Source organism: Homalodisca vitripennis, chromosome 2 (assembly GCF_021130785.1).
Source record: "Homalodisca vitripennis isolate AUS2020 chromosome 2, UT_GWSS_2.1, whole genome shotgun sequence".
NCBI lineage: Eukaryota > Metazoa > Arthropoda > Insecta > Hemiptera > Cicadellidae > Homalodisca > Homalodisca vitripennis.
This window is the reverse complement of record NC_060208.1, coordinates 234,880,114-236,033,546: the sequence shown is the minus strand read 5'-3', so window position 1 is coordinate 236,033,546 and position 1,153,433 is coordinate 234,880,114. Positions and strand designations below refer to the sequence as shown.

General features: G+C 35.2%; 6 protein-coding genes across 7 annotated transcripts; 1 reads left to right on the top strand and 5 right to left on the bottom strand.

Moving 5' to 3' along the window:
- Nucleotides 1-171,712: 171,712 nt before the first annotated feature.
- Nucleotides 171,713-172,582, bottom strand: LOC124356034. Its single transcript, XM_046807178.1, has one exon. The coding sequence runs from the start codon at nt 172,580-172,582 to the stop codon at nt 171,713-171,715; it is 870 nt and encodes a 289-aa protein (XP_046663134.1).
- A 35-nt stretch (nt 172,583-172,617) lies between these two features.
- On the bottom strand, nt 172,618-173,613 carry LOC124356033. The gene has a single exon (XM_046807177.1). It carries the CDS (start codon nt 173,611-173,613, stop codon nt 172,618-172,620), a length of 996 nt encoding a protein of 331 aa, XP_046663133.1.
- Nucleotides 173,614-486,699: 313,086 nt separating this feature from the next.
- Nucleotides 486,700-507,392, bottom strand: LOC124355515 (cyclin-dependent kinases regulatory subunit-like). Its single transcript, XM_046806678.1, has 3 exons — nt 507,060-507,392; nt 492,826-492,953; nt 486,700-486,947 (listed from the first exon to the last, which is right to left on the bottom strand). The coding sequence occupies exons 1-3, from the start codon at nt 507,116-507,118 to the stop codon at nt 486,856-486,858; spliced, it is 279 nt and encodes a 92-aa protein (XP_046662634.1). The 5' UTR covers nt 507,119-507,392; the 3' UTR covers nt 486,700-486,855.
- Nucleotides 507,393-515,011: 7,619 nt separating this feature from the next.
- On the bottom strand, nt 515,012-1,101,114 carry LOC124355514 (high affinity cAMP-specific and IBMX-insensitive 3',5'-cyclic phosphodiesterase 8). Of its 2 annotated transcripts, XM_046806676.1 has the most exons (22): nt 1,101,002-1,101,114; nt 971,315-971,358; nt 746,448-746,491; nt 710,943-711,158; nt 688,981-689,039; nt 665,700-665,858; nt 645,096-645,164; nt 636,164-636,357; nt 617,918-617,977; nt 564,782-564,839; nt 551,985-552,152; nt 541,150-541,364; nt 539,227-539,345; nt 538,646-538,782; nt 538,403-538,510; nt 538,115-538,308; nt 537,239-537,517; nt 535,474-535,601; nt 523,061-523,215; nt 521,972-522,136; nt 520,277-520,406; nt 515,012-515,326 (listed from the first exon to the last, which is right to left on the bottom strand). In XM_046806676.1, exons 4-22 carry the CDS (start codon nt 711,088-711,090, stop codon nt 515,160-515,162), a joined length of 2,712 nt encoding a protein of 903 aa, XP_046662632.1. In that variant the 5' UTR covers nt 711,091-711,158; nt 746,448-746,491; nt 971,315-971,358; nt 1,101,002-1,101,114; the 3' UTR covers nt 515,012-515,159. The 2 variants fall into 2 exon arrangements, with proteins under 2 accessions (XP_046662632.1, XP_046662633.1); XM_046806677.1 differs by lacking the exons at nt 551,985-552,152; nt 564,782-564,839; nt 617,918-617,977; ... (6 more) ...; nt 971,315-971,358; nt 1,101,002-1,101,114 and adding an exon at nt 542,978-543,130.
- LOC124356032 (keratin-associated protein 10-12-like) lies at nt 984,192-984,971 on the bottom strand. Its single transcript, XM_046807176.1, has one exon. The coding sequence runs from the start codon at nt 984,969-984,971 to the stop codon at nt 984,192-984,194; it is 780 nt and encodes a 259-aa protein (XP_046663132.1).
- An 11,578-nt stretch (nt 1,101,115-1,112,692) lies between the features above and the next one.
- LOC124355513 (Golgi phosphoprotein 3 homolog sauron-like) lies at nt 1,112,693-1,124,833 on the top strand. The gene is given in 7 exon segments (XM_046806675.1): nt 1,112,693-1,113,080; nt 1,117,324-1,117,434; nt 1,117,436-1,117,571; nt 1,121,824-1,121,912; nt 1,121,914-1,122,000; nt 1,124,584-1,124,610; nt 1,124,612-1,124,833. Coding segments are annotated over 7 exon segments (867 nt in total). The 5' UTR covers nt 1,112,693-1,112,885.
- The last annotated feature ends 28,600 nt before the right edge of the window (nt 1,124,834-1,153,433 follow it).

The following is a 1,153,433-nucleotide window of genomic DNA, read 5'->3' as shown; positions in this document are numbered from 1 at the left end:
GTTATGAATAGGTGATTGGTACAATGGTATGTACGAGGAACTAAATTAGCAATTCTTTTACTTTACAGGGGATGATTGATTCAACAAATGGACGAGTATGGTGCACTGAATTATCAACGTTCCACGTTTATGAGTAGGTGATTGGTACAGTGGTATGTACGAGGAACTAAATTAGCAATTCTTTACTTTACAGGGGATGATTGATTCAACAAATGGACGAGTATGGTGCACTGAATTATCAACTTTCCACGTTATGAGTAGGTGATTGGTACAATGGTATGTACGAGGAACTAAATTAGCAATTCTTTACTTTACAGAGGAGGATCGATTCAACAAATGGACGAGTATGGTGCACTGAATTATCAACGTTCCACTTTATGAATAGGTGATTAGCACAATGGTGTACGAGGAAAGAAATTAGCAATTCTTTACTTTACAGAGGAGGATTGATTCAACAAATGGACGAGTATGGTGCACTGAATTATCAACGTTCCACGTTATGAGTAGGTGATTAGCACAATGGTATGTACGAGGAAAGAAATTTGCAATTCTTTACTTTACAGAGGATGATTGATTCAACAAATGGACGAGTATGGTGCACTGAATTATCAACGTTCCACGTTATGAGTAGGTGATTAGCACAATGGGTGTACGAGGAAAGAAATTAGCAATTCTTTACTTTACAGAGGATGATTGATTCAACAAATGGACGAGTATGGTGCACTGAATTATCAACGTTCCACGTTATGAATAGGTGATTAGCACAATGGTGTACGAGGAAAGAAATTAGCAATTCTTTACTTTACGGAGGAGGATTGATTCAACAAATGGACGAGTATGATGCACTGAATTATCAACGTTCCACGTTATGAGTAGGTGATTGGTACAATGGTATGTACGAGGAACTAGAAATTAGCGATTCTCTATTTACAGAGGAGGATCGATTCAACAAATGGACGAGTATGGTGCACTGAATTATCAACGTTCCTCTTTATGAGTAGGTGATTGGTACAATGGTATGTACAAGTAACTAAATTAGCGATTCTCTATTTACAGAGGAGGATCGATTCAACAAATGGACGAGTATGGTGCACTGCATTATCAACGTTCCTCTTTATGAGTAGGTGATTGGTACAATGGTATGTACGAGTAACTAAATTAGCGATTCTCTATTTACAGAGGAGGATCGATTCAACAAATGGACGAGTATGGTGCACTGAATTATCAACGTTCCACGTTATGAGTAGGTGATTGGTACAATGGTATGTACGAGGAACTAGATTAGCGATTCTCTATTTACAGAGGAGGATCGATTCAACAAATGGACGAGTATGGTGCACTGAATTATCAACGTTCCACGTTTATGAGTAGGTGATTGGTACAATGGTATGTACGAGGAACTAAATTAGCGATTCTCTATTTACAGAGGAGGATCGATTCAACAAATGGACGAGTATGGTGCACTGAATTATCAACGTTCCACGTTATGAGTAGGTGATTGGTACAATGGTATGTACGAGGAACTAGATTAGCGATTCTCTATTTACAGAGGAGGATCGATTCAACAAATGGACGAGTATGGTGCACTGCATATCAACGTTCCACTTTATGAGTAGGTGATTGGTACAATGATATGTACGAGTAACTAAATTAGCGATTCTCTATTTACAGAGGAGGATCGATTCAACAAATGGACGAGTATGGTGCACTGCATATCAACGTTTCACTTTATGAGTAGGTGATTGGTACAATGGTATGTACGAGTAACTAAATTAGCGATTCTCTATTTACAGAGGAGGATCGATTCAACAAATGGACGAGTATGGTGCACTGCATATCAACGTTCCACGTTATGAGGGGGTAATTACCACAATCACGTGTATGAGGCACGGAATTGTAATAACATGAGGGAGAGCTGTATCGAAGAAAGGACGATGATAATGTATTGAATAATAAAGAAGTCCCACATTAAGAAGGGCTACTAGCAGACAGTGAATTTTGAATCCCTGAACCTACTATGTGACAGAGGTGTGGATTAATCGTACCACACTCTGGATTGGCAGTGCTGAAAGCATACAATTTATAAAAATCAAATGTTATATGTAACTTAAGAAGTCATGGAATACATAACAACATGTCGAAGCTAAAGCTTACTAACGTAATTTTGATTGTATATTATGGCATTAAAAGGAGATAAAATTATGGATTTTAAAAAATTGATACTATTTTCATATACGAATGCTACAGCCGATTCTAAATGTAATGATGTAATTTTATGATTCCTATGTCAACAATACTTGACTGTTATATCTCTGTAGTATATTTAGTATATTTCCATATTGGCTTAAGTAACAAGATTTGTAAAAGTACATTTAGATCCCTGCACAGCAAAATATCCGGTTTAGTGCAGAGTAATATTTTATGAGGATCCGGAGAGCTTATGATCTTAATAAGACAGATAAGAAACAAGAATTTACATTTTACTTAATGACGCACTTTACACTGAGGTCTCTGACCTTCTGAGGATATCATTATAACTCAATTTTAAATAACAAATGTGGCCTTCGGTTCATTCTACTGTATTGTGTTACTGTAAAATTTTAGCAGTGCAAATATACGAAACGGAAAAATTATGGCTTTGCCAAAAATTAATATGTTGACTTTTCCGCAATAACGAGTCCGCGATAGGTTGTTGAACGGAAAATCAAGATGGAAGTATGGTGGTGATTGAATGGTTGGTTGCTATAACAATTTATCGTACCATTTCATTCCTGCTATTTTTTCACTAGTCAGCGAGAAAAACCATAAATCCTAGGACACTCCGTTACTTATGTTTCCAAGGGCAAATCAGAGGCTACGTCGGTGGAGAAATTTGACACGTATTGTTCGGCCACAGCCCCTAACAGGGACAAACCTGCCTCCCTGGGGTGTGCCTGCCTGGCTATCGTTCCGAGAAACCAGTGAAAAGAAAAAAGAAAAGGCTGACAGTAAATGAATCATATTTTGACAGGGTCGGGGAAAGTACGACGACGCTGCACCCTCAGCACACGCTGATGTACCCTCAGCAGACGCTGATGTACCCTCCGCACACGCTGCGCAGCACCGCCTGCACACAATCGCCACTTTCTCCTCGACATGCGATGTTTATTAATAGTGGACCATCGGGCACCGTTTTATTAAAGCCAGGAAATTACGAGTGGTCATTCCAATTCTGAGCGGGCGGCGCTAACGACCGGCATTACAGAGCCGGTAATCGTGGAATTAACTTGTTTGTTTGGTACTCGATGGCTTTGTTCTATGCACTGTTATTTGTAACATTATTGTGTTTAGTGCCTACCTAAACAGAGCTTTTGATCGCAAAGGCCGGCAATGTTTGGGGAAATGCATTTAAAAGTGTGTTTATACGCTAAAGCGGATAGAAATACAGTAGTATAAATTACAGTTGTTTATATAAATGCATTTACGTAATTACAGAACGTTTATAGCGTTTGGTCGGTAAGTTGTCAGAATATGTTTTGCTTTTTTAATTCTAAAAATTGAATTAGAAAACAAATTTTTTTAGATTCTACACGTACATGAATCATTGACTTTGTGCACTATTTACTTGACAAAATAAGTACTCTTAAAGTCGAATTATCAGGAAACTTACATAACAGTAGAGCTCCCTTTGAAATTCATGTCTGAACAGAAAAAATGAGTTATTGGACAGTTAAACGGACTTCCATTGCACTTTTGACCTCAAAATCAATAAAAAATACTTTATAAACCAAAAATAATCCTTGTTACAAATTTTAAAACTCAAAGACCTTTCTATCAAGAGTTATTGCAAAACCGGGCAGACACGCGTAGACAGACAGTGTCCTTTGACATTTCGACCTCATAAGCAATAGCAGTCTTCCTTGAACCGACAGGAAACCATGTATCAAGTTTCAAGTTCCTAACATCTTTACGTCGAGAGTTATCGCATAACCGGGCAGACACGCGTAGACAGACAGTGTCCTTTGACATTTCGACCTCATAAGCAATAGCAGTCTTCCTTGAACCGACAGGAAACCATGTATCAAGTTTCAAGTTCCTAACATCTTTACGTCGAGAGTTATCGCATAACCGGGCAGACACGCGTAGACAGACAGTGTCCTTTGACATTTCGACCTCATAAGCAATAGCAGTCTTCCTTGAACCGACAGGAAACCATGTATCAAGTTTCAAGTTCCTAACATCTTTACGTCGAGAGTTATCGCATAACCGGGCAGACACGCGTAGACAGACAGTGTCCTTTGACATTTCGACCTCATAAGCAATAGCAGTCTTCCTTGAACCGACAGGAAACCATGTATCAAGTTTCAAGTTCCTAACATCTTTACGTCGAGAGTTATCGCAAAACCGGGCAGACACGCGTGGACAGACAGTGTCCTTTGACATTTCGACCTCATAAGCAATAGCAGTCTTCTTTGAACCGACAGGAAACCATGTATCAAGTTTCAAGTTCCTAACACCTTTACGTCGAGAGTTATCGCAAAACCGGGCAGACACGCGTAGACAGACAGTGTCCTTTGACATTTAGACCTCATAAGCAATAGCAGTCTTCCTTGAACCGACAGGGAATCCATGTATCAAGTTTCAAGTTCCTAACATCTTTACGTCGAGAGTTATCGCATAACCGGGCAGTCACGCGTAGACAGACAGTGTCCTTTGACATTTAGACCTCATAAGCAATAGCAGTCTTCCTTGAACCGACAGGAAACCATGTATCAAGTTTCAAGTTCCTAACATCTTTACGTCGAGAGTTATCGCATAACCGGGCAGACACGCGTAGACAGACAGTGTCCTTTGACATTTAGACCTCATAAGCAATAGCAGTCTTCCTTGAACCGACAGGAAACCATGTATCAAGTTTCAAGTTCCTAACAAATTTACGTCGAGAGTTATCGCATGAACGAGCGGACTTAATAAGGCCATCTTGGGTTCTTAATAATATGGAGAGTTGGTACATTTCAAAGTCGACGTAACGATTAAGGTGCAACCTCTCCGATATACTCCTCCCCGGAGTGCATTTGCCAAGGTAGGCTTTCAAATGCCTTTCAAAGACAATTATTCTTCGATGAAACGTTATCATAAGCTACGAGGAACTATGAGAACTAAGCTTATATAAATGGGTTGGAAAATAATTACTTCTGATAATTCTTAAGATTTTCAAGAGAAAATTAGTTACCGTAGTCGGAAACTGAAAAACCAGTACTTAGTCAGTGTTCAGGAACAATAAACTATGCCAATGATGAATTGGGTCGAAACAAATAAAAAAAACTATGAATGAAAAAATAATCGCACTTATGAATAAAATACATTGCATGACTACAGTCGACAAGAAAAAACAGTGGGGGAAAATATTCATAAAGGAATTTATGAAGTAAACAAATGTAGGAATGTAGTCTTCTACCTCATGGTTTATTAATAATGTCCGGTTTATCTACACCGCCCCAAAATGTAATTGTGTCGAGTCGGCTAGATCTGACGCTGACACATGTAAAGCGTGGAATACGAGTTTCCTTTATTCCAGTACTAGAAACTAGTCTCTCAGGACTCGGCTCCCAAAACTGGTGTACGTGCTCGGAATAGAGAACTAGGACCAATTTATCAGCGGGGACTGTGGAGTGAACCGTGGAGCTGAGGCTGTAGAGTGGTGCGGGGGGAGGGGGGGTACATAAACCGATGACCTTGGCGCCGGCAGTAAAGTGGTGGAATGCTATTACACCCAAATTATTTTGCCAGTATAATGTCCAACATAGGTTTTTATGTCCGCCGAGTGTACGTGCTTCCTTCGGCGCCAAAAATGTGCCTCCTTAAAGTTCGAAACAACTGGAGCTCAACAACTCTCACTGAATAACCATAACATTCTATCTCAGTTAGAAGAAAGCGTTTATCTCCCGGATTTATGCCGTCGTTCGATGTAGTTTTGCCGTCAGATAGATCATCGCTCGGCAACTTCTTCCGAACACAAGTTTTGAATGAGCCGAGTTCCTACGAATAATGGACCCTGCTATTTGTTTTACGATATTTATGTCGTCCTTCCCCTCCCCCTCCCCCTCCCCTTTCTTCACAACATACGGCTACCCAAGCGTAACAGCCCTTAGGAAAATATACTTATTTATTACAGTATTTATAAAGAGGCCGTTTGTTTATTACTAGTGTTGACTTTCTCCGAAACCGTAATATGTTAATAATGTTGATTTATATAATCGTGTAAGAATAATACCCTGACTTAAAACAGTTATTCCTTTCTGATTCTAAAATAAGCTTTGAGATACAGATACTCTCAAACCGTATTGGTCGTAGTATTGATCAGGTTTTCTGTATTGTACACGGTTTAAAAACAAATTATTAAAACATTTTTGTTTGAAAAACCATTCATTATTAAGTCTTAACAAATAGACCTTTTGTTAAATTTTCATTGTTTTATCAATTATTGCTGGATCAATTAAGCTTTGGCCGGCCGTATCTCGGTAAATTAAATTGTTACGAACAAACTCTAAGAGGCTAAATAGTCTTAAAACAACCCAATACACGTCTCTAATAGCACATTTAATAACAATTATTAAATTTTACAAACCAAGTCCCGAGATTTTCTAAGTCCAGATCAGCTATTGAAGAATCTGTCCTCCATTAGTTCTCAAAAATATGTAAGGCATAACGTTAATCGTTAAACAAATTAGAAATCTAGTAAATATTTTGGGAAAAAATGAATTATTTTACGGATTTAGTCTCCAGTGCTCTTACTCTGTACAGAGTCATGGTTAGCGCGATCGTCGCCTTGGATCCTCACATCGATTGTGAGCTATTTTAGCATATATTTTCTCAGTTTTATCCACAACTTCAGTAAGTTCATCACCACACCTGATGAAGAAGATAAATTTCCGGAATGGTGTTATCTTGTGATGCTTATCATTATTTTATGTTATTTTTGAAGCACCTTCTGTCTCTAGATCGTAGCCAAATCCCCAAGGGGAAGTGCGTTAGAATGAAGCCAGACACTCCGGGGAAGCGGTCGGTCACAATCGTGACAATTGATCTCCTACTTTAATGAGTTCACGGGCCGCTAATTCACTGTTGCTGTAGGTAACCTTTTATCGGACCATGAACAATAGTAGGCGTGTCCGTGTGGGGAACTGTCCGAGGCCCACGTCACCGACCGCCAGGCCGCCACATTAGGGCGATTTCCGCCGACCTGAACCCGCGATCCTGGCGGAGGTAATCCAGAACAGGATAATTATAGGCCAGTAGTAATTACGTCCCCGGGTATGTGCATCGGTAATGACCTGCGTATGTGTACGCCGCGCCGAACTACGCTACGCACTACTGCGCCATTAAACAATCTGTTTGCTCTCCTGTAGGCTCTAATGACCTGCGTATGTGTACGCCGCGCCGAACTACGCTACGCACTACTGCGCCATTAAATAATCTGTTTGCTCTCCTGTAGGCTCTAATGACCTGCGTATGTGTACGCCGCGCCGAACTACGCTACGCACTACTGCGCCATTAAACAATCTGTTTGCTCTCCTGTAGGCTCTAATGACCTGCGTATGTGTACGCTGCGCCGAACTACGCTACGCACTACTGCGCCATTAAACAATCTGTTTGCTCTCCTGTAGGCTTTAATGACCTGCGTATGTGTACGCCGCGCCGAACTACGCTACGCACTACTGCGCCATTAAACAATCTGTTTGCTCTCCTGTAGGCTCTAATGACCTGCGTATGTGTACGCCGCGCCGAACTACGCTACGCACTACTGCGCCATTAAAAACAATCTGTTTGCTCTCCTGTAGGCTCTAATGACCTGCGTATGTGTACGCCGTGCCGAACTACGCTACGCACTACTGCGTCAGTCGAGCAGCATTAAACAATCTGTTTGCTCTCCTGTAGGCTCTAATGACCTGCGTATGTGTACGCCGCGCCGAACTACGCTACGCACTACTGCGTCAGTCGGGCAGCATTAAACAATCTGTTTGCTCTCCTGTAGGCTCTAATGACCTGCGTATGTGTACGCCGCGCCGAACTACGCTACGCACTACTGCGTCAGTCGGCAGCATTAAACAATCTGTTTGCTCTCCTGTAGGCTCTAATGACCTGCGTATGTGTACGCCGCGCCGAACTACGCTACGCACTACTGCGTCAGTCGGGCAGCATTAAACAATCTGTTTGCTCTCCTGTAGGCTCTAATGACCTGCGTATGTGTACGCCGCGCCGAACTACGCTACGCACTACTGCGCCAGTCGGGCAGTATTAAACAATCTGTTTGCTCTCCTGTAGGCTCTAATGTCCTGCGTATGTGTACGCCGCGCCGAACTACGCTACGCACTACTGCGTCAGTCAGGCAGCATTAAACAATCTGTTTGCTCTCATGTAGGCTCTAATGACCTGCGTATGTGTACGCCGCGCCGAACTACGCTACGCACTACTGCGCCAGTCGGGCATTATGAAACAATCTGTTTGCTCTCCTGTAGGCTCTAATGACCTGCGTATGTGTACGCCGCGCCGAACTACGCTACGCACTACTGCATCAGTCAAGCAGCATTAAACAATCTGTTTGCTCTCCTGTAGGCTCTAATGACCTGCGTATGTGTACGCCGCGCCGAACTACGCTACGCACTACTGCGTCAGTCAAGCAGCATTAAACAATCTGTTTGCTCTCCTGTAGGCTCTAATGACCTGCGTATGTGTACGCCGCGCCGAACTATGCTACGCACTACTGCGTCAGTCGGGCAGCATTAAGCAATCTGTTTGCTCTCCTGTAGGCTCTAATGACCTGCGTATGTGTACGCCGCGCCGAACTACGCTACGCACTACTGCGTCAGTCGGGCAGCATTAAGCAATCTGTTTGCTCTCCTGTAGGCTCTAATGACCTGCGTATGTGTACGCCGCGCCGAACTACGCTACGCACTACTGCGCCATTAAATAATCTGTTTGCTCTCCTGTAGGCTCTAATGACCTGCGTATGTGTACGCCGCGCCGAACTACGCTACGCACTACTGCGCCAGCATTAAACAATCTGTTTGCTCTCCTGTAGGCTCTAATGACCTGCGTATGTGTACGCTGCGCCGAACTACGCTACGCACTACTGCGCCATTAAACAATCTGTTTGCTCTCCTGTAGGCTTTAATGACCTGCGTATGTGTACGCCGCGCCGAACTACGCTACGCACTACTGCGCCAAGCAGCATTAAACAATCTGTTTGCTCTCCTGTAGGCTCTAATGACCTGCGTATGTGTACGCCGCGCCGAACTACGCTACGCACTACTGCGCCAGCATTAAACAATCTGTTTGCTCTCCTGTAGGCTCTAATGACCTGCGTATGTGTACGCCGTGCCGAACTACGCTACGCACTACTGCGTCAGTCGAGCAGCATTAAACAATCTGTTTGCTCTCCTGTAGGCTCTAATGACCTGCGTATGTGTACGCCGCGCCGAACTACGCTACGCACTACTGCGTCAGTCGAGCAGCATTAAGCAATCTGTTTGCTCTCCTGTAGGCTCTAATGACCTGCGTATGTGTACGCCGCGCCGAACTACGCTACGCACTACTGCGTCAGTCGGGCAGCATTAAGCAATCTGTTTGCTCTCCTGTAGGCTCTAATGACCTGCGTATATGTACGCCGCGCCGAACTACGCTACGCACTACTGCGCCAGTCGGGCAGTATTAAACAATCTGTTTGCTCTCCTGTAGGCTCTAATGTCCTGCGTATGTGTACGCCGCGCCGAACTACGCTACGCACTACTGCGTCAGTCAGGCAGCATTAAACAATCTGTTTGCTCTCATGTAGGCTCTAATGACCTGCGTATGTGTACGCCGCGCCGAACTACGCTACGCACTACTGCGCCAGTCGGGCAGTATGAAACAATCTGTTTGCTCTCCTGTAGGCTCTAATGACCTGCGTATGTGTACGCCGCGCTGAACTACGCTACGCACTACTGCGCCAGTCGGGCAGTATTAAACAATCTGTTTGCTCTCCTGTAGGCTCTAATGTCCTGCGTATGTGTACGCCGCGCCGAACTACGCTACGCACTACTGCGTCAGTCAGGCAGCATTAAACAATCTGTTTGCTCTCATGTAGGCTCTAATGACCTGCGTATGTGTACGCCGCGCCGAACTACGCTACGCACTACTGCGCCAGTCGGGCATTATGAAACAATCTGTTTGCTCTCCTGTAGGCTCTAATGACCTGCGTATGTGTACGCCGCGCCGAACTACGCTACGCACTACTGCATCAGTCAAGCAGCATTAAACAATCTGTTTGCTCTCCTGTAGGCTCTAATGACCTGCGTATGTGTACGCCGCGCGCCGAACTACGCTACGCACTACTGCGTCAGTCAAGCAGCATTAAACAATCTGTTTGCTCTCCTGTAGGCTCTAATGACCTGCGTATGTGTACGCCGCGCCGAACTATGCTACGCACTACTGCGTCAGTCGGGCAGCATTAAACTATCTGTTTGCTCTCCTGTAGGCTCTAATGACCTGCGTATGTGTACGCCGCGCCGAACTACGCTACGCACTACTGCGCCATTAAACAATCTGTTTGCTCTCCTGTAGGCTCTAATGATCTGCGTATGTGTACGCCGCGCCGAACTACGCTACGCACTACTGCGTCAGTCAAGCAGCATTAAACAATCTGTTTGCTCTCCTGTAGGCTCTAATGACCTGCGTATGTGTACGCCGCGCCGAACTATGCTACGCACTACTGCGTCAGTCGGGCAGCATTAAACTATCTGTTTGCTCTCCTGTAGGCTCTAATGACCTGCGTATGTGTACGCCGCGCCGAACTACGCTACGCACTACTGCGCCATTAAACAATCTGTTTGCTCTCCTGTAGGCTCTAATGATCTGCGTATGTGTACGCCGCGCCGAACTACGCTACGCACTACTGCGTCAGTCAAGCAGCATTAAACAATCTGTTTGCTCTCCTGTAGGCTCTAATGACCTGCGTATGTGTACGCCGCGCCGAACTACGCTACGCACTACTGCGTCAGTCAAGCAGCATTAAACAATCTGTTTGCTCTCCTGTAGGCTCTAATGACCTGCGTATGTGTACGCCGCGCCGAACTACGCTACGCACTACTGCGCCAGTCGGGCAGCATTAAACAATCTGTTTGCTCTCCTGTAGGCGCTAATGACCTGCGTATGTGTACGCCGCGCCGAACTACGCTACGCACTACTGCGTCAGTCGGGCAGCATTAAACAATCTGTTTGCTCTCCTGTAGGCTCTAATGACCTGCGTATGCGTACGCCGCGCCGAACTACGCTGTCAGTCGGGCAGCATTAAACAAATCTGTTTGCTCTCCTGTAGGCTCTAATGACCTGCGTATGTGTACGCCGCGCCGAACTACGCTACGCACTACTGCGTCAGTCGGGCAGCATTAAACAATCTGTTTGCTCTCCTGTAGGCTCTAATGACCTGCGTATGTGTACGCCGCGCCGTACTACGCTACGCACTACTGCGTCAGTCAGGCAACATTAAACAATCTGTTTGCTCTCCTGTAGGCTTTAATGACCTGCGTACGTGTACGCCACGCCGAACTACGCTACGCACTACTGCGTCAGTCGAGCAGCATTAAACAATCTGTTTGCTCTCCTGTAGGCTCTAATGACGACGGGATGTGCGTGCGTTGACAAATAAACAGAATGTTTAAGTGGATGTGGGAATACCTGCACAAGGCAAAATCTAATCTTGTTATAACGTGTTATTGTTTTAAATTATGTTATTGAGTACAAAGATAGTTGATCAATCAATTAATTTTGTCATAAAATGTGGATTGAATCTATAATGCGATCTTCAGTTCTTCAAATACAAACTAAACTCATTTACCATCAAAGTCAGACACTAAAAAAACAAAATTTCGGAATATTTAACTGGAAGAACATCAGTCCTCTAGTTACTTACTACATGTAATACGCTATTTTGAGTTTAAAAAATGCATTTTTCAAAAATTTTTGTAGACATAATATTGTTACCCCTCAGTAATAAATTACGCACCCTTTCCGATAGCTTTGACACAATGAAAACAGGCACTTTTCGTGTAGACCTGTAGTTCGAAATTTCCAAATGAAATCTATTTAATAACTATTACTTAAAAAGTACCGATTACTACAAAATTCTTAGAGTAATAACAGGCTAGTAGGAAATTCGGTTAAATTATTCAGTTCTGTCAGGATAATGAGATAGTACCTTCCGAAAATTAGGGGTTTATTTGGTATTCATAAATAATTAGTACCTTTAGTAGGCCTGGCAATCATTTCAAGGGTAATAGCCTATACTAGATTGTGTACCAATCAGGAAAGTTAGTTATATCAAATTCAGTTCTGTTGCTTTAGAAAGAATCCGCAGTTGATAATTTTTATCTTAAAGGTACCGACCTAAACCATCTCAGATTTTAAGGTATGAATACAGTGGACTAAAATCTCACAAGGACTAAAATCCAATAATCCAAGCGTCAGCACAAACAAGAATGAGGTTCAGAGACCAAGCTTACTGAAGCAGTGCAACTCATAGAAGACATAAAAATTAATTTTGTTCCTAAATATAAAAAAGTATTACATCAGCTTTTGGCATGGAGTTTTAAGCCTAATGATAGTTCGTTCGGGAAGGATATTTGGTTGTCTTTCCCCAGAGATAAGAAGCCTCTGGTATAGATATTGACAATAAACTCAACATTACGGTATCTACAATACTAGATACAAGTAGATACAATAGTATTAGTAGGGGTCCAAGGTTCTTTACTGGAACTTCTTAAGTGTTATAAGAGTTTATTCAATCGGCCGCTCAGATTTCATGAAGATTATGCATTGATAATAACCCAATAGTTGAAGGCAGAGTTTAAATATAAAGAATTATATTTACAATTACTTCCAGGAGACAAAACTCTTACAGTTGAAGTCTACGATGTAAGAGTAATTGTTGATACTGAAAAATACGATCAGTGTAACATTGAAACTCAGATAATAAATGGAGTTCTTGCATTGATTGACTTACATGCTGTGGGGTTGTTTAAGTTTTGAGATGATTAAGTAGCTTCGACCTAAAATAACGATATCTAAGTCCTTGGTGAGTTTGGGACTTAATTGTAGAATTATAAATTCAGCAGCCAAAATATGAACTTCTTGAATAAGATCACAACCAAAACTGCGGTAGGTGCACGGAGAGGTAATTAATCAGTGCACCTTTCCCACGTGTTGGAAAGGTGATTTAAGCAGTGGTCATTACCAGCTTGTCATCTTGGAAATAACGCAAATACCTAACAGCGAATGAGCTGATGGTATTATTCTGCGAGGATAACAGAATTTCGGATATTTGTCATCGACAGGAATAAACACAGCGTTTCTAGGATTAGAATCTTCCCTCTTCGTCAGGTGAGATAGATTCCACTCCTCGAAACGTTTTATACCTTTTATAACCTATAACGATGGCAAATGTCCGATATCCTGTTCCATCGTTAATTACAAATTTAAACAACAAGAAAAAAACAAAATAATTCTGAGGTTGGAGAGGGTGGAGATCATCTTGAAGTGGAGACATGGCACATTGGCTGTGAATATATTCAACAGTTAAAGCGGAAGGAGGGACAATCGGATATATTGACAATGTCGGATATGAAGAATCAACACAGAAAAACTATAAACATCATTCCGCAAAATTAGTATGGCTTTTCGATTTGAATGTGAATATTTTGTAGCCGTACCCAGACTGTGATGGGAAGTTTGACCAAACATCATGTCTTATTTGTAGATGATGTTGAAATTGTTGTAATCATTCGGAAATGCTCACACACACAAAAATATTTTAGTACAGTCCGTACTAAAATTCGGTGGTTCCAATTAATACTTAAACAGTTCGAAAATTTTTTTTAAAACTACAGATAGTCCGAAAAGTGTAGAGCTTTTCTCTGTTGTCTAGACGAATTTGCGTCATCCACCTCTACAGTATATAAAAACTTGACAGCAATTGATTTTACAAGGCAAACTGTGCACTGTTGTGGCGCCCTTACAAATTGTTATGGACATTAATAACAGTGTAAGCTAATATGGGATAATATGCCACATTATCCACATTAGAGCGATTTTCGAAGAGCCTGATCCGCGATCGTGGTTAAGGTAATCCAGAACAGTGTAATTATAAGTCAATAATAATTATGCCGTTATGTAAGTATCAGTAATGGCATGAGTATGAATTGTTATGTATGTTTGGTGTCAGAGCTTTCGATACTGCATTTTGCATTTAGAAAAATATAATTTAAATTGATTGACGTACTCAGGGACCTTTTACAGTGACTTATTTATTACAATAATTGTAAAAATCAGTTAAAAATTGGTATATTTTTAACTTGCAATGTATTTTTACACGTGTACTAGTAAAACTCCTATATTTTCATCCTTTTTCGCTTCCTTAATTATGGAAATGCGTGGAATGAGATTTAAAATGACAGCAAAACAAATCTACAATCAATAATAATCTATCTGTATTAATAAAAAAGTACAAACAATTGCGATGTCAATTATTTTATTATGTTACGAAATACAATTGACGATACAATTAATTAAGCTATAATATTCAATTCATGTGTATTATTCACGTCATTGAAAAACATATGTTGTATTAAATTATATATTTTAAGATGTTCATTCGTTAAGTATTACATGTACAATTTTGTTTACACGGAATTAAAATAACTTTATATTTCCTAATGTGTTTTCACTATACCTTTGACTTGTGTTACGTTATAAATAAATGAAGTTGAATTAGAACTTTTTCCGACCTGATAGTTCAAAAAGCACTTGTTTAGGGAATATTACAACAGTATTAAATTTACCATTTGTGATTCTGTCCGTTGTTCTGACCACGGCTCAGGAAAGAATTTGATAATTAATTCTTCGTAGCTTTTGTGGTTGCCTAGCGTCAACAACATCCATTCTTACGCATTGTTTAAGAATATTACAACAGTATTAAATTTACCATTTGCGATTCTGTCCGTTGTTCTGACCACGTAACAAACAAGGCTCAGGAAAGAATTTGATAATTAATTCTTCGTAGCTTTTGTGGTTGCCTAGCGTCAACAACATCCATTCTCACGCATTGTTTAAGAATATTACAACAGTATTAAATTTACCATTTGCGATTCTGTCCGTTGTTCTGACCACGTAACAAACAAGGCTCAGGAAAGAATTTGATAATTAATTCTTCGTAGCTTTTGTGGTTGCCTAGCGTCAACAACATCCATTCTTACGCATTGTTTAAGAATATTACAACAGTATTAAATTTACCATTTGCGATTCTGTCCGTTGTTCTGACCACGTAACAAACAAGGCTCAGGAAAGAATTTGATAATTAATTCTTCGTAGCTTTTGTGGTTGCCTAGCGTCAACAACATCCATTCTTACGCATTGTTTAAGAATATTATAACAGTATTAAATTTACCATTTGTGATTCTGTCCGTTGTTCTGACCACGGCTCAGGAAAGAATTTGATAATTAATTCTTCGTAGCTTTTGTGGTTGCCTAGCGTCAACAACATCCATTCTTACGCATTGTTTAAGAATATTACAACAGTATTAAATTTACCATTTGTGATTCTGTCCGTTGTTCTGACCACGTAACAAACAAGGCTCAGGAAAGAATTTGATAATTAATTCTTCGTAGCTTTTGTGGTTGCCTAGCGTCAACAACATCCATTCTTACGCATTGTTTAAGAATATTACAACAGTATTAAATTTACCATTTGCGATTCTGTCCGTTGTTCTGACCACGTAACAAACAAGGCTCAGGAAAGAATTTGATAATTAATTCTTCGTAGCTTTTGTGGTTGCCTAGCGTCAACAACATCCATTCTTACGCATTGTTTAAGAATATTACAACAGTATTAAATTTACCATTTGCGATTCTGTCCGTTGTTCTGACCACGTAACAAACAAGGCTCAGGAAAGAATTTGATAATTAATTCTTCGTAGCTTTTGTGGTTGCCTAGCGTCAACAACATCCATTCTTACGCATTGTTCTTAGTGGATGATTCGGCGTTCTTGGTGGGGTTTCGGTCGAATAATCTAAACTATTGGGGAGGGTGACTCGCTAAAATAGACAGGGCAGCTTTTGGCAATCTAACTCTTGATTTGGAAAACAATGGGCTTTGCCAATTTGGTAATATGGTAATACTGTCCTATTATAGACCGGCAGAATGTGAAGGGTGTCATGGCATAGAAAACTGTTGAGTGACGGAGGAAGTATTTGTCATAGAGTAACATATTATATGTTATGTTACTCTACGTCTTTGTCCAAGCATGGCTGTTGAGTTGTTTCGTGTCAGATAATTGTCACAAGTAGGTACAGAACTGAGCCAAACCGTTAATTCGGAAACATTTCTAAGAGCTCCAGAGGAATTGTCCAAACGTGAACACGTCTCGTCCTTCGGATACCTGTCCTCTTCTTGTTTTATGGCGACAAGCCCTCTCAGCAAACAAGACGATGTCTGTCGCATCTCATAATTGAATATGTGTTCACCACGGCTATGAACAGACATCGAGCGCTTTTTCACATCTGAAACCTTCTAACAGCGCAAAATGACCGGTGTATGTTGTAATTTCGTAACATCCTTCCGCGAAATAAATACAAGCACTTCTGAGAAGGTCCGGGAACGGTGTTTTACGCCGGTCGGTCTCTGTGTACCTTTCCGGCGACGGTTCTTTTTATCGAAAACCGTATTAGCTAACGATCAATTCTCCTCGAGAACAAATTAATGCCGGCTCCGACACATTTGTAACACTTAGGGGGCATTAGAGTGATGAAAAATATGACGACATTTTAGTCTCCATGTCATATGTTGGGACATAATTAGAGTGGCAGACTCAGTTGTAAATCAAGTTTTATTGGTGTTGAGGCTCGCAGCTGCCAGTGCCCCCCCCTCGTCCCCCCCTACATCAAGACAAGCTCACGGGATTATTGCAACACAACCCTCCCTACCTTCACTTGCCTTCACAACCCCACATGTCTCGTTTTTTAGAGTAAAACAAATGTGCATACTTTCACTAGTTAATGGGTGCAGACATATGTTAAGCCTTGAAGTTATCGTCGTTTACTTGGGGTTCCTCTCAGAATGTACTACACTTGCACTTTGGGAAACTAAACAATGGAGAGGGTACAGTGGAACACTGTTTTATATGTTACAAGCATATAAATATTGTTGAAAAATAATACCAACTAAACAAAACGTTATTTTTATATTACAAGGAGTACCATTTGATTCTCTTTATTACATTGATTGAGTAACTTATTTCTACCTACCTCGCAATAAATAAACACTAGAGCGAAAGAACCTTTTATATTTTTAAAAACATTACCGAAATTTTTAATTAAGTAGTTTGGATATGCTTCATTTCTCAGCAAATGTGAGTCTGTGTTAATATTACCAGGAATGTATTCGTATGAAATACAACTGTGCTACACGCTTGGCTACAGATACATACAAACGTGAGTCTGTGTTAATATTACCAGGAATGTATTCGTATGAAATACAACTGTGCTACACGCTTGCCTACAGATACATACAAATGTGAGTCTGTGTTAATATTACCAGGAATGTATTCGAATGAAATACAACTGTGCTACACGCTTGGCTACAGATGTATACAAATGTGAGTCTGTGTTAATATTATCAGGAATATATTCGAATGAAATACAACTGTGCTACACGCTTGGCTACAGATGCATACAAATGTGAGTCTGTGTTAATATTACCAGGAATGTATTCGAATGAAATACAACTGTGCTACACGCTTGGCTACAGATGCATACAAATGTGAGTCTGTGTTAATATTACCAGGAATATATTCGAATGAAATACAACTGTGCTACACGCTTGGCTACAGATGCATACAAATGTGAGTCTGTGTTAATATTACCAGGAATGTATTCGAATGAAATACAACTGTGCTACACGCTTGGCTACAGATGCATACAAATGTGAGTCTGTGTTAATATTACCAGGAATGTATTCGTGTGAAATACAACTGTGCTACACGCTTGGCTACAGATGCATACAAATGTGAGTCTGTGTTAATATTACCAGGAATGTATTCGTGTGAAATACAACTGTGCTACACGCTTGGCTACAGATGCATACAAATGTGAGTCTGTGTTAATATTACCAGGAATGTATTCGTGTGAAATACAACTGTGCTACACGCTTGGCTACAGATACATACAAATGTGAGTCTGTGTTAATATTACCAGGAATGTATTCGTATGAATACAACTGTGCTACACGCTTGCCTACAGATACATACAAAATGAATATAACAGCATAAAACAATAATCTTGTTAATCAAGTTTTACAGGACGGTGGTTTAAATTGTGTACGCAAAATGCTTCCATTACTACAATAACTTTAGAGAAGTTAACGAATTTAGCGTTACGTACTTTTGGACTTGGATTCATAAATTACAAATTAATGTCATTATTACTAAAGTAATTTAAAACAGTTAAGTAGTTTTAACTATGATACTTTATTCATTGGATGAGCGTTAGCAAAGCCTACCACTTGAGGGACTGGGAACATTTCATTTCTGTGTTTATGTGCGATTTCTCTAGAAAACGCACTGACATAATCTTAACATTTTGCACAAAGCTTCTTTTATATATTGAGAATAATCATAGTGCATGTCACTTCATGGGATTTAACTGAAGTTAGTGAATTTTACGTTAGTCTTATGCGTAACTAAGATGGCAACGAGAAACTCTCAGTAAATACATTTGTAAAGGAACTCGGTGTGCGATTTCTCTAGAAAACGCACTGACATAATCTTAACATTTTGCACAAAGCTTCTTTTATATATTGAGAATAATCGTAGTGCATGTCACTTCATGGGATTTAACTGAAGTTAGTGAATTTTACGTTAGTCTTATGCGTAACTAAGATGGCAACGAGATACTCTCAGTAAATACATTTGTAAAGGAACTCGGTGTGCGATATCTCTAGAAAACGCACTGACATAATCTTAACATTTTGCACGAAGCTTCTTTTATATATTGAGAATAATCGTAGTGCATGTCACTTCATGGGATTTAACTGAAGTTAGTGAATTTTACGTTAGTCTTATGCGTAACTAAGATGGCAACGAGATACTCTCAGTAAATACATTTGTAAAGGAACTCGGTGTGCGATATCTCTAGAAAACGCACTGACATAATCTTAACATTTTGCACGAAGCTTCTTTTATATATTGAGAATAATCGTAGTGCATGTCACTTCATGGGATTTAACTGAAGTTAGTGAATTTTACGTTAGTCTTATGCGTAACTAAGATGGCAACGAGAAACTCTCAGTAAATACATTTGTAAAGGAACTCGGTGTGCGATATCTCTAGAAAACGCACTGACATAATCTTAACATTTTGCACGAAGCTTCTTTTATATATTGAGAATAATCGTAGTGCATGTCACTTCATGGGATTTAACTGAAGTTAGTGAATTTTTACGTTAGTCTTATGCGTAACTAAGATGGCAACGAGATACTCTCAGTAAATACATTTGTAAAGGAACTCGGCTCGGTGTGCGATATCTCTAGAAAACGCACTGACATAATCTTAACATTTTGCACGAAGCTTCTTTTATATATTGAGAATAATCGTAGTGCATGTCACTTCATGGGATTTAACTGAAGTTAGTGAATTTTACGTTAGTCTTATGCGTAACTAAGATGGCAACGAGATACTCTCAGTAAATACATTTGTAAAGGAACTCGGTGTGCGATATCTCTAGAAAACGCACTGACATAATCTTAACATTTTGCACGAAGCTTCTTTTATATATTGAGAATAATCGTAGTGCATGTCACTTCATGGGATTTAACTGAAGTTAGTGAATTTTACGTTAGTCTTATGCGTAACTAAGATGGCAACGAGATACTCTCAGTAAATACATTTGTAAAGGAACTCGGTGTGCGATATCTCTAGAAAACGCACTGACATAATCTTAACATTTTGCACGAAGCTTCTTTTATATATTGAGAATAATCGTAGTGCATGTCACTTCATGAGATTTAACTGAAGTTAGTGAATTTTACGTTAGTCTTATGCGTAACTAAGATGGCAACGAGAAACTCTCAGTAAATACATTTGTAAAGGAACTCGGTGTGCGATATCTCTAGAAAACGCACTGACATAATCTTAACATTTTGCACGAAGCTTCTTTTATATATTGAGAATAATCGTAGTGCATGTCACTTCATGGGATTTAACTGAAGTTAGTGAATTTTACGTTAGTCTTATGCGTAACTATGATGGCAACGAGAAACTCTCAGTAAATACATTTGTAAAGGAACTCGGTACAATCATACACCTTTTAACGAGTAACACAGAAAGATATGTAGCCTTGATATAGGAATTCTTCAGCGAAGCCCTTTACGGGATTTTCGATGTAGCGTACTCCTGCTTTGTTGTTGTATGTTAAACACAATTAACAGCAACACTTGAGTTTCGTTCAACTGTTGTGTAGGTATGGCCTAAAGAAGGCAGAGATAAGTCGGGCGAGGTGTATACCTAGCGAAAGTGTCGTAAAGCAGAGCCCAATAAGAGATAAGAGAAGGTTCGACGTGTGACTTGTCTGCTGGCAGGTCGATCCTAAGAGATGATAGCGACAGCGCAGTCGCATGAGATTTCAGATAGAGGGGAAAGGACAGCTGTCTCTTACTGTGAGTAAACCAAGGTTAGCAGCAGGAGGTTAAACGTGCTCCATCGATCCTGAGATCCTGATGGAGGATCCAAGAATATGATGCAAGGAAGACATTAGATACATTACTTCTTACCTTTAAACAGCAATGTCTTTGGCTGGTCATGACACACAGTAATGTTAGACTGCCATCTGGCCAAAGTAAGACTTAGGAAAGGATTTGATCTCATTATGAACATTTGATTTCATCATCATCTCTGTTTTTTTAAATGAGGAGCGGACATGTCTGCTGAAGAAGGAATTTGTCCTCCACGTTATTTATCGTGTCCTAAATATAAGGATGGTAAGCAGTCACCCAGTTTACTTCTATACTGTGAGCTCAGAAGAAGAGAAGGGAGGTATAATTTATTACTGTCTACAAGTACAATTTTCGGTTGCCTCAATTGCGTATAAACACCAGAAGAACTCATTCTGCACAATAGTTTATTTATTATTAATTATGCAAATTTTGTTTTGTTCTTCATACAATTTATAGTTGGGATTAAAAATTTAATTGCAATAATACTCTTTGTACAGTGTTAAGAGTCAAGTGCAAAAACAAGATAATGAAATGTAGTATCATCAAATTTAATTCATGCCTGGAGTAGTTTTTGAGAATGAATCTGAGAACAAATAGTTTGTTATCAAACGTGATGAAGTTGCCAAGTGTAACAAGAGCAAGAGAGCTTTTTCTTTATCTTGGAAGAAAGAAAGAAGCTAATTCCACTAATGGATTCCTTGGAATGTACCTTGATTAAGGGCTGGCGTGGGACTATCAATTGACAGCTCTGCTCAACGGTTACAGCATGTAGTAATATCTTGGAAAAATTTTATTTCACGAATGTATTAAAAAAAAAGTATTTTACACCCATACTAATCCTAAGCCGTTCTATATACAGACTTGAAAGAGAATGTAGAATGGAAATGAAAGCTGCCAGAATGTAACTCCCGATTGTCCAGCGATACTTCATATCCGACATTGTCAATATATCCGATTGTCCCTCCTTCCGCTTTACATCTAATGCAGAGTAAAGGTTTGAGTTAACCTTGTACTGTTGCTTTAAATGCGAGTTTGTCCAACAGACATTCGATGATCATTCGAAATAAAAAACACGAATTAACAATGTTCTAACACTGACCGTCTCAAGTTAACGTATTGCTAATTATTAACAGGCTCGACGAAGGCATTGTATGATTAATGCTCAAGTATCCAAATCTGGACTGAAACTGATAAGATTTCATGAGGAGCTGTTGGAGTCAAAACACCTTAAAATTAGTCAAGATCATAGAAACCCAAGCTCTAATATCAAAACAATACCTATATTACATATTATTAGAGTTTTAGGTACTAACAATACAATTGATAACAGTATTGAAAAGTGCTACGAAAATGGATGAAGTAGTGAAGAATGATTGAGTATGCAAAATTTCCAAGTCTTTGAGAAGAATCTCAACAGATCGGTCGTATTGAACGCGACCCTAATACAGTCGATCAGATCGCACTGCGAGACGGTCAGGCGAGAAAGTTAAGAGGTCTGCTGCGAAACATTTGCGAGAGCAGAAATAACGCAGAGGTAGTTTTAGCTTCGGCAACGTCCACGGAAAGGCAAGTGAAATACGAACAATAAATCTGGCGTTGTCAGCTCACGTTTTGGGCCCGAGGCGTGGCCAAACATCGAGCCGTCTAATTACGTACAGGGCTCTGACCGTCTAGACGATGCTCAAATAAAATCTGGGTCCGTGTCAGTTTTTCTAACTCGAGGTTTACGGGCTCGGTTATGGGCTCGTAATATCCGTCGGGCGTCGTAAAGCCAAGGTGTCGCCCTCCGGTACCCCGCTGTACTGTCACCCCCTCATATTTTGTACTCGATTCTCCACAGATACCCTGGAATATGTAAATTGAATTTAAAGTTTTAAAACATTTTGGACATGAATATTAAAAGAAAAGGAAAACGTTCTTACAATGCGCAATCCTTTCATTTTCTTGATTTCACGCAAACGTTTAAAATTTGTGCGTTGTAAAAATATCAATATTGATTAAAAAACTTGACTTCGGCATCCGTAGGACCCCACTGCCTTCTTACCTTCCAACAGCTTATCCTTGATGAAAGTGCTCTATAACTTTTGGCATGGACCCCAAAGTTTTAAAGCGAGAGTAAAAATTGAATACCACATTCTTCATCGGGATCATGTGGTCTTCTTTCCATTCTTTCACGTCTACTTTTTCATTCTTTACAAGTGGTCAAGAATATGAGCATCTTACAGACCTTCATCTGCGTGAATAATTCATTCAATAACAAAAAAGTGCAGGACTCCCTAACAGCCCTTAGCACGTGTTTTAACGTTACTGCTTGAAGGTTTCATATCGAATTATTAATATAAGTTATAGTTAATTATATTAGTTAAGTTGTAATAAACATTTTAAGACATAGTAATTAAGAATAAAGCACGGTTTCACAATAATTACTCCCTTACAGCCTTTAGCATGTGTTTTAACGTTAATGCTTGAAAGTTTCATATCGAATTATTAATATAAGTTATAGTTAATTATATTAGTTAAGTTGTAATAAACATTTTAAGACATAGTAATTAAGAATAAAGCACGGTTTCACAATAATTTCTCCCTTACAGCCTTTAGCATGTGTTTTAACGTTACTTCTTGAAAGTTTCATATCGAGTTATTAATATAAACGCGTATCAAATTGTAATAATGTGTGTTATTGACTAAAAAGCTAAATTTAATTTAAAGTTGGTAATAAACAATTTTAGAAATAGTAATTAAGAATAAAGCAAGGTTTCTAAATAAATTCTCATTATTAACTGTTCTGAAATGTCGTTTGTTATTTGCAATTTTTAAATAAACACATTAAGAAAATATACTCCTATGAATAAGGCCTATTAATATGGTTTTTATAAGCTTATATTTACCAGAAATAGATGTGATTGTATATTCTATTATAATTGTTGTGTATGTCACAGTATCCTATCTAATAAATATTCTTAATTATAAATGCACAATCAATTACTGATTTCTTTCTATATTTATTCTTTGCACACATCGTAACTAATTATAGAAATGCTGTGTTTCTTCTACACTCTTCTTCTACCGATGGTGACACAATAGGCCTCGACATGGTGCCACTGAGTGTTCACATTGATGCTGTTAAATTTGACGCGTAACGGCTGACGTTCATAATTCGGCCCGAAGTCGTGGGCTTTTACTGGAATTAGGTGTTGCTGAAAGCCAATCCCCAACAACATTTAATTGTTAATGGCTTTCAGACACGGTCAGCCTGTTGATGTTTTTGGTGGTGGGAAGGGGCACAATGTATCACAAATTGTCCACGCAGCATAGGCTGCAATACAATTAGATCTCGTTCGGATTTTTACTTATATTATATCGTGGTTCTATTAATATTTTTGGAAAATGTCACATAGGATAGAAAAATTGGAGGTGAACAAATTAGATCGCATTCACCAAATACTAAAATGGAAATTATTCCTCAGGTCGCAGCAAATACTAAAATGGAAATTATTCCTCAGGTCGCAGCAAATACTAAAATGGAAATTATTCCTCAGGTCGCACCAAATCCTCTTCTCAATATAGCCAACACGCTCGCTTTATGCCCAATTGTGGCAAAACAAGTTCCACTTTGTGGAGATCATGGTAGATTTATATCGTAGTACTTCAGAGAGTTGGACTTGTGAAAACACCCGTTACTAATCAAAATACTTCTTAAAAAGCAGGGGTCTATGAGTGTACACACTAAACGTTTGCTTCATACTTCAGTGTAACACTTTGTAATATGAAATATTTTATGAACGCATAAATATAAATGTTTGAAGAAAAGTCAACGCTAAAATATAAATGTTTGAAGAAAAGTCAACGCTATAATATAAATGTTTGAAGAAAAGTCAACGCTAAAATATAAATGTTTGAAGAAAAGTCAACGCTAAAATATAAATGTTTGAAGAAAAGTCAACGCTAAAATATAAATGTTTGAAGAAAAGTCAACGCTAAAATATAAATGTTTGAAGAAAAGTCAACGCTAAAATATAAATGTTTGAAGAAAAGTCAACGCTAAAATATAAATGTTTGAAGAAAAGTCAACGCTAAAATATAAATGTTTGAAGAAAAGTCAACGCTAAAATATAAATATTTGAAGAAAAGTCAACGCTAAAATATAAATGTTTGAAGAAAAGTCAACGCTAAAATATAAATGTTTGAAGAAAAGTCAACGCTAAAATATAAATGTTTGAAGAAAAGTCAACGCTAAAATATAAATATTTGAAGAAAAGTCAACGCTAAAATATAAATGTTTGAAGAAAAGTCAACGCTAAAATATAAATGTTTGAAGAAAAGTCAACGCTAAAATATAAATGTTTGAAGAAAAGTCAACGCTAAAATATAAATATTTGAAGAAAAGTCAACGCTAAAATATAAATGTTTGAAGAAAAGTCAACGCTAAAATATAAATGTTTGAAGAAAAGTCAACGCTAAAATATAAATGTTTGAAGAAAAGTCAACGCTAAAATATAAATGTTTGAAGAAAAGTCAACGCTAAAATATAAATGTTTGAAGAAAAGTCAACGCTAAAATATAAATATTTGAAGAAAAGTCAACGCTAAAAAAGGTCTAAATTTTCTAAACTGTACGTTTCAGTATATGTAGGATTGAAAGCTGTGTCGTATAAGGTTAGATGTTTTAATATTATTAATTTACCTTCAATAAACTATATAAAATGATCTAAATAAGATTACTGTTACATCCATTAGAGTTGATTACATCACAGATTATGTTTAATGTGAGACGATTTTGTACCCTTATTTACAGCACACCGCACCAGCCTCTAAATCTATAAAGTACTTTCGTCCTACAGAATTTCTGACACGAAAATAGTTGTCATCGATGTGGTCTGAGATTTCTTCTGGCAACTAAAACTGTATCGTCTCTGATGGTTAGGAGGTATCATCTCCACCTGAAGAAGAGGTTAGATTGCAGGTCTCGAAACGTGGAGTTACTGTTTTTTGTATCACAGAGTTATGAAAAATGTTTCAAAGGATCCAGTTTCTTTTACAATTGTGCTGTACGGTTGGCTTATTCCAAATAATCCTTTGAACAGAACAATATATAATCCCCATGAGTATCTATATAGATCCATGGGTTTTTAGTGTTATCCATGGATTTCCACATGAAGATGTACCAATAGTATAACTATGATGTACAATACACGTATTGTGTAGTACGGTCGATGTGGGTTGTAGCTGTCCTGCTCTCCCCTCTCTCACCCTCTAGTAGGGTAATGTTTACTCCCGTGACCTGACCCCAGTATCCGATGGATGTGACAGACCTCTATGATACTGTTTGAATAGGCCAACTGGAAGAAATCAGGCATTGTCTTACTTACAACCGCAAATGCTATTTTCTGTTTCTGAGCTTTCTACAGTACACGAAAAGGTCAACTAGAAGGTTTCCTGTTCTTCTCTAACTCACTCATTACGCATTGTACTATATACGTTGCAATGTTAAAACTCAACTACAATAACGCGTTATGGTTGGAAGGATTCACTAAATGCAAATGTTGGGTTTAGCTCCAGTTCACCTTCCTCTTACTTACACCAAATGAAGTCTGTGCACGTGATGATTGCACTAGATTCTGTAGTCTAGGCGTCTGACTATTTTTGGATCTCTTCAGACGAACACGACTCTAGATTTCAGGAGTGAAGTCTGCGACAGCTTCAGATTCCAGATGCAGCAAGAGGAAGTTGAACTGGAGCTAAACTCAACATTTGTATTAAGTGAATCCTTGTATTCAGTAGTCTAGATGTCTCTGATGGCAAACGATGCATATAATTCGTTTTGAGCTTCTTCGTTCTTCGTTGTCGACTAGTTTTGGATCCCTTCAGACGAACACGACTCTAGATTTCAGGAGTGAAGTCTGCGACAGCTTCAGATTCCAGATGCAGCAAGAGGAAGTTGAACTGGAGCTAAACTCAACATTTGTATTAAGTGAATCCTTGTATTCAGTAGTCTAGATGTCTCTGATGGCAAACGATGCATATAATTCGTTTTGAGCTTCTTCGTTCTTCGTTGTCGACTATTTTTGGGACTCCTTCAGACATGACTCCAGATTTCAGTCAAATATTGTCGCAAAAACAATGTTTGAACAAGAAAGCTGCAATAAGAAAGGTGTTGATCTTTTAAGAATGTTCTGAAATTACTTATAATAATAATAATTTAAATCTAAAACTCATGTAATCCTAGTCAACTGACCGACATACATAGATGGAAAAGATAACTGCAACATAGTATTGTCCATATTCAATCATAAATCGTAGATAAATAATTTGGTTTTATACAATTTTTACTGTTTAATTTCACCTAACGTTATGAAGCCGACCGATGCACCCTTGGCGTTAAATCTTTTTGAAAGCGTATCCATTTTATAAAAAGCATCCAAAATATTACATTTATGGAATACATCTACATTTTACAAACGAAGAACGCGTTATTGTCCATCTGCATAGTGCATAAATATTCATCGTCTTTACGACCGCATAAAATACAAGATAAAATTCTCAAGCCTTCCATTCAATTACTTACCAACATCGAATATGTTTGGAACAGACGGACTTTATGCCGTGCGAAAACACGCAATAAACAGAGCTATCCGGGCTGTTAACAATTTCACAATTGGTCTGGGGAATTCAGCAGTAACGTTGAAAGGGGCAGCCAGTCATAAAGTTGTCCATTCCGGGCTGGAGTGAGGATTGCTACTCTAAGGACGCTGTTAAATCATCTCAGAGTGCCGTACCTCTGAAAATATTAGCTAGGACGTCCCATTTGCTTTATTGGAGTCTGGTTCCTTTCAACAAAATATAACTTTTGCAAAGGAGAAGGAAACATTTTTGCTGGAAGTATCACTGACTTTTCACATTACAAAATCTTCTCCGGAAAGCTGTCTGGAAATAAGACATAATCCTGGTTTATGAGCCAAACCGACTGTACCCTAACTTATATTGTGACCTAATTGTATTAGGTCTCCGTCATTCGATAGAAATGTTAATTTCAAACTGTTAACTTATAATTTACTGAATTTTAGTTCTTTGTGAAGTATTTGTTGAATAATATGTTGTTTACAACCCTATTGTATCGCTGGTTTTGAAACACCATTACTTTTACAACAATATTACTTTTTATATTTTAGAATTAGTGATCGATCGTAATTTAGTTTCAAAATTTAAAATACAGTATTATTACCAAAACTATAAAGGCACTTTTACACTATAAATAAAAATTCAATATTTCCATAAGTACAAGCCATACGTTAAACCCAGCCTCAATGTCAAACTTTTGGGTGACTTAAAATCTTCGAACGTTTTTTCACCTAGTTCTTTAGATGGGTAATTGCGTTATATAATTTTCGCTGGGCTTTAATACTAGTTTAATATATGTTTATTAATGTAATTAAAGTAAGTCAAATTACAAGCAAAATTACGTTTGGATACCGAGCAAAAGCGTGCTAGCTTCGCTACATTATAGAATATATACATATGTATTTATTATGGAGTAATAATTCCAAAAATAGGATTTAAAAAACCATCAGAAAGACATTTTAGTACACCCAAAACTACCTGAGCACAATAAGCACGCAAAACAAGAAAACATAACATTCGAATGTTTTGTTGCAACAAACCCAGACGTTTATCATGCAACATATGCTCCACATATGCAGAACATTTACAAATAGTTCTGTACCAAATTCCTACAAGATATTTGATGACTTATCCTGAGAATACAAAAATATTATTTATAAAATTCAATGGAAGAAATGTCCTAAAGATTACATTGTTTCCACAGTTCCACAGTGGTTTCCAATTCTTTAAGAGGGATGACAGAGTATAGACATGAATATAAATATAAAGACACGCAGAGCAACCTCTAGTGCCACGTAGCTTAATACCTCATTAAAATGTTGAAGAAAATACTTAATCTAATAAGACAAAATACTATAAAGTGCAAGTACAAAAATAACCTAACAAGCCCATCAGCAAAATAAAAATTTCCAAGTGGATTTAATATCTGATGACTTAGTCAACAAACTTTATTGTAGAAAATCAAATCTTATCCAACAATAAAATCTTATGTTGACAACTCAATCAATTTACCTAATTAATTCTTAATTTTGATTTTATGATTTGATACTTTTGTTTATTATGTTCTTATAACCATATTTATTACGTTTTTTGTTTAATTTGCTGAGGACGAATTAGAACCAAAATATAGAACTTTAAACTGTTATCTTTTTAGTTCTTATTCTGAAGATTAGTATATGTATATATACACTGTATATTTAATAAATGTTAAAAGTTTGACATGTATTTGGCTTTCTGATCATATGTGAGTTTGCTTATTTAGACAAATATGTAACAGAAACGGGCAAATAAAAAATAATTGAATTTTAAAATGTAAAGACTCTGTGGTTTAGTGGTAACATGCTCGCCCAGCAAGTGAGAGACCCGGGTTCTAATCCCTGAGGGGCAAGAATTTTTTGTGATTTAATATTTAGTGAAAATTATATGTATTGTATAAAATTATTTATATTATATAAATTAATTATATATATGTATGTATATATATTTAATCAATTACATGGTAGAAAATTAGTCTTATAAACGTGTCAATGAACTTAGGTGAGCTTGGTACACCGTTTCATTCCAATATGGCGGTAGTTCAAAGATAAAAAAATCACAATTTCGTTATTTCTGATCCAAAACAAAAGTGTTCTGCACTTCTTATAGCAACAGTCAAGATAGCACATGTCCATTCCATTAGAATAAATTAATAATATATCAATTCGACACAATTTTTATTCTTCTTGCGAGTAAGCCAGAAGGAATATTTCAATTTAATGTTATTTTAAAGACTCATACCGCTTATAAAATTTTCTAAGCAGTTCTCTAGTGAGAGATTGGTCTAAGTGGAACACGCTGAAAGCTCATGTTTAGACCGGAAGACTTCATTAGCTATCATCATCACCATTATAACACATCGTGTCCCTGTCAAAGCATCGCGATACCGTGTTGGGCCTAACAGTTTGTTTACTGCTGTAGACAGCACACGTGTGTTTCGAGGACACGTGTCCGATAACACACTCTTTGTCGATAGCCTGGCTGTGATAGCTGTTATCATCTCCTCCACTATCATCCCTCTCGCTCTCTCATATCTATCGTACATCCTTTCCAAGCTGGATACTAATAGTTATAGCCACGCTTACAGTATTATTGGGGTACAGCAATTAAATGAAAATGCGCAATTACATGTACGTAGACGATATTGGATTAAACTCAAAGGTTGCGGAAAGTTTCTTTAAACAAAATGTGTTTGAGTTAAACTCTTTCAAAATGTATAATGTTAAAAAGTGTACAACAATTTGAAGGATTGGCTTTTAAATTGTATTAGTGTATTGTATACAATATAAGGAAACTCACACGATGCCGCTTTATTTATGGTAACACGTTAGCCTTGGGGTTTGATTTTAATAAGGAAGGAGTACGCCACACCATGTCTTCTGAAGCTTCGTTGAAGTTGCATACAAAATTTCAAATCTATAGCACATTTCAATCTCGAGATGACCTGAGGACAGAGAGATAAAAACATACAGAAAACATTGACACAAAATGATACTCAGCAAAATTTCATATTTGGGCATGCACAATCATAGAAGTCATTCTTGTTCATGCAATATTTAAAGTATACTGAGGAAATCCTTCTCAAGAAATATTACCACATGGTACATTCACAATTTCGTTAAATAAGTTAGGTTTCAATGCAGTTTTCAAATAATAAAATTTCCGATGTTGTGGATACTACAATGCAAAAAGTGCTTTGAAATTAAATTTTGTCAGCGAATGTTAACTCCGGTGACTTTTCACTCAATTAGTTTTTTTCTTTCAACAACATAAATCAAATAAAAATGTAACATGTTAAAATCACATATCAAAGTGTTGTATTCACTTTGTTTGCAAAGACCAGAGTAAAGATTATCACTGCAACATTTCAGACCTATGGGTCAGTTCGTTTTTAAATATCTTGTGGTTTGAGATACACGCAGACAGAGAGAGAGACACACAGAAATTAAACGTTTTTAGTTATTCGAGTGATAGGCTTCGCTAACGCTCAACCAATAAACTAATAGTTTTAAGCCATTTCATAATAATATGTTATCTTTATCAATTACAATGGTGATGTTTTGGATTTTAATTTCCTTATTGTCGTTTAAAAAGTAAGCAGGTAACATTATTGAACTTTTTAAACGGAATTATAATAACATATTTTTAAGACGCTATCATTAATTGTGTTTTTTTGATGGAAAGCCTTTTTGAAATATGGCGTCAACTTCCAATTTGTCATGTGGAATAAGATTAACATTCAATGATAAATCTAAATACAATTGTAATAGTCTAATAACATTCACATATTTGTTATTTTGTTTTTCATTACCTCAACAATACCCAGACAATATTAATTCGGCGCTCCATCTTTTCTGTAACTAAATACGGGAAATGCTCTTCACAGAATGTCCGATAGGTGTTCATCAAAAATATCTAAGACATGTAAAGTGCTCATTAGCTATTTGAATAATTAGTCCGAAAATGTCCTAAAACTATTTTTAAAATTTCTTAATACATATGGCATTGTGGTTATAGGAATTTTCTGAGATTTGTGATGTAAACATCTATGTTATTAATGATAGAATTAAATTTTTTCGATACAATACTTCATCAAGCATACCTAAATACAGAAGTGAAGAGGAGTAAACAGAAATTTTAAAGTGAGGAATCAAACGCTGCAGATACGTGCAGAAGTTGGAAGGGGGGGGCCAAAATCCTATCGGCCGACACAATGAAATGAATCGTTGTAAAAAGCATTCCATGACGTAAAGCCTCCCGCCTTCTCTGCCATCACAAAAACCATCGCTCTCCTCTTAAACAGCACTTTGCCATCTGTGCCTGTGCTACTGCCACTGCTATTGCTACTGGCTCTATCGCCCTGCTCACACTTCAGTACTACATCTCCGATCACAGTTCATCTAATGGACATCTTTCATTCCATTCAGAGAGCTTTTAATTCTATTTCCAAACCCTATCCGAATTATCAAATGTTAAAATAAAGCAATATGGAAGAGGCTTCAGCGATTGTGTCTCGGTAGATTTTGTAATGTTAAAGATTAATTTAACTGAATGACTGAGTTGACCTCTTTTAAAAACACTTCTCTATCGATGTTATTTACAATTACAGTACATAAAGTCACCTTTCAATGTATATTTTACGAAACATTTACTCAGAGACGCAATTTAAAACAGTTTCAATGGTCCAGAAAAAACTATTGAAATAATGGATTAACGGAACGTGACTATTAGGGAGGGAGAGTTTGGCCAGTGAACCGAAGAAAGTATGTGTGAGTTCAAAACTTTGAAATCGTCATATCAAGTTCACATATGCACTATCTGTGTTTACACAAAACATTTTAATTTCTAATCTAACTTAGGTATTGAATGTCGCAAATTTCTAGATTCATAACGCCTAACAGATATAATTAGGAAACAATAATTCTGATCCTGATGGTCTCAGTTTAATTATTTTAAGAGTATAATAAAATAAAATATTGAACCGCTAAATATGTTGGCTAAGCGTTAATCTCCTGAACAGCTGGACCGTTTCAATTAACACTTTTTTATTATTAGTAGAAGTTTTAGAGAAAATTTTGAAAGTGTACTGAAATATTTTAGAACTTGTTTAAATAATGATGATATTTATATAAAAGTAATGCTTATTAACTTAAAGTGAACGGATGTTGTCACTTTCAGTTCAAGTTTATCGGAGTGAAAGAGACAGAAAAATATGTTTGTATTTAAACTTTAGAGAATATTACATGTACAGTGCTTGGTCAGTAGTGTAATTCAGATCGCAAAGACGAAGTTACTATCTACTTATTATTAAAGGTGTCATCAATGACGAATTAAAATCTTGTAATGCATTGGAAATACTGTTTTTAAAAACGCTGTTAAAACCCAATATTGTGATTGGTGTAGAAAACAAAATTAATTGTAGTACCTGAGATATTGTATAATTTGAAATAGATTTTTTTAACCTAAGTTGGTTTCCGAGACTTATATAGGTATACATTTTCTTTAACGGTGCAACAACGCAAACTCACATGTGTACTCATAAATAAATTACGAACCAAGCCAGGAAAGACTTTGTTTTACCGCAGTAACATTTCAGTTCTACGTATATATATTTAATGAAATGACGTTCCAGTTGAAGACTATGACCCCTCTGTTGCAAAGATTAGGGTTAAATCCAATGACTACAACTGAAAAGTTATTGGATATATAACACTTTAAGGCTTCTATTGATGGCAAATAATATAAGCCATAAGATGGTAATGTGGAATGCGTCCAAATGAATATCACTGACTACCACAGTTTAGGGCTTCGAATGATGGCAAATAATATAAGCCATAAGATGGTAATGTGGAATGCGTCCCAATGAATATCACTGACTACCACAGTTTAGGGCTTCTATTGATGGCAAATAATATAAGCCATAAGATGGTAATGTGGAATGCGTCCCAATGAATATCACTGACTACCACAGTTTAGGGCTTCGAATGATAGCAAATAATATAAGCCATAAGATGGTAATGTGGAATGCGTCCCAATGAATGTCACTGACTACCACAGTTTAGGGCTTCGAATGATGGGAAATATTAGCCCTATGATGGTAATGTGGAATACGTCCCAATGAATGTCACTGACTACCACAGTTTAGGGCTTCGAATGATGGCAAATATTAGCCCTATGATGGTAAGGTGGAATACGTCCCAATGAATGTCACTGACTACCACAGTTTAGGGCTTCTATTGATGGCAAATAATATAAGCCATAAGATGGTAATGTGGAATACGTCCCAATGAATGTCACTGACTACCACAGTTTAGGGCTTCTATTGATGGCAAATAATATAAGCCATAAGATGGTAATGTGGAATGCGTCCTAATGAATGTCACTGACTACCACAGTTTAGGGCTTCTATTGATGGCAAATAATATAAGCCATAAGATGGTAATGTGGAATACGTCCCAATGAATGTCACTGACTACCACAGTTTAGGGCTTCGAATGATGGGAAATATTAGCCCTATGATGGTAATGTGGAATACGTCCCAATGAATGTCACTGACTACCACAGTTTAGGGCTTCTATTGATGGCAAATAATATAAGCCATAAGATGGTAATGTGGAATACGTCCCAATGAATGTCACTGACTACCACAGTTTAGGGCTTCTATTGATGGCAAATAATATAAGCCATAAGATGGTAATGTGGAATGCGTCCTAATGAATGTCACTGACTACCACAGTTTAGGGCTTCTATTGATGGCAAATAATATAAGCCATAAGATGGTAATGTGGAATACGTCCCAATGAATGTCACTGACTACCACAGTTTAGGGCTTCTATTGATGGCAAATAATATAAGCCATAAGATGGTAATGTGGAATACGTCCCAATGAATGTCACTGACTACCACAGTTTAGGGCTTCTATTGATGGCAAATAATATAAGCCATAAGATGGTAATGTGGAATACGTCCCAATGAATGTCACTGACTACCACAGTTTAGGGCTTCTATTGATGGCAAATAATATAAGCCATAAGATGGTAATGTGGAATACGTCCCAATGAATATCACTGACTACCACAGTTTAAGTAGTCGAATGATGCCATCGAACAGATTCCACAGATTTGCCATCGAATGATGGCAAATATTAGCCTTATGATGGTAATGTGGAATACGTCTCAATGAATGTCACTGACTACCACAGTTTAGGGCTTCGAATGATGGCAAATATTAGCCCTATGATGGTAATGTGGAATGCGTCCCAATGAATGTCACTGACTACCACAGTTTAGGGCTTCGAATGATGGCAAATAATATAAGCTATAAGATGGTAATGTGGAATGCGTCCCAATGAATGTCACTGACTACCACAGTTTAGGGCTTCGAATGATGGCAAATATTAGCCCTATGATGGTAATGTGGAATGCGTCCCAATGAATGTCACTGACTACCACAGTTTAGGGCTTCTATTGATGGCAAATAATATAAGCCATAAGATGGTAATGTGGAATACGTCCCAATGAATGTCACTGACTACCACAGTTTAGGGCTTCTATTGATGGCAAATAATATAAGCCATAAGATGGTAATGTGGAATACGTCCCAATGAATGTCACTGACTACCACAGTTTAGGGCTTCGAATGATGGCAAATAATATTAGCCCTATGATGGTAATGGAATACGTCCCAATGTCACTGACTACCACAGTTTAGGGCTTCGAATGGCAAATATATAGCCCTATGATGGTAATGTGGAATACGTCCCAATGAATGTCACTGACTACCACAGTTTAGGGCTTCTATTGATGGCAAATATTAGCCCTATAAGATGGTAATGTGGAATACGTCCCAATGAATGTCACTGACTACCACAGTTTAGGGCTTCTATTGATGGCAAATAATATAAGCCATAGATGGTAATGTGGAATACGTCCCAATGAATGTCACTGACTACCACAGTTTAGGGCTTCTATTGATGGCAAATATTAGCCATATGATGGTAATGTGGAATACGTCCCAATGAATGTCACTGACTACCACAGTTTAGGGCTTCTATTGATGGCAAATAATATAAGCCATAAGATGGTAATGTGGAATACGTCCCAATGAATGTCACTGACTACCACAGTTTAGGGCTTCGAATGATGGCAAATAATATAAGCCATAAGATGGTAATGTGGAATACGTCCCAATGAATGTCACTGACTACCACAGTTTAGGGCTTCTATTGATGGCTAGTCATTGATGGCAAATAATATAAGCCATAAGATGGTAATGTGGAATACGTCCCAATGAATATATATACTGCCACAGTTTAAGTAGTCGAATGATGCCATCGAACAGATTCCACAGATTTGCCATCGAATGATGGCAAATATTAGCCTTATGATGCTTATGATGGTAATGTGGAATACGTCTCAATGAATGTCACTGACTACCACAGTTTAGGGCTTCGAATGATGGCAAATATTAGCCCTATGATGGTAATGTGGAATGCGTCCCAATGAATGTCACTGACTACCACAGTTTAGGGCTTCGAATGATGGCAAATATTAGCCCTATGATGGTAATGTGGAATACGTCCCAATGAATGTCACTGACTACCACAGTTTAGGGCTTCTATTGATGGCAAATAATATAAGCCATAAGATGGTAATGTGGAATACGTCCCAATGAATGTCACTGACTACCACAGTTTAGGGCTTCTAATGATGGCAAATAATATAAGCCATAAGATGGTAATGTGGAATACGTCCCAATGAATGTCACTGACTACCACAGTTTAGGGCTTCTATTGATGGCAAATAATATAAGCCATAAGATGGTAATGTGGAATACGTCCCAATGAATATCACTGACTACCACAGTCGAATGTCAGGATACCACAGATTTGCCATCGAATATGATGGCAAATATAGCCGCCTTGATGGTAATGTGGAATACGTCCCAATGAATGTCACTGACTACCACAGTTTAGGGCTTCGAATGATGGGAAATATTAGCCCTATGATGGTAATGTGGAATACGTCCCAATGAATGTCACTGACTACCACAGTTTAGGGCTTCTATTGATGGCAAATAATATAAGCCATAAGATGGTAATGTGGAATACGTCCCAATGAATGTCACTGACTACCACAGTTTAGGGCTTCTATTGATGGCAAATAATATAAGCCATAAGATGGTAATGTGGAATACGTCCCAATGAATATCACTGACTACCACAGTTTAAGTAGTCGAATGATGCCATCGAACAGATTCCACAGATTTGCCATCGAATGATGGCAAATATTAGCCTTATGATGGTAATGTGGAATACGTCTCAATGAATGTCACTGACTACCACAGTTTAGGGCTTCGAATGATGGCAAATATTAGCCCTATGATGGTAATGTGGAATGCGTCCCAATGAATGTCACTGACTACCACAGTTTAGGGCTTCGAATGATGGCAAATATTAGCCCTTGATGGTAATGTGGAATGCTTTCCAATGAATGTCACTGACTACCACAGTTTAGGGCTTCTATTGATGGCAAATAATATAAGCCCTATGATGGTAATGTGGAATACGTCCCAATGAATGTCACTGACTACCACAGTTTAGGGCTTCTATTGATGGCAAATAATATAAGCCATAAGATGGTAATGTGGAATACGTCCCAATGAATATCACTGACTACCACAGTTTAGGGCTTCGAATGATGGCAAATATTAGCCCTATGATGGTAATGTGGAATACGTCCCTATGAATGTCACTGACTACCACAGTTTAGGGCTTCTATTGATGGCAAATACTATAAGCCATAAGATGGTAATGTGGAATACGTCCCAATGAATATCACTGACTACCACAGTTTAGGGCTTCGAATGATGGCAAATATTAGCCCTTGATGGTAATTTGGAATACGTCCCAATGAATGTCACTTACTTTTATTAGCTACTGAATATATACCATTTATGTTTCCAATGACGACAGAGATAGAGATTAATCCCAATGACTATTACTGAAAAGGTACTGAATACCTATCACAGTTTAGGACTTCCAATGATCGCAAATATTATCTCTATGATTGTAATTTAGAAATCGTCCCAATAAGTATCACTGACTTTTAATACTGAATGCATCACCATTTGTATTCCAATGACGGCAGAGATACTGATTATTCCCAATGACTACCACTGACTTACCGATACTGGACACTCATCATTATTTCTGAAGTCACAATGGCTATTGAATGTCAAATAAATGAGGTGAATGCCATCAGTTTGAAGAGGACAGTGGAATGGGAACTTGTAACGACTGATTAATTGATGTGTCCACACGGAGAAAGCTGTTCAAAGTTGTGCTGTTGACAACGAGAACAAGTACAGAGGTCATGTATAATGGTATTCGGATGCATGATTGTTATTTGCTGTACAGCAGTGGAGGTGGCGTGATGAGACATTGATGTGTCCACACGGAGAAAGCTGTTCAAAGTTGTGCTGTTGACAACGAGAACAAGTACAGAGGTCATGTATAATAGTATTCGGATGCATGATTGTTATTTGCTGTACAGCAGTGGAGGTGGCGTGATGAGACATTGATGTGTCCACACGGAGAAAGCTGTTCAAAGTTGTGCTGTTGACAACGAGAACAAGTACAGAGGTCATGTATAATGGTATTCGGATGCATGATTGTTATTTGCTGTACAGCAGTGGAGGTGGCGTGATGAGACATTGATGTGTCCACACGGAGAAAGCTGTTCAAAGTTGTGCTGTTGACAACGAGAACAAGTACAGAGGTCATGTATAATGGTATTCGGATGCATGATTGTTATTTGCTGTACAGCAGTGGAGGTGGCGTGATGAGACATTGATGTGTCCACACGGAGAAAGCTGTTCAAAGTTGTGCTGTTGACAACGAGAACAAGTACAGAGGTCATGTATAATGGTATTCGGATGCATGATTGTTATTTGCTGTACAGCAGTGGAGGTGGCGTGATGAGACATTGATGTGTCCACACGGAGAAAGCTGTTCAAAGTTGTGCTGTTGACAACGAGAACAAGTACAGAGGTCATGTATAATGGTATTCGGATGCATGATTGTTATTTGCTGTACAGCAGTGGAGGTGGCGTGATGAGACATTCCTGTACGCCTGACTCACTCGGTATTCCAGGAATTCGTCACCTGATGTGTCTTGTGTGATGAGACACTATGTACTACTAGGGAATGTGCGTGCTACACTCATACTTGTGTTTGTTTTACCTAACCTTGAGTTTGTGTAGTAAGTAGCAACATACAATGTACAGTGAAGTATGTTCTCACGTTTTCGAACGATATTGAGAACTTAGTAACTATATGTTTTTAAATCTAAAAAATACTGACTTGTTTATAAAACCATAAAACATAATTCAACTTCCACTCAAATACTTGCAATAATGCAATATTTAGAATGTATTTATGTCTTTCTCGCTTTGCTAATGATGAACAGTAAGTATTACCATTCTTAGTTTATTCTGTCCATTTCACGTGGTTTTAAGAATCATGGGATTTATTTTACAAATTTTCTGTTTTATAAAAGATTTTGTAGGTTTGCTGTTGAACCTTGAAAAAATTTTGTAGAGAACATAATTTTAATAAATAAGCTACTAATTGGAAAACTGAAAATGCCTTAATTCTTTCTATCAATAACGTGTATATAATTTCCCAAATACTAAATAAAAATAATTAACCATATACATTAAACATACATTATTTACCATATGGTAAATTATATTTTACTATGTAAAAATGATTTTCCTCTGTTACATCCACTGCAATAACTTTGGTAATTTTTTTACAAAGTTTTGTGTCTGAGATAACGAACTAAAATAATATATCTCTTTAAAGCAACACTAGCGGTTCACTCATTTTCCTGTAAAAATCTGGTCATTGTAGGCCGGATTTTCGCAGTAGGCGGTATAGATACATAATTTATGTAGCATTAAAGTGTTTGCATGAATGAAGATATATATATATATATATATATATATATATATATATATATATATATATATAATTAATTAAATTCTCGCTGTTGTAGAAACATTCATATTGTATTCAACGATTCGTTCGTTACTCTTGAGGAAGGACTGAGATCTTTGACTTGCGTTCAGCACCAAGAAATATTTTTTTTTTTACTAAAGAAAATTTCGTATTCTTTACGCTTCTGTTTTATTAAGCTGGTTACCTTGTGTTTATCTCCGAACAGTTTTAAACGTCAAACGCATTAGCTTTCTAATTTACATATACCGGTTGTCGTAAATGCCCCCCACCCATTACCATTCATATGAATAGAGATGGAGTGATTTAACTTGGGGGATGTTTATGTGACGAAGTGTTAAAGAAATCCGTTATACAGCTCTTATGTATTATTTTAAAAACACGATTAATTCATATACAAGTACGTTTGATTATACAGTAATGATTTGGTCAACAGTAGCCTATGCTTTTGCATATTAAAACGATGGAGTAAAACATTTTATGATTTACTTTAGTAACAAATAATAAGGTCAAAAAACTAAAAGGGGTATTATTTACATTTTAAAATAGAATCAGCTCCAATAATGAAACAATTCAAATCTTTGACAAGACTCCAACATAGTTTGATTCCTTTAAGCATTGAAAAATAGTTTTGGTTCGTATCATTCGTAAGCGGTTGGGACACACAGCCTATTTATTTGAATACTGAAATTAACTGATATACAGAAGTAGACACATGAATATGACATTTAGAAACCTGAATTGTATATCGCTTACGCTCAGCAAAGTTTCTTTTTTATTCACGGAAAAAGACTTGTTATTAATAAACACCCAACTACGTACTATGAATTAGAGTACTATTGTCATTCATATTTCTTCACAAAACTTCAGTTTGTTTAATATATCGTAAGGTTTTAAGGCAGTGGCAGTACCAAGTTTAGAGAAGTACAAAATAACAAGCAGCAATAAACAATCATTTACAAATATTATCTCAGTTTGACGTATTTATAACCCCTGAGGCTAACAATTAAATTTAAATAAAGGTTTCTTTATAAAGGCTATGTATGAAATAGTAAAATATTTTCAATTGATTTTTTCACCATATCAACTAGAATTTAACTGAATAAACGGCTCATTATTTATATCCACCCTAAAGTTATTTATTATTAAGTTGTTAGTATTATTTATTTATTAAGAAATTTATGACCCTAAAAAAAATATATTTTGCACAATTTTTAAAATTCATTACGTGATTACGAATATTTCAATCTTGTAAGGTATGCATTAAAGAGACATCACATTTCCAACATTATACTAACTAACCTTCGAAACATTAATTTTATATTTCAGTATGAGAACACATGACGACTACGTCTTATATCTCGGATATTGTTGTAATTACTTTAAACACATTACGTGATTACGAATATTTCAATCTTGTAAGGTATGCATTAAAGAGACATCACATTTCCAACATTATACTAACTAACCTTCGAAACATTAATTTTATATTTCAATATGAGAACACATGACGACTACGTCTTATATCTCGGATATTGTTGTAATTACTTTAAACACATTACGTGATTACGAATATTTCAATCTTGTAAGGTATGCATTAAAGAGACATCACATTTCCAACATTATACTAACTAACCTTCGAAACATTAATTTTATATTTCAATATGAGAACACATGACGACTACGTCTTATATCTCGGATATTGTTCTAATTACTTTAAACACATTACGTGATTACGAATATTTCAATCTTGTAAGGTATGCATTAAAGAGACATCACATTTCCAACATTATACTAACTAACCTTCGAAACATTAATTTTATATTTCAATATGAGAACACATGACGACTACGTCTTATATCTCGGATATTGTTCTAATTACTTTAAACACATTACGTGATTACGAATATTTCAATCTTGTAAGGTATGCATTAAAGAGACATCACATTTCCAACATTATACTAACTAACCTTCGAAACATTAATTTTATATTTCAATATGAGAACACATGACGACTACGTCTTATATCTCGGATATTGTTGTAATTACTTTAAACACATTACGTGATTACGAATATTTCAATCTTGTAAGGTATGCATTAAAGAGACATCACATTTCCAACATTATACTAACTAACCTTCGAAACAGTAATTTTATATTTCAATATGAGAACACATGACGACTACGTCTTATATCTCGGATATTGTTCTAATTACTTTAAACACATTACGTGATTACGAATATTTCAATCTTGTAAGGTATGCATTAAAGAGACATCACATTTCCAACATTATACTAACTAACCTTCGAAACAGTAATTTTATATTTCAATATGAGAACACATGACGACTACGTCTTATATCTCGGATATTGTTGTAATTACTTTAAACACATTACGTGATTACGAATATTTCAATCTTGTAAGGTATGCATTAAAGAGACATCACATTTCCAACATTATACTAACTAACCTTCGAAACATTAATTTTATATTTCAATATGAGAACACATGACGACTACGTCTTATATCTCGGATATTGTTGTAATTACTTTAAACACATTACGTGATTACGAATATTTCAATCTTGTAAGGTATGCATTAAAGAGACATCACATTTCCAACATTATACTAACTAACCTTCGAAACATTAATTTTATATTTCAATATGAGAACACATGACGACTACGTCTTATATCTCGGATATTGTTCTAATTACTTTAAACACATTACGTGATTACGAATATTTCAATCTTGTAAGGTATGCATTAAAGAGACATCACATTTCCAACATTATACTAACTAACCTTCGAAACATTAATTTTATATTTCAATATGAGAACACATGACGACTACGTCTCATATCTCGGATATTGTTGTAATTACTTTAAACACATTACGTGATTACGAATATTTCAATCTTGTAAGGTATGCATTAAAGAGACATCACATTTCCAACATTATACTAACTAACCTTCGAAACATTAATTTTATATTTCAATATGAGAACACATGACGACTACGTCTTATATCTCGGATATTGTTCTAATTACTTTAAACACATTACGAAAAATTGCAATGTTTCTATAACCTAAACAGCCTGGTGTACACAGGTTCGCTGTTCTTACGGACTGAATTGCATGAATCGAGTCCTCTCAAAGTTTGTGTTTGTATGGAACACATACAAGAGTTTGTTCAACAATGTTGAGGTTTATTCCAACTGGCCTAACACTGATACTGGAGATTAAAACTGGTCTAATTAATACTTTGATAAGAATAGCTAATTGCTTTGAATTTGATTGTGTATATTCATTTTTACCAATTAAATAATGTTATACTATGTGTAGTATCAGTTTTCTTTATCTATACAGCTACATATGGGCCGACATATTAAATTAATAGCTGTGAAAAGAAAATGTACTAAATAAATAGCTACATTAGTTGGAAAAATAAGTGTTGTATGTATTACATCCTTACAGTTTCTACATTAAATTATTTCAAAAACAATTATTCTAGAAATTGAACTTTTACCAGGAAACAAAAATTGTATTAGTATACGTATTTGAAAATTATGATAAAATATATATTAAAACTCACATTAGCATGTACGTATATCAGAATTTTTTGTTCTATATAAAAATTATATATTAGCAAAGAGATCGAATCCCAAGGAGGTTAACAAAGATTTCGTAGTGTTTGTTAATTCCTTTGAGATGTTTTCATAAAAAGTTAAGTGTAATCAATTCAAAGGAGACAAACTTAGAAAGAACCCTGCTGACAAGGACTAAAATACTGAATCCCACAAGTTTGGTCTGTTTTGTTCACAGATTTATGATACAGGTATTTCATTTTATTTCTGCAATGATTGTCATTTATTGGGTTGAGCTAAACGATATGGAAAAGTAGTTTTTCATGTTTCACAACTTATCTTCAATGTTACGTTTTAAGTTAATTCATTCCTGATGAAACACTTTACAAAAAAGTGTAAAACAAACGACAACAAAAAGATACTTGACAAAAACAACCAGCAAAGTACATTGAGCCATTTGATGAAGTACATACATTAATTATATCATGAACCAAGAGAGTCCTTTAGCTAATAGTGCAATACAGCGTCAATAGCGAACTAAGAGAATTTATTGTGTAAAGTAATGGTGTAAAATTGAGTTAAATTTATTTTTAACTTCCTTTCCCAGGGTTTCCTTTTGCGGTCCGGGATTCTAAGATTCAAGGACAACTCGCGGAGTGGCCCACTTGACATTCAGAACGAGTCCGCCCCGCCAAAGTCACCGTGGTATCAGCTCGGCAAGCGGGCCAAACGGCAAGTTCGACTAATTTTGCAACTACGTGCGCCAGATAGCATTGTGTAGCCGGTGCTTATCTGCGGATGACCCGAGGTCGCCGCGTACTACGCGCTATCCACTATCCCCTACCCGTTATCCGCCGGCATGACATATCGCCGCCGCGGCGTGCCGTACTCCTCGACAGTACGCGCCTTATCAGCTCCTCCCACAGATAACAGAGGGCCTTTGTCGTTAGTGCGCAGCTCCTTGTGTCCTTGACATTATACATTAGGAGGCTTTGATACTGATAATCGGTGTTTCGTAACGCATGCGGTTGGCCGGGTCACGTAGGCCGTCCATTTGGGATAGCGGCAATACTAACTAATCACACTACAATGTTACACACACAATCTACATTAGAAATTAGTGTTCTAATTTTTAGGAACATGACCCGGACAAATTTTCTCTGATTTTGGGATGCTTAATTTGTATTTTCAGGTGAACATGTAAACAAACATACCGTAAATTATTATTTCAGATTGTGATTTGACTTTGTTTTTTACTGTTATGAACATATAAAACTGGGGAACATCTCCTAAATATTTACTCTTTTAATATGAAATCCTCAAAGGAAAGACAGACAACATATCATACGCAACAAAATGTAAATCCCTATTTCAGACCATAACAGAAATTGTGTCTACTGGTGACTGGTAGATTCCAATAACGTTCAGCCTAGTCATATGGATGGAAATGCACCGTTGTAGAATTCATTCTTCTGCATTTAGAAGTTTCAGGCAAAATTTAAAGTCTACATTTTAGATCTTCTCGAAATATCTTACGGGCGTTGGGCTACGTATGTTAATATTCAAAATGCCATACGATAGTAATTAAGTTGTATTTGAAACTATTTATTCCGCCATGTGCCCAGGCGCTATTGAAACCCATAGGGCCAGTATGATAGTGTTCGCCAAACTGTCTAAGATTCGAGGAAAATGTCAGTCTATAGATTAGATCGTTCTCGACACATCATGTGGGCAAACAGATAGACACACAGATATGTTTCTAGGCCTTCGCTAATGCTGTGTCAATGTAGTGAACACACATTACACGATGTTCCACCCGTTCTATATACAATTACTTTTCATGTGGTCACTGTGACTATAATTTAAACTGACCTCTGATAAGGACTATTATGTAATAAGCCTCGGTATAAGACCCCAATTTCCTCAGCACTACCTCTTATCTCAGTGATGCACTCACACATCGTGACAAAGGTAAAGCACTCTAAGTCGGTGTCAAGAGGTCCAGAGATATGGCAGTGATATATCGTGCGGATGACGTGGTAATCCTGCCACAGCAGCAGCGCCTCGCCGCGGCCCGACATTTAATTAAACTTTGTCAGCTCTTATTGCCGGACAGGCTGAGGCGAGTAGAGTCGGGCAAAAAACAACAGTAGTCAGGACAATAAGAGGGATGTGGAGATGGGGCTGGGTGGCTGCATGTGTACCACCACTCCTCCAAACATGCATTTCTCCCAGTTTTATATCGTGCCAAACACACTCAAGGCTCATCTGTTCTAGTAAATACTGCTCCGAAAATAACAGAAATTAGAAAAAAGCACGAGAGATTTTTCAAGAATAGAGTAAATATTCATTCTTTTAAGGTGGTGTAAGCGGTTTTCGGTTTAAATAATGGTTTTTAAATCAAAATTCTGCTCAAAGCACTTCAATATATCTTGGCGGAAGACGGGAGAAAAGAAAAAGTTTTTATTTATTTTAATTCCAAGAACAGTTGTAAGCTTATGAGCTGGATTTAGGGACATTTTATAACGAGGCAGAAGTGTTGAAGAAATAGATTAAGAATTATATTAAAAGTGACCGAAGAGTAAGAATTTTATTAGAACATTTTATTTTTAAAATTGTGTGATTAATTTATATACTATTTAAAAATGTAACTTTACCAATCCATAAGGTAAACGGACTGTAGGTCCACGTCGTAAAACTGTCGGGGTAATTTCTTACCTGTTTCTGAAGGGGTGGACAGTGGGTCCCAGGCCGGGACCGTGGACCTACTGTCCGACTCACGGGTTTCTTTTGACGAGGGTTTGACAGGGGATCGCCGTACTCACTCTACTGCCCTTGAACGGTTGTTTCTAGATCTATACTCTATATCTGATAAATATTATTCAGTAGACTACTGTATTTTTACTACTTCTTTCTGACCCGCTACAGAAGAAGACCACCTACAGAAAGATTGAAACAAAAAGCTAAATGCATAAATGAAAGTCGGGTTTATTTTCTTAAGTGTATTGTTAAGTTTTTTTTTCTGCGCTAATCGTCATTGTATTTTTGTACGTTACTTTTTATTGCTATTATTATTATTTTATAAATTAATTTTTATATTTACATTGTATTAATAATTTCCTATCATCGTTTCTATGTGTACATGGTGTTTGAGAATAATCGTATGTTTTGCTCATTCTCATTTATTTAAATTATTTGTTGTTATTTAAATAAATTATTTAACTTTTTACTAAACCAACCAATGTATTAATAATCTTTCCAAAATTTATATAACTATATGTATGTATTTTTAATAACTGTTATATGCATTATTGTCCTTCAAAATATATCCGTTACTTTATGTTAATAAACATAAAGTTCGTTGTTAGTACAAATAATCAACAAATTTCCCTAATTGAGTTATACCTATTTTAAAAGTTTAATTTTTAATAATATCTTACCTCTTGATACTAACGATGGACCAAGATAAGGTATAATTAAAACAAACTTACTGTAGATGTTTATCATTCATTAGGATATTGCGGAAGTACTCAGATAGTAATGTAGTGATGTATGGAATTTGTTCAAATTTAATCCCAATTAGCAACCCACTTCATATGTGATACCTTGAGTTTTGGTTTAAGTAAGCTGTTGTTTATATTTACTTCCTAAGCAGTACGCTGGGCGTGTGTAGTGGAAGTACCACTCACATTCTTCCACATAATGAAGAATGAGCGCAGGTAGAAAAATTATCGCACGGCCAGGTCAGTTTTGAAAAGTAGGACAGTTAGTCCACGGCTGTCGGCGTGGACTAACTGTCCTACCCTGCAGAAAAGTGACGTCAGCCACTCTCGTCAAAACTAGGCGTGGACCTACAGTCCTACAATCAAACCATAAAGTATAAGAAAAAAGATTACGTTGCTAGTTTCGCAGACACTTCTGGAGTTGAAACCGGTTAAAACCGAACACAGTTTCTAACTCGCTTCTCAGACTTGGTCTGAATACCATAGACATTACATTACAGCACACTAACTGTGTAGTTATAATTAACCGTAGCTGTGAATGGATCATTAAAAGTGGAGCTGACTACTCAATTCAAGGTGAAGTTCTTACAATAAACTATGTTCTAATTGCATGTGCATCTAAACCTTGTGATGCAATAGACACGTTTCCTTTTTCCGTGCACACAGCTGAAGTCTATAGCTCTGAACCTCATATTTCATGTCAGAACTTGAACCATCCACTGAGAAATGAGACTTCGACATTACAATCAATGAAGGAGGTTAATTTAGTATGCCAGATTTCCGGCCCAGACCCACTGGCTTTAATGTAGTATACCAGGATCCCACTCCAGACCCTCTGGCTTTAATACAGTATACCAGGATCCCACCCCAGACCTTCTGGCTTTAATACAGTATGCCAGTATCCCACACCAGACCCTCTGGCCTTAATTTAGTATGCCAGTATTCCACCCCAGACCCTTTGGCTTTAAGCCAGTATCACACCCCAGACCCTCTGGCTTTAATTTAGTATGCCAGTATCCCACCCCAGACCCTCTGGCTTTCATACAGTATGCCAGTATCACACCCCAAACCCTCTGGCTTATTGCAGAATGCCAGGATCCCACCCCAGACCCTCTGGATTTAATACAGTATGCCTGTATCCCACCCCAGACCCTCTGGCTTTAATTTAGTATGCCAGTATCCCACCCCAGACCCTCTGGCTTTAATACAGTATGCCAGGATCCCACCCCAGACCCTCTGGCTTTCATACAGTATGCCAGTATCACACCCCAGACCCTCTGGCTTATTGCAGAATGCCAGGATCCCACCCCAGATCCTTTGGCTTTAATACAGTATGCCAGTATCCCACCCCAGACCCTCTGGCTTTAATACAGTATGCTAGTATCACACCCCAGACCCTCTGGCTTATTGCAGAATGCCAGGATCCCACCCCACCCACCGTTCCATCTGTCTACAAATCATAAATCTGCTATTATGTAATTATTCTTTGAAGTTCATAATATATGCAAGGTAGGACTTGGATTTTCTGATTGGCTAGGAAAGGTAAGTGGAGGTGGATATTGCTGAGGCTGATATTATGAGGGATTTTTTGAAAATTGATTCGCGGAGATTTCACTCCAAACAGTCTATTGTCTTTGAGTGGCATATCGTTCAATGCCATGTGATATAATTAAATGTTGTTCAATAAGATAAGAGCTGAGAAGTTTATTTAACATGTTCACGTTACTTTTCAAACATATTTGCTGAGCGTTAGCGAAGCTCATCACATAAGGAGCTGGAGAAAAATGTCATTTATGTTTGTCTGTCTGTATGTTATCTCGAGAACGAACCTACCTTTAGATTTCAAATTTCGCTTAAAGCTTCACTTTGGCCTCATGCGTAACTAATAAAGAAACGAGAACATCGCAGGGTAAATAAATTTGGTAACAAACTGAATTCAGACGTATGACATTTTGAAATGTGACATAGTAACGGATACAACTTAGGTATCAGTATAAAATTAGCTGAAATTTTACATACAATCTCAGTGTAGCCTTTTTACTCGAGTATTCTTTCTAGAATGGTGCGAAAACCATGACAATGTGGGTCATGTAAACACGAGTATATTAATTAAACACATTGTTTTAAAATAAAATATTACAAATTAAACTGCACAGAGGAATTAAACGAGGCAATTAAAGCTTCCTATCAAGATAACGCATGTACTGAAACTCTCGTTTCGAGTGAAACGAGGTGTACAAACGTATGATTTCGAGTACGCATTTACGAATGCTAATCAGTACATATTTGGAAATACATGATGTGGCTACTTCCGTTGCATCGTACGCCACTTCAGTTAGCATTTGACGTATTCGGTACATGGTGAGGTGAACTATACGCTTCTACACAGTATTTATCTCCGCTAATGACCTATCATTATTGTTTCAAGCGTTGACGTCATTATTTAGATACACAACGTCATTTCGGAGCTAATTTATACTTAAAAGAAGCAGGATAAGATAGAAAACTAATGACTGGATGAAAATGAAGCCATCTTGAATACGTAACATTTGTTGAATCGAAAAGATAGAATATAGAGTTCTCACTGAATATTGTTCACAGCGTCATTCTACGGCAAGACCTAAACACTACCGTGTTCGGATAACGCTTCATTAGCTATGTTGACTGCTTGGTCCCAGAAACTGACTTCAGTGCAACGCCTGGATTTCGATTGTCTTTGATTAAAAGGGACTCTACTTACACAAAAAGGTACACAGAGCTTTGTAGAATAAATTCATTCCGTGGAATATCTGTAAGTATTTATTCTGTAGAGGTACGTAAATAGTTTAGGATAATTTATTTTCTTCTTTATATATCTGCATGGTCGTGATCTATTTTAGATATATATTTGGGCAAGTGAGGTCCGTACTGCAGTCCCTAATTTGAAATGTGTGGAGTAGTAGACTACTAGCGTCTCTAACATACTTATTAATAGCGACTTTCACAGATTGTTACTTACGTGAATGTGACATGACAGTTGTGATTGCGTATCATCTTGTCTTACGTACAGACACTGAGCATTTGATTTTTCTTCCAGGTGTGTACTGGGTTAAACCCAATGGCTGAGCGTTAGCGATGCTTATCACTCGAGAGGATGGAAAAATTCAATTTCTGGTTTTCTATCCACACGACATCTTGAAAACTAAATATCTATAGACTTAAAATATTGCATGAAGCTAAATTTTGATATAAGCAGCACTGAGTTCGATGATGGTGCATGTCACTCATTGGGATTTAACTGAGCGTTAGCGAATATTTTTACATTGGTAACCATGACAGCAGCGGGAAAATAGCGAAATAAATAAATTTGTGAACAAAATGAGTCCAATCCTACGGGATTTTCAGATGTAACTTATTAAAACTTGTATCTAACAAACATATCAATCACATAAAATCATTTTTGGGGATTATTTGTTTACTGTTCATAGAGTAAACAAAGTAAAAATTCATTGCTAATAGTACTAGTTCTATGATGGTACATGTCAAAACATGGAATTAGGCTGAGCGTCATTGAAGCCTATCATTCGGTAGGCTGACACAATTTCTCTTGTGTCTGCCGGATGGAACTAAAAATCCCGTTCCCTGTGATTGTCCGTCTGTCTATTTTTCCGTAGAACACCTTGAGAATGAAATGAGCTATAGATCTGAAAATATGCATGCAACCTCCACTTATCTTGTTGGTTAGTGGGAAGATGGATAAGTTTAGGGGTTAGTGAAAGTCTCATATTGTACAACTTTGTGAGGACTACAATAATTTACCCGTATTTTTATATATTACCTTCTAATACAACTAAAATCACCATTAGCAACAATACAATTGTGATTATTCAACCAAACCAATATTAATTATCAAATAAGTTCGGAGACTTACATACACACAAACCCAGTGAACTGTTTGCTGTGTAACTTAATTGGATAACTTCTGGCATACAATGTAAAACTGGCCTACAACATCGCCGCTCCCGATATTGTTTGTTATATCATCTGTTTTAATGAGAATAATGCGTTATCCAGTACCTGTAATTGTCCACTAGCTCTCCAACAAACAATTCCTATTTCCAACAGATATAATGAGCTCGTTATACAAATATTTGTTGGTTTTGCAAGTTTGCAACTGCGGTCTGTTGTTTTTATCACGTGTTACTCCATGTTAGTAATTTCCACCACGGCGTGCACCGTTGAGTTTTTCCTAATATGGGGCCACAACTACAGAGCTCAGGTTTGTGAATAAAATGTGAGCACAGTACGAATATTAAATCACATTTTAGGTGGCCACTCATCCACATTTAAAGTATCGTAAGCGCTGATTGGATCTGGCGTTAATATTTCTGTGGTATCAATAAATACTGTGGTTTATTACTTGTTATATGTAGCCACTAAAATCAAATGTGGTATCTATTACTATCGACTTTACTGGAAACAGTTGTCTATTACTTTAGAGCTATAAAATCTATTAACGTGATACATTTCCTATACTATGAGTATTTTATTGTAATTACTATAGTAAACTCAAGAGTTTACTGCTTTGGTTTTAAAGATTTGAGATTCCTTTATTTAATGCCAAAATATAAATTTGTTCTATAAATATATTTTGAATTTGCACTTTTTACTACCAAACAATAAGGACCTCTTTATGACACTAATTTTACATGTAGGATGACTCATTGAGATAACATTACCTGCAGCACTTTAAAAAACATCAGTCAATCCTGCATAAAAATCAGCTCAGTCGCAGATATTAACTTGGTACATTTCTTGTACTATGATTATTTTAATATAATTACTACAGTAAACTACAACAGCAGTAAAAAGTCAGAGTAAAAACTACAGAGTTTACTTCTGTAGTTCAAGAGATTTGAAATTCCTTTACTTAAAGCCAAAATGTCAATTTGTTCTGTTCTTCTTTGTACCTTCTGCTACCAATGAAAGAGGATATCTTTATGACACTAATTCTACTATGTAGGGTGAATTATTGAGGTAATATTACCCTTCAGGACTGTAAAAAAACATCAGTAAATTCTGCACAAAAATCACCTCAGTCGCAGATATGCAGATTTGAGCCTAATATAAACCACTTGTGCAGACTTTATTGCAAGGACGGCCAAGTCTGCATCTAGTTTTAAATTAGCAATCCATAAAGCGTGGAAGCCGTATTCACACAGGCCAAGACGGAGTAATGGAAATGCTTGCTTGGCAAGAAGCCTCAAGCGATAATAAACTACGAAGAGCGGTACATCCAATCGTTTGTACCCTACTGGAAACGAAGGAGGTTGTGACACTGTAGGTCTCACGGTGGTAGTTACTTTGCCTCCCAATTACCTCACAAGTGCCGAGAAATAAATAAACCAGAATGGAACCGTTTTTCTTGAGTTAACTCTTCTGCGTCAGGCGAGAATCAAGCGCTTCGAGGAATTCATTACAGCGAATCAAGCGAGACTTATAACTCTCGTCGTGGTTGTAATGAGGCAACTGCGAAAAGACTGGACATGGCACATGAGTGGATATGGATACCTCCAAATGTCAGAGGGCATAACATTTTATGTCCAGCTTCAATTTTAAATGGTATAATTTTTCATGTGAAGCAATGCTAAATAAGTGCAAAAATTGTAAATTCAGAGTATGGATGTTTGAATAGCCACAAAACAGCATTCTGTAAAAATTATCACAATGAAAATTATACCTTGCCAAATAATTGGAATTCCAATTCAAATTTAAAGAAAGTTCATTGGTGTTTCCCTTTTCACTCATTATGTGATATCACAAAGGGTATATGTCAAAATTCGCTGTCATTGTTGTCCAAAAACTAAATATTCGTTTCCATTTCTAAGAATTGGGAATGTTATAGACATTACCATCACTATCTGAGTAAATAAATAAGAATTCTAAATCTCCAAATCCAGTCATGCTCATGAACATTCTGTGATGGAAGAGATGAGTGGATATTTCGGGCCGACCTTGTGGAACAAGAGTCGCTCTAAGAGGCTTGATAGTAACGGCTCTCCACATTATCATTGATGAACTGTTATTGCATAGGCATGACCTTCATTTCAATCCCATCCACTGGTCAGCCACTCCGCGCTACAGCGCTATCACTCGTACAGCGCCTAACAGGACTCTCGACTTCTGGTACTCTTGTGGTTGCTTATCGATTTGGCTTCTCGTCTACAATATTCCGATTATAGATTATCCGCAATCACTAGACAATCTCGTTTCTCGCCGGGAGCAAGTTGAAGACTGCAGGGTCTCCTAGTGGAAATGGAAATTATCGGCACAATATTAAAATTGCCTATGCCATTTCCTTATAGCACAAATGTATTGTGGAAGTAAGCGCAATAAACAAACCTAGAAACTAAAATCACCATCCAAGATGATTTAGATCAATAGTTTCACCGTTTTCTCTGTTTCAACTCTGGGCTCATTATTAATTTAATTAAAGCATTTTTTGGATTACGCTTTTTAATTTGGCACTAATAACAAATTACGTTTAATGATTGTAATACACCGAGAATAACGATGTATTTAATAGTGATTCTTGCACCCGAATTCCTAATCAGTACTTTTACTGCGGATCAATAAATCTACGTACTGACTTGAAACATATTACTTAAAATGTTTTTTAAAAAATCGGAAATTAAAGTTAGAGCTCTTTCTACATTTCTGTCGTACTCTTAATCTATTTTAAAATTCTGCTCATTTGTATAATAAAATTTTCTTTTTATCCTCAGACATCCTTGTTCAATATTTTTTACGGGAACATTATTTACTTAAGTCATGTTTTTTTTATATATTGTCATGAAGCTTTTTATATTATTTGTGTACATAAGCCACAAGAGGAGTCTCAATCTTTTTAAATCGTTGTGACACATTCAATGCCTCGAGACTTTTAAGTCGAAGGTCATTGTATAGCTTATGTTGCACAACAGTTAGTTGTAAGACGGACTGCTCTCATGTTTACAGATCAATGAAGTAACAACTGAGGACGTTGCGCCTGTTAACAAGAACGCAGACTCAGACATGCCAGCAGAGGTTGTTTGGCGATTGTAGGCACGAGAGTCGAGTTACGCCTGAGTTCCCAGTAAAGACAGACTGCGCGGCAACGGGACGCAGCCTCAGACATGCCAGCAGAGGTTATTTGGCGATTGTAGGCACGAGAGTCGAGTTACGCCTGAGTTCCCAGTAAAGACAGACTGCGCGGCAACGGGACGCAGCCTCAGACATGCCAGCAGAGGTTGTTTGGCGATTGTAGGCACGAGAGTCGAGTTACGCCCGAGTTCCCAGTAACGACAGACTGCGCGGCAACGGGACGCAAACTCAGACATGCCAGCAGAGGTTATTTGGCGATTGTAGGCACGAGAGTCGAGTTACGCCTGAGTTTCCAGTAAAGACAGACTGCGCGGCAACGGGACGCAGCCTCAGACATGCCAGCAGAGGTTGTTTGGCGATTGTAGGCACGAGAGTCGAGTTACGCCTGAGTTCCCAGTAAAGAGAGACTGCGCGGCAACGGGATGCAGCCTCAGACATGCCAGCAGAGGTTGTTTGGCGATTGTAGGCACGAGAGTCGAGTTACGCCTGAGTTCCCAGTAACGACAGACTGCGCGGCAACGGGACGCAAACTCAGACATACCAGCAGAGGTTATTTGGCGATTGTAGGCACGAGAGTCGAGTTACGTCTGAGTTCCCAGTAAAGACAGACTGCGCGGCAACGGGACGCAGCCTCAGACATGCCAGCAGAGGTTATTTGGCGATTGTAGGCACGAGAGTCGAGTTACGCCTGAGTTCCCAGTAACGACAGACTGCGCGGCAACGGGACGCAAACTCAGACATGCCAGCAGAGGTTATTTGGCGATTGTAGGCACGAGAGTAGAGTTACGCCTGAGTTCCCAGTAAAGACAGACTGCGCGGCAACGGGACGCAGCTGAGCAAATTTTCTTATCAGTCAAGTGTTTATCCGACCTTTGAGCAAACAGTGATTCACGCGAGATAACGACACACAATTACTTATTCATCGGAAGATAACTCCTTCCTACTTGTGTAATGCCGGGAGATTTGTGTAAGCTGCTACACCGCGTTGCGTCAAGTGTTTCACTAACACAACATTGTAATGGAAATTTCAGCTACGTAACAGAGTTACGTTTTCACAGCTTCTACATCGATTGTGTCGTACTCTATCTTACAAATTTATAAGCCTTTATTTTACAACTTCGAGCTTGAGAAAAGGAGCACCTTCTAACACTTTAAAGACAAATGCCCCAGAAACAAGTGAAAACCCCGGGATAAAACAAACCACTCTACACAAACACAAAAATCACTTTTTCTAAATGTACTAATGATGATTTAAGACTACAAAAATCACGGAATGTATAATTAGTGGTAGTTCAAATTATGTAAAGAAACTCAGTGCATTTAATGTAATGGCTAAAAATACCTTGATTGTATTGTTCCTTCTACTCAACCTTCAGGGAAATCATAAAAATTAAGTGATATAATGTTTCAGTTAGATTCCATTCAGTTTTTTTAAAGATTTTGACAATGATAGTATATTGTGAAAAGTTAAGTTTGCGCTACGCAAAAACAATTGAGAACATATAAAACTTCTAATGGACATGCAATAAATCTTTTTTAATGCGTTTAGCTATAAATTAAGTCCTATACATTATGCTGTTGCGGTAATCTCATAAATAATCTGTGTGCCTTCTGTCATTAGAAAACCACAAAGATGTTTTTAACTCAGGATTTCATACAATCATTTCATTTTTAAGAACGTATGAAATGATTGAGTTGCTACAATAGCCAAAAAAGTAACTAATAAATCGTGGTAAGAAAGTAAAAGTTTTGGAGAGAAATTTCGTGGAATGGGATAGGAATCTCATTATATTTAAACTCTTCGAAATATTTTAACGATTCATCTTTTTTCTCGGTTCCCACAATTTTTCGAGAAATGTACCGTAATATCAGAGAATATTATATATATATATATATATATATATATATATATATATATATATATAAATTCCTTCGGTGATATAAAAGTGAAATTTTTGGCATATCCCAATTCAAAATTAAGAGATAGAGATACATTTAATCTAATCAAAAGATATACTCTTATTGTGGCTCCGTGACTGAAAATAAGATAACCAACAGAGGGAACGCCCAATTTTGTTTATGTATCAGCAACAAAAACTTAATAGGGGAGACATGGATTATTATTATGAGAGGATATGTGATATTATGGGCAGATTATAGATACCACTGGTATCTTTACTAGTTGTAGGATATGTCGATGGACTGTCTGGACCCGCAAACATAGAGTAGCAATATCGTTACTCTACACCGTAAGTTTCCTAAACTCCTATGGGTCATATGGTATTTTCCATCTGACATGTCAGACCGAAGCTTGTTAAGAACCCAAAACTCCGTGACGACCAATCTCTGTGATCGCGCAAAGTTAAATGAAAATATTACTTTTGTAAACTACTTACTTTTTAGATATAACAAGCCTCGAAAATGGTTGCTTATCCCAATAATTAGACATTCCGCGAAGAAACACCACATTTTCGGTATCAAAAAATATACTGATTGCTTCTTTTGCAAACACATTGGGTTCATTGTACTTCTTACGTGTGTTTAATAACCTCACAGGCTACCAAGAAACGGCAAAGACAACCATCACCAATAGATATAGCATCATGATGCTGCGATACTTGGCAACCAGTGACGGATGACAGAACACTAGTCATCATTGTACTTCTTACGTGTGTTTAATAACCTCACAGTCTACCCAGAAACGGCAAAGACAACCATCACCAATAGATATAGCATCATGATGCTGCGACACTTGACAACCAGTGACGGATGACAGAACACTAGTCATCATTGTACTTCTTACGTGTGTTTAATAACCTCACAGGCTACCCAGAAACGGCAAAGACAACCATCACCAATAGATATAGCATCATGATGCTGCGATACTTGGCAACCAGTGACGGATGACAGAACACTAGTCATCATTGCCGTCTTCCCCTTGTAGTCCACATTCGTGTAAGGAAACAACAGGTTAAAATGTAGACATACGGAACCGGAATTCCAACCCAATCAGAGTCAACCCAACATGTTGAGACGTTTGGATTCTTCTTGAATTCAAACCCGTCCATCAGATTGTAGTTCTCTGGTCCACCATTTATCCCACAGATACTCGTGAGGAGTTGATCTCCATTTTCTCGCTAAGGGCGAATCAATTCCAGAATCCATTTCACAATTGATGTAATGACCGGGAGTGATGAATAATACCAGCTTTGCAAATAGACAAGCATCAGATCAGAAATAGTGAAAGATAGAGAGGGAACTTGAGCTCTCTCTCTCTCTCTCTCTCTCTCTCTCTCTCTCTCTCTCTCTCTCTCTCGCTCTCTCTCTCTCTCACCTCGGTATAGATACATCCAGTAACCACGTGTTTGGGCAGATAAGCTGTCGCCTAACGCAACTAAGCACATAAAGGGTGATCCAGTAACCTCAGCCTTTCTAGCATTACTCTATCAAACTTTTAAAGAGAAAAAGTAAACTGGAGAGCATATTTGATTACATATTAACATAACTAAATACAAACATATGCTACAAGAGATGACAAATCAATATTATGAATTTAAATCCTCAAGGTTTCTTTCTGGAGGAGAACACACACGCATGTCGGTGTACCTCGTCGAACATGCAGCACCTTGATGTCTTGGTGAAGCTCCGCTTGTGGTAAGGAACGTGTACCCTAGTCTTGGTGAAGCTCCGCTTGTGGTAAGGAACGTGTACCCTAGTCTTGGTGAAGCTCCGCTTGTGATAAGGAGCGTGTACCTTAGTCTTGGTGAAGCTCCGCTTGTGGTAAAGAACGTGTACCCTAGACAAAGTGAATCTCCGCTTGTGGTAAGGAGCGTGTACCTTAGTCTGGGTGAAGCTCCGCTTGTGATAAGGAACGTGTACCTTAGTCTTGGTGAAGCTCCGCTTGTGGTAAAGAACGTGTACCCTAGACTAGGTGAATCTCCGCTTGTGGTAAGGAGCGTGTACCTTAGTCTGGGTGAAGCTCCGCTTGTGATAAGGAACGTGTACCTTACTCTTGACGAAGCTCCGCTTGTGGTAAGGAACTTGTACCTTATATTAAATGCTCGTCAAAATTCTTTTCGTGCTATTCTGAACATCTTTTGAACCGCGACTGATAAATTCCAATCTGAATCGATTTTGAAGTAAAAGTACCTCGTTTACAGCTCGAAATTACATTACTTCCCCATCAATTGTATGAATGGAAAGCGAGGTTATCACCTGGCTGCGGGCGGAGTCCTGGCCAGGGCAGGTGGCGGAATCAAAGCCTGTAAGTTGGTGGACCATGTAATAACAGCGGGCGAGGGCGGACTCCACAAAGCGAGGCTCTCGTCCTCATTACCGGGTAAACCACACGGGAAGTTGTCGGCGTGTAAATAACAGTTTTTCTTCGTTTCGGAGTTTGATTCCCAGGAGAGATGTGGTTATTGACACGTGTGACGGCTGATCCTCACGACCCTCTCCTTCTACTCTTCTTTTCTGTACAAATTTCATTTAGAAACTACTCCTGTGAACCTTCCCTTATTGTATAGTATCACACTGATAACAGAAATATAGAACGAGTTAGTTAAATTAAGAAGAATACATCTTTTGGAGCGTTTAATATAAGACAGAGTATTTGTGTATTCTATAAAAAGGTTTTTAGGTTCTATTGCTTTTTTTCTATTTATCCTTTTCTAAAATATCCAAAACATGCAAAATACAATATATCGTTAGGTTCACACATGAGTATGTGGAATTGACTGTGCCTATGATAAGATAGGTTTTAGTTTATAGATTTTTAAATCAATATGTTGAAATGACGCTTGCAATGCCATTTTGGTAATTGTTTTATTGCAATATAGAATTATTATTATTATTATAGAAAGACAATTCATATTCATAAACGTCATGTATCCATCCCTCAGTTAACTTTCCATCTTTTAGATAAGTTTTCTGTTAACATGTGTTTTCAAAAGTGATCTCACATAACGCTTCCCTGAAGATAAATAATTTATTCTTAACTGATGCTACTGGTTTCGATCGTTTTATATCTATATTCTCGATCCACCTTAATTTATTTCTTCAGAATCTACGTTTTAAACCTAGTATCTAATTCTGCAAAATGGATCTAAAATTCTAAATGAAGAAATTCGCTTGCATTAAAAATGATCGTTTTGACCCTCTGAAATCGATTGGTACAATCATTTTTTGGGTTAACTCTTAAATGTGAGTACCAAAATAATAAATAGAGCAGATAATACAATTTTAGTTGGCTCATTAGTAACCATACTGGCGATAAGAAAACAAATGCGCAAATAAGAATTATATTGTGCAGTAAATTAGCAATATATACGTAATGAAGTTATATTTTGGAATCGGCATTTTCTTTGCTTTAAAAGCTTGACCATCTTAGTTAATCTTCCATTTCAATTCTGACAATCTAATGTCTACTTTTTTACTGGGGGTTGATGATTGGACATATAAACAATAGGGTGGACGATCTTGTACGGTGGATTGAAAAAATATCAAATGCCCTTGGGAAGTCGAGTATAGATGGTAGATTTGTCTGAAGAACTAATGCTCACATTGCAACAACATGGCGATGTAAGGATGTTCGCAAGTATGTCTCATGCGTCAAACATTGCTAGCAAGTTCTCCACGAAATTGGAAAAATAACTCCAAATCATCGCTTAAGTGATTTCTTTACTGTGTATTGCAAAACTCTGGCGTGACGCGTCATCCGTGTAATATCAGTACTTACCTACTACAGTGCTTTTTTTGACCGTGTCAAGGGAACTTAATCTTTCGAACATAGCTTTCCGGTTCTCCGGTACATATCTGTAATGTACATATCTGTAATGTACATATCTGTAATGTACATATCTGTAATGTACATATCTGTAATGTACATATCTGTAATGTACATATCTGTAATGTACATATCTGTAATGTGCATATCTGTAATGTACATATCTGTAATGTACATATTTGAATCTTGATAATCATGTTATATAACTGTCAATCATTCTTGAGTTATAAATACCCGATAACCATTATAGCTTATAAATGTTTCCGAGTATTAGATCATTTCTGAATGTTAATTTATTCTAATTTGATATTTAAATAATAATAACTGAATAATACCACTACGCATTCTAATTTTTGGAATTTATTTTTACTTTGCAATTTGTAATAACACTTTTTCATAAAAAATCATCAACTTTCCTCTATGAGGTTTGTTCCTACATACGATGTTTCATCAGCAGCTCTATGGAACTCCACAGAGTCTTATCAAACAGCAACGACGTAACATGTGTGTCTTTGCAATATATCATCATAAATCTTTCAATATTTTATGAAACTTCCGTAGTTCCACGTGACGGTAGTCTCTACTGTCACGTAGCTATAAAATATTGCAAAATTTATGCTAATTGTGTTTGTTTGTTTTTTATTTTATTTTTAGAATAGTTTTTATATTGAAACCATAAATACCCAGTTAAGCAGGCTGGAAAACCGGAAGGTTTTAACAGACATGTATGATGTAACTTCGAATGTCTGTGGAAAATTAGTTGAGAAGTTGATGAGTGAAGAAAATGTAGACATTACTTAATCTGTCACTAACTTCAGCATATGTATTGACAACGTGTCTGGTTTTCATCTCTTTATTGCATTTCTTCACATTTACCCAGTGTATAAACACCTTACGAACATACCATTACGCACAGTGAAACTTAGATTGACAACTTCCTTCAGCGGATTTTATGATAACAAGATTCTATCCGGTCTGTGGTGTTGAGCTAGAAATTGTCCTTGCCTTTGGTTTCATAATATTAATAATATTTCTAGTGACGAAACTCTAATGCCATAAATTGATCTACGATAGATTAAGACACAGAGTGTGAAATCTCAACTGAAATAGCAAATATAATATATAATGCTGAATCCCATTACTGCACAATTTCTAGTACAAACTAATGCATAAAATTGATCTTACGATAGATAGACACAGAGTGGTGAATTCTCAACTGTAAATAGCAAATAATCAATATTAATGCTGATCCATTTACTGAACAATTTCTGCTGTACGAAACTAAATGCAATCATAATTGAAATCTACGATAGATAGACACAGAGTGTGAAAATCTCCAACTGAATGCAAAATAATCATATAATGCTGATTCCATAATGCACAATTTCTAGTACGAACTAATGCAATTAAAATTGATCTACGATAGATAGAGCACAGAGTGATATGAAAATGCTCAACTGAATAGCAAATAATCATATTAATGGACTCGATCCATACTGCACAATCTTCTAGTACGAAAACTAATTGCATAAATTGGATCTACGATAGATCGACCACAGATGTTGTGAAACTCTCAACCGAATAGCAAATTAAAATCAATTATAATGCTGATCCCAATTACTGCACAATTTTTGTAGTACGAAATAATTGCATAAATTGATCTACGATAGATTAGACACAGAGTGTGAAATCTCAACTGAATAGCAAATATTAATTCATATAATGCCTGATCCCATTAACTGCCCACCAATTTCTAAAAGTACGAACCTAATGCATAAATTTGATCTACGATAGGATAGACCACAGATGTGTGAAGATCTCAAAATGATTCGCAAGAATAATCATAATAATGCTGATCCATACTGCACCAAGTTTCTAGTTACGAACTAATGCATAAATTGTTCTCCGATATGAATAGACACAGATGTTGTGAAATCTCAAATGAATAGCAAATTAATGCATATAATGCTGCATTCCGATTACTGCACAATTTCTAGTGCTGAACTAATGCATAAATTGATCTCCGATAGATAGAACACAGAGTGTGAAATCTCCAACTGAATAGCAAATAATCATATTAATGCTGATACCATACTGCATCAATTTCTAGTACGAATACTAATGCATAAATTGATTCTATCGATTGGATAAGACACAGCAGAGTGTGAAATCTCAATCTGAATAGCAAATAATCATATAATGCTGATCCATTACTGCCCACAATTTCTTTAATACGAACTTAAGTGCATCAAATTGTTGATCTACGATAGATAGACATCAGAGTGTGAAATATCAACTGACACATAGCAATATAATCATATAAATGCTTGAATCCATACTGCACAACATTTTCTAGTACGAAACTAATTGCATAAATAAATAGATCGACGTTTAGATAGAACACAGAGGTTGTGAAATCTCAACTGAATAGCAAAATAATTCATATAATGCTGATCCAATTACTGCATCATATTTCTAGTACGATCTTATAATGACATAAATTGATCTACGCTAGCTTAGGACACAGCGTGTGAAATCTCTCAACTGAATAGCCTAATAATCAGATAATGCAGATACATACTGCTCAATTTTCTAGTTCGAAACTAATTGCATAAATTTGATCTACGATAGATAGACCTCAGAGTGTGAAATATCAACTGAATAGCAAATAATCATATAATGGCTGATCCCAGTACTGTCCCACAATTTTCATAGTACGAAACTAAATGCAATAAATTGATCTACGATAGATAGACACAGAGTGGTGAAATTCTCAACTGAATAGCATATAATCATATAATGCACGATCACATACTGCACAATTTCTAGTACGAACTTAATGCATAAATTGATCTACGTTAGATAGACCACAGAGTGTGAAAATCTCAACTGAATAGCAAATAATCATATAATTGCTGTTCCTTACTGCAGCAATTTTCTAGTTACGGAACTAATGCATAAATTGATCTACGATAGATTGACACAGAGTGTGAAAATCTCAAAAACTGAATAGCAAATAATTCATATACATGCCTGATCCATACTGCCACAATTTCTAGTACGAACGAATGCATAAATTTGATCTACGATAGAAAGACCACAGAGTGTGAAATCTCAAGCTGAATTTGCAAATTAATCATATAATGCTTGGGAAAATTCCATTACTGCACAATTTCTAGTTCAGAAACTAATGCATAAAATTGATCTACGATAGATAGACACAGAGTGTGAAATATCAACTGTGAATAGCAAATAAATCCATTATAATTGCTGATCCTTACTGCACATATTTTCTTGTACGAACTAAATGCATAAAATTGAATCTACGATTGATAGACACAGAGTGTGAAATCTCAATCTGAAATAGCAACTAATAATCCATATAATTGCTGATTCCCATACGCACAATTTCCTAGTACGAACTAATGCATATAATTGATCTACGATAGATAGACACAGAGTGTGAAATCTCAACAACTGAATAGCAAATAATTCATTATTATGCTGAGTCCATACTGCACAATTTCCTAGTAACGAACTAATGCATAAAATTGATCTACGTATAGATAGACACAGAGTGTGAAAATCCTCAACTGAATAGCAATATAATCATATAATGCTGATCCAATACTGCATCAAATTCTATTGTACGAACTACATGCATAAATTGGGATTCTACGATAGTATAGAACACAGAGTGTGAAAATCTCAACTGAATAGCAAATAAATCATAATAATGCTGATCCATACATGCACCAATTTCTAGTAGGGGGGGGGGGGGGGGGGGGGGGGGGGGGGCGAACTAATGCATAAATTGATTATACGTTATAGATAGACACAGAGTGTGAAATTTACTCAACTGAATAGCAATATAATCATATAATGCTCCCATCCATAATGCACAATTTCTAGTACGAACGTATTTCATAAATTGATCTAACGATATATAAGGACAAGAACAGAGTGTGAAATCTCAACCTGAATAGGCAAATAATCATATTAATTGCTGATACCATACTGGAACAATTTCTAGTACGAACTAATGCATAAGATTGGAATCTACGTTAGATAGACACAGAGGTGTGTAAATCTCAACTGAATAGCAACATAATTCATATAATGCTGATTCCCATACTGCACAATTTCTAGTACGAATACTAATACATAAATTGATCTACGATAGATAGGACACAGTAGTGTGAAAGCTCTCAACTGAATAGCAAATAATCTATATAAATGCTGGATCCCATACTGCATCAATTTCTAGTACTGGAACTAAATGCATTACATATGCACTACGTATAGATAGACACAGAGTGTGATTTAAATCTCCAACTGGAATAGCAATATTAATCATATAATATGCAGCTGGATCCATACTGGCAAAATATATCTAGGTACGAACTAATGCATAAATTGATCTACGAATAGATTAGTCACAGAGTGGTGAAATCTCAACTGAATAGCAAATTATCATATAATAGCTGATCCATACTGCAACAATTTCTAGTACGAAACTAAATGCATATAATTGATCTACGATAGATAGACAACAGGTGAGTGTGAAATCTCAACTGAATAGCAAATAATCCATATAATGCTGTTCCATAGTACTAGCACAATTTCTAGTACGAACTAATGCATAAATGATATACGATGATAGAAACTCAGAGTGTGGACAATTCTCCAAACTGAATAGCAAAATAATCATATAAATGCTGATCCATCACTGCACAATTTTCTAGTACGAACTAATAGCATAAAATTGATCTACGATAGATAAGGGGACACAGAGTGTGAAATCTCAACTGATAGCAAATTAATCATATAATGCTGATCCATACTGCACAATTTCCTAGTACAGAAATAATGCATAAAATTTGATCTACGATAGATAGACACAGAGTGTGGAAATATTCAACCTGAATTAGCAAATTAATCATTTAATGCTGATCCATACTGCACAATTTCTAGTTCGAACTAATGCATAAATTGATCTACGATAGATAGACACAGAGTGTGAAATCTCAACTGAATAGCAAATAATCATATAATGCTGATCCATACTGCACAATTTCTAGTACGAACTAATGCATAAATTGATCTACGATAGATAGACACAGAGTGTGAAATCTCAACTGAATAGCAAATAATCATATAATGCTGATCCATACTGCACAATTTCTAGTACGAACTAATGCATAAATTGATCTACGATAGATAGACACAGAGTGTGAAATCTCAACTGAATAGCAAATAATCATATAATGCTGATCCCATAATAGCACAATAATGCTGATCCATACTGCACAATTTCTAGTACGAACTAATGCATAAATTGATCTACGATAGATAGACACAGAGTGTGAAATCTCAACTGAATAGCAAATAATCATATAATGCTGATCCATACTGCACAATTTCTAGTACGAACTAATGCATAAATTGATCTACGATAGATAGACACAGAGTGTGAAATCTCAACTGAATAGCAAATAATCATATAATGCTGATCCATACTGCACAATTTCTAGTACGAACTAATTCATAAATTGATCTACGATAGATAGACACAGAGTGTGAAATCTCAACTGAATAGCAAATAATCATATAATGCTGATCCATACTGCACAATTTCTAGTACGAACTAATGCATAAATTGATCTACGATAGATAGACACAGAGTGTGAAATCTCAACTGAATAGCAAATAATCATATAATGCTGATCCATACTGCACAATTTCTAGTACGAACTAATGCATAAATTGATCTACGATAGATAGACACAGAGTGTGAAATCTCAACTGAATAGCAAATAATCATATAATGCTGATCCACACTGCACAATTTCTAGTACGAACTAATGCATAAATTGATCTACGATAGATAGACACAGAGTGTGAAATCTCAACTGAATAGCAAATAATCATATAATGCTGATCCATACTGCACAATTTCTAGTACGAACTAATGCATAAATTGATCTACGATAGATAGACACAGAGTGTGAAATCTCAACTGAATAGCAAATAATCATATAATGCTGATCCATACTGCACAATTTCTAGTACGAACTAATGCATAAATTGATCTACGATAGATAGACACAGAGTGTGAAATCTCAACTGAATAGCAAATAATCATATAATGCTGATCCATACTGCACAATTTCTAGTACGAACTAATGCATAAATTGATCTACGATAGATAGACACAGAGTGTGAAATCTCAACTGAATAGCAAATAATCATATAATGCTGATCCATACTGCACAATTTCTAGTACGAACTAATGCATAAATTGATCTACGATAGATAGACACAGAGTGTGAAATCTCAACTGAATAGCAAATAATCATATAATGCTGATCCATACTGCACAATTTCTAGTACGAACTAATGCATAAATTGATCTACGATAGATAGACACAGAGTGTGAAATCTCAACTGAATAGCAAATAATCATATAATGCTGATCCATACTGCACAATTTCTAGTACGAACTAATGCATAAATTGATCTACGATAGATAGACACAGAGTGTGAAATCTCAACTGAATAGCAAATAATCATATAATGCTGATCCATACTGCACAATTTCTAGTACGAACTAATGCATAAATTGATCTACGATAGATAGACACAGAGTGTGAAATCTCAACTGAATAGCAAATAATCATATAATGCTGATCCATACTGCACAATTTCTAGTACGAAACTAATGCATAAATTGATCTACGATAGATAGACACAGAGTGTGAAATCTCAACTGAATAGCAAATAATCATATAATGCTGATCCATACTGCACAATTTCTAGTACGAACTAATGCATAAATTGATCTACGATAGATAGACACAGAGTGTGAAATCTCAACTGAATAGCAAATAATCATATAATGCTGATCCATACTGCACAATTTCTAGTACGAACTAATGCATAAATTGATCTACGATAGATAGACACAGAGTGTGAAATCTCAACTGAATAGCAAATAATCATATAATGCTGATCCATACTGCACAATTTCTAGTACGAACTAATGCATAAATTGATCTACGATAGATAGACACAGAGTGTGAAATCTCAACTGAATAGCAAATAATCATATAATGCTGATCCATACTGCACAATTTCTAGTACGAACTAATGCATAAATTGATCTACGATAGATAGACACAGAGTGTGAAATCTCAACTGAATAGCAAATAATCATATAATGCTGATCCATACTGCACAATTTCTAGTACGAACTAATGCATAAATTGATCTACGATAGATAGACACAGAGTGTGAAATCTCAACTGAATAGCAAATAATCATATAATGCTGATCCATACTGCACAATTTCTTAAACTGAAACAGTATTTTTTCAAAGAAACATTAAAATGTGTTACTCCTTAAATTCAATATTTTTATTAAATATGAGTAAAATTAAAATAATCATAAAATAAAATAATACACGAAATACATTTGCACTAAACAATTGTAGTGAATACTGTACAGTTCTCTCAATTTCTAATCAAGATAGTTACAAATGTTATGTTCATTTATGGACTTGCAAAATATATTAGTGTTAGTATAAAGTAAAGCTCGTTTCATCAATATTTTTATAGACCTTACTTATAAACAATTTAGTTATGGAATTTGTACGAAAATCATTTAAAAAGTATTAAAATGTATCAGAAAAACTACAATTGTATCAGAAATATTGGATGATTAACTTAATGCGTACCTATTCTGGTACTTTACTCCTTAATACCAAAGTAAAATAATACTTACCTCTTAAGTTTTAAAATAGGAAGTAAAAGGTAAAAACTATATCACCGAAATTTTTATAGAACATTCACGGCATGGTTGCGAAAATAACGTGATGATAAAACTAGTTTATCCTTTCCGTGGCAATAAATTAAATACTATAACGAAAATGTAATGTTATTGCTGTCGTAAAACCATATGTATATATGATAGCCCTGGACAATACAGTTACTGAAAGAATTACGTGTATATTTACAAAGAACAATTGAAATAAATATTCCATTACTGGTAAGATACCAATCCGAGTTTTAAACCACGTCCCATTAAAACACATGGAGGGGAAACGGTAGAGGTAATGGGGAAGTTTGTGTGCACATTCAGGAGCGTTGGCACGGTTGAGTGGGGGGGAGGTTATAAAGCCCCCCCAGCTCACATTAGCGTTACAACCCTGTTTACCTTTATTCGGCATGAACGTCTCAATACGGCGCGTGTCCCGAATATCTACATGTCAATTTCCGATCCCTTCCAAAGAAAATCGTGATCTCGCTGCTTACGGTTATGACATCTGCTTCTCTTGTGACGTGTAATGGATGAAACTATTCGCTTTTCTGCCCAGGTCCTTGCAAGGCATTTCTTGTGTGTTTGCTACGAAGATTGGTACAGTCCTTATATAAGGCGGGTTCTAGCTGGTCTTGGAGGAATTGCACACTTAAGTGCATAATACATGATTTACTTGTAATCAATACCAATATTTAATATAACTCATATAATAAATTCCACTGGAAGAACTTATATCCAGATCTCAGAGTTGAAACGCTTGACGAAACCGTGTAGCACAACATTGGATTATCTAAGCAATCTGATCGCTCCTGCTTGCTGTGCTTTGACAAAATATTATTTAAATTTTATATCAGATCTCAGAGTTGAAACGCTTGATGAAACCGTGTAGCCACAACATTGGATTATCTAAGCAATCTGATCGCTCCTGCTTGCTGTGCTTTGACAATATATTATTAAAATTTTATATACCAGATCTCAGAGTTGAAAACGCTTGATGAAACCGTGTAGCACAACATTGGATTATCTAAGCAATCTGATCGCTCCTGCTTGCTGTGCTTTGACAATATATTATTTAAATTTTATATCCAGATCTCAGAGTTGAAACGCTTGACGAAACCGTGTAGCACAACATTTGGATTATCTAAGCAATCTGATCGCTCCTGCTTGCTGTGCTTTGACAAAAATATTATTTAAATTTTATATCCAGATCTCAGAGTTGAAACGCTTGATGAAACCGTGTAGCACAACATTGGATTATCTAAGCAATCTGATCGCTCCTGCTTGCTGTGCTTTTGACAATATATTATTTAAAATTTTATATCCAGATCTCAGAGTTGAAACGCTTGATGAAAACCGTGTAGCACAACATTGGATTATCTAAGCAATCTGATCGCTCCTGCTTGCTGTGCTTTGACAATATATTATTAAAATTTTATATCCAGATCTCAGAGTTGAAAACGCTTGATGAAACCGTGTAGCACAACATTGGATTATCTAAGCAATCTGATCGCTCCTGCTTGCTGTGCTTTGACAATATATTATTAAAATTTTTATATCCAGATCTCAGAGTTGAAACGCTTGATGAAACCGTGTAGCACAACATTGGATTATCTAAGCAATCTGATCGCTCCTGCTTGCTGTGCTTTGACAATATATTATTAAAATTTTATATCCAGATCTTCAGAGTTGAAACGCTTGATGAAACCGTGTAGCACAACATTGGATTATCTAAGCAATCTGATCGCTCCTGCTTGCTGTGCTTTGACAATATATTATTAAAAATTTTATATCCAGATCTCAGAGTTGAAACGCTTGATGAAACCGTGTAGCACAACATTGGATTATCTAAGCAATCTGATCGCTCCTGCTTGCTGTGCTTTGACAATATATTATTTAAAATTTTATATCCAGATCTCAGAGTTGAAACGCTTGACCGAAACCGTTGTAGCACAACATTGGATTATCTAAGCAATCTGATCGCTCCTGCTTGCTGTGCTTTGACAAAATATCGTTTAAATTTTATATCCAGATCTCAGAGTTGAAACGCTTGATGAAACCGTGTAGCACAACATTGGATTATCTAAGCAATCTGATCGCTCCTGCTTGCTGTGCTTTGACAATATATTATTAAAATTTTATATCCAGATCTCAGAGTTGAAAAACGCTTGATGAAACCGTGTAGCACAACATTGGATTATCTAAGCAATCTGATCGCTCCTGCTTGCTGTGCTTTGACATATATTATTAAAATTTTATATCCAGATCTCAGAGTTGAAACGCTTGATGAAACCGTGTAGCACAACATTGGATTATCTAAGCAATCTGATCGCTCCTGCTTGCTGTGCTTTGACAAAATATATTATTAAAATTTTATATCCAGATCTCAGAGTTGAAACGCTTGATGAAACCGTGTAGCACAACATTGGATTATCTAAGCAATCTGATCGCTCCTGCTTGCTGTGCTTTGACAATATATTATTTAAATTTTATATCCAGATCTCAGAGTTGAAACGCTTGATGAAACCGTGTAGCACAAACATTGGATTATCTAAGCAATCTGATCGCTCCTCCTTTGCTGTGCTTTGACAATATATTATTTTAAATTTTATATCCAGATCTCAGAGTTTGAAACGCTTGATGAAACCGTGTAGCACAACATTGGATTATCTAAGCAATCTGATCGCTCCTGCTTGCTGTGCTTTGACAATATATTATTTAAATTTTTATATCCAGATCTCAGAGTTGAAACGCTTGATGAAACCGTGTAGCACAACATTGGATTATCTAAGCAATCTGATCGCTCCTGCTTGCTGTGCTTTGACAATATATTATTTAAATTTTGTATCCAGATCTCAGAGTTGAAAACGCTTGATGAAACCGTGTAGCACAACATTGGATTATCTAAGCAATCTGATCGCTCCTGCTTGCTGTGCTTTGACAATATATTATTTAAATTTTATATCCAGATCTCAGAGTTGAAACGCTTGATGAAACCGTGTAGCACAACATTGGATTATCTAAGCAATCTGATCGCTCCTGCTTGCTGTGCTTTGACAATATATTATTTAAATTTTATATCCAGATCTCAGAGTTGAAACGCTTGATGAAACCGTGTAGCACAACATTGGATTATCTAAGCAATCTGATCGCTCCTACCTCTTTTAAAACTTTGGGAGTAGGGTCTCAAACAAAAAAAACCCATTTCCACCGATACTTCTCGTCCTAACTGAGTTTAATGTAATTTACACTAGGTGTCTTTACCCCCTCCCAAATTTAACTTTATTATGAATAGAGATGAAGTGATTTACTTTGAGGAATGTTTATATAACCAAATTCGGAATTTGTATTGTATGCAAGATTTTGGTCCCCCCGGGAGACACAGTAACTGGACTGAATGTATCTCACATACTAACTAATAGAAGATAATGTAGCAAACCAACCATTGATATTCCCAGAATTTCCTACTGGACTTCGGTCAGACAGTACAAAACCTAATAAATGCTGTGTTATTCATGGTTGTTAGTGTAGATTCTTGTAATAAATTGTTTTATCATTTGGTGTCGTAAGTTCTCAAAATAACTAGTGCGTGAATTTGAGAACTAGGTGCTTGCCATTAGAAATAGACGATCTTACTAAGTTCATCTCTCAGTGTAATAATTCGTAGTATATATTGTAACCATACATCGCTAACACTGGTGCTCGGCATTAGAAATAGACGATCTTACTAAGTTCGTCTCTCAGTGTAATAATTCGTAGTATATATTGTAACCATACATCGCTAACACTGGTGCTCGGCATTAGGAATAGACGATCTTACTAAGTTCGTCTCTCAGTGTAATAATTTGTAGTATATATTGTAACCATACATCGCTAACACTGGTGCTCGGCATTAGGAATAGACGATCTTACTAAGTTCGTCTCTCAGTGTAATAATTTGTAGTATATATTGTAACCATACATCGCTAACACTGGTGCTCGGCATTAGGAATAGACGATCTTACTAAGTTCGTCTCTCAGTGTAATAATTTGTAGTATATATTGTAACCATACATCGCTAACACTGGTGCTCGGCATTAGGAATAGACGATCTTACTAAGTTCATCTCTCAGTGTAATAATTTGTAGTATATATTGTAACCATACATCGCTAACACTGGTGCTCGGCATTAGGAATAGTCGATCTTCATAGGTTCATCTCTCAGTGTAATAATTTGTAGTATATATTGTAACCATACATCGCTAACACTGGTGCTCGGCATTAGGAATAGTCGATCTTCATAAGTTTCATCTCTCAGTGTAATAATTTGTAGTATATATTGTAACCATACATCGCTAACACTGGTGCTCGGCATTAGGAATAGTCGATCTTCATAAGTTCATCTCTCAGTGTAATAATTTGTAGTATATATTGTAACCATACATCGCTAACACTGGTGCTCGGCATTAGGAATAGACGATCTTACTATGTTCCTCTCTCAGTGTAATAATTTGTAGTATATATTGTAACCATACATCGCTAACACTGGTGCTCGGCATTAGGAATAGACGATCTTACTAAGTTCATCTCTCAGTGTAATAATTTGTAGTATATATTGTAACCATACATCGCTAACACTGGTGCTCGGCATTAGGAATAGACGATCTTACTAAGTTCGTCTCTCAGTGTAATAATTTGTAGTATGTATTGTAACCATACATCGCTAACACTGGTGCTCGGCATTAGGAATAGACGATCTTACTAAGTTCATCTCTCAGTGTAATAATTTGTAGTATATATTGTAACCATACATCGCTAACACTGGTGCTCGGCATTAGGAATAGTCGATCTTCATAAGTTCATCTCTCAGTGTAATAATTTGTAGTATATATTGTAACCATACATCGCTAACACTGGTGCTCGGCATTAGGAATAGTCGATCTTCATAAGTTCATCTCCCAGTGTAATAATTTGTAGTATATATATTGTAACCATACATCGCTAACACTGGTGCTCGGCATTAGAAATAGACGATCTTACTAAGTTCATCTCTCAGTGTAATAATTTGTAGTATATATTGTAACCATACATCGCTAACACTGGTGCTCGGCATTAGGAATAGTCGATCTTCATAAGTTCATCTCTCAGTGTAATAATTTGTAGTATATATTGTAACCATACATCGCTAACACTGGTGCTCGGCAGTACGAAACATTTACCATAAAAGCAGAAAGACACCGAGTTGAGACAAAAGTTTCAAACAACTGTCTTGAAGCTTTCACTGTTTTAATCTTCAATATGGCGAATATTTCTCCTTGGCTGTATTTAAAGCACTCATCAAAGTAGTGAGCACTGAGGAGTGAACACCCTTGTCCCTTGTAGTCGCCCTTACGGACGGGTGCACAGCTTTGTCTCCACCCTGCCCTGTCGTTGTCTTGTCTCCATCCACGTACTGCAGTATCCATTGTCACGACCCCTGTTTCTGAGGATCTTACAGCAAGGTTATCAAAGAGCATAAATACGACTTCCCTGTTGTTGTCTTGTCTCCATCCACGTAGTGCAATGTCGACTGTCATGAACCCTATTTTTGACGATCTTACAGCAAGGATATCAAAGAGCATAAATACAACTGCTTGTCGTTGTCTTGTCTCCATCCACGTATTGCAGTATCCACTGTCACGACCCCTGTTACTGAGGATCTTACAGCAAAGTTATCAAAGAGCATAAATACAACTGCTTGTTGTTGTCTTGTCTCCATCCACGTAGTGCAATGTCGACTGTCATGAACCCTATTTTTGACGATCTTACAGCAAGGTTATCAAAGAGCATAAATACAACTGCTTGTCGTTGTCTTGTCTCCATCCACGTATTGCAATACCCACTGCCACGAATTCTGTTTCTGACGATCTTACAGCAGGTTATCAACGATCATAAATATGACTGCTCCGGACCTGTGACGGAGGTCTTAGTTAAAACTGATCTTGGATATGTCAAAGGGAGGTTTTAAAACAGTGCAATGTTTTGAAAAAATCATTAACCATTTGTCTTTTATTGCACTTCTCAAGTTGTATAAAAGCCTAGTTGTATGACTGGCTTTTATATATTATATTGTAGCCTACAAATAATATGTTTCTAATTGTTTCGCTACAATTTTTTATTTAGCAACACTAGAAATACCTAAAATTTATTGAATTATTATAAACCAATATAAGGTAATGACATAAGGAAAAAATATATTTCAAGGTGAAAAGTAATAAAAAGAAGGTTGCTAAGATGACGTAAAAGGGTTTAGGTTGAGTTTATTATTATTTAGCTCTTTAAGATAACTTCCTTTGAAAAATAAACAGAAATATATCTTGATCACTTTGAGGTTTACATACATTGCCTATTATTTATTTTTAAAGAGTTTAAAGTAGCAAATTTGTCAAATGTTTTAACCAGGTCCCAAGAAAATTGTTCGAAAATAAATATTTTATTAGATTGTACTATTATTATGCGTTAAAAAAATGTCTGAACCATCGGCTGGTACACAAAATTAGTCAGAAAATGAAACTACCCACAACACGTTGTGAGCCATAAGTGCTATAGACTATAACTCGTTGAGGGCACTTAATTTTACCTACTAGCCAACATTTTCTTTTATTTCGGTTATGGATCAAATGAAACTACCCACAACACGTTGTGAGCCATAAGTGCTCTAGACTATAACTCGTTGAGGGTACTTAATTTTACCTACTAGCCAACATTATCTTTTATTTCGGTTATGGATCAAATGAAACTACCCACAACACGTTGTGAGCCATAAGTGCTCTAGACTATAAACTCGTTGAGGGCACTTAATTTTACCTACTAGCCAACATTATCTTTTATTTCGGTTATGGATCAAATGAAACTACCCACAACACGTTGTGAGCCATAAGTGCTCTAGACTATAAACTCATTGAGGGCACTTAATTTTACCTACTAGCCAACATTATCTCTTATTTCGGTTATGGATCAAATGTAACTACCCACAACACGTTGTGAGTCATAAGTGCTCTAGACTATAAACTCATTGAGGGCACTTAATTTTACCTACTAGCCAACATTATCTCTTATTTCGGTTATGGATCAAATGTAACTACCCACAACACGTTGTGAGCCATAAGTGCTCTAGACTATAACTCATTGAGGGTACTTAATTTTACCTACTAGCCAACATTATCTTTTATTTCGGTTATGGATCAAATGAAACTACCCACAACATGTTGTGAGCCATAAGTGCTCTAGACTATAAACTCATTGAGGGTACTTAATTTTACCTACTAGCCAACATTATCTCTTATTTCGGTTATGGATCAAATGTAACTACCCACAACACGTTGTGAGTCATAAGTGCTGTAGACTATAACTCATTGAGGGTACTTAATTTTACCTACTAGCCAACATTATCTTTTATTTCGGTTATGGATCAAATGAAACTACCCACAACACGTTCTGAGTCATAAGTGCTCTAGACTATAAACTCATTGAGGGCACTTAATTTTACCTACTAGCCAACATTATCTCTTATTTCGGTTATGGATCAAATGAAACTACCCACAACACGTTGTGAGCCATAAGTGCTCTAGACTATAACTCGTTGAGGGTACTTAATTTTACCTACTAGCCAGCATTATCTTTTATTTCGGTTATGGATCAAGTGAAACTACCCACAACATGTTGTGAGCCATAAGTTCTCTAGACTATAACTCGTTGAGGGCACTTAATTTTACCTACTAGATAGCATTATCTTTTATTTCGGTTATGGATCAAATGAAACTACCCACAACACGTTGTGAGCCATAAGTGCTCTAGACTATAACTCATTGAGGGTACTTAATTTTACCTACTAGCCAACATTATCTTTTATTTCGGTTATGGATCAAATGAAACTACCCACAACACGTTGTGAGCCATAAGTGATCTACACTATAAACTCGTTGAGGGCACTTAATTTTACCTACTAGCCAACATTATCTTTTATTTCGGTTATGGATCAAATGAAACTACCCACAACACGTTGTGAGCCATAAGTGCTCTAGACTATAAACTCATTGAGGGCACTTAATTTTACCTACTAGCCAACATTATCTCTTATTTCGGTTATGGATCAAATGAAACTACCCACAACACGTTGTGAGCCATAAGTGCTCTAGACTATAACTCGTTGAGGGTACTTAATTTTACCTACTAGCCAACATTATCTTTTATTTCGGTTATGGATCAAATGAAACTACCCACAACATGTTGTGAGCCATAAGTTCTCTAGACTATAACTCGTTGAGGGCACTTAATTTTACCTACTAGATAGCATTATCTTTTATTTCGGTTATGGATCAAATGAAACTACCCACAACACGTTGTGAGCCATAAGTGCTCTAGACTATAACTCATTGAGGGTACTTAATTTTACCTACTAGCCAACATTATCTTTTATTTCGGTTATGGATCAAATGAAACTACCCACAACACGTTGTGAGCCATAAGTGATCTACACTATAAACTCGTTGAGGGCACTTAATTTTACCTACTAGCCAACATTTTCTTTTATTTCGGTTATGGATCAAATGAAACTACCCACAACACGTTGTGAGCCATAAGTGCTCTAGACTATAACTCATTGAGGGTACTTAATTTTACCTACTAGCCAACATTATCTTTTATTTCGGTTATGGATCAAATGAAACTACCCACAACACGTTGTGAGCCATAAGTGATCTACACTATAAACTCGTTGAGGGCACTTAATTTTACCTACTAGCCAACATTTTCTTTTATTTCGGTTATGGATCAAATGAAACTACCCACAACACGTTGTGAGCCATAAGTGCTCTAGACTATAACTCATTGAGGGTACTTAATTTTACCTACTAGCCAACATTATCTTTTATTTCAGTTATGGATCAAATGAAACTACCCACAACACGTTGTGAGCCATAAGTGATCTACACTATAAACTCGTTGAGGGCACTTAATTTTACCTACTAGCCAACATTATCTTTTATTTCGGTTATGGATCAAATGAAACTACCCACAACACGTTGTGAGCCATAAGTGATCTACACTATAAACTCGTTGAGGGCACTTAATTTTACCTACTAGCCAACATTTTCTTTTATTTCGGTTATGGATCAAATGAAACTACCCACAACACGTTGTGAGCCATAAGTGCTCTAGACTATAACTCATTGAGGGTACTTAATTTTACCTACTAGCCAACATTATCTTTTATTTCGGTTATGGATCAAATGAAACTACCCACAACACGTTGTGAGCCATAAGTGATCTACACTATAAACTCGTTGAGGGCACTTAATTTTACCTACTAGCCAACATTATCTTTTATTTCGGTTATGGATCAAATGCAACATCATACAACACATTGTGCTTAATTAGACTTATCCATAAAGCGTTGTGGATAGAGTTCGGATGGTGGGTGAAGTAGTCATTTGTAATTATGATATGCAACAAATAAATGATGCTATAAAATAAACGAATATATAGGGTGTAAAAAAGACCCGCACAGACATGATCAATCGCGAACGATTTCAGGCAAATGAAATAAAACTTGGTAAATCATTACTGTACCTATAAATTTACTTTTTGAAGTAACTACCATATTTTTGTTATGTCAGGGGAATGGCTCGCAAGGAGTCAGAAGGAAATCTTTAATGAGAGAATAGGTTTAATAGTACATCAAATTAAACATCTTTATTAGTAGAGTACAATGCCACGAATCCGACCTCAAAGGGTTCACTCTTGAAACAAATACGCTGATGTAAAGTTTGAAACTGATGTAAAAGTTGAAAGTCCTGTTCTAGACGATTTAAAATTCTTTTCTTGGCTCAAGTTCTTAAAGTTAAAATGGGTATATGAATACTAGACTTATGAAATAGTGTTTAAGGTAATACAGTAACAATCTCCCCGGAAAATATTGTTTTAACACGTAAACATAGTACTGTCAGTTCCTTACTTGGCCCATTATAACAAATATAACAATTTCAGAGTAAAATTTATCTAGCGTTACATAACCGCCCATTGTTCCCCCTACTTAGCCTAATTTGAGACACGGCAGTCCAGTTACAATTAATTAGCCAGGACACATAATAAGTAAATCGGTTCTTATGAGGGAACCCCCTAAACAGAGGCTCCATCCACTATCTGATCGTCCATAAATAACCGAGCCAACTCGCCGAGGCTACGTGTTCGTGGGCAGTACGCATATCGGCCGTTATTGTTATATTTAGTCCTGATATCGACCCCTGTCCACTAATTGTGGCCGCTAGTATCCTGTCTGTGTCCTTTTACGTGCAGGATAATAGCTGGTAATGGGGGAAACTGCACAGACATGGTCACTGCCAGTCATACATGGCTCGTTTCCCCTTCTCAGTGTGTCCCTGTGAACGTCTCATGTAATTATGCAAGGTGGAGGCTTACTTTTGATCGTACCTTCTTTGGCACCAGGGCCGTACACAGCTTTGGTGGGCCCCGGAAATGGTTTTCGTCATTTTCCTCCAACGCGACCTCGTCACACCGCATTACCCCCCTTCTCCCCCCTCAACCCGTTTTCCCATTGATAACATATTAAGGTTCAATATATGTTGCTAAAATTGAGTAAAAATCTTACTAATCGGACCATTTAAGCATTGTTTTAATTAATGTTGTGAATTTTAAAAATGTATAATATTTAGTCTATTAGTTTTCCAATTGAAATTATTGTTATATATTAATTATTTCGAGAAAAATCTTTAAAAGACATGCTTATTTTATTTTATTTGTGTTCTTAATTTAAGATAATTCGTATTTTGTACATAAATTCCAGTTATCATTCATCGGGTCAGGCCAGACGAAAGTTGTGTATTTTGTTGTTAGATGGCAGGAACTATCATTGACTTTTCCTCTTGAATGCATGATATAAATAAACACAATCGGTATTGTTAAATCAAAAGCAAGACTATTATTTTAAAAGTAATAGTCAAAGTTTCTTCGTTAATTGTAATAAATAATAATACAAATTTAGCCTGTAATAGTAATTAGATTGAGCTACCTCGTATGTCGAACTAGACGTGTCTCGGGGCCCGACCCGGGCCCCGGTAAAATTGTAAAAAACCAGTCTGTGTACGGGCCTGTTTGGCATACAACTTAATGAGGTACAGTTAGGAAAAAAGGCTAACTTCATGTGCAGTTATTATGTTGAAATATTTAATTGGAAATACTTGTTTTGAAGGTCGACTTGTATGATGGTGATGTCAACTCTTTTATCTTGGCATTTCGTATGAAACAATTTTCAACCCTCACAATCTAAAACCATATCGAAACTGAATATCAGCTATAAGGAAAGTAGTTTCTATAAATATACCTTCTAAAATTCTTTTCACTATATTAGGTCATAAAATATTTATAGGAATGTAAAGACCCAATATTAATCAAAACATATAAAGAACTAGTTATTATGGACCAAATTCTCAAATATTGAATAGTAGAAAATTACTAACGAATGAAAAGAACGCGAAGGACATGCTATAAAACAAGGGTTAATTGACATATTAAGGATGGCTAAGGATGGCTAAAAACTTTCTAAAAAGGATTCACCTTTTTCAGTAGAATCTCACAACCCAAAATTCTCCATTTATGTGGATGAGGAGATACTTTGTGTAGAGATCGTTGAACCATACGACCATTATTCTGCTTGTAGATAAAACAACAATAGCGTTATTGTTAGATGACAGTAAGGTAAACAAGTTCTAGTCTGCAATGTTACGCCGCACCTGCTTGATGTGATCGCGTCGACTCAAATAACAACGAGCACGTCACGTCGCTTCGCTCTGCGCAGTCGCATACATAACCTACGTGATTTGTATGTGTCCACGCCACTTAGCGCGGTCGTTTGACGCCGCCGGACCCCGAGACTGCAGCGGTGTGACTGAGTTTTCCTGCGCTTTATTTCTGCTGGATTTAGCGTCTTTTCTGCCATGGCCGTCTTTCCGCGTTTTGGACGTTTGAAAGATAATGTTAAAAGGTGTAATGGGAACAAGTATAATTTTGTCCGGTGTTATTGAACATTCAGTAAAGTAGCAAAGCATTTAGAGAATGTCTCTGTATTCTCTTCTACCTTAATAGGGATTGACTATGGAAAGCAGATTTTTCTTAGACGATTTGGCTTACATAGCATTTATCTGCGCTAAACTGTAGCAATGAATTCATTAATAACATTAACATTATTTATGCATTAACACATTTTTTACAGCAGGCAGAAGGCTTTTTGGATGATTCAGTCGAATAGTTCACGGAACAGTTATAAAGAGAGTGATTTAAGGCTCGTCCTTAACCTAAAGCTTTTATATACTGTAAATATAGAAAGAACAAACAAATGCACACGTATATAAGTATCCTACGAAGATTTTTGGTTCGTATAGGCTAACCCAGTTTCTATGCCTGCATTGTCAAGGTTTTAGAAATTAGAAAAAATCAGACAAAGAAAGGTTGGATTCATCCTATTAGATGTGAACCCCTCTTTAAATCAAATATAGGAAGGCTGTCTGACCGGAAGCGGGTCACTGGTCACCAGCGCCAGCTCTGAGTACTGTCGGGCTATTACCACGATCTCTATTGACGGGAATTAAAATATTTGGTTTAGCGTGTTTAGTATTCTGTGGTCAAACCTCGTCTATTCTACAAGGTAACTTGTAAAGTACTACTTAATAAAATCGTACTTGATTCTGATGTGATAACTAACTGTGAACATTTTTGTTCTGAAATAAGTTCAAATACGATTCGAACGATTGAAAGTGATTTGTACAAGATCTCCGTTCCATTTACCTATTTTGGCTGAACATAGCTCTCCACAACGTGTCGATCTCGTATCTCTGCAGATGACTTGCTCTAAAACTAAAATTGGAAGTCAGTCTGGTGTGTTAGATATTCTCGCGCCACTTGCTAGTTAGGCTATACACAGAGTGAGACCTAGGGGAGCAGGGGATTCTGCCGAAGGGATTCTTGCCGAAATATAAACAAATATACTGGTTGGAGTAATAGACCTGGACAAGATATCTTCCGCTCAAACTAATATTGGCACAGTGATAAAAAAAAGAAATAAGAAAAACCACCACTCCCCCCCCTCCATCGGTTGGGTCGGTCTTTTGTGAGTGATATAAAAGAAATTGTTATGTAAACTTGTATTGTCAGGATTGTTTTGATGTCATTATTAACGGGTTAGCTCTTATATTACTTAAATCTGTTGCAATGAATATAGTTTAAACTCCAAACTCCAATGCTTAATTCCATTGCCTTTATTTTACAATTAAAGTGTAAGTTTCAAGTTTCCCCTAAACGTAAACTTAATTAAAGCGAAGGGTAATTATCTCGTATTCTGGACTCATTTAAGTCCATGAACTTTTATCGGATCTCCAGGAACGTACTTTGGAGCTTTTCACGGAGAGGGCACTCAATAATATAAGTTTATAATCAATATTTTTAATCACAGAGAAAGTAAATAACAATCAAAGTACTGTTCACAAAGCGCAGATGGATTAGATATGTTTAAACTTATCAATTTCTCACAGTTTTGGTTCAAATTTACAATCATTTTTCTTCAATACAAATATTTAATAAAGATGAGTAAACCAGTGATGAGTAAGAGACGAAAGCGCCCTCTCCCCCATAAATTCAATTCCTGGATACGCCACTGGCCATACATTACCTTCAGTAGCATCGTTGCGTTAGACGCATAACCATTCTAACGGTTATTAAACTCTACTTGCGAAATGCTAACGTCACTGTTGTTCGAGAAACACATGTTGCCACGGTTACACACATGTTGTAACATTTTTATGTTCTGACTTTGTGACGGTGTGGTAGTTTAGCTAATATGGTTTAACAAGTCTAATTCGTCTACTTGAATTAACCAAAATTTAGAGTGAGATACTAAGAGTTGGGTTATTATTATGAGAAATGAAACACTCCAAATAATTGTATTTTCAAGTCAGTTTTAAGAGGTAGCATACATGTCTGATATAGTAAAATGTATCCAGTAAATCCATTAAAATTACCGCCCAATTTCAATTCTGCCAGTCTCATGTGACCGAGGGTCGACATGGAATTGTCAAATAAATAGAGTTCGTGCAAAAGTTTCCTCAGTCATTTATGTACTGAGACAACTATCCAAATACTACCCACTCAGGTGCTGATGGCAGCGTATTATGGAATAATCTACTCACAACTATCTCATGGCGTAGCTTTGGGGAGAGGTTGTACAACTATATATTTTTATGGAATGTTTATTCTTTAAAAGAAAGCCATCAGAATAATTGCAAAACTGTAACTTAGAGAGTTGCGCAGACCAGCATTAAAAAATCTGAAACTGTTGACATTGCCCTGCCTCTATATTTTAGAGACGTCAGTTTTTTTCAAGACAAATTTCAATCCTTTAAGAGGTAGCGACATACACTCTTATGAAACTAGAGGCAGGGATAAGTGCCGGACTGGGAGACACAAACCGGTAGCTTACGAATACTTGCCTTCTCAGGCAGCAGTTCAATTTGTCAACCAATTGTCAAATTTAATTAAAAATTCTGCGATTCCTAAGGCATTTAAACATCGTAAAAGCCACGTTTATTTAAAAAGCATTCTACAGCATAGACGAGTTTATGATAACCCATGTTTGGAAGACCACTTGAGTGACTGACATTGGGGCTAGGGAAGGAAAAAAAGGAAAATCGGAATGAAGTAGAATTGGGGCGAATGTAAAAATTGTATGTATATGTGAGTGTAGTGTAGTGAAAGAATGGAAAATTTTATGATATAATTCACTTTGACGCTTTATACGAAATAAAATGTATTTTTATATGGTTAAAAAATAGGTTTACAATATAAATTGAATTAACGTTTAACAAATGTAGACAGCGTATAGAGTACGTTACGAGAATTGAATTCTCTACTAAATTTACCAGTAGCAGATATGGCTCGTCATATAGTTCTTTATTCCTCTCCTCTTCACAAATGTCATCGTCATACAAAAGAACGACTCCTTTATCCCCACCCAAGAGTAAAGTGCCCTTTACGTATCGGCTTGCCCTCCTTTGAACTCCCTCTTTGATTTTTACTGCAAAGGAGTCTCTATCAGCTCTTCCGCTACCTTTCATAGGCCCGTAGCAATGGAAATAATCCTGGAGCGATGGAACGTAGTAACGCGTAAAATCTTTTGTATGCGACGCATTTATTACTCTCCCATGTCGTATCGTTCCTTTAGTTTCAATTTTGTAAAATAGAAAATGTACTAGTTCCTTTTGGAGCTTCGAATTCTTTTTTTACTTTAATGTGATTCTTTAACCTTCAATGGTTCACACTAGGACCAGAGGTTGACGACGCGAATGGCCCGATTTGGACACTTTCATATCACAAAATCCACTTAAATTGCATTTAGAAAATGGCATTTTAAAGAACAATTATATACTCATATTTTTTTATTTTTGTTACGCTATGATAATGGCAATGTTCTATACAATTCGCTTTATATACTTTGCTCGTAGAGACATGCAAAATCTTCCGTCCTACACCGTATTTTTATCTGTAAGGTTTTCTAGTCTCTTATTCTACATTGATATTTGTATTGACCTTGTACGGAAATGCACTTTCCGCATAGAGACGTATGCAGAAGCTGCTGTCCTGCACTGTTTTATCGCAGGTTGTCCGAGTCTCATATTCTATATTGATAAACGTATTGAGCTTGTGCGAAAATACAATTTACACATAGAGACGTATGCAGAAGCTGCTGTCCTGCACTGTTATATCGCAGGTTGTCCGAGTCTCATATTCTATATTGATAAACGTATTGAGCTTGTGCGAAAATACAATTTACACATAGAGACGTATGCAGAAGCTGCCGTCCTGCACTGTTATATCGCAGGTTGTCCGAGTCTCATATTCTATATTGATAAACGTATTGAGCTTGTGCGAAAATACAATTTACACATAGAGACGTATGCAGAAGCTGCCGTCCTGCACTGTTATATCGCAGGTTGTCCGAGTCTCATATTCTATATTGATAAACGTATTGAGCTTGTGCGAAAATACAATTTACACATAGAGACGTATGCAGAAGCTGCCGTCCTGCATTGTTTTATCGCAGGTTGTCCGAGTCTCATATTCTATATTGATAAACGTATTGAGCTTGTGCGAAAATACAATTTACATATAGAGACGTATGCAGAAGCTGCCGTCCTACACTGTTTTATCGCAGGTTGTCCGAGTCTCATATTCTATATTGATAAACGTATTGAGCTTGTGCGAAAATACAATTTACACATAGAGACGTATGCAGAAGCTGCTGTCCTGCACTGTTTTATCGCAGGTTGTCCGAGTCTCATATTCTATATTGATAAACGTATTGAGCTTGTGCGAAAATACAATTTACACATAGAGACGTATGCAGAAGCTGCCGTCCTACACTGTTTTATCGCAGGTTGTCCGAGTCTCATATTCTATATTGATAAACGTATTGAGCTTGTGCGAAAATACAATTTACACATAGAGACGTATGCAGAAGCTGCCGTCCTGCACTGTTATATCGCAGGTTGTCCGAGTCTCATATTCTATATTGATAAACGTATTGAGCTTGTGCGAAAATACAATTTACACATAGAGACGTATGCAGAAGCTGCTGTCCTGCACTGTTTTATCGCAGGTTGTCCGAGTCTCATATTCTATATTGATAAACGTATTGAGCTTGTGCGAAAATACAATTTACACATAGAGACGTATGCAGAAGCTGCTGTCCTGCACTGTTATATCGCAGGTTGTCCGAGTCTCATATTCTATATTGATAAACGTATTGAGCTTGTGCGAAAATACAATTTACACATAGAGACGTATGCAGAAGCTGCCGTCCTGCACTGTTTTATCGCAGGTTGTCCGAGTCTCATATTCTATATTGATAAACGTATTGAGCTTGTGCGAAAATACAATTTACACATAGAGACGTATGCAGAAGCTGCTGTCCTGCACTGTTATATCGCAGGTTGTCCGAGTCTCATATTCTATATTGATAAACGTATTGAGCTTGTGCGAAAATACAATTTACACATAGAGACGTATGCAGAAGCTGCCGTCCTGCACTGTTTTATCGCAGGTTGTCCGAGTCTCATATTCTATATTGATAAACGTATTGAGCTTGTGCGAAAATACAATTTACACATAGAGACGTATGCAGAAGCTGCCGTCCTGCACTGTTTTATCGCAGGTTGTCCGAGTCTCATATTCTATATTGATAAACGTATTGAGCTTGTGCGAAAATACAATTTACACATAGAGACGTATGCAGAAGCTGCTGTCCTGCACTGTTATATCGCAGGTTGTCCGAGTCTCATATTCTATATTGATAAACGTATTGAGCTTGTGCGAAAATACAATTTACACATAGAGACGTATGCAGAAGCTGCCGTCCTGCACTGTTTTATCGCAGGTTGTCCGAGTCTCATATTCTATATTGATAAACGTATTGAGCTTGTGCGAAAATACAATTTACACATAGAGACGTATGCAGAAGCTGCTGTCCTGCACTGTTATATCGCAGGTTGTCCGAGTCTCATATTCTATATTGATAAACGTATTGAGCTTGTGCGAAAATACAATTTACACATAGAGACGTATGCAGAAGCTGCCGTCCTGCACTGTTATATCGCAGGTTGTCCGAGTCTCATATTCTATATTGATAAACGTATTGAGCTTGTGCGAAAATACAATTTACATATAGAGACGTATGCAGAAGCTGCCGTCCTGCACTGTTTTATCGCAGGTTGTCCGAGTCTCATATTCTATATTGATAAACGTATTGAGCTTGTGCGAAAATACAATTTACACATAGAGACGTATGCAGAAGCTGCTGTCCTGCACTGTTATATCGCAGGTTGTCCGAGTCTCATATTCTATATTGATAAACGTATTGAGCTGGTGCGAAAATACAATTTACACATAGAGACGTATGCAGAAGCTGCTGTCCTGCACTGTTTTATCGCAGGTTGTCCGAGTCTCATATTCTATATTGATAAACGTATTGAGCTTGTGCGAAAATACAATTTACACATAGAGACGTATGCAGAAGCTGCTGTCCTGCACTGTTTTATCGCAGGTTGTCCGAGTCTCATATTCTATATTGATAAACGTATTGAGCTTGTGCGAAAATACAATTTACACATAGAGACGTATGCAGAAGCTGCTGTCCTGCACTGTTTTATCGCAGGTTGTCCGAGTCTCATATTCTATATTGATAAACGTATTGAGCTTGTGCGAAAATACAATTTACATATAGAGACGTATGCAGAAGCTGCTGTCCTGCACTGTTATTTCGCAGGTTGTCCGAGTCTCTCATTTTGTATTGGTGAATATATTAATTGATATGTGCGAAAGACACTTTGCTCACAGAGACATTATAAAGTCAAGCGTTGTAGTTCCTTCACTTCTCTCTGGTGTGTGGTTTGAGTAGGCTTCCAATTACCTTTTTTTATCTAAACACGCATCATATGTATGTAGACAATTGGCTTGGCCTTATTTATAGATGAGTGTTTGAAATAAAAATGGGAGAATCAACAAAGAGAACTTCTTCATTAGTAGATTTATGGGTTATTTTAGATGGTATACGGTTTTCACTATACGATTCGTATATTTTCCTTTTTATTGCCAATTGTCTGTCACACCGGAGCTTAGGACTACCGTAATATTACTTGTGGTGGATATAGTAAAATATTAATCCTGCTATAGTCGTAATGTGTGAAAAATCAATGTGGAAGGGGTATTTCCTTGATTTTCAAGTACGTAGATGGTTTAGAAAGTTGTGAAGAATGGTTGTGGACTGGAGGGCACACATGACCGGGCACACGTCAGCTGATAGGGGTCATGACGAATGCACTCATGTGTCCGCGACAGCCGTGAAACACCCGACCCATATTCCGGCGAGCTCACACTACTCACCGCCTCTGGAGACGCGTGAGACAGGAAATCTCCAAGGCTGCAGTATCCGCCCGTGCGTGCACCGAGACCATTCTTCCTCCCTGCGGTCTAGCGCCCGGCCACCGACCACCTCTACCTGCCCGCGGCGGAACTACACCTGCGGGGAAATCGTTGTGTAATTTGGAGGATGTGAGTCACTCATGTGTGCCGTGGAAGGTCGGGGTCCGCGTCATATTTCGTGATAACAATCCGCTCTCGGTCCGAACGTACTCGATACTGAACCGCGCGATCGTTCAGTTGGGCTCTCGTAGGGCGTTCCTATTCCTGACACTAACTTAGCCCTCCACCGTCTGTTTTATTGCTCAGCGGGGATAGAGTACGATAAGCGGACCCGGTTTTTTATATCGAAATTGGCAAAAGATATTACTTAATCATAACCATCGATATAATCAATCGATACTGATTAATTATTTTGAATAATTAACAAGTAATCTATATCAACTGCTGTAAACACTTTCAAATAATACTCGTAATGTAGCATTTCAATTTTATATAAGTAGCTAATATTTTATTATTAAAAATGGCAGTACCTTTGGAAACTACATGACAATTCTTTGAAAGATGATAAGACATGTTTTTCGTGAAATGTTGAACTCGTACCGAAAAACGTATGTGAAATTTGTGGGGAAAGAAATAACTGTAACTGTGAGAGAAGCAAATATGGTCGTCTTCAGTTTTCCTAATTTTGGTTATAATAATTTGTTTGATCACTGTAAATATTACATTCATATTTTAATTTAAAACATGTGATTGTTATTGAGGACTATAGATACTTTTATATCGATAGTCTAGGATTTGAGATGCGAATTAGGTATCGATGATTACATTCTTCGATATAAAAAACCGGGTCCGCTTATCGTACCCTACCCCTCAGCGGAATTTTATTTCATATAAGAGCTCCTGTACTACCGAACTTCAGGTGTAAAATACCTGAAACCATTACAGGCCTATAGAAGAAAATCGACATACTAATTCACTTGTACCACCCTGTGACCATTGCATCATACTACTCAGTCTACTTAATATCATGGTCATGTAATTCAAGATTTAACTTTAGTTTATTTCATGTTTTCAGTTTTTAATTTCGTTTCTAAGTTAGTTCAACTTATTTACCATCAAAGGAAACATTACAGTCATGTATGTATACAAGTAGAGGTGATTTAAACGACTAACTTTTCACGTAGGGCTACACTAATTCCGGAAAACCTTCCCCTGAAAGATATGGCGGTACTGCATGTTTTGTGATGTAGGCCCATTAATTCTTGGAAGCTCTTCTTTTAATTGGAGTAATATGTTTGCTTGATTCGCAATAAAAAGTATACATTTTCTTTATTATTTATTATATCTTGTACACAGTATATTACAATATTAGAACTAGCAGTTACCCGCGGCTCCGCAAGTAAGTTTTGCACTTGTATTAGCACTTCTGGTTCGACTGAATTATATTTTCGACGCCAATTTTGTGTTTGCCTTCTTACCACGATCATGGAAATATGTTAAAAAGTGTATATTTATGGTTATTTTAATTTACTGCGGTCTTAGCATTTTCTGTTCCAAAGCTGATTTCATGAGAGAGTTGTTATTGTGTGGTCTAACAGACTAGGATTTATTTATTGGCGTATAAACCCCCTCCTCCAGTCCTGTTAAAACATTTATAAAAGCATTTTTTTTATTTGTTGTTCTTTGTGGTATGAAAAATTTACAAAAGTCGTTGCTTTTTGATTCTATGTACGTATAGAATGCCTAGTAGTAGATAATGTACTGCACGGTACTATCAGAAGCGTAGCAATTCAATTACTCCTAATTGAACATTGAAAATCGATTGCTGTACTACATTTCCATAGCGAACAATAAATCCGTGAATTAATCATGAGAGCAAAAACATTATTATCGACATGAATAGAGAAGATCCAATAAGGAATCCAATGATATTTACTTGAGAAATCCAATAAACAACATCTCAGACTATTTCATTAGTGGTGTTTGCTGAATCACGTCTGAGACAATTTCGATCTCAAATTCACCCCATTACTGTTCGCAATGTAACATTGCATTGACGTCGCCCCTCAGTTAATATCGGAAACGGCGCGATTTACGAGCGACGCGACGCGGCTCTGAAACTTTACCAGTGTCTGGAAAATAACAAATAAGTCCCAGTATCGCTAAGTTGGCACCATTGTTTAATCGAGTAATGGCCAGTATCTAGCCCGGGACCGGCCGGTATCAGTTGCAAGGTGATGCGACGTAGCTCTGAATTTACCAATGCGCCCGGACATTACGAATAAGTCCTGGTACTACGAGGTTGGCACCATTGTTTAATCGAGTAATGGCCAGTATCTAGCCCGGGACCGGCCGGTAACTGATAATAAAGTAGCCGGTATAAGTTGCAAGGTGATGCGACGTAGCTCTGAATTTACCAATGCCCGGACATTACGAATAAGTCCTGGTACTACGAGGTTGGCACCATTGTTTAATCGAGTAATGGCCAGTATCTAGCCCGGGACCGGCCGGTAACTGATAATAAAGTAGCCGGTATAAGTTGCAAGGTGATGCGACGTAGCTCTGAATTTACCAGCGCCCGGACATTACGAATAAGTCCTGGTACTACGAGGTTGGCACAATTGTTTAATCGAGTAATGGCCAGTATCTAGCCCGGGACCGGCCGGTAACTGATAATAAAGTAGCCGGTATAAGTTGCAAGGTGATGCGACGTAGCTCTGAATTTACCAGCGCCCGGACATTACGAATAAGTCCTGGTACTACGAGGTTGGCACAATTGTTTAATCGAGTAATGGCCAGTATCTAGCCCGGGACCGGCCGGTAACTGATAATAAAGTAGCCGGTATAAGTTGCAAGGTGATGCGACGTAGCTCTGAATTTACCAGCGCCCGGACATTACGAATAAGTCCTAGTACCACGAGGTTGGCACCATTGTTTAATCGAGTAATGGCCAGTATCTAGCCCGGGACCGGCCGGTATAAGTTGCAAGGTGATGCGACGTAGCTCTGAATTTACCAGTGCCCGGACATTACGAATAAGTCCTAGTACCACGAGGTTGGCACAATTGTTTAATCGAGTAATGGCCAGTATCTAGCCCGGGACCGGCCGGTATAAGTTGCAAGGTGATGCGACGTAGCTCTGAATTTACCAGTGCCCGGACATTACGAATAAGTCCTAGTACCACGAGGTTGGCACAATTGTTTAATCGAGTAATGGCCGGTATCTAGCCCGGACCGGCCGGCCGGTAACTGATAATAAAGTAGCCGGTATAAGTTGCAAGGTGATGCGACGTAGCTCTGAATTTACCAATGCGCCGGACATTACAAATAAGTCCTAGTACCACGAGGTTGGCACAATTGTTTAATCGAGTAATGGCCGGTATCTAGCCCGGGACCGGCCGGTAACTGATAATAAAGTAGCCGGTATAAGTTGCAAGGTGATGCGACGTAGCTCTGAATTTACCAGTGCCCGGACATTACGAATAAGTCCTAGTACCACGAGGTTGGCACCATTGTTTAATCGAGTAATGCAGGTATCGAGCCCGAGCCCGGCCGGCAGCAGATAATAAGGCTGCCGGTGTGATGAATGGCAGAGCGACGGAAACGGCTCAGCTTTTCACGTTGAATAGCGAGTTGGGAGAATCAAAACGCTGACTCACTCGCCAGACCACACTTTCTTTTAATTATTTTTGTCTCGAAACCTCCCTTTTGTTGTTTTCTCACGTATAGCGCTCGCGGCACGTTTTGTTGCTAGCCGGATTAGGTGCAGGCAGTAATAGTGGGCTACCCACGCAATTTATAGCAGATTTAGGGACGCTCGTGTTCATTGTTTCAGGCCGCGAACACAACTTCTTTATTGTATTCGCACATCGATACTTTATTCTTCATGGCAACGTTTGGTGTTGAGGCCAATTTGTAACAAAAGCGAGGACGAAGTTAATTGGTGTTATCAAGTACTAACCTACAAAGGACGCAAAATATTTTTATTATACATGACAGTTTTTATAACACTTATATAACACAACAACTATTGAAAAAATTGAAAAATGTTACGTGTTAGGGCCAAGAAATATTATGGTGCGGAGATAAAGAATTATACCAGAAAACACCAGAATATTTTTGGATATCCAGGCCTAATATATGGTATTTTACGGGTTGCAGCCATTCTATAAACTCTGAACCCGGAAGAGCAAAAAGGCAACTTTGAGATGAAATTTATCTCGATGGCCCATACAAATATTGCAATTATTTATTATTTACTCCTTTAATAGTTCATGTGCCGAGAGCAACTTTATACTGTCTAAGTGCACATTGTGGTTCTTGGGATCAATAAAGACACTTTCTCTAAGAAAGATACTAGCGTCAGCCGCGTTGAATTTGATTAAGACTAAAATGGGAGTACCTAAAGAATTAAAATAAGGACAAATTAGATTTCTTTCTAGCTTTGATACACTTCAAACCACCCGTCAGATACATGAACAATAATTATATTATCTTCATGGATAATACTTACTTTGTTTTTCTTCAACATACTTTAGTGAAAATAAATTTATTTCGAAAAAAAGCGAGAATGTAACTAGAAAGTAATTTAGTCATGGCACAATTCAGTACCAAGGTTTATCGTGAGAATACACTGTGGTTAAATTCTTCCAGCAAAATCCCGGACCAAAGTCGATAAGGAAGCAAAAAAAGTAAGAGGGAAAAAATAAGAAAGTAAAGGATTAACATGATTACCCACAATAATGACTTTAACCAACACGTTGGATGGCTGGAAATGCTACTTGAAGAGGCTTACACAGTAAAAAGGATAGCCACATACACAGCTAGACAGATTATTGTACAGTATAGTATAACTCGGTGACTGCAGCAAACGCCATACTCTGGTAATAGTTATATTCGCCTCCTTCTTTATATTTACCGACTACAGAGCCACGTCAAGGTGTTTGGTAACTGATGGAAATCTTTACGATGTGAGCATTAGATTATGATGTGGAAATTCATACCTGCAATGCTTTCTGTGTTCTGGTGCGAGATACAGACCATGCGCTGTGCCCAGAACAGGTATAATATTTCGGCACGAATAGGAGGAGTATTTAGAGACAATATCACTTGGAATCCCTATAAATTTGTTCGATTTTAATCAAATGCAGATTTATGAAGCAGACTGGGTGCACAACTGTCGTTCTACGACGTGAATAGATGGCAGGACCATTACGGCTAACTCAAAAAGATAATGAAAGTCCAGGTCGTTTTAGACCTGTAACGGCTAACTCAAAAAGATAATGAAAGTCCAGGTCGTTTTAGACCTGTAAGAACGATACGAAATGGAAACGATACATTTTTCTTGCTAATGCGTAACAGACCAGGGTAATTTTGAGTCTCTGTTCAGGAAGACCATTTCTTGAAACGCAGATTGTAGTCATGGACATTCGGATGACAGAGCCAGTATAATAATGTTCCGGAATGCGGAGCATTACTAAGATTTTTAATGGGTGAAAGTCCCACGCACTAATGTGGATATTTCCCTGAGTCATGAGAACAGCTGTTGTCCTTACTCTTAAAATATTATTAAGGACATAACACAGGTACGTCAGAGGAAACTCATTCATTGCTATATTTATTAGGTGACTTCTGCCAAGACAAGCGCAACCCGTAAGATAGGGAAGCACACAATGTGATGTGAGCTCTGCACACAGATACGTGTACTCGGGTGGGGTGGTACACTCGGGCCACAACACGTGTTTACCGCACAATTTGTGTATACAGCTGACACCAGCCCTCTCGTCATATCCAGGCAGGCGGCAGCTGCGCGTGACAGGCCCCTGGGTATACACAAAGCGAATCTTTAATGACGCTAATTATTTATCGTGTAAGTCTCTGTCTCGTTCGCTAACAAAAACGTTCCATCGCCGCGTCTGTGCCTCAGACTGGTGTTGATTGTTACAATGAGTGACAAGTAACTGGAGTGTCTCTCGATAATTAATTCAGCAAAGGAGGAGAGCCAGACTCGCTCAAGTATAGTCCTCAGAGAAAGTTGTGTTTTATGTGAAGAAAGCTCAGTTTGTGAGATACAGGCGGGAATATTGTGTTTCACACTGGTAAGTGTTTGTTCCTTCATTATGTAAATACTCGAGGATCGTCGTCATTCAGCTCATTTAGTGAGTGTACTCCTTTAACTCTGCGTGAGAAAATTTCATGGAAATTACTATTTTGTATGTAACGGGTTTTGCATATCTTTAATACTCAGAAATGAAAGTTGTATTTAGACCCGTTTCTAATTTTTATCTTCGTGTGGTGTATTTCAACCTTGTCGTTGGGAAACTGAACAAAAATGTGTCTATACCTCATTACGAATAATAAAAAATAGTCAACAATTTTAGAACTGAAATTTTAATAATCCAGGAGTAATACTGTGTACGGGTGGTACATCGTTAATTTTTGTCTGACAGACTCTAAGAGCTTTTAAAAACTTAAGCGAGCATTCCGACCATAACATCGTAGGCCACGATTCGGTAGCAGACATTATAAGAGTGACTGAAGTGGAAAGAATGCACCACACTTGGCGGTATCAGGTGCTCAGAAGTGAGGCAACTGATAAGGTCTTGGACGGATGAGCCGGTGCCGACTTCTGAGCCCCTGCTCCATCCATTTGGCATCGCAGTTACCACATGGCCCGGGCGTGGATGGTGGAGGTCAACTCGCGACTTCCAGCTGTTTTTGTCCGCACTTTGTGGGGTCTGGATTAGCCAGATGTCTCTACTCTCGTAACCGGGCGCGGGCGCCACTCCACATCCACATCCACCTTCCTGCTCACTCTCCTGCTTTCCCCTCTTCGCCGTCCCGTGTCATTTTAGATAACGACCAGGAAACATCCTTCACCGTAACATCCTCGAAATCCGGCAAGCCGCTCGGGATATCTCCGTCACGACCTTGACCAAAAGGGACTACGCAAGTGTGGAGAAAGCGAGTGCTCCGGTATTTGCGGAGGAGACGCTCCATTAGATACACCGTGCATTAATTCTAATCCCCTGGTAGTTCTCTCTAATTGACGGGTTGAGCCGCTCCTGTTTACTGATAGTCTTAGCCTACAAAATGAGATACCTATTTGGTAGACTTTAGTCTAGACCAACACAAAAGGTTTATTTTGGAGTTGCTTTCTACTTCTGCATAATGAAGAGAAAAGTTCTATAAACTTTACGTTACCTCAAAGAGGACATCTATATCGGGTTAGGCGAAAATTACAGTTGACTGACCTTTTGAAAGGGAATTTCTAACTGAAAACGGAGTGATATATCTGGGTATAGGGTTTAAATATCCATGCAAATGTAATATTCGCCAAAAATTATGCGCATTAAATCATTTGATCCTCGAAACACGTTCCGTCAAGAGACAACAAGACTAAAACGTATAAATCGACTGCAGGAAAGCTGTTATGCTAATGAATGCTTACTTAACGCTTCTGAAAAACACAAGATTGTTCCATTTAAACGAGACAGTACGGTTTCATATTCATGGAGTTTGGCCGGGAGGGGAAAGGACGCGCTGGCAGGAGGCCTAGTATAGCCTCGTAAAGTCCACATGCAGCTCCCCAGCTGATTTACTAGGCTCGTTTTTGTGGTAAATAAATGTCACATCTCTTCACATCCCAAACGTTGTCAGCAGCATATGAACTTTTATTTTCCTTTTTATTTCTTCTTCTTTGCGTTTAAACCTATACATCAAGGCAGCTATACATTAAGACATAACGGGGACGTGTTCTGCGTTAATAGAGCAACGTGTTAAAAAGTTCTCTTCACTCACCACTCGTCTGTTCATTCGATTTTCATGGTCGAAAACATTTGATCGCGAAACTGTCTTATGTATTATAGATATAACCCATACATATTTCTAACATTTTATTCAAGTTGAAAATTTAAAAAAATAATAATAATTTTAATTTTTTCTTTTATTATTGAACAAGACGATTCTGAACAAAATGGTTACATCATTGATTTTATACTGACCCCTACTACATTATATTGCTAACCTATATTTGAGAATTAATACGTATGAGGAAAACAGTCTGAAACATGGCATTTCCGTTATAGCATGAACACATTCTAAATGCTTATTTCTTGCTACGATTTAATTAAAATAAGGTAGGAAATATTTTAAGAGTTGTATTTATTAACAGAATAGAGGTAGTATTGTTTATAATTGTAGTTTTTTTTTTTCAAATAAAAATTACCATTAAGCTTAAATTTTACTCGAATTTAGACAAAAATAATGCTTTTCGCGAAGTGACGAGAATCAAATTTAGCTTTAATATAATATTCGAAGCCTTAAGGTTGTATATGGATAGACTTTTGGACGGGAATATATGTTTTATTTATTGCCCTTTAAAATAACTCTCTTGAAGATATAAAATGTAAAAAAATTGGGATTCTCCACAAGAAAGTACAGGTACTCAAAGTAGAAAATATATATTTTGTAATTTAAAATATTTGAAGAAATTTACATTTTTTATAATTTTGTCTACTGTACCATCTTACATGATTATCCAGCATCAAATTAATTTGTATCCTTTTATATATACAATTTGTATAATGGAGTACAGAGATTATATCTTGATCTGGAACGAATATTATGAAATATTTTTTAAATTGCATATTTTTAGGAAAGTTATCGATATTAATAACAGTATTAGATAACAATAGTTTATTTGTGGTAACAAGTCACTGTTTTCAAAATTGAAGATAGTAGCACACTAAGTGTAATTTTACTTTACCTCATCGTGCTTGATCAGATTCCTTTTGGAAAGCCTTAAATTTGTAATTGTAACTTATACATATAGGATTTATGCAATTCCTACTTTATTAATTAAAGTATAAGAACATAACTCTGACAGATTGTATAAACAACCAAGGACTTCTAGTTAATACCCTCTTTACTGCTGAGCCCCTCCCATCACGGTTACCATTGGTAAGCTAATAGATTGTTTGGTAATCAGAGCTTCAATACGATTAGCATACAGAGCATCGAACACGTACAGAATATTGGTTATTTTACCCTAATTTTGAGGTTAAATTGTAGAGAAGACATTCTTTAACTCCGCTCTGAATAAGTTCTTAATCACCAATTTCATACATCACAAAATATGCTTCATTTTTATTTCAACCTCTATCACGTCTTTGATAATAACTTGAGATTCCTTTGAACATAGCATTTTTACAACACGTTTCATACCCGTCAAAGCAACGCCAATTTACAAAATCTACGATCGTTATGAAGTAGATAACAATTCTATTTATATTATTTGAACTATTATTAGTAATGTTTAAAAAAGACTTTTAAGTTCTATTAAGATTAGTTTAATTTATCGTTGTTCTAAACCCATTTTAACACATGTAGAGCAATACAGGTATATTTCATGCAAACTTTAGATCTGATAAATGCAAGTAGGCTACCAAAGCTATGCTTCCAAATATAACTCAACTGTAGCTCCAGTCAAATTCCAAATGGAATTGCACAAAACTTTTTGTTGATCTACTGTTCAGAAAGAGCTAAATAATAAAAGGAAGAGATATTGGTACGTTTTTCGTGTAATCGTAAGGAAAATATAATTGTATTTTACAGTTTTTATTATTAGAAAAAATTGTAAAAGGGTGCTGGACTTTATAGTCCGATAACTATTCAATGACAAAGGCAAGCTTTAAGAGCCATATGAAAACAACACTGTTGGTTTGAAAGGACGACGATGAAGTTACACGTAACGTGGCAGTGAAATCTTGTGAGCTTTGAGAGCCATAACACCGGTGTGTTGGAATGATGATGAACATCCACATAACGATATGATGGCAACTTGTGAGCTTTGAGAGCCATAGCAACATAACACCGGTGTGTCGGAATGACAATGAACATCCACATAACGATATGATGGCAACTTGTGAGCTTTGAGAGCCATGGCAACATAACACCGGTGTGTCGGAATGACAATGAACATCCACATAACGATATGATGGCAACTTGTGAGCTTTGAGAGCCATAGCAACATAACACCGGTGTGTCGGAATGACAATGAACATCCACATAACGATATGATGGCAACTTGTGAGCTTTGAGAGCCATAGCAACATAACACCGGTGTGTCGGAATGATGATGAACATCCACATAACGATATGATGGCAACTTGTGAGCTTTGAGAGCCATAACACCGGTGTGTTGGAATGATGATGAACATCCACATAACGATATGATGGCAACTTGTGAGCTTTGAGAGCCATAGCAACATAACACCGGTGTGTCGGAATGACAATGAACATCCACATAACGATATGATGGCAACTTGTAAGCTTTGAGAGCCATAGCAACATAACACCGGTGTGTCGGAATGACAATGAACATCCACATAACGATATGATGGCAACTTGTAAGCTTTGAGAGCCATAGCAACATAACACCGGTGTGTCGGAATGACAATGAACATCCACATAACGATATGATGGCAATTTGTGAGCTTTAAGAACCATAGCAACACAACACAAGTATGTTAATAGGATAACAATGAACTTCCATATCATTAGACAATGACAAGCTTTGAGAGCCATAACACAATAAATGTTTGTTGGCGGGACGAAGATGAACTTTCACGTAACGAGACAACAGCAACTTGAGTGTTTTAAGAGCTATAGCAACACAACACGGTGTCTTGACGGGGCGATGTGTCACGTCGCTGATTGTGTAATAAGTTGATAAACTGCGCGCGATGATGGATCCATTAAACCGTGATCTGCGCACAAAAACCACTGAGGGACGCGGAGGCACCAGAACCACGTCAGCCGATACGGCACAGTCAGGTGATCGTTACCATAGAGCGCATTAGAGCCGGTGTTGATGTGTACGCGACTAGACGCGCGAAATTACATATAATCTGGTGTGCGGTATAATTCAGGGGAATGATTAGATTAGGAGCCACCGGCCTCAGGACCGGTCGCGCCGCGCCGGCAGGATCGCTGTACCCTCCTCTGTCCAAGGACACGATAAATCTTCAGCGGCCGCCATTCGTTTTGTCCCGACCGTCCCGACATTCCGAATCGTTAAATATTACAAAAATCCCGCAGTTCACAAACACAAATCGGAATGCACTCGGGATCGGTTGGGCGACCTTCTTCATGGCCGTCATTGAGGTGAACGCCGTCGCGGTAGACGAGGACCTTGGACACGACGCTGCTGATTGAGTCGTTCCTGGCGTCCGATGGGGTTCCAGCACCGGAATTCGGTTTAGTGTCCTATCAACTAGTCCTCAGCGATGTTTAATCGTTTCTCGAATTATTTTACCAGATTAGATATCCCCATATGGATGAACAAGTTGTCGCCGGCCACCACTCCATCTCCCGCCGGGTTGCCATAACCTGTTTATGACCTTACTTTACAGGAAATTGTCAGGTTTTTACAAGAAAGTCTACGGAGCCATAAAAATTATGTCATCAACGGTTATTAGTAGTAACTAGTGCTGGTCGACCACAAGTTCTCTTACTGACTTGTCTTTTTCTTACATTAAATTTAGTAATACAAATGATAAAAACACTTTAATTACAGCTTGCTTCTGGTGTACCGAGAAAAGAATTGCAATGTACAGTATGAGAAAAGATTTTCTAACGAAGTATTACACCAGATTATTACAATCAACTAAACACACGACACCAGCTGTGCTGCTGTTAAACCATGTCTCACCAGACTGTGCCAGCCATTTAGACTTTTCCCCACAATGTTGCCCGGACCTGGGATACGCAATACAATTATCTTGATGCTCACTCTCAGCAATTTATACTCGGCGTCTGCTCTCTTCCTTCGGTCATATAGGGAATGTGTGGGTGTTTCCTCACCGTAACCAAGCTATCACTCGGCGTCTGCTCTCTTCCTTCGGTCATATAGGGAATGTGTGGGTGTTTCCTCACCGTAACCAAGCTATCACTCGGCGTCTGCTCTCTTCCTTCGGTCATATAGGGAATGTGTGGGTGTTTCCTCACCGTAACCAAGCTATCACTCGGCGTCTGCTCTCTTCCTTCGGTCATATAGGGAATGTGTGGGTGTTTCCTCACCGTAACCAAGCTATCACTCGGCGTCTGCTCTCTTCCTTCGGTCATATAGGGAATGTGTGGGTGTTTCCTCACCGTAACCAAGCTATCACTCGGCGTCTGCTCTCTTCCTTCGGTCATATAGGGAATGTGTGGGTGTTTCCTCACCGTAACCAAGCTATCACTCGGCGTCTGCTCTCTTCCTTCGGTCATATAGGGAATGTGTGGGTGTTTCCTCACCGTAACCAAGCTATCACTCGGCGTCTGCTCTCTTCCTTCGGTCATATAGGGAATGTGTGGGTGTTTCCTCACCGTAACCAAGCTATCACTCGGCGTCTGCTCTCTTCCTTCGGTCATATAGGGAATGTGTGGGTGTTTCCTCACCGTAACCAAGCTATCACTCGGCGTCTGCTCTCTTCCTTCGGTCATATAGGGAATGTGTGGGTGTTTCCTCACCGTAACCAAGCTATCACTCGGCGTCTGCTCTCTTCCTTCGGTCATATAGGGAATGTGTGGGTGTTTCCTCACCGTAACCAAGCTATCACTCGGCGTCTGCTCTCTTCCTTCGGTCATATAGGGAATGTGTGGGTGTTTCCTCACCGTAACCAAGCTATCACTCGGCGTCTGCTCTCTTCCTTCGGTCATATAGGGAATGTGTGGGTGTTTCCTCACCGTAACCAAGCTATCACTCGGCGTCTGCTCTCTTCCTTCGGTCATATAGGGAATGTGTGGGTGTTTCCTCACCGTAACCAAGCTATCACTCGGCGTCTGCTCTCTTCCTTCGGTCATATAGGGAATGTGTGGGTGTTTCCTCACCGTAACCAAGCTATCACTCGGCGTCTGCTCTCTTCCTTCGGTCATATAGGGAATGTGTGGGTGTTTCCTCACCGTAACCAAGCTATCACTCGGCGTCTGCTCTCTTCCTTCGGTCATATAGGGAATGTGTGGGTGTTTCCTCACCGTAACCAAGCTATCACTCGGCGTCTGCTCTCTTCCTTCGGTCATATAGGGAATGTGTGGGTGTTTCCTCACCGTAACCAAGCTATCACTCGGCGTCTGCTCTCTTCCTTCGGTCATATAGGGAATGTGTGGGTGTTTCCTCACCGTAACCAAGCTATCACTCGGCGTCTGCTCTCTTCCTTCGGTCATATAGGGAATGTGTGGGTGTTTCCTCACCGTAACCAAGCTATCACTCGGCGTCTGCTCTCTTCCTTCGGTCATATAGGGAATGTGTGGGTGTTTCCTCACCGTAACCAAGCTATCACTCGGCGTCTGCTCTCTTCCTTCGGTCATATAGGGAATGTGTGGGTGTTTCCTCACCGTAACCAAGCTATCACTCGGCGTCTGCTCTCTTCCTTCGGTCATATAGGGAATGTGTGGGTGTTTCCTCACCGTAACCAAGCTATCACTCGGCGTCTGCTCTCTTCCTTCGGTCATATAGGGAATGTGTGGGTGTTTCCTCACCGTAACCAAGCTATCACTCGGCAGCTGGAGAAATGTCTCTTCTGTTTCTCCGTCCTCGCTGTATTTCAAGAGTGTATTGAATTATACACTTGCAATTTTCACGAAGCTTTATTTCTAGGCAAAATTGAGTTCAATGAATTAGTGTATTAACTGTCCACAAGGTATCTCGAGAAAAAAAAATGGATATTTACTTGCAATATTCGTATTATGATATAGCAGAAAGGATTTAGCAAAATTCTTCTTCTGCTTTTCAGTTTGTTTGTCTATCCTCCTCACGATATTTCGAGGATTGAAAACTTGGAATTTGACATACTACTTCATTCCCGCAAAATATATAGAGTTTGATGGTGGTGCATGTTATTCCATTGGAATCAATTGATCACTAGCCAAGTCTAACTGTCCACAGGATCTTTCGAGAAACCATTGTAACACGTATATCAAGTTTTTCATGATTCTGTATTTCTACAAAGACAAGATAGAGTTCGATAACGATGCATACAGTTTTGATGGGATTTGGCCTAGCGATAGTGAAGCCCGACACTCAGAAGGATATCGCGAGAACAAATTGAGCTGAGGACTCAAAATGTTGCAATCTCTCAGGAGGTTGGCAAATTCCACTCTTCTTTTTGTTTCCGTAGGATATTTATACACATTTAAAATGTTCCTTGAAACTTCAAGAAAATTGGTAACACGAGGTGAATCGTAGTTATCAATTGTATGTATTGTAATGTTACAAAACCTAGAAACAAATGAGGGTATTTCTCTTACAGAGTTTTTTATTACAGAAGGAGGTGTTCCAAGTGTTATATTCAATAACAAATATGATGTATGGCACTTAAATACGAAGACTACTCTTAATAGAACATGATAAAATAATACCAATCTCACCAAGAAAATCTAAACCCCTATTCGAAATACATGTGCGTTATTCTCCAAAATGAACAATTCTCAAAAAATTTAACCTTCGTAAAAATTTTCATACACATAGCAAAAATCTCGGAAAAAGTAGAACACAGAAACCTCTCTGGAACAATGATCACATCGCGATCCGACGGTTAGACCTAGATGCTATTACAGGTGTTACATAGAGCATTGCTTGGAAATTTTGTCGACTGGCCTTAGTTACTAACCTCATCTATGATTGAATTGTGTTTGATAAAACTGCTGTAAGTTTGGAAGATAATGTAGAGAGTCAAACCATGGTTTTCTTGGAGTCAATAGTTCAGCCCGTCTTGTTCCATTCCTACGATTTTAGTGAAGAAAGTGTTTTACAAATCTATAAGAAACTTGTTGATATCAGAAGTAATAGTAAAATCTTACCCGATCAGGAGGGGTTTTCATCTTTATTTTGTACAATCATGATGTATTCCCCCCCCCTACGTAACTCAATTCAGTTCAGATTATTCACAGATTCTGGGGAGATTTTATAAATAATTTGTATTAAAACACAAGTGGAACGTGAACACAATGGAGCGGTGTGGAGCAGCACGGTGGACGTGGAGCTATCTCGGGCCGGTACATAAATTGGTCAGATATCATCTGGGAATTACATAGACCAGTGTCGTACCTAGGCCGTGGATTTACGGGCAGTACGTTAGGTTGTCACATTCGCAGCCAATTTCCTTTTCCATTTGCTCGCTTTCCATATCGAACATCGGGGCTCCAACGGTACCGAGTCCGCATGCACCTAAAATTTACCGCCGGGCCGCTGAGTAGATAAGACCAAAGACCGGGCTCCAATTAAGATCTGGGCACGTCTCAATCGCACGGGACTTGTAGGGGGCGACATCCGGGATTGCATTCGCAGTCACGCCCGGCTGTTGTGAAAGGCTTGCTAATAAAAGCCTTCAACAGCCCTCGAGGATTTTGAAAAGACCCTCTTAAATGTGTTCATTAGGGAGCCTCAATTGTCAACCAGAGTACACAAGTAAAGTCGGTTATTTTGCTGGCGCGTTCGGCTGATGGGTGGGGGGGCTCTCCGCACCTCCATTGAGATTGGAATCTGATGAGTATAAAGAATTCAAATTAAAATCTTCCACCATTTTCTTTTGTACAAACTGATGTTGAGTGTGAATATTTAATTAGTTTAATAAGTTCAAAACAAACTCAGTTTAATGTTAATAATAGTTTATATTTGACCACACTCATATGTCAGTGCTGTAACCCTGGTACTTATAAACCAACAAACTGGAACATTTCAAACCATTAATTTTGATCATGTGATCACAGTAGATAATTCCGCTCTGATTAATGTGAATATCCATATCCAGAAAATCCGGTGAATGTCTGGTATACTCCCCGTGTATGGGGGAATTTATTGCCAACTTTATCAGATAAATACCTGAATGGCTCGGAGTCTAAGATAATAAAGGTTACGTGCTATGGCTACATTACACTGGCTAAGTCATTCATAACGTCACGTTACGTTACGCAGTGTTACGTAGCAGAGTGGACGAATAGGAACGATTATGCTACTACAAACTTTTACGTTACGGAGCGTCACATCATTGAGTGGAATTGAACTGTAACACGACCCATACATACCTTCAAGTTACGCTACGAGTGTCACCTCACGTTAATGTTACGGGGCGTCATATTACAGAGCGGAGAGGATTTTCTTCACTTTACTGTCATGTCACGTCATCGAGAGGAAATTAATTGTAACACAACCCCATACGTACCTTTAAGTTACGCTACGAGTGTTACATCACGTTAATGTTACGGGGCGTCACATTACAGAGCGGAGAGGATTTTCTTCACTTTACTGTCATGTCACGTCATCGAGAGGAAATTAATTGTAACACAACCCCATACGTACCTTTAAGTTACGCTACGAGTGTTACATCACGTTAATGTCACGGTGCGTCACATTACAGAGCGGAGAGGATTTTCTTCACTTTACTGTCATGTCACGTCATCGAGAGGAAATTAATTGTAACACAACCCCATACGTACCTTTAAGTTACGCTACGAGTGTTACATCACGTTAATGTTACGGTGCGTCACATTACAGAGCGGAGAGGATTTTCTTCACTTTACTGTCATGTCACGTCATCGAGAGGAAATTAATTGTAACACAACCCCATACGTACCTTTAAGTTACGTTACGAGTGTTACATCACGTTAATGTTACGGGGCGTCACATTACAGAGCGGAGAGGATTGTCTTCACTTTACTGTCATGTCACGTCACGTCATCGAGAGGAAATTAATTGTAACACAACCCCATACGTACCTTTAAGTTACGCTACGAGTGTTACATCACGTTAATGTTACGGGGCGTCACATTACAGAGCGGAGAGGATTTTCTTCACTTTACTGTCATGTCACATCATCGAGTGGAAATTAATTGTAACACGACCCCATACGTACCTTTAAGTTACGCTACGAGTGTTACATCACGTTAATGTTACGGGGCGTCACATTACAGAGCGGAGAGGATTTTCTTCACTTTACTGTCATGTCACGTCATCGAGAGGAAATTAATTGTAACACAACCCCATACGTACCTTTAAGTTACGCTACGTGTGTTACATCACGTTAATGTCACGGTGCGTCACATTACAGAGCGGAGAGGATTGTCTTCACTTTACTGTCATGTCACGTCATCGAGAGGAAATTAATTGTAACACAACCCCATACGTACCTTTAAGTTACGTTACGAGTGTTACATCACGTTAATGTTACGGGGCGTCACATTACAGAGCGGAGAGGATTTTCTTCACTTTACTGTCATGTCACGTCATCGAGAGGAAATTAATTGTAACACAACCCCATACGTACCTTTAAGTTACGCTACGAGTGTTACCTCACGTTAATGTTACGGGGCGTCACATTACAGAGCGGAGAGGATTTTCTTCACTTTACTGTCATGTCACGTCATCGAGAGGAAATTAATTGTAACACAACCCCATACGTACCTTTAAGTTACGCTACGAGTGTTACATCACGTTAATGTTACGGGGCGTCATGGTATTGTAGTAACATGGACGTATCCGTGAATTATTATGCTTTCATTGATAAATATCCGTATTATTGTTTAGAGTAATCATGGTGCATATTATTAGCATATCCTTTTGCTTCACAAGCATTTATTCCTACCATATATCAAGGACATCATAGACATATCCTGTTTAAATTGTACACCAATCACCGCTGAGATAATTATTGTCTTTGGAAGATATTCCTATATCCTCATCCACTTTAGAACGGTTGGAGAGTGAAGCATTTTCAAAAACAACAATAAAATAATTACACAAATGACAATTTTCTACATTTAATTCCATGGCATTTGGTACAATAGCTCCAAAAGGATTTTGATAGGTTTAATAATATTTAGAATCCTTTAAAAGTTTTGAATTCTTCACTGGCGCCATATGTAGCGAATGTCAGATAATAGGCCTACAATTGTCATTGCCATTTATAGTATACTACAACGAGTAATGCTGGGAATTTCCCGTTTCCGTGGGAACTCCTGAATCTATGTACAACTTATTGTATAAAAATATGCTTTTACAGAACTACAATTTTGGGTAAAGATTTTGATCTGTAGGGCCTCTACTCTTTTACTTCTTGAGTTATACGGATACTAACATTTTGAAGCTATGAATAGGAGTATAAAAGAAAAAAAGAAGGTAATAAACTAGAATAATTATACTATGTGTAACTTTACAAATACAAGTATTTTAAATGTAAATATAACTTTCAATAAACTGTACAAATATATTGTTATACTACTACATTTACAGGAATGCTATGTTTTTAATAAATAATTCTAAAAATTTACCTAAACTATATCTATTGCTTGTAGGGTTAATTACCTGTTTATAACATAACTGTAGGCTTCAAAACGAGCTCTATCTTTGAATTATGATAGCTTTAAACATATTTAAGAATTTCTTCCGGGAATTTGCCATCTCTCACTGATACAAAAATCAGTACCACTACGTTTCGAGATCTGCAATCTGATCTCTTACTCACGTATTTTGCTATATTACGTGACGTCAAGTCTAATTATAATTTGAATAACAACATTGCATCGGCGCGTCATGTGATGTTATGTCACATTCTGTCACTCCACGGAATATAATTGAATATTTATATTATATTTAAACGTTATGTCACGTTAGATTTTTCGCGTCATGGGCACTGAATAACTACCCTACATTGATGCGTTACATGTTATGTTATGTGACGTATCACCACAGAGTAGAATTTAATATTTATATTATATTTGAACGTTATGTCACGTTAGATTTTTCGCGTCATAGGGCACTGAATAACTACCCTACATTGATGCGTTACATGTTATGTTATGTGACGTATCATCACAGAGTAGAATTTAATATTCATATTCATATTTGAACGTTATGTCACGTTACATTTTTCGCGTCATGGGCACTGAATAACTACCCTACATTGATGCGTTACATGTTATGTTATGTGACGTATCATCACAGAGTAGAATTTAATATTCATATTATATTTGAACGTTATGTCACGTTAGATTTTTCGCGTCATGGGTCACTGATGCGTTATAACCATACCACAGAAGAAAAACTAGACTCCGTATACACGTTATAATTATTCGCACGTCATGCAGTAGAAACTACCGCTACATATTTGCGTTATCATGTTAATGACCTATCATAATTTTAATATTTATATTATATTTGACGTTTAATGTCATGGCACTGATAACTACGATTATGTTATGTTTTCGCGTCATGGGTCACTCGATACGCCTAACCCTACATTGATCACTACTAATGTAGTAACTATCCGAGTACATTGATGTCACGTTTACTGATGACTGTTACCCTAGATGCGTTACATATGTCACTCATCAGAGTACATGAACGTTATGTCCACAGATGTATGGCACTGAATAACTACCCTACCATTGATTAAATATATTATATCATCACAGAGTAAATTTAATATTTGTTATGTCACCGTTAGATTTTTTTCGCGTCATGGGCAATGAATAACTACCCTACATTGATGCGCGTTACATGTTATGTTATGTGACATATCGATCCACAGAGTAGAAATTTTTAATATTCATTAAGATTTGAACGTTATGTCACGTTAGATCTTTCGCGTCGGGGCAATGGGCTTTGAATAACTACCCTACTATGATACATTACATGTTATGTTATGTAACGTATCATCACAGAGTAGAAATTTAATATTCCATTATTATATTTGAACGTTATGTCCACGTTAAATTTTTCGACAGTCATGGGCACTGGAATAACTACCCTACATTGATCTCACTACATGTATATGACATGTAAAACTGTTTCATCACAGGGTAGAAGAGATTTTAAATATTCGTATATATATTGAGTTATTAATTTAATATTCATATTATATTTGAAAACGTATGTCACGTTTAAATGAATTTCGCGTCATGGGCGTTACTGAATAACCTACCCTAGCATTGATGCACTACATTGATTGATGCGTTACATGTTATGTTTATGTGACGTATCATCACAGAGTAGAATTTAAATTCATTCATATTCATTTTGAACGTTATGTCACGTTTTAGATTTTTTCGCGTCATGGGCACTGAATAACTACCCTACATTGATGCGTTACATGTTATGTTATGTGACATATCATCACAGAGTAGAATTTAATATTCCATATTATATTTGAAACGTTAATGTCACGTTAGATTTTTCGCGTCATGGCACTGAATAACTACCCTACATTGATGCAGTTACATGTTAGTGTTATGTGACGTATCATCAATCACAGAGTAGAATTTAATATTCATATTATATTTGAACGTTATGTCACGTTAGATTTTCGGCGTCATGGGCACTGAATAACTACCACCCTACATTTGATGCGTTACATGTTATGTTATGTGACATATCAGTCACAGTAGTAGAATTTAATATTCATAATATATTTGAACGTTATGTCACGTTAGATTTTTTCGCGTCATGGGCACTGAATAACTACCCAACCAATTTGATGCGTTACCATGTTATGTGACGTATCATCACAGAGTAGAATTTAATATTCATATTATATTTTTGAACGTTATGTCACGTTAGATTTTTCGCGTCATGGGCACTGAAATAACTACCCTACATTGATGCGTTACATGTTACTGTTATGAGACAATATCATCACAGAGTAGAATTTAATATTCATATTATATTTGAACGTTATGTCCACGTTAGATTTTTCGCGTCATGGGCACTGAATAACTACCCTACATTGAATGCGTTACATGTTATGTTTTATGTGACATATCATCACAGAGTAGAATTTAATATTCATAGTTATATTTTGAACGTTATGTCACGTTAGATTTTTCGCGTTCCATGGGCACTGAATAACTACCCTACATTGATGACGTTACATGTTATGTTATGTGACGTATCATCATCAGAGTAGAATTTAATATTCATATTATATTTGAACGTTATGTCACGTTAGATTTTTCGCGTCCATGGCACTGAATAACTACCCTACATTGATGCGTTACATGTTAATGTTATGTGACATATCATCACAGAGTAGAATTTAATATTCATATTATATTTGAACGTTATAGTCACGTTAGATATTTTCGCGTCATGGGCACTGAATAACTACCCTACATTGATGGCGTTACATGTTAGTGTTATGTGACCATATCATCACAGAGTTAGAATTTAATTATTCATATTATATTGAACGTTATGTCACGTTAGATTATTCGCGTCATGGGCACTGAATAACTACCCTACATTGATACGTTACATGTTATGTTATGTATCATCACTAGAGTAGAATTCTAATATTCATATTATATTTTGAAAAACGTTATGTCACGTTAGATTTTCCGCGTCATGGGTCACTGAATAACTACCCTACAATTGATGCGTTACATGTTATGTTTATGTGACATATCATCACAGAGTAGAATTTAATATTCATCATTATATTTGAACCGTTTATGTCACGTTAGGATTTGGCGCGTCATGGGCACTGAATAACTACCCTACACTGATACGTTACATGTTATGTTATGTGACATATCATCACAGAGTAGAATTTAATTTATTCGTATTATATTTGAACGTTTATGTCACCGTTAGTGATTTTTCGCGTCATGGGCACTGAATAACTACCCTATAACATTGATACCGTTTACAATGTTATGTTATGTGATATAAATCATCACAGTGTAGAATTTAATATTTCATATTATATTTGAACGTTATGTCACGTTAGATCTTTCGCGTCATGGGCACTGAATAACTACCCTACATTGATACGTTACATGTTATAGTTATGTGACAAATCATCACAGAGTAAATGGAATTTTAATATTCATATTTATATTTGTAACGTTTTATGTCACGTTAGATTTTTCGCGTCATGGGCAACTGAATAACTACCCTACATTGATGCGTTTACATGTTATGTTATGTAGACGTAGATCATCACAGAGTAGAATTTAAATATTCATATTATATTTGAACGTTATGTCACGTTAGATTTTTCGCGTCATGGGCACTGAATAACTACCCTACATTGATTGCGGTTTTATACATGTTATTATGTATGTATCATCACAGAGGTAGAATTTAATATAAATCATATTATATTTGAACGATATGTCACGTTAGATTTTAATCGCGTCATGGGCACTGAATAACTACCCTAAAAACATTGATGACTATTACATGTTATGTTAATTGACATATCCAATCACAGAGTAGAATTTAATATTCATATTATAATTTGAACGTTATGTCACGTTTAGATTTTTCGCTGTCATGGGCACTGAATAACACTACCCCTACATTGATACGTTACATGTTATGTTATGTATCATCACAGAGTATGAATTTAATATTCATATTATATTTGTAACGTTATGTCACGTTAGATTTTTTCGCGTCATGGGCACTGAATAACTACCCTACATTGATACGTTACATGTTTTAAATTGTTATGTATCAATCACAGAGTATAAGAATTCTTAATATTCATATTACAATTTGAACGTTATGTCACGTTAGATTTTCGCGTCCATGTGCACTGAATAACTACCCTAAGCCTACATTGATGACGTTACACGTATATGTTACGTATCATCACAGAGTAGAATTTAATATTCATATTATATTTGAACGTTATTGTCACGTCTAGATTTTTCGCGTCATGGGCAGCTGAATAACTACCCTACATTGATGCGTTACATGTTAAATGGAGTTATGTGACGTATCATCATACACAGAGTAGAATTTAAATATTCATATTAATATTTTGAACGTTATGTCACGTTAGATTTTTCGCGTCATGGGCACTGAATAAACTACCCTACATTACATTAGCGTTAATCATGTTATGTGGACGTATCATCACAGAGTAGAAATTTAATATTTCATATTATATTTGAACACGTTATGTCACGTTAGATTTTTCGCGTCATGGCACTGAATAACTACCCTACATTGATGCGTTACATGTTATGTTATGTGACAGTATATCATCACAGAGTAGAATTTAATATTCATATTATATTTGAACGTTATGTCACGTTAGATCTTTTCGCGTCATGGCACTGAATAACTACCCTACATTGATACGGTTTACATGTTATGTTATGTGACATATCATCACAGAGTAGAATTTAATGATTCATATTATATTTGAACGTTATGTCACGTTTAGATTTTTCGCGTCATGGGCACTGAATAACTACCCTACATTGAGTGCGTTACATGTTATGTTATGTGAGTATCATCACAGAGTAGAATTTAATATTCATATTATATTAGAACGTTATGTCACGTTAGATTTTTCGCGTCATGGGCACTGAGGAGAACTACCCTACATTGATACATGATGATAATGTTATGTGGACATATCATCACAGAGTAGAATTTAATATTCAATTAATATTTGAACGTTATGTCACGTTAGATTTTCGCACGTCACATGGGCACTGAATAACTACCCTACATTGATGCGCTACATGTATATGGTATGACAATATCATCACAGAGTAGACTATTAATATGTCATATTATATTTGAACGTTATGTCACGTTAGATTTTTCGCGTCATGGGCACTGAATAACTACCCTACATTGAAAACGTTTTGACATGTGATAAGTTATGTTTACTCATCACAGAGTAGAATTTAATATTCATATTATATTTGAACGTTATGTCACGTTAGATTTTTCGCGTCATGGGCACTGAATAACTACCCCTACCATTGATACGTTACATGTTATGTTATGTATCATCACAGAGTAGAATTTAATATTCATATTATATTTGAACGTTATGTCACGTTTAGATTTTTCGCGTCATGGGCACTGAATAACTACCCTACATTGAGATACGTTACATGTTATGTTTTAATGTATCATCACAGAGTAGAATAATTAATAATTCATATTATATTTGAGACGTTATGTCACGTTAGATTTTTTCGCGTCATGGGCACTGAATAACTACCCTACATTGATGGCGTTTACATGTTATGTTTATGTGACGTATCATCACAGAGTAGAATTTAATATTCATATTATATTTGAACGTTATGTCACGTTAGATTTTTCGCGTCATGGGCACTGAATAAGAACTACCCTACATTGATACATTACATGTTTATGTTATATGACGTAATATCACAGGAGTAGAATTTAATATTTATATTATATTTGAACGTTATGTCCACGTTAGATTCTGTCGCGTCATGGGCACTGAATAACTACCCTACATTGAAGCGTTACATGTTACGTTATGTGGACATCATCACAGAGTAGAATTTAATATATCATATTATATTTGAAACGTTTATGTCACGTTAGATTTTTCGCGTCATGGGCACTGAATAACTACCCTACATTGAGAGCGTTATCAAGTGTTATGTAGTATGTGACATATCATCACAGAGTAGAATTTAATATTCATATTATATTTTGAACGTTATGTCCACGTTAGATTTTTCGCGTCATGGGCACTGAATAACTACCCTACATTGATACGTTACCTGTGTATGTTTATGTATCATCACAGAGTAGAATTTAATAATTCATATTATATTTGAAGACGTTATATGTCACGTTAGATTTTTCGCGTCATGGGCACTGAATAACTACCACTACATTGATACGTTACATGTTATGTTATGTATCATCACAGAGTAGAATTTAATATTCCATATTATATTTGAACGTTTATGTCACGTTAGATTTTTTCGCGTCATGGGCACTGAATAACTACCTACATTGATGCATTACATGGTTTATGTATGTGACGTTGATCATCAACAGAGTAGAATTGAATATTCATATTATATTTGAACGTTATGTCACGTTAGATCTTTCGCGTCATGGGCACTGAATAACTACCCTACATTGATACATTAACATGTTATGTTTATTCTGACATATCATCACAGAGTATAATTTTAATATTTCATATTATATTGAACGTTATGTCCACGTTAAATCTTTCGCCGCGTCATGGGCACTGAATAATAGACTACCCTACATTGATTGCGAGTTACATGTTATGTTATGTGACATTAATCATCACAGAGTAGAATTTAATATTCATTATTATATTTGAACGGTTATGGTTCACGTTAGATTTTTCGCGTCATGGGCACTGAATAACTTACCCTAGCATTGATACATTACATGTTATATGTTATGTGAACATATCATCACAGAGTAGAATTTTAATATTCATATTATATTTGAACGTTTATGTCACGTTAGATTTTTCGCGTCATGGGCACTGATAACTACCCTACATTGATAACGTTACATGTTATGTTAATGTATCATCACAGAGTAGAATTTAATATTCATAATATATTTGAACGTTTATGTCACGTTTAGATTTTTCGCGTCATGGGCACTGAATAACTACCCTACATTGAAGACGTTACATGTTATGATTATGTATCAATCACAGAGTAAAATTTAATATTCCCATATTATATTTGAAAGCGTTTATGTGTCACGATTAAGATTTTTTCGCGTCATGGGCACTGAATAACTACCCTACATTGATACGTATACATGTTATGTTAATGGTGAAATATCATCACAGAGTAGAATTATAATATTCATATTATATTTGAGAACGTTATGTCACGTTTAGATTTTTTCGCGTCATGGGCACTGAATAACTAACCCTAACCATTGATACATTACATGTTATGTTATGTGTACCGTATCATCACAGAGTAGAATTTAATATTCATATTATATTTGAACGTTGAGGGTCACGTTAGATTTTTCGCGTCATGGGCACTGAATAACTACCCTACGTTACATTGATTATGTTAGTGTGAGCATATCATCACAGAGTAGAATTTAATATTCATTATTATATTTGAACGTTATGTCACGTTAGATTTTTCGCGTCATGGGCACTGAATAACTACCCTACATTGATGCGTTACATGTTATGATGTTATGGTGACGTATCATCACAGAGTAAATTTAATATTCATATTATATTTGAACGTTATGTCACGTTAGATTTTTTCGCGTCATGGCACTGAATAACTACCCTACATTGATACGTTACATGTTATGTTATGTAGTATCATCACAGAGTAGAATTTAATATTCATTCCATTATATTATGTGAACGTTATGTCCACGTTAGATTTTTCGCGTCATGGCACTGAATAACTACCCCTACATTGATACGATTACATGTTATGTTATGTATCATCACAGAGTAGAATTTAAATATTCATATTATAGAATTTGAACGTTATGTCACGTTTAGATTTTTTCGCGTCATGGGCACTGAATAACTACCCTACATTGATACCGTTACATGTTTATGTTATGTATCATCACAGAGTAGAATTTAATATTCATATTATATTTGAACGTTATGTCACGTTAGATTTTTCAGCGTCATGGGCACTGAATAACTACCCTACATTGATGCGTTACATGTTATATGTTATGTTGACGTATCATCACAGAGTAGAATTTAAATATTCATATTATATTTGAACGTTATGTCACGTTAGATTTTTCGCGTCATGGGCACTGAATAACTACCCTACATTGATACGTTTACATGTTATGTTATGTGACGTATCATCACAGAGTAGAATTTAATATGTCGTATTATATTTTGAACGTTTTGCATGTCACGTTAGATCTTTTCTTCGCGTCATGATGGCACTGAATAACTACCCTACATTGATACGTTACATGTTATGTTATGTGACTTATCATCACAGAGTAGAATTTAATATTTTAGATTATATTTGAAACGTTTATGTCACGTTAGATCTTTCGCGTCATGGGCACTGAATAACTACCCTACATTGATACGTTACATGTTATGTTATGTGACATATCCTTCACAGAGTAGAATTTAATATTTCATATTATATTTGAACGTTATGTCACGTTAGATTTTTTCGCGTCATGGGCACTGAATAACTACCCTACATTGATATGCATTTACATGTTTATGTTATTGTGAAGTAGTCATCACAGAGTAGAATTTAATATTCATATAATTTGTACGTTATGTCACGTTAGATTTTTTTCGCGTCATGGAGCACTGAATAACTTACCTACATTACATGTTATGTTATAGTGACATATCATCACAGAGTAGAATTTAATATTCATATTATATTTGAACGTTATAGTCACGTTAGATTTTTCGCGTCATGGGCACTGAATAACTACCCTACATTTGTTGCGTATATACATGTGACTGTATGTGACCATATCATCACAGATTAGTGATTTAATATTCATATTATATTTCGAACGTTATGTCACGTTAGATTTTTCGCGTCATGGGCACTGAATAACTACCCTACATTGATATACGTTTTACATGTTAGTGTTATGGACATATCATCACAGAGTAGAATTTAAATATTCATATTATATTTGAACGTTATGTCACGTTAGATTTTTCGCGTCATGGCACTGAATAACTACCCTAAGCCGATTGATACGTTACATGTTTATGTTATGTATCATCACAGAGTAGAATTTAATATTCATATTATATTTTTTTTTTGAAAAACGTTATGTCACGTTTAGATTTATCGCGTCATGGGCACTGAATAACTAGCCCTACACTTGATACGTTACATGTTATGTTATGTATCATCACAGAGTTAGAATTAATATTCATAATATATTTGAACGTTATGTCACGTTAGATTCTTTCGCGTCATGAGGGCACTGAATAAACTACCCTACATTGATGCGTTACATGTTTATAGTTATGTGACGTATCATCACAGAGTAGAATTTAATTTATTCATATTATATTTGAAAGTTATGTCACGTTAGATTTTTCCGCGTCATGGGGCACTGAATAACTACCCTACATTGAATACATTAACATGTTATGTTATGTGACGTATCATCACAGAGTATAATTTAATATTCATATATTATATTTGAACGTTATGTCATCACGTTAGATTTTTTTTTCGCGTCATGGGCACTGAATAACTACCCTACATTGATGCGTTACATGTTATTATTATGTGACATATCATCACAGAGTAGAATTTTAATATTCATATATATTTTTTGAACGTTATGTCACGTTAGAATTTTTCGCGTCATGGGCACTGAATAACTACCCTACATTGATACGTTACATGTTAATGTTATGAGAACCATATCATCACAGAGTAGAATTTAATATTCATATTATATTTGAACGTTATGTCACACGTCTAGATTTTTCGCGTCATGGGCACTGAATAACTACCCTACATTGATACGTTACATGTTATGTTATGTATCATCACAGAGTATAATTTAATATTCATATTATATTTGAACGTTTTATGTCACGTTTAGATTTTTTCGCGTCATGTGGCACTGAATAACTACCCTACGCCATTGATAACGTTACATGTTATGTTATGTATCATCACAGAGTAGAATTTAATATTCATATTATATTTGAACGTTATGTCACGTTAGATGTTTTCGCGTCATGGGCACTGAATAACTACCCTACATTGATGCGTTACATGTTATGTTATGTGACGTATCATCACAGAGTAGAATTTAATATTCATATTATATTTGAACGTTATGTCACGTTAGATTTTTCGCGTCATGGGCACTGAATAACTACCCTACATTGATACGTTACATGTTATGTTATGTGACGTATCATCACAGAGTAGAATTTAATATTCATATTATATTTGAACGTTATGTCACGTTAGATTTTTCGCGTCATGGGCACTGAATAACTACCCTACATTGATACGTTACATGTTATGTTATGTGACGTATCATCACAGAGTAGAATTTAATATTCATATTATATTTGAACGTTATGTCACGTTAGATTTTTCGCGTCATGGGCACTGAATAACTACCCTACATTGATGCGTTACATGTTATGTTATGTGACGTATCATCACAGAGTAGAATTTAATATTCATATTATATTTGAACGTTATGTCACGTTAGATTTTTCGCGTCATGGGCACTGAATAACTACCCTACATTGATGCGTTACATGTTATGTTATGTGACGTATCATCACAGAGTAGAATTTAATATTCATATTATATTTGAACGTTATGTCACGTTAGATTTTTCGCGTCATGGGCACTGAATAACTACCCTACATTGATACGTTACATGTTATGTTATGTGACGTATCATCACAGAGTAGAATTTAATATTCATATTATATTTGAACGTTATGTCACGTTAGATTTTTCGCGTCATGGGCACTGAATAACTACCCTACATTGATGCGTTACATGTTATGTTATGTGACGTATCATCACAGAGTAGAATTTAATATTCATATTATATTTGAACGTTATGTCACGTTAGATTTTTCGCGTCATGGGCACTGAATAACTACCCTACATTGATACGTTACATGTTATGTTATGTGACGTATCATCACAGAGTAGAATTTAATATTCATATTATATTTGAACGTTATGTCACGTTAGATTTTTCGCGTCATGGGCACTGAATAACTACCCTACATTGATGCGTTACATGTTATGTTATGTGACGTATCATCACAGAGTAGAATTTAATATTCATATTATATTTGAACGTTATGTCACGTTAGATTTTTCGCGTCATGGGCACTGAATAACTACCCTACATTGATGCGTTACATGTTATGTTATGTGACGTATCATCACAGAGTAGAATTTAATATTCATATTATATTTGAACGTTATGTCACGTTAGATTTTTCGCGTCATGGGCACTGAATAACTACCCTACATTGATACGTTACATGTTATGTTATGTGACGTATCATCACAGAGTAGAATTTAATATTCATATTATATTTGAACGTTATGTCACGTTAGATTTTTCGCGTCATGGGCACTGAATAACTACCCTACATTGATGCGTTACATGTTATGTTATGTGACGTATCATCACAGAGTAGAATTTAATATTCATATTATATTTGAAGGTTATGTCACGTTAGATCTTTTCGCGTCATGGGCACTGAATAACTACCCTACATTGATACATTACATGTTATGTTATGTGACATATCATCACAGAGTAGAATTTAATATTCATATTATATTTGAACGTTATGTCACGTTAGATTTTTCGCGTCATGGGCACTGAATAACTACCCTACATTGATATGTGACGTATCATCACAGAGTAGAATTTAATATTCATATTATATTTGAACGTTATGTCACGTTAGATTTTTCGCGTCATGGGCACTGAATAACTACCCTACATTGATGCGTTACATGTTATGTTATGTGACGTATCATCACAGAGTAGAATTTAATATTCATATTATATTTGAACGTTATGTCACGTTAGATTTTTCGCGTCATGGGCACTGAATAACTACCCTACATTGATACGTTACATGTTATGTTATGTGACGTATCATCACAGAGTAGAATTTAATATTCATATTATATTTGAACGTTATGTCACGTTAGATTTTTCGCGTCATGGGCACTGAATAACTACCCTACATTGATGCGTTACATGTTATGTTATGTGACGTATCATCACAGAGTAGAATTTAATATTCATATTATATTTGAACGTTATGTCACGTTAGATTTTTCGCGTCATGGGCACTGAATAACTACCCTACATTGATACGTTACATGTTATGTTATGTGACGTATCATCACAGAGTAGAATTTAATATTCATATTATATTTGAACGTTATGTCACGTTAGATTTTTCGCGTCATGGGCACTGAATAACTACCCTACATTGATGCGTTACATGTTATGTTATGTGACGTATCATCACAGAGTAGAATTTAATATTCATATTATATTTGAAGGTTATGTCACGTTAGATCTTTCGCGTCATGGGCACTGGAGAACTACCCTACATTGATACATTACATGTTATGTTATGTGACATATTATCACAGAGTAGAATTTAATATTCATATTATATTTGAACGTTATGTCACGTTAGATTTTTCGCGTCATGGGCACTGAATAACTACCCTACATTGATATGTGACGTATCATCACAGAGTAGAATTTAATATATATATTATATTTGAACGTTATGTCACGTTAGATTTTTCGCGTCATGGGCACTGAATAACTACCCTACATTGATGCGTTACATGTTATGTTATGTGACGTATCATCACAGAGTAGAATTTAATATTCATATTATATTTGAACGTTATGTCACGTTAGATTTTTCGCGTCATGGGCACTGAATAACTACCCTACATTGATACGTTACATGTTATGTTATGTGACGTATCATCACAGAGTAGAATTTAATATTCATATTATATTTGAACGTTATGTCACGTTAGATTTTTCGCGTCATGGGCACTGAATAACTACCCTACATTGATACGTTACATGTTATGTTATGTGACGTATCATCACAGAGTAGAATTTAATATTCATATTATATTTGAACGTTATGTCACGTTAGATTTTTCGCGTCATGGGCACTGAATAACTACCCTACATTGATGCGTTACATGTTATGTTATGTGACGTATCATCACAGAGTAGAATTTAATATTCATATTATATTTGAACGTTATGTCACGTTAGATTTTTCGCGTCATGGGCACTGAATAACTACCCTACATTGATGCGTTACATGTTATGTTATGTGACGTATCATCACAGAGTAGAATTTAATATTCATATTATATTTGAACGTTATGTCACGTTAGATTTTTCGCGTCATGGGCACTGAATAACTACCCTACATTGATACATTACATGTTATGTTATGTGACGTATCATCACAGAGTAGAATTTAATATTCATATTATATTTGAACGTTATGTCACGTTAGATTTTTCGCGTCATGGGCACTGAATAACTACCCTACATTGATGCGTTACATGTTATGTTATGTGACATATCATCACAGAGTAGAATTTAATATTCATATTATATTTGAAGGTTATGTCACGTTAGATCTTTCGCGTCATGGGCACTGAATAACTACCCTACATTGATACATTACATGTTATGTTATGTGACATATCATCACAGAGTAGAATTTAATATTCATATTATATTTGAACGTTATGTCACGTTAGATTTTTCGCGTCATGGGCACTGAATAACTACCCTACATTGATATGTGACGTATCATCACAGAGTAGAATTTAATATTCATATTATATTTGAACGTTATGTCACGTTAGATTTTTCGCGTCATGGGCACTGAATAACTACCCTACATTGATGCGTTACATGTTATGTTATGTGACGTATCATCACAGAGTAGAATTTAATATTCATATTATATTTGAACGTTATGTCACGTTAGATTTTTCGCGTCATGGGCACTGAATAACTACCCTACATTGATACGTTACATGTTATGTTATGTGACGTATCATCACAGAGTAGAATTTAATATTCATATTATATTTGAACGTTATGTCACGTTAGATTTTTCGCGTCATGGGCACTGAATAACTACCCTACATTGATGCGTTACATGTTATGTTATGTGACGTATCATCACAGAGTAGAATTTAATATTCATATTATATTTGAACGTTATGTCACGTTAGATTTTTCGCGTCATGGGCACTGAATAACTACCCTACATTGATGCGTTACATGTTATGTTATGTGACGTATCATCACAGAGTAGAATTTAATATTCATATTATATTTGAACGTTATGTCACGTTAGATTTTTCGCGTCATGGGCACTGAATAACTACCCTACATTGATGCGTTACATGTTATGTTAAGTGACGTATCATCACAGAGTAGAATTTAATATTCATATTATATTTAAGTAAGTTTGTAGGAATGATTCAATTAATATTTTTTTAAACACGTATTTACCTAAATAAATTTTACGTTCGTATTTTATTTAAAAAAAAACATTAATCGTTCCTACACACACACACACACACATACACTCACATAACGTTTGAAGAAGGATAATGAAGGTCTTAATAGATGATGGTAAAGGTTACACCGAGCACACACATAATAGCTATTAGTATTTGAATTGCCATTGGTTGAATAACAATTTTAGTACCGAACATTACAGCAACTTATAGCCCTGGAAAAGGAGGCGTAATTCTCAGCGGTGAGCAAAACGCTTGCAATGCAAAACAGGAACTACAGAAATGGAAATTATAAAAAGGAAAAATAATTTCTAAACGTGCAACCGGTTTACTGACTCCATTGAAAACCAATCGGGTCTTCTATAGCGAACAAAAACTGCATTGAAAGTCAGTGGAAATGGCCTTGGGTGGCAGAGCGCTGTAGCGGCGGGGGGTTGGACATGTGGCTCCGACATTACTCCTCGCGGCAGGCATTTAACTGGGCCTCACCTTACCTATACAACTCATAGGTTCATTAAGTCGTGGAAAATAATACAATTGTTTGTGTAATGTGTATATGTTGTGTTGTAGGTATATTAAAAAAATTTGTTATAAAAATATCATTATAATCTCATAGCTTTTTCTCTTTTGATCATGGGAAGGTTACCTATAGAACCGTTTTTTGATTCATATATCATAAAAATTTACTTTCAGTTTGGACGGTAACGTAGTTAAATATTATTTAACAAATCATTAAAACAAGCTTTAAAATAACATGATCGCCAATAAATTTTAATAGTGAACATTGAATAAATATTACAACACAAACAAACGCCTAGTGTATTTACCTGTAAGCCAGCCTGCAAAAACACTCAATGAATACACCCATGTAATGTTTTACCTAGTTGCCTGGTTATGATACTGGACGTATGTAACTTTTTGCATCGCGATTGAGTATAAATAGACGATTGAGACCAGCATACGTTTTGAGAATTACATAAAATAAAATTTTAAGAACATTATTAAACCCGTCTAACGAAACATTTTACTTTGCCTTTAAGCAGCGAAACCTAACACTAGAGGGACTGTGAAAATATCATTTAGCTCTATTTTCTCCTGTCAGCCCGTACGATATATCGAGAATCAACTGATCCATAGACTTGAAAATTTGCGAAAAGTTAATTTCTGTATACACAAAATCGAGCTCGATGATGGTGCGATGGTGGTGGCCTTCATGAGATTTGGCCGAGCGTTAGCTAACGTTTTTAGATTGTTGCAATTCAATTTTACTGACTTTTACTAAAAGAATATTTAAATGACCTTTTAGAACCTACGACTGTAACTTTAATAGTATATTTATTCCAATCACTTAGATTTACATCTATCAAGAATTCCTGACCACAAGTTGGTTGAGCAGAGGCCATATAAAATGGAAAATCACCAAGCACAAATTACCAAGTTCTATTTCCAAAAGATCATTGACCGAGCATTCGAGTGGCTGGACAAATAGCATTTCTGTCTGTTCCACTGACTGTCTATCTCGAAAACTGAAGTATAGACTTGAAATTTTGTACGACTGTATAGCCAGTAATAACGAGTATGTAAGTGGTGTAGTTTTGGGTTTATTCACACGTTGTGTTGTTAAGCTGTTTTGTGTTTAGTACGTAATAACGAGTATGTAAGTGGTGTAGTTTTGGGTTTATTCACACGTTGTGTTGTTTAGCTGTGTTGTGTTTAGTACGTAATAACGAGTATGTAAGTGGTGTAGTTTTGGGCTTTATTCACACGTTGTGTTGTTAAGCTGTTTTGTGTTTAGTACGTAATAACGAGTATGTAAGTGGTGTAGTTTTGGGTTTATTCACACGTTGTGTTGTTAAGCTGTTTTGTGTTTAGCCAGTAATAACGAGTATGTAAGTGGTGTAGTTTTGGGTTTATTCACACGTTGTGTTGTTAAGCTGTGTTGTGTTTAGTACGTAATAACGAGTATGTAAGTGGTGTAGTTTTGGGTTTATTCACACGTTGTGTTGTTAAGCTGTTTTGTGTTTAGTACGTAATAACGAGTATGTAAGTGGTGTAGTTTTGGGTTTATTCACACGTTGTGTTGTTTAGCTGTGTTGTGTTTAGTACGTAATAACGAGTATGTAAGTGGTGTAGTATTGGGCTTTATTCACACGTTGTGTTGTTAAGCTGTTTTGTGTTTAGTACGTAATAACGAGTATGTAAGTGGTGTAGTTTTGGGCTTTATTCACACGTTGTGTTGTTAAGCTGTTTTGTGTTTAGTACGTAATAACGAGTATGTAAGTGATGTAGTTTTGGGTTTATTCACACGTTGTGTTGTTAAGCTGTTTTGTGTTTAGCAAGTAATAACGAGTATGTAAGTGGTGTAGTTTTGGGCTTTATTCACACGTTGTGTTGTTAAGGTGTTTTGTGTTTAGTACGTAATAACGAGTATGTAAGTGGTGTAGTTTTGGGCTTTATTCACACGTTGTGTTGTTAAGCTGTTTTGTGTTTAGTACGTAATAACGAGTATGTAAGTGGTGTAGTTTTGGGTTTATTCACACGTTGTGTTGTTAAGCTGTTTTGTGTTTAGCCAGTAATAACGAGTATGTAAGTGGTGTAGTTTTGGGTTTATTCACACGTTGTGTTGTTAAGCTGTTTTGTGTTTAGTACGTAATAACGAGTATGTAAGTGGTGTAGTTTTGGGTTTATTCACACGTTGTGTTGTTAAGCTGTTTTGTGTTTAGTACGTAATAACGAGTATGTAAGTGGTGTAGTTTTGGGTTTATTCACACGTTGTGTTGTTAAGCTGTTTTGTGTTTAGTACGTAATAACGAGTATGTAAGTGGTGTAGTTTTGGGTTTATTCACACGTTGTGTTGTTAAGCTGTTTTGTGTTTAGCCAGTAATAACGAGTATGTAAGTGGTGTAGTTTTGGGTTTATTCACACGTTGTGTTGTTAAGCTGTGTTGTGTTTAGTACGTAATAACGAGTATGTAAGTGGTGTAGTTTTGGGTTTATTCACACGTTGTGTTGTTTAGCTGTGTTGTGTTTAGCCAGTAATAACGAGTATATAAACATGACGGTCATGATACTTGGAATCGCTAACGACCACAGAAGTTAGGTGATATTTTGCGAGAACATCACCAAGATAAATTTATTTTGTTGATTCAGTTATAAAGTTGTGTCACTGTACTTATTAAAGTTAGGCAGTCGAGGAAAGAGATTTAGGATATTAGATCAAAAGTTTGGATGCTTAAAACTTTCAGAGTTTTTCTTTATCAAGTACGCATTAAGTGACTTACAATTTGTTTGTAAGAAGAACAAATAGTTTTCTACTTATTTTGTTTTCCACTTATAGTTTTGTTACTGTCGCAACAAAGTATTGACGCTATTCTGTTTATTTTTACACCCCTCCCCCCCAAACGCCCGACAGGACATGCATCTCTGACTCATTCAGGCGTTCCTTCTCCAAGTTGTTATAAATCATGAGTCTACAAAACTTAACTTCCGCCCTCCGCTTCCTCTGGGCAACTTCTTTTTAAACACACCTTTTGCGAAAATATACTTCAAACGTCTTCTTGGATTTATGAGCTTCTGTGAATAGCACATGTTGTCAATGGTAAACTAAACTTTCTAGCTATAGTTTGGGAATAGATGATAGAAAGTATACTGAAATCCTGACTATACTTATTTAACTTAAATTCTATTTCACGGAGGAATTAACATTACAAACATTCTTTGAGACATAGTAATCCTATATTCAATATTTAAAACATAAAAGATATGTTTTATAAATACAGTTTCTAAGTAAAACATAATAAACTAACAGTAACTATCAATACGTTTCTTGTATGTATAAACAGACATGACAATAACTTATTTTTAAACGTCAAGAAGCCACTTATAAATAAGATAATAAGATTGATTTAAAATCCAACTCTTTTTTGACAGAGGAATACTAAAATAATAGTCTTTACTAAATAAAAATTTTATTTTATTAAATTATTTAAATACAATATTTATATTTTTTTATATGGACTAATTATAATTTTTTCATATTATTATCCTATGAACTTTATTTTACAATATTGAAATAATTAATTAGTTACATTATTTATTAATCCAACTCTTTTTTGACAGAGGAATACCAGAATAATATCTTTACTAAATAACAATTTTATTTTACTAAATTATTTAAATACAATATTTATATTTTTTATATGCACTAATTATAATTTTTTCATATTATTATCCTATGAACTTTATTTTACAATATTGAAATAATTAATTAGTGACATTATTTATTATGGTAATGTATTTTCAAATGCACAAAAAAGATAATTGTAATTATATTTACATTCCACAATTTTGTATTTTGTATTCTTATTCCACTACTGTGTGAGAAAGACAAAGATAAAATGTAAATTTCCATGTTTAATACTTTCTCAGAATGACTGTACTGTACCTCCTATATCTTACGGTCAAGAAACTAATTTTAATAGAATCGACCATTGAGTGTAAGATATATGAAAGAGCTCCATTATTGTTCATATAACCTAAAATTATATTTAATAAGAGGCTTTTTTTTAATTCCATACTATAGTAATTTACTAAATTATTTACTGCAGCTGTTTTAAAACGTCTTTGTTTAATTACATTTTGGAGAAAAACTGCATTCTTCTAATTGTCGAAAATCCAATGTTTTTTTTAGTTTAGGAGAGATAATAAATTAACTTTAATATTTTCTCTAATGCTCAGCCAAATCTCATGGAATAATCATCGAATTCGATATTGCCTATATAGAAATGAAACTTTGTGAAAAATTTTAATTTCAAAGGTCATTTTGCTTCCGAGAGACAGACCGACATAAATGAATTTTTCCAGCCTCTCTAATGAAAGGTAATAACCACTATTTTTAAAACAAAAATTGATCTTTTTTCTAAAATAACCTCTATTTGTTATTTTCTATACAATTGTCAAAGAAGGTTTAACAGCTGAGAATGAAAGATAATATAATGGAACGAACTTTCCATCCCTAAACGCATTTGTCATCGTCATCGACAGTGCCTTTAGCCGCCCCTCTCTCTCACGATGATAGATGGAAAGGTGGGTCCGGACCCGTCATGTGTGACAGCCGGAAAACCATAAAGTAACAGTTGGTTCCGCGACGTTTGCGAGCTTTTCACACGGAGCTTTCAGGACAACACCCGACAACACCCGTAATGTAAGAGTCAGAGATAATACATATTATGAATGACTTATTGAGCGCATTATGACTGAGTACTAACGTTGGTTATAATTATATTAGTCTTTTTAGGTTACAAACAAGAATGTATCTCTGTTAACATTTTAGTACAAAAAAATATATACACTGACAACTTTGTCAGAAGTTTACGTTGCATTTTAATAACAACTGTAATTTTACTATATTTTTTTAATAACTGTATATTTTTTACATTATTTTTAATGTGTGAATTTTATATTTGAGAAATAAATTTTATTTTATTTTCTGAGTTTTTCTTAGAATACTAAATACAAAAATCATTAGCATAACGTTGAATACATCACCGAATTCTTCACTTTATTTCATACATGGTAAAAATAATTTCGAATTATAGTTTAGTTACTAAAAAGTGGTTAAAGAAGATAAAACAGTTCAAAAATGGTGTGCGTTATGTTAAATTAATGTCTAGAGGATTAATATTTTCCAATAAGTATGTATAAGATTTATAAATTAATAAAAAGGTTCGAAATTTAAACAAATTAAGGAAGGTCTGAAACTTTCAAAATATCTTGGAACTATTAAAGCTATTTAATAAGTCTTAAAATTAATGAACAAATAATGTACGTAATAATCACAAGTGAACAAAAATAATATAATTGTTGTCAGTTAACATACATGCATATCTTCAATAAAAACAGAATTACTTGAAAAAATCTCTATATTTCATCTATAAATATGAAACATTCATGGAAAAATGAAACTTATAAAATATTATCAAAATTATAACTAAGTTTTATTAATTTTAAATGTCAATATATTCAAATAATTTTGCACTTTATAGAGACATTATAATAGCTAATAAATTATTATGTTAATTAGATAACGTGATAAGTCAATTTAAAAGCTAAAGTTAAAACTTAAATTTTAACTCTATGATTACCTTTATCCTAAATTTAATCTATGAGGATGCTTAGATTTTATAACACATGATGTATATTTATATGATTCATTTTAAGCTTATGTGGATTTTGCATGTGGTTAATACATTTTAAAGCAAAACATTGCATGGGCCAAACCAGGAAGTTGTATTGTAATGATTGTACGACTGCAATTCTTCTTTATTGTAATGGTAATCGAGTTACTCTCAAACCAATGGATGGGTGGCTGCTGGGAAGTCATAGAGAAGTCTTAAGTAGTCTAGATGGCTGTGATGTCGAATCAATGGAAATAATTCGTTTTAAACTCTCTGTCGTCGACTTGTACTCCAGATTTCAGAAGTGAAATCAGTGACAATGTCAGATTTCCGCTTAGTATAAGATCTGAAGCTATACTCAACATTCACAGTGAGTTATTTATTTCAATTAAATTTAATGGATTTAAATATACGTGTAATTCCTTTTTATTGTTAGATTTGAAACGCTTGAAATTTCGCAATCTCGGTATTACTGTTGTGTATCATACTAACAAGAGTAATATGTTTCTAAATGGGGAGCTTTGAATTTCATAAAGCCTAGAGGTACAATATTTATTAACACTTAATCTCCTTTACAAACAGCTGCTATCGATTTACCATTTTCACATCATTTGTAGTTCCATTGCTAACATTGGATAATAACTGTATGTTAAAGTTTGTCAAAAACTATGGATATTTGTTGATTTTAAAATTATAATGTAAATTGAGTCCAAGAAGGATTATCAAAGGGGTCCGAAAAAATAAAACCTTAGTATATAGATTGTTATGATTTCTCTGTCAGATGGTCTCTTTCAGGCATAGTTAAACCGAAGAAGAGGTGGAAAAAAGATAGAACCCAGAAAGTGGTAACATTTCTGTGTCATAATAACCTATTCAAATTTCACATTGATTTTTAGTACTTTGATAAAAATGTGTATATTGTTAAGGCATATACTCTCTTATTGGAGTTAACACAATAACTAAATTATTTATATTTAATTAATTTTAAACCCATGTTCAGACAGGTAGGTTGTAGAACCTTACAGGTGTGTTGTGTAGCAATTTTGTCAGTAGAGAGTTAAATTTCTCAACATATTGTCAGCCGACATGAAGTCAGTTCTCGCCTGGAGTCTATTTGGACGAAAGCGATAATCAATGGTCCACTCAGCTGACTGTTTAGGTGGGGGTTGTCAATGGAATGGAGGGTGTGGAAGGGAAGGAAATGTTTTCGGGGGTGTTGCCAAGATCCATAGCCGTGAGGCGTCTAGCGATGTCAAGCATTTGTCATTCCAGAACTGAACTGGAGTCCGGGACTTAACTGGAAATAAAAGTGAATTGTTTCTTTCTACATCTCACTTGGCACCGACTAGAAAATACATTTCAGTGGTCAAACGTCAAACCGATTGTCTGTCGCTCGACAAAGCCAAGCGAGGCAGACATATCTACAAAAACAATCGCAGTCGACTTGCCTGATTTTTTCCGATGTTTACCAACTTTATTTGGAAGCCCGTTGTGACACCTCGCCAACTTGAAAATTCGAGGTGACATACTTAAAAAAATAATCGCAATCGACTTGCCCGATTTTCCCGATGTTTACCAACTTTATTTACAAGCACGTTGTGACACCTCTCCACCTTGAGAATTTGAGGTTGGCATATCTACAAAAACAATCGCAATCGACTTGCCAGATTTTCCCGATGTTTACCAACTTTATTTACAAGCACGTTGTGACACCTCTCCACCTTGAGAATGTGAGGTTGGCATATCTACAAAAACAACCGCAATAGACTTGCCAGATTTTCCCGATGTTTACCAACTTTATTTACAAGCACGTTGTGACACCTCTCCACCTTGAGAATGTGAGGTTGGCATATCTACAAAAACAATCGCAATCGACTTGCCAGATTTTCCCGATGTTTACCAACTTTATTTACAAGCACGTTGTGACACCTCTCCACCTTGAGAATGTGAGGTTGGCATATCTACAAAAACAATCGCAATAGACTTGCCAGATTTTCCCGATGTTTACCAACTTTATTTACAAGCACGTTGTGACACCTCTCCACCTTGAGAATGTGAGGTTGGCATATCTACAAAAACAATCGCAATCGACTTGCCCGATTTTCCCGATGTTTACCAACTTTATTTACAAGCACGTTGTGACACCTCTCCACCTTGAGAATGTGAGGTTGGCATATCTACAAAAACAATCGCAATCGACTTGCCAGATTTTCCCGATGTTTACCAACTTTATTTACAAGCACGTTGTGACACCTCTCCACCTTGAGAATGTGAGGTTGGCATATCTACAAAAACAATCGCAATCGACTTGCCAGATTTTCCCGATGTTTACCAACTTTATTTACAAGCACGTTGTGACACCTCTCCACCTTGAGAATTTGAGGTTGGCATATCTACAAAAAACAATCGCAATCGACTTGCCAGATTTTCCCGATGTTTACCAACTTTATTTACAAGCACGTTGTGACACCTCTCCACCTTGAGAATGTGAGGTTGGCATATCTACAAAAACAATCGCAATCGACTTGCCAGATTTTCCCGATGTTTACCAACTTTATTTACAAGCACGTTGTGACACCTCTCCACATTGAGAATATGAGGTTGGCATATCTACAAAAACAATCGCAATCGACTTGCCCGATTTTCCCGATGTTTAATAACTTCATTTACAAGCACGTTGTGACACCATGTCATCTTGAGAATGTGAAGTTAAAATATTTACAAACGCAACCACAGTCGATTTGCTCGATTTTTCGCGAAGTTTACCAACTTTATTTACAAGCACGTTGTGACACCTCTCCACCTTGAGAATGTGAGGTTGGCATATCTACAAAAACAATCGCAATCGACTTGCCAGATTTTCCCGATGTTTACCAACTTTATTTACAAGCACGTTGTGACACCTCTCCACCTTGAGAATGTGAGGTTGGCATATCTACAAAAACAATCGCAATCGACTTGCCAGATTTTCCCGATGTTTACCAACTTTATTTACAAGCACGTTGTGACACCTCTCCACCTTGAGAATGTGAGGTTGGCATATCTACAAAAACAATCGCAATCGACTTGCCAGATTTTCCCGATGTTTACCAACTTTATTTACAAGCACGTTGTGACACCTCTCCACCTTGAGAATGTGAGGTTGGCATATCTACAAAAACAATCGCAATCGACTTGCCAGATTTTCCCGATGTTTACCAACTTTATTTACAAGCACGTTGTGACACCTCTCCACCTTGAGAAGAATGTGAGGTTGGCATATCTAAACAAAAAACAATTCGCAATCGACTTGCCAGATTTTACCGATGGCATATTTACAAACGATACCACCATTTGCTCGATCAACAAACTCTACTCGAGATTCGATTGCCAGTTGCACCTCTCCATCTCCAATATCGCAATCGATTTCCCGATGTTTAATAACTTCATTTACAAGCACGTTGTGACACCATGTCATCCTTGAGAATGTGCAAGTTAAAACTATTTACAAACAACGCAAACCACAGTCGATTTGGCTAGATTTTTCGCGAAGTTTACCAAACTTTTTATTTACAAGCACGTTGTGACACCTCTCCACATTTTGAGAATGTGAGATTGGCATATCTACAAAAAAACAATCGCAATCGGACTTGCCAGATTTTCCCGATGTTTTACCAACTTTATTTTACAAGCACGTTGTGACACCATGTCTCCACCTTGAGAATGTGAAGGTTTAAAATATTTACAAACGCAAACAATCGCAATCGACTTGCTCAGATTTTTCCCGAACGAAGTTTACCAAATTATATTTAACATGCTCGTTTGTGACATTTATACTCTCCCTCCTTGAGGAATGCGAGGTTGACATAACTACACAATACAATCGCAGTCGAAACTTGCCCACGATTTTCCCGATGTTTTACCAACTTTATTTACAAGCACGTTGTGACACCTCTCCCACCTTGAGAATGGTGAGGGTTGGCATATCTACAAAAACAATCGCAATCGGCTTGCCAGATTTTCCCGATGTTTAATAAAACTTTCATTTACAAAGCACGTTGTGACACCTCTCCACCTTGAGAATGTGAAGGTTAAAATATCTTCAAAAATTACGAATGCGCAATACGCAGATCGACTTGCCAGATTTTCCCGGATGTTTACCAACTTTATTTACAAGCACGTTGTGGACACCTCTCCCTCCTTGAGAATGCGAGGTTGGGCATACTTACAAAACAATCGCAATCGACTTGCCAGATTTTCCCGATGTTTACCAACTTTATTTACAAGCACGTTGTGACACCTCTCCACAATTGAGAATGTGAGGTTGGCATATCTACAAAAACCATCGCAATCGACTTGCCCGATTTTCCCGATGTTTAACCAACTTACTTCATTTACAAGCACGTTGTGACACCTCTCCACCTTGAGAATGTGAAGTTAAAATATCTACAAAACGCATACCACAGTCGATTTGCTCGAGATTTTTCGCGAAGTTTACCAACTTTATTTACAAGCACGTTGTGACACCTCTCCACATTGAGAATGTGAGTTGGCATATCTACAAAAACAATCGCAATCGACTTGCCCCGATTTTCCCGATGGTTTATCCAACTTTATTTACAAGCACGTTGTGACACCTCTCCACCTTGAGAATGTGAGGTTGGGCAATATCTACAAAACAATCGCAATCGAGACTTGCCAGATTTTCCCGATGTTTAATAACTTCATTTACAAGCACGTTGTGACACCTCTCATCCCTTGAGAATGTGAGGTTAAAAATAATCTACAAAAACGCATCGGCAATCGACTTGCCAGATTTTTTTCGCGATGTTTACCAACTTTATTTACAAGCACGTTGTGACAACCCCCCCTCTCCCACCTTGAGAATGTGAGGTTGGCATATCTACAAAAACAATCGCAATCGACTTGCCAGATTTTCCCCGATGTTTACCAACTTTATTTACAAGCACGTTGTGACACCTCTCCACCTTGAGAATTTTGAGGTTGGCATATCTACAAAAAACAATCGCAATCGACTTGCCCCGATTTTCCCAATGTTTACCAACTTTTTTTTATTTACAAAGCACGTTTGTGACACCTCTCCACCTTGAGAATGTGAGGTTGGCATATCTACAAAAACAATCGCAAATCGACTTGCACAGATTTTTCCCCCCCGATGTTTACCAACTTTATTTACAAGCACACGTTGTGACACCTCCTCTCCACCTTGAGAATGTGAGGTTGGCATATCCTACAAAAACAATCGCAATCGACTTGCCAGATTTTCCCGATGTTTACCAAACTTTATTTACAAGCACGTTGTGACACCGTCGTTCCCACCTTGAGAATTGTGAGGTTTGGCATATCTATCTAAAAAACAATCGCAATCGACTTTGCCATCAGATTTATCCCGATGTTTACCAACTTTATCTTTACAAGCACGTTGTTGTGACACCATGTCTCCACATTGAGAAATGTGAGGTTAAAATATCTACAAAGCAAACCACAGTCGACTTTGCTCAGATTTTTCCGCGAAGTTTACCACACTTTATTTACAAGCACGTTGTGGACACCTCTCCCACCTTGAGAATGTGAGGTTGGCATATCTACAAAAACAATCGCAATCGACTTGCCCGATTTTCCCCGATGTTTACCAAACTTTATTTTACAAGCACGTTGTGGACACCTCTCCACATTGAGAATGTGAGATTGGCATATCTAACAAAAACAATCGCAATCGGCTTGCCAGATTTTCCCGATGTTTAACCAACTTTATTTACAAGGCACGTTGTGACACCATGTCATCTTGAGAATGTGAAGTTAAAATATTATTACAAACGCAACCACAGCTCGATTTGCTCGATTTTTCGCGAAGTTTACCAAATTTATTTACAATGCACTTTGTGACACCGTCTCCACCTTGAGAATGCCGGAGGTTGACATACCTCTACAAAAACAACGATCGCAATCGACTTGCACGATTTTCCCGATGTTTTACCAACTTTATTTACAAGCACGTTGTGACACCTCTCCATCCTTGAGAATGTGAGATTGGCATATCTACAAAAACAATCGCATAAATCGGACGACTTGCCAGATTTTCCCCGATGTTTACCAACTTTATTTACAAGCACGTTGTGACAAAAAACTCTGGTCCATCTTGAGAATGTGAAGGTTAAAACATATTTACAAACGCAAACCAATCGGCCCGATTTGCCAGATTTTCCCGATTGGTTACCAACTATATTTACAAGCACGTTGTGACACCTCTCCACCTTGAGAATGTGAGGTTGGCATAACTACAAAAACAACCGCAATCGAGACTTGCCAGATTTTTTCCCGATGTTATTACGAACTTTATTTACAAGCCCCACGTGTGTGACACCTCTCCACCTTGAGAATGTGAGGTTTGGCATATCCTAACAAAAACAATCGCAAATCGACTTGCCCGATTTTTCCCGATGTTTACCAACTTTATTTACAAGCACGTTGTGAACACCTCTCCCACCTTGAGAATGTGAGGTTGGCATATCTACAAAAACAATCGCAAATTCGAACTTGCCAGATTTCCCGATGTTTTTACCATCTTTATTTACAAGCACGTTGTGACACCTCTCCACCTTGAGAATGTGAGGTTGGCATATCTACAAAAACAATCGCAATCGACTTGCCAGATTTTCCCGATGTTTACCAACTTTTATTTACAAAGCACGTTGTGACAACCTCTCCACATTGAGAATGGTAGAGGTGTTGGCATTATCTACAAAACAATCGCAATCGGCTTTGCCAGATTTTTCCCGAATGTTTAAATAACTTCATTTACAAGCACGTTGTGACACCTCTCCACATTGAGAATGTGAGGTTGGCATATCTACAAAAACAAATCGCAATCGGCTGCCAGAATTTTCCCGATGTTTATAAATAAAACTTCATTTACAAGCACGTTGTGACACCTCTCCACATTGAGAATGTGAGGTTGGCATATCTACAAAAACAATCGCAATCGACTTGCCAGATTTTCCCCGATGTTTAACCAACTTTATTTACAAGCACGTTTGTGACACCGCTCTCCACATTGTGAATGTGAGTTGGCATAACTACAAAAACAATCGCTATCGGCTTGCCAGATTTTCCCGATGTTTAATAACTTCACATTTACAAGCACCTTGTGACACCATGTCATCTTGAGAATGTGAAGTTAAAATATTTACAAATACAATCGCAGTCAACTTGCACGATTGTTCCAATGTTTACCAACTTTATTTGCAAGCTCATTGTGACACCTCGCCAACTTGAGAATGCGAGGTTGACATACTTCCAAAAGCAATTGTTGCCAACTTGCCCGATCTTCCTTATGTTTACAAACTTTATTTTCAAGCTCGTTGAAACACCACGCCACTTTGGGAATGCGAGGTTGACATAGCCTAACTTCGTTCATTGAGCTCAGTCACGCCATCTTGGCCAATTAGAGGATTTTAGCTTTTACCAAAAGCGACACCCGGGCTGACTGGCAAAATGAATTACTTAATTGAGGGGAATTTCGGCTCTATTGTTCCTCAGAGTAGAAATATGCTTTCGGAACCGTACCGCAATGTTCAGTGTGGGTGTCACGCACTTTATGGGCCCTAGTGTACTATTTCAAAACCCGTAATACAAACATATTACGTAAATATATATAGTGCATTATATGAGCGTAATTTTCATATTATAATATAAGCTCTAGTACGGGTAGTTAACAATTAGTAATTAAATTACTAATGTATTAATACGGAGATGGGAAACATTGAAACTCCCCTTCTCCTGGTTTTTTAATGTAGCACTCTCTCTTTCTGTTCCCATCCTTTTCTCTCATCTCAGCTCTCGAGAGAATAGTGGAGAAGGCTTGTCCCCCTCCCCACCCTCTCTACCAACCCCCCATCGTTGTCGTGTTATCAGTTCTGATGGAATGTCCTGACTTCGATGAACATGTCCTCTATTTTCCTCTCCCCGTAAGTGATTCTTTGCTCTTGACTTCTTATTTTATTTCTGGAATTAGTTTTTCCAAAAACATATGGCAAATCAGAGTGAAACTATGTTTGCCGAGCGTAAGTGAAGCTACAAGCTCATATCACGATTAAATCGTCACTCTGAATGTTTTCTCTTCAAAATATCTCTTGAATGATTGAAGTACACTATTCACATTTAATGGTTACGCATTAATTTACCGTAAGTGAAGCTACAAGCTCAAATCACGATTAAATCGTCACTCTGAATGTTTTCTCTTCAAAATATCTCTTGAATGATTGAAGTACACTATTCACATTTAATGGTTACGCATTAATTTACCGTAAGTGAAGCTACAAGCTCAAATCACGATTAAATCGTCACTCTGAATGTTTCTCTTCAAAATATCTCTTGAATGATTGAAGTACACTATTCACATTTAATGGTTACGCATTAATTTACCGTAAGTGAAGCTACAAGCTCAAATCACGATTAAATCGTCACTCTGAATGTATTCTCTTCAAAATATCTCTTGAATGATTGAAGTACACTATTCACATTAAATTTAATGGTTACGCATTAATTTACCGTAAGTGAAGCTACAAGCTCAAATCACGATTAAATCGTCACTCTGAATGTTTTCTCTTCAAAATATCTCTTGAATGATTGAAGTACACTATTCACATTTAATGGTTACGCATTAATTTACCGTAAGTGAAGCTACAAGCTCAAATCACGATTAAATCGTCACTCTGAATGTATTCTCTTCAAAATATCTCTTGAATGATTGAAGTACACTATTCACATTAAATTTAATGGTTACGCATTAATTTACCGTAAGTGAAGCTACAAGCTCAAATCACGATTAAATCGTCACTCTGAATGTTTTCTCTTCAAAATATCTCTTGAATGATTGAAGTACACTATTCACATTTAATGGTTACGCATTAATTTACCGTAAGTGAAGCTACAAGCTCAAATCACGATTAAATCGTCACTCTGAATGTATTCTCTTCAAAATATCTCTTGAATGATTGAAGTACACTATTCACATTAAATTTAATGGTTACGCATTAATTTACCGTAAGTGAAGCTACAAGCTCAAATCACGATTAAATCGTCACTCTGAATGTTTCTCTTCAAAATATCTCTTGAATGATTGAAGTACACTATTCACATTTAATGGTTACGCATTAATTTACCGTAAGTGAAGCTACAAGCTCAAATCACGATTAAATCGTCACTCTGAATGTATTCTCTTCAAAATATCTCTTGAATGATTGAAGTACACTATTCACATTAAATTTAATGGTTACGCATTAATTTACCGTAAGTGAAGCTACAAGCTCAAATCACGATTAAATCGTCACTCTGAATGTTTTCTCTTCAAAATATCTCTTGAATGATTGAAGTACACTATTCACATTTAATGGTTACGCATTAATTTACCGTAAGTGAAGCTACAAGCTAAAATCACGATTAAATCGTCACTCTGAATGTTTTCTCTTCAAAATATCTCTTGAATGATTGAAGTACACTATTCACATTTAATGGTTACGCATTAATTTACCGTAAGTGAAGCTACAAGCTCAAATCACGATTAAATCGTCACTCTGAATGTTTCTCTTCAAAATATCTCTTGAATGATTGAAGTACACTATTCACATTTAATGGTTACGCATTAATTTACCGTAAGTGAAGCTACAAGCTCAAATCACGATTAAATCGTCACTCTGAATGTTTCTCTTCAAAATATCTCTTGAATGATTGAAGTACACTATTCACATTAAATTTAATGGTTACGCATTAATTTACCGTAAGTGAAGCTACAAGCTCAAATCACGATTAAATCGTCACTCTGAATGTTTTCTCTTCAAAATATCTCTTGAATGATTGAAGTACACTATTCACATTTAATGGTTACGCATTAATTTACCGTAAGTGAAGCTACAAGCTCAAATCACGATTAAATCGTCACTCTGAATGTATTTTTCTTCAAAATATCTCTTGAATGATTGAAGTACACTATTCACGTTTAATGGTTACGCATTAATTTACCGTAAGTGAAGCTACAAGCTCAAATCACGATTAAATCGTCACTCTGAATGTTTCTCTTCAAAATATCTCTTGAATGATTGAAGTACACTATTCACATTAAATTTAATGGTTACGCATTAATTTACCGTAAGTGAAGCTACAAGCTCAAATCACGATTAAATCGTCACTCTGAATGTATTCTCTTCAAAATATCTCTTGAATGATTGAAGTACACAATTCACGTTTAATGGTTACGCATTAATTTACCGTAAGTGAAGCTACAAGCTCAAATCACGATTAAATCGTCACTCTGAATGTTTTCTCTTCAAAATATCTCTTGAATGATTGAAGTACACTATTCACATTTAATGGTTACGCATTAATTTACCGTAAGTGAAGCTACAAGCTAAAATCACGATTAAATCGTCACTGTGAATGATTTCTCTTCAAAATATCTCTTGAATGATTGAAGTACACTATTCACATTTAATGGTTACGCATTAATTTACCGTAAGTGAAGCTACAAGCTCAAATCACGATTAAATCATCACTCTGAATGTTTTCTCTTCAAAATATCTCTTCAATGATTGAAGTGCACTATTCACATTTAATGGTTACGCATTAATTTACCGTAAGTGAAGCTACAAGCTAAAATCACGATTAAATCATCACTCTGAATGTTTTCTCTTCAAAATATCTCTTCAATGATTGAAGTGCACTATTCACATTTAATGGTTACGCATTAATTTACCGTAAGTGAAGCTACAAGCTCAAATCACGATTAAATCGTCACTCTGAATGTTTTCTCTTCAAAATATCTCTTCAATGATTGAAGTGCACTATTCACATTTAATGGTTACGCATTAATTTACCGTAAGTGAAGCTACAAGCTCATATCACGATTAAATCGTCACTCTGAATGTTTTCTCTTCAAAATATCTCTTGAATGATTGAAGTACACTATTCACATTTAATGGTTACGCATTAATTTATCGTAAGTGGCCCAGATGTATTATAGCTATAGCGACTAGTAAACTATATTTATCAGGGATTACGTATATATAACTTTAAGAGCTTAATTTAACAATGTTTAGCCATATCAATTTACTTGCTTTAGTTTGTAATTGAAAACAAATTAGCAATGGTATTCATCATTCGGTGAATCAACTCATGGGCTATGGTCTGTGTTTCACAGTATTATAGCTTATACTAGTTGTAGAAATCTTTATTATAATTGTAATAAAGTAATCTCATGTGTCTTATTCTAAAAAATGTTACCAGAATTTTTAAATATTTTTTACTCTACAGTGTTCATCTATCTTCAAAGTTTTGGAACCTATTTAACCTATAGGTTTTATAATAGTCAAACTCGCATTCAAGAATATTTTACTAAGTATATTGAAAAATCCTCATAAATACACGGGGGAAAATTTGGATTTCAACTTAGTATTACGCGACAATATATTTGTTATAACGATTCCAGATTAGACTCAAAATTGTACGTGTAACAATATTTTAGTCTTTTGTATCACATTGTGTTACATTATTACTTATTTAGTTATAATCAATTAAATCTAGCACCCACAGTAATAAAAAAGAGCAGATTATCTTTAGCTGGCTAGTCTATAAAGTGGCTTAGTCTCGCTGTATATGTGTATGGTGATCTGTGGTTTAAGCGTATCAAGCTAAGATACATATTTTCTGGGAAGAATTATCATTGACATTGATGATTTTAAGAAAACCCAGGTTGTGAGTTTGATCCAAAAAAATCTATCGTTTATCACAGTGGTATCTCTCGTTTGATACGGTATCTAGGTGCATCTGCTACCAATATAGATTTCGTCAATGAATCCGTGGACTCTTTTAAAAAAGAAGTTGATTTCAACTGGGTTTGTTGTTACACATTTAATCAATGCTATATTTTTATCTTCTTTTTGTTATATTACTGCTATTGCTGTTGCTATTCTTATTAATCTATTGCTTATGTCATTATTGTTATTGTTATTATATTATTGCAATATTATCTATTTTATTTATATTGGCAATATATACAAAACTATAAATACTTTGTATTATCGTTACTGTTATATTGCTATCTATTGCTATCCTTGAAATATTTACTTTCTTTATTGTTGAATACTTTCTATTATTGTTGTTTTCTAATATTACAACGTAGTTGTTCTGATAGCTTACTGTGACTGCCATTTTGCCTGAATGTTTATTGTTGCTTTCACTAATTTTTTATTATTTTAAGTAATTGGAGAGATAATCCTATTATCATTGCTTCTTTTTTTATGAAAACAAATTTTAATGTAAAGAAATGTAATCGGTTAAAAATAAATAAATACAATGAAAATTGGCTCTGGGCTCCTAGACATATACTATGATCCTCTAACTTTTAACGACGATCTGGGGTTTAAAAGGCCGTATTTACCATACTGTGTATGGTGGTCCAAAGTTTTAGGAAGCTACATGTTTATCACGGATTTCACATTTATGCCGAAACTATATGGCTGTGTAACTAACGCAACATGTGACTTCAGAGTCTCATTCAGAGAGTTTGATGTACACCTTGCCGCTCCCGCCGACCTTAGAAAACTATAACCGGTGTTATGGAGAGCGGTTCAGACCCCACCGCCCGCCGTATCGTTATCCTTCAGTATCTTAGCACTCAAAGCCCGGCCCGCAAGCAAGCACTATACCAACTGTTGTAAACTTAACGCATAACATGTACTTCCAGAGCTCATATCAGAGAGTTAATTGTACAAACCTTGCCGCTCCCGTCCGACCTTAGAAACTATTAAACCGGTAGCGGTTACCGGACCCACCCGCCCCCAGTTAAACTTCTCCCTTCAGTAACTTAGCTCTCAATAGAGCCCCGGCCAGCAGGCAAGCACTATACAAACTGTGTAACTAATACGCAACAAGTACTTCAGAGCTCATTCATAGAGTTGAATGTAGCACACCTTTGCCGGCTCCCAGCCGACCTTAGAAAAAACTATAAAACCGGGTCTTAAGCGGTTCAGAACCCACCGCCGTAATCTTCTCCTTCAGTACTTAGCTCTCAAAGCCCGGCCCGCAGCAAGCAACTATACAACTCAGTAACTAATGCAACATGTACTTCAGAAGCTCATTCAAGAGGTTGATTGTACACCTTGCCGCTCCCCGCTGACCTTAGAAACTAAAACCGGTAGCGGTTCAGACCCACCGCCCAGCCGTATCTTCTCCTTCAGTACTTAAGCTCTCAAAGCCCGGCCCGCAGCAAGCAATCACAATATCAACTGTGTAACTAACACAACATGTACATCAGAGCTCATTTCAGGAGAGTTGAATGTTTACACCTTGCCCCGCTCCCGCCGACCTTAGGAAACTATAACCGGTAGCGGGTTTCAGGACCCACACCGCCACCGCCGTATACTTACTACCTTCTAGTTACATATCTCTCAAAGGGCCCGGGCCCGCAGCAAGCACTATTACAACTTGTGTCAACCTAACGCAAAACATGTACTTTCAGGAGCTCATTCAGCAGGAGTTGATGTACACCTTGCCGCTCCCGCCGACCTTAGAAACTATAACCTGTAGCGGTTCAGAACCCACCCGCCACCGCCACCCGTATCTGTCTCCTTCAGTCCTTAGCTCTCAAAGCCCGGCCCGCAGCAAGCACTATACCAAAAACTCTGTAAAACTAACGCGCAACTTGTACTTCAGAGCTCATTTCATAGAGTTGATGTTACACCTTGCCGCTCCCCGACTTAGAAACTGATAATCGTTAGCGGTTCAAACCCACCGCCCTGCCGGTATCTTCTCCTTCAGTACTATAGCTTCTCAAAAGGGCCCGGCCAGCAGCAAGCACTATGTACAACCAGTGTAACTAACGCAACATGTACTTTCAGAGCTCATTCAGAAGAGTTTGATATACACCTTGCAAACCTTGCCGCTCCCGCCGGAACACCTTCGAAACTATAACCGGTTAGCGGTATTCAAGACCCAACCGCCCGCCGTATCTTGGTCCTTCAGTATCTTAGCTCTCAAAAGGCCCGGCCCGCAAGTCAAGGCACTATACAAACAACCTGTGTAACTAACGCAAAACATGTACTTCAGAGCTCAATCAGAGAGTTGATATACACCTTGCCGCTCCCGGCCGACCTTAGAAAACTATAACCGGTAACGGTTCAGACCCACCGCCCCCCGTATCTTGGGTCCTTTCAGTTACTTAGCTCTCACAAGCCACGGCCCGCAGCAAGCACATATACAACTGTGTAACTAACGCAACATGTACTTCAGAGCTCATTCAGATAGTTGATATTACACCTTGCCGGCTCCCTGCCAGACCTTTAGAAAACTATAACCGGTAGCGGTTCAGATCCCAACCGCCCGCCTGTATCTTCTCCTTCAGTACTTAGCTCTTAAAGCCCGGCCCGCATGCAGAGCACTATACAAAACTGTGTAAACTGAACGCTACACATTTACTTCAGAGCTCAATTTCAGTAGAGTTAAAGTACACCTTTGCCGCTCCCGCCGACCTTAGAAAACTTTTAGTAACCGGTAAGCGGATCAGACCCACCGCCCGCCGTTAATCTTGTCCTTTTCAGTAACCTTTAGCTCTCAAAGCCCGGTCCGCGCAGCAAGACAACTATACAAAACTGGTGTAACTAACGCACATGTACTTCCAGAGGCTCAGTCAGAGAGTTTGAATATAATACATCCTTGCCGCTCCCGCCGACCTAAGGAAACCTATAACCGGTAGGCGGTTCAGACCCTCCGCCCGCCCGTAATCTACTCCTATCAGTACTTAGCTCTCAAAGAGCCCCGGCCCCCGCAGCAAGGCACTTATACGAACTGTGTAACTAACGCAACATGGTATCTTCAGAGCTTCATTCAAGAAGAGTTGATGGTACACACTTTTGTTGCCGCTCCCGAGCCGACCTTAGGAAAACTATAATAACCCGGTTAGCGTTCAGACCCACCGCCCGCCGAATCTTGTCCCTTCAGTTACGTTAGCTCTCAAACCCGGCCCGCAGCAAAGCCCGTATACAACTGTGTAACTAGACGCAAACAGTACTTCAGAGCTCATTCAGGTTAGAGGTTGATATACACCTTGACCGCTTCCCGCCGACCTTAGAAACTATAAACCGGTAGCGGTTTCAGACCCACCGCCCGCCCGTATTCTTCTCCTTGGGAGTTACTTAGCTCTCAAAGCCCGGCCCGCAGCAAGCCACAATACAAACTGTGTGTAAACTAACGCAACATGTTACTTCAGAGCTCATTCAGGAGAGGTTGATATACACCTTGCTGCTCCCCGCCGACCTTAGAAAACTATAACCGGTAGCGGGTTACAGACACCACCGGCCCCGCCGTATCTTCTCCTTCATCCTTAGCTACTCAAATGCCCGGAGCCCGCAGCAAGCACTATAACAACGTGTAAACTATACGGCAACATGTTACTTCAGAGCTCATTCAGAGAGTTGGATGTAAACCCTTAGCCGCCGCTCACCCGCCGACCTATAGAAAACTATAAACCGGTAGCGCGTTCAGACCCACCGCCCGCCGGTTTGATCTTGTCCTTCAGTACTTTAGCTCTTCTAAAGCCCGGCCCGCGAGCATAGCACTATACAACAGAGTAACTAACGCAAAACATGTACTTCAGAGCTCATTCCAGAGAGTTGATGTACAACCTTCGCCGCTCCCCGCCCGTACCTTAGAAACTATAACCGGTTAGCGGTTCAGACCCCACCGCCGCCAGTAATCTTCTCACTTCATGTACTTAGCTCTCAAAGCCCGGGCCCGCAGCAAGCACTATACAACTCGTGTATAACTAACGCAAATACCATTTGTACTTCAGAGCTCTCATTCCAGAGTGGTTGATGTTAACACCTTGCCGCTCTCGCGCCGACCTTAGGGAAAACTTAATAACCGGTTAGCGGTTCATACCCCACCGCCCGCCGTATCTTGCTCCATCAGTACTTAGCTCTCAAAAGGCCCGGGCCCGCAGCAAGCACTATACAATGTGTTAAAAACTAACAGCAAACGTGTGTACTGCAGAGCTCCATTCAGAAGAGTTTTTGATTTACACCTATGCCGCTCCCCGCGACTCTTAGAAACTTATATACCGTGTAGCGGTTCAGATCCCCCCGCCCCGCCGTAATCTTCTCCTTCAGTAACTTAGCTCTCAAAAGCCCGGCCCGCAGCCAAAGCACTGATACAACTGTGTAAACTAACGAACATGTACTTCAGAGCTCACATTCAGCAGAGTTGAATATACACCTTGGCCGCTCCCGCCGCGACCTTAGAAACTATAAACCGGTAGCGGTTCAGGACCCACCGCCCGCCGTATCTTGTTCCTTCAGTACTTAGGCTTCTTCAAAGCCCGGCCCGCAGGCAAGCACTATACATACCTGTGTAAAACTAACGCAAACATGTACTTCATAGCTCATTCAGAGAGTATTGTATATACACCCTTGCTAGCTTCCCGACGACGACCTTAGAAACTATCACCGGTAAGCGGTTTCAGGACCCACCGCCCGCCTTAACTTCTCCTTCAGTACTCTAGGCTCTCAAAAGCCCGGCCCGCAGCAAAGCACATATACAACTGTTTAAACTAAACGCAACAAGTACATCACCTTCTGAGAGCTCATTCATGGAGAGTTGATGTACACCTTGCCGCTTCCCCCCGACCTTTAGAAACTATAAACCGGTAGCGGGTTTCAGACCCCACCGCTCCGCCCGTATTCTTCTCCTTCAGTACTTAGCTCTCAAAGCCCGGCCCGCAGCAAGCACTATACAACTGTGTAACTAACGCAACATGTACTTCAGAGCTCATTCAGAGAGTTGATGTACACCTTGCCGCTCCCGCCGACCTTAGAAACTATAACCGTAGCGGGTTCAGACCCACCGCCCGCCCGTATCTCTCCTTCAGTACTTAGCTCTCAAAGCCGCCCTGCAGCAAGCACTAATACAACTGTGTAACTACCGCAACATGTACTTCTCAGGAGCTCATCTTCAAGAGAAGTTGATGTACACCATTGCCGCACCGTCCCGCGACCTTAGAAACTATACGACCGGTATGCGGTTCTGACCCACCGCCCCGCCGGTATCTTTCTCCTTCATACTTAGCTCTCAAAGCCCGCCCGCACCAAGCAACTATACAACTGGGAACTAACGCAACATTTACTTCAAAGCTCATTCAGAGAGTTGATTTACACCTTGCCGCTCCCGCCGACCTTAGAAACTATAACCGATACGTTCAGACACACCGCCCGCCTAGCTTGTCCTTCAGTACATAGCTCTCTCAAAGCCCGCCCCCGCATCAAGCAATATACCACTGTGTAGACTAACGCATCATTACTCAGAGCTCATTCAGAGAGTTGATATACACCTTTGCCGCTCCCGCCGACCGTAGAAACTATAACCGGTAGCGGATCAGACCCACCGCCCCGCCAAAATTCTCAATAATGCAGTCCGTTCAGTACTTACTCTCAAAGCCGGCCCTCAGCAAAGCACTATACAAAAAAACTGTGTAACTAACGCAACATTTACTTCAGAGCTCATTCAGAGAGTTGATATACACCTTGCCGCTCCCGCCGACCCTTAGAAACTTTAACCTGTAGCGTTCAGACCCACCGCCCGCGTCTCTTCTCCTTCAGACTTAGCGCTTAAATCCCGGCCCGCAGCAAGCACTATACAACTGTGTAACTAAAAACGCAACATGTACTTCAGAGCTCATTCAAAGATTGATGTACCACCTTGCCGCTCCCGCCGGACCTAGAAAACTATAACCGGTACGGTTCAGGACCCACCGCCCCTGCCCGCCGAATCTTGTCCTTCAGTACGTAGCGCTCAAAGCCCGGCCCGCAGCATGCACTATACAAGCTGTGTAACTAACGCAACATGTACATCAGCAGCTCCATTCAGAGGAGTTGATATACACCCTTGCCGCTCCCGCCGACCTTAGAAACTATAACCGTAGCGGGTTCAGACCCACCGCCCGCCGTATCATAGTCCTTCAGTACTTAGACTTTCAAAGCCCGGCCCCCAGCTAGCACTATACAACTGTGTATCTAACGCAACATGTACTTCAGAGCTCATTCAGAGAGTTGATATACACCTTGCCGCTCCCGCCGACCTTAGAAACTATAGGACCGGTAGCGGTTCAGACCCTCCCGCCCGCCGTATCTCTCCTCTCAAGTACTTTACTCTCAAAGCCCGGCCCCCGCAGCAACACTATACACCTGTGTAAACTAACGCAACATGTACTTCATGAGCTCATTCAGAGAGTTGATGTACACCTTGCCGGCTCCCGCCGACCGAGAAAACTATAACCGGAGCGGTTCAGACCCACCGACCCGCGCCTTATCTTGTACTTCAGTACTTAGCTCTCAAAGCCCGGCCCGCAGCAAGCACATACCAACTGTGTAACAACCGCAACATGAACTTCAAGCCCTCATTCAGAAGTTGATATAACACCGTGCCGCTCCCGCCGACCTTAAACTATAACACACAGGTAAGCGGTTTCAGGACCCCCCGCCCGCCGTATCTACTCCTTGTGTACTAGCTCTCAAAGCCCGGCCCGCAGCAAGCAACATATTACAACTGTGTAACTAACGCAACATGTACTTCAGAGCTCATTCAGAAGTGATATAACACCTTGCCGCTCCCGTCCGACCTTAGAACTATAACCGGTAAGCAGTTCAACCCACCGCCCGCCGGTATCTTCTCCTTCAGTACTTAGCTCTCACAGCCCGGCCCGCAGCAAGCACTATACAACTGTGTAATCTAACGCAACATGTACTTCAGACTCATCAAGAGTTTGATGTACACCTTGCCGCTCCGCCCGACCTTAGAAACTATAACCGGTAGCGTTCAGACCCACCCGCCCCCGTATCTTGTCCCTTCAGTACTTAGCTCTCAAAGCCGCCAGCAGCAAGCACTATACAACTGAGTAATCCTAACGCAACATGTAACTGTCAGAGCTCATTCAGAGAGATGTATTGTACAACTTGGGCGCCCCGCCGACCTTAGAAACTTTAACCGGTAGCGGTTCAGACCCACCGCCCGCCGTATCTTCTCCTTCCAGTACTTAGCTCTCAAAGCCCCGGCCCGCAGCAAGCACTATACAACTGTGGTAACTAACGCAACATGTTACTGATCAGAGCTCAGGCTCAGAGAGTGGATTATCACCTTGCCGCTCCCGCCGACCTTAAAACTATAACCGGTAGCGGTTCAGACACACCGAGCCCGCCGTATCTTCTCCTCAGTACTTCTCTCAAAGCCCCGCCCGCAGCAAGCACTATACAACTGTGAACTAACGAACAGTACTTCAAGCTCATTCAGAGAGTTGATATCACCCTTGCCGCTCCCGCCGCCCTTAGAAACTATAAACCGTAGCGGTTCAGACCCACCGCCCGCCGTATTCTTTGTCCTCAGTACTTAGCTCTCAAAGACCCCGGGCCCGAAGCAAGCACTAAGCAACTGTGTAACTAACGCAACATGTCCTTTTGCAACTCATTCAGAGAGTTAGATATACACTTGCCGCTCCGCCGACCTAGAAACTATAACCGTAGCGGTTCAGACCCACCGCGCCCGCCGTTCTTCTCCTTCATACGTACTCTCAAAGCCCGCCGCAGCAAGCACTATACAACTGTGGTAAACTAACGCAACATGTACTCCAGAGCTCAGTCAAGAGTTTGATGTACACCTTTGCCGCTCCGCCCGCGACCTAGAAACTATAACCGGAGCGGTTCAGACCCACCGCCCGCCGTATCCTTGGCCCGTCATACTTAGCCTTAAGCCCCCCCGGCAGCAAGCACTATACAACTGTGTAACTAAACGCACATACTTCAGAGCTCATTCAGAGAGTTATATACACCTTGCCGCTCCCGCCGACCTTAGAAACTATAACCGGTATGCGGTTCAGACCCGAAACATCCGCCCGCCTGTAAATCTGTGTTGTCCATCATTACTTAGCTCTCAAAGCCCGGCCCGCAGCAAGCACGTTTACAACTGTGTAACTAACGCAACAAGTACAATCAAGCACCTTCAGAGAGTTGATATAGCACCTTGCCGCTCCCGCCGACCTTAGAAACTCTATTAACCGTAGCGGAGTTCAGACCACCGCCCGCCGGTATCTGCTCCTTCTTTTATTAGGCTCTCAAAGCCCTGCCCGCAGCAAGCAACTATACAACTGTGTAACTAACTGCAACATGACTTCTGAGCTCATTCAGAGAGTTGATGTACACCTTGCCGCCGCTCCCGCCGACCTTAGAAACTATAACCGTAGCGTTCAATTGACCCACCGCCCGCCGTATCTTGTCCTTCGTACTTAGCTCTCAAGCCCGGCCCGCAGCAAGCACTATACCAACGGTGTAACTAACGCAACCATGTACGTCAGAGCTCATTCAGAGATTGATATACACCCTTGGCCGCTCCCGCCCGGCCGACCTTAGAAACTATAACCGGTAGCGGATTCCAACCCAACCGCCCGCCGAGAATCTTCTCCTCAGTACTTAGCTCGCAAAGCCCGGCCCGCAGTCAAGCACTATAACAACTGATGTAACTAACGCAACATTGTACTTCAGAGCTCAATCAGAGAGTTGATAACACCTTGCCGCTCCCGCCTGACCTTAGAAACTATAACCACCGGTAGCGGTGTCAGACCCACCGCCCCCGTATCTTCGCCTTCAGTACTTAGCTCTCAAAGCCCGGCCCCTAGCACGCCCTATACAACTGTGTAACTAAGGAACGCAACATGTACTTCAGAGCTCATTCACAAGTTGATGTACACCAGCCGCTCCAGCCGACCTTAACAACTATAACCGGTACGGTTCAGACCCCACCCGCCCGCCGTATCTTGTCCTGTTGTAATTAGCTCTCAAAGCCCGGCCGCAGCAAGTCACTATACAACGTGTAACTAACGCAACATGTACTTCAGAGCTCATTCCGAGAGTTGATATAACACCGTGCCGCCCCGCCGACCTTAGAAACTATAACTCGGTAGCGGTCAGACCCACCGCCCCGCCCGTATCGTATCTTCTCCTTCAGTACGTAGCTCTCAAGGCCCGCCGCAGCAAGCACTATACAACTGTGTAACTAAACGCAACATGTACTTCAGAGCGCATTCAAGAGTGATATATCACCTTGCCGCCCCGGGCCGACCTTAGAAACTCATAACCGGCACGGGTTCAGACCCACCCGCCGTATCTTCTCCTTCAGTACTATAGCTCTCAAGCCGGCCCGCAGCAAGCACTAGACAACTGTGAAACTAACGCAACATGTAACTTCAGAGCTCAGTCAGAGAGTTGATTAACACCTTGCCGCTCCCGCCGACCTTAGAAACTATAACCGTAGCGGGTTCAGACCCCATCCAGCCCCCGCGTATCTTCTCCTTCAGTACTTAGCTCTCAAAGCTCGGCCCGCAGCAAGCACTATACAATCTGTGTAACTAACCGCAACAGTACTTCAGAGCTCATTTCAGCAGAGGTGAAGGTAACACCTTGCCGGCGCCGCCGACCTTAAAAACTATAACCGGTAGCGGTTCAGACCCACCGCGCGTATCTTCTCCTTCAGAACTTACTCTCAAAGCCCGGCCCGCAGCAAGCACTATACAAATTGTGTAACTAACGCAACCTAGTACTTTGTACAGCTCGTTTCTCGAATTGATTAATCCTTGCCGCACCCGCCGACCTTAGAAACTAGAACCGGTATCGGTTCAGACTCACCGCCGTATCTTCTCCTTCAGTACTTCAGCTCTCAAAGCCCGGCCCGCAGCAAGCACTATACAACTGTGTAACTAACGCAACCTGTACTTTACAGCTCGTTCTGCGAGTTGATATACACCTTGCCGCTCCCGTCGACCTTAGAAACTATAACCGGTAGCGGTTCAGACCGCCCGCCGTATCTTCTCCTTCAGTACTTAGCTCTCAAAGCCCGGCCCGCAGCAAGCACTATACAACTGTGTAACTAACGCAACCTGTACTTTACAGCTCGTTCTGCGAGTTGATGTACACCTTGCCGCTCCCGCCGACCTTAGAAACTATAACCGGTAGCGGTTCAGACTCACGCCGTATCTTCTCCTTCAGTACTTAGCTCTCAAAGCCCGGCCCGCAGCAAGCACTATACAACTGTGTAACTAACGCAACCTGTACTTTACAGCTCGTTCTGCGAGTTGATTTACACCTTGCCGCTCCCGTCGACCTTAGAAACTATAACCGGTAGCGGTTCAGACCCGCCGCCGTATCTTCTTCTCCTCTAGTTAGCGCTCCAGCCCGGGCCACAACAAACACAAAATGGAGCCATTTGTAAGACAAGGAGGAGCCCTCCATGTCGCTTATCGCACTTTGATATAGTGCACCTTAATTTTGAAGGTTATCTCAACAATCCTCAAATCTAGATCCGAGACCTGCCTGCTCCGGCTCGGTTCTTTGTTTGTAACATTCCTCCTCTTTTAATACAACGGGTCCGGATCTCCACCACCGGAAGACCCAAAAAAATATTATTATAGAACAAATTTGTTTATTTATTTCTTGCAATATTCAAAAATGTTGAAGCATTGAAGTGCCTAAAAGTCTTACATTATAGAAAGAGACAGCGCTTGCATTTAAGGTTTGTTTCTGATGATATATATTTACAGTAGTTAATACTAAATATCAAGTCTGTCTTTATTGGCAAATACATGTATTGTCACAAAAGTGTTTACATTTTTAATCGTGAGCTGTGTGTTTTGTTAAGTATCCTTAATATTTAATGCACCTTATTGATTTTGTTTTGAATTTTAGTCTTGTTTTGTTTAAAGTTTTCAACAAAACTAAAGTGAGTACCCGTACTTCGGGACCGTGTCAGACAACATCGCATGTGCCCTCAATTGTGCACCTGATGAGGCAATGAGAATACCTCTTCACCTACATGAACTGCTTTTTGAAGTCGAAAAAGGTGTCTGATGTCGAAACGATGGAAGGGGAGGGGGCGTTCGTTTTGAACTTCTTCTTTCTTCGTCGCCGACTAATTTTTGATCTCTTCAGACGAACTCCAGATTTCAGATGCTGCACGTAAGAGGAAGGAGAACTTGGAGCTAAACTCAACATTCGCATAAAGTTGAAAAAATAAAAAAGACACAGGTTATGCCGGAAAAAGGTGGAAAATAGAGTAACATCCTGTACTTGGAATTTATCTATGAACATTGAAATATGAAAGTTTAAAATGACTAGTACTTACATGTTATAAACCTATATGCTGTATGCAGTTCTCGATAGTTATTTTACAGGAGTTCAATTAGGCGTATTATATATTTCATAGTTATTGTACAGTACTCAGATTATGTGATTTTCGGTTGAATGGGTTAATTTTAACAATGCATTATTTTCCGCAATGTATGTAATGAATAGAAAACAATATAGCTAGTTATTTTACAATAGGTTAAGTACGCGTATTCTAGCTTGTCGGTTAAAGTACCCTAGTTTAACCACGTGTATAGTAAGTAGTTACTGTACCGCTCAGTTAGTGTACATACGTGTAAAGATGACGTATCCACATATTGGTTTCAGGTAGATGATATGAAAATGAGTCAGTGATGTCCAAGTTGAGATTGGCAACACTACTGCTGAATCATTCAAGGTGACGTCATATTTAGATTACCTATCCTTAAGAATGCTGCTTTATCGATGTAAATGTCAATGTCTCGTGTCAGAAGCTTCGTCATCTTTCCGTGCTCCAATTTTCGTTTAGGTTTTTGCCAAGCTGTGTTGATTCAGATCTAGATTCTTAGCAGCTAGTGAATGATTTTCAGCATGGCGATTTGTGAAAATGGTACATTTTTTCTTTATTATGGAGAGATTATTATTCGTATCTGTAATCATGCCATATGGAGAAAGTGATTCTAACTAATCTAAAGTTAATGTATACCAATTTGTAAACAGTATAAGAATTTGCACCCTTCAGGAACTGGAGTTATGATTTATTTAATTCTACCGGGTTAGTCTCATGCCAGCCTACCACCTATTACTGTCCTCATACAGCATTATTGGATTTTCTCACTTGCCGCCATTGATCTTAGGCGATCATAAGGCTATTCAGTGACAAGCCTTACGCAGTGAGTTGACGTAGGATACGTAGAATCATTTTTCAAAATCATTGGCTTAATGGATGCTTGAGGGTTCTACCGCAAGGAAGATTGAGTAGACTATAAGTAGCTTTGTTTCCAAGTAAAAAAGTGATGGACCAATCAGAAATAATTACGTTTTAAGATCGGTTTTCTTCAGGGCAAATGAACATTTTAATGCAGTCGCTTTTGGTAACTTTACTGATCAGAGTAGTTAAGTGTTGTTCTGTACACGAAATAAATTGATTTTTCTCTTGTTAATTTTGAAAATAGAGTACTTTGCCAGTGGCGTTGTAGAGGGTACAACGGTTATCACAAGATAACCAGATCAAGCAACGTCGAGCGTGGCTGCTGCTTGGACGGGTGACCGCTGAGCGATCCTGTCCATGCAAGCAGCCCGCCTGCCCGGCCGATGGTGGTGGTTCGGAAGTCACCTTTTAGCCGTTGGTCCCCAGGTTAAGTGTTAGAGAGGGCTTCTTAGTCCTTCGCCTGGTAAAATAATACATCTTTACTTTACTTTAATTTATTTGAACATAACATTTATCCTAAATAGTTTATTCCATTACCATTCCAAGACTACTATAGTCACTCGCAGAACCACTGTAACGGCACAACTGAAGTCACTTCCTTGTGCCGGACTGTACATTTTATGAGATCGCTGCACATTCAACCAGTTGGTGTGTCAGGCAATAAAACTGATTGTAAACACGCAGTTTCCCCGTCAGAACGGGAGGTGTACAGTGGCTGCGACGGGTCAAGTGCCATCGCAGCAGCACCGGCACCATACCCTGACAATGACATAAATCACGCGGGACGTGCCTCCAACAGCTGACTGGCACTGCTAGCAGCTGGTGTCTGTCTGCTGGCTTCCTCTCAAGGTCAACATCTGTGAGGTCGGATTCGCAATCGGGCACGACCTTAAAATTAGGACTCGGCCCGGCCGGTGCCCAGAACACCTACACACCTGCAATACTAATCACAACTCCGCATTACTCACACAGGTTAGCCTGCCAGAGTATTAGCGATGCACGATATTATCTATTCACGAACGTGAAGGACTGAAGGTAATCACAACTCCGCATTACTCACACAGGTTAGCCTGCCAGAGTATTAGCGATGCACGATATTATCTATTCACGAACGTGAAGGACTGAAGGTAATCACAACTCCGCATTACTCACACAGGTTAGCCTGCCAGAGTATTAGCGATGCACGATATTATCTATTCACGAACGTGAAGGACTGAAGGTAATCACAACTCCGCATTACTCACACAGGTTAGCCTGCCAGAGTATTAGCGATGCACGATATTATCTATTCACGAACGTGAAGGACTGAAGGTAATCACAACTCCGCATTACTCACACAGGTTAGCCTGCCAGAGTATTAGCGATGCACGATATTATCTATTCACGAACGTGAAGGACTGAAGTTTTCCTAGTGAGCAGTATCCGGGAAGCTTCCCGACGAAACTAATTAAACGAATTCTCATCAGCAGATAAACCATCGTTACCCTCTCCTCAGATAAGCGCAGTTCTACATTATTTAAATGGTTGTTATGCGCCATAATGTATTCTACGATATGGCTGACCTAAGTGGAATAATGTTTGGCTAATACCTAATTGGGAAACGGACAGGCGCCCCGTTTCGGTGGTCGGGTGCAATCTATTAAGGAAGAGATTTATTATGAACGTTTGCTTCCTAATTAATTGTTTTCGTAACGCCTGGCCATTAATACAGTAATATTTTAATACTGTTAATTGCTTTATTTAATAAAGCTGCATGAAATGAATATGTAAATGGCGATTATCAACGTTTTATCAGACATCCGATTCAGGATGTGGTTCCTCTTTTTGTCTGTTTCTCTAAGCTTTATTACGTCACGTTATTGGATGGAGAATCAAATTAAAATTACATGTAAGACTGACATCGAGTTGTTGCTTCCAAATGATGGACAGTACTGCAGGAAAATGTTCCTAATGCAGGAACAATAATGCCTAGCAGCTGCAATGGCGGGAATATTTAGAGCATGAAAGCTCTGAAAAGATGAGCGCTCCTTTATACCGGAGGTTTATAGAGGTAGGGATCACCTGGAGGCCGGAAATTCCCATACACAAAAAAGCAAATGTACTCGAAGTGATCTACTGTCCGGAAGTTTACAATGCCAAGTCTCTTATGAACTAAGGCGGCAAAGTATTTATACAGCATACCAAACCCACATCATTGCCATACGTTCTTCGGCATTTTGCTTCGATTTGATAAAAAAAGTCTAAACATGTTTGTAAATGTGTTGTTGCATAAGCATAAGCATATATATATATATATATATATATATATACATATATATATATATATATAAATTAAATTTTATATATATATATATATAAAATGTCACACTGAATTATAAGTATCACTTACAGGGGTTCCTGTCCACATCCATTTTCGTCGTATACTTACTAAAGTTTTCCTGAAACCGAGAAAGTAATTGATCGACAGTCACGCTAGCATTGGTGGATGTGAAAATGCTGTCGAAATGGGAGAGAAGTACGAGATTAAATACCAAATTGCACATTTTTGACATGTCATATTTTGTTTAGCGTTTACCACACTTAAAACCATCAGCCACATGTGAGAGTTACACAAGCTTCCTTTATCATATGTTAAACACGATCTAACCTGGTTTTATGGTTTGGGTGATCATTAGCTCTTCCAAAAAGTTGATACAATTATTTCACTCTTTCTACCCATTTAAAAAAAAGTCATCTGTCATAATGAGAGTGTGGTGATAAGATAACATATGTCACGATTACGCTGTTATAAGTAGCGCTAGGAGTTCCCCTCAACTCATCCAGGTATAGGCCGATGCCTCCAGTGGTACATGTGTAAAAATAAACATTCCTTTATATTTCCGATGAGTTTGTACAAACACGTGTGTTTAGATTCGGTTATGGCGGGTAATATCCACAGGCATGTTTCTCCCTTATAAGCAATAAATTTAATTACTTTTGTCAACACTGCTAAAACAAAGAAAGGAACATGAAACCAGGCGGAAACGGGAATGAAAATTGTTTCAATATATTGTTTAAATAAACGTCTCATTACAGTAATTTTGAAACATAATCAGTCTCAATACTCCAAGAAACTTTCCTGGCGTGCAAACCAGTTAACTCAGGAATCTCACACAATTCCCGATTGCCAGTAAAAAATGGTTTTTGCTATTTTGTACATCAAATCGGCTTTACGGAGTTTCTAACAAGTTTCCATCTATCTATGAAAATGTATTGGCTTATATGATTGGCTGTATTGGCTGACATGGAAACAACTCCAAAAAATTAATGTGGTTAAATAATAACACAGCCACATAGTTAATTCAAGTCAAGCCTACAGAATAATTTGGAGAGAAACCATTCATAAAATTATATGCATTTCCTGTACTTGTAAAAGTAATTTCTTAATTTTAAGTACAGTAAGTAATGGTTGAAGGGAAACGGTGGTTACATAATGTATACAAAACAAAGATTAATAATACATCAAGCCTTTCGTAACTAGTACTTGGCTTTGGGGGTGGGATGAAACTCAATTAATATCGGGATAGAGGGTTATGGGCAAAATATGAACAAGTCGAAATTGAAATAAATTATATATATTTATATATATATATATATATATATATATATATATATATATATATATATCTGTGTGTGTGTGTGTGTGTGTGTGTGTGTGTGTGTGTGTGTGTGTGTGTGTGTGTGTACACACAATTCAAAGTAAAAAATTAAAACAATTTGTTTTTCAAGGAAACTGTTGTGTTGTGTTTGTGTATCATGTCAATGTGTATTTTTGTAATATTTTTCTAAAACCTGTGAGGGGAGTTATCCCTTTACCCTTCACCCTAGACACGTCACTGGGATAAAACATACGACCTTAGGTTGGACCACGACTATCAATCAATCATAGTAACTCACTAAATAAGTGACCTAGTGTTATACTGCAATAGATCCAGTTTTGCAACACAGCAGTTCATGTCTAAACACTCAACATTTGTTTCTAAATCAAAACAGATAATAGTAAATGCTATTTTAAAACACTATAAAGACAAGAAATGTTTTCGCCGTTTTACAGTTATTCTCTAGCTCAAAACCCCTCAGAGCTCTGTTTAAAGCATCAGTGTTTTAATCTATCTTTCGTGGAGCAAAAGCCCTAATTCTACGTACAGCATAAGACTTTGATATCTTTTACAAAGTTTTAGTTATCGCAGTAATCTCACCAGCAACATGTCACCTAATCTGATAACAGATATCTTGGTAAGCCAAATTACTTAAATGCTTAAAGACATGAAGCGTCGCGGCCACAATTACGAGTCTATTACGTTAGTAGCGCTACTATAATCGCCCGGAATCCAAGAGCCAAATTGCATTGTATAATGACATAACCTAGTTTTTCGTCACACGGCAGAGGAATATCCCGGCAGACGATCTTTACCCGCTCTGCTGTTGATGGGTGTAAAGACTGGAAGCTAAGAAAAAAGTTAAACATGTTAAATAGTAAATATTTGCACAGGTCGTCTTCAATGTAAACTTGATGGACATAGAACCCATTGTCAGACTACTAATAATCATCACCGGCAACCAACATAACAGAACAATTTTATTATTTTATTTTGTAACAAAACCGATAGTGAGAAGTAGTTTTTAACGACTATTCTCTTAGTTATAATTATGTTTAACACGAAAGAGGCCCGTATAAACATAATAATTAGGCTAGAATGAGACATCTCGCTAAGTTAATGTTACAGATCTTTGGCAATGTTCCCAAACTGGAATTCCTCATCAATATCAATTCCACGTATGAAATGACCATGAATATTCTGACCAAGTTCTTAGCACTACTTCGACTTTGCGTGGGCTCATACACATGCAATGTAGTAGTGCATTTCGCTTGGAGGTTTGACGTTCAGTAATTCTTTTGAACGATCCATACTGATTTAGGCACCATGTATTGTACGGGTTTGTTTCTTTTAAGCATTATTTTTAAAACCTTCTAATGCCTATGATTTTCATGTATCCTAGTATTTAGAACACGGCATCTAGTTAAAGATTTTCTCTCCCCTCTAGGATTGCTCTACACAGTGGATTGTCAAGCACGTTGGGCAGCGCAGCCCTCGCTCACAACCATAACTGTGTAGTTCCCAGCTGATGTCGAACTGAGAATGAATAGCTGCTAACAGAAGAAGTAGTTGCTCTACACAGTGGATTGTCATGCGCGTTGGGCAGCGCAGCCCTCGCTCACAACCATAACTGTGTAGTTTCCCAGCTGATGTCGAACTGAGAATGAATAGCTGCTAACAGAAGAAGTAGTTGCTCTACACAGTGGATTGTCATGCGCGTTGGGCAGCGCAGCCCTCGCTCACAATCATAACTGTGTAGTTCCCAGCTGATGTCGAACTGAGAATGAATAGCTGCTAACAGAAGAAGTAGTTGCTCTACACACGGTGGATTGTCAAGCGCGTTGGGCAGCGCAGCCTTCGCTCACAACCATAAGTGTGTAGTTTCCAGCTGATGTCGAACTGAGAATGAATAGCTGCTAACAGAAGAAGTAGTTGCTCTACACAGTGGATTGTCATGCGCGTTGGGCAGCGCAGCCCTCGCTCACAACCATAAGTGTGTAGTTTCCAGCTGATGTCGAACTGAGAATGAATAGCTGCTAACAGAAGAAGTAGTTGCTCTATACGGTGGATTGTCAAGCGCGTTGGGCAGCGCAGCCCTCGCTCACAACCATAACTGTGTAGTTCCCAGCTGATGTCGAACTGAGAATGAATAGCTGCTAACAGAAGAAGTAGTTGCTCTACACAGTGGATTGTCATGCGCGTTGGGCAGCGCAGCCCTCGCTCACAACCATAACTGTGTAGTTCCCAGCTGATGTCGAACTGAGAATGAATAGCTGCTAACAGAAGAATTAGTTGCTCTACACAGTGGATTGTCATGCGCGTTGGGCAGCGCAGCCCTCGCTCACAACCATAACTGTGTAGTTTCCAGCTGATGTCGAATTGAGAATGAATAGCTGCTAACAGAAGAAGTAGTTGCTCTACACGGTGGATTGTCAAGCGCGTTGGGCAGCGCAGCCTTCGCTCACAACCATAAGTGTGTAGTTTCCAGCTGATGTCGAACTGAGAATGAATAGCTGCTAACAGAAGAAGTAGTTGCTCTACACAGTGGATTGTCATGCGCGTTGGGCAGCGCAGCCCTCGCTCACAACCATAAGTGTGTAGTTTCCAGCTGATGTCGAACTGAGAATGAATAGCTGCTAACAGAAGAAGTAGTTGCTCTATACGGTGGATTGTCAAGCGCGTTGGGCAGCGCAGCCCTCGCTCACAACCATAAATGTGTAGTTTCCAGCTGATGTCGAACTGAGAATGAATAGCTGCTAACAGAAGAAGTAGTTGCTCTATACGGTGGATTGTCAAGCGCGTTGGGCAGCGCAGCCCTCGCTCACAACCATAAGTGTGTAGTTTCCAGCTGATGTCGAACTGAGAATGAATAGCTGCTAACAGAAGAAGTAGTTGCTCTATACGGTGGATTGTCATGCGCGTTGGGCAGCGCAAATCCCGCTCACAACCATAAGTGTGTAGTTTTCCAGCTGATGTCGAACTGAGAATGAATAGCTGCTAACAGAAGAAGTAGTTGCTCTACACGGTGGATTGTCAAGCGCGTTGGGCAGCGCAGCCTTCGCTCACAACCATAAGTGTGTAGTTTCCAGCTGATGTCGAACTGAGAATGAATAGCTGCTAACAGAAGAAGTAGTTGCTCTACACGGTGGATTGTCAAGCGCGTTGGGCAGCGCAGCCCTCGCTCACAACCATAAGTGTGTAGTTTCCAGCTGATGTCGAACTGAGAATGAATAGCTGCTAACAGAAGAAGTAGTTGCTCTACACGGTGGATTGTCAAGCGCGTTGGGCAGCGCAGCCCTCGCTCACAACCATAAGTGTGTAGTTTCCAGCTGATGTCGAACTGAGAATGAATAGCTGCTAACAGAAGAAGTAGTTGCTCTACACGGTGGATTGTCAAGCGCGTTGGGCAGCGCAGCCCTCGCTCACAACCATAAGTGTGTAGTTTCCAGCTGATGTCGAACTGAGAATGAATAGCTGCTAACAGAAGAAGTAGTTGCTCTACACAGTGGATTGTCAAGCGCGTTGGGCAGCGCAGCCCTCGCTCACAACCATAAGTGTGTAGTTTCCAGCTGATGTCGAACTGAGAATGAATAGCTGCTAACAGAAGAAGTAGTTGCTCTACACAGTGGATTGTCAAGCGCGTTGGGCAGCGCAGCCTTCGCTCACAACCATAAGTGTGTAGTTTCCAGCTGATGTCGAACTGAGAATGAATAGCTGCTAACAGAAGAAGTAGTTGCTCTACACGGTGGATTGTCAAGCGCGTTGGGCAGCGCAGCCTTCGCTCACAACCATAAGTGTGTAGTTTCCAGCTGATGTCGAACTGAGAATGAATAGCTGCTAACAGAAGAAGTAGTTGCTCTACACGGTGGATTGTCAAGCGCGTTGGGCAGCGCAGCCCTCGCTCACAACCATAAGTGTGTAGTTTCCAGCTGATGTCGAACTGAGAATGAATAGCTGCTAACAGAAGAAGTAGTTGCTCTATACGGTGGATTGTCATGCCCGTTGGGCAGCGCAGCTCCCGCTCACAACCATAAGTGTGTAGTTTCCAGCTGATGTCGAACTGAGAATGAATAGCTGCTAACATAAGTAGTTGCTCTACACGGTGGATTGTCATGCGCGTTGGGCAGCGCAGCCCTCGCTCACAACCATTTGAGTGTAGAGTTCCCAGCTATTGTCGGCAGTGCTCGGGGTCAGTCGAGGATCCGTGGCTGCGCTTGTGCGTGACATGGGCAGCCTGACCAACCTACCGCTTAGACATCCTCGGTTTGGTCCATAACGGGCTTCCACAATGCTCATACATTTCGTCCTTGATATTAATATTTATAATTCATTATGTAAAATATTATCATCGTGTCCTTGTACTTTTTAAGGTATTGAGGTTAGTTTAGAGGTTTACTATATTTCATTCTTGTTCGTGTATAAAATACGAGTATAATATAATTCTACTGAATGTAAAACAGATATGGAGCCTTTTTGCCTGGTAGTTCATAAATTTTTATTTTGTCACGTAAACTAGTACTCAGTAATTAAAGCATTACTACCGCCAATCTGAAATGTTAATATGTGATTTCCAGGAAGGGATTTATAAATAATAAAACATCGAAGTTATACATTGATAGCAATATACTGATTATGCAACAAAATCGTCATAGTTAACTAAGTCCGTAACTGCCCACTTTTGAAGAGACTGTAAACTCTAAGGCTATAGAAAATTAGGTGGAGAGATATCTAATAACTAATTAGTTCATACAAAAACAAAAATTCAGCTTTCATTGCAGATCAATGTAATGGAATGTAAAGTGTCTAGATAGGAAAGGATAACCAGCTTGAAGTACATAAAGGATATTGCATAAACGCTGTAAAGGTTTTGTAACACCCAGGTTCAAATGTAATTGCAAGTATCGCTCTTCATAAGTCCTTCCCTTGATTTTTAACTGAGTGGGAGTCGAATTAAATCATCGCGTAAAAGCTTTTAATGAGTTTGATTGCCGTTTACGAAATCGAATCTTTTTGATCTCAGCGTTAATCAAAAGCATCAGCTGTTACATAACGATATATGGTTTCTCTAAAGGAAGTCATTAGTGAAGTGTGCGGCAGAGATAATGATGTGTTATAGGCTACACCCTTAATACGTAATGTTTGGCACTCTTTGTCTCTGATTCTCATGTATTGGATAGTTTAGTAAAATCAAATTTTATTTTACAGTGTTGAGTTTTATATTATAGGTTTTAAATTGTTTTCTGATGCCTACAACAAATACCAAAAATAGATAATTAGAATAAAATTAACCAACATTAAACTGCAAATAACGTAGTTTCCCTGAATTGGGAAGGGTTGAGTTCGAGTTCACGATGGTCTTGATGCAGCATCAGAAATCTGGAGTCATGTTCGTCTGAGAAAATCCTAAAAAAAGTCGGCGACGAAAGTCAAAACGAACTATTTTCATCTTTTCAACATTAGAAAACACCTAGACAATAAAATATAGTGTAATCTAATTTTATCTCATAGTCTCATCAGATGGATAGTTGAGTGCACTGCGATGTTCTATACACGATCCCAAAGCACGGTGTAGCAAACCACCGGATTTCTACACATAACGAGGCTGTGGTGGCAGGGGTTCACTGGACGTGGATGCCAAATTCCAGAAGTCAAGACTGTGACAGTATCAGATATCAGACGTTGAACCAAGAGGAATAACTTTTGACCTTCTTCAAATTTACAACTATTGAAAAATAGTTATAAAGACGTCTTTTTAAACAATGTGGAGTATTGTTTTACTTTTTTTATGCTCTCAATGATACCACCATCTTGATAAAAATATCGTATAAATGTAATACTCTCTATTTTTTATATTTTAAAATAGACGAAAAACACTTTATTTTGAAATTAATTTACAGTGATGTCCAACCCAAACATTTATATATTCCATCTAGCCTTATTAAAAACAATCGTCCTAGATGTCCAATATTGTAAGGACACCATAATAAACCTTACAAGATATTGAAAAACGTAAAGATTTGTTTCAATTAATGATCCTAAGTTTGATAGATATCAATTTATGACGAAAACTAACTATTTTAAATATTATATTCATAACATTGTTCAAACAAACAGAGAATATACCTTCTTCAGGCATGTGTTTTGTGTATATGCATTTTTGTACATATACGCACAGTAGAATATTTCTATGGATCACCCTAAAATTATAACAAGTGATTATTATTTCTTGGTCCAGCCGGAAACCAGTTACAGTTATAACAAAAATTGGTTGCACTTATTAATTATATTTTCAAATACACCTTGAAAACCCTAACGATAAAGTAAACTATTTTTACTATAATACGTGTAGATGAGAGGAAACAAGATTTCATTTAGATTTGAGCTGTAAAAAGTAAATGGTTTTCATGCCGAGTCTGTTTATGGTGACAAGGTTCACATTCGTTCAGTACTTTGTACCGAAAATATCAAAGGTGGAGCTGCTTCCTTTGCCCTGCACAGTTGTGAGTTGTAAAGGATTATTTAACTAATAATCCCCGCCTCACTTTGACTTTGGAGTAGTAAAGATGCGCAGAGGACTGGGATACACAAATAATGATGACACCGCGTGAAAAATAATTTTTTTAGAGTATTTATACAATTTATCCCTTAGTTCCAATTAAACAAGTTTTTTTGGGGGGTGGTTTCAAAACTGCGTTAGCTTTATGTTTCCGGCCAGGGAGAATTATTGTAATATGACCGTGAAGCAGGCAAGATAGCAGGCGTTCAAGTGACGTAGGCAGCGAGCGGGTAAGCGGGTAGCGAACAGCGCGACCCCTACGCTGTGACAGTGACGGTCAGTGATAAGACTAGGCGATAGTGATATTGAGACTAAGTGAGCCATCGCGGAAATCGTTAGCCGACACGTGCTGATAACACGGGCATTAAACTGTTATCAATAACCCAGATCCCTAATGGCCTCGGTTCCCCACACCTTTCCTCCGAGTCCTGCTCGTGTTGCGTAACCGTCACAGCCGTATCCGTGCCAGCGAGCGGGTAAGCGGGTAGCGAACAGCGCGACCCCTATGCTGTGACAGTGACGGTCAGTGATAAGACTAGGCGATAGTGATATTGAGACTAAGTGAGCCATCGCGGAAATCGTTAGCCGACACCTGCTGATAACACGGGCATTAAACTGTTATCAATAACCCAGATCCCTAATGGCCTCGGTTCCCCACACCTTTCCTCCGAGTCACAGCCGTATCCGTGCCAGCGAGCGGGTAAGCGGGTAGCGAACAGCGCGACCCCTATGCTGTGACAGTGACGGTCAGTGATAAGACTAGGCGATAGTGATATTGAGACTAAGTGAGCCATCGCGGAAATCGTTAGCCGACACCTGCTGATAACACGGGCATTAAACTGTTATCAATAACCCAGATCCCTAATGGCCTCGGTTCCCCACACCTTTCCTCCGAGTCACAGCCGTATCCGTGCCAGCGAGCGGATCACAAGTCCCGGATCGACTATAAATCTTCACATCTTCATCGTAGTTTATGTACCGCCGAGTCAGCCTCGTAAAAGTTATTTCATTAATCTGTAAATGGAACAATGTTTTGCCGGCCGAGGAACGGCGCGGTGGGGGTACAACATTGTAAATCTTCTAGTCCGACTCCAGAACTTAGTTTTATAGATAGTTACTGATGAGTTTGACAATCGTAAAGGATCTTTTAGACAAGCAGTTTGTGAAATGGCCACTCCGCCGCGTCGTCCGCTCTCAAGGCGGCGAAATATACTGACAGATTAAACTGGCAGTCGCGACTCTCGGGTTTTATAGCTGATTGTTTCCTTGGTGGCTTTTGTAAATACGATTGAAAACGTAAGTTACTGTCTTTTGTGATTTGTTCGCGGGACGTTTTAGGTACGTGTAACCTGGTTTTATGAAACAATAAATTTTTATTGAGGACAAGAATGCTACTATTTTATTCAGCGCAACATAATTGTTACCTTCAACATTATATAGTTCTTTACATATTGATAATTTAAATTGTCCACTACTGTCCTGTGAAGGTGAAGAGGTAATAGCAAAAAATCGGTTTTAATATTAATATTACTTTTACTTTGTGCAACAAATACTTAACGTTTTTAATACTTAAACAGGATATATAATAATCTCAATTATTATTTACTATGTTTAATACAAAGTGTTTGATTTCTTAACCCCGTAAAAATAGTTGTATTTGAATAATTATAACCTCATCTAGTTTGTGGTAGCCTACTAGTTGTTTTGGAATAGAACATTGTTAGCCCTATCGCGTCTAGATCATTACAACAATTAAGACGGTTCAAGACAATATCAATTGTATACGTGGAGATAAAACACTACTTTTTCCAAATTCAATATATCTGTTCCGAGGAAATTATTCTGAATAGAAATATACCCATACTCTTTTATGCAAGGTAGGGTTCTGCCATAACACGTGTCTTGTAACACACTTCGCTGAGGTTGCATGCAAAATTTCAAGTCTATAGCAAATTCCATTAGGCTTACGCTACTTGTGGTATTATCATTTTGTGCACAAATATATTTGTCCTCCGATTTTCTCGTTCTCATGATGGTGGAAAAGAAAATGTAAAATGTTCGCTAACGCTAAGCCAAATACAATGGAGTGACAGGCACCAACATTGAACTCGATTTCGCTTGCATAGGAATTAAGTTTTATGAAAAATTTCAAGTTGTCTAGACATCATGCGGATAAGCAGATAGACAATCCAGCCTATTGAGTGATAGGCTACGCTAACGCTCAGCCCAATCATTATTTTTTATTATTTGAAAGCTAATTACGTTACTCTCACTTAACAAAAGCAGATTATTATGTTTTTAGCTTACAAAAATCCTGTGCCCGAACCGAGAATCGAACCCGAGTCCCCAGGATTGAGAAGTTGAGACGGTAACCGCTCTGCTACGAGACACGGCTCTTGACAATGTATTTGATAATTGCCACTGCTTGGTGAAAAATGGACATTACGAGTAGGGCCATGGAGTGAAGCGATTTTTCTTGCTGTCACGCTGCCGGCGGCTTGATTTCCACTGGGCGTACATTAATAGAATTGCGCTACGTGACTCAGTATTTGCTTGTTATCAAAGTAAACAGTGCTTACCCATCTTACACGAAAGATTATTAAATTTTAAATATATGGAAGTATCGAGAGGAAATTTTACTTTACTAGTCCAATAAAGGAAATGATTCCTATAAACTAATCAAATGACTATTGACAGCATTGGACTTTAAAGTAATAATATTGTGTTAATTGTTTATTTTAATTGTGTATGTTTAAAATAAACAGATGTATAAGAACTTTATCTTGGAAATGTGACCGTTAAGCATGATTTAAATAAACATGATGGTATTAAGTGTAGAAATGTTATTTCTCTTTTTTATATCAATAATGGTTGTTTTAAAATCTAGGTCATATCAAGTATTGAATACACAATGAAAGTTAATTAGTCTCAATTTCCACATTGTATTCCAGAAGTACCAATAATACATAAACTATTATACTGCTCACCTTAAAGTTACGATCCGTTTGACAAGAAGGACAAGACAAATAATTGAAAGGTTGAGTGTTATAGATCCTGGTAGTGCTTCAAATAAGATTTCAATCAGTATCATATTTATCGAGAGAATTCTTTCTTCCGAACCATTAGCAGTAATTTATTCGTAGCTGTGAAACTATAGCAAGAATTGTACAATATATCCAAGCCAAAATGTGTGTATTTTTATTCGAATATTGAGATCAACTCCAAGTTCGCTCGTTTGTGTAGCGTTTGGAATCTGACGCTGTCACAGACTTGTTCGTCTGAAGAGATCCAAGAAAGTGGTGAGGATGAAGCTCAGAAGGAACTCTTTACATAGTTTTACGATACACTTTCTACAATACACTAAATTTTTTAGTCTAAGTGTCTCTGTGTCTCTTAGTAATTTATTCAGTTTTTTGAAAGTTACGTTTTAAATTGTAAAACCCCAATTTTAGAGATTAGAGTTTAAAGATTTTAACACGTTTACTGTCACATCAAATAAACGTATTCTGGAAAATCTTGTCTACAAAAAATATTACCGAATGGGTTTTCCATACCATAAATGAAGTAATGTGATCTTGTATTTTACACATACACTTTATTCAAAATATTTATGATCAATCTCAGGTTTCTTGGGACATACATACGAATCGGATATAATAAATTTAGATAACGGGTTTAAAATGTTATAAAATATATTCACAATTTATTATTGGCTTAACAGTGATTCCAGTTAACATTATAAATCAAACCAGACATTAAACCGTTCAAGCCGTAAATAAGCTTGAAATATAGTTGGCAAGTAATTCAAATGCTTCCTTGTGAACTCGTTAAAGCATGGTAAATATTGTTGTGACAAACTTAACATGCTCTATAATGAAACAACGCTAGTTAAGCTATATTATTATAAGCATTTTCGTGCGATTTGCTCTTAGTATAGAGCATACTGTTACAATTATTTTGTAAACTTTAGTATGGAAACTTATGTGAAACTGTTGTGAGCATTGAGGGAGACAGGGAACCGATAGAGTTTGGGTTTGGTGGAGTACCGGGGCGGAGGGAGCCGCGGTGGCGAAAACTGCTGTAGGCGTTGAGGGAGACAGGGAACGATGGAGTTCGGGTTTGGTGGAGTACTGGGAGTTACGGTGGCGGACACTGCTGTGGGCAGCGAGGGAGACAGGGAACGATGGAGTTAGGGTTTGGTGGAGTATCGGGGTGGAGGGAGTCGGGAGCCGCGGTGGCGGAAACTGCTGTGGGCGTGGAGTGTTCCGCTGTCTCACATACATACACACGGCCGGCACGCACTACACAAATCAATACAGACTGTCATGTACAATCGGCACGTGAGAGGACTCGAACCCTGGGAGTAAGGATCAGCTCGCAGGTCACGGACTCGGCTGTGCGACCGAGGAAGGGACCGACTGTCGTTCAACTTTGACTGTCGAACGCAGAGGATACACATTTTATCAGGCTACTTTTGGAATGCTTTAAGAAAATATATTCTAAAAATGTTCACATATTGTTTAAAATTAAAATAATTTAGACATGATTACACTCAATGGAATATAATACACCCGTTATTGTCAGTAAGATAATGAGATAAAAGAGGTATAGTCAAGTAAGAATTGCCATTCATCTATTTTCCAAAAGTAGTCGGAAGGAAGTTTCCTAATCATATCTTCGAAACATTTCGTAATTTGACACATGATATATTGCAAGTATATATACTCGTATGTGGAGTGGTATCAGACACTCGAGACCTGGTTCTAACAATATTACTGCAATCACAATCTCACATAATTTGCATTTTTCAGTGTTACTTCTATTTCAGTAAAGAGCAGGACTGTCGGTTTCCGCGGCCATTACATGAAACCGAATAAATGGGATATAAGTAAAACTAATTATCATCCATACATGAGCTCAGTTTTCATTCTGTGGCCAGATGGATGCAGAGCGTGGTTACCCGATATGCTTCCATTATAGTAATTACTGTGTGGGTGCCATAGCTTCGCTTCGATAAAGGTATAATTCATAAATCCTACATTCCAATCAAATTTTTCATTCAAATTCAGTTATATTACGTTCCAGCTTTATATAGTTCTTAGGTCATTGTGTGTGCAGGGTTGAATCTTAAAAATTTAAGTTTGATATATAATAATATGGGTTTTTAGAAACATAATAATCCCTTCATGAAATGGAAGTATATTATAATTGCAGCATTGAATAATCCATTTTCCAGTGTGTCTTCCTTTTTAATAACGTTCTATTACTCATCCAAATTCTAGGGTACACAAATTTGAAAAGAATTAAAAAAACACACACAAATCGTAAGTTTTACATTAGAAAAAAAACTCTTAGGTTTAATGTTAAACTCCAAAACAAAGTAGTAAATAATAGCGAGTATTTTCCTCCAGTTTGATATTCGAATTTTTTTATGCTATTCAAAACTTGTTGCATTAAATGCATGTGGGTTTGTCATAACAAAGTTAGTTTTCAGAAAGAGGATATACCTTCAGTTTGGTACTCCACTTGAGTAATTAAGAACATTTTTTTTTTCGTCTGCATTGGCTGAGAGTTATCGAAGCCTATCTCCAGAGGGGCTGGATTTCTGCCTGTCTGTCCGCACGATATCTCGCGTGTGAATTGGCTTCTAGAACAGTCTATAATTTTAAACGAATCATCATTTCTATAGAGGAAATATCGTGATCAATAATAATGCATGTCACTCCATAACTGAACGTTAGCGAAAATATTTACATCGGTCTTGTGAAAATCTACGAGAAAAACACTGAATAAACTACTAACATTTTCCATGCAACACAAACGAGTTTTCTATGCTGTTTCACGATACATGGGACTCTCCGTAAGATGCCTCCAGAAGGATATTATCTGTAGACAAAATTATGTATGACATAATTTCTACATAGACTAGAATGACTCCAATTTTAATATGATTGCAATCAATGGGACTTGGCTGAGCGTAATTGAAGCTATCACTGTCACAATTCATCCTTTGATTGCCCGGGCAATGTAAAAATTCTTTTTCTGTATGATTGACTGCCTTCCTGACAGTCTAGGAGGAATTTGCGTTCAGTAAGTGAATACACAAGTCTGATAAAAAACATTTAGCCTGTTAAAAATCTAGTACCACGCTCGATCTAATATCTTTCAGATTATCAAAAATACAAAAATATAATTTTGGTATTTAGACTGTTATTTACGAGTCACAAGTTTTTAACATACAACGTAAATCATACTCTGAATTATTTTTGTAGTACCAAACTCAAACTATTTTACACATTTAATTGTTTCTCACTTCGAAGAGTTTTAATTAGCATGTATCATATGGTAAATTAGCTTTATAAATATAATACTAAGTACAACACGTTTTAAAATAGAAAAGTAGTTGCTCGATTTTTTAAGTTTAGAAAACGTATGACTCGTTCATAAAGACAGAAAATGCTTACTGTTTAATAAATTAAACTGTGTAGGCTAACTGGTGAAAAACTACGTGACTCTTAAATTATTCAATACACTATCAATTGAATCTTTTCTATATTGTAACTAAACAATAAAAGATAATTATATGTTTGTTTTTTTTTTCGGCAAATGACAAATCAAACATTTGAGGCCCTTGAACAATTTTTGAGTCATTTAATATCAGACAAAGGTAGGTAGGACACAACACACAAAAATAATCAAATGGGTCAATGTAAAAAACACCGAAAATAGTTAGAGAACAAGGCTAATGATGACAATGTACACGTAATTGGAAATGTACTGGGTCAGGTGATATTACAACAATATTGCGATACGTTTTGCGGCCAATGCCACAGGCTGTCCGATAATACGATATTAGCTTTAATACTAATTGCGGGCAAACATGTAACATAGCCCAAATGATAGAGGACAGGCCATTAGGCACGTTTGTTTCTTCTCTTGAGTGGTTTGGCTCTTACATATAACAATATATGAGACACGTACAGAGTGCATATTGTATATACAGAGTGTTCTACAATGTGCTGTAATAATTGCGGGCAAACATGTAACATAGCCCAAATGATAGAGGACAGGCCATTAGGCACGTTTGTTTCTTCTCTTGAGTGGTTTGGCTCTTACATATCACAATATATGAGACACGTACAGAGTGCATATTGTATATACAGAGTGTTCTACAATGTGCTGTAATAATTGCGGGCAAACATGTAACATAGCCCAAATGATAGAGGACAGGCCATTAGGCAAGTTTGTTTCTTCTCTTGAGTGGTTTGGCTCTTACATATCACAATATATGAGACACGTACAGAGTGCATATTGTATATACAGAGTGTTCTACAATGTGCTGTAATAATTGCGGGCAAACATGTAACATAGCCCAAATGATAGAGGACAGGCCATTAGGCACGTTTGTTTCTTCTCTTGAGTGGTTTGGCTCTTACATATCACAATATATGAGACACGTACAGAGTGCATATTGTATATACAGAGTGTTCTACAATGTGCTGTAATAATTGCGGGCAAACATGTAACATAGCCCAAATGATAGAGGACAGGCCATTAGGCACGTTTGTTTCTTCTCTTGAGTGGTTTGGCTCTTACATATCACAATATATGAGACACGTACAGAGTGCATATTGTATATACAGAGTGTTCTACAATGTGCTGTAATAATTGCGGGCAAACATGTAACATAGCCCAAATGATAGAGGACAGGCCATTAGGCACGTTTGTTTCTTCTCTTGAGTGGTTTGGCTCTTACATATAACAATATATGAGACACGTACAGAGTGCATATTGTATATACAGAGTGTTCTACAATGTGCTGTAATAATTGCGGGCAAACATGTAACATAGCCCAAATGATAGAGGACAGGCCATTAGGCACGTTTGTTTCTTCTCTTGAGTGGTTTGGCTCTTACATATAACAATATATGAGACACGTACAGAGTGCATATTGTATATACAGAGTGTTCTACAATGTGCTGTAATAATTGCGGGCAAACATGTAACATAGCCCAAATGATAGAGGACAGGCCATTAGGCACGTTTGTTTCTTCTCTTGAGTGGTTTGGCTCTTACATATCACAATATATGAGACACGTACAGAGTGCATATTGTATATACAGAGTGTTCTACAATGTGCTGTAATAATTGCGGGCAAACATGTAAACATAGCCCAAATGATAGAGGACAGGCCATTAGGCACGTTTGTTTCTTCTCTTGAGTGGTTTGGCTCTTACATATAACAATATATGAGACACGTACAGAGTGCATATTGTATATACAGAGTGTTCTACAATGTGCTGTAATAATTGCGGGCAAACATGTAACATAGCCCAAATATTAATTGGGATATTTTCTGCAGTTCTCGTATCTGTTATAGTCTTTCGATGCTTCCTTACTATCATGACCAGTATTAAATTGAAGGTCAACCTCGCTTGCTTACCGCTACTACCAGGTGATCTATATATGAGAAAACAAGATTTTTTACTGCCATCAACAGAGTAAATTAAAGCATGCACTATTATGACCAGTATTAAATTGAAGGTCAACCTCGCTTGCTTACCGCTACTACCAGGTGATCTATATATGAGAAAACAAGATTTTTTACTGCCATCAACAGAGTAAATTAAAGCATGCACTATTATGACCAAAACCTCAGCGATTGGTGAAATTCGTATTTCGACCTTGAGCTTGAAGCCAACCGTACAATCATGGGTTCCAGCGGCCACTGAGAATGGTTTACCGACTCCCAGATTCTATCTCGGCCCGAGCAGCAAATAACGACCGACATAACTGTCGCGCTCAACAGCTCTGCGTCGATAATTTGAGATGGTAATACCAGGGCAGACGCGGAGTGAGCTGCTAGCCCCGATGGGCATCAGTAGATACCGCAGAGCAGTGTGAGCTATGGCTCTCGTAGCCGGGCTGGAGAACAATCTTGTTAATGACTATCTGACACCTGAGAGGCCAGGTGTAGTACTATTGGTTGGCGAGGAGGAACCTTTGGGTTCCAGCTAGCATTGGCAAAGCTATGGCTCTCGTAGCCGGGCTGGAGAACAATCTTGTTAATGACTGTCTGACACCTGAGAGGCCAGGTGTAGTACTATTGGTTGGCGAGGAGGAACCTTTGGGCTCAAGCTAGCGTTGGCAAAGTTATGGCTCTCGTAACCGGGATGGGGAACAATCTTGTTAATGACTGTCTGACACCTGAGAGGCCAGGTGTAGTACTATTGGTTGGCGAGGAGGAACCTTTGGACTCAAGGTAGTATTGGCAGAGTTATGGCTCTCGTAGCCGTGATGGGGAACAATCTTGTTAATGACTGTCTGACACCTGAGAGGCCAGGTGTAGTACTATTGGTTGGCGAGGAGGAACCTTTGGACTCAAGGTAGTATTGGCAGAGTTATGGCTCTCGTAGCCGTGATGGGGAACAATCTTGTTAATGACTGTCTGACACCTGAGAGGCCAGGTGTAGTACTATTGGTTGGCGAGGAGGAACCTTTGGGCTCAAGCTAGCGTTGGCAAAGTTATGGCTCTCGTAGCCGGGCTGGAGAACAATCTTGTTAATGACTGTCTGACACCTGAGAGGCCAGGTGTAGTACTATTGGTTGGCGAGGAGGAACCTTTGGGCTCAAGCTAGCGTTGGCAAAGTTATGGCTCTCGTAACCGGGATGGGGAACAATCTTGTTAATGACTGTCTGACACCTGAGAGGCAAGGTGTAGTACTATTGGTTGGCGAGGAGGAACCTTTGGACTCAAGCTAGCATTGGCAAAGTTATGGCTCTCGTAGTCGGGCTGGGTAACAGTCTTGTTAATGATTGGCTAACTATGATAGGGAATAGTAATGCGTGGACCACTGTAGATGTTTTATTTATCGATTGATTAATAATCATTTATCCTTTCTTATCTATGTATCTTTTTAAGACCTTGCATTTATATAGCAACAAATTTTAATCTTGAGTTGCCCGTAAAAGATCCCTAAGTTTAAAATTATCCGAATTTACAGCTGAAATTCTCTAAATTTATTATTATAGAGCTTATACAAAACAAAGTTTCTTTTATTAATTCAATATTGAGCTTTATGACTTTCCAGAATGTCGACAGAATAAAGCTTTGATTGAAAAGCAGTAAAAGAAAGATGCTTTTAAGCTGAAGTGCTCGTGTACTCAATGTTGTCGAAAATTCAGGAAAATGCATTTCGTTACATCTCACACCTATTACAAGCTTATTTTTAATTAAAGAGACAAGATTAAGACGTAAGATCATTTACAAATTTACTGCAAGCAAGAAGTATAAAACGCAATAGTGAAATGCAAAGGCACTGAAAATGCTCAGTAAGGGGCAACCAACAAGAAATATTATACCGACTTATTGTCCGCAATTTATTACAATAATATTAAATACGGGGTCAACTGGTGGATTAAAATTGTTTTCATGTAGCCTAATGAACAGTGTGTTTGTTTACGCAGCAAATGTAACGCAGTTTAATTACTAAAACTAAATGAGTTTGTGGAGGTGTAAAGAGGCATTTTATGAACCTATATTGAATACACAATTATTTCGCTGGCTAGCTGAATTTTATCAGTGTATTAAATGATTTTTTCATGTCCAAATTTCTTCAAAGTTTATTATAAAGCATATGTGTATAATATTACAAACCTTTTTTTTAATCCATGGTTGGACATGCCCCATAATTTAACTCACTGTTGGCCATGTAGAAATGAAATTCCATGCAAAAATTAAAGTTTACACATATTTTTTTAGATATATTGCCATGATATTCACATCTTTGTTCATTAACTTAAGTTTAATAGCAGTGTTCAAATAATAACTGTTCCGTTAAGCTAGGGAGGTCTTTTGCTGTAGCAAAAGAGTCCTTCTAACATAAATTTTTCACACTATTATTTTTTATTTTTTTATTCTATGCATAACAATATTACATTCTATATGGTTGTACTCAATGTGTTAACAGATTCCGCTAGTTTCTCGTTGTGATCCTAGTTACCCAAAAGAACAATGTAAAAATATTTTATAACGCTCAGCCAAATTCTATCATCGCACTCGGTGTTGCATATATAACAATGCAGGTTCTTGCAAAACTTCAAGACTATATGTCAGTTTGTTTTCGATTTATCGTGCGTATAGACAGATATCAAATATTTCCTCACTCTCGAGTGATAGGCTTCGCTAAGGCTCAGCAAAAACTACTATACTTATTGTAATACATATCCGAATAACAAGACCATTTAGTTACAAAGTTCCTACGAATAACTCAGTAGGTGAAAAGTTATATGTCGTTCTCTAGAATACAATAAAACGAAAGAAATGTTGAGAAAATACCAGCAACTGTTGTTCTTTCTTCACTAACAGCGTAAAGTTCCAAAGGCGGAGAATAAGAGTGACATTCATTGTATCAATATCGAAGTTTTCATATTCTGAAAACTTGAATTTGATTTTGTAAGCATCACTCCAATCGGATGACTTCATTCAGTTGGCTATTTAGGCACACTCATTTGTTTTAGGTTTTGGCTTCACTGCAAAGTGTGAACCTAGTTGCAGGGCCGTACTCAGGATTGGTGGTCCTAAAAAAATATTCGGCCGGGCCCCGTCATGTACTGCCATCGCACAGTCCGCCGACACAGTTCCTTCAAATAGACGAGAGGCCCGGGCCCCGTCATGTACTGCCATCGCACAGTCCGCCGACACAGTTCCTTCAAATAGACGAGAGGCCCGGGCCCCGTCATGTACTGCCATCGCACAGTCCGCCGACACAGTTCCTTCAAATAGACGAGAGGCCCGGGCCCCGTCATGTACTGCCATCGCACAGTCCGCCGACACAGTTCCTTCAAATAGACGAGAGGCCCGGGCCCCGTCATGTACTGCCATCGCACAGTCCGCCGACACAGTTCCTTCAAATAGACGAGAGGCCCGGGCCCCGTCATGTACTGCCATCGCACAGTCCGCCGACACAGTTCCTTCAAATAGACTCAGTGGAGAGTCATGTACTGCCATCGAGAGGACGAGAGGCCCGGGCCCCGTCATGTACTGCCATCGTATCCCTCATGTACTGCCATCGCACAGTCCGCCGACACAGTTCCTTCAAATAGACGAGAGGCCCGGCCCCGTCATGTACTGCCATCGCACAGTCCGCCGACACAGTTCCTTCAAATAGACGAGAGGCCCGGGCCCCGTCATGTACTGCCATCGCACAGTCCGCCGACACAGTTCCTTCAAATAGACGAGAGGCCCGGGCCCCGTCATGTACTGCCATCGCACAGTCCGCCGACACAGTTCCTTCAAATAGACCATGTACTGCCATCGCACAGTCCGCCGACACAGTTCCTTCAAATAGACGAGAGGCCCGGGCCCCGTCATGTACTGCCATCGCACAGTCCGCCGACACAGTTCCTTCAAATAGACGAGAGGCCCGGGCCCCGTCATGTACTGCCATCGCACAGTCCGCCGACACAGTTCCTTCAAATAGACGAGAGGCCCGGGCCCCGTCATGTACTGCCATCGCACAGTCCGCCGACACAGTTCCTTCAAATAGACGAGAGGCCCGGGCCCCGTCATGTACTGCCATCGCACAGTCCGCCGACACAGTTCCTTCAAATAGACGAGAGGCCCGGGCCCCGTCATGTACTGCCATCGCACAGTCCGCCGACACAGTTCCTTCAAATAGACGAGAGGCCCGGGCCCCGTCATGTACTGCCATCGCACAGTCCGCCGACACAGTTCCTTCAAATAGACGAGAGGCCCGGGCCCCGTCATGTACTGCCATCGCACAGTCCGCCGACACAGTTCCTTCAAATAGACGAGAGGCCCGGGCCCCGTCATGTACTGCCATCGCACAGTCCGCCGACACAGTTCCTTCAAATAGACGAGAGGCCCGGGCCCCGTCATGTACTGCCATCGCACAGTCCGCCGACACAGTTCCTTCAAATAGACGTGAGGCCCGGGCCCCGTCATGTACTGCCATCGCACAGTCCGCCGACACAGTTCCTTCAAATAGACGTGAGAGGCCCGGGCCCCGTCATGTACTGCCATCGCACAGTCCGCCGACACAGTTCCTTCAAATAGACGAGAGGCCCGGGCCCCGTCATGTACTGCCATCGCACAGTCCGCCGACACAGTTCCTTCAAATAGACGTGAGGCCCGGGCCCCGTCATGTACTGCCATCGCACAGTCCGCCGACACAGTTCCTTCAAATAGACGAGAGGCCCGGGCCCCGTCATGTACTGCCATCGCACAGTCCGCCGACACAGTTCCTTCAAATAGACGAGAGGCCCGGGCCCCGTCATGTACTGCCATCGCACAGTCCGCCGACACAGTTCCTTCAAATAGACGTGAGGCCCGGGCCCCGTCATGTACTGCCATCGCACAGTCCGCCGACACAGTTCCTTCAAATAGACGAGAGGCCCGGGCCCCGTCATGTACTGCCATCGCACAGTCCGCCGACACAGTTCCTTCAAATAGACGAGAGGCCCGGGCCCCGTCATGTACTGCCATCGCACAGTCCGCCGACACAGTTCCTTCAAATAGACGAGAGGCCCGGGCCCCGTCATGTACTGCCATCGCACAGTCCGCCGACACAGTTCCTTCAAATAGACGAGAGGCCCGGGCCCCGTCATGTACTGCCATCGCACAGTCCGCCGACACAGTTCCTTCAAATAGACGAGAGGCCCGGGCCCCGTCATGTACTGCCATCGCACAGTCCGCCGACACAGTTCCTTCAAATAGACGAGAGGCCCGGGCCCCGTCATGTACTGCCATCGCACAGTCCGCCGACACAGTTCCTTCAAATAGACGAGAGGCCCGGGCCCCGTCATGTACTGCCATCGCACAGTCCGCCGACACAGTTCCTTCAAATAGACGAGAGGCCCGGGCCCCGTCATGTACTGCCATCGCACAGTCCGCCGACACAGTTCCTTCAAATAGACGAGAGGCCCGGGCCCCGGTAAAATAGTCCACAAACCCAGTCTGGGTGCGGGCCTACACATACAGAGCTGCTAGGTGAACACAAAACTGTGTACCTATTCACCAACAAAGGACCCAATCCAGTTCTCACGTGAGGAATATTCCAAATGCCCAAAAGACATTTCTCATACATGCAATTGCCGGTCAGGATGATGCTGAGCTCCTCACGGCCATACGGCTGTGAAGACACGGTGTCGGGCTGGTTCTCATGTGTCTCAACTTTTGCTCACGCGATCACGGGTTTCCAGAGGACTAATGGCGGTCAAGCTGTATGTGACTGCACTATATTCCATACTGGTTGATACGTGGTGCAAGCTCAGACATAAAACTAACGAGAAATTGCTGCGCCGTAACTCCGATATGCTATGTTTAATTAAACCGAAGTTGTAGTGAAATACCTGCAGTGGTTTTCGTTCTGGGAAGATCTAACGCCGTAGCAAGAAGACTATGTATATACGTACTGTTTTGAGGTCAGTAACATTGTATTCTCATCGTATGTAAATGCATGGCACGAATGTGCCTCAAAGTTTCCTTGAGATTGTATGAAAAATATCAAGGATATACTTCGTTTCATTCTCGATGTGTTCTGCGGACAGATAGACAGACAATCATACAGATATTATTTCTTTACAAAAAAATAAATTTGTATTTCCCTCCAACGGACAAAATAGAATGACGTCAGCCTACTGAGTGTTATGCTTCAATGACTTTCCAGTCCACGATTGGCATTCATCACCTCAACTTTTCTATATAGAAATAAAGTTTCATGCAAAAGTGCATCAATGAAATTTCTCAAGTTATCTTGCCAGATGATACATTAAAATTTTGCTCATTGAGTCAATGTTTCAATAATACAGTTCCAGAAAGAACTACAACAAATTGATGAGTGCTGCATCATAATAATCCGCTAAAATCAAATGTTGTCAATTACTTTGAACATTTGAGTTCCATTCTATTATTGAGTTTTTACTTAATGGATAAGATACGTGTATTGTACAAATATATTTATTCTTTTACCTCGATAACATCCATAATACGATGTAAAAATATTTCAGCCAAATCCAATGGAGTGACAAGCACAACACTGAACTCAGTGTTGCCTATACAGAAATCAAGTTTTATGCAAAATTCCATAGGTGAGTACTTTTTCAAAATACCGTGAGGACAGTTACACAATAAATATTTCAGACAGACAGCAATAAATATTTCCTAGCCTCTTAATCGTACACTTCGCTAACGCTCAGCCAATGATATGTCGGCAAGAAAAAGATTGGAGTATTTGGTCCATATCATGTCTCTATAGCAGGCTTGGGGAATTGTGACCAGGAATCCTTGAGAGATAAGAATCTAAATGAGTGGAATAAAGATATTAGGGCCTACTTAAATCACAGGTTGCGTAGGTTCTGAAAGTTCATTCACCTATCCTTCTTGTTAAGGTCAGTAAAGTTTAAGGAATAGGGTTATTACTCAATATTATGCAAGACCCTACTTATCTATTCATACCTACTACCTTTTCACTCTGTTACATCATATTTTTAAGATTGTGTTGTTATTAATGTAGAATAAAGATTGCTAAAAAAATATAGTCTATAAAAAACATTCAGAGATATAAAATCCTGTTCAGTACCAATAAACTGGAAATTCGCACTAGCTTTGATAGGAAAATAAATAAAAAAAAGATTGGGAATATTTTTAGATAAAAAAACTAGGAAAATCTTAAATTGTAAGAGAATGTCCCATCGCTTCTCCCAAATAGTAGGGTTTCCCAAATGAAACATGAATTTTAAAACAGCGATCCATTGAAACTTGTTATAAGAAACAATGTAATCATTTAAAAGGTCTTTGCTTCAAGTTTACATAAGAAAATGCAAACTACGATTGAAAGATATGTTCAAAATAAAATACAGCATTCCAGCTCAACTCAGGATTAACAACTTATCATACATATCTTGTTATGAATGTACAACAAGACAAGAATTGTGTTACTTAGACATGACTGCTTAGACTGCTTGTACCCCTCCTACCAAAAGATATATTCCACCAAAGTGAAACAGGTAGTTACTCCAAAATTTCAGTTGAATCCCTCTCTTTGGAGGCATCTCCTAAAACTTACTAATAAAAATAACAATTAGAACGTATAAATAATATCTTCATCAGCTATAGAGTAGTGGTGTATCTTCGGAGAGAGGAGGATGAGGGAGATAAATCTCTTTCAAAAGCCCTAAAAACTAAAAAAAATATATGTATAACAATACAACTTGTTTAAAATAAAGGAATTAAATATTTTACTTTGAATTAGGCCCATCTAATTTATTTTAATATTATATTTATTAAGATTCATTCCGTATCCTCCTCACGGTGTAGTGTGCTCTTCAATAGAATTTATCGCCCCCAAAAGTTCATCCTAGTTACATCACGTTCTACTTCTACTTCTATAAGAAGTATGGCAGGACGAATAGCCGTATCATTGCTTTGCTAACGCTCTCAGCGGGGGTTAACGCTTATTAATTTTAAATTTGTTGTTCAATGCTTTAGTCAAATGGGGATTAGAACTTTAATGGTAGCTAAAATTAAGTCAATTTGAGTAAATACAAATCAGTTGGTTTGTATATTGTCATACCCCACGATTCATAAAATAAATGTTGAACACCTCTATGATAAAAGAAGACATAAATGTGCAAAAGCCTATTCTTTAAATAAACGGATGATTGTGCACCGTCGGGATTTAAAAGAGAAAACTCACTTCAATTAATTTAATCACCTTATTTAGCAAGAACGCTGTAAACGCGGGGAGGCATCCGTAATATAATTGAAAATATTTCCTCTTTCCGGGGGATTGTTTTTGAACGCTTCAGTTGCTCCGCTTGAACCGTACAGGGTTTACCTTTCATACAATTGAAAAAATATCCCTCAACACAAAACATTTCTCGATTTCCCTTTTATTTGGAGGTGGAGAAGGGTTGGGGGAGGGGGAGGGTAAACCCAACAATGTTTATCGGGCACATCGGTTAAACCATTTTCATCAACCGAGGAGCAACCAGTCACGTCGCAAGCTGGAAGAATGTATTTCATAAAACAAGCGATTTATGGAAAGCGGAAATATCGCTATTGTTTCCGGTGGCTGCGCCTCGCCTCGCCGCCCGCGCGGCTACATTTTGAGCACTTGTAAATCAGCTTTATTGTGTTTATTGTGAACGGAACTCAATGGCATGATTTCCAAAGACCTACTTTAACTGTGCCCTCATGAAAGTTAATCTCTGGGAACCGATAGGATGCATGCCGCCGGGCTCTGTGTTATATTGTCTGCATAGGAATTGCTTTTGTAAATACAAAGTTTTTGGCTTAAGGTTCAAATATTAAACTCTGTGCAATCAAGAGAGACTATTTTGAACTATAGAAAATTTTTATATGATGTTATTAAACCATTGTATTAAATTAAAAGTTGATTGTACTATATTATGTGTTACCTATGAGAATAGGGTACAGACTTATATTTTATTTTTTTCTCTTAAGACAAGAAGCTTAGAAATTACACATATTCTATAAGGACTCTTCCTCTGTTTCCGCAGACAGAATATTCTAGATGGGTAAAGTTTGGGGGTAAGGGCCGCCTCCTGTCGATATCCATGGGGAAGAATTTAGGGTACTAATATCAAGTCATGTCCCCCCAGAAGAAGAGGAAGCCAGCTCTGAACCAGTCACTCCAGTCAAAGCAGGTAGGTTGTGGCTCACCCTTATGACTAGGCTAGCAAGAACCTTTGACACTTAAGGGTCCAACTCCAACAGTCATCTCTAGCAGTAGACTACACCTAACGAATTCTCTTGCACCTCAGAATCTGGACGTTGGCGGATAGGGCTCCTGGACACCCTTCGTAGTTGCCCAGGTTTAAGTGACACATCGGGTTTTGCTGTGTCCAGTGGTAGGTTCAACTTGAAGGTATAAACCAGCCAGAAATTACCTCTACAGGGTTAGACTTACACTTACTGCCTGAAACAAATGTGGAAGTAAGGTCTATCACATCTGATCATAACCGGCTCCCAGACACAGCTTCTTTCCGCGCTCAGTGGGGAATATCTGGCGTTAGTAACACAAAACTTGACTACCACTGGTCGCTTACATGGTCGCTTCTTCTCGTGCTTTGTGATCACTATCGCAACTGCAGACGCCTTTCTGCTCTACAGAGATCATGTATTTTCCAGGAAATTTGGCACTCTTGACAAAGAATATTTTTGGGAATATTAGAAAGAATATTTGCTGAATACACACATACACGAGTTGTTAAGGCTCTTTTATGGACATCTACTTAGCCTAACCCTTTCTTCCTTCTGGTTCTATAAAATATTCTTATTTATATATATATATAAGAAACAAAGTCTGCGAAGAGTCTGCATGGTCTTAGAGTCCAACAGTGGTATAATATACCTGAGTAGTACGGTGCGGTGAATACTACTCTTAAGTACTCAATCTACTGAGTATTGCTCTATCTTAAGTACTCAATCTACTGAGTATTACTCTATCTTAAGTACTCAATCTACTGAGTATTACTCTATCTTAAGTACTCAATCTACTGAGTACTTAAGATAGACTGGCCAGCAGAGGGCGGGTATTCAGTGTGAAATGTGATTTCTCAAGTACGGCTCAACCGATATAAATCTATTTTATCAGGACTCTAAGACCATGCAGACTCTTCGCTGACTTTGTTTCTTAGCGTACTTTTTATTTATTATGTACTGGTCGATCCGATTCATTTTTTACATTTTTACTTTTGTATTCGTTGTAACCCCAAACTGTCTACAGAAAACTCGTACACATAATGTTTGGAACACATCCATTAACAAGTTACATTTAAAATTAGCATTATAGGGTTATATTTTTATAAATAATTGCTAACCGAGTTTAAATTCATATGCTAGCTGCAAATCTATGATTTCAATTAATACCAGGAAATATAGTTCCATCGTTCCTGCCAAAGACTAATACATGGAAAACTATAATCTTTCAAAAGTTGAATAATGAATTTATTTACATGTACATGTACTTAGGCTGTACCTTCTGCATATAGGATTATGTTCACATAAATATTAAAGACATCCAAGCAGACATGCACATCCAATTGAAAGTTACCTTTAACTTTATTAAGGTTTCTTAAATTTTATAGTTCTTGATCTATAATGTTGTCGACTAAATGTGGTAAATTTTATTTTATACATTAGTTTAACTAATTCAATTATCAAGCACGTTTGTGCACGTTAAAGTACAGATAATAACAGTCTCAAATGTATAAGGTCGTATTACACCTCAGCATAAATAATAAAAGACTGATGATAATGTCTGGAAAACGTAAAACGTAAAATAAGTTCAAATATCAAAACTTCCGAGTTTGTATTATAAGCTCAAAATGAAGTTTATTATTTGTGTCCTAATGAGGATATATATTATTAAGATTGCATGCCCATATTGTGTTAATTAAAAATATATCACATGGGTAACACTTTCCATAAATAATCGGAAGGGAAAGGGTTAAAACACCAAATTTCCGTTTACTAGATTTTACTTTACCCACGGAGGACTCAACATAGAAGTAAACAAGAATAAAAAGTATATATTATTCGAGGGGTTGGAGATATTATATTTCTTTCTGTCAGTCGATCTGTCTGTGTATCTGGCCGATATCTCGGGGACGAACTAACCTATAGCATTTTTATATAACCAATATCGTTGATGCATGTCACTCTACGCGATTTTGCTGAGTCTCAATGTTGGTTTTAGGGTTAACCATGATGACAACGTGAACGTCACAGAATAAATAAATTTTTAAACAAACTGAATTCAGGGGTAACTTGGTAACAGATGTGGAGTAACTAGACTAAGCTGTGGAATTAAAATTTTGCATGCAACTTCAGCGAAGCCTACAACACACATGGGGTGGCGTACTTCTATCTTGTAATTAACAATCGTAATTATTACCGAAATTATGGTAGTAGTACAGTATTACTTTTACCAAAAAGTGATTAGATGTTTCTTTTTTTAATTTTGCACAGCTGTTAGGGTAAAATTTGTGTTCAGCCTAAGGCGATTTGAGAAATAAATCTAACGTTACAAATTTTTGATAAATGGAAATTATCAAGGGTTTAATCAGTGCAGGTCGTTAGCATTGGTTTCCGCGATCAAAAGCTTTCACCCCTCGCCACCCCACCCTCTTCCATCCCTCTCCCAGCTCGCTACGCATTACTCCAATTATGCCAATTAATCACATATTTGCGCTTGTAAAGGATTGATTGATAAGGATTTGTTTGTCTCACGTGATTTTGAACTCATCCTTGACTTTTCACCAATTATAAACTAACAACGACTGCAACTTTTAGTTTTAATTCATAGTCAAGTGTCGTATATTTTATCTATTAGATAAGGTCCTCTAATTTTGTCCTTCGTTTATTTATATTCAAAACATAATTCTTTATTCCAAAATCATATGTGTGTCACAACGCTATAGTATTATTAGTTTATTTTAACCTAGATTGTCTGTTAGGCTAGTTATTTACCTGAAGAAGACATCAGATCGCAGATTTCGAAATGTAGTGTTACTGATTTTTTTGTGTTACTGAACAATGGCACGTCCTTTCATAGTCGAAGCAAACTTCAAACTAAGAATAATTCTTTCTTTACCGTCCACTACAATATTTAACATATTCTAACAGCCTAGTTTTATTACTAAGTGATTTCACGGAACTTACACGATGGATTGGTGATTATCGTTTTCAACAGTGGTTGCGTGAAATGACCGGCGTTCCACTCAAAGCCTTGTATAAATCAGCAGCACGCCCTTTGATGTAGTTGCGAAAATATTAACTCTGGGGCGAGAGGAAATCCCGTAGCTAACAAAGACGTATAAGGACCTTCAGAGGATGTGTGTCCCCATCAATTTTGCAGCGGGCGTTTAATTTGTAAACAAAACTCCGCAGCGCCGTTTTCGAGTCACGATTTTTGTCGAGCAAGACACCCCGCGTACATCATGTTAAAAGGGAAATATTTTACCATACTTAATGGGGTTTTATATGTAATACGGAAATATGGGAGTTGTTTACTGTCGCGTTTACTGGGGGCGCTATATCACATTTATTGAACGTTTCAGGGAGATGCTGCCGCCCAACAAGCGGCGGAATAGCGTGCGACGCCAGTGCTGGGTCTGTCTCTCAGGGATCATTCTGATTGGTAGTTTACACTTGCATGCATGACCAATTCTAATTATTTATGACAACAAAATCAACTTTTGTTTTGGATAATAGTTTTATATTTTAAATTCATAGCACTTTAAGACAATTTCCCAAAAGACACTTTTTTGCGAATGTTGAGTTTAGCTCCAGTTCACCTTTCTCTTGCGTACAGCATCTGAAATCTGGAGTCATGTTCGTCTGAATGGATCCAAAAATAGTCGGCGACGAAGGAGCTCAAAACAATCCCCTCCCACCAATATCGTTTCGACGTCAGAGACAGCACACTACAAAATAGTCGGCGACGAAGGAGCTCAAAACAATCCCCTCCCACCAATATCGTTTCGACGTCAGAGACAGCACACTACAAAATAGTCGGCGACGAAGGAGCTCAAAACAATCCCCTCCCACCAATATCGTTTCGACGTCAGAGACAGCACACTACAAAATAGTCGGCGACGAAGGAGCTCAAAACAATCCCCTCCCACCAATATCGTTTCGACGTCAGAGACAGCACACTACAAAATAGTCGGCGACGAAGGAGCTCAAAACAATCCCCTCCCACCAATATCGTTTCGACGTCAGAGACAGCACACTACAAAATAGTCGGCGACGAAGGAGCTCAAAACAATCCCCTCCCACCAATATCGTTTCGACGTCAGAGACAGCACACTACAAAATAGTCGGCGACGAAGGAGCTCAAAACAATCCCCTCCCACCAATATCGTTTCGACGTCAGAGACAGCACACTACAAAATAGTCGGCGACGAAGGAGCTCAAAACAATCCCCTCCCACCAATATCGTTTCGACGTCAGAGACAGCACACTACAAAATAGTCGGCGACGAAGGGGTGCGGCTTCATAGCACCTAATCTTTTAGCACCTAATCTCATACCACCTACAGAAAAAAAGTCGTCATTTTAGGTGCTGTGATATTAGGCGCTATAAGTTTAGGTACTGTAGGCAAAACGATCCACGGTTCGTTTAGGTGCCGTGAGACTGTTTCAAGTTTCAGTGTCACAGCACCTCTCGCTTTGTGTTCCAAAGGGGCCTTGGTGGGGACAGAGGGATGGAGGAGAATCCAACCTTGCCCCTCACCCCGCTCCCGACGACCCCGCCATTACTGTCCTCTACAGCAGGGCGAGCAGTCGACAGCACAAGGCGAGGCGACACGAGATAGACAATTGTCTCCTCGCACAAGAGAAGGGTCCGTGCGCATGGCGTGCGGCGGTTGTTGATTACAACTAATAATGGCACCAAAAATTATTTACCTGGAATTTGAATGAATGTTTAGGCCAAACCGCAAATCTTGCACATAATCCAATAATGTAAATTATTTGTTCATCTAATTTCATTGAGTTTTTACATTTTTATATAAGTTTTTATCGTCATTGGAATTAAATGTGTTCAAATCGTATATTTCGTGCACTGAAAAACCGGTAATAATTTGCATTCAAATGTATATAAAAATAGGCAAAGCCTTAAATCATTCATCACTTATTCATCAGCAATTTCCCTACGTCAGACAAAGTAAATATTTTATACACGTAAGTATCATGACTTGCATAAAAAGCAAATTTATTTGGATTAAAAAGTAACATCCATAGGGAATTTCAACCATTAGAAGAACTATAGTTTAGCTTTTTAACCTCCCAATGTTCTATAACAGTGAAAATTTGGACTCACGAGTTTTATACTTTCAGCCGAAAAAAATCTAGCTATTTCATGCCAAACTGCTAGATAAGTGTTATAATGAATACAAGTACTATACATATATGATGTTTTTGTGAACCAAATACGAGATTTACTGAAAATAAACCGAACGATGTTAGAAGCATTGAAAGACTCGACAGAGTGTAAAGCGCCACAGACGATTCTTTCTTTATCTTAAAATCAACAGAGTTCTTATTTTAGACCAAATAAGAGCATAATGTACCAAGTTTGAAGTCACTAGGGCCTTTATAATAAGAGTTATCGCACAGACGGACGCACAACAAACCATTTCAATAAAGCCTTTCGATTCTTCATAAAGCGTTAATAAATAGGCGGTTTCTTTACATTGCATTAAAAATATATATTTATTTTATAATTACTATATAAACTTATAAGTCAAACTGCAATTTCTATAATTCATTCCATACAATAACGAAAAACTAACCTGAGCTTTTTATAGTAAAATAATCAAAAACTGTACAAAAATGGATTATATTAGTTTTTAATATTTAACTCAATGGTGTTCTCCGTGTTATCAAGATGAGTGATTGTGCCGTTTGCGACGATCTTCTGCCTGATGTGAGTGCCTGTTTGTTCTCAATGTAAAACAAATCTACACTTCGTTTGTGCTGATATTTTAGAAAAGCACATGGAATCGCATGGGACAAGTACGTCGTGAATCATGGAAGTGTAAGAACTGCTGCTCAGGTAAGAGTAAATAGCAAAAATAAAAAATTACTAAGGACATTTTGGCCAAATTTACAAGAAGTTTTGTCAAAATGGAGGATACCGTTAAGGCTCAATTTGATAAATATGATATTACTTTTTAAGAAACAAATGGGTGAATTTAAGGAGCCCATACGATTTTTTTTATTATTGCTTATAAAATTTGTAATGCTTATAATTACATTTTTTTTCTACATATTGTTAATGCTGCTTTATTTTAAGTAATATTATAATAATCTCGTGGTATAACCATTTATTAGATTTACACTGCTTTTGGCTAGTTTATGAATTTAGTTTAAGTGAAGACAATGTTTTGGAAATATGAATTGGACAATGAACACTAAGATAATTGTAATTATGATTCAATTGAACTCCCGCACGCGCGGCTTGAGGTGCACTGGGAGGTAAATTGTATTTAATATTATGTATTTTTAGATAATAAGAAGATTAAACTTTAACTTGAACTTGAAAAATTGATTTAAGAATATTATTTTAATATTCTATTTAAAAGTGCATATTGTTGTCTATCAATGGCATGAGTATACATTTTAAAAAGGTGATGATGTCTAAAATTCTTTCAATCTGGCTTAATGGGCTTATATGAAATAATATCAATAGTACGATTACAAATTAAGACCTACATATTACACGTAAAATGAATCACAACATATTCTTATTTCGACAAAATGTTTAGTAGTCCGTTGAAATGTTAAGAAATTTTATAAGAAGAGGTGGATAAAAATAGTTGGCTTGGAATATTTAACAATTTGAAAAACTATTCTAATATTGTTTCATAATCGAATTTTAACTGAGTATTTAAAAGTTGTTGACACTCAGTTCATGTTCGTAAAACAGGCAGAAACATTTTAATACAAATTAAATTTCAGAACGGTGCTTGATCAGTAGATACATGGACAGCAAATTTTTTTTTATATATATACTTAAATAGATAATATATATATACTTATATATATATATATAAATACTTATATATACTAGCAGTTTTATATATATATTATATATATATATATATATATATATATATATATAAATATATATAATATATATATATATACTAGCAGTTACCCGCGGCTTCGCACGCAATTTTTCTGTTTGAAAAACTGTACAATAGATCTATGTATTCTTTTTCTATAACATAATAAAGAGTCTAGAGATAATCTATAGTCACTCAAAGCTATTCCAATCTCCTGATCCAATTTAGATTTAAGTTAAAGAACAGAGATTTGGGATCCTGAAGTCGTAAAGCGAAACAGTTTTTTATAAGATTAGTACTTCCCTCCCACATTCCATGATAATTTATTGACGTTCTTCGATGGCTTCAGTAACAATAAGAGTTAGCCTTTTTATCCCAATGACGGAAGTGTATCGTACAACTCAAAAATTGCTGCGGTCAATATGGGTCTGTTCCTGGTCGTTTAAATTCACCCCCCGGGTCTAATCTATTTTTAGTTCCACAATTGATTTATTTGCTGTTGCGCTAACCAAAACAATGGTCTCATATGTTGGTTTTCGGAATCTAACTTAGGTTAAATTTTGATGATTAAAGTGATTTTTGATATTTTTACCGATCGCTAAATACTATGTATTAGGGGTATATGCTTCAAGTATTACGGCAATATTATCTCCATTTGCTTTTCAATAACTACAGTAAAAAGGCCATACACAATGTTAAAGGAACTAACCAGATTAGATTACGTTATGTGCAAACATTCACAGCTTTATACAATAAGGTAGTTGTTATAACAGCGTATAAATAGCATTTCTATTGTATTAGATGGATTATTGATCATTGGCGCAATCTAAATTTAAAATTAAATAACTTCGTATTTGCAATCTACATTACACTACTGATTAAGCACTTTAAAATAATTCAATAATTTACTCAAATCTAAATGTAAACACATGTTTCTGCCTCTTTGATAAACTTCAGCTGAAAGTGTTCACAGCTACTCTAAGTGTTAATTCAGACCAAAAGCTATACCGGTTCCAAATTTCAGCACAATCCGTATAGCAGTTTCAGCGTGATTCGAGGACAAACAATCTTAACATACAAACATCCAAACATCCCAAATATCCAAACATTCAAACTTTCGCATTTATAATATTAGTGGGATATATATCTTATTACAGATTGCGCCAGTAACGCACTTATAAGAGCGTGTCTTGTTTTGGCTGTTCAAAGAAAATAACAACTTGTTATGAGTCTTTATAAAAATTATTAATCAGCCTGCTATCTCTGGATTTTGGTGTATTGGCGCGAATATCTCTCTAGTAATGATTGCATAAACAAATTTAAATTAATGTTTAAATTACATTGTCAAAGCTGAACATTCATAGATTAAAAATGAATGTATGAGACCATGTTAAACAAGTCGTGAATATTAAAAAGAGGATGAGGACTATTTGAACATTACTTGAAAAAACTGAGAACAAGTATACAGTAAGGCTTCAGAAGACACCATATAACATGACATACAGTGCAAGACGTCAACATCAAAACGTATATTAACACTTTTGTTGCTGGTAAATACTGAGTGAGATCGACTACTCTGTCAAAAGTGTGTTAATATACGTTTTGGATTGTTGTCGTCTTGCACTGTATGTACCATGTTATATGGGTCTTCTGAAGGCCTTACTGTATACTTGTAGACTGATTGTTGTTAAAATTAATCTTCCTGATTTTTGAAGATCAAAGTTATTAATTGTTTAGGACGCAATCTCAATACTTCTTAAAAATGTTCCATATGATACTATTAATAACATATCCATTTCATTGTAATCTATTTATACAGGATGTATTACATAGGAAAGAAATAAAATTTTATAACATAGAACAAAAATAGGCTTTCAATCTCGGTTTTTTATTGTATATAAAAAATTATAATTATCAGAAATAAACTCTAATTATTGCCTGGCTCACTTGCCTACATAACGGGCATTGGATATTAACCTGGCAACCATGCAGTGTGGTCTCAGCACTCAGTGCACTGGCACAAGGCACAAGGAAAGACCACATGTGTAGACCTTTGAATCAGGCACACTGCACAGTTACGAGGCACGCAGCAGGAGTGCCCCGTGAAAAATACAACAACATTGCAATTTGTTTTCTGAGTAATTATAACATGCCTATTTTGTTTTTTGTTTAATCTGCAATGCTCAATAACAATATTATATTTATTTCTGCTATTATAATTATGCAAGTTGCTAGTCAAAATTAATGATGACATGTTTTTTGTAATATACAATACTGAGTCAAAAATATATAAATTTTATAGAAGTTTCCACCAAAGCTTAATAAAAAGTGGATCACAGTGTTCTAGTGGTTGTGATTTTGTTATTATTCTGATAGCTTTGTTTTTCAGGATGATTTTCATTAATTATGGCGCTATTACCCAATAATTTTAGGCCATACCTTGTTATTGATTAAAAATAGGCATAGTATGCAGATTTAAAATATTTTTCAGTAACACAATTTTATAATACGTCTAAGTAAAAAAAATTACTCTACCAAAATATTCCTAGAAATTTAGCACAAGAAAAGAAATAATTTGGTGTGTCAATTGTAGGGGTTTGTCGTAAAGTAAACAAAATGTTTTGAGTTTTGACTTCATTTAGTAAAGATCCATTTGATCTAAACAACACTGAGGCTTTCTTAACTGATTCAATGACAAGAACTTGTAGTTTGTCAAAGTTTAAACGGATATTCTAAAGAGTTTGTGTCGTTAGCCATATAAAAGAGATTTTAACCTAACAACGGTAGGAAATTAATTTATATTTTAATAAAAACATAATAGGGCCCAGGACTGACCCTTAGGTACAACAATCCCGATCATCAAATTGTTGGACCGATTTCCATTAATAGAAACAAACTTTTCGCCTGCGGTTAGATAAATTAGTCTTTAAAGAACTCTTTAAAGCCGGATTCCCATTAATACCGTAATAGTTAAGTTTTAAGGCCCTGCTCAAGTCAAAATATGTTACCTGAGCAAAGGCTTTAATGTCAAAAGTGTTTAGGACCTCCTTAATTAGTGAATAAATTGCATCAATGGTGTATTTACCTCTTCTATTGTAATAAATTTAGATTGATGTTATTTTCCAGATACGCAAAAAGGTTCATTCATGTAAAACAGTTTCTGTTATTACAGGACAAGGTAAATTTATACTGGGCAATAGCTCTCAGGGAAACTCCTAGACCCTTTCTTAAGAATCGGGCAGATATACATATAGTTAATGGGTTCAAAAACGTATGGTAAATTCGTTAAAATATATTGTTAGATTTGTTATAAATGTCTTTGCGTTCTGAGTTTTTAACTCTTTTGACAGCTTTAATGACCTCATCAATTGAGACTTCTACAAAGATAAATGTTTTTCTTTCAAAATATGGTAATTTTCTTATTAAGTTCATTCTATTAACATGAGGCTTTTTGATACTACCCTTTATTTGGTGTTAACCGAATTGATAAAACAAAATGGTTTAAGTTACCTGGAGTGATATTTATTGATAATGTCGATTGAGATTCTAAATGTTTGTAATTTCGTTTATCTGCACCGAAAACGCCTTATATTGTCGTTAAAAACCTCTCCCCAGGCCTTATATTGGTTACTGCTATTTTATATTTTTGCGACATTGTGAGTTTCGCAATCTTCTACGGACTTTTTATAACATTTCTAGAGATTTAAATAGTTAACACGAAGCCTGTCACTAGTAGAAAGTTTTGTCGATTTCTCAAAAAAAAAAAAAAAAAAAAAAAATTCTTTAATTTGGTCCAGTTCCCCACTATACCAATAATTTTGATTTCGACCTTTAATCTCACTAACTGTGGAACGTTGTTTTTTTTCACTGTAGAGTAAAATGTTTATTTATGAACTGAAATGGAGAAATATGCAGGAACGAGTTTCTAGGTAGAGAATACTCTTCCATTACTAAGTACGACATTCCAATCATGTAAAAACAAATGGTTTGTCAGATCATCAATAGAGGATTCTTGAAAGATTAAAATAAAATGTGTCACTCTTGTACTTTTGGATTTAGCAAGGTTTTTTAGATGTTCCAGACAAAAGTATTCTTTTGACTATTTAAAATAAACCCATTACGATCCGAGAAAGAAAAATAAAGATGTTGCATGAAATAACCTGATCTAGGCAGACTAAAAAAACATTATCAAGACAATGGGCTCCCCGAGTTTTACAAAAGAAGTTTTACAAGTAAGGAAGGGAAGTTTTACAAAGCAAAACGTAGTTTTTTATAGCGGGTACTACTTCCATGAAAACGAGTAATCTAGGTTTATCTTCTTTAACATACGTTGTATAATCAATTTATATGACAAGAACCACTGTGTGTGTGTGTGAGTGTGTGTGTGTGTGTGTGTGTGTGTGTGTGTGTGTGTGTGTGTGTGAGAATTTTAAACTTTTTTTCGGATAGCGGGAAGATGAAAAATAATAATATACTTTTTCTAGGGTTTTGAAATTTTATATTTCAGTCGCTATGGTAGTTAATCTTCATAAAGACGCTATTGATTTTCTGTGAAAGTTATGAGGCATGTGTGTGCCACATTTTATTGTACATAGACATAGGGAAGGTCTTCTAAGAATTCCAAGTCCATTTCTACCCCTATGGGTGGATTATATTAATGAAAGATTTAGTTATTGCTATGCATAATACACTGTATAATTCAAAATAAATATTTAAAGCACCTATGAGCAAAAGATATAAGGCAGAAATTACAGGATGGTTTACTAGAAAGGAGTCACTTTAGTTCAGACATGAAAAAGTTGAACTTCTAGTGACAGTCAAGCTCCACGCGATTGAACTAATATGGGCTTAAATTAATTTACATATCGCAAAAATAATAAGTCGTTCACTATTAAATTCTATCACAAAATTTGTAAAGAAGCTTTGGAAAAGACCTACGCCTGATTGTTGGATGAAAGTTGTAGAGAATATAAAAATAGTTATAGATAACGCTTGAACCAATGAATGATTGCTGGGGGAGGCTGTAGAGAGACTACTAATATTTTGACTGAGGGACAGAAACTCGTCGGAAGACTGTGTCAGTGAACATGAGGTAAACAGTGAAAAATATAACACCGATAACAAAGACGATGGTGATAGGATTATAGAAGGTATTCGGCCGCTTCGCTTTGAGGAATATTAATTTCCCTCAAATTATACGTTATTGAATTTACAAATATAAGTTTAATTAAATGTTTGTTTTGGGTAAATGGATAATGTAATTTGCCTTTCCTTAAATTAATATATTTAGCAGAATCATACAAGCCTAATTTAAACATTTTCCTGTTGTGGTTTGTGTGAAAATAAAACTGTCGATATTTTATTTTGTGATTTTTGGCACACGGGGCAAGTTGGTATGTGTGTTTCATTAAGCCATAATGTATTAAGGTTCCGGCACAGTTACTGTGTACCTCGCGTGTTCTGCACCCTCACTTATAAGTAAAGACTATTAGTAATAAGCATTGCGTGATTTATAAATAAATAAAAGTCTAATGAGTTCCCCAAAAAACTTGTTACGCCTTTAATTATTAACTTAGAACTCTGAATTATCCGTATGTCGTTCTTTAAGAGACATACAACAAATGATATATTATATTTTTAACTGTAATTATTTTTGAATTAGGAGGAGTTAAATTGGAGAAAGCTTAAATTTAAAAGAAAAACTTTGTTTTTCTTCATAATTTTTGATTATCACAATCAATAAACATATCCAAAATATCTCACTTTCGCTATAATATATAGATTGATACTACCTAAGCCGTCAAACTTTTTCAGATGTAATAAAGGGGTATATTTTTAATGTGGTAGACGTTTTAAGTGAGATGTTTAGTGTGTGTGAGAGAGGTCGCCGGGATCCGGTAAAAATAACATAATATGTCATAATATAAATTCCTAAACGAAACGTCCACCGCCTTCAATTCTTCCCAGCGAGCGCGTTAATGCAACCCGCACAGCACGTGTCAATAACCAACTCAGAGCTCTCCCCTAACCACGCGACTCAACGGACGGTCGCCCACTGGCCAGTGGCCACGGACAGTGGTGGCGGCCTACCCCTCCGGCGATCCCCACCACTCCCTTTTAGGTGGTGTGATATTAGGTGCTATAAAACTCCAGCACGATCTTTTGGTGCCGTGCGACTCTCGGGCATTTCCTTAGGTGCTGTGAGATTAGGTACTATAATATTAGGTGCTATGAGAATCGGTGCTATTAGACGGTTAAATTTTAGGTGCTGTGAGATTAGGTGCTATTAGATTAGGTGCTGTGAACCCCCACGGACGAAGGAGCTCAAAACAATCCCCTCCCACCAATATCGTTTCGACGTCAGAGACAGCACACTACAAAATAGTCGGCGACGAAGGAGCTCAAAACAATCCCCTCCCACCAATATCGTTTCGACGTCAGAGACAGCACACTACAAAATAGTCGGCGACGAAGGAGCTCAAAACAATCCCCTCCCACCAATATCGTTTCGACGTCAGAGACAGCACACTACAAAATAGTCGGCGACGAAGGAGCTCAAAACAATCCCCTCCCACCAATATCGTTTCGACGTCAGAGACAGCACACTACAAAATAGTCGGCGACGAAGGAGCTCAAAACAATCCCCTCCCACCAATATCGTTTCGACGTCAGAGACAGCACACTACAAAATAGTCGGCGACGAAGGAGCTCAAAACAATCCCCTCCCACCAATATCGTTTCGACGTCAGAGACAGCACACTACAAAATAGTCGGCGACGAAGGAGCTCAAAACAATCCCCTCCCACCAATATCGTTTCGACGTCAGAGACAGCACACTACAAAATAGTCGGCGACGAAGGAGCTCAAAACAATCCCCTCCCACCAATATCGTTTCGACGTCAGAGACAGCACACTACAAAATAGTCGGCGACGAAGGAGCTCAAAACAATCCCCTCCCACCAATATCGTTTCGACGTCAGAGACAGCACACTACAAAATAGTCGGCGACGAAGGAGCTCAAAACAATCCCCTCCCACCAATATCGTTTCGACGTCAGAGACAGCACACTACAAAATAGTCGGCGACGAAGAAGCTCAAAACAATCCCCTCCCACCAATATCGTTTCGACGTCAGAGACAGCACACTACAAAATAGTCGGCGACGAAGGAGCTCAAAACAATCCCCTCCCACCAATATCGTTTCGACGTCAGAGACAGCACACTACAAAATAGTCGGCGACGAAGAAGCTCAAAACAATCCCCTCCCACCAATATCGTTTCGACGTCAGAGACAGCACACTACAAAATAGTCGGCGACGAAGGAGCTCAAAACAATCCCCTCCCACCAATATCGTTTCGACGTCAGAGACAGCACACTACAAAATAGTCGGCGACGAAGGAGCTCAAAACAATCCCCTCCCACCAATATCGTTTCGACGTCAGAGACAGCACACTACAAAATATGCAATATAGGTGAATTGGTATTCTCGTTGCCTCATCAGGTACACAATTTCGGATGCGTAGCTGCGCAAAGTGTAAAATTTTTATCTCTCCAAGAGGACTTACAGGTATTTAAAGATGAAGATTTGCACAGTTTTCTTATCTTTTCCAAATAAAATAATAAACATGTGAAAATCTTTAAGTATGTGTGTGAGTATGACCTTGAGAGAGTTACAGTTTTTTATTTATTTATAATCTAAGAAAACGAACAATATTTAAGAAAAACACATTTTTAAAATAATGTTTTTCTCTTGGAGACTGTATTATTTTATATACAAAATAATATGTCACTCCGTAAAACTATAACTTATGTGCATACTATAGAATAATTTCACACGTTTATTTCGCCTTGTTTATTTCGCCTTGTTTATTCACGCACATAGTGTTAAAATAGCATACAATTATCTTTAATCGTTTTTCTTTGGACCTGATAAAAAAGTGCTCTTACATTCTGCTTTAAATGCCTATTACTCTTAAAAGAATAATCGCAAAATTCTTGTTCTATTTTCCTGTCTTCAAAAATGTTACATTAAAGAGTTATGACCAAAATTTCCTTTATAATGGCTACAGTATAATAAAGTAAAATATATAATTTTTCATAAATGAATATCCTTTGCCCTTCTACTAGTTATGTTCTGGTTACGGTTGAAATATCTTAAAACATCCGCCTTCTTTACATAGCCTATGTTGATAGAGATAGTTAATATTTATATATTTTATTCCTTAGGCTATGCTAAGGAATGTATATGTTGCTGTTTATTTTAAGAGTAGATTTTTTTGTAAGAGATGTATCTATATTCTATAAAATTTCAATATAAAAAAATAAATAAACTGACATTTCCATAATAACTGACATTTATTCAATCCCGTAAGTGCCTTTTCAAAATTGACTAACACTAAAATAAATAAAATTTTTCCATATTATCATCTGCAATATTCAACACGCCATTTCAAATCTTAAACACTTCAATAATGCAATAATGTGTTATTTTGTTACAATTGTGCATTATTGGCGAACATTTTTTAGATTTGAAATTATTTCAAGTATGCCATTTTAGTAGACATAATACGTTATCATTACTTTAAAGTCTAGATAGTGAAGTAATACACTTGAAGTATAATGTATAAATTTAATTTTGTTCATTTTATATCTAAACAATTTATCGTTTTTATTTTGTTTTACATTGCTTGTTAATTAGATAAGATATAACCTTGCTCTACTCGAAAACTTGAAATATTCAAACATAATGAAACATAGGCATGAATAAACTATTTTAATTCATTGCAATTTTAAAATGTTTTGCTTTTGATCTATACGGTACTCAGCAATAACTAAGATAAACATTTTCCAACAAGCGGACCACTTCCATTTTGGATCTTTGTTTTACATTAGCGAGGCAAACGAGCTTATCTATTATCTAAGGCATGTGGAGGACTCACATTCCAAGAACATGAATCTGACATTACGTGACAATGTTTACAAACGTCGGCGTTTCGTACGCGGATGTAAAACACGAAACTGGATTTCTCGTGGAAGTTGTCTCAACCAACCAACCATGAAATTGTTTTTAGAATACTATCAATTGTAAAATATGTTGGGAAAATTAGATGAAGATATTCATTCGTGAACAAAATTTTGAAAATGATCTAGCCTTAGTTGATGATCTCTGTAGATACACTTTTTACACATACGTAATGGTATTATGCTACAAACCCTTTCTGTTGAATCTTTAGAATACACAATTAAATCTTTACACGATTGCAAAATCAAATCACATCCGCCTCTACTGGGGAGTACGTAGGATAAAATCGATTTTACTCTTAAAAAAAAAATATATATATATATATATATATATGTGTGTGTGTGTGTGTGTGTGTGTGTGTGTGTGTGTGTGTCAAAAAAGTTTAAAAAATTGTTTGTCCAGTTCAGTTGATAAATGTTAAACAGTGAAATAAATCTTCAACTAAACCACTACCACGGTTTTTGTTTTGATTTTGTGTCGAGATCAAATAAGAATGGAGGATTATTCGATGAAATATGGATCTCATTTTATTTTCTGCATCTGTTACACCTTTATTCGCCTGACACAAGTCACACACTTCCTATTCACCATATACCTATTATTGATGGCCGTGATCTGACCTCCTGAGAAGCACGAGTCACGGAATATCAGCCACACCCTGGGTCACGAGAGCGAAGAGGCTGAGCGGATATCTGGATACTCCGTCTCGATGACTTCGACGACAGCGCGTATCCTTGCGGAATTCCTGTAGGACCCGGTCAGGTCAGGAAGGTGCTGACAATCGATAGCGTCTGGCGGCACAGGAAGCCGTCACCAGATAGGGCCCCGAGCTTCCGGTCCTAACCTGGGAACTCATGACGGACATTCACTCGCGTAAAAACTGAGAACACATCAAAGTATTCAGCCGCCAGTGACAGGTCATCAAAACAATGAACATTATAAATATGTTAATGAAAGTTTATTACTCGACTGTAACATCAGATTTGGGATTGTGTTATGTTAAATGATACCGATTGATCCATAGCCTCTCTTTGTATTATATGTTTCATCATGAGAGTTTTTGTCGGTCCTTTGCGTTTCACTTTTTCCTCTGCCCGAATTTTCCTTGCCGGCCATTGTCTGCATTTATGAAATCTCCCTCTCAATTAGGCTGTTTCCTTTCTCAACAAATGCTTCACTGGTTCTCGCCCTGCTACAAAAACAAAACACATGTTACAACATTTCCACCCAATTGAACACAAATTGGCGATGCCTTTCAATTGAGAGGAGAGTCTCGCAAAAACTACAATTACGTTTAGAAAGTGCGTTGGTGTTTCGATCTACGTGTTTACTTGTCTAAATCATACAAGTACATTCAATTTCCCTTAAAGTTTATAAATAATACGTAATTATGATAAATACGTAATTTAATAAATTCATCTGTGTTGGTCAATACTTTAAGAGCACTTTTTGTTTTAAATCTGAAAAAATAGCAGAGTTCACTGTTAAAATTGGACCACAACTGCAAAGATATCAGTGAGTTCGGATTTACTGGGTGATAACATCAAATTGCAAAATAAATAAATACAATTTGTATACGCTTTATCCTGGATATGTTTATTACTAAGTAATAAACCACTTACACTGATAACTTGCCCCAAATACCTTTGGCTTAGAGTCCAAACAGTAATAGCCATTATGTTTTTAGTTTTCTAAACATTCAAAACAACGACCCAAGTATTTCTATTAGTCGCAATCCCTATCCTCAGTGTTTCCTTATCTAAGTAAAATTCCCCCTATATAAACACATATTGAGCCATATTGACTTAGCAATCAAATTTTGTTCACAATGCTGTTCATTTGGTAAAATCAGAAACATCCTGAACGTTGTTACAGTACTGTTACTGTCATTGTACTTTTTGTAGTTATAATAGTTTCTACAGTGTTTCCTTATCTAAGTAACATTCCTCCTATATAAACACATATTGAGCCATATTGACTTAGCAATCAAATTTTGTTCACAATGCTGTTCATTTGGTAAAATCAGAAACATCCTGAACGTTGTTACAGTACTGTTACTGTCATTGTACTTTTTGTAGTTATAATAGTTTCTACAGTGTTTCCTTATCTAAGTAACATTCCTCCTATATAAACACATATTGAGCCATATTGACTTAGCAATCAAATTTTGTTCACAATGCTGTTCATTTGATAAAATCAGAAACATCCAGAACGTTGTTACAGTACTGTTACTGTCATTGTACTTTTTGTAGTTATAATAGTTTCTACAGTTTTTCCTTATCTAAGTAAAATTCCCCCTATATAAAAACATATTGAGCCATATTGACTTAGCAATCAAATTTTGTTCACAATGCTGTTCATTTGGTAAAATCAGAAACATCCTGAACGTTGTTACAGTACTGTTACTGTCATTGTACTTTTTGTAGTTATAATAGTTTCTACAGTGTTTCCTTATCTAAGTAACATTCCTCCTATATAAACACATATTGAGCCATATTGACTTAGCAATCAAATTTTGTTCACAATGCTGTTCATTTGATAAAATCAGAAACATCCTGAACGTTGTTACAGTACTGTTACTGTCATTGTACTTTTTGTAGTTATAATAGTTTCTACAGTGTTTCCTTATCTAAGTAACATTCCTCCTATATAAACACATATTGAGCCATATTGACTTAGCAATCAAATTTTGTTCACAATGCTGTTCATTTGATAAAATCAGAAACATCCTGAACGTTGTTACAGTACTGTTACTGTCATTGTACTTTTTGTAGTTATAATAGTTTCTACAGTGTTTCCTTATCTAAGTAACATTCCTCCTATATAAACACATATTGAGCCATATTGACTTAGCAATCAAATTTTGTTCACAATGCTGTTCATTTGATAAAATCAGAAACATCCTGAACGTTGTTACAGTACTGTTACTGTCATTGTACTTTTTGTAGTTATAATAGTTTCTACAGTGTTTCCTTATCTAAGTAAAATTCCCCCTATATAAAAACATATTGAGCCATATTGACTTAGCAATAAAATTTTGTTCACAATGCTGTTCATTTGGTAAAATCAGAAACATCCTGAACGTTGTTACAGTACTGTTACTGTCATTGTACTTTTTGTAGTTATAATAGTTTCTACAGTGTTTCCTTATCTAAGTAAAATTCCCCCTATATAAACACATATTGAGCCATATTGACTTAGCAATAAAATTTTGTTCACAATGCTGTTCATTTGGTAAAATCAGAAACATCCTGAACGTTGTTACAGTACTGTTACTGTCATTGTACTTTTTGTAGTTATAATAGTTTCTACAGTGTTTCCTTATCTAAGTAAAATTCCCCCTATATAAACACATATTGAGCCATATTGATTTAGCAATCAAATTTTGTTCACAATGCTGTTCATTTGGTAAAATCAGAAACATCCTGATCGTTGTTACAGTACTGTTACTGTCATTGTACTTTTTGTAGTTATAATAGTTTATACAGTGTTTTCAAAACCAAATTTTTAAATATTCATCGGTTTTTGTATCTATTGTACCATGTTATTAAGAAAAGTAAATTAATTATTAAATTACTGCCATTCCCTGGAAGTGGCACACGCCGCATACTCAGAGCATTGGCATCGTATCGTGGCAAAATTACTCGTACATACTTAAATGTAATTTAATTTTTAAATATGTTAATTTGATCAGATTGTGATAAGATTTAAATTAAATTAAAATTAATTACTATTAAATTTTTCTCATGAAAATAAGGGGTTGTAAAGACATAGTTATCCTTTACAACAGGCCCTTGGCTACAACAGTTACGGACGTTATCGTACAACGCGTGCTTTTGTTTGTTCGAGTCAGGACGTGATTTATTTGTACGTTTTGTTGATTAATAAATAACAAATTATTACTTATATTCAATAATTAATGTGATAATAAAAATCCTCTCTCTTCAGACGGAGAACATTTCATATTAAATAAACCATTAATTTACGTAAAATTATAAATTCACGTTAAATTCTTATTTGTGAAACTAGCGTACATTACGGATTTATGTACGTGTAAGATATGTTTCCGTATATAAGTTCACACATTAAGTGATGTATAATAAAACTATACTATGTTTAAAAATTAAGTATTCAATTTTTATGATTAAAATTAAATATAATACATGACATGTACAAAGTTTACATTTTGAACGTTGTTTGGGTTGGAATAATTCTTACACACGTTTGAGCATACATGAATAATTAGTCTATAAAGAATATAATTATGCGCAGTTTAAAGACTTAAAATGTGCAAAGCTTTATTTTGAGTATTAAAAAAAACTAGGACGAGCGTATAATTATGACTCCTGCATCTTTCGTGTAAAACGTGCTGACTCAAACTTTCTTATCCTGTCATATTTTACGGTCCTCATCTGAAAGATTACCAGCTCGCAACGGCATCGTAAAATGCAATGTTCTCAAAGATTAAACATCACCAAACAGCTGAGCAAACTTTCCCAGGCCAAATGGGCCGAGAGTAATAAAATTGGCACCATGTGAGAAAAAATGCTGATGGGCCTAATATGGAGTCGGGAGTAACGTATATCGGAGGGGTCCCCCGGGTGTACAGTACTTAGGCTTTATTATCACCGTTCAAGTGTACAGCTGTCGTTGTTTATTGTGGGGGAAGTGGGGTGGTGGGGTGGGGATTATGTCGTCATCAGATTGTACGTTGGCGGCCTGCGCCGGGATACGACCGTGGGCCGAGCGTCAGCCTGTCATAACAGCCTCGACTGTCAGGTATAACTTATACAGGGTCGGGATGATAAACAACAAATGTGGGAAGGAGTAATAACCGTGCCTAGTGCCACGCTGGGGATGTGTGTGACGGTGGGTCGGACTCACGCGTTACATCTCCATACTGCGTAGTAACGTAGTGTCATAACTACGCAGAGTTAGTATATTGGGTGGTTCAATTCAGTTGTTGGGTTAATTGCTAAGCGTTGGAGTTTTTTAACATATTGATTGCGGCCAGGGCTGTACTCAGCTTTGGCGGGTCCCAAGCTTGCGACCGCACCCCGTCACACCGTTTAAAAACCCCCCCCCCCCCCGCCACTCCACCGTTATCCTCATGACAACGTCGTATTATTTTTTTAATGATAGTCAGATTCAATATATGTTACTAAACATTAGTATGGAAAAATCCTATTTATTAATCAGACCATTTCAAGCAGTTTCAAAAAGATTTAGTGAATTAAAAACATGAATAATAATTAGTCTATTACTTGACCGATTTAAATTATATTTTAAGGTATTAATGAAAAAACTCTAAAGACCTGCTTTTTCAATTTTATTGTTATTGTGAATTGAAAATAATTTGTCTTCTGTATCGATATTCCAGTTGTGATTCATCGAGTCACGAGGTACTTGTTGTTTGATCGCAGGAACTATTATTTGCTTTCAGCTTGAACGCACAATGTAAATAAACACGATAGAAATTGAATCAAAAGTAAGATTATTATTTCTAGAGTAATAGGCGCGGTTTCTTCGAAATTTTAATGCACGATATTAGAAATTATCCTTTAGCAGTGTATGAGTAAGGGCACGTATCTCGGGGCGGTGGAATCATTAAAATGCCTTTTGGCGGTGAGGACTTTTTATTTCCTGAGTCGGTATCTACTTCTTTTTAGAAATAACCCCCTCCCCCACTGGTCTCATAAATTTGGAGCATAATTGGTAAAATTTGTATGTCCACGCCTAACTTTGACGAGGGTTGCGGACGTCACGGTTTTGCGGGGTAGGACAGTGAGTCCACGTCGACACCCGAGGACTACCGATCCGATTTTCCAAAACTGACCTGGCCGTGCATTGGCGTGTCTACCTGTACGCATTCAAGTGATGCTTTCACCATATTTGCACAGAGTAGGTAGTACAACAGTTCACTTAAACTTAAACTGTTTAAATAAATCCCAAACAGCATTATATTACTATCTGAGTAATAGGGCATTATAATAATGTATCATATTCATTTAAAAAAAGTATTAATTAATAATTCCCCATACTGTTGTTTTGTTGAAATAATGCTGTATAGATAGTTTATTGTTACTTTTTATTGCTATTGCCAATAATTAAAAATCGTTTATTTCAAATGTAGTATGTCACCTTTAAGTTTGTATCAAATTAATTTTAATAGTTTAACTGTATGAAACCAATGTATTTTATTACCTAAAATAGTGGCGCTTCTTGGCCTATAAACCAAAACTTAATCGAAGCTTATATATCTAGACACATACGAAGCTTATATAAAACGTACGAGTGTATACGAGTGTTAAAATGTCTACTAGAAGATTTGTTATATTACAAAAAGTTCCAATAGCAATATAATACAATTATGGAATGTTACTAATTACTTATACTTACAAATATCCCTATGTTCAAAAATTCAGTACTAACAGTTTTTTCAAAAGGTGTTGAAAACTAATAATGATTTCATATAGGAAACTACTATTTTTTAATTAACCTACCATTCATTTTCAATTAGAGTTTATGAATGGAAGTTGAACTGTACTATAACACTAATTAACCTAACATTTAATTCATCTTTCGACTTACAATTTAAATATAACTCGGAAGAAAATGCACTTTTCTGTCGAATATTTTTATTAAACTGTATTGTAGTTCGTGCAGTTTTGTTCGTAATGTAGGCAGGTGTTCAAATTCTAGGTAGGTCAATAAATAAAACAAATAAAATTATTTAAATATTCATTTTCGTTTTTATTTTACATCTTTGTATATTTTGTTAATGTTAGTGCTAGGGATTTTAACTACACACTTAACTTAGGAACAATACGAGAATGAAAATAATGTGGCAAGATATCTCGAGAAATATTTCACCTTTAGACGGAAAATGTTGCATGAAAGTTCATTTCTACATAGACAAGAACGAGTTATATGATGGAATTTGGCTGAGCGTCATTGAAGACTATCACTCAGTAGGCTGACACAATTTCTCTTCTGTCTGTCAATACATATAAAATGTTGCATGCAACTTCAGCTAAGCCGTTATACGAAAGACGTAATCGTACCTTGTATTGAAGTAACAATAATTTAAAAATAATCTTAGCATTAATAGTTAGTAATGTTACAATTTATTTATAGAATCTTATCGATACATTAATTTTCTTTAATACAGGATATTAGCAATATACAAGTCAGAAATAGACAAGATCCACGAATACAATTTGTGGCATTTAAAAATATATTCAATGCGAATTGGTATTGTCTCAGATTAGATCATTTTTTGATGATGAATAAATTTTATATTTGTAGTATTAATTTAAGAGCCATGTAGTTTTGTGTATAAATTTGTACTATTATTAGTTTTACCAATGAATTTGTTGTAGAATGTTATCAATAATATTATCAGATTATTTTGATTCCTAATATAACACCACTTGTTCGTAACGTGAGAAGTGATTTCAATTGCATGTTTGATCGAATTACACACTTAAACTTACGTGTCATATTTACTTTCTAAACTGATAAGTGATTTGGCAGACGTACTTAACAAAGATGCGGACAAGTTTTAAGAACATTTTGAGAAAACAAAATTAAATTTCACCTTACCAAATGTTTCATTTCAAATGTAGTGATATTTTATTATAAACATACAATGTACATACTTTGGGGATTTAAAAAATTTTAATTTTAGAGAAGTTCAATTGATATGTTACACGTAATAATTACTTTTTTATGGCCCACTTATTACTACTTATTACTAAAACACGTATTTTGCTTATTACTACACTTCACGTCACCAGTAACTAATTTGCAATTTATAAAAGTCAAAGATTATCCGATCAGAATGGTAAACACCGCAAATCCAATGTTTGGGCAAAGACCCCAGATACACGGTGAAGAATGGGTCCCTACATCATCCCCACGCGCCCCACCGCGCCCCACCGTGCCCCACCGCGCCGCAGCATCCCAGTGCATACAATAAACATGATTTGCTCAGGTTGTAAAGTAACCAGCCACACATACGGTATTGTTTCTGCACCAAATCTCTAACTGGAATCTCCGCTCTCTGCTGCATTCCGTGTGTAATGTAATCCAAACTATCAACCCGACCTTTTTCCACTGCAATATTACCTCCGTACATCGTGCTGCATTTCACATATGCAATTTTCAGCAAAACTCCCTTGTTTTCTGCGCAATCATACAGAAATATCTGCATCTACGTTAACAGTGCTTATATACAAATATGCACTGTACTCATAAACGGGGTCAGGCAATGTGGACCATATTTAACTCGAACAACATTATTGTTAATGTTAATCTCATATAAACAATGCATGTTATCTTGTACACAATTATTCTGTTTTAGTAACTATTTATGTTTTTAGAATATTTTTTCTCTTGGATGAGAGGAGGTTATTGAATTGTCGGTACTAACTATTGAAAACAAACGTTATGGGAGTGCTATATAACTTTCAATTTGGCCTTTCATTCTTTTGGTACAGTATATGCTGCCTAATACTTACTTGAGTAGAAAGAAAAACATTTTAAAACGCATACAGAGGTACAACTAACTGTACCAATGCTTTTGGCACAGTACAGAATTTTGAGTTTAAGCCTCATGTTTTTTATCATTTTCCAGAATTTAAATATAGGATATTTGTTTTGGTTTTCAATATAATTTTAATAAAGTATGCGTGATCCATCTCATCTAAAATAAATTTGATATTGTTGGAAATTACTGTGTAATGCAATTTTAATTATACAAAGATTTAGATTTAACTTATTAACATAACAAGGAAACTAACGTTTACCTTATGCAGTATGTTTTGCTGAGAGTTGGAGGAACCAAGGAATCAACCTAGGGACTGGAAAATATCATCATTATATATATGTAGACTGATAAATAGATTCATTTATAGGCAGCACTTAAATTGATCACATTTCATGTCACTCTATAGGATTTGGTTGAGCGTTAGTAACTATGTTTACGTTGGTCTTTTGGGTAAACATGATGGTAACGAAAAAATCACATTAGTAAACAAACTAAATACAATCATATGGATATATAAAATGTGAGACATTAACACATGTAAGATATATCGAGAAAGATTTCATCTGTAGACATTACATTTTGCGAAGATTTTATTGTAGAAAAGAATGAGTTCTATGCTGGTGCGTGGGCTATGGCTTGGTGTCCTTGAAACTTGACACTATGTTGACTGTAAAAATTTTCCTTTTTTCTACTGGGAATAGGGGATGTAAACATGTCTTTTCTGAATGATTACCTGTATGTCCGCATCTCAAGAAGTATAACTGCGTCACATCTCTTTAGGAGTAATAACGGCTTAATATTTTGTATGTTTTTATAAAATCAAATTTATGTAATTATTGAGCTATAAACCTGAAATTTTACATGGACCCTTAGTAAAGTCTGTTTACACGACACATGGTGTGGTCTACCTTGTATTAGTGCGGCACTTAACTCCAGCCTAAGCTCTTGTAACAGACTGGCTAACCCAATATTTATAGGCACGTTCTGAATTCTTCTAAGAAAGATATGGTAAATGTTTAAAGTTGCTATTACCTCAATGATTAATTTATAGTTTTCACTGTGTCCATTGTATTTGAAGTAATTTATAATAACAAAAAATATTTATGAGCATTCATAAAAATATAAACTGCTTTTAAAGGGGTTAAGAACGAATCGTAAGTATTATTAAGTCATTGTTTATGAAGTGGACAAATAAAGCCGGTTTTGTTAATTTTACCTCTATAGAATAGTAAGCATTGTACGGTTACAATTGTTTGAAAATAAGTGGCCAATGTTTTAGAACCCCTCGCCCCTCAGGGCCCGGTAAGCCTGGTGGATGGGGCAGCAGCAGAGCCGAGCTGGACCGCTATAATCTCTGTCACTTGCGGGATCAGTGCCCCATTCTGCCCCAACAAACCGTCTCTAGTCTCCATTAGGCTAACTTCCACCCTCCATCCTCTCTTTATAATTGATGTTAATTCCGCCTGGATTTAGTCTCATTCTATACGACGTCTTGTACGGTTCATCAACTTCCATCGGTGTACACGGTAACTTATAGCACGCGTAATTGTTTATTTCTGAAACAACTTCAAAGTAAATGCTCAAGTATTATTCCTGCTAAGTTTCATCCAAGTACATAAAAATTATCGTAACAAAAATTTTGTTTCTTAAAAAAGTCGTACCACTTTTATGTAATAGATTAATAGATTAACTATTGATCTATTTTTATTTCGTTGCTGTTGAAGGATTAGACATAGAGTACATTAGAAATGGAGTACATTAGACATCGAGTACATCGAGGCAGTGTTAAGTGGATTCATGCTGCGAATATAATCAAAGTATCTGATTTAAGAACCAATAAGAATTGCTCTGCCACAGAAGTAAAATATATTTCTAGATTATATTATATATAAAATATATCAGCAAAGTGTTTTACCGTACACAATTATTTGCCATGAGATTAATTAATTCAAAGCATCTGTTTCTACCTCAGCTGCAGCTTAGGAGAATCACGCCTTGGGTACTATGTGGTAACAATGTGAAAATTAAGACTACAACTAAATCTGTGGGATCCTCAAAAGATTAAATACTACGTATGTTTACAGCAATAACGTCAGTGATACTCAGGTTATTGTATGTGAAGTGTAGTACATGGAGTATGGTTACCACTGGAGCCGCAGGGGCTGGGCTGCATATGGTCAGGTACTCCGTCTGTTTACAGCAATAACGTCTGTGATACTCAGGTTATTGTATGTGAAGTGTAGTACATGGAGTATGGTTACCACTGGAGCCGCAGGGGCTGGGCTGCATATGGTCAGGTACTCCGTCTGTTTACAGCAATAACGTCTGTGATACTCAGGTTATTGTATGTGAAGTGTAGTACGTGGAGTATGGTTACCACTGCAGCCGCAGGGGCTGCATATGGTTAGGTACTCCGTCTGTTTACAGCAATAACGTCTGTGATACTCAGGTTATTGTATGTGAAGTGTAGTACGTGGAGTATGGTTACCACTGCAGCCGCAGGGGCTGCATATGGTTAGGTACTCCGTCTGTTTACAGCAATAACGTCTGTGATACTCAGGTTATTGTATGTGAAGTGTAGTACGTGGAGTATGGTTACCACTGGAGCCGCAGGGGCTGCATATGGTCAGGTACTCCGTCTGTTTATGCCTAGGTTACTCTGGTACTTCTTGAGAAGTTTAGTAGATGCAGTAAGATTACCAAGAAAACTGCAGGACCTATGTTAAAATCGACAGGACTTTCTTAAAAGTATGTCTTCGTCTGCTTAACCATTAGCCTGTCCGTCTCTGCAACCACTCTTGGCCTAGGGTCCAAGAGACTGGAAACTTGGCACCTAGGTTTCTTTCGGTTTAAGGAAGAACTCAATTGATTATAAGGGTAAAATGTTAATGGTAGTTTGAACTTCTATCCTTCTGTCTGTTTGATGCCTGTTTCATTACGATCTGTTGGGAATTTCGAGAGACAATTGAATAAGTTTATTATTCATTTCCTCTCTTCTTTATTTATATCTTATTTGTTTGCACTGTTTCCTTAATTTGGCTATTTAAAAAATAATAAATAAATACGTAAATTAGTGTTAAGGAGTTTTTAATGTAGATCTCTGTTAATTTTTATTGGAAAGTACATTTTCCATATTGTGTTACAACACTCATTTGAGACGGAAGGAGATAAAAAGTAAAATACGACTTGACGAAGATTTACCGATCAGTCTATATAATATTACATTTATATCTGCAACTAGATCTGTAGCTGTCTGTTGTGTTGTAATCCGGATTTACCGATCAGTCTATATAATATTATTTTATATCTGCAACTAGATCTGTAGTTGTCTGTTGTGTTGTAATCCGGATTTACCGATCAGTCTATATAATATTATTTTATATCTGCAACTAGATCTGTAGCTGTCTGTTGTGTTGTAATCCGGATTTACCGATCAGTCTATATAATATTTCATTTATATCTGCAACTAGATCTGTAGCTGTCTGTTGTGTTGTAATCCGGATTTACCGATCAGTCTATATAATATTATTTTATATCTGCAACTAGATCTGTAGCTGTCTGTTGTGTTGTAATCCGGATTTACCGATCAGTCTATATAATATTATTTTATATCTGCAGCTAGATCTGTAGCTGTCTGTTGTGTTGTAATCCGGATTTACCGATCAGTCTATATAATATTATTTTATATCTGCAACTAGATCTGTAGCTGTCTGTTGTGTTGTAATCCGGATTTACCGATCAGTCTATATAATATTATTTTATATCTGCAACTAGATCTGTAGCTGTCTGTTGTGTTGTAATCCGGATTTTGATTATATATCGGACAAGCGGAAACTCGAATTGCCAAAGCGGATCTGAGAGATTATTTGTAATAATGTACTCCATTACAGAGTGCTTTCTGGCTGCTCACTTTCGCAACAATGGCAAGCCTTTAAGCCTTCGATTTGGCAATTGCTCTGTAAATGAAGGATGGTAATATTGGTACTACAGATACATAATGTCAGTTATTTCGCATACAATCGTTAATTGTACTGGTCACATTTGTTTATTTGAATGTAACAAACAACTGTTTTAGGATTTGTAACTATCTTGTCTCGTATATTAGGGATTATATTGTATTTTTTATTTATAAAATTGAATGATAAAGAAATAAAGAACATTTTACCATTTTGATATTACATTTTCTAAAACAAGTTAAAGCTACCAATCTGTAATAGGAAGATTTCTATGAAATATACCTAATAGGCTTCTAGAAGGTTTCTACGTAATCTGTAATAGAAACTTCATATTACAGATTGGGATCTTTGGTAGCTTCAATACTTATTACCTATCGTATTAATCAATACTGTACATCACACAACAAATCGACGCATAGATGAACTTACGAAAATCTCTTGATGTCACTAATTAGCCTAATATAGACATTAATTAGTAATTTAGCATAAATTCCTCTGTTTTCAGCCAGTCACTTGGAAAATTCTATAGAAGTCACTATCGGTTCATAGGGTTCTACAAATTATATAATGCATTTGTAAGAAAATAACTTACAGGACTTAATATTAATGGATTATATCATTTTTCAAGATATGTAGGCAAGAAACATACATATTATAATTAGGCATAATTCAAAAGTGTTGCCTTAAAACATACAGTTTCTAACAGAATTCAATCCTATACTATTTTCCAAGTGAGAAAATTAATTAATTATTGTGGTATGGCAGTCTTACTAATTGACTGTACAACTTAAGTCGTTTTACTTTAAACTTAATAACATCTTATGTACAATTTCTATATCACGTAGAGTTGATCTCCAAGTACAGTAGTTGTTAGGGTAACAAATCCTATCATTTAAACATTAATCATTTACAACTTGATCATTACCAATAATTTCGTAAATAATGTAATATAGTAAATTAACGACAACATGCGACTAAAATGTCGTACTAAACAAGAATATTTGTAATAAAATATAATATTTGGGCATTTGAAAATGCAGTATAGAGTCAAGTGCAGTGTCCCGTATTTGTATTGAAGGCTACTGGCCAATGAGGGTTTCAATTCAATCGTACATGTATATTGAACCAAACACTTGAAACACTCGGTTGTTGATACTCGTATTGTGTTTGTATTGAGGAGTTTGTTTTCAGAATTGCAGACGAGCGCGGTGGTTCCCCTCCATCTCCATTCCTCGTTACTTGTAGATATTGAACCAAACACTTGAAACACTCGGTTGTTGATACTCGTATTGTGTTTGTATTGAGGAGTTTGTTTTCAGAATTGCAGACGAGCGGGTGGTTCCCCTCCATCTCCATTCCTCGTTACTTGTAGATATTGAACCAAACACTTGAAACACTCGGTTGTTGATACTCGTATTGTGTTTGTATTGAGGAGTTTGTTTTCAGAATTGCAGACGAGCGGGTGGTTCCCCTCCATCTCCATTCCTCGTTACTTGTAGATATTGAACCAAACACTTGAAACACTCGGTTGTTGATACTCGTATTGTGTTTGTATTGAGGAGTTTGTTTTCAGAATTGCAGACGAGCGGGTGGTTCCCCTCCATCTCCATTCCTCGTTACTTGTAGATATTGAACCAAACACTTGAAACACTCGGTTGTTGATACTCGTATTGTGTTTGTATTGAGGAGTTTGTTTTCAGAATTGCAGACGAGCGGGTGGTTCCCCTCCATCTCCATTCCTCGTTACTTGTAGATATTGAACCAAACACTTGAAACACTCGGTTGTTGATACTCGTATTGTGTTTGTATTGAGGAGTTTGTTTTCAGAATTGCAGACGAGCGGGTGGTTCCCCTCCATCTCCATTCCTCGTTACTTGTAGATATTGAACCAAACACTTGAAACACTCGGTTGTTGATACTCGTATTGTGTTTGTATTGAGGAGTTTGTTTTCAGAATTGCAGACGAGCGCGGTGGTTCCCCTCCATCTCCATTCCTCGTTACTTGTAGATATTGAACCAAACACTTGAAACACTCGGTTGTTGATACTCGTATTGTGTTTGTATTGAGGAGTTTGTTTTCAGAATTGCAGACGAGCGGGTGGTTCCCCTCCATCTCCATTCCTCGTTACTTGTAGATATTGAACCAAACACTTGAAACACTCGGTTGTTGATACTCGTATTGTGTTTGTATTGAGGAGTTTGTTTTCAGAATTGCAGACGAGCGCGGTGGTTCCCCTCCATCTCCATTCCTCGTTACTTGTAGATATTGAACCAAACACTTGAAACACTCGGTTGTTGATACTCGTATTGTGTTTGTATTGAGGAGTTTGTTTTTCAGAATTGCAGACGAGCGCGGTGGTTCCCCTCCATCTCCATTCCTCGTTACTTGTAGATATTGAACCAAACACTTGAAACACTCGGTTGTTGATACTCGTATTGTGTTTGTATTGAGGAGTTTGTTTTCAGAATTGCAGACGAGCGGGTGGTTCCCCTCCATCTCCATTCCTCGTTACTTGTAGATATTGAACCAAACACTTGAAACACTCGGTTGTTGATACTCGTATTGTGTTTGTATTGAGGAGTTTGTTTTCAGAATTGCAGACGAGCGGGTGGTTCCCCTCCATCTCCATTCCTCGTTACTTGTAGATATTGAACCAAACACTTGAAACACTCGGTTGTTGATACTCGTATTGTGTTTGTATTGAAGGAGTTTGTTTTCAGAATTGCAGACGAGCGGGTGGTTCCCCTCCATCTCCATTCCTCGTTACTTGTAGATATTGAACCAAACACTTGAAACACTCGGTTGTTGATACTCGTATTGTGTTTGTATTGAGGAGTTTGTTTTCAGAATTGCAGACGAGCGGGTGGTTCCCCTCCATCTCCATTCCTCGTTACTTGTAGATATTGAACCAAACACTTGAAACACTCGGTTGTTGATACTCGTATTGTGTTTGTATTGAGGAGTTTGTTTTCAGAATTGCAGACGAGCGCGGTGGTTCCCCTCCATCTCCATTCCTCGTTACTTGTAGATATTGAACCAAACACTTGAAACACTCGGTTGTTGATACTCGTATTGTGTTTGTATTGAGGAGTTTGTTTTCAGAATTGCAGACGAGCGGGTGGTTCCCCTCCATCTCCATTCCTCGTTACTTGTAGATATTGAACCAAACACTTGAAACACTCGGTTGTTGATACTCGTATTGTGTTTGTATTGAGGAGTTTGTTTTCAGAATTGCAGACGAGCGGGTGGTTCCCCTCCATCTCCATTCCTCGTTACTTGTAGATATTGAACCAAACACTTGAAACACTCGGTTGTTGATACTCGTATTGTGTTTGTATTGAGGAGTTTGTTTTCAGAATTGCAGACGAGCGGGTGGTTCCCCTCCATCTCCATTCCTCGTTACTTGTAGATATTGAACCAAACACTTGAAACACTCGGTTGTTGATACTCGTATTGTGTTTGTATTGAGGAGTTTGTTTTCAGAATTGCAGACGAGCGGGTGGTTCCCCTCCATCTCCATTCCTCGTTACTTGTAGATATTGAACCAAACACTTGAAACACTCGGTTGTTGATACTCGTATTGTGTTTGTATTGAGGAGTTTGTTTTCAGAATTGCAGACGAGCGGGTGGTTCCCCTCCATCTCCATTCCTCGTTACTTGTAGATATTGAACCAAACACTTGAAACACTCGGTTGTTGATACTCGTATTGTGTTTGTATTGAGGAGTTTGTTTTCAGAATTGCAGACGAGCGCGGTGGTTCCCCTCCATCTCCATTCCTCGTTACTTGTAGATATTGAACCAAACACTTGAAACACTCGGTTGTTGATACTCGTATTGTGTTTGTATTGAGGAGTTTGTTTTCAGAATTGCAGACGAGCGGGTGGTTCCCCTCCATCTCCATTCCTCGTTACTTGTAGATATTGAACCAAACACTTGAAACACTCGGTTGTTGATACTCGTATTGTGTTTGTATTGAGGAGTTTGTTTTCAGAATTGCAGACGAGCGGGTGGTTCCCCTCCATCTCCATTCCTCGTTACTTGTAGATATTGAACCAAACACTTGAAACACTCGGTTGTTGATACTCGTATTGTGTTTGTATTGAGGAGTTTGTTTTCAGAATTGCAGACGAGCGCGGTGGTTCCCCTCCATCTCCATTCCTCGTTACTTGTAGATATTGAACCAAACACTTGAAACACTCGGTTGTTGATACTCGTATTGTGTTTGTATTGAGGAGTTTGTTTTCAGAATTGCAGACGAGCGCGGTGGTTCCCCTCCATCTCCATTCCTCGTTACTTGTAGATATTGAACCAAACACTTGAAACACTCGGTTGTTGATACTCGTATTGTGTTTGTATTGAGGAGTTTGTTTTCAGAATTGCAGACGAGCGGGTGGTTCCCCTCCATCTCCATTCCTCGTTACTTGTAGATATTGAACCAAACACTTGAAACACTCGGTTGTTGATACTCGTATTGTGTTTGTATTGAGGAGTTTGTTTTCAGAATTGCAGACGAGCGGGTGGTTCCCCTCCATCTCCATTCCTCGTTGTAGATATTGAACCAAACACTTGAAACACTCGGTTGTTGATACTAGCAGAATTGCAGACGAGCGGGTGGTTCCCCTCCATCTCCATTCCTCGTTACTTGTAGATATTGAACCAAACGCTTGAAACAATCGGTTGTTGATACTCGTATTGTGTTTGTATTAAGGAGTTTGTTTTCAGAATTGCAGACGAGCGGGTGGTTCCCCTCCATCTCCATTCCTCGTTACTTGTTACTCTCCTGTGAAGGCAGTATCGGAGGATAGGGTGTGATACTCGTATTGTGTTTGTATTGAGGAGTTTGCTTTCAGAATTGCAGACGAGCGGGTGGTTCCCCTCCATCTCCATTCCTCGTTACTTGTAGATATTGAACCAAACACTTGAAACACTCGGTTGTTGATACTCGTATTGTGTTTGTATTGAGGAGTTTGTTTTCAGAATTGCAGACGAGCGGGTGGTTCCCCTCCATCTCCATTCCTCGTTACTTGTAGATATTGAACCAAACACTTGAAACAATCGGTTGTTGATACTCGTATTGTGTTTGTATTGAGGAGTTTGTTTTCAGAATTTGCAGACGAGCGGGTGGTTCCCCTCCATCTCCATTCCTCGTTACTTGTAGATATTGAACCAAACACTTGAAACACTCGGTTGTTGATACTCGTATTGTGTTTGTATTGAGGAGTTTGTTTTCAGAATTGCAGACGAGCGGGTGGTTCCCCTCCATCTCCATTCCTCGTTACTTGTAGATATTGAACCAAACACTTGAAACACTCGGTTGTTGATACTCGTATTGTGTTTGTATTGAGGAGTTTGTTTTCAGAATTGCAGACGAGCGGGTGGTTCCCCTCCATCTCCATTCCTCGTTACTTGTAGATATTGAACCAAACACTTGAAACACTCGGTTGTTGATACTCGTATTGTGTTTGTATTGAGGAGTTTGTTTTCAGAATTGCAGACGAGCGGGTGGTTCCCCTCCATCTCCATTCCTCGTTACTTGTAGATATTGAACCAAACACTTGAAACACTCGGTTGTTGATACTCGTATTGTGTTTGTATTGAGGAGTTTGTTTTCAGAATTGCAGACGAGCGGGTGGTTCCCCTCCATCTCCATTCCTCGTTACTTGTAGATATTGAACCAAACACTTGAAACACTCGGTTGTTGATACTCGTATTGTGTTTGTATTGAGGAGTTTGTTTTCAGAATTGCAGACGAGCGGGTGGTTCCCCTCCATCTCCATTCCTCGTTACTTGTAGATATTGAACCAAACACTTGAAACACTCGGTTGTTGATACTCGTATTGTGTTTGTATTGAGGAGTTTGTTTTCAGAATTGCAGACGAGCGGGTGGTTCCCCTCCATCTCCATTCCTCGTTACTTGTAGATATTGAACCAAACACTTGAAACACTCGGTTGTTGATACTCGTATTGTGTTTGTATTGAGGAGTTTGTTTTCAGAATTGCAGACGAGCGGGTGGTTCCCCTCCATCTCCATTCCTCGTTACTTGTAGATATTGAACCAAACGCTTGAAACAATCGGTTGTTGATACTCGTATTGTGTTTGTATTAAGGAGTTTGTTTTCAGAATTGCAGACGAGCGGGTGGTTCCCCTCCATCTCCATTCCTCGTTACTTGTTACTCTCCTGTGAAGGCAGTATCGGAGGATAGGGTTGTGTATACTCGTATTGTGTTTGTATTGAGGAGTTTGCTTTCAGAATTGCAGACGAGCGGGTGGTTCCCCTCCATCTCCATTCCTCGTTACTTGTAGATATTGAACCAAACACTTGAAACACTCGGTTGTTGATACTCGTATTGTGTTTGTATTGAGGAGTTTGTTTTCAGAATTGCAGACGAGCGGGTGGTTCCCCTCCATCTCCATTCCTCGTTACTTGTAGATATTGAACCAAACACTTGAAACAATCGGTTGTTGATACTCGTATTGTGTTTGTATTGAGGAGTTTGTTTTCAGAATTTGCAGACGAGCGGGTGGTTCCCCTCCATCTCCATTCCTCGTTACTTGTAGATATTGAACCAAACACTTGAAACACTCGGTTGTTGATACTCGTATTGTGTTTGTATTGAGGAGTTTGTTTTCAGAATTGCAGACGAGCGGGTGGTTCCCCTCCATCTCCATTCCTCGTTACTTGTAGATATTGAACCAAACACTTGAAACACTCGGTTGTTGATACTCGTATTGTGTTTGTATTGAGGAGTTTGTTTTCAGAATTGCAGACGAGCGGGTGGTTCCCCTCCATCTCCATTCCTCGTTACTTGTAGATATTGAACCAAACACTTGAAACAATCGGTTGTTGATACTCGTATTGTGTTTGTATTGAGGAGTTTGTTTTCAGAATTTGCAGACGAGCGGGTGGTTCCCCTCCATCTCCATTCCTCGTTACTTGTAGATATTGAACCAAACACTTGAAACACTCGGTTGTTGATACTCGTATTGTGTTTGTATTGAGGAGTTTGTTTTCAGAATTGCAGACGAGCGGGTGGTTCCCCTCCATCTCCATTCCTCGTTACTTGTAGATATTGAACCAAACACTTGAAACACTCGGTTGTTGATACTCGTATTGTGTTTGTATTGAGGAGTTTGTTTTCAGAATTGCAGACGAGCGGGTGTTCCCCTCCATCTCCATTCCTCGTTACTTGTTACTCTCCTGTGAAGGCAGTATCGGAGGATAGGGTGTGTATACTCGTATTGTGTTTGTATTGAGGAGTTTGTTTTCAGAATTGCAGACGAGCGGGTGGTTCCCCTCCATCTCTATTCCTCGTTACTTGTTACTCTCCTGTGAAGGCAGTATCGGAGGATAGGGTGTGTATTCTGTTGTAAAACCACGTCTGCCTGTCACCATGGAGACTGACTCAGCGAGCGAACATGTACGGTAACTACGGTAACTACGTCTCGTATATCAGCGGCAGACGAACGGTAACCTGACCGATAATACTCTCCAAATAACGCTATCTCTCCGTTTATGTGGAATCGTATCTTGCGTTTGTTTTTGATTCCGCTCGTGGGAAAAGACAATAAGGGTCGATATGAATATCGAGACTCGTGCACTCGGAGTCAGTCGGATAAATGATTGCGTCCATTGTTTTATGCAAACAATAAATCTGCGCAATTCCACTTCAACACAACAATGTTTTGTTTTTGTTGCACGGTGAAAAGTGTCTCGACATCAGCTATCAACCACTATTCTACGACTAACACTTCTTGAATATTAGGAAGAAATAGTGACGCTCCCAATTCCTAAAAGTGTTGGACAACATCGTATACTTAATACTTAGTAATTTAGTAACAGAATGTCATATGCCGTCCTGATCAAAAACCAAAGTGGAAAATATTAGCTTATTAGGAGTAACAGAGTAATTGGTTAATTTTATACAATTCCACAACCGATACATCGTTACCTTTTTATGAATGACATTAATATAAATGTCGCTTTTTGTTATTTAGGTGGAAATTGTCTCTCTTATATTCGTTTAATTTTGTTATTTTATATGAAAACCGATTCGTAGGTATTTTCAGAAAGGATCGTTGTTGATACGGGAATGGATATTATTGATATGGATCGATAATGAATAATTTAAATATGCTATGCATTGTAATGCATATGATCATTCCTTCAGCGCGTCATCGTGTAAATTACGAGGACATCGTGTGGTGATGCTCATTGCTCACACAATGTTTCATCTAAAAACATAGGTTCAACGTTCTTCGGCGCCTTGGATCACATATAACAAACGCCTTGTTTATTCTAACCTCTTCAAAGGAATATTTTGTAAACCGTTGAACAAAATTCTGGTCACAGTCTAAGATATTTTTAAAAAGACAAGAGAATAGGAATACTATATTATTTCACGAGGAAAGAGGGTTAATGCACAATTTAGGGGCATCTTATAAGTAACCCTCCAAAAACCTGTTGAAAATAAAGATAGCTATGAGCTTTTACAGAATGTGTATAAAAAATGAATGGAGAAAATAGAAAGTTTTGAAATCTCTAACAAAATTTTTGCCTTTCTGAAAAAAACCGTGTAATATTCTAAAATTATATTCAATGTAATAATTGTATAATTTATTGCATATCACTACGTGGATATACATTTACCTTATATGGATACAATCAAATATTCACATTTTTATCTTAAGCAGTTTTTAATTGTGTTTTTTACAAAATTGTCTAAATCTTAACACCTGTAATTCCTCATAAAGAAATCAAAAGATTTTTCTTCTTCTTATTTTGCCTTCAGGCAAGTTATCGGCGACTTATCACAAAAAATCCGAACCAAAAACCATTTGGATCCCTTAAAGTAATACGTTTAAAAACGGAAATACACGCATGGCCGTTTGATAATTTTTAGAAATTTTCCTATTGTGTGTATGAAGAACAAAAATATGGCTGATGACAAACAGAGAGAAATGTGAAGAAAAGCTCACATTTGCGTAATTCACGAGTTCTTACACGATTGGTACGGTTCATAGCGGGTTTGGGTTTGGTTTTGTTATGTTATCTGCACCTTCCAAACGTAGAGTTTAAAAAGTCAGCACTTAAAGTTATATTATTGCCTATAGTCGGTTTTTATAGTTTTCTATAAAGTTTAGTCTTGGTAATGAACAAAGTACAAACACAATATGTCATTATAAGTGTTATCCAAAATTCTACCAAGCTACTCATGAAAAGATGTCAAGGGCGTTCACAATTCAGTTAGGTGAATTCCTGGGAGACATATTTATTCATCAAGATGTTTGCTTGTTTAACAATGGCCAACGATAGATTGAACAAAGTACAAACACAATATGTCATTATAAGTGTTATCCAAAATTCTACCAAGCTACTCATGAAAAGATGTCAAGGCGTTCACAATTCAGTTAGGTGAATTCCTGGGTGACATATTTATTCATCAAGATGTTTGCTTGTTTAACAATGGCCAACGATAGATTGAACAAAGTACAAACACAATATGTCATTATAAGTGTTATCCAAAATTCTACCAAGCTACTCATGAAAAGATGTCAAGGCGTTCACAATTCAGTTAGGTGAATTCCTGGGTGACATATTTATTCATCAAGATGTTTGCTTGTTTAACAATGGCCAACGATAGATTGAACAAAGTACAAACACAATATGTCATTATAAGTGTTATCCAAAATTCTACCAAGCTACTCATGAAAAGATGTCAAGGCGTTCACAATTCAGTTAGGTGAATTCCTGGGTGACATATTTATTCATCAAGATGTTTGCTTGTTTAACAATGGCCAACGATAGATTGAACAAAGTACAAACACAATATGTCATTATAAGTGTTATCCAAAATTCTACCAAGCTACTCATGAAAAGATGTCAAGGCGTTCACAATTCAGTTAGGTGAATTCCTGGGTGACATATTTATTCATCAAGATGTTTGCTTGTTTAACAATGGCCAACGATAGATTGAACAAAGTACAAACACAATATGTCATTATAAGTGTTATCCAAAATTCTACCAAGCTACTCATGAAAAGATGTCAAGGCGTTCACAATTCAGTTAGGTGAATTCCTGGGTGACATATTTATTCATCAAGATGTTTGCTTGTTTAACAATGGCCAACGATGGATTGAACAAAGTACAAACACAATATGTCATTATAAGTGTTATCCAAAATTCTACCAAGCTACTCATGAAAAGATGTCAAGGCGTTCATAATTCAGTTAGGTGAATTCCTGGGTGACATATTTATTCATCAAGATGTTTGCTTGTTTAACAATGGCCAACGATAGATTGACCGATAGGGTGGCTGGGCGAGGGTGAGACATTCCACGCGTCACTAAACAATCAGGACAACAGATAGCGGCTCACTACTTTGGAATGTCGTGGGGAGGGGGGGGGTGAAACGGTGCCAGGTGATTTGCTCCAGGCTCTAACCCTCCGCCTCCGTAGGGGAGATGTCTCGAAAAATTAACAACTGTTCGAAATGTTATAATATATAGTTTTGGACATAGAATGGAATTCTTACCTGGGATCCTTTCTGAAAGGGTTTTCATTATTACTGCATTATTACCGACATTGTTGACTCTGTGTACAAAATAATCCTACATAAGTATTTCACACAATTATTACGTGTGTAGGAGAGTCAATTTCCACCTTAATACCCACTAAAGAACCACATTATTATAATGGAATCTGTAAGTACACTTCTCTATTAATGTATAGGCTTTGATATGTCCTAACATTAACCATAAACTGGGTTAGATGCAATTTGAAGAACAGGATGTGCAATTAAGAATTAATCAAGGAAACTGAACGGAAAGAATTGTTATTGAACATGGCGTCAAGGGAAAGTTACTGTGTTACGTGAAAAGTTTATTCCAAATTCACATTCCCATACAAGCCATGGAACTTTAAACCTAATTTGAAAGAATTGAGCAGTTTTCTAAAACATCCTTTTTATCCACTTGAAATGTAAACAATAAAATAAAACATTTCTGGACATTTGGCTGTTTTACTACGATGTATCGTTGTGCGTCTTTTTTGTGTACGCTTTTTTACAAAGATATTTCCTAATTATTTTTCTGTAAAGTTATTTTTGGTTGTTGTTTCAATCTATGTACATATGTATGTATGTATGTATGTGTACAAGCGGAGTTTACTTTCTTTAACTTTTCCATACAATATTGAGTATTAAATAATTTTGTATATTGTTAATAATAATTATTGATAATAATAATAACCAATTATTCTATTATTCGATCAAATATTTTATATAACTAAACAAAAATAGAATTATAAATGTATAACAAATTTATATCTTTCTATATGCTTGAACATCTTTTTCTTTGTAAGACAACTCTGTAGCTAAAGCAAAAGAGCAATTACAAGCAAATATATTTTATAAAATATTACAACATTTTTAAGTCATACACTGCAAAAATGTCAATTTAAATCGGAAGGTTTTGGATATCACACGTATTCGTTGTGAACTGCCAAAGGGTGAGCAGCAATTTTCAAACTTGAGGTCTTCATTAACAGTTTGTTTCTGCTCTTAAAGATGGCTCTGGGTACTGCACACTTGTCGACCTGCCAAAGAGTTAAAATGTGAACCATGCAATCGTTGTTGTTATTGACAGGCGATTCTTTAATACATATTTCGTTTTCATTTATTTATCTCATTTACATATATACAAATATAGTGATAATAATATACACGAGAAGGTACCCACATGGGCAAAAGCCTGTGTTTGAGAACCGAGTCCATCTTCACTCGAGTTTGCAATCACAAATAGTACTAGTATACAATATAAATTTTAGAACAAAATTAAAATTGTATGATTTAAAGATAACTAAAAAGATAATTAAAAATAACTAATAGTAACATACTCTGTGTGGGTGCATATTAACTAAATTCAAGCAGTGTAAAAAGTAATAATTTAATCAGTTATGATAATGAAACTACATGACAAAGATGCAACAAATTCTATTATATGAAGTTATATGGCTATAAGATGTAAGACAACATACGGGATGAGCTTAAAGTGTGCGCAAGAAACATTATTTTAAGAGCTAAAAAAGGAAAAGAATAGAAAAAGAAAAAAGATATATGTATTCTTTATACATGTGTTACTAGCATTCGACTAAAGGGCAAACGTGAAGCCAAACTAAGCAAAACCCATTTCAAACACTAACAGATTTAGAAAAACCAAGGCAGAGCAGTTGAAACCAAAATTGAGGTAACCATAAAAAATAAAGCCTCAGTGAGAACTTTGCTAGCAATGAGCCCACAATGCAGAATATGCAGAACAGCAAAGACAACCGAAGGTTGCAGACTGCAGAGTCACACGGTGGTGGAGAATCAGCTGCACATCGGCACAGTCAAGTTATGTTCCCATTGATTACTCTCCCGGCCAGGTCGGCTTGATTAAACTTTTAATTTACGACCCCCAACCTTAATTTAAAATAACACCTAATTCATGATTCAAACAAACATTGGTTTCAAAATACTTATTTTGTTGTTGTAATTGATTCCTACTTTACAATTATATTTATAATATAATACATTCTTCACCATCTAGATATTTTTATAAAGCTTGTTCTTTTATGTATTATAATGACATTCAGTTGATTGCGATCGTTACTGCAATGGCAACTATACCAGATGTCTAAAAGTCCTCCCCCCCACCTATCAACATTCTTATGAATAGGGATGGAGTGATTTACTTTGGTGGATGATTAGATAACGAATTAAGGAGTTTCTTTATGTACGAACATTTTTTACTCCCCCTCCTCCTACAGTATATTTTTAAATAGGAACACCTAGAAAATGACACTAATTTTAAAGGTATTATGAAAAGAAGAAGAATGGAACACGCTAGAAGTCTTTAATGTTATTCTATCAAATTTAGTGGCGAATTAAAGTAAGGCAGATATAACATGCACTCACTAGTTATTTTGAGAACTTACGACACCAAATCATAAAACAAGTTATTACAATAATAAAAAACCATGATTAACATAGCATTTATTAGGATTTATTTTGTCTAACCGAAGTGTTGTAGGGTATTCTAGGAATACCAACGGTTGGTTTTGTCTTGTTATCTTTTATTGGTTACCAGTTAGTATTTGAAACACGTTCGGTCCACTGTGACACAGTAACTGGTGTAACTTTGACACATAACTTTAAAATGAAGCGTCACGTCCTAGGGGTACCTATTTAAAATTTTTGAACTACCCCGAAAATTCCCATACATAAAACTTTAAAAAGCTGCCATACATAAAAAACTTCTCATTTGGTTATAAACACATCTCCCAAAGTAAATCACTGTATTTCTATAAGAAAATTAATAGTGGTGGGTTAGTCTAGTAAGACACCGGGTACATCATCTAGAACATTTGGGAAAATGTACCCCAAATATCTCAGCTTGAAACTTTTTTCATGTAATTAGATTAAAAAGTAATGTGTAGGAGTTACGTAAAATTTGGTAATTAAAAACTTACCTCAAATGTGAAGACGCGACAAGAAACAGTACAGAAATACGTATGAATAACAAAGAACGCTATCTTTGTTGAAGTAATTAAAGACCCCCTCAGTTATACTGATCTAGCGCAAACGTAATTTTAGGGAAAATTTTATAGAATTTATATTTATTTACAAAAAGCAAATATATTTGCTCAGACAGTTAAATTTTGTAAAAGAATAAGAACAAATTAATTTAATTAGTTTTTTTTTTTCAAGATGTTGACCGGAAATCGATAGCCTGACTACACCGCGGTAACCTCATCGATAGTTGATGGCAACAATCGATAGTCACTACATTATTCCGTGCTCACTGCGGTTTGTGGAATGAATCGCCTGTGAAGGAAATAGGTTCCCTGTTGACAGTGTGTTGTCAGTCAGTTAAACTAATCTAGATGGAGGACTTATTAGTGTGGCCCACGCACAGATAGTGAATAATTTAGGGTTGATAAATAATTATTCGCTGTATTGTGAAGGGCGTTGATTGCAAATTCAGGTTTTGATTATTGCATGAGGCCAAACATCGGAGTTGTGATCAAAAATACAACACATTCTGTTGATAAATTCACACGATACGAACAGTACTTATTAGTTATTTAATTATTGTATTTAAGTCCCATGAGATGGATTACTAGTAATACACTTAAACTATTTTTTAATTTATCGATTTGTATACTTATTATAAATTGCTCATAAACATTTCATTGGAAAACATTTTATTTTTTATTTGTCATATAAAACAATTAATTAAGACAACTCCAATGACAGTTAATACTTTTAAAATAATTTGGATACATTTAAAAAAATCAAAAACCTAACTGCATATATGAATAACTTATTAATGCTTTATTAAATCACATACTCTTTTTGAAGTTGTTGGAATAAATTAAGCCTAATCTTGACGCAGCATATTTTGTATATCTCGTCACTAGTTCACAGTTATTCTCATATCATCGATTATTATTATGTGTCACTGACAACAAGATATTTATAAAAATGTAAATAAATTAAGCCTAATCTTGACGCAGCATATTTTGTATATCTCGTCACTAGTTCACAGTTATTCTCATATCATCGATTATTATTATGTGTCACTGACAACAAGATATTTATAAAAAATGTAAATAAATTAAGCCTAATCTTGACGCAGCATATTTTGTATATCTCGTCACTAGTTCACAGTTATTCTCATATCATCGATTATTATTATGTGTCACTGACAACAAGATATTTATAAAAATGTAAATAAATTAAACTAATCCAAAAAATGAATGGCAGATATTGAGGTATGTCATTGGACATGTTTAGTTCCGGAAGTTACGTAACTCACTCTTCTCTCATCTGAGGTTTCCATTGCTCTCACGTGTTATGTGAGAAAGTACTAGAAAGAATAAAGTCTAATAAATAATGCATAATTCATTTGAATCTCAAATGTACGGTAGGTCATCTGCTTTAATATTCGGGTTCAAGAACCTACAATTTAAATTGAAGATATTTACGCTATATAACGCTTCACATTTATCTTCTCTTCCCATAACTTGAAAATTGTAATAATTAGTAGGCAGTATAATCTAATTCAAATTCGAAATTATTACATTGTTTCAAATATTCGAAGTTATCCATTAGTAATGAATATGATTAACATTCTAAAACCACATGATACATTTAATCTAGTTCTGTATTTTGTCAGTTCTTCGTTTAAAGTTTGTTATTGACGATGGAAGGTTTGAAACGATAACAGGATTTCGGATTTTGCCATCGATATATGTGACAAAAGGTACATCACATTGTATCGGGGGGTTGAAATCAATCATCTTTTCAGGTAGGGGAGGTATTAATACATTAAAAAAAAAAACAGAAAGTAGAAAAGAGGAAAGATAAAGAGTTCAAACGAACCCAAAAGCTGCTTGGAGCCCAGTTCAAGCGTTATCACTGCACAATTCACGAGTACAAGAATCACAATCATACATCACACCAGCACATTCTGCAGTGGGATACTGTGCTGTATCCTGTATACTGTATTGTGCTGTGCAGTGGGATACTGTGCTGTATCCTGTATACTGTATTGTGAGGTGTTGTGGGATACTGTGCTGTATCCTGTATACTGTATTGTGCTGTGCAGTGGGATACTGTGCTGTATCCTGTATACTGTATTGTGCTGTGCAGTGGGATACTGTGCTGTATCCTGTATACTGTATTGTGAGGTGTTGTGGGATACTGTGCTGTATCCTGTATACTGTATTGTGCTGTGCAGTGGGATACTGTGATGTATCCTGTATACTGTATTGTGAGGTGTTGTGGGATACTGTGCTGTATCCTGTATACTGTATTGTGCTGTGCAGTGGGATACTGTGCTGTATCCTGTATACTGTATTGTGCTGTGCAGTGGGATACTGTGCTGTATCCTGTATACTGTATTGGCTGTGCTGTGGGATACTGTGCTGTATCCTGTATACTGTATTGTGCTGTGCTGTGGGATACTGTGATGTATCCTGTATACTGTATTGTGCTGTGCTGTGGGATACTGTGCTGTATCCTGTATACTGTATTGTGAGGTGTTGTGGGATACTGTGCTGTATCCTGTATACTGTATTGTGCTGTGCAGTGGGATACTGTGATGTATCCTGTATACTGTATTGTGAGGTGTTGTGGGATACTGTGCTGTATCCTGTATACTGTATTGTGCTGTGCAGTGGGATACTGTGATGTATCCTGTATACTGTATTGTGCTGTGCTATGGGATACTGTGCTGTATCCTGTATACTGTATTGTGCTGTGCTGTGGGATACTGTGCTGTATCCTGTATACTGCATTGTGCTGTGCTGTGGGATACTGTGATGTATCCTGTATACTGTATTGTGCTGTGCTGTGGGATACTGTGCTGTATCCTGTATACTGTATTGTGCTGTGCAGTGGGAAACTGTGTAGATACTGAGTTCATTCCACGGGTCAATGGTAGGGCAACAAGTCATTGTGATCCGTATATTTTGGTGAACGCGTAACGTCTTTTTCATATAAAAGTAGCTTTATTATTAACATTTATGTGTCAAAATACACCCGTTAATGTAGTCATTTAAAAATATTTGTGATAGATAAAAAATATGTTTACAACAACAAAAGTCCAAATCTTTGCAATGTTTAAAAATTATTTCATTTTTTAAACTAAAACTATTTATTTTATCCTTATATCCTTTGTTTTAGTATAAGAACATTATAATTTTAAATAGTAGACCTAGTATGTGTTGTAAGACGTTCACTACCATAAAAGTATAAAGGTAATGACAACATTCTAAAATTAGCAATTACATATTTAGAGATATAGTTCATATATCAATTTTCAATTCACTGATATAAATTTATAAACGTCGAAGAACGGCGCAGCATATATATACAATTGATATTATATATATATAATATCAATTGTTTGATACGATCAAAATATCCTCACGGAGGGCAATAAGAAATATCGATTCTGTGGTCGATTGTGTAAGAGCGGAGTAGAAGAGTAGAAACATTTCCCTGTGAGTGAAAGTCCAGCCTAGAGTCGCGAGTGGACAAGCAGACGAAGAGATGAAGGAGGAACGGCTCTACAGAAGAAAAGGAGAGCCAGCGCTGTTACAGTTAGGGCGACAATTCATCAGTATCAGAAGGAAGTGAGTCATCAGGAACACGGAACGTTTTAGAAAGCGGATAAGGAGACATGGACGTGAACGTGAACGATGACCCGGCCCAGTCAGGAGAGTCCCAGCTATCTTCTAATGGACATTCGGTCATCCACCTACTACATCCGCGTGTAGCTACCGTGCTGCGCGTGTCCTCCTCCTTCCCTCCCACCAACACGAGACTCTTCTGTATATTCACACAACACACGTGACTAATGGAGCTGTCCAAAGCCAAGGCTAGTCAGGAGGGTCCCAGCTATCTTCTAATAGACATTCGGTCATCCACCTACTACATCCGCGTGTAGCTACCGTGCTGCGCGTGTCCCCCTCCCTCTCTCCCACCAACACGAGACTCTTCTGTATATTCACACAACACACGTGACTAATGGAGCTGTCCAAAGCCAAGGCTAGTCAGGAGAGTCCCAGCTATCTTCTAATGGACATTCCGTCATCCACCTACTACATCCGCGTGTAGCTACCGTGCTGCGCGTGTCCTCCTCCTTCCCTCCCACCAACACGAGACTCTTCTGTATATTCACACAACACACGTGACTAATGGAGCTGTCCAAAGCCAAGGCTAGTCAGGAGGGTCCCAGCTATCTTGTAATAGACATTCGGTCATCCATCTACTACATCCGCGTGTAGCTACCGTGCTGCGCGTGTCCCCCTCCCTCTCTCCCACCAACACGAGACTCTTCTGTATATTCACACAACACACGTGACTAATGGAGCTGTCCAAAGCCAAGGCTAGTCAGGAGGGTCCCAGCTATCTTCTAATAGACATTCGGTCATCCACCTACTACATCCGCGTGTAGCTACCGTGCTGCGCGTGTCCCCCTCCCTCTCTCCCACCAACACGAGACTCTTCTGTATATTCACACAACACACGTGACTAATGGAGCTGTCCAAAGCCAAGGCTAGTCAGGAGGGTCCCAGCTATCTTCTAATAGACATTCGGTCATCCACATACTACATCCGCGTGTAGCTACCGTGCTGCGCGTGTCCCCCTCCCACCCTCCCACCCACACGAGACTCTTCTGTATATTCACACAACACACGTGACTACGGGAGCTGTCCGAAGCCAGGGCTGTATAGTGTATATACATCTCATTTAATTAGTGTCAGGCACATGATTAATGATATGTTTTAATGCAATAATCTACCATTATTTGAATATTACTTTGGAATTCTGATCTATTATTACAAATGTAGATCTATGTTTGTGGTGTTTCTAATTATGTCGCAGAGTGCAAAGAAATCCTTCCCCCACTTCGTCTCTGAATATCGCACAATTTGTAGTATAACGTGTTTACATCCGTTTGTATCGCTAGTAGTTATATCACATTGTAACATACAGACAAGTATCTGACAGTGACAAAAATGGTTTTCCAATGTACAGTTCCTGAAAATAAGCAAGTATGGCTTGGAAATTTCAAGGAAAAATTGTTCATCAACATGAAAATGTTCTCGCGTGTTCGAAAGACGACGGAGAGCGAGGCTGTTGACACAGAACCAATAAATTGCCTCGCGTTACTTACGTTATGGCTCCCGGGAGACTCCGCGATAAACATGACATTTAGAAACACAACTAATGCCACTCAGCCTTCTCCATACCTCAGAAATATTCAAGGGCACTTCCATTTGATTATACAGTAATGTAGAGCAATCACTCGGGATTATTTCCTTGGCCGAAATAAATGATTTCATCACTTTTCTGTAAAACTCAGAGAACCGTCTTTGTCATGCTTTTGTGTCGTGGTTTGAGTTTCATTAAAAAATTTATTAAAATTTAAAAATATTAAAAATTATAACGTCCTAACTTAGTTTACCTCATCTACGCTCTATTATTACGCTCCACACCAATATGTTTGCTACGCCCATTCTAGGACATATCGTACTTCACATGGATGTCTATTGAATTTCTAATAACCACCCAAGAAACTCATTACATTTAGAAATACTCTTATTTAAATTACCGAGTCATTTACTGTGCTTAATACTGAAATAAATATACATATGTTTGCTCGAGCGTTCCCCTTTGCTTAAGTGAGACATAACAGGTGTCTATACTCACACCCTACTTACTAATTACCACATACCAGTCCTGACCCTTTTCGCAAATATTTCTCTGGCGAAATATTAGCAAAATATCCATATAATGCTAATACTTAAATTACTGTATTGCATTTGGCAGAGGTTCCCCAACCCTATGACAGTCTACACGAGTTTGTCTTTATGCAATATAATTACGTTATTTAGGTTCATGTAACCATGTTATTAATTACGTTGGTGTCACATACGTAAAATTGGTTTACTTTACACTTTCACATAAAATGTAAATTCCTCGCGGGAAGGCCGAGCAGGCCGGGCCGGTTGCTGTTTGCGTATGTGCCCTGAAGCCTCTAGAGGGCAGTTAATATTTACATGACACAATATATCCGCGGGTACATGTACATGTCAGTGATCCATCCCTCAGAGGGTGTCAACACGGGCGCGCCCGTGCACCTCAGCATCCAAAGAACTACAGAATTTCGAGGTGTTTTCGGCCCACCATGTTGTATGGCTCAAATAGTTTCTGAATATCAATTTTTACAAATTAAACAAATATAAAACTAAGAAAAGTAAAACCTATCATAATGTTTATAAGGTAATTAAAAGTAATCTAAATCAAAAAGCAATGAGCCTTTCATAGTTCCATGCATATTTTAAGCATATTTATATATCTACTGATTTACCAATTAGAGTTCACCAAAATGTTCCACTTGCGAAAATGTATTATTTAACCATATTGCATTAGGACTGGATTTAAAAGCAAAATGTGTGTTACTTTTTACTCATTTTTGGTCTAGTATTATATAAAAAACAGCTCTTATTAAACATCAAGGGTCTAGATTATTTGTATATCTTTATTATTCATTACTATTTGTAATATTAAAAGAGCATGTAATGTTATATACTAACATAACTGTATTTTACGAGATCATGTTTTATTACAAATTTGATACTGCAAATTAGTAATTGATAACAGCAATAAACAATTAAAACTATTGATTGTATAAAGTTACAGTTTTTCAATATTTATGTAGGTATGAAATCCAGTCCATTTACGTGAAAAATCTAATTTAGGTTTATCTTAGAGATTATACAAGTTTTATGCAGTTTATCGACAACTTTATACAATTAAATTTATTCTGCGAATGGAACATTAATTATAATAATCAAACTATTTTAAAATAGAATAGTAAGAAGTGACGTGACTCTAAAACTATTATGGTAAGTCCGTGACACACAACCACTAACGATCTATGTATCTTCAAGCGTCTCTACCCTGAGGGAGCAATTACACAGATAATAAGAACAAATGTTCAACTCTATCCCATACTTAGTATTGCATTTAACCATATTATCTCAATCTAATATATTTTTAATCCACAGTTGTGTTGTGTTTTTATTAATTCTGTACAAAAATAGATTAGGCATATAATAGTGAAATATGTACGCTACAGAACTAATACTTTCATTTCTAAAATAATGTTATTATTACAATCTCATTAACATAACATGTTGGAGTTCCAAACAATCTTAGAATTAATAAAATAAATTAAACCGTTTACAACATAAGCTTAGGGCTAACAAAGCCTATTTTACGCGTCCTGTGCACAGTTAAAAGAAAATATTAAAAATACTTGAAGAAGGGTCTTAAATTATCTTGAGATCATTGCACCTTTAAACAAACATTCACGTAAACATCGCGCCAATTAGGGTGGTGGACTGTAAAAACTCTGTCCGCCTTCTTTCAGAATCAACAAGGAGATATTCTCGTCAGGTATCATGATTAAAGATGAACTCGACATTTGCGGTCAGTGATGTGCTACAGTTGGACATCTGTGGAGTTGCCCAGATGAAAATTACAATTACCTAGGGTTGGTTCAACTGGAAGGTCTAAACCAGCCAGAAGTGAACCCTTCTGGGAAAGTCTCATAGTGAAAGTTTCAGTTAAGAACCATCTGTTTTAAAATTATCTTGAGTTTTTCACCATAAGAACAAATTAAAGCACATGAAGCTTTATGCCCTTCCTTTGATCATACCGTTATGGAAGATGTCTCATTTTAGGACTTAATTCCTTTGCATCCAAACGCTTTTTAGTTTGGGTTGTGTTCTTTTTAATATTTAAACGATGAAGTACAACCAAACTTACGATTTTTTCTGAATAACCTATAAATGTATCATAAATTTAAATAAATAAAAGACATATCTCATAATTTCAGGATTTAAAACAAGGCCGTAAAGCTGCTTGAGGTTTAATATTGTTCATTTAGAGAAAAACTAAATTTAAGTACTATTTTAACTTTGAACATTTTCATCAACTAATTCTACTTTTTTATTTATTATTTCATATATTTAGGCGTATTAGCTAATTATAATTAAACCGTTTTATCGAAATCATAATACAAATAATTAAATTCTTAGAAGTAATCAAAAATGTATTATTACTATTGCGTTAAACAGAAAGATATTTTTATAATTACTGGCAATTTTATAAAGTTTTGTTCCTTAAATGTTAATGCTCATCATATTAATATTTATATTAAATTATATTTTAAACTCATCTAGCATATTTCATTAATAAAATGGGCTTTAGCACATTTCATGAATAATTAGGCTGATATTATCAATATACTGGACGCAGGAATGCGGAAACCAATGGAATGGGCCAATGTTTGTGCATATGGCTTATGTCTCATGGGAGCCGTTTATATTTACATAACTCAATATTTCCACTGGTTTCATAACACGTGACCAATTCACCCCTCAGAGGATGTAATGACATTCCCGTGTGAAAAATCAAAGTTGTCTTCTAGAATGCAGAAAGTATTTCTTACTCACTAGCAGTCATACAATGGTACTAACAACAAACGACTTTAGTGTTTAATTTAATTCAAAACTACGTTTATGTCTATTTGTAGCAAATAAATGTAATGATAACCAAGGTTAGATTTAAATAAAAATATGTTTTCAAACACATATCTACTATTAGTGTGAAGACGAAATTACATTTGAGAGGAATCACACCAAGACTAGAAGGGTTTTTCTGAAAAAGTTGTTTCCAGCCGAAGAAAATGTATTTTAGTAATGGAGAAACAAATAGTGAAGCAGCGTGTGATACACAACCTCTAACGACTTGTGTATCTCCTGGCGTCTCCAGGGAGCAATTACAAAGATAATAAGAACTAATGCTCAACCTTGCTCATTTCTTATATTTATATTTAGACACATTATCTCAAGCCAAATGTTCCTGGTTTACTTAACGCTTAACTTACGTTTGTAATCACTTCATACCTTTGTTTAATGTTTTTTATTGGCGATGGGTAGTTTGAAACATTATCTCAAGCCAAATGTTCCTGGTTTACTTAACGCTTAACTTACGTTTGTAATCACTTCATACCTTTGTTTAATGTTTTTTATTGGCGATGGGTAGTTTGAAATAATATAAGGTTTCGGAAATTTGCCTTCCTTACATGTTACAAAAGTTCTTCCAATTTCAGGCCATTACAATGCTTACGAGTCAAAATATTATTTGATAAATATATAAATATAAACATTGAAAATAATAAATTATAAACCATTAGTGTAGTATAGCTATATGCTGCTAGATCTATCGTGGTACTCGTAATATACTCGGAATAATAATCCGAAATTTTTTGACGAAGTTTGAGAAAATAGCCTTACTTTAATCTTGCGGACTTTTACAAAATGTTGGCTTTTTTTACCTCTTTTGGTGCAATGCTCATATTCGGTGAAGTTATGTATACTTTTCAAATGCTATCATTAGGACAATTGCGTTAGGTTGGTTTTCTATACAACAAATACCTAAAATAGGTTCACTATGAGTCTTCAATTGTTTCCCGCGAATCCCGAGTTAAGTGTGTGCTTAAATGGAAGTTCAAGGTTCCCGCTGTAGTCAAACTTCCATTCCTCCTATAATTTCACTTAATTTCATTTACAAAACTGTAATATACTTATATAATTACTACAACCAAGTGGTCTGTATGGTTGACTGATGGTTGACTACTTGTGCTACCATCATCTCCATTATTTTGTTTTACTTTCAGAGTGTTGCGCATTTTAAACGTGGTTTTACTGTAGCAGCATAGATAAATAAATATTCTAAGAGAGGTTTGTTTTTATTTATTATTTTAGTTTCTGCCTACTCGTAAAATGACCACATATAATCACGCCAAGGTAGGAATTAACATAATACAAAATTTATCTATATTCCAATTTTTTTTTTAATTAGAGAAACTTCTTCTGTTTTGATTGTAATTGCTCACTACTGACTGATGGTATTCTGTTAAGATCCTATCGAACTTTCTTAATTTGCTCTTTTTACCCATCCGTATATGAGCATAAGTTCTGCTTTATGACATGACGAGTAGACACTATTGTCTTGACATTTTCACGTTACGACAGCAAATGTTCGAAAAACCATGTTAAATTCACAAACCGTTAATCGTCAAAAATTTATTTCAAGAAAAAAATATAGTTTTTGTTGAATAAATATTCAATTCAAATGCTTTACTTGCGCTAGCACATTCCTACATTTATTTACACTATCTATTAGAAAAAACATAAGATAACCTCAATAAGCTGCTGCATAAATTCAGGATCAAATGCCGTACATGTTGGAATAGGGTCTAGCTAAAACTTTTTCTCCATTTTTTCTCCAGGTTATTTCCCTACCTGTTGTTGCTGTAAGTTTAAATACCTCATGTTACATTAAAAACTTAAAAATCAGTTCTTACATTGTTTTTAATATGTAATAATAATGTGTTCTCTAATTAAATCTATGTATAACGTACTGTGACTGAAAAAAATTTATACATTTTTACGCAGATATTTTTTGTCTTGTAGATAACACTATTTTATTTAACGCAGCTATGGTGGGAAGGGTTAATTCAATTTGAATGGTGATTTTATCCTAGATTACCCTGTATTTTGTAGTCCAGGTGTTCTGATGATGAAACTATGTAAAGAGCTCATTTTGAGCTTTAGCGTCACCAATTTTCTTCGGATCTCTTCAAACGATCATGACTGCAGATTCCAGGAGTCAAGTTTGTGTCAGTGTCAGATTCAGACGCTGCACTAAATGGAAGATTAACAGTAGCTAAACTCAACACACAAATCCACACTAACAACACAGGTTCAAGCAAACTTAAAATTAATAAATAACAATTTAAGTCCTGCAAAGGAAATGTTGAAATAGTGGTATGTTAATATTCACACTGTTGGTAATGAACTCTGTATTTAAGGATCTCCTCCCCTCTTCGAACCGTCTGATATATAATCATCTGAGAATAGAAAGCACTGTTAATAACTTTAGAATTACATCAGATTGAATATGTAGAACATTTTCACTTAATGAGTATTACATTAATAATAAGCATTAATTTCGAAGTCTAACCTGTATTAGTTACTTGCACCTCACCCAAGATGGGGATACAACTCCTACCTCTCAGCTGCACGTCGCAGTGGGATGATTCACTTGTCTATTTACGGTATTAGTTACTTGCACCTCACCCAAGATGGGATAAAACTCCTACCTCTCAGCTGCACGTCGCAGTGGGATGGTTCACTTGTCTATTTACGGTATTAGTTACTTGCACCTCACCCAAGATGGGGATAAAACTCCTACCTCTCAGCTGCACGTCGCAGTGGGATGGTTCACTTGTCTATTTACGGTATTAGTTACTTGCACCTCACCCAAGATGGGGATAAAACTCCTACCTCTCAGCTGCACGTCGCAGTGGGATGGTTCACTTGTCTATTTACGGTATTAGTTACTTGCACCTCACCCAAGATGGGGATAAAACTCCTACCTCTCAGCTGCACGTCGCAGTGGGATGATTCACTTGTCTATTTACGGTATTAGTTACTTGCACCTCACCCAAGATGGGGATAAAACTCCTACCTCTCAGCTGCACGTCGCAGTGGGATGATTCACTTGTCTATTTACGGTATTAGTTACTTGCACCTCACCCAAGATGGGGATAAAACTCCTACCTCTCAGCTGCACGTCGCAGTGGGATGGTTCACTTGTCTATTTACGGTATTAGTTACTTGCACCTCACCCAAGATGGGGATAAAACTCCTACCTCTCAGCTGCACGTCGCAGTGGGATGGTTCACTTGTCTATTTACGGTATTAGTTTACTTGCACCTCACCCAAGATGGGGATAAAACTCCTACCTCTCAGCTGCACGTCGCAGTGGGATGGTTCACTTGTCTATTTACGGTATTAGTTACTTGCACCTCACCCAAGATGGGGATAAAACTCCTACCTCTCAGCTGCACGTCGCAGTGGGATGATTCACTTGTCTATTTACGGTATTAGTTACTTGCACCTCACCCAAGATGGGGATAAAAACTCCTACCTCTCAGCTGCACGTCGCAGTGGGATGGTTCACTTGTCTATTTACGGTATTAGTTACTTGCACCTCACCCAAGATGGGGATAAAACTCCTACCTCTCAGCTGCACGTCGCAGTGGGATGATTCACTTGTCTATTTACGGTATTAGTTACTTGCACCTCACCCAAGATGGGGATAAAACTCCTACCTCTCAGCTGCACGTCGCAGTGGGATGGTTCACTTGTCTATTTACGGTATTAGTTACTTGCACCTCACCCAAGATGGGGATAAAACTCCTACCTCTCAGCTGCACGTCGCAGTGGGATGGTTCACTTGTCTATTTACGGTATTAGTTACTTGCACCTCACCCAAGATGGGGATAAAACTCCTACCTCTCAGCTGCACGTCGCAGTGGGATGGTTCACTTGTCTATTTACGGTATTAGTTACTTGCACCTCACCCAAGATGGGGATAAAACTCCTACCTCTCAGCTGCACGTCGCAGTGGGATGATTCACTTGTCTATTTACGGTATTAGTTACTTGCACCTCACCCAAGATGGGGATAAAACTCCTACCTCTCAGCTGCACGTCGCAGTGGGATGGTTCACTTGTCTATTTACGGTATTAGTTACTTGCACCTCACCCAAGATAGGGATAAAACTCCTACCTCTCAGCTGCACGTCGCAGTGGGATGATTCACTTGTCTATTTACGGTATTAGTTACTTGCACCTCACCCAAGATAGGGATAAAACTCCTACCTCTCAGCTGCACGTCGCAGTGGGATGGTTCACTTGTCTATTTACGGTATTAGTTACTTGCACCTCACCCAAGATGGGGATAAAACTCCTACCTCTCAGCTGCACGTCGCAGTGGGATGGTTCACTTGTCTATTTACGGTATTAGTTACTTGCACCTCACCCAAGATGGGGATAAAACTCCTACCTCTCAGCTGCACGTCGCAGTGGGATGATTCACTTGTCTATTTACGGTATTAGTTACTTGCACCTCACCCAAGATAGGGATAAAACTCCTACCTCTCAGCTGCACGTCGCAGTGGGATGATTCACTTGTCTATTTACGGTATTAGTTACTTGCACCTCACCCAAGATGGGGATAAAACTCCTACCTCTCAGCTGCACGTCGCAGTGGGATGGTTCACTTGTCTATTTACGGTATTAGTTACTTGCACCTCACCCAAGATGGGGATAAAACTCCTACCTCTCAGCTGCACGTCGCAGTGGGATGGTTCACTTGTCTATTTACGGTATTAGTTACTTGCACCTCACCCAAGATGGGTATAAAACTCCTACCTCTCAGCTGCACGTCGCAGTGGGATGATTCACTTGTCTATTTACGGTAATTAATTGGTAGTCGTAATTATCTGATATCAAGGGAGTCTTAATTTATATCCGTCATTCGGTTATTCGGTCAGAGCTCCCTATATTTGTGTTACAAACGTCATTTGAATCTGAATAAATATAATTAGTCATACATTTAATAGTGGGGTATTCCCTGCGAGTCCGGTTAATATTACATATATTTTAAAGTATGGTATTTTTATTGCAGTTGGAATTTTCTTGCAGTCTGGGATATTTTCAAAGAGGACCGCCACATATACAAATAACATTTCTTAATCAACCAATCACATGATGCAGATCGATAAACTGCAGGCAAAAATATATTCAATCCAAATTCCTAATTTGGTGCTTGCTGCAAATTTTACAATTTGTTTTACTTATGTTTCAAATGAATGTACTTTTATTTAAATAGTTAAAACTATCTCAAGCATTCCTGACATAAGTTATTTTTATTCTATAATATTGCAATTTTCGGGAATTTGCGTATTTTAAAATTTGACTTAACTTCCATTAATGAGGCCTATGAAATTCAGAAAGTAGCCAATGTCTTTAGATTTATATGGGTTTATAAGACTAATGAGTTTTTCGACTTCTGAAGTCGGGAAGAAAACCCTTTATTAGTGAGCACTTATGAAAAGAGACATTATTTCATGTCGTTTGTCTAGGTTCTGAAAAATCAGTAGTTACTATTGAACTTTTTTATTTACAAGAAAAACGTCATAAAATCGGAGATTACATAAATAGCTGTGCAATTTTTCATAACTTTAGTTACAGCATTTTCAGAAAGTTTAATGTGTTCTAACTCTCAAGGTTTAATATTAAATATTTCAAGGTTAAAATTAAAAATGTTTAATTCAAATTAACCATTTTTATTTTTAAAACTAAAGGCTATTAGCAACTTGCATTCATTGGAAGAACATGGGTTTGGAGAGCATATGCGGTAACATGATTGTCTATGACGATTTTGTAGTATTTCATTGAGTGGCGCTGATATTTAACCCCTATCGACATTTGCAAGACCACAGACAATAGATAACAAAAATCGCATTTGTGTATATTATCGCATTTATTATGTAATATTTAATGTTATTATGTTTAATACAATAATATATAAAATAGTATAACCCCATAGAATCATTCAATGGTCTATGAAATTAAACTGCATATCGTGTAAACACATATTATGTGGAATTCTAATACATCGTGTACCACAAATAGGCTATCACAATCCATAGACAAGTGGTGCACATAATTCATCAACTTTCCATATATTGTATTGGCGATAAAAACTTGTAACAACAAAGTCGATGTTAAAATTATAAATGTTTACACAAACTCTTAGCTTTTGCATGATAATCAAATTGATAAAAACTTGTAACAACAAAGTCGATGTTAAAATTATAAATGTTTACACAAACTCTTAGCTTTTGCATGATAATCAAATTGATAAAAACTTGTAACAACAAAGTCGATGTTAAAATTATAAATGTTTACACAAACTCTTAGCTTTTGCATGATAATCAAATTGATAAAAACTTGTAACAACAAAGTCGATGTTAAAATTATAAATGTTTACACAAACTCTTAGCTTTTGCATGATAATCAAATTGATAAAAACTTGTAACAACAAAGTCGATGTTAAAATTATAAATGTTTACACAAACTCTTAGCTTTTGCATGATGATCAAATTGATAAAAACTTGTAACAACAAAGTCGATGTTAAAATTATAAATGTTTACACAAACTCTTAGCTTTTGCATGATAATCAAATTGATAAAAACTTGTAACAACAAAGTCGATGTTAAAATTATAAATGTTTACACAAACTCTTAGCTTTTGCATGATAATCAAATTGATAAAAACTTGTAGCAACAAAGTCGATGTTAAAATTATAAATGTTTACACAAACTCTTAGCTTTTGCATGATAATCAAATTGATAAAAACTTGTAACAACAAAGTCGATGTTAAAATTATAAATGTTTACACAAACTCTTAGCTTTTGCATGATAATCAAATTGATAAAAACTTGTAGCAACAAAGTCGATGTTAAAATTATAAATGTTTACACAAACTCTTAGCTTTTGCATGATAATCAAATTGATAAAAACTTGTAGCAACAAAGTCGATGTTAAAATTATAAATGTTTACACAAACTCTTAGCTTTTGCATGATAATCAAATTGATAAAAACTTGTAACAACAAAGTCGATGTTAAAATTATAAATGTTTACACAAACTCTTAGCTTTTGCATGATAATCAAATTGATAAAAACTTGTAACAACAAAGTCGATGTTAAAATTATAAATGTTTACACAAACTCTTAGCTTTTGCATGATAATCAAATTGATAAAAACTTGTAACAACAAAGTCGATGTTAAAATTATAAATGTTTACACAAACTCTTAGCTTTTGCATGATGATCAAATTGATAAAAACTTGTAACAACAAAGTCGATGTTAAAATTATAAATGTTTACACAAACTCTTAGCTTTTGCATGATAATCAAATTGATAAAAACTTGTAACAACAAAGTCGATGTTAAAATTATAAATGTTTACACAAACTCTTAGCTTTTGCATGATAATCAAATTGATAAAAACTTGTAACAACAAAGTCGATGTTAAAATTATAAATGTTTACACAAACTCTTAGCTTTTGCATGATAATCAAATTGATAAAAACTTGTAACAACAAAGTCGATGTTAAAATTATAAATGTTTACACAAACTCTTAGCTTTTGCATGATAATCAAATTGATAAAAACTTGTAACAACAAAGTCGATGTTAAAATTATAAATGTTTACACAAACTCTTAGCTTTTGCATGATGATCAAATTGATAAAAACTTGTAACAACAAAGTCGATGTTAAAATTATAAATGTTTACACAAACTCTTAGCTTTTGCATGATAATCAAATTGATAAAAACTTGTAACAACAAAGTCGATGTTAAAATTATAAATGTTTACACAAACTCTTAGCTTTTGCATGATAATCAAATTGATAAAAACTTGTAGCAACAAAGTCGATGTTAAAATTATAAATGTTTACACAAACTCTTAGCTTTTGCATGATAATCAAATTGATAAAAACTTGTAACAACAAAGTCGATGTTAAAATTATAAATGTTTACACAAACTCTTAGCTTTTGCATGATAATCAAATTGATAAAAACTTGTAGCAACAAAGTCGATGTTAAAATTATAAATGTTTACACAAACTCTTAGCTTTTGCATGATAATCAAATTGATAAAAACTTGTAACAACAAAGTCGATGTTAAAATTATAAATGTTTACACAAACTCTTAGCTTTTGCATGATAATCAAATTGATAAAAACTTGTAGCAACAAAGTCGATGTTAAAATTATAAATGTTTACACAAACTCTTAGCTTTTGCATGATGATCAAATTGATAAAAACTTGTAGCAACAAAGTCGATGTTAAAATTATAAATGTTTACACAAACTCTTAGCTTTTGCATGATAATCAAATTGATAAAAAGCTGCTAAACGTCTTCCAAAAAAGGGCTTTCTTTAGGACCAATATATGACTGATACCATTTGGCCACATGTATCTAGAAAATAATTAAAACATTAACTTTTGATATTATTTTACAAACGTTCAGTGGGAGAACATGAAGTAGCAACTTTTAAAATAAAAGACACTATGGCATTTTCCACGGTTTTGATAGTTCTAGCTATGATTCAACAAATACTGCCAATATTGGTTTAAATAATTACTTCGTCTGTCGGTCAACTGAAGGCAATTTCCTTAACTAGGCAATTTATTCCCCAAATAGCACCGAGCATGGAATAACACAGTGTATATCGATTGTTAGCATAAATTATTGAGAAGGCGATCGAGCAGAATGTCACGGGCGTGTACCCCATACTGTGTTATAGGGAGCCCTCTACACTACAGATCAATCAACCACCTATCTCTATTATTAGAGTCTTTGTAATTAACCTTAATTTTTTAATAAAACCTTAGTTTTCCGTCTATCTTCTGTATGTGTTTTTTACAAAAAAATTATATCTTCTGAACAAGTTAATTTAAAGTTATAAAACTTGAGAATTGTAATAAATTTTGCTACACCTTTTTGATAAAAACATATTAGCAAAATCCTTTTTGACCCGTTTCAAAATGACATCTGTTTAAATTTTTAAAGTCAAATTACAAAAAACAGGTTTAATTATAAAAAATTCATAGAATGCCAACTGAAATTTTTATACAAATTCCAACGGTACCTTTTTCAAATTTGCCAACGCATAAGCGGCCTCGAATACTTTATAGGTATGCTTGCACAAGCCGGGAGCAACTAAGATTTTGTCTTTTGACAGGCATCACCTGTTTTAAATAGGTCATGCAAATTTTACAAAGTACCATCTATTTTGAATTTTTATTAAAATTCCAACGATACTTTTTCCAACGAATTCCGTAACGCATAACCAAGCACTGCCACTTTAAACATACACTTGCACAAGCCAGGAGCAACAAACAACCTCTCAACTGCGGCATGTTTGGTGGTCTGGTGGTCCCTAACTTGATGGTTAAAACTGAATTGATAATATACTTATAGGTCTGACGATTGGTGTCGGGATTCTCTCTTAAGAAAAATACCTCTATTGATCTCACATAGAATTAGTGTAGCTTAAATGTTACACTTAATTATCGCAAATATGTCGCTGGATCATGATATATTCAGGACAGTAGAGCTAGTGTCTGATCTATCTAAATGAAATGTAACTACTAAATATATAAAATTTTTTTGTTTTAATTTAACACTATCCGCGTACCACATACTCTAATCGTATGCTCAATATCAATTTGTATGAACTTCTCCAAGTGGGCGTGGAGGTTCTATCGAAGTCAAGTATAAAAGGAAGACGAAAACTAAACGGTACATGATAAATCGCACAACAATGTTGTAAAAGCAATAGTTAATACGTTTATGCCGGCAAGAACAGTTTGGTGTAAGGGCAAAGTATTATTTTGCATTATTGGTGAGTATTTTGTCATGCAGTAAATGTCTGGAAAAAGAGGATCAGATCCGAGACCTGGAGATAGACCTTAGGATTCAGGCAGTCACAAATGTTTATGTATTTATGCTAAAGATGGAGTATGCTTTTAGATCCAAGCAAGGAGGATATGCGACTAGCGACTAATACTTCTGAAAATGCATGCTAACATGACATGGTCCTCTTCGGAACCATATCATGAAGGTGGAGAATACAGGCTCTGAGGAGAGGCAGAATCTGGCTGAAATGTCTCCTCGAACTGTACAAAGCTCCTAGGGGATTATCTCTTGAGCCTAAAGGGTATGAGAGAACTAGAGACCACAAACCTAATTAGTTTTTTCAGAAGCCTCAGATTTTAGGAGTAAATACAAGAAAGGGAGGAGCAAAAGTTCTTTTGTTCTAAGTGCAAAGACCTATTACCTATTTTTATATAAGGTCTATACTAATATTATGACACTGTGTCGCATTCCTCAACACCTTGTTTTTCATCAATAAACAAAAATACCAGGGTTTGCTTGATATTATAACTATTAATTCTTATTAATTAGTCATGTTTTATTACAATTTAGAAAAATATCATCGTGAACATTTACAACAAAACAATGAAAAATTTTAAATAATGATAAAAAGAACAAATAAAATAGGAAACACTTTTGAACAACCACATATGATATACTGTAATAACTAATAGACAGTTTGCATCCACTTGTGTAGCAGGGTATGTATGTATTATATAAAGTATGTTATATTTTGTAATATGCATTTTATACACACATTTTAGGACCGGGTGTTTGAAATATTTCAATTCTGCAATAAAGGTAGTGTATTAAGCAGTTTTTTATGACACCTATCTCAAATTGTCTACTTACCAATCATGAATATCTTTGAATGACAAAAGCGGGGGTGAGGGAGTGCCGATGGCCGAGCGGTCTAAGTCGTTGGATTTTGGGCCTGAGTTAGATATAGCGCAGGTTCAAATCCTGTCTGTGACCTTTGCACTTTTTATCAGTACCACAAACCTCGTACTGTATCGACTCTCCCTCTTGTTCTGTTTGATAAGATCCTTGCACAGGCCAGTGATCCATGAGGAGTGACAGAATAAAACTTTAAAGGAGATCGGTCTCTCCTTTTTTACACAGCGGTACGGGGTTAATATGGAGAGGGGAAAAGGTTTAACCCATGTTTCAAACGTTCATTTCTTTACAAACCTTATAGAAAAATTTATGTTTCAAATTCATTTCCAGGAGCTATCACTTGAGAGGGGTTGGAAAAATTACTATATTTTTTCTAAAATAATGTTTAAAATTGTTCTGAATTAGATTACATGCGGTATTTAACATTTAAATCTTAAAAGATATCACAATAAAAATTCTAACAGCAGCATTTAAATGCTTTCATGCAACCTCAACGAAGCCTTTTAAGCGATACCAACCTTGTAATCCACAAACGTATGACAATGCAAGAAAAGTACGTTTTATTTATTATATGAATCTACGTTAAATAACAGCATCCACCATTTTTAGTGTATTTAAATGGTGTTTAAAACAGGCTATCACAGTATTTAATTACGGTGTCTTTAAACACTTTAATTCCTGACTAATATTGAAAACTTAAATCCCTTATAGAGTTTAGTTTGTATCCCACAATAAGGACTGATGGTTAACAACAATACACAATAAGACAGAAGGTGTTCAGTGTGACATCGAGACTTGAGTTAAACTGTATTTGTATCCTGCAAGTGCAACACAGTTGTATATTGGTAACGAGGGAGTGATTCTACCTCCACCACTGCTAGTGGTGTATTTGGATCCTGCAAGTGCAACACAGTTGTATATTGGTAACGAGGGAGTGATTCTACCTCCACCACTGCTCGCGGTGTATTTGTATCCTGCAAGTGTAACACAGTTGTATATTGGTAACGGGGGAGTGATTCTACCTCCACCACTGGTCGCGGTGTATTTGTATCCTGCAAGTGCAACACAGTTGTATATTGGTAACGAGGGAGTGATTCTACCTCCACCACTGCTCGCGGTGTATTTGTATCCTGTAAGTGCAACGCAGTTGTATATTGGTAACGGGGAGTGATTCTATCTCCACCACTGCTCGCGGTGTATTTGTATCCTGCAAGTGCAACACAGTTGTATATTGGTAACGAGGGAGTTATTCTACCTCCACCACTGCTCGCGGTGTATTTGTATCCTGCAAGTGCAACACAGTTGTATATTGGTAACGGGGAGTGATTCTATCTCCACCACTGCTCGCGGTGTATTTGTATCCTGCAAGTGCAACACAGTTGTATATTGGTAACGAGGGAGTTATTCTACCTCCACCACTGCTCGCGGTGTATTTGTATCCTGCAAGTGCAACACAGTTGTATATTGGTAACGAGGGAGTGATTCTACCTCCACCACTGCTCGCGGTGTATTTGTATCCTGCAAGTGCAACACAGTTGTATATTGGTAACGAGGGAGTGATTCTATCTCCACCACTGCTCGCGGTGTATTTGTATCCTGCAAGTGCAACACAGTTGTATATTGGTAACTGGGGAGTGATTCTATCTCCACCACTGCTCGCGGTGTATTTGTATCCTGCAAGTGGAACACAGTTGTATATTGGTAACGAGGGAGTGATTCTACCTCCACCACTGCTCGCGGTGTATTTGTATCCTGTAAGTGCAACACAGTTGTATATTGGTAACGAGGGAGTGATTCTACCCCCACCACTGCTCGCGGTGTATTTGTATCCTGCAAGTGCAACACAGTTGTATATTGGTAACGAGGGAGTGATTCTATCGCCACCACTGCTCGCGGTGTATTTGTATCCTGCAAGTGCAACACAGTTGTATATTGGTAACGAGGGAGTTATTCTATCTCCACCACTGCTCGGGGTGTATTTGTATCCAGCAAGTGCAACACAGTTGTATATTGGTAACGGGGGAGTGATTCTATCTCCACCACTGCTCGCGGTGTATTTGTATCCTGCAAGTGCAACACAGTTGTATATTGGTAACGAGGGAGTTATTCTACCTCCACCACTGCTCGCGGTGTATTTGTAGCCTGCAAGTGCAACACAGTTGTATATTGGTAACGAGGGAGTGATTCTACCTCCACCACTGCTCGCGGTGTATTTGTATCCTGCAAGTGCAACACAGTTTTATATTGGTAACGGGGGAGTGATTCTATCTCCACCACTGCTCGCGGTGTATTTGTATCCTGCAAGTGCAACACAGTTGTATATTGGTAACGGGGGAGTGATTCTATCTCCACCACTGCTCGCGGTGTATTTGTATCCTGCAAGTGCAACACAGTTGTATATTGGTAACGAGGGAGTGATTCTACCTCCACCACTGCTCGCGGTGTATTTGTATCCTGCAAGTGCAACACAGTTGTATATTGGTACCTGGGGAGTGATTCTATCTCCACCACTGCTCGCGGTGTATTTGTATCCTGCAAGTGCAACACAGTTGTATATTGGTAACGAGGGAGTGATTCTACCTCCACCACTGCTCGCGGTGTATTTGTATCCTGTAAGTGCAACACAGTTGTATATTGGTAACGAGGGAGTGATTCTACCCCCACCACTGCTCGCGGTGTATTTGTATCCTGCAAGTGCAACACAGTTGTATATTGGTAACGAGGGAGTTATTCTACCTCCACCACTGCTCGCGGTGTATTTGTATCCTGCAAGTGCAACACAGTTGTATATTGGTAACGAGGGAGTGATTCTACCTCCACCACTGCTCGCGGTGTATTTGTATCCTGCAAGTGCAACACAGTTGTATATTGGTAACGGGGAGTGATTCTATCTCCACCACTGCTCGCGGTGTATTTGTATCCTGCAAGTGCAACACAGTTGTATATTGGTAACGAGGGAGTTATTCTACCTCCACCACTGCTCGCGGTGTATTTGTATCCTGCAAGTGCAACACAGTTGTATATTGGTAACGAGGGAGTGATTCTACCTCCACCACTGCTCGCGGTGTATTTGTATCCTGCAAGTGCAACACAGTTGTATATTGGTAACGGGGAGTGATTCTATCTCCACCACTGCTCGCGGTGTATTTGTATCCTGCAAGTGCAACACAGTTGTATATTGGTAACGGGGGAGTGATTCTATCTCCACCACTGCTCGCGGTGTATTTGTATCCTGCAAGTGCAACACAGTTGTATATTGGTTACGGGGGAGTGATTCAATCTCCACCACTGCTCGCGGTGTATTTGTATCCTGCAAGTGCAACACAGTTGTATATTGGTAACGGGGGAGTGATTCTATCTCCACCACTGCTCGCGGTGTATTTGTATCCTGCAAGTGCAACGCAGTTGTATATTGGTAACGGGGGAGTGATTCTACCTCCACCACTGCTCGCGGTGTATTTGTATCCTGCAAGTGCAACACAGTTTTATATTGGTAACGGGGGAGTGATTCTACCTCCACCTCCACCACTGCTCGTGGTGTATTTGTATCCTGCAAGTGCAACACAGTTGTATATTGGTAACGAGGGAGTGATTCTATCTCCACCACTGCTCGCGGTGTATTTGTATCCTGCAAGTGCAACACAGTTGTATATTGGTAACTGGGGAGTGATTCTATCTCCACCACTGCTCGCGGTGTATTTGTATCCTGCAAGTGCAACACAGTTGTATATTGGTAACGAGGGAGTGATTCTATCTCCACCACTGCTCGCGGTGTATTTGTATCCTGCAAGTGCAACACAGTTGTATATTGGTAACGAGGGAGTGATTCTATCTCCACCACTGCTCGCGGTGTATTTGTATCCTGCAAGTGCAACACAGTTGTATATTGGTAACGAGGGAGTGATTCTATCTCCACCACTGCTCGCGGTGTATTTGTATCCTGCAAGTGCAACACAGTTGTATATTGGTAACGAGGGAGTGATTCTATCTCCACCACTGCTCGCGGTGTATTTGTATCCTGCAAGTGCAACACAGTTGTATATTGGTAACGAGGGAGTGATTCTATCTCCACCACTGCTCGCGGTGTATTTGTATCCTGCAAGTGCAACACAGTTGTATATTGGTAACTGGGGAGTGATTCTATCTCCACCACTGCTCGCGGTGTATTTGTATCCTGCAAGTGCAACACAGTTGTATATTGGTAACGAGGGAGTGATTCTATCTCCACCACTGCTCGCGGTGTATTTGTATCCTGCAAGTGCAACACAGTTGTATATTGGTAACTGGGGAGTGATTCTATCTCCACCACTGCTCGCGGTGTATTTGTATCCTGCAAGTGCAACACAGTTGTATATTGGTAACGGGGAGTGATTCTATCTCCACCACTGCTCGCGGTGTATTTGTATCCTGCAAGTGCAACACAGTTGTATATTGGTAACTGGGGAGTGATTCTATCTCCACCACTGCTCGCGGTGTATTTGTATCCTGCAAGTGCAACACAGTTGTATATTGGTAACGAGGGAGTGATTCTACCTCCACCACTGCTCGCGGTGTATTTGTATCCTGCAAGTGCAACACAGTTGTATATTGGTAACGAGGGAGTGATTCTATCTCCACCACTGCTCGCGGTGTATTTGTATCCAGCAAGTGCAACACAGTTGTATATTGGTAACGGGGGAGTGATTCTATCTCCACCACTGCTCGCGGTGTATTTGTATCCTGCAAGTGCAACGCAGTTGTATATTGGTAACTGGGGAGTGATTCTATCTCCACCACTGCTCGCGGTGTATTTGTATCCTGCAAGTGCAACACAGTTGTATATTGGTTAACGGGGGAGTGATTCAATCTCCACCACTGCTCGTGGTGTATTTGTATCCTGCAAGTGCAACACAGTTGTATATTGGTAACGGGGGAGTGATTCTATCTCCACCACTGCTCGCGGTGTATTTTTATCCTTGTCGCAACTGCACAATCTTACAGTGTACACCACAAAAGAATCGTACGTCGTTCTATGGTCCCACGGGCAAAGGATAAGGTAATATACGTGCTTCAATTTCATTATTAGGGCCGAAAGGTCCTTCTTAAAATCACATTTTTGTCTGTCTGTTCGCCAGTCTGGGTGATAACTGTTAATAAAAATATCTGAGAGAATTGAAGTTTCGTACATAGATTCCTCTTTTTTCAACGTAAAAACTCTGTTGATGTTAACGTCTAAAGTTCAAAGAGTAACATAGTTAAAGTCAGTTTTCTCACAACGTATGTTAGTCAGTTCATGCAAGTACCATTTCTATTCACCCTCATGATTTGTTTTGTTGCTTGTAAGGGCGCATCCTGAACACAATTACTAAGCATGAAAGAATATTTTGTGCTATGGGTTATCACAGTGTTTGAGAAACATATAATGACACTAATACTAATACATTGGCTCTAGTCCTTAAGTATCTGCTAAATCAAAATCTATGTTATGCTTCTATCACACAGTCCATTAAAACCAAAATTTTTAAAGGAAATTGGACATATCTATTGAATACTGCGGACTCCACAGAATCTTTTCTATTTGTAAAAACGGCCTGAAAACAAAAATATCGTGTATAAAATATATAACTGTAGAACGGATAAAACTAGAAAAATGTTTTATGCATATGAATTGGCTATTAAATAAGGAATATTTCACGTGATACCTCCTGTAGCTGCGTTGAGGTACTTTGTGACAGGTAGTGTTTTAGCAAATATATAGATTTTCAGCGAGACATGTTTTGAGCAATTCTCTTAGAAATGGCCTGAATCAATAATCAGCAGTTTCAGGTTTAGTTATTACTGGTCATGCGGTTTTATGCACTTTTTATGGCTAAGCACTATTTTATATTATTTATGGTTGGTTTGTAAAGTTTTGATTGATAACTTGTGGAAAACACACTAGGTGGTAACTATAAATAAAAATATAATTATATCTCTCTTTGTGTGTTTTACTCAATCACGTAAAAACTGCTGGACGGACCGATTGCACTGCAATTGTACATGAGTATTCTTAGGGTTCTTGGTTAACATATAGATCTATTAATATTTCGAAAATACCTCCGGGATACGCCCCACTGGTCTCTAATGTTGCAAAAATCCGATCTTGGTCTCTAAAGTTGCATTACAGGAAACAAATGTTATTAATTGCAATAGCCTGATAAATTACATCAACTGTTCTGCATAAACATTGTTTAATGACAGTACAACCACATGTTTAATTAATTTAACTATTTATTTACATTAATAGTCTTAACAGTATAGATAAAGCTAGTAACAACACTTGTATAACTACTGTGGATGTCTAATCTATATATATAAAAATGAATGTTTGTATGTTTTGTCCTTTATGGAATCGTGAACTATTGGACCGATCATGATGAAAATTTGTACGTATATGTATTTTTCCACGGAGAAGGTTTATAAGCTATGCCCATCCCTTTCCCGATTCAGGATTCCGCCCCACTGGTTACAGAAATACCCATAAGAAATGCATTGCAGCAAACATATGTTAACGTCTTTTCAAATTTTTAATCAGCTGTTCTTTGTAAACATATATTACACTTATAGTTTTAAAGCATAGAGTAAGCTTAAGAGAAACGACAAATTTTGTTTAAACTGTTTTTTGCAATCACTGTTAAACATAGACTTTACTATCCAGATAATACAATTCAAATTTGACGTAAAAATTCACCTTTAACTGCAATATTTATTTAATATAAATCATGCTCATGCTTGATCAGAAGAGTAATGCAGATATCATAATTACTATCTTACGTTGGCTACAAATATAAAGAATGTTATAAAATCAACCTTAGTTGTTTTTTTTGACAGAAGTATGGTTCTCAAAACTCCGTGTGTACATATTCTCTCGATCGAGACAACAAAGCAAGCTCAATCGTGGCATCGGAGATATAACTAATTTAATCTAAAATTTATTATAGTAAAAAAAAAAAATTTACTAAGTAATATAAGGACTTCGGTTCTTAAGATTTGCGTGCGAAGCCGTGGGTAACAGCTAGATAGAGGCAGGAATATGGTACATACCTTCATAATACGCCCAAGAGGCTCACGATGGAACGACTATCAATTATCTCAGCAATGTTTAGAATGTGATAGAAAAAGAATAAGTGAATATAGTGTACTGTTTTCAACGGGAAATTGCGTGCGAAGCCGCGGGCAACTTTTGCAAAAAATTATTGAAATGCGCAGCAAAGCGCGCCGGGCCCGCTAGTGATCAATAAAATTCGAATCTTATATTATCTTATCTAAATAAAAAAGTTTTAATAATAATATACTTTTAACTGTGCATTTTAGTAATTATTGAGTATGCAGTGCTTGGTCATTACTATAAAGCATAAATCAAAGACAAAGTTACTATCTACCTTCTATTACTTAAATTTAATACTGTTAGAAAACCCAGTTTATTTAGTTTCTTCAATGGGGAAACAAGGGAATATCAACTATAGCACAAAAAATACTAGCATCGGAGTAAATTACTACTATTACTTTTTAATTACACATATTATTACTATTATTACACTTATAGTAATATTATATTACAATAAAATTACTATTAAAAATGTACAATTTTTGTCATATTTTCTTGACCGTGGCAACACGCAAACTCAACAATGGGGTCGGAAATATAATTCACTCCCACCATAAGTGCTCATACACGTCCAACGCATACGAACTTGCATGCGAAGCCGCGGATTACTACTAGTGATCTATAAATACACTTAAACTGAGAGTGTACAGGTTTATTTAATATGTTTTATATTTTAAAGGCTAAACTATATCAGTTATATCAGGCACATTTTAAAATCTTCTTTTAATGTCGTTCCTTTTGACATTTGGTTGAAGAGAGGTTTATTTGTGAGCTGTAGAAGCAGGCTGAGTGGCATTAGTCTTGTTTCTAACAGCCATGTTTATCGCGGAGTCTCCCGGGACCCATAATGTGAGTAACGGCAATTTATTGGTTCTGTGTCAACAGCCTCGCTCTGCACGCTCTCGGTTGTCAAATGACAGGAGGAACATTAATAAGGTGGAGCACGATATGCATACTTACGAGCGGTTATATCAAAAACTGAGTTTGGAAATTGTTCCTGACAAATTGTAACAATGTGTCTAGAACCGCTTGCTACAAAAATTGAATCTGTCGGTTACATTTATTGAGAACCATTTCAAAATACACTTTCAGTGTATGTCTTTACCATTATTTAAAAATCATCTTGTACATTCAACGTTTCTATTAGTCAAAACACTAACATGAGAAAAGGAAATTGCTCTCTCTTTACTTCAGCTAGAGATTTATCTACTACTTCAGCTAGAGGAGTATTACTTTCCGGACTAATTTATTTACAGATTCTATATTTATCTTCTATATTTATCATGGGAAGAATACAAGTTACCATGAGTTCCAAGGCAAACTAGCCAAGGAAACCAGATGCTGATACAAAATCCGAAAGTACTCTTCGTTCATCGTTTTAAACAAGCAATCTACTATCTAAACATTAGCACATGTGAAACATTTTGAGAGGGAGCAACTTCTAAAATCTTGCAATGTGTTTTCACTTGCGTGGTCGCAGATGAAAACTTCATGGGCTATATTAAACTCCAGCAACGTTGGAAAAAATTTAAAAAAATACCGGCTTTTTATGTTTAGAATTAGCGCACCCCGAATTGCTCCAGCAAATATAGATTATTTCAAATATAGTATATTGACAACTGTGTGGATGTACAGTTTTAAACTGTGTTGTAGATATATCTATTATCATGCGCCCGGAGATTCTTATTTCGGTAAGTGAACGTGCTTATTGCAATACAAATGAGATGAGTTATAGCTCTGAAACGCTCCATTAGTCACGTGTGTTGTGTGAATATACAGAAGAGTCTCGTGTTGGTGGGAGGGAGGGAGGAGGACACGCGCAGCACGGTAGCTACACGCGGATGTAGTAGGTGGATGACGGAATGTCCATTAGAAGATAGCTGTGACTCTCCTGACTAGCCTTAGCTTTGGACAGCTCCGTTAGTCACGTGTGTTGTATGAATATACAGAAGAGTCTCGTGTTGGTGGGAGGGAGGGAGGGGGACACGCGCAGCACGGTAGCTACACGCGGATGTAGTAGGTGGATGACGGAATGTCCATTAGAAGATAGCTGTGACTCTCCTGACTAGCCTTGGCTTTGGACAGCTCCGTTAGTCACGTGTGTTGTATGAATATACAGAAGAGTCTCGTGTTGGTGGGAGGGAGGGAGGGGGACACGCGCAGCACGGTAGCTACACGCGGATGTAGTAGGTGGATGACCGAATGTCCATTAGAAGATAGCTGGGACCCTTCTGACTAGCCTTGGCTTTGGACAGCTCCGTTAGTCACGTGTATTGTATGAATATACAGAAGAGTCTCGTGTTGGTGGGAGGGAGGGAGGGGGACACGCGCAGCACGGTAGCTACACGCGGATGTAGTAGGTGGATGACCGAATGTCCATTAGAAGATAGCTGGGACTCTCCTCCTGACTGGGCCGGGTCATCGTTCACGTTCACGTCCATGTCTCCTTATCCGCTTTCTAAAACGTTCCGAGTTCCTGATGACTCACTTCCTTCTGATACTGATGAATTGTCGCCCTAACTGTAACAGCGCTGGCTCTCCTTTTCTTCTGTAGAGCCGTTCCTCCTTCATCTCTTCGTCTGCTTGTCCACTCGCGACTCTAGGCTGGACTTTCACTCACAGGGAAATGTTTCTACTCTTCTACTCCGCTCTTACACAATCGACCACAGAATCGATATTTCTTATTGCCCTCCGTGTTCTTAGCGTAACACGCGATTGATATTAGATCGTTCAGAGCCGCTTATAGACATATCAGTGAATTAAAATCGGATACAAGTCTGTATCTAAATAGCTTATTGTTAATTTTAGAATTAATTTTTATTGCGGTTACACTTTTATAAGATACTATTTGTAGGGTATTGTATAATCGTATTTTTCAATACGTACACAACTCATACTACTATTTAAAATTATAATGATATGATACTAAAAATATATATTAATAACTTTCAAAATTGTACAATTTAAAGCATGCCTCATATTTTATGTTTAGCTGCCATAATAGATTTATCCTCTATTAATTAGATTCAATTCGTTGTTTTATATTTTGTTTAGTTGGATTTTTGGAAAATATAGAATAGTTTTACTCCAAGATTAATTAAATTCATTTAGTTATATTAGGGATTACAAGGTTGTAATCGGATCGTAGAAAATAACTGAAATACAAATGATAATATTCAAGAAGTATTTATATGAATACTTCAGGAAATTACGTTTGTTAATGTTTTTATCACTTAAGGGAATTATATTATTTTTAATTAAAACACTCACTTCAATCATAGTTTTATAATCACAAATTTTCTGTGGCTTTAATACATGGGACCCCTAATATTATCATTATTACCTTTATACAAGTATATATTTATTATTTTTACTGATACAGGTTCCTTCTTCAAAAACTAACAATTTCAATAAAGTCAATTGAAAACAAATCTTTACAAGTTTTTGTTTTTTAAAAAGAACTATTTACAAGTTACATTTACTACCAAATTTGAATATCAGCCTACCAGTATAATCTCGATGTGGTATAAACAAAAAAAAGTTAGGACATTTTCTAGAGAACAATTTTGTCTAATCTGGATATCTCAAAAAGAATATTTTTTCTGTTTGCATGACCTATTAAAATATATCATTTACTAGGCCTAATTATTTGAATAAATAAAAATACAAGGACTAAGCTGAAACTGTAGGCCTATATGAACTGAATTTACATTTCGCCAAAAATTGAAGACCATTGTTAGATTAGCACTGGTTAATTCTTGGACATAAAAGAGTGGACAAATTTTAATTAATAAGTGGTTAATAAATGGTTAGATAAGTGACTTTCACACACAAATCAGGTGTAATTGCACTCTATAGTCCACAGAAAGTTCAATGCCCGTAGGGACTGTCCCACGTCATCTTCTCTTTACAATATATGCTGATAAAGTTGTTTTTCTCAGCACGTTTACCAGTATTTCTTCACCGCTTTCATGAATACTGGAATTTGATTTCGTATTCTTTAAGCTGATCAATCAACTCATTAAATCGGTAGATTTATTTATTTTATCGATTCTATGGAGTATTTATTATACAATAAGTAATGCCTTTTTAAATTAAGTTTTTGCTTGTGAAATCACTGATTGATCTGATAAACAAATCTGAGACCCAAGCAGTTACTGGGAAGTCTCAGTAAGATTGTCTATTAGGATTCCACAGAAAACCGTGAAGCTGTACAAATGCATAAAGCTATAATGTACAGAGGCCATAACACTGCTTGAGGAGAAAGAAACTTTGATGACTCCCAATATAAATGATAGCCATTTCATGGTTTTTAGTTTGGATAATTCTAATAATTCTTTGTTTGGAATGGGTTACATAAGTAACCTTAATCTGCAATTTATATAAAATGATTATTTAGTCTGCAATTTCTTCAAGGTTCTAAACGTCCAAAAAAGAGTCTCTTGTCTTGACACTCTTCTCCAATTGTCGCCAATTTACATACTGTGCTTACCTGAGTATTTTAAAATCAAAAGTCGCTTTTCTATGATCCTTGAAAAATATTTTCTTGCAGTTGGTTTTTTTTACTAAAGATAATAAGCTGAGCAACCTCTCATTTCACATAGCCCTGACATTATGTCTTAGCTAGCAATATCCTTTAACACTGGGAGCTCCTCCCACTCCAAAAGCCATCGTCCGCAGGCCGCAGTAGGCTACACCTATCAATCCACCCATGGAACACAATATCTCGACATTTGTGTTTAATTATATGCCGCTCCTGGACATCCATAGGGAAGTCCAGATACTATTAGTGACGATTCGGTTGTTGCTGCTCCCATTGCAGATTTAAATGGACGGTATAGACTAGCCAGAGGGGGGCCTTTCGTTTTAGGGTAATTTAATTACTGAATAAGAATCATGTAGGCCGATACCTGTTGCTTACAATATTCTATTACAACAGCAAAGACAATTCAAATCCCATAGTTTCACTGAGGTTAATAACTAGGATCGGTCAATAGGCTATATTGATTGTAAATGATTGTATTACTACTCACCAATACCTACGTAAAACCAATTTTCGAAGAGCTGTCGTGAGGTTGCGTCGTAGACAGTGCTCTAGAGAGGCAACTGCTTTTTATCGTTTCTGTGCTTAAGTGTAATTCCTATTAACCAACTACAATATTAAACTCGGAACTAAATATCCCTAATGCTCACTATTTCTATTTGGCGCTGAAATTGTGGTTATGCTAGTTATAATATCTCTAGGAAAGTGAGAAGATGGAGAATTACCGAAGAGTCAGTAAATGTTTTGCATATTAAAATAATAGATATACAGTGTTGGTTAAAATTATGGATACACTCTGTTTAGTCTCTTTGTCTGTTTACATTCTTTCTTTAGTCTTTGATGGGTAACTTTTTAACCACTGTTACAACTTTCCCCATTTCCCTAAAATGATCCATTAAGTGACAAGATCGCTAGATCTTGGACATAGTCAAACTGTCCTGGGAGAGCAATTTGAACTTCTGATATAAAAAACACAGGTTAGTAAGTTTTAGCAGTTTTATTCCTTAACATAACTGTAAGTGCTAGTGATACTGTAACTGTACATTAAACAAATGTTTAACCGCCCCCCAAAAAGCCCATTTTGGGGAAATGGTCCGCTTTTGTTTCCTAGAACAGTGTCCTGAGTTTCATTTTTTTTATTATTTGTCCATTGAAGGATGAGTAGGATCCATCCATGATTTTAACTTAATTAATTTTAATGGGCTGCCATTTCGTACTGGGCTGAAGTAGAACTCTAGTTCCCACTGTTCTTCTTCTTTATCAAGACCTTTCAAATGCCACTTAATGGGGTTTTACATAAACAAATTTTGAGCCGCCCCCTCAAAATCTTATTTTGGGGAAATGGGCAAAGTTGTGACAGTGACTTAAAAATTCACTTCTATTTCCTAGAAAGGTGTCCCGTGCTCCATCATTCCATCTTCATTCATATAAAAATAAACACAGTGTATCCATACTTTTAACTCACACTGTATATATGAAACAAGATATATAACAACAAAGATATAACGCTTCTTTATTTCGTGGAATTTTACAGCCACATTTCAGGAAGCAAAATAAAAATATCAAAAGAACGAGAAACGCAACAAATAAGAAGAAAATAACCAAAAATGTAAATACACAACTAAAACATTCAAAGAAACAGCTGTTTTATCATTAATAGTACAGAAGGAAGTTTGCAAAAGTTAATTTTATCTTAAATTTAAACCATTTGGGTATTTACATTTTAAAAGTAACTAATGGGCTTGTTCGAGATTTTTAAATTTTAAACTATTTAAATTTTCTTCGGGACAAGGGAAGACCTTATTAATTCCTTTAAGATCATAACACTCTTCAATTTCGTCTTGTTTGTGCTCAGCAGAACGTTTGACCAATGCCTTCTTCTTGTCTTTATGAAAAATATCAAATCTGTGCCCTGTTATTCTGTCTCTAAGGTGGTTAGATGTTTGCCCAATGCACTGATTGTTAAAACATTTACATTTAATTTGATAAATTACATTCTTAGTCGTAGTGTACATTGCTAATGACGGGATATGTTCCATCATTGACGTTACTTTTGAATTCCCTAGAGTTTATATATACAAATTGTCATTAGTTAAATGCAATGATAATTTTTGTTTTGTTTTACAGTAGTACGGAAAAAGTTACTAATATCAAATTTCGAAAACATAATTTTATTTAGTTTGCAACTGTTGGAGGTGATACCACCACACAACTCCCTGGATGCCATGCATCACCACGCAAAAACACTTGTTCCGCCAAAAGTCGACTGTAATCCCGCAGCCACTAATGTGTTTACCCCGCGGCCGGAAATCCCCGGCACGGCTTCAATGTTTTACCTGCAAACATGGATCGTCATTTCCAAATCACTGAAAATACAAGTCCCACGCGATTTCCACGGAAACACCAGTTAGCTAAGCAACAACCAGTTCGGATTTATTAAACATTATTCCCAGACTTAATTATGCGAAATGCCATCAAACTTAATTGGTTCATAATTGGTTTCGATTTAATTGATTTAGTTAAATGGCATTCTTATATATTGTAAGTGAATAGACAGTTCACCCACAGTACTGTCCCCTTAACCCCCCCCCCCCCCCCCACTCACCCGAGCCATAATAGACCTTCCTGTTCCATTTTCACGCAGTGGCCTTCATTACATGTAAATAGTGTATAATACGACACTTCTGTGTATGACATTCAAGCTGATCAATCGCGATGGCCAGAGTGTCATAATGTTGTACAGACAGTTCACCCACAGTTACTGTCCCCTTAACCCCCCCCCCCCCCCCCCACTCACCCGAGCCATAATAGACCTTCCTGTTCCATTTTCACGCAGTGGCCTTCATTACATGTAAATAGTGTATAATACGACATTTCTGTGTATGATATTCAAACTGATCAATCGCGATGGCCAGAGTGTCATAATGTTGTACAGACAGTTCACCCACACAGTACTGTCCCCTTAACCCCCCCCCCCCCCCCCCACTCACCCGAGCCATAATAGACCGTCCTGTTCCATTTTCACGCAGTGGCCTTCATTACATGTAAATGGTATATAATACGACATTTCTGTGTATGATATTCAAACTGATCAATCGCGATGGCCAGAGTGTCATAATGTTGTACAGACAGTTCACCCACAGTACTGTCCCCTTAACCCCCCCCCCCACTCACCCGAGCCATAATAGACCGTCCTGTTCCATTTTCACGCAGTGGCCTTCATTACATGTAAATGGTATATAATACGACATTTCTGTGTATGATATTCAAACTGATCAATCGCGATGGCCAGAGTGTCATAATGTTGTACAGACAGTTCACCCACAGTACTGTCCCCTTAACCCCCCCCCCCCACTCACCCGAGCCATAATAGACCGTCCTGTTCCATTTTCACGCAGTGGCCTTCATTACATGTAAATAGTGTATAATACGACACTTCTGTGTATGATATTCAAACTGATCAATCGCGATGGCCAGAGTGTCATAATGTTGTACAGACAGTTCACCCACAGTACTGTCCCCTTAACCCCCCCCCCCCCACTCACCCGAGCCATAATAGACCGTCCTGTTCCATTTTCACGCAGTGGCCTTCATTACATGTAAATAGTGTATAATACGACACTTCTGTGTATGACATTCAAGCTGATCAATCGCGATGGCCAGAGTGTCATAATGTTGTACGGCATTACAAACTTACTTAAGTAATATTGATTGAGATTATGTATAATTACTAAATGTATTGTAGACCCTTTACAATAGAGAATAACGTAAAATATAGATCTTTATAGTTAGTTGACAACCATATTTTTAAACTACTAGTTATCTAGTAATACATATTTTGTATAAAATTTATATTTATAAGTGTCAATTACCAATTGTTTCAATTCTTATTTATATAACATAAAGATGCAGTTCTCTTGTATTGAACGACATTCCACAATATGAATTTTTATGTACACAGGATTATATAAAATATTAAAAATAAAATGAAGTGCAAAAAGAAAAGTTTGTAGATCGCCGTACCTTTTTCGTAATAGAGACATAAATTAATATGATATAAATTAAAAATAGTACCATTTTGATTTGTTTGTGGTATAACTAACTCAGGCAGTGAATATTATTTGTAACGATTTGACAAATTTGTTTTATTACTTAAAAACATTCTAGCCGTTTGAATTAATCCAACAGAGATGGATATTCAGTCATACACAGTGTTTCAGAACTCATTTAATGTACTTTATCTTTGCTAAGTGCAAATCTAAATATATTGAAATCCTAAGAACATTTTTTTATCAACTTTATGGTGTGCGGCATTTGGTAACATGTTTTGTCGATGAAGGCAGATAGTCTTTAAAAGAAACTTTAAAGGAAATAAAGCAAGGTTTCTCTTAAATGTAATATTAAATTATTCGGTAGGAAATATTTGTACTGGTATTCTGCTATTGTTGTGCCTATCTATAGCTAGCTGACAATAATTTTTTTCAGTTATTGTGTATCATGTATAATAGCTGATCAAGAGTAAGTTCTCTATTTATTAGCTTGTTTGGTCAAAAAGATTTTAAGTTGTAGAATAACATTATAAATTTATCTTTTAATGAACCCGAAGAACAAAATATGTAAAGTCTAAACATTTTCTATGAGAGAAATCAGCTGGAATTTAATTCAAACAAATTGAGTGAAAACGTTTGATTTTAAAACATTTCTTAATCTCAAAAATATACAAAACAGCATGAAAACCTTTAATTTTAAGTTAGTTAGTTCCTTATTAACACAGAATCGTGAAATTTCTTTATTAGACCCATACGTCTTTTGTGCTATGTAATAGTTTAAGTAATTAGAAATATACATAAACTAATTCTACAACTGTCTGTGAAAATGTGTCTAAATTTAAATATAAGGAACGAGCAAGTTGATCATTTGTTCTTATTATCTTTGTAATTGCTCCGTGGGGGCTCAGTCGCCAGAAGATACACAAGTCGTTAGTGGTTGTGTATCACACGCTGCTTCACTACTTGTTTCTCAATTACTTGCAGTTGCTGAAAACGCAACAAGAACCAACTTTGCTGCAAAAATTTCCATCTTCTTAGATTAATGTAAGTAATTGCTCCCTGGGGGCTCAGTCGCTAGAAGATACACAAGTCGTTAGTGGTTGTGTATCACACGCTGCTTCACTACTTGTTTCTCAATTACTTGCACTTGCTGGAAACGCAACAAGAACCAACTTTGCTGCAAAAACCTCCATCTTCTTAGATTAATGTAAGTCTTCTTACTTACCACCAAACTGCACACAATATCTGGTGGTGTATTAGTTTATTTTCTTCCATTTCAATATGTTCAAAATTTGAATTATCAAGTTAAAGGGAATTATTTTTATTAGAAAATATATTTTGAGACTCTGCATTTAAATAAAGAAAGTGTCCAGGGTGCATTTATTTGTGTATAACTTCCTTTTTTCGGTATACCATGGACATACTTATAGACTTTTCGTCAACAATAGTTACTAAATATTTTTTATTTCATATTGTATTAATGAAAAAATTTTAGTGATAACGAAAAATTTGCACAATTAACAATTACATAATTTATTCATTAATTTTATTTGTAGTTCAAAATATAACTTTAAAGTACGTTACATAAAATTGTTCTTATAAATAAAGGAAATTTTCAGCAATTGGTATTCTATTTGCTCCTCCTTTCTTTTTAAACAGCAGGAATAATTGTGGAAATGAAAGGAATGTTCACTTACATTTCAAATAACTTGATACAAATGCAAATGTGCTAAAAAAATAATTTATTCAAAAAATAAAAAAAAGTTATTGATATGACGGATCCCCAATGGTTTTGTGGTAATATCATTTTAAATAGTTTATAACGCCTTACAGCTGTAAATTAAGTAATATATAAAATAATAAATTTATACACCATGCTTGTTTTATGGCACATGTGAATGCTCCTGCCATGACTCACTCTGACCTCGCGCGTTATTACTGTCGTAAGGCATACAGAGAACACAAGGCAGTGTCGTTCAGACATTTTAACGACCAATTTAACAAGGTATAAAATATGTGTGCCGCACTCTGCAAAAGTCTGCGGAATTTTGGGGACTCGCGGTCAGTCCACTCCTCTGATCAGGTCAAGTTCCAGTTTATTATCATTTTTTTTAATTGCTCATTCATTTTTTGTAGTTACCTATTATTAAGTTTATACAATGTTTTATCATTAAAATGTTGGCCAAATAACAAATGCTTGGACTAATTCAACTTTTCAGTTGGTTTACAGTTCGAACATTGTGAAGTAAATAGGATTTTTCCGGACATTTGCCATCTTTCACGAATCAATAGAAACAGAAACAATCCTGTTTCCTTCACAATCATTCCATCGTCAAAAATAAACTTCAAACAAAGAATCGAAACATTGGCCTACTCTCACACAGGTTAGATAAGATAAGGCATCTTGCCCTGTCTTGTCTTGTTGTCTGTGCGACCGTCTCTTGACATTTTCTGTTATCTAAATGTAAATAGGTACGACCACCATACTGGTTTTAAGGCGGGAAGCAAACATTTTAAAAATAGTTCGTTGCCAGCATTTCTTGTGTAAACAACATGAGCTTGGTTAGGTTTTAAAAGGGTTTTACAATAGAATCGGTTACCCCCATCTACCAATCTTTTTTCAGCTACCTTTTAAACACGTAGATTCATTACTTCCTGGTGAAATTGGCCGTATAAGAACTCTTATGCATTAAGAAAACCCCTGTAAAGACATTTACACGCAGCAAAGGACATGATGAGCGAGAAAGCGGGCAACTGAAAAGGTCAAGGTCAGCGTCATTAAAGCGCTCAGCTCGTAGGATCTTATATAAACTTACGAGACTGCAAGGACCACTTAAAACTTCTGCTTCATTATAAAAAGGTTTCCTTTTTCTTTATATTGCTTTTACTGAAAGCATGTGAAGTGGTTTGCTGAACGTGTTCATATACAAATTCTTTTTGGATAACAATAGAATATTTCATTACTAAATAACGATGATATTTATGGATGGAATGTCTGTTACGGACGTTATTATATGTTAATGTACGTGTGCTTTTGTTTCTTATGACTTCCACGTCATAAATAACAATAATGAATGTTTTATTTGTGTACGCAGCTCAGAGGCGATAACATACTATAGGGAAGTTATTAACAAACACGCACTACTTGTTACCGAGGCCTTGCACTCGTGTCTAATATTATGTTAAATGCAACCTTTTTCAATAGCATCACATACGTTCTTCGGTTACGAGACGGTATTTGGAATTTATCTCAATTACTTTACCAGTTCTAATTAATTGAATGTCTAAGTTTAGATGGCAAGCATCTTTTCTAAAATAATAGACCAAAAAATCTTTTTGTCAGTATACATATTATATGAATTTCAATTACATTCCATTAAGTAGTTCCAAGGCAGCAATAGTTATCAGTTAGGAGGAGCCTAGAATATGAGGACAATGACATTTTTTGGTGATCATCATTTAGGAGAAATATATCGGCAGAACTTTACGGTATTTATTGTAGGACTTTAGGAGATTTCTGAATTGTGTAACTGTAACCCTTAAAGCTCTCAGTAATTAGAATACTTGTACTTCCATAGGATAATTGTCTTGTTACTCAGACAAGTACAAGTACTGGAAAGTACCAGAAGAAACCCTGATATAATTGAGAGCAGACACCGTTTAAATGACTAAAATTGGAGTTTTGTTCACGCCATCCTTGACGAGGCATAGACGAGGCAAAGAATCGACTGAGATTTGTTACGCCCCGGCAGTAATAGTAGTAGTAGTAGTAGTAGTAATAAAATATGAAATATTCCCAAATTAAGAAATACCTAGTGTAGCCTTATTTAGCACGTTTTCCAAAAACCATTTCCCCGTGGGAAACTTAAAATGCAGACTGCGGGGAGAACCGGTACAGTATGAGCTGGACACCGGTATTGAAAAAGCATCCGTCTGTACAGGATTTAAAGGTTCGTTTTTACCGGAGCTGCTGCGATAATTGCTAGGCGATAATCGCAGTGCACCGCTTGTATGGTTTGTTATTGGCTCATTTTGACTGGCGCGACTGCCGCTGGAGTCGCTGGGATCGATCCCAGGTGACTGGCCCTGGAGAGCGGAGCAGACTTAATCGCAGACACTGTGTGGCTATTCTGGATTTGCAGGGTTTCAGACTAATTTATCATAGAAGTGTGCTTCACATTTGACGTAATGTCTAATTTTTTCTGCGAAGATGACGTCCTAAATAATGATTCCTTATCAACATTTTGAAGCATCCTTCTCCCTGATTTCTTACCCGTATTATTAAAATAATTTTTGTTTATTAATGGAAATTTGAGGTATCTAAAATATGTATTTTATCTAGGCCTACACATTGTAGATGTACTTCTTGTGGATTGTAAATACACCAGACTACACTAAAGGGCTCCCTGTCCCAAGGACTTCAAAAGTCACAATGTTAATTATTTGCTGTTGTAAACAGCTAGTCACTTAAACACAGACAGATATTGAGAAACCACTAACCGACTTAATATAAGTTTATTTCTTTATAAGTACTCATGATTTTATACTCTTGGTATACTCAACATCTATAAGGTCTCTTCGTCATCCAACTACTATATTTTTTTCACCACTGAACCAGAAATACTGGTTCATTCAAAAAGGACAACCATTTACTAATAATCACAAGGACCACAATCACAGTAGCACAGACTACAGTGGGATGATCGGTAGGATCGGCAGCTATGCTAGTGTGACGTGTGGTTGTGATCCTCGTACTTGTGATTTGTGCTCGGGTCGGGACTTGCACCCTGTGCAGTTTCAACGGCTGGACTGGACTCCAAGCAGCTTTTGGGCAAGTTTGAACCCTTTTCTTCCCCTTATTTACTTCTTTCTGTTCTTTATTTTTGTACGTATTAATACCTCCCCCACCTGACGAAGAGGATACAATCCAATCCTCGAAATGTTGTGTTATACCTTTTATAAGCTATAATGATATCCGAAATCGTGTTATCCTTTCAAACCTTCCATCGGCAATAACAAACTTTAAACAAGCAAAGAATTTGTGTATTGTTTTATGATTCGCTCCCAAGGCACCTCTGAGCTGGTGGACGAATTTGTTTTACAATTTTTTCCGTAAAATGTACAATATTGTGTATCTATGCGAGGTTATGAGTAATAATTCCAAAGTTTGAAAGACACTTCCTATTTGATAAGGTGTAACCTCGCTGGGGCACGAAGAGTACACGAATTCCTGTATCGCCTAGGCAGCCGTAAAGGTAACTGTTCAAGAGGTACTGTCTTGAGACTGAGTGCCATTAGTTGTGTTTCTAAAACTCATGTTTATCGCGGAGTCTCCCGGGAGCCATAACGTAAGTAACGGGACGCAATTTATTGGTTCTGTGTCAACAGCCTCGCTCTCACACGCTCTCTGTTGTCTGTCGAACATACGAGAACATTTACATACCATTCCGACCGGAATCACCACACTTCTGTCAATCTCGGATAGTTTGTTATCAGTGTATTTTTACATCCAGCGACCAGAATAAGATATCGTTTTAAAACATTGAAACTGTAAAAACTATGTCATCGTAAATAAAACAATAGAACGGTAGCTCAGCCAATCTCTAAATTTGCAATATCATGTCTAACTTAAACTATCGCATTAAATATTCTCACTTTCTGTCCAAAAATTAATTTCACCCAACTATAATAAAAATGTAATAACAACTTACTATATTAATAATCTAATGGTTCACTTCATACGATGGATTTTTTAATAGTAAAAAATTACACTCACTTTTTGTCCAAAAATTAATTTCACTCAAATATAATAACAGTGCAACATACTATATTAATAATCTAACGTTTCCCTTTATACGGCATATTTTTAATAGTAAAACATTACACTCACTTTTTGTCCAAAAATTAATTTCACCTTACTATAATAACAATATAATAAAATTTATAATATAATATTTATAATCTAATGTTTCCCTTCATACGGCATATTATTAATAGTAAATCATTAATTACATTCACCTTTAAAAACTGAATTTCACCAAGCTATATTTAAAGTATACTAACAGTGCAACATACTATATTAATAATCTAATGGTTCCCTTCATACGGCATATTATTAATAGTAAATCTTTAATTACATTCACCTTTAAAAACTTAATTTCACCAAGCTATATTTAAAGTATACTAACAGTGCAACATACTATATTAATAATCTAATGTTTCCCTTCATACGGCATATTATTAATAGTAAATCATTAATTACATTCACCTTTAAAAACTTAATTTCACCAAGCTATATTTAAAGTATACTAACAGTGCAACATACTATATTAATAATCTAATGTTTCCCTTCATACGGCATATTATTAATAGTAAATCATTAATTACATTCACTTTTAAAAACTTAATTTCACCAAGCTATATTTAAAGTATACTAACAGTGCAACATACTATATTAATAAATCTAATGGTTCCCTTCATACGACATATCTTTAGTATAATATTTTTAACAGTAAAGATAATGTATTTATTTAAAATAGTTCCCACAACACAGTGATATTTTGATTAAAAACATATATTGTGTAGTAAAATATTTAATATTCACAATTACCTGTATTTTTTAAGTCGTGAAAATGGATACAAATAAGGTAATACTTTTAAATTTCACATTACTTTTTTCATTGTTCCTTCAGAATTAATGAAAATATTTCACGCATAACTTTTGAACACGGTACAGTACTGACAGTTACACTACTTTTGACATCGGGGTAGTAACCCAACGCTGTTGTAGATAGTTAGTTAAGATGTTGGAGGCTGTGTTGTATGATGGTGGTGTATGGTGTATAGTGTAGGGGCTCTGTAGGAAGCTGCGGCCGGCTGCGGCATCCCCGGCACGCAGGACGTAGTTCACATAATTACCCCTTACCAGTCTAGCCTAACCACAGGCAGGTGGATGTGGGCACAAGTGGGCATTCATTAGTCAACTTTACCTCTGCTCGGGGAACGACTAGATTCTTTCCCATTCTACAAACATCACACTTTTGTGTTTTCACAATAATGAATTTTTGTAATCGTTTTGAGAATTTAGGAGGCCACACATTAAACCCCAAGTAAACCCCACACATTAAACCCCAAGTAAACCCCACACATTAAACCCCACAAGAATCCAATTCGACATTAGCTTTCTAAATGTGACGATTATCCAACGGCGCGGCGGTGTCTGTTTGTAGAGGTTACAGCGGTTATCGCGAGATAAGCGAGACTACCGACGTGGAGCGTGGCTGTCTCTAGGATGGATGACCGCTGAGTGACTGAGTGACTGTCCTTGGAAGGAGCCCGCCAACCCACAGTAGATCGCCATACACAAGAGGATGAGAGGATGTCGTAGTAATGAATACTGGGCATAGCAAAGTTTAATCATAAGTTTCATTATGGCATATAAAACCTACAAGCACCACTTTTAGATGTTAAAATAAAATTATTACTGTCACGTTGCTGTCAAAATAGAATAATGACTAACTACAATTGATATTGAGGGATGAGCCTGGTGGTTCCAATGTTCTTTGTAATTTTACCTACCAACTTAGTCGCTTAATAAAATTTTAAAATTACTTTCATTCACGTTGAGGACGACTCACACACCGCTGCGTCAGCATTTTGGCTCGATGTTGCAGCTGTGGTTACATAAAGCGAGATTAGAAAACTAGAAGTTTACAACATGAATACTGGAAGTACTCGAAGTTGAACAAGAACTCGCCTAAAACAAAATCGCGACGGTATTAGTCATCTATCGAGACCACTTATAATTACGACAACGTGGTCTTGTCAGAAGGATATCACCACAACTATGTCTGTGTTAATCTGGCAAATGAAACATTATCATAGGTAAGAAAATTTCCTATTTAAACATTTGCTAGATATTAAATTTAAATTGTAGTTTCGGATGAAAGAGCTAATTATTTTATGACATGAAAAATGTAAATTTTACTTACTAGTTGCTCGGCAGCAAGATCTATAGCTCCAATGTTCAAGAGAGAAAATTTACTTCGCGTGCCAGTTAAGTTAATATTCCGCCAAGAATTCAGTTCCAAAAACATCTTAGAAAAATAATACTAATCATAATGGGTTTCGAATGATTTATAAAATTTATAATAATGTCTAAAAGAAATTAGCCCATTGTTGGTCCTGTACATTTTAAACTCGGATATATATAAGGCAACTAATGCAACTGTACCGTTGTACAGTGGTTTGGAAATTACCTTGTCAGTGCTTCAGTCACCTAGTCAGATGTGGGGAGGCTTCTTTGCCCCAAATTTGCCTGATAAAATAAGGCGTTCATAAAAATTTCTACAAGTAACTAACCCACTGTTGGTATTGTACATTTTAAGCCCTGATTGTCAGTTCCAGCTACTATGAAAGCAATTGAAATAGAGTGTAACTCTGTTAATTTGGACCTACAATCTGTAATAAAAGTATGTTTGATCGATCACTACGGCAAACAGTAATCCTATATTATTGTGAATGTGAAAGTGCCATTCTTTGTTTGTTTTTCTCTCACACAATAACTATTCGACCGATTGTACTGAAATGTTATACGGACATACTTAGGGTGCCTAGGATGAGTGAGTATAGGCATATTCTAATGTCGGAAATCCCTCGGAGCCAGGCCCCACTGATCTTGAAAGCGGTAAGAAAACCCTTGGCCTCTAATAAATAGGTAAATATTGTGTTATGACAGCACGATCATATGTTTGATTAATTTAACCACTATTTTCAATTTGTTTACAATTATAGTGTGCACATTATCTAAGGAGTAACCATTAGTTTTCATGCCGTTTTTAGATTTCAGTGATTAGGTAGGTAGTATTTAGGTAAGAATTAGACCCTGAAGACTTCTTTAACAGCAGTCGGTAAGAACTAGATTACAGTTGGCTGGACTGTGCTATTGAATTTAAGTACCAATTTCAGCTCTAAATATTTAAAATATTTTCAGTTTATAAACAAACATACACGTAAATAGTTAGTGTACTTTAACTAGCAGTACAGACATAAAACACATACTAGTCTATATTTTACAATATATTTAAAGACTGCTATGAAACCTATCTTAGTTGTTTTTTAACACAAGTAGACTTCTCAGCTGTGTATTTCTTGATAGGAAAAAAGGCACAAAATGAAAAGGTGAGGTGTTGAAGAGGTTAAATGTAAGAAAGGGCCATAAGGTCCTAATTTCGCCTCAGTAAATAAATGTTTCTATTCTATTCTAAAGGCAAAATCTATTATGGAACAAAACGTTTTATGCCCGAATTTCAAATACCATAAATACCTACACTTTTTAACATATTTTCTTGAAAATGGCAAGAAAGTAATCATTGGCAACGGAAATAATATTCACTCGAACGTGCTCAAACAAATGTGAAACCTAAAAAAATGCGTGCGGCGTCGCGGGTAACTGCTAGTAGAGTATAAAACTTTAAATTTGAATTTGGTTTCAAGCAGTTTATGTTTTCTCATAAATGAAACATTACAAGGTAATTTCAACTCAGAGGTAGTATAGAGACAGATTATAAAGTGATCTATCTAGTCCAGTAGAAGAGGAAAACAAGGACATGTACAGTGGAATGGCGGGACCAGGACAGGGACGGAGGACGCGGTTACTACACTGCCATCGCTCGGCAGACCTGAACGTTCGTGAGATAACCTACCGATAAATTGCGTTACATAAATATTAATGGGCCCGAAGCGACAAGGCGAGCCACAAAACTGGACAATTTCAATGGACCAATTACCATGAGCGGGGGCCAATTGTCCGCATGACCTTATGATACCGCTCTGGGATTACGTGAATAATTGAAATTGATGTGTCGGCGGGGAGAGTCTCGGGGACATCAATAACAGAACTGGTCGAGCCGGGTCCGGGCTATCCTGCCTCAGGCGGTCACGGTGCGTCGAGACTGGCAGAGCTTCTCAGGTTGTTCTCGGGTTCAAGACAGCACTTGACGGGTTGCCTGCTACCGACACTAAGTGTATTCGGACATGGACATGGCCATCCTGCCTCAGGCGGTCACGGAGCGTCGAGACTGGCAGAGCTTCTCAGGTTGTTCTCGGGTTCAAGACAGCACTTAACGGGTTGCCTGCTACCGACACTAAGTGTATTCGGTCATGGACATGGCCATCCTGCCTCAGGCGGTCACGGAGCGTCGAGACTGGCAGAGCTTCTCAGGTTGTTCTCGGGTTCAAGACCGCACATGACGGGTTGCCTGCTACCGACACTAAGTGTATTCGGACATGGACATGGCCATCCTGCCTCAGGCGGTCACGGAGCGTCGAGACTGGCAGAGCTTCTCAGGTTGTTCTCGGGTTCAAGACCGCACATGACGGGTTGCCTGCTACCGACACTAAGTGTATTCGGACATGGACATGGCCATCCTGCCTCAGGCGGTCACGGAGCGTCGAGACTGGCAGAGCTTCTCAGGTTGTCCTCGGGTTCAAGACCGCACTTGACGGGTTGCCTGCTACCGACACTAAGTGTATTCGGACATGGACATGGCTATCCTGCCTCAGGCGGTTCACGGAGTGTCGAGACTGGCAGAGCTTCTCAGGTTGTTCTCGGGTTCAAGACCGCACTTGACGGGTTGCCTGCTACCGACACTAAGTGTATTCGGACATGGACATGGCTATCCTGCCTCAGGCGGTCACGGTGCGTCGAGACTGGCAGAGCTTCTCAGGTTGTCCTCGGGTTCAAGACCGCACTTGACGGTTTGCCTGCTACCGACACTAAGTGTATTCGGACATGGACATGGCCATCCTGCCTCCGGCGGTCACGGAGCGTCGAGACTGGCAGAGCTTCTCAGGTTGTTCTCGGGTTCAAGACCGCACATGACGGGTTGCCTGCTACCGACACTAAGTGTATTCGGACATGGACATGGCCATCCTGCCTCAGGCGGTCACGGAGCGTCGAGACTGGCAGAGCTTCTCAGGTTGTCCTCGGGTTCAAGACCGCACTTGACGGGTTGCCTGCTACCGACACTAAGTGTATTCGGACATGGACATGGCTTATCCTGCCTCAGGCGGTTCACGGAGTGTCGAGACTGGCAGAGCTTCTCAGGTTGTTCTCGGGTTCAAGACCGCACTTGACGGGTTGCCTGCTACCGACACTAAGTGTATTCGGACATGGACATGGCTATCCTGCCTCAGGGCGGGTCACGGTGCGTCGAGACTGGCAGAGCTTCTCAGGTTGTCCTCGGGATCAAGACCGCACTTGACGGGTTGCCTGCTACCGACACTAAGTGTATTCGGACATGGACATGGCCATCCTGCCTCCGGCGGTCACGGAGCGTCGAGACTGGCAGAGCTTCTCAGGTTGTTCTCGGGTTTCAAGACCGCACATGACGGGTTGCCTGCTACCGACACTAAGTGTATTCGGACATGGACATGGCCATCCTGCCTCAGGCGGTCACGGAGCGTTGAGACTGGCAGAGCTTTCTCAGGTTGTTCTCGGGTTCAAGACCGCACTTGACAGGTTGCCTGCTACTGACACTAAGTGTATTCGGACATGGACATGGCTATCCTGCCTCAGGCGGTCACGGAGCGTCGAGACTGGCAGAGCTTCTCAGGTTGTCCTCGGGTTCAAGACCGCACTTGACGGGTTGCCTGCTACCGACACTAAGTGTATTCGGACATGGACATGGCTATCCTGCCTCAGGCGGTCACGGTGCGTCGAGACTGGCAGAGCTTCTCAGGTTGTTCTCGGGGTTCAAGACAGCACTTGACGGGTTGCCTGCTACCGACACTAAGTGTATTCGGACATGGACATGGCCATCCTGCCTCAGGCGGTCACGGAGCGTCGAGACTGGCAGAGCTTCTCAGGTTGTTCTCGGGTTCAAGACAGCACTTAACGGGTTGCCTGCTACCGACACTAAGTGTATTCGGTCATGGACATGGCCATCCTGCCTCAGGCGGTCACGGAGCGTCGAGACTGGCAGAGCTTCTCAGGTTGTTCTCGGGTTCAAGACCGCACATGACGGGTTGCCTGCTACCGACACTAAGTGTATTCGGACATGGACATGGCTATCCTGCCTCAGGCGGTCACGGTGCGTCGAGACTGGCAGAGCTTCTCACGTTGTTCTCGGGTTCAAGACAGCACTTGACGGGTTGCCTGCTACCGACACTAAGTGTATTCGGACATGGACATGGCCATCCTGCCTCAGGCGGTCACGGAGCGTCGAGACTGGCAGAGCTTCTCAGGTTGTTTTCGGGTTCAAGACAGCACTTAACGGGTTGCCTGCTACCGACACTAAGTGTATTCGGTCATGGACATGGCCATCCTGCCTCAGGCGGTCACGGAGCGTCGAGACTGGCAGAGCTTCTCAGGTTGTTCTCGGGTTCAAGACCGCACATGACGGGTTGCCTGCTACCGACACTAAGTGTATTCGGACATGGACATGGCCATCCTGCCTCAGGCGGTCACGGAGCGTCGAGACTGGCAGAGCTTCTCAGGTTGTTCTCGGGTTCAAGACCGCACATGACGGGTTGCCTGCTACCGACACTAAGTGTATTCGGACATGTACATGGCCATCCTGCCTCAGGCGGTCACGGAGCGTCGAGACTGGCAGAGCTTCTCAGGTTGTCCTCGGGTTCAAGACCGCACTTGACGGGTTGCCTGCTACCGACACTAAGTGTATTCGGACATGGACATGGCTATCCTGCCTCAGGCGGTTCATGGAGTGTCGAGACTGGCAGAGCTTCTCAGGTTGTTCTCGGGTTCAAGACCGCACTTGACGGGTTGCCTGCTACCGACACTAAGTGTATGTATTCGGACATTGGACATGGCTATCCTGCCTCAGGCGGGTCACGGTGCGTCGAGACTGGCAGAGCTTCTCAGGTTGTCCTCGGGTTCAAGACAGCACTTGACGGGTTGCCTGCTACCGACACTAAGTGTATTCGGACATGGACATGGCCATCCTGCCTCCGGCGGTCACGGAGCGTCGAGACTGGCAGAGCTTCTCAGGTTGTTCTCGGGTTCAAGACCGCACATGACGGGTTGCCTGCTACCGACACTAAGTGTATTCGGACATGGACATGGCCATCCTGCCTCAGGCGGTCACGGAGCGTCGAGACTGGCAGAGCTTCTCAGGTTGTCCTCGGGTTCAAGACCGCACTTGACGGGTTGCCTGCTACCGACACTAAGTGTATTCGGACATGGACATGGCTATCCTGCCTCAGGCGGTTCACGGAGTGTCGAGACTGGCAGAGCTTCTCAGGTTGTTCTCGGGTTCAAGACCGCACTTGACGGGTTGCCTGCTACCGACACTAAGTGTATTCGGACATGGACATGGCTATCCTGCCTCAGGCGGTCACGGAGCGTCGAGACTGGCAGAGCTTCTCAGGTTGTCCTCGGGTTCAAGACCGCACTTGACGGGTTGCCTGCTACCGACACTAAGTGTATTCGGACATGGACATGGCCATCCTGCCTCCGGCGGTCACGGAGCGTCGAGACTGGCAGAGCTTCTCAGGTTGTCCTCGGGTTCAAGACCGCACTTGACAGGTTGCCTGCTACCGACACTAAGTGTATTCGGACATGGACATGGCTATCCTGCCTCAGGCGGTCACGGAGCGTCGAGACTGGCAGAGCTTCTCAGGTTGTCCTCGGGTTCAAGACCGCACTTGACGGGTTGCCTGCTACCGACACTAAGTGTATTCGGACATGGACATGGCTATCCTGCCTCAGGCGGTCACGGTGCGTCGAGACTGGCAGAGCTTCTCAGGTTGTCCTCGGGTTCAAGACCGCACTTGACGGGTTGCCTGCTACCGACACTAAGTGTATTCGGACATGGACATGGCTATCCTGCCTCAGGCGGTCACGGAGCGTCGAGACTGGCAGAGCTTCTCAGGTTGTCCTCGGGTTCAAGACCGCACTTGACAGGTTGCCTGCTACCGACACTAAGTGGATTCGGACATGGACATGGCCATCCTGCTTTGCTTGACCGTGTAAGCCGATACTCATCATTGTGCTCAGGTGCGTTCAATTCCGGTTCCGACCTCCGACCCCAGAGGACCTGAAACAGAGTTGTTTACAATTCAGAGCATAGGGACATGAGGGCAAATTGTCTTTTTCTATCTTCAGATGGAAGTAGGAAATTTTTCACTTGTGGGAGACGGTTCACTGTAGCCGAACATTTCAAGAAACATAATTTTATTGTGTTAAAAATGGATACAAAGCGGTCTGATCTGTACTTAAATGATGGTTTAGATAGTCTTCGTTGAAATCTGCCTATTCAAATCACCATCATGGCGGAATTTCCGAGTTATATATTGTTTATTTTATCCCACCATGGCCCCCAGAAACCACATCAAACGTGAAGATAACTTCAGTAATTTTTAAGAGATCAAGACCAAGCCTGGTACAGTAACAGTATATGCACAGAGCTTGGATAAGTTCTATATCCGGTATTAAGCAATAAACATTTCCAGAAGATGGCCATTTACATTTGTACAAAAGTATTTTATCTCGTTGTTTACCAAATTATAGACAAATGCTACTGTTGTACTTTTTCGATTGTAACAATTTAATGTTGGAAGGGGATGGTGGTATCTCTGTTATTATCTATAGTAAAACAAAAAGTTGTTTTAAAATTTTCATGTAATTTGAAATAACGTTCTGATGTGTTTTTATTATCTCTTTTGAGATTTCCAGATATTACCCAACTAAAGTTTTGAGAAGTACTGTATACAAAATTTAGGAAGTGGAATTTGTTTCATTTATTTATAACTTAAGGAAATTATTTTATTTTTAATTAAATACAGTAAAAAAATTAAATTTATTTTTTATAAATAAAAAATGCCATTCCCTGAACAAAAAATTTTAAGGTAAAGTAATAACCTTTAATTTTTAAAATTAGAACAAATTTTGTAAAGACTATGGCAAGTTTAAGTTGGTTGTAGCTGGTGTTATCCTGACTGGAACGGTGGACTGGGTTTCTAAGCCAATAAGAGAAAGTTTTACGTTCACCAGCGACTGTAGGACACTAATGTATATTCTTGTACACTCATACTACGACTATACTTAGACTCGTGATGACTGAAAGGGGATACAACTGGAGTGTGCGATAGTTAAAGTATAAGTGTAAATAGGCCAGGTATGTGAGTGGAGAGACCCGACACGGTCGCTGGATCTCCGCCAATCTCTGGAGCTGAAGAGGCTGTAAAGATGGTTTACAACCAGTTAGAGGTAGCCAAGTCTCTAGTAATAGGGGTATTGGGTGGAGTAGGCAGTTTTGATTTCTCTACTGAACAAGGCCAAAGTGTAAAGCTAACTGTACAGTGTACAAGTTAGGAATATGTTTCGCTTAACAGGTTTCGCCGAGGTCGCTCATTTGATTCTTGAGAAGTCCAGAGGATAGGCAGTCGTAAGGAACATAACTTATATACACATGTATTTATATCGCCAGCAGACAAAAGATAAATTGTGCCTGCTTTCTGAGTGTTACGCTTCAATAAGTGCCAATCGCTTCTGAGTGTTCGGCCAAATCGCATGGATGAACTCATTCTCGTCTATTTAGAACGTATTTTTAGATACCTTAAGGAAACAGTACATCTCTTTATTCTGCAGTTTTCTGGTTGCCATCTTGGTTACTCATAATACCTATGTTAAATTTTTCGATAACGCTCAGCCAAATTCCATGGAATAACATGCCATATCATGAAATGAAACTCGATGATGCAGAGTCGGTCTCGAGAGGTTGTGCGGACAGATAGACAGTAAGTGATAGGCCTCGCTAACGTTCTGCCAATGATTACTTCTACCATTAAATAATTGTAGCCTAGAACATAAATCTTCCCAGGGATGAATCTATAATTTGATATAACTGTTTCTTTATCACATAGAAATGGAAATATACAAAACGTTACGTTATAAAGAAGAGGCAACACATTTCAAGTTTTAAACGCAAATTGGACTAGCTTAAATGATATTTCTATTCAACACATTCATGTTTAAAGTAATATGGTTTTATAATTTTATTGCTGTCCTTATTTAACATACTACTTAATAAAAAGATTGTTAAACAAACATAAGGAATTACAAAGATCTAACTGTTAGCTTAATAATTTGTTGGTTAACACCTCCATTTAAGAAGCAATTACTTTTTACTCGAAACTTGGAATAAACCATTTTTACATTTATTCTAACTATCACGCTGAAGAACTAATTTCGTTCTTAAACAATTTCAAGCATAAAATAGATGCATTTATGAATGGGCGGTCTAATTATAATGTTTATTTTTCAATTATTATTAATAGCTGGCTATTTCAATTCAATCATGACTGTATCACCTCCTTATACTTCACAAATTGTAATTTGTGCAGAAAGAACTTTTTGTTGTTACCATACAATTTTAGTTAAGGAAGCCAAAACTGTGCAGATATTTGAGGTACAAGAACATCCGGAGTAACATTTTTGTAAAATAGATTAGTAACAGTTTAAACATATTTAATTAACGAATTCATCAAGTTTACAAGTTATCTAAACAATGTTTCGTAAACGTGTGTGTTATATTAGTCCACGCATTTTCTACAGGTAATTTGAAGTGTATTGAACGACAACTAGACCACACCCTCACCTTCCAACTGCGCCTTGGCCCTATATACACTAGACCCACTTTTGTGACAAATGTCAGCTGTCCAATAACTGTGAATAAATCTTTCTGTGGAATAAGATGTGAGTTTTATAAAGTGCTCACTCACGTCCATGTAAGCTCACATTGACTTAGGAATCTGCATGTTACCATTGGCTCCGTGCCTGCCGAGGGATAACTCCGTCGGTATGGAAATACTCTAGAGTAGCTGGTAGTTTGTTCGACTGCAAAATATTAGTAATTACGCTTACAGGCAGAACTTTCCACTTTACCTACTCCGTCGGTATGGAAATACTCTAGAGTAGCTGGTAGTTTGTTCGACTGCAAAATATTAGTAATTACGCTTACAGGCAGAACTTTCCACTTTACCTACTCCGTCGGTATGGAAATACTCTAGAGTAGCTGGTAGTTTGTTCGACTGCAAAATGTTAGTAATTACGCTTACAGGCAGAACTTTCCACTTTACCTACTCCGTCGGTATGGAAATACTCTAGAGTAGCTGGTAGTTTGTTCGACTGCAAAATGTTAGTAATTACGCTTACAGGCAGAACTTTCCACTTTACCTACTCCGTCGGTATGGAAATACTCTAGAGTAGCTGGTAGTTTGTTTGACTGCAAAATATTAGTAATTACGCTTACAGGCAGAACTTTCCACTTTACCTACTCCGTCGGTATGGAAATACTCTAGAGTAGCTGGTAGTTTGTTCGACTGCAAAATGTTAGTAATTACGCTTACAGGCAGAACTTTCCACTTTACCTACTCCGTCGGTATGGAAATACTCTAGAGTAGCTGGTAGTTTGTTCGACTGCAAAATGTTAGTAATTACGCTTACAGGCAGAACTTTCCACTTTACCTACTCCGTCGGTATGGAAATACTCTAGAGTAGCTGGTAGTTTGTTCGACTGCAAAATGTTAGTAATTACGCTTACAGGCAGAACTTTCCACTTTACCTACTCCGTCGGTATGGAAATACTCTAGAGTAGCTGGTAGTTTGTTCGACTGCAAAATATTAGTAATTACGCTTACAGGCAGAACTTTCCACTTTACCTACTCCGTCGGTATGGAAATACTCTAGAGTAGCTGGTAGTTTGTTCGACTGCAAAATGTTAGTAATTACGCTTACAGGCAGAACTTTCCACTTTACCTACTCCGTCGGTATGGAAATACTCTAGAGTAGCTGGTAGTTTGTTCGACTGCAAAATATTAGTAATTACGCTTACAGGCAGAACTTTCCACTTTACCTACTCCGTCGGTATGGAAATACTCTAGAGTAGCTGGTAGTTTGTTCGACTGCAAAATATTAGTAATTACGCTTACAGGCAGAACTTTCCACTTTACCTACTCCGTCGGTATGGAAATACTCTAGAGTAGCTGGTAGTTTGTTCGACTGCAAAATGTTAGTAATTACGCTTACAGGCAGAACTTTCCACTTTACCTACTCCGTCGGTATGGAAATACTCTAGAGTAGCTGGTAGTTTGTTCGACTGCAAAATGTTAGTAATTACGCTTACAGGCAGAACTTTCCACTTTACCTACTCCGTCGGTATGGAAATACTCTAGAGTAGCTGGTAGTTTGTTCGACTGCAAAATGTTAGTAATTACGCTTACAGGCAGAACTTTCCACTTTACCTACTCCGTCGGTATGGAAATACTCTAGAGTAGCAGGTAGTTTGTTCGACTGCAAAATGTTAGTAATTACGCTTACAGGCAGAACTTTCCACTTTACCTACTCCGTCGGTATGGAAATACTCTAGAGTAGCTGGTAGTTTGTTCGACTGCAAAATGTTAGTAATTACGCTTACAGGCAGAACTTTCCACTTTACCTACTCCGTCGGTATGGAAATACTCTAGAGTAGCAGGTAGTTTGTTCGACTGCAAAATGTTAGTAATTACGCTTACAGGCAGAACTTTCCACTTTACCTACTCCGTCGGTATGGAAATACTCTAGAGTAGCTGGTAGTTTGTTCGACTGCAAAATGTTAGTAATTACGCTTACAGGCAGAACTTTCCACTTTACCTACTCCGTCGGTATGGAAATACTCTAGAGTAGCTGGTAGTTTGTTCGACTGCAAAATGTTAGTAATTACGCTTACAGGCAGAACTTTCCACTTTACCTACTCCGTCGGTATGGAAATACTCTAGAGTAGCAGGTAGTTTGTTCGACTGCAAAATGTTAGTAATTACGCTTACAGGCAGAACTTTCCACTTTACCTACTCCGTCGGTATGGAAATACTCTAGAGTAGCTGGTAGTTTGTTCGACTGCAAAATGTTAGTAATTACGCTTACAGGCAGAACTTTCCACTTTACCTACTCCGTCGGTATGGAAATACTCTAGAGTAGCTGGTAGTTTGTTCGACTGCAAAATATTAGTAATTACGCTTACAGGCAGAACTTTCCACTTTACCTACTCCGTCGGCATGGAAATACTCTAGAGTAGCTGGTAGTTTGTTCGACTGCAAAATATTAGTAATTACGCTTACAGGCAGAACTTTCCACTTTACCTATGTCTCCTTTCAAACTCGTGAAAGGGTTATTTTCAATGGAACCGCCACGTTAACGAATATCAGTATATAAATGTAAAGAAGTACAGGATTACAGCCCTTTCACACTGATAAACGAACGCATTCTGTACAGCTCACGGAGTGGTTCTGTACAGAAGAGGCCGAGTTCTATGGGTATTCAGAGCACAGTTTTGTTCTCTACGGGCTGCACGGAAAACTATGCCCTTGTACACCGGCTCTCGACCTGAGCGTTGTCGTTTTCAATAGTTTCCATGTCAAAGAGCGAACCATAGTGAGAAGCGATCGTTCTATGAAAACCCTCAACTGGTGCTAGTTTCTCCATCCAACTTCTCGCAATCCTCTTTCCAATTAAAACTACTTTGAACTCCATAAATATGGTTCGGATGTTAATTACCCCACACTCTACAAACTAGATGTGCCATTAGGTCGTGACTGTACGAACTGGAAATGTGGTCAGGCATAATGAGTGCATGTTTTGCATGACTCCGAAAAAAAATTAGAGACCTATCCAGCATCGTAGCTGAAATTTATTTCGACTATAAATGGAATCTGGGGATACAAACACCCTGAGTTCGCATCAAAATTCTCTCAACTCTAAATATCTTATGTTACAAAAAAATAACACATCATGGTTTTAATTGTAAAATTAAGCATGAAAATGTGCTCACTTAAATTGATGACAATTAAGAAAACAATAATTGAAAATAATAGCTTTAATGATTCTTTAGGTAATTTGAAATAATTGTTAAATGTTGCGATCAGGATCATGATGTGACTTTCAAAGAGTTCTTTAATATCTTACGTTTCATCATGAAAGTGTAAAAAGGGGACTCAAGCTCCCTCTCACCTTTATATTGAAAGAAACAGTACTATTCGCTCTCCCACTTCTGGTAGGGATGGTAACTCTGGAACTCGGCGTTGATTCATTCAAAGATTTATCTATATTTTATTTTCAAATAAAAATCGATTTCTTAGAACGTATTTTTATAAAAAATGATAAAACATAACTTTTAATCTAATTATACTTTCAATTATTATTTATTGCTTCAATAGCAATTGCTAAATAGCTCAGATTCAAAATACACTTTATCAACTTTTTCCCTCACTTCCGCCATGGCTTTTGTTAGAGGTACAGTTCATCTCAAAATTGGAAAATTCATGGTCAATCCGGCATTTCTAATAATTTTACACATTGTTGTCAAAATAAATTAACATGTTGCATTCTAATTTTTTTTTTTAAAATTCCACAATTACTATTTGTTCATTTGGTAATCATTTTAATTTAAAGAGCTTAACAAGAATATTTTAAGACAGTTTATGCTCGTTATTTCTACCGTGTAATTTGGTTACAAATATGTGGTTACGGAATTTTTGTTTATCTCAAGCGTTGGCTATTCAGTAACTAACTGCATGATGGTGCTCTAGGCCTAGAAAAATGGGATGGTATATCTCAAGCGTTGGCTATTCAGTAACTAACTGCATGATGGTGCTCTAGGCCTAGAAAAATGGGATGGTATATCTCAAGCGTTGGCTATTCAGTAACTAACTGCATGATGGTGCTCTAGGCCTAGAAAAATGGGATGGTATATCTCAAGCGTTGGCTATTCAGTAACTAACTGCATGATGGTGCTCTAGGCCTAGAAAAATGGGATGGTATAACGAGCACAGATTCTAAATCAAGGCAATATTTTGCAGCAACTATTCAAATCGAATGGGTCAGAGAGGCCGTTTTGATTTGAAGATACTGAAATATAAAAATGGCTCCATCAAATTATATTACAAATGCGTTCTAGAAAAAGACTTCGGACGTCACCTCTTTTATTGCAGTAAATTAGCCTTAAGTTAAGTGTCACTAAATGATTGGAGCCATTCTATCAAATACCATGAAATTTTACAAAGCACTTCATTTTTACTTATTAAAACTGAAAACGAGTTCAAGGTCACGAAACACTTATAGTCTAATTGTTCGAAAAAGGATCAGGAGATTAGAATATCTTCTAGTGGTCATCACTTATTACAGGGTTGTTGGTTATGTCGTTTACAAAGGATTTATCTGTAATGTCCGGTAGGAAATTGCGAGTGAAGCCGCGGGTAACTGCCTGTGTACTTATAAATACTAATTGGCTCTGGACTCCTAGACTATTAAAGCTCAATTTTCAAAAGGGGTAGCAAAATACATTTATTCTACGGGCGAATGTGCTATTTCTTACAGCCACATTAACCATAAAGCAAAGTAACCAGCTAGAATGAAAAAAACTGAAATTTATCCCCTAGATCAGGTGACTTAATTGTGCACATGATGAGACAATGAGGACACCTCTTCATCTACATTACATTGGATCGTGTTGTCTAGATGTCTCTGATGTGAAGGTGAATTGGAGCTAAACCAACATTAACATTGAATCATCCCTTTCCACTTTATCTACGTTATGTGTAGATTATTACTTTTATATCTAAAATCCATTTTAAAAATGGGTAAAATTTAATACTTCATAATGTACAAGTACATAAAGCTTCTTAAAATTAAATACAAATGTCATCTTAGAGGTAGACCCTACATACAAAGTTACCATTCAATAAAGAGTTTATAGTTTTAAGTTGTGTGGTAAAGAAAATTTAGTTTAAGTTGTAATGATTTACGAAACTTAATTTTAAACGTTTTAACTCTTAAGAGCCGGTTTAGTATCATAAGTTCTAATCAATAATAATTGTTGAACACAAGAAAAAGCTTTACTCTTATACGGTAATACATATGTGCCTTATTTGTAAGTGATTTATTTCCAAAGATTATAATTGACAAAAACAAACAATAAAAATATGTTATAATTAATAATAAATCAGAAAATCACAGTTCATACGAACTATTATTATTGTGATTGTACTGTAGCTACAAAAAACAATACTATAAAACTGTCTCTTTCGCTTTGAATAAGTTTTATTGGTTGTGAATTTCAATCCTGATTCCTTCTAAGTGAACGTAATCCAGATTTACTTCATAATTAATTTAATTCAAATCTTTACTTAATCGGATTTTAAGATGGCTTTCGCAAATTTTGTATAAATATCGGCTTTTCGAAATTTTCCTCAGAGGAAATTTCTAAATAATCTCGTCTAAATAAAACTACCCCAATTCAAAAGTCTATAAATGCTATACAATGTTGCTTGTGGAAACTAAAACTGATTAATAAAAAGCCCAATAATTGGATATTTCTAAAAAACTTCATTACCTAGCTTAGTCCACTATTTCGTTTCAATACGTCAGCTGACCACGGCTGATCAAACTTTTAAAACACCGACTAAACAGAAGGACTATATCATTTTTTTAAAGAAAGATTTTCCGTGATATTTCGCGTCGTTCTCTGAACGTAACGGCGCGGCGGGCCATGACGAGGATGCGGAAGACCAGGAGTGGACTGGGACGGAGCTGTATGGTGCGACGACAGCCTCGTTACACTGATTATGTTTGCTCCCGGCACCGGCTCCGGGAGGTAATCACTCTAACCGGATTAAACCGGTCGGCTTTGGAGGGTTATTCTGTTTCCGCTTGGTGCGAGCTCTATGGACAACCTCATGCTCCTGAGTCTGTCCGGATTGTGACAGGAGCGCTTTTCTGGGAGATTCAGGACCCTGGGGATCGTCAGAGGTGTCCTCAAGTCTGAAGGTAATACGAAGAATGTACGGGACGAGTAACATAGTATTGATACCTCTAATGGTATTTATTTAATTATATTATTGTGTATTATAGTATCTATACGTACGCAACTACTACATAAGTTCAATGTACTCGAATGTCCAAGTTTGAAATAGTCTTGTTGAAAATGAGTCTTAAAAGGAAGAGTGATAATTTAACATAATTATGTTGGACATTATGGTAGTTTTTGTTGTGAACTGAAGGCTCTTGAACTAGTATCTATACGTACGCAACTACTACATAAGTTCAATGTACTAGAATGTCCAAGTTTGAAATAGTCTTGTTGAAAATGAGTCTTAAAAGGAAGACTGATAATTTAACATAATTATGTTGGACATTATGGTAGTTTTTGTTGTGAACTGAAGGCTCTTGAATATAGCATTTGAGAAATACCAAATGTGCTACAATGACGTTTGTTGACATTTTTTCCCCTTTATCAATCTTGAATAATCTTTTCGTAGTTAATTTATTATTATATCTTATATATATTTTACATATCTTTCTGCTTCGTGTAGTTTATTTATTGTTACATACACTGTTGTTAATGTTTCATATATTTATATTGCCACGTGAAAATGAATTTTACGTGTGACACGTATTATTGTTTATTAATTTCAATAATCGTATATAAATTATAATCAATACATTTCATGGTATAACCGTCCTTTTATCAATATCAAATAAAATTTAATATATTAAAAGTATCTAGTAGCATATGTAAACCTATAATATTATATTATAGCTTACTACATTATCCTAACGATACAAATAATATGTACATGTTAACTAGTTTATTAATATAGAATACAATAATGCTGTACAGGGATTATGGGCAGAATCAGGCAGTTATTTTTATTTTGTAAATTACTAAGTTTGATAAATAATTGCAAAAATACATGAGGCAAGCATGTAGGCGAATATTTTTTAAAACAAAAATATTTTAACTTGAACTTTACCATCGGATATAACATGATTGCTATATACTGAATTTTGGTTTGTTCAACATATACGTTTTGGCTGAGAAACGGTGTCACTTATCACTTAAACCTTGAAATATTGCCACGACAAAGCACTGAGAGCACTGTAAATTCTAGAATGCCACTAGTGGTAATGTAACAAGCGATTGACGAGTTCACTTGTTGGATACCGAGAGTGAACACAAACCTAGCGAATCCACAACACTCAAGAGCCGAATTGTCCACATTTCAAGGCGATCGTCCATTTGCGTTATCTCTTGTTCCGCGTGTTCGCGCCATCAGCGAGTCGGACGGTACTTAAAACGGACATCTCGCGTTTACCACCGCTTCCACGATAAATTGCATAAATCTGCCGGATCCTAATGGTTACTGCGAACCGGGCAGCGGGATGCCACAAATTCTTTGAATCAGGTCAGGAACTACGCTTTTTTGCGGAGTCGGTTCGGATCAGCTGTTTGAAAACAGGTGGTAGGACAGGCCAGCTGTTCCCAGGCCATCTGCTCCCCCCCAGCCCTCCCACCCGCCCTCACCACTCATTACCGTGGAGCTCAGAGTCCGGCTTCCAGCCTTTTAGCCGCCTATTTCGGATTCGTTTCCGACCTGAACCCTTCCATTAATGCACCATCGGTTTATAATTCTGGGCTCCGCTATTAATCTATTCCCGGAGTCCAGAATTTTCCCGAAATGAGCCACTTATGATGAGGTAACGCGTGTTTTGTCATTCGGCTTTGATGGGCGATTTGCGTGCGAGAGTTGGCACTGCCCTCGGCCCCGCCCCGCAGTGATTGTGTGCGACCTCATCAACGTAATAGCCCAGCTGTTGTCGACCTAGCATTGGGGAAACGTTCTTAAAACGGCGATCAATTTCTGTATAAATCGTTTGATGATAGGTCCAATTCTGACTACCTGACATGAACGCTTTACAGTGTTGGGCGAACTGACCGGTGCTATTTAAACCATTAATACCGGCGATCAATTTCTGTATAAATCGTTTGATGATAGGTCCAATTCTGACTACCTGACATGAACGCTTTACAGTGTTGGGCGAACTGACCGGTGCTATTTAAACCATTAATACCGGCGATCAATTTCTGTATAAATCGTTTGATGATAGGTCCAATTCTGACTACCTGACATGAACGCTTTACAGTGTTGGGCGAACTGACCGGTGCTATTTAAACCATTAATACCGGCGATCAATTTCTGTATAAATCGTTTGATGATAGGTCCAATTCTGACTACCTGACATGAACGCTTTACAGTGTTGGGCGAACTGACCGGTGCTATTTAAACCATTAATACCGGCGATCAATTTCTGTATAAATCGTTTGTTTGATGATAGGTCCAATTCTGACTACCTGACATGAACGCTTTACAGTATTGGGCGAACTGACCGGTGCTATTTAAACCATTAATACCGGCGATCAATTTCTGTATAAATCGTTTGATGATAGGTCCAATTCTGACTACCTGACATGAACGCTTTACAGTGTTGGGCGAACTGACCGGTGCTATTTAAACCATTAATATCGGCGATCAATTTCTGTATAAATCGTTTGATGATAGGTCCAATTCTGACTACCTGACATGAACGCTTTACAGTGTTGGGCGAACTGACCGGTGCTATTTAAACCATTAATACCGGCGATCAATTTCTGTATAAATCGTTTGATGATAGGTCCAATTCTGACTACCTGACATGAACGCTTTACAGTGTTGGGCGAACTGACCGGTGCTATTTAAACCATTAATACCGGCGATCAATTTCTGTATAAATCGTTTGATGATAGGTCCAATTCTGACTACCTGACATGAACGCTTTACAGTGTTGGGCGAACTGACCGGTGCTATTTAAACCATTAATACGAATTCACAATAGTTGTAAATCTAGCAACAGCCTCAAACTGTAAAGGGAGAGACGACACTGAAAAAAACTTTAATTTATCACCTGATCGCAATAGATTTCAAATTCCACAGAGATTAATATTTAATCCAATGAATTCGTGGAATGTAACATATATCCTGGCTGGTTAGATGAGGGACAAAAATAATATAGGCTACTGAATAAATGGAACGCAAAATTAAAAAATAAAAATATCACAGGAGTCAAACTTTTCAGTCAGGTCAGGTTTCAAAGTTGGTTGTTTTTCGTTCCTTTTCTTTTATGACAGTTTCACTTGAGGTAATTATTACTAGACTGCTCCAAGTACGAGTACAGAGAGAGAAATCACTAAAATTTCACTGAACTTGTTCATTGACTTTCAGAATTCTCAATTGTGTTTCAGATAAGACCAGAAAGTCGTTTGAACCACTCACCCAAGCCTGTAGTGACTCCCTAGTTTACAACACAGAATCAACTACGGGTAATGGATTCGTAATGATGAAAGTCCAGCCGGACAACCAGTTCAAAGGTGAAAGGTGAAGTAGCTTGTACTACTAGTAGTTTAGCGTGACTCCAGTAGTGACCACTGTTCCCGGTGTTACGCATTGAGACAGATTTATGGTTGTGACTCGGACACAAGATCGGTAGGTGTACCTTGACCCCTAATCAGAGGTTACAAAACACTAAGTCTTGTTTACGAGGCATTAAGACGCAACGATAAGTCAGATTAATATTGGAAAAGACCGATATCAATAGTCAGACATGTAAATTTAATGCTGTGGAACAAAGGTTCCGACAGTGTCACTGTACACTTGAGTAAAATGCAAGGCAATAATACGTTGTTCTAAAAATGAGAACAAGTTGATATAGTGTTTGAATCCTTAATCTATTTTTACAATGCAGATATTGGAAAGATGTCCACAATTTTTACACTCGTGACAAGCTCATAGGGAAAAGGCAATTTAACATTATAAGAACTGCCAATTCATATTTTACAATATTAGTATGTAAATGAAAGGAACATACGGCTTTGTATCCGATAGCAAAGTGACGCTGTACCTATACGATAGATTCTCAGTCTATCAGATAATGCTTACAACATAATCCAAAGGTAAAGGTGGAGTGGAGATATTAATTTCTGCCCAAGGCGATGTGTCAAGTACAGTGATTCAGAATTTGCGTCTTGAAGGCATCCTCTAGTTGGATCAGATAATTCCTACAGCATAACCCATAGATAGAGTTGATCAAATATGTACAGGTCGATGTTAATAAAGGTCTGTAAAGTACAGTGTTTTTTAAATTTGCGTCATGAATACAATTACGTTTGATTAGATAATTCCTTCAGCACAATCCGTAAGTAAAGGCGGAATCGAGATTCATACACCCATGAAGATTTGTCAAATATAGCCATTCAGAAATATTTGTCATGAAGACTTCCGCAGGTTTAATCAGATAATTCCTTCAGCACAATCCGTAAGTAAAGGCGGAATCGAGATTCATACACTCATGAAGATTTGTCAAATATAGCCATTCAGAAATATTTGTCATGAAGACTTCCGCAGGTTTAATCAGATAATTCCTTCAGCACAATCCGTAAGTAAAGGCGGAATCGAGATTCATAAACCCATGAAGATTTGTCAAATATAGCCATTCAGAAATATTTGTCATGAAGACTTCCGCAGGTTTAATCAGATAATTCCTTCAGCACAATCCGTAAGTAAAGGCGGAATCGAGATTCATACACCCATGAAGATTTGTCAAGTATAGCCATTCAGAAATTTTGTCATGAAGACTTCCGCAGGTTTAATCAGATAATTCCTTCAGCACAATCGTAAGTAAAGGCGGAATCGAGATTCATACACTTATGAAGATTTGTCAAGTGTCAAGCCATTCAGACATTTTCATCGTGAACACTTCGTCCGTTTGATCAGATAATTCCTACAGCACAATTCGCAAGTAAAGGCTGAATCGAGATTCATACGTCCGTGAAGATTTGTCAAGTACAACCATTGAGAAGATTGCGTCATGAAGGCCTCTGGTTGGATCAGTTATCGCGAGATAGAAGAGTCTCGGTGGAGTCAGTCAGCTGGTTCACATATCGGTCGTCAGACGAGCTGCTCGCGTGACAAGCTCCCAGCCTTACGTCTCTAGGCTGATTTATCACCAAGAGCTCTCTAGCCTCGTCCTCAGCGACTTATCTTTTTACCCAGCTGCGCGTAGTTATGACGACAACGAGTGGGAACTCAACTGTCTAGCCCTGATATATTGGGCGCCTGTTAACTGTGCGGTTGTCGGTGCCAATTAATTTGCAGTAACTAGGTTGGCTACACTGGCTAATCCGATTGTCATTGTTTATTTCCCAGTTTAACTCCTCACCCACAGAGCAGTTAGACATTTTATGTATCCTTCCAAATAAAGTAAATTGAAATCTTGTAGAAGGAAAAGTAAATAAGTGGTTTTTAAGCATATTTTAGTATACGTACATAACGGTATTTGAAGCTGAGTTTCATAATTAGTTTAAAAACTCATTAAAAAATCAGTTTCAATATTAATGATATGAAAATCACATGAAGCCTTTTTAATTGATTTAACTGTTAATAAGGTTTTGATTCATTTCATCAACATTAAAATATTTAATGCACTAAATTAATAGAAATTAATATTAAACAAATTTGTATATAATATATAAATGATATTGTATACATATTTGTTTAATTTTGTCTTTTTTATGTGCAAGATAGAATGGAATAATAAAACCTTATGCAATTAGCCGTTTAAATAAACGGTTTGCTGTGGTTATTTTTTAATCATAAAGAGACACGCTTTGAAAACATGATCCATAAGTATAAGATGTTTTTCAATTGACATATGATGCTTAACCTGATTCTTGTGCAGTTATAAGGATTTCAAGGAGAATTTTAATATGGAGATTTCTTTAAATGACGTCACGGCTGCAGATGTTTACTAGGAGTAAATTAATTTATTGTGAATGCTTACAAGGTTATTTAGAGAACTACCCCCGTTATCGTTACCAACTTTTATTCATTTTAGATCATCACAAGGTCCAGGAACAAGTTACAACAATTCGCTAGGTATGAGTTTCTTCATAACTGTCTTTGCCTCAGATATACGTGAATCACAGTATCTTAGCACACGGCATTTTTCTCATTCTTATATCACCTGGAGTTTACAGCTTATAGGACTTAATTATGCTTCTTCAGTGCAGACGATCCAGTGTAGTTATATTATAATAGTCATATTTTACTAGTTACTTTTAAAATATATAATACCACGTCTGGTGCAGTATACAGTGAAGTCACTGTTAAATCTTCTTCCTCATGGAAGAACGTTTCTGTACCGTTTTTCTTCCTTCCTCTTGTGGAAATCAAGTAGTGGGCGTTTTATTGACATAATGTTACTTATCTTTCAGTTTTCCAACTGCTCCACTAGTTTGTAGAGAGCAAACTTCTTCCAACCTCGCGTGAAGACCCAAGAGGTATGAGGTAACTACGGTACCCGGCTGAAACATTACCCAAGAAAGTACCGAATTGAGACCACCCGTGGCCCTAGGCGCCGAGCTGCCGGGGCGCCCGCCCATCTGTCGAGTCGAGGAACCCAGACAAGGCTCAGGTCACCTTACTGGCAGATCTGCGGTCCTGGCCCAGCACTATCTGGAGATAGGATCTGCACAGCAGGGTCGCCACAGTAGGCGTCAGATAATCGCTGTAGAAAGTGAGAATAGAGATTGGTGTCAGATGTGGTCTTAGATGGAATTTTCACTAGAACGTTTATAACACAATTTATTACCAGTGTTATCCAACTAATGTTGGTTTACAGAGATTTTCTGCTACAAAGATAGCAAGGCAAAGTTATGTTTGTATGACGTCCAACGATTTGCTCTAATTTTAATTACAGACCCATTGGATTCTTGTAATTGTTTTCAAATCAATAAACAACTATAGAAATAAATAAAATAAAAACGGATGAAGCCAAACATAACCTATCTATTGATAAATACTCTAAATCATGTACAATGTAAGAATAAGAAATAAGAATAAGAAATATTTTATTCCAAACTTTGTACAAATTTACAATAAATGAAATGGTGGAAATACTAGCCATCTGAACAAGTAGCGATGGCTAGTGCAAAGAAAACTGAACTACTTGTTTTACACTGACAGTCAGACTACATAACTATCTTCTTGTGTACCTGGTCGACACCACAGCACTCGCAATCTATGCTTGCTATTGCTAAAATAACTCTTTATAAAAAAATAATATATACTTTAAAAACACAATAAACGTAAAATTAAATTAAAGTATTACACCACAGAATTGTTTCATCTACCACTTCTAAGTGAAAAAAGATACTCTATTTTACATACAAATTAAAGTATGGAAAATAACTCAATCTAATGATACCTGTTTCTATCTATTCTATATCTATCTATTCTACCTGTTTTTAATTGCAGCTTACGATAAAATCATAAATAAATAACTTACGTCATCTTTAGTCAGTAACCATTTTCTAACTTTATCCAAAAATTGTTTGCAGTTTTTATTGTTTATTTTAACGAAATTTGGCATTTGATTGTAAATTTTGGGGCCCAAAAAAATGAAACTTTTTTTAAAAATCTATTTTTTTACTTTAGGATGAGTGTAGAGCCCGCGAGCCACACTTCTAGTATTGTTATAGGCTCTGTCGATGCCATAATTTGCACTTCTATTAAAAAATATTTTTAAGACTTTGTAGACAAATAAATGACAAGGGAAGAATCTTTAAGTGGTTGTATAATGGAGGAGCAGAGGCACGTTTTGGTTGGAAGGTAATTATACGCACAAAATAATTTTCCGTTACTATTAATGGATTAATGGTCACTTTGTCTGTCCCTCCCCAGTTTTCAATTCCATAGTTTAGTCTTGACTCTATATGTGAAAAATAAAGGGTCCGCATAAGATTTATATTTACAATATTTCTTACAAAATAAAATTTCCTTATGTTTTTCCTGAGGTTTATCTGTAATTGTGAAGTATGAGTTTTCCATGAAAGTTTATCGTCTATGTAAACACCAAGATATTTTAATTGATTAACTTGCTCAATTTTAACACAATCGCAAGGTTGGATGCACTCATTAACGACGTGAAAATGTAAAAAAAAAAGAAAAGAAAACGTGTTGAAAGAAAACCCTCTAAGATCAAAATTCACAATTTTGGTCTTGGAAACGTCAACTACCATTTTATTATTGTTGCACCAATTTCGAAGTGATTTGAGATCCTCAGTTATTTGTGTCCAAATGGGAGCCCAATGTTTATTTGTGTAACGAAGTGAGTCGTCGTCAGCAAAAGCACTGATTTTTCCGTACATTGGGATATTTAATAGGCTGTTTATAAACACTAAGAATAAAGAGGCAGAGAGCACGGACCCCTGAGGTACGCCTTTTGTTATTATTTTTGGTGGATTTAAATTTTGCTGAATACGTACTTGCTGTGAACGGCCAAATAGGTTGCTTCTGAACCACATCAAGGGAATGCCTGTTATCCCAGCTATTTCTTATTTTCCAAGTAAAATCTCGTGATCGTCAAGGTCGAAGGCTTTAGAGAAGTCTATAAACATCCCCGATGTTTTTTCGCTATTGTTAAAACCCTTGTATACGCCTTCAGTAAAATCCACTATTGCCAACTCGGTATTTTTCCATATTAGCAATGAGAGAATACCAGTATTGCATAACAGAATTCACTGAGGTTCAATCCAAAATGTCAAGAATTTATCTTATTTCATTATTGATAGATCGAATGACGAATAATCATGTGGCAAAGTAGTGTTTACATCTCCGGCAAACATAGTAAAAGCTGTGAGTGATGGATAGGCTTCAACGACGCAGACAAATTCCATGGTCATAGAACTGTCTTGTCTTTATAGAAATGAAGTTACAAGCGTAATTTAAAATCTATCGTTGAATTATTTCTCGATACATCTTGCCACGTGATACATTCCATTTTGTTCATTAACAAAAACACGAAACAATGATTTATTGTTTTGTTCATTAACAAAAACACGAAACAATGATTTATTGTTTTGTTTTGTAGTTGTTTTGAACTAGTTAAAAAATGAGTCTACAACGACCAGGAAACAAAACAAAAATACGGCTGTGCCTGTATCGGTCGTGGGGCTGAGGCCTAAGGCCAAGAAAACAACCTAGCACAATAAGTTCGCTCTCAAACGGGCTCTCAAATTCCAATATTCATCCTCTACTTAAAACATTATAGCCAAATGGCTAGACTAGAGATCATTCATGCTTACCTATATTCCTATATTGAGCAATTGGCTAAGTATATATTTGCAATAGTCCCATTTTAGTACACACTGGCAAGTCCATGGTGGATTGAACATCTAAAATGAAAATAAATGATTAGACTAAAAGTTATGTTAAGGTAACAATGAATTATAATCTGTAAATTTTCCAATATCACACTATTTAAGACTTAAATCGTATTACCCTATTAGGAGATTCCATTTGAAAAACATTAATTGAAGGAAACGCTAACTTAACCTCGGTTGTAAACCTCACAAGTCCCGCTGTTTTCCGCACAGTCTCATTCGTGGTACAACCTCATTTACTGTCCATTTATCGTTCATTAGGTTCGGTTGATTAAGTATTTATTAAACATCGCGGCTGGTGAACAGACAGTCATTTGGAAACTTTCGCCTAGATGTCATCATATCCTTTAAGCATGGCGCACACTGCAGACGCGCCGCGCCGCGCCGAACCGCGCCGCCTTTTGGAAAATTCTGCTGACCGTCGCACATACTGGGCGCGCTGGGCGCGCCGAACTCCTTCCCCCACCACAGCTGCAGTGCTATCAATTAGTGTGTAGTCGTATGGTTATGTTGTGTCGTTTTGTTTAATAATTTACACGATGAGCAGCTCTGAAGATGAAGATCTGTTTTTATTTTGTCTTCTTCAATCAGAGGAGGAGAAGAGACAAAAAACAATGTGGGTATCCTATAAATGAGAAAAGGAAAAAATACGGGGAATTTCACCACCTTTTCCCCGATTTATTAAAGGACAAACGTAAATTTTTCCAATATTTTAGAATGTCCCCCGAAAAGTTTTATGAGCTATTGAACATGCTTAGGCCTTTCATTGAAAAACAAGACACATATTTTAGAAGACCAGTTTCACCTGAAGAAAGGCTTGCGGTTTATTTAAGGTAAGTTATTAACTAAGTATTTACTAAATACCAAAATATGGATAAACTTACAATAAAGTCGTTTATATTAAATATATGCAAATAATGTTTTGTAAATTTTAATATTTTCTGAAACCACAATTTATTCATTAATTTTTTTTCTTCTTCGGTTAGAAAACATAACATCAAATGTGTTTTCAGCAATAAATTATTATTTAACAATGTATCGCTGGTCAGGGCTTTTTTAATAAGTAATAGGCTATTTGTTTCAAAAATGTAATGCATTTTATCTGTAAGAAAGCAAAGTTTCAAAAATAACACACAAATTATGCATACAGTACTTCCTACATATTACAATAAGTTTTATCATGTGACGTTGTATCACTTGACCTTGCTGAGTTTGAGGTGTATAAACAGTTACTGGATCCATCAGGTGAAACAGCAAACCGTCCCTCTTGTGCCCCTGGGTATTGTCCCATCTGACCAATAGGAGTTGGTAGTTACGGCATATATTGGGTAGTCTGAAAAGGAACTGGTGCTGTGGGTGTAGGATCTGAGCGTAGAAATGAATGAGCGGTGTTATATGACCCAGAAATGGCCTCTAGCTTTGCATCATGAATTATTCTGGAAATGTTAGATTTTTACGTCGACTGCTATACCTCACCGACGATGGCCGAGGTAGTACGAAGACACCCGAAGGTAACCGCGGCTAAGAAACGGTTCCGCTGCCTACGCACACTGTAGACGCGCCGCGCCGCGCCGCGCCGCCCCAGCGGAACAAATTCCGCTCGACTTCTCCCAAGAGTTCTGGCAGCGGAATTATTCCGCGGCGGACGCGGCTGCGCGGCGCGCTCTAGTGTGCGCACTCCCATTTGAACACATGCAAACTATTAAGCCGGAATTATTTCCAAAAGGCGGCGCGGTTCGGCGCGGCGCGGCGCGTCTACAGTGTGCGCCATGCTTAGTCTCTTGATAATTTGGATGAATTGGCAAATCATTGTCGTTTCTTACTAGAGTAGGCTGAAGTTCGTGACCTTCAAAAGAAACGTTGAAAGAATACCGACTTGTACAGTAATTGGAAGCATTTTCCTTGTACGCATCCCATCCTATTACACTGAACTAACTGGACCCACAAGTTCCTGACCATTTGGAATGTTTGTGACAGTTTCCGGGAAAATTCTATTTCCACATCTTATCCAGTGTTTTGCTAAGACCTAAATTTTATTGTCTCTAATAGAAAAGATACCGAGGAAAATAAATTTTAGTTAGATGAAAATGTTCACGGCGCAATCCTTCCCAAATAGATTTGAGCTTACCGATTGTTAAATTTAGATAATCTGATTAGAACCAGCAACCACCCTTCAAGTGTGCCTGGGCCGGCAGCGTCAGGCCAATAAATGTGATACAAGGAAAAATCATATGGAGTGTACAGATGATGTTAAGCAGTACTAAGGTTTGTGATTCTACTGGGTGGATTGTGACTGATGATGGACGGAACTCCTTTTTGGGATATTATATAACTTTTGCCAATTCAAGTAAAACATTATGGACTTTTCGGTAGCAAATCAACGGTGAAAATAGGTTTTCCATCAGCATTATTCATATCCTCCTTTCTTGTAACATTAATTTATGTTTGAAGGTTTAAATACATAACATGAATATCTGACAAATTGGCATTTTGTGCAGTACAAAAATGTATCAAATACATTGTTCAGGGAGAGAAAAATATGTGTCAGCCTCCTGAGTCATAACAAATTCCATAGTTGGACTTGCACCATGTTAGAACTCATTTTTTTCTATACAGAAATTAAGTTTCACTCAAAATTTAAGTCAACAGATGAAATCTTTTTTGATATATAGATATCTTACCAAATTCCTAGTTTGATCATTACGTCAGGTTTCATAGCAGCATTCGAATGATGAAAGATCCGGCAAGCTAGTGAAGTACTATACTGTTCCTAATATCACCAGTTTTTTCATGGTACAAGTAAACGTACACCATGTATTTCACACTTTTTAGTTTTACTCTAGGTAACTAATATTGGATTTACTTTACATTTTTACTCTAATGATTGGATTTAGTTTGTTTGAAAATTTATTTATTCAGCTATTTTCTTGTTGGTTCATGGTTACCCATAAGACCAAGACAATGAAAGACAATGACAAAATATTTGCTAACGCACAGCCCAATCCCATGGAGTGCTATGCACCATCATCGTACTCGATGTTAGTAATACCTAAACGAAGCTTCATGCAAAAGTTCAAGTTTAAAATCTTCGCTAAAGCTCAGCCAATCATTCCTTATAATTCTTATACACAGAGATTGTATTCTAATTTTATAGACCATTATGTTGAAAACTGTAGTTAAGTACTGTACTCAAATTAATGGGCGGAGGATAAATAGAACATTTCGTTCAAGATAATTTTAGGGGTATAGTATAGTTAAGTAACATAATCAACTAATAGGTTAGTAATGTTACATTTAATTAATTAGATACAAACTTATAACTCAGCATTTATGTTCACACAATTTTAAAGCTCAAATTGTCCTTAGTACACCCTTAAGTTAAAACTCTTTTGTATAAATAGATCGTGTTTAAGATTGATTAACCTATTTTACAACACAAATACGTTCTACGTAATCAGGCATCTTTAATGGAAGCACGATTCATTAAATATTTCAACGTAATGTTAGCAAAGAACCAATTGTTTGGATCTTTTATTGTTAAAGTGCTGGGCATTGTGAAACGTCAATCCGATTACTCAACAATAAAGCTTCTCAAAACCTTGCCTGTTCAATATTGAGAGCCTCCGCGTTTCATAAAGTTTTCTTCAAAAGTTAATAGGCCTTAATGCCGAGGGGAGGAGATCCAGCTTTGTTCTCCTTGTTAATTGCTTCCATGTTCAACTAAGTTTGGTGCACTTTTATGTCGAAATATAGGAATTACTAGTGTATTTGTATCGAAGTAATTAATATAACTTTAAATTTCTCCTTATTACGCAGATGTTTATTTATATTGGTTATAAAACTCTTAGTATAATATTATAGCAATTTACAGTATGTTCTTAAAATCTGTACTTAAAAAAAAACTGTTGTAACATATATAGTCTAATAAGTACTACATGAAATGCAAATACAATAAACTTCCGTTAATCCGGCTCGGCCAGGATTTGAGGCATGCTGGATTATTGGATATATCAGTGAAATAATGTAAATAAATAAACATACAATCACTGTAGATCATGTTTTTATTATTCCAATATGACCTTGAGATAAATGAATAAGGTATTACCTCGTTATATGCCGATCTACAAGAATTGTCTTTTTAAATAGTGTATTTACAGTGCGTAGTCCACGCACCACAATTAGGCGGAATAAGGTCAAGGTCGATAGCGCGTTATATTGATTTATCACAGCCCCGTGTACCTTACTGCCACTGCCTGCTTCTCTAGATGTCAGATATATATTTCTCTGTATATCTTAGAAGGCAGTGGCGAGATGTCAGTCGTTTAGACTCATACTTCCACCATAAAACCTGTGCTGAGCACATTTACTGTGAAATTGAACTACCATTGCTGGACTAAATTGAATTGTTATGAAAATACGAAAACGCAACTGGTTACACAGGCTGACAGCCGAAGGCCACGGACTGTCACGTGACTCGAGTCTAATCGATATCACCCGAAGTCGGCCGAATATGGTACCTAACCTCCTCTATACTCGCCTAAACGCTTTGTCCACCACGAACGGAAAAAAATGTTGCGTATTAATGTTTGATGTTTTCCGATGTTTAAGAAGATGTAACTTTTTCCAAAAGCGTGCCGGATTACCAAGCGTGCCAAACTATTGAATGCCGGTTTAATGGAATTTTACTGTAGTAAAATCGGACCATATTTCTTTCTGAAAGATCTCTAATGTTAAAAATTATCAGTCATCGTTAATGTATGGTTAAATTATTTTCACATTTGTTGAAGACATTACTACGCTTTTATTGTGTAGTTTAAGCTTTACTGAAAAAGAGGTTATTTTATCCATAACATAGGCTACTATTCACAAGACAAAGCACGGTACACAACGTAGCAGGCTTCATTGAGGTTGTATGTAAAATTGTAAGTGAATTATATCTTTATGTTTCATTATGTCACATATTAAAATCATATGATTGTACTCAGTTTCTTTATAAATTATACAGTGATTTTGATATTACCATAATTGTTACATTATCGTTGTATAAGATCAATGTTAAAATGTTCGCTAACGATATTGTAAAATGTCATGGAATGATATTGCGCAGTCATCGAACTCAAAGTTGCATAAATAAACATGAAGTTTACAGGTCAGTTAGTTCTCGAGATATTGAGCGGACAGACAGACAGAACAGAAATTACATTATCCCCATTAGCATTAGATTGTATAACATTAGATTAACACTCTCCCTTAATTCTCGAGATATTGAGCGGACAGACAGATAGAACATAAATTACATTATCCCCATTAGCATTAGATTGTATAACATTAGATGAACACTCTCCCTTAGTTCTCGAGATATTGAGCGGACAGACAGATAGAACATAAATTACATTATCCCCATTAGCATTAGATTGTATAACATTAGATTAACACTCTCCCTTAGTTCCTGAGATATTGAGCGGAGAGACAGATAGAACAGAAATTACATTATCCCCATTAGCATTAGATTGTATAACATTAAATTAACACTCTCCCTTAGTTCCTGAGATATTGAGCGGACAGACAGATAGAACAGAAATTAGATTATCCCCATTAGCATTAGATTGTATAACATTAGATTAACAATCTCCCTTTTGTAATATCTAAGATTTACGAAACACCCTGCTCTTTAATGTACAACAGCAAAGAATATACTTACAAAATTATTTGTAGACGAAATACAAATAACTTTTTAAATAAATTAGGAATGTCCTCAGTAATCAATCGGTAAGACTCAAATCTCTAACTGGAAAGATTCGTGTATATTTTCACCTAGATTTATAACCATTTGTTGACTCTATTATAATAAAAACATACAAAGAGATGTGTTTTTAAACGTACTTTAGTATTTTTAATTAAAACGCGTTTGTAAAATGTCATATCCACACGTATGTGTGAGTGGTAATTATATTTATCACAGCAAACTGGCTCTACATTAGATAATATTCATGGCACAGTTAGCCACAACTAGGTCGTAGGTTGACCATTTATTAAATGGCATAATTACGTTTCGCGGGTTTTCACAGCATTTAAAAAGTATTAACACTTTTCGTAACAAGCTACCATAGCAGTGTTGTCATGAATATTCATATATGCAGATCTTTACAAAACTATTTCCTATTTACGAGAAATAATAAATATTACTAATACAATTTGTTTAAACTTTACACAGACTATAATATTGTAATTCATATTAATTCCTCCTCAGATGATACGCATTGAAAGTTTAGGGCACATGTTTAAAACATTTGTGAGATGAGAAATCGGTTAAAATATCCTAAATAGTTTCCCACAATCTACATAAAATTTACAAACTTGGTGCATATATCAGTTTAAGACGTCAAGAACGGCAATTTTAATTAGATGAGGGAGTAATAGCAGTTAATAATAAGAGTCAAGTCAAGGCAGTCAAGTACATGTCAGGGGAGGAAAGATAATGGCGAGCTTACGACGTCAAGAAAGTCAAGTTGAGTAGAGGAGGGAGTAAAGCGGAGAACAGAACAGTAATAAGTCAAGCCAAATCAAGATAGTACATGTTAGAAGAGGAAGATAATGGCGAGCTTACGATGTCAAGAAAGGCAAGTTGAAGTAGAGGAGGGAGTAACAGCGGAGAAGAGAACAGTAAGTCAAGCCAAGTCAAGAGAGTACGTGTCAGAAGAGGAAGGGTAATGGCGAGCTTACGACGTCAAGAAAGGCAAGTTAAAGTAGAGGAGGGAGTAACAGCGGAAAACAGAACAGTAAGTCAAGCCAAGCCAAGAGAGTACGTGTCAGAGGAGGAAGGGTAATGGCGAGCTTACGACGTCAAGAAAGGCAAGTTGAAGTAGAGGAGGGAGTAACAGCGGAAAACAGAACAGTAAGTCAAGCTAAGTCAAGAGAGTACATGTCAGGGGAGGAAGGGTAATGGCGAGCTTACGACGTTAAGAAAGGCAAGTTGAAGTAGAGGAGGGAGTAACAGCGGAGAACAGAACGGTAAGTCAAGCCAAGTCAAGAGAGTACATGTCAGAGGAGGAAGGATAATGGCGAGCTTACGACGTCAAGAAAGGCAAGTTGAAGTAGAGGAGGGAGTAACAGCGGAAAACAGAACAGTAAGTCAAGCCAAGTCAAGAGAGTACATGTCAGAGGAGGAAGGATAATGGCGAGCTTACGACGTCAAGAAGGGCAAGTTGAAGTAGAGGAGGGAGTAACAGCGGAAAACAGAACAGTAAGTCAAGCCAAGTCAAGAGAGTACATGTCAGAGGAGGAAGGATAATGGCGAGCTTACGACGTCAAGAAAGGCAAGTTGAAGTAGAGGAGGGAGTAACAGCGGAAAACAGAACAGTAAGTCAAGCCAAGTCAAGAGAGTACATGTCAGAGGAGGAAGGATAATGGCGAGCTTACGACGTCAAGAAAGGCAAGTTGAAGTAGAGGAGGGAGTAACAGCGGAGAACAGAACAGTAAGTCAAGCCAAGTCAAGAGAGTACATGTCAGAGGAGGAAGGATAATGGCGAGCTTACGACGTCAAGAAAGGCAAGTTGAAGTAGAGGAGGGAGTAACAGCGGAAAACAGAACAGTAAGTCAAGCCAAGTCAAGAGAGTACATGTCAGGGGAGGAAGGATAATGGCGAGCTTACGACGTCAAGAAAGGCAAGTTGAAGTAGAGGAGGGAGTAACAGCGGAAAACAGAACAGTAAGTCAAGCCAAGTCAAGAGAGTACATGTCAGGGGAGGAAGGATAATGGCGAGCTTACGACGTCAAGAAAGGCAAGTTGAAGTAGAGGAGGGAGTAACAGCGGAGAACAGAACAGTAAGTCAAGCCAAGTCAAGACAGTACATGTCAGAGGAGGAAGGATAATGGCGAGCCTGAAGGACTCTCGGCGGCCCTTAGCCCTAAAGTAGCTCTTCACTTCTCCTTCCCTTTTAATTTAATTACAAGGGCTGGCCCTTAAAAGAATGGAATTCACCTAAGAAGGAAACGTCAGCATGTTGTTTATGGCAATTATAATTTAGTTTTATTGTAGAAAGGAATGGTTTCTTAAAAACCTTAATCTTTAGGTTTTAATGTACCTAGGCCAGTTGAATTTCCACTGTGATTTATAATAGAATTCATTATAGAACCCCATAACTCCTTCACTAATGACAAATCTAATTTACATGTGGGTGACTTGTTAGGTATAATACAATATCTAAAGAATAATTTATTCTAATTAGAATATGTTTAAAAATTAAGTATTAGAAACAGTCTAATTTTTAATAACTGTATTTTTTATTTTAAATAATCGCACTCGTACAGTTTTAGTATGCTATTTTTAACAGGTGAATTTACAATTAAAAAACATGGAAATTGTTAAAAGCTTTTAATTATTTTCAGTAAAAAAATGTAATTCTAAAAAATAGTTATTTAGCGGCACAGTCTTCCAGTTTGTCATAAACTACTGATACATTTAAGTGAACTCTTTAATTAAAAATTATTATTAAATTAATTATTTTGGCCAAACGAATAGTCAAAACGTTCAAACTACAATTACGAGTATATTACCCGACAAAATTTAATTTTTTATTAAATTCTTCTATGCCGATTAAAACAAGCAATTTTAATTACAACGCATATTATCAATATCAAACGTAATCAGACAATTAATAAGAGCTGATTAAACTGTCTTCAAATTCACCCTTTTCTAAATTCATTCTTTCAAGTCCTGAATAGTAAATTAATTTCCATTTGAATTAATTCTGAATTTTAACTCTTCCATCCTGAATGAAATCATTCCAGATTGTCAAAGGTAGGATTGAAGATCATAAGAATTAGAACCTAATAGCCCAGCAATTTGTTTAAATGAAAACTCATTTATTTGTTCATTCAATAAGAAAAGCATTTCAAGTTTAGAATGAAATCTGAACAATGCTGAGATCATCTCTAGAAATTGGAAATGTTTAAGACGTAAAAAGTAAATTTTTACCTGCAAGCGACTTATTGAGATACTCCTTACTTTTCTAAGCCTAAACATAAAAATTGTTAATATCGTCAGTAAAAAGGATCGTGAAGATATAATTTATCGTATTTGATAGTTAAGCAATCTAAAGAATATCGATGATGCAGCAGAATCGAGATTGAAAGGACGAAATAGAAAGGTTATTTGGAATGATAATAAAATGGAAGAGGCGGCCTCTATGTACACACACGTGCCTTACGGGGAGAAACTGTTTCGCAGGAAACGGACATAGCTCTTCAGTAATTAATGGAGAACGGGACCCCAAGCACGGCTCTCCTGCATTTTACATTGTTTGCTTCTTGCAGCACTTCGGTTCTTTTGCACTTTGCACTGGGTTGAAAATCACTTTCATTATTTACTTATGATCTTTCATTTCATCTCAAATCATAAGTGCCATATTTCGTTTAAAAACGGTTGAGTATATATGTGCTTATATCACCACCAGTCTGTCTTAAATTTTTATGTAAACTTGTAGTGATTGTTATAAACTAGGAATACGTAAATTATTCCCATACCAGGCTGAGCGATGTATAGGGTAGGCAGTAGGCACTGTGTTCTGTAACAGTTTGAACTTCATAACAAGTGAACAAGGTTCACACAACGTTTAGAATATAAATTTGTATGTAAACTTGTAGTGATTGTTATAAACTAGGAATACGTAAATTATTCCCATACCAGGCTGAGCGATGTATAGGGTAGGCACTGTGTTCTGTAACAGTTTGAATTTCATAACAAGTGAATAAGATTCACACAACGTTTAGAATATAAATTTTTATGTAAACTTGTAGTGATTGTTATAAACTAGGAATACGTAAATTATTCCCATACCAGGCTGAGCGATGTATAGGGTAGGCAGTAGGCACTGTGTTCTGTAACAGTTTGAATTTCATAACAAGTAAACAAGATTCACACAACGTTTAGAATATAAATTTGTATGTAAACTTGTAGTGATTGTTATAAACTAGGAATACGTAAATTATTCCCATACCAGGCTGAGCGATGTATAGGGTAGGCACTGTGTTCTGTAACAGTTTGAACTTCATAACAAGTAAACAAGATTCACACAACGTTTAGAATATAAATTTTTATGTAAACTTGTAGTGATTGTTATAAACTAGGAATACGTAAATTATTCTCATACCAGGCTGAGCGATGTATAGGGTAGGCAGTAGGCACTGTGTTCTGTAACAGTTTGAACTTCATAACAAGTAAACAAGATTCACACAACGTTTAGAATATAAATTTGTATGTAAACTTGTAGTGATTGTTATAAACTAGGAATACGTAAATTATTCCCATACCAGGCTGAGCGATGTATAGGGTAGGCACTGTGTTCTGTAACAGTTTGAACTTCATAACAAGTGAACAAGGTTCACACAACGTTTAGAATATAAATTTTTATGTAAACTTGTAGTGATTGTTATAAACTAGGAATACGTAAATTATTCCCATACCAGGCTGAGCGATGTATAGGGTATGCAGTAGGCACTGTGTTCTGTAACAGTTTGAACTTCATAACAAGTGAACAAGGTTCACACAACGTTTAGAATATAAATTTTTATGTAAACTTGTAGTGATTGTTATAAACTAGGAATACGTAAATTATTCCCATACCAGGCTGAGCGATGTATAGGGTATGCAGTAGGCACTGTGTTCTGTAACAGTTTGAACTTCATAACAAGTGAACAAGGTTCACACAACGTTTAGAATATAAATTTGTATGTAAACTTGTAGTGATTGTTATAAACTAGGAATACGTAAATTATTCCCATACCAGGCTGAGCGATGTATAGGGTATGCAGTAGGCACTGTGTTCTGTAACAGTTTGAACTTCATAACAAGTGAACAAGGTTCACACAACGTTTAGAATATAAATTTTTATGTAAACTTGTAGTGATTGTTATAAACTAGGAATACGTAAATTATTCCCATACCAGGCTGAGCGATGTATAGGGTATGCAGTAGGCACTGTGTTCTGTAACAGTTTGAACTTCATAACAAGTGAACAAGGTTCACACAACGTTTAGAATATAAATTTGTATGTAAACTTGTAGTGATTGTTATAAACTAGGAATACGTAAATTATTCCCATACCAGGCTGAGCGATGTATAGGGTAGACACTGTGTTCTGTAACAGTTTGAACTTCATAACAAGTGAACAAGGTTCACACAACGTTTAGAATATAAATTTTTATGTAAACTTGTAGTGATTGTTATAAACTAGGAATACGTAAATTATTCCCATACCAGGCTGAGCGATGTATAGGGTATGCAGTAGGCACTGTGTTCTGTAACAGTTTGAACTTCATAACAAGTAAACAAGATTCACACAACGTTTAGAATATACATTTTTATGTAAACTTGTAGTGATTGTTATAAACTAGGAATACGTAAATTATTCCCATACCAGGCTGAGCGATGTATAGGGTAGACACTGTGTTCTGTAACAGTTTGAACTTCATAACAAGTGAACAAGGTTCACACAACGTTTAGAATATAAATTTGTATGTAAACTTGTAGTGATTGTTATAAACTAGGAATACGTAAATTATTCCCATACCAGGCTGAGCGATGTATAGGGTAGTAGACACTGTGTTCTGTAACAGTTTGAACTTCATAACAAGTGAACAAGGTTCACACAACGTTTAGAATATAAATTTTTATGTAAACTTGTAGTGATTGTTATAAACTAGGAATACGTAAATTATTCCCATACCAGGCTGAGCGATGTATAGGGTATGCAGTAGGCACTGTGTTCTGTAACAGTTTGAACTTCATAACAAGTAAACAAGATTCACACAACGTTTAGAATATACATTTTTATGTAAACTTGTAGTGATTGTTATAAACTAGGAATACGTAAATTATTCCCATACCAGGCTGAGCGATGTATAGGGTAGACACTGTGTTCTGTAACAGTTTGAACTTCATAACAAGTGAACAAGGTTCACACAACGTTTAGAATATAAATTTGTATGTAAACTTGTAGTGATTGTTATAAACTAGGAATACGTAAATTATTCCCATACCAGGCTGAGCGATGTATAGGTTATGCAGTAGGCACTGTGTTCTGTAACAGTTTGAACTTCATAACAAGTGAACAAGGTTCACACAACGTTTAGAATATAAATTTGTATGTAAACTTGTAGTGATTGTTATAAACTAGGAATACGTAAATTATTCCCATACCAGGCTGAGCGATGTATAGGGTAGGCACTGTGTTCTGTAACAGTTTGAATTTCATAACAAGTGAACAAGGTTTACACAACATTTAGAATATAAATTTTGCACACGGTATACTATAGAATCTGGGGTTTTTATTCGCAATATCATGCATTGGCTGAACGTTAGCGAAGCTTGTCAATTGTGGGGCTGGAACATTTTTTTTCATTTTTTTCTCTGTCTATCTGTCCGTACATATCTCTAATACGAGCTGACCTATAGACTTGAAATTCATTGGCTGGGCGTTAGCGAAGCCTATCAGTCGTGGGGCTGGAAAAATTTCGTTTTTGTTTGTCTGTCTGTCCGCAATATTTAGAATACTTCACTTATATATTAGCAGCATTGTGTTTGATTGGGCAACCATTATGGCAACGAGAAACTAGCACAATGAATCAATTTGTAAACAAGCTGAGGTACATTCATATGAGGTCTTAACAAGTGACATATTAACAAATCTAGATTATTCATACAGTAAGAAGACAAAATAATAGTTAATAAAGTCATCGTTAACAGTTGGTTACAAGACCTGATTTCATTGCCTTCTTGCGTTGTAGTGCTCTTCCTACCAGAAATCTTTTTTTAAGCACTGCTGTTAAACCTACTAACTCAGTTATGAAAAATGTGAATGTATATTATAGCAAAACATCACGATGAAGGTTATCTACAGGCTTTACTTGTTGCATGAAACTTCATTTCTACATAGACAAGAATGAGATCTATTATAGTGCATGTCCAACTGTATAATGGCTGAGCGGCATTGAAGAATTGTTTTAGGTTGACAACTATTCATTTCTGTTTGATATATCTCGAGAAATAAAGCCGTAGAGATAAATTAATCTTGACATATTATCAAATAACAAATATGTTGTGACAAAAATGCATAAATAATTTCTTTGCCAAATAATAATTTGATGTACTATTAAGCAACATAAATTCAGTACAAAATTTAGCCATCATGGTAGTTATAACATATTAATTAAATAATTTCTTTGCCAAATAATAATTTGATGTACTATTAAGCAACATAAATTCAGTACAAAACTTAGCCATCATGGTAGTTATAACATATTAATTAAATAATTTCTTTGCCAAATAATAATTTGATGTACTATTAAGCAACATAAATTCAGTACAAAATTTAGCCATCATGGTAGTTATAACATATTAATTAAATAATTTCTTTGCCAAATAATAATTTGATGTACTATTAAGCAACATAAATTCAGTACAAAATTTAGCCATCATGGTAGTTATAACATATTAATTAAATAATTTCTTTGCCAAATAATAATTTGATGTACTATTAAGCAACATAAATTCAGTACAAAATTTAGCCATCATGGTAGTTATAACATATTAATTTAGTTAATAATTTCTTTGCCAAATAATAATTTGATGTACTATTAAGCAACATAAATTCAGTACAAAACTTAGCCATCATGGTAGTTATAACATATTAATTTAGTTAAACTATTTTTCTATTTTCATTGTATTTATCTCAACCTGGTACTAGAAGGTGAATTCTCTGAATTTTAAATGTACATAGTACAAATACAAAACGGTAAAAGTGTTATAGGTGGTTTCTACTTCTTATTTGTAACATCAACCTTTACTGTAACTCTTTGTGTGATAAGATCCTTGTACAGGCTTATGGCCCATGAAAAGGGGCATAACAATTTTTAAAAGGAGTTTTTTTTTTAAAATCATTAACATTTTTATTTGTGCACAAGGTCTAGAAGATCGGTATCACCAAGGGTAGCTCCTTCGGGCGCCTGGGCAGAGCTGTCTTCACGGATGTCCGAGCTCAATAATGAATATTTGCAAGAACCCCTGCAACATATCCTTACACCAGGGTCAGAAGCTAAGGAGTCACCCACCGGAAGGCCTATTTGATCTATATTTCCAACGCTGATTTGGAGGTCAGGGGCACTAAGGAAAACATATGCTGTGTTACGTAATTCTACGCATCGACATACATCTTGTTTGACACACTAACACACTACCATTGTAACACACATCGGAGTTTGTAAGTGAGGCAAAGTCCGTTCATAATTTTATAACAATCCGTTTGTTATAGATCAAAGGTTACAATTTTTCGTTTATAAACGTTCAATCTCTCCTTTAACTGTTAATGGATTTATACGTCTAGGATCAACAAATTGTAATATTCTCGCATCACTGATTGTGTACCTACAATTATTAATATGTCGAACATTAGGTAGAATCTCACCTGCACTCAAACTCTTGTAGGACTCAAAAGCCCTGATTTTTTAAATAAAGTAATAGTTCAAGTGTTAATTATTGTTCCAAAAGATAGTTGAGCATATTTCTTATATAAATTTTCTGTCCAAAGCAGTCAAAAAAAACTATGTGGAAGAACATTGATTTTTCCACTGAATTTGGTCCCCGACCAGGGTGACCAAGATGCACATTCCTAAAAGTAGAACGTTCGGGGGTGAAAAAGGAGGCATAAGGAAGTAAGGAAATTAAAGTAAAAAGGAGGACAGTTCAAAATTATTCAAATTAAATTCAATTATTCGAATTCAAATTATTTGAATTAATTTATTACATTATTAGTAAGCAATATTGTTACAAACATATAACAGAAAGTACCACTACCACAGAAAAATGTATAACGTATTGTACGTATTAACGTACAACAAAATTAACCTAACATTTATAATACATAAATATAAAATCAAGGGGTAGTAGTGCCAGTGCAGCTGAGCTGTAGAGACAACATTGATACAACTGAATCTAACAGCAGTTCACATGCCATGACATTACGTGTGCGCTGCAATAACATTTCATAGTATATCTTCAGGACTTTGGAAGTCGGATTTTATAGAATTTTCAAAATCAGAGAGGACAGGAGGACAACCTCCTTAATCTTGACGTCTGGTTACCCTGTCCCTGATTGCAATTGGTCGAAATGAAATATGAATGATGATGACAACGCTTTTACTGTAACGTAAAACATTCAGGTAGCGATATTTTTCTCTCTGCAGTACGAAGATTTAGTTCAAGGTTTCATGAGCTGTAGTAGGCATTAAGAGCGGAAGGGGAAACCTGATACAAAAAGTGATGCAATTACGTCTAATTAGCAGCAGAGCATCAGAACTCTTAAGAAAGGAATTCCTCAGAAAGTGGCACTCTAATGCAGGGAAGTCCTCAAAAGGTGGCAGTAACTTATATAAATACTGTGGTGTCTACCGACTTGTTTAATGTGAGCATTAATCTAAACCGGCGCTATTACAGGAATACGTAAATAACGATATTTAAGACTGAATCCAAATAATGAGGTAGAATCGCATAAGATAAAGATCTTACTAGATTATTACCTCCTGTGCGGTTTCTGAGGTAAAACGTCATGAAGGGTTGATTTAAAGTTTACCAGCCAGAGGGGACCGTGGGATACTTGAAGGTTAAGATAACGTGGTCTATTAATCGATTATACAAAGAAATCTAGCCCCACAATAATATTAAAGAATTAAGTAATATGTATATAGAAGTAAGACGGGGCAAATGTTAATTAGAGTATTGCCTCTTTCTTCAGCCTTTACTAGACGTATCAATTACTATGTGTTTCTATTGATATGTCTACCTATGCATAAACAAGAGGTTCTCAACTCCTCGAACTTTTATAAATCAAAATATACAATTGCATATGAGACAATTGTATGATTAAAATAATTAATAGTAAAAAAGTGTATAATTTGCTTTAATATTTATAAAATAGCGCCTGTGAAAAATTTGTAGTGTCAAATAAAGAAACTAGTATAGTTATAAAACATGCATAAGATACCAAATATTAGTAATTTTCATAACAATTCCAACAACTGCTTTTGCAACGAAATTCGTCAACGCATAATCGGGCACGACCACTGTAATGATATCCTTGCACACACTGGAAGCAACAAATAGCTGATACCTCTCAACTGTGACAATTATTGTTAAAGCAAATCATACCACTATTTTTATTATATTTTCCTGTTATGTATTACTACCTATGTGCGAAGGTTGATAGCAGTAGCTTTACTAGCGCTAGAGATTTTTTAATACAAAATACGAAGAAATAAAAAACCGAGACTTTTCTCGACCTATCACTTCATCAAACTCCTGTTCGTACTCCTAATTACAGGAGGTGATTTGTGGGGACCTGCAGTACGTTTACCCATCTAACAAGTAAGAGTGTGGATACGAAAAGGATGAGTATTAAGGGTACCTGCATCCGATATATTGGGGTAACATAGTTTATAGAAAAGTCTCTTTTACTGCGAATATTGACTGTTGAGTTAGATTGAGTTCTCTTAATGTAACACAGCGTTAAAGGTATTTGCAAGCCTAAACATAAACGAGTACTGTACTCTTCCTACTTTGACGGGAGAGGCTGGACCAGAGTTAGCATCCCCTTACTTTGACGGGAGAGGCTGGACCAGAGTTAGCATCCCCTTACTTTGACGGGAGAGGCTGGACCAGAGTTAGCATCCCCTTACTTTGACGGGAGAGGCTGGACCAGAGTTAGCATCCCCTTACTTTGACGGGAGAGGCTGGACCAGAGTTAGCATCCCCTTACTTCCAAGTTGACAAGACTGGGTTGTAGCGATTGCCACCTGAGGTGGTCCCTATCATAACTTACCCATCCTGTCACTCCGTAAAGTCCATTTAGAACTGAGAGCAATGGGAAAGGATAGCAGGATTTCGGACATTTGCCATCGTCGTAGATTATAAAGAGTCCGAAATCCTGTTATCCTTTCAAACCTTCCGTCGTCAATAACAACAAACTTTAAACCAAAAATGCAATGAGAAGTTTCCTCATTTTATGCCGCAATTGAACAGAACAAAACTTCTTGGAGATAACTTGTCAACTAATCCAGCTATCTCGATTGTTCCTAGTAAGACGAGAATGTTACTAGAAATTCTCTTATTCTCTTATTTTCTTTTATTTATCTTTTGTTGAAGAACATTTTTTTAACTTGCGAAGCAACTGAGCTGTCAAAATCCTACACCCGAATTATAAACACTGGCAACATATCCGTTTTAACTAAGTGTAGACCTATCGAAACTAAACAAATATTTTGCAGTTTGTGAAATACACCCTACCGATACCACCCCCTGTGAGGGCGCCAGGGCCGCCGGCGACGCGGTGGCGGAGGGTGACAACTTCGGTCCCGCACATCGAGTCGCTAAGTGGCCGGAATTGGGTTTTGTCGTGACACGGCCGTGGATTTATGTATCCTCGAGCGCGCCCGTATGTAAGCTGAGAATGCAGGTGTAACACGAGCGTCGGCGAACAGCTGGTACACGTACAGGTGGCGGTGCCGCTGCAGCCTCCTCGTATCGCGGGCTCTGCCGATATTACACAACCGTCCCTCCCCCTCCCTCTCCCCCCTTGTCTAATTAAGCGTGTACATTCCGACGATTCTGCGCTGATTCACATAAGGGTCGGTTTATTGCCGGACGAGGAAGTTTAAACTAAATTAGTCTGCTGGAATAAAGATAGCGGATGGATTTAAGGAATTGGATTATTACAAAAACGGCAAACCCAATCAATGTCCTTCCTAAAAAAAGGTTCTCAAAACGGATTGATACCTTCGGAATGTTTCATTACTCACTCGAACCAACTAATAGTCATTCAGAACTAATAGTCATAATAAAAATACATTAGTAACGCAGATAATATTGTTACTAATACCGTAGTACCATTTTGCCAGAATGCAGCGAGAAGAAGTGTTAACCAAAATGATTTAGAACGTATTAAAAGATGTATATGTCTTATATACTCACTAAGACATCAAAAATACCACCACACCACAGAGAACAAAAATACCGTTGTAAAGAAAAAAATCTCAACCCTCACTTTACATCGTATATTAAACAAGTATACATCAAACAATAAACACTTTTCACTTTGGTTTCGTTCATACCTCTTAAGAGGCGCCCTCTATGGTTTAAAATTCTTTTGATTTTCCATAAGAAATTTGTTACGTTTTAATTAATTTTACTGCGTTGTCGTAGAGAGATTTTTCAACTTTTAAAGGTCGCCAAAAATTCCGGACAATTTACATCATTTTTTAATTCTGGGAGGACAAGAGGACAAATATAGTAAACCAAGTTGGTTTGTAATTTTGTATGTAACATTTTAAACTAATCATTAGGCTCCATTTATTACTTAATTTATTTTATTGTATAGAGGAACGGAAATTTTCGTCTTTACATTTCCTGATTTAAGCACTCCGTATTTCCATAATAGACTTTTGCGTCTTTTGTAGATATAAATTTTTAAACATGTTTAAAAAAATATACAATCCCACTGAACGTGACAAAAGGGTGATGACAGTGTAAAAACATTTTCTGTTAATAATTCTCGGATGAGGGAATAAGCGTGCGAATTTCATTAATTACGGGTTTTCTATCCTGCTGTACCGTAAAGGGAGTGAGGGTTTCCCTCAAGTAATTATAATTCTCGCCAATAAATAGCTCCGAGGCGTCGAGAATGTATTGGTCCATGAATCACTGGCGACACAGCCCGCTTTACAATTAGGATTGTTGCTATGGAAACGGTTTAATACCGGTCTTGTACAATTAATAACCGGCAGGCAGGTAGTGGTTCAAGTTCACTTACTCAAGGCTGATGCACAAGAAAGGGAATGGGGTCGCTTACGTCACACGAAACATCATGAAATGCCCGTTTCGAATGGTCTAAATGTTAATTGCGTTAAGTAATACCTTTTTTTATTAAACCGTATACGCATTGTATGCATACCGTAAACATGTTTTGTGCACGTGTTGTTTCTAAGCCAACGTCTTGAAATTGGAATATTTATGTTGTATGAAAAAGCAAAGTATCTTTTGTTGTATTTCGTGTTCAGCAAATTAATAAATGCCTCTTGAACACTGTTAATAGCCAGCCTGCAGCTGTAGTGAAACGATCTCTATAAGAACTGTACCGAATGGACGAAACACATAGGGTTGAAAATCTTTGAGGTCGTAGTCATAAATACTTGGTATTGCAAAGTTTACTTATAATTTAGGTATGGCAAATACAACCTACAAACAACACCTTTGGATATAAAAAATATGACGCCATGTTGCTGCCAAAATAGAGTAATACGTAGTTAACTTAAATGATATCTCGTTGCCAAATTTCAAATCTATATGTAATTACATTCTCGAGATGTCCTGGAGACAGACCACAACCGCACAGAAAATGAATGTTTACACCACCAGGAAGATAAAGAGACATTTTGCAAGCCTACTGAGTTATATAATTTAGAAAAGGGAATATCTCACAGATATACAGACATGTGCCATTATTGAACAATTCTTGCCAAAGTAGAAATTAAGTTTATTCAAAATTTCGAGTCTTTAGCTCGGTTTTAGATATAGGCTATATTGTCCCTAGAATAATAGGCTTCGCTGACGCTCAGCCAACTACGTATGTCGTAGGGTCTGAGAAGTAACGACCAGAACAGAGAGAAATGAGTCCAAGTGGCTAGCATCACCTTGACTCATAGACCGATCACCAATCTAGCGAGCTAGTCGTGATTAGCTGCAATTTGGCCGGTTTACGTAAACAAGTAGGTTGGAGGAAATGGAACAAATTGCACAACAGGTGATAAGAGATAATGTGCATGTGTGTGTGTGTGTAGGTGACCACTGGCACGTCCTATATCGAAGTGTGTCAACACCACTGAGAGGCGGTACCGAAGGTGTCAACTCGGCAATTAGCGAGCACGAGGTCAACAATTAGAGGTGTTGTCTCGTGTTCGGGTGATTCACCTAATGGCGTGACTCGTAAGGTACCTTGGGAAATATAGGACACAGGAAGTGGCGACCAGAGAACTACCAGGGGGAGGGGTTACCCAGTCATCTCCCGGGCTGAGGTACAGTAATGTAACATGTCTCTGCTCTACGCTGCTTCACTTTAATTAGGTTTTACTCTCCCGTTTTTTACCGGAGTTCTGCCACTCGGCTGAGAGGAGCTTATTAGGGGTGGAGTAAGCCAGTCGGCTAGGGGAGTGGAGCAGAATTACGACTACTGTCAATACGGTTTTCGATATCTCCAAGTCTAAGTTTTATCGAATTGGAATGGTGATTATTGATGCAACACAACCTAAATCACTTTATTTTAACTTGGAATATTAATAATAATGCTAAAATTGTACGTATTTGTCATAAAATGTGTGATAAGATACAAAGAATCGCCCTTATAAGGAACATTGTATTGATTGTAACGAATTGTTAAACATTTTTCTATAGGCCCAATTTCTATTCCAATTTGCAAAACCAATGACTATTTTGAAAGTAACAACATTAATTGCCAATTTATAAAACAACTGGTTTTGTTTAAAACTGTTACGAATTGCAATACATTCCATGCCATGAAATGAGCATTTTTACTTCGTTCAAATATAATTTATATTTCTTCTAGAACTATTTAACATCGGAAGGTGAATCTGATTCATATGTTTCCATTTTCCTATGACTAGGCTGTAAAATAGTTCCACGCTTAAAACTCCTAATAATGTAGTCTTGCAAAACACATTCAAAAGTAGTGATATAGCCTAATTCCTCTTATCTCTCTTTGGGATGAGAGTAAGGTACATTACGATTGGCCATTCTCTGTATTAGAATTCGCCCAAAAATATTCAATAATGTTACTTTAGAAGTAAAATAATATAGTTTCTTTATATTTTGAAATGTTATGACGAGTGCCAAATTATGTGTATTATTAAGGTACTTATTTATAGATTTTTTTTATTACTAAAAATGTCTGATAAGGTAATACGATACAGATGTTTATTAATAACGAACGTTTATAAATAAATAAACTGATTCCTCTAGAGTTTACCGTGGTTCCCTCACTCATCGGCTTACACCGTAATTTTCCAGGGGAACAGCCGACTGTATGACTTCGAAAGTAATTAGGTTTGGGATTATGAAGTCCCCGTGTTCACAGACTGTTGAGTAACAACAATTTACACTGTGTTAAGCACTAGCAGTATAATTAACGTTCATCTCTTCATTATTCGACAAACTGGAAAGAATACGGGGCTATGATGAACGGTGAAATCTGAATAGCGATGGGGTTTTGGTCGGATGAATACGTGATTCCTGATACTATAGTTCAGTTACAGAAGTATCAACTGCACAAGCAATTTGTTGAACAATTAGGTATTGAAATAGTGTCAGAAAGCATTTGATATGCGTTCAATATGTTCAAGTAAGCATAAACATTTCATTTTTACACTGCATAGTTCACATCCTTTGAGGGCTGACATGGAACAAACACGTCAGTTCACACAAATTAGCCTCGTTTATTTATATTTAGAGGTATTTAGCCAAGTATTTCTAAAGTGAAATGTTGATGAGATATTGTTGATGCGTATTATTGACTTATTTAGTCACACCTTTCCTACAAAACAAATACATCTCAGTAATAATAAACATGGATTTCGTAGCCTTACCAATCAGCCTTCGGTAATTAAATATATCATGGAATTCTTCGTGCTCTATATCTCTACATTTCGGAAACATTGAACGTATAGTCTGTATGTCTGAAGCAGTGGCGTAGCAAGGAGGGCAACATTAACGATTACAAAAACAAAAAATGAATCGCTAGCACAAACATTTCTTTTTTGGGGATTCCTCCACTAGCACTAGCTCAGTTCTATGTATAATTCGAGGATTCCCGCAAAAGCCTGACGCTGTCGTTGGGGATTCCCCGTCCCACACTCGCGATCTTTGACGTTTCAGTTGCAACATTTCTCATTTGTTTCGTGAAGTGCGTTGTTGCGTGTCCGTAGCTTCATGTGAGAGGAGTTTTATTAATTTAATAAAAAACTATTTGCGGGCAATAATGACCAAACCGCGGCTTAGCAATCTTGGTATATTAGCCATCGAACACGAGGCAATGCAAAATATAAATTTCCATGAAGTTATTGCTGAGTTTGCAGCTGTCAAAGCTAGAATGAAGAAATTTTAGTTGTATAACAATTCCTTTTCTGTCTTAGTTATTATTGTTTTGCTATTTCTTCAATGTTATAAATAATAAATGATCCATGACCTTCATCATATAACATTTATTGATTTTTTATTTCGATGGGGTGACACCACCAACTTCCGCACCGGGTTCCACCCAAGGTAGCTACGCCACTGGTCTGAATGTTCCCTGATAAAAGGCGGAGACATACAGGATAATGAGACAAGATGTAGAGACAATCGCCGAACTAGAGACACAGAACTTTAGTTTATGAACATTTCTTCTCACAGGCTGGAGTCAACTTAATCAACAGATTGCCAGATGGTACAAAAATGCTCCGACGCCGAAAGCGTTTTAATTGATCTGAACATTGTTCTGGCGTAAAAGGCGTTAAGTAGACGAGTTTTATTCTGACAATTGGGAAACCATCCATTTAAAATATTGAAACTAGTGTAAGCAATGGAAACAATTGGTGAATTTACGGGCGAATGAATGCCAAAATGGTGTGTTGAAATGTATTGTGATATGAATGCCAACATTTTACATTTTACATAACTACTTTTAACATATCATACAAATGATTACCATATATACAAATTTTGTTATTTGGGTTATCATAAAAGGTATTTTATAATTATTATTTTATGTGACTTAAACTTGCATCTTCCTTTTTTAAAGTGAATATGAGTTACAAAGTCATCACAGGACTCTTACCACGATGTTTTTGCACAGAGACCGTACAAAGTCCATCTCGAGCTCTCTTAATTCTTCTTCCCTCATCTCCAGGAGAAGGATAGTGGTTAGAAAAAAAGTAAGTAAGAACACATCGAGTTCGTAGAATTTTCTATAACCTATAAATAAGTTTATTGTACTATCACTAGTACAAACAAATACAACATTTTCCAATATAATTTTTATTTTGTGCAAGGCCTTTCTGAATCAAAGATTCCATCATCAGGCAATTGCGTCAAGTGCCTGATTTGATTTAGAAAGGCCTTACACAAAATAAAAATTATATTGGAACATGTTGTATTCGTTTATACTAGTGATAGTACAATGAACCTTTTTGCCAATGCTCCAAGATGCTACGTATAAAGAAGTTTATGAGGTAATAATTTTACCTCCCCGTTTACCCGATTCCTGTTATCAATCGTTCCTCGCAAATGTTATTGGTGAACTTGATAGAAATACGACAATCATGAGGACAACTTATCTGCAAGCGGATTGCTGAAGAATGTCCATCTTTATGATCCAGGACAATAAATTACATGATATATTTAAAAAAAAACTGATAATTCAAATCTGACTAGGGCGAATCATTAGACTTTCTATCAAGTTTCCTTTAGTGAAGTAGTGACCTGAGGCCGATAAACGCTTAATACCTAATCGCTCTTTTAGTTCACGTTGCTCTTTGGATAATCATGTCAGCTCTTTATATTATAATTTGTAAACAACTAAAAATTCTGAAACGATTATAAAGATTAATAGTAATTTTTTACCCCTTATCTAGATTAAAACAATATTACATTGCTTTAAAGTATCGATTAAAAAGTCCGTGCTGAGTTTAGGTCTCGTCGTTGAGTCATCCTCATGCACGGAACGGCTCGTTGGTTTTCCAGCACTACGGAAATAACTACTGTTAAGTGTAACGGTGTACCAAATGAGGCATCAGGCAGGAGCCTAAGTAGAATCAACCGTCTTAATCCGTCATGAGTTTAAACCTCGTTGTTGAGTCATCGCTATTGCCAGAACGACTCGTTGGTTCTCCACCATCACGGAAATACCAACTGTTGAGTGTAACGGTGTACCAAATGAGGCATCAGGCAGGAGCCTAAGTAGAATCGACCGTCTTAATCCGTCATGAGTTTAAACCTCGTTGTTGAGTCATCGCTATTGCCAGAACGACTCGTTGGTTCTCCACCATCACGGAAATACCAACTGTTGAGTGTAACGGTGTACCAAATGAGGCATCAGGCAGGAGCCTAAGTTGAATCGACCGTCTTAATCCGTCATGAGTTTAAGCCTCGTCGTTGAGTCATCCTCATGCACGGAACAGCTCCTCGTTGTGTCGTCACTTCGCCAAACCCCTCTCACTCTACTAAACGTATTTCTGTGCGGTCTTGGAACGTTATGTATAATATATTTGTTCATAAAATCTAAAAAAAATATATTCAGTAACTATGTATTAGACCATACAAGCACAGGTACACTTATAACTACTTTCTAACTATTCAAAACTGAACTATAATTAGATTTATAAGTCGGTGTATTACAAAATGGTCTTTATTGATCATTATCTCCATAAATGTTAACTGTTATTAATGAAATACATGTGTTACATACGGGTAATTTTTACGCAGTTAGAAACTTAAAAGAAACTGTAACAATTTTCTTACACTTGTGTACTTTGGTAAGAAAACTGTTTATAGAAAAATATTTAATTTTTAGGGAAATTTCATAACTCAATGGAAAACATATATTTCAATGTTCAATCAATACACGCTTTTTGGTACACAAACAGTTGAATATGAATTTTCTAATCGGTAATTAACGAGGAAACCCAATTACTTACGATTAAATATCGTATTTTATTTAACAAATAATCATTTTCGAAGCAGAAATTGTATTAAAATCTTGTATAATTAACTGGCAAATATATCGCGACTTTCTCTGATTTCATTTACCGAATATCTTTACTTAGTAAGTTAGAAGATTGGAGACGAAAAGTATTACAATTTTTCCACCTCTGGGAGCACGAGGGGTGATGGTAGTGAAGAGGGGGAGGGAAGATTGTTATTGGTTCACGAGGCCCAAGGTGCTGACAGCGCTCTCTTACAGCGCTGTATGAACTTCAGCTGGTACCGGTGATCGATGCGAGTTTTTGTTCAACTCGTTGAATAAAACCTGCAAACTTTGATATCAGAAACTCACATGGGAGCGAAGCTTGCTACATATCGGCACAAATCTCGGGCCCTATATCAACGTGTGTTTCGGTTACAACATTTTCTTAACTCACCCCAACTTCGGGATCATAAACCTACTATCACTCTGGTGGAGGGTTCTGGCGATGTAATACAGTTTAATACAAACTGCGCATCAACGTGTGTTTCAGTTCCAATACTTTCTTAACTCATCCCAATTTCGGGATCTTACAACCTACAGTCTCTCTGATGGAGGGTTCTGGTGATGTAAAACAGTTTAATACAAACCTAGCTTCAACGTGTGTTTCGGTTTTAGTATTTTCTTAACACATCCTAATTTCGGGATCTTACACCTACTGTCTCTCTGGTGGAGGGTTCTGGTGGTGTAATACAGTTTAATACAAACCTAGCATCAACGTGTGTTTCGGTTTCAATACTTTCTTAACTCATTCCAGTTTCGGGATCTTACACCTACTGTCTCTCTGGTGGAGGGTTCTGGCGATGTAATACAGTTTAATACAAACTGCGCATCAACGTGTGTTTCAGTTCCAATACTTTCTTAACTCATCCCAATTTCGGGATCTTACAACCTACAGTCTCTCTGATGGAGGGTTCTGGTGATGTAAAACAGTTTAATACAAACCTAGCTTCAACGTGTGTTTCGGTTTTAGTATTTTCTTAACACATCCTAATTTCGGGATCTTACACCTACTGTCTCTCTGGTGGAGGGTTCTGGTGGTGTAATACAGTTTAATACAAACCTAGCATCAACGTGTGTTTCGGTTTCAATACTTTCTTAACTCATTCCAGTTTCGGGATCTTACACCTACTGTCTCTCTGGTGGAGGGTTCTGGCGATGTAATACAGTTTAATACAAACTGCGCATCAACGTGTGTTTCAGTTCCAATACTTTCTTAACTCATCCCAATTTCGGGATCTTACAACCTACAGTCTCTCTGATGGAGGGTTCTGGTGATGTAAAACAGTTTAATACAAACCTAGCTTCAACGTGTGTTTCGGTTTTAGTATTTTCTTAACACATCCTAATTTCGGGATCTTACACCTACTGTCTCTCTGGTGGAGGGTTCTGGTGGTGTAATACAGTTTAATACAAACCTAGCATCAACGTGTGTTTCGGTTTCAATACTTTCTTAACTCATTCCAGTTTCGGGATCTTACACCTACTGTCTCTCTGGTGGAGGGTTCTGGTGATGTAATACAGTTTAATACAAACCTAGCATCAACGTGTGTTTCGGTTTTTATATTTTCTTAACACATCCTAATTTCGGGATCTTACACCTACTGTCTCTCTGGTGGAGGGTTCTGGTGATGTAATACAGTTTAATACAAACCTAGCATCAACGTGTGTTTCGGTTTTAATATTTTCTTAACACATCCCAATTTCGGGATCTTGCACCTACTGTCTCTCTGGTGGAGGGTTCTGGTGATGTAATACAGTTTAATACAAACTGCGCATCAACGTGTGTTTCGGTTCCAATACTTTCTTAACTCATCCCAATTTCGGGATCTTACACCTACTGTCTCTCTGGTGGAGGGTTCTGGTGATGTAATACAGTTTAATACAAACTGCGCATCAACGTGTGTTTCGGTTCCAATACTTTCTTAACTCATCCCAATTTCGGGATCTTACACCTACTGTCTCTCTGGTGGAGGGTTCTGGTAATGTAATACAGTTTAATACAAACTGCGCATCAACGTGTGTTTCGGTTTTAATATTTTCTTAACACATCCCAATTTCGGGATCTTACACCTACTGTCTCTCTGGTGGAGGGTTCTGGTGATGTAATACAGTTTAATACAAACCTAGCATCAACGTGTGTTTCGGTTTTAATATTTTCTTAACACATCCCAATTTCGGGATCTTACACCTACTGTCTCTCTGGTGGAGGGTTCTGGTGATGTAATACAGTTTACTACAAACTGCCCATCAACATGTGTTTCGGTTTTAATATTTTCTTAACACATCCTAATTTCGGGATCTTACACCTACTGTCTCTCTGGTGGAGGGTTCTGGTGATGTAATACAGTTTAATACAAACCTAGCATCAACGTGTGTTTCGGATCCAATACTTTCTTAATTCATCCCAATTTCGGGATCTTACACCTACTGTCTCTCTGGTGGAGGGTTCTGGTGATGTAATACAGTTTAAGACGAACTGCGCATCAACGTGTGTTTCGGTTTCAATACTTTCTTAACTCATTCCAGTTTCGGGATCTTACACCTACTGTCTCTCTGGTGGAGGGTTCTGGTGATGTAATACAGTTTAATACAAACCTAGCATCAACGTGTGTTTCGGTTTTAATATTTTCTTAACACATCCCAATTTCGGGATCTTACACCTACTGTCTCTCTGGTGGAGGGTTCTGGTGATGTAATACAGTTTAATACAAACCTAGCATCAACGTGTGTTTCGGTTTTAATATTTTCTTAACACATCCCAATTTCGGGATCTTACACCTACTGTCTCTCTGGTGGAGGGTTCTGGTGATGTAATACAGTTTAATACAAACTGCGCATCAACGTGTGTTTCGGTTCCAATACTTTCTTAACTCATCCCAATTTCGGGATCTTACACCTACTGTCTCTCTGGTGGAGGGTTCTGGTGATGTAATACAGTTTAATACAAACTGCGCATCAACGTGTGTTTCGGTTCCAATACTTTCTTAACTCATCCCAATTTCGGGATCTTACACCTACTGTCTCTCTGGTGGAGGGTTCTGGTGATGTAATACAGTTTAATACAAACCTAGCATCAACGTGTGTTTCGGTTTTAATATTTTCTTAACACGTCCCAATTTCGGGATCTTACACCTACTGTCTCTCTGGTGGAGGGTTCTGGTGATGTAATACAGTTTAATACAAACTGCCCATCAACATGTGTTTCGGTTTTAATATTTTCTTAACACATCCCAATTTCGGGATCTTACACCTACTGTCTCTCTGGTGGAGGGTTCTGGTGTTGTAATACAGTTTAATACAAACTGCCCATCAACGTGTGTTTCGGTTTCAATACTTTCTTAACTCATTCCAATTTCGGGATCTTACACCTACTGTCTCTCTGGTGGAGGGTTCTGGTGATGTAATACAGTTTAATACAAACCTAGCATCAACGTGTGTTTCGGTTTCAATACTTTCTTAACACATCCCAATTTCGGGATCTTACACCTACTGTCTCTCTGGTGGAGGGTTCTGGTGATTGTAATACAGTTTAATACAAACTGCCCATCAACGTATGTTTCGGTTTCAATACTTTCTTAACTCATTCCAATTTCGGGATCTTACACCTACTGTCTCTCTGGTGGAGGGTTCTGGTGATGTAAAACAGTTTAATACAAACCTAGCATCAACGTGTGTTTCGGTTACAACATTTTCTTAACTCACCCCAACTTCGGGATCATAAACCTACTATCACTCTGGTGGAGGGTTCTAACGATGTAATACAGTTTAATACAAACTGCGCATCAACGTGTGTTTCGGTTCCAATACTTTCTTAACTCATCCCAATTTCGGGATCTTACAACCTACAGTCTCTCTGGTGGAGGGTTCTGGTGATGTAAAACAGTTTAATACAAACCTAGCATCAACGTGTGTTTCAGTTTTAGTATTTTCTTAACACATCCTAATTTTGGGATCTTACACCTACTGTCTCTCTGGTGGAGGGTTCTGGTGGTGCAATACAGTTTAATACAAACCTAGCATCAACGTGTGTTTCGGTTTCAATACTTTCTTAACTCATTCCAGTTTCGGGATCTTACACCTACTGTCTCTCTGGTGGAGGGTTCTGGTGATGTAATACAGTTTAATACAAACCTAGCATCAACGTGTGTTTCGGTTTCAATATTTTCTTAACACATCCCAATTTCGGGATCTTACACCTACTGTCTCTCTGGTGGAGGGTTCTGGTGATGTAATACAGTTTAATACAAACTGCCCATCAACGTGTGTTTCGGTTTTAATATTTTCTTAACACATCCCAATTTCGGGATCTTACACCTACTGTCTCTCTGGTGGAGGGTTCTGGTGTTGTAATACAGTTTAATACAAACCTAGCATCAACGTGTGTTTCGGTTTTAATATTTTCTTAACACATCCCAATTTCGGGATCTTACACCTACTGTCTCTCTGGTGGAGGGTTCTGGTGATGTAATACAGTTTAATACAAACCTAGCATCAACGTGTGTTTCGGTTTTAGTATTTTCTTAACACATCCTAATTTCGGGATCTTACACCTACTGTCTCTCTGGTGGAGGGTTCTGGTGGTGTAATACAGTTTAATACAAACCTAGCATCAACGTGTGTTTCGGTTCCAATACTTTCTTAACTCATCCCAATTTCGGGATCTTACACCTACTGTCTCTCTGGTGGAGGGTTCTGGTGATGTAATACAGTTTAATACAAACCTAGCATCAACGTGTGTTTCGGTTTTAATATTTTCTTAACACATCCCAATTTCGGGATCTTACACCTACTGTCTCTCTGGTGGAGGGTTCTGGTGATGTAATACAGTTTAATACAAACTGCCCATCAACGTGTGTTTCGGTTTTAATATTTTCTTAACACATCCCAATTTCGGGATCTTACACCTACTGTCTCTCTGGTGGAGGGTTCTGGTGTTGTAATACAGTTTAATACAAACCTAGCATCAACGTGTGTTTCGGTTTTAATATTTTCTTAACACATCCCAATTTCGGGATCTTACACCTACTGTCTCTCTGGTGGAGGGTTCTGGTGATGTAATACAGTTTAATACAAACCTAGCATCAACGTGTGTTTCGGTTTTAGTATTTTCTTAACACATCCTAATTTCGGGATCTTACACCTACTGTCTCTCTGGTGGAGGGTTCTGGTGGTGTAATACAGTTTAATACAAACCTAGCATCAACGTGTGTTTCGGTTTCAATACTTTCTTAACTCATTCCAGTTTCGGGATCTTACACCTACTGTCTCTCTGGTAGAGGGTTCTGGTGATGTAATACAGTTTAATACAAACCTAGCATCAACGTGTGTTTCGGTTTTAATATTTTCTTAACACATCCTAATTTCGGGATCTTACACCTACTGTCTCTCTGGTGGAGGGTTCTGGTGATGTAATACAGTTTAATACAAACCTAGCATCAACGTGTGTTTCGGTTTCAATACTTTCTTAACTCATTCCAATTTCGGGATCTTACACCTACTGTCTCTCTGGTGGAGGGTTCTGGTGATGTAATACAGTTTAATACAAACCTAGCATCAACGTGTGTTTCGGTTTTAATATTTTCTTAACACATCCTAATTTCGGGATCTTACACCTACTGTCTCTCTGGTGGAGGGTTCTGGTGATGTAAAACAGTTTAATACAAACCTAGCATCAACGTGTGTTTCGGTTTTAATATTTTCTTAACACATCCCAATTTCGGAATCTTACACCTACTGTCTCTCTGGTGGAGGGTTCTGGCGATGTAATACAGTTTAATACAAACCTAGCATCAACGTGTGTTTCGGTTTTAGTATTTTCTTAACACATCCTAATTTCGGGATCTTACACCTACTGTCTCTCTGGTGGAGGGTTCTGGTGATGTAATACAGTTTAATACAAACCTAGCATCAACGTGTGTTTCGGATTCAATACTTTCTTAACTCATTCCAGTTTCGGAATCTTACACCTACTGTCTCTCTGGTGGAGGGTTCTGGCGATGTAATACAGTTTAATACAAACCTAGCATCAACGTGTGTTTCGGTTTTAGTATTTTCTTAACACATCCTAATTTCGGGATCTTACACCTACTGTCTCTCTGGTGGAGGGTTCTGGTGGTGTAATACAGTTTAATACAAACCTAGCATCAACGTGTGTTTCGGTTCCAATACTTTCTTAATTCATCCCAATTTCGGGATCTTACACCTACTGTCTCTCTGGTGGAGGGTTCTGGTGATGTAATACAGTTTTAAGACGAACTGCGCATCAACGTGTGTTTCGGTTTCAATACTTTCTTAACACATCCCTATTTCGGGATCTTACACCTACTGTCTCTCTGGTGGAGGGTTCTGGTGATGTAATACAGTTTAATACAAACCTAGCATCAACGTGTGTTTCGGTTCCAATACTTTCTTAATTCATCCCAATTTCGGGATCTTACACCTACTGTCTCTCTGGTGGAGGGTTCTGGTGATGTAATACAGTTTAAGACGAACTGCGCATCAACGTGTGTTTCGGTTTCAATACTTTCTTAACTCATTCCAATTTCGGGATCTTACACCTACTGTCTCTCTGGTGGAGGGTTCTGGTGATGTAATACAGTTTAATACAAACCTAGCATCAACGTGTGTTTCGGTTCCAATACTTTCTTAACTCATCCCAAGTTCGGGATCTTAGAACTACTGTCTCTCTGGTGGAGGGTTCTGGTGATGTAATACAGTTTAATACAAACTGCGCATCAACGTGTGTTTCAGTTTTAATATTTTCTTAACGCACCCAAATTCAGGATCTTTGAACTACTGTCTCTCTGGTGGAGGGATCTGGTGTTGTAAATCAGGGATCATTCAATTGACTTTATCAAAAGTTGCGAGTAAATTTAGATCGAATTTCACGTTAGTCGAATGGTACCGATTTTATTCAGTGTTGTGATAAATTTATTTGCTTTGCGTCATCGATATTTTACTCACGGAAACCTTTACCTTGCTCACAACTTCGTCATCAATTACAGTTATTACTCTTCTCAATATTGTTAGTCTGTCAAACATGGGGAGAATAAACACACCTTCTGTCTGTGATTCGAGGGCTTCCGCAGGGTATGAAGCCCGATTTGTTTCTGTAGATAAAAGTTTTTGAATTGAGGTTATTTAACGGAATTCAGCCTATAAATCGGCAGTTGGCATCACAACCAGCTGTACAGCCGGAGCAGCTAATTTACCTGACGTTTCGTTGGCGTGCCACGGCCGTCCTCACCGCGTCGCACTAATTACAATGGTTAATTATGCTGGAGACACATAAACCAGTCGTTCTGAGCGATCTAACGGTCTGGGTACACGTCAACCTGCTTGTTCTGTCTGTCCGAGACTGCATAGTCTGGAGGTCGTTCTCGAGTTGAAAAGGTGCGGCCTATTTCGTTATTAACGAAACCTAATGTATACCATGAAAATTGTAATTAATTTTTGAGATACGATTAAACTTTATGTCACTACTTTATCAAAACATTAACTTCAATATCACGTTCCAGACATTTACTTAATTATATAATGTAAAATAACAGTTTTTTTTAACTCGTTATCCCTTTAATGTTTTTTTATTCAACAAGAAAACTAGTCTAATCCACCATGAAGTAACCCGGAATTTTAGTTCTAATGAAAGTGACAAAATTCATAAAACAAAAAATTTATAACTAATAAAACTAAAATTCGCGAAGCTGACAATGAGGAAGATACTGGACCAATTACTCTTGTACTATTATCAAATTATTATAATGTCTGTGACCACTCATATCGCACGTGTAGTGTTGCTCAGCCTCTAATCGTTAACCTCGGAAGTTTAGTGTTGCACTGTCTATAATCGCTAACCTCACAAATGAAGAGTTGCATTGTCCATAATCGTTAACCTCACAAATGTAGTGTTGCACTGTCTACAATCGTTAACCTCGAATTTGTAGTGTTGCACTGTCTACAATCGTTAACTCACAAATAAAGTGTTGCACTGCATCTAATCGTTAACCTCGCCTTTGTGGTGTTGCACTGTCTACAATCGTCAACCTCACAAATGAAGTGTTGCACTGTGTCTAATCGTTAACCTCGCACTTGTGATGGTTAGTCATAACGATGCGATGCAATGAATGTGTTCTTACTTTTCATCAATATGACTTATCCGAGTTGTGAGCCAGACCAGACACAATTTCCGCTCTCGCAGGGTGACTGGCTCACTGCCGTTCATTAGTGGCTCTCTCAATGGGAAGGTCTTTGGCTCCAGCGGTGGAATACAAAAAGCCGACAAAAAGTCTCCGGCGATTCCGACTCGGAACTCTGACGCGGGTTTTTGTTCGAGGATACCGCTCCGTTCTGAGATTGCAGTATTAGTTCTACGCGTTCCTTACAAACGCCGTGTATTTAACAACAATTCTAAGTTCAGTTCAGGATTTTCAGTATGGTAAAATATAATCAAATAAATTTGTTAAATTTGAAAAATTGTTAATTATTTGAAACTGTTAAATGATTTATATGTATGTCACAAACATATAAAATGTATTGATAATAAAGTAGTATATTTATACATCGTGATACATATGTGATATAATGTCTCATTTTTTAATTTCAGCATGTTTATGTATTATCTTACATTTATTACAATTTCTTAATGTTAAATACAATCAAGGCACGTTTTATTTGTTATTGTTGAATATATTAGAACCATTTCAGTATTATAAAACATACATTTACAAATCGGTGTGAATTTATACACGTCCACTTATTAATAATTTTGCACCACATGAAAAATCACTGGCATGACACCAAATATTCTTCCCTTATAAGACCGCCGCATTATTCGAGATGAGGTGCGCCGAGTACTCTGCACACCTGCACTCAGCTCTGTAGGTGTATTGCGCTAAAAATATTGAAGGCGCTCTACCCAATTTAGTTGTTTTACAGCATATAATCATATACTCTTATAACCATTATCCTTTCCATAAATATTTCAATGCTAAAACGAAGCGTTGCCAAATTAACATAAATACTTCAGTGATAAATTAAAGGAAGCTTAACTATAACGAAATAGTTATAAGTTATATCTCGTTTTATGGTATATTAAAGAGTATTTAGAAGTTAATATTTGCAAGCTACTTATAAATGTGTTACACAAATGTGAGCTTTGGATTAGATTTACTAAGAAGTTTAACAAATAGAATGTATACATTAGCATAAACAAACTAAACTTACGGAGGACATACTATGGATAACTTCCCATAACTGTCTTTATAAATGTGTTACACAAATGTGAGCTTTGGATTAGATTTACTAAGAAGTTTAACAAATAGAATGTATACATTAGCATAAACAAACTAAACTTACGGAGGACATACTATGGATAACTTCCCATAACTGTCTTTATAAATGTGTTACACAAATGTGAGCTTTGGATTAGATTTACTAAGAAGTTTAACAAATAGAATGTATACATTAGCATAAACAAACTAAACTTACGGAGGACATACTATGGATAACTTCCCATAACTGTCTTTATAAATGTGTTACACAAATGTGAGCTTTGGATTAGATTTACTAAGAAGTTTAACAAATAGAATGTATACATTAGCATAAACAAACTAAACTTACGGAGGACATACTATGGATAACTTCCCATAACTGTCTTTATAAATGTGTTACACAAATGTGAGCTTTGGATTAGATTTACTAAGAAGTTTAACAAATAGAATGTATACATTAGCATAAACAAACTAAACTTACGGAGGACATACTATGGATAACTTCCCATAACTGTCTTTATAAATGTGTTACACAAATGTGAGCTTTGGATTAGATTTACTAAGAAGTTTAACAAATAGAATGTATACATTAGCATAAACAAACTAAACTTACGGAGGACATATTATGGATAACTTCCCATAACTGTCTTTATAAATGTGTTACACAAATGTGAGCTTTGGATTAGATTTACTAAGAAGTTTAACAAATAGAATGTATACATTAGCATAAACAAACTAAACTTACGGAGGACATATTATGGATAACTTCCCATAACTGTCTTTATAAATGTGTTACACAAATGTGAGCTTTGGATTAGATTTACTAAGAAGTTTAACAAATAGAATGTATACATTAGCATAAACAAACTAAACTTACGGAGGACATATATGGATAACTTCCCATAACTGTCTTTATAAATGTGTTACACAAATGTGAGCTTTGGATTAGATTTACTAAGAAGTTTAACAAATAGAATGTATACATTAGCATAAACAAACTAAACTTACGGAGGACATATTATGGATAACTTCCCATAACTGTCTTTATAAATGTGTTACACAAATGTGAGCTTTGGATTAGATTTACTAAGAAGTTTAACAAATAGAATGTATACATTAGCATAAACAAACTAAACTTACGGAGGACATACTATGGATAACTTCCCATAACTGTCTTTATAAATGACTAGGATTTTATTTTGTTTGTTTTAAGTATTTGATTGGGAGAAAATTCTTTACTTTTCAAAATGTCAACATTTAAATTAACTATTCTTTGCAATCTAGTTTTGCGGCAAGTTACCGTCTTAGATTCGTAGGCGAATCATCAATTTGGCATGTTCCATTCATTGCTTTGGATGACTTCCCATAACTGTCTTTGGAAATGACTAAAATTTTATAAGTATTTGATTGAGGGGAAATTTTCTTTACTTTAAAAATTTCAACATTTAAATTCACTATTCTTTGCAATCTAGTATTTGCGGCAAGTTGCCGTCTATTTGGCACGTTTGCTTCTTATATATTCATTGCTTTCTCGGAACAGTCATTTTAAAATCTGACGGGAAAAGTTTCCATCTGCCGCCGTTCCACGGACGTGAGCCTAATTGTAGAACGGATCGTAATTTACAGGAGAGCGACGGAGCACAAAAGTCCCTTCCACGGTTAAAGTCGGCTATCGAGGGAGGGCAGTAGAGCATAGCTTACGATGGGCGTGCCGGGCCGTGCTGTGCCGTGCCGTGCCGGACTGGGCCGCCAGTACACCGTTGGCGGGGAACATCAGAAATAAAAACCTCAGCTTTTGTCAAACCATTTGTGAGAATTGGTTTTACTCATATTTTCTTTTCATGTGTTTGAGTAAATTAGGTTTTTACACAGTTCGGGACCCTCCGGAACCTAGAACTTGGCGAACCTAAGAAGTCATGATAAAATATAAATCCTACAAAAGAAAGATAATAAAATGTAAGCGACTTTCATTCTATTAGTCTAGTTCTTAAAAAATAATGTGGGCTTCGGTTTCAAAACATATTTCAATCCTATATGGAAGTACGCTATGTGCATGGACACATTATATATTCATACAAATCTGTACAGATATGAATTTAATGAGTATTCTCGAAATACACGCCTGTCTTCTAAATTTACAATTAAAACTGAAAACCTGAACAAAAAAATGGCTAGAAAACAGTTTACTTATGCAGGAATTAAAATATTTAATAATTTCATCATACAAGGCAGCGACGAGTTGTTGTTTGAAAACAAACCAATATTTAAGATGAAAGCTAAACAATATATTCGCCAAATTATAATATAATGAAATGCTCCATGATGTGATTCCTGATTATGGCTTTCCAGTTGAACAGTTTTATACATTTAATTATATTTATTGAGTTCTGTTACTGAATTTTTTTGTTTAAAGATTTATTATCCTGTTATTGAATTTAGAAGTTTATTATTTGTTATTATTGTTGATATTTATTGCTCTTATGAATTTAGATATTTATTGTTAGTTATTGTTGTTGTTCATTGTCATCATTATTGTTGATCTTTATTGTTGTTATGAATTTAGATGTTTATTGATAGTTATTGTTTGTTCATCTTGTTAATATTTATTTATTTTATTTATTTATTAATCAATAACTTATACATATGAGTGTAGATTCATGAGAGAGCTTACATGTACTGGGAGTCACTTGGAATACCTTTTAGTCAGAAAATGTATGTTTTGTTGGTGTAATTGTAATAGTGTTTATTGTGTTTTGTTGGGGTGTAGTTTTGTTTAAAATTTTGTATTTGATAGTTTTAAATTGTTATTATGGATTGTTATTGTTATTGTTATCATTATTAGTTATAAAAAGTAATTTCATTCTTGAGTAGACTTTTCCTGGGAGTATTGCACTATATAGTAGCCGTATAAAAAAGTTGTATTAAAGATGCTTGTTTTTTCAGAATCCCGCACGTGCTGTGTCAGGCACATGGGATCATGTATCAAATAAAAAAAAAACTGTTAATAAATAAACATATTTGAACTGTGTTAACTGTGAACTTCCTTGGACATCTGGAGTGATTAAATACAATCATATAATACAATCATTAAATACAATACCTGGATTTCCGTTGGGAGTGCCGATTGCTATAGTCTAAGACGTCGGACTTTGATCCTCGCACAGGCCAGCGACCCATGAGGATGGGCAGAATAAGAGGTTCAGTATCTCATTTTTTCTGAAAAAAAATAGTTAGGCCTAGAATTAGGGCAGTTAATTAATTACCTACGCGATACAATTTTACGATTTTGCAGTCTTAAATTTCTCCGATGATTAAAAAGAAACTTTGTAGTACTACGATACAAAGGACAACACAATTATCTAAATATTTTTTAACAAATACATCGAATTAAAATGCGTTTGCTAGTCAAAAAATGCACAGTAAATATTTGCACGAGTGTTTTATTAGCCGGGAAAAGCATAGAGTTTTCCCTAGATATCCCATTAAGTGTTGTGTTTGACAGTTACAGAACATTGCTGGGTCCGTTGTCAAACAGAGTGAGCAACTCCCTTGATTAAGGATATGAGATAATTTCAAAGCCTTGTTTGCCTCGCCCAAGTTAATATTTGGCCAACATTTCACAGGCTGCCCCCTCACCCCTCCTCAACCGGTGGGTCTTCACTTGTGCTCCAGCGCGGCCGTCGTTTATAATTAAACTGACGCAAGCCCACGATCGGTCAGCGGGCGTGCGGCCTGTACCAATAATGAAACTGAACAACGGAAAGGGTTGCAAATTGGGGTATTATGAGATTACATCATGGATACACTGGGGAGGGGGAATTAAAACAATATTTAATGGACGGACGGATGGAGAGAGGGAGGATTCTCTTATCAAGAAGATAAGAGGGGCTACACTTATCAAGGGGAGTCCGTGACGCCGTTATCGCGCTGGCAGATCAGACCTCGATTGCCACAAGCCTACAGCACTCACGATCTGCTGACTGCGCGGCTATAATGGAAGCGGTGAAATGTCAGTGTGCTTTTAATTTGCTACTGTTGAATTCAAATGTGGCTTTTATTACTTGAGAATTGAGTTTTAGTCCATTCAATACTTACGATGGCGATACGAAGTCATTATATTACATGATTGTCACGGTCAATAATTCCTATAACTGCTGCTTCAAACTTTGGAAAAAATTGAACTTCATTTTGAGAGCAGGCTATAGTAAAAACGACCTTGAGATACTCCTCATTATAGACATTTTTAACCTCACTTCTACTTCCTTACTTTTGATAAAATGATTATGAGAGGTCTCTCATTCTACAGATAAAATCAATACCCATCCAAAAGAGTTTTACTTTTTTAAGTGTATACTGTTTGAGTATTTAAACAATGAAGTAAGACAATGTTTAGGTTCTTTACTAAATGACTTACAATATTTACTATAAGTACTAAAAAAGATTCGGATTCATATTTATGATAACTTTAAAATTAAACATCTCCCACGATTCTACTACTAAAAATGAGGTTCAACATTGTTCTTTTGGAACTACAATCAAGATGGCCGCCTGTACAGGTCAATTTATATTTTATGATTTACGCTTTGAGAAAGAAGAAAGTTTATAGTGTTAGCAACTAGTGACTGTTTCTGAGACCCAGCACCCAGGTAGTTTTATACCAGACACACGCAGACTCAACACACACACGCGCAGGGAACCGGTTGCATTTTCACCCTATTACTTACCTAGTGCACCTTCCAAATTAAGGCCAGATTTTTCTATTTTGCAGTTTTGTCCTAAAGTGATTATATATGTAAACATTATAACAAAAATTTTTATTACAAACATATCTTACTGTTGAGTCTAAGATGTCACTGAATAACCCATGATGGAAAACGGCAAGTGAAGGGCTGGCCCTAACCCTCTGCGCTCGTGAGTGAGGGGTGCGTGCGTGCGAGGCTACTACATTGCAAGTACCTCGCCCCTCAGCCGAAACCCTAATTGCTAATACTGTAGGCTGTAATAGACATAATCACATGCACGAATGTATTGTTTTTATTGATTATAAGATGTGTTTGAATTGACATTCAAAACATTTTTATTGGTAATTCAAGTAGTACTAAAAAGGCTATTTTTACTTGATGTGCAATCTATTAATAATTGTTCTAAATGTAAAAAATTGTTGCCGTGTAATAAATTATAGATATTAACGTGTGATATGAAATTCCTTCATAGGTAAGGCTGACCCTGAATTGGTTAGAACTATCCAATCCAGGAGGTGTTCTCATATTCACGGGAGCCCGTGATTATCAAAAGTAGATCTCGCTCCGGTTGTTATTGGAGGACCAAGATCATAACAGTTTAGGGGCAATATCTGCCCCAGGCCTGCCACTCACCGGCCGCTCTGCTACTGCCATCAGCATCAAGCACCGTGCCAATCTAGCGGCACGTAACATTGCGCTGCCAGTTCGGTAGCCTCTGACCTCACACGTGCCGGGTCGCTCTGCACGCTCGTTGCTGTCCTCCGGTCCTCCGGCACGCCGCAATGTCCGCCCTCTCATCTGTCCGGGCCTGCCACTCACTGACCGCTCTGCTACTGCCATCAGCATCAAGCACTGTGCCAATCTAGCGGCACATAACATTGCGCTGCCAGTTCGGTAGCCTCTGACCTCACACGTGCCGGGTCGCTCTGCACGCTCGTTCCTCTCCTCCGGTCCTCCGGCACGCTGCAATGTCCGCCCTCTCATCTGTCCGGGCCTGCCACTCACTGACCACTCTGCTACTGCCATCAGCATCAAGCACCGTGCCAATCTAGCGGCACGTAACATTGCGCTGCCAGTTCGGTAGCCTCTGACCTCACACGTGCCGGGTCGCTCTGCACGCTCGTTCCTCTCCTCCGGTCCTCCGGCACGCCGCAATGTCCGCCCTCTCATCTGTCCGGGCCTGCCACTCACTGACCACTCTGCTACTGCCAACAGCATCAAGCACCGTGCCAATCTAGCGGCACGTAACATTGCGCTGTCAGTTCGGTAGCCTCTGACCTCACACGTGCCGGGTCGCTCTGCACGCTCGTTGCTCTCCTCCGGTCCTCCGGCTCGCCGCAGTGTCTGCCCTCTCGAGAGGCAGGTGCGCAGGTCGTCATCATACGTGTCCTAATGCAACCTTGCCTATCAGGGGAACTCAACAATTTGTTCTAGGAAATGGTGTGTATTTATATATCAACTCCGTTTAAATGAATAACGGTTGTGGTCTTGTTTTCTAAATGAGGTAATGGTTTGTGAACGATCTGATTGAATTGAACAGGATGATGTAAAGGTCGTGCTGATTAAAAGTGCTGAGGCCAGGGAAAGGATATCATGTCACCTTATCTCTAACCTAGACTTTAAAAGCAGAACGCAACCACTTGACCTACGTCTTTCCTAATCTCCGTAATATTTATCCGCATCCACTGTTGTGATTTACACATTTTACAAAGATATAAACATATGGATCAATAATTGACCCAAGTTTACTCAAGTTCAATGTAAGAATAATATCTGTGTATTGCAGGTTATCCCTCGCGAGGATGTGCAGTTTTTAATCGGTTTAGTTTTTAAATCTCTGTGCCACAATAAGAACTGTAGCAGATGGTCATTATAGTTGTAGATACTGGATGGCATTATGTATAATGTCCACCTATACTGGACATGTGCATTGACTAATTGGGAGTTGGGACTATTTAAAGACTCTATGTTAAACTAATTATTCCATAAAGGAGAGAAAAACAAAAAACAAGTTTTAGAAAGTTATTACTTGGATATAATATGATCTCATTGGAGCTCCAGCAGAAGTCGTTTCTGGAGAAGACAGTCCTCAAAATTCAGAAGAGCAAATGCAATGAACATTTTGCACCGAGAAGATAATACTGCAGTAGATATGACAGTTTTACATAGAACAACTAATTTGAGCTTGAATAATAAATGGTTAGCTTACTCTATGTAGTTTTAAGCAAATACATTTAAAAGAATGAATTTTAAAGAAATAAAACACCAAACTATATAACATTGCGTTTCGAGGATTGATATCTATCGTCTTCGTCAGGCACAATAAATTAAATGAATAAAAAAGTACTTAAAAATATATCGTGCAACTAAAAAATAAAACGTTATTATACCCGACAAAAGCTTGAAGTTAGGAGGAAATGAACCCAGGCGTTGTCTCTGCACAGAAGTCAAGATCACAACACACACGTAACACCCACACAAGCGATAGTGGATCACTGTCCTCGGATCCTCGAAACGTTGTGTTGTACTTATTGTAACATATAACGATAGCAAATGAACCCAGGCGTTGTCTCTGCACAGAAGTCAAGATCACAACACACACGTAACACCCACACAAGCGATAGTGGATCACTGTCCTCGGATCCTCGAAACGTTGTGTTGTACTTATTGTAACATATAACGATAGCAAATGAACCCAGGCGTTGTCTCTGCACAGAAGTCAAGATCACAACACACACGTAACACCCACACGAGCGATAGTGGATCACTGTCCTCGGATCCTCGAAACGTTGTGTTGTACTTATTGTAACATATAACGATAGCAAATGAACCCAGGCGTTGTCTCTGCACAGAAGTCAAGATCACAACACACACGTAACACCCACACAAGCGATAGTGGATCACTGTCCTCGGATCCTCGAAACGTTGTGTTGTACTTATTGTAACATATAACGATAGCAAATGAACCCAGGCGTTGTCTCTGCACAGAAGTCAAGATCACAACACACACGTAACACCCACACGAGCGATAGTGGATCACTGTCCTCGGATCCTCGAAACGTTGTGTTGTACTTATTGTAACATATAACGATAGCAAATGAACCCAGGCGTTGTCTCTGCACAGAAGTCAAGATCACAACACACACGTAACACCCACACAAGCGATAGTGGATCACTGTCCTCGGATCCTCGAAACGTTGTGTTGTACTTATTGTAACATATAACGATAGCAAATGAACCCAGGCGTTGTCTCTGCACAGAAGTCAAGATCACAACACACACGTAACACCCACACAAGCGAGAGTGGATCACTGTCCTCGAATCCTCGAAACGTTGTGTTGTACTTATTGTAACATATAACTATAGCAAATGAACCCAGGCGTTGTCTCTGCACAGAAGTCAAGATCACAACACACACGTAACACCCACACAAGCGATAGTGGATCACTGTCCTCGAATCCTCGAAACTTTGTGTTGTACTTATTGTAACATATAACGATAGCAAATGTTCGAAATTATATTTTCCTTCCAAACTTCCCATCGTCAGTAACAAACTTAAAGCTAATCATGTAATATTTACATGCAATAAATATGTAATTGGAGGCAAAGTAAAGAATGTAATTTTCATCCAAACGAATCGACCATAATTTTATAATTAAATTTTAAGTTTCAATTTAAGATAAGATATTGATTTATTATACATTAAATAAAACATCCAAAGAAAGTCGTGCAAACATTGAAGAGCGATTAGCAAGCAACAAAATTACTCTGAAAAGTTAATCAAGTAATTTGTAATAGTTTATAGATCTAGGATTTCTCTGATATTCGCTTGAATCGGACAATTTCTCATTAAGTTAGAATAGCTGTGTGTAATATTAATCAACAAGGAAAAATACGAGAGGGAAATTTTCTCCCGGCCCAGTATTTAGTAACAGAATATCAAATCCAAGCTGCCTGTGCCTGACAGCTTGTTTGAAACATAGCAAGGCTCTCCTCACCTCGTTGTAAGTCCATACATGTTTTTCTTTCATATTTTATTGGTGATATACGTACTTACCAGACCCTTTCTGTTAAACGAAATATATATTTACCAATTGTAGCGACGTCTCGCAGGCTTTACTGAGTTTCAATGCAAAACTCAAGTTTATATAGCTCATTTCATTCTGATAGTTAGGTTACTATGTTACTATTTCACATGTTAAAATACCATACAACTGTAGTATGTTTGTTTATTTATTATTAAAATTGTTTTGCGATTTTCGCGTTGCCATCGTGGGTAGGTACCCATATGACCAATACAAAAGTTTTCGCTAACGCTCAGCCAGACCCTAAGGCAATAACATGTACCATCGTCGAACTCTATGTTGCCTACATAGAAAATTGTAAGTGTTTCAACAAAGTGCATTATTATAGAAAAAGATGTTTAATGTAGGTATTATGTAAACTATACTACATTACGAATAATGCCTTCTTTACACCTTTTGTTTTGATCCATGCTTAAAATGTAATCTAAAATGAACTCAATATATTATTTCGTATCATATACACTTAACGTTTTTGAAACGCTTATTCAAATCCTTTTCACTGATCAGGTGATGGAAGTAATCAGAGCATTTACGCCTTGTGAAGAGTGGAATTGACATTTTAACAAACGGTAAGGTTAGAAAGGTTTATAACAGTTGTTTTTATTCGTTAATGTGTGTACTTATGTACGAATTGATTTTCTGTCCTAAGGTTTTCTGGTTGTATCAAATTTATTATCAAGTATTTCTGGTTCTTTTTGTATAAGATACATCAGATGGAACCCACTTCATCTATTTGATCTTCTGTAGTGCATACTTGTGTACCTTTTACTACGAGGAAATACAAAATAATTATTTCATATTTAACTCTGATATAAGTTTTTAAATGTCTCAAATGTCGCAATAACTTATTATGAAGTGTTATCAGACAATTTACATTTCGGTAAACGAATAAGATCAGAAGATAAACTGTTATTAAGTCTAAACTTTCCCATGCTCACTCCTATAACGTCAATAATGTTTTCGGACATACCATCTATGTACGACTTCTTTTAAATATTTTTAATCAAAGAAAGATTTTAAAGCAGAGGTCACAATCTTGCAAAAAGAGATCCATTATTCAAAAGGTAAAACCAGGAAACATACTTGTTATTAGAATTTGTTATCACACAATAGTACATAACTACGACTACTACATTTGTTATCACACAATAGTACATAACTACGACTACTACATTGTTATCACACAATAGTACATAACTACGACTACTACATTTGTTATCACACAATAGTACATAACTACGACTACTACATTTGTTATCACACAATAGTAGATAACTACGACTACTACATTTGTTATCACACAATAGTACATAACTACGACTACTACATTTGTTATCACACAATAGTACATAACTACGACTACTACATTTGTTATCACACAATAGTACATAACTACGACTACTACATTTGTTATCACACAATAGTACATAACTACGACTACTACATTTGTTATCACACAATAGTACATAACTACGACTACTACATTTCTGACAAAAATTCAATCTACTTCGGTATTTGACTCATACGATTTCGTTTTAGTTCCCACCTGACTATTATAATTTCTTCAATTTTACTTCTTACAGAAAAGTATTTGGACCGATTTCAAATTCTGCCACCCTATTTCTTATTTTATTTTATTTGGTACATTCCTGTAAGGTCTAAAGCGAAAGTTTCATATGTACGCATGCATATTTGGTTGGTACTGTATGCTCCGCCAATTCTGTAGAGAGACCTCTGTAGAATAGACTGCAGACATAGTAGTGAGGCCAGATTGTGCGCTGGCAGGATTCATGCCGGCACATGTCCGACAAAAAGAGCGCTGATTGGGAACTACGCGTAGCTGACTAATGGGCAGTGAGCAAAAACATGTCAACACCAAATAAGGGCCAGAGGCGCTGGTCTGGGCAATTAACTTCATAATGCACAGGCCGTGCGGTCATCGATATACCCACCTGCTGGCTACTTATGTAGTTATTACATGTAACAGTTAATATTTACATGTAAAAGTTTATACTGCTGTTGTTGTGTCCGGTGGATCATATTTAAATAATGGATCTTAGATATTAACAGAGTGAAAGCGACAACAACACGTATAGAATCTTTCATTCTTACAATGTTGGTTCTGAGAAGTGCAATCCACCTGCAGTCTTCTCTTAATAACAGCTCTTAATAACATAATCATGTTGTTTTAAAATTTTAAGTAGAATGGCGCATACCGAAAGCAATAAACTACTGAACTTATGAAGCGAGAACTGCGCTATCTGAGCGGCTGGACAAGGAACTAACGTATCGGCAACACTGTTGGCTTATTGCAGCAGTGGCGCCTCAAACGGCCAATGTTGGTACTAACGAAAATATCGCTATAGTAGTACCGCAGTGAGAGATCTATTGACATGTAATTGACGCTGCGGTCTGCCCATAAATGTAATGGCATGATTGAGGATTCCTGTAATGTTAATGTTAAGCTGTATAATATGTCATGTGCTGAAAGTAATTTGATACTACACTTGAGCTAGTAAACATGGGCCAAAACAACATCCAGTAAATGAACATTCAATAACAAGAATAAAAGTCAGTTTTTGTGCACTGGTTGTCACGTAAATGGATTTGTACTAAGTAGTGGGCATAATACATTATTAAAATCGCTCGAAACGATATTAAAATCCCACAAGGATATGTTTTCTGTTGTACATATGTAAAATATGTGAAGAATCATGAGTATTATTCATTTTTCTAATGAACGTAACAGTTGTAAATTCCGCGATAGTCTCACAATTAGCTACAGCTAACACACTGACATCTCCTTCAAGCTTTTAACTTCATGTGAAAACTCTATACATGATTCAGAGACATTTGCATGATGATGTATAAGAATTCTATTAAGATCATCGATATCTTCAGTAATAGTGTGTCCTTAGGAATCCCCCAACAGATTTCGATTAAACTAATTTTAATCTATATTTCATAAAACCATTATGGTTTGATGAGACGAACTAAACATCGTTCAGGAATGGAGAAGAATTTCCAATGGCAGCCTTTATAATGGATTTGAGTCATTATTTATCTAGCCGAATTACATATATAATTAATTTGCTTCTAGTGCTTTTCATGTTATAAGTGAACGACATATTGACTTGTACGAGGCAAGGCAGTATTTCAGTTTCGAGAAGAAAATACATGTGATGCGCCATTGTTTTATTAAATGTAGGTAAACATTATTAGGCTAAATATATTTATTTTGGATGTTCGGTTATTTATAATCACACAATCACATGATTCTACAAACCAAAATGATAAGAACACCTGATCAAGATTGATCGACTAGCATTAGGGTTGATCAATGTTTATATAGTTTTGGTCAGGGATTAAAAGTTTGGTTGTGCTATTTACATAACTCACAACCCGTGTGATGATTTTATGCGATTTACGGCCGGTTTTACATAGAGTTATAGCTACTGAGAATAAATTAATTGTGAAAACTACTAAAACCATTCCGGACATACATACCGGCTACTTATATTTACATAACTCACAACCCGTGTGATGATTTTATGCGATTTACGGCCGGTTTTACATAGAGTTATGGCTACTGAGAATAAATTAATTGTGAAAACTACTAAAACCATTCCGGACATACATACCGGCTACTTATATTTACATAACTCACAACCCGTGTGATGATTTTATGCGATTTACAGATGGTTTTACATAGAGTTATGGCTACTGAGAATACATTAATTGTGAAAACTACTAAAACCATTCCGGACATACATACCGGCTACTTATATTTACATAACTCACAACCCGTGTGATGATTTTATGCGATTTACGGCCGGTTTTACATAGAGTTATGGCTACTGAGAATAAATTAATTGTGAAAACTACTAAAACCATTCCGGACATACATACCGGCTACTTATATTTACATAACTCACAACCCGTGTGATGATTTTATGCGATTTACAGATGGTTTTACATAGAGTTATGGCTACTGAGAATAAATTAATTGTGAAAACTACTAAAACCATTCCGGACATACATACCGGCTACTTATATTTACATAACTCACAACCCGTGTGATGATTTTATGCGATTTACGGATGGTTTTACATAGAGTTATGGCTACTGAGAATAAATTAATTGTGAAAACTACTAAAACCATTCCGGACATACATACCGGCTACTTATATTTACATAACTCACAACCCGTGTGATGATTTTATGCGATTTACGGATGGTTTTACATAGAGTTATGGCTACTGAGAATAAATTAATTGTGAAAACTACTAAAACCATTCCGGACATACATACCGGCTACTTATATTTACATAACTCACAACCCGTGTGATGATTTTATGCGATTTACGGATGGTTTTACATAGAGTTATGGCTACTGAGAATAAATTAATTGTGAAAACTACTAAAACCATTCCGGACATACATACCGGCTACTTATATTTACATAACTCACAACCCGTGTGATGATTTTATGCGATTTACAGATGGTTTTACATAGAGTTATGGCTACTGAGAATAAATTAATTGTGAAAACTACTAAAACCATTCCGGACATACATACCGGCTACTTATATTTACATAACTCACAACCCGTGTGATGATTTTATGCGATTTACGGATGGTTTTACATAGAGTTATGGCTACTGAGAATAAATTAATTGTGAAAACTACTAAAACCATTCCGGACATACATACCGGCTACTTATATTTACATAACTCACAACCCGTGTGATGATTTTATGCGATTTACGGACGGTTTTACATAGAGTTATGGCTACTGAGAATAAATTAATTGTGAAAACTACTAAAACCATTCCGGACATACATACCGGCTACTTATATTTACATAACTCACAACACATTTGATGATTTTATGCGATTTACGGACGGTTTTACATAGAGTTATGGCTACTGAGAATAAATTAATTGTGAAAACTACTAAAACCATTCCGGACATACATACCGGCTACTTATATTTACATAACTCACAACCCATTTGATGATTTTTTGCGATTTACGGACGGTTTTACATAGAGTTATGGCTACTGAGAATACATTAATTGTAAAAACTACTAAAACCATTCCGGACATACATACCGGCTACTTATATTTACATAACTCACAACACATTTGATGATTTTATGCGATTTACAGATGGTTTTACATAGAGTTATGGCTACTGAGTATAAATTAATTGTAAAAACTACTAAAACCATTCCGGACATACATACCGGCTACTTATATTTACATAACTCACAACCCGTTTGATGATTTTTTTGCGATTTACGGACGGTTTTACATAGAGTTATGGCTACTGAGAATACATTAATTGTAAAAACTACTAAAACCATTCCGGACATACATACCGGCTACTTATATTTACATAACTCACAACCCATTTGATGATTTTTTGCGATTTACGGACGGTTTTACATAGAGTTATGGCTACTGAGAATACATTAATTGTAAAAACTACTAAAACCATTCCGGACATACATACCGGCTACTTATATTTACATAACTCACAACCCATTTGATGATTTTTTGCGATTTACGGACGGTTTTACATAGAGTTATGGCTACTGAGTATAAATTAATTGTGAAAACTACTAAAACCATTCCGGACATACATACCGGCTACTTATATTTACATAACTCACAACCCATTTGATGATTTTTTGCGATTTACGGACGGTTTTATATAGAGTTATGGCTACTGAGAATACATTAATTGTAAAAACTACTAAAACCATTCCGGACATACACACCGGCTACTTATATTTACATAACTCACAACCCATTTGATGATTTTTTGCGATTTACGGACTGTTTTACATAGAGTTATGGCTACTGAGAATAAATTAATTGTGAAAACTACTAAAACCATTCCGGACATACATACCGGCTACTTATATTTACATAACTCACAACCCGTGTGATGATCTTTTGCGATTTACGGATGGTTTTACATAAAGTTATGGCTACTGAGAATAAATTAATTGTGAAAACTACTAAAACCATTCCGGACATACACACCGGCTACTTATATTTACATAACTCACAACCCATTTGATGATTTTTTGCGATTTACGGACGGTTTTACATAGAGTTATGGCTACTGAGAATAAATTAATTGTGAAAACTACTAAAACCATTCCGGACATACATACCGGCTACTTATTTACATAACTCAAAACCCATTTGATGATTTTTTGCGATTTACGGACGGTTTTACATAGAGTTATGGCTACTGAGAATAAATTAATTGTGAAAACTACTAAAACCATTCCGGACATACATACCGGCTACTTATATTTACATAACTCACAACACATTTGATGATTTTTTGCGATTTACGGACGGTTTTACATAGAGTTATGGCTACTGAGAATACATTAATTGTGAAAACTACTAAAACCATTCCGGACATACATACCGGCTACTTATATTTACATAACTCACAACCCGTGTGATGATTTTATGCGATTTACGGACGGTTTTACATAAAGTTATGGCTACTGAGAATACATTAATTGTAAAAACTACTAAAACCATTCCGGACATACACACCGGCTACTTATATTTACATAACTCACAACCCGTGTGATGATTTTTTGCGATTTACGGACGGTTTTACATAGAGTTATGGCTACTGAGAATACATTAATTGTGAAAACTCCTAAAACCATTCCGGACATACATACCGGCTACTTATATTTACATAACTCACAACACATTTGATGATTTTTTGCGATTTACGGACGGTTTTACATAGAGTTATGGCTACTGAGAATACATTAATTGTGAAAACTACTAAAACCATTCCGGACATACATACCGGCCGGCTACTTATATTTACATAACTCACAACCCGTGTGATGATTTTTTGCGATTTACGGACGGTTTTACATAAAGTTATGGCTACTGAGAATAAATTAATTGTGAAAACTACTAAAACCATTCCGGACATACATACCGGCTACTTATATTTACATAACTCACAACACGTGAGATGATTTTATGCGATTTACGGACGGTTTTACATAGAGTTATGGCTACTGAGAATAAATTAATTGTGAAAACTACTAAAACCATTCCGGACATACATACCGGCTACTTATATTTACATAACTCACAACCCATTAGATGATTTTATGCGATTTACGGACGGTTTTACATAGAGTTATGGCTAATGAGAATACATTAATTGTAAAAACTACTAAAACCATTCCGGACATACATACCGGCTACTTATATTTACATAACTCACAACCCGTGTGATGATTTTTTGCGATTTTTGGATGGTTTTACATAGAGTTATGGCTACTGAGAATAAATTAATTGTGAAAACTACTAAAACCATTCCGGACATACATACCGGCTACTTATATTTACATAACTCACAACACATTTTATGATTTTTTGCGATTTACGGACGGTTTTACATAGAGTTATGGCTACTGAGAATAAATTAATTGTGAAAACTACTAAAACCATTCCGGACATACATACCGGCTACTTATATTTACATAACTCACTTGATGATTTTTTGCGATTTACGGACGGTTTTACATAGAGTTATGGCTACTGAGAATACATTAATTGTAAAAACTACTAAAACCATTCCGGACATACACACCGGCTACTTATTCATTGAAGCAATTTAGGAAACCAGCCAAAGCAATTGTCACGAAGGTAATAATAATGGTAGTGATTATACTTATTTTACCTACCAACTAGACACACATCTTGTATTTAGAGGATTTATCGTAAAGGACACAGAGAAATATTTCCATTGGCTCCAGAATCTTCCCACCAGAAGTCTAGAAATGTATTTAAATTACAGTTAAACATCATTCTAATTAACATAAACACAATTTGTTGAGCAAAATGAGCCCCAATAACTAGGAGGATACAGTGTCGGTTCCAAATCTCACCTGACATATCGCACCGTAACACTAACAAATCCAAATTGCCGGTAACAGCCAATTAATGTGGTTTATTTGAGCAACGTTCAACATAAACAATGCCACTAGAATAATCCGAATGTGAAAGCTGCATAAACAAGGAAATATAGACGGTTTCATTTCAGGAAGCTGGAGTCACGAGTCGCATATCAATGCGGCGATGAACCCGTGATATATTCATTATGCCGACATTACGGCTCAATTATGAATGCATTTGCATACGTTACCGTATATCTCTGCAATGGAGGGGGGAGGAGTAGCGAGCGCCCCGCGAACTCTCCGATATATTACCCCACGCTGACGTAGGAAATGATTTCCCCCCTCGGGACCGACTGAAACGATCGTGACCGTCTCTGCGCGGCGTTCGGGCACACAAACAGTCAGTGAGAGCACAATGAATTCGCCGAAATTACGAGATGCCGCAAATAAAGGGATGAAAGGATTTTAAGCCCTGACAAGGAAGGGCGCCCGAAGAAAAGAAGAAGGATGTGCATTGTCCGAGAAAGGAAGAGATTGGAGTCAGGAAAGAATACGAGTGGGGAAGCGAAGAAGTTTGACCTGCTGCCAAAGAGAATTCAGGAATAATCTTCGTGGCGACACTGTGAATGGTTTGATTCGACAAAAAGCCACGTTTAACTTGTCCTGTTCTCTGAAAGCACAGTTGGCTCCTCTTCTGTCCAGATATTATTTGTGTTTTTCAACTCCTAAGGCCAACTGAGATGATCGTCCTACTGGAATTCAATTATTTAACTCCCTTTCACCCCACTCAACTTCTTATCTATTTATATTTGATAAATAAAGTCCGAGTTTATTTGAACAAGAAGTTACAATGTACGTCTACAGAAAGTATTGTGACACAAATTTAACATCAATATATATTTATATCCTCTTGAATGTGTGGGGATGACGGTAAATGTAATTTTCTGAGAAACTGGATGAGAATCTTTAAGATAAAAAATATTCACTAGTAGAAATTTTAGGGAAAAGTGGTTTTAAAAATATATTTTTTAAACATAGTAAAAATGATAAAACGTATTGCCCATAGTATTAGTCATACCTTATAATAAATACAGTACAGTCTAATGTACTGAATTTATTGGTACTGAGATTGTTTGGATAAAAAGATTTTGTTTATTATAAATTGTATTTAAAGCCATCATTTTTATACAAAAGATCTTTTGAACATAAAGTTTGAATATCAATAACAAACAATTACATTGCATTTAATCATACGGTCGATGTTCAATAATGAAAAATTAAAAACAAAATAAATGTAATTATAATAGAATGAGTTCCGTTATTTGTAACTTGGTGATAACAACGAATGACAACATTTACATCAAAAAACAAACTCTAATATATATTCAAACTGCACATGTGAAAATCTCTGAAACCAGGTATTAGAAAGACGATTACAATATGACCCACGATCCTGTATGTAACATAGACATAACCGTAGTAACGTACAGAAAATATCGAGCTCACAGTCGTGTAGCTGGGGGCTGTTAGGTCGTGTAGCTGGGGGCTGTTAGGTCGTGTAGCTCGGGGCTGTTAGGTCGTGTAGCTCGGGGCTGTTAGGTCGCAAGCCACGTTTGCCCTTCAACGCTAGTATTATATAGTCGATTCCAATATGCCCTACGATCATGTATGTAACATAAGAACACAGCCGTAGTAACCTAGAGAAAATATCGAGCTCACAGTCGTGTAGCTGGGGGATGTTAGGTCGCAAGCCACGTTTGCCCTTCAACGCTAGTACTATATAGTCGATTCCAATATGCCCTACGATCATGTATGTAACATAGGAACACAGCCGTAGTAACCTAGAGAAAATATCGAGCTCACAGTCGTGTGCTGGAGGCTGTTAGGGTCGCAAGCCACGTTTGCCCTTCAACGCTAGTATTATATAGTCGATTCCAATATGCCCTACGATCATGTATGTAACATAGGAACACAGCCGTAGTAACCTAGAGAAAATATCGAGCTCACAGTCGTGTAGCTGGGGACTGTTAGGTCGCAAGCCACGTTTGCCCTTCAACGCTAGTACTATATAGTCGATTCCAATATGCCCTACGATCATGTATGTAACATAGGAACACAGCCGTAGTAACCTAGAGAAAATATCGAGCTCACAGTCGTGTAGCTGGAGGCTGTTAGGTCGCAAGCCACGTTTGCCCTTCAACGCTAGTACTATATAGTCGATTCCAATATGCCCTACGATCATGTATGTAACATAGGAACACAGCCGTAGTAACCTAGAGAAAATATCGAGCTCACAGTCGTGTGCTGGAGGCTGTTAGGTCGCAAGCCACGTTTGCCCTTCAACGCTAGTATTATATAGTCGATTCCAATATGCCCTACGATCATGTATGTAACATAGGAACACAGCCGTAGTAACCTAGAGAAAATATCGAGCTCACAGTCGTGTAGCTGGGGGCTGTTAGGTCGCAAGCCACGTTTGCCCTTCAACGCTAGTATTATATAGTCGATTCCAATATGCCCTACGATCATGTATGTAACATAGGAACACAGCCGTAGTAACCTAGAGAAAATATCGAGCTCACAGTCGTGTAGCTGGAGGCTGTTAGGTCGCAAGCCACGTTTGCCCTTCAACGCTAGTATTATATAGTCGATTCCAATATGCCCTACGATCATGTATGTAACATAGGAACACAGCCGTAATAACCTAGAGAAAATATCGAGCTCACATTCGTGTAGCTGGGGGCTGTTAGGTCGTGTAGCTGGAGTCTGTTAGGTCGTGTAGCTGGAGACTGTTAGGTCGTGTAGCTGGGGGCTGTTAGGTCGTGTAGCTGGAGTCTGTTAGTTCGTGTAGCTGGTGGCTGTTAGGTCGTGTAGCTGGAGACTGTTAGGTCGTGTAGCTGGAGGCTATTAGGTCGTGTAGCTGGGGGCTTAGGTCGTGTAGCTGGGGGCTGTTAGGTCGTGTAGCTGGAGTCTGTTAGGTCGTGTAGCTGGAGTCTGTTAGGTCGTGTAGCTGGGGGCTGTTAGGTCGTGTAGCTGGAGTCTGTTAGGTCGTGTAGCTGGAGTCTGTTAGGTCGTGTAGCTGGAGTCTGTTAGGTCGTGTAGCTGGGGGCTGTTAGGTCGTGTAGCTGGAGTCTGTTAGGTCGTGTAGCTGGAGTCTGTTAGGTCGTGTAGCTGGAGTCTGTTAGGTCGTGTAGCTGGGGGCTGTTAGGTCGTGTAGCTGGAGTCTGTTAGGACGTGTAGCTGGGGGCTGTTAGGTCGTGTAGCTGGAGTCTGTTAGGTCGTGTAGCTGGAGTCTGTTATGTCGTGTAGCTGGGGGCTGTTAGGTCGTGTAGCTGGAGGCTGTTAGGTCGTGTAGCTGGGGGCTTAGGTCGTGTAACTGGGGGCTGTTAGGTCGCAAGCCACGTTTGCCCTTCAACGCTAGCACGCATTTGATTTCCCGTTCTTGAATATTTAAACACTTGAGTAAATTACAAACCGGACAGCAGCCATGTTTACTCTTTAAATCGCAATCCAATTAAAACGCTGTTTCCAGCGCTGAATCATTATTTCCCAAACAAATTGCGTTAAATGTATAAAAGGAATTGAGTGCTTTTCTCGTAACGTAGTGTCGGGGCGATGTTATTATAAGCTTTAATACTTTGTTTGGCCCGAATGGAAGTGCTTACATCTTGTTTAAACATTTAGCGAGTGACTCACTGAATCGGCTTTGCGAACACAGTTCGTCCAATCCAATTATTTAATGCTTCTGTTTAAAAACAAATCCGTTCTGTTTTCTTCAATTCGGGCGCTTTTCATCGCGCTACAGTTTTACTCATTGTGTTCCCACTGCACGCACATAATCACGTGTTCGAGATGCTTTAAATGTAAATGTCTGAATGCCCGAGTTCGTGCCGCTTTTGTGTTCTGGGTACTCACCTGTACGATTCAACACAATTAAATTAGTTTGGTGTGTCGAAGCTTTCATAATACTGTACTGTTCCCTATGGAGTTTAAAGAGGACCCCCCCTGGCGCCCCAGTTCACCCTGTTGTGAATAACGGTAAATAAGTTATAAACCATTGTTTGAAATTTACATAACTTTCTGTCTTAAAGGTTCATCTGACTTCTAAATTACATCATAAACAGCAATTTAGTTTTTTCAAACATAGTAAAGCTGTATGACAGCATCATTTACATTATTCCTCTAAGAAGTAGCTAATCGGTAGTGCTGTAATGAATACCATTATCTCAAAGAATAGTCAGAAGGGGATTCAGAATTCCAAAAATTTAAGAATGTCTTCTAAATAAAGTATTGGAACCTAATGCTTTCAAATAAATAGCCATTTACTTTCTTTATAATTTAATTATTTTACTGAAATTTCTTAATAGTAGATAAATTGAATTTTCATGGAAGCAATATTTTATAGGAAAGAGCGTTTCCAGGAATCCATTCCTCTTTCCATTCGCACTTTAAACTGAGGATATCTGGATTGTAATTTATATGAATTTCAGACAATATTTATTCACTTGCTGCAGAGAAAATGTATTATACCTTGTTCTAATAGCACATAGTACTTCCCATCTTCACTATGTCCATCCCCATGCCTCTTAGGCTTGTCCTAGAATTGTATCAAGTAGAATGAGGAGAAAGTCTGCACAAAACGAGTTGAAAAGAATTTACAACAAATTCTCCATTCACAGACAGAATTTGATCGGTTTCTTTAACTTGGTATCAAAGTTCGATGCCTTAGCCGTGGTAGCAACATCCACCTTTTGTTAGTCATAAAATCTACCCTTATTCTAATATTCACCATGGTCTTTTAGAGTGAACGCAAATTGTGAATCACTTGAGGGTCGTTGAGTCGAGGAATAGTAATTACAAACGTGGTTTGTGAACGTTTAATTTATAAGTATTGTCAATTGGCATAATTTTATCTGTAATTATGAAGCAATTCCTAATATTCAGTTGTAAACTTGTAAAATCTGAACATTGGTAATTAATTACTTCTCCAATAGAAGTATTTATCAAATTATAACCAAAGTAACGTTTATCCAAATTTGATGGAAGTTCAATCTCGTGCAACTATTTAATAAAGTTATCAGACTCAATAATCAAACGATTTGATCAAGCCTGATCATTTCGATTCGTCTCAGCACACCACGAACATGATCAAGATTAATAGGCATTAAAGTTGTCCAAAGCTTATAAAGTTTTGGTACGATTTAATCAAATTAGATCAAACCTTTGCAAATTACAAGTTTGTATAGTATTAGCAAACATAGACTGTGGCTGGACCTAGGTACTCCTACACCAACACACATGGAGACCACACACACACATAGACCCTTCCGCACACACACACACAAGCACACAGACCTCACACACACACACAGGTGCAGCGGATCAGAACCTGCCCCAAATTTCTACCCTATTAGCTACCTAATGCACTTCTCAATCAAACCTAGATTTTTATCTCTTGTAATCTTATCATAAAGTGATTATTAGCCTATATATAGATTGTGAACGTCATAATAAGAAACATTATACAAAACAACGTATGATATACTGAAATTGGCCCAGGGTATGCTTAGGCTTGAATCTTGTCCCAAACATTCTGCACTTGTGCGGGCGATACGACTACCTGGTCCTTCAACCGCAATCCAATTGTTAGTACTATAGGTTGAAGAAAATCTAAGTTTACTTTTAGAAAATTACATCACATACAAATTTCACACTATTTCAAGGATATTGATTACTTATAATAACAAAAATTATACATTACCCCTCGGAAAGCATTAGATTATATTGTATTTGTTTTACAATTAATATGGTAAATTAGCTTGGTAAGCATATGATACCACAGTAAACGTTGGACACATTGAAAGCAACGCGTGACGTGCGTAGGTTCAGATCCTATATTTACAGTACTTTTTATCCGTACAACCTACTTCGTAGGGTATTGACTCTCTCATATATAGCACAGTAAGCGTTCGACGTGTTGAAAGCAACGCGTGACGTGCGTGGGTTCAAATCCTATATTTACAGTACTTTTTATCCGTACAACCTACTTCGTAGGGTATTGACTCTCTCATTTATAGCACAGTAAGCGTTCGACGCGTTGAAAGCAACGCGTGACGTGCGTAGGTTCAGATCCTATATTTACAGTACTTTTTATCCGTACAACCTACTTCGTAGGGTATTGACTCTCTCATATATAGCACAGTAAGCGTTCGACGTGTTGAAAGCAACGCGTGACGTGCGTAGGTTCAGATCCTATATTTACAGTACTTTTTATCCGTACAACCTACTTCGTAGGGTATTGACTCTCACATATATAGCACAGTAAGCGTTGTACGCGTTGAAAGCAACGCGTGACGTGCGTAGGTTTAAATCCTATTATGTACAGTACTTTTTATCCGTACAGCCGACCTCGTAGGGTATTGACTCTCTCATATATAGCACAGTAAGCGTTGGACGCGTTGAAAGCAACGCGTGACGTGCGTAGGTTCAGATCCTATATTTACAGTACTTTTTATCCGTACAACCTACTTCGTAGGGTATTGACTCTCTCATATATAGCACAGTAAGCGTTCGACGTGTTGAAAGCAACGCGTGACGTGCGTAGGTTCAGATCCTATAGTTACAGTACTTTTTATCCGTACAACCTACTTCGTAGGGTATTGACTCTCTCATATATAGCACAGTAAGCGTTCGACGTGTTGAAAGCAACGCGTGACGTGCGTAGGTTCAAATCCTATATTTACAGTACTTTTTATCCGTACAACCTACTTCGTAGGGTATTGACTCTCTCATATATAGCACAGTAAGCGTTGGACGCGTTGAAAGCAACGCGTGACGTGCGTAGGTTCAGATCCTATATTTACAGTACTTTTTATCCGTACAGCCGACCTCGTAGGGTATTGACTCTCTCATATATAGCACAGTAAGCGTTGGACGCGTTGAAAGCAACGCGTGACGTGCGTAGGTTCAAATCCTATTATGTACAGTACTTTTTATCCGTACAGCCGACCTCGTAGGGTATTGACTCTCTCATATATAGCACAGTAAGCGTTGTACGTGTTGAAAGCAACGCGTGACGTGCGTAGGTTCAAATCCTATTATGTATAGTACTTTTTATCCGTACAGCCGACCTCGTAGGGTATTGACTCTCTCATATATAGCACAGTAAGCGTTGTACGCGTTGAAAGCAACGCGTGACGTGCGTAGGTTCAAATCCTATTATGTATAGTACTTTTTATCCGTACAGCCGACCTCGTAGGGTATTGACTCTCTCATATATAGCACAGTAAGCGTTGTACGCGTTGAAAGCAACGCGTGACGTGCGTAGGTTCAAATCCTATTATGTACAGTACTTTTTATCCGTACAGCCGACCTCGTAGGGTATTGACTCTCTCATATATAGCACAGTAAGCGTTGTACGCGTTGAAAGCAACGCGTGACGTGCGTAGGTTCAAATCCTATTATGTATAGTACTTTTTATCCGTACAGCCGACCTCGTAGGGTATTGACTCTCTCATATATAGCACAGTAAGCGTTGTACGCGTTGAAAGCAACGCGTGACGTGCGTAGGTTCAAATCCTATTATGTATAGTACTTTTTATCCGTACAGCCGACCTCGTAGGGTATTGACTCTCTCATATATAGCACAGTAAGCGTTGTACGCGTTGAAAGCAACGCGTGACGTGCGTAGGTTCAAATCCTATTATGTACAGTACTTTTTATCCGTACAGCCGACCTCGTAGGGTATTGACTCTCTCATATATTCCGTTTGATAAAATCCTTCCACGATCCCGTCGCCCATGAGAACCGTTTTAGGATAACTCAAGCTTTATATTAAATATTTCAGAAAACTATGTTAAACATTTTGGTTCAACAGTTGTCATTAAAAATGTCATTAAAAACAATGTGAATATTATCCTTAATTTTGCGTTTCAGACAGGAGAGGAGGTAGAATAATATCAGTTCGCTCAGTGGTTGAAACTTCTAAGATATTATTTCATTATCGGTAAAAGACATTCTTCATACACCGCTTTCTTCCGGCCCCCCCCCCTTACCCTTCAACCTCACTGCATTTAATTACGACAACCCTTTATTGGCTTTCATTTATCGTTTTAATTAACGCCTTTTTCCACCCTGCGGCTTGATTAGAAAGAGGGCTTTCCTTTGCATTAGCAAATTTGCGTTTAACCACTGTCGCTATTGATTTAAGCCCCTTTCAAATGTTTCCTGCGCAGAATTCTTCGAACACAATCCAAAGTTGCTTCTGAATAAAGTCCGGACTGGCCGGTTATTTGAATTTCAATGCTCATTCAGAAACAGCTTCCTTTGAGATTTTTGAATTGTGTAGTTGAAATAATTATGAAGTCCCTTTCTCAAATTTAAACTTAATCTGTAGTTCTTTGCGATGTTCTCTTTCAATTCCGTTCAACTTTTCTTTTTTATTCACGTAGTTTCAGATCATAATTTATCCACTAAGCTATCTCCCTAATTAATTTACTCTCATATATAAGACGTCTAAGTCTACTAGTACTTAGCGTTGAAAATCGAGAGTTATATCACAGTTATAACTAAGTAGGTAATAAATTCAATGAATTGAAGTGCCTAAACAGTGTTATGAAACAGAGTATTCCATAAATTTGCCGGTTTTCTTTGCGATAGTACATTCAGCTCCAATTTACACTCCGCTTTGTGCAGCGTCTTAAATCTGAGGCTGTCATAGACTTGCCTCATGGAATCTTGAATCCACCAAGAACAGATGGAGCCCAATTGATCAGACAATGAGAACAATTCTCTATTTAGATTATAATTGATTTTGTAGTCCAAACGGTGAAAAGAGTTTAGAGCTTCTTCGTCAACGAGTTTTGGATCTCAGATATCAGACGCTGCACTAAGCGAAGGTAAAATGGAGCAGGACTTAATATATATGGATTATAAAAAACCCCTCTAACTGTAGCTATGTAATGTTAGCTTTCGTTCTTTGCAAACACAGTTATTTGTAACCTGTAATTTTTCCATTCGAACCCTATTGTGACCACAAAAATGTTAATAAAGCTTGTGGCCGTGTGACCCACCGGGTATGCCATACATGATTTAACTAGTTTTGTTCAGTGAATTTTGGAACAAGGAATAAAAGCCACCTTTCTAATAGAGGACCGTAGAGTAAATAGCGAAGTCAGCGTCACACAGGTCGTCGCGGTCGTCACGCCGTGCCCTGTCGCACCTGACACAGACCGTGCTCTGAGCAGTCAGAGTCAGCAGCTAGCCACACCGTGCCCTGTCGCACCTGACACAGACCGTGCTCTGAGCAGTCAGAGTCAGAAGCTAGTCACACCGTGCCCTGTCGCACCTCACACAGACCGTGCTCTGAGCAGTCAGAGTCAGAAGCTAGTCACACCGTGCCCTGTCACATCTGACACAGGCCGTGCTCTGAGCAGTCAGAGTCAGCAGCTAGCCACACCGTGCCCTGTCGCACCTGACACAGACCGTGCTCTGAGCAGTCAGAGTCAGAAGCTAGTCACACCGTGCCCCGTCACATCTGACACAGGCCGTGCTCTGAGCAGTCAGCGTCAGCAGCTAGGAACGCCACGGTCGTCACGCCGTGCCCTGTGGCATCTGACACAGACCGTGCTCTGAGCAGTCAGAGTCAGCAGCTAGTCACACACCGTGCCCCGTCACATCTGACACAGGCCGTGCTCTGAGCAGTCAGCGTCAGCAGCTAGGAACGCCACGGTCGTCGCGCCGTGCCCTGTGGCATCTGACACAGACCGTGCTTTGAGCAGTCAGAGTCAGCAGCTAGTCACACCGTGCCCCGTCAAACCTGACACAGGCCGTGCTCTGAGCAGTCAGCGTCAGCAGCTAGGAACGCCACGGTCGTCACGCCGTGCCCTGTGGCATCTGACACAGACCGTGCTCTGAGCAGTCAGAGTCAGCAGCTAGTCACACCGTGCCCCGTCAAACCTGACACAGACCGTACTCTGAGCAGTCAGCGTCAGCAGCTAGGAACGCCACGGTCGTCACGCCGTGCCCTGTGGCATCTGACACAGACCGTGCTCTGAGCAGTCAGAGTCAGCAGCTAGTCACACCGTGCCCCGTCAAACCTGACACAGGCCGTGCTCTGAGCAGTCAGCGTCAGCAGCTAGGAACGCCACGGTCGTCACGCCGCCGTGCCCCGTCGCACCTGACACATGCCGTGCTCTGAGCAGTCAGTGTTGCCGCGACTACAGCCAAATTGTAAGTGACGGCCGGGCCGGTGACGCTGACGCGGGCTAAGTGTTTTGCCGTGTAGCCCCGCTGCAAGTAAACAATGGCCAAACAAATGAATAATACATGGGCAGGTGGCCGAGCCGACACGCCTAACACGGCCTGTACGCAAGAGACTGCGCTAACGCTTGCTGTAGCCATGAGGTGACTTCTAAATATCGATCTAAATATTTACTCATCTCTCTAGATTCAAACAACTATCGATTAATTTATCTTTTTGAAGGCCATTATTACCTCTACACGCATTTTAGTTAATCAGAACCCAAGATATATTTATAATCATTGGAAGACAGGGCGTGTCCAGCTTATTCACGTTGGGTAAATGTTTGAATTTCGACGATTTGAGAAGATGCCCATTCTTCTCTTGTTGACAATAATTATTGTCTAGAAGATTTCAGGCCTTCTGTTCGCCTATAGACTTTTGTTTAGACGATAAGAGGTTCAAGAGGAATCAATTTGAACACATGAACAGAAGGTCGCAAGGCCATTCCACATGCGACACGACAGTCCCAGCCCTAGCTGGGTTGTAGCAATGCATATATTTGTCATGTGGTTTAGATGTTGCTGTATTACTAACTAGGGGCATATTAACATTACCGTGTGTGAGTGCGGGAGGGACTACAGAGTAGCAACAGGCATCTAGCTAGCGTGCCGAGTGCAAGGCCATTCCACATGCGACACGACAGTCCCAACCCTAGCTGGGTTGTAGCAATGCATATATTTGTCATGTGGTTTAGATGTTGCTGTATTACTAACTAGGGGCATATTAACATTACCGTGTGTGAGTGCGGGAGGGACTACAGAGTAGCAACAGGCATCTAGCTAGCGTGCCGAGTGCAAGGCCATTCCACATGCGACACGACAGTCCCAGCTCTACCTGGGTTGTAGCACTCACACTGTCAGTGATAACGCGATATTCTCACTAATGATTTAATAGTCTAGTCACTGTGGATATTGAGAACAATAACTGGTTTCTGTTCTCTTGGATTAAATCAGGTTTCTTTTCTTCTTAATGTTTTGTAAATGTTATTAATGTCCCTGTTTGTTTCTCATGTCCACATGCTGCTAGTGGGTTTATTTACCGGCAGATCCTGTATATCTAGTGGGATCTTTATATCAGAAAGAATTTCAAATTTATTATAGTATTCATACCTCAGTTTTCGTGTGTTATTAACTGTTATCGGATACATTAAATTAAGTGACCCATGACTTACATTGTGTACGCATTAGAAGTGAATATGCCATCCTATGTTATAATCAATAACCTAATAATATTCTCTTAATTTTTCGAAAAAAAAATGCAACAGTAAGGAAACATTTCAGATTATGCTTTACAAAGGCATCAATAAACTTCCACTACTACAATACCACAGTATACATAGTGCGACCTCTCTTTATCTCCGTGATATGGTAATGTTGAGAAGGTTGAAATACTGGATCTTTCTGTTCGTAAGGTGGCGCCTTTTTTCACAATACATTTTCCCGTATCTAGCTTACCATCCCTAGTTTGATGATTTACAGATTGAAAACCTTATGCAAGTCATCATATCTGGTTGTTATATCAGTATACCGATCTGAAAGGTTTGAGATGAGATTCACTTGAGCTGCCCAAAGATGTGGCCTGTGGGCTTTTTTACGATACCATGCCAGCTATTTGAACTTCCCACTTCTAGTTTGATGCTTTTTATATTAGAAGGTGCTCCTTCCACTCACCCTAGGGCAGAATGAAAAGAGCCAGTATGTCTGTTAAGGGTGCTTTCAATCCAGCACTGTAAAAAGTTTAAATTATTGGAAATTAAATAAATGTATGTTTTTAGATTTAAACAGGTTTTTCTTATAACGCTCAGTTGTAAATTTAAGTTGTTGCAATCATTGTTCATTAAGATAATTATATTTTAAACTTGATTTTGGTCTTATCCTTTAATCTTTTCTCTGAAGATAGGATTTTGTATCATTACATGGAGCATTGGAAGTAGAATTTAGGGGCGTCTAATAATGTGTCTCAAAGAAAAACTGTTGTTGAAGTTAAAGACTTTTTACAAAACGAAAACTGTGTATCGCTGTAGGAAATTACTTGTACCGGTTGTCATAAAAGCTTTAATGCCCTTCCAATTTTTAATAAAAAGCATGTTACTCCTTGACACTATAAACCTTATACAGGGTGTTCAAAAAAGGGTCAAAGAAATGCCTTGCTTAGCCGCCAGCCGCCATTTGTATTTTATATAAAAAATTAATGTTTAGAATTAGTAAAGCTACATATACCAAACTTCGCACACAGGTGTGCGGTAGTAATACATAAGAGGAAAATTTAAAAACAATGGGAGTTGCTTTAATGGTAATAAAATGGCGTCTGTTGAAAATGTGTTACTATTTTATTTTTAAAATGTTCTTCCAAAGGTTAATACAATACAATTCATCAGTTTCATAACTTTATCTTAACAGGACCATAAGATATATTGTTTTTGTAAACAACACATACCGACAGATAGCCGTAAAACTAAAGGTTTTTAGGACACACCTTCATAATATATGAACTTTTATGCTAATTTTTATGTGTATAAGAAAATCACAATGTATTGGAACACCTTTACTGAACACTCGTGTATGAACATATTTAATCCGCGTGCTAAATAACACAACATAGGTCCTTCGCCACTCATGCTGTCAGTCAATATCGATTGTGGTTTTATCTTCAACCACATCTGACAGAGTAATAAAATGAAATGCAATATTGTATTTTAACAATAAGGGCAACGTACTGCGTATTGCTAGTTCAGCGCATCTCTACTGCTATCTTGCGGATAAATGACGAACTCCCTACGCTTATTGCTAAACATAGAAATATCGCTCTCTGGTGCAAACGATATAGGTGAAAAAAATTGTTTCATCTTTACTGACTGGTTTTACAGAGCAATAGGAGTAAATTTTCATGTTATATAATTTGATCAGGAAAAAATGAAACAAAAATATCAAATAAACTATTATAAATAAGTGTTGTTTAGGCTAATCAACTGTAGTTTTAAATATGTATGAATGGGCTTATGCAGTATTTAGAGGGCTTTAAGCACGTTAACTAATATAATTTGTAACTAATACGACCAATCTCGATTTTGGATAGAATTTACTCGTTTTTAGTAAATTAGTTATACAACATTCAATAAGAAATGTTAAGGTGGTAACCTTTCTCATCTGTGCGTAAATGGTAATTGGACAATATATACCTTTCTCATCTGCGCGTAAATGGTAATTGGACAATATATACTAATATTAAAACGGTTTGTTACAAAACTCTTACAATTTTCTAAAATCATCATGTCTTACACTTTTTTATCATTTATTTTTTCATCATATAAGCATTTTGTGTTTTGAAACTACCTATAGAGTTAATATAGTTAAGAAACTGTTAATCATCTTGCAGAGTCTTAGAGAGTATTTTATGACAATCTATCAAATATTGTTTCTTGTTTGCTTACACTTTCTTGGCATTTATTTTTTCATCATCTAAGCCTTTTGAAGTTTTGAAACTAGCTATAGAGATAATATAGTTAAGAAACTGTTAATCATCTTGCAGAGTCTTAGAGAGTATTTTATGACAATCTATCAAATATTGTTTCTTGTTGTCTTACACTTTCTTGGCATTTATTTTTCATCATCTAAGCCTTTTGAAGTTTTGAAACTAGCTATAGAGATAATATAGTTAAGAAACTGTTAATCATCTTGCAATGTTTTAGAGATTATTTTATAACAATCTAAAAATATTGTTACTAATTTTTATTAAACCTATTACATTTTTTTGTAAACCTTTTGAAGATTGTGTGACATTCAGGGAATTGCGTTATTTTTAATTGTTTGTGACTTTTTAATTAAATATAATTTCACAAAGTATCACGTACACTACGATGGGCGGCGCAAGTTGTTACAATTACAGCTGCCCTAAAGTCGCTTAATGACTGTGTTGCAGTGAACGCGTTAAATATCAATGGAAATGAAATTTCATTTCATGAAATTTATTTTTTTTTTTTTTTAAGTAAAAATATAACTACCCTTCAAACATATTTTATGAAATGCCTACAACTCTTCGTAGAATATTGGAAAACAAATTTTCCTTTTCTGTTTTCAAGAAAATGGTCTTACACAGTTAAAACTAAAAGTGATATGTATATTTTCTAATTATCCGAACGAACCCCTATGCACCATCTAAAGAACTCTGCTTCCTTAGAAAAATTAACTATTGGCATATTGCTGTAACGTAGTCATGGTTTATTTAATCTATAAGATACTAACACGAGATCTACCTTAACATTGTTGTTGTAAGTAACACTACTCCAAGTGGCAGTTTGTACGATGTCCCACTACGGAATTGGAGTATAATAATGTCTATGAATTTTGGGTTATGGACCATTGTACACGGACTACACGAGATCTACCTTAACATTGTTGTTGTAAGTAACACTACTCCAATTGGCAGTTTGTACGATGCCCCACTACGGGATTGGAGTATAATAATGTCTATGAATTTTGGGTTATGGACCATTGTACACGGACTACACGAGATCTACCTTAACATTGTTGTTGTAAGTAACACTACTCCAATTGGCAGTTTGTACGATGCCCCACTACGGGATTGGAGTATAATAATGTCTATGAATTTTGGGTTATGGACCATTGTACACGGACTACACGAGATCTACCTTAACATTGTTGTTGTAAGTAACACTACTCCAAGTGGCAGTTTGTACGATGTCCCACTACGGGATTGGAGTATAATAATGTCTATGAATTTTGGGTTATGGACCATTGTACACGGACTACACGAGATCTACCTTAACATTGTTGTTGTAAGTAACACTACTCCAAGTGGCAGTTTGTACGATGTCCCACTACGGGATTGGAGTATAATAATGTCTATGAATTTTGGGTTATGGACCATTGTACACGGACTACACGAGATCTACCTTAACATTGTTGTTGTAAGTAACACTACTCCAAGTGGCAGTTTGTACGATGTCCCACTACGGGATTGGAGTATAATAATGTCTATGAATTTTGGGTTATGGACCATTGTACACGGACTACACGAGATCTACCTTAACATTGTTGTTGTAAGTAACACTACTCCAAGTGGCAGTTTGTACGATGTCCCACTACGGGATTGGAGTATAATAATGTCTATGAATTTTGGGTTATGGACCATTGTACACGGACTACACGAGATCTACCTTAACATTGTTGTTGTAAGTAACACTACTCCAAGTGGCAGTTTGTACGATGTCCCACTACGGGATTGGAGTATAATAATGTCTATGAATTTTGCGTTATGGACCATTGTACACGGACTACACGAGATCTACCTTAACATTGTTGTTGTAAGTAACACTACTACTCCAAGTGGCAGTTTTGTACGATGTCCCACTACGGGATTGGAGTATAATAATGTGCATGGATTTTGCGTTATGGACCATTGTACACGGACTACACGAGATCTACCTTAACATTGTTGTTGTAAGTAACACTACTCCAAGTGGCAGTTTGTACGATGTCCCACTACGGGATTGGAGTATAATAATGTCTATGAATTTTGGGTTATGGACCATTGTACACGGACTACACGAGATCTACCTTAACATTGTTGTTGTAAGTAACACTACTCCAAGTGGCAGTTTGTACGATGTCCCACTACGGGATTGGAGTATAATAATGTCTATGAATTTTGGGTTATGGACCATTGTACACGGACTACACGAGATCTACCTTAACATTGTTGTTGTAAGTAACACTACTCCAAGTGGCAGTTTGTACGATGTCCCACTACGGGATTGGAGTATAATAATGTCTATGAATTTTGCGTTATGGACCATTGTACACGGACTACACGAGATCTACCTTAACATTGTTGTTGTAAGTAACACTACTCCAAGTGGCAGTTTGTACGATGTCCCACTACGGGATTGGAGTATAATAATGTGCATGGATTTTGCGTTATGGACCATTGTACACGGACTACACGAGATCTACCTTAACATTGTTGTTGTAAGTAACACTACTCCAAGTGGCAGTTTGTACGATGTCCCACTACGGGATTGGAGTATAATAATGTGCATGGATTTTGCGTTATGGACCATTGTACACGGACTACACGAGATCTACCTTAACATTGTTGTTGTAAGTAACACTACTCCAAGTGGCAGTTTGTACGATGTCCCACTACGGGATTGGAGTATATTAATGTGCATGAATTTTGCGTTATGGACCATTGTACACGGACTACACGAGATCTACCTTAACATTGTTGTTGTAAGTAACACTACTCCAAGTGGCAGTTTGTACGATGTCCCACTACGGGATTGGAGTATAATAATGTGCATGAATTTACACGGACTATCTGCGAGGCAGCGAGATTTAACTGCTACCAATCAGGTGATTTGAAAGGGTTGAAGGGAGAAGGGATGACTGACAGGTTGAACTTTTATCTCGCTTGCTTCGATGCGCTGGGATTCACTCTTTTATTTGAAAACCCTCTGTTATCTTTCATTCCAGCATCATACGCAAACACAAACAGATGATAGAGAGAGAGAGAGAGAGTGAATTGCAAAGTTTGGTATCACTGCTAGTAGAGCACAAAAGCTTTATAAATTTTTTAAACATGTCAAGCCCCCTGAATTCTGCACACCTCTGCCCGCTCATATTCGTACAGTTCACCTGGATTTGTAGTTATTTACTTTCAAATAGAATTCGAATGAGTATTTAATTTGTGTCTGATTAAGAAACACAGATATCTTACAGTTTCCAATCCTATCTCTAACTAAAAACGTGCAGAGCAAGCGTTTTGCCCTTCAGTTAATCACAACATCTAACGTTACCGACCAGTACTAAACTTGCTATGATGACTATTCTCAATTATTTTAGATGGTGTGATAGCTCTAAAATACAAAATAATTTAAAAAATGTATACTAACGGTTTACACATGTTCAATTTATACTTCACTTATAACCCAACATAGAGTAGATATTAAAAACAATTTGTTTGAATACAAGTTTATAAATTGTACTTGCAGTATTATCACAATATTATTTATTAAATGCAGAAGAATAGGTGTCTTCGTACACTAGTTTTAACTGAGTAGCTTGGAGAAAGTTCAAAACATAATTAATACAAATGAATATGTAATTCCTCTACAGCAAACGTATATAAAATTTCTACCTTTATCGAAACGAGAAATGATCGGAACACGGTCACAGAATTAACGTGCTTTTAATCTTTTTATTACGACATAAATCGGTAGTTAACTTAATTTTTCTATATTTTTTTGACGTAGAATATGTATAAAGGAAACTTAGTAGAAGGACAACGTACATTTCGGATTCGAAGAATCCATCTTCAGGTGCAAAAAAGTCACCTATTACAACTTTAGAACATTTTGAAATTTACAAATTTGCCAAAATTAATCCTAATTTATTATTAAGTGACAAGGATTTCGTAACAAAAAATGTATTTTTTGATAGACTGTTAAACGATATAAATTAATAACGTATATAAATTAAATACCAAATTTAGTCACCAAGGTGGTTAAACATATGTAACTTTCATATAGTTATTTATTTACTTCATTTATTTGCCTAAACCTCTACCTGAAGATGAATTCTTCGAATTCGAAATGTATATTGTAGCAATAAAAATGCAAACGTATTCAAAGGTGTATTCTTATTAGTAATATTAAACACTTTTTGAGGACACGTTTCTAATACAGTACAATGCATTTTTTTTAGAGAAAGGAAAATATTTATTGTGACAAACTTAGCTAAACTGGATTTGATTTTAGATCCTGTAATTTCCTTCAAACGGAAAATTGAATTCTCTTTCAGTATTCGAAGGCAAGTGTTATGTTAAGGAAGCCACTGTCAGAAACAATGAATACTTTATAAGAACGATGTCTGAATACTCTGTAAAAGTATTGTGAGGTTTCCCCGGGAGGAGAGAGAACCTCCGTATGATGGATGTCTCCCAGGGGGGTTTGTAAAAACGTAGACGTCTGGACAAATATCTGGAAAAGCCAATATTTGTCGTAAATACCGTTTTTACTATTATATTTTGACTACAAAGTTCTATTAAGGCCTAAAATGAAAAACAAATCTTACGTTAAATAACCATAAAAACATGGATTTGATATGTTAATGAAATGACGAACGCATGGTTATTGTTAGTCCTTGCTCGTAAAATTGAAACTGGGCTTGAAATAATTACATCTAGACTACTCGATTAAACAAAGTGACAGTAATTATCTTATCGAAGCAAAACAGTTTTATAAAATTATTCAGTAAATTTGATCCAGAATGATAAGCCAAAGTGCACTCAGTCAGTGACCGGCTAGGGGCATGCACCCGAGCTACGTCACGGCATCACGCCATGCCCTCATACACACGGCATATGCTGTGTCCTCCGCACATTACACTGCTGTTGCGCTTAATCTTTGAATCCAATAATTGAAAGTTTATGGCTACGAAATAAGACATTAGCAGAGGGAGTTATGATTTGATTTAATATTGTTTCCAGAGTGCACCTAGTTCTAGAATGACAGATAATTTAGTGTAAGCACTATAGAGCAACTTACGGAAGTTCAGTGTGCTTCCACTTACTTTTCATTCCGGTACATCTACAGTTTAGTATGAGGTTGGTATCAGCGACACTGCAACACAGTGTTGGACGTCCTTGTGTCTTATCGCGGGTTCGTGCGACCTATGAACTCCCTTTAGTCACAAATTTCGCTTGCTTTCTCTTACGACAATTTTTAAATTTCTTAAGTCATTAATATGACATAATTAAGTCAACTTTAATTTTAATAAATATGTAGAAATAGTTTTAAGAGGATGATTATGGATATTTTCAAAACTTAAATACAACATAAACCTATAGCCGTTACCTATATTTCAAATCCATTACTTGTCTGACCAACAATATTTTTCAATATTCATAATCAGAATGTTCTCTGTAATATCCATATTATTAATTATACTTTAAATCAGTTTCGAACAAAAATTTATTTTATTACAACAATTTTATACAAACCCACAACTATAAAACTACCTCATCAGATATATCATCATCATCTTAAAATCGCTTCCGATATCTTCAAAAGTTTCTGCGATGGTTCCATTCAGCAGGCATTATCAATGCCGTATTACAAATCTTCTGCTTTCTTTTCATCACTTCACATAACTGCTGACCAACACTGAGCCCGTCAGTTACAAATTTGTACTAATCAAAAGCAATCAAGGAATGTAGGAGCAATGCCATAAACCCCCTGTAACACACTCTAAACTAGTTTAAAAAATTTCTCTCTTGTACCAACACTGAGCCCGTCAATTACAAATTTGTACTAATCAAAAGCAATCAAGGAATGTAGGAGCAATGCCATAAACCCCCTGTAACACACTCTAAACTAGTTTAAAAAATGTCTCTCTGGTACCAACACTGAGCCCGTCAATTATAAATTTGTCTTAATCAAAAGCAATCAAGGAATGTAGGAGCAATGCCATAAACCCCCTGTAACACACTCTAAACTAGTTTAAAAAAATTTCTCTCTGGTACCAACACTGAGCCCGTCAGTTACAAATTTGTACTAATCAAAAGCAATCAAGGAATGTAGGAGCAATGCCATAAACCCCCTGTAACACACTCTAAACTAGTTTAAAAAATGTCTCTCTGGTACCAACACTGAGCCCGTCAATTATAAATTTGTCTTAATCAAAAGCAATCAAGGAATGTAGGAGCAATGCCATAAACCCCCTGTAACACACTCTAAACTAGTTTAAAAAATTTCTCTCTGGTACCAACACTGAGCCCGTCAGTTATAAATTTGTACTAATCAAAAGCAATCAAGGAATGTAGGAGCAATGCCATAAACCCCCTGTAACACACTCTAAACTAGTTTAAAAAATGTCTCTCTGGTACCAACACTGAGCCCGTCAATTATAAATTTGTCTTAATCAAAAGCAATCAAGGAATGTAGGAGCAATGCCATAAACCCCCTGTAACACACTCTAAACTAGTTTAAAAAATTTCTCTCTGGTACCAACACTGAGCCCGTCAGTTACAAATTTGTACTAATCAAAAGCAATCAAGGAATGTAGGAGCAATGCCATAAATCCCCTGTAACACACTCTAAACTAGTTTAAAAAAATTTCTCTCTGGTACCAACACTGAGCCCGTCAATTACAAATTTGTCTTAATCAAAAGCAATCAAGGAATGTAGGAGCAATGCCATAAACCCCCTGTAACACACTCTAAACTAGTTTAAAAAATTTCTCTCTGGTACCAACATTTCCGAATTTGCTGTACGGAGTTTCTGATTGAGCTTTCTGGTTGTGAGGGAAATCATATATTTTTAAACGTTAAATGATCAGTACCTCCGAAAGAATATGTAAATACGAAACACGTATCAGTTATTCTCTTGATTAACATAACACTAGCGTATTACATACTCTTTATTCAATACCAAAGAACCGATAAACCATAAAGTGTTTGTTTACTACCTCTTAAACTATATACATAGTGATATACAGACTGGTAAAAAGCCCCGCAAGAGCTTGATAATTCCGGAAAGATTACAGGTAAAGCAATAAAACTTGGTTTATCATTACTGGACTGCACCTATAAATCTACTTTTTGAAGTAGATTTATACTGCCATTTTTGTCATATCAAGGATTTATTCATAAAGAAAATCTTAAATTAGAGCATAAATCGAGTAGTCCCTAAAATTAAAGATCTCGATTGGTAGAGAACAATGCCGAAAATTCGACCTGAAACGTTTCACTCTTTAAAAAATAGGCTCCTTTAAAGTTTGAAACATTTAAAATGCAGGTCCTGTTTCAGGTGGTTTAGTATTCTCTTGGCTCATGCTGTGATAGTTAAACGTAGTAAATGGATACTGGACTTAAGAAATAGTTTTTACTGTATATATTATCTGTATAAATTTTATAAAAACACTTATTTATGGAATAATAGCTCATTAAACACGTTTTATTCATTCCATTATTATATTTAATATTGATCATTTAATTCCTTTTATATTTATTGTACATAATGCAAAATGTCATATCCCCACATCACCTCGTGATGTGGTATAAATATTTTATTTAATGTAATCAGGAAAGGTATCTTAATGAGCTGTGAGTGTAAAGTACCAAAACTGATGATCGAACCGAAAAACGACAGTACCAAAATGAGCCTCAAGGTTGCAACTGTACAGAAGAAACAAGACGTGTTTGAAGCCGAAGTATAAATATTAAGGTTAACGAACGATCTATGACCTTTGTATTCGCAGCTTGTGACACCTGAGCGTGCATTTCCTGGGTCACTGGCCGAGTTCGGCACGTGTGCGAAGTTGGTAGTCCTGGGTCCCGTCTGAGCACAATTACACGTTCCTGAGTGACGTCGTACACAGGACAAGACTTCCTTCAGCGGCTTCGTGTGTCACCGGCTACCAGGTCTTTGACGACGTTTATATTGTTAACTGAAAGTATCTGAACCAATCATCTAGTAAATCACATAATGTATTATAAAAGAAATATTACTTCATTTTTATTTTCATTTGAAATGTATACAACAAATGTTATGATAGGTTTACGTAATCCACCTCTTCTATTCTAAACATTTTTGCTGTCACACTGTGCAAAATCCAATTCTCAACTGTGCAGTGCAGAAGAGTACAACAAAACAGAGTAAGCATATTTTTATAGAGATCTTACTGGAACTATTGATCCCAACGCAATCTGGCAACTACTTAGAAGAGCGTTAGCAAAGCGTATCTCTCGAGGAGCTGGAAAATGTAATTTCTCTCTGTATGACTGTCCTCACTATACCTCGAGAACGAACTGACCTTGACAAGTTTCATGAACCTTCATTACAATAGGGACACCGACGACTTCGGTGATGATGCAAGTCACTTCATGGGATTTGGCTGAGTGTTAGTGAACATCGTTACATCGCTCTTATGGTAACTATGATGGGAACGAGAAAATCTTAGAATAAATACATTTGTAAAAGAACTTAGTACCGGTAAAATTAATATGTTTCAATTCCATTCAATTCAATAATTCTTTATTGTCATTATTTAACAATTATACAAAATTGTATGACATGCGTCACTAATCCTATTTTTCAGCCAATAAGCTTCGTCATGTATAAAACATTAAAATTAAATAAACATTTCAAATAAGTAACAGTAATAGTAATAATAATAAAAATACGCCCAATAAATAACAACACATATTGTAAAATCTGTCATATTAACTCAGTTGCACACCCTTCAGCTCCCCACATCTTTCAGCTCTGACAACGCCGGTTGCTGAGTTCCAGGAACTCGCCCACGGAATAAAATGTGTTTTCTATTAAACATTGTTTCAACGCCTTTTTGAATTTTGATTGATTTGTGAAAGATTTGATATTTTCTGGTAAACAGTTAATAAATCTGAAACCCATCTGAGATGGGAGATGGCCATGAAGCTGTAGTCTGTGTTGAGCAACTCTGTAGTTTTCTCCAGCTCTTGTATTATAACCATGGACATCCCTACCTTGCACCAACGTACACCTGAAACTACAGAACACGCTCGTCTCAAGCACGTACAGACTACAAAGGATTCTCTACACGACTCTCGGGAAGTTAAGTTATTGATTATGCGAACAGATTTTTTTTGTATTATAAATAATCTTTGAAAATACGAATTTGGACAAGTACTCCACAGTGTAATTCCATAAGATATGTGTGGAAAAATTAGTATATAGTAGGCAATTCTCAATAAGGGCTTAGGACAATGATGTCATTGTCTTAGCAAATATATATTAGACGAAATACTTTTACAAATATTTTCAATATGCGTACTCCAGGACAGACAACAATCTATGTTGATACCGATGAATTTAGTTGTATATGTTTCGATCAATGATTTTTCACCAATCATTATCAATGGTGAGGATTTATTTAAAATTCTCTGGCTATTAAATACCATGTAGATTGATTTGGATTCGTTGGTTACTAAATTCATTTCTTGAAGATACCTACTGAATACAACTATTTAATTCCGTGTAGGCTGATAATTCTACTAGGGCTTTTGATTTAGCCTTGAAGGTGAAGCTTGTATGATTGGCATATGATATTATAACATGTAGCTTAGTGACACATGTAGCAATAGACTTGAAATTTTGCATGCAACTTGTGATGCTTTTATTACGAGTATTCCCTTAACGAAGTCTGTTGACTGGTTATAGTAACTTATCTCGGTAAGATGTCTAGGATGAGATTTGTCTTTAATAGTACTTTTCAGTATTTTCCATAATACGTAGCTCAATAAATCAGTTGATTGATATACATTTTTATAACACTGAAGATCCACTCCGAAACAGTTTTTCAAATTAGGCTAGGGATATCCCTACAAATTGGTGGAGGGCGGTGGCAAAATTGTTTAGCTCAAAACGGAATTCCAAAGCAGGTTCTCATGGTAATAGCCAGCTTCAAGGAGACTGATTTATATAATTGGCCTCAAAATACACAATTCACACATAAAGAAGGTAAGGTGGGAGGAGTTAATTAAATGTGAATGTTGTGTTTAACTCCAGCTCACCTTCCTCTTGGTGCAGCGTCTGAAATCTGGCGCTGTCACAGACTTGACTACTAAAATCCGTCTGAAGAAATCCAAAACAAGTCTGCTGGATGTGTGCTTTTTCGACTACCAGACGAGGCTCAAAAAGGACTCTCTACATCGTGTCGACATCATACCTAGACTACAAAATATAGAGTAGGTGTAATGTAGATGAAGAGGTATTACCATTGTCTCTTCAGGCGCAGAGTTGAGACAAGATCTCTAAGCACGGTGGAGCAACCGAGATTTCTACACATTACGACATCATGCCTAGACTACAAAATATAGAGTAAGTGTAATGTAGATGAAGAGGTATTACCATTGTCTCTTCAGGCGCAGAGTTGAGACAAGATCTCTAAGCACGGTGAAGCAACCGAGATTTCTACACATTACGACATCATACCTAGACTACAAAATATAGAGTAAGTGTAATGTAGATGAAGAGGTATTACCATTGTCTCTTCAGGCGCAGAGTTGAGACAAGATCTCTAAGCACGGTGGAGCAACCGAGATTTCTACACATTACGTTGATATGGTAAGAGATATTAATTCAATGTGAGTGTTGAATTGAATTCCAGTTCACCTTCCTAGTAGCGCAACGTCTGGTATCTGATCTGGATACAGTATAGAACACGATTGATGCTGCCTATCCTAAAGGGACTTCACTGTGCTTATCGGACTGTAAAATCAACATTTGTACTACTTTATGACAGAGTTCGTCATTGATTAACAACGTGTTAACGTAGTGATACAGGATTGTATGGCTGATCTTTATTAGATGAAAAACCTAACCGCAGGCGAAGTAACATTTTACAAATTCCTTTTGATGAAGACTCGATCTTAGTAAATTTGTCACTTCTATACCTAATTTCAGTGAATACTAAGTTATGTGTTATGATTAAAATTTACACCAAGAACAACCTGCTACAACAGAATTGCGTTTAATTTCATGTATTTTTTTCATATGGCGCATTGCAGTTTTTTATAACTAAATTGAATAATATTTAAATATAATATTTGATTCACATTTAAAAGGTCCTTAATTTTTTGTAATGTTATAAGCAAAATTCTTATTTCATGTGCTTTGTATATCTTTTATGAAGGCAGGAACATTGAATAGCTCGAGCCGTAAATGAGTCGCACGTATGTATGACAATACTGGTTTTGTGAAGATGAAGCTCACTGTGGAAACATGCTTTAAGTCATAGTTATAGTCATAAATAATTATTTCAGTAGTATTTTGAATACGTTTTTGTATGAAATGAAGTATATGAGATTGCAAGTTTACTAACGTACCAGTCAAAAAATATTTCACTCTGAACGATTTTTTTAAACACGGTAGAACATTCCACTTTACTAGCTAGCTAGTGAAAGTTTCTGATACTCAAACCGATCTTATCGGATAAACTATTAAATATATCGATATAACTTCAAAAATAAAACAGTTTAAAAACGGCATGTTAAATCCAAATCAGGTACATTGAGGCTTTCCAAAATAAATTTCAAAGCTGACCATCATTTTGGAAGTATTAATTTTAATACGCATAACAATAAGGAGAAGTCTCCAATTAAGTTCGCTGCAAAATTGATACTTTCAGAGATCCCAATGGTAGCCACCTTGAGCTGATCGTCTTGTATATTACAACAATAGAACACTGCGTTTCGTTGATTTGGATCCACCCCCTTCTTCAGGTGTAACAAATACATTTTCTGTTCTCAAGTTGTTTCTAATTTTGTTTTACTGTCAACTTTCACTTTAGCGGTATATAATACCATTGATTGACTGGTTATCTGTTCTCAAGTTGTTTCTAATTTTGTTTTACTGTCAACTTTCACTTTGGCGGTATATTATACCATTGATTGACTAGTTATCTGTTCTCAAGATGTTTCTAATTTTGTTTTACTGTCAACTTTCACTTTGGCGGTATATTATACCATTGATTGACTAGTTATCTGTTCTCAAATTATTTCTAATTTTTTTTACTGTCAACTTTCACTTAGCCGGTATATTATACCATTGATTGACTAGTTAGTTATCTGTTCCCAAGCTGTTTCTAATTTTGCTTTACTGTCAACTTTCACTTAGTCGGTATATTATACCATTGATTGACTAGTTATCTGTTCTCAAGTTGGTTCTACTTTTGTTTTACTGTCAACTTTCACTTTGGCGGTAAATTATACCATTGATTGACTAGTTATCTGTTCTCAAGTTGGTTCTACTTTTGTTTAACTGTCAACTTTCACTTTGGCGGTAAATTATACCATTGATTGACTAGTAATCTGTTCTCAAGTTGTTTCTAATTTTGTTTTACTGTCAACTTTCACTTTGGCGGTATCCATTGATTGACTAGTTATATGTTCTCAAGTTGGTTCTACTTTTGTTTTACTGTCAACTTTCACTTTGGCGGTATATTATAAATTGACTGACTAGTTATCTGTTCCCAAGCTGTTTCTAATTTTGCTTTACTGTCAACTTTCACTTAGTCGGTATATTATACCATTGATTGACTAGTTATCTGTTCTCAAGTTGGTTCTACTTTTGTTTTACTGTCAACTTTCACTTTGGCGGTAAATTATACCATTGATTGACTAGTTATCTGTTCTCAAGTTGGTTCTACTTTTGTTTAACTGTCAACTTTCACTTTGGCGGTAAATTATACCATTGATTGACTAGTAATCTGTTCTCAAGTTGTTTCTAATTTTGTTTTACTGTCAACTTTCACTTTGGCGGTATCCATTGATTGACTAGTTATATGTTCTCAAGTTGGTTCTACTTTTGTTTTACTGTCAACTTTCACTTTGGCGGTATATTATAAATTGACTGACTAGTTATCTGTTCTCAAGTTGTTTCTAATTTTGTTTTACTGTCAACTTTCACTTTGGCGGTAAATTATACCATTGATTGACTAGTTATCTGTTCTCAAGTTGGTTCTACTTTTGTTTTACTGTCAACTTTGCTTTGGCGGTATATTATACATTGATTGACTAGTTATGTGTTCCCAAGTTGTTTCTAATTTTGTTTTACTGTCAAATTTCACTTAGCCGGTATATTATACCATTGATTGACTAGTTATCTGTTCTCAAGTTGGTTCTACTTTTGTTTAACTGTCAACTTTCACTTTGGCGGTAAATTATACCATTGATTGACTAGTAATCTGTTCTCAAGTTGTTTCTAATTTTGTTTTACTGTCAACTTTCACTTTGGCGGTATCCATTGATTGACTAGTTATATGTTCTCAAGTTGGTTCTACTTTTGTTTTACTGTCAACTTTCACTTTGGCGGTATATTATAAATTGACTGACTAGTTATCTGTTCTCAAGTTGTTTCTAATTTTGTTTTACTGTCAACTTTCACTTTGGCGGTAAATTATACCATTGATTGACTAGTTATCTGTTCTCAAGTTGGTTCTACTTTTGTTTTACTGTCAACTTTGCTTTGGCGGTATATTATACATTGATTGACTAGTTATGTGTTCCCAAGTTGTTTCTAATTTTGTTTTACTGTCAAATTTCACTTAGCCGGTATATTATACCATTGATTGACTAGTTATCTGTTCTCAAGTTGGTTCTACTTTTGTTTAACTGTCAACTTTCACTTTGGCGGTAAATTATACCATTGATTGACTAGTAATCTGTTCTCAAGTTGTTTCTAATTTTGTTTTACTGTCAACTTTCACTTTGGCGGTATATTATACCATTGATTGACTAGTTATACGTTCTCAAGTTGGTTCTACTTTTGTTTTACTGTCAACTTTCACTTTGGCGGTATATTATAAATTGACTGACTAGTTATCTGTTCTCAAGTTGTTTCTAATTTTGTTTTACTGTCAACTTTCACTTTGGCGGTAAATTATACCATTGATTGACTAGTTATCTGTTCTCAAGTTGGTTCTACTTTTGTTTTACTGTCAACTTTCACTTTGGCGGTAAATTATACCATTGATTTACTAGTTATCTGTTCTCAAGTTGTTTCTAATTTTGTTTTACTGTCAACTTTCATTTTGGCGGTATATTATACCATTGATTGACTAGTTATCTGTTCTCAAGTTGTTTTACTGTCAACTTTCACTTTGGCGGTAAATTATAAATTGATTAACTAGTTATCTGTTCTCAAGTTGTTTCTAATTTTGTTTTACTGTCAACTTTCACTTTGGTGGTATATTATACCATTGATTGACTAGTTATCTGTTCTCAAGTTGGTTCTAATTTTGTTTTACTGTCAACTTTCACTTTGGCGGAAATTATACCATTGATTGACTAGTTATCTGTTCTCAAGTTGTTTCTAATTTTGTTTTACTGTCAACTTTTGCTTTGGCGGTATATTATACGTTGATTGACTAGTAATCTGTTCTCAAGTTGTTTCTAATTTTGTTTTACTGTCAACTTTCACTTTGGCGGTATATTATACCAATGATTGACTAGTTATCTGTTCTCAAATTGTTTCTAATTTTTTTTACTGTCAACTTTCACTTAGCCGGTATATTATACCATTGATTGACTAGTTATCTGTTCCCAAGTTCTTTCTAATTTTGTTTTACTGTCAACTTTCACTTTGGCGGTATGTTAATAATGTTTGAATATTGTTACCTTATTCTCTCACGTTTTTTTGTTTCCTAAAGAAGAAGATAGATCCCGATCCTCGAAACACAGTCTTCTATGTTTATAAAATATAATCATGGGAACGGCCGAAAACCTATTATTGTTTTATTCGAAATCATTTATGTCAGCAATAAGCATTAAAAATAGAACCATCTTTTTACCAATTGCAGACTAGAACAGATGAGCAGCACCTGGAGCTCTGGTCTTAATCTAGTTCAATCCGAATGAGTTAGTATAGATGCTTTAGGGAACCCTGAGCGTGGTTTCCGTAACCAAAAAAGAAGTGACGAGAGCCCCAAGTCCATTAGCACCTATAGATATTTGTATACGTGCAGACGTAGAGGTGCGGTAATACTCAGAAAGTTTGAACTGGATGGTTAAAGTGGTGGATTTGACAGTTGGTATTAAGCCGAAAGGGAGCAAAGAGAAAGGTGAAGAGAGGGGAGGGGGGAGGGTGGGGTTGTCTAAAACAACTAACAGGTCCGCTGTCTCACTTCTGATGATCCATTTGAATAATTAGCCGAATGTACATTTCAGCGCAGTGCCACTAACTTGCCAATATAGCCACGTTAATGTACCAGCCAGGATACACGATATCCATTAACAACTCTCTTCTCCCCATTCTATCCATATCTCCCTGCGAGTTATCACCACGTAGTTTACATACATTATTTCCTCTTAATCCTTTATATTTCTTTTTTATTTCGTATTTATATCTGTTTGTATTCTATACAGATACATCTGAAAGAACATTGCATTCTTCTATAACTTTAAGAATTATTAACAACATATAACTATTGTAATTATGTTTAATCAAGTATTATTAGTAGTAATACATTCAATGAAGTACGGTAGCCTGTATATAGTATATGTTTTTGGTTTCATAGGAAATGATGGTAGAGATAAATATAAAAGATTTAGTGAAATTGATACGAATATTAGTAAAATGCACTTGATAATTTGCTAAAATAAAATATAGCCTTAAAAAATAAACACAATTTCAAAATGCTATAAAAAATACTTATTTAAAAATTTATGTCAAGACAGACTTTTTTGGATGTACCTCGTGTTAGTTATCCATATCAATATAGTTCAGAACACAGAGTATGATAACACAAAACAACAAGATGGTACAGTACTTATATCTTATGGCTCTATGTTCGCTTTAGTTTATTTATGGGCAATTTATATTTGAGATATCAGCACTAAACAATATAGACTACAATATATAAATAATATAAATTGCTTTGAAGCACTTTTTTACTGCATTACTCAACAAAATAATTAAAAAAAGATTATTTCCACACACTTAAACCCTTATGAGCATCAAATTCGCTTACAGTTGTTAAAAAACTACTTCTTAGCACATTTATTAAATAATACTGTATATGTTATTATGATGCAAGTATCTTATACTGTATGCATCATTAAGGTAAATATCATGTACAACTATCTTTAGAAAGTGCTTAAGACGACGTTTTAATCAAAACTATTCCAAAACAATAAGTAAAATATTAAAGATTTTATGAAGTAAAACGCTTAAAGTTAAATTCTGCTCGTATCCATGTAATATTAATTTATGTTATTTTATTTATTTTAAGCCAACTTTGTTGTAATTGACGTCCATATATATTTACTCACACCTCTTCAACTAACTCCATCAGTTTATAGTAATGAAGTTAGTTATATACATAAAATCGTCTTTTTTCATAAACTTTGGCTAAACATTCGAATTAAAACCATCTAAGCGGTAGCCGTACTAATGAAAGACAAAGGAGTGTTTCTTAAACTATTGTTATATAACAGATCTGGATTATCTGTTAAGTTTAAACAATGTTTTAATGTGTTCAGCATTTTCTAACGGTTAGGCATCCACATTTTCTATAATATTGTTATAATTTAGCCAGAAAGCAGAATATGATCCCCTAGTATACCAAACATTATATTTTCCGACATTACGAAAAAAAACAGTCAAATAAAAACAAAAATAGCAAATATGAATCCTGGGTCTTCCTTTGTTTTACTCAGATCTGCTACTCATATACGAGCTAACTGACATTTAAATTAATTAATCTTTGCAACCCAAAGATATTTCAAAAACATCATAAAAACAATTGTAGTTTTTGCAATTTATAAATTTTCTTAATGCAAGAATTTATTGGTATTACCATGAAATTAACCTCACTCTGACAAAAGAGATCCATTATAATATATAAACAATTAAGCACGAGTAGTTAGAAAAAATAATTCGGTAACATTTTAACAAGTAAATTTTATTAACTTTAATCATCATGTAAAAAAAATTAAAGCTAAAATGGAAAAATTGTTACTAAAAGCTATACACATATGTTGCAATTTGGCTTGCAGAGGTTCTCTATAAGTAAGCATATTTCGTTGTCCTCCACGAATGGGTATATTAACAAAAATGAATTAATTAAAACAAAAATGAATAATTAATATCGGTTATATATTAGAGAACATACAAACATTTTCAGACAAAACAATTCTATTTGGATAAAACTATGCATTTTCAAATAAGAGCATGCGAATAAAGTAGATACATTCTGGTTTGTAGCGTTTTACAGATCTTGTGATTGTTTCAGTTAGAGTACGAACGCCCTAAAAAAGTTCCATAAAATACATTCTAGGGGCTTGAGAGACGCTTGAAAATAAGTGAAGCTCAGAAACCAAGTGGTCTGATACAAATATTTGTAAGTATCTAGAGATGATATAACAAGACAAAGAGACTAACTAAGACCATAATTAATGGTCTGAAAAACCCAAAGAGTAAAAGGCTTACACTTATATAAAAATTAAACATACGTTGTTTATTAGATTACAGAAACGCAACCGAGCACTCCTTAATTACTTAAAATAAACAAAATAAAGATTCATGGAGCAAAAAACCAAGTTCCAGACACAGTCATTAATCTTTTGATGTAGGAAGGTTTAGAAAGCTACGTGCTAATATATGCCGTATATAAACTGTTTATAAAATAATTCTGTGATTGATAAATCATCATGTATTAATTAATTTATGGTATTCAATAAAAATTATAAGTTTTCCCGGTTATATGCACACTTATTTATACAACATTTCATGGAAAACGTTATTATATTTCTAACCAGGTTATGTTTCAAACAAACTAGGTGTCAACATCGATCAAAAGTTAAAATGCATCATACATATTAGCTTATTCAGAGAATAGCTGGATACTCCATACCACTAGTGCCCTGGCACATTTCATTATAAATAAATGTATAAACAAACTACAACGACAATATCCAAAGACACATCTTTATAAGTGTCTAGGAGAGATTGTCTTCGTAGATGCATTCCACAGGGAACTAACAAAGAATATAGTTTTGGTTAAACAAAGGAAAGCGTGAAAGGACATAAGGCGAGCCACTAACTCCTGTCTTACGACCAATTCTAGTGTTACACACCGATATAAACTTGACAGATCCTGAACTTATGTAGATTGTCCCGTTATCTTTAATACAATAACAGTTATACTTCTGGAGCCACTACTGCTATCAACAATCCCTGGAAGGACGCCATAGTTAATATCCTACGATAACAGTTTCTAGTTTTATTACGGTTTTCATAAAACAAAGATGTAACTATTTACTTAACTTTTATTGCGAATTTTATGTGTCTGGAACTGTTAACAAAGAACTGAAGACTGTATTTATAACCGTGAATAGACAATGGGATAATTTATGTGTTATGCTGAACCCAATTTACCTGTCAAGACATCAAATGAAGTACGAAAGATGAATCTTGTACTTCAGGTAATAAAACCGCGATTCCTGTTACATTAGGTAAGTTTAATATTGATATATAATATTGTATTTTTTGAGTCGTAAAGGATTAAAAGGAACATTTTTTGAAAACGTCTGTACTCTATCACTTATTTCAACGCTAAGTAAAAACGTTCCATTTCATATATTTTAACTAAATATTCACTTAGAAAAATAGGGTTTCCTTATAAAATATCCCTCATGCTCAAAACTTAATAATTTCTATCTAAAACTAATTAAGCCTGATTGCTGCTGATAATATTTTTACACGTGGTTCATCGTGTTTGTACAAGATTACATGAAAGTGTCTATCAAGTTTATTAGATTGATTAATTGTGTAATGGGCGTTTTAAAATGGCGGATGTTTAAATCATTCCATAAAAATAACTCAAAACCCAATAACGTCCGCCATTTTGAAACTGGTAAAAGATCTTGTTAATATTTTATTTTCTAAAAGGTCTACTAAAGTTTAATAAAATTTTTAAGTTTCATAACTTTATCTTAACTGGTTCAAAAGATATAATTTGTTTTTACAAATCACATACAGACAGATAGACGGAAGGTAGGACATACCTTCATATGAACATTTTTGTTAATTTTTATGTGTAACCCCAAAGTATTTTTTCAGGAACACTTTTACCGAACACCCTGTATATTATCAGTATGCCTAAGGTTGAGAGTAAGGGACTACATAATTTCATGTATTCATTTGCGTTTTCCATAAGGAAAAATAGTGGGCACTGTATCTTGAGTAAGTGTGGTGTGGTGGTACCTTGGAGAAGGGCTACCTCTGTTTTAGCCTCTTCCAGTCAAGGGGGGCAGGGGACGATATATTGAACACTGTCAAGGATGCCCCACATTCCCCAGCAGATAGGTCTTCGATTGTCAACTAGACCTATCGACCAACCCTTTCACACCAATATCTGGAAATTTGCAGTTCTCCATCCACTCACGGACAAACCATGAGGTTCTCCAGATGTGCCATTTTGCTATATTTGGGTTTCACAGGAATTTGTGATCACTGAAGTTTCGAAAGTTCTTTAAGTATACTATTATCGTCTAGCAGTGAAAGGAATCCTCCTATATGATTGGTATATTCAATTCAATTACCTAACTCTACAATTAACAGCAATACACAGCTCAGATTGGTGTAACTACATCTTACTCACGCGTGAAGTAACCGTTAACAACTGTTTTTATCTTGAATCGAAGTTCCAGGAACTGGCAGACGGCAATCTGCAGTTTGCTCAGCTCTCAATGTTTGCCTCAGACACTCGGCTCGGGATCAGCGCAGATTGTAATTGCCTTCAAGTGTTTGTTATACGATTTAATTGGTTCCTGAATCGATATTTTGTTCTCCTCGCTCAAGCATTTATTTTAATCAACACCTTTTAATGAACAATCTGGGTAATGCTTGCTGAGGTTTAGTGTAATATTACATAATAGTTGACAAATATAATCTTCTATAAATCGCGGCCTTTACTCATGAATTGTCTATAATTAATGAACAGAACATTTAGCAACAAAATAATTGACAGAAAAATAATTTAATCGTAAAAGTTTAAACTTCGTTTTGAGATTTTGTTTATCAATGCAACTCTTTGGAAAAATTAGCAATTTTAGAGGTCAATTTAACTGTATATATTTTGTCATATTTTCTTTTATGCTATCAATTAAATGTTCGATAAGAAATTACAGGACAAGAAGTCAAAGTAATTACTTTAAACAAAAAGTCGTTCCTTTTAGGGTGCAGCAGAACCAACTTTAGCGTACTTTTCGTTTTTCATCTTAAGTGTATCAAGTTAAAATTCTTTTCTGAGAACAAATAATTTTTTGATACTTTTTAACCATTCCGATACTCTCCCATTTCCCCCCCCCCCCTTTCCCACCTAACCTTAGGAGGGTGATGATCAATTTCTTTCAGGAGAAATTTCTTTATCGATTTTTGAGAAAAACAAGGTTGAGGAAATAGCTCCCGACTTATAGATTTTTTTACATACAGTGCGTTTTTTTACTTTTATTTATTTCAAAACTAAAATAGATATAAACTGGTTATGACTCTTGCGGCATATATTCCCATAGCGAGACTTCTCTCCTACTCCAGACGTAAAAAGTAGAATTAAAAATATAACTTGATAACAGATATGTAGTCGTTTCGCTCGTTTTTTAAATTAGGCTTTTAAGCTGAGGAGTGACTTGTGCCTTTTAATGTTAACAGTTCCTCCTCCCTCCCATTAAAATATAAATTTGCCACAAACTACGTATTTAAACCTTTCTTAGTTTTTTCAATAAATAATTATGTAAGGTTTTAAAAATGTTCGTAATACATCAAAAACATGTTATCCGATTAAATTTTTGTTTTTCTCAAAAGGCTCTCTTTTAATCGTCTTTAATTTGTACATCATAAGGAGAAATTGCCCATTTTAACTTTTCAAGTTTGGTGTGGGAAGTGTAGGGTGGATTGGATGAGGGTAGATTCTAACGTGGAAATAAATGTTTGTTGGATACCTGAGTTATTTTATCTGTTTTGGTGTGTTTTTTTTTATTAAATATGACATTTTTATAAATAAGCCTTTATGGGTAATTTCTTGAAAATAAACTTGCAAAGTACTCAAAACGGGGTGACTATTTTAAACATATGACTAACTTTATAAAGGATTTAAAATGGAACATTACCGTAATGCGTGAAGCTATTTCACAGACATACACATGTTTTAATCACATGTTTGGATAATGAGGTCACTTTATCCATATGCCACGACATGGCGCTGCAGGTAAATAAAATCTGAGAGAAGAATTACAAAACTGTAGAACTTTAACCACTGCAAACGGAAGCGACCAACCCTGGTGTTATACTGTGCCATAAATTTGGCAGTTAAGTAGAACTTACTCATGTAGATTGGAGTTGTTATCTCTAGTAAAACAACAATTCATACTTCTGTTACTATTAAACATCAAGTGGATATTTCGGTTAATATCTAAAAGTTACAGTTCCTACTTTTATTGTCAATTTCCATAAATAAATACGATTGTTATTGGAAGGCGGTTTATGACTGTACTAGCTTACGTCATATTTTAGCATTACTGCATTGGTTACATCACATTAAGAATAGTATGCAATCGCGAATAATGGCTGAGCGTTAGTAAATCAGCTGTCATACAATTCTGGACTAGTGTTTTTGCCTCGTGACCTCAAAGTAAACGCAACCTAATTAAATTATAATCGTACAATTTGGAATAAAAACTATTCTTTATATAAGAAAATGGAAAATTGCTTTGTAACCGTAGCTTACTTAATCATTCGGATGTCATCAAGTTCGACACAGTAACTAAGCAAGGCAAGTAAGTATAATGTGTGAGGTGGACCAATATGAGACGAATGGTATTATTCTGTAGACCAAATTTACATAACTATATACATTTTGATGTTTTCAGTCGAACTTCACCCACTTGTTGGAGGGTTGTTAGGATCTTAGTGCGGCGTTGAGTGGTGGTATGGGTTTACAGTTCGCTGTAAAGCTAAGGTTTATTATGAACGCTAGTAGTTAACCGCGAATTAAATCTCAATTTCGCAGGTTTTGCTTCACTATGAGCACATCTAGACGCCATTGTTGAGTGGTGGTATGGGTTTACAGTTCGCTGTAAAGCTAAGGTTTATTATGAACGCTAGTAGTTAACCGCGAATTAACTCTCAATTTCGCAGGTTTTGCTTCACTATGAGCACATCTAGACGCCATTGTTGAGTGGTGGTATGGGTTTACAGTTCGCTGTAAAGCTAAGGTTTATTATGAACGCTAGTAGTTAACCGCGAATTAACTCTCAATTTCGCAGGTTTTGCTTCACTATGAGCACATCTAGACGCCATTGTTGAGTGGTGGTATGGGTTTACAGTTCGCTGTAAAGCTAAGGTTTATTATGAACGCTAGTAGTTAACCGCGAATTAACTCTCAATTTCGCAGGTTTTGCTTCACTATGAGCACATCTAGACGCCATTGTTGAGTGGTGGTATGGGTTTACAGTTCGCTGTAAAGCTAAGGTTTATTATGAACGCTAGTAGTTAACCGCGAATTAACTCTCAATTTCGCAGGTTTTGCTTCACTATGAGCACATCTAGACGCCATTGTTGAGTGGTGGTATGGGTTTACAGTTCGCTGTAAAGCTAAGGTTTATTATGAACGCTAGTAGTTAACCGCGAATTAACTCTCAATTTCGCAGGTTTTGCTTCACTATGAGCACATCTAGACGCCATTGTTGAGTGGTGGTATGGGTTTACAGTTCGCTGTAAAGCTAAGGTTTATTATGAACGCTAGTAGTTAACCGCGAATTAACTCTCAATTTCGCAGGTTTTGCTTCACTATGAGCACATCTAGACGCCATTGTTGAGTTTGCCTTCTTCTCACGATGAAGAAAATATGTAAAACGTGTATATATATATGGTCATTGCCATTTACTCCGATCTTAGTATTTTTGATTCATAGCTGATTTTGCCTCTTCCACAATAAATTACACACACACACACACACACACACACACACACACACACACACACACACACACATATTTTTTTCAATAAACATTGAATCACAAAAAGTACTTGCTCCGCCGGGACTCGAACCCGGATCTCTCACTTGCCGGGTGAATGTGCTACCATTACACCACAAAGCCCATTATACGTTTAAATAACCAAACTAACATATGATAATTTGACAGGTATTTGGTCTTCCGATCATATATACATACACTTGTACAGTTGTAAATATATATATACTTAAACAACTGTGAGAAGCCTACTTTTGCCTAAAGACAACTTAGATAGGTTTCATAACGTTATTTAAAAGTATAGTAAAATTAAGACTACATAGAGCAGTTACCCGCTGCTTTGCACACAATTTAGTAGGCGTTGCACATTTATGACCTCTGCTCGTTTGAATGTGTTATATTTCCAACGCCAATTTTGAGTTTGCCTCCTTGCCACGATCAATAAAATACGTCCAAAAGATTATAACTACGACCATTGTAATTTACTTTGTAAAACGTTCTTAGTATGTATTTTCCATAGTTGATTTTGTTTTGTTTCCCTATTAAGACAATACATAACTCAGATCAAAGAAGCCGAAATCTGTCAAAAGAGAACTAATAAGATAATAAGTCTTTAAATACTTAGCAAAAACCTTGTAAATATTTTAGATCATTTAGAGCGTAAATTCATATTGCATAGCTCTTGTCTGCTACAAAAGGAGTCTTCAGAGTCAAATTCTAGCCTGCGTACGTTTTAGGACATTTTATAAGGTAGATTAGTACTTACGTAATTGCTGAAATCTAAAACGGTGCCAAAAATTATGGATACTCATTATAAAATTTACTAACTGAAAATGTAAACAAATTGAAAATAATAAACAACATTTACACAGAACAGTGTTACATTTAACAGGCTCATTAAATCAATATTCACCATTTTAGACACCAATATGGGATTTATCGTTACTTTATAGACCGATGGGGGCGTAGCCCAGAGGGATTTTTGAAATTAGAATAGGCCTATATTCATCCCAGGCACCGTAAGAATGCCTATGTAAAATTTCAGACAATAGGTTGAATAACTTACGCGTGAAAGCAAGACAACCAAAAAGGCACAATTTACTACCATTTTACAATTGACTACATAAGTTTTTAACCCACACAAAGGTCATCGAAGTGGTTGTGAAAGAATAAAATTTACATAACATCGGCTTCAGCTGCTTGCATTGTAACAAAGAAAAAAATCTCAATTGATCGTTTAAACAGGAAAGCATAGTTCTTCATTAGATTTTTTTGATTGCTAGATAAGAAACAGCTCAGTCTGATAATTACTGTAGGACGCACCACTACTCTGAGAGAAATTGTGCTTGGGTAGTTCTCCTCGGAATAGTTTCATTGTAGATTCAAACTATTTAAGGACAATGATATATATATATACTTTATCTGCATACAATCCGAAGCGTCACAATGTTAATTGGAAAATAATAACTGAACTATTTACGCTAATGAGAGAAATATAATTGAAAAATAAAGGAAAGGAGGAAATATTTGATTAAATAACTTAACCCTTCATCTTTTATGTGCTTTAATTATTAAAGGATTCCTTTCTACGACAATAGTATTTGTAATTGACTACGGCGAGAGTTTTAAGATAAAACAAACAAAGCCCATTTACAAATATTTATTGACCTCTCCGAGAATCGAACCCGTGATCTCCTTAACCTTACGATGAAGGTAAATTTATAAGGCATGTTTAGATTGATGAAAAATATGATTCAATCCAAATCTGATAAATTAGCTGTAGTTTCTAGATTTGTAAACGCAATGGTTTTATCTTACGTCCAAGCATTTATTTTGAACAAAGTTCTTTCTTTCTTCGGTTCGCACCACGTCTAAACAGTTAACAAACAATTTAGTTCTTGAAATATTTAAGTCGGTTTAACGTCTATTGACTGAAGGTAGTTCTCACAGCGAGGCCGACATATTTGAGGAACTTAATTGTGTAAGCAAGTTTCGACTTGTGATTTGGCAAAGGTAGGTGTTAACTTATTTTCATAATTACTAAGATATATGTAACTGTCTCATTTATCATTAAACTGGGAAAAACCATTTCATTCAATTCTTATCTTCTAAACATACGACTTACTTTAACAAACTTTAGTGTTCTACAGTAAGTTTGCATAGGGAGTAGTAGATTAAAAATTTTGCAGTAATGTTACAAAAGGTATAACACATTGTTTCAATGAATGGGATCTATCCTCTTTATCATCTGTTGATAAAAAAGGAAAATAATAGAAAGAAAAGGGTTCAAACGTATCGAAAAGCTGCTTGGAGTCCAATCGAATGCATTGTTACTATACAGAATGCAAGTCCCGAGCACAAGTCACGAGTACGAACATCACAATTACACATCACACCAGCACAGGCCGAAGTGGAATTCTTTCTCCTTTGTTTTATGTATTAATACCTCCTATCACGAGTACGAAAATCACAATTACACATCACACCAGCACAGGCCGAAGTGGAATTCTTTCTCCTTTGTTTTATGTATTAATACCTCCTATCACGAGTACGAAAATCACAATTACACATTACACCAGCACAGGCCGAAGTGGAATTCTTTCTCCTTTGTTTTATGTATTAATACCTCCTATCACGAGTACGAAAATCACAATTACACATCACACCAGCACAGGCCGAAGTGGAATTCTTTCTCCTTTGTTTTATGTATTAATACCTCCTATCACGAGTACGAAAATCACAATTACACATCACACCAGCACAGGCCGAAGTGGAATTCTTTCTCCTTTGTTTTATGTATTAATACCTCCTATCACGAGTACGAAAATCACAATTACACATTACACCAGCACAGGCCGAAGTGGAATTCTTTCTCCTTTGTTTTATGTATTAATACCTCCTATCACGAGTACGAAAATCACAATTACACATTACACCAGCACAGGCCGAAGTGGAATTCTTTCTCCTTTGTTTTATGTATTAATACCTCCTATCACGAGTACGAAAATCACAATTACACATTACACCAGCACAGGCCGAAGTGGAATTCTTTCTCCTTTGTTTTATGTATTAATACCTCCTATCACGAGTACGAAAATCACAATTACACATTACACCAGCACAGGCCGAAGTGGAATTCTTTCTCCTTTGTTTTATGTATTAATACCTCCTATCACGAGTACGAAAATCACAATTACACATTACACCAGCACAGGCCGAAGTGGAATTCTTTCTCCTTTGTTTTATGTATTAATACCTCCTATCACGAGTACGAAAATCACAATTACACATTACACCAGCACAGGCCGAAGTGGAATTCTTTCTCCTTTGTTTTATGTATTAATACCTCCTATCACGAGTACGAAAATCACAATTACACATCACACCAGCACAGGCCGAAGTGGAATTCTTTCTCCTTTGTTTTATGTATTAATACCTCCTATCACGAGTACGAAAATCACAATTACACATTACACCAGCACAGGCCGAAGTGGAATTCTTTCTGTTTCTCCTTTGTTTTATGTATTAATACCTCCTATCACGTGACGAAGAAAATAGATTGCAATCCTCGAAACGTCATGTTATACCTTTTTTAACGTATAACGATTGCAAATATTCGAAATCCTGTTATCCTTTCAAACACCCTTCATCGTCAATAACAACATTGAAAGAAAGAATGTGTAATAATGTTAAGAGAGTATTTATTGAAGCTCAAGTGTTGAGTCTGATGTTAACAGCCTAGTCTGTAACATGTCAGCATTTACAGTTTTATTACTAATAAGGAACGTGTCAGAAGTTGCAACAAAGGTATTTCAAACTGAACTAATATGCCACCTTCTAGCGCAAATTCAATTATTTTCCTCAAACATATCACCGGTAACTAGAAATACGGCGCGCTTAGTCTCGACAGGTGATAAACAGAACAGGGTCGTCATTTCATCTTACAAAACACTTCATCAGTAAGCAGTGAACACTAACGGCTGGTATTTCATAGTAAATTGAAACCGGTATTTGGCTATTTGAGAAGGAATGTACGCAATAACGCATTCAAACAGTATATTCTTTGTCCACTGGACGCTGCGTCCCCACTGCAAAGCTAAACAGAACATAACACTAGTTAATTGAACTTAAATCAGCATGATGCGGGGAATGTTACATGCCTCTCGTGTCCCATGATTACTGCGCCTTTGTTGATTAAAGCGATTGTGCTTAGAGCGATGTAATAAAATACTTGACTTATTTTGACGAGCAGACAAAGCCCAAAACGGAACCAAAGGCAACCACAGGTGCCTTTGTCGAGTAAATTAAACAGCGTTTTTAATTCTTTGATGTACCAGACACAGGGAAAATTAATGAATTGCTAGCTTCATTTAAAATGAAATGAATGTTGTATAATTAAATATTCTGCATCACAACTTAATTTACATTTAATTTTGTTTCATATGAAATGGATTTTATATGAATATAGAAAAAATTATATCAATAAGCCAAAATGAAAACATAATGGGCTTTGGGTTGTATGATACTGATCCCTTTTATTTCTGATACCTTTACAAACTTTTTTGACGGGAATAAAAAAACACTCAAGGGGCTGAAACAATCGAAATTGTGTCTGCCTGTTTTATCAAGTCCCTTGTAGGAAATGACCTATATACTTGAAATTTTGCCCAAAGCTTAGTTTCTGCAAATTAAAGAGTATTAAAATAGAAACCTTTTGAGGAAAATAAAAATTTAATTAGATAACATGTTTTTGATATATACACGCAACACTGAGTTTGATGATGTTCCAGGTCACTCTACGGGATTTGGCTGAGCATTGGTGAACATTTTTACATTTATTTTATGGGTAATCATGATGACGAAAAGAAAATCGTAGTATTAATACATTTGCAAACAAACTCGGTACGGTCATTTGAAATTTTTATATGTACACCGTGCATATGGCATAATATAATAATATGTACTATATACTATACTGCCAAGTAAAGAGTTAAACTAGCTAGCACAATAACTCTTTACAAAGAATTTATACATTCTGATACGTCATCCTTTTTGTGTCTAGTCTCATTAGCATGACTAACTCGCTATATACTGCCAAGTAAAGAGTTAAACTAGCTAGCACAATAACTCTTTACAAAGAATTTATACATTCTGATACGTCATCCTTTTTGTGTCTAGTCTCATTCGCATGACTCACTCGCTATATACTGCCAAGTAAAGAGTTAAACTAGCTAGCACAATAACTCTTTACAAAGAATTTATACATTCTGATACGTCATCCTTTTTGTGTCTAGTCTCATTAGCATGACTAACTCGCTATATACTGCCAAGTAAAGAGTTAAACTAGCTAGCACAATAACTCTTTACAAAGAATTTATACATTCTGGTACGTCATCCTTTTTGTGTCTAGTCTCATTAGCATGACTAACTCGCCATATACTGCCAAGTAAAGAGTTAAACTAGCTAGCACAATAACTCTTTAAAAAAGGATTTATTCTTTCAGATACGTCATCCTTTTTGTGTCTAGTCTCATTAGCTCCAAGGGTGACTAGTAGTTACACTATAATCATAGCCTCATTCAATATATCTGTCCATATTGCTCCAAGGATGACTAGTAGTTACACTATAATCATAGCCTCATTCAATACATCTGTTCATATTGCTCCAAGGATGACTAGTACTAGTAAATCCCTATATTTGCTTTATCTCGCTGCACACGTTTAATCAACTAATGCGAAGCAGAGGTTTATAGCGTACGTGAGATTTCAGCACTGTCGTTGTGTTGGGATTGTAATTAGTCGTATACCGCTGTTTAGTTTGGACAGGTCTACAATAATACGTCCCCAACAGAATACAACCCATTTGGGCAGATAATCGAATTTAATTTTCACGTGGATATTTGATTGTTTCTGATAATTTTATGCTCTTTCTATCTCTACCAACAAACATGAAATGTTATGTTATAACTTCAAGTTGTATATGTATAATGAGTTTTTGAGGTACCTAAATCATTCCTAATTTTCCAATTGTGGCATTTACGATTTTATTGATAGTTCATCTTTAGAGGAATCTGGAGAAATAGTTATAACTGAACAATTTTGAATAATTCTTTAACGAAAGCTCATTAATATCCTAATTAAATCACTTTCAAACCGGTATAATTAGAGATCTTTTATGAGCTTAACACCTTGTCTCAATCTTTACACCAATGAAAAGAAGAAAAGAAATGTCACTTAATGGAATTATCAAATTGTCATACTAAGTACTTTATTAAAGCCCGTGTGTGTGTTATGGTACTATCGGAAAAATGGGCATCGTGCTTTAGGGCAGTGATCTTAAAGATTTATAAAACAATATTTAATAATAAACAATATAAAGTAATATTTAAACTCTAATGTAATATAAAACAAAATATTAAACTATCCCAACTACAAATATTTTGTTTTGCTATTAAAATATAGGAGTTTACAACAGCCACATTTTTGCATTTCCAAAATGTTCTTGTGCCAAATTTTATTTTAACCTTTAAGAATTAATTCACAATACACTAAAACTGTAATTTTTAATGTTATCCGTGGAATATGAAGATTAATCATACAAATATTTTCAATTTTCCTAAGCTCCAAATATAAATCTACTGCTAGTACTTTAAAATGATAATTTAATAATTTTATTCAAATTATTTTTGTGCAAGGGGTATAAACTCTAATAAGGCGTGTCTACACACCACACCACTAACGTTAGTACGCGTTACAGAATCAATACTACGCGTTTTGGCCGGTGGAAGACAGGGGAGTCCCTTCAGAGATAATGCATGGGACAACAACCCTTAGCACCGGAAGTGGAAGGGCGTCACGTCGCGTCTCGGCGGCGTGGTGTCACTCATTCCCTTCTGGTGGTATAAAAAAAACGTGCAGATAATTGATTTTTATTTTTTACCGATTAAAATTTTAAAAACATCTCAATTTCCAGTTTTTAATAAAATCATAGTCTTACATTTAAATTAAGCTCTAGATTAGTACAACAAAATTAGTACTGCTATAGTTTTAGTGTTTATTGGTACTGGTCATTGTAAATGTTTGATTTTTAAAATGTATTTTTTCTCTATAAAAAATCAAGATCATTGCCTTGTACAAATGATACTTCGGGACTTTTAAGTAAGTATAAAAACTTACAAATTCAAAAATAATGAGTGAAAGGAGTTAAGATAAGTCAAACACGCAGTAGCCTTTAAAATGTATTTTTTCTCTATAAAAAATCAAGATCATTGCCTTGTACAAATGATACTTCGGGACTTTTAAGTAAGTATAAAAACTTACAAATTCAAAAATAATGAGTGAAAGGAGTTAAGATAAGTCAAACACGCAGTAGCCTTTAAAATGTATTTTAGTATTATTTGGAACTTTGATAAACTTATGTGAATTAGATTTTAAAAGCAACTCGTGTATCCTTTAAAATTAACTGTAAGACCCGGCTGTTTGAAAAGGACGTTGAGCGTTACCCTACAATAATAATAATTCACCTCAAACACCTTTGGGGCCTTATTCTTTATCATATAATTCTGGTAAAAACTTATACGTAAGAATTTAAAACGTAAGCGTGATAAGTGAAATTGTAAAATTATAACACAAACGTGAAGTTAAAACATGAAACTTAAACACGTACAACTAAACATTAATTTACCGACTGTTCTGTTATTTTCATAATGTAAATAAAAATTAATGATATTTTAGACGACATAGCATGATTTATTTTCCAAAACTTTTTTCATATACGTAGTATTTTTAGTTTATGAAATTTTGAGGTAATAGTCAGTTTTTTTGTAATTTTTTATATACACCTGGTGCAAAATATTTAATAAAAAAATAAAAACTTGGAAAAGGAATCAATCTACTGTAGATAAAATGTAATAATAAAGTTGTTTTTAAACATCCACTGCAATCAGATATAATAAACTTATTAGTTGATCTCTCCTTTTTCTTCAAAATTTTTGCAGTTTTATTTGCTCTCTTGTTTTAAAATTTTCGCCATGTAAATAACGAAAATTAAATCATTAAAATTTTCTGTAAACTCTGTATTAGTTTTAAATCTAAAGCATCAAATTAATTTATAAAAAAATTCTAATTATTCTATAGGTTTCAGCGGATTTTATTCTTGTAATTTTCTTATGAATATTGTTGAAGATTCATATCTTTATTAAATTATGAAATTTCTTTACGAATATGACATTTTTTCTTCTTCTTAAGTTTTTTGTCGGTTTTACCATACAATACTCTTTTATATTTATTTACACAATTTTAAAAATTTCTAGTAAATTAATTCACTTCTTCATTAATTACTTCTTTTATACCCTAAGTTACAGGATCTGTATTATTAATTTTAGAAATACAAATATTTCTGTAGATAAACTATTTTTATATTTGTTTTTTTTTTAGTAACAATTCTTACACCATCGCTTATTGTATTAAGCCTTATTGTAAATTTTGTGTTAGAATATACTTGAAAACTTTTTTGAATCATTACTTTTCTGCATCTTTTAATATACCTTCAAACACTGTTGTAACATTTTTTCAGCTGTTTCTTTTAGTCAATCCTTGGCCAAACATATTTTGGAAATGTATCTATAACATTTAACATATATTTAAATCATTCATTTTGATCTGAATAATTAAACATGACTAAATCTGTAGCCAATAAATAACCAATTCCTAGAGTTATAATTTTCATATTTTAAAACTTTTTCTTACTAATGGATAAATTTTTCTAGCTTTAATCTCTATTTCTTAACCATTCTTTAATTCCTTTTATAGTTATTGGTGTTTTATTAGGATTCTTTATAAATTTACTTTTATTTGACTTAAACTCTTGCACATTTTGCTGCAAATCTATACAAACCACTTCGAGTATGAAGAAGTTTGATTTTATTTCAATCTACATTTTTAAAATTTTCTTGCATTTATGGCAACGATGAACTATTATGGCTTTGGTGAGGATGTGATTTCATGGATAAGATGATATCTGAAAGAAAGACAGCAGGTTACAAAATTTGGCAATAAGACATCTCAGCTCCCTTTTCAAATTGCGTGGTGTACCTCAAGGCAGCTGCCTCGGCCCAATTTTGTTCAACCTGTACACTTAGACTTCCCGCTGTGTGTGCAAAGTTGGACAGTCTATTTGTATGTAGATTACTGTCAGCTGCTTCTGGCTTATGCGCCGGATATGATAGAAATGGTTATCGGTCAGATCAAATGTGTTGACTTGGTATCAATACAAAACGAACTCAGGCACATTACAAGCAAATTCACAGTTCTGCATATTGATCCTCCGCACAATCTGTTACAGACCCTTAGTGAGAATGGGGTGGTGGTGAGGCTCGACGATGAGAGTTTGGACGTGTGCGATAGAGTTAAAACCTTTTTATCGTGTTGGATCGTGCTCTCACTTTTTCCGATCAAATTTCTGCCGTCACACGCTGGGAAGGGTTCGTGCAGACTCAGAATATACTGCCGGCTTATGCAGACGTCAGTCCTATCAGTCTTGTACTACTGTTCTACTTCCTTTAGGAACAGCGTTTCTGGAGAAGACGTTGACAGATTCCAAAACCTGCAGAACTCAGCCATCAGGTTAATTTTAAACCTGAGACTGGTTGACCAAAACTCACCTCTCCGGGATGCTGACAAGTTCCTTTTCGTAGAGGCAGTATGGAGCCGCTGACGTGTTGCATGATACAAGGTCCTCAAATTTAGAGAATCTCAGTACCTCAGCAAGAGACTCTTGTATCGGTGGGAAATATCTAAACGAAGTACCCTCCAAGATGGAAGGCTTCACTTCCGAAAGTGGATGATAAGGGATGAGAGCTGTGAATTAGCTCATTTTGTTATTTTAGTTAGTATTTAGTGTTAACCTGAGTTGATGAAAAAAAAAACTGTTACCTGAAAACGCTCATGAATAGTGTATTTTTATGTTGTTATTTATTTGATTTTCTGTAGCCCATGTTGGAAAATAATTTAAGATCTTCCGTTTAAAAATAGTATATTATTATTTATTTAACATTAGACAGAGAATTTACATTGTTTTTCACAATCCTATATCCTATATATAAGGATTTATGTCGACACTACATTTTGACAATTATAGTGCAGTCTCAAGAACCACATCAAAATGACTTCGAAAATACTAGTTCACAAAACTGTCCTTTGTTCACTATGACCTAAATTACACGGACACGTGCAGAATTCGGTCATTGACCCGAGACTGTATTACTGCGACAGTGCCTCATAGGACCAACTTACAGGTCATAGGGCTCACCTTTACCTTCATAAATTCTGCTTTCCTTCCCATTGCTCCTTCTAAGTGACGCGCCTCCCAAATTTAGTACACATCATTTGTACCTCTGTGTGCCAGATATTATCGTGGAACAAGGCTCAGTCCTATTCAAAGTGAAAAACTTTATCGAATCTGCGTTGTCTACAATTAAACTTTGTTATTTTTCGAGTAGACAATCACGATTCACTGAGTTTTATATATACATACATACATAAAGTAAGCTATAGTATATGCTATTAAAAATTTGTTTTAAAGCGTGAGGAGATCAATTAAAGCAGAAGGTAAAATTCTGGAAGCATATACAATTTAGCATAAGGATTTCTTTAAGAAGTACGTTAGACTCTTTGTAAAAATGTCAAGAAATATAAAATAAACTATAGGTATTTCACAAAATTTCGTGCTCATATTTCGGGAAACAATAAATATTTTTTAAATATACTTGAGTTGAGCGGCAATTTCATCGATTTTCATTATTAATCCAATTAAAACTTCAGTATGTCGTAATTTGTGTTCATCCCCTCCAGTAAAATTCAATATATTAAAATGTTTTGAAAATATAAAAATTACATGTTTGGCTCATCACAGGTTATTCTTGTGAATCCGATTATACATTAAAAAACGTTTTCACCAGTTTTAAATCGTATTACCAGATGAAATGGTATACACTTTGTAAAACCAAATTTCGAAGAATAAGCTGGTACAAGGGTTGTTGTTGTGTGGTTGTCCGTGGGTGTTGTTATGAAGTACACGTAGTTTACAAGTCACCGAGATAAAGCAGTGAAGTGGTGGAAAACGCAAATAATCTTTTGATATTTGATACATTTTATTGCACCCCTCCCCCCATACTACCAGGTGACAATTATAATATATGATTTCTTAAAGAAATCTTTATTCTAAATTGTACGTACATGCTTTCAGAATATTACCTTCTGCTTTGACTGATATCTGCAAGCAAATTTAGACAACTTTTTAATAGTATATACATTTTACAAAAAAATATGTAAACACATTAGGAGTTAACAAACTTTCTACTAAATCGAGCGTGTTTGGCGAGATTGGCCTGGACAGCGCTGGGCACTTGTAAAGTTATTTATCTTAGAGAGCCTCCCTATACTTCTTGTCAATTTTCTAAACCCACTTCCGCAAGAAATGAACCCTAGGCGAGGGCTGAATGTGAAGTGATGGCGAGTGAGGCATGCAGGGCACGAAGGTCTCTAGAGAGGAACCAAACAAATCATCAGCTCCCACAGAATACTGAGCATCGGCACCGCTCTCTCCTCATCGGTCGACAGCTGTTGCCGCCCAGTGTGGTGTACAATGTACATTACTGAACTCGCTGCTCTACGTAAACAGGCAAGTGTCAGGTGTCCACCTACACATACTCAGGTTCCACCTTCATTCATTTATAACTCGTAGAGTATTTGCTATGAGCTGGAATGTACGTAAACAGGCAAGTGTCAGGTGTCCACCTACACATACTCAGGTTCCACCTTCATTCATTTATAACTCGTAGAGTATTTGCTATGAGCTGGAATGTACGTAAACAGGCAAGTGTCAGGTGTCCACCTACACACACTCAGGTTCCACCTTCATTCATTTATAACTCGTAGAGTATTTGCTATGAGCTGGAATGTACGTAAACAGGCAAGTGTCAGGTGTCCACCTACATCCACTCAGGTTCCACCTTCATTCATTTATAACTCGTAGAGTATTTGCTATGAGCTGGAATGTCTATTAAAATTAATTACTCTGAATAGTATTACTACGACATCAAAGACGTAAAGTCTTGTTTGGAAAATATTAAAAAAGTTACCAGGAGATAAAACTAACTTTTTGCATTAGAACGCCCATATAAATGGATAATGCAGGGTGTCCCGTAACTCTCTGGACAAAGATATATCGCAGTATTGCTCAGGTCACGACAAACATACGAGTATTATTCACCATATGAACATGGGTATCCGATGCTTAGTTTCACATCTGTCTGTCTGTATGTGTTTTTCAAATCAAATTAATATCTTAAAAAGTTATAAACTAAATTATATCAAATTTGACTAAAATGTGTATTTTAATAACAAGGCAGGTTACCGAAAAGAATATAATGAAATTATCTTTGGTATTTTCATAATGGCGGCCATTAAAACTTTGAATATCTTAGAAACTAGTTTGTTTCTCAAGCATTTCAAAAATAACAGTTTTTAGAAGATTTCATCACAAATCTAATGACATCAATTTTATTTAAATCGAATAATAAATAATTGACTTAGAGCAGATTTACTGAATTTCCAGCAATACAAAAACCGAATAAACGGCAGCTCTCAAAGTCGACTCTTGACCTGAGAAATAAGGTGGTATACCTTTGTCCAGAGAGTTACGGGAAACCCGGTATACGAGATTATATTCGCCTAATTTGAGTTCGCTAACTATTTAGAGTTTATTACAAATTCTTCCTATTGAAATAATATCATAATTATGTACGTACCTCTAACGCCTACAATATTCAAGGTAAGTGTACGCTACATTACGTGCCATGAAACTGCTTCGCTAAAGTTGCAGCAAAAATTCAAATATAGCTCATAAATATATGTCCAGCTAAGCTATATATCCTGCGGACATACGGACAGACCACGGCTATAGAAAAAGAAATATTTACATCCCCCGGCAGAAGTAAAATTGTGTCAGTCTGCTGAGTGAGCTTCAATGACGCTCAGTCAAATTCCCTGCTTAGACATGCACAACCATAGAACTTATTATTGTCTATATAGAAGGTTTCTTGCAAAATTTTCTAACACTCAGCCAATAATAGGCTCTTAATGAAGTTAATTAAGACTTTAATGATGCTACAAAACAGGCCTAGTAGTTAAATATTATATATACGTCTTTTAAAATATTTTACAGTTTTAAAAATCAAGAAGTCGTGAGTAGAATGTAAGTTACTTTTGATATTTGGAATGTTAGTGTTATGTTAATTTGTCGGATGTGGACACTAACCCTCACATTCCAGTTCAGACCTCAACCGTTAAGTAGATCAGCTTCTAAGTAGGAAGTTGAGTATTTAACCATTTTAGCTCTATATGGCCAGTTACCGTATTATCTATAACTCGCATTTACACATATAAGGAGACAGGAGTAAATGATTGTACAGGTGTAAATGGAAAAAGGCGTAGAACCTTCTACAATATTAAGATTAGAAATAATGGATAACCGTCATTAATGTCAATAATGATGCCTTTAAAATCACTGTAATAGCGATTCCGTTAATTTTAGGGAGTATAGTTTTTAGAATTAAAAATTACATGCTGTGTTATTACCTCTCAAAGTACATTATACGAATGTATCTTATATATTTCTTCCTTTAATATATATCAATAAAAAAACACCACACATCATCATCATCATCTGGTTTGGATTATGAGGTTCGTATGAAAACTCATATCTTATTTAAAATAACTGTTGTAAGTTATTTCTAAATATGTATATATATATATATATATATATATATATATATATATATATATATATCAAATACAATTATTGGTCCTCTTGTATTCAAGCAATAATTTCTTATATGTTAAATGTATTATCAATGTCCTTCACTTGATTTAAAAATTTATAATTTATTTATTGGTGGACTGTGTTATAACTATTCTGTTTCCTTAGAAATAAAGAAAATTCATCTTAACACGAAATGGGGTCTAGTAGTGTCACATAGGTCAATAGAGATTTCATGGCCGCAATCCTGAAAACAGCAACCAGAGCTTAAAGATGTGTGGAGCTGAATGTCATGTGACTCAGTTGATTTCGAAGCTTTTAAAATTTGTTTATATGAGTAAATGTTAAATTTGTTGAATACATTTTATATCTATTTACTGTATTATACAACGCATATACACGCATGTCATACAATTTTGTATAGTTGTTAAATGAATGAAAATAGTTATTGAATTGAATAGAATTGTAATATCTCATAAGGCGCCCTGCAGCTCAAATTATTAATATCCCTTTCCATGTGATATGACATGAGACCGCGAGTACAGGATAGTATGGAATTAAAAAATGTCCAAATCCTTAATTTATGTAATTGACCATAATAAACCCCAACAACTTAAGTATAAATAAACCTCCCCGATGGCGTCTTTTTAGGAGAAGACGTTGACTTATCAATAAAACCTAATTAATAACCTAATTAATGTCTACACAATTAATCCTAACCAATAACGAATGTGCCTATACGTGATGAAGCCTAAATCAATAACGCTTAACTACTGATTGGGGACAAACATCAATATTTAGACCGTAGAATGTTACAAAAGAAATCAAAGTAACAGCTTGATCACAAATAAAGCAACAAAATGTGTACTTAGCAAAATAGGAGTCAAAGGCTTCCAGAGTATGAGCTATAGAACTAACTTAATCGAGTTCTTAATAGTTTTTGTTGTAAAGACGTATTTCATTACTGATTTTTGAAAATGAAAAATGTAAAATTTTTAATTAAAATTATTAAATAAATTATTAAAATTGAGTTCACGTATATGATAGTTTTTGTCTTGTTTCCAACATGAGAAAATTCAAATGTTATTGAATATTTGTCATATAGGGGTAAATATTCACTTTGTTTACTTGGATAAATCCGACATTTTATTTTCATTCTCACTGCTCATTTTCCGTAACATTAAAACAAATTCAAGTCTGCTGAAACGGAAGAAATCCCAGATATTGGAACCGGGGGTTTCCTGTAAAGCCTCGCTCGCAGGGCTCGGCTTTGTATTTCCCTTGGGCTCTCCAACAATATGCGCGATACTTCAGCGCTGTTTTTAAGTTTGAGAACTATTTACTATCTTATCACTGCAAGTAAAACCAAGTAAAGAGTAAACTGATCGTATGACGGCAGTGATCCTGTTTCTCGCCCCAGACAAGACATTATTTTTACAGATTACAGGCCAATTTTTCTAAAATGTAGTACTCAACTTCACCATGAAGGTATTAATAACCTTACTTTAATTTTTTTAATAACTTATGATTAATTTTATAATGTAATAAACATTTTTACATTGCACAATACCAGGACTTGCACCTTATTGCTGAAGGTATACTCCCATGATTTCTGTGACAGGATCAAATATTATTATTTGTTGCTACTATAAATAAAATAATTACTTCATTCACTATTTTAACATTTCATACATTTGTTTATAAAGTTATTTCATTGAAGATATGTAGCTGTGACATTCTATCGAATCTGAATTTTAAGCTTCTGTTTAGTATTATTCTGGATTAGTCCCCTCCTCTGAAAAAGGGGAAATATTTTAAACGTTTTAATCTTCCTACGAAAAATCGAAAGCATGTGAATAAATAATTTATTTTTAAAATATGACCAAATATGTCCATTTTAAGCTTATACAGGATATGATAATATAGCTTATCATAATACATGAATGGCTGAAGGATTAAAAATCGTATTATTTAAGAAAGCACGCAATTTCCTTAAAGGATAATTTCATTAAAAACATGTTTTTAATTTTTCATAAGTCAATTTTCATTTTTACAATAACATGTTCTTAAAACATGCCATTTTAATATGTTACAATTCGTATACTCGTGCATACGTTCTCTGTGCTTTATTCCTATTACTACAAAATTATTCAATATGGCTACAAAATAACCCAAAATTGTTGCAATTTATGTTCATTTTTTATATAACTTTTATTTAACAAGCAAAGGGGTTTAAAATCGATACCTTGTGAATCGATCAAAATTTAAAAAAGAAATATTTTTCTTGGTGGGAATAAATTACTGTGACAATCAAATTTCTTTGAATTAGCCCAAACAAAAATCGATTATTTGAACCTCTGCATCTTGAATAACTACCCTCCTTACCCTTTAATCCTCCCCTTACTGCATGTACCGTGTACTTGTTACAATATGTAAACGAACAGGGACTTTACAGAACGTGTCGGTTATGAATACAAACTTGAATTTTATTCAATATACGTACGCAGGCGTGCAGTGTCAGCTGGTGTCTCCAGTCAAGTTTCAGCAGAGTAGGGCACACACTCGCAGATGTGATGCTAATTTCGGTAGGTCATCACAGAAAATTGAATGGCTATAATGGAATCAGGGCTGATGAGTGGGGAGGGGGTCCCTCTCGTGGGCCAAGGGGAGCAGCTGGAGTGGTGACTGGGCGGTGATCGGTGATGTGGAACCCGGTGATTGGTGATTGCTGACGTTTCTGGAACTAGCGATATACTCCAGCGACCATAGTCAATGTTTACTCATGTCATTCCATTTGTGTGTTTCCGTTTATAGTAAACCGACTCGTGTTATCTTCAAATATCCCTATCCTTCATGGTTCATTCATTTTTACGAATTATGTTGTTTATTTATCATGTTTTATGTGATGAATTTTTTCTATGTTTGTAATTGATGTTTTTAAAAGATTTAACACAGGTAATCAACACAAATGTTATGCACACTGAAGAGAACTTGGAAACTATATGAGATACAGCAAAGATTAAATGGACAATGTTGAGCGTAATAACTTCTTCGCTCCGCTCAAAAAACTGATTTTGGTCAAAACTATAAACTATCACTGCTTTTCTTATTAGCTATATCAAAACGTTTTTTACGTGATATCTGCAAGATATTTCTTCTAATATTTAAATATTATACATAATTAAAACTTTTAAGACTAGCAAGCAGGAGTTGTAGAGTTAGAGTCGATTGTTTTAATACAACGACCAATTGTTTTACTTAATCAAAATAAAGTAGATCTTTACTGATTTCAATAATACCATACGTTATACTTTTCTCGTGGATTTCATCGAATAATTCATAAAAACCCGTTTTTTGTGTGATGAGCGAAGGGTTAAAAAATTGACTCGACCCTACACCTCCTGCTTGCTGACCTTGAAATTATTTAATTATTATAATTAAAAACTATGAAAATTAATGCAGTTTTCATTTAATAACTTTTCAATATACGTACTATTAAGAGAGTTGTAACATTTTGAAAGTTGTGACCAATATCAGGCTTTTGAGCGCAGCGAGTGAACGACGCAACCAATAATCAAACTGACCACATTAATGTGTTGGACTTGTCACACAACAACACAACTTTGTCCATTTAATCTTTTCTGTTTCTCATAGTTACAGATCCCTTCAGTATGCATACATTTTGAACACTCAGTATACAAAATGTACTCTATTCAAATACACAGTTGTGCAGATTCACCAAATAAGCATGACATAAATTATATTACAAATTATGTTAAATAAAACGAAGCAGTCTTGGTTATTGTGTGAAGTTAAATGTAAATTGGAGCTCACATCTTGGACAATAGGCGTAACGTTGTACTGGATGTATTCCATTCCTTCTGAAACGTACTGTATCAAATAAAATGGAACAAAGTAATATTACAGTTTTAACAACCTTTAATTATGTTTATTAAAGTAACATCGTTTTGATAAAATAAGCTTATACTGCTCATAGGAATTTATTTCTACATCGATGACATTGTAATTGATATACTAAATATGTTTGAGAGAAGGCGGTCCTAACTCCTTTATAAAGATTTATTGACCATCCAAGAATCGAACCGGTGACATTTTGATTAGAGAGCTACAGCCCTACCCGTTGCTACTTTGGAGGTCAAAGTATAATCATCTTAAATAAATATTTGTGTAAGAACAAGAGTGCTCTTATTTCGATAATCCGTTTATAGTTTGTTTCAAGGGAGTCGAGTTTTATTTTTATTTGTATAATTTTTATAATTTTAAAGTATTTAAAGTAGAAAATGTAGTAGCTAAAACTAACATTTACATCGTTTCAACATCAGAAACACCTATAAAATAGGTGAAGTGGTAGTCTAGGTGGTGGTGGTTTGTCTTAGTTGCGTAACTGACGAGGCAGTTGTAAACGTTTCGTTTTGAACTTCTACATTTACATCGTTTCAACATCAGAAACACCTATAAAATAGGTGAAGTGGTAGTCTAGGTGGTGGTGGTTTGTCTTAGTTGCGTAACTGACGAGGCAGTTGTAAACGTTTCGTTTTGAACTTCTACATTTACATCGTTTCAACATCAGAAACACCTATAAAATAGGTGAAGTGGTAGTCAAGGTGGTGGTGGTTTGTCTTAGTTGCGTAACTGACGAGGCAGTTGTAAACGTTTCGTTCTGAACTTCTTCGTCGTCGAGCTTTCTTTGGGTCTCTTCAAACGAACACGACTCCAGATTCCAGGAGTCAAGTCTGAGACGGCGTCAGATACCAGACGCTGCACTAAGAGGAAAGTGTACTGGAACTGAACACAACATTCACATTGAATTGAATCTTTCCACCGTACTTACGTTTTGTGTAAATCGTGTATTTTTCAATAAAAGGAAAGTGTACTGGAACTGAACACAACATTCACATTGAATTGAATCTTTCCACCGTACTTACGTTTTGTGTAAATCGTGTATTTTTCAATAAAAGGAAGGTGAACTGGAGCTAAACTCAAAATTCAAATAAAATATTAGGAGTCGAGAAACCAAACCAGGAGGACAGCTCATTGAAAGCTAATTTTGGACCAGGAGAGAGGGCGCCAGCAATGGACGCCTTACGGCTGAGGATTCATTTGTATAATTGGGCCTGAGTGCACATCCAAGTCGGTAATACTGGTAGTTGCCTTACTGGCAAGTTAAATATCACACGGGAATCGCTTTACCGTCGCTGTCCTGGTACGTGTAGATAACTAGATAATTACATGGGCTCTGTAGTCAGCATTCTCCCTCACGATCAAATCAGGACGTGTCATCAAATATTTTACAATACTATATTCGAGGTTTGCAACCATTATCTGCTCACTAAAGTTTAGTTGGTCTGTTTTAGTTTTCGCTCTATAGTTTATGGGAAAGGAAAATATATTTTCGTAAACTTGGTTTTGAAAATGTATTACAAAATTGGTATTAATTTTAAGTTCCTATTATTGAAGAGTTTTTACAAAACGTAATATTGTCTATTTTGTATGCTTTAAAGTATAACAAAAGTTTTAACCAATGGACAATTTTACTCAAATACGAATAATCGTATACATATCGATTGGAACACGGCTTTCGGTCATTTTTTAAATTTAAATTCCATAAGAATGCTATATGATTTTATTCAGTTTGATTGATTTATTCTGTGGTTTTCTTTTTGCCATCATGGTAATCCATAAGGTCAATGTAAATGTCTTCTTGAAAAGTTCAGTTCTATAGGTTACTTCGTTCTTGAGATATAGTGCAGGCAAATAGACAGAAACTGATTTTTTGTAGCTCAGCCGAAAATGTAAAAAATTGTTAATTTTCGCTATTCAACTTAATAAATTGTTACATCTGTTTTTATTAAAACATACCACTGGTTCCCATTTAAGTATTTGTTTACATTAGGAAAGCAATGGCATTGGTAAGATAACGATTTACACATCTAAATTGTTTTTTTTCTTTTTATATGCAAACGAGAGACGCGAGTCCCAGCTGCTTGTGTATCCTCATGTTGAAGGACGCTGAGCCCTTGGGCTTTACCGTGTGACTAATTTGGTCGATAACAGTGCTGATAGTGAGAGGAGGGGGGAGGGGGGATCGCGGACGTGCTTTGGAAATCATTTGGTCCACTTCCCGCGGCCCAGCTGTTGGGCACAACCCTATCAGCTGTTGTAAACAGTTTTGAAACCCGTGAATTGTTACTGAATACAATGGCTTCGTTCCATACGGCCGACGTTTCCTTTCATCGAAATAATCGATTTAGTTAACTATTAACTGTGATACCCGAGCTTGAACAATAGTACGACAACTGATTGAATATGCATACGCCCATATTTACGACAATCCTATGATATAAATCTATGAGTTTCATTATTTCGGTATGAAATTTATTTCTGACAACCTATAAATAGCAGGGAGAAGACATTTTTACATTAATTTAAAAAATCTTCAAGCACTCTTATAGGGCTGCATATATTAAAAAACATAGTAAAACATTGTATAAAGAACAAAATACGTAAGTAAACTGTAAGGAACTTTGTGGGTCAGCTGAATATTTTAAGAATATATACTAAAATAATTTGATAATTTCTGACTCTATGGAACGTTTATCATACCTGATTATATAACAAAATATATGAAATAATGATGTTTGTGAACACACAGCTTTAGTTATGTGGCTATTTGACCTACTAATGAAAAAAAAAACTTGAAATAATATTAAAGTAGGTATGTTATTAAATCAAAGATTCCCAAAAACTATCTCTTATTTAGTCCAAATATATCCAAACTGTACATAAAATATAATCTAAGTTAAACAATTATCAAGTTTAATTGACAATCTTCAATAGCGATAGTATTTTATGTTAACATTTTCAATAATAATAATAATTATATATATATATATATATATATATATATATGTTGTGCTATCACACAAAAGTATTATTGAGTTACTATTTAAGTGAAAGCGTGGTGGGGACCCTTTTATTGCAAATAAAAAAGTTATAAATGCTAAACCTGAGGAATACGAAAGTCTAAAACACCAACTTCTTAAATAGAGAGACAATTTTATATCAAATAAAAAAGCTTCTTAAAGGAAATCGTTTTAGCACTTTTTGTTCATCTCTTCCTTTTTAAAAAGTTCTCTTTAAATAGACCATTATATTGTTGTATCTTGATGTTTATATTCCTCAAAAGTCGCCTCTATACCACCCAAATTGGATCCTTTTGGGAAATTTCATTGGACTCTGTGAGGTAAAATTAGGGAGATATAAGAAAGAAAACTTGTTGAGTTAGTCAGTGCGACAACTTAACATAACGCACGGGTTTTTCGTTTCATCCTGAATAGAAATTGATGCGGTTTTTTGGGGTATAGTTGGTTTAATTTTACAAATAGTCTCTATGAGTGTTGGTGTCTACTCCAAAGATGTTCAATCGTATCGTGTTTAAGCCATATTCTGTGCAAAATATAAACTCTGATCTCACCGAGATGTCATAATTAGACGCGCCATGAAAGTCCAATGTTCAATCGTATCGTGTTTAAGCCATATTCTGTGCAAAATATAAACTCTGATCTCACCGAGATGTCATAATTAGACGCGCCATGAAAGTCCAATGTTCAATCGTAGCGTGTTTAAACCATATTCTGTGCAAAATATAAACTCTGATCTCACCGAGATGTCATAATTAGACGCGCCATGAAAGTCCAATGTTCAATCGTATCGTGTTTAAACCATATTCTGTGCAAAATATAAACTCTGATCTCACCGAGATGTCATAATTAGACGCGCCATGAAAGTCCAATGTTCAATCGTATCGTGTTTAAGCCATATTCTGTGCAAAATATAAACTCTGATCTCACCGAGATGTCATAATTAGACGCGCCATGAAAGTCCAATGTTCAATCGTATCGTGTTTAAACCATATTCTGTGCAAAATATAAACTCTGATCTCACCGAGATGTCATAATTAGACGCGCCATGAAAGTCCAATGTTCAATCGTATCGTGTTTTAAGCCATATTCTGTGCAAAATATAAACTCTGATCTCACCGAGATGTCATAATTAGACGCGCCATGAAAGTCCAATGTTCAATCGTATCGTGTTTAAACCATATTCTGTGCAAAATATAAACTCTGATCTCACCGAGATGTCATAATTAGACGCGCCATGAAAGTCCAATGTTCAATCGTATCGTGTTTAAGCCATATTCTGTGCAAAATATAAACTCTGATCTCACCGAGATGTCATAATTAGACGCGCCATGAAAGTCCAATGTTCAATCGTAGCGTGTTTAAACCATATTCTGTGCAAAATATAAACTCTGATCTCACCGAGATGTCATAATTAGACGCGCCATGAAAGTCCAATGTTCAATCGTATCGTGTTTAAACCATATTCTGTGCAAAATATAAACTCTGATCTCACCGAGATGTCATAATTAGACGCGCCATGAAAGTCCAATGTTCAATCGTATCGTGTTTAAACCATATTCTGTGCAAAATATAAACTCTGATCTCACCGAGATGTCATAATTAGACGCGCCATGAAAGTCCAATGTTCAATCGTATCGTGTTTAAACCATATTCTGTGCAAAATATAAACTCTGATCTCACCGAGATGTCATAATTAGACGCGCCATGAAAGTCCAATGTTCAATCGTATCGTGTTTAAACCATATTCTGTGCAAAATATAAACTCTGATCTCACCGAGATGTCATAATTAGACGCGCCATGAAAGTCCAATGTTCAATCGTATCGTGTTTAAGCCATATTCTGTGCAAAATATAAACTCTGATCTCACCGAGATGTCATAATTAGACGCGCCATGAAAGTCCAATGTTCAATCGTATCGTGTTTAAACCATATTCTGTGCAAAATATAAACTCTGATCTCACCGAGATGTCATAATTAGACGCGCCATGAAAGTCCAATGTTCAATCGTATCGTGTTTAAACCATATTCTGTGCAAAATATAAACTCTGATCTCACCGAGATGTCATAATTAGACGCGCCATGAAAGTCCAATGTTCAATCGTATCGTGTTTAAACCATATTCTGTGCAAAATATAAACTCTGATCTCACCGAGATGTCATAATTAGACGCGCCATGAAAGTCCAATGTTCAATCGTATCGTGTTTAAACCATATTCTGTGCAAAATATAAACTCTGATCTCACCGAGATGTCATAATTAGACGCGCCATGAAAGTCCAATGTTCAATCGTATCGTGTTTAAACCATATTCTGTGCAAAATATAAACTCTGATCTCACCGAGATGTCATAATTAGACGCGCCATGAAAGTCCAATGTTCAATCGTATCGTGTTTAAACCATATTCTGTGCAAAATATAAACTCTGATCTCACCGAGATGTCATAATTAGACGCGCCATGAAAGTCCAATGTTCAATCGTATCGTGTTTAAACCATATTCTGTGCAAAATATAAACTCTGATCTCACCGAGATGTCATAATTAGACGCGCCATGAAAGTCCAATGTTCAATCGTATCGTGTTTAAACCATATTCTGTGCAAAATATAAACTCTGATCTCACCGAGATGTCATAATTAGACGCGCCATGAAAGTCCAATGTTCAATCGTATCGTGTTTAAACCATATTCTGTGCACAATATAAACTCTGATCTCACCGAGATGTCATAATTAGACGCGCCATGAAAGTCCAATGTTCAATCGTATCGTGTTTAAACCATATTCTGTGCACAATATAAACTCTGATCTCACCGAGATGTCATAATTAGACGCGCCATGAAAGTCCAATGTTCAATCGTATCGTGTTTTAAACCATATTCTGTGCACAATATAAACTCTGATCTCACCGAGATGTCATAATTAGACGCGCCATGAAAGTCCAATGTTCAATCGTATCGTGTTTAAACCATATTCTGTGCACAATATAAACTCTGATCTCACCGAGATGTCATAATTAGACGCGCCATGAAAGTCCAATGTTCAATCGTATCGTCGTGTTCAATCGTATAAACCATATTCTGTGCACAATATAAACTCTGATCTCACCGAGATGTCATAATTAGACGCGCCATGAAAGTCCAATGTTCAATCGTATCGTGTTTAAACCATATTCTGTGCACAATATAAACTCTGATCTCACCGAGATGTCATAATTAGACGCGCCATGAAAGTCCAATGTTCAATCGTATCGTGTTTAAACCATATTCTGTGCAAAATATAAACTCTGATCTCACCGAGATGTCATAATTAGACGCGCCATGAAAGTCCAATGTTCAATCGTATCGTGTTTAAACCATATTCTGTGCACAATATAAACTCTGATCTCACCGAGATGTCATAATTAGACGCGCCATGAAAGTCCAATGTTCAATCGTATCGTGTTTAAGCCATATTCTGTGCAAAATATAAACTCTGATCTCACCGAGATGTCATAATTAGACGCGCCATGAAAGTCCAATGTTCAATCGTATCGTGTTTAAACCATATTCTGTGCAAAATATAAACTCTGATCTCACCGAGATGTCATAATTAGACGCGCCATGAAAGTCCAATGTTCAATCGTATCGTGTTTAAACCATATTCTGTGCAAAATATAAACTCTGATCTCACCGAGATGTCATAATTAGACGCGCCATGAAAGTCCAATGTTCAATCGTATCGTGTTTAAACCATATTCTGTGCAAAATATAAACTCTGATCTCACCGAGATGTCATAATTAGACGCGCCATGAAAGTCCAATGTTCAATCGTATCGTGTTTAAACCATATTCTGTGCAAAATATAAACTCTGATCTCACCGAGATGTCATAATTAGACGCGCCATGAAAGTCCAATGTTCAATCGTATCGTGTTTAAACCATATTCTGTGCAAAATATAAACTCTGATCTCACCGAGATGTCATAATTAGACGCGCCATGAAAGTCCAATGTTCAATCGTATCGTGTTTAAACCATATTCTGTGCAAAATATAAACTCTGATCTCACCGAGATGTCATAATTAGACGCGCCATGAAAGTCCAATGTTCAATCGTATCGTGTTTAAACCATATTCTGTGCAAAATATAAACTCTGATCTCACCGAGATGTCATAATTAGACGCGCCATGAAAGTCCAATGTTCAATCGTATCGTGTTTAAACCATATTCTGTGCAAAATATAAACTCTGATCTCACCGAGATGTCATAATTAGACGCGCCATGAAAGTCCAATGTTCAATCGTATCGTGTTTTAAACCATATTCTGTGCAAAATATAAACTCTGATCTCACCGAGATGTCATAATTAGACGCGCCATGAAAGTCCAATGTTCAATCGTATCGTGTTTTAAACCATATTCTGTGCAAAATATAAACTCTGATCTCACCGAGATGTCATAATTAGACGCGCCATGAAAGTCCAATGTTCAATCGTATCGTGTTTAAACCATATTCTGTGCAAAATATAAACTCTGATCTCACCGAGATGTCATAATTAGACGCGCCATGAAAGTCCAATGTTCAATCGTATCGTGTTTAAACCATATTCTGTGCAAAATATAAACTCTGATCTCACCGAGATGTCATAATTAGACGCGCCATGAAAGTCCAATGTTCAATCGTATCGTGTTTAAAACCATATTCTGTGCAAAATATAAACTCTGATCTCACCGAGATGTCATAATTAGACGCGCCATGAAAGTCCAATGTTCAATCGTATCGTGTTTAAAACCATATTCTGTGCAAAATATAAACTCTGATCTCACCGAGATGTCATAATTAGACGCGCCATGAAAGTCCAATGTTCAATCGTATCGTGTTTAAACCATATTCTGTGCAAAATATAAACTCTGATCTCACCGAGATGTCATAATTAGACGCGCCATGAAAGTCCAATGTTCAATCGTATCGTGTTTAAACCATATTCTGTGCAAAATATAAACTCTGATCTCACCGAGATGTCATAATTAGACGCGCCATGAAAGTCCAATGTTCAATCGTATCGTGTTTAAACCATATTCTGTGCAAAATATAAACTCTGATCTCACCGAGATGTCATAATTAGACGCGCCATGAAAGTCCAATGTTCAATCGTATCGTGTTTAAACCATATTCTGTGCAAAATATAAACTCTGATCTCACCGAGATGTCATAATTAGACGCGCCATGAAAGTCCAATGTTCAATCGTATCGTGTTTAAACCATATTCTGTGCAAAATATAAACTCTGATCTCACCGAGATGTCATAATTAGACGCGCCATGAAAGTCCAATGTTCAATCGTATCGTGTTTAAACCATATTCTGTGCAAAATATAAACTCTGATCTCACCGAGATGTCATAATTAGACGCGCCATGAAAGTCCAATGTTCAATCGTATCGTGTTTAAACCATATTCTGTGCAAAATATAAACTCTGATCTCACCGAGATGTCATAATTAGACGCGCCATGAAAGTCCAATGTTCAATCGTATCGTGTTTAAACCATATTCTGTGCAAAATATAAACTCTGATCTCACCGAGATGTCATAATTAGACGCGCCATGAAAGTCCAATGTTCAATCGTATCGTGTTTAAACCATATTCTGTGCAAAATATAAACTCTGATCTCACCGAGATGTCATAATTAGACGCGCCATGAAAGTCCAATGTTCAATCGTATCGTGTTTAAACCATATTCTGTGCAAAATATAAACTCTGATCTCACCGAGATGTCATAATTAGACGCGCCATGAAAGTCCAATGTTCAATCGTATCGTGTTTAAACCATATTCTGTGCAAAATATAAACTCTGATCTCACCGAGATGTCATAATTAGACGCGCCATGAAAGTCCAATGTTCAATCGTATCGTGTTTAAACCATATTCTGTGCAAATATAAACTCTGATCTCACCGAGATGTCATAATTAGACGCGCCATGAAAGTCCAATGTTCAATCGTATCGTGTTTAAACCATATTCTGTGCAAAATATAAACTCTGATCTCACCGAGATGTCATAATTAGACGCGCCATGAAAGTCCAATGTTCAATCGTATCGTGTTTAAACCATATTCTGTGCAAAATATAAACTCTGATCTCACCGAGATGTCATAATTAGACGCGCCATGAAAGTCCAATGTTCAATCGTATCGTGTTTAAACCATATTCTGTGCAAAATATAAACTCTGATCTCACCGAGATGTCATAATTAGACGCGCCATGAAAGTCCAATGTTCAATCGTATCGTGTTTAAACCATATTCTGTGCAAAATATAAACTCTGATCTCACCGAGATGTCATAATTAGACGCGCCATGAAAGTCCAATGTTCAATCGTATCGTGTTTAAACCATATTCTGTGCAAAATATAAACTCTGATCTCACCGAGATGTCATAATTAGACGCGCCATGAAAGTCCAATGTTCAATCGTATCGTGTTTAAACCATATTCTGTGCAAAATATAAACTCTGATCTCACCGAGATGTCATAATTAGACGCGCCATGAAAGTCCAATGTTCAATCGTATCGTGTTTAAACCATATTCTGTGCAAAATATAAACTCTGATCTCACCGAGATGTCATAATTAGACGCGCCATGAAAGTCCAATGTTCAATCGTATCGTGTTTAAACCATATTCTGTGCAAAATATAAACTCTGATCTCACCGAGATGTCATAATTAGACGCGCCATGAAAGTCCAATGTTCAATCGTATCGTGTTTAAACCATATTCTGTGCAAAATATAAACTCTGATCTCACCGAGATGTCATAATTAGACGCGCCATGAAAGTCCAATGTTCAATCGTATCGTGTTTAAACCATATTCTGTGCAAAATATAAACTCTGATCTCACCGAGATGTCATAATTAGACGCGCCATGAAAGTCCAATGTTCAATCGTATCGTGTTTAAACCATATTCTGTGCAAAATATAAACTCTGATCTCACCGAGATGTCATAATTAGACGCGCCATGAAAGTCCAATGTTCAATCGTATCGTGTTTAAAACCATATTCTGTGCAAAATATAAACTCTGATCTCACCGAGATGTCATAATTAGACGCGCCATGAAAGTCCAATGTTCAATCGTATCGTGTTTAAACCATATTCTGTGCAAAATATAAACTCTGATCTCACCGAGATGTCATAATTAGACGCGCCATGAAAGTCCAATGTTCAATCGTATCGTGTTTAAACCATATTCTGTGCAAAATATAAACTCTGATCTCACCGAGATGTCATAATTAGACGCGCCATGAAAGTCCAATGTTCAATCGTATCGTGTTTAAACCATATTCTGTGCAAAATATAAACTCTGATCTCACCGAGATGTCATAATTAGACGCGCCATGAAAGTCCAATGTTCAATCGTATCGTGTTTAAACCATATTCTGTGCAAAATATAAACTCTGATCTCACCGAGATGTCATAATTAGACGCGCCATGAAAGTCCAATGTTCAATCGTATCGTGTTTAAACCATATTCTGTGCAAAATATAAACTCTGATCTCACCGAGATGTCATAATTAGACGCGCCATGAAAGTCCAATGTTCAATCGTATCGTGTTTAAACCATATTCTGTGCAAAATATAAACTCTGATCTCACCGAGATGTCATAATTAGACGCGCCATGAAAGTCCAATGTTCAATCGTATCGTGTTTAAACCATATTCTGTGCAAAATATAAACTCTGATCTCACCGAGATGTCATAATTAGACGCGCCATGAAAGTCCAATGTTCAATCGTATCGTGTTTAAACCATATTCTGTGCAAAATATAAACTCTGATCTCACCGAGATGTCATAATTAGACGCGCCATGAAAGTCCAATGTTCAATCGTATCGTGTTTAAACCATATTCTGTGCAAAATATAAACTCTGATCTCACCGAGATGTCATAATTAGACGCGCCATGAAAGTCCAATGTTCAATCGTATCGTGTTTAAACCATATTCTGTGCAAAATATAAACTCTGATCTCACCGAGATGTCATAATTAGACGCGCCATGAAAGTCCAATGTTCAATCGTATCGTGTTTAAACCATATTCTGTGCAAAATATAAACTCTGATCTCACCGAGATGTCATAATTAGACGCGCCATGAAAGTCCAATGTTCAATCGTATCGTGTTTTAAACCATATTCTGTGCAAAATATAAACTCTGATCTCACCGAGATGTCATAATTAGACGCGCCATGAAAGTCCAATGTTCAATCGTATCGTGTTTAAACCATATTCTGTGCAAAATATAAACTCTGATCTCACCGAGATGTCATAATTAGACGCGCCATGAAAGTCCAATGTTCAATCGTATCGTGTTTAAACCATATTCTGTGCAAAATATAAACTCTGATCTCACCGAGATGTCATAATTAGACGCGCCATGAAAGTCCAATGTTCAATCGTATCGTGTTTAAACCATATTCTGTGCAAAATATAAACTCTGATCTCACCGAGATGTCATAATTAGACGCGCCATGAAAGTCCAATGTTCAATCGTATCGTGTTTAAACCATATTCTGTGCAAAATATAAACTCTGATCTCACCGAGATGTCATAATTAGACGCGCCATGAAAGTCCAATGTTCAATCGTATCGTGTTTAAACCATATTCTGTGCAAAATATAAACTCTGATCTCACCGAGATGTCATAATTAGACGCGCCATGAAAGTCCAATGTTCAATCGTATCGTGTTTAAACCATATTCTGTGCAAAATATAAACTCTGATCTCACCGAGATGTCATAATTAGACGCGCCATGAAAGTCCAATGTTCAATCGTATCGTGTTTAAACCATATTCTGTGCAAAATATAAACTCTGATCTCACCGAGATGTCATAATTAGACGCGCCATGAAAGTCCAATGTTCAATCGTATCGTGTTTAAAACCATATTCTGTGCAAAATATAAACTCTGATCTCACCGAGATGTCATAATTAGACGCGCCATGAAAGTCCAATGTTCAATCGTATCGTGTTTAAACCATATTCTGTGCAAAATATAAACTCTGATCTCACCGAGATGTCATAATTAGACGCGCCATGAAAGTCCAATGTTCAATCGTATCGTGTTTAAACCATATTCTGTGCAAAATATAAACTCTGATCTCACCGAGATGTCATAATTAGACGCGCCATGAAAGGCTTCGCCGAATACGCTGAGTCCACACGGGAAGTCCGACAAGTTCTGATTGCTAACATTATCACAGTGTGGATGTCAATAACTTACAGTCTATCTCTTAGCGCCACATCCCGACTTCCCCCACGTTATCCCCATAATCTGCTACAAATTACATTTGGTAGTACACTATAGCAGCATAAAAATAGGGCTTATAATTAAAATTTAACTATTGGAAATATTGTTCTTAAAAATTACCTAAAATATCACTTTGAAATCCAGAACCATTTCATAAAGCCCGTAATGTGCGCTAACAAATTTTCGATTTTTAAAATATTATATACTTGTTTTAAATTTTAAGCAACAATCTTCAAAAGATAATGAGATAAGCGTTGCAACCAATTTAGTTTTTTTTTTTAATTTCATGGAGTAATTGGTGACACGTGTAACCTATGCCACTCGGTATATTATTAAGATAAACTATTATACACATTTAATCAAAGTGTTCTTGAAGATAAAATGTTACGCATTTGAAACTTAACACATATTTTTGCGTACATTGTGGTTAAAGAAAAGCACAAACATCCATAAATTATGGACGCTGTGTGTGAGTTTTCAAGCACGCGGTGTTTGTATTTTTCCTCAGGTAAATGTTGTACATCACATTTATTTTAAGTTAGCATTTTATGATTATGTTTATTTGAACAGCTGTTAAAACTGAACTGTGCAAACAAATATCATTTGAGTTACAAGTTTGCGTTTTTATTTACTAGTGCAATTAAACCATTGGTTTTAATTTGTTGTTGTTGCATTTATGACGTTTTGAGATAATTGAAAGTTGACATCCAATTTAAAGAATTTTGCAATGTCAAAGTCGTAAAACCAAGCGAACACTTTTGCGAAGCGGACAGCGGTCTCCCACAGTTTGTTATACTGTTAGCTACACGACTCAGATCAGTGTAACGATAACCAATGAGATCTGTATGAGTGGCAGCAGGCCGTGGTGGCGTGACGTATTGCTCTCTCAGGGGTCTAACAAAGTTCCACCCTCTGACAGCATTCCAAATTGACTGGGATTGTCTCCCTCTTGAATTCCAGCAAAATTGCTCTAAAGCGTACATAACTGAAACGTTAAATCTGACATTTCGTCACCCGCGGAGGGGTGGATCTTCATTATGTGATCGTGTAGATTAGTATAATTTCATTCATCGCCATTCTAGGCAGTTATTGTTTAACATACTAAAACAGATGTTATGTTCAAATTGTCTTGTAATTATATGAACCTTTTCGAACAAGTTCCAGACTGCGTAGAATTTAATGTAGTCTACTGTATTCTGTGCTACGAATAAATTATTCCACTTCATTATCATCATCGATTTATTTATCAGCCATTAGCAAAATGACTGAATTGTTATTGTTAATTACAACGGCTGTAATAAAAACAAAATAAGTCACAACTTCGCCTTCAGACTAAATAAATTCTATAGTTTTTATATAAAAATTAAGACTTTTGTCTTCTCGACAACGAGGTATTAATAATAGGAAAATACTTTCCCCTTCTCCATCGCGCAACAATTTTCCTCGTCTTTCTCATGTGGGATTTCGAAATACGTTTTATATTTTGTTTGAACTCTATCTAATTATGTGTTTGTAGCATTTACGAAATGTGTAACAGGAATCAATATCAATTTTAGGTGTGTTCCAAGATTCAATCCTCTAGACAATATTTGTTTAGACGAAATACATCTGGAAATTCACTTTACTAAAGCGCTCGTGTTCAACTTGTACTTATTAGCATATAAAACGCAAACATGTAACTGACGTAACGTAATTAGATTGTTGGCGAGTGCACATGACTGTAAACAGTAAACAGTGATTGCGGAGAAGATAGTGGTGACAGGGTCCAGTATTGTTGTTAGTGTAGGATTTATCATCGGCAGCATAACGATCCACGGTTGATTGGTCGTAAACACAACAGTGGACAGTTTACTGCAACTCTGTCGTAAACTGAGGGCTCATCTCTTGCCAGCACACAAATGCATAAATGTGTAATAACGCAGAACTACCAACCCCACCACTTGATATTTTCTAGAAAGCTAGACCGGAAGTGGACAATATTCACGGCCTCTTCACTAGCGGGTTTATGGAGAAGTTTCAAAAATCCTCTTCGTCATTTATTGGGTTAAGATTAATTGCAATATGAGATATTAGTAAAATTACGTGATTCGTCTGATTTGAAGGTCAATACTTACGCGTTACTTGTGTTAGTTACGTTGCCGGTTCATCTTCCTACAATGATATATAATAAAGTAGTTCTTTACTATTAGGAAGAGGTCAGAAAAATTTAGAAATAATTAAAAATTGTTTGAAAAACTACGAGAAATTATTAATGGTAGTGAATACTACGGTTATCTATAGACACGTCAGCTCTAATATATAAGAACGTAAGATCATATAGGCTACTCCTATGATACTAACCCATGACGTATTGAATAAATATTTTATTTTATTTTTGGCCCTTAATTACCAAACTAATTGCCTCTATTGTAAAGAGACAGTGTAAACTACCACTGGTACCCACAAATGCAGTTAATTTGACACAGTTTTGTTACGGTTAGAGATAGAAAAGAATTATAAATTTGAAAATTGTTCACGGCCTTTTATTTATGTCGCGGAAGAATACCCCAACCCAATACAATTTATATTTTCCAAAAAAGGAAATTTACTGTGATAGAAATATTGAAAATTATACCTGGACCGGAGGTATTTGTAAGCTCGAGTCATGAAAATGTTAGTGTGGGTTGGATAACAGAAATGGTAATAAAGATCATTATTTTCTGTACACTTTATACCATCATTTAAAAACTAATAAAGATATTTTTCCTTCACCAATATGTTTAGTATGCAAAGACCTATAAAACTGTAAAAATTTACCTGTGTTTGCATTTGAAATATATTGTAAAGACTGTGGCTAATATTTCACAGCAATTAGCTGTATAAACTTGGGGAGCGAAAGTCTTGCAAACATCAATGCCTAGGTTAGACCGATCCACATCCAAAGGGATGCTGCTTTAATATTTAACAGCCATTAGCTGTATAAAATTAGTGAGCGAAAACGCAAGTCTTGCAAACACCAATGCATACGTTGTAAAGATCCACATTCAGAGGACACCACTAAAATAGAGCAGGGAAGGTAAAGACTTGGGCTAATATTTTACAGCACTTAGCTTTATAAACTTGGGGAGCGAACGCAAAAGTTTTGAAAACATTAATGCCCAGATTAGACCGATCCACATCCAAAGGGATGCTGCTTTAAATATTTAACAGCCATTAAGTGTATAAAATTAGTGAGCGAAGGACGCAAGTCTTGCAAAACACCAATGCATACGTTTGTAAAGATCCACATTCAGAGGACACCACTAAAAATAGAGCAGGGAAGGTAAAGACTTGGGCTAATATTTTTTACAAGCACTTAGCTGTATAAACTTGGGGGAGCGAAAACGCAAGTCTTGCAAACATCAATGCCTAGGTTAGACCGATCCACATCCAAAGGGATATGCTGCTTTAATATTTTAACAGCCATTAGCTGTATAACATTAGTGAGCGAAAACGCAAGTCTTGCAAAAAACACCAATGCACATACGTTGTAAAGATCCACATTCAGAGGACACCACTAAAATAGAGCAGGGAAGGTTAAAGAATTGGGCTAATATTTTACAGCACTTAGCTGTATAAAACTTGGGGAGCGAAAACGCAAGTCTTGCAAACATCAATGCCTAGGTTAGACCGATCCACATCCAAAGGGATGCTGCTTTAATATTTAACAGCCATTAGCTGTATAAAATTAGTGAGCGAAAACGCAAGTCTTGCAAACACCAATGCATACGTTTGTAAAGATCCACATTCAGAGGACACCACTAAAATAGAGCAGGGAAGGTAAAGACTTGGGCTAATATTTACACCACTTAGCAGTATAAACTTGGGGAGCGAACACAAGTCTTACAAACATCAATGCATACGTTGTAAAGATCCACATTCAGAGGACACCACTAAAATAGAGCAGGGAAGGTAAAGACTTGGGCTAATATTTTACAGGCACTTAGCTGTATAAAACTTGGGGAGCGAACACAAGTCTTGCAAACATCAATGCATACGTTGTAAAGATCCACATTCAGAGGACACCACTAAAATAGAAGCAGGGAAGGTAAAGACTTGGGCTAATATTTTACACCACTTAGCTGTATAAACTTGGGGAGCGAACACAAGTCTTGCAAACACCAAATGCATACGTTGTAAAAGATCCACATTCAGAGGACACCCACTAAAATAGAGCAGGGAAGGTAAAGACTTGGGCTAATATTTTTACAGCACTTAGCTGTATAAACTTGGGGAGCGAAAACGCAAGTCTTGCAAAACATCAATGCCTAGGTTAGACCGATCCACATCCAAAGGGATGCTGCTTTAATATTAACAGCCATTAGCTGTATAAAATTACGTGAGCGAAAACGCAAGTCTTGCAAACACCAATGCATACGTTGTAAAGATCCACATTCAGAGGACACCACTAAAATAGAGCAGGGAAGGTAAAGACTTGGGCTCTAATATTTTACACCACTTAGCTGTATAAACTTGGGCGGAGCGAACACAAGTCTTGCAAACACCAATGCATACGTTGTAAAGATCCACATTCAGAGGACACCACTAAAATAGAGCAGGGAAGGTAAAGACCTTGGGCTAATATTTTACACCACTTAGCTGTATAAACTTGGGGAGCGAAAACACAAGTCTTGCAAACACCAATGCATACGTTGTAAAGATCCACGTTCAGAGGACACCACTAATCCGAGCAGGGAAGGTAAAGACTTGGGCTAATATTTTACAGCACTTAAGCTGTATAAACTTGGGGAGCGAAAACGCAAGTCTTGCAAACATCATATGCCTAGGTTAGACCGATCCACATCCAAAGGGATGCTGCTTTAATATTTAACAGCCATTAGCTGTATAAAATTAGTGAGCGAAAACGCAAGTCTTGCAAACACCAATGCATACGTTGTAAAGATCCACATTCAGAGGACACCACTAAAATTAGAGCAGGGAAGGTAAAGGACTTGGGCTAATATTTTACAGCACTTAGCTGTATAAACTTGGGGAGCGAAAAACGCAAGTCTTGCAAACATCAATGCCTAGTTAGACCGATCCACATCCAATAGGGATGCTGCTTTAATATTTAACAGCCATTAGCTGTATAAAATTAGTGAGCGAAGACGCAAGTCTTGCAAACACCAATGCATACGTTGTAAAGATCCACATTCAGAGGACACCACTAAAAAATAGAGCAGGGAAAGGGTATAAAGACTTGGGCTAATATTTTACAGCACTTAGCTGTATAAACTTGGGGAGCGAAAACGCAAGTCTTGCAAACATCAATGCCTAGGTTTAGACCGATCCACATCCAAAGGGATGCTGCTTTAATATTTAACAGCCATTAGCTGTATAACATTAGTGAGCGAAAACGCAAAGTCTTGCAAACACCAATGCATACGTTGTAAAGATCCACATTCAGAGGACACCACTAAAATAGAGCAGGGGAAGGTAAAGAATTGGGCTAATATTTTTACAGCACTTAGCTGTATAAAACTTGGGGAGACGAAAAAACGCAAGTCTTGCAAACATCAATGCCTAGGTTAGACCGATCCACATCCAAAGGGATGCTGCTTTAATATTTAACAGCCATTAGCTGTATAAAATTAGTGAGCGAAAACCGCAAGTCTTGCAAAAAAAAAAATAAAACACCACTGCATACGTTGTAAACGATTCCACATTCCAGAGGACACCACTAAAATAGAGCAGGGAAGGTAAAGACTTGGGCTAATATTTTACACCACTTAGCTGTATAAACCTTGGGGAGCGAACACAAGTCTTACAAACATCAATGCCATTTTTTTTTGGTTACGTTGTAAAGATCCAACATTCAGAGGACACCACTAAAATAGAGCAGGGAAGGTAAAGACTTGGGCTAATATTTTACAGCACTTAGCTGTATAAACTTGGGGAGCGAACACAATGTCTTGCAAACATCAATGCATACGTTGTAAAGATCCACATTCAGAGGACACCACTAAAATAGAGCAGGGAAGGTAAAGACTTGGCTAATATTTTACACCCAACCACTTAGCTGTATAAACTTGGGGAGCGAACACAAGTCTTGCAAACACCAATGCATACGTTGTAAAGATCCACATTCAGAGGACACAACCACTAAAATAGAGCAGGGAAGGTAAAGACTTGGGCTAATATTTTACACCACTTAGCTGTATAAACTTGGGGAGCGAACACAAGTCTTGCAAACACCAATGCATACGTTGTAAAGATCCACATTCAGAGGACACCACTAAAATAGAGCAGGGAAGGTAAAGGACTTGGGCTAATATTTTACAACCACTTAGCTGTATAAACTTGGGGAGCGAACACACGTCTTGCAAACACCAAATGCATACGTTGTAAAGATCCACATTCAGAGGACACCTCTATAAAATAGAGGCAGGGAAGGTAAAGACTTGGGCTAATATTTTACACCACTTAGCTGTATATAAACTTGGGGAGCGAACACAAGTCTTGCAAACACCAATGCATACGTTGTAAAGATCCACATTCAGGAGGACACCTCTAAAATAGAGCAGGGAAGGTAAAGACTTGGGCTAATATTTTACACCACTTAGCTTGTTATAAACTTGGGGAGCGAACACAAGTCTTGCAAACACCAATGCATACGTTGTAAAGATCCACATTTCAGAGGACACCTCTAAAATAGAGCAGGGAAGGTAAAGACTTGGGCTAATAATTTTATATTTTACACCACTTAGCTGTATAAACTTGGGGAGCGAACACAAGTCTTGCAAAACACCAATGCATACGTTGTAAAGATCCACATTCAGAGGACACCTCTAAAATAGAGCAGGGAAGGTAAAGACTTGGGCTAATATTTTACACCACTTAGCTGTATAAACTTGGGGAGCGAACACAAGTCTTGCAAACATCAATGCATACGTTGTAAAGATCCACATTCAGAGGACACCACTAAAATAGAGCAGGGAAGGTAAAGACTTGGGCTAATATTTTACACCACTTAGCTGTATAAACTTGGGGAGCGAACACAAGTCTTGCAAACATCAATGCATACGTTGTAAAGATCCACATTCAGAGGACACCACTAAAATAGAGCAGGGAAGGTAAAGACTTGGGCTAATATTTTACACCACTTAGCTGTATAAACTTGGGGAGCGAACACAAGTCTTGCAAACATCAATGCATACGTTGTAAAGATCCACATTCAGAGGACACCACTAAAATAGAGCAGGGAAGGTAAAGACTTGGGCTAATATTTTACACCACTTAGCTGTATAAACTTGGGGAGCGAACACAAGTCTTACAAACATCAATGCATACGTTGTAAAGATCCACATTCAGAGGACACCACTAAAATAGAGCAGGGAAGGTAAAGACTTGGGCTAATATTTTACACCACTTAGCTGTATAAACTTGGGGAGCGAACACAAAGTCTTGCAAACATCAATGTTGTCCTGAGTCCACTATGCTGCAGTGTGCTGCCTATAAGACAGTGAGGTTGGTCCCCAACACTGCAGTATTGCATCTCATGGTGTCAGGAATGATGTGACTTTGGGAAGAATACTTGTGAGCTGCTTCTCATTCGTAATCTTCCGATTTCACACCTTTTCTCTAATATAAACTAACTAGTTCTATAAAAACTCGTACACCAGCTGTTTTTACATCCCGACGGTTCCTTATTTTTTTTAATAACGGAACAATATCATGAACTGGACAACCATTCCGTCAAGCACGGAAGGTTGTGTACGATCTTGATAACTGATATACTAAAAGAATTTCCTTGAATATTGTCCGGGTGGGGACGGGAGTTATCGTTTGTTTAACCATCACTGTAGAAGTATTCACAATTCAACTACTAGAAAATGATGCAGAGACAGAAAGAAAATCAGTGCTGTAGTGTCGGAACAAACTGTCATTGGAATTATTAATTAGTTTCCTGTGCAAAATCCTTTCAGAAAGAATTTTCTTATTCAATTTAATCAGTATATTATTCAAATAACAACAGGATTTTGTACACATAACGTATTTATGTTGGGAAGGGTTGATTCAATCTATGTGCATCTGATGAGACAATGAGAATAGCTCTTCATCTAGAATACCCTGGATAACAGCTGGGTAACCAGACTGTGTTCCTTTGTACCCTAGGATTCTCCTATGTTAAAACGATTCAAGGAGTTCGTATTAAACGTCTCAGACGACGACTTTATCTCTACAGACAGACGTGTACTTCAGACCCCAGGAGTCAATCTGTGTCGGTGTCAGATTACAGTCGCTGTACGAAGCGGAAGGTGAAATGGAGCTTAACTCAGTAACAAAAGGAGTTGGATGACTATGACATCATTTCGTTATATATCACATTCAATAATCTTTTTGTGCCTATCGTAACATATAGTAACAGTGCGTATATTTTAATAATTTTATGTAACTGAAATAATCCCATCAAACTCAGATAGTTCATTTCTAATTCGCAATTATTAGTTCGAACTTTTCTTAGCCATTTAAAATTCATATACATTAACACAATTAAGTTTCCTTAATTATAATTTGTGTTGATACCTTTTACATTGGAATTGTCTAAGTTCCATCATACAATTTATAACTTATGTCAATGTTACACTAGGGTTATTGACATTACAAAGTCTGTCTCTTCTTTACTAATGAGAAAGTAAGTAATACTCACTTTTATAGTATTTTAAATCTAATATGGAATGGTTTGAGTGCTTTCTATCACATGTCTTAAGTATCTGCATCTGTAAGGGAATGGATATAATAGGAACGTATTAATATGTAGAACTAATCACCTTTGGCAACATAATCTATTTTTATGGAAAATTGCCACGATATCGCACTTTTTTTATTACTGTACTTAAAACGCGATTTTATTGTCTCAAAGACAATACAAACTTAAAAATCATTATTGAAAACTTCGTTTTATAATTTGTTTAACTTTTACCGCATATTTTTTCTTAAATTACACCTAGTTGTGACTTGTGATTGAAGAAGAGAAAAGCAGAATAGACAAGCCGGGGGAGACATGAGGGAGAAACCGAGATCAGGATTGATGGGGTGCAAAGGTCAGGGAGGATATTGAGACCGCTTACAGCGCTCCTGGTGGCGAATGTGGTATATAAACAGTATCCAATATCACAGTAACCTCACTCGCTCTATATTTACTTTGATTCAAACCATAGTTAAATAAAAAAATAGGATAATTATCTGTTCAAAAACAATCACAATATACTACAATTTACAATGTATGAATAATTCTATACATACAGAGGCTGTTGATCACATGAATGGAAAAGTACTTCTTTCTTGCCAACGTTTCCATAAGTAACAAGTAATTTCACTATAAAAATATGATAATTATATGTAAATGTCTAAAAACTCTAGTACTATTTCAGTTATGCAGACATGACGAGTTGTTTGGGATAATACTCGTACCTATGTATTCGATTTACCACATTAAAAATGTACTTAAGTAGTAGGTCATTTATTACATTTACATGCCATAGCATGGCTTTTAACATGAGTTTTTCTAAGGAAAAATAAAGTTAACACCTTTACAAATATGTTTTCATTGTGAAATATACTCCTACAGTTGCGTTGTGAATAATTTTTTTCCAAATGCAAATTGTAATGTGCAGAACTATACTGTACACGAATTTATAACTGCATCGCGAGACCAAGGAGGTTTTCCCTAATATCTCCAAAGTGAACTTTATTTTCTATAATATTATCGTTGGCCTCATTCTATAAGTTTATCTCGATCTGATGCTCGTTTCTAGCTAATGAGGGACGCGTATGCCGGCTGAGGTATATTGCTGCGGTACAAGAGGTATATTGCTGCGGTACAAGTTGGCCAAACTTTGCAGACAGTAGAAAATACAACTGGGTTAAGAGGTATATTGCTGCGGTACAAGTTGGCCAAACTTTGTAGACAGTAGAAAATACAACTGGGTTAAGAGGTATATTGCTGAGGTACAAGTTGGCCAAACTTTGTAGACAGTAGAAAATACAACTGGGTTAAGAGGTGTATATTGCTGCGGTACAAGAGGTATATTGCTGCGGTACAAGTTGGCCAAACTTTGTAGACAGTAGAAAATACAACTGGGTTAAGAGGTATATTGCTGCGGTACAAGAGGTATATTGCTGCGGTACAAGTTGGCCAAACTTTGTAGACAGTAGAAAATACAACTGGGTTAAGAGGTATATTGCTGCGGTACAAGTTGGCCAAACTTTGTTGACAGTAGAAAATACAACTGGGTTAAGAGGTATATTGCTGCGGTACAAGTTGGCCAAACTTTGTAGACAGTAGAAAATACAACTGGGTTAAGAGGTATATTGCTGCGGTACAAGTTGGCCAAACTTTGTAGACAGTAGAAAATACAACTGGGTTAAGAGGTGTATTGCTGCGGTACAAGAGGTATATTGCTGCGGTACAAGTTGGCCAAACTTTGTAGACAGTAGAAAATACAACTGGGTTAAGAGGTATATTGCTGCGGTACAAGTTGGCCAAACTTTGTAGACAGTAGAAAATACAACTGGGTTAAGAGGTATATTGCTGCGGTACAAGTTGGCCAAACTTTGTAGACAGTAGAAAATACAACTGGGTTAAGAGGTATATTGCTGCGGTACAAGTTGGCCAAACTTTGTTGACAGTAGAAAATACAACTGGGTTAAGAGGTATATTGCTGCGGTACAAGTTGGCCAAACTTTGTAGACAGTAGAAAATACAACTGGGTTAAGAGGTATATTGCTGCGGTACAAGTTGGCCAAACTTTGTAGACAGTAGAAAATACAACTGGGTTAAGAGGTATATTGCTGCGGTACAAGTTGGCCAAACTTTGTAGACAGTAGAAAATACAACTGGGTTAAGAGGTATATTGCTGCGGTACAAGTTGGCCAAACTTTGTAGACAGTAGAAAATACAACTGGGTTTCTCGAACACAACATTGAAAGTTATAACTGACTTTGCATGACATAAAATTTAGCGATAATTAAAAAATTGTGTCACAGACAACCGTTTTGTGGTTGTTATAGCTTTACAGATTGCTTCTGCAAATCAGTTGAAGTTCATCATTAATTAGTGAAATGATGAACACACTCTTAGCTCACATTTCTAGTACGTCAGAAGTGATTTAAAAGGTGGAACCTTTGTAAAATGGCCTACACAAAAACCAGGTCAGGAGTATCCATTAAAACCGTTTAGTTGGTAAAAAGTAGAGTTTGACTCATCTAGGGCGGCTCTTCTCAAACGATACATCTCAGATCGCAGGCATTCAATAAACCCAGTGAGATTTTGTACTAAATCTACAACAAGTATTGCATTACTCATCTAGGGCGGCTCTTTTCTAACGATACATCTCAGATCGCAGGCACTCAATAAACCCCAGTGAGATTTTGTACTAAATCTACAACAAGTATTGAATTACTCATCTAGGGCGGCTCTTTTCTAACGATACATCTCAGATCGCAGGCACTCAATAAACCCCAGTGAGATTTTGTACTAAATCTACAACAAGTATTGCATTACTCATCTAGGGCGGCTCTTTTCTAACGATACATCTCAGATCGCAGGCACTCAATAAACCCCAGTGAGATTTTGTACTAAATCTACAACAAGTATTGAATTACTCATCTAGGGCGGCTCTTTTCTAACGATACATCTCAGATCGCAGGCACTCAATAAACCCCAGTGAGATTTTGTACTAAATCTACAACAAGTATTGCATTACTCATCTAGGGCGGCTCTTTTCTAACGATACATCTTAGATCGCAGGCACTCAATAAACCCCAGTGAGATTTTGTACTAAATCTACAACAAGTATTGAATTACTCATATAGGGCGGCTCTTTTCTAACGATACATCTCAGATCGCAGGCACTCAATAAACCCCAGTGAGATTTTGTACTAAATCTACAACAAGTATTGAATTACTCATCTAGGGCGGCTCTTTTCTAACGATACATCTCAGATCGCAGGCACTCAATAAACCCCAGTGAGATTTTGTACTAAATCTACAACAAGTATTGCATTACTCATCTAGGGCGGCTCTTTTCTAACGATACATCTCAGATCGCAGGCACTCAATAAACCCCAGTGAGATTTTGTACTAAATCTACAACAAGTATTGAATTACTCATCTAGGGCGGCTCTTTTCTAACGATACATCTCAGATCGCAGGCACTCAATAAACCCCAGTGAGATTTTGTACTAAATCTACAACAAGTATTGCATTACTCATCTAGGGCGGCTCTTTTCTAACGATACATCTCAGATCGCAGGCACTCAATAAACCCCAGTGAGATTTTGTACTAAATCTACAACAAGTATTGAATTACTCATCTAGGGCGGCTCTTTTCTAACGATACATCTCAGATCGCAGGCACTCAATAAACCCCAGTGAGATTTTGTACTAAATCTACAACAAGTATTGAATTACTCATCTAGGGCGGCTCTTTTCTAACGATACATCTCAGATCGCAGGCACTCAATAAACCCCAGTGAGATTTTGTACTAAATCTACAACAAGTATTGCATTACTCATCTAGGGCGGCTCTTTTCTAACGATACATCTCAGATCGCAGGCGCTCAATAAACCCCAGTGAGATTTTGTACTAAATCTACAACAAGTATTGAATTACTCATCTAGGGCGGCTCTTTTCTAAACGATACATCTCAGATCGCAGGCACTCAATAAACACCAGTGAGATTTTGTACTAAATCTACAACAAGTATTGAATTACTCATCTAGGGCGGCTCTTTTCTAACGATACATCTCAGATCGCAGGCACTCAATAAACCCCAGTGAGATTTTGTACTAAATCTACAACAAGTATTGAATTACTCATCTAGGGCGGCTCTTTTCTAACGATACATCTCAGATCGCAGGCACTCAATAAACCCCAGTGAGATTTTGTACTAAATCTACAACAAGTATTGAATTACTCATCTAGGGCGGCTCTTTTCTAACGATACATCTCAGATCGCAGGCACTCAATAAACCCCAGTGAGATTTTGTACTAAATCTACAACAATTATTGAATTACTCATCTAGGGCGGCTCTTTTCTAACGATACATCTCAGATCGCAGGCACTCAATAAACCCCAGTGAGATTTTGTACTAAATCTACAACAAGTATTGAATTACTCATCTAGGGCGGCTCTTTTCTAACGATACATCTCAGATCGCAGGCACTCAATAAACCCCAGTGAGATTTTGTACTAAATCTACAACAAATATTGAATGACTCATTTTCACACAGTCTATTAAAAAATTTAACAATCGCTGATCGAATATGATGGTGGAAAATGACTTTATTAACATAAAGGTGTTCCTATTCACGCGATACATAACTTACTCGATTAAATTCTTGAAATATTTCGATCAGATGTGGATAGCCGGTAGACTTCTTAAGTTAACAGACCGAAACTGCCAATAATACTTATCTATTTTTAAAGGGAGTATAAGGGGTAGAGCTTCATTGTGACTGGCTGACCAGCCGATTACCAACATGCCCAATAACACGGTACAATACGGCTTATTTATTACAGGCTACCATGTTTCGACAGCTTCTTAATAACATAAGTATAGTGTTTCATAAATTAATTTCGTAAGAGTTAGTAATTGATATAACTTACTTGAAGACTACTTTTCAACAATCTTTTACAAGGACGTAGAAATAATATTGCCAACCTTTACACATTCCAATATAAGTTGTTCACCACAATAGGCAATAAAGTTATTGAATTTACAGTACAATACTACAGAAAACAACATTAGCTATCCTTTAAGGGGATTTGAAGAATTAAAGTGAAATTACTAGAATAAACCCCTCAGACTCCCTTGCCAACATCGTCTATAAACCCCTCAGACTCCCTTGCCAACATCGTCTATAAACCCCTCAGACTCCCTTGCCAACATCGTCTATAAACCCCTCAGACTCCCTTGCCAACATCGTCTATAAACCCCTCAGACCCCTTGCCAACATCGTCTATAAACCCCTCAGACCCCCTTGCCAACATCGTCTATAAACCCCTCAGACTCCCTTGCCAACATCGTCTATAAATTCCTCAGACTCCCTTGCCAACATCGTCTATAAACCCCTCAGACTCCCTTGCCAACATCGTCTATAAAATTTAAGCATTAACTTCATGTACGAAATTATTAAAAAAGCTATTATTTCTAGTTTACTAGAAGATCAGGTGACTATTACAGTAAATTGAGCTAAGAATGAAAGCAGATGTAAAGATACGATTATAAGTTTAGATTAAATAGTTACCAAGTAATTAGCATTGGAGATTTTAAGACTTAAGTCCCAAACGTTCTTGGATCTCCGGGATGTGGAGCCACTGTGTGATCGTGCATTGAGTACTAGCTTTCGTCGCTCTGCGAAAGAATTTACAATTAGCTATCCTCAATTCGCAGTTGCCCAATCGATACATGAAAGTATTACTTGGCCACGTTATTGACATTCAGTAGTTACTAAGGCTTAAAGTATGTGTAATACAAGGCAGGCGATGCCACACCACGAGTCACGTTGCATGCATAATTTGTAATCTACAGCTCATTTAATTAGGCTAGGTGTGTTACTAGGTCACATATTAAACTGCCAAATTATTGTATTCTGTTTCTCTACAAAATTTATTTACAATGCGATACCACCATTATTACTATGAGGAAAATGTGAAAATGTTCGCTAACTCTCAGTAACTTCATGAACAATCATTGAACTCGATGTTGTTCTTATAACAGTTAATCTTCATGCAAATTTTCAAGTCTATAGGTTTCTATGTTCTCGTGCCATAGTGTGGACTTACTAACAGGAATACACACAGAAATGCAAATTTTCCAGCCCCACGAGAGATAGTCTTCGTTAACGCTCAGCCAATAAATGTGTTCATAGTTCAAATGCAACCGTGTAAGAACATGCAAGTAATAGATTCTATTAATATATCCAAATGTACGAATGTAAAAATGCCGAGTACAAAAAAGTGAACTGTAGAATATAAAGAATGATCGGAAAGGGTGCACAACCATCTGTCGAGTTCCAGATTATCGTGTTATTGTGCAAACCGTGTAAGATCATTCGAGTATTCTATTAATATATCGAAATGTACGAATGTAAAAATGCCGAGTACAAAAAAATTGAACTGTAGAATATAAAGAATGATCGGAAAGGGTGCACAACCATCTGTCGAGTTCCAGATTATCGTGTTATTGTGCAAACCGTGTAAGATCATTCGAGTATTCTATTAATATATCGAAATGTACGAATGTAAAAATGCCGAGTACAAAAAAATTGAACTGTAGAATATAAAGAATGATCGGAAAGGGTGCACAACCATCTGTCGAGTTCCAGATTATCGTGTTATTGTGCAAACCGTGTAAGATCATTCGAGTATTCTATTAGTATATCCAAATGTACGAATGTAAAAATGCCGAGTACAAAAAATTGAACTGTAGAATATAAAGAATGATCGGAAAGAGTGCACAACCATCTGTCGAGTTCCAGATTATCGTGTTATTGTGCAAACCGTGTAAGATCATTCGAGTATTCTATTATTATATCCAAATGTACGAATGTAAAAATGCCGAGTACAAAAAATTGAACTGTAGAATATAAAGAATGATCGGAAAGAGTGCACAACCATCTGTCGAGTTCCAGATTATCGTGTTATTGTGCAAACGTGTAAGATCATTCGAGTATTCTATTAATATATCCTAATGTACGAATGTAAAAATGCCGAGTACAAAAAAGTGAACTGTAGAATATAAAGAATGATCGGAAAGGGTGCACAACCATCTGTCGAGTTCCAGATTATCGTGTTATTGTGCAAACCGTGTAAGATAATTCGAGTATTCTATTAATATATCCAAATGTACGAATGTAAAAATGCCAAGTAACAGATTCTATTAATATATGTAAATGAACGTAAGCAAAAACGGCGAGTCGTAAGAGTGAACTGTGAATTGTAAAGAATGATCGGAACGAGCGCACAACCAGCTGTCAAGTCTCAGATTATCGTGTTATTGAGCAAATGCCACACATTTAAACTCCAATGTTTCATTCATTGGTATATTTGTAATACATGTTTATAAAATATGTACAATTTTATTTTATACTTCATAAATATAAAGTACGGTCTTGTTAGAACTATATTATTCTTTATGAAATCAGTTTATTTTTTTTTTATATACAAGGTTTTCAGAAAGGGTTATATCACATTCTGTGGCTTATAGTACTTATCATTCCACACATAAATGGCCTGTAAACATAGTTCGAGAAACGTGTATTTTAGCCACTAACCGCAATTTTGTATATTTCTAAAACTAGTAAACGAACATATACCAAATTTTGCATACAGGTATTAACAAAAAATAGAAAGCATCAAAACAATATTGGTGAATTTTGCTTTAATATTAGCAAAAAGGCGTGTTGAACATTTTTAAAAGTCAAATTACATAAAATAAAATTAGTATAATTATAAAAAGTGTACAGATTTCAAATGTTTTATAATTTTTATAACAATTCCAACGGTACCGTACTATTTTCAATTAAATTCGTCAACACTTAATATATATATATATATATATATAAATTTTGTATAAAAACCCAAATAACAAAAAAACCATTATAGGTATAAATATTGCCAACCTTTGCAAAGAAAATATGACGATAAAAAGTGTTGAATAAATGATCAGCTGTTACTCACAACCTAAACATTAGTTAATATTTTATGCAGATAAGAATATGCATTTTTGTGCGTCTGTTTTATTTTTAAATAAAGCTAAATTTCAATACCTATTATTAATTTCTTTCCTAAGTAATTCACATGAATCTTTTCAGAATTAAATGTTCTACAAATCTGTTTAAGAAAAAAATGACCTTTATTTAACATTTATGGAAGTAATCTTAAGTTAAACAAAAATATGTGTTATTTCTTTGCACTAATTCTTGTGTTTTACGTAAGATATCTATGAAAGTATTGCATTTACAGCTCTGGGACGAATTTTAATAAATTTGTCAGATATAAAAACATAAAAAACAATCGTATTTGTATCTTTGTAACTACCTTTACCATTTTTATACGGCCTGACTTCACCAAGGGTTCTAAAATCCGGGCGAAATCTTTCGCTAGGCGTAACTCGCTAACGAAGCGTTTCCGGGCATATGGTTATATGAACTTTTTTACTTGTTTTTAGCTATAGAATAAGCTCCCGAGAGATTGCCGTTTAGTTTTGAATCACCCTGTATATATATATATATATATATATATATATATATATATATATATATATATTATATATATATATATATATATTATATATATATATATATATATATATATATATGTATATATATTTATATTAAGATATTTCCTTCATCTTTTGTCATTGTTTGACTCCTTGGTCTTAAGTATACAAAGTATTTGTGTAGAATAGGTATATATATATATATATATGGAGTCAAACAATGACAAAAGATGAAGGAAATATCTTTAGGCCGCCGAATTCCATAACATACGGCGATGAAACTTCAAATTTTATCCAAACAAGCATTCAATTAATGCCTAATTGAACTGGGATTTTAGATTAAACAGAGTGGGGTCAATTTCGAAATTTCAATTGCATTACTTTTTTACGTCTTCCACAATGTACGTTTACAGAAACGAGTGGTCCTACAACAGCTAATTATGCAACAGAACAATTTTCAATAAACTAAGATCTCAATAATTTCAAGAAATATGACGTTCAGAAATATTCACTGTATTTCAACAAGAGTACACCGTGCGTGCGCGCGTGCCGGACGATCCTCTGAGACTGGCGCGGGGATACCGCATACATCATATGCACCGGGGGATGGCGCCCCTCAGGGACCCGTACGAGGATTCTTTTAATACATTATCTGGAGAGTAGTTATCTTTATGTATTAGCCAATTTCCGACTTCCCTATACAAACAAATCTATGTGTTATCATCATTTCGTGCCCGCTCATTGCTTTTTGCCTTTACTAACCACTTATATAATTTTCTCAGGATGTAATCTATTGAATTATATGTGTAGTGTGGTTTTTGAAAAAAGTATATGAAATTAATACATTCATAGTAATACATTCATAGTATTGGAATATTCCTTGTATAAGTTTACTTATTTGAGCTGTGTAATATATTTTATATAATTCATAATTTTAAGCCTTCCTTATATGAACCCTTCGAAGTGGTTATTTTTCCTCAAACGTTTTAAGTGTTTTGTACCCGTACTTTTGTAAAAATACATTTTTGTATATAAAACTATATGTGAAATACATTATTTTCTTCAGGAAAACGTGGAGATAATTATGGTATAAAAACATCATACATAAACCATCAAAAAAGACCATTTAAGTGAATTTTTAAGTGGTGAGACTGCTCCTGGTAAACTGTGATATAATTATAAATACTAGAATCCGAGATAGCTAATTTATTCTTCATTTTATCTAGTTCCAGAAAATATATAATAGTATCCAAGTTCTTTTGAAAATAAATTATATATATATTGAAAAAACCACACATAGTACACGAAAGGCTAAATTTGTTGCTATGGTTGATTATTTTCTAAAAATGTATAAAACATATAATTATTATAATAAATGCTTCTAAAACATAGCAAAATTGAAATAATGATATGCACTAGAAAACAACAAATAAATTAATACCTGATTTCTAAATGTGTTTCTTTTTGAAAAGTGGTGGGACGTACCTTAGTTTGTTTCAATGGTGTTCGATTATTTTCAAAAATTAACAAAAAAGTATAATTCTTATGGTTATTTCCAAACATAACATAAAACAAAGCTCTAACAAACTATATACCAATGTAATAATCCATATCCAAGATACATCACTAATTTTAATGTAAGTCAAAATAATAAAGAAACTTTGTAAATAATTGTTAGAGCCTGTGATTGGTTTCTGTTCAATAACGGTTTCTAGAATTCTGTGTAGATCTGTTTGTGTAAAACTGATCTTCCTATGGCAACTGTTAAAACATATGGGATTGTACCAAGTAATCTTCAAGTCTAACAACAATTAAATAGACAAGAATTTGTACATATCCATGGAAACAAACTGTAAACGTGACACTCGAGTTCAGGAGGACGAGGTGTTAATGTATCTATTTAATTTTTAAATCTATAAAGATTTTAAAATATGAAGGATGAACAATAAAATAGTACAGAATTTCTCTGTATCTATCCGCTGTCCGTGTTGTGTAGGTGCCTCATGCCGACTAAATACAGGTACAACGAACTTAAAATCATTAGGAATTTGTTAGATATATGATAGTCAAACTGTGCTTTGTGGTTACAAAATAACAATTTGCTTCTAATAAGATAATGCAGACGTGCTTTGAGATAGTAGAGGGGTAGCTGAGCTAGTACAGAGGTACCTGAGGTAATACATAGGTGCTTGACGTAATATAGATGTACCTGAGGTAATATATAGATGCTTGAGATAATGCAGAGGTACCTGAGGTAATAAGAGGTACCTGAGGTAATACATAGGTGCTTGAGGTAATATATAGGTGCTTGAGATAATGCAGAGGTACCTGAGGTAATAAGAGGTACCTGAGGTAAAACATAGGTGCTTGAGGTAATATATAGGTGCTTGAGATAATTCAGAGGTACCTGAGGTAATACAGAGTTATCTTATCTAATCAAGAGTTACCTAAAGTAATATAGAGGTACCTGGGGTAATACAGAGGTACCTGAGGTATTAAAGGTACCTCAGTGTCTGAGGTAATACAGCGGTGCCTGATGTTATACAGAAGTACGTCAGGTAATACAGAGGTACCTGAGGTATTAAAGATACCTCAGTGTCTGAGGTAATACAGCGGTGCCTGATGTTATACAGAAGTACGTCAGGTAATACAGAGGTACTTGAGGTATTAAAGGTACCTCAGTGTCTGAGGTAATACAGCGGTGCCTGATGTTATACAGAAGTACGTCAGGTAATACAGAGGTACCTGAGGTATTAAAGGTACCTCAGTGTCTGAGGTAATAGAGCGGTGCCTGATGTTATACAGAAGTACGTCAGGTAATACAGAGGTACCTGAGGTATTAAAGGTACCTCAGTGTCTGAGGTAATAGAGCGGTGCCTGATGTTATACAGAAGTACGTCAGGTAATACAGAGGTACCTGAGGTATTAAAGGTACCTCAGTGTCTGAGGTAATAGAGCGGTGCCTGATGTTATACAGAAGTACGTCAGGTAATACAGAGGTACCTGAGGTAATACATAGGTGCTTGAGGTAATATATAGGTGCTTGAGATAATACAGAGGTACCTGAGGTATTAAAGGTACCTCAGTGTCTGAGGTAATACAGCGGTGCCTGATGTTATACAGAAGTACGTCAGGTAATACAGAGGTACCTGAGGTAATACATAGGTGCTTGAGCTAATATATAGGTGCTTGAGATAATACAGAGGTACCTGAGGTATTAAAGGTACCTCAGTGTCTGAGGTAATACAGCGGTGCCTGATGTTATACAGAAGTACGTCAGGTAATACAGAGGTACCTGAGGTAATACATAGGTGCTTGAGCTAATATATAGGTGCTTGAGATAATACAGAGGTACCTGAGGTATTAAAGGTACCTCAGTGTCTGAGGTAATAGAGCGGTGCCTGATGTTATACAGAAGTACGTCAGGTAATACAGAGGTACCTGAGGTATTAAAGGTACCTCAGTGTCTGAGGTAATAGAGCGGTGCCTGATGTTATACAGAAGTACGTCAGGTAATACAGAGGTACCTGAGGTATTAAAGGTACCTCAGTGTCTGAGGTAATACAGCGGTGCCTGATGTTATACAGAAGTACATCAGGTAATACAGAGGTACCTGAGGTATTAAAGGTACCTCAGTGTCTGAGGTAATACAGCGGTGCCTGATGTTATACAGAAGTACGTCAGGTAATACAGAGGTACCTGAGGTATTAAAGGTACCTCAGTGTCTGAGGTAATACAGCGGTGCCTGATGTTATACAGAAGTACGTCAGGTAATACAGAGGTACCTGAGGTATTAAAGGTACCTCAGTGTCTGAGGTAATACAGCGGTGCCTGATGTTATACAGAAGTACGTCAGGTAATACAGAGGTACCTGAGGTATTAAAGGTACCTCAGTGTCTGAGGTAATAGAGCGGTGCCTGATGTTATACAGAAGTACGTCAGGTAATACAGAGGTACCTGAGGTATTAAAGGTACCTCAGTGTCTGAGGTAATACAGCGGTGCCTGATGTTATACAGAAGTACGTCAGGTAATACAGAGGTACCTGAGGTATTAAAGGTACCTCAGTGTCTGAGGTAATACAGCGGTGCCTGATGTTATACAGAAGTACGTCAGGTAATACAGAGGCAGGTTTGAAGTCTATAAACATACCAGTAATCGAATTTAAAGTAAGAAAAGATACAAATTGATCTACATATTTCAAAACTATTTTAAAATTGTCCTTGTTTTATATTGTGTAGTTCTTGTTCTGAAATTGTGTTTTCTTATATTATAAAAGTCATTGTCATTTCAGTTTTTACGTCCATAGAACTTCATAAAAAATTAGTTAATCCTTTCAATTGAGTTAAAAGTATATTCATGACCACCAGAATATGCTGTGTTACATTAAACTGGCTGCAAGTAAGGATGTAAACCTAGTTTTAGTCAAAATGTAAACCTTTGTGTAGAAATACACTCGAGTAAGTCTGTAAACAAGACCGTAATACAAGAGTTGCATAATGTAACGAAGGAAAATATATTAAACAATTTACATATATTTATAAAAAAACTCTTTTAAAATATACTTATTTCTGTATTGAGTTGTTATTTTCCCAACATTGTATTACTTACATTGTAACATTCGTTGTCATATCGATGTCGGTCCGTCGGTTTCCACGAGAAATTAAATCCCACCCATTGAGTTCCAAGTATATTTTAAAAGTTCCCTTTCCTGAACGCCAGATTATTCTGTGTACGACCCGAGTTTAACACGACTGTTCCTGACATCCCCCCTCCCCACTTCTGAGAATAATCAGTTTAAAATGTGGCGTGCAAAGTTGGAAATAGAGCTCCCGACAGTGTGTTGTTTGTGCCGCGTGGAAGAGGGATGTGGAGAGTATTATAATAATACCGTTGTACCGGTTCAGTCTCACAATAAGACTCTCAAGTGATACAATTATACTGATTGGTGGAGGCAATTAACAAACGAAGCATGGTTCTAACTTCAGGATTTACGAAAATCTAAGCTGATATTGTGTCTGTTACGAGATTATTAACATGACTTAAGGAAATGGATCTACAATACTACGATTAATTTAAATTTTCAAGATGAGACCACATTCTTCTGTGTGCCTATTTTACGGGCATGGATAACGAAGAGCTTTTTTGATGATCTGAAGTTGTAGCCTGAAACCGAATATCATATCAGTTCAGATGAATATATATATGTTAGTCTGAAAAATATATGTGCCCATGCCGGGATTCGAACCCGAACCCCCCGGCAACCAAGATACTGAACCACTCAGCTGTCAGGGACTGCTATTGCTAAAAGTGTAACATTGTTACTAAACAAGATCTACTATTCTTGCAATATACCAAACATGCCAATGGAAAACTAGGGAGTTCTATACCACAGCGTTGAATCCGAAATAAAGAGATTCCTGAATATATTGAACTAAAATATATTCAGTGCCAATATATTTTGGCTATATTGGCACTGAATTGAAGTTTCAGTTGCTGAGTTTAATCCATGAATTACCCGAAGGAAACTTTTTACATAAATACCAACTTTTTGTTTAGATAAAAGGAAATTATAGGCGTGAATATACGTTTAAAAAACTAATCGATAACACTGATAGACCAATAATAATGAATGGCTTGCAATAATACACATGAACGTTAATCATTATAATGTGACTAATTGTTGTTGTATTAACATAACCTTATATATTGCATACTTACAAATAAAATGCGAAATTACTCCTGCAAAAATAATATCATTAACTAGCAGGCTTTCTTTATTCGCTCTAAATAAGGATGGACAATACATTGTTAAAATATATTACAATATATGTTTGTTTGAGTATGTTACGTTATATTTTGCTTGAAGTATATTACAATATATGTTTGTTGAAGTATATTATTTTATATGTTTGTTAAAGTACGAGTATGTTATTATCCGTTATGTGTTTGTTTAAGTACATTACGTTATATGTTTGTTAAAGTACATTATTATCCGTTATATGTTTGTTTAAGTATATTACGTTATATGTTTACTGAAGTATATTACAATATATGTTTGCTGAAGTATATTACGTTATATGTTTGTTAAAGTATATTATTATCCGTTATATGTTTGCTGAAGTATATTACGTTATATGTTTGTTAAAGTATATTATTATCCGTTATATGTTTGTTTAAGTACATTACGTTATATGTTTACTGAAGTATATTACAATATATGTTTGCTGAAGTATATTACGTTATATGTTTGCTGAAGTATATTACGTTATGTGTTTGTTGAAATATGTTACATTATATGTTAAAGTATATTAAGTATATTATTAAGTGAATATCTTATGTTCACTAATAAGAAATCACACAATCTAATGTACAATAGTGCACATTACATTTTTCAGGGTTCTCTTGTAGGCAACAATGCTTTTTATTTAAAAGGGACATTAATTGGGGTTAATCACAAATAAACGTATTGTATTACTTGGGGGCGAACAGCATTGTAAACAGATCTCAGCCATTCATACATATAGGACAGTTAAAAAAACTTGAAGCTCTATTGACATCCTCATTACTATGCAAATCTACGCGCCAAAACCGGACTAAGCTTACTTACAAACCGATGCCAGTTAGGGTAGCCTAGCATTCAATAAGACTTGCTTGCATTCAGTACATTCAACTCGTTACACCATCCTTGACCCCTCCCCTTGATGTAGTAGTCATGTATTCCACGCTACTGGTTCTGTCGACTACTCTTTCTTTATCAAAAGTTCTTACCCTTGTTGATGTGTTTCATCGCGGTGAAAGTTATAGAATATATGTTTACTTTCTCTAAATAATGAATTCTAAAACTATTTTATTTTGTTCAATAATTAAATATGTGGTGTTTTTAGTTTATGGTTTTCATGTCTTCAAATTTAATACGTTAACTTTATTTGAATTCATTCAGTTTGTATGAAGTTTGAAAAATTAATTATAACATTAAGGCACGACTAATTTTATAGTTATTACATACATACCGAGTGTTTTAAAATATTGTATACTATTACATAAACAAAACTATTACATTATCGTTGTACAATATTAAATTACATTATCGTCTAAATTAAGAAGGATACGCGTCACTTATATTTAGCTTTTGCTGTGCAATCAAAGACTATTCTAATAAAATATTGAAATATAACTTGTGACACACAATCCAAAAGCAATTTTAACTTCTATGTGTAATATTTCCATTTTATACTCAATTTGGTGGTAACTTTAAAGACTAATGTTGAATCATTCGAAATAATAACCCTTCAAAATTATTCTCAAATAAAACTATTAATTAAATGGAAATAGATAACGTTTTATAGATTAAGTAACATATACCAACCGCTTCGCACGCAATTTCGTTTGGAAAAACAAAGACACCATAGGCATATTTATGGCCATTGTAATTTACCCCAATCATAGTATCTTTGTGCCATAGTTTATTTTGACTTGTTTCTCCGATCAAGAAAATATAATTATTAGGTTTGAGATGTCTAATTAGGTCATAAAACATCTACTTTCGACCATTGTAATTTATTTCCAGCCCAGGATGTTTCTTGTGCCACAGTTGAGTTTACTTTGTTCCCTAACCAAAAATATATTTACATAAGCAGGTCTGAGAAGCTCGCTTCTGTCAAAATACAACTAAGATGGATTTTATTACAGTCTTTAAATTTATAGTAACTGTGTTTTTGAATCTGCATTACATTACTGACCAAGCACTGCATCCTTAATATTTGCTAAAACATACAGTTAAAAGTATATTATTACTAAAGCTTCTAATTTTATTATCTGGACATTTTATTACCTAAATAGTTGATGAAAAGGTTGAAATATGAACGGTTCTTAATATCAAGCTTAGCCTATGATTCCAAGACTATTGATGTAAAAAAATGTATTATTATTATACTTATGCATTTTCTATCTTGAACAGAACTGTTAATTATATTTACCAGGTTTTGAATTAATAACGTTTGTTTGCTGAAATTCAACTTTAGAGATTTTTCGCATAGAGGAACAGTGGTGCGTAGCCCAGAGAAATTTTTGAAACAGGATATTATATAGACCTATGTGTTAACCATAGATCCTCAGAACGTCCATTTAGTATTCCAGTAAAGTCGGTCTAGTAATTTTCACACCATTCAGTAACAAACCGAGATACCAGATTAGATTTTTATACAAAGTGTACCATAACTCTCTGGACAAAGGTATACCACGTTATTGTTCTGGTCAAGACAAACATATTTCACTATATGAACATGGATGGTTCTCTGATGCTTAGTTTCCCATATGTTTCCTATATGTTAAATCGTAAGGGAATTGCTAAGCCACAAAAGATGCGTCACGTTTGTGAGAAAACATGAAATCCCCATAAAAAGACTGAGGGTGGATTTATAAATTTGTTACCCAAAGCGACTGACATTATTAGGCCATTTTTCAAAATAACACATAATAACGCATTTTCGAAACCGCACGCTTTTAAGACTTCCGACACAGCCCGTTGCCATAACGGAATCTACACAATGGTGGGTCGAGGATGATTTACTGGCAGATGGATGAGTGAAGGGTGTAACGTCCGGGAAGTCAGGAGGCCGACCATGAAAGGGACGGAGGGTGGAGGGCGCGAGCGACAGGAAACAGGCCACCCTGTGGGGCAAGGGGTGTTACACAGCCACGCTGTATACATCAACATCCAGTCAACGATATTAGCATAATGGTTGAGCTGTCACCAGTGGCTGGACTGCAGTTAGGGAACAATACAAACTTGATTCTTCACTGCTTGTATTCCCCATATAGACGCTTCTAGTAATGCAGCAATAACGTAGCCGGGAAAAAATGGGGGGGGGGGTCAAGGCAACTGATATTTTCCCAAAGTGGACAGAAAGTAAGGCCCCATTTTGTTTAAAAAGTATCTGTGTTGAGAACGATCTTTCAGTAACACACGTCAGTAATACTGAATTACTTAAATAATAATAATGGTTTACTAAAAAAAGTAATGGAAACAATTAAAAATTTGGGGGATCCCCATCCTCTCCATCCCTTGGACCCCCTCGCTGCCTAAGTCCTTGAAACCCAGTAGTGGAAACGTCCAAAACGGAACAGTATTACGTAAGCGAAGCTAGTTTTAGTTTGTTTGAGAGGTCGGCGTATTCATTTATTATTTATTTATGTTCTGTAATAAATAAATAAATAAAAGAATAGTCTGAGGAACTATTCAGTAATTTGTACCCTGATTGAAATACTACATCGAGATCGGTTGTTCAAAACACAATTAGGTATTTTTAAGAAACAGGTTCAAGAATTGTGCTACATCAGGCAGATCTGTCAGCAACAACCGAGAAACAGTTTATGCAGATTTTCCAGTCTGTTGTTGAACATCCACTTGCAATATCCTCAACGTCTAGGAAAATTGAAATTTCTCGAACGTATGTATGTCATATTTTGAAACAACATAGTTATAAAGCATATAAAATGCATCTTTTTAACGAGCTGAACGAGGATGACTTCAATCAAATGTTACGCTAATATTACGATCACGTCAAATAATATTCTTTTCAGTGACATAGCTATTTCTATCCTTAATGGAGAAGCCAATAGACTCAATTTGCTACAGTCGCTGCGAGACAACATACTCAATATCCGGCAAAAAATCAACGTTTGGATTGGTTTTATAGGAGGACAAACTATTGAGCCATTTTACACTGACAGAAACCTTACTGCTGAGCTGTATTTAACAAATGCTTCAACGACAAATAGTTAGAGCTATGCAAGAGGTTACAAATGATTTTGAAGAAGTGTGATTTCAACATGACGGAGCACCTCCAAATGATGGCCTGGAGATCCGCTACTAATGGATAATACTTTTCCGTGGGTAGGTAGACGTAGGGCTGTTGAGTGGGATGCCAGACCACCAGATTTGTCACCACTGGACTACTCCTTTTGGGAATATATTAAAAATCGAGTTTACCAAACAAAATTACAAAATATTAATTATATCCAGAGTCGAATAGTCCAGGAAATCCAATTATTCCTAAGGACATGTCCAGCTCAGGTTGAAATTACACATTTTTACACAGTGTCAGGTAGTTCATTTTTTATTTTTCAATTTTTTTATTGGGTGTCAGGGTAGGATAGACACAGATACCTCTAGGTTGCACTGTTAAATTTCTCTCAAGGCCATCAAAAAAGGGGCGACGTGATATGAGTTTGCATTAAAAGAAAATTTGAGCTGCCCTATAAATTTCGAATTCTTGCGCTTATGGATTCATTGAGCTAAGGTATAAATAAATAAATTTGTATACCTTATCACATTACAAGTGATTATCTTTTCTAACGCTCGAAGGAGGTATCTGGATGTATCCAGACTTTTAATTAATTCTGACCTATATTAGAATTAATTTTCAAACAAGTTCAAAACAATGACGGAACAATTGGAAAATTATATATTTTAAATTGGTAAGCAACATCAACTTGATATTGAACAGCTCACAATTAGTTATAAGTATCGCACAGTACGAGACAATCAGCATACAACAAAGACAACAATTGAATTCATGATTAGCAACATTCCATACATGATAAGCAACACACAAATACAAGGTTAGCAACATACTATACGTAATATGCAACACACAATACAAGATTAGCAACATTCTATACGTGATAAGCAACACACAATACAAGGTTAGCAACATACTATACGTGATAAGCAACACGCAATACAAGGTTAGCAACATACTATACGTGATAAGCAACACGCAATACAAGATTAGCAACACTATAAGTGATAAGCAACACACAAATACAAGGTTAGCAACATACTATACGTGATAAGCAACACGCAATACAAGGTTAGCAACATACTATACGTGATAAGCAACACACAAATACAAGGTTAGCAACATTCTATACGTGATAAGCAACACACAATACAAGGTTAGCAACATACTATACGTGATAAGCAACACACAAATACAAGGTTAGCAACATTCTATACGTGATAAGCAACACACAATACAAGGTTAGCAACATACTATACGTGATAAGCAACACACAAATACAAGGTTAGCAACATTCTATACGTGATAAGCAACACACAATACAAGGTTAGCAACATACTATACGTGATAAGCAACACACAAATACAAGGTTAGCAACATTCTATACGTGATAAGCAACACACAATACAAGGTTAGCAACATACTATACGTGATAAGCAACACACAAATACAAGGTTAGCAACATGCCATACATGATAAGCAACACACAATACAAGGTTAGCAACATACTATACGTGATAAGCAACACACAAATACAAGGTTAGCAACATGCCATACATGATAAGCAACACACAATACAAGGTTAGCAACATACTATACGTGATAAGCAACACACAAATACAAGGTTAGCAACATGCCATACATGATAAGCAACACACAATACAAGGTTAGCAACATACTATACGTGATAAGCAACACACAAATACAAGGTTAGCAACATACTATACGTAATAAGCAACACACAATACAAGACTAGCAACATGCCATACATGATAAGCAACACACAAATACAAGGTTAGCAACATACTATACGTAATAAGCAACACACAATACAAGACTAGCAACATTCTATACGTGATAAGCAACACACAAATACAAGGTTAGCAACATAATATACGTAATAAGCAACACACAATACAAGACTAGCAACATTCTATACGTGATAAGCAACACACAATACAAGGTTAGCAACATACTATACGTGATAAGCAACACACAATACAAGACTAGCAACATTCTATACGTGATAAGCAACACACAAATACAAGGTTAGCAACATACTATACGTGATAAGCAACACGCAATACAAGATTAGCAACACTCTATAAGTGATAAGCAACACACAATACAAGATTAGCAACATTCTATACGTGATAAGCAACACACAATACAAGGTTAGCAACATACTATACGTGATAAGCAACACGCAATACAAGATTAGCAACACTCTATAAGTGATAAGCAACACACAATACAAGGTTAGCAACATACTATACGTGATAAGCAACACGCAATACAAGGTTAGCAACATACTATACGTGATAAGCAACACGCAATACAAGATTAGCAACACTCTATAAGTGATAAGCAACACACAATACAAGGTTAGCAACATACTATACGTGATAAGCAACACGCAATACAAGATTAGCAACACTCTATAAGTGATAAGCAACACACAAATACAAGGTTAGCAACATAATATAAGTAATAAGCAACACACAATACAAGATTAGCAACATTCTATACGTGATAAGCAACACACAATACAAGGTTAGCAACATACTATACGTGATAAGCAACACGCAATACAAGATTAGCAACACTCTATAAGTGATAAGCAACACACAATACAAGGTTAGCAACATACTATACGTGATAAGCAACACGCAATACAAGGTTAGCAACATACTATGTGATAAGCAACACACAATACAAGGTTAGCAACATGCTATACGTGATAAGCAACACACAATAAGTAATTCAGTTGTTTAAACTAAACAACAGACTGTTAGTTGTAAGGTTGATTTATTTCCATATCACGTGTTCACTTGGTTGTACTTTTAATTTACAAAATGTGCAACTTCGCGTGAGTTGGTACGGAGTACTGATTACTAAGTGCAGGTAATATGCAGGCCTTACCACAGGTCATTTCCTCTCGACTTTACCGCCATAAATAATCTTTATCACTCAAACTACATAATGAGGGCTTAATACATTACATCAGGATGAATTAGCGCCTAGAATGTACAACAGAGACCTACGCTGATTTAAATCGGACTTTTACTGCACAGGCGATTAGTTTAAAACCACTGCATGAATGCACTTTAAATAGACTTCTCTCACGAGATCCGAGTTCACGGTTATTTGTTTCGTGTGGTTACACATCGTATTCCTTACAGGTCCTTGTTTCCATTCACCCAACGATGGAATTCGATTACAACAAGGTGAGGATTTGAGATGAAAATACGGTAGGTGCCCTAAAGGCTCAAAATATAACAGAGTTTTCAGTAATTTTCAATAAGATATAATAATTTACGATGCCGCATAACTGACAAATTACCAGTATTCAAAATATTGTTAACATTGATCCATATGTACAAAATAAACAAGAATAGTGTTACAAACCCTTGCCATAAGACGCCAAATGATCATACCATAAGCTGTTTAGTAATATACTAGTAGCGATTTAGTTTACGTACAACTTGAGTTTTGTTTAAGCTAAGGCCTGATAAAGTCGCTGGCTATGTACACTGAGTCATACAGCGATAACTTAAAATATTTTAAGTAATTGTCTTGTTGATAAAAATTTTATTCTTAAAATGACTACTCATCCTGTGATAATACTGCTTTAACTTTTCATAATGAAGAATTTGTTAGTACTTATATCTCCTGTAATTTATTTACTTTAGTTAGATTGATTTTATTGTTAATTTAGTATTTGTTGTATTGTTATCTATTTATTGTTACTTATGTACTATTTTATACTGAATATAATGTTTTAAGATGCTGCTAACACCATATTTACTTAAATAAATAATCAATTAAATTGGATTGAGTGAGAGAAAATCTTCTCCTGAACTTTATACATTTTTATTAAAAATTAGTTCTTGACTGAACTTAATTGAACTCTATCATACAGTTGGCCTGGAAAAATGTATCTTCTGTGTATCTGTTCGCAAAATATCTCAATAGTAATTGATTTTTCTATTATTTATTTCTATATGGGCAGCAGCATCTAGCTTTATATTATGAATTCCACAGATAGAAATTGCTTAACTTTTAATTCGTAGTACAGTGCAAACTTTAGTAATAAAACAATAATATTATAAAAAGTACTAAAAAATAGTAATAACCACATGAAAATAAAAATAAATGACTAGCCGTGACGTAACAAACTTCACTGCCTTTTTCAAAATCTTTATAACTAACAAATAGAACAACATTTTTAGCAGGAAGAAGAGTGTCGGTCGATGGTTCCAAAATGCGGCCTTGTTTTACTTAAGCAGGAAATCTGAACATATACAGTAAGGACAATGCACTGTAACTCAGCACCTGGATGTGTCCTGTCCGTGTTCTGTCAAATATCCTAGAGCCAAGGCATGCGTTCCTCCCCGTACATCAATCCTGCTACGGAGCACTTGGTTCCATTATTACATTCCGCACTGTCTCACTTATTGTTGGATATTTCACAAACTCTCTTCACAGTGTCTCAGCAGGACCAGATTTCTACCGATACAGCACCTGCAGGTGTCCTGTCCGTGTTCTGTCAAATATCCTAGAGCCAAGGCATGCGTTCCTCCCCGGACATCAATCCTGCTACGGAGCACTTGGTTCCATTATTACATTCCGCACTGTCTCACTTATTGTTGGATATTTCACAAACTCTCTTCACAGTGTCTCAGCAGGACCAGATTTCTACCGATACAGCACCTGCAGGTGTCCTGTCCGTGTTCTGTCAAATATCCTAGAGCCAAGGCATGCGTTCCTCCACGGACATCAATCCTGCTACGGAGCCCTTGGTTCCATTATTACATTCCGCACTGTCTCACTTATTGTTGGATATTTCACAAACTCTCTTCACAGTGTCTCAGCAGGACCAGATTTCTACCGATACAGCACCTGCAGGTGTCCTGTCCGTGTTCTGTCTAATATCCTAGAGCCAAGGCATGCGTTCCTCCACGGACATCAATCCTGCTACGGAGCCCTTGGTTCCATTATTACATTCCGCACTGTCTCACTTATTGTTGGATATTTCACAAACTCTCTTCACAGTGTCTCAGCAGGACCAGATTTCTACCGATACAGCACCTGCAGGTGTCCTGTCCGTGTTCTGTCTAATATCCTAGAGCCAAGGCATGCGTTCCTCCACGGACATCAATCCTGCTACGGAGCCCTTGGTTCCATTATTACATTCATTCCGCACTGTCTCACTTATTGTTGGATATTTCACAAACTCTCTTCACAGTGTCTCAGCAGGACCAGATTTCTACCGATACAGCACCTGCAGGTGTCCTGTCCGTGTTCTGTCTAATATCCTAGAGCCAAGGCGTGCTCACCTCCCCGGACATCAATCCTGCTACGGAGCCCTTGGTTCCATTATTACATTCCGCACTGTCTCACTTATTGTGGGATATTTCACAAACTCTCTTTACAGTGTCTCAGCAGGACCAGATTTCTACCGATACAGCACCTGCAGGTGTCCTGTCCGTGTTCTGTCTAATATCCTAGAGCCAAGGCGTGCTCACCTCCCCGGACATCAATCCTGCTACGGAGCCCTTGGTTCCATTATTACATTCCGCACTGTCTCACTTATTGTGGGATATTTCACAAACTCTCTTTACAGTGTCTCAGCAGGACCAGATTTCTACCGATACAGCACCTGCAGGTGTCCTGTCTGTGTTCTGTCTAATATCTTGAAGCCAAGGCGTGCTCACCTCCACGGACATCGACCCGTTTTTATGTATAACAATTTTTGAGACCTTTCTCCAAAATAGGGTAGTTTGGTAGTAACTCCAATTTATATATAGGAACCCCTAGCAAGTGACACATAATTTTAAGGTATTATTAAAAGAAGAAGAATTTCATAAACTAGAAGTCTCGAATTCACAAAATGTTCTAATCACATTTTGTGGCGAATTGGAGTCTGAATTATTTTATAAAACCTTACTTGTGAATAATTCAATGAAAGAAACGGTTAAATTCTTGAAATCTAACCTCAGTTTTAAGACACTCAGTATTTACGGTATTTGTTTGTATTTTTAATGAAATAATTACAGTAATATTATGTTTGCTAAAAGGTTAATTCTTTAATTTGCATTTAGTGAAAAACACAAGTGTTTTGAATATATGTTTACGTTACAGTTATATTACTTAAACTAAACCCTAGTTTGGTCACACCCCGTAATCGTAAGTATATTTATACATTGCTAGTAAATTGTTTATAATCTTTGCAACTATAAATCAGTCAAAGCAGTAAATTTAGACCAATCCAAACCAAACCATCATTTAAAACCAAACCTCATACTCATACATTCACAGTAGAGCAATACATCAGCCTAACAACTAAAAGTTAAAAATTCATAGATTTATTCACACATAGAGTATTTTGAAATACATTCAATACAAATAAAAAGATTTTGAGGTCTAGAAGTGTAACAAAAAATTTATTGTCAGAACAGCGTAAGTACATACGCTGGTATATTACTTAGTTACATTTCATGAAATATATATGTAGTAGAAATTACATGAAACATATGTATATACATTATATAGTACCATATTTATTTTTAGTTTTTTTTATTATGTAAGTTAAGTTTATCATAAAAAAATTTAAAAATATGTAGATTTAGTTTTGCTTATCTGTTTCTAATATTTTACCAACACGTTTTAGTACTGAGGATAATTTGAAGTTTCTCAGAATTGCGTACACGTAATAATTACGTACAACTTGTACTAATTGAGACAAGTACAAGTTGATAATTGGAAAAATACAAAAGCGTACGTTGAATAACTTACTAATACTTAATATTTCTTTTAATAACACCACCCATCCATCCATAATAGTCTTGCTGCTGATCATTGAGACTACATATTTAATAACACCACCCATCCATAATAGTCTTGCTGCTGATCATTGAGACTACATACACCACCCATCCATAATAGTCTTGCTGCTGATCATTGAGACTACATATTTAATAACACCACCCATCCATAATAGTCTTGCTGCTGATCATTGAGACTACATATTTAATAACACCACCCATCCATAATAGTCTTGCTGCTGATCATTGAGACTACATATTTAATAACACCACCCATCCATAATAGTCTTGCTGCTGATCATTGAGACTACATATTTAATAACACCACCCATCCATAATAGTCTTGCTGCTGATCATTGAGACTACATATTTAATAACACCACCCATCCATAATAGTCTTGCTGCTGATCATTGAGACTACATATTTAATAACACCACCCATCCATAATAGTCTTGCTGCTGATCATTGAGACTACATATTTAATAACACCACCCATCCATAATAGTCTTGCTGCTGATCATTGAGACTACATATTTAATAACACCACCCATCCATAATAGTCTTGCTGCTGATCATTGAGACTACATATTTAATAACACCACCCATCCATAATAGTCTTGCTGCTGATCATTGAGACTACATATTTAATAACACCACCCATCCATAATAGTCTTGCTGCTGATCATTGAGACTACATATTTAATAACACCACCCATCCATAATAGTCTTGCTGCTGATCATTGAGACTACATATTTAATAACACCACCCATCCATAATAGTCTTGCTGCTGATCATTGAGACTACATATTTAATAACACCACCCATCCATAATAGTCTTGCTGCTGATCATTGAGACTACATATTTAATAACACCACCCATCCATAATAGTCTTGCTGCTGATCATTGAGACTACATATTTAATTGAGACAAGTACAAGTTGATAATTGGAAAAATACAAAAGCGTACGTTGAATAACTTACTAATACTTAATATTTCTTTTAATAACACCACCCATCCATAATAGTCTTGCTGCTGATCATTGAGACTACATATTTAATTGAGACAAGTACAAGTTGATAATTGGAAAAATACAAAAGCGTACGTTGAATAACACCACCCATCCATAATAGTCTTGCTGCTGAATATTGAGACTACATATTTAATAACACCACCCATCCATAATAGTCTTGCTGCTGATCATTGAGACTACATATTTAATTGAGACAAGTACAAGTTGATAATTGGAAAAATACAAAAGCGTACGTTGAATAACTTATTAATACTTAATATTTCTTTTAATAACACCACCCATCCATAATAGTCTTGCTGCTGATCATTGAGACTACATATTTAATTGAGACAAGTACAAGTTGATAATTGGAAAAATACAAAAGCGTACGTTGAATAACTTATTAATACTTAATATTTCTTTTAATAACACCACCCATCCATAATAGTCTTGCTGCTGATCATTGAGACTACATATTTAATTGAGACAAGTACAAGTTGATAATTGGAAAAATACAAAAGCGTACGTTGAATAACTTATTAATACTTAATATTTCTTTTAATAACACCACCCATCCATAATAGTCTTGCTGCTGATCATTGAGACTACATATTTAATTGAGACAAGTACAAGTTGATAATTGGAAAAAATACAAAAGCGTACGTTGAATAACTTATTAATACTTAATATTTCTTTTAATAACACCACCCATCCATAATAGTCTTGCTGCTGATCATTGAGACTACATATTTAATTGAGACAAGTACAAGTTGATAATTGGAAAAATACAAAAGCGTACGTTGAATAACTTATTAATACTTAATATTTCTTTTAATAACACCACCCATCCATAATAGTCTTGCTGCTGATCATTGAGACTACATATTTAATTGAGACAAGTACAAGTTGATAATTGGAAAAATACAAAAGCGTACGTTGAATAACTTATTAATACTTAATATTTCTTTTAATAACACCACCCATCCATAATAGTCTTGCTGCTGATCATTGAGACTACATATTTAATTGAGACAAGTACAAGTTGATAATTGGAAAAATACAAAAGCGTACGTTGAATAACTTATTAATACTTAATATTTCTTTTAATAACACCACCCATCCATAATAGTCTTGCTGCTGATCATTGAGACTACATATTTAATTGAGACAAGTACAAGTTGATAATTGGAAAAATACAAAAGCGTACGTTGAATAACTTATTAATACTTAATATTTCTTTTAATAACACCACCCATCCATAATAGTCTTGCTGCTGATCATTGAGACTACATATTTAATTGAGACAAGTACAAGTTGATAATTGGAAAAATACAAAAGCGTACGTTGAATAACTTATTAATACTTAATATTTCTTTTAATAACACCACCCATCCATAATAGTCTTGCTGCTGATCATTGAGACTACATATTTAATAACACCACCCATCCATAATAGTCTTGCTGCTGATCATTGAGACTACATATTTAATTTGCGTAGCGGAAACACTGGGACAACAGATCTTTTATATTTGACCAGAAGCATTGATCGTAGATTGTTCAGAACTTTGAAAGTATCCAAGCAGTATTCTTTATTTAAACATTCTTTTCAGTATAGCGGTCCAAAATTATTCAATTTACTATCGGAGGAAATATAGAAAGCGTAAAACATAGAGCATTTTTGCGTTAAAATTAAAAACTGGTTGTTTTGTCAACCAGATCTTTCTATTACAAAGATTAATTGCACAAACAAGGCTTCATTTCAGTTTATTCTATTAATATGGGGTGAGTTGTTTATTTTCGTGTTTAATTCTCATTTTTAGTTAAAAAAAATCTTTTTTTTAACATTGTGAGTGTTACTTTTTTGTTTATTATAAGCATGCAATAAAATAGTTTTGAAACAGGTACTACAGCTTTTCAAGTAGTTTTTGTCTTTAGTCTAAATATATTTGTAGTTTGTTAATTAACAACATAAGAGTCAGCTGTGTCTGACTCCATGAAATGCGGCTCAACTGGTATCAACATAATATGTATGTACTCAAGAATTGTATTAATTTTTATTTAATGCCATCTTCAAGTATTGTGGTCAGTGTTTTCCAGGGAAATTTTCATTTAATTTGTATTGTGCATTTTAAATGCTGGAATAAATCATTCTCATATTGTACTCGCAAATTTAATGAAGCACCCAGCGCCGGCCTGCAATTAATCCTAATGGCAAGCACGCCAGAGGCTCGACAATTTCAACTGCATCCAACAGCTTGTGAAGCACCGGAGGAGTTGCGTAAACTATTCCACACTTGCCGGATGGAGATTGCAGATCAAGCACTTGACGCGTTTCGCTATGGGTGCATTCAGTGCACACTAATGTCCGTAGGGCGTATTCAAGATGTAGAGAGCCATTAGATGTGGGCACTCGTTCCACACGGAATCGCGCTTAATTGAATCGTATTTCCATACCACACGATCGAGTGAGGGTAGGAGGGGAGGGGCGCACAATGGTTATGAATATTCCTCACATCTGGCTCAGCGGATTGTGCCCGCAGATCTATCAGGCATTCACGTACCCCGTGGGGTAATGGAGCTCTCTGTCACCCGAGCTCGCCGCCCCCCCCTCCCCTAGACCCACCCGCCTGCACCGAGCCCCTAGGTTTACACTTCTGGTAATGGACATGTCGGCGACCGAAGGTCGTAAAACTCTTTCACCGATAAGTTTATTTTAGTCACAGATTGGATTTGTTGTCTCTACGTCAGCTGAATGGTAGTAATTCATGGGGAAGTGTATTTTAGTAATCACATCTTTAGAGTCTCTATAACTGAAGATTTTAGGAACCAGATAAATTCATACATTTTTAATTCGAGGAAGTAACAAACATTTTTTGAGGAACTTGAAGATCAAGAGATCTATTGATGGGCACCCTAAAAAGCACAGATCCGCCACACCATGTATGATGTACCAAGATACTGGGATAAGGTTTTTCAATATTCTTAGTGTCCCAGACATGTACTTCTCTTATGTTCGATTTCGAATCATACGGAACTCGCTCGGTTCATGTATTTCTCAAGTGCCTATAATACCCAAACCGTTGGCGCAAGGATACCCACGTAAAAGTTCCCGGTAATTGTCATTTTAGAAGCTTCAAGGTTCTGGTGTTGACCTACTGTTTTGCAGAGTGGTTACCTTATAAGGGAATTTCTCTCGATGTTGCGTCGGGGTGATTGGCATCGAACTTGTATTCATTTACCTAAATAAAGTTTTTACGAAACCTATCAATGTTCAAGACTGATGCATTTAGACGAGATTACATGCATATATGGACAATGGTTACCAAGACTATTAGAGTTCATGTTGTCCGATATCCAAATAACGTACCCGACGACATCCAGTGATTTCAACACCAGTTCTTAGCAAAACACAGTTATGTTTGCTAGCACATAGCACAGTGCATATAACGTTTACCATCATTCGAGTAATTGGAAAGATTTAATTTATTTCTGTATGTCTCATCTGTTTTTCCACACGATATCTCAAATAACCTTAGGCTTGAAATTTTGCACGAAACTGTGCATGTGACATTTATTATGTGTTGATAAAGAAAAGAATCTGTTAAGATATATGACATGTTGATTTTAGAACATGGCTTATATTATCATATTTGCTTTTATCCGAATCGTTACCCATTAAAGATTCTATTACCTAAGATTTTTGTCTTAATTCAAACGAAAAGTAATGTAACAGCTAAACAACCCGCAATGTTTCATGTTCATTGAGAATTGTTGCAAGTACCAACATTTTGACCTAATTTCAGTACACTTAGGTTCTATTTTGAGACACTCAATACAATGTATAAGAACATAGGAAAAATATATGTTTTTCCAATTTGCTTTGAACATAATCAATATGTGTTGGGTGTTTTTTAATTGAACTAAGTGGAGGATTATATGAGACAATAACTGAAAACTGAAGCGAAACCCAACACATTTCTCGCTAAGGACTCTCCAGGTAAAACTACTACCAACACTTACGGCGCACATGGAGACACACTATATCAACTACTGCAGTGGGCAAACAAGTATGTCGATACCATAAGATACTTGAGGATTGAATCCTCTTGAAGCATTCTCTTATCCATTGTTGACACTGCGTGTTTTAAAGTGATGGGGAGCTTCATTGGGTCTTTAGCGTTATACGTTCTCATTTCTTTAAACGTTTCCTAAGTTTAATAAGAGTGTTTCTCTGATGCATTAATGCTATGAACACATTTTTAGACCTGTATTACATCAATACATGAAAGTAGGTAAGCAGTAATCAGTGAGCGGCGACCAGTAATCATTGTTAAACGTAGAAAACGTTTAAAGAAATTAGGTCGTATAACGCAAAAGACCCGTTTCTTTAAGTACACTTAGCACTTAGATTGTCATTGCAAATACACATGTCTACCCAAGTAAGATATATTATTGTATTGGAAATTATTATGATATTATTGAAACGGGTTATGATTACGTTAGAATTGAAATTAAAATGATTGAACAGTACACACAGAATTTATTCAAGAAATCGATTATTGTACATCTAGTAATTATTATCATAAATTGTGGAAATACCCCACTACTGAATTGAAGTTGGAATTAATTATAAGAGGTACAAATAGTGACTAAGATCGTAATACAATTAAAACGTATGCCACCCCAGTCCACCCCAACCCTCCCCCCACCACCCTGGCGTGCCCTCATCAGTCCATGACGAATGGGTCTCAAGGGTCGCCCTGTTTTATCGCGTTCAGTTCAATACAACTACCACTTACACTTTTTATCCAATAAACCGATATAACAACATCCCATCCATCTCCGTGCTTCTGCAGAAAAAGGGCGCGTTGCTAGTTTATAACATGATCACTGATTAGCAAAAACTGCCGTATAACGTTGAATCCTCCAAAACAGTTTCTTTAAATTACGTGGCCACGTGGGGTTTAGTTGAGCCCGCACGTTGGTTCAGTTAGTTTTCATTAAAATACAACATTCAATCATGTATTGCTGTGTGAAATAATTTGATTGTAACTTAACGATATGTCATCATAACTTTAAAGAAGCCTTCTCTTTTATAAACACAATCTTCTATTGACAACAACAAAGTTCTGTCTACTTAATATAAGGCAATATTTTATATACAAGTATTCACAATTATATGAGTTGTTTTTTTTAAACATTGAGTTTTTAATGGATCTCAACTTCTTTGGTGCTGATTGACTAAATTGATTTGCAGATGCTCATATAAATGTAACTTTTAGTACACATATCAAACACTTGTAAAAAATGTCAGTAGTCCTAGAAGTATTTTTGACTAGAGCTCTATTTCTTTGTGAACAAATCCAAAGTTTATGTATGGTTTAGTATGGCGTATAAAATATTTACCTCTTCTTGTTTTGTAAACGATATCTGAAACACAATTTGCATACATAATATTTATACTATAATATTAGTTTTCAGCATTGCAAAATACAGATATAGCAACAATGCAAATATAATACATCTAAGAACACAAAAGTTGAAGTGCACTAAAGAAAAGTGCACAAAACATCTCCAATTATGAAAAGATTGGTTCAAGTTATGAAAATATTTACCAATAGTCCTTCAAACGTTTTGATTAAATATAGGCTTAGGCTTCTTCTACATTTGATTTTTATACAATCAACAATACATTTTTGAACTGTACACTGATCGTAATGATGTTTTCAAATTGACTTAGGAATATTTTTATACAAAAAAATAAAGAGAGAAAGTACGATTTTATAAAAAAACTGTGGTATTCACAATTTCAAATTTAATTACATCAAAAGTAGAATGAAAGTTTAACAAATCAATTCTGCTACGGATATACCAGAGGGAACTCGTGATATTCATTATTAATATTATATTATATTAATAATATTACATTATTGGTTTAACAAATCAATTCTGCTACGGATATACCAGAGGGAACTCATGATATTCATTATTAATATTATATTATATTAATAATATTACATTATTGGTTTAACAAATCAATTCTGCTACGGATATACCAGAGGGAACTCATGATATTCATTATTAATATTATATTATATTAATAATATTACATTATTGGTTTAACAAATCAATTCTGCTACGGATATACCAGAGGGAACTCATGATATTCATTATATATATTATATTATATTAATAATATTACATTATTGGTTTAACAAATCAATTCTGCTACGGATATACCAGAGGGAACTCATGATATTCATTATTAATATTATATTATATTAATAATATTACATTATTGGTTTAACAAATCAATTCTGCTACGGATATACCAGAGGGAACTCATGATATTCATTATTAATATTATATTATATTAATAATATTACATTATTGGTTTAACAAATCAATTCTGCTACGGATATACCAGAGGGAACTCATGACATTCATTATTAATATTATATTATATTAATAATATTACATTATTGGTTTAACAAATCAATTCTGCTACGGATATACCAGAGGGAACTCATGATATTCATTATTAATATTATATTATATTAATAATATTACATTATTGGTTTAACAAATCAATTCTGCTACGGATATACCAGAGGGAACTCATGATGTTCATTATTAATATTATATTATATTAATAATATTACATTATTGGTTTGTAGTAATCTTTTAACCCGTAACAGACTAGTGTACCCATATGGACACAGAGATACCCTTACTGATACAGGTTAAGATAACTGTGTTTTATAATGTAAAGGTAGGCTACACTAAAAATGTTAAAAATGTTCAAAGACGCTATCAAAGAAATTCTGAACATCTTGTAGCACTTAGAATACTACATGAACATTCTGAAGTTTATTGTTTAGCTGAAAAGAGGACGCAATAAAGCCCTGATTAACATCACTAATTACTCGTGTTTATCAAGTAGACTGTTCTGTAGTGTAACACTGCACCCCTAACGTTCTCTTTATTAAACAATAATTTGGGGGTTGTAATTGTTAGCAGTGGTCATTTCCAAATTATTATGTAAAATCGCTTTCACCAGGAATGTTTTAATTGGAATTGGTTCAATCAGTTTTCAAATCATTGAAATTTTTTCAGAACAACCCCATATTCCTTATTCATTAATTGGCTGAGAGTTAGCGAAGCACTCACAAATATTTCATTTCTGTTTGTCTGTCTATGTCTCGTTCTCCCGCACGATATCTCGAAAACAAAATGACTTATAGCCTCGGAATTTGGCATGAATTTTTATTTATAAAATAGCAACACTGAGTTCAACGATTTCACCTCACGGGATTTAACTGAGCGTTAGCAAATGTTTTTATTGATGTTATGGGTAACCAAAGTAGCAACGAGAAAATTGAAGAATAAATAAATTTGTAAACGAGCAGAGTATCACCATTTTTACGCATGCATATCAACAAATATAGGTTGTTCATACATTAAATAGAAAATACACAACAGAGTTTAAGTCAATTTTCAAATTCGGTGACAAGATTTGATTTTAGCGCATTCTGATGTTGTACTTCTCCGGTAGCTCACCGGAACTTATTATTGTTTAAACACTACTATGAAACCAAGTTCAATGAACAAAAATGTATATTATCATGTTTATATCTATTATAGTGCATCTACAACTGTGGAATTTGGCTAAGCGTAATTGAAGTCGTAATCACTCAGTATTTTGTTAATTTCTCTTTAGTCTAACGAGGGGATGTAAACCTAAAATAAATCCATAGACCTTAAATTCTGCATTCAACCTTAGCGAAGTCTGTTACGCGAATGTGGTAGAGTTTGTATCAGCTTCACGTCATATCACTAGATTTTGCAAAGGTATTTTGACAGCGCAATTGCTATTTTGCTATTGCTAATATTATGTCAGATTTGGGAGTTTGGACACAGGATTTTGACCAATCACCTTTTTGTGGTTGGAGTTCAGCTATGTTTGAAGATGTAACAATCGAGTGATCACAGTATTATCGTGTAGGACGTGCCAAGGTGGCTGTATCGTTGATTTTCTTTTAGTGTGTGTTTTTTTGTCTTAAGAGCTGTGCTCTGCAATTTGAACTATTTTAAATTGCTCAAAAAGTTGACTATCCCTTTACAAAGCAGTCATTCATGGTAGTTCCAGCAATGTTCCGTTCCAAACCACATAGAATCAGAATGCCCTTGCTAACAGCTAACGGTGAAAAGAGCTATTTTCCAAGTAACTTAGAAATTACCTCTTTCACAGTTTAACGGACGATTATGAACTAAGGAAGACCCCACATCTCACGGATCCAACAGACTGATCGAAAGGTGCCTCTCTTGTAATCATCGCAGGGATTATCTTTAGATCCCCCGTTCTAAAAATAGAGCCTGTTTGTAAGACAGTACTACATAATATAGTAAGGGGAGGCTAATATCTAGACAGACCATATAAGTTTCTATATATTTAAGATTGGTAAATATATATTACACAATTTGCAATAGAACACTAGATTGTTGCATTAGCATCATGCAACAACAGTAAGTGATCTTTTGCAATCAACAGTGATGATGGGTACTGTAAAGGCGATGTGGTCTGCCAATGATGCTACAACCTGTGTTTTACTGATACTCAGATCGTAGAGTTCTTGTGCCAGGAGGTTTTTCGCGACGAATGTGGCCAAATTCTAGGACTACTAGTCGTTGAGGCTATCTTTGCCGTGGGCGTATTTGGCTTATGCTAAAAATATTACACACGATCGTTTGTTATGGACTCTGATCATCGGATTGCATCTGTTTGGGTTTCACATCTTGCTTGCATAGGGACATCATAACTTCAAATCTTAGATGCTGCCACGTGAATCTTAAAATTGAACAAGATTACCACCACGGTGTGCTGTATAAATATCTGTTTGGGATCCCCAACCTACATGTCGACTTTAGATGAAATATAAGAATGTAGTAATCATCCATGTTGCCTTTAATTTCTATTTTTATTAATTTTTTTTAAACGTTTAACTAAGCTAAGAAGACTCTCCAAAATAACAAATGATTGGTACAAGAGTTAATAATTTTACTATTGAAGTAGTCATTGATATTCCGTGAGGGATTTGAAATATGCAAAGAACTATGGATATACAAAACTCAAATGTCACAAAACCAGGTGGATTTTCATAATATAATTGACTTATTTTATGAAGTAACCAGGGCCTGTGTTTTGAAGATGGTAATATATGACGTAATGAAGTGTAAGGAGAAAGAGTGTATTGCTAAAACAGACTTTGCAGCAGGATGAATGGTGAATCTATGCATTTACATAACCAATAATAAATTTATTGGCAGAGCATTTTGAAAAATGTTCTGTTTTATAGATTATTAACTCTTACCAGGGGTAAAGTCTCATAAAGCATTACAATTTTTAAAAGTCATACCAGAATTATTGTGAAATGGTAACAGAGTGACTGAAGTATACGATTCATCTAATTTACGGCAGTGGGAAACCGTTATTCACGATTCTAAAGTAAGATTTCCGTTACATTTCAGAAGAACCAAGTTTCCTTCCACGAAGTAATCTAACCAATTAACGCCACCCTAAATTAATGACAGAATCAAATCAAGATTGACGCAACTGTCGAAACTGAACGTATAGAAACCATTGTTAATTAATAATAACCCTAAATCAATTAACGGATACAATACAGGAACAGAACACAATCAAACTAAGACAGCCAATCGGCTCCAGCTGACTAGATCGATCGATACCCGAGCTCCGTACATGTCCGGACATGTATTGGTACTGGTAGAGACAGGCATGTCACGTTATATTACTGAAATGGCCAACGCAAATGACGTACTTAGTGTTATATTTGACAAGTTTTTGTTGCTCTGTTTCTTAAATAGTGTTTTTGAGTCTGAATGGTTGCAAGAAGAATTTTCTCTGGCAACGGGAGGATTTTCTTGCTTACTTTCTTAGAGTAGACGTGTGACATTCTACTTTAACAATAAGAATGTGGATTAAGCATTCAGCTACTGCAGAGCTCCATTATAAATGTACTCAGTTCAAGTCGCGACCTTATGCTGAGCGATTATGAGTGCCCTATTTCTGTACTTTTCTCGTGGTACTTGGAGATGTCCTGGCTACTCGAAACAACTTGCATGGTAGCTCATGACCTAATCAATGCTAGCAGTAATTCAACATTGACAGAATCTTGATAAAAATCATGAAGGTACATATTCTCAATGCTGTTACTTTTATACAGGGTTTTGAGCGAGTTTTCGATGGTTCGGGTCACTGCTTTTCGCCGAAGCTATTTATCGAAAGTTCCGTTGAAATTAAGACCCTTAAAGCATTGCCTGAAATTACGGTTTAGAATATTTTAACTTTAGGTAAATTTTGTCACCATAGAGTGAAATTTGAGAGATCATAGATGGATACCAAAAGATTCCTAGTAAGTAATAAAATACTTTGGAAATCAAAAGGCTACCATTTATGAAGATAAAGGTGTAAGAGAAAAGATAAGGACATATTGTGGCCGAAATAAGGATTTTCGAATGGCACAAAAGAAAATAAAGCTAGGAAAGGAAACAAGGGTTTTAAAAATAGTGGAAACAATACCTTTTATAGAATGTACCAATAAAAGAGGGCGAACTCCCGTCCTCTGTTTGCCACTATCTTTTTTCTGCCGTGACGATCGCCATTTACTATCGGCCATTTTTCAGAGTTTGTCTTAACCTTGTACCACTATTTAGTTGTATTTTATGTATAAAATAAATATTTTTGCGACCCTGTAACTCGTTACTGGTTAGTAATATTTCTATCCAATGGATCTAAATTATTGGCTAAATAATAACCTAAATTGACACGCGAAGTTATTTTTTCTTTTGAACTTCCTTTCCAAAGAACGTATCGTGCTCCATGTCCATAAGTAAAATTATACATGAATCTTTAATGCGAGGCATCTATTTTGAACGTATTATAAAGTAAATAATAAATTAAATTACCTGTGATGATGTTTTATTTGCCAGATTGGAGGAGATAAGTTGTGGTGTTATATACCACGTTGTAGTAATTATAATTTGTCGCATAAATATCCAATCCCGTTCAAGTTCCAGTACCATTGATATCAGTTCTGAGTCCTATTGCGACTTCCACGTATACTTCGAATACTATTTCGAATTCATGTTCTAGTCTTCGTTTTTCTTTTTACGACTAAGGAAGAATGTCCGATGTCTAGCCAAGATGCTGACGCTGCTCGTGTGAGTCGACATCAACGTGAAGGGAAGTCAATTTTAAAGTTTCTTTAAATTATTAAGTTCGTAGGCAAAATTACAAGGAACATTGGAACAACTAGGCCCATATCAAAATATCATTTTAGTTCATTATTGCCCTATTTTGACAGCAACCTACCAACCAACCAGGAAAATCATATTTTTATTTAACATCTAAAAGTGGTTCTTGTAAGTTTTATTTGTCACAATTAAACAGTAAACTATGCATATCGAGTATTTTTACTACGCGCTCAGAGATCTCCACCTCCATGTGTTTGGGCCATTCGGTGCAACCTAGATTGTGGTTATGTGTTGGGTTAGAGTCATCCACCTGACATCGTATTGAAGATTCAAATTGTGTTGTTGTTATTGATTTTTTGGTAACACTGGACGACGCCAAATGTCTGAAAACGTCTGTTATCTTAAAATACACCTCGTTTTTAAACAGCAAACAACCAATGAAATATTTTGCCTTATTATTTTGTTTACTTATCGTATAGTGATATTTTAAATGTCAAAACACAAACAAGCTATTAGTAAAAATAAGCTGTAGACTGTTGAGATTAGACGCAAATGGGAAACTTGTTTCCGGACATGAGGGATTAATCAGGGCCGTGTGTTTAGGCTGTACATGCGGATATCTCGTCCACACCTGTGGATATCAATAATATCGAACACATTGTGCTAACAGCCTCTCTCTCCCTCCCCATTACTCTCAACTATCCCCTCCAAAGGGGGGAGGAGGGAGGGTAAAGAGCGTCACGTGACAACAGGCTCTGCAATGCTATTATATACTGATGTTTAGTTCTGCAGTTACAAAAGAGTTGACGTAATTTCACATTTCTAAGATTTACTACAAGTTTAGTGCCTTGACTCTGATGTACTCCAGGATTCCAGGATGGCTAAGGAGACAGGAGTGGACGACCCACCGTCCTGCAGTTCCAATACGAGGGGCCATCTCAGACGTCTGTTACTGTTATTGTGGTGATGAGCTCCTCTTCATCGCAGCTCACTTCTATTGTCTTGTCTCATTCTGCACCGACTTATGATGGTTGCTCGGCCTACAGATGACATCCTCATGGGAGGTCTTTTACTTGTTACTGCTCAGAGATTGTTAGCAGGCAATTTAGCAGTCGTAGTTATTGTAGAATACCGTTACAATAACTAACACAGCCTTCGTCGTCAGGAAGCCAAGCGATTCACGATGAACTGTTGGATCGTTTCAGCAGTGGTTCAGCAACTTATTGCGGTTGATCATTACGGCTATAACAACTAGAAGGATTATCATCACAGATTGGTTAGGAAACTACTCACAAATGAGTTCTTGGAACCGTGGACGATGCCGTAGAATTATTGTGGCGTCCAAGGCCAATAACTGTCAACAAGCTATAACGAGTAAATACTATATTATGTAACTTAGGTTGTAACAATCGGGTCAAATCGAAGTCGATATTGATATTCGATTGATTGTAACAGTAGTTAGAAAATTGTCAAAAACCGTCCTTCAGTAGAAAATTAAGGTGACGTACATGTAAATGTCTTTTATAGTTTAAATAATATAAAGGCAGATGGACTTACGTCATTAGTGTTTAGATTCTGTCCCCCTTACTGGTAAACGTGATCAATCTGATAATACCGACAAATACCCCTTGCGCAAATCTTCCCCATATTTCATTCAATATCTGAAGCAAGTGATTTTGCTCCCCCATTATAACTTATCGTATTATTGACCAAACGAAGCAACACTAAAATTTTCACAAGACGGTAAAACATTCGTAAAGCTGAAGACTTTCAAAAGATTCTTGCAATAAAATAATTATGATTTGTGTAATTCTTTTATTCACTCGCTATCCTAGCCCAGTTTTCTCTTCATGATAGTGTTGGTATTATCGATGCAAATTTCTTAGATAGATCTATAAATTAAGGCAAAAAGGAAAAAACGGATCAAATTTAATTGTTAATTAATATTTATAAAAACTTTTATTTTTCTATTTTAAAGTACGATTTTATTTTTCGTCGTGAAAGATTCATTTGTGAATGATTAGATTATAAATTAATATGAGTATATTTTATTTAAAAAATAGTATCTTCTGCCAATTTCCCCTGTTATGTATTCTATGGAATTGCCTACAGTATCAGTCATATCACTTTAGAAGAAGAGAAAGCTAGCTAAGTTCCAGCCTTTTCCAGTCAAATTGGGTTAAGGACACCTTATGTTTGTGTTTACAAAGAACGTAAACATTAAGGTTCTTATTCGGGACAATGGAAAACTATTTCCTACATGGTTCAGAAATACAGAAAATCAGTAACACTACGTTTCGAGACCTGCAATCTGATATCTTCCGCAATATGAATACCTAAGCTAACACATAATTAAAATCTGTGTTAAAACAAACAAATCATACCAGAGCGTTGTGACATGCATAAGTCAGGAATCAGAACCACCATGTTGTGTATCAACTTCACTAAGGCTACGGCCACACTCACCGTTTTTGTCGCTGCGTCAGAATCGCATGCGACGATGACGTTGCGTCAGAATCGCAGACATGGGCCACACTCGCCGTCAAAAACGCAGATCTCAGTGGCAAAGATGTCTTCTCTAAGTGAAGCAGACTTATTACTAGTGTTAGCTGTTAGATCTTATTTGAAAAAGAAAAGAAAGAGAAGATTTTTAAGCAGTTAAATATTCTCTCTACTTGCACAATTACTGGAAAATGTGGTTAGGTTAGTTTTTCAGTCATTGCTTATTTTTTGTAAATGGTCTTGTTTTTATGAAAATAAATTCATTATTATTTCAAGTACTAAAATTTTACTCACCTTCTTTATTTTTTTTCCTCATTAGTCATCTGCTCCCAGTTCGAAAGCACTATCCTGGCCACCCCTCAATCCATAGCTTAGATTTTAAATCACGGTTACTGTAGTCCTTTAATTTAAGATCCCAAAGTGGAGGACGGATGCTCACCTCGTTAATAAATAGTTCGGTGTCAAACATTTTAACTAATAGAATTATTACAACAAAGAAGACACTTGTCAAAGAGGTCACAAATAGAGTGAGGTGACTGAAATGGTATAGGAAGTAAGAAGAGTGGGGAGGGACAAGTTGCGACAGGAACGGCGAGTGTGGCCACCTTCATTTGATAACATAAGCTGCGTTTTCGTCGCAGCGACCGAAAAACGCTACATGTTGCGTTCGAATCGCTGCCGTCGTCGCAGGACGGCCAGTGTGGCCGGCTCCCATTTAACTCCATTCTAAACAGAGATTCTCCTATCGTTGCGATTCTGACGCAGCGACAAAAACGGTGAGTGTGGCCGTAGCCTAACTCGTAAAAACAAACACAACACGAATTAGTAAAACTTAACTACAGAATACAGGTCACAATAGTTCTCTTTTTTGCCGACCAACCACGAAGGACTGCCAAAATCTTGTTTCCTGTACAGTTCTTCCATCGTAAAAATAAATTTAAAACTATTTTCTAAATTTCTGCCCTATATATGCCCTCTACAAACAAAATCACAAGAAATTTCATTGTAATCTTTAAAGCAAGGTAATCATATACAATACAAAGCTTTCAGGCGACAATGTTACATATTTTCACATAGAATGGTTATGTATTTATTTTAGTACTTTAAGTACATATTACCTGAGAGTCATTGACACGGCTAGATATGGAGTTTATATCAAAGAGGTTTGCACACTAAACTGCCAAAATGGGGGTTCTGTGACAAGTGGTTTGGATGCTAAGTTATAACTAGAGTACCTGCGATAATTGTCCTTTTTATGTTTGAAGATTATTTTTGACGATGGAAGGATTGTGAAGGAAACATGATTTTTTCCGGACATTTGCCATCGTTCAGTGAAACAAGAAATAAGTAACACTGCGTTTCTAGATCTGCAATCTGATCTCTTCTTGGGGTAAGTAACTAACCTAATACATAATTACAAACTAGTTGAAGGTGTTTGGTACACGAATGCAGACGTATTATGACCTGCATTCTGTAGTTCAATTTTAATGATTAATGTTCTGTATAATTTTTTATTATGTATTAGGTTAGTTATTTACCTGAAGAAGAGATCAGATTGCAGATCTAGAAACGTAGTGTTACTTATTGTTTGTGATAAGTGATTTGGACGCTAAGTAATAACTAGAGTACCAGTGATATGTGATTTGGACGCTAAGTTATAACTAGAGTACCAGTGATAAGTGATTTAGACGCTAAGTTATAACTAGAGTACCAGTGATAAGTGATTTTGACGCTAAGTTATAAAAGTTATAACTAGAGTACCAGTGATAAGTGATTTTGACGCTAAGTTATAACTAGAGTACCAGTGATAAGTGATTTTGGACGCTAAGTTATAACTAGAGTACCAGTGATAAGTGATTTGGACGCTAAGTAATAACTAGAGTACCAGTGATATGTGATTTGGACGTTAAGTTATAACTAGAGTACCAGTGATAAGTGGTTTAGACGCTAAGTTATAACTAGAATACCAGTGATAAGTGATTTGGACGCTAAGTAATAACTAGAGTACCAGTGATATGTGATTTGGACGTTAAGTTATAACTAGAGTACCAGTGATAAGTGATTTAGACGCTAAGTTATAACTAGAGTACCAGTGATAAATGATTTTGCCGCTAAGTTATAATTAGAGTACCAGTGATAAGTGATTTGGACGTTAAGTTATAACTAGAGTACCAGTGATAAGTGATTTGGACGCTAAGTTATAACTAGAGTACCAATGATAAGGGATTTGGACGTTAAGTTATAACTAGAGTACTAGTGATAAGTGATTTGGACGCTAAGTTATAACTAGAGTACCTGTGATAAGTGATTTGGACGCTTAGTTATGACTAGAGTACCTGTGATAAGCGGCTTTGAAAGTCTGGTTACAACCAATAAGGCTGGCTCCTCTGGACGATAAATAGAGTGTCGAGGCTAATATCAAGCACTCTAAGTGTGAGTTCACGGGCGCTGGTTAGGTCATCTCGGAGAGTGGCGTCAAGAGTTTGGGCCTCGTGGAACAAAACAGCCCTTGTCTGCAGGGATTACGCCAGATCACTGACGTGGGAGAGTTGGATGCTTAAACAAGGGATAATAAAAACATACGGGTCCGTAAAAGTACTTTCACCCACCCTATCATACGTTTCTATTCTATTTATACCCTCATCTCCATATTTTTAATGCATGCAATGCTAGAAATTCTGTGTTGGCAGAACATTCACGGTCAATTAAAACCTGATTTAAGACTATCACATTGAGATCTGCTGCTTAAAAAAATATTATTTAAATTGGTTCGGATTCAAAATTTCACATGTAAACCTACCTTGGAAAATGGTTTAACAACTACATTAACTCGTAATATCTGTAATTTGGATACTTATCTGTCAGAAATGTACGAAAACTTACGCTATATTAGGTTCATTTTGTCAATTGTAAATGGACAGTGATCACAAATAGGCAAGTACGAGACTGATGCGTACACAGGTCACCGATCTCATGACTGCCTGTATAGGGCACTACAGTTCACACAAAGAATACATTACTTGTTGCTTAGGCATTAGTGGATATTAATATTTTACTCAATAATTTCAGCGTGATTACAGTTGGGGTTAGCTCTAAAGACTCGACGTTCTTAGATCAAACCACTCAACTTCTGTACAAAATACACATTATTCTCTTCAGTTATTGATTATCTAGACTTCGGAAAAAAAAATTATGGTTGCCTGTAAAGTCGGTTTTACGGGCAAAGATTTTACGTGACAACGTCTTTTTCTCGGTAGAATATTTATTGATATGAATATTATTAAATTGCACAATAGGAACAAGGAATTGAATGAAAATAAGAATTGCACAAATTTTAACTATAGAAATATATTTTGTTTACTAAAACATTGTACATAATTTGAAATTAATTAAAATTTGTTATTGTAAATGGTAAAGTTGAATAAAACATTTACTAAAATTGGAATTTGAAATTCTTGCTAAACACAGTTAAATTCTAACTCCGCGCGTGGTGATTGGTCGGTTTAGTTCGTTTGTTTGGTCGCACTGTTATGACAGGTTAGAGGTTATAATTTGTTATTTTACATGTTTGACTAGCAATACGCGCTGTTTCTTCTCAATCGACTGAATTACGATTGATTGCAGAGTGATTTAAACTAATAATTTACTTAACACTATCAACATTTGTCAATAGTATGACATAACCTATAAACTCAGTTTCTCAACTTTTGTGTCAATCTAACAATTAATCAATCAATCATAGTTTACGATAATGAAATATCAGTGTACAATTATTTACCTTTATTGTTGTAGTTGTTGTAAATGACGAATCTAAGCACTCCACATTTTCACGAATAAACATAGTTATCTGCTTTATCCCGTGCGGCGGACCCACAGTTATCTGCTTTATCCCGTGCGGATCCCGTGCGGCGGACCCACTGGACGGGCATCGTAACGTTACCGGGCGTTACACTTTTTCATGAGTGACTCCGAGCCGCAACCTAATTTAAGACGTTGTCACGTCAAAATACCTGAGAGCAAAAAAAGTAATTTATGTTGTTCCATTTCAAAAACAAACATTTAACAGTAAACGCCCGCTTTTTCCTGGTGTCATGAAATGACGGCTTGTACGTGGAAGCGATTTTATCAGTTTATTTTATAATTCAACTAGCAGTTATCCGTGGCTTCGCACGCAAATTTGTACGCTCTGCATGTTTATCGACACTTCTGGTTAGAGCTAAATATATTCCTGACGGCAATGTTGAGTTTTGCCTTGTTGCCTCAATCAAGAACATATGTCAAAAACTGAATATTTATGGTCATTTTAATACTCCTGTGTTAGTATTTTTGTTCCATGGTTGAATTGTGTTGTTTATCGATTAAGAAAATATATTTAGGCCTACATACTATGTAATTATTTTATGACTTCACACAATTTAAAATATTGGTAAAATTATTTAAACATATGTTTGTGCTGTCATAAAACAATGTTTACACAGAATAGTTGATTACATTTGACATGCTACTTTAAATATCAGTGTAGCGTAGCCCGGAGGGATTTTCGAAATAATAATAGGCCTATATTCATCCCAGGGACTGTAAGAAAATCCATGTAAAATTTAAGTACAATAGGTGGAATAATTTACGCCTGAAAGCAAAAGAATAAAAAACAAAGACACTTTCGAATTAAAAATATTATTAGGAATGTTTCAAATAATGAGTAACACGTGTTTTAATGTTTTCGTAACCGAAATGTAGGTGTTTAATGTTGATCGATACGTCTGCCAGCCTCCACAGCAAATAAGTGACTACATGAAGCTTTACAACATAAGCACGTAAATAAAACAAATATGATATAACCGTACTCTAAAATAAGGATTTACCAATAAATAATTATTCATATTTTTACACCTGGCATTTTAAGGTAAAATTTTATATACAAATAGTAACTCATTCTAGGTTTGCGAAGATTACCCTAAGACTTTCTTTACTTTGGAAACCTCGAAACTATTGGTCGTTTACGACCTCTTTTCCCGCCTTCCTGATTTTGCCAACCCGTCTTCTAATAGTTGAACTAACCTGACTTATAAATGTTGGAACGTGATTAACCTAATTATAGATAACCCCAGCATTAATTGATATCTATGACGTGTATAATCAAACTGTTACTATAAAGATTTGCTAGTGCAGGTACTTTAATGTTACAGATATTTTAGACGACAGAATTCCACTGAATCTTCGATAATAACCATGTTTGCTGATCAATGGTGTGTTGTCATCGCATAAGGTTTTGAGGATCATTTTTTTTATATTGTATATATATTTTTTAATCACACAATAAGATCTTCTTAATTCTTGATTTCATTATTTCCAACGGCAGAGCCAATATACGAGTATATATTATATATAATTATACGATATATAATTAATATTGGTTTTTAATAAAACGGTAGAGAATTATTATGTGATAGAGTGATAAAAATATGTTATCTTTCCTATAGCAGTGATAAAAACAGAACAAAAATATTAATAACAATTCACAAATGAAATAAACAAAAATGTAATAAATGTTGTCCTCTCTAGTTATCTGCTCATTAGCGACAAAGACAATAAATAAGAGAGTGTTTAACTTAATAATGTAGACTGTACTAATGGCTTGTACTACCAGGGCCATGACCTTGGTGACATGTCTATGCTGTTCTCAACGCCACAATGCTGGTAAGCTCCAAAAACAATTCTGTGGGTTTTAGTGATGAAACTATTTCTGATCATAGTTTGACAAATTTTTGGCATAATATTTCCTAGCAATTCAACCTTTAGTGGCGGAATATATATAAAAAACTGATAACATAGACAAAAACTATAGATATAGATAATACTAGGTGGTATTGTGTGTATGTTCTAAAACGTTGAATCAGTTAAAAACTGACAAAATTTGTTGATTACACCAAATCCAAGAAATACTATTTTATTCTACATATGGCCAATGACGAGTCAATGATGAAGGATCATATACATCATTAGAGAGTTCCACAGTGTGCATTCATTGCTCTCATCGGTTCCTGCGGCAGATAAATGGCTCTCCAGGGTACAGACCAATTGTGTAGTGCGGTGTTCAACTCCATACACTTACTCTTTTATCTGCTCATCCAGAAACATAATTACGTTTTGTTCCAACATAGGTTTTAATCCGTTCTTTTGTTTTCATTCTCAATACCATCATAACTATTAATTACTATGAGATCATAACCGAAGTGTTTATACTAATGTGTCTTTCTAATAGATTTTACTAACTATTCAAATCTATCTCCTAAGTGACTTCTTTAAAGGATGATACAAAATAACTTTTCAATGAATTTTAATATAAAAAATTTAATTTTTCAATAAACAACGTACGATCGTTGTGTATGATCCTTAACGACATAAATACTAAAATTTCACTAAGGATCAGTTAGTTAAAAAAATGAGTAATTACAAATTTAGAAAAACATAACTCTACAAAACATAGCTGAATGTTAACCTAAACCTGTCCTCTTTCGTTAACTGCTCATTAGCACCAAAGACAATAAATAAGGAAATGTTTACTTAATAAGTATTTTCTGGCATTCAATCTTTAGTGGTGGACCTACTTCTGATCCGAGTGGTTGACAAATTTATGGCATAATATTTAATAACAAATTTAACCTTTAGTGGCGGACCTATTTCTGAGCCCAGAGTATGACAAATTTATGGCATAACATGTAATGACAATTCAACCTTTAGTGGTGGACCTACTTCTGATCCGAGTGGTTGACAAATTTATGGCAATAATATTTAATAACAAATTTAACCTTTAGTGGCGGACCTATTTCTGAGCCCAGAGTATGACAAATTTATGGAACATATTTTTAGGCAATTCAACCTTTAGTGGTGGACCTACTTCTGATCCGAGTGGTTGACAAATTTATGGCATAATATTTAATAACAAATTTAACCTTTAGTGGCGGACCTATTTCTGAGCCAGAGTATGACAAATTTATGGCATAATATGTAATGACAATTCAACCTTTAGTGGTGGACCTACTTCTGATCCGAGTGGTTGACAAATTTATGGCATAATATTTAATAACAAATTTAACCTTTAGTGGCGGACCTACTTCTGAGCCCAGAGTATGACAAATTTATGGCATATATGTAATGACAATTCAACCTTTAGTGGCGGACCTATTTCTGATCCGAGTGGTTGACAAATTTATGGCATAATATTTAATAACAAATTTAACCTTTAGTGGCGGACCTATTTCTGAGCCCAGAGTATGACAAATTTATGGCATAATATGTAATGACAATTCAACCTTTAGTGGTGGACCTACTTCTGATCCGAGTGGTTGACAAATTTATGGCATAATATTTAATAACAAATTTAACCTTTAGTGGAGGACCTATTTCTGAGCCCAGAGTATGACAAATTTATGGAAAATATTTTTAGGCAATTCAAACTTTAGTGGTGGACCTACTTTCTGATCCGAGTGGTTGACAAATTTATGGCATAATATTTAATAACAAATTTAACCTTTAGTGGCGGACCTATTTCTGATCCGAGTGGTTGACAATTTTATGGATAATATGTAATGACAATTCAACCTTATACTGGCAATTCAACCACTTATGAATTTTCTATGAGTTGTATGTGATATTTAAAGTTGAAGACTTAATGCAGGAGCTTCCAATACAGCTAAAACAAAAAATATTATTAGTTATAAGACTAAAGGAAAGGCAATAACATATTAATATATAAATAATTAGTGTAGAACGATATAGTTTATTAAGCATAAACATTTAACTTTTATATGGGTTTGCTTTGCCCCCATTGCCAAAATTTGAACTTTTCGAACAATTGCTTACATTGTTGCATACACACATCTTTTTTATATGCCTTTCCCGGGAATTCTTTCAAAACAAATGGCATTTTAACTGAGTTAATCAAAAGTTTTTAAGGGAAATCAGTCCAAACCACTTGCAAGTTTTTAATTTTTGAAGGTCTTTTAAAAGGCGCAAGTTAAAAGTCTCTATATCAACTTAATGTTAACCAAAAAGAACTTAAAAATGTTTCCACTGGTTTTTAGTTAATTATTTTAAAAAGAAAACTTCAAATTGCAGCTACATAAATTATGAATGAATGAAGGTATGATTTTTGTCTACTTATCTGCACAGCTATTCAAGAAATTATATCTATAAACTGCATTATCTTATGAGGAATTACTTTTATTTCTAGTATTACTCGGTATCTAAGGTTGACGTGTTTAGCGTTTAGTGGTTTTGTTTTGTAAATTCTGACTTAAACATAGTTAGGCCTACATACGAAGAAGTAGTGACAGTGGTGATCATTCTCAAGTTACATCTTATTCTTAAATGTATTAAAACTAATTGTCAATTGATTTAATATAATAACACTTTTATTTTTAGAATATTTTTAATTTTTTCGAGTTTAAAACTGTTCTGAAACCATTAAACCGTTATGATGGTGAATACACGGTGTAAATGAATATTTCAGATAAATTATTATTATGTTTATTATGACTGCGCTCGTTCAAATTACGCACTGAATCGGCGGCCTACCAGTTGAATAGAATTTAATTAGCAGATGAAAATATTAAATAAACGACTGCGTGTAATGGAACATGGAACGCCAAACAATAACACAAATATGGCTACTTCAGCGTAAACCACTGCTTCACGAACGGAATTTTCATTAAAATTCAATTTACTGGAATAGCAAAACAAATATATTCTCTTATTTGAATCGCGTATGTGTTCACTTTTACTTTGTGCCTGTAAACGCTAGTTTATTGGGATAATGAGAGGTTTTAGTCAACACAACATAAAATATTAGTAGTATTTCCTTTTCAAGAAATTTAATGTAAAACAATTACATATATTGGTAGCTCTATCTTTTTCAGTTTTGGTAAAATAATGTAATGCTGTCATTACATTCATTCATTTTGTAGAAATATTTGCTTATAGTAACCACATTTCCATTTGATTTAACAATTAAGTTCACTGTAATATCATGACAATAAATAAATATAAATAAAATAGTTATATAAGGTTTATAATTTCAGATCGTGCAGTATTATGTAATAATTTCCAAAAGTGCCATTGTTAAAGGACGGACTATGCTGAAGGCGAAAATTCGACGAAGAGGAAAAGTTATTGGCGGTACAAGTACAAGCAATGCTGAAGCTTTCACTCCACTAAAGGTATTGTAATGAACCTTGTGACATTCTACAGATCATATTTATTGTATGTGTAAACTAAGTTGTTATGAGTATTTTATGCTCATTATTTCAATCAGTGGAATAGAGGTCAGCCGTTTTAACTAATCCTACCTCTTAACCAATTCTACTTCTTAACCAATCCTACCTCTTAACCAATCCTACTTCTTAACTAATCCTACCTCTTAACCAATCCTACTTCTTAACTAATCCTACCTCTTAACCAATCTTACTTCTTAACTAATCCTACCTCTTAACCAATCTTCTTCTTAACTAATCCTAGCTTGACACACTTAAGACTGACCGTTTCACAATAAATAATTGTTATATCACTATAACTATTATCAAATATCAGTTATAATAGTGTTATAACTATAATTATTATATGAATGGCTGAAAGTTGCCACTTTCTGGGCATGTACCTGTATATGATTGACTGACGCTGATTTAACATTTATGTACGTGTCTAACGGTTGGTTTTTAGTGACTCAGGCTAGAAAAAATATGATCTGTGACAAACTTATCCTTTCATATTTTTTACATTTTATGTCTGCTTATTAAATACTACCAAAACTAACATCGATTTCTTATTTAAGTGATTTTCCTCCATCGATTTCAATAAACCCCGAAATTTTGTTTGCTAATACAGTGCAAGATCACTATCAACTCCAGGACAATGAGCAAGTAACCCTCTCATAGTTCTCAGTTGTAGTATAAAATATCAGCTATTCTCAGTAGTGCAAAGAAAAATTTTATTTTACTCTGCAAAACTAAAAAGGTATTGACAAACATCACTAGTAAATAATAGTGAACGTTGTCAAAAATCCTCGATACACAAAAGAATTCGTGTTTAAAAGAACAACAAAATCGAATGAAGAAATACTACTGTGCCCGAGGTCATAGAAACTTGGTTAGCCGCTGGGGTGAACAGTGAAAGGGTTGCGTTAAGCCAGCCTCAGTGTGATCAGTTCCCTTCCCACTTCGCACAATTAACCAGCACTTTAATTACTCAGGATAGGGTCTAATGTCTTCTGTTAAACCTCCGGCTTTCCTTACTGCACGCAGTTCAATGTCTCAAAGGGCCTTAAAGTCATGCGCAGAGCTCAAAGGACCATCGACAAAGTTGAAAGTTCCTGATAAATTCTTTAATAATGTATCCTAAACGGAAATTCCACAACAACATTAAAAATGTAGATAAATAGTGTTCTTAGAATATGATTTCAATTACCTTTCTGTAAAAACCGAGAAGAGCATTTTAAATTTGGTACTAAGCGCATGTATTGATATAATAATGAAACATATTAATGTAAAAGCCGTTCTTCTTATCCATTCCTACTTTTAAAATGTCGCATTCTTAATAAATTATTGAGATTAATTAAATTTTCATCGCATTAAAAGTAATAAAGTAGAGAAATCTCACTGGAAACAGATCACAGCGCGGTAAAGACCTAGACACTGCTATTTACTGTACATAGCACAACACGCAGCGAATTATGTTTATTAATGTCACAAACATTTTATGACTATGTCCGGAATTCGTTGCTAATAGTCATAAATATACTAGGTGTTTTTCGATTTAGTTGAATTTTTGTCGATAAGAAAAACTGGATAAACCTTTGATTACGGAACGTTGCCAGACTCAGAGTCAGAGTGGAAGGGTTCACGCTCGCTCCACCCAGACAACATCCTGATCCTGAGATGAACTCCCAGTGGACTGGTGACTACCATCAGAGTCAGAGTGGAAGGGTTCACGCTCGCTCCACCCAAACAACAACCTGATCCTGAGATGAACTCCCAGTGGACTGGTGAGTACCATCAGAGTCACAGTGGAAGGGTTCACGCTCGCTCCACCCAGACAACATCCTGATCCTGAGATGAACTCCCAGTGGACTGGTGAGTACCATCAGAGTCAGAGTGGAAGGGTTCACGCTCGCTCCACCCAGACAACATCCTGATCCTGAGATGAACTCCCAGTGGACTGGTGACTACCATCAGAGTCAGAGTGGAAGGGTTCACGCTCGCTCCACCCAGACAACATCCTGATCCTGAGATGAACTCCCAGTGGACTGGTGAGTACCATTCTCAATTTACGAGGTGGAAGAGATGGAGTCTCCAACCAAATATCAACCCTGCAAGCAAACTTATTCGAGAGTATTGTTTCATCAAACACATACAGACACCGATAAACACTCAAACAGTAAACCTTGTGGTAGCTAAATTTGGAAATCAGTGTTTCTGATATAGAAATGAAGATTCATGCTCAATTGCAAGTCCATAGATCAGTTCGTTTTCGAGATATCATGCGGATAGACATAAATACCATTTTCCAGCCCTTCGAGTGATAGGCTTCGCTATAGCTCAGCTAATTCATATTAATTTAGATTGTATGGGTCTATTACAATCCAAATCCAAATATATTTATTCTTACTTCGATTTTTGTAACACGTTTTATAGTGGACCTAACAAATATATCCTCACGTAAAAGGTTTTAGTTACACCTAGCCCCACACGCGACTAATGCATGACAACGCAGTGGTGCATTGCGTTTTAATTTAATTTAAGTGTTTCGTTATAAACAGCATTAAATATGTTTATCACTTTCCAAACTATTATAACTTGTCTGTCACACGGTTCTTCACTTTCGCCATTGAGGAGGGCGTAGATATAGGTGTTACCCGATAAATGTTAACCCTATTTTAATTCAAAGGAATTTTATTGGGTTTTATGAAAATCCTAATTATTGATCAATAATGCCAATTTGAATAAAGTAAAATTGACTATACAATCTCTTTATTGAGATTCAATTTAATTTTAATTACAATACTCTACTTTTACTTTAAAAACATTGGGGTGCGAGTTATTTTATTCATACATATTACAATTTAATCTTTAAGACATTAAGTATCATGGCAGTATAGCAATGTGTATAATATCGTATAATATAGCAATAATGCACTATTGCTAAGCTTATGTTAATGCAATTTTTGTGATGCGATTTAATTGGTTTTCTTCTGCAAATATCAGCATTAAACAAACTGAAATTAGAAAATGTGATAAAAAATGTTAAAATCATTTTAATGTGGATATAGGTGATTTTAATTTTAAGGGATAATTTTAATTTTAATGAATTGTACACACTAGATGTTAAAATAAATAGATTTATCACAATATTCTCTTATACATCTTATATACATAAACCGAGTTCAATTGTGTCAACAAAACCATAAAGATAAATAAAAAAGCTGTATTGAGTTTCAGGTGGAAGACGATGTTCCCTCCGATTTAAGAGTAGGTACTATCCTGAAGAAATTTACTGTGTGAACCAGTAATATCATATTATTTCAGTGTTATCTAGTTCTGATCTTTGTTCAAAATTTAAAGTCTCTTGGTCTTCGCAAATTAGGTTAACATCAATAAACTATTTGTACATAAATGATAGACAAGACTGTAAGTTAATAGACACTAGTGGTTAAAAGATCATACATGAGGTTATTCTCCGTTTTTCCCAGTTTCCATCAGTTAGCCTATATAACAAAGTATATGTCTCTTTTGCCGTTAAACTTGTTACGAAAACATCACATGATAAAATGATCAAGCTTTGTAAGAAACCAACCAATCCAACGAAGTAGCGATCACATATTGTGTTGTTAAGTTACAAAATATATCATATTATGATTAACATTTACATTATACTCTGTTTACTATTTATCGTAATTGTTTTTCTCGTTACTAACATAATACAAAATGAAACAAACCAAGTTTTTGCAAAATCGTGAAATTAAAAAAAACTGTATGTAGTTTCAAGTAGAAGAAGGTATTCCCTTTTTTTTAAAGACAGAGTATTTATATAACTTATTACAATCATCGATACTTTACATATCGAATTATCAGTTAGTTTACATATCGAATAACAGAACTATCAATCGATTTCACCGTATCTAAAATACTAAATTCAAGTCCCATGTTTCAAGTTAATAGAAATAGAAACAATTACGTAATGCCATAAATAATAAAGGAATCATAACTATTAATGGAACGACAAAATTAAGACCGTGATAGGAAAAATCACATTCATGTAGTAAAGAAAATGTAACAACAAAACAAACATCCCTAAACCGAGAAAGACAAAGTAAATAATCTTTTAGTATGAATGAATGAATGAATGAAATCGTTTTATTCCCAACCACAAGTATATACATGGTGCATACCTAAAGAAAGAAAAGAAAAAAAAAATAAGCATATTGTTGATTAATTTTTTAAATTAATAATCTTAAAATAAGTGTAACTAATTATAACTAAAACACCTTGATATATAATAAAAAAAAGGAAATAGTCTACATGGGCAAGAGCCTGTGCGTAGACTAAGTTGCAGTGTGAGCTAAGGTAATAATATGGGAAATGATAATGAAGAAGTTAAAAGAAAGTTTAACTAACATATTACGATTAAAAAAAAGAAAGAAACAATAAAAAATAAATAAAATAACAATGATAAAACATAGTTTATTATAATTTAGAAAAATTAAGTCTGGGTTTCAGCTTGGAACTGTCCAATATGTAATATATAACTATCTCATTCTAATTATGTCTGAAAGAACTTGTGCCTATTAATAGTATTTGATTGGTGATGGTATGTGGGGGAGGGGTACAGTAAGTGAGTCGGTGAGAGTGTATTGTATTGTGTTGTGTTATGTTGTGAGGTCAACGGTCAGGCCTGCCCAGAGAGAGATAACAGCCTCGGTGTCCTCCGAACTCAGCCCAATAAGCCACTCTGTCACTTGCTTTTTGAAAATAAAGAGAGAGGGTAAATTGAGCAAATCAACGTTCTGGTATTTTTGACACATATTACGATAAATAATTTGAGATAAGTAAAAGCAGTTTGTTTTGGAAAAGGTTTTAACATATTGCGGAACAACTATACCAACATTCTCAGAGAAGCGGGTGTTATGAGGATGTGATACTCTTTCGAAAATGTTTTCTGAGTGTTTATACATATGAACTAAAATACATTTTACAAACAACTGACGAATTGTTAGGACACCAATTTCTGAGAAAAGATTATCAGTTGGATATCTCCGATGTTTTTTAAAGGCTACTTTAAGAATAGATTTTTGAATTACACAAAGCGGTTGTAAAATTGTTTTATAAGCTCCTCCAAATGCAATAATACCAAACGATAACAAAGACTGAATATAAGCATGATAGGCCATTTTAATTTCTTTTTCTTCTAATATTGCACTAAGCTGATTAAAAGCAAAGATATATTTCCGTAATTTATTTTTTAAGAATTGTACATGTTCAGTCCACTTCATATTTGAATCAAATAAAATACCTAGGTATTTATACGAATACACTTTGTTTATTTCACTGCAAAAGCACGCGTTATTAAAGGGACTTCCACAGACATGAATTTTTAAATTATCGAGTTGGTAATCAGTTGTTTTACGTAACGAAATAGGCATGAATTTGGTTTTTGATATATTTAAGGATAAAATACTTTGGTCAAGCCAATTTTTTAGTAAGAAAAGGTCTGATTCTGCCTTGTTTTTTACCTCCTTCCACGTTGAACCAGTAATGAAAATAAGAGTGTCGTCTGCAAATAAAGTTAATTTACCATTGGTTTGAAGCTTTGAAATATTATTAAAATAAATTAAGAAAAGAACAGGGCCAAGATTCGAACCCTGGACTACGCCGTAGTCCACTGGCAGAACATCGCTTGACACCTCGCCTAGCGAGACAATCTGTAGCCTATCTGTGAGATAGCTACGGAACCACGCGAGGGCGCCACCCCCGCACCCCGATGAACTCAAGCTTTCGTAATAAACAGTTCCTGTCAACTGAATCAAAAGCTTTTTTTTAAATCTAAAAAAATTAGCATACTACGTTTATTATTCGATATTGCCTCATTTATACCTTTGTTAATGTGAAATAAAGCATCAGATATGTCTTATTAAGTATTATTTTGTAGTTTCATAAAGTTAACCATCTTTTTGTTATTTAAAAGAAGTCACTTTTAGAACAAATTGGGTTCAGAATATAAACATATGTGTACAGTTGATTTAATTGTTGTTAAAATTAATTACTATTGCTTGATTATATTGATGGGTATAATAATTAAATATCGTTTGATAATTTCGATATACAAAACCGGGCCTATTTATCGTACTCTACCCTTGGGCATCACCCTACAATCACTTTCTCATTGACAGAAATAAAGATTTCCAAGAGACTTCTTTAAAAGAAGAAACTTCTTTAAGAGATTTGTTTAAAGTTTTCAGTAACGATGTAGAGTTAAAGTTTCATATGACATTTTAACCATCTAATTCAAATCGTTCAAAACTTCGTACAGAAATACATAAATCGGAATTTATCAACAACTCTGGCGGGAGAGGCTGAGCGTTTGTACAAATGATTTATGTTTATTCATAGTTATCTCTACTCGTTACTGATTAATTGCATAACCACTTACAAGTCTAAAATATTTATACTTGTACATAACAAAACATTTCTGTGTTTAGGAAATTAACGGAGAAATGACTTTTTATAATACAGTAGGCCTATATCGCAATCCTGTCACACAAACACTTTCGGTAGATTATAACAAATTGGCCGTATTTCAGCAAGCCACTGTCCCGCCCACTGCTGATCAGTTTTCATCCTCCCAATTAAGCTGCCCTTTAATTACAAGTGGCCCTATATCCTGGGATTTTAGAATTGCTTACAAAGTAAAATCCATTCGAAATTGTATCTCTTGATTCCACTGTAATTAAACCAAAAATAACGTGCCTGACTCTTAAGCTCTTTGATGAACTTAAGGAACTGCTTATGTATTATTAAAATATTAAGCAATCCTTTTAATTCTTACCAATCAATATAAATATTACTTGCCCGGAGACTATTCACTATAGACAATAGATATTAGAAAATATGGGGATTAGTAACGCCCTATATCCTGGGATTTTTGAATTGCTTACAAAGTAGAATCCATTTGAAATTGTATCTCTTGATTCCACTGTAATTAAACAAAAAATAACGTGCTTGACTCTTTTTACTTATAGAACTGCTCACGTATTATTAAAATATTTTGCAATCCTTTTAATACTTACAAATTAATTAATATTACTTGTCCTCAGGACAAGTAATACCTATAGACAATATAGACACTATAGACAATACCTTCATTAACATAATCTTAGAGATTAGTATTAGCGTCAAGTTAAAAATTGATACATTGTAGGTTATTTAGAATAAATCTTCAGTATTTGTGTTTATTTTATTGTTTTGGTTACATCTGGGTCCAGTGATATTTTCTTTAGGTATTCTTCCACTGAGTAGAAGGGATTCTTCAGCAGCCAGTTGGTTAGGGGTTTCTTCAGCTTCTGGAGAAACACCTAATCAACTTTCTGCTGAAGAATACCTTCTACTCAGTGGAATTATACTATGAATAATATATACAGATTTTTTTTTAATATTAGTTTTTCTTACTGTTGGGACGTATTATTCTAATTTTCTTAATATTTCTTAATTTATTCTTATACTGGACCAAAATCAGATTTGCAATATAAGGTGTTGTATTACTAAATATTCAACTGTTTAATATTTGACTTTATACGATGAAAGATCGTATGTTTGAGTACTTACCGAACTTTAACATGAATAATTTAGTATAAAACATACTCTGTTGACCAAATCATTGTTTGTGTATTTTAGTTTCCATATTACTCTTAATAAGCCGAAGCTGAAGATGATTTTTTCCCCGTAACCTCTTATATTTGACAGGAAATAAAGATACACTTGCTACTCAACATCAACATTAATTAGGTCTAAGATAGTCAATGTTACAACATTTCAGCCCTAATATTTTAACTACTTACAAAACACATTACCCATAGAGTAAACATTGCCACACATTAGGAGGTAGGGTTTTCTTCTCCCAGGATTCCATGTGCATGATTCCTTCTCTCCTCCATGAGGAGGCTAACTCCATTCCAGCCTTCCAGTCGAAGTGGACAGAGCGGTGCATACTCATGTTTAGGCTTACATGAACCTTTACAACTAAGGGAGTCCCAACTACTACAGCAGTCACCTTCCGCATTAAAAAATACCTATCTATCAACCCTTTAACTCCCTCAATATTTAGTTATGTATCGCTCTTTGATTGAGAAAAATAAATTTAATATAAAGAGTGAAAGCAGAATTGCATCAAGTGTTCTGAGAAATGCCCTCTAAAAATGTGATAAGTAATTGCATGTTCAATTCATTTTAACATAGATTAAAAAATATTTAATAGCTTTTACACTGTCACATATATAATATAGCATGTTTCATTTTCCTTTTATATAAATTCGGCTAGACAAAACAAAATATTAAATAGATTTAGTAATGTAAATAAAAATCATATAAAATATGTTGTATTATTTGAGGACTATTTTTATAATACTTGTATTTTGTTTGAAGTTAATAATTCTTATGAAATTTGAAAATAATTTTAATTACGCTGGTTTTCTGAGTCTTTTAAAATTGTTAAGTTAGGTCTCAACAATAAGCTTACTAGTCCTGCAACTTTACAGCCTTTATCTCATACAGTTTTGGGCCAACAGCTCATTAACTAAAACATCTACTGACGAAAATATGCTAAAAGAAATTAAGCTACGCTGTGGCTGAAGAGACTTTGTTTTAATTTTAACAATAAGTTTTTGTTCATGTCTTCAGGCTAAACAGTAAGTATTTGCATTCTTTCTCTGTTTTTAAACTGTTGATGTGTTTCTTCAAAATCATTACCCTGCCGCATATAAATGTGCAGTAGATTAGTATAGATAATTTATACAAATAAAAAAATATGTCTATATGCAATCTTGATTTACAATACAATTTAAATCTTACTATTCGATTATTTATATGTTAGTAGTTTCTTTTTCATATTATCAAGTCATCAAACTATCTAGTTATGAAATTATAAATAAAATAAGAGTTTAATAAATATATGAACAACTTAGTATTTACAGGTAACAATCAGTTAAAAAATATGTACCTCTTCAATTTAAAAGCGCAACATATAAGATGTTGGGATTAAAATCTTGCAAAACATAGATATCTTGCAAAATTATAAATTGTTAACACAATCATAATCTAATACTGGAGCAAAGATCAGCACATCATAGTAAGTAAACAAACTAATTAGTTATGGGTAGGATCAATACAGATTATACAATTAGAAATTGATGCCACAAATAGATACAGGAAACTAGAACATCCCCTTTTCAATGAGCTAGGGAATGCATTAAAACGCAAGAGCGCGCTGAAGTCAAATCTTGTCACTAACTTGAACATCAACTTCCCACTCTTTAATTGTATACTTTTATACTCTATTGTATATGCTGTATATAATTATTTTCTTTCATACTCTATAGTTCCCTTACAAAACCGCTATTTTTTTTTTAATGTGCTTGATATTATATACTTGGCATGTCATGGGAAATGTAACTGGTATCACGGTGGTGAAGTTTGGAGTCATTGTTGAATAGAGGAGGCTGGACAACAAGGTGAAGAAGTCGACTGTTATGGGTCCGTAACCAGTGTGTACTCCCGGGCCCGACCCCAATGTGATATATTATACAATACAGGTCTAAAAACAGTTGTGTGTCACCTGGGAATTATATCACAATATTAATTGCCATTATACACAATATTAAACAATAAACAGCCAGAACTGTTGTTGGGTGTCACCAGGGAATTATATCACAATATTAATTGCCATTATACACAATATTAAACAATAAACAGCCAGAACTGTTGGGTGTCACCAGGGAATTACATCACCATATCACTTGCTATTATATACGATATTAAACATTAAACAGCCAGAACCGTTCTTGTGTGTGATACAATGTGTTTAACTGTCCAGCAAAATCATAGTTCACTTCCAGAAGGTTAGGATTTGGTTGCAGTATTGTGCCAGTTGCTCCCAGAATGTCTCCCTCACATGCACATGGCCACAACTAGGCACTTCAAAGCCCAATCAAGTAAATGTAATAAAGTAACCTTTAAAACAGCTGTGTAATATGCATAAGAAAATAAACAAATCAACCAAACCAGTTGTACAATCAAATAAATATTACTAGTTTGAATTCAAATATTACATTTCTAAATTTGTAACCATTTTTGATTATTTTCAGTTCACGTATTTATGAGAAAATGTAAAATAATGTCAGTATAGAAAGTAAATTGTTTTATAAATCTTGCTGATATAATAGCTTTAATAATTGAAAATATTATATTTGTTTGTTGAATATCATTTGGCCACAAGTCAACTGAAATGGATTTGAGCAGAAAGCCATTACTGTATATAGATAAGAAAGCTAATGAAATTTTAAAAGAAGCTTTGCAATATGAAAAGGATTTATTCAATGAGAAATGTGCACTGAAAAGAAAGATCAAACGTAAGGAGGATTATTCAACTTTACGCGAATTCGCAGGAAAGTGTATACGGCTTAGATACAGACATGACATTTATACAGATATAAGCCAAAGATTAGTTAGAATGGTTCATGAGGTCCTCGAATACTTTAGTGAATTTATCGAAGTGGATGATTTTGACTATGACGAATATTTAGTGCGTTCACTCTGTGATATTGAAAAAAGTTTAACTGTAAAGAATTTTGATTTGCTTGAACAACAGTTAGATACTTTAGAATTAGAGTACGGGATCAATCAGGATAACAGAACACGATTAGAGTACCCTTACATAATTATGTTTAAAGAAATCCCTTCAGAGTTACAAACTATTTATTTAGCTGAATTAGAGAAAGAAGTGAAAGAAGAAGAACAGGCTTTTATGTTCGAAAAACCTAAATCTTCACAAAATGTTGCTACAAACGATGGCGATCAATCTTGTTATATATTTGAAAAGCCTCGATCTGTAACAAATGTTTTGGAAAAAGCCGAAGAAGAAATAAAGTCTAAAGAACAACCTGACTCCATACAATTCTTTTTAGATTTAGTGAACAACGAAGTTACACCTTATGTGATGAAGAAGCCTGATTCACTCCATGTTTCAGAAGAAATCAAAGAAAAAGAAAGGGCTTTCATGTTTAAAAAACCTGAATCTGTTGAAAATGTTAAGACCAAAAAATAAGTAAGTTTTATGTAAATAATTATTATCAGATATTTCAAATAATAAAAATTTCAGTATCACAATGATGTAGAGTTATTTACATGTAACACCCACCAGCATCAACATTCGGCACTTAGTACATAAGTTATATTACACGTAACTAGAATTTGGTATAAACACAGCTTGACGTAAGGTGCTGGTTAGGGCTATGAACTTTTATGAGTAGAACAAGATGAATTCAAGTGTTGTAGGAACCGTGTGCCGGCAGGTCAGGACAGGTTATGTTAAGCCCGGTGAACTGGAGATGACGCTGAGGGTATTGACCAATATCCTTCTTGTCAGTGGTTCCCACACTATTTCAGTTAAACATTTACTTTGCTAGTAGCACAAACTAAGTGTATATTGCATAATCCTAAAGCTGGTGAATTGTGGGTAATTATCATATAAACGGCCAGAGCGGCAAAATACGAGTTTTGCGTTATTAACTTATTGGAATCGTCCTATAGAACAAAAAATATATAAGGTTTGATGGGGTGGAAATAATAAATAAAGAAGTCTAAAACATAAAAAATGGAACAACTGTTCTAGCGCGGAGTAATATTTCCATGTTGTACATCGACGTCGAGCGTCACGTGACCTTTTGTGACCATGATTCAACCTCGTGATGACGTCATCGGAGGGTCGCCATCTTTGCAAACGTAAATGAAAAATATTACTGAAATGAGCAGAATTTTGATCAAAATGAACAATGTTTTTCTTAATTTCGAGCAACAAATTAATTACTTGTTATCGAAATGAGACGAGTGCCTCCGGCCATCAGCGCTGATGTCAATTAAAGAAAAACATCCCTCGAGATAGTACCTATCAGTAAAATATAAAATTCTAGAGGGGCTGATCAGAAATATAAATTGAAATGTAATGCAGGCAATTATGTACAGTTAAAAAACTTAATAAATCATGAAAAACTCAAATATAAATATATAGATGGATATTAACAGAGAACACTTACCATTAGTGTGTTGGCGGATATAGCTGAGCAGCAGCAACAAAAAAGTGGATTTTTAAAAATTGCAACATTTAAAACTTCTTTTCTTACTAATTTTTCTAATTTTCCTATCGCAACGAAACAACAAAGTCTCCCGGTTTAAAAACAACACGCGACCGCACGACGAACAAATACACTCATTATTAAAAATTCCATGTTCAATTAAAAATGAAATAATTTCGTTTCGGTTAAAACGTAAACTCTTTACGTGCCCTACTAAACACTCCGACACACACAATTCACTAGGGTTGGTCGAACTAGTGGATGGTTGATTCATGATTGTAGCGCACTCACTCAATCCAATCTACTGAACACGATATCTTGTGAAGCACTGACTCTGCCCCGGAGAACTCAGATAACAGATACATTATCAGGCTGATATCAGTCCCGGCCGCAGATAATATTCAAGTAAACAGATTATCCAGACACAGCACACAAACTGAACATTAAAACATTAGAAACTTAACCACTTATAAATATACCCCCTAAAATCATGTTATTTGTTATTTGCACCCCCTAGTACTATACTATACTATGATGTAAATAATAGGAAAAAAACAATGTTTCGGGAAATCGCAAACAAACATATTTTATTGATAAATTTACTAAAATGGTACTCTAAAATCCTCCAGCAGCATAAGAAACACCTTCTTGACTTCCTTGTCTTGACTTTCCTTTTCTATTCTAAGCCTTCTCCTTGCTCTCCTTTCTTCCAGACTTGCCAACATAGTTCTTTTATTTGCGTCGCGCACTCGTAGAACGTCAAAAGTCTCCATGCAGCTGTTGAAGTGTTTTCCGGGTTTGATTTTCAAGTGGTCTAGCACTTTTGACTTTGCATTATTCCCTTCATTAAATATCAGGGAAGCTTCATGAGCAGCTATTTCCACAATATCCCTTCCTGCAAATCCTTTTTTAGGACACAGTGACCACAAAATACTGTTGAAACTTTCGTTGGAGTTCTGTGTTTTTCCCATAAGACATCTTTTCAGGAGGTTTGGCATTGTTAGGTCTACAAATATTGGTTTTATCTCCAGCATGATGGCTTTGGGGATAGTGTTTTTATGTTTAAAAGTCCCAAGACTGTTTGAAGCAACTGCATGTTGGTAACGGCACCAAGATTCTTTACCTTCTGGACAAAAATGATGGAGCGGCTGCTCATCGGTACTTGCTTTATGGTTCCAGATGGCCCATACTGCCTTTTGCATGTTTATGAGATCATTTTTATTATTTCTAATTGCATTTCCATAATAAATACAAAGTTGGTTGATAATAGGTTCTGATAGCCTATTTTTACCACTTATTTTTTTCCATCGCTAAGTACTTTTCCTTTGTTCTTGGTTTTGAATTTCATTAGTCTACTGTACATACGTTTTTGGACATGGCCAACACACTCTTCTTTCACAATACTCACACCAGATCCATACGGTTCCATTTCACTTATTTTAGTAAAAGTGGATGTGTCCCCATCACCAATATATTTTGTATACCGTACACCGTGTAATTCCTCGGACCGATTGAAAATATTCTTCATTCCTTCCACTTCCATGCTACCTGCAGAGCCAGAATGGTTTCTTTTGCACTTTCCACTTTTCTTATGCTCTTCAAGCCAATTCTCATAAGCCACACCTGAATTGGGTCCTTTTACAGACCTACATCCATGGCAGAAAGACGACAGAACTTCGACATCAAGAATCTTTTGAGTTTGAGCTCCGATTGCTGTACACACTCCGTGTAAGGATGTATGCCCTCTTCGCATCCAGGTTCCATCTCCTGAGATAGTAATATCAGTATTCGGATCTGTTTCTGTTTTTTTACTTCTTCCTTTGAGGCCTGAATCATACTTTGTTTTGCAGCTTCCTTAGTCGCAAGCAAAATCTGTTTGTTGATGAAGTTGTAGGTATTTTTAGAAAGGGCCGGCATATTCATTACCCCACAAAATTTTTTTAAACTGTTTAAGCCTTGTCCAATTGATCTCATGCCATAAACTGCCCTCCTGTTGACTTCATAGGTGTTCTTTGTATTTTCAACTAGCCTACTTGTATGAAATGAACCCGTAGATTCCGGATCACAAGATTTGCAGCGCATTACAACTTTGGAGCCTAGTCCTCTAACATTACATTCTAAAATATCAACATCTCCATGGCAGATCTTGCACACTAAACAAGATTTAATTCCTTCAGACAAACTCTCTATGTCAATAAATCTATAGCCAACAGGATTTTTTGTGATCTTAGGGGACTGATTCAGGCTAGGCCTAGATGAAGTGGGGATGTTTACCTTTATCTTCTTGCTAGACGTACTTTTATACTTTTCCTTCACATCAGTGTACTTGTTTCCATGAAACCTCCGCTTCTTGCTTCTGTACACACCCTTTTTACTCATTATAAAATCAGTAAAATCACACTGTATCACACATGAAACTATTTCACTCCACAAACTACAGTAATAATCACCGAAAGCCAAAACAAACAATAACAATAAGTAAGTATGCCAGCTGTCTGCTGTAGTTTTGGTACTGTATATCTTGTGTCAGTTTGAACATAGAGTTTTCTCTCATTCAATAAAACCATAGAGGAACAAAACTCGAAGTATTAGTAAGGGAGTACTATAAATGTGCCTACATATGAATGACTGGAAAATAGAATCAAAACAAAGTCTTGTCTGACATACGTTTACACTTTTACCTGTAACTCAGCCAAAAAAAATCGTATGCCCATGATATTTACATCAAATTAATTGTAAATAAACAAGAAAAAATTAAAAAATATAAAAAAGATTGAAAAAAAAATTTGTTTATTGGGCCAGCCCCCTTAACACAAATATGTGCGATATTAATTTTGTTACCATTATACTGTATAATAATCTACAACTACTAAATAATTCGGATATCGTGAAGAACAAATAATTTGGGTACTCTGAAAACCTAATATTGCATTCACAGGACGAATATATTTATTGCGGGGGCTGTTAAAATACTTCAAACACCGTCAGCATACATTCTGTTGACGTATATTTCCTGTGTTCCTCGGTCAGTTTGCACTCTATATTCGTCAGCAAAATCTTCAAGGTCACTAGTTTCACTGTCACTGTCATCTCCATTCACGTGAATTATCACTTCCTCTACTGCTGTTTCAATGAGACCTTCTTGTGCCCACGCTTCTAAAATAGATTTTTTTTGTGCTTTACGATATCCGTCCATTCTACGGTTGTAACTTGTTGAAGTCCTTCTTCGGTTAACCTCCTAACTTCAGTCATGTTAAATGTTTTATTGTTCCGAGCAACGTGTCCCTTAACTTGTGCCCAAACCATCTCTATTGCATTAAAATGGCAATGGTAAGGTAGCAGTCTGACAATTTTATGTCCTTGGGCTTTAGCCATCTCATCTATAATATACTTAGGGACCGGTGGTTTATTCATTTCACATATTTCTAACAACTCGGCTTTTGTAAAATCTTCTGCAAATTGTATGTTATGCTAGCGAAGCCACGCCTGAATTTCCGCTTTTTTGTTACGTTGCGTTGGGGCCTTATCTAAAATCTTGGAGTGGTATGGGGCGTTGTCCATAACATAACCGATGGAGCAGAAAGGTTAGGTAGAAGTGATTCTCTGAACCATTTTGAAAAAGTGTCATGGTTCATTTCTTCATGGTAGTCTGTGGTTTGCTTTGAAGCAAATAACAAGCAATAATTAGGAACAAACCCTCCAGATGTACCAGCGTGCAGTAAAATAAGCCTACCGCTTTTGCCAATATGCCTTTGCCGATGTGGCAACAGTGCCTGTTGCTATGGCAACCGCGTCAGACGCTCCTCGCTCCTATTGGTCAGGTAGCCAACCAGGCAGTTCTCCCTCTCACTCCAACGTCAGAACGCCCCACCACGCCGATACGGAAGTTATATCTATTCGACTATATATATATATATATATATATATATATATATATATATATATATATTGTTCAGGAGGGTGAGCAGAATACGTTGATAACGTCAAATTCGTGATTTGCCGCTCCTGCCTTTTATCTTATAGCTACCTAAAAATCAATTATTTCGTCTTCAGAAGAATATACAAATAAATATTTACATGAAGATGAAATCTTTAATTTCAAAAGGCCTTGCACAAAATACTAATTTATACTGAACAATTTTATTATTAGTTGTAACAAATTACAATTTGTCTAATTGCTCAAAAATCTTTCATAAATAATACATCACTTATAATTTTGTGTTTCAATTGCGTTTTTATATTATTGTTTGAGAAATCTCAATTTAATTTAAAAACTGATAAATAGAGCCAAATCATGTGCAATTTCTGCCTGTAAGATAATATATTGTATTTGTTTCGCTATGGAATATTTTTCTATTCTTTTAGTTGTATTTTTACCCAGAATCAAAATTAAATCTTTAAAAATTACAAAAAAAGGTTTTTGCCACTTTTATTAAATGGCCTATAGATGATGAAACTGTAAGTGCAATAACTTGAGACTCACAAAAGTTACTTTTAGATTTAAAACATCAATATTTATTGGGTAAAAACTCTGAAAATGAAGTCTTTGGAAATATTCATAAAGTAAACCTGTATGTATAAATCAGTTTATTTTTATCAATGGTCTCTATCAATGTTCCATAGCTTTCCATTTGAGTGATATGTGAATAAAATAACATTTTTTGTGAAAAATTGCATGAATCTTCAGAGTGTACCTACGTGTGCGAAGTAGGATGAACTGCGGTTAATGTGACATATGAATTTTTAGTTTTACTTTGTGCAATCCCAAATAATGTCACATTAGTACAAAAAATTATAAATACACTGTATGAGACAGAGCGCTTTTGACCGTGTTTGACGTAAATGTCAAAATATCAACTGAGGTAAATAAGTTAAATACAATTATTTATAATTTTATTTACTTTTTTATAGGTTTCATTATAAATCTGATGTTAACTTGGTTTTCTCTCATTGCCACACGTTGCTAATTATTTGTATTTAGAGCACTTAAAATCTGTGTGAGGTATATAAATTGCTTGGCCCCAATTTTCTTATCTTACTGACACTATTTACATGTATGAGGAAGTCAACAGAATTTACAATTTTTAGTAAATCTTAAAAACTAAAAACCAAGTTAAACTAACTTACTTAGTTAAACTAAGTAAGTTTTAAGTTTAACTTAAACTTTAACTTAATTACTTTTTTAGTAACTTTTGGGTTTTTTTTAATGTAATATATATATATATATATATATATATATATATATATATATATATATATGAATTTTAATATTGCACCATGTGGTACATGACGAAGTTAAGATCACCATTCCTGGTGAGCTACGGAAAGAATTACAACACAAGAGCACATTATTATTACATTTTGGAACCAAATCAAATTAGTTTTATTGCAGTGTCAATAGTACATTGTAAAGCAAACGTCATGGATTTTAATCTAAAATTTCTTACATTCATATCACAAAATTCTCATTCACAAATAAAATTTTACAATTATGCACCTTTCATTCTTTACCAATATAACCCACTTTAAACAGCAGAATCGGTCGTGTAATTGGGTGGTCTCCCAGTTAAATGCTAAAAACTCACCTGTATTATAAAATGCTTGTGACACCAAAAGGAGTTTAAGGCGCATTTTAAACGCCTTGGGTGTCAGGGAATTTTTATTGAATTTGGCAGTCTGTTAATAAAACAGGTGTTCAAAAATCACTGTTCTGTGTCTTGCAGTTCGCAGTAGTTCTCTACCTCGTGTCTCATGCGTATGTATGTCCCGGCCTCTGGTTAAGGCACACTTATACATACAAAACAAAGTGGTTTCCAAAATGTACAGACACAGGAGAGTTAAAAGCTGCAATTTGTTGAAAGTTTGCCTACACGACTCTATAAATTTTATTTTGCGATTATTCGAATAGCTATTTTTGGAGTTTGAATGCTCTCTAAAACTGAGAGTTTGCGCATGTTCCCCACAGGACCATTCTGTAGGACAAATGGGGGTAGGTTAAGCCATAATACGCCGTTATCAGTACCTGACTTGGACAGTATTTTGCTAAGGACCTCAAAACATAAATGCCTGAGGAAATTTTACTACAAACATGATTGATATGCTCATTCCAAGTCAACTCTCAATCAAGGTGTATTCCTAGGAATTTTGAAGAGAGGACTTCTTCCAATATGGAGCCAGCTAACAAGAGGGCAGGTCCACATCGTGCAAAGCAAAATTTAAAACGTTGGATTTTGAGGTGTTTGTTGTTAGATTGGGTTTAGTTACAAAGGCCTGTTTTTCCAACACTTCACTTGATATTGCTCTAAAACAGAGTCGTATCATCAGCATACTGCACTAGTTCTCCATGCAGAAATGATGATCATATGTCATTGACATAAAGCAAGAAAAGCACAAGAATGAGAATGGATCCCTGGGGAACACTGTAACTCAGTTCTATTGGTTTTGACGATTGATTTGATATTTGGACAACTTGGGATCTATGACTTAGAAATGAGTAAGCCATTTAATAAGGGGCATGCCTCTGATGCCATAGAACCCAAGTCTGTCAAGCAGTATGCTATGGTCAACGCAGTCGAATCCTTTAGACAAGTCTAAGAGCACACTCATTGTGTGGTTCTTACATTCTACTCTAGAATCATACCAACAAGACTGACGTCTGTCGTCAATTTGAATCCAAATTGTTAATTTGAGAGGTGACTGACTGTATTTGTCCAACCAGCTTTAAACATGGACTTTCCACTCTATATTTTGTATTGTTTACTCTTGTATTTTGTATTATACTGTTTGGGAATGTATCAGATTGTAAAAGATTTTAAAAAACTTACAAGTACAAAAATATAAATTACACGATGTGTTTTCCCTTTTTCTAGACATGCAAGTAAACAGTATTATTACTTTTTAACATAATTTTTAATCATTCTTCTTAACAGAATATGATTATACAAAGTATGCCAGGCCATGTTGTGTAACAAAATTCACTGAATTTGCTTGCTTCTGAGGATAGACAGATAATCAGACAGAAAAGAATTTTTACAGCCCACAGGCTGACAGAAGAGAAATTTTGTCAATGCCCCGAGTGGTTAGTTTTGTAAACATACATAAAATAAAATAAAATACAATAAATAATGCAGTGATCTGTCTTTGCTAAGAAAATTATAAAGAACAAAACTTGTAGATACTAAAATATAAAAAATAGTCTATGTTTTCGGTATACACAAAAAAATACAGGACATTATTTTACTAGAGACATAAAAGAACTAAGCCAGCTACCCTCACAAAAACTTGACTGATAAAAAAGTTCATATTTTTCATTAAAAATTACCAAATGTTAAATACATGCCACACTTTGACTATTTGACTCAGAATAGGAGATTTTGCATTCACCTCATAGCTGACAAAATCCTGGCACACAGAGTGACTCCCAATGGATCCATGTATATCATTTTCAATCATGATACAAAGATACGTAGTAAAGGTGTAATTTCAATTCAAATTTAAACCCTTTTATTCAAAATTATGGTGCTTAAAGACAAAAATCTGCTTTTAATTCCAACTTGTGGGAAAAAACTCAACTAAATGCTCGGCCAATTAAACTTTGTAGTGGCTAACTTTAAATGTATAAATAGGCTTTATGAGCACAAACTTAAGTTCGGTGCTGCCTATTTCTTGTCTGATAAGAATAAAAAGTCCCATTCTGAATAAATACTAAGGTTTTTTTTACACATACATTACTCATACACCAGCAACCAAGCATAATCAGTATACTGAATTCTGCAAAATATTTTCTACATGATTATCTGCTGCGTATTTCTTGTCTGATAAGAATAAAAAGTCCCATTCTGAATAAATACTAAGGTTTTTTTACACATACATTACTCATACACCAGCAACCAAGCATAATCAGTATACTGAATTCTGCAAAATATTTTCTACATGATTATCTGCTGCGTATTTCTTGTCTGATAAGAATAAAAAGTCCCATTCTGAATAAATACTAAGGTTTTTTTTACACATACATTACTCATACACCAGCAACCAAGCATAATCAGTATACTGAATTCTGCAAAATATTTTCTACATGATTATCTGCTGCGTATTTCTTGTCTGATAAGAATAAAAAGTCCCATTCTGAATAAATACTAAGGTTTTTTTTACACATACATTACTCATACACCAGCAACCAAGCATAATCAGTATACTGAATTCTGCAAAATATTTTCTACATGATTATCTGCTGCGTATTTCTTGTCTGATAAGAATAAAAAGTCCCATTCTGAATAAATACTAAGGTTTTTTACACATACATTACTCATACACCAGCAACCAAGCATAATCAGTATACTGAATTCTGCAAAATATTTTCTACATGATTATCTGCTTCGTATTTTTCATGTTGATCTAATACACGAAATGTAATTTAAATACTTTGTAAAAGATTTTCTGACTTAAAAACTCACAAAATATAATTGTAAAACATAAAATACACTCCACATGAAAAAATACACAGTGAGGAGTACACGGAGATTGCAGACCTGTGCAAAGTAACCAAGGACATAACAAATTGAGCGGATCCTTTTACATAAGTAGTCACCATCATGGTCCTATATGTGATTTGCATCTACATGAAGATCCAGATATTTAATTGAAGTCCATTGTTGGATTAGACTGTCATCTATAAAAATGGGATAGTGTAAATTTGGTTTCGCCGGTCAATTCTTTAACATATTTGTGTTCATAGATAGGATTTAGGATTGCAGATAGCATTTTTGGTGATAATTGTACAGAACAATCATCAGCATGTATGACAATCTTGCTATTATAGATGTTTAATGTGAATTGTTAATGTAAATGCCAAACAAGATAGGTCCCAGAATAGAACTCTGGGGTGTACTGCATCTTGTGCCTTTGAGAAATCACACCTGCACTAAACAATCTATTATGTATATTCTTAATGTATGAACTGAAGAGAACAAGAAAAGAGCTACACACACCATATTCCTCAAGTTTGACCAGTAACACTGATGTTACATGATTGTTGGAAACAGTCCAATGCCCTCTTGAGGTCACACAAAATATCGAGTGCAGAGAGAGAGTCCAATCAAGGGATGAAACAGTACAGCATAGTATGAAAAAAATTAGCTATTGTGTATGACAACACTCCACTAGATTTGTTATTTTTGTATAACACACTCCACTGGATTTGTTATAGTTGTATGAAAGCACTCCACTAGATTTGTTATTGTTGTATGACAACTCTCCACCATATTTGTTATTGTTGTATGACAACATTCCACCAGATTTGCTATTGTTGCATGACAACACTCAACCACATCTTGCATAGCTTTTGAGACAGTAACTTGCTAAGCATAATATGACGACTCTGGAACACCCTTCCTACTCTCCTGACCTAGCACCATCAAGTTTTTACAATTTTACTAAGTTAAGAATGAAATTGAAAACGTGATGATTCATATGAGGTGATGGAAAATGACGCTCCAACTGAAGGAGCTTTCAAAAAGTGGTTTCCATGGGTGTTCTCAAAAGTTGTATGAAAGGTTGAAGTATGTGAATGCAGAAGAATTTATTAATGTTATAATTATAGGATGTTTCAGAACTCTCATTGGATATTTTAGAGGATCGTTCCTAAAGTAAACTCATTTCCAATTTATAGGTGGATTTTAAGTTTTTGGTAGCCTATTCTTGTGAAGCTTATATGGGTTTCTTGTTAAAACATTTTCTTTCAAATCATTACACATACAATAACCAAATTTTGCATGAATGTTAATATTAAAAATGTCTATTTACACAATTTATAATAAAAATTTTACATGGTACCATTTCAATATAGTGGTCATTTAGAATATTTGGATTAAAATAACTCAAAGCACTAAATATTTTACAAAAATAAATTTATTAAGAACATTTTATTAAAAAATTCAATGATATATCATTTATGACAATGGAGTGAAAAATAACTGAAATATTGCAACTTAGTAAAGATATTTACGCACCGTTCCATAGTTACTCAATCCAGTTCTCGACAAAACAATTAAAATAAGTTAGGTGATAAGATATTTATTAACTATCAAATTCAGAATAGACAATTTTATCAAGATATGCAATAGTGTTAAATTTTGAAACAAAAATGGATTTTCATAGTACAAAATAAACAACAAATTACAATTTTGCAAAGTACGAAGTCAGCTTTAGCCGATGGTCTTGTGATTGTGCAGTTCATTAGGTAGTCATTGGTTCTGGCAACGATTGACAAATTCATTGAAGCTGTAGACTGGTTCTTCAATCAGCCAGTTTTCCAGTCTTCTTTTCAGGGTCACATTCCCTCCCCTCTTGATTTCAGCAGGCAGCAGATTAAACAACTTAGCTACTGCATAAGACGGCTTCTTGGCGTAGAGTATCATCCTGTATTGACAAGGGTAGTCTTGAATATTTTTGGTATGGTGTTCATGGAAATTCCTTAGTGAGCTCAAGTTCCGAAGCGATGTATGAAGGATGACTTTGAGAATGTAGATCCCTTATTGTTGTAAAGACCTTGAGGTCCTTAAACTTGTCTGCAACTTTCAACCGACAACAATTCCAGGTTGCTCTAAGGGCACATTTTTGTATGACAAGAAGTTGCCATTTTAGTACAAAAATTGCAGTGCTGAGTTTTTGGCACAGCAGTCAACATGGGAATTTCAACAGAGGCAGTCACCCAGAATCACTCTAAGGTACTTTGTTGATTCTGTCATGATTATGTTAGGTGACCCTGATACTAAGCTCTTCAGACGTCCTAGGTCCATTTGCTTTTTGCTTTGTTTCATCTCCATTAAAGACAAGATCATTTGTTTCACAGTGTTCCTGCACCATGCTGACAGAAATAAAAGCAGCTACTTCAAGGTCTCCTACCGTCTTACTTGTGGTTAAGAGAGCAGTATCGTCCATATACATGACAGGGTGACAATAGGTTTCTAGATGTAATAGGCAAATGGGAGGGAGACAAACAGGATGAACAGAACAGGCCCAAGGATTGAACCCTATGGTACACCCAGTGGGTGCTAGATATCCTCATTAACTAACTGTATTAACTAACTCTTGTACAGTATGCTTGGCAGTACTCACATTCTAAAAGGAATAAATGTGTTTTTAAATCCCACTTGAGCATATTTATACAACATACCTTAAATTCGTAATCAGTTATTATTAATACCCTGCACTTTGTAATTAATACCATTGCTTTGCCTTATTTCAGTAGCATTGCCATCAGCTTAACTATAAACAAAGTGAATACCACAATATTTGGAGGAGGAATATTCCATACTAAATATGAACAATGTTTAAAAAAATCAATCACGTTAACCATGTAAAATAAAATAAATATATGCACTATTGCCAGGTGATTGATTACGTAATAGTTCCAAACAAATTAGCTGCTTGTTAATCATAGATTATAGCAACACAAACAAAGAGCACAGCATTTAATAATAAAATACTACATGTACTTGTATGAACTCAAGGTATCTTGTATGATATTAAATTAGCAATATAATAAATAAAAGTAGGGTTTAAATAAACATTTTTTCCTTTTAGTGTCTTATCACCTAAATAATTTTAACTGTGCAAAATCGGGAGTAACTATGGAGCTAGTGTACTACCCATTATTAAAGTTGCAATATTTCATTTACTTTTCAATCCATTTACGTAAATGATGATATGTCATTGGATTTCTAATAACATTTTTTAAATTAAGTTATTCTTGTAAAACACTTGTACAATGCTTGTGCTTTGAGTAATGTTAACTAAAATATTTTAAATGACCATGTTGAATTAGAATAATGTAAATTTTAATTATTGTATGTGTAAGAATTTTAAAGAAAATATGGTTTTAATAAAAACACATACATATACAGACAGAATACCAAAAACTTAAAAATCCAATGATAGTTTATACAAACAAGTTATTGTAGCCATAGGAATGATCCCCCTAAACCATACAGGGGTATAAAGTATTTACTGTAAATGTATATGTATGTTTCAATATTTTCAATTGTATTACGTATATTTTACACACTCTATGCATCTGAAAACGGTTTTTACCAAAATATAAAGTAAAATGGTTTTTTGGACAGTTATTTATTATAAGTATATATATATATTAATAATATTAAATAAGTTTTTTCTATGCAATTTTTATATTGGTTTCAAGGAATTATTCGAGTTAGGTTTTTAAGACAATAAAATGAAACAATGAACAACTAAACCAGGTTAAGTTTGGTTTGTCTAAAATATAAAAAACTTTTTATGCATTAAAACCATCAACTTTTAGTATTAATTTATCTCAATAAATGATTCCATGCAGTACCAAGTTTTTTCTTTGAAACTTTACGAAATGATTTTAAAATGAAGCACAAACTGAATAAATTAAACTTTATATTTCAAAAATATTTTAAAGTACACAACAATGTATTACAATAGTCTCTTATTTACCACAACTGACTAGTTATTAAAAAATGTTAACACATTATACAACTCATTTTTCTTAATTTACTGAAATAAAAATAATTCAAAAAGATCTAAGAAACACTGACAGCAACATTGGTGTTTGGCCTGTTCCCAGCAGAAGGGACGTCCGTCCGCACCCTTCTGAAGAGCAGGACATGAGGCTCTGGAAAATAAATGACACAATAATGATATTTTATAGGTATTTTGAACACTAATAATTCATTAATAATACAAATTTTTTAATTGTTTTAATTTACTTAAAATTAGATTTTACTGTAAATAGTTACGATAGAAAAATTGTATAGAAAATGTCCTTGCCGACATCACAATTTGGCAGTGAGCTTAGTTTGCAAGACCTACAATGTAATTACAATTGTGCCGGATAGTTTCATGTTATAGATACAGATACATTAAGATAGTAATTGTTTACTGCAAAAATTGTATAGAAAATGTCCTTGCCGACATCACAATTTGGCAGTGAGCTTAGTTTGCAAGACCTACAATGTAATTACAATTGTGCCGGATAGTTTCATGTTATAGATACAGATACATTAAGATAGTAATTGTTTACTGCAAAAATTGTATAGAAAATGTCCTTGCCGACATCACAATTTGGCAGTGAGCTTAGTTTGCAAGACTACAATGTAATTACAATTGTGCCGGATAGTTTCATGTTATAGATACAGATACATTAAGATAGTAATTGTTTACTGCAAAAATTGTATAGAAAATGTCCTTGCCGACATCACAATTTGGCAGTGAGCTTAGTTTGCAAGACCTGCAATGTAATTACAATTGTGCCGGATAGTTTCATGTTATAGATACAGATACATTAAGATAGTAATTGTTTACTGCAAAAATTGTATAGAAAATGTCCTTGCCGACATCACAATTTGGCAGTGAGCTTAGTTTGCAAGACCTACAATGTAATTACAATTGTGCCGGATAGTTTCATGTTATAGATACAGATACATTAAGATAGTAATTGTTTACTGCAAAAATTGTATAGAAAATGTCCTTGCCGACATCACAATTTGGCAGTGAGCTTAGTTTGCAAGACCTACAATGTAATTACAATTGTGCCGGATAGTGTCATGTTATAGATACAGATACATTAAGATAGTAATTGTTTACTGCAAAAATTGTATAGAAAATGTCCTTGCCGACATCACAATTTGGCAGTGAGCTTAGTTTGCAAGACTACAATGTAATTACAATTGTGCCGGATAGTTTCATGTTATAGATACAGATACATTAAGATAGTAATTGTTTACTGCAAAAATTGTATAGAAAATGTCCTTGCCGACATCACAATTTGGCAGTGAGCTTAGTATGCAAGACCTACAATGTAATTACAATTGTGCCGGATAGTTTCATGTTATAGATACAGATACATTAAGATAGTAATTGTTTACTACAAAAATTGTATAGAAAATGTCCTTGCCGACATCACAATTTGGCAGTGAGCTTAGTTTGCAAGACCTACAATGTAATTACAATTGTGCCGGATAGTTTCATGTTATAGATACAGATACATTAAGATAGTAATTGTTTACTGCAAAAATTGTATAGAAAATGTCCTTGCCGACATCACAATTTGGCAGTGAGCTTAGTTTGCAAGACTACAATGTAATTACAATTGTGCCGGATAGTTTCATGTTATAGATACAGATACATTAAGATAGTAATTGTTTACTACAAAAATTGTATAGAAAATGTCCTTGCCGACATCACAATTTGGCAGTGAGCTTAGTTTGCAAGACCTACAATGTAATTACAATTGTGCCGGATAGTTTCATGTTATAGATACAGATACATTAAGATAGTAATTGTTTACTGCAAAATTCAAGTAAAAGTTTACTTTGTTTTAATATGCAAGTCAACGCTTCACTGTATAACTTAATGTAGCGCTACATATACTAGAACTTTCATATACACTGTTCATATTAAACACCAAGTTTTCTCTAAGTGCTTGCTCTGATCTTCAAGAAAATTTCATGAAAGCACACTGTTACAAATTCTTATCCTGACAAACTCACATTACAGGTTTTTTATTTTTTATTTGTAAATCCAATGAGATTAAGGAACAGAAGGATGGATATTAAAAAGGCAGTTGATAAGGATATTTCTATTTGAAGCAACATTTGTAAACTAAAAAATAAATTATTTTAAGGTTAGGTAAATTTTATTTATACATAAGGTTTGAAAAAATAGTACATAATAAAACTGTTCATGGGTGCATTTCAATGGGTTATACTAACATGAGGGTTTTATCACTAGATCATTAAATGTTTTACCCCATAATCGTTGATTTTGATTCTTTTGGCAAGGTCTTTATAAACGAGTTGTAAAAACCAAAACTTTTAGCCACTACAACAATTTTTAGTGTTTATTTTACTTCAATATAGGTAAAGTAGCTACTGATATGAATTTTGGAATGTTTCAACTAAGTCTATATGAAAAAAATATGATGCCCTGACTGTCAAAACACATTCATCCCTAGACAGGAACTAGATTATTTAATCTATGTTGAAATCAAATTTTAAACTCTTATAATTATTATCATTACTATGGCATACACCACTTTATGGGAGAATAAAACTATAATAGTATGATGGATCACCCTAGCAAAGAACAATGATAAAATGAAAGTAACAAATAACTAATAATAATATAACAAGGATATAGGTACAAAAATAAAACAATAAGTAAATAAGAACAAAAACAGCAACATAGCAGTAATATTGGACCAGTAAACAATAGCAGCATACAACTGATGTGCAACAGCAAGCATCCAACACAAGCAAAATAGGATCGGCAAACATACCTATTGTCTTCATTCAGTTGTTACTAAAACCTTACTGCCTTCAAGTCTAGCACCCAACCATCCCTAAGTAACTTACTTCCTACACACGATAGTAGTTAACCAGCCCATTGTTCCTGTAACGACTGCAACTGGAGCGATCCTGTTCATTTGTTATTTGACTTCCAAGTGAAGTAGTACATGTTCACTTGCTTATCACTATGGTAAATTTATAATTAAACATGTTCACGTTGTAATCAAGTAATTTGTACATAAGGTTATATTCCTTATTTTGAGTTTCTCTCATTAACAAACTGCTGATAGGATTAGTTTCCTTGTACTAATACTATTGCAATAGTTTAAACCCCGAAAAAAAAAATTTTTGTTACTAGGCTATATAATATAAAAGCATATTTTGTTGACCTTTACCTTCTAAACACTGAGCATTTTGTAAATTAATGGAGCATATACTGACACAGTTTGTTAGCAAAAAAATGTAATGTTTTTTAAAATGTACAATGGAACCAAATTGACAAAAACTGGATGAAGATCGTAGAGGAGACCAAATAATAGACTATGCTATTGCAATATGTGTACGTGCCTTAAAAACGTGTACAAATAAATAGAACAAAATCATTGTGTTTTATACGTCTTAAGGTAACCTTTTCCACTATAGAGAATAAAAAATACTCAAGTTTTATGGTCTATCTACTGCATAAATAGTAGTACACAAACGGAACAGCAAATAAATTATACACGTTTGTCATCTTACAAAATTTAATTTAAAAAAGGATTCTAAAACTAGTGGAAGTGTTTTTTTATGTACTAATACAATTAACAAAAATAAATTTCATTCTGTTAATAAAAAATAGTAGTTTGTTGATTTTGACGACATTATGAGAAACAACATGCACACTTCGCCTGAATCGCTCAGCGACTGCACCTGCTCTCAGACAAGACGCACTATCACTAACTACAACTGCTAAAGTTGGTCAAGTCAGGGACAATGGTCACATTTGAAACAACATCCCTAGAGTCGCTTTATTGTACTGGTACCCTTTCTTAAAGAATTACTTATGATATGAGTATTTTAAACCAACCAATTTACAATTCTCTTCAAAATTAATACAATTTGAATATTTAATTTGGGTTCTTTCATGTATTAAAAATTTGTTTAATATTGATGAACTGTTACTAAAACACTACATAAACTAATTTTGCTGTTAAGAAACTTGAAAAAGAAAGACCAGTCCAGCACTCTTTTCTGGCATGTCACGCTTTGGAGATTATATATCTATTTTTCTACAACTATTTTTCAGAATGTATCACTGATTGTATAATTCAGAGGTCTCAAAGTGTGGGGTGCGACCCCCAAGGGTTGGGAGGTTCAGGAGGGAGACAATGCTTGCTTGAAAAATTAATGTAATTTACTTACAAAATAATAAAGCAAACTTTTTTATTTTTAAAATTACAACAAGAGTACATATCATTTTTAGTTATCGTCATAATAGTGCAGAATATTTTATTTTTCTCAGTTTATCTCAAAATACTGTTAATGTAGACCAACATGTTTTCTGTACAGCGCTGGAGATGACCAATCGGCCCTAGACTTTCCCGAAACTCACACCACTCCTACCCCTACCACAATGCTCCACGTTTAGTGCAGTTCCATGTTTTGAACGTAGCACATCTCCAAGTTTTCTGGTTATATTCATAGATACTTTGGTTTTGCGTTAGCTTTTTGAGCACAAGTGTGTATATTTCCATCAAAATTAAAAGATTTCTTGTAAGTGTAATAAGTGGTGGAAGTGGAGAAGCATCAGTGAAAGCAGGTACGAGTAGTAGCGTCAGTGACAGTCAAGGTCAAAATTAGAACCTAGGCGACATGGCAAGTGTAACCATTCGTTCTCCAAGTCCAAGTGGACCAAGCGTAGCCAAAGTGCGCAAGTATAAGGACAGTTATTTATCACTAGATTTTACAAAAACAATCTTAAATCAAGACCCCGGAACTTGATGAAATTTTACACGTGGTCATTAAAACAGTCAATGTCAACCTTTATATTCTCAGGTTTTTAAGATTCTCTGTGAAGATATGGGCTCAGAACACAAAGCTTTACTGTTTCACACTGAAGCTCGCTGGTTATCGAGAGAAAAGGCTTTGACCAGAATATTTGAACTTAGAAATGAAGTTCTTGCATTTTTGCTTGACAAAAACCATCAAAACTCAATGTTTTTCACAGACTCAGATGTTTTGCTGTGATTAGCGTACATGGCAGATATATCCGAGAAAACAAATATACAAGTCTTTAAAGAAAAAAGATGCAAACCTTCTGCAATGGTCTGAAAAGGTGAACAGCTTCGTAAAAAAGCTATGTTTGTACAAGGGCGGTCTGAAAAGTGGCAATATTGAGCTATTTCCTAATCTTAAAATTATGATTAAAGAAATTGATCTCTAAATTATTCCTACCAATCCAAAGAAATGCTTTCTTAAACACTTAGAGATCCTCAGATCTCGTTTTAAAAAGTATTTTGATGAGGATGGATTCAAAACCTGTTCAAACCATCCGTCAATGAGTGCTCCTTCAACATGATAGAAAAAGAAAATCTCATTTACCTCCAGCATGACACTGAGCTTGAAAGTAAGTTTAAAGAATCTTTTCTCACATCCTTCTGGATTGGTGTACAAAAGGAACACCCAATTTTGAGTGAAAAGACATTGAAAATCCACACTCCATTCGCCACCACTTATTCTTGTGAAGCTGGGTTTTCTGCTCTAGCTGCCATGAAAAGTAAATATCGATCAAGACTGGATTTGACCAAGGAAGTCAGAGTAGCATTATCAGAACTGACACCGTGTATCGACAAACTATGCTCAAAGAGAAAACCAGCACATACTTCACATTGACACTCATTTTATTATTATTACTTTGAGTTACAAATAACAATTATGTACTGCAGTAGCTGAAATTAATAATCAAATCTAATTGTTTGTACAGAATTTGCTGTTTGATTACAATTAAATCTATTGTCCCATTAGGCTCTAATGTAGAATGCATAAAATGTGCAAAATTAATCAAATAAAATTTGACTGTAAAATTTCAAAAGCGACTCACTTATGCTTACATGTAAGGGGGGGGGCTGGCTTCAAGCTGGATTATGCAGGGGGGTTCGAAGTAAAAAGTTTGAGAAACGCTAGTATAATTGATTAGTATTCCAGTATCTATATAACTTAACCTACCTGGGCCATGCATCATGTAGTGAATCCAGCCTGGACTTTGCTGTACTCCCAAATTACGCCATTCGGTTTCGGTCATTAGATGATTTTTTGGAACCTTTTTGGCCAAATCTACAGGCAGAATGACATGTCTGTAAATAATAAACATATTTTTTTCAGTAAAAAAATTCATTTATAAAGATCACCAACAAACAAAAATAAACAAAAAAGGGTACAATGTAAACTTAAAACAAATTGGTACAGATAGGGAGAGTAAATCTATTTTGTATATGTCTTACATAAGTTAAAATCCAGCTTTTTTATTGATTATTGTGAGGATATTCACTTTACTCATTGAACACTATATTAAAGTTTACACAAGTACTAAATCGGGTTGTCAAACAATATAAACATAAGTAAAAACTTACTAGAAACTTTTAATTATAATTAATTCAATAATCAACATATGTTTTAAACGATTAAAATAATAGATAGGTACATATAAGGTTAAAAATGTGGTTTAAACTGATTTTTCCATTACATTTATAGAAGTTTCTCTTATAAATTTATCTTAAGGGTCGGCATTAAACCAAACACACTTTTTTGCATGTCTTCATTAAAAAAATAACAACCATAACTGAAAAACACAACTACCTGACTGTCATACACCTACAGTGTTCCATTTTGGACAATCAGTGCACTGTATTCTATATACAGCAACAAAAATATATACTATTAATAAAAAAATTTGCAATTCAGCAATATATAATACATTTAGCACAAGGGTTTAGCTATGGCCTTCCAATCAACAAACGGGTAAGAATTGTTTGAAACAGCTGTCACTTTCACACACGATTGAGGCACCAGATATTTCATGTGCTTCAGGTTTAGTCATGTTCGAATTAAATGCAAAGTTCTGGATGCAAGAAGGAGTTGTTGTTGAAAGTGTGTGCGCCAGAGCAACAAGGCTATGTACTGACTATTCTGCACAAACCAAGATTGGTACTGGTGTAGGCAGAGGGATGATGGGGCTGTATCATCCCATATCCCATGATATTGAGGATGCCGTTCTTTCCGCAACGGGAATGAGGGATTTAAATCTCACTAGCCAAGAGATTTCTTCAAGAGAATATTCTTAACAGTGGTAAGGCCGGTGAATACGTGTTGGACCAGCTCATGCTTGAAACCAACACTTCTTTGGTCTTGTGAGTGAGCAGAACAGGGAAATTCAAATGGATGCCAGACATAATGGGCAGGGTCACAATTTAGGTTAATAATTCATTAGTGCTCCTAAAGTCAGATCATGAAGCTGGTGAGAGATTCACCTAGATCACCAGTGGAAATGCAACTCGTGCTTATTTGTACCTAAATAATAGCACAACAAGAAAAGCTAGTTGCAATGGGTCTGAGTAATGTCATAAGTAGCATTACACATCCAAATGATGTCGTTGCAGTGCAGATGTCCATGCCAGAGCCCATGAACAGGAAATACCAGACACCAGGGGGTGGCTGCTGTTGGAGATGGCTGCCAAACTGGCGATCATGTTATTGAATGAAGGAACAAATCAACCTACCAAAAGACTAGAATTTGATGATTTACTTGTGGATGTCAATCTGGTCTAGGAGATTTCACTCAGAGAACTAGTGGTTGGAGAGTAATGGTGGACTGTTAAGATGACAGGCCACGAGTACATCACCTAGCTTGATGAAGATAGGTGAGTACTCATGACTCTGATGGAAGGAACGTTGCAAGACTGAATAAAGGAAGAATGAGTGAGCATCCCACTGTACGTGTTTGTCATATGATTTCAGTTCCAGAGGAGATAATGGGAGTGAAAGTGGAATTAATAGATATAAAGTATAAAATTTTATATGAATTAAATGCAACTCGGCAACAACTCGCTAAAAACTGCTTCAGAACAGAAAACTTGAAATTAGTTTAGTGAAGAAAATTTCTGTTCAAGTTGAGTTGGTACCAAGCTGGCATCTGCTTTTCAGAGATTAACTAGTTAGAATATTCAAATATTTTAAGACAGGTAAATAAATATTAAGTTAGCCCACTACCATTCAGATTTTAAAATCCTTTTTTAACCCTACATCAGGCGCTAAACGGAGTTTTCCTCCGTGTATTTTTTATTAATTAAAATAGTACTACTTTTCTGATGTTGGCAGTCGTTTCCCGCAGTGTACTTCACGAGCATCTTTCGGGGAAGCGAAACAATAGCCTCCCGCTTATCTTTGTCAAAATCTGTCAGTATGAGGTCTACTTCCGTGCGAGACTGGACGATTCCTCCGTGAGCGCCCGATGGTGTGTTTGTAGTGCTTGGACGAAATCTCCGTGAGCGCCTTATTGTGTTTAGTTTTTATGGAATAATAATCCGTGTGCGCCTAAATGAGTGACCTGTGATGGTTTCTTTTTAAGTTTTACAATATATTTTATTTGAATTTTGTTAAATGAAGAATGAAGACGAGAGACTTGTCAGTACAGTACCCGTGTGCTAGGGAACATTTCAGTACTGTTCATGGAGTGAACATTGTCTTTATAAAAACCAGAAGGAAAATGTTTTGAAACTTTGTGTAGTGTTTAAAAAGATTTTTAGTAAAGAATAAATTTTGATTTTAGAGTAATAATTGACATTACAATTGTGTAATATCTCAAGAATTGAAGTAAGTTGTTTTTGTAAGAAGTTAAAAACTAAGTTAATTTCCATATATTATTACAGTGGGTTAAACATTTTTACAATTAATTGCATCATTCCTTAAAATAAATCATGTTGTTATTATACAATAACATTTTTTAAGATTTTGAATTTCTTATTTGGAAAATTCATTACATAAGAGAGTAATTTTTATTTAACTTCTAAAAATGAATATATTACATTGTAATTAAATCAGTATGAATATTTAAACAAATAAAAACAGTTTAAAGGACTATGATATCTCCATTATTCGCTAACCTGGAGGAAACCTCCGTGAGCGCCTGATGGTGTTTCTAATTTTAAGCGCCTGATGGAGGGTTAAATGGACTTTATGTATGATTTTAAGAGACTTTTTGTTTTCAGCAGTTATGTACTTTTCAGTTTTTTTGTTGCTTACATATAAGAGTTATGATCATCCAAATACGAGAAGAACAACTACCCAAATAAAAACCAAAATATTTTTTTTTTTTTACTGGATCCATCAATGTTTATTTCTTTTAAATTATAACTCTCAATGCATTAACCATTCAATCATGAAGAGGTAAACTAAATGTAAGTCTATCATATTGCATTAGCCAGAAAAGTTTTAGTAGTATAGAGTTTAGGCTCCTAGACTGGTTTTGGATGGTACTCCAAGAGATGACTCCTGACATCTCTTATTTATTACTGACATAACTCTGTAATTTGTTAACATTGTAACACTATTACTGTTCTTGAAGAATATGTTAATAAAGAAATATGATTATGACTATGACTATGACTAAGAGAGAGAGCAAAGAACGCTATAATACACTGACAGCTGAAATCAGCAGTGTATCTGTGCCTGATGAGACGAAACGTCCAAACAGCTTCACTAGGCGGAGTACATACTCCTTTGCCATCACAAGGTTTTCCAAGAAGGTCGAAGTGCATAGCACAGTGGTGGTACACATTATATTTTAGCAGCCATGATAAGTGGTGGGCGATATGGATACTTAAGCGGTTTCTCCGTCCATGACCCATCTTGCGCTACTTCGCATGACTGACAAGACATCTAGAAATGCTATAAAGAATTACATAAGCTGCTTTCGTACCATCTAACAAAGAGGATTTCTCTACTGACCTTGAAATATGACAATTTTGGACTTACACAAGTACATCAGCGAGTTCACTTTGACAGAACGTGCTGATGCAGTTCCAGCACCTGTAACCTATGGAAGGAAAGAAGATGAAGCAATTCACAATTCAAGTCAAAGAGCAACTACCAAGTACTAAACAGTGCCTCAATGAACGTGAAATTAATTTGTATTTCTGCTTTCCTACACATGTAAATTTGCTTTCTGTAAATGTACACCCATAATTGATATATGTGTTGACAGTTGGTTTTATGAAAGCAAATTCATTTCTTGACTGTGGTGCCTTTTTTCTACTGTTAGTTAAAGAACTTCTTCTTCTTCCATGGTGCGACCTATTGCCATGCACTTAAGCCTCAAGGGCCTTTTGCACACCCCGGAAGCACACCATGAGACTGACCAGTCTATGACTTCAGCAGTTGCACAAACCGCTGTAAACAACCTATCAGGTACTCCTAGGGAAATTCACCACCATTGTGCAATCTACCAAAGATGGTATACCACTCCTTTGCTATTATAGGACAATAAAAGAACAGGTGTTCAGCAGTTTCCTCCTACTCCATCACACGTTCTACAAAGCGGATAATCCCAAAGCATGCTGACTCTGTGAAGATGCTTCCTCAAGTAACTATGTTCCGTAATCAGACCTATAACCCGAGAAGTCATCGATCTACAGTACTTAGACAATAGACAATTTCTTTATTTACATATTCATAGAGAATAGTACATGCGTCATAAAACAAAAGTTGTGGTTAGTAAAATTTATACATTGGAAATAGTTTCTGTGTCATAGTTATATATAATGCAAAGTTGATACAAAGTTTGATGTCCAGAGGGAGCTCTTGTCTTCCGCTGCACTGTGTCAGGTGCTCAAGAATTCGGACTCTGAATAGTACATGGGTGGGATGGGGTTACATCTGAAGTTCTTAAGAAGTGCGCATATCTTATAGCTTTTCCTCTGGTACACATAATTAATCGATCTTTTTCTGAGGGAATTTTTCCAGAAAATCTAAAGCTGTCTGTCATACGTCCAATCCATAAAAAAGGCCAAAAAACTGAGATTTCTAATTACAGGCCAATCAGTCTGCTCTCTTCTTTTGCTAAGGTGTTTGAGATGATCATTCTGGCAAGACTTCAATGTTACTTTGACTCTAATACTCTCTTGACTGCATCTCAGTTTGGTTTCAGAAAAGGGTTTTCAACTTCTAGCGCTGTCAATGATGTCATTGGTGCCGTGTTGGGAGCCTTGGATGGGTCGCAGTGTGTCGGTGCGATATACTGTGATCTGTCCAAGGCTTTCGACTGTGTCAACCATTCTGTTCTTTTGGGTAAACTTGAAAGATATGGCTTGAACGGTGCAGCTCTCTCACTCCTTTCCTCATATCTCTCTGAGAGAAAGCAGACAGTTTCTGTAACAAATAAAGGACAACTTCAAAGAGGTTGGTTGAGGACCAGCTCAGGAGTGCCTCAAGGCTCCGTACTTGGTCCTTTTTTATTTTCTATATATATAAACGACCTTCCTTCCAATATGAAATCAGACATTGTTTGCTATGCGGATGACACAACTGCTCTATCTTCTTGTCGTGATATTCACAGCCTCGAAATTATTATGAATCAGTCGTATGTATGTCAGCTTGAATAAGTGGTTTGAGTCAAATGGTCTCCTATTGAATGAAGAAAAAACTAAAATCATGGTTTTTCTCACCAACTTCTCGTGATATAGCGGGTTTCAGCGTAAATGGTATCAACCCATCAGAGTCTGCCTCTCTTCTTGGTGTTGTCATTGATTACAAGCTCAACTGGTCTAAACATATAGATACGCTATGCTCAAAGCTGTCTTCAATTACCTTTGCTTTTCGAGTTTTAATGCCTGCAGTTGGTAAAGAAACTATCGTTCAAATTTACTATGCTTATGTATACAGTAGACTGAAATATGCTATTGGATTCTGGGGATCTTCTAGTGAAATTTTAAGGGTATTTAGATTCCAAAAAAGAATTGTTCGCATTATGTCTGCAGCAGGTAATCGTGCTCACTGTAAGCCTTTTTTTCAGCAACTGAATCTCCTCACTCTTCCAAGCATCTATATACTTGAAGTTTTGACTTTCTTCAAAAATAACCCACATCTTTTTGCAGAGAACACTTTTAATCATCAGTACGATACCCGCCACAGGGGTAATATGGTCTACCCGATCCATAGATTGACAATTTTCGAAAGGGGCATGCACTATTCAGCTCTACGGCTCTATAACGCGCTGCCTCGGCACCTGAAAAACATAACCAGCTCACAAATTTTTCTAAAAAACATTAAAACTATTTTGCTTGAAAAATGCCCATATTCTGTTCAAGAATTCCTGTCATATTGCACAAACATGTGAAATAACCTATGTTGACTATTTGATTGTTGATTTTATTTAATTGTTATTGTTATATTTATATACGTACTATTTTATCTATGACTTATTTCATGTAACTTTATGTTATTAACGAAATAAATTATTTCTGATTCTGATTCTGATTCTAGTAGGGCCTTTCTTGCAGCCATTTTGTTAGTTGGTTCGCGAAACACTGAGGTGGCTGGTTTCTTAGATGATCGGGCAGGTGGTTGAAAAACAGCGCTCCTTGGTATGAGGGTTTCTTCTCAGAGAGGCTTAAGCGGTGTAAGGGCAGGGTGAAGTTTGTGGCATTTCTTGTGTTATATGGATGTAGTTCCTGATGTCTTAACTGCTGTGAAGTGACTGCATGCAGAATGGTTTCCCGGATGTAGAGTGAGATTGTTGTGAGAATTTTTAGTTGTTTAAAAGATTCCCGGCAACTTTCCTGGTGATGTAATCCTGCTAGGCATCTAATTGCTCTTTTTTGTAGAGTAAGAATCTTTCCCATGTTGGACGCTGTTGTTCCTCCCCATGATACTATTCTGTATCTTAGGTGCGTTTCGAAAAGAGCAAAGTAGGCAACTTTGGCTACCTCCATGCTACATACTTGTTTAATTCTGCGAATTACATAGATACTTGAGGAGAGTTTCTTACTTAGTTGGTCTATGTGGGGCTTCCATGACAATTTCGAGTCAATTGTGATGCCTAGATATTTGGTCACATTGCTTACTTCCAGGTCCAGGAGAGGTGCTAGGTTTGTAATTTTATTTTTTGTGTTGAAAACTATTTGTACGGTTTTATTTTCATTTAATACTAGGTCATTATTTGTGCAGTATTGTTTAGTTTGGTTGAAGCATGCAGTCGTGTTTATTGCGAGCATTTCATTGACTTTATTAGAGATGGTAAGCACAGTGTCATCTGCATACATTATAGTAGAACAGGCATCATCCAGGCAGTTTGGCATATCATTCGTGAGGAGGAGGAAGAGCACCGGCCCGAGCACGGATCCTTGAGGCACTCCTCTTCTCACTTCAGTTGTTGCTGATTGGATTTTATAGTTTGTATAATTTTGGGTGTAATTTATTTCTACCAGTTGTTTTCTTCCCTTGAGGTAGCATTTAAACCAATCTGCTTCTTTACCTCCTACGCCTAGGGCTCTTAGTTTTTGTAGTAGCTGATCGTGATTGAGGCAGTCGAAAGCTTTACTAAAGTCAAGGAACAGACTAGTTACTGAACATCCTTCCTCTAGTTGGTCTATGATGTGTTCTGTCAGCTGTACCAGGGCTGTTGTTGTTGACCTACCCCTAAGGAATCCATGCTGTTTGTTTGTAAGTAGATTATGCTGTTCGAGATGGTTTAGGAGTCTGGTAAGGACAATTTTCTCAATTATTTTTGAGAATGTCGGGATGAGTGATATTGGCCTGTAGCTGCCAGGTTCACTCCGTGGTCCTTTTTTATATTTTGGATATATTTTGGCGATCTTCAGAACAGTTGGGAAGATACCTTGCTGTAGGGATTTATTTATTATATTAGTTAGTGGTATTATCAGTTCTTCTTTACATCTTTTAACTAGTTTTGCGGATATTTCATCAATACCAGTCGATGTCTTAGGCTTTAAGGAGTCTATAGCTTTTTTTACTTCTTCGCTTGTTGTTAAGTAGAACTGAAATTTCTCATTTGTGACTGGAGCTGGGTCAGGGTTTGCAGGATTAATGTTGCTACTGTTTGTTTGGAGTGTGTTTTCTGCTATTGTTGCAAAATATACATTAAGGGAGTTTGCTATTTCGTGTGGGTCCTTTGTTGTTTTTCCATTTAGCTGAAGACTTAGCTGATCATAATTTGTGTTAGTAGTTGCTTTTCTTTCATTATTTATTGCCTGCCACAGCGCTTTTGATTTATTTTCTGCTTGGTTAATGTGTGCTGTAGTTTGTTCTCGCCTTAGGTGTTTCAGTCTCAAGTCATATTCTCTTTTCCTCTCCACTGTTTGTGCTTTATGTTTTGCTAGGCCTGTACGCTGTTCTATTTCTAAAGCACTGATGTACGCATTTTTCAGTTGGTTGCATTCGTCATCCCAGACCTGTCTTTTTTTATTTTGTCTTCCTTTGACTAATTTCAGAGGGCAGGTTTCATTTAATATAAGTTGTAGTGCACTGTGAAAGGAGTTATAGGCATGGTTGACATCTTCTTCCATTAAGATCTGGTCCCAGGTTTGCGTTTGTAGTTTTTCCTGGAACCGTGTTAGTTCTCTATTGGTAAATAGTCTTTTTCTTTCCTTAACGGTTTTTTTGATTATTTTTGATGTTTTAAGGGAAAATGTTTGTGCTGTATGGTCAGATAAGCCTGTCAGGATGATGGATGTTTTTATGCTCTCAGGGTCTATGTTAGTGCAGATCCAGTCTATTGATTTTTCAGTTTCACTTGTGATTCGCGTAGGAGGGAGATTCATTCTCACAATGTCATATGTAGCAAGAAGTTCTTGAAGTTTTGTGTTGTCATTATTTTCTGTGAGATTGTCCACATTAATATCTCCCATGAGTATCGTTTGTTTGCTTGAGCTCATGATTCTATTTAGTTGTTCGGTTAGGACTTCAATTGAACTGTCTAGTTTTGCCCTTGGAGGTCTGTAGACGCCTAGTACTTGTATATTTATCTTTTTTTTCTTTATTTCAAAGAGGGCAGTTTCACATACAAGTTCTGATTCAGGTCCGCTTGTTTCAATGAGCGTTATTTCCTTCTCCTGTCCTTTTTTCACGTATCCAGCTACTCCTCCCTTGATGTCCAAGCATAGGCTTAAGCTTACACCGTAACCCCAATATTTTTATTTTTATGCTGTTGTCGCAAAATTATTTTCTTTTATTAGACATTTTGTGGAAAACGGATTTAAAGAAAAATCAATACATTGAAGAGTTGAAAGCCGAGCTAAGTGGTTTACAGTAAATTACAACTGTATGCCGGTTAAGCTTTTGATTTTTTTTAGGTAAACTGCAAGTGTAAGAAAGGATGTAGTGAGCTACTAGAATTCGACCACAAACTCAAGCTTTTTAATGACTTCTATTTGTGTGAAGACAACGTCAAACAGAACACATTTTTAATGGGTCTTCTAGTTGTTACCCCTGTAAACAGAAGGCGAAACCCAGACAAGCCAGAAGAAAGCAAAAAACAAGCTTCTTTACCTACACTTTGCCAAATGGTTCAGGTGGAATTGTTAAAGTTTGTAAAGCAACTTTTCTTGAGGTGTTTGCAATAACAAAAAGGCGAATTGAGACTCTAGCGAAAGCAAAAAAAACAGGTGATCTTACTTATATTGAAAAAAGAGGAAATAAAAAGGAACGTAGAAAATACTCTGAGGAAGAAGAAAAAAGGGTTTTTGATCATATAAATAGTTTTCCCCGTGAAGCAAGTCACTATAGTAGGATCAAGTCTTCAAGGGAATATCTTAGCCAGGATTTGACAATACGCTGCCTATACAAAGCTTACAAGGAAGCTCACCCCGAATCTCAGACTTCATATAGATTTTATTATAATATTTTCAAAGGAAAGTTCCCTAAGTTGTCATTTAAAACTCCAAGATCTGACACCTGTAACAAATGTGATTTTTTACAGGCCTTAGTTAAAAGTAATCCCAGAGACATGTCTACTAAACATAAGCTTGAATTGCATCACCGAAAATCAGAGAAGGCAAGAGAACAAATGAAAAATAATCATGCCGATTCACAACTACCCAACAGTGACACATGTACCCTTTCAATTGACTTGCAACAGGTGCTTTCATTACCTGCATTAACTCATACCAAAATGTATTATCTAAGGCAGCTGTCTTGTTATAATTTGGGTATTCATCTGGCTGATAACGGTAATGTGTATTTAAATTTGTGGCATAAAGCAATGAGTGGCATGGGAGCCAATGTAATCGCTTCATGCTTGCTTCTTGCAATTGAAAGCGGCAATATTACAGGAAGTAAGAAAAAACTTATTGTTTGGAGTGACAATTGCTGGACAAAATAAAAACCAAATGATAATATTTCTCTAGATGTACCTTATAGGCAAAGGGATATTACATGAAGTACACCAGAAGTTTTTAGTAGTAGGTCACTCATACCTTAGCTGCGATCGGGATTTCGCATTAATTGAAAAGAAAAAAAGAAAGGTAAAGTGTGAAGTGCCTTTGGATTTGGTAAAAATAATGGTAGCTGCTAGAGAAAGAAACCCATTTACCGTTACAATTATGGAGCCTAATAACTTTTTTGACTTTGCAAATGCCTGCAAAGCCACACTAAATACAAAAAACCTCGAAATTTCAAAGGTCCAGTGGATTTGTGTGTCCAAATGTCATCCAGGAGAGGTACCGCAAAAACAACCTTCAATGAAGCTAAACGTTTTCATCATGTTAAGGTTTTTAAAAAAGGTGTAACCATGGAACATGTTGTTCACAGTCTACAACCTTTGTCTTGTAAAAGTAAACTCTCTGATGGAAAAAGGGCTGACCTGAAAACAATGATTCCCTATCTCAAAAGTGAAAACCGAGAATTTTATGAAGAAATTTTAGCACAGTCAAATTAATAAGTGTGAAAGGGAAAACCGACATTGCACTTTGTATTAAAGCCATATACTAACTGTACAGCCAAGTACACTGCTATACTAATACTAATAATTAGTTTTATAATTTAGTTTGTAACTTAGTCATATTTTATAATTTTAATATAAAACCATTGAAGAACAAAAAATATTTGTACCACATAACTCTCATTTCATGTTTTAGTTGTTGCACATACCCCACATTAATTTCATATATTGAGTAGATGGATATAGCCCGTTTCATTTTTTTACAATTTAACATTTTTTTATTAATACTCAGAGATTAGCTAATTAGGTTTTAAAACAATATATATGTATACTTTTATTTATATTTGTCAAATAAAAATTATGAAATTTACAAGTGTAAATTTATTCAATGTATCCAAATAAACTCAATTATTTCAAAAGTAACTATTTGTCACTTAGCCCGGTTTTCATTTCAACTCTTCAGATCAGAATGTGATCCCTAAATATGTTCAATACACTCTTGTGGCTAAAATTTTACTAGGCTTAAAATAGACATTTTGTATTGCCAGTCAAGTGGCTATAAAAAATGTACAAATACTACTTTACAAATTCTAAATATCAATATATATTAGAATAAATTATATATATATATATTTATTTATTTAATTATATATATATATATATAATTTATTTTATTTTTATATTCTATATTATTTTAGTATATTTTATTATTTATAAAATGGACAATGTAAGAAAATAAGAATATCTAAAACTTCATCAATGGGATTTTTTTACATTCCAATCGAAATCTCCATTTTTACAGTTTGAATAAAGCAATTAGAAAATTAAATGGATAGGGTACGATAAGCGGACCCGGTTTTTTTATATCGAAATTGGCTAACTATATTACTTAATCATAACCATCGATATAATCAATCGATACTGATTAGTTATTTTGAACAATTAACTTAAATAATCTATATCAACAGCTGTAAACACTTTCAAATAATACTCGTAATGTAATATTTCAATTTCACATAAGGAACATTTGATTATTACATGGCAGTAACTTTTAGAAAACTACACGACATTGCTTTGAAAGATGATAAGACATGTTTTTCGTGACTTCAACGTGTTGGACTCGTACCAAAAAACCCATTATGTGAAATTTGTGGGAAAGAAACAACTATAACTGTGAGAGGAGCAAATATGGTCGTCTTCAGTTTTCCTAATTTTGGTTATAATAATTTGTTTGATCACTGTAAATATTAAATTCGTATTTTAATTTAAAACATATTATTATTTTTGAGGACTATAGATACTTTTATTTTGATTGATAGTCTAGGATTTGAGATGCAAATATTAGGTATCGATGATTATTACATTCTTTGATATACAAAACCAGGTCCGCTTATCGTACCCCACCCAAGTAAATAAATATAAAAAATAGATTATAATAGGGTGTAGCATGTAAAATAGTCCTAACCATTAATTAACAATGCAGATTCAAATTTAAACAGTGAATAAGTTAATTGATATAAATAATTTATAATAATAGACTAAACAATGAACACAAATAAATAATAGTAAATAAAGCAAAGGGGTAGAGTACAATAAGCGGACCCGGTTTTTTATATCGAAATTGGCAAACAATATTACTTAATCATAACCATCGATATAATCAATCGATACTGATTAATTATTTTTAACGATTAATTAAATAATCTATATCAATAGCTGTAAACACTTTCTAATACTCTTAATGTAATATTTCAATTTTATATAAGTAACATTTGATTATTAAAAATGACAGTCAATTTTAGAAAACTACGCGACATTGCTTTGGAAGAAGATAAGACATGTTTTTCATGACTTCAACATGTTGGACTCGTGGGGAAAAACCCATTATGTGAAATTTGTGGGAAAGAAACAACTGTAACTGTGAGAGGAGCAAATATGGTCGTCTTCAGTTTTCCTAATTTTGGTTATAATAATTTGTTTCATCACTGTAAATATTAGATTCATATTTTAATTGAAAACATAAGTTATGATTGTTATTGAGAACTATAGATACTTTATATCAATGGATAGTCTAAGGATTTGAGATGCGAATATTAGGTATCGATGATTATATTCTTCGATATAAAAAACCGGGTCTGCTTATCGTACCCTACACCAGCAAAGTAACAGGATATATACAAATAAATTTAAGCAACAAAATAATTTTTCCTCAACAAGAATGGCCTGAGATTTGTCTAGAGCAATGCTACACTGTCCTCGAAAAAGTCAACAATTTCAGCAAGACTGTTTCCAGATCTTTGAAGTTCGGCCATCGTAGGCCTACTGTTTGATGTGCAGGTAGAACGATGGGTATTGATTAACTTTAAACTCTACAGGATTGAATTTTACAGAAGCAGTTTGCCAAAATTAAACAAGACAGTTTCTCTACAAAACAGTAGGTTCAGTAAACAACATTTCTTTTTATCTAAAGCCTAATAAATCTCAAAAATCAAATAATAAATTGGCTCTCTTTATATAGGCCTATTATATTTATAACAAATACATTGCTAATTATCGAAAACCTATTGTGTTGTCATTTCTTTCCAGGCTTATTTAAATTTTTCTTAATTCAGATCAGCCATTGTCCCAATTAATCTTGATTTATATAAGGTTCTGTATCTTACTTGTAATGGCTAGTATAGGAAAGCGGAATACAAGTAACAGCATATAGAAAAAATGACTAAGTATCTGAGTCTATAAAACAGCAGGTATTAGAATGCAGATTGCCATAAACTGGAGTTCTTCTATTTGGCGTACATATAAAAAAAAAACAGATTTCTCTAATGAATACAATCAATCATCTCTTTATAGGTTCAATATATTTGACCAAAAAAGTAAAAGTTTACTGAAATTGGTTACAAATATATTATTCTACAAGTACTATTTACATTTTTAATTTACAGATTGAGTAACACTAAGATATTTCCAGTAGTATGCCTACCAACCTCCACCTACTTATGAATACTTCCTACATAAGTAGCCTATCTACTTGGTGAACAGGGGTTTATTTTCAGTGAAGTTGTTTGGTAGTGCATAAAATTAGAGCCTGCGCAGTAAAAAACTGACACATTGATATGCATTCACTTGCTTATTAGTTTTACATTGTTTCAGAACAATAAGTTAAGTTTGTAAATAGTTACATAGGGCTGTAATTATCCTACCTTGTCTCTACAATTACACTTGATTGGCAAGTTACCGTAATTTATCCCTTAGCCTATTTGAATGATCATTTAAACACAAGGCCTAAAAGCAGTGAAATTATGTTTCTGCTGTAAACAAAAAACACGTTCACAGAATCCACTAATAATGAAGTTTTTAAATCAAAATGATACTCATTAATTAAATATTAACAAAAATGTATTTCAAATTTCACAGCAAATACAAATTGGCCTGAAAGTAGTCTAAACTTGGATTTCTAAACTAGATCTTAAAATTGTTTAAATTAATCTAATGAATGGTATTTAATCCTTACCTATATTCGTACTTTTCATCAGAATATCTATCTGAATACTGAATCGTTTCCACTGGCATGATTGCAGATAATGGAGTGTCTGCTGTAAGTAGTAAAGTTAAAAGTATAAAACCTGTATAGCTTCTATACTATATACTTATTACCAACCAAAGAACGCACATTCAAGTATTTACTTATGTATGTTAAATTACTCCGCAAAACCACTTCTAACCTTTTGGACGTACTTAATCTTGTTCTTAGCTCTCTTCACTCTTTAATGTCCTACTCAACCTCAATTCATGTAACGTTAACGTACGTAACTGTAACTGTTAAATGTTTATATTTTGACTAGACTTGCAACCCGCCAAAAGTAAAAAAAAATCGTGGCTGAGTAGCATTGCACTGCCACCACAAAAACCAAGAGTATTAAAAAATAATATAAAATAATTTCTCATGATGTCTAAGTTACAAGTCATAACTTCGATTTATTTTATTTCTGAGATGGACATTTAATTTAGATTTTAGTCTATTATATCAGATCTCTGATTTAGTCAGAAGTACTGGTTATTTCGCCTACTCTCAAAACTAGATCAACTGAATTTCTTGTTAGGTAATTAAGGTTATGTCTTACTATTTATATTGAATTATATACATTAAACCCCCTTATTAACTATGTGTTCCGTATGATTTTTCTGTTGTGTTACGTAAAAGGTAAGGCGTATATCACTTTACTGAGTATTCCTACACGCCATTCGTGACTGAAGCGATAATTGAGTTTAAATCAAAACCGATTCACAACATAAAAAGGATTCTTAAGGTGAGTAATTGTGTGGATATCAGTATCTACTTTAAGGAGTGTTTCCGATGGACTATCGTCCTTGTGACTGGCACATCTGTATTGTCCTGTATTAAAACGGAGTAAAACGGAAATTATGCCGTTTAGTATGATGAGGATGCTGTAGAGTTGGCACTTTTCCATCTTCACCTTAGTTAATCTTGGGGTTAATTTGGAGGGCAGTTTTTGTAACTAGGATCAAAGTAATTTCATAAACCGGTAATAACCGTCTGTTAGGGTTTAATGGCCATTAAAGCGACCTATTAGTTGGCTGAAAAACTTTCCAATGTTTTTGGTTAGCATACAAGTCATTGTGTATTTTATACCCTAAGATCTAACGATATAATTTGTGTAAATCAAATCAAAATCCAATCTAGAATAATTAAAATTCCTTTCTGAAAGAGGTATATGTTACATTTTGCCTATACTGCCATGTTGGCTATAACATCTTAAGTTTGCATAATAACTCCCTTTTGCTTTTGTAATATATTTTCAAGTATTAGAAAAGTTGAATTGGTATATTTTCTAATCGGTGAGAAAGGGTGTTTACTATTCATGTCAATACAATAATTAATCATTTCATAGAAGTATGCCGTATTTTATTACATATTAATACCAGAATTCATTTCGTTACATACTGAGACAAATTTATGTTGTTAGCTTATAAGCTCTTTGACACTTTAAACATTATACAATCGCCGAAGAATTAGGGTGAAACTAAATTCTATATCACTACTGAAAATTGTACACATCGGTCCACGGGAAGTCTCCATTTCTGTCTGTCAAAAGTGACTTCGATTACATTATTCTTAAGGCCTGTGGGCTTACACTCAGCCCACAATCAGATTTTTACCTGCCGCACTATTATGTGCTATACGAAAAGTTATGCCATACTTAGGAAAAAACTAGTGTAACTGTAAGATAGCGATTCAGATGTAACCTGTAAAATAAGGCATGTTTTATGGTACTCTTCGAGGATTGGAGACGCGATATGCTACAGCTGATACTGTATGAATACAAAACTAGGGCGAATAGCTGACCATCACGCACCATCGCCCAGTCTTGGTCAGTGTAGACTACGAGTGAACTCGGTTTTGTATATAATATTATGTGTTTAAAATAATGTTTCTTTGTTCGTTGTGTTATGTCATGCAATTTTAAGTTTATAACGAATCGTTAAGATGATGGAAGACTTGAAGATGCCGCTGTTCCGGCGAAACATGTCGTATCTGTTACGTTAATTTGGATTGCCAGAAGGTAAAAACCTTACAACATTATGGTATTATGTACACTTTCTCTAATACATAATTTGCAATATCAAATATTTCCTACGTTCACTATTGACTATTTAATCCACAAAATGTAATTTAAAAACATTATTTAGTTGGTGTTTGGGGAGGTCACTGAGGTAAGGGAATAGTGTTGTGTGTTGACAACATTAATTTGAAACAATATGTTATACCGCCGGTGTGCAGTCGAGTCGTCCCTCCAATCGCGGAGGGGCTCCAGTCGTTTCGAGAAAAAATTCTTTTCAAAATGTATGATTTTAGCTCCATTCCAGTTTGTATAATCATTTTCAGATTATTGCTCTCGTTTATGTATTGAATTTTACCTTTACACATGCTTACCTAATTTTACAAGATTTTTTACTTGAATAGGGCAGATAGCAGTATTATACTGTAACTTATAACGATAGAAAATGTCCACAGTAATATAATCGTTTCAAACTGTCCATAGTTGGTCATAAACTTTAAACAAAAAAGGTTTTCAATACATAGTGATATAATATAACGGTCCATAATTTACAAGAGGGGACTTGCCTGATACTTGCATGATTCATATTGTCTTTGTTTTTTTTAAGAACCTTTTCCATTACGCATGTGGAAGGGCGGCGTAAACTGCTCTGACGCCCTAGACAAAATACCCTTTTGAAGGCCCCACTACCAACTCGATTGCGCCCCCTCCTCTTTCATACAGAAAGACAATTCCATATTTTAACTCAACGAGACTGATTACGATAAAACAGGATATTGTACTATGTTCCAAATAGGAACTTAATTTCTTAAATAATACTTTTCGTTCACTACATCGTCTGAAATCTGTCACAGACTTGATTCTCAGAATCTAGAGCTCAATATCCCAAAACAAGTCAACAACGAAGATGATCAAAACGAACTATTTAGATTGTTTTGACATTAGAGACCGCTAGACTACAAAAGAACTCTGTCTAGTGTGATGAAACTGTGTGTAAAACTGAATTTAATATCTCATATGTTATATTGTTTGTTGATTTGTCTTGTTCTTTTAACTATGTTTAAATGTAGCTGAAATATAAGATGAATAAATCCTACATTTACTTTGCTCAGACTAAGATTTATTACAATTTATTCATCTTAATTACTCTTTAGTTTTACTCCAATGAACATAAAGTTATTGAAACTGGACAATTTTGATATAGATCCTAAATATTCAGATACAAAGGACCAATGATATCTGTTACCCAAAACCGTTTGATGCTAACCATAGTCAATGATTATACTCGGTTTTCCCGTCTTTCCCACGTGCTAATATGAAATCTGTAAAAGTAATACAATGTCTCACCCAACTCTTCACTCTGTTTAGCACACCAAGCTATGGTCATCCTAACAGAGATCGTGTCTCAAGAGATCAATTCATTTTTAACATCTAGTTCACAGAGTGTCTACAAGTTATACGGCTCCGTATAAACCTAATGGACAAGTATATCTTTACAATGGGATCATACGGACAAAGTTAAATCTGGCCTTAAGGTCAAAAGGACTTAAGATGTCTCAATGGAAATCCCAAGAGATCTAGTGTTAAACGAAATAGTGTTAAACCTAAGAAAAATTCCTTTTTTCCAACATTACAATTTGTACCTTCAAAGGCTTTGTTGGCATCTTATCAGGTTTTCGCTCAGAAGAAAAACACCACATATCTGATATTAACAGTAGCAGTTGATATGGTGTTAATTGTGTTTGGAGAACCCATGGATCTATGTTTGGTATGGGAGGCTATGCCAATGTCAAATGATACAATATCAAGTCGTATAGCTGAAATTTTGGAAGTTATTCACGCGCAATTGATGGAAAAGGTGAAAAATTCCCATTTTGCTTTCCAAGTTACCGATCTTCATAGAGTTGCTCATTAATTTAATAGACATGAAGTCCTCGTGTTTTTCCTTGACAGAAACCACCAAAACTGATATATTTTGCTGCGATTAGCTTACATAGTACGACTGAAGAGGTTAAAGAAGCTAAGTTTGTACGAGGGCGGTCTGAATAGTGAAAATTTGGAGCTATTTCCTAATCTTTAAATTATGTTTGAAGAAATGGATCTCAAAACTATTCCAACAATGCGAATAATCACTAGACACTTAGAAATCCACAAATCTCATTTTAAAAAATATTTTGATGATAACTTAAATTGGTTTGGTATGGGTCGAAAACCTATTCAAACCCACAAAATGGTGGAAAACGAAAATCACATTGCCCTTCAAGGTGACACTGACCATGTAGGGAGCTGGTGGTCCCTATGGGTCTGTATCCGACAGTTTTTCAGGCGGAGGTCACAGCTATTATGGAATGTGCTCGTGAGAATCTTCGTCTGCGATATAGGAGCAAGACGGTTAATATTTTCACGGACAGTCAGGCAGCGCTGATGGTGCTGGACTCTTGTGTGATCAAATCCAAACTAGCTTGGGATTGCTATCAAGCCGTTTCCTCCCTTGCCAGAATCAACAATGTGATCGTTTGTTGGATTCCTGGTCATGAGGGGATCTCTGGGAACGAAAGAGCTGATGCCCTGGCCAACCGGGGCTCAGCGACAATTATGACGGGCCCTCAACCGTTCTGCGGTGTTCCAAGGTGTGAATCCTCTAGGGTTGTCTCGAAATGGGTTCGCGCGGAATATGGGAGAAGGTGGAGGATGCATCCGGGTTTGAGAATGAGCAGAATTTTATTACAGACACCTTCCTTCAGGGTGGCGTCGGACTTTTTCTCATTAAATAGATCAATGTCTTCACGGGTTATTGGTCTTATCACGGGGCATAGTCACCTGAGGAAGCATCTTCACAGAGTCGGCATCCTTCAGGAGGATCCGCTCTGCAGAATGTGTAATGAGCAGGATGAAACTGCTGAGCATCTGCTCTTTGACTGCGCTTCAATAGCAAGGGAGCGGTATGCCATCTTGGGTATTTTGGACAGGGGTGGTGAATTTCCCCAGGAGGACCTAATAGGTTGTTTTCGGCGGTTTGTGGAACTGCTGAAATTATAGACTGGTAGGCCTCATGGTGTGTTTCCGGGGTAAGCAGTAGGCCGCCCTAAGGGGGAAAAAGGTGGACTTGAAATGGAGTTTAAAAAATCTTCTCTCACATCCCCCTGGGTTGGTATACTAATACAAACACCGAACTTCGAGCGAAAAACCATTGAAAATACTTCCTCCTTTCACCACAATTTATTCTTTTGAATGTGAGGTTTCTGGAATGAGGAGTACATATCGCTCAAGACTGGATTTGGCCAATGAACTCAGTTGCAGGTAGCATTATTAGAAATGACGCCGCGTTTCGACAAACTATGTGCAGAAAGAAAACAAGCACATCCTTCACACTGAAGCTCTTTTTATTATTATTACTTTGTTACAAATAAGAGTTATGTACTGTAGTAGCTGAAATAAATAAATAATAAATTGCAATTGCCTGTGTAGTATTTGTTGTTTGATTAAAATTACACCTATTGTTCCATTAGACTCTAATACAGTATGCATAGATAGTGCAACACTTAAAGAATAAAACTTGACTGTAAAATGTCAAAAGCGACTCACTTATATTATATAGTACGCTTACACGTAGGGGGACCCGGCTTACATCTGGATTATAGAGGAGGGCTCGAAGTATGGGTGATAAATCCATATGTAAAACTGACATTATTTGTCAGATGTTATATTATGTTGTGTTTCAATGTAAATGCATTTTATGGTGAATAAAGCCTACATTTAAGTTGTTCAGACTAAGTTTTATTTCATCTGGTTTACAACATCCATCCAGTGTAAGTAATTTGGAAGAAGAGGGCCAACCCTTCCCACTAAAGTAACACGTTATGTGTATAAAACTCCATATGTAAAACTGCTTTGGAATTGTATCTAACACATGGCATTGCACTCAGTTGTGCACCTGATGAGACAATGAGAACACCTTTTGTCTCCAAGTTCTTTTTGGATCTCCACAGCAGACATCATCATCATCATCATCATCTGACGTTTCCGTTATCACGGGTCGTCGTACACAGCCTCCTCCACTTTTGTCTGTCATTCCAGGTCTCCTCTTCCTCCACCTGCATTTTCTGTAGTCCCCTTCTCTCTATGTCTTTCCACACTTGGTCCTCGCATCTTCCTCTTGGTCTTCTTCCTCTTTCCTCCTTCTCCAGTGCTATTCTAGGCATTCTATTATCTCCCATCCTCTTCACATGCCCCATCCACTGTATTCTTCTTCTTTCCATTGTCTCTTGCAGTGAAACTACCTTCAATCTTTCTCTGGTTATTTCATTCCTTATTCTATCTCTTCTTGTATTCTGTCCCTCAAAGTCCAACCCCTCGTCTTCGTCGTGAGGGACGGCCAACGGCTCAAAGAGACGGCTAACGGGGCTCTGGTGAAGCTACGTCAGGTCTAGCAAGCCGGTAGTGGATAAAACTTGCTTTCAAGAATAAGAACAGTCCACAGCAGACATGAACCCTAATTCCAGGAGTCAAGTCTGTGACAGTGTTAGATTTCACCCGAGGTGCCGAGTGGAAAGTGAAAAAAATAACGTTTACAATTAAAAAAATCCTCAATAGCTACATACAGTCTTAGGGAGTACCTCCACCCATATCTACCAGGTAAAATACTGCCAGTGTTTTAACCATTATCTCTCTGATGTGGGTGTAAATATCCCATTGATTTTATTGTAAGTTTTAGAAATTGTTCTACTGTTATATTTGTCCAAGTGCCATATACAATTTTACTATTTGTTAGGACTATGGAATATATTTTTTGAAAATATGTTAAACTCTCCTTTGGCCATCTTTGGCCCCAATTTGAGAATTCTTTTTAACATATTATTTCAGTTGATTTGACATGAAGTAGATATGTCATATGTCATGAAGATGGAAAGCATTTCATCTGTTGTATTTATACACATTTTTTTCTGAAGGTAGAGAAGAAATATTAACACATTTGCCAGTTACCTATTCTCACTGTATATAATATACTTCAACACCAGATCTATGCACTTGAAATGCTGCTATAACTTCACTGTTTTTCTTAAACTCTTTGTCTGGTAAATTAATTTCTGACAAATAGAGATAATATTTGCATCAGAGATATCAAACACAATATTGGTGGAGATACAGTATAACCCCAACACCATCTTGATATTGACACATTCCCACCTAATACTGATGGTAAGACCTATTAAAAAGATGTTTGCAAGCTGAGCCCTCTCAATAAATCCTTTAACTAAGGTAGTGGAATAAATCTTTAGTTGGGAAAAAATATTTGTTAACTTTAAATTCATAGCCCTTTAAGATAACTTTCCTAATAAGACAAAAAGTAGAGTATTTTATATTACTTTATGAGATATTCAGGCCTTTAAAGTAGGAAAACTGGGCAATTTTGTATTCAGGCCCTAACAAAAATAGCTGAAGATAATAATAATGTCAAATGTTCATAGATCCTTATCTTCAACAGTCTTGCTTTGGGGCTGATTATAAGATGCCTCAAAATTCTGCTCTTACCATTTGTTGTATAATAATCTAAAAAATTGTTCTACTTTTCTGGTTTCATAAGTGGTATCTTAAAAGACCTTTGACTGAATATTTCTTGAAGGATAAAAAAAATTCTCACTGCAAACAAATCACCACTTTATATAGGATTGCGAGAGAGAGAGAGAGAGAGAGAGAGAGAGAGAGAGAGAGAGAGAGAGAGAGAGAGAGAATTATTTAAAAAAAATTATTTGGTTGGTTGTAGTAGATAAAGTAAACAGATAAACGCTTGCATGTTTTGTAGAATACACAAGTAGGAGGAACATTTATCTAGTTGGTACAATTGATCACATGCATGGGAGGTTTGAATAATTATTGTGCAAGAAACCTTTTTGTACACACTTCTTTATTTATCTTATTACGAACACAATATATTAAAATTGACGACATGACAAAAATAGCATAGTTTATATTTAAGTACATGGTTTATTTAAAAAAGTTAGTCTATTAATACATTTGTCATAAAATAGGCATTAGAAAGATTTTTCAGGTATATTAGGGAGGTTAGGGTTGGGGCTGGAACTGCTGGACTGTTTGAGGGTAACGTCCCCTAGGCTTGTGACGCCCTTCTCTTCCAGGTCCTTCCAGTACTGGTAGTTGCTTCTCAGGTGGTACAACATCTCTGGCATGTCGATGAAGGCTGAAATAATAAATCACTTTTAGCAGTCTGAAATATATTAAAACTAATGTAACATTTGTAAAAACTTTAATTTCAGCCAGAAAAGAGTAATATGAAAATGTATGTTAAGTGTGTGCATTGTATGTTGTTAAAGCTCAGACATAAGAAGAAAAAAGTAATTAGATTTTTTTACCAAACTTTCCAGTTAGATAAAAATAAGTCTTAGATGTTCTAAAATTTTTATACTTTTGGAGTTTTACCCAAACATATGGTTTTAGTAAAGTACTAAACAACTAAAAAACAATTGTCTATCTATATATATATATATATATATATATATATATATATATATATATATATATATATATATATATATATATATATATATATATATATATATATATATATAAATGAATGTTTGTGTGTTTGTCCTTTATGGAATCGTGAACTATGTGGCCGATCATTATGAAAATTTGTATGTATATGTATTTTTCCACTGAGAAGGTTTATATGCTACGCCCATTGATGTAACTCGCCACCAGACGGCGCTGCAAAAGATAAAAGTTTTCAAATCGCCTGCACATTATAAACTGCAATTGCAAGGCAGTTACGTATATTTAACTGCCAAATACTATTTGAAGGCACTAATTTATGATGTATATTTGTTTTTAAAATAAGTTTCTGGTTGAACTTAAAGGTTGAGTGTTAGACCACTTTATAATAAAGGACATGTATGTGTCCAATACACTTTTGATAGATTTTCATGATCGTGACATCAAGGAAAACTCTACATTGGCGATGGAAATATAATTTACTTGAACCAGAAATGCTCTTACACGGGCAAAGCTTACGAAAAGCGTGGGAAACAGCTAGTAGTATATAAATGATCTTAGCCCCTGACACTATACTCCTCAAAATAAAGTCCTACATACACCCATGTTTCGTAATATAACATAACACCATAAACCAACTGAGCTATCTTTATATGGTTGGTTATGACTGGGCATGGTATAGTAAAATTGGTGATTTCTTGATTTAATCATGAAACCATCACCACAAATTCTAATTTTGTGTATAACCGCCATGCCCTAGTTACATTTTGCTAGATGGGGGACGTGAATGTAGACAATCTTATTGAAAGCAATGACAGAAGAAACCTGGATGAAATGCTCCTTAGCCATGGCTTGAGCAGACTTCATCTACCCGCAACCAGAATAACAAATCATAGCCAGACCTCTATAGATTTTATATGCACGAAATGAAATGAAATGAAATGAAATGATTTATTAGCCCAATAGAACATTACAATGTTATAAGGCTCGTCAAGAAATAATAACACTAAATACTAAATAACAATTTAAAAAAAATACTAACTACAACACAAGTAACATATAGCTAATACTAGGTGGTATGATATTTCACATCTTAATTATTTTCTGGTGAATTCGGACGAAAATCGTCAAAAGTATAAATTTCAGTTTGAAGCATGTATTCTTTAATAGTTTTTTTGAAAGCCTTTAATGTAGGAATCTCTCTCCATGCTAAAGGTAATTTGTTAAAAAAATGCTGACTATTGTAAGAGAAAGATGTTTTAAAATGGGTTGTTCTGTGTATAGGAACAGGTAGAGAATAACTATTACGTGTTGTGTAGTTATGATGGGAGATAAAGGGATTGGACTGTATTCTTTTATATGTTTGAGTTAAAACTTCCATTATGTAAATACTTCTTACTGTTAAAATTTGAAGATTAAAAAAATGTCCTCTACATGATTGATTAAATTTCAAATTTCTTAGAATTCGGATTGCTCTCTTTTGAGTTTTGAAAACCTGTTCAATAAATGGTGAACTTCCCCAGGAAACAATTCCATATCTCAACACAGATTCGAAATAGCTAAAATAAATAGTTTTTGCTGTTCTTAAGTCAGTCAAGTCTCTAATTTTACGAATAGCATAACATGCTGAATTTAGTTTCCCATTTAACTGACTGATGTGATTTTCTCATCTAAGATTGTCATCTAAAGTAACACCAAGAAATTTACATAAAAGAAACGGAAATAGCTACCAAAATAACACAGACAGGCCTCTCAGACCACACGGCCCAACTATGTACGATTCTCACAGATTCTACGAAACAGCCACTGACCCAAACAAAAAGAAGACAGTTTAATGCAAGAACAGTGCAAGAATTGAAGCACAATCTGGAATCCCAAGACTGGACTAAAGTCACTCTCACCGAGAATGTGGAAACTGCTTATAAAGCATTTAGTGGAATTTTTCAAACCGCATTGAACATAGCATGTCCACTCAAGATAGTAAAGAAGAAAAGAAACCCCTACAAAAATATATGGGACAATGAAAGTCAGGCCCTAAAATTATCATACTTAGAAGCACTGAATAAACAAATCATTACTGGCCACCCTGATGACAAAAAAGAAACAGCTTGAAAGAAAAAATGTTATGATATAAAACTCAAAACTCTTCGTAAACAGTGCAACTCTTCATTCATAGAACAGTCGGACAACAAATCAAAAGCTGTGTGGAATGTAATAAATAATGAAAGAAAAGAAAAATCTTCAAAAAATCCACTAGAATGCCTAAAAATAGAGGAAGAAATCGTTGACTCTCCAATAACTATTGCCAATCATTTAAATTACTTCTTTACTACAGTCGCTGACCGAACACTCCTCAGAAATGGAACATCGACACCTGTAATAGCACCAAACAACAACCAAACACCAAACCTAGCCTTCTCTGAAACCAACAAACAAGAAATTAAAAAAAACATTGACTCTTTAAAAGCAAAAACATCAGCAGGGGAGGATGAGATCTCATCAAAATTGATCAAACAGTGCAAACACGAAATAATCACCCCACTGACTCACATCATTAATAAATCACTTTCACATGGAATATTTCCAAATGAACTAAAACTCGCAAAAATCTATCCGAAATTCAAATGTGGAGCAACAAATGAAGCCACCAGCTACAGGCCAATTTCCCTAATCTCTACTTTTTCTAAAATACTGGAGCGAGTAATACTAAATAGACTACTGGGCCACCTCAAGCAGCACGATCTTCTCACCCCTAGACAACACGGTTTTATAAAAGACAGATCAACTTCAACAGCAATAGCTCAACTAATTGAAGAAATCATCGACAATCTGGAAAAAGGACAAATTGCAACAAGCATATTTTTGGATTTTAGTAAAGCGTTTGACTGCCTTGACCATGAACTCATACTGAAAAAGTTACACTCTCTTGGAGTCATTGACAAGGAACTTGACTGGTTTAAGAGCTACTTGAGCAACAGGGAACAAGTAGTAGAACTTACTTACTTGGAGAAAAACACTGTGACGAAAGTAAAATCCAAGCCACTACCAGTAAGCAGAGGAGTACCTCAAGGCTCCGTGCTTGGACCCGTTTTGTACATTCTCCTAACAAATGACTTCCCAAATTATCTCCAAAACCACTGTGAAATTGTAATGTATGCTAACGACACAGCTTTGATTTTAGCAAATAAGAACAAAGCTCAGCTAGATATAGACTCTTTTGTTGCATACAATGTGGCTAAGCAATACTGCCACCTCAATGATTTAGTCTTAAATGACTCAAAGACCCAACAGCTAGTCTTTACATCTAACCCAAACCAATATGACGGGCTCCCAGAAATAACTACAATTAAATCAGGAAAGTACCTTGGTCTAACTGTTGATCAAAACCTCTCATGGGAACCTCACATCAATCAACTCTGCCACAAACTTAATAGTAGCCTGTATGCAGTGAGAAGAATAAAACAAATCAGTAGCCCTCAAGTAGCTTTGACAGCATACCTTTCCCTATTTGAATGTCATCTCAGATATGGACTGATAGCCTGGGGAGGTACGACAATTGGAAATCTTAAAAGGGTGCTCGTTATACAAAAAAGGGCTGTCAGGACTCTAAGTGGATTAGGACCAATGGACTCATGGCGAGCAGCTTTCAGACATCTAGGAATACTGACGATCATAGGACTCTATATCCTAGAGACGATCTTATTTGCCACAAAAACAGGGCACGCAAGAACTGGTGACATCCACCCCTACAACACCAGACATAGAAACAACTTCCTCCTTGACCCTCATCATCTGACTCTGTTCGAGAAAAAAACCATCATATAAAGGAGCCATGTTCTTTAACAATCTACCTGACTACCTAAGAAAGCTTCCAGAGAAGAACTTCAAGACCTCCTTAAGAAGCTGGCTGCTGGAGCATCCATACTACAGTGTCCAGGAATTCCTTCAGTGGAGGACAAGCGCTTTGTAATTTACATACACTGACTCATACACTGATTGTGACATAAACACTGACCTTTGTTCTATTCTCTAAGAATATGTTCAATGAAGATATATTCTATTCTATTCTAGTTATCACCTAATATCATGTAATAATAGTTGAATAATAACAACATTGTAATATTAACATAATAATAGTATATTATGTTAATTAATTATTTAATTTATTTAGGCCATATTATGTCAGAAATGAGGTGATTGCTATTCAGTAGGATTTGCAATCTTCTGGATATCAGTGAAACTACTGTAGTTGGATAAGACGTGCATCGTGTCATGCAAGTTTGGGAGTACTACTGTTTTGGTTTGTTGTTTTACAGACTATTGTTTGATGTTTATTTACTGATAGCTGAGTAAATAATGGAATTACTGAAATATAAATTTATATTTCTTCCTTAATTGGTATTGAAAATATTTATGAATCTTATGAATGATTGCTTATTAAAGAAATAAAACTTTGATAACTCGTTCAATAGTTTATCAAAAAACCACCAAATGTGGGGAAAATACTCAGTACTGGGAGATCTCAGCACAAACGTGCACTCGACGCCTAGGTGTCACTGTGAAACTGATATCACTGCGGTTAAATGTCACATCGAAACATGAGACATATATCAGACTATGACTGACATAATGTACTTACCATCCCATGCTTCAAACATGTCATTTATGATAAAATCAACGAATCCCATCTGGGACTTGGGTATGGAACATGTGGTTCTGTCAAACATCGGCATCACTACAGGCAAATGGTTAGCTTTTTCCTCATCCGTCTGAAAAAATTCATGTATTATATTTAGTAAATGTTTACTGTATATCTCAAATCTTAAATTATTAAATTATGAAAGAAAGCCAAATATTGTTATTAATTGTGTTTTTGATATAAAATCACATTGAGTTGAATCATTTTCTGTACATGATCCCACTAGTCTTAGTGTGAACAGTTTATTAACAACATTTAACATTCTCTATAACCTTTAGTTTACAAATAAATACTCCTTCTGTACATAAATAGTGTTATAAATCACTTGTTCAGTTATAGAAAACGTATAGATTCCAACTCCTTTACATTCTAACTTCCTGAATTACAATTAAGTTTATAGCTGTAAATAAAAAGTAATAGAACATATTTAAACAGATTTTTATCATTACACATTTAAGCATTTAATAAAAGAGTGAAATTGTTGATTTTCATTATTTTAGGTTAGTTTAAAATATTTTACGGTTTGCTTCAATATTTACATCTTTTAGTAACTTTGACAACATCTTAATCCAGCACAGCTTGTTTTTTAACAGTTCTTATCAGAGTCAAGATTATAGTCTTGTCTCTGGTTCTAGTTTTCCCCTTTCTGTTCTCATAAAAGTATGGTGTTGAATTTTATTAGTATGAGATTGTCGGGATACTGTAATTAGGAGTGATTATTTTTTAAAGTATAAAATTGATTAAAAAGTCCATAAATTATTAAGTGTTTATAATGCCAAGCCATTTAAATGAGCCTCTGACGATGTTATCTTTAAGCTTTAACATTATTCTCATAGTTTTCTACAAGCAATGTTTTACTCACATTTGTTTTAGTATTATCTTTACATAAACAAATTCAAAGGCTGATATGAGATTTTTTTAAAGAAATAGAACCTGTTCTCAGTTTCTGTAACAATATGGCACAAAGAGGCATTCTTAAGTTCAACCTTAGTTGACATTTACATCTCGGATCTAGTTTTCATCTGTATTAATTCATTGCTAAAAATTTTATATTGTGGTCTTGTTTTAAATGTATACTGTTTATACTGATATGTGTACTGGATATATGGCAATCTTGATGTGTACATTAACATAGTTGGTTTTAATGAGAGAATTTAATCCGTATTAGTCTCTCTGTATAGATAATCCAAGTAGATGATCCATATAGATGAGATAGCTTGGTATTTGTGAGGCAACAAGGCACATATGATGACATATATCCATTAGACATGTGTGATCTTTAAAACAAATTTATTAAGATTATAAAAGTGACAAAAGATTATTTCTTTTTTAAGATTACCACAGATCAATTGAATGTGATGTCTGTAGAAAGAAACAATTACAAATTTGGAGTGATACAAAGGCTGATTAGAATATTTATCTCAACAGAATCTGGCGGCTTTGCTTAACTTTTCTTCCATTACAAATCATTTACCCTATTTCACCCACCAAAATATTATTTATCACTAATTGAAGGCCGATAAAAAATATTGCTTCTTCCTAAAACATTCCATATATCCTTTAAGGACTTATAAATTAGTGGATACTGTCTTTGTAAAATTAACCTTTTATAGCAGTTTGTAAATCTATTGTTACCTGAGAGAAGTACTCCTCTGCAATTCGCCTGGCCCATTCAACACACATTTTGAGAGGCCTAGTCGGGTTTGACACATCAGCACATTTAATCATCATCCTTCTGACGAGATTGATCTCATCAGCACTAGAAGTCAGTGCAAAATCTCCTCCACAGTCACTTGGGCTCTGGAATTTAAAGGTTTATTTTGTCAAATTCTATTATTACAAAATAATCTGCCCCATTAATTAAGGGGCTGTGTCCATTCCTTGTGGCATAGTATCAGAATAATTTTGAGGTTATAGAATTATTATAAGTATAAATGGTGAGTCTGAGGGAGAACATGTTTTACCCTGGGGAGTTTGAAAACTATAAATATTCAGATTCAAATTCTTTACTGTCACAGTTTACATAACATACATTCTTTTAATTCAGCACGGCTGGAAGAACGGGTGACATTGTCAAGATATACAATAGAACTTAATGTTACTATCAGTCAGTTATGAAACATCGTCAAAGTCAAACATTTTATTAATTAAGTATAATGTTATGCGATTAAATATGTAGAATGTTATTATAATTATAAAAGTAAAAAATAAAATGTTTAAATTTATGTATTTATAATCATAATGTTATTAAATTATTGTATCACATAGATACTCTTCAATAGAGTATTTTTTTTTTATTTTAACACATCTGAAAAGTATATTTTAAATTTATTGTCTTTTTGTACTGATTCAAGCAATATATGACAATTTTCCAAATGTGTGCGCAATAATAAATTTGTAAGTTGAGTTTAATTTTATGTATGTAAACATATATGTATAGTGTTATTGATTTTAATCTATTATCTATAGAAAAATGAAGAATTCAAACAAATAATTCTTTTACAAGATGCAAAACAAAAGTTAACTCAGTAAATTAAATTATCATTCTAATTTTAATAGGAAGTAGCTGTCTAATTTCTATTTTACAAAAGTTTTATTTTAACAAGTTCTATTTTAGCTTATACTTTTTTAACAATCAATGACAATTAGTTCACAACAATGGAAAGGCAATAAATCTACAAATATCCCTATGCTGTACAAAAAATTATGAACTAAAATAAATACCTTGGCATCCCCACTGCCATCATCGGAAGTAGAGTTGGGTTTGTTGAAAACACTGACAAACTTTGCTAAATGTTCAAAATGTTTTGTCATCTCAGTAGCAAGAATCATGTCTATGATACTTTGTCTCGCTACTTTGTAAGTGTCTCGTTCCAGACCTGAAAAATGTAACAAAATATACTTTAAAGCATTTTTAGAAACTTATGCTTTTGCATAATAAATGTTGAATATTACAAGTACATACAATACAATACAATACAACATAGTTTTCTAAGTTGGGAATTCTATTCATTAAGGACTAATTGCCCTACTGGCCAAACCAAACCAGTAGAATGACTGAAGATCAGAGTGTCCAAATAAACTCTAAGGCCAAAATATTCACTATGAGTAAAATTCCTTAATTTTCCATAAAAAACACGCCAAAGTCAGTAGGACATCTGGTTACAAAAATCACAAATCCTTAAATAATATACAAATGCATATCACATATAAAAGGCAAATCCCTGAATTCTGATACTTGTTTTTTGCTACATAGATTTTAACAGTGCATATATGATATGATATACTAGTATTAAAAGGACAATAGAATAGTCACGTCACCATGATCCTGAAGATCTGTTGTGACAACCCTATTGTGACAACCCTAAAAATTTAGACAATTCATGTTATCTTGAGGCTCTTGATAAATCTTAAGATGACCTTAAGTTCTTTGTTTAAAGGTTATTTTTGACAATGGAAGGATTGTGAAGGAAACAGGATTTTTCCGGACATTTGTGTTACTGTTTTCTTGTTTCACTGAACGATGGCAAATGTCCGGAAAAATCCTGTTTCCTTCATGACCTTAAGAGCTAAAATTCCCACCATAGCAGGTTTTCGAAATGCCCTGAACAGGTGTCTCCTCCTAATCTGGATAATCACTTAGCAGTCCAAAATGATGCATATAGCAGTCTCCTTGTACTATTTTCTCCTGAATGTTCCCTGGACTCCCGTATAGTGACGTATATCTTATTCAGATATACCCATCAACAGTACAGAACTCTATAGAAAAACAAGACAGCTACAGTACATTAAACTGTAAGAGTAAGAAGGCAAAAGTCCTTTCACAAATCTACTCCAGTCAGCTCCAAAAACTTCCAGATCATTGACAGTAGGTATTTTCTCTGAAAAAGTGTAAAATTCCCATCTCTATTCAAAATAAAGGGGGATTCATAGTGTAACATGAAATAACAAATTTTTATTTGAGGAATCGGGTGAATTATATTCAGGAGTTATTCCTAAAGGGCCATTTTATAATTTAAAAATATAAGCTCGTGAAAAAGCTTTTATTGACAGTACACCTTTCCACATAATCTTCATTCAATCCCAAATACTTATCTTAGTGCTGCACCAGATTCTTTAAACTTCCACCATAGAGGTTCACCACCTAGGGATTGAATCTATTGACAACACCTCATGAATTTCAAACCAAGCTATATTTGCAAAAAGAAAAGAGTATTATACAGTGAGTAGATACTCTATTTTTAAAATCTTCTCAGCATTGTATTTGAGAAACAAATAAATACTGCTCCAGGTCTGCCAACCGGGATTAGTTTTATTTGAGTCAAACCCTCTTGTATCTGATCTGGCAGGCTCTCAGTTGAACAATTATGTAGTACTTGTAATGTATGCGGGTCGACACTGTACTCTCTATGGGTCGGGAAGAATAATTAAACTACACATTTAGAGTAACATTGCTCTAGGACCGCTCGTAAGGAACGGACGGGACGCGGAGGTTACATGACGGTGTCTGGTGGTGGACTCCGGGTGGACTGCTGGCTGGCCAGCTTGGACCGTTGGTTGTAGGGTAGTGGCGTGATGTGACGTCACAGGAGAGCAGCCTATGAGCATTCTTTTATTCTTTTAGACCACATCGTATGTTACATCGCCTGACAATACATACTGCCAACATCACTGGTGCAGACATTAAATATCACTATGGATACCTACCAACTTAGTACTTCTCACACTAAATACACTACAATCCTCCCCCCTTAAATACATAAGTCCCCTACAATTTTAGAAATTTATCAATTACAATTTGTTTTACAATTCTCCAATTTTAAATCAATTACAATGAATAAGAAAAATTGACATTATACTCTTTTATTTTTGTAAGTATAGATTATAGAGAACAAAATACAAACTCAATATAATCATTTAACACAAATCACAAACACTTCAATCAAAACCAATAAATCAGAATTATAGCAATTAATAACACATTGAATGAACACAATTAACAAATCGATAATAATAATGCTTAAAACAATATTAATTATATACAAGTCACAATTGGGTTGTATTTACAAGTCCATTTTGACTAAAGGTTTACGATCCCTTAGTGGGTATCGTCTAACAGGTGTCATTTGTTTGGGTGAAACGCTGGAACAGTGTTATTGTTTACATTTGTACGTGGGCTGGGGCTTTGCCCCTGAGCGTTTCTGTTATTGTTATGGTTTTGCGGAGAGGGGGGCAAGGTCGTTGCTAAAAAGTACTGGCGACCTTGCGCTCGCTCTGTCCCGCGACTGTAATATCGATCGTTTCCTGCGTGTGCTCTGTTGCCACGCTTGCGTCTGGAGTCTAGGCATTGTTGTCAACTCAGACATTTCCGGACTACACTGTTAAACCTACCAACTGGTCGATATGTGTCGTTTCCACCTCATGCCCGTATTCAGTTCAACTAAATACGTGACTGGTCCTAATCGTGGAAACTACCACACCTGGTATCCACTTATTTCTACCTCTGTAATCTCTGGCTATGATTGGTTGTCCAATAGCCAACTGTCTAGTTTTACTACCCCTATAGTACAATCGTTGTTTTTTTCTTGATTATCTGACATTATTGCTTTAACATTTGGGCGAATTAAATCTAACCTAGACTTTAGCGATCTGCCCAACATTAATTGAGCTGGCGATAGATTGGTAGTAGAATGCACTGTATTTCTATAAGGTGAACAGGAAGTTACTCAAAGCCAACTCTAAATCCTTGGAATTATGAAGAGCTGTTTTCAATTTATTTTTAATAGTTCTGACTGACCGTTCTGCCAAAAACCATTGGTTTCTGGGTGGTATGGTGGTGAAAACGTGTGTTTGATACCATTTGACATCAAAAAATTCTTTAAACTCTTGACTGGGTAAAAGGTGGTCCGTTGTCGGACACTATGTGGTCTACAATACCATACCTACTAAATAATTCCTTAATTTCACAATCGTGTGAACAGCTGCCGTTGAAGCAACGGGCAACACCTCTGGCCACTTAGAGTACGCATCTTTTACCACCAAAAATAACTTGGACTGAAAAGGTCCAAAAAAATCAATATGAATTCGAGACCAAACTCGTCCCGGAACATTCCAATGATGCAGGAAAGCCTTGGGCGGTTTTGCTCGTTTCCTCCAAACAGGCTGCACAGCTGTTAGCTAGTTGTTCTATGTCCCGGTCGATATTAGGCCACCATACATATGCACGGGCTAATGCCTTCATGCGAACAATACCTATGTGTGAAGTATGCAATTCGTTCAGAATGTTTATTCTGAACCTTTTAGGTATTACCACCCTGTACCCCCACATTAGGATTCCTTGCTCCAAGGTTAATTCCGACTGTCTAATTTCAAATGGCTTTAGATCTGGTTCAGTTACAATAGGCCAACCTAATTCTACATAGGATATTACCTTTTTGATTTCACTATCTACCATTGATTCTCTTTTTATGTCTACATAGCTTAATGGTATGTCATTTTCAGCTAAACACTGCAAATAGGTACCTATGACATTAATATTAAGGTCATCATCCGAGATTTCATCTTTAATCTCACTATTTACAGGTAATCTAGATAATTCCATATGCAGTAGCTAGTTGCACGGCTTTTTCATAAGTGAGGTTCTCCTCCCCGAGAAGTCTTTTCTGTATCTGTTGGTCTCGCAGACCCGCGACTAATCTGTCCCTTAAGTAGTCTGGCAATTTATCACCAAATTCACAATACTTAGATAACTGTTTTAAATGCACAATATAATCGCTAACCGTTTCATGATCCAATTGATTCCGCCTTACTAAATTTAAATCTTTCCGTGATAAAAGAAGGCTTGGGATGCAGATGATTCGCTATAGTGTCCACAATTTCCTTGTACGACTTGTCAGACGGTTTGTCTGGTGTAATTAAGTCTTTCAGTAACGTATAGGTCCTTACAACCATAACTGTCAACAAAGTGCTTAGTTTTCTTTGAATTATCGATATCATTACAATCAATAAAAAACTCAAATCTCTCTATATAAGACTGCCACGATTCTTCCGCACTATCAAAATAACCCATAGACCCGATAGTTGCCATTTTGTTTTCTTGTACACTCCGTAATAACTGTTTAAAATGTCCCCGGTAAAAATAATCGTCTAACGGCATTAATTGCAACGATTAAAATCAACTTGTGCGCTGCTTACACCCAAGAATAGTTTATATCGATCGGCGTACCTTACTACTCCCGACCGTTTGGAATGTCCGGAATGTCCTTGCACATTCGCGGTTATTTGCACGTGTTCATTACGCTTGTTGCCCTTCCGCACTAAATCACTGTAATTCACTGTTGCAGTTGTTTTCCTCGTCGCCACTGTAATGTATGCGGGTCGACACTGTACTCTCTATGGGTCGGGAAGAATAATTAAACTACACATTTAGAGTAACATTGCTCTAGGACCGCTCGTAAGGAACGGACGGGACGCGGAGGTTACATGACGGTGTCTGGTGGTGGACTCCGGGTGGACTGCTGGCTGGCCAGCTTGGGACCGTTGGTTGTAGGGTAGTGGCGTGATGTGACGTCACAGGAGAGCAGCTATGAGCATTCTTTATTCTTTTAGACCACATCGTATGTTACATCGCCTGACAATACATACTGCCAACATCACTGGTGCAGACATTAAATATCACTATGGATACCTACCAACTTAGTACTTCTCACACTAAATACACTACAGTACTGGTGTTGGAACACTGTTTCAGTAAATTTGTGGGTAAACATGTACCCATAACCTGATACTTGATTTATGGGTAAATTTGTACATTTTCCTTGATATCAGTTCGTTGGCTTCTTGTCATAGTCTATCGCTTGTCTGTCAGTGTTAATGCTACAAGATACTAAGTTGTCTTATCTGTTCTGTGTTGTTAGAGTTAGTTTAGTCAGTTTTTATGCTACTAAAAACAGTTTTATAGTGTGGTTAGTTTTTTAAAATAATTAGTTCTTGATAAACTTAGTTAAAATAAAAACAGTTATCAACCTTTTTTTTTCTTTGTCTCTAATGTCAGTGTCTGTCACTGCTAATGCAGAATTGAAAGTTACATTAGTGTTTGTTCAATAACTAATTATGTTACATAATTAACATGGTTTTATTACGTGTATGTTCAAAAACATGTTCTTGCATGAACAAAAACCACTTCAGTTAATATTCTAACATATGGTGATTAATAATTTTTTCTAACTTGGATCTGGCTGTTGACATTCCTGTAGTGCCAAGCACATCATCATTCAAATCTACGTAGAATGTTTACTATTCAAGTAAGGTACATACTACTAATTGTATATTTTCTTTTTCAGAACATTAAAAAGAACATATATTTACAGTTTTATCTATTCTGGTGTTTTAATTTAGAATTTTGTCGACATTTCAAATGAAATAAAAGAAAAGTAAAGTAATAAAATTCCAAAAATTCCAAAGTAAAGTTTTATAAAAAAGGGAAAAACATTTTTATGTTTATTATTCAAAAAGTCCCCTAAAAGAGTTTTCATGCAAAACATAAAAGAAATTCCACTTTCCACATACTCTTTTTTTCTAGACAAATAATAAAATTTTGTGTTTTTACAAAAAACCACATATTTACATTCAAACATGTGTAGACATTTTCAATACGATTGTTATATTTCAAAACTTTCACTATTATATAACACTTGATGGCAAATTTCATGACACCTGATGGCAAATTTCACAACACTTGATGGAAAAGTTCACAATTGAAAACTTTGATGTTTCTTGATGCAATCACAACTCTATATTAAAATGTTTTTAAATATTAGTCGTTTCACATTATAGAAATGGTGTTATCTGCGTTTGCAATGGATATCTTTCTTCAGACCAAAATGTAATAAATAGATATTTGAAACTGATGCTTTTGCCCGGGAAGAAATTCTGAACACAGGGATGTAGCCAACATTTTTTCTGAATGGAATTTCCCAATTCAAAAGTAGAAGACAAAAATCTTGTTATTGTGCATTCTGTCAAAGTGGGGGAGCAGATAACGGCAAACCAACGTTTTGTATTGCAATTTTATATTTTGGTGCATACCAAAATCAATTCAATTCAATCAACAAATTCAATTCAAGATGGCTGTTGTGTTGTAGTGGCTTTCGTAGTGCTGTTGAATTGATACCGTGTTTAATCTTCTGTCTACTTACAATAATAATAATTTGAACAACTTTGGTCCGTGAGTTGTTGTATGTGATAGATGTTAATTGTAAACTAATCACTCACTGGAAGAACTCGCACATTAATACTGCCCTAGTCCTACGAAAACCAGGATTGTTTGCTGTCTGCTTCTTGTAACAGTAACAGCAGTCCGTTCCTTCATTCCGCAATCCACATCACATCTCTGTCAAGTCACTAACAGCATCTAAAGAGAGCACCAGAAACACGCCGGCTGAAATCCACAGCCTTCTAGATATGGTATACAACACTATAAAATTCTTTGCTGTTGGACTGATTATCTTATACATTTATTTGTGGTGGATTGTACAGCTGCGGATTTGGGGAACTGAATAATGATGGCTTCTACGATACCTGCTTGTGTTACATGTATGAAAAAAGTACTTGATCAGGAGAAGGCCATTGGTTGCGATGGGCCTTGTGACCGATGGTTTCATATTGATTGTATTAAAATGTCAGCGGCGGAATATGCAAAGTTTGCAGGCAATAAGAAATTGTCATGGAACTGCAATCGGGTTGATTGTTTAAAAGATGTCGGAAACCCCATTAATCATTTGAATTGTTCAGATTTCTGACCTTGCTGGGAAAATGGGATCATCTTATTTCGAAGGTTGATTGCTTGAAATCTGAGAATATAGCCCCCATAAAGGAGGACATTAAAAGCTTTAAAAACTCTAAGATTTGCTCTTTGGGAACCTCGACTTCTGAATACGGAATCAAAAATAACCACTCCTTGAACAGGACTTTAAAAGTTTGAAAGATACTGTTTGTTGGCTCTGATACAGAAGCTATTATTGGCGAACTAAATGATAGGTCACAGCGTGCCGCAAATGTCATAATTTATAATCTAAAGGAGTCTACTAGTTCTACCGTAAAAAATAGGCAAGACCACGACCTCAACCACGTGTCTAACTTAAACACTGCTCTGAAAATAAATTTGCCCCTTGAACGTGTAAGGACTCTTAGACTGGGTAAGCTAATTCGTGGTGAGAATAGGCCTCTTAAAGTGATATTCCAGTCGTCAAATGATTGCCAGAATATTCACTTCATTCTAAATTTTCGCAGGAGTTGGTTTTCACAGCAAATGGTGATTATGCAAGTGTCTCGATTGGTAGAGATCGCACTCCTAAAGAACGTCAGTATTTGCAGGAAGTTAGAAAGGAACTTGAAGAACGTAAGAAGAAAGGTGAAACTTCCTTGACCATCAAATACACCCATGGAATCCCTGCTATCGTTAAAGCATATCAAAAAACGAATAAAACTTTAGACCAGACCGATCTGCATCAAATGTCAAACTTAGAAATAAGTTAAATATTTTGAAGCTCGCCGTTGCTGAAAGTAATTATTGATATTATTATCCTCGTAGAGACAAACCTTGTACCCGATATAGATGATGCTGAACTTGGCCTTACACATTATCAGATATATCGTTGCGATCGTTCAGATGAAACCTCAAACAAGATGAGCGGTGGCGGTGTTATTGTGGGTATTCATGACAGATTGGTCTCCAAGAGATAGTGCATCGTGCTTGCCCTGTTGAGTGTGTTTTTGCATCGGTTAGAATTACTGGTTTTTTCTATGTTTCTAAGTGCTTGTTTATCTTCCACCCAGCATGCCAGCCAGCCAGTAATGTGGACTTCTGTGTTTGCCTGTGAGGAGGCATTACTTTCTGCAGGCACAAAGGGGCCTATTCTTATAGTTGGAGATTTCAATTTGCCTAACAGGGACTGGACATGTTCCATGGATGCTGAGCGGGATTCTTCCTTTCGGTCTGTATTGGGTTTTGTATAACCTCTTTCACTTGCAACAGTTTAATGGGGTTAAGAATGACCGGGAAGTTGTGCTGGATCTTGTATTCTCCTCATTGAAGAATGTATCGTTGAGCTGGCTTGGATCCGTTGATGCCTGTCGAGTCCCATCATCCTCCTTTGGACATTGAAGTTTGTGTGCAATGGCAATATGAAAACAAGAAATACAGTTAATAAGTATGATTTCAAAAGATGCAACATGGAGCGGTCTTTCAAGACTTGCAGCTCTGGCAGTACCCTATTTTGGATGATTGTGAAGATATTGAGTATTCCTTTACACACTTTTGTACTAGCCTGAGTTCCCTAATTAAATCTCAGACTCCAATGAAAGGTTTAGGGAAATCTTCCTTTCCCTGTTGGTTCTCCCGCGGAATTGAGGATACTGGTTCTGTTTGAAGAGGAAGCTTCATAGTCAGTATAAGGCTACTTCTGATATGAATATTTACACGGAATTTAGTCGCGTGAGAGGGCAGTGTAAGGAACTTTTCGTCACTCTGCTATCAGCTGTATATTGAGCGGGTGGAAGAGGACTATGGAGACCAAGTGTTTAAGGCTTTCTGGGCTCACATAAATCATAATAAGGACTCTGGCTAGGTTTAATGCTTGGATGTGTTTTTCAATGGTAAACTGCTGAAGGATCTCAGGACATCTGTGAACTCTTTGCCGATCACTTTTTCTTCAGTGTTCAGGCCATCCACTAGGAGGAACCTTCCTATGGGGACTGCTTGACTATCGGTTCTTTCACTGAGTTCTCTGCCCTCTTGTGACGAAGTTGAAAAGATCCTCTCTTCTCTAGATGTTAATAAGGGGCCAGGGCCTGATGACATACCACCCTCGATATTGAAGTACTGCAGTTGCATTCTTGCTCCCCACTTGACTTTATACTTCAACCGATTTTTGTACTTGGGTATCTTTCCTCAATGTCTGAAGACAAGCTTTATTACACCCATTTTCAAGAGTGGAGCTGTCTCCGATATAAAAAATTTTCAGGCCAATTTCTATACAATCAACATTGGCTAAGGTCTTTGAATCTCTGGTTCTTGCTAGACTATCTTTTTTCTTTAAGAGTCACATATCTAGGGCCCAGCATGGCTTCTGTAGTGGTAGATCAGCTTTAACAAATCTGGTAATTTATCAGGATGATATTATATCAGCCTTTGCAAGAGGTCATCAAGTTGACAGTGTAATATATCGACTTCGCTAAGGCTTTTGACAGGATGAGCCATGTACATCTCTTGGCTAAGCTTAGCAATATGGGTGTCGCTGGACCCATGCTGCGGTGGTTTGAAAGCTATGTTAGTGGTCGTCACCAGAAGGTTAGATATAATGGGGGCAACGCTCTCGTGCCTTCCCTGTGCTTTCTGGAGTCCCTCAGGGTTCTCTGTTGGGCCCTGTTATTGTTTAACCATATTTATAAACGATTTGACTTATGTTATCAAACACTCAAAAATATTACTTTTTGCAGATGATGCTAAAATATATAATGAAGTAGCCTCAGAACTTGATTGCAGATTGCTCCAGGATGATTTGAATAACGTACTATCGTGGTGTTCTGAGAATGAAATGGAATTGAATGTATCTAAAATGTGCAGTACTAATCCTTCTCTCGAAGAAACTGACACTCTGATCTTCAATTTTTCTCTTGGAGAAGAGCCACTTACAAGATCTTCTGTGGTCAAGGACCTTGGAGTTACAATGACATCTACATTGAGTCCCGACATTCATTTAGACTGTATTAGTAGGAAGGCAAGTTCGGCCCTTGGATTTATTATCAGAGTGTCCAAGGATGGTTTTTTCTCCTGGAGCTTTAAGGACACTTTATATTCATCTAGTTCGCCCCATCCTGGACTACTGTTCTCCTGTCTGGTCACCATATCGAACTAGGCCACATTAATCTTCTTGAGGGTGTTCAGAGAAAATTTCTTCGGGTCATTGGTGTACAACTTGGATTTCGTTATGCGGATGTTCCTTTGGATGACCTAAGACACCATCTTGGACTTCAATCCTTGGATTTCAGACGTAAAGTCCTTGATCTAATGCTCCTAAAGGGGATCATCTCAGCCCACTGTGGACTCAACTGATCTGCTTGGGAGAATCGACATTTCGTGCCCACCAGTCTCTTAGAACCAGACAACTTTTTGAAAGAAGAAGATTCTGTCCAACCCAATATTCTTTCTTCAGTACCATACCACGTCTCCACCGTCTGGGGAACAGCCTTCCTGTTGACTTTGATTTTTTCGCTATGTCTGATGATGCTTTTTAGGAGAAAACTCAGGAAACTCAGTGCTTTGTGAGCTGGCATGTCCTGCTGCAGTAACTTATGCATGTTGTATTTATTTATGTAGTAATTGTTGGTTTGTTGAATTTTTTTTGTACATATTTTCGCTTACCCTAAATTTTGTATATCTTGTAATTATTCATCTGATAGCATGTATCTGTTTACTTTTCTGTCCTCACAATAAATGAATTAAGTTTTTTTGTTGAAGCTGATATGCATTTGGTGTATGTTGTAGCTTTTGTGTGTTAATTATTCGTTGTAATTACATACTTTTACCTCTTGTTTATGATCATTGTCAATATTTGTTACAAGCCATGTATATTTATCTATTGCTATGGCTTTTTGCTAAAGTCATTATTATAAATTATATTGGTTCATTTTTTGCTATTTATGTGTAAGATTATATATATATATAAAGTCCAGTTGCATGTTTTGGCTTGACCCATAGCTTGTAAGTAGTAGTTTGGTTTGAGTGATGTTGCATGTTTGGCTTGACCCTTTGTAAACTGAGTTTTGGATTTAGCCGTCTTTGTAGAATTGTATTTGTAATATTGTTTGTATATTGATCCTTGACCGTTGGAAGTTGAAACAGAATATGTTAAGTTCTCATACATATATATATTTATCTTTTGAATTTGTTATAATATTGATTCATACTTTGCATGTTATGTTACAGGTTACCGAATTTAATATCATAAATTATTCTTTTATACTGAATATATTGTTGTTCATCTTGATGTTGGCTGCAAGTAAAATTACTGTATATTGTAAAATGGTGTTAACCGTATATGAATAAATAAATAAATAAATACCTATTACTCATTATTATTCAATAAATAATACATCAAATTTAAGTGTGAAACATTCTGATTATTCTGATATGCAATTTGTCCTAATATCTGATTTCGATAGCAATAGTTTGAATAAAAAAAATGACTGCAAAAACGAATAGTGACTAGTCGCTTAATATTGGGGAAACATTTTAAATTCTATTACTATCACTTAATTCTGTTATACTTAACTTTGTATTCACTAGTCATTTGACAGCTCCAGGGTTAAAAAGACCCGAAAAGGATTGATATTAAACATGGCAGGAAGAGGACTGTTGGTAAACAAACAATGATTTTTTAAAGTGAAAGTAGTTGGGTTTCCCAGCTGGTGGGGAAATTTATAATTACCGTTCTTTATCTATACAGTTTACAATATAAATGAGACATAAACACATTAAAACATCATTATAAATTTACCATGTAATTATCAGCTATTATATCAGATCAGATGTGTAACATTAATTATTCATTATGACTTGACTTCTAGAGTCTTAAGAAAAAATAAATAAACATAAAGTGTGTTTTACTGATAAAAACTATTATTTAGTGTTTGAACATTTGTTCTGTCAATGTTGTACTTGCTCTTTACAGATAATATGGAAATAATACTAAACCTGATACTAACAATGTTTTGAAACTTCAATAAGCCATCATTTTGGTTCAAGTCAGCTTTTTCAAGTAGGATTATTTGTGGTATTGTATTCTAATAATAAATATCTTTAGTTTGACATGGTACTCGACCTATAAAAACTTTTCCTCTTGACTCCTTGCCGGCCCCCTGGGAGTGTAGCAGTCCACTGAATACATACTAAAATAATATTTTATGTACACTAGTAATATGTAAAGTTTTTTAGCTCTAGTTGTAATGATTAAAATAATATTAAGCCGTCCCATGACTTAATTGACACCCTGTTGGTTGAAAACTAAAGTGAGACTTTGTATACCTACTTAATTTTCCTAATTAAAATAATAAAGTAAATAAAACTACTGAAATACCTTTGAATATGTTAACTCGGTCATCCCTCAATGTCAATTTGAATGTGAGAGCTGCATGGTGGGATTCTAGTACACTGACATCATTGTAAAGGATTGCCAACTCATTGCTGGAATTGGCAAGGAATGCACTGAAACACACAATTCAACATATGAAGACCTTTTTACAAACCGATAATACCATCTATAGTAAAATAAATGTGCACAACTCGCTGACATTAATAATAATAACAGGCATTTTCTAGCAATGCCTGTTTAACTTATTACAAGTGCGAAATGTGAAATTGGAGGAGAAATGGATTTATAGTATAAATGTGTACTGTATGTATGAAATATTAAAATATTAACAGTTTTCCACAGCTTCACACACAATTTTCAAAATTGGAGGCAATAAGCTTTCGTAGTGAAATCATTTATGATGTAGTATCAGAAATCAGATACATACATCAAAACCCGTACTACGTACGTACATCGTTCTATGTACTATTTCAGTGAACATCAAGTACAGTAGTGTCAACATTTCATATAAAATCAGATTAAAAAGTCAATGAAAACATATGGCTATTTGTTCCTTTAAAGTTCTTTAGCACAGGTCAAAAACTCTTGTAGGCTGTTAGCAGAACAGTGTCATCAGCAAAAATGATTGTCCGACTATAAGGTTCCAAGAACATTGAAAACTTACGAGTGAAAAGAATAAACAAGACAAGTCCAACAATGATCCTTGGGAACTCCTCTTGTTACTTCTCGTCAAGTAGACCTTGTGCTTATTGTTGTTCCATCAACTATCTGTCTTCATTCACTAAGATACACTTGAAACCACTGAAGTGCAACACATTTAATCCCCAAGTTGTCAAGCTTTGTTAAAATTAAACTTTGGTCAAGACAGTCAAATGCTTTGCTTAGGTCTAAGAATGTGCTACTGAATGTGATACTGAGTTCAATGTTGTCAATAATATTCTCTACAATTTCTGTGAGAGCAGTTACTGTTGATTATCCTGGTAGAAAGCCATGCCTTCCTGCAGGTGAAATATTGTTGTTTAGCTGTAGATGATAAAATAGTCATATTAGTACAACTTTCTCAATTAATTTAAAAGCCACTGGTAGTAGAGAAATTGGTCTGAAATTTTTTATATACATATTTTGGAAGTTCCTTCATCAGGAAAGATTCCTTGTGAAAACGATTTATTAACAATATCTGTTAGGGCATGAATTCATGGGCACAGAATTTCGAAAGGTGTGATGTAATGTCATAATTTCAGTTGAAGATGAGGATTTCATTTTGTTAATCATGCTGATAACCTCTTTGTTGGAGGTCTACAATATTTTAAAATATAAATAGGCATATCAGGTACATACTATTTCAGTGATATTTTGGAACAGTCCAAGTAAAAAAAGTTTAAAAATTATCAGCTACAATTTTTGTTTTTGTTTCTAGGTGTATTAGCTTACGAGAAGAAAATAGGGATTTATCACAAAATATCACTAGCAAGAATAATACTCATTTGGACACCTTTCTAAAGGACGGATGTAACCAACTTTAGTCTCAAGTAAGACACTTTGAACCATACAAATATATTTGATTTCATTTTATATCCCAATTGTCTTCAGAAGGGGACAAACATCCTCCTTTTTATTGTGACCTAATAAAAATTTTCATGCTAACTTATTTATAGGTTATTTTAATGAAAGTAATCAATTACCATATTTTAAGAGCATACATTTAGCGTTATAAGTATACCAATTAGTTATGAAGTGTGTTGAAACAAACCTTGATTTCCCAGGATGGTCGATATCATGGCAGGCAGCAGCAATGAGACAGCAAGCCTCATCTAACTCGTCCAAGAGCCGCTTGATCCTCTCACGCTCGAGGAAGCAAGCGGTGGATTGCAGCACGTCTGCCGCATGAGTGGAATTGTGGTATGTGTTGGTAACATGGTAGTGTCGCTCGATTACCGTCAACCAGTTGTACAGTGTCTTCTCGTCACACCCTAGAGTCTTGTGAACGTCAAAGTGCAGCAACAGGTTCATCCCCAGGAATACTAGAGGCCTAAACAGCGTTTTATTTTAATTTGAGAAGAGTATAGACTGGAAACAAAAGTCACAACTTAAATATTCTGGATAGTAGCAAATGAAGCTATATAAAGTATTAAAGTCAAAAGAACGTAGATTGTATGTTCCTCTGAAATGAAAAAAAAATTATTTTTTAATTTTAATGAAGTATTTTTAAGACCAAGTAACCTTCAGCTAACATTGATTACTGCTAGCAAATTAGTTAGGACAACAGGTTTACAGACATTTTTAGTTTTATATATACTATAAAAATCACAAAAAAATCTTTAAATGAAAAACATAAATATATGGAAGGTATGAAGAAAGGTAATGTTCTGACAATCAAGTGTAACAAAGATTTTTGGATGTTAAAAATTTCATCTGAAACCAAAATAGGACATTTACATCATTCATGTTTAAGTTAAATATATTTATTAACTTTTCTTTATTTTTGAACTTTTTTTTCAAAACTTAATGAGATGTTATGTTATTTTTTCAACACAAAACCAATGTCAAAACTTAATGTCATTGAAAATATTAATTTTTATATTATTATTATAAGGGTACAAGTGTATTGGATTTCTTTCAGTCATACCTTTTTCCCGTTAAATCCTCTAATCTGAAAATGTTGAAGTCCCAGAGTAATGATGAATCCAGGAGCTCTTTGATCTGAGGAGAGGCATTCATGGCAAAGACCGCCTTGGCTCCAGGGGGAAGTGCCTGTGCTGCCTTTACAGCCGCAGAATCGTTAGAGCTCCGTCTTGTGGTTGACACAGGCACTGGACCTTGCTGGAATACACAGTCAAATCAGTCTTGTTATTTTTAAAATCACTGGAATCATCCTTTACCAATTGAATTTGATAAGCTGAAAGAGATAACTTACTGTAATGAGAGCCCCAATGAGATCCGAAGTTACGGGGTCCTCACACCTGAGATTGTCCGCTTTCAGATGTGAGGAGTAGAGTTCTGTTGTTCTAAGGATGTCCACAACCTAGAAAAAGGATTCGATCAGATCACAAACTACATTAGGTACTTTTAAACAAAGCCTTTCTTATTGGAAAGTTATTTTAGGAAATGTCAGTTACATGTATTTCTTTAATTGTTTATGATACAAAACAAACATCACCTTGTCTAGGATCTGGACGACTTGACCTGTGGAGTTTTCTTGTGCTGCACAGATAAGAGATATGACTCGAGTGATCGGAGCCTCCAATGGCAAGTTGTGTAGCTTTGCCAAACTTTGCCGCCTTGCCGATTGAGCACCTGTATAATCGGAAATTTACTAATTTAAAAAGTGTTTGATTTTGTTTTCTTAGAAAACTTGTAAGTATCATATAAAAACTGTATACATTATATATTGTGAAAAACTAATATTAGAGTTTAATTTGAAGTCAGTTATTTGTAATGAGGTTTTCCCTTTATTACTAAAAGATTGTTCAAAATTTAACATTTTTAAACATTTTTTTATTAACAGTATTAAATAACAAATAGTGTTAATATGAGTAGGCTATACGTAAAATACCATATCAAAACATAAAACTAAGTGCCTTTCTATGTATGGGTGGTATGGATATAATATGGAATAAAAATGGGCAAGAGGTAATTTTAAATTAAAACAAAGTATAAAAAAAAGATAAATAACAGCTGAGTAGATTTTACAATTGAAACAGCTCTTAAATCTAAATATTATCCAAAATTTGATCTTACCTTCACTGTTAATGGATTTGAGATCATAGGATCCTTTTCTAATGGAGGGTACACTTCCTCTTGGATATATGTGGTTTTCAAGAGGGTTGTCTTGGACGTAAACATAATGAGTGGGTTCTCTGAAAAACATCGGTTTGTAAGATTGAAACCAATTTTTTAATGACCTTGAGAAGAAGAAACTTACTTATTCACCAGCTCGGGGTCTTCTCGCTTTTATCATAATCCTCTATACACTGTCTCAAATTTATAAACAATTTCAAGGTTTTTATATGAATAGTTTAAATTATTTTTATTCTTTGAGGTGGAGCCTTATATATTAATATTATGTAAGAAAGATTCCAAGGGTAATGCCTATTAATATCTGTTGCCGTTCCTCTGAAGTATCAGATCTTTGTTTTCAAAGTTTAGCTACACATTGTACAGATCTTTAGAATACATTCTTTGGAATACAGCTGCAGTGTGTGTAGGTGGTCATGGACTATTTTTCCAATTCATATTTAACATTAATCCATTTATTCTCTTATATTAATTGGTTCAAAATGTCTTATCTTATCAAATTCTTCTTCCACAGTATAAGCTCTCAGCCACCTTATATATTTAGATCTATTGTTATTGACATAGCTCTTAAAGGTGTTATATTATTGCCCCCTTTAGCAGCTATATTGCCTTTACAGTGATTTGCAAAATCTAGAGCCAGTTTCAAAATTCATTTGAAAAAAAAAAAAAAACAATTATTTCTGAGACAATCATAGTAAAAATTGACAAGCAAGCACAATATATTTTAGGATCTAAAATCATACTAAAGTTTTTTTTATTTAGCTAAACAGCTGTTCTGCCTTGAGCACCATGGATGGTGCATGTTCATGCTTTTTGTAAACATCTGGCATATAGGGTAATACAGGTTTTTTAATTGCTTAAAAATTATTGAGTAGTCCAACAACAGCTATATATATGTATGTATGTACATTCTAAATAGGTATCTTAAACTCTGCAGAAAACACAGAAGACTGAAATATAAAGTTATTGTAAGTGACTTCTTCACCTTCTTAGGGGAAGTATTATGTGGATGCAGTATACAATTTAAAATATTAATATTGGTCTGGTTGTATGACATGACATATTTTATAGATCTAATGAAACTAGAGTAATGTTACAACAAATAAAAAACATCACCATGAACAAGTGAGATGCCATATGTTAAAAGAGATGTATTAATTATTTTCTGTTTAAGGGTAAAGAAGAGTCGATAAGTTACTGATTTTTTTGAGAAAACATTATGCCATAAATAATATTTTCTGGAGTTTACAATATCATACTATTCCAACAATTAACATAAAACAGTATTAATTTTCTCATTAAATTATTTGGCTATTCCAAACCATGGGCCTCATGCAAGGACGTAGCCAAGAGACCCCCCAATTTTTAAAATTTTCAATTACTTTTTTAGTAAACAATTATTATTATTTAAATAATTCAGTATTACTGACATGTACTGCCGAAAGATCGTTCTCAACATAGGAATGGATCAAGAACTTTTTAAGGAACAGAATGGAGCCTTACTCTCTGTCCACTAGGGGAAAACATCTGTTGTCTGGAACACCCCCCCCCCCCAAATATTTTCTTTTCTACGTTCTTGATCTCATGTAAAGGCTAAACTGGTATACAGTATTGATTTTTTCTACTCGTTTGAATGCAAAAGATGCTTTCTTAAGGTTAATTCTTTAAATTTCCAAAAGAACTAGAATTTTTTTGTTATGGTTTTGTAATTACTCAAAATCTTGTTTGCATACTGAATAAAATGTTATGAAAAAACAGAACAATACAAAACATACTTGGTTCTGAGATGTGTCGTTTCTTAGATGTTCTATTCAGCTGTTAAACCAATTCCAGTATGAACTATATAAAGTTGACACTAGTTCTTACCTGCCAACAGCCTGATACGGCATGGCGCGACACTGGAGGGTAATATTTTCACCGCTTTTACTTCTCCAGCTGATCTTTCCTTCCCAGTCAAACCCCCTCTCCAACTGTCGGGTCACCTGATCCATGTTCCCCAGCTGATGGAAGTATGGCAGACTGTGCGCCAACAGCTCTTCTACTTTGTAGCCAAACACCTGACACCACGTCCGATTCACATACTGTCACAGAAGTTTCACAGTTAATTCATGTCATATAATTTTCTTAGATTTCAATGTTTTCTTATAACTTAATAGAAATAAATACATGCTTTTTATCCACAGTACTATCTAAAATCATCACATGTGATGCTCCACAATATAGTTAGATACTTCTGTAAGGATACAGATTTTATCCCTTTTTATCCCATAATATGTTTATGGATATTTGTCTGAACCCCGAGACCTGCCACTGAGATATCTGATTCCCAACCATTTTATTTTAGTTTATTTAAAATGTTAAGAACATTAGCTAATAATTACATAATATTGAAAATATTTTATGGTTATTCATAATTTGACTTCTTTATTAGACGTATTAATCTAGATTGTTCTGATTAGATTGTGATTACACAGAAATAATTTTTTTTAAGAAACGGTAAGACATAGATTTTTTGCAGTATATATATATATACTAATATCTGCAAATAGGGTGGCACTTTGTGTGTAAGCATTTTAACATTTTCTACAAACGTTAACTTGATATTTTTGTTTTGCATTTTGGTTGTGACTGCACTACGGTATATACAAATAATTTCATAGCTTTTTATTATAAAGTTGTTAAAACATTGTAATCTGTCAGTGTTTCCTTCACCTTGCTCTTCAATCATGCTAATTGAAACTAAAACATTGTAATCTGTCAGTGTTTCCTTCACCTTGCTCTTCAATCATGCTAATTGAAACTAAAACATTGTAATCTGTCAGTGTTTCCTTCACCTTGCTCTTCAATCATGCTAATTGAAACTAAAACATTGTAATCTGTCAGTGTTTCCTTCACCTTGCTCTTCAATCATGCTAATTGAAACTAAAACATTGTAATCTGTCAGTGTTTCCTTCACCTTGCTCTTCAATCGTGTTAATTGAAACTAAAACATTGTTAGGATACTGATCAAGAAAATCTGGTAGTTACTATAACTTTTTAAACCTGCCAATTACAAGTACTGTAATGTGTATAATAAATAAATTATCATTTAAATTGTATTTAAAAGATGTCAGCATCATAAAAATAGGACGTTGAGATAAAAATGGTTAAGACGTAGAAATGGTCTGTAGAAAAATGGTCTGTAGAAACGTAGAGGCTATAGAATTGGTCTGAGATAAACACAGGGCCCAAATACATAGATAAAGTTGACATTCCACATTCTAATATGTGTTTAATTTTAACACTTAATAATGGTACACATAAGAAATTTATAACATCTTTCTAACAGTGGAAATTAAACTACCGGCCAACACATAAAACATTAAAAAACAAGTGAAGTTTACAGGATAATAATAGTGTTTTCATAGCATAGAATATTATTACACAACAAAATTTTGCTTGTTAGCAAATAAATGAACTTAAAGGGCTTATGAAAGTACAGGTAGGCTGCAATAACAAGAGTACATATATATCACTCATTACTAACTCCAAAGATTTTTACCTTAACTAAATGAACCACCTTTTGATTGTACTACAAAATCGTAAATGTACTAATTACAAACACTCTAAAATGGAACAATAATTTTTATTCAACAAGGCAACACAACAAAAGTAACGAAAAATAACAGTTCATAACATGTGTCAAATATCTTACCTTTTTATACTCACTCATTTATTTTGTGATTGCTTTATTTCTCTACTAGTGTTAAAAATATAAAGAAAGACAGAATACCACTAATAATGAATGGAACACCTTGAGATCTAGAAGTTAATACTCACTGAACCCTGTTTTCCACATGTTTATAGTAATTTCTAATCTTCACTAAATATAAAATGAAGATAAGACACTTCACAGCTTGATATATACGCATTTAGCGAAATTGTGTCTGAGAAACTTACAGTGAGTGTTTATGTTCAAGATTCAAGATTCAAGATTCAAGATCTTTATTGGTCTTTAAACACATTTCAATAGTGCAATGGACTTCGTCAAGTTACTAAAATATTCTAAACTAAAACACTAAACTAAAACTAAAAACAAACTACTCAGATTCTACCTACTCAATCCAGCCTACCAGCAAATATATAGATCTATACAATTAATAACAATAATAACCAAACAACCAACACAGATCTATATAAAATTAACAATAATAAATAACCTATTAACACATTTAACATGGATAAAATTTTAAAAGTCAACAATATTAAAACTAAATAAATAATAAATAAACTGAATAAATAAATACATTGAGAGACAAAATTTAAAAAATTATTCATTTTATGTATATACAGATAAGTTAATAAATTAAAATACATACTATATCATGAATAATAAAACAAATACAAACAAACAATTACGGTTTATAATTTAACAAATCAATGGGACACACAACGAATATTAATTTAAAAAGCATAAACATGTAATATCGCTGCTTAAGAAATCTGAGACTGAGTAATAAATATTATTCTTGAAACCAGTTCTCTAATACTCTCTTAAAATTGTTTTTAAAGGGTACAATCCATGCATTTTGTGGTAATTTGTTAAAACAGTTTAATTTTCATAAAAATATGGCTACCTCTAGTTTTTTCTAATCTTACTTGAGGAAGATCTAAAAAATACTTCCTCCTCGTATTATACCCATGTACTTGTTCCCTAATTGTAAAGCTGGGGAGGACTTCTTTTACACTTACTAAAACAACAGTAAATATAAAGATTTGGCAGTGTCATAATTTTATACTCTCTAAATAGAGGAACACAAGTTTCTCTGTCTGATACATTTTTTATTGACCTAATCGCTTTTTTTTTTTGCCATATGAATGCTCTTTGTGCACTAGTACTGTTTCCCCATAAAGTTACACCATATCTTAATTGCGATTGAAAAAGAGCATTATAAACTAATAACAATGTTTCAATAGATACATAATTTCTTAACTTTCTTAGAAGATAAACTATTCTAGATAGTTTTTTACAAAGGTAATCAATATGATAGGCCCAATCCAACTTAACTGTCCAAACAAATACCTAATAACTTAGCAGTTGAAGTACTCTCTTCTAATAATAGATTGTTTAAAGAAAAAACTATTTTTCTCTGTCTTATTACTATTTACAACAAGTGAGTTTGCTTCAAACCATTCTAATGCCATTTTTAATGTTTGATTTTCTTTGTCCATTAATTCATCTAAATGTTTTGTGCTGTTAATCAGAGTAGTATCGTCAGCATATAACAACTGACTTACATGTCACATTGAATGAGAAATCATTGACTGCCATTACAAATAAAAAAGGACCTAAAGATCGAGCCTTGAGGCACACCTCTGGTAATATTCTTAAAGCTAGATTTATCATTACGTTGTACAACCATCTGTTTTCTGTCATTCAGATATGACCTTAGTAAATTAAGCTCATTATTTCTAATTCCATAACTGTGAAACTTATCCACTAAAATTTTGTGATCTATACAATCAAATGGCTTTAGTTAAGTCAATTAACATAGCAGATGTTGTCATACGCTCTTCAAAAACTCATTAGAATATTATCAATTACAGTCTCTACTGCTTTGATTGTACTTCCCCTGGAATAAACCCAAATTGTTCTTGACAGTATACATTATTTTGGACAAAGTAAAAATGAAGTTGCTGTTTAATGTTTAATTCAAATATTTTACCAAGTATAGGTATTAAGGAGATTGGGCGGTAACTTGAGGGATTTGATTTGTCCCCTTTCTTGAATATTGGACACACTCTAGTTAGCTTTAATGCCTTTGGAAAAATCCCTTGCTCCAACATCTTATTAAATAACCATGTAAGAGGTGTTACTATTCCTTCAATAACATTTTTTATGGTTTTATTCGAGAATCCATATATATCTACACTACTTGAATTACTTAATCTAGAGACACAGTTTAAAACTTCTTCTGCTTTAATCTCATGCCAATTACAAGTTAGGTTTGTATCAATATTTTTATGTATAATATACTTATTAACTAGGTTTAAAGCTTTATTATTCAGGTACACTTTTTACTCTTATTAAGATTTAAACTACTCACAATATTAACAAAATAATCATTAAAGGTACTAGAATCTATAATACACTCTGAACTCTGGGCTGTTGAATTAGACTCTCTTTTTTAATTATCTCCCAAGCAGCTTTACACTTATTACTAGAGTTTTCTATGTAACATTCATTCTCCAACCGTTTGGCTTGATCTATTTCGTATTTTAAACAATCTTTTTGCTTTGATATAATCTTTTTTGTAGTCTGGTTCCTGGGCTGTACCTTTGCTAATTTTATATCTATCGTAGAGGGCTAATTTGTACTCATTGATTTGTTTCAGCTCAGGTGTGAGCCATTTTAAATTTTACCTTCTTTTGCTTATCCTTAACCTTAACATCTTTAACTTTACAATTTTTCTCAAAAGAAATCGTCAACAACTCCATAAAATAATCAAAGGCTTGTTCTACATCATTAAAACAGTTTAAAATACTCCAGTTTGTTTGAAGTAAGTCATACTTAAAATTAAAAATTGCTCTATCACTCATATCTCTAATACATTTTTTTTCAAATTGTTCTCCCTGTTTCAATGTTTATAAAACAACCAATGGGATGTATTGTTCAAAGTTTCCTGGAACTTTCTGTTGTTTTAAAGTCAATCATGACAAAAATCAACATTGTTTAGTAAGTCCAGTTGTTTTACAGATTTAATACAATTTGTGTTTGAATTAAACAACTAAACTGATTTAAATTTAAAAGATCTTTATAGATCTATGTAACTGTCCACGTTTTTAAGGAATCATACATTTTCTAAACCACCTTACCTTAGATAATTATTTATCAATTAATTCAGTACAGTTTTCCATAATTTTATACTTGTGGTTCTTTGAATAGTAAAAAATAATTGTAATAAATAATAATCAAGATTTATTGATTATCAGAAACATTGTCTAAACCAACAACATAAACATGAATGTTAAAAATACTTCAGTTATAAATATGCAGTTCTTAAGCGTTATACAGAACATAAAATGAATTTTGAAACAATTACCACTTAATAGTAAAGAAATTGATAACAAATACAGTGGCAAATTACAATAGATCTTTATAGCAATAGGCTATATTAGATACAGCATTAACAATAAGCTGTTAGCATTAACAATAATTTATTTAGGAAACATAAAAAATAATAAATAAACAATAAAACTGCAAATTCAGGTAAATAAAAATAATAAATCAATAAAATTATAAAAGAGTTAAAAGAACTTAATATTAAAAAGGTTTTTTAATGACTCACAAACAAATTTATTTAATGACTAAAAATGAAATAATGATAGGTGGTGCCTACTCCACATATAAAATCTTTTCTTTATTATTTTTATGTTTATGTAAATACTGTAAATGATTTATGCACTTTCTCCACCTGAAAGGAAGTTCCTGAGAAAAACGATATAAGTAAAAAACTGTTCACAGATCTGCTTCTATAGAAAGAATAAGGTTAACTCAATAAGGTGTAAATTATAAAAATGTGATAAAAACCACTTGTAGAAGGGGGTAGAGTTCTTTATAAAATAAAACCAATTGATACTGTAGCAAACTTAACAAAAAAAAATGTTTTTCCTATCTTCTGTGTTTAGCTCTGTGAGAGATATAATAATGTATAACCTTTACAAGATTTGAGGATCTTTTTTAAAAACTGCTATTTTTATCATTATAATAATGTCAAAGAATGAAATAGAACTGGATGAAGATGGTTAGTATACCTGAATACAGTAGTCACACAGTGAGTGCATTTTACTTGTGTTCATCAAAGCTATTCAGGATTATTTTTAACAGCCATAAAGGTTACTAAACGTTATACCTTTCAAAAGCCTTTGACACAATTCCCTGTTTGGTTAAGAGGCAAATTTTTATCATTTACAATTCTTCTGCCCTTTTTTGATGAATCAAAACTTTATCTCTCAGGAAGAGTATTATTAGAGAAAAGTTTGATGTTAAGCATGGTGAACATTATATCACTGATTAAATTAATGCATGCCTCAAGTTTCTAAATTGATACCTCTGTGTTTCTTTTTATGTCTACCAATCACATAGCATCTATCTGGTCTGTGATGGAAAACTGTGGTATTTCAATTGATCACCAGGTTGCAGATCTGTTTGCTCCTAAATAAGCCAATAAGCCATACATTGTCTATTGTCACTGATTCTGGTTTGAAGTTGGCTGAAATAAATCATATAATTATCCTGAACCTCAGCCAAATGGAGGTAGTTACTGATTCATCATCCTATTTTATGATATTCTAGATTGTAACTTAGGATCATGAGAAAGTATACCATACAGAAGTTGTTTTCATATTTAGATAACAATCTCATCTTTGGTGAACATGGAATCGTGTTGTTTCAGAAGATAAGGAAAATTTATATCTTCTTATGTGGAGCAGAGAGAAAATGGTGCTATTTATTACGTGAGTCAACTCAACATAATTTCCAATTTTATTATGGAATCTAAATATGCAGGAACAATATTTTTAGTCTGATTTATGAAAATATATAGTTTAAAAAGTATTGAGAAGCAATGTCTCTTTATTCTTTAACTAAATTTATAATTTTCAAAACAAATTCATTTGGTTTAAGATGTAATTGCATTACATTTGTCCTATTGCTTTTACACTATCTGTTGTACAATATTATGTCAGCAATATGTTATTGTATTTGGTCCAGGATGTAAATGAATACAGTTTTTGGAATTAAACTAAATTGGATAATTCGTCGTGTTTGTGGAAAAATGAAACACTTTGATATAAAAAAGGACGAAGTATTTCAAACTAGTTATCATGGTTAGCATAAGGTTTATTGTATTTTCTGTTATTTTTCTGTAGGAAATGATAATAAATAATTTTCTTCTTAGATTTCATAAAAGGACTCTTAAAAAACTAGTAATGTAAGAATAGTTGAAGTGAATTGTCACCACTGTGGGAGCGTGCACTTTGCTGCCTGATTCTGCATAATGTTAAGAGGTTAATCAAGTGTCTTATAAATTACAAACATAAAACCAATATTTAATACATTTTATTGTTTTGTGAGGCCTTTCGATATCCAAGATATCTTCTTCAGACACATACTTTTAATGCAGCTATGGATTAATTATTAGACCATTTTTCTGCCTAAACACGTTTTTTACAATAACTTTAAAAATCTTAGAAAATAAATGTACCTTGTAACTTTTATTCATTTTTATTTAAGTAGAAACAAACAAAATAACATTTATAAATATTACTGGATAGCCTATTTTTCAATTCGTGAAAAACGATACAATAGTATAAAACAATCTGTAAAACCAGTGTTTAGAACTGTACTATCCAAACTTAATTTTCAAAATATAGCATTTGTTCCTACTTATTGTTTTTTATGTCATTCACTCAGTTTCTTTAACAGATGTTGGCAAACATTAAATGTAGTTACAAGGAAAATTAGGAATGATTCACTATGATATTTTATACTCAAAAACATGTTTAACAGGAAAATCCTACTTGAATTATTATTGAAATATTACCTATTTCCTGAGGCGTTGGGAAAACTGAGACATACCTTCCTAGAATGTAGAGTAAACAGTATTTTACACTTGTTTCTAGTAAAAACAACAAAAACACTTCACAGAACACACTGTAGGTTCGCTTGAAATTATCCGTTGTTGTGAACTAAAAGCGAGTTTGACTACCATCTGAATGTAGATTAGATAAGTCTCTTCTATCGCTGCACTCAGATGGGCTTGTAACATTTAGCCCAGATAAGGAGGAGTGGATGGTGGGTTGTATCTGGTGAGATGTACCAGACATTAAACATTCATTGATCTCGTAAAACAAGCAGTGTGAGCTTGCTGCGCAGCTTCGTAATGGCTCTTCGACATACACCATGACATGCATTCAGAAATATGTGCGAGGTACAATACCATAGGCCTACTTGCTAAACACATCTATGAAATATTCAAGGCAGAGTTGTAATTAGGAATAAAGAATCTCCAGTTTGTTTTAGAATTGAATGCTTATAGCACTTTGTTCTGCAAAAAGATAGAAGAACATAATTTTATGGCTAGAGTAAAAGTTGTGTTTTGATCAAATAAAATTCAATCTACTTTTAAGAAATTTTGATTATTTGTTTTAAAAATTTCTGCGCTACAATAGGGTGACTAGTTGTCCAGATTTTAATAGCCCTACATCATATTTTTCTGAGTATTTGGGGTGGTACTTTTTTGATTGGGATGTTAGAATTTAGTTTAAACATAGTTTTTTTATTAATACTTTTGATATTAAATGGTATGTAATGCTGAACACATGCAAACTTGTGATATGAACATTAAATAATTATAACATAAATTTAGAGTTCCATAACGTTTAAAAGTGTTCAAAGATTTAACGACATGATATCTGATTCTTAGTGAGGAGTCTGATTCTGGTGTTCTGACATACTGATGCAAAAAAACTATTCCTAAAAAGTTTAGATTGAAATATTGTTCTCTTCACTAAAATAGTGTTCAAAGTTCTAGTATATTAAAGTCGGTAGAGAATTTTATTTGCTGGAAACCAATGCACCTACAGAGTGGTTGTTTTGACTAAAACTAATGTTAATTAAATTATTTTTACTTTGCTTAGCATGTATCATGGACACAAGATCACAGTAAATCAAGATAAAACTCAAAGTATAATTTGTTTCTCTTAGGCCTATTGGTAAGAGTGTACAAATTCATGACTTGTCCAAAATATTGGAGTCTTTGGGAATTGATCGATGTCCAAACTAACTTGGACGCAACATATAGATTATTTACGCACAATGCTATCTAGAGTGATATTTGCCCACATTAGACCTAATGATAATGTACTCATAGGACACTGTATTTCCCTTACATTTAATCTAATGACAGGTACAAATTAGTTCTTTTTGGAAACTGTTAGAGAGCGAAGGATATTCTAGTATTTCAAAAAAAGCTTTTAAGAATCTTGTACAAATGAGCCTCTTAACACATTGTAGACCACTAATTGTTGACTTTAAAATTAAAACTATAATAAACCTGTATATTTTTCATTCAGTAAATTATGTCTTAAAAATCCAGTTTTTATAAAATGTTTTGATACTCATGGAATAAATAAAAATAAAAACTGATTTCTGTTGGTTTATAAAACCTTGAATGGCCATACTGTCATATCCTTAAAAATCTAAAATGTATTGAAAAAATCACCATCTATTTTTGAAAAGTTTCCAAACAACATTTTTTGATTGGCTACTTGCAAACCCAGTTTACAGTCTGAACAATGGTTATAAGAATCTTAGTTATAAGAATATACTGTACATTGTTAGTTTGTTTGTGAAAATAAGGTGTCATACATGTATATGTAATGTACAAATACACGTATGTATGATTTTCTCATCACTATGTTATCATATCTATTGATAGTTTATTGTGACTTATCTTAAGAGACTTAAGTGCTTACTTGACTTTTGTCAATTATTGTAAAATTGATACGTCAATAAAGATTATTTATTATAATAATAAGCTATTTTCAGTAACCTCTCATCATTAATTGATGTGAAATTTCACAAAACAATCTGTTAATATTTATGCAATTACATTTGAACGCATTTTAAGAATGTATTAAGAACTCAAAAATATTTGAACTCAGGAGTATTTTTTTCTTAACCATGTTACTTTATTAGAATTCCTATGACAGAAGAATAATCTAGAAGGTGATAATTTTACCATCCTATTAAATTGCAAGAATAGAAATTAGCTAGTAATTATATGTAGACTGTGGATGATGTTTTTAAAGATAGTTTTGATCCATTTCTGGCTGGCCATAAAATGTATAGAGTCATAAAAAGTTGGATTGCATTAGCCAGGGTTTGATAATTTTGCGGAAACATTGTTTCAGAAGTCCTGTAGATATTCCTTTGTTAGGGGCATGTTTTAGTTTAATGTATAAATGATACAGGATCCCATCTTCTCCATCACCAACTAAATATTTTTAATGTTGTTAATAAATGTTGAAATAAGCAAGATATTGATGTTTCAGTCATTAAAAACTCAAATATAGATCTAAATAAATTTAAAATAGTATTCCACATTCCAGGCTTTCAATACAAAATAAAAGATCCCCTCTTAACAATTAATCCCAAAATCTTGTTCTGGCTACATAACTGAGCAATGTTTGTAGTGCAGTGTAAAGACAATTATTTGCAGTTATTTCAACTTATATTAAATTAAACCCTATAAATACCCTTTGTTAACTTGCCACTGAAATTGCCCTCCATTATCTGAATTGTAAACACAGTGCCAAAAAGTAATGAATATTGTTCCAAATGTATAATTTTACTCTTTCATCTATCACGGTATATGATAAAAGAAACATCTGGAATATTATTTTTGTAAATAAGTAACTGATTCCATTAAATAATTATAAATATTAACACTTATATTCCAAGTATGACATATAGTCCACAATTTAAGTTAACTCCCAGCATTAGGAAGCACACATATAAATATGATTGATTCATGGTTTTTGAATTTCTAGATTGATACATTTCCAAAAACATTTGTAATTACACATTTCTGGTGTATTAGTTCTTGAAAACTCAAATATTATAAAAAATATATTATTAGAGATATTTGAAAATTTACCTGAATAATATGCGAGTGGTCCGTGACGAGTACCAGATCTCTGCTCTTGTCCAGTGCCAGGTATATCGCCTCGTTCTGTGCCAGCAGCGCATGCAGTGCCACCTGGCCCTGGCCTAGCTGTACTAGCTCACTGACTGCCTGTACTACAGACACCGGCTCCACCACAACCTGCACATATATGCGCACTTAATAGCATACAATGGTTGTAATGTGTACAATTTTTTTTTTATTTGAAAATTTTAAGTAACCCTTATCTTGCAGAAGTAGGAATCGGTCTATACGATTTTACTTCAGATGTATTAAAGTCGTTTTCAAGCAAGGGAGTGGTTTTGTTTATTTTTAAGTTTGTGGGGAAAGTACCTTAGGAGATGGAGGAATTAAAAAGAAAGGTTAGTATCAGAGCTAATGCTGTTGCATATTTTTTAATTAGAGAGGATGAAAATCCAAATATATCAGTTGAACTGCTTTTAGTTAACGATAGAATAGATTTATTGTTTCAGATGTATCAAAATTAAAGCAAAGAAAGAGTCTGGGTTATATTTTATGGCAGCAGTGGAATACTGTGCCACAGACGGAGGATTTGACGAAACATCCCTATAAAAGCTCCAATACGTTGACTAAAGAGAAATTGAAAATTAAGACTATCTCTTTAGGATCACCATTAAAGCTCTCATCAACTTCCAGTTCACAAACACCATGACTTTGTGGTTTATTAGGTGATCTGCAGCTGTTAATAACTTTCCAAGTTTCTCTCGCTGGTTTACGTCTTCTATATATTGATTACAATGTTGAGTCTTCAGAAGATTGTACTGAGCTTTCCTACCAACAATTGTACGGATAGAATTGTTTTCCATTTGAGCCAATTTGTATCTGGTTTGCTAGAAAATGTCATAAGTTTTAAAAACCCTTTCTATGGACTCTCAGGAAAATTGAAATTTAACTTAAATAAAAAAGAAAAACAACATCAGTATCATACATGGGAATTTGAGTCACTCATTCAAAATTTCATTGAAATAAATAATTAACTGTATTAAATTTCAAACAGTTGTTTTTGATAAACTGTCCAACAAAATTTGAGAGCCAATATGTATTCAGAGTATGGATATTAGGAAATTTGCTCTAATAATCTTTGCAGTGATAAGCTGCTAATATGCATTATTTAGAAAAGTGCACTATTCTGCAGAATCATATACACACAATAATAGTCAGTGTGTAATATGCTCCTAAACACAAATTTGCTCTAATAATCTTTGCAGTGATAAGCTGCTAATATGCATTATTTAGAAAAGTGCACTATTCTGCAGAATCATATACACACAATAATAGTCAGTGTGTAATATGCTCCTAAACACAAATTTGCTCTAATAATCTTTGCAGTGATAAGCTGCTAATATGCATTATTTAGAAAAGTGCACTATTCTGCAGAATCATATACACACAATAATAGTCAGTGTGTAATATGCTCCTAAACACAAATTTGCTCTAATAATCTTTGCAGTGATAAGCTGCTAATATGCATTATTTAGAAAAGTGCACTATTCTGCAGAATCATATACACACAATAATAGTCAGTGTGTAATATGCTCCTAAACACAAATTTGCTCTAATAATCTTTGCAGTGATAAGCTGCTAATATGCATTATTTAGAAAAGTGCACTATTCTGCAGAAACATATACACACAATAATAGTCAGTGTGTAATATGCTCCTAAACACAAATTTGCTCTAATAATCTTTGCAGTGATAAGCTGCTAATATGCATTATTTAGAAAAGTGCACTATTCTGCAGAATCATATACACACAATAATAGTCAGTGTGTAATATGCTCCTAAACACAAATTTGCTCTAATAATCTTTGCAGTGATAAGCTGCTAATATGCATTATTTAGAAAAGTGCACTATTCTGCAGAAACATATACACACAATAATAGTCAGTGTGTAATATGCTCCTAAACACAAATTTGCTCTAATAATCTTTGCAGTGATAAGCTGCTAATATGCATTATTTAGAAAAGTGCACTATTCTGCAGAAACATATACACACAATAATAGTCAGTGTGTAATATGCTCCTAAACACAAATTTGTTCAATATTGTACTTAGAGAGCTGTGTAAGTTGCTGCTTTCTGATTCAATGGCTTAACTTAACTAAGTAATGAAATATGCGGGTCTTTTTATATAATTTACTTTAATTAAATAAAGATTTGCAGTATACTGTAAAAATAACTTAGTTAAATTTGGTTTATACAATCCAGATGAAAATCAAATATGGATTGGAACAAAATACACTCATTACAAATACAATATGTAATATTATATGAAGCATGAAAAACATCTTTATAAATATAATGAGCATTCTAACACAGAACACCATTATAACGTCTACTCCAACATTTCTTTGGTCAATTGTGCATGTAAAAGTATGAATCTATCTTGAGTAAATAAATAAATAAAGAACATTATACGAGATTTGTAAAATTGTTTTCACAGTTTTATTGACTGTATATAGGGAGTGTGTGACAATACTGAAAGTAGTAATGGTCAGGATGGTGTATCTAAACGGATACATGACAAATCAAGGCCAGGATGATGTACTGTATCTGAATAGATAAATGACTAGTCAAGGGTTAAAAAGAAATCTAGCACGCCACTGCCAGCTCTAAGCCCAAATGGTGTGAAGAAACATTTCTGGTTCAAATCAATTAAGTTTCACATGCCATTGTAGAGTTTGCTTTGTACACACAAACAAAAAATATTTACATACTTGGTCTGAGATGCATACTGTGGTTAAAAATTGTCTACTTTCGGCCTTTGTTATCTTCTTCCTGCTTAAACCATTCCTGGTGCCCCAGTAATCATTGCATTGTTGTTGCTCCAATCAAGAAAATTTATTCATATGCATTGGTCAGAAATGTCTACTTCAGTAAAAAGTTTCTACTCCGGTCATTTTAATCTACTTCTGGTCTAAGGTATTTCCTGTGCCATGGTAATATTTGCATTGTTAATCTAATAAAGAAAATATGTACATAATTATTCTTTAACTGAAAAGCAACTACTTCCAGCCATTATATTCTTCTTCTGGTTTATTGTATTTCTGGTGTCATAGTAGCATTTGCATTGCAACAATTAAGAAAATATATACATATTATATTCATATGAAAAGTTCTTTGGACAAAAATTGTCTATTTATGGTAATTGTAATTGACATATTGTGTAAGGTAATTCCAATTCCACATCTGCATTTGCATTGATGCTCTGATAAAATATATGAAAAATAAATAGGTCTGGAAAGTCTTCTTCAGTGAAAAAGCATCTACTTTCAGTTACTGTTGTCTACTTCCGGTACTCATAGTCTGTTGAGTTCATACATACATGTGTATCAAATTTAACCTTTCTAGGACAGCAGGAAGGTAAATGCAAAAATTCTTCTTCTAGAAGTTGCAAACCTAATTCAGCCACAAAGTATAGTTGTTAATCATGAAAAATATTTTACACTGTCTGACAAGAGCTTAAGTCACGTGTATTGTAGGTTCCATCATTCTAGACCATCGGAAGTTGAAAAGCAAAATGTGGTTTCTCTTGAAGTTTACAAACCTATGGGAGATTCATTGATATGAAAAGTTTTTATTTTTAAGTCATGAGGTATGTGTTTATCAAATTTAATCTTTCAAGGACATCTGGAAGTTGGAAAATGAAAATATAGTTATTTTAAGAGTTCCAACACTATTTCAACCTCTATAGATGGTTGATCTTTATGAAAAGTATTTTATGTGTCTGTTTTATTTGCAACCTCATATACTCTACCACTCTAGAATTTACATATGAATGGCCCCTTTAACTCAAATGCAAATGTAAATCCACATCCACACTGAAAGCTATGTTAAAGTCCAGGTACCTTCCTTTTTATAGTGGATGAGGATGTCATATCATACTATCATATCAGATTATTTAATCATATTTTTTCTTATAGAACTTGTTTTGGACAACTGCTGTGTCATTTATACACATTACCATATTTATTAATTAATATTTATTATTAATATGTAGTTATGAAAAACTTTGTACTTATGAAACCAATATTATAGTATAAAAATTAATTAAATTTTCATGAACTGAAATTAAACAATCAACTAATAGAGTGACAAATGCAAGTAATATTATGGGTCTGAAAAGGTTACTAACCATTTAATACAAAATCCATCATTATGATGCTTATGTTAACTTCTTTGAGAATATACCAGACAATCGTAGGAGGTGATTTTTATACTAACTTTATTGAGAATATAACAGTCAACCCCGGCAGATGATGCTTATGCTAATTTAATTCACAATATATCAGACAACCACAGTAGATGATGCTTATGTTAACTTCTTTGAGAATATACCAGACAATCGTAGGAGGTGATTTTTATACTAACTTTATTGAGAATATAACAGACAACCACGGCAAATGATGCTTATGCTAACTTCATTCACAATATATCAGACAACCGCAGTAGATGATGCTTATGCTAACTTCATTCACAATAGGAATCAGACAACCACAGTAGATGATGCTTATGCTAACTTCATTCACAATAGGAATCAGACAACCACAGTAGATGATGCTTATGCTAACTTCATTCACAATAGGAATCAGACAACCACAGTAGATGATGCTTATGCTAACTTCATTCACAATAGGAATCAGACAACCTCAGTAGATGATGCTTATGCTAACTTCATTCACAATAGGAATCAGACAACCACAGTAGATGATGCTTATGCTAACTTCATTCACAATAGGAATCAGACAACCTCAGTAGATGATGCTTATGCTAACTTCATTCACAATATATCAGACAACCGCAGTAGATGATGCTTATGCTAACTTCATTCACAATAGGAATCAGACAACCGCAGTAGATGATGCTTATGCTAACTTCATTCACAATATATCAGACAACCGCAGTAGATGATGCTTATGCTAACTTCATTCACAATAGGAATCAGACAACCGCAGTAGATGATGCTTATGCTAACTTCATTCACAATAGGAATCAGACAACCTCAGTAGATGATGTTTATGTTAACTTCTTTGAGAATATACCAGACAATCGTAGGAGGTGATGCTTATGCTAACTTTATTGGGAATATACCAGACAACCACGGCAAATGATGCTTATGCTAACTTCATTCACAATATATCAGACAACCGCAGTAGATGATGCTTATGTTAACTTCATTGAGAATATACCAGACAACCACGGCAGAAGAAGCTTGTGCGAACTTATTTGACAATCTGACAATAGCTCTTTTTGCTTCAAAATGTATTCTGATTAGGAGAGAAGCAAAAGAATCATGGTCTCAACTACCCAGAAGCCATAAAGCTCAGGAAGAAATTTGTTTTGGCACATGATGAAGTTCAACCAGAGTGGGAAAGAAGAAGAAAGAGTAAATGCATTTTACAAGAAAAGAAGGTATGGTTTAAATTAAGAAATTTAAGAGAGAAAGGAAATTAAAACTACATAGCTAAGTCATATAGCAAAACTAGAGCTGTATGGGACATTATCTACTGTAAAAAAGCAAGATTTGCATGGAAGATGACTCTTGCAGGAGGAGCAGTAGAAGATCTGGTAATAGTATACAAACACTTTGATATTTTAAAATACAGCTGCAAAAATTTTATTTACTTCATAGATGCATGGGTTAGTGAAGAGAGACCCATTTATCCAAAAATGCTCTGCTTGGAACACCACTTATGGATTGGAGACCTACTTCATACAATGAAGTTTTCAATACAATATCTTCACTAAAATCAACATATTTATCTTGGATTGATCAGTTAATCAAGTTTTGTGTCAGCGAAGAGTTGGAGCCGCTAAATAAGTGTTTGTCTCAATTAGGTTTTATCATCAGAGTTTAATTCCTCCAAAATAGAGAAGCAAAATTGAGTTACAAAGTTTCAGATCCATCTCTAGTCTTAACTAATTAAAAAATAGTTCTAACCAGATTATTTAGTAGACCACCTCACCTACATTTTACCTGATAGGCAACATGAATTTATCCATGGCAGATCAACCACAAGTGCCCTCACTGACTTACTAAAACACATAATTGACAATCTGGATCCAGAAAACACGATTAAAAGTGTTTTTCTTGACTTAAATAAAGCTTTTGAAAATCTTGAACAACATTTAACTGTAAAAAATCAAATATGTATAATATATAATTTTTCCTAAACTAATGAATTTTTATTACCTTTTATTTAACTAATTGATTTTGACGAATATTTTTAATGAAAGAGGGCTGTTTCAGAGTGGTCCCACATAATAATTTTAAGGATTACACAAATACCTGACCAAGAATTGCTTTGGAAATTTACATATAAAAAAATATGGAGAAGACAGACAAAGCACATCTTCAGAGATACCGTTTACATAGAATAATTACAACATCTCAGAAATTCCAGGAAACATCACTTTTAGTGTTTGGCTTCAGAATTGTGTCTCTATTGGATAAAACATAAAATATCCGTCCTTGAGCAATGCGACAGGATTGAGTGCGGAGTGCTAATTTTCCAAATTAGTATAAAATATCTGAAAGTTACTGTTGGAAGTTCTCTAGTCTATACTAGGTTCCAGAAGTTGCTCCCATAGGAGTCTTATGAAACATGACAGAGCAACGAAACGGAATGTGATGCAGAGATGAAGTTTTCTTTCAATTACCATAACTTACCTCACAGATACTAGGGAACATATCATAATTTGTGGTAAAGGAGTTCATGATAATGATCTAAGTAACGTTGATATAAAAATATGTCCTGGAGCAAAAGCACAAGATTAAGTGCGGTGATTGTGATTTTCCAAATCATTATAAGTTAGCAGAGACTTACTTTGGGTCTACTACTACAAAAACACTCATGTAGGAGTCCTTTCAAAGTAAAATAAATATTGGAGACGAGACGGAATAATATGAGAAGATGTAGCTCTTTTCTAATGACTAATAATCGTCCTGGAGACAATGAGACAGTGCAAAAGATTGGAATTTGGGGTCTACTACAGGGTTACAGACAGAAAACACCAGTGTAGGATGGTGGGAACGGGGGGGTTCCTTTTTTTTCAAGTAAAATAAAATTATGGCGAGCCGAGACGGAATAATATGAGAAGATGTAGCTCTTTTGCTAATGAACCATATCGTCCTGGAGCAATGAGACAGTGCAAAAGATTGGAATTTGGGTCTAACTTACAGGGTCTTACAGATAAAAACACTCATGTAGGAGTCCCTCTTCAAGTAAAATAATTATGGAGGGACGAGACGGGAATAGTATGAGAAGATGTAAGCCTCTTTTCTTAATGACTATATCGTCCTTGGGAGCAATGAAGACAGTGCAAAGATTGGAATTTGGCGTTCTACTACAGCGGTTACAGAATACACTTCATATTAGGTAGTCCTTTCAAGTAAAAATAATTATGGAGACGGAGACGGAATAATATGAGACGATGTAGCTCTTTTCTAATGACTATATTCGTCCATGGAGCAAATGAGGGACAGTGCAAACGATTTGGAATTTGGGTCTTTACATACAGGGTTACAGAAAACCACTCATGATAGGAGTCCTTTCAAGTAAAATAATAGTATGGAGACGAGACGGGAATAATATGAGAAGATGTAGCTCTTTTCTAATGATTCATTATCGTCTTCCTGGAGCAATTGAGGACAGTGCAAAGATTGGAATTTGGGTCTACTACAGGGTTAACAGAAAAACACTCATGTAGGAGTCCTTTCAAGGTAAAAATAATTATGAGACGAGACGGAATAATATGAGAGATGTCAGCTACTTTTTCTATTGTTCATAATCCGTCCTGGAAAGCAATGAGACAGTGCAAAGGATTGGAATTTGGGTTTCTACTACAGGGTTACAGAAAAACAATCATGTAGGAGTCCTTTCAAGTTATAAAATAATTATGGGAGACGAGACGGAAGAATTAATATGAGAAGATGTAGCCTCTTTTCTATTGATGCCCATATCGTCCTGGAGCAAATGAGGACAGTGGCAAAGAGTTTGGAATTTGGCGTCTTATACAGGGTTACAGAAAAACACTCATGTAGGAGTCCTTTTCAAGTAATAAATAATTATGGAGACGAGGGACGGAATTAAATATGAGTAGATGTAGCTCTTTTCTAATGACCATATTCGTTCCTGGCAGCAATGATGACAGTGCCAAAGATTGGAATTTGGGTCTCACTACAGGGTTTACAGAAAAACATCTTCATGTAGGAGGTCCTTTCAAAGTAAAAAATAATTATGGAGGACGAGAGGAATTAAATTTATTGAGAAGATGTAGCTCTTTTCTAATGAATCAATTATCGTCCTGGGAGCAATGAGACAGTGCAAAGATTGGGAATTTGGGTCTACTAAGGGTTACAGAAAAACCTCATGTAGGAGTCCTTTCAAGTAAAATAATTATGGAGACCGAGACGGAAATTAATATGAGTAGATGTAGACTCTTTTCTAATGACCATATTAGTCCTGGGAGCAATGGAGAACAGATGCAACAGATTGGAATTTGGGGTCTACTACAGGGTTACAGTAAAACACTCATGTAGGAGGTCATTTCAAGGGGTAAAAATAATTATGGAGCGAGACGGGAATAATATGTGAAAGATGTAGCTCTTTTCTAATGATTTCACTATCGTCCTTGGAGCAATGATGACAGTTGACAAAGATTTGGAATTTGGGTCTACTAACAGGGGTTACATGGAAAAAAAAACTCATGTAGGAGATACTTTCAAGTAAAATAAATTATGGAGACGAGGACCGGAATTAATATGAGTAGATGCTTAGCTCATTTTCTTAATGGACATATCGGTCCTGGAGCAAGTAGAGACAGTGCAAAGATTGGAATTTGGGTGTCTACTACAAGGCTGGGTTTACAGAAAACTCTCATGTAGGAGTCCTTTCAAGTTAAAAATAATTTTATGGAGACTGAGACGGAATAATTATGAGAAGATGTAGCTCATTTTCTAATGATCATATCGTCCTGGAAGCACATGAGGACAGATGGCAAAGATTGGAATTTGGGTCTACTACAGGGTTACAGAAAAAACACTCATGTAGGAGTCCTTTCATAGTAAAATAATTATGAAGAGAAGAGACGGGAATAATATGAGGGTAGATTGTAGCTCTTTTCTAATGTTCATATCGTCCTGGAAGCAATTGAGACAGTGCAAAGATTGGAATTTGGGTCTACTAACAGGGTTTACAGAAAAACTCATGGTAGGAGTCCTTGTCTAACGTAAAATAATTTTATGGAGACGAGTACGGAATAATATGAGAAGATGTAGCTCTTTTTCTAATCGACCCATCTCGTCCTGGCAGCAATGGAGACAGTGCAAAGATTGGAATTTGGGTTCTACTACTGGCGTTTACAGAAAACAATACATGTAGGACCGTTCCTTTCACAAGTAAATAATTATGGAGACGAGGGAACGGAATAACTATGAGGAAGAGTCGTAGCTCTTTTCTAATGACCATATCGTCCTGGGAGCAATTCTGAGACAGTGCAAAGATTGGGAATTTGGGGTCTACATACAGGGTTACAGAAAATCACTCATGTAGGAGTCCCTTTAAAGTAAACATAATTTATGGAGACGAGACGGGAATAATATGAGAAGAATGTAAGCTCTTTTCTAATTACCATCATCGTCCTGGCGCAGCTATGAAGACACGAGCTGCAAAAGATTGGAAATTTGGGTCTACTACAGGGTTTACAGAAAAAACACTAATGTAGGAGTCCTTTCAAAGTTAAAATAATTATGGAGACGAGACGGAATAAATTCTGAGAAGATGTAGCTCTTTTCTTAGATGATAATATCGTCCTGGAGCAATTGAGTCAGTGCAAAGATTGGAATTTTGGGTCTACTACAGGGTTACAGAAAACACTCATGTAGGAGTCCTTTCAAGTAAAATAATTATGGAGACGAGACGGAATAATATGAGTAGATGTAGCTCTTTTCTAATTACCATATCGTCCTGGAGCAATGAGACAGTGCAAAGATTGGAATTTTTTAAGTTACCTCAGAGATCATTAAGTTACTTCAGAGATACTATAGAATGTTTCTCAGTCCACATCAGGACAAGATAATGCCTCTCTATGAGTAATTTGAAACATGACATGGAGAAATGAGATAGAATAAGCTGCTTTGTTCTTTCAATTACTAACTTATCTCACACACGCTAGGCAACATGATATTGTTTATATGAATAGAACCAATTGTAGAGGAGAGAAGCCAGAAAGTAACTATGTAAAACCAAACATACCTTATCCTATGGACACTTGAGAAATGTTTTTTCTTATATGATGATTATTCTAGGAGGCATTTGTGACATGGCAAGGAGCAAATAGATGGAGCAAATAGAAATATTTCTATTAGACTGCTTTTGAGTGTTGGTTGTGAGATATGTTGTTTTGTGCGCTTTTGACGCAAATTTGGATTCAGTCTATCCAAGCAAGAAACAGCAAGAAAGGATAAAGTACTTATATACACATATCATATTTTAAGATGGGACTTCAGATGTAGTATGTTTGGAATATATATCTTGGAGTAGTGAGACAGTATGGAGTGGAGAGATCATGGTTTCTCAAATCACCTCAAATTTCAGACATTGATTGGGAAGTTATTCACTTTGTCAGAATATTAATTGTTGATCCATTAGAGGCTGTTTGATATAACATGGAACAAATTGTATGAAAAGTTAAGAATGATTGCCTTGATGGAATGATCCAGTAAAAATTAACTGGTTCTCCTATAAAATAATATGTATACCGAATAGATTTACTAAATGATAGGTGATAGTCCCTGAATATATATTACTAATTAGAAGAGAGTACCTAGTTTAGTTACTAAAAATGGAAAAAAAATAAATTTTTTGAAATAAAAACAAATCAATTTTAAATCGATAAAACAAAATCGAGGAACTAAAAAGTAAAAACTAACTTTTTTCAGGAAATGATGAAAGAAAATCAAATCCTATACAGTGATATTGGGTGGAAATGTAAAGGTCCTAGGCATTGATGGGTTGGAGTGAATAGCCCTTTATTGAGTAGCTTACGTGCCATGATTGAAATCTTGTACCAGTCCAGAATTTTGATTCTGTAAGAACTGACATTTTTGTCTACAGTTATCTTGCGTGTATGGAATAAGTGTAAGTGTTTTTTGTGTGTGTGTGTGTGTTGTGTGTGTGGTGTGTGTGTGTTGTGTGTGTGTGTTGTGTGTGTGTTGTGTGTGTGTGTGGTGTGTGTCTTGGTGTGTGGTAAGTTGTTCATGTATGTGAGTTACAACTTAGGACTTATATTTCCTTATAAGCCTAATTAGATCTACCTGACCAAAACATTTTCAGATGGAGAAAAGTAAGATTATTTGCAGAGCATTGATTATTGAGATAAAAAATCTAAAACTGTTGTAAAATGCACTTATAATGATATCTTTTTTACCACTTTCATCTTTACCTATTTCAACCTACATATGATAAAAATATTCACTAACAATATATTTTTTTTTTAATTTAGCTACAGTACACAAATGTTTGGTAGTTTATACAATCCAGAAACATTTAAAGTTTCATTCCCTCTTTTAATTGTAGGAACTAACTTTATTAATAATTTAAATATTTGTGTTTAAAAAAATCTCTTACAAAATTCAATGTAACTCTTCCCTGTGAACTTCCAAAAGACCTAAAATATTTATGACTGAACGGTACCCAATTAATAAACTATGCATAACTTTAACAAACCAAAACGAAAACTAATATTTAAAAACTAAATTTTCTGGAGGAGTATACTGTGTTGAAGGTAAGCGATACTAATTTTCTCTTTTTTGTTATTATCTTTTAAACAGTTGCATTGTTAAAAAAAGTTACGGGTAAATTAACAATAATAGTTGATAATGTTTGTTTGACCAACATATGTCCAAGATGAAGGTTCCTAAAAATTACTTTCTAAAGAGGAAACTTTTCCAGATTTACAATCTTGATATAGTTCAGGATTACTAGGATAGCTGCATGGATAGAACATATACAAATTATTTTGATTTGTTAGTTGAACTTTGTAGCCACAAAAATAAAATAAACCCTTTAAAATAACTATGAAATCTTAGACACACACACAAAGATTAGTGTTTAATAATGTAACACTTAATGTCAATAAAATAAATGTGTAAGTATCTCATACAGGTAAAAAAAACACTCATAAACTTATATAAATTAAACTGATTGTCCCAATAACATCGTCAGCCAAATAATTTAAATATCTAAAGGAATTGAGGCGCAAAGATCCTTTTAGGACTAAGTGCAGGGACAAACCGTCCTTTTCCCTTAGGACAAAAAAAATTGAAAGGAATTTAACTATATATTTGGAAATTTCTTTCGCACATATCTATATAAGTTGGATTTTATTCAGTAAGTATATAAAGAGGTTACATGAAAAAAGAGGCAAACTTCACAAATATAACAATGTATATAAACAATATTTCTTTTTATATAGGAACAAAAATTATTTACTTTTTGAATTATCTTGATATAAGATGCATAAACATAGCACTGCTGTTACACAAGCTATGATGGTATTAATGCCAGTATGTTCCTGCAAGTACAAGTATGAGTTAAAAATAACTAACCAAATTCTAATCGGTCTACCATATAAAACGTGTTCAATATAAACATTGATGTATCTACAATTCTGGACCTGTAAGGAGCTGTGTTGTGTGTTGTAAACAACACGTGTAGGAGCTAAACATGTCCAGAGACTTGTTACTTACCCTGTTTATTCCGATTTTCAGCAGTGCTCGTAGTTCTTTTTCATCTTTCTCCGCTGCACTGAAACAAACAGAGAGGTGTTAAGGTTTTATTACAATGAACAGCAGACAATCAATTATAATATAATGCAGGTTTGTTACAGCTAAAGCTTTATGGTAGAGCCTTCCAAAATTCAAATTGAACTTCAATGTAAATTAATTAATTTTAAATGATTCATGAATTTTTTATTTAAGCGATAAATCTGTTAACAACTAATAAAAATTTGGTAGGCCATATTGATCAAAGAAACTAAATTTTATTTTGTTAATTTTTGACTATGATACTATTATTTATTACTATTATAAAACATTCAAAATTCCAAGTGCTTGTAACATTGCTAAAAAAGTTATTGTTGTAAAGGCAATAAAGAATTTATTATTATTATTTCCGGTTGATCTATTTTTAATACAATAGTCAAGCCATACCTTCTTTGATGACAGGGGAATAGAACATTTTTTATTGTTCCACAAGTAATGTAGACATTTTAAGTAGTAATTTAGGTGAACTTGAAACCGAACTCATTGAAAAATGGACTATTAGATAAGTATTTTATAGTATGTAAAAGAAATATTACTGAAGAAAATAACATGTAATTTACATTTAGATAACTTGTATTGCAAATCATGTCTTATTAAGTTGTATTTCTTTTAAAGCATATATTTTTAAGTAATATTTTATTTATAAATGTAATTTCTTTCAGTTATCATATATATACATTACAAATGAAATTTTTAAATAAATTTAAAACTATTCCTTTATTTTTTATTGTGTTAGTGATTTTTTATGTACCGGTACACAATTACCATCCACAAGCTTAGTTGATTCGTTATAACTTTTACTTTAATCTTTTCAACTCTTCATAGAAAACATCAATAAATTATTTAATTATACAATGAGAAATATGATACAAACTAGCAAATCAACGTAGTATAAATTTAATGGTATAGAATAATTTCTTGAGTCAATTAGATGAACAAGGTGACTGCATTTTCTTTAGATATTAAAGACAAAGTTCTTGCTCACTTGCCACTAATTCTCCAACTTCTGGAAATCGTAGAAAGTTGAAATTTGGTACATTTGTACTACATGACTTAAAAGAAAACTAAAACATTTTCAAGAAGATCAACCACCCATAGGGGTTGAAATGGGGTTGCAACCTCATTTAAACCCCTAGAAGAACTATATGTTGGTTTTCAACTTCTCAATGTCATAGAAAGAATTTGACACAGACATGACTCAATGACTTACAAAGAAAAACAAAATATTTTTCATGAAGATCAACCATGCAAAAACAATAGAAGAACTAACTATATTGCAGTTTTTCAGCTACCCATTATCTTACAAGTAGGGCTTGAAATGGGGTTCACACCCCTAGAATAGTTATAATTTTGTTTTTCTAAATGTTCAATTTCAGAGAAAAATGAAAGTTAGCATGCCTCATGAATTTCAAATAAAAACAAAAGCATTTTCATCAAGTTCTACCATCCATAGGGACTTTAAAAGGGCTGTAACCTTTAGAAATACCATATTTTTCAATTTCCTGCTGCCTTAAAAAGGTTTAATTTGATACACATGTGTATTATGTACTACCAGTACCAGAAATAAATTACACAGGAAGTAGATTAAAATGACCACAAGTAGTCAAATCTGATCAAAGTAGACTTTTCAGATCAATGTATTTATATATGTTCCTGATCAAAAAAACAAGGGAAATGTGTTTCTCTACTTTGACCTAAAATAGTACAAGTGTCACCGAAATTGTTGAATATACAGTACTCATTCAAATTTTACAGAATGTTGCAGAAAATTATTGGTACATATAAAATCATAACTCTTTTGACCGATTATTCTGAAAATAATTAGGAAATTAGAATATCGTCCAGTAATCCATAATGAGCTGGGAAACCTTCTGGATGACCAAGAGCGGCACATCACTAACCGTAAATGTTGAGATTCTGGGGTGCAAGGGTAATTCGATGGGTCTAGTCTACTGCGGGAGATAACTGTAGGAGTTGGTTGGATTCGTTCCCAAGTGTCAAAAGTTCTTGCTAGCCTAGACATAAGGGCGTGTCACCTCCTGCCTGCTTTGACTGGAGAGGCTGTTTCAGAGCTGGCCTCCCCTTCTTCCAGAGGACATGACTAAGATTAGTGCCCTAAATTCTTCCTCATGGATCTCGACAGGAGGCGGCTCCTACCCCCAACCTTACCCATCCAGAATATCCTGTCACTCCGGAAGGAGCGCAAATGTTCTCATAGGACTAGGTACACAATTTATAAGCTTCTTGTCCTAAGAGAACAAAAAAATAAAACAAAAAAAACCCATAGTTTTATGTCTATGACGTATCTGTTATTCAATAAGACATTGCGTGAAAAGCCGTGGTTAACTGCTAGTTTGTAATAAAACTACATCAGAATGTTGTAATTTTTGTAACATATGTACAAAAAAAGACTGTACCAGTAACAGGAACAAGTTAAGAGTGATGTCACAATTTTAACTAAAAAATAATTGTCCTAATTTATGCTACTTTTGTATATTCCGTATTATTGATATTGATATATTCTTTCCAAATAATAGCCATTGAAAGTATATAATGCAGAGACCATATATACAAGCACAGTCTCATATGGTTATCTCCAAGTATAGATCTTCTAACAATCACAATGCATTAAAAACTGTTTCAGAACTATTACATTTTGTACCGACTATGAAGAAATGTTTTAAAATGATTAAATTTGCATTGCAAAAACATTTTACCCATGACATGATTTTATATACAGACAATATGCATTACATGAGTGGTAACACATATATTTTTTAAGGTTTACAGAGTTTGGTGTAGTTTTTGTAATGATTTATAATAATAATTGGGTCATAGATAAGTGTTATCATGTAACTTTTTACAAATATGTTAATCAATGCAATCTTGAACCAAGGTATAGTTTCGTTTTGACACTGTAAACCTGTGAGTTAATTCTAAAATTGCTTATAATATTTTTGTAAGTGATTAACAATTATATTTTACTGATATACAAAGCTATTAATGACTATCTCAGACTACAGATAGGAATATCTATAGTATGTGCTACTACACAACACTGATATAATATTGACAATTCTCTCAGATAGCCAGATCTATTTATTATTTTTATATTTCTATTGGATATTATATTATTAAATATTTTCCTGAGAGCATATTTTATGTACTAGTATATTGAGAGTTATAGGTTAGAGAAGGTAAAAGAAACAATAATAATAATTTTAGAAACGTGATGACAATTGCAGTTTATCTCATTTACGGCATAGTTATGATTCTAAACTATAAATATTAATCTGTGATTTTTAAATTTAGCGAAATTTTACAAGACAAGTGTATGCCAACATTCAACACAATTTTATCTAAACCTGTGAAATAGCTGTAAATTACCTACTGCTTTTCACCCATTTGGTAACAAATTGAATGTTTGTAATAATTTGAGTTCCAATAGGTAGAATAAAGAAAACTTATTTAATTAGTTAATTGTGGAACCATGCTTACAGGTAAGTCATTATTTCCTGACGAAATATTGACCGAAGAAAACGCCTTCAAACATAGGTTGATACTACTTCCAAACTGTAATGTAAGATGCGTAGTGTTGCATAGTTTGAAGGCGTTACATAAACGTACCTAATATTGCTATTTTAAACCGTCGTAAATTCTTATAGCACTTAGTAATATATATATATATATATATATATATATATATATATATATATATATACAGAAAGTGCTACGAGATGTTATTTTAGACCGATAAGGGTATAACATAATATGGCAATAAAGCAAAACAGACAATGATAGCAACTGTCATTTGACTTATTTTCTTTAGCATTTTATTGATTTGAAGATACAACTATAATTTCAGTTGTACACGAAAAGTACCATGGTACAAACTTAACTCCTCGTACCATGGTAAGCTACAGTGGTTTAACTACGAGTGAGCTAGAAACTTCCCTACAGTTCCAAAACTAAAAATAATATTCGTATAACATCCATTCAACTTATTCAAAATAAAGTAGTTTAATGATTAAACTCGAATAGAGCTATCTAATTCATTCAAGTCTAGATTTATTCCATACACCGCCGTATACTGCGTTCTCCATTCAGATCCATCCCCCCTCACAACTTTAATTCCTAGTTAATTCTCGACGACCTCTCTCACACGCTAAACATCTCACTTCAGACATCTGTCCACATTTAAATATACACCTATATTACCTGGGAGATAATCTTTTACTAATTGGGTAGTATTATACATCATAAAATATTTTCAAAATCTCAAAATAATAGCTAATAACTGATCTCGCAAGACTTTGCAACAAAGTTGATTAGGCCTTTAATTACTAAGAACTATACATTTTTGGTATACCGTTCTTCAAGAGAAATACAACAAATAATGTATAAGTTTTTTTTACTGTCATTACACTGAAATAATGATGAGTTAAAGTGGAGAAACCTTAAGTTTTAAACAGAAAACCGTGTTTTTTTTATATTCGGTTATCATAATCCACAGTAACAAACACAAAACGTTTTTTCTTTTCTCAAATACATGGATGAATACTACCCAGTCAGCAAAGAATTATTTCCGAGGTAATATAGGTGTATATTTAAATGTGAGAGAAGTGAGATGTTTAGAGTGTGAGAGAGGTCGCCGGGACCCGGCTCAGTCAGGGATCAACTTTAGAAAAACAAGCCCTAGTTAGTGCACTTGTGTGCTAAATCTACTCATGCGAAGGGAACAGTAAGACCGAAAGCTCGCCATCCTATAAAACGTCTGCCTCTCTTTAATTACTTATAGTATTACTTACAGTAGTTAGAGCCAGTAAAAGTCTTTTGATGTCATTTAAGTCGTTACGAGAACCAGAATAATTCCAATTACTTGAGAGTAACTAAAGAACTCATCGTTAATTAATTACATTTTGTTAAAATTTTATTGTTCAATTTTTACAAAAATGAACCTTAATACTATGGTTTAGAAGATTGTCATTTAAAATTACATCGCATTAGTTAAATTAATTGATATGAGTTCAATTTGAAGTTGTAAGAGATTTTACAATTAGGGAAGTGCTGTTCGAAGAAAAGAAATTAAGTTATGACAGTCGCGTGAACTTTCTCTTGAGATCAAAACGAAGGAGATTGTAGATTGATAAGAATAAGAGGTTTTGATTTAAAATAAGTTTCGACGTGAATTTCTTTGAAATAAATATAAGTTGCTAACGATTTACACGATCTACTTTTCATTTATTTGTTTGAAGCTTATAGTTGACAGTATTGAATCTGAAAGATTAGCAATATTTTGGATATTAGGAGCGTTATATGTTACAAGAATACAACTATACGTTTCGAGGATTGGGATCTATTTTCTTCTTCAAGTACAAATCAATAGTAGGCGATGCAATCAAACGATTTTGGCAAACAGAAAAAGTTGTACGGCAAACAAATTGAATCATGCGCCTGAGGTTCAGATCTTTGTAAATAATTACAAATAATAAGACATAAGTATAGGCGTTTTACAAAAAAACATGGCATACACATCATAGAAGAGAGACGGCGTATTTTCCTTTCCCAAGAAATGTTGCTACGTAATATAACTTACTACTCCATGACTACAATTATATAGCATATGCATTGCCTATTTCGGACCCTAGCTGGTTTTGTAGGTGTCTAGGTGAACAGTAACAAGTATTTCTCCGCCACTCTTAGAGTTATTTTCCAGCCGTATGCAGCTCTTACAACCGCTGCGCTGTTGCACCACAATGTGGGGGGTCTTGATCTGAATTGCGGTTTGTGGTTGAGGAGGCGGAGAAGCTGAAGGACGTGTGGGTTTTGCATTATCCTGCTAAGAATCAGAATATCAGGAGTCATTCTGTGCTGGGGAAAACGAGTTGGCACTTGCAGAGGCTAAGATGAAAGTTTAACAAGATTGCACCTTTCTTACCACCATCACCTTACTCGAATGTCGTGTGTGTACTCGTATAAGACCTAAATAGATTAATTCACATTACTAATAAAATATTTAAATCTACCGAACAGATTTAGCTGAGATGTTATGGGCAAGTTTATTCGTTAACATGAGTAGAAGCCAGCACAAAAAGAAAACAAAAAAAAAAAAAAATCCGAAGGATCAAGGGAGTCTCTTAGTTTTAAAGAAAAAATGCATCAAATTTATAACTAAGAAATTACACTAAACATGTATGACATAAGACAAAATTATTTGTGTAGAGTGTCACAAGTGTCATTGAGACTTAGATAGTAAGTGAAGTGTCTGTATTGAGTAGCCGACAAGCTACGACATAATCATCCAGATAACAGTGATCGAAGACGGGTCTGACTCTATTACAATGTTAGTGGTAGAGTGTCACAAGTGTCATTGAGACTTAGATAGTAAGTGAAGTGTCTGTATTGAGTGGCCGACAAGCTACGACATAATCATCCAGATAACAGTGATCGAAGACGGGTCTGACTCTATTACAATGTTAGTGGTAGAGTGTTACTAGTGTCATTGAGACTTAGATAGTAAGTGAAGTGTCTGTATTGAGTGGCCGACAAGCTACGACATAATCATCCAGATAACAGTGATCGAAGACGGGTCTGACTCTATTACAATGTTAGTGGTAGAGTGTCACAAGTGTCATTGAGACTTAGATAGTAAGTGAAGTGTCTGTATTGAGTAGCCGACAAGCTACGACATAATCATCCAGATAACAGTGATCGAAGACGGGTCTGACTCTATTACAATGTTAGTGGTAGAGTGTCACAAGTGTCATTGAGACTTAGATAGTAAGTGAAGTGTCTGTATTGAGTAGCCGACAAGCTACGACATAATCATCCAGATAACAGTGATCGAAGACGGGTCTGACTCTATTACAATGTTAGTGGTAGAGTGTCACAAGTGTCATTGAGACTTAGATAGTAAGTGAAGTGTCTGTATTGAGTAGCCGACAAGCTACGACATAATCATCCAGATAACAGTGATCGAAGACGGGTCTGACTCTATTACAATGTTAGTGGTAGAGTGTCACAAGTGTCATTGAGACTTAGATAGTAAGTGAAGTGTCTGTATTGAGTAGCCGACAAGCTACGACATAATCATCCAGATAACAGTGATCGAAGACGGGTCTGACTCTATTACAATGTTAGTGGTAGAGTGTCACAAGTGTCATTGAGACTTAGATAGTAAGTGAAGTGTCTGTATTGAGTAGCCGACAAGCTACGACATAATCATCCAGATAACAGTGATCGAAGACGGGTCTGACTCTATTACAATGTTAGTGGTAGAGTGTCACAAGTGTCATTGAGACTTAGATAGTAAGTGAAGTGTCTGTATTGAGTAGCCGACAAGCTACGACATAATCATCCAGATAACAGTGATCGAAGACGGGTCTGACTCTATTACAATGTTAGTGGTAGAGTGTCACAAGTGTCATTGAGACTTAGATAGTAAGTGAAGTGTCTGTATTGAGTAGCCGACAAGCTACGACATAATCATCCAGATAACAGTGATCGAAGACGGGTCTGACTCTATTACAATGTTAGTGGTAGAGTGTCACAAGTGTCATTGAGACTTAGATAGTAAGTGAAGTGTCTGTATTGAGTGGCCGACAAGCTACGACATAATCATCCAGATAACAGTGATCGAAGACGGGTCTGACTCTATTACAATGTTAGTGGTAGAGTGTCACAAGTGTCATTGAGACTTAGATAGTAAGTGAAGTGTCTGTATTGAGTGGCCGACAAGCTACGACATAATCATCCAGATAACAGTGATCGAAGACGGGTCTGACTCTATTACAATGTTAGTGGTAGAGTGTCACAAGTGTCATTGAGACTTAGATAGTAAGTGAAGTGTCTGTATTGAGTAGCCGACAAGCTACGACATAATCATCCAGATAACAGTGATCGAAGACGGGTCTGACTCTATTACAATGTTAGTGGTAGAGTGTCACAAGTGTCATTGAGACTTAGATAGTAAGTGAAGTGTCTGTATTGAGTGGCCGACAAGCTACGACATAATCATCCAGATAACAGTGATCGAAGACGGGTCTGACTCTATTACAATGTTAGTGGTAGAGTGTCACAAGTGTCATTGAGACTTAGATAGTAAGTGAAGTGTCTGTATTGAGTAGCCGACAAGCTACGACATAATCATCCAGATAACAGTGATCGAAGACGGGTCTGACTCTATTACAATGTTAGTGGTAGAGTGTCACAAGTGTCATTGAGACTTAGATAGTAAGTGAAGTGTCTGTATTGAGTAGCCGACAAGCTACGACATAATCATCCAGATAACAGTGATCGAAGACGGGTCTGACTCTATTACAATGTTAGTGGTAGAGTGTCACAAGTGTCATTGAGACTTAGATAGTAAGTGAAGTGTCTGTATTGAGTGGCCGACAAGCTACGACATAATCATCCAGATAACAGTGATCGAAGACGGGTCTGACTCTATTACAATGTTAGTGGTAGAGTGTCACAAGTGTCATTGAGACTTAGATAGTAAGTGAAGTGTCTGTATTGAGTGGCCGACAAGCTACGACATAATCATCCAGATAACAGTGATCGAAGACGGGTCTGACTCTATTACAATGTTAGTGGTAGAGTGTCACAAGTGTCATTGAGACTTAGATAGTAAGTGAAGTGTCTGTATTGAGTAGCCGACAAGCTACGACATAATCATCCAGATAACAGTGATCGAAGACGGGTCTGACTCTATTACAATGTTAGTGGTAGAGTGTCACAAGTGTCATTGAGACTTAGATAGTAAGTGAAGTGTCTGTATTGAGTAGCCGACAAGCTACGACATAATCATCCAGATAACAGTGATCGAAGACGGGTCTGACTCTATTACAATGTTAGTGGTAGAGTGTCACAAGTGTCATTGAGACTTAGATAGTAAGTGAAGTGTCTGTATTGAGTGGCCGACAAGCTACGACATAATCATCCAGATAACAGTGATCGAAGACGGGTCTGACTCTATTACAATGTTAGTGGTAGAGTGTCACAAGTGTCATTGAGACTTAGATAGTAAGTGAAGTGTCTGTATTGAGTGGCCGACAAGCTACGACATAATCATCCAGATAACAGTGATCGAAGACGGGTCTGACTCTATTACAATGTTAGTGGTAGAGTGTCACAAGTGTCATTGAGGCTTAGATAGTAAGTGAAGTGTCTGTATTGAGTAGCCGACAAGCTACGACATAATCATCCAGATAACAGTGATCGAAGACGGATCTGACTCTATTACAATGTTAGTGGTAGAGTGTCACAAGTGTCATTGAGACTTAGATAGTAAGTGAAGTGTCTGTATTGAGTGGCCGACAAGCTACGACATAATCATCCAGATAACAGTGATCGAAGACAGGTCTGACTCTATTACAATGTTAGTGGTAGAGTGTCACAAGTGTCATTGAGACTTAGATAGTAAGTGAAGTGTCTGTATTGAGTAGCCGACAAGCTACGACATAATCATCCAGATAACAGTGATCGAAGACGGGTCTGACTCTATTACAATGTTAGTGGTAGAGTGTCACAAGTGTCATTGAGACTTAGATAGTAAGTGAAGTGTCTGTATTGAGTAGCCGACAAGCTACGACATAATCATCCAGATAACAGTGATCGAAGACGGGTCTGACTCTATTACAATGTTAGTGGTAGAGTGTCACAAGTGTCATTGAGACTTAGATAGTAAGTGAAGTGTCTGTATTGAGTGGCCGACAAGCTACGACATAATCATCCAGATAACAGTGATCGAAGACGGGTCTGACTCTATTACAATGTTAGTGGTAGAGTGTCACAAGTGTCATTGAGACTTAGATAGTAAGTGAAGTGTCTGTATTGAGTAGCCGACAAGCTACGACATAATCATCCAGATAACAGTGATCGAAGACGGGTCTGACTCTATTACAATGTTAGTGGTGAAGGCAACAACTTATCTCACCGTGGGCGATAACTTGGTTTGGGATTCCGTCAGGAGGCCTTGATTGTTCCTATTGCGAATAACTTTGGTCTCTGCATCTTAGTTCATTACAAATACCCGAATTTCCACAGTAATAATTGCAAGCGTCTGAGTAGAAAGAAAAATGTAAACACCTTTTTTTATAAGAGCTGCAAGAAATTCCAGGGATTATCAGTTATATAGAGTGTCCCGTAACTCTCTGGACAAAGGTATACCACGTTATTGCTCAGGTCAAGACAAATATATTTCACCATATAAACATAGGTCTCCGATGCTTAGTTTCCCATCTGCCTGTCTGTATTTGGTTTTTATAAAAAAGTCATACCTTAAAAAGTAATAGATTAAACTATGCCAAATTTGGCTCAAATGTTTATGATAAAAAGACCAGTTTTAAAAAGGGTATAATTAAATTATCTATAGTGTTTTCAAAATGGAGGCCATTAAAACTTTTAAATTGTGAATATATTAAAAACTGGCATTGTTTATCAAGGATTGCAAGAGTAACAGTTTTTAGAGAGGATTTTACACAAATCTAATGACACATAAATTTTTTTTAGAATAGAAACATTTTATTTCCAAAAGCATATACACAGATATTAGATTTATTTACATTTGATAAATAGTAAATTACCATTTTACTATACTTACTAAGTGGCGATAAAATAAAACAATTTAATTTTAAGTGTAGTAGTTGGATAATATTATTTATATAATTTAAGTAAACTATTTATTACATATTAAAATATATTCTAAAATGGAAATTAGCCTACATGGGCAAGCAGCCTGTGCGTAGGCTAGAGTCGTACTAAAAAGTGTATATGTTATCTAGATGTCGAAAAAAGTGTTACTGTTACGTGTCGGTGTGTTTTAAGGCATAAAATGTAGAAATGTAGTTGTGTTATGAAGGAGATAAGAGATAATATTGTCGTATTAGACAAAACCATCGGTAGAATTAAGACCACATACACAAGACCGTGATATGACGAGGGCCGGGGGATAAGGGGGGGGTCAAGGTCATATTGGTCCCCAGTCTGAGTGAATGAAATTCTCGGATCCTTAGACTCCAATTTGTAACAACAGTTCTGTGAAATTATATTTAAATTTTTTAACACTACCTGATTCAAATAAATTTAAATGCTGAAATTTTTTACATATGTTTCTAAATAGAATATGTGAAATATAGTAAGAATTGGTTTTTGAAAAGGATTTATCTAATCTAATTACATTAATACCAACATGTTCTGAATATCTAGTTTGGTAAGAGTGCACAATTTCTGGTAATATTGTATTAGCATTTTTGTAGATGTGAATTAGTACATTTTTTTATATATATAACTGTCGTAGTGAAAGTAGGGAGGATTCCTGAAAGAAAGACTCAGTTGGATAACGCACATTTTTCCTCAACCCTTGACTTTAGTATACTCTTTTGCGTAATGAAAAGAGGTTCGACAAGCGTTTTACACGCACCGCCCGTTATTATTTAAATGATTTAAATCGAGTAATAAATCACTGATTTAGAGCAGATTTACTGTGACAAGACATGGCCCACATTGAGAGCTGCAGTTTATGTAGTTTTTGTATTGTTGGAGATTCGCTGAGAACCTTACTGTGTGAACTGGCCTTTTTTTATTATACACATTTGAGCCGAATTCGGTATAATTTAATTTGTTAGATTTTAAGATATTAATTTTTAAAATAAAAAACACAGACAGGCAGATGGGAAACTAATGTTTGTTTTGACCTGAGCAATAACTTGCTATAACTGTCACTTAAAACACCAACTACTTAAAGAGAACTAAGCACCACACCACTTTTAGGTTCACTTCTTTATGTTTTACACTTTCCAGATGAACCTACACTGGGCACAGCAAAAACCGATGCGTCACTTTCATCTGGACATCCATGGATATCCAGGGGCGGCACATCACTGACCTCAAATGTAGAGATATTGGGATAGATGGGTTGGACGATTGTTCAGTTCACTGATAAGGATGACTGTTGGAGTGGATGGAGCTCTTTCCGTGTTTAAGGATGTTGATAGCCTAAACATGCGTGAGGTTAGATCAGAGCAAGCATACCCTTCTTCACAGGTGACATGACTGAGATATAGCACCCGTATTCCTTCCTCATGGAATATCGGCAGGGAGGAGCCCTCTACCAACAACCTTTCCCATGCCGAAATTCCGAGAGGAGTCCTCAACTTCTTGTCGTAAGAGAAGAACAAATATAAAGTCCCGAATCCAAGGGTACAACTACGAATGGAATGTCGTTCCACAAAGACTGTTACATTTTAATTGAAGGTGGTGGCGAGGTAACCGCAGAAGGCAGAATGCACGTACAGTAGCAAGCTACAGTACTATCTCTATCTGCCGATCTGTAGAGTTGCTACAGTTTATGTTTATTGCACGTGTCGGCTTGTCTGGTCCCGTATGACCATAACTCACTCACCAGGCGGCCACCGACTCTTGCGTAACCTTGTCTCCGGTACTACACATACGGTAACTACTAAACGTAAAGTGCAATATTGCGAGTGACACTTCTGGCTGTACCAAGGGAAGGTTTATACGTGAAATGTGAAGTGGTGGAGTGCACACGCTTCTCACACATGAAATAAAAAAAGAGTGGATATTTACTCATATTATGGGTAAGCAGTTATTGTACAATATGTCAGTGAAATGGATGAGACTTTATTTGCTTTGCTCTGTTATCTTGCGGTCTAACGTGGGTTGAAAAACTTTAATTATGTATCATCAACAAAATGTTTTAACTTGCATGCAACAAAGTATTAATAACACCTTCACTGCTGTTCTGAACCGAGTAAGAATAAGCAGCATCGATCTGTATCTTGGATTTAGGCGCCTTTCGCAGTCTACGAGTTAAACAAATATTTTTTATGAATTCAAATTTTCTTTAATGAAGTTTTTATTAATGTCTTTAAAAACTATTTAGGAGGCCAGCTATAAGGATACAATATACATTTTTAATGAAATCCAATATATTTATACCATTTTAGTTGTATTTACCCAAATTGATTTCTTGAATCCAGCTTTGTATAATCTTCTTGAATTAATGTGTTATTTAGAATGTAACATTACAACTTCTTTGGAGAGGGGCATTTTATAACGGTCAAAATGGCGAGTTTGTGGGATGACTGAAAATGCCTTGTAGCCTATGAGTGTGAGAGAATGTCCGCACATTATCTAAAGCATAGGTTGGTATGCAGTGGGGAGATAGTACCAAAGTACGTACGTCTATTGATTACTAAGGCATAACTGGAAGTTGGGATTTTCCACTCCATTCTACAGACCAGAAGCAGACTTTCAAGGCGAATAAGGCAATTATGGTACAGAAAATATAATTCATTCGAAACAGAAGTGTTTTTCAACCGGAAATAATTGGAAAAAGTCACCAGGTGTGGATAGTTATTTTCGTAAGAATATTGTTTGCGGTTTTTGCAGACACACTAGAAAAGATTGCTCTTTTCTAGATAATGACCTTATAATTATATCATTAAGCTATAATACGTAATTTTACACACTCTTCTTAAGGGTTTAGGCAGAATTCTCGTGGACGGCTTCACGTTTTACATCATACTAGCAGTTACCTGTGGCTTCACAAGCAATTTCTTACGGCAACATCTATGAACACATTTCATATGATTTAATTATATTTCCGACGCCAATTTTTGTGTTTGCCTTGATGGCAACGTAAAAAATGTGTCTAAAGGTATATATGTATGGCCATTTTAATTTACTCAGGAATTAATAATTTTATTTTATAGTTGATTTTGCTTTGTTTCCTTAATTAAGAATATATATACAGGGTGTTCACAAAAGGGAATAATAAACTTCTGTGGCTACTATTACTCATCATTCCAAATACATGCAAACATAGTTAGAGAAATGTGTATTTAGCCGATAGCCGAAATTTCGTATTTTGTATTAAAAAATTAATATCTCTAGAACTATTAAAGCTACATATACCAAGTTTGCACATAGGTATAAGTAAATAAGAGAAAACTTGACTCAACTGACAAAACCTTTGTTGCTTTTGGCTTGTGCAAACATACTTCAAAAATGGTTGTGCTCGCATATGCTACGACGGATTTCATTGAGAAAAGTAACGTTTAAATTTGTATAATTACCATATAGTTATTAACTTGTAAATTTTTACAACTATACTTGATTTTTGTTATTTGACTTTACATTTTTCAACAGACGCCATTTTGTTAATATTATTGAAAATCACACGATTTGTTTTAAGATTCCTCTTATTTACGTATACCTAAGTGAAAAATGTGGTATTTATACTCGTAGCTTTACTAATATTAGGTATATATTTTGTTTAATTGCGGCTGGCAGCTAAAATACACATTTCTTGAACTAGGTTTATAGGAAATGTTTTATTTAAATGATTATCAGCCATGGAATGTTTGACACCCTTTTCTGAACACCCTGTATATATATACAGGTCTGAGAAACCTACTTCTACCAAAACACAACTAAGACGGGTTTTATAAAAGTTTTTAAACTTATAGTAAGTTAGATAGTAACTTTGTCTTTAGTATCTGCATTGCAGTACTGACCAAGTACAGTATAGAACTGTGCATTCCTGTACAAAGTTAACCAATATTACGGTCCAGCACCCGAGAGCTAATTTGTATTTCATAATCACACAACCCAGTTTCACATGAACTCGACAGAGGAATGTTCCTAAGAAATACATTGATTGTCAGCTACTTTAATTTTGACGGCAATTTTAATGGTACAAAAGCGAAAGCGTTAATAGTACTGCCATAAAGTTGATTTAAAAGTATTTTTTATATTCGCAGTCCGTACATCGTCAAAATAAAACCTAAAAAGTTCTATTACCTTGCTTCACACTCTTAAAACCAAACATCTACAAAATAATAAAAGTTGTTATATCAGGATCAGCCAACATGTGAAGACCGACTCTTTGGCTGAAAATAGTGACTTCCTCTGTACTTCGTTGGCTGAAGATGAAATAAATATTTTAGTTTTCTGTTGTCATGAAAAATATTGTCAGGTATTTACAAACTCAGTGACGGTATTTACAAATCCTCTAGTTTGTAATAGACGGTAAAAAGCTGACAAATTACTTGTTATACTATTAAGTAACGTCAGATAATATTTAATAACGTAACAACTTATTTAAATAGTAGTTAGGAAGAAGAACGTTATCGTTTCAACTAATGTTTAGCAAATTAAATAGTAAATATAATGATATAATATAAAGTCGTAATATTATTGAAGCGCATTGATATTATCATACGAAACAAATTTCATAAAGTAATTTAAAAACTAACACTGCGACCTCGGGGCGTCGCGACCGGAAGGTGGGACCTTATAGAGGAATAATCCGTGGATCCGCCACTAGATTCCGTCTATTCCAAAACTAACCAGCTTTGATGACTAAATAAATACTAATAATTTTGGGTATAGTTCCGAAAGGTTCCCTAAACAAAATACTACTAAAATCTAGACCACCCACGCTAACTTCTCCCGGTCCACGCTGCTCGAAAGCAGCACAACGACTCTTGTGTGCACAACCTCCGGTCACAGCCTGAAAACCTAGCAGGAAACCATCCTACCAGAACCTGTCCGGAAGAATTCCGGATGGTAGGAGGCTCCTAATTGTTTGAGCTAAAGGCTAGAGGTCGGCGCAGCTGGCTATAGCGTTCGCGGCAACAGACGGATAACGCGCGCCAAATATCAAAACTGTAGCGGCACTCGCCGCATCCTCCCCTCCTTCTCCGAGGAGTTTCGAAGGCTTAGCCATTAAGAGTGGTAGAAAGAGTGAGAGGAAAGTTATTTGGAAGTGAACCAGTTAAAGTTTAAATTGAGCCAAAAAACTTAAACTAGAACGCAGAGTTTACTAAAATATTCAAATAACACTACCATGCAGAAAGGCGGTGCAGAAACCGCGCCCCATTCTCGCTGAACAGTTCCAAGTCCTCAACCACAGACAACTTCAACCCATAAGAGGAAAGCAACTAAGATCTATCTATCACCAATATGTCACATACCTGCTAAATACTTCTAACTCTTCCAAGGTTAAGGTTGGGCTTCTTTAAAAAGTTTAATTAAATTATAGAAGATAGTCTAGGTAAAAGGAATCAGTATTTCTGGAAACCGTGTTTTGACTGAGAATCACGACCTTCATTCAGCCCCCATCATCAGACTCAGATTTCCCTCCAAAAATAGGCCAAGTAGGAAAGGAGAAGTTAAGGAAAATTTTATGCTTGTGTAACTCGTAGAATATTTCTTCCATCGTAGCTGGCCATAATCCTAGTCCTGTTCCCCTTACTTCCCTCCCCCCCTCCCGCAGCGGGAGACAAGCCTGCTGCCAAACAAGCCAATCTACCGGACGCAGAATGAGAGGGAGTGAAAGGTCCCCATGACCTCTCTGGAAGAACATATACAATTCATTGTTTTGTTCATATTCTTTCAATATTTGAAATACAGGAAAGGTGGTGAAAAGATGAAATGGCCATTGGAGAAATAAATCCAAATCTAAATGATGAGGTCTCCAGTGACTACAGTCATAAGAGGCAAGGAAAGAGGAGAATTGGTCTGCTAACAAGTTCTTTAAACTTATCTACCCTGTTAGTTTTTTCAAGATTGTTTGGTGACATATGGCGAGTAGTTTTCCCTAAATGGAGTGTTCAGATCGAGAAGGAATGGGCCAACAAACAATAACTCAAGAGAAAAAAAAACTCCTGTTGGCTCAGAGTTAGTAGGCCCAGGATATGATTGGTAATAACCATTAATATGTGGATAGGATAACCACTCTGTATAACTAACACATACAAATAAATATACATATAACTGACCATTATATAAGGTCGTAACACGCATGCTCGAAAATACAAAGTAATATCTATCACGAAAAACCATACACGAACACTAAAATTACACAGAGATAAACATTTATAGCAATAAATAACGATTGAGTAACTGGCGTGAGTGCTTCGCTATAGCTTTAGCCTAGTTGAATATAGGAGAATACTTTGTTGAAAAGTCGACTATAAGGGAAATGCTCAATAATGTCGGTTCTAAAGCATTTATCGATACAAATTATTCTCTATCCCTAAATGCCTTAAGTTATAACTTAACAAAAAAAAAAAAAAAATTAATTAATAGGATAGAGATAGTTAAAGATGTGTTAATGAAGTGTGTTTGGGGTTGCGCATAGGAGGCAATGAGACTGTCGCTGCTCCCAATATTGATTACAGAAAAAATATATAAATAAATGCTAAATCAAGGAATCTGTAAAATACCTTCAAACAAAAAAAATTTTAAACGGCAGATCTCATAACCACCCATCCCCCGTGTAAGTGTATAGTAGACAGTTTGGACCAAACATCAGAATTGCCAAACCCAACACCAGGTAGCAAGAGGAGAGCACGCGCGCAGGTGAACTCCTTAGCCAAATCCACCTCAGTGTCAGGCACAGCCACCAATGCAGGGTCCCAATGAAGAGTAGAAAAAGAAAAGGAAATGTTATTTGTAAGGTGTAATAAGAAAGAAGAATGAAAATAAACTCAAATTAAACCTAATATCACAATGGCTTTTTCGGAAATAGAGGAAATATCCAGTGGCAGATCATTGTCGTGGAGTTGGGAGAATGCACTTTTTAATATGGGATACATGTGCTGACCTAACAAATTTCTTGGTTTTTGGGTCACGCAAGGCAACTGTTACAGGGGAGGTAAAGGTCTCAATTTCCAAAGGTTTTAGACCACATAGGCTGCAACTTGGCTGAGATGTGTTTGGGTGCATTACTCAGGTTAAAAAGTCGATACATTACTGTATCACCCACTCTAAAGGGAACTTGTGCTCGACCTTTATTATACTGTTTGGATACTTTATCCTTAGCACGGATCAGATTGTCTAGAGCTTTACTCCATCTCTGTTCCATGTTTCTTGGTTCAGAATTAGGTTCTAGAAGTTGGTCAAGATTCCATTTATTTTCCAAAGGAGTGCGGATAGTGTATCCCAAAAATATTTCAGAGGGTGAAGTGCCAGTGCTCTCGTGTTTAGAATTAAAAGGCGGTTTGAAAATAATGTAGGTTTTCATCCCACTGAGTATTGTCTTTGTGGTGGAAAAAATTCGCAAGGCAACTCCGATGTTTTTGTTCACACGTTCAGCGTGCGAACTTTTGGGTAATAAGGAGAAGTCCTAATGTGTTTTAATCCCGAGCTCATCGCACATGTTTTTGAACTGATGAGATTTGAAACAACTGCCAGAATCAGAGACAATAGACTGGGGAAACCCAAAGTAGGAAAAATAGGCCTCGTTTAAGGGCATTTACTGTAGTTAGAGCTGTTGAATTCTTAGTTGGGATCATGACTGAAAATTTGCTAAACGCGTCTACAATGGTTAGTAGCCACTGGTGACCACGTTTAGTTCTAGGGAGAGGACCAACATAGTCAATCATGATCTTTTCAAAAGGTCTTTGTGCTAGATCAGACGATAGATAACCATATTTTGTGTTTGGGGCTTGCTTACAGCGCTGGCACTGCAAGCATGATTTAACCATGTTAGTTATTGTTGTAGTAAGATCAGAACTGTAAAATGTTCTTTTTAACCGATTTAGTGTTTTGGAGATTCCCAAATGTGCTCCAACTGGGGACGTGTGATATACATGGCAAATAGCATGTGGTGTAGTTTTTTGGGAACAACAACACGCGGTCTGCTCTGGGGAAGGGGTTTTATAAACTAAGACATTATCAATTATTTCATAGTTTGGAGGGTGTTGTCCAGACTTAATTGACTTAATTATATTTTTTAATTCTGGGTCTAGGGCTTGATGTTCTCTTATGTCTTGGAAGGCTTCTGGTAGAGAGAAAAGAACTAAACATTTTGAGGTAGGATTTTTGGGTTTGTTTGTTGAAGGTGTTGAACTTGTGTCATCTTGTTGGGGAGTTGTGGAGTCTTCCTCGTACAAACGAGAGAGGCAGTCTGCAACAACGTTCTCTTTGCCCTTAATGTGACTGACTTGAAATTTAAATGTGTTTATTAAGGCAATCCATCGTGCTTATTTTTCCAATTTGCCTGGGGTGGTTCAGCAACCAGGAAAGAGCACTATTATCCTCAAAAAGAGAAAATTCTCTATGCTCTAAGTAAAGTTCTGAACTTTTCCAAAGCAAACACAACAGCGAGAGCCTCCAGTTCAAAGGTTGAGTAGTTCTTTTCATGGAGGCTCAGGGCACGACTGGCGTAAGCAACAGGTGATAGGCTGCCATCCAAAGTTTCCTGGGACAAGACCGCACCACAGCCGTGCCAGAGGCATCGGTCTGCAACGTGAAGGGTTTTTTCGAAGTCGGGTAGCCTCAAAACAGGTGAAGATACTAAAAATTGCTTTAAGTGCTTTTTGAATGCACTCCTCCTGAGAAGGTCCCCAACTGTATGGAACCCCCTTTCTTTTTAAAGAATTTAAAGGTTTCCGAAATCTGAGAAAAGCCTTTAATGAATCTCCAGTAATATGAGCACATTCCCAGAAAAACTAGAAAGTTGTTTTAAATTCTTAGGTGTTGGGTAGGAGTCGATAGGTTTACTTCTGTTAGGATTTAGACTGATTTTACCATTATGAAATATATGACCCAGGAATTCTATTCTAGGAGATGCCACAACCATTTTTTTCAGGACTAACAGTCAGACCAGCATCTCTAAGCCTGTCTAAAACTATTTTAAGATGCTGTACATGCTCGTTGAAACTGTTACTGAAGACAACTAGGTCATCAAAATAAACAAAAAGGAATTTGAATTTTATATCTCCAAAGACTTTGTCAAGTAGATTTGCCAAAACCATGCCACCGGAAGCTAAGCCGAAGGGGCAGATAGTTATACTCGTAACAACCTGTGCTTGTGAACAAAAGCCGTAAATTTTTTTTTTGGAATTCTCATCAAGAGGAATTTGATTATAAGCACTTACAAGGTCCAGGTGGGAAAAATGAGAAGCCTTCCCACCGTTGGCATGGGAGTGTTCTCCAGCTCAACCATCTTATTTATGAGACGGTAGTCTACCACCATGCGACTTTTACCATTCTTTTTCGGGACTAAAAACGCCGGACTTGAAATATGGAGAGTCACTAGGACGAATAATACCCTTATTCAACAGGTCTTTAATATGGCTGTTTAGCTCTTTCAGTTTGGGAGGAGCATAATGAAAAGGTTTTAAGCGGACAATCCTTATTAGTTGTTATACGGATGGTATAAGATATTAAGTTGGTTTTGCCAAGGCATGGTGTTATGGTTACCGGCAATAGGTTTTTAAAAATGTGTTTTTGTTTTGTGTTCAAGTTTTCTCCTAATGTTGGTGCTGTATGAATTGATTCTATGTTGGGTTGAGCTGACTGATCCTGGAATTGATTAATAATTAAGGTTGTGTCAAAGGAAAAAGTTATTTTACGCTGAGCCGCATTGATCACCATTTTACTGTGATCTACAAAGTCCAAACCCAAAACAACTGCCACCGGTAGGCTATCTGATACAAAGAAAGGAAAAGTCCAGGAAAGGTGAAAAAATTTTAAAATGCAATTTAATTTGTTTTTGGAAATTCATGTAAGTACCATTCGCTGTCATGGCTTGAGTTCTGGTGTTTAAGTGAGTTGACGTAAAACCCTTTACCTTTCTGTAGATCCTTAAAGACTGACCCAGATATTATTGAGTATGTTGGAGCCTGTATCAATTAGAGCTTCAAGTTTGATTTCTTTTATGGATAGCCAGATAGTAAGGGGATCTACTTTTGGGCAATGAAGGTGCCATAGAGCGGACAGGGCGATTCACCTTCGGTTTAGGGGAGACAATTTCCCTGTCTAAAAATGTCTCCCTGGGGAAGTTTAAATGTTTCGGCCTGGAATTGGACTGACCAGAATAATTAGCTTGCCTATTCTGCTGACCGTTTTGGTAGTTACGCTGACTTGTGTTGTTTTTTGGTGTACTATATTGGCCTGAATGTTATTCCCTGATTCCAAGTGTGAATGACCGCCATTACGACTATTTTGAGGTTTATATTGATTAAAGTTACGTGACCGGTGATTTTGGTAGTGGTGTTGACCGTTAGTAAGGTTAGAGTGGCCACTGCTTCGGTTGTAAAACAATCTGTTGTTTTGTTGAAAACTTTGATTATATGGTATGGAACTATGAAGGGATGTAGGTGGGGTACGTTGGTTGTTTGTGGAGTGTCGTAATATGTAAGACGTAAGTCATCTACTGTGGGGGCCAATTTTAAAAGATCATTAATGCAGTGTGGTGTTATAAGTCCTGATAAGCAGGCTCTAGTGGAGGGATTGAGACCTGCCATAATAGTAGTAAAGACAACTGCATTATCTACTGTAGGGTTTAAAAATGTAAACATGGCACTAATGTTGTGTACATAGTCAGCTAAGGACTCTGAGTTAGTTTGCTGGCGGTACAAAAACTGATTCTGAGCTTCCCTCAGTGTTTCTATCAGTTAAGAGTAAAGTACGTATTGTCTGGACCAGTGAGAGCCAACTAAGATTAGACGTGATAGCATTTAACCATATACCACGAAGTCTACCCTCAGTCCGCGGAATAGTGTTTCGTAATAAATAGTTTGTCACTTACAAGGTTCAAGTTGAATATTTCTGTAGCTTTAATTACAAATTGTACGAGGTCTGGGAGGGACGAACCTGAAGTCATAGGCAGGGCTCTAATCATTTCGCGAACAACAGTAGGAAATGTCGCATCACTATCTCTATTATGGCTTGAGAATAACTCGGCAATCTGTGAAGACACTACTTCTGTAGTGCGTTTCAACTGTTGTTTGTGTAAAGTTGTTGCATAGCCACTATCAAATTTTGTATATTCGGATCTATTATTGTTTGTGAAGGTGTGTATGTTTATGTTGGACTGTACCTCAGATTGTTGTGTGACTGTTGGTGTAACATCAGTCGAGGCTGCTGTAGTTTCTAATTTGGATTCATTAATATTTTCGTGTCTGAGTCGATTTCACCTAATTTATATTTTTCTTTAATATAAGCACGAAGCTGAACTCTCATTCCCTCAAGTGTACCTGCTGGTGTGATGCCCAATAGAGAGCATTGATCCCGGGCCTGAGTTGCTTTTAACTCTTTAATCCACGCTACAGTTTTTGGGGATATTGTCTGGTTTATACATATTTAAAGAGAGCGAAAATAAGAACACAACAAGCTATACAAGGCAAACTGGTACCAAAAATATGTTTACTTTTGTAATTATTAGACTGGAGGAGTCTGAAAACAATAACAGTAATAAAACAATTATTTCAAACAAATTGGGCTGACCTAGCTTGGAGGAAAATACAACAAACCAACACCTACTGGGGAGGAAAAAATCAGGTAGTTACTTTAATATATTAATAAATTAGTTTTATATTGATGTTAAAAAAGTTTAAGTAATTTAATTTTTTATAAAATTTTCTCTGTAAATTAGCTTGTCTATCTCTTTTAAATAAATAAAAATTTATTATATTCAAATTGCATTGTTAGACTTATAATTATTGTAAACAACTGTTTAAGTACCTGAAACAAATGCTCGTATCCAACATCAAACATATTTCCAAGAGAAGCGATATTTAGAAACACAAAGGTTAAGATTCTACCGAAGGTAAAATATTGGCTATAACAAAAATAACAAAGTCACCAACTACCTTACCTGTATTCGTAACTCAAGGTTAGTTACAAATGATCGTCCGCAAGCTGTAATTTACACAAAACAAAAGCACCAGTTATTATTATGTGTTTAACACTAACTAATATAACCAACATCTAAACGTATATAAGGCTAAGTCGTAAAATAATTTAAAGAAATCAATCGGTTTACAATTTAATTAAGTGGAAAACGAAAACAAATTACCGTTTACTTACAAAGATAACTTACGTAGTACCTTAAAACATTGACCGGAAATTATAGATATACGTACTTAACTGTAGTAGTAAAATCTATAATGTAGATTAAAATAATTAGACTTCGTTATCTAAGGAGTGATACAAAAACCGGATCTGAGGAACTCTGCTTACGCAATTACGTGCTTGCACGGCAAACTGACTAAACTTGTGTCGAAAAAATATTACTGCAGTTCCAAAAATAAGAAGATCTAATTCGGATAAAAATATGAAGTAAAATAATTTATTATAACAATTGCGAGCTTAGAAATATAAGTATAATTACAAGGAAAAATGTCAAATTTAAATTTTTAAAACTGTCTTAATACGAAACGAGAAATTCTTGTTTGAAACAGACAGACAGACGGAAACTACGAACTCCGTGATAATAAATTTTAAACGACTTAAGCCTTATGAAAAACTTGAAAAAGGAATTGTGGCTGTAATAAATAATAAATGGACAGTTATGTAAAATTAAAGTCAACAAAGAAAAATACTGCATAACACCTATAATTAGTGAAAAAAAAAACGGTGTTACAGTCTAATACAAAGTGTACTTCAGGTTACTAGTATAAAAGAAAAAACTATAGAACTTGGTTAAACAAGTCGTAACTCTGCTTAGTTAAAGCTTAAATGAGACTTTACTGTTAGTAGTTATTAAAAAATACTATTTAAGAAATAATTAAGAATTTATTTATATTTAAGAAATACTTTATAAAAAGGGCAAAAAAGTACGGTATTAAATTATTAAGGTTGAACTATGAAATTCTATTAAAGTTAAACTGAGAACAATAAAATAAATGTTTAAATTAATTCAAGTAATAACGGTTTACACTTTAAGCTTATTTAAATGACTAGAACTAATTTAGTTATCTGATTCTGTTGGTGAAGAGGTCGCTGCTTCCCTCGTGGCGTCGGTCGCTGCCCTGGGGTGATTTACGCCATAGTTTGAGAAATTACCACTGTTAATACGAAAACTAAAAAAAAAAAAAAAATGGACGGAAAGCGTGAAATTAAAATTAATGCTGGTTAGGAATGGTGTTGGGAATCCGAGGCGGACGGCTCGCGCTACCAATATCTGCGACCTCGGGGCGTCGCGACCGGAAGGTGGGACCTTATAGAGGAATAATCCGTGGATCCACCACTAGATTCCGTCTATTCCAAAACCTAACCAGCTTTGATGACTAAATAAATACTAATAATTTGGGTATAGTTCCGAAAGGTTCCCTAACAAAATACTACTAAAATCTAGACCACCCACGCTAACTTCTCCCGGTCCACGCTGCTCGAAGCTGCACAACGACTCTTGTGTGCACAACCTCCGGTCACAGCCTGAAAACCTAGCAGGAACCATCCTACCAGAACCTGTCCGGAAGAATTCCGGATGGTAGGAGGCTCCTATTGTTTGAGCTAAAGGCTAGAGGTCGGCGCAGCTGGCTATAGCGTTCGCGGCAACAGACGGATAACGCGCGCCAAATTCAAAACTGTAGCGGCACTCGCCGCAACACTCCAATAATAATTCAGTTTTATTTGTGGAAGGCATTTCGTTTCCAAAGAAAATAACAAAAATAAAAGTGATTAAAGTAATAATGTAAGCAATTTTGTACTTAAATTCTTATTTGTTCTCTTGAACATGTTATTAAAAATACAAGGAGATAAAATTAAAAAAGAAAAAAAAACATTTAGTATGTCCAATGTATATATGAAACATAAAATTAAGGTTAAATTAAATTAAAAACAGTAGTGGCGAACTTAGGAAAGACCTAGGTTCATTATATACTAAATTATTTTTTTCTCCCTTATAAATATTGTTTCGTAAGCATCGAGGACTTTTATATGGATTTTAATGACTTTTCTTTCGAAAACAGTGTCCAGTTTGAAGTGCGCGTTTGTCTGATCTCCTTACCTCGTGATATTTTTGACAAACCACAGAGTCCCTGAACTCTTCTTTAACTTCCTTTTTGTTTGGCCAATTTATTTTAAATCCCAGTTGTCGTAATCAATTTGATATATTCCAAAGTTTTCTTATTCCATTTTATTTTTTTAAAGTTTTTTGGATTTCATAATATAATTTTTTTGTTTAATTTAGGAGTTTTAAGATTGATATCGACATATTTTTTAAAACTTTAAATAATGTATATAGTTATATTGTTGTAGGAAACAGATAATCCATTTTTAACATTTGATTTGACAGAGAGCTTTTCTATAATTTCTTTCAATAATTGTCTTTTCCTTCATGTAGTGAAACACTTCAGTTTTTAGCTATCAAACGATGCAAATTCTTTTATTTCATTACTTGATTTTTTAGAATTTTATATTGATAACGGAGTATGCAAATGCCTATGGAATATGAAAAGCTGCTCTTTTTATAAAGGGGGATAAAATGTGATAAATCTGTTGTTTTGTGATGATTTTGTATACATACAATTAAAAATGGCCAATTCTATTTTTATAATAAATTAAAATCGAAATTTCATATATTAATTGATAAAAATTTATTTTTGCTAACACAAACAGTTAAATTTAATGTTTGATTTTGAATTCGGACGTGTCATTGTCGCGTAGGCTAGTAGTGTAAGATCGTAGTAAGAGTTCAGTTAAAGAGACGATATAAGATTCTCTATCCCACATCTGAGATTTCTCTTCAGAATATTCACCTAGCCACATCCGTACGTCGCACCTCGCAAACGTTCATTACAGTTGCAGCTAACCAAAAATATTTCATGCTAACATCAAGAGATTTCTCTTCAGAATATTCACCTAGCCACATCCGTACGTCGCACCTCGCAAACGTTCATTACAGTTGCAGCTAACCAAAAATATTTCATGCTAACATCAAGAGATTTCTCTTCAGAATATTCACCTAGCCACATCCGTACGTCGCACCTCGCAAACGTTCATTACAGTTGCAGCTAACCAAAAATATTTCATGCTAACATCAAGAGATTTCTCTTCAGAATATTCACCTAGCCACATCCGTACGTCGCACCTCGCAAACGTTCATTACAGTTGCAGCTAACCAAAAATATTTCATGCTAACATCAAGAGATTTCTCTTCAGAATATTCACCTAGCCACATCCGTACGTCGCACCTCGCAAACGTTCATTACAGTTGCAGCTAACCAAAAATATTTCATGCTAACATCAAGAGATTTCTCTTCAGAATATTCACCTAGCCACATCCGTACGTCGCACCTCGCAAACGTTCATTACAGTTGCAGCTAACCAAAAATATTTCATGCTAACATCAAGAGATTTCTCTTCAGAATATTCACCTAGCCACATCCGTACGTCGCACCTCGCAAACGTTCATTACAGTTGCAGCTAACCAAAAATATTTCATGCTAACATCAAGAGATTTCTCTTCAGAATATTCACCTAGCCACATCCGTACGTCGCACCTCGCAAACGTTCATTACAGTTGCAGCTAACCAAAAATATTTCATGCTAACATCAAGAGATTTCTCTTCAGAATATTCACCTAGCCACATCCGTACGTCGCACCTCGCAAACGTTCATTACAGTTGCAGCTAACCAAAAATATTTCATGCTAACATCAAGAGATTTCCGTTGTTGGTAACGAGGGAGGAAGAATTTAAACATTCAAAGAACTTTCAATGAAAGATCTGACCCGTCGCGGGAACGCTATTGTACGAGACAGATATCCTTGAAACAAATATCGAAGATACATTTTAAATAATTTTCTCCCACTGGAAAAAGGAGAAATATTGTGCTCATTATACTATTTAGTTTAATTTCTCTAAGATTAAATGTGAAGATCAAGTTCGGTTTCGTCACGTACACAAGGGAGCAAAGCTGTTTTATGTGACAGTAAACCTCGGGTCAGATCGAGCTGATGTCTTTTGTGCAATAATCTACCACGTGAGTGTGTGTGTATAAGGAAACACATTCTACTTAAAATCACGTTGAGTTTTATTTTACGTGGAAATCGAACGAAATTGTACCAATTGGAATATGGACTGTGACGTGACTTCTAAAATAATACTTTATATTTATATCATGGTATTTTGGTTTAGGAAATCTTTATTGCCACAAAATATTCATTTCTTGGCTTTTTAATGCAAAACCCATACAAATTGCCTGGAAGGATGATAACTGTAACTGTGATAGAATCGTTGTAATTTTTTGAAAATTAACATCATAACGGGAATGGCCTGCATTGAAAATTTGTACTAATAAAATAAAAGTAAATGATGAGGTGTTTTCAACAAAGTATTCAAATTCGTGAGTAATGGGAATTTTAGATGCAGGCCGAAATTGGAATTTTCAGAATCATGGCTAATGAGGTACATACTGTATAGTAGGAACAATCATAATGAACGCTCTAATTTTCAATAATTACTTTTTTGGTAGCGTAAACTTTTAGACTTGCGAGGGTTGATGATTGAGAAGGAATTAAAAAAATGTATTTATAATGCAAGGAATTTACACTAATTCACTGTAGGTTGGCGAGCCATAAAACACGCTAAAATAGATAACCAACAACAGTCTGTAGGCCATGGTGCAGCATTGTGATGTTCCATCTACGACATGGTTCGAAATGTACAAGAGAAAGTAATACTGATATATGGGACAACAAAAATATAGATTACCGAAATAAAAGATTCATGAAAAATAACATTTTTAGTTTCAAGATTAGAATCGCGGGAAAACATTATGTAAAAAGAAGTGTTTTATGGAAAACTAAGACCTTTTCTTAATCTTTTCTGCATTGAAAAATTCAGTATTGCTTTTACTTGTGGGTAAACTTTCTAAAAAATACCACAGTCCTGGAATATAATTTCCTTGATTTATGTGTTTTAATTGAAGAACCGAACGATCACGCACCCAGGAGAGGAAGTTGTTTAAGTACAGTAAGCCCAGCTCCGGAGTTTCTAAACATCTTTTGTTCACAGCGTTTGTTGTTTGGGAAGGTACGCTCTCACAACATAATATAACTTCCTTGATGTACAATGTGTTTTAATTGAAGAACCGAACGATCACGCACCCAGGAGAGGAAGTTGTTTAAGTACAGTAAGCCCAGCTCCGGAGTTTCTAAACATCTTTTGTTCACAGCGTTTGTTGTTTGGGAAGGCACGCTCTCACAACATACGAGTAATATAAGATGTACTTCGACATGTTTGTTCGTTTTAGTTTACAATCTGAGGCTACCTGTATGGGGAAAAGCTCTTTTAAGGGAAATAAAGCCTCCTCTAAAGTATTTACCACTCATTACTCAGATAATCCTCTCTCTTCTTAGCTTTACATCGAGGGATTTTCTGAAAAGCACAAAAATACAATTATGGTATAAATTCGCTAATGTTTCTCTTTCAATTAAATAGCAGAGTAATCACGTGCAAGGTTTAGGAAGGCAGTTTTTTGAGACTCTAAACCAGGTCAGTATTACACACATGACTTGTTAATAGAGCTGTTGTACACAAAGAAACAATTTAGAAAACATCTTATTCTTCAATTAGTTTCTATACATATTTTAAGTCCCATTTCCCAGTTATAACATCAGATTCCCGTTGTAAAAATCCCAATAATGAAACTCAGTATTACACATATAACTTGTTAATAGAGCTGTTATACACAAAGAAACAATTTAGAAAACATCTTATTCTTCAATTAGTTTCTATACATATTTTAAGTCATATTTCCCAGTTATAACATCAGATTCCCGTTGTAAAAATCCCAATAATGAAACTCAGTATTACACATATAACTTGTTAATAGAGCTGTTATACACAAAGAAACAATTTAGAAAACATCTTATTCTTCAATTAGTTTCTATACATATTTTAAGTCCCATTTCCCAGTTATAACATCAGATTCCCGTTGTAAAAATCCCAATAATGAAACTCAGTGTTGCATATATAAAAATGAAGTTTCATACCAAATCAAGATAAATGTTGTTTTATTTGAGAATAAGCCATGTTCAAGATTTCCAAATACATTTAGCATGATCTTTTATTACGCCTATCGTACAAGGACATCCTCGTAAACATGATAATGTACAGTATACTATCGCTATCTACTTGTATTTTCAAAGAAGAGAAGGGACGTCACGGAATTCAAGCTGATAGATATTTCCAAAATACCTTCCCTGTTATCCTTTACTACGTTTATTACATAAAAGTCATCGCAAAATAATTATGTAGAATACTCTTTCCATATCTTCGTTTATTTCAATAAAAGATATGAGTCATGATATAATTAATGGAGAAGGAACATATATTCTACATTTTAACGTATATTTCGTATGTGTAAAAAATCCTTTCAATTATTGTAATAAACGATATTTTATTTCTATGTGTAGTTAAATTCAAGAGTTAAGCCTTCCCGCAATGAAGGGAGAAACACGAGTTTATTTGATACTGCTCTAGATTTCACAAATATAATTCATAAAATACTATACCAGGCTGTTTGATTAAAACAAGTTCCTACAAAGGTCATAATGTAGAATTTCCTTTTTTTATTTTAGTGCACTATATACATTACATAATTGAGCCCTCCTATACTCAAATGATACTAAGCCCTGTTCTAGATTTCCCAAATATCTTTTGTGAAACAGTATACCAGGCTGTTTGATTAAAACAAGTTCCTACAAAGGTCATAATGTAGAATTTCCTTTTTTTATTTTAGTGCACTATATAAATTACATAATTGAGCCCTCCTATACTCAAATGATACTAAGCCCTGTTCTAGATTTCCCAAATATCTTTTGTGAAACAGTATACCAGGCTGTTTGATTAAAACAAGTTCCTACAAAGGTCATAATGTAGAATTTCCTTTTTTTATTTTAGTGCACTATATAAATTACATAATTGAGCCCTCCTATACTCAAATGATACTAAGCCCTGTTCTAGATTTCCCAAATATCTTTTGTGAATCAGTATACCAGGCTGTTTGATTAAAACAAGTTCCTACAAAGGTCATAATGTAGAATTTCCTTTTTTTTATTTTAGTGCACTATATAAATTACATAATTGAGCCCTCCTATACTCAAATGATACTAAGCCCTGTTCTAGATTTCCCAAATATCTTTTGTGAAACAGTATACCAGGCTGTTTGATTAAAACAAGTTCCTACAAAGGTCATAATGTAGAATTTCCTTTTTTTTATTTTAGTGCACTATATAAATTACATAATTGAGCCCTCCTATACTCAAATGATACTAAACCCTGTTCTAGATTTCCCAAATATCTTTTGTGAAACAGTATACCAGGCTGTTTGATTAAAACAAGTTCCTACAAAGGTCATAATGTAGAATTTCCTTTATTTTTATTTTAGTGCACTATATAAATTACATAATTGAGCCCTCCTATACTCAAATGATACTAAGCGCTACTCTAAATTTCCCAAATATATTTTGTAAAATAGTATACCAGGGTTTTTATTAAAAGCAAGACTTAAAAACGTCATGATGTAGAATTTCTTTTTTCCATTTTAGTGCTCTATATACATTACAGAATTAAGGCATCCTGTAATCAAATGACACTAAGCTCTGCTCTAGATTTCCCACATTACTTTCGTATAATCCTTTAATACGTTTGTTTATTAAGACCCGACCTTACAAAAGGACATAGATTATAATAATATATTTCCATCAGTTAATATTATCAGTTAATACACTAAGCAATCCTGTAATCGAGTGCGTAACGCGGTTTATCTGATACTAAACTTTAGATTTCCCACATTACTTTCGTATAATCCTCTAATACGTTTGTTTATTAAGACCCGTTCTTACAAAAGGACATAGATTATAATAATATATTTCCATCAGTTAATATTATCAGTTAATACACTAAGCAATCCTGTAATCGAGTGCGTAACGCGGTTTATCTGATACTAAACTTTAGATTTCCCACATTACTTTCGTATAATCCTTTAATACGTTTGTTTATTAAGACCCGTTCTTACAAAAGGACATAGATTATAATAATATATTTCCATCAGTTAATATTATCAGTTAATACATTAAGCAATCCTGTAATCGAGTGCGTAACGCGGTTTATCTGATACTAAACTTTAGATTTCCCACATTACTTTCGTATAATCCTTTAATACGTTTGTTTATTAAGACCCGTTCTTACAAAAGGACATAGATTATAATAATATATTTCCATCAGTTAATATTATCAGTTAATACACTAAGCAATCCTGTAATCGAGTGCGTAACGCGGTTTATCTGATACTAAACTTTAGATTTCCCACATTACTTTCGTATAATCCTCTAATACGTTTGTTTATTAAGACCCGTTCTTACAAAAGGACATAGATTATAATAATATATTTCCATCAGTTAATATTATCAGTTAATACACTAAGCAATCCTGTAATCGAGTGCGTAACGCGGTTTATCTGGTACTAAACTTTAGATTTCCCACATTACTTTCGTATAATCCTCTAATACGTTTGTTTATTAAGACCCGTTCTTACAAAAGGACATAGATTATAATAATATATTTCCATCAGTTAATATTATCAGTTAATACACTAAGCAATCCTGTAATCGAGTGCGTAACGCGGTTTATCTGATACTAAACTTTAGATTTCCCACATTACTTTCGTATAATCCTTTAATACGTTTGTTTATTAAGACCCGTTCTTACAAAAGGACATAGATTATAATAATATATTTCCATCAGTTAATATTATCAGTTAATACACTAAGCAATCCTGTAATCGAGTGCGTAACGCGGTTTATCTGATACTAAACTTTAGATTTCCCACATTACTTTCGTATAATCCTTTAATACGTTTGTTTATTAAGACCCGTTCTTACAAAAGGACATAGATTATAATAATATATTTCCATCAGTTAATATTATCAGTTAATACACTAAGCAATCATGTAATCGAGTGCGTAACGCGGTTTATGTGATACTAAACTTTAGATTTCCCACATTACTTTCGTATAATCCTCTAATACGTTTGTTTATTAAGACCCGTTCTTACAAAAGGACATGGATTATAATAATATATTTCCATCAGTTAATATTATCAGTTAATACACTAAGCAATCATGTAATCAAGTGCGTAACGCGGTTTATGTGATACTAAACTTTAGATTTCCCACATTACTTTCGTATAATCCTTTAATACGTTTGTTTATTAAGACCCGTTCTTACAAAAGGACATAGATTATAATAATATATTTCCATCAGTTAATATTATCAGTTAATACACTAAGCAATCCTGTAATCGAGTGCGTAACGCGGTTTATCTGGTACTAAACTTTAGATTTCCCACATTACTTTCGTATAATCCTCTAATACGTTTGTTTATTAAGACCCGACCTTACAAAAGGACATAGATTATAATAATACATTTCCATCAGTTAATATTATCAGTTAATACACTAAGCAATCCTGTAATCGAGTGCGTAACGCGGTTTATCTGGTACTAAACTTTAGATTTCCCACATTACTTTCGTATAATCCTTTAATACGTTTGTTGCTTTCGAAAATATATTGTCACAAAATATGATAACCTAAAATATGTTTACAGTCTCTGTGTATTTCAATTAAAGAACTAAGCCATCACGTACTCGGGGGAGGGACGCTGTTTTATGGGACACTAAGCCCAGTTCTAGATTGGCCTGTATCTTTCGTATAATCCTCTACCACGGTTCTTGTTTACAAAGTAACTTTCTTCACAACTTTCGCGGCGTCCTTTATTTAAATATCTTCTCAAAGGCACTTAAAAATGTGCTTTTAATATTTTTTCAAAAATGAGTTAGTTTCGTTGGGATAGTATAAGTTGTTGGTTGATAAAACAGTATCTCGTATTAATCGAATTAAAAAAATTAAATATTGTTCTACTGCATTTTGCGATATGAGGTAGAATTTATGTATGCACGAAAGTGAGATTTTATACATGTATTCACGATTGAATTTATACATGTGAAATTGAAAATAAAATATATACTATTCGGTTTTACCGTTCTTCTCGTCTTTAAATATTAATTAGCGGAAAATATTCAAAATTTATGTCCGATTAAAAAATACCAATTTGAGTGCTTTTTGGTGTTTTCAAATTTGTAATAGATTGGGGTAATAGAATTTGTCACATAAAAAGCCCTTTCTTTGTAAATATTTTATACTATTTTTACCCGTTTTCTCGAGCCAGAATGCATTACATAGTCACTATAACCCCAATCTGCTTAATATTTGATACTCTTCTGATCGAAAACCCCTTTTAGAGTTTCTGAAACATTGTCTCCTAATGGTTAAAAGGAAATCCGCCAGAGACATAATAACTGCTGAGTTTAAAAGCCTCACTGCAGTATAGAGAGAGAACATATTAGGTCGGTTATAAAATGAAATAAAGGTAAAATCAAATACGATGGACAGTGGTGGTCTTCCTAGGCAAGTGAGACCATGGATGTACTCTTATGTCTGAACAAGAGAATAACCCTGTCTTCACTGGCCTCGGGTATAAAATTAATATATTAGAAAATTTTAAATAAAAAACATAACTTCAAACACGACTTTTTCTACTTATGTTTAAAGTGACTCTTTGGCTTTCATTCTGGGATTTTCCTGATTAATACTGATAACAGTTGGCAAGTTTGGTTTAAAACATTATAGCCAATACAATAGCATGATGTTGCTGTTTCATAGGTGTATGAAAAAACGTATGGCATATAATCATTTGGTTCAGCCTATATAGTTATAAAAAACTGTATGATGCAGGATGAATATTGTTATATTTCCTTTTCAATATTAAAAAAAAGTTTTTACATTTTATATAGTAAACTTTGGATATTTTCATATAAAAATTGATACAAATAAGGTTAATTTAATACTCCATTCAAATATTTTTAAGTTCATATACTTGATAAGGAAATTAATATCCTGACTTAGTAAAGGAATTCTATGCAATTCCCTTAAATGATTTAACTAACAAGAATAAAAAAAACATGACTATGAAATTGATAAAATAATTACGTATGAAATAGTATTTTGTATTCAACCACAAATAGATTATAAATAACGGATCACAAGTAAAGCAATACAAGCTAGTATTTTTCATATGAAATATTTTGTATGATGAGTCCAATATGAATTTAATGAAAATAACAAATAATTTAATAATAGAAACTCTAACACTATCACAATTATTATCATGAAGGCAATGATTCTCGTAATTATATTAGTGCTAATACAGAATCGTTCAAATAATGCTCATTATGTATACGCGTATATGTCATGCGTTCATTTAGGTCATAAGGGAAAATAACAAACAATTTAATAATAGAAACTCTAACACTATCACAATTATTATCATGAAGGCAATGATTTCTCGTAATTATATTAGTGCTAATACAGAATCGTTCAAATAATGCTCATTATATATACGCGTATATATCATGCGTTCATTTAGGTCATAAGGGAAAATAGCAAACAATTTAATAATAGAAACTCTAACACTATCACAATTATTATCATGAAGGCAATGATTCTCGTAATGATATTAGTGCTAAATACTGAATTGTTCAAATAATGCTCATTATGTATACGCGTATATGACATGCGTTTCATTTAGGTCATAAGGGAAAATTAACAAACAATTTAATAATAGAAAACTCTAACACTATCACAATTATTATCATGAAGGCAATGATTCTCGTAATTATATTAGTGCTAATACAGAATCGTTCAAATAATGCTCATTATGTATACGCGTATATGTCATGCGTTGCGTTTCATTTAGGTCATAAGGGAAAATAACAAACAATTTAATAATAGAAACTCTAACACTATCACAATTTATTATCATGAAGGCAATGATTCTCGTAATTATATTAGTGCTAATACAGAATCGTTCAAATAATGCTCATTATGTATACGCGTATATGTCATGCGTTCATTTAGGTCATAAGGGAAAATAGCAAACAATTTAATAATAGAAACTCTAACACTATTACAATTATTATCATGAAGGCAATGATTCATCGTAATTATATTAGTGCTAATACAGAATTGTTCAAATAATGCTCATTATGTATACGCGTCTATGTCATGCGTTCATTTAGGTCATAAGGGAAAATAGCAAACATGTAATAATAGAAACTCTAACACTATCACAATTATTATCATGAAGGCAATGATTCTCGTAATTATATTAGTGCTAATACAGAATTGTTCAAATAATGCTCATTATGTATACGCGTATATGTCATGCGTTCATTTAGGTCATAAGGGAAAATAGCAAACAATTTAATAATAGAAACTCTAACACTATCACAATTATTATCATGAAGGCAATGATTCTCGTAATTATATTAGTGCTAATACAGAATTGTTCAAATAATGCTCATTATGTATACGCGTATATGACATGCGTTCATTTAGGTCATAAGGGAAAATAACAAACAATTTAATAATAGAAACTCTAACACTATCACAATTATTATCATGAAGGCAATGATTCTCGTAATTATATTAGTGCTAATACAGAATTGTTCAAATAATGCTCATTATGTATACGCGTATATGTCATGCGTTCATTTAGGTCATAAGGGAAAATAGCAAACAATTTAATAATAGAACTCTAACACTATCACAATTATTATCATGAAGGCAATGATTCTCGTAATTATATTAGTGCTAATACAGAATTGTTCAAATAATGCTCATTATGTATACGCGTATATGCCATGCGTTCATTTAGGTCATAAGAGAAAAATAGCAAACAATTTAATAATAGAAACTCTAACACTATCACAATTATTATCATGAAGGCAATGATTCTCGTAATTATATTAGTGCTAATACAGAATTGTTTCAAATAATGCTCATTATGTATACGCGTATATGTCATGCGTTCATTTAGGTCATAAGGGAAAAATAGCAAACAATGTAATAATAAGAAACTCTAACACTATCAAAATTATATCATGAAGGCAATGATTCGTAATTATATTAGTGCTAATACAGAATTGTTCAAATAATGCTCATTATGTATACGCGTATATGTCATGCGTTCATTTAGGTCATAAGGGAAAATAGCAAAACAATTTAATAATAGAAACTCTAACACTATCACAATTATTATCATGAAGGCAATGATTCTCGTAATTATATTAGTGCTAATACAGAATTGTTCAAATAATTGCTCATTATGTATACGCGTATATGTCATGCGTTCATTTAGGTCATAAGGGAAAATAGCAAAACAATTTAATAATAGAAAATCTAACACTATCACAAATTATTATCATGAAGGCAATGATTCTCGTAATTATATTAGTGCTAATACAGAATCGTTCAAATAATGCTCATTATGTATACGCGTATATGTCAATGCGTTCATTTAGGTCATAAGGGAAAATAGCAAACAATTTAATAATAGAAACTCTAACACTATCACAATTATTATCATGAAGGCAATGATTCTCGTAATTATATTAGTGCTAATACAGAATCGTTCAAATAATGCTCATTATGTATACGCGTATATGTCATGCGTTCATTTAGGTCATAAGGGAAAATAGCAAACAATTTAATAATAGAAACTCTAACACTATCACAATTATTATCATGAAGGCAATGATTCTCGTAATTATATTAGTGCTAATACAGAATTGTTCAAATAATGCTCATTATGTATACGCGTATATGTCATGCGTTCATTTAGGTCATAAGGGAAAATAGCAAACAATTTAATAATAGAAACTCTAACACTATCACAATTATTATCATGAAGGCAATGATTCTCGTAATTATATTAGTGCTAATACAGAATTGTTCAAATAATGCTCATTATGTATACGCGTATATGTCATGCGTTCATTTAGGTCATAAGGGAAAATAGCAAACAATTTAATAATAGAAACTCTAACACTATCACAATTATTATCATGAAGGCAATGATTCTCGTAATTATATTAGTGCTAATACAGAATTGTTCAAATAATGCTCATTATGTATACGCGTATATGTCATGCGTTCATTTAGGTCATAAGGGAAAATAGCAAACAATTTAATAATAGAAACTCTAACACTATCACAATTATTATCATGAAGGCAATGATTCTCGTAATTATATTAGTGCTAATACAGAATTGTTCAAATAATGCTCATTATGTATACGCGTATATGTCATGCGTTCATTTAGGTCATAAGGGAAAATAGCAAACAATTTAATAATAGAAACTCTAACACTATCACAATTATTATCATGAAGGCAATGATTCTCGTAATTATATTAGTGCTAATACAGAATTGTTCAAATAATGCTCATTATGTATACGCGTATATGTCATGCGTTCATTTAGGTCATAAGGGAAAATAGCAAACAATTTAATAATAGAAACTCTAACACTATCACAATTATTATCATGAAGGCAATGATTCTCGTAATTATATTAGTGCTAATACAGAATTGTTCAAATAATGCTCATTATGTATACGCGTATATGTCATGCGTTCATTTAGGTCATAAGGGAAAATAACAAACAATTTAATAATAGAAACTCTAACACTATCACAATTATTATCATGAAGGCAATGATTCTCGTAATTATATTAGTGCTAATACAGAATCGTTCAAATAATGCTCATTATGTATACGCGTATATGTCATGCGTTCATTTAGGTCATAAGGGAAAATAACAAACAATTTAATAATAGAAACTCTAACACTATCACAATTATTATCATGAAGGCAATGATTCTCGTAATTATATTAGTGCTAATACAGAATTGTTCAAATAATGCTCATTATGTATACGCGTATATGTCATGCGTTCATTTAGGTCATAAGGGAAAATAGCAAACAATTTAATAATAGAAACTCTAACACTATCACAATTATTATCATGAAGGCAATGATTCTCGTAATTATATTAGTGCTAATACAGAATCGTTCAAATAATGCTCATTATGTATACGCGTATATGTCATGCGTTCATTTAGGTCATAAGGGAAAATAACAAACAATTTAATAATAGAAACTCTAACACTATCACAATTATTATCATGAAGGCAATGATTCTCGTAATTATATTAGTGCTAATACAGAATTGTTCAAATAATGCTCATTATGTATACGCGTATATGTCATGCGTTCATTTAGGTCATAAGGGAAAATAACAAACAATTTAATAATAGAAACTCTAACACTATCACAATTATTATCATGAAGGCAATGATTCTCGTAATTATATTAGTGCTAATACAGAATCGTTCAAATAATGCTCATTATGTATACGCGTATATGTCATGCGTTCATTTAGGTCATAAGGGAAAATAACAAACAATTTAATAATAGAAACTCTAACACTATCACAATTATTATCATGAAGGCAATGATTCTCGTAATTATATTAGTGCTAATACAGAATCGTTCAAATAATGCTCATTATGTATACGCGTATATGTCATGCGGTCATTTAGGTCATAAGGGAAAATACAGATTTAAAATAACTTATTTTTTAAAAGTTATTTAATTTAATTTATTATTTATTTATCGCAATTGCATTTTATTTAAATACAACTTGCGATTCAAGCAATAAAGAAAGAATTAATCCCTCTAGTATCTTCATGTTAGTTTAAATTTATTTTGCTGGTAAGAACAGGAATGTATACAATTCACCCATCAAAACAATGATTCATAAAATCATTGTTAATTTGTTATAGCTACATAAGCAGGAAACTAATACTGCATAAGTAGTTTAATCAGTTATCTCAAGGAATTTATTTCTTTGTAAAATATCATTTAGTTATTAATGTCAGTTAAAACTGGGTGAATTGTATACATTATTGTAGAGGAATATAATTTTATTTAGTAGAGCACTACTATTTTAGTGGAACACTTTAATTTAAATTTTTAAGCTTTTAAAGATTTATATTTTTTATGTACATTAAGCAAAATGACCTCTGTAGTATAAGGAATAAACAATCGTGTCAGCAGCTAAACCCATTCAGCCACCACTACCCATATTTTGCTTTGTCAGTGTCAGTGACGAAATTCCTTTAATTATTTTATACTTCATTAAACCAATTTTTAAAATATTTTAATTAACGAAAAGCTATGGGGCTTTTATTTAAATTGTTTTAGTTCTAGTTACTACAATCCTGACTTTAAAAAATTAAGGGAATTTTAAGATTTCCTAAGAAACTAATTCTGACTTGATATCTCAATTGACTGTAATGTTTTATGGACATAACGTTTTATCATTATTTTGGTCTCTTATACATCATATATTGGGTAGGAATCCTAAAACGAAGTTGGAGGGCACATGGTTGGAGAGTATGTATTATAAAGTTCTTACGCCGCACTAATTTGTCATTCAAATTTACCTATTAACATTCTGTAATAAAACGCTTAGTACACTCTTAATCATGTTATAAATCCATTTGAATGTAAGAGATATCATTTTACTCTTTTTAGTGCGTTTACAATTTTTTTTAACAAATTTGTTTATTTGCTATCGTGATATTAAATATTAAGATTTAAATTCAACTCATTAATAAAATTCATGAATGTAATTAGAACCCTCGAAAACATAAAATAGGTATTCAGTTATGAAGTTATTTAAAAATGGTAAAAGATAATAATAAACAATTAAAAATCTGAATTTTTGTCAAAATATCGGCAATATTGGCCGATAGAATTACCAAAGATTTTATGATTATAATACAGAGTGTCCCATTTAATTAAAAATAATATTTTTTAACTTTGCGTTTGTTTATTATTAGCCTATTTTACATTATTCTCTTCGGAATTAAATTCTTTATAAGTTTTAAAACTTTATGTTTATTACCCATTTAATGAAGTTAATGCACTTCTAATCTAAGCAAAGCATGTGTTTCGAGACCTAATTTTGCATATTTGTTTGATATCTCAAAATTCGGTGGTCTTACAGGTCTGGGATGTATTTTATTCAGTTCCTCAATTCATTTTACAATACAATCCCATAAATTTATCTACTGCCTATACCCTACAAAAACATCAGTTTTGCCTTATTTCTTACCTTTCCTAGAAAATCGGGCTAACCGTAGCTCGCTAAGAGGGTTTCCGGACACACACACACACACGATGAACTTTTTTCATTACTTTGATGACCTGAGAAGTCTATCGGGTTACTCGTGGGGCGCCCTCACGGTAGCAATTATTGAAAAATCCGCGTAACTTCACCAAACATGAGCCTCAGAGCCCAAAACTTCCTCCCGTTCAAAAATTTACATATTTATGTATATATAGATTCAAGATTCAAGATTCAAAAATTCTTTATTCGTACATAGTACAGCGTGTACATGAATAGTGTCAATAAGTTTTTTACAATATACTAATTAATCTATATGTCATTTAAAATTAAAAATTATACAATGTAATAAGAAATAAACAATCCAGAAGCTTATATACATGAAATACTAAAATTACATACCAGGCATTCCCAATCTACCTTTTCTCCCAAAACTCATCAAGGGAGTAAAGAGCCAGATTTATCAAATATATTTTTTAACTCTTTTTTCATTTTAATAAAATTTTGTTCATTTATTATTTTTGTTTGGTAGTTTTTGTTAAAAATTTATGGCCCATAAAATCAGTTCTTTTTTTGAAAAATTCTAGTTTTGTGCTGAGGGACATTTCTTTTAAATCTAGTATTATAATGATGTAAAATTTTTGTAGGTTTTGCATTTATCTCATTTTGTTTTATATATATCACTGTCTCATATATGTATAGACTGTAAAACAGTTAAAATTTTTGTGTTCTGAAAACAAATTTTTGACAGATTCTGTTTTTTTTAGTCTAAACATTGCTCTAAGAGCTCTCTTTTGTTGGCGTAAAATTTTGTCTAAATTTTTCTTTGTCGTTTGCACACCATATATACTAATTCCATAGGCTAAGTGTGAATGTACTAGTGAGAAATATATAGTTCGCAATGTCTGTATACTACAAATCTGCGACATCTGTCGGAGTGCATAGATACCAGAAGACATTTTATAAATTTACGTGCTCAGTGTGTTTGTTCCATGACAGATTCTCGTCAATTATGAGTCCTAAAAATTTTGTGTGCTCAACTTGGGATATATCATTATTATTTAAATTAATATCAAATTTGGGTGTTATTCTTGATTGTTGAGTGGAAAACGAAATGAATTTTGATTTAGTTGAATTTAAGAGTAATTGTTTGTTATCTAAATATTGTTTAACTAAATTTAGACTAATGTGAGAAGATATTTCTATATCTTCTTCTGAATTACCTGATATGGTGATGTTGGTATCATCTGCAAACAACAAATGCCACAGTCCTGCGGAACCACCTTAGGTAGTCCATAATGTAACAGAGGAAAAGTAATGGGCCCAAAATGGATCCTTGAGGGACTCCGTATTTAATGGTTTCTATTTCAGACTTATATTTTCTTATAATGTGACACCTGCTCGGTTTTAATTTAGATGATGTGTGTTCTATTTTCCACGTATTGTTTCCCTCTCTGTTTAAATATGATTCAAACCATAATAATTCTCTATTTTGAATACCTAGATTGTTAAGAGAGATTAGAAGTTCTTGGTGTGAGACGCTATCAAATGCCCGTGTGAGATCCAAGAAAATTCCAATTACCTTTTCACCCCCTATCCACCGAGCTGATTATGGACTGAATAAAGTCCAATGCCAGCGGTAGTAGTGGACTTTCCCGATCTAAAGCCATGTTGTTGCTTATCTAATAATTTATTGTTTTCTAAATAATTCACTAATTGAATATAAACTACTTTTTCAAATATTTTAGAAAACACAGGAAGAAGAGACACTGGCCTGTAACATGAAGGGTCATTTGGGTTACACTTTTTGAAAATTGAGATTAATCTGGCAATCTTTAGTTGATTCGGAAAATAGCTTGAAATTAGAGATGAATTTATTAAGTGGACTAATGGCTGTAAAATGAATGGAAGAGATTTGTTTTATTAGTTGTATAGTAACCTCATCATTTCCAGATGATGGTTTATTTTCAAAAGACATGACAATTTTTTTTAAATGAGTTTCTGAAATCTGATTAAATCTAAATCTATTATTTGTCGTATGAGCATGTGGAAAATTTAATTGTTTTTCATTTCTAGAAGGTAAATTGGGTAATACTGTTTTTATCAACTACGTTTACAAAAAACTTATTAAATATATTTTCCAACCTGTATTGGATCACTTACAACTTCCTTGTTTATATCCGCTAAAAACTGTAATATTTTTTTTACAAACTGGTTTTTTATTTATTTCTGTTTTAATTAATTGCCATGTTGATTTGAAATGTTGCAAGAATTATTAATCTTTTGATCAAAGTATTGCTTTTTTTCAATATATATAGCATTTTTCAATTCCTTTTTCATTCTTTAACTTTTGATTTTAATTTTATATCCTTAAGTATCCTACAGTTTTTTTTCTAAGTCTATCAATTTACACTGCTTGTATTTAATTTCATCAGTTATCCATTTACTTTTGTAATTTTCTTTTTTTGGTGAGTATCAATTTAGGAAAATGTACTTCAAAATTATAACTAAAAAATAGAATAAAACACATCATATTTCATACGCAATGGTGCTTGGTAGACATCCGACCATGCCGTATTTGCTAGGCTGCTTAAGAATGACTTAATATTACTCTGTGTAAATTTTCTAATATATTTATTCGTTACACTGTTCTGCCTTTCACCAATATCTAAAATTTCAATTATCTGTGCATCATGGTCGGAAATGTGTGTTATGATGCCAGAGACTCTAGTTTTATTAGAAGGTAGATTTGTAATAATATTGTCAATTGCTGTTTGTGATTCTAAAGTGACCCTGGTTGGGAAAAATCTATTTTGTAATGTAAGTTAAACGATTTTAAAATACTATTGAATTTGTTGTAAACAGTATCCTTATTCAAAACATTAATGTTGAAATCTCCTACTAATACAATATTTTTGAATTTACTACACAAGATATTACACAAAACCTCCAACTTAGACAAAAAAGGATCAATGTAGCAATATTTAGGACTTCTGTAGAGACAGGCCAACACAAAAGAGTATGTGCCAACATGCAACCTCCGTAAGACAACATTCAAACTCTTTCTCAGTCAGCAGACAGTGATTGTATAGAGGGAATTAAAAATGTATTGCATTTAATATAATTTCTAGCTAAAATCAGGTACCTCCTCCAATAGAGGTAGCTCTAGAAAAATGTGAAATTTTGTTATAATTTGTAATATTTAAAAACCTTCAAGTTCTGAATATGTCATTTTGTGTTCTGTTAGGGCAATTATATCTGGTTGAATTTCATCTGCTATTACTTTTAATAGATTGATTCGTGATGGCAAATGCTGTAAATTTTGGTGAAAAATAGAGAATTGCTTCTCCCACGTCCCAGAGGTGCACTTGGACAACCCCAGTGCTAAGTCAGACCTGCCTCCACATTGTGCTCTGCTAAAAATATTTCTCCATAATCAGAGCACTCAAGAAATTCATTTAGCACCACTTCACTAGACTCATCCGATGCGTCGTTATCCTGATTGTGTAGTGTGTCTGTGGTCTGTCCAATTCGTGGACCGCTGGCCTGCTGGGTTGGTGGGTTGATGATCTGCCCATCCACTGCTTCACTGGACTGTTCTGGTCGGTAAACCACTGGCCTGCCTGGGTTGGTGGGTTGATGGTCCTGCCCATCCACTGTGTCTCTGGACTGTCTGGTCGGTAAACCACTGGCCTGCTGGGTTAGTGGGTTGATGGTCTGCCCATCCACTGCATCACTGGACTGTCTGGTCGGTAAACCACTGGCCTGCTGGGTTTGGTGGGTTGATGGTCTGCCCACCTGCTGTGTGATCATCGGTTAGTGGGCCACTGTCTCGCATGGCTGGTGAGTTGTTTGGTCCATCCAGCTGTTGAGACATTAGACTGTCCGACCACAGAAGTGATGTCTTCAACTCTGTCAGGAATTGAGATTTGTGTATTTTCAACTGTAGGCAACCCCGGAAGACTGTGAGATCTTGTAGCCAATTATACTCGTGCGATGCCCTAGTCACCAAAGTAACCGGATCTTTCCAAGCAGAGACGGACTCAAGTACTGCACATGTAGGAGCTTGTTTGCACTCAACAGTTGTAATTTCCAGTTTCACTGGAGATTTGAGCTGGAGTTGGTGTAAGTGGCAGCTCGTTCTGATACTGCATTGAGATGAAATGTTGCAGGGATTTGATGAACTCTGAGTGTGAATATCCATTGAACAAGATTCTTTTAGCAGTAGGTTGTTCAAAGGTGACAATCTTTACATTTGCTCCAGTGTTCAGTTGGAAGTTCACTATTTTTGCTGCAAAATCCTCAACTGATATTTTGTCTCGGACGCATCCCATGGGGGAGCAGATCAGTTCCTTGAGATTTCTTTTTTTTAAAATCCTATTGGAGTTTGTGTAAAAGCTTGAGCATAATCGTAAGATGTTGGCTTTGTATCATATTTCGGCTTTTGTTACGAGGCCGTAAACCGTAGCTGAACCATCAGGGTACTTGACATGTCAGGTGGCTGTTCACAAAATCAGATATATATTAGTCATTATGTACGTCAGATATGCAAGATTATGTACTAAGGCCACGCTTCTGGACAGGGTTATTTATTTTCGATCGGTATTTTTCGTACCAAATCATGTAACGTGATCCAAGCAAGGGAAAGTACCGATCAGAAATATCCCTGGCTTTCTGGAACTTCTTTGCGGGATTCGGTGGCGTCTTAGGCGTAACCACGTTCTTCTGCCGGAAAAAATTAAATATCCCTCGAATTTAGTACCAAAATTAAAGCTCAGATTACTAAAGCGCTACCATACTAAATGCAGACTCTCACAAATGGTAAAAACTGACTTATGAAATGTATATTGCCATTTGTCCGAGTATTGTAATTAGCATGTATTGATAAAGTAGTTAATAAAGAATACTAATTTGAGTTGACCATCTACAGTTAGATAATATGTATAGTAGCAGGATAAAGGAAATTTGAACGTTATTAAAGTCTATGCTTTATAACGGAGCTTGATAACTGCCCAAAAAAGTCAAAGAAAGTTTAAATAGTACAAAAACTGATTTTATAAATATCTCAGCTAAGTTCGTTGGCTGCTCCGTAATTTGTGTACCAAGAGAAAAACACAAAAAGGTGTTCCGGAAGGCTCATAACATTTAAAATTTTGTTATAAAAAATTGTTTATCACTTTCGAGATATTGAGCATACGTAAGTCTCTTGAGGATAAATATTAACATTTCACCTGTCACAATATCTACCAAGTTCTTCCGATTGAGCATATGTAAGTCTCATGAGGATAAATATTAACATTGCACCTGTCACAATATCTACCTAGTTCTTCCGATTGAGCATATGTAAGTCTCATGAGGATAAATATTAACATTTCACCTGTCACAATATCTACCAAGTTCTTCCGATTGAGCATATGAAAGTCTCATGAGGATAAATATTAACATTGCACCTGTCACAATATCTACCTAGTTCTTCCGATTGAGCATATGTAAGTCTCATGAGGATAAATATTAACATTTCACCTGTCACAATATCTACCAAGTTCTTCCGATTGAGCATATGTAAGTCTCATGAGGATAAATATTAACATTGCACCTGTCACAATATCTACCAAGTTCTTCCGATTGAGCATATGTAAGTCTCATGAGGATAAATATTAACATTGCACCTGTCACAATATCTACCAAGTTCTTCCGATTGAGCATATGTAAGTCTCATGAGGATAAATATTAACATTTCACCTGTCGCAATATCTACCTAGTTCTTCCGATTGAGCCGGGAGAATTATTTCTTATTAAACTTGTAATTCTTAAATCGGAGGAACTAAACGTTTTGTCTGACCTTACATTGGAAAAATGTAACTTTTTAAATGCTTATAAGAGTCGTCGTCTTTTCTATTTGATATACGATAATGTTATTTTGTGTTACAAAGTTCGTTGTCAAAGAGAATGTTTCACACGCCACATTTGAAATTTCACGTGGACTTTATTAGCGATCGACTACTAGAGGTGTGAATTTCATTATAGTCGTGAACACAAGTTTGTTCTATCTCCAGAGCAATTTCAGAACATTTTAGAAAAAGGATGTTGTAAATTGAAAGAATGTTAGAACTGCACCAGATTATTAGAATAAGTACAACCAGTTAGGTGTATACGAGGATAAGGAAACGCAAAACACAATTCGTTACACTTGAAGCTTATTAAAACTATTTGATGTGCAGCGAAGAGCGCTGGCATGTGTCGGCGGCGGGCGGGGACAACTACTACTGATTATAATCAAACAAACGGTTGTTGTCCTAGCAAACAAGCCTCTATACAAGATCAACATTTGCTCCTAGCAAACAAGTGCTGCTCGAATTGATCGAGACGTTCGGGAGGTCTAAGTCCGATATTAGGTGAACCAGTGGCAAAAATTATTCTTTATCAATAAACTTTTCATTCTTTGAAATTTTAGCTTTAAACAGACCAAATAAACAAATTAGAATGTATTTTATTATGGACCCGACATGATGTTCTTCTTCAGGTATGTACGCAATCGTGTCATTGCTTGTGTTTATACGTCTGAACGATTAACCTTGTTTGAAAGGCCCTACAAAGGGTCCTACAATCTTGAAACGTTATACATAAATTCCTCTTGGTCCAAAGGAAGAACTCTATTGATATTGGTGACAAAAGGTAAAAGGCCAGCAAGTTCCAACTTGAAACTATATACACAAATTCCTCTTGGTCCAAAGGAAGAACTCTATTGATATTGGTGAGAAAAGGTAAAAGGCCAGCAAGTTCCAACTTGAAACGTTATACATAAATTCCTCTTGGTCCAAAGGAAGAACTCTATTGATATTGGTGACAAAAGGTAAAAGGCCAGCAAATTCCAACTTGAAACTATATACACAAATTCCTCTTGGTCCAAAGGAAGAACTCTATTGATATTGGTGACAGAAGGTAAAAGACCAGCAAGTTCCAACTTGAAACGTTATACATAAATTCCTCTTGGTCCAAAGGAAGAACTCTATTGATATTGGTGACAGAAGGTAAAAGGCCAGCAAGTTCCAACTTGAAACTACATAAATTCCTCTTGGTCCAAAGGAAGAACTCTATTGATATTGGTGACAAAAGGTAAAAGGCCAGCAAATTCCAACATGGAACTATGTACACAAATTCCTCTTGGTCCAAAGGAAGAACTCTATTGATATTGGTGACAAAAGGTAAAAGGCCAGCAAGTTCCAACTTGAAACTTTATACATAAATTCCTCTTGGTCCAAAGGAAGAACTCTATTGATATTGGTGACAAAAGGTAAAAGGCCAGCAAGTTCCAACTTGTAACGTTATACATAAATTCCTCTTTGTCCAAAGGAAGAACTCTATTGGTATTGGTGACAAAAGGTAAAAGGCCAGCTAGTCCCAACCTGAAACTTCATACATAAATTCCTCTTGGTCCAAAGGAAGAACTCTATTGATATTGGTGACAAAAGGTAAAAGGCCAGCAAGATACAACTTGAAACTTTATACATAAAGTCCTCTTGGTCCAAAGGAAGAACTCTATTGATATTGGTGACAAAAGGTAAAAGGCCAGCTAGTCCCAACCTGAAACTTCATACATAAATTCCTCTTGGTCCAAAGGAAGAACTCTATTGATATTGGTGACAAAAGGTAAAAGGCCAGCTAGTCCCAACCTGAAACTTCATACATAAATTCCTCTTGGTCCAAAGGAAGAACTCTATTGATATTGGTGACAAAAGGTAAAAGGCCAGCAAGATACAACTTGAAACTTTATACATAAAGTCCTCTTGGTCCAAAGGAAGAACTCTATTGATATTGGTGACAAAAGGTAAAAGGCCAGCAAGTTCCAACTTGTAACGTTATACATAAATTCCTCTTTGTCCAAAGGAAGAACTCTATTGGTATTGGTGACAAAAGGTAAAAGGCCAGCTAGTCCCAACCTGAAACTTCATACATAAATTCCTCTTGGTCCAAAGGAAGAACTCTATTGATATTGGTGACAAAAGGTAAAAGGCCAGCAAGATACAACTTGAAACTTTATACATAAAGTCCTCTTGGTCCAAAGGAAGAACTCTATTGATATTGGTGACAAAAGGTAAAAGGCCAGCAAGTTCCAATTTGAAACTTCATACATAAATTCCTTTTGGTCCAAAGGAAGAACTTTTGTGATATTGGCGAGAAAAGGTGAAAGGCCAGCAAGTTCCAACTTGAAACTTTATACATAAATTCCTCTTGGTCCAAAGGAAGAACTCTATTGATATTGGTGAAAAAAGGTTAAAGGCCAGCAAGGTACTACAAACTTGAAGCTTTATAGATAAATTCTTCTTGGTCTAAAGGAAGAATTCTAGTGACATTGGTGACAAAAGGTTAAAGCCCATCAAAGTTGTGAAAAGTGCAATGATGACTTGAAACTTTGTATAAAGAGTACCACGAATGAATGAATATACAGTATTCATTTTATTTATAAAAAAGAACGCTTTGAGCAGTACCGCAATTAGGACTTAGCTTTCCCCAGGCGAGGAGGTTATGAAATAAATCCAAATTTAAATAGATTAAATAGGCCAAATTCAAAGTGAAACATTTAACTGCTGTATTCGAATAAGTTGGATTGGTGTAATACTTATATTTGTAAATGTTTAAGACTTCTATGGAAGACGGTTATATTACCCTAGTCACGTCCCTGGTATTGAGATATCAATAATCAATTTTCACTTATCCGGAAACAAGTTACGATCAGTTCTGTTCGTTTTGTTCTGTTGGATCTTTCGATACACCGTTGTATCCGCTCATTAAGAAATCATCAAAATATATGTTACAAAGTATTTGGATGAACGAAAATGCTTAGATATTTGCATTTAAGTATTAAAGGTTCATTATTTAAACGCTCCACGAGAACGTTTTTATAGTGTGTTGTTTATGAGCTGGCGTTGTGGAAAACGTGCGCTCATATTTTCTTGTAATCCGCGCTAGGAATCTGGGCTTAAGGAACGACACACACGCTTTGCAGCTCCATAAACAAGTACTAAACACGTTTGTGTTGCCATTTACCAGCGCTACCGCATACACATTTTATTAATACTGAGCCTTTGTGTTTTAATGGTGCAACACATATTGTGGAATTATTACTAGACCCGAGGGCAATGCCCGCTTCACAGTCCACATTTGCTCACTTAATGTGACTCGCACATGACTCGACAGTTGGGTACATATTTCAATACTTTACTTTAATACCTCCTCCACCTGATGAAGAGGATAGATTCTGATTCTCGAAATGCTGTGATATACATTTTATAACTATAACGATGGCAAATATCTGAAATTTTGGTATCCTTTCTAACCTTCCATCACCAGTAAAAAACTTTAAAAAAATGTAAGTACTGTTGGAAAATTGTCATTTTGGAGTTAAATATGTACCTGAGAGGAATGTATATAGGTGATCAGTTAACAATTGGAAAATAATTTTTAATTTTTGAAGACAATTTTGGTCTCAGTCCTTTGAAACCAGGTCTCTAAACGCAGGAAAGAATGTTTTATAATTCTTCAGAGGCCTAAAGAAAGAGGCTGAAGATATGAATAAGGCTGAAGAATATGGATTTTTCAGCGCATGTGCATGAAATATTACTGGAGTGAGAAACATGTTTTTTACTTAGAAAAACTGAAATTTCCTTCAGAAAACAATTATTAAAGGCTGCCATTTTATTTAATCGTTTATCATTTAAATAGCAATTTTATGCAGGTAATATAATAATAATAATAAAAAATTATTGAATACAAACGCTAAAAATCAATTGCACCATCTTAAAGTAACCATATTGCCCATTTTTGGCACAAATGAAAAGAATTTAAAGTTGATAGGTTAAAACTTCTGTGAATAAATGGATACTGAAATATAAAGTTTTAAATATACTTCATTAATTAAAGCAGCGTACACTTAATGATTAACAGAATTTTTTGGAAACGTACAGATTAGGTAAAGCGGCAAATTTTAATTAACACTTGGTTTTACTAATTTTCTATTAGATTACTTACTAGTATTATATATTTAGCTATAGTTATATATGTTATGTATGTAATATTTAGACTATAAATAAATAAAATAAACTGAAATATCCTGTGATATAGTGTTTTAGAACCTTTATCACCATTGGGAAGTGAAATATTAAATCTAATTAAAATAATACAAGTCTAAAAATAAATATTAGATTTTTCATTAACTGAAATTTACTTTGTTTGCTGTTTATTTTAATTAGCAAAGAAAATCCCGTTTTTAGTATTTTAGCAAACTTTGACCTCAATGTACCTAATGCAAGATTTACTATTATTGGATGTTTTTATAAAAAAATGGATCATTATTTTGTTACGAAAGATTCTAAACAATAATTATTTTCTCGCATCCATCAGTGAATATATAACATTAGTTATCTGTCCCTAGTTTTTCCTTTGCGTTAATAGAAACCAATTACTCACTATAAAATATTGTAGTTTGGAGGGGAGGGGCAGGGAATCATCGGCCGGTTTAGCCTCCTGCTTGCTATTTAGCTTTAGCTAAGGTAGGTCACTGCTACCAATGAGATACGATAATGAATTATTAAATTTCAAATATACACTAATATGCGCATTTTAACTGACATTTAAAACAGATATTCAAATGTTTATTTTCAACTTGTTATACAATTTGTATAGGTTTAAAAATAATTTTAACAAACAATTTAAAAAAAAATACTAGTAAAGTTGTTTTGTAAAACACAAAGTTTAAAATATACGTCGCACTTTAAGAGTCAAAATAAAAATAAGATATAATTTTTTATTTCTGTGGTAAATGTTTATTTAGTAAGACATAATAATTTTTTATAAAACACGTTTAAACATGAAAAAACAAACCTCTAATTAAGTGTAGAATAAATATTGATAGCACCTTAGATTTGAAACCATGTTTTATCTGAAAAATGATCAAATCCCATTAACGCTTAAAAACTCGTATATTTGTAAATTTAATCGCGAAAAACGTGAGATGAGTCACTTAATTTGTATTGTGTATTGTGTAGCGAGTTAATCTGGCGTGCCCTACGTATGTATTGAGCGTGTGCGATGAGAGTCGGCCTAATCAAATTTCCAATAACACCAGACTATCTTAGTACTTCGGTGCGAATGCGTGATATGTTAGCATTGTACGTAGTAGGCCTGGTACCTTTCCTGGTCATTGGAATACAAAATTATGATCTTTTATTAATGTGAGATGGCGTCACATAGGAAATCCGCACTAGTCTATCACAAGAACGTTAAACTCACATGAGACATTGAGATTATTCAATGATAAAAATCCATTGATTTCCAGGTGACCTACGTTTTCCCTTTGTTCCAAGAACCAAATCATAGAAATTGTCAACCGCTCACATCGGTATATACGAGTGTTCATTAAGTAAATTAGTAAATTGCGTATTACAGTATTGTTTGTCATTTCTGATCTCTTATTATCCAAATCTCAAAACTCTAGGTCTCCGCAAAGTTAGTTTAAAATTGATATTTTACTTAACACGCAGAAAGGAAAGTGAGTTTTAGAATATTTTAAACTACCATGCATAAGGAGCAGAAGGAACCATACTGATTTTAATCAACAATCCCAGTCAAAAGACCTAGTAAAAGCCCTTAAACGTTACGTTTAACTTGCTATGAAAATGGTACTAAATTTTAAAGGTTTGTCTGAAACCAAACTGTCCAATAAAGTAATTTCTTGACGTGTTTATAAGTTACTGGAATATTTCATATGATTATGCTTTACAATATACTCTGTTTAATAATTTTTTTTAGTATTTTTCTCGTCAAAAACATTTTTACCCATAAGATTAATATAAATAAAGTAAGGCATGCTAGGCATAAACTGAAACCCCAGGTGTGCCATTTTCAAGGCCACTGAAGAGGTAGAAGAAGTAGAGTTTCACTATCAGTTTTAACCATCAAAGTCATCAAAGATTTTCGTTTATCAGCAACTGGCTGAAGGAACTGTGTTAAACGCTTAGCTAACTAGTGTAAAAGTTCCCTTGAACGGTTATAAATGCTTTTGACGTGGTTAGTATATACTAAAAGGGACTGTGACACAAATCTTGAATAATTACAATAATCAGATTCATGTAAAATTATCCATAAATTTGAAGAGAAATGAAAAGGAAAAGTGGAAGAGGAATAAACAAGAGAGGAATATTGTAGAACTCTTCCGAAAGGAAAGAAAGAGAGAGGAAGAGAAGTGAGTTAGAGGGGAGTAGAAAAGAGAGATTACATAAAAACCACATAAGACATATACAACTATTTGGAATTAAGGGCTGTCCACTTGCTGGAGATAAATGTATAATAATCTCAGTTTTTAAGACATGTTTCAACAATGAGATCTGTGTATATAGAAAATTTTGATTATTGTGAAAGATTGAAACACATTATATTTATGGCTCTTGGTGATTTATTTAATTTTTAAATATGCTGCCCTACACCAAAAAATTAGGTTGTTTAGGTATTAGATATTAAAATTATTATGAATTGATCATATTTACTTTCGTATTATTTCATACTTCACACAGCATATAATGTTATAATTAATACTAATTTTCTATTATCATCAAGGTTCTAGTTTAAATCGCGTCGACAAATTTCGATCACAATTCAAATCGTGAAAAATATCGCCCTCGCTGTTGAAAAGTCATATCCAGTGAACAAGGGCTAGACCAAAACTAACATTATTTAGGAATAAAGCTAGGAACAAATATTATCCTCATAAACGTGAAGATGGAGAGTGATATTTATGCACGAACAAATATTGAGTGCTATTTGTTTGCACTTCTACGGGTGACTTCACAACTGCGTTATATACTTCTCCATACTCTCATGAGAGTGTTCTCACCTGTTTCATTGCAAAACTCATGACCTAAAATAATTAATTGTTCTTTTACGAAACAATTAAATATCTCATAATATTAAATGTGAATGAAATTATTACTTGAAAATGTTATTTATTTAGATATAAATAAAAATATACCAGGAAATTATAAATTTCAGGAATTCATAGATGTTCAGAATCTTATTTATTTAAAGTGTCAAGTAAAATTAAGTAGATTTAAATAAATAAAGAAAGCTGATATCAATTGAAATTTCGTACAGAGTGTTCTGTAAATTCTTATGTCTATGGATCAAAAATTGAAAACTATTACCTTTTTTTACAAACGCCTACAAAAATAATATGATGGGTCCTCTTGACGGCGCGTAGCGACCTGAAACACAAATTAACTATATTATATATAAATACAACACAATTATCTAACAGTATAGCACAAAGAAATTAATTTTAAATTTAATTCATCTAAGTGTAGTTTTCGCTTTAATAAAAGAAATTCAACATACATGAAAATAGTGCCAACAATGAGTTTTATAAAATAATGGGAATTTTATTACTAATTGAATTATATGTAAAATCTTTTACCTTACTGACTGTTCTCGAAGGTATTATTAAAACACGATTTCAATGTACGGTGACAAAACTTCCTATTTCTCAAAGAATAACTAAATAACCCATAATTTGTTTATTAAAAGAATTTTCCACTAGTGAATAACACTTTCCAGAAAAATATAGCTAATTAGTAATTACTGCACAGACATTAATTAGTTGTTTACGTAAATATTATATCACGCCACGATGAACACGAACACAGTCACTAAACATCGTGGCGCACTTACTGCAATCTCTTATGACGTCATTACCGTGAACACGGTCATTTCTAAAATATTAGAACGAAACAAATACGTTATAGCACAAATATCTTTAATACATAGTTGGTAACTTGATAGACCCATAAAATATTTTGTATTATGGTGGTGGCATTTAAAAACAGTATTGACAACATTCAGGTAACGTGGAACATAAAATAATTATTTTTAATTACAATCTTATAAAACATAAAGTAACGGTAAAACATCGATAGTTCGATAATTTAAAGCCCAAGGAACCAATAACAAGTTCCATATTTTAATGTAGAATAATGCAGACTGTATTATTATTATTGTATAGAAAAACCAAGGGATCGGGAAAAAAGTTCAATCTATCAAAGATTTTGAACTAACCAAATTTTATTTTAGTTCATTATTTTAATTATCAATAACTAATATTTTTAAAGATCACATATGGTCACAGCATCCGCTATCAGTTTCGAATTCATATTTTGTGGTTCCTATGCCGCGGCACAGTCAGGCTGTCACAGGTATTGTGTGTATGTGTAACCACGAATTTTGTGGCTCCTAAGCTAAGGCCTAATTAGGCTGTTATAGCTACCATTTGTATACTGTATGACGGCGTGTCACTAATTTTGTGGCTCCTATGCCGCGGCCCAGTCAGGCTGTCACAGGTACTGTGTGTATGTCAGCTTCACGAATTTTGTGGCTCCTATGCTAAGGCCTAGTTAGGCTGTTATAGCTACCATTTGTATACTGTATGACGGCGTGTCACTAATTTTGTGGTTCCTATGCCGCGGCACAGTCAGGCTGTCACAGGTATTGTGTGTATGTGTAACCACGAATTTTGTGGCTCCTATGCAAGGCCTAATTAGGCTGTTATAGCTACCATTTGTATACTGTATGACGGCGTGTCACTAATTTTGTGGCTCCTATGCCGCGGCCCAGTCAGGCTGTCACAGGTACTGTGTGTATGTCAGCTTCACGAATTTTGTGTCTCCTATGCTAAGGCCTAGTTAGGCTGTTATAGCTACCATTTGTATACTGTATGACGGCGTGTCACTAATTTTGTGGTTCCTATGCCGCGGCACAGTCAGGCTGTCACAGGTATTGTGTGTATGTGTAACCACGAATTTTGTGGCTCCTATGCAAGGCCTAATTAGGCTGTTATAGCTACCATTTGTATACTGTATGACGGCGTGTCACTAATTTTGTGGCTCCTATGCCGCGGCCCAGTCAGGCTGTCACAGGTACTGTGTGTATGTCAGCTTCACGAATTTTGTGGCTCCTATGCTAAGGCCTAGTTAGGCTGTCACAGCTACTGTTGAGTTTACGCCCTGAGTTAAGCAATTAAGACAGGGAAATCAACAACATGAGTTAAAAGCTTCGGTTTATCGGTGTGAAATTCGAAGTTCTAGATCGTCTTCCGTAAGTAAAGTTACATTATAAACGTTAGCTTTTGACCGTAACTAATAGGGAATTGCCGAGACCACATAATCCGTTCCTAGAAACATCGGAACAGGAAGTCCCGTAACGAGACGAGTAGGAACGGTGACATATCAGCTAGTCCACTTTCACGTGAGATAGCCTGGGAGATGCAGTAAATATATCTTTTTGCAGCCGCATCTATTGCTGAACCTAAGAACGTGATATGTAACTGATGAAGTAATACAGGAAGTCCCGTAACGAGACGAGTAAGAACGGTGACATATCAGCTAGTCCACTTTCACGTGAGATAGCCTGGGAGATGCAGTAAATATATCTTTTTGAGCCGCATCTATTGCTGAACCTAAGAACGTGATATGTAACTGATGAAGTAATACAGGAAGTACCGTAACGAGACGAGTAGGAACGGTGACATATCAGCTAGTCCACTTTCACGTGAGATAGCCTGGGAGGTGCAGGAAATATATCTTTTTGCAGCCGCATCTATTGCTGAACCTAAGAACGTGATATGTAACTGATGAAGTAATACAGGAAGTCCCGTAACGAGACGAGTAGGAACGGTGACATATCAGCTAGTCCACTTTCACGTGAGATAGCCTGGGAGGTGCAGGAAATATATCTTTCTGCAGCCGCATCTATTGCTGAACGTAAGAACGTGATATGTAATTGATGAAGTCATCTCAACTTTCCCTGCGTCCTTTACCAGTCACAAAGTTGTGATAAAATGGAAAATGGGCATGGTACAGAACTTTTGAACATTATTGGATGTCATGGATACTCGCCACCACGTTGAAGGTGGGTTAGTTGATATATCAAGTTATAAGTAAAATGTGTCACCTACATTCTCTGGACCAGACTCAACGAGGCAGAGTAACGGCATTTCCCTATAGATAAATAAATAAAAATGCCTTTCTGGTTTTCAAAATAACTCTAGTCAAGCAAGCTACGTTAGTAATATAATTATTACAGCTAAATGTTTCTTAAAAATACACTACGTCAATTAACTACTCAAATGTTTCTAACAACAGATTCAGTTGATAAAAAAACAACACATATTCCCGCTAAACTACTGCTTTAGTCTATTTTTATAATTAGACGAAGCCAGTGACCTAAAGTCAAAGGTGAGGGTGCTGTTCCATGCCAGTCCGAAATAACCAACGACCCTCCTCCTCAGCTCAAGGCGAACTGCTGGAAAGTGGAGTCTTTTGCTTTGACGGGTCTCATGTAAGGTGTTGGAACAAGAGCCTCTCATACTGGTCCAACGGCTTCCCAAGTGTCAGGGTCTTATGAACCATGCAGCATGTCAGTGTTCTAAACACAGCCACGATAGGCATCAGATTGGCTGCTGTACGATGGGCGGATACACTGTCTCGCTTAATTAAATTATAATCAAAACAAAATGCAGTGTTTTGCATTTTTGTATACGCTTAGAGTCCTCTTTTAAAATGCTATGCCCCCTGGGTAGAACACCGGAATAAGAGTGTTGATAAGCTGCAACTTGGCAGTCTGAGGTAGCAAGGATCTGAACCGGTACAGCCCCCTTCACCTCCCCAGAGCGAGCTGGCAGACAGAAGTCACGTGATCTGTGATTGAAAGATCGCTGTCGGGCAACACTCCCAAGAGTTTTCACTGACTCCATTACTTCCATTACAGGCTCTCGCCATCAAGCATTACTTACTCAGAGTTCTCCCTTACAAGTTGCAGCACACGAGGTGCTACTACATGGAGCACTGAACACTTTCTAATATTCAGCTTGAGGCTATGTTTGACAGACCACAATTTTACACTATTAGGGTCCGAGTTAGCCTCCAAAATAGCAACATCCACTAAATTGGGCTCATAAGAAAGATTAAATTTCAAATCATCTTCATACACATGGGTGGCACAATGAGTGACACAGCCATCTATGTATGATGTATAGAGCGTGAACAGGACTGGCCCCAAACAACTGCCCTGAGGTACACCTCAAGTTTTCAGCTCCGGGGAAGACAGCCCAGCACCCACTCCAGTCACCTGTAGTCTGTCTACCAGGTAAGAATATAACCAGCAGATTGCTGTCACTCGAAACCCAAGCCCCTTAAACCTCCCTGAGGCCATGCTGATGCTCATTAAGATAAACCCTATCTTGATTTATACGTGATTTATCAGAAGTTTTATGGTAACGATTTATAGTTTACGTTTTCTAGATTCAAGTCTCCAAATATACCTTTTATATATTGCCATCAATTTATGGTTTTTTTACAGTTTCTGAGATAAATGACATTATAGGTGATATAATTTCTCTGTTTCCCTCATATAAAAAAATATATAAAGTTGAGATGTAAAAAACACACGAATTTCATTCAGTTCCTTCATTTCTGACAAATTTGATATTTTTAGCCAGTTACAAAAGCTAAGTATACCTAATTTTGGCACTTCATTCTCCTTCCCTTATATGGTGAATTTTAAAATTGAATACTGTAATGCATATTTTACCACGTTGTGAGTGCATTTAAAAAAATATTAATATTTATTTGATCTAAATGTTTTATGGATACTTGAAAAATGTATATTTTCAGCAATTAAACTTGATTTCGAATGTTTCTTAGGGAAAAGTCTCAAAGATCTCAATCTAATCTTATCAATGTAAGGGACATTCAAATTTCAAAGTATCGTAATATAAAATATTTTTTTAAATAAAATGAAACTATTGTTTGAAATTCGTCACATATGCCAGTGTATCAGTGAGCAAATAATGGTGTTTTTAATATTTTTAGTACAACGCACAACCAAACCTTACTCGTCGGTATAATAGAATATATTTAATTCTGTTATAGCTATAATACTTTTTATGTCAAACACAGTCCCATTAAAAGTCCCCGCCTCTTTAATAAAAGCATTTTTCATTCATTCATTCACAGTCTTCCAAGTGTGTCAAAAAATGTGTAACACAATTAAATTTGCAAATTTCGATTAAGTTGTAGGAAAACGTGGATAAATTGTGAATTTTCTCATTTATGTCAGTAAAACTTCATTTATTCCGTTCATATAAGTCTCTCACCAATCCCACTGTGATTGACTGCTTTAAAATCCCGATAAGATCACACAGATTCAATTAAATCTGTCAGTATTGCAATCAATCTTCAATATGGATAGAACGACAAGAAAAACCTTTGCTTGCTTCGCTCACCATTGGATTTTTCTGGGTTTTTGTATTATCAGTAGTGCAAAGAATAAAACTCATAATTTTATAACAAATTTAATAATTTTCTGTGAATATAGCGTGTAGAGAAAGTTGAAAAATTAACTGTCTAAGGAACATTAGATGTTATGAAAAATGAAACCATTTAAAATGTATTGCATCTGACATCTTGTTAACAGGAAACTTGATCGTTGATATAACAAAAAAAAGTAATTTTATGTTGTGTAATAGTAAGAGTAATTTTACTGCTATTTTCTTGTTATGCGTAAAATATAACAGTTGTTTGTTAATATAGCTTTTAGAGAAAGTTAAATAACGAAAATTCTGAGAGAATATTGGATAATATGAAAATGAAACCATTTAAAATGTATTGCATCTGACATCTCATTATGCTACCACTTGAGCCTTCGTTTAATATCAAAGAAATTCACGAGGTAATTTAAACCTGTAATTTTTTCACTTTTTTAGTATGAAATTATACATTTCAGCATCATTATCCATTTGGGGGGGGGGGGGTTTCTACGCCCATGGAATTTTCAGTTGAGCATATGTTTTTACAGGCAAACCCACAAATATTTATTGTTCACGTCGAGAATCGAACCCGATACGCTATTAATAAACTGTTAAAACCGTGAATAATTCAGCTGTAACTGGATTCTTGAATAAAGTTTTAATTTGGACTAAAAAAAGAAAAAAGGGTATTTTAAATCCAAATCCGGCAGCATAGTTCACTTATGGAATGCCAGTCTTTAAAGCAAATAAAACATTCAAATTCGCTTTTTGATGTGTTATAGAAAACTGACAGCCAATGGATTAAAATTTATACCGGATTCTGTTTTAGTCAATCTAACTGAGTAAAACACAATCACTCCAGATTCTCCATTTTTGTGTAACTGTGTAAATATTACGTTAAAGGTCTGACAAGTTCCATCTTGACTAAGCGTACCAACTCAAATGTTACGTATTTCTGTCTTAACTCGATGTAAATTTTAACCAACGGAGTGGAAAGATGTACTGTCGCATTTCAAGTAAACAGAGAGTAAAAACTCGACAAGTTTATTGACATAGTAAAGAGACCATGGGAAAGTACCAACGTGATCCTTTAACAGATTACTAGGTACAACGATATTGTCACTTGTCAGACACTATTAAGGCAAGATATATGCATACAGAACAGACACAGCGTAAGAGGCTTCTCGTTCAATGTAGCACATAGCAGATTTCATAGTTTCTCACTCTTCTTGTCCCATATGACATGATACCTGTTTCATGACATGTTGTAACAACTCAAGGAAGCCGGAGTTAACATCATACTTCGCAAGGTATCGTTCCCCTGATAGGGTACTATTGCACATCTACTTGTTCTCTGTGGATTTATTAGCAGTTGCACATTCAGATGGGACGAAAAAACCACATTTTTAATTTAAATGTGGTAATGGCACGGAAAACGTGCGAATTATACGATAAAATAATAAATTAAAAACAATGGTAAACATTGATTCTTTTTCTTAAGTTTGTTTTCGTCGATGGAAGGATTGTGACATTTGTCATCGTCATAAACACAATCAGCAACTACGTTTCGATATCTGCAATCTTATTTCTTTTAAACTAATGCATTACTCCAATCTAGGTAAGGTAACAAAAACATACCGGAATGCTGTGACGTAAGTAAGGAACCACAACCACCATGTTGTGTTTCTATTCCATGCACACTAACTCTAAAACACGCCCTTAATAAAAACTAAACACTAATTATTAAAACTGAACTACAGAATATATAAAACTGACCAGATGCCAATGGTAAATGGCGATCGTCACGGCAGAAACAAGATGACGGCAAAAAGGAGGGACGGCAGTAGGTCTTTTTTATTATTAGTTTATTCTAGATGGACTTCTCAAAACCATACTGTGACTCCACATGGGTCATTACAAAACTTTAATCTGTTTGATACTTTAGTTTTTAATGTTGATAGTTGGCTAATCGGTTTGTTTGCCAATTTAATGTATGAAGACTCAATTAATTTACTTTTGAAAAATTAGGGTCCCGATGTAATATGTTAGCTTCATCCCAATTCATACGATGGTCATCAGACTAACAATGATGCGCAATTTTTTATTGTTCTGTTGGCCCTTTTCTAGTGTTTTCTTTGTTTTGGAAATGTCGAATTTTTACACATTTTTGGTATTTTATATATAACTAGTATTTAAATGAAGCATCCGTAGTATTTTTTTCACACGAACTGATATAACAAGGTCGAAAAATAATCAAGTTCAGCCAACACTTCCCAGTCACGCAACGGTTAGAAACTTCGTGCACCTCGTTTGGCAGCAAGCCAGACAACGTCACTCGCCTAGCTGGGGCGAACGATTTTGACGCTCATCTCCACTCTCAGATTGTACATAAGTGAAAAACACCCTCACGTGACCTTCACAAACTAGTTTTATTTCTATTGAAATCATACATGCCAATGTGGTTTACTATATAAAGAAGTAAACACTTTACAGACGATCCGAAACTTGTTTACCAAGAAGTACAATCTACCAGGCATATGACAAAACCTTTGCTTCAAGTTATCGACTCTGTAATAGAACGAAATAGTTTATCGCCCACCCATAATATTTACTGTTAGCTATGACTCAAGATGACAAGACACAGAAGAGAACTCGGACTTCGAAGAATTCTGGAGGCAAGGCAGATAGATACAAGAAGGAAAAAGTCAGAACATCCACGTCATCAAAAATCAAAATAATGCATACGAATACACGGAAATGATTAACTTGATGGACTACGAATTACCTTCTCCCCCATTGATTGCAGAAATCAGTGACGACGAGATAATATCGCACATCGACAGTGACTCAACCCATGAATGGAACATTACTTTCAAGCAACCACTCCACACGCACACGCACGCTGCTGAGCGCTGTGAAAACTCGTCTCGGAAGTAATTTATTTTTTAAGTGAATGTAATCTAGGGCTAATTTAATTAAGTAAAGGTAATAATTATAATCAACATAAAGACTAATGTTCTTCCAGGATTAAATTACAATACGGCTTTGTTAGCTAGAAAAGATCTAATCAATTTATTTTTAACCCTTCTCGTATGGACTAGTAGTGAATTGGAATAAGAATTAACCGTGCCATAATTTAATGTAGAATCCAATGGGTTTTAAATGCTGCTATTAAATGATGCAGTAATTTAATAAATTTTTCGTAGAATTCATTAATAAACAAACTAGTAGTTCGAAGAGTTACTCACATCAGTATTTTAACATATATTTTATTCTTTTGGCAACGATTGCTTCTAATAGCAAACTATGAATTGATTTTGTAAATTTTGACAGTTTTTAAGCTGAAGTAACCTAACCATTAATTCCATAACCAAAGAAAGTCTTGCAGAAGCAGGGATAGATCCAGAGAGGGCGATATTTCGGATATTTATAATAATAATATGAGTAAAATGATCGAAAAATTACAAAAGAAATCGTTGTATAACAATACTATATTAGAGAAGCGCTTCGTTATGTTCCTTATCATATAATGTTGTACGTTATTGTGGTTTATATACCCGTTTTAATCTCACGTAACAGAGTTTTAAATAACGTCAACTTTTGTTAGTTCAGATCAGCTGTTTATATAACGGTTTGTTTACGTTACAATACAATATAGCAGTAGAAAACTGATATTCTACTTTAAAAGCATGTGAAAAACATAGACATACATGACGAGAAACGTAAGTTTTTTTCTCCCATGCAAAACATACATCCATAGCTCGCAAAAAGAAATAGTTACTTTTAAAAGAATCGGCAAAAATGTAAAATTTTCAATTATTGGCAAATTTTAGGCCCTATGAGCGACCAGAAGACTTCAAATGATCTAAACCAAATTTTAACTCAATATTTTTAGGCCCTATTAAAGACAAAATATTACATTAAGAAAGTATTTTATTCAATAATTAAAAACATTATCACGAAAATGAAGATTTTTCATATTTAAGACTAAAGCCCGACCGGAAGATGTCAGCAGATTTGGATAATTTGTTTTGTGTACATAATTCCAAAAAATGAGTGCTTAGCCGATCGTATGCCACAAAGACCCATGAACGAGGGAGATATTTCTTCTAAAACGTTTCAACGGCAACTCAACGTATAGATTTGAAATGCGACATATCTGATGGTATGGGACAGGCTTATGTATATGCACTTTTAAAACCAATAACAAACAATAACATTCCTATTTTCACTTATTATTTATTTCATTCAATTGTGATTTGTTTCCATTTTATGAATTATTTTGTCGGAAGCCATGGAATAAAGAATTAAAAATATTATATATGTATTAAATTAGGTTTTTAAACATAGTTCAGCGTGATTGATTGAATAGCGGTTTAGAACATCCCAATTCCACGAAGGTTAAGTCTACAAGGGCAAGGGATCTAGTTAAGCAAACATATACTAACATCGTTCAAAGAGGCTGCAATCAAGTTTACAACGCTGATCGACTAAACCACCATGCACCGTCGTTTACCCAGGTAATATCATAACATTGCTCCATCTACGGAATCCACTTACTGTAATAGTATTATGTTTGCAGCTCAATTTAAAACATTTCTGGATCTATCTAGTCAGCAGTTTTAACACAGAAGCTTCTTATCACTAACCAACACTACAGTTATAAACTTTATTGCTTTAATAGTTTATTTCGTGAACACTGTATGTGTTACTTTATAGAATTACACGGATAGAAGTGACAGAGAAATACATTATAATTTTGAATACAGCACTATTATTTTGATAAATTTCACAAAACAGGGGAGTCTGACTCGTATCACAAATATTATGTGAATAAAATATATATAAATAGAATTATTTGAAACGTTCATTATTGTCTTAATTTAAAGGTAGATTTGGCCATTGTAACAAATTTATTTCAGTACAAATATTTATTAGAGCAATTATTTACTTTTATAATAGTTAGTGTAATGGTGCATACTTGAGTGATACTTGAGAAAAACATGGTGGACCTCCACCTGAAGGATTTTCTGTGTCAGCGTGTAATCAAATGAAGAGGCAAACCCAGCTGTTCAAATATAGACAAATTATAGCTCTTAGAATACGTTTGGAATACTCTTACTGGATTTTCAACAAACTGTCTTTAAATAGTGAGTATTATTTATACTCAGTTACTATTATTTATACTTATTATAACTCAGTTTTAGGATGGGTTAGTTAATTGGTCAAGTCTAAATAGAAAGACAAATTTTAATCACCCTTGTTTCCTTAAACTAAAATACCAAGGTGTCGTGGAGGTAAAGTATTATTAATCGCATTAGATTTGTAAAATGTACAAACAGTTTCAAAAGCCAACACACTTTAAATCATTGTATGACAAAAAACTGTTTGTTGGGTATTAGACCCAGCGGCCTCATTTCTGAGATGTGGGGCAAGTAATTTCCTCTTGTAATTAGGTTTTTATTTACTAAATAACAAAAACATCGTTATTAAAATGTTTAATAACGAGCAACTATGTTGCTATTAACCTAAGTAAATGACGGTTAATTAACTGCTAAGTAACCGGATTTGAGTGCTTTACCAAGTTAAAACATTATACAATATGTGTAAAACTCTGGTGCCAACAGTTTAGTTGGCAATATAACTATGAATAAAAGGCCCAAAGCTGCGCGTGCTGTTGGGTAATTAACTGCTAAGTAACCGGATTTGAGTGCTTTACCAAGTTAAAACATTATACAATATGTGTAAAACTCTGGTGCCAACAGTTTAGTTGGCAATAGAACTATGAATAAAAGGCCCTAAGCTGCGCGTGCTGTTGGGTAATTAACTGCTAAGTAACTGGATTTGAGTGCTTTACCAAGTTAAAACATTATACAATACGTGTAAAACTCTGGTGCCAACAGTTTAGTTGGCAATAGAACTATGAATAAAAGGCCCTAAGCTGAGCGTGCTGTTGGGTAATTTCAGATTGCTGGAAGCTGACTAAATCGAACGTGTAAAGCAGCAGATCTGATAGTATTCCATACAACGTAGCGACTACCTCTGAGCCATTCATGAACAGAAATTCCATGTTATGGGCTTTCAGTGTATATATTATTACAGCACCGTATTGAAATAGCCTCCCGGTGGTGTACTTCGACACTATTTTACGCAGATGAGAACCACTCTTTTTCGTTCCTTCTATTAAGAGGTCTTACTAACGATTCATTGTGTAAATGGAAATACTCTTCGACACTATTTTACGCACCGTATTAAGAGGTCTTACTAACGATTAATTGTGTAAATGGAAATACCCTCCCGGTGGTGTACTTCGACACTATTTTACGCAGATAAGAACCACTCTTTTTCGTTCCTTCTATTAAGAGGTCTTACTAACGATTAATTGTGTAAATGGAAATACCCTCCCGGTGGTGTACTTCGACACTATTTTACGCAGATAAGAACCACTCTTTTTCGTTCCTTATATTAAGAGGTCTTACTAACGATTCATTGTGTAAATGGAAATACCCTCCCGGTGGTGTACTTCGACACTATTTTACGCAGATAAGAACCACTCTTTTTCGTTCCTTATATAAGAGGTCTTACTAACGATTCATTGTGTAAATGGAAATACCCTCCCGGTGGTGTACTTCGACACTATTTTACGCAGATAAGAACCACTCTTTTTCGTTCCTTCTATTAAGAGGTCTTACTAACGATTCATTGTGTAAATGGAAATACCCTCCCGGTGGTGTACTTCGACACTATTTTACGCAGATGAGAACCACTCTTTTTCGTTCCTTCTATTAAGAGGTCTTACTAACGATTAATTGTGTAAATGGAAATACCCTCCCGGTGGTGTACTTCGACACTATTTTACGCAGATGAGAACCACTCTTTTTCGTTCCTTCTATTAAGAGGTCTTACTAACGATTCATTGTGTAAATGGAAATACCCTCCCGGTGGTGTACTTCGACACTATTTTACGCAGATGAGAACCACTCTTTTTCGTTCCTTCTATTAAGAGGTCTTACTAACGATTAATTGTGTAAATGGAAATACCCTCCCGGTGGTGTACTTCGACACTATTTTACGCAGATAAGAACCACTCTTTTTCGTTCCTTCTATTAAGAGGTCTTACTAACGATTAATTGTGTAAATGGAAATACCCTCCCGGTGGTGTACTTCGACACTATTTTACGCAGATAAGAACCACTCTTTTTCGTTCCTTCTATTAAGAGGTCTTACTAACGATTCATTGTGTAAATGGAAATACCCTCCCGGTGGTGTACTTCGACACTATTTTACGCAGATGAGAACCACTCTTTTTCGTTCCTTCTATTAAGAGGTCTTACTAACGATTCATTGTGTGTAAATGGAAATACCCTCCCGGTGGTGTACTTCGACACTATTTTACGCAGATAAGAACCACTCTTTTTCGTTCCTTCTATTAAGAGGTCTTACTAACGATTAATTGTGTAAATGGAAATACCCTCCCGGTGGTGTACTTCGACACTATTTTACGCAGATAAGAACCACTCTTTTTCGTTCCTTCTATTAAGAGGTCTTACTAACGATTCATTGTGTAAATGGAAATACCCTCCCGGTGGTGTACTTCGACACTATTTTACGCAGATAAGAACCACTCTTTTTCGTTCCTTCTATTAAGAGGTCTTACTAACGATTCATTGTGTAAATGGAAATACCCTCCCGGTGGTGTACTTCGACACTATTTTACGCAGATAAGAACCACTCTTTTTCGTTCCTTCTATTAAGAGGTCTTACTAACGATTCATTGTGTAAATGGAAATACCCTCCCGGTGGTGTACTTCGACACTATTTTACGCAGATAAGAACCACTCTTTTTCGTTCCTTCTATTAAGAGGTCTTACTAACGATTCATTGTGTAAATGGAAATACCCTCCCGGTGGTGTACTTCGACACTATTTTACGCAGATAAGAACCACTCTTTTTCGTTCCTTCTATTAAGAGGTCTTACTAACGATTCATTGTGTAAATGGAAATACCCTCCCGGTGGTGTACTTCGACACTATTTTACGCAGATAAGAACCACTCTTTTTCGTTCCTTCTATTAAGAGGTCTTACTAACGATTCATTGTGTAAATGGAAATACCCTCCCGGTGGTGTACTTCGACACTATTTTACGCAGATAAGAACCACTCTTTTTCGTTCCTTATATTAAGAGGTCTTACTAACGATTAATTGTGTAAATGGAAATACCCTCCCGGTGGTGTACTTCGACACTATTTTACGCAGATAAGAACCACTCTTTTTCGTTCCTTCTATTAAGAGGTCTTACTAACGATTAATTGTGTAAATGGAAATACCCTCCCGGTGGTGTACTTCGACACTATTTTACGCAGATAAGAACCACTCTTTTTCGTTCCTTCTATTAAGAGGTCTTACTAACGATTCATTGTGTAAATGGAAATACCCTCCCGGTGGTGTACTTCGACACTATTTTACGCAGATAAGAACCACTCTTTTTCGTTCCTTCTATTAAGAGGTCTTACTAACGATTCATTGTGTAAATGGAAATACCCTCCCGGTGGTGTACTTCGACACTATTTTACGCAGATAAGAACCACTCTTTTTCGTTCCTTCTATTAAGAGGTCTTACTAACGATTCATTGTGTAAATGGAAATACCCTCCCGGTGGTGTACTTCGACACTATTTTACGCAGATAAGAACCACTCTTTTTCGTTCCTTCTATTATTAGATTCATTGTGTCTTACTAACGTACTTACTAACGATTAATTGTGTAAATGGAAATAGCCTCCCGGTGGTGTACTTCGACACTATTTTACGCAGATAAGAACCACTCTTTTTCGTTCCTTCTATTAAGAGGTCTTACTAACGATTAATTGTGTAAATGGAAATACCCTCCGGTGGTGTACTTCGACACTATTTTACGCAGATAAGAACCACTCTTTTTCGTTCCTTCTATTAAGAGGTCTTACTAACGATTAATTGTGTAAATGGAAATACCCTCCCGGTGGTGTACTTCGACACTATTTTACGCAGATAAGAACCACTCTTTTTCGTTCCTTCTATTAAGAGGTCTTACTAACGATTAATTGTGTAAATGGAAATATACCCTCCCGGTGGTGTACTTCGACACTATTTTACGCAGATAAGAACCACTCTTTTTCGTTCCTTCTATTAAGAGGTCTTACTAACGATTAATTGTGTAAATGGAAATACCCTCCCGGTGGTGTACTTCGACACTATTTTACGCAGATAAGAACCACTCTTTTTCGTTCCTTCTATTAAGAGGTCTTACTAACGATTAATTGTGTAAATGGAAATACCCTCCCGGTGGTGTACTTCGACACTATTTTACGCAGATAAGAACCACTCTTTTTCGTTCCTTCTATTAAGAGGTCTTACTAACGATTAATTGTGTAAATGGAAATACCCTCCCGGTGGTGTACTTCGACACTATTTTACGCAGATAAGAACCACTCTTTTTCGTTCCTTCTATTAAGAGGTCTTACTAACGATTCATTGTGTAAATGGAAATACCCTCCCGGTGGTGTACTTCGACACTATTTTTACGCAGATAAGAACCACTCTTTTTCGTTCCTTCTATTAAGAGGTCTTACTAACGATTCATTGTGTAAATGGAAATACCCTCCCGGTGGTGTACTTCGACACTATTTTACGCAGATAAGAACCACTCTTTTTCGTTCCTTCTATTAAGAGGTCTTACTAACGATTAATTGTGTAAATGGAAATACCCTCCCGGTGGTGTACTTCGACACTATTTTACGCAGATAAGAACCACTCTTTTTCGTTCCTTATATTAAGAGGTCTTACTAACGATTAATTGTGTAAATGGAAATACCCTCCCGGTGGTGTACTTCGACACTATTTTACGCAGATAAGAACCACTCTTTTTTCGTTCCTTCTATTAAGAGGTCTTACTAACGATTAATTGTGTAAATGGAAATACCCTCCCGGTGGTGTACTTCGACACTATTTTACGCAGATAAGAAACCACTCTTTTTCGTTCCTTCTATTAAGAGGTCTTACTAACGATTCATTGTGTAAATGGAAATACCCTCCCGGTGGTGTACTTCGACACTATTTTACGCAGATAAGAACCACTCTTTTTCGTTCCTTCTATTAAGAGGTCTTACTAACGATTAATTGTGTAAATGGAAATACCCTCCCGGTGGTGTACTTCGACACTATTTTACGCAGATAAGAACCACTCTTTTTCGTTCCTTATATTAAGAGGTCTTACTAACGATTAATTGTGTAAATGGAAATACCCTCCCGGTGGTGTACTTCGACACTATTTTACGCAGATAAGAACCACTCTTTTTCGTTCCTTCTATTAAGAGGTCTTACTAACGATTCATTGTGTAAATGGAAATACCCTCCCGGTGGTGTACTTCGACACTATTTTACGCAGATAAGAACCACTCTTTTTCGTTCCTTCTATTAAGAGGTCTTACTAACGATTCATTGTGTAAATGGAAATACCCTCCCGGTGGTGTACTTCGACACTATTTTACGCAGATAAGAACCACTCTTTTTCGTTCCTTCTATTAAGAGGTCTTACTAACGATTCATTGTGTAAATGGAAATACCCTCCCGGTGGTGTACTTCGACACTATTTTACGCAGATAAGAACCACTCTTTTTCGTTCTTTTTATTAAGAGGTCTTACTAACGATTCATTGTTTAAATGGAAATATTTAAGGTTAATAAAGGCGGTTCTCGTACATTTTATTAATACAGTCGTAAGTTTTGAAATTTGAAAAATTACTTGTAGGAAAAGCATGTGAATACAGCCAAGTAAATAACAGTAATAACCAAATGGAAATGTAAAATCAAGAAAATTTTGTGAAAAAGTAGAGTCGCTTTGAAATATTTTTTGAAATTCTCAGTGTCCTTAACATCATTGGATATGCTTAAAGGCCCTTCTTGCTGGTATAAACATGGCGATGAACAGTTTAATTTTATTATCTTTTTTATTTGTGATCTAGACTTCTACGTCTGCTCATCATCGCAAATGTGGAGTGCTCTACGCATTCGGTTGCTATTTGTAGATCCACCAGAAATCCCACCAATCTCTGGAGTGCATTTTAAGAAAACTTTAACAGTAATTGCTAGTTAAAATCTTTAACAGGTACTACTAGAAAACTAGAAAGGAGTCATTGCAGAGTCCTTAAAGTAGTTTCCTATAAAACAGTTTTTCTGTCAATGTCATTTTCTACGGGCTTTGAAGAACTCTTAGTTAACTACAAATCAACGACAATATGTACTTTTCTTTGGAACTAATTTCCAATAATAATCCATTTTTAGTTTTTTGTAATAGTAAGTGTAGGAGCAATGGAGCAACAGTATGGAGCCCAATTAAGAATTTGCTTCCTTCTTGAGAAACAGTACTATGACGATTTTGCGAGGAATACGGGAATTATTCTAACATAGAATAATTTAAAGATGGTACAGAATTTTATCTGTCACTGAGAATATAAATACATTCAATACACATTTTAAAACTCTTTTCTACTCTACTTCTACTTTATTTAACCGTTGGTTCGTTATTTCACCGTGTGCGGTTCTATCATCTTAAGTATACTATTCAATAATTCAAGGAATGATGAAAAATATTACCTACGTTGATATATACTACAAATTATGCGGATGTAGAAAAATATCATAATATTAACGATCAAGTGTAGTGCGGTATTTACAAAAAAAATGAACTAACTTATCATTCGAAGAACGAGAAAGAACATTGAATGGTTCGGTTTAGTGTGAAAAAGAATGCCCAGTAATGTTTTTTCTTTGCATATGTTAACTAACTTATCATTCGAAGAAAGAGAAAAAGAACTGTCTGGTTTGGTTTGGTGTGACATAGAACGCCCAGTTTTCTCTTTATACTAGTTAACTAACTTACTATTCAAAGAAAGAGAAAAAGAACTGTCTGGTTTTGGTTTAGTGTGAAAAAAGAACGCGCGGTCATGTTTTATCTTTGTATAGCAGAGTGTTTATAGCAGCACTGCGGCAGAGTGGAACTATAATCCCCTTATCCAGTATTACGTAAATGTTTTTCTGGTTCAGTTATCGAGTTATACGGATTGTGTATACAATTAACTCTCATGTTAACAGAAGCTGAGTGTTGGTTGAAAGCAAATGATTTAAACTCACATAAACTGTTTATTAGGGTCACAAAATTAACTGTTATTGCTACAAAAACAATTTGATGGAAACCAATTTATTAAAACCGAAATCCAAACATGGCTACAAACTGGAACATCGATAAACGTGTAATACTCTTAGAGGGACACGCCGAACAGCGATAAGGAATCAACCTAAAATGCTATGCATCAGAAAATTAACTTTGGTTCCTAATGACCGCAATAACTGAATGGTACTACGGAGTACCTATGCAAACAACCACTAGACGGAATTGTTCAAATTTAAAAAATACGATTCGAATAATTCGAATAAAAAACGATTCCCTAAAAAACTTGCAGCTTTGACTCGGCCGAGTATGTACATTTTTGAAACAACAAGACCAGACGCAGGGTAAACTACCGAACTGGCTAACGCAGAACTGTGGTTTATGAAAGCCTGCCGTCGCAGGCGGTTGTTTATTTTATCAACTAACTGCCGCATTGGATCAAAAATGTCCCAAAGCGCTCAAACCCCGTCTAAAACGCTTTTAGCACCGGAGGAATTTTATAATGTCAACGGGTTTTAGGCACAAAATTGGAAGACCAGCGAATCGGGATAAAACACCTGCGCTGGAGGTGGGAAAATGGGCGAATGAGAGGAAAATGTGTGAATGAAATATTGTATGTTGTACGTGAATTTTGGTGGTGAATGGATGATAAAATTGTAATATATGAGTAATTGACGCATGTTATACATGTAACCCAAGCCTATGCAATAAAGAGCTTGACTATCAATTATTGAGATCATACGCACGCCTCCAAACACTAATACCGAGGTCACGACTTTCGGAAACATGCCGGTAGTAAAATTATGCAAAAGACCTAATTTAAAAACGTAAAAAGTAAAAAGATGTACATCGAATATAATATATTTTTGATAAAAATAACCAGTACATCACCTGCATATTTGGTCGCCTTTGAACCAGGAGAATCGCATATCAATGAAGATAATTTGAGGCCATGAGGACTGTCCTTGATAAAACTCAAGAGCCTGGTCCAGTGTGGAGGCGATGTCCCTCTGGAGGCCGAGGTGTTCCGCCGCATTAGCCAGAGTGTTGCAGGTAGAGTCATCCTTGGCGAACACCAGCAGCACCTGTGTAACAGGACAGATATGGAGTGAAGGATAAGAAAGTGGTGGAACCTTGGAGTATCGAGGAAGCATATTCCAGTGAGTATCGAGATTCCGCCGCATTAGCCAGAGTGTTGCAGGTAGAGTCATCCTTGGCGAACACCAGCAGCACCTGTGTAACAGGACAGATACGGAGTGAAGGATAAGAAAGTGGTGGAACCTTGGAGTATCGAGGAAGCATATTCCAGTGAGTATCGAGATTCCGCCGCATTAGCCAGAGTGTTGCAGGTAGAGTCATCCTTGGCGAACACCAGCAGCACCTGTGTAACAGGACAGATATGGAGTGAAGGATAAGAAAGTGGTGGAACCTTGGAGTATCGAGGAAGCATATTCCAGTGAGTATCGAGATTCCGCCGCATTAGCCAGAGTGTTGCAGGTAGAGTCATCCTTGGCGAACACCAGCAGCACCTGTGTAACAGGACAGATATGGAGTGAAGGATAAGAAAGTGGTGGAACCTTGGAGTATCGAGGAAGCATATTCCAGTGAGTATCGAGATTCCGCCGCATTAGCCAGAGTGTTGCAGGTAGAGTCATCCTTGGCGAACACCAGCAGCACCTGTGTAACAGGACAGATACGGAGTGATGGATAAGAAAGTGGTGGAACCTTGGAGTATCGAGGAAGCATATTCCAGTGAGTATCGAGATTCCGCCGCATTAGCCAGAGTGTTGCAGGTAGAGTCATCCTTGGCGAACACCAGCAGCACCTGTGTAACAGGACAGATAAGAAGTGAAGGATAAGAAAGTGGTGGAACCTTGGAGTATCGAGGAAGCATATTCCAGTGAGTATCGAGATTCCGCCGCATTAGCCAGAGTGTTGCAGGTAGAGTCATCCTTGGCGAACACCAGCAGCACCTGTGTAACAGGACAGATATGGAGTGAAGGATAAGAAAGTGGTGGAACCTTGGAGTATCGAGGAAGCATATTCCAGTGAGTATCGAGATTCCGCCGCTGCATGGTGGTTAGATCAAATCCAGTTATCCCGCTCGACATCAACAAGTACGAGTTGCATGTTTCTTGCTGGTTATACAAATCACAACACAACATTTGTTCCGACGAATCTGCATTAGTTTCCAACGACAGCATTAGATTCATCAGTGTAAATTAGTATTAAAACATTTTATAGTATTTCGAACCTATTTTCTACATAATTCCAAATCGAGTTCATACATATATCACTCACCAATACTTGATTTTTCAAACTGTGTGGTTAAGGAACAATATCATATAAAATATTATAATTTCAACTTATGCTTCTGCAGATATCATGGATACATTCATTGCCTCCAAAATTGACTCTAAAATTCTTGGAGTTTCAGTAAATCTAGTCATTCAGTTATTCTGTAAGCCCTTCGTTATAAGATCATCCCTCCATCTATTATACATCGAGTATACGTTATAAACGATTCACCTGTTTTAGAATAAATCTGTAAACAACTAAATAACTGTAAATATAATGTGAGTGTAATCAATTTGAACAGAAAAGAAAGCAACACCTAAAAACATATATGTTCACAGGTACTTACAAATTGGTGTTTACAATACTTAATAATTTACATTGTTCAATTGTTTTAAAATTCAAATAGCTATAACTACTGAATGAATCCACCTTTTGAAGTCCGGTTTGCGGCATTGTACTCTGCTAAGTAAGACCTTTAATTTGATACCAAACTTGACATATGCTGCTATTTAAGAATTTTGTCTGACTCCTTGTGGACCGTCCCCCAAAGGGATTATCCGGTCGGTAATTGGGCAGATGTGTGCGTTACTATCACCAGTAAGCACGTGTGAACTTTGGTATTTCTTTCTATTGTGGTTCAAAAATTAAAAAAGAGGTTCCAGACTTAATTGTCACCCTGTATGTTTCACCAATAGAATAATAGATATGTTTCACCAATAGAATAATAAAGACTTTTATTGTAACATAACGATATACACAATTTTTGCAGTAAATGCATAATACTAAAACTTGATATAACCAAATAAATATAAATAATGTGGATTTATATTATGATAAAATAAATATTTACAAATAGAAGATACTAAATTCAATAAGCAATTAAATAAATTAAACAAAATGAGTTGAATTAGCTAATGACAATGTAAATATATCCAAAAAATATGTAAGCATTGTTTCATACCTAATTTTGGTTCAAAAGCCTTCCATATATGGACTGTATATTAGATAAAAACTGATCGTATATTAGATTAAAATATAACTTCATACCAGTGATGAAATAACAGAGTTTTTCTAAAACATTAAGAAAGGAGGCCTACAAAAATAAATATTGTATAGTAGGAACAAACTCTCCATGAAATATGTTCAGTACGGTTTCTTCTAGAAGTAATGAAGCGAATAAATAATTCAAACAACCGAATGAAGCAAGGGGTAAGTTGAATTAAAGCAGTTCCGCGAATAACTTGTTTAAAAAGACTCTCTCTGGTAAATATTTCCTTCCGCTTTTAAAAAGTAAAATCCATTACCGCACGAGGTAGAGTGTGGGGCTGGGTTTGCTGGCTGTTACACGCAGTGACACATGCAGGAAATGTGGTAATAAGCCTGCTAGAGTTCACTTTGATGTCACACATCGTGACCTCAATTGGATATTCTCAGGTAATGTGTCTGTGAGAGCCTTTATATCTTTCGTTGGATGTATTTAACAGTAACAGAAAAAAACAATTATATAAATTAAAAAGTTATAATTATATTGATATCTCTATATTTGTAAAGTTAGAAAATCTCTGAGCAAATGCACATATAGCTTGAGGAATATATTAATGACTGAAGAAAACATTTTTATTTTACCACAGACTGGCACACGAAATACTATTCCACACGGTTAGTTTGGTCAAATTATGCAATGAACTATATTATACAATTTTGCTTAATTATTGGTCTTACCATTATAAGAACCTTTGCGCTGCTTCTGGAGTAACTGGATATTCTGTATTGATAATCTTGAGGGTAGGGGCCGCCTCCTACCGAGATCCTTGAAGAAGAATTTAGGGCACCGATCTCAAGTCATGTCCCCTCGAAAGAAGGGGAGGCCAGTTCTGAACCAGCCTCTCCAGTCAAGGCAGACTGTGGGTGGCACGCTCTTATATCCAGGCTAGTAAGAACCTTTGACATTTCCGGAACGAACCCACCAACTATAGCAGTCATCTCCCGAAGTAGACTAGATTTATCGAATTACCCTTGCACTTTTACGGTTAGTGGTGTGCCGCTTCTGGACATCTATAAGGTTGCCCAGATTTAAGTGACACATCGGTTTTTGCTGTGCCCAGTGGTAAGTTTAACTGTAAGGTATAAACCAGCCAGATGTGATCCCTGCTGGGTTTTTGGTACCTGTTAGACCTTACTAAAGAGGATGTATAACAAAATTTGCTGAAAGACATTTTTTCCTGTTCACAAACCACGAGTTACCCCGAAGCTTAAACTGATAAGAAATATAATATATAACCTATCTAAATGCGCAGTGTGATTTCAGAATAGGGAACCGTGCATTGAAAGTAAAATATTTACAGAGAGTGTGCGGATTAAAATAATTTATTTTCACAATTATTTTCACCCGCACATACAGTATTAAGTAAAACTTGTTGCTTTGTTTCAAGAAGTTTATGTTAATATAATTCACCTCGTAGTGTACGTTTTCATAAAATTTTATATCAAAGTTCTCTTTGTTTTTTAATTTAACAAGAATAATAGCTGAGCCTATATACAAACACGGAAAGCTATGCAAGATTAGAACTTATATTATAAGAATATTTTAACAAGTATCTAATAAACCTCCTGGTAAAGTTTGGTTTGAAAACTTCTAGACCCCTGCATAAATGAACTTTAGAATGCAACATATAAATACTATATAAAAAATATTATATGGATTTACCATCAAAGTAAACAGATTATTATCATGTCCACTTTAAAGAAGAATAAACAATGTCACAGAAATTAAAACTACGATAGCGATAAAGAAGAAAGCTTCTGATGACATCCAGATTTAGGTAATTTTGCAACGTCTCGAGTAACACTTGAAGTTTAGTTTAAGAAAATTTGACTTTTAATTGGAGCCTGGAATATTTTCCTTGGTATTCTTGTTAGGTTCAAGTTTCATAATCATCTAAGTATTCAACAGAAATAATGAGACTTCACGAAACGGGTTATAATAGGCCTACACCATTAAATTTACACACACACACACACACACACACACACACACACGCGCGCGCGCGCACGCACGCACGCACACATACACACAGAGTTTTAATATATTGCATATTATTGTAGTAATAAGTCACACGTGCTTCTAAGCACCTGACTCTGTAAATTTATATAAAATTTTTGAAATAGAGGTTTTTGTAAACTCTGTAAACACACACACACACACACACACACACACACACACACACACACACACACACACACACACACACACACACACACACACACACACACACACACACACACACACACAGTGTTCACAAAAGGGGGTCATAAATTTCTGTGGGTGATAGTATTCATCTTTTAAAACAAAACATATCAGGTAAACATAGGTCGAAAATGTCTCATTTAGCTGATAGCCGCCATTTTGTATTAAAAAATATTATCTCCAAAACTAGTTAAGATAAAGAAACCAAATTTAGCACAAATGGTTGAATAGGTAATAGGGAAATAAAAAAAAAATATAATGGTGTTATTTTCTTTAATATTAAAAAAATGGCGTCTGTTGAAAATGTTTAAAGTCAAATAAAAAAATGCCCAGTATAGTTATAAAATATGTACTAGTAAGCAAAAACTCGTATTTGAAAAATGTAATAAAAATTCTAACGGTACTTGTTACATTGAAATCTACCAAAGAATAAGGAAATTTTACAAGACACGCTTATTTTGCAATTTTCATAACAATTACAACGGTACTGTTTTCAACGAAATCCGTCAACGCATGATCGACCACGACCAGGAGCACCAAAAATGGCATAGTTAAGAGTTACCAGCTGCTTGTTTCTCCTGGCTTGTGCAAGCGTATCTCTAAAGTGGTCGTACTTGCTTATACATTGACGGATTTCGTTGAAAACAGTACCGTTGTAATTGTTATGAAAATTTCAAAATAGCTGGTGTAATTTATAGTATATATATATATATATATATATATATATATATATATATATAAATATTATAGATTATCTGTTACCCGCGACTTTGCATATTATTATTATTATTATTATATTATGATAGTGGTATATGATAATTTTTTTAAGTAAGTGAGCATACATCACCTAAGTATTATTTCAGTGTTCGTGGTTAAGACGATCAGAGGTTAAGTGACTGACCCTTATATCAAGTTTTGCGCGTATAGGAGCATGGTTTCAATGAATTATATTACCCGATATCAAAGCTGAGTTTGCCTTGTTTCTCGATCAAGAAATAATAAATATAGGTCTCACAACCCCACTTTGGTTAAAAACAATCGTTTTTTTTCCAGACCTTGTAATCTACTTCCGCTCTGAAATATTGTTAGTGCCATAGTTGAGTTTGTCTTTTTGCTTCGATAAATAAAATATATTTAGGACTGAAAAATCCTACTTCGGTAAAAACATATGTACTTTCGGCAGTTTGAATTCACGTTTTAGACTATTGTTACGGTATTGCGATTAAGACAATGTATACACATGTAGTTCTCATAAACCTTTATCGCTCCAAGAGAGTCTACATCCGGCTCTAGCAATCTTTATTCGGTATTTCAAACGATATAATACAGTTTACCAAGTTTGTCTAGATAAATAAAAAATATATATATACACGTAAGACTGAGACGCTCACTCTTGCCAAAAAGTGTCTACTTCACGCCATTTAAATTTACTTACATTTTAATGTATTTGCGGTATCAATTCTAGTTAGCCTTATTGTCCCGATCAAGACAATGTATACATAAGCAGATCTCAGAAACCTACTTCGGTCAAAAGTGTCTACTTCCGGCTCTTGCAATATTCTTTTGGTCCCAAGATATTTCCAATGCCGTAGTTGAGTTTGCCTTATTGCCCCAATGAAGAAAATATACATAGAATTAATATACTAAGTAACAAATTTTCAAAATAGTCCTATATAAAAGGTTTTCGCGTTATAGAAATCTTGCTCTTTTACGGATCTACAAATTCTGGGCAAGAATTGAGTCATTGAGACATATTAGTATTCACGAAAATATTTTTTAAGCTGCTATAAAAGTACAGTAAAAATTTTTTTAGGAAACCAGCCTTTTTTACTTTATGAGCAAATATTAAATATTTGAACATTTGCTTATTAAGGTGAGTTTTAAAGAAATATTTTTAATAGTATATTCAACAATAAAATTGAAACACAATAGTTTATATATTAGACGTTTTTGATTCGTAATTGGCGCAATTTGGAATAAAGGTTATAGGGTAACTTTGTCTACGTTATCTGCATTCCACTAATATCAATTACTACGTACTTAATCTATATTATACTTATATGTATATATATATATATATATATATATATATATATATATATAAAATATATATATATATATATAAATAAATGTTTGTGTGTTTGTGCCTTTATGGAATCGTGAACTATGTGTCCGATCATTATGAAAATTTGTATGTATATGTATTTTTCCACGGAGAAGGTTTATATGCTATGCCCATTGATGTAACTCGCGACCAGGCGGCGCTTTCAAAGAAAAGTTTTCGAAGCGCCTGCACATTATAAACTGCAATTACGAGATAGATACGTATATATTAAAGAGTCAAACACTATTTGAAGCCGCTAAGTTACGATGTATATTTGTCTTTAAAATACATTTTTCGTTAAACATAAAGCTTGAGTGGGAGACCCCTTGATAGTAAAGTATATGTACGTATACAATACACTTTTTGACAGATTTTCTTGATCGTGACATCAAGTCAAACTATACATCGACGTTGGAAATATAATTCACTTGAACCAGAAGTGCTCATACACGGGCAAAACTTATGAAAAGCGTGCGAAGCTGCGGGAAACAGCTAGTAATTTTATAAAATTGACATGTTAGCAAATATTTCAACCACTTTGACGAAATCTAGCTGAAATATTAAAGAAGGTTTAAAAGTGTCAATAAATTTATATTACGAAATATAAACAGTACCACTAATATTTTTTCCAAATCCTAAAGAGTTCCGGGAAATTTTCCTACCTATCTCTTCTTATAAACCTTCCTAGGACTTCAATAAATATTAAAAAAACGAATTAGGCAAATTTGTCTAGAGACGATCCATTGATTATCCGTTAATTCGAGATTAGCGCTTATTAACACATTTAACGATTCATTGATATTTATGTGATATAGCTATATAACGCGGCTTTTGGAAAAGACAATTGTCCCAAAAAAGGCTATTACGTTTCCATATTCCGGCCGTTTAAAAAATTCACAATTCCGTTATTTAGGAACCTAAAGTATAGAATGCTAAAACGAATAATTGCCTGAATTGAGATAGTTTCATTAAAAATATCAATTCATATCGCGTAAATATCTGAGGAGGCAGAATATAAAAAATACAGATTTTTGTTATAAATAAGAAACATATAGAGGACAAAAAAACGTTGGATCGACGTATTAAATTCGATTGGATCGATAATTTAAATTTTTAGAAAAGTTTAGACGGAAAGGGATTGTTACGTTTCTGGAATATGGGAATCCTCTTGGTACCGTAACTACATTTCACTTACTGAAATTTATAGAATATGTTTTGTTATTTTCTAAATCCATATCTTTAACATCAAATAATTGTAAGTAAAATTCGAACTATTAAAACAACAGCAATGGTTGGCATGCCATCTCCTGCTTCGAATTACAGTACGACAATGTAACATTGTGTGAAACACACATCACGTAGCTATGGTGGGAAGGGTTGATTCATTTATGTAAAGACTCTAATTCTGCTAAGTGAAATTCAAATAAAGCGGTTATTTGACAGCAAATTGACAATCGCGGTATGTCAGTATCTGGGGCTTCAGATTGCATCCATCCCAGTAATATAAACGGCACTAAACTCACATAGCTTTCTCTTCACTCACACACTTTCTTATTTTATTCTTGATTACAATCAATATATTAAACATTTACAATTAACAATATTTTTAAACGTTTTATTTTGTGATGCCTTTTTTATAGCAAATTTATCTTTGTTAGACACTTAAGAAAAGCAAGTAAAGTATAGCCTTAGTGAATATGGACATCGAGAACTTTTAATATAGTCATTACTACAAAAAAGGACCAATTAAAAGCGTATCTTCAGAATGTCTGGTTATAAATTTTATTTAACTTGGTTTATTAAAAACTAACGAATGTTCAAGGATAGTTTTTTCTAACTGGTCATAAAACTCAGTAATTAGTGATTATTACACAAACAAAACTTAAATTTTGCTTAAACTTGCAAATTTCAAAGATAGGTTTTATTTGATATTAACAACTTACAAAGTTTTAATGAGTTAATCTGTGATAAGTAAATGCAAAGTAATCTTAAATCTACTACGTTCTTGGAGTGGGTTATTCAATTATTAAAGTTTCTTAATTTTACTACTTCCAGTATCCATTTATCATTTATCTTAAATAATAAATTTAACAATAGGATTATAATGTATTATAGATTAAATAATTGTAAATAAAGTTACACCTTCTCTAATTAAAAAAAATATATATACTCACTCTTATAGGCTGAGGGCGAGGAACAGGAATGTTTAACTGATGAAGTCGATGGCATTGTTGTTCAATGGTCTGAAACAAAAACGTAATAAAAATCTTCATTATGGTGTGCATATTTTTAGTTCCTACTGTAAAAAGACTAAATCATACTTCAATTAATATAATATAAAAGTGAAAGAAATTTCATGTAAGATCGATGAGTTCAAAGAAGCAAAAGAACTATACAATGCGGTTTCAAAGAGAACCAACTTCGAGAGTAATGGCCAGTTGCCTTGTTTCATTTTCTTTTTAGAGGATTAGGTTTTTAAGAAAGGGCCCGTTTAGTTTGTTTTACAAAGGATCAATACAAGAGGAAGTTTCAACAGAAATGTTTCTCTTGTGTGTCCTGAGCAGAATTAGACAAGATCCAATCTTCCTGAGCAGGTAACAAAGGAACAGGAACGGGATATGTCACCATTCTTACCATCCGTAAATAATAGATGTCCCAAGTCTTTGGAAAGTGCAGATATTGGTACTATGAAAGAAGTTCCTTATGGACCAAGGATTTTATAATTAAATTTGTTACAAAAATACTTTTAGAAAATTTAAATAACAGTATGTGTAAATTTTACCACTTAAAAATCCATTTTAAATTATTTTAATTTTGAATTGTGTATTGAATTATTTTCCCAGATAAAAGAACTGTATTATGTTCAGTAATGGGTGTTAAATGATATTTTTAACTTAGTTTTCTTAAAATTAAAATGTACTGAGTATCATTAGTGAAGGATGTGTTTGTCCCTCACTATGTTCTTCACTTTAAGTGGTGTATGTCTGGCCTACTCCAGTTTAACAAAACTCAACAAAGGTTTTAAGGGAAATGAATAAATTGTATAAAAAATAGTACAATTCCTTTAAGGTAACTTAATTAATTTAAAAATGTAATTAACTAAGTTTGTATAACAGATTTATTTGGGCTGATTGAACATTATGATATCTTAGTTTTATCTCATATTATTAAGTCTTAAAATCCATTGTTCCTTACAAGTTTTTAACAAAATGAAAATCTGAAAAACTTAATTTTGGGAAAAGTGCAACAAATCTATTTTTAAATGCCGTGATCTCTCCTTGTAATTAAATCTGGCAAGTGAGCGTATTGAATAATTATATTGTATAATCTTCTTAAATTTTTAACACGTTAATTAAAAAAATATATGTTACAAATAACGAATTTTTTAGTTTTAAAGTTAAATATTTGTGTTCTAAAGATGTTGAAAGGTGTTTTAGTGATTATAATAGAATGTTTTATGGTTTGTAAAAAATATGTTGTAATGGTGCACTAATTTAAAGAGACTGAATTTAAATTCAAATAATGTATATAACAGTAGAAAACATAGAGACAAACAGAATTCCAAACTATACCTTTAAGAGCATTATGTAATAAGATAATAGTGAAGTAACAATGGATAGTACGTTTAAAGAGAGAAAGAGAGAGAACGAGAGTTTCTGTCATATTCTACCACAATAGTTACTCCTTTTTTATGTTTATCCAAGACATAAAACTTACGTTTGAACCCAAGTTCAGTTTTGCTAAAAACCACCTTTCCTTGCTTCTGCCATAACTCAAGAGTCCCAGGTGGGGAAGTGTCACGAGTTTCTCGCGACATTTCTCTGCATTATCATATACAGGACTTACTCCATAACAACAAATAAATACACTTGAAAAGATTACTAAACAAAATATAAGAGGTTTATCAACCTCAGTACAATATTTTGACAATCGGAAACAACACTACATTACTTTATAACAGAAAAAGTTACGCAATATGGTTTTTGGTAACGTTTTCTGTTCTCAAGTTGATCAGTGTACACAATCTGTGTTAATAATATTATTGGTTTAATCATTTGTAAATAAGTGAAATAGATAGTTGTCCTAAAGAAAAAAAAACTGTAATATTTTCCTATTGGAGGGAGAAGGACATACCGTGTACGTAAATTTACAGGCTGGTGTTCTGTAAATAGGCAAATGATTAAATAGTTTCATTGAGTTTTAAAACCTACCATAAAATCACGTTTAATTCACGTAAATGTACAGGCCATTGTTCAATAAATTGACAGACAATTAATTAGTGCTTAGTAACTGAATCATTGAGTTTAAAAACCACTTAATTTTACCTACCATAAAATCACGTTTCATTTACGTAAATTTAAAGGTTGTTGTTCAATAAATTGATAAACAATTAATTGTTGCTTATTACCTAATTCATTGAGTTTAGAAACAACTTGATTTGAGCTACTATGAAATCACGTTTCATTTGAAATAGACCATCCTGAAACTATGAACAAAAATGTACTTGCCTGCCTAGGATACATGATTTCTAGTTCACTAGGCCTTTTAAATGTTACGTTATATAACAGTTTCGAGAAAGTCATTCATTATTAAAGACCGCATTCTTAATATCGTACCAGTCTGTCCTTTTATGAGAGACATTGTAAATAGGTTTCTCTTGGCCCAAGGAAGAATTCTATAAGATTGGCATCAACACGTTAAAAGAAGTCTGTCCTTTTGTGTGATAACTCAAGATAGAGACTGAGTTCTAGAGACTGAGACATTATAAATAGGTTTGTCTTGGCCCAAGGAAGAATTCTATAGAATTAGGGTCAGAGGGCCAAAATCAGTTTGTCATTTTTTGTCATAACTCAAAATTGAAATTTCTAGAGACTTGAAACTTGGTATATAAGTTCCTCTCTGTTCAATAAAGAATTCTTTTGTTTTAAAGTCAAAATGTCAAAGGATATTCTGTACTGTTTTATAAAAACTCTTTAGTCCGTCGGATCCTTCGATACGTTGTTGTATCGGTTTAATATATTCTGATTTATAATTTTTTACAATACTTTCATAAGCTCCAATGTAAGACATAATATTAATAATTAGTTTCCTGCTTTGGAATGACACGTAAATAACACTTAAACTGCCTAATTGCACGTCAAAAGAGAATTTAATGAAACGCAAGGCCTGTGGTATAATAACCTGCTTTTTGCCTTCCTTATTGCGTTCAGTCCTTATTTATTTTTTCCAACAGCACAAATTACAAATATAGTGTTTTCTGTAGAAACAACATTAGTTTTATGTTAATCTTCATTAAGAAACTTGGTGGTTAATATTAAGTTTAGTAAATCTGATATTAAACTACCTTATTGATAACTACAGTAGCAACTTAACGTGGTCCTAACATTTATAAGATGATAAAAACGCAGTATATGGTTAAAATTAACGCATAAAAGCAACTATATATTGTATGACTGTTCTATATTAGTTACAGTTAATATGCCAGTAATGTGTTTCGTACTTTATTATTTGGGTAATAAGAACAAGTATTTGTAATAAACGATAATTTGTATTATTATAAAAATTCAGGTGAAGTACAAATATAACCAAAATATGCAGGTTCATTATTAAAATAATTGGGGTATATTTTGGAAAGAGAGTAAATTGCTCTTACAATGTTACAAGTACAACGTAATGATGTTGAATTACTGAATATAAAGGTTACTTTTCAACTAATAACACCTTTTACTGTAGGCAAAAAGTTGTATCATACCTCAGAAATGGAAAAATAATTACACGTTCCATGAAAGCAGATTAAAAAACGAAAATATATTGTTATAATATTACAGTTAATTATATCATAGTTAAATTAAAAGTCCAGATAATCTTAAAACGTACATTGGATGTTTAGTAAAATAAATAAAACTAGATCCTATATACAGGGGCAAACGTATAATGTAATGAATTACAATTTATTCATAAAGAGAACTTCAATGAGTTATGTATCATAAAATATTATTAAAGACAATGTTAAAAATACTTATTTTTTTATTATACAAACTAAACAATAACACAAAAGTTATTGAAAAAAAGATCATTTCAAGCATAACACTGAGAATATTCAGCACCGTTCAATCAATACAGTTTACGAGACCGCAAAGTTTAGATTGAACACTAAACTTTTGATTTGTTTAAGTTTTAACTAACCTCAGGAACGCTAAACTTGTTTTTCACTAACATACCCTCTCCAAATACTTTATTCTACTCACCCTTTTACTATCATATTTGAAACTACTATATTTACTTAGGGGGACAATCCGATTTAACCAACATTTTGTTAATATTTAGTACTTAGTAGATTGTATTGCATATTTTATCTTTTCAAACAGATTAGAAATTATTCAAAATATCTTTGTAAAGTTTTTCCATAACAGAAAATACAGTTAAGTCACTAAAAGTACTAAGTTTAGGGAATAGTTTAGTTTAGCTCTTGATGTTGTAGGAAATATTTTTACATTCAACTTTTAAATAATTTATATACCCGGTTTTTACTTTACTTAACGCAGTTGATGAAAAAGGTGTTCGGTACAATCTTGCATAATTAAATTAAATGCTCAACATTTATGACAGTGTTTTTTGTGGAAAGTAAGTGAGACTGAGGCTTTCTTGCTTTTATGCCAACCACTTAGTTGAATTAGGTAACGAAGAAGTTTGTATTTATTAAGCACCATCGGTCCTAAGCGTTCCGTACATTTTGATAACGAATTTATCTGAACATAACAAACTTCAAGATTAAAAATAAGGGAGTGAGTAATATCTACAATACGAATTTTACGAGTTCAATGAATCTAACGTGAAAACGGCCTCATACAAAAAATGTTTTTGAAACATAATTCTGTTTTGTCATCAAATTTCTATAACATCACTTACTTCAAAAACCTATGATTAATTTGACTCCTTGCTAGTCAAGGTATATATACTTATTTTGTATCCCTTGCATAGGATATCAGATAAAGTATTGTAATGGAAAAAAGTGAAATCTGATTTTCTGTAAAAACGTCAAATGTTTGGGATTTGGATTCAAGGAAGTGAACTATATGAGAAAGTGGAAAATGGTATTACAAGATGCTGCAGGTAAACAGATAAAAATTGATAAACTTGACATTTTTCTTAATATTTTGTTACCTTATTTTCGGTTTATCGCAAATTGTGTTATTGTAGACTATAACTTATTACGCTTAATCCATTATCCAATTAATTGAAATCGCCAATAAGGTATTTTTAAAAGTAAAACAGGAACCCTTACTAAAATTAAAACAAAACAATTGTGTATTGGTAAACAAAGAATCCAAAAACCAAAAACACTTGAACAATTTTGTAATGTCATATATAATTGGCTGAGTGTTAGTGAAGCATATAACTCAACGGGCTGGAAAAACTGCCATGTCTGCCTGTATGCGTGTATGTTCACAAAATATTTAGAAAACGTACTAACCTATAGACTTTCAATTTTCTATGAAGTTTGTTTTCTATAAAGGCAACATCAAGTTCAATGGTGGTGCATGTCACTCAAAGGCATTTGGCTAAGCATCAGTGAACATTTTTACATTGCTCTAATGGATAACCATGTAACTAGAAAGTCGCAGAAATAAATAGATTTGTAAATAAACTGAGTTCGGTCATATGAGGTATTAATATGACAAATTGCAACAAATGTAGCTAAACGCTTAAAATGTCGCAAACAACCTCAGGGAAGCCTGTTACGAAGAACATGGTGTGCTGTACCTTTTACATATCATATGCAATAACTATTTGGGATTTTATGTCTGAGTTTATACGCATTGCGCGCCAGAAAAATGGAAGTAATTTATTTCCGAGAGGAAACAAAACCGTATAAAAAACAAACGTACGCTCGGAGAAGTAATTGACAACCAATAGGGTTTCAAATGAGTTTTCTCTGACGTTCGAAATGAAATGCCCCAGTTTGTCAAAGATAAATTATGTATTTTTTGTATTTTTCTTACTATACGCAGGATATGGTGGATTTTAGTACGTCCCTTTTAAACCGTGAGGATATTTAAAAACATTTTATTTATTATTGGTAGCAATGTATTGCACTGATATGGCTATACATATAATTTTAGGTTTCATATAATCTCAGAATTTTGGAGGTTCTATTTCTCTACATGTCTTTAATATTATCACTTATATATTTCAGTCAATATTAAAAAAAATTGTAAACATTCATAAGAGAGTACAAATAATGGTGACTTTCGTGTTCTTCTCAAAGAGTAATTATTTTTTTTATAAATCTACCGTATATTGGGCAATCACGTGTAATGTACTGAGGATTTTCTGTAACTTTCCAAGTTTATCTAAAATCGGGGAGGTGAGGGGGAGAGTAAAATAGCATGAAATCAAATGTAATGTTTCATTAAATAGATCGAGGTCTAGTCATCGTAACAATACACTGTAACATGCAAATATTTGTATCTTCTTTTTGAAAATCTTATTGATTCCCTAATCTCACCTGATGTTTTTGAATAAACCATTCCAGTATAATTCTAATTTAAATGTCAAACTAAATTATAAAACATGGTACCAAAAGAATCGTACAGTATAAATTTTCACCATCTTTATTTGGATGTAGTACAATGGTAATTGTTATGCCTTTTCACACTGTAGGGATGTATACACTAGACCAAACGTTATTTTACAAAAGTGTTATTGGGAAAACAGATCACCTTTAAAAACAGTTTGATATGTGCAATCAATTCCATTTCTAAACTTAATGGACATATATAGATCGTTTGTAATATATATGTAACTATAGCTTAACAAAGTTCCTTTTCTTTTATGATTTCCTGAAATTTATTAATTCCATAAATGTCAGAAAAAGACAAAGATAGCATTATCTACGTAGGGTTTAAAATTTTAAACATTTTCAAAAACCACGAATCAACCAAATAACAAAGATAAAATTGTCAATTGATAATTTAAACTTTTTTATTGATAAGCAACCTCCCCCGTGAAATATTTCAGCGCTAGTCTTTAAATACACACGCAGTTTACAGCTGTAAGTAGACAGACTAAAATAGAGAAAATACAACATTAATAGGTTTAAAAATATTTAAAATTCATGTTGTCATCTTACTATTACTTTCAAATAGATCGTAAAAATATCCCTTCCTAAAAAGCTAATCGGTTGTATTATTTATTAGAGGTTCATGATAATGTAAAACAGGCCACTACTCTTTTCAATGTCTGGTAACACTTTCTTTTCTTCTAAATATAACAATGTTTATCCTTTAAATACACATTTTTATTTATAAATTAAAAGACAGTTCACAAAAATATCATCCAAAATATAAAATTAAAAGATTTTAATTTCTAAAAGCGGTGACATAAAAAACAACAATTGCTTCAAAACACTTAGTTAAACGTGACGAAGATACGTTATTATTAGGATAACACCCAAAACTTAGTGTTTTAATGTGAAATATAAACAGCTGAGTATTGCTGCACTTCTGAGCGTACGCTGGAAGTTTTTGTGATTGCAATCTTTGGTAACGTTGTGTTGTGTTGGAAGATGTAGAGAATAAATATCGTTACCAATATATTCTTGTTTAGTTATTGAAGTCTTTCGTATAGGAACGACGATGAACGTCTTCACTGCGACTCTACACAGATTGATCTTGAATACCGAAGAAACCACCACGCCGCAACTCCCGCACTCAACGAGTTAATAAAATCGTAAAAATACTAAGCAACTTATTTTTTCAAATTCACCGACCTAAAAACACAAATAAAAACATCTGAAAAATCGATAGTGCCTCTATGTAGAAGTTTTAGACAAGGCTAGACATTTTTCATAGTTCCACATTTAATTTATTTAAAAAGCGCATTCGCCGGTTAAGGCATCATCAGTTAGATATTGTTTATAGAAAAATCATAAGTAGAAAAAACATATGATAAAATAGAATAAAATTTAAAATTAATTGTAAAGACCAAAAAGTAATAAATTATAAAAGAATTATGTAGAAAAATATGATTTGCAATTCATAATTTTGGAATGGATTTCTTCTTTCCTAATGGTATAAAATATCACTGAAATTTACGGAAGGTTGGGAAATACAATTATCTTTTAAAACTGTCATACACGCACTTTCAATTTCATTTCTTTTAGTCCAGGAGGATTCTTTAAAAACTACACTGGATGATTCAAAAATTTATATGATGATTTTCCTATACTGCATGTTCAACTAATTTAGATTTTTCAATGTTTTCTTTTTTATAATTATAAATATGTTCTTTTAGCCTAATTTCAACAGGTCTTGATGTTTGGCCGATATACGTCTTGTTGCAACCACAGTCAATTTTATATATCACATTCTTGGTTTCCTATTGTTTGTTTTTTGGTTTTAATTTTGTTAGGTAGCTTCTTATATTATTTTGTGACAAATTTTATAGTGCGGATGTTAAATTTATCTTATGAATTTTTTCTGATGTTCCTTTTAAATAAGGAATAGTTACGGCAGTGAGATAATTAGGATTGTCTTTTTTATTAATTTGCTTGCAACTTTTGTTTTTAGCCTTAGCTTGTTAAATAATTGACGGAGGGTAGTTGTTTTTAATCAAAATTTTATTTTTTGCTAGTTTTTGGTCTTTACAATTACTTTTAAATTTTATTTTATCATATGTTTTTTCTATTACAATATCTAACTGATGATGCCTTAACCGCTTTTTAAATAAATTAAATGTGAAAGTATGAAAAATGTCTTTTCCATTAAAAACCTACTCACTTCCATCAAGAATAGAAAGCAGAAAAAGGCTAGAAATAGTAGTGTATTTAGAGTTTTAAAGTACAGCAGACTAGATTTGACTCGTATACTGCTGCTTTAAACTGTGTAAACTACTTTTACTACAGCATACTGCTTGGAGCTTATCAGCATAATTTTTAAGGAAATTATTAAACTAGAATGAGTCAGTCCTCTAATTGCATAAGTTTGCTTCCGCATGATATTAAACACAGATCTATTGTAATAAATTATATTTGAAGGCAATGTAGCTTAAAGAACACACCTTCCCTTTTTCTTAGAGATATTAAAATACGTATTTCAAACTTTAAATGTTCTATAAAGTATTTAGAGACGTTTAAGTAGATTATTAAATTATTATTAAGTTTTTTATTATTTATATAAATATTTATATTTTTTATGTTATATTATTAAGTTTAAAAATGCCACCATTTTTAATACGGTCAACTAAGGTTTTCTTATGGAACACTATATTTGATTAATATATTCGATAATAAAGATGATATGACCTTTCGTAATAAACGTCGTTTAAATAGGGATACCTTAAAATATTCTAAACTGCAAGTATAATATCTTCAGTTTTGAAATTTCCTCTTGTTTGTGAGATATTTAAAAATGCGCATTAAAAATGTAGAGTTTTTTTAGAAACACAACCATGTAGAGCTAGATATTTTAAAAGTAACTAAAAGGCTTTAATTGATGAATGCGTCATTTCCTATTCAAACATTTTGAACGAACGGAAACATTCCTTTTTGAATAAATCTCCTTTCCACATATGTGCTTTTTTACATTTATAAAATATCTTAAAAGCAAGGGAAAGATTTAAGGTTTGCAGTTTTTAATATTAAAACGGTTCTTACAATGGTATTTAGAATATTTAAAAACGTATTTTTGTCAATGTTAAACTCTATAGGTAATCTCAACACTTTTACCTCTGATACCTACGTTATTAAGGACTGTGCCAAGACTGAAAAGGTTTTAACTTACTCTTCATGTTGAAAATAATAATAAAATACGTGGTCGTTTTGTTATAAAGGTAAAAATAATATTTTAAATGTCCCTTAAAACCTCAAGGAAAGGTTCCCCATTTAAGGTTTGCGGTCAGATTAAAAGATATACCCTGTAGTTGCTAAAACATGTTTAAAATCACGACTAGATTAAAGTACAAAAAGCAGTTTGGGACATTGTGAGTACGTTGATAAAGTTGCTAAAGTAACATTAACCACTTATAATTTTATTACACAAATTAAAAGTAACAATAAAAGGGAAATATTTGTTAGTCGGGCTTGTATATGTAAACAAAATATATTGTTCGAACAGACGATTCACAATATACAAAATGGATTCAGGGAATAACAAAAGCACTTGGAGAGAAACAATCTAAGATAAAACAAACAAAACGCTTGTGAGAAAGTAGAAATCCGGCCGACAGTTGTCGAACTACGTGCCAGCCACAGTCTTGAGATGACGCTTACAACTCCGCCTGCTCCTTGGTTTTGTGGATGTGAGTGAGTATGTTATAAATTCTGTAGCTAATCTTCTCTGGATTCAATAACACTGGCCTACATTAAAAACCATACAAACAAAAAGCTTTATTTTAAACTTTTGCTTTCATTTATGGTTTGTCAATGGTTCTTTGTTTATAGACTGTTATTGACGATAGTATCCTTGTCAATGTTATTTTTTCAGCATTAAAATATTCCTACAAAGCTGTGTTCTTCTATGCCATTATTTATTATTCCAGTAGTGATTTATATGTAATGCATGTATGTATGTATATATTATATATATATATATATATATATATATATATATATATATATATACTCAATAGGGATATCAAAGTCATAACATGAAAAAAATAAATTTTTCTGTTCACAAGTTTAACGTTGAAAGTTATTGGCTGAGTGTTAACACACTGGCTGAAAATAATGTTGTTTGTCTGCAAGAACAACTTAACCTATATTAAAACATTGCGTAAAAATATAGGCAACATCGAGTTTAACAATGGAGTACGTCCCACCATGGAATTTGGCTGATCGTTAACGAAGCATAACTTTCCGCTCGATATTTATAGAACGAATAGACCTACAATTTTGCATGCTACTTCAGCGAGCCTCCTATTGTGTACTAGTTTGTAATATAAAGTAATTTTAGCTTTTTACTAAAAAGAATAAGCACACATTAGATGTCTCATGCTTGCTGGTCACCTTGTGTAAGAGGTCACATGATATCTATCGGCTATCCACCGAGCTCGCGGTGGTTCCATCAGGCGTCATAATGAGATACGGTGTCTGTGACTAATTTATCTTATTCCAGTTAGAGTATGGTATAGGATTAAATGTGAGAAAGCTAAAGAAAGTTGAATGGTCTGTAAGAGAGGTGAAATTTAGGTGGAAAATTTTGAGTTCTTATGTTGATTAATTATTACGTGAAGTGATAATAATCAAGTAACCCATAAAGATAAGCATATAATGAGCCTGGTTTTGTTCTGCCAAGCCAAATTACCTCATCGTCAGCTCATAAGTTGGTCGGAATTTATTTAGAACCAAGCGCAACGTTCTTGATCATGGTTGCTCAAGGTACCCATTTGCCATTTTTTCTAATTGAAATAAAAGGACTAGGAAAGCTGAGAGATGAGGAGTAAGGTGAGAGTGTTCTGATATTATCCTCTCTTCTCTTATCACTATCTCGCAATAATTTCTCTATGATTTAAAAAAGTATCAGAATATTAGATATACAAGTAATATATGATTATTAAGGACCCGAGAGAGCCTTCTCGAAATCATGTGATTGTCTGTCCGTCAGTCAGTTCGTCCTCATATGAGTGTCTGTCCGTCAGTCCTCATATGAGTGTCTGTCCGTCAGTCCTCATATGAGTGCCTGTCCGTCAGTCCTCATATGATGTCTGTCCGTCAGTCCTCATATGATGTCTGTCCGTCAGTCCTCATATGAGTGCCTGTCCGTCAGTCCTCATATGATGTATGTCCGTCAGTCCTCATATGATGTTTGTCCGTCAGTCCTCAAATGAATATCTGTCCTTCAGTCCTCATATGAGTGTCTGTCCGTCAGTCCTCATATGAGTGTCTGTCCGCCAGTCCTCATATGAATGTCTGTCCGTCAGTCCTCATATGAGTGTCTGTCCGTCAGTCCGTGCAATAACGCTTGTTAGGAATGTTCAAGAAATTTGAATCTTAGCAAACAGGTTCCTATAGGCCAAAGGGAGAATTCTATTGACTTTAGTGTTAGGCTGGGAGGTTTAAAACGTAGTAAAAATAAAATTTGGATTATGGATGGCACTAAGAATAAAGCAAAATAAACAATAATACCTAAATGTGATCATATGACACTTTATAATACGTATGATGGAGTTTCTTTGGTAAATTGGTTCGTAAGTCAATACATTAATAATGCAGCAAAGTACAAGCACAATTGTTAGCATGCCACTTAACTACAGGATGGGTGAGAGTAAGGAAACACCATAGTAATGGATATACCCAGTAAACCCCATCAGTTTATTCTCGTAGGGTGGAACGCGTCTTGACTACTCTATCAAAACATTCCTCCTTTTCATAAAATCCCCCAGTTTGTGAGGAATATTTGGAATGTATATCTACATAATTACACTTTTTGGGATTTTAGTGAAAGAAAATGAACTGTAAAGTTTAGAGGTCTTCGTAGATTTTAGTTTTAACTCTAGGTAAAAATGGTAGCAGATTAAAATTAAACTGTTCTTGTCGAAAAACATTTTTAAACTGTAAAGGTTTGTAGAGATATAAATATTTCTTCATATTCATGGATCAGTATGTTATTTTAAACAGTGTTAAATAAGTTTAAGATATCAACTCTCGATAATAACACAATCTCATGAACCGAAAAAGCTTTGTATGTTCAGTTGATGCACCGGAAACTGGATATCACCTACTGTGTTTCCTGCCGCCCGTGATTTTTTATCATGTTTAATATTCGTGTGTGATAGGCCTACCGAATGTTGTGTTTCTCGTGTTATTTATTTATTCGATGTGTTTGTACTCTTTTCGTGAATTCTAAAGTATGAAGACTCCAGATGGATAGTCCTAACTTTTAATATTTATTGACACCGGCAGCAGAAGATGAAAAGTTTCGATTTTATCTTATTAAAAGGCGAAACTACGACTACAGTTTGAACTGTGTGACGAAGGTACGTAGTAATTATTTTTAGAAACAATCTTTCTCAGGCAAAGATTTCTTTGTGTTTATATTAAACAGAGATGCTAACTTGCACAACTATTGGGTTTGGTCTGATGACAAATGACATTGAGCTATTGAATGAATACGCAATATCCTAAACAATTATAGGGCTGGCTGTATTGAGGGTAGTCAATTTATCGATCTCTCCTTTATTGAATAGAACTCACCGAACTTTCCACAACAATGCTGCAATAGCAGACTATACCAGTTGTCCAATTCGATCAATCTGGTTTCAGCAAGAAGTAGTATCTCCACATTACGGTCCACATTTGTTACGGGTTACATTTGTTTATACAGGACTTCACATTAGCTAGATAGGTAGAAGAGAGCCAATTATAGAAGGTCACCAGATTTATCAAAGCTAGATTGCGGTGCGTATGGTTATATGAAATACAACAAGTATGAATGAATGAAAAACTACAGTTTAAAAATGAATTAAGATATAAAACTGTACCATAATTTAGAGTTCCAAGGGAATTAATCCTACCTACCATTACAGTACTTTACTGCCTAGCACATTACCAGATCGTCTACCAGTAATATAAGCATTTGCAATACAATATTAAATCCAGTGATGAGTCTTTACTTTAGTAACATACAAGCAAGTACGTTGCGTCATCTCTGGTTGATTTTGACGTTTTGTGGAATGCCGAACTAGTAAAATGTTATGCTTCATTCACTTCCGGGATACGCAAAATGGAGGTTTCAGTACTTACAAGCAGGCCGACTCTCAGAAGAAGAAGAATATATCAATAATTAAAATGAGTTTTCATACATTTAATTAAATAAATAAAAAATAAAAATACATTTTAATTAGTTGTATTTCACTTGTTAGTTTGAACTACTACTCTTAAATAACTTTCAACAAAGCTGCTGCAAATGTTTTCATACTTATTTAGAGGAAGAATGAATTAGAAATTCTACTTTTAAAATGTAAGAGTTTCTTTAAAAACTGTAGAAATTTTAAAAGATGGTTAAGAATTTTTAAAAGTTGGGACCAACAACGTTTACACAAACGTTCAAACGGCATTGGCTCAGTAGTGTGGAACATCTTGACTAACGGTTGTTATTGCGTAGAACAAAAAAAGTTATGCGAATAATTGTTATTCGGAATTTACAGCCGAATCCAGGCGCCACTCTTTATTACGGTGGTACACACAGTTTGGTAGCATTGCAGTCAACTGTAACACAGATTTATGAGAACTGTAACACATGTTATGTGGAACATTGCAGTGTTGCACAGTCGGTTTATGAACTGTGCTGTATTGCTTCTATTAAATGAAGTGTCAGTTGCAGTTTATTACCTTATGGCTAGTGGGTTATGTGCGCAATAGAGGCAAAGATACATTGATGACACATTATACTGCATATCAATATTCTGCCGGGAAACAACTAATTAGATAAAGACAGATTAACCTTTTACTGATGATCGTGTTATAATATTACTTTTCGTTGAGGCTTGGTAAAGAACAAAATGAAAATTGAATAAATGCTGGAAATCACATTAGTTTCCATCTTGAATACTGTACAGAACAGTAAAATGTAATACTTTATTATTTGTTTTACTTAATATGATATATTATTCCATTTTTACCAATTGAAGAAATTTTTTATATTGTTTCTAGAAGATGATATTCCACAAATATCGTTCTCATACTGTTATGAAAACTTTGCTTACAGGCAATCAAAAAACTGAAGAATATAACAATGTTTTAAGTTGAGTAAAATTTTTAATTTTGTACAAAATTTAAAAACAAATTTTTCTTTCTATAAATTAGAACAGATTCTGATTCTATTTGTTAGATTTGAGAAATAATTTATAATTTAAGGTATTAAACAACATCAAACATGTTAATTTAGAATCTTTAATTCAAACATAAGTATATGGTTTCATAACGTAAATACATATTGTTTATATTTAGTGAATTAATGGTTTTTTTAGTAAGTTACACTAACGAAAAGATATAATACCAAAAAATTAACGAATGTTATATTTAAAGTATCATTAAGTTTACATCACAATAATTCTTTAAAATTATATTTAAACTAATCAATTTATAGGAACCATAATCCAAAATATAGTGATAAAATCAAAGTTTAGTAATTTGTCTCATATAATGCTCTCAATTACATTTATCCGAACAAATTCACTTTTTGGAAATTATTTTCATAAAATCTATAACCTTAAATTCAGTTTTACGATTTGTGCGATTTTCTAAGTCCATAACAAAAGGAAAAAAAATTCCTCAAAGTAATAATTTTAGCAGTAAGATATAGCTTGAAATTTTAGTTTGTGAAGCACGTTTTCTAATTTGATTGCTAATTTACTCGGCGGTCTCAACAGACAGTCCAGACTTCCGTGGACTTTGTTGATTGAGTCGGGACTATACAGGTGGATTGCACAATGCACGTGTACCAACTGCGCTCGTTTACTTTCGTCTGGAATATTTAATTACAAATGTTTTCTCATCTTTAACGAGATTATTGAAAATCAAATAATTACTCGTAATCACTTAGTTTCTTATTGGGTTATTTTTTTGATTAACTGGTAGTAAATAAAATTATATGTTTTATGCATGACTATTGCAATGTAGTACGACAACAGTGTAACTGAAGTATGTATTCGGTATTGAGTAATATTATGTCTCTACTATATCAAGACTACCAGTGGTTTAAAGTATTCGCGAACAACAAGGCCTGTGATAAAAACCAAAATGAAGTAAATATCAACCTATACACAGGATGTCTGGCATAATTTATGTACTAATTTACTTTTTTTATTGCATTTTTTCCTTAACACGGTTTAAATTACAGTTTTGAAAAATGGCGGTCGTTTAAAAACTGACAGTTTTGTAACTATGGATTTTTATAAAGGAAAACATAAACAAACTGAGCGAATTATAACTTATGGACGAAGAATTGAGTTTACTTCAACTCATTTAATCATTTATGAAAGTTTTCACCTTGATATTTCAAAAATCCAGTAAAAATCATCTAAGCCTAAATATGAGCATTATAAAGTGGTAATTGTACTTAAAATTATATTATATATATACGTAAAATCTATATTTACGCTGTTCTGAGAAAAAAACTAAATTATATTCTTTGTTGGCTAAGAACTGAACGACAATAATATTTTAATAAAATGGCTCCACATTATAATTATTTAAGTTTTTGCAGCTATTGTGATAATTATTATGTACATGATAAAAGGTGATGGAGTTACTACTTTGGTAATCTTAATTTTTAGATGACAGCGCAGTTACAAAATTAGATTGATTAAAAGAGATTTGTTTTAAACCTTTAATTTTATCAATTAACATTTATTAAATTTAGATTTTGAAAGAATATTTCTGTTGTGCAGGAAAGACCATATCTTGTCAGATTAATGGCAAAGGTTATAGGTAGTAGTAGGGTTAAAATATCTAAAAATTGTATTAATAGATTTGTTAACTGAGTATTCCACACCTCTATATCTTATCAACCCTCCCACAGGCAAATTTCACTCGATCGATAGACACAACTAAAATGTAGTTAATATCGAATTAACCCACTAATGTGAGGGAAACATACCTTGTAGATGAATCATATGAATTAACCCACTAATATGAGGGAAACATACTTTGTAGATGAATCATATGAATGATTCGACGTTATTCGATATTTCAGCTGCGAGAAATTTACTTTTACAACTTTTGAATATCTTTAGGTTATACTAATCTTTGTTTTGTTTAATATTCAACTCCACTCGTATCAACCATATTCTTCATTTCTACGTAATAATGACTTACACGTATTGAAATTACTAATATTCTTTAAAATGTGCAATGCTTGAGATAGACCGCCCTTTAATTAAAAATCAGATGATTAGGCAAGTAATTTCTAATAGCCATGATCATTAAAAAAAATTCTAACTTCAGGTCACCATTATTGCCCCCAATTTTCTTTAAAGAACTCTAATGTAATATTAATGATCAAAATATAACATATAAAACCTAAAATATACTGCGTATATTCTTCAAGAGTGTTAATCAACAAGTTACATTTGAATAATTTGAAAAATATTCTAAATACTTAGTGATGTGTCGGATATTTCCGTTATTCTCACATAAATAGACTTCAAGAGGTGCTAGGAAGTGAAAATTGAGGTCATGGCTATGATTTGTGTTTATTTGGTTTTATATAATAGATGTCCACGAGGACTTCCTAGATCGTAAGAAGGTACGTAATACACTCCTCGCTACAACCTGCAATAACAGGATAGGCCGGGTTTGGCCGATGAGAGGGTTAAAAAATATATTATTTGTGAAAAAAGTATAACTTATACGTATCCTTTCCCTGTAGTACTAATATTTGAGGTGCAAACAATTAACTAGAAAGGAAATTACAAGTGTTAGGGACAGAATTTAATTTTACTCGCATGTAAAGACTGAAAATCAGAGAGAAGCTTTGAGATGGACACTAATTATATTTCACAGGAATGCGAAACTCGTCGCGAACAGAATGTTTAACGTTTATGAAATACCTTTTATAATCTCTACTCTAGTCTGAAATTAACTCTTAAATGTTATTCACATTTAATATTGCTTGTAAAATTAGTTCCTTCCATTCGTTATTAGTAGTACTCGTAAAATCGTTAAGCAATATTACAACTTCAAATATGGGTCAAACTTGAATGTTTATTTGTGTATTCACTTCTAGTTAAATTCTAGTTATATAATAAATTAATACATTCATAAATAATAGTTTGTCGAATTAATTTAAAAACCGTTATGAAACGTTACAAAATAATAAAACAAAATTAAAGTTATTGCTTAGTTTATTCTTCTGAGAAGGTTGCAAAATGACTGAACTGTTATTTCCTTAACAGAAACCGAGTGTATTGTAAATTTCATATTTTGAAGGGGATGGAAGATGTATAAATTTAATTGCTTTATCACAATTTATTATATAAGGAAGGAACACAACATCATGTATCACGGGACAGGCTTCGCTGAAAATACATGAAAATTTCAAGTCTGCTGCTCTTTTAATTCTTGAGATATCCTGCAGACAGACACACTGACAGACAATCGTACAGAAAATACATTTTTACATCCCTGGCAGGCAAAAGGGAAATTGAGCTAGCGTACTAATAATAGACTTCAACGACAGATATGGATCTTATGGCGGATTTCTTGCACAATCATAGATCTAATTCTTTTCTAGGTATTTTGCGGATATTTACGTTGCATGTGTTATTACGAAACATGATAAAAACCCGTTCATGTGATTCTTTGAACGGATAAGGATAGTAGGATTTTGCAAATTTGCCATCGTTATATGTTACAACACGTGCGACAACGTTTCGAGGATTGAAATATATTTGTTTTGTAAATTTTGTAACATATAACGATGGCCATGTTATATGTTACAACACGTGCGACAACGTTTCGAGGATTGAAATATATTTGTTTTGTAAATTTTGTAACATATAACGATGGCCATGTTATATGTTACAACACGTGCGACAACGTTTCGAGGATTGAAATATATTTGTTTTGTAAATTTTGTAACATATAACGATGGCCATGTTATATGTTACAACACGTGCGACAACGTTTCGAGGATTGAAATATATTTGTTTTGTAAATTTTGTAACATATAACGATGGCCATGTTATATGTTACAACACGTGCGACAACGTTTCGAGGATTGAAATATATTTGTGTTGTAAATTTTGTAACATATAACGATGGCCATGTTATATGTTACAACACGTGCGACAACGTTTCGAGGATTGAAATATATTTGTGTTGTAAATTTTGTAACATATAACGATGGCCATGTTATATGTTACAACACGTGCGACAACGTTTCGAGGATTGAAATATATTTGTGTTGTAAATTTTGTAACATATAACGATGGCCATGTTATATGTTACAACACGTGCGACAACGTTTCGAGGATTGAAATATATTTGTGTTGTAAATTTTGTAACATATAACGATGGCCATGTTATATGTTACAACACGTGCGACAACGTTTCGAGGATTGAAATATATTTGTGTTGTAAATTTTGTAACATATAACGATGGCCATGTTATTGTATACAGTGTATTTACAAATTAATTTATTCATTGATTTTCATTGTTGCCATCATGTTACCCATAAGACCAATGTAAAAAAGTTTTCCAACGTTCAGCCAAATGGCACGGAGTGCCATGCATCGTCATTGAACTCAATGTTGCGTACATAGCAAAGAAGCATAAAATAAAATAGCAAGTCTGTAGGTAGATCGTTTCATACAATTATACAATTAATACAATTTTTACAGTCTCTCGTTTGATAGCCTTTACTAAGGATTAGCCAATCATCCTAATAATATTATATATGCGAAAGTTTCTTATTTTGCTGGTTTTCCTTTCACGCGTAAACTATTCGACCGATTGCACTGAAATTTTACATGGATATTTTAGGGTTCCTGGGATGAATATAGGCCTATTATTATTTCAAAAATCCCTCCGGGCTACGCGCCACTGGTCCGTAAAGCAGCAAAACATCCCATCTTGTTCTCTAAAGTTGTGTAATATGAATTGAAAGAATCTGTGTTAAGTGTAAACTACTTCTCTATATAAAAACTGAATGATGACAGCACGAGTATATGTTTAGTTAATTTAAACAATATTTTCGATTTGTTTACACATATAGAGTGAAAGCATAATAAAAGTAACAACACTTTTTATTTATAAATCATGTCAACAAGGGCAACCAATTGATTAATTTGGATTTTAATTAATGAACTAAATTGTGAATGTGTACCTGTAAGATATTGAATTTGGTTGCCTTAGGCATTGTGGGACTCATTCACAGTAACTGAGTGACCGAATCGGAGGGACTGGGCATTAGCTTGATTTACTAATTAGTTTCATTCAACAAACCATTCGCTCCGTGACCGCAATTTAGTCCAGTGAGTCCGTTATTATAGTAAATGAAATCACAAAGCAATACACGAGACACTAAATTCAATTTCTTAGAGAAAGTTATCGAGGGGACATCGCATCCACTTCTCACAGATGATACTGGTTAGTTTTATACATACTGAAATAATTTATTCCTACATGGACCGAGGAAATAGTATGATAATGTGAACACATAATATGAATAATGGTATGATAATTGGAACCATGAACATTTAGAATGTATATATCAAATAAATGTATATGATAAACATCGATAATGATTGATTGTAGTGTGTGTGTGTGTGTGTGTGTGTGTGTGTGTGTGGTGTGTGTGTGTGTGTGTGTGTGTGTGTGTGTGTGTGTGTGTGTGTGTGTGTGTGTGTGTGTGTGTGTGTGTGTGTGTGTGTGTGTGTGTGTGTGTGTGTGTGTGTGTGTGTGTGTGTGTGTGTGTGTGTGTGTGTGTGTGTGTGTGTGTTGTGTGTGTGTGTGTGTGTGTGTGTGTGTGTGTGTGTGTGTGTGTGTGTGTGTGTGTGTGTGTGTGTGTGTGTGTGTGTGTGTGTGTGTGATGACAAATTCCATTTATTAAAGAACTCAGGACTCTATTGTATTACATCACAAGTCTTTAAACTCAGAAAGCTATACATTTACACTATAACTTCCTTTACAATTATCTAAAATAGGTTGTGATCCTGAAATCGTAAGACCTATTCAAAAAAAAAAATACGCAATGTTGCGAAGAAATTGTGGGCGATGACGCGGGTATGTGCTAGTGAGGTTATAAAATTTAGACGTTGCAGACTGACTACTCACTTGGTCAGCGTTAAGCTCATTGATCTGGGCGTCGTGGTCGTCGGTGCTGACGAGGGCGGCGTCAGCGGCGCGCCTCCTCAGCGAGCACCGCGACGCCGCCACACACCACTCCCACACACGCCTCACGCCGCTGCTGTCACCAGCGTCTCCTCCGGAACTCTGCAAACATCAAACAGATATCTAGAGAGAGGTCTGACACCATGGGCCTTACAAAAAAAACACACACACACACACACACCACTCCCCCACACACGCCTCACGCCGCTGCTGTCACCAGCGTCTCCTCCGGAACTCTGCAAACATCACACAGATATCTAGAGAGGGGTCTGACACCGTGGGCCATGCATATTGAGGTACTGATTGTTATAAACTTCCAGTTGCTAAAATGTCAGACATTTGAGTCATGCAAATACAATTTCTATAGTCTTTAGGCACTACTGTGGATTACTCTAATCCTTATGTAAAAGGAACATCAGAAAAAATTCGTAAGATAAATTCTAAATTTAACATCCGTACTGTCACTAAATAATCTAAGAAGTTACGTAAACAAATTAAAAAAAAACCAAACAACAGGAGACGAAGAATGTAATATATACAATTGACTGTGTATGCAAAAAGACTTATATTAGACAAACATCAAGGCCTGTCTGTGGAAACGAGGCTAAATGAACATATTTACAATTATAAAAAAGAAAACATTGAAAAATCTAAATTAGTTGAACATGGTATAAAGGAACAATCACCATATAAATTTTGAATCATCAAGTTTAGTTTTTAAATAATCTTACCGAACTACGAAACAAAAGTGCATGTATGACGGTTTTGAATAATAAATGTATTTTCAAACCTTCCGTAAATTTCAGTGACTTTTGATTACTATTAATACAAATTATGAATTGCAAACCATGTTTTTCTATATAATACTTTTATAATTTATTAGTTTTTGGTCTTTACAATTAGTTTTAAAATTTATTCGAACTATTTTATCATATGTTTTTTCTATTTTATACATTTATGTTTTTCTTTAAACAATAACTGATGATGCCTTAACCGGCGAAAGCGCTTTAAAAATAAATAAAAATGTTGGAAGAAATAAAAATGTCTTTTATATTAAAAGTACTGTGCAGATAAGTCTGAATTGAATTAGAAGTACTACTACGATTATGGATTTCCAACTTTTGCTGCACTAAATACATTCTTCAAAGAGATGATCACTAGTATTAGACAGTTATTTCATAGAAGTGACTCACTTTTATGTGACAAAATGTTATTCAAGTTGTACGGAATTCGCTGTAAAGAAGTTCTCGTTACAGGACGATGCACAATCAAAAGCTTTCCGGACCGCTTTGCTTTTGACAGTTTGGAGGTCCAAATCGATTCCATCGCTCCAACAGTCTACTAAAAGGCTGTCATTTTATTTTATTGCACCTATGTATTATATTTTTATTGGGATTAAAGACAGATTGAAGAATGATAATCTAGTTTAATGACATTCGAAAATAATTATCACTATTATTAATATTAATAATAAATAAAAATGTTACTTGTCGCTTATATTATAATGTTTATATCGATTTATCAGTCTATGTGTGGCTTTAATAGTGTTAAAAATTAAAATTTATAATGTGAGTTGTATTAACAAACTAATTATGATACACTATATTAACACGTCTTTTCCAGTATATTTAAAATGATAAAAGTTATGAAGTGAATAAACTAACATTTTTGATAAACAAGAGTATTTAAGGAAGATAATTATAATAAATTTAGATTAATCAGAGAATGATTATTGGAGAATATAAGAGATGGGTTACAAAACACGTAAGATCTATTGCCTGATCAAGAAGAAAATGTCCAATCAAAGGGAAGATTGTGTTTCAGAAAATCCGATATCTCAAGTATATTAAGATTGTCTTAACGTAAAAATACAACTTCGTGATCCAATCATTGTCGCTCTTGGAATAGAATCATGCAACAGATGACACCTCCACTGGCTGCTCTTACTGTAGAAAAAGTATATTTGATGACGACGAAACGATAAGACCGAACCTTTGTTACCGATATTCTCTTGTCTTTTCCAAGAGTTGCGATGGATCGAAAATAAACTCCCATTATGGGTACGTTAAAAGGAGTAGCCTTAAAATGAATTTAAGCGCAATGTTTTTCGTCAAGGGATCAAATTAAATTACTAATGAACACGGTTGGTAGTCATTGCATCCATCTTAGTGGAATACAGCAACGTGTTACAGTACTACCGTAACGAATACAAAAAATAGACAGTCAGGAAGCACGTGTCATGCAGACATGCATGCTGCCAATGAATAAGGATTGCAATTTTGCTACATATGACATATGGAGGAAAAAATGTTTTGGAGTGGAGTGTAAGTCAGCTATTAAGTTAAACATGCTTACGACAAGCTTAGCTCCTCGATAATTTTCTTTCAGTAAACATGTTGTTACACAAAAGAGGTGCTAACACATTTTTATGCCTCAATATTTCCAAAAACATAAGCTGTACAAATAACTGCTATTGTGGTAGGTTAATGGTAAGGGAGACAATAAGAGCTGTCATGCCTCCTTCAAGCAGATAAAATGCAAGTGTCACTTAGTTCTCCGTCAATAAATAATTTAATGTAAAACTATAAAAAACACATGCGTCAAATCTACAATTAAAAATACATTGTTCAAATATGAATACGAAGTGGGCAGTACAGTTTTCGCAATCTTCCTAATCATTAGGCAGAAGATTTTAATCCACCAGCACCGACACAAAAATGCTGGCCAACTAATTATTTATACTTGTTATTCCTAATTATAAAGTAGTTCACATCCATAAAAGACCATTTTCGGGGCCAAGTATACAACTGACTAGTAGCGATGATGAGGGATGATTCACAAACCAGGGTTCCAGGTAACTAGACTCAAATTATTTCTACACCTAATTTTATAAATGTATCCAGCTCCATTCACTGATTGTATTGTTTGTTCCAGTAATTTAAATGAAAAGGATGTAAACGAATAATACCAAGTCTCATTCCCATCCACGTACTGGACAGGAGCGAGTTGGACGTCGGGTGTGACATGATGCTTCTGACATGGGACTGAACAAACAAAGTTAGTTTAGGTTTAACCGCTACTAAAAATGCTTCTAATGTTCATAAAAAATTTTTGGTAACCAAACAGCAAATTTTAATGCAAATATTCTACGCGAAATAATTCAATAAATTTATATAAACTCTCTATATATATTTTTAAACGCCATTCTGGTATTTTACAGAATTATTTCACATATCTACAAATATTTTAAAATTTGATTAAATATTTTATGTATTAATGATGGACCATGTTATTTTGGGGGTGGCTGTTAAATGGTGTGGATAATTTTGGTTGCTTTGGTTTTTAATTCACTATTTCCATTTCCCATTATTTTTTATAAAATTTAGTGTACATATATTTTAAATTGGTAGAAAAAAAAAATATTGCATTTATTTTACAATCTACGCAATATTTTAGCGGTTTCTTTAAATTTGACATAACTCATAATTGCAAGATTAAAATAACTTAAAAAAATAAAAATTGAGTATTTGTATTACAACTGTAACGGCAGCTGCTTGTCAGAAGTTGGAGGGAACCAGAAACCAAATTGTAACATTAATATGAACCCATGTTTTCAAATTGTGGAAAAAACAGAATATATGGTGAGATGTAGCTTTTATTTAATACTTTTTGTATTTTTCATTTTTTAAACACGATGAGTATTTCCATTAACTTATGTTACTGTATTTCTGTTATCCAAAGCAATTAGAACTGTATGTATCACAGGATTATGTTAATGTGATATAGAGAACCTTTATTGTAAAATACACATTACAATGTTCTGAATTCATTCTCATCATTACGATCTATCAGTACACTGGAAAGCCATTTTAAAGGAGCCATTTGAATTATTGCACTATTCTGATCAGCTCTGCATCTAATAGTTGCGTTTGAATTTTAGTTAAAAAAAATAGGATGGCATTTTAAAGCTCAGCTCTTTATCTTCCATCCCATTCCTTGAACCAGATTTTGAATTTATAAGAAGCATACGAAAAATGTAACTCGTCAGGTATTTTAATATGCAAACTTTCAAGTTTAAACTACAAACGTGTATTAGAAACCAAAATATATGCGTGGAGATGCAAAGTGGGACGACCCTCAGCATCCCTTGAATAATGGACGAACGTGAGAGCCATCAACATTTCATGGAAATCCCACCCATCAAATGTGCCATCAAGGTTTTGTGTGTGTTGATGGTAGCGAAATCTGCTTGAATATTTAAAACTAATCCTGCTCATTCATCACGTAATAGTTAATGGTTAATTGAAGGAGCTTATGTCAATGTGACTGTCAGATCAGCGTTTTTGTGTGTGTTGATGGTAGCGAAATCTGCTTGAATATTTAAAACTAATCCTGTTCATTCATCACGTAATAGTTAATGGTTAATTGAAGGAGCTTATGTCAATGTGACTGTCAGATCAGCGTTTTTGTGTGTGTTGATGGTAGCGAAATCTGCTTGAATATTTAAAACTAATCCTGTTCATTCATCACGTAATAGTTAATGGTTAATTGAAGGAGCTTATGTCAATGTGACTGTCAGATCAGCGTTTTTGTGTGTGTTGATGGTAGCGAAATCTGCTTGAATATTTAAAACTAATCCTGCTCATTCATCACGTAATAGTTAATGGTTAATTGAAGGAGCTTATGTCAATGTGACTGTCAGATCAGCGTTTTTGTGTGTGTTGATGGTAGCGAAATCTGCTTGAATATTTAAAACTAATCCTGTTCATTCATCACGTAATAGTTAATGGTTAATTGAAGGAGCTTATGTCAATGTGACTGTCAGATCAGCGTTTTTGTGTGTGTTGATGGTAGCGAAATCTGCTTGAATATTTAAAACTAATCCTGCTCATTCATCACGTAATAGTTAATGGTTAATTGAAGGAGCTTATGTCAATGTGACTGTCAGATCAGCGTTTTTTGTGTGTGTTGATGGTAGCGAAATCTGCTTGAATATTTAAAACTAATCCTGTTCATTCATCACGTAATAGTTAATGGTTAATTGAAGGAGCTTATGTCAATGTGACTGTCAGATCAGCGTTTTTGTGTGTGTTGATGGTAGCGAAATCTGCTTGAATATTTAAAACTAATCCTGCTCATTCATCACGTAATAGTTAATGGTTAATTGAAGGAGCTTATGTCAATGTGACTGTCAGATCAGCGTTTTTGTGTGTGTTGATGGTAGCGAAATCTGCTTGAATATTTAAAACTAATCCTGTTCATTCATCACGTAATAGTTAATGGTTAATTGAAGGAGCTTATGTCAATGTGACTGTCAGATCAGCGTTTTTGTGTGTGTGTTGATGGTAGCGAAATCTGCTTGAATATTTAAAACTAATCCTGTTCATTCATCACGTAATAGTTAATGGTTAATTGAAGGAGCTTATGTCAATGTGACTGGCAGATCAGCGTTTTTGTGTGTGTTGATGGTAGCGAAATCTGCTTGAATATTTAAAACTAATCCTGTTCATTCATCACGTAATAGTTAATGGTTAATTGAAGGAGCTTATGTCAATGTGACTGTCAGATCAGCGTTTTTGTGTGTGTTGATGGTAGCGAAATCTGCTTGAATATTTAAAACTAATCCTGTTCATTCATCACGTAATAGTTAATGGTTAATTGAAGGAGCTTATGTCAATGTGACTGTCAGATCAGCGTTTTTGTGTGTGTTGATGGTAGCGAAATCTGCTTGAATATTTAAAACTAATCCTGTTCATTCATCACGTAATAGTTAATGGTTAATTGAAGGAGCTTATGTCAATGTGACTGTCAGATCAGCGTTTTTGTGTGTGTTGATGGTAGCGAAATCTGCTTGAATATTTTAAACTAATCCTGTTCATTCATCACGTAATAGTTAATGGTTAATTGAAGGAGCTTATGTCAATGTGACTGTCAGATCAGCGTTTTTGCTTAGTTTTGTTTTAATTTGCACAACACAATTTTCGCCTACTATCGTATAGTAATCAACTACTTAACAGATAATTTGGTAATTATAAGTGTACACATTCCATGATTAGAGTTTAACAAAAGAACTTTTTTATAACTCGATTATGTTGCATATATTAGAACTAAATGAAACATTTAACTTAATGCGATGCTAGTTTAAATGCTGGTACGAGGTGTCAAACAAGAATCATTACTTTTAACCTGCTAAGTTTTAAATAAACTGTGATGTAACTCAGTTACAGTTCAATACTCTGGCAGTGGGGAAATGTCAAAGCAAAATCACCCCTATGATCTCTGTTACAATCATCGTTTATAGGGTGTCAAATACTATTATAAACTTTTCCAACGAATACGGTTTCCATCAATATAAAAGAACCTCTATTATGTATCAGTTTATGAGAACTACAATATCATAAATGTTAACATGTTAAGTCGAATAAAGCTTTAGCTGGAAATATAACTACTCAAGTTACACATAATTTAAATTATTTTCATAACAAAAGAACAGAGAAGATTTCAAATATTAACACTCAGATAAAATGGGGGCAACATGTTCCATATAAGTTATAAGTTATATCATTTAAGAGTGTGCATGCTGAGTCAGTTCCAGTTCACCTTCCACTTAGTGCAGCGTCTGGAATCTGACGGTGTCACAGACTTGACTCCTCATTAACATTTTACATCGTTTCGACTTTAGAGATACCTAGAAATATAGTGTTGGAATGCGTCTGATGAGCCTAACTTCTCTGATCAAGGTCACATCTGCTTTGAAATCGAAGACCTAAAACTTGAAAGAAAATTGGTATAGGAATACGAGGAATACAAACTGGGTATCATAGAGGAAAAATCTAAGGGTACAGCTAGAAACTGATTGTAGCAGCCGAAAACAGATTTACAATACAAAGCAGCTGTACAAATGCACCAAGTCTGACTTCTGCGATTGTGGGTTCATTTGATCTCAGTTGTCCTGTCATTAACAGGAGGAGATCCAAAGTAGTCTGGGGCAGCTCTGAGCTGGCCTTATTTAGCTGTAGAAGGAGCTCTGCAGGTCGTGCCAGTCACTCAATGTAGTTTGGAGTGTCGAGTAATAACTTTCACAAAAATTGAAAGTGTGATCAACTCGTTACAAATCTCCTAGAGAAGACGAGGTAAGACGGGATTGCTTGTAGCAGGGATTGAATCTCCTCCTTTCCCGATTATGCAGACTGTTTAGAATGTTCCTGAACCTCAGGTATGTTCCTCTATTCTGTATCCAGAGTGGTGTTTATACCGAAGCAGGAGACCCTAGTCTGGATTGTCATAAATCCTTTAGGCAGATATGTCCGTCCTCATTTCTTCTCTAAACTAAGGAGATGATGATTGCTAGTTTTGTCTGTGAGGGATATCTTTTGGAGCGTCCTTTTCATCCAAATCAGCATGCTTACACTCCATGAAGATTGTGAGACTCAAAAACCTGCATTAATTTGTATGTAAGATTGGGAAGGCGCTAGTAGTGAAAGAAGTTGCCATAGCTGTCTTCCTGGACATCGAAGGGGTTTTTGATAACACATACACTAAGGCGGTAGACAATGTTGTCTTATGACGTGGTATTGGTGGTCAAATGTGTGATTGAATAAGGGCCCTGTTATTGGATAGGGTGGTTACTACCATTCTTAAGGAAGTGAGCATCAGTGAAAGGACTACGAGTGGGACCTAGTTGCGAATGACCTGCTTGCGAACAGCGTTGGAGTTTTCGCACATAGATAAACAGATGACATTGTAAATTCTTGCGTGTGGCAAGTTTAACACAACAGTCACGGAACTCACAAATGCAGCTTTTGACATGATGGGAAACAGGTATGATGGGATGGGCCCTAGTGTCAACCCCACTAAGGCTTCCGTAGTCACCTTTACAAAAAGGCGTCAGTTAGAAGGTATCAGTCTATACTTACTGAAAGGTTCTTCCATCGAGTCTTCCAAAGTGTGAAATAAAGTACCTGGGCGTCACCCTTATAAGGGTCTGAACCGAGGATTCCAACCAGAAAAAGTTGTCGCCTGAGTAAAATTATCCTTGATGCAATGCGCAATTGCAGATGCGTGATAAACCAGTCTTGGGGGGCCCAGACTTCTGTATTGACTTTATGTCTTCGTGGTTAAACCTGCATTTATCTTTGAGGCTGAGTTCTGGAGGCCAAAAACCCAGGTAAGGATGGCGTTAGCTAGTCTGGCTAGCATCCAAAGGATGGCTTGATTTGTTATCACTGGGACCTTCCTAAGTGCGCAGCTCTAAACTGCTGCCTCAACCTTAAGCTTCTAAAAATTTTTCATTCGGGCTTTGGCGATGAGGGGTGCCACCTGTCGTCAGCAAGTATTCACTATCGCGTAAAGTTTCTACAGTATCTTAGTTAACCCACCAGGAATGTTACTTCTCAATCTGTCTTTGAAAGCTAGATCTTTAGTAATGATGCTACGGAAACTCATCCTCCCTAAACTATGATATGGTACGTGACTACATTTAACACTTTGCACCAAAATATTATTGAGTATACAACACTTACTGGTAGTGGTGACACAGTCTCCTTGTTTGGCTTTGATTCCTTAGGAATATCAATTTAAAATAATGCAGTTTCCACACCAATTCTGTATATCTATGATAGCGAATAATGGTCCAGGGCGATCGTTGAAAATAACTGGATTGGATTAAAAAAAAACCCGTGTTTCTCCTACGACCAGATGTACGTGGCCTGTCTCGAGTAAGGTCCCCTGACTGCGTTGATTCTGCAACGTAAGGCAGCACAGAAAGTCGTGTACAGAGAAGTTTAAAGATGATAAACTTCTATCTCATTTTATCACAGTACAAGATGTCACATTACAAACGTGTGCAAAATGTATTGATACCGGGATCAAAGCACGCGTTTCAGCTACTGTTTTAAATAATTGTAGCCAGGTGCACCTTTATTTCGTAGGAACTAAACTGTACTGTTATCTAAGTAATTGATTTGCTACTAATATACGTAGCTTAGAGGAAGAGCGTTAGAGAAGCCTAAATTTCCACAAGACACCATGAGAACGAATTGAGTCCATAGTTGAAATTTGCCTATACTTAAATAGTCTATATTTGAAATTTTAAGTATTGTAAGAAATTTTAAGAGACCAAGATCCGGTACCATATTTTACATATCTGACATTTACCTTATCTGACTTGCACATATCTGACCATCAATACCACGTCTGAAGACATTATGTACCACCTTAGGGTATGTGTTGTCAAAAACCCCTTCAATGCCCAGGAAGACAGCTATGGCAACTTATTTTACTACTAGCGCCTTCTCAATCTTGTATATAAATTAATGCAGGGTGAGTCTCGTATTTTGGGCTTACTAATAGCGCAGGTTACATTTCTACTCCGTTTATCTCTCCCTGTGTATGTTTTCCAAAGAATCTTGAGAACACATTACACTACAATCTTGTATATAAATTAATGCAGGGTGAGTCTCGTATTTTGGGCTTACTAATAGCGCAGGTTCCATTTCTACACCGTTTATATCTCTCCCTGTGTATGTTTTCCAAAGAATCTTGAGAACACATTACACTACAATCTTGTATATAAATTAATGCAGGGTGAGTCTCGTATTTTGGGCTTACTAATAGCGCAGGTTCCATTTCTACACCGTTTATCTCTCCCTGTGTATGTTTTCCAAAGAATCTTGAGAACGCATTACACTACAATCTTGTATATAAATTAATGCAGGGTGAGTCTCGTATTTTGGGCTTACTAATAGCGCAGGTTACATTTCTACACCGTTTATCTCTCCCTGTGTATGTTTTCCAAAGAATCTTGAGAACACATTACACTACAATCTTGTATATAAATTAATGCAGGGTGAGTCTCGTATTTTGGGCTTACTAATAGCGCAGGTTACATTTCTACACCGTTTATCTCTCCCTGTGTATGTTTTCCAAAGAATCTTGAGAACACATTACACTACAATCTTGTATATAAATTAATGCAGGGTGAGTCTCGTATTTTGGGCTTACTAATAGCGCAGGTTACATTTCTACTCCGTTTATCTCTCCCTGTGTATGTTTTCCAAAGAATCTTGAGAACGCATTACACTACAATCTTGTATATAAATTAATGCAGGGTGAGTCTCGTATTTTGGGCTTACTAATAGCGCAGGTTACATTTCTACACCGTTTATCTCTCCCTGTGTATGTTTTCCAAAGAATCTTGAGAACACATTACACTACAATCTTGTATATAAATTAATGCAGGGTGAGTCTCGTATTTTGGGCTTACTAATAGCGCAGGTTACATTTCTACTCCGTTTATCTCTCCCTGTGTATGTTTTCCAAAGAATCTTGAGAACACATTACACTACAATCTTGTATATAAATTAATGCAGGGTGAGTCTCGTATTTTGGGCTTACTAATAGCGCAGGTTCCATTTCTACACCGTTTATCTCTCCCTGTGTATGTTTTCCAAAGAATCTTGAGAACACATTACACTACAATCTTGTATATAAATTAATGCAGGGTGAGTCTCGTATTTTGGGCTTACTAATAGCGCAGGTTACATTTCTACTCCGTTTATCTCTCCCTGTGTATGTTTTCCAAAGAATCTTGAGAACACATTACACTACAATCTTGTATATAAATTAATGCAGGGTGAGTCTCGTATTTTGGGCTTACTAATAGCGCAGGTTACATTTCTACTCCGTTTATCTCTCCCTGTGTATGTTTTCCAAAGAATCTTGAGAACACATTACACTACAAGCTTGTATATAAATTAATGCAGGGTGAGTCTCGTATTTTGGGCTTACTAATAGCGCAGGTTACATTTCTACTCCGTTTATCTCTCCTTGTGTATGTTTTCCAAAGAATCTTGAGAACGCATTACACTACAATCTTGTATATAAATTAATGCAGGGTGAGTCTCGTATTTTGGGCTTACTAATAGCGCAGGTTCCATTTCTACTCCGTTTATCTCTCCCTGTGTATGTTTTCCAAAGAATCTTGAGAACACATTACACTACAAGCTTGTATATAAATTAATGCAGGGTGAGTCTCGTATTTTGGGCTTACTAATAGCGCAGGTTACATTTCTACTCCGTTTATCTCTCCTTGTGTATGTTTTCCAAAGAATCTTGAGAACGCATTACACTACAATCTTGTATATAAATTAATGCAGGGTGAGTCTCGTATTTTGGGCTTACTAATAGCGCAGGTTCCATTTCTACTCCGTTTATCTCTCCCTGTGTATGTTTTCCAAAGAATCTTGAGAACACATTACACTACAATCTTGTATATAAATTAATGCAGGGTGAGTCTCGTATTTTGGGCTTACTAATAGCGCAGGTTCCATTTCTACTCCGTTTATCTCTCCCTGTGTATGTTTTCCAAAGAATCTTGAGAACACATTACACTACAAGCTTGTATATAAATTAATGCAGGGTGAGTCTCGTATTTTGGGCTTACTAATAGCGCAGGTTACATTTCTACTCCGTTTATCTCTCCCTGTGTATGTTTTCCAAAGAATCTTGAGAACACATTACACTACAATCTTGTATATAAATTAATGCAGGGTGAGTCTCGTATTTTGGGCTTACTAATAGCGCAGGTTACATTTCTACTCCCTTTATCTCTCCCCGTGTATGTTTTCCAAAGAATCTTGAGAACGCATTACACTACAATCTTGTATATAAATTAATGCAGGGTGAGTCTCGTATTTTGGGCTTACTAATAGCGCAGGTTACATTTCTACTCCGTTTATCTCTCCCTGTGTATGTTTTCCAAAGAATCTCGAGAACACATTACACTACAAGCTTGTATATAAATTAATGCAGGGTGAGTCTCGTATTTTGGGCTTACTAATAGCGCAGGTTACATTTCTACTCCGTTTATCTCTCCCTGTGTATGTTTTCCAAAGAATCTTGAGAACACATTACACTACAATCTTGTATATAAATTAATGCAGGGTGAGTCTCGTATTTTGGGCTTACTAATAGCGCAGGTTACATTTCTACTCCGTTTATCTCTCCCTGTGTATGTTTTCCAAAGAATCTCGAGAACGCATTACACTACAAGCTTGTAGTTTTGTAAGCAAATTCAGTGAATCTGTTAAGCGACACGTTTCCTGGGTTACTTCTACCTTATTAAAATAACTTTTATTAAATGAATATTTATAATTATTGAGTAACGTATGAAATCTCGTTTATTCAAGCCATGTATTTTAATTACTCGTGGAATGGAGCTCTTACTCATCAATGGAGCGTGTCATTCAATTCCACGGGTTTAATGTGACTGGAGAGGCTATCCATCAATAAAGTAAACAGTTTGAAACTTCTCCGTCCTTTAATTTATTTAGTACCTCAGTCGCTCCAACCACACACTTTATTCTACTCCTGGGCTTAAAAATACATATCAACTAACCAGTGAACCTAATTTATTAAAATACTACTTTCTTTCACATTAAATTTTTCGCCATAACTGCCATGTATTGACAGAATGTGTATCACGACACAATGGGCGATTTAACAGACGTAATACAAAATATATATGTTGTTGGCATGGGTTGAGCTTCTAATTTCACCCTTACATTGGATAGATCCTTTCATGAACTGTACATAGAAGTGCACTTAGTCCTTTCTCTCAAGAGAGGTGACGGTGGTCCACCTGGTAAGGCACATTAACGGTAGTTTTACCCTTAGTATTTTTTCATAGAATCATAATGGAATATCGAAAAAAAAAAATTAATTAAATGGTTCATTTGGTAAATTAGGTAAAATAACCAAAGGTTTATTATATTCTACAATGTAGAAATGTTTATTGTGATCTAACGCAACTTTTGACACAACTCTCTCCATAGCCTCCAGAGGAAACACACGTTTGACCCTGATGATAATCGGAATTGGTAGCCACAACATTTGTAGGACCTTACATACGGAGTTTACCAATATTTATGAAAAGAAACTTTTTGGTTTGTGCTTCAAAAGTGCGAAACCAACATTGTTAATTTATTGTAGAATTTTAATGTATGTAAGTTGTTTTTGTTTATAAATGGAAAGTAAACGAATAAAAACCACCATTCAATACTATTAAACATTAGTTTTATTGAATTTTATAAATCTAAAAGGTTTTTGTTCAATAAATCACGTTTGAATCGTATGAAGCAGAATTTTTATCACTAAGTTTTAATAGGATACTATTTAAACTTGTAAATAGAAAATACGGGTGGAGGAAAGATTACAATGCTAGACTGACTGGCATTGCTATATGTAATTGCTCTTTAGCCACGGCACTACCACCAACACACAAGAGCCATTTAAAGTGTATTACAAGCAAATGACAATGTGCGGTAACACTGGAAACATTAGCCACGTGTCTAGTGTTGGAGCTACAAGTAGATGCAATTTAGCTGAAGAAATTCGAGTAAGGAGTGAGCCGAGAGGAGTGAGAGGGGATAAATAACGATGACGTTTATTATGTGGACATTGCAGCCACACTTCGGCAAACACTTCTCGCCCATAAAGACGAGGGTGACAGCGACAGCTTGAGTGTGGGTAGTGGCATCTGTCACAGTTACTGCTTTGTTGGCCTAATTCAGGAAATTAACTCGATTTCTAAAATTGCCTTTCTATAAATACACGAAAACATGGCCGTCGTTTGTTTACTTTCTTAGTTTTACGAGTTAGCGATATGACACACCATGTGTCTCGTAACAGGCTTCGCTCAGTATTAATACAACATTTCAAGTTTATAGTTCATTTCATTATTGACAGACGACAGCCAATCACGTGAAAAACAAATTTTTACATCTTCCGGCAAACAAAAGAGAAATTGTGTTAGCTTACTGAGTTGTAAGCTTCTACGACACCCAACCAAATTCCATGGTTGGACATGCACCATCATAGACTCATTCTTGTATATGAGGAAATGAAGCTTAAAGCAAACTTTGAACTCTATAGATGTAATCTTCCTTAGATATCTTGCAAATTTCTTGTTCATTAGATTAGGTTTCATGCATTGTTGGCTGAGCTTTAACAAACCCTATTACAAGAGGAGTCGATATCTCGAAAAAGAACTGACCTATAGACTTGAAATTATGTCCAAAGCTTCAGTTCTATATGAGGAACACTAATTCGAGGACGGTGCATGTCATTCCACGAAATTTGGCTGAGCGTTGGTGAATATTTTTATATTTGTTTTATGGGTAACCAAGTTGACAAAAAAACAATATCAGAATGAGTAAATTTGTAAACAAACTCAATACATCCAAACATGTTACATATCGTATTAACACATGTCGACTAACGAACCCAGCAAATACAAAATCATTTTATAGTGACTTGGTGTGAAGACATTATAAAATGATGTTATGATTACATAAAATTGATATAAAACACAAATGTAATGAAAAATTTGAATGTATCATATGGAAAATGTATTATGTTGAGAAAAATTTTGATGTAGAATATTTTATGAAACTTCATTCCTACTCAAATGAGTTCTTTGAAGCGACATTTTAGTATAACCTTCTTTTTTGTAATATCTTTCTGCTACCTGTCCGTAGGAGATTTCAACAATGTAATGAGCTACAGATTTAACATTTGTATGCAACCTCAGTGATGCCTGTTACGACACTTGGGTTGGTGTATCTTGTATTAATATAAAGCTAAATAGCATACGCATTTTATTTTGTAACGTTAACTTATATTATATTTTACATATTTGTGGTAATTATCTTTATTTGATATTTCCTTTTGGTCAGCCTGCCGAGTGAAATTTAAGCTTTAAATTGGGTGTGTTATTTTGTTTTGCAAAACTTTGTAACATAAAAAAATTATTTTCTATTTAATGTTATTTTTGAAAAAAAAAAATCTAATTTTCAATCTCTAATAAATTTTCATCTCTGGTGGCACCTTCATATGGACACTCTCATTCAGTATTTTGAGGACTTCCGGCCTCTGAGATTCTTCAGACTCCAAGAGATCTGAAGAATTTAACTTCTATATTAATTAGGTGTTTGTAGCCATGCTTTGAACTTAGAGTTGCAATAGAAACTGGATATGCTTGCAGGTCCCTCCTTTCATTCAAAGGTACGAGTTATCAACGAATAAACTCATTGTACAAAATAATTTTCTATTCTTATTGAACAAATCCATACTTCTAGAAATCGGTTGGATAGCTGCAGAGAAAAAAGTTTTTAATCGTGAACTCCAGTCAAATTTATAATATTTATCTGGTAGTTGTCACGTTGGACAACGTCTGGGCCATGGAAATCCGCCCATTGGTCCCATATACTCCTTAATCAAATTACTGCTACGAAATAAAATCTGTAATGAAAAAGTACCAGTTTATATCAAATTACATAGTTTTATATTTAGTTCCTTCTTGGAAAATGGTGTAGTACCTTTGTATTCCATCGAATGCTGGAACTTCTTAGATTATCTATGCCACAAAAAGACCATGCCAATGTTGGAGAATTAAGTGCCCACTTTCAGGGTAATTAAGTGAGGAATGTTTATAGTTTTTTTGTTTTATTCCCTTATCTTTTGAATAGGCTTTAAGTAAACATTTTTTATTACAGTTTATTCCATTGAAAGTCTATGTTAATTTAGGTTAGAATTTATGGATCAATAGGACATCAATGATTGTTAAAAGAAATTATTTGATCTTTGAACTTTGTCCTCCAAAGTTGCTTGCAATTGTTATAGATAAACAAGTACTCCATAGAACGCCCATTAAAATGTTGACTGAAATCAATACATTCATAAAACGTGCATCGCAGTTTTATGAAAATAGTCTTTGTCGTTGAGTTTGGTCAATATTTTTTTCATAGATTATCCAACATTGATGTATAAAAATTTGTTAGTGAGGCTTCTCCTTCTGGCTAAAAATCTGTTCTGTAACGTGAATCAGAAACTTTGGGTGAAATCAAAATGCCGTAAAAATGTCAAGAAAAGTTGTATTGAAAACAATTTTGGCCATGTGATCCCATTACTTCTTTTGATTGGCTCCAACAATTTACCAGGCCTTCTCATTAACAATTTACTTCCTAAAGGTAAATGCGCATTTTATACAGTAGCGGTTAGAACTAAAGGTCTGCTCTCTTCCTCTGCTAAGGTGTTTGAGATGATCATTCTGGAAAGACTTCAATGTTATTTTGACTCTAATGCTCTCTTGACTGCATCTCAGTTTGGTTTCAGAAAAGGGTTTTCAACTTCTAGCGCTGTCAATGTTGTCATTGGTGCCGTGTTGGGAGCCTTGGATGGGTCGCAGTGTGTCGGTGAGATATACTGTGATCTGTCCAAGGCTTTCGACTGTGTCAACCATTTTGTTCTTTTGGGTAAACTTGAAAGATATGGCTTGAACGGTGCAGCTCTCTCACTCCTTTCCTCATATCTCTCTGAGAGAAAGCAGACAGTTTCTGTAACAAATAAAGGACAACTTTAAAGAGGTTGGTCGAGGACCAGTTCAGGAGTACCTCAAGGCTCCGTTCTTGGTCCTTTTTTATTTTCTATATATATAAACGACCTTCCTTCCAATATGAAACCAGACATTGTTTGCTATGCGGATGACACAACTGCTCTATCTTCTTGTCGTGATATTCACAACCTCGAAATTATTATGAATCAGTCGTATGTCAGCTTGAATAAGTGGTTTGAGTCAAATGGTCTTCTCTTGAATGAAGAAAAAACTAAAATCATGGTTTTCTCACCAACTTTTCGAGTTTCAGAGTAAATGGTATCAACCCATCAGAGTCTGCCTCTCTTCTTGGTGTTGTCATTGATTACAAGCTCAACTGGTCTAAACATATAGATACGCTATGCTCAAAGCTGTCTTCAATTACCTTTGCTTTTCGAGTTTTAATGCCTGCAGTTGGTAAAGAAACTATCCTTCAAATTTACTACGCTTATGTATACAGTAGACTGAAATACGCTATTGGGTTCTGGGGATCTTCTAGTGAAATTTTAAGGGTATTTAGATTCCAAAAAAGAATTGTTCGCATTATGTCTGCAGCGGGTAATCGTGCTCACTGTAAGCCCTTTTTTCAGCAACTGAATCTCCTCACTCTTCCAAGTATCTATATACTTGAAGTTTTGACTTTCATCAAAAATAACCCACATCTTTTAGCAGAGAACTCTTTTAATCATCAGTACAATACCCGCCACAGGGGTAATATGATCTACCCGATCCATAGATTGACAATTTTTGAAAGGGGCATGCACTATTCAGCTCTACGGCTCTATAACGCGCTGCCTCGGCACCTGAAAAACATAACCAGCTCACAGATTTTCTAAAAAACGTTCAAAAACTATTTTGCTTGAAAAATGTCCATATTCTGTCCAAGAATTCCTGTCAGATTCCACAAACATGTGAAATAACCTATGTTGACTATTTGGGACTTTATTTAATTATTATTATTATTTTATCTCCTTATTTAACAATGTGACTTATTTCATGTAACTTTTTGTTACTAATGAAATAAATTATTTCTGATTCTGATTCTAATCATGATGATACAAAGATAGAGATTTGTTTTATAGATATCTCCACATACTAAAAATTTGAGAATGAAAATAGTGGTGTTAAGTGTTACAATAAGATAATCCGATTTGATAGACGTACCACAATAGATTTTATTTAAAACAATCAGAACAATAGTAAAAAATATGTCACAGTACATAAATAACAGACAAGAATGTTGTGGTGGATAGGAGATTAGATCACTGCGATTTCCAGTACTCGTGTATTAATATTGTGACTGAAGTTATTTTATATATATATATATATATATATATTTATTTATATTCGAAAATAACTTGTTATATTTTATACAAGATATTACTTATGTGTATTTGGTGTTTTTCACAAGATTTTTATTAATAATATAAACAGTTATTACAATCGTCAAATAATAAATAAAACTGAATTTATCTAAAATTAAACTTTTAAAACGCTGTGAGAAGAAAAAATAGATTTTTAAATTTCTCTTTGTCAAACACAGGTAATACAGATTACAATTGTATTGTGTGGAATGTTCCGGTTATATGACACGTAGTAATTTGCCTATTCTAATTAGGGCCTATAAGAATTATTTACTTAGATCTGAAACAATAAAGACAGGTAATAGTTAAATCAAGGTTTAGGCACATACTTCAACAAGAATCACTCCATATTAGTTTTTACTTTACTTTTTGCAAATTTTAAATCCGGTTTTATTCATTTAAATTTATATGTCAGGATATGTCAATTATTCGAACTGTTCCATTACTTCATGGCTCTACATATCAATTTTTACAATATTATTTTCAAAAATTTTAAAGACGTTACAATATGTGATTGCTATAACCTATTTAGGTTTTAAGTACGTAATATAAATATATTTTCCAACTCATAAAATATTTATTGCTAACAAAATTTCAAAGCACCGAACTGTTTTATATCTAATAACTTCCCAACATCACATGAGTGTTTAATTATCTTTCATTATATTAAATGCCTTCTGCCTCCTGTATCTAGGAGGCTCGCCATTGCCGGCGAACAAGTGCAGCGGCCAGGAAGAGATACGACGTCCTCAGACCGAGTAATTGGCCATACATCAGGTAACTGTGACCGCGGGCCGGCCTTTGTGTCCCTGGGAGAAATCATTACAGGCCGAGTGAGTTGTATGGCCGATGTATGCGATATACACGGCAGCCAATTAAAACTGCGTTGGGGTAGCGGGTAGCGATGATCTATCTGGGTCACTGGAGTAAATACTACGAGGTAAAATGTAATATGAGAAGAATATTTGCTACATCACTTTGATTTTGTTGGTCTGTCCCAATTATATGATCAGGATTTTGGCAAAAAATTTTCACAAAACGTTACCTTGCGGTAACTAACTGAATCACAATCAATAGTGCATCTGGTTACTGACATACATAAAATACAATTTATACAGTGATGGTGGCTAGGTTATACAATAATGAGCCTCACTCTATCATTCTGAAAGGATAACAGGATTTCGGGCAATTTTTCATCACGTTTCGAAGATTAGAATCTATCCTCTTCGTCAGGTGGGATAGATTCCCATCCAAGATACGATGTGTTATACCTTTTGTAACATATAACGATGGTAAAGTTGCAACATCCTGTTATCCTGTCATCTTCCATCGTTAGTAACAAACTTTAAACAAAAGATTTATCATTCTGTTAAGAATTTCACTTTAAAGTTAAAAAAATAAAGTTTATTTCCAGAAAAAAAAAACAAAACAATAACAATGTTTTATTTACGCAAATTGTGCATTGTGTTTTATGATTTGTGATATGTGTATTTTATACTTCTTGATTTTGCTGTTAAAAAAAATGATTTATGTGTGTATTTTGGAGTTTAGATAAATTTATGAGGACAGATCCAGGTTTAAATAGTTTAAACTACTGGATATAGGCTATGTATGTGTGTAGGGGTATAAATTATCAAAACAAAGTAACTGTAAACGAAGTAATGTTTTTAATACGGTAATGTATATAACTATACATTTTCTTTTATTATAACACACTATTAAATTAAAATAAGAAAAACCTTCTCCGTTTTCGAGTTTTAACCTATAGAAAGATTAGACAGCTGTAACAGGCACTGTTAAAAACTTTAACCAATCTTCAAAGTTTATGTTCCATTCAAAGATGTAACTTCATTAGGAGCTCTACTTTAGAATTCCTCCGTTTCTCTTGCTGAGCATGATTATTTATGTCAATATCATATAATTAATGACATATTGTGGTAAAATATAACACGTTATAAAGTAAACAAGTTTTATGCATATATAACCCTAAGTTTTTAAACCCTAAAACTATATTTTAAGTACCAAATACATTTTGGATCATTCAATGTTCACTTTTATTTTTCAAACACGTATGTTATATTTGGTTTTTCGAATAAGAATGAAATAAATCCCCAAAAATATAACGTTTATTATTATAAAGAGGTGCCTGCACCATCTTATGTTTCCTATATTTAAACAAAGGATTATGAAAGCTACTTCTTTAAACTCACTTCAAGTAGCAGTCTACAGCTCTCTAGCATCTTCTACAGATTGTTTATTTAGAAAGAAATTACAACCTTGTTTACTTCATCGTATTAATATTCAATAAGAGAATAATTTACAGGAACAAATCGAAAGCAAATGCTAATTTACATAAATTATACGATTATAAATAATGGTGAAAATGGCCGTTTTTTATGAGATAAAAACAATTGTACAAATTTAGATGGATTACAGTTGGCTGTTGAGTACTTTTTAAAAAATTAAAAGGTATTTTAAAATGGAAATTTTGAGGTATATAGTAAAAATCCTGTATTAAGGAATAGCTTCTTCTAAATATTAAAACTTAATACCATATCAATTTCCCCAAACATATTTCTGAACTAAATTTGCTATATTCATTTATAAAACAAATCTATTTCTTCTTTACAGTATTTTAGAACCTTTAGTTTGATTAGATTATTTTAGAGCACTAATTAATCTAGTTCTGCATTTACAGGAAAAAAATAATAAGTAACTCGGTGTTGCTCCTGAACCAAGTTTTTCTCCATAAGGTCACACCTGAAACCCAAGAACAAGAGCGAGAGGGGGGGGGGGAGCGACAGAACAGGTGCTATTTCGGATGTAGTAATAGTGCGATTGTGTGGGGATCAATGCGATTATCTACCCCAGTAATAGCAGTAACATTGTTACCTAACTCTGTTACAAACCTGTTGGCGCACTAATGTGCTGGTGCGAGGCAAAGTGTATGATCAAAGTTAAATCCGGCTCTACACTAATTTGCGGTGTTAACGTTAGTGCCAGGACACACACACACACGCGCGCGCGCGCGCATTCCGCGTGTTGAATTCACCTTCTAAATACGCGAAACACCATGTAATTGTAATGAATAACTGGACCTATTTTATACACATAAAAACTACTTTATACACATAAAATTTCATGGAACCGTTCATAGTAAAAAACTTTTAGTTAGCAGTATTTTCTTCTTATTTATTTAGAAAATCAGCTATTGTAATTGTTCTTATTATAGCACTAACCGAAGATTTCTGCATAACTTCACCGAATAATACCCCCCGAGCACTTAATCACCACCTGCTTCAGTGCTATATAAATTGGCTTTTTTTAAACACTTCGTAATAGTTTTTTTTACCTCTAATAGTCATAGAAATAGCAGTTACATTTGGAATAGAGATTTTCTATCACTAAGATCTTGAGACAAAGCTTGGTAAAATAATCTTATAAATATATTAGCTGAAACATTTGCCAGCTTGTACACCATTACGTCCAAATATGACAACCTTTCAAACGATAAACAAATAGACAACTCAGTTACATAGTGTAAACTATGCAAAATTGAAAAGTTGTTTTGGAATGCATATAACATTTTCTAAATGTTTGTCACAGTTAAACTTTGTTGACAAATTTTAGGTTTTACTATCATAAAGTTAAATACAAATGGAATAGGAAGAAAAAACAGACGAGTCCCTTGATACTTATATACTTATCACTCGCTGTAAATTTATAAGTGCCTGTAAACGTGTAATCACAAACGAAAAAGCTAAGTTTAAAGTTCTCATAAATGTGTAGAGAAAACTTGCTTACAGTAACTTGTAACCTTAAGTAATATAATCAAGCATCCTGTTCTTGTACAAAACACCATGGAGAGGACGGATCACAGTTATGACATTAATTTGTTTTGTATTCATTGGTGTCATCTATTTGGAGAAATGTGTATTAATTTTACTATAAAAACTTAAATATTCTACGGTAGGAAATTGCTAAGGTTCTTTATAATTAGAGCTATAAATAGCCCTTAGCTTGTCACTGTTAATTACCAGAAAAAATACAGGTTAAAAACATTACTTACCACATTTTCATCAATGAAATTATTAAAAAAACCGAATTTTAAATTACAGTTTTGAATTGGAAAATATGAAATACCACTACATATTACATTCACTAATTTTTAAATATTTAGTTCTTCGCGTTAGAGAAGTAGGTAGAACTGTTAGAGACTCTTCAGAGGCTTCGGATGATCTGAAATACCTTTGTCGTGTCAAGAGCCTGGGTTTGACATGTAGAATTACTACCTGTCTGTCCGACTGACTGATGTGGATGAGATATTTTTACAATTTATATTTGAAATAAAATTTCAGTTTTATGACAACCTTTCTATTTTTATACTTGCAGTAAAAGGGAGACAAAATTGGTACACTCTAAACCCGGTATACTTTGATGTCTCTATTTAAAACTATATTTAAATTTTATTATATACTTTTTGGTAACGTAACTGATTAAAATACTTATCCGGAGTGCGTTGCATTGGTCGCCCTTAATAATAATGACAAATCAGTCAGTCATTATCAATACTAACAGTTCTCCTCATCGGCTGTTGATTTGTAAGTTCCTAACCGTCGATACATGGATGCAAGAGCGTTCGTAGTAATCATATTCTTACCAACGTGAAAAACTAGTCACCACAGAATCTTCTTAATTTTACACAAGGGCTGTTAATATTTGTTAAAATAAGGAGGTTTTGTAAATTGAATTCTCTATCGAGAGGTGACCTAGATACACAACTCTACAGCTTCCGAGTCTGTTGAACCCTGGCTGGGCTAGCCTCGACGATAAATGTCGGTATTATTTATACCGGCTCGTATGGACGGACCTTAATAACACCCTCCTCATAGTTGGTTCTACTCCACGTTTTATCCACTCAGTTCCAATGACAAATACACTTAGGTAATGTTTCTTTCAACCATTGATATTGATAGCTAAATAATTTACGACTAACAATAATACATGGTTTTGCTGTCATCGTTGTGATGGAAAATTTTGAATTTTAACACTGCTAAAAATAAGAATTAGTTTATAACTGAAATGTGTATTGAATCCAATTATTTTAACAAAATAAAATTTATGGGTAATTGGCTCTATTAAGTACTTACGTTAAAATATAGTCGCTCGATTTTCTTAGTCACAAAATATGTTTATGGACATTATAATTTTTCACATTAAACATGAATGTTCTGGATTCCTGGTTTTTCACTATAACTACGTTATATACCAGAATAAAAGAGTAAAGTTTATGTTAAAGTCAAATACTGGCTGGTTTAATTCATTTACCGTTATAAATGAACTCTGTACCTCCGTTATCACTACATTAACTCCTCTCCCTCGTACCCTAAATATGCTCGGTAGAACAATAATTCCATCCTAAACTTACCCTGTGATAGATGATGCCATCACTGCCACGTTTACCTCGCACTCCCCGTAAACTTCCGCCTGAAAAAGTGTTACAGATAAGTAGTCTTTGAACCAAACTGCTCTCAACTACAAGTAAATAAAAAGTATTAAATTGTGAATTTATACTAATAATTTGGACATGCATAGGAAATAACAATACTGGGCTGCTAGTTTGAGAAATATTTATACAGGAAAGGGGTTTTGTATTTTTCTTATATAACGATCACCTTTAAGTATTATTTCTCGACCTTACTAAAGCATTCGATCGCGTAGACCACACGAAACTGCTTGACAAATTGGAATCCCATGGCATTAGAGGCGTGCCCCTATCGTGGCTAAGTTCATTTTTAAGTCATCGATCACAAGTTGTTCAGATTGCAAACAAACAAAAATAATCTCCAATTTTGATTTGTTGTTTTCAGTTTGCTTTTGGCTAAGCTCTTTTTTTTTTAGATTTAAGTATTTCATTTTAATAGCTCTCGCTGAGCACCCATTTTCTGTCGGTTTTCTTCCACCTCAGCAAACAGAGAATTGCCTCTTGTAGCATTTGTGTCAGCAGCCTTCAGAATTTACATTTCAGTGCTCAGTAATGCTTTCTCTTCTCCGACACTCTCTAAAGAGGTTTTGACATTTTGTAGGTCATTATTGTTCTGCTAAAGAGGCTCCTTAATATTTCAGTTAATTCATCTTGCAGTATTTGCCTTTCACGTTTCAGCTGACAATTAATAACATGTACTAATTCACTGTTTTTTCTACAAGTTTATTAATTTTAATTTGTGAATCCTCTTGCTCTGACTCTAAATTTTGTATTTGCTCTTTAAAACCAGTTATTTCCTCTTTAGGAAACCATTAGGAGCATTTACTACTTTTTCCTCATTAAATTTATCTTTTCTCTCGTTTATTTCTATTTTTAACTTATGATTATTTAATTTATCCTCTTCCAATAAGGATTCTAGTTTTTGTATCTTTGATGTTGCATACTCTAACTCGTTTTTAGTACACTTTAGTTTTGATCGGTCTTCACTTCTTTGGTCACTTAAAAATGACAGTTAATTTTAATATTCCGATGTTACTTTATCCATGACTTCAACTTTCCTCTTCACTTCATAGAGTTCCTGATTGAGTGACTCGTATTTTTCTTCCATTAAATCCAAATCTCTTGCTTTGGCTTCACAATTACCGCATGTTGAGAGATCCATTGAAAAATCTTCCAATTTGCCCTTGTTTAATTTCTTTTGCAATCACAAGTTGTAATGCACAGATTGTAAGCGAACCGATGATGACATGTCAGATCATGTGATGACATGAGCCGGATTAAATGTTTAAACATAGCTCATATCAAACCCAATTGAAATTCTCAGTCCAATCCTTTTCTTAGTCTATGTCAATGACATAGAATCATCACTTCTGCATGGAAAATTCGTGCAGTATACTGATGACATAACTGTCTGTTTCAGTGGAAATTCAAAGACGGCTGTGGAACAACAGTCATTTGTTGACCTCAACAACTGTATCCAGTACTTTCAAAGCCTCAATATGAAAAAAATTCTTATAAATCAAACGTTTTTACATTTTCATTGCGCTCTGTAGAATCAGAAAACGGCCCGGGCATCATGCTAGCAGATTCCATACTAGAAGAAGTCTATGCCGCGGAGTTCCTTGGTATACACCTAGATCGAGGGTTCACATGGAATACATACATCGATTCGGTTTGCGCAAAATTGTCTTCAGGCATTTATGTTTTGAGGTCCCTCGCCAAATACTGCCTTAATCAAGTACTGATGACGGCGTATTATGGTTTGATTTATCCACACTTTTCCTACGGATGGATTTTGTGGGGACGTGCGCAAACAATCAATTTTTAAGCGCGTTCAAATTTTAAAAGAAAGCGATTCGAATAATCATAAAAATACATTTCAGAGAGTCCTGCAAAAAAGCTTTCAAACAATTGCAACTGTTGACTTTGCCGAGTCTCTACATTTTCCAAATAATTTTGTTCTGTACGTCAAGATGTGGCCTGATAAGGGGCCGAGACATACATGAGTATGAGACTACAGAGATAGCTACCGTACTGAAAAACACAGAATGGTTGATTATGAGCCCTTTCCTCACAGGCTGGTGGTCAAACGTCAAAAGCATTTTATAATGTCGGCGAATTTATGGCACACAACTGGGAGACCGATCATTTACAAGTCTGACCCCGACGTTAGAAGTGTATAGAATTGGTGTATGAATAAGACTGAAAGAATGCAAAAACTGTATGTAAGAATGGATATTGCAAGATAAATAACAAAATTATTTTAAATTAAATTTCTAGACGTTTGTAATACATGTTAAAATGTTTTCGCATGACCAATTTGACTTTGAATTTATTATTTTACTAGATACATCGTCAAAGTTTTGGTTTTTCTAGAGATAAGTGATGTAACCTTTAACTATGCGAAATATGCCTGAGTAATTATTAAATTACATTAAAACTAGCGTTTAAATATGGCAAGTAATTATTACCATTATATTTAAAATATTTATGAACTTTTTCAGTATATAAAAGGTTTTGATAAGATGGGTGATAAAACTAAATATATTTAAATGTGTATTTAAAATCCACTTGAGCGTATTAATGCCATACAAAATACCTTGTTTGGCATCGGCCTCTATTAAATACCGTGCCCGTTGTTGGTGTTATATTATTTTGCCTCGTTTCAGCGGCATAGCCATCAGCTAATCGATAAACTAAGTGCATATAACAACACTCGGCTGAAGAATACTCTATAATAACAACCAGCAACGTTAGAGCAAATAAAAAATAAATAAAAACTCGCTAAACATAGTAACATTACTTTAAACGAAACCAGAACAATGGTAAATAAACGCATGTACTAAACAACTATTCCTGATAGGATACTTCTAAAATTGGCTGTTTGCTACTATACTTTACAGCAATAAAAACAAAGTACACAGTATTTAATTATAACCGATGATAAATTAAAGGAAGAATTTATGATAATAAATACTCTTACAAAGGTTAAATATACTTTTATTTCTTTTACAATAAATAATATAGATTTGATACTTAATAAATGTTTTATCACCTAAATAAATTTAATTATTGTGCCGAGAACTTGCTCCAGTATGGAGCTTGCATTATACCATTATTAAAATTGTAACATCTCTGTTATTTTTTAACTTTATTTGTATAAACAATATATCGTTGTATTTCTAATAAGATTTGGTAAGTAAAGTAATTCTTTAAACGTATTGCTTGTGGTTTGAGTATCTTCTCAATAAAAAATTTAAAGACCCGCTATATTCAAATGGTATGTATAACATTTTCATAATAAATTTTTTAAAAAGATATTATTAATGTTAACATCCCTGGAACTTGTTCTTATTGTATGTATAAGAGGTTTAAAGAAAAATAAATGTTAATAAGAAACACACACACACACATAAATATAAATAGAGTATTAAAATCTTAAAAATCAAACTGTAGGTATAAAAGAGTTTACTAAGGTAAGTTTAAGTACTAAGCAAAGTTATCGTGGTGCCTCGCGCGGTGACAGAAGCGATCAATGACACCTTATCTGCTGGCAATACTTACAGTTCTGCAAGGAATAAGGGCGTAATAACGGTCGAGGTAGATAGCAACGTTATCGTGGTGCCTCGCGCGGTGACAGAAGCAATCAATGACACCTTATCTGCTTGCAATACTTACAGTTCTGCAAGGAATAAGGGCGTAACAACGGTCGAGGTTGATAGCAAAGTTATCGTGGTGCCTCGCGCGGTGACAGAAGCAATCAATGACACCTTATCTCGCTTGCGATACTTACAGTTTTGCAAGGAATTAAGGGCGTATATATCGGTCGAGGTTGATAGGCGCAAAGTTATCGATGTGCCTCGCGCGGTGACAGAAGCAATCAATGGACACCTTATACTGCTTGCGAATTACTTACCGTTCTGCAAGGGAATAAAGGGCGTTCGGGCCACGTAACAACGGTCGAGGTGATAGCAAAGTTTATCGGTGGTTGCCTCCGCGGTGACAGATGCAGAAGATGCCAATCAATGACACCTGATCTGCTTGCGATACTTACAGTTCTGCAGGAATAAGGGGCCGTAACAACGGTCGAGGTTGATAGCAAAGATTATCGTAAGGTGCCTGCGCGCGGGGTGACAGAAGCAATCAATGACACCTTATGCGCTAGCTGGCAAATACTTACATGTTCTGCAAGGAATAAGGTCGATAACCATACGGTCCGAGGTTGGATAGCAAAGGTTATCGTGGTTGCCTCGCGCTTGGTGACAGAAGCATCATGACACCTTATCTGCATTGCAATAACTTACAGTTCTGCAAGGAATAAGGGCGTAAAACAACGGTCCGAGGTTGATAGCAAAGTTATCGTGGTGCCTCGCGCCGGTGGACAGAAGTCAATCAATGACATCCTTATCTGCTTTGCGATGACTTAACAGTTCTGCAAGGAATAAGGGCGGCGTAACAAAAAAAAAAAAAAAAAAAAAAAAAAAAAAAAAAAAAAAAAAAAAAAAAAAAAAAACGGTCGAGGTTGATAGCCAAAGGTTATCGTGGTGCCCTCGCGCGGTGACAGAAGGCAATCAATGCACACCTTATCTGCTGGCAATAATTACAGTTTCTGCAAGGAATAAGGGCGTTACACAACGGTTCGAGGTTGTTAGCAAATTTATGTAGGCGTGTCTTCGTATCGATGTGTTGCCTCGCGCGAGGTGACAGTAAAAGCAATTCAATGACCACCTTTCTGCTTTGCAATTACTTACAGTTCTGCAAGGAATAAGGTAGGTACGTAACAACGGTGATCGAGGTTGATAGCAAAGTTATCGTTCGTGGTGCCTCGCGCGGTGAACAGAAGCAATCAATGACACCTTATCTGAGCTTGCGATTACTTACAGTTCTGCAAGGAATAAGGGCGTAACAACGGTCGAGGTTGATAGCAAAGTTATCGTGGTGCCTCGCGCGGTGACAGACATGCAATCAATCGACACCTTATCTGCTGGCAATACTTACAGTTCTGCAAGGAATAAGGGCGTAACAACCCGTAGAGGTTGATAGCAAAGTTATCGTGGTGCCTCGCGCGGTGACCAGAAGCAATCATAAAGACACCTTATCTGCTGGCAATACTTACCAGTTCTGCATTGGAATAAGGGCGTAAAATAACGGTCGAGGTTGATAAGCAAAGTTATCGTGGTGCCTCGCGCGGTGACAGAAGCAATCAAATGAACACCTTATCTCGCTGGCAATACTTACAGTTCTGCAAGGAATAAGGGCGTAACCAACGGTCGAGGTTGTGATAGCAAAGTTATCGTGGTGCCTCACGCGGGGTGACAGAAGCACTGACAAATGACACCTTATCTTTGCTTGGACAATACTTACAGTTCTGCAAGGAAATAAAGGCGCGTAACAACGGTCGAGGTTGATAGCAAAGTTATCGTGGTGCCTCGCGCGGTGACAGAAGCAATCAATGACACACCTTATCTGCTGGCAATACTTACAGTTTTGCAAGGAATAAGGGCGTAACAACGGCCCGGCCCCCAGTCGAGGTTGATAGCAAAGTTATCGTGGTGCCTCGCGCGGTGACAGAAGCAATCAACATGGACACCTTCATCTGCTTGCAATACTTTTACAGTTCTGCAAGGAATAACGGGGCTCCGTCGTACGTAACAACGGTCGAGGTTGATAGCAAAGTTATCGTGGTGCCTCGCGCGGTGACAGAAGCAATCAATGACACCTTTATCTGCTTGCCATACCTTTACAGTTCTGCAATGGAATAAGGGCGTAACAACGGTCGTGGTTGATAGCAAAAGTTATCGTGGTGGCCTCGCGCGGTGACAAGGGAAGAATTTAATGACACCTTAATATGCTTGCAATACTTACAGCTTCTGCAAGGAATAAGGGTTGTTTGTAACCGGACGGTCGAGGTTGATAGCAAAGTTATCGTGGTGCCTCGCGCGGTGACAGAAGCAATCAATGACACCTTATCTGCTGGCAATACTTACAGTTCTGCAAGGAATAAGGGCGTAACAACGGTCGAGGTTGATAGCAAAGTTATCGTGGTGCCTCGCGCGGTGACAGAAGCAATCAATGACACCTTATCTGCTTGCAATACTTACAGTTCTGCAAGGAATAAGGGCGTAACAACGGTCGAGGTTGATAGCAAAGTTATCGTGGTGCCTCGCGCGGTGACAGAAGCAATCAATGACACCTTATCTGCTTGCAATACTTACAGTTCTGCAAGGAATAAGGGCGTCGTAACAACGGTCGAGGTTGATAGCAAAGTTATCGTGGTGCCTCGCGCGGTGACAGAAGCAATCAATGACACCTTATCTGCTGGCAATACTTACAGTTCTGCAAGGAATAAGGGCGTAACAACGGTCGAGGTTGATAGCAAAGTTATCGTGGTGCCTCGCGCGGTGACAGAAGCAATCAAAGACACCTTATCTGCTGGCAATACTTACAGTTCTGCAAGGAATAAGGGCGTAACAACGGTCGAGGTTGATAGCAAAGTTATCGTGGTGCCTCGCGCGGTGACAGAAGCAATCAATGACACCTTATCTGCTGGCAATACTTACAGTTCTGCAAGGAATAAGGGCGTAACAACGGTCGAGGTTGATAGCAAAGTTATCGTGGTGCCTCACGCGGTGACAGAAGCAGTCAATGACACCTTATCTGCTGACAATACTTACAGTTCTGCAAGGAATAAAGGCGTAACAACGGTCGAGGTTGATAGCAAAGTTATCGTGGTGCCTCGCGCGGTGACAGAAGCAATCAATGACACCTTATCTGCTGGCAATACTTACAGTTTTGCAAGGAATAAGGGCGTAACAACGGTCGAGGTTGATAGCAAAGTTATCGTGGTGCCTCGCGCGGTGACAGAAGCAATCAATGACACCTTATCTGCTTGCAATACTTACAGTTCTGCAAGGAATAAGGGCGTAACAACGGTCGAGGTTGATAGCAAAGTTATCGTGGTGCCTCGCGCGGTGACAGAAGCAATCAATGACACCTTATCTGCTTGCAATACTTACAGTTCTGCAAGGAATAAGGGCGTAACAACGGTCGAGGTTGATAGCAAAGTTATCGTGGTGCCTCGCGCGGTGACAGAAGCAATCAATGACACCTTATCTGCTTGCAATACTTACAGTTCTGCAAGGAATAAGGGCGTAACGACGGTCGAGGTTGATAGCAAAGTTATCGTGGTGCCTCGCGCGGTGACAGAAGCAATCAATGACACCTTATCTGCTGGCAATACTTACAGTTCTGCAAGGAATAAGGGCGTAACAACGGTCGAGGTTGATAGCAAAGTTATCGTGGTGCCTCGCGCGGTGACAGAAGCAATCAATGACACCTTATCTGCTTGGCAATACTTACAGTTCTGCAAGGAATAAGGGCGTAACAACGGTCGAGGTTGATAGCAAAGTTATCGTGGTGCCTCGCGCGGTGACAGAAGCAATCAATGACACCTTATCTGCTTGCAATACTTACAGTTCTGCAAGGAATAAGGGCGCGTAACAACGGTCGAGGTTGATAGCAAAGTTATCGTGGTGCCTCGCGCGGTGACAGAAGCAATCAATGACACCTTATCTGCTGGCAATACTTACAGTTCTGCAAGGAATAAGGGCGTAACAACGGTCGAGGTTGATAGCAAAGTTATCGTGGTGCCTCGCGCGGTGACAGAAGCAATCAATGACACCTTATCTGCTTGCAATACTTACAGTTCTGCAAGGAATAAGGGCGTAACAACGGTCGAGGTTGATAGCAAAGTTATCGTGGTGCCTCGCGCGGTGACAGAAGCAATCAATGACACCTTATCTGCTGGCAATACTTACAGTTCTGCAAGGAATAAGGGCGTAACAACGGTCGAGGTTGATAGCAAAGTTATCGTGGTGCCTCGCGCGGTGACAGAAGCAATCAATGACACCTTATCTGCTGGCAATACTTACAGTTCTGCAAGGAATAAGGGCGTAACAACGGTCGAGGTTGATAGCAAAGTTATCGTGGTGCCTCGCGCGGTGACAGAAGCAATCAATGACACCTTATCTGCTGGCAATACTTACAGTTCTGCAAGGAATAAGGGCGTAACAACGGTCGAGGTTGATAGCAAAGTTATCGTGGTGCCTCGCGCGGTGACAGAAGCAATCAATGACACCTTATCTGCTGGCAATACTTACAGTTCTGCAAGGAATAAGGGCGTAACAACGGTCGAGGTTGATAGCAAAGTTATCGTGGTGCCTCGCGCGGTGACAGAAGCAATCAATGACACCTTATCTGCTGGCAATACTTACAGTTCTGCAAGGAATAAGGGCGTAACAACGGTCGAGGTTGATAGCAAAGTTATCGTGGTGCCTCACGCGGTGACAGAAGCAATCAATGACACCTTATCTGCTGGCAATACTTACAGTTCTGCAAGGAATAAGGGCGTAACAACGGTCGAGGTTGATAGCAAAGTTATCGTGGTGCCTCGCGCGGTGACAGAAGCAATCAATGACACCTTATCTGCTGGCAATACTTACAGTTCTGCAAGGAATAAGGGCGTAACAACGGTCGAGGTTGATAGCAAAGTTATCGTGGTGCCTCACGCGGTGACAGAAGCAGTCAATGACACCTTATCTGCTGACAATACTTACAGTTCTGCAAGGAATAAAGGCGTAACAACGGTCGAGGTTGATAGCAAAGTTATCGTGGTGCCTCGCGCGGTGACAGAAGCAATCAATGACACCTTATCTGCTGGCAATACTTACAGTTTTGCAAGGAATAAGGGCGTAACAACGGTCGAGGTTGATAGCAAAGTTATCGTGGTGCCTCGCGCGGTGACAGAAGCAATCAATGACACCTTATCTGCTTGCAATACTTACAGTTCTGCAAGGAATAAGGGCGTAACAACGGTCGAGGTTGATAGCAAAGTTATCGTGGTGCCTCGCGCGGTGACAGAAGCAATCAATGACACCTTATCTCCTTGCATACTTACAGTTCTGCAAGGAATAAGGGCGTAACAACGGTCGAGGTTGATAGCAAAGTTTTCGTGGTGCCTCGCGCGGTGACAGAAGAATTTAATGACACCTTATCTGCTTGCAATACTTACAGTTCTGCAAGGAATAAGGGTGTGTAACGACGGTCGAGGTTGATAGCAAAGTTATCGTGGTGCCTCGCGCGGTGACAGAAGCAATCAAAGACACCTTATCTGCTGGCAATACTTACAGTTCCGCAAGGAATAAGGGCGTAACAACGGTCGAGGTTGATAGCAAAGTTATCGTGGTGCCTCGCGCGGTGACAGAAGCAATCAATGACACCTTATCTGCTTGCAATACTTACAGTTCTGCAAGGAATAAGGGCGTAACGACGGTCGAGGTTGATAGCAAAGTTATCGTGGTGCCTCGCGCGGTGACAGAAGCAATCAATGACACCTTATCTGCTTGCAATACTTACAGTTCTGCAAGGAATAAGGGCGTAACAACGGTCGAGGTTGATAGCAAAGTTATCGTGGTGCCTCGCGCGGTGACAGAAGCAATCAATGACACCTTATCTGCTCGCTATACTTACAGTTCTGCAAGGAATAAGGGCGTAACAACGGTCGAGGTTTATTTAGGGGACAGGAAACAGGAGGTAAAAATAATCGTAAAATAATTTCGTAATCAATACTATTATAAAAAAGGTAATTAAGTTGGTGTTTCTCAAGCATAAGTTGGTTTTAAAGCTAGTGTAAAGCACCTTAATGTCCAAAATCAAAATTGTTGTGGCCTGCTTAACTGAAGAAAATCATATTTACCAAAATTATGTCTTACGAGTTAACATAAAGTTTTCAATTTGATTCACAAAGGAAGTGTAAATAAAAGACTTTTAGTTGTCATATTAACAGTTTTAAGGGATTCCTCAAAAGATTGTGTCCTTCCTATACAAAATGGTTAATATTTAAAGAGGGCAATTAGTTAATAATATGAAATTTAGTAAGTGGTCTTATATTTTATTGTTAAACTATGAGAGAAAAATAGTTTATTCCAAATGAAACGTATGTATTTATATTTGGATTACTATAACAAATTATTTTAAGTCAAGGTTTATTATTTTTTTCGTGTTTAGGTTTAAATTATGTAAACATTGCAGATAGAATATTTGTCTGATAATTTCATTCAAGACTAGTCTTAATATTAAGTATTAATTGTTGTATGATTGTATACCTTACTACAGCACTAGTAATTTGGCCAATTCATTTTAAATTGCACAGTTTCTTAAACATTTTACATTCATAAGTATTCATTAAGATATACTATTGTTCTTGATTACAAGAAATTCGAGGGAAAATTCTTCAGTTTCACACAGGTGATTTTAAATTTTTATTGGCATATAAATTTTACTGTTGTTAAATTCTAAAGAATTGTGACAGTTTTTACAAATTAAAAAACAAAGGAAGTCATTCATTTTACTAAATGGAACAAAATGCATGAGTCTGGAGTTAAGCTTCTTACAACAGTGCTTTGTGATGAAATACAATAGAGCTTTACATTTTATATTGAATTAATATTTAGAAGTGGTTTTATTGCATCGAGTGTCCAGGAATTGGTAAAAGCTTGTTTCAAGCCCATCATTTCAAAGGGAGCGGGAACCTGTTGAATAGCTCACCGTAATAACTCTCTTTTTATATAAAGTGTTTTTAAATGTTCCAATTTTTCAAAGGTGATGCAGTTTTGTGATTCAGAAGGATTAGTTTTCCACGGTTACGTTCACGGAAAATATACTTTGACAGCTCAACAGGCTTTGTCTGACACATCAAAGAGCTGCTGTCTGGCATCGTGTATGAGGTATAATTTTTTGAATTAAATAAATCCTCGTTTTGATTGCGAAGGAAGCAAAAAACGCTTTCACTATAAAAATGTATTAATTATTATTTAAAAAGTAAATAGATATTATATGTTGCAGAATATCACATAATGGAATTAATGTAGGATAAAGTAAATTAATTATAACATTGTTTTGTTGAAAATTTTATTCTAATATAAATTGTATTCAACAATTTTTCACACTACATGAATCTTAGAAATTTCAAAAAATATAACATTAAAATAAAATTATGAAAGCATTGCGTAATAAACGAGACCAACTTAATTATGTGTACCAGTTTAAAATCGGTTTATCTTTTTACTTTTTAAACTCAATAACTGTTTTAAGATAAAATAATATAAACTGATAGAGTAGTTGTTAGTTATAGTTATATGTTATATTAAATTTTGTATAAGTATATTTTTTACAAATTGTGACTTTTGTAATGTTAAGAACTTACTATGGTTCTCAAAGATTTTATCAATTCTACTGTTTTTGGAATAAGTAAAGAATTATTAAACACGTATAAAACGTAACAAATCAACTTTGAAATTTTGTGTGATCAAAACTATATAGAAAAGAGTATAAAATCTAAGTCCCATTAAAACATGTTAATGTTAAAAAACTGTCTTATCTGTGATTGCAACCAAAGTAAACATGTCAGTAAAGACTAGCTTAAAAAAAGGAAATTTAGTACTTATTCCACTTAAATAATTATATTCTCCATAGCAGAATAGGACTAAAGATAAATTGTCATGTGTTTTGAAGGAGTAACTGTTATTTACGATTAAACTAACTAAGAACTAGATACAAGAGCAAAGGTACTAACATAGAATTCCAATTTATTTTAAGTCTCAAAACCTATGACAAAAGTTTGACATACAATAAATAGAACAACAACATATAAGTTTATATACACGCTTAAGTTATGTTTGATACTAAAATGTATGTAATAGTATAAATAATCAGCAGAGATATAAAAATTAACTACTTTACAAGCCTACTTCTACATACATTGCTGATTTGGCTATACAGTTCAAATTAAATTTTCATTACTTTGTGTGGCCGGTGACTGAAAATTCTACCGAACAAGTAAATGACATTTTGCAGTTTTACTCTCAAGACATCTGTCCAAAAACATAAAACCCTATGGTAGTCAAATCCGGTGTGAAAACTTTGGTGGTCATGAGTTTTTTTGCAGTGTTTGCCATAATCGTAATCAATATATAACTGTTAGTACGATTCTTACAAAGAAATATTCTCCCACAAATAAGGAAGACTCATAAGATAAAATCCAATCAGTGTAGAACCCCGCGATCTCTAGGTTCTTGACAGTCTTAATTACATTTTCAAGAGCGTAAACTTAGGTCAGTTTAAAGTTGAATATTATGTTTCCTTATAACAACTTAGTAAGTAGATGTATCTCAAAAGGCTTCCCGTAAAGCTTTAGAGAAATTAGGGAGAAACTAAGTACTTATAGACAGGAGGAAACCTTAAAATTTAAGGGCACTTTTTGCAATACAAGTATTTTGGAAATATTTCAGCTAGTATGAAAAATTAAACTATAGCTATATCTAATTTTTCATACCGGCGGCAATATTTCCAAAATTTTGTATTTACATATTTACACCATATGTTATTTAAAATTTGTTATAACAAATATAATGTAAATATTAATTTGTGGAATCGCCTGATGATGAAACCTTTGGTTTCGAAAGGCCTCGCCAAAAAAATAAACAATTTGGAAAAGTATTTTTTTTATTAACATTTAGTAAAATTTAAACATTTTCAAATTTCTCCAAGAGCCTTCAATGTCAGTATTGTATTTAATTGAAACTTTCTATTGTCATTGAGTTGGTTAAGTACACCAAGAGTTACTAATTAATAAGGCATGATCTTCGTAGTAATGCAAATTTTTAATGTGTTTTTATTAACCTCTTCCGAAATGAAGTCTCGTAAGGAAATCTGCCGCTACCAAAGAGAAACTATTGAATTATGGAACAAGTAGCTGTGAACAGCTGATTAGTACAACCCTAATTACTTTGTGTAGCGGATACAAGCAATTATACAATACATCGTTAGCGAGTGTCTATGAACTACTGCGGTAATACTGGTTATGTAAACACTGCATCACTAATATGAATGCTCTGCCACAGCAACAATGTAGCTGTGAACAGTTGATTAGTACAATCCTAATCACTTTGTGTAGCGGATACAAGCAATTATACAATACATCGTTAGCGAGTGTCTATTAACTACTGCGGTAATACTGGTTATGTAAACACTGCATCACTAATATGAATGCTCTGCCACAGCAACAATGTAGCTGTGAACAGTTGATTAGTACAATCCTAATCACTTTGTGTAGCGGATACAAGCAATTATACAATACATCGTTAGCGAGTGTCTATGAACTACTGCGGTAATACTGGTTATGTAAACACTGCATCACTAATATGAATGCTCTGCCACAGCAACAATGTAGCTGTGAACAGCTGATTAGTACAATCCTAATCACTTTGTGTAGCGGATACAAGCAATTATACAATACATCGTTAGCGAGTGTCTATGAACTACTGCGGTAATACTGGTTATGTAAACACTGCATCACTAATATGAATGCTCTGCCACAGCAACAATGTAGCTGTGAACAGCTGATTAGTTACAACCCTAATCACTTTGTATAGCGGATACTAACAATTATACAATACATTGTTAGCGAGTGTTTATGAACTACTGGCAAAAAAACATGGGGTCAAAGATGTATAAACCTAGTACTTTCATAATATTTCAGGAATCTTGACGGTTTAGTGTTTTATTTTACCTTGAGAGCCAGTATGGTACAATAGTAACTATCTTTGGCAATTTCACGTTAGCTGCGAGATGAATTATTTTAAGTTACATCGTTTAAATGTTATATTACTCGTTGTATTGCATAATCATAGCTATAACATATTACTGTTATAATGAAGCCGATTTATTGTTGTAAATTGTATGATAAAATACATGCTACGCTCCATTTTAGAGCTAATTGTACCCTAAATTTACACAATGCAAAACTATATAATCATAATGTACAAAAAGATACACATTGTTTTATTAACATATATTCCGAAACATCACCTAAACATATAGTTGTGATTTACCTGTCAAGCTGTCCATCTTAATATAGCTTTACGTTACGATGAAATACAGATTGTTTTATTAACGTATATTCCGAATGATCACCTAAACATATAGTTGTGATTTACCTGTCAAGCTGTCCATCTTAATATAGCTTTACGTTACGATGAAATACACATTGTTTTATTAACGTATATTCCGAATGATCACCTAAACATATAGTTGTGATTTACCTGTCAAGCTGTCTATCTTAATATAGCTTTACGTTACGATGAAATACACATTGTTTTACTAACGTATATTCCGAATGATCACCTAAACATATAGTTGTGATTTACCTGTCAAGCTGTCTATCTTAATATAGCTTTACGTTACGATGAAATACACATTGTTTTATTAACGTATATTCCGAATGATCACCTAAACATATAGTTGTGATTTACCTGTCAAGCTGTCTATCTTAATATAGCTTTACGTTACGATGAAATACACATTGTTTTATTAACGTATATTCCGAATGATCACCTAAACATATAGTTGTGATTTACCTGTCAAGCTGTCTATCTTAATACAGCTTTACGTTACGATGAAATACACATTGTTTTATTAACGTATATTCCGAATGATCACCTAAACATATAGTTGTGATTTACCTGTCAAGCTGTCTATCTTAATATAGCTTTACGTTACGATGAAATACACATTGTTTTATTAACGTATATTCCGAATGATCACATAAACATATAGTTGTGATTTACCTGTCAAGCTGTCTATCTTAATATAGCTTTACGTTACGATGAAATACACATTGTTTTATTAACGTATATTCCGAATGATCACCTAAACATATAGTTGTGATTTACCTGTCAAGCTGTCTATCTTAATACAGCTTTACGTTACGATGAAATACACATTGTTTTACTAACGTATATTCCGAATGATCACCTAAACATATAGTTGTGATTTACCTGGCAAGCTGTCTATCTTAATATAGCTTTACGTTACGATGAAATACACATTGTTTTATTAACGTATATTCCGAATGATCACCTAAACATATAGTTGTGATTTACCTGGCAAGCTGTCTATCTTAATATAGCTTTACGTTACGATGAAATACAGATTGTTTTATTAACGTATATTCCGAAACATCACCTAAACATATAGTTGTGATTTACCTGTCAAGCTGTCCATCTTAATATAGCTTTATGTTACGATGAAATACAGATTGTTTTATTAACGTATATTCCGAAACATCACCTAAACATATAGTTGTGATTTACCTGGCAAGCTGTCTATCTTAATATAGCTTTACGTTACGATGAAATACACATTGTTTTATTAACGTGTATTCCGAATGATCACCTAAACATATAGTTGTGATTTACCTGGCAAGCTGTCTATCTTAATACAGCTTTACGTTACGATGAAATACACATTGTTTTATTAACGTGTATTCCGAATGATCACCTAAACATATAGTTGTGATTTACCTGTCAAGCTGTCTATCTTAATATAGCTTTACGTTACGATGAAATACACATTGTTTTATTAACGTATATTCCGAATGATCACCTAAACATATAGTTGTGATTTACCTGTCAAGCTGTCTATCTTAATATAGCTTTACGTTACGATGAAATACACATTGTTTTATTAACGTATATTCCGAATGATCACCTAAACATATAGTTGTGATTTACCTGTCAAGCTGTCTATCTTAATATAGCTTTACGTTACGATGAAATACACATTGTTTTATTAACGTATATTCCGAATGATCACCTAAACATATAGTTGTGATTTACCTGTCAAGCTGTCTATCTTAATATAGCTTTACGTTACGATGAAATACACATTGTTTTATTAACGTATATTCCGAATGATCACCTAAACATATAGTTGTGATTTACCTGGCAAGCTGTCTATCTTAATATAGCTTTACGTTACGATGAAATACACATTGTTTTATTAACGTATATTCCGAATGATCACCTAAACATATAGTTGTGATTTACCTGTCAAGCTGTCTATCTTAATATAGCTTTACGTTACGATGAAATACACATTGTTTTATTAACGTATATTCCGAATGATCACCTAAACATATAGTTGTGATTTACCTGGCAAGCTGTCTATCTTAATACAGCTTTACGTTACGATGAAATACACATTGTTTTATTAACGTGTATTCCGAATGATCACCTAAACATATAGTTGTGATTTACCTGTCAAGCTGTCTATCTTAATATAGCTTTACGTTACGATGAAATACACATTGTTTTATTAACGTATATTCCGAATGATCACCTAAACATATAGTTGTGATTTACCTGTCAAGCTGTCTATCTTAATATAGCTTTACGTTACGATGAAATACACATTGTTTTATTAACGTATATTCCGAATGATCACCTAAACATATAGTTGTGATTTACCTGGCAAGCTGTCTATCTTAATATAGCTTTACGTTACGATGAAATACACATTGTTTTATTAACGTATATTCCGAATGATCACCTAAACATATAGTTGTGATTTACCTGGCAAGCTGTCTATCTTAATACAGCTTTACGTTACGATGAAATACACATTGTTTTATTAACGTATATTCCGAATGATCACCTAAACATATAGTTGTGATTTACCTGGCAAGCTGTCTATCTTAATACAGCTTTACGTTACGATGAAATACACATTGTTTTATTAACGTATATTCCGAATGATCACCTAAACATATAGTTGTGATTTACCTGTCAAGCTGTCTATCTTAATATAGCTTTACGTTACGATGAAATACACATTGTTTTATTAACGTATATTCCGAATGATCACACCTAAACATATAGTTGTGATTTACCTGGCAAGCTGTCTATCTTAATATAGCTTTACGTTACGATGAAATACACATTGTTTTATTAACGTATATTCCGAATGATCACCTAAACATATAGTTGTGATTTACCTGGCAAGCTGTCTATCTTAATATAGCTTTACGTTACGATGAAATACACATTGTTTTATTAACGTATATTCCGAATGATCACCTAAACATATAGTTGTGATTTACCTGTCAAGCTGTCTATCTTAATACAGCTTTACGTTACGATGAAATACACATTGTTTTATTAACGTATATTCCGAATGATCACCTAAACATATAGTTGTGATTTACCTGGCAAGCTGTCTATCTTAATATAGCTTTACGTTACGATGAAATACACATTGTTTTATTAACGTATATTCCGAATGATCACCTAAACATATAGTTGTGATTTACCTGTCAAGCTGTCTATCTTAATACAGCTTTACGTTACGATGAAATACACATTGTTTTATTAACGTATATTCCGAATGATCACCTAAACATATAGTTGTGATTTACCTGGCAAGCTGTCTATCTTAATACAGCTTTACGTTACGATGAAATACACATTGTTTTATTAACGTATATTCCGAATGATCACCTAAACATATAGTTGTGATTTACCTGGCAAGCTGTCTATCTTAATACAGCTTTACGTTACGATGAAATACACATTGTTTTATTAACGTATATTCCGAATGATCACCTAAACATATAGTTGTGATTTACCTGGCAAGCTGTCTATCTTAATACAGCTTTACGTTACGATGAAATACACATTGTTTTATTAACGTATATTCCGAATGATCACCTAAACATATAGTTGTGATTTACCTGGCAAGCTGTCTATCTTAATACAGCTTTACGTTACGATGAAATACACATTGTTTTATTAACGTATATTCCGAATGATCACCTAAACATATAGTTGTGATTTACCTGGCAAGCTGTCTATCTTAATACAGCTTTACGTTACGATGAAATACACATTGTTTTATTAACGTATATTCCGAATGATCACCTAAACATATAGTTGTGATTTACCTGGCAAGCTGTCTATCTTAATACAGCTTTACGTTACGATGAAATACACATTGTTTTATTAACGTATATTCCGAATGATCACCTAAACATATAGTTGTGATTTACCTGGCAAGCTGTCTATCTTAATATAGCTTTACGTTACGATGAAATACACATTGTTTTATTAACGTATATTCCGAATGATCACCTAAACATATAGTTGTGATTTACCTGTCAAGCTGTCTATCTTAATACAGCTTTACGTTACGATGAAATACACATTGTTTTATTAACGTATATTCCGAATGATCACCTAAACATATAGTTGTGATTTACCTGGCAAGCTGTCTATCTTAATACAGCTTTACGTTACGATGAAATACACATTGTTTTATTAACGTATATTCCGAATGATCACCTAAACATATAGTTGTGATTTACCTGGCAAGCTGTCTATCTTAATACAGCTTTACGTTACGATGAAATACACATTGTTTTATTAACGTATATTCCGAATGATCACCTAAACATATAGTTGTGATTTACCTGGCAAGCTGTCTATCTTAATACAGCTTTACGTTACGATGAAATACACATTGTTTTATTAACGTATATTCCGAATGATCACCTAAACATATAGTTGTGATTTACCTGGCAAGCTGTCTATCTTAATATAGCTTTACGTTACGATGAAATACACATTGTTTTATTAACGTATATTCCGAATGATCACCTAAACATATAGTTGTGATTTACCTGGCAAGCTGTCTATCTTAATACAGCTTTACGTTACGATGAAATACACATTGTTTTATTAACGTATATTCCGAATGATCACCTAAACATATAGTTGTGATTTACCTGGCAAGCTGTCTATCTTAATACAGCTTTACGTTACGATGAAATACACATTGTTTTATTAACGTATATTCCGAATGATCACCTAAACATATAGTTGTGATTTACCTGGCAAGCTGTCTATCTTAATATAGCTTTACGTTACGATGAAATACACATTGTTTTATTAACGTATATTCCGAATGATCACCTAAACATATAGTTGTGATTTACCTGGCAAGCTGTCTATCTTAATACAGCTTTACGTTACGATGAAATACACATTGTTTTATTAACGTATATTCCGAATGATCACCTAAACATATAGTTGTGATTTACCTGGCAAGCTGTCTATCTTAATACAGCTTTACGTTACGATGAAATACACATTGTTTTATTAACGTATATTCCGAATGATCACCTAAACATATAGTTGTGATTTACCTGGCAAGCTGTCTATCTTAATACAGCTTTACGTTACGATGAAATACACATTGTTTTATTAACGTATATTCCGAATGATCACCTAAACATATAGTTGTGATTTACCTGGCAAGCTGTCTATCTTAATACAGCTTTACGTTACGATGAAATACACATTGTTTTATTAACGTATATTCCGAATGATCACCTAAACATATAGTTGTGATTTACCTGGCAAGCTGTCTATCTTAATACAGCTTTACGTTACGATGAAATACACATTGTTTTATTAACGTATATTCCGAATGATCACCTAAACATATAGTTGTGATTTACCTGGCAAGCTGTCTATCTTAATACAGCTTTACGTTACGATGAAATACACATTGTTTTATTAACGTATATTCCGAATGATCACCTAAACATATAGTTGTGATTTACCTGGCAAGCTGTCTATCTTAATACAGCTTTACGTTACGATGAAATACACATTGTTTTATTAACGTATATTCCGAATGATCACCTAAACATATAGTTGTGATTTACCTGGCAAGCTGTCTATCTTAATACAGCTTTACGTTACGATGAAATACACATTGTTTTATTAACGTATATTCCGAATGATCACCTAAACATATAGTTGTGATTTACCTGGCAAGCTGTCTATCTTAATACAGCTTTACGTTACGATGAAATACACATTGTTTTATTAACGTATATTCCGAATGATCACCTAAACATATAGTTGTGATTTACCTGGCAAGCTGTCTATCTTAATACAGCTTTACGTTACGATGAAATACACATTGTTTTATTAACGTATATTCCGAATGATCACCTAAACATATAGTTGTGATTTACCTGGCAAGCTGTCTATCTTAATACAGCTTTACGTTACGATGAAATACACATTGTTTTATTAACGTATATTCCGAATGATCACCTAAACATATAGTTGTGATTTACCTGGCAAGCTGTCTATCTTAATACAGCTTTACGTTACGATGAAATACACATTGTTTTATTAACGTATATTCCGAATGATCACCTAAACATATAGTTGTGATTTACCTGGCAAGCTGTCTATCTTAATATAGCTTTACGTTACGATGAAATACACATTGTTTTATTAACGTATATTCCGAATGATCACCTAAACATATAGTTGTGATTTACCTGGCAAGCTGTCTATCTTAATACAGCTTTACGTTACGATGAAATACACATTGTTTTATTAACGTATATTCCGAATGATCACCTAAACATATAGTTGTGATTTACCTGGCAAGCTGTCTATCTTAATACAGCTTTACGTTACGATGAAATACACATTGTTTTATTAACGTATATTCCGAATGATCACCTAAACATATAGTTGTGATTTACCTGGCAAGCTGTCTATCTTAATACAGCTTTACGTTACGATGAAATACACATTGTTTTATTAACGTATATTCCGAATGATCACCTAAACATATAGTTGTGATTTACCTGGCAAGCTGTCTATCTTAATACAGCTTTACGTTACGATGAAATACACATTGTTTTATTAACGTATATTCCGAATGATCACCTAAACATATAGTTGTGATTTACCTGGCAAGCTGTCTATCTTAATATAGCTTTACGTTACGATGAAATACACATTGTTTTATTAACGTATATTCCGAATGATCACCTAAACATATAGTTGTGATTTACCTGGCAAGCTGTCTATCTTAATATAGCTTTACGTTACGATGAAATACACATTGTTTTATTAACGTATATTCCGAATGATCACCTAAACATATAGTTGTGATTTACCTGTCAAGCTGTCTATCTTAATATAGCTTTACGTTACGATGAAATACACATTGTTTTATTAACGTATATTCCGAATGATCACCTAAACATATAGTTGTGATTTACCTGGCAAGCTGTCTATCTTAATACAGCTTTACGTTACGATGAAAACTGGAGGTAGTGTTAAAAACAATCTGTATTATTCAGGATTCTTAATAATTTAAAAGAATAAAATGTTGTGTATGCAGTGAGATTAGTAACGTAGATTAAGTGACAAGAACGGGAAAACTGTTGGTATTAACCAGTGCCTAAGTGTGTAGAGTATATGGCCCCACGCTCTTCACACATGGCAACAGATAGTGCTATTATTAAGGCTAACGATACTGGTTAGAAGTAAGTTAAGATATTTATTTGAGTAATAAAATATTTCTATCTACGCACAATTTTTACAAAATCCGAGACATTTTAATAATAATTTCGTGTTACTATATGCGATAATTCTTAAATTTTAAAGCAATGACAGAAAATTAATTTAAAACGAATACAAATGTAACAAATTGTTAGCTACTTGGTGTCAAAATTAGAAATTGCGGATTAAAAATAAAAATACATTTCGGATAATGTGGATAAATTGAAAAAATTGGAAACAAACAGGTAGGTAAAAGACGAAAGGTATGGGGAGTCAAAATTCTTTTCTTATGCCTTCTGCCTAAATGAACGGATAATAGCTCTGAGGTGTTGGAGCATCGTTGTATTATCAAACACTTTACACACTTAATATTTTAAATTTAATGGTGTGGATGCCGTAAAATACCGTATACAAATTTTTACTTGGGAGTCCGCAGTCAACTCAAACACAGGGAATCTAAGGCAAATCTAGCCGTACAGCAAACAAACAGCAATGTCACTTTATTGTTCTGTATGTAGGTGGATGTTTCAAATAGTAAGGGATGATTCTTGATGTCGATTCAAAACCTATACATCGTGGATTAAATGATGGTGACAGTGTCAGGTTCATTCAGGTAGCCACTAGTTGCACACTCACCGGAGCTGTTGATGAGTTGGTGCGCATGCGTAGACTGATCGTCACGTGATCCTCGTTTCTTATGGGTTGAAGGAGTACAGCCCATAGCAAGGTGAGAGGCGCAGAAGCCGCAAGCAGCCCTCAAAAGGCCGAGTGCCAGCCCCCCCATAGACGCACGTGTGACAGCCCGCCTCCACGGTCACATGCCGCACCACCGCCGCTCTACAGTCGGGTCACCTGTAACAGGTCAATTACCCTTCGATAAGATGAGATACACAATCAGATCGCTTCCAATGGAGCAAGTTCAGAATGTACCAGCCCCAACCCATAGACGCACGTGTGACAGCCCGCCTCCACGGTCACATGCCGCACCACCGCCGCTCTACAGTCGGGTCACCTGTAACAAGTCAATTACCCTTCGATAAGATGAGATACACAATCAGATCGCTTCCAATGGAGCAAGTTCAGAATGTACCAGCCCCAACCCATAGACGCACGTGTGACAGCCCGCCTCCACGGTCACATGCCGCACCACCACCGCCGCTCTACAGTCGGGTCACCTGTAACAGGTCAATTACCCTTCGATAAGATGAGATACACAATCAATCGCTTCCAATGGAGCAAGTTCAGAATGTACCAGCCCCAACCCATAGACGCACGTGTGACAGCCCGCCTCCACGGTCACATGCCGCACCACCGCCGCTCTACAGTCGGGTCACCTGTAACAAGTCAATTACCCTTCGATAAGATGAGATACACAATCAGATCGCTTCCAATGGAGCAAGTTCAGAATGTACCAGCCCCAACCCATAGACGCACGTGTGACAGCCCGCCTCCACGGTCACATGCCGCACCACCGCCGCTCTACAGTCGGGTCACCTGTAACAGGTCAATTACCCTTCGATAAGATGAGATACACAATCAGATCGCTTCCAATGGAGCAAGTTCAGAATGTACCAGCCCCAACCCATAGACGCACGTGTGACAGCCCGCCTCCACGGTCACATGCCGCACCACCGCCGCTCTACAGTCGGGTCACCTGTAACAGGTCAATTACCCTTCGATAAGATGAGATACACAATCAGATCGCTTCCAATGGAGCAAGTTCAGAATGTACCAGCCCCAACCCATAGACGCACGTGTGACAGCCCGCCTCCACGGTCACATGCCGCACCACCGCCGCTCTACAGTCGGGTCACCTGTAACAGGTCAATTACCCTTCGATAAGATGAGATACACAATCAGATCGCTTCCAATGGAGCAAGTTCAGAATGTACCAGCCCCAACCCATAGACGCACGTGTGACAGCCCGCCTCCACGGTCACATGCCGCACCACCGCCGCTCTACAGTCGGGTCACCTGTAACAAGTCAATTACCCTTCGATAAGATGAGATACACATTCAGATCGCTTCCAATGGAGCCAGTTCAGAATGTACCAGCCCCCAACCCATAGACGCACGAGTGACAGCCCGCCTCCACGGTCACATGCCGCACCAACGCCGCTCTACAGTCGGGTCACCTGTAACAGGTCAATTACCCTTCGATAAGGTGGGATACACAATCAGGTCGGTTACAATGGAGCAGTTTCATGAATGTACCAGCACTTAGTAGGCAAGATACATGCATCACATGTCTAAGTAATCTTATGCAGAAGTAAGACAGTTTCTAAATTATTGATGAATAAAAAGCTTTACTTATGGATGAAAGGGAGTTTTGGAATGACTGAATTATATAAATAGGACAATATCACAATATAATAATTATAGGCTAATCTTTTATTGAATGCCAGTATTGTAGTTAGTTCGTCCAAACTTTTATTCATTGTATGTGTTTTTTTCTCTTCAAGACATTCCAATGTAAGTTTGATTGACAGAAAAATCGCTGTAATTATTCAAAGGAAGGTCTTTTGTAGCACGGAAGCCTGCATTCTAAGTGCGTAAGAAGAGTGAACTGATTGTAGATAGTCGTTTGTCCAACAGATTGTGTACTCAGTACCTATATCCTTAAAGTTGAAATTTTCTAGATACAACAATCTTATATAAATAAGCATTTGTTGACTAAAGCTTTTCACAGTAGGACCAAAATATTTTAAAATTTCAATTTTGATAAAAATTATTTTAATTTTATATGAACCAAAAAGCGATGTGATATGAAACAGCCTTTTAATATTTTAGTGCAACTGAGAAGTACCGTTCCCTGTCTAGTCCACTTTGACTGGAAGAGGTTGAAAAAGATCTATCCCCTCTTTTTCAAAGTGACAAGCCTGAGATATGATGGACGCCAACTCTACTCATAGTGAGTGTAACATGGAATATAGACAGAAGTTGGCTTCCACCCCAACTTTATCCATAATAAATATCCTGGCACTCCGGGAGCAGCGAAAAGTTCTTGTGGACTAAGAGCAATGAAATATTTCCTGAGCTACTTGTCCTAAGTGACAAAGATTGCTTAATTTATTTTAGTATATTTATCATTGCTATTGTATATCCTGTACTTCCAGGGATAAAAAGGATCTTCAAACATTAAGAAGAAATTTTATTCTCTTATTCCTGATTCTGTCTATCCACATTTATCCTGATATTGGCCTGTGCGAGGATCGTCTAAAACAGAATAAGAAGAATCTGAGTCGTACCGATAAAAAAATGCGACTCTCTAGTCCATCGGTTCATCCCATATGTTGTTTATCCTGTATAAACAGCAGCATTAGTTCTGATCATTGCTGTGTTTCCTATGAGTTTCAACTTCAACGTATAATACTCGCACATGACTAATTTAACCACCGAGAGCCGATCTAGCACCAATCTAACTTGGTACAATAGGTATTATTGGAGAGACAAATTTAGCTGTAGGTAAGCCGTAGCCACGTCTATTGTTGCGTGCTCGTGCCCCACACTATAGGCGGCAGATATTCGATTATGTCCCATTTCCAATACGCTACGGATGTGGCATTCACAGTCAGGTACGCAAACTATATTTGCCCGCCAATACCATTACAGATACAATGGAGTTACAGCCCTCACCCGTAAATGTTTGTTTTTGCCTCAGTCACGCGCTACTGTTTTATGCTAAAGGTCGCCCTTTCAACAACCAAACCAAACAGAGAAAAATGTATATTAATCATAGATTTTAATAGAACAGACTTTGGGTATTTTCTCTAAAGTTTATGGAGTATTCCTTAACTCTCTGGAAACAGATATACCATTATATTGCTCAGGTCAAGACCAACATAGTTCACCATATGAACATGGGTCTCTGATGCTGTTTCCCATCTGTCTGTATGTATTTTATAAAAAATTAATATCTTCAAAACTAATAAGTTCAATTATAACAAATTTGGTTCAAATGTTTAAAAAGGTAAATTACAGAAAAAGTTATTCTTAAATTATCTTTAGTATTTCCAAAATGGCGGCTATTAAAACTTTTAAATTTTGAATATCTTTAAAATCAGCACTTTTTCGGAAGAACTACAAGAATAACAGTTTTTAGAGAATATTATCAAAAATCTAATGACATCTAAATCAAAAATTATTTAAATCGAATAATAAATAATTAATTTAGGGCAGATTTACTGTGACAAGACATGGCACCAATTGAGGTTCTCAGCAAAAAGTCAACAATACAAAAACTAAATAAACGGCAGCTGTAAATGTGGGCCATGTCTTGTCATATTAAATATGCTCTAAATTAATGATTTATTATACGATTTAAATAACTTTTGGTGTAATTTGATTTGTAATAATATCTTCTAAAAATTGTTATTCTTGCAATCCTTGAGAAAAACTGCTGGGGTTTTAAGATATTCAAAGTATAAAATAATGTTTTTATGATCGCCATTTTAAAAATCATGAAGATAATTTCATGATATTATTTTCAGCAACTTGGCCTTGTTATTATAACATTTGAGCAAATTAGGTATAATTTAATTTATTGGTTTTTGAGATATACATTTTTAATACACATACAGACAGAGAGGTAAGAAACTAAACATCAGAGACCCATGTTTATATGGTGAAATATGTATGTCTTAATCGGAGCAATAACGTGGTATGCCTTTGTCCATAGAGTTAGGGACACTCTTTATATAAAGTATATTACATTAATAAATTATCTAAGTATCCAGAAAATATTTCTGATCTCTTTAAAAAGCTACTGGTAAGTATGAACAATATATCTCTGATATTTCATATACCGGGTGTCTTAAAAGTCCCACTCCATATTACTCGTAACTTTCTTATGAATGGAGATGGAGTGATTTACTGTGGGAGATTTTTTGTATGACCAACTGAGGAGTTATCGATGTATGAGAATTTTTGTTCCCCCCTCCCCCTCCCCAAATGCGGTATCTTGGGGGTAAGTCAAAATGTTTAAACGGGAACCCATAACAAGTGACTCGTTTTAAAGATAATATAAAAAGAGAAGAATGGGAAAAACTAAAGGTCTCTGATGTTACTCTATCAAATTTGGTGGTCAATTAAAGTTCAACAACCTCTACATCTATCTAAAATAGGTTGCGTTCAAGCTATTCAAACAAAGACACGCAATGTTGCATAGAAATTATATGTGTTAGTTTTTATTTATAAATCTGATTGTAAAAAACTATAATTACAATACTTTCAGAGTTAATGGAAACAAATACTATCTACATTAGTGCAGGAAGTACAAAATTAGTTACTATTTTCTGCTGGTTGTACACAGTACAACCATCTAGGGGACTAAAGTGGATGATGGAGCACTGCTTGATTATTCTATTAGTTCTAATTATGAACTGGAGTTTCCATGTAAACATTGCATCACGTAGGATCTTCTTGAATATTCAACCAGTGAGTTTCTTGTACTTGTTTTTACCACAGTTACTTCATGGGATTTAATGTATAAAATTACATTGTATTAAAATCTAATTAATAGTTAAAATTAGTATTTTTATATTTTTGTGCATTACTATAACTGTAAGCTGTTACTATAAAATACTGAAAACTGCTACATTTGACTTATTTTACCTAAATAAAATAACAAAATCAATCATATGGTAAATGTACAATTTGACATGAAATCATCACGACCTCGTTATTATCCACTTTTTTTGTTGCATAATTCTATTAGACCACTCTCCAACCATTATTAAAATACTTAAATTATAAATGATAATCTTAATTTTCAATACTGCAACTGTTGTATTAACTGTAAAAAATGAAAGAAACATTCTTACAAAAATAAATGCTACATATAATAACGATTAAATTACGAATTAAAACATTTATCGTATTATAATAATGTAATATTTGATTACTATAGTATTTAAGATTAAAAATACAGTCACAGTCAAAATATCTTTCGTTCCGAATATTATCTAAATCTGATCACTAATCCATGACGAATAGAATAGTTAGTTCTACAGTGGTTATATCAATCACTAGCAAGCATAATCACAAAGCAATATATTAGACGCTACTTACTTTAATTAAATGAAATTTGACACATATATGTATATTATGAGTTGAGAGACAATGTTAGTATAGTCGTATGCTTCATCCACGCTGAGTTTAAATTTAAATATGCCAAAATCCATCCCATCTACTTCCTAGACAGTCATGTTAAATCCTAGAAGATCACTAAGAAATTTTTCGTCTTAGGCTTTGGGAACCATTCTATAAAGTTCGTGGACACCTTTAGCAAATATGCATTCAGGAGATGGGTTTTTTTTCATACATCTTACATAAAGGTGTCATGAAATTGAAAAACCTGACAATTTATTACTCGTTTATGTTTCAGAGAGAAAAGTAATCCTATAAAGGGATCTCATACGTATTCAATATTTTATAGATTGTTTTATAAACACAGTCTTGTAGTATATATTTTCACAATAACAAATATTTAATTCCAGACAGTTCAAAACTATATTTGTTGTGCAAGGAGATTGAACCAACCCCAAAAAAACTTCGTATACTACAAAAATAATAAATTTAGGAACAGTTCCAGTACGTACAACTCTCAGATTATTACTGAAACGATGTATTTAAGGTCAAAGAACAATCGTTAAAATTATAAAACTCGTCCGGGAATTCGTAACCTGGAATGTGCTCATTGTAAAGCTTAGAAAGTCTAATTAAAAGACGTTTCTACTCTGTCACACATAACATTCCTAACTTAATGAACATTTCACTGAAGACAAAAGGATTTTCATTAAATAAAGGTTTAAAAACTTGAGATAAAAGTTTATTGTAAAAGACTTTTGCTTTAGTCTGACGTTTTGTGTTATTGTTATTCTGCTTTCATAGTAATCTTAAATTATTCTATTTTATTCATTAGTTTTGATATGAGTTTTGTGTTCAAACTTCGAAATAATACCGAATAATAATAATAATTTAAATGTTATAATACATCATTTTAACAAAATCGAGTGAGTTAACATGATCTAAAATCAGAATCAATATTGAAGACATTTATACAGGATGTGTTTTAAATCCCTTTTCCCTACGATTTCCACATTTCTTTACATATGGACTCAAGACTACTACTGATTATAGTTTAGTTACGCGTGGTTCAATGTGGTTAAGTTCACATTTTCGGTAGCAATCGTAGGATATGGACATGTGGAAAGATTTGGTGTGATGGATTTTATAAACTCATCCTCTATATGTAATCCTGCACAAAATTTCATATTGGGAAATAGAAAAATGAAGAATAGGCTACTGTAGATTATATAAGGATAATTTTAGTTTCAAAGGTGGTGTTTTATTAAAACGGGTTGTAGTAAGTTAAAGTGGTTATTGATCTTAAGTTTTAGTTAAAATATAAAAAAACTAAATATATTTTTACGGTATTTGGAAATTACACTTTCCTTAATTTATTTTTTGAGTGATAAAAATATAATGCCATTTGTAAATATATTCCTGGTTAAAAAACTCAATTTCTCCTCATGAATTACAGCTTACTTTTTAATTGCAATAAATCGGCAATTTCTGTATTTCTAGGTTACCAGTGGTTTGCCTCAGAAAATATATATTTTAAAGGTATGGAAATAATACGGACACCAATTGGGCTGGGAAATATCAAGTTGGGAACTCATAAAGACAGCAATAAGAGACATGGCAGGTCACCAAACTTCTGACATCAATAGTTCTGAATTGGTTTCCTGACGGCTGTCTTTATCAAAACGATTAATTTAACCTCTTCACGTCAATGCCTTCAATGATGAAAACTTTGTTCATGGGGTTTCATTTATCGTCTTGTTACAAGGAAACACCATCGAATCAAAGTTGAAGTTGTTGATTCTGCCCTTTCACTCTTTCTACTTAAATTTATTATCCACACGAAAGTAGTGTTGGAAACAAAGGACGACTTAAGAGTAAATAATGCCTTCTCAATTTTACATCTCTTTAGATAATCGAAGGACACAATGATTAACGACACTTCTCAGTATGATGGAAAGTATCCCGCGCTGGTTCACGATCAGAAGGTGAGTGGTTAAAGTGTATGGATCCTTAAAGAAATATTATAAAATACCAACTAGATTCACCGTTTATTTTTTTATTTGCACATGCAGAAACTATGTTTGTAGATTTCTGCAATAAACATTTATATTAATAAACTCTTGTTAATAGATGGTACGATCAATATATTTATGATATAAAACGTAATAAGTTTTATTCATAATTATGAAGTAATGCTCCACGAAGCCTAATTCAACATTATATATGATACAATATCAATGATACATTCCGTCGGTATTGGAAACCACATATCCGCGAATTAAGTTCAATTAGTACGGAATGATTGATATGAACATTGTGTGGTGTTAGGCGGACGTGTTTTCCAAAAAAAGGCTGTCAATTAATTATAATTTAATTATTTTTTTACTGTAATCACAACTCAGCCAAAAATACTTCAAAATTAAATAATGAATAAATGACTCCCGTTTTATAGAGTATTTTAAATGTAATATTGTTATTCAACATAAAGAAGACATGCCTGTTATTTCTATTACGGGTTGAGTGAAACAATGGAGAATCGCATTCTCAGTACACTTTTCTGCTAGCCTTGTATATTCACGATTTAATCTTGTCATTCAGGCCAGGATTTTAGATTGGCTGAGCGATAGCGAAGCCTATTATTCGAGGTGATGGGGAAAATGTAATATCTTCATGTCCGTTTGTCAGCAAGACAGCTCGAGAACGAATTAATTTATCGACTTTTAATTTTGCAATACGCTAAATGTAATAAATCCAATAATGGTGCACATTAGTTGATAGGATTTCTCTGAGCATTAGTGAACATTTTTACATTGGTATTATGGGTCATCATGATGGCAACGAGACAATCCCAGTATAAATGAATGTGTAAACAGACTGAGAAAATAATAACAGTTTAACGTGTGACAGTAAAACAATATGTAGACTTATGAAATGAGCTATATACTTGAAGTTTGACATGCAGCCTCAGTTAAGCCATTAGGTGACCTGTAGTGTGTCGCAATCCTGCCTTGTAACTTATTTCAAACAGTCAATCTTAATTTAAAATAAACATAGATTGTAATAGATGCCATTTCGGATGATCAGTGTAGATTTCATTGTCTCACATGCATTTGTTCAGGTATCCCTCAAATAGCGTGTCCAAAATTGTTGTAAAAATACTGTTTTGAGCCCAAAAGACAAAAAATAAGACTAATGTAAAGATTGACATTCATCCACCAGATAGCAGTACAAAACGGACAGTGTAAACAATTAAACTGTGAATATCATGACAATCGTCAACCCCACTTGTGTTTGCAAAACATTTAAATTCAGCAATATAAGTTAACCTAGATTACACATGACTCATAAACCCTAAGTTTTTCATGACTCCTGGGAACCGATACCTGAGAATAATGAGAATGACGCTGGTTTTTCTTTTTTAAAGTCGCCCATGATCAAACAGTTCTCATAATGCGAATTAAACTGTCAAATAAAACTTTTTATCTAAATATTTTTTTTCCATTGAGCTATATTCAATAGTATGTATTCTTTGTTGTAATAAGGAGAGCGATTTGTGGGGAATTCAAACTCCGTTTGGACATTTTAGAGCGCATTACAAGGACATCAAATCTTTCGCTACCAACATGTATGAAAGTATTCTTTGAAGATTTATAGTATTTATTAAATACAAATTCATGTATCAATCAAAGAATATTTCAGCAGATCTAATCGGATTTTCACGGTTTTTATTACAAAATTGGGTAGAAAATTTAGTAATAATATAAAGAATGATTTAAAAGTGATTTCATTTTGGTAAGGTAAATTGTAAGGATTTTATATGTATATGATTATTTTGTGTTAATAACAACATAATATAAAAGGTACAGATTATTTTTTAAATAGTATTATTGATCTTCTTTAATAACATTTATCAGATTGAGTTAACTTTTATTTTATTATAATTCATATGAAATTGAAACTTTTATTTGCTCAAATCAAACAATTTTTGCTTAAATGACTTAAATTTAATTGTTTAAACGTATCAATAAATAAAAAAATAAAACATGTGAAAATGATTATAAAATCAGATTTTATTCTAATTAAACAAAAGTATTGAAGTAGAAAATAAACTATAGTGAAATATTTGTTGTTTTTAAGACTTTTAATAATAAGTATAAATTTTGTTGTTTTGATTTTAAAATTTAGACTGTAGTTTAAAGAGTAATACAAATATCTAGTTATACAAAAACAAAATAGGTGTACGCCACACCACGTGTGGCTTAGAACAATTAACAATGTCGAGTTTGGGAAACGTTTTCAAGATAATCATATAAATTGTAGTTGTTATAATTTAATATGCTCCATATAAACATCATAATATACTGTTATATATTAATCAACACTTTAAAACTTAAATATGTACCTGTACGAGAACTGTCTAAACCTCGAGAAACTCACAGAATGCGCGAAATAGAGCGTGCGCTTCACTGTATTGTTTGGTATGTGTTATGACACCTAGGGGAGCGTGTGGCCCGTTACCGTACGAAAGGCGCACTTGATTGCTATTCGCTGGGGAAATTAGTCGTTTTCAAAGAGAAAACACTCACGAGACCCAACAGTTCCACGTGTCGTATACGAAACTTTGATATAACATATTCTTGCTAACAGCAACTGTACGGACGTTAATGTTACCGTGTTTTACCATGTACGGAAATAATATTTTCATAACTATTTAGTTTGGTTAAATCCTGTTAGATGTCTCCCAAAACGTAAATTATTCTGTGATATTTTGATTACTGAATAGAAATGTGAACCAAAAAACAGTATTTATGATTTTTCGAACAAGATTAGAAAGTATTTCTAGTTCCCGAACTATTATCTTAGGAAATCATATTAGGCTGAGGCTAGTTGCTGTTGTGGCCACACTGAGTGCGATGAACGTAAATCATCCCTCGAAATAGTACCTGTAATGTTATAGATATTTTTAGAGAGTCTGATCGTAAATAAATGAGGACACATTTTGCAACTTGCTCGTTTAATAACTAACCTTGTCTTGAAAAATTTGATATATTGTGTATTTTGTATAACGTTAGAGCACTTTCCAAGTTTTGAACATTCTATACATAATCTTCTGGAGGTTTTAAAAGATTATTTAGTGTTTTTTTTAACTGCCGTAAATGTAATTATAAAACTTGAGCGTATCTCCTTTGTTGACTATACCCTTAACAATCCAATCATTGGTCTTATTTTGAAATAATTTCTGGAAATGTATGTGGGAAAATGCATTAAGTAAACTATAATTTAAATTCTAAAAAACCATCTTCTCAGAGAATTTTTAAATCATCTTAATGATAAAAATCAATTTTAATTGAAATTAAATAACAAAAACAGTTTTTAAATAGCTTTAGTTTGTTCTACAGGAAGTACGAAAATATGATTTTGATTCAATAAAGAAAGAGAAACATTTCTGATGTCTGTCTTGACATTATCTATATACAGCATTCATATACTGCAGTAACTTGTGTTGGTACGATCAAGGGCATTAACTTAGTTCGCGTTGTCGCTGGGCCGATATTGTAACATATTGCTGAGGTTACATTCGTTATTTGGAATTGAAAAAGTTAAGAGGATGATTAAACGTTTTCGAAGAATTTTCTCTGCACCCCCTTTAGAGGGTTTATGTAATAAGTAAATAATTATTATTTCTTTGCGTAGTGTACGGGATTATTGTAAATTGACTTAAATTGATTGAGCATTAGCAAGGTCTATAATTTGGAAGGGCTGGAAAATCGTTATTTGTTTGTCTGTGTATGTTGCTATCTCTTCTCCCGACATTCCGAGAACAAACCTTCATATAGACTTTAAATTTTGCATGGCCATTTATTTATATTCAAGCAAAATAAAATTTTGATGGTGGTGCATGTTTCGATGGTTCCATAGGATTTGACTGAACAATGCGAACCATTTTAAAGTAGTCTTATAGGTAACCATGATGGCGACGAAAATCGCATAGTAAAACAATTTGTCAACATACTGAGTACAATCGTATACGATTTTCATAAGTAACTTAATAACACACGAAACCTGATGAAATGAGCAACAAACTTGAAATTTTCATGCAATCTCAGAAGGCCTTTTTCCACAAAAAGTATGGTGAACCCCTTCTTTGTACATTACTTCTCAAAGTACAACGACTGTACTCTATCTTGAAAAAGTAGTGTATCGCTTTTTTTTATACAGAATGCTATATTGGTATTGATTTAATGAGATACCTGCCTGAACTATTGATTTTGAACAAAACAACAATATAAAATGTGAAGGTTCACAGATGATAACAAAAATTGTTTGTAAAGATTCAAATATAAATAACATACAGTTTAGTTCATTAGAGACTATATCTGGATTGTGTTAACAATAGAAGGTATTACAATTTGGATTTCAATTGGTTCCTTAGGTTAAAACCGGTGCCTCACAGGTGGTGTGATAGGCAGAGGTGGATAGGTGGATTGACATGTTGGACCGCCCAATGGTCATCGGAAAATGAATATAACGAGACAGAATCAGTCAACATCTGTACTTTGGCCAACAGCAACTCGGGTAGAAGCCGCATACATAGGTTTTAAGCGCATCCTGGAGTAAGTTGAATAGACACTGCCTATACAACTAAAATCTATAACCTTTAGATAGGCCCATTGCTATATCAATCTCGACATTTACTGGAGATAAATAATTAATTTCAAGGAAGCACAGCAGATGCGATAATCTCTCAGCTTGATAGTGATGAAGGGCTCTAGGTATATTTTTCAGATATGCTGCCTGATAGCAAGGTCCTATATCCGATTACAACACAACAGCCACCAGATTAAGATTATGTAGGAAGTTATGCTCAGGACGCCGAACTGCTTTCCAAAATTATGACATAATTAAACATGACTTATTTGAGATCGGTCATAGTTATTTCCTTCAATAGGGATTACAAGGATTGGAAAAGCTACTCGGATTTTGGAAACCAATCACACAGTGCTCAAGAATCGATATTTTATTATAGCGATAGCGATCCTTCCAGCTATGTAGATTATGATCCCGAAGACGCTGCTATTGTAGATTACGAGTTACAGGTCTGGCGAACTGGTTCTTTACTGTTAGGTTACAGATTTGACCGTTGTGACATCAAAGCGTTTTAGAGTACATCTCGGGTATACTGTTCCCATAAGCCCTCCAGGGAGTGGAACGAGTACTGTATCAAAAACTGTTTAGGCGCCCTCAGAACTTGCATTGTTTACCGAGGGCACGGTCCTACGGAACATTAAGCGAACACCGACCAACAAAGGAAAGCGACATCACATTAGCAGTTGAATGTGAGCAGCTTCTCAACGAGGCGAACTCACATTTGCTTCACAATGGCCCATGTTCTACTTCCGAGGCCACTTCCAACTTGGCGGATTTGCATTTTTAGATAAACACATATATAATATAAAAACCTTCCTCGTATCCTTCTCTCTTTGTCGTTTTGCAAAATAAGATAATTTGTTTAACACGTTCAGGTCTGGGGAAGCAAGTTACTACTATACCGGCTGTCCTAAAATTGGCAAATAAGTAGAGTCTTACTAAAGATGTTAATAACGTCCATTCGATCTTTTATATTTGAACATACTTGGGCAGCCTGCTACATAAATAAATTATTAGGTTTTACAATGATATAGCAGGCCTTAAAGCTTGGTTGGAAATATGTTATTTCAAAATTAATATAAGATTCTCAATGCTATCTGATACAATTTGGCTGTTGGTATTTTATAACTCGATACTATTTTATCAATTCATAATTGTAAACTTCAAAAGTGACAAGCTATGTCTTTACTTTTAGATAGAAATTATTATATACTGTTCATTGTTTTAACTAATCACAATCGATATTACTTACAATAAAATTGTAGAGTTGCAATGAAATGAGTTAGGTAGCCATGGAAATACTTAAATAAATTAAGCACTAATTCGTCTTTCACAACATTTTGTTATAGAATGTATGATTAATGGTTATGCATAATATATAGAAATTATTTTATTGACAATGGGCATAGAATCTATGATATAATATGATGGATCTTGATCACATGTAAGTAGTGGTGTATGATATTTCTGGTGGAATAATTGATTTTGATCTACCACGATCAAGAAAATATATTTAAGTTTAAAAATACTGTGAAAAAAATTATATATTTTCGCTGCCTTTGTTTTTCTTTCAATATAAATAGACTGGAAAATTCCTTTAAACTAAGTTCAATAAGTATTTCTAAATAGTCGTTTATGATAACTTTTGTGTGATAGAAGTCTTGTTTTTCGGACTGTAGTATGGTAAAGAATGGCTCGTTGAGACATGTTCATGTTTTCATAAAGCACCATTAAAAATGTCACTCACAATGTCAAAAAAGCCAACCTGCATCAACTACCTTATAATAAGCAGCTTTGTTCATTAAGGTTGTTTCTATAGCGTGTTTTAATAACACTAATTCCAATGCACTAATGGTTTATATTCATCACTTGCTACTTTTTAATATATGGTAAACAATAGATAGCATCTGCATTCTGAATCACAATCTTTAATATATGGTAAACAATAGATAGCATCTGCATTCTGAATCACAATCTTTAATATATGGTAAACAATAGATAGCATCTGCATTCTGAATCACAATCTTTAATATATGGTAAACAATAGATAGCATCTGCATTCTGAATCACAATCTTTAATATATGGTAAACAATAGATAGCATCTGCATTCTGAATCACAATCTTTAATATATGGTAAACAATAGATAGCATCTGCATTCTGAATCACAATCTTTAATATATGGTAAACAATAGATAGCATCTGCATTCTGAATCACAATCTTTAATATATGGTAAACAATAGATAGCATCTGCATTCTGAATCACAATCTTTAATATATGGTAAACAATAGATAGCATCTGCATTCTGAATCACAATCTTTAATATATGGTAAACAATAGATAGCATCTGCATTCTGAATCACAATCTTTAATATATGGTAAACAATAGATAGCATCTGCATTCTGAATCACAATCTTTAATATATGGTAAACAATAGATAGCATCTGCATTCTGAATCACAATCTTTAATATATGGTAAACAATAGATAGCATCTGCATTCTGAATCACAATCTTTAATATATGGTAAACAATAGATAGCATCTGCATGTCAACAAATTTAGCCTCTTGGTGAACTTCAGTTGAAAGTGCCAGCCGTTTACTGCCACTGTAATATGGATTATAATTCGAAAATATCTTACTGAATACAAGATTATTTCGGAAACCTTTTCAAATTTTCTTTTTATAAAAACTGCCCTGAACTCCAACAAATATTAAGAAAGAATTAACCGAATTGGTCCAACTATTCTCGAGATTAGTGCTACATAAAGTGATTTATTTATACGACATATTTTATAAGATATTTTTCATAATACCAGATTTATTATAAAAACTGAAAATATAGATGACTTTAAAACAAAAACGGAAACATAAACTGCACTGTGACGGCAGAATACTGAATACAACTTAGATAAATTGATGTTTATCGGTTTCTTAGTCTCCACTGGGTATAAAACACAATTTATCATAACCTATTCAATGTGATGTAGTGTCAAATGGCTTGAATTCTAGGTAAGAATTGACGGAAATCCATTATGTGAAAGCTGAAGGTCATTATATAACAATCGTATTTGATTCATTTCATTCTTTGTTACTAACTGAACACTAACCAATACAAATTTACCATAATGCTTGTGTAGTTGGTAGAAAATATCATGAATTTAAATTTACTGACGAAACGTTGATAGTCTACTAATTATTTTGGTCTAAGTGATTATTTATCCTTTTATTTAGTCATCATACATATTATCTGACTGAAGTTTGTAAAAAAGATTAATTATGCTTATTTCACGCTTTATCCAATAATTATGCTAACAGTATCTGTTAATATATTAATACTAATGTGTTAATCAGTTTATCTAATTGTTATATAGCTGTATGTGTATAATTAAAATTGATAATACAAATAATAATTATATAAAATAACTAATTAATATTGTTTACCTAACCTAACTCAATATAAAATAACCTAACCTAACACATCCTAACCTAACCTAACGCAACCCAACCCAACCTAATGTAAACTAACCTAACCTAACACATCCTAACCTAACCTAACGCAACCCAACCCAACCTAATGTAAACTAACCTAACCTAACACAACCTAACCTAACCTAACTCACCTACTTCACAAAATCGTTTTGTGACGTGATTTCCCCTAAAATACTGAAATTATAACTTTTATCAATTTGAGTTAGCTGTTCCTTCATAATGTCTTATCAAGGCGATTATTTTCTTAGAAATATATCCTTATATTTATCAGCGAAAGAAATATCATTTACGAACGCATATGCATGGCCTACGATATCACTATAAATATCCTAATAATACGAGAGGAGAAAAATAGATTTTAACCGAGGCGTCAATTTTTAAGCTCTGAGATACGAGGTACCGTTTAAAAATACAAAAAAATATTAAACCAATTCTGAAGAATTGTGTGAATGTCTCGTGTGGAATATTTCATGTAAAAAATATGATAAAATTTGATAATTTTACCTTTGAAAAAATTTTTATCTATGGGGAATGTTGAATATTTTCTGCAGGTTTAGAATGTTAAGATGGAAATGATAATATCGAATTTCTCTCCCATATACGTCTTACTGTGTAAATACACGTATTAGGAAGCATTTCATTCATATTGAAGTATAAACAAATTTGGGTAAAGTACTAGATAATGATGTGTATCCAGAGCTTGTGTATTGTAACGAGAGTGCTTTGCGGTAGCTGTGGTTGTACACTGGTCATTATGGTGTTACAATAATTACGGTACCAAACCCAAAGCCCGAGGGAAAGATCTCTTGGTGTGCAGAAAACTAATTAAATATCAAAAACTGTTGTGGACACATGACTAGATTCAATGGCAGCTAATTTAGAGTTGGAAAACTCTATTACAATTAGCTATAGTTTGATAAGTGGAATTATTAAAAAGCTCATAATGATTACTGTTAATAGATTGTTGTCCAATTAAAATATTTTTATTCCGCCGTAAATTTCGACTATACCACAACACTTAATATTGTAATGCTTTAGTTTTTGGGTGGTATTTTATAAGAGCGAAGTTTAAAATCATTAACAATTCTTCCGGTTCCTGGAGCTTGTAAATTGTTGCTTTTCAAAGAGTTTTCCAATTTATTATGTTAGATAAAGGACGAAAATTTATAGTTTCTTAATGTGGCAAAGATGATGGATAGTCTAGTTAGATCCTTGTGAATGCAATGCCCAGCGGCCAAAGTATATGGAATTAATTGGATATTGTATCATACACATAATCCAACCAATGCGGCCATGAAAAGCGACAGCTGCCTTATTTATTGCCATACGATGAAAACATTTCCTTTATTTATTGAAATAAATAAAATAAGGGCATCGGGGAAATAAAAACAGATATTGGACTTATCAAAAAACAGATTTCTATGCTTGAACCGCGAGTCTCAGCGAACGAAGCAAAAATAGACAATTTAATATCTGCAGTGGAATCTATTAAAGAAAATAAATCAAACAACCCTGAGTCTATCATCAGTGAAGTCAATGATCGATCCCAGCGTGCCAAAAATGCTATTATACACGGAATTCCAGAGCCTAATGGCAGGGATGCAAGGGCAAGGGTTGAACAAGATAACGGATCAGTTAATTCTATTTTTCAGTCCCTTAATTTATCTAACCTTCAAGTGACCAAAGTAATCAGGATTGGGAAGCAGTCGCCAGATAAATCACGCCCAGTTAAAGTAGCATTCAAGGACGCAAAAGATGCCATTTCCTTTTTTAAAAATTTCCATCCAGACTCCTGTAAAGAAATCTTCCCAGGTTGCAAAATTGATGTATCCCGCGATCGCACGCAAATGGAAAGGTCTTATTTGGCTGAACTCAGAAACACTCTCGACACTAGATCAAAGGCTGGTGAAAGAAACCTCACCATAAAATATCAGAATGGAACCCCTAAAATTATGCAATCCTCAAAAAACTAGCTTCGATCAATAGACATCTCTTAGCTTATTACCAAAACGCTAATGGTTTAAGAAGCAAACTGGAAGAACTAAAATTATCCATAGCCACATCCAAATTTGATTTGATAATTATCACTGAAACAAATCTCTCCGATGACATACATGATGTCGAAATATCTCCTAGTAACTATACCTCTTATCGTTGCGACAGATCGCATTTAACCAGCTCCAAATCCTGTAAGGGTGGAGTCATGGTTGCTATTAAAAACAACATTGCATCAACCCGGCTATTGTCTGGTGTGAGCAATATTGAGCATTTGCTGGTAAAGATTGAGCCCTTTAAGGGCATTTCCTGGCTCCTAGTAGTTTGCTATATCCCTCCTCAACAGCATGTGTCCAGTTACAACAGTCTTCTATCGTCCATTGAAGAGGTGTCTACAGAACATGAATTCCACGAAATTATTGTAATCGGGGATTTCAACTTACCCGGTGTGGATTGGGCAGATCCTCTAAATTGTGTTCACACTCCTGCCTCCAGAGTGATGCTATCTCTCATGGAGCTATACGACCTTCAACAAGTTAATTCTATTTACAACGGAAGAGGAGTCCTGTTGGATCTAGTTTTATGCACAAATAAAAACACTATCGTATCTCTAGAAATTGATGCGCTTCTGCCTGCGGAGGAGAGGCACCACCCTCCACTGTCCATTATCTTGCACTGCAGCAACAGAAACACCAGGGGTTGCACCACCAAACACTTTAAGCCTGACTTTAAAAGATGCAATCTTTGGGAAACTTACAATTCCCTCTCAGTCGTAGACTTCACAGCCGTCCTGAATTCCACTGATCTCAATGAAGCAACCGAAAAATTCCTTTCTACGATCGCTGAAGCAGTCAGGCTGAACTCACCATTGAGAAGAGTTGGTGTCTCACCATTTCCCAGATGGTTCTCTGCCGAAACAAAAGATCTGGTAATTGCAAAAAAAACTCTACACAGACAGTATAAGGAGCGACCGACAGCCTGCAATTACCTTCGTTTCTCCAATATGAGAGCGTCTTGTAAGTTATCTGCGAAGAGAGACTACCGTCAGTACTTAGACAAAGTGGATCAGGGAGTATCCGTGAACCTTCGTTTCTTCTGGAGCCACGTTAACGCTATTAGAAACTCTTCCTCGCTGCCCTCACGCATGTTTTACAACGACATCGAATCAAAGGAACCTCAAGGGATGTGCGAACTGTTCAGGGATTTTTTCTCCTCAGTGTATACGAAGCCCACGGAGATATTTATACCTGTTAGTGGTGACCACTTTGGAAACTCCATTTTTTCAAGAATCTCACACCAAGAAGTATTGAGCAAGCTGAGGAAGCTCGATGAGACCAAAGGATGGGGTCCTGATGAAATTCCCCCGATGGTTTTGAAACATTGCAGTGGTCTGTTGGCGGGACCAATTTGTGATCTATTCAATGCGTCACTGTCATCTGGTGTCTTCCCAGAATCTTTAAAATTAGCCTACGTTGTTCCCCTCCACAAAAATGGGGCCATTGAAGATGTTGCTAACTATAGACCAATCTCGATTTTGCCAGCTATTGCCAAAGTTTTTGAGGACCTCTTTCTTGACCGTATAAAGCATAAACTGGCTGGCTTAATCTGCCCACAGCAGCATGGTTTCATGAGTGGGAGGTCTACTGTGTCGAACTTAACGTTATTTCAGTCCAAAATACATGAAGCCTTCACCGTCAATAATCAGTTAGATGCCATATATCTGGATTTCTCCAAGGCTTTCGACACAGTAGACCACACACTACTTTTGAGAAAATTGCTTGATCAAGGATTTGGAAGCACGGAAATTAAGTGGCTGACAAGCTACCTCTCAAACCGGCGTTCATTCATCAAGTTTGCTTCGGCCACTTCATCAGAATTCATTTCATACTCTGGAGTTCCCCAAGGATCGCTGTTGGGACCCTATCTCTTTTCACTCTTCATAAATGACCTTCCTGGCTCTACAATGCGACTCACTTCTGTTTGCTGATGATGTGAAACTGTTTTCCATCGTATCCACTGAAGAGGACTGCCTACGAATCCAGGAAGATCTTTGTGCGATCGACCGCTGGTGCGAAGAGAACAAAATGAAACTCAACACTAAGAAATGCCAAGTGATGACCTTCCATCGGAATCTCTCCCCCGTTGTCCATGAGTACAATATACGCAGGGAGCCCTTAACTCGTGTACTGCAGGTAAAAGATCTTGGTATTACATTAGTACCTTCACTGAATCCTGAGTTGCATGTGCGAAACATTTGCAGCAGAGCAAACAAAATGCTTGGATTTGTCTCCCGATTCTCAAAAGGCTTAAGTGACACGGCTTTAAAAACGTTGTATTGTGCTTTGGTACGCCAAATCCTTGAATATGGCTCTCCAGTGTGGAACCCCCACCAGAAGTTTCTCATAGATGAACTAGAGACTATTCAAAGAAGATTTATTCGAATAGTGGGTGTCAGGAGTGGTCTTCTCTATCGTCAGGTTCCCATCGGGGAAGTGTCTCGTGATCTGGGACTCCTGACTCTTGCGGATCGCAGATTCTCCGCTGACGTTGTACTGCTGTCAAAGATCCTTAACGGCAAGATCGACTGTCCCGATATGCTGAGCCAGATCCTCTTCAGGACCCCTTCAGCCACTCGCTCCAGAGACCTGTTCGCTAGGCAGCAACATCGCACCAACTACGCAGCAAACGATACGATGTACCGACTTCAGAGTTCTGGTAATAACGTCGCCGACATCGTTGACTTTTTTGTGGACAGTATACCAGTGCTCAAGAGGAAGATCGCCGATCTGCATGAGTTATCTGCCTAGGAGTTGCACAATGAGGGAAGACATTCGTTCTTACACTTTATCTGTACGTCTCTCATTGCTGTTATTTATATATTGTGTCTTGTTATTTCTTGTCTAATCTTGTTTATTCTCATTGTTTCGTGCTAATTTATTGCTGTTATTGTTCGTTGTTTTCCATAGTTCAAATCACGGTACACTAATAATTAATTACGTTATTGTCATTCATAGTTTATATCCGTTTCGTCACTTAAATAGTTTATTAATCGTTATTGCTCTATTTGTCACTGTGGTTGTTTACTTTCATTGTTTAATATTATGTTCAAAACTGTAAAAATGGAGATGTCCGTTGAAATGTAAAATAAAAAATAAATAAAAATAAAATAAAAAATTATACGTGTAAAAGAAGGGCTACATTCTGTGTGGGTATAAAATCATTCGATGTTCAACTTTGCAAAAATATATCATCTTCAAGAGTATTGTGCGACATGAAATTTAAAAAAGAATTTTTATTTAAATACTCGTACTAAAGTATAGCCAAGTAATTAAACCAGCTATTATATGTAATATTCAGCCATTACTTATAATAGCTAATGATTTTTGTCAAAGAGATTAATAATACTCTCTCAAGTTATGCCTATATGCAGACACATTATCTGAGTGAGGTTGGTCAAAATGATTAATAATACTCTCTCAAGTTATGCCTATATGCAGACACATTATCTGAGTGAGGTTGGTCAAAATGATTAATAATACTCTCTCAAGTTATGCCTATATGCAGACACATTATCTGAGTGAGGTTGGTCAAAATGATTAATAATACTCTCTCAAGTTATGCCTATATGCAGACACATTATCTGAGTGAGGTTGGTCAAAATGATTAATAATACTCTCTCAAGTTATGCCTATATGCAGACACATTATCTGAGTGAGGTTGGTCAAAATGATTAATAATACTCTCTCAAGTTATCCCTATATGCAGACACATTATCTGAGTGAGGTTGGTCAAAATGATTAATAATACTCTCTCAAGTTATGCCTATATGCAGACACATTATCTGAGTGAGGTTGGTCAAAATGATTAATAATACTCTCTCAAGTTCAGACACATTATCTGAGTGAGGTTGGTCAAAATGATTAATAATACTCTCTCAAGTTATGCCTACAGACACATTATCTGAGTCAAAATGATTAATAATACTCTCTCAAGTTATGCCTATATGCAGACACATTATCTGAGTGAGGTTGGTCAAAATGATTAATAATACTCTCTCAAGTTATGCCTATAATCTGAGTGAGGTTGGTCAAAATGATTAATAATACTCTCTCAAGTTATGCCTATATGCACATTATCTGAGTCAAAATGATTAATAATACTCTCTCAAGTATGCCTATATGCAGACACATTATCTGAGTGAGGTTGGTCAAAATGATTAATAATACTCTCTCAAGTTATGCCTATATGCAGACACATTATCTGAGTGAGGTTGGTCAAAATGATTAATAATACTCTCTCAAGTTATCCCTATATGCAGACACATTATCTGAGTGAGGTTGGTCAAAATGATTAATAATACTCTCTCAAGTTATGCCTATATGCAGACACATTATCTGAGTGAGGTTGGTCAAAATGATTAATAATACTCTCTCAAGTTATGCCTATATGCAGACACATTATCTGAGTGAGGTTGGTCAAAATGATTAATAATACTCTCTCAAGTTATCCCTATATGCAGACACATTATCTGAGTGAGGTTGGTCAAAATGATTAATAATACTCTCTCAAGTTATGCCTATATGCAGACACATTATCTGAGTGAGGTTGGTCAAAATGATTAATAATACTCTCTCAAGTTATGCCTATATGCAGACACATTATCTGAGTGAGGTTGGTCAAAATGATTAATAATACTCTCTCAAGTTATGCCTATATGCAGACACATTATCTGAGTGAGGTTGGTCAAAATGATTAATAATACTCTCTCAAGTTATGCCTATATGCAGACACATTATCTGAGTGAGGTTGGTCAAAATGATTAATAATACTCTCTCAAGTATGCCTATATGCAGACACATTATCTGAGTGAGGTTGGTCAAAATGATTAATAATACTCTCTCAAGTTATGCCTATATGCAGACACATTATCTGAGTGAGGTTGGTCAAAATGATTAATAATACTCTCTCAAGTTATCCCTATATGCAGACACATTATCTGAGTGAGGTTGGTCAAAATGATTAATAATACTCTCTCAAGTTATGCCTATATGCAGACACATTATCTGAGTGAGGTTGGTCAAAATGATTAATAATACTCTCTCAAGTTATGCCTATATGCAGACACATTATCTGAGTGAGGTTGGTCAAAATGATTAATAATACTCTCTCAAGTTATCCCTATATGCAGACACATTATCTGAGTGAGGTTGGTCAAAATGATTAATAATACTCTCTCAAGTTATGCCTATATGCAGACACATTATCTGAGTGAGGTTGGTCAAAATGATTAATAATACTCTCTCAAGTATGCCTATATGCAGACACATTATCTGAGTGAGGTTGGTCAAAATGAGTAATAATACTCTCTCAAGTTATGCCTATATGCAGACACATTATCTGAGTGAGGTTGGTCAAAATGATTAATAATACTCTCTCAAGTTATCCCTATATGCAGACACATTATCTGAGTGAGGTTGGTCAAAATGATTAATAATACTCTCTCAAGTTATCCCTATATGCAGACACATTATCTGAGTGAGGTTGGTCAAAATGATTAATCATGCTTTGTATAGTATTTTATCCAACAATAATTTGCATACTAATAAATGTATATGTTAACGTGTTAATAGAATTATCTAGTACCTATATACGAGTATCCATACGTGTATAATGACAATAAATACTGGGAAAAATAACTAAAAAATATTGTTTTACCTAACTGAATCCAACCTAAAATAATATAAAATAACCTAATCCAACCTAACCTAACCCAACATAATCTAAACTAACATAACTTGTCCGCTTCACAAGGCCGTTTTATCATGTGATTTCCTCCACGATCAGATATTATTACTTTGACCAACTTCATTTAGCTATTTCTCACAATGGCTGGTTAAAGTATTCAATTTTCCTAGGAGTATTATAACTTTAGCCAAATCGTGTCAGCTATTATTTATAATGACTGGTTAAAGTAATGTATCTATCATTCTGACAAGGAAATTTAGTAATTATGCATAATAACAGGTCATTATAAATAATGACATATATTATTATTTTAATTTGTCCTTATTACTTTGTTGAACAAATTATCATTCATTATAAAACTCAATTTTTAGTCAATTTCCCCAAAATATATTTCAAAATTACTATTCCCTACAATTACAGTCGTAGGTGGTTGGTCGACGAATGCAGATCTTTTGTGACCTATTGTGCATTCTGTAGTTCAGTTTTAATAATAAGCGTTGTGTTTAGTTCATTTTTAAATGCACGCTTTAGAGTTAGAGAAGTTGACACGCAACATGGTGGTTGTGATTCCTGACTTACGCGTGTCACAACGCTCTGGAATGATTTTTTAAATTTTAACCTATTTTAATTATGTGTTATTATTAGTTTTTAATTATGTGTTAGGTTAGTTATTTACCTGAAGAAGATATCAGATTGCAGATCTCGAAACGTAGTATTACTGATTTTTTGTATCACTGAACGAAATGTCGGAATAAATCATGTTTCCTTCACAATCCTTCCATCGTCAAAAACAAACTTCAAACAAAGAACTTCCCTACATGTTGTACTATTTAATTTAATAATAAATAAATGATTATCTTTTAATAATACTTAATTTAGCTTTACAAGCCTTGTTTTTCTACTAAAAAAGTAAAATTAATAATGAGTGTGATAATTAGATTTGAAAATAACATGTCAGGTTTTTAAATACAAATTTATGTAAATTGGTTGAGCAGGTTTTCTTCTAAATGCCTATTTAGAAATTATAAGTGAGTGAGAGCATTATGAATGTTATCCGTGACAGGGCCGGCCAAACCAGAGAAATGTATGAAAAAGTACTTGTGCAAACCCTTCCCTTCATAAATAATATATTCTCACATGTAAATGTATGGAGAGAGAAGCGCTTTAAATCCTGGATCACTGACTTTGTTGCTGTCCTATGCCTGTACCAGCTCTCTGCCATTTGCACCAACCATTGATTATTAATGGCTACCATTTATTAAATCCAATGAATCAAGGAGAACGTATATTAGTGCATAAATAAAAATAAAACAATTAAATCATACTGTAATACGACTACCAATAAAAACTCTCCATTAAAAACTAATTGTCACTTAGTTGAAAAATTAATAGAGTAAAAATGTGTTTTAGAAATTTAGAGGCACTGATATCTTTCTAAAACCATCTAACTGATTAATATTTAAAATATTCAAAATGATAGTAAAGTATAGTATTGTGTAAAGATTATCTGTAAAACCATTATTACAATTATTTAAGAATTGATGGTTTATCTTGATTTAAAAATTATAGTGAAGAACATCAACCCAAGATTATTATGTTAAAGTAGCATGAACCATACATTGATTTGGGATATTTGGATGGCATTCAAAATTCTAAAACTGTAATTTAATCTCCAGGTTTGCAGGTAATTTGGAACTTAGGTGTGTATAACCTCCGCGTAGGCAAAATACAAAATGTTTTGTATTCTTAAAAGAATAAGAATACACACTTGTCTACTTTATGATACGTTTATAAGTTCAGACTTAGTTAAGTTTATAAGCAGCACATTTTATAGCAGTTTCAGCCATTTCCGTGTTTTTAATTGATATTAAAAATATCTAAGTACTGAAATACGAGCAAAAGTTTCGAAATGTGTCCGAAATTGAGCCATTGTAACTACATTTCGATAGAGGACAGTTAAATGTGGGTTTGTGGCGGACATGTGAATGTTTGCTGTTTTCGTTATTTGAGCTGTAGATGGACTATAAGATTTTATTCGTGAATTGAAGATGTTTCAATACCAATTTGTAATTTTTGGAATGAAGAAAACCTAACAAACATAAAAAAACCTTAGCTGTGCTTTATAAATAGCGGCTAGTTATGTCCCAAACCGTGTAACCGAATACCACGTAAGAGGACATGAATTGCTAATTAAAGTGAAAAAGATGGGATTACGTCTATTTATGATTCTCCAGAAACACATTACGATAAACTATCCACCTCGTTTACTAGTCGTTACGGTCTTTTGGTGCGGTAAATGGGTTATATTCGTTTAGAGGCGTTTAACGGTTTAATTTGTTGACAACGGAGTTGAGCCTGATTGTGATTTGTAGTGTACATTTCTTGGACGACACGCTTGGCCAAGTTATTTCCACAATATCACCGGCATAAATAAAGCATATCGGACGCCATTAGCAACTGGGAGAACGGGGCAACTTTTAGGCAACGGAGGACCATGAACCAGTCAAACCACAAGAGACTAGATTGTTATCTGACAAATCCCGTTTATTCGGTCACAGTCACTAACTTCACCCGTGACAAATCAATACTTCCTGAACTTATGGCGAAACAAGGAGCAAAACTTATGAGGAGTCGATTCAACCTCGGCTTTAGTTCAGCGTGGTGACGCTATTCCTGCATAATACAGTGGTCGCTAACGAATCCAACGAGCGGTTCTTTAGATAGCGTTAATCTGGAGCCGTGAATTCAAACTGATCTCATTAAGCATTGTGATTGTGCATCCTAAATTCGTTGGTTCGTTTATACGACATTAGCTGGATTTGAAATACATGAAAAGTCAGACATTGAAGAGAAATGACATAAATTCGTTTAAGTTTTCATATTAAAATAGTAGTATTAAAACGGCAAGTATCGTCTGCCAATAATACAGTAAACATCTTGACTGACAAGTCAACGTGCTGGTTGAAAGGTCTAGGTTGCTACTGAGAATGTTAGAATTGATGGGGCTGCCTTAGTGCTAAAGGCTGTTACAGACTCAACATGTGGAAGAGCCAACCCCTACCAGCTTTGATTGGAAGATCCTGAAACAGATACGTCTTTAGAGAGTTACCTCCCCCAATTTCTTCCAAGTAATAATGACTGAGACATAGCGTCCGCTCGTGGGATCTCGTCAAGAGGCGGCTTTAGACTTCTCCATGCTGCATACCCTGTCACTTTGGGAGCATCGCAAAGGTCTTTTTGGAATAATTCCAAAAAGGAGCTTTCCTTAGCCTAATTGGAAAAAATGAACGCTAAAGGCGTCTACAATTAATCATGTGAGGGGAGTTTGACAAATAGTTTGATAATCCTTTCCTCCTTTATACCTGTTGTACGAGAGTATCAATTAGAGATAATTGATTCAGTTATTTTGGTGGAAATTTAAAAATAAATTAGTGTAAGATGTACATAATAGTTTTGGTATTTATGGGAGATTTTAGTTCTTAAATTTACTTTAGATTTAAGTAACTTACGCTGAACGGTAGTGGAAAGACGGTAAACCTCAAGCATGTAAATGTCAACACGTAATTTGAACGAATACACGACTCTAAGATCCCATTACAAGAAAGCGTACCTTGCATAATGTATACGTTATATAAAGATATAAACCTGATTTGCATAAACACATTAAACTTCTTGCTTATCTCGTATAACTAGAATGACTTCAAGGCATCCTAGTTAGTTAAGGGACCCGAACTAATTAATTAGTATCTCAGTTACGTAAAGCGTGACTGGCGTGCAAAATTTAATGAAAACGTAGATAAACAATCAAGGAAACAAAAAGACACTTACCCGTCAAACCTGCCGAAGAGAATTCTCTGGCTGATGTAATTTTAGTGAGCACTTCAAGTAATTTATCTCCGAGCATCTACCATACATTACTTGAATGGTTCTGAAAATTATGTCACATACATATACATAACAAAACTAGAACGCTACTTTGAGAGGTTGAAATCTATTTCCTGTATGGAACATACACCACTAACCTAATCGTGTACAACTTGTTCTGTTGCCAAGTTTAAATCTGACCATGTTTCACCACACGTTTAATTTTTTATTAATTTTTTGTTTATGCTTAACCTTACCTCTAGTGCTTCATGGAATCTAAAAAAGAGGATTCCAGTCGTTGAAACTTTGTATTCTATTTTTGTAATGTATAACGATAGAAAGTTTCCGAAATACTGCTATTCGTTCCATATCGCCAGCGCAAAACATCAGACACTGTACTGATTATAACAGCTCTACTAAAATTACTTAATGAATGCATTCTTATTCTGAAGAAACCGCTTGTCAGATTGTTAATGTTAGAGGATCTAAGTAATATTTTGATTTTAAATTAATGTCTGTTTTAAGAATAATTTATAATTTAAATACTTTCCACTAATTTCCTTTGATTTCTCATAATGCAAATGACTTGATGCCGTTGCCTCTACCGTAACATCCAAGCCGCGAGGGTAACATGTATTCCGAGACTAGCCAAGGTTTAAGAGGTGTAAACATCTTACTCTCTGAATAACGAGTTTATTAACCGGACAAATCTGAGGTAGGGGTTTTGAGAGTTTATTTTACAAGAATTGCAGTTAATGGTCTACTACGCCAATTATTACGTGTAAACTTATTCAAAAACTATAATTTTTAAGCCCTTTAAGTGTCTTTCTAGCTTAAATAGGTTTTGAAAAAGTTTAAATTGATATTACAAGGAGAAAAGATAATACGTCTTTGTTCGGAAAGCTACTCATGTTTCACTAAGAAACAAAAATTGATTGGTTTAGATCAATAAGCTTTTGTGGGAGAGAACGGAATATGATTTTTGAAAATGTTTTGTTTGTGTACATTAATTATAATTGTAATCCACTAAAACATTCAACTTTAAGTAGCATCTACTTTAAATATATTCCTCCTAAAAAGGAGGATAACACGTATGTTGTCTTTTCATATTTTTCAAAATTAAATAGTATTGTCGGTGAAATTTATTTTGTTATAAATAATTGTTTGTAGTAACTACTATGTATAAATATAGAGTAGATTAATAATATTGCTACTTGATAAAATTTGAAAATAATAATGTTATTAGATCTAGTTATATTACATGTATTTTTGAGTTTCAATGATTGTTAAAATTAAATTAAGTTATTGCCCTTTATACTAAATTTGACATTTGACAGGTATTTGCTCTTCAGATCATACGTTATTCTCCTTATTTAAACACATATGTGAAAGAAATGGCCAAATACAAAATAATTCAATCTAAAAAGTAGGGGTTTTATGTTATGTAGTGGTATTGCACTTATCCAGCAAGTGAGAGATCCGGATTCAAATCCCGGGGAAGCAAGCAATTTGTATGGTTCAATATTTATTTAAATTAAATTAGGCTTTCGCCATTTATACAAATTTAAAAATGTAAATCAAAGCCGTTGGACAGGTATTTGGTTTTCCGATCATTTGTGTTTTCTTATTTAAACAAATGTAAAAGAAACGGCCAAATACAAAATAAATTAATCGTAAAACGTGTGGGTTTGTGGTGTAGTGGTAGCGCATTCACCCGGCAAGTGAAAGATCCGGGTAATATATATATATATATATATATATATATATATATATATATATATATATATATATATAGCTACTGTCGTTGGATGATTGATATGAACGAACACAAAAGCTGAAATACAACGCTTCGAAACTAGTATCTATTGTCGTCTTCAGGTATTAAAATATAAGAATTAATTTAACAATTAAACATACCAATGACACACCGAAGTAGTACTTTTTACTTTTTACCACATTTAACAATTTTTGATGAGAGCGGGATGTACTTATAACAGATTTAGACAGGCAGTGTTGGAGCTTTAGTAATATAACGATGGAAAAGGTGCAACAACCTGTTATAGTTTCATGCACAAGCACTAAAAGCTATGTTTGCTTCTTCGCAAGAATCCAAGTAATGATTATTTTGAACAAAAAGTTCTCTTAACTTTAAGACATGCTTGGTCATCCTCCAAATTCTAATCCTATTAAAATCACAGTAATTTAAATTTAATTGTTTTTTATTCTGATTATTCTATGTTAACAGCCACCCAAAGTAGGAATTATATAATTGACGGTACTGCATATTACAGTAACCTTAGTATTACTAAATATTTTGTAACGAACGATTAAATAACTTAACGATACTGATTTTGACATAATTATTTATGTTACAAAAATAAATTTAAGAAAGCAAAGGTTTGTAAATAATATATTATTCTATTACGTTCCAAGCTGAAATATGAAAATTAAAATCCTTTTGAACATACAAATTCACAAACAGTTCTTAGTAAATGAAATAAGTAAATGTAATCCAGCCACAAAAATACTCCAACAACGACGGGAACATAGAGAAAGTAGATGTACTCTGAAGCCAATAATGCGTGGGAGTTATCCTGTTATAGGGTTATAGTGCTCTCACACAGAGCTCGAGTCAACTTGGTTTAGACATTCCGAGTTTACCATTAGATGTAGGGCATAAACGTTTACTGCCTGGTTTATTGTTATTGTTTGGATGAAACATTTCCCAACGACAATCGAAATCGAATTGGAGTTTATCTAGCTCCTTTTCAAATAAGGTGTATTGAAACCGATAACTATTTAGTCCGTTGAAATGTTTATAAATATACTATTTATATTAAAGCTCTACTAGAGTACTGGGATATTTTATTTTTTTCATAAAATTTTAGATAATTTTCTTGATTAGATAACTAAATACCGTATGTGTAACTATTGTGTATTTTGTTACTAATATGACAATTTTATTGATTAAGGAATAAAATAATAACCCATCGCTAAATCAGATTGATCAAAAAATATATTTTGATTAGGATTAGTTAGTTATTTTGGAATTTATTTTACTTAAAAATGGCTTTTAATTTATACGTACCCATGATGGCAACGGACACAAATAAAAAAAATTACAAGATTGTGGCAATGACTGTATATGACTGTTTAGTGTTCAGAGACTAACCACAAATTGGTTTTGCACATCACAGTGAAAAGTATACAAAATTTAAAACATGTATTAGTAGTAAAATTAATAGCTTTATGCCACTGATATAGTATGATAACAAGGGGTTGCGCTATCATAAAAAGTTATGTTGTATTAAAACTAACCAATAAACCACTACTTGCCAATCGATTCCGGTACACAGATGATAAAAAAATAAAAAAATCTGCTTAAAACATTACAGCGGAGAGTAACTATTATTTCCGGTAATAGCCTGATATTAATGGCTTCTTGCATTTAAGTGGCTTAACATCAATATTTTGAACAGATGAGAACATACTGGGAATCAAATAGGCAGAAATAGATAGTTTAATTGGATGTAAAATGAACTATGTTTTCCTCAAGAACATAATTATCTTTAATTGCTCTCTCTAGACGCTTCTCCAGCATGCTTTTATTATAGAAAGTTTTTCCTGTGTATAGTAAAGCTTGAGAGAGGAATGAACATTGAACTCTTTGTTTGGTTGAGAGTAGAGAAATCAAGTTGTGGGAGGACTGGAAAGTATGCAGCATGTAGGGAGCAGTATCTATGACCACATAACCTAGACTGGTGCCGAGAAAATATAGCCTATTCATGTGGAGGATTTGTTGCTGGTGGGTGAGCAGTTCAGGGTAGTGTCAGCGTCTAGCAGAACGTCAGCCATTTGGAATGTTGGATAATCCAAAATGTAAATTTCACGTCCTGAAAACTTTAGAGATGAGCTAAATAACTGAACAGATCTTGTTGTTTCAAAATGTTAGGAAGTCAGTTTAAGGTCTAAATGAGAAGAGCAGAATTACTTGGAGTAGCAAGGATCCCTTTGTGTTAGTAGAGGTTTGAAAAAGACCAACAACGGCTATGTAAACTTCATGGCCACGGTCGTCTTTACTCGAAGACAGCACTTGTGTTGAGAAGCACTGTTGGTGAGGGAAATCTAAAATACTGCAAGGATCCAAGGCAACTTTCAAAACCTGAGTTTTACGGTTATAGTTTATAACTTTACGCCATCAGGTGTACATAGACTAATATGCCTAATTTAAAGCACAATATTAGTGTCATATCATCGGACTTATAAGTACATCATCCCTAACACAACATAAAATAGTAACATTATGTTTTACTTTGAAATATCTTTGTAACGGTCGAATGAAATAATTAGGAGCCGCGATAATTGCTGGTGTATGCAAGTACCTTGCTGATACCATTTTTTACATCCATTGGTTATCATTGATTAGTGTAGTTTTGCTTCATTAAAATAAAAAAAAAATAGGTTATGAAGGACTGCGCAACTGATGTACTATTTACGTTTTTTAATGTGAATAAAATGATTTTTTTAATTTTTAATGAATAAAAACCCAAAAGTAAGTGAATGGAAGTTTTCACAATTGGTATAATTTTGCATGAAGTACTACAAGCAGACTTGAGGTGCGATTTTGCTCACCTACCGATATCCATGGAGTATTGAGTTGTCAGCAGTATCGGCGTTGACACATACATAAATTATATGCACCTAATCAAAATAACCTTATATTCAAGAAAACCCAAGTTCAATAACTACTCAACCGGTCAGTTCTAGGAAAAGATCTATAATTATCCATTAGCTACAATTTTGTTTCTTTAATTGTTATCAATATTGGTCCAGTGAGTATTTCAAGGATGTGATAATTTGAAATCACATCATTGTGATATCATATTTTGTTACATATATAAGACGAGACAAAGTCTAGATACATAGAATAAAATTCTAATGGTGAAGTAACCGTAATGGCGTCAAGTACGAGTTGCCTGATGAGACGTATACAGGTGTATACATATGAAGATTTTAGACGGCGACCGTTCAAATAATCAAGATGGATAGTTGAAGCATGCCTATTTTCATCATCGTATAAAACATAGTTTTTTTCATGTCTGGTAATTTAAACACATTTCCTCCTATAAGTTTTATTATTCTACCAGATTTAAATTATGAGGTGTATAAAATAACGTCAAATCGATAAGAGTAAACAGGGTAATAAAATAATTTATTCTTCGATTCAATCATACGTGTCTGATTCGATTATTAATATGCTCTGAATGAGTTTGTAAACAATTTTCTTTCAATAAAAAACTTAATATGGTATCCATTTATTCTAGTTGAAAATCTTTTTTGTTATTCGTATAGATAAAGTGTTATTATTTTTTTATTAGATAAAATTACAAATTATAACACTTTTCAACCATATTTTTTGCCAAAAATGTTGTGTATATCATTTTAGATTTCAAGAAGTTGTGACAGTGATATATTGATATAATACGCAAAGAGTATGATGAGTAGATGTAGAGAAAATTAAAATTGTTGAATAAATTTACTTTTCAAATCCATTAATGCGTTTCTATATTTTACTTTTTATTATTTAGTGTACTAGGGTACTTTAGTACTTATCATTTATTGACATTTTTTAAGTTTTGTTCAAACATTTTCTTAAAATCTTATTTAAGGTACCTACACTAATATCGACAGTTACAAACAATGTGATCGTTACACGTTGTAAAAAACTGAATTTACAAGAACTGATTTATTCTTATTCTTCAAACGAAAAACGAAAAATATAAGGTTATAAGAGCCATTATATAGTCATACTCGGTTTGCTTGCCAATAGTGTATATAAACTTTCGACATATCTATTACGTGGAGTTATGAATTTGTATTTTAACTTTAGTGGATTTCGGACAAAAATGTTTTACCTTTTTATAACGCTTGATTTTTGCCATTCCAGCGCCACGTATTCTATTAACGTTCTCGTTTCTTAAAAATAGCGTTTAAAGATTTTACACTACTAGGAAAAGAATAAAATAAGAATAATAATCGTGGTCACGAAAAGGTATTTTAAAACCGTTGTGGCACATAAATTTACAGTGTAAATACGCATATTGATATTATAACGTTGTATATATTTTATAAAATAATATATTTTAAAATTTTAGATTAGATTATATAAAAATCTTGGTAAGTACATACTATTTTTTTGTATTGTTACTATTGTTGCTTGGTGTATATATATATATATATATATATATATATATAATATATATATATATATATATACATACATACACAGGAGACACTTAGGAATTTTTATTGAGTGTATACTGTTTTACCACCAATAAATGTAACTAATTTACGTACGATTGGCAAAAAACTATTCAGAATAAATAGGGAAATGGTAATTAGAATAGCATTTACATATTGAGCCTCTCTAGATTTACAATATAAAGTGGCCACATATAAAGTTTAAAAGAAGCACTTATCCAAATTTATTTGATCTGTTGTTTCACAATCCTTTCCCTGGACAAAATGGGGATCTGGAGTTACAAGACCAACCGAATAGCTACAGTTGCGAGAACACAGACAAATCTCTGAGGTCTTCATAGTTTTACACAACAAGGTGTTGCAACGAAAATGCAATTTCGGTGAAAATATAACAAGATGTAATCATTCAGGTAAGCAAGTCAAAGATGAAAACTATGCAACAGCCGAATTTGGCTGTGATAGCGTCAGGTCGTCTCCCTCTGTAACGTCACGGTGCGCAATAATACCCTGAAGGACTGCCAGTTCATTGTTTTGATTGCGCAGAATGAATTATGAATGGTGCAGCAATTACAGCTGACAGAAGTCAATTACAGTGCTACCGTTAAGGCTGATGTCGACGTCCAGGAGGAGTTGCCGACAGACAGCGTGGCGTGGAGGTCGCCGCCTACAGGGAGTGGCAGGGCCTACCCACGTCGCTGCCAAACAGCGGGGAGCTAACGGTACATTTCGGATAAATTAGTACGGTTGTAAAGGTCATTATTACATTTACTCTCAGACTTGCTTGTAGAGCAGTACAACGAACCATCGAGGATGTACTGTACTTAGGAGCCCGAGAGGTGCTTCTAAAATTGTGTTGCCTGTCCATAAACGCTATAATTCTTGATATAAAAGGCCACAGAAATTTCAGATTTGGTCCATAGTTTTTTCTTGATCCAAAGAAGAACTCTATTGATTCTCTAATCAAAAGATCAAGGACAGTATTTTGCAAGATCTCCATAAAGAAATGCTGTGGAACCTTTTATCTATGTCATAATACGGTATTTCCAAGACGTACCAAATGGGACAGAAATTGCAAGATTTCAAGTTTAATGTGTTTAAACCACATCATTCAATGGGTTCGGTAAACATGAGTTACGTTTAGTTGTGTCCTCGATACTCCGATTTATCGGTTTATTATTTAAAGAAGTATATTTACAACATAAATTAAATTAATACTTATTATATTTTTAATCTAAAAAATATTGCGATGAAATTATAAAATAGTAATTTATTTGACGTATATTTGATTATAATAAGTGCAAATACCTCATTAAACAATACTGTTAGATTTAATGTATTTTTCTAGCAGTTTATCTGTTCAACTACGTTGTTTAGACATCGAGCTTTTAATTTATTTCTCGCAACCAATAATTTTTGAAAAATGTGCGTGCTTCAACCTTTCAAAATATAATTTATGTCAAATTTTATATAAATTTAATTTTCTTCGGTGTTTATAATGTACCGTAACTTGCTTAGTCAAAATCTGAACTTCTTCGTCTGGTTCAGACGCGTGATTCCATAATATAGAGGGCTTCAAAAGATTGAATGAGTTACTTTATTATATGGTATGTCAATTTAAATTTTGGAAGTATTTTATTTTGTTTAGACGGAACCAGGCCACCAAGTTTATTATCACTTAAAACTAAGACATCAGTATTACAAGCAGGGTGTAGGATATAATCATCCATCAAACGAAATTTGATTTATATGTTTTAGATGAATGCCTTTGAAAACTTTATAAATGTTACAAAAACAAACACTAGCAAACATAGAATTTCTTTGCCGAGTTTGGGGTTTTGCAAAGGATTACATGATTTAAAAAAATCAAAATCTACAATTAATAAAACTGGAAGTTAAAATATTTGACAAATTCATTAAATTTGTAGAAAAGGAATAGTCTCTGTTTGTATTTTACGATTATTTAATGGCAATTAAATAAAATTTATGTTTTTACAGAAAAATAGTAACTTTATGTCTCAGTTTTATTCTTTAAAAAAAGGCGTAACTCACATAAAGATCACAGGAAGAACACCTTCTGGAAATGATTGAGACTCCTGAAACAAAATTTTATGAACATTAAGGACGATTGTATAATGTAAAAGAAATCAAACCAATATCAATATATTTGAAATTATAAAAATTGTCCAGTTGGCAAAACAAATCTTAATATAATTTTACAGCAATACATAAAACTTAAATGAAGACTTTGGGTGTGTACTGAATTGGGATTGCACTTTAAGACCTTGTTCATCTTTGTTTTGTTCTCATAGTGTTAGTTTTGAATATCAGAATCTTAATTGATTATATTGTAAAATTCAAGATTTAGAACGGGTTTAATGTATGCAAATTTAAATACAAATGTACCCTATACGATATAAGTGTTTTATCTGATATAGCACAAGAAATTTAAGACGTTTCATATTAAATGTGCATTTTTTAAGTAAATGAGTTATTAGTCAAATTTAAATATAAAAGTTAAAATATGTAAACCACTATAGGTTTAATAGAACTTAATTGAATCTAACTCTTGAAGAGTGCGTGGTCAAATTATACGTACAGTATCTACATGAAAACTATTTACAAACGTATATTGTGAAGAATTAAAGATGAAGTTAAGCTTGATATTAATTGAATCTAACTCTTGAAGAGTGCGTGGTTAAATTATTCGTACAGTATCTACATGAAAACTATTTACAAACGTATATTGTGAAGAATTAAAGATGAAGTTAAGCTTGATATTAATAATTAGCTATATTAGTGGTTGCGAAAACAGTTATTAAAACAACTCCATGTTACAACATATTTTTTTTTAGATTAAGATTAGATTAAGAATAAGATTATAAAAGAGAATATTTGAAATATTACAAAACTATGTTTATAATCTATGTTAATAAGATGGGGTAACCCGTAAATTGATACAAATAGAGTTCCTACTTAAAATAGTGAAATCGTAAACGAAAAACTAGAAATTAACAATAATATACGTTTCTCCTACAATCTCAGTTACTTTTAAAATATGTGTTGTAAATGTTCACGGGTCTCAACTGGAAATGAGACTGGATTACTGAGAACTGATGATCTCTGGAGTCGATACGATGTTCTATTTAAAGCCACCAGTTGACCAAGCAAACTCGTTTATCAACATCTTGGTCGTTTTTCACAGGGTATTGCTCTTACAAAGGTCGGCAGCATTGTATAGTACCATAGTATTGCATTTAGTACGGGAGGCAAAACCTATGTAATATTACACTCTACACTTCATTTAATATTGTGTGGAAATTTATAGGAAAATATAACAACTGATTAGAACTAAGTGCTACTGATGCCTGTGTCTTTCACTTTCACTATTGTGTTGAGACTTAAGCTAAATCATTTTTCTGATATTTAATATATACTTCATAAAACTAATTTATTACCTGTAGTAAAATTAGTGGTATATAAGTAGATTTTAATAAATTTCGAACAACGGAAGTTTAGTACACTAAAATGTAAGCCTTGACAAAAAATATTAATAATAAAACAAACCTACATTTATTAAAGTCTCAAAACCTCTTTATTTTTTTTTTTTAATTTGTGAGAAAAATTTAAGATAATGAAGGAATAATAAAAACTGATTGAGAGCTGCTCAAAATGTTACGTGACAGACAAACCAGTCTATCTGTAATAGGACGAATCAGTGAAATCTATAACATTGTATATTACCTGTACAGTAATCATGGATTAGGTTAGATTATTACAGATAGAATAGGAATACAACAGAGTATCGAGAATACTGCAGAATGTTTCGATAGGTTAATTGCACAGACAGACTGCCATTAGCTTATTGGTCCTAAAATAAATGCATTTCGTTCTTGGGGAACCTATATGAAAAGTTTAAAGTCTCTAGGACCTTCCTATCAAGAATTACAAATTGACGGATGGACTGCCTTTTGACGTGTTGATTTCAGAATCAATGGGGTTCATATTTTGATCAAGAGGATCCTATGTTTAAAGTTTCAACTTTCGAGGATATGTATATTAAGAGTTGTCGGACATATCAAAACAATCTGAAGGACAGACTGCCCTTTAACCTTCTATCCCCAAAATCAGTAGCGTTCTTTCTTGGACCAAGAGAAACGTAAGTTTGTTCCGAAATTTAAGCCACTAGTGTCCTTTTGTCACACATCATTTAAATAATATATCCATTGGTAATGTATTTCTCATAAGGTTGAGAGTAAGCATATAATATTTTATTAGAGGGAACTCCTTGGTTTTAATTTGCAAAATAATATTATGATTCCTTAATACTTATATTATTAAATAATATATTATTTAATACTTTTGTGTTTTGTTTTAAAAATCTAAATTCCTGTAATATAAATTTAAAACTGATCATGTATAGTCTCAAAAATTACACTTATATTGAGAAGACAATTTTACAATACTAAAAAGTTTATATGTTTCTATTATGCTTTTTAATATAACGCACTGGATTACATTATCTATAAAATCGCCGTGATTTATTCTATAAATATTGCCTGTAATAAAAAATTCCTACCGGTTTACAAAAACATAATCTGAAAGGTATGTAATCATAACTTGACTTTGTGGCACTGAAAATCTGTTTTAACTGCAATAGTAGATTAGATTTGCGTTCAATTTGACCAGTACTACCTAAAAAAAAGTATGTACGTGCCTGCAATATGTAGTCAATAAGCTAATCTTTCATAGTCAACATTTTTCAACAAAAAAAGGTGATTTAATTTCTACTTGAATTTTGTAGAATACATATACATGATAACATGAGTAATGAAATATTGATAAATGGAATTAGCATTACTGTGTTTACTGGTCGAGTTGTTTATCCAAGTCTACGAGTAACAGGCACGTGCTCCGGACTTGTCCAGCGAGATTATTAACATTGTTGACACAATTTGGATTTAAGCCTACACTGGCATTATCTAGTTGAATGGATAATGACACCATTATGTAAACTGATAACAACACATTTAATTGTATAATATGCCTTAAATTGAGAATGTGAGTATTGAAAGTTTAATAGTTAGAATTAACATTACTGTGTTTACTGGTCGAGTTGTTTATCCAAGTCTACGAGTAACAGGCACGTGTTCCGGACTTAACCAGCGAGATTATTAACATTGTTGCCACAATTTTGATCTCCTACACTGGCATTATCTAGTTGAATGGATAACGACACCATTATGTAAACTGATAACAAAACATTTAATTGTATAATATGCCTTAAATTGAGAATGTAAGTATTGAAAGTTTAATAGTTAGAATTAACATTACTGTGTTTGCTGGTTGAGTTGTTTATCCAAGTCTACGAGTAACAGGCACGTGCTCCGGACTTGTCCAGCGAGATTATTAACATTGTTGACACAATTTGGATTTAAGCCTACACTGGCATTATCTAGTTGAATGGATAACGACACCATTATGTAAACTGATAACAACACATTTAATTGTATAATATGCCTTAAATTGAGAATGTGAGTATTGAAAGTTTAATAGTTAGAATTAACATTACTGTGTTTACTGGTTGAGTTGTTTATCCAAGTCTACGAGTAACAGGCACGTGCTCCGGACTTGTCCAGCGAGATTATTAACATTGTTGACACAATTTGGATTTAAGCCTACACTTGCATTATCTAGTTGAATGGATAATGACACCATTATGTAAACTCATTAGCAACACATTTAATTGTATAATATGCCTTAAATTGAGAATGTGAGTATTGAAAGTTTAATAGTTAGAATTAACATTACTGTGTTTACTGGTTGAGTTGTTTATCCAAGTCTACGAGTAACGGGCACGTGCTCCGGACTTGACCAGCGAGATTATTAACATTGTTGACACAATTTGGATTTAAGCCTAAACTGGCATTATCTAGTTGAATGGATAATGACACCATTATGTAAACTGATAACAAAACATTTAATTGTATAATATGCCTTAAATTGAGAATGTGAGTGTTGAAAGTTTATTAGTTAGAATTAACATTACTGTGTTTACTGGTCGAGTTGTTTATCCAATTCTACGAGTAACAGGCACGTGCTCCGGACTTGACCAGCGAGATTATTAACATTGTTGACACAATTTGGATTTAAGCCTACACTGGCATTATCTAGTTGAATGGATAACGACACCATTATGTAAACTGATAACAACACATTTAATTGTATAATATGCCTTAAATTGAGAATGTGAGTATTGAAAGTTTAATAGTTAGAATTAACATTACTGTGTTTACTGGTCGAGTTGTTTATCCAAGTCTACGAGTAACAGGCACGTGTTCCGGACTTAACCAGCGAGATTATTAACATTGTTGACACAATTTTGATCTCCTACACTGGCATTATCTAGTTGAATGGATAACGACACCATTATGTAAACTGATAACAAAACATTTAATTGTATAATATGCCTTAAATTGAGAATGTAAGTATTGAAAGTTTAATAGTTAGAATTAACATTACTGTGTTTGCTGGTTGAGTTGTTTATCCAAGTCTACGAGTAACAGGCACGTGCTCCGGACTTGACCAGCGAGATTATTAACATTGTTGACACAATTTGGATTTAAGCCTACACTGGCATTATCTAGTTGAATGGATAACGACACCATTATGTAAACTGATAACAACACATTTAATTGTATAATATGCCTTAAATTGAGAATGTGAGTATTGAAAGTTTAATAGTTAGAATTAACATTACTGTGTTTACTGGTCGAGTTGTTTATCCAAGTCTACGAGTAACAGGCACGTGTTCCGGACTTAACCAGCGAGATTATTAACATTGTTGACACAATTTGGATTTAAGCCTACACTGGCATTATCTAGTTGAATGGATAACGACACCATTATGTAAACTGATAACAAAACATTTAATTGTATAATATGCCTTAAATTGAGAATGTAAGTATTGAAAGTTTAATAGTTAGAATTAACATTACTGTGTTTGCTGGTTGAGTTGTTTATCCAAGTCTACGAGTAACAGGCACGTGCTCCGGACTTGACCAGCGAGATTATTAACATTGTTGACACAATTTGGATTTAAGCCTACACTGGCATTATCTAGTTGAATGGATAACGACACCATTATGTAAACTGATAACAACAACATTTAATTGTATAATATGCCTTAAATTGAGAATGTGAGTATTGAAAGTTTAATAGTTAGAATTAACATTACTGTGTTTACTGGTTGAGTTGTTTATCCAAGTCTACGAGTAACAGGCACGTGCTCCGGACTTGACCAGCGAGATTATTAACATTGTTGACACAATTTGGATTTAAGCCTACACTGGCATTATCTAGTTGAATGGATAACGACACCATTATGTAAACTGATAACAACACATTTAATTGTATAATATGCCTTAAATTGAGAATGTGAGTATTGAAAGTTTAATAGTTAGAATTAACATTACTGTGTTTACTGGTCGAGTTGTTTATCCAAGTCTACGAGTAACAGGCACGTGCTCCGGACTTGACCAGCGAGATTATTAACATTGTTGACACAATTTGGATTTAAGCCTACACTGGCATTATCTAGTTGAATGGATAATGACACCATTATGTAAACTGATAACAACACATTTAATTGTATAATATGCCTTAAATTGAGAATGTGAGTATTGAAAGTTTAATAGTTAGAATTAACATTACTGTGTTTACTGGTTGAGTTGTTTATCCAAGTCTACGAGTAACAGGCACGTGCTCCGGACTTGACCAGCGAGATTATTAACATTGTTGACACAATTTGGATTTAAGCCTACACTGGCATTATCTAGTTGAATGGATAACGACACCATTATGTAAACTGATAACAACACATTTAATTGTATAATATGCCTTAAATTGAGAATGTGAGTATTGAAAGTTTAATAGTTAGAATTAACATTACTGTGTTTACTGGTCGAGTTGTTTATCCAAGTCTACGAGTAACAGGCACGTGTTCCGGACTTAACCAGCGAGATTATTAACATTGTTGACACAATTTTGATCTCCTACACTGGCATTATCTAGTTGAATGGATAACGACACCATTATGTAAACTGATAACAAAACATTTAATTGTATAATATGCCTTAAATTGAGAATGTAAGTATTGAAAGTTTAATAGTTAGAATTAACATTACTGTGTTTGCTGGTTGAGTTGTTTATCCAAGTCTACGAGTAACAGGCACGTGCTCCGGACTTGACCAGCGAGATTATTAACATTGTTGACACAATTTGGATTTAAGCCTACACTGGCATTATCTAGTTGAATGGATAACGACACCATTATGTAAACTGATAACAACACATTTAATTGTATAATATGCCTTAAATTGAGAATGTGAGTATTGAAAGTTTAATAGTTAGAATTAACATTACTGTGTTTACTGGTCGAGTTGTTTATCCAAGTCTACGAGTAACAGGCACGTGCTCCGGACTTGACCAGCGAGATTATTAACATTGTTGACACAATTTGGATTTAAGCCTACACTGGCATTATCTAGTTGAATGGATAACGACACCATTATGTAAACTGATAACAACACATTTAATTGTATAATATGCCTTAAATTGAGAATGTAAGTAATGAAAGTTTAATAGTTAGAATTAAAATTACTGTGTTTACTGGTCGAGTTGTTTATCCAAGTCTACGAGTAACAGGCACGTGCTCGGGACTTGACCAGCGAGATTATTAACATTGTTGACACAATTTGGATTTAAGCCTACACTGGCATTATCTAGTTGAATGGATAACGACACCATTATGTAAACTGATAACAACACATTTAATTGTATAATATGCCTTAAATTGAGAATGTAAGTAATGAAAGTTTAATGGTTAGAATTAAAATTACTGTGTTTACTGGTCGAGTTGTTTATCCAAGTCTACGAGTCACAGGCACGTGCTCGGGACTTGACCAGCGAGATTATTAACATTGTTGACACAATTTGGATTTAAGCCTACACTGGCATTATCTAGTTGAATGGATAACGACACCATTATGTAAACTGATAACAACACATTTAATTGTATAATATGCCTTAAATTGAGAATGTAAGTAATGAAAGTTTAATGGTTAGAATTAAAATTACTGTGTTTACTGGTCGAGTTGTTTATCCAAGTCTACGAGTCACAGGCACGTGCTCGGGACTTGACCAGCGAGATTATTAACATTGTTGACACAATTTGGATTTAAGCCTACACTGGCATTATCTAGTTGAATGGATAACGACACCATTATGTAAACTGATAACAACACATTTAATTGTATAATATGCCTTAAATTGAGAATGTAAGTAATGAAAGTTTAATGGTTAGAATTAAAATTACTGTGTTTACTGGTCGAGTTGTTTATCCAAGTCTACGAGTCACAGGCACGTGCTCGGGACTTGACCAGCGAGATTATTAACATTGTTGACACAATTTGGATTTAAGCCTACACTGGCATTATCTAGTTGAATGGATAACGACACCATTATGTAAACTGATAACAACACATTTAATTGTATAATATGCCTTAAATTGAGAATGTAAGTAATGAAAGTTTAATGGTTAGAATTAAAATTACTGTGTTTACTGGTCGAGTTGTTTATCCAAGTCTACGAGTAACAGGCACGTGCTCCGGACTTGACCAGCGAGATTATTAACATTGTTGACACAATTTGGATCTCCTACACTGGCATTATCTAGTTGAATGGATAATGACACCATTATGTAAACTCATTAGCAACACATTGAATTGTTTAAGTATTTTATACTCCTAAAGTTGAGAAAGTGAGTAATGTATGATTAATAGTTAGGATTAACATTGTTATGCTTACGTGTCGATGTATGTGTTTACCAAAGTTTACCTGGCACGTGCATTGGGTTTACCTACTGAGATTATTAACATTCGTGACACAATTTTATTCTACACTGGCAATATAAACTGTATTTGTATTAATAACGACAGCCTTATGTAAACTTCTTGCAACACGTGATTCATTTCAAATTCAGTTGATAATGTAGTCAAAAACCTCTCATTTTTAACTGGTTAAAAAAGTAGTAAGGTAAGGCATACAGTGAGCCTCTGGAGTTCTCTTGAGTGTTGAGTTGAGTGTTTTAGATGTCCCTACAGTACGCTGATAAAATCTCAAATGATATAAAATTGGGTCTGTTGATTTGAAGTATAGTTCTAATCCCAAATTCTATAAACGTAACGCTTAGTTTTTATAATATTAAAAGGCTTATGTGATCAAAAACCCGTCTAATGTACTTAAATGTTATTATTTTTTGTAGATATTTTTATTTATGAATTTAATGCTCATATTAAAGGAAACCTTCACTTTTATATTGAATGGCGTTATACAGGAGTTAATTTGCATGTTATCTACACTGTAACTCATGCTCAGTTAAAATATGCAGAGTTTTAACCTTCTAGAAATAAAATTTTCATTTTCAAATTGATTTTTTCTCTAGTCATAAAATAAAATGTTATAACAACATGTTTTCTGAGCATTATTATTGGGACCAAAACTTATTTCCGAACACAAAAAGAGAAGAATAATTTTAATTTGCTTTAAAAGTGTAACTTATGATATTACCAGTGATCTACTACACCTACAAGAAGGGACATAATTTAATTTGAGTAAAATACATCTGCATTTAAATAGGTTACACTCAATTTAATAAATTTGTGGTCGATAAATGAATTGATCAATTGAAACTGATTGCTAAATCTATCACCTTATTGAATTCCTTACTTAAGTACTTTGAACTTATATTTAAGTAAGTTTAAAAATTGATGTAGAATCGAAACTTTAAAAATTTAAATGTCAATAATTTCGTTTTGAAATTCCGAATTTAAGGCTTGAATATTAAATTATTACAATTTATTACAACCTACAGATACATACTGACAATACCTCATTTTGCCTGCAATCCATGTATTCAATAAATATCTACCTTTAATTTCTTAAAATTGTAATTTTAACTTCCGTCTACAACAAAGCAAATATTTTGTAACACTGGTTTATTCTTGGGTTAACCTAACCTCATTATTGACGATGAATGACTCAAAGGATAACAGGATTTCGAATAATGATGAAACACTAATTTACCCAATTAGGCAAATGACAGACTAGATCCCCACAGTGATATAATACTGATTTAAATTATGTCTAATAGATCTAGTATAATCTGTGCAGTTACGTTAGAGCTTCTGAAGAATTAAACTAGTATTATTAGTGATCCAATTATGTAGAAAAAGAAAATGTACAATATAACAGTGATTTATTCTTTTAAGATCTATACACAGTATAATTCAAATGTCTCATATTTTAATAGTTTTGATTTTTCTATACGAAGTTAGTTCTACCACAACTGTTCATTATTTCAAAAAGGTAGTTTGCTGAAGAGGGAACATATACAAAGTAAAGTATTACATATTTAATACTTACGAGTTACAACACTATGTCTTTTACAGAAAATATATTTATTTGTACAGTTCTGCATCCACAGACGGGAAGAAAGAGTATAACATTGTTGGCTGTGCTTTAGCGAAGCCTATCACTCGTGGGACTGGACAAATTGCATATCTGTCTGTCTATCGGTCAGGATGTCCGCTCGATATCTGTCTGCCTATCGGTCAGGATGTCCGCTCGATATCTGTCTGTCTATCGGTCAGGATGTCCGCTCAATATCTGAATGTCTATCGGCCAGGATGTCCGCTCGATATCCGTCTGTCTATCGGTCAGGATGTCCGCTCGATATCTGTCTGTCTATCGGTCAGGATGTCCGCTCGATATATGTCTGTCTATCGGTCAGGATGTCCGCTCGATATCTGTCTGTCTATCGGTCAGGATGTCCGCTCGATATCTGTCTGCCTATCGGTCAGGATGTCCGCTCGATATCTGTCTGTCTATCGGTCAGGATGTCCGCTCGATATATGTCTGTCTATCGGTCAGGATGTCCGCTCGATATCTGTCTGTCTATCGGTCAGGATGTCCGCTCGATATCTGTCTGCCTATCGGCCAGGATGTCCGCTCGATATCCGTCTGTCTATCGGTCAGGATGTCCGCTCGATATCTGTCTGTCTATCGGTCAGGATGTCCGCTCGATATATGTCTGTCTATCGGTCAGGATGTCCGCTCGATATATGTCTGTCTATCGGTCAGGATGTCCGCTCGATATCTGTCTGCCTATCGGTCAGGATGTCCGCTCGATATCTGTCTGTCTATCGGTCAGGATGTCCGCTCGATATCTGTCTGTCTATCGGTCAGGATGTCCGCTCGATATCTGTCTGTCTATCGGTCAGGATGTCCGCTCAATATCTGAATGTCTATCGGCCAGGATGTCCGCTCGATATCCGTCTGTCTATCGGTCAGGATGTCCGCTCGATATCTGTCTGTCTATCGGTCAGGATGTCCGCTCGATATCTGTCTGTCTATCGGTCAGGATGTCCGCTCGATATCTGTCTGTCTATCGGTCAGGATGTCCGCTCGATATCTGTCTGTCTATCGGTCAGGATGTCCGCTCGATATCTGTCTGTCTATATCAGCTGTTTGCATGCAGCTTCAGCGAAGCCTGTTACGCGACATGTGGTGGTGTACTCCTACTTTCTATATTGCAAAGCCAACATATTTTTATTCTATGAGCAATATTTTAATTTCGAGAACGTATCAAATATAAAAGGTATATTTTTTGGAATCCAGTACTTCACTTATAGTACAGATTGTAATTTCGAAGAGAATTGTGTACGAATTTAACTCAATGAAATGTATACTGCCTCGATGTTGATCTTGGTTACACTCGTCCTTGAGCAATGATCATTGCTCTCGTTCCTAACATTTTCAGAATATTCGTTGTGCTAAGCACGTGAGTTCCACCAGCGTATTGTACTTTAACCGAACTCGTAATCACCGGCAAATTTCAGTTTGGCTCACTCCTTCATTAGCTAAAAACGTGGTTTTAATTCGCTGAAAGGCACGGTTTTTTATTCACTCATATTTTTTGGTTGATAATAAAGGGATCCGAGAGACTTGCGATCGGTTACCCCCACCTCCATAACAATACAGGCAACCTGAACATCAACCGATTGACTCCTTCCTATATTCTTATTTGTGTAAGAACCCCGCCCACTAAATAAGTTAGGTTTAATTATGTTAGCATAGGTTTAGGGTAGATTGTGATAGATTTAGCCAGGTTATGTTTGGGTAGGATAGATTTGAGGTGTTGTAAACAGAGTCGATTATTGCGCTCATTTCGTTTCCTAATCACTTCAACATCCCGGCGTTATTTCAGCGGCTTTCGGTTTTAAATGTTAAAAGGTTTAAGAGATTGGATTCATATATATATGAATTGACAATATCGTTTAACAGGTATTTGTTCTTCCAATCATATGTTAGTTTGCTTATTTAAACGCATATGTGACAGATACGGCCAAATACAAAATAATTGAATCGGAAAAAGTAAGCGCTCTGTGGTGTAATGGTAGCACATTCAACCGGCAAGTGAGAGATCCGGGTTCGACTCCCGGCGGAGTAAGTACTTTTTGTGATTCAATGTTTATTGAAATTAAATAAGGCTATTGCCATTTATACAATTTAATGTAAATAAAAGTCGTTTGACAGGTATTTGGTCTTCCGATCATATGTTAGTTTGCTTATTTAAACGCATATGTGACAGATACGGCCAAATACAAAATAATTGAATCGGAAAAAGTAAGCGCTCTGTGGTGTAATGGTAGCACATTCACCCGGCGAGTGAGAGATCTGGGTTCGACTCCCGGCGGAGCAAGTACTTTTTGTACTATATATATATATATATATATATATATATATATATATATATATATATATATATAGTTTCACAAGGCTTCCAGAGAGTGATAACTTAGCTCAAGGTATAAAAAAGACATAACAATTTACACGCTTGGTTGAAGGCTGACTGTTAAATTAATAGAGTCATTAATCATGCAAAATTTAAACCACGCCCTTATGCGTATATGAATTTTCATCGCACGTACAACAAATAGGAGCAAAATTAAAATAAAGTATTTTCATACAAGTAATAATAACACATTTTGTCTAGTTTAAACATAATTTGAATTTCCTCACTTTAGAAGTTTCTTTGTAAATACTCACGTTATAGAAATGTAATAAAATTTTTGCCAACACTGTAAAATGAATGGAGTTGTGTTTTAGAAGGACCAGCTGACTGAACCCGGATCGTTTATCAACATCTTCCTGGCAACTTTTCACATGAATTACTCTTTTATAAGATCGACAGTTTTAGCAGGATTCACTGTCCAACTAAACTTGAATCTTTTTTTAATTCATCGTTATATAATATTAGATCCATCATATTAAGGGATATTAAAATTGTGTTTTATTCGTGTTTCAGAGAAAGAACTTATAGAAAGTTATTTATTAAACTACAAAAAAGTTATCAATGCACTAATTCGACGAGTAAACACTGCCATACTAGTTGTATGCATCATTCTTTTACTTTAAAGGTGGACTCCATTAAAAACCATAGTGTACATATAAGTAGGGTTTCATATATTTAAATATCTTAGGGAGATAATAATGTTGATTTGGAATGGCTAACTTATACTCTGTAAATAAATGGGAGCTACTTAAAACTAGTTTTTATAGGTTTTGAAAGTACAAGCTTTACAAAGATAGACCTCGCATTCGTGTGAGGATTTGCTAAAGTGGTAATAGCCACTTCTGTACGGCGATTTGTAGATAACTATAAAATGTTAAATCCTTTGCTTGCAGCTGCAATCAATTTGAATATTCTAGTAATTCCATCATTTTATAACCACATTTAAATAACAGATTACTTTGTTATTGTCAGAGTTTACTTAACATAATACTATAATTAGTTTTGCGATATTACTCGTATATCAGTTATTATTATGTTTTGCCGTTCTAATCATGTTCATATATTTTAAATATTTTCTATGAAATGTAATATGAATATAATCCATCATTGGTTGTTTTTAACGATTTTAATATTTTATTTGTTATTAATATTATTATAAAATACTAAAAACATCTTATAAATTATAAAAGCGTTGATAAATGAGTATGTAGAATTCGTAATTTAAAACCCGGTAAATTTATGTTAGGCTGATTATGATTTCAAAATAAAATAAGATCGAATGAGGTTATTTTCATTCCTTTTTAAAACTCCCAGCTTTATAATCAAAAAGAAAGAATGTAAGGAGTAATAAATTTTTAACGGTGATGTTATGCATAAATCTGTCATATTTTTATTTCCACAACTTCCTTACAATTATATTATTATAAAGAACAAGAACTGAGGATGCGTTTATTAATTGAAAGATCTTCAACGCGCTTTTTGGATAAATGTGCAAGGGTGGAGAATTAGGGCCTCCTTATGCCAAGATCTCATGACACTTCCCCCCCCCCAACCACCTTGAAAGGTTATAGTGGGCACAATCTCAGTCATACAACCTTGGAAGCAGGAACTTGCTTTGTTTCAGCCTGTACTTGTTTGGTCAAAGCTGGCAAGTGACTTCCCTAAGGGCTTGCTATAGCCTGTAACATTTTTATGAAGCCTAACGTGATCCTTACCATTAACACAGATCTATCGATCAAGTTATCTTTTCAACAAAATATTTCAGTATTCGTGTTAAATGATGTGCTACTTCTAGACACCCATGGTGTTATCCCGATGTAAGTTACATTAATTTTTGGCTTAGTCAACGTTCGTTCTACTGCCAGTTATACACAAGCCATCCAGAAATTAATACTCCTTGGGAAATTTGTCTCATAGATATTTCGGGGTCCACAGGTCAATACTAAGTTAATTATGGAATAATGGGAGATTACAACAAACACCTTCGTCTGATTCAAAGTAAGGTTTATGGTCGCCACTAAATATGTATTCCGTAGCTTGTCTATATTATAATGGAGATGAGAGTCTACACATAATTTAGCTATAGTAGGAAATGTTGATTGAATGCGTGTTGAGTTAGCTCCATTTCACCTTTCGCTTGTGCAGCCACTGAAGTATGACCTGCCACAGAATTTACTCTTGGGATCTTGAGTCTACGTCCATCTGGAGAAATCCAAAACAGTCCAAGACGAAAACGTTCAATTCGAACTCTTTGCGTCGTTTCATCAGAGACACCTATACAACAAAGGAGGTCTGTCTCGTCACCAAGCAACCATCAAATACAATATATATGAATAGGTGTGATCTCCACATAACGTAGAACAAGAGTTCATTCAGTAAGAGGTTCAGCTCCAGTTCACCTTCTACTTAGTACAGCGTCTGAAGTCTAACGCTGTGACAGACTTCAATCCTGAAAGATTCTTCGTCGCCGACTGTTTTGTATCTCTTCATCAGATGGATGTTGATTCCAGATTTCAGGAGTCAAGACTTCCACAGCGTTAGACTTCAGACGCTGTACTAAGTGGAAGGTGAACTGGAGCTGAACTTAACATGTTTACAGGTGTAATTTCATTTTCTCGTCAAGTGCAGAGTTGACTCTACGATATTTTAGACACAATCTCAAAACGCAACAGGGGAGCATACATTTCTACAATGACGTAGCCAAAAAAAAGCGGAGTTCTGCACTGAGCGGAAGGTGAACTGGAGCTGAACTTAACATGTTTACAGGTGTAATCTCATTTTCTCGTCAAGTGCAGAGTTGACTCTACGATATTTTAGACACAATCTCAAAACGCAACAGGGGAGCATACATTTCTGCAATGACGTAGCTACAAAAAAGCGGAGTTCTGCACTGAGCGGAAGGTGAACTGGAGCTGAACTTAACATGTTTACAGGTGTAATCTCATTTTCTCGTCAAGTGCAGAGTTGACTCTACGATATTTTAGACACAATCTCAAAACGCAACAGGGGAGCATACATTTCTGCAATGACGTAGCCACAAAAAAGCGGAGTTCTGCACTGAGCGGAAGGTGAACTGGAGCTGAACTTAACATTTTTACAGGTGTAATCTCATTTTCTCGTCAAGTGCAGAGTTGAGTATACGATATTATAGACACAATCTCAAAGCGCAACAGGGGAGCATACATTTCTGCAATGACGTAGCTACAAAAAAGCGGAGTTCTGCACTGAGCGGAAGGTGGATGAAACGCCACTAACTCATTTGGAGCCTACTTTAAAAAACAAATGGCTTGTTTTTCTTTAAATAAACACATCAAATGCCTTGGTTGTTGACTGAAACGGCATTAAGAACCAATATCAAGTTTGGTAATTCCTTTACGACCAATAAGGACACACTTAACTTTTACTGGTGGCTTTACACAATTGTCTAGTACTGCAATTTCAAACACAGATGATACCTATGCGTAATGCGATGGCTGACGTGTAATAGCTATAGATGTTTAGCATAATAAGCGTCTTCTGATACTAAATGTAGCAATGACCATAATGGCCTTTTCAGCTCAATGAAATAAAAAAAAGAATTAGCATTGCTGTCATCTCCGATTTCTTTCTAATGCCCTAGTTCGACCTTAAAGTCCTAGCTCGGTAGTTTCAATGTCCCCGGTAATCCTTAACAAGTTATCCTTTCTTATGAGACTGATTCTCTCTCGCAAAAAGGTGTCCAGCGCCAACTTATCCAACCGGTTTGAGAAACAAATTCCTTAATATGGTAAGTAGATCATTCTAAGACCCACACTCTCTGACGTGGTCATATGCAGACGGGACAGACATATGATTGGTTGTTAGCCGAAGATTTCTTTGATTCCTAACCTTGCATTATCGGTGTAACTGTTTGAGTAGTTTACTTTGAAATTTAGAAACCATTAATACACTGTAGTAATACTGGTTACTTGGTTTTCGAACATGGTTATTTTTCTTATGTGCATACTTATCCATCTACTAATAAAATAATAACTTTTGAAAAGTTTGTGATTTGGAAAATAAACAGTCACATTTTCACAATTAGCTTATAGATTTACAAAATTGATTAATTGTACTAGAGGCTTACCTGACTCATCAAATTTTATTATGAGACACTATGAATTGCGCTCTTTTAGCCTTCTGCAGGCTGCAAATAACTACGTTTATACTGTTAATTGTTCGGTAATATGAGATTAATGTATATAGTCAGACTGAAACTTTCGTCATATGGATAAAATTCATACCAAAACTGGACAAAAAAAACACGAAAATTAAATATGTAATTAAATAGACAACCAAATGTAATTTCAAATACCTGCCAGAATAACCTTAAAACACGTACGAGTTTACTTTGACGGCCGTTCAAGATTGTATCACCTTAACCTACAAGTAAATCAAGATGTAAACATTGATAAGTTATCCAAAATAATATTTCCCTTGAATGCAGAGCAGAATTATGTTCCTTAATAATGTAAACTACATTAAATATTTCAAAAAATAAAAGACGTTCTCGAGAAAATAATATTCCTACGGAATGTAGTCTTCCAATAGTAAATAATATTTGATCTATAAATTTCTTTACATAAGATACATTTATATCATATTTAAAAACATTAAATGTACAGTAAAACTGATAACATTTTTGTATCCGTTCCATTGCTTGCTGTAAAAGTACAATATGTGGAGGAACTCAGAATTAAACGTTTTACAGTTGTCCTGCATTCATTAAACATTCACTGATGAGTCATTTATATTGCACGATTTCATATATAATGAATATAACAATAACTGAACCTATCTCCATAAGCTATTATTAACTTTGATTATCATTCTTCTATTTCAATATAGCTACCGACTGTGTTGTATTTACTGCTTACTGCTATTTTCTAGTAGATTTTGCATAGCAATTGTCCACCGAATAAGTTAAAACTTGATTCAATAATTGATCTTACAAATATAAAGATTAATTTAGTTAGCCAGAATGGTAATTTCATACCAAATTTGTAATGGTTTAAATCTAATCAAAATTCAGAACTCCGTTATTTATGTTTATGGCTTTACATTAGATTGCATATAAAATTTACTAAACATATTGTAATTAATAATGTTTTTTGTATCTCGAACTGCTTTCGAGATACAAAAAACGAATGCTTCTTTAAGAAAGCTTCACTGAGGGACACAAGACGATTTGCAAGAAATTTAAGTAGTAATTTTGTCCATTTTAAAATTTATTTTTATGTAAATCTTTAAAATCACACGGGATGGAATGTTAAAACGAATGGTTTGTTTTATTTAACAGCAATCTACGAATACATGGTGTAAACAGCAGCTGTAAAGAAAATACATTTGACGTTGGGGATTTATGTGCAAGTTTAGTGCTTGGCAAACTGAATACGTCAACTGATCGAAATCTTTCTCGGTCACCAACCGATATAGATACCGTATGGACAGCGGTTTGTCGCAACCTTTCAATGGTTAATACTTAATATAGATGAGAATATTGACTTTGGGACAATATGGGTTTGGAAATAAGGATGTCATGTACAATATTTTGTGTGATTCACATTCTATGGCAGGTAGACGCAACTCGTAACTAATACTAGACCAGTATAAGTATGCATTTTACAATTCTTTTGGTATAATGTCTTAAACTTTAACAGTTTAAAGTAACTTTAAAAGTTTTACTCATAAGCTTTTAATAACTAATTTTACGCTACGTCGGATTACATAAAGATATAAGGATCGTGATTTTACTTAAATATGAAGGCTTTGTTCAAGATGACAACGTTTTAAAACTATTTTAATACAAAATTTTACTTCTAGAACATACCATGCCTAATAAGATTTCACAAACTTAATTTTATAGATATTGATAAATTACATAACATTTATATTTTATGATTTCACATAAAAAATCACATTGATATTTTACATTTTTACTACTTCCAGCCAAGAAAATATCACAATATCAATTTAATTTTCTGGATTATGAAAAAATTATTTGCTTTTATGTAAGATGGACATCTGAAATTTAATTTAAAAGACTCAACATTACCAAAATATATGATACAAATTATTTACGCTACAAATTAATAACATTAATTATTTATCAAAATGTGTCTTAGATATAATAATTTTGACAAATCAACAGAATAAATTGTTTTAATGTAGGGTTTTCAGTGAAAACTGCGTACATGTCAACATGTTCCAACATATCCAGCATGTTTAAAGTGGGATCTCACTGACAAGTAGATACATTCCGAATCCCAACATCTCAAGGCAAGTCCAGACAGTCTGTCTTTTTAAAGGAAACTCTTATATTTTCACAAATAGTAGTTTGAAACAGAATAACTTTAAAGATTATACAGTAAGAAATACTCAGAGAAATATCTGTATGACCTAAAACGGAAACTAAGCCTGGATTTATAAAAATACAAAGAGTAAAAGACTGATAAAGTGACTCAGAAGTTCCTGCATCAATAGGGCTGTAACTTGTGTCTATATAGTACATGTTTATTCATAGCTTTTACATTACCAATCGTTTACAATTTTTCTTGTACATTGGATACACTAGTTGTTGTGTTATATGAAGGACAACTTAATAATAAGAAGGCTAAGTAATGAATTGCAGTAAATAGATTTACAATGGTGGATATTTTTCAAGGATCTCTTTAAGTTTTAAAAAGCAATGTAATAAACGTTTACTCTTAAGTCTACAGAAAAAAGAGTGCTTGTTAATCAGCCAGGGTGAAATGGAAGCAACAGGTGTATAATGTGCTAAGTTAAAGGTTAATTATTTATTTCAGTTTGGTTAGTAAAATATTAACTTACAAAGTTTTACTACTGTGTAAGTTTGAACAGTACGTCATTGTCAGTGCCAACTGTAAACACAGCTTCAATGGAAACAGACGGTTATGACTATTTAACTCTTGTAACAAAGTCGTCATAGTTGCTACAGACGGTTTGTGGTTGGTTACTAAACCAGTTTAGTCCAGATTCAGAAGATTAATTTACTCGAATAAGTGAAGGAATCACTTGGCTTCGCATGAGAATGCTCCTTAAAATGCATTTTATGACTATGAACATCACTCTTCAGTACAATTTCGGGATACAGTACTGTAATGAAAATATTTTGTTTTTAGTAAAATGTAATACATATTCATATATTTAAATAGTTAAGTATCTAGAATTTTCAAAAGAAAAACACATACATTGTTTCTCAACATCTTATTGAAAAAGCCTTCGAAATCTGATGCAGTGAAATAACCTTAAGTTTTACCCTTAAAACAATGCTAGACCTAAAAGCTTTTCCCCCTAAGTGTTGATCGTAAAGTAAAAGGGGATTGTTATTTTGAAGACTTAAATTATACGTATCCAAGAGCTTAAATTATATATGTTTTGAATATTTAAATGATGAATTGCAAAAAGGTTAAAGGGGTTTTTTCTAAATTACCAAAATAATATCGAAAAAAACTAAAAAAGAGTTTAAATGTGTATCAATTATGTCTTTACCATGAACTTCTCCCCGAATTCTATGACTATAAAAATGGTAAAATATTTGAATTGCTTTAATAGTGTTAAAATCAAGATGACTTTCGGCACAGCAGACTCTTGCTTGTGATAACAAATCACATGTTCTGATAACTATTTGTTGTAAATGCAATAATACAGATTGCTTTACACGATTTCCATGTATGTATTAATAACAGAAAGTAACTATGAAAATATTATATCTTTGTAGTTAAATGTGAAATGAAATTTATCTCTAGGATTTAAATAAATAAATAATTTTAATATATTTCATGAATAATTGCCAAACATGGGTGTTTAAATGATTTAATCGTTTGCAAGAGACGGCCACAGACCATAATTATGTAAGGAGAAACAAAATCTTCTAAAAAATAAACTAGTAGAACTATTTGTTGTAAATGCAATAATACAGATTGCTATACACGATTTCCATGTATGTATTAATAACAGAAAGTAACTATGAAAATATTATATCTTTGTAGTTAAATGTGAAATGAAATTTATCTCTAGGATTTAAATAAATAAATAATTTTAATATATTTCATGAATAATTGCCAAACATGGGTGTTTAAATGATTTAATCGTCTGCAAGAGACGGCCACAGACCATAATTATGTAAGGAGAAACAAAATCTTCTAAAAAATAAACTAGTAGAATTTTCAACATTGTCATTATATCCCTTACATTTAAAATACCGCTGTCATTATTTTTACCAATGTTAGTAACACGGAAATAGCTCCAAAGTTGAGGTGTATCAATGGAAATCCTGGACATTGGACGATAAAAAACAATGCCTCAAAACAATAACAGTGGTATGTTTGAACTTGCTGCCAACAATGAGGCTTAACAGGCATTGTATTTCCATGTTCACAATAGGTTTGGTTTACTTGTCAAAAGAAAATTTTATCTCAAAGCTTTTTTCAATACAATAATGTGATAAAAAGCAGGCACAAACGTAGTAAAATAGTTTTGATAAAACTATAAAAGGCTATTTTTTCATCACTACTTCTACACACTTTAGGGAATAGCCAGCATATTTAAAACAAACCAAGATCTTATTAATGTATAGTTTTCTATGCATAATTTATATTATTTCTGAAAGACTATAATACATGATAAATTGAGTACAACTGATAATAATATACTTGTTGGAAGAGACGTGCGATGGAAGAGACGTGCGATGGAAGAGATAGCGCAAGTTTGAATCCTGTCTGTAACTGGCTGTGGTCTGTGATGAAGCGCAGAGAAAGGCTACAAAAAGGGGACTGGCCTTATCTTCTAGTAGTAATATTTGCACCTCCTACTTAAAGTTAACATGGACGTATTGGATTCCCGAAAGCAAGTCTTAAATTTGTACTTCCTCATGAAGTATTACAGGAATAAGATATTATAATATTATTGAAAGTAAATACAAATTATAACAAAAAAATTAAACAACATAACTAAATTGTTTACGCAAGTTAGTTCACTCTAACTTAAAATAATAACTTGATTGTTTTATATATTAGGAAAGTAAACGTAAAACTAAGTTTGTGAAATAGCTTTTAACATACAAAAGGAGTTCCATATAGTCTGTTTTCTGTATCAGGCACATTTATATATTAGGAAAGTAAACGTAAAACTAAGTTTGTGAAATAGCTTTTAACATACAAAAGGAGTTCCATATAGTCTGTTTTATGTATCAGGCACATTTATATATTAGGAAAGTAAACGTAAAACTAAGTTTGTGAAATAGCTTTTAACATACAAAAGGAGTTCCATATAGTCTGTTTTATGTATCAGGCACATTTATATATTAGGAAAGTAAACGTAAAACTAAGTTTGTGAAATAGCTTTTAACATACAAAAGGAGTTCCATATAGTCTGTTTTCTGTATCAGGCACATTTATATATTAGGAAAGTAAACGTAAAACTAAGTTTGTGAAATAGCTTTTAACATACAAAAGGAGTTCCATATAGTCTGTTTTATGTATCAGGCACATTTATATATTAGGAAAATAAACGTAAAACTAAGTTTGTGAAATAGCTTTTAACATACAAAAGGAGTTCCATATAGTCTGTTTTATGTATCAGGCACATTTATATATTAGGAAAGTAAACGTAAAACTAAGTTTGTGAAATAGCTTTTAACATACAAAAGGAGTTCCATATAGTCTGTTTTCTGTATCAGGCACATTTATATATTAGGAAAGTAAACGTAAAACTAAGTTTGTGAAATAGCTTTTAACATACAAAAGGAGTTCCATATAGTCTGTTTTATGTATCAGGCACATTTATATATTAGGAAAATAAACGTAAAACTAAGTTTGTGAAATAGCTTTTAACAAACAAAAGGAGTTCCATATAGTCTGTTTTATGTATCAGGCACATTTATATATTAGGAAAGTAAACGTAAAACTAAGTTTGTGAAATAGCTTTTAACATACAAAAGGAGTTCCATATAGTCTGTTTTATGTATCAGGCACATTTATATATTAGGAAAGTAAACGTAAAACTAAGTTTGTGAAATAGCTTTTAACATACAAAAGGAGTTCCATATAGTCTGTTTTATGTATCAGGCACATTTATATATTAGGAAAGTAAACGTAAAACTAAGTTTGTGAAATAGCTTTTAACATACAAAAGGAGTTCCATATAGTCTGTTTTATGTATCAGGCACATTTATATATTAGGAAAGTAAACGTAAAACTAAGTTTGTGAAATAGCTTTTAACATACAAAAGGAGTTCCATATAGTCTGTTTTCTGTATCAGGCACATTTATATATTAGGAAAGTAAACGTAAAACTAAGTTTGTGAAATAGCTTTTAACATACAAAAGGAGTTCCATATAGTCTGTTTTATGTATCAGGCACATTTATATATTAGGAAAGTAAACGTAAAACTAAGTTTGTGAAATAGCTTTTAACATACAAAAGGAGTTCCATATAGTCTGTTTTATGTATCAGGCACATTTATATATTAGGAAAGTAAACGTAAAACTAAGTTTGTGAAATAGCTTTTAACATACAAAAGGAGTTCCATATAGTCTGTTTTATGTATCAGGCACATTTATATATTAGGAAAGTAAACGTAAAACTAAGTTTGTGAAATAGCTTTTAACATACAAAAGGAGTTCCATATAGTCTGTTTTATGTATCAGGCACATTTATATATTAGGAAAGTAAACGTAAAACTAAGTTTGTGAAATAGCTTTTAACATACAAAAGGAGTTCCATATAGTCTGTTTTATGTATCAGGCACATTTATATATTAGGAAAGTAAACGTAAAACTAAGTTTGTGAAATAGCTTTTAACATACAAAAGGAGTTCCATATAGTCTGTTTTATGTATCAGGCACATTTATATATTAGGAAAGTAAACGTAAAACTAAGTTTGTGAAATAGCTTTTAACATACAAAAGGAGTTCCATATAGTCTGTTTTATGTATCAGGCACATTTATATATTAGGAAAGTAAACGTAAAACTAAGTTTGTGAAATAGCTTTTAACATACAAAAGGAGTTCCATATAGTCTGTTTTATGTATCAGGCACATTTATATATTAGGAAAGTAAACGTAAAACTAAGTTTGTGAAATAGCTTTTAACATACAAAAGGAGTTCCATATAGTCTGTTTTATGTATCAGGCACATTTATATATTAGGAAAGTAAACGTAAAACTAAGTTTGTGAAATAGCTTTTAACATACAAAAGGAGTTCCATATAGTCTGTTTTCTGTATCAGGCACATTTATATATTAGGAAAGTAAACGTAAAACTAAGTTTGTGAAGTAGCTTTTAACATACAAAAGGAGTTCCATATAGTCTGTTTTATGTATCAGGCACATTTATATATTAGGAAAGTAAACGTAAAACTAAGTTTGTGAAATAGCTTTTAACATACAAAAGGAGTTCCATATAGTCTGTTTTATGTATCAGGCACATTTATATATTAGGAAAGTAAACGTAAAACTAAGTTTGTGAAATAGCTTTTAACATACAAAAGGAGTTCCATACAAAAGGAGTCTGTTTTCTGTATCAGGCACATTCAGCAACGATTTTGATACTTAGTGTTGCTCTGCTCTTATAACAATTGTTGGTCATTTGTCCCTAAATAAAAAAGTTCAATTTTAATTAGGTCGTTTATTTTCATATAATGTTTTAACAGTTTTTTATAAAAATATAAAACATGATACAATTTTAAACTTGCTATTGTGCTAATCAGTCAAATTTCAGTAAGAGTAATTTTCTTGACCTTGTCAGATAATTATTATATTTGTTAAAGACTTGATTCAACACTACGTGTAGTGAACCAATCATCCGAATAGTAGAATGGAAACTTACTTCAAACAAACTTACGAAAAACGGGGTTTTATTAATTATTTGAAGAAGCTCACGAGAAAAGTGTAACATATATGGCATTTTTGAAATCAGTAAAAATTATCTTCTTATTAAATAAAAGTAAAGCGCGCTGCATTGAAAAAATGAACTTAATCCTACACCTCCAGCTTGTTGGTTTTAAACAATGTATTATATTTAAAACCAGAAGGAATTCCATGTTAAAAAATTGTCTAGTACTCATGACTAGTATTCATGATTAGTATTAAGAACAGAACTGTAACAGTTTGAAAAACTTTGTACCAAAAGTTTTTTAAGTGTAGTGATTGAACAACGCAACCGATAGTTAAATTGATCACATTAATAATTATAGTCGGTTTTATTATTATGCACAACACTGCCAAATTAAAATTTGATATATTTCTTACAGTTTCCAAAATCTATTCAGTGTGCATACAATTTGGAACATGCGGTATAGTTTTTAAACATCACAACGAGAAAAAAACCAAATAACATATATAATAAACTGAAATTACCATAGAGTACTGCTAAGTCACAAGTCTATAAGATGTTACTGAATATGACTGCTCCAACCCTTAGCAAGTGTTGGGGTGCGAGCTTGCGAGACTTGACCCTTCAGCCGCAATCTCTATTTGCTAATACTATAGTGAGAATGTATCACTATCACTTGGTAATCTCAGACGAGTGCTGTTGCCAGACCGACGATGACGTCATCACGCTGATATCAGCTGACGACCACAACCAGGTCACGAGACCCTCAAGGTCAACCGGTATCAGCTGGGCCGGTGCCGCCATCTCCACCAGCTGGGTAATGTTGGAGCGGTCACTGCAGTACTCTCTCCTCTGCCATTACCATTAGCACTGGTGTAACTCAGCACAATTCAATAGCCTTCCATTGCACAACTGGCGAGCGGCAGGTGGAGGTCGGGCGAGTCCTGCTGCCTGCTGCCTTGCTCGGGTTCGTACAGGTCAATAACTTTCTTTGTGAGCATTTCATTGATGCTATTGGGCCACGTAAGTAGCCTGTCGCAGTCTTAATTAATTACATGGAACGCTCTGTTTTAACTAGGAATTTAACTGTCCGCTCTGCAAAACCTGACGGTCAATGTGATTATCCAACACCTGAACTTTAGAAATTCCACGTTGAAATTCCCAAAGTTTGCATACAATTTTCAGTCAGTGAGTCAGTACATAGGAATTTAAAATTTGATGTGAAAGAAGTGGAAACACAAAACATAGTCTAGTATAAACTAATTGGTAAACAAACTTGTTCACAGAGCCTATTGCTCTTCTAAAATAAAAGGAATGTGATTGTAAGTAGAATAAAATTCAAAATGCAAGTAGATATAAATAAACTGTAATTTTTTCGTTAAATAAATTTATCAAATCAACAAATAAAGCTGTTAAAGAGTATGTAAAGATGTTCCTTATTCCTGTATGCTAGATGTACAGGTAACGAAAACATTATTTATTCTTATGTTTCGTGAAGGTGGATCATCTGGAATTTCTTAAGCACGTTTTAAAAGTCACACTTAAAATATTTTTAATGGTGGTATTTAATTTCTTTGTTGCTTCCATTGTGAAGTTAACATAAGTATCATATATTAATAGTGGCTCCATATTTTTATTAGAAATCTCAAAAAGAAATAAAACTGATATTTCAATTTATTAAATGATTAAAATAAAGTAAAATACTCAATACAAATAACATAGCTATAGTAGGAAGGGTTCATTCAATTTAACTGTTGAATTTAGTGATCGTGTCAGAAACATCGTAGTGCACTCAATTGTGCACCTGATGAGACAATGAGACTGCCACTTCACCTTGCACTCAACTGTGCACCTGATGAGACAATGAGACTGCCACTTCACCTTGCACTCAACTGTGCACCTGATGAGACAATGAGACTGCCACTTCACCTTGCACTCAACTGTGCACCTGATGAGACAATGAGACTGCCACTTCACCTTGCACTCAACTGTGCACCTGATGAGACAATGAGACTGCCACTTCACCTTGCACTCAACTGTGCACCTGATGAGACAATGAGACTGCCACTTCACCTTGCACTCAACTGTGCACCTGATGAGACAATGAGACTGCCACTTCACCTTGCACTCAACTGTGCACCTGATGAGACAATGAGACTGCCACTTCACCTTGCACTCAATTGTGCACCTGATGAGACAATGAGACTGCCACTTCACCTTGCACTCAACTGTGCACCTGATGAGACAATGAGACTGCCACTTCACCTTGCACTCAATTGTGCACCTGATGAGACAATGAGACTGCCACTTCACCTTGCACTCAACTGTGCACCTGATGAGACAATGAGACTGCCACTTCACCTTGCACTCAACTGTGCACCTGATGAGACAATGAGACTGCCACTTCACCTTGCACTCAACTGTGCACCTGATGAGACAATGAGACTGCCACTTCACCTTGCACTCAATTGTGCACCTGATGAGACAATGAGACTGCCACTTCACCTTGCACTCAATTGTGCACCTGATGAGACAATGAGACTGCCACTTCACCTTGCACTCAATTGTGCACCTGATGAGACAATGAGACTGCCACTTCACCTATTTATAGACGTCTCTGATGTTGAAACGAGGTAAAGGTTCGTTTTGAGCTTCTTCGTCACCGACTTTCTTTCGTTATATTTAGACGAACATTACTCCAGATTCTAGCAGGCAAATCTGAGACAGTGTCAGATACCAGACGCTTCAAAAAAAAGAAAGGTGAACAAGAGCTAAATTCTACATTCAAGCTCAATACCAACTAAAACATCTGATTTATATATGTAATTATAAAAGTAATGATTGAAATGTCAACATGAAGTTTCGTATGTTGGTAACTCGTTACGTGAAAATATGATCATATGATCCATCACGTGGTCAGATCACTCTAGAGACCACGTACTTTTTGTATCAGTTAAATGTCACAAAATATTTACATTTTTAAAGCCTTGCATGAAACAGCTAAACGTGCAAAAGAATTCAAACTAATGAGCAAAACCCATAACACGCCATCGCTTGCATGATAGCAAATAAATTACCCTACCACATCCATCATCCAAAACGTGATATACAATACACGCCATCGAAAGTACTGCGAAAGCACTGGTCAATTATTATCTTTCAATAAAGCTTTTTTCTCTTGCTTGCATTGAGTCTAAGAGTGTTTCAAAATATCACGAAAATGAATACGGTTTTCTAGTTTAATTAAAAATCCAGTAAGGATTTAGTTTTGAGCAATTACATTTTTACAAAAACAATTTGAGCAACCAAAAAACTGATACTACTATTCCAGAACTTTAAATATTTATTTAAGTGAAAGATATCTGTAGAGGACGATGATGTATTAAAATTTAGCAATAAAACACATTTCACTGAGTGTGTATGCAGTTCTGAAAAAAATGTGCAATGTTGTTAGAAGATTCAACTAAAATGGTTTTATTTAAATAAAACTGGAATTCTACTTTTTAACATTTCTCTATCTTTGGTGGATTTGTACGCAGCCTTGTTTAGTGGACATATTAGTAATTCTTTTTATAAGAACTGCATTAAAACTGCTTTACTTCGATTGTGCCTGCTTTTAATCAAGTTTTACCACTTCATTGGGTATTGACAAGAGCTTTGACATAGAATTGTTTCCCATACACACAGTGTTTCCTTTAAAAATGAGTGTGCTTTGTTACGAGAAAACCGAACTTGGAAATACAATTCCTTGGCTTACTATAGGCAGCGAGTTCAAACATACCATTGTTATTGTTTTGAGGCGTTGTTTTCTATCATCCAATGTCCTGGATTTCCATTGATACACACAGCTCTGGAGATATTTCCTTGTTACTAACATTGGTAAAACTAATGGCAGGGGTATCTAAAATATAAGGGAGATAGTAACATTGTTGAAAATTCTATTGGTCTCTTTATTATGTGGAATATTGTGTTTCTTCTTATATAATATGGTATGTGGCCGTATGTAGCCGTCTCTTTTAAACGAGTAATCATTAAAACACTGGTGTTTTGAAATTGTTTGTGCAATATATTAAAATTATTCATTTCTTAAAATCCTAAAGTGAACTACAAAGATATGATGTTTTTACATGTCCAGTCAGTAAAAACATTTTCTAAAATAATACATTAAACTAAGAAAATGCTGATGTTTGAAATCCATAAATTTAGGTATTTGTAAAAGTTTATAAAATTTTAAATTTTAACGATTGCAACATTATTTTGTTCTCGTTAAAGATTTATTCAGAACATTTTATAATCGGCTTAGTTAAAATTAATTTTGCACAGTGATGCGGTTGGGTTCACGTACTATTAACGTATGATTAGTGCGTGAAACCAATTTTACATCACAAACCGTTAACTCAACCACTCTATGCCATTCTGTAATGCCGTGGTTATCCCTTGATTAAGTAATTTGATTAAATTATTACAAACGTTATTGCTGAAACAACGCGAGGCGGTCTTCTGGTTACTACACTAATCACCTAGTAATTTGATTAACAAACTAAATTACAGTAAACATGTATGTGTGTATATCGGTTCAACATTATCGAGAAATATTTTACTTTAGATTATTAACTAAAGTAAAATTAAGTAATAGATTAAAATCAATTAAATTATAATTTGATGAATACTAGGTTTAGGTATATTATTAATCAAAAGTATATTTAGTGTTCATAGAATTTTATAGAATAATATTTATTGTTAGTCAATTTGCCATTTGTATATCAGTAAAAACTACAAACACTGTATTTTCTGTCCAGCTTCTGACTCTAAGCCGACTGAAATGAAATGACTGTAAGCCCATAGTGTCATGATAACAACGTTAAACTTCAAACATTTTTACGCCCTTAATTTTGGGTTGTGAAAGATATCTAGTTTAAAATATACGATTATTACACACCAATCCCTTTGTATGCTTCTTGTAACGTGTATACTTTTTAAAAATTCAATTAAATTTAAACAATTTCAATTAAATAAGACCGTGGGATTAGAATTCTAAGCTACAAGCAGTGACTCATGTGGCCGGTCTGAGTCTTAAATAAGACCGTGGGATTAGAACTGTAAGCTACAAGCAGTGATTCATGTGGCCGGTTTGAGTCTTAAATAAGACCGTGGGATTAGAACTCTAAGCTACAAGCAGTGACTCATGTGGCCGGTCTGAGTCTTAAATAAGACCGTGGGATTAGAACTCAAAGCTACAAGCAGTGACTCATGTGGCCGGTCTGAGTCTTAAATAAGACCGTGGGATTAGAACTGTAAGCTACAAGCAGTGACTCATGTGGCCGGTCTGAGTCTTAAATAAGACCGTGGGATTAGAACTCTAAGCTACAAGCAGGGACTCATGTGGCCGGTCTGAGTCTTAAATAAGACCGTGGGATTAGAACTCTAAGCTACAAGCAGTGGTGGCCGGTCTGAGTCTTAAATAAGACCGTGGGATTAGAACTGTAAGCTACAAGCAGTGACTCATGTGGCCGGTCTGAGTCTTAAATAAGACCGTGGGATTAGAACTCTAAGCTACAAGCAGTGACTCATGTGGCCGGTCTGAGTCTTAAATAAGACCGTGGGATTAGAACTGTAAGCTACAAGCAGTCACTCATGTGGCCGGTCTGAGTCTTAAACAAGACCGTGGGATTAGAACTCTAAGCTACAAGCAGTGACTTATGTGGCCGGTCTGAGTCTTACATTTGGAATAGAACTACATATTCTGTCGCTTCTATCTTAAACCGGGATCTACTGGAATGTTGAACACGTTTACAGATTTGAAAGGAAACCACCACCAACCCTGTCCTGGAAACACAGAACTAGATCATGTTATTCAGTATTTGGTTTACCACAAGATCCTCCCTTAATTGCTTTCTATTTCGTCTCTTTTCGCGTTTTGGCGATTACAAAACTATGGTTATATAAACATTGCTGTGACTAATTAGTGTCCAGAATAATTTATGTTGTCATTGGTCTTTATTTTAAATGTATGAAGCATATATGAAGTTTTTGCTTCCAAGCATTTATATTCAGAAGCCCACACTGGAAAATATAAGAAATAGAGCCAAATTTATTCATATTTTATTGTTTTTTTAAATAATGTTTATGTAATCCTATATTTAATTTATGTAATTCTATAAAAAGCAATATATAATTTTACAATTATATTATTTGAATAGGAATCGTTTTATAATTAAATTATGTTAGCAAGAGTTATGTTAGCAAGTAATAACATTTATTACTATAAACAGGACATTTTGAGATCAGATTTGTTTTATTTGTGGTAAATATTAATTTAAGTTGTAAACGAAAAAATATTATATATCACACATATACTACTACTATTTTTTAGTTTTACACGGATAGAATTTAGTCTTGTGCAATGCGCTAAATACATGTACCAGCACCTTGAATACAAAACTATAATTTATACAACACATGTTACCTGTAATGCTAACAATGGTGCGATTTGCTTCATCTGGCGATATTATAAAATGAACTTAATTTTATGAGTCAATATCAAATGATATTAAACATAAATTGTCTTCCAAATGTTCAAATACATCTAATAGAATATACAACTTTTAACACAAATGTTTAAGTATTAAGTTAAATTAGTTCTTATAAATGAATAAAAATAAATATTCCAGTTCAAAGACATAGTAATTTTTCTTCAAATTGAGTCTAACTATTTATTTTAGTAATGAAAGAGTTGCGAATGCTTTTGTCGGAAAGACGTCACAATGGAAAGACTCGAAGTATTTGTTCTTACACTTCAAAAGAAACTTTTGCGATTCTTTGTTTACAGGCTAAAGGGAATTCCAAAAAGAAAGTTTTTCTTTCGAGTATGAGCACTTTGTAACTTACCTCTCAAAGTCACTAACACCGCCCTCCAGGGCTTTAATAACATAATTATTGTTCGCTAAAGGTAATGTTTTTGTGAGATGATGTGAAGTAGCTATTAAAAAGTTTGGTTCTCTAATTTGTAAGAGCATACAGATAAAAACACACGATTTTGCTAAAATAATTTACATGTAGCAAAGAACAATGTTGTTTTATTGAAACATGAGATTTTACATTGTGTTAGGTGATTTAAGATCATAAAAGAAGGGTAGCATGAGTATTTACAAAATCATTTACATTTAAATATTTTGAGATAATAGAAATAAACAGAAAATCGAATTAATGTTAAAAAATCAGCATGGGTTTCAAAGAGGTTTAAATATTTAACTGTGATTGACAAGTAAAGAAGAGAAAATAAAAGATTTAAATTGAAAAGATTTACACGAATAAGATGTAGCAAACAGTTTATAATAATTTCACTTTTGAAATTAAGTAATGAAATCCTCAAAAATTTAACTTACATTAGTGTGATTTCAATTAAAATATACTTTAACCTTGCACATTGTAAATGCATTAAAAGTGTTATTAGTTGCATGACGAACAATTAAGTCATATGTTTTCTGAGAGAATCTTTTGAATATTGAAAAAAATCAATTCACACTAGAGTCCGCTAAGTCGGACTTATTACCAACAGTCGCATGTAATCAAGATTAAACATCTTTACGTAAAACATGTGTGTCATATCTCATATGTAACACCCGTCAGCTGATGAGAAGCTTATTACGAACGGTCGCCTGTCATCAAGATTGAACATTTCTACGTAAACATGTGTGTAAGACATCTTAGATTTCAAACCCGACAGCTGATGAAAAGCTTTTTACAAACGGTTGCCTGTAATCAAGATTGAACATTTCTACGTAAACATGTGTGTAAGACATCTTAGATTTCAAACCCGACAGCTGATGAAAAGCTTTTTACAAACGGTTGCCTGTAATCAAGATTGAACATTTCTACGTAAACATGTGTGTAAGACATCTTAGATGTCAAACCCGACAGCTGATGAAAAGCTTTTTACAAACGGTTGCCTGTAATCAAGATTGAACATTTTCTACGCACAAACATGTGTGTAAGACATCTTAGATGTCAAACCCGACAGCTGATGAGATGCTTATTACGAACGGTCGCCTGTAGCCTGTAATCAAGAAACATTTATTTCTACGTAATCATATGTGAAAGACATCTTATATATCAAACCCGAAAGCTGATGAAAAGCTTTTTACGAACAGTCGTGTGTAATCAAGATTGAACATTTGTACGCACAAAATGTGTGTAAGACATCTTATACATTATATCCGCGAGCTGATGAGAAGCTTATTACGAACAGTTGCCAGTAGTCAAGATTGAACATTTGTACGCACAACATGTGTGTAAGACATCTTATACATCACACCTGATAGCTGATGAGAAGCTTATTACGTACAGTTGCCAGTAGTCAAGATTGAGCATTTGTACGCACAACATGTGTGTAAGACATCTTATACATTATATCCGCGAGCTGATGAGAAGCTTATTACGAACAGTTGCCAGTAGTCAAGATTGAACATTTGTACGCACAACATGTGTGTAAGACATCTTATACATTATATCCGCGAGCTGATGAGAAGCTTATTACGAACAGTTGCCAGTAGTCAAGATTGAACATTTGTACGCACAACATGTGTGTAAGACATCTTATACATTATATCCGCGAGCTGATGAGAAGCTTATTACGAACAGTTGCCAGTAGTCAAGATTGAACATTTGTACGCACAACATGTGTGTAAGACATCTTATACATCACACCTGATAGCTGATGAGAAGCTTATTACGAACAGTTGCCTGTAGTCAAGATTGAACATTTGTACGCACAACATGTGTGTAAGACATCTTATACATTATACCCGCGAGCTGATGAGAAGCTTATTACGAACAGTTGCCAGTAGTCAAGATTGAACATTTGTACGCACAACATGTGTGTAAGACATCTTATACATCACACCTGATAGCTGATGAGAAGCTTATTACGAACAGTTGCCTGTAGTCAAGATTGAACATTTGTACGCACAACATGTGTGTAAGACATCTTATACATCACACCTGATAGCTGATGAGAAGCTTATTACGAACAGTTGCCTGTAGTCAAGATTGAACATTTGTACGCACAACATGTGTGTAAGACATCTTATACATCACACCTGATAGCTGATGAGAAGCTTATTACGAACAGTTGCCAGTAGTCAAGATTGAACATTTGTACGCACAACATGTGTGTAAGACATCTTATACATCACACCTGATAGCTGATGAGAAGCTTATTACGAACAGTTACCTGTAGTCAAGATTGAACATTTGTACGCACAACATGTGTGTAAGACATCTTATACATCACACCTGATAGCTGATGAGAAGCTTATTACGAACAGTTGCCTATAGTCAAGATTGAACATTTGTACGCACAACATGTGTGTAAGACATCTTATACATCACACCTGATAGCTGATGAGAATCTTATTACGAACAGTTACCTGTAGTCAAGATTGAACATTTGTACGCACAACATGTGTGTAAGACATCTTATACGTCACACCTGATAGCTGATGAGAAGCTTATTACGAACAGTTGCCTGTAGTCAAGATTGAACATTTGTACGCACAACATGTGTGTAAGACATCTTATACATTATACCCGCGAGCTGATGAGAAGCTTATTACGAACAGTTGCCTGTAGTCAAGATTGAACATTTGTACGCACAACATGTGTGTAAGACATCTTATACATTATACCCGCGAGCTGATGAGAAGCTTATTGCGAACAGTCGCCTGTATTCAAGATTGAACATTTGTACGCACTACATGTGTGTAAGACATCTTATACATCACACCTGATAGCTGATGAGAACATCAGAGAAGCTGGAGATGTGGGAGGAGTTATTCACCTCAGTCATCATCGTCTGGTTGTATCAAGGCATCTTAAATTACCAAATTAGAGGGATCGTGCGAATGTTCTTTGAGCAAGTCATCAAAGTATCTCTGACTGTCAAACCCCTATTGATTATTTAAGTAACTTAAGTAAGGCTCTAATAAATTCCGATGTCCTCAGATTGATGCGAAACAAAATTGTACGAAATATTTTCATACGAGTAAATTATTCCAAACTTGAAGCGGTCTTTAACAAATTAATAAATCAAACTTTATCAAAAGATAATTTTCAAAAACAGGGCTTTTCACGCTGTTTCACCGAATTAAATCAGGGCGTACTCACAGGAAGGGAAAGTTAAGTGTGCAAAACTTTACTTGGGCCAACTTAGAAAAGCCGCTGTGTACAATGTGCCTTCCTTCATCTTACCAGCGCTTAGGAAACTTGCCGATAGTAAATTGAGAAGCATCAAACACAGGTTTATATTTTAGAGAGACACTACCTTATACACTTTCCAGTTGGTGCTAAGGCTTCGGCGTTATAGGATTGGCTGGAGTTAAAGAAACATAGAGTTCTTTCTAATTTTAAATGTTATGTACACTGCAAGGATTTTGTGCAACGAACAACTTTATACATTTAACCTGTGTTGTATCTCTTATAGTTTCCAAGATCCCTTCAGTGTGCATACAACTTGGAACACACTAAATATGTACTAAATTACGGAACAAAAACAAATCTGCCATTTAGATGGCTATATTATACATTGAATTGTTGGAATGTGAATTAAGGAAGTAAAGGTTGTTAGACTTAATAAGCGGGTATTGTGAGAGTAAAAATGACATTCCATATAGCAAAATTAAATAATCAACGTTTGAATGAAAGTATGAACATAAATATGAACTTCCAATAATATTAACAAGATTGCAGTGTTAAAAATAAATGCAATAAACTGTCTTCTATTTTTATTTTATTGATTTCTTAGTATTATCAATACACGTCTGAATGATCCCTAGTACAATCAATTGCATTCAAAGCCTTACTGAAGACAAGCCGCGGCAGTAATCTGCATTTGTTTGAACGAGATCCAGAAACCACTTAATGGGATAAAATCACTGGCAAAAACCCACTACAAAAACACATACTGCTCAAGTGATAGAGGTTTTAGACATTAAGTCTCAATCGCTTGTTTAAAAGACGTGCCCCTACATACCTAATTATACACAGTTATATTGTTTAATTTTTATACCCTTACTCATTCTACGAAAGAGAACCTTACGTATTTGTAGAATTTATAAGAATAATAGTAAACTAAAACGTAATGAACATAGGTACTGGACTAGGCTTGAATTATGAATGATGTACATGTAATAATCGTCATTCAATTTGGGTGTGGACTTTACAGTCTGCTGTAGAAAAAGACCCGAGTTTTACCCCCTAGGTTTATTATTAATCCTAAATTAATGATAAACTTCAGTTTGGTCGTACATTTATGGTCGATGTCTTATATGAAAGATATAATTAGATATAAATTCAAAATTATTTTTATTTTCTTACGAATATTATCATATATTATATCTCGATTATAACGTATATTATTTAGTATTTATATGATAATGTACATTAAAGTTAAATATTTTCTTATATTAGCAGATCTAAAAAAGCGTTTAGATACATATGATTATATCTCAACATTGATACGTAGCCTATAATTATAGTTCCAAAAGCAAGGGCGTAGTAGTGATAACATCGTTCTTACGGGGCTAAAACGAATATGGCCGACAGAATACCCGGTTCTTAATCCAGAATCCTTTCGTCCCATTTAACCTTTAACAACAGTACAGAACTAAAAGATTTACTTACGTTGTCTATTACAAAAAACCCCCATCTCCCAGCTCACACAAAAACTAATTTAACAACCGGCATAAAAAGGCGGAACGGAAATGTGTGAAGACGCCAGCAATCTCTGCAGTGTTTTATTTGCCGGGAAAAGTAATCTCGGAGTCGCGGCTTCTCCAAGTGTTGTAAAACTGAAAAGTTATGATGTCATAAAGTGACGACAGCGTGTGCTTCGTTAATCACGGCTCGGCTGACATTGTCCGTAATAATTATAACATTTACCGCCGAGCGGCGCTCCGCTCGCCTGTACAACGTCAGTTCATTCGCCAGAGCATTAACATAATTGACCGCATCGTTACCTTAATTCCACATGAGTTATGGCTTCCATTATGGCACCGAGTTTCTTGTGTTGATACCACGTCGAGTCGCGGGAAAGGCAATTGCTGTAATTACAGCAGCACAAGGTATGCAGGCCACAGGCCACACTAGCCCAGACTGTGTCGGGGCAGAGTTGAGTTAATTCAAAATTAGTTATGGCTTCCACTAAGGCACCGAGTTTCTTGTGTTGATACCACGTCGAGTCGCGGGAAAGGCAATTGCTGTAATTACAGCAGCACAAGGTATGCAGGCCACAGGCCACACTAGCCCAGACTGTGTCGGGGCAGAGTTGAGTTAATTCAAAATTAGTTATGGCTTCCACTAAGGCACCGAGTTTCTTGTGTTGATACCACGTCGAGTCGCGGGAAAGGCAATTACAGCAGCACAAGGTGTGCAGGCCACAGGCCGCACTAGTCCAGACTGTGTCGGGGCAGAGTTGAGTTAATTCAAAATGAGTTTATGGCTTCCATTACGGCACCGAGTTTCTTGTGTTGATACCACGTCGAGTCGCGAGAAAGGCAATTACAGCAGCACAAGGTATGCAGGCCACAGGCCACACTAGCCCAGACTGTGTCGGGGCAGAGTTGAGTTAATTCAAAATTAGTTATGGCTTCCACTAAGGCACCGAGTTTCTTGTGTTGATACCACGTCGAGTCGCGAGAAAGGCAATTACAGCAGCACAAGGTATGCAGGCCACAGGCCACACTAGCCCAGACTGTGTCGGGGCAGAGTTGAGTTAATTCAAAATTAGTTATGGCTTCCACTAAGGCACCGAGTTTCTTGTGTTGATACCACGTCGAGTCGCGGGAAAGGCAATTCTGTAATTACAGCAGCACAAGGTATGCAGGCCACAGGCCACACTAGCCCAGACTGTGTCGGGGCAGAGTTGAGTTAATTCAAAATTAGTTATGGCTTCCACTAAGGCACCGAGTTTCTTGTGTTGATACCACGTCGAGTCGCGGGAAAGGCAATTACAGCAGCACAAGGTGTGCAGGCCACAGGCCACACTAGCCCAGACTGTGTCGGGGCAGAGTTGAGTTAATTCAAAATGAGTTATGGCTTCCATTACGGCACCGAGTTTCTTGTGTTGATACCACGTCGAGTCGCGAGAAAGGCAATTACAGCAGCACAAGGTATGCAGGCCACAGGCCACACTAGCCCAGACTGTGTCGGGGCAGAGTTGAGTTAATTCAAAATTAGTTATGGCTTCCACTAAGGCACCGAGTTTCTTGTGTTGATACCCCGTCGGGTCGCGTGAAAGGCAATTACAGCAGTACATGATATGCAAGCCACAGGCCACACTAGTCCAGGTAACTGTGTCGGGGCAGAGTTGAGTTAATTCAAAATTAGTTATGGCTTCCACTAAGGCACCGAGTTTCTTGTGTTGATACCACGTCGAGTCGCGGGAAAGGCAATTGCTGTAATTACAGCAGCACAAGGTATGCAGGCCACAGGCCACACTAGCCCAGACTGTGTCGGGGCAGAGTTGAGTTAATTCAAAATTAGTTATGGCTTCCACTAAGGCACCGAGTTTTCTTGTGTTGATACCACGTCGAGTCGCGAGAAAGGCAATTACAGCAGCACAAGGTGTGCAGGCCACAGGCCACACTAGCCCAGACTGTGTCGGGGCAGAGTTGAGTTAATTCAAAATTAGTTATGGCTTCCACTAAGGCACCGAGTTTCTTGTGTTGATACCCCGTCGGGTCGCGTGAAAGGCAATTACAGCAGTACATGATATGCAGGCCACAGGCCACACTAGTCCAGACTTACTGTGTCGGGGCAGATTTGAGATAATTCCACATGAGTTATGGCTTCCATTACGGCACCGAGTTTCTAGTATTGATACCACGTCGCGTGGCGGGAAAGGCAATTACAGCAGCACAAGGTATGCAGGCCACAGGCCACACTAGTCCAGGTAACTGTGTCGGGGCAGAGTTTAGTTAATTCCACATGAGTTATGGCTTCCATTACGGCACCGAGTTTCTAGTATTGTTACCACGTCGCGTCGCGTGAAAGGCAATTAATTACAGCAGTACATGATATGCAAGCCACAGGCTACACTAGTCCAGACTGTGTCGGGGCAGATTTGAGTTAATTCCACATGAGTTAATCAACCCGTTATGACGGAGAGTCTATAGAGTAAGAGACATGAGCAGGTTGAGGCATTATTGAGTTGCAGCACTGGATAGAATCAAATTCGTGAGTTGTTTGTAAATATCGACCCCAAAAGTTCCCAGACGGCTTCATTTCAAACAATAATACGTGGAAATACTTAGAATAATTACAAGTGATAAAAATATTAGTACAAATATAATTGCATAAATATAATTTTTGGTTCCAAAACCCAAATATTGAGCCAAATATACCAATTCCGTTACTGGTTTATTTTGTTATTCAATCACTGCTGAAGAATTATATAACTTGTACTAACCAAGTAAGTAACCCCCAGAAACATACCTCTCGAGGCAAGAACGTAGCTAGGAAAAATTTTGGGGGGTGGGTTAAGACGACTGATATTTTTCCGTAGTGGACAAACGTAACAGAAGTGCATTCGACCGCTCATTCCCTATTTTGTTTCCTAAAAAGTTCTTAACCCGTTTCAATATTGAGAACGATCTTTCAGCACTACTTCTCAGTAATACTAGATTATTAACATAATAATAATGGTTTTCTCTGCGGCGGGGAGGGGAGAGTCCTGAACTCTTGGACATCGCTGGCTACATCCTTTCACCGAGGAAGAGAAGAAGATGGAGAACATAGTCCCTTGAACAGTCGGATTAAGATTAGAAAGTGAAAGAGTGAGAGGAATAATTCTAATTGTTAATGATTGCTGTTACATGGAGGTAAAAGCTATTTAAATTTGTAAAACTATGAAAATGTAAGGCATGATTGAAACATATGCCAGGCAGTGCTTTGCTAGGTTCAAAGCAACTAAACAATCCGTAGAATGTGTTGATAATGTAATTAAGCATGTACTCGTCTTAAAATTAATAGTTTTCGTCACAATCACGAGGAGTTTAACCTAAAAAATCACACAAAGTTGAACTGAAAATTACAGATATGTTAGTGAACTTTTCATTAGGTACAATGCCCTTCAAATCAATGTAATATAATGATGTCCTATAATAGCCTCACTACTACTGTAGACTGCTTGCTTACAATCAGTTATGTACAGGCTGGCATCATTTGACGAGGATTGCGCCATTTAATGCAAATTTCTTCAAAGTCTTAGTAATTTATCACAAGAGCTGTATGACCATGTTTGGTAATTTTCGCCCTCGTCGAGTTGTGCCGTAATAACAGTTATTACGACTCATTCATCATGTTAAGGAGTACGATAATAGATGAAGTGAAAGTTAACGCACCATAGAACCTAGTTTCAAGTACTAAGTAGAAATTATAATCTAGGAATATAACGGGTCATTTTAGTATTTATCCATTTACAATTACAAAAAGCCTTAACCAACATTAGTACGACCTATTTTTGTAGTTGACGGAATAACTTTTTGTCAGAATGGCAGTTATCAGATACCTCGATGAAACAAAGTTAAAGCATCATGTAAAATAATGAATCGAATAGTGACAATACATTTTTAAAGATTTGACGTTTTATAAAACAAATTAAATACTTCGCCCAAATTTAAACAGACAACTGCTACCATAAGAATCAGGTCCGGCAAACAGATATCATTAAGAGAGGTTTAACTGTACATCCAGATGGTACCTCTCATTAGTATTCCATCGGCGTTAGTGATGTTTAGAGATACTAACTGGTTTTGCGTTTAAATACCTTATCTTGCATACTTATCTCCGTCGTGGAGCAAAGTTCAGTTGTAATTTAATTGTTAACAACATTTACATTAATGTCTTCCAGTCAAAGGCAGACCTGACGGAATGATGGGGCTCGGGGTAATGTAATATTTTCAGTATTCTTTGACGTTAACAAAGTAAACAAGAACTCTGGCAAAGATAATCTTAAAAGGCAAAGTTTGAAATGTAACTGTTACAAATCCTATAATTACAGTGGTAATCGTGTTTTTGTGCTAATTATAGCTTAATGCGAACATAAAGCGTTTTCTGTCCCTTCTGATTACTTAACAAAAACAAAACAAAACGTGTTGAAACAACTATTTGAAGTTTTACTTTGAAACGTGAACACTCAACAAACGGTAACTGGAAAAACAAACCATTCACTTTTTAACTAAACACGGGAAAATCGGTGGGAAAATCGAGTTTACGGTCAGCTGAATTCATCTGTATTATGTAGAGACTCTTTTACCTGTATATAAAAATCTCTGAATTCTCTCAATCATTTCTTAGTTATATATATCCAAATAATATTAATTAAAATTTTGCAATATTAATCTCAGGGGATATGAAAAGTTCCTGACTACAATGATGAGATACTAAGATGTACCGGTCACTCAAACACTGTGTTCTATCAATTATAGAAATCCAAATCAATTTATGTTACGTTAAACAGTTTTTATTTTTAAAGTAATATAAAAACCTTAATCATTAAGTAACTTATACCTAAATTTAAAAGTATTCGGAATTATATGTTTCTTAAGTTTGTTTACATAGAAGTATAACCCGTAAAACAGGTCTGGGTTTGTAACGAAAGTGGTTGTCTATTGAGGTTATTTACCTTCGGAATGTGGATGTTCATGTTTTGCATCAATTAATTTTTAACAAACTTCAATGAGCTTCCATTTTGTACTGGGTTAAGATAAAAAAAACTCTAGTTTCCACTGGTATTCTTCTTTTATTAAGACCTTTCCAATGAGGTGTCACTTAATGGGTTTTTATATTTACACATTTTCGCCCCCCCCCTCTTCCATAATCCCATTTTGGGTAAATGGGAAAAGTTGTAACAGTGACTAAAAAGTTCAATTCTATTTCCTAAAAAGGGGTCCCGAATTCCATCCCTCTATCTTAATCCATACTCTTAACTCACGCTATATTAAGCCCTCAAGATTAAGAATGTACAACCTTGTCAGAAGTGTTATAATAAAAGCAATACAAGTATTGCATATAACAACTGCAATGAAATAATTTTTAATTAATTCTTAACAAACTTAGTATGAAATAATACAGAAATGTTCTTTGGTGCATCTTTATTAAGCAGTTTCTATACTATATTTTGTTGTTATTTAAGTTATTTTGTTTTTTGTTGCTTTAATTATGTTCAGTTGTTATTGATACTCGTGTAATTGTGATTGGATAATGTGTTCGGGTAGGTGAGCCCAGACCGGTATCCAGCTGATTTTTAATTCATGTTTTCTTGTTATTTATATTTATATTTAAACTTATTTATTTTTTAATTCGTATATTGAAATATCTTATTAGCTGGTAATTGTTATTATATATTATATTTAATTTTCATATTGAATAACATTGGTGATATTAGCTGGTTCTTAGTTGTACAACATATTTTAACTTTCCGTTTTAACGAGTGAGCAGATCCAAGCACACAAGAAGGAAGTGAATAGAACGACAGTTTAATTAACGAAATGTGTTTCCACGTTAGTACAGCAATATGAGGCGTGGTACACGACACCAGCAGTCAGAGGTGAGGACAGCCTGTCCGAGCCTGGCAGGCGATGTGATCAACTGCGTGACCTTGTGACCTTTACATCGGTCAGCAGTCAACTTTGACAAATGAGTCGGCTCGTTAGATTAAACAGATGAACAACGTTACCCCGCGCCATTCCAACAACAGTCCCGACTTTGACGATTACTTGAAATTACGTCGTTGATAACTCATCAAAAACAGTTTCGTATTTCAAGCTTTCAAAGTTATGCCGTTATTTAGATGTACTTTATATAATACATATTTTTCGCAACCCTGTTACTCGTTACTGGTTAATATAAGTTACATGCGATGTTCTTGGAACTAAATTCTTGGCGGACTAATTAACTAATTGGCACGCGTATTATTTTTTTCTCGTGAATTTTGTAGCTGACCATTTTGCTGCCGAGAAACACCTCGCGCGCCATGACCGTAAGTAAAATTTATATTTTCGTATTATAAGTTATCCCTTTCATGCGAGACATCTCATTGTGAATGTAATATAAAGGAAAGTTGTAAACAGTAAATTAACTTACCTGTTTTATTTGACAGATTATTATGGATAATAGTGTGGTGATATCCTTCTGACGAGACTACATTGTCATGCATCTTAAGTTGTCTGGATAAATAGCTAATACCTTCGTGATTTTTTTTCGGGCATTCTAACTTCGAGTCTCTTATTTAAACTTCAAGTCTCTGATTATAACTTCAAGCGCTTTTTGACTCCTAGTTTAATAATATTCACTTTTTCCGACTGCAGCTACAATGCCGAACCAAGATGCTGACATTAGCGCTTGTGAGTCGACATCAACGTGAAGTGAAATAAATTTTAATGTTTTATAATTATTAAGTTCGTATGCAAAATTCCCATAGAACATTGGAAGCATGATATCATTTAGTTCTCTATCACTCTTTTTGGCAGCAATGTGGCAATACATTATTTTATTTTTAACATCTAGAAGTGGTGTTTTTATGTTTATTTGCCAAAATTAAATATACAGGGTGTCAATTAAGTCTGGAACCTCTTTTTTTAATTTTTAAACCACAATATAAAAAAATACCAAAGTTCACACGTGCTTACTGGTGATAGTAACGCATACATCTGCCCAATTACCGACCGGATTATCCCTTTGGGGGACGGTCCACAAGGAGTCAGACAAAATTCTTAAATAGCAGCATAGGTCAAGTTTGGTATCAAATTAAAGGTCTTACTTAGCAGAGTACAATGCCGAAAACCGGACTTCAAAAGGTTGATTCATTCAGTAGTTATAGCTATTTGAATTTTAAAACAATTGAACAATGTAAATTATTAAGTATTACAAGTAAACGCCAATTTTTAAGTACCTGTGATCAAAGTAAGTGTTCAAAATGTTCCCCTCCCATCGTCTGGCAATGTCCTAGGCGGTTGTAAAAGCCATCCACTGCATTTTGAAGGTAGTCACGAGGTATATCTTGAGCTTCTTGGACTATGAGATTTCTTAGGTGCGCCAAATCTCGAGGCTTAGTACGATAAACTTTATCTTTGAGGTATCCTCAAAGAAAAAAATCCAGCGGAGATAAATCAGGGGAACGAGCAGGCCACTCTACTGCACCATGTCTTCCAATCCATCTGAGAAGGAATATTGTATCCAAGTATTCTCTAACAAGCAGAGCAAAGTGTGGTGGCGCGCCATCTTGTTGGAAATAAATTCTTTGAAATTGTCGACCAAGAGCAGCTTGTAGTGCAGGAATTATCTCATTTTGGAGCATTGCTAGATACGAGTCACCATTTAAATTACCATTGATAAATAATGGGCCCATAATTTGATTTCCTGTAATACCTGCCCAAACGTTACGTTTCTGTGGATGCTGTGTATGACTCTATCTGCCACTTTCACATTCTAACAGTAGTTGTGTTATTGGTAATAATTATTGATTCCTGGCTACGATTACTACATTGTCAGATGATGGGAGGGGAACATTTTGAACACTTACTTTGATCACAGGTACTTAAAAATTGGTGTTTACTTGTAATACTTAATAATTTACATTGTTCAATTGTTTTAAAATTCAAATAGCTATAACTACTTAATGAATCAACCTTTTGAATATAACTGCGCAACTCAAATGAATGCTCATTTGAAAATAGTGAAACATGGGTTAATTTACTAAAATACATTCCAACTAACATATTGTTTTCTTCTGTACAATCAGGAAATAGGGTAGGACCGAGATTGTGTGGTGAAAAGTGAAAGCTCCCATACAATGCCTTGGGTAGGACAGGTACACAAATTTATAAGTGACTATAGTAAGAACATTAATTGTGTTTTGATGACATAAGAAGCAGTATAAACAAAGGCTAAAACAGTAACATATATGATCCTGATGGTGAAAAGAAGGATATTCATTGATCGTAGGCAAAATGATTTACTTGTACAAGGATAATACCAGCAAGAACAGACCGCCAGCACCGCTCGCGCTTGCATGCAAGTCACGACAGGTTTTTTAAATCAATTCGCAAAACAACATGCAGTAGTAAAGTAACAACAACGCAAAGTAGTGTGATAGTATGACTTTTGATTTAAATTAGTAAAGTCCAATCGGTGTACTATTATTGTGCTTCAGAATGTCGGAATTCATAATAATAGAAACTTTACTAAGAAAAATACTAGAAATACCAAAAGAGTTCTATACTAGGTAGAGCTAAAGTCTATGTCACCTATATGTGCCCAGAAGTGGCACGTCACTAACCACAAATGTAGAGATACTGGGTAAAAGGTTTTATCGACAGGCCTAGTTCACTAAGGAGGATAAAGGTCGGAGTAAGTGGACTTCTTTAGTGCTCTTTCAAACGTAAACATAAAGGAGTGACCCCTGCATCCCGTGCTCTCTGTCGTTACAGAGCTAGCCCCCCCTTCTGCCACGATTAGGATATAGTGTTCACTACACCTCCTCATGAACGAAATAAACTGGACATTCTCATATAGGGGTCATTACAGAAGTTAAAGGCGAACCACGGCCCCTTATTGGTGTTAAAATATCAATATCAATAAACTGGCGCTCAGTTTTTTAATATTCTGTGATTCATTAAGACCGCCCCAAAGCATAGTTACAGTTGTAACAAAACTCTGAGATTTTGTATTCTTATACAAATTTATATTGGTATAATGGTAAGGATTTTTTCGGGAGCTGCCTAAAGATGCTTTTAGGATTATAATAAATAACAATTCCTTTATTCACGAGCACTTCCCAGTACAAGGTCTGCTTTATAGAAAACTCGTATCAAAATTCTTACAATACGTCTAAAACTAATAAAAATACATTTAAATTAAAGTTTACATCTAAATTAAAAGTCAATAATTTACAAATTCAAAGAAAAACATTTCTTTTAAAAACTGGGGAGTGGGGACGCCAAAGCTGGCAAATTAAGTGAAATAAGAGTGTTCTTAAATCTCCTTGGACTCAGCAGATCAAAAATATAAGAAGATAAAAAAAATATTATTTTATTTTTACAGATAATATATTACAGTATGGCATTGGCACTGTGGCACAAGGATACTTGTATAACCAAGCAGTAGTATATCCTGCTCAAGAGGAGACGACATGTGTGTTGATGACAATCATAAAGTTGAGTTCCTATGTTGAGTGATACGCATACAGCCATAGTTTGCCAATATGTTTTCATTATCTTGATCAACCATGGTGTTGAATCCCGTAGTCTCAGAGCGTAGATGCCCTACAACTTGGCTGGTTTGTGGAATCACGGCTTTGTTTTGAGAGAAAACTGATTCCATGCCTTGCTTATCAATTCTGAAATATCCCTATACATCTCGTGAATTTTGAATTATTTAGGATGTGGCAGAAAATTAGAAAAAAGGTTTTCAAAGACAAACACTCTGTATGTATCCTTTTCCTACTGGCCTTTCCTTAATTTTACTGGTGACATTAATTTATGAACAAAATAAAATGCTAGGAATATATGAGATCCAATTTATGCAGAAAAAGTATAGAATATTCTGTACCACGCTCTCAGCCGACATCTGAAGACGAGCTCGCCCAAGATAATACCCGGCTTGGAGGCATTAGTAAGTTTTCAGATCTAGTTCGGCCGCAAAAGGGACATATAAGGGGATCACGGCGATGAGCGGCGCTGGAAAGGCCGGACTGGAAAGGCAGCGCTCGTGATCTCAGAGTCACGATTGGTGTTATCACAGATTGCTCCCATTGTGGCTCGACAATCCCGCAACCGTGTACAACAGGTGTGAGAGTGAATGTGTGCTGTGGGAGAGGGGGGTAGAGCGCCGGTTCACGACAATACCTACAAGCTTACCCCACACACATTCTTGTGGGGCTTACCTGGATATACTGTACCCGGTATAAATACTTGAGGATTCCTACTCACTTCTGTGGTGGCAATGGGACGAGTTTCTTCACTGTATTCACCTACGGCAATTATTTAAACGAAGTAATCCAAATCCATGCAATGATCTTTTTCATCTTCCCAAGGTGGAGGAATGACGTTTAAACTGATGAAAAATATAACTTAACAGCAAACTAACCAAGAAATTTGAATGGATTAGTTGAACCTTAAAGATTGTTTGAGGCTGCGATATACGGGTATTCTCACTTTCACATCTCAAATCCAAGCCTTTCTGTAATGTTTAGGAATGTAAAGACTTTCTACTTCCCTTTTGATGGTGATCGGATTGAAATGAGCATTGCAATTGTATTTCATTAGCCTTCTAATATTGCTAAGACTAGTATAATAAGTGGTTCAGAATCCATATTAAATAGTAGAATTATACTGTTTATTAATGATGGAATATTATATATTTAGGCTATATCAGCCAACACGTTAATTTTGTTTATACTTTGGTTCTGCCAACCTAACAATCTTGTATCCATTATCGAGTAAGGCTTTGTCATAACAATCAATTAGATCGGTCACGTCCTTATCCTTGGTATATAAGTATGGCACAATGGTATTTACTAATTATAGTTCAAAATTTGAGAGTGAATTTGTACAGTATAATAGCACAAGTTCTCTATGAAATCGATAACGTAATTCACTTTACGAAAGGAATCGATTATCGAAAAGGTAAAAGTAATAAAGTATAAACACTGTCTTATTTTTTTTTTTTTTAGTTTTACACGCTTACAACCCACCGTCATAACCTACGTAATAGTTTTATCAACCAACCACATAAATAGACAGAAAATTGCTATTCTCAGCAATGTAGTCTTTATCTCACTGGCTTATACTGATTTGACTTGGCTTTAAGTATTTAAAAGAAATAAAACATGAATTTGTAAAACAAATTACCGTTTATTACTTATAACTCTTTTCATACTCTCGCATTTATAACAGGAATAAAGCTACTGCGGTTTATAGTTAATTTATTTGTCAGGAGAAAGTTTAATTTCTGTTACTTTCAAGGGAATTTCACGTAGGTTGTATCTAGATTAAATGGAAAACAGTTCTGGTCTTCCAAACTATTACTGCTTCGTGGCTGCTGGAACAAACTCCATTCCTCTTCTCCAACGCGTGGACGTAAACTGCCAAGTCTGGCATAGATGGCTGAGAGCTTCTATGCCATCATATATATTAGGCCGCGCCTCAAAGTTCTGACATTACCCAACCTCAGAGGTCGCGGGCCCACTGTTGCCCAATGCTCGCCATATATTATCGTTTGGTAATTGGAAATGTCACAAGACTAAATTACACTTCAGAGAAATGGTTCACTACAAACATATGTTTCTCGTTATGTAAATGCTCGCGGATTCCAGCCGTATCTCAGTCAATGGCTACTGGTGCTGGGCATAATTGATTTGTCAGTGAGACAACCGTAATTCTCCGGACGTAGGACCCCCCGCGAGTGGCTTCTCAGATTACAAGAAGGAAGAGGATCATCTACCTCCTGAAGGGGTTGTTGCGAAATTATTTTTCATGCCCTGTGCGTTATATTTTGACCCTCGATTTCATCATTGATAACAGCACAAACCTGTAATGTTCGTGACCAATTAGGGGAACGTATCTAAACCGGTTCTAAATTGAGTAAATTAATGCAATTTTCTCCCATCGTCTTATAAAAGACTGTCAACTCACAAACATATAATTATATAAAGTAAAACAATTCAGCTGAAAAAGTATTGCTATTGATGTAAGTCAGTATGTTAGCAAAACAAAAACTCCACCAACCTGATGATTTTAAAATGATAACATTTTATATAAGAGGAAACTTTAGAAAAATATTATTAGTTAATATAAAATACTTTATATAGAATTGAACAATTCAAGAGAATATCCTCTAAAGAAGGTCACTCTGAAGCCCTTTGAATAGTCATAGTTTATTTTTGAAAAAAAAAGTAAATTATTAAAACAGTATGAATAAAGTATCATTAAAACGTAAGTAATGAATAATAAAGCATTTTAGGGGAACACAAACAGCTTTCTTCAATGAGACGCATAAATTAAATTAATCCCTTTTATTAAATAATTGTGAAGAGAAAACGGTAAAGAAAACGCATTGCTTTAAAAAATATTCGAGACAACCTGATTCCCGTTAAATCGTAACCGAACTTGATTTAACGACTCTTTGGCAGGATTAACATTCTATAATGACTGCTTATCTTCCATTTTACTTTTAAATAATTTTTGCAACCGTAATCATTTTGACTTAAGCTGTATATTATGTATTCAAATAGGCATGTAGATTAGACTATTGCGTTTGAATGTCAATACATGAAAATTAATGTAGATAAAGAATTGTTTGCTTCAGAATGAGTGAGTTTTCTACAGCATTATCACAAGCGAAGATTTCTCTTTTAATATTACTTTATAATAAGTCTTTTGTGATTCGAGTAAGATTAAGTGAAATTAATTTTTGCTGGTGGAATTAAGAGCTTCAGGTGTGCAAGGTTAGTTAGTCGCCCATCTCTACAAAGTGAGAGAATCAGTAAGTAAACAATAGACTCTATTATGGATACCAGTGCATTGCTTTTAATAACGCTCCTAGTTTTTTATATATTCCACAAGTTTTTAATTTCAAATCATAAAAAATAATTGTATTAACGATAATGTTCTATGAAAACAATAAAAGGAACTTAGAAAGAATACGTTTTCTTTTTATTTTTCTCCTTAATCTCATACATATTTATGACATTCTTGGTATTTAAGGATAAGAATAGGTGGAACCAGTTTTATTTTATAATGTCAAAGAATACTAGAGTATATAAAAACTACAGACGAAATGCGAAAATATAGTTCTCAAACTGATCAACTGGAATCATAAATCATAACTCATCCGTATTGAATTTTGACTTCATATGTGAAATTCAAAAGCGAGGCCCTGCGGCGCAGAATTTCCATAGCGGGCGCTTTACGATTAATACTGTTAAATTAAAGGTCAGTCGGGTGGAGCTCTGATGCCAAAGATCAAACTTCTTTCTGGGTAGGGTATAATTAATAAGTGTCAATATCTTGTGGTGTGTACATCATTAATTTAAATAATTTCGTTAGGTTTCAGCGATTTCCACTGTAAAAAAAAACTGGGGTGGACTCCAAATGTGGCAGTATAAAATAATACTTAAATCGCGTCTTTAATGTAAGATATGGGTAGAACTTTAAGGCATTAAACTTATATTAACATTATTATTAAACATATATTATTAGTTTTCTGTATCATAAGGACCAATGAACTCAAGATCTGAAGCAACGGAAAATAAACTAACGAACAAAAATCTTCTAGCGATAACTATGATTATCATTTCATTGCATTTTGTTAGGACATGTTTACCTAAAGGGGTGGTTTACTAATGTCAAAGTTTTTGTGTGATTGTAATGTCACATTATTCAATAATTTCTGGATATTTGGGTTAATAATCTCCTATATTTTACGGCATTATGAACAGTTTTTTAAATTTGTGTCTAAGGGCGAACAGCAATAGTGATCACCTAAAAGGTAGTTATTACACCGTGATAATTAGGAGACCCAGCATAAGCTGCCCTACGATAATTACGATTCAACAGTATTCCGTTGTAAAACTGTGATGTAGGAAATTCTAATCTCAACTGGTAAATCACTGGTAACACATGTACTGTTGCACTCAATAACTGTTGGTAACACTTTCATACGTAGGTGAAAAGTATGCTGAGATCAGAGATCCAATATGCTAATAAGCGGATTGTTCCAAAATCACTGTACTTGCAAGAAAGGCTTCATTGCCAGAAATTTATAAGATGTCCTTCAATGCCATGACGCCCTCTACATTAAGCTGTTCCAAGCAACGCTTACTAGTGGCAACGGACAACCTACCATTAAATTCCGTGTTCCAGGATTCTACCAAGATCATGAAGGAAACCTTACAGAACATGCAAAATCATCCAAGAAGATTTGGAGAAGATTCAAGACAACTAATGGATGTTTTTACCTCATATATCTACAGAGCTATCCAGCACCTTCTAACACATAACTGTACCGTGTGTTTTTTCACCTGGCCAGATTATTTTCAAAAAACCGAAAAGGTAATATAATTTCTGTAGAAATTTCATAGTAACTTATTTGTTTATTAGGTTTAAGAGATTTTCCAATAGCTTTAAGGCCGTAGGGTATAAAGGCTCTTATACTAGTTGCAGTGCATTATTCCCCTTTTGCGTATGGAGATCTATTGATAATCATTCATGAGAAGCATATAACATAATTTATAAGATTACTGTTTAAGGGAATCATCACTAAATCTTGAATCATAGTATCATTGTCTAATTGAACTAAGTCAACTTTGGTAAAGGTAACTTTAAGAAAATGAAATCTGTTGAACGTGCTATTAACTAATGGAAGACACCGATGTTATCAGACGTCGATGTATCGACATGCAGACTGCCGGGAGCCGAGTTGGGTATGTGGGTCATGCAGCAACATGTCACAGCCGCTTCTGTCCTGTCTACCACCGCGGCTCGACCATGCAGTCCACGCTGACCCAATGGCCCACTGCTATCCAATTTCTTCCTTCTCAGGTAGCCAGCCAAGGCTGCGTAAACCAGTTGATGCAAATGAAATTTCGCAGACCGGTTTGCGTATATGACTCAGTATGCGTAGACCGTGGAGCCTAGTGTCGTGTTACTCGATGCTATTTTTAGACGGTTAGATGGATTTGACCGTACTGCTTTCTTCTGGAAAAGAACTTGGAATAATCTCGCAATTTACCACAAGAGAAAGGTTTCTCACTTTTCATAGCTAAAGCGTTTAAAAGATTTCATAACTGGGGTCTATTGTCGTGTTACTCAATGCTATTTTTAGACGGTTAGATGGATTTGACCGTACTGCTTTCTTCTGGAAAAGAACTTGGAATAATCTCACAATTTACCACAAGAGAAAGGTTTCTCACTTTTCATAGCTAAAGCGTTTAAAGATTCCATAACTGGAGGCCTTAGTGTCGTGTTACTCGCATGCTATTTTTAGACGGTTAGATGGATTTGACCGATACTGCTTTTCTTTCTGGAAAAAGAACTTGGAATAATCTCACAATTTACCACAATGAGAAAGGTTTCACTTTTCATAGCTAAAAGCGTGTTAAAAGAATTTCCATATACTGGGGTCTATTGTCGTGTAACTCAATGCTATTTTTAGACGGTTAGATGGATTTTGACCGTACTACTGCTTTCTTCTGGAAAAGAACTTGGCAATAATCTCAAAAATTTACCCACAAGAGAAAGGTTTCTCCACTTTTCATGCTAAAGCGTTTAAAAGATTCCATAACTGGGAGGCCTAGTATCGTGTTCCTCAGTGCTTATTTTTAGACGGTTAGATGATTTGACCGTACTTGCTTTCTTCTGAAAAAGAACTTGAATAATCTCACACACATTTACAACAACAAGAGGATTTCTCACTTTTCATAGCTAAAGATTTTAAAAGCGCACTCAACTTTGGAAGCCTAGAATCGTGTTATCAATGCTATTTTAAACGTTAGATGGATTTTGAACCGTACTGCTTTCTTCTAGAAAAAGAAACTTGGAATAATGCTCACAATTTACCACAAGAAAAAAAAGAAAGTTTCTCATTTTCATAGCTAAAGCGATTAAAAATTCCGTACTAGCTTACATCTGGAAAAGAAACTGGGAATAATCTCACAATTTACCACAAGAGAAAGGAAAAAAAAAAAAAAACAAAAAAAAAAAAATCAAAAAATGGTCTTCTCACTTTTTCATAGTAAAGCGTTTAAAAGATTCCATACCTGGGGTTCTATTGTCGTGTTACTCAATAGCTATTTTAGACGATTAGATGGATTTGACCGCACTGCTTTCTTCTGGAAAATAACATTGGCAATAATCTCAACAATTTTACCCACAAGAGAAAGGTTTCTCACTTTTTCATAGCTAAAGCGTTTTAAAAGATTCCATAACTGGAGCCTAGTGTCGTGTTACTCAATGCTATATTTTAGACGGTTAGAATGATTTGACCGTACTGCTTTCCCTTCTGGAAAAAGAACTTGGAATAATCTCGCAATTACCACCATGGAAGGTTTCCTCACTTTTTCATACCTACAGAGTTAAAAGATACCATAACTTGGGAGCCTAGTGTCGTGTTACTCAATGCTTTTTTTAGACGTGTTAGGATGGTGGTTTGACCGTACTGCTTTTCTTCTCGGAACATAACTTGGAATAATCTCACAATTTCACCACAAGAGAAAGGTTTCTCACTTTTCATAGCTGAAGAGCATTTCCCATAACTGGAAGCCTAGTGTCGTATTACTCAATAGCTATTTTTAGCCGGTTAGATGAATTTGACCGTACTATAACTCTGCTTTTCTTCTGGAAAAGAACTTGGAGAATAATCTCACAATATACACAAGAGAAAGGTTTCTCACTTTTCATAGCTAAAGCGTTTAAACGATTCCATAACTGAGCTAGTGTCGTGTTACTCAATGATTTGGCTGTTTTCTTCACGAAAAGAACTTGGAATAATCTCACAATTTACCACAAGAGAAAGGTTTCTCACTTTCATAGCTAAAGCGTTTAAAAAGATTCCATAAATGGGAGCTAGTGACGTGTTACTCAATGCTTATTTTTAGACGGTTAGATGCTTGACCGTACTGCTTTCTTCTGGAAAAGAACTTGGAATAATCTTCCACAATATACCACCAAGAGAAAGGTTTGCTCACTTTTCATAGCTAAAGCGTTTAAAAAAGATTCCATAACTGGAGCCTAGTGTCGTTTACTCCAATGCTATTTTTAGACGGTTAGATGGATTTTGGACCGTACTGCTTTCTTCATGGAAAAGAACTTGGTCGGAATAATCTCACAATTTACCACAAGAGAAAGGTTTCTCACTTTTCATAGCTTAAAGCGTTTAAAAATTCCCATAAATGGAGCCTAGTATCGTGTTACTCAATGCTATTTTTTAGAACAGGTTAGATGGATTTGACCGTACTGCTTTCTTACTGAAAAAGAACTTGGAATAATCTCACAATTTTACCACAAAGAAAGGTTTCTCACTTTTCATAGCTAAAGCGTTTAAAAAAGATTCCATAACTGGGGTCTATTGTCGTGTTACTCAATGCTATTTTTAGACGATTAGATGGATTTGACCGCACTGCTTTCTTCTGGAAAATAACTTGGAATAATCTCACAATTTACCACAAGAGAAAGGTTTCTCACTTTTCATAGCTAAAGCGTTTAAAAGATTCCATAACTGGAGCCTAGTGTCGTGTTACTCAATGGATTTGGCTGTTTTTCTTCACGAAAAGAACTTGGAATAATCTCACAATTTACCACAAGAGAAAGGTTTCTCACTTTTCATAGCTAAAGCGTTTAAAAGATTCCATAACTGGAGCCTAGTGTCGTGTTACTCAATGGATTTGGCTGTTTTCTTCACGAAAATAACTTGAAATAATCTCTTAATTAAGTACAAGAGTAGGTTTTTTATTTTCAATAGCTGAAGAGTTTTAAGAATTCCATAATTAAAACAAAACCCGCAAATGTCCAAAGACCTATTCACGGGAAATAACAGAAATGTGGGTAAACAATGGAATATACATTTCCCCCTGAATAAAACCATTATTACTCAAGTCAGTACAACCGCAGAATAATGCAATGACCAACGGCTGCTTATAATTGCAGTAGTTTACTGTCTCACTTTGTAAACAGATAGTTGAGTTTATTCTGTACATTTATCACCACGACCATGTAAATAAAGCATACGCACACAATCTGTCTGGGTTCATTTGCTTTTAGGCCTACACATAAGTTCTTTATCAATATTGTTAAATCAGTGCTCCACCCCTAAAATATTTATTTGATTTTAATAACATAAAATTGGATTCCAGCAGCAATAATGAAAGGTAGACGGATGAAATAAAATTTAGGGTTGGTCTTAAAAAGAATCCAAGATGGATATTATATTTTGTAAAAATACTTTAATACTAGAAGCGAAAGAAAAATGTTGCGAGGAAAATATTTTGTTCTATTTAATCTCAAATGGCATTCAAAACACAATATTTTCCATGAAACGATATCTACAAAACTTACTCACCACTTGCCCATATTGACCATGAACTCAGAAATTTCGCACCACTCAGAGGTCAACGAGGTATCAACAGGTTTAGTCATTTCGTAATGAACCCGTCTTCTTCAACTCCTAAACATTATATAAAAAATAAAATCTTCCCAACTAATATGACTTGAGGCTTCATAGTTTGATGTTTAGTAGTAATTCTTTAATAATATGAATGTCACACATAAGTAATAAAATGCAAATTAAAGTTTTTTTTGCTTAATTGAAGAATTGAAAAACCCGCTTAGGTAATGATAACAAACTGCTACTCTTTTGTATTTTCTTTGCTACCATTCCCTACAAGCCTATAATCTACTTCTCAAAATATTTACTAGGGCTGGACAGGTGAGCCGCTCAAGGCATAATTAGACACTCGGGGCATGAAATCTGTTTAAAAGCTACTCATAATTCTCACCTGATGGATATCGCAGACCGCGTCACTTTCCAATCAATTCCGAAATACATTTGGGCCAATCCTAATGTGCTAACGGCCCAGTTAGCCTTGGGCACAGCCGTATACGGCTCCGTACCTCGCTATCCGCTAATATCACCTTCCAGACCACTGTCATTTATCCGCGACGTTGTTTCGAATTCAGGAGCAACGGCTACCACACTCAAACACGAGGAAATTAAATTAATTCTTAGAATGATCCCGAGCACTGCTCCACTATCCCTACAAGGTGGATTCGGTTCCACCAAGGACGTATAAGTGGCTCGGGTTACCTAAAGGGACGAAGGCGTACACTCCAGAGTCCCGCAGAGTGGAACAAATTCATTAGGCCGTGGAGAGGTAGGTGAAGACAATAAAGAATTAATTGAAGGTATGTTTACCTGGGTGAGGCTGAACCCGTTGACAAATTATGCAGATAGAAGTATAATTAGCGCCCAACACCTTGAACCGAATTGCAACAAGGCGAGCACGACTGACACAGATTCGCGTCTCCCTGGCGTTAAGGTCCCCGAACTCGCAGGCACGTATATGTGTAAGTGACGTGATATATAAATCAAGCCGGCGGCGATCTAACGAAAAGTCGGGCCATAACGATACACTGAAATGAGGTAATCCAAACGTCTACAAATTTGCATGAAAATGTTTCTACAGGCAGAAACAATTAGTTTATGATTGTATAATATGTACGAGGTACGTTCAATCAGTGTGACTGAATCTAAGTTTTATACTTATAACAAATTATTTAATTTAGTCTTAACCCCTATTGAAACCAAAGATAGATTCAGAAAAGGGAATAGCAGTAAACATCTTACTGGAAGTACTCTGCTTGAGTGAGCACTCTGCAGTGTACGTCCAGTCACTTCTAAGTTTAAAAGTTGAGACTTATAGATCAGTGCAATACGTGACTCTCTTAGAAAGCGAGTAGTCAAAGGGATTATGGATTGTATTGTTGGATTATTCTATCTTTATTATTTCCTGTTCGGAAACGGAGAGAAAAAAATTCATAAACGAAAATGAAATGCAAAAATAACTATATTGAGAAAGCCAGTGAAGGCGTACAGAGGTTTTCACTGTAATATGAAGGCGATCCTACTTACATAATTGACAAAAAGGTCTCTGCCGTAATCGCTTGTACAGTATAATATGGTAGTAAAGCGAGGTTGTTTCGCCAGCCACTAAATGTGTAACATTATAGCCCTGTTAAGTATTCTCTCCGTCTTAATATCCGTTCCCACAGTCCCGCCAATTTTGCGGTTTTGTCAGGGCCAAAACTGGTAGTTATATAACATTTACTGCCAATAAATTCCTACATTTAATTCGTACTGACAAATGGCATACATTAATGAATTTATTGTGAATCACTAATGCCTGGATTTGCGTAGGCCATTTAGGCGGTTTTAGACCTTCCCACGTCTCGCTAGCCAATCGTTTTTGAATCGCATAATACTGAGCATTATTAAGCACAAACATTTTCAAACTTTAGTAAGGTGATAAACTTTGTTAATCAACAAACCAATGTATGATGTTACGTCACTCGTTAAATTTTGGTTACTAAAATTCAGTACTCTTACAGTTGGGGATTGGAGCACTAACCCATAAAAAGTTCAAAATCATAAAATTAAAAAAATTTATCTATGCAAAGTTAAAAAGTTGAAAACATCTTTCACCAAGTTGAAACAAAACAAAAATATCAAATTAGTATATTGTCCTACTGTATAATATACTCAATATTTGTAAATTGAAAAAAAACGTGACCAAAAGAATATACCGTACGAGTAGATCGTAAGGTGATTGGTATTTATACAAACCTAGACAAGACTCATTTGTAGAAAATTTTTTTGAATATAATTAAAAGTATCTAAAAAGATGATATAAGTATAAATCAATACAAGAAATACAATTTGATGAACAAGACAATTCACTTTAAACAAATTATAAATTAGTTATCACAGAATTGGCTCAAAAACCATATCAAAATTAAGGCAACCATATGGTCTAGATATTTAAGATAAATTTTATTATTCTTTGTTCGACTCATCTTTCAAGTATACGGTTTCATAACAAAACAGTGTGGGAGGAGAGAACAATAGCTATTACGACAAAGAAAAAAAGGTTTTTAAATTTTCACCCGAAATACAGAATAAATTCAATTTTGGAATAAAGTGGTAGTGGTATTATGGGAAACATATAAAAGTGTATGTATAACACTTATTTTTGCAGGCAACTTTTTCTGCCGCCTTGTCACCCAAAGAACGGTCATTAACTTTCCATTAGATGGATTCTTAACTATGCCCTCTTTGTAAATACTAAGAAAACTGTAAGTCCTTACATAAGTCCAGACTAAATTTATATTTGAAATTGGCCGATTCCTTCTTTGACCTTTTCCACAATTGGCAATAGTAATATGGCCGTCAGTTTCGGTACAATATAAATCAAACATTTGAAACTCTTGTGCATGGTAACACAAGGTAAACGTACGCCACACCACGTGTCATAACAGTTTCGTTGAGGTTACATACAAAATTTCAAATCTAGCTCATTTCATTCATGCGGACAGATAAACGAAAGGCAATTAGATATAAAAGGCGCATCACATGAAACATATTATTGTAGAAATGGCGTTTCATGCAAAATATTAAGTCTAAGTATGAAACCTTTCTCAACATATCTCGCCAAATTATTATACATTCAGATTTCTGTTAATACTGTAGTTCAGTTTTATTAATGACTCTATACTTCAAGTCACTATAAAATTGTGTTGTTGTCTTAGTTAGACTAGATGTGTCTCGCCAGATTATACATTCAGATTTCTGTTGATTACTGTAGTTCAGTGTTACTAATGACTCTATACTTCAAGTCACTATAAAATTGTGTTGTTGTCTTAGTTAGACTAGATGTGTCTCGCCAGATTATACATTCAGATGTTGATTACTGTAGTTCAGTGTTACTAATGATTCTATACTTCAAGTCACTATAAAATTGTGTTGTTGTCTTGTTATAGTTAGACTAGATGTGTCTCGCCAAATTATACATTCAGATTTCTGTTGATTACTGTAGTTCAGTGTTACTAATGATTCTATACTTCAAGTCACTATAAAATTGTGTTGTTGTCTTGTTATAGTTAGACTAGATGTGTCTCGCCAGATTATACATTCAGATTTCTGTTGATTACTGTAGTTCAGTGTTACTAATGACTCTATACTTCAAGTCATTATAAAACTGTGTTGTTGTCTTAGTTAGACTAGATGTGTCTCGCCAGATTATACATTCAGATTTCTGTTGATTACTGTAGTTCAGTCTTACTAATGACTCTATACTTCAAGTCACTATAAAATTGTGTTGTTGTCTTGTTATAGTTAGACTAGATGTGTCTCGCCAGATTATACATTCAGATTTCTGTTGATTACTGTAGTTCAGTCTTACTAATGACTCTATACTTCAAGTCACTATAAAATTGTGTTGTTGTCTTGTTATAGTTAGACTAGATGTGTCTCGCCAAATTATACATTCAGATTTCTGTTGATTACTGTAGTTCAGTGTTACTAATGACTGTATACGTCAAAGTCACTATAAAATTGTGTTGTTGTCTTAGTTAGACTAGATGTGTCTCGCCAGATTATACATTCAGATTTCTGTTGATTACTGTAGTAGTTCAGTATTACTAATGATTCTATACTTCAAGTCACTATAAAATTGTGTTGTTGTCTTAGTTAGACTAGATGTGTCTCGCCAGATTACACATCCAGATTTCTGTTGATTACTGTAGTTCAGTATACTAATGACTGTATACGTCAAGTCACTATAAAATTGTGTTGTTGTCTTAGTTAGACTAGATGTGTCTCGCCAGATTATACATTCAGATTTCTGTTGATTACTGTAGTAGTTCAGTATTACTAATGATTCTATACTTCAAGTCAATATAAAATTGTGTTGTTGTCTTAGTTAGACTAGATGTGTCTCGCCAGATTATACATTCAGATTTCTGTTAATTACTGTAGTAGTTCAGTTTTATTAATGACTCTATAATTCAAGTCACTATAAAATTGTGTTGTTGTCTTAGTTAGACTAGATGTGTTAATATGTCACATGTTTAAATCTCTTATGGGTGTATTGAGTTTGTTTACTAGTATATTAATTCTGATAATTTCTCAATGCTATCATTGTTACACATAAGACCAATGTAAAAGTATTCATTAAAACTCAGCCAAATATATGAAGTGACATGCATCATCAACGAACTCAGTGTTTCTCACATATAAATGAAGCTTTATAAAAAATGAAAAGTGTACGTCAGTAAAAAACCTCAGTTAGTTTTCGGAAGTATCATGCGCACAGAGATACTGACATAACAGTATAAACAGTATAAACAGACATAAACGAAAGTTACAGGCTTCACTCAACCTCAGCTAATAATAAGTATAACATTTGACATGAAATTGTTTGCATCACGTGTTAAAAAACCTTTTAGTTGTAATTATTATTTTATCCTATTGAATCCCCAATCAAGAATTGCAAAAAAGGTTTAAAATTCTAATTTCAAAAATTGGTATAGAAACATCATGTACGATTTTATACTTTGCTTAGTAAAAATTTCAAAAACTCAGTCCACAATCTTTAATTTCCAAACAGAAAGCTGCACAGTCACGAATGTTTTGTGAACGTTATAAGTTTAAGTAACCATTAATGATATATTCAAGCACATTTCCAATAAGTTATTATATATTTCACGGACTCAGTCTTATGCGAGTTGAAGAAAGATCAATTAAACACCATAGTTTCTGTTGAATGAATGAAATAATTTTATTATTAGGTATTTTCTCTTCCATATGCAGCGTTACTTGAGGCTAGTTTATAATGGCGGTACAGACAAAGCGGATTTGTCACTTAAATCTGGTTGACCGACTGGATGTCCAGGAGCGGCACATCACAGACCGCAACTTTGAGTTATTGAGGTAAACAGGATTGATACATTGGTTTAGTTTACTAAACATGAGTTACTATAGCTCTCCCTGTCCACTTTGACTGGAAGAGGCTGGAACAAAGCAAGCTTCTCCTTCTTCAACAGTGACAGGACTGAGATAGTGCCCATTATCCCCCACCAGGAAGCCCCACACCCAACAACCAACCTCACACATCCAAAATACCGTCACTTCGGAAACTATGCAAATACCCTGTCCTTTAGAACTAAGTTCAATAAGGGGTGGGGTTTCTAACTCATCTTCATTTCCTAAGTGAACAACCAAAGAAGTCATTCTCGGTATGTACCTGAAGGTTAAAACAAACTCAAAGTTATGCCTAAAAAATTTTATCTCAGCAACTGTGTTTCTTGAAGTTTGCTCGCAAATGTACAGAGAATTAATATATCATCTCCTTACATTGTTGTTGATTATGTTTAAAATATGAATTGTTCACAGCCTTACAGTAAAATTGTAAGCAAAGCCGTTTGCAAGAAAACAAGTGAGCACAACAGTCTGTAATTGAACCATGGAGTGGCAGACTGTCATTTACTTTTAGCAGAAATGACAATAGTTTAGATATTATAAAGAAATTATTTTTCTCGAGAAAATCGAAATAACTGAATTGATAAGATTACTTCTGGCATTTGAAACAGCGTATTACACCAACATGGTCCAATTTAGCTTATATTCCAAGCTAAATTCGGGCATGAGTGTACACATCTTAAGGGGAAGGATCAGAATCGTGTATTGAGTTCACGTACCAGGTTTACATTTTGGAGGATAACGGTATAACGCAAGGGTACAAACCACGATAAACATCTTGGGTTGTCTTGCTGACAGGTATCGACATGTTGCAAGATTGTGCTTGTGAAATACGATCTGACAAGGTAGGACCAGCATGCAGAATGAAGAGATGTGCTCGAAGGGAAATTCGTCAATTTAGTGTTAAAATAGAATATGGAAATAGTATCGGAAAGATTATGAAATGAGGATAGATAAAAATCGATTGTAAACTGTCTTTGATGAATCAGTACTTTTATTCATTTTAGGTAAAATAAAGAATGTGCAATAGAATATATTTTAAGTAGTAAATCATGCTTCCGTAAATAAATAAATTTCTAGTTTTCTTTATAATACCATTAAAAATTTGAGAATAAACCAATAAAATGTCATTATTTCAATAAACTCATAGTTTAAACATTCTCTTATGCGCGTAGCTTTACTTACTCAACAAATCTCTATGAGGTAGGAATTCATTTTAAGTAAAAGCTTATTAAATTTCTCGTATTTTTGCACTAATTATTATGTGAAATAAAATTAGAACACTACACACAATGTGTAGTATACCTAAATGCAAATAAATACAATGTAATGTAAGCTTAATTAATGAAACGATAGCTTTACAATTGAAAGTAAATGTTTTAAAGTACGGTTCAATAATCTTAAAATATAAAGTCATGTATTAAATGGCTGAGCGTCAGAGAAGCCTATCACTCGAGGGGCTGGACAAATTTCATATAAGTATGTCTGTCAGCACGATATAACCAAGAGCAACATTGAGGCAACAATGAGTTCAATGATGGTGCATATTACTCCGTGGGATTTGGCTGAGCGTCAGTGAACATTTATACATTAGTCTTATGGGTGAAACGAGAAATTCGACGAACTTCGGCATCATAAAAATCCTGTGTGAAGGTGGTGTGACTGTTTTTACTTTCCAACTTAACTTGACTCCCGCCCCAAATACAAGAGGGTACACTAAACAAGATGTCACTTTGGAAAGGAGCACTTAAGACAACTGTAGAGAAAATTCACCGTTTATGGCAGTGATAAAGAAGAGCGTGGAGAATGGACGAGCCAGGTTACTCGGTTTTATGACTCTCTAACGGGGCGTGTTTGTCTGTAACCGCGTTATATATAAGGCTTATCTTTATAGGCAATAAGAGCCCATGTGTCTAGCTCTGCTAGGCTTTATTGTGCAAAACTATTAGGATATTTCAATATCGCGAATTTCCCATTCTGTACTTAAAAATATTCTTTATTTGCTTTTATTAGAGGTTTTAAATATCAACTAATATCAAACGAGGAATTAATTAAAAAAATATTACTTATCTCTATAAAAATAGGTTTTTTATTACTTATGTAAAAAAATGATTGACTCGCTGCCTAATATTCCTAACGTAATGTTAGCTTATTCTTGAACTAGTAAATTGTTTAAAGCTTTATTGACGATTATGACTTGTTGTACTGTGCAAAGATTATAGCTAGTCAGAATATATTACAGCACACCACGTGTCGGGTAACGCACATCGCCGAGGTCACGTGTTACATTGAAGTATATACCACTTTCCATTAGGCTACATGATATAACATGTTATAATGTCATTTTATTTTGTTCACAACTTTGATCATTCTTCGATTTCCTCATTATGCTTATCCATCAGACCATTGTAATAATATTCATTATATCTCACCCAAATACTGTGAAGCTAGAAGCACCATTATCGAACTCGATGTTCCCTACTTATAAATGACGCTTCATAGAAAATATGGTGAGACTTATATAAAAGCAGACAGCCAGACAAAAATGACATTTTTCCAGCCCCTCGAGTGAAATACCTCATTAACTCTCAGCCACTCCTTAATGATTACTTAAATAATCAAAATTATTGGAATTAAAGATAAATGATTATTATTTTAAAATCAATATTAAAGTACCAAACATTTTGTTGTATATTAAGCACTTACATTGTCTTTGATTAGATTCTTACACAAAATTATCTCCTACGATGTATTTTCGATGTTAATGATTAAAAATGTGAAAATATTATTTCTGTGGGAATCAGGTAGGTGGGGATCTTCTCTCTACCATATATTGCTTCATTCTAATGAACATAAAACGAGAACAGCTCCAGACAATATATTGTTAACAGGACCAAACTACCTCGATCTTGGAGGGTCAGGTGGAAGGTGCGTACACTGAGAGACAGAGATAGAGACAGAGATAGTGAGGCCAAGCAGCTGATAATGAGAATATTTGCATGTATCTCCGCGGGTAGCGCGGATTGCCTCACTGGCGAGACTAGCTTGTGAAACACGGCGAGATGAGACCAGCATACGTGATGAGGCTGTAAGGTAACAAGCAATCACACTTGGACTGATAGTCTAGGATCTGCTAGAAACTCTCGACGTATCTCATAAATAATTGGCTTCTTTCAATTTGATTTGAAAAAACCAACACAGTTTTACTCTTTAATAAAGTTGAGCAAAACAAAGAAACCAATACGTCAAATCCTCAGGATTAAGATTGTATAGGTCTCTGATGTAGTAATTTAAGGATTCTGTCAGGTTCCCAAATATGCCAAAAGTGAGTGATCTTGGCCCGGTCCCAGGCCCACGAGTAGGTGTCAGACTGCTGGTAGTTGACAGGTAAAGATACCGCAGAGAGATTGATGGCCCGATCACTAAAGTCTACTCCCTGAACCCACAAAAGGAGCTAATGGCAGGAGCCACTCTCCTGATACGTCAGCAGCTGGTGAAACTCCGGGTTCCGAGCTTCGGAAACAGGTTCTGTATGAATACCAAATTATAGGTAATGAAGAGATTATTAATCCCGATGATGAAACTTCTCTGTTTGGAAAAGTAAACGACTTTATTTCCGTGTGGTATGTATGATTGCTCACAAAGTTAAAATTCATGTGTGTTACAAAGATATAATTGAGAAAACTGTGAATTCATCATAAATAACCGCAGATAGACTTGCACTGAAATTATAAGAGTATTTAAAAATCGCAAAGTGCTTTTACAAAACACTACGTTCTAATATATTTAACCTGATTCCTATATATCCAAACCATAAATACTGAAATGTGAATGTTAAACTTTCAAGTATAGTTAATCAAATTATTAAATTCGTTCTAAATAACGTAACTGAAATACAATTTTTCATTGTATAATTTTTGTTTGAAATGTTATACTATATGGTTTTAAAGTAGAATATCATGTTTTATTACTCTAGAGGCCGCAACATTTCATTTCCATATGTAAACAAAATGACCTAGAGACCTGAGGGCAAAACTGAGGTCAATAATGGTTCTTGTCTCTCCATTGGACTTTGATGTGCGTTACCAAATAATTTTACATTGGTCTTATGGATAACAATGATCGCAAGCTAAAAATAGCATAATAAATACATTTGTAAAAATAATCATACGAGATTCTAAAATGTAGCATATAAAACGTGAGGTTACTCATCAAAAATAAGAGACTGAAGACCCAATGTTAAAAGTTGGTTACAAGATTGTATTTCAGCGCAATCTTTCGCTGACCTCGCTATGGAACAATGTAAATGTATCAGGAGCAAGATATCTTTAGAAACACATCATCTGTAGACTTTTATTTTTACATGAAACTTTCACTTCTTCATAAACAGGAATAAAATGTATGATAGTGCAGGTCTAATTAGGGAATTTGGTTGACATTTATTTTCTATATGATTGTCTGTCTCTATATATGTTCGCAGAACATCTCGAGAATAAAATTAGCTACATACTTTAAATTTTGTTTTCAACCTTATAGAAGCCTGTTATGCGACACGTGATGTGATGTTGTCCTATCTTATAACATGGTACTTGTAATATGATAGTAGGCCTACTGTTCACTTCTGCTGTGTTTCGACAGTAGTGCTTGTACGTATAAAGGTAAGTAAATATTACTAAAAACTAAAATTTAGTAAATAATTTCGAGTTTTTTGGAAAAGAGAGTTTATTTAAAGACACTAAATCATTTGGGATACTTGTTATTAATGTGCATTTGAAATGTATAATAACGAATCATATAAAAAATTGTAATCAAAGCTAATTTGTGTGTTTCTTTAACGTGTGATTTCAACTTTAAAGTTTAGGCTGGTAAAAGTAAAAATTAATACTTGAAGTGATCATTCATTTAATCCAATTCATTATAGTAATAAAGGTACAAATCCTAGTCATAAAATGAAAACGCAAATGAATCTAAGATTTAGATTTAGGCATAGGAAGTAGTTAAAGACATAGTAAATGACAACAATAATCAATATGATAAACAGAGCGAGTACTGGGAAAAAAAAGGATTCACTTAACCTAGAGTCGAGGCCTGGTAACCTTACATTCATAGCCCCAGGATACCCAAATCCAAAAACAACATTACCTGAGGAGTAATTTGTGGATAATCTCAAATTTGGAACGTTCATCGCATTGTTTCAAATAGAGTCAGTTAGTTTTTTATTAGTCTGTAAAAGTTATGTCCCTGAATAGGGATTCGAACCCAAATCTCTATTCAGTACATAACACTAATATAATGTAAAGTGATGACATTATTACATTACTTAGAAATTAGAGCTAATTAAAGATTCTAAGATCTGATGAAGACTAATCTCACAAAGAAACTAGTTGGCTAATTAATTTCAAATCGGCTTATACTGCAGAAGTATCGGAACAAAGACTTTTAGATGACGGAATATGGTTTGCAATTTTTTTAGTTTGAAAATTTCACTATTTCTATAAACTCAAGAACAGCGCGAAACGAGTTTCAACAAAGCAACTGGCGGCAAAATCGTGAGCGTGAGAACTTTGATCTTTAGGGCTTGTGCGAGCTCTTTACATTGCCGTAATGTTACACATTTAGGACCGGCAAGGCAGTCTCGTTTTACTGCCTATTAGACTGGTGTGGCGGTAACGGCAACTGCGGTGTTTCTTTGGCCATTACTTAAGTCAGCTGTCCGTCTTAATACGAGCAAAAAAATACAAACATGGTTTCCTTCCAAGTCTGTTCTTTCCAAAGCGGTTTTCTCTTTTCTTGCAAATCCCGTCAGTTTAAAGTCATATTCGTATTACCCATTTTAATGAGATATTATCTAAAATGCTATAAAAAGGCATAAGTTATTAGTAGTAAACGTTCTGAATTTTAATTGCCTGCAGTAAAAATATCGCTGTGGCTTGAATACTGCGTTAGATTACTTTCCAATATTAATTTCTTACTGCACCATATAACCTTACTCAACTCTCCTTTGACAAAAACCAAATTACTAAATTATGTGTAAAGTACTAGATTTTTTTATTTGGTGAAAACCGGACATCAGCGTAAATAGCATACTTAGCTCCACTTAGGACTGACATGGGAAGATCACATTGAAAACGTTTGCTCCAAGCATGTTTGGGAATTTATGTCCTGCGCAGCCTTGCAACATTTTGTTCGGTGGATGTATTAAAAATGGGCTATTTCGGTCTGATACATCCACATTTGACATATGGCTTGAGATTGTGGAAAAGCTGTTCCAAATACAGATTTTAAAGAGTTTTCAGATTTCAAAAGAAAGCCGTAAGAATTCTTTCAAAATTAAATCCCAGAGAGTCGTGTAAATATACTTTTAGGGAGCTTGGATTGCTGACTCTTCCCTGTCTTTATATGCTCGAGCTGGCTCTGTACTGCCGACTTAATGCGAGTTGGTATGGAGCAGGCATGTCCACCAATACGGGACTAGAGGCAGGGATAACTTTCGAGTCGAACAGCACAGAACGGCAGCTTTCGAACACTTACCATCTCAAGTTGGAGTCGGACTAATCAATAGGCTCGCCTGAAAGAAACTCAATGAAAGAAAAAAATGCAAAACTCGACTAAAACATTTTCTTACGTCAAATGCATTTTAATCAACTGATGAGTTCATGATGGGCCGCTGGGATGAAAATTTTTGAAATTAACAACAACCACGAAACCCCCGGTTCTGATACATACAAGAATCGTATTGCATTGCATGTATTTCCTTGACCAACATCATTATCTGATGTACTTATGTACTTTATATAGTTACGTTGACGCATTCCATGCAATATTGTAACTGTTTCAAGCAATAAAGAATATTATTATTATTACTTATTTTTGCTGTATGGCATCTAGTGACAAAAAATCGCAGACTGACTAAAAGTTATATTTGTATACTCTTGCGTAAACCAAATGTGCGGTTCACCTCCCAGTCATAAAACAAAGTAACTGCACTGGTAAGTCCGTTACTATTTTCTTTATCATTGCTATAAACCCTGACTCTACTCGTATGATAACAAAATCCCCATATTGAATACGAATTTGCGAGATTTTATACTCCAGAATGAATTATTTCTATCTTGAAGATTTCTGCTAATACATCCATTACTGATTTAAACGTATAAATATATGTTTTTAATAAGAGACCTTACAATGCTAATTTCCATCTACTTCTTAATTAAATATGTGAAATATTTAAGCGCTAAAACGAAATTAGGTAAAGTGAACAACGTGTTGCTAGAAGAGTAATATCTAATATGATTTCCATATTTACTTACACTGTCAAAATCTAGAGTGAAGTACTCTGTAGAACCTGTTCTCTACTTTAGAAGTAAGTGTTTTAAAGCTTTATAATTCAAAATAATTTTATATCCGGGCAATTACAAAAAAGATCATTTTTATATTAAAAAAATAGTGAAATAACAGATTTACTTGCGTTGACTCACTATGAGAGTTTTATGTACTTGCATAATTTACTGTATACAGGGTGTGCAAAAATACCCTATCAAACTTTTATATAGTAATTTGTGGACACCCTGTATAATTTTAAAGCAGTGGCGCCCAAGAATACAAACAGCGTTCCCTCCAAAATAAACCCTTATTACTAGTCAAAGAGTTGGTGTAATTAAATGAAGTAAAATAAGCCATTGGATAGAAACATCAATTCCGGCAGTGGAACGCCTAATTATTAATAAATTAACAAATAATGGTACTCGTACCACCGATTATCTCTATAAATGACAAGGTAGACTGTCTGTAAATACGGAGTTTTATCAATGCCTTAGCAGCTTCTAGTGGCATGTAAAGAGGCTAACCAGGGAGATAGAAATGAGTTTTGATGAGATGATAAAAGTGATCTACCAGGAAGTTTTAACGTTTCCAAGCTAGTGACTTGACATCAAGTATATCAAATATAAACTGCGAGCAAAATATTATTTAAAACTACTATAAATATTTTATCCACCTACGAAATTACTACAAAACGTTTTACCGATCATGAATTTGCACACTGCTGATTAGCTGTCTTCCGAGAATAGACTTTTTGTACTTTGAGTATTACTGTTGATTTCATTCAATATTTTAAAAGTTGGTATGCGAATCGAGTGGAAAAAGCTTTAGAGTCGTAAAATGACTATTACAGGGCTACTGCCAAAAACGAAAGCTTCGAGTATTTGAAACGGCCCATTCCTCCTGTATGTTATACTTTCCGTTGCATTCTTCGATACTCTGTTGGATCGGTTTATTTTAAGAGGTAAACTCACAGTTCTTATGCTGGTGAGGTGTTTCCCCCCTATAAACTCTATAAGACATCACTTCAATAAGCAATTCAATAAGATGATTAGTTCTCTGTGATGATTGATTGTTTACAAACAACTAAATATCTCATAACTGAAATGATGCTGTTTTAGTGTATCACGAGTACTTATTCACTAGTATTGTGTATCATTAACACAACCCTTGTGTAAATGTCTGCGAGAAGACAATATTACTAAAACAATAGGGATTAATTATTCACTAAGGAATTACAGCAACTTGCTAAGTGCAGGGTAATTCAATAAGAAATTATAGAGTTACACTAAAAGTGCCAGATTTTTTAATTGCGCTCGTAAAAATTATGTTTTGCATTAAACTTCATTTCGATGTAAGAAACATCGAGTTTAATGGTCGTTAATGTATCTTCATGGGATTTCCCGAGGGTTCACATCTGGTTGGTTTATACCCAGTTGAACCTCTTACTGGGCACAGAAAAAACAGAGTGTCACTTAAGTTTGGGCATCTTACGTATGTCCAGCAATGTCACATCACTAGCCGGAGATGTTGAGATTCTGAAGTGCAAGGGTAATTTGATAGGTCTAGTCTACTGCGAGTGATGACTTCCCTCTCCTTTGTCCTAAGAGACATGACTTGAGTGAGATTAGTGCCTTAAAAGTTTCCTCATGAATCTCGACAGGAGACGTCTTACGGAGGAGACGGGAGACTTACTCCCAAGCTTTCCCATGCAACATAACCTTTCACTCCGGAAGCAGCGCAAAGATCCTTATATAACTAAGAGAACAAAAATAACTTCAAGAACTATTGCCTGAGCATTAGTGTACCTTTTTTACATCGCTCTTATGGATAAATGATAAAGAGAAAATCTTACACTAAATAAATTTGTAAATAAACTGAATAGAGAAACCTAGTTTTAGAAACAGCAAGCTGTGGGAAAGGCAATTGCTTCTAAGGCCTGGGGGAAATATTTACTTGCACTCATCTCTGTCCCTAACCTGTAAAACAATGTTCAAAAACTGTACTCGCTAGAGCCGTGCAGTTTTCGTGACTTCACCAGATGTCCGACTGCAACTTAAAAGTCGTTTTAATCGTTTTAATTGAACTTTATGACGAGATGACTAACTAACTATATTCTCTGATATTTGTTGCATGACTAGTATATAGAACTAATGCAACACACATTAATGTAACAAATTACATTAATGTAACAAATGGCCGGGCTCTTATCAGTAACACACGCAGACTCATGTTAGTGCCGATCTCACTGTTTTTTTTTCCTTTTCTGTAAATACTGGAATGTTGTGTTAAAATGTAATAAAATAAAATGTTTCATACCCTACGTTTAAAAATTTACAACTTAGATCTGTATGTTGGAATGGATGGCAGGGTTTGAATAATATACCCAATGTATTACATTGCGATATCAGCGTTCTACAATCGATTGGGATATTGTCAGCAAACTGAAGGCAAACACTTAGAACATTTGTTATAACTGTTTTGGTAAGTGATTTGAAGTAAAAGAAGTAAAATAAAAGATTAAGTGTCTCAGATTTCTCTAACAACCAGAATGTTTGCATTTGAAAAATTCTGTATTTTATAATCTTTGAGTGTCCGCCATTTTGTAATGCGTCGCCTGTTTTACGTCAGATTTTCGCCAAAATGTTTCTAATTAAAAGAGCTTTAATTTGATGTACGACTCGACCTATGCTTCTATTTAAGAATTTTCACCAACCCCTAGCGGGACGTCCCCTATAAGCAGGATATCATGGTGAAATACATAAAATAATAGTTTTATATGAGCAAAAGCTTGATGTAAATTTTGGTTCTTATATTGTAATTAGTTCAAAAGTTATTAGACCGTCCCGGGACTTTTTCAGCACCCCTGTATATATATATATATATATATATATATAATACTTCGAATTTCTATATGTTTACAGTACGGATCAAACAACGTAAAATTAAAATGTTTGTAAATATTCATTTAAATTAAAGTGGAGACGCTGCTTCTTATTTGAGTATAACATATGTACTGCAATAAGTAGTAAATGGGTTGAAATAAGAAGTGTGCTTATTTTTAAACTTAAGGGTAAACAGATGTTTCAGCTTTTCTTGCCGTTTATACATTTACTAGGGAACGGATCCAGCTTCGCAAGGCTCCAATACATTTTCAATGAATTTTTTAACATTTCTACATTCAATCATATTCAATATTTGAGTTTTATCTTCAAGATTTTGACATTGATTAGAATCTTCCCATAAAACCTCAAAATAATATAATGTACTAATCTAGCTAATAGTAACAAATCGCCATACCCATCAAATGGTATTATGAAATTAGATAATTAGACTTTTATTATTACTAATAACTACAATATATTTATATAAACAATATTTTCAGCATTTCTTTCGTTGGACAACACAAATAGGTTATTATTGTAAGTTATCAGTGTAAGGGCAACATATAGTTGTCCATGTGAAAAAACGAACACTTAAATCTAATACTCTAGTATTTAATGCTTGCCTCTGTGATGACATTTGAAAATTTTACAAGATATTGTAGCCACTTAAATTGGAAAGTTAAGTCTGTAGGGATGTAAGGAATCCGAGGAATCAAAACAACTTCTCTATAAGTTCAATCCAGTCAGTATTGTCCGTTCTGTTATGTAGGGTTTTTAAAGCTTTTCCTGTTAATCGTATACCATTGCATAATCTAGACGGATTAAGGTTAGTAAAATGACAGGACAACCTACGTTCAACATTAATTTATGCTCAAGTACTCCAGAGGACTGCAAGGAATTCAAGAATTCTGTAGGGAAATGAACTGCCTCATGAAGATCTAGCACAGAATAATATGTTTGCATCTATGAATCAATTTTTGAAGCAATCAAAGAATTTACTTTGTCTACTTGTTTGTTTGTAGATGATATCATTTCTCTCTCCCTGAACCTCGCTATAGTCTTAAAACTTGTGTTATTTATTTCGGTATATATTTTGTCGAGCAATTCTTGAACGTCATTTATCAGAACACAAAGGTTTTCATTGTTTAAATTTATTGTTCTATTGAATTGTGGTAAGTTTGTATTACTTGCCAACATATTGATCGAAATTATTTGCTTAAAGAGTAATTTTGTCCAATCTTTACATATCTCAAAGCACTGATATGGATACTTTATTGATCTAAAAAATTTCAGAAATCGTAATAAAAATGTAATAAAAATAAAAATGAAAATTGGATATTGCAGGTTATTCCTTAAAGATACGAGTAGTTATATACTACCGCAGACTCTTGTTTAGCCTTTTTAAATGTAGAATTCCGCAGTTTATTATTTTGTTATAAGTCGTACGATTTAGCCAGTGTTAACAACGAAAGCGCTCAAAAATATCAATTTTTACACTACACAAACTTTTTCTACTTTCTATGGTTCAAAAATTAAAATACATCATAACAAAACAAGCATTGACAACCGAATCATCAGATGAGTATTTTAGAAAATATCGATGCAAAAACAGACCAATACAAAAAGCAACTTTCATTTATACTATGTATTGATGATATTATACATTTAAATGAGTTTTTTTTAATACGAATGGAGTGGAGCACATAAGCAATCCGTCATTGAAATTTACAAAGGTTTATACTATACACCTTATACTATACTATACAAGGTTAACTATACTAACTTCATTTAACGTTTCAAATCGGTCGGTGTATTAGTTTTGCATGATGGAAAAGCAATCGTCCATAAATCGTAAACTTTCAAATTTGCAATATTAGTAGCAGTATGCAAGCAACGTTTTCTCATGACGAGTTTTTCATGAAGTGGTATTAAACCAAATTTAATGATAATGGCGAATAGTCGCACTACGAAGAAAAAACTGTTTGGACCCATAAACTGGCCATTAAAGAGTAGCTGTCGCTTTGTAACTTCAAGACAGCATCTAATGACGTAATGGTTTTTTTCACTTCTTATTACTTTATATAACCTTAACTTTAAAAAGTTTTATCTAAATAGTTTAGTAGTTATGAGGGAAAAGAGTACTGTAGCACAAAAGAAGATTTATAATTGTATAAAACAATTTTGTTGCGTTTAAAAATAAAAAATAATTTTTAAAATGATACTTATAATTAAATAATTACTTTTAAATTTCTTTGCGCGGTATATTGAAGAACCTGTATTATGGCCACCATCGTGATAGAAATACCGGTCGGTAATAAATTTCCATACTGGCAGGGAAAGGTTGTCAACCACCTGTCATGGATATGGTGGCTTGACAGGTTGTTATGAGTCATTCATTCTGGTTTGATGGTTTAGGGAGGCCCCGTGCCACAAATGGCAATACTTTGGTGGACTGTGATGTAAATAAACTGACCGTACCACTCCTGTGTTGTGGTACATAGCCAAGTGTGACCACAGGTTTCCAGAAACAAGGTAAATTGCCGGCGCTCTCTCTCACTCACATCAACAGCGATTGCCGTCAAAATGTCAACTTCACACATCCGCCATTATCTCTGCAATATCTGGAAGGTCAGACAACGCGGCTTATTGATCTTTAAGTGTGCAATTCTGCGTAGATTTGGGTCATTGCCACGTGTGTCCTTGTAATCCGGGATTTATTAGAAATGTCCTCCTGAAAGGTTAAGCTGGTAACAGGTGGTGTTGGAGTGTTGATTTATTGCACCGAAAGTCTCATAAATTTTGGAAGCATTCGGATATAACCGAACTATTCCTATGAATATAAATATAACCGAACTATAGCATTATGAATATTGAATATAAAAATTTGGATAGCGTATAATAGGAGTACGCCACACAATTAGTCGCGTAACAGGCTTTGCTGAAGACACGCAAAATATAAATCATTCACTCTGCCGAACTGCAGACATATACAGACAGGCGATCATGCAAAAAAGAACTTTTTGACATCCATCCCTCGGCTGCAAAACATAAACTATGCGAGCAAGATCCTTTCGGAATTATCTTGCTGATAGGCTACATGTGTTGTTATGTCATATGATTGTTCTCAATTTGAAAAAAATGTTTCTTTTTTGGCCAACATGGTTGCTCATAAAACCAATGTGAAATGTTCACTAACGCTCAGCCAAATCCATGGAGTTACCGATACCATCATGTAAATCAATGTTGCTCATATAGAAATGAAGCTACATGTAACACTTCAAACCTGTAGGTCAGTTAGTTTTCGTAATATCATGTGGTCAGACAGACATAAATGCAAATTTTCCTGCTCTCGAGTGATTTGTTAACGCTCAGCCAAATCCATGGAGTTACCGATACCATCATGTAAATCAATGTTTCTCATATAGAAATGAAGCTACATGTAACACTTCAAACCTGTAGGTCAGTTAGTTTTCGTAATATCATGTGGTCAGACAGACATAAATGCAAATTTTCCTGCTCTCGAGTGATTTGTTAACGCTCAGCCAAATCCATGGAGTTACCGATACCATCATGTAAATCAATGTTGCTCATATAGAAATGAAGCTACATGTAACACTTCAAACCTGTAGGTCAGTTAGTTTTCGTAATATCATGTGGTCAGACAGACATAAATGCAAATTTTCCTGCTCTCGAGTGATTTGTTAACGCTCAGCCAAATCCATGGAGTTACCGATACCATCATGTAAATCAATGTTTCTCATATAGAAATGAAGCTACATGCAACACTTCAAACCTGTAGGTCAGTTAGTTTTCGTAATATCATGTGGTCAGACAGACATAAATGCAAATTTTCCTGCTCTCGAGTGATTTGTTAACGCTCAGCCAAATCCATGGAGTTACCGATACCATCATGTAAATCAATGTTGCTCATATAGAAATGAAGCTACATGCAACACTTCAAACCTGTAGGTCAGTTAGTTTTCGTAATATCATGTGGTCAGACAGACATAAATGCAAATTTTCCTGCTCTCGAGTGATTTGTTAACGCTCAGCCAAATCCATGGAGTTACCGATACCATCATGTAAATCAATGTTGCTCATATAGAAATGAAGCTACATGCAACACTTCAAACCTGTAGGTCAGTTAGTTTTCGTAATATCATGTGGTCAGACAGACATAAATGCAAATTTTCCTGCTCTCGAGTGATTTGTTAACGCTCAGCCAAATCCATGGAGTTACCGATACCATCATGTAAATCAATGTTGCTCATATAGAAATGAAGCTACATGTAACACTTCAAACCTGTAGGTCAGTTAGTTTTCGTAATATCATGTGGTCAGACAGACATAAATGCAAATTTTCCTGCTCTCGAGTGATTTGTTAACGCTCAGCCAAATCCATGGAGTTACCGATACCATCATGTAAATCAATGTTTCTCATATAGAAATGAAGCTACATGCAACACTTCAAACCTGTAGGTCAGTTAGTTTTCGTAATATCATGTGGTCAGACAGACATAAATGCAAATTTTCCTGCTCTCAAGTGATTTGTTAACGCTCAGCCAAATCCATGGAGTTACCGATACCATCATGTAAATCAATGTTGCTCATATAGAAATGAAGCTACATGTAACACTTCAAACCTGTAGGTCAGTTAGTTTTCGTAATATCATGTGGTCAGACAGACATAAATGCAAATTTTCCTGCTCTCGAGTGATTTGTTAACGCTCAGCCAAATCCATGGAGTTACCGATACCATCATGTAAATCAATGTTGCTCATATAGAAATGAAGCTACATGTAACACTTCAAACCTGTAGGTCAGTTAGTTTTCGTAATATCATGTGGTCAGACAGACATAAATGCAAATTTTCCTGCTCTCGAGTGATTTGTTAACGCTCAGCCAAATCCATGGAGTTACCGATACCATCATGTAAATCAATGTTGCTCATATAGAAATGAAGCTACATGTAACACTTCAAACCTGTAGGTCAGTTAGTTTTCGTAATATCATGTGGTCAGACAGACATAAATGCAAATTTTCCTTGCTCTCGAGTGATTTGTTAACGCTCAGCCAAATCCATGGAGTTACCGATACCATCATGTAAATCAATGTTGCTCATATAGAAATGAAGCTACATGTAACACTTCAAACCTGTAGGTCAGTTAGTTTTCGTAATATCATGTGGTCAGACAGACATAAATGCAAATTTTCCTTGCTCTCGAGTGATTTGTTAACGCTCAGCCAAATCCATGGCGTTACCGATACCATCATGTAAATCAATGTTGCTCATATAGAAATGAAGCTACATGCAACACTTCAAACCTGTAGGTCAGTTAGTTTTCGTAATATCATGTGGTCAGACAGACATAAATGCAAATTTTCCTGCTCTCGAGTGATTTGCTAACACTCAGCCAGTAATCTAATCATTAAAACAAACCAGTGGGAGGAATTACTTCAATATGAATATTTTGCGCACCCACGTGACGAAGTTTAAAATGTAGTAATAATAGGTTTTATGAATTGAATTGCATGTAACAGGGATAATTCTCACAAATGTCAGCAAGAATAAGATGTTTCCAAAAAAGGAGAACAGGTCAACTTAAAGATTTATTCAAGAAATAATTTTTTATAGATTTTAATTTTAAATTTGACCAATATGGAGACCAATATAGTCTTATCGATGAGTTGCAATTTACGATTCACACGGAAGAATATATCAGAACTGATTTACTTTTTCACATTAAGAGATTTCTCTATAGGGATTAATAATCTCTTCATTAGCTATAATTTGGTATTCATACAGAACCTGTTTCCGAAGCTCGGAACCCGGAGTTTCACCAGCTGCTGACGTATCAGGAGAGTGGCTCCTGCCATTAGCTCCTTTTGTGGGTTCAGGGAGTAGACTTTAGTGATCGGGCCATCAATCTCTCTGCGGTATCTTTACCTGTCAACTACCAGCAGTCTGACACCTACTCGTGGGCCTGGGACCGGGCCAAGATCACTCACTTTTGGCATATTTGGGAACCTGACAGAATCCTTAAATTACTACATCAGAGACCTATACAATCTTAATCCTGAGGATTTGACGTATTGGTTTCTTTGTTTTGCTCAACTTTATTAAAGAGTAAAACTGTGTTGGTTTTTTCAAATCAAATTGAAAGAAGCCAATTATTGATGAGATACGTCGAGAGTTTCTAGCAGATCCTAGACTATCAGTCCAAGTGTGATTGCCTGTTACCTTACAGCCTCATCACGTATGCTGGTCTCATCTCGCCGTGTTTCACAAGCTAGTCTCGCCAGTGAGGCAATCCGCGCTACCCGCGGAGATACATGCAAATATTCTCATTATCAGCTGCTTGGCCTCACTATCTCTGTCTCTCAGTGTACGCACCTTCCACCTGACCCTCCAAGATCGAGGTAGTTTGGTCCTGTTAACAATATATTGTCTGGAGCTGTTCTCGTTTTATGTTCATTAGAATGAAGCAATATATGGTAGAGAGAAGATCCCCACCTACCTGATTCCCACAGAAATAATATTTTCACATTTTTAATCATTAACATCGAAAATACATCGTAGGAGATAATTTTGTGTAAGAATCTAATCAAAGACAATGTAAGTGCTTACTATACAACAAAATGATTGGTACTTTAATATAGATTTTAAAATAAAAATTCTTCATCGGTTATTTAATAATTGCTGTGATTGTTTTAGTAATCATTAAGGAAAGACCATTGTGAAGATGAGTAGCAGTATTTAAGCTACAATGTTTAATATGGATTGATAAATATCAATGGTCTCTTTATCTCTCTCTCAATGTACGCACTTTCCACAAGCTTATCGGACATATATTGGTTATCACCTTTCATCTTGTTTATATATTTAGTTTGTTATTATTTTATCCTCTTCTCATCGCTCATCCATTTTGTTCAACATAATAATATTTTCGTCTCAAGAGGGAACGTTATACGCTGCCGGCTGCGCATACATGTATGAGGCTCCATTGTTTTACCATTGGGCTGAATTTCGAAACTGCGCTATAAATAGGAACTCGTCTCAGTTGTATAATTTTCTCACAATGAAAACTTACATTTCAGTCTTTTATATAAAAATATTCTTATCATCTCATATTAGTTATTTAAAATTTGTATTTAATATATATTTTCCAATAAGCAAAGCAGTCTTCAAATTAATTCAGTCAACTTATAAAACATATATTAAATTTTACATAAAAAACCAAAAGGAAATGACTGAAAATATATTTCTGTAATTTATTGCCTACGTATCTACTACTAAATGTTGCAAAAATGAAGTATTAAAGTTCTCATAAATATAATTTTTAAGTTCAGAGGCATAAATAACTACACTACACCAATTTTTTAAATGTATCAGTGTGTGCAAATAAATATATTTGAGTTTAAAACACAGCTAATAAAAGCTATAAGAATACCTTATAGACTATGTTACAGTTTCTGAAAAATTATTACAAAAAACCAAAAATCTTTCTATATGTTGAATATTTTTCAAAAACTACAAACAGACTTGTAAAAATGAGAATATATTTTACCCCAAATTTTAGCTCCTCAAAAAACAACTATATAATCCTTCTTAATTAATAATTTATTCCCCATTGAAAAAATTATTTCATTTCCCTACGAAAGATAAATAAACGCCTGTTTTGCTGTTAAAATTATATTTATGCATTGCTAGGTAACAGCTTTTACATATAACAAATATTTTGGCTTTTGATAAAATTTTCAAAATAATGGTCGATCGAAATATGAAGTTGATAAGTTATAATTAGAGATTACTCTCTTAAGTTAAATAGTGTTGACCAGTTTTACAAAACGTTTTGGAAAATATTTTCTGGAGAAACTTAAACCATAGCCTCCTTCAATAAACGTTTAGAAGCTATTCAGTAGACCAAAAGGGAATAAAGAAAAATCTTATTTTATTTGCTCCTGTTAGTCAACAGAGTCTTAAACTTTCTTAATTTGTGTTATTTGTTTTAGTTGAATCTCTAATTTAATTTCTTGAACATATATTTGTCACGCATTTTCAACTGGTAACAAATTCCCTTTTTTCTTTTCTCATGTCTCAAAATTGAGATTATCCAACTATTCAGTTTTTGATGAACTATAGGACAGTTATGATCAGTGCAGCGGACTATGACTGTGTGTGAACGAGAACTCACTGTAGATATACAGTATACAACTCCGATCTATATCATGACATAAATAATAAACTACTTTGTGTAACTGTCAAGGTGGTATTCAATAGCTAGGTGAAAGTTTCCCTTCAGAAGGCCAAGACAAGTGCCGACAAAGCGTCAGTCTTTCTATGGAATACGAGCTTATTCTTTACAGACTTACGACGTGTTGGCCCGACCACCGGGTATACAATGGCGCTATACACAGCCTGGGTTTACTAACTTGCAGACATTCAGTGGCAGTATATTCAACTTGACTGAGTAAACTACACGCTACGCAATTTACCAACGTGCATTCAATGGTAAACCTGCCTTCTATAGAGAAGGTCTTCTATTTTGTGTTGTTGCTGTTGATGGTAGAAAATGGTCATTTGTTAAACTAGTGGCTTAAATCGCTGTTGGTAACTGATTATTTAGTGATCATATGATATTTCACACTGAGAAACAGTCTCAGTACTGCTACTGGTAGAAACTGGTTATTGTTTAAACCACTGGCTTGAGTCGCCCTGGCAACTGATTATGTAGTGATTATACGATGAGTGTCTATCCTGAGAAACAGTCTCAGTACTGCTACTGGTAGAAACTGGTTATTGTTTAAAACTACTGGCTTGAGTCGCCCTGGCAACTGATTATGTAGTGATTATACGATGAGTGTCTATCCTGAGAAACAGTCTCAGTACTGCTACTGGTAGAAACTGGTTATTGTTTAAACTACTGGCTTGAGTCGCCCTGGCAACTGATTATGTAGTGATTATACGATGAGTGTCTATCCTGAGAAACAGTCTCAGTACTGCTACTGGTAGAAACTGGTTATTGTTTAAACTACTGGCTTGAGTCGCCCTGGCAACTGATTATGTAGTGATTATACGATGAGTGTCTATCCTGAGAAACAGTCTCAGTACTGCTACTGGTAGAAACTGGTTATTGTTTAAACTACTGGCTTGAGTCGCCCTGGCAACTGATTATGTAGTGATTATACGATGAGTGTCTATCCTGAGAAACAGTCTCAGTACTGCTACTGGTAGAAACTGGTTATTGTTTAAACTACTGGCTTGAGTCGCCCTGGCAACTGATTATGTAGTGATTATACGATGAGTTTCTATCCTGAGAAACAGTCTCAGTACTGCTACTGGTAGAAACTGGTTATTGTTTAAACTACTGGCTTGAGTCGCCCTGGCAACTGATTATGTAGTGATTATACGATGAGTGTCTATCCTGAGAAACAGTCTCAGTACTGCTACTGGTAGAAACTGGTTATTGTTTAAACTACTGGCTTGAGTCGCCCTGGCAACTGATTATGTAGTGATTATACGATGAGTGTCTATCCTGAGAAACAGTCTCAGTACTGCTACTGGTAGAAACTGGTTATTGTTTAAACTACTGGCTTGAGTCGCCCTGGCAACTGATTATGTAGTGATTATACGATGAGTGTCTATCCTGAGAAACAGTCTCAGTACTGCTACTGGTAGAAACTGGTTATTGTTTAAACTACTGGCTTGAGTCGCCCTGGCAACTGATTATGTAGTGATTATACGATGAGTGTCTATCCTGAGAAACAGTCTCAGTACTGCTACTGGTAGAAACTGGTTATGTTTAAACTACTGCTGATTCGGCCCTGGGCACTGATTATGTAGTGTTAAAACGATGAGTTTTCTATCCTCAGAAACTGTCTCAGTACTGCTACTGGTAGAAAGTGGTTATTGATTAAACAACTGGCTTGAGTCGCCCTGGCAACTGATATATGTAGTGGATTATACATGATTGATCAATCCTGAGAAACAGTCTCAGTACTGCTACATGTAGAAACTGTTATTGTTTAAACTACTGGCTTGAGTCCCCTGGCAACTGAGTTAAGTAAGTGATTATACATAGTGTCAATCCTGAGAAACAGTCCTTAGTACTGCTACTGGTTAGAAAAACTGGTTATCTGTTATACACTGCTTAGATCGCCCTGGCAACTGATTATGGTATAGATTATACGATGAGTTTTCTATCCTTAGAAACAGTCTCATACGCTACTGGTAGAAACTGAGTTATTGTTTAAACTGACTGGCTTTGAGTCGCCCCTTGCAACTGATTATTTAGTGATTATAATGATGCGTTTCTATCCTCAGAAACAGTCTCAGTACTGCTACTGGTAAGAAACTGGTATATTTTATAAACAACAGGCTTTAGTCCCTGGCAACTGATTAGTGTAGTGATTATACGATGATGTCAATCCTAGAAACAGTCTTAGTAACGCTTACTGTATAAACTGGTTATTGTTTAAACTACCTGGCTTGAGTCGCCCTGGCAACTGATTATGTAGTGATTATACGATAGTTTTCTATCCTGAGAAACAGCTCAGTACTGCAACTGGTAAAACTGGTTATTGTTTAAACTAATGCTGAGTCGCCCGCGGCAACTGATTTTGTATGATTATAACATGAGTTGTCTATTCCTGAGAAACATCTCCGTACAGCTACTGGAAGAAACTGGTTATTGTTTAAACCACTGGCTATGAATCGCCCTGGCAACAGATTATGTAATGATTATACATGAGAGTCTATCCTAAAACATTTCAGTACTGCTACTGGTAGAAACTGGTTATTTTTTAAACTACTGCTTGAGTCGCCTGGCAACTGATTATGTAGTGATAACGATGAGTTCAATCCTGAGAAACAGTCTTGTACAGCTACAGGTAGAAAACTCGGTTATTGTGTTAAACTACTGCTTGAGTTCGCCCTGGCAACTGATTATGTAGTGATTATAAGGATGAGTTTCTATCCTGCGAAACAGTCTCAGTACTGCTACTGGTAGAAATCTGTTATGTTTTAAACTACTGGCTTGAGTCGCCCTGCAACTGATAATTTAGTGATTATATGATGAGTTTTATATCCTCAGAAACTGTTCCTTCATACTGCAACTGGTAGAAACTGGTTATTGTTTTAAACATACTGCCTTGAGTCCCCGCAACTGATTATGTAGACGGATATATGAAGAGTTTCTATCCTCAGAAACAGTCTCAGTACTGCTACTGGTAGAAACTGTTAATTGTTTAAACATACTGGCCTTGAGTCGCCCCTGGCAAAGATTATGTAGTGAATATATGATGATTTATATCCTCAGAAACAGTCTCAGTACTGCTACTGGAGAAACTGGTTATTGTTTAAACTACTGCTTGAGTCGCCCTGGCAACTGCTTATTTATGATTGATATGATGAGTTTCTGTTCTACCTCAGTAAACGACTCAGTAAGTACTGCTACTGGAGAAACTGTTATTGTTTAAACTACGGCTTGAGTCGCCCCTGGCAACTGATTATTAGTGATTATACATGAGATTCAATCTGAAAACATCTTAGTACTGCTAACTGTAGAAACTGTTATTGTTTAAACAACTGGCTTGGAGTCGCCCTGCAACTGAATTGTAGTGATTAACGGATATTTTCTATCTGAGAAACAAGTCTCATAACTGCTACAGGTAGACAACTGGTTATTGTTTAAACTACTGCTTGAGTCGCCCTGGCAACTGATTATGTATGATAATACATTATGTCTATCCTAGAAACAGTCTCAGTACTGCTACTGTAAAACGGTCATTGTTTAAATACGTCACTGGCTTGAGTCGCCCGGGCAACTGGATAATGTAGTGATTATACATGATGTGTCCTATCCTGATAAACAGTCTCAGTACTGCTACTGTAAAACTGGTCATTGTTTAAACTACTGGCTTGAGTCGCCCTGTGCAACTGAATATGATATGATTATACGATGAGTGTTCTATCCGGAGAAACAGTCCTCAGTACTATCTGCTACTGGATATGAAACTGGTCATTGTTTAAACTACTGCTTGAGTTCGCCCTGGCAACTGATTATGTAGTGATTATACGATAGTTTCTATCCTGAAACATCTCAGTACTGCTACTGGTAGAAAACTGGTTATTGTTTAAAAACACTGGCTTGATCGCCCAGGCACTGATTATGTAGTGATTATAGCGATGCTTCTATCCCTGAAAACAGTCTCAGTACTGCTACTGGTTATATCACAGGTTATGTATAAACACTGGCTTGATCGCCTGGCAACTATTATGTATGATTATATGAAGAGTTTATATCCATCAAAACAGTCTTCAGTACTGCAACTGGTAGAATCTGTTTTTGTTTAAACTAACTGATCTTAGTCGCCCTGGCAACTGAATTATTAGCGATTATATGATGAGTTTCTATCCTCAGAAACAGTACCTCAGTACTGCTAAACTGTAAAAGTGGGTTATTGTTTTAAACACTGGCTTGATCGCCCTGGCAACTGATTATGTAGTGGATTATACGATGATGTCCCAATCCAGGTAAACAGTCTCAGTACTGCTACTGGTAGAAAACTGGTTATTGTTTAAACCACGTTGAGTCGGCCCTGGCAACGATATGTAGTGATTATACGATGATGTCAATCCTGAGAAACATCCTCAGTACTGCTACTTGTAGAAACAGGTTATATGTTTAAACTACTGCTTGATTCGCCCGGCAGCTGATTATGTAGTGATTATACATTGAAGCTCAATCCCTGAAAACATCCTCAGTACTCCTTACTGGTAGAAACTGGTTATTGTTTAAACTACTGGCTTGAGTCGCCCTAGCACTTGATTAGGTAGTGATTATACGATGAGTTTTCTATCCTCAGAAACAGTCATCAGTACTGCTACTGGTAGACAAGTGGTTATTGTTTAAACTACTGCTGAGTCGCCCAGGCAACTGATTATGTAGTGATTATACTATAGTGTCAATCCTGAGAACAGTCCTCGTACTGCACTGGTAAGAAACTGTTATTGTTTTAAACTACTGGCTTAGCCCCCTGGCAACTGATTATGTAGTGATTATACGATGAGTGTCTATCCCCTTTTTTTTAAGAAACAGTCTCAGTACTGCTACTCCGGTAGAAACCGTTATTGTATAAACTACTGGCTTGAGTCGCTCTTGGTACTGATTAATGTAGCGATTATATGAATGAGTTTTCTATCCTCAGAAACAGTCTCAGTATTGCTACTCGGTAGAAACAGATATTGTTTAAACTACTGGCTTGTCGCCCTGGCAACTGATTATGTAGTGATTATAACAGATGAGTGTCAATCCTGAGAACAGTCCTCAGTACTGCACTGTTAGAAACTGGTTATTTGTTATTAAGACTACTGCTTAGTCGCCCTGGCAACTGATATATTAGTTAAGATTATACGATTGAGTTTCCTATCCTGAGAAAACAGTCTCAGTACCTGCTACTGGTAGAAACAGGTTATTGTTTAAACTACTGGCGTTGAGTCGCCCAGGCAACTGATGGTGTGGAATATAAGATGAGTTATATCCTCATACAGTCCTCAGTACTGCTACTGTAGAAACCTGTTTTATTGTTTTAAACTACTGGCCTTGAGTCGCCCTGCAACGTATAATGTAGTGATTATACCCCCGAAAAATATGAGTGACAATCCCTGAAACAGTCTTAGTACTGCTACTGGAAGACAACTGGTTTATTGTTTAAACTACTGGCTTGAGTCGCCCCTGGCAACTGATTATGTAGTGATTATACGATGATTTCTATCCTAGAAACATCATCAGCAGTACTGCTACTGGGTAGAAACTGTATATTGTTTAAACTACTGATTATCGCCCTGCAACTGATTATTTAGTGAGTTAATTTGATGAGTTTATTCCTCAAACAGACTCAGTACTGCTAATGGTAGAAACTGGTTATTGGTATAAACTACTGCTTGAGTCGCCCTGGCAACTGATTAAGTAGTTATTATATGAAGAGTTTCTATCCTCAGAAACAGTCTCATTACTGCTACTGTAAAGAAACGTTTTATTGTTTAAACTACTTGGCTTGTATGTCGCCCTGGCACTGAATTATGTACGTGATTATATATGAGTTTTATATCCTCAGAAACAGTCATCAGTACCGCTACTGGTAGAAACTGGTTTATTGTTTAAACTACTGCTTGAGTCGCCCTGTCAACTGATTATTAAATGATTAAATGATGATTTCTATCCTCAAAACAGTCCTCAGTACTTGCACTGGTAGAAACATGGTTATTGTTTTAAACTACTGGCTTGAGTCGCCCTGCAATCTGATTATGTATGATATACGCTGAGTGTCCAATCCTGAAAACAGTCCTAGTACTTCAACTGGTAGACACTGTAATTGTTTAAAACTACTGCTTGATCGCCCAGGCAACCAGATATTTAGTGATTAATCGATGAGTTTCTATCCTGAGAAACAGTCTCATAACTGCTCCTGTAGAAACTGGTATTGTTTAAACTAACTTGGCTTGTATCGCCTGGCAACTGATAATGTTATTGATTATACGATGAGTGTCCTATCACTAGAGAAAAACAGTCTCAGTACTGCTACTGGTAGAAACTTGTCATTGTATTAAACTACTGTCTTGAGTCGCCCTGGTCATCTGAATATGTCGTGATTATACGATGAGTGGGTCTATCCTGAGAAACATCTCAGTACTGCTACTGTCAGAAACGTCATTTGTTAAACTACTGGCTTGAGTCGTCGCCCTGGCACACTGATTTAGTAGTGATTATACGATAGTGTCACTCCTGAGAAACAGTCTCATACTGCTACTGATATAAACTGGTCAATAGTTTAAACTACTCGGCTTGATTCCGCCTGGCAACTGATAATGTAGTGAGTATACGATGAGTTTCTATCCGAGAAAACCAGTCTCAGTACTGCTACTGTAGAAACTGTTTATTGATAAACTACTCTGGCGATGAGTCCCCTGGCAACTGATTATGTAGTGAGTATACATGAGTTTTCTATCCAGAGAAACATCTCAGTACCGGCGACTGTAGAAAAACTGTTATTGTTTAAACTAACTGGCTTTAGTCGCCCTGGCAACTGATTATGTAGTGATTTATATGATGATTTATATCCTCAGAAAACAGTCCAGTACTGCTACGGTAGAAACTGTTATTGTTTCACTACTGGCTTGATCGCCCAAGCAACTGGATTATGTACGATTATATGATGATTTCTATCTATCCTCAGAAACAGTCTCAGTACTCGCTACTGTAGAAGTGGTTATTGTTTAAACTACTGGCTTGAGTTCGCCTGCTACTCGAATTAAATGTAGTGATTATACATGAGTGTCAATCCTGAGAAACAGTCCCAGTACTCGCTACTGTAAACACTGGTTATTGTTTAAACCTACGGCTTGAGTCGCCCTGGCAACTGATTATTGTGGATTAATCACATGAGTTGTCAATCCTGAGAACAGTCTCAGTACTGCACTGGTAGAAACTGTTATTGTATAAACTACTGCTTGAGTCGGCCCTGGCAGCTGATTATTAGTGATTATACGATAGTGTCAATCCAGAGAAACTTCTCAGTACAGCCGCACTGGAAGAAACTGTTATTGTTTAAACTACTGGGCTTGAGTCCCCTGCAACTGATTTATGTATGATTATACATGAGTTGTCGATCTCAGAAACAGTCTCAGTACTGCAACAGGTAAAAGTGGATATTGTTTAAACTACTGGCTTGAGTCGCCCTGGCAAATGATTTAAGTAGTGATATACGAAGAGTGTCAATCCTGAGAAACATCTCAGTATGCAACTGGTAGAAACTGTTTATTGTTAAACTACGCTTGAGTCGCCCTGGGCAAACTGATTATGTATAATATACATTGAGTTCTATCCTTAAAACAGTCTAGTACTGCTACTGGTAAAACTGTTATTGTTTTAAACTACAGCTTGAGTCGCTCGTGGTGACTGAATATGTAGTGATTATATGATGAGTTTCTATCCTCAGAAAACATCTCAGTATTAGCGACTGGTAGAAAACTGGTATTGTTTTAAACTACTGGCTGGTTCGCCCTGCAACTGATTAATGTAGTGATTATATCGATGAGTTTCAATCCTGATAAACAGACTCAGTACTGCTACTGTAGAAACTGGTTATTGTTTAACTACTGCTTTAGTCCGCCCTGGGCAAACTGATAATGTAGTGATTAATACGATGAGGTTTCTATCCTGAGATACAGTCTCAGTACTGCTACTGGTAGAAACTGTTATTGTTAAAAACAACTCGGTCTTGAGTCGCCCTGCAACGTGATTATGTAGTGATTATATGATGAGTTTATACTCCTAAAACATCTCAGTACTGCTACAAGTAGAAACTTGGTTATTGTTTAAACTACCTGGCTTGAGTCGCCCTGGCAACTGATTATGTATGATTATTTATGAGCTCAGAAACAGTCTCAGTACGGCTAACTGGTAGAAAGTGGGTTATTGTTTACACTACTGCTTGAGTCGCCCTGGCAACTGATTAATGTAGTGATATATACGATGATGTCAAGCTCCTGAGAAACATCTATTACTGCCTACTTGGTAGAAAACTGTTTTTGTTTTAAACTACGGGCTTGAGTCCGCCCTGGCAACTGATTATGTAGTGATTATAACGATATGTCAATCCTGAAAACATCTCAGTACTGCTACTGGTAGAAAACTGTTATTGTTTAAAAATACTGGCTTTGTGAGGCGCCCTGGCAACTGATAATTAGTGATTATACGATGAGTTCAACTCCTGAGAAAACAGTCTCAGTAATGCTACTGTAGAAACAGTTATTGTTTTAAACTACTGGCTTGAGTCCCCTGGCAACTGATATGTAGTGATTATACGAGTGAGTTTTCTATCCTCAGAAAACCAGTCTCATACTCTACTTGTAGAAAGTGGTTATTGTTTAAACTACTGGCTTATTGAGTCCGCGCCTTGCAACTGATTATGTAGTGATTATACAATAGTGTCATCCTGAAAACAGCTCAGTACTGCTACTGTAGAAACTGGTTTAATGTTTAAACTACTGGCTTGAGTCGCCCTGGCAAACTGAATTTATTAGTGACATATGATGATTTATAACCTCATAAACAGTCTCAGTACTGCTAACATGGTAGAAACTGGTTATTGTTTAAACTACTGCTTGAGTCCCCTCAGGCAACTGATTATGTAGTGATTATATGGATGATTTATATCCTCAGAAACCAGTCTCATACTGCTACTGGTAGAAAGTGGTTATTGTTTAAACTACTGGCATAGTTCGCCCTGGCAACTGATTATGTAGTGATTAATAATGATTGTCAATCCTGTAAACGTCTCAGTACTGCTCCTGGGTAAAACTGGTTATTGTTTAAACTACGGCTTGAGTCGTCCCTGCAACATGATTATGTAAGTTATAATACGATGAGTGTCAATCCTGAGAACAGTCTCAGTACTGCTACTGGTAGAAACTGGTTTATTGTTTAAACTACTGGCTTGAGTCGCCCTGGCAACTGATTATGTAGTGATTATACGATGAGTGTCTATCCTGAGAAACAGTCTCAGTACTGCTACTGGTAGAAACTGGTCATTGTTTAAACTACTGGCTTGAGTCGCCCTGGCAACTGATTATGTAGTGATTATACGATGAGTTTCTATCCTGAGAAACAGTCTCAGTACTGCTACTGGTATAAACTGGTTATTGTTTAAACTACTGGCTTGAGTCGCCCTGGCAACTGATTATGTAGTGATTATACGATGAGTGTCTATCCTGAGAAACAGTCTCAGTACTGCTACTGGTAGAAACTGGTCATTGTTTAAACTACTGGCTTGAGTCGCCCTGGCAACTGATTATGTAGTGATTATACGATGAGTGTCTATCCTGAGAAACAGTCTCAGTACTGCTACTGGTAGAAACTGGTTATTGTTTAAACTACTGGCTTGAGTCGCCCTGGCAACTGATTATGTAGTGATTATACGATGAGTTTCTATCCTGAGAAACAGTCTCAGTACTGCTACTGGTAGAAACTGGTTATTGTTTAAACTACTGGCTTGAGTCGCCCTGGCAACTGATTATGTAGTGATTATACGATGAGTGTCTATCCTGAGAAACAGTCTCAGTACTGCTACTGGTAGAAACTGGTTATTGTTTAAACTACTGGCTTGAGTCGCCCTGGCAACTGATTATGTAGTGATTATACGATGAGTGTCTATCCTGAGAAACAGTCTCAGTACTGCTACTGGTAGAAACTGGTCATTGTTTAAACTACTGGCTTGAGTCGCCCTGGCAACTGATTATGTAGTGATTATACGATGAGTGTCTATCCTCAGAAACAGTCTCAGTACTGCTACTGGTAGAAACTGGTCATTGTTTAAACTACTGGCTTGAGTCGCCCTGGCAACTGATTATGTAGTGATTATACGATGAGTGTCTATCCTGAGAAACAGTCTCAGTACTGCTACTGGTAGAAACTGGTTATTGTTTAAACTACTGGCTTGAGTCGCTCTTGGTGACTGATTATTTAGTGAGCATACGATGCATCTACCCTAAGAAACAGTTTGAGCAAGAATAGCCAACTATAATATATACAGAGTGTTTACAAATGGGTGTCATAAACTTGTGTGAGTGATAGTAATCACAGTTTCAAATAAAAACTTTTACATAAACCTAGTTGAGAAATGTCCTTTTGGGCGCTAATAGCTATTTCAAATAAATAAATTATTATCTTTAAATCTAGTTAAGCTAAATAAACCAAACTTTAGTACGTATGTTTGAATATATAACCGAAAGATAAAAACTAATTGTATTATTTTCTTTATTATTAACAAAATGGCGTCTGATCAAATGTTTTACGGTAAAATTTCAAAAAAGAACCAGTATATTTATAAAAAACTAATAGATGCTAACATTTTTATTAAAGTACTTGTTTCAACGAATTTTCCACAACCACTTTCAAGGTTGGCTTGCGCAAGCCGGGAGCAGCAAACATTTTGTATTTTGATAGGCATAAGCTGTTTACATCAGTAATAAAATTTACAAGACACCAAATATTTTTAAATTTTTATAAAATTCCAACGGTACTTATCCACCAAAATCCATCGACGCATTACAGAACACGACCTATTTAAAAATACGCTTTCAAAAGCCAGGAGCAAAAAACAACTGATACTTCTCGACTGTGACACGTTTGGCAATCTCAGATCACATCACAGATCATGCAACTTTTTCGACATCAGATCACGTTAGACGATCTGGCACGCCACCCCGAACTTCTGGCGAAAAATAAAATCATCCCTTGAGTTAATATCCAAATTCAAGCTCAGATCACATGAGCGCCCGTAAAGGTCAACTTTAACTTTAGTACTAATAGTGACATATTTATGATGACCTGATCGGAATCGACTTATACCGCGTAATAAGCTGTACATAGGGGCAGAGTGGTCTCCGGAAAATACTAAAGTACCATTATATATTTTTTTTGGCCAAATGTTAGATTGAAGTAACATAAAAAGGCATGTAAAACTACAACGATGTAACCGAAATACCCGTTAAGTATAACAGTAAAAATGATGTGCAGGTACAGTCTCACGATATACAAGTTAAGCGGCGTACGGATACATAAGAATAGTGGACGAGGTGGGAGTGAGACGGAAACAAACACAGATATCAACAGTGGCGTCGGCCACGGGTGACTGTAATTATTGTCAAGACAGAATGTGTGAGTGATATGTTAACGAGCCAAGTATCAGTGTTATCACTGGCAGCAACCTTGTCAGATAGTGGCCTGTCAGCGGTGTACAGAAATATGTACGTTTGTGTCGCACGTTATCCTCATAACTGTAAAACTCGCCCACTTAGTTTCGTCACCAAATCGATACAACTACCAATTTACATAATCGGTTTTTTACAAAATGATTTATGGTGCGTTCCTATACTGGAAGCAACATCAATCTGAATGTGGACAATAAAGAGAACGATGCCCCGTTTGAGTAACTCCTGAAGTTATAACAGATGATTGCAGAGAATGTATGTCAAAGAGTATCAAACTTCTGCAATAGGTGTCACAGACGTAACAAGGTCCGACAGACTAAACAGACTGCTGCAAGCCGGCTGTGGCATGTTGACTTCCTGATAAGGTATCATACTGACGGGTTGGTCGGCAATCTGGCAGTTCGCCAGCACGTATTCTTGTTGTCCTGTTGTCCACCTGTGCACGTAACTTGTACCTATAGAAATCGGTTTAAAGTGGCGTCACAATACACCCATCTGCATATAAGCCTCGAATAATAGTAGTAGTAGTTACACTGGTCTTAGAAGGAGTTTGTGAGTAGTCATGTCGTGATTATCTTGATTGTCAATATCTTTCTAAAAAACAACTGATTTCTTAGAGAACTAATACTGGTTTAAGATATTTCCACTCACTGGGAAATCGTAAATCAGCTAATCCAGGACACATGCATGATATACAGGTAATTCCGTGAAACGTCAAAGTATAGAAAAAAATATACCCGACCTCAGTAACTAAATTCATTAGAAATGTTATATTTCCACACGAATAAAATTCTATTCTAACGAATGCTACGTTTTTTCTTCAGTGATAATAGAACAATGTATTGTTGATGTGTGATGAAAATTGAACAGAATTATCCCAATCAAATACATATATAAAAGGACAGGATGTGAATTTTTTGAAGTGAGTGGAGTGATTTCTGGGGGCGTGGTGATCACCGCCGTATCTATAATATCGAAGGCCTGTGATATGCACTGCCTATTTTGATATTCTGATCATGCTTTAGCCAAAAGTGATATAAAAATGTATAGGTAAGGGATGACAAAAATACGAAGTCAATATTCTAATGTCGTTAGGTGAATTGATATGAATATATGTTTTGTATTAAATAAAATTTGATTGCCCCACCAATAATGACTAGATGTAGTTACTAGAACTTTGTGCCATCTGCATAAAATATAAACTTTGTAAGAGCAATGTTCGTTGTTATATTAGGTATTTACATTATGAAAGCAAATGGCCAGGAATACTTCAGACAGATGTGACACCAAATTCATATTTTCTTACTTAAAATTGGGTTATTTAATAGATAAAATCGATTGAATTCAAATTTAATTAATATGTTTAGCTTATTCCTTGATTTAAAAGCTTACATTACTAACTTATTGTCATTGATTATTGTTTAGTAAATTAGCTCGCATAAAGTAAGACAAAATGTAATAATAAAATTAAGGTAAAGCCTCCAATTTGTATGTTTAATAAGTGGCATTTGGCCAGTGTTGTTCTCAATACATCAAGAAATAATAAAAAAAATATTCAGCAAAACATCATGTAACTTGTAAAAACATATTTCATAGCCAGTCTCCAAATGACATCAACGAGCTTGCAATTTCAGCTGTTATATGTAATATTCGGATAATCATTAATCAGAAGTATAACATCATTATCCATTAGTGTATCGCAGTAAGCCATAGTGTATCGAAAGTATGGGGTTGAGTTCAGTAAAACCTTTATTACTCCGTTATCGCAGTGAAATAAACTTATTTCATAGAAAGTATACCTTATTTAATAATTACTACAACCTTTTAATGACATTTTCAGTTGTTTAGTTGTTAACAATAAAAAATGTGATACGGCTGACATTTTGAAACGTGAAACAATTTTGATTACATTTTGATTACATTTACGTAGCTATGATGGAAAGGATTGATGTTGTGTTCAGCTCCAGTCCACCTTCCACTTAGTGCTGTCACAGACTTGTCTCTTAGAATCTGGAGGCATTTTCGTCTGAGGAGATCGTCACGTTATGTGTAGAAAACTCTGTTGCCTCACCCTGGTTAGAGATATATCGTAGTGCACTCGTTTGTGAACCTGAGTCTAGTTGTCTCTGACGTCGAAACTATGCAAAACGTTCGTTTTAAGCTTCTTCGTCGACGACTTTTTTCATTTCTCCACACGGACATTGACTTGAGATTCCAGGAAGTCTGTGAAAGCGTCAGTTTTCATACGCTGCACTAAGTGGAAGATGAAATGGAGCTGAACTCAACATTCTTATTAAGTTTTAATTATATTTTACAAAGTTTAAATTTTAATCAATTAAAAAATAGAATATATTTTCTTAAAAACAGAAATAGACAGACAGGAGGTAAACTAGTCAACATAGTGTACTTCATATGAGATGTTTTAGTCATTTTCACTTGAAAATCGTATGGAAAAGGTGTATAGAGTAATTTATGGACACCCTGTATATAATTTAAACAAAAGGATTCTTCGTTACTTGATGACTCGATTTTTTTAAAGTAGTCTCAGAGGTGGGGAAGTTGCTTAGTAGTCTTAGAGGTGGGGAAATTGTTAGTAATTTGTTAGTAGAGGTGGGGAAGTTAGGGCTATTGATGACATAAAGAGTAATTTTAAAGTTCCATTCTGTCTGCAAAGTTTCACTCAGGTTCCACAAATTTAATCCAAAATAAATCGGTAAGTCACAAGTTTGACATTCGGTGTACGTATTATTTTAATAAAAGGTTTTAAAACGGTTTCAGTAATAAATGTTTGCTGCTAAAGTTTTGGAGGTTCTAGCTCAGTTTACACTTATAAAGTGTGTTCTTTGTGTTTGCCGTAAAGGTCAAGGCACTTCGCTACCTTACAATGCCTAACAACTATTGGAAGGAATACATTAATTCTACACAAAAACTGCTCACGCCACATTTGTTATCCATATTTGGCTCATATACAAATCCTGACAACAAATTGCTTTACATTGTTACATCGAAGAATTTGATTATATAAAAAATCATCGAGAAAGAATATGATTGAAAAGCCATTTATAGATCGGAAGACGGCTCCTTCCGTCAGGATTTACTCTCAGACATTTATTTCCGCCGACAATAAGTCTTTGTCCGTTGGAATAAAACCGCCTTCCATTTTTGTAGTAACACCTCTAAGTCAAGTGGCCGTAAACTTATTAGACCTCCCCTTTTATTAAACAGTAAATTGATATGTTAATCAATTATAATACTGGAATGGGCAATGACTGATCAATCAATCTTGCTCAAAATACACAAGACTATAATAAAAGTAATTTTGCTTTCAGGATAACAATCTTGCTAGGAAATTAAAAAATATATATACTTTAGACAGATATTTTGGCATCCATATAACAACCATACTGCAGTTTCATAAATATGTAAAATAAAAAGCTAAGCTGGCTGGCTATCCAGACACGTATTGTATAGATGAAAATAGGTTAAAAATTATCTGCGAAATCTTTACGATTTCGTCTCAATATATACATAATCACAGTTTTTTTTTTATTTTTTTTTTGAAAAAAATTATTATTATTTCTAAAACCCATTAAACTATTTGTACAACAATATTTTATTTTATTTCAGACATTTTACATTTCAAAACACATTTTTCTCTATTTGCCCAATTTTTAAAATAGCAGCTTTATTAAATATATTAAATTCAATAAACAGCAATAGGTTTGGAAAAGATTCGCACGAAGAAAACGTTTTAGAACTAACTAATATAAATCTCAAAGATCTTTAATTACAGAAATTGGTTTGTTGGTAACACTAAAAATTATTTCTAAAATATATTGTATATATATATTCTAATAAATATATTCCATTCTAGCTATATTACTAAACTAAGAAATGATGAAATATAAGTAATACGTTGATAACATCTAAGCCACAATGGGAGCAGTAATTCTACTTCTGAGGCTAAATTAGTTTCATCAAAGCTGTTCATAAAAGGGAATAAGAGGATTTGGCTTTAGATTTGTAAAACGTTCCGATGTCCTCTCTTTTACTCAGCCATCCCCATAGTATCATATCTTTACAATACTTTATGAATCTAACTTTTTACAAAGTATATAGGATAGGAGAAGGTATTGTGAAAGTGTTATTGCAAAATTTAAAATAGATTTTAAAAACATCATCTTTATCAACTTTAGCTTTCACTTAGTAAAAATAATGTATTTTAATTTGACAAATAATTAAATTTTATACATGTTTTCGAGTGACGAACGGTACATATTAATTTTGATCAGCATTTAGATTATATGCATTAATAATGTAAGTATTGCACGTTTGTTATAATATAATTAAAACATTTTTTTTATGAATATAATGCAATATTTATAGATTTTCATTGTTTTCTAAGCAATTTTTAGTTTATGGTTTTTTAAAAAATTTCATAACCTTTTGAAACGGTGTACTATAAAATTTAGCTAATGATAAGCTTTTATGACAATTTAATGTCCTCAAACAATGAAATAGTCCTTACGAAAGACACAAAACAAAAGAAACAACTCATTCACGTAATATTGAAGATGAAACTATATACAGTAACTGTAACAGAAGAGCTGTTTCTTGTCGAATGTAACAAAGCAACACTGGACATGGCTTGTACATGTAGTAGGTCTTGTGGGACGCTCGGACATAACACGGTCTTGTTTAAACAGAGGAAGTTCTTCGTGAAAAGCTGCAATTGCTTAGAACTTATAATGGGTTATTATTTTTAAATAAAAATGTAACTTGTCCATTAATTTCTTTTAAGATTGTTATTGACAATGAATTATTTAAAAACATAATAGGATTTCGGGTATTAGTCATCGTTACACGAGTATAAGTAGTTTTCTATCCGAAATTATATTACCCAGATTCTCTTTTTCCAGGAAATTGCAAGAACTTAATTATAAGATAAGGAAGGTCCAGTAGAAAATGTTATGTTTAGAAAGACATTCTTGAAAATATTTTTAACTTAAAACTCCTTTAAGGCATAATAGTATCATTCATTGATTTCCAAGGATCAATTTTTGGTACACTTATAACAAGTGTAAACCGGACGAAATAAATTGTGCCACACCATAGTGTTAACCTGCCAGGAGGACACCAATTTATTTCCAGGAGGACAGCTTGGTTAACAAAGCTATGTGTCACTAACTGATCATAGTGTATCATCTAATTAATGTATTGATATCTCGGCTTCTCTATTGAAGTTTTCAATCGGGACTTGTTCTGATATAGTAGTTTTATACTAATAGAACATTTTTACAGAATTTATAAAACTATATTTTTAGCATTATGTGAAATATGTTTTGAATGTGAACAAGAAATATTTACTGTGATGATGTTCAACCAAAACGACCTCAAAAGGCGTATTAGAGTTTTTCACCAATCCGCTAGTTCATTGAGTCTCGCACCTGAAAAAGAAAACAACCCTTGATAATTTAGGAATGTTCCATTGTTTTCCATAAATGAAAATCTAATTTAATATCTACGGTTATGAACATTTTATTAATCTAGTAGCTAGGTATATTAAAATTGTAATTAAGGCTGTAGAGAGATCCGCAAGTTTCACAATATCACTTCGCATAAAAGTTTTGTATTACTTTAAATGCACTTAACTATCCATTTTAAAACCAATTAATTATATTTGTTAGGGTAAATAGATAAGAGATTAATTTTTCAAATTACTTTCAAAATTGTTTATTAATTAGCAGTTCAGTAATCTCAAATTAAATTGAACTTAAAAGAACAATCCTTGTACTAGTTAGATATTTGGATTTAATTCCCAAAAACGTACACAACCACTAGCGTTGTAAATGACATCTCAAGAAAAGGCTTCCTTCTTTGACATAAAATAAATCAAATTAAAGTTAACTTACAAATTACAAAACCCAAATAAAATAAGATTTCTAATTTAGTTCCAAATAAAATTTACCTTTCTCCATTATAAACTAGACTGAATAAAAATGAACTAAACACGTCTTGAAAAATTCTTCGTACTACTTGGGTCCCAAACTACTGTTAGTAAAGGCTCAAAGTTCAAACTTACATTAATCATTTAACCTATATTATATTAAAATCACAAAATTAAATAATAAAATATTTTCGTATATATTTTCTCGCATAGATATTTAGCAAATAAATTTTAAATTGCCTACGTAGCAAATGCAACAAAAACTAATTAAAATTACCGTACTTATACCATGGACTAAAAATATTTCGAAATAAATTTAAAGAATGCATATATCTAAGACCAATCTGCTAGGCCTTCGTAACATTTGAAAGGTTTTTACTAGAGGTACATGTTGTCTTAAGCATTTAGAAACCAATAATTATAATTATTTTGTATTGCTTAAGTATGTGGAAGTAGAATCATTGTTGCAATCTCAAAAGAGGAGTACAGTTGCCATAGTATATTTTTGAAAATTTGCACAGTTGTAAAAATGTTGTTTGTTTATGTTTTTGCCACATGTTTCTTCGGTCAATGTGAACAATTGATTGACCGCTTCGTAACTCTCTGTCATGAAAAGTTTCGGTTTAGGAAAAAAACGACCATCGATGCTGTAACTGGACTTCGTTACATTATTATGTATCAAACATTATGGCGAACGGCATAATGTTGCCGATGGCCTGAAGAGAATAAAACATGTGATAAGCATATTTCTCGACCTCTTCATAGCGGCACTGTTACACCAGTAATGAACTAGTGGTATTAGGGGTTTTTCGTACGATTGCCTCTCGTCTTATCTTAAAGATAGAGAGAGACCGATGCTTGCGAAAGGCGAATGCTCCGTCAAACAAGGTGAAGGTGTCTTATAGTGTCCCTCAGGGATCAATATTAGGACCTGCTCTCTTTCTTATTTATGTCAATAGGTTGAATTCACCACTCAAGAATGGAAAGGTGATACAGTATGATGAAGGCATGACAGGTTATGAGAGGGATGTTCTCTTGGATCGAACTGGGCTTTAAAAGAAACTTGAGTTTCCCTTGAGGAAACTTGCCGAATTCGAAGAAACTAAACCGCAATAGGATTTTCTGACGAACAAACAAACAGACATACCTTAAACACTCAGTGTCGAATGTAAGACTTCACTACATTCAGTTTCGGCCAATTATTACATAATTTAGTGATCTGTAATGTGTTATGTTCTATTATTAGTTATTGTGATCACAGATTTGTCAGTTATTTGATGAAACATATTTAAACAACACTGGATCTATAAATTGCAAACAACGATTCGCGTTAACATTCACACGAATGAAAAGTTTATCTATAAATATATTTATTGAGGATTTTGCTTGACAATTAATGTATCCGTATTTAAAATACAAACTTGTTACGACACTTAAAGAAATAGAATGGGGAAATAACGATTTACGTTTACGAAACAACTAATATTTTAAAACAATTTAATTTTAATTTTCAAAGATAATATATGTTTTATTGCGTTAAAATTATTGTTTAACAGCAAACGAAAATAAGGAGAGACGAGGCAAATATAAAAATCCTGATAGGTAATGCTATATGGGCGACAGTATCTGTCAAGACAAAATGTCTGAGTAATATGTAAATGAGCCACGTATCAGTGTTATCATTAGCAGCGACCTTGTCAGATAGTGGCCTGGTAACAGAGCGGAGTCACACAGAAGTGTGTATAGTAGTGTCTTACTATATCCTCATAGCTGTGAACACAATAATACATGTAATAAAACAAGAGAAGGCACTAAGAGTAGATCCCTCAAGGCTGCAATAGTCCATGCGGCAACTTCAGATTCCGCGTGCGGGTAGTGCAGATTTCGGGTGTGGATGCTGTAGATACTAAATGCGGGTACTGTAGATCCCGCGCGCGCGTACAGCAGATCGTGAGTACGGGTACTGCAGATCCTGAGTGCAGATACTGCAAATCCTGAGTGCGGATACTGCAGATCCTGAGTGCGGGTACTGCAGATCCTGAGTACGGGTACTGCAGATTCTGAGTGCGGATACTGCAGATCCTGAGTGCGGGTACTGCAGATCCTGAGTACGGGTACTACAGATCCTGAGTGCGGATACTGTAAATCCTGATTACGGATCACACGTGAGATAACCAGTGCGAGTACTGCATTCCCGAAAGCTGGTACTTCCTACCCTCCGCTAATTTGGACAACGATACTGTCGCGACAAAGTGACCGTTGCAACGCAGAGGTTGGTCAGTTATTATAACTGGAACTTCCTGTCGCGACGCTTCGTAACTAGAACGGTTACGGAACCGCGACAACCTAACAGATAAACGTTCCAACGATACTGTCGCGACAAAGTGACCGTTGCAACGCAGAGGTTGGTCAGTTATTATAACTGGAACTTCCTGTCGCGACGCTTCGTAACTAGAACGGTTACGGAACCGCGACAACCTAACAGATAAACGTTCCAACGATACTGTCGCGACAAAGTGACCGTTGCAACGCAGAGGTTGGTCAGTTATTATAACTGGAACTACCTGTCGCGACGCTTCGTAACTAGAACGGTTACGGAACCGCGACAACCTAACAGATAAACGTTCTAACGATACTGTCGCGACAAAGTGACCGTTGCAACGCAGAGGTTGGTCAGTTATTACAACTGGAACTACCTGTCGCGACGCTTCGTAACTAGAACGGTTACGGAACCGCGACAACCTATCAGATAAACGTTCCAACGATACTGTCGCGACAAAGTGACAGTTGAAACGCAGAGGTTGGTCAGTTATTATAACTGGAACTTCGTAACTAGAACGGTTACGGAACCGCGATAACCTAACAGTTAAAAGGTTTACTGGTAGGCTGCTATCATTAAATAAGTATAACTAAATAAATATTGTATTCCAAATATTTAATTTGGTGTGTTTGTATTTTTTTTTAATTTCAACCACTTATTAATGATATGTAAATCCTTTAACTAACATTATAAAGAAGCAAATCCAATATCCAACTGTCATCCGAAACCGTTCCACAGCTGTCACGAATCGGTAACAGTCCATAGATGTACTGTGCCTATACTTTAAATACTGATTCTTGTGAACACGTAAATCCTGTTTTCGAAAAATATCTTCAGAAGTCTTTCTTATTTCGTATTATTAACATCAAATATTTCACTTATAATTACCGAACTACGTAACTCCCAACCAAATGTCATGAAACATTGTACAGATATTTAAATTACTACAAAGAAACTCATGAATCGGAACGTTTTTGGAAGAGAGGTTATGAGTCAGTTATTGATTCTTATGGATTATAGTAAAAACGATGTAAAAATGCAAGCAGATGAAATGAATCTAAAACCGCGGATAACCAATAATTTATTATATATTTATATTAAACTATATATACGTCTGTATGTTTCTGAATTCACTCTAACCTCTTAAGAGAGATAACGAGTACAATTTTAATTACTTTTATACGCCAGAGAAAAAGTATGTCACTTTTGTGTTTTCAACTTTGTCAGCAATAAAGTATAAATTCTTAAATCTTCAAGACATCAAAAATAATTACCCATTATTACCCTATAACCTGCGATTTGCAAAGTATAATACGCTCGGTATAATAATTATAATTTAAACCTAAATCCAATATAATATTAATTTCCATTTCAATACTTTCCATAAAATAAACCTTAAACACAAAAAGGGGTTCTGTTAAGTTTGAATTATTTCGCTTTGAAAAACATAGAACATAAATTATGAGTGATTATGAGCCAACTGTCATGCGATACAAGTAAACCTACAGCTGCTTGTAAAGTTTTATGTTCCTGCTAACACAGACAATGCAGGCAGGCACTTGGACCACAACTACTCAGCTCGACCACAAAACAAAAGCTTACCGGAAGTACTCATAGCTACAGCTGTCAACCACAAACAAAAACAGTTAATTGTTGATACTTCTGTTCTCCTTTGTTGACCAACACATAGAGTCCCGTAAAGTAACACTTCTATAAAACGAACATTTTGGAAATAAACGTTAAACTTATTAAAAATTACAGAAAACAATACCCGGTATAGTTTCCTCTTTGGTTAGAACTTCACCTCGGGCTTTCACTTGTGTAATCGTTGTCTTCCAGGAACTATCTACATCCTTTACTTTGCTTCCCCAAGTTTGGATAAAATATGTAGCTTCTGAATTCATTGAACTTGTAAATAAACATATCGGTTTCTTGCTAATAAAATTAACAGATTAAAATAATCTTACCATTTAAAGATGTTTGAGTAAACCTCACCATGTGTTGCGTAACAGGCTTAAATGAGGTTTGAATGCAAAATTACAAGTTATGGCTCATTTCATTAGGCTACATGTGCTACAATGTTACATTTAAAAAGTCATATAATTTTTAAAATCTTAAGTTTCAAGTAACATTTAAAGTCTATAGGTCAGTACGTTTTTGGGATATCGTGCGGACAGACAGACAGAAATTACATTTGTTCAGACCCTCGAGCCCTTCACTAACGCTCAGCCTATAAAATGTGTTTTATATACACACCAAACAGGTTACTCTTACTTGCTTTGTAAGAATAAGAGAATCATGATTTTAATATAAAAGGGTGAATACACTTTTGAAACTAAAACACATAAATCATACAGTGAATATAATTATGTATAATACATGTATAGTACTAGTGTGTAATATCATTGTACAACTCACTGTATAGATAGATATGTTAGTGTTTAGCATTTGTAATAATTTATTAAGACTTCCAAAAAATTCGGCTTTGAGCATCGATAAAATATTAATAATCTATTGTTTTAATAATTCGCTAGAAAGGGCGTTCCATTACACATTTCTTTAAATGCCTTTCTGTTCCATTCAGTAAAACTTCCTTTTCCCTACCCCCTCTACCTCTTTTTAATTCTACGTAATAAGTAATTTAATGTATTGCGATAGTTGCCTTGACAACACAAATTATCTCTTTAGTGGTTGAAAAACACGAAAGAAACAGTTTTTTAATGGAGTAGACCTTCATAAAAATACTTAAGAGAACCAAGACAAACACAGAATGGACTGCGAGTAAACATTTGGGGACAAGAGGCAACGTTGGCGGATGTAATTAGACCAGTGATGACGTCATAGAACTCGAGTACATGTATCGCTTGTTTACATTGGACATTCTGTGAGTACATTCAACAACGTCAGATAGTCTTGTTACACCCAGTACGTTTTTGTTTTACATTTCTAACAGCCCATTTGGTGTAGCAACTAGTTTGTACCATATATATTTAGGGTGATTTCGATAAAAGTGCGCATATTTTTACGGTTCATTGAGGATGTGAATACAAAAATGTTTTGTCCAATACACATAGGGTCGCAAATGTTTCGTTTCCGATAAATTGAAAATTTGTAAATCGCCTCCGTGTAGGCAACACGTGTGTTCTCTTTGAAATTCGGCAAAAACAATGCAAAGCTGCTGATAAAAACACTTTATTTTCTTCGTAATTATACATTAGAGAACCGCATAACGTGAACAAGAATGTAAAAGCATTCTTGCACCAAATTTATCCCGTTTGTGTGTTTTATTGGAATTACTCGGTATATCTATGTAACCTGTATAATTTATTGTTATACCACCAGGAAGATAGTGTAAGAGGATAGGATAATGTGGGGTTGCACTTAGTTACAGTATAAGTGGCTATAACAGACTATTTTGTGAAAACGGACCTGGAAATTTGACTTCCAGGACATATTTTGGAAAGCCGCAGCCCTCCCCTACGCTTTGATGAAGGTCAAAGGTTGTCAATTTTGCACCAAACTTTCCATACGAAATAGTTGAAAGCCGATTACAAGAATCACAATAACCTTTGAATTCAGCTGGGATTTATGAAGTTTACTAGAGTTTCTTATGGATATAAAATACCCGAAGCTCAGTGTAGTCTATTGAAACCCCTCCAATACACCAACATTTCCATAACAGCCTCAGTAGTGCACAACAGTTAACAATGAGAAATGTGCACTGCTGCCAACATTATGACTGACAGGTTAATTATTATTGTGCCGCACACTGATCACACAGACAGGTACAAACCTGTTAGCTTCGCGTTGAGATAGTATACAATAATACTAGTTTCTTGTACTGGTTTTGTTAGATATTTTCATTTATAACTGTGCTTAGTATTTTTAATACTAAAAGCAACATTCAAAATACACTTGTAGAGAGTCTTTCAATTCATTTGAATGTCTTGTCTATTCACACGGAATGTCGAGAACGAAATGACCTATAAAACTGAAATCACGCTTAATGCCTTTTCAAGCTTATATTTTGCATTAAACTTCAGCAAAGTCTTGTGATCCTACAGATACATTCGTGTTCGAAGATAGTCCATGCCCACGCGATTCAGCTAAGAGTTAGTTATCGTGGAATAAACAAGTTTTTAAGCAAACTGAGTAAAATAATATTAAATTCCATTATCACATGTGATATGCGATTTTTAACACTTTTTCTTTATTTTTAGTCGGGTCCTTCAATATTCCGTTTTACCGGTGTATTTGCTTTTAGACAAGGAGTTCGATGATTGTACATGTTCCTCCATGAGCTTTGACTGAGCGCCAGCAAAGCCTATAAATCAGGGTGATATCTCGAGTTACAAACTTAAATAGTTCCAAACGTAAAATTATTAAATCTTTGCGCGTGTATATATTTTCCGCTCGTTGGCTCCTTGATAAATTGAGCTGTAGACCTAACCTATTGTTTGTAACTTCAGTGAAGTTTGTAACATGACTTGTGTCTTAGATACATTCACCTTTTTTTGATGAGTTATTCTCTCTTTCATTTTTTATAAAACTGTAAATGAAATATTGCTCCAAAATTTAATACGAAAATAGAGAATAAAGTATATTAAATTCACTGATCGATGAGATTACATAGCCTACGAATGGAAAATTAAATAATTAAAATACACAATGTAGTATAATTATGCTCTCTTCTATTATTTCATTAAAACCAAATAATGATGTAGTGTTATTCAACAAGTTATTCAAAGTGTAACAACACAAAGGGCAAAACATAGTTACTAAACTCTTTAGATGAAATAAACTTTGTCTTTGTAGTCTGTGTTCCTCTAAACCGTCTTTGATCCGACACCTGGGCTCAACTTTCATATTAACGTTGCGTGTGTCTCGACTGGCCTGCGTGACTCGCCAGATGAACACCTGTTATCCTAGCGCTGCGCTGCGCCCAGTAGGATAACTAACGTAATTTGGAGGCTACCACTTGTCTTGTCAAATTATCAAAAACATTAATTGGCAGGTCTTACCCGAATATACTTCTTACTGAATCTAAGCATATTGATTTTAGTTATAATAAAACACTATTGTAACTGAGTAACATAAACGAGGGTGGGCTTTTGTTATGTTTGCGTGTGTCTCGGCTGGCCTGCGTGACTCGCCAGATGAACACCTGTTATCCTAGCGCTGCGCTGCGCCCAGTAGGATAACTAACGTAATTTGGAGGCTACCACTTGTCTTGTCAAATTATCAAAAACATTAATTGGCAGGTCTTACCCGAATATACTTCTTACTGAATCTAAGCATATTGATTTTAGTTATAATAAAACACTATTGTAATTGAGTAACATAAACGAGGGTGGGCTTTTGTTATGTTTGCGTGTGTCTCGACTGGCCTGCGTGACTCGCCAGATGAACAACCGTCATATCAGCGCAGCGCTGCGCCCAGTAGGATAACTAACTTAATTTGGAGGCTACCACTTTTCTTGTCAACCCATACGAAATATAACTTAGCAGCTATTGCCCGAATATACTCCTTACTGAATCTAAGCATATTGATTTCCCTTATTTTATATATATAATTATAATGGAATAAATTTATAGATATAGATCCTTCTATGATCAGAAGGATCTATAATCAAGGTTTATAGGCTAAGTGACATTTATATAATATATACATATAATATCTAAAGACAAGTGTGACCGTTTACGCTTTTTAAGTAAATTATTACATTTGTAGGCATCGGAAACTGGTCATAGTTTCACCACTGAGCAGATATCTGAAATAAACACGGCAATAAGTCCAGAGTGTTCCTACAGTATATTCCTCAATTCTCTGACCCTGTATGTTAATGTGTTATTAACAAAACAATTATGAAGATTTAGAGCCCATTATCATAGTAATTCTTTTAAGTATGTTTTTAGTATGTATAAAATTTATTTTATTCTGTAATATTTATAATTTAAGTTAATACTTAAAGTTGTATTTGTATATTTTAAGGACAATTCTTAAGTAAAAAATACTTATAAGAATTACCATGATAATGGGCTCCAAATTTTCATAATTTTTTTGTTAATTACAAATTAACATACATGGTCAGATGATAATTGAGGAATATATACTATAGGAGCTATACTAATACAACTTTAAATATTAGTTTAAAGAATTCTCGTAAATCTACCTTTTACCATAGATATAAACTGAAATCTCTGCATCTGTTTTATGGTGTATGACGTAATGATCTGTAAATACAGCTAAAACGTTTCTACAAACAAACTTAATGCTAACTAAAATATCATATAAAACGAAAATCAATCATATAAAACAGAACATATGTTCGTTTTTAGGCCACTTTCAAATTATATAGTATCTATTCAGTGATGTATAATATTGTAACGTACAAAAATAACGGCTGGGCAGCCTGAAATCAAATCGTTTTCAAAGGAAGCTTTCAATCACTTTAATGGATTAAAGACTAAATCCTGATTGATCTTCCTTCCATTCCGATTAAACCTGTTTGTACTTTTATGGAGCTTGGTAAGCTTCTAGTAATTTTGTCCTCTATTTATAAACATTGCAGTTTAATTTTGGTTAATTCATTACTTACTTTGTTTTTAAACAGATGTTCCTCAGTCATATTGTGATGATCATATTTAAACTTTGAAATCATCCGCAAATGTAAAAAGCATCTTTAAAGAGTGTAAATAATTAAAAGTGCTATTGTCACCTTACAAAATGATAAATATTTTTTAAATCAACATATCCTGGAAGGCTAAGGATACGGAACTAGCCGTCTATGGTATATAACCAAATAAAATAAAGTACATAAGAGTCCTCAACCCAGGAGTGGTAAAAATGAGGGTTGAAAGGCATTTTTGGTTTTCGTATATTTCTATAGCTTAGTGAGTAAGACCAACAGATAATTTACATTTACGTATATGAAATTAAATGTGATAAAATCTTCTACATTATTTGTTCTTGTTCTTGTAATGCATTTTATCTGTGACTGTTAATGACAAATAAGCGAATTATTAATTAAACAAGGCTCTTACGGCTACATATTTCTTACCAAACTTCTATCTCCAGTACCTCAAGTCCTAGAGGAAGTTGAAGAGAATTAACTTTACTTCAACACGAGTTTTTGTATTATCATTTTATACGGTTTTAATCGAAACTAGAGAATCTTTGAGAGTCTCACTAAAATAAGCAAATGACACATAGTAAAACATGATTTTCTGCACACACTGAACTCCTTGTAAGTGGTAGTATCTTATAACCAGTCATGATCAGAATATGGTGGGTGTTGTCGCGGAAGGAGAGCTGTGAAGGAACAATATAAATTAATGTAACTGTTACATAAAATATTTCGATTAGAAAGAGTATATAAGTATGTTCAAGTTTACAATAAGTTACAAATGTGTGTGATGATAAAATCAAATGAAAAGCACGTGATAATATTTCTTGGCACTTATTTTTGAGATAACCCCTGCTTTTTGGCTACTCTTACTAGCAAAACTAAAAATAGTTTAACAGCAGCTGACGCTTATGGTACCTTTGGACTATATTTACAGTTCTCGTTGATATTTAATCGAGCTAATCAATAAGGCCGCAGAAATAAGTATAACGTAAGGTCATACGAGCAAACCCGCATGTATCCACGTTTGAACCCAATTACTAAAGGTTGGCGAATCTATAACTTATGTTACTAGGAAGGCTTCGAGCTTTCGCGATTTCCCATGTATAGAGAAGAGTTGTGTGCTTTTAATGTTCATTTAACCACCTACACCACGTGTTCTACACACAGGGATATAAAATACGAAGGTGATAGATAAAGTAATATATGCCATCTCCAAACGATGCGGGCACAGGGCTGATTGAAGATAACTCTTTTATGTGCGGGCGGTTTAAAATAAACACGCGTAAGACTTAATTTTTTCAAATTACCTTAACAATAATAATAATAAATCTTACATGGATTGGTTTTGGTGATATTATTGAAATTTGATTCATATTTCAACCTTTGAGTTATTGTTTTATACATTAATAAAACGTAGTCTTACCAGACTGTAACGATTATTTGATCCTATAGCAAGGAAATGTACTGTGTCGGGCACAAGTCACATATTTCAACCTTTGAGTTATTGTTTTATACATTAATAAAACGTAGTCTTACCAGACTGTAACGATTATTTGATCCTATAGCAAGGAAATGTACTGTGTCGGGCACAAGTCACATATTTCAACCTTTGAGTTATTGTTTTATACATTAATAAAACGTAGTCTTACCAGACTGTAACGATTATTTGATCCTATAGCAAGGAAATGTACTGTGTCGGGCACAAGTCACATATTTCAACCTTTGAGTTATTGTTTTATACATTAATAAAACGTAGTCTTGCCAGACTGTAACGATTATTTGATCCTATAGCAAGGAAATGTACTGTGTCGGGCACAAGTCACATATTTCAACCTTTGAGTTATTGTTTTATACATTAATAAAACGTAGTCTTACCAGACTGTAACGATTATTTGATCCTATAGCAAGGAAATGTACTGTGTCGGGCACAAGTCACATATTTCAACCTTTGAGTTATTGTTTTATACATTAATAAAACGTAGTCTTACCAGACTGTAACGATTATTTGATCCTATAGCAAGGAAATGTACTGTGTCGGGCACAAGTCACATATTTCAACCTTTGAGTTATTGTTTTATACATTAATAAAACGTAGTCTTACCAGACTGTAACGATTATTTGATCCTATAGCAAGGAAATGTACTGTGTCGGGCACAAGTCACATATTTCAACCTTTGAGTTATTGTTTTATACATTAATAAAACGTAGTCTTACCAGACTGTAACGATTATTTGATCCTATAGCAAGGAAATGTACTGTGTCGGGCACAAGTCACATATTTCAACCTTTGAGTTATTGTTTTATACATTAATAAAACGTAGTCTTGCCAGACTGTAACGATTATTTGATCCTATAGCAAGGAAATGTACTGTGTCAGGCACAAGTCACATATTTATTGCCTGAGCTTTAGCGAAACTTATCAATCGAGCTTTTCTTTCAGTCTGTCCGTCTATCCACTCCATAGCTTGAAAATTAAATCGCTCACATACGTTTTTTTATGTAGCTTTTCTATCTGAGCCACACTGAGTTCAATGATGACGCATGTCACTCCACAGGATCTTTTTAGGACAATTAGCGGGTATTTTTTAATTGGTCGTAGGATAACCATGTCAACGAGAAAATAGCTAAATAAATAAATTTGTTAAACAATACTGCGTACAATCATACGTAATTTGAACATATAACTATTTCATTCATAGAGTAAAACAACACAAATTATTAGAGTGAAGAGTCATTGTGAAATGTTTGTAACAAGATTTGAGTTCAACGTACTCTTGCTTTGCAGTACCCTCCATAGCTCACCGGAAGTTTAATTTTTGAACATTGCTATGAAACCTAATTTTATAAACTAAAATTTGAATCTATCATGAGGAAAATATCTTAAAGAAGATTTCATCTGTTGACTTTTGCATGAAACTTCATTTCTGCATAGCAAAGAATGTGTTATATGATGTGCATTCCAACTATGGAATTTAGCTGAGCGAAAGTTTCGTGTCAGTTTCAATTCTGTATGATTGTTTAAATCTGCCGGCAAGATATCACGAGAATTTACACATTACAAATTTTGCGGACCTCAGCAAAGCCTGGTGTGATACACACAATGATATTTCTTACTATCGTTTTTTAGATCTGCAATCCGATCACTTCTTTAAGTAAGTAACTAAGGTAACACATTCTGCAATCTAGGTTAAAATAAACCAATCATACCATTACGTTATGACACGCATAATTCTAGAATTAAAGTAATTGTGATGCAAGTTAGTTCCATACACACTATCTATCAAATATGCACTAAATAGACCGAGCTACAGCCTAATGATTATAAAGACCTACAGGTGTCTTAACGCTTTAGTTTAATTTGTGTATGCATGTTTACTAAGGTTGTAGATGTGTGTTAGGTTGACTATTTACCTGAGGAAGAGATCAGATTGCACATCTCAAAATGCAGTACTGATTTTTATCATCACTGAGCGTTGTAAAAAATGTTGGGGTCTTTTTCGTTTAAGGGCCAGCACAAAAGACCCTAGCTTGCCTATTCAAAACTCAGATCACGCGATGCTTGCCCGCTGCGCAGCGCTTTGCGCTGCTTGCTCTTTTAGAAAAAAAAAAAAATAACTCGAGCTTGCAAAGTCCAAACCCAGATCAACTCACCACGCTTTATTGAACAAGAAAAACTAAGTATAACTCAAGGAACTAACGCAGGTTTCATTATAGGCAAAAGATAAGCGGCGCGCGTTTATCACTGATAGGATAAGACGAGTTTATACTAGAAGTAGTACCTGGACTACTGCCCTAAGAACTAATAAAACCAAAAAAAAACGACTAAATGCACTGTCAGTCAGGTATAGTATGTTTGTAAGGTGCTGGCCCTTAAACGAAAAAGACCCAAATGTTGGAAGATCCTGTTCATTTCATAATATCTTCACCGTAAAAACCAAAGTTTTACTAGTAAAAATACAAAAATACTAACCAGTTTAATATTTTGAATTCAGGAGACCTTAATATTCACAGCCATTACTTGTCTAATTACTGAAACGCCTCAAAATTGCAGAAGAAAAGCAACACTTTCCACAAAAACTACAATTTCTTGAGCATTTCAACTCAAATAGAAACAAAAATTGGTTTTCAAGAAATAAACATTGAACAAATCTATTTTAATAATTTACCTCAAACTTTGACAAAAGAAAAACAGTGTGTACTGTTAATTGTGATCAGTGAAGACATACATGCTATTAACAATTTGCGGGACACGGCATATGTCCAATAAACCCTCATCAAGGGAAACCGGCGCTACCACACCGCATGTGCGATATAGTGTGATTGTTCGCCATTACGTGGACTTTGATGTGGTGTAATAGGGTTTATGTTTTGATTAACCGCTGTAGTCCAACCAATTGTACGTTTGGAAGCAAACCTCATATTCGTGGAGGCCACAATTTTAAAAAAAAGCGAGAAACCTTTATATTTTAACAGCTAATATTTTTTAAATCCTAAGTATTAATACAAATTTTACTGCAATAAATAAAATAAAATAAAATAATTTGTAATAATCATTGCACTGAAAATCATGTGTGGGTTTTGCCTACATGTATATTAATCAGTAATAGTGGTATTAAAGGGAGGTGATCCGGCCATAAGATTTGCGAAATCAATTTTACTGATGATAAAAAATAATTAATAAAGAAATAATAACTTAATAGTAAAAATAAAAATGAAAATAATAATTAAAATAATTTTAAATACTGATAAATATTTTATTATCAGTTAAAACTTAAAATGTGTGTTGTTTATTGTTTGTTTTAACTGACCTGCTTGTAATTATTAGTTAGTTCATCCCTATGGTTAGTGTCCATCCCATGACACAGCAGCTGTTGTTGGCTGTTAGCAACTGTGTCTAGATAGACAACTTAAACAGACATTACAAAAGCGGTTAATACTCATATATCCCACTATTATCCGTGCCGGTGTGATGTGTGATTGTGTTTCTCGTACTCGTGACTTGTGTTCGGGACTTGCTTCTCTGTAGTGAGAACGCCTACACTAGACTCCAAGCAGCTCTTGAGTATGTTTGAACCCTTTTCTTTCCCTTCTTTTCTTCTTTATGTTCTTTTTTATATACCTTCCCCACCTGACGAATAGGATAGACTCCAATTCTTGAACGTTGTGTAATACCTTTTGTAACTATAACGCTGACAAATGTCCGAAATCCTGTTATTCTGTCAAACCTTCCACCATCAATAACCAACTTCAAACAAAGAACTCATATCGTTATCATTACAAAATTATTAAACACAGAACACAATCAAAACCAAAATTATGGTACACAGAATGAACAACAAACCCTTTCACCCCGATATCTCGACATTTGCTGATAGTGATGTGCCTTTCCTGGAAAGCCATGACTAATGGTTACCCAGATTTAAGAGAGGGTTCTGCTGTGCCCGGTCTACATAGATTTGGCGTTAATCCTGGTTCCCTCATAAAAGTCTAAAAATGAAAAAGTAATAATGGCGTCTAGTACGGCATGTCTTTATGTGTACGTAACTTTTAAGAGTTATGGTGACAACGGTGGACCATCTTGAAATCCGGAAGGTATACACCAGCCGGAAGTTAACAGTTTGGGAAATAAAAACCTTACTGGCAATACACATAACAGAATAGTAGGCCTATATCAATAAAATACCACGAAATATATACGAGATAATAGATCATATAGTATATAAAAAAACTTATTTACGATAGTAAAATGTTTAACTTGGAAACAAGATGGCCATCAACATATAGGGTTTTTCAAACTAATGAAACTGTTCCACTTTTACTACCTATACTACATTAACTGTAAATTAACATATTTTATAAAAATAAAAGTGGAAAAAGTTTCTTTTATTCATTTTTTTATTTCATAAATGCATACGTGTTCAGTTAGCGTGTCCGAGCAATGTTTGTTATACTGCTGGTCAATACAGTGCTTTACTATAAAAAATTGATTAATTTCAAAAGATACTTTTACCACTGTTTTCAAATTGGATATTATTTTTAGAGGCCAGCCATAAATGCCAAATATTGAATAAAAAAATACTATATTTAAAAGTGTCAGCGATTTACGCATAATCGTATATAGCCTGTAATTGGGAAAAGATGTGTAATTTAATTAATAAATTTATACAATGATTTTGATTTTTTTTATTAAATTGGTGTGTACGGTGTTTCACATTTTACAATCAAGCATAGTATGTTGTTAGAAAATTAAATTGAATTGAACTGTAATCTATATTATAAATTGTTGGAGGCCACGATGCAAAAACCATTAGTCGTCTGCATTATCTGTAACAGAACACTGTACACTTTCTCTTGTCAGAGACATCGAAACTCTATAACCTACTATAGTCCTTGCGGGCGGTATCAATGGAGAGCAAAAACAATGTGAGACGTGTGACTCGAGACAAACGGCCAGCACCACAACAATGGTAACCCGAGACCTGCCGTCACTTAGCAGCAGACAGTGACACCTCAAGTGACGTCATACCTGCGACAACAATACGCTGTGAGTGCCAGCGCAGCGGCCAGCTGATCTCACTTATATTTCAGGCTTTTGGGCGTGTGGCTCAAGACAAACGGCCAGCACCACAACAATGGTAACCCGAGACCTGCCGTCACTTAGCAGCAGACAGTGACACCTCAAGTGACGTCATACCTGCGACAACAATACGCTGTGAGTGCCAGCGCAGCGGCCAGCTGATCTCACTTCTATTTCAGGCTTTTGGGCGTGTGGCTCAATTGAGCGAAGTACAGGCAATATGCTATGAATACCAAATGGATCTTGTGCTGATTCAAGAGCTTTTTTATTTTCGGTTATTTTTTGTAAAGAGTAATAAGCATTAAATAAGTATTGCGCATTCTTAGTGACGTGGTAGTTTTGAAGTTCACAAGTTTTAATTCACTCTAAATCCAATATTTTTAAAGATGATTTTGATTCTTAAAACATTTGTTATAAGAAATGTGTGAAAAATGTAACTTTACTACCTATAAATTTACTTACGTATATTTATTTGTATTCTATTTATTTTAATATTGATTTACTTTATTATAATTTTTATGTTATATCCTCACTGTTATTGTTCTTGTTGATTTGTTGTTAATGTTTTCCATAGATCTATTTATAGTTAGTTTTATTGTTGACGTAATTTTCTTTACTAGCCAATATTGTAATTGTTATTTTAAGCCCATCCAGTGCCATAGACTTTAAATAGAGACAAAAAATAAAATAATTTAAATACGTAAATACCTATTTAGATTGTATAACTTTTTACATTGGTATTAATACATTGGCCTCTGATTACAAGTTGTCTAACTTAGAAGAACCAATAATGAATCTATAAATAAATAAACTTAATGTAGTATTTTATTCCTTTTAATTTTACACATATTATGACCATCTTTATTTACGACAACACTTATTGAAAATAGTCTCTAACCACTGACTTCCAATTGTCACACTATCAAATTGTATAATTGATATATTTAAAGATTACGTCACTGTGATATTCAAACCTGGAGACAGCCATTAAGTTTCAATCGTCCTATTCACAATTTTGTGCGATTTAAACTCGTGCTGTAGCAGGGTTTACATTGTAAACATATTATAATTCATTTAAAACTTCTAGTTAGCCCACAAATTAAATTGTTTGACTCTACAACCATTATGAAAATAAGTGCATTTAAAATATGAATATATCCCGATATATACACGTTTTTATATTTAAAATAGTTACCTAAAGATAACAATTATTTACAAAGTGTATATTCAAAAACTTCCCTGCAAATTTGATACAAGTAAACAAACCTTTCTGTTAACTTAATGTTTTTTTTATTATATATAGCCTTACGTAGATCAAATAATATAAATAAATCATTTTTTTACTCTACATAACATGAAATACAATGGTTGAGATTAATAAAAGCTTGGATATTTTAATGCAAGTAAACCATCCATGTAGTTTATTCCCGTATACCTGCCTATTATAAAATATTGTATACAAATAAATTTATCAGTCCAGTTCCAACTTGTATAGCTGATAAATAGCTTGGTTTTGTACTTACTGAAAAAATGAGGTAAATCTGTCACATAACGGAGTAGGCTATATTGTAAAGTACCTGCAACAAAAATTAACAAATTTATATATATATATATATATATATATATATATATATATATATATATATATATATTAGAACAGTGCTAAAGAAAACACTATAATTGCTTGTTTTAAATTTTATTACAAATCAGCTTTGTAATATATTTGTTCTAATAATATCTAAGAAAAACATTTCTGGTTTTCAAACTTAATCAGTTTAATTAAATTTAATGATAAATTATGTCGATGACGTACCTCAAAATTTACTCTAACCAGTCTACTTTGTGAAATATCGATTCTGAAAGAACTCGTAAATTATTTGAAAGTTTACAACCACTCGTATCTATTATTACATAAGAATTTCAATGTTCACCCCATATATTCCAGCTGAAATCGGTTCTGGTTCAGAGTTAACGACGTGTATAATGGGCCTGAGGGCGCGGCATGTTACGCCATGCAAGGGCGCGATCAGTCCTGCGTGCGTGTCGGAACATGCTCAGACACCGATACAGCCGACTGGTGTCGATATCTGGGTGGCATCGATTCCTCTCGACAGACAAACATGCTGGCTCGAGGTTCGACACGGTCGACTCGTCTATAAAACTCGAGTTAGGCTCTATCTAACGAATTCGAGGTCAAACTCATCTTAGTCAAGGTCAAGTCGCCTTGTTGGTGTTTCTGAACTGAACAGAATTTTGTTCGAGTCCTAATTTGCCATTAAATGCTTGAAAATACCTATACAGGTTGCGTAGTACCTGTATGTGTCAGACAGACATATAAATGAAGTTGAACATTTATAGACACGTACGTGGGTTGCATAATAAGAAAAATTTAACTTCATATGTAATTTTTTTATTTAGCAACAAGCAAAAGAAACCCTTCTTTGCACTTAGTCCTAAATAGTCGTTTGTGCTGCTTCTGGAGTGACTGGATAATCAGGATGGGCTGTAGCAGCTGCCTTCTGTCATCTGTCGTGTCACCTTGAAAGATCGAGAGGTTAGCACTGTTCCAGCCCCATTCAGGCAAAGTAGCAGGGAAGACCGGGAAGGCAATAATCCCTTATTATTTATGCTTTAAAACTATTGTTCAGCCATTTATAACCCTTATCTTACAATATGCTGTTAGTAATGCTTCTCCAGGACATCCGTTTGGAAACACAAATTTAAGTGTGACATCGGTGTACTCGGTATAGATTATATCGTTAGTTATAAATATATTTTATTCTTACTCTCGTAGTAGCGTATATTGCAGCGTATGAGAACTTTTAAATAATTATTTATTAACATTTATGTCAATTCCAGTGAGTAGCTAATTATTTTAAACGTTAACATTGATTAAATGTTGGTTTTGCAATGTTTTGAAATATTCAAAAACGAGATTACTTTTAAAATATAAATATAGATACCAATTATTATTTAGCATCACGTTGGTTTTTACATACAAATTAGTGAAGGAAATGGGATTTTCCGGACATTTGCCATCTTTCAGTAATACCAGAAAATCAGTAACACTACGTTTCGAGATCAGCAATCTGATCTCTTCTTCAGGTAAAACACTAACCTAAAACATAATTACATTGCATAATTACAAAATGCAGTGCAGATCTATTGTGACTTGTATTCTGTACTTCCATTTTAATAATTAGAGTTGTGCTTTTTCTTAAATACATGTTTTAGAGTTAGTGAAGCTGACACACAACATGATGGTTGTGATTCCTGACTTACGCGTGTCACAACGTTCTGGTATGATTTTTTATTTTGACCTAGTTTCTAACTATGTGTTAGGTTAGTGCTTTACGTGAAGAAGAGATCAGATTGCAGATCTCGAAATATAATGTTACTGATCTTTTATCACTGAACAATGGCAATGCCCGGAAAAAATCCCGTTTTCTTCACAATCTTTAGAAGAATACGTACGAATTAGTTATGTTTATTTCTGTAGTACCCTGTAGTAATATTACAATCAATAAATCGAGAGATATTTAACATAGGTTTTTGTTACTTGATAATTTACAATAATTTAATATTTAATATATATTTAGATCGAATTATCATGTATTTTCGTCGCGGTAGTTACAATGTTTAATTTATAAACTAAGATATATATGAAAGTGGATCCTGTCTCACAGACCTACAAACTGTGTAGCTGTACAACTAAAGGAACCGAGGTGGCATGACGGGTGAGGTGTTATCAACAGGCAAACACGTGACATAATGTGTGTCACCTCAGGTTATCACCGGCTACGTCACAAGTGTCAATTACGCTACACTAACAATGCCAACTGCCGTGGAGCGGCTCGGCTGGCAGAGCTTCAGATAACAGGCGGACTTACAAGGCCAGTGAGAACTGTACAGAAGTCGGTGTTCGTAGTAAACGTGAATGAGTACAAGATAAGCCTTTCAAATCCAGAACATTACCTTTACGTTTATATGGTGTGACACGCAGACTATACCGATTGTACTGAGTAATGGTTGATCTAGAGCACGAAAATAAGTAAACGGTTGCAATACCACTATGGTGTGACGCAGACTATACCGATTGTACTGAGTAATGGTTGATCTAGAGCACGAAAATAAGTAAACGGTTGCAATACCACTATGGTGTGACACGCAGACTATACCGATTGTACTGAGTAATGGTTGATCTAGAGCACGAAAATAAGTAAACGGTTGCAATACCACTATGGTGTGACACGCAGACTATACCGATTGTACTGAGTAATGGTTGATCTAGAGCACGAAAATAAGTAAACGGTTGCAATACCACTATGGTGTGACACGCAGACTATACCGATTGTACTGAGTAATGGTTGATCTAGAGCACGAAAATAAGTAAACGGTTGCAATACCACTATGGTGTGACACGCAGACTATACCGATTGTACTGAGTAATGGTTGATCTAGAGCACGAAAATAAGTAAACGGTTGCAATATACCGATTGTACTGAGTAATGGTTGATCTAGAGCACGAAAATAAGTAAACGGTTGCAATGACACGCAGACTATACCGATTGTACTGAGTAATGGTTGATCTAGAGCACGAAAATAAGTAAACGGTTGCAATACCACTAAGGTGTGACGCGCAGACTATACCGATTGTACTGAGTAATGGTTGATCTAGAGCACAAAAATAAGTAAACGGTTGCAATACCACTATGGTGTGACACGCAGACTATACCGATTGTACTGAGTAATGGTTGATCTAGAGCACAAAAATAAGTAAACGGTTGCAATACCACTATGGTGTGACACGCAGACTATACCGATTGTACTGAGTAATGGTTGATCTAGAGCACGAAAATAAGTAAACGGTTGCAATACCACTATGGTGTGACACGCAGACTATACCGATTGTACTGAGTAATGGTTGATCTAGAGCACAAAAAATAAGTAAACGGTTGCAATACCACTATGGTGTGACGCAGACTATACCGATTGTACTGAGTAATGGTTGATCTAGAGCACAAAAATAAGTAAACGGTTGCAATACCACTATGGTATGACGCAGACTATACCGATTGTACTGAGTAATGGTTGATCTAGAGCACAAAAATAAGTAAACGGTTGCAATACCACAGAAACATCTCCAAAATTATTTTGCCAAAATTTGCCTAAGAATTACTTCAGACCTAAAGAAGCCAATTGGTTTGGTTATTGTTGATAAGTTCCACATCGAACTCTTTCGTAGCATTTGAAAGAATTTGTAGTAAAACGTATGCACATTTCAATATAACTTAGGGAACAATTAAAAAGTCTTCACTAAAACTGTGTTGTTATGGAATGCGAAGTAATCCTTGTAGCACTAAAAACTACATGGTAGGAAATGTTCAGTTCAAAATCCGTCAAAACGTACACGTGCGAAGCTGGCAAAATTTCTTTTCCTTCCGTCTGTTTCAAATTTCATAACTGTCCGTGGTGCATGCACCTTTATTCGATTTGGATGAGCTTTGCTGTATTATCCACACAATATCTCGAGAACGATTTGACCAATAGACATTAAGCCTTGCATGTAGTTCCATCTCTACTTATTGAGTGTCCACCAAGCAATTTGGCTGAGCATCAGTTTGGCTGTAATTAAACGGGGTTATCTCAAGAACGAATTGAGTTAGGGACATGATATTTTGTATATATATATATATATATATATATATATATATATATATATATATATATATCTTCAATGTATACACAGAAAAATATTAGTTAGATGATTGTGTTTGTTCGTTCCATCATGGGTCTTGGCTAAAGTCTGAGTAGCCTAATTGTTTCCAGAAGATCTTGACAAATACTTGTAATATACTTTAAATTTTGTTTAAAACACAGAAAAGTGGGATTCGATAATGGTGCATGCCCCTTCAGGAGAGTGTATTGAGCTTTAACAAAGCCTATAACTCAAGAGGGTATCCCGAAATACTCAGGAGGCATAATTTCCCTTTTATCTGTCTGTGAGTTGGAAAAATGGTTATCTCTCTATCTCTGACAGGCTATTTCTGGAATTAAATCAGTTGACAGAGTTGATCTGCAAGCAACTTTAGTGTCTAACGTGTCACATGATCTGACGTACTACCACCATGTTATTGAAACATCAACTCCACGTCAACCTTCTTAACTGCCAACTAGTTCAATCTTGGAAGACAATAATAATAGTGTGTTGTGTAAATTAAAATAAAACACCCTGTTTAGAATCCCTATCTAATAGCAACACAATATAACTTTCAATTGGAATCCCAGTAGTAAAATTCGGAAAAATATTTAGCGAGAATAAGCTTGAAGCTGTTACTTAGAATGAAGAATTAATATATTTATTTTACTTGGAATATATTGTTTAAATACAATTTTTAGCTTCAATTATAAGTGAAACTAAAAGTGTGTTCATTTAGTTTCAAATTTTTAAAAGCGAGGGTCGTCTTGGGATGTCTATAACTATTTTGTTTGATGTTTGCAATATCCGTAAGAGAAATTTTATACTTCCTCAAGTTGAGACGAGTGAAATGGTTTTAAAGTAAACTCGGATAACGGAACTCATATACCTTGAGGCAAAATCATCTCTTTCAACGGTTCCGCCACCAATAACAATGTCACCGTGCTGGGTGGATGTGCTGAGTGTTTGATCCGTTTATCGCAGACAACGGTGGCGCGGCGCAGCGGTGGTAACTCAAACAATGACTGAGCCATCACAAACAAGCCTGTCACCTCAACCCCACTCAACAAACCAACTTTCACTCGCTCCACAATTTGTTTGGTAAAAGTTGGAGTGTGTGTCAAACGGTTTTGTTAAACTTGTCAAAACTTCTTCTTTTGTAATAAGGTAGAAATTACTTAGCTCCACTTAGCTCGGTAATTCAAATGTGATTTATAACTTACTTTTACACCTCGGTATTGAACGCATTTAACAATCCGTGACACGCGTAACAGTAGTCAAACACTATCACATACAGAGGAGTGTGATACCCTTACTTTCAGTTTATGCTTATGTGAGATAAAATATAAAGGCAATCAAATAGTAAAATAAATGTCCTTACTATTACAACACACATTTATATTACCATATTTATGCATTAACACAACCCTTGAAGGAAATAAAATTATTAAATACCATATTATTCTCCGTTACAATTACTAACGCAACAACGCGCGCGGGCTGTGATTCCCTCATTCTTCATTTTCAAAACGTTTTCATTCACAAACAAAAACGTTATACTGTGACAAGCACAGGCGGGGAAATCTCGCTTAACAATTGAACGTCTGCCTGTTACATCTGAATGTTCAAGGTCAACTGGAACTGTAACTGGGGTGCGTGGGAAGGATAAGGAAAAAATTCTAGATACGCACTATCCAATTACTATGTATTATGACACAATACAAAATATCCATTAAAAGAGGCGGACCCCCTTCTCGCATGCCATGCAGTGTTAATAAGGAATTATTATTTTGAAATATTTAAGTTCAATATTTGGGAGCAAAAAAGAATTTTTAGCTATAATAAATTTAGTATTGTTTTGTTCAGACATTGAAACACAATTGGCCTCTTGTACATTTTTATTTAGTTCACAATTACATTACTTACGAACCAAGAAAAAAGTGTTCTATAATACCATTTCCTAAACTTTCTGTACAACTTGTTTTGTATATCGATCGAGTTATTGAGTGTCCGTAATTTTTATAAGACATAAATAAATAAAATATTTTCAGTTTTTACAAAATTTTCCTAACGAGCCGTAAGGAATATTTTTAATTGGCAAACCATCAGTATTTTTTAATGATGTTCAGTACTGATTTATTGTAAACTCGGTTTACACATTACAAAATCTGATACACTGTGTTCGTTTTCAGTTCCGAATCCTAAAGTGTAAAGTTACGTATGGACAAAATAATGTATAAATAAACAACATAACATGGTCATGTTGATAAATGAAGAACTTTTTATACTGTCACTTTTGACTTTGGCGCTATGTGTTGTTATGTTGTGCATAAGAAACATAATGCTTTACGTTTATAAATACTGTATGAAGAGGGCACAGATATAAATTCTTGACACTTAATTTTTATCACTTTTCTTTGATATTGTAATTGCAATCAATCTGTGTTTGAACTTTACAGACACAATTGAATATCTCATAATAAATTATATTTTTTTTTAATTTACAAAACTCCTAATATAATCCTACTCTAAAAACAGATAAACAACCCTGAAAGATAACTTTGTGCTTAAATACTTTCCAAGCCCATTTATTAGAGGAAGAAAAGTAAGCCCTGGCGGATTAAACAAAGGTTACTGAATCTGGAGAGTTTAATTACAGGTTCAAACTGACAGGAGTGAATATCGACCAAGTAAATATTTCAATCAAGTAAATTACTTTTATAAAAATTTGCTAGACTCTAAAAAAAGTTTTATATTGCTCCCCGCAGATTTAAAACCCATAAATAATATGGGCTATCTTTATTAATGCACGTTTAAATACTTAGGGTCCTAAAATTGTATTACTATATTATTTTTCCATGCTATAAAGGGGTAAATAGGATCCAGAAGTACTCCAGACCATGTGATTCGCTAAAGTTCCATTACAGCTCGTGTTATCCTCAGTATTTCATGCGATCAGACAGACGCCTGAACAAATAAATGTGAATATATATGTTTACAAAGGCGGACAAACAGAATATACATTTTGATTGATCGATTGTATTTATTTCCACAATTTACATACAGAGTAATTAAAATAAATACAAAATGTCTGTCTAGGAAATTATCAACGGCCAAGCCTTCAATAACGCTCAGCCAAATTCCATGTAGGGATAATCACATCCGTTGAGTTCGGCCTTGTGTACGTAGACGTGAACTTTAAATTAAGTATTTAGTTCGCAGATGAGTGCTTGATCATGTATTTGTAAGTTGTAGAACCATATTATAACCAAAAACGTACTAAAATAAATGAAAACTCTCTGTCATAGTTACCAATGAAGTAATTTTAGCTGAAAGCAAACAATATAAATTCTAAAGGTAATCATTACTAGTGGCCCATCAATGTACATGGTACAGTTAATAAAAAGAATATAGTTTCAACTAACATATCAAGTAAGATAATTAATTTTTCATAATAATGTACTACAATCAGCTGCATTGAACGAGCATAGGGTCTGTCAAATGATAGTTATGTATCAATATAAGAACAAATGAGTTTTATGGCATCGAGAGAAGACAATTGTAAATAATAATGCCAAATAGTTTATGTATCGAATATTGAATTTGTAGTATTTTTGCTGTATCTTAACGTTTTTCAACGAAAGTGTAAGAAAATTAAAATATTTTGGTATAACCCAAAAGAATTTCTGAAATATTATTTTTCAATAAAAACATCCTAAATAATTCAAGAAACATTTCTGTAAACCTATTTTCAAATATAGCTATAATCAAAAGTACCGTTAATTCCTTGGCCGAAATAGATACATGGTACTTAATAGCATTGAAACACTCACTTTTGGACTTAAACAATTAACTTACCAAAGTAGCTTATTCTGCAAACTATAATAATGAAGTAATATACTATTATTAATTTGCATGTATAAATACACGATTTGAAATAGTACGATATTGAAGCATGTTTTATATTAAAATACATTTTACAATGCTATAATTATAAAAATATATTGAACCATATTTTAAAAACGTAATAAATTCACGTAATCGGTTTTATATTTGACTGAAGCAAATACGGAGACCTACTCTCCACTGAAAAGCTCGTTTTGCAGAATCGCATATCGATGTGGTCCATCAGCAAACAAGCAAACAGCAAACCTGCACTTGGGAAGCTAAACTAAACTCACAAGCTGATAAGCAGGACGCTTATGTTGTAGTAGTTAAGCTGGATTTTATCAATAGCTATTTTGAATGATTAGAACCAAAATGCCATTTTCATTGTTTATTAAAACTGAAAAATGTTACAAAACAGGAACTATAGATAAATCCAAGAAGGAATCTTATAAAAAGAGAATGGTACTTAATTTTTTTCATTTCTTACTTACAGTAGTGCCCGATAGGGAAAGAATAAACGCAACTTAGCTCAAACTCAATGTGGCGTATGTTAATTACATTGCTTCAAGACAAGATACAAAGGGCTGTGGTCGACCAGATTAGGCGTAAATGTCTGCAAAGGGCTGGAGACTACTTAATTGTGATACTCAGTTGACTCTTCTGTACATCATACTACTATAAGAAATTGTACAGTTCCTTCAAAAACAAATAAAGATTTTAGATTCATTTTATACTAGAAGTAAATATGATGCATGTTTTAGCACAAAGGTTTACCCACAATTTAAATTAATTTATATAGTTTTAATTATTTTGTGGTAAAATTAATTTCCTATTTGGTTTATAATAATACCACAATAAAAAAAATGTATAATATAAGATGGTCTTAATGCTTTGTAAGTAACGTATCTATACCACATTTCATGAGGCTCATATATCCTTCTGTTATATAGCTAGATTTTAATCTAATATGTATCAAAGACAAGTTTTAATTTAAGAAAAACATACACATTTTCTTGAAAAACCCTCTTAAAATTAAATTAATCTTTATAAAATGATAATAGATGTAGTAGGAGACTAAAAATGTTTAATACGAAATCAATATTGAAGTTGGCCATGTAGGTTTACATATTAAGCTTGAAAAGACATAAACTTAGGCTTTGGAGATAAGTGTTTTGAAATTAAAAAAAATTTGGAAAAAATTAAAAGCACATGAGAAAATTTTCACTAGTTTAAAGTAATTTTTCAGTTTAACTCACATTTTCCTGTAAAATATCACTATATGAGTGTCTTATAAATGCACCAAACAGTATTTTCTAGGTCCATAGGTTGGAAAACAAATTCCCGCTTTGTAAAATTACTATAGATCTTCTTCGGAGCTATAATGACATTTTACTAACAGTTTGATATATTTTATAAGCGTCTAACAATAATGTTGCACCCAAAGTTGTCGTTAAACTGTTGAACCGTCGTAAAGTGCCACTTTTATCGTTATATGGCCGTTATCTTTCGTTATAACAGAACGTTAGGAGCCGAGTTAATAGCGTAATCTTAAAACATTCAACTCGAGGAAACAAACATAACAATTAGTCTATTACACCAACGAGATTACTATGTTTACAGGCAGATCAGAATACAAACACATGACGTCAGAGTGAGGTCCGACACTGTGGAAAGTTTACACTACAGAAGTCGCCGGCACATCCAATAGGTTGGCTGTTTGCCATAAACTCTTTGTTACCATTTGTTGAGCCTTCTCATAACTTTTAATCTTTATGAATATACTTCTTAATTTCCCTATTATTTAATAAAACAATTCTATTGATCGAACCATTTAATGTAGTATGCGTTTTGAAATATAAAAATATAGGGTATTATTTTTGTGATGAGCAAATTTTTAATTTTTGCTAGTCCTAATAGGGCTCTTCTAAATTTAATATCCATTGTATAAGTCAAAATTTGATAACGACCTCACTGTGCTGAGAAACAATGAATGAATTATTTTAAAGGAAACACGAAAAAATATATCTGCTGTTCTTGAGGATAATGTAGTGAACTTAATGGACAATTATCAACACAATTTTATGTTCTTATCTTGCGCATTCTTTTTTAATAACTTTATATGATATTTAATTTTATAAGTACAATTTTTCAGAAACAAAAGTGCCCTCAAATGTTATTGTAATAAGGAAAAATAATGCTATTGGATCTGTACTTTCAAAATTACTAGTCTAATTCTTTGTATTTCATGGTTTATTGTATTGTATATGGTTTAAAGCGGTATTTTTTATAAGTGAAGTAACAGGTTGCGTTATGGTGTATTAAACGAATAAAAATTAAATATACGAGTAATAATTCAAAATGATAACAAATAATAAAATAATAACGTTCCTAAAAGATGTATTAAACAAAAATTCACAAAAGCGAGTTACTCATTGCTATTTCGCTAAAGTTATGTGAGCTGATATTATATCTTTCGTAGAATGTTGATTGTTACGAATTTGCCCCCAACACAATTTATGTTAATGTACTCCCACTACTTGTTTTTACATCTAAAGTGTGATCCACTACCAATTTGAAGTTCAACAATGTTACCAAAGTCAAGAGCATAAACAACACTTCACACCTGCAGAAACGAAACGAAGCAAAAGTGGAACACTAACAAGAAAATCAATGTCGGCATTTCCTACGGTACCGCGGCGTGTAATCTGAAACAATAAGAAAGGAAAGCGATGGTTGGGAGATAAAGAGGTAAAAACAGCCGCCTCCAGTCCAATGCTTTGATCCTATGTGCGGGTGTGACATACTGTTTATGATCTCGACTTCTGTGCAGTGACAACGCCTGAAGTTCATTCCTCATGTCTGAACTTCACTGTTTTTGGGTATGATGCCAATGTTGTAGTGGCAGTTCATTGCCACACTTTGTAGGGTTTAAGTACATGTTATGTACTAATTTTCGTACACTTGAGGAAGAGGGTAGATTCCAATCATCGAAACGTAGTATTGTACATTTTGTAACAAATAACGATGACAAAAGTCCGGAATCCTATTATTCTTTCAAAACCATCCAACGTCAATAACAAGCTTTAAACAAAGAATATGTATATGGTTATAGTTTATATAACACAAAACACAATAATTACTTACAAAAACACAATACTTTTAAAGAGACAATATAATGAAGTTCTCAAGTTTTTTAAATATTGTGATTGCATTAAGTCCGCGTAATGATATGAAGTTTTACAGTGTTAAATAATATACAGTAATAAGATGGCAGTGTATTCACTCGATAATGTCGCGTATAAATGGTATAATAGAAAGGAATTCAGCTCTTTTATTAAAACGTTTTTGTCTCGTAAAATTTTAAGTGAATCTGGTTTGTGTGTAGATTAGTCTGGTAAACATGTGGTAAATATCTTTAAAAACGAAACGGAAAAATTTACTGAGTAATATCACACAAGTTATAAAAGGATTACTTTTAAGTTTACCATGATTCATCTTCACCTTTTTACTAGTTTTTACTATAATGTACATTCACTTTTCAGGGAATAATGCTCAATGTGTAAGAGCTAGAAGCCTTTTAAAACTAACAGAAGCTTGGTATAAAGTGGTAAGAGACAGAGGGGGATGAGGTGGAGTGGGGGGTGTTACTTGTCGATGCTCCTAGAACAGTTGGTGGTAACACAAACAAGATCTTTGGCCAGTCTTGTGATGCTTGTCGATGCTTCTAGAACAGTTGGTGGTAACACAAAGATCTTTGGCCAGTCTGGTCCGGCCGTTTACCATGCAAAGTTAACCGCCACCGGCGCAGAGCCACCATCTGCTGGCACAGTTTGGTATAAAGTGGTAAGAGACAGAGGGGGATGAGGTGGAGTGGGGGGTGTTACTTGTCGATGCTTCTAGAACAGTTGGTGGTAACACAAACAAGATCTTTGGCCAGTCTGGTCTGGCCGTTTACCATGCAAAGTTAACCGCCACCGGCGCAGAGCCACCATCTGCTGGCACAGTTTGGTATAAAGTGGTAAGAGACAGAGGGGGATGAGGTGGAGTGGGGGGTGTTACTTGTCGATGCTTCTAGAACAGTTGGTGGTAACACAAACAAGATCTTTGGCCAGTCTGGTCCGGCCGTTTACCATGCAAAGTTAACCGCCACCGGCGCAGAGCCACCATCTGCTGGCACAGTTTGGTATAAAGTGGTAAGAGACAGAGGGGGATGAGGTGGAGTGGGGGGTGTTACTTGTCGATGCTTCTAGAACAGTTGGTGGTAACACAAACAAGATCTTTGGCCAGTCTGGTCTGGCCGTTTACCATGCAAAGTTAACCGCCACCGGCGCAGAGCCACCATCTGCTGGCACAGTTTGGTATAAAGTGGTAAGAGACAGAGGGGGATGAGGTGGAGTGGGGGGTGTTACTTGTCGATGCTTCTAGAACAGTTGGTGGTAACACAAACAAGATCTTTGGCCAGTCTGGTCTGGCCGTTTACCATGCAAAGTTAACCGCCACCGGCGCAGAGCCACCATCTGCTGGCACAGTTTGGTATAAAGTGGTAAGAGACAGAGGGTGATGAGGTGGAGTGGGGGGTGTTACTTGTCGATGCTTCTAGAACAGTTGGTGGTAACACAAACAAGATCTTTGGCCAGTCTGGTCTGGCCGTTTACCATGCAAAGTTAACCGCCACCGGCGCAGAGCCACCATCTGCTGGCACAGTTTGGTATAAAGTGGTAAGAGACAGAGGGGAATGAGGTGGAGTGGGGGGTGTTACTTGTCGATGCTTCGGTTGGTGGTAACACAAACAAGATCTTTGGCCAGTCTGGTCCGGCCGTTTACCATGCAAAGTTAACCGCCACCGGCGCAGAGCCACCATCTGCTGGCACAGTTTGGTATAAAGTGGTAAGAGACAGAGGGTGATGAGGTGGAGTGGGGGGTGTTACTTGTCGATGCTTCTAGAACAGTTGGTGGTAACACAAACAAGATCTTTGGCCAGTCTGGTCTGGCCGTTTACCATGCAAAGTTAACCGCCACCGGCGCAGAGCCACCATCTGCTGGCACAGTTTGGTATAAAGTGGTAAGAGACAGAGGGGGATGAGGTGGAGTGGGGGGTGTTACTTGTCGATGCTTCTAGAACAGTTGGTGGTAACACAAACAAGATCTTTGGCCAGTCTGGTCCGGCCGTTTACCATGCAAAGTTAACCGCCACCGGCGCAGAGCCACCATCTGCTGGCACAGTTTGGCGTCAGTAAGTCGTGATCCTCTTAAAATATTGAGGTTCATCGTTTTTTACTTCACAGTATTTTAAATTAATAACTAATATTTATAAAATATTTTCACTTAACAGGATTAAGTAAAAGCTTGGTTTATTTTCATTACACTATACGTATGGTGCATTCTTTGTTTACGTAACTGTATAGATGGTAAAGAATCCATAAATCGTAGACAAATATGTTCCTGACACAGAAGGAAGAATAGGAATATTGCGTTCCTTTCCTATTGTCAGTCTGACAGCATTTCTTGCTATTATCACTTGATATTTTAAAGATAGTTACTTAAGTGATAGTGAAATACTGTTAAATACTGTCATTCAATCATAGTTTTATACAACTAGTAGTGTATACGATCTAATCTTAACTTTTAGTCTCCAGTATTGGTTTTAATTATAATATTATATATAAAATGTCACTAATAAGCTATAATTAATAAAAATATTATATAAACCTGCCTAATTCCAAACATACAAGTAACTGGTGTTTTATTCTATTTCAGTTACTGAAGCCTACGCGTGAGAGTGCCCTAGTAAGACAACTTTTACAATTACGCGTAGATAAAGGTTTTAATATTTATATTTTTATGGTATATCGTTATAAATAAAGATCAAAATGTAAGCATAAGGATAATCTTAAGACATATCTGTAATGTATTTTAGTGCTACACAAATATGCAGAAATAATAGTGGGGTCTAGCTAACTAAATGCATTATGATGAACATCTTTATGTAAGGACATCTCATAATGTACTGAAGATCCCATTAAAGGTCCAGTTCATGTAGCTTGTGTTTTGGCTAGCTGCAGTAAGACGGGAAATAGTGTGAAAACAGATATATATCTCCAAAAGCGTTGACAACTTTCAAGAGATTCTTGGAATTATGATAGCCCCTTTAAACCAAGTCAGTAGGACTATGTTTAAATACTATTGAACATAGCAGTAATATAAACCTTATTTAGGAGTGCTCAATTCGTTCTCAAGATATTGTGCGCACAGTCAACGGAAAAAGGAGCTTTCCAGCTCCCTGAGGACGAGGATCGAAGACACCGGCCACCTCAACACACCTGAAATTTTACAATATATGACACAAGGTTTAGAATCCAGGCTTCATTTTTGTCAAGAAGTTCGTGGTAGCCTTTTCTAGCATCTCATCTAATTGAAAATTAGGCTGGATTTCAATATTTTTATAATTTAATTTCGTAACAAAGTTATTCAAAAGTAATGGAGTTTTATAAAACTATTAAAACTTTAATTGGCTATCAAATCTGATAGAATAATATTAAAGAAATATAGTTTTTGGAAGTATGGAAGTATTATTATTTGTATAACAGCTAGATTTTAATCACTTGCTAGATGCTCTTATTTACACATCTTGACTTTTTACCCTCAAACAACTCCTTTGGGGGGGGGGGGAGTCATACATAAAAACTCCTGGGTTTGTTATATATAAACATACTCCAAAGTTAATTACTTAATCTCTATTCATAAGAAAGTTATTAGGGTGGGAATAGGACTTTTAAGACACCCGGTTTATCTTACAGCAACTGAATTAGATTCAGGAATTTAATTTAATTCCAATGGTTACTAAATGGATAAACAACCGACGCGCGACGGCTGGGCAGACGTGCTAGTGCACATCTCCTAACATAATTTTAAACTAATACAGAGTTAATTGTGCACCTGATGAGAAAATGGTTGTACTAATTTTTGTTGTCTGGGTGTCTCTGATGTCGAAACGTTTTGAGTTTCTTCATTCTCCGTCGTCTACTACTTTTTAGATCCTTTCAGACGATCATGACTTCAGATTTCAGGAGTCTGTAAAAGCATCAGATTTCAGATGCTGCACGTAAGAGGAAGGTGAACTGGAGCTAAACTCAACATTCAAATCATCCCTTCCCACCACAGCTAAGATGTGTAGAAGACTCGGTTTCCCCACCGTGCTTTGGGATCGTCATCATAATAAGTGCTCTCAGTTGTGCACCTGATGAGACAATGAGAATACTTCTCCACCTAGATGGCACTACTTTTTGTAGTGTGGGTGTCTCTGTTGTAGAAACGATGCGGGAGGGGGTTTCATTTTGAGCTTCTTCGTTCATCGTCGCTGATTGTTTTTGGATCCCTTCAAACGAACATGACTTCAGATTTCCGGAGTCAAGTCTGCAACAGTACCAGATTTCAGGAGCTGCACGTAAGAAGAAGGTGAACTGAAGCTAAACCAAATATTCGCATTAATACAGAGTTGTTCATAAAAAAAACAGAGCAAATCACTGTAAAAGCATCGCAGGCGTTTGCCTTTTAAGAGGCATTGGTGACAAGCGTAACAACCTATTTAGATAATCGTCGTTTATTAACAACTTTTCAAATCTTCCACTTTATACACTTAAATACTGAGCAGGCAATCACTAAATTATAGTTACCATGTTTATTTTCTTTGATGTAACACTGTTCTATACCATTTAGATATGGTTAGTTACTGGCGGACAGGATGCAGTCACCAATATCCAGTACAAGAGTAAGTAATGGGAAATATTTCAAGTAGGGTGTAATAGATATGTTTCTCCCTTAGATAAGAATGATAAAGTGCGAGTTGAGAAAGGGGTCGTAAAGAAATAATATAGCGAGAGAAGAACTTTTATATGGGTTATTTATCAAGTGTCTAGCTTCACGCTGTTCAAAGATATTTTAGGGTAAATGCGATAACATTTCTTTGCCTTACTTATGTCGGATATGTTAGTAAAGTACTGTAGTGAATATAATATTTATTTAAGTGATTTGTAAGACCGAGTTTACTTAAATTTAACGCAATATATTTATAATTACAACAAAAATTACAATACTGCTCCCAAAATATATGTTTCCTCGTTTTACTTTTTCTATTAGTAACATTATATTTCCAGTTATAGTAGAAATTTTCAAGGAAATGTATTGTTTACATCCAGATTAATATTTGTTTCCAAATATACTAATGTATTTACAAATATTGTAATACATTTTTCTCATTGTTTAAGTAACTTTAGCAGTTTAATCGTCTATATTTTAAAAGGAGACGGTGCTAAACATAAAAAATTTTAAAAACCTGCCTTATACTCAAAATTAGCAGGAAGTACAGGATGGACTACTTAGGGGTGCATTTTTAATGTCTAAAAATGAAAGAAGACGTCATGTGTACAACAGCAGAAGGCCATTGCTAGGAATCATAAATATGACCCACGTCGGAAATATCGGGATTAGGATTTGTTTACTCTGTGTAAACAAATCTCAAGTAAACAACTGTACTAATTTTAATTTCATCAAGGTTTAGAGGGAAGTAAGAACTATTGGCTTATCGGAACTGGAGACAAAAACAACAACGCTGTTAATAAATATCGGTTACTTAAAAAGTCAAATGAAAAATGTGAAGTCGTGAATGGCAACAACTCTTTTTTATGGTAATTGAGTCACTGTTTAGTGCAAAACGTATAAAACTAAACTTAATACCTACCTAAGTCCTAAAAGTCAGGAATAATGCATATCATAATTATGAATAAAATTGACTATTATCACTGTGCTGATAATGCCTTAAGGGTTCTATTATTCACTAAAATTCACTAAAAGTGTAAGTGAAAACATTAAAGACTCGTATTTTCAGCACAGATAATACTTAATGAACAAATCTAATGCAATAATAAATATATTATTTCACATCATTATAATGCGTACAAAAGCTAAATATTGGTATCTGTACAACAAATTTCTATCTACATATTGCTAATACTGCTGAGTGAATCCAAGGCCACAATATTTCAACAAGTAATATTCAATAAAATCTAGCTATATACGAGGAAACTTTAAGATCATATTATTGGACCAAAAAGTCGCACATTTAAAGTTATTTATGTATTGTATAAGAACTAGTGAAACCAGTTGTTTCTTCAAGTATACAGTGTGTTAAAACGTGTCTAAATAATGAATAAGAAATTTTATAATATACATCAGTGCATGCTTTAATAACTACTTCGATTTGGGATGGCTTAACTGGTATTTCACAAAAATCCAATTATAATACAAATGTAAATGTTTACTTTAGTTTTTATCTCTTTCTATTCATTTAATGCGAATTTAAAAAATGTTATATTAGTAGAAGGTGTTTTGTAGCAAATAATAAAGACACAACTTTAATAAAGAACACTAATGGCTTGTTTTACGAGTGGACACGGGACAATATAGTACACTCTTGCTGACATTCCATTATGACCATTGTTTATTGCAGTATTTTCTTTTTTTCAAGCCAAGCCAAAACAATAAATACATAATTTATTTATGTTTTTTGATAGTCAATTTGAAATTTAGAAATATTTGAAAGTGTCAAAGTATATTTTTACAAGTACGATCAGCGGAAATCCTATTAAATTGTCAGGTAATCGATGATCCAATTTGCCTACTCAAAGCTTTGTAAAATAGGTTTCCTGGTAAGGAATCCAACCAGAAATGTCATATTTGGAAATCTGAAGACATTAGGACTGTACCAAGGTTAAAGATTGAACAGGAAAACCAACTTACTCATTCTGGATGTGAGGTCAACGATTCTATTAGGTCTTGAGCTGATGTCTGGGTGAAGATCACATGATAGTGTTGAAGGACGATACATGTCTATATACTCTATGTTTATAGTAATAGGGCAATGAGGGAAAGTGTATTCAACCGCTGAACAAGTGACAGTTGTGCAATGTTGCCTTATAAAATATGCTGTAACGGGACTATATAATCTATAGGCAACAGGTGATAGCCTAGATATCCTGAGTTATGAATATAACTACTAGCTCACATGTAACTGTTTCTTCGAGTACATTTTAATTTTGTGATAGTAAATGGATGCAGATATTGGTGAAAGAGGGCGCTGTATGTAGGGTGCAATTTCGAAATTATTAAAACTAAGCAGTAAAGATTTTTTGTATTAATTAAAAGATTACACAAATTTTAGAGTTTTAGTTGTTAAGTTTATAATTGTTGGGTACTCAATAATGTAACTACTCATTAAATGTTGAGGTAATTGCTTAGCATGATCTTTGTGATAGTCATTTTCCGTTGGCTTTAAATTTTAATATATTATAAATTTAAATCCAATTCTAATTATTTATAAATTTAAAATTTATAAATTAGAATTTTAAGTTTAAATATCAAGAAAGAGGTCATTAATAAATATATTGCAAGGAATCACTTTTCAATGGGGATATTTATCAAAGAGATAACGTCTGGAAATGTGAAGTGCCGTCATGTATTTTCAATTAAAACTATAAAAATGTATTCCTTTCTATTCGAACTGCAGCCAAACAGTATGTTATAAAATCCATACCGCATAACATGCTTGGAAATATCATAGTACTTTGTTAATAAGTCAGCTAGTTCTATCTCTTAACTAACAACTATAATGAAATCATTTTTTAAACCCCATGAACTAAACTTGACATATTTACTATACTGTTGCATTTTAATAGTTGTAAAAGTATAATTAGGGCATACTAAAAGTATGACAATAACAATATGAGATGCAATAGTAATGAAAGATGTTTTTAAGATTGAACGGTAAGTGTGAGTTTTCACTAAATTTGAAATATTAATGGTTAATAATTAGTTGTAGTTAAATTGTGTGACATAATTGTTTATTACAAAAGTCATTTAATGCCTTGCCGAGGACTGGTACTCACTACCTATATTTTATTCATTACGCTATAAACCCTATAGTAAAATGTTAAATATGCACACACACACACGCGCGCGCGCGCGCGCGCACGCACACAAACACAGATAGGCTGTGTGAAAACACAACCTATATCCTATATACCAATTGGTACTAGTTCAAATTGTAGAACCATAGCGTATTCCATATTCACTTCATATACAAAAAAACCCCTTACACTAACTATAGTTCCAATTAAATTTCATACAATTAAAACTTTAATTAATTAAACATAAACAAGTTTTGATAACTTATTGATTTTTCAGACACTGACGGTAGAAGGAACACATCCTGCCAGGTGACACCTTCTACTTGCTGTCACGGGATGATTGGCGACAAATCCGCTTATGTGCTTATTCTAAGCCGTCATTATATCTGCCACCATCCGGTACAAAGAGAAGAGTCACCTGGTGATGTCTGAAACCAGAGTACTTAACGAAATATTTGTAATTTTTAGTGACGAGTTTTAAAAATATTTATAATTGATAACATTTTTTAAATTGACTGGAGTGTATTACGTTTTGAGAACATAAACAACTTTTTCCCATTGTTTATAATATTTTTCATGCGATCGGAAGTAATTTTAATTTTAAACACACTTCATAACATTATAAATTAATAATTGTTCGCTTTACCGAATTATTAAACACTTGACAAATCATTTTGCATTTAACACTTTTCAGATATATTTAAATCGTGTTATATAATGTTGAAAATACCGTAAAGCTTAATGAAATGTATTATTTTTTGAAAAAAGATTTTATTAGGTTTTATACCAAAGAAAAAATAATTGTATATTGGCTGGAGTTAAAATATTATGTTATTACCGCTGAAAAATCCTTTTCTCATTCATTAATGCTCATCAAACAACATATTTCCAGTCAAAACCAGCCAAATTTAATTTCAATAAGTATAGATCACAAAACTTGATTTACAGATTTAATGAATGTAAATAAGAATCATTTGGCAGGCATTTGTTCTTCCGACCATATATTAGTTTGGTAATTTAAACACATATGCCACAGAAACAGCCAAATAAAAAATTATTGAATTGTAAAACGTAAGGGCTCTGTGGTGTAGTGGTAGCGCACTCAACGGAAAGTGAGACATTCGGGTTTGAGTTCCTGAGGAACAAGTACATTTGTGACTCAATATTTATTAAAATAATAGCATAACTATAATCTATAAACGTATAACATAACCTAATGTTTCAGTTATATTATTAACAAAATACGACTATAAAGTAAAAAATTTAAAACGTTTTATTTCACATAACATTACTTGAAAGTGAAACAGAGTTTTAATTGTTTGGGAACTGTTACTAATATTTTCATTGCTAGATGTATTTTTCATTTATAACTATCCTTAATTTTTAAATGTTTGAGCACAGAATATCGAGTATTTGGCCCGATATGAATCTAGATTTTCAACCAGTCACAGAACATTTCAAACTGTTATTGCACACATCCTCTAACCAGGAAATCTCAGATATCGAACAATACAAAGTAGTCCTGATGAGCAGAAACACGGCACGTGCCACGCGTAAACCTTCAGCTGGTTCAAGGATTTGGAGTACTTTGGTTCAGGATATAAAGAATCGCTCACATCCTCTAAACAGCGGCTACAAAGTAGCTTAGCTTAGTTACTTTGGTTCACCAGGGAAATCTCAGATATCGAACAATACAAAGTAGACCTGATGAGCAGACCCACGGCACGTGCCACGCGTAAACCTTCAGCTGGTTCAAGGATTTGGAGTACTTTGGTTCAGGATATAAAGAATCGCTCACATGGCCGGCTTAGCTTAGTTAACCAGGAAATCTCAGATATCGAACAATACAAAGTAGTCCTGACGAGCAGAAACACGGCACGTGCCACGCGTAAACCTTCAGCTGGTTCAAGGATTTGGAGTACTTTGGTTCAGGATATAAAGAATCGCTCACATCCTCTAAACAGGAAATCTCAGATATCGAACAATACAAAGTAGTCCTGATGAGCAGAACCACGGCACGTGCCACGCGTAAACCTTCAGCTGGTTCAAGGATTTGGAGTACTTTGGTTCAGGATATAAAGAATCGCTCACATCCTCTACACTGGCCGGCTTAGCTTAGTTAACCAGGAAATCTCAGATATCGAACAATACAAAGTAGACCTGATGAGCAGACCCACGGCACGTGCCACGCGTAAACCTTCAGCTGGTTCAAGGATTTGGAGTACTTTGGTTCAGGATATAAAGAATCGCTCACATCCTCTACACTGGCCGGCTTAGCTTAGTTAACTAGGAAATCTCAGATATCGAACAATACAAAGTAGTCCTGACGAGCAGAACCACGGCACGTGCCACGCGTAAACCTTCAGCTGGTTCAAGGATTTGGAGTACTTTGGTTCAGGATATAAAGAATCGCTCACATCCTCTACACTGGCCGGCTTAGCTTAGTTAACTAGGAAATCTCAGATATCGAACAATACAAAGTAGTCCTGACGAGCAGAACCACGGCACGTGCCACGCGTAAACCTTCAGCTGGTTCAAGGATTTGGAGTACTTTGGTTCAGGATATAAAGAATCGCTCACATCCTCTACACTGGCCGGCTTAGCTTAGTTAACCAGGAAATCTCAGATATCGAACAATACAAAGTAGTCCTGACGAGCAGAACCACGGCACGTGCCACGCGTAAACCTTCAGCTGGTTCAAGGATTTGGAGTACTTTGATTCAGGATATAAAGAATCGCTCATATCCTCTACACTGGCCGGCTTAGCTTAGTTAACCAGGAAATCTCAGATATCGAACAATACAAAGTAGTCTTGACGAGCAGAACCACGGCACGTGCCACGCGTAAACCTTCAGCTGGTTCAAGGATTTGGGAGTACTTTGGTTCAGGATATAAAGAATCGCTCACATCCTCTACACTGGCCGGCTTAGCTTAGTTAACCAGGAAATCTCAGATATCGAACAATACAAAGTAGTCCTGACGAGCAGAACCACGGCACGTGCCACGCGTAAACCTTCAGCTGGTTCAAGGATTTGGAGTACTTTGGTTCAGGATATAAAGAATCGCTCACATCCTCTACACTGGCCGGCTTAGCGTAGTTAACCAGGAAATCTCAGATATCGAACAATACAAAGTATTCCTGACGAGCAGAACCACGGCACGTGCCACGCGTAAACCTTCAGCTGGTTCAAGGATTTGGAGTACTTTGGTTCAGGATATAAAGAATCGCTCACATCCTCTACACTGGCCGGCTTAGCTTAGTTAAGGGACAAGGCAAAATATTTGTTTAGTGAAATGTTTTGTTAATAGAGCTTATAATTTATTATCTGCGTATTTTATGGTGTTGATGTTTAATTTGTATTTATTGTTTAACATTTAACTTTTATTAGAATTGAACTTAGTAACGTTAGTTGTATTGTAAAGAAACATAATTTTATTTTTGTAAAAGAGCTCAAGAACAAAGGTATTAGTGATTATTTCAGACGCCCATCAGGAATTTTTTTACTATGAATCAGGTTAGCAATACAATGATATATAAAATAATTTAATAGCAATAAATTAGTTACATTTAATCAATAACGTACAATAAAATAGAATATCTTATGAAAACTACACTGCCCTTAACGTTAGTTGTTTACAAAGATAGTATATTTTGCCATTATTACCATGGACAATAATTTAGGCTTCATAAATTTACATTATTTTATCAGTAGAACTTTCTACTTTTAAGCACAACTAAACTGATTTTTTTATTTTAAAATGTTTTACTGGCAAACCAGTTTTCAGGATGTTGAGATAACCAAATCTAATGATTACTTGTTGTGAAATACAATAATATATGGCATGTTTTATTGTGCGATTAGAAATACGAAATATACAATATTATTATTATGTACAGAAAAATAGACAAATGTATAGTTTAAGAATTACATGATTTTAAATGCTGGCTAAGCAAATGCTTAAATTTATAAACTAATTGCAATTACAAGTCCTCTATAAATGACAATTTATAATTTAATGTTTATAACGTATGGCGATATTTAATCGTTTAGATAGGAAAAACTGGTTATCTTGAATAAGTTCAACAACCATGCTGTAATTGAAAATAGAATAAAAAGATTCAGTCTCGTGATTTTATTTTCATCTTTAGAACTAGTAACTGGCCGCTACTTTATGCTCCTCTTATTATCTTACTTTCGATAAATTCTTTATCTAGTCCCTACATTCTTTGACACAATCCATTAATTAGTGCCGGTTCTACAATAAGAGTCCACATAAATGTTGCAATTAACCGCATTGTAGGAAATTAATATCTGGAAACTTTCTTACAGATTATGTTAAAAAGCGACTTAACTTAATATTATCAGATATCAAGAGGAGGATAGCAGGAGAGCACAGAGAACTAGAAACTTCTATTAAGTTAAAATCAATTTCAAACTTTTTTTTTCCCGACAGCTCAAGTCGCTAGCAAGAAATTTAGTATGTTCCAAGTCGAACAATTTTTAATTCTTCAATCAATGGGAACCCTTTAATACGGTCATAATGGTTCAATTACAAAGCGTAACACTAATATGCGACACGAATTTAAAGTATTCGGCAAAGTAAAAGTATATCAGTATAACTTTAAACTCAATGTTGTATATCGTTTCTACACGATATTACCAAGACAAAGTAGCATTAGATATGTCAAGGGTTCCAATTACAGTACTAATTACTAAAGGATCTACTGGTTTAGTTACCGTTTTGAGTAAATTATCAACTCTCGTTTACTTGGAGGAGAACTGTCAGTAGAAGTACTTTCATAGTTACATCATTGACAGCTACGAAATTGTAACGTTAATCGACTCAACTGCACTCACAAAATAACTATTCTTCGGTTATCAACTTATCCACTGCTATATAAGCAAATATCTACTTGCTTATAAGAGTGTACTTTACCATGAATGTTTATTATATCAAAATGACTGAATATAATCTCATGCAGTGTAATATCTTGTTGGCTGAGTGAATTTCATTTCTGTCAGGTTGTCTGCAAAATATCTTGAAACCTAGACTTGAAATTGTGCTTGTCACGCCGTGAGATTTGGCTGAGCGTTTGCTAATATTTTTACAGTGGTACTATGGGTAACAGCCATGGCAACGAAAAAATAGCAGAATACATAAATTGTAAACAAACTCAGTATACCCATAAGAAATATTTAACATGTGATATATTAAAGTATAGTAGTCTAACTATCCCAACACATATATCAATTTGTGGTGTCTTGGTGTGTAGATACGAAATATTTAAACACTCCAATTTGATGACGAAATATGTGCATGTATTATGTGACAAAATATCTAGAGAATAATTTCATCTGTAGAGTTGAGATTGTGCGTGCAATTTCATTTCTACATAGGCAAGAATGGATTCTATGACGGTGATGTCCAACCATGGAGTTGGGCTGAGTGTCGTTGAAGCCTCCCACTCAGTAGGATGACGCGATTTCTCGTTTGCTTGCCGGGGATGTAAAATTTTCTTTTCCGTTTAATTGTCTGTCATTCCATTAGTTAATAATGAAGTGTATCTAATTTATTTGTAGCGCCAGAACTGTTTCAGTCTGTTTGCGTTATTTATTTATCTCTAGAAATGAAATGAAATGAAAATTGTCTTTATTAGACTATAAAGTCCTCTCTACCACTTAACCTCAAAAAAGATTATATTTTATGATATTTATTTGAAGGATGAATGTCGTTACAAGACAAAAATAGCTTTATCTGATGAAACTTTGTTTGATAGTAAAAATATACTACAAATATTTTTTGAAATAGAACTGGAAGCTCGGAGTACTGTACATTTAGAGGTGATATTAGAGGTAAATACCTACAATTATTAGTATTATTATTATTATTATTAGTATAGAAAATAAATTGTTACTTATGAATCAGTGCATGAAATTTAAATTTCTCTATTGATTGCGATGACTTTAACTTATGTCCAGTTTTTAAAATAAACCACAGTACACTACTATCGTATAACATTGGGTTAAAAGAGCAGCTGCTAATACAAATTAGCCATTTAAATAAGAAACGTTTTTCTCGGACTAATGATCAATTAGGGTCCGAGAAAAAGATGTTGAAATATGGTTTTCACAATTTAACTCCTATCACATTGAGAAAAATGTATCGTAAACCGATTAATATATTATATTATCAATATTTTAGGTGTTAGTGAAATAACATTTTTATTACACAGTGAAATTTTATTAAGAGTGCAAGTTAATATAGTAAACTTAAGTGAAAATATAACAAATCTATGATCGCATAAAGACTTGATTTTCCCAGTTTATATTACTGATTATAAATTTGATGTGGCTTCATGTTTATATAAAAATTATACATGATGGTTTACCATTACGATATTCCAGAAGTGAGACAACCCGTTTTACAAGATTGTACATGGATTAATCTATCTGTATAAATTACTACTTTTGGTATTTATGGATAATTATAACTCATGAGTGACATCGTGTTTCAGAAAACCCGAATAAAGTACAAATATTTAATATTGTGAATAAAAACTGTAAATTAATTGTGATAATAAATTTATTTTTGTAGGGTTCACATGCATGGGAAAGTCATATCTTCGTCAATTGGTAAATCACACGTCATATTCACACTCAACTCGATAAAACTACCAAGATTCGCCATTTTTGATCTAACAACGTATTTTTACTAGACAGCTAACTACAAAAAATCTGTAAAATTCGAGAGGTCTTAATCTCTAAACCGCAAGTCCTGACACAAGTTTTGGGATACGTATAAATTCAACTACACATAACATTTATACGCATTACCTAATTTAATAAATAAATGTACATGAAGTATTGTACTAATTGAAATATTACCGAGTTATATTCTTATAGAAAGCAAAGTGCAGAAATTAAAATGTTTCCAAGATGTTCTGATGTGAGACGACATGCCTTACAACACTGTGGTCTGTCTGATGTGGAACTTGCCATCAGCCGAGAGTTGGGAAGCCATGTGGTGTCTTATAGTGATCGCGCTTGAGACGACATGCCTTACATCTGTGGTCTGTCTGATGTGGAACTTGCCATCAGCCGAGAGTTGGGAAGCCATGTGGTGTCTTATAGTGATCGCGCTTGAGACGACATGCCTTACATCTGTGGTCTGTCTGATGTGGAACTTGCCATCAGCCGAGAGTTGGGAAGCCATGTGGTGTCTTATAGTGATCGCGCCAACAGGCCACTTCAAACGTAAATTGCTTTTGTAGCCAAGAAGTGTGACTTTATGAAAGCTCCCAAATTTGGGTGTTTTATTACAAACAAGTTCATTCGGAAATTATTATCTACGCTGCGATCTTTTTTAACAAGATTAAACCATAAAAGTATTAAAGTGAGAGTTTTTTTACAGAGATCAAAGACTTTTCAGACCAAAGGTGTTTGATCTCTGTCACAATGTAAAAACTAAATAGTTGCGTTAATATTTTTTTTAAATAAGATACTTGACTTGGTGTTTAAAAAAATGTTAAACTAAGAATTTTTAACGTGTTTTTTACATGGATTATTTTATTTCCTCGCCAAATGCGTTTAAGTAAAACTAACAATAAAAATAACAGGTTGCCTTTAATACATAAATATAGTCAAAGAATAAAAAAACTTTTTCGCCAATGATTAAACTAATACTAGGTGATACTTCTGTTCGACTTATGTGCCTATTTCATCTCCATATGATCTCTGCTAATCTTACTGTCGGTATTGAAAAACTATATAAAACGGTAGTACATATGTGAAATTATGAAATTAAAAAGTGTGAAATTATCTGAGACAATTAACTTTAAACATACTAAGTTGTTAAAATTACCTGTAAGTCGTTTTAATGAATCTAGAAAAACTCAATTTTAATCCTCTAACTGTCTACCTATTATTTATGACAGAAGTTTCGGTTTTAGGAAAAAAACTATTAAATATACCTGATTACTGTAAGTATATCACAATTTATAAAAAACATTAATTCGTCCAATTGCTATATTAATTTTTAACGTTTGAAACAATATCATATTTTTCTACGGCAACGGTACAAATGAATGCAAATTAGCTGCATACTAATTACAATTGAATCGTCGCTACTCACGTAACTGATTAATAAATCTTCAGTTCCACAGCTTCATGCTCTCTCACCTGGAAAACAATTTCATAATTGATGAATATTTAATCTGATTTAATTCAGACATAAAATAAAGCAATCAATAACACGTTAGGTCGAGCGATCAAGTGTGCAACTGAGTCGTGACCAGGGCAAAGTGACGTAGTGCCTAGCAACGCTCTGACGTCACTGACTACCAGCTGCTCGAGTACGTCCGCAAACATGGTGAGCTAATCTGCATAACGGAAACGGACTCGTTACGCTAAAAACCTTTTTAAGATTCTAACTGGCAATTTTTCCATATGTTTTTGTTTGCCAACCTATCCCTTTCTTTAAGTGCTACTCTGTTGATAATATTAATTCAATAAATATTGTTAAAAAAACAATATAAAATATATTAAATACATTTTACAATTAATTTTAAAAGAAACTAATATAGTGTGTCAATATGCAGTATTTAAAAGTTTTTGCTATGTTGCTCTTGTTTTAGCCTATCTCTTATTTAATTTTACAACTTGAAGGTGGATATTCCAGAACTTATGTCCTAGTGGCAATCTTGAAATTACTTCCATGATAGCCATGTTAAAGTTGAACGCAAAAATCGTTCTGTATATGTTTTGACGTAAAATTCTGTAGGACGTCTCATTTTAATGATAAAATAATCACATCAATATATTTTTATATTTGTATTAGTTATTTAAAAAACAACTTGCAAACTTATTTTGTGCGTATCTCTTGAAAAAAAAAAATATTATTCACACCACATAAAAGTAAAAACTTATCTGGATACGATTAGTTGTATCTTTAAACATAGTAACTAATAGTTTTTATTGTTATAGTGTTTCAGGATTAGCATTGATCAAAAGGGATAAAAACTCGAGGTCTTTTCAGTACATAATAAGTCTCAATATTATTTCTTTATTCTTTAGAGAAGATGAATAGGGGGATAAGTTAGTTAGATAAATAGTGTTATAAATCACGCCATTCATCATATAAGAATTCGTTTTATTTATACCTTTGTTTGGGTGTGCACGCAAAATAAGTTAGTATAGTTGCATTATAATGGGGAAATTGTTAATTTCTTCGTAATGGGTTTTCATTCTTCACATAATCAAGGAGAAAGCAATCAATGTGGTGGAATAAAATTTAAGTTTTGACTTATTTTGAAAACAATTTTTTAAGTACACACTAAAAATATTGCTGGATCCGGAGAATAGCTACACGAGGTTTGTACATGAGTTGGAATGCAATTGTAGCCTGTAATATAACTTGTTCATGTTGCTCTGTAGTATATTCCGATTAATGTAATTCAATCCAATTTTCCGATTAATTTAATTAAATCCAATTCAACATTTAATTTGCATGGTTTTGTGTTAGTAAACGGATAAAAGAACTAAAGAATATCACTTTACTATATATACAGAATATATAATCTTTTTTCTAAGAGTAACTAAGAGACTCGGACATAAAGTGATATACTTTTGCAAGAACGTAGCCAGGATGGGAGTCCAAGGGGTCCGAACCACCCCCAAAATTTTGAATCTTTTCAATTACTTTTTTTAGAAAACATTATTCTTAAATACTGACATTTACTGCTAAAAGATCCTTCTCAACACAGAAAAGTATCAAGAAGAGCATAAGTGCAGTTGCCTGCACTTGTGTTACTTTCTGTCCACTACGGGAAAATATCAGTCTCCTTACCCTTCTTCCTACCAAATTCTTTCCTATAGTTTTCTTTTGTACGCGGTTGAACCAAGGAACAAAATAATATACGCCCAATACCTGTAACGATTTAGAGTTTTTCCTAAAAACAAAAATACTTTGTGCACCCCACAAGTTTAAACTTTTTCTTTAAAATAACGATCTAATCTACTGAAATCTAAAAAAGTTTTTATAACTATTTGAACAAAAACAAGGATTTATATATTTTTTTACTGGCTGAAACTAATGACTTCTGTCATTAGTGTGGCACCACCTAACGACACCACCTTTGAACCTGTCACATTTAATCTATTGATATAGTACTTATCACGTCACTGAATAAAATTCTAGACCGTCTGATCACAACTGCTTGAGAGAGAAATTTATAACATTTATTTGTTTTATAATATTTATAAAATATTTTTAATGTTTTCTAATCTCAGTTTCAACCTCGGTTGACCAGTTGCAAATCTGTTGTCAGAATATAACAGTTGAAAACGAGCATACGATGATAGATATCAATCATCGAGTATCAAATGTTTTTTTTCTATTGCAATCAGGTTACATAGTTATAAATGTGGCTGTTGTACAAACAATGATAGGAGTGGCGAGTGGCTCCACCTGGAAGCTACTCCGACAGATATCAATCTTCGAGTATCAAATGTTTCTCAACTGCAATCAAGTTACATAGCGATAAATGTGGCTGCTGTACAAACAATGATAGGAGAGCCGCGTGGCACGACTTGGGAGCTACTCCGATAGATATAAATCATCGAGTATCAAATTTTTTTTCAACTGCAATAAGTTTACACAGTGATAAATTTGGCTGTTGTACAGACGATGATAGGAGAGCCGCGTGGCACGAGTTGGGAGCTACTCCGATAGATATAAATCATCGAGTATCAAATATTTTTTTTTTCAACTGCAATAAGTTTACACAGTGATAAATGTGGCTGTTGTACAGACGATGATAGGAGAGCCGCGTGGCACGACTTGGGAGCTGCTCCGATAGATATAAATCATCGAGTATCACATTTTTTTTCAACTGCAATAAGTTTACACAGTGATAAATGTGGCTGTTGTACAGACGATGATAGGAGAGCCGCGTGGCACGACTTGGGAGCTACTCCGATAGATATAAATCATCGAGTATCAAATATTTTTTTTCAACTGCAATAAGTTTAAACAGTGATAAATGTGGCTGTTGTACAGACGATGATAGGAGAGCCGCGTGGCACGACTTGGGAGCTACTCCGATAGATATAAATCATCGAGTATCAAATTTTTTTTCAACTGCAATAAGTTTACACAGTGATAAATGTGGCTGTTGTACAGACGATGATAGGAGAGCCGCGTGGCACGACTTGGGAGCTACTCCGATAGATATAAATCATCGAGTATCAAATATTTTTTTTCAACTGCAATAAGTTTACACAGTGATAAATGTGGCTGTTGTACAGACGATGATAGGAGAGCCGCGTGACACGACTTGGGAGCTAGTCCGACAGATATCAATCATCGAGTATCAAATGTTTTTTTCAACTGCAATAAGTTTACACAGTGATAAATGTGGCTGCTGTACAGACGATGATAGGAGAGCCGCGTGACACGACTTGGGAGCTACTCCGATAGATATCAATCATCGAGTATCAAATGTCTTTTTTTACTGCAATCAGGTTACATAGTGATAAATGTAGCTGTTGGACAGACGATGATAGGAGTGCCGCGTGGCCCCACTCTGGAGCTAGTACAGTATAAATCAATCATCGAGTATCAAATGTTTCTCAACGGCAATCAGGTTACATAGTGATAAATGTGGCAGTTGTACAAGCGATGAATTATTCATTGACTGGCCGAGATCCTGGTGAGGTTGCGGCCAAACAACAAAGTTTTGAGGTTTTACTATAATTCTTATTCTTATATTTCTCCTTATTGCAATACAATAATAAATTATGTAATATGATTAGATTTTCACAGGAGACTATTGAGAATTCCTAAAGTACTAGTATAGCAATAAAATTGAGTATTACAACTTCAAATTCTCATATTCTTGAAACCTATGTACATCAAAAGAGCTATATTACGATTAAATTAGGATTTATTTATAACAATTATTTGTTCCTATCGTGTGATAAACGTTCTTTGTCGTGAATTGTCAGCCGTAATTGAAATTATATCACAATAATGCTATTTTTACAAAAAGTCGCTTAACTGTTATTTGGTTTCCCGATTCCATATGTCGTGCTAAAACACCAAAATAAAAAATTCTATTACAAAAATCTGACTCTATGGTGTGATGGTAGCATGTTTGCATATTAAGTGGCATTTTGAAGCTTGATTTTTTTATGAATCAAATTTTATTAAATCTTCATAATAAATGCATCATTATATACTGAATTTTTAACATGAATGAAATACAGTTTTAAACAATTTTAATAGGGGATCAAGTTATTCTATGTAACAGTTCTTTGTTATTATATATAACGAAAAATTCATTCCAGTTTTACGTTGTATTACATGAACCATTTTTACCCAGAATATTAGCGTATTAATACCTTATAAACAATATGTTTTTACTGAATATCACATAAATGTTGTTACTGGAAGAGTATTTGTTATTCTATTTTCTCAAATACATACCATTCAAATCGTATTGGCCAATATTACCAATATCGATCTAGACGTTCCGACAAAGGAGATAGTATTACGAATTGTTAGTACAGTCTGAGGGTTACAATTGTGTTGGATAAATGAAATCAGACTTTGCTACTGACTTAGATAATATTTTTCAGAAGTTGCTATTAGTTAATATTCAGGGGACCAATAGTAAACAAGGAGGACATGTTTACGAAGAGTTTAAAATTTAGAGTCTTACCTGAATATAACGGTAAACTGAAGAATCTATTCTCAACATACCATATAGATTTATTATCCCATTCAAACTATTGTAAATACTAATATATATTTATGTATATGCATACATGAATAATTAATTCCATTCATTGGATTCCAATTGCTTAGGAACAAGAATTCTACAATTAATTAATATTGTATTCGGCAAGTTATAGGCTTCTTTGCGATTGTTTATGTTTCTTTGAACCTAGTACAATCTGGTCCGCTCCGGTATTCTAATGCGGCTGATTATGCATTCTAGGTGTCAATCAAATATAATTAGTAGTGCGAGGAATTGTAATAAGACTAAGCGGATTTGTCGCTCGTCATGGCGAGAATGACATTTACATTCTTTAATAACCAGGATAAATATTTAGATGTGGTGCCGTCAAAGGAACTGGAGATGGGTGTTGATCTGTGAACCCTTCTGGATAGTGTTATACCGGTCCCTTCAAAGGAGCCGAAATGATTTAAAACTGAACAGTTCAGGAATTTTTACATGCTTCGTAGTTAAATTACATTTGGAGATCGATTTACTTAACGTTTAAAATTAAACTTAATTTTATTTATAATATTCATACCAAGATTAGGAATGAGGTTTTACTTGCTTCGAAACCACGTACTCCCCATTTACTCGTAAACGTTAGAAAAGCTACGTTCATAATATTTAAAAATCCAAAATATAAGTCATAAATCAAAAGTATTTTACAAGAGTGTGAAAATTGGCATAGGCGCCAATACGAACATATTCATGTTATTAAGTATGTTTACAATACAAAATGTCTTAGAATAACAGCTCACAGATTGAAGAATATTTTGCTTGAACAGTGGAGATTCGTTAAATTTAACTCCGACGCTACAATGTAGTAGCCAAATGAGCACGCGTATGCCAACTTGTATTGCAGGGCTAAATACTAAATTGGAGACGTACATAAGTACTTCTATTCTTGTAATAATATATTTGCATGTAGAAATAACACAGGGGTGATAAATATTAGTCTGAAATATCACGGAAAAACATATCATCCTTTTGAAATCTGGCCACACGTGTTTGGCTCTTTTCCTAACCTTCTACTAATTTTAGCAATGTATTTGCGCCAATATTACAATGTTTATAATTTATTTATTGCAGTCTGTTGTGCATCTTTTCTGAAGATTCGATTTTATTTCTTGTAAGAAAAATAGAAGTTGGTTGTATCCTAAGTGGGCGTTCTGAATTTCCAGAAAATTCAACGTAAGGGTATTCAATTGTACATCTAAGAGCACATACAAGCATTTGTACACTCTATTACACATGTTTCCAACTTGATGCACCTAATAACAAACACACACTGCTGTATTTCTTGTGTGCGCCCAGTTTAGGACTATCATTGTAGTGCCACATTTGTACACTCTATTACACATGTTTCCAACTTGATGCACCTAATAACAAACACACACTGCTGTATTTCTTGTGTGCGCCCAGTTTAGGACTATCATTGTAGTGCCACATTTGTACACTCTATTACACATGTTTCCAACTTGATGCACCTAATAACAAACACACACTGCTGTATTTCTTGTGTGCGCCCAGTTTAGGACTATCATTGTAGTGCCACATTTGTACACTCTATTACACATGTTTCCAACTTGATGCACCTAATAACAAACACACACTGCTGTATTTCTTGTGTGCGCCCAGTTTAGGACTATCATTGTAGTGCCACATTTGTACACTCTATTACACATGTTTCCAACTTGATGCACCTAATAACAAACACACACTGCTGTATTTCTTGTGTGCGCCCAGTTTAGGACTATCATTGTAGTGCCACATTTGTACACTCTATTACACATGTTTCCAACTTGATGCACCTAATAACAAACACACACTGCTGTATTTCTTGTGTGCGCCCAGTTTAGGACTATCATTGTAGTGCCACATTTGTACACTCTATTACACATGTTTCCAACTTGATGCACCTAATAACAAACACACACTGCTGTATTTCTTGTGTGCGCCCAGTTTAGGACTATCATTGTAGTGCCACATTTGTACACTCTATTACACATGTTTCCAACTTGATGCACCTAATAACAAACACACACTGCTGTATTTCTTGTGTGCGCCCAGTTTAGGACTATCATTGTAGTGCCACATTTGTACACTCTATTAACATGTTTCCAACTTGATGCACCTAATAACAAACACACACTGCTGTATTTCTTGTGTGCGCCCAGTTTAGGACTATCATTGTAGTGCCACATTTGTACACTCTATTACACATGTTTCCAACTTGATGCACCTAATAACAAACACACACTGCTGTATTTCTTGTGTGCGCCCAGTTTAGGACTATCATTGTAGTGCCACATTTGTACACTCTATTACACATGTTTCCAACTTGATGCACCTAATAACAAACACACACTGCTGTATTTCTTGTGTGCGCCCAGTTTAGGACTATCATTGTAGTGCCACATTTGTACACTCTATTACACATGTTTCCAACTTGATGCACCTAATAACAAACACACACTGCTGTATTTCTTGTGTGCGCCCAGTTTAGGACTATCATTGTAGTGCCACATTTGTACACTCTATTACACATGTTTCCAACTTGATGCACCTAATAACAAACACACACTGCTGTATTTCTTGTGTGCGCCCAGTTTAGGGACTATCATTGTAGTGCCACATTTGTACACTCTATTACACATGTTTCCAACTTGATGCACCTAATAACAAACACACACTGCTGTATTTCTTGTGTGCGCCCAGTTTAGGGACTATCATTGTAGTGCCACATTTGTACACTCTATTACACATGTTTCCAACTTGATGCACCTAATAACAAACACACACTGCTGTATTTCTTGTGTGCGCCCAGTTTGGGACTATCATTGTAGTGCCACATTTGACAGCCTGTTGTCAAGGCGCTGACAGCAAGTTGCTACCTAATGATCGTAGCTGAGGCCAAGCAGGTCTGTAATGAGTTGAAGCGAATGTAGCGATTACTAAACTTGGATTCGTTCCAGAGCTACACATGTGAGTCGTTCTTCTTAATTAGTCATCTAACACAATGACGGCATCAGTCACGACTACGTCATTTTAATATAGCCTTTACGTTGTAAATCCATAGTGAGCCAACGAGATAAAAAGACTGAGGTTGGAGATTTTAAGCCAAATAGTCTAACAGTTGGTTTCCTAAAGTTATAAGCGTAGTAATATGATATCATAAAAAATATCATATTCATTTCATATTTACATCGTTTTGAAACTACTCACATGATAACCTTAATAAAAATTAATGCGGCTAACGATTTAGTGATTTCTTACTAAAAGAATTTTTTCTATACACTTGATGAAAAGCTACGTTTGTGCTTATACACATGTTGTAAGCGGAGCAAGTACCTTTTGCAATTACAAATAAATGTTTCAATTTCAATAAAAACCAATCACAAAAAGTACTTGCTTCGTCGGGACACAGAGCCCTTACTTTTTACAATTCAATTATTTTGTATTTGGCCGTTTCTGTCATTATGTATTGAAATACTTAAACAAATATTTGACCGGAAGACTAAATACTTGTAAAACAACTTTCATTTGGTTTTTAAACACAGAAACAGCCAAAGAACAAGATAATGTAACTGTAAAAAGTAAGGGCTCTGTATTTTGAATGTGTATTGAAATATATGTTTTATATATATATTTATAAAGCCTAAAATTCCTAAGTATTTAAAATATTACTTTTGTTTTTTTGAATTTTCGGTACAAAAATTGACGCATTTCTACAAATTATTCAAATTACGTATGGATTTCCGATATGAAAGGGTTTCATGATAATCTCTAAGACCTTAAAAAAACTTTTGAAACTGTTTTAGATACTTTAACAGTCTATTACATAAACAATTATTATAATAATCATTTCATTATAATAAAACTTAAAATATGTTAGTAAACAAGTAGGTATCGTGTTTATCTCCATCGTACTTTGGAACATGATATATTTATTATTGCTTCTTTCCTTTCAAAAGTTAGAAATCCTAACGGTTTTGTTTGTCTTAGCTAAATAAAACAGTTTTATTCTGGTGAATTGCCATCGACTAAGCCATATTTGGTTCAGCAACTTTCCACACAATGTTTTTGAGAGATAATAGAGATTGTGTTTGGTCACGTACTGTTAGATACATATTATATTGAGAACAGTTAGTCCGTTTCGCAGCGGAATATAACTTATAATTAATTATGTTTAATTTATAATATGGAAGATGAAATGCTTATAAAGGAATTCTTTCTCAATTTCTCTTCGATATAACCTCCTAAAATCTATAATAGCTATGTATTTGGCGGTCAAATTACTCTAAAATCCTAAGTCTATCTATCATACCTATCTTATAATATCCTATTTAAATAGCGGCAAATAGTATTGATTGTATAAATATACCATCTCAAAATAACTCTAACGCCATAACCCAAATGTATAAACTAGGTAAAAAAAGAAATAGATTTAAAAGTAAAAAGGAAATATTTCTAATACGATGAAACGAAAGGTTTTCGAAGCCAATACAAACTATTTGTGAATGCGGCACCACATTTTATAAAATCTTTTTAAAATAAAACCCTGAGGATATTCCAACTTCTGAGATAAATTATGGTTTTTTGAAAAATTCCAGTCTCTGCACTGTCTCATGTCTCGCTGATCCAGAAGGGATTATTTGGATTGCTCCCATCATCAGCATCACCCCGAGGCAAAATCCGAAAAGTGTTTTCTAGTATTACTGTGGTATTTTATAGTAGTTTTACAAAACCTACAACTCCGCATTTTAGTTTATGTAAAGTTTTATCTTATAAAATGGTTTCCTCCTCATATACTAATCTAATACTTAAAATATTTCAGTGAGACCACAAGAGATAGTCCTCTTAATTAATTGTTAAAATATTCATCAAAATGGGTTATATAATAACAAGAGTATTTATGAATGAAAATAGAAAACACATAGAAACAAACACCTAGGAGGAGTATTTATTTAAAGTTTATTTAAAAACAAAAGACGTATGAACTGAATGGACTTTGATGATTCTATTACAATTATGGCTAAAAGCCAATATTGGTTAGATTTTTATCAGGCTACTTCTATAGTTAAGAATAGAAGGTGTGTCTGACCCAATAATTTTTTTTTTTTTTTTAAGATTTTTAACTGCTTGGTCAGAACAAAATGGGGTTTTATGATATATAACATTAAAATATTATTTCGATAAAAGTTAACTTCTTTAAAACATAAACTAATAACAAAATTACGTAATTTCCTTAAACCAAAATTCATATAAAGACTTTAAATCTTTGTATCCACATATTCTGCCATTTTTCCTTAAACATAGTTAAAAATCTGTCAAAATTACTTCTTTAAACACACATAAACCGTTGTGAAAATTATTTCTTCGCTTCAAGGAAAGCTATTAAATGGGTTAAAATGTTTTAAAACAATGAACTCAACCGAAAAGAACATCATCAACATAATGAAATCCAGAGAACATCGACGTCAGCAAAGTTAATGGCCTATTTTATTTCATTGAGAGTATTTCAAACGATTTTTTCTCCTGTTTTTATTGCAAATCTTTTAAATACTGTAATTAATTATATATTACTATTTAGTTATTTCTGTATGAATTTGTAATCATTCACCGGCTAACGGCCATAAAAAATAAAGAAGGCTTGTTAAAATGATCTGTACGTTGGAAGGGATATTATGTCTTTAAAAACAACAATTTTAAGCCTCAATTGTGAGTGAAACTCGTGTATAAAAACTTTTACCCGATGTTCGCGTGGATTATATTTTCAAATAATACCCAGATGCTAGGTATTAAATTTATATTTGGAAATACCTCTTCGCACATTTCGGCCATAATCCGTTTACGAGCTGACAGATTGTGATGTATGGACGGCCAGGGTCACGAATGGCTCTTATAAATATTTAACTAGAAAATATTTTATGTTCAAAGCAAAGAATGAAACGTACTATATCATCTGCTGAGCTATCAATCGAGGGGTTTTAAAATTTTGTGTCTGTTTACACGATATCTCAAAACCTATCTGAATTATAGACTGTTGCATGAAGCATTTACAAGCAAAATCCAATTCGATGTTGGTAAAAGCCATTGCACGGGATTTGGCAGAGCGTTAGCGAATAATTTGACAATATTTTTATGAATAACAATAAGAGCAAAGAGAAATTAGCGAAATAAGTAAATTTGTAAACAACCTGATTTTAACCACATAAGAACTGTTGGTTCAACCATATAAGATGACTTGGTGCATAGTCTTTGATTGTATAAATACTGCTATGAAATCCAAGTTAATAAACAAATACATTAATGTATCATGTGAAAAATACGTAGCTTGAGGAATATTTTATCTGTGTATTTAAAATTTGTATTTCTATATAGGCAAGTGTACGTTCTATGATGGTGCATTTTGAACCATACAATTTCATTTTTGTCTACCGGGAGGTGAATAAATGTCTTTTCCATGTAACTGTCTGCTGACTATCCGTCCGCATAACTCCTCGAGAATGAAATGAGTAGAATACTTTTTACATAAAAACTCAGCGAAGCCCGTTAATGGGGACCTAATGTGACGTATTCCTAGGTTGTAAATACTCGTAATGTCAACTTAATAAAGTTCTCTGTGATTTGTGACAAATATTTGCATGCAACAGGCATTTAACCCTCATGCTGAAAACATTAACAAAAGGAAATTTACAAACAATATAATATGTGTCAATGTCAAAAATTATTAAAGGAACTAATTTGATCCACATGTCGTTGCATTTTACTTATTGAATAAGTGTTGGAAATACAAAATTCCAATTTTCTGTTAGTCACAAATAGGTAATCTCATAATTTAAATATAAACACAATTTCAATAAGAAGCAAATGGCACTTTTTCAACATAAAGAATTTAACAAATACTTTTAAAACAGAAATGATATACCTTAGTATATAACAACACTATACTTATACATGTTATAACACATTTTACATTTACATCAGGTCAAAGTTATGCAAACTAACAGCAAAGTCTCTTATTAGACTCCCTCTAAAGTTTCCTCATTAAGTGTACTTAGAATACCTTGTGAATAAGGACCCAAGGGAAGATAACTATTACGTAAATGTTTTCAATTAAATTTTCTTCACTGAAAGTTGTCTCTTGAGTATTTCTTCTACAGTTTTTATAAATAATTACATTTAATTTCAATTGTTTTGAACTTTAACTGCTCTAACATGAATTAAATCATCAGATGGAAATTATATTGAATAAAAATATCACTCATACCGTATTCTTTTATATTCGGTCGTTTAGTTATTTCTACAAATCATATATTTCGTTACTAGTAACTTTACGAAATAATTAATACCCTAATATTTTGTATTATGTTTATTCTCTTGGTCAACCAGCGCCAAAAATAGGTTTTTATTATAAGTAATATATATTATAATACAGTGAGAATTTTATCGCTTAGACACTCAATTTTAATTAATTTTGGCTAATAATAACGAAAGTCAATGTTCACTCGATTACTGTTAAAATGTTCGAACTACAAGATGAAAATATCTACGAATCAATTTCTTTGCCGAATTATAACTGAATTCAATTTTGGTGAATATGAATACAAGGCAAAGTTATATTAAGGACAAAACTGTCCACTGAAGCTTAATAGGAATTAATCACCATTCCCAACAACAGCATTACGTTTAGACATACTTTATAAAAACAAAACTCAAAGATGTTTATAAAGATATTAAGATCTTTTGAGACTTTAGAATTTCCTACACTTTAAATAAAGGGTGGGTTTCAATTCTCGAAAAGTAGTGCTCAAATGAGGATTTGTGTATGCCTGGAGTAATACCCTTAAACCCCAAAGAATGGCTCCTGATAGTTGAAAATCAAAATGTTTTCACTGGCTAATGCAGATTCTATTTAGTTGCGTAGTTGTCTAGTAAGTGAACTTGGTTTTGTATGGATAAGATGGGGAAGGAAATGTTACGATAGGCTGATTGATTGCGCCATTGCGTCAATCAGGTGTTTAGCGAACGCACTATTAGACGACGAAACGTTTGTATATGAGTTTATCCATTCGTACAGTCGGTAACTTTCGAAGAGGTTCATTAAGAGTTTTAATTTGGTGTCAAACTCCATATACTCGTATCTGCCACTTCTACACCTACATTTAAAATGATAAATGTTGGTCCACTGGTAGTCAATCTGCAAGGTGGGATGGCGTCTGCAACGGGGGTAACTAGATAGAATCTTCGCACGTTCACACGAAGGCTGACGTGCGGTTAACCATTTAATTCTTTTTATTTTGGTGAAGGATATTAGATATGTTATTCTGCGTCTTTAATTTAAACAGTTTTTGAAACCTGAAGAAGAGGGTGGATTCAAATCGTCGAAACGTATTGTCTTTTTGTACAAATTTATAATGGTTTAACAATAAAGGTTTTTTAGACGTTAATTACCGTAATAGTTGTAATTTCGTAATGTTAAATTAAGAGACAGAAAGTTTTAACCAAGCACCTTGGATTTCAAATTGTTGAATACATTCCTCAAAGAACTATGTTCTTTAATGAAATATGTTTTTCTTATACATACACTAAGACTTATTTTTATGGCAACTGTTATGTTCCTGCTTCTTTCGATACTGTGCACGGTTTGAAAGGTAACAGCAACCATCATATGCAGAGTTTTACATCCCTATGCTGTTTCATACGTTGTTTCTAACCACAAAGTCAACCTACAGATCTGGTGAGGTATAGAATCACAGGTGAACCACATTGCTTGAGTCTTGTGAGGGTAATCCATGCAGAAACACACTTTAAGCATAAAAAATGAAAATAGAACATGCAGACTAGTCAACTCTAAATATCGTGCACACAATATTAAACTTGAATATAGAACTTTCATGCGTGAATCACGGCCAATGTAACATACATAACTTATCAAAGGATAACAATTGAATGTCAAAGTAAATCAGGAAACCCACTCAGAAGTGCCTATAGAATGTGCAGTACAGTGCTGTACAGGTAATAAATAGATACTTTGATAACTAAGTCTAGATTACCGAGAAAAAATATAGTATTTAGGATATATTAAAATACAGATTTTATTATATCGGCTGTGGCCATGATGTTAAGAAATATTACTATGGCGGTGGAAACAACGTTACGACACTTTGGAGTTAATGCAGAGAACGTCTCTCTCTCCCTTCTTTTTGTATTCATACATATGATTGAAATAATGTTACTCTGTACATAACAGCTTATACTTTGAAGTGTTGTTACTGATACTATACTTAAAAATTTACATATATATATATATATATTATTTTTAGACTATGTATTTTAATATTATGAAGTTACAATTAAAAGATTACACGTCCATTATTAATTGCATTTAGTTAAGATGTTACTCTCTGAAAATCCGGTAATTTAAGTGGATAATTAGCTAGAAACTCTATATCTCAAACAAATAATATCAATTTAAAATTGACAAAAACATCATAGTTAGAGAATAAAGTGTGGCAAAAATAGTTTTTTTTAACATTTATTACTATAAAAGTTTTTTAAACATTTAAAATTTTTATTATTTGATTCCACTATTGGGTTATAATTCGTAATGTTTTTGACAGATGTGGGTTTATTTAATAAAAATAAGCCTATTAAAATTACATTGGTAATATAAAAGTAAAAAAAATCTATAAGTAAAACACTATAAGTAAAAACATATTGTACAGTCCTTTACATACAGATGGCTCTGGTTGACCGGAAGAATAAACATAATAGAAAATATTAGGATATTAATTATTTTGTAAAGTTGCTAGTAAATAAATTTATAATATGTAGAAATAATAAAAGACCGAATACCGAATATGAAAGAATATGCTATGAGTGATTATTTTTATTCAATGTAACATCCATCTGATGATATAATTCACGTTAGATCCGGTAAAGCTTAAGCAATGGAAATTAAAATCTAATTATTTATAAAAACTGAAGGAAAATACTCACAGACAACTTTCAGTGAAGAAAATATCGTTGAAAACATTTACGTAATAGTTATCTTCCCTTGGGTCCTTATTCACAAGGTTTTCTAAGTACACTTAATGAGGAAACTTTTGAGGGAGTCTAGTACGAGACTTTACTGTTAGTTTGCATAACTTTGACTCGATGGAAATGTAAAATGTTTTTAGTTTATACATATGTATAGGGTTTTTAAACGTTTTATATTTTTATTATTTAATTCAACTATTGGGTTATAATTCGTAATTTTTTGACAGATGTGTGTCTATTTAATAGAAATTAACCTACATAAATTACACTCGTGACATAATTTCCAGGCAATGTGTTGTATTTCATCATAGTTAATTTTACCCTGAATCCCAAATTAACCTCCATTACAAAACAATATCATTGTGAGAATTCGTATGTGTTTTTTGTTTTGTGGGAGTGTATGAACGAGTTATTACGGTAGTTATTACAACTTGTTACTAATTAAAACCAATCGTGGTGAAGCTTGGAGAAGTTCGTTAACAAGTTCCATTCAGTTAATTAATATATGATGTTGGTGTCTGTTTCCATTCCTGCAAACAAACCTGGCATGATTGAATACACACTGAACGAGTTCATGAGCCCACATCTATTCAATTAAAGGCTTTATTTCTGTGACCTCCTGAATTAATCTATAACCATTCTTCTACCTCTTCTCGGTCATTTCAGAATAAACAATGTATAATCAATCCATTTCTATTTGTAGATTTTTTTCATAAAGCACCTTTTTATAGATTACGAAACACCAAGAGTAAAAATTAAATAATTAGAAAACTATGAATATTCGGGCACCTGTATTTGATTAAAAATATTCTTGAAGTTCCAAAGTTCCCGAATTGTTACATGTAATACTAGTGTAACTCACGTATCAACCATAACAACTCTCGATGATAGAAATATTTGCATAAATAAACGTATAATACAATAAGTGAATCATCGATTTAATGTTTCAAGATGCGGTTGCTAAGTAGTGGTAGAAATATTGTAACCTTATGAGCTTGAAGGGATATTTATAACATACAAAGTTCAGCGAAATTGTTACAGTGGTAATACTAGTGTAACTCACGTATCAACCATAACAACTCTCGATGATAGAAATATTTGCATAAATAAACGTATAATACAATAAGTGAATCATCGATTTAATGTTTCAAGATGCGGTTGCTAAGTAGTGGTAGAAATATTGTAACCTTATGAGCTTGAAGGGATATTTATAACATACAAAGTTCCCGAATTGTTACATGTAATACTAGTGTAACTCACGTATCAACCATAACAACTCTCGGTGATAGAAATATTTGCATAAATAAACGTATAATACAATAAGTGAATCATCGATTTAATGTTTCAAGATGCGGTTGCTAAGTAGTGGTAGAAATATTGTAACCTTGTGAGCTTGAAGGGATATTTATAACATACAAAGTTCCCGAATTGTTACATGTAATACTAGTGTAACTCACGTATCAACCATAACAACTCTTGATGGTAGAAATATTTGCATAAATAAACGTATAATACAATAAGTGAATCATCGATTTAATGTTTCAAGATGCGGTTGCTAAGTAGTGGTAGAAATATTGTAACCTTATGAGCTTGAAGGGATATTTATAACATACAAAGTTCAGCGAAATTGCTTGAGTGGTAATAGTGGCGGTTATGGATCTTAGCGTGTGTAGAACTTATTCATATGGAGTAGTTAACAAGGTAAACTGTGATGGAAATAAACTGTTTTATTATATTTGGCGTGAATTAAACTGAGATTGATTACACTAGAGGTTTTGGGAACAACAATATGTCATGCTGACACAATTTAGATAATTAATAGGATTATTTTCAAACAGAACTGCAATGATTTGTTCTCTGCTATTCAATACGAAAGTAATATACCCGTGTTACTTTGTGTTTCTTCAACGTTTATCTAGGTAGGTTATAGTGTATTAATATTACAATTTCAAATTAATAATGCTTTTTGAAATTCATATTGAAATTATACCGTAAAGTTTACTGCAGGTCACGTCTATAATGTCCTCGTTCTTTGGTGCAATTACAGTTCTTCCTGAGTACGCCAATGTGTATCGAAAAAAGTGAATTCAATTTAAAACTTACTCATTTAACGTTGTGAAGAAAACGGGATTTTTCTGGATATTCAGTGACAGAAGAAATCAACCTGGAACCATGGAAATGTACGGAAAAATCCGGTTGAATTAAATGTCCTTTATATCTCTTAAGAACAACAATAACAACATAGTAATCCTACCCGGTCGTAAAATAACTCAAAGTCATTAAAAAGGCACCTTCTGTATTGAAAGAGTATGTAATAATTACATTGAATAGTTGTTCTGAGCGCTCATACTCGCTAAGCCATAACTGTTTTATGGCACATAAAAATGCCACACCCAACCTGAGAACCTCCAGTGAACAAATAACCTCTCACCTACAACTTGTTCCATGGAGCCTATTACTTATTTAAGTGTTAAATGTAACAGAATATTAAAATGACGGGAAAACACGTATATGTACCACGAGGTTCATACGTCCTGTAAATTCCAAGATGACCCGAGTTTTTATTAAAGCTGCTCAAATGAATATGACATTGCTGTAGCATGGGTTTAAAAAGTAAGATATTTTTAAAGCACAATATTGCATATTATATTTTTATACAGAAAGTATCTTTATGATGAACTAATTTAAAAGTTGTTATTGTTAATGCACATCCTGTTTCATTATACTACTGCCTAAGTGTTTACAAACACTATATTTAAATTTTTATAAATCAAGCTTTTCGCTTTCAATCGTCAAGCACATTAAATTGATATTTCTCAATATATTACGACACCATACTTACGTAGAAAATACAATATTTTACGTTTTTATCTAATCAAAAGAAAGTCTAACAGGAAAGTCTCTTACTAGACTCTAAAGTTTCCTCATTAAGTGTACTTAGGAAATCTACTGAAAAGGATGTAAGAGGAGATAACTACTACTTTAAATGTTTACAGTTTTACTTTATACAGTTGAAGTTTGTCTGTGAATGTTTTTTTAATAGTTCTGTTAAAAAGAAGTATATTAATTCGTATAACGTAATCTAAAACTGTTCTTAAATGCGGTATCTAACATAATTGTATTATTACCATATGGAATCTAATTTGTTAAAACTATTAATCAAATCATTGCTCGCTATTGTGTAATGTATGTATATACTAGCAGTTAACCGCGGTTTCGCACGCAATTTCGTAGTGTTTTAACCTCTATAAGCACTTCTGGTTCCAGTGAATTGTATTGCTGACGTCAATATTGAGTTTACCTTGTTTTTACGATCTAGAAAATGCATCAAAAAGTATATATTTTTGGCCATAGTAATATACTTTGTTCTTAGTATGTTTTGTTCCATACTTGATTATGCCTTTTTCCCGATAATATATATATAATATATATATATATATATATATATATATATATTATATATAACACATCAGGTAAGCCTACTTCTGTCTAAAGTAAACTAAGATGGGTCTTACGAGTCATATCGTATATCAATCTTTACATTTATAGTAAAAGTTAGACAGTAACATTATCTTTTAGATCTAATACATAATAGTCGATAAAAATGTACATTTAACAGTAAATTAACAATGACACTAAGCCTTTGTTTCTTCATAAACTGAAATACTTTGTCTATATTTTAAAACATTTAGAGCAGGAATTTCTACATTAGTTCCAAAGCACAGCACTTTTCCTCTAGCATAGTTCTTCAAAGGGAGTCTTTGGAGACAAATTCTGACCAACCTGTTTTAGGATATTTTTTTAAGGTAGATGAGTACTTACCTGATCACTGAAATTTAAAACAGCGTAAAAATAATCGTTATTACTTAGAGATTTTAATTACTGTAAATGTTAACAAATTGAAAATAATAATCACTGTTCACAATTAACGGTTAATTACATTATACGTGACTATTATTAATAGTTCACAACTTCAGAGACCGAGATGAAATCGTACTTTAAAGACCTGTGAACGGGTTTCGGAGGGATTTTTGAAATAAGAACAGGCCTATATTTATCCTATTTGTATATAGAATAGTGTATGCGTAAAGTCAAAGCAAACAAACAAACAAAGTCACTTTCGAATTTATAATATTATTAGGATTAAAATGGTTTTAATAACAGTTTTTCATAAATAACATTTCATACTCTTCGTGGATGTAACTTTCCCATACAGTTTTTTATTGTGTACAATATTCTGTATTTTACAATAAACGGATACTTTACAAAACAAATTATCACTCATCGAGTTCTGAATATTTTCAATACGACGTTCATTTCACTTTGACATGTCATGAATTAGGTAATTAAAAGGATGTGATACGTTGTACAATGATTAATTAGGACTATTCTGATTAGGAATAAGTATGTTGTGTAACGCAGTTTAGCTCGAAATGACTGCAATACACTACATGCTGCGTACTTATTATGCTAGCGACTACTCGCAACTCATTTCACCAACGTGTTGTGTAAAATGTTTCGTGCATTTCAAACAATCATCAATCCATTAGTTAATCTAATATCTAGAAATTTGAAATTGCAGTATTATTTTAGAATTTCAACCGTTCAACAAATTAAACTGTGTAATATTGCAAACCCCCTACTCTCCTGCATATATTTTCGCTTCTGTTCTCTTCACCAACAGAAACTTCGTTTGATGCCAGACAGTTCGTAAACATCTGGGACGAGAAGGTTTGAAATCCAACATATTACTTTTTCTTATATTTGAAAAAAAGCTACAAGAGTGTAAGAGAGAGCTCAGTTGAGAGTTTTAATTTACACGATTTAACATCGACAGTATAAATTTGTTAATATTTCATTACGGAAACAAACAAGTAATGTTTGTGGAACATCTTCAGCCCACATTGAATGTAGACACGCCGAAGTAAGTTGTATAGTTATTATTATTACAATAATTAGTTTCATAGCAATTGATATGTATAGAGTAACAACATCATCGCTAAAAGCAAATACACATTTGCTCATTATTACAAACAATATTTCATATTTGCTAAGAGACAAAACTTATCAGAGTGATCAAAATTATTTTAATAATCCCAACAATTAAATATTTTCCTACATAAAATCCTAGATAAAAATAATATTACCTTGCTACAATGATGTTACAATACAATAAAATATAATTTGAAAGCTGACCCATTTTGTTGTTGTTGAAATAATAAATTTATTACTAATTTTACTAATTTAAACAATCGCAAACTAAGTATACACTTTTAAAATATATATACAAATTGTAGCAATAATCTAAAATTGAAGAGCGTCACTAATTTAATAACGATGTTTTGTAATAAACAAGCACGGCCTATGTGTTTGTGTGTATGTCTACACCATGATGTTATTATTTATATAAATTTTGAATATAAAAGTTATATAAAACAACTACTGGATTCGACTTGGGGTTCCTCCACACTGGTCTAACGTTGTTTTTGTGTTACTGAAATCTTGGGAGCTATTCACATAAAATAAATGGAATGATGCATAGAAATTGTAGGCAAAGCCGCAAGTAAGTGCTAGTAATGCAATAAGTTGTAAAATATTTAGAGCGTAAAATCCTCTAGGTGGATGTGGCGTGGGAAGCATATACGAGTCGCAGTGTGTGGGGTACTTACTTATATCAACCAGACACTTTCCTTGAAAAGACTTCCCTACACATCCTTGATGTGATTACCTGCCATTGTACACATATATTTCGTAAAGTATGTTACGCGATTTACACGAACTAAATATCAGGCAGAATTCCATTGCTATTTATTGCATTCAGTTTAAAGTTTTGTTAAATCAAAATGACGGTAAATTATTGAAACTCTTTATTTAGCCTTAGTGGTTGGAAATTTCTATAAATATTAATCTTTATACTGATCATTATATTTTGACAGCTATCCGGTTATGCAAAATGGACTACAAGCCTGTAAACGTATGTGATAACATTTTCTTTTAAACATTTTATTTCTGTCTTATATATACAGTATATTTAAATGGAAAAAATAAAATCATAGTACCTTTAAACGTGTTCGTATTGGTTGACTAGTGTTTCGGCAGTTATTCCTTGTAGTTGAATTAAATCATTTGAATAATAAATATTTTTATTTTTTGTAAATAAACTAAACTATCACTTTATCTTGACAAAGTCTAAAATTTTATGATTATATTTTTATTCTTTTTTGAAAATGTATACTAATTGTCGTGATATTTATAATATTCCGATTACCTACCTCTTAATTTAATGTGTCTGCACAGTTCTTTTGAATATAATTTTTCACCTTCTTCATTAATGTCAATAATTGTCTAGCTGTCTTTTAAACGTGTATAGTTACGACTCGCCTTCGGCTCGCTGGGGCTACGCCCCCAAGCCCCCATGATGTAGGGGATAAGCGGTTACTTCCGAGAATTAGAATTAGAATCTGTTTATTTTGATTTTATCCTTGGATTTCAGCTACGACTTCTCGTTTAGCCAGGACATAGCATTGAAGAAGAGTCTGCACTGGTTAGCTATTGTGAAATGTTTAGTGTAAATATAATAAAACACACCGACCCTAAGTCAGTATTATAAAATTGCTTAGGGAGTATAATTTTCTCAGGAGTGTATCTAGTCATGCCAGGAAATTCTCTAGGGGGGTTTAATGTTACCGGGGGGTTAAGTCATCAGGGGATTTGATTTACTCAGTAGAGTATCTGGTCATACCTGGTAATTCCAGGGGGTTTAATGTTAAGACACTTGGGCCGCTTTTGGAGGGTGTTTGTTCTGTAAACATTCAGGAGTTAATCTAGTCATGCCAGGAAATTCCCAGGGGTGATAATGTTACCGGGGGTTAACACATTAGGGGGTTTAATTTCCTCAGGAGGTTATCTGGTCAAACAAGAAAATTCAAGGGCGGGTTAATGTTACCGGGGGTTAAGACATCAGGGGGTTTAATTTCATCAGGAGGTTATCTGGTCAAACAAGAAAATTCCAGGGGGGGTTAGTGTTACCGGGGGTTAAGACAACAGGGGGTTTAGTTTACCCTGGAGGTTATCTGGTCATACCAGGAAATTTCCGGGGGGGGATAATGTTACCTGGGGTTAATGACACATGGGCCTATTTTAAAAGATGTTGTGTCTGTGAACATAGTAAAAATTCACTTTATCCCTATCTACTATTGACGCTTAGCTAACGTTCAGCCAATTTCTAATGTGGGGTATATTCACTCGTTAACTGGATTAGCGAACTGGATGCAAAATTTAATTTCATTGTTGTTATATTAATTTATTTTAAAGCTTGTATATGTTATTTGAAGCTGACCTTAAAACTTCGACTTGTCTGTGCAATATAATATGCTAATACTACAATATGTTATCAATACAATTACTTTGTAAACCATAAATTGAAACTGACCTTATTGGTCTTCATAAAATTTATTAGAGACGATTTTTCATTTTATGGTTTATTATATTACACGTTATCCACGATCAAAGACATAAATACAATATTTTTTATAAATTAATTTGGTAATCATAAATTGCAACTAAACTATACAGCTCTTCTTACAATTTCTGAGGGACAATTTTTCATAAAACCTTGTCTACTATATTACACATTATTCACAAGTAAAAACATTTGGGCTTAATATAAATGCTTACCGGTCAATTGTATTATTGCGAGATAAAAAAGTACAACGATTTAATTGGTTTATAACGTATTCACATCAAGCAATGTAAATGCCAAATGTTGTGTATTTCGTCACTTTTCTCAGTTGTTATGACAGGTTGGAATTTTTAAAAGATATTTTTCTTATTTAAGGAACCCATTATGGATTTCCTGATTACACGATAACGGCCAAACATACCATACGTAATGAATGTTGATAAGATTTGCTTGCACCAAACGAACCAAAGTTAAAGTTAAATTACAACATCATTAAACTGTTTTTTAGTTGAATAATGTCATTGTGTTATGTATTTAAACTGTGAAGCTGAAGAGTTAATGACCGGTAGTGCGAGTGAAACCCCATTCATCGCGACAGACAATGAACAATAGAGACGATGACGTGTTTGATGTTGCCTCACATCGGTCTCGGGTTCCATTAAAACAGCTGCTGCAGTCTCGCCGGCAATTTGTAACTTCATACCCGCAGCATGAATGTCGAGGTGAAGGAATCTCGCTCCATTATCGATTAGGGTAAGGTAGTGTGTTAAACTTTTAAGCGCTGCGTGGTGCTGTAAACCGAATATGTTACACTGACAGTAGCAATGATGTAGTAATGAAAACAGCATTCCAGAACCTGACAGTTGCAGATCCGCTCCTTCCTTGCTCGTTGAGTACTACATACAGGCCGTAATCAGTATCCATTCATGTAACTTCTAAATGTCAAAAGCTTTAGACACAGAATAGTTGTTGTGGCTTTGCACGCAATGTTCTATCCAATAACAGGTACTCATAGATATATGTGTAAATAGTCTACTTCGGTCAAAAAATTCTATTTCCGAAAATTGCAATCTACTTCCGGTGTAAGGTATTTTGGTGGAACAGTAGCGCATACATTGTTGCTCTGATAAAGAAAATATAAACATATATAGGTCTGGAAAGTTTTCTTCGGTACAAATGGACCTTGCTACATAATGGCTTTATTATAATAATGAAACATACCAACCTATCACGTATGACAAAAACAAAAATAAGATTAAATATTGACAGTTTTGTTTGAACACAAACCAAAACATCGAGATGTTTAAATTAGGATTAAATGCTTCTACATAATGGCATATTTAATTCAAGAAAAGTCATATATTGGTTTATTATTTCCCCGAAAACAAACATTGTAAACGTAAATGTGTAAATTCTCTTACGCATAATTGAAGAAATGTTGATATTCCTTGAAGCGAAGCGGCCGACAACCCTGTATAGTATTACCTTCTTCGTTATCAGTGTTTACACTTTCACTGTCTACCTGATATTCATTGTTACATTCTTTCGACAAACTGCTGTGTCTCAGTCAAATTATTAGTCTCATCTCTACAGCCTCCTTCAGCATTTCCTCGTTAGTCCAAGCGTTATCAATAATGTTCTTGGTGTGGTCTACAACTTTTTTCCAACAATAATGTGTAATCTTTTCCAAAGATTCTTCCAGTAATTTTGAAATATAAGTAATAGTGTATTGTTTGTTATTTATTGCAACATGTCCTTTAATTTGAAGCCATATTAGTTCCATCACGTTAAGTGACAATGATACGGTGGCAGCCTAATCATTGAGGAAGCTTACCTCTGGGAAATGATAATACTCAACCACAATTATTAATTGTCACCTGAAGAACTATTTTTTTTAATCTGATATTTATCTCAAATAATACAATGCCGTGAAGTTGGGAATTCTGGCTGATCATGTGGTTAGATCATTAGTGTTGCTCCACTGCCTTTTTTAATCCTTCATTATTTATATTATTATAAGTCATTTTACTCTCCACATCGGATATTGTCTCCTCTGATAATGTAATTGCTTGGCTTTCCCACACCTTTCATGTTCAGTCTATACTTACGCTGATTTATACATCGTCTTGTGCTAACCTTATTACTTGAATTTTAAAAATACGTTTCTAAACTCAAATTATAAATCAACTTTTGTACGATCCTTATCCATGTATTTTTGGGACTCCCATAAATGTGTGAAATCACAATTAAAATCACGTCTGCGGAAATGAAATGTGTGATTGACGTTGCACAAGACCCGAGGGTAGTTTCTGTTTCACCATTCGAGGGACAGTTATTGATTTCGTGGATTTCTGTTAGGATTGTAATAACAGTATATATCATATTTGTAAAAAAACTGTCCTTCTCAAAATGGGTTTACCAAATATTTAAATTGGTATCATTTTTGTAAGTATGATAATATTGGTATGAAATTGTAATATCCACTATTCTCGGGTCAGTAAATTCAGTAGGTCTTTAATCTCTGATATTTATATGTATTTTAATAAGAGATAATAAAATGTTGGAATAATATCATAATTTTATTGTAATTTTTCTGTTAGTACTTGTTTACTACCTCATGTACGAATTTATTAATAAAATCTTTGTCATTTTAACCTAGAGCTAGTTTTGACTTGAAGGAAAACTCTAACTTTCATCACTTCTATGTAGGATATTCGTCCTTTAGTATTAAGTACATTTAAAACCTCAAAAATTCCAAAATAGCAATTCACTTACATGGGGAAAGCATAATATTTACATGAGTACACTCTTATTCCACGAACTTTATTTCCAAAACAGTATCCTTAAAAAACTGGGTGTATCCCCTTTTTGTAAATACTTTTTAAAGCCCCAGCCGCATTATATAAGATCATTCGTAGAGCAAATGCAATGGCTCATTCTTAGAAGGTATTAAGACGCAGTATTTACAGTTTAAAAAATAAGTATGTTTCTGAGAAGATGAGTATGATTAAACTACTGCTAAAGGAAGTGGTCGTAAAGCTACAACATTGTGTGGCAGACAACTAGGACAGAATATTTTTCAAGGGTTACTGTTTTGTTTCCATATTATAAAAAGAGTCGTGAAATGCCTTTTTCTCAGATATTTTTTAGTAAATAAGGGCATAAATTTTTTACTCAATCTATAAAGTTTCTTAATATCATTGTGGTGTGCGTGAATACAAATTTACCTGCCATTTACAAATTCACCATACGATCAAAGAAGACTATTTGGGGGAAATGTGCATGTCAAACGTCTAAACACAATGAAAATTTTAGTTACAGAGTTTATATCCATGACTAAGTACAGATCAATAGAGATGACAAATAGGCGAGCAAGAGTGGCGATGATGCGTTATATGCAGCCCGATCAAACAGCCTTATTCCTTTTTAATCTCTCTTAACAGATTTGTCGTTAACGTCAAAGATATTTTGTATAACGGTTTTGTTAACGTCTAGGTAAAACTATTATTCTAATTTGAAAGCATACATCCATAGTCTGCCAAAAGAAGTAGTCACCTCAACAAGGATTGACAGTAACCTCTCACAAACACACCTGGATAGCCACTGAACGGAGAAACACCCCCCTGATATCACAATGGCCGCGATAGTCTCGGCTCTAGCGGCTACAGAGCAAATAAGAGTGACTATACTTTCTGTGACGCAAACGAAAGTTTTTCCTCTGCAAAACATACATCCATGGCCGAGATAAGAAGTAATCACTCCAATAAGAATTTAGTTCTTAAACACGATGTAGACACCTTGCGTTATCTCATATAAATTTGTTGTATACATAATAGGGAATAAGCTTGTTCTTCCTATTCTTGGCCAAGATTACGCTCTGAAGATTTGCTGCATACAGCTTGTAAAAGTATTTTTTATTTATAATCACGTGTTTACGTAAGTACAGAGGGTGAATGGTAAAGACGTAGGTGACAGAGAGAGGGAGGAGTTGGAGAGAGGAGAGAGAGAGAGAGAGAGAGAGAGAGAGAGAGAGAGAGAGAGAGAGAGAGAGAGAGAGAGAGAGAGAGAGAGAGAGAGAGATATGTATTTTTAGGAATCTTTGCAAATTATATTTTATGGACAGTAGTCTTTTTATGTAACAATAAACTGTATTCACAGTTTCCCTGATTAATATTGGCATTTAAATCGCCATAAAGCCACACACACACACACACACGCGCGCGCGCGCGCACGCACGCACACACACACACACACACACATTCTTGAAAAGAACCGATTATTTGACATTTTTTAAAAAGACAGGGACAATTTAGAGAAAAGAGATTCATATAAAAGGTATTCAAGACATGTAGCAAGGCACATAAGAAGAGCCAAGCTTACTTACTTTTCAAAATTGATTAACAACTGTAATGGTGACTCAAAAAAGTAATGGGATGTAATAAAAAAAGTTGTAAAGGGGAACAAAAAGTCTTTAAATAATATCCAAGTGGGAGATGTGGTGTTGAATGTTAATGGTAACGAAAAAATTGTAGCTAATGAGTTTAACTCATATTTTACAAGTATTATTCCGAGTCTGCGATCTGAAGCTTTTGGTTGTGATTTATTTAATGATAATATTTCAGAATGTAATGTGCACCTTGAAGGCCTTGATTGTAGCCTTGATGAAGTGGTACATGCCATTAAATCACTAAAAAATAAAGTTAGTAGTGGGGTTGATGGTATAAGTAGCAGAACAGTTAAGGAAAATATGGATATTTTTGCCCCTTTGTTGTTACATATTTTTAAAGAATCTTTAAGTTTAGGAATTTTTCCTGATAGTTTTAAGGTGGCTATTGTAGTACCAATTTATAAGACAGGTGTTGTCTCTAATGTTTCATCATACCGTCCGATCTCTGTAATAAACACAATAGCTAAGGTATTTGAACTAGTAATAAAAACCAAGTTACTAGATTACTTTTTTGAGAGGTCCTTGTTCTCCAGAAATCAGTTTGGCTTTCTGAAGGAGAAAGGTACAGATATAGCCATAGATAAACATATAAGTTGCATTAATAACTCTATAAATAAAAATAATTACACACTTGCAATTTACTTGGATATGCAGAAGGCATTTGATGCTTTGGATATTAATATATTAATAAATAAATTAAGATTGTATGGTATAGGAGGTAACGCACTAAAGTGGTTTGGATCCTTTTGCTATCATAGAAGACAGATTGTCAGGGTGAACAAGGTTTTGAGTGATGCAATGTATTTGCGCTACGGCACACCACAAGGGGGGGTTTTAGGGCCTATAATGTTTTTAGTATACATAAATGATATGTTAAGTCTGAATTTTAATTCATAAATCTTTGCTTATGCTGACGACACAGCTTTGGTGTGCTCAGCTTACAACAGAGACTCATTAAAATACAAAATTCATAGAGATTTGGAACAAATCTCTGCTTGGCTAATTCAAAATAAGTTACTCGTTAACTCATCAAAATCTAAGTGCATAATGTTTTTTGACTGTGATATTTCCAAGGAAACTCTAAAAAATACCTTTGATTTGGTTTGCCATAAACACCAATGTTTGTACTCTTGTACATGTGAAAATATTGAAATAGTCGCATCTGTTAAGTATCTAGGGCTTCATGTTGACCAATACTTAAAATGGGATCAGCACGCTAATTACCTGTCAAAAAAACTTAATAAGATTAACTACGGGCTGTATCATATGAAAAATTTTGTTGGTGGTGATCATTTAAGAACTCTCTACTTGGCGTGGTTTGAGAGTACCCTGAGGTATGGTTTAATTCATTATGGAGGAACCTACCCAACCATAATCAGGAATATTATAATGTGTCAGAGACTTGCACTGCGCACGGTTTATGGGTTAAGGCGGATGGAGAGCATGAGTTATTTGTTTTCTGAACATAATATTTTGAAATTTGAACAGTTATATGTTTATAGCGCTGTAATGCATGTTTATAAATTTTTACAACAATATAAGTTTAGAGAAATTAATAGAGTTACTCGCAGTACACAATACATGTTTCTTGATACACCATTTTTTGTAAAGGAGGTTTGTAGAAAACAACTATGTTATCAGGGACCTACAATGTTTAATTCAATAGTGCAGTATTATGGAAACAGCATAATATTTGAAGCTAAGCCTAAGGTGAAGATGAAAGTAATATCTTTTGTAGTAAACAACATTTAATTATATGAATATGGGTTTTTTGAGGGCAAATTTGTTTTTTGTTTTTAAACTTATGTGACTTATTTTCTTTGCTTGTTCGTGGTTTCTAGACAAAGTTGTTGCATTGTTCGAGTTGTTCACTTTGGCCTTGTTATTTGTTATGCTGTTATTTATTATAGATATATTTATGGAGTATATAATATTTATTGTTGTGTAGGCTACTTGAGGAAGTTTATTGTTGTTGTTGTTATTTGTTGCACTATCGATAAATATATATTTGTTGTTAAACCTTATTGTTATTTGTTATCGATTATGAAGTTTATAATTGCTGTTACCGTGTTATATATTTTATATCATATAATAATTATTTGTATATCTTGCTATAGCTGTTATAAATCACGTAATTACTGTCGTAAGGACATTGTATAAATTAATAGTTAATATAGTACATGTATAATAATTACTTCAATCCCACGCGCAACCTATGAGTTGCATGGGAACAATAGAAAAATGTATTGCATGTTATTCCTGAATAAAGATGAGTTGAACTTGAACTTGAACTTGAACTTGAACACACACACACACACACACACACACACACACACACACACACACACACACACATCATTTTGTTATTGTTAGTTAATTCTTTTTTATCATCTAGATGTTATTTATACTGTTATTTTATTATGTTATATTTATGATTGTTATCTATTCAGATATTTATTCTTGCTATTGATTGTTTAATGTATATATTGCTGCATTGAGGTGCACTGTTATTGTACGATTGATGATTGCTGTTTCTCATAAAATTATCATAATAATGTGTTAAGGTTTTGAATCTTGGTTAACTGCCTCTTGTGACTGCCAAATTTAAAATTAAAAGTTAATGCCAACTTGCCTCCCACACGCGCCTTCTCGGGTGCATTGGGAGTGTTTTTGTGAAAGCTGCATAATGTATTAATTGATTTAAAGTAATGTACTAATTTGTTTACAGTATCTGCATGAAATTGTATAATAATGCATGTATTATTATAATATTTTTTTCTGAATAAAGATGTTTGAACTTGAACTTGAACTTGAACACACACACACACACACACACACACACACACACACACACACACACACACACACACACACACACACACACACACACACACACACACACACACACACACACACACACACACACACACATATTCAATATATATATATTCAAATGGATTCCAAATCTAAGTAATTTTAATATGCAGTTTACAGACATAACAGGACACATTTTCAAATTTTCAAGATTTCAACATTTTTTGAGGCTTCAAATACTGAGTTAAACTATTAAACGCGACAGTAATTCACTCATTTCTTTAAATATCAATTAGATAAGGAAGAAATACCAACATATGAACATTATCACTCCTTTGAGGCAACCTTCAATATGATTCCTGTCACCGGATGATGGCGACTAATCCGCTTATCAGCCATCCTGGGCCACCATTATACACGCCATCACCCGACAAAACGTCACCCGGCGAGCTCTGATACCGGATTAGCTTTGTTAGGTATTCTCATGGAAAGAGTGAATTAGGATTAACATTCATACATAGCAGATAATATTGTTGGTCCATAGTGGGTAATATCAATAATTCCATGCAAATAGTGTTTAATTTTTCATTAAAACTATGAACATTATTGTACAATTAACAATATATTTAATAGAATTTGAAGAGTAATTAAACATTTTTAATATTTGAGATAGTACATGTTATTATAAGAAGTATTGCCTTCGAGAGACTAAACAAGGATAATGTTTTATTGAAAGAAGAAATTAATTATAAGAAATTAATAAAAAAAACATTATTATATATATTCTAATAGAAGTTAGTGGAATCGAATCTCTACGGATTAATATAGAAAGAAGAAAAAGGAGAACACTGTGTCGGCTGTATAATATGCAACGCAGAGTAATTTGTGTAGTATATGATAACAGTGACTCAACATAGTTTTATACTAATTGATACATGTTTTACAAAGAGCTCTTACCTGATTGAAAATATTGATCTAAAAATTCTAAATCATATCAATTAAGGGAAAAGCTTAAAAACTACTTTAAAGTAGGAGGGGTCTACTTCTTTACACTAACTTTATAGTTGGAAGTAGCAGGGAAGATAAAATGTGAAAATATACTTCAATTCAGCGATATTAATTATGTGCTCTTATATCTGGTTTGCTTTAAAATACTTTGCCTTTATTATAGAAAGCCAAATTCAATGTTTTATTCAGCGTAAAAGACAAATTGAAAGACAATATAATCTTTATATTTGCCTGAAGAGCCATTATACGAGTACACTGCTCATATCTGTGATAAATTTGCAACATACATAAAACGTTAAACTCCTATAATATCAGCAATTATTAAGAGTTTTGTAAATTAAAAACAATATTTTAAAGCTACAAAACAACCTAATTATTTTAAATAAGTTTTTTAGTATTTACGAATAGCTCTATAGATCCACTGATTTGATCTTCCACGTTAATTTAAAGGACATATCCCGTTTTTAATTAATTTTTTTATTAATACAAAGTATAGACAATGTTTATTTTAAATGTACGTTACAGTCTTGTTTTCTTGTTAATTCTTTAAAACCAGGACGTATTTAACGTTAAAGTAGTAGACCCAATAAATAAATAACGTTAATATGCATTGTATGGTGACCACTCTTTGCTAACACTTGTATCTACCGACAGATGAATGGAACTATGTAGCTACGGATCATCTAGGTCACTCTAGGTTAAGCCATAGATGGCCAGTAATACAAGGCCAGCTAATGCGTAACTCTATCAGCTTACTCGACTCTCTACCACATGTTTGCAACACTGGTTGCGTGTAGCTTATGTTATTTATTTTGTATACCTATTAATACAAATCAAATTCTGCGTTGGAGAGGGAAATCAGAAAAGGTTGGAATGGTATGGAAAACGCTTTTATCCATTATATTTATTCTTTAAATTTACTCGACCTCCATAAGTGAAATAAGGTCAGTCAGTATTCCTGATGCCGTAATATCTTGCAGCTATCTTCTTGGTCAATAGTTTTCAACAGCTATCTTATGCCAAGTGACGATGGTACGTGTACGACGACGTGTAAGATGGTAACTGTGTTACAGCGCCGGCATCGTATTTTTGGGACACATTCAGCCTAATCAGCAGAGTTGTTTTTATGAACACTTTACACCTAAAGATCCTCTATAAACAGTTCCTCTCATGGTTTACGTATATTTCATAAATATAAAATTAGCGCTCATGTTAGATGGCTAATCCAACATCGGATATATTCTATGTTCTTTGGTAAATAAATTTCGCGTGACTTAAAGTCTCCGACGAATGAAACTCAGGCCGGCATTTCATATTAAATTGTTCCAAATTTCATTTCCGGTCCTTTTATGGCAATTTTCCACTTGGAAACAATACATTTATAAGTGATGAAAATTGCTGAGATATTAATATCCCTGCAAATATTATAATTGTAACAGGTAAGACAGTTTATGAATCTTCTGCTCTTTTAGGAATATTAATTAAGTATAAATGTAGATTATATCATTAGCAAATTCTAATTTATGGCGGCTCGCTAATAAACCTTTCATTCACAGACTATTTTATTTCCGAATTAGACAACTACCTTAAACTTTCGTTATTATATTGTTTAAAAATTTATCAAAATTAAAAGAAGGAACTAAATGCCCTGAAAATGTGAAAAATACATTTCTATAACATTTTTTATTTCCTATTTGTGATTTTTAATCTTGTTTTTCATGTAAGTTAAAGCAAATATATAGGTAGTGAAATGGGCATAGCGGTTACCACACATTGACTGAGCCAAGCAACGTCGACCTTGGCAATTCCTCGGATGGGTGAAGCAGTCTATCTGTTCTTCATAGCAGTCGGTTCTCCGGTTGGCTTACAGAGGTTTTCCAGCCCTAACTTCTGTTATGAACCCAAGTTGTAGTTAGTAATACAAGCCTCGATTATATAGTGTAATTATTAATGCATCAGAACAATCTTCACAAAGCTGTAATAACGGATTCAGATGAGCCGAACACTAATTGCATGGCAATTATCGCTACTCACTTAACCAGTTAATGAGTCTTCTACTTCTAAAGCTCCACATTCCTGTACCTGGAACACAGTTTCATAATTGATTAGTGCTTTGGTAACGTTTGTTTCGTACATAAATTAAGGCAGAATCTTGTTAAAGCAATCGATAACACATTTGGCCAAGTAATTAGTAAGGAGTTGCGAGTCGTGACCGGAGCCCAGTAATGTAGTGCCAACCGACTCTGACGTCACGGAACAATCAGACATGTCTGCTTCACAAGTACATTTGCCTACATGGAGACGCCACCTACGGAGTACTGCAAACACTACACGAAGTATAGTGGCTTGTGTTGGTGTTGGGACGTGAGAGGAGTAAACAAGGCAAACTTAGTATAATATTGTTTTAATACATGAAATTTTTAACCGTGTTAATTATGTGATCATTAATACTCGGGATCTTGGATTGAGTAAGGCGATTTATAGACAGCCAATCAATCATATTATCCTAAAATCAAATACTTGAAACGTTGCAGATAAATTGCGGGCAATCCGCGTTTAAGTAATAGTTTCTATATAAGACTTAAAAATCGCACAACGTAAATCTTGAAATCATTTGAATTGTATACACCATTGATATTATATTCCTTCTACATGATGGAATTAAAAAAGACCGTTTTTTATTTTAGAAAATAAAAAACAGCAAGTGAAATAAAATCTAAGTAGTTCATTAGGAATATTTTTTACTATTTCAATTCAATTCCATTCAAAACCTTATTTATTTCCAAATAAAGAAATTACAATTCCATAATAGATTAATATATACTATAGTAATTTTAAAGTATGAGTAGAACATACCCATAACTCAGATATATAGCATACTTAACACACATACGTACATAAATAAATACATAAACCTAGCTCCCAGTACAGTAGAACTGAAAAAAGTAAAGTAACGGGCATAGGCTGGTAACAGACAAGGGCTTTAAGTAAAAGAAAATTCCTATCTGTAATTGGATGCAATAACGTTCTCCGTGGATGCAGTAACGTTCTCCGTGGATGCAATAACGTTCTCCGTGGATGCAATAACGTTCTCCGTGGATGCAGTAACGTTCTCCGTGGATGCAATAACGTTCTCCGTGGATGCAGTAACGTGTCTATCTTCAAAGTTCCTCATCTTTATACAATTCATTATACAGGGTGTCCAAAAAGTCCCGGGTCGGTAAAATATTTTTCAAAATATTTAAAATAGAGCTGCAAAACCTTACACAAAGTTACTGGACATAAAAATCTAATTTATCACATTATCACATATTCAGTGATCCGCTACTTCCTCAGGGGGGCGGCCCGCTAGGAGTCAGAAGAAAATCTTAAATATAAGCATAGGTTGATATGCATATCAAATAAAAGGTCTTTATTTGTAGAGGACAGAGCTTCAAACCCGACCTCAAACGGATAACCGAGTCAAAGATGACAGCCGTTCAAAGATGGCTAGAGTTTGCAACTTAGGTTAATGTAAAAAAATACACTGATGAGCTTTTTGATTTTAACTTTACTAACATTAAAAAATGGACATAAGGTGTTTCTCAAATTACTGATTCAATTGTAAACAGTTTTGGGTTTTTATATTTAATATTTAACCGACCCGGGACTTTTTGGACACCCTGTATATTACTTATAACTACTCTAAATTCCCAACTGATGGAATCACTTCAATTTCCCAGATCACCTATAGATTTCCCTGAATTTAGAGTTTGAAGAAAAAATCTGATACTAATAATAATTACTTACGAGATGCTATCCAGTTTTTAGGTCTATGTCACAACCAAACTATAGAGGATATGAGAATCATACATATTACTTTTTTATATACAAATCCATGCTTTACGGTTAAACGTGCAATTTTTGTAAAAATGACATATGCATTTTTAATTCACATAAAATTATATTTTATAGAATATATAGCAAGCGTATAGTTCAATGAGACGGTTACAGAAATCAAGCTTTTTTTGGTTGCCTATATGGATTCTTAAAAGCGTGCGTTTTTGTAATAGCAGGTTTGTTAGAACCCTATTTTGTTTTATTGTCACTTGCCAGTAGAAGTACCATTGGACATGACCCTCATAAAGAAGTAAATTTACCATGTACCTCCGAGAGAAACCATGAAAGTTACTCTACAACTATTGAAAATTATTAAAAAAGTTAAGTTAAGCTTTCTTTAGCTTCACTGTGACATGTGACATAAGCTATATGAACTGATGTATTATAAATGAGACTAACACACAACTGTTCTCTGTTTTTGGTACCTTTCATAATATACAAGATTTTGCTCAATATAATAAAGAAAAACGTCTTTTAATTCACTTAAAATATGAGTTTGTTATCCAACATTTAATTTTCACATAATACATGAATAAGGAATGTTCTCATATTTTTCTTTAGTCACAGAGGTACGCCTAAGACATTCCACACTTTTTCTAATGAAACTTTTATGAAGGCAAAAATTAATATTAGGAACGAAATTGCAGAGGGTCTTTGTTAATTGTATTGTTTGTATACCAAGCAAAGTTTTAATCACGATGTTCAGCAATTTCAATTATTACAATTTTTGGGAAACTGATTAGTTTTCCTTCTTACAAAAATTTTTCATAAATATAGGCTAATTCATAAATTTCTGATTAAATTACAAACTTAGAGCGTTTATACAGTGAGTTTACTTTGGCTCAAAAGCAATTTACGTTTGAAGCGCCTTTAAAGAAGGACCGGGTTATATTTCATATCATTCTTTGCGGTGTACCCAAAAAAGGTAATAAATGTAATAAATAAATAAATAAATTCTTTATTGCATTTGTTACAATTTTACAATTATGTTGCAAGCGTCATATTCTTCCTAGCCATTCATACACATTGAAGTCCCACTCAAACATACATACATATCTCTCAACAATCATGCAAACAATCACACTCTCAACACCAGAATATCGGGTAGGGGGGTTACTAATTGTCCCAGCGGTATTGAAAAAACTCCTCAATCGTGTAAAAGGCACTAGACACCAAAAGATGCTTTAAACGAGTCTTGAAAAGATTCAGGTTTTGATTTTTGATGCATTCAGGAAGGCAATTGATTACTTTGACACCAACTTGAGATGGCAGCCGTTCAAAGGCTGTACTTCTGTGTGGTTGAATTCTGTAGTTGTCCCTACCTCTAGTATCATATGAGTGAACATCCCTGCCTTGAGTCAAAGTGCACCTTGACCTGCAGTACAGAGCGACCTCCAAGATATAGAGGGAGGGTAAAGTCAATAATCTAAGCTCCCTAAATGCTTCTCTACACGACTCTCTTGTTTTCAATTTCAAGATGGTTCTGACAGCTCTTTTCTGAAGTCTAAATACCCTTTCCAGCTTGTATTTAGAGCAGCTACCCCAAAGTCTGATTCCGTACTCCAAGTGAGTATGGACCAAGCCAAAATAGGCTGTTCTTAAGAGTTCAAGGGAGCAGAATTGTGCTAGGTTACGCAAAGCATAAATGCCTGAATTAACTCTAGAGCAAACGCTGTCAATGTGACCGTTCCAAGTCAACTCCTTGTCAAGATGTATTCCAAGGAACTTTGTGGAAGATGTTTCTTCAATGAGTTCATCATCCACCATCACAGTGATTTTGTTTTGTTCATTGCGCTGCTGAAAACAAAATTTGATGAAATTTGACTTTGAATTGTTTGCTTGCAAGTTCATTTCATTGAAATGTTGAATGCAAAGATTTAGATCAAGAAATGATTTGAGTTCTAATTCAGCAGCTGATTTTGCCTTTACACAAATAGTCGTGTCATCAGCGTACTGAATCACTTTACCATGCTGGATAGATGATTTCAGTCCGTTGACATAGAGATGTAAACTTGCGAGTCAGTGTCCGGAGTAACGTATTTTGTAAAAGTTGCAAACTGAAAATTCCCTACTGATAAACCGATCAAAACTAACTAAATGGAAAAAAATACTTTTCCTACAAATGTGATTGAAATCGCTTCGAAAAATTGATTTCTTGAATTTACTTAGATCTCAGTCGACCTGTCCACATTTACGTGGAATAGCAAGATGGCAGACGTTGTAAGTCACATTTGTTAGGTGATTTATAAGTTGTATTGTGTTTTATTCCTTCGATATTAGACGTAAAAAACGTTTCATTGCAAGTCATCGACAGTAAATCAATATTAATATGTTCCTTTGATATTGATTTACACACACAAACACACACACACACACACACACACACACACACATACACACACACACACACGCACGCACACACGCACGCACTCACACACACACACACACACACACACACACACACACACACACACACACCAAACCTAACTCCTGTACTTTGACCTCAATACAAAGAGTTCCAATACCAGGGTCTACATCGCCAATATGCTCTAATACTGCTCACAGGCAATAATATACGAACCTTGATATACTGTCCTTTCCAATTCTGCGTAATTAATAGTACCAACAAATCCAACAAGCAATTTCAGAATTTGAATCGCAATCAATAACATATGAGTTATCACCGGATGTGACAGACTCTTGTAGGGGCGCTGACAGCAAGTTTCTTCCTAATGATCGTAGCTGAAGCCAAGCAGGTCTGTAATGAGTTGAGGCGAATGTAGCGATTATTAAACTTGGATTCGTTCCAGAGCTACACATGTGAGTCGTTCTTCGTAATTGCTCAACTGACACAGTAACGTCACCAGTTCTATTTGCTACAATCTAGAACGGAAATTTCAGGATAAATCTGTTCGCTAGTACACGAGTGGTTACGCAAACACAATTTCTGTTTTTAAAATAACAACAGGCATTTTTAAGTGACTGTTGGCAATGGAAAATATTCATGCACCCTAGCTAGCACCTGTTTCGAGCTAGCTAAATGATCAAAACGTCTAAAGGAAACGTAACAATAAGGGAGTATTTAAGAACCCGACACAACATTACGGAAGGAAGAGGTATTAAACGTAATTTCAGACAGACAGACGTACTGATATTTTACCTTTTTACCACAAAATCAAGTTTTTTCATAGACCAAGAGTAAGAATTCTCAATAGAGTAATGGTCTCCTATGTAAAAATTGTCAAGGCCATTTAGGACCTGTCTATCAAGAGTTATATCACAGGTGAATATACGATAACACAACTGTAAGTAGGTAATGTGTAATCACAAGTCTAACCAACGAGATCACAAGATACAATCTGCCTAAATACGAACGACCACACAGGTAATGACTAATGTTTAAAAGAGTGTTTCCAAGCTCTCAGTGTATGCATATAAAAATAAAATGACAACAACCTGTAGAGTTAAATGTCTTAAAGTATAATTTAAATTTTGAAGAGCGTATTCAGTGAAACAAATAAGAAAAATGTCACAAAATGTTAGTACAAAAAAACTTAAGAAACATGGAACAAGCTTACCAGCTCGTCACCAAATCAGATTTCTAAGAAGATTAAATTTAAGATGATTTAACACAGGCCGTCTATTAATTCGTACATGACATTAATGTTGCGTAGCTATCTATACTATATCATAGATTGTAGCGTAATATCCGCCCCGTAAGCAGTCAGCGCCTCTGTAGGCCTCCTCTCTGTTAATTAGCCCCTACTCTATTGTTATCTGCGTTGAGTGCCGGCTTCCACAGGCCGCCTATTGATTCGTACATGAAATTAGTGTTGCACAGCTATCGGTACTATATCATAGATTGTAGCGTAATATCCGCCCCGTAAGTAGTCAGCGCCTCTGTAGGCCTCCTCTCTGTTAATTAGCCCCTATTCTATTGTTATCTGCGTTGAGTGCCGGCTTCCACAGGCCGCCTATTGATTCGTACATGAAATTAGTGTTGCATAGCTATCGGTACTATATAATTGATTGTAGCGGAATATCCGCCCCGTAAGTAGTCAGCGCCTCTGTAGGCCTCCTCTCTGTTAATTAGCCCCTACTCTATATTGTTATCTGCGTTGAGTGCCGGCTTCCACAGGCCGCATATTGATTCGTACATGAAATTAGTGTTGCACAGCTATCGGTACTATATCATAGATTGTAGCGGAATATCCGCCCCGTAAGCAGTCAGCGCCTCTGTAGGCCTCCTCTCTGTTAATTAGCCCCTACTTCTATTGTTATCTGCGTTGAGTGCCGGCTTCCACAGGCCGCCTATTGATTCGTACATGACATTAATGTTGCGTAGCTATCGGTACTATATCATAGATTGCAGCGCAATATCCGCCCCGTAAGCAGTCAGCGCCTCTGTAGGCCTCCTCTCTGTTAATTAGCCCCTACTTCTATGGTTATCTGCGTTGAGTGCCGGCTTCCACAGGCCGCCTATTGATTCGTACATGAAATTCGTGTTGCATAGCTATCGGTACTATATAATTGATTGTAGCGGAATATCCGCCCCGTAAGCAGTCAGCGCCTCTGTAGGCCTCCTCTCTGTTAATTAGCCCCTACTCTATGGTTATCTGCGTTGAGTGCCGGCTTCCACAGGCCGCATATTAATTGGTACATGATATTAGTGTTCCATAGCTATAGATTTGATGTCATATTAGCATTGATTGTAACATGTGGAATAATATATAGAGATTGGTTTTATAATATAATTGGCTTTTGTAAGTATTAAACTCCAATTAGTATTACAAGTTTGTTATGCATACTGCATACTGGTTCGGTATCTAGTTCTGTATTTAATATAATTCCTTTTAGTTCGTACCACAACTTTAAATATCTAAGCTGAACGAAATAAACTTTTCCTCTATGACGATTTTAACTTATTGAAACTTTTACACTGACACAAAACAACTTAATTAATTTTCAAGTAATTATTTTGTTAGCCCACTGATATTTAAAATAATTTAATAATGTGTTACATCACTAAATAAATTCCAATACGACGTATGTTATACGATAAATTTATTATAAAACCTTTTTAGTACAACATATTCCAGACTTTTCATTATTAGTCTTTGGAAGGATGTCCACGAAATAACCAAAATTTCAACCCTACGAAAATTAATACTCATTTTGAGGCTTAAAAGATTAATGTGAATAAACAATGTTGTGCCTCGTGGTTTTTACAATAATGAATTTATGATAAAATTGTGATGTGAAGATTTCTTCTGAGATCTATCTAAATGCGAATAATTCTGATTCAAGAAGTATTTGTAACAATTTATTGTTTATGATTGGGTGAGCATTAGTAAAATATGCAAATCAGGTAGTAAATATTGTCCTGCGCAGTATCTTAAGGACATTTTAGCAGCAGTAACTACAGTAAAAAAGTAACACGTTTGTAAATGAATCTTGTACATCAAATAAAGATTTAACCAGAATTGAAGACGTTCAATATCAATTTACGGCATATGAAACACAGATAGGATAGTATTCTTAGATGGAACAAAATCACTATTAAAGACATCATAGATGCTCAAGGACACCTGGAAAGAAATTCGAATAAGGATGATGGGTGAACATTAAAGACCTCCCTTGATATCCTTTGTAGTGCATTGCCTTTCTTTAGAGGATGACATACATCCTAAACGGGCTTTCCTATTGTAGTTATTGTTTGACGAGTTATTGACGTCTTCTAGAGGCATGGTGCAGCAACGGGTTGTGATATTAGATTGTGCTTTATCTCACATCCGGGGGCTAGGAAGTAACGGGAGCTTGAGGCAAAACACATACCAACATATATTTTAAGAGGAACCTCTAAGGAAAAGGTTGGGTATGCAGTTGAGCAGAGGCTGGATATTTAAAAAGGAATATAAGCCAGACCAAAAACACATTAGGGAAAGTTAGTTGGAGCTGGAGTCGTTTGGATGCCGAAATTTAGTTTGCTATGCTAGATAGTGAGGTCGTCTAGAAGAATGCCTATGGTATATGGTGGTATTAATGGTGGAAGCACCTTGGTATTGAAGCTTAGTTTGTCCCAAAGTCAGAAAATGTTTGAGGTCAGTTACTTCCAGAAAGTAGAAGCAACCAACTATAAATGAAGCTAAAACCTGGAGACTACTGTAGACTAAAGTTTTAAGAAGCTAGTGGAACTGTAGTTACGTGATCTGTAGCAACCGCAATTTCAGGTCCAGAACTGTTTTCTGTTTTGTGTTTAACTATGATAACTATGATGGAGTCTTTTTAAATTAATGCAAAATGTTCAATATTATTATGTAGTATGCATATTTTCTTAATCGAGTGGCCAATGAGTCAAGAGGACATATTTTAGATATAATTATTTAAAATTAGCTAATATAATGTTTAGTTCATATCTGCCTATAAAACACGGCCTTATATTAAATTATAATCATATTATTGTAAATACAATATTATATATACCTCCTTATAATGAAAATCCATCGCTCCTTTAAGGATTAAACACAGCCGACCCAACGCTTTGTTTTGTTTACCTTAACTAATACAACATATTATATGGTCAACATATTGTTGACTATATTATATACATGATCAACATATTATTGACTATAAAATATATGGTCAACACATTACTAACTGTAAAATATATGGTCCAAATATTATTGACTATAAAATATACAGTCTACATATTACTGACTATATCTCATATGTAAATCTTAATTGTTGCATACGAAGTGGGAATACTGACACTACAAATCAGTTAGATAATACGAGAAATAGATAAAATAGAACACACAATCTTAAAAGTTTCCAAACGTATTTAAAATTCTTTCCACTACTTCGGACCTAACTATTTTAATCAATTGCCACACGACGTGAAGGTTTGAAGAAACCTAAATACATTTTCTTCTAAATTAAAAAAGAATTGGCTATTCGCTCAGCCAGATGTAAATTTTATGAATGTTTCCTTGGTTGAAATGCCATACACTTGATGACAGTATTTATCTGATGATTATTTATTTTCTATTCCCAATGTGAAGTTGACTGTGCAATTATGTCTTATTTACGCTGCTATTTTGCAAGTAATCCAATCGTAACAGAGAGAGTTTATCTTACAATGTATTGAAATTAGACTCATTTAATTTATTTATAATATGTTTTTGTTACGTAAAATATTTTACTGTTAACCTGTTTTATTATATAAATTTCTTACTGACCTCAAATACTTGTAAGTGTGTTCAGTTATTTCCGGAGATAATATTATATTTGTATTTCCGGAGTTAATATGTGTTAAACCTAATAAAATATTGGAAATAAATCTTTATTTTAATTCCAATTCCTTAATCAAATTATTTGTGTGATAAAATAATCTAATGCTTGTTATATAGCTATAGTTAGATAAGATTTTACCGAGAGAATCTAGTCCGCATTGGAAAAGTTTTCTTCGGAGCGTGAACAAACTTTTAATTCAATTATGAATTTGCTTTTCAAACGAGGAAACAGGTTAAATAAATTAATATAAAAGTTAAGTTACTTTTTTCTCTTTCTTGCCCTTTATCACAAATATTTATTTTTAAAAGCATAATAGTACTATTATATTCATGAACTTTTTTAAAATTTAAATAAAATATGGAATTTGTGCTACTTGTATTTTATGAAATTTATATCTTAATTGTCAAGTATACTGCATCAATATGAAAAATATACATTTCGAGAAGGGAGTAATTTTTTTTGTACTAGACACAATAGAGAATAATAAAATCAATACAACTAAATTATGCAATATTGGAGTATCTTGTGAAAGAGGAATAATTACAGCATTTCTCAGATAAAATTTTAAACACTGTTCAATAGTATATATAATGTTACAATCTATTTTAAACTAAAAAAATCTAGTTATTTACCTACTGAGAACTCTGCTATTATTCAGTGAAGGTCAAGTGAATCTTGAATCCGAGATCAATATCTAATATGCTCGTACATAGGATCGGTTATAACTTTTGGAACTTAAAATAAAGTGCCCATGTCAATTTAGACAACACTGCACGCACAAGCACTCCATCGAAGTTTCTTAATTAACGGTTACATAAAAATTCAGAAAAGAAAGAGCTGTGGACAACGTCCAAACAATCTTTAACTGCATTAATTTTGTTGTGTTTTAAAACGGCTTCGACTTATATAACTTAATGTCCATTATTTATGTCAAGTTTAGTCTAAAAATATACTCATATTAGAATTATTTATCATTTTAGTACATTAACATGTTACAATGGCGTGTAAAATCATGTGCTAAGACTTAATTACATAATTAATAGATCTCATTGTTTGTATTTTTTTCGTCATCATCACGGCTACACTCACTCTTATAAAAAGCCCTGACGTAGATTTTTACTATTGACATACAATCTGCTCTTAATATATCCTAGTCGAACACCTAAAATTGAGTTCATCTGCTTTTTCTCATAAAATTCATACCAACTCAGGAAACTGAATGGTCTGTATAAATCCTAGGGCATAGAAATATTCAATAAGTAAAAGAACACAGATACCTCAACTAAAGATTCTTGAGCAATCCGATGAATTTAAAACTAGTAGATGTTAAAATAAAACCTTTTCAATACGTTTATTTTGTCCAAAATTAAACAGCATCTGAAAATTTGTTGCTTTTTATCCAAATACCTTGGATTTCTGTTCACGATTTTGTTATAATCATTATTTTGTTCACTATACAATTTTCCGTTTTCAATTTAACCTGAGAACACAATTCTGCATTAATCAAATTTCAATAATTATTTAACATATATTAGAAGGTCAATTTAAAACCCTCGCTTACCAATCAGCTGCAAGAAGTATTGTAAATAATTATATTGTACTGGGCATAACAGCAGTGTTAGTAATTATATTGTACTGGGCATAGCAGCAGTGTTAGTAATTAATAATCAGTCTTTTAATAGTTGCATTTTTGCATTTGGCATTGTTTGTAAATGTACAAAGACACGTACATATTTAATTATTTTTATTAATTTTCCTATTTAATAAGACGCTTCAGGAAAAATATCAACTGAGAAGAGTAAGTATGATTTAATAATACAGGAACAATAGACTCTCTTTATATGTTGTTCATTATTAAATTCCATTGTTTATTGTCAAAGGATAAAGCTTTCTGCGCCGCAGTCGGAAAGCCTGAATGGTTTGTAATCTATTGTATGTACTTCAGTAATTTGTCAATGGTAATCAGTATCAATGTTTAATTTTAAAATAATTTCTAGAATACCAACATTTACCCATAATTAATTATGAATTTAAAATGTAGCACGTAACCATAAGCAAGCTTAATCGTAGTATTTTATTATTTTACTACATTTTAAAGAACCATATTTACCACTTTTTTACAATATACTTGATAATGTGTACATTTATAAGTTTAATACAGTACATAGCCTAAAGTGTATAAAAAATTAGCTACTATTTTTGCAGTGCGATATAATATTGCTTACATATATTTTCCTTTTAATAACCCCACACTTCATAGTTTCGTCTATTAACGTAATGTGTACAACATGTAAGACTGTACGATTAAAATATATTTCTGACTAGTTTATCCAACCAATACATCTTATTTTATTTTTTATATGGGTTACCTTTGTCTAGATGGTGTTATCTCGACAAATAAAAATATTATGATAAATAGCTAACTAAGAATTTTGAATCATAAATGTGTTACTACCAAATCACTAAGCTAAAGCTTAACTACTAAAGGTCAGGTCCTAATCTAATATACTTGGAGAAAATTTACTTAGATTGTTTTTAGTGGACTCTCACCATTGAGTTATAACATGTTTATAACGAAAGAACAAGCAACTAAATTTATTTCTTAATAATGATACAAAGAACGTTATTATCAGTAATGTCCTGTTTAAAAGCAACCAGAGACATAAACAGGAATATCACTTCTAAGTGTGCCGTTATTTAGACGCATTATATATTAATAAAGGGCGGAATAACAACCTATTGGCAAAACGAAGTAATTCTTTCTCTCTTGAACATTGTAGCCGTTCGACAGCTCACCGGTTACCACTTCGCGCGCCTTGTCCGTAAGTAAAATCTACATTTTTTGTATATTAGCCCTATCACGCAAGACTACTATTTTTAAAACAAATTTGTAAATATTAAAGTAATTTAACTATGATGATGTTTTAATTGACAGATTAATACAGATACATGTTGTGGTGATGTCCCTCTGACGAGACCACGTTGTCGTCATTATAAGTTGTCTTGGTAAATGGATAAATTGACAGATTAATACAGATACATGTTGTGGTGATGTCCCTCTGACGAGACCACGTTGTCGTCATTATAAGTTGTCTTGGTAAATGGATAAATTGACAGATTAATACAGATACATGTTGTGGTGATGTCCCTCTGACGAGACCACGTTGTCGTCATTATAAGTTGTCTTGGTAAATGGATAAATTGACAGATTAATACAGATACATGTTGTGGTGATGTCCCTCTGACGAGACCACGTTGTCGTCATTATAAGTTGTCTTGGTAAATGGATAAATTGACAGATTAATACAGATACATGTTGTGGTGATGTCCCTCTGACGAGACCACGTTGTCGTCATTATAAGTTGTCTTGGTAAATGGATAAATTGACAGATTAATACAGATACATGTTGTGGTGATGTCCCTCTGACGAGACCACGTTGTCGTCATTATAAGTTGTCTTGGTAAATGGATAAATTGACAGATTAATACAGATACATGTTGTGGTGATGTCCCTCTGACGAGACCACGTTGTCGTCATTATAAGTTGTCTTGGTAAATGGATAAATTGACAGATTAATACAGATACATGTTGTGGTGATGTCCCTCTGACGAGACCACGTTGTCGTCATTATAAGTTGTCTTGGTAAATGGATAAATTGACAGATTAATACAGATACATGTTGTGGTGATGTCCCTCTGACGAGACCACGTTGTCGTCATTATAAGTTGTCTTGGTAAATGGATAATCCAGTCGCGATTTTGTTTCAGGCGAGTTTTTGACACCAAGTACTTTGAGTAAAACGAGATCAGGTTCTAGTACTTCAACTTCAAGTAGAACGATTCTCTTCTAACTTCAATTCTAATCTTTCTTTTTACGAGTAAAGCTGCAATGTCGAACCAAGATGCTGACGCCGCGCGTGTGAGTCAATATGAACTCAATTTTAAAGTTTTATAAAGTAATTAAATGTGTAGCCAGATTCTAAAGAACGTTGGAACCACCAGGCCCACCCCCAAGATATTATTTTAGTTAAATTATTATTCTCTTTTACCAGTAACGTGCGTCATAAATTTTATTTTAATATCGAAAAGTAGTGTTTGTAGGTTTATTTGCCATACTTAAACTTGTAAGTAAATGTTACAATACTGAGTATTTATACTACAACCTCAGAGATCTCCAACTCCGTGTGGTGTGTCCATTCGTTACATAGGAAGATACGATACAATATACGTTTATGACGGTATCAAACTGTTTCCAGCAACTTCCCTCTTGTTATCCGTAGTGTGACTGAGTAGGTGCTACTTGTTGTTTATCATATTTATGTTATCATCCTTGACGCCATATCATCCAAGAAAAGGAATTATAGCAAAAGACTCTTGTCTAGACATTACAATATCCTACGTCAACAATGAGGAATGTTTTTCAGAAAATATTCTCTGCCCTGTTACAGAATACTGCTAAAAGTTGTATGGGCAGTTGCTAAGATGTATTTATGAGGAGAAATTATCATGTCTGCAATACATCTTGTTCCACTGTATCAGGTTAGGTCAACAACAGAAACGTGGTAGATAAGAGTCACTATGAGTATTTCCTAAGTCAGTGAAAATATATGTATTAATATATATGTATGTATAGAATACTATATAATATATATACATAAACACACACGTAGAAAATGTATATACTACGTACACTGAAATATTTCACACTGTGGAGCACCCGAAATTCAACATGAGCAGTCGTTGTGAACGGATAAATATATATATATATATATATATATATATATACATATATATATATATATATATATATGTATATATACACATAGAAAATGTATATACTATGTACACTGAAATATTTCACACTGTGGAGCACCCGAAATTCAACATGAGCAGTCGTTGTGAACGGATCTTATTCATTTAACCACTCTTTAGAAACTGAAGGGGGTCCCAAGAACTCTTTGCTTTGTGAGTTCGTCGCCATTATTTTTAATCCTTACCCTACTACTTAATTGATTTTTTTCTTTGATGGAAAAAGCAAATGTCATGATCTAAATGTTTATTCAAGTTCTGAATTGGTAAAAGGAATTTAAAGATTGCACCATTAAGTTGAGTATGTTAAAATGTGCATTTAAAGGGCAAGAGAGGCCGCATTATCGCGACAGACAATGAACAATAGAGACGATGATGACGTGTTTGACGTTGCCTCACATCTGTCTCGGGTTCCATTAGAACAGCTGCTGTCTACGTCGTCTATTTGTAACTTCATACGATCGCCATATAAATGTTGAGGTGATGGAATCTCGCTCCATTATCGGGGGAGGTAAGATACGTGTTTATGATAAACCGCTTACTGTGCGATAGACAGATTGCACATTACATCGACAGTAGCGATGATGTTGAGGAATATTAATGTGCCGCTGGAAACAACATTCCGACACTTGACAGTTGACGCCAGAACTTGCCGCTTCCTCCTTGTTGAATGTCGGAGACTGATTGGAATCAAAGTTCATTCATCCTGTCCCCTATCTCGTCGGTGCTGCGGCATTTCAGTTTTATGGACACTACATGTCAAACGTGAATGTATTTTCTACGCTATTACTTTTATAGTGCACTTACATTCTTGAATGAGTACCCACTTTGAAATCGTTTGTTCCAGCTCATATATTTTTATTAATAAAATATATGATGCTGAATAACTAGATATAAACGAGTGAATGTAATATAAACACGATTAGTTGTATTGTCAACTGGTATTTTAAAATAATCTAAAAAAAACTTGAAATCACTGTTTTATTAATTGGCCCACTAATACTACACAGGTTTTTTTCGAGATTATCAACCTCTGACAACTTGTGCTCTGTAATTTTAGTTGGGTTAATAATAATTAGTGTTGTTTGTATTGTTCATTTTGGGATACAGTGTGCATAAAGCTACACTTTACGCGTCTAGAACAATTTCCATCATTATGCATTACAAGGATAGGACACTAATTTTCTAGGATTGGAGTATATGCTCTTCTTCAATACTGGTTAGGGGTGTACAAATTAATATATGACGATGGACGCCAAATTCAAGGAATTTTACTAAAGCATTGTACTTCAAAATTTTAAGCATATGCTTGAGATTCATAACCGAGGAGAATCACACGCCATGAACTGCTTAGTACAGGCGCACTACATATGGCATGTCATCAACACCAGACAAAGTGAGTGACTGAGAGAGGTACAGGCACACTACATATGGCATGTCATCAACACCAGACAAAGTGAGTGACTGAGAGAGGTACAGGCACACTACATATGGCATGTCATCAACACCAGACAAAGTGAGTGACTGAGAGAGGTACAGGCACACTACATATGGCATGTCATCAACACCAGACAAAGTGAGTGACTGAGAGAGGTACAGGCGCACTACATATGGCATGTCATCAACACCAGACAAAGTGAGTGACTGAGAGAGGTACAGGCACACTACATATGGCATGTCATCAACACCAGACAAAGTGAGTGACTGAGAGAGGTACAGGCACACTACATATGGCATGTCATCAACACCAGACAAAGTGAGTGACTGTGAGTGACTGAGAGAGGTACAGGCGCACTACATATGGCATGTCATCAACACCAGACAAAGTGAGTGACTGAGAGAGGTACAGGCACACTACATATGGCATGTCATCAACACCAGACAAAGTGAGTGACTGAGAGAGGTACAGGCACACTACATATGGCATGTCATCAACACCAGACAAAGTGAGTGACTGAGAGAGGTACAGGCACACTACATATGGCATGTCATCAACACCAGACAAAGTGAGTGACTGAGAGAGGTACAGGCGCACTACATATGGCATGTCATCAACACCAGACAAAGTGAGTGACTGAGAGAGGTACAGGCACACTACATATGGCATGTCATCAACACCAGACAAAGTGAGTGACTGAGAGAGGTACAGGCACACTACATATGGCATGTCATCAACACCAGACAAAGTGAGTGACTGAGAGAGGTACAGGCACACTACATATGGCATGTCATCAACACCAGACAAAGTGAGTGACTGAGAGAGGTACAGGCGCACTACATATGGCATGTCATCAACACCAGACAAAGTGAGTGACTGAGAGAGGTACAGGCACACTACATATGGCATGTCATCAACACCAGACAAAGTGAGTGACTGAGAGAGGTACAGGCACACTACATATGGCATGTCATCAACACCAGACAAAGTGAGTGACTGAGAGAGGTACAGGCGCACTACATATGGCATGTCATCAACACCAGACAAAGTGAGTGACTGAGAGAGGTACAGGCACACTACATATGGCATGTCATCAACACCAGACAAAGTGAGTGACTGAGAGAGGTACAGGTACACTACATATGGCATGTCATCAACACCAGACAAAGTGAGTGACTGAGAGAGGTACAGGCACACTACATATGGCATGTCATCAACACCAGACAAAGTGAGTGACTGAGAGAGGTACAGGCACACTACATATGGCATGTCATCAACACCAGACAAAGTGAGTGACTGAGAGAGGTACAGGCACACTACATATGGCATGTCATCAACACCAGACAAAATGAGTGACTGAGAGAGGTACAGGCACACTACATATGGCATGTCATCAACACCAGACAAAGTGAGTGACTGAGAGAGGTACAGGCACACTACATATGGCATGTCATCAACACCAGACAAAGTGAGTGACTGAGAGAGGTACAGGCACACTACATATGGCATGTCATCAACACCAGACAAAGTGAGTGACTGAGAGAGGTACAGGCACACTACATATGGCATGTCATCAACACCAGACAAAGTGAGTGACTGAGAGAGGTACAGGCACATTTCGTAGCTATACCACTGAAACATTAAACCTAATGGCATTGCTTGAGGATGGAGGGACACCTTTAGCTCTACTCTTTTGTTGCAGATCTCAAAGTTAAATAAACGAAGTGGTTTTGAGATTTATTACTTATGTGTGTCACAAATCATTCGTATAACTTCTTTATTCGAACTAGGTAAGAAAGAACAGGCTAGACATTTTTTCTAAGCGTATTATTACAGATATTTTTATCACAGGACAGAGGCAAAAGATTGGAAAACTATATATATATATATATATATAAATTATTGTAAAAATCGGAATTTCCATGGTTAAAATCCTATTAAAACTGCAGAGTTTCCATGGATTTCGTTGTTATTTGCACTGAAACTGGGCCTGAAAAACAAAGGAATTTTCAACTTTCATTTGAAACGGAGTTTTTGCATAATATCTAAACACAGTCATAGTGGTTTATGCAAGTACTTCAGAACTCAGGACCTTTTTTAATATGTTTATATAAATGCATATTAAACCTTATACATAAAAACTCTATCGAGACAGATTTTATGTTACAAATTCATTTCATTTCATTTATTTATTTCGTTTACATATATACAAATATAATGCTAATAGAATACACGAGAAGCTACCCACATGGCAAAAGCCTGTGTGTGAGAACCGAGTCCATCTTCACTCGTAGTAACTCAATAGTAACATGCTACGTTTGGATGTATATTAACTAAATCCAAGCAGTGTAAAAAGGAATCACTTATGATAATGAAACTATATGACAAAGATTCAACAAATTCTATTACTAATATTAAATGTTGAATCGTCAAAAATTCCCTGAAAAATAATTTTTATTCCATATTCTGCGATAAAAGCAAAATAGTGCCAATGCCGGGTTTTACGATTGCCGGATGGAAGAACGTAAACCACCCCCGGGCCTTGTACAATGTCAATAACAGCGTTCATTTCCGCAGACGTGATTTAAATCCCGAGTTCTGCGCGTTCATCAGAACCCCACAAATGACCCAACTACGCGCTCTACAGCGCGTTGCACGGTGCTCGAGGAAGTTTATATAACTATAATGTCTACAACGCTTACGCTTAAATTAGACTGTAAAATGCACTACGTTATAAAACTGCATATAGTTATTTATAGTTTATACATAAACTACATTCATATTCTTGAGACCTTGTTAAGTTTAAGTAACCGGATGGAATTAATATTCTGTTCATCTGTTCCACATAAGTTATAGTAGATCTATGTTCACTTTAGCCACACTTAAGTCTTTAGTGTGCCTATATACAGGATGTAAAAACCTCAACACAAACTTTAGGATGTTCCATGGATCAAGAAGAACTAAAAAGTAAATCCATTGATTGATTGTCTATCTTTTTTCGATTACCGTCTGTCTGTGTGTGTGTGTGTGTGTTTTTATTTTTCATTTAAGAAAAAAGTTAAGATATAAAACTGTAATTTTGTACAATTATTTTCTTGCAGGTACCATTTCATGATGAAGGAGTGATACAGTTTTTAAACTCACAATATCATGAAAATGTGAAGAATAATAAAAGTTGCATCTTGTAATTACAAATCTTTTGACACGTACAAGAAATAAATAAAAGTGTCAGCCAAGAAATAATGTAAATGTAATCTATTAACTGTTGTAATTCACAGAAAATGCGTATTTGTGTTTTAAAAATAATATTGGAATCCATATTATTACATGATAAGTGCTTTCAGTAAAAAAGGCAATGCATTTTACTTTTGAAAGTTGCGTGCGAAACCGAGGATAGCAGCTAGTATATATTATTGTAACATTGCCCTACCATATCTCAGATATGATAGGAGACACAGAGAATTCACATTACCCTACAAAAGACGTTAAATTAAATAGTTATGTCTTAGAAAATTTACAACGATAATATGGTGGTATAATGGTATGAAAATGTTGTTAAATAATAAAGGCTTTAAAGATCAGTGGTATCTAGAATAAAGTCTAATTACCAAATAAAGAAACTATATTAATCCCAATCCCATTGGGCTTTAACGTTATACTTGGCCAGATTTAAAAATACGGACATAATAGTGTAATACGTTCATTATGAACCTTTAGCGATCCGGTTACATAGCATTTGTCTAATTTAAGTTGATTATAATATTGATGAATATTAATTCATATTTGCAAAAATAAGTAATACCCTATCCAGAAAACACAGACGGTGAAAACGAACATTTCAGAGAATTATTCGTTCATAGTTGGTTGTGTTAAAACCAACTGCGATGATGTAAGACTGATCTTATGACAATAAGAGGATGAAAAATAATGGTAAACAACACACAAAGATGCCATTGTTGTTGCATTAATTTCAAAGTACCTACGCGTAAAGAGGTTCTTCATTTGAATTGGTACACTCCAGAGTTCTTGTCTGTTTCAGAGGTAAAATGTAGAGAAATACTCACAGCTTATGTACTTGAAAACCTCTCTTACTGCAGAATTGTAGAGTAATGTGGAAAAGTGAGCAGAATATTAAAATAATATCACTTTACCTCAACTGACTTGGAGCAACTTTCACAAAACAACGCCCGATGACAAAAGAACTTATTTTAAGCGGGCGGGATCTATTCAAACTCTCTGCACAAGTTAATGACTATTAATTTTATAACATAAAGATAAATTTTAATTAAATTGACGTATAACCTCTCAGTAGATTCTTACTTATAATGTTATGATGTACATTTTTCCAGTTGTCAAAGCACATGGAGGGTATATTTTCAAACATCATAGAGCTTTATACAATCGACACGTCAGTTGACTACCACAAATTCCTCTTAGCAAATTTAAACAATGACGTAATTTATACATAATTTAAGCAGCAATAATAGCCGTTTCTGTGTTACGTAATAATGGCTTGGAGAGACAAGTACAAAAATATAACTATACAATAAGATGAAAAGGATTGACAGGTGTAAATTCAGTAGTATCTGTTTAAGAATGCGTCAATATTGTGAACAATGTAGTATAAATTTAAGTAACTTTTTGTGTTGATCTGTTTGTGCATCGAGTTTTTCTAAACTACTCAACGGATTTTTGATACGGTTTTCACTGTCAGCTTCGTTATGAACTAGGACAGGTTCCTAGGTATGATACATAAATATTGCTTATAATACAAAAATTGATATTTTTGAGTTTCTGGAGAATAATTATAATATTTACGAAATGTAATATTAGTGTTAAGTTAACTGACACAAACAGCTGTTGGCACTTTCAGCTGAAGTTCACCATAAAGACAGAAGTATTTATTTCCATTCGAATTTTAGAATACATATATATTATCGAAATTGATCAACAAAGCAGTGAATGTTTGCATATGCGGTACTGGTTTGTTCCGTTGACATTGTGTATGACATTTTTGATGTAGCTTAAGGAAAATAAAGGAATGTTACATTAATATCCTTATATCGGAAGGAGAAAACAAGCGACGGTAGTATATGCTTCTTAACCGAATTAGTCTTTTTAAGCTTATGTATCCATATATTTTCTTTACCGGGGATAGAAAAGTCTACTTATGTTTGAAAAATACCATAGGATTCCATGAAATTACATCATTATCCCTTTCACTAAGTGAGTTACGTGTGAAGCGGTGCGTAACTACTAGTAAATTATTAAAATTGTAGCCTAAGACAAGCTGCCATAAATTTTGTTTTAGTTTGTGTAAATTATTCCCTAAAATAAATAAAATAAAACAACTTATCACAAAGCAGATATACAACACAGGTCATGGTAACAGCTCACTCTTATATTATAAACCAATTACTTTAAACCCGTATCAGCACACTTACTCGGCTACCGAGAAGGTCCAAGCATGTGTGAAGTCAGACCATTGCCTATACATTAATGTTTCCATCCTACTTATTCACAAAAGCTCCTTTAAGCACAACAGAGTTGTGTTTGGGTAACATTAAACGGACTATAAGGTGACTTGGGGTATAAGGCTCTGGACATCATGACAGACTATGATATACATTAATGTTTCCATCCTACTTATTCACAAAAGCTCCTTTAAGCACAACAGAGTTGTGTTTGGGTAACATTAAACGGACTATAAGGTGACTTGGGGTATAAGGCTCTGGACATCATGACAGACCATGATATACATTAATGTTTCCATCCTACTTATTCACAAAAGCTCCTTTAAGCACAACAGAGTTGTGTTTGGGTAACATTAAACGGACTATAAGGTGACTTGGGGTATAAGGCTCTGGACATCATGACAGACTATGATATACATTAATGTTTCCATCCTACTTATTCACAAAAGCTCCTTTAAGCACAACAGAGTTGTGTTTGGGTAACATTAAACGGACTATAAGGTGACTTGGGGTATAAGGACTCTGGACAGACAGACTATGATATACATTAATGTTTCCATCCTACTTATTCACAAAAGCTCCTTTAAGCACAACAGAGTTGTGTTTGGGTAACATTAAACGGACTATAAGGTGACTTGGGGTATAAGGCTCTGGACATCATGACAGACTATGATATACATTAATGTTTCCATCCTACTTATTCACAAAAGCTCCTTTAAGCACAACAGAGTTGTGTTTTGGGTAACATTAAACGGACTATAAGGTGACTTGGGGTATAAGGCTCTGGACATCATGACAGACTATGATATACATAAATGTTATAAATGGCTCAGCCTAGTTTACATATACCTTACTACAATTGATCTACACATAAGTTAGACTTTGCTGAAAAAGGCAGATATATGAGTTTTTTATTTTTGAAAGTAAATAGCTAACATGAATTATACATTGCACCCGTTTATTCATGGTCAAAAAATGAATTTTGGATCATTTTACTTTTAAAAAGGATCATTTGACGCGAGTTTTCTAAGCAAAATGTTTGTTCACCCCTAGAGCCCCTAAAGCCTTACAAATTAAGGGGGCTCTAAGCATACAAATTATTTGTCTGAGAGTTCCAATCTTTGAATATTTTATCATAGAGAATTAAAATAATAATATTGTGTGTTTTTTTGTTCTTTTAGGGAAATAAGCTTATATACCTGTACCTAGTCCTATAAGGACCTTTGCACAGCTTCCGGAGTGACGGGATATTCGGGATGGGTAAGGTTGAGGGTAGGGGCCGCCTCCTATCCATCGAGAAAAAGTTAGGACACTAATCTCAAGTCATGTCCCCTCGAAAGAAGGGAAAGGCGGGGCTCTGAACCAGCCTCTCCAGTTGAAACAGGCAGGGGGTGCCACACCATTATGTCTAGGCTAGCAAGGACCTTTGACTCTAAGGGAACGAACGCCACCAATTCCAACAGTCATCTCCCGCAGTAGGCAAAACCTGTAGAACCCTTGCACCCCAGAATCTCGACATTTGCGATTAGCGATGTTACGTTCCTTGAAATCCATAAGGTTTCTCAAATTTAAGTAACACGCCGGTTTTTGCTGCACCCGTGTGGGTTCAACTGGAAGGTAGCTATAAACCAGTCAGAAGTGAACCCTCATGGGGATAATATTGTGTTTACCAAATGTCACTGTTGTAGCCACTGGACAAATAGTAGGCATTGGCACCATAAAAACGCGCTTCCATACTCTTTCTTCATCCTCCCTCATAATGAGGTCCCCATCTCATTATGAGTCTTCCTTTGCGTCTCGTTCCCTCTGGCCTACTTCATAACTGTTCGAATGACTGAAGGATTATTGCATTTAAATTTTTGAAACTATATGTTCTCCACTCGATCTCGAGATCTCGAAACGCAGTGTTACTGATTTCTTGTTTCACTGAGCGATGGCAAATGTCCGGAAAAATCCTGTTCCCTTCATATATGTTCTCGTTTAATATTTTACCGCGACTACTCGTGGAAAGTTCTGCTCAGGATTTGTAAGATTAACGTTTGACACTAACAGTAAAAGTTTATATTCTGCGTTGAAAAATATCTTAAGCTTCATTTTTACGTAAACCATTAAAGTCACAACCCAATATTAAATCTTTAACGTACTACTTTATTTATGTATAGGTTGATAAAATGAGTAGTATCCGCTTTACCCGAGAAACAGGCTCGGCAATCTCGCACATGAATTTTACAATAAGTTGTGTAAGTTCTATATTTCCAATCTAGTAACGCGAGCTTGTCAACCGTAAGTTATTCGTCCACACTCGATAAGTAAAGTCCGGTGAGTAGTACCTAAGGTGTTTTCTACCATGTCACTAACAGGTTACGGAATGAACTACATGCGTGGATCGCATTTGAAGTAGGTGTTAGACAACCACCGTATTTCAAGTCCTTTCTAGTCTAAGCAGTTATGCTTTACACAGTTTACTTGAAGAAATAGTGGTATGCAGGTTTTATTTGAAATAAATCTATCATGTATTTTCAATTACAGTTAGTTAGTTAGTTACATCGGATGGATAAGTTTGATCCTTAAAATAATTCAGTCCTTTTTAGAATTTTTTTAACTCTAGCTATTACTTTTTTATTTAAAATTTAATACTGTGTTTTAAAAAAACCATATAAACAAAAGTTTAAAAATACATTTACCGCAATATTTTATTTATTTTTTAGTAATATCAGTTTCACACTATGTAATACAGAGTAGGACATACAATTTGAAAATTTGACGGTAAATTTGATAGTGCAATGATTTGATATTTTAGCACACTTGTAATCAATGATGATGGACATCAAATTGATCCCTATGCCCCATTAATTCCAACACTGGCAATTATAGCAAATTACTAGGCTTTAGGTAGAAGCCGATACTCAGAGTTGATACCCATAGAGTAGTGGGGATAATTAACACAAAGGCCCACTGTAGGCTGACGATCAATGGTATACTATTGGACAATAAAGAGCGGATTATTCAGTGTTTTTGGAACAATTATTTTAATATACGAATTCCTTATAGATTTTCGGTACATGAGTAACTTTTTTTATTTTTCAAATAACTGTAAATACTTTGATATAAAGAATAATGTTCACTCCGACAGCTTTTCTTGGAGATTCGAGTTTGAAAAGAACACATTTTTTGACATATTCTCCAAGTAATCAAATTTATTACTTATGAAAATGAGTCTTCTTAGTGAAAGCACTTTAATGTAATATGCTGGAGCACTATATGATAACGATCGAGTCACATGAGCGTGTGTTTGTGAAATGTAATTTTTGTAGAACATCGAGAAATAACATGTGAAATCTAAAATATAATTCTTTTAAAAGTCGCAACTCTATTTTTACCCCTAAGAGCGATTTGTCTCCATGAATGAATTGTGTGTGTGTGTGTGTGTGTGTGTGTGTGTGTGTGTGTGTGTGTGTGTGTGTGTGTGTGTGTGTGTGTGTGTGTGTGTGTGTGTGTGTGTGTGTGTGTGTTAAAGTTCGTTTTTTTCATTCAATAGAGAAGTTAAAATTCAGAAATATTTCTGTTCATCTAGGGTTGCTAACACGTTTCAATTCCTATAATAGATGTTTAATCTTCATGAAAGTCTTTTTTTATTTAATCTTAAATATTACGTGCGCCAAATGTCAACTTTATAAAATATCATGATGATGGATAATTAATACAGTGATTGAGTGAGAGCTTTTACCATATACGAGAGATCGTACATAAAGAGAGATTATAAGTAGTCAATTTGTATAGAAGAACTATTTCTCATATGATGGTTAAGCAATTCTCTTATTAAATTTATCTGCTATGTGAAAAATATTGAATTTCATTTTAGGCGTTTAATAATTTGTTACTCAGATAATAAAATAAATAATTATTAAAATACTTATTAAAAATCTTGTATATGTATCAAAACATCTAAACACTATTTGATAATTTCAACTTGTTTTTTTTCATAATCCGGTTTCTGTTGTATTATGTAACAAATGTAAAGCAAATTTTGTTTGCTTCTTTATCAATAAAAGCTCAGCTTTTTGCAATAAATATTCATATGCAGATGTAACATTGATAACAAGGAACCATCAACAGAATTTGCTAGTGCTGTGTTAGGTTCTGCCAATGGTAGTAAATTAAAGTCTGGTAGTGAGATTTTGTGTTATTCGCCTATATGCTTTTACTTGGTTTTTTATAGCGATAGGTAACAAGCAGTTGCTTATTTTTTAAGCAATAAATAATTATTAAAATGCTTATTAAAAATCTTGCCTTAAAATACAAGCACTGGCTATGCACTTGACAAATGCATGAAAAAAGAACCAATTGAACACACGTTATGTGCATATTTCTGAAAATTTGTAGTACACATTAAGGATCTTTTAAAGTTTTCCGTATCTATCTTAACATAATGATACTTCCTTATGTGATTATAAATGCTCTCAAAATGTCAAAAACTAAATAGCACGTATTCACATTTTATGAGCAACTGAATAAACAATATTTATTTCACCAGTCATATATATATACATACAAAACATCCAAAACAGTATTTGATCATTTCAACTTTTTTTCACAATCCGGTTTATGTTTTATTATGTACAACAAATGTAAACCTAATTTTGTTTGCTTCTTTATCAATAAAAGCTCAGCTTTTTGCAATAAAAATTCATATGCAGATGTAACACTGATAACAAGGAACCATCAACAGAATTTGCTAGTGCTGTGTTAGGTTCTGCCAATGGTAGTAAATTAAAGTCTGGTAGTGAGATTTTGTGTTATTCACTTATATGTTTTTACTTTGTTTTTATAACGATACTTAACAAGCAGTTGCTTATTTCTTACGTCATAGGCTGAATTAACACATGATAACCAGCATAAGATCTACGAACCTCATAAACCATAATAGGCTTTCTTTGTAGCCCATAAGCAGATCATAAATTACAATTAAAAATTAAAGTTCTCTTGTAAATATTGCATAAGCGTTTAATTACACAAAATTTACCTAGAACGTTGAAAAACTCATTCATGCTATACTTCTTTCAAGTAACGGTAAATTATTATGGCGTAACCTTGAAAATGCCGTTCATATCACATTCTATGTATGTCAAAATCTCAGATATTGAATGTTTACCTTTTTATGGAACACGCCAAATATATATTTGTATGTGGTTACAACATAATATATTAGAGCTTACAACCTTCAATGAGACATTAGTATCACTGTTATGTCAGTATGTCAATCAGCACCACATGTGTTATGTAAGACTTTACGTAGTGGAAAAACAATATACTACAGGATAAAACCTTCAAAATGCCTTTTGGTACATATTGCTGAGTAAATTAAAACCACACATGTAGGATTTTTGTCAAACAAGTTTTATAGAGAAATTGGCATATTCACTATTTGACAGTTAAATAATAGGAAATATTAACTATTACTTTTTGGAAACTTACAACTAATCAGAGTACACTCATTTGAAAAAAACGTAACTCATTTCCAGCAAACTATAAAAGAGTAATCTAGATAATAAAATTACAAAATACTTTCTTATTGCTAAATTATTTTACTATCTGTCAATTTATTTGCAAAACATTTCCTAGCACCATTGAAATGTTATTTCATAGTTATCTTCAGATTGTACATCACTGAACAAGTTTTTTCCATCCTCCGAAAGGACCCCACTTAAAATGATTACCTGAAGAGAGAGATTCTGTGAAACTTATCTGGGATTCGTGATGTTCGTGTGCGACAACCACATCCCGCCAACCTTTTCCTTATCATTGGTATACATCAATTTCAAAAGGTCTCCTAGAAGAACCTGCTAGAAGTCTGATATAAACAAGGAAAGATCCCTTAGTACAGATGAAAAAAGATATAAATATCTAGACATCGCTATATCTCCATCATGTCCTATCTCACTGCTCTGGTGTATAATAAAACCCTAGTATCCCTCCCCTTTTAATAATATAGACGGATTTTCTACAACTGGCTTTCTATGAATTCATTGAAGGACACTATCTGGAATTCTGACATATAAATAATTCCCCAAATCCCATTTGAACGTGCATTCTGGAGATGGTTGTTGCTCCATATTATGTTCTAAACTTTTCCAAGAAAATCGAAACTTGAAATCCAGACTTATAAGATATAAATGTTACCCCTACTATCATTAAAAATGTATCTCTACTTACAGGTCTTTTGGCGAAATCCTATCTCATCCTACTGCTCGAGAACATGTGTTACAAATGTATTCCAAAAGCATCCCGAAAACCCAAAGCCAAACCAAAAAGGGAATTTGTTCTTAACATAATTTTAGGTAATTAATATTGTAATTTGAAGAGAGCCTTACCTTTAATTTTCAATAAGGATCCACACGCGAACTATAAAACCAAGCGTAATTTGAGCATGAATGGAATAATTTGGCCAGTAATCAATTTCATCAGTTTTGATTACTCAATGAAACAGTAGTATCTGCATTATTTCCTGTGTCATTTCTCTACAACGACAACGGTGATAAACTGGACCAAACTCGAACGTTACTCGGATCAGCGATAGTTTTACACATATCCTTGTAACACCAAGAGAAGTGAATGGAGAAAACGTTGAATCCTCTTCAACATTGTGTCGTACCTCCTGGACAGGTTCCAATAAACAAATACTATAAGATGGTTTTTTTCTGATAACTTAATAAAAATTTCATTTAGGTATAGGAAGATATTTAACTTGTTTAAATATGTGTTATTTAGGCGTACTCTGTATTATGCTTATATAAAGAGAAAACACTTATATATTACAGTGTATAACAAGGATAAAAGAGTAAAGTATACAAATCATACATGCACAGGGATAACATATTTACATTACAATGCAGTCTATGCTGAATTTCTGGCGATATGCTTCAGCAGAGCATGCATCACAAGAATGCTGCTAGATAGTTTGAGTTTTTCCGAAAATCCTAACCATATATACTGAGTTTAGGCACGTAACAATTCAATTCAATATGTAAAACTTTTTTGTACTGTACATAACATGTGAGGATCTTGTAATATAAGTATCCTATCTTCCCAATAAGGAGGGAGCTATATTTATTTGTTATTCCTATTTTCCTTCTAAAGAATACTCACATAGAAAAGTAGTTTTCATCAGTAGGAGCCAAATTGGTAGTTTCCGGTATGTAATCGAGTTTTCCGAACGAGGCGAAGTCGAGGTCGGAAATACGATTAAGCGCCTAAAGACGCTTTTCCTTCGTTTGGTGAAAAATTGTGTTTATCATATGGGAAACAAAAGTAACACTTACAAATTTATTTAATTCTTCTTATTTATTAATTAAATAACTCCAAATAGTAACACCGTCAAGTTCACATATAAAAGTTCGAGTTCAGTGGACTGAAAGACTTTACTTTTTCAGATCTCTGGTATTAGGAAACGAAAATCACTCTCTTTGTAGACCAACTTAAGTACCAAAATCAGCTTTAGTACGATATGTAGTGCAGTGCGATAAAAAATGTACTTTGTGGCGTATATTGGGTAACTTTATCAATTTGTCTATTTCCTAACATGTATCCTAAGTTTGATGAGACTTTTCTTTATGCCCAATATTGACAAAATCTCGTATATATGCTTTATATTTGTAAAGAAAAAGATAATCAAAACGAAGCTTCAAAAAACGATATGAATTGCACAAACATTGAAATTAAATATTACGTATATCAACAAATACGATTGATCGAAAAGACTGAAACCAACCAAAATACTCAATATTGTAAACTCATGACATAATTCACTGTTTACTGAACAGAAACATAAGTTATACGAGGCTTGGGACTGGTGCATATTTCAATTTGCTGTTTTATTCTAACTGTCTAATGTTTAAATTATATTTAATAATTTTTAAGCAGTTTTAAATGTTAAATTTTAAAAGAAAATGTTAGTAATTTAATTTAATTATTTACTTAGCAATATAAATTAAACCAATGTAAACCTTCAGATTTTGTTGTGTGGCCGCAACGTCATCAGGATCTCGGCCAGCCAATGAATAATTCATCGTCTGTACAACTGCCACATTTATCACTATGTAACCTGATTGCCGTTGAGAAACATTTGATACTCGATGATTGATTTATACTGTACTAGCTCCAGAGTGGGACCACGCGGCACTACTATCATCGTCTGTCCAACAGCTACATTTATCACTATGTAACCTGATTGCCGTTGAGAAACATTTGATACTCGATGATTGATTTATACTGTACTAGCTCCAGAGTGGGACCACGCGGCACTACTATCATCGTCTGTCCAACAGCTACATTTATCACTATGTAACCTGATTGCCGTTGAGAAACATTTGATACTCGATGATTGATTTATACTGTACTAGCTCCAGAGTGGGACCACGCGGCACTACTATCATCGTCTGTCCAACAGCTACATTTATCACTATGTAACCTGATTGCCGTTGAGAAACATTTGATACTCGATGATTGATTTATACTGTACTAGCTCCAGAGTGGGACCACGCGGCACTACTATCATCGTCTGTCCAACAGCTACATTTATCACTATGTAACCTGATTGCCGTTGAGAAACATTTGATACTCGATGATTGATTTATACTGTACTAGCTCCAGAGTGGGACCACGCGGCACTACTATCATCGTCTGTCCAACAGCTACATTTATCACTATGTAACCTGATTGCCGTTGAGAAACATTTGATACTCGATGATTGATTTATACTGTACTAGCTCCCGAGTGGGGCCACGCGGCACTCCTATGATCGTTTGTAGAACTGTCACATTTATCACTATGTAACCTGATTGCCGTTGAGAAACATTTGATACTCGATGATTGATTTATACTGTACTAGCTCCAGAGTGGGACCACGCGGCACTCCTATGATCGTTTGTAGAACAGCCACATTTATCACTATGTAACCTGATTGCCGTTGAGAAACATTTGATACTCGATGATTGATTTATACTGTACTAGCTCCCGAGTGGGACCACGCGGCACTCCTATGATCGTTTGTAGAACTGCCACATTTATCACTATGTAACCTGATTGCCGTTGAGAAACATTTGATACTCGATGATTGATTTATACTGTACTAGCTCCCGAGTGGGACCACGCGGCACTCCTATGATCGTTTGTAGAACTGCCACATTTATCACTATGTAACCTGATTGCCGTTGAGAAACATTTGATACTCGATGATTGATTTATACTGTACTAGCTCCAGAGTGGGGCCACGCGGCACTCCTATGATCGTTTGTAGAACTGTCACATTTATCACTATGTAACCTGATTGCCGTTGAGAAACATTTGATACTCGATGATTGATTTATACTGTACTAGCTCCCGAGTGGGGCCACGCGGCACTCCTATGATCGTTTGTAGAACTGTCACATTTATCATTATGTAACCTGATTTCCGTCGAGAAACGTTTGTCAAAGATGCTGTTAGAATCCTTAAGATGCTGGTTTGTCAGTATTACCTCATTAAACTATCATTTTGGTTGTAACATCCTATAACATAGGTTTGTATAGGGGTCATTCATATATGGTCAGCTCTTCTTAATGGTATATAAAGGGAACTATTGCATTAATGATGTATAATTGGCTAAAGCTAAGCATTAACACAGGTGGTCGAAGAAGTCGTGTCTCTATCTGTCTGTCCGCACGAATCACGAGAACCAATTGAGATATGTTAATGTACTCTAGTATGTATATAAGTCATTGAAAAACACCCAACTAATTGCAGCACTCTCCGGTATCATGGACACAGCCCACGTGACTGAAAAACTTAACTGAAGTGAAAAGTGGGTGGTATACATATTGAACACAGTTTTAGTCTGCCTACATCTACTACATTTAGGTCTAAAAGTAAAAATATTTCAAATTGTTTATGAATTAATAGGATTCTATTAATCCTCTTCCTACATTATGAAGTTTGATCAGATTAGTTTATAAACATCAAGAGAAGATGTCTGCAGGACATTTGAGTGGCATTTGGTTACTTGGGATTAGTCAACGTATGTGTCCGATCCACTCGAGTGCTTCTCTTTAAGAGAGGTGTAAATAGTTATTAAGAAACCATCGAAGAATTTTCTCATGTTTATTCTATGAAAAGCACTGAATATTAATGACACAGATATTTTTCAGAGATCTATTTTTATAGATCAAACTTGATCTATAATAATAATAATAATTCTTTTATTGCATTTTGGCAATAAGACATTGCATTGCAAAAGTCAGGTTTAAGTATTTCTAAAAAATCCCTACTATACACATTCATACTTACAATACTCATTCAAACATACATCTCTTGTCCTTTCACGCCAACATTCATTCAACATGAGACTCGGGGCTCTACTAATTAATTTTTATGTAAATTTTGATTCTGTAAATTTTTATTCTAATTCTCCCAGCAGCCAGCCATGAACTCTTCGACAGAATAAAACGCATTCGACACCAGTAGGCGCTTCAGAAGAGTTTTAAACTGGTTTAAATTATCCGATTGTATAAGACCCTCAGGGAGCCGATTGATAATTTTGACTCCAGCCTGTGACGGCAAGCGTTCGAAAGCCACCGTCCTATGCTGTTCTGCACGGTAACTCTCCCTGCCTCTAGTTTCGTAACAGTGAATGTCACTACCCCGAATAAGAACACATTTCGATCGACAATACAGGGCAACCTCCAATATATAGAGGCAGGGCAGAGTCAGCAATCCGAGCTCCCTGAAAGCATCCCTGCACGACTCTCTGATGTTTAATTGGAAAATTATTCTGACAGCTTTTTTTGTAGTCTGAATACTCTTACTAGATTGTATTTGGCACAGCTGCCCCAAAGTCTTAAACAATATGTCAGGTATGGATAAATCAGGCCAAAATAAGCCATTCTTAAGACTTTTTGTGAACAATAGTTGGCAAGGTTACGCAGGGCGTAGATACCTGAAGTAACACGAGCACAGATATAGTCCACATGATTGTTCCAGGTTAGATCTAAAATGTTTAAGAAAATAATCATAGTCGGAGGTAAAAGTATGATTGGTTCTAAAGAATTCTTAGTAGGAAATGTTTGGTCCAAATGCCAAATGTGTATATTATTTACCAACAAGGTAAATAATGCATTAAAATGAGGTTTCAGAAGAAATACAGATTGTTGTTAAGACAGTGAATTGAGGTCTCACGTTTTGAAACACCATAATGTTTAATTCTTTCTTTCTGAATTCAAGTGCGATTATCCAGACGGGCCTAAATGTGTTCTAAATTGTATTTGACGTTGTCAAGAAGAAGAAATTTAAACAAAGATTTTTAACTACCGTACGTAAACCTATAGATATATTTATGATTTTACAGGCAATGCCCATAGAAGAGCTTTGACACGATGACCAGCTTTGGAAGCTTTGAAGTAGCAGTGCATATTACACTTGCAAGTGCATTTTAACCAAACATTTTCTACTGAGAATGTTTTCGATACACAAATAATTATGCCCTTCTATAGTTATTTTCCTAAATTTTCTCAGATCCGATTTCAATCTATAAATAGTTTAATATTTTTCGAAAAAATCTGCTGTAGTAACGTTAATTGCTTTTATAGAATAAACATCATTAAATTCGTCAACTATCGAAATCACTATTTAGAATCACCATAGTCAGATCTTAACACATATCTTTATTTTATTTTGACATTTCGTAACAAAAGAAATCGTTGATTTTAATCGATTTGTTCCAATATCTAAAGGTTTTATACGAAAACTTTAATATTGGACCATTGAGATACTTGCAAGAAGTTTTTTTGTGAGCTTTGAGTCATTTACATCACATATGCAGTTGATATGGTAAAACTAAGGAAGAAATTACTAACTAGCTTTGCTAACTGATGACGCATAAACAGTGGAGTGGATAAAGCTACTTTAAAAGCTTGAATGTTAACTAGGTTCATTATTTAATCACAATTATTAGTTGTGTTTTAAAGCATGGATTTGTTATTTAATTGCATCCTTCTATAATATACTAATAGTCAATCTGAAGATAGTTACACATCCACGTTTTATTATATTGCAGGTTACTCAGTGATAATTCCAAGAAAAAAAAAAACACTTTGCAAGCACAAAGGTTTTACTTTTTGGATCAACTCACATATGTGAACCATTTCCTCCAAAATTACTTTAACGACATCCAATAATACGGGGAACCTTTTTGATGAACATTTTTTGGTCATAGGAGTGTGAAAGATCGAGTCGAGGTTTTGACATTGTTACATTGTGCCAAAGTAAACTGCACAAATGTCTCACATACGCAAGAAAGATGCGTAATAACTGAACAGAAAATGTGATTAAGCTTTTGTCACAACTGTAAAAAATATTAATTTGAGTTAAACAAATTTTTATGAAAATGTGTGATAATTGTCTTTAGAAACTTACTGATTTGGCTTGATTATTGTAAAACTTCTAATTCTAATAGTATACATATCAGACTATATTGTTTTTCAATAAAATACATATGAAGGACTGGCCAACCAACTTTCTAATTTTTTTTTTAAATTTTGGCTCGAACAATTTATTTTAATTTTATTTAAATAATGTTGCTGGACTTGAAAGATGCGGATGACATCCGGACCAGTAAAGCGGGTAGAGTAGCCCTAAAGAGTCCAAAAATAGAAGGAGGAGGCTTGCTATAAGTGAAGGTGAGGGTGAACACTACCGTCTAGGAAGCTCCTAACTCTTGTAAGTTACTTTGGCATAGTAAATAAAGGCTACCTTTGTTTGTGATTACCGAAAGTTTAATTTTTTTCAACTTTAGGTACTAATTCTTCAAAGATCTTTCAAATTGTGCCCGGAACAAAAATATTTGGAAATTCATGCTCTAAATGAAATACTTTTTGAATATTGTATGAAGGAAACAAACGATCAAGAGGGACAAGCCACAGAACAAACATACGTTGCACGATACATTCATGTTTAATCATTCATCTCATCTGCCTGTTTACTACATTCTTGAAAATAAACTTAAAAAATCTCTTACACATTGGGACATAAATAGGTATTCTATTTTCTGTAAATGGAAGTGACTACTTTCTATGCTCTGATGTGAGACGACATGCCTTACATCTGTGGTCTGTCTGATGTGGAACTTGCCATCAGCCGAGAGTTGGGAAGTGACTTCTTTCTATGCTCTGATGTGAGACGACATGCCTTACATCTGTGGTCTGTCTGATGTGGAACTTGCCATCAGCCTAGAATTGGGAAGTGACTACTTTCTATGCTCTGATGTGAGACGACATGCCTTACATCTGTGGTCTGTCTGATGTGGAACTTGCCATCAGCCGAGAGTTGGGAAGTGACTACTTTCTATGCTCTGATGTGAGACGACATGCCTTACATCTGTGGTCTGTCTGATGTGGAACTTGCCATCAGCCGAGAGTTGGGAAGTGACTACTTTCTATGCTCTGATGTGAGATGAGACGACATGCCTTACATCTGTGGTCTGTCTGATGTGGAACTTGCCATCAGCCGAGAGTTGGGAAGTGACTACTTTCTATGCTCTGATGTGAGACGACATGCCTTACATCTGTGGTCTGTCTGATGTGGAACTTGCCATCAGCCGAGAGTTGGGAAGTGACTACTTTCTATGCTCTGATGTGAGACGACATGCCTTACATCTGTGGTCTGTCTGATGTGGAACTTGCCATCAGCCGAGAGTTGGGAAGCCATGTGGTGTCTTATAGTGATCGCGCTTGAGACGACATGCCTTACATCTGTGGTCTGTCTGATGTGGAACTTGCCATCAGCCGAGAGTTGGGAAGCCATGTGGTGTCTTATGCTCTGATCGCGCTTGAGACGACATGCCTTACATCTGTGGTCTGTCTGATGTGGAACTTGCCATCAGCCGAGAGTTGGGAAGCCATGTGGTGTCTTATAGTGATCGCGCTTGAGACGACATGCCTTACATCTGTGGTCTGTCTGATGTGGAACTTGCCATCAGCCGAGAGTTGGGAAGCCATGTGGTGTCTTATAGTGATCGCGCTTGAGACGACATGCCTTACATCTGTGGTCTGTCTGATGTGGAACTTGCCATCAGCCGAGAGTTGGGAAGCCATGTGGTGTCTTATAGTGATCGCGCTTGAGACGACATGCCTTACATCTGTGGTCTGTCTGATGTGGAACTTGCCATCAGCCGAGAGTTGGGAAGTCATGTGGTGTCTTATAGTGATCGCGCTTGAGACGACATGCCTTACATCTGTGGTCTGTCTGATGTGGAACTTGCCATCAGCCGAGAGTTGGGAAGCCATGTGGTGTCTTATAGTGATCGCGCCAACAGGCCACTTCAAACGTAAATTGCTTTTCAACTAAAGTAAACTCACTTCGCAAACGTTTCGGATCAGTAGTTTTAAGTACACAAAAATTCAAACGGTTGAAACACATAAAATTCACAGTGTATCTGTTCTAAGAAAACAGCGTTAGATTTAAGAAACTAAAGTTTATGACCAACGTTAACTACAGAATTACACAATGACGTAAAAAGTGTTATGGAATATAAAAACAATTCTTTTATGTGGTGAGCAATATTTTATCCCTTTATTTTTGGCCAGAGTGTACTAAAATTTTTAAAACAAAAATTAATGATTTAGTAGATTATCATTATAGAACTATTGTGCTTTTTAACTAACGTCTTACTAACCATTTTAATTATTTAATGCAATACAAAATGGGCTTTATAAACAACAACAAAATAACTTTTGCAGTATTTTTCCATTTTTTATTGGCCACTTGAATAGGGTTGTTATTTTTTTTAATAAAGTTGTCTTCTTTTAGAGAAATGAAAATGTACGAAAACTAAAATTCCTACTAACCTAAAAAAGAACAAAATATTCTTATGATCAAACTCATTATTGGGGGCTTTTATATTATTGTATATTGTACATATTTTTACTTTAAAATTATAAATAATTAAATCTGCTTCCTTATATGATTGGCTCTAAGGAAACTCTATAAACTTTATAAACTAAGGTTTTAAATACAAGTAATAGGTCTATGTTAAAGATTATGAGAGTGATTGTGGAATTAATAATGGAATGAAAGTCAGCATATTGATGACTCCCCATTCCAGAGATGCTAGTGATAATTTCAAAATTCCAAAAATGGAATATCAGAGTACGTATGAAAACATGTTTTATATTTACTGCCGTAAAAAGGATAGTAAAATAATCAATATATAAACACGACTTTATACTTAATAGTGAAGTAGATTATAACAATCTTGTAACAAAGATATCTTTATCTTTTATCTTTATTTATGAGATATCAGAATCTATATTTTTATACCATACAATATTGATAATCACTATTAGCCTGGTTATTATTATCTGTCTATTAAAATCACCCTCTGACGAAATTTCCCTGAAATTATTTATATTTTCTCCAATTACAGCCATAAAAATACAAAATCATAATAATCGAAAGTAATTTAGTTCCGGCTCAGTAAGAAGGAGTTTTTACTACTGAAACATTAATTTGGTTTATTTTTTAAATAGACTCTAACAATTTAGTATATAACAGTTTTTTACTAGTCATACAAGTAACAAAGTTTTGTTTTTTTACGTTTGCCAAATTGGAACAAAATGGTGTATTAATCCAAATACAATTGTATACTAAATATACCTGTACTTAGAAGGAATCGATACTTTCAACCCAAAAATTAGACACTCCTCAAACTGCGACTGTACAAAAGCTTTAACACGATTTAATACTACTACTGGAAACCGGTATCAAAATGTATAGTTAAATATACTGGCGCCTAGTACCAAATTACGATAGTTTACAGCCATTCATTAGGTACAACGCAGTCATAGATTACAAACCTATAATCAATTTCACTGCTCATAACTCGTTATTAGCTTATTTGCAGAGCCCATAACCTGTTCGGTTCCAAGTATTAAACTGCACTAGTCATACACTAACACAGGTATGATCCGTAATAACGTGGCGAGGAAGTGTGTGGCGTCGGTGTTAATACGAGTACGACCAATCATATACAGATACACGTCAGCTGGTGGGCTATTAGTCATTGGCCTAAGTTTATATCCACGTGTAAATTATGGCAAGGATAATTCAAGCTAGGGTGGTTTAAATTGGTACTTAAAATTATGGCTCTGATATCTAATGCTTCTCGTATCCAATGAAATAATGTTTAAGCACAAAGCGCTGTTTTATCTGTGCAGCTGAGACATCGGATTTTTTGTTGAGCGTTACTTGAGGGGTTGGAAAAATGTTCAATCATTGCTCTTCAAAGTCTAAGAAACATACAAAGCCGCGGATAACTGCTAGTAAAAAATATAACTATAACCCAATTTATATAATTATATTTCAAATTTGCTAAATTTCTTTGTTGATGAATTCCCGTATATTTTCCTTTGAAACTCCACATACGTAATTTAATTATCTAAATTGCATAATTATATACATAAAAGAGTTCAAGACCTTCCTTTTTCTCAAATTCTGAACAAAGTTTGGTCACTGTTTATTCTGCTCCAGGACGCTTATGCTGCCTGAAGCCCGTGGGTTATCTTTCTAGATTACATTAGACACCATCTGTTGACTCTGAATATATCCAGAGGAAACGCAATGATTTATAAACAGGAAATACAACATAATCTGGCCAAATGTTCGATTTGGATGCCAGGACACTTACGATACACTATGCACTGAGTTTTGTTATTCTATGTAAGCTGCATCGAATTTTAGAAAATCGAAGATTTAATGAGCGTTCAAGAAAAGGCAAGTACTCGTTTTACACGAAGGACTACAATATTCAGCAAATATTTTTCCTGTTTTTAAGGATACCGTTTGATCGAATGAGAATAGTATTTAGTTGATAAAACACCGTTTTAATGTCTAAAGAATCGTAGTTTGTTAGTTAACGTAAGAAGAGCGACCATTGCCCACTCCACGTAAGCGATAGTACAGACGTACACGAGTGTCTGGTGTACTTAGCGGTCAATGACGTCATTGCGTTGCTAGGCACTACGTCACTCTGCCCTGGTCACGAATCAGTTGCACATTTGATTGCCTAGGCAAAATTCTGTATTATATGCATGAAATAATTATTATATAATTACTAAAGATCAGGAAATTAGTACCAGCTAAGGAATGTTTAAGTTGTGCGGCAGAACCTCATTACGAACTCAAGTTACTATCAATAATCCCAGCTTAATTGGGGACAAACTGATTTGAATTCATTTGTACCGTTGTTGTTAGAAAATTATGACTAATTGTATGGGTTAAACATTATCTGCAATTGTATATTAACGAAATCCTTAAATAAATTATCATTTTAACTGCAACGAATTAGAATGAATAATTAGTTATATTACTTATAATTAGAATAAAAATATATTCTTTCCTTACTTAGTGTTATTATATCTTCTAAGAAATCACAATGACAAGTTATATGAAATAGTGATTCGAGATAAAATATATTTATCAATAATACTACTAAATCTTATCAGATAAAAATTTAGAAACTTTTAGATGACTAAAATTTTCTAACAGGATTTTGGACATTTGCCATCGTTATATGTTACAAAACGTATAATACAACGTTTCGAGAATTAGAATCTATTCTCTACGTCAGTTGGTAGACATTCAAAAATAAAGAACAGGAAGAAGAAAAGGAGGGAAAGAAGATGTTTCCTTACTTTTTCGTTACATAATTGAAATATTGCAACGAGAAAGTGAAAATAACAGTAACAACGACATAAACTTGCTATGTTTAACATGTATTACCAAGTACGTTTTTGTACTACGAAATATAAAACCACTAACACAATCCAAATAAAATGGAAAAAGGATTTCAAAAAGATTTAAATTAAATTGTGTATTTATGAATAAAACTAATAATAATAATAATAATGAGAAAAACAAATTAACACAGTAAAGTTAATAATAATTCATGTAAAGGAACGTTCGAAAATAGTTCCTTTTTAAATTATATATATCATATATATTTATATATCAAAGGTTATGATACATCACATAGTAAGATAACTTTTTATTAAACACGTTAATTTCCACAGCACAAAAGTTTTATTAGAAGTTTTGTGGAAATTTGGTAAAAGTAAGATGGTAAATATTGTTATTCGTAAGTTCATTTTAACTGCATAAAGTCTGATATTGTACTAATCTGTTATTTTTAACAGTGCGGATTTTATGACAGAGACATTACAATCTTTTAAAAGGTGACTGTCTATATCAATAATATTATTGGTAACACACTGAGAGACGGCATCACCACTCGCCTGGTGACTTTTTCCCGGGTGACGGCAGATATGATGGTGGCTCAGAGTAAGCGGATAAGCGGATTTGTTGTCAGTCATCCGGTGACAGGAATCAGAAGGTGTTGCCTCACAGGATGTGCTCAGGTGCAAAACTGATTTTCACAATGTTTTCTTTAAATCACTTTTTCTTCAAAGGATAATACAGCTGGAATTTCAAAACTCTTTTTTTATTTAATCTAATGCTAGAAACGCATTATACAGGCATTTTAGGGACTATAACGGTATAATAGCAAGGAACACATATCATACAAATTGAAAAGAGTTTTAAATCCAATATACAACGAGTGTATTAAAACTCCCCCTCCCCGTTTACTGTCTTATCTAGAGATGGAGTGATTTACTGTGGGAAATGTTTATATGATAAACTGAAGTTTTTTTAGTATGAAAATTTGACTCACGCCCTCCTTATTTTTTATATAGGGTGGTCCCCTAGCAAATGACAGTCCAGTTACTGTGTAAAATTGATCTGAATGTGTCCCACATACTAATTGGTAAACAATAAGAGATGATATGGCAAAACCAGCTGTTGGTATTCCCAGGATTTCCTTATGGGCTTCGGCCAGACAAAAAACAAAACCTAATAAATCCTATGTTAATCATGGTTGTTGATGTTTGTTGATGCTTGAAATAACTGGTTTTATGATTTTGTGTCCTAAGTTCTCTAAATAACTAGTGAGTGAACGTTTTTTCTACCTTTCAATAACTTTAAACTAAAACTGTAGGGGTTCTATAAACAAATTCAAACATTCATTGCCCAAAAAATGTGATACAGTAACATTAGAGATCTCTAGTTTTTTCTTATTTTGATAATACCTCTAAAATACCGCATTTTTGGGGGGAAATCAAAAACTTTCATAAGTCAAAACTCCTCATTTGGTCATATCAACATCCCCAAAGTAAATAACTCAATCTCTATTCATAAGAAAATTTATATATATATATATATATATATATATTAAATAGCTGCTGGAAGTGTTTTATGTATTTAAAAATATCGCCTAAAAAAGATTATTCGCCTAACACAACGTTATGTTTTTGCCAGAAAGCGATTAAAGGGAGAAAGTATTAAAAAGGTAACTGAATTATTTTATTTATCATTCCACATGAAATTACTGGCAATTGAGATGGAAATTTAGGCAATTTTACTATCTGGCTTAAACGAAAATGGCCTATGATGAAAATGCTTAAGTCGAATTCTTAATATTTATGTAAAACAATTTATAACTATACATATATTTCAATCGCTATTTCAGGTTATGATTATAAAATAAATGTATTTGATTATCATGTAAACAAAAAGAGTGTATATAGAAATTGTGTATAGGGTTAACTTTCTTATAGAAGTTCTCCAAGCTAGAGTTTATTGTACCGGAAGTGCAAGAGACACCTTCACCTATCATGTTCTGTTGCATATTTCATCACATAGGTCTCCGGATCTACTAGGACGTTGTATTCGTCAGCAATGTCTAACTTTATACGTCCAGTGTATGAATATTAAGGTGGCAGTATTTTTCCGTTATCCAGAGAGATGAGATTCGTTGGTGCGGTGGATGTAGCGGCAATAGCGAGCGATGGTGCGGTTGATGTAGCGGCAATAGCGAGCGATGGTGCTGTGGATGTAGCGGCAATAGCGAGCGATGGTGCTGTGGATGTAGCGGCAATAGCGAGCGATGGTGCGGTGGATGTAGCGGCAATAGCGAGCGATGGTGCTGTGGGTGTAGCGGCAATAGCGAGCGATGGTGCGGTGGCTGTAGCCGGCAATAGCGAGCGATTGTGCTGTGGCTGTAGCGGCAATAGCGAGCGATGGTGCGGTGGATGTAGCGGCAATAGCGAGCGATGGTGCTGTGGATGTAGCGGCAATAGCGAGCGATGGTGCGGTGGATGTAGCGGCAATAGCGAGCGATTGTGCTGTGGCTGTAGCGACAATAGCGAGCTGCTGTGGCAATTGAAACATTTGTGCGCTGATGCCAGAATTTGCCGCTCCCTTATGCCGCAAACTGAAATTAATGTCCATTCATCCGGTTTAACGTTTTGAGTTCTATGTGTGTTTTTTTTAATGAAAGAAACATATACTATTAAAGGTAAGTAAAATATTATAAATGTAATATGCCTAAATTTGTCCCCTTTAAGATGAATGTAAATATAATCTAAAAAATACATCTAATTTATAGCACTTGTTGTGACAGTTTGCTTATACATTTATGTCGATTTATTATATGGTTTAGACAATTATTTTGATTTCGTCGACATCTTCGTCGCCTACTCTTTTAATTTCTTCAGGTGGTCGTAGGCTCCAAGAATTCAGGAGTCGGACACTGTACTAAGAGGAAGGTGAAATGAACCAATAACCAACACGTGAACCCATCACTCAGAGGCCTTTTCATTTCTGTCTCTTCACACGATATCTTAAAAACTAACTAAACTGCAGAACTGAAATTTTGTGTTAGACAATGCTTAGATAAGCAACGGGTAAACAGTTGCGCTGTTGTCGATATTCACATAGATCGGTAGAAACAGTAACAATAATATATTCAATGAAGTGAAAACGCCGCGACTGTCACACTAACCGAGCAAATGCAGTTCCAGTAGAGATGGGAACGTGTTTAACTCCTCCCCGTACTGTGGTATATACTCGGAGACTTGATTTCCCCTTGGAATAAACTTGTCACACTCTCTCTTCGTATAAGATATTTCATTAATTTACCATCATGTGTGTATTTTTTATAGTTTTAACAGTCTTAAATGAGTAAAATAAATACCCAACTCATTAATATCTTATGTAAACATTAACATGTTCATACCTTATGTTGCATAAGATGCTTAAAGAGAAAATCAGACACTAATTTTAAAGTAAACAGTTTCACACAGAAGGTTCAAACGAATGCTACCAATGCCTTGTTTTAAATATATTTGTCTAATTTAAAATGTAAACAATATTTAAACTAGGCACTAATATAAATAGCGTTGTGAAATTTGTTCATACATACATAAGCTATGGCTTCAGGATGTGACATGTATTTTACTGATTTGTGACTCTGGAGAGTTCCTGTGTTTTGTTACATATAATTTTTATAAGGTATATGTTTTATTTTTTATCGTCACGTACCCTCTAAATACTTGTACATTATCATACCCTTCAGCCTTAACCTTTACCTTTCTTTATTTTTCTATGGGCCTGATTACAAGATGTCCTAAAATTCTACTTCAATTTACTCGTAGAATAATCAGACATTTTGTTCTCTTTTCTATTTCATAATGTACCTTAAAGCGCTGCAACTAAGATTTTCTTTTAACGTGAAATCCTCTTAAATGTGACACAATCGATTTTGAGGCTGGAAAATGTTAGTATTTTCATTTCTTAGTCCTTTAAGGTAACCTTCCTGAATACAGAAAAAGTAGCAATATTATTAATTAACAGCTCCTTAAGATATAGCAAAAATAGAACACAGTAATCACGATACGTGAATTTAAAATAGGAAATCTTTGCAGTTTTGTTATCAAGCCCAATTAAAAAGAGCTGAAGATAAAATGTGTAATACAAATGCAATTATTTTAAGAGCAAACCTTTTACAACAAGGCCTATAATTAAGAAAGATTAATCAATTTTTAAATTTAATTTTATAGAAAACTCAGGACACTCAGGATAAATGAACCTGGATTTGTATTCAGCCACACTCAGAGCAAGAGGAAGTGGGAAACTCTCAGCGGCAACTTTGAAGTGTGTTGTTTCCACTGCCACATTAATATTTCTCAGCACTGTGACTACTGTCTACTTAAAATGTAGTCTGCCTACCGCCCTGTGCCATGATTTCCATGAACACGTCTTACCTTTCTCGGTGACATAGATAAAAAGATGTTCTTTTCATTCGTATATTAACAACCAAGTTTTTAAATACTTCAACAGTATCCTACTGTACTAGTGAAAACAGAACGGTAGATGTCGAAAACTTGTCTTATAAGTACGTATTTTCAGTTATGAATACATAAACATTGTTATATTATAACGAACTCATTAGGGAGATAACAGTTTTAAAATCTGTGTTTCAGTTTACATAATTTCTCGTCACAGTTAGGCGATGCACATTTCTTCCAAAGATTCCATACGATATGTACGACAAAATTTGGACTTCATCTCATTTGCTTGGATTTATTATTGATTATGATGAGAACCGGGAATTTAGATGTTTTTTATCGTTACAAGTTAAAAAATTGTAAATCCCAGTTATTGTAACACATAAAGATATAAAATTACCAAATCTTTTTATCTGTTGCATCTTCTAATGTTCACATAAAAATAATTTTCACTATACATGGTGGCGCAAAAGTCACTGGACAGTTGGTTTAAAACAAGACTAGATTTATTTGACATTATTTTTTATTACAAACAATACTTACAATTATTTTCTACATTCAAATTGTTTTCCGTCTTCATTAAAACAACTTTGAAGTCTTTCTGGAATACTGTTACATACTCTACGGCATAGTGTGGGATCATTGTCCAAATCATAAAATGCGTCATGTATGTTGTCTTTCAGTTCGTTAATAGTATGAGACTTTCGAGAATAAACAGAGTCCTTGACTACTCCCCATAGGAAAAATTCCACTGGTGTGATATAGGAAAAATTCCATTGGTGTGATATCTGGTGAACGTGGGGGCATGCCAATATCTGCCCTTCGACCAATAACTTTTCTTTGGAAACGTTCGTTTAAATAATCGCGAACGGCAGTGGCGTAATGTGGTGGAGCACCATCGTGTTGAAAGTAAAGTTCTTGAAAGTTTTCTGCAAACGTCATGAGTCCTGGTACCGCGTTATTCTGAAGCATATCCAAATATTTATCTCTTGTCACTGTTCCTTCAAAAAAATATGGTCCAAGTACGCCAAATGATGATATTGCCCCCCAAACATTCACACCAGGTTAATTCAGCTGTTGCTGTAACAAAAGACTTTGATTGTCGGTATACCAATAAGTACAGTTATGTCTGTTAACTTGTCCGCTTAACTTAAAATTGGCCTCGTCAGACCAAATAATTTTATTAAAAAGGTTAGGATCATGTTTGTGTTGGTTAAGCATCAATCCACAAAACAGAAGTCGTCGATCTGGATCATCTTCAAGTAACCCATGTAATAAACGTGGAATGTAAGATTTATAATTCTGTTTGTGTAACATTCTTTGCACTGAGCTTTGTGATAAATCCAGCTCAGATGCTAATCGTCTGGTCGATTTTCGAGGACTTTTCGTTACTGCTAAACATACCCGCATTAAACTGTCATCAGCTGAGACTGTTGTTGGGCGGCCAGACCTTGGTGCATCCATAACAGATCCATGTTGTTCAAATCTATCTCGTATGTCGCACACTGTTTGCCTAGACGGTGGTTTTGATCTAACGTGTATTCCCCATTCATTAACAACTACAAAAGCACCACATTTATAAAATGTTTTTAACGCGAAAATCCTTTCTTCTTTCGTTAACATTATGTATGACTAATGTTTAACAAAAAATGCTATTTGAAAAATAATAATTCGGGGCAGAGTTTAAATTAGTTAATTACATCCAATACTTTTAGTTATGTTATTTAGTAAATATAAAGATATATATATATATATATATATATATATATATATATATATATATATATATATATATATAATTTCAATAAAAGGCTATTGCCATTTATACAAATTTAATGTAAATAAAGTCATTTGACAGGTATTTGGTCTTCCGATCATATGTTAGTTTGGTTATTTAAACACATATGTGAAAGAAACAGCCAAATACAAAATAATTGAATCGTAAAAAGTAAGCGCTCTGTGGTGTAATGGTAGCACATTCACCCGGCAAGTGAGAGATCCGGGTTCGACTCCCGGCGGAGCAAGTACTTTTTGCGATTCAATGTTTATTGAAATTAAATAAGGCTATTGCCATTTATACAAATTTAATGTAAATAAAGTCATTTGACAGGTATTTGGTCTTCCGATCATATGTTAGTTTGGTTATTTAAACACATATGTGAAAGAAACAGCCAAATACAAAATAATTGAATCGTAAAAAGTAAGCGCTCTGTGGTGTAATGGTAGCACATTCACCCGGCAAGTGAGAGATCCGGGTTCGACTCCCGGCGGAGCAAGTACTTTTTGCGATTCAATGTTTATTGAAATTAAATAAGGCTATTGCCATTTATACAAATTTAATGTATATATATATATATATATATATATATATATATATATATATATATATTACAGCCAAAGCAATTAACCCAGCTAGTGTTGTAAAATCAAGCCATTAGGTATAATATATCATGAATTTGGTCAGTCATTATTAATGCTCTATCACTTTATCCAGTCTTACACATATAATCTGATCGAAGTTAGTATCAATAATTAAACGTGAATTATTTATGTCTTTATTCAAAAACATTATATATGTATATAGCACTCTAATTATAACAAGGTAATGTACGCCACACCACCTGTTGCGTAACAGGTTTCGCTGAAATTTAAATGCATTACGTATTTCATTTCTGCATATGTGCTGTGACCAGATAAGATAATCACAATCATTCAGAAAAGAAATAGACACAGAAATTACGCTTTCAAGTCTACGGATGAAATCTTTCAAGGGATATGTACTTAAATGATGGATTCACATTTATGTTCATTAAATTACGTTTGATACCAGTGTTCAAATTATAAAAGCTCCGGTGAGCTAGGGAGGGTACAAAACTCCAGAGTTCGCTGAAATGAAATCAAATCCAACTTTCAACATTAGCTTTTCACTCCATTATTTTTCTTTTTACTCTATAAATAAAAACGTTTACTTGTTAAACTCTCATATGATTGTACTAGTTGCCATCATTGATTCTCATAAGACCAATGTAACCAAATTCAATAACGCTCGGCCAAAATATCCACCGTCATATAACTGAGTTGCATTGTCACACATCATCTGGATGTGTTCCCAATACCGCAAGCGGCAATCGAGCATTACACGCAGATACCTCGCCGTAGTTCTTGTCTGGACCTCGACAGCAGCCACAGTCATGGAAATCACAGTGGGTATTCTCCTTCGGTTGAGCATGACGGTCTCTGCTCGAGTCTGTGGCTTCTCTTCCAAGATATGGCCCGAATCATCACCTGATTAAGGCGTAACTAGGCCAACTCTGGAGTCATAGCAATAATGACTGAGGCTACGTCATCCGTGTAGCCCATCAGGACCACGGTCTCGTATAACAGTTCTTCAGAGTCCTGCACAACGACCAGGAGATTGGGCACTCTGAGTTCCGCTGCAACGCCTCAAACATGTCAACCCAGTGAGCAGAGTTGAATGCATTCTTTACGTCTAGGGTGACGAACATTACTATCAGCCAAGTCTGATGGCGTTTCATCGGTGGGCTGAACAGCTTTGATTACTTCCGTGATGGCAGTCAAGGTAGGGTGTCCCCTTCGAAAGCCATACAGGCGGTGGAATAAGTCCTTCGATGGCTCTCTGCAACCTCAGCTTCAGCATCTTCTTGTGCAGCTACCTCGTCGTGTCGAACGTACAGAGAGGCCTGTGTACAGACAAGGAGTCCGGGTTGTCTTTCCTTTGCTGAATTAACGCTAGCAGAGCTGTATTCCAGAGTTGACGAAAACACCCCTGCATTAAACAGGCGAAGCAACAGGAGCAGATGGTTTCCCGCCATAACCTTCAGAGCCTCTGCTGGGATGCCACCAGACTCCGGAGCTTTGTTCTTTCTTATAGCGGACACAACCACCACAAGCTCCTGTTCCAAAAATTGCGGAAAATCTGGGACCGGCTAACCACTTCTCCTTCCCTCCTCAATGGATGAGTCAGGAAGAGAGTGTCGACGATTACCTATACCGTTCCAGATGGAAAGGCCGTAATGTTGGTACCCATTCCTCCAAACTTCTTGGTCAACCTCTTCCCCCAAGGGAGAGCATTAATACTAACTCATTCAATGACAATGTGTCTGGTCCAATTTCCCAGGTCACGTTTGGTAGTGCTTAGGTTACATATGTCATTCGAAACCGGATTAAGTTCCCTGTCGACATATCAAGAATGGAATCCTCCTCGTGCTGACATCATTGTTAAACTGTATACTTTCCTTGGCTGCCGTTTATAATAAATAACAGTCAACAATATACTGTGTAATAATCGATCTAAGCTAATAATAAGCTAATAACTTATTTATCTCGTCTACCTTCTTTATCCTCATCCTTACAATATATCATACAATAAGAGTTGGTATACTAGCATCTGAAACATTTGGTCCTTGTAATTGGAGTATTACGGAATATTTTATAAATTACAATAGTGTAACTATGTAAGCTTAACCATTAAGTGTGTTTATTAATCTTAAACACAAACCATTTATTTTACAGAAACAAATGAAAATAATATTATAAGTAAAATTATCCCTTATTAGAAAACTTATTGATATAACCAAAAATAAGTTTCAGATTTTCGTAAGTAAAATTATTTATTCTACGAAGAGTGTTGCCATTTTAACGAGCAATGTAAACGGAGGAAGTTCGGTAGAAGAGTTTACAGAAGCTGTTTAACAAACATTACGCCTCGAACGTTTCCATAAAGTTTCTTTACTTGATTTAGATGCAAATTATCAGTAAATAACACATAACTTTAATCACGTAGACGTTACGTGTTCATAAGAATATTATAGCTCCTGGATCAGAGTTAATTTGAGCTATTTAATTTTAGTGTGTATAATAGAAATTGCTTAAACATTGTAAAGATAATATAATACAGCTGCTGACAATACTTTCAATCATGTCCTGTATGCAAATTATAAAATACAAAAAAATAGTCCTGTATTTTAATCTTCTGTATGTACTCCAGCAATATTACATCAAAGTCCGTTAGACCGTTATGAACGGAAGACCAACATTGCCTTTAATGTCCGAAGGAATTTTGTTAATACATGTTAATGACATTCTGTTACAACAACCTTGTACTACACCTACTGAGCTACCGTCAGATAATCCTAGACATACTATAATCACTACTACCTAAAGCACAAGAATACTCTCCAGCTACATCATGTATTTCTCACGTTCATTAGCTTAGTAATCATTCTAAAAATCTCCATTTCCTTAATGGCATCCAACGCTTCACGTAAGGTTTCAATTGTTTTGCTTCCCATGGAGGAATTACTTTTTCACTTTAATTGTTAAGCTGTTATTTAATGATTTATTTTGTATTTACAACAGTATTTTACAATTTATATATGCTAGTTTTGAATGTTTTGCTCTGCAATGAAAAAGTCAACACATTTTTATCTAAATTATGCATTAACTTAACAATGTAAAAACTGTACTTAATTTCACGCTTTTGTAGAAATAGGACTTAAAAAGAGGATTAGTCAAGTATGAACAAGATATAAGATTGATTATTTTGCGAACCAAAATATCATGGAAGCAATTCTTTATTTTCATGACCTCAGCCTGCTTTTATTACTATTAAAACAGATTCCCCCTTTGGTAATATAAGGTTATTGTTCACCATTTCGTAAACCCAAACTGATCAAAAATAAGTATTTTAATTTACTGATTACATTCGTACCAGAGCAAGAGCATTTACCTTTTGTTGCGTTGCATTCATTCATAACAAAATTTTATTTATTAAAATAGTTAAAATTCTGCTTGTGACTCTCATGTAACATTCTAGTCTTTGTCGGTGGTAATCTTAGTGTTGAGTCAGTTCTCTAATAGCTTTCGAATTTTCTATCATTACCAGAGCTTTTATCAAATTCTTTGACAGTGAGTGACAACTAAACAACGAGGAAAAGGTGAGTCATTAGGATAGGTAACCTTCTCCATCTTGGTGGGATTTGGTTTAGTACAGACAATCAATTTCTTTATTTGTAATGATGATATTCTGAATCGGCACCATAAGTCTTGTCAAATTTAGATTTAATGCGCTAGAAACTATTTATAAAAAGTATTCACTGTGATAAATAAGGAAGACATCAAAGCACTAAATTAGCAAGTACGAAACCACTTATATCAATAATTAGACCTTTTATTTGTGTTTCCTTTATATTTAAAACACAAAAAGAAATGAATCAGTGCTTTGTGATATAAATCAGCATGCTATTTATAACTTTTTGTCTTCATAAATCTTGTATCCAGTAACAAACATTCACCTTATATATGAAGAATAATCTCATTTTCAGCAAAAAGTTAAGGAACAATTAAAATTTTATTTGATAAAAATAACTTGTTTCTTTAAAGCTGTTTATTAATTTATTAGAGAGAACCTATATGTGCAATATACAATTACCACTTGTAAAGAGAAGGTTATAAAATGAAGATATCTGATTGTATTAAACTTAAATTCTGACAAACAAAAATCGTCACATTAAAACCCGTTTGTGTTTGATCACCTTAGATCAAATTTGCAAAAAATGTATAGTTTTCCATAACAATTTTTAATAAATTTAGCATACTACTAGAGTATCGTAAGTTACAAATGTTAAATCTTAGCAATTAAAGTTCACGTAAATTTTATCATGTAAATAAAATCCATCATGAACAAGTGGAACATCATTAAACATTAAACCTCATCAAAATGTACTGTTCGCGTAAACAAAACCGCTTTATATTGACAATCGCGTTTCATTTTCACTTGTGGAGCCCGTCAAGGGACTTCAGGCAACTGCAATCACTTTGTCATTTCAGCGTATGCAAATGTAAATCCTGCTCATGAATATTTACAAGTATATTTTTTGTTACAATGATCAATCAGATGCACTTGTGTGGCTTTTCCAGTTGTATTAATATTCACTGGAATATAAAATTTTAATTTTTTAATGCGTTGTTACTAAATTTAATCTCATATACACTGATAGATTCTATGTTAGTTCGTTAGTTTAGATTATTAAACAGAGATAGAGGCGGTTAACTCATTTGGGACTGGCATTGTCGTATCTTATATGTCACAAAATTAATATTCTAGGTTTCAGGGATTTGATTCCAGCCTCTTATTCAGAAAAAAATATTTCAAACTGAGCTTGATCAAGCACAAATCAATATATGGCGATTAACTCATTATAGTTAAGCGTTACAACAGAAAAAAATCGTGGGCCAAAATTTGAAGCAATCTGCTGAGAGTTCAGATGTAACAAGGAGCAAAAACCATATAATACTCCTGTATCATTCTAAATCTCCCATTGTTACTAATAAATTAAGCACAGCATATTTTACAAAATTCTACTAATAATTACCTAGCCAAACAGATACCAATTAACATTCCAGTTGTTAGTCTCTTTTATCCACATACCTATAAAAAAGTTAAAACGGTTGAATGTTTTTGGTAAAAATAAAAATCCAGTTGTAATTTCGTTAATTTACAAGTCATTACAAAACACCTACTTATTATTTTGTAGTCACATGCCGTCTTATTGTATTTTTATAGTCTAAGTACAATGTGCTGTCTCTATATTTAATTTTCTTATGTAATGTAAAGTTATACTTCTTTCAATGTATGCTCCCATGCAATTACTTAATTTATAGCTGACGAACACGATTCCTTAGTAGTCATTTTATTTTTAGGTAGTTAGTATAGCGAAACTAAAACACTAATGTATATTAGACTGATTGCATGTTATTACCATTTGTTACAGTTATTCGTTGCAATTCAGCTGACAGTGACAGTAACATTGTTTGTCCTTTGAATGTTTCCTTTTATTCATGGCCATCTTGCATATGTATGTTATATCCAGGATGTAATTGGTTCATGTAACCTTATATGTCAAATAAATGAATAACAAGGCAGTAGTATTTCCCCAAACCATGTGTTCCATTGCTTACAAAATATAACATCTAAACCCCATGAGATGCCCTAAAGTACACTCTCCCCCCAGCAATAAAAGAAGTTTGTATCAGTCTACTCAGGATTGGCTTCAATGAAGCTCACCCAAGTCTAACAGACATTTAAGGCTGCAAGCGTTACTATGTCACACGTTACGAGTAAAATGACAAATATGATTAAGACAATTTGTTTTAATATTGATTTATTCTGTGCCTTCTTATTTTCGCCAAAGATAAATTTTCAAACTTTAACTAACGTTCGTCCAAATCACATGGAGTGACATGAATTATTATCGAACTTGACTTGAATATGTAGAAATGGAATTTCATACAAAATTTCAAGTTTACTCTCTAGAGACAGTAGTAGACAAAACAAATTAGACTTTTCAGCTTCTCGAGCAATAGGCTTTGCTGAAGCTCAGCGTACCCGACCATTCTTCTTATTTAATGGTTACATTTTTCATTAAGTTACAGAAGAACTGAAAAAATATTTTTTTTTTAATATGTTTTACTCTCAAAAAGCACCAAAAGCAACACAAATCTCGGAACGTACGTTTATTGCTTGTTGTCAAACGAGATTGAAGCGTGAAATTCTTGACATGAACACTCAAGTGCCGGAATATTGTTTCCCGCCGCCGCATTATTATTCTCCATCACTGATGTCGATGTAATGTACCACGCTGTGTCGCGCTTAAACAGTTTATCACACTACCTATCACGCCTTTCTCCGATAATGGAGCGAGATTCCATCACCTCAACATTTATATGCTGAGCGTATCAGGCTACACATAGGCTGCGAAGACACTAGCTGTTCTGATGGAACCTGAGACCGATGTGAGGCAACATCAAACACGTCATCGTCTCTATTGTTCATTGTCTGTCGCGATGAATGGGGTCTCACTCGCACTCTTAGTGTGATACGCTCCTAAAGGTTGCTACCACTTCATTCGCTGATTGAGAACAGTTTCCTACAGGTTTTTTGTTGTGGTTATTAAAACCATTTTTTTATCCTAAAAAGTGGGGTGACAACTAGTAGATAACAACAAGTGGTTGGATTTTATTTTTATTACAACTATGCAAAATGTACCGTTTGATTTTTTTACATAACTATGGAAAATATCTAACTTATCATCATTAGTAGGTAATGTATTTTGGAAATTTTTTTAATGTTTCTTAACATGATACAATGTAGATACGTTGCCTGAATTTTAAATAAAACTGTTTAAAATTTACAGTTGTCCCAAAAGCTTGTTATAATGCGAACACTTTTAAATTGCTTTTGCTATGTCGTTGAAACGCCTAAGAACACTGCAATCAATCTTAAACCCAGAATGGCAAACCTGTAATGTTTGCCTTGCCTCCCCCTATATCACAAGATCATCATTTAAATTTATCTTTTAAAATGTGTCTCTCCAAAAACTACCTCTGAATTACCGAATGCCTCAATTTTTTCAAGTCAAGCGTTGAAGTTGGAGATCAAAACCATTATTCATCGGGCGTTTTCAAGTAACGTAACATTTCAAATTAATTGATTGCATAATCAACATTACTAGTAAAATTCTAACTTCGTATTAAAAAAAATAATGTTTAATTCAGTATGAGTTATGCTAACCATATGATCTACATTAACACTATAGCCGAGCATTAACGTAATTGTGAAAACTATAGCGTTATACTTTAAAAGCAATAAATGTTACCGAACATCTTATCATTTAGTACGTTAACTGTAAGGTTACAGTACAATTTGAGTTAGCAAATATATATACATATATATATTTTTTCAGGTGAGCTCCTAATAATTTAATATCAAAAACATATTTTCTTGGAAATAAATCTGTAAACAGATTTGCTGCAGTTTCAGACATTCTTAACGTAAGGTTTGAGAAAAAATGTCATAATTGCTTTACCTTTTAAAAATCGCCCACACCACTTCTCCCCGTCACGTGTAATCCTGAAACAAAAGTTAAGAATACAAGACTTTGTAATTTAAAATTTCACAAAGTTCATAAAATGCTTAACTCTGGAATAATAATAATAATTCTTATATGAAAAGCCTGGAATAGCATTATAATAACTTGCATTTAATGTACATTCATTAGATGTAAAAATACAAATATCTGTCATCCTGGCAGTAATATATATATACAGAGTGTTTAAAAAAGGATGTCACAAACTTCAGTGGGAGATATTATTGATCATTTCAAGCAAAAAATGTCCTAAAAATGTGCCGCTAGCCACCATTTTGTATGTTTTATAAAAAAATTAATAAATTGTAGTAAATTGTTGCTTGAAATGATGAAGACACCGCATACATATAACATATCCCTTTAACGTTTTTATTAACGACCAAGAAATATTTACTGGTAATATAAGCCCTTTTAACATTTAGTCAATAGAAATTCCGTCATATTTAACCATGTCAGAGTACATCACCACTAAATTGATACAGTTTAGTAAATAAAGGAAAAATAACAAATTAACATTTTAGAATACCCTTATGAATTAACCTGATAGGTTAATAAATTGACAGGGAACGTATATCCTAATTTAGTCTGAACCAATACCATAATAGTAAAAACATAAAAAATAATATGTGCAAAACAATTATTTCATTTACATTAGGCACTGCTTTAAACGGTGTAGTACTTTCCATAGAAGTAAATGGTAATATGATAGCTTAAAATGAACATAAAGTCTGCTCTAGGTCCACAATGACCGTCTTGATGACAGAGAGGGATACAGAGAGACGCTACCTCAACCGCATCCACAGTCACGTGACCGCGGTCAGAACACTTGCGTGATTAGCGGTTACTACTCAGCTTCTCACATGTAAGGCGCAATCGCTTTACACGTGTGTTAAGTAAAAGTAAATAGAAACATACATACATGTATTACGGAATTAGGCCTAAGACAATTTTGTCTGTAACTCATTTGGGATTCGTTAGAGATGTTTCAATAAGAATCACTTTAATTAATTAATTAGATAAGAAACTAAATTAAAATACTAAGAATATTAATGTTGAATAGGAACATTATTCTTTTTGTTTATCGATTGATAAGTTGGAATTAAAACACCAAGGAGAAATGATGGGATAACTTAATTAACAGCATTAATTTAAAAATTGTTAAGTTAAAAAAAAGTTCAATCAAGAGAAAATATAATGTTATATTTATTGTTCCATGGAAAAAGAAGAAATAAAACTTTAATCGAACCAACAATCCATCTTCTTCCGTTAACCGTATGTCTGTTTTTGTCATTTTGTTTTTATTTTATATTTAAAACCAGTACATTTACAAATTTACTATAAATATTATTCTTGCAGTCTCAAATCAAGAGAAAAATTAAATTTAGATTATCATATCAATTTTAAAGACGGCAGACGATGTATGTTTTTAAATCTTAATACCGTAAAACCCAATAAGATTGTTTATTTTTTTTAAAGAACGATAAATGTTTCGACGATGAAATTAAATTAACAAAAGTATTTATAATATAAATCTTTGTACCAAGTTTGAACGGTTAAATGAATAATGAAAGCTGCTACGTTTAATTACAAAACATTTTATACCAAAACCATAACAATCGGTTAGTAAATAACGTAGCAGTAATTAATGTTACGGTTATTGATGTCGTAAATATGTAAGCAACTGCAATTTTATTGTGCATTTGAAATCAAGTAAAAGCTCTCGTATATACATTATTTACTGACCGAGTTTTATAATTTAGAATCAAAATGTTTGAAACTGAACTTAGCAACTTTTATTATTCTGTAAACCGCTCAAACCTGGTAAGAAATTCTTCTTGGTAAATATCTCAGCTAAATTTTTTGTGAATTTTTACGTTATTCTGTTTCAATACGGCGGCCGTTCAACTTAAAGCCCTCTGTTAGCTTGTTTTTGTAAGAAATATAGTTGGAATCCTGTATTTATTAAATATAACATAATAATATTTCAGCTACCACAAATTAACTTTTTTGACTGATCTGGGATCTGGGAGGGCATTAATTATTATTTTTACCATATTCGTGAAAATCGAGCTTAGATGAGTGTGATTATCTAGTGAAAACCGTTTGAGTTAACCTTTGGTACGTAATATTCTGTAATTAACCAATATACATATCGATTAAATTCCATCATTTACAAGACACCTCCCAGTGAAATCTGCTTGATCACATTACAAACCTCGCTATTCAATTTATCTTGGTTGAAACCGTACATCAGTATTGCCGACAAATACTGACAGATAAGCTACGTCAGACCGATGATAACATGTGGAGTGGAGGGATTACCTATCACACCCGTACTGATGTTTAACGTCACTACCGACTCAGCTGTTGACTAAATTTATTTAAACCCATAAAGAGACCAATCTTTCTCTATAACATCATGGTTAACTAAGCATAGAATCTTTCTAAAACACTGTTGCTAACTAATGCTTGAAAGTTTACACTGCTCTCCCAAACCGATATGATTAATCAATTAGCCGTTGACGTGTATTTTCCAAGTAATACAAAATTCAATGTCCATAACTTAACTCGTTGGGGTTCAGGTATTACTACATGTATGTAACATGTTAAAATGTCATACATTTTATAATTTTACTCATTCTGCGAATTTTTCCTCGCCTGTATGGTTGGTTACTCATGAGTCAAATACAAATTTTCGCTAACGCTCAGTGAAATCCCATGTAGTGACGTCTGCCATCGCCGATCTCGATGTCGCTTATGTAGAAATGAACTTTAATGCAACATTTCAATTCTGTAGGTTAGGTAGTTTTTGTGGTACAGTTTGGACAGACAGACTGAAATTTTTCCAGCCCCTCAAGTAATAGGCTTCGCTAACGCTCAGCCAATAAAGTTTTCTCGGGATTATTCATATTTTCAACCTTTTGACGTTTTAAACCCAAAATCAACACAAATCCATGGATTAAGAGGACCTTTTTAGTTCTCTTAGGACAAGAAGCTTAGAAAATTGCACCTAGCCCTGTAAAGACCTTTGCGCCACTTCCGGAGTGATAGGATATTCTGGATGGGTAAGTCTGGGGTTAGGAGCCGCCTCCTGCGAGATCCATGAGGATGAATTTAGAGCACTAATCTCAAGTCATATCTCCTCGGAAGAGAGGGAATCCAGTTCTAATTCAGCATCTGAAGCAGGTAGGGGGTGATACACCCGAATGTATATGTTAGCAAGAACCTTTGACTCTATGGAAACGTATCCCAAAACTACAAAACTCATCTCCCGCAGTAGATTAGACCTATCGAATTACCCTTGCATCCCAGAATCTCTACATATACGGTTTGTAAAGTGCCGCTCCTGGATACCCATAGAGTTGCACAGATTTAAGTGACACATCGAGTGTTACTGTGCCCAGTGTGGGTTCAACTGGAAAGAATAAACCAGCCAGTAATGGACTCTTCTAGGGGACCTATCAAATTACCCTTGCATCCCAGAATCTCGACATTTACGGTTTGTAATGTGCCGCTCCTGGATACCCATAGAGTTGCACAGATTTAAGTGACACGTCGAGTGTTACTGTGCCCAGTGTGGGTTCAACTGGAAAGAATAAACCAGCAAGTAATGAACTCTTCTTGCATCCCAGAATCTCTACATTTACGGTTTGTAATGTGCCGCTCCTGGATATCCATAGAGTTGCACAGATTTAAGTGACACGTCGAGTGTTACTGTGCCCAGTGTGGGTTCAACTGGAAAGAATAAACCAGCAAGTAATGAACTCTTCTTGCATCCCAGAATCTCTACATATACGGTTTGTAAAGTGCCGCTCCTGGATACCCATAGAGTTGCACAGATTTAAGTGACACGTCGAGTGTTACTGTGCCCAGTGTGGGTTCAACTGGAAAGAATAAACCAGCCAGTAATGGACTCTTCTAGGGGACCTATCAAATTACCCTTGCATCCCAGAATCTCTACATTTACGGTTTGTAATGTGCCGCTCCTGGATATCCATAGAGTTGCACAGATTTAAGTGACACGTCGAGTGTTACTGTGCCCAGTGTGGGTTCAACTGGAAAGAATAAACCAGCAAGTAATGAACTCTTCTTGCATCCCAGAATCTCTACATATACGGTTTGTAAAGTGCCGCTCCTGGATACCCATAGAGTTGCACAGATTTAAGTGACACGTCGAGTGTTACTGTGCCCAGTGTGGGTTCAACTGGAAAGAATAAACCAGTCAGTAATGGACTCTCCTAGGGGAGAAAAACCTTATGAACTAAGTTTCGAGTCACAGACAACGACTTGATTTTAAGAAGAAATAGTCGAGTCCTTCATATATTTGTAATGGTTTTGGTGCTTTTCTGAAGTGAATACTGATTGTTTCAATCAGCAAATACTAGTATATGACGGAAAGAGAAATAAATATGAATATATAAATATATTTACTGTATGAAACAAAATTGACCGTCAGTAGTACATATGAAGAGTCGTAATGCACTTAAAACCTAACATTCACACCTCTCTGCTATGGAAATTTCTCACTCGTCTTTTGATGTCCATGTTTCGATATGACGTCATTTATGAATTTTATTTACGCTCACGGATTAATTTGTAAGCTCACTTTTATTTACTACAAAAATTGCCTTGAGATAACTGAAAAAATATGGCAGTCGAAAACAACAACATACTTTCATTAATGAATTAATGGTTCTCTTTAACCGAAAAGCATTGTACCGAAGCTAACTCGATCTCGATACCAGACACTTCGCACCTCCTTTAAATTGATTGTTTTTGGCTGTGCGTTATCAAAGCTAATGATTCAAATAGCTGACAAATTTCATTTCTGAGTCAGTGCACACAACTGAACCCTGTGCTTGAAGTATTGCACGAAGTCTAATATCTATTAAAATAATATTTAATTTTAGGATTTATTTAAAAACAAACTGAGTACAATCATAAGCCATTTTAAAATGAGACATAGTAACATAACTCTTGGAACCCAGTGAGAAGCCCGGTATTCGACACATGGTGTGGGGTACTCCTAATTGGTTGATTAAATAGAGATAAAGGAGATACTTAATATACCCATATTACATAGATTCGCAGCACCGTAAATATTATTAGTTAATATTCAGACGAAATTTAACGAAAATGGAAAATTATTATTCAACTTGCAAAGTTTCTTCATACATAAAGAATTATGCCATCTCCAAGGATATATTAATGAAGTCATATAATTTCCAATGCACTATTCAGATCGGTGAAGGATTTTAGTCTGTTTTTATATCAAAAAGATCAAAAGTGACGGTAGAGTGATGGCAGTGACGTGAATGACAGGTCAATTCTTCCATGCCACTGCTCATGTCTCCCTGTTGTTGGTTTATTTGAGCCTGATTTTCCAAATAATCATCTACTATTTTAAACTGTAATTCTAGACAAACACGTTCTCCGCCTCAAACAGAAAAGGAATTCAGATATTCAAGAGGCTAAAATTAATCTCTTCCGCAGTTTCTACATTCAACCAATATTATTTCTAAATACTTCTTGAAAATAACATAAATATAAAATTTGAAAGAAAACAAAAATAAGTAAAAAATATAGTTCTCGACTATGACGATTTTCTCTCTTGTTCTACTATTGAGTTGAGTTGGGTGCAGTCTGTCTATGATGGAAGTATTGATAACTATACACTAACAAAATATTGTAGAATAGCAGCATAATAACATAATAGGAGCTGCTGATAATGTATCTTAGTCACTGGAACATTGTCACGCCCCTGTGACCGTCAAGAGTAGAGGCTGTCTCACTCTGCTATTGTGTTGTGTCGGGTGCAGTCTGTCTATGATGGAAGTATTGATAACTATAAACTAACAAAATACTGTAGAATAGCAGCATAATAACATAATAGGAGCTGCTGATAATGTATCTTAGTCACTGGAACATTGTCACGCCCCTGTGACCGTCAAGAGTAGAGGCTGTCTCACTCTGCTATTGTGTTGTGTCGGGTGCAGTCTGTCTATGATGGAAGTATTGATAACTATACACTAACAAAATACTGTAGAATAGCAGCATAATAACATAATAGGAGCTGCTGATAATGTATCTTAGTCACTGGAACATTGTCACGCCCCTGTGACCGTCAAGAGTAGAGGCTGTCTCACTCTGCTATTGTGTTGTGTCGGGTGCAGGCTGTCTATGATGGAAGTATTGATAACTATACACTAACAAAATACTGTAGAATAGCAGCATAATAACATAATAGGAGCTGCTGATAATGTATCTTAGTCACTGGAACATTGTCACGCCCCTGTGACCGTCAAGAGTAGAGGCTGTATCTTTCTGCTATTGTGTTGTGTCGGGTGCAGGCTGTCTATGATGGAAAGTATTGATAACTATACACTAACAAAATACTGTAGAATAGCAGCATAATAACATAATAGGAGCTGCTGATAATGTATCTTAGTCACTGGAACATTGTCACGCAACGCCCCTGTGACCGTCAAGAGTAGAGGCTGTCTCACTCTGCTATTGTGTTGTGTCGGGTGCAGTCTGTCTATGATGGAAGTAATTGATAACTATACACTAACAAAATACTGTAGAATAGCAGCATAATAACATAATAGGAGCTGCTGATAATGTATCTTAGTCACTGGAACATTGTCACGCCCCTGTGACCGTCAAGAGTAGAGGCTGTCTCACTCTGCTATTGTGTTGTGTCGGGTGCAGGCTGTCTATGATGGAAGTATTGATAACTATACACTAACAAAATACTGTAGAATAGCAGCATAATAACATAATAGGAGCTGCTGATAATGTATCTTAGTCACTGGAACATTGTCACGCCCCTGTGACCGTCAAGAGTAGAGGCTGTCTCACTCTGCTATTGTGTTGTGTCGGGTGCAGGCTGTCTATGATGGAAGTATTGATAACTATACACTAACAAAATACTGTAGAATAGCAGCATAATAACATAATAGGAGCTGCTGATAATGTATCTTAGTCACTGGAACATTGTCACGCCCCTGTGACCGTCAAGAGTAGAGGCTGTCTCACTCTGCTATTGTGTTGTGTCGGGTGCAGGCTGTCTATGATGGAAGTATTGATAACTATACACTAACAAAATACTGTAGAATAGCAGCATAATAACATAATAGGAGCTGCTGATAATGTATCTTAGTCACTGGAACATTGTCACGCCCCTGTGACCGTCAAGAGTAGAGGCTGTCTCACTCTGCTATTGTGTTGTGTCGGGTGCAGGCTGTCTATGATGGAAGTATTGATAACTATACACTAACAAAATACTGTAGAATAGCAGCATAATAACATAATAGGAGCTGCTGATAATGTATCTTAGTCACTGGAACATTGTCACGCCCCTGTGACCGTCAAGAGTAGAGGCTGTCTCACTCTGCTATTGTGTTGTGTCGGGTGCAGGCTGTCTATGATGGAAGTATTGATAACTATACACTAACAAAATACTGTAGAATAACAGCATAATAACATAATAGGAGCTGCTGATAATGTATCTTAGTCACTGGAACATTGTCACGCCCCTGTGACCGTCAAGAGTAGAGGCTGTCTCGCTCTGCTATTGTCTTGTGTCGGGTGCAGGCTGTCTATGATGGATGTATAGCCGCACACAAGACACCGCTGCACCTCCCATAGTCTAGTGGCTTTCCTAACCTGATTCCTGGCATCAGTATAATTAGCAATATGTCACCTCGTTATTCAGTGACATACTCTAATGTCATATGCATTGTTCTATGACAACATGAATAATATGTGAAAGCGATACTAAGTGTTTACCAATTTATTACTGCCTTTTTGTTGTGGTTTTCTATTCTCAAGTATTTTTAGTGATTTCGCCAATGAATATCCACCGATTTGTCTTGTTTTTTTTTTGGACAAAATGAAGGCATTTTCTATAATTTTATAAAGACTGTATTTATTTTATGATTTACTACACAATAGTGTAGTGTTTAACCGTGCGACAAACACTTAAGGATGGGTCAATAACCTTGCTATTTTTATAAAGGAACGGAAATTATGCGAGAAAATAGTTTTAAGTTGTGTTAATTAATATCGATTCCTAGCAACTCTTGGTCTAGGAAATGACCAAAACGTGTGCTTCTAAAAACTTTAGATACTAATAATTGTAAAGTGTATCATCATCATCATCATAAAATGCTACTAAAGACTTTTACTGAAGATCTTTAAATAACTTCACTTTATTTTGAGACATTTGATAGGTCGTATCGAAGATAAAAAAAGATAATACTATGAAACAAATTAAAGGTGAGATATAAATATGCCAAATATAAATGTAACAAACACCGATTACGAGGTAACAGGAGCATCATAACAACAAATAATGATTACGAAGTAACCGAAGACCGCATTGCTGATTATTAAAAACAAGAATTACGAAGTAACCGGAGGCACCATTTGGTGAGTAGCACATGACATTGCTAAAGTAACAAACAATGATTACGAAAAAACAGGATACACCATTTGATGGTTAACAAACCGCATCACTCATTATAAAAACCGGACTTACGAAGTAACCACAAGGTGTCTCCGTTATTAAAGATATTTTATAACACAGAACTTACGTGCTTTAGTTCGTTTTTACACATCGTACTAACAACATCTAACGAATATACTAACAAAAATTTAACAGGTTATTAACAACAATTGTACTGTGAAAGAAAGCGTTAAATTTTAAACCCAACATGTATCGAAATTTTATGTTACTAACTTTTCTTACCGTCTCCTAATAAACTGAGATGTGAAGTTGAATACTTCAACATAAATATTACAGATTTCAAAGATTGAATTAATGACATTTAACGAATGTGTTTTCCGTTGCATAGTTAGTTCAAAACTATTAAATTTTCGATTTTGTCTTAATTTTCCATATTAATAAAAATTTCACGATGAATATTCAGAAATCGAAGTTGTTTTCGTGATATTAAAATTAATAGTAACGTTCTTTAATACTCTACACGGAGATCATTTATTTATAGAAATAAAGAATAAAAAGATGATTTTTTTCGACTTATCGTAAATATTTAAAATTTCCAATCTCCTTGTGATTTGTTAAAGGTTGAGGATTACATGCATTGTAGACGACACTACCGTGAGAGATTAAACAAACGTTTGGTTGTGACATCACAGACACGTCTTTGTCTTTGTGACAGTGACGTCAGTGTTTATACTCTCATTGAATATTCTTTTAAAGCTGCAAATATTAATAGAATTAATCTCTGACCTTTAGAGTTTTATAATTGAAACTTTTGATAGTGCTTTGCAAGTTTTTGTTATTGCTTTAACTTGTTTATGTGGCAAAAAGGAGAAAAGCAAATTCATTGCTCAACTTTGTGGAACTCCACGAGACCTTGAAAAGGTACAATTGCTTTCAGTTTTAAATAATTTTTTATTTTTTACAAAAATGATTGGTCTGACCTTTATAAGTATCATATTTCAGGACATTAAAATATAGAAAATAAATGAAAGAAAAATATTTATTATACCACGAGGAGATATAGAAATTCAAAAAAGAACTTTAGGACATCTTAAAATGATGTATAGAAAAAAAAATCGTTGAAAATAAGAAAATGAACTTTCAACATCATTTCCATTAAATATGACTAGAAAGACATGCATGTGTTATTTGAAAAAACTTTAATTGCCTTAAGAAAGGCATTATTCAAAAAAAGTAATTTTCTTAAATTATATTTAATTAAAATAAACAATTTCCTTGGGTTAAAAATCTTACTTCCTGAAACTATAATCCATATGCTTACCGTATTTATATTCATTTTTACTTTATTTTGCAAGCTTAGAAAAGAAAACAAAATTGGTTAAATAACTTTTTGTATGCCAATTCACTCTCTTGGTGAAATACATGTCTAAAAACTTAAAATGGGCCTTTAAAGTCAAATAAAGAAAATTTGAATTGAGTCGAACCTGATGATTTACAATAAACTGTATACTTTAGAATAAAATATCTTTTAATAAATAATACTTACCGAGAGCAATCTCAGTTTGTTTCCTAATATCACTAAAAGTCTTATTCATTTATAACTGCCAAAGTTAGAAGTAACTGAAATAATCATAATTATGTTCTGTCAAACTGTTAGAGCAATTAAATATGATGCCTAATGTACGAGCAGAATAAATGGTTTTGCCATTAGGAAGTTAGGAAGCTAAGAAAGCTTTGTTTCATGTTGGAAATATTTAGAAGCTGAAATCTGTGCAAAATATAATTGAAGACGATAACATAAGTGGAGATCCTGAGAGTGAAGTTTAATGACAAAGATTACCCTCGGACTTACAGAGAATCAAATAAAGTCGTTAGGTTGCCAAGAACTTATGTTAAACTTCAGATTTAAAGTTTATAAGTAGGAATATCAGGCCTTGCAATTCTGGCATTTGCACCTTCAAATCCTAATATTTAATAGAACCAAGAATAATTTCAAAAAAAATTGTTGTATGTATTAAATCAATGATTTTTTTATACTTAAAAATTTCATTGACTTGTTATATATTCAATGTATTATTAGTTCATAAAATATATTCTTGTTTGAACAGGTTCGACTTAAATCTTCATTTTTGAGATTTTTAGTTAAATCCCAATTTTTTAAATAATTATTAATCAAATACTAAATAGACTTCTAAATATTTTTTGAAAACTTATTTTTGACATTCCTCAGGTCATCAAATAAATTAAAAAATTAAATCCACTTCCTATGTTCTCATATGTATAAGATGCACCCACAGAAAGGGATTCAGCTCCCGAATAGTCAACGACCGCGACCGCCAGCTACAATAAGCCAATAGCCATTCCTCAGGTCATCAAATAAATTAAAAAATTAAATCCACTTCCTATGTTCTCATATGTATAAGATGCACCCACAGAAAGGGACTCAGCTCCCGAATAGTCAACGACCGCGACCGCCAGCTACAATAAGCCAATAGCCATTCCTCAGGTCATCAAATAAATTAAAAAATTAAATCCACTTCCTATGTTCTCATATGTATAAGATGCACCCACAGAAAGGGACTCAGCTCCCGAATAGTCAACGACCGCGACCGCCAGCTACAATAAGCCAATAGCCATTCCTCAGGTCATCAAATAAATTAAAAAATTAAATCCACTTCCTATGTTCTCATATGTATAAGATGCACCCACAGAAAGGGATTCAGCTCCCGAATAGTCAACGACCGCGACCGGCAGCTACAATAAGCCAATAGCCATTCCCCTAATAATTGAGTAATAAACTGTGCACTGGTTCATAATAACATGCCCCACCCACAGATAACCGGTGAAAAATGTATGCATAGGTTCCGGAACGTTTTAATAATGTTTTAACTATTTCTTGAAAAGCAATAAAACCTTGCTTTCAATATATTCAATTGTCAGGATTTTATCTCCTCAGCGGGACGGCCCAAAAGGAGTCAGAAGAAAGTTTTAAATTAGAGCACAAGTCGAGATTCTGGATAGGGTAATCCTTTTGAGGTCCGATTTGCGGCATTGTGTTCTACTATAAAAGTCCTTTAATTTTATGTACATCAAGAACTATGCTCTAAGATTTTCTTCTGACCTTGTAGCCCGTCCCCTTGATGAGATAAGAACCTGAAAATCGCATAAAAAGTTGTATTTTAAAGGGTAATAATGATATACCGAGTCTTATTGCTTTACCAGAAATAGTTAAAAATTATTAAACCGTTTCGGGACTTTTCATGCACACTGTGTGCAAAATGTACGTACGGTAATTTAACGACCTATTTTTCCGGCCGCCAAAACCGGCGTGTGGGAAACGAACCTCGGCTTTATCAAAAACATGCCTTTAATGAGACGGCGCTGCTAGTAATGACTTAGTGCGTTATCAATAAACTATTTCACTATCATACAACAATCAATCATCGCATGCGATAAACCTAATTAGTTACTAAGCTACACATGCACGATTTCCATATCTGCCAGTTTAGCTAAACATATGATTGTAATACTTCATTGCTGTATGTTTGCAAATAATCATTAGCAGTTAGCAAAACCTAACCTAACTGCTAATCAATACCGTAGAATATCTCAGTAAGAGACGCAATTCTTTGGCACATGTACTACGTTTATTTATTTATTTGAACTATTTTTCAGAATAAACTATAAGAAATAAGTCCAAATATTGCTTGTTGCATTCAAATATGTTCTTATTATTAATAGTTATTTTCCTACTCGTATTTCAACAAAAACTTGAGGATTATGAAATTTGTTTTGTCTCCAACCCTAAGGCAATGGGGAATTTATTTACAATCAATTACGTTAACGATTAACAACCCAAAATAAATGTCTGTTAGGGTTTACTAGTTGTACTAGCTTTGTATATTGCTTACTTCTTGTTATGTTTAGGAATAAATCTATGTTTTCAATTGTTTTTAATTTCGTTTTAACCCTGTTATATTCAGTGAGACTTTATGTACACAATCGTCATGGTATTGCCGATTAGGAGCGATTATAGAATATCGTTACAGTGAAGCAAAAAAATTGACCGTTATATTACGCTCCTCATTACTGAGAGCTTGATTGCAAAGAGAGGATAGACGCAGTACCAATCTACGAGTTTCTCTAGTCTGGTTGCAGCAAGAGGGTGCACACAGTACCAATCTACGAGTTTCTCTAGTCTGGTTGCAGCAAGAGGGTGCACACAGTGCCAGTCTACGAGTTTCTCTAGTCTGGTTGCAGCAAGAGGGTGCACACAGTACCAATCTACGAGTTTCTCTAGTCTGGTTGCAGGAAGAGGGTGCACACAATGCCAATCTACGAGTTTCTCTAGTCTGGTTGCAGCAAGAGGGTGCACACAGTACCAACTACGAGTTTCTCTAGTCTGGTTGCAGCAAGAGGGTGCACACAGTGCCAGTCTACGAGTTTTTCTAGTCTGGTTGCAGCAAGAGGGTGCACACACAGTGCCAATCTACGAGTTTCTCTAGTCTGGTTGCAGCAAGAGGGTGCGCACAGTGCCAATCTACGAGTTTCTCTAGTCTGGTTGCAGCAAGAGGGTGTACGCAGTACCAATCTACGAGTTTCTCTAGTCTGGTTGCAGCAAGAGGGTGTACGCAGTACCAATCTACTAGTTTCTCTAGTCTGATTGCAGCAAGAGGGTGCACACAGTAAAAATCTACGAGTTTCTCTAGTCTGGTTGCAGCAAGAGGGTGTACGCAGTACCAATCTACTAGTTTCTCTAGTCTGGTTGCAGCAAGAGGGTGCACACAGTGCCAATCTACGAGTTTCTCTAGTCTGGTTGCAGCAAGAGGGTGTACGCAGTACCAATATACGAGTTTCTCTAGTCTGGTTGCAGCAAGAGGGTGTACGCAGTACCAATCTACTAGTTTCTCTAGTCTGGTTGCAGCAAGAGGGTGCACACAGTGCCAATCTACGAGTTTCTCTAGTCTGGTTGCAGCAAGAGGGTGTACGCAGTACCAATCTACGAGTTTCTCTAGTCTGGTTGCAGCAAGAGGGTGTACGCAGTACCAATCTACGAGATCTTCTAGAGTGGAGCAGTGAGGGATTGGACGCAGTACCAATCTGCGAATTTTTATAGAGTGGTTTCATCAAGATATGGGACGCAGTACCAATATTAGTTCTGATAGGGTAGTTACAGGCTGAGGGTCGACGCAATATTAATCTCCGAGTGCTTGCAGGGGTTTCAAAGGTACAGGGTGGACGGAGTACCAATTTAGGAGTTTTGATAGGGCGAATGAATTGGGAGAATGGACGCAGTCCCTAGTCATTGATGTCATTTATCCATAGATGGTGTATTCACTGGAGCAGAAAGCCATGAGAATGTTCTAGACTGACGGGGTAGACACTTCTGTAATCCCTTTTGCCACTGTTTATTACATAGATTTCAGCGGCGAACGTATTGATTCATCTCTAATGCTATTATTTTCAATGTTTAACAAACATTCTCTATTCCATATTATTCATGCCACATTTTTAGTACTGTATACGACAGACAAAGTTATAATAAATTTAATATTGTTTAGAGTAAATTGTTAATCTAAACGGTACCTGTTTATTTGGAAAAATCGTAAAATACAGTTTATTATTTAGTCTCTAAGGCCATTTGGTGTTAAACACACAATATTATGATTATTTTGTATCCCTTGTAGAATGTTTTTGTCTTTAGATTTGGTCATCAATTAGTTACCTATGAAAAAGAAAACAATTAATGTTATTGTATATTTCATTTTTTATATATGGAGACTACCATTGCTTTTGAAATATGCAAGTTTTGTTTTTTTATTTCATTGCTGAATAAATCTGTTTAAATTAATAAAAGAAACATAAATTTAGAAAAATTGCTTTTTGGGTTTCCTCTGCTAATAGTAGTGTTTCAGCAGATAGACATTACGTGTGTTCAATAAAAATATAAAAATAAAGTTTGATTACACAAATAGTAATGATACTATGACAGCAAATATTCAAAGCGCGAAAAAATATTCAAAACTACTTAACTGTAGCAAAACTCTGCTGAAAATTGCTCACATCATTGGCATAACTTAGATATGTTATAAAAATCTAGATAATCATGGAATTAGCTAACTTTTATAGGAGTATAGCAGTAGAAATCAAATCCAATGTAGGCTACACGAAACTGCCTAGATAAATTAATATATATATGTGAATATGAGAATATACGTTATATATTGCTGTTCTCACATCATCTATTCTTTTAAATCAACAACACACTTAGGTAAGTAAAAGTATTAACTTAAATTGTACAGTAGGTTTTAGAGCAAACTTCTTTTGTATTGCTGTGCTTCCATAATTTTAAAATAACCCACAAATGTATAAAAAAAACGAAAATCGCATATTGGTCTATTCATTCTAAATGTGTAAATTCTACACTATATAGTATTCAAAACCTCTTTCACCTTTAAATGATTATTTTTATACATCTTGTTTTTTTTAAATAGCTAGACATTATTTTACCCAACAAAGACTGTTATTTACAAACTAAAAAGTTTTTCTCAAACATTTATCATAAAATGACTAAAATAGAGGACCGCGTGACTCTTTACATTTCCAAATTAATTTAATTGGGTTCTATACTGCATATATGTTATTATTTTTTTGTATTGTATTCCATTATTTAGAGCCTGCCATTGCCTGACTGTGTATTGAGGGTTAATCATCTGAGAAGCAATTAACCAGAAAGCATATGGAAGAGCGAGCGTTGTGCGCTCAGTTGAAGCACAACTAATTCTGCACGAGACCGCCAAGTACAGGATATCGACATGAGCTGTGAACGATTACAGATGGATAACAACCAGGTGATAACAGGTTCAAGTGAGCGGATTAGTCCGTCATACATATAACGCGCGTCATCACTCTCAGTTGAAACACAACTAATTCTGCACGAGACCGGCAAGTACAGGATATCGACATGAGCTGTGAACGATTACAGATGGTAACAACCAGGTGATAACAGGTTCAAGTGCGGGGATTAGTCCGTCATACATATAACGCGCGTCATCACTCTCAGTTGAAACACAACTAATTCTGCACGAGACCGGCAAGTACAGGATATCGACATGAGCTGTGAACGATTACAGATGGATAACAACCAGGTGATAACAGGTTCAAGTGCGGGGATTAGTCCGTCATACACATAACGCGCGTCATCACTCTCAGTTGAAACACAACTAATTCTGCACGAGACCGGCAAGTACAGGATATCGACATGAGCTGTGAACGATTACAGATGGGTAACAACCAGGTGATAACAGGTTCAAGTGCGGGGATTAGTCCGTCATGCATATAACGCGCGTCATCACTCTCAGTTGAAACACAACTAATTCTGCACGAGACCGGCAAGTACAGGATATCGACATGAGCTGTGAACGATTACAGATGGGATAACAACCAGGTGATAACAGGTTCAAGTGCGGGGATTAGTCCGTCATACACATAAACGCGCGTCATCACTCTCAGTTGAAACACAACTAATTCTGCACGAGACCGGCAAGTACAGGATATCGACATGAGCTGTGAACGATTACAGATGGGTAACAACCAGGTGATAACAGGTTCAAGTGCGGGGATTAGTCCGTCATACATATAACGCGCGTCATCACTCTCAGTTGAAACACAACTAATTCTGCACGAGACCGGCAAGTACAGGATATCGACATGAGCTGTGAACGATTACAGATGGATAACAACCAGGTGATAACAGGTTCAAGTGCGGGGATTAGTCCGTCATACATATAACGCGCGTCATCACTCTCAGTTGAAACACAACTAATTCTGCACGAGACCGGCAAGTACAGGATATCGACATGAGCTGTGAACGATTACAGATGGATAACAACCAGGTGATAACAGGTTCAAGTGCGGGGATTAGTCCGTCATACACATAACGCGCGTCATCACTCTCAGTTGAAACACAACTAATTCTGCACGAGACCGGCAAGTACAGGATATCGACATGAGCTGTGAACGATTACAGATGGATAACAACCAGGTGATAACAGGTTCAAGTGCGGGGATTAGTCCGTCATACACATAACGCGCGTCATCACTCTCAGTTGAAACACAACTAATTCTGCACGAGACCGGCAAGTACAGGATATCGACATGAGCTGTGAACGATTACAGATGGATAACAACCAGGTGATAACAGGTTCAAGTGCGGGGATTAGTCCGTCATACACATAACGCGCGTCATCACTCTCAGTTGAAAGACAACTAATTCTGCACGAGACCGGCAAGTACAGGATATCGACATGAGCTGTGAATGATTACAGATCGATAACAACCAGGTGATAACAGGTTCAAGTGCGGGGATTAGTCCGTCATACATATAACGCGCGTCATCACTCTCAGTTGAAACACAACTAATTCTGCACGAGACCGGCAAGTACAGGATATCGACATGAGCTGTGAACGATTACAGATGGGTAACAACCAGGTGATAACAGGTTCAAGTGCGGGGATTAGTCCGTCATACACATAACGCGCGTCATCACTCTCAGTTGAAACACAACTAATTCTGCACGAGACCGGCAAGTACAGGATATCGACATGAGCTGTGAACGATTACAGATGGGTAACAACCAGGTGATAACAGGTTCAAGTGCGGGGATTAGTCCGTCATGCATATAACGCGCGTCATCACTCTCAGTTGAAAGACAACTAATTCTGCACGAGACCGGCAAGTACAGGATATCGACATGAGCTGTGAATGATTACAGATCGATAACAACCAGGTGATAACAGGTTCAAGTGAGCGGATTAGTCCGTCATACATATAACGCGCGTCATCACTCTCAGTTGAAACACAACTAATTCTGCACGAGACCGGCAAGTACAGGATATCGACATGAGCTGTGAACGATTACAGATGGGTAACAACCAGGTGATAACAGGTTCAAGTGCGGGGATTAGTCCGTCATACACATAACGCGCGTCATCACTCTCAGTTGGTATGTTTCAACGTTTGTCACTATATTGCCATTTCCTACTAAAATTCTCTTTATTATAATACGATATTTAAAATAACAGCTTTGTTTTACTTTGGAATACCATTAATTATTTCATAAGCTCAAGGAAATCCTCTCCAGGGGACTGGCATTGAAGAACCACTCCAGTATATTTGTCCCGGTATCCACTCTTACGTTAACGACAGAATGGCTTAAGCTATAGGCTTGTAGCTTTAGACTATAACTCCTCTGAAGATAAAATAATTACAAATAGCGCAGTAAGAGACTATTTTGAACTGACCAATGGTCTTCGAATTTATAGTTATTAATAATGGGCTAGTAGAAAGACCATTTTATGCCTTGTCAGAATTTTATTAATCTGACATCAGTGGGATAGTTTTTTAGTGTATTGTTCTTTTAAAATAGTACACGTTTGTCTCAATAAAATATTGCATTATTATAATATACTTTTGCATGTAGATTATTGGGTCTTATATCGATGACTGTATAATTTACATTACTTTGATATTATTTTGTTGTTATTATAAGTATTCTGACATGATCTATTGCATGTAATGTCTAATGGTAAATACAAATTTACCTGTTAATTAACTCATGCAATTCATATTATTTTTATGAGCCCATCTTATATAAATTAGCTAAATATACAATATTTGAGTATCCAACTCACCTTTACAGTAAATTGTGCGTAAAGAGAAGGGAACGCAGTGAATAATGACGGCTCCCGGCGATTGTTAGCGATAACCATTAAGCGGCACAGCAGCAGACGTCTACCAGATTTGGTTATATCAAAGTAAAAAGGAAGAGGCTGCTTCTAGAAAATTGGCTCCAGAAAAGGTCAATGGGACTGAACTCTGAAGATTGGATGTTCCAGCATCCTGGAGATAAAGGGGTTAGGGCGCTCTGTCCTCGACAGATGACTAGTTTTTCATCTGGTTTTATTTTTTATATCTCAGAAAAGCGTTATTTTTCAGATACAAAGGCTTTCCACTGAACCATATAATAACAGCCCATAGACAATGTGGCAAATTACTCGCATACATAAATTAACCTACTGTTAAGGAATACTTAGTAGTTTCTCTTTAAACAGTAGTACAATTTCTGTCTTTAATACTTTGACTAAAGTTTGACACACTGTAAAATTTGACTGCTAATGTAAAATTTAGAATCGAAGGTGGCATACATCATTGTTATTACAGCTATGACAAAGCTACTGTAATACCCGTAGTATTCAATGTAAAATGGCATCACTACTGTAGCTAGTTGTAGTTGTAGGCAACTCCACAATTTCAAATTTAAACCACTTTCAAGTGACTCCTTATTTTACTAATTATTATCTATTGCCCATACAAAATAATAGGTTTCCAAAATTCTAATAATTCTTTAAACGTACATCTTTTTATTGTTAAGTTACTGTCTACGTGGTAACCGGTGTATTGGTAGTTTGAGTTCTGAATCAGTTAGGAGTGCAATACACGAAGGATCAAATGGAGATTAGAAAGTACACTGATAAGAAGTTTATTTACAAATATTGACCGGGCTCTTCCGGTTCGAACTACGGTTTAGTACAAACAAGTCCCTTCTTTATTTCAATCTTGTCAGAACATATACTTTTAGAGTGTATATTATCCAAAGGATCATTATTGTTTGGTTACTGAATCGTAAAGTATTTTGAGATACTTTTGTGTGTTTTAGTGTTATTAAAGTTACTGATTTTGAATCACTTTGAATTCTTACTTTTAAATAATACCCTCAAATTATTACTGCCTACGAGTAACAATGCCCCGTAGTCAGGGCGACATATTTGTTTATTTTCAAGGCTTCGAATGAAAACTATTATGGCAGATTTATTAATACTATACACTGCACTATATAATATTACATGGCTATGCTACTATAATACTCATAGTACACAATGTAAAATGCCATCACTACTATTGCAAGATGGAGGCCCTACTATGTTAAATGACGTCAGTACTATAATATACTATACACATTTACTACCCTGTAACGCAGTAACTGATGTTCGACTTACTATGCACTGCTACCACACACAATACGAGTATACTGTTTACTTAGAAACAACAGTTTTATCACTATTGCTAACACACCATATTCCTCATAGATGCTGTACCAGTTTTATCACTATTGCTAACACACCATATTCCTCATAGATGCTGTACCAGTTTTATCACTATTGCTAACACACACCATATTCCTCATAGATGCTGTACCAGTTTTATCACTATTGCTAACACACCATATTCCTCATAGATGCTGTACCAGTTTTATCACTATTGCTAACACACCATATTCCTCATAGATGCTGTACCAGTTTTATCACTATTGCTAACACACCATATTCCTCATAGATGCTGTACCAGTTTTATCACTATTGCTAACACACCATATTCCTCATAGATGCTGTACCAGTTTTATCACTATTGCTAACACACCATATTCCTCATAGATGCTGTACCAGTTTTATCACTATTGCTAACACACCATATTCCTCATAGATGCTGTACCAGTTTTATCACTATTGCTAACACACCATATTCCTCATAGATGCTGTACCAGTTTTATCACTATTGCTAACACACCATATTCCTCATAGATGCTGTACCAGTTTTATCGCTATTGCTAACACACACCATATTCCTCATAGATGCTGTACCAGTTTTATCGCTATTGCTAACACACCATATTCCTCATAGATGCTGTACCAGTTTTCATAGATGCTGTACCAGTTTTATCGCTATTGCTAACACACCATATTCCTCATAGATGCTGTACCAGTTTTATCACTATTGCTAACACACCATATTCCTCATAGATGCTGTACCAGTTTTATCACTATTGCTAACACACCATATTCCTCATAGATGCTGTACCAGTTTTATCACTATTGCTAACACACCATATTCCTCATAGATGCTGTACCAGTTTTATCACTATTGCTAACACACCATATTCCTCATAGATGCTGTACCAGTTTTATCACTATTGCTAACACACCATATTCCTCATAGATGCTGTACCAGTTTTATCACTATTGCTAACACACCATATTCCTCATAGATGCTGTACCAGTTTTATCACTATTGCTAACACACCATATTCCTCATAGATGCTGTACCAGTTTTATCACTATTGCTAACACACCATATTCCTCATAGATGCTGTACCAGTTTTATCACTAATTTTATTTTTTACATATAAATACAAAGATTTTAACATAATATATGTTGAGTTTGATTTTTTTATCCATTCAGCGCTTTGATAGCTTGTAGTCTTATAAACCCCCACCCACTATAGTAGTTATGTACGCGTCATGTTCTGAAAGCCGTAACACACGATATTGACGTGAGTTAAACGAGATGTTGCGCAAGACTTTAGCGTTGTAAACTTCAACACTTTACAGAGTAACATAATGCTTTTTTACAAGTTCTGTTGATAGAATATTTATAGAGTATTGCAAATTATTTCTAGAACTTTATTTATAGTTCATGAGCTAAAGCCAACAGACAACCTAGTTTTTCTTCAAATCAAGAAGAATTTGTGTGACAGAATTCTACCGCCGACCACTGCTTTTGGTGGAGGTAGAAATGGAAGGGTATCAACAGGGTTAAAAGTATTAAACCTCAACTCTTTTCTCGGATAATATTTTTCTAACTTTAATACACTTCAAACGAACCGTAAAGTACGTAAATAAATAGTAAATAAGCGTCAGATCGTTATATAACTATATTTATAAGAATGGCAGTCGGAATAAATGTATCAAGGTAAGAAATATATAATCTAAGAATAAAATTATTGTTTATTGTTTTTTACACTATCCCTTTTTGATCTCTAACAAGATTAGAGACTTCTGTGCTCATATAATGGAAATTGACTATCGGTACTTAGACTATTGTGTAATATAAACAGGTTATCACAGTTTAATAACGTTTGAGTAGCCGTTTGTAAATAACAGCTGCTTGTATGTAACAGCTGACATTTACAATAATAACAGCTTTTTCATGGACTATAATAATAATAATAATGGTAGATTAATGCCTTAGTACGTAATGGACGGAGTTATATTGGACTGAGCCACGGAATGGCTCAAAGGGAAAGAAAAGAGGGGAACCTTTGAAGGAATAATACAAACAGTCGATGATAACGCTCAACCTCTTTTAATTATTGTCTTTCGCAGATATAACAACGTTAGCTTACACGCATGCTGGTAATTCATACACTCGCATATTGCGCTAAAGATACACTGTGAAATTCACGTGTTGTGAAATTCACAGTGTACAAACGTTAATATATTCTATTTTTTATTTTTAGCATCTGCTGTTTTTTATTTTTAAATAAAAAAATGTTTTAATTTTTAGCATTTTTTATGTTAAATTGCAAATTGAATGACAATCTAATTTCTCGATAAGAAAGACAATATTTCTACAACAAAATCGTTCTACAAATGAAACGAGATTTTTATATTTAATAATTTCAGATGCATGTCTACACTAATTAGACGTAAGTAAGTGTAGTTTCTACTTTCTGAATATTTTAAATCTTATTAATATGATAGATTCATTATTTGGTTTATAAAACAAATACAGTAACCCATAATCTCTTAAGAAAGGTTGTACTGAAGTTCTAATTTATCCTCTACTGGAATTAAATAAAAATAAATATGATAGCAGTTACCCACGGCTTTTCACGCAATTTTATTTTGAAAAACAGGTATATCATAAGCATATTCTTTTTTAATGGCACTTCCAACAATCCTGAGATAAGTGATAATTACTGAAACATATTCTAACTTCCTCATCCTTTTTAGAATTAAATCTACATATGAGTTTTTTGAGACTCTGAAGTCGCAGAATTTTTTAAAACTATGTAATATAACTCAAATTTCTCCTCAATATTATAAGAGTTTTGCTGAATAGCCCTAGCAGTTTTAACTATATTTGGAGGAATCCTAAAATTTTACTTTGCTCTCCAGCTAACGGACTTATGACATAATAAATGGGAGAGGCTCTATATAACTTTAAAACAGAAGAAGGCATACCTGTATGTTCATGGTCAAGATATTCTGATGTAAAATAAAATTCCATGTTTTCTTTTAGGTTATGCCAGTGTATTGGTTCGATTGAATTATTTTTTTCGACGTCATGATTGAGGTTACCTTGTTACCCTGATCCAGAAAATAAACATAAGACGGTATAAGATATTTGTGGTTTTATAGCTGAGTTTCTTTATTCTGATCACGTGGATTTGACTAAGACTGATTTGATAAAATAAAGCAGTTTGAAACACAAACTGTCAGGCCCAACCTGTTGATCGAGTAGCTCGTCAAATCCGGCGGAATTGGCAGTTGATTGAAATATTTTGATTGAAAGCGCCCCCATTGTGCGAGTTGCCATCATAGAACAAAGGCTCGACCCGCTGCTTCTGCTCGGACAATATGACTTCTTTGACTTTACTATTTTTGTTCTCTTAGGTTAAGAAGCTTATAAATTGCACTTAGTCCTATAATAACCTTAGCACTGCTTCCGGAGTGACAGGATATTCAAGACGGGTAAGGTTAGGGGGTAGGGCCGCCTTCTATCGAAATCCATGAGAAAGCATTAAGAAATAATCTCAAAGTTATATCCTCCCAGAAGAAAGGGAGGCCAGCTCTGAACCAGCCTCTCCAGTCAAAGTAGGCAGGGGGTGGCACACCCTTGTTGAGGCTAGCAAGAACCTCTGGTACTTAGGGAACGAACTTCACCAACTAAAACAGTCATCTCCCAAGTAGACTTGAACCATCGAGTAACCCTTGCACCCCAGAATCTCGATATTTACTGTTATTGATCTGCCTCTCCTAACAACCATAAGGATATCCAAGTTTAAATAACACATCGGTTTCTGCTATGCTCAGTGTTAGGTTCAACTGGAAGTTATAAACCAGCCAGAGGTGATCCCTGCTGGGTTTCGATTTTACTTAGCCAATCGAGTAGCTCGTCAGGTCCGGTGGAATTGGGAGTTCATTGAAACATTGTGATTAAAAGCGCCCCCATTGTGCCAGTTGACGTCATAGAATATAAGCTCAACCCGCGGCCTCTGGTCGGTCAACGTGACTTCTTTCACTTTACTTAGCCTATCTAGGGGTACGTCCAAGATGCACGCTGGTTTTCTGAGTCAGGCGATCGGCGCCGATCAGCGCCGAGTCGGCGTGCGTAAAATTCCACGTTGTTAAGCAGGAGTGGCCACACTGCACCTGCGCGCTGACTTTCTGCGCACTGGCAGTCTGACTCCGATTTTTACCGGAATGATTTGTTCATTCTGGTTTCAGACAACCTGCTAGTTGGAAAGTGATTTTCGTGTGTGTATTGAGTGTTGTTTGTTTTTTTACGATGGATATCGACGATTTAGTATCAAAAGTGCAACTTAATCCTCCGATATGGGATAAGCGCCTTAAAGAAGATTCCAATAGGAACATCGTTGATGCCTGTTGGCGGAAGATTTAAAGATATTAAGGTTGTTTTAAAGAGGATCACGGATTAAAATAAACGGTGCCAAGAACTGGCACATACTTTCTCACAATGTTCTAAAACGTGTTTTATAGGCCATGGTCGATATAGGTAGTTTCATTTGCTGGTGCCCACATAAGGGTTGCTTCAATTACTAGAATTATTAGAAGTTTGTTAGTAAATCAGCTGATCTTTTCAAGTCAGTTTCAATGTTTAGTAAACAACTTATGTTGTAAAAGACATTCTGTAAAACCACTTTTTTGGGTTCAAAGGACCCCAAAACGTAAAGGTCCGTCAAAAACCAACATCGAATTTGTGCGATCACTATACTTTCTCTATACAATTATAAAAATTATGTTTACGTACCTTAATGTGACAATCAGTCTCTCTTCCGCTTGAATAGGGGTTGTGTGGTAATTCGCCCAGTTCTTAGTCAGCCTGTGTTCAATTTTTGACAAAATAAAATAAAAGGTATCCGGGATCATTCTGAAATATTTAAAAAAAAATCTGTTTTCGTCGGCAAGTAATTGCGGAAATAGGTGTTTGTACTCCCCGTAAACAGATCTTAATTTATTAATTGGATCTATTTCACTTCTCATAGGTTTTAACTTGGTTGCAACATTGTCACTAAGCTGCAATAAAGCTGCAGCCTGTTCGCCTGTAAGTTCCATTGTACACTGATATCTTTTTGGTGGCAGCTCTTTCTGCGCTGACAACCTGCTCACATAATGGCCACATCAGCCTACCGCTCAGAGTCAGACAGTCGGCGCTGAGAATTCTGACTCTGTCTACCTGCTTTTATCAGCGTGCATCTTGGACGTACCCTAGTAGCTTGTTGGGTCCGGTGGAATTGGCTGTTGATTAAAAGCGCCCCCATTGTGCGAGTTGACGTCATAGAACAAAGGCTCGACCCGCGGCCTCTGCGCGGACAACATGACTTCGTCCACTTTACTTAGCCTATCGAGTAGCTCGTCAGATCCGGAGGAATTGGCAGTTGATTGAAATATTGTGATTGAAAGCGCCCCCATTGTTCGAGTTGACGTCATAGAACAAAGGCTCGACCCGCGGCATCCGCTCGGACAACATGTCTTCTGTAACTTTGCTTATCTGCTGAACACCTGCCACGCCCTTTAGAATCCAGGCGGAATGCTTAACTTACTTTTTAAAATTTAAACTTTATGAATAGATGGGCTCATTGTATAGAATAGTGTTGATATATAAAACGTCACTAAAACAGGTGACGAAGAAGAATTTTGGTTTATTCCTTTAGACGAATATGACTCCAGACTCAAGGAGTCAAGTCTATGGCAGTGTCAAATTCCAGACGCTGCAATAAGAGGAAGGTGAACTGTAAATTAAAAAACCACATTCACGCTTTGGCAATAATAGGAAATTGCAATGTTTTATATATATATATATATATATATATATATATATATATATATATATATATATTCTATATATATATATATATATATATATATATATATATATATATATATATATATATATATATATATATATTGAATCCTAAATAGTGTTATAGATTTCTTTTCATCCTGTAAAAGGTATTAACATATTTTTATAGTACAATCAGCACTACATACAGATGGTATATATTTTAGCGAATGATAAACTCAAAACTGTGAACTTACTTAAGAGATAAATTAAATAACGGAATTTTCAGTTTCTTATTTTTCACTAAAAAAGATGAGTAAGAAGAGTTAAACCATGTAACTCTCGAATTCAGAAAAACTATACTGATTAACTACATTTAAAACTATACTAATATTAATTTAAACTATACTAAACTATATTAATAAGTACATTCAGCACTTTGTATTCAAATTTTTCATTAAAATTGAAGTTGGCCATTTAACAAATAGTAATGGATAGTTTCCACCCGAGTGTGTTTTGTCTTGTCTACTAGTCTATTGCAAATAACCATTGAATTATTCATACCGAGAACTATATTGTTTGTGTCCAGTACTAGGAAGAAAAACAGTCATATCCACCAGTTAAATAATTTGTATTGCGAATTTCCCATTTTGATTTCAAAATCGTAGATTATAAAAAGTACCTACGCTTATCAAGAAAAGATAAGATTTTTAACGATAAAATCGATGCTGTAAATAAAAATAGAGTTTTACAGAGGGATACTGTGTCATCAGGATACATGTTGTTTGGTGGGGCTTCTCCTGATGATCTCTACTCTTATAGGGCTTGCAGCATCCCCGGGGAGATCCAATTTTGAGTGGGCGAGAGGAACTCTAATAATTGTATTTTCGGCACCAAGCTATCGCAACACCCACAAGTATTTCTGTGAATAAAACTGAAAAATTAAACATAGAGTAATAATGCTGCATATACTAAATTTTACAAAAAAATGCTCGTTAAATTAGTCATGCGATGTGAATATACGTGCAATATCGAAATTTACGTATGCTGTCGAGTATATTTTAATGAATAAGAAACATGGGTATCTCCTGGTATTTAGTCTACAATACAATATTCCAAACCTCAATCTAGATTCTACGCTTGAGTAAAAAGATACATATAAACATTTTTATATTTATTAATACAAATTTGAAGGAACCTTCCTAGACCGGGCGTATACCAACGCGTAAATGTTTGTCGTAAAACACAATGCAATAGGAATTAAATACGCATAAAAATTCAACTCATAAAAATGATTAAGCATGAACTCAAGTTTTGTATAGATTTTGCTCTAACTACATATAGCCAGATTATTTAAATAGTACATTTTTTATTATTTTAGCGGTAAAATGTCTATCACAAACAATGAATATCTCTCCTGATACATTTACTTCTGGCTGGTTTATACCTGACAATTGATCTTAGATTGAATATAGCAAAAACCAATGAAGGTACTTGAATGTAGGCAACCCAATGGATGTCCAGTAGCGGCACAAAGCTATATGTAAATGTCAATATTTGGGGTAAAAGGTCTATAGGTCTAGTTTACTGTTTATCTATTCGAGTATGACTGGTGGAGTAGAGATGGGCGGTACACAACGTATTAGTGTCAGTAATATCGTTATTCGGTGGTAACTCGTTACCAGGTAACACCCTGTCATTTCAGTAACGGGTAGCCTGAATGATTTGGCGTTCTCATAACGTCTTTCTGTTATTACGTTACTGAGAAATCCGTAACGTATTATAGTGAGTTGGATGGTGCGGGAGGGAAAGGGAATAAAATATCAGATTGAAATAAATGAAACATATTTATCAAAATAGAAACGTAGACTTTTTCTGGTAAATTGAAAACAAACCGATTATAAGTAGTCTATTTAAAAGTAACCTAAATACTACATTGTAGTGAATTAGTTAAGCTTTTGTATCCCAGACTATTATGCAAAAACCTTTACTGTATTGTGCAGTGAAAGTTTTAAACCAGTTTAAAATTAGTCTATTTCATAGTAGTCTACCAGTATAAAACTACATTGTTACTAACAGTTAAATTTTCGTATACTATGCCTCAATAGCCTCACACATGTAGATTTAGTCTTCCAGTTTTAGTATTTGCAATTTAATAACGTCACTTCAGTAACAGCATGAAGCTATTACTGAGCGTGTATCAGCTGGTAACATGTTACTACGGTAATAGGTTACTAGAACGTAATACAAAGTCACCACGTTATTTTGGTAATAGGTTATATAAAAATCACAGTATTCCCCATCTCTGTATTGGAGTGGTGCGGCTCCCTTAATGCCATCTACCCTACCCGCTTTGACAGGAAGATGCAAGCCTCCTCTTCTTCCAATGTTACATATATTATGTGATTACGCCCGTTATCTGTCCATGGAAGATGCAAGCCTCCTCTTCTTCCAATGTTACATATATTATGTGATTACGCCCGTTATCTGTCCATGGAAGATGCAAGCCTCCTCTTCTTCCAATGTTACATATATTATGTGATTACGCCCGTTATCTGTCCATGGAAGATGCAAGCCTCCTCTTCTTCCAATGTTACATATATCATGTGATTACGCCCGTTATCTGTCCATGGAAGATGCAAGCCTCCTCTTCTTCCAATGTTACATATATCATGTGATTACGCCCGTTATCTGTCCATGGAAGATGCAAGCCTCCTCTTCTTCCAATGTTACATATATCATGTGATTACGCCCGTTATCTGTCCATGGAAGATGCAAGCCTCCTCTTCTTCCAATGTTACATATATTATGTGATTACGCCCGTTATCTGTCCATGGAAGATGCAAGCCTCCTCTTCTTCCAATGTTACATATATCATGTGATTACGCCCGTTATCTGTCCATGGAAGATGCAAGCCTCCTCTTCTTCCAATGTTACATATATTATGTGATTACGCCCGTTATCTGTCCATGGAAGAATGCAAGCCTCCTCTTCTTCCAATGTTACATATATCATGTGATTACGCCCGCTATCTGTCCATGGAAGATGCAAGCCTCCTCTTCTTCCAATGTTACATATATCATGTGATTACGCCCGTTATCTGTCCATGGAAGATGCAAGCCTCCTCTTCTTCCAATGTTGCATATATTATGTATTACGCCCGTTATCTGTCCATGGAAGATGCAAGCCTCCTCTTCTTCCAATGTTGCATATATCATGTGATTACGACCGTTTTCTGTCCATGGAAGATGCAAGCCTCCTCTTCTTCCAATGTTACATATATTATGTGATTACGCCCGTTATCTGTCCATGGAAGATGCAAGCCTCCTCTTCTTCCAATGTTACATATATCATGTGATTACGACCGTTATCTGTCCATGGAAGATGCTCAAGCCTCCTCTTTCTTCCAATGTTCACATATATTATGTGATTACGCCCGTTATCTGTCCATGGAAGATGCCAAGCCTCCTCCTTCTTCCAATGTTACATATATCATGTGATTACGCCCGCTATCTGTCCTGGAAGATGCAAGCCTCCTCTTCTTCCAATGTTACATATATCATGTGATTATCCCGTATCTGTCGATGGAAGATGCAAGCCTCCTCTTCTTCCAATGTTACATATATCATGTGATTACGACCGTTATCTGTCCATGGAAGATGCAAGCCTCCTCTTCTTCCAATGTTACATATATTATGTGATTACGCCCGTTATCTGTCCATGGAAGATGCAAGCCTCCTCTTCTTCCAATGATACATATATCATGTGATTACGACCGTTATCTGTCCATGGAAGATGCAAGCCTCCTCTTCTTCCAATGTTACATATATTATGTGATTACGCCCGTTTATCTGTCCATGGAAGATGCAAGCCTCCTCTTCTTCCAATGTTACATATATTATGTGATTACGCCCGTTATCTGTCCATGGAAGATGCAAGCCTCCTCTTCTTCCAATGTTACATATATTATGTGATTACGCCCGTTATCTGTCCATGGAAGATGCAAGCCTCCTCTTCTTCCAATGTTACATATATTATGTGATTACGCCCGTTATCTGTCCATGGAAGATGCAAGCCTCCTCTTCTTCCAATGTTACATATATTATGTGATTACGCTCGTTATCTGTCCATGGAAGATGCAAGCCTCCTCTTCTTCCAATGTTACATATATTATGTGATTACGCCCGTTATCTGTCCATGGAAGATGCAAGCCTCCTCTTCTTCCAATGTTACATATATTATGTGATTACGCCCGTTATCTGTCCATGGAAGATGCAAGCCTCCTCTTCTTCCAATGTTACATATATCATGTAATTACGACCGTTATCTGTCCATGGAAGATGCAAGCCTCCTCTTCTTCCAATGTTTACATATATTATGTGATTACGCCCGTTATCTGTCCATGGAAGATGCAAGCCTCCTCTTCTTCCAATGTTACATATATCATGTAATTACGACCGTTATCTGTCCATGGAAGATGCAAGCCTCCTCTTCTTCCAATGTTACATATATTATGTGATTACGCCCGTTATCTGTCCATGGAAGATGCAAAGCCTCCCTTTCTTCCAATGTTACATATATCATGTGATTACGCCCGTTATCTGTCCATCGGAAAGATGCAAGCCTCCCTCTTCTTCCAATGTTACATATATATGTGATTACGCCCGTTATCTGTCCCATGGAAGATGGCAAGCCTCCTCTTCTTCCAATGTTACATATATTATGTGATTACGCCCGTTTATCTGTCCATGGAAGATGCAAGCCTCCTCTTCTTCCAATTTTACATATATTATGTGATTACGCCCGTTATCTGTCCATGGAAGATGCAAGCCTCCTCTTCTTCCAATGTTACATATATTATGTGATTACGCCCGTTATCTGTCCATGGAAGATGCAATCCTCCTCTTCTTCCTATGTTACATATATTATGTGATTACGCCCGTTATCTGTCCATGGAAGATGCAATGTAGGATGTAAGATGCTGCCACTACTTCCAACCTTAATCGAACTGAATATCCTGTCACTGGAAAACGTCTTCGTACAATAAGTGCATGGAAATATTGGCCAGGTTCCTGTCCCAAAAAGGAACAAAATCGACTACTACTACGGTAAAAAAAACTAATGTTTTAGCTTCCTATATAAATTCATTAATACATATTCTTAAAATAAATAATATCTATTTAATTTAGTAGAATCTCTTGACAGTATAAAAAAACTATAAAATCATTTCGTAACTTTTTAAGTTGAGGAAAAAGTATTTAATAGTCAATAAAGAATTGTTAGAAAGCAGCTTTTTCGCGGTACTATATTGTAAAAAGCTTGCTTGCGATGGTACGGTGGTAAAACGCTTATATGAACCAATGCGGGCTTCGTCTCTTTTTATGTATTCCGAAACAGCTTTCAATGTGCGCCGAAATGGCTTTCAATGTTACATTAGTATTAGCGTAATCTGATGGTGCTCTCGGTGTTTTTACGTACCCCTAACATATCTTAGTAAAATGCCGGTATTTGAACATTTTATACTTGCATGTATTTTTCCATGTGTTAAAACCATACATACTGTATTAACACCATACGTGTACCATAACATGTAATACTGATATGCTGAATAAATGTGAATGAAACGAACTTGAAACTTGAACTTTCAAATTATTTTCCCATTATTTATGATCAATTACTTTGTTAGGTCGATGATGCATTTTAGCATTATTTTTAGACTTCTGTTAAACTTGGTATTCCTCATCAATCAGAGAAAATGTGTTAACCATTGGTTTTAGTTTACTTCCTATGTGCCAGAAGTATGGGAAAGAATTTGAAAAACTAACAAATGAAAATTCAGCTTGTTCCCTTGTTACACGTCACCCACCTCTGAGGAAAGTCATGAGATCTCCCTATTATGTAATTAATCATACAAAAGTAAGACATATATATATTTATAATCCGGTTGTATGTTTAACAGTACTTGAATAATCTTTAAATCTTTAATTAATTAAATAAAAACATCATGTTGATGTATGTAGTTCATTAAATATGTGTACAACGATATTGTTGTATCATCGCTGATTGAATAGGAGAAAAACAAAATAAAATTGTCTTCTATTCTATATTTAGGTGGATTTCATGTCCCAGTTTTCATGAAGTTGTAAATAAATAAATTAATACAATGATACAAATAAAGATAAACAAGAAATCACTAAATATGTGCATGGTAAATCACAGTTAACTAATATCGGCTGACGTTAAATTTTAGATCCAAGTCAAAATTAAGAAAGACCGACTAAACTAACCTTTAAATTTGTATCTAAAGTTATCGTTGCGTTTTTATTATTATTATGTGTAAATTCTCCAAAAGAATTCCTACATTGTAAATGTTTCAAACTTTAAACCAACATATTTTTTGAAAGAGTGAACCCTTTGAGATCGGATTTGTAACATTGTACTCTAATAATAACAACCTTTAATATGATGTACTACTCGACCTATTCTCTCTATGAAATTTCTCTTCTGACTCCTTGTGAGCCATCTTCCTAACATGACAAAAATATGGTAGTTACTTCAAAAAGTATATTTATAGATGCAGTAATGATGTACCAAGTTTTATAGCTTTACCTGTAATCTTTCGGGAATTGTCAAGCCCATGCGAGACTTAATTACATCCTTAATATATGTATATATTAGGGTATATATGTATTATATATATATATATATATATATATATATATATATATATATCATTTTTCAATAAAACGAATCTCTCACTTGCCGGATGAATATGCTACCATTACACCACAGAGCCTTTACTTTTTACAATTCAATTATTTTGCTTTTGGTCGTATCTGTCACATATTATGCGTTTAAATAACCAAACTACCATATTATTGTACCTGGCCATTTCTGTCACATTTGCGTTTAAATAACCAAACTAACATATGTTCGGAAGTATCTGTCAAACGACTTATTATAATTTTCTCAAAATATAAATAGCCTAATGACAGCCTCATAATAATGAGGATTGTCAGAAAATTCAAGTCTGTAACAATTAAATCCGTTCAATTCAACAAGAGAAGTTCAGCATGGAAAGGCTTATTGAGCGAGAAACACAAATTGAGTTGGCGAAATGATGACGTGCAGCTGCACAAATGGGCTGGGACCCGGTTGGCTGGCGCGGGGCATTATTGTGATTATAGGGCAGCCGCTTGGACAATCACATCATATAGATGCCACCTGTTGGAGGCAGGTGGTTGAGTACAATGTGCTTGCTCCACTTGTTACAATACCTTGCCTTATATAGATCATATTATTTGTGATTATAGGGCAGCCGCTTGGACAATCACATCATATAGATGCCACCTGTTGGAGGCAGGTGGTTGAGTACAATGTGCTTGCACCACTTGTTACAATACCTTGCCTTATATAGATCATATTATTTGTGATTATAGGGCAGCCGCTTGGACAATCACATCATATAGATGCCACCTGTTGGAGGCAGGTGGTTGAGTACAATGTGCTTGCACCACTTGTTACAATACCTTGCCTTTTATAGATCATATTATTTGTGATTATAGGGCAGCCGCTTGGACAATCACATCACATAGATGCCACCTGTTGGAGGCAGGTGGTTGAGTACAATGTGCTTGCACCACTTGTTACAATACCTTGCCTTATATAGATCATATTATTTGTGATTATAGGGCAGCCGCCTGGACAATCACATCATATAGATGCCACCTGTTGGAGGCAGGTGGTTGAGTACAATGTGCTTGCACCACTTGTTACAATATCTTGCCTTATATAGATCATATTATTTGATTTATGGGCACAGCCGCGACCACAATCATATAGATGCCACCTGTTGGAGGCAGGTGGTTGAGTACAATGTGTTTGCACCACTTGTTACAATACCTTGCCTTATATAGATCATATTATTTGTGATTATAGGGCAGCCGCTTGGACAATCACATCATATAGATGCCACCTGTTGGAGGCAGGTGGTTGAGTACAATGTGCTTGCACCACTTGTTACAATACCTTGCCTTATATAGATCATATTATTTGTGATTATAGGGCAGCCGCCTGGACAATCACATCACATAGATGCCACCTGTTGGAGGCAGGTGGTTGAGAACAATGTGCTTGCACCACTTGTATCTTCTCTTATTTATTATATATTATTATTATTGGAGCCGCCTGGACAATCACATCATATAGATGCCACCTGTTGGAGGCAGGTGGTTGAGTACAATGTGCTTGCACCACTTGTTACAATACCTTGCCTTATATAGATCATATTATTTGTGATTATAGGGCAGCCGCCTGGACTATCACATCATATAGATGCCACCTGTTGGAGGCAGGTGGTTGAGTACAATGTGCTTGCACCACTTGTTACAATACCTTGCCTTATATAGATCATATTATTTTTCCGCTACCGACCAATCTTGCCTTATACGAATTAACATTTTTTGAAACATTTTACGTTATATATTACTTTATAATTTGAAGTTAAAAGTTATGCATAATGATCTCAAATTAATTCAGGAACTATCTTTAAGAGGGGTAAGAAATATCCATAAAGAGTTATTATTTAAAATCTGTTGATCTTGAAATATTATGCTTCTTTGTATTGCCTACATATTTCTTAAAAAGAATTTTTTATGTGAGTAATTTACTTACACTATACACTATGCGAGTGATTCTTTTATGAAGGGTAAAATTTATTACATTTTCTTTTAACTATCGTTGATAAATTTGTATTTTCTTCCATCACTATAGCTGAATTGTTTTTCAAATATTTTCATAAAAATACTACAAATAATATCAGGTCTAATTCTACACGCTACGTATTTAAATAAGATAAGTACAAAAGCAATTTAGTATAAAAACTTGTAGATTCCTAAAATTACTATAACTATTGTTATTTGATGACTAGATATCGTTAGGGAAATTTTAGTTAATGTTTTGACCCAAGAATTCCATGATTAAAAGACTTGCATAGTTTCATAAATTGATTACATAATCATCATTGTTAGTTGGTTGACTAAACCTACAATTAGCTTTATCGCAAGTTTGATACATTTTTTAAATTGTAATTAGGAAATATCTTAAATTGAAATGACATTTTTACACTTTTCCAATTCACGTTGTACAGATTTATCATGTACTATTCACATTAGGTGTTTTACAACATATGCCAAACACGCTATATCCTAAACTGATAAGTATTTCTAGGGAAGAGATCTAGGTCGGAACGTGACTTTCTAGATTCCAGCCAAGTCCAGTATGAAGCAAGATCACAACAGTTTCAGCAAATAAGTTACAAGCTGTAACAGTTTACTACCAATATAGTGACGTCAGTCATGCTACGCTGTTTTCAAGAGTTGTACCCTTCCTGAGTAAATACTCGTGAAATACATGTATCTCTGGAAAGGTTCTAAAACCTGAGATCAGCTTAACTAAAGGGGTTTATTCCTCAACTTTCCTCAAAACAGTGCTGTTAAATTTATACAGATTTTAAAATCAAGAGCTATTCTAAAAGTTTAACTGAGTTTTTAAATTTAAGTCTTTAGTGAGTTGGATATTGGAAAACTCGCCGCTAAAGCTGGCAATTCCTAAGCACTCTACTCAATAAAAATGTGTTTCATTAAATTGGTAAAATATTCATAACAATTTAGGAATGGAAATTTTGGATGAAATTGTGGTTGAAATTTTTTGCGAACATTATTTTTTAAACTCAATATTTCAAATTATCTTGCCATCGATGGAAGTCGCGATAAATACATACCCTGAAATGTACAATAACACTAATACACAAAATTTGATTTCTTTTCTCATGTATAAGCCAAAGTTGCATATGCATAAAATCTCACCCTGTACATAAAATGTTGAAATGCGATATTTGTTAAGGAAAATACTACATTAATCATATAAATAATATTATATTCTACCGATTTTTACAACACTTTATGTAATGTGATAAACATAGTATTTTATTTGTAATACAAACGTGAAGGGAAATATTTCAGTTTTATAGATACGAAGTTAAATAACGTAACAACAGGGAAACAGAAAAGGCATTCTAAACCTTGCATGCTGTACATAGTATTCCATAAGCATTTGTGACTTATTTGCGCGACGTACTGCCGAGGGGAAGGACTATAATAGTGAGTAAAGGTTGCTTCATACATAGTTTGCCGGCTTATCCCTATAAATAAATCTGTGGTCTAACACCACAGAATTCTTTTTCCACAGTACACGCTACAGAAAATCCATTTTTCCAGTAAACAGGTGATATTGTAAAAGGTTTATATGAAATGATACTAGATAAAGTACCATTATTTCTAAGATCGACTGCCAACTAAAAATACAATTGTAACTAACTTAAAACTACTCAAAAATACCCGGTTATAACATATAACAATTAATTACTCTTTATGAACACTCTGACCGAGTCTAAAGGGGATTTCCCAAATATTTAGTCTGACATCGGTGTACAGGCCGAGAGATTCCATATGGTCCTCGGCCGGACGATGCGCACTAGCCTACTGGAAATGTTGAGTGGAGGGGGAATTCACGAGCTCAGTCTGTGCTTCCCCCTCCATCACCCCCCCCCTCCTTGCCAGCCGCGGTTCCCCTCTCGCGCATCTAGGAGACCATTCAGAATCTCTCGACCTGTAATCTACTAAAAGTACAACAGGGTTGTTTTAGTGAACTACCATGGGTTTTACCACATAAGAACAACATTAAACCCCTTTAACTTTTATCACAAAATGTTTACGATAGATTTTTTACGATAGATTTCTCGAACTAATAATATTATTAAAATGTATCCCCACACTGCTCATTTTCCGTCGTAATGTGTGTACTTTTTGAATATTCAGACGGTAAATTAAAAATAAACGATAACCGATAAAAACGTTTTGTGGTTTCTTTTTGAGTAACAAATGAAAATACCGAGAGCAACTATTTAATTAATAAAACAACTTATTAATTATACCTTTACAATTAAATTAAATTTTTGAAGTTAGCTATTGTTTACATCGAGATAAAATCAAGATGGCCGCCAGTACAGGAGATTCTTAAGCCACAAAGAGTGCACGGAATTGGCATGTATAAGTATTTAGCAGGTACTATATGCTTTACTTATTACAACTTGTATAAAGACCCTGTATTATAACATCGTCCTGTAAAATGGCCTATGTTTATCAAGACTGGAGGTAACTATAAACGTTACAATATTTCAAAGTTATTTGTCCTCGTGCCTGACTTCCACGGAAAGTGGCAGGTGTTCAATAGCTAAGTGAAGTCAAAGAAGTCAGCTGGTGCGGGTACAGACCGCTAGCTGAGCCTTTGTTCTCTGGTAACCACCATCACAATGGAGGCGCTTTCAATCAAAATATTTCAATCAACAGCCATTTCCACCGGATCTGACTAAACACTTGGACAACAGGCTGGGCTTGACACTTTGCGTCGTTACATTGTTTTATCGCAAAAGTAAAATAAAACACTGACAGCGGGGGTGCACGCGTCGTGCTACTGTTCCGGCTGCATTAAAGTCTATATGTGCTCCGTGCTACAGTGAAGTTTACAATATTTATATTAATTAAAAATAAATAAAAATGCAAACACTTATAGAACATTTATTTATATATAATCTATTGTGTTTTCATCCCCGTTCTTACAAGCCCCAGACTATAAAATATTATTTAAAAGAATACGAAGAACATTCAGAACAATACATGGTTGGTATTATACTGATACGGTTTCAGACTGGATTAAAACCTACGCTATTTTTTAACTCACACTTGATCTGATTTAACACATATAAAGTATTTCAGTGTATACAGAGTGTCCCATAAGTAGAGTATCAAACGTTGAGAGGCGATCCGGGAGTTCATCTCCATCAAGAAAATTCTATTGCGATATCTGTAATCTGATCTCTTCTTCAGGTAAATGACTAAACTAATGCATGACCACCTAGTTTAGTCATTTGCCTGAAGAAGAGATCAGATTGCAGATCTCGAAACGTAGTGTTACTATTGTATCACTGAACGAAGGCAAATATCTGTAAAAATCCTGCTTCCTTCACAATAATTCTATCGTTAAAAACAATTTTCAAACCAAGAAGAAACCCCTCCATATTTAGCTACCAAACTATCGATTGGTTCACGTTTATATCAGTTTATAAAATTTTCACCAGAATTTTATTTATCTATTTTTAATTATCAAGAACTAAAACCTATTACACTATTATTTGTTTTTTTGTAATGTACTAGATAACACTTATACATATTGTAATAAATTTATTTATTTTTAAATAACTGGAGCATAAAAATACTTTCTTTCTGCGCTTTATTGGCTTAACAATGTGTACTCATATTGGAATACATATTTTTTTAACAAATTGATCCATTATCGTGATCCGAAATCTTATTTAAACCAAATACAAATACACCAGTAAATATAAAACGTTAGGGAAATTTTGAATAAAAAAAATTTAACCATAATAAGTAACAGATTGATGATACAAATTTAAATCTATTCATAATGAGAAAAAAAGGTTACATGTTATGTATGGGTACTACAGATATGGTCTATAGGGTCCGTGAGCACATTAAGACAATAATTTAGACTGTATCTTTAGGTGCAACCTTCAATATTGTCATTTTTTTCTCTTATGAAAATAGCACTTTGTAGTAATAATTAAATATATAATCATGAAATTTAGTTTTTTTTAATTACAGTTTTACAATTTAGGAAGTCATAAACGTAATTTCTATGCTATGCAACTATGAGTATGCACTTACAATATTTTATTTTATTTAAAACTAATTATACAAAAGTTGACTTCTTACATACAATATGTATAGTTTTTGTTGAAAATGACCTCACGGATCTCCTCTCGTCGTTCAAAGATCCACTTACGGGACACCCTGTGTATTGATTTACCCTTGATACGCTATAAGGAAACTGCTCGGCGTATGCTGGCTGTACCTGTTTATCTAGTACACAAAGCTTGTTTACTTTAATCCCTTCAAGGAACATTCTTCAGAAACACAATGCGTCTAAATAGGACATCTGAAAATAAGCTTTATTCATGTATAAGCTAACTTAAAATAACTAAAATTACACGAAACGTAGTTGTTATGGTTTGACACTTCAAAATCACACATTGTTTTAAGTATTGTATTTATGTTCATTTATAATTTATTTAACATCAATCTGATTCTATATTCTTATTTATATTTCAATTAAAAAAAAAAAAAACAAATTATACATATCCATATTAATGCTTAGTATACTAATGTGATACACTAGATATAACAATGTTACCTTGTATTTGTAACAGACTCCTTGTGTTTCTGCAATAATGAGATGAAACAGTTCAAACTTTAAAAAAATTGTTGTTACTTTAAAATATTTTAATATTTTAATTTTCTTGTAATTTATCACCAAATTTTAGTATTTAATATTGCGTTGGTAAATGAGTTTTAGTTTAAAATCTAATATAAGCCAAGTTATTGAATTCATCTCAATTTTAAATCTTTGTTTGAAGTTCAAAGTTTTAAAATCTGATATTGTTTCTAATATTGTAATGCTGACATTACTTTACATCCATTTAAATAATAATATATAAGTTTTATGATTAATTAGTTTTGGATCTTAACACTAAATACAGTTTATCTTAGTATCACTTATTGTGTCTTGATTATACATTGGCTTTATAAATCTACCAGTAGTAACCCGCGGCTTCACGGTCAGTTTTGTAGACTGCGCACGTGAATGAACACTTTTGGTTCGAGTGAAATGTATAATATTTCTCGTGGCTTGCACCTTTTAAACGATTTTTTTTACAATCAATAAAAATTATTTGAAAATAGTGGTTACATAAATTAAACATATGGTTGTGCTGTCATAAAACAATGTTTACAGAGAGCAGTTTATTACATTTAACAAGCTTCCAACTCTGATATTCCTCTTGACTGTCACCATTTACACGACTTGTTTTATACAATCAATAAAAATAATTAGAATCGCTAATCAGATAAGAATAACATTTTGTGAATTACGATGCATGTCGTTATGTAGAAAACAGGAAAGTGAACTGTAATCTCGCTTATTGTATTGAATATGAGTGACGTAACAATGCGGCATATATAGCACACTCCGCTTGTACACATTGGAATACATTACAGACCAGTCTCAATACAATTGTCAATCAAAGTGAAATATGTGACGTCCACGGCAGAACAAACAGTATTGCACTACATGATTACATGCCCTGTAGTCTGCGTCAGCGGCCAGCCTCCACCATTACCTGAATATGAGTGACGTAACAATGCGGCATATATAGCACACTCCGCTTGTACACATTGGAATACATTACAGACCAGTCTCAATACAATTGTCAATCAAAGTGAAATATGTGACGTCCACGGCAGAACAAACAGTATTGCACTACATGATTACATGCCCTGTAGTCTGTGTCAGCGGCCAGCCTCCACCATTACCTGAATATGAGTGACGTAACAATGCGGCATATATAGTACACTCCGCTTGTACACATTGGAATACATTACAGACCAGTATCAATACAATTGTCAATCAAAGTGAAATATGTGACGTCCACGGCAGAACAAACAGTATTGCACTACATGATTACATGCCCTGTAGTCTGCGTCAGCGGCCAGCCTACACCATTACCTGAATATGAGTGACGTAACAATGCGGCATATATAGCACACTCCGCTTGTACACATTGGAATACATTACAGACCAGTCTCAATACAATTGTCAATCAAAGTGAAATATGTGACGTCCACGGCAGAACAAACAGTATTGCACTACATGATTACATGCCCTGTAGTCTGCGTCAGCGGCCAGCCTCCACCATTACCTGAATATGAGTGACGTAACAATGCGGCATATATAGCACACTCCGCTTGTACACATTGGAATACATTACAAACCAGTCTCAATACAATTGTCAATCAAAGTGAAATATGTGACGTCCACGGCAGAACAAACAGTATTGCACTACATGATTACATGCCCTGTAGTCTGCGTCAGCGGCCGGACTCCACCATTACCTGAATATGAGTGACGTAACAATGCGGCATATATAGCACACTCCGCTTGTACACATTGGAATACATTACAGACCAGTCTCAATACAATTGTCAATCAAAGTGAAATATGTGACGTCCACGGCAGAACAAACAGTATTGCACTACATGATTACATGCCCTGTAGTCTGCGTCAGCGGCCGGACTCCACCATTACCTGAATATGAGTGACGTAACAATGCGGCATATATAGCACACTCCGCTTGTACACATTGGAATACATTACAGACCAGTCTCAATACAATTGTCAATCAAAGTGAAATATGTGACGTCCACGGCAGAACAAACAGTATTGCACTACATGATTACATGCCCTGTAGTCTGCGTCAGCGGCCAGGCTCCACCATTACCTGAATATGAGTGACGTAACAATGCGGCATATATAGTACACTCCGCTTGTACACATTGGAATACATTACAGACCAGTCTCAATACAATTGTCAATCAAAGTGAAATATGTGACGTCCACGGCAGAACAAACAGTATTGCACTACATGATTACATGCCCTGTAGTCTGCGTCAGCGGCCAGCCTCCACCATTACCTGAATATGAGTGACGTAACAATGCGGCATATATAGCACACTCCGCTTGTACACATTGGAATACATTACAGACCAGTCTCAATACAATTGTCAATCAAAGTGAAATATGTGACGTCCACGGCAGAACAAACAGTATTGCACTACATGATTACATGCCCTGTAGTCTGCGTCAGCGGCCAGCCTCCACCATTACCTGAATATGAGTGACGTAACAATGCGGCATATATAGCACACTCCGCTTGTACACATTGGAATACATTACAGACCAGTCTCAATACAATTGTCAATCAAAGTGAAATATGTGACGTCCACGGCAGAACAAACAGTATTGCACTACATGATTACATGCCCTGTAGTCTGCGTCAGCGGCCGGACTCCACCATTACCTGAATATGAGTGACGTAACAGTGCGGCATATATAGTACACTCCGCTTGTACACATTGGAATACATTACAGACCAGTCTCAATACAATTGTCAATCAAAGTGAAATATGTGACGTCCACGGCAGAACAAACAGTATTGCACTACATGATTACATGCCCTGTAGTCTGCGTCAGCGGCCGGGCTCCACCATTACCTGAATATGAGTGACGTAACAATGCGGCATATATAGCACACTCCGCTTGTACACATTGGAATACATTACAGACCAGTCTCAATACAATTGTCAATCAAAGTGAAATATGTGACGTCCACGGCAGAACAAACAGTATTGCACTACATGATTACATGCCCTGTAGTCTGCGTCAGCGGCCGGACTCCACCATTACCTGAATATGAGTGACGTAACAATGCGGCATATATAGCACACTCCGCTTGTACACATTGGAATACATTACAGACCAGTCTCAATACAATTGTCAATCAAAGTGAAATATGTGACGTCCACGGCAGAACAAACAGTATTGTACTACATGATTACATGCCCTGTAGTCTGCGTCAGCGGCCGGACTCCACCATTACCTGAATATGAGTGACGTAACAGTGCGGCATATATAGTACACTCCGCTTGTACACATTGGAATACATTACAGACCAGTCTCAATACAATTGTCAATCAAAGTGAAATATGTGACGTCCACGGCTGAACAAACAGTATTGCACTACATGATTACATGCCCTGTAGTCTGCGTCAGCGGCCAGCCTCCACCATTACCTGAATATGAGTGACGTAACAATGCGGCATATATAGTACACTCCGCTTGTACACATTGGAATACATTACAGACCAGTCTCAATACAATTGTCAATCAAAGTGAAATATGTGACGTCCACGGCAGAACAAACAGTATTGCACTACATGATTACATGCCCTGTAGTCTGCGTCAGCGGCCGGACTCCACCATTACCTGAATATGAGTGACGTAACAATGCGGCATATATAGTACACTCCGCTTGTACACATTGGAATACATTACAGACCAGTCTCAATACAATTGTCAATCAAAGTGAAATATGTGACGTCCACGGCAGAACAAACAGTATTGTACTACATGATTACATGCCCTGTAGTCTGCGTCAGCGGCCGGACTCCACCATTACCTGAATATGAGTGACGTAACAGTGCGGCATATATAGTACACTCCGCTTGTACACATTGGAATACATTACAGACCAGTTTCAATACAATTGTCAATCAAAGTGAAATATGTGACGTCCACGGCAGAACAAACAGTATTGCACTACATGATTACATGCCCTGTAGTCTGCGTCAGCGGCCAGCCTCCACCATTACCTGAATATGAGTGACGTAACAGTGCGGCATATATAGTACACTCCGCTTGTACACATTGGAATACATTACAGACCAGTCTCAATACAATTGTCAATCAAAGTGAAATATGTGACGTCCACGGCAGAACAAACAGTATTGCACTACATGATTACATGCCCTGTAGTCTTCGTCAGCGGCCGGACTCCACCATTACCATTCCCTTTTGTATTATTCATCCTATCGCTGACTTGAAATAACACTGAAATGTTACTGATTTCATTTAATATTTACCAACTAGAGAGGCCTTTCTTCTCAAATTGTCTGGAAGATTAATGATACCCCGTCCTTTACATAACTGTTCGGCGGGTTCGTTTCGTTTTTGTATTATTTTCGCGGAAGTGACAGTAAAAGCAAACACAATATTCCTCAGAACTTACAATTCCTGTTACTTATAGTTATAGTTTTTAAAATATCATTTATCATTTACTAATTATTTTGTCATGATTTGAAAATTATTGTACACGAGTATTCTGTGAATACTTTGATAAAATAGTACGAACTCCTCGTTTGGGTCCAATAATATTTTCATAATTGGTGGCTTCCTATGCTTAAATATCAATAATTCATTTAGGAGGATTTAATTGGTTCATAGTTTTTTTGAAATACTATTAATGTGTGGACAAAAAAAAATATCTTTCAGTCATTTGAGTTTCTTTCATCAGTATTTTAGGATATAAATTTAAAAAAACTAGACAAATAAAAATTTAAATTGTGGAGATTAAAATAACTAAGTTTAAGAGTTGAAAATAATTATATTGAAGTTCTGAAAATAGGATTTTTGTGCAAAACTACTTCGGGTACTTGATAGCGTAATTTTTAGGCAACATTCACATACAAGTATCGCAGATTATAAGGATGTGATGGTAGCATAGAAAGAGAAACAATAAATCAATGAAAAACGGAGAAATTAACAAATTATATAACCCCAAAACAAAGTATCGAAGAAAACCTGAAAACATGTAATGAAAGAATTATCACAAAAACGGAATAAGCAGTCTAGTGAACTGCACTTTTTATCTTTTAACTCCATAATTTAAAGAGTTCTTTCTTAGCCATGAGAAACCTTGTACCGAGTTTAAATTTTCTAAGTCCTTTCTATCAAGAGTTATTGACAGACAGGCGGACAGATTCGTATGTTAGTTGTTCATGTGGTATGAAGGTTACTGAACAGTGACAAGACACTGTGTGGACGAAAATAACTCCGTACTTGGCCAGGAAAGTCTTGTAGGTGAAAATACGGATGCGAAAACAATAAAATATAATGAACGAGCAAATATTTTTATGCTCACAATATAAAGCAAACTTTTGCCTTAAGATATTTCACCCTATATTATTATGATAATAGAGTGCCACTTTACAAAAAGACTCTTTTGTCACATTTATTTGAATCATTATTTTGTTTGTGAATATTTAACAAGTATTCTTATTCGTTAATCACTTATAATAAACAATATGTCATTTAGCTCCAAAATATAGATAAAATATACGTTGGAATAGTTTAGAGAATTGTTGTTATTAAGTTATGAAATAATGATTGTTATATTAGTCTAGGTTACTTGTTATTGAGTGATTTTGTTTTGTGCAGTGACATGATCGGTACTTGTTCCAATATCCTTGGAGCCTCATCACATCATATCAAATCGTTAAGTGTTACAGTTTAACTAATAGTTAGACAATATTAGGCATATGCTCATTCTTCCCAAATTTGAGTGACAGGAGGTATGAACTGACGAATACTTGAAGTATAACTATATACTTTCTGAGTGTACTATTATGCACTACATACATACGTACGTAACATTTAGTTATTATTATTTTATTCTTAGATGCAACAAACAACTTTTGGCGCTCCCGGCTTGTGCAAGCATACCGTTAAAATGGTCATGCTCACTTATGTGTTGATGGATTCCGATGAAAGGGTGCCGTTGGAATTGTTATAAATATTGCAAAGTAGGTATTATCTTTTTTAACATTTTTATAACCAATATGAAACAGGTTATACCTATCAAAATAAAAAATTTTTGGTGCTCCCGGCTTGTGCAAGCGTACCTTTAAAATGGTCATGCTCACTTATGTGTTGATGGATACCGATGAAAAGGTGCCGTTGGAATTGTTATAAATATTGCAAAGTAGGTATTATCTTTTAACATTTTTATAACCAATATGAAACAGGTTATACCTATCAAAATAAAAAATTTTTGGTGCTCCCGGCTTGTGCAAGCGTACCTTTAAAATGGTCATGCTCACTTATGTGTTGATGGATACCGATGAAAAGGTGCCGTTGGAATTGTTATAAATATTGCAAAGTAGGTATTATCTTTTAACATTTTTATAACCAATATGAAACAGGTTATACCTATCAAAATAAAAAATTTTTGGTGCTCCTGGCTTGTGCAAGCATACCGTTTAAAATGGTCATGCTCACTTATGTGTTGATGGATTCCGATGAAAAGGTGCCGTTGGAATTGTTATAAATATTGCAAAGTAGGTATTATATTTTAAAATTTTTATAACCAATATGAAACAGGTTATACCTATCAAAATAAAAAATGTTTGGTGCTCAAAGCTTGTGCAAGCGTACCTTTAAAGTGGTCGTGCTCGCTTATGCCTTGGTGAATTCCGTTAAAGATAGTACCATTGGAATTGCAATGAAATTCTCTAAATAGTTGGTGTCTAGTACATGTTTTATAACTATAGTGGTGGTTTTTGTATTTGACTTTTTGTTTTATGACTTTCTTATTTTTTTGAATTTTAAACGGACGCCATTTTGTTAATATTAAAGAAAATGACACAATTTTTCTCCCTTACCTATTCAAAACTATGTGGCAAAATTTTTTTTAGCTTTACTAGTTTTAGAAATAATAATTTGTTGATAAAAAGTAAGGTGGCGGCTAGCGGCTAAATGAAGAGGAAATTGGAAAAGAGGCTATTCTTCGTTTTTAGCTTAGAATCACACACCAAATTTTAAATTACATAGCCAGCCCAACCTTTTTGTTACACCCTGTATATGTAAAATTACATATTTAAACAAATTAATATAACAGATACTCACGAAATTATACCTTAATTGTAAAGAAAAGTTATAAATACTATACACATTTATTTACGATTATGAATTTTATATCGTTGACATAGTAAATGTTTAAGATTATTGTATTGTACATGTTTTCTTATTTATCAAATCATCTGAACAAGCTTAATTAGCTGAGTTGCTATGGTTAATCCAAGTTTGATTTTCATCAATAACTTTTACATGGTCTCTTTGGGATCAATTATTTCACTTCTGATTGAAAACTCCTGTAACCACTATTAATGACATAAATTATCTGTATTTCCAATTACTACAGTACATACGCTAGCTTACACACCAAACACGTAATATATGTTATTCTAAAGAATTGATTATCAGTTCTAAACTCAATTCCTGAGTTATAAGTTTGCCATCAACCAAAAATTCCTCTTCCACATCCTCCAACATCACTCAACCTGTAACCACTCAACCTTGTCGCCCGTCGGTCCATTATAATTCAAACAAGCCACTTATTCCCGGCCAAGAGTTTCCACTTAATTGACTTCACGCGTACTTCGTGACCTGGTTAATTAAATACCCCCCCCCTCTACAAACGCCCAATCATTTTTTCCTTACAACAACAAATAGGATATAAAATGCACTTCTGGTCGTTCAGTAGTACTTCTTTGAGTAGTTTAAAATATAAAAGCTGGTTTGTCCTGTATTTTGCCTACTAAATTTGGTCTAGTGACTAGGGTCTGTAAAAAACCTACTTGGGGTCGGATTTTCGCTCTGATTTGGACTTAGGTATATTGAAGTGGGGGAATTTTTTGTATCACTAGTCACAAAAGGAACGATTAAAGTTTGAATTTGGTAACCTAACAATATAACTAAAACAAAAATCTCCTTGGTTTGGAATTCACAAATAAGGGAAGTACATATCTTTGCTGTACTATCTTTGCTGTCATTGCTTACCGGGCAACAAAACAAGTAATCAATACGACTTACTAAATACCAATAAATCTTATCTAGTGACATTGTAACATATAATTCATATATGACATTAAATATAAATTCATTTTATCCTAACAATACGGATGTTAGCCAGAATCTCTTAAGTTCATAGTTAGAACTAGGTATACCAATCGATCGTTATACTTTGTAAACAATGATTACATTGGAACAAATTAGTTAATATTAGAAATATTTAAGTCGCATGAACGATTTTGTACCTAAAATAACTAAATAATAAGTCATAACACAATACCTGATCTGATTAATCTACTCATAATCAATAAAATCTCATACAAACCTCTAAACAATTTGGAAAGGACTATTAACACTGTCTCTGTTAATTTATTGTCTTTTATAAATCTTATTTTAGGTAGACACATTGGGGTTTATAGGCTTTACTTGATAAAATGGTCGACACTATCATTGGGATATTAAAATTCTACGCATGATTCAGCCAACTCATAATATTTACAACGAGCTAAGTATATCATCCATTCTTGAATAGAGGTCTGCCTCTACATACAATCTAGGCCAGTCAAACGATTATGGCTCCAAACCCTGTTCAAGCTTTTCATAATTTATTACTTTATTATATCCATATTCTTTAAAATATTGTCAAAAATATTTCCTTGTGGTCAATACAAAGCCCACCCTTTTATTTTATGGATCGTCAGAACATTGTTCCTCAGCCATTATCAATTGTATCATAGCAATTACATTCGGTTATGAAAGGTGTTTTAATTTATAACTTATTAAAACTAGTATTTTTTGTTTGTAAAGGTTACAGTTTTAAACACTACACATAGACAGGATAAAACAATACGCGGTTAGAGTGACTATTGAATGTGATAAGGCATAGACGGCCCGCAGCATATCTCTCTAGTGCGTTGTGCACAGACGTCCCGCAGCATATCTCTCTAGTGCGTTGTGCATAGACGTCCCGCAGCATATCTCTCTAGTGCGTTGTGCATAGACGTCCCGCAGCATATCTCTCTAGTGCGTTGTGCATAGACGTCCCGCAGCATATCTCTCTAGTGCGTTGTGCATAGACGTCCCGCAGCATATCTCTCTAGTGCGTTGTGCATAGACGTCCCGCAGCATATCTCTCTAGTGCGTTGTGCATAGTCGGCCCGCAGCATATCTCTCTAGTGCGTTGTGCATAGACGTCCCGCAGCATATCTCTCTAGTGCGTTGTGCATAGACGTCCCGCAGCATATCTCTCTAGTGCGTTGTGCATAGACGTCCCGCAGCATATCTCTCTAGTGCGTTGTGCATAGACGTCCCGCAGCATATCTCTCTAGTGCGTTGTGCATAGACGTCCCGCAGCATATCTCTCTAGTGCGTTGTGCATAGACGTCCCGCAGCATATCTCTCTAGTGCGTTGTGCATAGACGTCCCGCAGCATATCTCTCTAGTGCGTTGTGCATAGACGTCCCGCAGCATATCTCTCTAGTGCGTTGTGCATAGACGTCCCGCAGCATATCTCTCTAGTGCGTTGTGCATAGACGTCCCGCAGCATATCTCTCTAGTGCGTTGTGCATAGACGTCCCGCAGCATATCTCTCTAGTGCGTTGTGCATAGACGTCCCGCAGCATATCTCTCTAGTGCGTTGTGCATAGACGTCCCGCAGCATATCTCTCTAGTGCGTTGTGCATAGACGGCCCGCAGCATATCTCTCTAGTGCGTTGTGCATAGACGTCCCGCAGCATATCTCTCTAGTGCGTTGTGCATAGACGGCCCGCAGCATATCTCTCTAGTGCGTTGTGCATAGACGGCCCGCAGCATATCTCTCTAGTGCGTTGTGCATAGACGGCCCGCAGCATATCTCTCTAGTGCGTTGTGCATAGACGTCCCGCATCATATCTCTCTAGTGCGTTGTGCATAGACGGCCCGCAGCATATCTCTCTAGTGCGTTGTGCATAGACGGCCCGCAGCATATCTCTCTAGTGCGTTGTGCATAGACGGCCCGCAGCATATCTCTCTAGTGCGTTGTGCATAGACTTCCCGCAGCATATGTCTCTAGTGCGTTGTGCATAGACGGCCCGCAGCATATCTCTCTAGTGCGTTGTGCATAGACGGCCCGCAGCATATCTCTCTAGTGCGTTGTGCATAGACGGCCCGCAGCATATCTCTCTAGTGCGTTGTGCATAGACGGCCCGCAGCATATATCTCTAGTGCGTTGTGCATAGACGGCCCGCAGCATATATCTCTAGTGCGTTGTGCACTGTATGCTCTCGCGGTCCCTGGGTGGATTTATTAGCGAGGTGGGAGGACCAGCCGCTGACGAGAGGACGGCTCCCACTCCGTCGTAAATGTAACACGTTTTCACCATTCACACTTTTATGCAGTCAGGAATAAATTAACGACGACGGATTGTCGTGTATATCTTATTTTGCCATGACTGATCGGTGTTTTAGCCCACTTCGGCCGTCGTGTTCGCTTTAGAACAGTTGCCGACTTCTCACCATATGATGATCTACAAGCCACCAGTTAATGGTGTACAAAAACTGCTTCTGAACTGTGAAAGGTTTCAGTTTCAGCGTAGTTTGGTTGTAACATTGAATACTAATTTTTGCAAATGTACGCCTTTATCAATGAAATAACATGCAGGAAATGGATATATAACTACAGAAATCCAAATGATTTATTGCAGTTCGATTTTAGCTTGTCAAATAATCTTTAATATTATTATTTGTTGTGAAAAAAAGTTTCACTTAAATTTATTGCACATTTTCGTTTTAAACTCTAAAAAGTATAACAAATGGAATTGGCGCACATTACTGAGTACCTGTTTAACTATTATATATATATATATATATATATATATATATATATATATATATATATAAAGTACATTTATTTACTTTATAATTTATAACAATAATAGATTGGTTTTGAGGTATTGCAATAAACAGTGTAGCATTGCAGTCTCCAGTGCGCTTCATGTTACCAGCTTACATTTACTCTAAATTAAAGGTTGTACAAACTTAGAATAACATTTATTTACTTTATAATTTATAACAATAATAGATTGGTTTTGAGGTATTGCAACAAACAGTGTAGCATTGCAGTCTCCAGTGCGCTTCATGTTACCAGCTTACATTTACTCTAAATTAAAGGTTTTACAAACTTAGAATAACATTTATTTACTTTATAATTTATAACAATAATAGATTGGTTTTGAGGTATTGCAACAAACAGTGTAGCATTGCAGTCTCCAGTGCGCTTCATGTTACCAGCTTACATTTACTCTAAATTAAAGGTTTTACAAACTTAGAATAACATTTATTTACTTTATAATTTATAACAATAATAGATTGGTTTTGAGATATTGCAACAAACAGTGTAGCATTGCAGTCTCCAGTGCGCTTCATGTTACCAGCTTACATTTACTCTAAATTAAAGGTTTTACAAACTTAGAATAACATTTATTTACTTTATAATTTATAACAATAATAGATTGATTTTGAGATATTGCAACAAACAGTGTAGCATTGCAGTCTCCAGTGCGCTTCATGTTACCAGCTTACATTTACTCTAAATTAAAGGTTTTACAAACTTAGAATAACATTTATTTACTTTATAATTTATAACAATAATAGATTGGTTTTGAGATATTGCAACAAACAGTGTAGCATTGCAGTCTCCAGTGCGCTTCATGTTACCAGCTTACATTTACTCTAAATTAAAGGTTGTACAAACTTAGAATAACATTTATTTACTTTATAATTTATAACAATAATAGATTGATTTTGAGATATTGCAACAAACAGTGTAGCATTGCAGTCTCCAGTGCGCTTCATGTTACCAGCTTACATTTACTCTAAATTAAAGGTTGTACAAACTTAGAATAACATTTATTTACTTTATAATTTATAACAATAATAGATTGATTTTGAGATATTGCAACAAACAGTGTAGCATTGCAGTCTCCAGTGCGCTTCATGTTACCAGCTTACATTTACTCTAAATTAAAGGTTGTACAAACTTAGAATAACATTTATTTACTTTATAATTTATAACAATAATAGATTGGTTTTGAGATATTGCAACAAACAGTGTAGCATTGCAGTCTCCAGTGCGCTTCATGTTACCAGCTTACATTTACTCTAAATTAAAGGTTGTACAAACTTAGAATAACATTTATTTACTTTATAATTTATAACAATAATAGATTGGTTTTGAGATATTGCAACAAACAGTGTAGCATTGCAGTCTCCAGTGCGCTTCATGTTACCAGCTTACATTTACTCTAAATTAAAGGTTGTACAAACTTAGAATAACATTTATTTACTTTATAATTTATAACAATAATAGATTGATTTTGAGGTATTGCAACAAACAGTGTAGCATTGCAGTCTCCAGTGCGCTTCATGTTACCAGCTTACATTTACTCTAAATTAAAGGTTGTACAAACTTAGAATAACATTTATTTACTTTATAATTTATAACAATAATAGATTGATTTTGAGATATTGCAACAAACAGTGTAGCATTGCAGTCTCCAGTGCGCTTCATGTTACCAGCTTACATTTACTCTAAATTAAAGGTTGTACAAACTTAGAATAACATTTATTTACTTTATAATTTATAACAATAATAGATTGATTTTGAGATATTGCAACAAACAGTGTAGCATTGCAGTCTCCAGTGCGCTTCATGTTACCAGCTTACATTTACTCTAAATTAAAGGTTGTACAAACTTAGAATAACATTTATTTACTTTATAATTTATAACAATAATAGATTGATTTTGAGGTATTGCAACAAACAGTGTAGCATTGCAGTCTCCAGTGCGCTTCATGTTACCAGCTTACATTTACTCTAAATTAAAGGTTGTACAAACTTAGAATAACATTTATTTACTTTATAATTTATAACAATAATAGATTGATTTTGAGATATTGCAACAAACAGTGTAGCATTGCAGTCTCCAGTGCGCTTCATGTTACCAGCTTACATTTACTCTAAATTAAAGGTTGTACAAACTTAGAATAACATTTATTTACTTTATAATTTATAACAATAATAGATTGGTTTTGAGATATTGCAACAAACAGTGTAGCATTGCAGTCTCCAGTGCGCTTCATGTTACCAGCTTACATTTACTCTAAATTAAAGGTTGTACAAACTTAGAATAACATTTATTTACTTTATAATTTATAACAATAATAGATTGGTTTTGAGATATTGCAACAAACAGTGTAGCATTGCAGTCTCCAGTGCGCTTCATGTTACCAGCTTACATTTACTCTAAATTAAAGGTTGTACAAACTTAGAATAACATTTATTTACTTTATAATTTATAACAATAATAGATTGATTTTGAGGTATTGCAACAAACAGTGTAGCATTGCAGTCTCCAGTGCGCTTCATGTTACCAGCTTACATTTACTCTAAATTAAAGGTTGTACAAACTTAGAATAACATTTATTTACTTTATAATTTATAACAATAATAGATTGATTTTGAGATATTGCAACAAACAGTGTAGCATTGCAGTCTCCAGTGCGCTTCATGTTACCAGCTTACATTTACTCTAAATTAAAGGTTGTACAAACTTAGAATAACATTTATTTACTTTATAATTTATAACAATAATAGATTGATTTTGAGATATTGCAACAAACAGTGTAGCATTGCAGTCTCCAGTGCGCTTCATGTTACCAGCTTACATTTACTCTAAATTAAAGGTTGTACAAACTTAGAATAACATTTATTTACTTTATAATTTATAACAATAATAGATTGATTTTGAGATATTGCAACAAACAGTGTAGCATTGCAGTCTCCAGTGCGCTTCATGTTACCAGCTTACATTTACTCTAAATTAAAGGTTGTACAAACTTAGAATAACATTTATTTACTTTATAATTTATAACAATAATAGATTGATTTTGAGATATTGCAACAAACAGTGTAGCATTGCAGTCTCCAGTGCGCTTCATGTTACCAGCTTACATTTACTCTAAATTAAAGGTTGTACAAACTTAGAATAACATTTATTTACTTTATAATTTATAACAATAATAGATTGATTTTGAGATATTGCAACAAACAGTGTAGCATTGCAGTCTCCAGTGCGCTTCATGTTACCAGCTTACATTTACTCTAAATTAAAGGTTGTACAAACTTAGAATAACATTTATTTACTTTATAATTTATAACAATAATAGATTGATTTTGAGATATTGCAACAAACAGTGTAGCATTGCAGTCTCCAGTGCGCTTCATGTTACCAGCTTACATTTACTCTAAATTAAAGGTTGTACAAACTTAGAATAACATTTATTTACTTTATAATTTATAACAATAATAGATTGATTTTGAGATATTGCAACAAACAGTGTAGCATTGCAGTCTCCAGTGCGCTTCATGTTACCAGCTTACATTTACTCTAAATTAAAGGTTGTACAAACTTAGAATAACATTTATTTACTTTATAATTTATAACAATAATAGATTGATTTTGAGGTATTGCAACAAACAGTGTAGCATTGCAGTCTCCAGTGCGCTTCATGTTACCAGCTTACATTTACTCTAAATTAAAGGTTGTACAAACTTAGAATAACATTTATTTACTTTATAATTTATAACAATAATAGATTGATTTTGAGATATTGCAACAAACAGTGTAGCATTGTAGTCTCCAGTGCGCTTCATGTTACCAGCTTACATTTACTCTAAATTAAAGGTTGTACAAACTTAGAATAACATTTATTTACTTTATAATTTATAACAATAATAGATTGATTTTGAGGTATTGCAACAAACAGTGTAGCATTGCAGTCTCCAGTGCGCTTCATGTTACCAGCTTACATTTACTCTAAATTAAAGGTTGTACAAACTTAGAATAACATTTATATCAAATGACGTATTTCAAGATTTAATAAATATTTTTAGAATATTTTATAATTGTCTTACTAAAATATAACATTATGCAAGTCTTCAGATTTCAAAAAAGGCCGTCAGAATAATTGGAACTACATAGAGCATTGCAGGGAATCTTTTTGAATTTCTGACTTTGACCTGCTTCTACAATTTTGACGTGATCAAGTATTGCAGATCAAAATGCACTTTGTTCCGTGGCGGGGACATTCACCGATACAAGACAAGAGGCAGGGACAACTATCGAACCCAGCATCACAGACTAATGCTGTCGCAGCATCTGCCACAACAAGTTAGTGTCAGATTGATAAATAAGCACACGGAAAGTATAAATAACCCCAATCATCAAAATTAATTCAAAACTCTTATAGAACGCCTATTGGTGTCTAGTGCGTTCCACTCTGTTGATGAGTTCATAATGAGCCGCTGGGATTTATGAGAGGCATATGATCTGGTGTACATTAACATTACATGGTGTAAATAAAGTATTTTCCTAATCTTTTATGTATTGCAATAACTTTATAACATATAATAACTCAGCAATAAAATAACTAGTAATAAAATTAACTTTGTCTAATAATAATTAATAGAACTTATAGAACACGTTCGATAATTGATTAGACAACTCGATCGTTACAGCATTGGCTGCACGTGCAGAAGTGTTAGGGTCAGGGAAGATTCGTCCTTCTTAGCTACTTTCCGCACAGACTGTACTAATTAGTAATGTACCCTCGAGGAGTATTTAATATAAGTAAAAAAATGCAACTTTTTTGCAAGTTTTTATGTGTGTAAAATATAAAGATTACAATGTGTAGATCTTGACATTTTACACACTTGCAAAAGTTCACCTAAAGGACCTATTTAACCTTCACCTATACTTTAGGATATATTGAAATTTACAAAAGTGCCAAAATTAATCCTAATGAATTATTAAATGACAAAGATTTTGTACCAAAAAAAGTATTATTGTATATATTTTAAAGCAATATAAATCGATCACATATAAAAATTAGATACAAAATTTAGCCACCAAGGTAAAACATGATATGTCAATTTGGTTCAATTATGTGTTTACTTATTTATTTCCCTTAACCTACAGTAAGCGAAGATGGATTCTTTGAATCCGAAATGTACCTTGTAAAAATAAAACTTCAAACCTGTTAAAACGTGCATTCTTTTTACTATACTAATACTATAAAGCATCCAATTTTCTTAGTTTTTTCAAACGTAAAGTAGTATGTTGTAACTATATTAAAAGTCATTCTGTAACGGCTTGAGGAGCACAATTTTATCTCTTTCTTAGGTTTTATTTTCTACATTTACACTAGTTTAAAAACGAATACCGTAAATCTAAACTCATTACCTTTTTAATGCATTTAATTTTTCAGTTCAAGATTCGGGTTACAGAAAATCAAATATTTGCGTGTCAAATTATGTTTCCAATTAATTTTTACTTTATAAAACCTATCAAAATAGTGATACAAGTAATGAAGGATTAACAAGGACCTGAATGTTTGCAAGCTTCTGTCGTGACCCACGTAATAAACTTGATTAAACTTAGTAACATAGCTGTAACGAAACTTACACATTTTCAGCATTTACCCTCGTCTAAACAACCCGATAACGAAGACACCGTTTACGTCATTAAACGTCGTTAACTGTAATGATTAAACGTCGTCTCTTGCGAGCTAAACTTCCTCCATTCTGGAGTCACATTGAACATCCGTTCCCGATATATTTTACATTGAGTTTTAACTTGTTTTAAGAGGAGATCAGCGCTTGGCACTCCTAGTGTTATTTTGAAGGGCGAACATAGGTTTATTTCGGTACAATTTACCTCTTCACGTGTTCAAGCTATGGTTATGACATTTTGTATGTGTGTTAACATAAATATTTGAAACATTATGTACTACTTTAGTGCAATTAAATAATAAATAATTGTTTTAATTAAATTATTATTTAGAATAAAAAAATGTATTTTTAGTAAATATTCTAGAATTTTTTTTGACATATTTTTCAAAGGAGGAGGATAATTATAATACATTCTGACAGTTATCTTATAATGAACGTGCAAAAAATTATAGCATTATTACTTTCAGAGATATGAGTACCTGAATGTTCTAATGTAACAATTTCGGAAAAACGCATTTAAAGCAAGAACTAGATAGATCACATTCTTAGCCTACCTTTTAAAAGCCACCAGCACAGTCGTCCGTCATATTCATAATTCTTTGGTAGTTTGGATTCATTTATTTTCTCGGAACTAGACGATTGTTTCTTTCGATTAGGCCAAGGCCTAGTTCACTTTCTGGATTTGAGCAAGATTCCTCATCATTTAAGTTAGGCCCAAGATCATTTTTGCGTTTCCCTCAAATTTGTTGGTACTATTAAACTTTTTAATTCTTGACATATTTTTCACACAAAATAAACACCTCTAAGAGTAATCTATCACAAAAACACACACAGTACTAAAAACTTACAATGTCAAACTACAATATTTTGCTATTGTTTACACTCAGATGTTTGAAAATATAACTAAGAATATATATATATATATATATATATATATATATATATATATATATATATATATATATAAGCTAATTATCTATAAACAGAAAAAGAGGAGTAAACAGTGTTGCCAACAAAAATGTAACTAGAACAAAAAGTTTTATATATATTATACAAAATGTTGGGGAATAGACGATCCAACAAGAAAGAGTTGGCCCTCACAGCAGCATAGAAAAACCAACACAGTGTGTTATTTTATTTTTTTATTGATCTATTGTAAAAAATAACTATATACAAGTATATATTTTTCGGTTCAGGATAAAACAAAGAATATTTTAGGCAAATAAAAAAAACTTGAAATTTTGATCCTAAAACTGCTGATCTCCCCTTAATCAAATGTTAACTTTGTTATACTTCACATATGGACCGTCTCCCCACGTTATAGCTTCTTCTAATGGGAAGGAAAAAAAACTTAAGTAGTGCGAGCCTTATAAAATTACTCAAGGGACAGTAGTAATTGGCCGACCTGTTATCTATTTCATCTCCTATTTGTCCTTATAAGGCAGGTCTGATTGGGCCTTTATAAGGAGGTGACATTTAATTAACTAGGACGCTTGAAGTACGCGGCAGGCAATTAAGTGGAAACCCACGGCACGGAAAAAGTTGCCTGTTTGAGTTATAATGGACTGACAGCTACAAAGTTAAGTTGCCGCCGGTGTGAGGGGGGGGGGTGTTGGAGCAGGTTTATATTCTCCAACCGATTCTATTGTGGTCAAATTATAAGTAAAATAATTATGAGTACACTCTCAAAGATCAGATAGTGCCAAACAAACACTTTCGGGGAAAAAGAAGATCGCTAAAGAGAAATATGCAAAAGTCCTTTGATTTTTTTAAAGTTTTATTTTTGTAATTTCTTTTGTATTTTTTCACCTTCTTAAATATTTTCTTTCGATTATTCGTAGTGTTTACGCTAAATGAAATACCGTATACTACGGTTAGTTGTTTAACCGTATTATCTATATACGGGTTTTTGGCTTATGTGAGTGTGTGTGCGTGTGCGTGTGCATGATATCATATGATAATTAATCACCCAAATTAATCCGTCCAAAATTTCCAAGTAAGCAAGCAACTCGAGCCTACGCACAGACTTTTCTGCCCACGTTGACGTAGGCTCATTTCATAGGCCACTTTAAATTTACGTGAACAATATTTTTATGTAAACATTTAACTAGTATATTAATAAGATAATGGAAATTTGATAGTAAATTAATATCCAATTAGTTACATAATTTAATTCCAACAAATATATAGAAAATCAATTTATAACATATTACTAAATGTTAATAAAAACAATACTTTTCCAAATGGTTTATTTTTTGGACGAGCTTTCGATAACAAAGATTTCATCATCAGGCGACTCCACAAATAAATATTTACTTCATTTTTATTACAATTAATATTAAAATACCATATGGTGTAAATACTCAAATTTTGGAAATATTTCAGCCAGTATGAAACATTAGATATGATTACAGTTTAATTTTTGAATAAATTGGGAAGAAAGAAGACTGGAATTTTCAATAGAGCCCTCTTTATGGTTTATGAGTTTTTATTTATTTATGTTTATATGTAACGTTTTCCAAACATTTAAGTTCATTGGTTTTGTTACTTCTTTTATTAATTTCAGATTTTTAATTGATGTTTTGTGTCCTGATTCAATGCAGTAATTGGAATAAATACATATTAATATTATTAACATTTAGTAATATGTAAAAAAAATTCCAATTACTCCAATAGTCTTCACATAAATTTATAGTTATTTATTGTGAATTTTTACTACATTTTATTTAAATCTTTCTCAAGAAGTTCTCCCTTATTTTAAATACTGAACGCATGTAAATATTTTGGAAGTAAACTATGATTCAATTCAATCCCTGTGAGATTTTCAATTAGTTAAATTTATTTACGAAATATTCGTGACGCAATTTTATTAATGACGGACAATACAGTTGACGGGAGAGAGCACCATGTTTCAGTTAACAAATACTGACTGCCCAGGTTGCGAAGTCAGGAAGAGGATTAACCGACCTCCTTGTGTCCCAACAAACACCTTAATCCTCTCCAGCTTTCACTGCTCAGGCAGAAAATAACGTAGTTTTATTTCGGCACTTAACTTCTCGTCAAAACAATGTCACTCGTTTTACTCTTCTTAGTGGATGAAAGTGTGAGATATTTTATTTTACATTACGTTTTCCTAAATAATTCAGTACAAATAAGCCTACTTGTGTAATAATTTTGAAATCTGAAATTGAGATTATACTAAAATATTTTTCTGTTTAACTAAACTTCATATAGTATTCTTTATCTAATTTATAGGCTGGAGTTGAAAGGGAGGCCAAAAACATTCTCCTTCAAATAAATTTAGAGGTAAATTTTATTAATTCCGTACGAACTAAAAACTATTATTATATGATGTTATATAATTGTAAAATTTTAATTATAACTAATTGAAAACTGTAAGCAAATCAGTAACTCCGTTGTTTGTAAAATATTTAGGTTGAAGATAAAACGTTTAAAGCTCTCCCAATTAATGTCACACAAACCGTGCATAAGGGACAGTTCGCCAGCGGGGTTTAACCTTGATAATTTTTTTCATCCTTTCCATAGAATATATCTTTTTGAGCTCGCTATTAACTCAAGTTCAGGATCAAACATAGTGTCGACCTAAATGGTTCAGGGATTATCATGAGGAATAAAAAGGACTCGCATGCTCTGGTCTTCATACTCAGTAATTACGTTTAATGTATACGAGCGTAAGAACCTGTAATAAATCACTGTACGCACACTTTCTTAAATCCTCGTATTCTCTATTATACCCGGTGGGCAGGAAGCTGTCACAGGAACCTCTGTTATTTACAACGCCTCATTGTTCAATATAACCTTGAAGCCCTTAATTACCTTGAAAATAAATTATTACACGTTGTTAGCGAATATTGCGTAGACTATTAGTTTGGCAAACATCCAATTAGAATATTAGTTTTATTGCCATACGTTGTGATCTGCATTAATGTAATTGCGTTTCGTGTGAGTATGTCATTTGTAAACTTAAAATCTCTAAATTATAATCTCCAAACAATTGTAGAACTAATAACACTAATATCGTAAATTTTCAGGGCGCCGGTATTGTACAATTCAATTTTATGATCGATATTTACACACCCTATTTTAAAATTAGAACCATCGTCATCATCTACCAATATTTAAAATTAGTTTTAACAAATACAATCTACGTGAAACGTGAACCCAGTTTCAAACTGTAAACATATTCATTGAATTCAAAAAGTTTTTATTTCACAATATTAACAAAATTCACAAGACACTGATACAAATCAAAAACATGAAGCTATATAAAACCATCAATCATGAATTATTTACAATCTTAAAAATAAATACATAAGCAAATAATGTTCAAACAATCAAAGGTGATACTGTGTGTTTTCCTATCTTCTATTCGAATAGTGCTTGAAACTATTTCACGAATTTTAATGGGGCTGCGCATTTCTATCCAGGACTAAGCTATACGCTTCGCGTCATATTTACGGCTTTCTTATATATTTATGACTTTACATTATTTTATATTAAGTTTATATTTATATTGAAAAATGTAATTAGTTCTGTTATTGGATATATTAAATATATATTGTATAGTATAACACCTAGCGATTTTGTGTGTATTACCTCACACTCGCACCTAGATAGCTCTAAACTCTGTCTGGTCAAAATTTAGAGATGTATGGGGAAAGGGTTGGAAGTGTCAAAACTGTCTGGAAACTGAGGGAAAATGTTCTAATAGTAAGTAACATGTATAACATTCAGATGTTATACTACAGCTTAAGTTTATTTACAATTTAATAAATAACACTTAAGGATGTCTGGGAAAGGATTGCCACGATATTAAGCGTCTGGCAATGGATTACGTGAATTTTAATATTTTTCTAAAGATATTACGGTTTATTATTTGACGAGAGTAAGTTTGTATTTTATACACCTTTGCTACCGCTTACCTGCCGAAGCCACCATGGTTCAAACTTAATAGTATCTGATTTGATTATTCTTGCCTGTTGGGAGTAAGCGCTGAGAAATTTTTAGCTTTTAAAAATAACGAAGATATAGCTTTTGCTAGCTCTTAACCTAACAGTTGACGTAAATATAATGATACACATACAATAAAAATATTAACACATTACATTCCCTAGATAATTTGTATTAACCAGTGTAACTCAACACAAAATAACGAGATTTTAAACATTATGAGACGAATACAATAAAATTAATAATACAAATGCGCAAGATGTATGTCGTAGCTACTGTTGCAAACTAAACCTGGTAACGAAATTATGCTTATATTCCTTAGATAACGTTTATTAGCCAGTCTCATCAACACAACAAAGGCGAGATGTCAAACATTAAAACACCGGTAACTTCACAGTAATATGTTTACAAATATAATTTATAGTTGAATGCAGCTAAACCTGACATGATGGTACTTGTGTCTTGAAAGCTATGAATCGAATAAACGTTTTAGTATGGTGCTTGTAGGCTCTTCATTAATTTATGAAACATTTCCGCTCCGTTTCTTCTCAAAAGAGACTAATAATTTAAACTGTATATGCTTTTACAATACTTTTGCATCCGTTAAACATTTTACAACGGTTATGACTTCATGTAGACTAAATAGAATGCTTAAATTACCTGCATTTTTTGTACCCACTTTAAGGTTTCAAAAGGCTGCTGCTTCAAATTATTAAACTATTAAACAGATCAGATTATCAACATTGTACAAATGAATAAAACAATTAATGCTTTTTTAATTTTATTATATTAAAAAATAACAGATAACAATTAAATTAACTTTTTTGTTAGTATAATGGAAAAATTATATTTTATGGGGTTTTGATAGTAAAATAAATTATATTAGTACGTTTTAATTAATTTTAAAGACGTTTAAGTAACGAGGCCTTTACATATACAGCATTACCGGTTTATATTATTATTTTCCAAAAAACTTATTATTGCTTTAATGCATTTACTATAATTCGCATTCACTTATAAACATTTTATACCATATCGACTTTAGTAATTTTTAAAGTATTTTTAAAAGTACAAACTTGAAACATTATTTATTCTTGAAAAGTTTCTCTCTAAATTACTCCTTTAAAAGCTACAGTCCACTGAGGTATTTTATCATTTTGTTAAACATTTTTGCTAATTTCATTATCTAGGAGTTCCTTTAGCTTAGGCGTAATGTTTAAAAGAATAGCTAAAATGCAGAATATCAAATTCATAAATTAAAACAACACACAAACACAACGTTGTTCACATTGTAGAATATTAACATCTATTGTTTTGAAATTTTGTTCTCATTGTCTAATACTTAAATTTACAGTGTATTCAATCTGAATGGTATGTTCATGTTTTAAAATGAACATATACAAAATAAATTAATGCAAACGTGTAATAAGAACTACGATGGTCGGCTGTATAATCCACTAGACTGTCCGTACTTCGAACTCTTAGAGATAAGTATGCGTCTAACATACGACAATCACTAATCAAAATGTATTTAAAATATGCTTTTAATTTTACAATTTTATGCAGAAGTTTTAAATTAGTCGGATCATCAACATAATTAAGATTAATTATTCCAACATGGTTTGAATGTCAAAACTGTTTGTAGTTTTTAAACCATTTACTAGTATTGATGTATTTTAAGATTGAATTGATATAAGAAATCTTATATTATAAATAAACTCAATTCAAGACGCATCATTGTTGATATGATATGCAAAAGATGAATTTTAATCCGTGAAATAATAAATCCACACAGCGTGTGAATAATAATTCGATAAGGCTAAATATGTCCAAAAAATATATGGACTGCCAGGAAATATATAAATCTCCATATCAAACAAAGGACTTTATTCATGATTGGCTGACTAAAATATTGTTGAAAACAAATGCAAATGGCCTTGTCAGTTACTTATCTGCCTCCCACAGGGCGTAGGCTGGAATGGAGGCCGGCCGTAGAATATGTAATGCTGTTTAGGGAACAAATGGACGTTTATGTTCAGATGACCTTCAGTATCAATCAAGAGAAATGCCGTCAATTCCAGTAACTGGATAAATGCTGCACTGTACGTATTCCTGGTTGACGTGGAGTACCCCGCCGTAAACACTATAGATTTAGTCTTGTGTGTTGATTAACGATATCTTAAAGTAGAGTGTTTATTTAATTTATACTGTTCAACTAAATTACTGAACACAAATGTATCAGTAGCATCATAAATCATCATCAATATTGATATCAAGTCTTTAAATTAAAGGTAAGGAAAAGCTGGGATGTTAGTGTCAATTCTGCGTAGCTCTTGTAGCTCAGGTAGTCTTGTCCTACCTTCTACTGAAGTTCATTCAGCCGCTTGGCCCCAACTTCAGGTACCAACTTCACCAAGACTTCCGTGCACAAAGTGATCGTTCACAGATAGGAGACGATCTAATTTGCCTCGAATTTATACATCCCAGCAATGACTGGCCTCTTCGCTGCTTGCAAACAAATCAAAAGCTTGCCTCGTCATCTAACTTGAAATGACACATAGGCCATCGCCTCTCCAACAGACCATTTTGTACTTTTGTCACTCTTTTCCAGATTATGTCGGTCTGTCGTCGACCTGCTTTTACGCCACAGTCCTTCCAGGATCGGCACTGGACTTCCAAATGTCACTTTCCATTGCGTGTTCTTCTTGGGAGACGAGTGATTTGGATTTTACGATCTCGCCATAATCCCAATCTGGGCTCAAATGTAATCGTATTCCACCTACGCAGTTGAAGTAGTAAAATTCGACTTCTCAATATTCAAAACCTAATGGTCTTCACCGTGAAGTAGGGTAGGGATACAACTCTCTAGCCGAGAGTTCTGATGTTAAATTCCAGAGGAAGATTATAAACCTTTCGTAAATTTGTTTAGACCGTTTTTCCTTACATTTTTCCTTTTTCACTGTCGCAACCAAAAGGATTTCTTGCCGAACAATTTCTTTTTGTTAAAATCGAACCTTATTTGATGTTTTAATTTACGCTATGAATTAAACCTTACATTTCTATAATGTATTGAGAAACCAATCCTCATCAAATGTAAAATGGGTTCTCAAAAAATATGTTTTTTACTAATTGAACCCCATCCTTCGACCAATCATTTCATAGCAGCGATTTTAATTATGCAGCGTTTTAAATCCTTTGAAAAAATATTAATGCCTAATCCCCGTCTAAAATAATTTACATGTTTTTAGAGTTTAGCCCCAAATTTAAGTTTTGCAGATGAGAGGCGGTTTGAAATCCATCGCCTCGTGTATTACGTAATTTCAAAAGGATAATTTTTCTCAATTAATACTGATCCACGTTGGTGCCAAGTAACATTGCCAGAACCAACAATTTATGCGGTTAATTTAAAAAATGAGTTTGGTGACATTTAAAAGTGCTTGAACCGTATACCTGAGTGACTCACAAGCAGGTGGGGGTGGGTGAGAGGTGTGGATATATGGGTCATCAGTGGGAGGCTAGCCGGAACTGACACGATAAATCATGTTCAGACCTGGGACTGGAACTATCTCCTGGTTCGTATAAAATGTTGATTAATTAACAACTTATTTTATTCCATGACTAAATCATGAACTGCAAAAGATGAATGTACCTGAAGGAACAGGGCTATCTGCAATTAAGTACAGGAAACATCTGCTTTGACATTTGGAAAATAGGTATAGTGAAATTGTGGATACTATTGTTGGAGAACTATGGATTTATTTCATGCGATTATCCAAAACTTAGTGAAAAAAATGGTACACTAGGTGCAAAGAATTGTTTTCATACTTATGATTGGTTATGTTTGTTTGATTTTTACAAATATTAATTTTCTAAACATTACGTAATATAACTCATGACCCAGCTTATGTTATGTTGGTGATGTTACTACGGCGCAGTGGTCTCTAAAGTTGCAAAAGATCTTATCCAGGCAACTAAAGTTGTATTAGAGCAAACAAATGTTGTTAATTGAAAGAGCCTGTTAAATGTGATCAAATGTACTGTAATCAACATTGTTTTATGACAGCACAACAATATATTTAAACACTATTTTCAATTTCTTGATTCTTATTTCAACCTTTTCTGCAACCACTGTTGAGTACAATTTACAATATCCAGATAAGAAAATTGAACGTTTTTGTAACAAAACACTTTTAGCTGTATATTTTAGCAAATTGTAAGTATGCAGTGGTCAGTGCTTTGATGACGTATCAAAGACAAAGCTACTGTCTAAATTTTACTCTAAATTTAAAGAATTTTATAAACACCATCCGATTTGTCTTTTGACAGTAGTAGGCTTCTCAGACTTGTGAGTAAGTGTTTATATATATATATATATGATCAAGGAAATAAGACAAAAAATCTACTGTAGCACATAAAAATACTAAGACCGAAATAAATTCAAATGCCCAAAAATGTACATCTTTTTACATATTTCTTGATTGAGACAATAAGGAAAACTTAACATTAATATCGTAAATATAATTTACTTGAACTAGAAGTCCTCATACACGTGCAAAGCATACGAAATTGCATGCAAAATCCCTGGTAACTTTTAGTGACTATTAAATCCCGTTTACAGTATTTTTCCGATCACATGATAGGTTTACTTAAATACCCTAATAATTAACAGCCTAATAATTAATTGGCATTAAGTACGAGCTCATTGGCAAATGCAGTCGAATCTGAACATCTTACTGACCTTCATAATGAAGAAGTATCAACAGAATCAGCTAATGTTGTGCTATGACCTGCTAATGGCACTTCCTAGGTCTGGTCGTCGTAGACGGTGTTCCAGAGAGACTTTCGTCTTTTGTGTTCTGTTATCCAAACTCTTAACCGAGTTTAGTAACTACCAGTACTAACAGAAAATAGGATTCGTTAGTGCTGTGATAGGTTCCTGTAATAGCAGTCTGATCGTTCCATCAGATCGTTCTGCAGCCAGGTGTTCAAGTGAGACTCTGTTATTTCCTGTGATTTGTTTTATATTGTTAATGTGTTAATTCGACAAGTGAGGGCACAGGAAAGATATATTTAGTTTTGAAATGTATTTTCTGAGTGAATGTTTATTCCAACGAGATCATGCCCCGCAAATGTACGGCAGGATCTATGGGTAGAATACAGTCGTCATACACTTGTGATGCCTAGTAAATAATTTTGGATTTTTTCAACAGAGTATAGCAAATATTGTTAAATCCATTTAAAACAGCTTGGATCATAGTTTTACATATATTTATTACTTCAAAGTGATACCAATCTTCTCTTTAGGAATCTTAGGTATAAAATACTGTGGTAAACAATAGACGAAAGGCAAGTTCTCCATTCTAGATGGCACTACTTAAAGGTCAGGCTTCGAAGTATCAATAAATAGTCGAGATAAGAACTAATATTTTGTCGCCATAAACAAGATTTTACGAGGTGAAGTTAAAGGCCCCACTAACACATAACTTGAGAATCAACGGATTAAATGTGACCCGAACTACCTCCAGTGACTTGCCAAGCGAGGTGATAGTAGCAACAGTACCGCTCCACGTGTCTGAGGTTTACCGATCTTAATAAGATTAACATATCTTTTTAGTTATAATTATTAAAACGGTATGGAGTGTATATTGTTCTTTATTTGGCATCTGGAGGCTTCTCATTAAAACATATGTTATTATTATTATATTTTATGACTGTTTTAATTCGTTTGTAAACAGGCAACCGCAGTTATAACCCATTTAACAAACGTATCACAAATTCTTTACCAGTTTTTCCTAGAGGTCACTCGTACCGTATAAGATTGTAAGAGTTATCTAAACTGGCTACATATGTATGTGTTAATACTGTGTGACAGTTTATCTATCACGTTTATTGCACCTCATAAAGTTTCCCAGCAGTATCTGGCTCCTGTGCATTACGTCAGCTGTCATTGAGTGGGTTGCTACTTGGATCCACCTACAAGAATCACTGCCAACTTCAAGAGTACGTGAACGTTGAACCATCGATATACATCGATGAGTGGACCTGAACTCAAAGGTTAATAGTTACGATTTACCGTGCGACATGCAGAGAATATAGCGATTTCCTAACACGAAGATTAGGCTTCAACATAATCTGGGAAGTATAATAAGTTGGGTCTTTCATTACCTCACACACCTCCATTTTCTCTGACTTTCCGTCTCTTAAGATTACGTTGAAGGGCTTGTGATTCAACGTAGCTTATGAATTCCCATCCAATAAAACTCTTAAACAAATCATGAAGTATAATTCTGGAACGTCATAATCTTATTCAAGGATAATAATACTCCATACTCCTAGTGGTTTCTTTAAAATCCGTATCAAGTTTGACAATCAAAGTTCCCATTGTCATAAAAATTACTTTTAACATCACAATTTAAAGGATTTTACAATTATTCGGTATAGTACAAAGCCCCTATACATTTAGATATGACGTTGCATATCAAGCTATACATTACTCTGTCAGTTTCAGGGTAATTTTTACTACTACCTGGCAAAACATTTTTGACCTCCTAAAATTAATTTGTACCAAACAAACTGAATGGTGAAAACCGTTTTTTGGTATCCTTCTGTATTGAAAGGAGCTATACACCTCCGTTCAATTAAACGTAACAGTCTTTTATTGCTTCTTTCTTCCAGTGTGACACAATATTCAGAGCGATTAGAAAGGGATTACGAATCCTGCTGCCGAGAATTCATATTCCATAGAGCAAAACCATGAGAGGATGCCGTAAACTTTGAACTCTGAAAGAATGGGAGTTTAGAGATGATACAGACTCTACTAGTCAATGTTGGTTGAGGGTGTACCTGTCGGTGATGAACTTCATACAGCCTTTAACACTAAGTAAATCCCACTCATCCCAGAATCTCAATAGTTACTGAGATCAATTGGGATGTTCAGATGTAGGTCAGTTATTGTTGATCCAAGCTATGATTCTGATGAACACGTTTAAATTAGCCTTCATATATTTCCATAACATACTGAAAAAAGCAAAAAAATTGCAAAATTTCAGCCTCATAGCTTCTTACAAATTAAAGAATAATAATAGTCAGTAATCTATCTTGAAGATTCTCTTTTAAGAACACAAATAAATTAAGGTAATTAATGTTTTGATCATATAAATATTTGCTTAGGAACATGTACTGGAAGCGGCAACAAAATTATCCTCAATACGATCCACAAAATACTGACTGTTACACGAAAACAGGTCTATTAGCTGGGCGTTTCTCTCACTCAGGTGATAGCAGTATCGTGTTTATCTGCCCATCTCATTTTCCTAGAACCATTTGGAATTTTCCGAGAAAATATCAATACAGTATAGGCCAATGTCGTGCAACACACTTGGACTCGAAATGATAGTGATGGACCTGAAGAGCAGAAGTCTTAGTCGAGCATGTGTCTACTGAAATTCATCTATTCAAAAATATAAAAAAGGTTAGCAAATTTCTTATACCTCTCCTCAAATGACTTAAAACGTTTTGACCTCGGAAAGAAAAGAGTGTAGCGTACCTCAATCATTTTAGTATTCTGTTAAACTGGCAGCATGACCTTTCAAACATGAATTCGTGGAAAGTCGACATTATCGCAAGATAACATCGATATCTTTAGTTTATCACGAAGGGTTATTTATCTAAAACTGTGGACCACTCCCAAACAGTCGACGCGACGTACGACCGCCAGGGTGAGGTCGCTACGTTTCGACAGTTGGACCACTTGGCACGCAGCCCCATGCTGAGCTGCGCCCGTAAAGTTACGCGAGATTTTATGTTTATGTGAGCGCGTAACTGTCGGCGAGCGTTATTAATTTGTCGTGGTAGGGAGCGGCGCGGACTGTACTGGCCTAATCCCTGGCCGCAGTCACTGGCGTAGTGGCGTAGTGGCGTAGTTCGCAGCGTGCTATAACTCACTGACTATAGTCTAACTTTTACACGGATTGGAACTCTGATGTAACTATATTAATACAACTTCAACTATCAATCTTATATAAAGGTAAGAATACGCCAGACCACGTGTTGAGTAACTTCGCTATGGTTAAATGAAAAGTCTAGACTCTCATATTCTGTTCGACCCTGTGTTTGAATTCGCATGTTTTAACCTCATATTTTAGAATTTTTACTTGAAAAAGATAGATGACACCAGCTCTTGAAACGTCGAGTAGGTATTGTGTGTTTTATCTTGTAATACTGTAAAATTATCACGTTCAGTTATATTTTATATTAAGTTAATACTTGAAAAAGCCTGCAAACCTTCAAAATTCTAAAATGCGTCAGTTTGTGTTCATCAAAGATATACAGATAGTTATAAATAAATAGTTTTTTTCTAATTTAAATGATGAACACTGGTGGAATTTTATTTCTATGACCGTTCAAAATTAAACTAAATGCTAAATATTCTCCAGTTACTCATCTTGAAATGTAACAAATATGAAAAATTAGGTAATACGAGGAAAGAATTGCCACTAATATGGAGTTGAAATTATTATCGTTTAATAATAATATCTTTTTCATACTGTCTTCAAAAACCTAAATAATACAAATAAGAATTTCAGTCGCCATCTTGACACAATTTTTAAAAATAAAACAATTGTGTAGAGTATAAATAGTATATGAATATTAAAGAATGATTTATGCTCATAATTAATATTTATTGGCTTAAAATATAAACATTTTGGCTGAAATACAATGTTTTAATAATTAAATACTAATTACTCGCCAATTAAATACCACAATTTCCGTTGATTTGACACCTTGTACCAGTGCAATTTAAATTTTCGATTATCTTGACCAAAATAAAAGTTTACATAGAATTACCGTGACATATATTTTGGAAAATATACAATTGTAAACTGTTTTTATAAGAATTGGTTTCCCCAGAAACTTAACCTAACGTACTATATTATAGAGCTCACTTAATGTCTGACTGCAGTTGGTAGATTAAATTAGCAATTACGAACTTCAAAGGCAAGCGAATCAAATGTGCTGTACGCATTGAACCAACCCAGTGTTACCAAATTGAAATTCTTGTTTCAGTTTTCCCATGAAGTAACTTTCTCATACAATATATGGCCAAATTGTTGTTTCCTGCTAGCTAATGCCGTTTTAGTGGCTATAACAAGATGTATTGCTAGATTTACGCATACATATATTGCGTATATATTAAAGTACCAGCTGAAGTCGAGAAAAGTGCGCATTTCTCAGATTTGATAGAGGATGTAAATAAAAACTTTTTTTGTCCAATACGCAAGGGGCCAATAATGTTCCGTTTCCGAAAAATTATGAATCTGTGAAACGCCTCCTGGTAAGGAACATGTCAAAGCTTCTAAAACTAAGTGTACTTTTCTTTTTCATTACAAATAAAAGAACTACTTCTTGCCAAAAAAGTAAAAAAGCAATAAAAAATATTATTAAGCAGCAGAAGACAGTTGATTTTACGAAGATTTCAGCTTTGTATCGACACAAAAGTGAGAAATATTGAAAATTTGCTGTAATAATAATATTTTTACATTCCTGTTCACATTATGTCGTTTTTTATGTGGTATTACGAAAACAATAAAGTTTTGTATCAGCAGCTTTGTGTTTCTTTCTGAATTTCAAACGAAATAAATACTACTTGTTGCCTAAATAAAGCATTTTACAAATTCTCAATTTTCTTGGAAACGAAACATTTGTCACCCTTGTGTATTGGACACACTATATTTATATGCACATCCTTTATTAACCCTGAAGAAATGCGTTATTCGGAATCACCTGTAAATAATAATTTGTTTAAATTTGTGATGCCTTGTGTATTGGACACACTATATTTATATGCACATCCTTTATTAACCCTGAAAAAATGCGTTAATCGGAATCACCTGTGTAATACTAATTTGTTTAAATTTGTGATGCCTTGTGTATTGGACACACTATATTTATATGCACATCCTTTATTAACCCTGAAGAAATGCGTTATTCGGAATCACCTGTAAATAATAATTTGTTTAAATTTGTGATGCCTTGTGTATTGGACACACTATATTTATATTCACATCCTTTATTAACACTGAAAAAATGCGTCATTCGGAATCACCTGTGTAATACTAATTTGTTTAAATTTGTGATGCCTTGTGTATTGGACACACTATATTTATATTCACATCCTTTATTAACCCTGAAAAAATACGTCATTCGGAATCACCTGTGTAATACTAATTTGTTTAAATTTGTGATGCCTTGTGTATTGGACACACTATATTTATATGCACATCCTTTATTAACCCTGAAAAAATACGTCATTCGGAATCACCTGTGTAATACTAATTTGTTTAAATTTGTGATGCCTTGTGTATTAGACACACTATATTTATATTCACATCCTTTATTAACCCTGAAAAAATGCGTCATTCGGAATCACCTGTGTAATACTAATTTGTTTAAATTTGTGATGCCTTGTGTATTGGACACACTATATTTATATTCACATCCTTTATTAACCCTGAAGAAATGCGTTATTCGGAATCACCTGTAAATAATAATTTGTTTAAATTTGTGATGCCTTGTGTATTGGACACACTATATTTATATTCACATCCTTTATTAACCCTGAAAAAATGCGTCATTCGGAATCACCTGTGTAATACTAATTTGTTTAAATTTGTGATGCCTTGTGTATTGGACACACTATATTTATATGCACATCCTTTATTAACCCTGAAAAAATGCCTTATTCGGAATCACCTGTGTAATACTAATTTGTTGAAATTTGTGATGCCTTGTGTATTGGACACACTATATTTATATTCACATCCTTTATTAACCCTGAAAAAATACGTCATTCGGAATCACCTGTGTAATACTAATTTGTTGAAATTTGTGATGCCTTGTGTATTGGACACACTATATTTATATTCACATCCTTTATTAACCCTGAAAAAAAACGTCATTCGGAATCACCTGTGTAATACTAATTTGTTTAAATTTGTGATGCCTTGTGTATTGGACACACTATATTTATATTCACATCCTTTATTAACCCTGAAAAAATGCGTCATTCGGAATCACCTGTGTAATACTAATTTGTTGAAATTTGTGATGCCTTGTGTATTGGACACACTATATTTATATTCACATCCTTTATTAACCCTGAAAAAATGCGTCATTCGGAATCACCTGTGTAATACTAATTTGTTTAAATTTGTGATGCCTTGTGTATTGGACACACTATATTTATATTCACATCCTTTATTAACCCTGAAAAAATGCGTCATTCGGAATCACCTGTGTAATACTAATTTGTTGAAATTTGTGATGCCTTGTGTATTGGACACACTATATTTATATTCACATCCTTTATTAACCCTGAAAAAATACGTCATTCGGAATCACCTGTGTAATACTAATTGGTTTAAATTTGTGATGCCTTGTGTATTGGACACACTATATTTATATTCACATCCTTTATTAACCCTGAAAAAATGCGTTATTCGGAATCACCTGTGTAATACTAATTTGTTTAAATTTGTGATGCCTTGTGTATTGGACACACTATATTTATATTCACATCCTTTATTAACCCTGAAAAAATGCGTCATTCGGAATCACCTGTGTAATACTAATTTGTTTAAATTTGTGATGCCTTGTGTATTGGACACACTATATTTATATTCACATCCTTTATTAACCCTGAAAAAATACGTCATTCGGAATCACCTGTGTAATACTAATTTGTTTAAATTTGTGATGCCTTGTGTATTGGACACACTATATTTATATTCACATCCTTTATTAACCCTGAAAAAATACGTCATTCGGAATCACCTGTGTAATACTAATTTGTTTAAATTTGTGATGCCTTGTGTATTGGACACACTATATTTATATTCACATCCTTTATTAACCCTGAAAAAATACGTCATTCGGAATCACCTGTGTAATACTAATTTGTTTAAATTTGTGATGCCTTGTGTATTGGACACACTATATTTATATTCACATCCTTTATTAACCCTGAAAAAATACGTCATTCGGAATCACCTGTGTAATACTAATTTGTTTAAATTTGTGATGCCTTGTGTATTGGACACACTATATTTATATTCACATCCTTTATTAACCCTGAAAAAATACGTCATTCGGAATCACCTGTGTAATACTAATTTGTTTTAAATTTGTGATGCCTGTGTATTGGACACACTATATTTTATATTCACATCATTATTAACCCTGAAAAAATGCGTTTATTCGGAATCATCCTGTGTAATACTAATTGATTAAATTTGTCACCCTTGTGTATTGACACACTAATTTAAATTCACTCCTGTATTAACCCTGAAAAAATAAAAATGCGTTATTCGGAATCACCATGTGTAATACTAATTTTGTTTAAATTTGTCACCCCTTGTGTATTGGACACACATGTTTTATATTCACATCCTTTATTAACCCTGAATATATAATGCTTATTCGGAATCAACTGTGTAATACTAATTATGTTTAAAATTTTGTCACCCCTTGTGTATTGGACAGACTATGTTTATATTCAAATCCTTTATTAACACCTGAAAAAATGCGTTATTCCGGGAATCATCCTGTGAAATACTATTTGTTTAAATTGTCACCCTTGTGTATGGACACACTATGTTTATATTTCAAATCCTTTATTAACCCTGAAAAAATGCGTTATTCGGAATCAACTGTGTAATACTAATGTGTTTAAATTGTCACCTCTTAGTGTATTGTGACAAACTATGTTTATTTCCCCCCCCCCAACATCCTTTATTAATCCCCTGAAAAAAATGCGTTTATTCGGATACCTGTGTAATACTAATCTTGTTTTAAATTTGTCACCCTGTGTATTGGACACACTATGTTTATAATTCACATCCCTTTAGTAACGCCTGGAAAAATGCGTTATTCGGAATCACCTGTATAATACTAATGTGTTTAAATTTGTCAACCCCTTGTTGTATTGAACACACTAGTTTATATTCACACCTTTATTAACCCTAAAAAATGCGTTATTCGGAATATCAACCTGTGTAATACTATTTGTTTAAATTTTGATGCCTTGTGTATCTGGACACACTATATTATATTCACACGCCGCATCCATTATTAACCCTGAAAAAATGCGTTATTCGGAATCACAGTGTAATACTAATTTGTTTAAAATTTGTCACCCCTGTGTATTTGGACACACTAATGTTTATATTCACATCCTTTATTATCCCTGAAAAAATGCTTATTCGGAATCACCTGTGATAATAAACTAATTTTTTAAATTTGTGATGCCTTGTGTATTCGGACACACTATATTTATATTCACAGTCCCAATAATTATTAACCCTGAAAAATGCGGTATTTCGGATCACCTGTGGAAATACTAATTTTTGTTTAAATTTGTCACTCTTTGTTGTATTGGACACACTATATTTTATATTCACATCTGTATTAACCCTATGAAAAAATGCGTTTATTCGGAATCACCGTGTCTAATACTAATTTGTTTAAAATTTGTCACCCCTTTGTATTGACACACTATGTTTATATTGCCCACATCCCTTTATTAACCCTGAATAAATGCCGTTATATTCGAATCAACTGTTGTAAACCTAATTTTTTTAAATTTGTCACCCCTTGTGTATTGGGACAGACTATGTTTATATTCAAATCCTTTATTAACCCTGAAAAATGCGTTATTCGGAATCACGCAGTGTAATACTAATTTGTTTAAATTTGTCACCCTTTGTGTATTGGACACACTATGTTTATATTCAAATCCTGTTATTAACCCTGAAAAATGCGTTATCGGAATCAACTGTGTAATTCTAATGTGTCTTTAAATCTGTCACCTCTTGAGTATAGACAAACTATGTTTATAATTCACATCCTTTATTAACCCTGAAAAAATTCGTTATTCGGATCACCTGTGTAATACTAATTTTATTAAATTTGGTCACCCTTGGTATTGGAGACACACTATGTTATCATTCACATCCTTTATTAACCCTCAAAAAATGCGTTTTTCGGAATCACCTGTAAAAATACTAATGTGTTTAAATTTGTCACCCCTTGTGTATTGGACACAACTATGTTTATATTTCACATTCCTTTTATTAACCCTGAAAAAATGCGTATTCGGGATCACTGTTGTAATAAAATTTGTTTAAATTTGTCTCCCTATGTGTATTGGACACACTAGTTTTTATCCCATCCTTTATTATCCCAGAAAAAAATCGCGTTATTCGGAATACACCTGTGTAATACTAATTGTTTACATTAGTCACCACCTTTTGATTGGAACCCACTCATGTTTATATTCACATCCTTTATTAACCCTGAAAAAATGGCGTTATTCCGGCCGGAATCACCTGTGTAATACCTAAAATTTGTTTAAATTTGATCACCACCTTGTGTATTGGACACACTATGTTTATATCACATCCTTTATTAACCCTGAAAAAATGCTTATTCGGAATCACCTGTGTAATAACTAATTTGTTTAAATTTGTCATCCCTTGTGTATTGGACACACAATGTTTATATTCCATCCTGTTATTACCCTGAAAAAATGCGTTATTCGGAATCAACTGTGTAATACTCATTTTGATTAAATTTGTCCCCCCATTGTGTATTGGACACACCATGTTTATATTCACCTCCTTTATTAACCCTAGAAATGCGTTATTCTGAATCACCTGTAAATATAATATATGATTAAATTTATCACCCTTGTGAATTGGACACACTATGCTTATATTCAAATCCATTAATTAACCCTGAAAAAATGCGTTATTCGTAATCACCTGTGTAATACTAATTTGTTTAATTTGTCACCCCTTGTTATTGGACACACTATGTTTATAAATAAAATCCTTTATTAACCCCTGAAAAAATGCGTAAACGGACATCACCTGTAGTTCATACTTATTTGTTTCAATTTTGTCACCCCCCGTTGATGTATTGGACACACTATATTTAAATTCAACATCCTCTTATTAACCCTGAAAAAAATGCTTATTCGGAATCACCTGTTATCACTAATTTGTTTAAATTTGACACCCCCTTGTGGTATTGACACACCTATGTTTTATAATCAACAACCTTTATTACCCAGAAAAAATGCCGTTTATTCGGAATCACCTGTGTAATACAATATGTTATTATATTTGTCACCCCTTGTTTTGGACACCACTATGTTTAAATTCACATCCTTTATTAACCCTGAAAAAAGGCGTTATTTCGGAATCACCTGTGTAATACCTAAATTTTGTTTAAATTTGTTACCCTTGTTGTATTGGACACATCACTATGTTTATAATCACATCCATTAATTAACCCTAAAAAAAAAATGCGTTATTCTGAGAATCACCTTGTGTAATACTTAATTTTTGTTATAAATTTGTCCACCCCTTGTGTATTGGACACACTATTTTATTTATATTCACATCCTTATTAACCCTGAAAAATGCGTTATCGGAATCACCTGTTGTAATACTAATTTGTTTAAATTCTTGTGATGCCTTGTGTATTGGACACCTATATTTTATATTCACACCATTATTAACCCTACGAAGAACTCTCGGCACGCCAAAAACCACACACCGGCTGAAAAAATGCGTTAATTCCGGAATCACCTGTGTAAATACGAATTTTGTTTAAATTTGTCACCCCCCTTGTGTATTGGACACACTATGTTTATATTCACATCCTTTATTAACCCTGAAAAATGCGTTTTCGGAATCACTGTGTAATACTAATTTGTTTAAATTTGTGATGCTTGTGTATTGGACACACTATATTTATTATTCACATCCATTATTAACCCTGAAAAAAATGCGTTACTTCGGAATCACCTGTGTAATACTAATTTGTTTAAATTTGTCACCCTTGTGTATTGGACACACTATATTTTATATTCACATCCTGTATTAACCCTGAAAAAATGCGTTAATTCCGAATCCACCATCGTGTAATACTAATTTGATAAATTTGTCACACTCACCAGGCCCCACCGTTTGTATGGACACACTATAGTTTATATTCAAATCCTTTAATTCACCCTGAAAAAATGCGTTATTCGGAATCAACTGTGTAAATACTAATTTTGTTTAAATTTGTCACCTCCGACGTACAAGACATCACGCACCACCCCACACACCCCGCCCTACCACCTATTGTATTGGACAGACTATGTTATATTCAAATCCTTTATTAACCCTGAAAAAATGCGTTATTCGGAATCACCTGTGTAATACTAATTTGTTTAAATTTGTGATGCCTTGTGTATTGGACACACTATATTTATATTCACATCCTTTATTAACCCTGAAAAAATGCGTTATTCGGAATCACCTGTGTAATACTAATTTGTTTAAATTTGTGATGCCTTGTGTATTGGACACACTATATTTATATGCACATCCTTTATTAACCCTGAAAAAAATGCGTCATTCGGAATCACCTGTGTAATACTAATTTGTTTAAATTTGTGATGCCTTGTGTATGCCTTGTGTATTGGACACACTATATTTATATGCACATCCTTTATTAACCCTGAAAAAATGCGTTATTCTGAATCACCTGTGTAATACTAATTTGTTTAAATTTGTGATGCCTTGTGTATTGGACACACTATATTTATATTCACATCCTTTATTAACCCTGAAAAAATGCGTCATTCGGAATCACCTGTGTAATACTAATTTGTTTAAATTTGTGATGCCTTGTGTATTGGACACACTATATTTATATTCACATCCTTTATTAACCCTGAAAAAATACGTCATTCGGAATCACCTTGTGTAATACTAATTTGTTTAAATTTGTGATGCCTTGTGTATTGGACACACTATATTTATATTCACATCCTTTATTAACCCTGAAAAAATGCGTTATTCGGAATCACCTGTGTAATACTAATTTGTTTAAATTTGTGATGCCTTGTGTATTGGACACACTATATTTATATTCACATCCTTTATTAACCCTGAAAAAATGCGTCATTCGGAATCACCTGTGTAATACTAATTTGTTTAAATTTGTGATGCCTTGTGTATTGGACACACTATATTTATATTCACATCCTTTATTAACCCTGAAAAAATGCGTCATTCGGAATCACCTGTGTAATACTAATTTGTTTAAATTTGTGATGCCTTGTGTATTGGACACACTATATTTATATTCACATCCTTTATTAACCCTGAAAAAATGCGTTATTCGGAATCACCTGTGTAATACTAATTTGTTTAAATTTGTGATGCCTTGTGTATTGGACACACTATATTTATATTCATATCCTTTATTAACCCTGAAAAAATGCGTCATTTGGAATCACCTGTGTAATACTAATTTGTTTAAATTTGTGATGCCTTGTGTATTGGACACACTATATTTATATTCACATCCTTTATTAACCCTGAAAAAATGCCTTATTCGGAATCACCTGTGTAATACTAATTTGTTTAAATTTGTGATGCCTTGTGTATTGGACACACTATATTTATATTCACATCCTTTATTAACCCTGAAAAAATGCGTCATTCGGAATCACCTGTGTAATACTAATTTGTTTAAATTTGTGATGCCTTGTGTATTGGACACACTATATTTATATTCACATCCTTTATTAACCCTGAAAAAATGCGTCATTCGGAATCACCTGTGTAATACTAATTTGTTTAAATTTGTGATGCCTTGTGTATTGGACACACTATATTTATATTCACATCCTTTATTAACCCTGAAAAAATGCGTCATTCGGAATCACCTGTGTAATACTAATTTGTTTAAATTTGTGATGCCTTGTGTATTGGACACACTATATTTATATTCACATCCTTTATTAACCCTGAAAAAATGCGTCATTCGGAATTACCTGTGTAATACTAATTTGTTTAAATTTGTGATGCCTTGTGTATTGGACACACTATGTTTATATTCACATCCTTTATTAACCCTGAAAAAAATGCGTCATTCGGAATCACCTGTGTAATACTAATTGGTTTAAATTTGCAATGCCTTAAAAATAACCTACATCATAATGACAATGACAAAGTTAAGCTAAAACAATGAAATAGAATTAAGGTATAAGCAATATTTTAAGAACCTAGTAATATTTTAGTTATATGTTGTTATCCACACAAAACTCAAACATTCATTTAGGTTTGTATACATTCCAATATTTTATTGCCCTCGTAGCCATTTGTTATCTGATCCTCTTGAATGTCATTCTGCTGCGTCATAGGCACTATCTAAAGGATGTTTTTTCGCCGTCATCAATGTCGCATTCCGCACTAACTGCGGTACTGGTAGATAAGATAAGATAAGATAGGATTGTTAACCCGGCCCTCATTCCTGAAAACAATGTAAATATTATTCCTCCACTGACAAGAAAACCTCGTTAATATCGATTACAGTACATTGGTTTCATATATAAGACACTTATCATCATTAGGTGTGAAGCTAACACAATAGACCCCTCATTTTACTGATTCATTATAGCCGATCATTTATCGCTAACAAACGTAGGAAAAGACGAATGACAGAGGTACGATTCGCATCATTGCTCTAACAGGTTGTTTTCAGGATCTTTAAAAGTCTACATCAAACTCCTAATGCTTTCTAATATGTAAGGTAAACCAATTGCAATGAGTCTTTTATGATTTAGCTGAGTTACAAATATAACTTTTAATGTTCAAATAAAGGTCTATATTTGAGTATATACTACTTTTGTATAAGATTATTAAGATATTATGTGTCAACTTGAGGTAGACTGAATAATTAGTTTTTAATTTTTGTTGCCTAACCATCGATACTGGATAATGATGGTTAGTGGAATTTCGAGACGAAAATGTATTTCTAATTTGTGTGTACTTACGGAATAAATATCATTATTTCATTATTTCATATCATTATTTCATTAGTATGTAAAAGTACTTTGTGTGTATTAAAACATTTTACAAATTTCACTCCACGCACCAACAAATTATATTGCTCATGTAGTGGCTAATTATACAGTTTAATTACACACCACCCGTGAAACCTTTATTTCTATTGCATCAATAATAATACAATTTATTCCAAAACAATAAAAATTTAATGGTCTAATTTGTTTGTTTTGTTTTTTATTTAAGTATTGTAGAAAACTTTTATGGCACTAAAACGACGAAATTAATGTATGAACCAGATCATAACGGTCTTATACGCTAACATTTATAAAGGTCATGGCTAGTAACAGAGAATTTGAATAAATCTACGAAACAATAGTCTGAAAGGATAATTGAATTTGCCATCATTATATGTTACAAAAAGGGAACACTACGTTTCAAAGGCTGGGATTTGTCCTCTTCATCAGGTGTAAAATAGCTGTAAGCCTTAGGAAAGTTAAGCAGGCAAGAAAATAAAAGTCTAGTAAATATGTGAACTATGTGGCAATGAACACAACGAAGTTGTGAATAACAACTGAAAATTCAAGCATATAACTGAAGGTCAAATGTTACTTCAGAATGAGCGCACTGAATAACTTATGCGTAAATTAACCGTAATGAACTACTCTGGAATGCAATCAGGACTAAAAAAGCAAATGTATAAAAAGAAAAGACAGAAGAAGAATCAGACATGCTAATTTAAAGACCACAAACAAGTGTAAAGAATACTGAAGAAAATTGTAAATTGTATAAGATATACCAAGAAGAAAAACTTAAGGGGGTGGGGGGGGGTAAAACTTATGAAAACGGAGAATTTCGATGTAAAAATGTAAGTAGCCAAGAAAAGTATGGGTAAACATTGTTTTTATTAAACATGCCTTTACTCTGATTTTCGTTTTCCGAAAATATTACTTTTCCGTGTTTTTAACCACAGAGCAACTATAATTCCATTTCTGTAATAGAGACTTCTTTGTTTATTAAAGACTGAATATGTAGCTAGAACAGAAAACTACATAAAAACTAAAACCCTATCTATATTTTATTTCTTTAAAGTAAAAAGAAGATTTAAATAAACCAATTAAAAAAATAAAATTATATTTAAAAACTGTTTACTATAATTTCATATCCATACTAGAGGTTGTATATATGTAATTACTTTACAATTGAAAAATATGTCTCTATGCACAATGGTAACTAGGTCCCGATTGTTCCCCGTAAACATTGTTTTTACTATAGCAAAACCCCATCTACGGAGAGAGAAGTAAATACATTAAAATACATATTTTTTACCATACCTGAATAAGTGATCATATAGAATAAAAATTTAAAAATACAAAAAGCTCTTACAAAAGTAAGCGAAAGTGCATATCAACTTTCGTTTGATCATTTCTTAAGTGATCGTATCTTTATACAACCAAACTTGAATTGTTCACATCCCTCAAATATAATTATTCCAAACAAAACTTGCAAGTCTCGTTGGCATGTATTACACTACCACGTGACTGTAGAATTTTTCAAAAATTATACTTCAGCGCTACGTAATACTTAGATAAATGATATTTGATTAAAAAAGCGTTAACAAATTTCTAAAACTATGTTACTGATTGCAGAAGTATTGAAGAGTTCACGTTTGATGGCAAGAAATCTCGATACAGGTTAAATTAGTGAAAAAACATATCAGGAGCTTTTAATTTTGGTTCCTTGTATTTGGAAGTTATTTTACTTGTAAACGTATTGAACTAGTACACAGTTGCTTGAGTTTACGACGGTTTACAAAGCTCACAATTGTCTGTAAAACGATCATGCAGGCACGAATGAATACGTACGGAAACTATTTTACTTACAGACTTGTTCGTTAATACAGTTTGAAACAATTAACCAACATTATAATTATGAAACTAACCTTTTGTGTTCGAAGATATCGTAATCGGCCTTACATAATAATTTAAAACAATTTACTGGCTTTCAAATTAACTCTTCCCTTAATTGGTTGACTAACTCATTAACACCAATACAAACTGTTAGAAAGAAAGACAATAACGGCTTTTATTTGTAATATTACCCTCACTTGACAGTATTTGCCTAACAGTATTAAGCCTTTAATTAATAACAAAATTGTAATTCTTAAAAATTAGTTCTTGTGAACAAATCATTTTGTGAATAGCGAGTCTAAATTAAATATATTTCGTGGAAAAATTCCATTTTTATTAGTAAAGTTCAACGAAATTTATTTATAAAAAAATATTTAATAAATTATGATGTTATTATAAGCTGGTTATAAAACAAACCTTACGAATTTGATGACTGCAGACTATGTTAACGAGTACTTGAGTAATATTATACACACATTATTACAGTATATCTATGTTGCCTGAGTAAGGATTGAAACGTTCTATGTTTTAGCTAGTGCTGTGACGCTCTAACACGCTACTGTCATTTTGAGTAGTAATAGATTGTTATCAAATTGTTAAAACACCAGGTTGTTGAAAGTATAAAGATTAAATTTTTTTCTGTACCAGTGGCATATTTTACACTAACTATTTTAAGAAAAAAGGTCCTAACAATTTGCAAATTGTTATGGCCTCCCAGAGAATCGAACCTGTGACCTCTCGGTCAGAGAGCCGATGCCTTTACCCTACGCTGCGATGACGGTTAATAGTTGAAGTTAGTTGGATCTTGGTATTACCTATTTACACATACTTTCAGTACAATTAGACTTTTATAGACCAAATATGTGTTGTAACACTTAAAAGTAACGACTTAACGGTAGATATCGGGTACTACGGCTAAGTATGTGTACTGCAATGTTCAGGTGATTTTATTACTTCAGATGCAAACTTCAGAGTTCAGATAAAACCCATTCTTGCCTTAAAATATGACCTCTGTATCTTCTACTTGGTGAGGGCTTACAACTAATTACTTTCAACCTGTTTTTATGTGTTCAGTAATTTTATTTACTGATCGAAGGCAATGTAGGGGTTTTCTTTTCAAAAAAATTGAAGGTCAGTCACCTTTTTTAGCCATATCCAAAAAGTTCTCATTAAAATCACAACAAGGAAGTATCGCTAGAGTATAAAAATACTTATAAAAACTGCTCTCATCACAGATGGGATTTGAACCTCAGCTATCTATAACTAAGACCCACAATCTGACCCCTCATGCTGTAACAAAATACAAGTCTGGTATCAGTGGCAGTGGTTTACTAGACATTTTTCAAGACTTTGTATCAATTTTTTGTATCAAGAGTTTTATGTCATCCAAATCTAATAAACCCTCGAACACGTTATTAAAGTGTTGAGATTCTGTGAATAACACATCTAGAAGTTGTGGGAAAGATATGCGAGAGAGGTTCTTGATGTTGTATCTAAACACGAATATTATTCCAGTAAATGTAACGATCGAGCATTTAAGGGTACCTTTGATAATAAGATATCTATTCTAGCAGATTTGCATATATTACTGTGGTGCATATGTTATTTATTCCCTGGGAAGAAGCGTGGCCTGTGAGGGGTGGACTTTGAGGAGGACTGGCCACCAACATCCCACTCGTCTGCGCTTGACCGTCATGGTGTTACCACTAGCAAAGGGAACCCAATACATTTTTTGATTTGTATTTATTCAACCTCGTTCTTGGTGCTCGGAACTTTACACACAGTATTTTGGTTAGAGATAATAATTCTGCTTCGACCAGTTAGCACCACATCAGTAGGATCCTGCATCTCTAAAGAGCCAAAATACCTCTACTCTAACCAAAATTCTTTTTCACCTGACCAAAACGGCTACGATCAATTCTCTCTATCAGTTTGTTTTCATTTGCATATTTTTTGTCTGAGCTTCAGCAAAGCCTATTTGTAAAGAGACATGTAAAAATTTTATTCTCTTTATCTGGATGCCCACAGCTAGAAAGCAATTTAAGCATTACTTTTAACATTTTGTATTAAACTAATACTTCGTAAGCAAGATCAAGTTCAATCGTGGCGAATGTCCGTCCAAGGAATTTGGCTGAGTATTTACTCAAGGAGATACCGTAAAAACGAATTTAATGTTGATGCATCATCCTTAATGACATATCCTTTATTTTATCTTAAGCGAAGCGGCAACATTTGGTCTGACGTTCTGTATACAAAACAGTGTATATAGACACAACATTTGAAGGAGTGCCAGGTTTGATTTCAGGAGACGAACATATTTGACTTGACGCTGATTGTAAAATTGCGCCAATTAGAGATCGACAATCAAAAATGCAAACTTATTACATTACGATAGAAGAAACATTTAAAATATGTATTAATTTTTACTTGAGGTACTGACTAAAGGCCGTTCACCTTGTGAGCTTTGACTATGGTCTTGGCTGCCGGTGGAATATCGGGGAAACCCCAAAACTTGCCCGAGAGAGATGCCAGCACATATGTGTGTGTCACTGGTACACATTTAATGCATAGCGCATACACCATGAAAGTAAACAAGATTTGGAACATCTAAGTCCGCCCTGGAAGTACAGTAAAAACACTAATTATATCGTTTCTTCGTCGTACACGATCACTTCTCGTGTAATCTTGACGACTCAAGGTGCAAAGTTCTGTATAAATCTCACGTCGTGGCTGCTCAGGAATTCTTCGAAGCAGTCGCGCAAATTTTATGAAGTTGGAACAAATTTACTCCCAGAGCACAGGGAACTGCACGGAATTAGATAACTCGTACACGTATAATGTTTGACAGTTGTGTGAATTAAAAGTTGTCAATATTGTCTGTACAACAGCGTTCTTCAAATTGTTTCTGCTCTTTCCATACCTGTCCAGGTGTGTTTCAATAATGTTTCTAGCAGCGTAGAAATGTAAACATTTTGTTGGAACTATAAAGTTCTACTTAGTGATATGTTGATAGCAACATAGCAACTTTGGAAGTGGATGTTTACTGAAAGTATCTAGGTTTATTGGAATAGTTACATTAGTGTCCTCTATGAAATCCGATTATATTGACTCCTTGTGCAGAATCCCCGAAATGTCGTATAATAACGCCATCTTAATAAATAAATAAATATATATATATATATATATATATATATATATATATATATATATATATATATATATATATATATATATATATTATATGCATAAAAAATATCCCTCCCGCTGTCATGACCCTTGGAATTAATTCGTAGGTGTAACATTAAGACCTAGCTATGTTATAAACCCATTTATATAATGTTTAAATCTATCAAAAATTCTGTTGATATCGGATTATATTTTATAAATGTAAAGTCTCTTAATTAGAATGATAAAACTCTGTTACAAACGAACGTTAAAATTATAAAATAGACGTAAAATGTGTTAAAAATGAATAAATATGCATTGATTAAATAAAAATTCTTTTAAAAGTGGTTGAAAAATAATAAAAACTCTTTTCATTCTACAAAGTTATCTTTTTACACATTCTTCGTCTTTAATAATTATTTCCCCAAAAGCAGTTACATGTAATTACCTTGTTTATTACATTCTTTGATCTTATTATCATTCAAAACATGTAAAAAATCTATTTTGTAAATGAATATTAAAATATTTTAATTCAGCTATAATTGTTAACCTATCATTTTCCCTAGATTTATAAATTATATATTTCTTATTTTCTTCCAATTCATTCAACTTTTTCTTAACTTTTCCTTAAATCTTAGTTCTCCAAATCAGTTTACCTCTTCTATTCTATTTATTAACACAATATTTTTATTAAAAACATTTTTTACAGTTTAAAAATAAACAGATTGAAATTCACTCACTTTAATTCGAGAATTTAAAATAAAGTTTGCAAAATCAGAATCAGTATTTACCGAAACTCATTTTGTAGAATCAACTTGTGTGTAAATAGACGCTCAGATGTCAGTCAACAAGTATTGGTATTTCAGTACTCAAACATTAAACTTGTTTCCAGACAAGTATATCACACAAGTTCTCATGCATGTGTTCTCATGTAAACGTAATCTTTACTTTATTTATTGATAGTGTCCTGTGCTGTATGTTTTGTAATTAAATAAATTTTAATTTACAAACATTGTCATTAATATGACAAACAAGCAGATGATGATACAGTTGAATTGAAAAATGTAAGTGAACAAGCACATTTTAAATGAGCTAAACGACGTTACGTAAGTTATCGAGTACTACATATTTCCTACAGTTCAGGGATTTCGTGAAAAAATGAACTGCTATGTAATATCTAGTGTGCATGACAGATGTGAACACATGCCTGAATAATGTAACGACGCATGGGCATGACACGACAAAGATGAACAACACCGAGTAATATTTTATTTTCTCCAAAAATGCATAATCGTACAAAGTTGTAGTACCAAAGTAACCACAGTTTGATAGAGGTGCGAGTGAAACACTACTCGCTTTTCCGAATGCATGTCCCACTTGTCAAATCTGACACATTTGGACTGACCAATACACTCGTACCGTTTCATAAATCTGCTCTCAAGATAAACAAAACCTTGTCCCCATTCAGAAATGTACGCAAAGCTCCAACTAATTACACATCAAATGTAGAACGCGGCTACTTTAATAAGTATTTACCATTTAAAGACAGTAATAATGGCGCGCTGTTGGAGTTGAGATGCAATTTTACTTGTCTATCAGAACTAATAGGAATGTTTCATAAGCTACCATGATAGTTGATTAAATGTCATGTCTGATCGAGACCAGTTTATTTTGGACTGCAACATTGATTACGAGTCAGTCTCCAGTTATTTGGATCACAGGTCCAACCTCCCATGACCTTTGCTTAGATGTGGACTATACTTTACACGTTCTCAACATAAATATTTATTTTAACGCTCAGGTAAATTAAAAAAATTGAACTAATTTATTACTTTGTATTAAAATACTAGTGATCTTTCATGAGCGACTTTTAAAAACATTAACTGGCTGAGCGTTAGTGAAGACTTATCATTCGAGGGGCTTTAAACTTTGCCTATGTGTCTGTCCGCACGATATTTCGAAAACGAACTAACCTGTAGACTCGGTATTTTGCGTAAAAGCTTCATTTCTATATAGGCAACGCTGATTTCGACGACGATGATGAATGTCACTTCATGTGATTTGGCTGAGCGTTAGTGAACACTCTTCCTAAACTTTGCCTATGTGTCTGTCCGCACGATATCTCGAAAACGAACTAACCTGTAGACTCGGTATTTTGCGTAAAGCTTCATTTTCTATATAGGCAACGCTGAGTTCGACGATGATGAATGTCACTTCATGTGATTTGGCTGAGCGTTAGTGAACACTCTTCCTAAACTTTGCCTATGTGTCTGTCCGCACGATATCTCGAGAACGAAACTAACCTGTAAGACTTGGTATTTTGCGTAAAGCTTCATTTCTATATAGGCAACGCTGAGTTCGACGATGATGAATGTCACTTCATGTGATTTGGCTGAGCGTTAGTGAACACTCTTCCTAAACTTTGCCTATGTGTCTGTCCGCACGATATCTCGAGAACGAACTAACCTGTAGACTTGGTATTTTGCGTAAAGCTTCATTTCTATATAGGCAACGCTGAGTTCGACGATGATGAATGTCACTTCATGTGATTTGGCTGAGCGTTAGTGAAACACTCTTCCTAAACTTTGCCTATGTGTCTGTCCGCACGATATCTCGAAAACGAACTAACCTGTAGACTTGGTATTTTGCGTAAAGCTTCATTTCTATTATAGGCAAAACGCTGAGTTCGACGATGATGAATGTCACTTCATGTGATTTGGCTGAGCGTTAGCGAACACTCTTCCTAAACTTTGCCTATGTGTCTGTCCGCACGATATCTCGAGAACGAACTAACCTGTAGACTTGGTATTTTGCGTAAAGCTTCATTTCTATATAGGCAACGCTGAGTTCGACGATGATGAATGTCACTTCATGTGATTTGGCTGAGCGTTAGTGAACACTCTTCCTAAACTTTGCCTATGTGTCTGTCCGCACGATATCTCAAGAACGAACTAACCTGTAGACTTGGTTATTTTGCGTAAAGCTTCATTTCTATATAGGCAACGCTGAGTTCGACGATGATGAATGTCACTTCATGTGATTTGCTGAGCGTTTAGCGAACACTCTTCCTAAACTTTGCCTATGTGTCTGTCCGCACGATATCTCGAGAACGAACTAACCTGTAGACTTGGTATTTTGCGTAAAGCTTCATTTCTATATCGGCAACGCTGAGTTCGACGATGATGAATGTCACTTCATGTGATTTGGCTGAGCGTTAGTGAACACTCTTCCTAAACTTTGCCTATGTGTCTGTCCGCACGATATCTCGAGAACGAACTAACCTGTAGACTTGGTATTTTGCGTAAAGCTTCATTTCTATATAGGCAACGCTGAGTTTCGACGATGATGAATGTCACTTCATGTGATTTGGCTGAGCGTTAGTGAACACTCTTCCTAAACTTTGCCTATGTGTCTGTCCGCACGATATCTCGAGAAACGAACTAACCTGTAGACTTGGTATTTTACGTAAAGCTTCTCATTTCTATATAGGCAACGCTGAGTTCGACGATGATGAATGTCACTTCATGTGATTTGGCTGAGCGTTAGCGAACACTCTTCCTAAACTTTGCCTATGTGTCTGTCCGCACGATATCTCGAAAACGAACTAACCTGTAGACTTGGTATTTTACGTAAAGCTTCATTTCTATATCGGCAACGCTGAGTTCGACGATGATGAATGTCACTTCATGTGATTTTGGCTGAGCGTTAGCGAACACTCTTCCTAAACTTTGCCTATGTGTCTGTCCGCACGATATCTCGAAAACGAACTAAACCTGTAGACTTGGTATTTGCGTAAAGCTTCATTTCTAATATAGGCAAACGCTGAGTTCGACGATGATGAATGTCACTTCATGTGATTTGGCTGAGCGTTAGTGAACACTCTTCCTAAACTTTGCCTATGTGTCTGTCCGCACGATATCTCGAGAACGAACTAACCTGTAGACTTGGTATTTTGCGTAAAGCTTCATTTCTATATAGCAACGCTGAGTTCGACGATGATGAATGTCACTTCATGTGATTTGGCTGAGCGTTAGTGAACACTCTTCCTAAACTTTGCCTATGTGTCTGTCCGCACGATATCTCGAAAACGAACTAACCTGTAGACTTGGTATTTTGCGTAAAGCTTCATTTCTATATAGGCAACGCTGAGTTCGACGATGATGAATGTCACTTCATGTGATTTGGCTGAGCGTTAGCGAACACTCTTCCTAAACTTTGCCTATGTGTCTGTCCGCACGATATCTCGAAAACGAACTAACCTGTAGACTTGGTATTTTGCGTAAAGCTTCATTTCTATATAGGCAACGCTGAGTTCGACGATGATGAATGTCACTTCATGTGATTTGGCTGAGCGTTAGCGAACACTCTTCCATTGGTCTTATGCGTAATCGTGATGGGAACGAGAAAATAACAGAATAAACAAACTGAGTACAACCATATGGGGTATTTACATGAGACACTTTATTTCACAGACTAAAAAGAAAAATTAATAGTAGATAGTCGATGATAAGTCGGTGACAACAAGTACGAGTATAATCAACGCACTGTTGCGTTGTTGTACCTTCCCTATCTCACCGCTACTGTTTGAACATTGCTACGAAACCTAACTTAATGAACAGGCCAGCAGGGATCACTTCTGTCTGGTTTATACCTTCCAGTTGAACCTATAATAGGACACAGCAGAAACTGATGTGTCACTTAAATCTGGACAACCTTATGGATTTCCAGGAGCGGCACATCACTAACCGCAAATTTCGATATTCTGGTATGCAAGGGTAATTCAATAGTTCTAGTCTACTGCGGGAGATCACTGTTGGAGTTGGTGGGGTTCGTTCCGTAACCTCAGAGGTTCTTGATAGCTTCAACAGAAGGGTGTGCCACTCTCTGCCTGCTTTGACTGGAGAGGCTGGTTCAGAGCTGGCATCCACTTCTTTCGACTGACTGGACATAACTTGAGATTAGTGCCCTAAATTCTTCCTCATCTTGCCCCTACCCCAAACCATAGGATATCTCGAAAATTAATTATCCTACAGACTTGAAATTTTGCATGGAACCTATGCGAAGCTCTCCTTGTCATTGACAATTTTAAACCTTCAGTCCCAAAAGTGCGTTGAAAGTCTCTCTTGTGAATATTGTATGAATTTTGTAACTATGACGTCAATCAAACAGAGTATTTAGCCTTCACAGTTCTCCAAATATGTATTTATACTAGATTTTAAATTAAATTAAATGTACTGTAATTAAATAACAAAGTTTTAGTTGTACTATAATTTTCATGACACCGATACTATATTTCCTCATAGGATACACAGTTGTTTAGCTACCAACTTGATGGATTTACATCGCGGATCTGTTTGGAAGTGAATGAATAATAGAAACAATAACGGTATCTCTGTGTTTGCCAATTTTGCCAGTTTGGCAGACGGTCAAACATTGTTGGCTCGGGTGCCGGTAAGGTACACACGTATCTGTCTGATCGCTTCATTTGTTTATTTACCGGGTTGTACAACGGTGCTGACTGTTTCCGAGCGTGGGCGTGCCCATACCGACGCGATGGAAGTCGAATGGCGCTACGTCAATTTACTAACTACTAGTAATAGGTAACTAACCGTTATTATGTTAAAATAACTATGATTATATAAATTAAAACAATAAACAAAATTTAAAAGTAACGTGGTGATATATAAGAAACTGCTATTTTGTTACAGTGACATTTGACCATATTTGAAACAATTTGTTAATTGAAAAAGACAAAACCCGTAACAGACGAGACAAAAGAAATGAATATTAGAATTTAGATCTTAAAACTATCCAGAGTCGGGATTTATTTTAGTAAACTTTCTCGAGTTAAAAGTATACGTGAACCCACGGCTGTTTTCGCCGTTTTATTTCTGAAAATGTTCAAAAGAGACGATACCTGAATTTGAAACTGAAAAAATCTAATTGGAGTCTCTGAATTGCTAAAGTGTTATTTACTTGTGTGAAAACTACAGAATCGCCGCTTCAAAGATTGGGATTTAACTTGTTTTGAGTATTTACTGTGAGGGCTCTCCCATTTGTAGCCTTATTCTCACGTTTTTAAGGTCTAGGTTATTAAAGCCCTAAAATAACACAGAATAATGTAGAGGTAGGCACAGGACGAAGGATGATACGAGAAGAAATGCTCTCATAGACCGTGCGATAAACGGCTCTTCAATATATAAGTTAAATAACAGTAATAATCTTTATTGCGTGGTACACTTACAAAGCATCGCAATCGTCAGCAGAATAAAATAAGGAAATACAATATTTAAATAAGTTTTGTCAACATAAAAACATACAATTCCTGTTCCATATCAGAAACGGGTGGTTTCATTGCTACATAACGTTTTCAAAAATTTAAATAATTTCCATCCCAGGTAATAAAATGTTTCATCCAGGTATGCGAAAGTAAATAGTAACTAGAGTATTAAAATTCCCGATTATGTATAACATAGAATCCCTAGGGTATGCTTCTTGGTTACAACCTGTGTATCTTGTATTGTTCTTATCAAATCTAAGTCTTACCCACTAATAATATAGCACAGTTCTTAAATCGTTATCTTTTACACAACAAATTACTGTATTTACAACTAAAACAACCATATCAACATACACGTGTTCTTTCGAATATTAGTTAATACGGTTAGCGAAGTCAATCTAGTTAAATACAGTTTATAGGTAATGACTTTGTAAACAGCGTAGTATGCTCTTGTGTGACATTTTGTCTGAATGAATATAATTTATTATTTCAAGTTTGAGAGAATCATGTCTCCATAACTCCTTAACATATTAACTCTAGGTAGAACTACGTCACACATGTAACTCGTTACGCTGATATTACATGCAAATATAAAATTCACTTCATTATGTCTCATGTTAAATTGTCGTACGATTTGTTTACAAATGTATATAGTACTCTGCGATTCTCTAGTTATCATCTTGGTCACTCATAAAACCAACATAAAAATGTTTGCTGCCACTAAGTCAAACTTTCTTGGAGTCACGTACACCGTTATCAAAATCGATGTAGCTCATTTATAAATGAAGCTTCATTCAAATGTTTAGTCTATAAGACAATTATCAAGTAGTACATCTTTATATATCGTGCGGAAAGTCAGACATATGAACAGACACGACAGAAATTAAATTTTAGTCCTCGAGTAATAGGCTTCACTACTTCTGAGCCAGTTAAAGGTAATTAAAAGTTAAAATTTAACTTTTGCTTAACTATTTAAATTAATTTATTGTTAGTTAAGTAAATAAGTCCCAACTTCTCGGTATATTAATTAATGTTTCTTTCATTCTGTATAAAGAACTATTGCACATATATTTACTAGTTAAACATTCTAAAATAAACATCTACTAAAATGTTATTTGATTTAGTAGGAAACCCCTAGATTCCAACAAATGCCACGATATGACTAGATTCTTATTCTAACAATCGTGTCTATTTACCTAATTAAAGCTTACGTTCCATGAATAACACTGTTTTGAAAACAAATATAAAATTTGCTCATCTTCATTTCTGCCTATTTTCTTTGATCAGTAACATAAAACAGTAAGCAGCGTTTTTTTTTATTAATGATTTTAAGCTTTTCCAGCGTTTAGTTTTAGCCATCGGGCATCCGAACCAGTAAATAGCGGGTGTTAGTTCTCTAAAGGAAGTTATTTGAGTTCCTTGAAGCTGAATTTTTAAGGGTTTGCCACCACAATTACTAAAAAATTCGAACAATTTAACCTCGATGTAATAAGATTCTCAAGCTACCGGAGTACTAATTTACACTTTCGAAGTAACTTAAACTTAAATTGTAAGTAGAAAATGTGAATCAATACTATACAGGACGTCAGTACTTATTCTACGCACCAATTATCTTGTAAAAAGGTTATCACTAAATAGATATTTAGATACAAAAGCGTTACTTTCAATCTACTATTACTAATGTCATCCAAAGTCATCTAAATATTGCTAAAGACAGGAGGTTCTTGTTGATTTAGTCATGCACTCCACATATCCCGGGTATTTTCGTGTTAAACGCGCTAATAACTTTTCTATTAATAGAACTGGTCATTACGGACAACTCCGTGCCAGAGGATTCACTTAGCGCCGCCGTCAGTCCTCGACAGCTGTTCTGATTAAACAGCTGTCAACATCCGTCTATCCGGCCGCCATCCGTTCCTCGCATACTTCATGTCATGTGCAACGGATGCTTTTAACGCAGATTCGTAGCAAAGTAGTACATTAATAGGTCAGTGAACATAAGGACTTGCCTACTAACTGCTTTTAATTCAGTTCATTAACTTTTTAATCAGGTAGTATTACTTCATATACTGAACTGCATATTCCATAATTGGCTGAGCGTCAGCGAAGCCTGTCACTCGAGCGGCTGGAAAGATTCAATTTCTGTCTGTCTGTGCAAAACCTTAAGAACGAACTAATATGTATACTTTGCCTTATAACTGTTTTTAATTAAATTAATTAACTGTTTAATCTGGTAGTATTACTTCATATACTGTACTGCATATTCCATAATTGGCTGAGCTTCAGCGAAGCCTGTCACTCGAGCGGCTGGAAAGATTCAATTTCTGTCTGTCTGTGCAAAACCTTAAGAACGAACTAATATGTATACTTTGCCTTATAACTGCTTTTAATTAAATTAATTGACTGTTTAATCTGGTAGTATTACTTCATATACTGTACTGCATATTCCATAATTGGCTGAGCGTCAGCGAAGCCTGTCACTCGAGCGGCTGGAAGATTCAATTTCTGTCTGTCTGTGCAAAACCTTAAGAACGAACTAATATGTATACTTTGCCTTATAACTGCTTTTAATTAAATTAATTAACTGTTTAATCTGGTAGTATTACTTCATATACTGAACTGCATATTCCATAATTGGCTGAGCGTCAGCGAAGCCTGTCACTCTAAATATTCAATTTCTGTCTGTCTGTGTGAAACTCTTAGAACGAACTTACCTGTATACATCAATTTTTGCCTTATGCTACCTCTGTATATAAGTAACGTCTAGTTCGATGATTGCGCATGTCACTCAAAGGGACTGGGCTGAGCGTTAGTGAATATCTTTGTATTGTTTGTTGTGGGTAACCATGAGGGTAACAAAATAATCACAGAATAAATAAATTTGTGAATGAACTGAATGATATGGCATTTTAATATGTGTAATAGTAACAAATTTAACGTAATGAAATGAGCTATAGACGAAACTTTCCATTTAACCTCAGCGACACATGGTGCTACGTACTCCTTCCTTATTTACCTTTTGAAGATCGGAACACAGATAAAACTGGAAAACTGTTACAACGCGATCTAACGGCCAGGCTAGGTACTACTATTGTTGGGTCTAGTCCAACACTAGCGAATTCTATTGTCTGAATCTAGTGACTAACCTCAGTAGGATGTCTAGGTCTATATTTTCTTGACCTGTATATAAACCACAAGGAAACATTGCTTTGAACTAAAGGGTCTGTATCAATGCAAAGTCTGCTAAGTCTTATACATACTCTAAATAGCACAAATTACTTTTACTTTCTATAATTAAACCTTAGTAATGGTTCTAATTTAGAAAAGACAAAACAATTTAATATTCCATTATTAAAAGAGATGTTTTAATAATGATATCCCACATTTCTGGAGACACATAATTAATGAGTGCGTGTTTGTTAGCTCAATTAATTACGACGTACAACCTATCTCACTTAATTCAATTCCATGAAAACTTTATTTCCACACATACATGAGTATCCCATTTAATCGTATTGTCAGGACATGTTCAGTGGGTTTCCTTCTTGGAAGAAGAGCAACTTACTGTATGCACCAAGTTTCATGTCATCTACGGAGAGACAGACGGACAACGAAATGGTTTGAAAAGAGCTGATCGGGTCAGATTATCTGGTTACTTTTAGCACTCAAGGAGCGCCCTGGGGTTCACAGGACCGCACATCAATTTCTTTTTAAATTCCTCCGCTTAAGTTTATCGCGGGAATTTTTGGTACCCATTTAATTTTATTTGGCATCACTGGGCTTCAAGCCCCACCACTGGCCTCCTTAGTTGTCACTTGTCACCTGAGTAATAAACAACTTTATTTATCTTGGAGTCCAGTGGATATCTGTGTGCCGTTTAAGGTTGTTTTTCCTCATTGTTTATATATGATTATATTGCTTGTAATTTAATTTTTGTAGTTAACTGTGAAATAATTTACACCATTTTCCTTATCGACTAAAGACCAATCAATAGCCAATGAAAATATTATGTAATATTATAAAATCAGTGTTTTGAATTATATTGCATATATTTTGATGGGAAAATTTTGTTTACGTTGGCGATTTTGTGTAAGATAGGTCATAACTGCGATGGAATAAATACATTCATAGATTGTTTCTACATATAATAAAGCGTTATCTACTATATAGTTTTGCTTCTAAAAACTGAACTACAGAATATAAGTCACAATAGGTCTGCACTCACCAGCCAACCAAATACAATTGAAATGTAATAAGTGTTTAGTTTTAATTAAGTGCATGTTTTAACGTTAGTGTGCATGGCTGTTGTTGGTCCTAGCTTATGCGTGCCCCTACGCTCTGGTATGTTTAGTTTACTTTAACCTAGATTTTGGTCATGCATTCGTTTAAGCTTTTACCTGAAGAAAAGATCAGGTAGCAGATCTCGAAAAGTAGTGTTAGGCCTACTGATAGTATTGTATCACTGAACGATGCTAAATGTCCGGAAAAATCCTGTTTCCTACACAAAAATATAATATGAGTGCCTTTTGAAGGTTGATTACAGTAATAGGTAGTATTTTATACAGAAAATTCAATCTATTACGATACCCGGGTTGTCTTTAAAAATGTTACATTTCTACTGAGGGGCGTAACTACTTTTTCATTTCATGAGAGAATTGATTACGTCACTATTTGGTAGATTCAAGGCGGTGAGATACTATACGGCACTATTATGGTGCCGTATAAAAGGACTAGAGGCTGTAAAATTTTACTATGGCATTATATGGGGTATTTGATGTAAATTGAACTTACTGGAGAGAGTGATATTTGTTTACAATACCATCCCATTGTGAATGCTTCTATGTACGACTCTCTACATGGTCTAGTGAACTGCAAAGCACTGAAGTTTCCTCTTAACTGAGCTACTTTTACTACTAACACTACTTAATAGTGTAGTACTTAATAGTGTGGAATGATCTTTCTAAGGATCTACTGATCATTAACAGTAATAAGTCTTAATAGGGCACAAACTCAAACTAAATTCACATCAAATTCATTCATGAAATAGGGTGTGGAGTGTTAATGTAGTAAATAATTAAATTGTAAGTTTTCGAAACGGATCACTTAATAATTACATTTATTTTAATGGTTTTTATCACCAAATGTCACATTATAAGCTTAAAGATTTGAAGGAGTAAGTTTGACATAAATTTACTTATCTGACTATCACAATAAAACTAGCTATAGTAAGGCATTGATAAATGATATTTCATTTTTATATCGCGTTTAAATCTTGTTCAATCATTACTAGTGAAATAAATACCAACAACATAATGGCTACGTTCCAAATACTGATACGACCACTGTTCCAATAGTTTCGTAGTAAAATGGCACAACGCCAATCAACCTAACTGTGCCACGATTAGACGATTACCTACGCCAACTCGAGCACTTGCCAGAGTAGCCATCAATGGGTAGCGAGTGTTTCATTAAAGACTCTCCAGTCTATCTGGCGAATATTCCAATTCCAGTGCCGCGCATTGAACCGTAGAGTGATCCAATAGTCGGCGGTGAATAGGCCCTCGGAAGAAGTCGTCCTTGAAGAACAATGCTCGCACTTCTTCTCCGAACGGCCTTCCACATGAATCGGTTCGGTTGTTCGAGTAGTAAGATCGCACAACCCCGCGCCCGTTCTATGACGAAACCGGGTATCCTCGGTGGGCATCAGTGAAAGGAAGATCCACCATGCGGTATGCGCTTGAACAGTCCGATGATTGGGCAAAACCGCGTACATCGGATCGTGTGGTTCTCGTTCTCCAGAGAAGGTCACCGGCCCCCTACTCCAGTTCCAGAAGGTCGTATAGATTTCGGAACCAAATCATTTGATCTGCGGGCAGTTTGGTTGGAGATGGGTTGTGTTTATTTAAACACGGGGAACTGTTACTGTATAAGACACACCCAGATTCCCGCAATATGTCTCGTCGCAGCCGATCAATGTGTATTGGTTGTGTCGCAATACAATACTACGTCACATGCAAGACGCACTGAGCAAGGGCCACTGTTCGCACACTTTATATGCACTCGGGATTTCGGTGCCAAATACGGCTATGTCAGAGACACCGTCGCCGCCGCTGCCGCGGTAACGACTTGAGAGAGCTTTCTATGGCCCGCCTACTGCCGCTGTGCTGCCCGGTAGCGCGAATGGCCTTTTGTACAGTCCACTAGTACAGACCGACTCTTGGCTGTGTGGCTTTGTTTGCTGATTAATACTAACCTCAAAGTTAGACAAGGTGACTGAGCCCGACCAATATCGCTTCATAACATTTCTATTGGTCTAGGTAATTATTAGAATCCCGTGTTCATATAACTTATTCCGACCTAGAGTCTAATCGTTGGAGCTCATTTTTAACTTTAGTTAATGAGCTAAGTAAGTGGTAGTATGTAAGTACTTTAAAATTTTACGCAAATCGTGTAAAACCCCTTTTACACATAAGTTTGGCTTTATTTGAAGGGCTGTGAACTCAATCACGCTACTATGTACGGTTGGTTTGTCGAAATGTACCCTAGAAAATAAAAATGTGATTAAAGGTAATCTAACAAATTTGACTATTTTAAACCTCTTGCTAGTCTTTCTCTACACGTACATTATTTCAGTAGGTATATCATTTGTGTGACACCGTAAACATGTTGCAAACATTTAAACCCTAGAAACGGGGACGATTTCATTTAATGAGGCCAAAATGAATTCCTTATGTATCTATCTGTTTTACCTCATTAATGCCTTCGAAATTACTTATTTTATTATTATTTCTTCAACTACATAAATTTTACATACAGAATTATCTGGGTAATATATTAAAAAAACAGTTGCCTCAGAATACAGTTTGAAATATCTACAATAATTAAAATCTTCAGGAAAATATAAAGTGAAATATAAGTATATCAGCTACTCGGTATCTATTACTGCATTTGTTCTAGATTGTTTACAAAATTGTAACAGGAAAATATAAAGTGAAATATAAGTATATCAGCTACTCGGTATCTATTACTGCATTTGTTCTAGATTGTTTACAAAATTGTAACAGGAAAATATAAAGTGAAATATAAGTATATCAGCTACTCGGTATCTATTACTGCATTTGTTCTAGATTGTTTACAAAATTGTAACAGGAAAAATATAAAGTGAAATATAAGTATATCAGCTACTCGGTATCTATTACTGCATTTGTTCTAGATTGTTTACAAAATGGTAACCATTACTAAGGTTTAATTATGCTTTCAAAATATACACAAAGGCCGCAAAGTAAACCTTCAAAAGTTCACCAACATCATACGAAGTAATGCTGTAACATTTACAAACTACTACACCAATTAAAAGAACCTTAACTATAATATACTATGTTTGCCTTAAACATGACTTTTTGATGTAATTGTAATTTCCTAGACACTAAATTGTTGCCCTTTCCGAAAGTTTTCTCGAGATGGTAAAGTATTATACAGTAGTCGAGGGAATGTACAGATAGATATAGTGTGCCAACCGTGGACGGCAGGACCAAACTGGTGAATGGTGACCTCCAGTTATCAGGTCTGCACACGCTATTCGCTCAGGCTACTTATCAGTTTTCCATCATCACAACTACAGTACATATTTGTTGAACAGTAGACGAGGGAAAGTACAGCTCGCGGACGGCAGGACCTAACTGGTGAATGGTGACCTCCAGTTATCAGGTCTGCACACGCTATTCGCTCAGCCTACTTATCAGGTTTCCATCATCACAACTACAGTACATATTTGTTGAACAGTAGACGAGGGAAAGTACAGCTCGCGGACGGCAGGACCTAACTGTGAATGGTGACCTCCAGTTATCAGGTCTGCACACGCTATTCGCTCAGCCTACTTATCAGGTTTCCATCATCACAACTACATATTCGTTGAACAGTAGACGAGGGAAAGTACAGCTCGCGGACGGCAGGACCTAACTGTGAATGGTGACCTTCAGTTATCAGGTCTGCACACGCTATTCGCTCAGCCTACTTATCAGGTTTCCATTATCACAACTGAACACTTGTTGCACAATAAACTAGGAAAAGTACTGGTACTGTGTGCCGACCGTGGACTGCAGAACCAAACTGGTGAATAGCGATTACCAGTTATCAGGCCTGCGCACGCTATTCGCTCAGCCTACTTATCAGATTTCCATCATCACAACTACATATTCGTTGAACGGTAGACGAGGGAAAGTACAGCTCGCGGACGGCAGGACCGAACTGGTGAATGGTGACTTCCAGTTATCAGGTCTGCACACGCTATTCGATCAGCCTACTTATCAGGTTTCCATCATCAGAACTGAACACTTGTTGAACAGTAAACTAGGAAAAGTACAGTTACTGTGTGCCGACCGTGGACTGCAGAACCAAACTGGTGAATAGCGATTACCAGTTATCAGGACTGCACACGCTATTCGCTCAGCCTACTTATCAGGTTTCCATCATCACAACTGAACACTTGTTAAACAGTAAACTAGGAAAAGTACAGGTACTGTGTGCCGACCGTGGACTGCAGAACCAAACTGGTGAATAGCGATTACCAGTTATCAGGACTGCACACGCTATTCGTTCAGCCTACTTATCAGGTTTCCATCATCACAACTGAACACTTGTTAAACAGTAAACTAGGAAAAGTACAGTTACTGTGTGCCGACTGTGGACTGCAGAACCAAACTGGTGAATAGCGATTACCAGTTATCAGGCCTGCGCACGCTATTCGCTCAGCCTACTTATCAGGTTTCCATCATCACAACTACATATTCGTTGAACAGTAGACGAGGGAAAGTACAGCTCGCGGACGGCAGGACCAAACTGGTGAATGGTGACCTCCAGTTATCAGGCCTGCACACGCTATTCGATCAGCCTACTTATCAGCTTTCCATCATCAGAACTGAACACTTGTTGAACAGTAAACTAGGAAAAGTACAGTTACTGTGTGCCGACCGTGGACTGCAGAACCAAACTGGTGAATAGCGATTACCAGTTATCAGGACTGCACACGCTATTCGCTCAGCCTACTTATCAGGTTTCCATCATCACAACTGAACACTTGTTAAACAGTAAACTAGGAAAAGTACAGGTACTGTGTGCCGACCGTGGACTGCAGAACCAAACTGGTGAATAGCGATTACCAGTTATCAGGACTGCACACGCTATTCGCTCAGCCTACTTATCAGGTTTCCATCATCACAACTACATATTCGTTGAACAGTAGACGAGGGAAAGTACAGCTCGCGGACGGCAGGACCTAACTGTGAATGGTGACCTTCAGTTATCAGGTCTGCACACGCTATTCGCTCAGCCTACTTATCAGGTTTCCATCATCACAACTACATATTTGTTGAACAGTAGACGAGGGAAAGTACAGCTCGCGGACGGCAGGACCTAACTGGTGAATGGTGACCTCCAGTTATCAGGTCTGCACACGCTATTCGCTCAGCCTACTTATCAGGTTTCCATCATCACAACTGAACACTTGTTGAACAATAAACTAGGAAAAGTACAGGTACTGTGTGCCGACCGTGGACTGCAGAACCAAACTGGTGAATAGCGATTACCAGTTATCAGGACTGCACACGCTATTCGCTCAGCCTACTTATCAGGTTTCCATCATCACAACTGAACACTTGTTAAACAGTAAACTAGGAAAAGTACAGGTACTGTGTGCCGACCGTGGACTGCAGAACCAAACTGGTGAATAGCGATTACCAGTTATCAGGACTGCACACGCTATTCGCTCAGCCTACTTATCAGGTTTCCATCATCACAACTACATATTTGTTGAACAGTAGACGAGGGAAAGTACAGCTCGCGGACGGCAGGACCTAACTGGTGAATGGTGACCTCCAGTTATCAGGCCTGCACACGCTATTCGCTCAGGCTACTTATCAGGTTTCCATCATCACAACTACATATTTGTTGAACAGTAGACGAGGGAAAGTACTGCACGCGGACGGCAGGACCTAACTGTGAATGGTGACCTCCAGTAATCAGGTCTGCACACGCTATTCGCTCAGCCTACTTGTCAGGTTTCCATCATCACAACTGAACACTTGTTGAACAATAAACTAGGAAAAGGACAGGTACTGTGTGCCGACCGTGGACTGCAGAACCAAACTGGTGAATAGCGATTACCAGTTATCAGGACTGCACACGCTATTCGCTCAGCCTACTTATCAGGTTTCCATCATCACAACTGAACACTTGTTGAACAGTAAACTAGTTAAAGTACAGGTACTGTGTGCCGACCGTGGACTGCAGAACCAAACTGGTGAATAGCGATTACCAGTTATCAGGACTGCACACGCTATTCGCTCAGCCTACTTATCAGGTTTCCATCATCACAACTGAACACTTGTTGAACAGTAAACTAGTTAAAGTACAGGTACTGTGTGCCGACCGTGGACTGCAGAACCAAAACTGGTGAATAGCGATTACCAGTTATCAGGCCTGCGCACGCTATTCGCTCAGCCTACTTATCAGGTTTCCATCATCACAACTACATATTTGTTGAACAGTAGACGAGGGAAAGTACAGCTCGCGGACGGCAGGACCAAACTGGTGAATGGTGACCTCCAGTTATCAGGCCTGCACACGCTATTCGATCAGCCTACTTATCAGGTTTCCATCATCAGAACTGAACACTTGTTGAACAGTAAACTAGGAAAAGTACAGTTACTGTGTGCCGACCGTGGACTGCAGAACCAAACTGGTGAATAGCGATTACCAGTTATCAGGACTGCACACGCTATTCGCTCAGCCTACTTATCAGGTTTCCATCATCACAACTACAGTACATATTTGTTGAACGGTAGACGAGGGAAAGTACAGCTCGCGGACGGCAGGACCAAACTGGTGAATGGTGACCTCCAGTTATCAGGACTGCACACGCTATTCGCTCAGCCTACTTATCAGGTTTCCATCATCACAACTGAACACTTGTTGAACAGTTAACTAGGAAAAGTACAGTAACTGTGTGCCGACCGTGGACTGCAGAACCAAACTGGTGAATAGCGATTACCATTTATCAGGACTGCACACGCTATTCGCTCAGCCTACTTATCAGGTTTCCATCATCAGAACTGAACACTTGTTGAACAGTAAACTAGGAAAAGTACGGTAACTGTGTGCCGACCGTGGACTGCAGAACCAAACTGGTGAATAGCGATTACCATTTATCAGGACTGCACACGCTATTCGCTCAGCCTAATTATCAGTATAACTACACAATTGTGCATTCTGCAACGGAGAATGTTATTGTTAAATGTTTATTTATAAATTATATTACCAACAATAGATTCAACAATCAATAAGAATCTATTGTTTTTTTTTTTTTATATTTAGTTTTTTTTTTTTGCTTCATAAAAAATGTCTTCTAAATCGACCTATGACAGGTTAGAGTGTATTAATGAAGAGGTAAATTTACTGTGATAAAGATACCACAGTATTACTGTGGTAATAATATCACATTTTAAAGACCTATTACAGATAGTGACAACATAATGTACCCGACGTTAATGTAATCGTAATTGTTAAATTCTTCAGTTCCATTGTGCAATATGTATATTGGCTGAACGTAAGCAAAACTTATTCTCGATTGGTATAGATTTTTGTCTGTATGTCCGTCGGTCTATCCAACTATCTGTCTGTCTAACCACCAAAGATATATTAAAGGAAACAAACAGAACTATAGACTTAAAACTTTGCATGATACTGGATTTCTACTTAGGCAACATTTACCAATACAACACAAGTAGAAGTATGGTATGCTTACCATCTAAGAAAAATGTTTAGAGGCCCAGCAAGTGCAAACTTTGTGTTAGCTATGTCAATTATTTCATAATATCGAGCAATAACAGCAAGGAATCACGAAGTCGTGTGATTCTCAGATTCTCCAGGCATTCAAATATTAACACGTTACACGTTCGCAGAAAGTTTTAACTTTAGATAAGAAAAACATTCGTAATGAACACTGTACAGAACGCCATACACACTCATCATCTTGTATAAATAAATTTAACTTTCCTTAAAAAAAGGTTTTAAGAACGAATTGTAAGAAATAATAAGTAATAAAATAATACAACTAATTTAAAACTGTTAGTAGAGAAAATAAAAGAGAAATGTATCAAATTAAGGTGTTGTGCAGAGCGATTTTCAGTTTACTCGTAGTTTTATATGATAAATAACATATACATTTATGAAACTAAGGTGTTGTTGTGCAGAGCGATTTTCAGTTTACTCGTAGTTTTATATGATAAATAACATATACATTTATGAAACTAAGGTGTTGTTGTGCAGAGCGATTTTCAGTTTACTCGTAGTTTTATATGATAAATAACATATACATTTATGAAACTAAGGTGTTGTTGTGCAGAGCGATTTTCAGTTTACTCGTAGTTTTATATGATAAATAACATATACATTTATGAAACTAAGGTGTTGTTGTGCAGAGCGATTTTCAGTTTACTCGTAGTTTTATATGATAAATAACATATACATTTATGAAACTAAGGTGTTGTTGTGCAGAGCGATTTTCAGTTTACTCGTAGTTTTATATGATAAATAACATATACATTTATGAAACTAAGGTGTTGTTGTGCAGAGCGATTTTCAGTTTACTCGTAGTTTTATATGATAAATAACATATACATTTATGAAACTAAGGTGTTGTTGTGCAGAGCGATTTTCAGTTTACTCGTAGTTTTATATGATAAATAACATATACATTTATGAAACTAAGGTGTTGTTGTGCAGAGCGATTTTCAGACTAATTTTATAAAGTAATTAATTGAGTAAATTTCTCAAAAATATATCTATAATCTCCATCAATGTTTACTAAACATTAAAATAAAAGATAAGGAATGATAAAAAATAAATGTATGACACTATGGTCGTGAAGCGATTTTCAGTCTAATTTTTATTAAAGTAAATTCTTTACAAATATAACTATAAGCTCTATCAACATTTACTACACTTATCCTTCTACCCGTATCTTTCTCTTTTCCATCCTTTCATGAAAATTTACTACTTCCTGCAGCATAAAAAGTTGACGGTGGCAAAGTGTTAAACTGATTATTTGAATTGCCTAGAATTTATTGTAACAATGAGTGCCAGAATAATTAATTTTCTTTTTGACTAATATAATTAACATGACGCAAAAAACAAAAAGACAGAGAACACAATAAACAATCGTGTTTTTATACACAATGTCCCATTTTTTGTAAGTTTCATTCCGATAAATGAACATTCCTTATAACTTACGAAGTGCGGAACATATTAGGTTTTCACACATAGTAAATCTTTTAAAAGATCACTGCAATAAAAGACAGTTTAGTAGCAATACAAAGAGCAAGACAACAGAATAGCTGAATAGGCAATAAACATGACAGGCCGTGCTGACATCTGGTGGTAAAAAGGAAAGAGAAGTTTAACTGCTTCTAAATTACCCGGCTGTTGGAACAGTACAATTTGTCTGTTTGAAATACAGTGCATTTATGTCAATGAAGTAGTAAACGTGATGTAGCACCTCGAGTGTGGTCATGCAGAAGTAACGTGTAACAAATTGTTTAAAACCGATATATTAATACTACACATTCTTACCTTCGTTTTATAGTTCTCTCCAATTGTTAAACGTATTTGATAAGACACAAATAATTTAATCAAAAACGTAGTTACGTTTTGGGTACTTTAAAACTGTAATTAATATTCCAATCTCAGCTTAGTATAAATTACAAGTAATCTGAATTAATTGTAATATATTCCATATTCGTTGATAAATATATTCTATTGAAGACCTTGATCGTATTGATGATCTACAATAAGCTATTATATTTTAAACAATTTTTGGGATTTAAATTCATGGTATATGCGTCTTTTTTATTACAATTATTGTAGCGTATTTTGTGTTTTATACTGTACTGACATCTCTGGTACATGTAACCTGCCTGTTGTGATTTAATGAATCTGTGAGAATTGTGTACGGTAACTGTTATTGTAGCGTATTTTGTGTCTTATATGTACTGACATCTCTGGTACATGTAACCTGTCTGTTGTGATTTAATGAATCTGTAAGAATTGTTTACGGTAACTGTATTGTAGCGTATTTTGTGTTTTACACTGTACTGACATCTTTGGTACATGTAACCTGTCTGTTGTGATTTAATGAATCTGTAAGAATTGTGTACGGTAACTGTTATTGTAGCGTATTTTGTGTTTTATACTGTACTGACATCTCTGGTACATGTAACCTGTCTGTTGTGATTTAATGAATCTGTAAGAATTGTGAACTGTTATTGTAGCGTATGTTATGTTTTATACTATACTAACATCTTTGGAACACGTGACTGACAAATGTCTCATCGGTTATTATTAAATTTGACGAAGGTAAGAAAGCCTAATTGATTTGTTATTTGTGAAATATTTCAAAAATAATGTTAAGCGTGCCGTGCAATAGAAAAAATAAACTTTGGGTGTTTGTTGTAAATAATCAATAGAATAATCACGATTTGAATCATTTTACATTTATACTTTTTTTTAATAATCTAAAATTTTGCCGAGCATACAACTCACAACAACCTAGCTTTGTATAACTGCATGATCCTCCGTAACTGTAATAAGGGGATAATTTTGAAATCCTCAAACCCGACGTTAACCGAAGACCGTGATTACGAAATCGGCGAGCCTGTTAATGCTGGAGATACTAAGGCCAATCTTGTCCGTTTGAAGCTGAAGAAATCTGCTGTGACGTCAGAGATCAGCTGACCTAGCCAACTACCAGCTGTTCGATACCGGGTTTAACGGCGGGAAATAACACGACGCCACCTAAATAACGTGTCTATCAATAGACGTAATGTGGTCCATCGTCTGTTGTACAGGACCGTATATAAACTGCTAAACTGCTAGCAGTGGTCTGCGTGAGCAGAGTTACGTACTGCTGGCTGCTGCTGACCTTCCTGCTGTTTATCGCTCTGCGCTCACCGCGAGATAAATAAGGTCAAGGTCACTGTTTTGGTCACACTGACTCAACGAATTATTGGCTGATTAGTGATTAGTGATGGTTTTATGTATGTACATGATGGCGCGCATAATCAGAAACAGTTTTAACTACTATAGTTTCACGATGCCTACAGGACGTCATTAGCCAAAACTTCATAAAGGTGTAAGATGCTTTTCATTATTGTCTTGCAGAACTTGTATCATAATGAAAAGAGTCATTTAATCCGTTATGTGAGGGTTTGCAACTTTTGTGTTGAGTCTGTGAGGAATGACTGGCTAATAAATACAACTTGTCTGAACCCGTATGACAGTATATACCAGAATAACACTTTGTTTTCAAAAACATTCCTTAAAGTTGAGATCTTAAAACTAATATATCAAATTTCGTTAAATAACAGCTAAGTAGGGGAATTAGCGACTTTAATTTTTAACATCTTCGGCTTGTTCACCAACTATTTTTAAGTACATATTCAAACTGTTAATTCTATGTACACCGTGGCAACCCATAATTAAAATTTTGAGAATTTTAAGTCGTTTTGGGTTAAAAAAAAAACAAAATAAAACGGAAATATTAGTTTACCAATGCATTGCTAAAAGTATATAGCTTGGACTAAATATTCAAAAAATACTGATTTGGATCTCACGAGTCTCAAACTTGTCTGAGAAAAATCACTTACGAATTTAATATATTTCGGAATATGAATACATGTTGCATTTTTATGATTAAACTGTTGTATAATATCCTCAAATACATAATTTCACACTGCACTATACCATGAATTTTGTTTTAAAATTAGTTTATTTTGTATTACGCCTTTTATACTGTATTTATGTTAATTATTATTTACAGGGTCAGTTATACTTTTTATATAGTTTTATTACTTGTTTGTGTTTTAAGTTCTAAAAACTGGGGTATCTTATTCAGTTCAATTTTAACTTCTCTGTGTTTTATTTTGTTTTGTAAGGTCTGGTAAGCTACAAGTAAATAAATGTTAAAAATAATCAAAATAAATATATTATTATTCATTATAAAGTTAACACGTATGTGTGAAAGAACATGTAAGCATTTCAATATCGTACAGCAAATTCTAAGAAGTTACGAGATTGTAGAGTAATTATCCCTACGATTAGAGAGGTCACAGTTCAAAACAAATTTTCATGCAATTAATTACTATTTTAGCTCTGTTATCTAAAATTAATTTTGAAACCCACGTGCAAAACAAAAACAAATCACGTGAATGCAGTGATAAGTTTTTCATCAGCAAAATCATTAACTGTATGAATTAACCCCAAATGTAATAAAATGCAACTAATATTACATCCCAACTCCTGACACCAAACATAGGTTATGAATTGTGTCATTTTTAAGGTTTTATCACCTTCTCATAAAATCTGCATGGATCACCCCATAGTGACGCCAAGGGTAATTTAACAAATTTAAACTTGCCCCCAGTTTTGGGATCTTGGTCGGCGATACCGGGTCGGGATAGTTTTTACACCAACTTAGTAAAATGTCCTCTAACCAATCCCGTAAGCGTCACCGAAACTATGCTTAAATTTAAATGCTAATCATTTCAGTACGTAGAGTAACATATGTGAAAATCAGCCTTTGTATATAATTACAGTATATATCTTCCACATGAATGATTTAAAATTTAAAAAAGGATTTTCGTGAAAAATGTATATTTTCGGACTAACGTACAATATTTTGTGAACTGTTCAATAAAGCGATCACTTTAACACAATGAATCAAACTGATGGGTTTAAATAGCACAAAAGGTATAAACATGCACAGGTTGAAGTAAGCAAACAAACATCGACAAACAACACGAGGCGCATGCGCGTGATGGAGTGAAGACGTGTGCGTAAGTTTTGAGTTTGTTGTGTAATTTACAAAGTTTCTTCACAGACTTGTACAAGCAGCTAATGAGATAATGAGATCATATTGGAACGATGACTCACATTCCTTGTTCACATCAGAATATTAAACTAGTAAATAGCTTATAAACCTTCCTAAATTATGATAGAAATCTTTCCGGACTTGCTCAGGGGCTACTTCTATGATGATCCATGAATCTATAGAAGATCCAAATAGATCCATTGGAATTTATGATCACAAATTCTTTGGTCTTAGGCTAATAAGTAAAACGGCATAATGCAGAATATACGAAAGAATATCAAATGTTAGAACACAAATAAAATAGGCTGATTTGGGATACCAAATCCACCTAAAACTTGAATGTTAATACTGATTAATATAATCTTTTGAATTAGATTAAGTTGTATTCAGAGCGGGATCATACTTGTGTAAATAGATAAGAAATTTAAGTATTAGCACAACATTAGAATGAAATCTAACAAATAACTGGGTATGTAAAATAAATCTATTATATTTACTCTTGATAGTATTAAACACACAATTACAGAGTCAATTTACTGTTACACTACAAGCGCTATTGTAAGACTACTGAACATGGAAGGTGTTTCAAGTTACAAGAAAACGTTTAACTTTTGTAAGACTTTAACATTACTTACTTTGCTGTAAACATAATATATTCCAGAATGATCACAATCGATTAACGGACGTCTGTGAAAATCACAACAAAGCTCCGCTTTATAGCGATTGCTTTGATTATTTAAAGTTTTAAATTTTTTATCTGCGTCCGCTCTGATTGAATATGGAATAATAAAAAAGTTAAAAAAGAGCCATAATCACTCACAAGTTCGTCATCATGAGATCAGCTATTGCAAATATTGTATTCAACAAAAGTATTGGAAAGACCATATTGTTTTGATCGTGACAATGCAATGATTTACTCCAAAGTTTCCTAAACAAGGTACATTTTATTCATAACTATATAGAATATTTATAAAAAGTGTGGTTTACTGTAAGAAAATAATTGTATTAAAAAATCCCTAATTTATTTATTAAAACATATAAGAAGTACTTTTACGCAAAAATTTAACATTCTTAGCTCTGGAACTTATACTCTACAAAATTCTTCAGGATAATAACAATGGAAACTAAACCCCACCCAGACAACTTGTTTGTCACATGAGAGGAATCCACGTGTTTGCTATGTCCCGACTTTTATGACTTGCTCATGACACATAACGTAATATACTGGGTATTTGTGATAGTTCCAGCTCAGAATAGGGTCGTTTGCGGTTTTATACAGGGTCAAACAATGTATAAAGGAACCCCTAGTAGACAACCTGTTTGTCACATGAGAGGAATCCACGTATTTGCTATGTCCCGACTTTTATGACTTGCTCATGACACATAACGTAATATACTGGGTATTTGTGATAGTTCCAGCTCAGAATAGGGTCGTTTGCGGTTTTATACAGGGTCAAACAATGTATAAAGGAACCCCTAGTAGACAACCTGTTTGTCACATGAGAGGAATCCACGTGTTTGCTATGTCCCGACTTTTATGACTTGCTCATGACACATAACGTAATATACTGGGTATTTGTGATAGTTCCAGCTCAGAATAGGGTCGTTTGCGGTTTTATACAGGGTCAAACAATGTATAAAGGAACCCCTAGTAGACAACCTGTTTGTCACATGAGAGGAATCCACGTGTTTGCTATGTCCCGACTTTTATGACTTGCTCATGACACATAACGTAATATACTGGGTATTTGTGATAGTTCCAGCTCAGAATAGGGTCGTTTGCGGTTTTATACAGGGTCAAACAATGTATAAAGGAACCCCTAGTAGACAACCTGTTTGTCACATGAGAGAATCCACGTGTTTGCTATGTCCCGACTTTTATGACTTGCTCATGACACATAACGTAATATACTGGGTATTTGTGATAGTTCCAGCTCAGAATAGGGTCGTTTGCGGTTTTATACAGGGTCAAACAATGTATAAAGGAACCCCTAGTAGACAACCTGTTTGTCACATGAGAGGAAATCCACGTGTTTGCTATGTCCCGACTTTTATGACTTGCTCATGACACATAACGTAATATACTGGGTATTTGTGATAGTTCCAGCTCAGAATAGGGTCGTTTGCGGTTTTATACAGGGTCAAACAATGTATAAAGGAACCCCTAGTAGACAACCTGTTTGTCACATGAGAGGAATCCACGTGTTTGCTATGTCCCGAATTTTTATGACTTGCTCATGACACATAACGTAATATACTGGGTATTTGTGATAGTTCCAGCTCAGAATAGGGTCGTTTGCGGTTTTATACAGGGTCAAACAATGTATAAAGGAACCCCTAGTAGACAACCTGTTTGTCACATGAGAGGAATCCACGTGTTTGCTATGTCCCGACTTTTATGACTTGCTCATGACACATAACGTAATATACTGGGTATTTGTGATAGTTCCAGCTCAGAATAGGGTCGTTTGCGGTTTTATACAGGGTCAAACAATGTATAAAGGAACCCCTAGTAGACAACCTGTACCTGGGTATTGTGATAGACAGAATAGGGTCGTTTGCGGTTTTATACAGGGTCAAACAATAGTAGACAACCTGTTTGTCACATGAGAGGAATCCACGTGTTTGCTATGTCCCGACTTTTATGACTTGCTCATGACACATAACGTAATATACTGGGTATTTGTGATAGTTCCAGCTCAGAATAGGGTCGTTTGCGGTTTTATACAGGGTCAAACAATGTATAAAGGAACCCCTAGTAGACAACCTGTTTGTCACATGAGAGGAATCCACGTGTTTGCTATGTCCCGACTTTTATGACTTGCTCATGACACATAACGTTAATATACTGGGTATTTGTGATAGTTCCAGCTCAGAATAGGGTCGTTTGCGGTTTTATACAGGGTCAATCAATGTATAAGGAACCCCTAGTAGACAACCTGTTTGTCACATGAGAGGAATCCACGTATTTGCTATGTCCCGACTTTTATGACTTGCTCATGACACATAACGTAATATACTGGGTATTTGTGATAGTTCCAGCTCAGAATAGGGTCGTTTGCGGTTTTATACAGGGTCAATCAATGTATAAAGGAACAACGTTCATATTACAGAATGTTATTTAACACCGCAGGAAAATATTTTCTATTAAAAGATGATTCAATCAAAGCTTCTTCCGAAATCGAATCTCCGGTTCATCGCATTCGATTAAACGTCCTTTAATACTTAATTGACAATTAACTGTACAAAAGTCGCCCTCCCAATATCACTGTCAACTTCAGTACAATTGCATGACTAGAGATGTAGCACCTGAAGGGTAAAATTAACCAAAAGGGAAACCTCAACCAGTATGAATGGTTCTAGTGTGTGGGTTTGGTGAGCTTTATTTATACATTACGTGTTGTTATCTTTCAATTAGTTATATTTTAGAAGAATCGTTTATAACTAAAGTTTATTATTTCTTGGAGGCTAATGCTATTTTTATGAATATTTATGAATTTTATGTCATCATCATAAATAAATCTAAATAAACAAACCAAAAATAGCAAAATTAACTTTAAGTGTGTCTCCTTTTAGATTATAGATTGATTTAAAAAATGCCTTTGTGTGGTCTGTTTATAGTTATAAATATATATGCAGGTTCATTAGTTGCCACGAAACGGTATAGCTACTAATAGTGTTAATTAATATACAATTAAGCGGCCATACAGTATGTTTTCTAATTAAAATAAAATAATAAAATTAGCCTATGTGTAAATAAAATAACAAGTGCAGACATTGTGGGAGTAATTATTACTCAGTTTTCCAGTCTACATAGATATTGAGTTGGTAGCGAACTTTGCTCCTGACTATCATCACTGGAAAGTTTCAAGTTCCAATTAACTTTACGTCTCTAATTGTACTCTAACTATAAGAAACGAATCACATTCATTATATTACTCAATTTATAGTTTAAATTAACATTCCCCACTTTTATGAGTAGAATGCTGTTTACAAGTTCAGTCAATGTTGGATTAATTTTTAATTAATTACACAGTCAAGATCTATGTAACTTTGACTAACAAGAGTTTGATCCGGAACCGGTTTTCACAGGCAAAGTATAATAACAAAAGGCTAGTATGAATGATATTTTTGGTATTTTATGATTATTAGAACCCATTAATCTACATATGACGTAGCTGTGGTTCAATGTGAATGTTGAATCAATACTTCCCACCGTAGCTACATTATGTGTAGAAAAGTCGATTGATCCACTGTGCTCAGAGATCGTATCTAAAACATAGTAGTGTATTCACTTGTGCATCTGATCTGACAATGAGGATATCTCTTCACCTAGATTATACTATATTTTGTAGTCTAAGTGTCTCTGATATTGAAACGTTGTAAAAAGTATATTTTAAGCTCCGTCGTCAACTTTTTTTGTTACGCTTCAAACGAATGTGACTCCAGATTCCTTAAGTTTGTGACAACGTCATATTATACTAAACTAATTCATCATTGGATAAGCTTAAAGTTATACTATTCATTTACAAGAATTATTTGTGTACAATAATATTGAAATTTTTAGAAACTAATTTAAACTTTGCTTGGTTTGACTATGTCCTAATTTATTTATAAATTCATTCTTATATTGTGTTACCATTTATTTAAAATGTCTTCAATAATATATGATTTATTTATTAATATTGCTTAAAATAATTTATATGTACGAGCTTTAATAATATTGTAAAATTATTTGTATTAAATGCTGCAATGTTATTGGATTTATATCTGTTTTGTAGCATCAATAAAGAATTATTGAATTATTATTGAATATTCTAGAAGCTGAACAAAGAGGAAGGTGAACTGGAGCCGCACTCAACATTCTCATTAATATATATTCGCAAAATAAAAGACTCTTTTCTGAGTCCGAGTACTACAACCTATTAATCTTATCTGTTAAAGATTTGTAGGCATTAATTTTAAGCGGGCCCAGACCGGATCGGTTTAACATTTTGAAAAGATTACAAAAGAACATGGAGAACTGATATGGATTTATTACCCCTTAAATATAAAACTAGTTATTACGAAAATGGAAAACTCGAATCAGACTTTAAATTGCTATTACTATAGTGTTTCATGTTAAAACCTATTGTTTTAAACTTTTAAGAACACTTTTTATTGCGTAAGAGATAATCAGCTGGGATTATGGCTAGTGTGCTATTAAATATATTTTCTTCCAAATTTAATATAGATTAAATGTCCGAGTAAATAAAGAAGATGTCAAAATTAAGGTCATTAAAATGTCATCTTTACATCCTTACCAAACAAATTTGTTAAATTTCGATGCTTCACTCAAGTTCTTTATAGTAACATATACATAAACTTACAAAGTATACAAGCTTGAAAGCTGGCTTAGTAAAACTACTGAGAGGTTTATTCCGTAAGAACAATTTTAAACTTCAAAATTGTTTATTTTTTGTGTTGACTATATTTTCGTTTTGAGATCGATATGGAGGGGACTGAAGTACATTTGGCTTAAAATATTGTGTATTTCATTCTCGAGTACACTGGAGTAAAGAACATATTTTTGTCAGGGTACAATAATATTATTAATCAGCCAGTAAATTATATTGTTAGTTATTTACTTCCAATGTGTTCCTTTTTATTTTCTTAAATTACCACTGTATTGATTTTTTAATATAAACTTTTCCGTATTTCTAAAACAACTATACTTTTATTTTACGGAATCTAAAACCCTATTCTTCTGTCACAAAGTAAGCTTTTTAACAACATCTCAGAATAGAATTCACACTATTTTGCATTAATTTCCAGTCATCTCTGTTCATTAATGAAACAATCACGAGCAGAATTACGTTAGGCATTTTAATTCTTGTTAAAGAATCCCAGGCAACACGGTTTTGAAGTCATAAAATACAATAAAATCTTCGGAACAATTGCCCTTTAGAATGGAAATTAAACAAGACTATCTTTTTAAAACACGTACTTAATATTAGCTTCAACAATACATATTCATGTTTGACTGTCCACAGTGTTGATACCCAATGGCAAATGCCAAATGCCAGTGGTTTATTCACGTATCTTACCTTATCATTTTTTATAATAATCCAGATAAGGGTAACTCGGTGTTACTTAAAACTATTTGACATACATTTGTAAGAACCTATAATCTAATTGAACTACATCCAAGATACAAATCAAACCTTACATACCTTATAACGAGTATATAATATTTTCTTAGGTGCCAATTAATGTTTTAAAACTGGAATTCCAATTTATGCTTTTGCACAAAAACAATTAGTGGCGGTGTATACAACGTACGTTAGATCTAATAACAGGTCTTAAATAATGGCTTTTAATAAAGAGCAATTAACGTTGGTGGTCGAGGACTTATCTGATGTCTGGAATGGACGATTAATATTAATATGTTGTAAATTCGAATCGTATTAGTTACGCCCGATTGGCACAGGAAATACGATATGTAAATTTGTTCAATTTGCAATATGACCTACAATCGCTTTCACATCACACCTTCAAGCCGCCATTGCCCAAGCGTTTAATAATCGCCGTTGTTCAGCAAAATTACCACAGCTAAACAAATAACGACTCGTTCTCGGTCTACTCGTACATTTGCTATGCTGCAGCTTGTGATTAAGATAATTGTCTTCACCATAATTATCAAACTAACCTTTAAAATATCATAACTGGCATTCACACAATTAACTATTTTATTTTAAATGGTCGGATCGCTCTGTAAAATATATTCCGGACATAAGACATTTTTGAATATACTTTTCAACTTTAAACCACTCAATTAAAAATTAAATTGGTAAGTTTAATAATTTATTGCAATTCTTTACAAGTAATGTACATAAAATGTAATTGAGGACAAAGAGTTTTATTAATTAACAGGTGGATAGGTACTATGAATAAATTGTCCACCTGGCTCTTAAAATATTGACAATATTGATCGTGTGAAATCTTAGTGAGGCGTCGCAGTAAGAATGCGTTACATCCTTTAAGTTATCCGAAATCAGTTTAAATTTCAAAATTATACAACAAAACTAGTACATAACCGCGACTTCGCCCGCAATTTCTCTACAGCATTCTGTGTATTTGATTGAATAGCTCCCACGATTTCAGTAACACTTTAACTATTTTAGACAATAGAGAGGGTCTCTGGAGTCGAAGTTAATTATTTTCTTAGAAAAAGCACTTGTATAATACTACAGCGTCCTATGATATTTAAAAATTTGAATTATTCATAAATCATTAGAATTAGTCATCAGGTCCCAATTTCTCAGTTTTCATGATTAAGGGGGCCAGAAGTTAAGCAATATGCGAGTAATTCTTATTTCAGGTTTTTCACTCCTATTACAGAATTAATTTAATTACAAGTTCATTTTAATATATTTCAATAGATGTGCTTAGTAATATTTTTCCTGTGTAAAATTTCTTTTATTGGTTTTATTAAAAAGATACTCTTTTAAATTATATACCTTTTAAAAGTTATGATACGTTAACTTTTATATTTCCACTAGTGGTCAAGCAACGATGGAGCTCCAACATTAAAGTTTTCAACTCGGAGGAATTTCAACTTTTAAATTTCAATTCTTATTAATTGCTAATTAGCTGGAGACCAGTTTCTCGGGACGTGAAAGGCATCGGATTTTGTCTCCGCGTTAGAGCAAGATCAAGTTCAAATCCTGTTCTTACTGGAGCACTTTCTATCTATGACAACCTCGTACATTGTTCGACTCTGCCATTATTCTATTTGATAAGATCTTTCCATAGAATGTTATCTTATCCGCCAGGTCTATCGGGACAGGCCGTATATGGCTGAAATATATACCTTATAAGCTAACTTTAATTGCAATCGTTTTGATTTTAGCCATGAGGACAAACCAATTTGAATGTGTATTAATAACACTTTTAACACTTTGAATCCTAATGTCCGATTCTACCGGACGTTAAAGAAAATCACTAAAAATCGAAAACTTTATATTTTTAAACTAATAGCATATTAAACTGTTCGTGAAGACCTGTTCTTTTTAAACTAAACTGTTATAGTACACTTCCGACCAATTGTATTTAACGAAAATCAATCTAGAACTCACATATAAACATTTTTGGTTGACATGGCTATCGGAAACAATGTTACATTAGTTTCTTAAAAGTTGCATAAGACTATTGAATATCCTTTCCAATGATATGGACAAAGAAAAGGACATGAACCTTTTGGTAAGTCCATTTTTTGTATTCCTAAATTTAATTTCATGGTAACTTTGTTATTTTAAGTTAATTAGACAGAGTTTTCAAAGAAAAGTTTAAAACAAGTATGTTGATAGCTATAACCAAACTGTGAATATTTTACTGAAACCTTGCAAAATACCTTTTAGGTTTACTCTAACCCTTTGGTTAATTCTAAGACCGAAAATAAAGCCGTAAATGTGTTTTAAATTTAACGTTGTTTTTATGGGGACAGGGTCTGTATTACTTGTCTATAATAAACTCTGGAGTAAACCCAAAGTAAGAGTCCGCCGAGATGCCACTTCCCAACATATGAAAACACTACTGACATCCGGCAAATATTGAAACAAGAACGTAATCACAGGATGGCTCCACCCTAGCTCCCCCCCTTTACCCCACACTCAGACCACCCCCCCCCCCCCCCATCAACCCAACCCTTACCTGTTGGTCACTACTTTTTGTCTGAGTGCTGTTTATTGTCCTTTCACAACGGGTGGCGAGCTTAACAGTTATTTTGCAGCTAATCTCTTCCATCTCGGATTTCCCAACGAACCATCAGATGTCTATTAGAGTAATTGGAAACAGTCTGGCGGAAAGTATGTTTTCCAGCTAAGAAACGCTTTTAATGAATTGAGTATTTTGGTAATTGGAAATCTATTATACAGTTTAAAGTTTGTCTTTTTATCGCTAAATGTAACAAACAAGAGGAAAACATTTATAAGATTAAATATATTACAAAACGTGAACAATCAAAACCTCTGGGTTATCAACTAAGATTTGGTGAGAACTTTTATTTACGGATGGCGAGAGCTTTTATTGAGAAATACCTCCTTATAACTCTAACTGTTACTGAGTATGCATGCATATTTATGTACATTTGCCTAATACACCATATTTAAGAGAATAAGCACCATTGATTTTAATTTAAAATGTCTCTAGCATTCCATTTGTATTTTGTTATATGTACTAGTCCAAATATTTTTTTGAAATTTCGATATGTGGCCAAAATTTCTTTTTTAACCTTTTACAGTAAAAGAAACACTATTAGGCTCTCCGTACTTCTGTAAAATACTACTTCGTTTGATCTTTTTCTAAAAGCTTTTTTTAATTTATAAAGTACCATTTCCCAGCATAGTATATTAGTATGCAGAAGTGTTTCAGAACTTTTTAATTTAATAACTTTGTATGGATGTTTATTAACTGAAAGCTGTGGAAATTGAAGTATCGAAATTGCGAGTAATTGTGACGGGTGTGGAAACAAGAAAACGACAACGTCCTTTTCAGGTCGGGGAATTACACGTTTTGAATACGGTATTCTTTGCTAACGATGCCATTCATGTTGTTTCCATCATTTTCTATATAAATGGCCCGTCTAGCCAAAATAATAATGGAGACCAAACAGTTCAGTGAATTTGTGTTGGCCTTCATACTTCAAACAAGTTACTCGTATTTCTATCTAAAAGTGATAAAATTTTTATCTGCTAACCGCAAGCAACGTCATCAGTTCATGTGTAAAAAACCTACTTTGTATGTCTACATGTAACTGAAGAGCTTTAGAATGCAAATTCAGTATTTTAATGACTAGTACGAGACATATCATTGTGAACCTGGGCGTTTGGATTAACAAATTATTAATAATGTAACGCAATATCTATTAATAACTTTAATACTAGTTATCATAAGAAAATAGTTTTCTATAATCATGCGAAGTTTAAACAATATATCTCAGAACTAAAAATGCATTAAACGATATTGTTTGCCGCAGCCCAGGCTTTCAATGATATATCTCTACAGTGACTGTAAACTCTAATTTGTCCTTCAGTAGGACCAATCAGAAGTCTCAACTGTAAACTTGTTAAATAACAATTTTAATGTTTACATTAATGAAGCAACCACGAGCAAAATTACGTTAGGCATTTTAATTCTTGTTTAAAGTATCCCAGGTAACACTTTTTTTAAATCGCAAAAAAAGTCATCGGAAAAATTGCCCTTCACAATGGAAATTAAACAAGAATTTTTATCTTTTAAAACACGTATTTAATACAAGCTACAACAATAAATATGCATGGTTAAATGTCCAGAATGTTGGATAGATAAATATAAATAACCATTACTAGTCGTTTATTCATTCGTTTCTTACTTTATCAATTTTTTCTAGGAACCATTTTTCATCCAGACTAGAGTTACTCAGTATTGCCTAAAACTATTGTCAATACATTTGTAGGAACCCATAATCTAATTGAACTACATCCAAGATAAATGTGCTTCCATTTAATTTAGAATTCGCACATGCACGTTGGAAAACATTCCTTTTCGCAATTAAGTTTTGCTTATAAAAACAACAATTCACTACAACCAATCATTCAAACCAGCATTTGCACACCAACAAGTTAAATATTTCTTCAAAATAATCTCGTAGTTTTTTGTCGTTTACAAGTCAAATTTTACCTCTAGTTTTTTCTCTATATAAAAGTAGGACATTTGACACAAAGTTATAACTGACAGGACTAGGTCGAAACCACAAACACCCCTGGAGTAAACAACAGCATATAGTAACAAAACATGAAACAGAAGAAAGTGTGCAGGTCTTAAATGTAAACAAGGTTGTACAATTTTATGATGTTGTTTCACGAGAATGTGGGGTGCAGCTTGAAGTAAATATTTTTGTACCAATTTACTTACAAATTACTATTTTATGCCGATTCGTCGAATGCATCCGTAACAAAAGTTATATTCACTATTTGAGTACAGTAAACCTTGAGTATTTTCTACACTTATTGCACGCATTTTAAATCCCTCCCTCTCCAGCTAAAGTAGAATTAATACCTGGAACCAGCTAGCACTCTCTTTAATGAAACATTAACAGAATGATAATGCGAGTTCAGCTAAACCCATGGAAACTTATCAGTACAGCGTAATACTAGAGCTTGTCGCCATGCAATGTAGAACTTCGAGAGTATACCTGTTTTAAAATTATATATTTATTGAAGTATCCTTAACTATTTTGTTTGTCAAATGGCTTGCTATTACCTTTAAAGGGTTTCTTCAAAACTGTAATAAATTTGTATAATCTATCTTAGAAAATTTTCGGCAATTTAGTTCAAACCTGGATTATTCAGAACGTTTAATATCTTCACTGCCGTAGCCCAATGTTACACTTCACCAGACGACCAATCAGACTGTTATTCTTCAAAACTGTAATAAATTTGTATAATCTATCTTAGAAAATGTTCGGCAATTTAGTTCAGACCTGGATTATTCAGAACGTTTAATATCTTCATTGCCGTAGCCCAATGTTACACTTCACCAGACGACCAATCAGACTGTTATTCTTCAAAACTGTAATAAATTTGTATAATCTATCTTAGAAAATGTTTCGGCAATTTAGTTCAAACCTGGATTATTCAGAACGTTTAATATCTTCATTGCCGTAGCCCAATGTTACACTTCACCAGACGACCAATCAGACTGTTATTCTTCAAAACTGTAATAAATTTGTATAATCTATCTTAGAAAATTTTCGGCAATTTAGTTCAAACCTGGATTATTCAGAACGTTTAATATCTTCATTGCCGTAGCCCAATGTTACACTTCACCAGACGACCAATCAGACTGTTATTCTTCAAAATTGTAATAAATTTGTATAATCTATCTTAGAAAATTTTCGGCAATTTAGTTCAAACCTGGATTATTCAGAACGTTTAATATCTTCATTGCCGTAGCCCAATGTTACACTTCACCAGACGACCAATCAGACTGTTATTCTTCAAAACTGTAATAAATTTGTATAATCTATCTTAGAAAATTTTCGGCAATTTAGTTCAAACCTGGATTATTCAGAACGTTTAATATCTTCATTGCCGTAGCCCAATGTTACACTTCACCAGACGACCAATCAGACTGTTATTCTTCAAAACTGTAATAAATTTGTATAATCTATCTTAGAAAATTTTCGGCAATTTAGTTCAAACCTGGATTATTCAGAACGTTTAATATCTTCATTGCCGTAGCCCAATGTTACACTTCACCAGACGACCAATCAGACTGTTATTCTTCAAAACTGTAATAAATTTGTATAATCTATCTTAGAAAATTTTCGGCAATTTAGTTCAAACCTGGATTATTCAGAACGTTTAATATCTTCACTGCCGTAGCCCAATGTTACACTTCACCAGACGACCAATCAGACTGTTATTCTTCAAAACTGTAATAAATTTGTATAATCTATCTTAGAAAATTTTCGGCAATTTAGTTCAAACCTGGATTATTCAGAACGTTTAATATCTTCATTGCCGTAGCCCAATGTTACACTTCACCAGACGACCAATCAGACTGTTATTCTTCAAAACTGTAATAAATTTGTATAATCTATCTTAGAAAATTTTCGGCAATTTAGTTCAAACCTGGATTATTCAGAACGTTTAATATCTTCATTGCCGTAGCCCAATGTTACACTTCACCAGACGACCAATCAGACTGTTATTCTTCAAAACTGTAATAAATTTGTATAATCTATCTTAGAAAATTTTCGGCAATTTAGTTCAAACCTGGATTATTCAGAACGTTTAATATCTTCATTGCCGTAGCCCAATGTTACACTTCACCAGACGACCAATCAGACTGTTATTCTTCAAAACTGTAATAAATTTGTATAATCTATCTTAGAAAATGTTCGGCAATTTAGTTCAAACCTGGATTATTCAGAACGTTTAATATCTTCATTGCCGTAGCCCAATGTTACACTTCACCAGACGACCAATCAGACTGTTATTCTTCAAAACTGTAATAAATTTGTATAATCTATCTTAGAAAATTTTCGGCAATTTAGTTCAGACCTGGATTATTCAGAACGTTTAATATCTTCATTGCCGTAGCCCAATGTTACACTTCACCAGACGACCAATCAGACTGTTATTCTTCAAAACTGTAATAAATTTGTATAATCTATCTTAGAAAATGTTCGGCAATTTAGTTCAAACCTGGATTATTCAGAACGTTTAATATCTTCATTGCCGTAGCCCAATGTTACACTTCACCAGACGACCAATCAGACTGTTATTCTTCAAAACTGTAATAAATTTGTATAATCTATCTTAGAAAATTTTCGGCAATTTAGTTCAAACCTGGATTATTCAGAACGTTTAATATCTTCATTGCCGTAGCCCAATGTTACACTTCACCAGACGACCAATCAGACTGTTATTCTTCAAAACTGTAATAAATTTGTATAATCTATCTTAGAAAATTTTCGGCAATTTAGTTCAAACCTGGATTATTCAGAACGTTTAATATCTTCATTGCCGTAGCCCAATGTTACACTTCACCAGACGACCAATCAGACTGTTATTCTTCAAAACTGTAATAAATTTGTATAATCTATCTTAGAAAATTTTCGGCAATTTAGTTCAAACCTGGATTATTCAGAACGTTTAATATCTTCATTGCCGTAGCCCAATGTTACACTTCACCAGACGACCAATCAGACTGTTATTCTTCAAAACTGTAATAAATTTGTATAATCTATCTTAGAAAATTTTCGGCAATTTAGTTCAAACCTGGATTATTCAGAACGTTTAATATCTTCATTGCCGTAGCCCAATGTTACACTTCACCAGACGACCAATCAGACTGTTATTCTTCAAAACTGTAATAAATTTGTATAATCTATCTTAGAAAATTTTCGGCAATTTAGTTCAAACCTGGATTATTCAGAACGTTTAATATCTTCATTGCCGTAGCCCAATGTTACACTTCACCAGACGACCAATCAGACTGTTATTCTTCAAAACTGTAATAAATTTGTATAATCTATCTTAGAAAATTTTCGGCAATTTAGTTCAAACCTGGATTATTCAGAACGTTTAATATCTTCATTGCCGTAGCCCAATGTTACACTTCACCAGACGACCAATCAGACTGTTATTCTTCAAAACTGTAATAAATTTGTATAATCTATCTTAGAAAATTTTCGGCAATTTAGTTCAAACCTGGATTATTCAGAACGTTTAATATCTTCATTGCCGTAGCCCAATGTTACACTTCACCAGACGACCAATCAGACTGTTATTCTTCAAAACTGTAATAAATTTGTATAATCTATCTTAGAAAATTTTCGGCAATTTAGTTCAAACCTGGATTATTCAGAACGTTTAATATCTTCATTGCCGTAGCCCAATGTTACACTTCACCAGACGACCAATCAGACTGTTATTCTTCAAAACTGTAATAAATTTGTATAATCTATCTTAGAAAATTTTCGGCAATTTAGTTCAAACCTGGATTATTCAGAACGTTTAATATCTTCATTGCCGTAGCCCAATGTTACACTTCACCAGACGACCAATCAGACTGTTATTCTTCAAAACTGTAATAAATTTGTATAATCTATCTTAGAAAATTTTCGGCAATTTAGTTCAAACCTGGATTATTCAGAACGTTTAATATCTTCATTGCCGTAGCCCAATGTTACACTTCACCAGACGACCAATCAGACTGTTATTCTTCAAAACTGTAATAAATTTGTATAATCTATCTTAGAAAATTTTCGGCAATTTAGTTCAAACCTGGATTATTCAGAACGTTTAATATCTTCATTGCCGTAGCCCAATGTTACACTTCACCAGACGACCAATCAGACTGTTATTCTTCAAAACTGTAATAAATTTGTATAATCTATCTTAGAAAATGTTCGGCAATTTAGTTCAAACCTGGATTATTCAGAACGTTTAATATCTTCATTGCCGTAGCCCAATGTTACACTTCACCAGACGACCAATCAGACTGTTATTCTTCAAAACTGTAATAAATTTGTATAATCTATCTTAGAAAATTTTCGGCAATTTAGTTCAAACCTGGATTATTCAGAACGTTTAATATCTTCATTGCCGTAGCCCAATGTTACACTTCACCAGACGACCAATCAGACTGTTATTCTTCAAAACTGTAATAAATTTGTATAATCTATCTTAGAAAATTTTCGGCAATTTAGTTCAGACCTGGATTATTCAGAACGTTTAATATCTTCACTGCCGTAGCCCAATGTTACACTTCACCAGACGACCAATCAGACTGTTATTCTTCAAAACTGTAATAAATTTGTATAATCTATCTTAGAAAATTTTCGGCAATTTAGTTCAAACCTGGATTATTCAGAACGTTTAATATCTTCATTGCCGTAGCCCAATGTTACACTTCACCAGACGACCAATCAGACTGTTATTCTTCAAAACTGTAATAAATTTGTATAATCTATCTTAGAAAATGTTCGGCAATTTAGTTCAAACCTGGATTATTCAGAACGTTTAATATCTTCATTGCCGTAGCCCAATGTTACACTTCACCAGACGACCAATCAGACTGTTATTCTTCAAAACTGTAATAAATTTGTATAATCTATCTTAGAAAATTTTCGGCAATTTAGTTCAAACCTGGATTATTCAGAACGTTTAATATCTTCATTGCCGTAGCCCAATGTTACACTTCACCAGACGACCAATCAGACTGTTATTCTTCAAAACTGTAATAAATTTGTATAATCTATCTTAGAAAATTTCGGCAATTTAGTTCAAACCTGGATTATTCAGAACGTTTAATATCTTCATTGCCGTAGCCCAATGTTACACTTCACCAGACGACCAATCAGACTGTTATTCTTCAAAACTGTAATAAATTTGTATAATCTATCTTAGAAAATTTTCGGCAATTTAGTTCAAACCTGGATTATTCAGAACGTTTAATATCTTCATTGCCGTAGCCCAATGTTACACTTCACCAGACGACCAATCAGACTGTTATTCTTCAAAACTGTAATAAATTTGTATAATCTATCTTAGAAAATTTTCGGCAATTTAGTTCAAACCTGGATTATTCAGAACGTTTAATATCTTCACTGCCGTAGCCCAATGTTACACTTCACCAGACGACCAATCAGACTGTTATTCTTCAAAACTGTAATAAATTTGTATAATCTATCTTAGAAAATTTTCGGCAATTTAGTTCAAACCTGGATTATTCAGAACGTTTAATATCTTCACTGCCGTAGCCCAATGTTACACTTCACCAGACGACCAATCAGACTGTTATTCTTCAAAACTGTAATAAATTTGTATAATCTATCTTAGAAAATTTTCGGCAATTTAGTTCAAACCTGGATTATTCAGAACGTTTAATATCTTCATTGCCGTAGCCCAATGTTACACTTCACCAGACGACCAATCAGACTGTTATTCTTCAAAACTGTAATAAATTTGTATAATCTATCTTAGAAAATTTTCGGCAATTTAGTTCAAACCTGGATTATTCAGAACGTTTAATATCTTCACTGCCGTAGCCCAATGTTACACTTCACCAGACGACCAATCAGACTGTTATTCTTCAAAACTGTAATAAATTTGTATAATCTATCTTAGAAAATTTTCGGCAATTTAGTTCAAACCTGGATTATTCAGAACGTTTAATATCTTCATTGCCGTAGCCCAATGTTACACTTCACCAGACGACCAATCAGACTGTTATTCTTCAAAACTGTAATAAATTTGTATAATCTATCTTAGAAAATTTTCGGCAATTTAGTTCAAACCTGGATTATTCAGAACGTTTAATATCTTCATTGCCGTAGCCCAATGTTACACTTCACCAGACGACCAATCAGACTGTTATTCTTCAAAACTGTAATAAATTTGTATAATCTATCTTAGAAAATTTTCGGCAATTTAGTTCAAACCTGGATTATTCAGAACGTTTAATATCTTCACTGCCGTAGCCCAATGTTACACTTCACCAGACGACCAATCAGACTGTTATTCTTCAAAACTGTAATAAATTTGTATAATCTATCTTAGAAAATGTTCGGCAATTTAGTTCAAACCTGGATTATTCAGAACGTTTAATATCTTCATTGCCGTAGCCCAATGTTACACTTCACCAGACGACCAATCAGACTGTTATTCTTCAAAACTGTAATAAATTTGTAAAATCTATCTTAGAAAATTTTCGGCAATTTAGTTCAAACCTGGATTATTCAGAACGTTTAATATCTGCATTGCCGTAGCCCAATGTTACACTTCACCAGACGACCAATCAGACTGTTATTCTTCAAAACTGTAATAAATTTGTATAATCTATCTTAGAAAATTTTCGGCAATTTAGTTCAGACCTGGATTATTCAGAACGTTTAATATCTTCATTGCCGTAGCCCAATGTTACACTTCACCAGACGACCAATCAGACTGTTATTCTTCAAAACTGTAATAAATTTGTATAATCTATCTTAGAAAATTTTCGGCAATTTAGTTCAAACCTGGATTATTCAGAACGTTTAATATCTTCATTGCCGTAGCCCAATGTTACACTTCACCAGACGACCAATCAGACTGTTATTCTTCAAAATAAGAGTAACAACGACTAAGTGGATTAAAGAATGAAACATTGGAAAAAAATAGCGAAATTCTGAAAGAAATTCCTTTATCCCCAATTTCCAACAAGGTTTCAGTCTATCTTCTGATTGAGTAAGGCGACTAACAGTCAAGTAACAGTTTTGTGGTTATTAATTCTTCCTAAAAATCTTTTATGGGCATTTTAAGTTAGACTACTCGCTTTGCACTCTGTGTTAGGATCTTTACCTGAAATTGAAACAGCGCAAAAGCACACTTTCTTCTACGATTAGAGTTTATCCCCACAATTATGGCTGATAAAACTGGACCGATGTAAGGCTTATCATATGAGGAGTATGATCGATGATGAATCAAAAGGTACACTTACAAATACCGATAACATATTATAATGAATTCACGTGCTCTCTTTCCAAAAATTGTGTAAATCAGTTTAGTACGTATCTTTCTGAACCGAACTGATTAAAAATAAATCAACATACCGTACGAAAACCATAAATCTCTGTATTTCAGAATTCCCAAACAAAAACAAACAATGTTATTGTCGGTATTAAATAACGTTATGAAAATTTAAGTTGACGCGAAACACAACGTACAAGTTTTAAAGACAAGTGTATACCAACATTGTATACGGTCATGAATAAGCTGCGCACGAATTCTTGCTGGAAAGGTCAACGGAGTATCGTATAGTAACTGTCTACTGTATGCGTCGTATAGTAACCAGTATAAATGTCGTACACAGATTGAGTAAGTGGTAAGAACAAGGACTGTCGCGTTAAGAGCTTGAGTACACACCGACTTGTGAGATAGGCCGCTCTCTTCCTAATAGGTGAGCAAACTCTCACAGTTGTTGGCCCACTAGCATAGCACACCCGTGCTGGGCGGTGTATTGTATGTATCGTATAGTAACGAGTATAAATGTCGTACACAGATTGAGTAAGTGGTAAGAACAAGGACTGTCGCGTTAAGAGCTTGAGTACACACCGACTTGTGAGATAGGCCGCTCTCTTCCTAATAGGTGAGCAAACTCTCACAGTTGTTGGCCCACTAGCATAGCACACCCGTGCTGGGCGGTGTATTGTATGTATCGTATAGTAACGAGTATAAATGTCGTACACAGATTGAGTAAGTGGTAAGAACAAGGACTGTCGCGTTAAGAGCTTGAGTACACACCGACTTGTGAGATAGGCCGCTCTCTTCCTAATAGGTGAGCAAACTCTCACAGTTGTTGGCCCACTAGCATAGCACACCCGTGCTGGGCGGTGTATTGTAGGCAACGCCATCACGCTTCCTACAATTCAGCAGTGGCGTAACGAAAGAAGGGGATTTTGTGCCCCTCCCTCCTTCCCAGCATGTCATCTCAAATGAAAGTCTAAAATATAAAAGAAAACATTAAACCAAGGTGTACTAGTAGTATTTTGCCAACCAGATAATTTATACTTTTTATATTCACAATAAAAGCTTTTTTATCTTGGCTTGTATTCTATTGACCATATGTATGACTTCCAAAACCCACTCAGATTCTTTTTTACGTTTCTAACTACATCACTGCAATTCGGTAGCCATAAAGACCCTTAAAATCGGCCTACAGAAAAGAAAAGACGGAAATATGTTTTTATACAGCATCGGTCCATCATGTTCTTTAAAGTACTTTATAGATCGGTCGATTATTTAATACCCTTTACATATTAGTGTTTCACTTTTTTAGACGCTATAGTCCTTGGATTAACCGAAGACGATGTATACAATGTACTTTACATGTAAGAATAGATTTTACATTTTAAAAGAGCTCTACATTTTAATAACCCTAAAATTATACATAACCACACATATTATTGTCCTTTTTAAGGTCACTATTATCACAGAGTATTAAGCCACATGTTCAAAATTGATCAAACAGAACTTATGAAAATACTAATAGTGCACTGGGTAAAAATGAAAATTGGTTAAATGAAAAGCCCGAATTTAGGGAAGTAGAGTTAGGAGCACATGGTCTCTTTTAGAATTAACCTTTTTTATGTAGCTTTTATTATACACTTGGTCTATGTTGCAGATTTTTTATGTAGCTTTTATTATACACTTGGTCTATGTTGCAGATTTTTTATGTAGCTTTTATTATACACTTGGCCTATGTTGCAGATTATTTTATGTAGCTTTTATTATACACTTGGTCTATGTTGCAGATTTTTTATGTAGCTTTTATTATACACTTGGTCTATGTTGCAGATTTTTTTATGTAGCTTTTATTATACACTTGGCCTATGTTGCAGATTTTTTTATGTAGCTTTTATTATACACTTGGTCTATGTTGCAGATTTTTGATGTAGCTTTTATTATACACTTGGTCTATGTTGCAGATTTTTTATGTAGCTTTTATTATACACTTGGTCTATGTTGCAGATTTTTTATATAGCTTTTATTATACACTTGGTCTATGTTGCAGATTTTTTATGTAGCTTTTATTATACACTTGGTCTATGTTGTAGATTTTTGATGTAGCTTTTATTATACACTTGGTCTATGTTGCAGATTTTTTATGTAGCTTTTATTATACACTTGGTCTATGTTGCAGATTTTTTAAATTTTTAAGAGCCTAATATGCTATTCTCTTGGCGGAAAAATATAGTTTTCGCACTAAAAAAACTAGTGTCCTTGGAACAGATCATATATTTCTCAATTCGACACCCTGAATATCATCACACATGAAATACGATATGTCTTACTGTACGATGATACGTAAATGATTGATTTACACTGATTGCTAACCACGGTATCATTTTCAATACTGACAGATTGATCAGACTGACATTCGGTCCGGTAAAAACATCGATGGACCTAATTTTCAGTGGTGTACTATTGATTACATGAACGTTAGTAACAATGAATGAAAGAAAAATACCTTTATAAAAGAGTAAAAGCAACCAAGTCGTCCCTAACACTCAAACTCTAGTATAGCTAGTATTGGCGTTTCTATTTCGGACAAGAATCATATGTCTTTACAATAAGTGAAAAACTCAAAAGAGACACTTTTTACACATAAGTTAATATTTTTATTGCAGGAAAAGTTCAATAAAGTAAATATTATACGCATATATTTGAAAAGCTGCATCTGTGAACTCCTTCACAGGTAGAAAGGAGCTTAATAACGAACTTTTATTTGAAATTCGCTAATGGCCAGGAATTAATCTAATAATAAGAAGGACAAGTAGCTTACATTTTTACGAGCACTTTATGCTGTGAATTGTGCTAAAGTATAATTGGTAACAAAAATAGTAAAATATTGTCAACTAAAATAACCACAACAGCAACAACTTGTAGATTCAAACAAACATACAATAATGATAATATTGTAAAGTGAAACGTTTTGTATTATTTAATTGGTCAATTCACAGTTTATCTCTATTTCAACTGCCATTGCTTCAGTTTTTATCTCAAACCTGTCAACTACGAATTTTCTAAGTGAATCTGGATAATGCGATCTTTGATAGACAACTCCACTATGTGAATAAATTCGACGCCGTACTCGTGCAAAGGTACAAGAATTCTTAGATTATGATTCCGTTGAAAGACAGCTGGTCTATTCTGCGACCACCAGACTATACCGACAAGGCAGAATGTGAAAGATATGGCCTTACTAACTAGGGCAGCGACTCGCTCTACCTCTAACCGTACTCCGACTCCACTCGGCAGCCACATCGCGGAGCCTCGTACACGATATCGTCCACCGTCCTCGACTCGTTAATTGCGCCGCGTTAATGTTAATCGATAGCGACGATTAATTAGCGGGTGGTTTTGAAACGCGCGGTGCGCCGCGCCCGGTCGGGTCGGTCGGATGACCCAGAACGGCAAAACCAACAGGTTTTCACTTTTTGCCGAATCGATAGCCGCAACAGGTGTCCGGCCAGAGATAAGAGCTGCGGTGACACAGCCTTATCATTAGCAAAGCCTCTGTAACTGGTTATAAATTACGTTAATTTACGACACACTGTTGTTTCTCCGTGTTGTGTGTGCCTCGTCGTGAATGGGTAACATGAGGCGCTAACTACATCATATTATAATATATTTAAAACAAATCTATGTAGATTCTTTATAGAAATTTTTAAAATATAACCATTGTTGTTATAGTAGTTTTGCAGTTAAATTTCACGTGGAAAATATGATTTCTAACTGTAGACTTGCATTATTTGTAAATAATCTACTGATTTAGAAGAACAAATTATTGAACACTCCACTCAAAAAAATAAATATACGAATAAAACTCGTTAGGCTCATTTACAGAAAGTGCTTAGTCCATTATTTAAACTCTTATAGGATAGATTCATTAATTTTATAAGATCGTCGAATTTTTCTAAAATTTCCAAACAAAATTTATAAAATATTCAATTCCAATTGAATTTTCAAACTACTAATAACAAAAGTGAACTAACTTTCTGTGGTTAATAAAATGAAGGACTCACCAGTAAATTTATGAGTGCAAACAATCCTTATAAACGTAACACAGAACCACCAGCTCGCGAACGCCGCACGATCAAGTAGCGACTGAGTGGAAAGCAGTGGGTGAGGAGCGCGCTTAGACTGTTGCTCGTAGAGCGCTCTAGCGGACCTTGGCGACACTACGTCTGTAATCTGATTTATGCAGGACATTACAATCAACTAACTTTACACGGCAATAAACAGCACTAATCTCGAATGAAAGGTTAACATAAAATAGGCAATGTTCACGTAGATTATGAACAACGCCATTTTAACGATAGAGATATGCCGCTGACATTTATTTACAGATTATAACAAGACTACAAATGGCCCAGTTGACAAAAATGTTTTGCTTATCTCTTTTATTGCTTGTACTAACTTTTATGAGTGATTTCCATCAAGGCAATAATTTCTTGGTATGTCGGACTTTGGCCGTTGGCTAGCAAAGTTTCAGCCTGTGAGTTTCTAATGCAGAATTATTGTATCGTCTGTGTTTTTTTTCCGTACTCAGTATTGGTCGGATTCGTAACTTACCATATGTAAATAAAGGGCTGGGGGTGGATCTTTCTTTCATGTTCAGATTTATATGCCTACAGGTACATTATTAGTGTAGTGCATAAATTTATTTGACTCATATATTCTAATTGTGCAATGTTCCTTCCAGCACAGTCGGAAGAAAGTTCGATGTAATGTTTTACTGTTATCTTGAGATGAAAATACAATATCAGTAGCTAATTAGATTTAAGGGTTTATTTGTACAACACTGATGGTATGATAACTTTCAAATACACAACGCTTTCTCTAGTGTATAAACTCCATCATGTATGGATAATAATTTATTATAGCTAGGAATAATTAGATCTTAGTTATTGAGGTGGTGAAAGGTGTTTTAGAATTCTCATGTTATAAACAGCAAACAGCATTTGCAAACTTGTGGTTAATGTTCAAACTCGGGTACCTATACTTGTTGATCATAGAGTAGGTTAACTATTGATGAACTATAATATTTTACCATGTTTTAGGAAATGTTCAAGCTCAAGTCAAATATATCAGATACCATAATCAAAATATAAACTATATTAATAAATTCTATATCTAGCACAAGTCGCATAATACATTTGACATGTATTTGAGGAAATTGACTTGAGGTGATATTATATTTATTGGTTTCAATACACGTCTAACATAAAATGCATCATTCTCTTAAGTGAAATCTATTACTGAACAGTTGTTTTTGTCGTATTGCAGGCAGATATCCCTTGATATCCAAAATTAATATCATCTGCCTATTAGGTTATCGTGAATATAGGTTATCCACGAATACAAACATTTTCTGATAAGGATTCTGTATTGTGGACTGTTAGTTTTACATATTACGCCACGTCTCAGAACTTATAACTAATACTAAAAAGTATTAAGTATACTGTACGTGTTAATGAATCTTATAAAACATATTTTGATCTATTTATTAGTAAAACATAAACTCTGGCAATGGACGTAAGTTAACTACTAAGCACTTTCATCTCACTAACACATATACTGTATAAATAACAATTACTACCATGCGTGTCTCAAGAGTAGCATGAGACACACAATTTGTTACCCATGTTGTCTTCACTTTGACTTCCTTAGCATCCTTGGGATGAATATTATGAATATTGCACCAATCTCAACTAAAAATTTAACCAATCTGCATTAAACTTTGAGTGATTCCGTATTGCAATGTACGAGTACTTAATTTGTTATTGATATGTCTGTAAGAATACACTAATATAAATAAATAGTGGTTGGAAATACTGAAAGAAACGGGCTTAAGAATAACTGAAGTTTGTTTATCTCTTGGCAAATCCATCATGATGGGCAGATGCTTATAGTCTATATGATTTACAGTATATGATGCTTGTACGATATATGATATGACTTAAAATGTTACAAGTACGGATCATCGTACTATGACAAAAAAATTTTTTATTTGATATTAAAATACTTTTTGAAAAAATTATCAGTATTCATCTTTCCAGAGATCTTAATATGAGCATGTAAATAAATAAGTAAACTACATATAAAATTTATTAAGAAATCGGCCCGATTACACCACTGATCGTTGGGCCAACGACCCTCTTATTTAAAACTAAACTAATGTTTGGGTCGTTGGGTGAAGTAATCGAACCAGACCCAATGAAATCTCTAAGCGTATATTTCATATATAAAATTTTAATATGTTTTTCTAGTGAATAATATACTAAAAACTTCAAATTTTGCCAATTTTTAAAGGATTATAAACTGTTCTTAGTAAAATATTTATATAAACAATAGGATAATAATGTTCAATAAACCCCGTATTTTGCTTTGAGCTTATCTGTAACATTGGTAAGTATAAACATGATTTTTATTTAAGTGTAAGTTTCACAAAAAAACTTAATCTCAACACAACGCTTTCTTGTTGTATCATTACATAAGACATGGGTATTTCATTTCGATGATAATTTTATAACCATAATAGGCTATTTCATCTTTAGCAAAATAAATCGATAACAATTTGATGTTGCTACAATAATCGATGTTTCTACCTCTATATAAAATCATACATGTAATTAAAATCAATCAACAGTCAATAACAACACTAAAATATACAAATGTATGATGTATTAGTGTTACATAATTATATTTATATCATAATAATCAGTGTTATATCATAATATGTATGCTATGAAAGGTAAATAATTTATTATATTTATTATTAAATCGAATGCACAAAGTACATAGAAAGGGAACAGGCGGACGTTAACCCGCCAAAGTAACGCATAAAATATTCTGTTGTATATTAATTTACGCTTGGTACCATTTTATTCACAGTGCAGTGGGCTGTTCTGGCATTATCTAAGTCCGCTGCTCAATCGCGTACTACGTCCATTGTACGCCACAAAGACCCCATTTGTCTGAACTATACATGAATATTTTTGTATACTTTTACTAAGGACTGTGCGATTTAAAAAAATATATATGAGGTACATAGGGGCACAAACAACTTACCTTGTTCAAACAGTTATAAAAGTGGCATTCTTATCTATTTTATAAAACATTTTTCAGAATTTAAATTTTAAATGTTTTCTTCAAAAGAGTATTCATTTGCTATCTTCGTTTTATAATTGTAGTATGCAAATTTACATTGAATTTACTATTATAGTGAAATAATTTTAAAATAGATTTAATAGGTCATTTAATTTTAAATAATAGGAAATTGTGGTTTACAGACGTTTGTGCCTTACCCTGAAACACAAAGTTTTAAATAATCAAGTTCGAATTAAATCTTAATATTTTAAATAAACTCAATTCGTTGCATTGATTCTAGTGCCATAGGTTTTCTCTTCATCTTTCAGGCCTTCGAGCTTTCTTTCACTTCTTTCAAACACCCTAGCCCTTCTCATATCTTGTTCAGCCTTTTTCATCGCTTCTTCAGCTTTTTTATTTGCTTTGATCAAGGACCTAGAATCAAAGCAAACACTTTGTCTTTGCATCACCAATATGTTTCTGTAATTATTTTATTCTTCCTCGACAACCAGAGTTGTGTGATGGCAGCCAATATCGTGGTCAGGGAAAGTTCTAGGGGTCAAGACAATTTACATTTCCCAAAGCGGACAGAGAGTAAGGCCTCATTTTGTTCCTTAAAAGGTTCTTAACCCGTATCTGTGTTGAGAACGATCTTGCAGCAGTACATGTCAGTAATACTGAATTACTTAAATAATAATAATCGTTTACTAAAAAAGTAATTGAAACAACCAAAAATCGGCGGAAGTCCGGACCCCTTGAACCCCCTCGCTGGCTACGTCCTTGATGGCAGCATTCAAACTCTTATTATGAGAGAGCCAACGAAAATCACAGTTCAAAGAACGAGTATTTTAGATTCCGTGTCCTCTCAATACACCTTTTCCATAAAGATCTCCGAAAATTAACTTCATTTGTGTCATGGAATCTTCGTAAATAGATTTACTCGTTTATAATGATATTTTGTAATGAGGCATGGTTGATATTTGCATCAGGAACCAATTTCCTTGAAAAAGCCCAGATTATATTTTGTTCCATTGTTGAACAACCTATGAAGATAATAAGGTGATCAAACAGTTTTATACATTACTTGGTTGATTTTTTTATATAAATAGTACATATATTTATTTTCAAAACAGCTCTTCACTTGATTTGCTTTACGTTGGGTATAATAGATAAACAGAAACTTCTTACTGAACAGAATTACTTTCAATATCTACAAAGTAAACGTTCAATTACAATCAGTTAGCAGTTAACTGAGACAGTTAACTGAGACAGTTAACTGAGACAGTTTTGAATGCACTGTACACATCCTGTTATAAACAGTACACAAAAATAATGCCAATAACAATGTATACACGTTACATGTTCTGCTGTTACTACATGAATCAATATGGTTACAAAAGGTAACACAACGTTTCGAGGAATGGAATCTATCTTCTTCGACAGGTGGTAGAGATATTAGTACATACAGAAATAGAGAAAAGAAAGGAGAAAAGAAGGGAAATAAAAGGTTGAAACAAACCCAAAACCTGATTGGACGATATATCCCACTATTATCCGTGCCGGTGTGATGTGTGATTGTGTTTCTCGTACTCGTGATTTGTGTTCGGGACTTGCTTCTCTGTAGTGAGAACGCCTACACTAGACTCCAAGCAGCTCTTGAGTATGTTTGAACCCTTTTCTTTCCCTTCTTTTCTTCTTTCTGTTCTTTATTTTTTATTACCTTCTCCAACTGACGAATGGGATAGATTTCAATCCTCGGAACATTGTTTTATACCTTTTGTAACTATAACGATGACAAATGTCCAAAATCCTGTTATCCTGTCAAAACTTTCATCGTCAATAAAAAAAACTTTAAAAAAAGAAATGAATCAATTATTTAAGTGCCAACACCATGTACTGTTATACTCAAATTAATACTACATGTCTTTTTTGTCAAATTTTATGTGTTGTATACTAAAATGGTCATAATAAACTACAATATAAAAATATAAATGTGTACGAAACTTGACCTCAAACTGCTTCCGTATTAGTTGGTGTATTACTAGATATAGCAGAACAAAAGTTTGTCTAACAATTTGAATTAAATATAGTGAAAGTGGTTTCTATATAGTAATCTTGCTTGGTAGTATAGTAACATTTAAAGCAACGTAGTTCAGAAAATCTGTAATTAATTCTGCACACATAACCCCAGATGCGTATGTTCTCTGTTCCTCAACCCATGTTAAAAAGAACTAGTTTAAAACATTTAATTTATAACATTTATTCAATAACAAAAATGTAAGACTGCGTTCGAGGGTTGGTGTATATTTTTTCAGCGTAAGGCAAATGTTAAACCAGCACAAAATTTAGATTCGACAAAGCATGACTAACAACATAAAAGTTACAGTTGTGAAAATAAAAAATTGTGTATCTGAGTTATTAGTTGGCAAAATTTTTTTATGAAAGAAAGTATTTACACTAGACTGAGTTGCATCGAGATGGACACGTAAACAGATTAGGCCTTGAATGGAATGTGATCCGAGAGTACAAATTATTCGGCCACCTGCAACGCCAGTAGATGAGAGGGTAACGAGGGTACAGATTTTGAGAGTGTAAAATATACTAAGTTTACAATGTAAAAGCTAGTCCACCTTACAAATGAATCTACGCAGTTTTTACAAAGACGAGATTAATAAGAAAATTACAGAGACAAAGTTAACTGAAAAAATTAATGTACAACTTAAATAAATAAATTTAATGAAAATCTTCAATGAACAATTTGAATTTACAACTTTATTGGTGTTATAGCATATTAAATCTATAGGGCTAGAGAACTACATCCGGCCCGGAAGACCATGAACGAAAGTGAGAGTATATTAAGAACAACAGATCCAGGCTCTGATTAAAAACATTAAGAAGAGACAAATGAACTAAGAATAAAATAGCGTGTTAGGGTTGATGCCGACACAGTTTCGTGATCTTCCTCATCTCACACACGCTTCATGTCTCGGCTGTCACATCGCATCCTCTAGAGGGCTCCTGTGGGACCGACTTGGTGTCCTTGGGTGGATGGACAGTCAGCGATGACTTAACAAAAGTCACTGGCCTCAGCGTTTATTCTTATATCTCTTACAGAATCTCTCCTTACATTGTTACAAATATAAATTGACACTTTTATGAAGCTGTAACTAAAGTAAGGGGTTCCTCAATGTTGTTGTTCTAGACCAATCATATTTTCTGTACAGTGTACAGCGGGAATTGAAAAGTTCATCTTTTCCTGTACTTTACAGTCTTGTGCCGATGATGCGCAAACCTTTTTATCCATCCTGTAAATAAAAGTACAGTCCAACGAATAAACAAAAATCATTTAAATATGGCTAAATATTATTAAAAAGTACTGTGTGCTAAGTAAAGCAGGATTCAGGGACCTTTAAAATAAAGAGTAATACAGATAATACTATAAGAAGGCAGTCATGATGATTGCAAATTTAAAATGTGGAGAGTCGAGCAGGAATGACTTCAGGAGTTGGTGATCACTGACTTTACATTGCTTCTATATCCTGAAGAAAGTCCTTTATTATCAATCCAAATGTGAGTTGACACAGGGCAGTGACGTCCACGGATACAACATGAGAGGAAGGAACAACTTGATAATTCAGTCTTACAGAACGATGGCGTATGAACAAATATCATCTTAGGTTGATGTCAAAGTTATCAACAGATTTCTGGAGTGCATCAGATAATTGGCAACAAAGAAACGTTTAAAAGCTCAATTAAGAGATTTTTGAGTGTTGAATGTGCTTTATTCCGTTGATGTGTTCATGACAAATCGCTGGGAAGAATAATTATCGAAATAATTATTAATTAATTAATAATTATTGGTTAATTCTGTTACCGAAATAAAAGCAATCTTAATGTTGACGGTTGTAAAAAAAGAGAGGTGCAATTTTAATGTAACTTGTGTCAAAATGAATATTTTATACTTAATACAAATATACATAATAGTATTAATATTATATATAAATTAAATAATAATATATTATATAAATTAAATTAAATTAGTTATAAGACTGACACATGCATACAATTGTACAAATTGTCTAATGCAATAAATAAAATATAATTTGAACTATACTTATGTTTAGATTTGAAACTGTTCAAAAAGCCAACTCCGATACCTCCAAAAGTGTAATTTTAAGACGTGTAGACCTAACCGACTTGAAAATAATATTCTAAATTTTTTTTATGTGGGGTTACAGTTAAAACAAATATTCTATTTCATTTCGATTGGCCGATACAGGTAGAGGTGGCCCTAGTGATCCGGCACATCCCGTATTACTATTAGAGCACAAATTCATTATCCTGACTGCCCGCAAATTTCCGTAGGTTTAATGGAGTAATCAATAGATAAATTGCGACATTCTAAATATCAATGTCCATAGATTAAAGGAATAGTCCTCACTAGTTTACCCACTCTGCGCTATTTCTCCAACTTCCCAATATTCCTAAAAATTTAAATCTAAAAACTGAATAATTATCATGAGGATCAAAAAACATCCATGGGGTTAAAATGGAGTTACAGCTTCTAGAAAGACTATATTTTGTTTTTCAACTTATCGATACCCTATAAAGATGAAATTAATTGGAACTGTATAAATTGTTGGAATTATTAATTAAAAAATTATGGAATGTTTATAGAAATTTGAGTATTTCATTGGTGACCATAAAAACTGTAGGCCTATAGTTCTCCGACTTCAGGGAGACTGGCAAATCTTCCAATGTCCATCACCTCTTTTCAGGAGTGTTTATTACGCAATTTAAACAGTACCTGCCAATGACGTACTTATTATTCAATAGGAAATCACACAAAAAGTCTCTGTTAACTGATAGTATTATAATAAAAAGCAAACCATAAATCATATATGTCTAATTCAATATCTTAAAAACCCCCAATGATAAAAATATTTTAACAGTCCCGTCAAATGAAACGTATAGATACAACAATTTTAGAAAGAAAATCATATAACGCGAACTTAGTTCTATGCTCGACATCGCACTATAATACTTGTTATCGTATTATGAACCGGCAACTTTCTACTCGTATCTTGAAACAGTGCAGAGAGATGGAAAAACAAGGTTTGCCTTATTGGTTCGAACAAACTCAAAATACCGTGACATAAACGTGTAACATATTCTGAGTATATTGTTCACATTATACATATATCGATATGGTTATCAGCTAAAGGAAATGTTTTTTTGCTTTGTATGTTTGATGGAAGTTACCAGATTTTAATATAAGAGATATTTTTATTTCTTCCACAATTTAATTTATTCTTAAAGGCGCTTTCGCCGGTTAAGGCATTATCAGTTATTGTTAACAGAAAAACACACATGTAAAATAGAAAATACATATGTTCAAATAGTTAGGATAATAATATTCAAAACTAATTTTAAATACCAAAAACTATAAAAGTATTTTGTACAAATTTTAAATCATAATCAATCTAGTTTTTAAATAATTTTAAAGAAACAAAATTTAAAGTGCATGTATGACAGTTTTGAAAGATAAACGTATTTCCCAACCTTCCGTAAATTTCAGTGACATTTTTCTACCATTAGTAAGAAATCCATTCAAAAATTAAGAATTGCAAACCATATTTTTCTACAAAATACTTTTATAATTTATTATAACACAAGGACATGTTAGCTAATGTACGTTCGGGATTCAACCGATTCCATTACATAGTTTTATCACACGTGTCGATAGTTTTAGTAACAAAATAATATCAATGCGTGTCAGTGTTCATTTATATTTGTTTTGTTTTCTGCGCGGTATCTCTTTTGCAATTATTTTTAAATACGAAAAATACTCTCTTTACTCCAGATGTTTCCAATGCTTACATGGTTACGCGTAAACCCGTTGTGAATGCACGTTGGCATTGTTTTACTGTCCATAACATTAAGACAATAAACTATCAAATATTTGCCTTCTAAAAGAGGAAAAAGTTTAAATATATCCATTGCGGAACATGAAGATAATTTAGTTAAACCTAATTTTTGTTTTCGTCTCCTAGAACTGTGATCTTACTGTGCGGTGTTTTCTAACCTCAAATGTGTGACGCAGGGATCCACTTGAATTATGTGGCACAGTTTTTATTTTAAAATTCGTGATGACCAATGGTTTGATCAGTGAAATGGATTACTCAATGATCGCTCCGTCAAACAACAACGGCCTACCAGCAGCGGCACGTCGGAAAATTCATAGGCTTCATCTACCTCCAATAATAGAGGTAAAACAAGGCTTTGGGTAGTCTCCCTTCTGCCTGATACTGAACGTGACTTGGGACTATCGAGAAACCCTACTGAAATATACTCACTAACTCTATTGTTTTGTCAGTGTTAAGGTTAGGCCTGAAAGAAACTATCTGGCCCGGTCAGAGATACAAATGCCAATCTTTTCACTGTGGTTCAGGACACTGCCATGTGTTCGTTGTGGTAGCCCGCATGAGGGTAGACAATGCCCAAAACCACAAAGTGAACGCGGGAAATGTTGTAATTGTTGTGGTCAACACAACGCAAACTACATGGGGTTCTCCAGCTGTTTGTCTGAGAAAAAAGTTCTTTTTCATACGTTGATTATACAGACCGGCTGCCTACGTAGGTACGCTGCAAGGCCATACAATTTTCAATCCAACTGAACATTATTCCGCCTAATCACAGGAAAACATGAGGCAAAGTGATTCCAAATTGAGGGAAGAAAGAGCTGGTCATATGAACTCTGCAACACCATTGCCTGAACGTCAGGAACTATCGGAGCGCGTTGTCCCAAAGCACCGCCTGGGCCTCCTTCACGCTGATCTATCTACAGAGACGTTCCTTCATGACCAACAATGAGACAAAGAGGACAACAACGTAGATGTAAAGAAGAAACGCCACGGAATCTAGCTAACATGTCCGCAAAGTTTCGCACATGGGCTGAAGCTGTACGAGGCCAACTAGCTGATCGCCGAAAACCACGAACCGATTCAATCACACACCTAACCTTAAGATCGTTTCTCCAGGGACACAATTCTTTTAGATAAACAACAATGTTTTAACCTAACGGACACAATGAAAATGTCATCCCAAACCACCGGAAGAGGTTTTTTTTAAGAATTGCCAAGTTCCCAGTTCAGTATATCGTGATCCACCCGCCCAAATCTCTGAAAATTGTGAAAACGGACTTCCTGAGACCAATCACTCGTCCGGGGACCAAAACACGATGAAGTATCTACTATACTCAACGGCATTATAGAGCTGGTCAGTAGCAGGGTATTTCCTATATTACCAAAAGAACGTGTAGGCCTAATATTATTTTTGTTACTTGTAATTTATCAATGTGCCGACATGTCAATAAATTGAAAATCTCAAGAGGACATGTAATACATTTAAAACAAATCATGTTTAGGTTTCGTTTCATTATGAATCTTCGTAATATGCTGATTAAATTGATACATAACTCTTGGATATTTGAAGTCTATTCCCGACTATAAAAAAATTACAAAATTATGCTTTCACATTATACCGACAAAACTAAATTAATTTAAATCAACGCCCTTTACTGGTTATAAACCCTAAACCTATCGATAAGTTTTATACATAATGTATATATTCAACTAATTTGTGATTTTACAATTACTTCAATTTTTGAGCTCAATTAATAAATTTATTTAAAACAAAGTAACTATCTGTATATTGGTAACATAAATGTAACCTGGATAAGGAGCTTCAACCAAGGAAGCCTGATGGACCCTTAGCGAGAAGATATCCTAGACCCTTACAAGACTTCTACGTCAAGAAAAAAATAGTACATTGAGGCAGCATGGTATTTCCCGAAGCCTATTAGCCTGGACCTAACAATTAGAGAAGAAAGAAAAGTGCGTCGGATATGTTCAGAAACGCATTGGGGGGAGGTTACGGCGTGGCATGAAAGAGAAGAACTTGAGCGATGAATTGAAAATTGGTGGAAAAAAGGGAGGCTGACTGATAGTGCGATAGATTCAATGCAAAATTATTACGGTCTTGCCATTATACGCAACACTGGTGATTTAGAAGCAATGAAACAAGCAGTATGGGCGACGTTTTGTCACAAAATATCAACTGATGATAATAACCCAAACACGAGCTACGTGATGTACAGTAGTAAACAATTTAAAAAGAAAGTAAAGTTATAAACATAAAATTAGCAACCAGTTGTCGATTGGGCACAGTCTCGGGGACCTTTGCTTTTACATTATGCTAAAATACTTATATTTATAACACTTATAGCAACAAAATTAAATTACATTAAATTAAATGCAGTGCAAGGATTGTTTACTAAATAAGTAAGTATTAACACTATAAAGTGTATCATATATAAAATCTTTAACTTTACTCACGAAGAAATTATTAAAACCCTTTAGATGTTAGACTGCAATTACTAGGGACTTGTATTCGTGATATAGGAACTTACTTTTATGGCCTCATTATAACCTGCTACGTTCCAATCATAAATAGTGTGTTTTGTTACTATATAATGTTAATGTTAATACATGTTATACGTATTAATAAAAACAAGAATCGAATAAAGTATTTGAATGGCATTGGAGAGCCCTTGATCATATGTTGACACAAGAAGAGTTTTGGGTTGGAGAGTGTGAAACATCAGCAGTCACACAGAGTTTATTTCCACCATCTTTGTAAATTTTAGTTATTTTATGAAATTTAGAAATTATGATGCTTACCTTCCGGTGAAATAAACATTATTGAGTGATTGTACTTAGTACTAATTCTGATTCAAGTTTATTGCTTGTGCCAACGATGAATCGCAGTGACGGTCTTGTGCAAAGACGTAACATCAATCGAGAGAACTCTGGTCTTTCTTCAAGAGAAAGTCAAGAGAATTTTGAAGACAGAAAATCGGATAGGGAAGAAGATACTGAAGATGGAGATTCAAAGGAAACAAGACTCACTCTTATGGAGGAAGTATTGTTACTTGGCCTCAAAGATAAAGAGGTAAGATTACTTAAATTAGGTAGATTTCTGAGTAGTTTTATCAAGCACATTAGACGTATTATCAATGTTGACATTATGGTGAAGATGTGGCTCAAAAACATACAAAACATATAGGTTCAATTCTTAACTCACAAATTTTAACTTATAAATTATGTTGTTGATAGGCTATATTGTGAGGTACAAAGGCCCAACCTAATTGCAGAACCCTAATAAATAAACTTTGAATTTGTGCAGTAGAACTAGATAAGTACTCTAAAAGTCTACTTATCACTAACATAACAGTTCTTATGCAACCCAAATTATAATACATTAACCCTTTTACTGCCGGCCATTTTTTTATCGTACCAGTCAAAATTGCCAAGGGGAAAATCGCTGTTGTGCATTCATTTACAAAAAATGCTGTATCTTTTTTTATTTTTATTAGATTTGCATGATTTTTACTTTATTTACTCGTATTTAAATGCTGTTTTTTAAATAATAAAAAGAAATTTTAATTTGAAACAAACTCATTATTTAATTTTAAAAATTATGTAAATAAAAAATAAATAAAAAAATAAAAATTGTGTTTGGCATCTGATAATTTATTTTTAAAATTATACTAAAATTTTGAGCATGATATCATTATAAACTAGAGCAATTGCTTAGAACATATACCAAATTTGAAGGTGCTACCTTGAAACATAGCTGCACTATGAGGATTTTCCCAAAACTGGTAGGCCTCCTCTAGGCCTACCAGTGGAAGTTGAAGGTAAACTTATCTGTGCCACATCCCACTCACTATCTAATAACTCCTCATTATCTGATGGTAAGATAGTCAGGATCGTCATCAGTGTCATCCACATCACTTTGATTGTCATCAATAGCCCTAACACTAATATCGGCATATGATCTGACAAATTCTGAAGGAAATCGTCACTCAGTTCGTCTTGCTCTTGTACACCACCATCGATTAGACTGTTAATTATTGTTCCCTCACTCACAGGAGAGTTAGATGTAACTCTTTTACTCATTTTATCCTTGATCAACAAAAGTAACACTTCAAAAAACTTTCGATAACATTGTAAACAACAACAATGAACGAAGATTTCAGTAATCTAACCCGATCATCTGGTTTTTGACAGCTGTCTAGGTAGTTCGTCAATTCTAGTCAAAGACGACGAAAATAGAAATCCAAAGTTCTTCAAATGGCTTCTTTCATTATCCTTTCCTCCTAAACAACCAAAATACCGAATATTTCGGCATTTGAACATAACAGTAGCCAGTAACAATAAAAAAAAACAGACGTCCGACATATCGGACGTTGGCGTTTTCGGCAAAAATGCCGACGTCCGATATGTCGGACGTCGGCAGTAAAAGGGTTAACAACAAGAATAGTAGCCTACATAGGCTTGTTAGAATAGTGGCTGCAGTTTCATAGCTAAGCTGCCACCACCACAATCAAATCATCGATAGGCTATTCATGATTAAGTTATCTAAACCACTTAGCCTATACCAGAATGTCGAACCAAATTATATTATAGTTAGGCCTATTTGAAATTACTGTGTAGACTAGGCTGGTTTTATACAGAAAAAGGTATTAATGATGAATAAGCTTTTTGTTAATTATTTGTGTAAGTTAGGCTAGTGAGTAATAACATAATATGCAAGAACAATGGCTTGGAACATGAGCTTTTGTGACAAAAATTTATTTGTAAATATTGAACAATATTTTCAAATGGCTACAAAATAATGATCTTGCTTCTTTAAATCTAGTGTCTAGTTTGTAGTGAGGAGATGAAAATTAGGCCGTACAGTTGAATTTATAAGACGTGAAATAGTTTGTGCATCACAGGTGGCTGGGGATGCACCAGTCTGCAATATCCGTAGTAATAATAAAGTCAGATCATCAGATCACACGTACTGCTTGTCCCGGGCATAACTTGCGTTACGATTGCACTTTCAATGTTAGGATCATTCCAAACAATCAAAAATAGTTTTTAACTTGACCATTTCAGATTTGGCTGGTTTATTTATAATCTCTGAGATCCTGAATTCCACTTTTGCTTTGATATAGTTCATTTAAAAGAGTCATTTTATGGGCTTTAATTTGATTTCCAATTTTAACATTTTGGGTAAAAATGTAATTTTTTTTGTGAAACTCAAAGAAATTTTTGAGTCAGTGTTTTTTAATTAAAAAAAATATATAGGATGTTTTAATGTATGATTTTGTGAATACTCCATACAAATTTCAGAGTGGGACCATGATGGGATCAGGAGATATGTTAAAAATAGGCTAGGCCTGCATCAATGGTGTCAAAACATGTTCAGCACGTTATTGGTATAGCATTCTGTACAGTCTGATTTTAAGGGGAGAGCCCACACTCATGAGTGTCACCTTAATTGGCTACTTTGCTATTCATACTAAGATCATCTAAGTGCAATCTGAAATGAAGTTTTTGCATCAAAAGCTAGAAAATATTTTCTTAGGCTATGAGACAGGCAAAAGACATAAGGTATTGCATTGATAGGGGAACATGTTAAATCAACACATTAAAACAATTAGTTCATGAAATTTTAAGAAGTTGTAATTTGGCTAAAATAATTCATTCTCTTAATTACATTGTTCTACAATATATATATATATTTCTTAAATTTTCCGTTTTAATTATTTTAAATTTTATGTTTTTCAATTTTGACCACAAATAAGTGAAAGAATGCGTTGTTGGAACATGTTCTTTTAATTCCTTATGGTACTGGAATTTTTAAATTTGGCTACACAGATCTAAAAAGAAATTTTAATAACTTTGTGGGGAAGTCATGCTATATTTGACTACAGCTTATTTCTTTTTATATTTAAGTTTCTCTATGTATTTAATGTTGTATTGATACCATTGATTAGCTGTTTACTCTAAAAGGAAGTGCGCTGTTTAGAATCTTTGCTTTGTTAAGTGCCTTGTCATTTAGATTGACACTTTACTTCAATTGAAATGACATGTCTCATGATCAGAGTAATAACTACACAGAAGTAAGAGTTTAATTAAATGTTTGTTGTTGGCTCTTAGTAGCAAACTGTTGAACTTTTTAATGAAACAAGATGTCTTCTAAATAAAGCAGTTTGCTCATTGACAAGATAGAATTACTGTATTTTTTTCATTAGTCATGACATTTTTAGTTGTGGAATAATAAGCAAACATTGGATATTTTATTTTAGATGAGATTTTTACAATTGCAGGCCATTTTTATATCCTAAAACTATGTGGACTGAAATAAATTATTTGTTTTCCAAAATATCAAGTTAATTTAAAATTGGCAAGGCAGCTTTCTGGTATGTCTGGGTTATTTGTTGTAGGTTGATTGATTGTTATTAATAAGCCATAACTTGAACTCAATTTTTGTGAGCTCATCTTCTTGATTAAGTGTTACAATGGAAGGGAATGTGAAATCTCCCACAATGATTAATCATTTGGTGATAAGAGCTCAGTACTTCATGAAAATTGAAAGAACACCTCTCATCAGAACCACAACATTGTTGAAACGATTGGCCATTTCTTCTCAGGTCTTAAAATGGGATTCCAGTGGTCTCAAAGCTAAGCTGTTCTCAAGTTTGGATCTCTACACATATTCACCACTGCAGATGTAATACACAGGTGCCCTCACAACAATGTAGGGATATGCAGCATTGTGACAGGGTTTCTATCTGATGATTGTTGGACTGCAGCGCATTAGTTAATAACCCAATCTTAGCAACATTGTTTCAGTGTTCTTAACAAAAGTAATAGGCACTTACTCTTTGTACTACACATTATAATTAGTAACAATAATTTAAAATTTTTATTAAGAACTTTGGTTGTAGGACTATTAAGAAGAAACTTCTTTCTTTATAATTAATTATTTTCCTTGTGAACTATTAACAGTTTTAAAATTTCCTCCTGGTTATCCAATTTCCATATCTCATGTCATTTGAAAAGCTAAAAAGCCAACTGTTCCATTAGTGTCATAAAAATCTATGTTATCTCTTTATTCATATCAGGGATGAGTATCTGCGTAATCCATTAATGTCCAACCACTTTAACTTTTTTTTTTTCTTTGTGAATTTGCAACATATCCAAAATAATGGATGTTTGTATTTTACCCGTCAAAGGCTTGATTACCAAATCAATGTCAGAATTCTCTTTGGCACTAGATTTGTTATTCAGTTTTATGATAAAATCAGAGTTTTATTATAGATCCTAATTGATTCTACCACAGATACATTTTGTTACAGGGATACACATCTTTCTGGAATGATTGCCTATCAAGCGGTCTGCGTGGGTGTATATTAATAGAACTGGGTTTGCGAGGGCGGGTTGAACTGGAGAAAGCAGGGATGCGGCGCAAAGAGCCTGCTGAACCGCAAAGTGCTGGTGAAGAACGACACTCCCACTGGAGACGTTTTGCTGGACGAGGCACTGAAGAGGATGAAGGAAACTGATCCACCTGGAACCACACAGTGTTGGATAGATTATCTCACTGGTAATTTATGTATAGGCTGTAGAACTGACAATAAAATCAGGCAGATGACAGTGCAAGCTCTGTTGTCATGGATTCAGTAAAGCAGGTTTGCGTTGAGAATTGTTTATCATGCAGTCCAAAATTCTACTAATGTCCTTCATCCCTTTCACTGTTCATCAGAAATTGAATTTGTAACCGTTCAATGCAGTTTTACTGATTTTATTAGGTTCATAAAAATATGTGAAGATGTGAGATAAATTACTAATAATTTATTAGAATAACATTAAATTAAAATTTGAAAGTTGTATCAAACGTTAAGTTTAATAGGTGTAGTTGTTAGGGTTTGTATATATTGAATAAGTTCAGTGTTTAAAGATTTCTGGAAGCACTTCAATAAGATTTAATTGTTTGCAGAAGTCAGTGGGTCAATAAAGATTAACTGTCAATGATATCCGTCTGCAGTTAGACCAAAGTAGGCTTTCTACATATCTGATTCTATTATGGTTTCTAGTATAAATACTAAATGAGTTAAGTATCCCATTTGTTTCTGTGTAAACTTATAAAACAAAACCTACTCACTTTTCTTTCCATTTTAGAAATGTCTATACTTGATTATCCAACATTCCAACCACACACATACCATCTACCACTCTTGTACGGTTATATTTTCTCTTTCCGATCTTTTGCCCCCTCTATTTCTACTACCACTCTTTACCACCTAGTGCTTTTCGTTTTCAAAATTTTCATGTACCCATAAAAAACAAATTTCTTTTCAAAATGATTATTAATCTACAGTTGTATTTGTACATGTTGTAATGCTTTAAAACCACATTCATTAATTAAAAAGTTAGTCAGTGACAGAACCGCAAAGGTGCTACTCATAGCCTTCACACAAACCTACCTTTAAAATGAAATAAGTGTTAGTTTTAAATATATTACGTACACATTTATACTGCACAAGTGTATAAAATGTTACTATCATGGTCATGTACATCAAAAGAAATGAACAAATGAGGTAGTACTACCAAATGCCAAATATTATGAACAAGAACCACTTGTCTGTAATTGTGTGATGTGTTTGATATTTATGGCAATTTAAGAGAGTGAAACCAAATATAGATCTTTGTCATTATTATAAATACTAGGGAGCAATATTAAAAACAGTACAGTATAACAGGCTGAGCTCGTCGCCTTGTGCCATAATGCTACATAAACTGTGTGACAAGATATCTGGTCAGCAATCCGTAATGGGTTAATATCCATTTCCTAAAAGCATTAAAGTAGTGCTTGATGTTAAATTTAAAAGCAGGTTTTATAGGACAAAACCTTTAATAAACCTTATGTTTCATCTCATTGGTTTCATATGATGTATCTTGCATGCAAGCTTACAGACACACTGCTCAAAATAAAAATATATAATTTTACAGTATGTATAAATTATGAAAGATGACCAATAAATATGAAACTTTGATATATTATGAAACTATCAATCAAAGGAATACATTTCCTTTATTTTATTTAAAAAAAAACGTTTTATGAAGGAAAATTATTTCCTTAATTCATAAGTAATTTAAGGGGAGCAGGTCGATGAAAATTAAAAAAAATTAGAAAAATTTTGTATTGCATTTTTTAATAGTTTAAAGTGTGTATTTTAAAAATATGTAAGTATTAATGCTCAAATAAATTTATAAATTACCAAAAAAAATTCACAAACAAAAATGTTCACTAGTTTTTTGCAGCAGTTCGTAAGATGTTGGCTGACACAATCATATATATCATGTGTGTTAGTTATAAGTATGTTATGGCTTTGCTCTGTTGGTCAACCTGGTACTGACAACTGGGAATACAGATGACAGAAAGAATATTGCTTTATTTGTTTTGATATGCTTAGGAGGTTATGTTATATGTGTTTGTGTCGGATAATTGTGTTTTACTAAAAGTGTTGCACTTTATTCATAGTTAGTGGTAGATTAGGAGTGTGTATTGTTTCTTGAAGTGTTTTACAACTTCTTATAACCATGCCAAGAGCAAAGGTTAGTTACAAAACTAAATCTAAACGTGAGTTTAGAGGAAACAAGTACCGTAAGTTGGACTCTAAATCTAGGCCTACCCAAACAGATTCTGCTAGCCCTAGCCCTAGGCCTACTACTAATGCAAACATTAGCTCTGCTTCTAAAAAACTGTCCTTTGATAAATATGACAATTATGAAGGAACTGGAATGGGTAGTGTTATTTTGGATCTTAGTTTATTTAGTGAGCAATTAAAAAAATTTGTAAAATGTAAATTCTGCGATAGCGAAGACTGCATAGAACTTTGTACTACGGATAAGAAAAGATTTGGATTGGCTGTGAATATTGAACTGAAATGTTGTGTTTGTTTGGAATCAACTAATTTTTACAACTCTAAAAAAAATGAGAATGGAAAATATGAGGTAAACTTGAAATTTATTTACGGCATGAGAACGATCGGAAAAGGTATCAGTGCAGGTAACATTCTGTGTTCATTATTAGACTTACCTTTACCACCTCAAAAAATAGGACCTTGTAGTAACATAATATATCAGGCTGTTGAAAATTGTGCTAGTGAAAGTATGAAGCAGGCAATTGAGGAAGCTGTGTCTGTAAATGAGTGTGAAGAAACGTCAAAAAGAGATTTGACGGTTTGTTTAGATGGGTCTTGGCAAAGGAGGGGACACAAGTCACTGAATGGGGTTGTCAGCGTAACATCATTAGATACTGGCAAGGTGTTGGATGTTTCCATAATGTCCAAATACTGTCAAATCTGCACTGTACATGAAAATAAAAAAAAAATAGTACCTGATCATATATGTTCCAAAAACTACGAAGGGTCAAGTGGCGGCATGGAAGTTGCGGGTGCCCTAGATGTTTTCCGAAAGTCCAGAGATCGAAATGTACGGTATGTACGATACTTAGGAGATGGTGACAGCAATGGTTTTAAAAAGGTGGTTGACGATAAGCCATATGGAGATGAAGTAGAAGTAAGAAAACTGGAATGCGTCAATCATGTCAAGAAGAGAATGGGGAGCAGACTAAGGGAATTGAAGAAACGGTTGGGAAAAACAAAACTAAAAGATAATAGAGCAATAGGGGGCAAGAATAGGCTAACAAATAATGACATAGACAAGCTGCAAGAATATTATGGCCTAGCTATAAAAAGAGGTGGATCAGATCTTCAACAAATGGTTAAAAATGTGTGGGCAACTTATTTCCACAAAATATCGAATGATGACACTCCGCAACATGGCCTATGTCCAAAGGGGCCGGAGTCGTGGTGCGGTTATAATAAAGCCGAAGCCCTACATCAGACTTTCAGCCATAAGTCACACAATTTGCCATATGAAGTGATGGTACAGATCAAACAAATTTATAGAGATTTAGCCAATCCGGATCTTCTAAAAAAATGCCTTGACCAAAAGACTCAAAACCAGAACGAAAGTTTCAACAATGCCGTCTGGTCTAAGGTGCCTAAAAATGTTTTTGTAAGGCTAAACACTCTAAAACTTGGCATATATGATGCAGTTTTAACTTTTAATAATGGATTCACCAGCAAATTGGATGTGTATAACAAGCTAGGAATCAAACTGAGCGAGAAGTCTGTTGCCGCATTGCGAAATTTTGATACAATACGATTGAAAAAGGCAGAAAAATCTGCTTTAGACATGACCAAGGAGGCTAGAGTTGCTAGGAGGAAAAGAAAACCTGCATTAGAAGAGGAAAATGAAGACCCAGATGACCCTGAGTACGGAGCTGGGATGTTTTAGCAGCAAAAGGTTAGTTTAGCAGTCATTTTTGCCTTTACCGGACATTTCCCGGAAACTTGGTTTTTTTCATATAAAGGTACATGTATCTCAAAAACTATAAATGCTAGAGAATTGAAATTTGGTATGCATATAGAACAGTGCAATTCCAAATGGTGTTGCATCTTTTATCATTCTATCTAAAAAAACAAATGAGAAAAAAAAATTTTTTGGTATAAAAAAATAATTTTTTTACACACAATATTTAAAAATTCCTAAAAAATTTTTTTTTAAAGATTTTTGTACTAAAGTTGCAAGAGATGTTTATAAAGGAGTACTCTTTGCCTACAAAAAATTTGAAGGTTGTAACTTACTTAGTTTTGACAATACATGTACCTAAAGTTTGTAAATTTAACATGCGCGGGATAGGAACGACCCGCTCCCCTTAAAAAGCATGTCATTCTCTGAAGTCATATTTTGTATACATACCGTAAAATAAAACTCTTATTTTTCAGGTGAAACATGGAATCCCCTGAAAATGCGCTACCAATTGAGGAACGTTCGAGAAAGACTTGCCAAGAACCTCGTGGAGAAAGGTGTTTTAAACTACAGAGAAAACTAACTTTTTTCTGTTTGATATGACTACACATCCACTTACTGATAATATTGCCAAAACTAGACTTGTGAAAAAGGTAAAGAAATGTTACTAATACGGTATAAAAATTTCAATAGTTATAATGTGTGTTACTTTTTTCTGAAGTAACGTAACAGTGAAGTAAGTAAAAAAATGTTTCATAAATTACAATTATTGGTAAAAGAGAAATAAAGTGAGTTGCAATATATGACTGAATTCTTTGTTTAAAGTTTGTTATTGACGATGGAAGGTTTGAAATGATAATAGGATTTTGGATATTTGCCATTGTTATATGTTACAAAATGTATGAACTACATTTCAAGATCTGCAATGTGTTTTCTTCCTCAGGTGACTAACTAAACCTACCATATAACTACAGTCTAGGTTAAAATAAACAACTCAGTGTTGCTTCGAGTCCAGGCATTTTCACTGCACAGAAAATCACTGCTGAGCACAAGTCACAGGTTGTAAATGTAAGAGAAGAATCAAGAATCTTTATTAGTCATCATAACATTATTACAACACATTGACATCGGCACCAAGGCTTCAATAGAATATTAGCTCACAATATATTAAATTAAATGTTAATTCAAGGGAAAACCTGGATGGCCGAGATGAAACAATATCTTGTGTTTTAACTAAGCATGGACAAATAACAATAAATACATGTAATGACAGATTCTACTGATAATAAATTAATAAAATTGGAATAAATTGATAAAAGATTCAATAATAAATAAATAGTACAATAACAGACAATTAAAACAGTTAAACATATATGTAAGCTACAATACAGATAGGTTTAAAATTAAAAAGAAACATCTATCACAGAAAGTGCCAGGTATTCATCTATACTATAAAAAGGTTTAATTAACAGCCATCTATATATCACTGATTTGAATTAGTAATAAGGACTAATGTTATGACTGGTAAGAGGTAGTTTATTAAATAAATGTATACCAATAAAAGAATACATAGATTGTGATTTGCTTAATCTGCAGTAGGGCTGATCTAAATATAAGCTGCCTCGAGTAGGATATTGATGGATGTCATTTCTAAGAGGAAATTCACCAAGATTCTGTTTTACTTTAATCAGACACAAATAAATATGAAGGTTGATAACTGTAAGAATACCTTCCTCCGCAAAAATAGGTTTACATGTAGTTAGGGAGAAGACATTAGCAAAAATTCTAACAGCCTTTTTCTGTAATAGTAATACTTTTTGAATATCATGACTGTTACCCCATAGGGTGATTCCATGCAATATGGTGCTATGAAAAAATGCATAATATGCAGATTTAAGATAATCTTTGGGAACATGTTTCTTTAGGTGACACAGCAAAAAAGTTACTTTTGACAGCCTACAACAGACACTTTGAATATTGGGTTACCAAGTCAACTTGAATCTAAAGTTATACCCAAGAGTCTTACACAGGACTATAAATTTAAATTGTACTTTGTTAACGTAAGATTTTTAAAAAGAGAAAATAAAATATTTTATGATTTATTATTATTTAGTAACAGACCATTACATGAAAACCAGTAGTATTTAGTAACAGACCATTAGGTGAAAAGTGGTTAGCTTGTTGTAGGACATGAGTCCTCTCTACAAACAAGGTATCTATATCATCATTTGTACAATAAAACGTGGAGTTATCTGTGAAAATTACTGAACCGCATTCCACATTGATAGGCAAATCATTTATGAGAATGAGAATGGGCCCAGGACCGATCCCTGTGGTACTCCACCTTTAACTAAAGCTAACTCAGAGAGTGTGTTGTTGAAGTACATCCTCTGAGTACGATCAGTCAGGTAAGTTCGAAAGAAGTATAGCTTAACACCATTTAGACCATGATGTAGTAATTTGTTAAGGAGGATGTCATGTGAAGCACAATCAAAAGACTTTGTCAAATCACACAAGTTGGCAAGTGTGCTAGAGCAGTGTTCAAAGCCACCTATTACTCCTGAAACTAGAGGCTCGACCGTGCTCTCAATGGACAAACCCTTGTGAAAGCCAAATTAATTTTTTTTTTTTTTTTTAAAGAGAATTAGATTTTGAAAATTCACTAATCTGGTATATCACAGCTTTTTTAATGATTTTGGAAAAGGTGGGCACCACAGATATAGGACGATAGTTCTCAGCCTTTGACACAACTTTTGACAACTTAAGCAAGTCAGGAAACAGGCCTGTAGAAAGACAACGATTGGTGCTAACCATAAGGGGCTCAAGTAACACAGGCAAAACAAATTTCACTAGATTAACACAGATATCGAAGATGTCTTTACTGGAACTGCTTTTGATGCTTTGAACACACTTTAATACTTCCCCACTTGAAACTAGTTTCCACAAAAAACAGGTGACACCTGGTAGCCGCTCACAAGTTGACCGGAAACCGCTGTATAAGACGGAACCTGACTACATGCTTCTTTCACTGTTGCAATGAAGGTGTAATTGAAGTCATCAGGGGTTAGGTTGTGGCAGATCTTACAGGCATTTGAGCTGCCTTTATATCTGATAACTTTTGACTTGCCCCTTTTGCAAAGTAATTTTTAGCAAATTGTAGAACTTATTATTACTTAAAAATAAAAAGTTATCTCTCATTTATGAATTGCTTCTATTTTAATCAAACATGTATTCAGGTCCAAGATGCAGTGCTGGGGAAATGGGGTGAACGACCCACAACGGATGGACAAACGAATGTTGTCACTTCTTCTCCTTGCACATGCTTCTGACGTCCTTGAAAACGCTTTTGCTCCTCTCAACGATGATGACTATGAACTAGCCATGAAGAGAGTGCGAGAACTCATAGACTTAGATTTAGAAGTAGAAGCAATGAAATCGCAGAATCACGAAATTATTTGGGCTGTTTTTGCTGCCTTTACCAAGTGAGTATTCATACATTTTATTTCAATTATTTCTAAATTTACGTAATATAATTCAGCATTTTACACGTGTGACTTTAGGGAATAAGCACTCAAAGGGTTCATGCTACGATGAACGTATGCAATGTTGATTTGTACCATAAGTTGAAAAGTGAATTTTTTGTAGTGTCACAGTTACAGTCATTGTATTTTTAAACATTATGTAAGGTTAAATGTTTTTATAAATATAATCAATATAACTAACCATATTACATACATCCTACTGAAATAAATAACAAATTTGTAAATTCGGTGCAAAAAACTATAAATTTTTGTATAATCCCTCTTTTAGCTCAGGCAGTTTGGCAGGCCCACTATATCAGTTGCAGGATTTTCTTCTGATTCTTAATACTAATAGTCAGGTGTCATTCTTACCACATAAAAAGAAATATTTTGTAATTGTAAACAATAGGATCGTTTATATGAAACAAATTATATTTATCTGCGTATAGTGTACACAGTGTATTGCATGAATACATGTATCAGTTATGTTTCCTCACCAGTGTTACATTCACATATCATAGCTCAGAGTTAGCTATGCTCATTGCAGTGTTATCTCTATATTTATCTGCGTATAGTGTATTGCATGAATACATGTATCAGTTATGTTTCCTCACCAGTGTTACATTCACATATCATAGCTCAGAGTTAGCTTTGCTCATTGCAGTGTTATCTCTATATTTATCTGCGTATAGTGTATTGCATGAATACATGTATCAGTTATGTTTCCTCACCAGTGTTACATTCACATATCATAGCTCAGAGTTAGCTTTGCTCATTGCAGTGTTATCTCTATATTTATCTGCGTATAGTGTATTGCATGAATACATGTATCAGTTATGTTTCCTCACCAGTGTTACATTCACATATCATAGCTCAGAGTTAGCTTTGCTCATTGCAGTGTTATCTCTATATTTATCTGCGTATAGTGTATTGCATGAATACATGTATCAGTTATGTTTCCTCGCCAGTGTTACATTTCACATATCATAGCTCAGAGTTAGCTTTGCTCATTGCAGTGTTATCTCTATATTTATCTGCGTATAGTGTATTGCATGAATACATGTATCAGTTATGTTTCCTCGCCAGTGTTACATTTCACATATCATAGCTCAGAGTTAGCTTTGCTCATTGCAGTGTTATCTCTATATTTATCTGCGTATAGTGTATTGCATGAATACATGTATCAGTTATGTTTCCTCACCAGTGTTTACATTCACATATCATAGCTCAGAGTTAGCTTTGCTCATTGCAGTGTTATCTCTATATTTATCTGCGTATAGTGTATTGCATGAATACATGTATCAGTTATGTTTCCTCACCAGTGTTACATTCACATATCATAGCTCAGAGTTAGCTTTGCTCATTGCAGTGTTATCTCTATATTTATCTGCGTATAGTGTATTGCATGAATACATGTATCAGTTATGTTTCCTCGCCAGTGTTACATTTCACATATCATAGCTCAGAGTTAGCTTTGCTCATTGCAGTGTTATCTCTATATTTATCTGCGTATAGTGTATTGCATGAATACATGTATCAGTTATGTTTCCCTCGCCAGTGTTACATTCACATATCATAGCTCAGAGTTAGCTTTGCTCATTGCAGTGTTATCTCTATATTTATCTGCGTATAGTGTATTGCATGAATACATGTATCAGTTATGTTTCCTCACCAGTGTTACATTCACATATCATAGCTCAGAGTTAGCTATGCTCATTGCAGTGTTATCTCTATGGGTGTCTGTTTTAATGAGCAAGACCGTGTGTTGAAGCTGGGAGTATTATCAAAAGTGTTAACCAAGCTCACTAAATAGATAAGAAAGTATGTAAGAGTTTAAAGAAAATTTTAAAAGTTTAAAAAATATTTGTCTTATATGTGTGTATTGTATTTATACATTTTTAGTGTTTGTTTATTGCTCACCTCCAATTAAATTTTTTGGTAGGGATAAATATTTCATTAAATTTCTTTCAGTAGCGTATTGGTGATAAAACACAAATCTAAAAAGTCATAGTTATGGTCTTATCAGGTTTTTTTTGCTAATCTGTGATTTATGGTGGTAACATTTTAAATCTATGTCTGTAAATATTTTTGTTTCAGTTATTTTTTGGTTGTTTCACAAGAGAAAGTAATGACTATTAATTAGTCAACTCTTTCTACTCAAAAGCCATGGAGCTTGTGTTACTCATATTTCCAAGGCAGCTTTGTTATATTAAAGCAAACTAGAAACAGCTACATGTACATACTGATATCATAGTAACCGTGTAAAGTACATTTTTTGGTTGTTTCACAAGAGAAAGTAATGACTATTAATTAGTCAACTCTTTCTACTCAAAAGCCATGGAGCTTGTGTTACTCATATTTCCAAGGCAGCTTTGTTATATTAAAGCAAAGTAGAAACAGCTACATGTACAAACTGATATCATAGTAACCGTGTAAAGTACATTTTTTGGTTGTTTCACAAGAGAAAGTAATGACTATTAATTAGTCAACTCTTTCTACTCAAAAGCCATGGAGCTTGTGTTACTCATATTTCCAAGGCAGCTTTGTTATATTAAAGCAAAGTAGAAACAGCTACATGTACAAACTGATATCATAGTAACCGTGTAAAGTACATTTTTTGGTTGTTTCACAAGAGAAAGTAATGACTATTAATTAGTCAACTCTTTCTACTCAAAAGCCATGGAGCTTGTGTTACTCATATTTCCAAGGCAGCTTTGTTATATTAAAGCAAAGTAGAAACAGCTACATGTACAAACTGATATCATAGTAACCGTGTAAAGTACATTTTTTGTTGTTTCACAAGAGAAAGTAATGACTATTAATTAGTCAACTCTTTCTACTCAAAAGCCATGGAGCTTGTGTTACTCATATTTCCAAGGCAGCTTTGTTATATTAAAGCAAAGTAGAAACAGCTACATGTACAAACTGATATCATAGTAACCGTGTAAAGTACATTTTTTGTTGTTTCACAAGAGAAAGTAATGACTATTAATTAGTCAACTCTTTCTACTCAAAAGCCATGGAGCTTGTGTTACTCATATTTCCAAGGCAGCTTTGTTATATTAAAGCAAAGTAGAAACAGCTACATGTACATACTGATGTCATAGTAACCGTGTAAAGTACATTTTTTGTTGTTTCACAAGAGAAAGTAATGACTATTAATTAGTCAAACTCTTTCTACTCAAAAGCCATGGAGCTTGTGTTACTCATATTTCCAAGGCAGCTTTGTTTATATTAAAGCAAAGTAGAAACAGCTACATGTACAAACTGATATCATAGTAACCGTGTAAAGTACATTTTTTGGTTGTTTTCACAAGAGAAAGTAATGACTATTAATTAGTCAACTCTTTCTACTCAAAAGCCATGGAGCTTGTGTTACTCATATTTCCAAGGCAGCTTTGTTATATTAAAGCAAAGTAGAAACAGCTACATGTACAAACTGATATCATAGTAACCGTGTAAAGTACATTTTTTTGTAGGGTTTACAATCCTAAATATTAGTATTACAACATTATGTAAATCAAAACAGACAGGACAAATTATTTTGCCAAAACTTCAAACCATACACAATTAAATAACTTAATTTCACCAGCAAAGTCTTATTTGCACTTTTATTATTTCTTAATGAAGTGCAGATAGATGTGTTCATTCACTGTATTCCTCAAGATTAATATTATATAATATTAATATTTTATTCAATGCTAATTTTTATGTTTTCTAATAGTCTTATTATTTAAATTATTTATTTAAAAATGACATAAATATGAAATTATTGCTTGTGAGGTTTTATACATTTCTTTAGATTAAAGTTAAAAACAAAGGGAGTAGTTTCTTACACTAAATATCTTACATAGGAATGTATTACTCTGCTAGCAAATATATTATCTGTTACTAAAAATATCTTTTGTAAACAAATCAAACCAAGGCCTAAATCGGTTTTGTTACCACTGATATCATGGGTCACAAATGTAATACATCTTTATCTATTGATTGTGGACTGTTGTTATGAAGTATTGTATTTAATAACTGTAATCTGTATCAAAACAATGTTAGCAATCTGACCTATTCTCACACTTTTATTTGCATTTTTAAACATTGGAACTCCCGTGTACATGCAGTGATATGCAACTGATATTGATCAGGAAATTCAAAATTTCAGAGTAAAACAATGTCATGGCAATTAAATTTTTGTATATATTTTTTACCCAGTAGTAAAATTCATCAATAGATTTTTATAAACTGTTGGTTAATAAAGTGAGTTTGTATGGATTTAAATGTGTCTTAAACCTTCCCCAAGATTGAATTGTTTTATTAAAATTAAAAAATTATAAACCCCTATTAATGTATACTAAGTTTTTAAATTTGTTGCAAGTACATCTCGTATTTGTTACGTGTTAAAGTTAGTCTACAGGGTTTGTTCTGGTGTAAGAATCGTGTGATATTCAATGAATTTTATGTGACACATACTGTTAAGCAAATGCAAAGCCTTCTTAGATACAACTTTCTTGTTGGATTTGAAATTAGTCAGCTGGTGTTTGGTATGTCAGGCCAGTCATTGTGAAATATTAGCTTCTTACATTATAATACTTCATCATGTGTGTAGAAGTTGGCACATTAGGTGTACGTGTAGTAAGATTTTATGGCTCGGAGTAGACAGAATGCTTTACTATTAATAAAACAGGTATTAAATTTAAATGATTTTAGCTGTGGATTTTCGTTATTCACTCATTTAACACATTCTTCAGTCACTCTAGGTCGTCCTGTAATCTTTCCTTCACAAATCTCATGATACCCTTTATGTATATGTTACCAGAATAGAACACTATTTTTTAGGATAGATTTTTACCTGAAATCTGTAATACATAACAATAGCTAATGTCCAAAATCCTGTTATCATTTCAAATTATCCATCATCAATAATAAGCTTTAAAAAGCATTAACAAATGTCATTATCATTTGGAGGATTATAATGAAAACTTATGTTGAACTGTAATTACATATTCAGTTTTTTCATACTTGTTATTTATTTGTACTAGAGATAGAGGAATTCAGACGCGCGCATGGATCCCAGATACTACCCGTTCAAGAAATAAACTCTTATCTGTTTTGTAGGTTGCGTTTATGTGCCCGCTGCTATTTAACATCAGATTTTAATCACGATTTCGATTTGCCGATTAGTATCAACAAATAAGTTATTTTTAAAAACACGTTAAACAACACTGTAATAAAAATTTAAAAACAAATATATGTCCTTTATTGCTATTATTTGGGTTTCTTTAATTATTTAATTTACAGTGACTTCAATAATCTTTAGTTAATAATAAGGCTCACCGTTTATTTGAGTCACAACTCGCTCAGATACACTAGGTGCTGCAGTAATTCTTTGATGAGCCTTCGACAATATAATATAACAGTTTGGCGGTCTGCCTCTTCCTTCATAAATTTATAAACGTTACTCATGATTTCGCGGGCCTGACTGTATTATTCTACCTCTGACTCTCCACTTTAACTCATCAGACATCAGTAAAAACAAAGCACAAGCAACCACTACACTCAGCATCGTCACAAAACAGATGGATTTTTAGCGAGTGAGGTGAGTTGTTTGCGTCAATATGATTTCAAGAAAGGAGGCTGTCGTTGATGAGTCATAGGAAATGTTCTTGGGACGCAACGCATAACACTACCCAATACCCCTCCCACCTGTAACCATACACTCAAAGTCACAAGCTGTCGGTAAAGTCCTCAATCTGTATTAGTGCGATCTGTAGTGGGAGATTGAGGAAACAATGTATGAGACAACATATGCCCAGGTGTACGCAATAAAACATTTGAGTTGCTCATACAAATTTATAATACTAAGTCAAATTCTATAAGGCTTTCAAATCCAGGTATCGATCTTTTTAATCAGATGTTTGTCCACACATATATAAAATTTGAAAAAAGAAACTAAATGTAGTAGCCTACCATTTGAACATATTTTATTGACCGACGTGTTTTTGGCGTTCATACCACTTTCATGGTAAAGTTATTCTCAACTAAAGTGTAACCAAAAGAGTAAAAACAAAAATAAATGTGTTTAATAACCTGTAGATAGACTCAACAAAACATCATGGTAGTCTAGAAATTTTATAACTACACTTTTAATTTTGGTAATTGTATCGTATTTTAGTACTGTTCAGATCTCTTTTAAAATTTAAATAGATGTGTTGTTCTTTTTTTTGAATACAGCACAATAATTGGTACTGGAAGTTATCCGCATATAAACCGGGAACACAGTCAATTATATATGTAATTAATAAAGGAATTTATTTGTTTTAAACACAACAGTAAGAGAGAGCTAACTTAATATATATAATTTTTTACAGTGATGAGTTATATAGAAAACAAATAAATGAAAATGCTGTTTACTGTTTTATAGTTAACTCAATAGGTTTATTGTCTTTTGGCACACTGCTTACTACAAGGCTTGAAGGCCATAATTTCCCCTAAAGAAAATGTTTACTGTCTTTTCAAAATAAACCATAAGCCCCTCTAGCTACACAATGGCATAGAAATAGCCATAAAATCTTCCAGTTCTCAGAATTGTTTAAATTGTCCTCCGTTACCAATGAAGTACAAGCTGCTGATACAATATTTCCAGATGATATTTGACAGTCTGTAGCCAATCATTTACATCTTCCAAATTTACAATATCAACTTCTCGTAGACTTACTACATGTATTAACTTAAAAACAAATTACACTGGATATTCAATGCAAATGGTTTATTCTTCAAACATTTGATTCATTTCTCTGTGTGAAACAATGTTGAACTGTTTATTGATTTTTACTTTTTTTCAGTTAATAATTTTTTATGTTAGCCTATCTTTTTATTTGTATTTTTATTATTAGTTTGTAACAAATTCTCTGAAAAATTTGACTTCATGGTTGTTCTGTTGTTTGATTTTAGAGAGCTTGTACATTGTATTCTTTGTATCCCAGTTTGATATTTCAACTTGTATAACCAAATATATTTTTTCACACTCACTGCAATAAATTATGTAAAACTTCAAATTGTTTATAACAATTTTCTTGTTGTTCGTCAAGGGAACCTAAATTAAACCATCAAAATCAAAATAAGATGGTCAGTGCTAGTCTTTAGTTCATTATTGATGGATCATGTCACATACAAACTTTCTGTTTTAAGCAACCTATGAAATTATCACATGTCTGTTTTGTGAATTAGACCTGTTTTCATAACTCAATATTTTATAACTAGGTTTTAGAAATTTATATTTGAATTTTACATATAGTGTTGAAGATTGAAATTATAAACTCCCATAGTATCTTATTTGCTTATTCACTTCAAATTTTTAGTCATTATTTTTCATATTATTTTTCAGAATGGTAACTCCAGTTAGTTCAGGTCAGTAAAAATACCTTTGAGCCCAAAATTGCTTAACAGAACTAGACAACTCCCTGTGTTCATCCATGTTGGGTTGTTGTACTTATTTTAATTGTACTAATCAAAATTTGTCCCCAGATTAAGTTGCTAGATTGGGAAAGTTAATAATTCAGTCGGGTTAGAGGTGCTTATGTACTGCATGTATTGTGTACTAACTGGGCGTATCGTGTCATATCGTCTGCTTGTGCGACAGTAATAGGCTAAATTGTGTAGACAGCAAGTCAGTAGATTAGATAATCAATTGTCTCTTCAACACAGAAATCAATTGTAATGTGAGTTGTATATCGTTCAAAGCTTTTTGAAATCAAGTATGGTATAGTCAGTTTCAGTGATATAGTAGATTAATCTATAGGAAAAATAATCTCATCAAATTAATATTTGCTACCGGTGAGTGTTTAGAGTGGACTGTACAATACAACTGATTGTGTATAGTAAATTAAAAACCAGATATTTGTTTTGTGAGTTTGACCAAACTTACCTGGAAGGGACTAGCTTCACTGTTAGGTTGTCTTCAAGTCAGGTTCACTGCCATACTTTATCATTTTTTCAAATTGCAATTTTTTATAAGTTCATAATTTCAGAAATTCAAATTTTTATGGAAAGAATTGTTATTATTATGTGCTAACTAAAAGCCACTTAAAGGTAACAAAAATCAGTAAAATAAATTCATACAAACTTTTTTAATCAATTTATTTTTATGTCAGAAATGTACAAGGCATATCAGGAAGTAAGTGTACTGAGGCTCTCATGGCCGGAGGGAGTTTTGTTTGCTACACTGCTGTGTACGCACGACGATATGTTTCATGAAAAATGTCAATCCAATCTCCCACCGAGTGCAAAATACGTGCTGTCATCTGTTATCTCGTTGAGGTTTATAATGAGGTAAAACCCGCATATGGTGATACAGCTATGAATCATACGAGTGTGTTCAAGTGGTGTTGTGAGTTTAAAAAAGATGGTACATCTGTGCATGATGGTTAGAGGAGTGCAAGACCTTCAAGGGTGACTCACAAAATCCTGGAAAAAATTTGAAAATGCGCTCCTTACAACGATGGCAGGTTGACTGTGGATGAAACTTTCTGTGATAATTCCACAAATCTACTAATCACTGTTACACAAAACCATCACAGAAACCCTTGGATATCTGAAAACGGTCCATGAGGTAGGTCCCAAAACAACTGACAGACTAACACAAGTTGAATTGAGTGGAGGCCAGGCAAGAGATTTGAGACTATAAACTCCTTGGAGATGAATTTCTCTGCTCCATTGTTACTGCGATGAAACTTGGATTGCACATTACACACCTGAAATCAAAAGACAGTTTTAAACAATGGCGTCACATCTCTTCACCCTCCACCGAAAGGTTCAAAACCACAATTTTAGTGTAACTAACCATTAATTTGTACTAGTGTAACTAGATAATCTTTTTGTTCAAATAAAAATTGTTGTTATCTACAAAAATTCAGTGCACTTACTTCCTGGATGTACCTTGTATAATGACACTTAAACACAGCACACTTACTTAATATACTGTATGTACTTAAACACAGCACACTTACTTAATATACTGTATGTACTTAAACACAGCACACTTACTTAATATACTGTATGTACTTAAACACAGCACGCTTACTTAATATGCTGTTATGTAGTTAAACACAGCACACTTACTTAATATACTGTATGTAGTTAAACACAGCACACTTACTTAATATACTGTATGTAGTTAAACACAGCACACTTACTTAATATATACTGTATGTAGTTAAACACAGCACACTTACTTATATACTGTATGTACTTAAAACACAGCACACTTACTTTAATATACTGTATGTAGTTAAAACACAGCACACTTACTTAATATACTGTATGTAGTTAAACACAGCACACTTACTTAATATACTGTATGTAGTTAAACACAGCACACTTACTTAATATACTGTATGTAGTTAAACACAGCACACTTACTTAATATACTGTATGTAGTTAAACACAGCACACTTACTTAATATACTGTATGTAGTTTAAACACAGCACACTTACTTAATATACTGTATGTAGTTAAACACAGCACACTTACTTAATATACTGTATGTAGTTAAACACAGCCACACTTACTTAATATACTGTATGTAGTTAAACACAGCACACTTACTTAATATACTGTATGTAGTTAAACACAGCACACTTACTTAATATACTGTATGTAGTTAAACACAGCACACTTACTTAATATACTGTATGTAGTTAAACACAGCACACTTACTTAATATACTGTATGTAGTTAAACACAGCACACTTACTTAATATACTGTATGTAGTTAAAACACAGCACACTTACTTAATGTACTGTATGTCGTTAAACACAGCACACTTACTTAATATACTGTATGTAGTTAAACACAGCACACTTACTTAATATACTGTATGTAGTTAAACACAGCACACTTACTTTAATATACTGTATGTAGTTAAACACAGCACACTTACTTAATATACTGTATGTAGTTTAAACACAGCACACTTACTTAATATACTGTATGTAGTTAAACACAGCACACACTTACTTAATATACTGTATATAGTTAAACACAGCACACTTATTAATATACTGTATGTAGTTAAACACAGCACACTTACTTAATATACTGTATGTAGTTAAACACAGCACACTTACTTAATATACTGTATGTAGTTAAACACAGCACACTTACTTAATATACTGTATGTAGTTAAACACAGCACACTTACTTAATATACTGTATGTAGTTAAACACAGCACACTTACTTAATTATACTGTATGTAGGTTAAACACAGCACACTTACTTAATATACTGTATGTAGTTAAACACAGCACACTTACTTAATATACTGTATGTAGTTAAACACAGCACACTTACTTAATTATACTGTATGTAGTTAAAACACAGCACACTTACTTAATATACTGTATGTAGTTAAACACAGCACACTTACTTAATATACTGTATGTAGTTAAACACAGCACACTTACTTAATATACTGTATGTACTTAAACACAGCACACTTTACTTAATATACTGTATGTAGTTAAACACAGCACACTTACTTAATATACTGTATGTAGTTAAACACAGCACACTTACTTAATATACTGTATGTAGTTAAACACAGCACACTTACTTAATATACTGTATGTAGTTAAACACAGCACACTTACTTAATATACTGTATGTAACTTAAACACAGCACACTTAACTTAATATACTGTATGTACTTAAACACAGGCACACTTACTTAATATACTGTATGTACTTAAACACAGCACACTTACTTAATATACTGTATGTAGTTAAACACAGCACACATTACTTAATATACTGTATGTAGTTAAAACACAGCACACTTACTTTAATATACTGTATGTAGTTAAACACAGCACACTTACTTAATATACTGTATGTACTTAAAAACACAGCACACTTACTTAATATACTGTATGTACTTAAACACAGCACACTTACTTAATATACTGTATGTACTTAAAACACAGCACACTTACTTAATATACTGTATGTAGTTAAACAACAGCACACTTACTTAATATACTGTATGTAGTTAAACACAGCACACTTACTTAATATAACTGTATGTAGTTAAACACAGCACACTTACTTAAATATACTGTATGTAGTTAAACACAGCACACTTACTTAATATACTGTATGTAGTTTTTCATTCTGATTGATTGGTATGTAGCTACTATGATCATAAGGGTTAAGTATATAAGAAGTTAACTTCCTTTATTGTATTAAAAATTGGCAAACATCACAAGATAAAATCCAATTTACTTATATCATTTTTCTGTTTATTAACCCTTTGAGTGCCTTATCCCAAAGCTCTGTGTGTCCACAGTATAATCCTTTCAGTGCCAGAAACATTACTTGCTTCTTAGCATTTCTTTCATTACCTTTTTATTTTATATCTCTGACAGAAACTGTACTAAATGCACTTGAAAAAAACTGATTGATGGTGTTGTGCCAAAGTGTCCTTACTAGTAATCCTGGAATTGTTTATTGTGTAAATCTTAGATTCTAAAAATATTTCTTCTGGGTGTAAAAAATCATGTTAAAGAAAGAATTCAATATTACACAGTAATCTTTTAGCACAGGTACAGGGGTTTATAATTAATCATCAATAAAAAAAATTAAGTTTGATACCAAAAACATGTTCTACTAATTTTTAAATGCTCTTGTAATGAAAAAAATACTACCAAAATGTAAAAAATTATGTTTTAGAATAGTTTCATAAAATCAAGCACGACAAATTTACGTTTTGACAAAATTTGTCTTCTATTTTATATTAGAACTCCTGAAAAATTTTGTCTCATTGCTTTTTATTTTATTGGACAATTTTCTAAACAAAATCAAATGTTTAAAAAATTTTCAAGGAAAATAGGCATTTGGTTTCAATAGTGTAATTGTTTATTAGTACATAAAAGTTCTATTAAATGGTTTTTACACATTTTATAGTTATTAGCATAATACAGTAACAAATTGAAAGTATGTGCTGTAATGAGTTGGGCAATTCCTGAGAGTTATTATTTATGTGAATAATTTCTCAAAATTAAATGAACAGTTACTTAAACAGTGACAGCGGTAATCAGGGGACTGTTAGCTGGCCGTCACTCAACTCTTGTCAGTTTCTCTTCCTTAGTAGCCCACATTATTTTGTTATTGCACACTGATGTGTTAGTTATACTGGGAATAGAGTAGTTTCGATTGTTAGAGTAAGTATGTAATTATTACACATATTCAGTTGCTTTATACAATATGATGTGTTTTCATTTTATTTATCAACCAAATACTACAATTTTGGGACTCACTAATTTGATATCATGAATGAACTACTAATATTTTAGTCACTATGAATATCATGAGGCAATGTTCTTCAGGATTTTCCATTTCGATCAGAAAATCAATTTTACTCATCAAATAAAATACACTTAATCGCACTATAAAACAAGATAAACATATTAAAGTATAGGCAACACTATCACGTGATGAAGAACAGTAACAAGATACATAGTTGACCCACTCATGACAACGTAACGAGTTCAGTAATACACGCCACTGGCAGACAACGTATATGTTTGGTTATGGGCTCTGTTGGTGCAAGGCAGACAGTAGGTGGACGGAGCTAGACAAGGGGTGTCCCCTGCTCCTGCCACAAAATATAGGTCATCTAAAAATAATTCCTAGCCAACCAAGAGAGGCTCAGAGCGTGCCCATGCCCTGCCATTTCGAAGGCTTTTTTGTGAACTGAAAAAAAAACTCCCAAGAGACACAGTTTATAATAATAACAGATATAATCGTGTTTGGCATTTAGGACAAAGCCTACTATTGAAATACATCTGTCCAAGGCAAGGGAAGGGTTAAATGTGTACGTGGCTTCTCATGACTATCATCGTAAGTTTTTATGGTCCACACTACATAAAATATTGCTAATGCAATTTATTAAAATCCTTGAAACGAAAACATTTCAGTCTAGCCATGGGAGAACCTTTAGTCAACAGATGTTTAAACCTAACCCATTCAGGTTTTGACCTGTACAATACTTTATACTACCCCCATCTGAGGTTTCTACTGGTCAAAGCAATTAGTTTAAGTCCTCTCCAGGCGTATGTTTGTCCTTCATGGTTTCAACTGTCTCCAAATCTTGTTCTTCTCGTTTGTTAGAGTTTACATTCAAGAGGACATGAAAATGCAGTGGTGCAATATTTAGCCTAAAATTAGTTTATGACCAATGCAGTATGGGCCAGCCAACTTATTGTCCTGGTACGAGAACCATGACGTTTTCCCACAACTGGGATTGTTTCCATCTTACTTGTTTACAAAATGTGCATTATAGGAGACCTCAGGATAATAATAGTCCTTGTTCACCGTTTGATTTTTGAGCAAGATTCACGTACAAGACTGAATGTTTACTTTTAGCACATTCAACCTTTATTGATTTCTCAAAAACTCGAGTATGTGACAAACATTTATCACTGCACTATTATTTGCATTATATGAATAGTGGACCTCTTTGGCGGACTTTACAGGTTTCACTAAAATTTGACATAAATTTGTTGCTCCTTCTAAACCGTAATCATATAACCAATAGTCAGCTGTTACATAGGTCTGGACACAATCGAAGGCTATGGCGTGACTGAGAGGTCAGTCACTGTTGTGCCAAACCTTGGTATTTCTTTTGGGTTATGAAATTATAAAGTAACTAGATGGTTCTCTGAATTTATTTTGAGTCAGGATGGTCTAGGTTAAACTTCCTGATTCAGAATATTCCAGGATTTCTGGAATATGTTGGCTAGGAATTTATTTTGGCTGAGAAAAAACAGACTGGATTTTGGTGTGTTTTACCATGATCCTCTTAAACAGTGGATTTTTAGTCTCATTAGAATCTATATGATTTTAAAGTTTCAGGAAATATTCAGTTCAAATGTTGAGACAGCGGTTGCACAAAATTTTAAAACATGTCGATTTTCAGGGACACTCGATAGTTCTGTAATTGGTGGTTTGGCAGATAATACTAGAAAGTCATAAAAAGGTATTAGTAATGTGAATATTGAGTTTAGCTTCAGTTCACCTTCCTCTTAGCGCAACGTTCTGAAATCTGATTCTGTCACAGACAACTCCTGGAACCTGAAGTCATGTTCACCTGTGGAAGGTGAACTGGAGCTAACTCAACATTCACATTTAATCAACCCTTCCCACCATAGCTTCGTATGTGAAGTATTATTAAGTAAAGACAGAAAGTTACAGAAGACTTATAATGAATAGAGATCGAAAGTTCAAGTTTATGATATTTACAAGGTGACTGAGAGAAGGAAATGTTAGGAGACAATAAGAAATTAGAATGATTAAGGGGAATTATGGGATGGACCAGGAGTTTGCTGTGGTGGGTATTAACCCTTTGAGTGCCGGAGGCATTGCTATTTGCGATCCTGCCATTATATGCAGAGAAACGCCAGAATCGCTATTTGCGGACTTTCTGCAGTAGACGCTTATATTTTATATAAGTATTTTATCTAACATTTGCTCCTCAATTGTACCTATAATACGCATTCCAAAGGCTTCAACGTAAACTTTTGATGAAGGTTTTGTGTGCATTCTGGTTTTAGGAATTCTAATATTTACAGTGGTTGTAAAGAGACGCGTCGAATTTAGAAATCGACAGCTACACACGGACGAGCCGTCACATGTGTTGTTAGCTGGGTGGGGGGGGGGGGGGGTGGGGGGGGGGGGGGGTGGGGGGGGGGGGGGGTGGGGGGGGGGGGGGGTGGGGGGGGGGGGGGGTGGGGGGGGGGGGGGGTTAATGAACAATACAAATTTTGTTTAATATGAATTTATTAGTCTACTATATACCATTTTGATACTCAATTTTCGAAGAGTGGATTTTAGTTCGACGCCGTTTTCCTACCTCGGCGATGGAGATACCAATGTTCCACAGACGAAATTGTTATTTTTTTTTTTGTTTTTTTTTTTTTTTTTTTTTTTTTGTTTCTTACTGTAAAAACTAAATAAAAACTAATCCGGGGGTTATTTGGGACATTTACTTTTATCTTTGTATTTCGTACTTTTGAAACTGTGGTTTTACAAGGCCAAAATAAAGAGTTCCTGAACGAAACACGATTTTCCGGACATTTGCCATCGTTCAGTGAAACAAAAAATCAGTGACACTACGTTTCGAGTCTGTAACATCTGATCTCTTCTTCAGGTATGTCACTTACCTAACGCGTAATTACAAACTAGGTTAAAAAGAGGTTTCTTATGTAAGAAACTATGCCAATCGTTTTTATCGAAGAGAGAATCTGCAAGGTCGCTTGCTCGGTTTAGGTCTTTCTCACCTTCTTAATTAGGTCACAAGACTTGCCCGCTATCACCAATCAAAGTTCACTGTATCTAATCGAATTCATTGATAATTATTTAATAAAAAAATATTCTGTCCATAATTTTTTAATGGAACAGAATTAATCAGTTTTTGTTAAAAGTTAATGAAGTACGATGTCAAACACGTCAGTTGTTTGTAATATTGCATGTAGTAACCTATGGAAATTACTCAATTATTTGTTTAAAATATATCGTACTTATGAGTGGAAACTTCAAACGTGTAACATTAGCTAATGTAAGCTCAGACCTGCAGGAAATTCATGTGATTTAACGAACGTCTTTTACTTATATGTGACTACCCCACTTTCTTTAAAGTGCCCCATACCAATTTTAAATGTCACATAACACAGATATGGTGGAAAGGGGTGATTCAATATCCCATTTTGCTCTCCTCTTTGTGCAGCGTCCGGGATCTGACACTGTCAAAGGCTTGACTCCTGATATCTGTAGTCCACGTCTTTCTAATAGGAGGCAATTAGGAGTGAGTACCTTGCCAGTACAACTCAGTACTTGCCAGTACAACTCAGTACTTGCCATGATTGTAGTAATTCAAAACGCACTGTTGGTAACACGATGAGTTCTTAGTCGATTTCGCGCGGTACATCGTTACAACAGACCATCAAGCTTAAAGAGTCGACGATAAGTGTTTAACCAAATGCAGTGTTCCGAGCAATGGGCATTGTCTCTTGGATGTAAATGCTGCAATTTTTGTTTATGGTAGTGGATTTAGGCTTGTTATTATTGAGTGTTCTCCATACGTTACTTTGCGTAAACCCCGAAACCGTTTAGAAGTACGTCTTGTACTAATACCCTGGACTATGTTCAACAGGAAGCACCAATAAACATCAAGTTGGCAAAAGAGCGGTCATACTGGAACTTTGCGCTAGGAAGTGATCCTGCTTCCCGTAGCCTAAAATATGTAAGCACTAATTGTTCTACCATTTGGAAATATGCGGTAAGGAAGGATAAACGCTTGTCTATATTCTTCAACAGCGACCGTAGCATTGCCTTCACATACACCATAAATAAACACCATATCGGCGTAGTAGTCTTCACTTGTAAATAAGTGTGGCATTATTACTTCAATAATTGTAATAATTACTACGAAAAAACAATTCTTACACAGACTTGAAACTCAATTACTACGAGCAGAACAATACGGTATGTACTACAATTCAGGTGCTTATCCATCAAAAAGTATTTTAATTCTACAATTAAAACCATATCATTGTTGATCAGCAGCTCATTGTATTGCAACTTATAAGAATAAACATTATTCAGCAAAAACAGCATTCTGTGTTAATAAATACAATTAATTCAAACGGTTACAGTAACGTTAGCAGCACCTGAGAATGCACTGCTAAAATCAATCTACTTTTATGAAATAATCTTTCACATAAGAATTGAAATTTTACAGTCATTTAGTAGAAATTTAAATTTGTTTAATGAAGCATTTCCGGACCCCATGTTTTAAATAAACTTTTAAAATTATTTTTACATGTAGAATGAGCACCCACAGATGCTGGAAATCTTCGTGACTCAACCCTGTATAATACATGTTTGGCCCATAAACCATGATTAGGCATTGCCAGATTATTCCCAAATGCCTGTACCGTTGCATGTTCCACTTCTCAAAAATAATGTTCAAATTAAAATTGCAGATTCAATATCCACTTTCGTTTTGTATCTAATTTTCCAACTCGTTGCAAAAGGGTAGTTCTAGCATAGAATAGGTTTAAACTAGGTGGGAGCATAAATTCTAATATATAGGACTACATTGTGTGGTTATTATATGATAGACTACCAGAACAATAGTAAAGTTATAAATAATAATCTTTATAGTATATTCATCAAAGCTAAATATACAAATTTTAATTGTAGTTTTAGTAATTGATTTGTTGTCATATCATCATTATTTTAATATCCAACAACAGTTATAAAAAAAAAACACAAATTTCATACACCTTTGAATCGGCTAACATTTCACTTTGACATTATTGGCTATCCGTGAGAATGTTACATGAAATACGTGATTAAATTTCGGTCCCAGTGATCAACTTACAAATTATAATTTCTTTAAAATGAGTAACCCTTTAAAAAAACGTAATACTTTTTAGTAAAATCGTTCTCTTTTTCATCTTAAAGTTTACATTGCCGTAAAATTTAACAAATTATCAGGACTTTAAGATTATGGACCTATTTATTTTTAGTTCCAAGTTAATTTAAATACTGAACTTATACAAATGTACTTACATGCAAGATAATGAACAGTGATAGTGTTATCCAAGGGGGGAGGATGTACACGCGCCTACACCACTTCTTACCGCACTAACTGCAGAAAACACACTCAGTGACGCTTGGAAAGCCACTGCCACTGACACTGCTCTCTCGATAGCAGCGCGCGTCTCTCCGCTACTAGACCACGTGTCACGTGACGTCATCATAGCTGTTACTTGGTCATCGCCGCCCCGTACCGGATGTCACGGATAACCTTAACTACCGTCCGTCCGTCCCAACCGTTCCTTTACTCGCTGCGATTGTGTAGTATTTGTTTAATTACAATTCATGCAATGTATACTTGAAGGCACAGACTCAAAGGATATGGGAATTAGCCCATCTCTCATGATTAATTAGTTTTTAATTAGGCAGTTGTGATCCCATGACTAAGAACATGTTATTCCCCAACTTCTTTTTATCAATGTAGTCCGATTTTGACAAACTGCTTTTAAAGCGTGTGTTTTCAATGTATATTTTCTGTAAATCCAACTGAAAATGTTTTTTTACCGCCTCCTCTCCTCCCCCAAATTACTATGGGGTAGGGGGTCAGAAAGTTTCCTCCCTAACATATGTATATATGAACTTGTTCTCTACAAAATCGAAAATGTATAAATATGTAAACATCGAAGTCTTGACTAAGTCCAAAAAGTCCCCCCCTTTTATAAAGAGTACCATGACCTCTTTTCTTATGAAGGTTTTATCCAATTTTAACTAATTTTTTCTAAAATAGGGTGTTTCTACTATCTATAAAATCCAAACAATTTACCCCCCCCCCCCCCAACACTAATTTACTATAGAGAGATTAGAAAACCTCAGCAATCAACGTAACAAGGGATGTGGTGGTATATAAAATTTGGCAATGTCCTTTTACGAATGTAATGAATATTAAAAACTCGTTTGACAGGTAGCCTATTGCGCCTTCCAGTCACATATACGTCTGTTATATGTATAAAGGCTTATCTCTAGTTGCCATTAGGTTGAATGGTTTTGTATGCATGTGCCAGTTTGTGCATCTTGAAGCGTGCCATTTTAGACGGAATTAGACGAATACTTCCAAATTCGTTTTGATGTTTAATGATCGCATCAGCGTACAGGATTCTACAAATCATTATTCTGTTTTAAAACAAAAGTTTTTTTTACATTAAATGTAAAAACTAATTGGTAATACATTTTATTAGCAGTTATATGGAAATAAAGTTGTTATCTCTTCTATATTATACATAAATTTGCATTATGTTTTAGTCATAAGATACCTTACTTTTTGATATAAGGATACAATCACAAGCCAGCATGTATTGTTTTAATCAGCTGATTGTTATGGCTCAGTGGCAGTGCTGTCACATAATGACAGTGATTGATCAGTATTCAGCTTAAAAAAATGAATTCTCTCTTTTTTATCAAACAAGTTTCTCAAACTTAGAATCGTTGAATTTGTTTCATTAGCAGTATTTAAAAACTAGAATAAATTGCACGCAGCTTGCATGTAAAGAGGGTTCCATTATATTAAGTACTAATAAGAGAGTGTGACTCTGAAAATGTTGATCAAACAGTTTTTTGAGCGCGTGCGAACTACACAATTAATAATCAATTTTAATTCAATAGAATATACCTCACATTATAGATTTCTTGGTATTTTTATTATTTTGTCAATTTAATCTTTTCTGTATTTCCTTTAGTTTCCTATATCTGTAAAGTGCTTATAAAATATAGAATACCAGGCATAATTAACAGCCATTTTTTACTTGAAATTTTTAAACATGCATAAATATGAACAATTAACACCTGATGTCTCTCAACTATGACATGTTTCTTATTCCCGCCTTGTACAAGCATGCTGTCATGGTCATGCTCGCTTGTGCGTTGGCGGATTTTGTTGATAAAAGTACCATTGGAATTATTAGAAAAATGGAAATAGTTGTTATCTTGAAAATTTTTTTAAAACTATACTGGTTGTTTTGTTACTTGGCGTAAACAGTTTTAAAGAGGCGCCATTTTGTTAATATTAAAGCAAATGAAGCCATTTTTTCCTACTATATATTGCTACTTATGTGCAAAGTTTGGTATCTGTTGCTTTACAACTTCTAGAGATATAATTTTGTTGTAAAACTGTTTGTATGCAAAATATCTGGACAATTTATGAGAGTTCACGGAAGTTTGTAACATCCTTTTGTGAACACTCTGCATATTAAAACATTATTATTACATTTTAAACAATCTGTATGTATATAATTATAATTATATATATATATATATTATATATATATATATATATATACACACACACACACACACACACATATGTATGTATATACACACTAATTTATAATTATATACATTTTGGATAAATCGTGTTATTCTTTTTAGTCTTTTTTTTTAAACTTTTAGGCTAAATAGGATAATGTTTTTTTTTTGGCTGGATTGGTTATTTTAGCTACATTTACACATTACATTGATTGTTATTATAAAATTAAAACATGAGTTTTATTTATATGGATATACTACGTTACATGTTTTGAAAATTACTTTGCCAGCGTAATTTAAAATAGCTAATATTAATAGTAATACAATACATAAGCTAACGAAACGGTTCGGTCCTGTCTACAGGCTGTCTCCAGACAGTGTGGGCAACTTTGTGTCAGATGTCTGCACCATCATGCCCCCTGCCATAACATTTATCTTATCATCCATGCAGATAAACCGGCAGTGATAACAGTCAAGAGGGAAACGTATGACACTGACACACGGGTGACGTCATTGAGGAATGCCAGCCCGCTGTCCCCGCTCAGAATTTCAATTTCATATTAAGGGAAATTTTTAACTCGGTTCGGTGTTTTACATTTTCTTCAGTAAACATACAAGTTAGGCGTTCTATCACCAAATAAAATTAAGATCTTATTTTTAAACCCCCTCATTTCGTCCTCTGAATAAAATCGATTTAAAATTCTAATCTTATACTACGGTAGGTATATTATTTGTATTTGATACGTTAAAATTAACCATTATTGCCAATTGTTTATAAATTAGTAGGCTAGTAATTTATTGGTAGGATCTCAGGTCGATTTAAGGAAAAGAGAAATAAACAGTAAATATAAGAGAAAGGCATAGTGCATTACATGGAATCTAATCATTTTTCAAAACTTCTGATACATTTTTTTGGACGCCTTATTTTACTTGACGCAATCCGTTAAAACGAGCAGTTCCTAATCGACTCTCCTCAGCTCTTTCGTACAGTACATACACGACATTAAGTAGCCTACTGTTTGTTCCTCAAGAGTACCCTCTGTAATCCTTTGTACTTTCAATATATTCAAAGGTACCCTTAAATACCATCGCTGCAATATACGCAACACATCAAATCCTTTTTGTTCTCCTAAAGTGACACGAGGGACATACCTCATTAATAATTATCATTCCTGGTTTCACACCCCTTTTAATTAGCTTTGTGAAATACATGATTGTCCAAAAGTCCTCGTACGGTCTCATAATTTAAAAATCGATTTTCAAATTCTGACTACAACATAGGATGTAAACAATCTTGTATGCCATCGAAGACTCCTTGTCATGGAGTCAGTCCATAGAGGGTCAGTGGGAAATCTGTATTTTAAGTATATTAAACAATTATATAAAATTTTGAAACCCCAAAACGAAATAGTGCCCGTTTAAAACTTTCAAAAATTACTGCAAACTATATAAAGTCTGCATAATTTTATAGATAAGATTCTACAAATACGAGTAGCTAACGTATAAAATGAATTTAGGTTAAATATGGAAAATTTATTTATCATAGATAAAGGTTTAACCCGTTGAGTACCAAGCACATTTAGAAAGGGTGGCGCTGTCAGTGCCAAGCATTTATGACAAGTCATCTCTCTCAGTGCAAAGCACTCTTTTGGTGTTTGTGTACTGTTCAAAATAACTCATAACTTTTTCCAAAAATAAACATAATGAGATAGTTTCTGTTTTATTATGTAGGCGAAAAGTACTCTATTACTTTTAATACCGTACTTATTTAAGTTATAAAAAATTAAAAAACAACAAAAATGTAATTCTCAATTAATAAAATACCTTACTGAAATTGTATGATCTTAATTTATCTGTATGCATCTTTGTTATTGTTTCTTGGGTACATTGGAACAAGAACATACCAAGTTAAAAAAATAAGTATCTGTATAACTGAATTTTTATTTTTTTAAATTTAGTAATTGTGTAGTATGCCGCGAAATAGTTCACAACTTTTTCAAAACGTTTACATAATGCGATGACTTTTGTTTTATTATCTTGGAAGAAAAGTAGACTATAACTTACGATATTCATTTGTATGCAAAATTCTATTAAAATTTACATTATATTAATTTTTTTACATTTAGATATAGAAAACATGTAATTTTTTTATCTGAACTCGCTTAAAAGTCGTCTCTCTGTTTGGCAAACAGCTTTTACCAGCTGTAACAAATCAAGTAAAGATAGATAATCACTTTTCATTTCATTTATTATGTATAAAATGAGACTAAGTACACTGTTATATGTAAACATTTAGTAGCAGAACAATAAATATTCGAAAAGCCGGTCTAGTCAGCCCTCGGCACTTTTCGAAAATACCCGCGGGCCAATATTATTATTCAATATTAACTTGTTCATTAGACGAAACATCGTGGAACTCCTGTATTCATATTCATGTGTAACGGATGGATTTTTGACTCAAGGCAACCAAGGCCATGGAAAAAATAAAAATAAATAAAAAATTAAAAACTCATCGATAACAATTTTTATTCCATTTCTACAGTCCAAAAGTCTGAACAGCCTTTTACTGATTAAAACGCTTAAACAATTAAAATACGATCCTCTGTAAGTCAAAGTGACACGATATCCACTCAGTGACACCGTTTACAAAATGGCTTACAGACCTACTTTTCCACAGCACCATTTAAAGTTGCCGATGTCTTTACAACGCAACGTCGCCGAATCAGATATGTCTAATCGTACTGAATATCTAATCAGTGAGGGAACAGTTGATACAACGTTGTAATTTGAGTCAGTCCCGAACTGACATTAGTTTTATTACAAATTTACACGCATGTGTAACGATGAAAGAGGTAATAGTTATATTTTACATTCGTCAATCGTCATATCTTGTAACAGTCTACAATAAATTAAAGCAGAACATGTTTATAACCAAGAATGGCGTTGCTGGGCTCCATTTATTGAAAATGTTATCAGGTTGAATAGTACAAATTAGGACTGTTATGATTGTAACAGACTATACGATTTTATTGGATGAGATGTTTAGAAATGTATTACATTGCAGCGAACAAGAAAAACGCTTGCAAACTTTTAGCATTCTTTTTGTACAATTATAACACTGTTATACAATTTAAATTTTTATATTTTTATTTCTACTTATTTGTTCATTTACTTAATGTTTTTGTTAATACGTATATTCTTATATACGTATTTACATCGAGTTGACGCATATCATACAATGTTGTAATTGTCTAGGGCAATAAAGCTGTTAGTATTATTATTATAAATACATAAGTGTCATTGGACAATTGTTCATAGCGAGATCCGGCGACGGCCAGGCCTAGTGCTACTATTGATGGGAGTTAGTGCAAACATTTCCAAGTTCTGTTCGTGAACATATTGGACAACACATCGCGATGAGCAATAATCGATGAGCAAATGGAGGTAAATAAGAAAATGGAGTTACGTCGCTAAATATCCAACAAAAGTACTTGTAAAATTGTCACACTATTATCCAAGGATAATAAGAGTAACCGTAAAACACAGTTCATAGCACCATCCTACGGCCAGTCCTAGAAACTACTACTTAATGGATATAGTGCAACACTAGCGCATTCTGTTTATTGTTCCTAGGCATTAGCCTCAATGAAATGTTTAAAGTTTGGTTGTTTTTGGTCAGAATTTGTAAAATCTATGATCTAAATTATTATTTATAATTTATTTATAGTCATGTTTAATATTTGATGTTTTATTGAAATATCACGCCAGTTTTAATCCACTGCCCCCCATGGAATTACTGAGCCTATTTTTGTCGTAGGCCTATAAATCCATAGGTGGCCTACAATAAGTGTAGCCACCATTTAACACCAACAAATTCATGATTGAGTTTCTGAACAAGTAAATACTGTGTCAATTTCACTTACTTAATTTGTTATTATATCGAAAGCACACACACTAGTACTAATTTATTATTACAGGAGTTCTCAACCCGAGGGTCACCCTTGGTCACCAAAGGCCACGTCGGGGGTCGCATAAGAAAAAATGCTAACAATCAGACCTAAGTTTCGTAATATAATATGTATACACACATTTAAATACGTTTAAACATACATACCTTAGATATCATAATATTAAAGTAAACTAACATTCTTTTTTACATTAACATTAACATTTAAACATTAATCGTAAGTTTTCAAAAACATTTTGATAGGCCTACTTTTAATGTGGACCCTGAGCTTGTCTATACCTGACTATCTTGAAATGCCTGGTTGAATATTTGTTACGCAAATAATTTATTACATTGTTTTACAATTACAACATGTTTCTTATTTTTGTTGTAATCGTTATCATTCTGGGAAATCCAGATTCACATAAAAATGATGTTGCAAATGGAATCAGTAGTTTTAAAGCTTGATAACAAAATCCGGTTACTCGTTTTTTATACCTAGCCAAAAATCTGTTCACATAATCGATCTCGTACAACAACTTTTTTTATTGGTCCGTTTGACAACTCTCAAGTTTGTCACGTGACACAGCAACCAGTTTTACTCTTCCACCATCTTGTTATTGAATGGATATCCCACTAACCAGAAGTATCCTCACTTGGAATATAGTCTAAAAACCGGAGTTTTAAAACTTCCGGGTGTTTTGACACGAGCAGCGAAAAATTCATGTAAAGCAAATCATCTTGTACACTAGAAACAAATTCTATAAATTCAAGCGGTAAATGAATTTTCAAAATTTGTTCCTTTATTAGTTTGATCCAAAGTTTTTTGCAAACCCGTTTATTGACCAAATATACAAGTTGGATTACTCACCCTTCATCAAAAAAATGTTCTGCAAGCTGAGGATTAGTATCCCGAAGAATACCAACATTTCTGATCTTAACTCAAACTGTCTGCTCAACGCATTTACTCGGGAAAGCCAACGTACTCTGTGTGCAGCAAAAGATTTATTATTTTATTTAAATAGCCCATCTTTCCATACAGATCTTCACTATCACAGTATCACAACTATTTTCACGGCATCATCCAGAAACTTGACGAAGTTCGATCAAAATTTGTTTTCATGCCAGAGCTTACCTATGGAAAAAACAATGAACCCATGTATAGCATTTTACAATATGGTTGTTTTCAATCTTGCAATGAGTCGTCCACTGTATTATTGTATCATCACTGCATATTGAAACACATTTTCCCCAATCGATTTTAAAGGGCTTTATGAACAGATCATACATGCATTCTCATGTTGTGTGATAAGGAATGGTTTGCAAAATATAATGGTTTTTTTTTTTTTGCTTCACCCGTTTCCTATCGAAAAAACACAACTTTTGAGAAACAACTGCCAACATCAGTCGATTCATCAATTCGTATTGAAAAAACTCACTTTGGTTTAGCGTTGCAACTGTAATGCTACACTATATGAAGCATGAAGAGCATTTTGGTTAGAGTTACTCATTTTAGTAGTATTTTATGTTCGATTGTTCAGAGTCTGACATTTTTTTCAAAAAAGCTTACCGGTTTATCCTTGAACCCATAACGTTCGGTTTCCAGATGACGTAAAATTTTCGATGGTTTCATTGATTCAGCGGACAGTAGGCCTACTTCACCACACACTGCGGGACGTGAACCAAAAATTCAAAAAAAGAGACTCGTTGCATTTCCCGCATTTTTAAAATTTGATCCGCCTCAATACTGACGGAAGCACTTCGTTTTAAAAATGTAACCTTTACAAACGTTGATCTTAATTTAAACCAGCAAAAAAGCAGAAAGTAAGAAACTTACAGTTTAGATCGAACAGAGAGAATCCAAGTCATCGACATCTTGAGTTAGTTCATAAAATCTCCAACTCGACATCTTGAGTTAGTTCATAAAATCTCCAACTCGACATCTTGAGTTAGTTCATAAAATCTCCAACTCGACATCTTGAGTTAGTTCATAAAATCTCCAACTCGACATCTTGAGTTAGTTCATAAAATCTCCAACTCGACATCTTGAGTTAGTTCATAAAATCTCCAACTCGACAACTTGAGTTAGTTCATAAAATCTCCAACTCGACATCTTGAGTTAGTTCATAAAATCTCCAACAGCACACGCTGATCGCGGTCGTCCACAGGCTTTATAAAGCGATAACAAATATTACAATTTTTATTTCATTTTCATGTTACATATCGGTTTTATTATTGCACTTTTATTAATGAAAGAATCGATTTATTTTGTATCAAATCTTTAATGGGGGAATACAAAAAAAATAAAATCACAGCATTTTACAGGATACGAGCCCTATTTATTTAGTAGTGCTGAACGCTCTCCCCCCCTCCCCAAATTGCAATTTACGGTCGGAGGGCGTCAAAATTTCTGATGCAGAAAGTACGTAGTAGGTTCATTAAGGTTGAGGAACACTGCACTATTGATACAATCAATGTAAAGAAATACTTGTAGAAAATGACAAAACCCCACGAGGCATCTAAATGAGAAGCACTCTGACAATAAACAAATATTCAACCGGGAACCGGGTTTGCATTTAAAAGTTTACTTCGAAGTGTGGAGTAAAGTTATAATAAAAGTAAGTATCATTATAAAACATCTCGTTTAAAATTGAAGTAGCCTACAGCCTACATATGCTTACTCATTATGCAGCATTATGCAGCTCTTTAAGTTTAATGGTGTTGTTATAAAACGCATTGTTTGCGTGATTATGATAGTCTATTTGATGCGGTAAGCTGACCCTGTGTCAGGCACATGATCATCTCTGAAGGTTATCAGGGAGTTTGAGTAAGAAAACTTTGGTACTGCCCTCTAGATAATGTTCTCTCCTCGACCTTCGCCCGAGTGTCTGGACAAAAAAGGCTTAAATAACAACAGGCAGAGATAAAACGACGTGTTATGTAACTAATGTAGACAATTGTTGTTTAATTTAAATATAATCAAATTACCTCCATTATACAAGGTGCCACACCTGGGGTAATTAGACTACCTTTATCGGTCAAACGAATTGATTGAATCTTTGTTCCAACTGTATCTCCATATGTTATAGCCAACAGAACGTAAGGAAATTATTTAAAACCTTATTACATGTCCCAAAGAAAATTTTAAAATGGGTACTTTGGTTGGTTTTTGAAAATTTAAGATTTAAACATGTGTTTTTTTACACCCGATTTTCAAAGACCCTAATTATTTTACTACAAAATATTTTTTATTATATTATCCCTATCTATAGAGTGTATCAAAACGATTAAAAATTTTTCTACACTTTATTTCATTGTTAGTCCGTAAATTGTAAAGAAACCAAATTTAATTCCAGAACTCCTAATGGCAACTTCTTTCTACAATTAAGAGAATAATAAACCCTTTATAAATACTTTTAAATACCAATATATACCACGTCACAAATCAAATTAAATATAAATAAAAGCCAATTGTTTGTTGCATTTGGTTTTGCTATACCTCCAACTGTTTTAGAGTGGTGGTAGAAAAACTTTTTAAAGGTTTATTTCCTAAAATAATTTTTAACATCTAATAAAATCGCGTCTGACACAAAACAACAAGACGCCTTGTTTTTTAATAAATAGTAACTTTAAGCAAATAAATTATAAAGATTGGATATGACTGTCTTATCTTTACTATCACTTATTGTGTACTTGTTCTGTTTCTATTTGGTGGGTTTTAACATACAAACTGATACCTGGATGGTAAACTCAGTTAACACTTAATCATGATTATTCTAGACATTTTATTTGAATAATCACTGGACTTTCAAAACATATTTATTGTATCAGGTGTATGAACAGCTGATTTTAATGAAACAGGTAGTAACTATTGATAAAACAGTAAGGGAGAAGTTTGAATTATGTCATGTACGTTTCAGTGAGTCGTCGGCGAGAATTATTCGATTAGATTTAGGACGATTGTGATACAATCTTTTTATTGACTTTGCACAATAAGCTACATACATTATCATTATTACGATAACTGCGACAAAGTAGAGGCAGGAAAAGGTCATCCAAAAAGGACATCATTCACAAATTCAGTCAGGCGCATAACACGGTATATGCGGACGAAGCAGATGATATTTTGACATTAGATTTAGACTGTTTCTATTTCAAATTAACTTCAGCGAAATATCGAATGCTTGCATTTAATTTCATGTACGAAGAGATTTCAAATTCTTCTAGTGACTTGCTTATAAAAACAGAAAGGCGTGTCATCAGCATACTGAACTAGTTTTCCATGCTGGGGTACAGAATTCAATCTACCGACATAGATCAATAACAGAAGAGGTCCAAGAATCGATCCCTGAGAAGATTTTAAATTTCATTGAAAGAACGCTCGAAATATCCACGTACTGGTGAAGATCTTTAAGGTAAGAAATAAGTCATATACGCGGGAGACCCCGAACGCCATATTTCTCTAACTGGTGCAAATGTTTTATTATTCACACAGTCAAAAGCTTTCGACAGGTCAAGAAATACGCTAACCAAATTTTTCTCAAAAAGATTGTTAACTGCGGCAATTGAGGATCTGTTATGTTTCTAAATACAAATCGTTCTGGATACATAATTTAATAATGTTTTGGAAATGTGTTGAAATCTTTTAGAAAATACAAAATCTGTTCAAACATTTTGTTTAAATTAAACTCTGGCAGAATTCAGATTGGACGATAGTTAATTGTGA

What these genes read in the sequence shown, in the direction of transcription:
- LOC124355515 (XM_046806678.1), bottom strand. Translation starts at nt 507,118, where the DNA reads ATGCCAGTGGAAACGATTCAGTATTCAGATAGATATTCTGATGAAAAG. An exon ending in GATGAAAAGTACGAATATAG is followed by an intron (nt 492,954 to 507,059) that starts GTAAGGATTAAA and finishes TATTATTTACAG; the next exon opens with ACATGTCATTCTGCCTGTAG. An exon ending in CTACATGATGCATGGCCCAG is followed by an intron (nt 486,948 to 492,825) that starts GTAGGTTAAGTT and finishes TTTATTTTCCAG; the next exon opens with AGCCTCATGTCCTGCTCTTC.
- LOC124356032 (XM_046807176.1), bottom strand. Translation starts at nt 984,971, where the DNA reads ATGAAACCACTCTATAAAAATTCGCAGATTGGTACTGCGTCCAATCCC.
- LOC124356034 (XM_046807178.1), bottom strand. Translation starts at nt 172,582, where the DNA reads ATGACGGGGCCCGGGCCTCACGTCTATTTGAAGGAACTGTGTCGGCGG.
- LOC124356033 (XM_046807177.1), bottom strand. Translation starts at nt 173,613, where the DNA reads ATGTGTAGGCCCGCACCCAGACTGGGTTTGTGGACTATTTTACCGGGG.
- LOC124355514 (XM_046806676.1), bottom strand. Translation starts at nt 711,090, where the DNA reads ATGGGGGGGCTGGCACTCGGCCTTTTGAGGGCTGCTTGCGGCTTCTGC. An exon ending in TGAAAATCGGAATAAACAGG is followed by an intron (nt 552,153 to 564,781) that starts GTAAGTAACAAG and finishes ATATATGTGCAG; the next exon opens with GTTGTGGTGGAGCCGGTGTC. An exon ending in CATGTTTGAAGCATGGGATG is followed by an intron (nt 515,327 to 520,276) that starts GTAAGTACATTA and finishes TTATTATTTCAG; the next exon opens with CCTTCATCGACATGCCAGAG.